This window comes from Pararge aegeria, chromosome 22 (assembly GCF_905163445.1).
Source record: "Pararge aegeria chromosome 22, ilParAegt1.1, whole genome shotgun sequence".
Classification (NCBI taxonomy): Eukaryota; Metazoa; Arthropoda; class Insecta; order Lepidoptera; family Nymphalidae; genus Pararge; species Pararge aegeria.
In genome coordinates, this window is record NC_053201.1 from 11,664,527 (window position 1) to 12,653,525 (window position 988,999).

Here is a 988,999-nt window from a genome sequence, read left to right on the forward strand (position 1 = left end):
ATTCACAGCGCTCACCGGTTCGCCATGGAGGTAGTCAAAATTAAATTTATATGTATATATATTTAACGACTGACGTTATTCCTTTGCGTTGATGTTCCTCATTTGTCTTTATAATAAAAGACCCGTAACCCTTCTGGCTTTTGATCAATAACCATAGAATATTACCCAATACATAGACATTCCACGATTTCCAGTTCAGGCCTAAACTTAAAATTGAGTTTTACACAAAAAAAAAATTAGTACCAGAGAAAAATCTATGGATCTTAAAAAATAACTAATTGACAAAGACTATGGCTAAACTCATTTACCCGAAAGGTAAAGCTTAGGCTCATATTCATCATACGATGGGCGTTTATCCGTATATTATAATGATTTATGTATATTATTCATAAAAATATTCATCAATCATCTTAATACCTATAACACAAACTATAACGCTTACTTTGGGGCTAGATAGCGATGTGTTTATTATCGTAGTATATTTATTTATTTAAAGAAAAACAATGAATGTACGGTTTGGGAATACAGTAAAATAAAAAACACTAGGGCAAAAAAAAACACATTTCCGCACGATGACTACAAAAGTAAACACTCTTTCAGTAACTGTATTAATAAATATATTTAATCTATGGCTTGCTTGCTATACTAATTCTTCAAAAATGTAAGCATATAGTTACGCTGGGATCGAGTAGCGAGCGCATTCCCAGTTTAGTATGCAACACGCGATGGGTTTAAAGTATTTATTTACGCTCGAAAGTTGCATTACAATGTTTATTAACAATCGAAAGAAACTAAGCAGACTCGGATTCCCGCGTTTTTTGACAGTAGTCCGCCGCGACCTAGACGGTAGAGACGCGTGAACGTTCAGAAACTCTACCGGCTAAAAGCGAACGCGATCTCTGTCGTAAATACTGCACTGGTTTATTCGCGTTTGTTTTTATGGGTTTTATTTCGTTTGTACACTAAATTAAACTAAATTAAATTTAGGTCTATGCATAAATAACGTTCTTAATTGAAGGCATTGTTTGTTAATTAAAAGTATTCTTTTCCGCGGGAAATATTGTTCAAAGTAAACATGCACCAGAAATTGATTATTAACCCAACACAGATCACAGATTATATAACAAGTCAAATAATTATTATTATTGTTTAGAACATTTTTGAACAGAATTCAATGCGTGTTTATTTATTGCTAATTCTTGTCATTGTTTTATAAACTAGTGATAGACTCATTATCAACGGATTTAACTGTACAGTAAGGTTTTTAATTGTTTTATTGAATAAACAATCGTAGTAAAAAAGAAAAATATACCAACTAGGTAAGTATCCAATACAAATTCGAAAAAGATTAAAAAGCGATACCTGAAATAATAATAATCACTTATGCCCGCCTACCCGCATTGGAGCAGTGTGGCGGGTGAATGCTTAAAAGCCGTGTCTTCTACGAGCGATAACGCTGTGATGATCTTGCCGAATTAAAGCCAATAAAAACAATTGCGATAATCGTAATAAGACAATCTACATGATTCGCAAACGACCTGCTGATTACTGATTACTGAATACGTGAACTGTGTATTGTTTAGCCTAGCATTGGCTCAAACGTTGGATCAAATAGTGCTTGCATAAGGTGTGGAGTGGCAAATTAAAATTGGCCCCAACATTTGCCCCAGCATTCCGTGTCAGTTTTTTGAAAGGAAATGTGTACCAATATTTGTAATCCATCGCCATGTTGGGAATCGTCGCATCAAGAATAGCTAAACTAAAGGACTGTAATATCATCTAAGTACTTTGGAGAATGAGAACGTATTGTTTTTTTTTTATTAAAAAGAAATTATGATAGGAACTGAGTTATATAAATCACTTATAGCGACTTCTAAATCAGACGACTTGACATTGACATAACCCTCCTACTAGCATTCTTGCACAAAACTACCATGTAGACATAATCTATTACTAGCTGTTGCCCGTGACTTCGTCTGCGTATGATTTTGTTTTTTGATGTGGCATTAAATTTAGTTGCAGTTCTAAAAAAATTAAAGTATTCAGCTAAGCCTTAAATGAGGAGTTTGCTGCTGACCGCTGAGGAGTTCTGTCATCTATCTCCATCCACAGTTGGGCAAAATAAAACGCATATTATAACCTGTATACTAAGATATATATAAAATAATTATTTTAATCGGTTTAACTTTGTAGGTGTTATGTTGTAAAATCGTCAAACACTTTCATCCCCTCTCCCAAAGGAACCGAGCTTAATGTCGGGATAAAAAGTATCCTATATTACTTCTAACACTTCCAATAATATGTGTACAAATTTTCATGAGGATCGGTTAAGCAGTTTTTGCGTGAAAGCGTAACAAACAAACTTACATTGTCATTTATAATATTAGTAGGGATTTACTATTATTTTGTTACATAAAAGCGTTCACACATTTAACATGTTAACACTAATTTTAGTGATGGTGATAACTGCATTCGTTAACTTAAAAGTAAGGCTAGGAGGGTTCCAAATATAAAGTATCGTATTATATGTAATGATATAAGGTATAACTTTATCAATAACGATATATTTCCACTGCATGAGACCGCTGCAAATTAGAGTCAACAAAACAGAATAGAATTTCATAAAGTACAAAATAATTACGTTTAAGATGTTTTGTTTCGACACTTTGCAATCGATAAAAACATATTGTTTTTTTATATCGCGACATTTTGATACCTCTTCGCAATTCTAGCATCCCTAAATCCTTTATCCCTAGTATATGTTTTGTTCTCAGAACTAGAATAAAATTATTTTCCAACGGGTTGATGCCTAGTGTCTGAAACCTCAGTTTCCGGGAGACCGAATTTGATCCCCGGCACGGACCTCTCATTTATGTGAGTTTAACCAATTTAGTAAATATAGCTTGCTGTAACGGCAATAAAAATTCAAAATTCGAAAATGTTCCACTCATGTAGACCTCATCACAGGCACTTATGAAGCGTTCATACATTTAACATGTTAACGCTAATGTTAGTGATGGTGATAACTGGATTCGTTAACTTAAAACTAAAGCTAGGAGGGTCCCAAACGCGCCCTGGTCTAAGAAGAGCCCACAACAAACTAAGCCTGTTTTTTTTTGCTATCACCATCTCACAGTCGAGTTAAAGTTTAGCTATGAAGTTAGAGCCAATTCATACCCAAGATTTTTTATCATACATGTAATCCTTAGTGTTGTAATAGGATTTTTCTATATGCTTACGTTTTAAATAATATTTAAAAAATGTTATTATACGCGTGTACATTCCACTAATCTTCATTTGGGCAGCGTGTAAACCTACGGGCTAAACAATTCTCATTCTAAAAAGAGACCCGTGCCTTGTTTCGGTTGATAAGATTATTTATTTATTATTTATTTATTTAAACTCTTTATTTGCACACCAATACACAGTTAGGAAAATAAAGGATGAATAGAGAGAAACACAAAAAACTTCAGTAGAATACAAAAGGCGGCCTTATCGCTTAAAAGCGATCTCTGCCAGGCAACCTTAGGATGAGGAGACAACAAGAGCGAGAACAAATAGGTGGTGTAAAATTATTATAAACCTACATTCAAATAACTACATACGAATACATAAACAAAATATACACAAATAAAAACATAAAATAAAATATTTATATAGATTATGATGATTATGCATGCCAATGTTGGTACCAATGTTGGCACCAATGTGTGATGAGGGGCTAGTGTTGTTCATTACGTGTGACAAATTGATGCACGACAACGATAGTCCAATGTGGTGCACTGTGCCAGTGATAACTGATATTTACTGCCTTTCTGGCCCATATAGCGCAGCGATTAGATAAAACCGTAGTTTTATATAGGTATTATATCGATCTATTTGTGACAAATTTTCTATGTCGTCGTTGATCGAAATGCGGATCTTATTTTAACTTCACAGTAGTAATTTACCTTTAGCCATTTAAAATAATTTACAAAGTTTTTTTTCGTAATGTTGAAGACTCACTAGAAACAGACTGACTTGACGTTTCAAAAGTAATTCCTAATTGAAATAAATGAATATAGTTTTTTTTTTTTAAATTCATTTTAAAAAAGAGTTGAAATAGTAATCTGTGTTATATTAAACAATGTGATCAGTATTATATAAAACGACAGAGTATTTGTCACACAGAAAAAAAGTATTGCTCTCGAGGGATTGAGAAATAACTTTTCGAAACGGACAAACCGAATTCATTGACAAAATCTAGGTTCATTAACGGGAGTGACACCGCGGGAAAAGTCTAGTTATTCATAATACTATCAAAATATGTCCAATAAAATTATCTAACTCTACAACTCTATAACGCGACAAGTGATTCCATTATTATAAGCTTTTAATCGAATTTTAAGTGGTTTTGCATAACTGTTAATTCACGTTATTTACAACTAGATCTGCTATAGGCTTCGCTGGCGCGTACTATTTTCCTATTTCTCTACAAATTTATACTAATATAGAAGTAGTATAAATACTAATACTGTTCTCAAAGGTCTCAATCCGCACTGATACAGATTCTCCTGTTTTTTGTGGAGTATAGCAAATTGAACTTAATTGTGATAGTATAAAAACTTTAATAGATAGAAAAAAATCAAAAAATTTTAAAGTCTAATATTACATTGATAAAGAGCAATCTGCTGAGTTCCATGCCGGCTCTTCATGGTAGAATCTGCCTTCCGGAACGCTGATAGAGTCACAAACAGACTGATTTGACTTATCAAAATTGCTTATAAACTAGATGAATTTTGAATTTGAATACAAAATATTAGTTAACTACTTAACTCAAATACAGAATTTATTTATTTCAAGTAGGCCTAGTTTATAAGCACTTTAAATACGTCAAGTCAGTCCGTACGTAGTGACTCTACTACGAACAGACTGAATTTTGAATTTGAATAAAGAACATTAGTTAAGTACTTCACTCAAATACAAAATTTATTTATTTCAAGTAGGCCTAGTTTATAAGCACTTTTAATACGTCAAGTCAGTCCGTACGTAGTGACTGATGACTCTACTACGAACAGACTGAATTTTGAATTTGAATAAAGAACATTAGTTAAGTACTTAACTCAAATACAAAATTTATTTATTTCAAGTAGGCCTAGTTTATAAGCACTTTTAATACGTCAGGTCATTCCGTACGTAGTGACTCTACTACGAACAGACTGAATTTTGAATTTGAATAAAGAATATTAGTTAAGTCTGTAACTCCAATTTAAATTCATTTAAGCCAAGTAGCCTTATTCAGTAAACAATTTTAAAACGTCAAAACTTTCTGTCTTAGTGACTCTACCATCGGTTCAGAAGACTGATTCTACCGAGAAGAGACTCAGCAGTTGCTCTTTTTCGTATTTGCAGATAGATGGTTCATCATCAATCTATTACCGGCCCACTACAGAGCACGGGTCTCCACCCACAATGAGAAGGGGTTAAGGCCGTAGTCAACCATTCTGGCCCAGTGCAGATTGGTGGACTCCACACACCTTTGAGAACATTATGGAGAATTCTCAGGCTTGCAGCTTTCCTCACGATGTTTTCCTTCACCGTTAAAGCAAGTGATATTTTAATTACTTGAAACGCACATAACTTAGAAAAGTTAGAGATGCCTGCTGGGATTCGAACTCGGCCCCCCGAAAATGAAGTCGAGCTCCTACACAATGCGCTACACCGCTTCATCGATAGATGGTAACATATAATAAATTAGCCTCGGTCTGAGCACTTAGCTTAGTTTTTTAGCGTAGCTTGTGTTATGGGTACTAAGATGACTGATGAATATTTTTATGAATAATATACATAAATACTTTAAAATATATATATAAACACCCAGACACTGAAAAACATTCATGCTCATCACACAAACATTTTCCAGTTGTGGGAATCGAACCCACGGCCTTGGACTCAGAAAGCAGGGTCGCTGCAAACTGCGCCAATCGGCCGTCAAACGTAAAGCCGTAAAGTTTAACTTACAGCGTGGGCTTACGTAGGTAACCTTGTGCATCACAGCACCATGTGTGGATTGGAAGGTTGTAGGTGGAACGACCAGCAATACCTCGTGGGTGACATTTAGTTACAATCAAATGTACTAAACGCAAAAATAGTATACCTACCTCCGAGAGTATTTATTTAATGTGAAACAAAGTCAAAGTCAAAGTCAAAAATATCTTTATTCAAGTAGGCCCACAGGTGGCACTTTTGATGCGTACATAAGAACCACACGGTAGTGAGATGATGGCGATAACCACATTCGTAAACTTAAAACTAAAGCTATGAGGGTTCCAAACTGGTTCCTGGTCTAAGAAGAAGCCCACAACAAACTTAGCCGGGTGTTTTTTTTTTTTTTGTTATCACCATCTCACAATGTCATTTTAAATTATTAGAAGAGCAACCTGGTTAAAGCAATAATTTACACCCAAGCTTTTTTATCGTTTACGTAGTCCTTTATACTATAATAGGACTTTTCTATAAGCTTACGTTTAATACAAACTTTGAGTTTTTAAGAGACATCTCCAAGATCACAATTGGTAGTTTATTGTAGAATTGTATGCAATTTCCTTTAAACGAATTATAAATTATGAATTTTATGTAACCTAGTATATTGAGAACATCAATTGGCGTGCCTTAGCAGTAAAATCAGCCCCCTTAAGCGTCACGGAAAATGGCTTAACGCTCTCTCTTATGTCTCTGTGCGTGTTTACCACCCACACGATATCACATGGCAACACCGCGACGTCAACAAAAATGTGATCATCATAATGGCATGACCTGGCTGTTGCTCAGGCTAGAACTCCTCAACGGCTAAGAGTACTGCTCAGCGATTTAGTGTTCCGGCGCGATGTCGCATAGAAACCGATTAGAAATATCAATACCATACTCCCTAACAGGTTAGTCCGCTACCATCTTAGTCTGGTCATCACTTACCATCAGGTGATATTGCAGTCAAGGGCTAACTTGTAGTCGTATATTAAAAAAAAAGAGTACAAACACGAAATTTTGCATACGCGGTAAAGTGTGAAGATCAATTTAAAGTACCATCCGTGCTGTTCGCGGAATATAGCAAATTAAGCTTAATTTTTTATAATATATTTTAAGTAAGGTAAACAGGGAGGAGGACTGTCATTGGCAATGTTTACGTGATACGTACGTTTCAAGCAGTGGACGGCTTAATTTGATTCGATAAAAAAATGGCTCCACGAGCAATAACAGATATACTTTTCGCTACCATCTCAGTCTCTTGTTTAAATATGTTGAAAGAAGTTGCATTGCAATCTTTTATAATATCTGGAAGAAGGAAACGAGGAAGTTTGTAGACTATGTAGCGTCCCGTAATTTACGCAGACGAAGCCGCCGGGTAAAGATAGTAGTTATTATAAAGCTGAAGAGTTTGTTTGTAATTGGAATCTCAGGAATTACTTAATAATAGTTCAAAATGGCTCGATAGTCCATTTATCGACGAAGGCTATGGGCTATAATATAAAGTCAAACTCAAAGTCAAATATTTCTTTATTGAAACGTACATTACGTCATATTGATACCACATTGAACTTTTAATTTATTTTAATTTATTTATTTTATTACATGTAAAATATGGCATAGAAGTGAGTTGATGACGATAACTTAATTGGACAAATTTAAACCTAAAGCTACCAGGGTTCCAAACGCGCCCTGCTCTAAGCTGAAGGAGCCTTAACAAACTTAACCGGTTTTTGGTTATCATCATCTCACATTGTCATTTAAAACTATTGATAACATCACGCTAAGAACATTGGAGCGAAGAATCACTGAATGATGTTGTAAAAACGGGAGAAATTATTAAAAAAAAAACCGAATCATATGAGAACAAAGACACGGGCAACAGCTAGTAGAAGAATAAAGTATTGGTTCCAATCAAAAGACATTTTAAATTACGAAGATCGACAAGGAAGAAATCATCCTTGTATTTACTAACGTTAAAATATTATAAGAGCCTTCACAAAGGAGGGATTAAGTAAAGTTGAAGGGCTTAAAAAGGAAAAATAAATGTGCTTAGTCAGCGGAATTCGAGCAGTCCGGTCGCGCTGGGCATGCCTTTAAAGTTCAGTAACCCACAATACCTCCAGATTATCTTCTATTAATATTCGTAATATAAATTGCGATTCGAGAATTGTCTAGTATATTTCTTGTATTCTATAACTAGTTAGTTTACCATTTTTGTAAATAATTAAAATAATTACAGCTTTCATGGTTTTGATTTCATTTAATTAATAATGTTTCTTAGATAGATTTGTTCCATAACATAACGATCTATGCAATAAAAGTATAGGTTTTAATCTTTACAGATTTTTAGTCGGTTCGATTTAGGGGTGTGGCAAGCGAATTTTCGAAAATATTTGAATGCAGTTTTCTTTCTGTTCAAAAATAAACATTTTTTTTCTTTGGGTACAATTTTTTTAATATACGGGTACATCCCACGATAATATTTTGGATTTGTCGATATTTTGACCCAGTTGCATGCGTTGTGGTCACGACGGGACTGCGTAGGTACGAGATGTCAAGTTGGATGTCACGGGCAGAATCTGACTACCCGCTTTCGTTTGGGTACAATTTTCAATCTAAACTTTTAAGAGTACTTTCCCATCAGATAGCGTCACAATTCCAACCTGTATATAATATATATACAACAAGACACTGAAACTAAATACAAATAAATAAATATGCAACTAATAATTACCTATATCAGACCACTGACATTTACCGATTTGAAAAATTGATTTTTTAAGACTGTAATCTGTAAAATTCCTTTGCTTTGACCATATGGTGCATTTTCATCAGGTAAATATCTGTTGAAGGGATCCTAGAGAAATTAAGGGAAATATTCAAATATTAGGGGGAGAATAGATATTTTTTAATTAACTTAGATCATTTGCTATCGAAAAGCACCATATGGTCAAAGTCAAAGTTAAAGTCAAAAATATCTTTATTCAAGGCCCATAGGTGGCACTTTTGATGCGTACATAAGAATTACACGGTAGTGAGATGATGGCGATAAACACATTCGTAAACTTAAAACTAAAGCTACGAGGGTTCCAAACGCGTCCTGGTCTAAGAAGAAGCCCACAACAAACTTAGTCGGGTGTTTTTTTGTTATCACCATCTCACAATGTCATTTAAAATTATTAGAAGAGCAACCTTGTTAGAGCAATTCACACCCAAGAAAATTACTGTGGTTCGGTTTTTTTTTTTTTTTTTTTTTTTATTTTGTCGATACTACCTTGTTGTCGTCTGGAGAAATCACTAGCAATACCTTACCGATGTCGATATCATCGACTGTATAGAGATGTTAAAAAGACACTAAACTGAGAAAGTTATAATGTTAAGTCACGGTCACAGAATTTAGAACATACAGAAGTCTTATTCAACCATTATTGCATGCAGTACAAAAAAAGTGAAAACACATACCACTTTACACCCGCCGAATGTTGCCATCTCACATGTTTTCCCATTTTATGGTAAACGTTTAAAACATTAGAGGTAAAATAATTACTATCAACTGCTAAATGAAATGAAGTGACTTACCGCCTGTTCGAGAAACACTACTAAAGTGGAGTGGTTTTTGATGCTTCAATATACGTGTACACGGTTTCTGTATATTCTAAATTCTCGGTGTAGATCTAGTGTGAACGGTTTATGTCTGGCTATATTTTAATCAATTTGGGTCGGCAGACTTGTCAGCGAAGCCAGTTAACTGACTTGTTACAAACAGCTAACCGTCTGGGCCACGCTGAGTCAGCAAATTAATGGCGTTTGCCGTCTTTCATTTGATACTACGGATGCGCGCGACTTTGTCTGTGTATAATTTCTGATAAATGAAATGTTCTTATACCGCGTTGATTTTCGATACAAACCTCCCGTCCTCAATGATATTCGTGACGGAGAAGCTAGAGTTGTAACCCATTCTCCTATTTAATGACGGATAGATAGAAAACATTGTATATATTAACATATACTACGACAATACGCGCAATAAAGTAAGCGCAGCTTGTGTTATGGGTAGTAAGATATCAGATGAATAATTTGGTGAATAATATACATAAATACTTATAATATATAGATAAACACCCAGCCACTGAGAAACATTCATGTTCATCACACAAACATTGTCCAGTTGTGGGAATCGAACCCACGGCCTTGGACTCAGAAAGCAGGGTCGCTGCTCATTGCGCCGATCGGCCACCTAGAATCTGTATAACTAATCACCAGCTATACATCTTTTATTACTAAAGCCTAGAGTATACAAAATACAAACTCTCTCTGAGTTGTAAAAGCTGCGAATGGTTTGATCATTAAAATCTTCGAAGTGAGCTTTTACACTGTTGTAAAGGCATATCTACAGAGATAAATAAAAGAGTTTGTTTGTTATGTCAAAATAACAAGTAGGTATGCTAGCGGTTGCCCGCGTTGATATGTTCCCCATACAAACATTCTTTCCTACTTTCCACACCCCGACCCACCGCGTCGCATCGCCCGCCTTTCATATTAGTGACGTTGTAACTATAGTCGTAGCTGTGATACCCGTCACTTTTCTGAGCTATGTGCGTTTTTGAAGCAATTAAAATATCACTTGTTTCAATGGTGAGGGAAACCTGCATTTCTGAGAGATCTCCATAATGTTCTCAAAGGCGTGTGGAGTCCACCAATCCGCACTGCACCAGCGTGGTGACTACGGCCTAATAAATACTTCTCATTGTGGGAGGAGACCCCTGCCCTGTAGTGGGCCGGTAATGGCTTGATATGATGACGATGATGAAGTATAGTGATGAATATAGTAGCGTGATGTTGAGTAGCCTATTATTTCTCAAGATTAGAAATGCGACAGAGATTTTTTAAATCTGACCGGTAGTTCCTTTGCTTAAAACAAAACTTTCAACCCATTAGTTTTTAGAAATCCTTAAACATGTTCAGTGGCTTGCACTTCATATATGCGTAAAAGCAAAGCCTACCCTAAAATTGATATATAACTCGTATAGGAGGAGGATTTTTACCATTTATTGCAATTTTCCTGCGTTATCCATACCCTGTTAAGAAGCTCAATGCACGCCACTGAACATGTTTCTTACCATTTTAATAGAAAATTAAAGTAACGATTTTCATCAAGATAGGAGATACATATTTTAGAAATTGACAGTAGCCTACCAGCGCGGAGTTTGGAAATTGGCGGTATCAACCCCCGTGTCCCAGAGAGCAGGCTAAGTGAAAATCGTCGTTAAAACCCACCAACCCACTATGAAGCAGCGTGATGGGTTTATGCTCTAAATGAGTCCTTCACTGATATGAGTAGGAGACTGTCTGTCTGCGCGCAGCAGTGGGACATAAACAGGCTGTGTATGATGATCATGTAAGTCAAATGACTGACAGGTATTAATATACTTCGTTGAGTAAGCATAGTTTACCGAGTAACCGCGTCGGGGAGATCTAAAACAGGCGCGAAATGTCAGTTAATCTTAGCCCCTCTCGCACACACCTTTACGCAGTACTATGGAGGGTAGAGGTAAGGAGAGTCATCTGTGTATATGAAATAGTGTCGTCAAAATGTATTAAATTAGGATGGCGCCACATTTGCATCAAAGTAACTCTTAAAAGAAGCGCCAAATATAAATACCGTACTATTTACTGTTTACGAAATAAAATCACTCTAAACGCACGTTTAGTTATAATAAATCTGTAAGGTTATATTTACCACAATATTTTGTACAACGTAAGTTGTTGAAATTCTCAATAATTAACTACTTTAGTCGATAATGACATTAAATTTTTTAACTCGGCATACTTCAATTCATCTACGATTGCTACATTCATACCATACCGTGTGCATCCACCAGCGCCATTGTGGAGGATTTTTGAACTGTTATTTAGCGCAACAACTGGACACTTTTTCAACTTTTCTCCCATATAAGATGACTCTCCTTAACTCTACCCTTCATACGCAGTACGCTGATACTTTGACAATGCCACAGACAATGTACATTACTTAAATATAGTTAAACCCGGTCCAGTCGTGACCACGTTCATGGCAACTGGGTCGAAATATCAACAAATCCCAAAATATTATCGTGGTATGTACCCGTTTAACCATACATAAGATAATCTTAGTTTAATAAACATTACGTTTATTAATATCTTAGCAGAAGTTTAACTTCTTTATTCCACACATACCGCCACCACGTAGTACAGAAAGTCACTCAAGATATGGAGATTGCTTGCAGCAATAAGGCCGCCTTTACATGTCTTACTGTTAACTCCTCACTGTTTCTTTTCCTTTATGTTATGCGTGCAATAAAGTGTTTCTTGTTTAATGGAATGTAAAATGTAAAACGTAAATTGTTATTGTTGGAAAAGAGCAACTGCTGAGTTTTTTGTCGGCTTCTTCTCGGTAGAATCTGCCTTCCAAACCGGTGGTAGAGTCACTAACTGACAGACTTGACGTTTCTAAAATGCCGTGAAGTAGCACCTTCTTCTTGCCCCGTGAAATTTAAGGTTTCGCGCGATTTGCAAGAACTGTTGCAAATCGCGCTAATCGTTGCAAAAGTTTTATTTCTACAACAGAAAAATGTTTGTGCGATAAACATGAATGTAACAGAGTGTATGGGTGTTTATCTGTATATATAATAAGATTTTATGTACATTATTAATAAAAATATTCATCAGTCATCAGTTATCCAATAAAACAAGCTGTGCTTACTTTAGGGCTAGATGGCGACGCGACATTTGTATTGTCGTAGGATAATTAAAAAAAAAATCAGGGAAGCCGTGCATACAATAATAATTAAAAATAGGTAAGTAGGTAGGTATTAATATGTTTGTATACATAATTGGAATTTTAAAAAATACGTGCGCAGACTTAATAACTTTGGGAGCCTATTTGACTTCCCTATTATTAAAACAGAATGGATGAATGTTGGGTAAGTGACAAAATAGCTAAATACAACCGTTACGCAGCCATGAACCCTATTGTGTCGAGTGATTTACCGACGAGAGGGGATATACGCGCCGTGCATACAATAATAACTTAAATTAGTGGATAGGTAAGTAGGTAGACAATATGCAGTGGACAAAACTTAAGGCTGCCTGCACACACGTCAATATTATTGTCATATATGTCAAGATCTGTGTACACTGCGTTTTTTCGTGCAACAACGACGAACGGTTTTATCCTACAGAGCTTTTTCTTATCGTTTGTATTGATATTCATGTGTGACCAACGCCATCCCGATACTGCCTAAAAACGCAATATGCCAGCGCGTTTGTATCGACAAACACGTGCGTTTCCATCGCGTCTGTATCGGTACACATACAGGAGTGCAAATTTGTCGACGGCCCAGTGCGTTTAAAAACGTGGTGTTCACAGGCCCTAATATTGCTTCTGTGCGCGGCGTATTGAATAGTTGAACTATTTGTAGAAAATATTTTCAATAATAATGACTGTGTGCGGGCAGCCTAATGGTAACCTAGCCAAATCTAAATCTAACTCTATCTCTATAGAATAGAAGTAAAGCTTTTATTGACAAAAACCTGAACGCCAATGCCTCAATTTATGGACACAGGGTGACACTTTGAAGATTCTTTATTTATACATACTGATACAAAACAGTTTTATGAGTGTTTTGTATTTCCACATACAAAACACTCATAAAACTGTTATATGAAAGCCCCAAGGGTTCTAAAGTTACACTTAAATCTCCTGTTCTTAGATTAATATCGCAATTTTTCTTACATTCGGCATATCAACCCATTACCGGCCCAAAACAGGGCACGGGTGAGAAGAGACCCACAATGAGAAGGCCGTAGTCCACTACGGCCCAGTTTGGTGATGGACTCCACACATATTTGAGAACAATATCGAGAACTCTCAGGCATGCAGGTTTCCTAACGATGCTTTCCTTCACCGTTGAAGCAAGTGATATTTTGAATACTTAAAAAACGCACATAGATTAGAAAAGTGAGAGGTGCGTGCTGGGATTCGAAACTTGGCCCCCCGAAAGTGGAGTCGAGCTCCTACCCACTGGGCTATCACCGCTTCATTTATGACGGCCGATTGGCGCAGTGAGCAGCGACCCTGCTTCTTGAGACCAAGGCCGTGGGTTCGATTCCCACAACTGGAAAATGTTTGTGTGATGAACATGAATTGTTTTCAATGTCTGGGTGATTATATTTATGTTATAAGTCTCTGCATTGTTCTGTATCTACATTATTCACATAAATATTCATCAGTTATCTTAGTACCCATAACACAAGCTACGCTTATTTTGGGGCTAGATGGCGATGTGTGTATTGTCGTAGTATATTTATTTATTTATTTTATATTCTAATCAGACCGCTTAAATAATGCTTTCCTTACCTCAAAGTAAGGAAAGCATTATTTATGCATTCGGATTATACAAAGCACACAATATAGTAACAGTGACACGCCTATTTAACTGTTAAATTGTATGAAAGTATTTTAAAAGGCTTGACCGCGCAGACGCTGACAAAACGACAACACGAAACATGAGAGTCGAGAGAGCAGGTGATGTTACTTGTAAAAGCCGACCAAGTGTGAGTTAGACTCGCACACCATCGGTTCCGTACTTTTGAGGGATAGTAGATAATTAAAATGAGCTGGAAATACGCGGTTGACCTTCCCCGAGTGGGCGTTACGATAAAAAAGCCCTGCGCGCCGGGCCCGCACCCCCTTAAAATAATAGGCTTATTCCGTTCGCAGTTCGGCGCGGCGCATCGCTTGCAACTTGCAGGGGTGTTCAACCTTTTTGATTTTAAGGGCCTAGTATAATAATGTTTACTTGGGCCCATAGCGCAACGTCAAAATATAACTCTAATATTTTTAAATGGGAAATCTTGGCTTACATACAAGTCCAAAATTTTCGTTGTATCTCAGGGTTCAAAACATTTAACGTATACCGACACCTTAAATAAGTAGTGTCAACCTCGCAAGCTAAATAACTATTGAGTAGCTCAATTCAAAAATATACAAATTAATTTATTTAAAGTAGGTACAACTAAAATTAGCACAGGACTGCCTGTTTGTAGTGACTGTACCACCAGTATCGATGGCAGATTTTACGGAAATTCAGCAGCTGTTCTTATAATCGCGTAACTAGCTATCTGCTAACTAGTATCCTTTTAATAAAAGTGTTTAATAGAAAAATGAGTAGATAAATAATCTTGACACTGGAAAACAAATAACTATATAATGTACCTTAATTTAAAAAAACAATCTAGTAGGTAGGCCTATCATAAACATCTCTGAAACGTTAGGTCTGTCTGTTTATAGTGACTCTACCACCGCGTTACTAAGGCAGTTGCTCTTAAACCACTTAGTACCTATACCTCGTAAGTTTTAACGAAGAATGTCTATTCTTCAGAATTATACGTCGATATTATTTTAATATTTTGTTTATTTAGAAACCTGAGATAAACATGGACGGGCGGACTAAATTAAGGTTTACCAAAGTTAACTAAAAGGCTTTACTGAGCTATATGTACATTATATATATTTATTTATTATCCCTATCCCTATCCCTACTAATATTATAAATGTCAATGTAAGTTTGTTTGTTACGTTTTCACGCAAAAACTACTTAACTGATCCTCGTGAAACTTTCTACACATATTCTTGGAAGTGTTAGAAGTAATATAGGATACTTTTTATCCCGGCATTAAGCTCGGTTCCTTTGGGGATGAGTGTTTGACGATTATACACCATAACGCCGACAAATTATAACCGATTTAAATAATTATTTTTGTACTATAGAGGTATATGTGTTTAATTTTGCCCAAACTGTGGTTGGAGATAGAGTACAGAACTCCTCAGCGGACAACAGCAAACCCCTCATTTAAGGCTTAGCGATACTGAATACTAAATTTTTATTGAACTACAACTAAATTCAATGTCACATCAAAAAACAAAAGCAGACGAAGTCGCGGGCAACAGCTAGTATATATATAAATGCTTTGTTGCTAAGTGTAGCTCTGCGATTCCAGTGCATATCTTTGTGTTCATAAAGGATCATACCTGATTTGTCGCAACCTCTATGAACATAATATTGTCTCTGATCCATTTAAAGTACTAGCTGTTGCCCGCTTTCTTCTCCCTCGTTTATTACGGTTTTCTACAAATCCAAAAATCAAGTCGAAGAGTTGCTTAGTTAGGGCTTAAATTAAGGACAAACAAACAAATACACTTTCGCATTAATATATTAGTATAGATTGTCGTTCTATACTGAAGATGTGACAACTAATTTTACCGCTTTGGACGGAACCCTAAACAAAGGGAAACCGCGGCAAGCGTTTCCAGTCTCCGACATCATTATTATCGTATATCGTTGAGATTAATATAACTTAGAGAAGTATACAAAATATCGTATACTTAATATATTTATAAAGTAGAATCAATCCCTAGCCATTTCCTATCAAAATAGTTCAGTAGTTTAATCCTGATGTTTTATGTAGACACTTGACATTGGCTAATCTGTGTTAAGCTTGGCTTATAAGTTGCGTTAAAGCATGTTCAACCACGGATCACGAGGTTCCTGGTTTCGATTCCCTAGTGTGGCGTGGTGGGTCTAAGCTTAACATACCTCTCCTATATAAAAGCTGAGGATGAAATAGGTAATGCACCTAACTGATATTAGTCGAGTGTTAGTTCCGCGAAACATCGATGGTATACTCTGTAGATATTAGAATTCGTTTTATATAAAAACTAGCTACTGCCCGCGGTGAATAAGTTGCATGCTTTTCTAAGCGATGTCTAAAAGTCCACTTTTAGTCCCGGAAAAACATCAAATTCCCAAAAAAGTAATTTGATGTTTTCCCGGGACTAAAAGTAGCTTATGTTCCTCTCCGTAACATAGTATAGGCTACTATATGCCAAAAATAAAGTAGAGTGGTTGCTTGATTACTGATAAAAATAAAATCTGAATATTTGGTTTTTGATTAAACCACATTTAGTTTTCTTACTAGTTGTTGCCCGCATTTTATTACAAATCCCGCGGGACCCGCCGGTTTTACTGGGATAAAAAGTAGCTAGTTTACTTTCTGTCCTTTCAACTAAGTGTATGCCAAAAACAAATTTGATTGGTTGCTTAGTTCGGGCGTGAAGTACAAACAACCAAACACCCTTTCGCATTTATTATATATGATATTAGTATGGCTTAATAAACCATCCTTTCATGCATATTCACAAAAAAGTAGTTTCGAGGCTTTACTAGGTAGTTTTAACGGATGATAGCTATCTATTAGAGATCTTTATAAATAATCTAGGTATGGATTTAGATTCCAATCAATCCGCAAACAATGGTAGTTCAAACCGCTACAGCTGTTCTTGCTCAACCATTGAAAGGCAAGCACGCTGGTATCTTATCAATTTTATCAGATAGGTATTTCCTACTGTACACGCGACTTTAGGAATTCTAACTTTCAGAATGTCATTCAAAAATTCCCGTTGAATTATCATATTTAAGTTAATTCTTTACTTCTATCGTTGGGTAGGTAGGTATTCAGAGAAGGATTTATTTTATTGCAGCATTTAACCTTATTTTATTTTTATTGAAGCAAAACTTCTTGTTTTTCTGACGAAGGTAACGCTTAAGTCAGTTTCCGCTACTTAAAAATAATAATTTGGATTGGTCGTAAGTATATGTCATATACTCCACGCTTCTTGACTTATACGCCAGCTAGTGGCAAATATCATAATCAATTAGGATTATTTATTTCCAATATTTTCAAACGGATCAATTGTGAATAGCAACAACAGTTCCAAAAAAAAAAAAAATATTGCAAAGTTTTTTGAAAAGCTCTAACTATACTTGTTTATTTATTACTTTTGTAATAAATAAATTTTCTGCAGACTGCAGGTTGTGCATATTAAAAAAAATACATAGTAATACTTGAACTAGATTACACAAATAAAATAATACATGATATAATAAATATTAAAAAAACAATAATAATAAACTAATACATACTTTAACATATCATAAATACATTAATAACAGTAAATACTATTACAAGTCGTCTTTTAATGTAAACTATAGTGATTTTTGTATGTATGTAGATTGGGAGCGCATTCCACAGTTCTACGGCTTGCACTGTAAACGAGTGCATTATGTATTGTGTGGAAAATCCGGGATTTGTACCCGGTACTTCGTAATCCGTAGTTGAACATGGTTACCACTAGACTAACGCGGCAAGTGTAGGAGCCGAACCTAGCATTTATGTATGAAGATAATATACCTTCTTACTATAGGAAGATAAAATATGGCGATGCACTCTCGCCAATGGCGGTCAGTGTGGCCCATTTTGCTTTATTTGTCCTATTTTATCTCCGGCTATTTTAAGCGCGGTTCACCTTGAGACTGAATCCAAGCTCCTGCTCCCTTGCACCTACGAATTAGCCCTAGTACCTACCTTATAGTCTATTTTTTCCGTCTATTGTAAGACAAGGCAGAAAAAAGGTGATAAATATTTTTTGCTACTTCTTAAATACATAGGTAAAAATAAATAAAAAAAAGTGACTGTAATTATGTACACGCGTTAGAAGTTATACTTCTTTGGCGTATGGAAAAAAAATAACTAAAATGCAGTAATGATATGAATGAATAAATAATGATTAACGATAAATATTAAAATTAATAAAAATAAATATATATCGCCATCTAGCCCCAAAGTAAGCGTAGCTTGTGTTATGGGTACTAAGATGTTAGATGACCGATGAATATTTTTATGAATGATAAACATAAATACTTAGAACATAAATACAAACACCCAGATACTGAAAAACATTCATGCTCATCACACAAACATTTTCCAGTAGTGAGAATCGAACCCGCGGCCTCGGGCTCAGAAAGCAGGGTCGCAGCAAATTGCGCCAATCGGCCGTCAAATAGGTAATATAGGTATTTGTATGATACCTCTTTTTAACCGACTTCAAAACAGGAGGAGGTTATCAATTCGTGGGAAACTTTTTTTTTATGTATGTTACCCGATTATTCAAAGACGCCTGAACCGATTTGAAAAATTATTTTTTTTAAAAGGCATACTTTCCAGGTGGTCCCATTTTAATGGTATCGAACTCGGTCGAGCTGTATTAAAAAATCAACAATAATGTGACTAAAAGTAGCAATTTTTTTTGCTTTTTAGGTCCAGGGCGTATGATGAAGTCGGTTTTTTTTAAATTTAAAAATAATTTATTTTAATTGAAAGTAAATTTAAGAATACAAAAATTTAAAAAAAAAACAAAGCACAAAATAAAGGGTTTTTTTCTATAACGAACGAATGAGTGAGGATTTACTAATATGAAATGTAAAAAAAAACGTGTGTTTCTATCTATCTGTTTGTTCCGGCTAATCAATGAAACGGCTGGGCCGATTGTGATGTAACTTTCACCGGCATAAAGCTGATGTTGTAAAGAGTACCAAACAGAGAATTTAGAAAACAAACCCCGATTCGAAAAGCGAGTTATATCTTAATCATGATAATTTTAAAAAATTGGACGGGCGATGCGACGCGGGTGTTAATGGTATTGTTTACAATTTACCTGATGAAAGTTCATAAAGGAAAAGAATACTAAGAAAGTACAGAAGTTTTACGCATGTAACTCTTGTAAAAAATATTGTTAGACAACTTAGCTGTAAAAATAATCCACCTAAAATAGGGTAGGTAAGTGGGCACCTACCTAATCAATGTAATCAGTAATCACAGTACGTAATCTTATCATTCAATAGTTGAAGTTTGCTCGTATTAAAATATTTTCCCTCAAATAATCAAGAACTTGAAGTGTTCATTATTGAAATAACAACACAGTCCTTCTATATTATATTGAATTCTACGATCTCATAAAATCATGTGAAAAAGTGTCTTCAAATAACATACTTATATGTATTGTAAGTGACATCTATTGTGAAACATGAATAATATGTGGTGTGCGTGGAGTTCATTTCCGTTGTGATGTGTTGCGTTGCTACGAGATGGCATTACCGTCGCCGCTGCGCCAGCGCCAGTTAACTTGGATTGTAGAAATCGGCGAGGTCCCGCCTTACAGGACCGGGCCCTATGAAATTCACCTCAACAATAGCAAATGTGAGTAATACAATTAAAAAATAATTAACTTCGGATACAACAAAATAAGGATCCTTAATTCTATGAATAAACACTAAACCATACTATTCACGCAGCAGATTTTAAGCTCGTTCGTCGCTGAGAATAATGTCCGTAGACGTACCAATTTGATTGGAAGCAGATTAGCGTATTGGCCCATTTAAGCGGGCTCGTCAATACGACTGGTTTTGATTTCTAATCCAAAATCCAAAATGTCTTCTAATCCTTATCCTGAAGTTCAAATGCTTTTTTAGCTCATATAATTATAAAGCTATGTGTATTTTCGCTAAAATTAAGCTAAATATACTATTTCATTTATGCTTAATTTAATTTAAAACATTGCGATTCTGAATAATTGTCCACTATAATTCTATGGCAATCTGATTCTGAGCCTGCATTTGCTGCACTTTGGCTGTCATATAATTAAATAATTTTTATAATAAAGCTAGAGTAGCAAATAGTTTCTGAGGTGCTTTCTCACTAAAATAAAACATTTATCTTATTTAAATAATTTTAACGAACTTTTAACCATAAATAAAGCACGGCATATTGTCCTAATGAGAGCAATCGTTCACCATCATCATTTCAATCATAGCAATCGATCATTGTAACAAATCTTGTGGGAGTCACTACTACATCCAACAAATTGCAACAAATAGTGTACACTGTACACAAGAAGATTACCACGTTCTTGGATGTAAACTGTACAATGTACAAATACAATGCGCAGTATTTGATGGGGAACATAAGCACCATTCTGTGGTTTGTGATATATAACAAGGGAGAACTGCTTCAACATCTACGTTCATAATGGCTTTAATCAAATTGGAACGTCTGTTGATAATTAGTTATCTGTGGTGAAATGCAAGGCGGGCGATGTGCACGACTCAGATACTCTGTGGCACGGCAACTTTCCTGTCACTTTGTTTGAAGTTCCGAAGTTTCTACTTGTTTGTAAAATGGAATTTCGGTTCGTCTCGCTACTGTCCGCGATAATGATTCCCACAATTTTAATCGCTTTTTCAGCCGCAAAGTGAAAAAAGTGCTTAAAACTGTTGCATTAATCGCGATAAAACTATCGGACGAAGTTCGTAAAAAGTTTTGTGAGTGTTTCAAAGTTTGGAATAAGTTTGCAGTGGGAGTGGTTTTGTGTTGTCATGTCTAAGAAAGTTTGTATCATCACTTAAACTTGGTTCTAAACGGATTATCTGGCGGAGATAACTTTTGAAAATATGGAGCCGAGTTGTGTGGGTGAGTGAATTAATTTAATTCAATGCGAGGCGCTTCAGCGCCGTACCACTCGTGTTACTTAACTTCTTAAGTTATTAAGACCTTGATTCCGGCGTTGTAAGTCCACTTGTGATGCAATTATGTATCGCGCCGTAAAAGTTATGCATATTACATACTTTGGCTTTATTTTTAACTTTTTTGAGTAGATACTTCTGAAGTCGCGATATCTTATCTCGGCAGTGTAAATATTTGATAAAGAGTTCTGAAGGCAGACTTTCCTCTCACACTTTTACATAGATAATCCACTAGTTTGATAAAAGATTTTCTGATACTGAACAATTTTTATGTAGGTCACAATATTAAATTCTGTTATTCTGTTAGTATTAAATCATTTAAATTTTTATTCTTTTTTATTTATTAAATATTATTTGTAATTTAAATCCAGATGATTAAAGGATTTGGCACGGTATTTTTGATATTTATTTGTAAAAATAATAGTTTTTTAATATTTTGGTTATCATTTATTGATCATTGATCTTTCTCTTCTGTTCACTCTGCGTTAAGGTAAATAGAGCCAGAGCCTTTTGACCAATAAATTGTTCACACAAGCTACTCAAAATGTAGGTAACATTTTCTAGCCTAGAATTGTAAAATGTTTCTAGCCGGCTCATATTTGGATTCTGCATCAGGAAAATATACTTGAGCCAATTGAAGAGTGGTTTCCTGAGGGCTGATAAAGTTGATTGACTGGATGCATTCATTTTTGCACATATTCCTGTCTGATTCATGTGAATAATAAGGACATTATGCATTCACTGTAATAATAATATGAGCATTCCAATCCAGGTCAAAATAGCGATTTATTTTTTATAAGTATTATCATAATGATTTATTCAAAACTAGGTAAACCTTCCTTATCAACTTAGAAATGGCTAATCGTTTGTATCAATTTCCACTTGGAAACTTAGAGATAAAAGTTTTTAAAAATACTTATACAGAACTTAAATGCCTCCCAGCAACTGTGTTTCCTGCCACATATAATTTGAGTACCTTCAAGGCTAGAGTGAATCGGCTTTTTCTAGGCAAGCATGCACCAACCTTGACCTCATCATTGCTTTCTAATGGACATAATTGTCGTCAAGCGCTGGCCTATCGTTAATAAAAAAAAAAAAACGAGTCAATCAATGAGCTACTTACTAAGTTTTACAGACATGAAGATATGGATGCTGTATTTTATCCATAAAGTATTTGTAATTATGTACTGCAGAACAAACTGGCTAAATACGCACCACTGGCTGGGTGCATTACACTTGCTCAATGATTTAACTTGTAATAATTCATTGTAGCACATTTTCCATGCTCCGCTGCTTCAGTGAGAAAATTAAATAAAATGTTATTTATTGCAGTTTATTAATTTTGTTAACAGTTACTATTTATTTGTTATTTTTCTTTATCTATACTATATTATTTTTGGTATGGAGTAAATTAAGTAATACTTGACATTTTAGATTTTTTTGAAAGTGGTACTCTATATTTGTAAGTAACACTCCTTGTCCATGCGAAAGTTTTCTAATAGTATTGAATTATTCAATATGATGCTCTCAAATTAAACAGAAGCTTGAAAATTGATACACAATAGCAGGGGTAAGCCTAGTTTGATCTGTTTTGTTAACACCTTTTACAACTGGATGAGTAATGTGCTATTGAGTGACTAACTAGATCAAAATGAGCTCTGCAGCATTCACCACATATCCAATTGAACTTTAAAACCAATGGCGAAAGAATATTTGATTTTACTTCACACAATTTATCTTCCTTAAAAATTTATTCAGTCACACAAAAACAGCCTGAATTGATTTATTTAGCACAGAGATAGTAGTATACAATAGCAATAAGTCTTAAAAAAGTTGGATGGTATGTTATCCAAAAATTGTGTCTTGAGTTTAATATGGAAAATTAAACCTACGTTTCCTTCAAACTATGATTTGGAGTGATTTTATTTTAGTCATGGAAATGCCCGACTTTGATTTTGTAATAACTGTATTTAATTAAGTACCTACTGTCTACCCTCTTTGGGAATGTTTTCATTGGTGGACTAAATGAACTATCAGTCTAAAGGCCCCAAGTAGTAATCAATATTAATTCACAGTATCTCACTTATCAGTGACCTACTTTTATCAACCTTCTAACTTACTCAAGAGTCCCATTTACAACATCAATGGGAGAATATGGGGCAATGTACTCTTAAACCGAGACTGCATGGAAGCGGCAAGTGATATAACAGTGCATATTTGTCATGCTCTAATAATTGTGCTAAAGAAAGCAAACTCAAAACTCACAGCCACCTCATCTTACAAAAGATCAAGTTCTGTACAGGCTCATGTGTAACGTTACACTGTTTTATGTTACTGCACATTGGCGTTACTTAGTTATACAATATGATACCAGGTTTCCATTTCACTTTCAATACAACTTTAAATTTTAATTTTCGTGTGAATTCTATGTTGGTGTTACTATGTTACTAATTATGCAATACAATATGATATCATATATTTTAATTGATGGATTTATTCATGACAAGGTTACTTGGCTACAGTTTCACCTCTCACTAGCTGGAAAAAACATTGTCAAATTGTATGTGTTGTAAAAATCTTGGATAAAAAACAATTGTTTGCCAGCTTCTTTTCGTTAGAACACATTTTTGAAACATCAAGTCTAGCAGAGTCAAACTGCCAGACTTGATGTTTAAAAAATGTGTTAGGTATAATAAAAAAAGTAGGTCATTTGAAATAAATGAATTTCCAATTTTCAATGTGTTACTGCTCTGTCTAGTAGTTACGGGTGTTGACCCTGTATCTCACAAATTGTCCTATTAATCAACATCAGTTTTTTTTTCGAAAAAGGTATGCTTTAACCTTACCATACTTAGGTACGGTAGATGGGAACAAAATACATCAACCTGTTAATAATGGGTGGTTATTTTAAGTCCTTTCGATCCCGTATGAAACTGTCTAAATCATCAAGCGCAGCTTGATATATCGTTCCCAAATCAATTTATTACGGAACAGGTTTAACCTATATAAAATTTGAGAAATGCTTTTATTTTAGGGTCAGGATACCTCCTAAACTATGAGACAAATAAATATTTGTTTTTTATTTTGTTCCGAGGATTGCATCGCTATGAAGCGATAAGGCCGCTAAATTGTATACCTTGATTTTGTTGCAATTTTCTTTATTTTATGATTATACCTTTGTTGCACACCACAAATTGTGTGCAGTAAAGGTATAATCATTCATTCATTGCAAAATTTTAACATTTTATTTTGAGACAAAATTTAACACATAATTTAATGTGACATGTTTTTAATGTTTCTTACATTAAGGAATGCAATTAATGATTTGGCGATAAATTTTGTATACAGTGGCGTGAACGAGGTTTTTGACCGTGATGGAACACACATGGACCAGGAAGATGGAATAAAATGGAATATTCCATCCTATAATAATAATAATTTAATTCTATCCCAAATTCTATAGGAGTTATACAAACATTTTTGAAAGGCAGGGCTTATGTGCATAAATGAAGTGCACGCCACCTTGCTAGGGCCACCTCAAGCCCTGCTGTTATGAATCGATTCTGTGATAGTGTCCAAAACAATACTCCATTAAAATATATTACGGCAGAGTCGATAACACCGCTGACCCGTGACAAGTGTGTCTGTGTGCGTGAAGATTACGTATAGTGATGTCATGCCACTAATTTTTCGAAGCAATCCTCTGTGCTATAAAGTTAGGAGACCTTCAGTTCTATTATTATCTTAAATGAAGAATTTTTAAGCTAGGCGATGCGAGAGTTCAATGCAATGAAACAATGTAGATAGGTACCGTACCCAGTTTTCTATCAAAGGATATAGGTTTTAGATTTAACGCCCTCCCTAGTGCAGTGGATAGCGCTTTGGTATTATAAATATATGGGAGGTTCCAGGGATACCCAGACGGGACAATTTAGAGATTAAGAATTTCAAGTTTTCTGTGCTTAGTTACTTGAAGTAACGACAACGACGTGCTGCGAAGCGATATGTAAACAATAAAAATAATTTTACAGATAATTAATTTTTTTTTTGTCTGTTTGTTCTAACTGCTCCCAGAAACGGATAGACTGATTTTGACGGTACATTCGCTGGCCAATAGCTGATGTTATAAAGAGTAACGAAGGCTTCTAATATTTTATGAAAAATCTAAACTCGTCATTGTACGAACAATATCCTATTCGAAAAGCGAAGGAAGGTTGTATGGAAAAACAAATATCAGTCGCTAGTAGTTATTAAATTGCATAATTCATGGGAATTATAGCGTCGTCCTGAATATATGACTAGATGTAATGGAATAAACTAAGCATGTAATGACACGCACGAAAGGTTTTTATTAGCTGTCCCAGACGCCGCTTGTAGGTGGTATCTAGTAGCATGGCATTCTGCGTGTATGAACATTTGGTTCATATCCCGATATAAATCATATACAACTGGTTCTTATTATGTGCTTTGTGGATTGCTTTGTTTCTTGTAAACCACTTGACAGACGCTTCTTTGACCTAGGCATTCACTGAGGAGAGGTTTTTTTAATTCCCACTTCCCCCCAATTAATTAAAATAAAGTCAGTTATATCCATAGTAACTGACTTTATTGGTATTTGGGCTTTCAATTAAAAATCAAGACACATTTGTTTTACACTTATTGAAAGTTCTACCCCCCCGCACGGCTAGCATGGACGGGAGACAGCTTAAAAAGGATAAAAGTTTATCTTCTTTCCCAATTTTTTTAACTCTTAGAGCACTGGCGGACAAGTGGAAATAAGTGGGGGTAAAATTCTCGTTTTCCATGTTCCCATGCATAAATAGGTGGACACGTTTAATAAATCCCTTGGTTGGGGATATAATTTTTATCTCCTGCCCGTGCTAGCCCTGCTGCGGGTGAAATAGGGGAAAAAATGTTTGTTTGAAAATCTATCACAAGATATTTTTGAAGTTATAAAAATTTAGGCTTTAAAATAAGGGAACTGTATTGTACTGATAGTTGTTAGAACGTATAAATAAACCCTATGTACTGAATACAAAACTAAAAATAAAACAATATTTCTAATAAAATATTAAATAAACACGCCAAAATAACTGTTTAACATAGAAACAAAAAGCGTCTTTTTATTTCAATTAAAATGTCAATTTTCGTTCCGATCCAGGTGTCGATCTCTCTCCATGTAGCTGCTGGCTACTATACGACCGCGGCAGCCATTACGACTAACACAACTTCATATATTGTATTGCCAACAAAGGATGCCCTCTATTGACGGATGTAAATGTTATGACAGCCGGCACAAATTCCGCTGAGCGGCAAAATGTTCCGACTCCTAACATGTTTTAATTAAGCAAGTTTACAAGTTGCTCCCACTTGTTTGAGACCATTTATATAAATATGCCCTAGCTGTGCCCTATGGGTTTGCCCCTGCAAATTATGGGTTGGGTAGCTGAGCAGTTGGTAGTTTGGGCAGCGTACAAGGTTTATTCTCTAAAACCGTCTTTTATATGAAAGCTAGTGGGAAGGGTGTGGCTATGGCAATCAACCACCCTACCGATAAAGACGTGCCGCTAAGCGATTTAGTTCCGATAGGACGTCACGTAGAAACTGTTAAGGGTTGGTTTAATATAGTTGCCGTATATAGGTTACATAAGTTAGCCCGTTGCCATCTTAGACTGAAATCATCACTTACCAACAGTTAAGCAAATAACTACAAGTACACTAGCCCACCTGATGGTAAGTGGAAATTATCGCCTATGAACATGCATCTTCTCAGGTAATGCAAAGAACACATCCATAAAAACAAAGAAAGAAAGAAAGAAAGAAGGAAAGAAAACTTTATTTGGATATACACACACTAAAATTAAAATACAACTTAATAGTCTACACAACAATTATAGGAACGGTGTGACCCCAAAATGGTCTTCACTCAGCATGTTCGCAGTGTCTGTTAAAGACACAGCGCTGATCTTCCGTGAAGCCAGACGTGACGTCACCGACAGAGCGACGCTTAAAAACTATGGATACAATGGAACAAAGCAGTGCACTTCATACACGCACAAAAGCACTGCATACCCTAACATTTTCATATAACTGGCAACGGAGGAGGATTTTGCTATTTTATGCCATTTTACTTCTTTATGCTTACCATGGTCCAAATTCTTGTGCACGCCACTGCTTCAAACTTCATCCTTACTCTGTGTACAGCAACCTGAGGCGTAGGTGTTAAGGCTCATGTTCCTGTAATTACACCGGCAACCACGCCCTTCAAACCGGAACACAGCATTGCGACAATGCTGCTCATCATCGTTATATCAACCGACTACCGGCCCACTACGGGGGTCTCCTCCCACAATGAGAAGGGGTTAAGGCCGTAGTCCACCACGCTGGCCCAGTGCGGATTGGTAGACTCCACGCACCTTTGAGAACATTATGTAGAACTCTCAGGCATGCTTTCCTTCACCGTTGAAGCAAGTGATATTTTCATTACTTAAAACACACATAACTTAGAAAATTTTGAGTTGCGTGCTGGGATTCGAACTCGGGCCCCCCGAAAGTGAAGTCAAGCATCTAATAGGAATGCTCCGGTATTTTGCAACTCGGTCGAAAAGACAAGTAGGTAGGTATCTAATGGCTCTTCAGCGTCTTCTAAAGCATCTTAGAATACAACCAATAAAGGTGACAATCATTAAACAAACGATGGCGGTGTTAAACTGGTATGCACCGATGCGGAAGCACGTGTCACTCGGTTACGGGAAACAGTTAGGTAGTTACACTATAATATATGCGGCTGGTTAGAGTTCATCGCACACTGCCGCAGCCGACGCAACAGATTGAACCGAAATTTTACCGACGCCTTGCAAATATAGCAAGTAGTCTCTTTAGCCGTCCTGAAGTGAACTTGTTAGCGAGCTCGATTTCGCCTTTTCTTTAACGGCGCGGGATACATATTTATATATTTATATCTCTACTAATATTATGAATGCGAAAGTGTATTAGTTGATATGATTGATTGGCCATTTTTCAAGCAGAAACATGTTACGTAGGCATGCCCACGGGATAGCCATAGTATGCTTGCTGACCAAGAAGCGGCCGTATCGCATTACATTCAAGTTACGTCGGCGCAGCAAATTCCGGAGGCTAGCTTTGAATCGTGATGCGATACCTTTTTTTACCACGCTTCCAATGGGAATTATATGTAAGACCTAGGCTAGGGAGCTCGTGCCACAAATCGGCCGATAATAGTTAATAAGTTTAGTTCTAATATTATAATAATTAATAATGTAACTCTTAGACTAATAAATAAAAAAACAGAAAAAATATAAGTAACAGAGCAATAATTGTTGAATAAATAAATGAAAAATATTGACATAATATTTTGCAGAGATATAGTGATAATAATCGCAATAATTATTTAAAAAGTCAAATCACGTCGCTGCAACCATGATAGTCGTTTGTTACGTGCCATTTACACCGGAAAGAAGACTGGTACGATGCCGCGTGGAAACGCGATTAAGTTTAATTTAACTGCAATACCCATAGAAGCTGTCTACGATTTAAAACTGCATCATCACTTAACATCTGGTGTGTTTCGATTGCATTTTCAGTAGTTATTTAAAATACGTTGCATGCGGCTGTAACGGCAATGTGCATGTGCTTTCGACTTTATAGTTACGACTTAGGATGAGCCGACCTACGCTACTGTGTGAATAATGAGTATGCTGATGACTTTCATGACGCCACTGTTTGTTTGGATATCGAACTAGGTAAGCCTGTTCATACAAAAACCGAGTAAAGGTTCATAAAGATTTTTCAGGTTTTGTATGGACTCCAGATGCCAAGCTCAGGTCGAATTTGACTATTATGGAATTCTGATCTGATTATTCAACCAAAAGCAAGTGATATTAGCTTAAAATTGACAAAACTCCGAAAAGTTAGAAGTGCGTGCGAAAAGAAGGCCAAAGTTATAACCTCTATGTAGGCTTTCGCCGCTTCTCTATAGATCGTATGGATCCCAAAATAGTTAATAAGAAGGTAGAATTCCAATAAAAATATTAAGCGGTTACTGGTCAGAGTTTAACTGAAGAAACACATTTGAAAGGCTCTATTTGTATGAGAGATATATATATATATATATTTTAAATTATGTGTAATTAATTAATTAACTGATCATTAAATTTAGTAAGTTAAATTTAATGATCAGTTAATTAATTAATTTATAGGTAATATTTATAAAATGAGAGTTACTACGTTACTTCATTAGGATGTTAAAAGGGCTTTGACGAAGAGACAAAATAGAATTTCAGTCATGTTAAATTCAAGAACTAGCTACCTACCTGCGCTTGCTTCGGTCAATAATAATAATTCTCTTACGCGACTTTCACGCACAAAACGGGCCAGTGTTCTCGGACCACGTTCTTGCACATGTACCTCTGAATAATACAACGGCGGTATTTTTCTCACAAGTAATTTTCGAGAAAAACTTGCTTCACTGTCCACAGTCCATTACCATCTTTGATCAGTAAGGTAGTAGATATGCAGATCCAAAGTCTGGTTTTTGTTTTATACTAACGGTTATCTGTTGAATATTTAAAAATAGAAGACTACTTTTATATTTTTAAATAGTACTACCACTAAAAAGTAGCTTATAGTTCGTCGTCCTAACAACCGAACTGCTGCTGCCAGACGAAAAAATCCTATCTCCGAAACCAATAATAAATGTATAAAATAGTTTAATAAAATAAGAACAAACCATCAACATCATTCACATAAAATGATCAGTTAATGAACGCCCGTTGTATGATCTTAAATTAAACAATTTTACTGCGCGGGCGCAATGACAAATGCCCATGATGGAGTTGTGATTGTCGTCCTTACTTGGCACAAATAAATACATTAATAAATTTAATGTTCTAATAAAATAAAAACAAACATTTAACATCATCCACATCAAATTCCTACTTAATATCCGCAAGTTGAATAATCTTAAATGAAACAATTTTACTGCGCGGGCGCAATGACAAATGCCCAAGGAGTTGTGATTGTCGTGTGAATCTGATTGTTTGATGAATGACTTCACAGATGGAATACTGCATGCCTATAACCGCTGTCATGAGACCGTTAGGGTCAAGTGCACATGGTCTCGTATATTTATTTACCTGCTGCCATCTAGTGGTTGGCGTTGTACTACGGATCACGAGGTAGTGGGTTCGAGTCCCTTCGTAAACGTTTGACAATCGGCTGCGAATAATGTTATCCTACTGTTTTGTTTGCGTATACTTATGTAAGTAACAAAAAAATTGTTTAACCTTCCTGAACGGAGTAGAAAATACTTACGTGCAACCTTGTGTCCAACATCCTTAATCCTCATGCTCCTGTACACCGGTAACCACTCCCTTCACCGGAACGCTATGCTGCTTAGCGGCAGAAATAAACATGGCCGCAGTACTTCCCCGGTCGAACTCTAGGAGTACATTTTGTCAATCATAAATGTTCTTGAAAACTAAACTATGTTAAATTTAAATTTAATAAATAAAATCAAATAAACAAAATAAATGTGCCTTTTGGAGTAGAGACTTTGGACCGTGGGGTCCGGAGGCAAGAGCCCTTTTCAAAGAATTATCGAAAAGGGTTATCGAGTCTACCGGTGATCCAAGAGCGGCCAGTTACCTTGGCCAACGAATTAGTTTGCCCATCCAAAAGGGCAATGCTGCCAGCATCTTAGGAACTGCCTCGCTGCGGTGGTTTCGAGGACGTTTTAGATTTTATTTAGTTTTAAATAGTTTATTTTAGGTTATATTTATATTTTAAAGAAACAATAAACAAAATATTTATCTGCAAAAATCTTTAAAACAATAATAACTTAAAAACGTAGAATTTGTATTAACCGGTTAGTACGCTAAGTGGGCGGTTATTAGCTTCATATAATATTTTCAAATCTAACTACTGCCTAGTAAAAGAGGTTAACGCTTTTAAACATAATATTTTGGCATGTATTTTATGTTTGGATAAAGCTTAGAGTCTATAGCTACTCTGAGCTTTATCTAAACATAAATTACGATACGTTAATGTGTAAGGTTTTTATTTTTATTTTAACGATAGGCCAGCGCTTGTCGACAATCATGCCCTTTAGAAAGCAATGATGAGGTCTAGGTTGGTGCACGCATGCCTAGGAAAAGCTCACTCTTGCCTTGAAGGTACTCAAGTTTTACGTGACAGGAAACACAGTTGCCTGGAGGGCGTTCCACATCCTAGCGGTACGTATCAGAAACGTTGATGAAAAACATTTTGTGCGTGTTGATGGAATATCAACCACATTATCTGTTCTAATCTGGATTTCTGATGTGTTCTAAGCCTTATAGACTTGCATAAGGACTGCGCATAATAATGTGATGAATGAAAGCATTTAATTTGTTGTACTGCACGCGAGAACGTCATTAGGTAAGGGAGAAAAGATATACTTGTTACATGTTCATTAGGATCAATTATATGAATGCTTCTGCAGCGACTTTATTTATCATAATTCGGAGCGGTTTGGTGAGTCATAGCTCTTTACCCCTATTTTCTGAGAGAGAAGACCTGTGCCCAGCTCAGCTCAACCCAGATCTTGAAGATTCTAATTATACTTTTGGTCAACATTAGAACAACCAGCAATAATCCAGAAGTTACATGTTTAATAGGATCAATTATATGAGTGTTTCTGAAACGAAGAGAACGGGTGTTTCACTACGAACGCTCATAATGACGACTCTTATTCTCGTTTACAATAATTTTTAATTTCATATTGTATATTTGCCTTTGCCTGAAATAAAGAGTTTATTCTATCATTTATTGATTTTCATTATTTTTTTTTTTTTTATTCTTAACAATGCTTACAAAAATTAAAAAAAAACACTTAAAAATTTATAAGAAAAAAAAAAAACACCCTCCGCTTGCGGGGCTTGCATACATTGTATGCCCAAGCAACCGGCTGTCAGGGCTGCAGAGTGAGGAACCTTCTCACAATGCGCGCCGTTTAAAGGACTACTGCCTTCTGTATGCGACCCTTGATCCAAGAACCAAGCGAAAGCTTCTTAAGATGTTGGTCGAAGCTTTTCGCGAGAAGACCATTGATTCAAACGAATTCCACAGGGCGGTAATCTCGTGAGCAAGGTCCAAGTTTTTAGATACTTTTTCCTTTTCAGCTTTCACCAGATAGTCGTCATGTGGAATAGTAATGTCTACAATTATTATTATTATTATATTATTATAATAATTCGGAGTGGTTTCGAGAATCTAGCTCTGTACCGGTATCTTCTGAAAGCCTTTTCCCTGAGAACTGTGCCCAGCTGTTGAAGATTGTGATGGTTACCAAAATTATCATCCAGTAGCATTCTACAGCTTATAGGTATTATTTCTATATTAAACAGTATTCTATTAAAAATTAAAATAACGACACTGTTTAAAATATATGCGAGAACCAGAACGAGTCTTTTTTCGCACGGTTATTATATTCAAATTGAATTCGTTGCATTCAAATTACATTTTTTACTGACTATAGATAAGCATTGACCAAAAAATAACTTTCCAAAGAATTACATAAGAAAATCCATTAAGTACTGTCTTGCCTCTTGCTCTGGCTCCAAACTCTACTGGTCCAGCAATTAGCTAGTTTGCCGGCCTCGACAAAAATGTACTATCATCTGATCAGTTGCGTAGTATCCGATCTTTTACGTCAACACTTGTGGAATCAAGTGGGGTTTTTTCCGAAGAGAAATCTCGTCGGCATTGCAGCGTGGCGGCGCGTTTGGCATCTCGGGCACAGGCCGTTCGTACAAAACGAGTACGAGTACAAAAAAGAAAATAAATGGACTGAGTCTAACAATAAGGTCTTCCTTCTTCGTGCCCTTATCCCTCGGAACAACGTGCCGTCTTCAAACTTGCAGGCACACTTGTTGTTTAGAGTATGGTATATTTTCATTCTTTAGTTGGTAGTAGAGGTTGATTATTTCCCCGCCAGGTAGCAGTGCTGTGTTCCAGTCTGAAGGGCGTGGTTGCCTATCTAATTTTAGCTTCAGGAGGCTTAACACGTATGCCGAAGTTTGATGTATGGCAAGGGCTGCACTTCCATGTTCCTTGCATCAGCATGCCCTGCAAAGTGTTGCTCTGTTTATATGCGATGGGTTTCTACTTACCATCGGGTGAGCCATCTGCATGATTTGTTAATTATTATTAAAAAAAAAATACTTACTGCTTGTCTGACATCGACCATCCTTGAACATAAAGTCCTAACAATAAAGGCTTGTAACGACGTTAAAATGCTACGCGCCACGTGGGATGGACTAGCCACGGCTGGACTACTGTAGCCTCAGACGAGATCATCATCCAATACCTTTACCTTTTTCTTCTCCTGTTTCAACCCAATACCGAACATTTTTAAACCGCTTCGGAACCTTGGCATAGTATACCAACGTAGCATTTTGTGTGTGCACACGTAAAAGGAATGTTCTATTGACGAGTATAACGGGTGGTCGAAGAATACACTTTTATACGTTATTGCCTTCCCAGAAAAATGCTTGCTTGATAATTTACTGGACCTGGCGCTCAAATGAATGTTTCATGTCTATCGACCATCTTTCATATTCATACACTCTTTGACCTAGCTTTTACTCACGAATAAAAAACTGCATTCACTGTCTGATATCCTTCCTTAAAAAATGTAGCAATGCCAGTATGTTCATCATCATCAAACCATTACCGGACCCCTACAGGGCACGGATCTGTCAAAATGTGAAGACTTCCAGACCTTGAGAACATTATGGAGAACTCTCAGGCATGCAGGTATCCTCAAAACGAGTTATATTTAATAACTTAAACTAAAAACCACGAAAATTTAGAGGTGTGTTCCGTGGATCGATCTCGGTCCCCCCGAAAAGAAAAACGAAGCCTTACCCCACTAGGCACGCAAGTTTCCTTATTCAGATTATACGGTAATAAAATTATCTCATCCTCACCAATGCATTGAATTGTTCCCAAGCCAGTGAGCAAGAATTGACTAATTTGGACGACTGACGAGGATGGATATGGGCATAACTTTCCATTTAATAGGGGCTTCGCCCACGTGTGACCGCTCGTCGAGACGGTCGACACGTTAAGGTTATCAGACTTAATATTATGGGGGCATAACTAAGATGTCTTTTATTATCGTTCACGTAACTTATAATTCATTGGATTGTTTTAGTTTTTATTCTAAGATATTTACCACGTAAGATTTGTTACTGGAATTCAGACTACCATGTAGTGTAATTTATTCTATAAAATTAATCGTCGTACACTTTGTGAGTGATTTTTTTCAAATGATGATATGTACTTACGTTTTCTTTTTAAACCATAAATATCTGAGGTTTGGAGGTCGGGCACAAGGCCGCGGGCAAAGGTGCGGTGTAAAGTTAGGCAGGATTCAGACGATTGTGGTTAGTCGCACGTCTAATCAGCATAGCCACATCAGTCATACTACAATCGCTTAGAGCATTATTTAAAAATTACAGCTTTATATGACATAATACCTTGATGACTTTAAAATTTGTGATACAATTTTTATTCTAGAACAAGAGCGAACGAACAACAATACAATATTAAAATAATATTGCTTTAAGCGATCGTATTGCCTGCCATAACTTACAAGGTTTGTAATTTTTACTTGACAGGAAGAAATACCGTCATTGGTTAGCCGAAGTGATTCTAATATGAAATGTAAAGACAAGGGGAAGACATACTTTACGTAGATACAGATTAAAGAGGTAATGATAATGCCAATGATACAAAGAAGCAGATAATAATATCATGGAAACATTAAAACTTTCATAGGGTTTCTTGCATTGAGGAAAAATCTGTTAAAACTGAGATTGTCCTTGGTTTAATGAAACTTTCCTACCAGGAGTACATAATCTATTAGTGCAGAAAATCACAAAGGATGAATTAAACTATTCTATTAATATTGTAATTTGTAAGTTTAGAAATGTATCATCAATCATCCACTGCTGTCCGCTGCGGGGCTAAAGGCCTCTTCCAAAGGAAGGGGTTTGCCCATAACCACCGAGTTGGACAGAATGTTTGGCGATTGCAGTAGATAGGAGAAATGATGGCTTTCAAATATTTTTTTTTTTCATTTAATATTTCAAAGAAAATAACTTTATTACTAAAACAAGCCACACACTACAATGTTAAACGCTATGCTTCTAAGATCCCCGCGCGGCGCCTCCACTAATTGAACACAACTCAATGCACAGCTAGCAGACACGCCAGGTTAACGCTTGTCATATGTGGCACAACCTAGTACAAAGTTACAGCTTAGCATTATGCCACATTGCTTGATATTAATGCAGCGCTGATTGCCAGCCAGGTCACACCACGGAAATGATTATCCTATCTACACAGTATATTACAGAAAGACCACGCTAGTATAATTACCATGCAATATGGTAAAAATAAACACAATTATATATCCCATTCCTAAAATTTGCAACAATATTGTACTTAGAGTACCCACTGAGAAAGGCATATTTAATTTAAGCCAACAGACAAACCGGCATAGTTTGTCAGTGGACTGTTTTAATTACATATAAATACATTATACAACATCATGTAGCCATGTGCCGTGTAGTGACAGCCGACTAGATATAGTTGTCACTACCATTCAATGTCGCAAGTACGATACGACTAAGCTAATTTAACGGCCAGCAGTGTCCTCTGTGCTACTAAACTACAATCTATTGCGATCACCAACCCGCCTGCCCAGCGTGGTAATTATTTCCAAACCCTCGGCCAATTAATATGTTCCTTTACAATTCCATGATGGTATAATATAGAAACTGAGCGGTGATAGCCCAGTAGTTTTATTTTGATCCCCGCACCTCTACCTTTTTGTGCTTTTAATTTAAGCAATTAAATTTCACTTGCCTAAATGGCGAAGGCACATAGTGAGGTAATCTGTATGCCTGAGAGTTATTCATAATGTTCTAAAAGACGTGTGAAGCCTTCCAACCCGCAGTTGATTACCATGGAGGACTACGGCCTAAACCCTTAATAAACGCATCCATTGATATTTCTGTACCTAATTTGCATGCCAGGCATGCGGTGTTACATAACAATGCACTCGTAGCTTTATATCCGTCGAAGCGCATCTAACGGGATCTGTCACTACTCCTGTGCACATCCAGTGTGCGATATATGCTCGAACAGCTGGCTATGTTAGTGAGAGTGTTTTGTATTAACATGGTGATTGAATTAAGAAACAATAAAAATAAATAGTAGTTTGTGGGGTAAAAAGTTGTGTTAAATTACCTCTATTACGCATTACCATTAACGAACTCCGAAGGTTCGTTAATGGTAATGCGTAATAGAGGGAATCTGCAGTTTAATTTTTGCTTCCGGAATTAAGGGCCACTCGTTCCAAACGTATATCTCTTCATCTTCTGACTTCTTCTAGGATTATCATCGTATTTCTCCCTAACTCTCAAATTCTTTAAATGCGGGATTCTCGTAACAACTCAACGATTTTTGATTTCTATTCTCAGAATGGCATCTAAGACGTGCAAGACGATATCATATTGTCTTCAATATTGTTTATCTCCTTTAGAAAATGGTTACAGGGAATGTTGCCGTCGTTCATTGATTCCTGATTTATATTTTCCACTTATTAATTGGTCGATCGGGTTCCTATTGTCCAATCGGCAGTCTATTTCAATTTGTTGTGCTAACTAGTTAGTGCCTGTTTCGAGTGATGTTTATTTCATTCGGAGTGCTTTCTATCAAAGTAGTAGTATAGTTTCCTCCTGTGGATTCTTTGAGATTAAATTCCTTAGATAAAACACTTTGGAATATTTTTCAATGGGTTTTCTTTTTTACTTTTCGAGTTAGATGTTTTTTTTTCTATGGATGTGGTTTTCTGACCTAATTTTCTACGAAGAGCCTTGGGCGCTTATATATAATGCTTATCTATTCCGACGTTATGCCATGCCGTCCTTTATCCTTTAGGTCCTTTATATAGTTTGTTAGGTGTTTTGCGCTTAAATATTTGTAATCTGTAGAGTTGGTAGAGTAGTGCCTTGTAGTTTCTTCTAGATATCTGTTAGCAAGCCTGTTATTTAAACGCCTTATAATATGGGCTGCAGTAAACATCGGTGTGACATGATGCGTTAGATTTATCGGTTACACGCTAATTCGGTGCTAACTCACTTGTGCCAAGTATCTTGGTCAGTCGTAACATACGCCTGAACCTCAAAGCCCACATTGAAAATCGATTTCGAGGTTTTATTGATTAATTTGACAACGTTTCTGACCACGTAAACGCGATGTGATTTTGATGTTATGAAAAGTTCTCTTTTCGTTCTAAAGTACTCCTTAAAGGTTCTCAAAACAGCTAATAGTTGGACTGATAAGATATCATACCAATTGTATGAATTTAATTGCATTGTATTAAAGAAGATATTATCTAATGTTGTACAAGAAATTCTAGGAGAACATTCTTTTAGAAATTAAGTACTCCCAGCTAGTGTGGTTTCTTATTGATGAGTTAAAGGGAAGAACCGGTTGTTTAAGGAATTATTCTTCATCATAAATAACTTATCGAATAGTTTATAGAGGATAGATAAGTTTAAGTAACGTGACGAAAATATGGAACCTTAAAGAGAGCTCGGATATAATATTGTGTTAGTATGTTGACATTGTTGAAAACATGGGAAGCGTTGGTTGGACCGAAACTGGCACGATTGGAGGATTGTGACGACGTTACATGTAACTAAGTTAATTTAAGTTTAGATGTAAATGAAACGCACACTGGAACTGTTGTTTATAATAAAGCTGCTTTTTATATTTCTACCAATACTGTCGTTGTTACTCACCGTCCTTTAAACTAACTCTATGCCAAAAATCAAGACGATTGGTTGCTAAGTTACGGCGTAAAGGAAGGACAAACAAAAAATCAAACATACTTTCACTTTTATGATATCAGTAAGAATGATAAATGCGAAATTTTGGGTGGATTACTCAATCACCACGCACAGCTGAACTGATCGGGATTTTATGCACAGATAGATTAAGAATTCGTCTGGAATTCAGGTTTTTTTATCCCGGAACAATGTACGGTTCCCGTGGAATAGATTGATTTTTGTTTATCACTGAGGTCGACCTTTTATTTTTTTGCATAGTGGAAGTTCAGCGGTCGGAATTACACAGGCTCACGTAACAAATTTCCACGCGAACGAGGTCTCGTTCGACAAAATATATTTAAATTATGTTTGCAAATTGTGGAAAATTTACCAAGTTATTGTCGTCAAGGCAAAAATGAGGATTTTTTTTATTGTAAAGTTAATACTTATGTGGTGATGTATGTATATTCCTACTACAGATTGTTAAAAAAAGCATTGGCAAATATCTCAAAATCTCGAACGCAACTAGGCCGCAAATACGCAGTCTACATCAAGCGTTTCAGCGTACGATTTTTTACATGGTCCTTTTAATATTTATACGCACTTGATGCAATGCTTGGGAGTTGAAAGAGGAGATATTTTTGATTGAGTATTATAGTTTATATTAAATGTGGTTTTCTTCTTTTCCAGATGAACGGGAAGATGTACAAAAGAAAACATTTGCGAAATGGATAAACTCACAACTGGCCAAGGTAATTACTGCTTTCTGAGTGCAAGGCTGTAGGTTCGATTCCCAGAACAGGAAAATGGTTTTGTGATGAACATGAATGTTTTTCAGTGCCTGGGTGTTTATCTGTATATTATAAGTATTTATGTATATTATTCGTTGTCATATTCAGCAGTCATTTTAGTACCCAAATAGCCGAAGTGCCAATGATGATGATGAAAAAACTTAAAACTATTCGTTAATTGGTGAAAACTAGTTTATCTAAACAGTTTATCTAGACTAGGCTTAAACTAAACAGTTTAAGCCTAGTGAATGATTTATATTTATATTCGTTAAGTTTTTATTAATATAGATGAGATCTACACTAGCTTTTAAAAAAAATCGCCATTCTGTTCGCAACGTGCGCGTATCAATTAAGAACAATTAGAATTTGTACTGTATTGTAGCTGTAAAATGCCAACAAAAAGTTTACGAACGCTGAAAACTAATTTGCTGGCTTCCCGTTACAGTTTAAATTTAATGCTTTAGACACAGAATCGAGAGCATACAGAAACCGTGCTCACGACTCATATTGAAGAATCAAAAACCACTCTACTTCAGAATGGTTTCTCGAACAAACCATTAGTCAATTTTTATAAATTTTAAAATGTATATAATAATTTTCGGAACCGACAGGATTTGAACCTGCGAATATCTGGCAATCGTGGCCTGAGCGCTTTCTCCAATTAAGCTACGGCTCTCCTACCGTCGTTGCCGAAATTAGTATATGCCTTTCACATCAATCTTATAGCGACTGTAGCGTCATCTAGTAGGAAACGTTGCAGTTTCGATCTACTTTTTCAAAGGTCCATATTACAATGAGACACGTTTGAAACAAGAGATGACACATTGCTTTTTTATAATTTTTTTATTAAAGAGAACACGTAAGAACACTAATAAAAAAAATTATAAAAATTAAAAACCATTAGTCATTTCATACCAGTTGACAGTAATCCTTTATTGCCATACTCTATGGTTAATACAAGAACTTGAATTAAATTATTACCAATTTATTTTTAACAATATGGCAAATGGCCGCAAACTCAGCCGTATGCTGTGCATTGGAAACAAAGCTCAGCGCTGATTTTCAGTCTGCTCCAGTATCAAACTGAGCAAACTGTTGCGTTATTATTATAACTAAGAGTTAAATTTTAATAAAAAAATAAATAAATTGTAAAAAGAACAAATAAAACGAACGCAATCAGTACATATTTAACAGTACAAATTAAAAAAGTAGCGCCATATAACATCTTATTTATATATTATAACTATAACCTGAAGTAATAAATTATTTCAAAATAAAACTAATCGGATTGGCATATTCCTCTTTCATTCGTCTTTATCTTATGTATAAGCAAACAAACTCTTCATCTTTATATATATCTGTAACCCTCCTTACCTAACTTTAAATTTTCAAAACGGTGAATAAATTGGTGTTAATTGTTTGGAGGTCCTTAAACTCTTAAGTCATACTTAAAAAACGAGACAATAAGTGCTTGTTCAAGAACTTTTGTTTTAAACATTTGCGCTGGAAACTGATTGTTAATTTCCATTAACATTGAAGTAAAGTTTAAAATACTAACATTTGCACTTAAAAATACCAATTAATACACCCCAATTTTAAATAACTTGTCTATACTTAAGTAGATATATCCAAACTATTTTAAGTAAAGGAAAATTTAAAAAAGCCTTATATAAACGACCGTAAATAAATGTACGAAAATAAAAAAAACTCAACTAATGCGAAATTTTTATATTGAGATACTAAAAGTGGCTAAAAGAAGACTTAAAAAAAATCTTACTTATTAACAGTTTAAAATAATGATTTTAAGCTCTTGCCCACGCTGAACGCCGTAAACGTCGCGCGTCGTCGTTGTGGTGTTATGTGGTTTTACGGGATCCCAGATTCGATCCTCGGCAGATGCAATTGGGGAATTCATAATTTGGAGGCTCCGTGGCTCTTTACCACCGATAAAGACGTGACGCCAAGCGATCTAGCGATACGGTACAATGTCGCGTAGAAACCCATTAGGGGTGTGCGATATAAGTAATTGTCATAACCCTAAGAAGTTAGCCCGTTACCATCGCAGAGTGCATCATCTTACCAGTAGGCGAGTTTGCAGTCAAGGTCTAACTTGTAATTAAAGAAACAAAATAAATAAAACAAAGTTGTTTCAAAAATAAGCGTAGCCGGTGGCCGCTCATTCGATAGAACTCAAACGTCTGCGTTGGTTAATACGGTCGCTAATGGCAATGTTAGAAATCGTATGATTAACATTACCTGCGTTTGAATGGGTGCAAATATATACCCTCCCGTAGTCTAATAAATACAGCTTTCAATACAAGTTTATGCCATGGGAGTTATGGCACTTCAGTTAATCTTTGTTTAGGTAGTATAGATTCTGTTTTGTTTTTCTATCGTTACATATGAAACTAGCGGTCCGACGCGACTTCGTCCGCGTATCAGTCAACCTTAAAGGATAGACATATGCTGTCGCGGACTTTTTTTTAGAACTTTTAAAGGGAAATCACTTTGTGATATATGATTATATCGAAACTCTAAACGTTTACGCAGCTCACGCAGGTAATTAAAAACCCGGATGTTGAAATATTCTTTATTGGTGATATGCCCCTATTGGTCTTAGCGTGATTATGTATAGCCTCTAGCCTTCCTTTATAAATAGGCTATCCAACACTGAAAAATTTTTTTGAATCAGCTCTGTAGTTCCCGGGCTCATTGCGTTCAAGTAAACTAGCAAACAAACAAACTCACAAACTCTTCAGTTTTATATGTATTATAAGTTACCAAAGATAACTTTTTGGATTTAGGAATTGAAGGATTTTTTCATTTAAAAAACAAATACTTCGGCTTCTAAAACACCTTGCTCCTGTGTGTTACAGAGTGGAAAACCGCTAGTAGAAGACCTGTTCCAAGACCTTCGCGATGGAGAAGTGCTGCTGTCTCTACTGGAGATACTCACTGCACAGCAGTTCGTAAGTAGATTTTAAGCATTATCCTTACTATCCTTATTAAGTGTTTGTACGGGAGCTATAAAACAATAGGAAGATCTTTCTCCGAGCGGGCGATCGTGCTCGGGGACCGAGGTCGTTTAAATGGTAAATTTTTGTTAACACTTCTTTAGTGCGATGCAGGATCTTTGTGGCGCCATCTAGTTTGGTAATGTTACAGTGTTTGTGTCAAAATTCAGTGTAATATAACAGCTAAGTAAGATTACGCAAGACTTTACGCGATAAGATTGTAAGATGGGGATTCAAGGTTGCCGTTGACAGTCTGTCTGGGATGAGACTGTTTAATTAGGCAAACGACCCGTTACTTTGTATTACATCCTTAGTGAGAGATTTCCACGCGCGCAGTCATGTTCGAGTACCGACAAACCGAAACATACTGAGTGCTGTGTGCGAGATTTTTCTTCTATTCGATCGTGTAAAAGTTAGCTATAATTTGTATGGCGTCGAAAGAGTGGCATCTCTGGTCCATAGATGGCGCTCTTTTACGCCATACAAATCATAGTTAACTTTTACGCGATCTAGTAGATAAATAATCTCGCATTCAGCACACTGATGTTTCGACTTAGTACGATTTGTACATTCCTTATCCTTAGTAATACGATAAATGCGAAAGTGTGTTTGTTTGTTTCTTGTCCTTAACACCCTAATTAAGCGGCCAATCCAACTTGAATTTTTGCCGTTGATTGTAAGTACAGTGTGTAACATAAGCTACTTGTCATTCCAAGAAAACAACTGTTCCAATAAAAAAAAAACGTGGATGAAGAACGATGCCAACAACTTGTTATAGTATCATTCTACCCGCTTGTTGAGTTCTAAACCCTGGAATAACAAGTAGCCTACGTTACACACTTTACTTTCGATCAATGGCAGAATTCAAGTTGGATTGGTTAGTTAGGCTGTTAAGGAAGGACAACAAACAAACAAACACACTTTCGCATTTATCATATTACTTAGGATAAGGAATGTATAAATCTTACCAAGCCTACTGATGTTTCGGTTTTTCGCTTCGTCAATGTAATTGACGTGCAGTGGCGTGCACTAGGTTTATCACTAGGGTATGCATACATCAAGAAAATAGCATACGAGTTATATATGAATTTTAGGGTAGGCAGTGCTTTTGTGCATGTATGAAGTGCACGCCACTGTTGACGTGCATAGCAGTCCATGTTTCTGTGTGTGTGCTATATTTAAAAACGTGTAATATGCATGTTGTTAGTGCTCTAATTTATTAATAAATAAACCCTCAGAATTAAGAATATACGGAAACCGCGTACACTACTTATATTTAAGCATCAAAGAACACTCCACTTTAGATTAGTTTCTCGATCGAACAGTTAATCACTTCATACCATTTGGCAGTTGAAGATAAAAAAAAAAAGATTTTCCATGCTGAATTTAATTTATTGCAGAAACGTGAGCGGGGTCGTATGCGTGTACATCAACTTAATAACGTGAACGCAGCGTTACGTGCATTGGCAGCGGCTGGGGTTCGTCTCGTTAACATCAGCAGTGGTGACATTGTTGACGGCAACCCTAAGCTTATTCTCGGTAAGTCCTTCGCACAAATATTTATTTATTTGACTGCCGATTGGCGCAGTGGGCAGCGACCCTGCTTTCCGAGTCCAAGGCCGTGGGTTCGATTCCCACAACTGGAAAATGATTGTTTGATGAACATTCATGTTTTTCAGTGTGTTTATATGTATATTAAAGGTAATAATGTATATTATTCATTAAAATATTCATCAGTCATCTTAGTACCCATAACACAAGCTACGGTTACTTTGGGGGTAGATGGCGATGTGTGTATCGTCGTAGTAGTATATTTAGTAGTATATTTATTTATCTACTACATAAACCTTGCTTGTATCTCGAGACGAGCATAGACTATGGAGGGTAGAGGTAAGGAGAGTCATCTTATATGGGAGAAAAGTTGAAAAAGTGTCCAGTTGTATGCGCTAAATAACAGTTCAAAAATCCTCCACAATGGCGCTGGTGGATGCACAGGGTATGGTATGAATGTAGCAATCGTAGATGAATTGAAGTATGCCGAGTTAAAAAATTTAATGTCATTATCGACTAAAGTAGTTAATTATTGAGAATTTCAACAACTTACGTTGTGCAAAATATTGTGGTAAATATAACCTTACTTCCTTGTTTATTTTGCAAGCCTACTCTAACAATATTTATATTTGGCGCTTCTTTTAAGAGTTACCTTGATGCAAATGTGGCGCCATCCTAATTTAATACATTTGGACGACACTTTTTCATATACACAGATGATCCTCCTTACCTCTACCCTCCATAGCATAGACCCATTATGTTGCTCCAGAGTGGGTAGGCGATATTTCATATGTTAGTAATAACTGGGAACAACGGATTGGGGAATGGACAATACCCATTTCTTCACTCCAGGCTGTGATACTGAGATTTCGTTTACGGAAAACCCAATACATTTTGGCCCGTGTACCACTGTTGAATTTGAAAAAAAGTAGATTAAAGAAGAAGAAATTATGCATTATAGTTAAATAGGCATATTTCTATTTGCGAATTTTTATCAAGAAATTCGCAGTATCAGCTTGGAGTTAAGAAATTGCTTTGTCACCTCCTTGCCTCAGTGAACTCGTCAGCAAGCATCGGTTCCTGTTTTTATCGCTAAAGTGACAGTGTTTTAATCATCATTAAAGCCCCCATCTGGTATTGGAGCAGAGTCAAAGATCTAAGATCCAACATCAAGCTAAGAACAGCTTCTCAAGTGTATGTCAATCTATGATAAAGTTTATTACAGTGCCTAAGTCCTTAATTCCTCAAGCTATTAATTTATTCCTCAAAGCTATGCGTCTTAGGTCAATTTTAGATTTTATAATAAGATGTCTATTTCCAGGTCTGGTATGGAGCATAATTTTGCATTGGCAAGTCCACTATCACCTTAAGGAGCTGATGTCCGAATTACAGCAGACCAACCTGGAAAAGACGCTTCTCGCCTGGTGTCGTACTCATACGCAGGTAAGTTAAATTTTATTAATCCAAAGAATCTTTCTCTCTCTTAAACTCTTAAATGTATCTGCTTTATAAAGATCTTTTTATATAAAGCAGATACATTTAAGAGTTTCCGAAAACAATAACCGATGCATTAACCAAATTGTAAAGTGAAGCAACGGAAGTGATCCCACTATTTGGCTGATACAGGATACTGAATCCTGCGCATTGAAACGCAAGAAGTTCGTGAAGTGAAATATAATTCGGACAGTATACATATAAATTGCACATTATCATATTTAGTTCGGCGTCGCAAAAAATAATTGTACTCACCAAAAATGTTTCCAATGAAAATACAAACAGCGTTTCCAATGAAAATACAAACTTGTGGAATTTTTTAATAACAGACATATACTGAGCTTCATATAAGATGTTATTATACTTTTTTTTGTGTTTTTAACGCACGCGACTTGATCTATAATTTTTATTCAAGTGAGTGTTTTACCCTTGAAACTATTGGTTAAAAACTAGGAACATGTGTTTTTGAAAATCCTGCCTTAAATCGGATATTAAGTATCTTTGTGAAATAGGGAACAAGAGTATGTATAATAGTCCTTAATTTTTGCCTGTAGTTTGTTTTGGGGGGAAAAATTAATTAACCATTTTTTTTTATTTCATTATTAGAAATAGTAATTCAGGCAGGCATTCTGGCTAGTAACAATTGTAAATGATTGCAGAACTACATGGGAGTTAAAGTGGAGAACTTCACATCAACATGGTCAGACGGTTTGGCGTTCAACGCGTTGCTGCACCGATGGAGACCGCAGCTATTCGACTATTCCACCCTACTCCGTTTGACTGCCGCTCAAAGGCTCGAGCATGCTTTCGCTTTGGCTCAACGACACCTGGGGATCGACCGGCTCTTGGACCCGGAAGGTAACGATTATAATCCAAAATAACAATTAACACAACACCAGCAGTGTGATTACGTATCTCGCGATAGCAATGCGACAGGCGTAAATTTTGTAATCACTGCTGTCAAACGTCACTTTTCCATACAATAAATAACAAAAGTCACGTTTGACAGCAGTGATTGCAAGATTTACGCCTGTCGCCTGTCGCACGCATCACGAAGTAATGCGTGAAACAGCGCAGCGTATAACCGATTAGCGTATTTCGTTTAAAACTTATGTGAGATGGTGATAACAAAAAAAACATCCGGCTTAGTTAGGCTTTAGACCAGGACAGGCTTGGAACCCCCGAAAATCAGATTTAGAGTGAACTGGATTTTAAACGCGTCCATCTTAAAACAAAACCTCACTCCAACATAATGAATTAAGTTTATGACAGCTTAACTTGTCCTCACTGCGTTAGATCTTCAGTGCAAAGATATATCAGTCATATTAAGGCACACAAGCGAAGCCTTTTAAACAAACAACAGGTGTGCAGTTACCGTAGCCGAAACAGCTAGAGATTACTAATTTTTACCTCTACCTGAAGCATTGACTGCCCAGAGGGTAGTAGCTCGACTGCACTTTCGCAGGGGTCGAGTTCGAATCCCAGCATGCACCTACTTTTCTAAGTTAGTACAGTACAGTAGTACTTTCTAACCACTCCGCACTGGGCCAGCGTGATGGACTACGGCCTTAACCCCTTCTCATTGTGGGAGGAGACCCGTGCCCTGTAGTGGGCCGGTAATGGGTTGATATGATTACAAGTTAGCCCGCTAACATCTAAGATATCACAATAATTTGTAGACGAACAACGAAACGTGTCTCATTGTAATATGGACCTTTGAAAAAGTAGATCGAAACTGCAACGTTGCCTACTAGATGACGCTACAGTCGCTATAAGACTGATGTGAAAGGCATATACTAATTTCAGCATCGACAGTAGGAGAGCCGTAGCTTAATTGGTGAAAGCGCTCAGGCCGCGATTGCCCGAGAGTCGCAGGTTCAAATCCTGCAAGGTTCCGAAAATTTTTATAGGCATTTTAAATTTAAAAAATTGATAATTCCTCCAAGTGTAGGTAAAAACACTAATACAAATTATAAAAAATACTGTCTTGTTGATTTACGGTTAAAATGCCAGGTGGCTTATTTTTACAGGAATTCCCAGTACCAATACATACATAGTCAATTGTCCCCTGCAACTGTTATTATCAAAACTAACATGTGAAAGTTAATGCTGAATAAATGTTAAATAATGGGATTGTTTTACTGTTTCAGATGTGAACACACCGAATCCAGACAAGAAGTCAATAATGATGTATGTTATGTGCCTATTCCAATCATTGCCGCATGCGAGCGATGAGGTCGCGCACACAGAAAACACAGAACAACTGGAGAACACAGATGGACCTTCAGATGCTGGCGAAGAACAGCCCAGTCCGGTAGATGCTAATGCTGAGGTACGAAACTCACCCTTGCTTAAAACACATATGATACTACACAGATTATATTTTCTTCTGTGTTTGTACATTTCTGCGGAATGTTTAAAATGCCCACATATATCTGTTAAACTCGAAACAAACTCTATTTACGACTAACATAAAGTTTAATTTGCTATACTTCGCGAAAGTATATTATAATAGCAAATTAAGGTTTATGTTCTTTGTATATCATGGAATTCCGCAAAGTTATATCTCCTTCAATCTAAACTATTTACATTATAGCCGTTGGTTGCTTGGAATAAATCGCTATGATAAGGCCGCCAAATTGTAAACGTTGTTTTGTTATACTTTTTTTTTTTACTTTTTGTGATATGCAATAAAAGTATACATTCATTCATACATTCATGTTATCTAATATATTTAAGTTTGTGAAATTTTTTGTCATTTCCAACATACATCATTTTTCTTAAACCTTACCTTATTATGCTAATTAATAATTAGCATTTTGCAACACGATATAATAAGTAATTATATCGTGTTTCCAAGTTAATGAGGCTCCATCTAGGTTATAAGGGTTTATAGTTACGGAACCGGTGGTAGAGTGACTACAGACAGACTGACTTTACGTTTCAAAAGTGCTTATAATTTAGGCCTACTTGAAATAAATGAATTTTGAATTTGAATTTTGAATTTGGAAAACGAGATATTTTCCTTTTTCTTGTAAAAGAACTTTTAAATTCAATACCAGGTTTTCATGTATTTTCTTTGTAATTATATGTAAAATAGCATCTCACATAATCTGTGGCGTGTATACACACGTATGACGCGGGTAGATGAAATGAAAAAATCTCCAGTACAAGTTATGAAAAACTTAAGGATAGGCATTGCATGAGTTATAAAAAAACCTACCTTTAAGTTTTATAACACCTGCTCCATTAGTGCATACCCTATATGCATGCCACTGCAAAAAATGTTAGTGTATGCACGCCATCGCAAAAAAATGTTATTGTATGCACGCCATAGTTTCTAAACATCTCTGATTCCTTTTTTTCCGGGTAAATTTGTTTGAAAACTTTGCCACCGTCAAAAATGTTATAACCTTACTAATTCCTTTAAATTTTTTACCAGGTTTTTGGTGGAAGCAGTGCCGCGGCATCCCGTCCAGTCTCAGTAGCGACAACTTGCTCAGTGGAGTTAGGAGCTTACGGTGCCGCGTTAGAGGACGCACTCGCGGCATTGCTGGACGGGGAGGAGAGACTGAACGCTTCGCCGCTACCGGAGGAAGGAGACGACCAGCCGGGCGCGTACCTTGCTGCGTTAAAAGAGCACTTCCACTCGCACGAGGTATATCCGGATCGAAGGACCAAAAATTTACAGGCGTATCTTGTACCTATTGGATAGAAGCAGGCGTTACTTTGCGGAAATCCATAATATATTATGAAAATAAAGCTTAATTTGCTATACCGCGAACAGCAGGAGAATCTGTATGGTGTAATTTATAATTACTTCAATCCGTATACTCCACACCAAACAGAGCCTGTGATAACTGTGATAGCGAAGCTATGGTAGCCTATTGGATAGGGCTTCAGCATCCTTTTCGGGGGATAGAGTTCGATCCCCCGGCTCGCACCTCTAACTTCTCGGATTTATGTGCGTTTTTAAATGCTTTAACCGTGTGGTTAATTCCTGTATGCCTGAGAGTTCTATATAACGTTATCAATGTGATACCTACTGATCCGAACATGGCCAGCGTGGTAGACGAAGGTCTAGACCCTTCTCATTCCAAGAGGAAACCAAAGGTAGAGGTAAAGGTAATGTGTTGATAATGACGATGACACACAGTCGTAGCAACAACAAGTCTATATATATAAAAGAGAAAGTGTGTGGGTATGTCCGTATAGGCTCCGAAACGGCTGGACCGATTTCAAAGAAACTTTCAGGGAATCTCCGGATTGACCAGGCGAGTAAACCTGTAAAGTTTGGTGACGATCGGAGCATTCCTATTTTTGAAACTGTCAAATACAGCTTTTATTAAAAATTTAATGATGTAAGTTTATTGTTTAAATAAAAAAAAAGCAAAATCTAGCCCGGCAAAGCGGGCTGGGTACGCTAGTATGTTATAAATATTCTCCTCAACAGAAATTCCTATTGGAGTTGTCCGAACAACAATGCCGTGTCGGAGCTGTATTGGAAGAGGGTGCACGACTCGTCCGAGAGCAGGCACTATCTAAAGATGAGGCTAATGAGGTGAGGTGTTTGTTGTTTATTTATTTTGTCTATGACTAATGTAGGTTACGGTAATTACAAGTTACAAGTATTTATTGATTAATAGACAAAAAATGTCTTAGGTACTAATAACACGTTATTCCGCTTTTATAAAGCCACGTTATTTTTTTTTATGTACTATACATACAATATAATAAATTAAATAATATAACTTGAGTACCTTTATGGCATGAATGAATAGGTATTTTATAGGCAAGCGTGCTCCAACTTTAATAATAAGCCTTGTACAGCACTGGCCTATTATTAATAAATAAAAAGTATAAAATGACTAATCAATAATATTTAGTCAAAAGTAGCCAAAAGCAATGATATTTCCAATATTCGGGAATACGCTAGTGCTGCCTTCTTTAAAACAATCACAAGACATACCGATGTTTTCGACATCTGTATGTCTTGTGTTGGATCATCAGTCAATCAGTCGTGTATGGAATTTTTCTGATGGCCGATTGTAACAGTGAGTAGCGACCCTGCTTTCCGAGTCCAAGGCTGTGGGTTCAATTCCCACAACTGGAAAATGTTTGTGTGATGAATATGAATGTTTTCAGTGTGTTGATGTTTATCTGTGTACTATAAGTATTTATGTATATTATTCATTAAAATATTTTTATACGTCATCTTAGTACCCATAGCACAAGCTACGCTAACTTTGGGGCTAGATGTCGATGTATGTTTTTTCGTAATCTATTTATAAATTATTATTATAGCTTAAAATGCTTTACTTTTCCAGGTCCGGCTTCAGATGCGTTTGCTGAACCAACGCTGGGAGCAGTTGCGTTTAGGCGCAATAGACAAACAGGCGCGCGTACATCGCGCGCTTATGAGAGCACAGCATCAACAGCTGAATGCGTTTCGGTGGGTTACCATATCTTCGACTTATTTTTTACTAGCTTTTGCCTGCGACTTAGTCCCAGTTTGTTACTGGTATTTAACTGTTTGTTATTCGTACATAAACTAGGTTACAAATCAACCAACAGAAATATTTTCGATTTTATAATATTAATGTGGACTATTCCTGGGCGGGTTCGTTCCTTGGAGTTAATTATTTCTTAATTTTCTCTAGTCCGGCCTGGTGGGCGGCTAGCCTACTAGGCCAAGCGATTAAGCGTACCGGTACGTTTCCGCGTAGATAAACACTAAGGTTATAGCATTAAAATAACTACTATGCAATTCAGTAGTAGTAGTGTTATTTGTGTGACAGAGTTCGTCCGGGGAAGTACAAGCCATGCTTATTATTGACGGCCGATTGGCGCAGCGGACAGCGACCCTGCTTTCTGATTCCAAGGCCGTGGGTTCACTTCCCACAACTGGAAAATGTTTGTAAACATGCTTTTCAGTGGGTATTTATATCTTATATCTTTAAACGAGCAATTCTTGTATATATATAATTGGAATCTCGGAATCGGCTCCAACGATTTTCATGAAATTTAGTATACAAGGGGGTGATAAATCGATCTAGCTAGGATTCATTTTTAGAAAATGACATTTTATTTGTGTTTTCCGGTAATAACCGATCTGGTGCAGGCGAAGTTGCACGGGTCAGCTAGTTTATATTATAAGTATTTATGTATATTATTCATAAAAATGTTCATCAGTCATCTTAGTACCCATAACACAAGCTACGCTTACTTTGGGGCTAGATGTGTGTATTGTCGTAGTATATTTATTTATTTATTTCTTATTAAGCTTAGTAGCATTGTTGCAATGTTGTGTTCTGGTCTGAAGGGCGTGTCCACCTACGATTTTGCTCCGCTAATAATAATGTTTTCAGGCAATGGCTGACATCAACTGAGGATCGCATGTCTCTTATGGAGACGGAGGAGCAAGCTTCTGGTCCGAACGCAGCCCTGGAGAGCACCGTTGCATTGCACGCGGACCTTCGGCGACAGCAACCGCTCGTGGATGCGCTCGCAGACTGCGTGCTCGTCGTTGACGACGACGACGCGCATTTGGCCAGTGAGTAGATATATTAAATTAACAATATAATATTGATCATCCGCAGCTTTTTAACGTCCCACTTCTAGGTACAGGCCTCGTGTCGTTGAGACGGGCTTAGAGCATAGACCCACCACACTGCTCCAATGTGGGTTAACGACTATCACCACGAGAAAGTTATATTTACCTTGACCGTCGCTTCACGTGCTCTCCGCACTGGGATTAACGGAGCCTGTTTCCTATTTCCGGGCTGGTACTGAAAATTCTTAATAGAAAATACGCAATACCGTATATAAATTTGGACCTGATACAAGATCTCCGTAGATGCGAATGCGAAAGCGCGTTTATTTTTGTCCTTTCTCCACGCCCTCACTAAGCAACAATTCGACTTGATTTTAGTTGAGTAATTATTGAGTTAGTTGGGAGAAAGGTAGGCCACTCTATATCACAGGAAAATAAACGTCCTCACGGGATATACGTAAAAAAACTGTAGTTACCGCGGACGCAGAAAAAACGCGGGTGACAGCTTTTTTTTTATACTTTTGTACTTAACATTATTTAAAGTACAAAAGTTTTATCACAGGAAAATAAACGTCCTCACGAGATATACGTAAAAAAACTGTAGTTAACGCGGACGCAGAAAGAACGCGGGTGACAGCTTTTTTTTTATACTTTTATACTTAACATTATTTAAAGTGCAAAATTTTTTTTTTTTGCATATTAATCATAAACATCTGCAGCATCAGAGTAGCCACCAATGCGTTGCCGGCTTTTAGGGAGTTTGTTTATCCGCCCCTTGAATAACCCCAGGTTTTATTTCGTTACCAGGTGAATCAGAAATCGAGGACCAACTGCGCGCTCTAGGCGAGCGTTGGTCGCACGCGTGTCAATGGACGCTCGCGCGACTCGAACGTTTGCAGCGCGGCGCCGCACTCGATCAACAGAGCGCAGAGTTGCACGAACAAGTGCACAGACTGGAAGCGGACCTCAAACAGGTACAGAAGAGGTACTACTATAAGTAGAAGTACTACTACTACTACTAGTAGTGTTTGGAACTATAGAAATTATACAAAATTGTAAAAAAAAATGACTTATCTTTTGCTAATATAAAAAACTAAAGAGTTTGTTTGTTTATTTGAACGATGATCGATGGAACTACTGGACTGATTTGATATACTTATTCTCTCAGTGATAGCTATATAGGCTATATATCATCACCCTAAGACCAATAAAAAGCATAGCACCAATGAAGAATTTTTCAAAATCGGGGGTTTTTCCGCTGAGGGGGCTGCGTAAACGGTTAAAGTTTCGATGAAATCATGTATGACACAGTTGTTCCCCTTTAAAAGTCCGCGATAGCATATGTCTATAGTTTAAGGTAGACTTAAAGGTGAGGGACCGCTAGTAAGGTATATAGTCTGGTCGTAAGATGGTGCAGTCAGTCTTAACTACTGTTTACATATGATTTTTAATATTCAAAAGTTTATGAACGACGTACTAATGCATGCAATTACTTTTAGATGGAAGCATATCCAGCGAGCGAGATTGGAGAAGTGCTGGAACGCATTTCAGCGCTGCAGAGCTGCAGTTCATCTTTAGCGACGCAGCGACATGGCCTTGCTATGTTCCTTCAGCGCTTGTCAGCGATTGAAGGGACGGAGGCTTTAGCTGAGAGCGGGGACGCTTTGCATGATCGGCTTGATGCTTTAGAGATGATACTGCGAGTTCAAGCTGATAGAGTAAGACCACAAGAGCTTTAATTATAGTATAGTTTCTAGGTCCATTATTTTGATTATGAGTATTTCCACCTAGAAAACTTTATTTACTTCGAAAATTACACGCAGAAATAGCTTCGCTATTAACATGATACTCACTTCCTCTGTCTCTATTAAACCCTGCAATAGGGTTTTAATAGATCCCTTTCTAGGAAAATTTAGAGTTAAAGGGTTCAAGGTTGCTTTAAGGCTGGTACACTGAATATTATTGCATTAATGGCTCTAAGTACTCTCCGAGGCAAGCGGATGATATAACGCTAACAGTAACGATAGACGACGTCTCAGACGGAATAGTTATTATGAAATCAGGGGTTGTGGACATATTGTATGTGACCTTGATTGCAGATAAAAGAACTCGGTTTCGAGTTCGACATCACAACGGAATCGAGCGCAGATGGTACCACCACTATAACTACCACGACTACCACGTTAGAGCTGGACCACCGCACCAAGAAACCACGGCTCAGCGACAAATCAAGCGCTGACTTCCAAATTGGGTATAAAGTGTTTGACAATTGGGCCGAGGCATCTGAGAAAGCTCTTGCCGATGTAAGTTTTAATCTCTACATAAAATAAGTGTTCCTTAATGTAATAATTGTTACTGGTACGTTACGTTGTTGGTAGTGTAATACAATCTCTTTATTCTATTATATTTTAGGCTTACTGTCCGACTAGGCAAATATCTTCCTACAATCTGTCTCACAACTTATTATTTTTTTGCCTCCTTGGACCATTCCGAATAAAAAGTAATTAGTTGTATGACATGCTAGCTGGTTATTCTATTTTAGCCGTACTGCGATCTCTGCAAATATAGTTTAGTGAAGACCAGATAAATATGGCCACATATAGTTCTAGCCGACATGTTTATTTATTGCGAGCGAAATGTTTTAAAACGTGAACTTGGTTGATGTATACAAACAACGAATTAATTCATCTATCGTAAAAGCTGATTTTGCTAAAATTCTTTTTAAAATTATATTTTCTTCCAGTGTATGAAAGACCTAAGTGAAGGATCAAGCGACCAGTCTCGCGATTCTGCGCGTGCGTTATTACAACGCGTACAGCGTGAGAGTGAAGAGCAACGCGCAGATTTCGCCAACGTTGAGGAGATTCAGAGACGATTGGCTGCTGATTCTTCGCTTCGAGGTAAATATTTCCAAACTTTCTTTCTTGAACTAACAACAAATAATATTATTTTGCTGTATCTTCTTCTACCCTTTGGTTATCCGAGCTACTACTTTTGGAGACATAAATGTTGAAATTGAGTAAATTAATAATCTTATTGCAGAAGAAGCAAAACAACACGCGGACAGTATCGAAGAACTAAAGAGACGGTGGGAGGGCATACAGAAAACCCTACTCGATATACGAAACATGATGAACCTACTAGAAGATAAAGAAAATTTCTACAAGAACGTAGAAGTATTGCAAAGGGAACTTGACGATGTCCATAAATGGAAAGACAAGATGCTTAAGGAATCACCGACGAACAATCAATTAATACACTTACGTAATAGAATACGTGCGGTCAAGCAACTCGAAATGAAATTAAAGGAATTAAACGCACAATCGATAATATTACTGACGAAACCGATATCGAAATCGCACAAGGACGAAATCGAGAGAGACGCGAAACGAATAAACGAAGATTTCGAAGAACTATTGACGTATCTCAGTAAGAGAGAAGTTGAGATAAAAATAGCATTAAACAAGAGAACTCCAACCTTACAAAGTGAAGACGATTATAAAATTGTGCAAAGGAAAATACAGGATATGGAATCGCAGATCATAGCTGAGCATGCGATCATATCTTCAAAAGAAGAAATGAGTAAAAAGTTAGAAGAACTAAAACAGATGCGAAAGCAATTTGACGATATACAATCTTCGTATGATAGTGTAGTGAAGCAGAAAAGGGAGAAATACGAAAAGGGGAGTGTCGAAGAATTAAATTTGAGGAGCAGCGTTGAGAATCTGGTCATGAGGTTCTCAGATTCCAAAACTATATTGGAGCAGAAGATTAATAAAAGCCAGAAAGGTAAGTCTCAGCGTTATCCAATTAGGGCAATTTTTTTAAAAGAAATTTAAGAGTTTTAACACAATATGTGGTTTTCAGGAATAGAATTATTGGACACGCTCGAATCTGAACACAGGGAAATGATACAATGGTTGGACAAACTGCAAGCATTCGTGGAGAGCAACAAATCCGTTCCTTTCGGCGATGTTCAGGAGTTAGAACGGTTATTAGACACTAGCAATGTAAGTAGATTAAACGATTGGGCAAGTATATCCGTCTGAACTTATAATTTTAAACTTAGTGAATGCGCGTGAGTGACTTTTTATTGAAATAATTATGTTTCAATATTATCTACGTCCTTAATTATATATCTGTAATTCCGTCTGAACTTAAGATAATTTGTTATTTGTCAAAAGATATGTTGTGCCGAACTTACGTAACGTATAAAAGCAAGAAGAAGAATCCCGTTTGACTTTAAATATAAACACAACTGATGTTATGGTTGACATCGCGTATTTTTTTTTGTATAGTTTTTTAAAAGTTCTTTAAACGTATTGATTCCACTATAGTTATGGAACAAAAGTGTTATATATACGTTGTAATAGTATAAGGCAAAAAAAAACATGTTTTTTCAGTTTTATACTTTAAACTGACAATGCTGTCTCACCACTTTAATAATATTATTTGTTCTAGAAATTCCACGACCAACAAACAGCGTACGGTGAGAAAATAAAAATCATCGAAGCTACTAAAGAAACCATACTGGAAGACTGCGACGAAACCCTATCGAAAACCTTAAAATCCGACATGAAAGAGCTACGTAAACGTTACGATGTCAATACTGAGTCGGCGTTAAAACTTAACGAGAGTTTAAGACGTGCTTTGGAAAAGTCCGAAGGCTTATTCCGCAGAATAGACGAAATGGAGAAGTGGTTGGCAAATCTCGAGGATGAAATGCCTAAGGAAGACGAGTGTAATATTACGGATTCCGCTGAATTATATCAGATGAAGACACGCTTTCAAACGCTGAAGGATAAGTGTGATGATAAAACTCCAGAGTTCAGGAATTTGAATGAGGATGGTGAGTTTATAATCTCCGCCCCCGCCATAGAACAATAAAATCTATATTATTCACTAATTTACAACTTTTTCTACGTTATTGTTTAGGAAACGAAGTGTTACTTGCCGCCGAAAGTGCGCCAGCTTTGGCTAGACGACTTACGCAACTCAATGCTGGCTGGACGCGAGCAACCCATTCTGTTTACGAAAGATACAAGTAAGTCTTTATTAGTGCCCTAAAGTGTTGTGTTAAGCACCATCAGACAAGATCACTTGTCTAGGCCGATCTCAATATTTTAAGTGCAAAGTCTCAAAACCCCGTATTGGATCTTGGCGTCCCCAAGAGACGGTGTTAATAGAGTCGATGTGAAAAACTTTTCATTGTTGATGGTAAATAAGGGTACATACTCATCACCCCGAGTCTATAAGTGTAAATCCTGTTCTGTGTGCAGAGAAGGGTCACACCCCGATTGTGACCCTCTTCTGCGCACAGAATATATTTCTCGCGAGAGAAAAAGAGAGTCTGAAAGCTTCTGTCAAACTAAGAAACTCTTACAAGTTTTATTGTCAACCCGTTTCAGTGTAATGGTCTTACAGTTATGGAAAATTCAGATATATTAGGGCAAGTGTCCAATCAGTGATACTTTGACAGCACATAAATAATTGTTTTCTTATAAGGGTTCTAGCTGAAGCATGGCACGAGTCTGGCGAGTTACGTGCTTGGCTGGCACAGCAGACCGCCTGGCTGGATGGCTTACAGCGAAGACTAACCAAAGAAACAAGAGCTCGAGCTGATGCTGAGGACATCTCCGATGAGCTTTATGTAAGTTAACTTGGTTAACTTTATAACAGATTCGTACGCTACGAAATGGTTAGGACGAATTCATATTTGCGCAACTTTGTCCGTCACAACTTTATATTGAGGTTACTAACTTGACACATTTATATATTTAATAGCAAAGTTACGCGTCTGCATATGCATTTAACTAATGCATTCTTTTTACCTGGTGTCATTCTTAGACGAATCACCAAGCGTAAAATGTAAACGATAATGTAGCAACGCTTTCTAGTTAAATTTTTTTTGCCCGATTTTTTACTAGAGTAACATAAATTGGGCCAATAATATAATTACCTTTTAATCTTTAAAACCCCGCGCAATTTAATAAAAACGATCTATAAATTGTGACATGTCGTACTATCTACTACGCACATTATTCGCATCTCTATTGTGCGTGCACAATACTAACAAAGTTCTTTGTTTCTGTTTTTATTTCCTCTTAAGTCTTTATTGTAAAGCCATATTTGCATTGTATATGTATTTTGTTATGGTATATGTTTTTGTTAATTCCGCGTTTAGGATCTAGAAAACTACGTGTCGAATCGCAGCGAAGAGCGAATGTCCCGCATTGAAGCCGTCGGGCGGCAGTTGGCCGATGCGCACATCATGCCCAACTGGATAAGAGCAGAGATAGATGCTCTGACACGACGGTGGGAATCGCTGCAGAAACAGGTAAGAATTGAATATTAGATGGAGTATATATATATTTTTGAATTTAAATTTTTTATTTCTTACAAAATTTTATAAATGTTATTGTTGTTAGCCTTGTTCCAGTGCTATATATTACTATATTAACAATTTACAATATATGCTAACTTATTTTTAAGAAAAGTTTAAGCACTAATGTGCCTCATGTGCGTAAGTTTTGTTAATCGGGAGCCTACTCGCGTTTCGTGTTCTTTCTTAAAGTCCAAACAAAAAGCAATACAAGGGACGGACTACCTTATTTTAAGTAAGGACATACGTATTATAACTTATGATCAATATTTCTAAACACTCAATCCATCGCTATTCGCTGGAGCAGGGCCTTCCAAAGGTTATTCTAATTACAAACTTTATAATATCTTCTCTCTATCAAAATTTTAATGATCTCTTTCTCATTTCGAGCCCGAAGAAGTAATTTTCATATTCTACTAAATGTCCTCTTCTTGTCTGTCCGTTCCGGTTAATAGAGTCAGAAACAGGTAGGTAGGTTTACCTAGCTTAAAAGTAGATACGTATTAATATTTCAACATGCGAATTGTAAAGAGCGTTTCTGATTAAACTGAATTTTTCCAACAGCCGTGCAATTGCTAAGGCTAGATTTTTTTACCACTCCAATTTAGCCCTTGAATGCATCTCAACTGATGGTACGTAATGAAGGCGTGTGGCAGTGATATTAACCCAATAATTGCTATCCATGCCGCATCGTAGCGCAACGCTAAATCGCTTGGCGGCACGTCTAGCAGACGTCAGACCAGAGTAAATTCCGAAATTATTAGCTCTCAAATGGCCCCTGTTATAAAACACAGTGCTTACCACTGCGCGAAGGAAAGGATGCCAAAGGAGACTGTTTAAAGTCATTGAAAATTCTACACTAATATTTAAATAAGCTGAAGAGTCTGTTTGTTTGTTTACTTGAACACGATGGGAACTACTGCTCTGATTTGAAAAATACTTTCAGTGTTTGATAGCCCATTTATCGAGGAAAGTTATGGGCTAGACCAGTAGGAGCATAGCACCAGTAAAGAATCTTTCAAAACCGGAGGTTTTGTTTCCTTTAGAGGGCCACCGCTGCGTGCTGGGTAAACCGTTAAAATTTCGATAAAATCAAGTATCACAGAGTTGTGCCCCTTTAAAAGTTCTAAGAAAAAGTCCGCGACAGCGTATGTCTGTCTTTTAAGGTTGGCTTATACACGAAAGAAGTCGCGAGGGACCCCTAGTAAAAAATAAATGTGTTTGAATAGGCGGCAGACAGGACTGCGGAGTTGGAGTCCGCTGCGAGAGAAGCGGCGCGCTGCGAAGTGTCACTCGACAATTTACAGCAGTGGCTAATTTCAGTTCAGAACAGAGCCTTTAGAGACGAACCTTTGGATGATCAACAGGTATCAGTTCTTCTGCTTCGCATAAATGTGCGAATATTTGGTTCATTTGGATTTGAAGCATATTTACTAAATACACCACCTTTAATAGTACAAGTTTTCTATAGTTTTCTAGAACAAAGTAAAATGATATGACGGTTTTCTTTTTTTTCATATGTAACAACTATTTGTAAGCTCACTGCTTGCATAATATTGCACGTCAGAAATAGCACACCGTAAGCCCTTTTTAGCTCATAAGACTATATGTACACAGTTTGCAATAAATGAATTATGAATTATAACAGATTCCTCCGTATAACCAGCGTCCCTGAGCAGAGTGTACGGTTCTAAAACATGGTACTTTGAGACCATAATCCTTAGTAAATGAGTAAAATGGCAGACGTCGCTAAGCCGTCAGAGTCGTTTTCCGTTTATTGTCACTAACGTATTGTGATATAAATCGTTAAGGTCCGCTTCTACGCATTAGAGCAATGTGGTGGGTCTATATTCTCAAACTTTCTCTCTTATGAAAGAGAGAGGAGAACTTTGCCCAGCTGTGAGATTCTTATAGGCTTATGATGGTCATGAAACAATGCGCACTGTGCTATGCTGAGTAGCCCTCGCAACAGCCTAACGTATAGTCTGAATTTAGGAGTCATAACTTCAATACTTATATCAAAGCTTTAAATGTTTGACTATCAAATAATACTTGGTCGGGGATACCAGAAGTTAATGAGGGAACGGAACTATTTTATTCATGAACAATGTGTCATTCGAGCATCGATCACTAACAAGAAGAGTGATCGATGCATTCCAGTGAAGTTACTAAAACTTTTTATTTTTTAGTTGCCCGTTGAGTTTGCTGCACAACGTGAGGTATTGCGTGAGGTTGAGCAACAAGTTGAAGCGTATCGCGAAGCAGGAAAACTTGAAGCAGCCGACCGGTTGCGCGATCAGTTAGACCATGTTCGGGTAACTGCATTTTTTTAATCCTTTTTTTTAATGGGGTGCATATGCTACTAATAACCAAACTCATTTGTATCACGGCGTCCGCATTTGCGGTTTTACTTCTACTATACTACTTTTACAACACATCAGTCTACTCATCATTTATCAACACTACTTACTAACTAACTTACTACATATTAGTCCTATTATATATTTTTTTTTCCTCGATGATATCTCTCAAAGATATACCATATATAACAAAATCTTATTTTCTAAGAACTTCAACATATTATGACTTATTCTAATATTTACCCGTTCATGTTTATAGTGCGGTTTTACTGTGACTCTTCTGTATTTTTGTTACCGCGTTATAGTTATTGACTCCCTACGCAAGTACACCCAACCTATATAATACATACATATAACCCTCCAATGCTTGTCGGAATACATTGAGACGTTGCAGCCATTACGGCCCTCAATACTCCACAGGTAGTGGGGGTACTACCATAGAAGCCGAAAAGCCGGGCTTTAATTATCAATCGAAATTTCTAATCATAAATCGCGTGTGGACCACAATCTTAGTGTCTTTCAAAGATGTATTGATTTTTGTCATTTGGCACAACAACAACTGCCTTATATCAGCCATATCATAAGTTAAATTAGTCCTAAATATAACTGGGCTTGCTCTAATTCAGGACCCTAGGAACGCCATTGTTCACAGATAGTAACATTATACATTTCATTCCGAACAGCGCAACCTAAATGAAACAGAGGAACAGCTTAAAATAATAAAGAAAGAGCAAGACGAAGAATCCAATAGTATAACGGAGGCCGGTATAGAATCTGGATCCGAGTCCGATGCAGCGCGACTTGCGACAAGACTGACGCGTGCGACTGACGCGTTGCGGGAAGTACAGCGCGGCGCAGCTGCTGCGTTATCGCTACGCGCTGCGGATCCTGATGCGGTGCGGGCACAGTTGCGGACCTGCCTTGTGAGTGTTAAATTTTATTTAATATTTTTTTACATTAAACTTACTACCATTTTATTATCATTTCTATTAAACTAATATACGATATCTAGTGCGTGTAGTAGAAGTGATTTTAGGACAAAAACTCACTACATAAGCACTTGAAACATTCACTAATACTGGATTCATTTCAATCCATTCTCCTCCAGAATCTGCCTTCCGAACTGACCTAGACCTAAGTCTACAACCAGTTCGGGATAGTGCCTACATTAGTTAGGTCAACTTTAAACAAATGGATTTGGATTTTTTGACGGTACACGGACAATATGAAGATCCACCTTGGAGCTGGTGTTATCGGGAACAAAGATCAGACCATTTATTTTTGGAAGTTGTATATACGGCTCTTATGCTTGAAAACTCCGATAGTGCGATGTTGGGTCTTCCGTTGTCATTGTGTCAGATCATATTGATTCTTTTGGCTCCTGTAGTTAGGTCCACACAGTCAAAGAAGGGCCCGGATATACGTCAGAAATGACTTCATAATCGGTACGATACCAAGACTCGGACGATGGAGGAATATGTGCGCATTCTTGCACGGTGCAATCCCGCTTGTGGAGACGGTGGTTCGTGCGCTCACTTCATTCAGTTGCAACTTGGTTGCATAAAATTCTTTTTTCTGAGACTATTGGGATGGTGAAAGTCATCTAAACGATGATGGAAATAGAGTAGTCCTATTATAGTATAAAGGACTACGTAAACGACAAAAAAACCTTGGGTGTAAATTATTGCTCTAACCAGGTTGCTCTTCTAATAATTTAAAATGACGTTGCGAGATGGTGATAACAAAAAAAAAACACCCGGCTAAGTTTGTTCTTCTTAGACCAGGACGCGTTTGGAACCCTCGTAGCTTTAGTTTTAAGTTTAGGAATGTGGTTATCGCCATCATCTCACTACCGTGTAATTCTTATGTACGCATCAAAAGTGCCGTGTATTTATCAAAGTACTTGAATAAAGATATTTTTGACTTTGACTTTGACTTTGAACCCCATCAAACTCCGTTGCGTGGTTTAGGAGGAGTTAGCTGATAAACAAACACACATAAATAATACTTTGTTTTATATTATTATTAATAAATAGTGACAGAAACCATAGCTTAATACTATGTTTGGTTGAAATACTGATACCTAAACTGAGTAACAACTAGTACTATAGATATCAGTGCTCTCCCCTGTATAATAATTTTTGATACAAAAACGTAAGACTACGATAAGTTTATTTTATTTTGGATAAACAAAAGGATTAAAGCTTAACATGCAACAGGCAAAACACGATTGAAGAAAAACAATGTTTATTTATGGAGATTAGGTAACTTAATAGTGATATAAATGATGTGTCAGAGTACGGGTACGGGTGGCTATATCAGAAATATGGCGTAGTATTATGATTAATAGTTTGCGTAAACTAATATTAGTTTGGCGTTGATTTGTGGCTGGAGGCAATTAGCGGTTCAACTTGCGGTTAGTGTTCGAAAGCCTGTGATATGTTTAGGGTAACTAACTGCTCAGTTGATAAAATAGTCTACCTCAATTTCCCTAGGGAGTAAACTGGCGTAACTTTCTACACATCTGCTACCTTATACGCTATGTAATTCATATCGGTACGAATTTGAAACTTTGTAAAAGCAAGTATGAAAAGTAAATAAATAAATAAATGTGTAAGTATACAAAGACAATACACACATCTGTGATACTTAGATAACTGACGATGCACATAACCAAAATGCACCTCCTAATCCATTAAATGTCAAGGTGTTGAACTTGACGTCACATTATATGAAGATGATATTGTGTTCAAATTGCGTGTATTAACAAGTATAGGACAAGCAAGGGTCTAGTATAGGACATTTAAAAACGAAGTTTAAAAAAATTTGTTGTCCAAAATAACTTTTATGTTTTCCAAATCTTATTAAACATAATATTGAGCATGGGTTAATTAAATTATTGAATTTATAAAAAACGATAAAAACCACTGTCTAGTCTTAAGGACTGTTGAAAGAAGTAAAAAATTAAGAAAATAAAATAAAATGAATGGTATCACGCATCAGTCAGTCACGCGAAAACACAAGATTTTTAACCATCCATAAAGTCAAAGTCAAACACGCATATAATACAGTCAAGTTTATAATATGTTTTAGTGTAGCGTATACATGTAAACAGGCCGCTACATTACGCGTCGCTAATCTAGCGTAATTCATAACGAGCATGTCGTCATCTGTGCTCCGAACCCATAAGTTTTCCCCCAATAAAAATAGCTCAACGCGTCAAAAGAAGTTCCTTTTAAGAAATATGTAACTATAACTTGTATGTGATAATCATAATGCTATGGCCTAGCTATGCTATAATTAGCATTAAATTTATATACAAACGTAGTATGTGGTTTAAATCGGCCCAGCATAGAATACTAGCCTAACTAGGAGAATTTATCTTAATCCCATCAATAAGTACGATGAACAGTTCAATAAACTATTGTGTATCGTGCGGCGGTTGAAAGGATTCTGGTCATTGATGACGTGATGTACGAATGTTTGGAGCGGGTACTTAAAGTCACATAAAAACAAAACATGAAATGACAGCCAGTTGGCAGCTCTTGCTTTCTGCGTGCCAAGGCCGGGTTCGTACCCGTTCCTACAACTGGAAAATAAATGTTTGTGTGATGAACATGAATGTTTATCAGTGTCTGGGTGTCTAGCTGTATATTATTAGTATTTATGTGTATTATATTCACAAAAATATTCATCAACTGTTTTAGCACCCATAACACAAGCTGCGCGAACTTTGGTGCTAGTTATGTGTATTATCGTAGTATATTAATTTATTTGTTTATATTTATTTAACGTCATTTAACCTAAATATGCCTTATCTACGAATAAAATAGACGAATAATTTAATATTCAAGCTTTCTGAATTTATTAATAGCATATTTTAATAAAAGGACACCTCAAGTTTACGATTTTATCGACCCCCCTGATTAGTATAGCACTAATCAGGGAGGTCTCATAAGTAGGTGGGGCCGGGTTTGACTTCCGACAGGGTAACAAGTCAATTTATAATTTCCAAATTTTCTCTGGTCTGGTCTGGTGGCAGGTTAGGTCGTGGCTACTTACCAACCGACCAACAATAACGTACATATAAGCGATTAAGCGTTGCGGTACGTAGCCCGCTACTATCTTAGACTGCATAAAAACTTACCACTAGGTGAGAGTGCAGCCAAGGGCTAAATTGTAATCGAATAAAAAAGGGGTAATTCGTGAATTCCTAATTTCTTATTTTTCTCTGGTCTGGTCTGGTTGGAGGTTCAGTCGAAGTAACCACCTTACAAACAAATATGTGCCTCGAAGCGGTTTAGCGTTTCGGTACGTTAACGCGTAGAAAGTGATTATTTTTCAGACTTCAAAGTCATGGATGGGATTCAACTAAAATATAAGACGTCAGTAAGCAATAATAACTTTACATGTTGACGATAAAAGTACGAGTATAGAAGCCCTATTTGTAGTGTAGTAAATACAATGTATTTTTATTAGTATTATTTTACGATTTCAAACGCCACCTTTGAAAACATCATGCATCAGTGCCTACAATCAATCGGCGTAGTACAATAGAGTTACGCGATTGATTCAGCCGCGGTCGCCTCGACTGAGCATTCCGCTACCGTTAGACTGATACTGAGCAATTACAGTTTACAGTTTCTATGCTGGAAATGAATTTGGACTTCTATCACTTGATTTTGGTTCTGTGTGTCGGAATTTTTAAGTGGATTGTAAGGTTCTTTTGACTTATCAATTTTAAATTCAGATATTACTATATTAAGTAATTTTTTTCTCAATACAGTGATTGCTGATACGCTAATAGGCAACCGGCCAGTAATTTAACAAAATCTAAAATGTATTTATAAAGAGTGTTCGTAACATTGTCCAATTCATATTTTAAAACAAATAAAACTTAAAAATAATCGTATTTTTAGTCCCAACGAAACACGATAACACGCGTGTGACGTCGTCTGTGTGTAAACAAAATCAAAGCAATCATTACTATCAGCGTTCTTTCAACGTTAACATTTTTTAAAAAATTAAAACTGTAGAAAAGAATATAAAGAAATAGTAGTTTTAAAAACTAAATGATCCTCACAAAATTACATCGGAGAAGTTGCATTACTTGGCTAGTTAGTCTTGCCGTATTTTTCTTATTACGTGGAATATTACAGAATATGTTAAATGAAGTGGTAATAGAAGTATCTATACAATGCGGTTCTTAACACCACCGTTTGATTTTATTCACTCGATCGCTTAATTAACCCACAAATGACACACGAGCTTGTAGAGTCTGTTTCTGTTTTTTTGCATATTATACGCTTTTATTTTTTTATAGTATTATTTAAGCACTATTATAAATTTAAAACTCATACTGAAAAGTCGTCCAATTCACCATTCGGTTTCTTAAACATATTTTGCAGGAATTTAGATCTTAGTGGGCTTTTTGATCATCGGAATTACGAATTCGATGGCACACTACTTTTATACCTGTTAATTTGCATTCTTGGTATCAATAAATCATTTAACCTTAAAAAAACTAAGTTATAAATCAAAAAATGATTAGTGTTTTAAAATTATTGTGTGAATTTTATTGCTCGACTGTTAAAAGTTTCATAAATTGTTCACAGAGATTCTATCGCACACTGAGTGAAATCAAGTCGGAAGTTGAATCAATAATAAAAACCGGTCGGAAGATGGTCGAAGAGAAGGCCGTTTCCGAACCGCAAGAATTTTCTAAAAAGATTGACATGCTGAAAGAGCTTTATAACAGACTCGGGGCTCATGTCACTGAATCGAAAACCAAATTAGAAACAGCGCTACTGACTGCTCGTGAAATACAGAATGACTTACAGTCACTCACCTCGTGGCTTCACGGTTTAGGCAATGTAGGTAAACAAACATTAGAACTGGAAATGTCACGAATGGAAGCAATTAAAGACAAGCTTAATGCGAATTATGTGGAATTCGGCAAAAATTGCGACCAAGTCTACCTCGAAAGTCTTTGCGATCAAATAGATGATATCAATACACGATGGGATAATTTAAAACGACACGGCTTGGGAAAGAAAGAAACGGAAGTGGAAGCTCTCCAAAGGTACTTAAACGATATAGATCAGGAGTTAGAGAGTCCAGAAACTATGTCAGCTGCGAAATTGAGATTGCTTAAAACTGAAGTACGAGGAAAAGCGAGCGATGTGGATGCGATGGACAATAAGGCACTGTCAAAACAGTGGGAGAGAATATTAGAGAAGATAACTGTGAGTATAAGCTTACATACATAACAAAGGCAAAATCTTAACGCTAAGGTCGACTTGCACATTATTGTCAATTTCGTTCAAATTTAACTTGCCATAGTAAGCTTGACTCAATATTAACGTAAATGTACTAGACATTTACGTTGATCATATTAATTCTTGATTCAAATAAATTTCACTTGGATAAACCGCTAATAAAAAAATAAAGATTATAGAAGTGCAAGTCGTCTTTATTTTTTTTTCAAACGGCCATCAATTAATTTCGTAGCACTTTTGGGAGTATATCGAGCTAAGTTTCACTGTTATATAAGTGCACCTCTTTAAAATAATAGGTAGGGAGAAGTGTCAAGACGAAAACATTTTGCATTACGTAATTAATGGATGGCAACTATATTATTATAGACAAATATTTTTTACTTTACTTTTAATACTTTGTGCTTGAAAATTACCATATTTTGTTGTTTCTGTGGGCGTTTTTCAACTTTCCTATCATATAAGTTCGTTTTCCGCAAGAATTTTCATTTACGCTTTGTTTGATCACTGTTTATACACGATAGCACGTAGGCGCTTCGTCGACCGGTACTTTGGTAATGTTTATCAGTGAGTTGTTTACATGAGTGTGCAAGTGAAATAGTTAAAATAAACTAAAACGTACTTATACAGTTTGTTGTGTGCCTCTCATTACTAAAAACGTTGAAATGTAAACAAAAAAACACAATGCTATGTGAAATATTTCTGTCGCAATTTTGACGATACTTCATTTGTAAATAAATAGGTGTGTAAATAAGTGAAATGGTGTTGGTGTTATTTTTGTGTGGTGTAAACAAAACGCTTAATGTATCACAGCATAAAGCCCATTTTACACCGAAAATGCTTAAGGAGTCACACGGATCATGCTTTCACTCACAACGCGATGCTTTGGGAATCATGCATAAGATCATCTCGGTCATTACAGCGAACGGGATCATTGAATATCGACTAACATGTAAATAACAAGTTTTAACAAACATTAACGTGCCGAGTCTAAGACGGTTTGTGCTTGCAGGCCGCTTCAAATATAGATGACACAGAAACAGTAATTGAATACGAAAACGTTACTGACACGATCAAAAGACGGTTAGAGAGTCCGGTCAACTCACCTGAAACTGAGAGACCTGAATTTAAAAAATCGAAAATTCCACTTGCTTTAAAAAGTCCCGTTCCAATTAAAAAAGAAGTCAAAGAAGGCGGAAATAGAAGTAGAGGGTCTTCATTAGAAAGGCGTAAAAAGAAAGCTGATAGTCCAATGACAGATAGCATCACAAGTACAATGTCAACTGACTCCATTGAAGGGTGTATTTCATTTATGGGTTCCGTTCCATCAACTCCTGATGCATCACGGAAGGACAGTAGCACTTTCAATCTACTAAAGGACAGTGATTTATTCACTCAAATATCTAAGAACAAAATTGAGCCCAAACCGCCTCTTCCTCCTAAAACTTCAAAGCAGGATACTTGTCATGTTGTTGAAGTTAAAGAACATGAAATTGTGAAATCAACAGTCAATCCCATAGAGCCAATGGAAATGTATCCCTCTGATACAGTGGAAACGGTCATGGAATTTATACCTCAAACCGTGGAAACAGTCAATATTATTGAAGATACGGAGAATGAGTCTTTTGACTCTGATGAAGAAACAGATTCGAAACGATCATCAGTTGACCTAGGATCGGAACCGAAAACATTCGTCGTGGAAGTAAAAACATTTGAACAGCGGATGAAACCAACACTTGGAATACTAAAACGCAGAGGTGAAAATGATGTAGAAAAAGCTAAAGTTATGAAAGTATCTATAGATGTTCCCGATTTAATACCAGCATCAGAAAAGCAAGAAAAAGATATGTCTATGAGGACACCACCTCCTACGCCATTAGATGGAGTAAACCTCGTGGAATGCCCCTTGTTGTACGATTTAGCGGTTAGACAGAATGATGCTCAGATGAATTTGATGAGAGATGAAGTCAATGAGTATTTGATTTTGGACGAAGTGCCTAGGGATCAGGCTGCGTTGCCTGAACCCTCTGCAACAGAGACGTTAGCCACTGATAAAGTAGAAGATTTAGATGCTGGTAAAGGTAAAGAGTCGGTAATAAGTGAAAATAAACCTGAATCCGTTGATAGTAAGCCGTCGGGTAGTATCGCGGAAGAAGAAGTCATATATTCAGAAGTTGAATATGCAACGCAGGTATATATATTTAATAGAATATAATATTTTTACATGATTCTGCTGATTATTTTGTTCGTTGTTCTTTTAGTGAAGTTCTAATTTCGTTATGACACGCTCTTCAAGTCAAATAATTCTGTCAGGTGGAGATGTTTATTTTTTTTTTTTTTAGCAAAAATCCTTTATTTTAGTTCAAATACATTTCGTACATCACGTAGCGTCGGGGATCTTTGGTTCGATCGGATACGATACGATCTGATTTGGCTAAACATAAGAATAAGCAAGATATATAATAATAAGATAGAAAATAAGCAGATTGTTGTTGAATGTTACATGCATAGTTCTGAATAATTGTATGTGGATAGGTTATGATGATGGAATGATGCTTACCATTAAATGGTGTTAGCAGTAGATTCGTAGAAGTGAAAATTTGCACAATTGTTCTTTTATTCTTCCTATATATTTCCTAACATGCACACACTTATAGGTTCGGCTCTCTGCATCGGAATTTGATGTAAAGGAACCCTTATCGACATCGACACCAATCAAGGACGACAAAAGTAAGAAACAAGTGCAAGTTGTAGCTATGTCCCCTAAACCATCGCAGGAAGAAGAAGTACCTCCATCGCCAAAGACCAAGTCCTCTGCTAGTCCATTATTGGGTCTGAAGTCACAGATACCAGTTAAGGAAAAGAAACCCTTGAATGAGAAATATCAGCGTACCGATGACTATTCCCAAGTAAGTGCAAGACTTATTAACTTAAAAGTTATATGATGCTAAAAGTAGTTCAACAAAGATTGCTTAAAATTTACCTTAGGTTAAGTTCAAGTATGCAGTGATCGTTTTATCTTATCAGAAAGACTTTCTGATTAGATACTTGACCATAACGATCACGTCAAGTTGGCTTGCTGTTTTATGATTGTCCTTTATGCAGAAACTAGTATCATGGTTTTAAGCTTCTTCGAACCTCCAAATATTAAGAATATAATTAGATGAATCAAAATCATGTAAAGAATCGGTCGTTACTCAACAGGGATCAAAACCAGAGATTAGCATAGATGATGACATAAGCGAGATCTCGGAAGTTATCGAGGTATCATCCGAACTAAGTAAACGGTTCCCAACGGCGTGTGACGAGGAATTAGAACGATTTGAAGCGGCTGCTGAACGAATGGCACGTCGGATGCACGTCATGTTGCTAACTGTCGGTGGGGTGGCAAGTGAAAGGGATCCTGCTAAAAGGCTCGAGGTTAGTAGTAATGCTATTTTGTTAAAAACATTTAGTCCCATATCTAAATAATTGTAATCTCTATTGAAAATATGAGAAACCTGTCAGTTCCTGCAATGTGCGTTTGAAGGTAAATTTTGCGTTATATACTTGACTTAGCGGGATATGAGGGTTATATTAAATAGTTATGAAAGAACTATTAGCGTTTATTACATTACAATTTATTACTGTTTTTTGGGCATTGGGCAACTCAGACCTATTAACTGAGGCTGAGTTAACATATTTAAAGACTATTTTTGCGTTTGATTAAAGATAAAAATATTGATGCACTTGTAAATTTTACGGATTATATGTATTTGATATTCAAAGAATATTTCCTACATTACTTGTGTTTAAATTTTGTTGTTTAGATTTTGAAGAATCAACTAGGTGCCGTAGCGCCAGATGCAGCTGCATTAATATCACGCGGAGACAGCTTGGTATATGCTAAGCACAAAGACAACCCACAATTGGCCGAATACCTCCAAAACCACTTCCAGGATAAACTCCGCAACAAATGGACAATGGTTATGTCTGAAATTGAGACTAAAAGAAATGCTGCCTTAAAAGCAGAAGACGATGTTAAAGAACTGAGCAATCTTATAGAGAGTATACAGAAATGGGGAATGTCCAAAGATTTGGAAGCGAAAATGAAACATGGTGGTGATATCAAAGCGGAACTGTTAGATCGTGAAAACGATCTGGAAAGAATACAGGAGCTGTGCAGGGAGTTGCGGGTACAGAGAGTAACGTTCCCAGAAAAAGCTGCAACCGAGGTGGTAACGATGGTTAGCAAGATAAGAGATGCTTATGAGGCGACTTCGCCAAAGAAGGATAAGAAGAAGTTGGTAAGTTACAATGACCCTTAGCCGCACTTAGCGTTTGACTAAGTACTATCCGCGTTTGAGTACTCAATATCTGTTCTGATTTTCTTGTGGAATTGACATCGACGTCATTATATAAACTACAAGCTATTCATATCATCCGCTTTTTTTTAAAATACGGGATGTGCTACTGCTGCTTTTCCCTCGATAAAAGGTAACGTGCAGTAGTTGAGCCGCACATATACGGCCGTATACAAACAAACATATACACTTTCGCATTTATATATTATTAATAAGTATTAGTCCAGCCATATTAGTATTATGGGCCTGCCTGGTGGATTCTCATTGTGGGAGGAGACCCGTGCCCTGTAATGGACCGGTAATGGGTTGATATGATCATGATGACAAATAAGTATGAATTTGGGAAATTCTTTACGAATAGCGTTTCGTCAATTTGTCAAACTTTTCTAGTAGTATAATTCAACCACTTTTAGTCAAGAGCGTCTCTTGGACCACATCTAATTTAAATCACTTGTAATTATTAATAAGCGTGACTGGATCAAGTAAGATAAAATATACTGATGAAATTCACGTTTCTTTCTTCATTAATTATTTGTCTTCTCGCCATTGTCTTATTCATAATATGGTTGTCTTATTCGTAAAATGTGTACTTTGCATACAGGATACTTCTGACACTCGTAACGGCGAGTTTGTCACCCGTGCAAACCGTGCCCGTGAAGCTATTACCACCATCATGTCAGCTCTCCGATCGCCACCGCTGTCTGGAAAGGACTACGACGAATTCCCATTACAAGAAGATGCTCTGGTGGTATGCATTTTTAGATAAATTCAATATTGTTTAGTTCTTTCAGGAAAATAATCTAATTTTTTTAATCCAGAAAACATTTGTTGACACAATTGTTTGATGGCTTGAAACAATCTAGCAACCTTGAAATGGAAACCTATACAATATTGTTTTTTTCCTTTCACTAATACAATTGGAATTATATGAAAGCTCGCATAAGCTCACAAATTAAACTAGTATTAAGTACCCTCTGACAAACTGAAAGTACTTTAGCACAGCTTTGTATAGTTCTATGTTAAGGATTGTTTCCATTTACGAGTTTTATATTATTCCACGATGATAAATTTTAACATGTCCACTGTTTTTTGTTCCATTTAATATTTAAGTAATAACGACTACCAGAAAACCTTCTAATATTATGCAACAATGAAAATTCTTAGTATAAATATATAATGACCTAGTAAAAAATACTAAAAAACTTCCTAGCTCTTAGTTTTAATACTTTTGTACAAAAAATCCTCCCTTCCTTAAACCTCCGTTTATTCTGAACAGAGAATAAAATCCTCAATGGAAGACGTACAATCTCAAGTCGAAGAAATAGAGAGCTCTTACTCTTGGGCCGTACGCAAGTCGGGTGCGGAGCAAGTGCGTCGCGTACGTGATAAACTGCGTGGGGAATGGAGCACCCTTTTGGATGCTTACAGAGATCGACATGAAAGGTAATAGTATCATAATTCGTATGTTCCGATGTCTGTCTGTCTGAGTATGGAGGGTAGAGGTAAGGAGAGTCATCTTATATGGGAGAAAAGTTGAAAAAGTGTCCAGTTGTATGCGCTAAATAACAGTTCAAAAATCCTCCACAATGGCGCTGGTGGATGCACAGGGTATGGTATGAATGTAGCAATCGTAGATGAATTGAAGTATGCCGACTTAAAAAATTTAATGTCATTATCGACTAAAGTAGTTAATTATTGAGAATTTCAACAACTTACGTTGTACAAAATATTGTGGTAAATATAACCTTACTTCCTTGTTTATTTTTCAAGCCTACTCTAACAATATTTATATTTGGCGCTTCTTTTAAGAGTTACCTTGATGCAAATGTGGCGCCATCCTAATTTAATACATTTTGACGACACTTTTTCATATACACAGATGATCCTCCTTACCTCTACCCTCCATATGTCTGAGGAAACTCTCCTTAATTTATTGAATTTGCGGATATAAAAAAATACCCATATCGGTGTCAAGGGGCTAAGAAAGGGGTAAGAAAAAAGTTTTCTTCAACAATAAATGCTTTAACTATTCGCTGATAGCCTAGTCGTTAATTCTTCGGCCTCCCGACATCCGGGGACTGGGTTCTATCCCCCCCTTTTTCGGAGTTTGCGGAGTAGTTTTTAATTTAAGCAATTAAATAGTAGTTTTAAAGTAAAGTAGTTAATTGTAAGTAAAGTATTGCGGCCGATTGGCGCAGTGGGCAGCGACCTTGTTTTCTGAGTTGGTTAGATTCCGACAACTGGACAAAGTTTGTGTGATGAACATGAATGTTTTTCAGTGTCTGGGTGTTATCTATATATTATAAGTATTTATGTATTCATAAAATTTTGCATCGTAGTACCCATAACACAAGCTACGCTTACTTTGGTACTAGATGGCGGATATTTATTCATTTATTTAAATATCATTTGCTCTAACGGTAAAGGATTTATGATCCTCAGAGGAAATTATCCAATGCTGGATACAAACATGTTAGTAAATTAATCATACTGTGTGATGGACGGGGGGAGAAAGTGACAATTTCCTAAGTCCAGTAGCCTTTGCACAAGTTTTACTTGCTGACAATCGAGGAGTCGTTTTCGAGTATGGACTTGAACATTCAAGTGTAATGAATCTTATTGGTATTGAGTTAAGGCTAAAATTTGACTAACATTCCGTTAGATCGGGCTTTTGACAGAACGTTTGTAAAGGACTCGCGGCTCTGGGACGACTGAAATTAGGCCCATTTCACTTTGACGATACAGAGTTTGTTATGCGAAAACTACTCGTTGATTCCGAGCGAGCGAATCTTGTACTAAGACCGATAAATGAAGACCATTAATTTTCGACCCGAGCCGGCAATCGAATTCAGTGGGATTTAAAATTGAATTACGTTATAGGTGGTCCCGTTGCCAAACCTCATGGGCTGCACTATATGCGGCCTTGGAGAAGGGCGGTGAAGCGTTAGATTCCCTCGAACGTGATCTGGATTCAGCAGCGGAGAACGTCACTTCACAACAGCTGGATGAATTGGAGAAACAGGTACACCAAAACCTCCACCCATTTAAGGTATTATTTCAGGCAAAAGGTACGTGGGCAAGGAGTCAGATTATTTCAAGGTCGATAACAGAATTTGTTTATATACGACTGTCTAAGGTATTTTCACATATTAACTATGTACTTAATTTGAAATCTTTGAGTCGATTACGTTGTACACGCCATTGAGTAATTTTCAGAAAGATTACCTAGAGATTAGAGAATCTATCTATAAAATGTACATTTCATTTCCCACAGGTATTAGAAAACAAATTGTCCTGGTGATATGAAATGTAATATTGCGACGGAAAGTTGTATTTTTCGCACTAGTTCTTTTTACTTTTCCCTTTTTTTTATCCAGCCATCCATTCAACTAAATATTCAACCATTTTATTTATACAAAAAGTTTGGTTGATTTAAAATAAAAATAAAAATGTTTTAAACCGTTTCCTTAAAGTTAAATAAACGAGTATTACGAGAACGTTGAAATTAATAGGTAAAAACACTAAGACTACTATTTACACTACTATTTCTTTTTTCTCATCCTTTTAAAAACTTCGTGTAATACACGTGTGGAACTATTTTCCAAACTATCACCAAAATGCACTTTTTTAATAATTTTTAATAACATGAAAAATTACCGAAAACTCAGTATAGGATAAATTAAGAATATACATTTAAAAATCAGAGGCAAAAGGCGACCTTATCTTATTAAAAGTGATCGCTTTCAGGTCACCTAAACGATAGGAATATACATGAGAGACGGTAAATCGCAATTACAAAAATCAACTCATAAATTAACACACTTAAGTGCATACTACTAATAACTAATATGATAATTATTACGCGAGAAAAATAAAACAAGATATATATATAAATATACAATTAATCTCAAGACATTTCAAAGAAATTGTGTATTAAGGTTTATTTTTCGACAGACACTTCTTATATGTTCGATATCGCACGATTATCCAGTTCTTTTATAAACAGGTCCGTGCCCGACAACGAGAAGCCAATGAAATCACTGCGATGGGTCGTACGGTTGTGCGTTCGTGCGGTGGCGCACTGGCGAACGCGATCCGCGAACAATTGGACGCGCATCATTTGAGAGCGAGACACGCTGCGCTCGCACTGAATAAACTGCGTGACAAGTAAGTTAAAAAAAAAGGTTGTGTACTTATGTACACGCGTTAAAAGTTATACTTCTTGGCGTGACAAGATAAAAATCTTATTCTACGTTTGTAGAAAGAACGACTAACTAAAAATAGAAAAAAGGTGTTGTTTGAATTATTAAAAGTCAACTGTCAAACCTTTTTAGCAAAACTAAGATGTTGACTATAACTAACTCCATGGTGTCGGTTTTTTGTGACGGTGTGCGCGCGCATCGTATAAATTTAGTCTCACCATTTTTCCCTAACGCGCCAAAAGAAGTATAACTTCGAAAACAATCAAATTCTGGCACATAGCTTCATTGGGTCAGGCTCTCCCTCACATGAGAAGGGTTTAGGACGTACTTCACGCTCGTCCAGTGCGGATTGGACGCTGGTCCAGTGCGGATTGGACACGTATTTGAGAAAATGGTAGAGAATTCTCAGGCATGCAGGTTTGTTTCCTCACGATGTTTTCCTCCATCTTTAAAGCAAATTATCATTAATTGCTTTGTTTTTTTAACGTTAATAGACTAGCGCTTGACCACAATCTCACCTTATTTTTTTACAATCTATGATCTATGGTTCACGCTTAAAAGGTTCTGGTGAGTGACAGGGATCATACGTAAGAGCGAGACAGCAATCGCCGTGCGCGATGTTCCTTATTCAAATCATAAAAGCCCGTAGGTCTCTAGTACAACATTACTTACCCGCTAAGCCTATAGGATGTATGGATGTACTTGACCTTTCAATACCAGGCTATGTAATAAGGCATTTTCTAGCGTGTGGTGTTAAAAAATATAATACGTTTACTTTTTAAATAGGCGTTCAGAATCTGAAAAAAGGGTGAGCAGCGAAAAGGGCATGAGCGGTGCCGAAGCAGCTCTTCACAGCGTCCGGGAGCTGTTACTGACCACGAGTGCGAACCCCTCCGACCATACTAGCCTGGCTATCAGATTGAGCCTTGTCAAGGTAAGTGCCGTGTGGTGACGGCAGATCAGAATACAGTTGTTACCACCCCTCCTCCTCTTCGTACGAGGCGATTAAGGGAATCTAATGGTGAACTGGTAGCAGCGTACTCTATAGTTAGGAGAGGCTTCTAATCCACCACTGAACTTCTATATGCTTCTGATAATATAAGAAAGTGCACAGCTAGACAGAATACTTAGTAAGTGTTTACGCCTTTTAATTTTTTGATATGGTCATACTCGCACACATGATAACATGATACATATATCCTTCCAAAACATCCTGTCCCTCTGTCACATACCCGGGAACAGTGAAGAAGACTAATCGCCCGTCGCGTCGCCGACGACAGTCAGTCGACTTCCGATCGCGTTGATAGAAAAACGCCGCTCGCTAATCGCTCGTTCCGCTAAACCGCCTCATTCGGGTCGACCCACGCAAATATAAATATCTTAAATAATACGCCTAAATCCTACCTATTCTCAACCAAACAAATTTCTGGGTCTTCGCCCTCTCCAGACTCTTTTTAGCACCAGCAAGTACAGTCTATATAACTATTTTTTTATTTTTTTTATTTTTATTGGTCAACTTAATTACCTTATCACTAGAAACTTTCTGAAACGTCGTAGTAGAGTTATTTGTGTATTTATTTCATTTAAAAATACATCCCCACTATATATATATATATGTACACGTAAACTACTGAACCTATCTTCATGAAACTTTGTATACATATTCTTGGAGGTATTAGAAATAATATATTATAATTTTCATTGGAAAAAAAATTACGTAATATAAAATAATGTTTGTGAACAAATCTCAATATGACTGTTGGTGTCGACTATGTAGCAGTACGCTGCCTCCCTAAAATACGCGGGGGCAGGGCACATCTAGTTATAAAATAAATATAAAAAAGACGAATTACTTTAATCTATAACTATCTCACATTGAGTATGACTGGCGAGACACCGCAATCGATTATAGACAGACATAAGACAGACAGACGAGCCGAGGTAACTTAGTAAATAACGACCTAAAGTCAAAAACAGAAACATGCAACGGGCTTATCCGGAGCGAAACGAACCGGATCACGATACGACATCCAGCCGTGATGCTCGAACAAATAAAAACAAAGCCTGTATCAACACTACGCCAACTTTAAACTTTATTGACTCGGTAATACGAACTAAATAGCTGTAAAGTTTGTTCAAATATTTGTTTCAGGCAATCACTTCTATGCTAACGTAAATTAAACCGCATCACTATGCGTTTAAGGTTCGTTTTTCAATACAGAATATATATGTGTACGTTTGGCGTAAAGCCAGTCATGGGGTAAGCCAAAACTGTGACAGGATAGGTTTCAGATTTAGTAGATATTGTTTCACTGACATCTTTCAATTTATAGGAATCGTATGTGTTTTTACTTTAACTCGTAACTATGGATAGAGGCAAAGATATTTGACCCCCAATTTCCTAACTCCGGACTGGCAGTGGCGTGCACTTCATACATGCGCAAAGGCACTGCTTACCCTAAAATTTATATATAGCTCGTATAGGAAAAGGATTTTGCTGTTTTAAGCAATTTTTCTACTGTATGCATGCCCTGGAAAGAAACCCACTGCACGCCACTGCGGACTGGCACTGAGAATTCTTTACAAAAAAGCCCAATACCCAATAAGTTTTTAACCTGACCCGCGATTCGAACCCAGGATGTGATGATCCGTAGTTAAACATGCTAACTACTAGTTCAACGAGTTTATTACATTACACGGGCCCTCAATCTTTTGGACAATGGGTCAAGGACTCCTTGCCGGTCGACCTCTGTGGTTCCTTGTGGTATGCGTTTGGTTGGCACCCTGGATGGTTTAGATTTACAAATCAGCCGGACAGATGGCGCTGGGGTCAGCTAGTTATGTATATTATTCTTAAATTTTCATCAGTTATCTTACCCATAACACAAGCTACGCTTACTACGGGGCTAGATGCCGATTTTTGTATCGTCGTAATAATAGTAGGTGGGTATATATAATTGCTTACCACGCACGCAACTTAGAAAAGAGTTTCGCGCCGGGTTTTGTACTTAGCCTCTCCGAAAGTAAAGACGACGTCGTAACCACTATGCTATCACCGCTTCTACTGTACGATACTTTGCTAGTACGTTACTGAAACGAAAATAAACTGAAAATATGATTCGCAAACGCAATATTCGTCGCCGGGGCGGGAGAGGAAGTGAGAGGCGCCGCCGGAAGTTATCTCTTACGATCGCGTCGTCCGCTGGACCTCTGGTTATTGTCAATTTTTAAGTCTTCCGCGCTTAAATAAATTCAAAAACAAAATGGACAATAATAATCGACTTTGTTAAACAAATAAAAGTAAAATCCCTTTTATGTAGTCATTTTCTACATTTTACTTTGCACCGAAAATGTTGTAGAAAATATTTAGTTCTTGCTTTTTCACTGTTACCTATATAAATAAATAAATAAATAAATATACTACGATAATACACACATCGCCATCTAGCCCCAAAGTAAGCGTAGCTTGTGTTATGGGTACTAAGATGCCTGATAAATTTTTTTATGAATAATATACATAAATACTTAGAAAATACATATAAACACCCAGACACTGAAAAACATTCATGCTCATCACACAAACACTTTTCAGTAGTGGGAATCGAACCCACGGCCTTGGGCTCAGAAAGCAGGGTCGCTGCAAACTGCGCCAATCGGCCGTCAGATAGGCAAAGATAACGTAAACGTATCGTGGAATTGTTTCTCATTAGCAGTTCTGAAAACATTAAATAAATAAGTGACAGTCGTAATTATTGAGTGTCTGTAACACTCAAAAATTACACTTGTCACTCTTATTCCAATTCGTAATTTAGCAACGTGGATTTAAACTCATTTTCAGCTTTCCAATCTCGAATCGCGGTCCCGCAGGGTTTGCTCACTCGACTCCGAATGAATGGGGCGTGTAATCAAGGATGAAACGTGAATTCACGGTGAAATAAAAAATTCAAAGGGTCTTGTTTAAACATTGGAAGTCTGTATTTACCTTCGATCTAGGCAGTCCGGATAAAATCTGCATGAATGTTATCAGACATGAAAATTTTACATCATTTCATATAACTTTTTGCCACTGTTTGATTAAGATTGTCTAAATATTTTTACATTAAGATTAAGTAGTTGAATAAATTTTTTCTTTTTTTTTTTTTTAAGATATACACTTGCGAACCTGCCATCCCCACCATAAACGCATAGTTTCTAAGGGGATGGATAATTATGTTGGAAAAATATTTGTTACTTTTATTTTGAACAATAAATTAAATTTTTTTTTTATAAATTGAAAAAAAAAAAAAAAAAAAAACTGGTCGATTTAAGTGGTTATTCTCGAGGTACTTGGCACAGTTACCACACAGTGGTTGGGAGGTCTTATAAAAAGATTTTTAAAGAACGTTCGAAAAGAGTCTACCAGTTATCCTAGAGCTGGCAGTTACCTTGGCCAAAGAATTGGTTTGGACATTCACATGGACATTGCTGGCAGATGCTTCTTAGGTACTATGCCTCGCGCTGCGGTGGTTTCGAATAATTTATTTTGATAAAGGTTATTTGAGGTTATTTTTGGTTCATAAATATATCATTGTAACCAAAGAGAAAAGGAATTTTTGAAATGTGACTTTTAGTTATTGAATTTAGAGCGTTATAAAATAGTGTCAGTTAATAGGTCAATAACGTCTTAGCTCAAGAGTGCTTGTTCGCGATCTACGAGAAAATGGGGACACTTATAAGAGTTTAATATCTGGGGATCTGTATAATATATTATTACTAGCTGCTGGCACCAACTTTTAATTTCTACTCAACGTAGAATTTCTAATAGCCTTAAAGATTAAGCAATTTTCTCATCACCGTTGCCAGAAGGCTAAACTCTATTAATTTCACATGTATGGATATAATTTGAAAAATGAATTGCTTCTACACAAACTGCTATCCCCTATTTAACCCTGCAGTGTTGGAACTTTTAAAAACTGTTTAAAACGTACTTCTATATTTTAGGCCTAAATTTAATAAAATAAAGTAACGTAAATTTTTTTTTAAATGATACCAATTTTTTTCGTTCTTTTATCAAAATCTAGTTTTAAGGAACTAGAAAAATTACACAATTTCATAACAAAGTTTTCCCCTGTTAAAACCAACCCTTAGGTTATTTCTCATTACGCTTTTGGGTGGGACTTTCTTTCAAAGTTTTGAAATTTTCAGTAAGTTGGATTGTCTATTAATATCCCTACTTCACTTTGTTTTTAATAAGAAGGTTACGGCGTGAAAGAATGGAACCAAGAAATCCTTTCCGAATTTATAAAACGTGTAAATGAAATCCGAAATAATACTGCAGAGCCTTTAGAGTTACATTATTTACTGTTTGAAACTTATCTGTGAAACCGAAACGCTAATAGTTTTTGCGTAAAGCATTGCCATAGTTCTTACTGAAAGAAATCAGATACGGCCTTAACATCACATGCAAAATTAAAATCAACTGACTCCTGTCACTTAATTAAGCGTTGCGCAGCGTTGGTAATATGCATGTGTCGGTCTTTTATCTTCAATAGGGTTGTCGAAAATAATGTTTTAAATTATTTTGTGTGTATATAAATATGTTTCTTTTTACAGGGCGATTTCTTATGAAATACTTATGCATCCTTCAACAGTATTTCGTAATTCCGTTACACTATGTATAAGCAGTAGGATTTTTATATTTTCCCAAAATTCCATTAACTTAATAAAATGACAGCCAGTTGGCGCAGTGGGCAGCGACCCTGCTTTCTGCGTCCAAGGCCGTGGGTTCGATTCCCACATCTGGAGATGTTTGTGTGATGTTTTTCAGTGTCTGGGTGTTTATCTGTATATTATACGTATTTATGTGTATTATATTCTTAAAATATTCATCAGCTATTTTAGTACCCATGACACAAGCTACGCTTACTTGGGGCTAGATGGCGATGTGTGTATTGTCGTAAAAAAAATAAAAACGTGAAATCACGTCGGAATAACTATGCAGAGTTTTACCGCCATGCGTATTTCTACTGCCAAGTAGCATTGCTGTGATCCGTTTCGAAGGCCGTGGTTGCCGTTGTTATTATAGGAAAATGACGCTTAAAACCTACGCCTCAGGTTGACGGACGCAGGGGCAAGTTGTATGACATTTTCCTTGCATGCCCCACGACGTATTGCGCTGTTTATATGCGATGGTTTTACTCTTGCCATCAGGTAAGCCATATGCTTGGTCCGTCAATTATTAGTCCGTCCGTCAGTTTAAGTGTGACAAAACACTGCGTAACTAATGCCACGTTTATTAACAAGGCCTTGCAGTCCCGTTAGGTTTTTTGTATCAAGGTATATTTTCTAAACTCTGTGCTTGATAGTAGTTTCTGCTCCAGATTTTTATCCCCGCTTCCTAATATATTTTTAATGTCAACCCGGCGCTGCAGTTGTCACAACAAACCGTTATTTCAAGCGCGTACCGAAATAAATGTCCACTATTTTTATCGTTACATTTACATTTTTTCCTTGTATGTGTCGCATGTATTCTTTTTATATTATATCGCTATACATTTATATAGTTTTGCCATTGTTAATGTATTTTGTTAAACTGCCTCGTTGGTCTAGTGGTTACCATATTCGATTCGAGGTCCTAAGTTAGAACCCCGGGTCGGGCCAGTGAATATTATTGCGGTTTTCTATCAAAATTTCTTAGTACCATTCAGGAGTAGAAGCGGTGATAGCCCAGTGGTTAGGAGCTCGACTTCGCTTCCGCCGAAAGGAGTTCGAATCCCAGCACGCACCTCTAACCTTTCTAAGTTATTTGCGTTTTTGAGTAATTAAAACATTACTAGCTAGATATTGTTTTTATTACTAAAACTTTAATTTAATTCAAATAGCTTTTATATGAAGAACATACTATAATTTAAAATTTTCAAATGCAAAATAAGGCATAAAAAAGTTCAGTAACGAATTGGCGTTCCATCTCTGCTTAGAAGTCGATCCAAAAGTATCTGTATAAGGAAGTTTTAGCAAAAGAAAGCGAAAGGCGTGAAATTCCCTAGTAGCGTAACGTGCAAGCTATTTCTGAATCCATGAAAATATTCCTGTCCCATCCTCCTGTTTGTATTCCAGGCACAGATCGTCTTAACTCTCGAAAACATTTCAGGGAATTGTATGCTTTAAACCGATGTGAGAACTCTCAGAGTACCTTGGATGCCAAATATTTTAAATGATAGATGCAATGAAATATATCGGTATACATCGCCGGTCTTAGTCTTATACGCGGCTTTGAGTCTTTCAGTGAGTGTTGATTCATTTTGCTTTCCGCATTTTTCGTAACGGGGAATTATTCGGAAAAGTGAAATTAGTGTTTATAATATATACCTATTACGAAACCATAAATCGTGTATAAAGTTTATAAAGCTCTTTATGAAATATTATAGTGGTTTTAAATTAGATGAAATAATAGTTTTGATAAGAGTTTTTAAGGTAAATTTTAACATTTCGTTCTCTGTGTTTTTAGCAGGTGAAGACTTTTTTTTGTTTGAGATTGGCTAGTGAAAGTTTCTAATGACTGGTCCCGAAAAGTGTGTGAAGTGTATGAAATTTTTTATGAAATACTAGAACCGCCCGCGGTTTCGCCTCGATATAATTTCGTGTGTTCAATATACCTATTTTTTATACTAATATACGTAAATACATGTGAAAGTCCTTGCGCGTAAAAACACATATAAAAAACTCGCTTTTACACTCATGATAGAAGAAAGTTTTTCGGAATATAAACTTTCCGTTGTATTATTCCAAGACTTTACTTGATATCTAATTTCATAAAAATAGTTTCAGCTTATCGAAATATTTAAAAAATTAACAAATAGATTCCTGTGATACGTTTTGTTTCAATATTTTTTTTTTATATATAGAATATTAAACAGAGTGCTTCCACTCTAGGTTCCACTTAGGTTCTTATTTAGGTTCTTCAACCTAAGAAAGAACCTAAAGTAGATTTACATTGATTTTTTGTTTGTCTGCCGATCTGTCTATCCCGTCTGTTTGCGCACATAGACTACTGAACGGATTTAAATACAATGTGATAGGTATTACTTATTTGTGATACTCCGGGTTAACATTCAGTCTTTTTTATTCCCAAAAAAACATAACGTTCCTACGGAACACATGATGAAAGGTTTTTTTCACTTTAACAACATTCCTCTGTCATATATAAACCGATTTAATATATTTTTTCTATTGATTGTTGCTACCAAGCTGATATATCGATTAATTTATTGGCAGTCAGCTGTGATAGGAAATGAAAAGTATATTAGGTAAAGTGAAATCGTATTAGGTTCCGGGACGTTCATTTGCGATGTACAATATTGACTGCGGAAGTGTCTATCAATCTGTCAATCTGTTCTGTCAATCTTTTCTGCGTCTGTCAGTTTTTAAAGTAAGATTTTCGTGGTTAATCAACATTTCTTAAATATATCAACGGATACTAATACCACTATAATATTTTGGGATTTGTCGATATTTCGACCCAGTTGCATGGATCTTGGTCACGACGGGACGGATAAATGCCAAAATATTATCGTTGTATTTACCTACCCGTTGAAATATATAAAAAAAATGTCTGTCAGTTTGTTTGCATCTTATGAGGGAGGAGACGAACATAGAATACCTTGTATACCGGAAAAGCTGAGTTGTGCCGTTTTCGTTTTTAGCAGCTATTAGAAGCAGGTTTTAGCAGCTAATCAGATCTTGAAATTCTAATGTTTACATGTCACATTTTTTGTGAATGTGACATTCACAAAAAAAAACACTCACTTACTTGTTATCGATGTACCTACATATATAAGTGAATGTGTAGAATATTGTACAAGTTTATTACTGCATATGGTATATATGTATTATATTGTTAGTGTCTTTAATAAATAAATAAATTGATAAAAAAAAATTAAACATCTTCATCCCGGAAATACACCTGATTTTGAGCCCGAACAAAGTAATTGTTAACTCGTTAATTAAAGATAATTTTCTTCTTCGCTCCGATAAACTGAATCTATGCAAATCACTTTTAATCGATTGTTCGATTGCTGCGTTAAAAATACACAAAGAAATTATAGATTTATGCTTTGATAACAAAATATATTGAAAGCTTTTTACCCCAAAATATATTTTAAACAGTTTGTTGCCGTCTCAACGGAACGGTACGGAACGCTGTCGCGGCGGCGGCTTGCACTGTCGTAAAACAAATTTATGGCGCGGCCCCAGCGCTGCATTAGGCGCGGATCCGGGGCGAGATATGGTGTACACTGGAGATAGGAAATACGTTTTAATTGTCTACAAAAATAGGAAAAACGCTCTGCACTCCGCCCTCGTATTTTCCGTTTTCCTCTTGGGAAATATTATTTTCAGGAAGATTTTTTTGTTTCATAAAACATCGTAATCGTAAGTACCCACATTTAAGCATTCGAACCGGTAACATTTCCTTTGCGGGTACCGTGGGGCGCCCCCCTATGAGCTGCGGTCTCTGATGCGAAAAGAACTGCCTTGCAATCTTACACCGACATGGTAAACTTCATCCTGAGTCGCCTCAAGCTATACAACAATACTTAGTAGATTATAAATTTTTAGTCCTTCCCGCCCCCCACTGATCTAATAGTATCTGAGCACACTGTCCAAAGTAGGTATATCGTATAAAATACCTAAAAACTGGCAACCTGATGACGATGATCATGACTTTGGAGTGTGCTTGAATTAAAACGGACCTAATTCTGAAACGTTTGACGTGCGTGCCGGTGATGTAACTCGGGATCCCGAAGCTCAAAACAAAAGGCTATCTTTTCTTGGTGTACCATAAAGTATACTTTCTTTCTTCTCTTAATTATCTCCCTTCTAAGAGAATTTAAGTTACGGTGATGATTTAGACACCAGCAATTAATTGTAAATACATTCATAAAAAAATTTAATTCTGTGTTAGAATCACAAATTCTGCCTAGTGCAATTAATAGTCAGTTATAGGTGTATACAACATTATCGTTATTGTCTCCGGTCACATTATAAAAAAATAAAAACTAAAATAAGTATTCAACTAAGAACTATTAAAAGTAATAAGGTAAATAAACATAATAATTATGATTTTCGTGGTCAAATGAAGCATGTTCGGTTCTTTGCACAGGCTCGCGAAGAAGAATTAGGGCGGGCTGCCAGAGAAGCTGAGTCGCAGATACGTGCATCCCCCGACTCGGCTGATGCGCGACGCTTGCGAGGCGTTCGTGACGAGCTAGAAAAGGTATGTAGCATATTATTAAAGGTCATTGAGTATACAAGGGCGACGGTTGTGTCAAGCGATAATATATTTGATATTTTAAATTCAGTTTGGAAATACAAAAAAAAAACGTGTGTGTACATACGTACGCGCGTTAGAAGCTATATTTCTTCGGTGTAACAAAATAAAAAAACTTTTCGCCTTATTATACGTTTGTAGAAAACCACACTACGCGCTGTGGTTTTAGATTGGAGATCCCGGGTTCGATTCCCGGCAGGGGTATTTTGGGAATTTATAATTTCAGAAATATCTCTGGTCTGGTCTGCTGGGAGGCTTCGGCGTGGCTAGTTACCACCGTAACGACAAAGGTGCTGCTAGGCGATTTAGCGTTCAAATACGATGTCGCGTAGAAAATCCCAGAAAAGGTTCGCCCGTTACCATCTTAGACTGCATCATCACGTGTGATTGCAGTCAAGGGCTAACTTGTAGTGAAATAAAAAAGGCAATAGTCAAAATGTCAGCACATAGATGGCACTTTTGATGCATAATATTTCAATTTTTTTGCCTGACCATTAGCGACCGTGGTAACTATTAGTCTAACACGGCAGTTTTTTCTATCTAAGAAACTTGTCTGAGCTAATATAAATGAAAACTAATGTCTTTTGCATCGTAAAAAATAATAATACAAACTGCTGTCTGTAAAGGAAATATAATAATTTTAAAGTCATTATCGTCTGAGGATGCTCTGATGTCGAAGCAAAACGTGCGTGCAAAACGTTCCCGACTGTATTTATGAAGTGACCTGCTGCCTAGAAACCTACTCCATCGTCCACTGCACTTTTATATAGTTCTCTAAAGTATTGCTTCAGAAAGGTAGCTAAATAAGTCCAACGTGCTAACTAAAAACTGCCACGATAGACTAATGTCTAACATGCCTAAGGAACTTGTCTGAGCGAAGAAACAAATGCCTCTTGCAATGTAAAAAGCAATAATACAAACGACTTCACTAACTACAGTCTGCAAGGAAAAATAGAAGATTGTTAAATGGGCGAAATGCCCAGCTTTCTAGCGACGTAGGAGTTCGCTACGCATCGAATAAGTTTCGCCATAAATCGTGGTTTAAAGAAACATTTATTGCGGATATTAATTATTTATTGTTTGCGAAGAAAATATGAACTACTTGCTCTAAATGTACAAATGTAATTTATCATTCGCTTTCATAGAACAATAGTCTATTCTGAGTAACATAGTTCTATGAAAATATAGCGTAATTTTCTTATTGTTTTTTGAGAAACAATAAGATAACGGATTGGGGGTCTCATTTTACTTAACTATATGTTAGTTTAGTAAAAAGAAATATGACAGTCAGAAAATTAAAATTTGGCACAGTTGCGGCCTCCACCACCCTACCGATTAAGACGTGCTAGCAAGCTGTAAGATTAGTGGCATGATGCGTATAAACCGATAAGGCATATGGTTTTAATATAACTGCCATTGCTCTAACAGATAAGTACCATCTTAGAATCAAGGTTTTTTTTTTTTGTCGTGGTGGAAAAGCTTTATGGCTACCTTTGTCCTTTTGGGCAGGACAGAGGTTATTTGGGACTCGTTTACCCGAACTAAAAACCACTACGGCATGTCCCTCTCGTGGGCTTCATTGGACGACCGGGTAACCCGTTGTATACTTCCCAGATCTTAGAATCAAGGTGGGATTTCCGTCATGGTCTAACTCAGGTCTAAGTGGAATAAAAAAAAATATCGTAGTATTGGGTTATTAAAGAAGCAGTGATAGCCCAGTAGGTATGAGATTGATTTTACTTTCGGGGGCCAAGTTCGAATCCCAACACGCACCTCTAACATTTCAATGTTATGAGCAATTAAAATATCACTTGCTTCAACGGTGAAGGAAAACATCGTGAGGAAACCTGCATGCCTGCCATGCATGCATGAGAGTTCGCCATAATGTTCTCAAAGGTGTGTAGAGTCCACCAGTCCGCACTGGGCCAGCGTGGTGGACTACGGCTTTAACCCCTTCTCAATGTGGGAGGAGACCCGTGCCCTGTGGTGGGCCGGTAATGGGTTTAAGACTTCACGTAATCACAAAGTTTCTATATTTACATCGTATAAATAACGATGTATTTATATATGCTTCGTAATTATATTTCCATTTCGATTTCAAAGGTGCTTTCATCACACCACAACATTTAATAATACTCAGAAGTCAATGACCAATTCAAATTAACCCTAAACTGCTAACGACAGCTACCATACGGAACGAAAGCCAATTGAAATACCACAACAATGATTAAAAGTACCCCCTTCGATAGCGTGCGCCAGTGAATTAGTATGCACCGGTGATTAGAGCAGTCTGTGATTAATGTACGATTTAGGAGTGTGCACACGGGTGGATTTCTTTGTCGCTATAAAAATGGTGTTGAAATTGGCTAATAACATTCGCAAATTACTAGATATTAATATTTAACAATATATATATATATATATATATATATTTTAATAACACCCAACTTCTATTCTTCCAAACTATCCCTAAGAGTTGAAAAAAAATGTATAGTAACGTTAACAACAGTAACAGATATTTAATGTATCCTATGGTATCTACACCATACTACACTAAGTTTAACTTTGTCACTGGATTTACAGAAGATTATACAATTCGTACAATAAATATAAGTATATACAATTTGATTGATATAAGAAATAAATGAACGATCCAGTATTCGGCGGCTATATCTTGTTTATAATGTTTTTAAAAACAATACCATGAGACCTTCCATTTCAGCTCATAGTTAATACGTTTGTCATGGCATCTGAATGAATAATAGTAATCTGAGACAGATATCTAATTCTAATGACAGATTTTTACGTATATACGAATATAAGATCTAATAAAGTGCAGGGCAAATACACAGTATTTATATAAATAAATAAATAGTAATATATCAAAAGAAAATAAATAGTCCGTAAAACTATCACTAAATATCAAACTGTAAGTACTACAAAGTTGTTAGTTAAACTAACTGCAGCAACATTTAACGCTCCATCAGTAATACTATTGATTAATTGTTCACAAAAAATGTACTGTCCCTAACATAACTTAATAATTATTAATGTAAGCGTACATTAATATTTTTTTAAGAGATAGAAAAAACAAAGGTGTTACATAGGCAAAGTTTACGCTTCGAACAAATACTTAACGGTTAGTAAAATAAACGCAATAAAAACAAAGATGTTACCACTGTTAGCCATTGTTCAAGGGGAGAAAATAGGGAAAACAACTAACATCGGTTAGGGATATACCTACCCCACGCAGTTACCTGACTGCACTCAATTTGCACGCGCCGGTTGATGCAGTCGCTGACGACACATTATAGCGGCGCGTAAATTAGTAGGGGTCGCGTCGGCCCCCCGCTCGTATTTTGGGGTTGACTGGAGACTTTCAGGGTGGGCTTACACCGGGATTCTATATTATATTAGAATGAAATATTATTATTGTTGAGTCGCGATGTTCTGCGGTACTTTAAGCAGCTTATTTACTTATATTAAAATTTGAAATACGAAACCGAATTTTCAGTACAAGAGTTGGAGAGGTCGGAGTAAATTGGAGAGGTCGTCGTCGACTATAACACCTTTTTGGTAATACTTGTTAAAGGCCTCCAAACCGTATTGGAGCAGAGTGGTAGGTCCATACTCTCGTACCGTCTCTCCTATGAGAGCCGAGGCCACTGCCCAGCAGTGGTAGTACTTCTGATAAACAGAACTGACTTCCATATTAATCGACTGCAAAAGGTTCTTTATTCGAATGTAGGAATGTATTTTTTATGCTCGTCACCGGTTTTTTTGTCAATTGTGGGTCGACTTTAGAAATTTCTTTAATGTTTGTAAAAGCTCTAGGGGTGGTCTCATTATCAGCAAGTCAGGCTTTGATAAGGGGTTCCCAGGAATCGAGGGAAATCCACAATTTTTTAGTCACGTCCAGTGTGTTTGTTGAACTCTCAGATGAGATGAAATCTATTAAAGTGTTTGGTTCTGAGAATCATTGAAATGAGTTGTTTTTTTTTTGTTTTAAAGTTATATTTATATGTTTTTGTCACATGTTACCCTACTGCCAGACCTACTATGTTAAAAGTTTACAACTTATTTGCTAGATCATTGCATGCAAGCGTTTTGCCGCTGTCCGTCCAGAATGGGACAATGTAATCTATCGAAGATGTGACGAAACAAATGCAGAAATAAACAATTATTCATTGTAAAGTCAATGTCTCCTGAGGACGCTCCAGTATCGGAGCGAAACGTGCGTAGTGGATACATTGCCAAAAATCTGTTTGGTGTGGAGAATAAGGATTGAAGAAATTATAAATAACACCATACAGATTCACCTGCTTTTCGCGTAGTATTGAAAATTAAGCTTTATTTTCATAATATATCATGGAATTCCGCAAAGCCTGATTCTATCCAAAATTTGCTCAGTTGGAGAGGTCACATAGGTGCAATGTGACAACGATGGTGTCTAGATAATGTTGATTAAGTATCCATAAAAAAGGGCTTTTACAAGAGTGTGATGTATCTCAAACCTTATAGACATAGTCCCGGGAGGAGTGAGGACCGCGCCTCCTTGATTTAGCGCGGGTCCATTGTGGGCTATTGTTGTGACTTAATCCCGATCGTTACCTGTATTTTGTACCATATCCGTTCACCACTGTAATCGCGTTTACAATAATATACCTCCTTTTATAGCAAGTGATTTGTGGGATTGAAAATACTCTTTTAGGATATGATTCCTAAGGTAATTTTGGATCTACCAATACAGAATTAAAGCATATGTTAAAAGAAATTTATAACAGCGAGATTACTATCCAATTAATGAATTTCGTAAAGATAATATAAAATGCCTAGTGATAGTAAAATGCTTGTTCTTTAGAGACTGGCAAGTATCTATAGTATTACCTCGACTATGGCGCGGCTGCTACCAGTGCTGAGCAGGCAAACAGACGCAAATGTGAACGTTTACGATTTTAGAGCCTTATTGGAGTAGATTTTGGGGCCGAGGGGACCGAGGGCTCGTGCTCTTTTTCAGGAAACTCAAAAAAGGGCTAATGAGTCTACAGGCGCGATCCTAGAGCTGCCAGTTACCTTGACCAATGAACATGGTTGGACAAGCCGCCGTGGTGGCTAAGAAGACGTTTTAGATTTTTTGTGGTTGTTTTTGTTAAAACTAATGGTTACAAATTGTAATTATAAATTAAAAAAATATTATTTATTAGGTCGTTCTACTATTATCAATGCGAAAGTGTGTTTGTTTGTCCTTACGTCCTGACTAAGCAACCAATACACTTTTTTGTTTAGCACAGAGGCTTTTTGAAGTTATGCTTTTTATGGCGCGGTGGGGAAAAATTATGAGAGTAAATTTATAGGATGCACGCGCACACCGACACTAAAAACCGCACACCCTGAAGTTAGCTATAAGGTTTGACAGTGTACACTTTTATATATCAAAACCTGCGGGCTCAGTCCGGTGATTAAATTGATTAAATTGTACAAAAATCTGAAATTTCAATGTTGAGTGAAACTTGGTAGCCCGAAAATGAGTTTTCCAAATTTAATTATGCTTATTATGTAATTTCTTTAATTATGTAGAAATATATTTTGTGATATTATAGTAAACTTTCAATGTATTAAAAACCTTTTTTCTATTGCTGGTGTAGTTTTTTCTACAACCGTAGAAAGCGAAAGATACAGTTTTTAAAATTATTTTTCTTATAAGTATAACTTCTAACGCGTATACATAAGTACACACACGTTTTTTTATCTCAGATAAACAAACGGTCGCCTATGTTACTCTCCGTCCTTTCAACTAACTTTATGTCAAAACCTAGTTACTTTGTTAGGGTGCGAAGGAAGGACTAACAGACGAACACAATTCCGCATTTCTAATATTAGGAAGGATACAGTGAGTCAACTCTCTCTAGTTAGCCAGTAATAGTGCGTCGCTCGGCAAGGAATCTAATTAACATTGCACTCGCCGCGAACGAGTGGCCGGGTTGTCGTACTGCACTCGACGACTCTCCGCGCCCTCCGTCTGCACTCCCGATAGCCGTATCTGATATACGTGCCTAACGTCTACTGCAACTTGACTCGTTGGTGAAGTGGTTAGCATGTACGACTGCAGATCACGAGGTCCCAGGTTCGATCCCCGGATCGGGCCAGTGAAAAGGTATTGCGTTTTTCCATGAAGAAATTAGCACGTTAAGCTGTCGTGCCTGGTCTCTTTCCGGTCGTGTCGGAGCTGCAGTCCAATTGGACTATGAGAGTAATGGAATAGTGAGTCTATATGTGTTTGCGCTCACTCTTTGTCTCTTATTATTATAAGCAGTTAACAATTAAGATATTTAGGTAGAATAGATTTTATTTAGGTGTTAACTAGACAATTATTTAGTAATACGGTTAGGTGGTGTAAGAAATATTATTAAATTCTCCATTGAGTCTCCATTGACGGTCCAGTACTTTCACACTCGATAGCTCACCCAGAGTTCTCGACCGATAAATTGACATAAATAGGCTACTCTGGCCATTGAAACAAGAAACATCTCAGCAGTCTTTTATGGCGAAGCAAATCCTGCTACCTGAAGAACGGTGTCGCTACCCCCACCACGGGCTAGGACTACCTGGAACACGGTGGAACTCACGACCGGAGTGCGTAGCAGACGGGCGCCGACCAGCGCACGAGACAGAGCTCCAACTCTGTCTCAGAACATAAGGCAGGGTTCTTATACCTGCCTTATTTCGCGCCTCGTCACCCAGTGGGACACGTTCCCTTGGCGTTGGTTCGGCATAAAACGCCAACGCGCGGCAACACTCTTGCACTTTAATAACTCACGCGTATTCGCAACATCGATCGTGAATTAATTGCTTTTTTTATACTGCTGCTATACTAGTAATATTGCACAACCTGTCACTGTTGTGACATCTTTTTACAACAGATCGTACAGATGCATCCATTATCGGCCCACTACAGAGTACGGACCTCCTCTTAGAACGGTAAGGGTTGGCCAAGTGTGGATTAGTAGACTTAACACACTTTAGAACTTTATGAAGAAGATGATTTCCTTCATCGTTAAAGCAAGTCATATACTTGTTCCTACGCTTTTAGTGCCAATGTGCCTAAAAACTACCCATTTACAATGCATTTATTGTGCGCTCGAAGATGTGTAATTGTATATAAATAAAGACTACACACTTTAGAACATTGTGAAGAACTCTGAGACATGAGGGTTACCACACGATGTTTTCCTTCATCGTTAAAGCAAGTCATATACTTGTTCCTACGCTTTTAGTGCCAATGTGCCTAAAAACTACCCATTTACAATGCATTTATTGTGCGCTCGTAGATGTGAAATTGTATATAAATAAAGACTACACACTTTAGAACATTGTGAAGAACTCTGAGACATGAGGGTTACCACACGATGTTTTCCTTCATCGTTAAAGCAAGTCATATACTTGTTCCTACGCTTTTGATGCCAATGTGCATAAAAACTACCCATTTACAATGCATTTATTGTGCGCTCGAAGATGTGTAATTAAATAAAAAAATATGTATATACTACGACAAAATAAACACCGCCATCTAGCCCCAAAGTAAGCATAGCTTGTGTTATGGGAACTAACATGACTGACGAATATTTTATTTTTTTAACGAATAATACATATGAGTACTTATCTTTATGTATATATATATATTTCTTGTTTGCGTGTGTATGTCACTGAACACCTAGACGCCTGGACCGATTTGAATGAATTTTTCGGTATGCGTTTGGGTGGCACCCTGAATGGTTAAGATTTACAAATCAGCTCGACAGGTGGCGCTGGGGTAGTAATATATATATTAGTACGTGTTTTTGCAAAATTGCCAGTATGTTTCATTTATGTGGAACTTCCTTTATGGGACGGTAATAATCTTGAACCACAATTTCAATTCCTTTAAATCATTCAAACATCATTATTATGCATCCACTAGATATATCAATGTTTCACATAATTCCTTTACGTGGCCTGCACCGTTAGAACGTCAAAGGTATCTCATACACAAAGCTTAGCCCCGGGCCATAAGCGTATGTTTACCTAACAAATAGAGTTAGAGAGTACTGCGGTACATTTCTTAGAATTCCTTGCGAGCTTGCGTGCTTTATGCGACGTATTCCTTTATGCCAGCACCTTATATCTGATACTGTCAGCTTGAAAAGTAACATTTACGTATATATTTAGCGAGTTTCCATAGCATTATTGTATTTTATGTCTATAACTAGCATTCGATCGGAAAATTCTTTTTATTGCTTACTGACTGACATTATAAAGGAGCTGTTTTGCTTCTTAGTAGTAGTTGTAAAGCTTCTTGAAGAATTTTGGACGATCTTATAGGCGCAGTGTTGAATGCTGTCACCTTATATGTGGGGGTCTCAGCTTCGATACCCGACAATGTCCAGTCTAATGAGGGGAATCGTTCGTGGCTACTTATCACCCCACTGATAAGGACGTGCCGCGAGAGATTTATGGTCCGATGGCTCGTTGAAACCGATTGGGGGTTTCATATAACTGCTCCTAACAGGCTAGCCCGCAACTTCACCTTAAAACAGGTGTGATTGAAGTCAGTGCAGATCTATACATACAGAAAAACTTTTGGAATCACTTTATTTTTCATCGTTTACTGCTAGTTTAGAAGCCGTGATGGCCGAGTGGTTAGGACTTCGGCTTCACTTTTGGGGGTGGCCCCCCAGTTCAAATCTTAGCACCTCTAACTTTTCTAAGTTATGTGCGTTTTAAGCAATTCAAGTAGCACTTGGTAAAAACATGAGGAAACCTGCGTGTCCAAGACTTTCCCGGAAGAGCTCTGTCACAAAAAGTTCTACTACAGCTAAAGTTGATCCGAGTATCTGCCCATAGAAGGCTGAATTCGCCATCTACTTCAGATTTGCATACCGTAATATAGTTGGACAATACATGCATTTCAAACAAATCCTTCGAAGCCTGCTTGGTTTATGTGATATTTTCTTTGCAGTAGAATTCTATATCCCGTATTGTCATTTTAAAAAGCAAGATTTCCATTGTGCTGCATATCTCAAGTGACTTCTAAGATACAACTGTTTGGTTTAACGACGTAAAACATCGGGATAAGCTATTGTCTTTGAGCACACCTCAAGTTTGATTTCTGGTTGGGTTCCAAATTTGTAATCTCCACATTAACTTCCAGCTAAAACCTCCTCCTAAACGGTAATAGCCCAGTGGTTGTGCCTTCGACTTCACTTTCAGGGGGCAAGTTTGAATCCAAGCACGCACCTCAAACTCTTCTAAGTAATGTGCGTTTCAAGCAATTAAAATATGACTTCAACGGTGATTTCCCCATAATGTTCTCAAAGGTGTGTGATGTCAATCCGCACCCCTTAGCGATATAGGGAATTATATAGGAAATTATATGATTGATTTCCTAATAAAACTCTTTTTTACTTACTTTAATCCAACACTGAATCGTTACGATCATTTTTTAATTTTTTTAAATTTTAGGTACCGTCTTCGCTTTACTATAAAAGCTTTTATGTACTCATTTTATTATTGCATACGTACTCAAAGTCTAGCTTTAGTCACATTCGGTTCCTTATAAACTTCTCAGAAAGCACTCCGATTCGATCGAAATGCGATATTCATTCGAAAGTCCAAAATTATCTTACCAGATACGTTCTATCAACAAAGTTGTTTAATACCCTCAAATTTTGCCTGTGAAAGTTGAAACACGAAACAAATAACCACCTTAAGTCCTCCCCCGATGTTAAAGTTTAGTATCTACATGCCTAAATAATAACATTAGCTTGTATCGAATCAGTAATTTACCATAATTAATTTACATTAAGCTTAATTAGCTATAAATCAAGAAGACCAGGCAAATTTGCACGGTGCAATTTATAAGTCTTAATCACATTTGTTTCTTTATAAACTTGCAGACAACATTCCATTCCGATGGAATGGCGAAATTGAAACACGAAAACAAATAACCACCTTAAGTCCTTCCCCGATGTTATGCTTAAATAATCATTAATTTACAATGATTAATTTACATTAAGCTTAAGCTGCTATAGTTTAACCAGGCAAATTTGCACGGTGCAATTTATAAGTCTTAGTCACACTTGGTTCTTTAAAGAATTTCAGACAGCACACTATTCCGATGGAATGGCGAAATTCATTCAAACCTCCAAAATTATCTTAACAGATATGTAATGGCAACAAAGTTGTTTAATAAAGTTGAAACCACTTTAAGCCTCTCCCGATGTTAACGTGCTAAAGTTAAGTATCCACACGTTAAAATAAATGCTCGAGTCGTCAATACAAGGTACACCAAACTTCATTCGTTCATTCGAAGCCTATTTACAATCCCACTGCTGCGGCACAGGCCTCGTCTCTCACAGGAGAGATGTTTTTTTAGCATCGACCGCTGCGCTGCTTTTATCCGGTCTGGTGTGTTATAATAACCGGGACCGACGGCGAACCGATGGGAACGTGCAATCCGTGGTACGGGGATATTAAAGAAATTATAAATTGCACCGTGCAGATTTGCCTGGTTTTCGCGAATTAATAGCAAATTTTAAAGTCTTGTCAAAAGCTATTTCAGTATCATCATCAACTACATTACCGGCCCATTACAGGGCACGGGCCTCCTCTCAGAAAGAGAGATGCTAATTCATTCGAGGGCAATTTTAAATTATTTTACAACAAATTAACGAATGAAATCTTTGAGATTTCTCTCAATAAGTTCTAAGTATATATAAAACACTTACAGAGAAATCCTATTATAACGTTAAGGATTACTTAAACGATAAATAAGCTTGGGTGTGAATTGCTCTAACTTCATAGCTTAGTATAAATTTAAGATGGCGACAACAAAAAAAAAAAATACCCGGCTAAGTTTTTTGTGGGCTCTTCTTAGACCAGGGCGCATTTGGAACCCTCGTAGCTTTAGGTTTAAGTTAGCGAACGAAGTTATCCCCATCCCCTTACATGTAAACATATATTTATGAACCTACCTACATGAATAAAGAAATTTTGAATTTTGATCATTTGAATTTTGAGGAGGGTTTAGGCAGTAGTTTACCAAGTTAAAGCAAGTGATATATAAATTGGTTAAATTAATAAACGCACATAACTCCGGAAAGTGAGTGGTGCGTACCGGGGCTCCAACACGGTCTCCTCGAAAGGAAACCGATGCGTTACCCACGAGGCTATCACCGCTTCTGCTGAAACTTGTGGTGCGTGTTACTAGGCTTGTTAAAGAGGTAATTTATTAATTTTAAGGCTTACGCGAGGGCTGTTGGATAGTCGCTTTGTTTCCATTCGTTTTACGCAGTTTTATACGAGAGTCTCTAACATAGATTTCTAAATGAACAAGTTGAACATGGGCCATCTAGAACTATCTGAGATCCCCAGCCACATTCCTTAGCAACGTGGGCGGAGTGCTAGGCTTCTGGAACGAGCTTCCGTAGCTAAAGTAGCGAGCAACAATAAAAAAAGAAGAAATTACGACGCACACAAACGATGATTACGTGCGGAACTGCCCAGAGCGAACAAGCGAAGCAACGCGCAACGCTGGTGTCCGCGTAAACATTAAAACTTCATTACCGTACCTGCAACGTTAACGACTAACATCTCGCATATGAGTGCCGGGCTCAACAACAGGAGAGTATAAACTCTCCTGTTGTTCAAGATCATAATATCTTATAGGGAAGAGAAATGAACGTTGCAGGTTCGCGAACATAATGCATACCCAGCTTTAAATCCCCGCGCTCGGTACTCCGGTGGAAACATCCGAATTTATTTGCCGATAAACAGGAAATATGCTACCGTTGGCAAATAAAAATGATATAAAGCCACGGCTTTTGAATAGACGACGTTTTATGAGGTTTTAAATTTTTCCCAAATTAATGTCGTAAATGGGATATTATTTTTCGTTAGATAATCTCGGAAGGTATTTAACCACGCTCTTTTCCTTCCTGAACTTTACTAGACAATCGGTGACCGATTTTATCTTGGTATGGAACGTACTGACTGCACCATTTAAACACACACGTCCTACTTAAAGTCGGTCAAAAACGGATATATGACGGAAAAACTTTTATCGGCCCGATTAAAAAACCTACAAAGAGTCTAACGCGTGCGGATTTCCGGACTGTGGGCGTTGTTGCCGGTGTGATTACAAACATAGAAGGCTTAACACTTACGCCTCAAAAAAAAAAAAATTATGGATGTTGCAAAATCAACAAACAGTAACAGATAAAGAAAAAAAATCCTGTCCAATTTATTCCCACACGGCATAAGTGTAACTTCTGAAAAGAAGCCTACGAGAGATTGAGGTGGATGTAGAGTATCAGAACTATTAGGATAAATGTAAGGTTAATTATTTAGTTTCCATGGTAACTAGAATAGGTAAAATATGTATAATGTTTTCTATCTCACTCTGTCCTATATATTTATGTGTTTGTGTCTCTATGGACTTATTTTTTTGTTTCATTGAGTTTGAAATCACAACGACTCTAAAGAATCTTCACTTCAAAAAAAAATACGAACCATTTTTGTATTTCGGTATGCGTATAGGTAAGCTTAATTATGTTTACGATGGTATTATCTATAATACCCCATCACACGATACTTTGTTCGTGGGATACTATAATTTGGGTTTTTAAGCCAATCTCCCAACCAAGCTTTGCCGAGAGTCCCAAACGAGAGTTGGAACGTAGCTACGCTTCAAGAAAATAAAATTATACAAAAAACTTCAATATTCCAATTACAAAGTTACAAACTTCCAAAGTTAACTTCTCAAATTTCTGTACTATCAACATCAAATTTCTTTTAATACTCGAGAACTTGGTCCGCAAAAGTTAAATCAAGTTAAATAAATAACCGCGTAAAGCTCACTTCCCCTAGAGCATGTTAAAACTCCCGTCGCGTACTACCCGCAAAACTTCCAAGGTTATTTGCGGATAAACAAGAAATATGCTCCGTACGGCGCGGAAAATAAAAACAAGGATAAAAGTAAACATCTTGAATTAATGCTAACTAAATGTGGGTTTAAGACTTGTATCTTCAGTTAAATCTCGCCTGAATGTTTCGTATTCCATTTTAGGAGAAAAATTGCCGTCTTAAAGAGTATTGCTTACTTATACATTTTATAACATTCTTTTCACAGTATATACTAGGTTACATAAAATTCATTGACATCATGTCATGTCTCTTAAAAAGTTCAAAGTTTGTATTAAAAGTAGGCTTACAAAGTCCTGTTTTAGTATAAAGGACTACGTTATCGAAAAAAAAAGCTTGAGTGTGAATTATTGCTTTAACCAGGTAGCTCTTCTAATAATTTAAAATGACAATGTGAGATGGTGATAACAATAAAGAACCAGGACGCGTTTGGAACCCTCGTAGCTTTAGTTTTAAGATTACGAATATGTTTATAATCTCACTACCGTGTACACATTTATCATGTAATGTACGCATCAAAGTGCCATCTATGGGCCTACTTGAATAAAGATATTTTTGAATTCTGACTTTTTTTTTTTTAATACGTAGCGTAGTGCATTTTCGATACATTTCAGTCTTGTATGAGACTGAACGACGCAGGCATAAATACCTTACGGTGTCCTAATAATTATACAAATAATTTTATTGTCCACAGGCTCAAGGAAACTTATCCGCGCACGGAGAATACGTGAAGAGCAAACTTACCGCTTTGGGCAAGTACACAACCCGCCTCGACGCCGCACTAGCCTGGGCCATGGAGACTCGAGCTCGGTTGGCGCTGGCAGACAATCTGCCTCACGCTGCCCCAACGGATATAGACGTGAGTAATCTGCATTCGTCTCTGTGTTCGACGGCTGATTGACGCAGTGGGGAGCGACCCTGCTTTCTAAGTCTAAGGCCGTGGGTTCGATTCCCACAACTGGAAAATGTTTGTGTGTTATAAGTATTTATGTATATCTATATTTATATATAAAAGAGAAAGTGTGCGGGTATGTTCCGTATAGGCTCCGAAACGGCTGGATCGATTTCAATGAAACTTTCAGAGAATCTCCGGATTGACCTGGCGAGTAATCCTGTAAAGTTTGGTGACAATCGGAGCACTCCTATTTTTGAACTGTCTAAATGTCAAATACAGCTTTTATTTACTATGATTATATTCTATTGTTGGGTGTACATGGGTGTTGATAATGATCTTCAACCGCTCGAGAAGAGAATAGAAGAGAATTAATACGGAGAGAAATAAATGATTTAATATATTATGAGACTTAAATTAAAAATTTAATGATGATTAAAGTTTATTGTTTAAAAAAAATAAAGCAAAATCTAGCCGGGCAAAGCAGGCTGGGTACGCTAGTTATTCATAAAAATAGTCATCAGTTATCTTAGTACCCATAACACAAGCTACGCTTACTTTGGGGTTAGAAGGCGAAGTGAGTATTGTCATAGTATATTTATTTATTATTTATTAGTTTTCTGGGGCGGTTTAGGTTATAATGAATTACCTATCTGCTTATCATCTTTAGCAATGACGATTCAATATTTTCACGCGCTCCGTCATAGTCGACAAATCAGTGCTTGGGCGGCCCAACGTAACGGCATCTGAGATCGAATCCTGACTCTTTGAATGAAATTTTTATATTTCAATTTTTCCTTTTTAACTCTCCCGTTTAGTGGAGGTAGAGAGGGGTCACGGATTGAAAGAAACTATAGTCGTAAAAAAGTAATAGGCCCGTTTTGACATTTGTCATCGCGACGTAACTAGTTATGGAACCATAAAACTCGGGACTCGATACTCACGATTAATCAATTCAAGTTTGTATCAGTACTTGATTGATATTATTATGTATTGTAAAGTGTTCGTTCGTTCAAAGTATTCCTTTAACTTCACAACCAATACGCGTGACTGGCTGTTGATTATACATCCACTTTTCAACATGTTGAAACAGAGTTAGTACTATATAACAACAAACACAAAAATCGAGTCAAATCACTATGTTTAAATTAATGTACAAAATAGAAGAGCCATATTTAACGTAATAGTAAACAATATATATCAAACTTAAACGAGCGCACAGTCAACTTTACAAGATGAGGAACGAAAAACTGCGCAGTGCGCGCGGGGACGCTTCAGTCATGTGCCGTTTGGTCAGATACATCAACTCAGACTCTTTATTTAGAACCCATTTTGAGAACCAAGCTCATTCTTTGCAGTAAAGATTACTACACAAAATTTATTTTCGATATTCAGTAAAAAAATGGTTACAGTTTTTTTTTTTTTTAAAACACCGTATGTAATTGATTTTTATTTTATTGTTTCTTTTGGTTTCGTTCCAAGTTACATTATATGGTCTTGCACAAATGTCAAAACGGACCTATTACATTTTAATAATAATAATAATAATAATAAAAATCCTTTATTGCCATACACTATTGTTAATACAAGATTAATAACTAAAAGAATCATCAATAAATATTAACAATATGGCAAATGGCCGCAAACTCAGCCTTATGCTGTGCATTAGCAACAATGCTCAGCGCTGATTTTCAGTCTGCACCAGTATCAGACTGAGCAAACAACCGCGACGCCCGAGAAAATTTTAGAAAGAAATTTAAATAATAAAAAAAAATCCAAATTAACTGTAAAAGAGAGCCAATAAAACTAAAACTAACACAAACTTAAATTAAACAAGTAGGTAAATAAAAGTAATTAAAGAAAATTAAATTAAATTGTAGAAAAAACAAAAAATAAATACATAATTATTCCAAACAGAGATTAGACAAATTATTCCTCATTTTGCATAGACAAATCTCGCTGCTTCAATTTGTAAGCTAAGGTATAAATTTTTTAGCTTGTGTTTAAATACTATTTCGCCAAGAATATTATCACATGTACGTTAACGACATTTTTACGACTGTAGCGCCTATTTATCATGAAAAATACACTACAGCTTTATTTCCATGAGATTGCGTTTTTAAGCTTTATAACGATACGATAACGAGCTCGTTGTGGCATTACGTTTTTCATCATGATTATATCAACCCAGTGCTCGACTTTATTTCGGGGGGCCGGGTTCGAATCCCAGCACGCACCTCTAACATTTAAGGATTATAAGGATTGAAGAAATTATAAATTACACCGTACAGATTCTCCTGCTGTTCGCAGAGTACCTATAGCAAATTAAGCTTAATTTTCATCAGATATATTTGTGTCTGTTTTTACCATAGCATTTTTCAGCACGATATCGCTTATTAAATAACCATTTCTCTCTTGCCAAAGGCTGCCAGTTAAGAGATTGCTTTCAATAATTCCACCGGTTCTTGCATCTGGTTTGTCTTATTATTTGGCTGATTGTGACGTCTGTATTGTACTGTATTATGTATTTATATACAGCTTTGTTTGTCATATCGCTTGTGAAAAATTTAAACAAATGTTTATACTTACTTAAATTTTGTGAGACAAAATATTACTCTTTATAACCAAAAAGCTGATATTAACAATCGACTTACCAGAAACAGATATAAATTAGTGATATCTGCATATCGTCTGCGAAAGGTACATGACTCCTTTGTGGGGTTGAGTATACGTTAGTTATACAACATGATTCCTAAAGTAATTCTTGACCTACCAATACATACATTTAAAAAATGTGTAAAAACACTTCTAATACATCGAGGTTACTATCTATACATTTGATGAATTCCTTAATGACAAATTACAATGCCAGTCTCGCTCCCATCTCCCGCAATATAGAAAAATGATTGTTAATGTTGATGTTGGAAAAGAGCAACTACTGAGTTTCTTGCCAGCTCTTCTCGGTAGAATCTGCTTTCCGAACCGGTGGTAGAGACACTACAAACATACATACTTGCTTGTTTCAAATGTGCTTATATAGTAGGCCTACTTGAAATAAATGAATTTTTAATTTGATAGGCTTCTTTAAAGACCAGGCAACGTTATGAAATACCTTTAGTTTTGGGTAAGCAAGTTCTATTGTAAACTTAACCCCACCAAGAATACAAACAATAATATAAGAAATAATGTGGCGCCTGCTACAGGAAATCTTTTAATAATTTTATGTTTCACGCCGGCCCAGTGCGGATTTGTGGACTATAGTGGATCTGATTTATGAATGTGTACCAATGACGTATCTGTTGTGACGTAAGCAAACGTCTAAGATCAGTAGACACGCCCACTACCAATTCCCATGTGATTACATTACACGGTAATCTAAAATTCGTAAAATATTCGACGTACTCGACGGTATTAGCCATACTTATTGCTGCCGTGGCGTGTTTGCCGGTCTTATATGCACATTAGGCTTAACACCTACCCTCAGGTTGTACTTCGTAAGACGTGTTACTCGCATGCGTTTTCACTGTTTATATGCGATGGTTTTTCACTTACAAACAATTGAGCTATTATCTTGATCCAAATATAAATATTAAAAGAAAAAACTGAAAACTGCTTACACCTATGCATATAGTTTTGAGTCTGAGGGAACAAAAATTGAGGCGTTGGAAAGTGTCCACTTTCTGTCTCTATTCTTCGAAGTTTTGGTTTATGTACTTTACATATCGTTGCTAAAAAAAAATATTTATTTACAGACTATCATAAAAGACAAGGAAACAGAAATCCGAGAAGTTTTGGAAAATTATAACAACATAGAACGCGAATGCGTCGCCGCGAAACAAACCGTGTCCCCAGAAGTTCGGGAGCGGGTGCTCAAGTTAAAAGAAGATTGGGCGTTCATTCGAGAAGCTTCTAAGTCCCGCGAAGGGTCGAAGGTTCGGGAGGAGTCGGTTCCAGTTCGGGCACCATCGGTTCCACGAAAGGGCAGCCTGTCTTCGGAAAGTGAGAAGTCTTCGGAGACACAATTAGGTAAGTATCTCTTAAGAGTGGGCGTCACTTAACACTGTAGTTTGATTTGGGTTTTGGTTTGGCTACTGTTATACGCTAAGTACTAACAATGATTTTACTCATAGATATGCTTTGACACCGAAAAAAATGTTTTGATGTTCAATGGCGTTCTATTTAGGATCCCCGCCGAGTTCTGAGTCACGCGAAGTATTTTTGTAAGAAATGAAGCAAAAACTATTAACTGCTTTTATACACTGAGAATCTTTAAAAAAATCCTTATAAATTAATTGCACGACTAAATTGAATACCTTGATCGTTAAAACTTGTTAAGCATCGGGTAGTCAAGGCATATCTAAGAGTAGCCGTATCAATAAAGCAATATCGAGCTAAGAACAGGTTCTCAAGTTTCAAATTGCCGTAGATCTGTTTGGTGCGGAGTATAAGGATTGAAGAAATTATAAATAACACCATACAGATTCTCCTGCTTTTCGCGGAGTATAGCAAATTAAGCTTAATTTTCATAATTCTTAAGTATCAATCTAAGCTTAAGACAGAACTTGAAAACCTGTTCTTACTTCTTTGTTGGTTTGGTTATATCCTAAGGGCTATCAATAAATGTGTCATAACGTCGGATGAGCAATGCTGTCTTACACTATGACATATAAAAGTCGCTTTTAAATAAAGTGAGACAAAACACTGTATAACTCCGACGTCATGCCACGTGTTTTTGTTAGGCCTTAAGTGGTAAATCTTTGACTAACAGTTGACACCGTGTTCTTAGACGTTTTAGTTTGAATGTGAACTGAGTAGAGGAATATTTAAAAACAGTTCTCTCGCCAATTGAAAAAAAAGCAGTTCTGATTCTGCAAATGATAATGGGTGGAGTTTATTATTTAACCCCCTCTTGCTTTCCTGGCTATTTATACAAAATTAATAAACTAAGACAATAACAAATCGCCATCTAGCCCCAAAGTAAGCGTAGCTTGTGTTATGTTTACTAAGGTGACAGATGAATATTTTTATGAATAATATACATAAATACTTAAAAACATTCATGTTAATCACACTAACGTTTGCCAGTTGTGGGAATAGAACCCACAGCCTTGGACTCGGAAAGCAGGGTGCCCACTGCGCCAATCGGCCGTCAAGCAATGCTTTTGCACATTGTTGTCGTGAGTGGCGTGCACTGGGTTTCTAACCAGGGTATGCAATCAGTGGAAATGCCATACATACTCTTCCTCCTATACGAGTTATACATAAGTTTTAGGGTAGGCAGTGCTTTTGCGCATGTACGAAGTGCACGCCACTGGTTGTTGTATGTTTACTACTGTGGAATTTTAAACGTCTTTGAATATGGTAGTCAAATGGGTGGACGGGTAATTTGTGTTCATTTCGATATGCTGGATCAAATATTTGTAACACTGTATAAGCTATCTAGTAATAGTAATAACAATGTTTGATTGTAATAATTCTTGCAACAACATTCAAATATTATTAAAGCTTTTTATTTTTACACCTCTACGAAGTTCAGGTAATAGAAGTAAAATAGTAAAACAAAGATGGAAGTAGAATACAAAGTCTGCCTTTGGCTTAAAAGCGATCTCTGCCAGGCAACCTCAGAATAAGGACAACATAATTAAGAAAGAACCAGTGGAGTCAAATTATTATAAACCTACATTCAAAAAGCAAAATACAAATATACAGGGTGTCCATACCATACTCAAACTTTTACTCAAAGCGTAAAAACGCCCTTTTGAACTACCCGATCGCTTAAATGGCGAGACCTATTTACGTTTTTAAAGAGAAGATAGAATTAGATATCGACCTATTAACTCGTAGACGTATGATATTTCAAACCGATGGTGCCCCATGTATAATTAATTATGTTAAAAAGGTACGATGCCTGAATGTGGTCAATGGGTTACCAGCTCTGTGTTTTTATATGTAGAAAAAAGCTCGATTTTTCGCTCACTGAGCGTTGCCACGCCAATACTCTGTCTGCGTCGGCCTATAAGTTGTGCCACATCAAAAACCAGACGCGTCAAATCGATACTCCCTCCGTTTAAGAATCACGTATTAATTAGTAAAATATATAGAAACACGTTCAATAGTTATGTGGTCCAGCATTTCGGAAACACTTTGGCTAAGTTAACAATACTGTATGGTGGAGCAAAGTTTGAAATGGATTGATTCGTAACTATTTTAACGACCTCGTCCTTAGTGGAACCGATTTTGGGCATTTATTATTTCTAAAATACTTCATCTGGTGTTTAAGACTTCAGTCGTACCTAGTTATTAAGTGGTAGAAGTTTCAAAATACACGTAAAAACCGGGCAGTTAAAATCTCAGGTTCATAAAACATAAGAACCTCACTTAGTTACACAACTTGGTATGGATTGTTTTCAATTTTAATTCTTTTGTTTTGAAAAGTGAATAGATACTTATTCTGCAGTTGCGTTATTTTTTTTGTATTACAAGTTCGCTCTAGACTACAACTTCACCAGATTTTAAGTGATTTCTGCAAGCTGAAATGTCATGCATGTTTTATGGCAGTTGTATGAAACCTATCCGTTATCGGTTTCTAAAAGGTATCTTACTGGAACGCAGAACCGCTTTGGTTACTAGCCATGTTCGAAATCCAACCAGACCAGACCATAGTAGCAGAAATTATAAATTCCCAAATTGCTCCTACCGGATCGAAACCGGGATCTCCCACTTCTAAGATGTCACGCTTTAATTACAATTTTGAAAGGTACACATCTTAACAGTTACAGTTAAGTAAAGTCATTCTTTGCTCCAGTACTAACCGTTTTGCCACATGTGCCATTTGTAAGAAGTCCTGTGCATTTGTTTTGTCAAATAAATGGTTCGTCTACTAACCGCTTGTTTTATTCGCTAACCTGTGATTATTTAGTGCTACACTACACCTAACTATAATTTTAAGGCTTAATAAATATCATATATCACAAAATAAAGAATTTAATGTATTATAATTACCTTTGTTTTGTATTCAAATCAACTTCGAAAAAAAATGTCATGTTTATTTTGCCTTATAAAACTGCATTTGTGTATTACTACTTTTATAAGTTTCATCGTCAATACTATTTTATACAGAAAAAAGTAATATAAATCTGTCTATATCGATTATCGTTGCAATACCGGCCTTGTTGCTTTACTTTACGATTTGAATTGCAGCAACGAGGTATTGACAAATCCCAGCCAATCGGCAGATGCAAAAGCGTGTTTCGCGGGTTAATATGATGCTCGGTGATTGGCTGAAATATTTCCTGGTTTACATAAAACGCATATATCTTTGAAACTTATAAAAGTGTACAATACTAAAATAGGATTAACTGGAAAGCTGCACCTCACAATAAATTCTACCAATAAGTAAGTTATGCTAAATATTAACCTTTTAATAGTGAAATGAAAGGTAAGTTCTTGAACTAATCACTGGTATTTTTTACAAGAATTAATACTATGTTACTTATTAACAAATTTAAAAGCATACAAAGCTACATATACTTTTTTAATGCCTGTCTTAATATGCTAACGATTTTTAGCTTTAGCTTTTTGGTGTGAAGTGAATGTTGTTGTTTTGAGAATGATAAAAACGTATAAATAAAAAGAATATATCCTTCTTATTTCGTTAATTTTTACTTATTTTAACGGATACTTTCGTGAAAGTGGCAGATCAGAATACAGTGTTCATCTCTTCTCTTCCCGTGGATGTTGTACGAGGCGACTAAGGGAATATAAAGGATAACGGGCAGCAGCGTTATCTGTGCTACTACTACCATCGCGTGTACTACAAGCGTGGAGCTTATGGACAAACCCTCCCGCTAGAAGTGTCCTTTAGTCCTGCTGTGGACTGGTTTAGAGTACGATTAATTGAATGATGCCTTAAACATATGGTTCACACTTAAAAGTAATGAAAGTAATGAACGTTTAACATAATAAGACAGGTTGAAAAAATTTACTAAAGTATATTTAAATCTAAAATTTCCTTTATCACTCGCTTGGTTTTGAAACATGGGTAAATTTCTCCGTTACTGCGTGAAAGAAGGGCAAACTAACAAGCGATTTATAATAAGTGTAAAGAACGGCTTTAAGCTTATAAAGTGTTATGATTTTATAGATAACTCGACAAACCAATATGGGTATTGTAAACACGATACCATTTTTGATATAATGCAGATGTTTTTGTTTACTTTACTATGCATCCACAAGGCGGTTTAAGTCTAATTTTAGGGATTAGCCGCATTAATTCGACGTAACATCGCTGCAACAATGTTTGGTAATCTGCTAAAGATAATACCACGACCAACCGGTAACCTTAGTATCGGATCGCACTAGGGACATTTCGTTTCAAAACATTTTGTCGTGTCGCTTAGAAAATAAAAATACTATTAATTAACACTTTATATTTTATAATGAACACTTAGTTGTTATGGCTTTTAAATATTTTTCTGAATTTTCGGTACGCTAAATTAAATATCGGGTATTATTACAAACGTGATAGGTATCCTAAGTATCGGATCGCACTAGGGACATTTCGTTTCAAAACATTTAGTCGTGTCGCTTATTGAACACTTTATATTTTATATTGAATATTTAGTTGTTATGGCTTATAAATATTTTTCTGAAAGTTCAGTATGCCACCTTTAATACCGGGTATTATAAAAAACGTGATAATAGTAATTGGAGCGTGACATTAGATTCGATTTCTGAACGCTGCGCTATGTAACACGACCACAAATGTTATGTGGCCGCTCTGTGCCCTTTTATAACAACGTTTTATTTCGATGTGTCGTTGCGAAAAAAAACCTTAACACAATAATCATTACATAATATAAAGTATATACAATTTTAATAAATCACCAAGAAAACCTTTACTGCGTCCGATGTAACTTTGGAGTTTTTTTTATGTCGTCGTTTAGTCGAAATATGATCAAGAATAAAAAGTATTTATTTATTTAAACATCTTTATTGCGTAATAAAGGAGAAATTACAAATATAGTTAAAAAAAAATTAAAAGCAAAAGGCGACCTTATCACTAAAAGTGATCTCTGCCAGGTAACCTTACCGATAGTACACAACAAAACATGAGAGACGGGAAATCGCAATTAAAATAAACAATACATAAATTTACACACTTAAGTACATACTACTAATAACTAATATAATAAATTATTAAAAGAGATAAATAAAATAAGATATAAATAAATATAAATATATATATATATATATTAACAAATATTTATATATATTTACTATAGATACCTAAGTACACATATACGAACAACAAAATTATAATGACAAATAGTGATGTCTAACACGGCTTTTGAAAATAGCTAGGGATTTAGAGCGACGAATATCGTCAGGGAGTGCATTCCACAGCGTTGCAGCTTTTATTGTGAAGGATTCCGAGTAACTTTGAGACTTACATTTCATCATTCGGAGAATATTCTCCCTAGCAGAACGCTGAGATCCTTGAGATGGACACGGGCAAAGGAAATGAAAGCGTTGTTTAAGGTAGAGTGGTGTCCAAGGATGAAAAAGAGTAGAATACAGGATTGAAAGGACATGCAGATTACGCCGATGCCTAATAGGAAGCCACTTCAATTTTTTGCGATACTCAGAGATGTGATCATATTTCCTGAGACCAAATATGAATCTTATGCATAAGTTTTGTAGTCGCTCCAGCTTATCCAGAAGGTCCTCAGTCAAGTCTAAATAACAGGCATCGGCATAATCTAAAATAGGAAGAAGAAGGGTATTGGCTAATAAAATCTTAGTCTTGATAGGCAAGAGATTTTTCCATCTTTTTAAGGACCCAAAGGCACTAAAAACTTTCTGGCTTACATGGGCTACTTGCGGCCTCCAAGATAAACTGCTGTCCATGAGAATGCCTAGGTTTTTCACAGTTTTGCTATAAGGCAGCAGAGACCCATCAAAAGTGACTTGCGGAATACCAGAAAAATTCACTTTCACAATTTGCCTAGAATTACCCAAAATAATTGACTGAGACTTGCTGGCATTAACCAATAACCCATGAGATCTGCTCCAGTCACAGATAGCACTAAGGTCAGCGTTGAGTCTATTTACAGCCTCAGGAATATCAGAAACCAGAGCAGACACATATATTTGAAAATCATCCGCATAAAGATGATAAGGTAAAGAAAGGAGATCAGTCATGGTATTTATGAAAATGGAGAATAGAAGAGGAAGTATATATTTTTTCTCTGTGAAAAATTGAAATTGAAAAAAGAAGAGTACTTATAACGTTGTTTGAAACTAATTTGGGAATACTTATGCCTGTTTTCACTACCTATGAACACTGCAATGAATACATAAGTAACGCCTAATCTAAGGATATTCCTAGGCATACCTACATCTACCTTTGACCAATAGTTATCACCTAAGAATTGGTGAAACTTTTTTTCGTAGACGCTTTAATCGTTAGGCATTCGATTTAGGCGTTTCCCTACGTTTAGTGAAAACGGTCAGTATATTAAAACCTGGAGAACTTTGGAGCAGCGTGGTTACATTCTAAAACCGTTTCTTCTATAAGTGAAGTGGCGGGCCACGTCACATTGCAGCACACATAGGCTGAGCATAATTACTATGCTCAGGCAGATGACGATGAAAGATAAAAAAAGTAAACTCTAAAAACGTAATCCAGCGATAAATAAAATAAATAAATAAATATATGTGTGCATTGTCGTAATGCACACATCGCCATCTAGCCCCAAAGTAAGCGTAGCTTCTGTTATGGGTACTACGATGACTGTTGAATATTTTTTATAAATAATATACATAAATACTTAGAATATACATAAAAACACCCAGACACTGAAAAACATTCATGCTCATCACACGAACATTTCCAGTTGTGGGAATCGAACCCACGGCCTTGGACTCAGAAAGCAGGATCGCTGCAAACTGCGCCAATCGGCCGTCAGTCATCAGTCATAAGTCGCTCGTCTGGACTTACGGCAGGCAACATAACAATTCTAATTAAACTGTCAGGTACACCAAAGTGTATTAAGGCAAATTTTAACAAATTTCTACCAATTCAAATATTATGTTTGAGTTAATTGGCTCAGCCAGCTCTTACAAATCAAAATTCATTTCGCTTTAATAACATAGGTATTAAAACGAAATGAAAATTTCGTTATCAGTTTAACGATTCTCGAGTTAGTTGCTGATGCATCTCGCAAAATAATAATTGTCATGACCAGATATTAAATAATGTCCATAATGGAAATAACTAATAATTTTGACTCGATCCGAATCCAATCCGAATATGGGAACTCGTGATCAGAAATTGAACATGCTAAACACTGATTAGATCAATAAAAAGTTAACTAAAGGATTTCTAACAGTTTTAATCACTAGCTAATGAAAGTCATCTGGACCGTTGGCTTAACTTGTTTCCTGAGCCCCAGGAACAATGCCAATTTCCTAACTCCGGGCCGACTTCTCCTGGAGAGAATACCCAATGCGGACACATTCTTAACGAATTTTTTGTGTTTATTAAAGTATAGCTATAAATCAGGTATTTCTTTAAGTAACTGCTCAGCATTCAACCGTTAAATTTGATCACATTTAAAGGCTCCTGGGAGAAATACTTTAAGAGATAAGTTGTCCTTGTGCAACTCCTATAATTTTTTATGTTTGTTTTAATCTTCAGTATAAATATGTAACGTAACCAATTTTGTATACCGAACTTCTTAACAGAAATCAATACCTTATAATTCCGACGTGATCCTTAGTTTAATATGCTAATCACTATAACGAAAACACTTAACGAAGCAGTGTGTTAGTTACGTACCTACGTAGCTTAATACATTTTAAGCGCAGTTTGCAGCCAGGGAAGTTGGAGCTAATGAAAAAAGTTAAGCTCGCTAATTCGTGATCAGCTGTCGGTGACACCCGGCCTTTTGTTGGTTCTCTCTTTTTTTAATTAAAAACCGATGCTTTATGTGACTTATAGTATTACTGCCGATCGAACCATAACTATATACATATAATCAAAATGCAGTTTATAGATTTTTTATATTTTATCTCAGTTTTCTTAAATTCACACCGTACATGTGTGAATTTGAAAAAACTAAAAATAGTATCATTTCACTCATTTCTTGGAATAAAATGACTTTTTTCGTTTACTTATATCCTAGTACTACAATATGAAACTCAAATCATCGGTACAGGATCCCGACTTTGGTTGCGTTGATTTTGGGTTTTTAACAATCCTTTTTTTTTTTTCGTGGGGAAATCCTCATGGATACCACTACACCACGGGGAGGCGCAGTGGTTATGCCGGACTCTTACCGACTAAAACCCCACGGTGTTCCAACTCATCGCCTGGTAACTGGGTCATGGGAACGCTTTCGCACACAACCACAACCCAGTCAGCGGTGCCTACTGAGGCAGGCACTTCCCTGTAACAACTTCGGATACTGCTGAACACCACCGAAGGCAAACCAGGAACACGGGGTATGCCTTTCAACTCGAGGACCAAACTCCGACGGGCGACAGAATCCCCGTATCTATCACCCGGAGGTCCTTCTCAAGGGGGCAGACGTCGGTTGTGCGCCATCTGTCTACGCCCGACTCTTCTGCGGCGGAGCGGATTAGAGTCTACATCGTCCTCTCTCAACCGCTCGGCCAACTCCTTCTGCACCATCACATCCTCACAGAAGGAGACCACTGCTTCCCACGACCTGTCACTTCCTACCATGGCCCTAACCACGGCTGGTAGAGAGAGGTCCTGCCCAACCGTAGCTACGAGTGCCTTGCGTGACTCCGCCCATTTGGGGCAGTCAGCCAATGTATGCTGTGCTGTATCTGTGGCACAGCCACACTCATGACACACCTCAGTAGGCTCTCTACCAGCCACCTTGAACAAGTACCTTCCGAAGCAACCGTGCCCTGAAAGGACCTGTGCAAGATGGAAAGTGAGTGTTCCGTGCTTCCTTTTCACCCACTGCTGGAGAACAGGCCGGATGGCCTCAATAGTTCGTTGGCCCGCGCTGGGTGCCTCAAGCCTTCCTTGCCACTGGCGGAATAGCTCTGCCTGTGCTGTTCGCCGCCACATTGCGATCCTTTCTAATGAAGGGTGTTCCCCTCGTATCCGGACAGCTACTCTACGCTGGTATACGTATGCCAGAACTTCAGCATCTAGGTCCCATGGAGGTATCCCGGGGTTTTTAACAATCCTGAGGTAACCCCTTATTTTCCAAGGATAACATGCATCTTATGGCTGTCTCAAGAGTGCAAACTACTTCTGTGCAAAACTTCACCAACATCGCAGAAATGACTTACGTGTGTGCATTGTGCATTCTAACATGCTTCCAACCAAGCCCATTTTCAAACAAACACAATATAATAATAATAATATGGATAGTCCTAATAAACGGCCTGGGACTGTGATTTCAATATACTGTCTGTTGAGATTATTCGAGCGAAAGTATATATATACCGTTAAATCATTTTTTCTTTTTTTTTGTTGTAGTTTTGTTCAGGCATGTTTAAGTAACATTATAACAATATTGGCCAAGAACTGCAAATATTAGTGTAGGCTACTTTTTCACGCGGGAAAGCCTAAACAGATTCAATAGAACTCTTCAGATACGAATAATACTTTAAAAAGTGTTCTACATAAACTACTTAACGCTGAGATAAATGGGAAAATGAAATGACTACGTCACTGAATAAGATAACACAATGTGGTTACTTAACAAAGTCCGAACGGAATTTGTGTTCTCAGACCAATGCGAAAGTTAGTGCTTGGAACTTCCAAGTTGGGGCTTAAATTTCTATGCCTTTGTCTACCGCAGAGACATTTCTGTGAATACTAAAGAAGATGATAATATAGTTTGGTAAGTAGGAAAATCTTTGTATGCAAAAGTAAGTTTAAGGATTTTGTTTAAAATCTAGGTTACAACAAAGCTTCAAAGTCCTGTTTTAATTCGGTGTATATTTTTTAAGATACCGCAAAAATATTTTTGATATTTTTATACCATAAAAGGCATTTAAATAAAAAATAAATCGCTTTTCATTTATTTTTCTCTTCCTTAATCTGATGTATCGCTAAGAAGTATAATTTCAAAAATCTTCTGTTATATACATACATGCTGCAATATTTACGAGTAAAGAATTAAAAATAAAAAGTTTGAAAGATCGTCTGTCGAAACTGAATCGTCAAAGGTCGGGCGGGCGTAGAATAGACGATGAAAGTTTGTAAGGGAAACCTAGCATCAGTTATACGCGGACGAAGTCGCTTAGTACCGCTATGAATAAAATAATATTTTTTACCCAGGTGTAAACTATATTTATGCAAAACTTTGTTAAGATCTGAGCCTTCTGCTGCGTGGTATTGTACCGGGACGCTAAATCTTACATTGCAAATAGCGGTAAAGATGTTATTTCCAACAGCTTTAAATTTTTCCTGTCTAAGGTTTAACTTTACTATTATTTTCGTACATAACGATAAACAAATACGTATTTTTTAGGCTTATCTACCGTTTTAACAATTTGGATTTAATTCAATGCGTTGATATTAGAAACCTTAAGTTACAAATATCAATTCCAAAATGGTATATCTGGATTTTAAAAGTATATATTATATATTCTAAATCGATTTATTTCAAGTAGGCCCAGTATATAACCACTTTTGAAACGTCTAGTCAGTCTGTTTGTAGTGACTACCACTAGTTCGGAAGGCAGATTCCACCGAGAAGAACCGGCAAGAAACTTAGCAGATTGCTCTTTTGATGGGAGAGCGGAGCCTGCTTACAAACAGCCTTGTCGTTTATTCAGCCACGATTTATTAAATTTTTTTTAAACACATTGTTGAAACTTATGCATTGGCAGGTCCAAAATTAGCTTGGGAATCAGATTATAAAAGCATATACTCAATCGCACAAATGACTTTTGCACCTTTCGCAAACGATATGCAAATGTCACTAACTTATGTCCATTTCGAGTAAAGCGGTTGTTTATATCCACTTTTCGTTTGTATGTTTTCTCTTACAAATACTATGTTGTTATGAATATATTGTGAGGCTACCGTAACTATTTCTTTAAATTTTTCACGGAGGGATTCGCGTGATTTAAGTTTATATATTGACCGTACAGCTCTTTTCTGCAATATGAATATAGAATAGAATAGAAAAACTATATTGCAACACAAAACAATAGGAAAAATACAAAGAAAACCGTAGTATAGTTTCAATATAGCAGCTTTACCTAATAATAAGATCCAGTAACACTGCACACTATGGAATCACGCAATGTAAAAAACTCTTGCTGTTCTACGTCAGTACTTTGTCTATTTGCAAAGCGATAACATGACGGAATTCCACTTTTATGGACTACTTACTCCCTCAACAAAATCACATCCTATTCCGATCAAACATGATAATGTTTCTGAATATTAGCTCCTCCATATATAGGTTAGGTTTGATAGCTGAACATTTCCACCCATTTCCCAGTATCCGCTATTTGCAACCACGTTGCCGCGGCCCAGTTCTTTGTGCCATTGTTGTTTGTCATTTCGCTTTTTTTCGCGTCTCCCGATGTAAAATGGGTCGTTCTTTAAAAACTCTCTGCAAACATTTCTGGTGTGCGCTTTGCAATGTGCATAAAGACTGTTTTTAGATTAAGCTACATAATGAGTTGGCATGCGGACGTGCGAACAAAGGTTATTGTACTTTTTTTTATCTCCGTACTTTTTTTTATTAACTTTGACCTACTTGGTATGTTTGCAACTTTATAATATCTTGTTTGGGTAGTAGTATAAGACTTTTTGGAAACTATAAGCGTGAAGATTTCTACAGTGAAGTGATCGGCTACATGACAAACACTCTAGGTAAAAGCGAAACCTCAACGTAAGATTTTTTTAAAAAAATTAGTAAATTGCTATTTTTAAACACACATTTTGATACATACGATTTGCCGTGTGGTGACGGCAAGTCAGAATTCAGCACCCCTCCTCTTTTTATAAATTTAAAATGCAAATAAAAATTTTCGCAACCGACAGGATTTCAACCTGGGACTGTCTGGCAATCGCGGCCTGAGCGCTTAAATCACTAAGCTACGGCTCTTCTAACGCTGCACCGATGCCGAAATTAGTAATATACCTTCGGTAGTATCTTTCGGCTATGTACCCTGTACGCACGTTTCGCTCCGAAACCGAATAGTCGATTAAAAATCATCGTCAAACAAAGCTTTTTTGTTTTAACTTGAAATATCCACTTTGCTCTCGAGACTAACGAACAGTATATGAATGAAAAAAAAAAGTTGTAAAATCCTCATAAAATATAACGCGGTACAGCCATCTGCAGATTGTTGCGGGACCACTAGACGCTTTATGGCCCCATCGTTGTCTATGAAAGTGGCTATAAATTCTCGACTTTAACACCTTAGCAATAAAGACTTAGTCTGGGCCAGTTCTAGAGTTACTCGAAATGCCGCGACAGACTAGGGACATTTAGTCGCGTATATATTTGGTCTTATGTGTCCAGTTATATCTTATTAACGCTACTTTATACTATATTCATTTATCTAAAATCGCTTGAAGCAATGTTTGTTTGTAGAGTTGTAGAAACGGCCACCATGCTACGGCACCAGCTAATAAGGACGTCTCTCACCAGACAAAATAATAGACATTTTAGTATCTCTTATGTTTTACCGAACAAGTCTTTCTTTATTTTTTTAATAATAATAGTAGAGGTTTTTGTCGTAGAGCTCGTCCGGAAAAAGAACTACTGCCATGCTTATTTCTGCCGCTTTGTAGAACTGCTGATTGCTGCTGAGTTTGAAGGGCGTGGTTTCCGGTGGAATTACAGGTCCTGTGGTTAGGACTTCGGCTTCACTTTCGGGGGCCGAGTTCGAATCCCAGCCTGTACCTGCAAATTTGTCAGTCATCTTAGTACCCATAACACAAGCTACGCTTACTTTGGGGCTACATGGCGATGTGTTTATTGGAAAAAAAAACAAAAATGATTAAATGAATATATTATTAAACTCTTTATTTGTACACCACAACATTAACATATTTAAAATATAACAAAAACAGAAACATATCGAAAGAAGTAGTAATACAATACTACTACTATACTTTTATTGCACCAGAAAAAGTACATAAAAAAAGAAAAGTATAACAAAACAACGTATACAATTTGGCGGCCTTATTGCTTCATAGCGGTTTCTTCCAGGCATTGGCAAAGAAAACAAATACAGAAAATAGTTAGGTGGTGCATATATACATACCCATCTAAAAAATATAATGACCTTTCTAAGTCATGTGCGGTTTAAGTAATTAAAATATCACTTGCTTCAACGGTGAAGAAAAACATCGTAAGGAAACCTGTATGCTTGCGAGTTCTCCATAATGTTCTTAAAGGCATGAGAAGTCTACCAATACGCACTGGGCCAGCGCGGTGGTTTACGGCCCAAACCCTTCTCACTGTGGAACAAGACCCGTGCCCCGTAGTGGGTCGGTTTTGGGTTGATATGATGATGAGGGTTAATACCTGCACCTAAGGTTGATGGAAACATTCATGAACATGACACCAAGTAGGCATGCTGGTTTCCTCATGACGTTTTCGTTCACAGAAGGAAGTGTGATTTTAATTGCTTCAAAAACGCACATATCTTAAAATGCGTTAGAGATGCTGGGATTTGAACTCGCCCCCCCGAAAGTGAAGTCGAAGTTTCACCCACTGAGCTAGCACGGCACACACACATTCCCCTAAAATGTTTATTCGAAATGGTAGGTTCAACTTTTAGTCGCGAGGCATATCTTACGTGTGTCCTTAGATTTCTCTTGGCTTAGTGCTGTTGGACGTAGTTAAAGATTCAATGCTCTGCAGTATAGGTTCTCTGAGGTGGGGTGAGCTATGGTGGTCTACGCTTTTACATTTGCTACCGCCTCTGCTACGGGACCCGTAGCACTCGTAGCAAAGTTAACTTTATTGCCTTTAGTGGTCGTATGTCTTTTGAACATGTCTGAATTCAAAAGTATTTTGTGATGAGTTTTAAATACATACAGGCCAATGTACATGTGTATGTACATGTGGGAAAATGTATCCTATGGAATATCTCTATAGTGAAATTAGATGGACTTGCTAACTTGCGTTTTGGGAGGCTTCGACCGTGCCTTGTTACCGTCCTACAGACAAAACCTGCCGCCAAGAGATCTTGCGTTACGATACGATGTTGCGTAGAAAACATTTAGGTATATGGATTTAATATAACTTAACAGATTAACCTGCTACCATCTTGGACTGCATCATTCCAACACGTAAAATTTACAACTATATTTTGTAAAATAACCCAAATAAAAGAAGAAAAAAATTGTCTATCTTTCCGCAGAATATCTTGTACGGTATGAAGCGTAATAATAGTAAGACGAAGATAATGTATAGCGGGATTGTTTTTCTTAAATTGTTCTAAGAAAGAACTTCTTAATTTCACGGGAAATTCTACATAGACGAAGTCGCAGGCATCCCATAATGCTTAATAATGTAAGTAAACACGCAATATCTATAACGCCGGCTGAGAGGAATACCGATTGAGATCCAATCCATTTGATCTTGTTATTTTATTCAATAAATGGGCACAATTCTAGCAAAACACCACAGTACAAAAAAGATACAGTAGTTCTAAATTAATAAATCTAAATTAATTTATTTGACGTAGGTAAATTCAACTCCTTTGATCTGGTGGTAAATGCCGACTTCGTAAAAAGTTAAGTTTTAAGGCTCGTACTGAAGATTTTCCTAATTTTATATTATGTACCCCCTTATTGTATACCCTTCGCATACCCGTATCCACGCCACACCACAATGGTGTATACTCATTCTAGTAAGGACTCTTTCCCTTTCCCGGCTTCATCACACCTCTGTATATGACTATCCTTAGGTACCTCGGTGCACCAATGCACCGAGTACCTGAGCTATTTCCGGTATTTTCTGCCCTGCAATTGAGGCAACATAGAGGCTCTAAACTCAAAATTCGATCTTCTACGAGTAAGGGCTCTTAAAGACTGGAACATCCGATCTGTAACATATAAGAATAGGTCATGTAATATCCTATGATTGCGTTCTAGGCTAAAAAACTGAAACATTATAATATTTTAAAATTTAAAACAAGAACTTTGATGCAGGTCACTCTAATTTAAAATTCATTTAAAAACTCGCTGAGTCGGCGCATGGTAATGAGTCGCTCATGAATGTCAAAGTGGTGCTTCGGTGACGGGCGATATTATCATTACCATAGCTTTAACATTACCTTATTTACGTGCATATCCTGTTAGGGGATTAGATACCTAATTAGTCGCAGAGTCTCGTCTGCTTTCATAACGTGTTCATTATATCACGAGAGTTAGAAAAAATTATCTATGGGTTGATACTTTAAACTTATTACTTACAGATAAACCCATTACATAATGACCCAGACCCAGCGCTTTGAATGTCTTAGTGTTGCTTCGGTAATGAGCAATATTATCATTACCGTAGCTTTACCATTACTCTATTTACTGGCACAAACTGTTAGTAAATTAAATATTAATTATATTAGGCGCAGTCTCGTGGGCGGATTTATGCTGTGAATTTCTTACCAGAAAACTACCATACTTAATTTGTATACTGACCCGACGCGATTAATGCCAAAGTGCAGTTTCGATGACGAGTCATTACCATAGCTCTATAGGTATCCTATATAGGTATCCTACTGATAATAAATCATAGCTTCGTAATTATTTATAAGTAGTAGAGCTTTTGACGTGACAACGTCTTATAATCGAATGGAGCCGGCTGCACGCACGAAAAAACATGACGTATACGGCGTTACCTCGCTCTGAGGCGTTTTATTCAAGGCTTGAAGTGCAAGCGAGAGCGCGGAACGAGCGACAAAGAGGCACAGTAGGCCTCCGCGTTCGACATCTGTCTCTCTCCTACTTGGGTGAGCGATGCGTCCGCGTGGACAGCTTCTATACAATAATACATTTACTTGTTTTCGGCAAGGATGAAGTGCAGTGAAAAGTGAATGTGGTGTCAATTGTTTATAGCAACGATAACATCTATCAAAACAAATAAAATTAATATTTTCTTTTGAAAAATGAAACCATTCCATCAGTACGTTGTCACGTTCAACTATCGTCAGTAAGCCGACTTTACAGACAACCAATTTTTTTGTGACAGAACTCGTCCGGGCCCTGCTTAATTCTGCCGCCAAGCAGCATTGTATCAGTGCAATGCTCCGATCGGAAGGGCATGGTCGCCGGTGTTATAACAGGCACATAAGCGTCCATCAACCTACACCTTAGGTAGGACGCAGGACAAAACATTTTTTTTTTATATACATAATATATATAATTATATAAAATACATAATAAATAAATATACTACGTCAATGCACACATCGCCATCTAGCCCCAAAGTAAGCGTAGCTTGTGTTATGGGTACTAACTGTTGAAATTTTTTATGAATAATGTACATAAATACATATAATATACAGAACACCCAGACACTGGAAAACATTCATGTTCATCATACAAACTTTTTCCAGTTGTGGGAATCGAACCTCTTCTCTATTCATATAACTCAATGATGACAACATTTTTCATCGACCTACATTTTATTGAACGTGGTGTTGACTCTGGGCATAATAAATCTCCCACTAATGGGAACTATAGTTAGTGCCCAGCCGTGGGCATTTATCATAATAGATAGACCGAGCCAACGGCCTACCTAAGGATAAGTTGAAAAGGCGTCGGGCCTACGAGTATAAACAGACAAGAAGGTCGCAGGGCAATGCAAGTAAATATGTCCTGCAAAATTTGACGGCCGACTGGTGCAGTGGGCGGCGACCCTGCTTTCTGAGTCCAAGGCCGTGGGTTCGATTCCCACAACTGGAAAATGTTTGTGTGATGAGCATTAAGTGTTTTTCAGTGTCTGGGTGTTTATATGTATTTTCTAAGTATTTATGTATATATAATTCATAAAAATATTCATCAGTCATCTTAGTACCCATAACAAAAGGTACGCTTACTTTGGGGCTAGGTGGCGATGTGTGTATTGTCGTAGTATATTTATATTTATTTTATAATCCATCTCCAGTTGGGCATATATAAATCTCTTCTATCTCTTACCGCCCTACATAATGAGAGATTTGAAGAATATGAGATAGAATTTCATTAAGATCGGTTTGACGGTATCATATGTAGCAAACAAACGGACACGCTTGTGCATTTATGTAGTAGCAGTGTGTTAAGATATTGTACTAATTGTACAAGAAATGCGAAACTTTGCTCGATGCACGACATTTTGTTTGGAATAGCGATTCTATATATATAATTCAATGGTTGACATTAATTTCAATTAATTTATTTACTCTGCGCATAAATCCCGAAAATTAATTGCGGCACTCTCACGCTGCGTCGTAAATTATCAAAATTTAATTAATCGGGGTGTTATTATGGAAATTTTAAAATCAGTTTTTAACATTTCCTTTTACGAAGGTGTAGGTGCGTTGTGACTTTTTAACTACTTTGAAACATGCGAATTCTTGACTACTCAGCGTTTTTTTATTTATTTACATCGATATCAGAAACGCGAAGATACGCAGCTTTTGATGCCTCATTAAAGCTCGTTCAATTTCTTTCACTTACCTAGCAAAAAAAATACGAGTCTACGAGTGAAAGTGAATTAAACAGAGAAATAACCTAACGTCATATGCAGCTAATTGCTATGGTAACTTAATCGGGTAGTTAATGAAATATCGCAGAAATAATTGCATGAATGGTGCATGCATATTATTTTTATTTTGCTTACATACACTGAGTAGTGCTTGCACATGGTCCATGGTAAATGCACCTCGTGCAAGGACTATCGTGCGTTGCATGCGGTGGTTTAAGGTTTTCAGTATAGCACACAATGTGTGCAATGCTTCGCTTTTATTGGTTTGGGACACCTCAACTTCAGCACGGCTAGCATGGGCAGGAGAAAATTATTATCTCCCCGGGGAAAGGATAAAAATGTATCTTCTCTCACAGCTGCATCAACTCTCAGAGCTTTGTCGCACGAGTGGAAATAATATTCAAATAAAATATGTGTTATAATAAACGGGGGTAAACTTCTTCTATTCCCTGTTCCCGTGCTTTAGCAGATGGACACGTGAAGTCGTCGTCATCGACAGGTCGTCAGGGGATATAATCGAGGGATATAATTTTTGTCTCCTGCCTGCGCTAGCCCTGCCGGCGTTTGAATACAATAAATACGTTTGAATATCAGATGAGAGAGATAAAACGTAAATATACGCCTAATCAGGAACTCTATATAGCTTTGTGGTCTATATTTGCTCGCCGGAAGTTAATTAATTCAGGGAAATTTCATATGGACTACCCGATCACATACCTACTGCAAATGCCTTACCAAATGGTTCAAGTTTTTTCTATTTAACTATAAGTTAGCCGTTTACTGCAATCTGATGATGGAAAGTGATAATGTAGTACAGAGAATACCTGTTTAGAGTTTGACAGTAATATTGCCTCCAACCATAAAATTAAAAAAAGTTTTTTATGTAACTATCTTTTTGGTTTTTGAAATTTGTCTATCTTTGTATATCAACGTTTTCAGCAAGAAACTTGACATGCGAGCCTCTTTTATCGCTTAGCCTGTCAGCGCGAGTTAAATTTATTTTTTTCTTTTTCAGGTATGTTTACTTTACGTTTTTCCTGAGAATGGTATGTTTTCGTGCATGTTTTATTTTAGTAACAATTATTTTATTTTTTAACTTATAACACACTTTTTCTGTTTATATTTATTTATAGTTATCACGTTTTTATTCAGGGAAATAATTTTTTATCCACTGACTGATATTACTGGAACACCAATGGACTGGTTCTTAATATAATTGTGATATTTGGTTAATTCAATCACAATACTATGTACTACTTAGGAAACCTTACTGTAATAATAATGGAAGTAACATTACCATTTACAACAAATTATTTTTAAATAATAGAAACGGTGATACCGCATTGGGTAGGAGCTCGAGTTCGAATCAGCCCGCACCTGTAACTTTTCTAAGTTATGTGCGTTTTAGGTAATTTAAATATCACTTGCTTCAACGTCGACGGAAAACATCGTGAGGAAACCTGCATGCCTGAGAGTTCTACATAAAGTTCTCAAAGGTGTGTGGAGTCCACTAATCCGCACTGGGCCAGCGTGGTGGACTACGGCCTTAGCCCCTTCTCGGGAGGAGACCTGTGCCCTGTAGTGGACCGGTAATGGGTTATATGATGATAATGAATATTGGAATAAAAATAATTTCGATAAATTTATTACAATGTCCCGGCGAGGAGTCATGTTATCACTTATTTATAATCGTGACAGCAATCGATTATTAAGCAACATAAAAGTATACAATGTAATAGAACATCTTTTGCAAAAACCTCAGACGATCGCAATCGAGCGGGTAATAAAAACCCTGAAGTAAATTAAAGAAGTTAGTATAGCCAGACTGCTCGAAAGGGCAGAGTAGGAGAAGGATTTCACTGTTGGTTTTTTTTCGAACCGATAAAAATGAAATAAAAATATGTAAGTACACTTTACTGTACACTAAATATAACAAATAATAAAATTTGTATCTGTAAATAAATAAATATACTACGACAATACACACATTGCCATCTAGCCCCAAAGTAAGCGTAGATTGTGTTATGGGTGCTAAGATGATTGATGAATATTTTTTTGTAAATTATATACATAAAAACTAATTAAATACATATAAACACTGTGGGAATCGAACCCACGGCCAGTGACTCAGAAAGCAGGGTCGCTCCCCACTGCGCCAATCGGCCGTCATCTTTACAAATGCATTTTAAAATAGTCTGAAGCCTTTCTTTTTAATCTTTGCCGGGCGAAAAATGCCTTTTTATCACCCTAGTCGTTTTTCTTCAAACTCATTGCAATAGTCCTAGGTTTTTCACAAATATTCGACTAGTCTATGTATCTTACGACGCATATAAGCATTCATTACTGGTACATTACAAGCAATTTGCATTACAGACCGTCTAGACGTATACACCTCTTGGTGGTTTCAAGTCTTAAGACGATTCCGTGATATTATGCCACAGTTTGGTAACCTTACAGTTAAATGAGAGTTGGAGACATCACGCGAATCGTCATTATCTATTTCGTTGGTTACGCAACGTTTATTTATTTATTTATTTTATTTGGTAACTGTGACCCATCTTCACTATAACATAAAAGAATAATTAAAAACCAAGAATTATCGGGCAGTTACCTTGGCCAACGAATTAGTTTGGCCATCCAAAGGGGCAATGCTGCCAGCATCTTAGGAACTGTGCCTCGCTGCGGTGGTTTCGAGAACGTTTTAAATTTTATTTAGTTTTAAATAGTTTATTTTAGGTTATATTTATAAAACAATTATTTTAAAGAATAAATAAAAAATTTAATTACCGAAATTTAAAACCAAATTAAATCAAAAAAACTTACATTGAATATGCAATATACAAAAAGTTACAAATAAAAACTGTATCTGTATGTACGACATCGGGTATTAATTTGATAATATTTAAATATTTTTTTTAAAATATGAAAATGGAGTCCTGTCTGTGCCCAGCCATTGGCAAATTCAAAATTTCGTTATTCATGTAGGCCTATCACAAGCACTTAAGAAGCGTGCTTACATATATGTTTACATAATTGTAAGGGGATGGTGATAACTTCATTCGCCAACTTAAATCTAAAGCTACGAGGGTTTCAAACGCGCCCTGGTCTAAAAAGAGCCCACAACAAACTTAGCCGGGTAATTTTTTTTTGTTATCGCCATCTCAGTCGTCATTAAATTTATATTAAGCTATGAAGTTAGAGAAATTCACGCCCAAGCTTTTTTATCGTAAAAAAAAGCTTGAGAGTAGTAGTAGACTAGTACTATAAGATAACATTTTAGCTTAACGACCGCAGAACTGTATCGTTGCTATACTGTGTCCCTACCTATTGTATACGCAAACAAATGTGTGCGATTTATTTGACGTCGGCATTCGGCTTCACTCGTGACAATATTACGGTGTACGTCTGTATCACGGGCTGATATCTCTCGCGGGATCAACGCGGGATTCATTGCGACGCGGACGGTGATATGCAGTAGGTAAGACGTACGTTGTGAGCGTCTAAGGCCTTACGTCCTGGCCACGGGACATTGTCAAAGTAAGTAGCCGGTAAGAGATTGAGCAAAGCAATAACGCTTACATGCCTGCAGTTTTTTTTTTGTTTTCTATTTCTCTTGTATACCAAAGATATTTTAATACAATAATTTTGTTATTTTCTCTATCTTATCCGCACTGAGCCATCGTGGTGGACTACGGCCGAAACTCTTCTTATTGTGGGAGGTGACTCGTGCCCTGTAGAGGGTCGGTAATGGGTTAATACGATGACGACATATTATGAAAATTAAGCTTAATTTGCTATACTCCGCGAAAAGCAGGATAAACTACTATTAAAATGAAGTTAATTTGTTCTCAACAATTATTCATTGTAAAGTCAACATATCCTGAGGATGCACCGGTTTCTGAGCGAAACGTAAGTAGAGGGTGAAAGAGCCTATAACATTGCCGAAGATCTGTTTGGTGTGGAGTATAAGGATAGAAGAAATTATAAATTTTCCTGCTTTTCGCGGAGTATAGCAAATTAAGCTAAATTTTCATAATATATCATGGATTTCCGCAAAGTAACGCCTGCGTCTATCCGGTACGGTGACGATGAAAGCAAATTAAGAAAATTACTAATAACTGCGTAATGCGGACCAGATAAGCGATTCAGCACAGAAGCAGTTTAATTAAAGGGAAGACAAGCCGCGAATCGCTCCGTTCCGCCGTTACAGTTCACTTTAATACATTGTATTACACTCAATATGTTTTTGAGCGTTTGAACGTTTACTCGTTCGAGTCAAGGGCGTGTTGTTGGAAAATAAACATTCCTCGTAATAAGAAGTTTTTTTGTATATCTAGGTCGCAAGGGAAAACTGTTATGACAAATGACGATATTAATGGCAGTAGGTACACTTGTTTATAATCTGTACACTAAGTTTGTCTAATACATTGTATTTTACACATTGAACACAGTAGAAAAATTCACAGTTTGTGACTACGATGATAATGTGCCATCTCCATAACAAGTTTCCTGAACCGTGATTCCTTTTTATATAAAAAATCGTCGCCGAGAAAAACGACACCGCAGACGGGCGAGGGCCCTCACGCCCTTGACGCACAAAAGCTGACAAAACAAGATGCCCTCCGAGAGCCCTACAACATTCCCTTCAAGTTGTAGCTATAACAGATTGTGTAACTATAATTCCAAATTCGAATTTAAAATACTTTAACGCACTCCAGTCTCCAGCTAACTTCAAGTTCGTCGATTTGGACGGATCAGTTGTTATTTCATACCAACTTTAAACTAAAAAAAATTAGATAAAAAAATTATCTAATTTTTTTTGAAATCAATTAAAACCACTGCTCTCACTGCTGCGACTGACAGGTCGTTTGTTTGTTTGTTTACTTTATTGCACACACACTTTTTATACAAAGTTAGCACATATAACAGAAGAAACAGAAATAGAAAATGGGGCGTGCAAAGTCTTATAGCTAAAGCGATCTCTTCCAGACAACCTGTTTAATATATATATATAATTAATAACATACATACATTTATTAAATAGATGTATGTATATATACTATATATATAACTACTTACTCATAAATCCTAACACTACACAAATATTATACATAATGTATTATAAATATTTTATATTATTAACCGTTTTTATTATTTCAGTCTTGTTTTGAATGTTCTATCTGTTCCTATTATATACATAACTTCTAATAATAAGTCAGATGAAATTACCCGACACCTTTGTATGATAATGATATTGTTTTTTCACTTTTGCCATAAATGTAATTTTTGATCGTATATAAACAACTATATTGTATGACAAGGACGTGTAGACAAAGTTTGAAGTAATCTGCAATTATCCGCTTTCATGCCACCCCGTGTGTCGTGATTGATGCGCGGGTCCTGTCACACCGTGACTCGCTTATCCGTGTACCTGTTAAGCGTTACGTCATGGGTCAGAGGCGACTGCCTTATCGGAAAATGCCTTGTATTTTTGACGTTTAGACCATAGTGGAGTTTAGTTTTTTATTTCAATCTTGTCATGAATGTACTGCGTGTTTAAAATACTATTACATATATACGACAGGAAGAGTAAGCCGCGATTTTATTTTTTTTTAGTCGCCAGTGCGTACGAACTCGACTTCACTTTAGGGGGGGCTGAGTTCAAATCCCAGCGCACACCTTTATCTTTTCTAAGTTATGTGCGTTTTAAGTAATCAAAATATCACTTGCTTTAACCGTAAAGGAAAACAGAGGAAACATGTATGCCTGCATGCCTACATACTGTTCTCAAGGGTGTTTGGAGTCCACCAATCTGCCCTAGGCCAGCGTGGTGGACTACGGCCTTCTCATTGTCTGAGGTGACCCGAGCCCTGTAGTGGGCCGGTAATGGGTTGATGATGGTGACGATTATTGTAGTATAAGACACTACATTATATAGTATAGGACAATATTATAGGATAAGACAATTGTAAGAAAATTTGTAAATTGTTAATGTTGCAAAAGAGCAACTGCTGAGTTTCTTGCCGGCTTCTTCTCGGTAGAATCTGCCTTCCGAACCGGTGGTATAGTCACTAAAACACACAGCCTTGACGTTTCAAAAGGCCTACTTGAAATAAATGAATTTTGAATTTGAATTTTTTATAGTTTAAAATAATCGTGCAATTAACCGTTTTCATGTCACATTGTGCGACGTGATTAATGGGCGGGGCATGTCACACCGTGACTCGCTTATCCGTGTACCTGCAAAGCGTTAAGTCACGGGTCAGTCACTGCCTTATCAAATATGCCTTGGATTTTTACGCCAGTCGTCACATGTTAAGAGAAATGTATATTTCAGTTGCGGGTACTTAACTATGATTGTGTCGGAGGTAAGCATACCATAATACTGGCCGCAGGATGATAGTCTACCAACAATTGTTATTTCGCTACTGAGTGTGTTTCTCACCTATTCCTAGGGGGTAGCAGAAGTAGAGCTTCAAAGAACTCGTCCGATTACATAAATACTTATTATTTACAGATAAAATAAAAAATAATCACCAGCCATCTTAGTATCCAAAATACAAGTTACGCTTACTTTGGGGCTAAATGGAGATGTATGTATTGTCGTAGTATATTTATTTATTTAATACGCATTGGAGCATTGCGGGTTAACGCTTTATATTTCTACTTTCCGTAGAAAGCATGTAGCCAATATTGCGATATCAATGTATGGATAGTGGTGACATTAGATTAAATATTTTCATGCTCGAGTATACAAGAATTTTAATAAATTTCGCGAGCAATACTAATAAAAAAACTCCATTGTGTCTTATGTTATTTTCATTTTATTAATAAAGCCAATGTTCATGTGACCATAGTCTATAAAACTCAACCGCAGCAATACGCTCAAAGAAATCGCATAAAGACCGGGAAGCTGCATTTTATAATGGAAGTTAGTATCAGAGAAATAATACCCGCGAACTCTCCCTAACAACTTTTTTGTGTGTGGTACGATAAGAAATGCACTTTACGTTTTGAGTATTAAGGATTATTTTTGTTTAAGGGGCCGAAGTCATACCTTCGAGTCCACGGTAAGGGGCAATAGGAAATATATTACTCTCCATATTTCGTACAACTGTGAAAGAAAACAACATTTAATCTGCCAGCGTCAATGAAACGGCGAGCGCATTGAAAGTACCGCCAGGAAAAGTCGAAGCGAGACAGAGATATCCCAGACAAAAGCAGAGAAAAGGAGACAGGAGAGTTAAGGGGAAAATTTCCCTCTCGTTTGGGAAAATAAGCGTCAGTAACACCACTGCGTCCGGGGGAGACGGACGTGTGTGGAAAAAGCTTTTTAGTGCGGGCCACGTGTTTTTGATCGTAAATCTGTGTGTTTTGTTACGTGTTAGTGTTGTGCTTTCAGAGGATTGTTCTCGGTTTTCAAAAGGTTCATGAAGGTATGTCCTTTTTAAAAAAGTAATGGCTTTCAAGTGGACTCTAACTTTATTGTGGGAAAACTAAATAAACGCATGCTATGAATTACATTGTTTTACATTGTTTCGATGTAAACACGCGTATTTTTATAAGCAGCTTTATGTATATTTTACAAATCTTTTTAACAATATTCAGAGTGAGTTTACTGCACTTATCATAAAAAAAACAATCGACTGCAGTTTTGAAACAGCTGATTGAAGAAAGTTAATGTCCAGAATATTGATGAATGCTTAGTCAAGTTCAGAAAAAGATTGAAGTCATTTTTCACAACCAATTTAGCGGATTGGTGGACTTCATATACCTTTGAGAAAGTTATGAAGATCTCTCAGGCATGCTGGTTTCCTCACGATGCTTTCCTTCACCGTTTAAGCGAGTGGTATATAATTGCACATAACTTTAAAAAAGTAGAGGTGCGTGTCGAAGTTTGAACTCGCGAGTGAAACCGAATTCCTTACGACTGGGCTACCAACGTCTAGCTATTTATACTGTGAGCTTATTTTTTGAGATAGCTGGAATAACAATAATTTTACAAAAAAAAATGTCAGTATCAAATTGGGAAATAAAGTTATTAAGCCACTCGGTTTAGGGTCCCCAGTTTGTAATAAAGACGGAATTCCGACTTTAATTTCCAAAATGAAGCTTTCGCGGCGCCGCAATGACCGCGAAGTAAACACTCGGTGCTTTTATAAGATTTTAATTTGAAATATTTTTATAAATAAACAAGAAATGCTAATATTTATGCGGGTCTCTCCAACCAACTGTATAGTTAAAGGTTTAGTAAAATTACCCCAGTTTTTTTTAATCCTAACTTTTTGACTACAATCTCACCTATGATCTATCGATATGCATGTATATATCTTACCTGTATATATATAAGATAAAAAATAAAAGTTACAGAAAGATTTCAGTACATAGATACCCGATGTCGAGTCCCAAGTTCGATTTACGGCTGGGGCAATTTGGGAATTTATAGTTTCTGAATTTTGCCCGGTCTGGTCTGGTGGGAGGCTTTGACCGTGGCTAGTTACCACACTTACGACTAAGACATGTCGCTAAGCGATTAAGTGTTCCCGTGCGATTTCGCCTACAAACCGATTAGGGGTATGAATACCATACTCCCTAACAGGTTAGCCCGCTACCATCTTAGACTGCATCATCACTTACCCCCAGGTGAGATTGCAGTCCAGGGCTAACTTGTAGTGGAATAATAATAAAAAAAACGCAACCCGAGTTAGTGAAAATATTTTGTGCTGAATGAACTCCAATGTTGACGGCCGACTGGCGCAGTGGGCAGCGACCCTGCTTTCTGAGTCCAAGGCCGTGGGTTCGATTCCCACAACTGGAAAATGTTTGTGTGATGAGCATTAAGTGTTTTTCAGTGTCTGGGTGTTTATATGTATTTTCTATGTATTTATGTATATATAATTCATAAAAAATATTCATCAGTCATCGTACCCATAACACAAGCTACGCTTACTTTGGGGCTAGATGGCGATGTGTGTATTGTCGTAGTATATTTATTTATTTATTTATTTATTTAAAAAAATGTTATTTTAGGTCGGAGAAGATATCTGCAGCAATGTTTGCTGCACTCTGTTGACAAAATACTCATGCAACATTGCGTCTAAACATTTGAATTTGCTTGAATAAACCTAAAACGGTCCAGCATGCGCGCATTTGTTGGCTTACAATTCGTTCATACAATCCCATCTACTTTAACTGTTTATCTATAAGCTCGATGGAGACCTTTCTTCTTGTAACAATAGAGGTGTTTGTTTATGATTTTTGTTAGTACAGCTCTATGTAACAGACCTTGGCCTGGGAAGTACTACGACCATACTTATTACTTCCGTTTAGCGGCAACACCGTGTTCCGGTCTGAAGGGTGTTGCTGCTCATGTAATAACAGGTACATGATGTGTTCCTTGCATGCCCTGCAAAGTGGGCTTTGCTACTCTGCTTGCCGCTGCGAACCGGTGGTAGAGTCACTACAAACCGACATACTTGACGTTTCAAAGTTGTTTATAAAGCAGGCTTCTTGAAATAAATGAATTTTGAATATTGATTTTTTTTGAGTTTTCCCACTTACTTTAACTATCAGGTTGGCCGTTTGTTTGGTCAGTAATTATTACTTTAAACAAATTACGTTTGTAGGATGTGTTTCTTGCATGCCCTGCAAAGTGGGCTTTGCTACTGCTGGTGGTAGAGTCACTACAAACAGACATACTTGACGTTTTAAAGTTGCTTATAAAGCAGGCTTCTTGAAATAAATTAATTTTGAATATGGAATTTTTATAGTTTTCCTACTGTAACTTTCAGGTTGGCCGTTTGTTTGGTCAGTGATTATTACTTTAAACAAATTACGTATTTAACGTTTTAGTTTAGTGATCTTGACATGACCAGATTTATGCTATTTTTCACTACAGTGAACATCCTTAGATCAACCCATTACCGGCCCACGGGCAGGGGTCTCAGAATGAGAAGGGTTTAGGATGAAGTCTGCCACGGTGGCCAAGTGCGGATTGGTAGATTTCTCACGCCCTTGAGAATGTTGCGAAGAACTCTCAGGCATGCAGGTTTCCTCACGATGTCTTCCTTCACCGTTAACAGCAAGTGATATTTAAATTTCTTAAATTAAATTAAAACATAACTCCGAAAAGTCAGTGTTGCGTGCCGGGGCTTGAACTTTGTCTCCACGAAAGAAAAGCCGAAGCCTTACCCACTAGGGTTTCTTATATATGGTTTTTCTTTATTCTTTTCCATAGGGAAAAGACAATCACAATATTTAAAAAAAATTAAGTGACTATATTTCATGGATGACATGATCCATGAAATATAGTCACCTAATTTTTTTTATATCCCTTTCAAGTTAGCCCTATACTGCACCTGTAGGTGATGATGCAGTCTAAGATGTTTGCCGGATAACCTGTTAGGGGGGTAGTTATATTTAAACCTATTCAGTTACTATGTAAAATTGTGTATCGGAAGCCAAAAATTCACATACTCGTAAGTTGGACTCTTTATAGAGGGTAAGGAACTCTATAAAGAATTTTGAAAACTGATCAGTTGATTTTGATTTAAATGGAATGGAATGGTTGTTTTGCTGGTTTTATTGCATTAGAAGCGGTGATAGCCCAGTGGGTAGGACTTGGACTTCACTTTCGGAGGGGCGAGTTCGAATCCCAACATGTACCTCTAACTTTTCTAAGTTAAGAGCGTTTTTAGCAACAAGTGTGACATAAAGTTTAATGCGATAACCCACAAATGTCAGTAAATCGACTCAGCACAATTTATTTAATTATACACCACAGCGATCTTCCAGAATGCTCTATCTACGCACGACACGTTTTGACAATGAAACATCAAAAATCTTCGGGAAAAATGTTGTATTTACAAAATATTTATACCTATAAGATAATCTAGTAGGGCTTCTTAACAAAAATATATTTTTTATTGCTATATGTGTGCCTGTTATATTTTCTGAAACTATTAGTCAGATTGTGACCATTTCGCTCTTATTTGCTTACATTTTATTCAAATTTGGAAATACTGTAAGTTTAATCAATATTGGTTCAGTATTTAAAAGTGAAAAGTTATTGATGCACTCGTAGTTTATTACTAAAGCATAATTTTCGTATCGTTTCGATATCCTCACGCCTTATCGCCATCATGCCTTACTGCCTGTCTCTTCTTTTGCTTTGGCTTTTAGATGCACCAAATTAGCAAATTGTATTTAGCCAGTACCACTAACAGATTGGCAAAATCAATGACAATATTATGAAATAACAAAAATACCTAAAAGAGAAAAGCAGAAAATTTAAACCTCCTAGAAATGTCTACGACATGCTGAATACATTAATCTAATAGCTAATACAACAACAAATACTTATAAAATTAAGTTAAACGGAAAATAACTTTTGTTACAGTAAAAAGTTGTATAAAGTGTGTGTGTGTGTTGTGTGTGTGTGTTGTTATATAAAGTTGTATGTTGTGTTGTTGTAAATAATTAAACATTTGATAACTATAAATTCATATTGGCCAGATATTTTATTAAATTTAATAGGTTTTTTTTTACAAATTCAAATTTAATAAATAGTTTTCCAAAAAACAATTGAAATTGTATTTCATTAACAACCACTGTTCATAACAAAGAGTTGGTGGGTATTATCGTCTGGCTTCACGGAAGATCAGCGCTGTCTGTGTCTTCAACAGGCACTGCAAACATGCTGAGTGAAGACCATTTTGGGATCACACCGTTCCTATAATTGTTGTGTAGACTATTAAGTTGTATATTAATTCTAGTGTGTGTATATCCTAATAAAGTTTTCTTTTTTTACCTTCTTTCTATTTTGAAATAAATACGGGTGCATTTTCTGTACACTTCAGTCCTACATTGACTCGAAACATGCAATACCTCCTGGTGTCTTAGTCATTTATAACTTTTTTCTCGATACGACAAAGTGAATAACGGCATCCCTTATGTTTCTCTCCGAAGGTTGCCCCTTTAGAGTCGTTACACCACACAGATCCTCTAATGCACACTCTACGCACGTTTCACTCCGAAGCTAGTGCATCCTTAGGTCATAGATACATAGAGTATAGAGTTTGAGTAAACACAGATATGAAAGTGCACCGTTTACATTTATCTGAATTGTGAGATGAAACGTTTATATACGCATTGAAAACGTCGCGTCGTCCCATTTCAAGTTCAGTGCTTTTGATGGCCACAAAAGTAAGAGGGGGTAAAGTAGGGTACTTAGGGAAAAGTAATGGTGATGCTATTAAATATTGAGTATGATTGTGTTAACCTTAAATTAAATTTTATTGAAAAAAAATTAGTAAACAAAATACCAAACGGAACATTGGTTTCATTGAACAAAAAAATGTAATTGGTAATTTCGTGATGGCGGCCATCTTGGATTTAAAATTTGTCATAGTATATAGTATTTTACAAGTCAATCCCTTTTATTTGAATCCCATATTGAGGCAGTTTTGTGAAATATTAAACTTGTTAGTTTGTGGTTGCCAGCTTTTACCGATTTTCTCGAAGCTTAACTTAGAACAACACAAAGATATTAGACGTACCAAATACTACGCATTACTAACTTCTCTGGACTCCCCTGTTCACTAAAACCCTTTTGTAGCCATCCTCGGCACATAAAGTATGAAAATTAACCCGTTTAGCTTGGTAATCTCATAACACCATAAGCATTGAGTCGACATAATAGCATAAAGGTTAAAGAAACCTTAGGAGGCCTAAAATATAGACTTCAAAGGGATTAAAACTAAACCAGGGCTGTCGCGTACGATTGGGGGAACTTTTGTAAGGGACTGAAAATAAAAAATATTGTGATGTCATGGAACAGAAGCTAAGATATTTTTTTGGTTTGAATTAAGAGGTCTTACGTTCGATTTACAGTTAATTCTAATAATTGACAGATAATAATGGGTTATTCAATCAAGCAATTCTGAGTACGTTATTCGGCATTAGCCGTATAGTGTTAGTCAGTGGCGTGCATAGAGGGTATGCACAGGGTATGCAGATGATATAAAATGAAGAAAATCTCAAGCAGGAGTTATAAATACTTAAGGGTGAGCTTTTTATAACACTTACAATGCCTATCCTTAAGTTTTTGATAACTCGTACTGGATATTTACTTCATGGATGAGGACATAAACAATTTGCATTAAATTGAGGCTCAGCTTTTTATGGAAGAAGGTTTTTGGGATAAACGACTAAGACATCGGGAGGTATCTTTGCAACGTTCGAGTCCATGTAGGACTGAAATGTACCGAAAAAGCAGTCCTATTTATATATAAATACCCACCAACTCAATGTCATAAACATAGGTTTTTAATCAAATTTGTAACAATCCTAATCAATTTAATAAAATATCTGGCCAATATGAACTTACAGTTATCTAAAGTTTAATTATTTACCCACTATATAAATTTACTGTTACATTAGTTTTAGTGAGAGGCAGCCCTGAACCAATGGTATTTGCAAGACTCGGGGGTGTGCGAGGCGATAAATAATCAGATAATGGCAAAGGGGTAAAGGCGTAGGGGTGCTAGGCACTAGTCTTGGTTCCGTGACATTTTGGCTCTATTAAGACGGTCAGGTGTTTTGTTTTGAACTCCCGATGCGAAACTGGTCTTCAATACGATCCACAATGTATTCAAAATTCATTTATTTCAAGTAGGCCTATATAATATAAGAACTTTTGAAACGAAAAGTCTGTCTGTGTGAATCGACTCTACAACCGGTTCGAAAGGCAGATTCTACCGAGAAGAAGTCGGCAAGAAACTCAGCAGTTGCTCTTTTCCAATATCAACAATTTACATTTTACATTTTAAAACTCATTTTTCTATCTTGTTTGAGATGAAAGTGGAGCCGGATGCTTCCAAGCAACCTTGCCATTAAGAAACTCATCAATTGTATAATAACCTCGCTGTAATAAATGTGTTTTAACACTTTCTTTAAACTTATGCATTGGTAGGTCCAAAATTACCTTCGGAATAATATTATAAAAGCGTATACTCAATCCCACAAATGACTTCTGCACCTTTCGCAGACGATATGCAGATGTCACTAATTTATTACCATTTCTTGTAAGTCGACTGTTTATGTCCACTTTTTGTTTGTTATTTTGTTTGTATAGTTTTTTTATGCTTTTTTTACATTTTTTTATTTATTATGTTCGATATTGTTAGTATACATACAAGATTATGTCTTCTTTTCTTTGAATTTTTCGAACACATAACACATGTTTTTAAAAACATTTTTTTAGGCTATAAATTCTTCTGAGTTACTGTTTCCTAACGAGGTTGATGAGTGAGATTAAATCTAGGCTTCATCTTTGCGAAGGCGCAATCCCATCGTCTTGGGACCCAAACGTATATTTTATGTATCCGTGTATTTATCTAGGGAAACAAATTATGTTTAGGCTGTTAAAGTAAATACATCATTTTTTTTATTGAAGCCAAGTGGCTTTTTCCTTTACACAAAAACGTAAAGGAGAAAGACACTTAGCAACATTTACAGCAACATTTTGCTTATATAACAATAAAAAACGGTTTTTTCTCTACTATTCCTTGAGGCATACAAGCCGTATTTAATATACGAATAATTGTGACATAGAGGATTTTTTATTAAGTTTATTACAATACATCAAAGAAGACGCCCTTTGTAATATTTTTAATGAAAAACTGACATTATTAAAACAGTGTGTCTACCAGCTCAGTCTGTTTTTTTTTTTGAATTGTTGTAGCAAATTTTAATATATTGTGAATTACTAGCTTCTGCCCGCGACTTCGCCTGCATGGACTTCAGAATTGGGTCTAAAGCTTCACTCGTTAACAATTTTGAATCCTACCACTGGAACGATTTGAGAGATCGGTAAAGAAAATACATGTCCGTTTCCATAGCAACGGTGACATGCATACAAAATTTCAAAGCTCGGCCCGTGGCTTAGCTCGTAAACAATTTTTAATTTTCTCTCGGGAACTACTTTAGGGATTATAGCTGTGATTATAGCCTATTTCGGTTTTCAGTTACACGTTGAATATAAAAAATTGCGGGAAAAAGGACCACAAACAAACAAACACATTTTCGCATTTATCATCATAGTACAAAGGATAAGGAATGTACAAATCGTACTGAGTCTTCTGATGTTTCTGGTTTTCGGTACTCGAAAATGACTGCGAGCGTGAAAATCTCTTTCTAGGGGTGTTATACAAAATTACGGGTCGTTTTCTTAATTAAACGGTCTCATGCCAGACAGACTGTCAACGGCGACCTTGAATCCATTTTACAATCTTGTCTCGTAATCTTACTTAGCTGTAATAATATTACTGTGGATTTTGCTTTATGAATCTATGAGCAGACTTATTCGGTATTATGTGCTTTTATATCGTGATTCCTATGAACATTTTGGAAATTATATTGCATCAGTTTTTCATGATTAAAGTATTACACACAGCACAGCAGAAATTTTTAATTTCGTACTCTGTAACAAATCGTCAAACCTTCAATAGTAAATTATGAATCAAGTAATGTTGCATTGCCTTCTACAGGCGAGGCGGTATTAGGCGCATGAGCTAGAAGCGAATAAGTTATGTACCATACGCGTTTCACTCGACGATTTTCATCACACTTGCGAGGAAAAAAACAGGATAAAGTTTTAAACACGTTCTTAGAGAATAACTGACCATCTTTTGTCGTTTTTCCACTTTATGAAATATTTCGTAGGCCGTTTTCTAGGTTTTGGTCGAAACAGGGTATTCACTCGCGATTGGTGCCTCGATTATCAGTCCTGGCGGCAAAAAACTACTATTGCTCTACTTTCCAATATAAAATGTTCAATAGACCAAAAAGCGTCAACATACATATAAACTTAATCAGGTCATCATAAATAAAGCACGGTACGGCACAAGTACGATAATTTTAAAATAAAACGCGTGTGCAATATCTTGGATTATCTTATATAGATGTGATACGAGCAAGTGTGATGAAATAATATTGACGAATTTCAAGTTACGAATATTTATGCTTTTTCAGACTACCAGAAATCGACTGAAGCTCAGTAATCGTGATTTATGCGAGTTTGTAGTGACTCATCGCGTGATGTGCCTTATTGCCTTTGTTTTCTCGACGATATCGAGCTATATGCATCACTTACAACTAAACTAGAGTGCAAATAATACGAAACGTAAGAAATAGGCTTTGAAAAGGTATTACTTAGCTTAAGGTTTATTTTACGTAAAATACGTAAAACCAGCCCTAAAGAGTATAGTATTCATACTAATGCTTTATCGGATAACCAGAATGCGATTTATACGAGTTTAAGGTGACAAATCCCGTGACGTGGTTTGTTTTTCTGACGATGTTTATGTAAATGAACGACTAGCAGCCGAATTAAGGATGAATACTATCCTATATTGAAATATTATCGAGACAGCCGTTTGGAACAGTGGGCAACAACCCTGTTTTCGGAGTCTAAGGCCGTGGGATCGATTCCCAAAAATGGAAAATGTTTCAGCGATGATACACGAATGTTTTTCAGTGTCTGGGTGTTTATCTGTTTATAATAAGTAAATATAATATATATATGTCAATTATGTTCTTAAATTATTCATCAGCTATCTTAGTACCCATAACACAAGTTAGGCTTACTTTGGGGCTAGAAAGCGATGTGTGTATTGTCGTAGTATTTAAATATATATGCAAAATGCCTAATGGCGACCATTTTATTTCTGCGGCGTGTGGGTGATATTGATAGGTTTAGTTTGAACTTAGTTTAATTTATTTAATTTTTTTTCTTTGAACTTTTTCCCCTTATTATTTGTGTTTAATTTCGCAGGACAAATGAATTGTTAATAAATATTTGTGTTTTCTTTCATTAAAATTAAGCATATTTTGAAGTTTTTTAATACATAAACAGAGATCACTTGAATCAACGTAATTTTTTCGTAAAAAAATCGAAGAAATTTCAAGTTTTGTTAAGTTCATTTTATTTAAGAACCAAAGAAAATGCAAAATCAGATGAACATGGGAAATTGGTCCCGTAGCATTTTAGGTTGCAAGTATCTGAAACCGAATCCAGTTACGTTACACACTCTTAAGTTATCTTAGCTTACGAAGTAAAATGCAGACGAAGTTAAATGTTTGGTAAATTCGGTAAATTCCCTGAAAACCATGTAGGTATGGTTTATTTACGTTCCTCACAAATTTCTAGCTGTCAAACACAACACCTGCAATGCGGCAATATTCGACTAATTAAATTACTCTGATCTACCGTTCGATTTGAGGGCTGTTTATTAGTTTTTGATTACTCGTAAACAGAGCATGAATATACTTACTCATTTATTGTATGTTAAAGTATTTAAATATGTAAGTGTTGTTATTATATATATTAGTTTATTTTTATATTTATTTATTAATCATATTATTTACTTATTATCTATTTGTGTACACTAGTTTATGTATTAGCATGTAGTTATTCGCATGTATGTATTTTAATATTTGTACCACCAGCAGTCTATTCTCCTCTCCTTTTTTTTCCTAATGCTAAGGTTGCCTGGCAGAGATCGCTATTAAGCGATAAGGCCGCCTTTTGTATTTCTACTTCTTTCGATATGTTTCTGTTTTTGTTATATTTTAAATATGTTTATGTTGTGGTATACAAATAAAGAGTTAAATAATAATGAATTTAGACGGCTACGGGACGCGTATCGGGATTCACTTGATTTTACTTTTGCATGTGTCGTTAGGGCTGTATCTGATTTCTTTCAGTAAAAACTATGACAGTGGATTACTCAAAAACTATAATAGTTTCGGTTTCACAGATAAGTCTTTGAGACAGTAAATAATGTACCTCTAAAGCCTCTGAAGTATTATTTTAGTTTTAATTTTTTTTTTTTATACTACGAGAATACACACATCGCCATCTAGCCCCAAAGTAAGCATAGTTTGTGTTATGGGTACTAAGATGACTGACCAATAATATTAGGAATAATATACATAAATACTTATAATATATAGATAAACACCCAGACACTGAAAAACATTCATGTTCATCACACAAACATTGTCCAGTTGCGGGAATCGAACCCACCGCCTTGGCTCAGAAAGCAGGATCGCTGCCCACTGCGCCGTCCGTCAATAATAATAATAAAATTTACACATTGTATATAATACAATCTATATCGGTTTATTAGTTCAGTTGTTTGTTTATGCATGTCTGTTACTTGGTTCTCGCAGAGCTTAGCCGATTCCATTGTAAGGTTTCTATTAAACTCTAATCTCGCGGTAAGCCGTATCACTTGAAACTTTGCTCACTTAAGTATTTGTTTTGCCTTGTTTACTATAATATTCGGCTTTGTTGTTTTGTTCCTCCAACTAAATAAGGCTTATGCCATTCACGAGGCTGAAAATCCTGCGTATATAATTTATAACCGTTATATCCCTTTATTGCTTTAAACTGTATACTATATTGTAAGTACCTTTTGACCATATACTGGAGATCTGTGTTTGAAAGGAATTCAATTTAATTACCATACGATAATTGAATATGCCTCGTTGGTCTGCTCATTAAGTTTGATTACCGGTCACAAACCCGTCATGAGTTGGATACCCGGTTCAGGAAAATATGTCATGTTTCAATACCACCCTTGTGCTATAAACATGTAAACCTGTCGCTGTCTGTTGTAAAGATCTATACTTATAAGAAAACTGTAACTGGAAGATTTCTGTACATGTATATATACTTTGAAAATTTTGACCGGGTGATGCTTTATAATCGATACTGAGTCCGAAAACTGATTTTCATTGAATTTTTCTATGTCTGTCTGTCTGTCTGTACGGGCTGTCTGGCTGAAATTTGGCAAAGACATACAATACAGTCTGGAATAGCTCATAGGCTTCTTTTTATACCGCAAAAGCAAACAGCTCCTAAGACCTAAAGGATAGCATCGCTATTTTTTCCGCATTTGTCTTTCAAAATCCGCATAACGGAGTTTTAGATTGACGTGGATAGACGTAGTTGAGGTTGAGGTTGAGTAGATGGCGCTGCAATTAGGTTCTTGGTTTTTTAAGATATTAAAACCGATAATAACCGATTTGATGCAGGCAAAGCGCGAGTCAGCTAGTTTTATTATAAAATAATAATTAAGGTACCAAGCCAAGCAGACTGGCCGCCTTATGGTAAGTGTAAAACCTTTGCCTAAAATCAGAGCAACATTTCGCAGGGCATGCAAAAAGCACGTCGTACAAAGTGTCGCCCTGTGTCCAGCAACCGGAGGTGTAAGTGTGTCGTTTCAGTTATTATAACTTATATCCAAAGTAATGGTTTAAGTAAGAAAGTATTTCGGTCCATTTATTTGTTATGAATAAATAAATACACTACGACAATACACACATTGCCATCTTGCCCCTAAATAAGCGTAGCGGAAGTTGTGGGAACTAAGACGACTAGTGAATATTTTTATGAATAATTTACATTAATACTTTAATACACAGATAAACACCCAGACACTGAAAAACATTCATGTTTATCACACAACCATTCTCCAGAATTGAACCCACAGCCCAGGTCTCAGAAAGCAGGGTCGCTGCCCACTGCGCCAATCGTCGTGCCGTCAATGTTCAAACTACGAGTATATTAGATTCAAACCTATGACCTCAATATCTCGTGTCAAAGATTCAAGACAATCAATGCAGTTATTTTAATCTTGTCGTTAAAAATAACTATATATTTAAAAAAAATATTTGGTCTCTTCTAAATTATTTCAGTTAAATCCTCTACTTTGAGTACAGAAAAGCTGTGTCAGTGAATTGAATACAGCCATGTTAAAGATAATTAAAACCCGACTGTTGGGACGTTAACTGTTAATTAAAATATGGACACCGTCTTCCGGTCTCTATCGGGGTTTCATTTATAACCAGGCTAGCTGTTGCCCGTAACCCTGTCCGAGTATTTTTGTTTTTTTTTTAACTATCCCACCGTTTTTGCTCCCCGATAAAATGTATCCTAATACATAGACAGTATCTGAGATCCAAGCCATTTCTATACAATTTTTAAGATCGGTTTATCTGTGCAGCTGTGTATAGGCAACAATACAAACAATAATAAATAAAATAAATAAATATACTACGACAATACACACACCGCCATCTAGTCCCAAAGTAAGCGTAGCTTGTGTTATGGGTACTAAGATAACTGATGAGTATTTTTATGAATAGTATCCAGACACTGAAAAACATTCATGTTCATCAAACAAACATTTTCCAGTTGTGGGAATCGAACCCACGGCTTTGGACTCAAAAAGCAGGGTCGCTGCACCCAGCCCGCTTCGCCGGGCTAGATTTTGCTTTATTTTATTTAAACAATAAATTTACATCATTAATTTTTTTCTCTCCATTCTCTTCTATTCTCTTCTCGAGAAGGTGAAGATCTTTGTCTACACCCATGTACACCCAACAACAGAATATCATCATGGTTACTAAAATCTGAATTTTATAGTTTGACAGTTCAAAAATAGGAGTGCTCCGATCGTCACCAAACTTTACAGGATTACGCGCCAGGTCAATCCGGAGATTCCCTGAAAGTTTCATTGAAATCGGTCCAGCCGTTTCGGAGCCTATACGAAACATACCCACACACTTTCTCTTTTATATATATAGATAGATAGATTAAGATATGGGTATTCTGAATTTTCTCTGGTCTGGTCTGATGGGAGTTTTAAGTCATGGCTACTCTAACGATTAAGACGTGTCGTAAGTTATCCGTTCCGGTATCTTGCTGCGATAACGCGTACGCGGAGAGAGCAGGAATAGATGATGAAATATACCCACATTTTGCTCATTTGAGAAATTGTAATCTGGTCTTCCATTTATAAGGAACATTTTCGCATAGCAGCTCTTAAGAGGTCGTCAAATATATCAAAATAGGACCTGCCTTGGTACCGAATTCCAGCTTCGTTTCAAAGACATTCCTCTTGCCTTTAAAGCTGTTAAATTGAAACCCAAAAGCGATCTAAACTTCGAGACCTGGCTTGCGTTGATAAAAATATGGCCGTTGGAAATTCTCTATTAAAGTTTATTCCGCAACAACGTTTTGCACGTGGCTTTTTCGTCTCTTGATATTTTATTTAACGTATGTATGTTATATGCAATCCGCATTGGGCCAGCGTGGTGAATTATGGCCCAAACCCTTTCACATTGTGTTTGGAGACCCCTGTAGTGGTACGGTAATGGGTTGATATGATGATGAATATTGCGTGAAAAAAATAGGAACACAGGTAACCTGTGTGCACAGAAAAAAGGTGTGTGCGTGTAAACTTTACGCGCGATTGAAGTAAAACTTTTGTTATTATTTATTGATCATAGAGTAAAATGATACTGGTACTCTGCCATTGCATTTAATATTCACTATTTCATTTATAAATATTTTCATTTGTCAAATAGAATAATTTTGAGTAGAAAATTGAAGGTTAGATCAGCACATGTCAATATAACCTTGTCATTGAATGACGCAATCGCCAGAAAATTTATTAATAATTTATTTATTACAAAAGTAATAAATAAACAAGTATATTTAGAGATTTTCAAAAGACGTTGCAATTAAAAATATTTATTTTAAAACTGTTTAATTTTTATACACTTTGCTATTCACAATTGATCCGTTTGGAAATAAACAATCCTAATTGATTATGACATTTGCCACTAGCTGGCATATTAGTCAAGAAGCGTGGAGTATATGACATATACTTACGACCAAAACAATTATTTTTTTTAAATAGCGGAAACTACACAGACGTTTGACGTAAGCGAAAAAAAAATTGAGTTATTCCCTAGTCGCGCCTAAAGAAGTTTTACTTCAAAAAGGCTGTATTTCGATTTTATAAATAAAGATCATTTTGTAAATAAAGATCATCTCTCCCTTTTTTTTTTTTTTTCAATAACGCACCCTACTAAGAGTCCATCTCTCATTATTAAGACACATCATTAATCATAATTTAGCGGCTGCAGCCCTTGCCTAAAGAATAATAAGTTAAGTTGGCTGGGCACCAAAGTAATTTACTAATAGTAATAATAATAATAATAATTTATATATTTCATATAGAAAAATGTAATCTCCTTATGGACACAGTTATACTCTATTGATTTATGCACAAAGGAGTGCTTTAACACTCGCACTAAGGTAACTTGTGTTACGAGTGTCGCCACCTTCCTTCGGACCCATTACAACAACGTGAAATTAGAAAAACAATCATCGCGATACATAATAGATAAAACAGAAATATATATATTAAAATAAATACAATGATTTCAGTATTTTTTTTTATTTATAAATAGTATACATAAAGTCAAAGTCTTACACTTTACGTATACTATTAGTAAAATCACTTTGGTGCCTAGCCAACTTAACTTATTAAAGTGAAATTTCTTTAACGGCGTTGGAAAATAAATCACCGTCACATTTTTCGGTTACGCGTCACATTTTTCCGTTACGCGCCATCTTTTTCTTGTTATTCAAATATTTCTTTATTTAAATAGGCACAAAGACTGCACTTGATGCGTTGATTACATACAAAATGTGTACATAGTAGTGAGTAGTGATGGCGATAATTACATTCGTAAACCTATATACTACATAATAGATGAGTTAAATTGAAATTAAATATTACGCGACCGAAATTATGTGAATCATCACCTAATTTCGATCGGCTGCGTTGTATTGAACTCCGAATCTGCCACAGGTTGGTTGAAAATAAAATCGTATAACCACTCACGCGCTATATATAAGACGGATCTATAAGTCGGGGATCGGAGTGGGATGACCAAATGATAATGATTCGTAAAATCAAACTATTTTTCAGTTCCGTTGTATTCGATGACATGAGGAACACCCCAAAATAAACGATGAATACTAATTGAAAACGTGGGAAAAATACACCTACGTAATTTTGTTACTTTTCAGTTGCATATTTCAGTTGAACCGAAAATGTGCGACCGAAACTCCGACATTTACAACTTACAAACTGACGCTCGCCAGTCCGAAATAAAATACACGCAAAAACAATACTCTCCGTCTATTGTACTCGGTATAATGATAATCATGATGTGACTTGTTAAAATGCACAATACAAATAACAAACACAATAAGTTAAGCTGTGCGTATGTTGTATAGCTGTGTGTATAGCTGTGGTCGCTGTCAAGCTGACATGTCGTGAAATCAGCTGCTCGTATTATTATTTTAATTTTTATTATAATATTTGTATAAATTGTGTTAAAATCACTGTGATTTAATGTATTTTCTATGTGTTAATCAAAGAAAAAAGTGTAACCTACACAGTGACCATATAAACCACGTAAATCGAAAATCCGTCTGACAGGAGGTTTCGTCCAACGGGAATTCAAAATCCAACGACTGTTATAAGCAAACGACGTACATTTTACGTCCATGGGATGTACCTGGGGAGTATTGCTTTCATTTTTCTTATGTTAATAACACTGCCATAACAATATCCTAGTTGATAACCAATTCCCTACTTCAAATTTTTGTTTTATTTTGTTATTCTCGTAACACTCACGAGAGACGTCCCTCCACACACTTAGACAGACTCATTCTCGCTTTACTTGACGGATTTGTGGAAGTATAGTTGAAGAATTAATTAAACTGTCTCAGACAAAAATACACAACCAAATAAACCTTATTTTACAAGTTGTGATTCAAAGTTTTCTTTGCTAAAATTGCTATTTCTATCACTTAAAGATATCCCTAATTAGTATGTTATTGTATTTCCTAGTATACTATCTGTAATATTCCTTAGTATTTATCTCTATTTCCTATAACTTTTTCATAATATATATACATATATTTTTGATCCTTTTCTCTTTCTTCTGTAGGTTATCTAATTTCCTTCACTCACATATATTGTTTGCTGTGTTTCAGGGCGAAGTGCTATAAAATGGTGCCAACAATGCTAACCAGAAGAGCGGCTGCATTGCAAGAGCAATTAAATCTTAAAAATGCCCTCAGTGAACTAAAGTCACTGAAACAAATAAATGCTGATTTAATGAGGGAACAAGATGACAGTGAAGTGGAACTGAGATCAATTATTGCCAAGAACTCCCAGCTAAAGGGTGAACTAGCTGACCTACATAGCGCTCACACTCTGGTCTTAGAGGAGCGCAACCAACTCCAGGAGGCAGTGCATTCTTTTAACCAATGCATATCTATTTATGATGAAGCTTTAGGAAGAATTACTATGTTGGAGGGTGAATTATGTAGTGCACATAAAACTATTGATGACCTTCAGTCACAATTACAAAATGTTGAAATGCAATCAACAAATAACTTGTATGATGAACTACTTACTTCATCCTCAACAATGCCAATGTGCATCGATCTGACTTGTGATAGCCCTTGTGTTAAAAAAACCAAGCCTCAAATAGATCTCCCCTTTTTAAATAGCCACAATAAAATAAAAAAATACATTAGAATTAGTAAAATAATAAAAAAAACTCAAAAATTAGTAAAAAACCAGAAGAAAAGCAGTGAAAACCTGATACTAAGAAAAGAACGTTCAGTTTTGTTAAATAAGTTAAATACCTTTTCTCTTTCTTTTCAAAGTAGCAGGGAAAAATATGAGAGTGAAATCCAAACCTTAAATGATGTTATTCAACAGCTGGAAGACTCACTTAAAACTATGACTATTAAATATGAGCTGTCAAAAAAGCAGATTGATGAACAAATTCTGGCAGCTGATGAGTTGTTAGCTCTAGGTACCTACAATATGGCTTGTTTTGAGTCATTGGCAAATAAATGTCAATGTTCTCAAGATATACCTACGGCTAACCTAGACTTAAGTAGTAGTATTTTGTCCTCTAATAAGCTAGAGACCTGCCAAGAGCAGTGTGAAAGTATTATTCCTGTCACTACATCCTTAGATTATAATTTATCAAGTAAGCATAAAAAACACACTTTAGTAATTTCAGACAAGCTAGGTAAAGGTTTTGGTCCTATTATGAACTGTTACCTAGATCACTCAGTGACTAATAGATGTTCACCGGGGGCTAATTTAGACTATCTTATTGATAGTTTGAACATAGACAGTTTAGATGTGAATAAAAATGTTATATTTTTGTTAGGAGACAGCTTAAATGTAAAAAAGACACAAATTATAAGATGTGTAGAAAAATTGCTGGCTTTGCATGAAAAATCTAAATGTAGATTTGTTATGTGTGCCTTTCCGTACTGTGGCACACTTAGTTCTAAGCGAAATAAGCAAATTTATAATTTAAATTTATTAATTTATAACTTGACATGCCGTCATAGTGAGGCAGTTTTTTATTTTGATGTGAATAAATTTATTTCACCACTGTTATTGACTAGGGATACTTTTTATCTGTCAAAAAAATGTAAGCAACATATAGCCTCATTATTAGCTTACAATTTAAATGATACAGTTACAAGTGTTGTAACTAAGTCTATTGACAACTTTACAAATTGTACTTTAGGTACCAATATTTCTGATAATGACCCAAGTACTTGTTCAAGTACTAAGAAAATTTCTTATAATTATTTAAACTAGATAGCCAGACAACGGAGAAGCTCTCCAATATGAACATTGTACATCAAAATATACAGAGCTTAACCGGCAAAGAAATTGAAATAGAACTGTTTGTGGAAAAACTCAATATACACATTCTGTGTATTACTGAGCATTGGCTCACTGGTGCACATCCAGCAGTTATCTTAAGGAATTTCAAAATGTCAAGTGTGTTCTTCAGAAGGACTGCAATTCATGGTGGGTCCTTAATTTTTGTACACAATAATATAACTTGTAAGGAGCGAAAAGACATAGTTAGTCTTTCTGTTGAACGCACTGTAGAACTATCTTGTGTGGAGCTGGAGCGATTTATAATAGTGTGTGTATATCGTCCCCCCTCAGGTGATTTTAGCCTTTTTGAGGATGTAATGGAAGATGTGCTTAAGCGATTGTCTGTATCCACAAAAAAAGCAATAGTATGCGGGGATTTTAATGTTGATATTTTACTTAGTAATGCAACTACGACTAGGTTGCTAAACTTATTTAAATGTTTTAATTTAAATTATGCTTTTAGTGAACCTACTAGAATCACAGCAACCTCAGCATCGTGTTTAGATAATATTTTTCACAACTGTGATATCTTAGGTAAATCGATAATAACCAACTTAAGATCAGATCATTGTGGCCAACAAATTACTGTTTTGAATAATATAAACAAAGATAAACATATCGTCAAGTGTAGGCCGATAACTAAGAGCAAATTGACGCGATTCAAAGGTGAAATATCATCCAAAATTCCTGCCCTTGTCTTTAAGAACGGTCATCCTGACAGCATTTATGGTACGCTCTTTAATATTATAGAAAATGAATTTAACAAAATATTCAATTTCAAACATATAGATTTCAATAAAAAAATAAAGTTTAGCGATTGGGCAACTATTGGCATATACAAAAGTAGAGATAATTTGTATGAGCTCTATGGTGAAAAACAATATAACCATACTCCAGCTTTCCTACAACACGTAAAAATGTACTCTAAAACGTTTAAGAACGTTTGCTTTCATGCTAAGTCGCTATACTTTAAGGATCAAATCATAAAATCGGATAACAAAGTACAAACAACCTGGAAAATTGTTAATAATGAAACTGGGAAAGCTAAATCTCGCAACGTAAACTTTGAATTAATTATTAATGATAATAAAGTTACCGCTGACAGTGAGGTTGCAAGTACCTTTGAAAACTTTTTTCAGAGTGTTCCTATTTTGTTGACTGATTCACTTAATTCTTCACCTACTGCAGCTCAGAGTTTATTGAGGAACAACGTTAATGAGTGCAACGTTTTATTTAATTTTAAACATATATCTGCATATGATATAATAAAGAATTTTAAGTTGTTGAAACAGAAAAAAACCGGTGATTTATGGGGTATGTCTGTAATGGTAATATCTAACATTATAGACGTTATTGCCCCTTACTTAGCCATACTTTTTAATGAATGTGTTGATAGAGGTACTTTTCCAAATTTAATGAAACATAGTAAACTTATACCTCTATTTAAATCTGGCAATAAAAACGACATTAACAATTACAGACCCATTTCAATCTTACCAGCTCTTAGTAAGGTCTTTGAAAAAATTATATTAAATCAACTTTTGAATCACTTCAATGTAAATAACTTACTACATCCGGAGCAGTACGGTTTTACTAAAGGTCGTAGCACCACGGATGCAGGCGCTAAACTTTTAAAACATGTGTACGATGCCTGGGAACGTTCGCAGAATGCCATTGGTGTTTTTTGTGATCTATCCAAAGCATTCGATTGTGTCGATCATAAAACCTTGCTTCTTAAACTAGCCCATTATGGTATCAAAAACGTTGCACTAAATTTGGTTGCCTCTTATCTCAGTGACAGAACCCAAAGGGTTTGCATAAAAGACATTAAGTCGCAGGGGTCGGCTACGTCAATGGGTGTCCCACAGGGTTCAATCTTGGGTCCCTTTCTATTTTTGGTGTATATAAATGATCTACCACACCATGTCAGTGAAACCTGTGACATTGTACTGTTTGCTGATGATACATCTCTAATTTTTAAAACTGATAGAGGTAGAGACAACTCTGACGATGTAAGCCGTGCTATGTCGCATGTGTCGCACTGGTTTACTGTCAATAATTTACTTTTAAATGCAAAAAAAACTAAGTGTGTGGAATTTATTTTACCAAATGTAAAGAAAGTTAATAAAAATATAATAATAAATGGAGAATCACTAAAAATGGAAGATTCCACAGTTTTTCTGGGCATGACCTTGGATTGTAAGCTTCAGTGGGGTACCCATATAGATACACTAGCAGGTAAACTAAGCTCGGCTGCCTACGCCGTCAGGAAAATTAGACAGATTACTGACGTAGAAACAGCAAGACTTGTTTACTTCGCGTACTTTCATAGTGTGATGTCTTACGGGATCTTATTATGGGGCAAAGCTGCTGATATTGAAACTATATTCATATTGCAGAAAAGAGCTGTACGGTCAATATATAAACTTAAATCACGTGAATCCCTCCGTGAAAAATTTAAAGAAATTGGTATACTTACGGTAGCCTCACAATACATTTATAACAATATAGTATTTGTAAGACAACATATTAGTCTTTATAAACAAAAAGTGGATATAAACAGTCGACTTACAAGAAATGGTCATAAATTAGTGACATCTGCATATCGTCTGCGAAAGGTGCAGAAGTCATTTGTGGGATTGAGTATACGCTTTTATAATATGATTCCTAAGGTAATTTTGGACCTACCAATCCATAAGTTTAAAGAATGTGTTAAAACACATTTATTACAGCGAGGTTATTATACAATTGATGAGTTTCTTAATGACAAGGTTGCTTGGAAGCATCCGGCTCCGCTTTCATCTCTCACAAGATAGAAAAATGAATGTTAAAATATAAAATGTAAATTTTTGATGTTGGAAAAGAGCAACTGCTGAGTTTCTTGCCGGCTTCTTCTCGGTAGAATCTGCCTTCCGAACCGGTGGTAGAGTCACTACACACGGACAGACTTGACGTTTCAAAAGTGCTTGTATTAGGCCTACTTGAAATAAATGAATTTTGAATTTTGAATTTTGAATTTTAAGTAAATGCAGCGGTAGTTCATCTCTCAAGAATACTCTTTTTTTATACCACTACAAGTTAGCCCTCGACTGCAAACTCACCTGTGAAGTGTTGATGCAGTCTAAGTCGGGCTAACCTGTTAGGGAGTATAAGTCATACCCTTAATCGGTTTCTAAGCAACATCGCACCGGAACAGTAAATCGCTTAGCGGCACGTCTTTATCTGTAGGGTGGTAACCACGGACAAAGCCTTTCACCATACCAGACCAGAGAAAATTCAGAAATAATTGTAGGGTGGTAACCAGCCACGGACAAAGCCTTCCACCAGGGAAAATTCAAATTCAGAAATAATAAATTCCCAATTCGCCCCTGCCGGGAATCGAACACGTGACCTCCTAATTAAATTCACAGCGCTCACCGTTGCGCCAGGGAGGCCGTCATAAAAGTAATAAAGAAACGTGATCTGCAAATATGAATAGAAAGACTTGACTTGAATATACCGATAGTAGGCAGTAGATATAAGATATTAGCCGGGGTTCTGAACCCGGGCAACTTTAATATATCGAGTTCATCCCGGATCAAACGCCGTGCGCTGTTAATCTGTGAAGATCACTTAATACTCGGTTTAGGTAGAGAGATAGACAGAGAGAGATCTCGCGATTTTGTCTTCGCAGATTTTTTACTGTGAGATTAAACTGGTGAAACAACTTACACTGTTCTTTCAAACTTTTATAAATTACTAGCGGTCCCTCGCGACTTTGTCCGCGTATAAGTCAACCTTAAAAGATAGGCATTTTGACGAAATCCTTGGCCCAGCGGTGATAGCTGTAGGTTTAAGTGGGAGTTCTGGTTTTCGTTCCCCGGTGAGGAAAATTCAGGAATTCATAATTTCTGAATTTCCTCTGGCTAGTTACCACCCTACCGACAAAGTCGTGCGGCTTAGCGATTTGGCGCTCCGGTACGATGTCGCGTAGAAACCGATTAGGGTTATAGGTTTAATATAACTGCCACACCAATAAAAGGTTAGCCCAGTTGGCAATAATATGCTGTAACGGACTCTTTTTTTAAACTTTTGTCTATACATGATTGTAACAAAACTTTAACCGTTTACTAGCGCACGCAACGGAATTCAGAAGGAAAAAAAAAACCCCATTTTGAAACATTCATTGGTGCTGTGCTCATATTAATTTAAGCGTAATGATATATCTCGTGTCTCTTGATAAATGGGCTATCCAACACTAAAAGAATTTTTCAAATTGGACCTGAGATCCACAATGATGAATCTGAATTCAAGTAAACAAACAAACAAACTTTAGCATTATATAATAATAAGCATTCACGTATGAACTTGTTTGGTATGATGCCGATATTTATTCCTCCACCATACAAGTGTAAAACGGGTCGTTTCGTTGATTAGATTGCATTTGTTTAGATTAAGTCGCGGCACACCGACACTTTGTGGGACTCAACAGCTCTGTTGCAATGACTACTGGGTTAGGTCTCCATGATCTGCATTATCAATCCATTACCAACTCCCTACAGGGTGCGGGTTTCCTCTCAGAATAAAAAAGGTTTAGTCTGTAGTTCACCAAGCTGGCCAAATGCGGATTGGTGACCGTCACACGTCTTTGAGAACGTTATGGAGGACTCTCATCCAGGTTTCCCTACGATTCTTCACTGATAAATTTCAGATTGCTCGCTTCGGAGTTAAGCAGGTTTTACATTTTTCACGATGATTTGCATAACTTGTGATTAATGTAGTAAAAAAAAGCTACTAGGGTCCATTCAAGAAACGTTAAAAGTTGTTACAGACGGTCAAACATTTCATAAGGGTTCATTTTTACCATTTTGGTAAGGGAACCATGAAATCTAATGCAATTACAAAGATAATTCTAAGTATTTTCAGACGTTCTCTTATATCATGCGCCATTTGTCTGGCTCAAAGGAAATGTGCCACCTGAAAGTAGCCTGAGAGTGGAAAAGATGTACTGCATTCATTGAACGATGGTAGAGTCACTGCCCTATTGACTGGAACGAGTTTTAATGAAATTATGTGTATTTCATAAAATTATATCTTTACGCGTCTATTACTTCTAATATTAGAAATATCTAAAGATTTTAAACCAATGTTTTCGTGGTTAATCAACATTTCTTAAGTATAGTTCAACGGGTACATACCACGATAATATTTTTAATTTGTCGATATTTCGACCCAGTTGCATGGATCGTGGTCACGACGGGAATATTATCGTTGTATGTACCCGTTGAACTATACTTAAGAAATGTTGATTAACCACGAAAACATTGGTTTAAAATCTTTCGATATTTCTAATATTAGAAGTAATAGACGCGTAAAGATATAATTTTATGAAATACACATAATTTCATTAAAACTCGTTCCAGTCAATAGGGCAGTGACTCTACCATCGTTCAATGAATGCAGTACATCTTTTCCACTCTCAGGCTACTTTCAGGTGGCACATTTCCTTTGAGCCAGACAAATGGCGCATGATATAAGAGAACGTCTGAAAATAACGTTGGTCATATATATATTTTTGTTTTTTTGATATAAAACAAAGTTATAAACTAGAGCTTTATTACTTATTTCATTATAATAAGAGTTTATTTATACTCTTTAAATGCACACAAACAAAAATACAGAAGAAGAATAAAAGAAAACACAGACAGAAGAAGTATACAAAAGTCGGCCTTATCGCTTTGTAGCGATCTCTTCCAGGCAACCTTAGGATAAGGAAAACAAAAGGATAATATACTGCAGGTTGTGCATATTAAAAAAAAATACATACTTATAACTACATACTAATACTTAAACTAGATTACACAAACAAAATAATACATAATATAATAAATATAAAAAAAAAATTAATAATAATAAAATATCATAAATACATTAACAACAGTAAATACTATTACAAGTCGTCTTCAATGTAAACTATAGTGGTTCTACTTTAATGATCGATATTTAACGTAAAAAAGAAAGCCATCGTCACCCTTATGCAAAAATAAGTCAATCTACTTATTTTATTTTATAATAGGTGTATTTTATCAAGCACATATACAACCTGATGCTAAGCTGAAAACGCCTATATCCACAGCAATACTTCGTTGGTTGTCTACGAACATGTCCCACAAAATGCCAAGTCAATCAAACTAAGGCGTAGGTTTTAAGCCTATATGCCTGTTATCACTCCGGCCATCATGCAATGGATAACAGCAAAGCTGCTGGCGGCAGTAATAAACATAGAAGTAGAACTTCCCCGGAGGAGTACATCACAATTCTGTACATAAAGCTCTATTACTAATAAGTTAATTTATCTTAATATATATAAATCTCCTGTCACGATGTTTGTCCGCGATGGACTCCTAAACTACTTAACCGATTTTAAATTAAATTTGCACACCGTGAGCAGTCTGGTCCAACTTAAGAGATAGGATAGCTTAGGTCTTTAATTATAGTCGCAATTTTATTTTATTACAAATTATTTGTCTATAATAAATTGACAGTCACATGTTATATATATACTACTATACTCATTTAAGGCTTAGCGATACTGAATACTTTAAAAACAAAATCAAACGCAGACGAAGTCGCGGGCAACAGCTAGTAAATAATAAATAAATAAATAAATAAATAAACAAATAAATATACTACGACAATACACACATCGCCACCTAGTCCCAAAGTAAGCGTAGCTTGTGTTATGGGTACTAAGATAACTGATGAATAATTTTTATGAATACTATACATAAATAATTATTATATATCGATAAACATCCTGACACTGAAAAACATTCATGTTCATCACACAAATATTGTCCAGTTGTGGGAATCGAACCCACGGCCTTGGACTCAGAAAGCAGGGTCGCTGCCCACTGCGCCAATCGTCCTTTTCATTCATTCATGTTTATACGTCATTTATGTTTATACGTTCTTAAAAATTATATGTCTAATTTAGTGCATCTCGTCTCGAAGTGTCCCTGCACACGGGCTTCTGTCCACATCCACAAAAGCATATTTTCTGTTGCATGTGTGTGCAGATTGTAGCGTGTGTGTGCAAATTGTAGCGTGTGTGTGCAGAGTCTATATCATCATCATCATATCAACCGATAGACGTCCACTGCTGGACATAGGTCTTTTGTAGGGAGTTCCGAATTCCACGGTTCTGTGCCGCTTAGATCCAGCGGCTACCTGGCTGGAGTGTAAGTGGGCGTGGCTAGTTCTAGTCAGCCTCCGTAATTGCCAGCCTCACCTGCACGTGGTGCACCCTGACGTCTAATCGACGAGGCTCTGGCGACCGACAAGTGGCGGTATAACCACTTCGAATTGGCTAGGCTGAACAAATGGCACAGACCGGTGTCGGGCAGCAGTGACGCCGGTGAGATCAGTCTAGCCCTGCGATGACCAACCCGCCTGCCTAGCTTGGTCATTATCGGCTATAACTTTAATCGGAAGAAGAAAAAAACCACAGCCACAGCAAGTATAAAATATATGAAAACTATAGAGAATACGTCAATAGCGGCGTTTTGTGGTTGTACCCCGGGACCCGTGTGTGGGAAATTGTGTTGCATTGTACACTGCAGTAGGTTCTACTCATGTGAAGACTGCTCTTATGTTAAAACTCTATCATCACCTTAAAAAATGTATTACATGCACCTTGACCAGTAGTAAACCCGCGAATCGTTTAACTCTTGCGTCGGTATCAAGTGACACGCTTCTTAGCTGATTGATGTTGACAGGACTTAGTGAAGGAAAGGGTGACTTGTTTGTACATCTTGCTTCTAGGGTTGCCAGTATATAGAACATATTTTTAATTTTATTACCATTTACTTCTTTTATTTATTTCTTTATATCGATTTTGTTTTTGTCTCTTGTTGTAGTTTATTTTGTTGCATGGTATACCGTGGCACATTCAAAATACCAATATGGAAATTAGACCGTCCATATTATGAAAATTAAGTTTAATTTGCTCCACTCCGCGAAAAGCAGGAGAATCTGTACGGTGTAATTTATAATTTCTTCAATCCTCATACTCCACACCAAACTGATCTTCGGCAATGTAGGGTACGCACGTTTCGCTCCGAAACCGAAACATCCTCAGGAGATGTTGACTTTTCAATCAATAATTGTTAAGACCGTCATTACACCGTCATCAAGTCAAAATGTCTCATGTGCAAGTCACGCATGACATTCTGATAATTAAATTTATTAAATTTGCGTTGCGCTCACCTCTTGAGTCGGTATCAAGTGACACGCGTCTTAACTGAGTGATATTGACATGACTTAGTGACTGAAGGCCTGAGTTGTTTGGGTATTTCTAAAAAAATACACCCTGATGCTCATTGAAATCGCGCTTCTCTCACTTCTTGCGTCGGTATCAAGTGACACGCTTCTTAGCTGATTGATGTTGACATGACTTAGCGATGGACGGGGTGTCTTGGTGACGTCATCCTGCAACTAGGGTCGCCGGGCTATACGCTTTATTCTCTATTCTATTGGTTTTTTTCTACTTTTCTTTTACATAAGTAGTAAACTATTAACATTAAAATATATTTCTAATGAATTATTAATTTCCATTTGTATGTGGAAACTGTAATGAAAACAAGTGATACAGTTTTTTTTTCTTTCTTTTTAATCTATTTATTTAAGGGACTTTTATAGGTTATCTATATGCCATAGGTACACACAATATGTAGTTTTTAAATAATAAAATGGTTGAATATGGCGGGAGTGAACCTTAAAGTAATAAACAAACACAAACAAATCTTCACTCCAAACCAATTACTAAGGAGGTAGCGGATCTGTTATGAATGTTTTTAGTGTCTTGGTGTTTAACTCTATGTTATAAGTATTTATGTATATTATTCATAAAATATATATTCATCAGTTATATTAGTGTCCATAAACCCAAGCTACGCTTACTTTGGGGCTAGATGGACATGTGTATATTGTCGTAGTATATTTATTAATTAATTTAAAAAAAAAAACAAAAGCGTGCCTACCTAAGTATAAAGTGGATACTAAAATGGCAGCTAACGATAGTGCCTCCCATTGTATAAAATTGTTTCTATAGTACGTCATTAAAAAAATAACACTCAAAATTCTGCTCAACAATGAAATACAGTTTCAACAAAACACTTCAGCCGGTGATGACACTTTATGATCGGGAAATGTGGACACTTAAATGGCGAATTGGCACGTTCCGCAACATGAGTGTAGTAACTTAGGGCCGTTCTTTAATATTCCTTATTCATTGCCCCTAACCCATATTCTTTGTTACGTTAAGGATAAATACTAGGGTTTACACTAGACTACACAAAATAAGCAATTCATTTAAAGGAAATTGTATACAATTTTACAATAAATTACCGGTTGATATCTTGGGGATGTCACTAAAGAAGTTCATAGTTTGTATTAAGCGAAAGCTTATAGAAAAGTCCTATTATAGTATAAAGGATTACGTAAACGATAAAAAAGCTTGGGTGTAAACAATTGCTCTAACCAGGTTGCTTCTTAAATATTTTCTAATGACATGATAACAAAAAGAACACCCGGCTAAGTTTGTTGTGGGCTTCTTCTTAGACCAGGGCGCGATTGGAACCCTCGTAGCTTTAGTTTTAAGTTTACAGCCATCACTACTCACTGCTATGTACACATTTTGTATATAATAACGCATCAAAAGTGCCATCTATGTGCCTATTTGAATAAAGAAATATTTGACTTTGACTGTGGGTCTGGTAGGGTAAAAGGGTCATCACCGTCAATATAATATCAACTCATTACCGGCCCACTATAGGGCACAGGTATCCTCCCATAATGAGAAAGGTTTAGGCCGTAGTCCACCACGCTAGCCCAGTGCTCACTCACACAGACTATTGTTACAGTAATTTAAAAACTTAACTAAATTAAATAACTAAACTTTTGTTAACTATGAATATTAAATATTATATTTGCTAAATATTTTATTAAATTGTTCAGGATTTTATAAATAAGCTGATAATTATTAATTTGTTATTAGATAGTTTTCAAGAAACAATAAAAATTATATTTGCTTAATAACCAATGTTCATGCATGGAGTTGTTGGGTATTTCGATAAATACGACTGCATTATCGTACTGTATGGACTCGAACGATGCAATGATACCTCCCGGTGTCGTCTTTATCACTATGTGATTTCACCTAGATCAGCATGCGGAATACTTTTAACATAGAAGTAAACAGAAATACATTACACTGTCAGTTCAAATGCATTTCAGAAGTTGATATCACAAGTTCTAGAACGTGAAACGCATTACTGTTTCTTGCTGACATCTGTATGAAAAGTACAGAGATCAGACCAGACCATCACAGCTGCTATTCGTCTATATTTCTTATCTTACATAAGGTGAATTTGGTTTCTTAGTCTAGAGTAGTACACCATTTATTGCATAGAAATTTTTTATTCATAGTATCACAAGAACAGTGTCGGTACACCATTTATTGCACAGAAAAATGTCGTTCATGAGGTCACAAGAGTTGTGTAGGTACTTCACTGACTATTGTTCGCTTAGTTTTAGTTAATCAATTTTTTTTTGTCTTTTCTGTCACACCGTTTAAGGCGAGGTTAGGCGACGAAATAAACCCTTTACCTAGCAAGACCTTATATTTTGAGCAACCACATTCGTTAGCATATCTGTATGATAGCTAAGCTGTGGTATTGCTAAAGACAGGTTTGAGGGGTGTGCAGACCATTCCATTGATGGCCGATTGGTGCAGTGGGGAGCGACCCTGTTTTCTGAGTCCAAGGCCGTGGGTTCGATTCCAACGAATGGAAATGTTTGTGAGATGAACATGAATGTTTTTCAGTGTCTGGGTGTTTATTTGTATATTATAAGTATTTATGTATATTATTCATAAAAATATTCAACAGTCATGTTAGTACTCATAACACAAGCTATACTTACTTTGGGGCTAGATGGCGATGTGTGTATTGTCGTAGTATTATAGTATATAGTATATATAGTATTATTATTGAAAAAACTTAGCTCATGGGAGCCATCTTAGAAGTGGCACGTTTTAAAAACTCATTAGATGAGTGATGGCATGGCTGGCCCGGGGGAACATTTATCGATTAACAAGTGAAAAATTTTAGCAGTAATAAAAATACACGACTAGAATCCCCTGGTGGCTGCTTACCGCAAAAAGTATGTTTAAAGCAGAGTTATGTAGCGAGCGATAAGTGCGCCAAATTGTATTGGTGGATACACTGAGTTGCGTTTTATTTAATTTTTCCGTACACTTGTGTTGTGTATCTACTGTAAAAGTTTATTCATTAATTCTTTCTTTAATTCATTTACTAGTTGTTTCACGCATTCTCCATCGGTGTTTATTACGGATTTTATAAATCCCGATAAGTAACGTTTGGTTTCCTAGGAGAAAAAAATTCAAAATTCATTTATTTTCTGTTTGTAGTGACTCTACCACCGGTTCGGAAGGCAGATTCTACCGAGAAGAAGCCGGCAAGAAACTCAGCAGTAACTCTTTTTCAACATCAACTGTTTCCAATTAAACGTACACTTTTGTATCTTGTGAGAGATGAAAGCGGAGCCGGATGCTTCCAAGCAACCTTGTCATTAAGAAATTCATCAATTGTATAGTAACTTCGCTGTAAAAGCAGCCTTTGCTACTCTCCGTCCTTTCAACTAACTCTATGCCAAAAATCAAAACTGATTGGTTGCTTAATTAGGGCATAATGAAAGGACAAACAGACAAACAAACTTTCACATTTATATTAGGCATCATTACCATCAAATCATCCTATTACCGCCCACTGCAGGGGTATTCTCCCACAATGAGCTGGGGTTAAGTCCACTATGCTGGCCCAGTGAGGATTGTCGGACTCCACACACCTTTGAGAACATTATAGAAAATTCTCAGGCCAGCATGGTCTCTTTAAGATATTTTACTTCACCGTTGAAGCAAGTGCTATATAATTACTTTATTATATTAGTTATAATTGATAAATTTATTTACGAACCTTAAATAAATTGGGTAAGGTAATGCAATAACTGCTATGCATTTAGGATTTATGTAAATCAACTTATATGTCGATGACATATAAGTTGATTTACATAAATCCTTCTAATCGCATTAAGATCATATCGCCACCGATCTACTCTCGGGCTGACGTTAAGAATTCTTTACAGAAATAAAACACGTAAACAATTTATCGCTTAAGCATTCATATATACCAGTAGTCTGGGTAATTTTAACTCAATATAATCCAACGTTCCATTTCATATTCGCATTCAAACAATTATATGGAATGGCACTCAAAATTTATATGAGTGAACATAACAGTTTTTCACGTCGGGTGTAATTAAATTCCTCGCTCGCGCTCCGAATTCCCGAATGCACCGACGACGTGTGAATATTCTCCACCCCTCACGTCTCATTAGTTACCTGTTGCCTTAGTACAAGATTTGCCCTCTCGTATTCGATGAGTAGTTTCGAGTATTTCAATACTTGAACATTAGAGTAAAATGGATCTTATGTGTATCGCTTCAAAGTTCAAATTTTACTGCAATTCTTCAGGAAGGGTTTTTGCAGAAAATTTATAAAATAAAAATCTAAATAAAAGAAAATTAGTATTCGCAAATCCTGATTTTTGCTTTACAAAAGTTCTATCTAAAGAATTGCACGCAAATTTGAGCTTTCATCATCATCATATCAACCCATTACCGGTCCACGATTTGAGAACACTATGTAGAACTCGCAGCCATGCAGGTTTCCTCACGATGTTTCCCTGCACCGTTAAAGCAAGTGATATTTTAATAACTTAAAACGCACATAACTTTGAAAAGTTAGAGGTGCTTGCTGGAATTCGAATTCGGCCTCTCGAAAGTGTAGTCGAACTTCTAATAATTGGGATATGACCGCTTCCATTTGAGCTTTAGTTTCATACAAATAAGATACGCCTGCACTCGCGCGTCCAATCAGTACCCTGTCCGTCACTTGACTACTCGATCAACAGCTACTTCCTCCGCTTATGTACGCGAGACAATTTATGAGTATCTATTTAATGGAAACAAGTAATACACATTGAGGTCAGTGGGACGTATCAAATTCAGCTGTCACGTATAACAAAATAATAAGTGGTTGGTAAAAAATGAACCAACTTTTCGCTACGCCAAACTAACACATAGAATGTGCTTGGATATTAATAAATCGTCGATGCACGCGAGCGACATACTCGTACTAAGGGAACTGGTTTCGTTAAGACATTATAGTCCTTATGAGTATCATTGTAAGTGTTAAGTTAGTTTTCGTAGAACCTTATTTTTACTTCCTTGGCATAATTTTACCGTGACTTGGTTTTTGCTGGTTTGTTTGTCAGTAGAAACGAGCAATTCATAGCATTAATATTAGATTCAGCAAACTTAGTACAAAAAGTAACATAAATAAAAATTGTTTTAATTTGAAGGAGAAGAACACACAGTAAACCCTCTGTTTTGTTATGCTTATATATAGAAACAAAAAAACTAAAACCCCAGACTGAAATAATGACCTCATGTACCGTAATTTTATGCAAAAAAATATGAAGGTGCGGTTGGCAGAGTGGCTGTTTCAGACTTATTAAGCTTTTATGTAGAAAAGGGCAATCTGGCATTTTCATTAGTTGACGACATTATAAAGAGGCCATTGTTCCGCCATGTTGTGACGTCACGCTCTAATGGCGGCTGGAAGTTTGCACGTATCACGGTACCCCCTTAATTGCATAATTACTTGGGCTATATGATGACTATTTTGTGACAGGTCAGAGAACAAGAAAACCAAAACTTATTCGTTTTATGAAAAATATAGTGTCCAAAGCGTTGTCTTTGTCCAAACCGTCATGCATTCTCAAAATAAGAGACTGTCATTAGCAATTTTTTTTAACTTAGTTCAAATATCCAATTTAAAATACAAAGATCACAATCTAGCACCAAAGTAAGCGTAGCTTGTGTGATGGGTACTTAGATTACTGATGAATAATATACATAAACACATATAATATTCATATAAACACCCAGACACTGGAAAACATTTATCTGTATAACACAAACATTTTCCAGCTGTGGGAATCGAACCGACGGCCTTGGACTCTGCCTACTGCGCCAATCGGCCGTCAATATGACTTCACGCTAGCTTATAAAGCTGATATTGATAGCTTTTTTTTCCTTGCTCCTTAAAATATTTATAAAGTATATGAACTTTTGTTGCGAGGAAAAGACCACCAGGCATTCTCATTAGTCTACGACATTATAAAAAAAGCTATTGTTCCGCCATGTTGTGACGTCATGCTCTAATGGCGGCTGAAAGTTCAGACGGCTGAAGTTTCACGGTGCCCCCTTAATTGCATAATTACTCGGGCTATTTCTTGGCTGTTTTGCAAGGATAGTCTGGCTCACAACCATAATAATGCAAGCTGTTTCTCGCGGCTTTGTCCGCTTTTTTTCTGTTTTTTTTTTAAATCCCTCTTGCGCTAAAAAGTATTCTATTTCATTATCTGAAGTTAATTTTAATGTACAAAAATAAAAGAAAATTAAATGTGTTGAAATATAAATCTTCGTCAGTCAGTACAAGCTACGCTTACTTGGGGGCTAGATGGCGATGTGTTGTAGTATATTTATATATTAATTTTCTCTGGTCTGGTCTGGTGGGAGGCTTCTGCCGTGGATAGTTACCGACAAAGCCGTGCCGCTAAGCGATTTACGTGCCGGAACGATGTTGTGATTAGGGGTATGCGTTTAATATAACTGCCATACATAACAGGTTAGCCCGATACCGTCTAAGACTGCATCATCACTTGCCAGTAGGTGAGACTGCAGCCAAGTGCTAACTAGTGGAATAAAAAAAAAGCTTACCGAACCGCATTGGAGCAGCATGGCGGGTCTGCTCATGCTGTAAGAAATGAAGAAGAAGTGCGATGAGAAAACTATTGTATTACATAAATGTTATATACTGTGTGATTTAGTTACTAATTACCTACAAATACTCCCAGGAAAATAGACGGTTTACGCGGGATTGTTAAACAACCTAAGTATCCCGGACGAAGTTGCAGGCAACAGCTGGTTTGCTACATTCCTTTTTCCAAATTATAATACAAAAAGGAGTACATCTATCCATCCCATATTATTTTGCTCCAATTATTTGAGTGGTAGCCCTTTTAATATTAAAAATATATCTTAGGATGAAGGGAAGGTTTACTACCGACTTTCGTACCTAACAATAAATATTTAGCGTTATTGTATTCCGTTATAAAGTCCCGAGTCCCGGAAATCGAAAGAAAAACTGCCGGTAACGACTTTTTTGTTATTACCTAGCCTGCCAACACCCCATTAAAGCTATCACACGATATAAAAACGTGAAAATTCAAATTACGGATGTAGATAATACATTTTACGCTTCCATTTTATTTGATCACGCCTACTCCAATGTATTTCATTTTTTTTCTCAATGACTACGAAATCTCTGTAACGACGTTACTCTGTGCTTCATACCTTACATTCTTGAACAACGAACTTTATTTAAATCGATATAGAGTTGATTTTCACATGATTTTATTAGAAATTGGCTGGTAAATGTCACGGCAATTTGGGTAGGGCGTAATAGCAGTCGGTATGCTATTAGATGACGTCATTTGAAATCCGTTTTAGGGTTACACTGTGCAAACGAACACACAAAGTTAGTTATTCAGTATATCTAAAACCGGAGACGTTATTTTTATGTCAACAGTTTCGTACAAAATGACAGATTTTCGCTTTCACTGACGTGATGTTTTGCCACCTGTAGAAATTGTAGTAAATATATAATATAAATAAAATAAGTTACAAGTAGTCTCATAAAACTCGCGAGATTAAAAAAACAAGCTACATGCAAACAAAAGACAAAATACCAAAGTAGATAAAACTTGAAAAATTAAAGACATCCATTTCAACTTTCATTCCATATTTCAACTCTTTGAGAATATTATTTTCAAAAAAAAATATTTTATTTAATAACCGAAAGCATAAATTTTCTGCTTCTTTTAAACAACTTTCATAGTGGAGGGTGTTAGAAAACATGTTTAAGGTTTATCCATTTTCTTAGGGTGCTTAAAAGATATTGTCTCAAAATTTCAAAGTTCTAAGTTCAGCGGTTTAGGCTCTATAGGTATTGCCTAGGATAGGATCTTCGGACTTGGTCAGTTGTTAGCTAGAACAAAGCTTTGAAGATAAACTAAAGCTTCTTGAATGCTTACTTGTACAGGAGCAGTATGCTGAGTCTTAACTGAATGGGCCCTTAACTGAGCTAAAAGAAATTATCTACTGTCATGATGACGACACTGAGTCATACGGAACCTTCCATTCCATAACCTGGCTTGACCGATTTTCACGACATTAAATAATATGGAAGGTGCAAGGTGTCCTTTAAAGACGCCGAGTATAGAAGTTCGATAAGGTATTTTTAGGGTGAGTATAAGCTCATAATGTCTTTAAAGGGGAGGGGTTTAGAATTTACATCGAAAATACATATTTATATCCATCCAAACTTTTGCGAGGTACTCCTCTATGAGATAGGAGACCTTTGCCCAGCTGTGGGATTATGATGATGATGATTATATGTGTAGTATTTCATGATATGGATTGGTAATCTTCACACGGCTTTCAGAAAAAAACAAATGTATAACTCTTGAAGGACTCAGGTTTCCTTACAGTTAAATCAAGAGATATTGAATGGATAGATGCCGAGCAATTCGTGGTGTTAGCCACTAGGCTATCACATCTTCAAATCTCACTTGCACCTGATTGGTACATATTTGTTACATGAGACTGCCGATTGGCGCAGTTTGCAGCGACCCTGCTTTCTGAGTCCGAGGCCGTGGGTTCAATTCACACTACTGGAAAATGTTTGTGTTATGAGCATGAATCTTTATGTATTTTTAAAGTATGTATGTATGTTATTCATAAAAAAATATTCATCACACAAAACACAAGCTACTTTTACTTTGGGGCTAGATAGCGATGTGTGTATTGTCGTAGTTTATTTATTTATTTATCTATTTATAAGCGTATTTTTTGCATGTTTGTTACATAGCACCGAAATAAATTCAACTCAATCGGTTGAGATTTGCTGAACCGATTGAGTTGAATTTATATAAATCGCATATAATGTTTAGTATGTCGGTTAGTAAAATATAGTTTTTAATGTCTGTTGATATGTGCGTCAGAATCTACGCTACTGCATTAGGAAAAGTCCTGTAATACTTAGTCGTAAATAAAAAAAATAAAAAAAAATTATATTCCCCGCTTATATCATGTGACAATGTATAAATTAAACCTGCCAAAGCCTGCCTGCTAAAAACGGAATAGGAGAATCTAATCACCGTTTATTACACATATATTTATTGGATATTGTTTCCTTTCCCCTGACAAAACTAAATTGTTAGACAAACGTTAATTCAATAGTAACGCCTGATTATAACCGTCACTAGCGCCCAGTGGCGTGCTTAGTAAAAAATCTCCATTACGAGTTATAAATACTTAACTTTTTATAACTCTTACAATACCTATCCTTAAGTTTTTTATAACTCTTACTGGAGATTTTTTTCATTTTATATCATTTGCATACCTTCTTTCCACTGCTACCTGCTCCGCCCAGTTATGGTGAGATCTCTCTCCCGAAGTCCTGACCAGAATTCCATCTTAGCTTTTTACGAGGATATTTTTAATTTTTTGATGACTATAATACCTATCTGTTAAACTGCCCCTAATCAATACCTGCAGTGCCTCTATTCATAAAACAGGTTGTATGCGAAGGTTCTATACGCGCGTACTGACGCGTGCTCCCACAAGTAGAGCGTGAATACAATCGACGTACCTCCTCATTGGAAAATGACCGCTACCTCCTAGACTATAAGGGTCATCGGCAAAAACTATGACGTCAAGAAAACATGTGTCTATTCAATAATGGGCTTTAGAACGATGGTATTAGAAGTGATTGGGGTTATAGATGCTTTGTTATATGAGAAGGGTAGTTATTCTATGGATTTGAAATACCGTTTTTCTAAAGCATTGGTTGGCTCTGTTTTGTATTGGGATGCTGTTGAGAGTTTTTAATGAATTAGTTTTGTTGATTAATTGTCTACCTGTTTAACAAAAGCGAGTATTCCATAAAATATGATTAGGTTTTACCCTCCCCTTCGCTTGCTTTAATTGTTTAACGTAAACACGAACCATACAAACTATCTTTAAATCAATATTAATTTTTATTTTATTCTTAAATTAGGCTGGGATCTCACATAGGTAGTAAAGGACTATGCGATCTAAGTGAAGTGTAATGATTTCATTAATTTCATAAATATTGTATTTTACAATAAATATACTGTTTTTTAGTATTTTTATATAATTTTAGTCAAATCAGTTGACCGCCAATTCCTAACTCTTCCGGTTGGTCAACGTCAGTTGGCAGTGGGATTGCTGGTTAAGTCGTAAAGGGGGGAAGAAAAAGATAGGAGGATTAAAGAAAGTATCTTAGCTGACGAAGGTAGTCTGAATAGAAAAAGTGGTATAAATAAAATTTGTGAAATATATAATAATAATAAATAAGCAATATCTCCTAACTCCAGAGCGCTAACGCTTGGCAGCACGTCATTGTCGGATGGGTGGTACCCAGCCGCAGATGAAGCCTTTTAACAGAACCAGAGCAGAGAAAATTCTGAAATTATAAATACTTAATAATACTAAGAACTTCTCACTTATAAGACGACAGCCACTGCGCCAGGGAAGGTCGTGTTAGCGATAAACGGTTTTTGTAAACGTGCGTTTAATTAAATGGAATAAGTTACAAATTATACCAACAAGCAAGGCTAACATTAAAAAAAATCTTAAAGCTCACAGCTTAAACACATTAAACTTCCGAAGTTTTAAACGTGCGCTTTGGAAAACATAATGGTATTCTTGAGTCAACCATTTTTTTTTTCAACTTATCCAATTCATTCAAAAAATTGGCGCGTAGATTATAATGTTTTACAAAATGCAAACACTAACTGGTGTAGATGGCTGTCTCGATTTAGTGCAGATACCGCGCGCTTTAGCTTGCTGTATTTCAGCGGTGGAATCCAATGGACGGATTTGTTGAGACGGTGTCATAATGAGAGATAATTTAACTGTTTATACTTTAATAGTAACATTATAAACGTAAACGATTAGTCTGGAACTACTGAATTAAATAATTCTTTGTCTATTAGAAAACTATAACATTATGACAATCATAAGCGTAAATCGCTCTCGTAATAATAAGATTCCAGAAGGCAATGTTTGTTAACGAAGTCAGAAGAAAATACAACGTGCGTTGACTAAAATACCTGTCATAAATAACCATTATGTACCTACTACTACTATTATAACTATATTATTTAAACTTGTCTTTAGTAGATCTTTAAAAACTTTATAGGTATAAGGTTTTGACGGCCGACTGGCGCAGTGGGCAGCGACCCTGCTTTCTGAGTCCAAGGCCGTGGGTTCGATTCCCACAACTGGAAAATGTTTGTGTGATGAGCATTAAGTGTTTTTCAGTGTCTGGGTGTTTAGATGTATTTTCTAAGTATTTATGTATATATAATTCATAAAAATATTCATCAGTCATCTTAGTACCCATAACACAAGCTACGCTTACTTTGGGGCTAGATGGCGATGTGTGTATTGTCGTAGTATATTTATTTATTTATTTATTTTATTTCTTTTTGTCTAATAAATAACTATAACGCATTTTATGACGATACAAATAAAACATAAAACAATTGCGAAATCATGTACGCGTCTTATAACTAATCCGTGATCATGTATTTTATCTCGAAATAAAATTAAAATGTAATATTCAATCGTTATTTTTAGACATAAAGTACTCACAAAAAAAATACTTTATTAAAAAGCCAATTTTATGTAGCCTTTATATCATATTATAATGATCTTATGTTGGGTGAAACTGAATCTTGTATTGTTCAATTTGTGACTTTAATAGTTCTACGACCTCCCTAGTGCATTGTTGAACTAGTGACCAACCTGTTGTGACCTTAAGTGGAGGTCCCGGGGACCATATCCCGGGTCACCGGGATCGATGGTAAATTTGGGAATTTGTTATTTCAGAATTTTCTCTGGTCCGATCTGATAGGAGGTTTTGGTCGTGGCTACCTTACCAACAAAGATGTACGCTCGGCAAGTGAGCGTTCTGCTTTGCCGCGTAGTAACCTATTACTAATAATACTATAAACTAAATTACTTATAAATAGGCTATTATTAGTAATTTAGTTTATAGTACAGTATATACTTTTAAGAGATTGGTTTCAATTTTTTTAGATCTACTAAAAAGACCAGTTTTAATCTCATCTTTCTATCATTTCTCTTAAAGTTTTCCATAAATTATGTAGTTCTGGTTAGTGTAAGAGGCCCTGCTGCACTAACAAGATGTAAAATGAATAAATAAATCATTGCTACCACTAGGCTAGGCAAAGTGTCGACTCAGTTACCATAATCTTACTGATTGCTATAGTGCAACGTGCACGTTCTACAAAAAAATCTGTCGAAAACAAGTCTAAAATATTAGGAAAATTATCGCTTCGATTATTTATCGAAAATAATATATACAAAAGGTCTGGTCGGGCGGACATCGTAAAAAAAAAATTATAACCCAGTGTAGCCACAGCTGTATTTCCCGTAGTACCAACATTGTCTACGTTCCGATAGCATTTAGTGATTTGCATTCAAATCGTACGCGCCGTTTGGAAATTTGTTCAACGAATCGGTTTCTGATATCGACATTGTTTGATATGAGATGTTTGACGTTGATAATGTTTTGTTTGATAAGAAAAATAACATTGTATGATAGTAACAGAAAGCGGTGGTAGCCTAGTGTAACTTCGGTTTCACTTCCGAAGGCGGAGTTCGAATCCCAGCACGCACCTCTAACTTTTCTAAGTTATGCGCGTTTTAAGCAATCATATCACTCGCTTAAACGGTGAAGGAAAACATCGCGAGGAAATCCGCACGCCTGAGAGTTCTCCATAATGTTCTTAAAGGTGTAGATGAGTCCACCAATCCGCACTGAGCCAGCATGGTGGATTACGGCCTAAACGCTTCTCATTGAGGGAGGAGACCCGAGCCCTGTAGTGCCCTGTGCCCTGACCTCAAGCTTCTCACCTTGTACCAAGCTCAAGTTCGATTTGCACGAAGCTCCCAATTAAGAGATGGATCTGCCAAGTATCAGCTTTATGCCTTGGATTCAGTGGATCGCCGTGCTAATAGATTCATCGGTGACATAGCCAATAAAAAACTTCAGAGTTTGGAGCATTATCGAAAGGTTGTCTGCCTTTCGGTTTTCTATGAGATATATTTCGGTGTGCTCAAGAACTGTTTGATCTAATTCCCCTCTCCCTTTTTTCTCCCGCGCCCCTACGTGATTGATATACATTTGCATCCTCGTTCACCGCAAAGATTTGGAATGTCCTTCCCCAGTACCTATAATATAAGTACCTTCAAATCAAGAGTGAATAGGCTTCTTCTAGGCAAGCGCGCTCCACCTTAGGCTGCATCAGCACTTATCATCACATGTGATTGCAGTCAAGCGCTCAAAAAAAAAACTAACTTCAATGTGAACGAAGTCGCAGGCTAAACAGCTTTATGTGTAATAAAAAAGGCTACATTTTTTAGGAAAGAAATGTAAAACCTGACTATGCATACCGAAATTCTTCAGCAATACATAAATGTATCCCTTTTCTTCCGAGGAATTTTAATTAAGTTTCAATGTGAAAGGGTCTGAAAACGTATAATCCAATATACGCGACGTGACAGCGACACGGGTATGTATGCGCGAGGCTTGTATATAAGTGGGAAATAGCACTCTTCTTTAATTTTAGCATTTTAAACATCACTTGCTTTAAATCGGAGAAGGAAAACTTCGTGAGGAAACCGGCCTGAGAGCTCTCCATAATGTTATAAATCATAAATAATAATAAACAAATATTCTACAACAATACACACATCGCCATCTAGTCCCAAAGTAAGCGTACCTTGTGTTATGGGTACTAAGATAACTGATGAATATTGTTTAAAAATATACATAAGTACTTATAATATATATATAAACACCTAGACACTGAAAAACATTCATGTTCATCACACAAATACTGTCCAGTTGTGGGAATCGAAACCACGGCCTTGGACACAGAAAACAGGGTCGCTGCCCACTGCGCCAATTGACCGTCAAATTTCAACCAATGTTCAATGCCAATGTTCTCAACATTGTGTGAAGTCTACCAATCCGCATTTAGCCAGCGCGGTGGACTACGGCCTGAACCTTTTTCATTCTGAGAGGAGATCCAAGCCCTGTAGTAGGCTGGTTATGGGTTTATGATGATGAACGCTTGCAGCTCTCGCAAGACAGAAAAATGAATGTTAAAATGTAAAAGTAAATTGTTTATGTTGGTAAAGAGCAACTGCTGAGCTTCTTGCCGGCTTCTTCTCGGTAGAATCTGCCTTCCGAACCGGTGGTAGAGTCTACAAACAGACAGACTTGACGTTTCAAAAGTGCTTATATTAGGCCTACTTGAAATACATTAATTTTGAATTTTGAATTTTTGAATTTTGAACTAAATTTCATCATAAGAGATAATGAAATTTAGAAATTGATCAGCATTGTTATCGACTCCTTACCACTACAAGTCACAGATATACTTTCAGAGTTACATTTAATTACCAAAACTATTCTTACTTTATTAATGTAAATAAAATAATATTTTGATATGAAAAACATTATTAGTCGTGTTTCAACTGTAGTACTAGGACACTGACGTATTACCTTCCTGGTGTAATAAGTTAAATTGTATAATATATGTAATCAGTTCGAATAAAGCGTTCTAGCCAACGAGTTGTATCATATCATCCACAGAAAATTCCTATACAGAATGAGAGGCGTTTAGGTCGTAGCCCACCACGCCGGCCATGGGCTGATTGGTAGGCTTTGCCTTTGAGAAATTTAAAAAGAACTCTCAGGCATGCAGGTTATAATAATCTTTTACAGCGGTTCAACTATCAGTCGGAAATATTTTCAAGATACATAACTATTCTTTTTTTTGCTTTATAGAATTTCAAATCTGTACATAAAATTGTCTGTTTTTTATATAACTAGAAGATTTATACTACATGTACGTAAATATATATACTAAAATATCATTATTTTTATTTTTTTTTACAATTTTTGTCTGTCTGTTTGTTCCGGCTAATCTCTGAAATAACTGGACCGATTTGGACGGGACTTTTATTCGCAGGTAGCTGATGTAATAATGAGTAACTAAAGCTGCGTTTATTTTAGAAAAATTCTTGAAAATCATCGTGAGGTTAAAAAAATAAGGGCACCTAAACAAAACTTAATTGGAAAAGTTCTATTTAAAAACTACATCCTATTTTTTCACAAGAATACACAACTTAAAAACCTTATTTGAAAAACAAAAAACGCGGACGAAGTCGTGGGCATCAGCTAGTATATAATAATAGTCTTTATTGTTTGAACGTCATTTAGAATACTCAGTATTTGGTTTTCTAAATGATGAAGCTTCCGAAATTACGTCATTGAAAATTTAAAAAAAAAGCAATTCTCGGACGTTTATTACTTTAGCCTTGTGTTCTTCATATCTTTATATATATATTTCTTGTGTGCGCGTGTATGTCACTGAACTCCTAAACGGCTGGACCGATTTGGATGAATTTAATAGTATGCGTTTGGGTGCACAAATTAGTTTTTAATCCACGTCTCCCTAGATATACCTGCTAAGCTAAACCTCACTACAGATCCCGGCGATACTAAAATTTTGATATGTGATTTAAAAACATATACCTGCAACATGATATTTCCTCCTAGTGTAAAAATATTAATTTTCCAACTGACTTCCAGCTCTAGAGCCAATTTTAATTGGCCAATAACTCGGTAAATACACAGCCGTGGTGGTAACGACCTATAAAATTCTCCCGTGGATTTTCCATATAAATTTTATCGATTGCTCGCACTCAATTTTCAATTTTAGTCGATTTAATTACAGGCTGTCGTACACGACAATACACACATCGCCATCAAGCCCCAAAGTGAGCGTAGCTTGTGTTATGGGTACTGAGATAGCTGATGAATATTTTTTTATGAATATAATACACATAAATACTTATAATATACAAATAAACACCCAGACACTGAAAAACATTCATTTTCATCACACAAACATTTTCCCTTTGTGAGAAACGAACCCACGACCTTGGACTCAGAAAGCAGGGTCGCTGTCCACTGCGCCACTCGGCCGTCAAAATGTAAAATGTAAATTGTTGATATTGGAAAAGAGCAACTGCTGAGTTTCTTGCCGACTTCTTCTTGGTAGAATCTGTCTTCCGAACCGGTGGTAGAGTCACTACACATAGAGAGACTTGACGTTTCAAAAGTGCTTATATTAGCTACTATAAGCACTTTTGAAACGTCTACCTTCAACGGCCTACTTGAAATAAATGAATTTCGAATTTTTGAATATTTATCTCGAGGCTCAAGTTTATAAGACACAGGTCGGCATGTTGCAGGCAGTGGCGTGCATAGAGGGTATGCACGAGTTATGCATATAAATATATAAAATCAAGAAACTTAGTCCGAGTTATAAATACTTAAGGGTAGGCTTTTTATAACTGTTACAATGGCATTAAGGTTTTCATAACTCTTACGAGAGATTTTCTTCATTTTCTATCATCTGCATACCCTCTATGCACGCCACTGGTTACCGTTGTAATTAGGGCGTCTGAGGCTTAACACCTACTCTTCAGGTTGTGCTTTCAGTTATTACTATAATAAACTTTTGTACTTATATTACAAAAAAAAAATGTGTGTGTACTTATGTAGAAGTTATACTTCTTTGGCGTAAAAAGATAAAAAACTTTTCAAAAATGTTATCTTTCGCCTTATTCTACGTTTGTAGAATAACGACAATAACAATAGGAAAAAGGTATTTAATACATTAGAAATTTTCTTATATATAGTTACCTCTTTATCGGATAACCAAGTTTCATTAAACATAAACATCTGAGATTTTTGAACAATCCAATCAATTAAAATACCGGAGTTAGCCCGCAGACTTTGGCAATTAAAATGTTTTTAAAACATTCCTTTAACCCTTTTTCACATCCAAGGTCGTTGTAAATAAACTCTATTATCAATGAAGCCATTGGAATGAGAATCAGTAACATAGATACGCGAGTAAAACCCTGTGACCTGGATAACTCACTGAAGCTGACTCGGTCGTCAAACTCTAATATACTTAGGTATACACTTTTAGCTTAACATATTTTCAGCTCTAGTTTTAAGGTTACGAATGTGGTTATCGCCATCATCTCACCGTGTAATTCTTAAGTACGCATTAAAAGTGCCACCTATGGGCCTACTTGAATAAAGATATTTTTGACTTTGACTTTGACTATATCAAGTTTTCTTAACATTGTTTCTATAATACCTCGTCTAACCACGCATAAACCAGAGCTTAATGTGAGATTATCATAATACCAGATTCTCAACATACAAGACACTAGAGAAATCACAGGTAACAATAGACATAATTTGTTGGTATTTAGGTAAATTAATTAACTTTTACTCTGCATCATTTTTTTTTTTAATGTATAATATGTGGTAGTGGTACAGCTGATGACGGCTAATAGGATTTAGTGGAAGGAGAAGACATGTTACTTGACCCCACTTTGCGTGAGATAAGGACGAAGAAGATATTTAATTAAAAAAAATAATCCGAAGAAATTTGTACAATATGCTCTTTAAAATTTCATTAATTTGTATGGAGGGGACGAAGTTGGCTTAAGTTTCCCTATTCTCATCTCGAGTGTTCAGTAGTCTACATAACCTACAAAGCATGTAATTATACATTCTGTTTTGACCCTTAAATTTAAGTAACATAAAGTCTAAATCCTTATGAACGCATATGTAAAGGTATAGTGCTTAGCTTACGAAATTGGGATTTTGATTCGATGGTCGTGAGTGATAAAAATGGGTTCAACGAAATTTGACTGTTATTTAAATAGCGTTAAGGGTTACACTAGCTTGTGTATATAAGTTATTCGAACTACAAGTAGTTAAGGGGTAGGAATGAGTTGCATACGACCTGTCTAATGAGATACGTGACTCTTGAAAGGTGCTTTGACATGTCGAATATTTCCAATTTGCAGGCTTGAAATTTACAGAAATTCGTGAACTATTTTAAGTTCGGTTGCTGCATTAAAAGTATGATATTTTTTAAACATATTCCTCTACAAGTTAGCCTTTGACTGCAATCTTACGTGGTGGTAAGTGATGCTGCAGTATAAGATGGAATCTGGCTAACCTGTTAGGGAGTATGGTAGTCATACCCCTAATTGGCGCAATAGGCAGCGACCCTGCTTTCTGAGTTCCAAGGCCATGGATTCGATTCCTACAACTGGGAAAATGTTTGTCTGATGAACATAAATGTTTTTTAGTGTCTGGGTGTTTATCTTTATTTTATAAGTATTTATGTAAATTATTCATAAAAATATTCAGTTGTCATCTTTGCACCCATAACAAGCTAGCGCTTTGGGGGCTAGATGGCGATGTCTGTATTGTCGTAGTATATTTATTTATATTTTTAGCAATCAGGATGTAAATGATTTAATGAAAGATGATTCTACAGAGTCTCACACTGATAGGTTTAATTTTACTCGAAAAAACAAAGATATTCACAAAACAAATAATTTACGTATTAATCACAAGATGGCTGTGCGACGCCACTATTCGACGGTCGACGACTAAATGACCCCAAACAAATGTGAAAATTGCCAAAGGTTTGAATTGATTCCTAACAATAAATTTAAATGATAAAAATAAAACCACAGATCACCACTACTCCAGTTTGGTGCTATAATATACCATGTAATTAAATAAAATGTATGAAAACCTAACCGACTTGTAAAACAAAGCCACAGTAATCTGAAGCCACTCCCAAAGGGTTTAACATGAGCCTCTGTTAACAGGGATTAGGGAGCGAACTGCCGCGTCGGATCAGCGGCGTGCGATTTTACCGCTAATACTGGTGTAGTAGCAATATACGGTATCTGCCAATTAGTAACCCTTACGAGTACATGGTAAATATAATATAACTGACGGCCGACTGGCGCAGTGGGCAGCGACCCTGCTTTCTGAGTCCAAGGCCGTGGGTTCGATTCCCACTACTGGCAAATGTTTGTGTGATGAGCATGAATGTTTTTCAGTGTCTGGGTGTTTATAGGTATATTCTAAGTATTTATGTGTATTATTCATAAAAATATTCATCAGTCATCTTAGTACCCATAACACAAGCTACACTTACTTTGGGGCTAGATGGCGACGTGTGTATAAACATGAATGAAAATCAAATTACTTCCAGGAAACTTGGTGTTTATTGGTTACTTGTAATTATTGGTTTACTGTTTCCATTATGTTTTATATTTATCCCTTAATTGTGTGCAATAAAGAATTTATCTATCTATCTTACTTTCAGAAGACACAGGGCGCTATTGCGCATAAATTTTTACCTATAAAAAGTCCGTATATCATTCCCTTGCGGATTTTTTTATGGATTATTCTTCAGTACTTTAATCATGTAGTACATAATTTGTATGTATCACCAAGTACTTAATAAATTAATTTATTTTCAAAAAAAATTATAGCCTACCAGCTGTTGCCCGCGACTTCGTCCGCGTTTGTTTTTCGAAAGACATGTGCCTCATAAATGTGGCAGCACTTTATGTAGTTAGGATACTCTAGCCTGGTGTAAAATCGTCAAACACTTTCGTCCCTTTCCCAAAAGAACTGAGCTTAATTTCGGGATAAAAAGCATCCTATATTACTTCTAATACCTTCAGGAATATGTGTACAAAGTTTCGCGATGATCGGTTTAGTAGTTTTTGCATGAAAGCGTAACAAACAAACTTACATTCACATTTATAATATTAGTAGGGAAGGGAAGTAGGGATAGGGATAGGGATTTTACTTGCAGATAACTTAGCTTTCTTTTAGTAAAGAAATGGTTAGAATCGGTCCAGTACTTTCGGAGTCTATTCGGTACATACAAAAATAATTTTAGTATAGAAGATATATAGATAGGCTTACTCTAATCGGTCGGGCCATCTGCTTTGTTTATGTAGTCAAAGAAGTATTTAATTTTTCAAGTTATATCCATAAAATTTGGTATGTCGACTTTCATTTTCTTTTAGGAAATTTTCTTAATTTATTTATTTATTGGGAAGCCAACGTGTATATAACGTATCTTAATATGTGGACAGATTTAACAAATGTTTTATAATGTTGTACACTCCACTTAAAGGCTAACTCAGCATGCATAACACAAAAGACACTCTTAGTTTACAACCAAATTTGGTGATATTTAGCCGCTAAACAAAAGAAAAACAAAATGGAAAAATAAATGAAACAAAAATCTCGGAATATCAGATATTCTACGCAGATGAAGTTAAGGGTGTGCGCAAGTATGGTTATATTCTAGTGACAAAATGTATATAAACGGAGCGTTCTTGTAAAACAAAGCCGCAGTAATCTGAATCCATTCCCAAAGGGTTCAACCTGAGCTTCTGATAATAGGGATTAGTGGCAGAACCTACGCGTCGGATTAGCGGGGCGCGCCGCGATTGTATCGCCAATACGAACTTTATTAGCCCTCTGCCCTATGCGGTATCTGAGCGTCAATATGAGTTAGCCGTTTTTTTTGAACAAGTAACGAAATCGAAGCAATTAAACTATTGAAGTGGCGGTTCTTTGACTTTACTTTCTGGGGTCCGAGTTCGAATCCCAGTAACTCGCTCTAAATTTCCTTAGCTATGTGCGTTTAAAGTAATTAAAATTCCACTTGCTTAAACATCGTGAGGAAACCTGTATGCCGATGAGTTTGCCATAATGTTTTCAAAGGTGTGTGGAGTCGACTACGGCGTTAACCCCTTCTCATTTTGGGAGGTGACCAGTAGTAGTAGTAGTAGTAGAGGTGACCCTGTAGTGAGCCGGTACTAGGCTGATATGATGATGATTGAATAATAACTAATTTAAAGTAGGTAGTCTACCTAATGGTAGGTGGCATATATTTGTTAAAACGACGGTAAACTTAAAAAAATACTCCTAATCTTTTTTTTTATTCTCACCACATGGTGACGATGCAGTCTAATATGGTAACGGGCTAAACTTTTAGGGACATGGCAGTTATATTACATCCATAGCTCCAATCGGGTCTACGGGACATCACGTCGGAACGCTAAGTCGCTTAGCGGCACATCTTTGTCAGTTAGGTGGTAACTAGTCACGGCCGAAGCCACCAGACCAGACCAAATTAAATTCAGAAGTAATAAATATCACTTGCTTCAACGGTGAAGGAAAACATCGTGAAGAAGCCTGCACGCCTGTGAGTTCTCTTAAATATTCTCATAGGCGTGTAGAGTCCATCAATCCCAATGACCAGAACACTTCTCAATGTGGGAGACCCGTGGTGGGCCAGTAATGGTTTTATAGAATGACGAAGATCCGTTTCGGAAATACGATGCCAAAGACAGACATACATAAAAACGTCAAACTTATAACACCCTGTAGTTTTTGTGCCAGGGGTTAGAAAGCGCAGGCACGTAATAAGCTAACCTACACGAAATAAAACTTATCACGGGTAAGTTACGCGAAAGTTAAATAAGCCTTAGCCAAAGGAAACTTAGCAACGTAATTATAGAAACTACTGAGGAAAAGTAATTTTCTGTCCTCCCAACTTCACTCACTCAGTTACACACTGAAAGAGACCTGTTTGTTTAAGTGATGTCTTTTAAGAAGCTTTTATTTAGTCCCTCCCTGGCGCAGCAGTTAGCGCTGCAGTTTAAAGCTGGAAGTCTTCAGTTCGATTCCCGGCACCCCGATTTGGTAATTTATTATTTTAAATTTCTCTGGTCTGTTGGGAGGCTTGGTAACACCGACAAAGGCGTGCCGCTAAGCGATTTATGACGTCACATAGAAACTGATTAGGAGTATGGGCTAAAAATAACTGCCATACTCCTTAACAGGTAAGCTCGCTACCATCTTAGACTGCATGATCACTTACCACCGTATAATAAAAAATAAAAAATTGGTTATCTGTAAAGTTGGCTTACTGAAGATAGTTGAACGTGACAACGTCGTAAGAAAATACTGATGGAATGGTTGCATTTTTCAAAAGAAAATTTTAATTTTATTTGTTTGATAGATATTATCGTTGCTATAAACAACAGACACCACATTCACTTTTAACTGCACTTCATCCTTGCCGAAAACATGTAAATGTGTTATTGTATAGACGCTGTCCACGCAGACGCATCGCTCACTCAAGTAGGAGAGAGACAAATGTCGAACGCGGAGGCCGACTGTGCCTCTTTGTCGCTCGTTCCGCGCTCTCGCTTGCACTTCAAGCCTTGAATGGAACGCCTCAGAGCGAGGTAACGCCGCATACGTCATGTTTTTTCGTGCGTGCAGCCGGCTCCATCGAATTATAAGACGTTGTCACGACAAAAATAAAAAAAAATGGATTGATCCGGAACAGGTTACCATCTTAAACTGACTCTAGAAAAAAACAAATAGATGCATATATTTCCGCTGCAAAGTACGCTTACTGTGTTCGGTTGTTAAGGGCGTGGTTGCCGGTGTAATTACAGTCACATGAAACTTAACACCTACGTCACAGGTTGATGGACCCAGAGCGGCATTTAAAAGACATGTTCCTTGCATGCCCTGCAAAGTGCTGCCCTTTTCGCTTATCATAAAATCGCTTAAAAAATACTAGCAGTTTCCCGCGACTTCGTCTGCGTTTGATTTTGTTTTTTGATGTGACATTCAATTTAGTTGTAGTTTTAAAAAAAAATTAAAGTATTCAGTATCGCTAAGCCTAAATGAGGGGTTTGCTGCTTTCCGCTAAAGAGTTCTGTCCTCTATCTCCAACCACATTCAGACAAAGTTTGGGCAAAATTAAACACATATCTCTATATACCTCTATAGTACAAAAATAATTATTTAAATCGGTTATAATTTGTAGGAGTTGTGGTGTAAAATCGTCAAATACTTTCATACCCTCTCAAAAAGGAACCGAGCTTAATGTCGGGATAAAACTATCCTATATTACTTCTAACACTTCCAAGAATATGTGTAAAAAGTTTCATGAGGATCGGTCAAGTAGTTTTTGCGTGAAAGCGTAACGAACAAACTTATATTGGCATTTATAATATTAGTAGGGATAAGCGATTTCTTTCTAATTACTTACCTTTAACTATATACAACGTGTAAAAGAATTACGAAATAATATTGAAGGGTGCAAAGGTATATTTCATTAGGTAGCACCGTGTAAAAATATTAAATCAAAATAAGCATATTTATTTTATGATACAAACGAATTCAAAACAAGTGTTTACTTATGGCAACCCTATTGAAGATACGCGCATAGTATCTACGCTAGTTATTTATAACTAGTTATTGGTAGTTTTTATAACTTGTACTGGAGTTTTCTTCATATAATACAATCTGCATACCCTCAACGCACGCCACTGCGCGACGCGGACCTCATAAAGTGACAGGAGTCACATGATTTTAATTTTGCATGTGATGTTAGGGCTGTATCTGATTTCTTTCAGTAAAACTATGGCATTGGTTTACTCAAAACCTATTAAGTTTTCGGTTTTACAGATAAATCTCAGAGACAGTACATAATGTTCCTCTAAAGCCTATGAAGTATTATTACGATTTTTATTAACATTTTTATAAATTTAATAAACATATTGTATTAACATGTTGTAATTTTATTAACATGTTGTATACCACTTTAAAATAATTATTTATCGATTTCATTGTAATGTACCATTGATGTATTGTAATGTATCATTTATGTATTGTAATGTAGTGTATTGTATTGTTGCAGAGTGGGGCGTGCGGGTGGGGTCGCGGCGAGGCTCGTCGCTGAGCTCGCCCGCCGCACTTCTCGCGCACTTCGACACCAGCGTATTGCAGGTAAGGTGACCTTCATCACAAATTTCATCGTCACCATCATCTTTATCATCATATCCATTGATTTTATCGCAGCGCTGTTGTCCCTCTGTTATTCACAAAAGCATAGTATCCATATCAACCTATTTCCCAATTACTACGGGTCTCCAGAATGACAATGGCTCAGGCAACGGAGCGCTCGACGCGATTAACGAAGCGTTTAGTGCATGAAACAATTTTCACTAAATATAGAAAACGCCTAAATAGAATGCTTAATTGATTTATTCGAAGTCTGTATTCTGATCTGGTCATCCCACGCCACTGATACGTATAAATTATTTTAATTAATAAATATTAACAACAACTAGCTAAACTAGCCAACTAGCCCCAAAGTAAGCGTAGCTTGTGTTATGGATACTAGGATAACTAATAAACAATTTTTATGAATAATATACATAAATACTTGTAATATACTAAAATCTCGAACACAGAAAATTGTTCATCACACAAACATTTATCCAGTTGGGAATCGAACCCACAGTTTTGGATTCTGAAGGCAGGGTCACTGCCCACTGCGCTGATCGGCTGACTGACTGACTGAGAAATTTTTACCATATAAAATGAAATAAAGCTCACATTTCCATGCTCTAATTTGAATAGAGTTAGTGTTGAGTCGCCGTCATTATGAATTGCGAATGCGAAATAAAAGGTCCTTAGTACAATCAAACAAAGATATTTTCACCATCTTAATAATATACCTTTCAGTGCCTTTGGCAGACCCCCACCAAGTAAACATAAGAAATCAAGCGAGTCGCACCACAAGACCAAATGGTTTCTGGGAATCTATACATAAGGTTTATATTCATTAGTGGACGTATTGAGGTTAAGACGACAACAAAGATATAAAGTTTATTGAGAAGATTTACCGGGTTCGATGCCAGACAGGGTCTGGTGGACTTCAGGTGTAGGGTAGTTACTAACAGTGGTTAGTTACCACCATAACAGGTTAGCCCGCTACCATCTTAGACTATATTAATAGTCACCTGTGTAGGTGATTGTCTAGGGTTAACTTGTAAAGAGACAAAAAATAAAATAAAACGTAAAGAATAAGTGAAGCGGTGATAGCGCGTTGGGTAGGAGCTTTACTTCACTTCCGGGGGGCCGAGTTCGAATCCCAGCTTTTTAAGTTATGAGCATTTTAAGGAATTAAAATATCATGCTTAAACGGTGAATGAAAACATCGTGAGGAAACCTGCATGCCTGAGAGCAGTGGCGTGCATAGAGGGTATCCACAGGGTATGCAGATGATATAAAATGTAGAAAATGTCGAGTGTGAGATATATATACTTAAGGCTAGGCTTTTTATAACTCATGCAATGCCTTTCCTTAAGTTTTTTAATAATTCGTACTGGAGATTTTCTTCATTTTATAACATCTGCATACCCTGTGCATACCCTCTATGCACGCCACTGCCTGAGAGTTCTACATAAAATGATCAAAGGTGTGTGGAGTCCACCAATCCGCACTGGCCCAGCGTGATGGATTATTTACCTTAACCCCTTTTCACTGTGGGTGACCCGTAATGGGTTGATGTGATGGTGATAATGAATTAGTTAGCTTGTTGATAGCTAGCTATTAGTTTACTAGCTCGTACGGGGAAAGGCTCGCCATGCATATTTCTGCCGCTAAGCAGCATTGTTGCAAGTCTGCTTAGCAATGCTGCTGTCCCGGTCTAACGAGCATTGTCGCTGTTGTAGGGACAGAAACATGAAGCTTAACACCTACTCGTCAAATGGAAGGTCAGACGGGTTTATGTTGCAGGACGTGCTTCTTGCATACCCTGTGAAGTTTTGATCTATTTTTTCACTTACCATCAGATGGGACATCGGCTTGGTCCGTCAATTATAACAAAATAAAAAATAAAGTAGAAAAATTGGTGAAAAGCCATACCTTTGCATATCCCATTATTTTGGCTACAGGGATTTGGATGAGATGTAAAAATCAAATGGCTCCCGTACATTGGTTTACCTAACTTATATTTTCCTTACTGTCTTCTTAATAGACTTAACTTGTGATACTTTTCGTACGCAACGGCTTTGAATACAACCTGCATAACAAAGCGGTATAAATCATTTGTATACGCCACACAAAGCGGAAAGCTCCTCTAATATCTCGCACTCCATTTATTTCTTCCGCACAGTTGCGTTGCTTCGCTGCGAAAATATTTTTTCCGCCAGATTTCTGTCGAGGCATCCAAACTTGGCGACAAACAGTAAAAATACTTACAACTTACGAATATTATGAGCTAGATAAAGCTCGCGACTTCGCGTTTGTTTCGTTTTTTTTTTAAATTAGAGGACGTAATAATTCCCGGACCAAAAAATATTCTATGTACAGATATAGTAAATTTTCCAATAAAAATATTCGCCACGTGCATGTGTAAAGAAGGATTTTTTAATTAATGCCCCTAGTACTATTCTGGAATATGAAATATCTTATGTCTGTGTACAGGCAAGCTATATATGTGCCAACTTTTATCAAGATTGGTGCACTTATAAAGCTGAACATAGCTAACAAACAAACAAACATTCGCTTACATAATATAGACGCACATAAAATGAGACCAACATACCAATAAACAGACGGTACACTTTTACATTGATTAGAAGTTATGCTTCAAGAAGTAGGTACTACAATCACAAAGCATCACGCAAATTTTTCTAATTTTATCGCTCCAGACTCCCGGTCCCTCCTTAAATTAAAAAAGCAATGTAGTCCGACATTGTTCAAAGATGTAGAAGTGAAGCGTCGTTACAAATGTAATCACGGCCAATTCACTGGTTAATCTGATCTTGGAGTTGAAATAAGGCCCTTTACACATCAAACGGATGAAACGCTGCACTTTGAATAGCAAAATATATTCTCTCATACCCTAATTTAAAATTAGGGTATGGATTTTTTGTTTCCGTTTGTTTTTAGTTGTCTATTTCTTTAATTGATATACTACATTGTCATGCCCGTGACTCAATATACTTATGTCTCACTGCTAGGCAAATACTCTCATAAGATACCTTATGGTTTATAGGAGGTTTTGAGAGCTTATATCGTCCGCGCTGCTCCATGATGATTTTGAGCGTTGTTTTTTATTCAAACGGGGTTATTATCTCATGAAATTCACAGCGACAGCACGCAGTTAGAAAATTTGCACTGCCTAGCTGCTTGCCTCAAAGAGCACGTTAGGTATTCGATTTGGTTTTGATAAACTGATAGTTATATTTCGAACCCCCTCTCGTATAGTAAAATATGCCTTTACCTATCAGAAGCACTAAGCAGATATAAAAAGACACTTAACATTGGATAGGTTACAGAGGTTGCCGACGCGACGTTTAAAAACTGCCGGGATAAGAAACGCTACGTGTGTATATGCTGTTATGCAAATCAATTCAATAGTGAATTCACCGAGCACGACCTGTGCCTACATTCAATTCCTCCTTGAAGCAACGAGATTTATTCAGGAAACGTTTGAGATTTGTTCTTTTTAAGTTGAAAGCGCTTTTAAAATACGCTTCACCGTTTGTAGTCTGAAAATGGTTTCTGTACTTTAGTAACTCAATAGCTCAACGGTCTAAATCCGAATCTTTCGTATATTGTTGTAGCCACTGCACGCACAAGTTAGACTGAGTTAGAGGGACTGGGCGAATTTTAGTAATTATTAAACATGACTTAAAATCTGATCAAAAGAAGTGGTTGCCCATAACAACGGTTGGGGACGCGGACGGGTTGGTGATCACAGTAGATGCTAGTAGTAGCACGGAGAACGCTGCTGATCGTTCTTCATTATATTCCCTTAGTCGACTCGTACGACTTCCACAGGAAAAAGAAGGTTGGTGACACCTGTATGTTCTGCTTTGCCATCGCCATAAATAATTAAGAAAATCAAACATTAGCAGAACTGATTTTGGCGAAGTTTTGTATAGAGATAGTTAGCATATTATTTTTTTTCTTATGCCGCTAAACTATCGGTTACCATGGGATTATTAAAAATTCGATTAATTCACGCAAGTGAGATATTTTTTCTTACGATTTTATAGAAATCATAGTATACTGTACTATAAGAATTTTGCATCGAAGTTCGATTTCAACCCATCGCTACTCTGGATTGTGTGTTGTTTTGATGCCAAAATTCGTCTAAATGCCCCTGACAAAATAAAAAAAAATGGATAGCAGAATATGAGGCCCTAAAACAAGTGACATAAGGTCTATTTTGTTCTGATGTTCAAGATTTTCAATACGCAATAAGGACTCCACGATTGCGAGTGTGCGAAACTCATACCACGAGTACTGTTGCTACGCGGCCCGAAATACGGAATCAATATGTTTTTTATCTGAGCCACGAGCACTAGCTAACTCAACCTTCACCCTTCGAACGATCAGAATACCCCGAGCCATTTCGTTGATACGATCTACTTACACTATAACTCTGTAAACATATCTGTGAAAGAGATATGAGAAAACGTAGCGTTTGGATTTTTGATTATGTATTAACTCGAAATCACTACAAATTTTATAAATGCGAAAATGTGTCTGTTTGTTTGTATATTAACTATAGACAGCTCAGCCGTTAAATCGATTTCGATGAAAATTGGCACTAATGTAGCTGGGCTTTATGTAGATGGACATGGGGTAGTTTTTCAAATATAGCCTGACCGCTCAACTTATCTTTGTGAAATTTTCTATATAAATAGTTTCTTGGAGACTTCCAAAGCGTACATTTTATCTTGGTAAAATACAAGGCTCCTACGGAATTATAAAAAAACCCAAATGAAACAGTGTAGAATTAAAAAAAAACTAAAACAAGTATCTAAGTGAAACCCGTTCAAATCGTGTGACGTAATAAATATATAGTCTTTGAAATATCTATTTCATGGTGTCTATAACTGAAAATGAATTAAACTTAAATTTAAAAGTAGATAGTTACGTAATATTATATTGTCGAGTCACTTTCGAAACCATAACTAAAGTAGTGATACGCTATAACGGCCTGAATAAAGTATTTTTTTTATCTATTTATATCTTCCTCATCGATTAGCTATTTGATATGCCCAACTTAAGATTATTATATTATTAAAATAAGAGTAGCCCGAATACCTTAATTTTGTCAGTGCATTTTTTTTAAATATAAACGTATAAAATAATAAACGTCGCGTTTTATTGCAAATCATCACTCGTATGTTTCAATTCCGGGTGCCAGTATTGTAAATCAGTATTCGAAATGGCGATGTTACGGCCTGCGGTCCCCGATGACCGTAACCCGCGAGACCTCCCGGTCTCCCAAGGCCTCTATCACATCCCACGGCCTCTCGCGCAAAAGGGGCCTTTGAATGAATGACCACGCCATTTCCCGATATTGTTTTCGTATATTATTATTGAAAACCGATACATTTTGAGTTTTCGGATGCCTTTATTAAGGAAAATGTCTTTGGGGCGATAAGGCAAAATATAGGCTTATGTTCTTAGAATTATGATTGCACATCTAAATTCACATTCTTCTGCTTAATTTGCAACGTTCGTATTGAATTTTTATGTTGATACACTCAATCCTAAGTTATAACGGTTATTTATAAATTTTTCACGTGGAACAGTTTGCTTTCCTGGGCAAAACCCTATGTTCCACTCCTTTCAACTAAATGTATGCCAATATTAAATTTAATTGCTTGCTAAGTTAGTGCGTTAAGGTAGGAAAAATAGACAAACAAATACACAATCGCATTTATAACATTAGTGGTACGGAAAATATTAGTAAAGTTATCGGTCCAAACTTAGAGATTAGGATGAATGTAAAGTTTATTATTTTTTACAAGGCTTCAAATTTATTTAATATTTGAATAAAAAAACTGAACATTGTATAAAGAAAATAGCTTCGGGTGATCGTCTAACTATGGAAGATAGACGGCATTAGTAATTTATTTTGTTTTCAGATCCGTGACTGGTTGTCGGTGGAAGTGGATATGCTGCGAGCACAACCAGTCGCCGTCGGCGATGTCGACGAAATCCTGCAGCAGCTGGATAAGCAAAAGGTTGGTATATTTTTTGTATATAGTAATAAAAGTGACTGGCCATTCATATTGCCCATCTAATGGTAGGAGGATTATAAAAGACTTTAAACCTAACAACTCTTCGCTTTTGCATGCGCAAGAAACATGTACCGCAATGTGTCGCGATGTGTCCATTAACCTACGGAAAAGGTTTCAAACCTCATGTGCCTGTCGGATTGTTGGAGTCCACCAATCCGCACTGGGTCAGCGTGGTGGACCAAAGCCTTAACCCCTTTTCATTGTGGGAGGAGACCCGTGCCCAGCAGTGGGCCGGTAATGGGTTATATGATGATGATGATACATGAACACGTTATTGTTCTCTTTTTCTTTATTACTTTTTTCTCGTTACTTGGTTTCAATAAGTGTGACCATGCGACGCATAGAGTCCCGAGATAGAGATAAGCGGAGTCATATAACATAATTCAATCATCCAAATACCTTTGAGGAATATAATTGAGTTATCTAGAATATCGGAGGGACATAAATAACATTGTTTACATCAAAGGGATGGTAACCTCCTCCCCATGGATCGATCGTATCCATGACGTGAATTTAAATTAGGTAAAAATAGGATCTGAGATAACACGCGACAGCTCTGGGCGTTATTCTAGCTAGCGAATTTGTCCACGGTTTGAATGTTTTTTTTTAACCTCGCGAGATACATGCTCAGTACTAGGATGGCAGCGGTGTCTATGCAGCATGTCATTCAAATTCAAAATTTCTTAATGAATGTAGGTATATCGTAGGCACTTATAAAGCGTTCATACATATATCCTACTTAATATTATAAATGTGAAAGTGTGGATGTTTGTTACTCAATCACGCGAAAATGGCTGAACGGATTTGGATGAAATTTAGCATGCATGTAGCCTTTGACATGGAAAAGAATATAGGCTACCTTTTATCCCGGGAAATAAGACAGTTCCCACGGGAACAAAAAACCTTAATCCATGCGAACGAAGTCGCGGCTAGTGTTTAGATAATTGTAAGGGGATGATGTCGTTAGATCGATTTGGCTGTTACCCTTTTTTATTTGTCTTTATAGGTCCGGTTTCGCCTAGGTGCTATGTGGCAATGTCGGGCAGTTTCGAATGAATTATAATGCGTTAATTTAGTTTTATCTCGTAAGGCAGACCAGCTTTTGCATTGGTAGTGCACAGAAATATATTTGTTACGACATCTTTGAATTTCTTTACTTACCTCTGCTATATACGAGTATAACGCATATCTACTACACATAAACTTTAGTCTTAAATTCTGGACACAGGACTCATAGAAAAGGTTTTTAGACCATACATCCACCACGCTGCGTTGGTGGTATTTAACGTTTATCATATATGCAGTGCATTGTATCCAAAACATTAAAAACGCCCCGCGCACGTCTTACTTTACACCCGCGGAATATTGCTAGCTCACAATTTTTTTCACGTTTTCCCATTTTATGGTGAACGCTTAGAACATTAGAGGTAAAATAATTACTGTCAACTGCTAATGGTATGAAGATTCGAGAAACCATTCTAAAGTGGAGAATTTTTTGATGTTTCAATATTAGTCGTGTACACGGTGTCTGTATATTCTTAATTATGTGCGTTTATTATCACGTTTAAAGATTTAAACCGGGCGACAGGTACTGAGAAATCAAAACAGAAACACTGTAAATAATTAATCAAATAATTTCCAGAAGCTTCATATCTTCATTTGACATAATAGTATCCGTAAGATTCTTAACTCGGGAATGAAAACATGACTGGGCAATGCTTCGTCTGTAGTTGCAGTATTCATCTTATCATAGTGTATTGGAGAATATTGGGATGTTTTATTTACTAAAACTTGTATGTCTTGTGTTGTCTTAAAAAACAAATTTACTAAAACAGAAACAACCAAATACCTAAAAATTCCTGACTTGACCTAGGAATAAAACCCAGAATACCAAGATCCTTAGTTGACCAAGCTACCACTTCGCAAACAAGGCATTTATGCTGAATAACCAACGTTTTAACCGATAACTTTTTTTGCAAGTCTACGATGATTTTGGAATATTTAATGCGAAAATTTCGCGAAATGCGTCAAAATTATTGAATTATTTATCTTAGGGACGTGATTTGGTTAGATTCGCAAGAAATGTAAAAGTTTTAAGATTTATTTTGCCTATCTACTTTTTTAAGATATCGTGTTTCAAAATTACTTGGACTTCAGCCCAGACTGTAGGTTTGTAGCTACATTTATTTAGATATGTTAGTCGGGAGGATTCTGAGCGTTTGGAAAGGAATTTTGCCTTATGCTAAGTGGTAATTTGACATATCTTATGTATAGTTTTGTAGCTAAATGGAGATAATTTCATAGCTACTGGTAGGATATTAAAAAAAACGTTAGTCGGTAAATATGATTTCTAGCGTGATTATCACGATGTTTTCCGTTTAAATCGTATGTGGCATGAAACCTAAGTCAATCAAAAGCAAGTTTTATTTAGTTTAAAATAAATTTACCACCACTTTTTGACAATTTAAAGCCACGAATCAAACGCTTCAGAATATTATCTAACTTTGTCGCGTTTTGTTAACAAAAACTAGATAATTTTATTCAAATTGAAAAAGTTGAAATTTTATTTTAAGTATAGGTCCTCCTTTTTAATTCCAGTAACAAGAGGGCGAGGTATTATTAGTGTTTACTTATAAAGTAGGTTTTTTTTTTAAATAAACTTCTTTCCAATATTTTTTACTAATCGAGATTCCACTTCGTTTAACGTAACCCTTTCTTTGGCAAACTCTCAGGCGTATTGGCGAGTGGAGGGTCTTAAAAGAGGGAGGTCCCGGGTTCTATACCCGGCTGGGATGATTTAGAATTTAATATTTGAGAATTTTCTCTGGTTTGGTCTGGTTAGGCTGGGGCTGCAAATACAACTCGGCGGGTCTTTTAAATTCCGTGATGATAGAACAGACTATACTAGTAAAATATGAAAAGTATTTCTGCAGTGCTCTGAGCCAATAGATCATTTCTCTTAAATGTAATCCAAAATCAATGGCGGTTGGAACTAAGCTTACCGAGCCTAGTGGTTTCGTACGTATTAAATATCCTTTGTTCAAATACATTGTAATATGAACTTTATTGCCATTATGCAGAATTGCTTTCACTTTGTAAATTTAAACGTCAAACGTACTGTTGCATCCTTATGTGCTTTGGTATAAGCGTTTTAGAAAATGAGCTTTACATTTATATGGTTTCCACTAGTAGTTGCCCGCGACTTCGCCTTTATAATGCCCGTAATGTTAAACGCGCAATAGGGGATTGAAGTTCCTATGAAAGTACATTATTTTTCAAGTTATATCTATCAAAGGTGACATTGCAGGTTGAAAATAAAGATGATAAAATGCATGTATCAGAATTTATAACAAATCCGTCCTAAAGGGGTTTAAAAGAAGTAGGAAATTTAGAAAAAAAAATTTTTTAGAACTTTTTAATCTACCAGTCGGACTAATTTTTTTTTAATATCTGGCTTATTTCTCGAGGAAATCTTTAACTATTTAAAATCACGCTTGACGGGCGGGCGATGCAACGCGGTGGGTCGTATTATGAAAGTGAGATGTACGTGGATAAAGTTGATGGGAACCGCTAGTCTTCTCCATACTAATATTAGAAATGCAAAAGTGTGTCTCTTTGTTTGTCTGTTACCAATATTAGCTACTGCACTAATCTTGATGAAATTTGGCACTAATATTGCTTGCATGCTAAAGATGGATATAGGATACTTTTTATCTTTAAAAAAATCCTTAAAACGAAATTATAGCAAAATTTTGCTTGCATCCTGGAAACGGCCTAGGATACCTTTTTATAACTAGAAATGCAACGGTTCCCGGAGGATAGTAAACAAACCAAAAAAATAAAGGTATGTGTCCAATTTACAGACAAATCCTAGTATATATAAAAACACTGCTCAAACAAAGTTCCCGTAACATTTCTTCTTAGCCCATCGATGCCTGCGAGATATCATACAAAGAGTATACTGTCATAGGGACACGCTGTGGTTAGTTTTGTTACTCTGTGGACACCGCATAGGATAATTTTTGTTATCAGAAACGTGAATAAAACTCGGACCAAGTTGCGGGCAACAGCTAGTATAAATATAAAAATAACCTATTCAACCAAAATTACCGTAATTCACTTTCGTTTTAACATTTCCTCTTAACCGATCGATGCTTGCGAGAAATCATACAAAGAGTGTAGTGACACACACGTAGTGGCTAGTTTTGTTACTCTGTGGAAACAGCACACGATAATTTTTAATATGAAAAATGTAGAAAAAACTCGGACTAAGTCGCAAGCAAAACCTAGTATAAATATAAAAATAACCTACTCAACCAAAAATACCGTAATTCAGTTTTGTTTTAATATATCCTCTAAACCCATCGATACTTTCGTGATATCATGCAAAGAGTTCTCACATAGAAACACGACGGGCTAGTTTTGTTATTCTATGCAAGTAAATTATTTTCTTTATTCCGGGACGCGTGGAAATCGATACGAATTTGATGCACGCTCGACTGTCACGTGCACAAACCTACGTATTATATATACTATTTCATGACGGGGTCTAGGGCTCGGAGTTATGACACGTACATGAATTTGGCGCCATTACTTGCCACACGTACTTTGATGTTTTTTTTAATTCTTATTTGCGAGGGTTTTGCACCAACTGCATGTCTGTCTTGTACCCTAATACACAGTTAACTTATACGATTATTAATAAACAATCTAAGCAAGCTTCACACCTGTCGATGTTGGTGGCCGATTGGCGCAGTTCGCGACCCTGCTTTTTGAGTCCAAGGCCGTGGGTTCGATTCCCACAGCTGCAAAATGTTTGTCTGATGAATATGAATGTTTTTCAGTGTCTGGGTGCTTATCTGCATATTAAAAGTATTTATGTATTTTATTCATAAAACTATTCATCAGTCATCTTAGTACCCACAAGCTACGCTTACTTTGGGGCTAGTTAGAGTTGTGTGTATTGTCGTTGTATATTTATTTTTTATTTACACCTCGGTGGAATCTGGTCTTCAATATTTGAATCTGGAATATGTTCTATTCCTGTGTCAATGCAGAAGAAGATAGAAAGTACCTAACAATTTTCATCCTTTGACCTGTGAACCGTATAATATAACAGACAGAATGAAATATATAGTAATAGTAAATAGTAACTTTATTTATTTACAAAGTGTTTCACATACACATATACGAAATATCAAACATATCAATTTAAAATGCACCTATAAATTTCGAAACCAAACTTTTGAACTTGCGTCTCTGCAGCAATTACGTCTTGGATGCTTTAACAGTTAGCCACGGTTATCATACCACCAATGCCATTGACGCTGTAGGACTGATAGAAAGGAAAATAGAACCGTAGCTTAGTTAGCAAAGCATTGAGGCTGCGATTGTATGAGGCGAGGAAGGTGCAGGTTCAAAATTTCAAATCCTGCCACCGTTGTTGTAGGACTGATAGAAAGACAAATGATAATAATTTAGGCATTGGTGGTACAAGAACCGTAGCTTAGTTGGCAAAGCATTGTTGTGGCTGCGATTAGATAGGAATTATGCAGGTTCAAAACTGTCAGGCAGTTCCGAAATTTTTATGCTAATGTTAAATTTATATATTTTATTCAAAACGTTATTTGTTAGTTTATATGTGTTACAAACAAATAACCATAAGAGGCAGTTATTTGCCATCACAGACTAAGACTTCGATTTATTTATTTATGTAGATGTTGAGTAATCATTTACAAATAGCACTGGCTCAGTGGAAAATACTAACAGACGGTTTTTCCTCTGGTCGACTTTGTTTACATTTTGTTAATTAAATGTACTCGTTGGGGGAAACTGGTGGTTCTTTGCTCGTTCGCTGTTCCAGCTTTCGAATTTCTGTAGTTTTATTTCTGTAGATCGAAAAATACCTGGAGTTTTTCAAATTGGTAGAGGTAAAATATTGTTTGTTCACTTACTACTGCGTGTTTTTAAGTTATAGGAAATAGAAAATAGTCATTTTGGTGTTATCATCATCAATATTGGATAGAAGCAGGCATTACTTTGCGGAATTCCATGATATATATTATGAAAAATAAGCTTAGTTTTCTGTACTCCGCGAAAAGCCATTTCTTTTCGATATGAAATAAATATGAATAGACTACGAAAATACACAAATCGCCCTCTAACTCCAAAGTCAGCGTTTTATGGGTACCTACTCGTACTAAGATGACTGATGAATATTTTTATGAATAATATATAATAAATACTTATGATATAAAGATCAACAACCAAGCACTGAAAAACATTCTCATCACACAAACATTTACCAGTTGTGTGAATCGAACCGACATCCTTAGACTCATAAAGCAGGGTCGCTGTGCTGCGACTGACACACTGCGCCAATCGGCCGTCAAATATTTCTCAAAGGTTTCTAAAAGTATATTATCAAGTTCAGCGCAGTAATGAGATGGAAAATAAACCAAGTATATAGTTTAATCTAATATCAATGATGCTTTATAAAATGGTCGCTAACTATGGGTTTTATAAGAAAGCTCATAGTTACTCATAGTTCTGCTGGGAGTATCCCTACGTAAGTAATAATAATCAGTTATGAGATCCGTAGATTATCTAGAATTCTCGATAGAGCTGATCGAGTTGGGATAGAGGTAATGGACAGGATACATGGCTGTGAAGACTGTCTGTGGTCACGGGTCCAGAGGTTCTTTGAATGGCGACCTCGCATCAGATAACGCAGCTTTAGTAGACTCTTTTTACTAGGGGATCAGACGACATCAGTAGTTTGATCGAGTCGTCAAACAATACCGTGAAATGTGGAAATCCCCATATTGACGTCCAGCAATGGAAGTCGATTGGTTGTTGAAACGATAGTAGTTTCTTATTCCATTTTCAAAATTTGTAAAATAATATTACTAAGACATAACATATTGTACAGGTAGCTTTTGTTAAGATTTTGCAGGCCCTTGTTTGCACCAACTTAATTATATCTTATGCCTTTTCTTGTATCTGTTTACACGTTTGCGCTTTTCTACGTCGGATACTTTTTATCGGCTATGCTGCACTCGTGGCTGCAAAGCGGTAAAAAGCTCCGAGCGCAATGTTTTTTTAAACTACCTTCCTTCGTTTAAGAACGAGGTCTTATACTGTTGTTAATAAATATTATATCGTATGCAGCCTTTCAGTTTAAACTGTTACTTTCGAGACATTTGTAAATGAACTGAGCTAGAACCGTTGGGATTCGCCTTATATAAAGCCATGATATTTACAAGTACGCATGCGCCAAGTTTAGAGATGGCGAAAGTCGATACATTCGGAATTAAATAGTACAGAATAGGATCAGTTTGTAATGTTGTTTTCGAAGTAGATTTTTTATTTTCACCTTATTTATGAAAATGCGGAACCATTGGCCATAATTAAGAAAGCATGGAAAAGAAAGATCAATGAGCGATTTTAAGCACTAGGTCATAAAGGTAGATTTTTTGAATCCAAAAGAAAGATTAGTCAGTGGCTAGGAGCAGAATTGGTTGACTTGACTAAGCTCGGCCTCGTGCCTATTATTCTCAGAATTTTGATGTCTCATTGGCAGGTACGCGTTAAAGTTAGAAGGTACATGACAATAAATATTACGGCTCCTATACTGTCCTTGCTAATATTATAAACGCGATAGTGTGTTTGTTTGTTTTCCTTTTCTTCACGCCCTAATCTACACATACGCGCTAAGCACCTAATCAACTTGCTCTATGGCATAGTGTTAGACAGTCTTGGATAGAGTAACATAGGCTACTTTTAATCCCAGGAAGCCTAACGTTTCCCTCGGGATTTATAGAAAACCGTAATAAACGCGGACGAAAACCGTGGGCCATAGCTAGTAAGTTAATATTGATGCAACGAGTCAGAACAGAATAAAACAGAAATTAATATTATTATGCAAACTGTTATTATTTTGTAATAGGACGGATACTATCACAAAATAATAACATTTTGTATATCTAATTGACGTCATTCAATATTTTGTTATAAATTGAATACGACTAAAACGGCGAGTATAGCTTATTATTAACATTTGGTTCTGATTCTGGATTATTAAGTTTATGTCTTGTGTAGCTAATATTTTTATCATACGACAGTTATTTTTATTAAATGATCATGATAAACGTGATTCTGTTTTATTTTATTACTTCAAATCATCGACTGTCGATTTTTCTTAAAATGTATCGACAGAACACTTGCCGTCACTAAAGTTCCGCGCATGCGCTATAAAGCTAGTGGTGCGAGCGTGGCGGGGGTGGTTGCTAGGCAACCGCCTCGCCGGCTAGCTACGATACTATTTCTGAACGTAACTCGTAAAATGAGTTCATACTCTAGCAGTTGGGCCATGGCCATCAAATTGGTCGAACGTGTCCGGTTATGCCATCGCTCTTATTTATTACATGGATTTAATATAGATTTATCATTATTAATATTACACTGCTGGCCACAGGCTTCCTCTTTTATAGAATTGGGGGCCTTTAGAGCTTAGAACCATCATACTGCTTTAATGCGGGTTGATGGATTTCTTAGTTGTCGGTGAACATAAATGGGATCGAACGAACCAGTATTTTACAATTCTTGGTAGGTATGACCCGGAATCGGTCATAGCCCAGTGGGTAGGACTTCGACTTCGACTTGGGAATTCGAATCCGAGGTCCGCCCTCTAACTTTTCTAAGTGTGCGTTTTAAACTTTGAAAAATATCACTTGCTTCACAACTGAGGGGTTTCCAATGTTCTCAAAGTTTGAAGTCCACTAATCCGCACTGGGCCAGCATGGTGGACTACGGCCTTAACCCCTTTTCATTGTTGGAGGAAACCTGATGATGATGATGATGATGAAGTAAATAATTCATAAGTCAATCATCAGTTATCTTAGTACCCATAACATAAGCTACGCTCACTTAAGGGCAAGATGGCGTTATCTTATATCTTTAAACGAGCAATTCTTGTATCTATATAATTGGAATCTCGGAATCGGCACCAACGTTTTTTATGACATTTAGTATACAGGGGGTTTCGGGGGCGATAAATCTATCTAGCTAGGATTCATTTATATTGGAATCTCGGGCAAAAACTGCAAAAAATAATCTTTTTGAGAGATTCTGATGCGTGCGATGCGTGAACGGTAAACATAACGCCAAACGTGTAAGTATATTGGACTTGTAAAGTTCTATAAAACAGTCCGCGACAACATACGAATATTTTTTTAAGTCTGCTCATTCGCGGACTAAGTCGCGCGAGTTCGCTAGTGTGTATTGACGTGATATATTTTTTTTTTATCTTTTGTCATTGCGGGTAAAACCACAGGAAACGGCTAGTAGTTTATAAATGTAAATATTTAAAATCAAAAACTGTAAAACGCCGAGCTCCAATTAAGTGTAGTGAGGTTTCGTTAAACCAGTTTGTGTGTAATATGATTCTGTTGCACTCATTAATTCGATGCACTCGTAAACATCGTGAAGCATTTAATTTATATATTCAACGTAAAAGAGTGTTTAAATATTTCATTTTAATATTAAATTACAGCGGCGTAGCAATTTAAGCTATAAGGGTAACCAATTTGAGTGAAATGTTATATATTCATTAATTACCTTTATTATCAACTAGCGGACCCGCGTGACTTCGTTTGCGTATGAGTCAATCGAGAAGATAGAATAGATCTGACGCTAACATCATAATCATCGTAGCTACCTATGTACCTACTATTATTTTACGTGGTATACTGAGTTAGTAAGTTGTCATTATTTTAGTTGATACATACATACATACATCCATCCTCACAAACGTTCGCATTTATAATATTAGTAGGATGGTACGCATGCATTCGATCGATGTCCCATATGACTTGCGACTTGCTGTTATTTGCGAAGAGTTATGTCCTTTATCTCCGACAATATTTGTCAGATTTTCATAAAAATTAGACAATACATGCTTGATAGTATAGAATTTCAAATAAAAAAATTTCATCCCATTTCCCGGAGGAAACTTGTTGTTTATCGAGATACAAAGTTTCCTATATGTTGACCCGGAATATCAGCTACAAATATACCGAATTTTATTTAAATCCGTTCAGTAGTTTTGACGTGATGCCCGGACACACAGACAGACAGACAGACAAAAATTAAATAAAAATCTGTTTAGGACTGACTCAGTATCGATTATAAAGCATCCCCCGGTAAAAATTTTCAAAATATATTTAATGTACAGAAATCTTCCAGTTACAGTTTTATTATAAGTATAGATTGTGGCAGTGTTTTATATTTATAACTCAAGTGGCTCTCATGTGTATATACATAACATAACATAACTCAATAACTTATGCCTCCGCTCGCATTAGTTCGAATTTAAGTGGTAGATAGTTCTTAGATGCAATGACGAAAACAATTTGTGGTGATGAAAAAAAATATAGTCCACAAATCCTCATTGGGCCAGCGGCCATATTTCACTTTAGTTTGATTTAACTTTGCTGCAGGTAAAAACCCTTGCTTTCTGGAGACGAGCGTAGGCCCCTTGGCCAAAATTTCATAACCTAACGGGATATCAGAAATTTTACGCAAACGGAGCTGCCGGTATCCGCTTATCATTTACATAAAAAAAAACCTCAATAATTACCCCATCGTAGTTCAGGAATATCATCTTCATCATCACTCCTCTCATAAGAAGAAGAAGATCCGTAGAAGACTCTCATAAGAAGATTCAGAGTAAAGAAGATCCATAGAAGAACTAGAGTTACCGAAATACCTCGGCGAGTTGCGAAGCAGTGGTACTGGGCGGGCACATAGCTCGGAGAACCGATTCAAGTATATTATTATATCATCCCATTTACCTGCCAACTACAGAGGGTCACACAAAGAGGGTCTCCTCTCACATTCAGAAGAGGTTAAGGCCGTACGTCCACCACGCTGGCCCAGTGCGCATTGGTGGACCCCACACACCTTTCAGAACATTATGAAAAACTCTCAGGCATGCAGGTTTCCTCACGATGATTTCCTTCGCCGTTTAAAGCAAGCGATATTAAAATAACTCAAATTTATAACGCACATAACTCCGAAAAGCCAGTGGTTCGTGCCGGGGCTCGAACTCGGTCCCCGAAAGTGAAGTCGAAGTCGTAACCACTAGGCCATCACCGCTTCATTCATACATGTATAAATCGCATATTAAATAAAATTCTCCCCGTAGTATTGCATTCCACTTACTGATTAACGTTTATATAAAGTGCTATATTAATGAGTGCAAATGAATTTATAGTGCGTAATGCAAATTGATTTAACGATATTCGGCTCCGCGAAATTGGCACGCTTAACGGTTCGTTTCCGAGCCGTCAAATATTTCGTACTTTCATAGTGTAATGTCGTATGGGATCTTGTTATGGGGCAGAGCTGCTGATATAGAAACTATATTTATAATACAGAAAAGAGCTGTGCGATCGATATATAAACTTAGATCACGCGAATCCCTTCGTACCAAATTTAAAGAAATAGGTATACTTACAGTAGCCTCGCAATATATTTGTAATAATATTATCTTTATTAAACAAAACATAAGTAATTATAAACAAAAAGTCGATATAAACAGTCGACTAACTAGAAACGGACATAAATTAGTGATATCTGCATATCGTCTGAGAAAAGTACAGAAATCATTTGTGGGGATGGGTATATGCTTTTATAACATGATACCGAAGGTAATATTAGATCTACCTTTACCTAAGTTTAAACAATATATTAAAACACATTTAATAAATCGTGGTTACTACACGATTGATGAATTCCTAAACGACAAGGCTGCTTGGAAGCAGGCCACTCCGCTCCCATCTCTCACAAAACAGAAAAAATCTAAAGATTGTTAAACTTTAAAATGATGTTGGAAAAGAGCAATCTGCTGAGTTTCTTGCCGGCTCTTCTCAGTGGAATCTGCTTCCGAACCGTTGGTAGAGTCACTACAAACAGACTTGACGTTTCATAAGTGCTTATTAACTAGGCCTACTTGAAATAAATGAATTTTGAATTTTTTTTGAATTTTAAAATGATTAATTATTGATGATTACATCATCATCACGTCAACCCTTTACCGGTCCACTACAGAGCACGGCTCTCCTCCCACAATGAGAAGGGGTTAAGGCCGTAGTCCGGATGCCCACGCTGGCCCAGTGCGGATTGGTGGACTCCACACATATTTGAGAACGTTATGGAGATATCTCAGGCATGCAGGTTTCCTTACGATGTTTTCCTTCGCCTTCTAAAGGATGTGATATTTAAATTACTCAAATTTAAAACGCACATAACTCTGAAAAGCCAGTCATGCGTGCCGGTGCTCGTACTCGTTCTCCACGAAAGTCATATATTTATATATATTTATATCTGTTATATCTGTATATGTGAATAGTGTTGTGGATTACATATTAACCCTAGTTTTTTTTCGTTTAGATTTAAGAGCTATTGTTAAAATATGTAATTGTTTTCTGTCCCAACTAAATTAAAAAAAAAAAATGATATCTCCACAACCAATATCACCATAATACAACAATACAACCATTCGCTCAATATTAAATAACAAATTTCAAAGAACTAGCACACAATTATTTTAACCGGAGATTCAAATTAAACTCAGGGGTAAGAATAACGTTCGGGAATTCGGGGAAAAGGAGTCCAGTAAATAATTTTACCTCGAATGGGTCTCGGATTGAATAAATGAGTTTTTGCCAACTATGTAGTAATGCCGGAAAAATCCTTAAGGGCTCCAGACGATTGTTTGCGTTCCTTCATTTTGTTTTTACAACTTCATTAATACGTAATTTCACCTTGCGTCAATATTATAATTGAACCAGCTCGAGGCTCCTCTACATGAATGCGCAAGAAAGGCAACCGTTACAGAAGAGTGGCGAAGGATTGTAAAGCGAGCCAAAACACCCAGATGACGACCACGACCAGTCCGTCAAGACTGTAACGACTAAGAAGAAGCTCAGCTTAGCCTAGTCGTCTTCGACTTATCTTTCGGGGTGCCGAGTTTGAATGCCAGCACGCTCTAAGTTTCAATATGTTTTCAAAGACGTGTGGAGTCCACCAATCCGCACTGGGACAGCATGGTGAACTAACCTTAACCCCTTCTCATTGTGGGAGGAGACTCGTGCCCTATAGTGAGCAAGGTGGTTTGATATGATAATTTTAAATGAATTAGCGGACCCTCGCGACTTCGTCCGCGTATGAGTCAATCGAGAAGATAGAATAGATCTGATGCTAACATCATAAACATCGTGGCTACCTATGTACCTACTATTATTTTACGTGGTATACTGAGTTAGTAAGTTGTCATTATTATATTTGATACATACATTCATCCTCACAAACTTTCGCATTTATAATATTAGTAGGACGCATGCATTCGATCGTTGTCCCTTATGCCATGCGACTTGCTGTTATTTGCGAAGAGTCATAACCTTTATCTCCGACAATATTTATCAGATCTTCATGAAAATTAGACAATACATGCTTGATAGTATACAATTTCAAATAAAAAAAGCATTATTAAAATCGGTTCAAATTTAACGGAGCTATGAAGCCAAATTGATAAAAAAATTCCCGGAGGAAACTTATTGTTTATCGGGATAAAGGTATCTTTTATGTTGACCCAGAACATCAGCTATTACTATAGCAAATTTTATTTAAATCCGTTCAGTAGTTTTCACGTGATGCCCGGACAGACAGACATAAATTAAATAAAAATCTGTTTTGGACTCAGTATCGATTATAAAGTATCCCCTGGTCAAAATTTTCAAAATATATTAAATCTTCCAGTTATAGTTTTATTATAAGTATAGATAAGACATGATTTTTGCTACAAACTCACTCTTTTAGCGTTTATATTTATTTACCAGGCTAATAAGAAGGATATTATGGCTCTCTGGAACGAGCTTTTTCTATTTCAAAGGGTTCCTACGAGATTAAAGCATTCTGTTATGTAAAAATATATTAAAATCGACAGGGTAATGCTGCGGCCTTGAGATCGACAAAATATTCTTACAATATAATTCCCTGTACGACAGTAAATATCGTTTTTATTTTAAAACAAATAAATTAGTATTTACGTACTACGTAACAATACCGGCAAATCTACAAAGCTTCCCAAGCAAAGTATATATTAAATTTTAAATATTAGAATAAAACATTCTATATTTTAACAATATAGTATTGAAATCTAATGAAGAGTAAAGTATAACATCCGACTGAACCTCGAATTAATGGAATCGATTGAATAAGTATTTACGTACCACTCAACAATACCGGTCAAACCTTCAAAGCTTCCAAAGCGGGTATATATTAATTTTGAATATTAGAATAAAGCATTCTATATTTAAACAATAAAGTCTACACTATTTAAATTTATTCATTGTATTGAAATCTAATGAAGAGTAAAGTCAATTATGCGACTTATGTACAATTGCAACAAGTGCAATTATGTACCACTCAACAATACCGGTCAAATCTTCAAAGCTTCCTGGGCGGGTGTTTATTTCTTCTTTTATTTATCTGAAAGCTTTGATGCTTTTATCCTACTATCCCACTAAAATTATAAATGTTAAAGTTTGTATAAATGGATGGATGGATGTTTGTTACTCGCGAGAACTACTGAACCAGTTTGACAAAATTTTGGAATGGAGGTTGATTGTACCCTGGATTAATACATAGGCTGTTTTTTATCCTGGGAATCTGTACGGTTCCCGCTGGATTCTTTATTTCCCGGGGCCTGTCTTCATACTTGGTTGGCCTGGACCGTCCGTCGTACTTGATTATCCCGCTGGATTCATGTAAAACTAAAAAATCGCGTACTCAGCCGCGGGCAACAGCTGGTGTTGAATATTATAATGAAACTATATATTCTAAAAATAAAGTCTTATAATGAAGAGTAAAATAAATTATGCGATTGAACCTCGAATTAATAGAATCGATTGAATAAGTATTTGTTTACTACTAGCGTACCCAGCCCGCTTCGCCGGGCTAGATTTTGATTTATTTTAGTTAAACAATAAACTTACATCATTAAATTTTTAATTTAAGTCTCATAATATATTAAATTATTTATTTCTCTCCTTATTCATTATCTTCTATTCTCTTCTCGAGCGGGTGAAGATCATTATCTCCATGTATACCCAACAATAGAATATCATCATAGTAAATAAAAGCTGTATTTGACAGTTCAAAAATAGGAGTACTCCGATCGTCACCAAACTTTAAAGGATTACTCGCCAGGTCAATCCGGAGATTCCCTGAAAGTTTCATTGAAATCGGTCCAGCCTTTTCGGAGCCTATACGGAACATACCCACACACTTTCTCTTTTATATATATAGCTAGAAGAAAGATAGATGGACGTTACCGATACGTACAATACCGGTCAAACCTTCAAGGCGGGTGATTCCCAGGCGGGTGTTTACTCTTTCATTAATTTCTTTGATAGCTCTGAGTAGACCATTGCGCATCCTGTTTCTTTTAATAACGCTTAGGACACGAATTTCTTATCTTTGCCAGATCATGCTTGGCTACGGTCAAATCTAATGATAAATAATTAGGAATGTTTAGAGAAAAGTGCAGAATACATAAATAAATCACTTTATTTTATTACAATGAACTAGGAATTTTTAGTTGTAACCTTTTGTAACAGAGCTCGTCCTGGGAAATACTATCGTCGTGCTTATTTTTGCCGCTAAGCAACATTGTTGCAGTACTGTGTTTCGATCTGAAGGGTTGCCGATGTAATTACAGGCTTAACACCTACGGCTAAAACTGATGAACACAGAGCAGTATGCAGTAGTAACGTTTTAAATCAATGGCGGCATGTTACAGGACACAGTCCTTGCATGCCCTGTGGCCAAGTCTGCTAATACAATTGTGTATCAGTCGTCTAACAGTGACTTCATAATTGTCAGTTTTGGCTAGTTTGCTAGTGTACTAACATAATTGTGTCATTATGATTTTCCGATGGCGGACCACTGACACGACATTGAAACATTTGCTAGTCTCGTGCACCTGTTTATAGGCGATGGTTTTCCAGTTGCCGTCTGGTGAGCCATCTGCTTGGTCTGTCAATAAGGATTATTTAAATTCAAGCGTTGTTTTGTAATCTAATGAGTAAAGTGGAGTTATTATGTATTAAACTTGGAATTTATCGGATCTATTTTTTTAAGTACTAGCTTTTGCCTGCGACATCGCTCACGTTAAGTTAAATTTTTGATTTGATAAATTTTAACTGCAACGGTTTAATAAAAGTCAACTGCTATTAGAAAAATATGAACGTAAATTACTTAAAAAATTAGAAACTTTCAAATTTTTATCTCCTATTTGATGCCTTTGGAGTTGAGAATTTTAAAAATTTGTGAAACATGTATTTCATTATTTTTAATCGAAAACCTAAAATCAAAGTTTCATGGATGTAACTTGAAAAAAATTTATAAATAAAGCATTTAATAGAATCTTTCATCCCCCATTTAACCCTCTTAGGGTAGGAATTTTCAAAAATCCTTTCTTAGCGGATGCCTACATTGTAATAACTATCTGTGTGCAAAATTTCAGCCCGATCCGTCAAGTGGTTAGAGCTGTGCGTTGATAGATCAGTCATTCAGTCAGTCACATTATATATATATATATATATAGATTTATGGTGAGTGCCGAACAAACATTTAAAGCTTCCAAGGTGGGCGGTTACTCTCCTTTCCTTTATTACCCTGCAAGGTACGAGTAAACCATTGCACGGAAGGTTTCTTTTAATAACGCTCAGGGCACGAGTTTCTTATCTTTGACAGGTCATGCTTGGGTACGGTCTAGTTTGATAAATGATGATAAATGTATGAGGGAACTTGCTAAAATTAAATATAATAGTACACTCCTATGTTAAATAATAAATTTAATTACTTCATAGGGTGCAATGTTAGTTATTGCGAGCACTTCAAAGTCAAAGTCAAAAAAATCTTTATGCAAGTAGTCCCACTTCATTTTGACGACCTCCCTGGTGCAACGGTGAGCGCTGTGGAATTAAGTAGGAGGTCTCGGGTTCGATTCCCGGCAATTTGGGAACATAATTTCTGGATTTTCTCCGGTCTGGTCTGGTGGGAGGTTTTGGCCGTGGCTAGTTACCACCCTACCGGCAAAGACGTGCCGCTAAGTGATTTAGTGTTCCAGTGCGATGTCGTGTGGAAACCGGTTAGGGGGTATGACTACCATCAACTAACAGGTTAACCCAATGCCATCATACACTGCATCATCACTTACCAACAACTTTAAGTTAAGGCTAACTTGTAATGGAATAAAAAGAATTGTTTTTCTTTAACGTGATATTTTGCCTTTGGATATATGATTGATGGAAGATGAGAGCGGTTTGGAAATTATGTAACGTCTAGTCTATTATTAAAAAAAAAGACAGCGCTAACCACTGTACCGGGGTTAATAGTTTTACATACAGCTACAATTACATTAACTAACGTGCTAAAATTAAATATACGAGTACACTCCACATGTTAAATGATCAATTAATTACTTCATATAATGTTAGTTAATGCGAGCATTTCATATTTTGCTTTGACGTGATATTTTGTCTTTCGATATATGATTGATGGAAGAGCGGTTTGGAAATTCCGTATGACTTTTGCTTAGGATCACTGAAAGCAGAATAATATTGTAAATTCTAAATATTATAAGAATATGAATAGCTTTGTTTTTGTAAAGAGAGATACTTTAACAGGTTTATTTTTTCCAGGGTGTTCTCAGAGAGCTGGAGCAAAAGAAACCACAGCTGGACGAGTTGCTTCACACGGCTGAGAGTCTTAAGGGCACCGAGAATCGACAACAGCTGCACGGCAAAGGTAAGTCAACAAAATATATATATTTTTTTGTAATTTTGATTAGTGTATTTACCTATTTCTTGGAGGAATTATCAACTTTAAAAAAAGCAATGTGTCATCTCTTGTTTCAAACATGCCTCATTGTAATATGGACCTTTGAAATAGTAGATCGAAACTGCAACGTTTCCTAATAGATGACGCTACAGCCGACGCATTTATAAATAAACTAAACTAAAAGGTAGAAATTAGTTTGGTATTTTTTTTTGAACTATTAATTTTTTATACAATAGTACGTAATGATTTACTTAAAACGATGAAGTAATGTATTTAAATTGTGCGTATAGGCATTACTTTTCGAGTTAAGATTTTCCGTGACCGAGTTTGAAGTCGAAGCGAGGCTTAATCTTAATTTTTTTAAAGAATATATTTTCAAATTTGTTATAGGAAAAAAAGAAACGTGTTTTTTTTATTACGAAAATTCTCTTTAAAACAAATACCTCTCTTTTATCACCCTCATAAGCAATTTCACTTAAACAGGCTCTGAATTCCACTTTTCTTTTTTACTTTTATATAACTCCACCTTATTTTACGGTGTACAACTCGAGTTTTGTTTCACCACGTTTTAGTCTCTATTAGAATGGGTTTAGAACTGTTCACAACTTTTTCGACCGTCGTACTAAAATCTTGGACCGGCGTTGATTCACGAGCTAAGTGGTCCCGTATTTAGGGGCGTGCGATTTAAGCGTTTATTTTAATAAAGCTAGTGGTGAAATTTGTTTGATGTATTTAGATTTTTTCTTTGTTGAACATTGTACAAGAATGGCTAGATGTTAGCCGGTAAGTAGCAATATCTCGAGGGGTTTTTATTCTCACCTGGTAATAAAGGAAGCTGATTGTACGTACTCTATATTTATGGTTTATATACGTGTAGTTACAAGGAATGATCATCAATCTTCTAATGACTTCTGGGCATGGGAGTGAAGATAACCCATCTCTGTACTCAAATGAAGAACTAGGGGTTGAACGATTATTAATAGTATTTTTTTTTAATCTACTAAAATTTACACCATGCCTGCAATCTCATTTAGTGGATGATGCAGTTTCTGATAGTAACGTGGCGTAGTTTGTTTGGGGTATTTCGTTATATACATGGGGCAACCGAAACTCTTCGCAGCAAACCCTCCTTGGTTTGCTGAGGAGGCAGACTATCTGAGTGATCCCAAGTGTAAATTTTACAGCATAGCTAGGCTGGTCTCGGAAAGAAGCCGGTGGAAGCAAATGCCATTCAGACGGACGGGGTTGCAATTACACCAAGACCACGATCTTCAGAAGAATAAATAAATAAAAAAATATACTATGACATACAGATAGCGCCATCTAGCTTTTGGAGCTAGACAAACATGGTTATATTTCAGCCAGTTTACAGAAAACCATAAAAATTATACACTAAAACCTTCCACATGAGCCACTCTGTTCATTATTGAAAGCCGTATGAAAATCTGTTTTGTAGTTTTTTAGTTTTTCGCGGCCAGACAGACAGACCGACGCGGCGGGGGACTTTGTTTTATAATATGTAAAGATACACATAAATATTAATAATATACAGATAAACACCCAGACACTGAAAAACATTCATGTTCATCACAGAAACATTTGTGTGTGGGAATCGAACCTACGGCCTTGGACTCTGAACGCAGGGTCATTGCCCACTGCGCCAGTCGGCGTCTGAAGAGCCAAAACCCACTGATTGAGGTACACGCGGTACCGTTTCGGAATGATAAATCAATAGCCAGCGGTCTTCGCCGTGATCCCGGGGCCTCCCACTTACAAAACCACGAAGCTCATCACGCCAGGGAGGTCGTCACGGTCGGAAGTGTTAATAACTGTTATAGTCGGCTTTACGTGTTCTCCATGCACCAATATGAACAACATTGGATAAAAGCAGGCGTTACTTTGCGGTAATCCGCAAAGTAACGCCTGCTTAAAATAAACAGTAAAATATGTATACGCATGTTTCGCTTTGAAACCGGAGCATCCTCACATGTTGACATTACAATGAACGTGAGTAGAGGTTACATTGCCGAAACTCTGCTTGGTGTGGAGTATAAGGATTGAAGAAATTATAAACGGTACTATTGCTTTTCGCGGATTATAGCAAATTAAGCTTAATTTTCATAATAGATCTTAACTACGCCAATTACCTAACTCCAGGATAGTCTATACCAGAAATAGCCCATTACCTAATAATTTTTACCCTAGCTTGGTTACCAGAATCAACCCAGGTTTGTGATTCTTAGATTGTATGACTTGCGTATATTGTATGTCTTGTGTTGTTGTGTTCGTATATATTGAGATGTTATTAGAGTTGTAGACTGAGATGTTATTAATAGTGATTGTATGATGAAATCACGAATTTTTAAATTTTATTATAGTAGAAAGCAAAGAAACAGAACTTAAAAAAATTTAGTTACCAAACAAAACAAGATATGGGGAATATTGGCTAGAAGTAGGCTACTTTGCGGAATTCCATAATGAATAATAAACATTTAGCTTAGTTTTCTTTACTCCGCGAAAAGTAGTAGAATCTGTACGGAGCTGTAAAGGTTGAAGAAATTATAAATTGCACCGTACAGATTCTCCTGTTGTTAGGAGAGCAAAGCAAATTATATTTCATGTTCATTGTATAAGATATGGGGAAAGCAAATCAGGGGCAAACAACACTCCGATAACATAATGGGGACATTCAAGCAGATACTACTAAAGACTCCTTAGCGCCGAGGCCGTATCTCGAATCAAGAGCCATTAATCTTTCTAAACGCTTTGCCAATTAATTGATAGGAATGTTGTCTCTTCAAAGAACAATAACTTTGTTTTGCTCGTTTACACAAATGCTCCTACTTACACAACTTGTACCCACCTATATTTTTGATCAAAAACAATGTACCTACCTATTTAAATTTACATGCTGACGATCTTATTAAAATATTCGTGTGTTGTACAATCAGATGAATTTATAATTATTTCGCCGATTCAATAAAATATATGTTTGTAGCTTGAGTCATTGCTTAAGCAAATCCAAACGACTTCATTGAATTATAAAAATTAACTTCATTTAATTTCACTAAAAGATTTAGGGAAATCAAATCAGATACAAATACTAGTCCAATAACATAATGGGGCCATTCAAACAGATAGTACTAAAGACCCCCCAGCGACGAGGCCGTATCTCGAATTGAGGGTCATTAATCTTTCTAAACGATTTGCAAATTAATTGATAGGAATTCTGTCCGTTTCGTTTCTGAAATATAAATCCTTGACAATAAGATTGCGAAAGAGCTTTTATTATGTCTTTTGCTAACCTCATCCTCTGGTTTTGCCTTGTTCTGGTATTTTATTTTTGTTATTTTACTAGACGACGGCTGAATGGTGCACTGGGCAGCCTGCTTTTGGAGCCCGATTCTGTGGATTCGATTCCCACATCTGGAAAATGTTTGTATGATGAACATGAATGTTCTCAGTGTCTGGGTGTTTATGTATATTATTCATAAATATTCATCAGTTATCTTAGTAACCATAACACAAGCTACGCTTACTTTGGAGCTAGATGGCGATGTGTGTACTTCCATAATAAAGAAGGAAAAGAAAGCTCAGAGACACCTACCGAACAATGGCAACAGAGAGAGCTATGTTCGGAATATCTCATTTTGATCACATAATCATGTCCTTCAACCAGGTAAATAGACGATATCAAGCGAGTCGCGGGGAGCCGCTGGATGCAAGCGGTCCAGAATCGTAGAGTTTGGAACGCCCTACAAAAGACCTATGTCCAGCAGTGGACTCAATCGGTTGCTTTGGTGATGATGATGATGATGATGATATTATAGATCACGAGAGCGGAAGAACAAGTATTATTGGCATAGCTCAACGACTCGCCATTCACACACGAGAAGTGGCAATAGGCTGACCACGTAATTTGGAATACCCTAGTCATATAGTTGACATCCATCGTTGATTTGATCATCGTTATATCGACTACAGGAATTTCATTGCTGGACATGAAACTTTTGTAGGGATTTCCATTCGCTAATGGTTTTTCCGCTTGTACCCAGTTACCCGACTAATTTTATGTCTAGCGTTGGATACGATGATGATGTTGAACGACTGAAAAGACAAACTTCCACGTGTCATGTTAATAATGCTTAGAAGAATTTACTAAGCAGACTTTACAGTTTAAGCACAAAAGATCCTGGAAGGTCGAAGTGCATCCGCTGAAGCTCCGCTCATTACAAGATAGATTACAGTTGAGAAGTTCTTAATAAAAACATTATAATCGGTTAAGATTTAACAAATATTAAAAACTAGCTTTTTCCCGCGACTTCGTCTGAGTGTTCTTCAGAATTCTCAGAGTCTAAAGCTTCACTAGATAACAATTTTTAATCTTACCACGGGAGCTATTTGAGAGATCGGCATGGAAAGTAGGTCAATGTTCATAGCATAGGTGTTAGTTATACCAAATTTCAAAGCTGTCTGCCATCGGCTTAGCTCGTAAACAATTTTCAATTTTCTCTCGGGAACTACTTAAGGAATCGGAATAAAAGGTAACCTATGTTCTTTTCCATGACAAAGTCGTATACGGAACATTAAATTTTTGTAACTTAGTCTTAAATTTTACGCAGCAAAGTGGCAACGGATTGTCATTTTTCTTTTGGAAAGTCGTAGAGTAACATTGGCTAGTGAAATCTTGTGAAAACACGCGTCAAAGTCGTGGTTAAAACATAGTGAAGCAAGGGAAAAAGATTCTTATGATTTGAGATTTACATATTTAAAAGTTTACAATCGATAGCTCTCAGTGGAGAATGGACGGTGCCCTGCATAGATTATTATCATTCTACTTTGGTATTCAGCAAATATGGTAGCAATAATATTATGGTGATAGCCTAGTGTTTTACATTAGCTGCTCTTTCAGGGGACTGAGGTCGGTTTTCTGTTGTGTATTTTTCAGTACCAGCACAGATCACCAATACCGTGCATATTATTCTAGGAATAAATCAAGATGAACGCAATTATACTCGTACTTATTTGACTTTCTTTTTTTTGCACGCCTCATAAGCGATGGGTCGAGGTGGGTGACACAACTGACAGTAATAGTTTACACACACCGAGTGATTCTCCAACTTAAAATGTCACTTTTTTATTCTTTATCTTATATCTTTAAACGAGCAATTCTTGTATATATATTCCAATTATATATATATAATTACTCATAAATGTCTGTTAAAAATTGATAATCAAAGCTAAATAAGTGAATAAACCAAAGCAAATTTACAATCGGAAATTGATTGGATATCACTGTTTTATAGATCAATGAAGGGTACACGGCTTTAAGCGTAAAGTTTTCTCTTTCTAATTACTACAACCAAGCATCCCCATCGTGCGACGGGGATACGCTATATGCAATGTTCCTTTCGGTTATAGTATCAGACCATACGGTCACTAAAATATCGTCGAGGTGCCTTTGATCTATGTTTGATATATTGGTGTATTGTGTATCTAAACTCCTTTTGTATGAAAACGTTTACTATATCAATATCAATTAATATGTATGTATGTATGTGTGTGTATCTAAGTATCAATATTTTAATTTTGCATTTTGATGTGAAACATCTGAAAGGCGGAGGTAAACCTGATTTTTGGCGTGGCGACACAGGCCGTGGCGACGCTTCGCCACGATATATGATTTAATATTTGTAATTCGTATGCCACAAGAAAAATGAATATTAATTTTGTAATCAAACAGTCATTATTAACCGACTTACAAAAAGGAGTAGTTATCCATTTTTTTTTTGGGAACAAATTTGTAATGCAATATCTGCACTAACTAACAGAAAACAATTTCGATGTTTCACATCTGCTAGGTGTCCTGTGACGGCTCACACATTTTTTTTGTTGTATTGACATTTGCGTGTCACTAAGACAAAATTTTGTAGAAATGTATATAGCAGTGCTTCATTGCTATAAAAATTACCTATGAATAAGAAGACAGCGCTCTTTCATTTATATATACAGTCAAACCTGGGTAAATGAGAACTGGATAAGTGAGAAAACTCTATAAGTGAGAGTAATAGCCAGGACCCGTCATTTTAAGCTCCCAAAACCTCGATTAGCGAGAAACAGAAACCTTTGTAAGAGAGAGTCGTTTTTCCCTCACGGACCTCCGTAAGTGAGACTGCTACTTATCTATACCTCTATAAGCGACAGTCGAGCAAGCAATATTCGACAACATTTATGAGTTAGAGAAAAACATTCAAAATACAAAAACAGAAACCCAAACGAAATTCACGGATTTTTTTAAATGTAAATCAGTTCTAAATAAAATAAAATTACATAGTGCATGAATATGTCTTGTTATTGTTGCGTACCTCTATAAGAGAGAAACGCTACCCATGTACCTGCATTAGCGAGAAACTCGGGTTAGTGAGAAACCTCTATAAGCGAGAATGAGATTGTGCTCCCTTGAACTCTCGCTTATCCAGGTTTGACTGTATATATATATCTCGTGTATATATATGTATATATATATATATGTATGTATGCAAGAATGCTATGTCTTCATCTAGGTTTGTTACTGGATGCTAATTACCGTTGCTTGCTCTGCGTTAACGAAATTGAATCCTTTCCCTGGAGATGGTAAATGTATATATTAAGTACACCACTATTTTAAAATGAACTCTATTGTGCAATAAATAAGGTTTACAGTCTGTTGTTTTGACGTAGAAAGATCCAAATAAGTTTGTAGTTAAATGATATTAAGCTTTAAGTTGTTTTTGCTAAGATTGGAAATCATTTTCCGCGGAACGGTTTTAAGCTGGGATGCACATTCGAAGTTATTAATTTAGATTGTTTATAGGAGGTATTGATTTTTCTAGTTTTGGTGACTTACTCTTCGCTTTAATTTTCGTGTACGTATCCCCGGTCTCTTTTGAAACGTCAAGTCTGTCCGTGTGTAGTGACTCTACCACCGGTTCGAAAGGCAGATTCTACCGAGAAGGAGCCGGCAAGAAACTCAGCAGTTGCTCTTTTCCAACATCAAAAATTTACATTTTAACATTCATTTTTCTATCTTGTGAGAGATGAAAGCGGAGCCGGATGCTTCCAAGCAACCTTGTCATTAAGAAACTCATCAATTGTATAATAACCTCGCTGTAATAAATGTGTTTTAACACATTCTTTAAACTTATGCATTGGTAGGTCAAAAATTACCTTAGGAATCATATTATAAAAGCGTATACTCAATCCCACAAATGACTTCTGCACCTTTCGCAGACGATATGCAGATGTCACTAATTTATGACCATTTCTTGTAAGTCGACTGTTTATATCCACTTTTTGTTTATAAAGACTAATATGTTGTCTTACAAATACTATATTGTTATAAATGTATTGTGAGGCTACCGTAAGTATACCAATTTCTTTAAATTTTTCACGGAGGGATTCACGTGATTTAAGTTTATATATTGATATTGTACGTATCCCCGGTCACTTTTGAAACGTCAAGTCTGTCCGTGTGTAGTGACTCTACCACCGGTTCGGAAGGCAGATTCTACCGAGAAGGAGCCGGCAAGAAACTCAGCAGTTGCTCTTTTCCAACATCAAAAATTTACATTTTACATTTTAACATTCATTTTTCTATCTTGTGAGAGATGAAAGCGGAGCCGGATGCTTCCAAGCAACCTTGTCATTAAGAAACTCATCAATTGTATAATAACCTCGCTGTAATAAATGTGTTTTAACACATTCTTTAAACTTATGCATTGGTAGGTCCAAAATTACCTCAGGAATCATATTATAAAAGCGTATACTCAATCCCACAAATGACTTCTGCACCTTTCGCAGACGATATGCAGATGTCACTAATTTATGACCATTTCTTGTAAGTCGACTGTTTATATCCAATTTTTGTTTATAAAGACTAATATGATGTCTTAAAAATACTATATCGTTATAAATATATTGTGAGGCTACCGTAAGTATACCTATTTCTTTAAATTTTTCACCGAGGGATTCACTGAGACTGCATACCTAATAGGCAGATATTTACTTCTTTAATACTTCTTTCATTTGAATAAATAAAGGAAATAGTGACAACGCCTTTAAAAACCTGACCTGCACCTTGGTGGTCATTATACGATGGCTTTTCGCTACTGCAAATTGTTAATAATTGTGACCGTGTAAAACCACAAATGTTATTTTATTTTAATGTATTTTTTCTATAATTTTTATTTTTTAGTTAACTTACTCTATAAGTCAGAAGAAGTCAATTATTTCTAAAATCAACAAATTTTTTTTTTTTTTATACCTTCCCCTTTTTTTTATGTAATAACCTTAAAAGAAGGCTCCAGCCATTAGCGTTTACAGTAATTTTATTTGCCCAAAATAAACTTTTTAATTTTTTTTTAGTATATGGAGCCACTTATATCGCTAAGGGGAAGCCAACGACACGCAAGATTTAAAATCGGAGCGAGCTTCATAAAAGTAGAACACCTGTACATACATGCAGACTGTTAGAAACATTACCTTCCCGTAGCCGGGTAAAATCATAATACACAGAATTTGCTGCCCAGCCCGGGATTTATTACATTGTTTTTTTATGCCTAATTGATTCCGGGAATTATTTCAAAAATGAATGCGTACAAATTAGAGATATAATTTCCTTACTATTACTAGGAAAGGAAACTCTGTTCCGATAAATATCCAGTGAACAGTGGTAAATTTTTATCTATGCATACTAGGTATCTAACCTGGATTTTCCCACCTTTTAGAACACATTTTTTTTTATTTTATTAACGATAGGCCAGCGTTTGACGACAATCATGCCCGTTAGAAAGCAATGATGAGGTCTAGGTTGGAGCACGCTTGCCTAGAAATAGCCTATTCACTCTAGCCTTAAAGAACATGGCAGGAACGGCGCCAGGCAGATCGACAATAATTATCGTACACCTATATATATTAAATTCCATAATAGTAATGTTCTAGAGCCAATCTAAAGCCATGGAGGCTTAGTTTAAAAAAAAAACATGAGAATATCAATCAAACTTATTATGTGCTAGCCTCTTTGCGTCCACTGATGAAATTAACCTTTCTGAGGCCGCGCCACCAAAAATGAATCTCCGTCTTTTTCGAGCTCCGTCGCCGAGCTCTGTAAAAAAAAGCTCTACTTCTGATAATATTTGTTATTTTCTGAAAGGAAATTCTGTACTATTATTATTAATGCAATACTAAGTAAATGCAAGTGTTTCTTTTTTGTCCATTCTTGGCATAGAGTTAGTTGAAAGGACGGTAATTGACTCACACTACCACCTTTTTATCCCAACAAAATAACAGCTCCCACAGGATTTGTAATAAACGCGGGAGAAGAACCCGGGCAACAGCTTAGATACTCGTAACTAGATAAATTGCTCTCTTTCCAAACTAAAACACGAGATTCAAAACGGGAAAAAATGCCATGATGACTTACCGACGGGAAAAACAGCAAGCCGGGTTGTAAAAAAAAAATAAAGCAAAGAAAAGTATGTATAGGGAATGTTCAATAGAGGGTAACCACTGTTGTTCATATTGACACGTCTGAAACAGTGAGGGGACTTTAGAATTAAAATATTATCGATATATTTCAACACGTTGTAATTGAATGAATATTTCATAGCGTCATCACCAGTATGATGCCGTTATTTTTGAAATGCTAAAGCGAATAATTGTTTTAAAGGAAAGATATTTTTCAACTTAATTAGTTTAAACGAAAGTCTATAACAAAAGATAACGTTTGCTTTAATGATTTATGTGGAAATTATATTATTGTCTTTTTTCCTAGTTAGATAAACCTCAAAGGTTAAATTTGTAGACAACCCATAAAGTAGCTCAATATAAAAAGGTTGTTTAATAACTATATCATTATTGTCAGAATCACATCATATTAAGTCGACATTATCTTTAAAACGATATCGATAAATGTGTATGCTCACGATGAAATTTCAATATCTATGGCTCTAAAAGTAGTTACCTTAAGTGTAAAGGGGTTTCAGGTGGCGGGCGATTACTGTTGCTATAATACTATTGTTACGGCCTTTCTTGTATAGTGTGGGTAATGTGGTATCGATAATTTGTCTTATCGACAATTTTTTTTAAAACTGGCTTAATTTAAGTACTGTATCAAATAGTTGGCTATAAACATGGTAAACTGTACAATGGTGTGTAGGAAAAGTTTAACACTTGGTGCTTAAAGGACTAGTCACGGTAACTATTTATTTATGTATTTGTACTTGGTACCCGTGGCAAGCTTGGTATATTTTTACACATTTGTGGAACGCTCCTTGGCTAAGACATATCGTTTCTTCTATACATAACGAAATGATTCTTCGCATAGAATCATTTCGTTGTATAGATGTACTATATAACTTTTTATATTAAAAAGGCGTTCATTCACCTTTTTAAAATTAAAGTGAGATAGCGGAATTTCAAATCTGTTAAGAAATAACCAAAAAACAGTTTAAAAGATTTTAAATTGAATAAGGATTTATATAATATAATTACGTTTATAATAAAGCTGAAGCCATGTCTTTTCGTTTATTTGAACGCACTCATCGTTTGATTATTCTGATATGTAAAGTTAATTGTCCATTAAATATTTCAGTAGTTGAGGCAGGTTATCAGGTCAAGGTATTTTGTGTAGAATGTGCAAATGGAAGTTTATATAAAAGAACTTACTCGCACGTGGACAAAGTAGCGACAAACTACTATTTGTGTCCCTATTAATTAATTATGTAATGAATTATTATATTACTATATCACTGAAAAACTGCTTAATATAGTTCAAACATAAAAATAGTTAAAACCGGCTGTTTAGTATAATAATAATAAATAATAATAAATCTTTATTTGGAACATTAACAATGGCACTTAAAATACTAGCAAGGGTGGCACTGCAATAGTAAAAACTGTGCTACATGTACCACCGCCCACCTCCGAGTTATGGTACACTAATTATACAAATGTTCCACTAGATTTATTATATTATATATATGTGCGCGTGTGTGTTTATATTATAGATACGTAATACATAGCTAGGGAGTAGGGATGTTATATATTTGTTAGAATGAATTATTTCGTTTGATCATAGCTCATTTGCAGTAGCAATGTAGTAATTTTCGATTTAGCTACGTATTTAGTCATAGGATAGATATTTAATTTTTTATTGATCTTGTTATATATATAGGGAGTATAACGAGTACAAAAATTTATAAATTAAGATAGGTGAAGAGATTTATCTCTTCTGTTACATTATTTCAAGAAACAACAAGTCAATCAACAAAATAGGCAATAAAGTGGAAGCATAAAACCACAACGAAAGCTAAAGGTGTGAAATAGAAAAATATCGTGAAAGTTAATCGATAATATGGAACCTAGCTACATCACTATTCTACGCCCCGTAGCAGTCTACGCGTCTCTTATCTCTACGACCCTCGCGTAGCCCCACGCATCTACGAACCCTCTACACAACTGAACTCAAAGGGACTTTCAAATTCACGTCTATGCATTGTGCCAGTTTCATTCATAACGCACGGTAATTTATGTACGTTACAAATGCAGTGCAGGTATGGAAACTATGTTTTTTGGACTGTGTATATAAAACCTCTTTTTATCTGCATGGGTTATTTTAAATTCGTAGTTGTCCTTGGTGTTTTCTCTAGAGGTTTCCTTTTATGAAACTTACTGACTCAGAATAACTATGACTGTGTGTCATCATAATTACTTTTTTCTAGCTAAAGATAGATTATTATAGCAACAAAAAAAAACAACTAAATAAAGAAAACTAGGCAGAATTAGCCGAAGGCTAGAAATTAATATAAATTATGACATTCTCTATTTCACGGAATACCACCGCGGGACATTGGTATTTTATAAAACTGCCCTGGATTGCCCAGGCCCTGACCTGACTGTTTAATGTTTAATTCATTCATCATTCGTTCTTTTTAGTTAATCCAAACCGTAGCAGTAACAAGAGTCAGGTACAGCAATAAAAATGATTACGTTAATGATAATAACGCTTGGCATTTTATTTAATTAGTCTAGGCTCCTCACAGGTAGAGACCTATTTATCGTTTTAACCAATTTGAGATTAAGTGAAAATGTGCGATAGTAATAACCAAGATAAGTTGTTAAGGGATTCTTAAACCAGTGATTATTTTATATGACAAAATGAGATGGTGATAACTGACGGAAACCCTGCTTAGTTTCTTTTGGGTGTAATTGTTAAGTTAACAGATATCAAAAATTCTTACATCCACCATAACAAAAGAGGAATTTCGCAAAGATTTTATTTTTAACGGCGGACGACCCAAGGTCAAATTAAAGAAAAAGTTTTGGCTATAACTTGACTAAAGCTTATAGTTCATGCTACAGCTCATTCAAACTGTGATTCAGGTTACGTTTTCACTCTACTAAGATTAACTGAAGGTCGTTGACCGTTAGAGTCTCAATTAGTAGCAAAATAAAGGCTTTGGTTTAGGCTTTGGGTCAGTTAGTGATAGGAGCGCTCTAGGGTTGTTACTACCATCATTATTCAAGGCCAGGCACCGCTGCCCGGCACAAGACGAGCTGTGTTATCGGCGGGACGTGATCGTTAACCTATTCTGGCGGGGGGAGAGACCAGTCGCCGTTGGCCCGCCCTGTCGGCTACACGCGTCCTCGGCAAGGCCTCAACCAAACATATCATAGTGTTTCTAAGTGTTTTTTTTTATTAACGTGAGTTTTATTGTGATTTTAGTCAGTGTTTATTACTAAGTCGTGCTCAGCTTGCCTCGGATTTTGCCACTCATAATTTTGAAAGGAGAACGCAAGAATTCACTCCAAAACATGTCGTATGTTTTTGTATAGACGGGCGAATGTGGTGGTTTTTTTATTTCATCACAAGTGTGTTTTCCATATTGTATCCAGATTTTGTAGACGAGTTTACTAAGCTTGCCTCGGATTTTTGTCACGCAAAATGAGAGCGTGTGAAAATTTATGAAAATTACTAGAAAACACGTACGCGTTTATTAAGAAAGGCGTATGTGATTGTTTATTTTCGATGAAAGTTTTTACTTTACTTAGTTGCCTGCTTGCTTAGGTTTTCCCCCGTCCGACCTAAATACGCGTGGAAATGATTAATATTACTTAAAAACGTACTTTTACGAAAAATGTGATGTACCTAGCTAAACTATGCCTATATTGGAGTTTTTCTAAACTGCTTTTGATTATTGTCTTACCTAACAGAAATATTCCCGTAAAAATCATGAAATTTCTCAATGAGAAATCGTAAGCGTTTATAAGATAATACAACAAAGTTTGTTTTTCACTATACGAAAGCAATAAATCAGTATTTTTCTCTGTAGCTTTAATTAAAGTGTCATGATCATCATCATATCAACCGATTACCGTTTTTACCGAGTTTCCTCCAACAATGAGAAAGGGTTAAGGTCTTAGTCCACCACGCTGTCTCAGTGCGGATCGGTGGACTTATTTTAGCGTATTATCATTTATTAAGCATCCCACCGGATTCTCGCGATGTCAAAGGATTACATCGGAAACGAAAACTCGTAAGAGTTCATGAGAATAACGCAAGGTATATCTAATTGTTAGGAAGGGCGTATATACTCGCAGTCTAAATTTTCTTTATCCAATAAAGTTTCCACTGTTCTGAAAGAAATATGGGTAAAAATTTCTGTAAATAATAAATCGGAAAGGCAAACGCATGTGTTCGCAAAAAGAGCGAATATTTTGGTATATTTTCCATGTTTGTATAAAGTATCCATTCGCTCATTTGGAGTTTCTTTAATGATGTAAATAATACCGGGTGATATTGTATGAATTCGGATGGACGGGTTTGATTCATAAGATAAGTTTTTTTATCCGAAGGAGTTTTAAGTCGTTGAGTTAACGATATGGCTTAACGAGTCGTAAGGCGGAAATGGCAATGGGCGGGGCACATAGCTCGGAGAACCGATGAACGTTTGGTTTCCAAGGTGCTGAAGTAGTGAGATAGTAGAGTGTATCCAACGGAGATCGCCGTTTTGCAGGGAGCCGCTGGATACAAGTCGCTTAAGACTGTCGAATTTGGAACTCATTGCAAATGCCGCAATGTCTTGCAATGAGTATTAAGTCACGGTGTATCTTAGCTGCGTAGTATCATGCTGCTGCTTCGTGATTTAGTTATCCTTTTAGCGATTAAAAGATTTTTAGCTCTATTCTCAGAAGCTGAAGGATTTCAAGGAGCCTTGAAATCCTTCAACTTCTGAGAATAGAGCTAACACACTTAAACACCGCCTGTCGATATGATGTCTAAAGCTTGGTGATTTCATGCTGCCATGTTTTCTAATTTCTATCGAGATGTGAAGCTCTCAACTAACATTTCGACATCAAGTCACCGGTCTTTATCGGCGGGTTTGGTGTATTGTGTGTCTTAGTGAGTCTCCTTAAAGCCTTTGATATTTTTATTACTTCCACTAATTGCCTGTTTTTTATTTAGTTTATCATATCGACTCATTACCGGCCCACTACAGTGCAAGGTTCTCCTCACACACTGAGAAGGGATTAAGGCAGTAGTCCACCCCGCTGGCCCAGTGCGGATTGGTGGACTCCACATACCTTTGAAAACATTATGTAGAACTCTCAGGCATGCAGGTTTCCTCACGATGTTTTCTTTCGCCGTTTAAAGCACGCGATATTTAAATTGCTCAAATTAAAAATGCACATAACTCCGAAAAGTTAGAGGTGCGTGCGGTCCCCCGAAAGTGAAGTTTAGCTCCTACCTACTGCGCTATCACCGTATTCAACTTCGATAGCTTGGTAAAAAATAAACTTTACTATTTTAAATGTCCGAAATTCTGATATTTATTGCTTAAACGAAATTATTACTACACAATCCTATAAACATTTTTTCCGAATTCTTTTTCCTTTTTTCTTGACAAGACAAATGTGGCTTTCACATTTCAAAAGATGCTTTACCAGCCATTTACAATTTCAAAATAGGTTTTACTCTACAATTAAACATTATTAAAAAACCTAAGAATGCTAGTCAACCACCGCTTCGTGATTTAGTTTTCCTTTTTTTTTGTCGTGGTGGGAAAGCTCTATGGCTACCTCTGTCCTTTTGGGCAGGACAGAGGTTATGTGTCGTTTACCCGAACTAAAAACTACCACGGCATGTCCCTCTCGTTGGCCTTATTGGATATCCGGGGAACCCGTTGTATACTTCCCAGACATGATTTAGTTATCCTAGTGAAACTGCAATAATTTGGTAAACCTGACTTGATTCTGAAACTCTAGTGAGTTAGTTTGTCTGTGACGCTTTCACGTGTTGAATTCCCAGGAAGATATTTATCATACACGATGTCAGGGGGTACAGAAAAGGACATAGAGTATCATCTGTAAAAGAAAATCGTCTCAGCTTTCTTCTTTCTTGTAGTGGCAAAAAAAGTATTAGCGCATGTATTTACTGCATTACTGGAGTACATAAATGATTACGTTCATCATAAGAATCTTCTGAAACAGGTATTAATTTGACGCGTAACTCCTATTCGTGTAAAAGGAATATCAACAAGTCAAATTGATGGATGACGTAGCAAAAACTCCATCAAAATTATCCCTAATATTATGTTCTAACAATAATAAATTGCTATTATTCGTGACCACCCTACGCTTGACTTTTTACTGAAAAGCGTGACATGGCCGGATTTGAATTCAGAACACTGCAACTAAAACGCGACCTAAAATGCTACGCGGGTACCAGTACCAGTACCAGTCGTACCATTTTTTTTGCTTTTTTACTATTTATTATTATTTTTAACCAAATTATTATAACGTTTAAACTATCTAAAGTAATTAATTTTAATATATTGTCCAAATAGATTTTCACCCATTCATTATTTCGAAATAAATTGAAGTCAGTAGAGTCCTTCACTGCATATTAAAATAACTAAAATAATCAGTAATATCTAACTTCCCGAAATTTCAATAAATAACTAAAATATTCGACCTCTCGCGTGGTAGTGACCGGTACAGACAGTACCGGTCACTACCACGCTAGAGGTCCCGGTATTAGTAGGGGTCCCGGTTTCGATCATCTGCAGTTTCAGAATATATAATTTCTGTATTTTCTCTGGTTTTGTCCAGTAGGAGGCTCTGAGGCCGTGGCTAGTTACACTCTACGTTACTTTACAATCAGGTTACATGTCGCGGAAAACATGGTCAGGCAGTCATCTGAAACGCCATCATCACCTTCGAACAGGTTGTATTACAGTCAAGAGCTAACTATTGGTACAATAAAACACACATCGCCATCTAGCCCCAAAGTAAGCGTAACTTGTATTATGTGTACTGAGATAACTGATGAATATTTTTTTATGAATAATATACATACAGATATATACTTATAACAAACAGATATATATATTTTAATAAAAACATTTAAATATTTAAAAAATATATATAGTTTATGAATACACTGAAAAACATTAATGTTAATCAGACAAACATTTTCTAGTTTTTGGCATCGCACCCACAGCTTTGAAAGCAGGGTCGCTACCCAATGTGTCAATCGGCCGTCTTCAAAATAAGGACAGCAGATACTTAGTAAATAGGTTCGAGTTAGCATATGCCTTCGGGCACGGTACCTCAAAAAATAGGCAGTCTCCAACCGTTTATAACGTCATAACGGTCGAGTCAGGAAAGGGTTGGCCTGATAAACAGAAAGCCTGACCCCGATCTCACCCAGGTGATAATTTATTTAAGGCGCAGTTTTGCCCGGGATAAAGGAGGATTATATTCCCGTCCCGTGCATGTCCACGCAGTATTTCGATCGTACGAACATTAGTCGTGATTTCGCCATGCTGTGTTGAACATAATGGATATTCGGCTGGTCATTCATAATTAAGTCATTATTTTCTCTAGTCTGGTCTGTTGGGAAGCCTTACCGTGACTAGTTTCCATCATCCCTATTAAGATTGCCTCGAGTATTTTGCGTTCTGGTACGATTCTGAGCAAAAACCGATTAGGGATTTAAGTTTAATAAAATTCATGTAGGCCTATCACATACACTTATAAAGCGTTCATACATATATGTTTACATACGTATAATATAACTGCCATAGACTGTTTGGGAGTATTGGCATAGCTATTGGTTTCTTCGTGTGGAGCCAAAACTGTAACGCCGTGTTCTTCTCGTCTACCAAGGACGACTTAACTTCACGTTTACTTTACAAATATAAGTTAAATTATACAAGACCAATGTCGTGTACATTGGTCTTGTATAATTTAACTTATACAACGTGGACGGGGTACAACTGTCCCACGCAGAACGCTTTAACAAAAAGCCAACACGGCAAAACGTTGACGTTAGCAAATGCCTCTACAGACTGTATCATCACTTTCCAGCGGAGTGCATTTTGTCAGTTTTCTACCTACTCGTACATCTTCTTGTATAATCGCGTGAAAATTAACTAAGATTTGTATGGAATCTAACTAGCGCCATCTCGTGGCGCTCTTTTCAATTCGTAGTTAACTTACACGCGTTCGAACAAGTAGATGCAGTAGATGCAATAAAATGACACATTGAAATTACTATTTTTTAATTTTAGTGTAATACTAGCTGACCCGCGCAACTTCGTCTGCATCAAATCGATTATTATCTGTTTCAATATTTAAAAAAAACTAAGAACCTTATTGCAGCGCCACCTACTGGGTCCAGTTTAATTTCCAAAGTATATAATACGCGGCCAGGCGTCCCAAATTATTCAATATCCCATATGCCTTGCGACTTGCTCGCGGTCAAAATTTTCATTAGATTAATGTACAGAAATCTTCCAGTTACAGTTTTATTATAAGTATAGATTATAATGAATTTATGAATTTATATTTTTGCGAAGCGGCGATGGCCACGTGGGTAGGACTTTGACTTCCCTTACGGGGGGACAAATTCTAATCCCAGCCAACCTCAAACTTTGCTGAGTTATTTATTATTTATTTATTTATTTAACTCTTTATTTGTACACCACAATGAAGTTAGGAAAATAAAAAAAACAATAGAAATACAAAGACAGAAGTAGAATACAAAAGGCGGCCTTATCGCTTAGTAGCGATCTCTGCCAGGCAACCTTTGGATTAGGACAAGATGAGAGAGAGCGGACAGGTGGTGAAATTATTATAAACGTACATTCAAATAGCTAAATACAAATACATAAACAAAATTGCACAAATAAGAAAAATATAATAAATAAATATAAAATAATAAACTAATATTTACTCAATCATACATAAATACTTATGAACATATAGATAATAAAAATAAACATGATCAAGGTATAATAAATGTCGTCATTATTGTGCAAGATAATATGCTTTTACCGCGTTTTTGAATGTTTCAAGCGATTTTGCCTCACGTATATTTAGTTAGTGCGTTTTAAGCAATTAAAATATCACTTGCTTCGACGGTGATGGAAAACGTGAGTAAAACTGCATGCTTGAGAGTTCTCTATAATATTCTCAAAGGTGTGTGAAGTCCACCAATACGCACGTTACGCACGAAGCGTTGTGCAATACGGCCTAAACCCCTTCTCATTATAGGAGGCCCGTACCCTGTTGTGGGTCGGTAATGGGTTGATATGATGGTGATGATGCTTTTGAAAATTTATTTATTGCTTAGTATGACATATAATATTATTATTCTTGAATAAATGACTATTTACTCAATAGTACTATAGGTAGAAAAATCTCACACAGGCAGGTAAGGTCGCAGTCTTTGACCTTAAAACTCGCAAAAAAACGCAGCAGATTCTAAAGATAACGCATATTCGGAAGTTTATGATTTCATTAGCTTAAGCTTCAAATCTGCGTGCTCAGTAGAGATTGTTTTTTAATACACATAATAGCTATTAGCAAAATACAAAGTTGGTCAGTCTCCAGCCGTAAATAATGTCGTAACGCTCAGGTCGGGTACGGGTTGGTCTGATAAACAAAAAACCTTTGACCCGACCCCTCCCAGGTGATAACTTATTTAAGGTGCTGTCTTGACTTTGCAAAGGCGGATTATTTTCCAGAATATTTCAAACGGGATTGTGTTATTATTTTTTTCTTCAATATTTTCGAAAAGAACTACTTATATGATCGCAAACTTTTACCAAAAAAAAGTAAAGATAAACAAATAAAAATTATATTAAAAAAAATAACACATTAAAATTAAAATGAAATTAAAATAAATATGTTATGGGTTTTTATTTTTCTCCAATAATTATTTTTATAAGCTTTATTTCATGTTTCAATGTGCAATATAAACTAGAGATTTATTGCTGAAATGTAATTAGTCTTTCCTCAGACTTAAACAGTTGAATAGACATGTGTCATGGATCTTTTTCTTTTTTTTTCCTTTATATAATGTTAATTTGTCAAACGTTTGTTATTAAGACCATAGATATAGGGAAGACATTGCCTCCTGTAACACAGTTTAAACTACGGCAGGAGACAGAGCTTCACACTAATGAAAGTATACGTTTTTCTGATAAAATTGAGATATTATTATTATTATTATTATTGCCATATCTGACATGACTCTCTTCAGTTAACAAAAAAATTGACTAAGCTAAGCCATAGCATGGTCTATAGATCTTAGCCTGAGAGCATATGAAATGGAAATAAAATTTATTAAGTAATTTCGCATTCATTAAGTATGTGAACTGGGTATTAAGAGCTTAATTAATTGTCATGTTAAACCTTTATTATAATGACGGTGCGAGCTGAGAGCTTTAATTAATAAATTATTATAAACCAACGGTATATCATAGCTTTTAATTAGTACTTGGGATTGAATATTTAAAATTATAATATGGTATAGCATAATTCTAATATTTAATGAATATTATGCATTGGGCAATTAATATTAAGCTAGACTTCCCTTTCAGAGGGTCGTGTTCGAATCCTAAGTTATGTGCGTTTCAATTAATTAAAGTAACACCTACTTCAACTGTGTAGGAAAACATCGTTAGGAAAGCTGCATGAGTGAGAGTTCTACATAATGATCTCAAAGGTGTGTGGAGTCCACCAATCCGCACTGGGCCAGCATGGCGGACTACGGCCTTGACCCCTTCACCAGCGCCTGGTGGAGCCAGCACCCTGTCCAGGGAGCTCTGGCTGTCCAAATAATAGTAGCACTCTAGTAATATATTCGTTATGTGAGTTTCAAGTAATTAAAATATCACTTGCTTCTACAATGATAATGATAATATTCTCAAAGATATGTGGTGTCCACTAATACGCTGGCCCAGTCAGCGTAGTGGACTACGGCCGTAACGGGGGGTTAAAGGGTCTCCTGAGTAGGGGGACTCATAGTGGGAGGAGACCCGTGCTCTGTAGTGGGCCGGTAATGGGCTGAAGTGATGATTAAATCAGCAAAGCCGAACAGCGACGTTTGTTTGATTGGGCATAGTTGCTATTATTGGATATTTGATAGAAGCAGGCGTTTTTTCGTCTTTGCGGAAATCCAGGATATATTATGAAAATTAAGCTTAATTTTTTAAGAGTATAGCAACTCTGCGAAAAGCAGGCGAATCTGTATGGTGTAATTTATAATTTCTTCAATTGTCACTAGACAATGTCATGTTCATTTACGTTCGATTTAGTGTAGAAAGCGATAAGGATTATGGTTTAAATATTGCTGTACCCCTTCCAGTTATAAACTCTGCATCGCCACCTACCATCAGGTGTCGTCGCAAAAATAGGCGTATAACTAACGCCGGAAGGGCTGTCCTTGGATTAAAATATCGTTAAACCTAATCGCTACAAAGATCATTAAACATATCCGCTGTAATACATAACAATACACTAAGAGTGGGTGAAATATTTGTTAAAGGTGTTGATTCTTCTGTGTACTTCATTATTTATGAAACCTAATATTATGAAAATAAGGCTTAATTTGCTATTAATAATATGTTATACATCCGCGAAAAGCAAAGAGAATCTGTGTGGTTTAATTTCATCAATCCTCATACTTAACACCACACAGATCTTTGGAGATGTACCGCCTACGCACGTTTCGGCCAGAACCTCCTCAGGAGATGTTGACTTTAGAATGAGTATAAGGATTGAAGAAATTATAAATTACACCATCCAGATTCTCCTGCTTTTCGCGGAGTATAGCAAATTTAGCTTAATTTTCATAATATATAATGTAATTCCGCAAAGTAACGCCCGCATCTATCCAATATTTGAAACTATGGGAACAAAAGTTACAAATACTACGATAAATAGTCTTAGTTCTAGTAAAACTTACATATTTCCCAATTAATACTTTTTATCTGAAAAGGAGTATAAATAGTTCTATGTTTGGATATGAGGACTTTTGGACGTATGATAACATTTTTTTCCCATTTACCTAATAATAATATACCTAATTAACCTATATATAATTAACCTAATATACCTTATTAACCTATTTTGGTGTATAAAAATCTATTATTTCTTATTTAATGATAAATAAATATAAATAAATATACTACGACAATACACACATCGCCACCTAGCCCCAAAGTAAGCGTAGCTTGTGTTTTGGGTACTAAGATGACTGATGAATATTTTTATGAATTATACATACATAAATACTTAGAAAATACATATAAACACCCAGACACTGAAAAACACTTATTGCTCATCACACAAACATTTTCCAGTTGTGGGAATCGAATCCACGGCCTTGGACTCAGAAAGCAGGGTCGCTGCCCACTACGCCAGTCGGCCGTCTGAATGATGCAATACAAAATGTCGTATCTTTAAAAAGACAAAAGTTAGAAGCCTATGTAAAGTAGATAAGTCTAATATATTTTATAATAAAATGCCTTCCTGGCCATTGGGCCTAAAAAAGATCGATAATCACCACATCAATAAGAAAATAGTAATATTTCTTGTGTTCTTTATTACACGAACATGTGTTATAAGAAATAAATTGCCAGCTCTTAGATTATAGTTCACAATAATATTATATTTTTGAAACGGAGAATCCATGTTAGAGAACGTCTGCTTTCCTGTATGTTTGTTTATTTTATTAGTTTGAACTGATTTCTGTGATTGTCGATCGTAAATATTTTCTAGCTGATTGGACAAAGATATTTTAATGAAATGCAGAGTGAATATTGCAAACATGATATACCGAAGTTGTGCGTTTACGCTGTATACTTACATATTAACATTATACATTATATTTTTTCTAACATTTAAAATTTTGTCTGGTAAGAGGCTGCGGCTGCGTCTAGTTACTTTCATACCGACAGAGATGAACCGCTTTCAAAAGCTAACTTATAGTTGACAAAAACATTTGTATCGTAACCTACATTATCTTAATAACAAACAAAACAATTATTATATTCGGCTTTACTTGTGTGAACGCTGCTATTTTTTATAAATATAAATAAATAAATACACCCATCGCCGTCTAGCCCCAAAGTACTGACTGATGAATAATATACATAAATATACATTTGAACACCCAGACACTGAAAAACATTCTTGCTCATCACACAAACATTTTCCAGTTGTGGGAATCGAACCTACGGCGTTAGACTCAGAAAGCAGGGTCGCTGCAAACTGCGCCACTTTATCTGAATATAAAAATATTCATCACTCATCATAGTACTTATAACACAAGCTACGCTTACTTTGGGGCTAGATGGCGATGTGTGTATTGTCGTAGTGTATTTATTATTATTATAATTATTATTAATTTATTAAGTGTTTTTGTGGTTGTTGTCCTATCTGCAACAAATATAACGTTTGTGTATCATCGGGGATTGGAGTTATAAAGTTTAGTTTGAAAACTGTAAATACAGTGTTGTTTGTTAGTTTAACGGAAATTTTACTGCCGTGGCGATGACAGCCGTTTCCAAATCGGCGATGTTTAGGTCAACCCGATCCATTTTAGTCAGAACACTTACCAGAAACCAATCTCGATTGGTTTCTTTTTCTTTTATTGCAACACAACTAGGCTTTTGAATGCATCGTCATCTGATTGTAAGAAATACCATTAGGTGTAAATTAGTTATTTGATTAAAATTAAATATAAGAATTACTCAGGAATGTTTACATTATATAGTATTTTTTAATTTGCATAATTTTTCTTTCGAGAACACTTTATTTGATTTTGTAAAGCGGAAAACTATTTTGAGTTTACACTTTGAGAAATATGGTCAAGAACAACGTATCTTTTTCACGTTTGGAAGAAATATTTAGATTCGCATTCATTTATTCAGCACTCTTTTAATGTATTGGAAACAGCGCTGGCGTAATTTGAACATTAAAACTATTAAACTAAATTATTTTAATTTATCAGTATTTCAATCGCATAAAAGAAGAAATCAATTATATAACAAACATTATAGAAAAATATTGAAATACAATTAAATAAAAAAATATAATTTTTTTTTTAATTCATTTAAAAAATCGGAACCGACAGGATTTGAACCTGTGACACTGGCAATCGCGGTGTGAGCTCAGGTTTATAAATTATAATAACAGTGAGAAAAGTAATAACAGTAAAAGTAATAAGAAAATAGAAGTATACTAATAGTTTAAGTTATCTTAAATACGATTGGGAAAAATGGTAATTTTAAGTGTTCCGAATTGCAATTTTTTTTTTCTAAAAGGATTTTCTTCTACAACTTAAATTATAAATTATCGGGAGTTCCAATACTCGGCGGTACTATAACGATACGTGGTCCAAGGTATACATATTTATTGGGTTGACTCTACCCGCCTGGACCTTTTCCAAGATAGTGATGACATTTTACGCCATAAATTATATCGATACATTTATATTGTTTTATAATTTACAATAGTCATTTTGCCTAATTTTCTGTAATACTTTACGAACAGACAAATCTATTTGGTGTAATTACTATGTATATTTTTATACGATATTTAACAACATCACACAGATCTCCCAAAATATGCTCTGCACGTTTCAGTATTCCTATATTAGAGAAGCCGCACATTTAAAGAATGCAAATTTGCGTGCTTTGCAATTGTGCGTTGGGTTTAAAAAATATATGAACTCTTCATAGATTTTTTAAATAAGATTTACTGTTAATTGCAAGCAATATTTGCTTTTATATCAAGAACAAGAATGTAAAAACGCTTAACTTATGGCTTCACGCTTACAGTCAATATTATTCTAATAAAAATGTTTTTTATCGATAATTTCATTATTCAAAACGTCTCTCGCAAACAAGAATAATACTGACTATTATCTATAATTTTAAAGTGTGTGTAATGAATAATGAAATTTGGCGGCCGATTGGCTCAGTGGGCAGCGATCCTGCTTTCAGAGGCTGTGGGTTTTATTCCAACAACTGAAAATGTTTGTGTGATGAACATAAACGCTTTTCAGTGTCTGGATGTTTATCTGTATATTATTATTAAAATATTCATCAGTCGTCTTAGTACCCAAAACATAAGCTATGCTTACTTTGGGGCTAGATGTATTAGTGATTGTTGTAGTATATTTCTTTATTTATTTAATTTCTATAATTTTCTCCTATTATGATAGTATAATTTTATAATTTTTTATCAGTACTTTTACCTACACTTGGAGGAATTATCAATATTATAAATTTAAAATGCATATACAAAATTATAAATTATAATAGTATAGTATGTAAAATTAAAATATCACTTGCTTCAACGGTGAAGGAAAACATAGTGAGGAAACCTGCATGCCTAAGAGTTCTACATAATGTTTTCAAAGGTGTGTGGAGTCCACCAATCCGCACTGGGCCAGCGGCCGTAACCCCTTTCTCACTGTGGGAGGAGACCCGTGTTCTGTAGTGGGACGGTAATGGTTAGATGTGATGATGATGATGATGATGATGATAATAGTATAGAATAGTAATAGTGTACTAACTAACTTTTCACCCAAACTACCTTAGTGAAAGAGGAAAAAATTTTTGAATTTTTGTAAGGCCTGGTTTGTCTCGAACCTTAGGAACAAAGTCGATTTAGTTCCTAAAGTGCGAAACAAAATAGGCCTTGCACTAGAAACGCGTAAAATAGGTCAACACAAACTCGAAGTAGAGTATTTCTCATGAAGTGCGGCCCAAAATGGGCCCATTGAGTCGACTGTACTTCACTTGAAGCGCGGCCCAACCTACACGTATTGATTGATGCGACTGTACCCGGTTGGAGCTTTTCCTAGCTAGGAGTGAAACGCTAAACTGTTATCGATAAAAACACAGCAAATATTGATGTGAAACATCAATTGGCGCGCCTTGGCAATATAGAAGCGCACCGCCACGGTGAACGCCATGACGATTTCTTACGCTGTAATACCCCCACTGTGCGTGTGTGTGTGTGTGTGTGCGCAAAAAAAGTTATTGATTTCACTATAGATACTTTATTTTTCTTCAAACCTTATTTTTGTTATTGCATTTTAATTTCAAATTATAATATAAATACTCGTAATACAAAAGTTTCAATGAATTTACCAAATATACTTTATTGCACACAAGAATAAAATGGACGTAAATGAAAATTACGAAAGTACAAGTAATTTAAATTTGTTGAACAAAAACGGCCTTATCACTTGTAGTGTTGATTTCTTCCAGGCATCCATTTAATGAAACTGACTACATATGAACGGTGCGCAAATTACTAAAAATATACAAACATATTAATAACTACAAAAACAGTTTACATATATAATAAATTTCCTTCAATGTTCGTTTTTTTTTGTACAAAGAAATAAGAAATACAAAAAAAACGTTGGCATTAAGGAGTTCATTAAGTCGAACGGGATTTCAATTTTAGGCGAATCTTTTTTTAGTTGTAGTCTGTAAATTCCGAGAGTCTCGAATATGTGCTGAGAACGTATCATACTAACGTCTTCGTACCTTTAAGCTATGGAACGCCTTCCTGGCAAATGTATTTCTTGCCACGTTAAACTTGACAACCTTTACTAGTCAAGCGCGCTCCTACCCAGACCTCATCATTGCTTTGCAACGGGCTTGAAAGTCTTCAATCGATAGGCTAAAAAAAATAATACAATAGTAATTTAAATAATAAAAGAATAGCTTATAAGATATTCAACAAAAAATTATAGCAAATATTTTTATCGATATAATATAATATTTGCATCACTACGAAGAAGGTACCTTGGGAAGATAGGTAATATCGCAAGCACGCTGCGACGGAACATTGCAAAATATTCGAGTCTGGGGCTTTTTCTATTTATGAGAACTACTTCTACTTTCAAACTTATATTTTCGTTGTTAACCGAATCTACACTATAGTACTAAAGAAAGACTTAGAATAGGTACTTTACACCCTGGAATTTTAAAATAGCAATAAAATATAAGGTCTGTTACCTATTCAAGGCATTTTAACCGATCTTCACGATTTTGTAGGTTTAATTTTGACCGATGGCTCGAAATGCTTTTCGAAGTCGGGAACTCCCTAACTTGGCTAAGGCTGGTTATGGCTGTATTAAAAATATCTTTTGTGTAAAACTCCATAGCTAACAATTACTGACTCGAGCCAGGTATCGAACCCAGAACCAGTGCAAACGTAGCAAACTAATAACTACAGTATATGTGTCAAACTGATGATGATGATGAAATCCTATTTAAAGTTTTATCGAGTTACTAGCCTGTGTCAGGTTTCCTAGACTGAATAGTGGCTCGCCTATTTACTTCGGTGACAAGACGCGCGGAATGGGGAGACGGTGCGGGAATATAAAACACCCTGTATTGTGGCGGTACTATCCGCAAAACAACTATTACTTCTTAGAAATTCTAAATTCAAAGTTATTTTATGCTGGAAACTTTTGCTTGTGTCAGTGGGCTTTTTTTTTTCCTTAACCTTGTCAGGTAGATACAAGCTGTTGCCCTCGAAAAATAAGCTTTTGTTGGTTTTTTATAAATTCCGTGGGACGTTTCCGCGTTTACTTTTTGCCCAAAAAAAATAACTTTACGAAACTTTCGGTCTTTGCATTTGCCTTAATTTTTTTCTGGATAAATAAAAGCCCACGTTTTACGTTTTCATGTTATACGGTATAATATCTTCTTATTGCTGCTTGGAAGAAGGACATACTAACACACATACTTTCACATTGGTTATAATTATTAGAAGTGTTTTTATTCCACGGCTTTCCCGTAATAGATTCCTATATTTTTTAATTAAGAGATTAAGCACTTTTTAATTTTTATTTAGTACATCAACGTAAATCAACTGTGCCCGCGGCTGCGCCGGCGAATATCGTAGTGTGTTAACTACTGTTAATATATATATTTTTTAATTTCTCGGATTTATATTAGTCCTTGTCCATCTCCGCTTACGTTTAGATTTGTTCACTGGCTGACCCAAATATAGACAACATATACTACAAAACACATGTTACGATGAATCCCGTAGGAACCCTTTATTTTCCTGGAATATGAGTATTCTACGAGCAGATCTTGAGCAGCTTGAGCAGAAAGTAGGTATCAAAACAAACAAACACACAAACAAATTGACACACTTTCACTTATAATATTAATATGGATTGTTATTTTGGATATCTCCAAAAGTAAATTTTGCAATTCTTCCAGGCATAATCGACAACATTTCGGTTCAAAATTAAATCAGTCGTACCATATAATCTGTAGATTAATCCGGGCACATTATCGGACACAAACTCAATTAAGGTTTGGAACATTGTCGCTATGTCGCTTAGCTATCGGCATTCTATATCGTAAATTACAAAGAGTGTGCTCAGAACTTATTCAATACTTCGTTCACGTTTATGACGGTTTTTTTTACAAATCCCTTCGGAATCGGTTCACATTCAAATACAAAAATGTTTTATTCATGTAGACCTTACCACAGGCACTTATAAAGCGTTCAAACATTTAATATGTTACACTAATGTGAGTGATGGTGATAACTGCATTCGTTAACTTAAAACTAAAGCTAGGAGGGTTCCAAACGCGCCCTGGTCTAAGAAGAGCCCACTACAAACTTAGCCAGGTTTTCTTTTTGTTAGCACTCTCTCACAGTCCAGTTAATGTTGAGCTACGAATTAAGAGCAATTCATACCCAAGCTTTTTTATCCTTAATATTATAATAGGGGTTGTCTTCCTAGGATGAAAAGTAGCCTAGAGGTTAGAAACGGTGATAGAATAGTGGTTAGGTTAGTTTCGGCAACACTTTCAAGGGGCCGAGTTTGAATCCCAGCCTGTAACTTTTCTAAGTCTATGTGCGTTTTATGCGATTAAAATGCGGCAAAGTAAAACATCGTGAAGAAACCTGCATGCCTGAGAGATCTCCGTAATGTTTTCAAAGGTGTGTAGAGTCCACCAATCCGCACTGGGCCAGCGTGGTGGACTGGTAGTTACATTGCCGAATGCCTGTTTGGTGTGGAGTATAAGGATTGAAGAAATTATAAATAACACCATACAGATTCTCTTGCTTTTCGCGGAGTATAGCAGATTAAGCTTAATTTTCATAATAGTGGACTGCGGCCTAAACCCCGTTCTTGGAGGAGACCCGTGCCCTGTAGTGGGCTGGTAATAGGTTGATATGACAATGCGGATGCCGTTAGGGATACGGTACTTATATTAAACCTGTATATCTAAACAGTTTCAATTCGAAATATTAAATCGGCACATCTTTTCCAGCTTGGTAATTGGCCGCGACCGAAGCCTCCCACGAAAAAAACTTGCATCACAACAAAAGTAATCTTATCTCAAACGTAATAAACAGCCTTATCTAAGCTTCTTTTCAAATGCATCCGAGACTGTTTCCTTCAGCTAAAAAACGCGCGTCACACCGAGGCGAGGGTGGGACGGGATGCGTAGTGAATACTAAATGAGCAAGAACTATTTGAACCAGTACTTGCAGCAAAAAAAAAAGTATATAGGTACTTAATACTTTAGGTATATTAAACTTGAGACACTTAGATAAAATGAAAGAAGATAAAGATATTATTGACTTTGAATTTACACATATAGACATATATATGTTTATATGTCCTCAGGTTGATAGTGTGGGGTATAAAGATTAAAGAGATTATAAAATACGCCATACATTCCCCTGCTTTTCGCGGAATATAGCAAATTGAGCTTAATTTTTATACGATATCATGGAATTCTGCAAAGTAACGCCTGCATCTATCCAATATTGTTCAAACTTCGACATAATTCAAATGTATTTTACCTTTAAAGTTGTATTTAAAAATATTATTATTATTTTCAGAAACATCAAGTTGTTATTTGCTGGCGCTACCATTCTTAAAAGGTTCCTTTTTTTCAGAACGACTCGGATTTGGGTACAATACTTACCCACTATGTAGAGAAAATCCGAGAATTATGTTTCTATTTTCACTTGAATATGCTTTTTTGTAAACATTCTGCCTTATGTTATCTTGGTAATCTGTCACATATAATTTCGTTAGGAATTTCAAGTTTCCTTCGAATTTCTTATTATTGTCTTACTCATAGATATGTTCTTAAAATTTGTATATAACCATATCACATATATATGGTTGTTTAACTATAAGGGTAATATTTCATTCTGAGAGGAATTGACAGATATGAAATATAAACTATCAGGTAACTCGAAACTCTTAGGTCACGATTACTTACAGGGCTTAGTTATAATAAACATATGTACTCCCCAAAACACAGGAGAAAGGTAAAAGCCAAATTTAACTTAATAGCACACAAGAGACGTAACCAACAGATTTGTTAATAGCGCGTTTCATAAATCTCAACCTATGTTTAAAAATTATATCGTACACTTGTAGACTCATAGAATTAAAAAATATTCATTTAACTGATGCATTCAGTAATAGTTCATTATTATGTTCATTCGCCTCTACAGAAATCACGTCGCAAACGCTTCCAATGAATTTTTATAGATTTCATTTCGGTTTGCAGTTTAATTTTGCTCTATGGGGACTCCGCGAGGCTGTACTGTATGTATATGGTACTGTCGATAGGCTGAATAAAAAAATGTATCGTTTCAATACACCGAAAATGTTTGCTGAAACCGTACACAAATTTTGATTCCTGCTAGAAAAATGTAGAATCCCACCAAAAACATTTTCATGTAAAATGTTACCAATATGCCCTTATGACTCGCACTGTGAAAAGTTACCAGAACTCACGTAGAGAGCAGCTGGTAACGCCCTAACCCTAAAAGGCCTAACTTCAAAAACTCTACACCTTAGTCATGTAAAATATTGCCAAGATTAATTAGGTCATATGACTCGCACTGTCAAAAGTTATCAGTTCTCTTCTAGAGCTCTGCTGGTAACGCCCTAACTCTACCAGGCCTAACTTCAAAAACTCTACACCTTAATCATGTAAAATATTGCCAAGATTAGACCATATGTCTCGCACTGTCAAAAGTTATCAGTTCTCTTGTAGAACTCTGCTGGTAACGCCCTAACTCTACCAGGCCTAACTTCAAAACTCTACACCTTAGTCATGTAAAATATTGCCAAGATTAGACCATATGACTCGCACTGTCAAAAGTTATCAGTTCTCTTGTAGAGCTCTGCTGGTAACGCCCTAACTCTACCAGGCCTAACTTCAAAACCTCTAGACCTAAGTCAAAATATATAGCTTGGCCGTTTCGAGATACAAAATAACTAGCGCTTTAAGAAAGTGTGCACATATGCTTATGTATTATAATATCTCCCGTGTAGTCGGAAAATCTCTCTGGAGATTGACAACCATGACCTATTTCAGCCACTGAAATAGGTCATGGTTGTCAATCTTTAGAGAGATTGAGGCCTAGGATAGTTAGTTTACCATGATTTTTTATTGGTGGTCTTTATGACCTTATTCCATCTAGCCTTATATAAGATTGTGACTCTTAAATTTGTGACAAAAATAAGTGAGAGTATGAGCTAGCACAATTTAAATGCGAAAAGTACTTGAAAATCAAAGCGTTGTAAAACAATAAAATCAAAGTGAAAGCGTCGGATCGAATCCTGTTAAAATTTTTCCTTCACAAAAACTTTTTGAGTCCTAATCACCCTAAAGTCGATATCGAAAATTTTCTTTAAGTATAATATTAAAAATAACCTTGATATATTTATTATGGCTTCAACACCCGTCGGGTGGTACCACCCACACTGGCAATCAATTAATTTAAAAATAGAAATTTTGTTTGTTAAGTGGGGTATTATTCAATTAATTTTATATTAAAGACTCTTAATGAACGAAAGAATGTAGAGATTTGAGCTAATATCATCGAAATTAAATTTTCAACGAAAATTAATATTACATATATTTGTTTGATCTAAATTCGTTACTGCCTGCTCCGTATAAGTGTGTTATTGCTCAAGGTGTTTGTAGGCCCGACTACATCGTATGGAATCATGAGGTCTGGCTTCGAATTCTTGTCCAGGTCATATATAGGGGTGATGATGATAATATATTTAGTTTTTATATTTATCAGTAGTATTGTTGTATTTGTGTAGTCTAGTTTATGTATTAGTATGTAGTTATTCGTATGTTTTTAAACATTGTTTCCCAACTTTTCGTTTTTCTTTTTAGTTTTCCCAATCCTAAGGTTGCCTGGCAGAGATCGCTACTTAGCGATAAGGCCGCCTTTTGTTTGTTCTTTTTTTTTTGTTTTTCTGAACTTAATAGGTTTGTACAAATAAAGAGTATAAATAAATAAAATAATACACAAAATAGGCTGATGGTGTTGATAAAACATGTTTGCTCTCGCTGATGATGCCCCGACCCTACGATTGCCTGACAGAGATCTCTACTTAGGATAATAATAGTAGAGCATTTTGTGACAGAGCTCGTCCTGGAAAGTACTACCGCCGTATGTTTTTTAGCAGAGTTATTGTATTATTCCGGTGTAGTTAGAGTGGTTTCCTGGGAAACAGGGACCTAAAACTCAGTGTGATGAACACGGGCGGTAATTTGTAGGACGTGTACATTGCATTTGGGGGATCAAAACCTTGGCGAGAGTGCGGTGAAAACGCAAGTGAACCCCATGCTCTCACTTATAGGTCTATCGAGAGACTCACAGAGCTTTTAGTGGGCGCAAGTCCCACATAACTACTCCATTTCCCCCAACGGAGTGGTATATCAGGCACGTCAGGCATTATCTGTACAAAAAAAAGGATGTGTATCTTTCATGCCATGATTTGCTCTGGCGATGGTTTTCCATGATCGTCTGGATGGATCAGATTCGCCATCTGAGTACATCTTCCATTAGCCACCTGATCCGTCATTAATTAGTATAAAAATGGTAAATGCTTTTGGAATAAATTATCAAATAAAGAAACTTCATTATGAAAATTAAGCTCAATTTGCTATACTCCGCGAAAAGCAGGTGAATCTGTCTGGTGTAATTTATAATTTCTTCAATCCGTATACTCCACACCAAACTGATCTTCGGCAATGTACCAATGTCTACGCACGTTTCGCTCAGTAACCGGAGCATCCTAAGAGAAGTTGACTGAACAATAATTTTTTTATTATGCTATTATATATAATATATATCCATTGTAACGCCTGCTACAATCCAATATTTAAAGAAACTTCTTGTTCAAGGCTTGCGCGGTCCATGAGAGCTCGTATTAACACTTACAACTAGGTATGATTGCCAAATATTTGTGTATATATTGAAAAACTCTACTTTTAAATAAGTTTATAATTTATGATTTCCTTATTTATCCTGGCCCTGTTAGGTGGATTTCGGCCGTAACTAGTTACGGGTTTTAACTCGCAACAATAAAAACTTAAAAGCGATTTTGTGATCCAGTACGATACCGTTTAGAAACCATAGGCGTATGTGTGGTTGAAATATAACTGTAAAATTTCTAACAGGTTAGCCCGCTAACATATTAGAATTAGGTGTGATTGCAAACCAGGGCTAATTAGAGTGGTATAGAGTTAAAAAAAAGCTAAACGTACGACATTCAGACGCGTTCAGATAGCCGTTATGAACGATATCCGTAATACTCTTCAGTCTGTAGCGGAAGCAAAAAATAGAAAGTTTTGAAGGCGAGAAGTGTGGAATGAAAACGCTGTCATAACTTATTGAGTGCGTTTAGCGGGGTGCGATGATAAATGAACGTAGCGTAGTAAATCGTTTCAATATCTGCAATGTTATGAATTTAAATACGACAGGTAATTCTTTTTTTTAGTACATCAACATTTTTATCAACCCATTACCGGCACAGTCAGGTCACGGTTCTCCTCTCACGGCCAAGTGCGGATTGGTAGACTTGACACACCTTCGAGAACATTATTGTGAACTCTTAGGTTTCCAAGTTTTACCGTTGCTTACATTAAAACGCACATAACTCCGAATATTTTAGATGCGTGCCGGGTATCGAACTCGGTCACCGCGAAAGGCAGGCCGAAGCTCTAACTACTAGGATATCACTGATTTTTAACACACTACAATTTAATATTAAGTGATTTGCATTCTTTTTTTTTAATGTAATAATTAAGGGATATCTATCATAGGCCTATCTTATTTTCAATGAAAAACTATCGCTCATGAACAGATTCGCAGGGTATGCTTGGAACACGTCCTTGAATCTGCCACCTTGTGTTCAGCAACCTGAGGCGTTGGTGCTAAGCTTAACGTGCCCACGCAACCACACCGTTCAGATCGGAACACAGCATTGCGACAATGCTGGGTGACAGACATATCATCATCATCATACATCAATCCATTACCGGCCCACAGAGCACGGGTCTCCTCCCACAATGAGATGGGGTAAGGCCGTATTATGAAAATTGAGCTTAGTTTGCTACACTCCGCGAACAGCAGGAGAATCTGAATGGTGTAATTTATAATTTCTTCAATTAACAATATATAAAAAAAAATTAGTTGTCTGTAAAGTCGGCTTACTGAGGATAGTTGAACGTGACAACGTAATAAGAAAATACTGATGGAATGGTTGCATTTTTCAAAAGAAAATTTTAATTTTATTTGTTTGATAGATATTATCGTTGCTATAAACAATTGAAACCACATTAACTTTTCACTGCACTTCATCCTTGCCGAAAACATGTAAATGTATTATTGTATAGAAGCTGTCCACGCGGACGCATGGCTCACTCAAGTAGGAGAGAGACAGATGTCGAACGCGGAGGCCGACTGTGCCTCTTTGTCGCTCGTTCCGCGCTCTCGCTTGCCTTGCCTTGAATGGAACGCCTCAGAGCGAGGTAACGCCGCATACGTCATGTTTTTTCGTGCGTGCAGCCGGCTCCATCGAATTATAAGACGTTGTCACGTCAAAAAAAATGGTTGCAAAAAACAAGTAGTAATGAAACGGTTCACAAGAGCGGCCACGTAAAATTTTAAGTCCCATTTTAGTTTGCAACGTTCCGAAATCAATACCGTTCAGATTATTAATCTTGTTGAATTATCCGTGACTAAATATCAAAACTCTTTATTTTCCCAGTTAGAAACATGGCGTATACACGTGATGTTGTGTGTCTATTGTTGGTTTGATAGCTCATAAACTGCGCTATAATTAAAGTCTACATAAGAACCGGCGCGGGTACTTGGGCCAGTTTATTTTCTTCGGCATTAAAGAACTATATTAATCGTATCAGGTGTTCGCACAGTATACTAAAAACCATTCAGTGCCATTCACACAAACATTCCAAAATGTTTGTGCAGAGACTATCACAAGTCGGATAGAAGTAGTTTTAGTGGTATAAGAAGCTTTTTGTGACTTGACTGTGACTTTGTGCGGGGAAGTACTAACGCCATGGTTGTGATGATCAGATGAATAGTTAGCGGCACGTTATTGTCGGTAGAGTGGTAGCTAGCCGTAGCCGAAGCCTCCCACCATACCAGACCAGTGAAAAATCGGAAATAATAAATTCCCAAATCTCCCCTGTCGTGAATTGAACCCTAAACCTCTAACTTAAAACCATAGCTCTCACCTGCTAATTTGTAGTGAAAAAAAGGACCATTTTAATTTAGAATACGCAAATTTGTCTAGTTTTCGCGAATAGCAAAGGTTTTCTCAATCGCTGCTTTTATGTATTTTCAACTTACTGGCTGGATGGGAGAGATCAAAAACCCACTGAAGTTGCTTCAACGTATCATTTCGATCTATCGTTCAATTGTATTACTTGGCGTAAAGTCAAACCGCGAATCCCGACTCGGTCGATACCTGGTCACTGGATAATGGTAGCGGACACGGTCTGGATGGACGCCAAGTATTTAACCCTTGCTCGCGAATGTTTCTAGACTTTACATTAGTAAGTAGGTAGAAACGATTTGGTGGACGACAGAAGTTTATGTTAGTGCGTCTGTGTTAGGTTAATTTCAGGCTAAGTTGGCGAGTAATATACAGAGCTCTGTTCTATAACTAAACATTTAAGTAATAAACAACGTAACCACTTATTCGGACCTACATGGTTTTGTTCAACACTACTTGATTCAAACCGCGAGTCGCGGCTCGGTCGATATCTGGTCACTGTATAATAAGGTGCGCGTATAATCTGGATAGATGCCAAGTCTTTTATCCTTTACTGAAAGTGTTTCACATTAGTGGGCTAAATGATGTGGTACTATGGAAGAGTTGAGTTAGTGATATTAGATAGTTAATGCACACCAACTTTTACCCCCGACGCAAAAACGACGGGGTATTATTATAAGTTGGACGTGGCCGTGTTCTTGTGTGTGTGTTAATGTGTGTGGGTGTGGGTGCGTGTGTCTCTGTCTTTTGCATTGCATTATCCAAACAGATGAACCGATTTTGATATTGTAAACTCAACGCTCTACAAATAGTTACAGCGTGTATCAAATGAAAATACTTGACTAGTAGAATCATGTGCAATATATTGAAAGTCAGGCGGATTTTTGATTTTTTAGTATTATTTATGCGAAAGTGTATTTGTTTGATATATTTTCCATAATGTTTGTACCTCCTTAACGCCCTAACTCGACAACCAATCAACATAATTTTTCGGCGTAGAGTTAGTTAAAAAGACGGAAGAGTAACATAGGCTCCTTCTTCTGCTTCTTCTTCTTCTTTCTTCTTGGCTCGTCTCCGTACTTGGTCGGCCGTAACCTTCCCTTGTACTTAGTGCCACTGGTACGGCTCCCCGCTGGGTCACAGGCTCCTGTTTATCTCAAGTAAATTAACGGTTTTTTTTCAAACCCCATGGGTTTCAAAAAAAATCCTAATAACGCGGGTAACAGTTAGTTTTCCATAATTAAATTTTTTGAAGTTATACTTCTATTGGCGCGTTAGGGAAAAAAGGCGCGAGTAAATTTTTACGATGCGCGCGCACAACGTCAAAAAAAACCGACACCATGAAGTTAGCTATAGTCCACATTTTGACTTTCAATAATTCAAACAATACCTTTTTTCTATTGTTGTTTTTTCTACAAACGTAGAATAAGGCGAAAGATAAAATTATTGAAAAGATTTTTATCTTGTTACGCCGAAGAAGTACAAATTCTAACGCGCGTACATAAGTATACACACGTTTTTTTTGTTCTACTTTTATTTACTTTCTTCCAACGTTATGTTTTTTAGCTTAACAAGTTCAACTAAGGTAATACTCGTTGTAAAATAAGTAGCGGACAGGGTCTGGATAGACGCCAAGTGTTTAAACCTTGCCCGGGAGTATTGCTACATTAGTGGGGATAAACGATGTGGTGGATACCGAAGAGATACGATGTTAGTTTGTGAGTGAGTGGTGGCAATCTAATGCTTCTTTGCAGTAATTGACATACTTTTGCGTAAGCTTGACCTGCATGTATGCAGCGTTCTTACAAGCATGAAAACACTGGCTACCCTAAACTTTTGTTGTAACTCGTATTTCACCATTTTAATTGTAGAACAGCTTTTCGTGGCAGAGCTCATCCGGGGAAGTACTATTGCCATACTTATTGCGAATTTTCAGGGGTGGTCACCCCTCTGGAGATTTGCAAAATGTATGAAATCTCTTAACAAATGAATGGCGGCCAAGATACGGACAGACAGACAAAAATGAAAAATATACAGTTTCGGCTTTAACCATTAGCTAGGTACGCTCATGGGCACCCGAGGCTTAACACCTACGCTGGCTGATGGACAGAAGGCGGCATAATATGTAAATTCAAATTCAAATTCAAAATTCATTTATTTCAAGTAGGCCTAATATAAGCACTTTTGAAACGTCAAGTCTGTCTGTTTGTAGTGATTCTACCACCGGTTCGGAAGGCAGATTCTACCGAGAAGAAGCCGGCAAGAAACTCAGCAGTTGCTCTTTTCCAACATCAACAATTTACATTTTGCATTTTAACATTCATTTTTCTATCTTGTGAGAGCTGAAAGCGGAGCCGGATGCTTCCAAGCAACCTTGTCATTAAAAAATTCATCAATTGTATAGTAACCTCGCTGTAATAAATGTGTTTTAACAAATTCTTTAAACTTGTGCATTGGCAGGTCCAAAATCACCTTAGGAATCATATTATAAAAGCGTATACTCAATCCCACAAATGATCCCTGTACCTTACGCAGACGATATGCAGATGACTCTAATTTATGACCATTTCTTGTAAGTCGACTGTTTATGTCCACTTTGTAAAACTTCATAATAAACTATTCGCTCGTCAATACAGTATAGATGCGGCCATATCCACTAAATACTTATTTATCGACCTTAAAACGTTCATTCACTCATTAGTATAGAATCAGCGAGCTCGAATAGAATTTCCGTATTATACCACAATAGCTTCATTATACAATTTCTATACATAGTTTGTATCCAGACTTCGCTCTACAAATAAATAAACTGGATTATCGCAGACGCCTCGGGGTGTCTAACGAAGTGTTCACTCACAACTTACAAATAAAAATCAACTTAACCCTTCAAATCATAAGTTACACATTAGCTTGACAACACATTATGTCAGAAGATACGCACACTGCTGTTCGTAGCCCAGCCATTTTTAAAACCCAATAGAATTTCAACCTTAAAATGTCCAAATAGATTATATATTCGTTTACGGTAAATTTTACGCATAGTATTATCTGAGTGCAAAAAAATTAACGTTAAACTTCTTAATAATAGAATTGATATTCGATTCGCACAATTATGTGTTGCAGAGGAAAAGATTTTTTAGTTATGAAATATTGTATGCGAAATGCAATTACAGTCTTAAATCATAGTGAAGAGAATTCAAATTCGCTTGTTCTCTTTTCCATAATAATTGGATGAGGGCACCGTGTTGTCGAATAATAATTTTAGGAGTCTATTTCGTTAGGGTTACCACGTGTTCTTGTACGATTGTTTCTTTTTAGGGTCTATCTAGACATATCACAGTCAGGGTACTGTTAGGGACAACGAAAAATTGAATTATCGTCGTCATGTATAACCTATAAGTTAGGTATATGCCATCATTATTAAACCCTAATAATTTTCAATAACATTCAAAAATTATAAATTCCTTGTCGAACAAACTCTCACTCATTGGACCGGTGCGCTCATTACTGTGCCAGGGAGGTCGACAAATTAAACTCCGCTGAACAAACAGCAATATAATAACATGTAGGGCAAGCATGTACGCCACGAGAGAGCCTATGTCTACCCATTATCTCGTCTATCTCTATAGAAAAAATACGAGTAAGGGTTAGAGATATTTGGGCCCGTGGCGCGCATTCTAGCCGTAATGGTGAGAAAAAAAACAACATAATTACAACATCCTCCTATTCTCTTTAGTACTATAACGTTTTAACAAGCCTGCCAAGAATTTTTATCAACGTAATGCAATTGGTAAAACTGGCGAAGAAATTGGTTAAATACAAAATATGCGCAATCACGTGCTTACAATATCTAAAGCCAAACGCAAATATGGTCTAATTATTTTTTTATTTATTAATACCAAATATTGCGCTGATAGATTCTTAAGCTTTGTCAACTGGTACTGCAAATTCCTTTTAAAGAATAGATTATTGTTTTGGCTGTTTAATGTTCGTATCACGTTACAAAATTAGTTTGAATTATAGGTTTATAATTTTTTTCAATGTCCATTGTAGGTAAAAACCGAGGCAGGCAAATACATATAAATAATATCAGTACCTACTGCGAGTTAATATTATATCAATAATGTTCCAGTCCAGATATTGAATCGAACGCTGGAACTCTGTATCCAGAGTAAACTACCTCAGTGTTATTTGAAAATTTACCTTGATATGCTCAAAAAGGATTATAACTCTGAAACAAGGGCGTCCAAATTTTAAAAATAATTCTTAGCTTTATGCGTAATGTAATCTTAGCACAGTGTATTGTATTTAATTAGCAATTAAGTCCTGTCAAAGTCTGGGTAATAATTACCAAAATAATGTAGAATAATAATCCCGAAAAACAATTTATCGGTTACTGGATTGGAATTAAGATGCTGTAGTTGTATCTCGAATGTGTCACAATAAAACTCACGTAACAAAATCTGTGTGTGCAGCCCACGTGTATACGGTTGTGATCTTTTCCTAAACTATTATAAACATTTTGCACATTATAAATGTGGTACTTGTATATAAGGCACTTTTGATATACGTGCTTTACGTGTAGTCAATTTTATAGTAGTGATTTATATACATTTTGATGTCATTTACGTAGTGAAAGTGAAAACTGAAGATTTGAGAAGATGTCTCAAATGCCGCAGCAGGGTTTTGTGCCTGAGAAAATTCAGGAATTCAACCGACGAGCATCGCAAGATGCTACTGATTCAATGAAGAGAAATTCTCAAGAATCTACTCCTAAAAAAGAGCCTAGTCTAAATCAGGTAGACAAACCTGACGATAAAGCCAAACTAGAAGACAAACAAACCAATCGAGCAGAAGCTAATTCCCGTCAAAACCATGAAAACAAGAACCCATTCTCACCCCACTTTTATAGAAGCACGAGCAGAGCTCAGGGACATTTCGAAATGGGTCCTCGAGGATTAGACTATTCCCCTCATCGCATGGGACTCGAGTATTCTAACCGAATGCGTGAATACGGACCTCAGCGATCGACATCCATTCACGGGCATGAACTAACCGATGGACCGGTAATGATGAAACCAGAATATTTAGGCCATAGAAATCATTTTGGAAGCCAAATTGTCCAAGGTGGTAACAACCATCCAGATGTGGTGTTTCGTCAAGATTATTATAGCCAAGTTGGATTCTCGCCGCCGCGCGCTTCGAGGTTTTCATCCCAGGAGTATTTGAATGCTCCAGCTCAATATGGCAGATGGCCTGATTATAGAGCTGAGTATCGCCAACGGAGAAGATCACAGCAGGATCTTCATTCTTTAGGACATAGTCCTGAATCAGGTATGTATAGCTTTATAGTTTTAGCAGCCTTTGTAAATTCACCAACTACGGAATAGACGCTGTTTTTGTATAATATTATATCGAGTTTCCGTGCCAAACTTAAGTAACGCCAAAATTTTCACTGTCGCTTCTTATTTTACTGTCAATAAGCACTATGAGCATTACTCAGTGGGATTGTTTTGCATTGCATGTACGGTCCCTGGGCTCTAATTGTTTAGCTTTGAACTCATAAGTGTGCATAAAATGCATTTGGTGATGCACATTTAGTCACATCTTCATGTGCGGACTTTTACAGTCCATATTGTGTGGACATTACTAATTGTGGTTACAAATGTTTCGATTATAATATTATAGATAACTAGAGCTCTGCTTTTTCAGAGTTTTGCTTTTTCTCTGTTTCGACCTACAACCTGTATTATGGGGGTCAAAATAAAGAAAGGGCTTCAAAAGAAGATAGAGATCCTTAATGTGATACATTTTGCGGCAATGTTATAATATAACAAGTCAAGTCGAGTTTAAAAAGTCGAGTTGATCCCATTTGGTGAGGATGTGATTAGAAGCTTTAGAAATAGAGAACGGAATGCCTCAAGCAAAAACAGCGAAACGCTCGTAAAAAAATATTTTATCCCTAAAATTTCTGATCGTAATTTGAGATATTTAGATGATTTTATTAAAATGATCTGGTGTAAATCTCTTGCAACAGGGAACGTCTGGAAAAAGAGTCACATCTTATTACTCAATAAAATAGTTAGCCAAATATTTAACTTATAAAAATCTCTAATCTCCATTAACGAATATCTCATTACACAATTAAATCTGAAAAGGGTTATCGAGTCTACCGGTGATTCTAGAGCGGGCAGTTACCTTGGCCAACGAATTAGTTTGGCCATCCAAAGGGGCACTGCTGCCAGAATCATAGGAACTGTGCCTCGCTACGGTGGTTTCGAGGACGTTTTAGATTTTATTTAGTTTTAAATAGTTTACCTTAGGTGTACGTTAGGTATAGGTCATCTGATAATCAATAAATTGCAGTTACATTTATTATTGTCATTATTATGTTTCTATCTATCCATCACCCATTATTCTCATTATTTCTATTTATTCTATTTGTCATCGGGATTTTGGATAGGAAATGCGTGCGTGTATTTTAGCAGTTGTGCATATTACACTTTGTATTATAGTTAAACTTTAATATTATTCTGTGTTTTATTATGATTATTACAATTCATAATCAGGGCAACGAGTTTGTTGTTTGCCTCAAACAGTTTGTACTAGGTACCTTTGAAGCGCCATTTTGGCCATAGGAGCGACAATTTGTACCTTACTTAATATATTGCGTGCTTTAACTATTTTAATCAGTTGGTAGGTTGTTTTATCGCTGTTCTTAGGGAACTTTATTGTACCACACTCTATATTTATGATTACATTAATTGTTACGAGAAACTCTTTACGACATTACGTGAATATCAACTGAACACCGAAGTGCTCTAGATTTTGTCGTAACTTACGCAAAATATTCAAAATTAAAAACAAATTTATTTAAAGTAGGCCCAGTTTATAAGCACTTTTGAAACGTCAAGTCAGTCTGTTTTAGTGACTCTACCAGCGGTTTGGAAGGCAGATTCCAATAAGAAGAGCCGGTAAGAAACTCAGCAGATTGCTCTTTTTAAACATCATCTTACAGTTTACAATCTTTCAAATTTTCTATCTTGTGAGAGATGAGAGCGGAGCCTGCTTCCAAGCAGCCTTGTCGTTAAGAAATTCATCAATCACATTTTTAATGATACACCATGTTATTTTCCATAATTTTATATCAATAACTATAATTATTGCTCGCAACTTTGTCTGCATTTGCGTTTTGTTCGTTCTAGTTGTTTAGCCATGCATTCATATCATAGATTCTTTTTTTAAATCCCGCATTTTCAAGATAAAATGTGATCTATGTGCGCCCCGGAATGCTATTTCGGTTTCATCAAGATCAGTCAGCGGTTGAGCTAGACTTATGTAACAAATAAATCAACAAACATCATATATATAATACTAGCTATCCGCGTAACTTCGTCTGCATCAAATCGGTTATTATCGGTTTTAATATCTTAAAAAACCAAGAACCTAATTGCACCACCTACCGCGTTCAGTTTTTTTTCCAAACTATGTATATACGCTATAATCCTCAACTACGTCTATCCAAAAAACTATGTCAATCTAAAACGCCGTTGCGCGGATTTTGAAACATAAATGCGGAAAAAATGCCATCCTGTTGGAGCTGTTTGCTTTTCCGGGATAAAAAGAAGCCTATGAGCTCTTCCAGACTATATTTTATGTATATGCCAAATTTCCACCAAATCGGTTCATTCGCTGTGGCGTTTAAGCGTAACTTACATCCATCCATCCATAAATCCATCCATAAATCCATCCATACATTCTCACAAACTTTCGCATTTATAATATAAGTAGGATGGTACGCATTCATTCGATCGTTGTCGCATATGCCTTGCGACTCGCTGTTATCTGTGAAGAGTAATGTCCTTTATCTCCGACAATATTTATCAGATCTTCATTAAAATTACACAATACATGCTTGATAGCATACACTTTCAAATAAAAAACAATTATTAAAATCGGATCAAATTCAACGGAGCTATGAAGTAAAATTGATAAAAAATGTCATCTCATTTCCCGGGAGAAGCTTATTGTTTATCGGGATAAAAAGTAGCCTATATGTTGACTCGGAATATCAACTACCACTATACCAAATTGTATTTAAATCCGCTCAATAGTTTTCACGTGATGCCCGGACTGACAGACAGACAGACAAAAATTAAATATAAATCTGTTTTGGACTCAGTATCGATTATAAAGCATCCCCCCGTCTAAATATTCAAAATATATTAAATGTACAGAAATCTTCCAGTTACAGTTTTATTATAAGTATTGATTGTTGTAAATGTGAGATACATTTAACATAAACGTCATTACATGCGCAAATACTAACTATTATCAAATTCAAAGTTAGTTTGTTTTTCCTTCCTTAACGCTGTAACTAAGTAACCGATCAACTTGATTTTTGGTAAATAAAACTTAGTTATTGTCAGTGACAAACTATGTATTTCTATGCTTGTGGTTCTACTTAACAACTTCAAAAGCACTATTATGTTAATTACCATCTCTGTTAATGCAAACTGGTGGGGTTCTGCCATCACAACGTTTACCCTATTTACACTAAGATAAGCCTTGGAGGCATTTATTTGATTGCTTATGATCGTTATCGCCGTCTACTTTGATGAAGAACAAAACCACTATTTAGACGCAAGCATTAAATAGTTTAATATTATTTGCTTGAGTAAAGGATGATTTGTTTGCAAGCTAAAACACTATGTACAATAACCATTTAAAATATAAATAGTATCCAAGCTAAATATAAACAACACACTGATAAAATGAATGGATGAAAATCATAATAATTTCGATATATATAAAGATTTGGATAGAAGCAGGCGTTATGGAAATCCATAATATATTATGAAATTAAGCTAAATTATAATTTCTCCAAACCAAACAGATCCTCGGCAATGTACCCTCTGTGTTTCGCTCCGAAACCGTAGCACGCTCAGGACATGTTGACTTTACAATATAAAAAAGAAAAACTTAACAATTAATTATTCATTGTTTGAAATTAAAATTCGAATTAACCTGGTAACAAAAACAACATCTTTAATTAACTTACAATAATTATAAAAAGGTAAGTAACTAAGTAAATTACATATTAACGAGCATCAAAAATATTTCCGGTAGTCAATTTTATTTCTAGATCGTTTTTGACGTGAGAGTGTGGGCGACGGGGCCTGTGGCGCGATGGCCACATTTTCAACTTGAGGAGAGTGGTCACATTCTGAGGCTGACGTCATTGGCGGTAACGTTACTGCCACACTCGTGGCGTCAGTGCACCCTCGCTCACTCTCTCCGTCCTCACAGTCACCCCATTCTTCCCTATCACCCCCATCCGACGCACTTATGTCATCGGGCACCGTTGTTCCTTGAGCTTCATCAGTTCCTATCTTGCCCGCCCGCTCCTCAATGGGCTGGGTATTTGCGGGCAACAAGCGCTGGTCAACAATTAGCCCAGCGTTAGTGCTTTCAGCGACCTGTGCTGGCGGTTGAGTAGTGGACTGATGAAGCTTGCTACCATTGGCACTCTCGACAACTTTACGACCAGTATATTTAATTATTTGATCTGTATGTCTAATACAGCAAACTTCAAGGTCATAAATAAAAATTTTAAACATTTTGTTCCCTATCTTCTCTCTTATGGACCCTAACTGCCAAGTTTCCTTCCGTGCGCTGTACCATCTGGCCCAAACGAGATCTCCGATGTTAAAATGTCTTTTTCCCGTCTGTACTTTTAAGTTTAGATGATTTTTATCAAGTGGTAAAATAACATCTAGACGGGATCGAAGATTTCTACCGAACATTAACTTGGATGGCGTTTCGCCAGTGGTGCAGTGCACGGTGTTCCTATAATTAAACAAATATCCTAATAACAGCTCGTGAGTCTGATGAGTCGTCGAGCTATTCTTTAGTATACATTTTAACATCTTTTTACATGTCCTTACAGAGTTTTCAGCCTGACCGTTACTGGGCGGATGATATATGGGTGTCGTCATGTATTTAATTCCGTTGGATGAACAAAAGTTTTTAAAATCGTTCGAATTGATTTTAACGTCATTGTCAGACACCAGTACCTCCGGAAGCCCGAATGTAGAAAAGATACTTTTTAATTTCCCGATCAAGGCTTTGGTCGAAGTTCCATTGTTCATATAAAGGCACTCGAGCCATTTACTAAAAGAATCGACTACTACCAGGTACACCCGCTGCTCGACGGTCATGTAGTCTATGTGCAGGCGATGCCAGGGAGCGCGCGCGGCCGGCCACGGCGCCGGCGGCTCGCGCGGCGGCGCGGCGCGCGCCTGCACGCACGTGTCGCACGAACCGATCCAACGCTCGATGTGCGCGTCCATCTGCGGCCACCACATGCGCTGACGCGCGTTACTTTTACTCTTAACGATGCCTAAATGAGAGTCGTGCAATTCAGTCAACATCTTTTCTCTTAATACTGAAGGAATGACGATTCTATGTCCCCTAAAGAGGCACCCGTTTTCGAATTGCAAATCTGACTTGCATTGAAAATACGGCAAAACTGATTTACAGACTATTTTCCTAGGCCAACCCCGTTTCATGTACCGAATAACCGTTTGCAACGTGGTATCGCTTTCCGTCATCTGTATAATGTCACGAGCTGTAATGGCCGCGGACGATTCATCCAAAAATCGGAGGGCGTAGTGAGCATCTACGTCGTCGCAATCGGTTTTATCGCTATTTTGTGAGGGCGTGCGCGAAAAATAGTCAGCCACTGCATTATTTTCACTAGACACGTACTGCACCGTATAATTGTATGCTGACAAAATAATAGCGTACCTCTGTAGCCGCAGTGCCGTTGTTACCGGTATACCCGTCTTACTATTAAAAATAGACACCAAGGGCCTATGGTCGGTTTTTAATATAAAGGGTTCTTTACAACCGTATAAATACTGATGAAAACGTTTAACACCGAATATAATAGCCGTCGCCTCCTTCTGTATCTGGCTGTAGCTTTTTTCGCTGGCTATTAATGAACGCGACGCGTACGCTAGAGGGCGCTCGCTGCCGTCTTCGGTACGCTGCGACAGAACGGCACCTAGCCCGTCGGGCCCCGCGTCCACCGCCAGCACGAGCTGCGCCGCGGGCTCGAAGTGCGCGAGTACGCGCTCCGAACACAGGTGGCGGCGCACGTCTGCCACGCTGCGCCGCTGGCGCGCGCCCCACTCCCACGGCGTATCGTTACGTAGCAAATCGTGAAGCGGCCTCAATAGGGCTGACGCGTTAGGAATGAAATGCCTATAATAATTTACAAAACCTAAAAATCTTTTAACTTCGGTAACATTGCTCGGCTCCGGTGCATTAATTATGGCTTCGACCTTATCGGGACAGGTCGTTAACCCCGCTTTACTTATAACGTAACCTAGGTACTTCACGCTTTCTTTAAAAAACTCGCATTTATTCTTCTCTAAACGTAACCCGGCGTCACTCAATTTACTAAGAACTTCATCGAGCCTTTTCAAATGAGAATTCCTATCGGAACCCGTGATACATATATCATCGAGCCAAACACTGACTCCATCTATACCCGAGAGCAGGGTTTCCATCGACTTTTGAAATATCGCAGGAGCATTGGCTAATCCATACACTAACCTGGTATATTTAAAAAGCCCCTTGTGGGTGTTAATCGTGGTAAGCTCCTGAGAAGAATCATCTAGAACAAATTGGTTGTAAGCGTTCTTTAAATCTATTTTGCTATATCGCTCACCCCCTCCCAGTTTTGCAAATACCTCTTCAATTCGAGGCAGGGGATATTTTTCAATCAAAAGATCCCTATTTAAAGTGATGGAAAAATCACCTGCGATCTTAACTTGACCATTAGCTTTCAGTACTGGCACTATAGGGGTGGCATAGTGTGAGAAATTAATGGGAATTAAAATACCTGAACTTACTAATCTGTTAAGCTCTTTTTCTACCTTATCTTTAAGGGCAAATGGTACGGTACGCGGCTTGAAAAATTTGGGAACAGAATTATCTTTAAGTTGCAACTTAACTTTAAATTTATTGAACGAACCCAATTCATCGCGCCACAGTTCGGCATATTTTTCTACTAAGCTTTGCACATCTTTATCATCACTTAAAGAGTTAATTTGAGTAGTGATGATTAAGTTGAAGGCAGACATAAAATCCCTGCCTAATAGAGGTGGACCTCCATTTTTTATAACAAATACTTTCAACTTTTTTTTTAAATTATTAAAAATGACCTGAATACAAAAATAACCTAATGGGGAGATTTTATGTCCACTGTACATACACATCGTAACATTACTTTTTGATAGTTTATAATTTGAAAACTTATCACTAAACAATTTATCTGAAATAACGCAAACCCCAGTACCTGAGTCAAGTTCCATAGTCAATTTAACGTTACCTAAAATTAAGTCAACTAGGATAGGTTTATCACTCACGTACCTTATGTTAAAATTTTCACATTCCTCACAAACCTGACGACCTTCGTTGGGCTCGTCATCCCCGACATGGTAAACACCCGAACTCACACTAGAACAAACCTTTTTAAGGTGACCTTTGACCCCACACTTTTGACACCGATACCCTTTGTAACGGCACTTGTCACCACTTCCATGGTTTCTCAGACCACACACTTTGCAGCGCGAACTGTCACGCCGATTCGCTGAATCATCTCCGCTCGCACCAGCGCGGTCGCGCCGAGCCGGTGGAGCGCGGCCAGCGCGGCCTTGAATCTTCGCGCGGAATACCGGCTCCTCCTTGACTTGCACTGCATCGCTCCCTGAGACCGATACCTTCGCCTTCTTAGCACTCTCTGCTTGTTCTGCCAATTCAATAGCTCGAGCCAATGTGAGCGTGGACGGCTTCTGTTCAAATAGCTTATCGCGTTCTGGCCCAGAGCTCAAGCCAAGGACGAAACGATCCAGCAAATTCGTTTCCAAGGCGTTGCCGAAGTCGCAATAGGTTGCAAGACCCCTTAGTCGCGCCGCCCAGTCTCCTAATGACTCGCCTGAACTCCTGCACGCTGCATAGAACTTCGCTTTATCAGCAAATGAACACTGTCTGAGCTTGAAATGGCCGTCGAGTAATGCAACTAGCCCCGCGTAACTAAGAATATCCAACTCGTGAGGGTAAGCCAAGTTACGTACTAAGCGGTACGTTTCATCGGTGATATGCGTTAGCAGAACTCCAATCTTACTTTCTTCGTCCAACACTTTATTAATTTTCAAAAACTGCACTAATTTTCCTTTAAAAATTTGCCATTCACTTGTTTTGTGGTCAAATATTTGCAGATTCCCTAGGTAGGCCGACATTTTATTTATTAAAATTAACGAGGGTAAGTTATCCCGCCGCGTCGCCACTGAGATGTATGTGGGCAAATAAAACGACCGTCAGTTACGAAGACCGGTGTATTACTGAGTATAGGTATAACTTATGAGTAATGAGATACACATCACATAGCCTTAATCGGCTTCTACGCGACGTCACAGCTGAAAACTAAATCGCTTAGCGGCACGTATTTGTCGGTGTAACTAGCCACAGCCAAAGCCTCCCACCAGACCAAACCAGAGAAAATTCAGAAATTATAAATTTACCTGCCCTGCTGGGAACTGAACCCGGGACCCCCTACTTAAATTGACAACGCTTACCGTTGCTCCACGTCGGGACGTCGTCATGGAGTGAATCGTGTGTCGTCGGGATGAAAAGTAGCCTGTTTGATGCTTCGTTCTTTCAACTAACTGTTAACCAAAAATCAAGTAAATTGAATTATGTTTTTGCACAATTCCCTCAATATGGGTGTCAAATAAAAGGGCTTGACTGGTAGAATAATGCACACTATATTAAAAATCGGATGCTTTTGTAACTAAAATTCAGGAATACTAAAGAAACTTTTATCCAGTGGTACAACAGATAGGTAGGTTCAAATCGTCGTTCATCGTCTCAGTGTAAATTTATGAGAAGACGTGATTTAATTTTTTAATTTAGTAATTAAATTGGAGGCGTTCTGGAAAACGTTATACATTAGAGGATGCTTGTGAATATCGCGTTTACGAACATGCCTGGGAGTAGACATGCTTGAGCAAAATATTTCATAAACACTTCAATAAATTGGTTCAGCGAATTGAGTTCTACGAGTTGAATTTAATGTAATTGCTCTTGATTATTCTGTCCGTCCGCTAAAGTTCTACAACTTTTGACATAGAATCAACATGAAATTCTAAAGTTTTATATATACCTACATCTATGGCACGAACCCAATATATGTTTATAAATACGCATAAACAATATAATATTAGACACATACATAAAGGCTCTCTCTCTCTCCCTCTCTCTCTCTCTCTCTCTCTCTTTCTCTCTCTCTCTCTATAGACCTTTTTATAGAGGCTTTAATGCAGAGCACAAAACTATTTGTTGAATTCAACTTGGCTATTTGTAATGAAGTATTAGCCCTTTTTTTGCGATGTCTTGTCCCGGGGTTTAGATGGTCTCAAAATCCGTAATTTCTATATAAATCAATTACAAACTAATGTTTTTACATTTTTGTTGGATCCATTGGTCTTATACTTTGACCGAAGTAAACGTTCTGTTACTGTATAGCTTCTGGCTTTCTAAAGAGAGCATCGTAGATGCTTTTTGTGGTATCCAAAATTACATTACAGCCTCATATTGAAGTTGACGAATGGGTATGTCAAACACGGCTTATTTGCAATTTTTGAGATTAACACAAGCTTTGAAGTGAATCCAATTCCTTTCCTAATATCGCCTATACGCTTTAATTTTTGAGACTTCAAAGTCAAATTTTTGGCAAGAAATTGTACACCTTTACACATCGCGCCTATATGTTATCCTTATTTTCTGATGACGATAATTTAATCTTCTTTCAATAAATGTTCCTTACCTTTTATTACTTTATCTGGAAACCACCAATCCGCATTTGGCGTGGTGGACTACGGCTCAACCTCTTCTCATTGAAAAAAAGGGTTGATATGATGATGTTGATAACTTTATTTATAAAAATTTGCGCTTAGTCGCTGCGCCGGTGGTATACCGGTGACCGGTGACCGCATGATAATAGCTGACAGCTTTCATTAGGTGACCATAATTATATTTATCCAACTTCTAATCTTTAATGTCTGTGTTTCTAAATAAAGATAAAAAAAACATGTTTATGAAACATGTAAAGTAACCTGGCAATTTCTCATTGTAAAGTCAACATTTCCTGAGGATGCTCCGGTGTCTAAAGATTGAAGGAATTACACCGCTCAGATTCTCCTGCTTTCGCGGAGTATAGCAAATTACGCTTAATGCTCATTGTTTATCGTGGAATTCCGCAAGATAACGCGTACTATCTAGTATAATATTCATATAGTGAAAATACAAGCAATTTTTAAAACGATGCGTAAATGTAAAAAGAATATAGAATAGACCAACTGTATTCTACACAAAATAACATAGACAATCATTTAACAAAAAACAAAACAGTTCTGTTTATAGCTACACTAAATTGAAATAGTTATTTCAAAATACTGCATAAATAATACACAACTTAAAATATGCTTTAAAAACAAAACAAACACGGACGAAGTCAAGCACAACAGCTATATTATACATATACATATACAACAAATCGTCTTTCATATTATGTCAATGCTATTATTATAAAGTTTCCCCAACGTGCATCTGTTGAATGTCAATAACATAAACAGTTATAAATAGATTGGCGTTGCAATCTAATTGTTATTCATTGATCTTAAATAATGACACTAAACTAAACGTCTGCTCAATGTCTACATTTACTCAAAGAAGATACCAACACTACGTTAGACATTTACTCTCCGCTGTTCAATATATTAAGCCGTGTTTAGTAATACTCATTATCACTCATTTATCTTCTTGGACTTTACAACATGCAACGTCGATACTAATATTATAAATGTGTAACTTATCTGTTAGTATGTTTGTCTTTGGCATACCCACTGTATTTAAATTGTATCCATATTAATAATACATAATACATGATATATAAGTTAAATCCTAGAGCTGGGAACAGAATCTTTTTATCCTAGAAAAGTACCCGGGAAATGTTGCCCAATGTTTTCAAAAAAAGCATTTGGACTGTTACGCAACGTTGCTGAACCTAAAGTCATGTTAACGACAGAAATAACTGGTATCCTGGAGAATACTTGTTGTGCTGGGAAAACTAAAATTTCCGCGGGATTTTTAGAAAACCATAATATCTATTATCTAATGTCACTGGCTAGTTCAGCTAATTTCAACATTACTTAACTAGCTTTTAGTGACTTTAATTGGTTTTACAGAGAATTTGGTATGGCTGGTATTCGCCTTTCAAGCTAACGGTAGAGTCACTATAAACAAGCGGACTGCAAAAAGTCGTTATGACTTAAAGCAATAAAATCTTAATTACTTTGATCATTCATTATTCTCTCATCGTCTCAAATTAAAATTCAAATTCAAATTTTTTTTATTCATTTAGGCCTATCACAGATACTTATGAAGCGTTCATACATATATGTTTACATAATTGTAAGGGGATGGTGATAACTTCGTTCGCGATCTTAAACCTAAAGCTACGACTTCTCTTGACACATAGGCCTCCTCCAGGTGATTCCATTTGTACCGGTTCCGAGCTTTCCTTGATATCATCAACCCATCGCTTTCTTTGTCCACCCTGTTTTCTTTTCGAGCCATTCCTAATTTCCCTTTCAGTCAAAGTTTTGGTCCATTTCTCGCGTTTCTCTCGAAGCATATGCACTGTCCATCTCCATTTTAACGTTTTGGTCAGGGTGACTATTATTCGCCAGTGACATCATCAGTTGTGACAGCATCTTCAAGCTTAGTGATTTCTCTTAAGTCTTTGCACCTCTTCCTATCCTTTCTAGTGAAGTCCAACATGCTGCGTTTCATACCTTGTACCTTGTGTAGTAGTTCCCTTCCGATATTTAAGAGTCATCTTAAGGACTACTCTCTTTGAGTGATGGAATTTGAAGTAGACTCTTTATATTATATACATTATGTTTGTTATATATTTATATATATTATGTTTATTTTATATTTGTATTTTATGTATATTTTATATTTATATGTTACGTATATTTATTTAAATTATATATGTATTTGTATCTTTACATTTTGGTATTTATGTATCAACATTATTGGCACTATCCCGTTCTCTTGCTATGAGTCCTATCTATAAAGGTTGCCTGTAAGAGATTGCTTGCAGCAATAAGGCCGCCTTTGCATGTCTACATCGTGTACCTGTATGTTATACGTGCAATAAAGTGTTTCTTCTTCTTCTTTTCTGGGGTTTGGCATCCGTAAGTCACGACAGGAAGTATGCATAGATTAAAGAGTTTGACATTGGATATTGGCTATTTTTCATGACCTCTTTGAGTGACCAATATTTCCGCCATGCATTTGTTACTCGTCTTTCAATCTATTGATCCATTTGTTTGGTAATCGAGATGAGTATACAAAGGTATCTATCTGACGTTCCATAGAAGGTATCATATTAATTATCAAACCATTACAGGGTACGGTTCACCTCTCAAGAGAAAGCTTTAGGCCTTCAAAACCTAGTACCAACTACTGTCTCAGTGTGGATTGGTAAACTTCAAACGCCTTTGACAACGTTAACATACTCGTAGGTAACAAACATACAAACTGACTCGCCTTCGCATTTGTTATATACTAGCTGCTGCCCGCAATTTCGTACGCTTTCTCTTTTGTGTTTAAAGCATACCGTAGGAACAGTTTATTTGAGAGATGTGAGGTGTGTTTCCATTTAGGTGTAGTTCTACAGATATGTTTAAGATTTGTATTCTTGTAAAATAAATCGGGTGTAGTTTTTATAAAAAAAGTTTTTCGCTAAGTGTAGCTCTAAAAAGAACTGACTTTGCGACTTAAATAAGATAGATAGATATATTCCCTTGCAGAATTTTTGTAGGTTTTATTTTTGTAGGTTTTATAAGTATTCTTTCGTGTTCTCTTAGCGCACGCCGAGTAATGAATTTTATAGGCAAAATTTAGCAATTTTTTTTAAATTTTTTTATTCCTCTAGAAGTAAGCCCATGACTGGAATTTCAACTAGTGGTAATTGATGATGCAGTCTAAGATAGTAGCGGGCTAACCTTTTTGGGAGTATGGTAGTCATACCCCTAATCGGTTTCCGGCATCTCTAATTATTTTGAAAATAAATTATAGTTTATGTTAGTTCATGATAGGCTTTCTTGTGGCGACTAAACGGTTAAAATCGGTTCAGTAATTTCGGAGCCTATGCGATACAAACAAACAAAGTCACAAAAAAATCTTTATAATATAAGTATAGACATAGGAAGTAAGTTCTCTGAAAATAACGAATTGTTTATGTACCTACTCGTATATTGCGCTTCGGTCTCACTAGATTCAAACTTTTACAGAAAGCTTTCATTCATAAGCCGGTCACGCACATAGGCCGCAATGCAAACCGGGGGATACACGACATGGGTAAAGAATCGTATACTTTGGGGATTTCTTGCCCCGACCTTCATCACACAGTATACGTATCGCTACTTTGTGAGAAAATTAGGATTCCTACCGAAATATATCCCTCACAGTACCAAAATATATTATTGACAGCACACTGGCGCAGTGGGCAGTGACCCTGCTTTGCCGTGGGTTCGATTCCCACAGCTGGCAAATATTTGTGTAATGAACATAAATGTTTTTAGTGTATGTTTATTTGCATATAATAAGTATTTATGGCTGGGCTAGATGGCGATGTGTGTATTGAAATAGTATATTTATTTATCATTTATTTATTACTTATCATCTCTATCGGTTAGTTATGTCATATACTATATTCTGAAATCATAAAGAATTATTCATAAAATTATGCATCATTTGTCTTAGTACTCGTACCACAAGCTACCTTACTTTGGGACTAGATGGCGATGTGTGTATCGTCGTAATATATTTACATATATTTATTTACATCTGTTCCGTGACTACGTTGGTTTTGATTTAATAAAAGTCCCACACATTGAAGGCTTTGCTTCGTATACTATTTCTCGCCCCAACGTCGATCACTCAGATTATTAGGATTCCTACAAAAATATAAATACTTATAACACCATATACTTGTTTATTTGTTTGTTTTTAAAATATCTTTATTAATGAAATAATTGTATTACAGTTCATATCCTGGCGACTAGCCTAGGTTGAACAAATCAATAATATACTACTTACAGTTTAGCAGGTTACAACACCTTTTTAAAACTTTACAGCATATAAACTAAACATTTTTAACAACTTATTGAGCCACATAACAGATGATAATAACGTGTTTTACGTAGAACTTAGTACAGACGTACGTTTATATAAAAATTTAATAAGTATCACGGTCAACAGATAGTAGTATAAACACCATATACTACTATCTGTTGACCGTGACTTTGTCCGCGTTTGTTTTGGTTTAATACCCACTCATATCCACTGGGCTATTACCGCTTCAGAAGAATCGCATACATTGGGAATTTCTTGAACAACTTCGATCACTTCAACGCATGGAGCAATTTTGACTAGAAAATCAGTATTCCTACAGAAATAATATTGCTCAAGAGCTGGCGCTTATTAGCCCAACGGCTAAGTCTAGCAATTTAAAGGGGCAATAGCGCCAGCATTTTACCATGCCCATAAGTGAACAGTTAGACGGCTTATATTTATTGTAAATATTAATTTTAGTTTGTAATTATCATTTCCGTAGAAAAATATATTTTTCGTTGGTTTATTAAAAATATATATATATATATATATATATTGCTCTTACAATATCTGTTGCCCGTGATTTTCTATACCTACATTGATTCCGCTCTATTGAAAGTTCCACGGGAACCTTTTACTTTCCGAATTAGAGGTTATTAGTCGGTTTTTAGAGTATTCATAAAAAAACCCGGGACCTTCCACTTGTAGGACCACAGATCTCAACGCTGCGCCAGCAAGATCGTTAAACCCATTTTATTTCACCCACTCGCCTATAATAAAGTTGAAAATTGAATCAAAGTGTTACAGTATCCTCAACAATCTACTAAGCGCCATTTTCCATAAGTAGCACCTGATAGACCCACGCGTGAATGGGATCGATAGAGATCGGGTCAACGACCTCACAGCTGATACCTGAGTGCCAGCCGAATAAATAAACTATTTAAAAAAATATACCGACATCGATGTGTTATAAACTACTGAAGGTACAAAAGTATATGTTTATTACTTGTAAAAAAACTTATGCACTGATCGCGAATTCGTCGTTGGAAAATACTTTTCTTAGACTTATTTTATTTAAGCTAATAACTGAACAACTAAAGTAGTATAGTGGAAGCAATTTTCTTGAATCTTTTATTCAAGGAAATTGATTTTCACAATAGAATATAAGGGTCATCATCATTAAGCAGCTTATTAACTCACAGGAGAGACGGTTTTAGAGCATAGACCTACCACGCTGCACTAATGCGGGTAGGTGGGCTAATAAGGTTACACTTTATTAAAATTAAAATAATGTCATAATATAATACCTGCTACTCTGCCTGTCTGTCGTTTTTTACCCGTGGGCACGATTCCCTGGTGCATTTCCGGGATAAAAAGTACCGTAGCGGCGTGCTTTAAAAATAATAATGAAACAAGGCTTGCCTTTAAATCGATTCTTACGGTATTTTTAGAAAACAATACGTACGTGGTCGAAGTCACAGGTGATATGTTAGATTAGGTATTCGGACTAGCTGTTGCATCATCTATCAAACTCAAACTGTCATAAAATGAGTTAACCTTTTTGAGTTTTTCTCATTTTTAAGTATTTATGGTATGTTAAGATATGTATTAGTTTATTTATTATTTATATTTATCAATAGTTTTTTTGTATTTGTGTAGTCTGGTTTATGTATTAGTATGTAGATATTCTTATAATGTACTAAATACAGATGCACGTACAAAAACACACAAAATACATTCAACATACCAACATGTGCACACTAGACTCACACCACTAAAATTACATGTTGTATTGCTATTTATTAATCTAAAACTATACCTAAACATTTGTTCACTGTTATCATAAAGATAATTGTAATTATGTACCTATTCTTAAGTGTTTCACTTGAAGAGCACTACCTCCTATAATACAGGTAAAATCAATAAATAGGGGTAGAAGTTTTCAATTTCTACATATCGATAATTTTTTATCTAACCACAGATTGCTGTAACAATTGCTTGGACCATTTAACTAATTACTAATGTGTCTTTTTTATACCATTATAATTGTACTTGTTTCTTAGGGCCCAATAAAGTATAGTGTACCCCACCTATTCGTTTTCTTTTTAGTTTTCCTAACCTTAAGGTTGCCTGGCAGAGATCGCTACTTAGCGATAAGGCCGCCTTTTGTATCCTGCTTCATTCTTCATGTGTTTGTTTGTTTGTTCTTTTTGTTTTGTCTAATAAATAAAATCATCATCAACGCCCTATGGCCCACTACTGGACTAAAGGCCTCTCTCAATGGTTGGATTTGCCCGTAATCACCGCTGGGCAGACGGGCTTGTGATCACAGCAGATGGTAATAGTGAACACTGAGAACGCTGCTGCCCATTCTCTGTTATATTTCCTTAGTCGCCTCGTACGAGGGCAGCGAGAAGAGGATGGCTGGCGACTTAAGACTCTTCATTTATTAATTTCAATAGAATCGGACTTTTAATCCAAAGTCCGATTCTATTGAGTTCGTTTCTTTAAAAAATCAACACTAGAAAAATATTGTGAGAGTCTTAAGGTGAAAATCACATTGTATTGTATAGTATTTTTTGCTTTTGTTCCCTAATGGTATACGAAAGTGACTGCGACACTCAATTGGGACAAGTACACTCATGGCTCGTGACACATGAGTGCGATGGATATAACGTAACGTGTGTAAAAAAGATCTTACGTTTAAGATAACTTATTTTGTTTCGTACCCGTATTATTTTATTAGGGACTTATATTATGTTTCACAAATCGTACTTGAATCTCATTTTAACCAATGTTTTTTTTTGGTTAATAATGTCTGTTTGGTTCTTATTTAGCTGACTTAATTTCGTTATTATCACTACTGATAAAAGTCGTTAAAGCCCACCAACACGCATTGGAGCAGCGTGGTGGATATGTGCTTTTAAGCTCGGTGTATTTGACGGTTACAGATATGGCGGAAATTGAAGTTTTGGATTTATTTTTTATTAAAAATTCAAGGATTTAAAAGTTTTACACAAACTTTATTTAAACTTGCTGCGTCAATATTATATTTTCCATTATAGTCTTTGAAGAATTAAAGCATAAGTTTACATGAATGAATAGTGCATAATTCCTCAAAAGTATTCACTTCTTTTTTGTTACATACATTTGCTTTACAATTATTACCATTAAATTATAATGTGTCCATATTATAGCGCAGTAACTCACGCTTTAGTTTTCTCTCCGCATTCGAAATAGTCTGCATAATCTGTTTTCGAAACTACATCCGTAATATCTCGTATGCTTTGTCTGTAAATGGGTTAGGAAGATAACAGCTTCGCTGAATGCAGACAAGAACACTCATAGCTCGTGACATATTATGAGTGCAATGGTTTAAATGTTACAGGGAAGTTCAGTAGATTGTATACTTCATCTAAATTTTTACCTTGATTGTCGCATTAGTGTCTGATTATTTTACTTATGACTGCGATAGAAGCGTACGCCGGTACCACGATTTTTGTGTTTATTTTTCAAATTCTGGGGGAATAATTAGATTTTCATTATCACCATTATAACCAATAGACGTCCATTGCAGGTCTTTTGTAGGGAGTTCCAAATTCCACGGTTCTGTGCCGCTTGGATCCAGCGCCTACCTGCGACGCGCTTAATGTCGTCTGTCCACCTCGTTGGGGGTCGACCGACGCTACATTCCAGCACCTTGGGACCCTAACCTCCATCCTTTATCCAAACTATGTGCCCGGCCCATTGCCGGCCATTGTGAGATGGTGATAACAAAAAAAGTTACCCGGCTAAGTTTCTTGTGGGCTGTTCTTAGACTCCTCGTAGCTTCAGATTTAAGTTGTAGAACAAGGTTATCACATTTATGTAAAAATATATGTTAGAATGCTTTACAAGTAAGTTCCTGTGTTCCTGCCTACATGAATAAAGAATATTTGAAATTGAATCAATTATTACAGCATAAAAAAGATTCCCGGTTTTCAACATAGACATGTTATACATATTATCACACAAATATATTAAATATATGTTTGTTTTTTTTTTGAATTTTTGGTTATTGTTATTATAATTGTTTTTTTTTTTATTCTTAATTTAATATAGCTATAATTTTTTGTAATTATTAATTGTTGTAACAATTCTTTAATAGCCCCGGGAAGACGAATTGGGCAACTGTAATGTCTTCACGGGGTGCATTGCTAAATAAATAAATATCTACACAAAATTTCTAATTGATTGCTACAATTTCAACCCTGCTTGTAAAATTATGGATACAAATCAAGTTTCATAAAAACATTTCTAAATTTAAGAAAAAATGTGATTGCAATAATTTAAACATTAGAAGTAAGAATAAACTTACAGTGCAATATACTAGGTAACATAAAATTCATAATTCGTTTAAAGGAAATTGCATACAATTCTACAATAAACTACCAATTGACATCTTGGAGATGTCTCTTAAAAAGTTCAAAGTTTGTATTAAACGTAAGCTTATAGAAAAGTCCTATTATAGTATAAAGGACTACGTAATCGATAAAAAAGCTTGGTTGTAAATTATTGCTCTAACCAAATTGCTCTTCTAATAATTTAAATTGACATTGTGAGATGGTGATAACAAAAAAAAAACACCCGGCTAAGTTTGTTGTGGGCTTCTTCTTAGACCAGGACGCGTTTGGAACCCTCGTAGCTTTAGTTTTAAGTTTACGAATGTGGTTATCGCCATCATCTCACTACCGTGTAATTCTTATGTACGCATCAAAAGTGCCACCTATGGGCCTACTTGAATAAAGATATTTTTGACTTCGACTTTGACTTTGACTTTGATGCTTGTCAGCGCGATCGTAATGTACATTTTCTCTGAATATGTTATGTTATGTAATGTTTCATTCGCTTGTTTCAGGTATGTCGTACTCGTAGATAGAGCGTTTCATATTATCAGATGGTAAGTTTTTAAAATTAAGGTTCTGTGGTCTGTTGTGTTGGTTCTGTGGTTCTGTGATTTGAAATTGTCTGTGATATAAAGGTTCCACTCATTTAGTAAAACTGTAAGATTAATATAGATTTCGTCTGGATATTCCTATCTTAATGCTTGAAACACACTATTACTTTCAATATCATACACTGTTTACTGTATTTAGGTTTTAATCGAATTGGCATTATCATCATCACATCAAACCATTACCGGTCCACTATAGAGCACGGGCCTCCTCCCACAATGAGAAGGGATTAAGACTGTAGTCCACCACGCTGGCCTAGTGCGGATTGGTGGACTCCACACACCTTTGAGAACATTATGTAGAACTCTCGGGCATGCAGGTTTCCTCACGATGTTTTGATGAAGCAAGTGATATTTCAATTACTTTAAACGCACATAACTTAGAAAAGTTAGTGTTGCATGCTGGGATTCGAACTGGGCCCCCGAAAGGAAAGTCGAGCTTCTGCCCAATGCGCTATCACCGCTTCCGAATTGGTGTACCAATACAATATATCAATAATTAGTAATTAAAACTTTTAAAAACGTTACCATTAAATTATTATCTTCCTTAGCAACGAATGTCTGATATGACCACCAGTGGGATTCCGTTATAGACATAACCTACGACTAATTAAAAAAAAAACTGCTGTATGATGTTCTGAAAATTTTTTTTGGATATCAAATGCTGCTTGGCGGCTGTACTTCCCTGACAAGCTCTATCTCAAAAACTCTACTAGAACTAGAAGATACTGAAAAGGAACTAAAGATCCTTGTTTAAATTCAAAGAACACGTATACATATACATTATGTCACAGGGTATAAAATTTCCAGTACTTTTAGTACCTATGCAAAGAAAAATGTCATTATACGGGGTGTTCATAAAAATTCGGGAAATGAAGTCGTCTTTTACCGATGCCTGTTTAACGTGGAGAATTATGCGCCGGGCGGGCAGGCGGGATGTTTTTATGGACTACATTTAAATTTGGGCTATGAATAATAGGGTAGATACGTAAATACAGGGTGCTTTTATTATTTTACACATCCTCTTCGGTAAAATAAACAATTGTTGTTTTAGAACAAAATTTAGCATACGATTTAAATATTAATTATATTTGAACGTTGATTCAAATGAAAAGGATCTAAATAAAGGGTTTTTCTGTTCCTCATTTACATTGATGATCTTACACACAGTTTTAAGGATAATCTCGGGATAGTTTTGTTTGCTAATGATCTTGAAAATTTAACGACTAACTTCATAGCTGAATGTTAATTAACTGTGGTATGATATTAAATTTAGTTATAACTTTGGGAACCAAATTGTGTAATTGCGTTATCATCGTAATGTTATAATTATTATTAGTTTTAAAATAATGTTAATGATTTTGCACGCCAATTTTGGCTGAATATGAAGATCATGAATTATGCATGACATCAATTTTTTTTGTACCATGTTCAAGCAAAATTTAACAAATTCAAATTCAAATTCAAAATTTCTTTATTCATGTAGGCCTATCACAGGCACTTATGAAGCGTTCATACATAATTGTTTACATAATTGTAACGGGATGGTGATAACTTCGTTCGCTAACTTAAATCTAAAGCTACGAGGGTTCCAAACGCGCCCTGGTCTAAGAAGAGCCCACAACAAACTTAGCCGGGTAAATTTATTTTTTTGTTATCACCATCTTCCAGTAAATTTAAATTAAGCTATGAAGCTAGAGCAATTCACACCCAAGCTTTTTTATCGTTTAAATAATCCTTAATGTTATAATAGGATTTTTCTGTAAGCTTACGTTTTATATAAACTTTGAACTTATTGAGAGACAAATCAAAGATTTCATTTGGTAATTTGTTATAAAATAATATACAATTGCCCTTGAATGAATTTGCAATTTTGTGTAGCCTAGTAAACTGCACAACGAGTTTATTTTTGCTTCTAATATTTATATTGTTACAGTGCATTTTCTTTTGAAATTTTGATAATAATAATAATAATAATAAATTTAAATTTATCCCTTAATGACTCTCTTGGGCCCATTTTATATATCGCACGAACAGCCCTTTTCTGCAGGACGTAAATAGAATCTATATCAGCAGCATTACCCCATAATAAAATGCCATAGGACATAATGCTGTGAAAATAACTAAAATAAACAAGCCTAGCAGTTTCTATGTTTGTCATATGACGAATCTTTTTTACCGCGTATGCTGCAGAACTTAGTCTGTTCGCTAAATTATTTATATGTGGGCCCCATTGAAGCTTAGCATCTAAAGTTATTCCTAAAAAGATTGACTTGATTGTCCTCAGCTAGGTAAGGAAGGTCATTCATGTAAATGAGGAATAGGAAGGGTCCTAATATAGATCCCTGGGGGACACAAATTTGCACAAATGACCCGTTAGACCGCTTTCCGTTCACGTCAACTTTTTGAATTCTATCATTAAGATAGGAAATCATTAAATCTAGAGCTATGCCCCGAATTCCATAGTGGTGTAGTTTCCTGATTAATGTTTCATGTTGTACACAATCGAAAGCCTTGGACAAGTCACAGAAGACGCCAAGTGCGTCCCGTGACTTCTCCCAGGCTTCAAATATATTTTTTACTAACTCATCACCAGCATCGGTTGTTGAGCGACTCCGTGTAAAACCAAATTGCTGCCCGTGCAATAAATCGTTCTTATTAAAAAAGTGAAGTAATTGATTAAATATAAGTTTTTCAAAGATTTTACTGAGAGTAGGTAGTACAGATATAGGTCTAAAGTTAGAGGGGTCGGTAGTACTACCCGATTTGAACAACGGAACTAGTTTGCTATGTTTCATTAAATCAGGAAACACACCACAGTCTATACAATTATTAAATATGAATGATAGGTCAGGTGCAATTATATCAATCAAAGACTTTACAACGTTAACGGAAATGCCCCACAAGTCATTTGTTTTCTTATTATTTAATAATTTAAATGCCTTAATAACGTCTGAGCTGCTAACGTGTCTGAACTTAAAAGTATCGTTACATTCAGGCACATTAAACTTCAACAAAGAGAGAGCGGTGTCCGGTGATGATTTCAATGATTTTGTTGTGGAGACAGGAATGTTGGTGAAGAACGTTTCAAAAGCAGTTGCAACCCCGAAAGCTGACGTTATTGACTTGTTATCTACATCAAGTTTGATGTCATTGGTTCGAGGTGTTACTCTTTCTGTCTCCTGATTAATTATATTCCAAGTTGTTTTTATAACATTACTGCTATTTTTTATTTTATTCTGTATGAATATAGATTTAGCCAAAATGCATTCACGTTTAAATTGTTTGGAAAACAATTGCACATTTTTTTTGAACTCATCACTGGTGTTATATTCTCGTATCGCGTACAGATCATATAACCTTTGTCTACTTTTATGCAATTCAGTCGTAGCCCACTCACTGAAAACTAGTGTATCAGTAATCATGACAGACTTACTAGTGAAAATGGAATTAAATATTGTAATAAATTTACTGAAGAAAGTAGTATACATTGCGTTAGGGCCAATTGTAGATGATAAAAAAGGAAGGTCCTTAACAAGGCCTATTCTAATTTTCTCCAGTCGGTCTGATGTCACAGGCACAAAAGTTATTTTATGTTTAGACAATGTTTTTTCCCAATTTTTGAACTGGATTAATTGACCACAGTGATCAGAATATAATTTACTTATGATATTTTTAGTGAAACAAATAAATAAATAACTATGAGATGGTGATAACAAAAAAAATACCCAGCAAGTTTTTACGGGCTCTTTTTAAACCAGGGAGTGTTTTGAACCCTCGTAGCTTTGGTTAAGTTGGCGAACGAAGTTATCACCATTAAAATACAATTATGTAAACATATATGTATGAACAAGTACCTGTAATAGGCCTACATACAATAGAGAATATTTGGGCAAAACCTGTAGTTAGTGACCATGTTTTGAATCAATAAGTCAGGCTGACAGCACGCATGGTTCAAACAAATGAGCCTTTAATAAACGATTGGAATTTAAATAATTCTGGTCAGCGTCGATCCACGGTCCTTTCAATTAGCGAAGTACATTAAAAGCTTTGTCCGTTAATAAATAACAATAATGGAAACGTTTTCGTAAGGGATTAGTTATGTAAAAATAATCGTCTGTTTATTTCTATTGCGTCGTTAAAATACAATGGACACAAAGACACGCTTTGCGAGGCTTTTAAAAATTGTATTTTAATAGCGCGAGACAATACAGTCGTCTTCAAAAGCCTTTGTATATTGTTACGTTCTGAGGTTCGAGCATTTGAAATTGGAACACCTGATCTCTTTCACCTTGTGGACTCTGGTAAAACTTTAGTCAGCTTTAATTTTTTATTAATTAGGCTCCAGAATACAGTTCCAATATCAGGTTTAATATCATACTATGACTCTCGCTTTACTCATAAAGCACATTGATTTCGTGTCTATGTACGTCGGTGTCTGTACTTCCTATTTATGGTTACGTACCTTTTTTCACACGAACAAATATTTGAGGGATTTGGGGTTCTCGGAAATACTTTGTAGGTTAGGTTTGTAGGTATATCATCCGATTGGTGGCATATCTATTAACTAGCGATTATGATCTTTAAGTTCCTAGCAATAAGATATTTTGGGTCACTAACTTCAGCTAATCAACGTTCCTCTGCCAGGACATGTTTCTTCTATTTTAGGAAAGAGAGTTTAACAGTTAATATCAACCACGCAGCTGCAATGGAGGATGACTTTCGCTATGACATAAATATTTTATTAATTGAAAAGAGTTTTTAGAGACCACAGACAAGACATTGATTGATAGCGTTTGTTAATGATAATAATTTGTATGGAAGGCGGAATACCTCCAAAAGCCAGTTAAATTGTTTAAGCAATTACAAATTCATTCAACCTGTCCCTTGAAAAATCAAAAGAACTCATCAATAAATAAATTGCCTTGTCCAACAAAATGTATGAATTCTGGGACGATTTTAATATTAATGAGGGTTGAGAAATGTAAGCAAGAAAGTTCATTAACTTAGGACCATAACATAAACAAAATTATAGATGTCTCAGAAAATAATGAAATCAAATAATAAGTATTTTCTTCGGTTATAAGTTAATTTTAAACGTCAAAAAATAACTGACGTTTGACAAAACGTGCACAAGTGTACTTAAGGTGGATTAGCCCCGGATTTGGGGCACGAGGTAAATATTAATGGGGCTCGAAACATGTAAATTGTTAAAAAGTCCACCTCGGGACCAAAATTGGGTGCTTAAAAGCTGAATTTAGAAAAAAGTTTTTATACGTAATTGGCTTTCTGGGAGGCTGTGAAAGGAAGAAATAAGTAATATTATCAACACGAAGAAATTCCAAACTTTTACAGCTTATAATTTATCCTACCTTAGAAATCTTAGCGGAGTTGATGTAGAAAGAGTATTATTAGTACGTTTTCTTAATCCTGAAGTATTTTGTACTGAAGTGGATTCCGAAAACCGAAAAAATTGCTGGCAAAGTCTAGGGTAAGAGTTAACAAGCATATTTAAAAGTTCTTTGGAAGATAAAAATGCTTTGGAATTACTTATTCTAATTAGCTATTTTGTTTGAATTGACATTCCACAATGGAATCTAAGTTATGTGCGTTTTAATCAATTAAAATATAACTTGCTTCTACGGTAAAGGAAAACATCGTTAAGAAACCTGCATACCTAAGAGTTCTTCATAATGTTCTTAAAGATTTGTGAAATCCACCAATCTGCACTGAGCCTTAACCTTAACCTCTTCTCGTTGTGGGAATACACCCTTGCCTTGTAGTGGGCCGGTGATGGGTTGATATGATGAATGGATATTGGATAAAAGCAATAGTTGTTTTTTTTTTTTTTTTTATTAAAGGATTTGTTCAACCAATAGTTGTTAAATGAATAATTGTTAACAATTATTCATTGTAAAGTCAACATCTCCTGAGGATGCTCCGGTTTTGGAGCGAAACGTGCGTAGAGGGTACATTGCCGCGGATCTGTTTGGTGTGGAGTATAAGGATTGAAGGATCGTAGCTTTAGTAGCAAGCCGTTCTCAAGAAGTTCAGGCTAACTTAACCTATAATAAGTTGATTAGGAAGAATTAACAGAACAAATGAATCCCAAAAGACGACTTATATTACCATTAAAAACCATACCATTTTCCATTAATAACCACTAAAGAGCTGGCTTTGATTTATATCCAAAAGTGAAACATAATATTTTTGCTGTGTTGCCACACTCCTAACCGGGAAAATTTATGGGTCGGACGCTATTTGTCACAACTTACTATCTGGTTGATTTACAAGCCATTGCGATGGATTCCGCTGAGCCAATTCTTTTACGATTTTTATATATCTAACTAGCGGACCCCAGCGCCATCTGTCGGGCTGATTTGTGAATCTAAACCATCACGGGTGCCACCCAAATGCATACAAAAAAATTAATTCAAGTTTTGGAGGAGTTCAGTGACATACACACGCACACAAAAAATACATATATATAGAAAGTTTTAATCTTCTTAGATAAAGATAGTTCTATTGACGGCCGATTGGTGCGTGCACCAATCGGCATTGGCGTGCACTTCATACATGCGCAAAAGCACTGCCTACCGAAATTATTTTATATAGCTCGTATTGAAGGGGAATTTTCCTATTTTATGCTATATATCTGCTTTATGTTTTTTAAGCATTGATAAACGGGTACATACCACGATAATATTTTGAATTTGTCGATATTATGACCTAGTTGCAAGGATCGTGGTCACGACGGGACTGCGTAGGCACGAGATGTCAAGTTGGATTTCACGGGCAGAATCTGACTACTAGGTAGTAAGTACCCGTTTATCTATGCTTAAGAAACATAAAGCAGATATAATGATTAACCACGAAAATCTTAGTTTAAAATCTGCTTTATGCATACCTTGACCGAAGACCCTGTGCACGCCATTGCCTGCCAGGAAACGAACCCGAGACTTCCATCCTAAAACCAGAGCGCTCGCCGCTGCGCCAGAGAGGTCGACGAAAGCTAAAAGCCACAAGGTTTTTAAATACCCATTTGTAACAAATTGTGTTTGTTTATAATTTTTCGTGACTCAATTCAAACAACGTTGTCTAATTCATCAGAGTATCTTTGATGCCAGCCATTCGAACACAGGCATGGCTTTATTTACGTTCTTTGTAGCGTTTTACTGGCTTGGGAAATATTTTGCCGCCTGTTTATTTATACTGTTTGTATAACCCGGTTAGTCGATACGACCCGTTTAAGAATAAGGTCACACCAGCGACTTTTTGACGTAGAATGTTAGGTCCACATTGGTGAAGTTGCTTTTTGTGTAGCTGAAGACCTAATCGCTACGTCATCACCATTTTAGAATATGTAGTGTTTGTGTAATTCTTATTTTATTAATTGTTAACGTTGATTCTGGAAAATCTGTTTGTTTTTTTGAAATCTTTATAGCGCACACACATTTTTTACAAAGTAAACACAAACACGAAGAAACTTATAATATAATAAAGAGCGTGCAAAGGCGGTCTTATCACTAAAGCGATCTCCAACCTTTGACGTTAGGAAAAACGAATTGACGCGTTCTTACAGAAATTTAAGTTTAAAATATATATGTATATATATATACAAAATAATTATAATTAACTACTTACTCATAAATTCAAATACTACAAACATATGATACATAATATATATATACATACTATAATATTACATAGATAAGAAATGGGAAATCTGTTTGGTGTGGGTAGTGATTTTCCTACTTATCGCGGATTTTAGCAATTAAGCTTATTTCTTTTTCACTAACGACGTGCAAGGCATTGCCTAAATAAGTTACTCCTGATCTTAGGAGACTCCTAAACATTCATCAACCGTTCACATATAGTAAATCTTGTTAGTCGAGCATGTATGTGCGTCAGAACCTAGCTTATTTTAAGGAACAGAGAAAGTAAACAAAATATTGCCTTTTCCTTCAAGTTTCATGTATTTTTTATAACCTATTGTAGCTACTCGGAGTTTAGTGGCCGCTTCTGGAGCTAGTTTTATTCGTTTAAGACGGTACGTAAGGAATCTTATATGATCCACTATTCCTTTTCAATACCTGCATCCTCAGATAAAAGCTACTTGTAGTATTATTTTCACGTGTACAAGTTTTTAGAAGAGTAACGATTTCGGTCTTTCATTGCTTTATTAATAATCTTGAAGATTAAAGATCTAGTATGTTATCAATGTCCACCAATCCGCACTGGGGCAGCGTTGTGGACTACGGCCTTCAACCCTTCTTATTTTGGGAGGAGACCCGTCTCCTTTAGCGGGCGGTTGATATGATGATGATGTTATCAATTTATGATATGAAAATTAATTTATGAGATAAAATATTAAATTAAACTTACTTTGTGTGTTAGGCGTGTAAAGGTAAAGTTTATATTATTAGTACTCTTTTTTTTAGTTACTAATGCAAAACACCTAAGTAAGTCATATCCCATAGTTATATCCCAAGTCCAAGGACGGCCTTGGACTTGGGATATAACGATGATTGGGATATGGATGGTTCGATTCCCACAACTGGAAATGTTTGTGTGATGAGCGTAAGTGTTTTTCAGTGTCTGGGTATTATATGTATTTTCTAAGTATTTATGGACCTATATATAATTTATAAAAATATTCATCAGTCATCTTTGTACCCATAACACAAGCTACGCTTACTTTGGGGCTCCGTGGCGATGTGTGTATTGTCGTAGTATATTTATTATTATTATCTACCTCTAATTGATTTCCACGCGACATCATCTCGTAATGCTAAACCGTTTGGCGCATTTAGTTTCCTTTTAGCAAACGAAGGTACTGTCGCTAGCGTTTAAAACAACTTACCAATGTATCTCGGATTTTTTTATTCAGTCGTAGTTTCTTCTTTTTGATTTTAAAAATAACTAAATTTTAACTATTTTAGATAGATATGATGTCATTTGATGGATCCTCATTAGTCGTTTACTCTTGGCAGAGTGGTCTCGGTTGACGATGATACTTTTCTTTTGCTACAGCAGCTCCCTCTGTGCGCCTCCACTTTTTACGCTCTTCAGCGTTTCGGGTAGGTTTGTGTTTGATGGATATGGTGAATTAAAGATGTTTTCGATAAAACATAACATACAATAAAAATATGAATAAAATAATTTGGCAAGACAATGTTTATTTCCAACATGATAAGATTATTAAGGCGTGGGCTAAAGTTGAGGGAGGTAACAGGTGATTTATTTTTAAATACAGAGATAAATTGCAGGCTGGAAATTGACCTGCAACGCAGCCGTGCCCCTCGATTCATTACAAAGCAAAAAAACGGAAAAAATGTCCTTCAACTCGTTGAAGTATCAAAAGTTAGTAAAGTATCAGATCAAAAGTTTTTTTATTGGACTTGTTTGCGTTTGTTTTCCTATTTTCATTTATTTTCATATTATTATGTGAAAAGTAATGTTATTACTGTGATGTGATTGATCGAACACTGAGACCACACTGTAATAGCAGACTCCAGGACAGGTAGGTCCATAAGCCCCAATCGCAATTTGGAAATAATAATAAATAACAAATAAATATATTACGACAATACAAACATCGCCATCTAGCGCTAAAGTAAGCGTTGCTTGCGTTTTTTTTTAATGCCGCGGGACCCGTCTTACTTCGCATGCCGTCGCCAGGATAAAAGCTATCTCTATGCAAAACTTCGGCAAAATTGGTTGTGCTGTGAAACCGTACATGTATATATATTATTATTAAAAAAAATCTTTATTTATAAAGCCCCCGAGAACGTGACCTTACTGTTGTTTGGGATTAAAAGTATCCAATGCTGCAAATGCATCTCAAGGATGCAAGGTAAATATGTGTCTGAAATTGTATCAGGATTGGTACAGTAATTGAGCCTTATAAAGGTTACAAACAAACAAACACATCAGACATATTTTGCGTTTATAATGGTATGGATTTATACAAATTCATGACTTTCAATTTTTTTTTGACAGCAGTTAGTTCTATAGCATAATATTGCTAAGCTCGCAATCGTGCAGTCGATTACAAGTATTGAAACACTAAAACGTCAAAGCAAAATTGACCTAATAACGTTCGTTTACGGTTGAAAATTCTGTAATCCTATTGATTTAACTAAGAGCCGCATTACTGTAGAAGTACGTCTTGTAGAGACGTACTTGGATAGATTTGAGTTTCAATACAAGTTTTATAAATAATATATTACTTTGACTTTAACAAGTGTAGGTGAAACGAACTTCTAATTAGTACCGCACAAATTTATATATTACCAAGGGTTCTGGTATAGAGATATTTAGAAACTAGCTGACCCGCGCAACTTCGTCTGCATCAAGTAGGTTTTTATCGGTTTTAGGATCTTAATAAAATCTTGAACCTAATTGCAGCATCACCTACCGGGTCCAGTTTTTTTCCAAACTATATAATACGCGGCGGAGCGGCACTCGGCATTTTTCTTGCTTTTAACATTTCTAAACAACCGACGTAACTTCTAAACAATATTACGAATTTGAATAATTTGAAGAGGAATTTGCAGTTAAATAGTCAATTTAAATTATAAAACTATCTACATCTCAGTGACTCCATTTTTTTTTCGCTGATCTGTACTTCTTGCAAGTCATCCAGGACCACTTGGGGCTTGTATACATAACTTTGGGAACCATTGCTTTAAATAGAGAGCCGTACATGACATGGATTTCAGTCCGCCTTTCTATGTTGAACAATGGCGGCTTTGTTCGCCTAAATAGCTTAAACTTATAGGTATTCATCGCAAATAGGATTACCCAAATTATAACATACCTACTTGTTATTTTACCGTAAATCCTAGTAAACACTGGCATACATTTTTTTAGGTATATTCATCTATGCACGACCTCACTTGCTCAGTGGTGATCATTGCGGTCTAATACGTACGAAATCCCGGGTTTGATCACTGACAGGAGCAATATAAGGATATATTTATAATGTCTGAATTTTCTCTGGTTTGGTTTGGTGGTAGGATTCTGCCGTGGCTAGCAGCCTACCGATAAAGCATGAAAATAGAAAATAGAAAATAGAAAATATTTATTAGAATAACTCAGTACAATAAGTCTTTGGAATCCTGAGCCCTAAACTAGGAAATCCCGTATCTTAGGGGCCAGTGCCTTCCCAAACATTGATTCAATCATTGAGATAAAGTATGGCATGGCAAGTAATTTAGCGTTCCGGTACGATGTTACGATGAAAATGGTTAGGAGTATGAGTTTAATATACTCTTAAGAGCCATACCTTATTAGCCCGTTACCGCTTTAGACTGCACCATTACTTCCTTGAGGGCAGATTTCAGTCAAGGTCTAAGTTGTAGTGGAATAGAAAAGGCGACTTTGAATAGGTGTGCTTAGTATGTAGATACTGTCTGTTCAATAAAGCACGATACCTGTGCAAACCTTTTTTTATAACTCAAAACCAAAATAGAATTTTATAGTATTAAGAATAAAGCTGAACAGTAATTAAAACTCTTATAATTTATTTTTCAGCTTTGTGCTAAGCTTAATAAGATTCTTAACTTACCAAGTTCTTTAATTTGTAAACAGTCTCTAACGGGTGAACAAACGGACGGACGATATTATATCAAGCTGTGCAAGTGATGATAGCCCAGTGGTTGGAGCTACAGCCACCCTTTCGGGAACCCCGTTTGAATCCCGGCAGGCACCTGTAAATTTTGAATCAAAATGTCACTTGCTTTAACGCTTAACGCTTAACATCGTGAGGAAACTTGCACTTCTGAGAGTTCTCCATAACGCTCTTAAAGGCGTGTAAAGTCTACCAAACCACTCTTGGCCAGCGTGGGTCTAAACCTTTGAGGTCACTCGAGCTCTGAAGAGGGTCCATAAAGAGCTGATGATGATGATGATGAATGCATGATCTCGTATCTCACAAGATAAAAAATTTAAAAGATTGTAAACCGTAAAATGATGTTGAAAAAGAACAATCTGCTGAGTTTCTTGCCGGCTCTTCTCGGTGGAATCTGCCTTCCGAACCGGTGGTAGAGTCACTATAAACAGCCTTCATGGCGTTTTTAAAGTGCTTATAAACTGGGCTTACTTGAAATAAATGAATTTAGATTTTTTTTGAATTCTGTTGCTTCATGTATTAAAAACAATTCTTGAAGAGATTAAGTTGTCGATTTAGCCGTTCTAGACCCTTCTCGTTATGAGACACACGTGGAGATTTGAAATTAGTTGAAACCAAGAACACACGTGTCCTTGCAATTTTCTTTATGTGTCCTTAAAATCGATAACAATTCCTCAAGCGATTTCACTGTCATTTTAGCCATTGTATTTATACGATCAAACTCTCACCCCTACAGTGTTTACTCCAGCCACCCCTACGCCATATTTGTCAGTCTGTGTCCAATTTGGTCCCGTCACCCCAGTGACTGCGCAGTTTGCGCCGCTACTGGCGATCCTTTCACAAATGAACTATTATGTGGTGACATGTAGATAAATATCATAATTGCCTGTGTATTATTTGATGATTAGCTTGATATGTCGCGTAATTTTACCGGTGCTTAATCAAAAAAATTAAAAGTTTTTTTTTTTTTTTTTATTAGTTGGTTTGTGGAAAACCTTCAATTAAACTATAAAAATAGCAATACTTCGCAAGTCATGCTAGCACGTCGCCCTGTGTCCATCAACGTGAGGCGTGTTAAGCCTCGTGTAATCGGCAACCACGCCTTTCATACCGGAACCCAGCATAGCGCCATGTTTTTGGCTTAACTATTTTTTGATTTTTTGAGAAGATAAAAGATACTATGAGGTAAAACGATTGTAAAGTTAATTGATTTGTTTTAATTATGTTTTTTTTTGTATTTTCTTTTTTTTGTGTTCGTTGTAATCTGCTATGTATTTAATAAGTGTAATTGGTGTTAACCGTACTTGTTTGAATTTAAAAAAAAACAATGCTGCTAGACGGCAGAAATAAGCGTGGCGGCAGTGCTTCCGTGGATAATCTCTGTCATAAAATGCTCTACTACTATTAATCGTCATCGGGCTATTTAGAAACAAACCTTCTCCCTCATAGGAGAGAGAGTTCTAGAGCATAGATTCACTACGCTGCTCAAATCCAACCATACTTATTAACTTGCTATGATCTTAGACTGTCATCACTAGTTATTAGTGTTTGTGTTATGATTACAGGGAAGCACTAAATTGTAAACATAATCTTACCTCTACTGAATGTTAAAAGCTCGAACCTACGACCTCCCGTGTACGTCATAATATAACCGTTGGGCTTCTGAGTTTAGAAGTTAAGTGGAGTCTTTGAAAACGTAATAGTTCGCTTATAAAAGCAGGAACGCCAGGATAAAGGCGCGTAGTCACGAGCGAGTGCCATAGAGATAACTAAAAGAATAGAGTGGCTATTGAGATTTTTTTCCTTTTGAAACATGCAGAGAGAGACCAGGTTTTCTACTTACACTGAGCAGCAACTTATTGAAAAGGCATTATAATTAATATATATCAGCTCGTCTAACTAAAAGAATACAAGCTCTAAAAAACGGGATGACTGGCCGATGTGAAACATTAAAATTATTTTGTGTAAGTTATATGCATAAAAGAACAAATTATAGCAGGAGTCAGATGTAAGATAAAGCATTACAATCGTAGTATGATTTTCCCTTCTTTGTAGGACACTCACTTCCTGAATTATTGCTGTCAGACGTTTGTTATTGTTAAAAATATTTTTATGAGTGTTTTGAACTCGCCTATAGAGCTTTCACATCAAAAAAATTTCCTTGACGTGTATCTTTGAATGGATTAGTTGATAAATTCACTTTTATTGTACACTGAAGAAACGGAGGTGTTTATCTTTTCTGTCACAAATAAAAAGTTTAAATATCTTTGACACGCGTTTATTTTAGGCGCAGACAATCTAAAATGGCGGAAAGGGGAAGCCGGGGGTAGATAAACCATGGGGGTGAATGTTTTCGAGAATTCCAACAGCAAGACTTTTACCCCTGATTGTAATCAAGTGTGAACAATTAAGTCATAGCAAAGAGATTGTGTATTTAAGTGTGGTTTTCTATAACCAGTTTTAGGAATAAAATGGTGTTTCTCATCGCGTCAAATTTGTTCGTAGCTCGTCATGCTAATTTGCGAGTGTCTACGAATTTTTTTCCGAGATAATTGTACTTTAAATTTTAAATTTAAATCTGCTTAGGTCGGTGTGCGTGATTTTATAAATCAACACTTTTAACACCATGAAGTGTTAAAAGCTAAAATTTGATTAATCTAAATTCGCCTTAGTTTAAGTATAAGGTCAGATTGGGAAAATATTATTGTGCAAAAAAACCGTGACAGTATTAAAAAAAAGGCAAGTATATAACGTTCTTATTCTATTTTCGAAACAGCCAACCAGATATGGCGGAGGGGAGGCTGGGGCAAATACAACATAGCGGGTGAATATTCGAGAATTTACAAAATATGCTAGAAATCGCTTCCGGATTTTGAGTGCGGGATGATTGATGGTGATTTATGTATGAGGTAACAAGGCGTGGGTATTTTGTTTCAAGTGATATATTTCGTGCATTCGTTACTGAAAGTTAAATCTTTTTAATACTTTCCTGGTTTAGTGGTAGTATATTTATATAATATTATTTGTTAATTTTTGAGTGTGTATGTGTTTGTTTGATTACAATAAAGACTTGTATTACATTCTCAAGATAATATTTAGTCAAGGATTTACTTTATTTTTAACATATAAAATGTAACCTACAATGTGTTTACTAGTTAAAAATGACAAAATATTGCGTACAAAAAAAACTGAACCTTTGTTGAACAAAAATATATGAGTTCATTCAAATTAAATGAAATGGTTTGTTATTATTTAACATGAAACATGGTTATTTTTTTTTAAATGTTAACGTTATTTTTTTTTGTTCCTGGAAAGCGCACAAGCGTCCATTTCCGTGGAAAAAAGGTATTTAGAAGTTGATCCCACTTCTTTAATGTGGTTAATCCGTTCTCTAACTTTAATTATACTTATTTTAAATTAAGTTCGTCGTTACTTCATTCAACAGCTGCTTAGTTATCTATAACGCGTCGTTAAAGTTACACGAAAAGAATTAAGTTTAAAGCTACAAGTAATGTGAGTTTATAGTGAAAGCAGGCCTCGTTATACTTACACCCTCGCATTAGGCGAGCCCGTTCCTTCCTAACAAAAGCCTTACGCGAGGGGGACTCCGTAAATTATCCGCATTCTCACAATTAAACATTAACGACTCTCCCAGTAAGCTTAAAGGGATGATAAACTACACTTAAGTATTTATTATTGACGATTGACGTAATGTTTTCTTTATGAAATCGCTGAGTCTGGGCTGCACATAAATAAGAGAAAGCTGTACTATATATTATTATTATGCGTAAAGAGAAATCGTATATGTTCAGTTTGGTTACAGTGAACATATTTTTATTGGCTAAATTTAATTATACTACGAAGATTGTTCACAAACAATATGAAGTAAAAGTTCTTATTTATTTGTCATCATTCCTACTTCAAATGTTTTTGTTCCTCTGAATTAAATTCAGTACAAAAAATTATGTAAGATAAATTAATTAGATATTTCGATGTGAGAAATTTTTGTTAATTATAAAACGCATGTCAAGTCACTCAATGGTACATATTCTTAGTCTTTGAGCTTGTATTTCGATAGTGTAAAATATAAAAATTGGAGTGTGAAATAATCATCCTGAGAGCTAACTACCGCCGCTTAAAGAAGTATTATTTTTATATTGAGGATGCTCTTGTTACGTACACTTGTGATGTAAACTAAGATGCTAAAACAAAAAACTGATCTTACGATTATTAATACCTAAAAGGTCTACATTTTAAAGACGTGTTAATTTTGGAATTACTGAATTTCGAATGGCGATTAAACTTTAATATTGATGTGCGATCTGATTAAATATAAACGTGTATCGCGAGTAACAGTGCGTGTTGCGCTATCGCCTGACGGTCGCCATTATGGCGCGATTACCATATCGCGATACCGTGCTGCTGTAATTAATGTTGTAGCACCCCTACCTCCTCTTCATAATATCCAATGATCGCATATTTCCATTGGAGCTTAACTTCAGAGCTGCTATTGTATCACTGTCATAAAAGTCATCTTCATCTCACCACAACTACTATCATCCGTCATCATCATCATCATCCTTTTTGATGACCTATCCAGCGCAATGTTGAGCGCTGTAGTTAATAAGTAAGAGGTCCCGGATGCGGAAGCGGAGACAATTTAGATAATATAATTTCCGGATTTTCTCTGATCTGATTTGGTGGGAGGTTTCGGCCGTGGCTAGTTACCACCCTAGCAAAAAAGACGTGCCGTTAAGCTATTTAGCATTCCATAATGAATTCCAAAAATAAATTCAAAATTCATTTATTTCAAGTAGGCCCAATATACGCACTTTTGAAACGTCAAGTCTGTCCGTTTGTAGTGACTCTACCACCGGTTCGGAAGGCAGATTCTACCGAGAAGAAGCCGGCAAGAAACTCACCTGTTGCTCTTTTCCAACATCAACAATTTACATTTTACATTTTAAGATTCATTTTTCTATCTTGTGACAGCTGAAAGCGGAGCCGGATGCTTCCAAGCAACCTTGTGATTATTTTATAGTAACCTCGGAATGTATAAAAAATTGTACAAAAACATGCAAATTACAACATTAATTAGAAATTTTGTGAAACAACATTAAATAGTTGTGAAGCATACTCTTTCAACTAATAGGAAGTGTATTCTTCCAACTATAAAATATCATTGTTTTAACGGAGATTAAACTACTCTTAAAATTTTCGTTTTTAAATAGCGTAGCGGAAGTCTGTCCACCGCTTACAACCTCCGTCCGGGATTTAAATTATTAAAAACGAACTGCGGCCGAATCCCAAAATATAAATAAAAAAGTTTGAAAAATTAAAAGTCAGCACCTACTTATACAGCATTATTATAATAGGTATAAACTGTCTTTATCTTTAGAAATATTTGAAATGCAAAAGTGTGCTTGTGACCTACATTTGGCACCGATATTAAAAAAAAACAGATATCTTTTTACCTTCCGGAAACTCAAGAGCCATCTCATCCAAAATCTTTAGATAGCAGATTGAATTAGTAGTGTTATCCTTTTAATATGCTTCCCACGCTAACCTACATAAATATGTAAGTATTACATTTGATATTCCATTGAAATATGAATAATCTATTAAATAATACATTTTTTTTTTACCAGAAAGACTTTTTTTGCTGTTTTAAAAGGCATGAACTGCGTTATTTATTCATTTTAATTAGAAATGCTTCTCCTACATTATTTTATAACTTGCAATGAGGCACTAATAAAATACGAGTGCAGTAATTAAAAAACACGCGTGTTGAAATATCATGGCTTGTAAACGATGTTACGACCAAGTATTATATAATATACTAGCTGTTGCCCGCGACTTCGTCTGCGTTTGATTTTGTTTTTAAAGTATTCAATATCGCTAAGCCTTAAATGATTATAGTAGTATATATATACATATATACATAAATATATAACATGTGACTGTCAATTAATTATAGACAAATAATTTGCAATAAAATAAAATTGCGACTATAATTAAAGATCTAAGCTATCCTATCTCTTAAGTTGGACCAGACTGCTCACGGTGTGCCCATTTAATTTAAAATCGGTTAAGTAGTTTAGGAGTCCATCGCGGACAAACATCGTGACAGGAGATTTATATATATTAAGATTTTACTTAGGTCCACCGCATCAACTGAAGGAAGAAGTCCAATCTAAAATCCAACAAATGATTAATTCAATCAAACACTCCTATTAACTAATTGGAACATCTGTCGAAACTCGGAATCCTTCTCAATTCGACCATTTGCATTCTGTCCGCGGGTTTTACAGGCGTAATTAAGTTTATGTGAAAAGGGCTGTGCGGGAAGTACTCACTTTTATAAGGAGCTGGGATCGATAGAGATGCGAAACGAATCCTTGATCGTTAATGTAAAAGAGGTGTTTTCAATTATAATCGCAAAATATTTTGTCAGTATCATCTTAACAGCCCCACTGCAAAAATCCAAATTCAAATTTCATTTATTTCAAGTAGGCCTTATATAAGCTTTTTTGAAACGACCAGTCTGTCTGTTTGTAGTGATTCTACCACCGGCTCGAAAGGCAGATTCTACCGAGATGAAGGCGGCAAGAAACTCAGCAGTTTCTCTTTTCCAGAAAAAATTTAAAATGTAACGATTTACATTTTAAAACAGTGCACATACAGTGCACGGGTTTTCCATGAGAAGGGTTTAGGCATACTCCACCACGCAGGCCCAGTGAGGATTGGTGGGCATCACACGCCTTTTAGAAAATTAGGGAGAATTATTAGTAGTATGCAGTTTCTTTGCTATGCTTTCCTTCGCCGTTAAAGCAAGTGAAATTTTAATAGCTTTAAAACGCACATAACTTTAAAAAGTTAGAGGTGCGTTCTGGATTCTGATTTGTAACTCGGGCCCCCGAAAGTTAAGCCGAAGTTCTAATATATAGGTTATTTATCATGTCCCTAAAACTATACACATATATGACCATGAAGACAGTTAAGTTATCCCTCACTTACATAACTTTTCGACACCTATCACAAAAAGGGTCGTATAACTTAATGACAAAAGTCCTTCCTCACGAGGAGTTCAAAGGAAACCGCTTGCCGGCGCCCCCCTTCAATTCGGCAAGGTCATTACCCCAAGGCGTTCCCGTTTCCCAATCATACCCCTTATTGTCCCGAATTTCCTTCAAGCAGCCCTTTTTCGCAATCTCACTCTATTACTTGGATTAGATCAGTGTATTACGATTCATTAGATCTAATTTAGTGGTAACAGAGCTTTTTACTACCACTATAAATAAATAAAGATAATAATTTGACGGCCGATTGGCGCAGTTTGCAGCGACCCTGCTTTCTGCGTCCAAGGCCGTGGGTTCGATTCCCACAACTGGAAAATGTTTGTGTGATGAGTATGAATGTTTGTCAGTGGCTGGGTGTTTATATATATATTCTAAGTATTTATGTATATTATTCATAAAAATATTCATCAGTCGTCTTAGTACCCATAACACAAGCTACGCTTACTTTGGGGCTAGATGGCGATGTGTGTATTTAAATATAACTAAGACGACTGATGAATAATTGTATGAATAATACACATAAATACAGATAAAGCATAGGTGACTTGCATTCCAATTTTCCGAACTGCCTGCCCGCGGCTTGGCTTATTAACAATTTTCAATTTTCCCTCGGGATCTACTTAAGGAATCGGAATAAAAGGTAGCTTATGTTCTATTCAATGTCAAAGGCTACATGCATGCCAAATTTCATCCAAATCCGTTGAGCCGTTTTTGCGTGATTGAGTAACAAACATCCACACTTCACATTTATAACATTAGTAAGATAGGATTGGATCAATTAAAAAAAAACCGTCAACAATATGTTACAAGATTCTCTATTCTTAGCGTTGGAATCTGATGCTTCTATTTGCATTCAAATGCACTATGCGACTGACGTAGTAGTGTCTGTGTTGAAGTTTCGATGATTACGCTTAGGAAAAAAACAGTTACTGGGACGTACTCGTATGTTAGCACGTTAATAGTAGTAAACGAAATAAAAACGAAATAAAAAACAAATTTCTTTGACTGTTTTTGCACATATTTTAATATTATAAAAACGTTTCTTCCACCAAACCGCACTGGACCAGCGTGGTGGCTTACGGTCTTAACCCCTTCTCATCAGAGTAGCTGTTAGAATCCAGCATTAAATTTGAAGTTTATGACATTAAAACTTTTACAACAAGATTAAATACTGGTTCGCGTTAACACTCCTCCTTGGTTGGAAGCAATCTTAACAGATTATCCTCGCAGGGAAGTAAATTAGTTATCTCAACTTAATCCGCCATCTTAGATGTTACGTCACGCTAATCGTATTTGATATTATCAAGAGTATGTCGAAACCTTAGTCGAAACACATATTGTCGTTACATATGTGCGTATATGTGTGTGTTTCTTTTTGTCTGTATAAGTATGCGTGTTCCAAAGCTTACCGGGAAATAAGTGACAAAAAGTACTAATGAAGAAACGTTTCATCATCATATCAACCCATAACCGGCCCACTAAGGGGCACGGGTCTCGTCTCACAATGAGAAGGGAATAATACCGTGGTCCACCACACTGGCCCAGTGCGGATTGTTGGACTTAACACACATTTGAGACCATTATCGAGAACTCTCAGGTATGCAGGTTTCCTCACACTGTTTCCTTTACCGTTGAATCAAGTGATATTTTAATTGCTCAAAACGCACATAACTTGGAAAAGTTAGAGTTGCGTGCTTGAACTCTCCTCCCAAAAGTAAAGTCAAAGTAATGACCGCTATAATAATATGAGCAAGGATGAATATGTACAGGTTGTTAATTACATATCTGTCAAACAGGATGGCTTGGCTTTATAATGTAGGCAAGTGTAGTTGGGCTTTACTCTGGATTGCGGAGTAAAGCCACCTTATTGGACTGTCAGTCTGTACGTGACTGCGACGCCCAGATAGCGCTTTGAACGTGATTATACAGCTAGATTGGAATAAAGTCTAGGTAAAGTTAATTTTGTTTCAGATCTTTGCAACTTGTGAATAAACAATGTCTTTTTAATGCTAAATGGAACGTAATACTGTATTTCTACTCTGTATTTGATGGAGAGTGCATTTTAGATTATCGTTACATTCTTTAACATTTAAAGAGCATTATAATATCAACCCGTTTACCTGTCTACTACAGGTCTCCTCCAAGAATGAGAAGGTTAAGGCAGTAGTCCACCACGTTGACCTGGTGCGGATTGGTGGGTTCCACACACTTTTGAGAATATTATGAAGAACTTTCAGGCCTTTAGGTTTTCTGGGAAGTATACAACGGGTTCCCCGGACGTCCAATAAAGCGAACGATAGGGACATGCCGTGGTGGTTTTTAGTTCGGGTAAACGAGTCCCACATAACCTCTGTCCTGCCCAAAAGGACAAAGTTAGCCATAAAGCGTTTCCACCACGACCAAAAAAAGAAAAAAGGATGTATGCTGTCCTTTGCTTTACATTGGTAAACCATAAAGTGCTAAAAAATATCTACATAGAATGTGTTTAATAATAGGATACACGTAACTACGTAATACGATAAATATCCACGGATAAAAATATTCTTAGTTTAAAGTAACAGGCTATTCTTAGTTTTTAGTACCCGAAGGACACCAACGGGACCTTATTACTGGTTGTCTGTCCGTCCGTCGGTCTGCAATCCGGACTGTATCTCAAGAACCGTTATGCAACAAATAATTCTGAACAGAATTTTTTTATATTCTTACACAGAACCCTTCGTGTTTATTTCAAACTCGCTCTTTTTATTTAACTTTGAGAAACGACTTTAATATTCCGCTATGTGAGCGGTTGCTGCCGAATACCAAATACTTTGTTAAGAGATCCTAGGTCACTCTGACACCGGTTATTAATCATACAGTAAGCGAACAGCACAATAGACGTGTGAACCTGCTCGTAACTTCTAGATAGGATTCATGATTTCATTTTAAATGTGTTATAGACTAGCAAGAATTTTAGCCAAAGGTTGCCCGACTAGTTTCGAATCCATTCGAGATAGTTATTTATGCGTTTGTAGTTGATGCGTGCAATCCGCACTTAAACGAAACGGGCAATCATTCAGCCGTCAAACACATTAAAAATGAACTTTACGCATGTTAATTTAAATAAAAACCTTCCAATTTATTTTACTTGATCATAAATTTTACCGTAGTCACAGTCACAGTAGCGAGATTCAGTCATGAAATGGAATAAAAAAAATTGGTTGTCGGCTTACTGACGATAGTTGAACGTGACAACATAGTAAGAAAATACTGATGGAATGGTTGCATTTTTCAAAATAAAATTTTAATTTTATTTGTTTGATAGATATTATCGTTGCTATAAACAATTGACACCACATTAACTTTTCACTGCACTTCATCCTTGCCGAAAACATGTAAATGTATTATTGTATAGAAGCTGTGCACGCGGACGCATCACTCACTCAAGTAGAAGGACTCAAGAGAGAGACAGATGTCGAACGCGGAGGCTGACTGTGCCTCTTTGTCGCTCGTTCCGCGCTCTCGCTTGCACTTCAAGCCTTGAATGGAATGCCTCAGAGCGAGGTAACGCCGCATACGTCATGTTTTTTCGTGCATGCAGCCGGCTCCATCGAATTATGAGACGTTGTCACGTCAAAAAAAAAAGATAACGCTCCATAAATTGTCTGGTTTTTAAAATCAGAATGTGGTTATTAGAAAAATGCAAAGGTACTGTATCTTAAAATCTTCCATATCTATGTACTTAGTATCTATCGAAAAGATATCCCTTTATGCCCAGAGTAACTGTTTTACGGACTCTCTTTTATTTAACTTTAACAAACGACACTATTACTACGCTGGGTCGGCGATTGTTCCTGCATACCAAATATTTTTAAGGGAACCCAGGGCACTATAACAGTTTAAAAATCATACAGTTCTGAAACCGCCGTATGAAATAGATTGCAGCCTTTTTATTTTTTAGATTTAGATCACCTGCTCTTATGTGATGATGTAGTCGAAAATAGAAACACGCTACCTATCTACCTACACGCGCGTAATAGTTTATCGAATTCCTAAGTCACGACACGTGTTTACGTCGTTTTAATGCAAGACTAAAGTTTTACACTAGTTACTTCATTAAGGTATTGCAAACTTAATTTATCAAAGCTTTTGTGTTTAACTCGAAACTTGGGGTGACATTTTTCATGAAGATACCTTTTATTATACAAGTCACGCAATAAAGATCAGAGAGGGCTGAGCTATGTATAAAGAAAGAAGACGCATATAGCTTGGTTACAGCGAATCCAGATTTTCCAAAGACGCTTTTAAACAAGCTATACTTTCTAATATTATAAATGAAATTAAATTTCAATTTAAATTTAGAATTTATAACGCAAAATAGGTACAAACAGCCGCACGCAAATAGCTACATCTAGTATTCCACAAAATAAACGATGTTGCATTATTCGCTTACCGCAACCAACAAGCACTGTGAATAGAAATTCGTTCGAAATCACAACTGCATTATTTTTAAACTGTGTTTTAGCATGCAAATTTTATTCCCAGCTACCTCGAAAAGCTTCAGCTGTTATTCTTCACAAGTTAATTTGACGATCCATACTATGTACTATTTAGTTACGTAAAATGCAATTGTTTAATAATGTAAAATAATTTCTAAAAATAAATAAATAAATACATTTACTACGACAATACTCACATCGCCATCATCATCGGCTGATGAATAATTTTATGAAAATTATACATAAATACTTACAAAACATAGACACTGAAAAACATTCGTGGTCATCACACAAACATTTCCGGTTTTGGGAATCGAACCCACGGTCTTGAGTCAATCTACTAATCTATAAATACGAAAACTCGCCACCTATCAACTGGTATTATGAGGATATGTTTACTAGTGGGAACATTTTTGTAAGGACCTTTTTAAACCGCATCATCGTCATAATTATTTCAGCGTTGTAGTTTCTCACTGCAAGTATAGAATTCCTATCTTATAGTAAACGGACTGAGAGCGCCACCACGCTTCTCCATGTTTATGGGTTCTACAGAATATGATAAGATAAATAGAAACTGGAACCAATGGCTTAACTGGTCTCAGGCACCGAGGTGAGAAAACGACAATTTCCTATTTCTAGGCTGCTACTGAGTATAAGTAACTAAATAAGTTCCAATTTTAGCCCGAACCGGAATTCAAATTCAGTACTTCATAATCAGCAAGCGAATACGCTAATCGTAAAGACTAGTAACTGTTTGTACATATTTTGTTGCCTTTGTACATTACAGATAAGGTACAGTTTTTAGGTGTTTTTAGGACCAATTCTAAGACTAAATGCCTTCCGTAGTAGGCTGAAAATCGCTAATTGCTTAAATAAAAGCGCCTTACCTAAGTAAACTCTGTGACCTAACTTCCTTCGGTCAATGATTGCTAAACTGAGTCTAATAGTGTCCCAGAAAGATATTGAACTATAAACAAGCACCCGCTTATTACTCGGGTAAAGTAATATAGATAAATGTTTTATTCGATTTTAGACTCTGTCACTTTGAAAAGAAGGTCCTCTTTAGAATGGCGGAGACACTTTGTTAATACTTATAGAGATATATTGTGTATGATTTGAAATAGTATCTTGAGTATATAAGGTATATATTTGAACACGAGAGATCTAGTGGTATGAGCAGTCTGTGTGTTTTGTTGTTTAAGCGGTACCCGCAATTTTCTCAAAACAAACGTTATTGGGTGGGCAGCGACCCTGCTTTCTGAGTCCAAGGTTGTGGGTTCATGTTGAACATGAATGTTTTTCAATGTCTGGTTGTTTATCCATGTATTATAGATATTTATATATATATTATTCATAAAAAATATTCATCGGTTATCTTAGTACCCATAATACAAGCTACGCTTACTTTGGGGGTAGTACATAGTGATTCGTTTGATTGAACCAAACAACTAAAACCTCCGTCAAATCAAATCGATTATACCTACTGTATAATTAAGCTGTAGTGCTTTTGTGACAGAGCACGTCCAGGGATTTACTAACGCGATGTTATTTCCGCTAAGCAGCATCGCGTGTTCCTAAATTAACGGGACGTTAACTTGTACTGGAATTTTTAAATTTCCAGTACAAGTTAGCGTCTCACTGAAATCTCACCTGGTGGTAAATGATGATGCAGTCTAGTATAATAGAGTGCTAACCGGTTACGGGCATGGTAGTTACACTAAACCATTCCCCTAACATGTTACAGGTTACGTACTTGAACGCTAAATCGCTTGTAGGCACGCATTTATCGTTACGGGTAAACGCGGCTGAAATCGCCCACCAGAGAAAATTGAGAAATTATACATTCCCAAATTAAACCTGCCAGGGATCGAACTCGGGACTTCCACAGACCACAAGACTCACCACTGCGCCAAGAAGTTCATCAAAACACATGTTATAATTTCAAATACCTATACGTTATCCCAGCATTTTCTAAACATACACAATCGTTAAAGGTATTAAAAGTTTTAATAGTACGCGCAAAGCGTCACGATCCCCCGTCGAGTATTAAATTAGAGCAATTCACACCTCAACCACGTCGAATTAAGACTCAAAATCCCCTGGGGTTAGGTTTCCACGTGATTACACCCCTATTGTAATTCATCCCCCGTCCAGATACAAGTTGCTACGCTACCCTGAGTTATGGGATACGTATGATATTAATAACATCATACTTTATTCGACTGAGAATCGTGTGTAATAGAGTTGTAACGTACCTTTAAAGGAGAATGCTCACAGGTATGACGACCTCTCTGGCGCAGCGGTAATCGGTGTATTTTAAGTCGGGAGTCCTAGGTTCCCCTTAGGGGCAATTTGGGATTTTATATTTCAGAATTTTCTCTTGTCTTGTCCGGTCTCACCACCCTAGCGACAAAGACGTGCCTATTAGCGATTTAGCGTTACGATACGTTCCCTCTTAAAAACTTACTAGGGGTATTGTTGTAACAAATCTGCGATACGCCTAGCAGGTTGGCCCGCTACCATCTTAAAATACATCATAACATACTACCACGTGAGATTGCTAAGCTAACTTCTAGTGGAATAAATAAAACAGACTTGACAGTAGCATTATTTGTATTAGTTTTTGGCTATTATGTGTAAGAAAAAAGAGCTATTTATGCAACTACCTTAAGAAATTCTCAGGAACAGCACCTCAGGGAGCAAGTTAAGCTTTTAATCTTCATTATCGTCAGTGAAGTATGTGATAATAGTGGTTAAAGTACGCCAACCTGATAAGAACATCTTCACGGTCTTATTCAGTGTCTAAGTGCGTATCCCAGTTGTGGGACACTACACTAAGGATGGCTGGATGGTACCAAGAACAGAGATAAATCACATTTCTTATTAATTCAAAATTATTATAAAACTACGAGTGGAATAAAAATTATTTCTAATTATTTTGAGTCAAAGTAAACACAACTTATAATTACATCAACGAAATGAGAAAGTTTACACTCGCGGACATTCATTAAAAATGTTTTCTTGTTATGGTCTACCCACATTTATGAGAGTAAGGACATTGTCAGTGTATTGCCGGAGTTTAGAGTACGCTACATTGTGAATTGCGGCCCGGCGTCCAAAAATGCTAGTACATTAAAACATTATATATTAACGTTTCCTTTTTTATCATTAGCTGGCTTATTTACTTTCTTAAAATAACGAACATGTGTTTACATGTCATTGAGAATCAGGGCCTTGAAAATAGATAGGGTGTAACAGATGTGGAGGGTACATTGCCGAAGATATGTTTGGTGTGGAGTGTAAGGATAATTACATCATACAGATTCTACTGTTTTTCGCGTATAATAAATTAATATTAATAATTGTTAAGTCATTCATTCATTCATACATTCAGTCATTGTAAAGTCAACATCTCCCGAGGACGCTCCGATTTCGTAGCGAAACGTGTGTAGGGTACATTGCCGAAGCTTAATTATCATAATATATCATGGATTTCCGCAAAGTAACGCCTGCTTAGATCCAATAATTACCCTACCGTATAGTATCGCCATATTGTACCTTTGAGTTACGCGAATTTATCTGTCTATGAGTACCTGCGCGTTTCATATGTTTTAATAAAGCACTTAGCTACGACCCGTGAACGCGGATGAAACAGCGGGGAACCTCTAGTACATAATAAATGATTATAACTAACGGCACGTTACGTAAAGGTTCCAGAGGTCCGGAGTCCCGAGATCCCTGACCCTGATATGTCTTAATTCACCTTTATAAAGAGGGAACTCTCTTAGTTGCAACTTTGATTAAGTTTTTGCTCCTCCATCTTCAGTCGGCTAATTAGTAATTTCTAATTACCTGTTTCCTCAGAAATGAACTCTACCTTTGGTGTTGCTTTTAAACTAAGTAGGACAGTGCGGAAAATAATTCTAAACTAATATTGGAATGTTTATATAGCGTGATTGAGGCTCTCTATACATCAAATATGGAAATATGTAAAAATGTACATGAAGATTGATAATTAGTTACTAACTACATACGTACATATTTTAAGTAGTAAATTATCTTACTTGAAACTTTAATCGTGTTAATAATTACTATCCAATCTAAATTAATTAATCAAGAAAACATAATTTCATAATTTATTTTGAACGAGACAAGTTACTTTTCTACGGATCATTGACTAGTTTTTAGAATAAGTAGCACTTATTCTAATAATTTCTATTCTAATTTTTATTTAAATACAAATTTTATTATTTGTATATAAAGTTTTATTTAAGAGTACGTTTAAGATGACGAATTATTGAAAAACTAGCTGTTTCCCGCAACTTCGCTCGCGTGTATTAAGGTTTTTTATTCCCGCGGGAACTCACTTATTTTCCGGGATAAATTCCGGGTAGCCTATGTTTTTTTCTATGTCAAAGGCTACATGTATGCCAAATTTCATCGAAATCTGTTCAGCCGTTTTTGCGTGATTGAGTAACAAACATCCACTTTTTCACATTTATAATATTAGTAGGATAGGTTAGTAGTATTATACGAGTATTTGTGGTCCCCTTACGAAAGCTATCGTTTACTACCGTACGGTAAACGTTCTCGTGGTGGCTTTGCGATTAAGAGACAAAAGTAGAATAACACTTAAATTACCGGATACAACAAAAAATGTGAAACAATCAATGTAAATTCATAAGAAAAAAAATGTAAAAGGAAAACTTGTATTTGGAAAACAATTTAGCTCCTTGATCAAATAGCGGATAAAAAATAGTAACAGACCTTGTTGTCTCTTTCTGTGATCAGGAATTTGCCATACTAATGAAACGGACAAAATATTGCAGAATATCGTATTCGCTGTATAACATTTATTAGTAAGGCGATATATATATAAAGTCCATCCTAAAGTTATACAACGGTTATACGAGTACCTTTTTAACTCGTATTGCTAACCATTTCCTGCCGATTGGGTCATTTGTCTTCCTCGTTACCAATTTCCGTGTTAGATTGAACAATGAGGTAGTCAAGCGCCCGATTAAGTATAATCAGTAGATTCAGCTATTTGATTAAATTTATTAGATTTTTAACATATGTTTTGAAACAGTTTTAAGTTTTATTACTGAAAAAAACTATTTTAGATGTATGTTGATTAACTTACTAAAACTATTGGATAGAAGTAGGCGTTACTTTGCGGAAATCCACGATATATTATGAAAAAAGCTTATTTTTTATATTCCGCGAAAAGCAGGAGAATCTGTATGGTGTAATTTATAATTTCTTCAATCCTTATACTCCACACCAAATTCCACACCTTTGGCACTGTACCCTCATTGAGGGCAAATAGCCGAAGATCTATTTACCATACAGATTCTCTTGCTTCTCGCTTTTCGGTTTTTTCAGATAACTTTCAGAGACAATAAATAATGTACCTTTAAAGACTCTGAAGTATTATTTCGGTTTTTATTCATACATTGTATAGTAAAGCAGTAGATTGCTATCTTTTTCACGATTCATAAATATAGAAGAAACCACACCCTTAACACGTAAGCCGCCCTCAACTCGCTGCTGATTTAAACAATATGCCCGGCCCCAGGGACAGAAACCGCAATAGAAAACTGTGATGACGGTTTTGTCGGATAGTTTTATTGGCGCCAAACGCTTACCAAGCCCATACCGTCTAAGCTGAGTAAAACCGTTTAAAAAAATATATAAATTTAAAATAAAAAAAAAAGTAATTTGCAATTTTGTGGTGCAGCCATCTTGGATTTCAAAATTGTGATAGTTCAAAATTCAAAAGTAGGCCTAATTTATAAGGACTTTTGAAACGGCAAAACAGTCTGTTTGTCGTGACTCTACCACCGGTTCGGAAGGCAGATTCCACTGAGAAGAGCCGGCAAGAAACTCAGCATAGTATTTTACTAATAGAGCCTTTTCATTTGGTATCCATTTTGAAAGAGCTGTGGAAAAATAAGTAAACCGCTATTTTGTGGCGGCGGCCATCTTGGATCGATTTTCACAAAATATAGCTAGCTAGAACACTACACTAGATCACCTTTCAAACAAAAATATTCCGTCAAAAAGACCAATTTTGATTGTTTATCAAATAAAGTAAATATTTTATACAACAGGACTTTTCTTGTTAGGTTAGTAATTTTACATTTAACTTGGCACCAACTTAAAAATGTTGTAGAGAATATTTATTTATTTCTTTTGTGTTGTTTAACAATGTCGGTTTTTTCTGTAATTTTTTTTATATCAAAAATTATCAAAGTTCTAATAGCCAAATGTCAACTGCTCATAAAGTCATAACCCTTTACAAGGTATTACTTTTCAAGAGGCCGGGAACTTACTTGTTGACTCCCACCCATTCCATCAACGTAGTCCCATCTTAAGATTTTAAATATTTTTACGTGTTCTTTTAATGAATCCCAGCTACGCAAACAAAATTCCCCTAACAATAGAAGTTACAAGATGAATCTCATTACTTATGATGCGTCTTCATTTCACCCCCACTTGGGCGGAAGTGACGTCACAGGGGTCACTAGCCTCTCAGATTATGGGGCGGAAAAGATTGCTCGAAGAATTTCCCTCTTTTGTATCGGGGACTTCAAAGCGGATTTTTTGTGGTTTGTCTTTGTGCTTTGTGTTTTTTATATTTTTTTTGAAGGAAAAAGGATTTCTAACAAAGTGGATGTTTATTGTGAAGGTAGAATGTTTGTTTTATGAATTGTATTGTATGGGTAATTCGTCACGGTTTATTTTTATAACCTACTTTCAAAAGAAGAATAATTGTCAATTCGGCGATATTGTTTTTTGGGTGAAGTTTAAAATAAATAAATTAAATAAATAAATATACTACGACAATACACACACCGCCATCTTGTCCCAAAGTAAGCGTAGCTTGTGTTATGGGTACTATGATAACTGATGAATAATTTTTATGAATAATATACATAAATACTTAAAATATACAGATAAACACCACACACTGAACAACATTAATGTTCATACCACAAATATTGTCCAGTTGTGGGAATCGAACCCACGGCCTTGGACTCAGAAAGCAGGGTCGCTGCCCACTGCGCCGATCGGCCGTCTAAAGTTAAAAAGGGCTGAAAGCCTTTAAGGGTTTAAGGGCGGAAAGTTAATTTGATGTATTTTTTTTTAATTATCTTGTGCAAATATTATTTATGTATTGGTCAAATAATTAAGTCTGTTAAATTCAAACTTCGAAAGTTTTTTGTTAGTATTTGATTAATATTAATACGACATTATGCCTTGTGTTTTTATAGGCTAAGTAGTATAGTTAGTATTGTTATTAGTATCTATTCTAGAAGTATATTTTTTCATCTGAGAAGTTTAAGTTGTACAAAAGTTTACCGCCATGCCGACAAAGACGTGCTTCCAATTAATGCATTTAAGTACGACTATGTAAATAACTGTAATAACACATAATAGCCAACTCAACCTAACACTACATATAAGCTTAAAGAACCCTACGGATCTGTCTCCTGAATACTCAACATCGGTGGTGCCGCTGAGCTAAGTACATATGTTACAAAGTACATTTTTTAACATCTCGCGGCAACGACTTCCGGAGGCTTTCCTGGGATAAAATCCCTATCCCTATGTTTCCCTATATACCTATAACAACTAACAATTTGTACACTTCATGTATCATGTTCACATTCACAATTGATGGTACATAAAGTTTCAATAAATATTATCCCATTTCTAGGAGCAAGCTAGCACTGTATTAAATCTCATCAACATAGAGGCAATCGTTGTGACGAAATGAGTTAGCAAATAAACAGATTTTCTCATTTATGTATTACTAGCTGTTGCCCGCGACTTCGTCTGCGTTTGATTTTATTTAGTTGTAGTTCTAAAAAAAAAGTATTCAGTATCGCTAAGCCTGTCCTCTATCTCCAACCACATTCATCAGATCAACACAAAGTAAGTAAATAACCTCTATTGTACAAAAATAATTATTTAAATCGGTTATAATTTGTCGGAGTAAAAAGCCTTAATGTCGGGATAAAAAGTATCCTATATTACTTTTAACATTTCCAAGAATATGTGTACAAAGTTTTATGAGGATCGGTTGAGTAGTTTTTGCGTGAAAGCGTAACACACAAACTTACATTAATAAACTATCCTTTTATTCAAAGTATCGCGTCCTTTTCCCTTCACAAAAAAAAAGTTTAATCTTGCCGGTTGTAGATTGCACTACTAACAAAAACCCTTAAACGCTTTCAGCCCTTTTTCTTTGTACATTGGCCTAATTAACCCTCGAGGTTAGTACTTGGGCTGTACTTTTTTGCGAAGGTAAAATTGTACGCCGGACTCGTTTATTGTTGAGCGATAAATTCATGACGTTTTTGTTTAAGCTTTTAACGACAGTTTTGATGGATTTCACGACATTGAAATCAGAGTTTTTGTTATCCCTTACCCGAAGTATGGCAACTCAAAACTTGACCCAATTACTACGCCATCCATCTCTGTCCAGTCTGTCTGTCTGTCATGATACTCTATATGAACCGGTAATAACTATTATGGTGGAGACCGTAACAGTTGAAATTTACACAGAATATATATGTCTATTGTTGCTAGGTTATTTTTTGACAAAATACCTGGCGCAGTTATGAGGACTGTTGTTTTAAGTTAGAAGACCCGGGTTTGACTTCCGGCAAGGGAAATTTGTTTATTTATTATTCATTATATTTTTTGTTTGAAACTGGTACAAAAACATAGATATCAAGCGTAATACATATCCTGCCAAATTGGCGTGCAAAATCATCATCATTATTTTAAACTTATAATATTTATAATATTACTATGTTATGATAATGCAATTAAATTTCAAAAAAAATTTCGTTCCCAAATAAATAACTGAATTATATACCAAAACATTAAAACATATTCTTTAATGTGAATTTATAATTTCTGAATTGTTTCTGGTCCGGTCTGGTCTGGTGGGAGGCTTCGACCGTGGCTTTACCACCCGGATACCACCTTACCGACGAAGACACGACGCTAAGCGATATAGCGATCCGGGTAAAATTTAATTGCCATACTCCCTAACTGGTTAGCTCGTTACCAGAATATTTAATATGCGATACCCATACTCCGACTCATTTAATAAACCCATATCTGACGGCGCAGTTGGCAGCGACCCTGCTTTCGGAGTCCAAGGTCGTGGGTTCGATTCCCACAATTGGAAAATGTTTCTGTGATGAACATGAATGTTTTTCAGTATCTTGGTGTTTATCTGTATATTGTAAGTATTTATGTGTATTATATTCATAAAAAAATATTCATCAGCTATCTTAGTACCCATAACACAAGCTACGCTTACTTTGGGGCTAGATGGCGATGTGTGTATTGTCTTAGTATATTTATATATTTATTATTTATTCAAGCAGCGTGGGGGGTGTTCTTCTGGCCCTGGGCCTGTCTCCGCACTTAGTTGACCGGAATCGGATAATTTCTACCGCACACTTGCAGGTTATTTTACAATCTCCCATCTGAAGTGTTTCATCAAAAATACAATCTAGGGTTATTCAAGGGGCGGATAAAGGAATTCCTTAAAAGCCGGCAACGCATCGGTGGCTCCTCTGGTTCTGCAGATGTCTATGGGCGGCCGTGATCACTTATCATGAGGTGACCCACTTGCTCGTTGGCCCGCTATTAATATTAAAAAAAAAACAGCCTTTGTACGTATGGCTGCTGGGTCATTCCAGCCAATCCAGCTCTCTCCATAAGTTCAGTAGGTCGCGTGGTGGGTGATCGCGTGGATGGTGGTGGGTGGAAATCCCACTTTCCTATTAGAGAATCAGCCTGTACATTTCGGTAGCGTAATAAGCTGATGATTATGATAATTTAAGTTAGCCCCGAGTTTTATTCAAACATTTTCCATGAAATGTTCAGATTTCAAATTTTCTTGTACCAAAGCCTTTAACCCTTTTCTCTCTTACCCCGGGGCATAATTAGCCCATCGTCGTACTTCGCCCATAGTTTTGACTACGGCGTAGAATTATACAGCCTTGTTTATCAAGCGGTGGAAATTTAATTGTTCAAGTCTTGTTTTTCTTATAAAGTAAAATATTTTACACGGCCTCTTCAATAGAAAATAAAATAAGCAATTTAATCCCAAGTAACATATTAAACATCGCCGTAAAAAAAATAGAAATATTAAACATGAATTAAATACAATTGGGTGTAAATAAATAGGCTTCTTTAATTTAGAGGTTTAAAGACTCGACTGAATCTGACGTATTTCCTACTAGATGGCGCTAGTAGTAACTAAAAGCTGTCAAAAAGTCATATAATAATTTCAGCATCGGTAGAACGAGGGCTTATTATGCATTTCGAAAGTCTATATTTCATATTTCCTCCTAGTGCAAAATAAAAAATATGTTCTGGGGACGCACTTTAGTATAGTATACATTTGACAGAGTAAGTTTAGAGACAAAAATAGTTTCATTTCTATCCGCAATATGGCGAGGTTTTTTATTATACACGTCAGGCTTTGGCATTACCCTTCAATTTGTGGATTTGAAAAAATGTTTGACAAAAAAAAACCACTTTTTTAAACAACTAAACACCAAGACATAAATATTATCTTCAACATTTTTAAGTCGGTGCCTATTCAAATGTAAAATTACTAAGTTTATAGTTGCTCAGTTGTTACAGTTTTAAGTATATAGTTGGCCAGCCGATTGAAGCAGAGGGTTCGATTCCCCGAACTGGAAAATGTTTTTGTGATGAACATGATTGTTTTTCAGTGTCTGAGTGTTATCTGTATATTATAAGGTTATTCATAAAAATATTCATCAGACATCTTAGTACCCATAACACGAGCTAAGCTTAATTTGTGGCTAGATGGCGATGTGTGTATTATCGTTGTATATTTATTTATTTTATAGAACCTTACATGGAAAGTACCTTTTAATTAGCTACATTTGACTTGGCACCGTCATAAAAATGTTGTATTAAATATTTATTTCCTGCTCTTTAGTTGCTGTTCAATACAAACTCTACAAATTTTCGATAGTACTTTAACTCCAATTTAATAGGCCAGTTAACAAGCGTTAATAAACGTTGTGTTTATCATCCAACCCGAAAGCTTCTCCAACAAAATTTTTCCCTACTCAAATGTTATTCTTCGTATGAAAGGGGTTGAAACTAAACGAATTCAATTATAACTTTGTTGGACCGTCTTCGAAGCGGCCATGTTGAAAACCAGTGTAATTTACTCTTAGTGAAGAGCTTAAGGTTGTCTTACCACGAGAGATTGGGAAAGCTGTGTAGCGAGGCACGTGTCGAAGTATTTGATGTTGGAAAAGAGCAACTGCTGAGTTTCCTGCCGGCTTCTTCTGGGTAGAATATGCCTTCCAAACCGGTGGTAGAGTCCCTATAAACAGACTGACTTGGCGTTTAAAATCTATATATATAAAAGAGAAAGTGTGTGGATATGTTCCGAAACGGCTGGACCGATTTCAATGAAACTTTCAGAGAATCTCTGGGTGGAACTGGCGAGTAATCCTGTCAAGTTTGGTGACGATCGGAGCACTCCTATTTTTCAACTGTCAAACTGTCAAATACAGCTTTTATTTACTATGATGATATTGTATTGTTGGGTGTACATGGGTGTAGATAATGATCTTCACCCGCTCGAGAAGAGAGTGAATACGGAGAGAAATAAATGATTTAATATATTATAAGACTTAAATTAAAAATTTAATGATGTACGTTTGTTGTTTTAATATAGTAAAGCAAAATCTAGCCCGGCGAATCGGACTGGCTACGCTAGTTTCTTATAAATTAGGGCCTACTTGAAATAAATGATTTTTGAATTTCGAACTTGGCTCTATAAAATCGTTTGGTACCTCTTGGCTAGTGGACTGGCAGCTTTAGTTTTATCCTTTAAGGAACTTTAAATAGTACGTAAACCTTGTTGAGGCTGTGATGGCTTATAAGGTTTAGTTTATAAACGATGGGTTAGAAGGGTTAGTATATGGATTAAAGGCGTATGAAATACTAGCTTAAACACTTGATTTTGCCTGCATATTTGATTTATTTGTTAAATGAAACATGTACTTTCGATAACGATTACGATTTTAAGTGTGTGTTTTTTCTTGGATTTCAAAGTATTCTATATCTATGTACTAAATTACGCTAATAATGGTTAAGCGGTTGAGCCAATCATAAGCAACGGTTATAACAAAAAACATATGTTATTATTAATCCCTTAGGAAACGGTTATTTTTCGAGTATAAAATGTATCCTATGTCCGACTTAAGGATGCGAGCTCTGTGCCAAATTACATGGAGATCGGTGATCGGTTGAGCCAAACGTTTATTTATTAGATAAGAAACAATCAATCTAACAGACCATATTATTATTATGATATTAAGTATGGATTTATATACGGATACCATTTCTTTTTTTTCTTTTTCTTATTTATTATAAATGATGTATAAACTATTAATTCAAAGGTTTATCAATAAAATAGTATCTTATTTCATTCTTTATCCACAAAAGTGAAATAAAACTATCCTAGTACAAAATTCCCTTAGTGCGAGTTATATAAATTAATATAAATAAATTTTAAAAACCGATTTCGAATTAAAAGTGCAATTAGAATTTTTGCTTTGTATTTATTTCATAATGATTTTGGATTGTTTATTTTTGCTTTGGTTTTTCTGCACTATTTTTAACTGACTATATTATACGATTATTTATATTTATTGACGAACATCCAAACTTTTTTGTCAATAATTATTATTATTAAACTCTTTATTTGTATACCACAACATTTAAAATATAACAAAAACAGAAACATCGAAAGAAGTAGTAATACAAAAGGCGGCCTTATCGCTTAATAGCGATCTCTGCCAGGCAACCTTAGAATTAGGAAAAAAAAGAAGAGGAGAATAGACTGCTGGTGGTACAAATATTAAAATACATACATGCAAATAACTACATGCTAATACATAAACTAGTGTGCACAAATAGATAAAAAGTAAATAATATAATAAATAAATAAATATAAAAATAAACTAATATATAATTATTTTGATTCCTTTAAGCAGAAACAAAATAGGAGGAAAATTAAAAAAAAACGGAAGTCAGTAAGAATATTTTACCACAGAATAACGCTATTATTAAGTGGCCCTATCGACGCGTTATCTTTAATCTGTTACAAGCGGCACCACAGGCGTACAAATCTTTTTTTAACGAGGTCTAATCGACCGAGAGGAGACGGTTGTATGATAATGGTAGAACCCGCTGAGTGGGGGTTTATCGATTCGAAGAATGCCCTTTCCTCTGCATTATCGGAGCAAGTCATTCGTCAATGGTATTAATACTCATTCACGAGTTAGTAGTCAGTCTATGTGTATTTATGTATCAATGTTTGTTATTTTTTGTTCGAACAAAAAATCTTAACAAAATCTTTACAGAGTAAAAAATCAAAGTTGCTCACGCTGTTTGTGCGCTTTGATAATTTAAACCACGCAACGGGTTTAGATGCTGTTTTCAGCAATAGATAAAGTGATTCAAAGAGGAAGGTTCATATGTAGAGAAAAGCAAAGAAATTCAAAGCATTGTAACGTACATATCAGTTTTGTGTTGTATGGAATGATATTTTAGATTTGTAATTGACTGCTAAATCTTTATTTATTACAAGAAACTTTTTTTATTCTATGTTACTTTTATTTCCTCCATAAATATGTGTACAAAGTTTCATGGCAATCGGTTTAGTAGTTTTTACGTGGAAGCGTAACAAACATCCCTACCCACATCGCCATCTAGCCCCAAAGTAAGCGTAGCTTGTGTTGTGGGTGCTAAGGATAAAGAGAATGAATGTTTTTATGAATAATATACATAATTTCTTATAACATACAGATATATAACACCCAGACACTGAACAAAATTCATGTTCATCTCACAAACATTGTCCAGTTGTGGGAATCGGACCCACGGCCTTGGACTCAGAAAGCAGGGTCGCTGCTCACTGCGTTTATCAGCCATCAATGGTTTCCCCCCGGGCATTAGGTGTGCCATTGTCTTGGTCCGTCACTTATTTCTTAAAAAAAAAATAACTAGACTGATTTATTTATATTATGAAATTTATGAGAAAAAGTGTTGATTATTATCTAAATACCTGTTATTTCTTTCAGCGGATATAACCGGGTTCCCGGTCTCAAAGACCAGCGCCCAGTTGTTGCACTTAAGGTCACTGTTAAAAGGTTCGATTCCCGTTTGATGTAATCATTAACAGTGTGGCAGTAACCAAATTAATTATCATAAATAAAATATTTATAAAAAAATCATGGTTTCTCTATGAGTATACTAAATAATTTAATAAGAATACTGGAAATGTTAAAAGACTTATATTTGAAAAAATAAGCACTAATGGAGTACTATTTGACAAATATTAAATGTATGGATACTAATTGTTGCATACGAATTTAATATTTGTGTTACAATCATTTATCATTAACCAGATTATTTGAAATATCACAATATAACACAGTACATATAAAAATGCTAAAAACATGCGTCTCATAAATCATGATTTAATAATTTAATTGTTTTACAAGACAATGGGTTTTAAGTATATCATCATGACCAAATCCAGCAATTAGGTGATCCGGAGAAGAACCAGAGTGTAAAAAAAATGCTCAACGAGTCTCGAAGCTGGCCACATAGATCGGAGAACCGATTGAAGTTGAGTAAGAAAGGTGCTGGAACCTCACACCGATGAACTTAGCGTTTCTGTAGTCTTTACCTTGGTTAAGAAACTACATACAAATACGTAAAAGGGCCCCTTCATCATATAATTTCAGCTTATTTTTTTATTATATCTGAGCACAGCCCATCTATTATTTATCAATTATTATTCAATACTATCAAATAGGTATGTACATGTTTTAAACAAGCTGGGTTGTCGCAAAGCTCCAGGCAAATGTGAAACACTGACACTTTTAGTTTATTATATAGGATGCATGAAAGGATGGTTCAACAAAGAAAATAAATATGACATAATCAAACATAAAATATATTATATAATATTCTCAGACTTTCTCTTAAGTTTCATCTGTTAACATTTAATTTATCTACTTGTATTTTGTGCTATCGTTCAAATAATCAAATTTATGTCATTTACAAATAGCAATATCGATTTAAAAACCAGCAACTTTAAATTGTGAAAGTTTATTTTGCACAAAGTTGGAATAGGAAAAAGGTATCCAGCACGACTCAGCACTAACAGACCGGTAAAGTTTCATTAAACGCTACCTGTGCTTAGGATTGCTGTAGTCCATTAATTTCATGCTAAAGTTCGTTGGATGTCATCAAAAGTTACTGTAATTTACTTAAGTTTGCATCCGTGCTTAAAAGTGCTTAAACGTGCTTGTAGCATTACCAGTAGTGCCAACAACGAAAATCATGAATAATAATAATAATAATTTATTACATCAAAAATGTTACACAGAATATCAATACAACAGTAGAATGAAACACAACACAAAAAGTAAAACAATTTCACATAAATTGGTAAACATATTTGTAAAGCTGAATGCACATTATATTGATATTTGCCTCTTATTATTGATAACCTGTGGACCCCACACTAGGCGACCTGTATCGTCGGGCCCAGTTAATAGATTGCCAAAATTGTTTGCTCGGCCAAAAAAGAGAAATTGATGAGAAATTAATTTTCAATATCAATTTTTTTTAGTAGTACTACGAGTATCTACATGATGCATCTTTTTAACAGCAGCTCGCCCGGGGAATTACTATCGCCATCCTTATTTCTGCCGCTAAGCAGCATTGTTGCAATGCTGTTTTCCGGTCTGAATGGCGTGTAATTGCAGGAACATGAGGCTTAAAACCTTCGTCTCAAATTGATCGAAACTGGGCGGCATGTTGCAATACGTGCCGCTTGCATGATGTGTTAAGTGATGCCCTGTTTATACGCGATGATTTTCCAATAACCACTAGGTAGGTAAATTATTTTTCACAAAAATATTAGCACAACTCCAAACTCTGTAAGAAACTAAACGATTCTACCGCCCACTTGCAAATTATGGAACAATCTCCCATCTGATGTGTTTCCTCAAAAATACAATCTAGGGTTATTCAAGGGGCGGATAAACAAATTCCTTAAAAGCCGGCAACGCATCGGTGGCTGCTCTGGTGCTGCAGATGTCTATGGGCGGCGGTGATCACTTATCATCAGGTGACCCACTTGCTCGTTTGCCCGCTATTAAAAAAAAAAAAAAAAAAACGATGTAAGTTAATGACAAGGTTGCTTGGAAGCATCCGGCTCCGATTTCAGCTCTCACAAGATAGAAAACTGAATGTTAAAATGTAAAATGTAAATTGATGATGTTGGAAAAGAGCAACTGCTGAGTTTCTTGCCGGCTTCTTCTCGGTAGAATCTGCCTTCCGAACCGGTGGTACAATCACTACAAACAGACAGACTTGACGTTTCAAAAGTGCTTATATTAGGCCTACTTGAAATAAATGAATTTTGAATTTTGAATTATTACATAACTGAGAATAACTCTAACGTACTCAGAACTAACAGACCGTCGTTGGTAATGTTCCAAAGATGTTTAATTACTCGCTCTCCGTGCTTGAGATTGCTGATGTTGGATTCTATTTATTTCCATGCCAAAGTTTCTTGGATATAAACTTTGTATGCAACTTAATAATAATTACTAACTATGTTTGTATACGTATATGCCAATCTTTAAAACATGAAAGCTTAGTTTATAAAGCTCCAAACAAGAAAAATAGTCAGCACTTACAAGTCGCAGTTGGTTGTTTTCCATAGATCTTTAATTACTCGCTCTCGGTCCTTGAGATTGCTGGTGCTTGACTCTATTTATCTCTATGCCAAATGCTATTAGAGCGATATTTTATACTACTAACATAATAATCCTTAATGTGTTTTTACAACGGTTAGTAGGTACCTCATTTGCTTAACATCAATATATGTATTGCTGATCCTTGACTATATTTATTTTTATGCCAAAGTTTTCTGGCAAACTTAGTAATTATATGTCATCAATAACTATAAAGGTCTCGTCGTGACTTTGTCATAGACGTCTGAATGTAGAAATATGAAATTTTGGGAGAATATTCTTTGATAACCTACTAAGAAAGGATTTTCAACAACAAGGCTGCTTGGTACCGAGCCGCTCCGCTCTCATCTCTCACAAAATAGAAGAATTATATTTAAATTGTAAACTGTAAAATGAAAGAGAGCATTCTGCTGAGTCTTTACTCTTTTTGATTGAATCTGCCTTCCAAACCGGCTGTAGAGTCTCTACAAACAGACTAACTACACTACGACTACTTGCAATAAAAAGTTTGTGAATTTTGAAAAGTCTACTTTTTTGAATTGCAGTTATAATTTAGAATTTAATTTAACATTATAATTGGCAACACACTAAACGATGTTAGTTAAATGGCCACGAAGCTGAGGATACGAGTGATGTAGTCAGCACTACCAATCCGTAGTTGGTAAAGTTCAAAAGACATTTAATTACTCGCCCACGTAGGTTGAGTTCATTTATTTCCGTGCTCAAGTTAATTTGCATTGGATGCCATTTAAGTTACTGGTAACGTTTTACCTTTACTATCACTAAATGTTTTTATAAGAACTGCTGTTACACTGCTGTTAAACGTCACTTTTCCATACAATAAAAACCTAGAGATACCTAATCACCCAGCCGGTCAAATGCGACACTTCTAGAGAACAATTCTTTCATTGTCCATATTCGTACTAATATGATGAATGCGAAAGTGTTTGTTAACTTGTCCTCCCTTCGCGTTCTAACTAAGCAACCGATGAATTTAATTTTTTGTATACTTAGTTAAAAGGACTTAAAAGTAATATAGGCTACTTTTTATACCAGGAAAACATACAGTTTCCACGAGATTAGTAAGAAAACGTATTGAATGTAAACGAAGAACTCGGGCAACAATTAGTATTAAATGCGTACGTACGTGGTCCCTTTAGTTGTGAAAGTGGATTAAGTAGCTCGGCACCGCTTCTTCATACTTGCTTTGCAAATACCAATACTTCACTGCTGAAATCGTAATTGTACTGAAATAAAATAAAGCCCTAATTACGATACGCAGATATCACTAATTTATGTCCGTTTCTAGAAAGTCAACTGTTTATATCGTTCGTATCGTATCGTTTATTTTTGTTTATAATTACTTGTTTGGGCTATATCGTGGGTATACCTACGTAACAAGTGCGGGCCTACTAGATAACAGTATTTTTGAAGCACATAATAAATAAATTTATGATGGTCCATTTACTTAGCACAGGTGGATCTTTCTCGGTAGATTCTTTTTCCCCCAACAAAAGCTTGATACAGAATGAATGCTTGAGAAGGTAATGCTTCTACTTTTTTACGGCTCAGGTACCGTTTACAATGTTGACAACAAAACGAACCAATAATAATATTTTACGATATTAGTTTCCGGTAAGTTATTTCACAAAATATATTGTTATTATTCTATTTGGATAACATTAAATATTTAGACACACCAAAATACTTCAGGCTCAAATGTATCCTATATTACTAAAAATGTAGCTTTCTATAGGTAAAAGAATTATTTAAGTTTGTTCGCTAGTTTTCGAGTTATCTAATACATAGAAGCATACAAAAAATCTAATTTATTTCTATATTGATTTTTGAAAAATCTAATTTATTTTTATATTGTTTGTGTGATGAACATGTGTGTTTTTTAGTGGCTGGGTGTTTATATGTATATTATAAGTATGTACGAGTATGTATACTGTTCACAAAATATTTATCAGTCATCTTAGTACCCATAACACAAGCTACGCTTATTTTGGGACAAGATGGCGACATGTATTTTCGTAGTATATTTATTATTATCCATTTACAAATTTGAAGCGATGTAAGTTAGTACAAAGCCGACAACAAGAGTAATGTACCTACTAAAGACCCACAGTTGGTAGAGTTCCAAAGATGTTTAATTACTCTCTTCCGGTGCTTGAGATTGCTTGTGCTTGAGTCATTTATTTCCGCGCCGAGATACGTTGGACGCCATTAAAGTTGTGACCGTTCGTAGTATTTTCACAGCACTTAACTTCCCTAGTTAGCTACAGACTTAACAATAATTAATTTTCCATCTTGTAGACTGTATAAGTGGTGATAGCGCAGTGGTTAGTATTTCAGCTTCACTTTCGGAGGGCCAAGATCGAATCCCAACACACACTTATAACTTACCTAACTTATGTGCGTTTTAAGCATTTAAAATATTACTTGCTTTAACGGATATGGAAAATCGTGAGGAAACATGCATGCGTTTTCCTTAATGTTCTCAAAGGCATGTGGAGTCCACCAATCCGCAATGGGCCAGCGTGGTGGACTACGGCAAAAAGCGTTCTCACTGAGGAAGGACCTTCGTGCCCTTTTAGTGAGAGTGAGTGTTAATTGGTTAATATGATGAAACTGTACGGTAAATTTATTCATCGCATAGCAGGGTTTGATGGGGAATTAGCATTGCCTACTCCCGTGCCCCGTCAAGAAAGTTAAGTATATTCTGGGTAATATAACCAGATTATTCTCCTACAAGTTAGTCCTTGACGGCAATCTCACCTGGGGGAACTGATGATGCAGTCTAAGATGGTAGCGGGCTAACCTATTAGGGAGTATTATAATCGGTTTCCACGCGACATCGCACCGGAACACTAAATCGCTTAGCGGCACGTCTTTTTCGGTAGGGTGGTTACTAGTCACAGAAACCCACTAGACCAGACTAGAGAAAACTTCCCCTTCCGGGAATCGAGTCCGGGACCCCTTGCTTAAATTCACTGTTGCTGTTCCATACAAACCGTAGTTAACTTTCACGCGATCGGATTAGTAAACCTACCTTTACTAATCCGATCGCGTGAAAGTTAACTACGGTATGTATGGAACCAAAAGAGTGCCATCTAGTGAAAATTCAATTCTTTAATAGCAAAAAACTTTTAGCTAAGAAGGTGATCTGCGCAACATGAAAAAAGGCGAGTGTTGTAAGAAAAACCATGCTCATGGACCCTCCGTCCTTAAATGATAAACGACTCTACGATGTACACATTTTAGAAGGCCGATTGTTGCGGTGGGCAGTGACATTGGTATTTAAAACCAAGGCTGTGGGTTCGATTCCCACCACTGGAAAATGTTTGTGTGATGAACATGTGTGAATGTTTTAGGGTTGAGTGTTTATTTGTATTATTCATAAAAATATTCAGCTTTCATCTTTGTACCCTTACTACCTTGTATAACGCAAACTACGCTTACTTGAAGGCTAGATGTCAATGTATTTATTGTCGTAGTATATTTATTTATTCAACATTTTTTATGTAACAAACGCGTACGCAAATTGCATCTGTGGGCCTATTTGTTTTAGAAATATTTGACTCTGACGCTAAAATTACGTATAGATGGAAATACATAGAGTCTTATAGTTAGAGTGCACGCCATAGAAACTAAACAGTCACCAGACTGTTGTACCAACATTCACGCATATAATTACTGAGGAATTGGTGTGGAAATCATTGCGTCGAGCAGTGAATATCGTGATCAGCGTTGCAAATAATTAATTGGATGCGGTTTTGTTCATATTTCGGCATGATTTTGAAGTTCATTATTGATAATGACTGATCATTTTAATTTAAAGGAAAATGTTGTAAACGTAAAAAGTGTACGTGTGTACGTGTTACCTTTACGCGCGATTGAAGTAAAGAGTAAAATGTAACTGCGCCATTTCATTTAGTATTCACCATTATATTTTATAATCTATTTAAAATTCATTGAATATAATAGAATGTCACAATCTTCAGATAATTTTTTTTAATTTTTTAATAATTTATTTATTTTAAAAATTATAAATAAACAAGTATGTTTAGAGATTTATAAAAAACTTTGCAATTTAATTTTTTTTTTCAATTTGCTATTCACAATTGATCCGTTTGAAAATATTGGATATTATATATAATAATATAATAATAATCTTTATTGATTATGATATTTGGCACTAGCTGGCGTATAAGTCAAGAAGCGTGGAGTATGACATATACTTACGACTTAACCAAATATTTATGTTTAAATAGCGGAAACTACACAGACGTCTGACGTAAGTGTTACTTCCGTCAGAAAAAAATCTGAGTTACTCCCTAGTCGCGCCTAAAGAAGTTTTACTTCAAAAAAATCTTGACGCGGTTAAACCTACTCATGCCCATACCTCCGATACTTTCAGCAATATTATTTGTTTACTATCTCTTAAACTATGCAACTGAATAATATGCTTGTAAGCTAATCTATGTAATGATAATAAAGTTTACTTTTATCTATAAGGTTTAAAATTTAATGCGAAATTACGATTGAAAATTTTTTTTTTAGCTTCCAGTTGATAGGTGTCGATGACTTATTTCAAATCCACCTAAGTAAAGTAGAACTCGCAATTTATACAGTAAACTCGGATAAACATACTATCGCAAACGTTTTTTTCTTCTGACTTCGTTTTTTTCAGGGCGATATTTTTATAAAAAATAAATATTATAAATATATATAAAGCATGGCTTTTTGTCTCTTTCCGTGCGTTGGATACCACGTTTAGCCGTCGGTCCTAATTATTATCCTTAAATAACTTATAAAATCTATCTTATAGTGGGGCCCGCTTCGGCGGATGCACTTCGACCCTCCAGGATCTTTTGTACTCGCCCGAATAACTTATACATATAACGATAACGCTTTTTGTTATATAAGCTAAGCGAAGACAGGGCGGCCGATGCGCTGCGTTCGGCCGTTAGGGCGAATTGAGTAGAGACAATATGCCCCGACACTCCGCAGCGCATCGCCCGCCCTGTCTTCGTTTTCTCAGTTTCTAAGGATCAAAGTGTGATATTAAATAGCCTATAATCTATTTTTTTCGCTATGCGTATAAGCAGGCGGCCCACCAAATCGCATTGGAGCAGCGTGGTGCCCAACCGTGGGATATAAATACGCTGACGACAACGATGTCAAATGTCGCATTTCACCCAATACGAATAGGTGACAATTAATTGACATGCAACCTGGCCCTTCCGTATACTCTATACTGCAACGATTTGCATACGACAAAGTGTAAACGGGACACACCACCCTCGATTTATTCAAGTATTGCTTTGTCCAGCGACACCGGACAAAAGCGACTCTGTTATTTTAGGGAAATTGAGTTTCTGTATGCGAAATACAAAAACGTGGGTTTATTTTTAAAACTAGACTTTTTGAGTGCCATTTAAAACTCTCATATTTTTTTGACAATAGTTTTAATAGACAGTGAATTAAAAAAGATGTCATTAGAGACGCGAAATACAAAAACGTCGGTTTATTTTTAAAAGTAGCCTTTTTTGAGTGCCATTTAAAACTGTAATATTTTTTTGACAATAGTTTAAATAGTCAGTGAATTAAATAAATACACAATAAAGACCCGGCACTGTCAACTGATAACCGGCGATTCAGTGTCCGTTCTTGTACGTCTAAGTTCTATACAACATAATTGTTTTTTTTTTTTTTTAATTTAATTATTTATGTATTTTTTAGATCTATGTAATTATATGTATAGAATTACGATTTCCCGTCTCTCATTGCCTTATTCCATTAGTTCAGGTAGCCTGGAAGAGATCACTTTTAGTGATAAGGCCGCCTTTTGCACATAATTATGTTTCATAAGTGTTCCTGTGTACGTCTATATTATGCAATAAAGTTGTTTAAATAAATAAAAACTTACCCATTATCAGTCCACTGCTGGGCTAATGAGAACGGTTTAGGCCGTAGTCTACCACGCTGCCTAAGTGCGGATTGGTAGACTTCACGCGCCTTTCAAAACGTTATAGAAAACTCTCAGGCATGATGATGTTTTCCTTCAACGTTAAAGTGATATTAAATTGCTTAAATTAAAAACGCACAAAGTTCTAAAAAGTTCTAGGTATCGAGCCGGGAATCGAACTCTGTTTCACTGAAAAGGAGGTCGACATTTAAACTACCAGAGTATCACTGCTTTAGAGGAGAAAAAGTAGTAGAAGGTCGAAATAACCTACATCAATTCATCATGTCAACCCATTACCGACCCACTAAAGGGCAAAAATGACATTGTGAGATGGTGATAACAAAAAAAAAAAAACCCGGCTAAGTTTGTTGTGGGCTTCTTCTTAGACCAGGACGCGTTTGGAACCCTCTTAGCTTTAGTTTTAAGTTTACGAATGTGGTTATCGCCATCATCTCACTACCGTGTAATTTTTATGTACGCATCAAAAGTGCCACCTGTGGGCCTACTTGAATAAAGATATTTTTGACTCTGACTTTGACTTTGGCACGGGTTTCCTTCCACGATGAGAAGGGGATAAGGCCGTAGTCCACCACGTTGGCCCAGAGCGGATTGGTGGACTTCACCTTTGAGAACATTATGATAAACTCTCTGGTATGTAGGTTTCCTCACGATGTTTTTCTTCACCGTTGAAGCAAATGATATTTTAATTGATTTAAACGCACATTACCTAGTAGAGTTAGATGTGTGTGCCGGGATTCAAACTCGCTCCCCCGAAAGTGAAGTCGAAGTCCTACCCACTAATCACCTATTATCGCTTCGATATCGTTTCTCTGATTCATCATCAATGCCTCATTAATATGCCAATCTAAGCTGTAATATTGTAGTGATGAGAGCGGACGACTTTTCGGAGTTATGTGCATTTCTTAATATTCAAGCAATTCATATATCACTATGCTTGAACGGTGAAAAAAGATATAAATAAACATACTACAACAATACACACGCCATCTAGCCCCAAAGTAAGCGTAGCTTGTTTTATACGTACTAAGATGGCTAATGAATATTTTTATACATAAATACTTATAATATACAAATTAATACCTAGACACTGGAAAACATTCATGTTCATCACACAAACATTTTCCAGTCGTGGGAATCGAACGCCTTGGACTCAAAAAGCAAACTGCCCACTGCGCCAATCGGCTGTCAATTTGCCGAAGACATGTTGTTCGGACCCCACATAAAGTGATATAAGACAGGAAGAAGAAGAATTACGCTTCATTAAGAGTCAGGAAACAGGGATTCCGCGGGAGAGCGTTCCACAAATAATTACAATTTCCCGGATTACACCGGAGTTTTCCCGGGGAAATAGGAAATGATATTTATTACGTTTTCCAGCCGAACTCCTTTCAATCAGCATTACGTACCGCCGTTCCGTACGTCATGCATAATTTAATATATTTATCTTATGCATGCGCCCGTGTACCAGACAGTCCGTGAAATGGAATGGATTGTGCTTTTTAACCAACTTCCAAAGGGTATTGTGGAATGCCAAAGAAAAATTGGAATTGAGTTTTCTGTCCTGGTAATCTGAGTCCGAGTATAGCCTAGTGGGTAAGGCATCGGATTTCCTTTCGTGGAGACCGTGTTCGAGCCCCGGCTCGCACCGCTGTCTTTCGGAGTTATGTGCGTTTTTAATTTAAGACTATAGCTATATTCAAATTCAATTCAAATTCAAAATTCATTTATTTCAAGAAGGCCTAATATAAGCACTTTAGAAACGTCAAGTCTGTCTGTTTGTATTGACTCTACCACCGGTTCGGAAAGCAGATTCTACCGAGAAGAAGCCGGCAAGAAACTCAGCATTTGCTCTATTCCAACATCAACAATTTACATTTTACATTTTAACATTAGTTTTTCTATCTTGTGAGAGCTGAAAGCGGAGCCTGATGCTTCCAAGCAACCTTGCTTGCATTATGTATTATATAAATATCACTTGCTGGAAACGGTGAAGGGAAACATCGTGAGGAAACCTGAATGACTGAGAGTTCTCCATAATGTTCTCAACGGCGTTTGAAGTCTACCGATCCGCAATTGGCCAGCGTGACAGACTACCTTCTCAGTCTGAGAGAAAGACCTGCGCCCTGTAGTGGGTTAAGGATGATGAATCTGTGGTTAGCTTCAATAACAGATTAAGAGGGCCTGGTATCGATTTACTTATTTTTTTATTTCACTACAAGTTCGCCCTTGACTGCAATCTCCTGGTGGTAAGTGATGATGCAGACTAAGATGGCAGCGGGCTAACCTGTTAGGGAGTATGTTAGTCATATCCCTAATCGGTTTGTGCGACATCGCACCAGAACACAAAAAGCTTAGCGGCACGTCTTTGTCGGTAGGGTGATAACTAGCCACGGTCAAGGCCTCCAGCCAGACCAGACCAGAGGAAGTGAGGGAATTCAGCTTATATAAATTCCCAAATCGCCCCTGGAATCGAACCCTGGACCTCCTACTTAAATTCACAGCGCTCACCGTTGCGCCAGGAAGGTCGATTCCCGGGTACATCTAAACATTGTGAGATTTTCTTTATCCTGAAGTTTTGAAATTGGCGTTATTTACCCGTGTTCATTATCATTAAAAGCCAACCAACCCGCATCGTAAAGGCGTGGTGGTTCTATGCTCTAAAATCCTTTCTAAAATGACGGCCTTAGTGGGACGTACAAAGATAATGATAACGATTGTGATAATGATCATTCTTATTTTTTAAATAACAGTCTTAGCAACACATAATATACAATCCAAATTCAAACCCTTTCGCTCGAAAATACATTTCCCTTCGCAAACATTCGTGAGCCATATTTGCTCCTGTTTTCTTTGAAGATTTCTGTTTTATTTGATTTCATTTGTTTCGTCGTAGATGGCTTTCCAATTTGAATGTTGAGTTATGTTACGCCTGGGGCGGGAAGCAAACCCTTGATCTTGAGATGAGATCGCTAGGAGGCTTTCAAAGATATTGTAGGAGTCACGTAAAATGAGCGCTTACGATCTAATGAATATACGCAACAAAGTTGTTAACAAGTTCAAAATCTTTGTCGGCAGTAAGATATCAGCAGAACATAAACAGACGCAATCCTCACACTAAGCTGTGGATTAACGAAAATGAGTGTAAACATACAAAGGACGTCTTTCCAAATCTAAACACACGACTAACAACCAAACTACTGAAACTTAGTCGGAAAAAACTAAGAACAGTAGTAAGCATGATAACAGGGCATTGCCCACTAAACAAACACCTTTTCATTTTAGGTATAACCGACAGTCTCTGTGCAGAGCAAGCATAGAGGCAGATGAAACACTGACTCACGTACTGCTCCAATGTAGAGGAGTAGCAGAACAACGCACAGCACACCTTAGCTCCCCAGCATAACTCCCTGAAGCACTTGGCGACCTGGGCGACCTGCTAAGCTTCTGGAGTGAGCTCGGCTGGCTGGAGTGACCCAGCGGGGAGCCCTATCAGTGGCACTACGTACAACGGAAGGTTCCGGCCGACCAAGTACGGAGACAAGCCCAGAGAAAGAAGAAGAAGAAGATATCAGCAGCTACTGAAATTACGTATCTAAGCGCGTATTTCTAGCCACAAACGCCGGAACCACTCCAAGTCGCCAACACCAGAAGTGGCAGTAGTTCACAACGTACATTGGAGCAGTGTTGAAGGCTTTAGCTCTACATTCATCTGAAGTTATTAGAAAGAATGCTTTATTTAGGCTGATGATGATGTATCATGCATCACTCTTTCGCATACACCTCAATAAAATTTCATCCTTGCTGGTTCTTAGTAGCCGTAGAGTATTGGATAGAAGCAGGCGTTACTTTGCGGAATTTGATGAATAATATTGTGTTTGATTACGTGACATAACAATTATTCATTGTAAAGTCAGTAACTCCTGAGGATACTCCGGTTTCGGAGCGAAGCGTGCGTAGAGGGTAAATTGCCGAAGATCTGTTCGGTGTAGAGTATAAGTATTGAAGAAATTATAAATAACTCCATACAGATTCTCCTGTTCTTCGTGGAGTATCCGTTTAGCTTAATTTTCATAATAGTCGTAGAGTATTTTGTGACAGACTCGTCCGAGGAAGTACTTTCGCCATGCTAATTTCTGCCGCCAAGGAGCAATGCTGAATTAAGGTCTAAAGGGCTTAGTTGCCGGTGTAATTACAGGCTTAGGCTTAACACTTACGACTTAGGTCGATAGACACGTGGCACTTTGTAAGACATGTTCCTCGCGTTCCCTGCTAAGCTTTGCTCTGTTTATATTCGATGGTTTTTCACTTACAATCAGGCAGCTTAGTCCGCCTATTATTGCTACAAAAACCAAGTGAACCATAAGTGTTCAGTTTACATGACACATGCAATAGTTCTAAAGAACACTGTTATCTATCTATCTATATATATAAAAGAGAAAGTGTGTGGGTATGTTCCGTATAGACTCCGAAACGGCTGGACCGATTTCAATGAAACTTTCAGGGAATCTCCGGATTGACCTGGCGAGTAATCCTGTAAAGTTTGGTGACGATAAAGCACTCCTATTTTTGAACTGTCAAACTATCAAATACAGCTTTTATTCACTATGATGATATTCTATTGTTGGGTATACTTGGGTGTACATGGGTGTAGATAATGATCTTCACCCGCTCGAGAAGAGAATAGAAGAGAATGAATACGGAGAGAAATAAATGATTTAATATATTATGAGACTTAAATTAAAAATTTAATGATGTAAGTTTATTGTTTAAATAAAATAAAGCAAAATCTAGCCAGGCGAAGCGGGCTGGGTACGCTAGTCCCTTATAAAGGACATCGTGTATAACAATACTAGTTTTAAGTTTCTATAAGACTGCGTAGTAAAGTTTAATACGCTACTTAAGCTAACACTCGTCAAATAGGTAGGTATATATAGGCAGGGTGTAAAAACATACGACCTGTGTCTTTGACCATGTCTTTATAATATGATTACCCCATTAGCTTAACAGTGGTTTAACTCTGTCGTTAAAAACAATAAAACGTCAAATTTGTTTGTCAACCAAAGATTGAAAATGTTAGTGTATAGTTAAAGAAGAATAAGAAACACTATTGCACGTATGACATACAGGAAAAGAAACAGTAAGGAGTATACCGTAAACAATTTAGACATGCAAAGGCGGCTTTATTGCTGCAAGTAATCTCTTACAGGTATAGGTCAAGAGTCTTGAGTACAGTTAGTACTATTATAATGAGCTAAAATAGCCAAGTAAAATATTCCAATGTTATCAATATAAGATCTATTGCACACAATGTCGTGTCGTTTAACGTGCCAACCAACGTGAAAATGTCGAGTGTGTAAAGGCATTAAACCTTATAATTAGACACGGAATTTCATAACGTACAACTTAAAGTTTAGGAACTACATACACTGAACTTTTTCCCGCAACAACGTGTCATAAAAAGTTAATTGACAGCGAAGTAATTGCCAATATTTTTAATGGAATAGCGGTTCGGCAACAAAATACCCTAGCGATAAAGTAAATCAATTTTTTTGTTTTGGTTTAACACATATTTTAAATTAAATTTTTATTTTTTAATTTATTTTCCCTTTATCTACTAAGGCTGGACTTTTTAATAGACAAATATATTATTGCGGAGTCCATTTGGCATATTTTCAAGTAATCATTGCAGTAATCAGAGCAGCGATTGTGAAATCGACCGTTTACAATTGTTACACTGACACGCAAACTTTTAACCGTTTTTATACTACAGACTTTTTATACTACTGCGTTTTTCTCTATACTGTAAACTACCATCGATGCGTTATCTGAAGTCAAATTATTCGACTAAACTTTACAATAAATAATTGTTAAGTAATATTGCAATAACCAAAGCCCATTTGGTTAAATGAGTAAACGCGTCATTGGTCTATCCAATATATAAAAAGCTACCATTAATTAACATTATAAAATAAGTGAATAATTGTTGTCATTGTAAAGTCAACATCTCCTGATGATGCTCCGGTATCGGAGCGAAACGTGCCTAGAGGGTATATTGCCGAAGATCTGTTTGGTGTGGGGTATAAGGATTGAAGAAATTATAAATTACACCACACAGATTCTCCTGCTTTTCGCGGAGTATAGAAAATTAAGCTTAATTTTGATAATATATCATGGATTTCCGCAAAGTATCGCCTGCTTCTATCCAATGATTAGGGTTTTAACATGAAAATATATTACCAGCAATTCAATCTTATCTTTGTCGATTGGCAAACGCTTTAGTTTTATTTAGCCTTAAAAACGCGACGTTGCAATTTTAAAATTCAATCCAAAACTTTGTCGATTGGCAAACGCTGCAGATGTATTCAGCCTTAGAGAGATTATTGCCCCAGTTTTTACTCTCCTTTTATTATTGCCGTTGCTATAATGATAACACTTCATTTAAAACTTTGTCAGTCGGCAACCGCTTCATGCGCCTCCGCCCTTAGAAAGACTATTGTGCTCAGTTATTACTCTCGTTATAGAATTGACGTTGCACTCTAAATTAACTCTATTTCAAATTCAAATTCAAAATTCATTTATTTCAAGTAGGCCTAATATAAGCACTTTTGAAACGTCAAGTCTGTCTGTTTGTAGTGATTCTACCACCGGTTCGGAAGGCAGATTCTACCGAGAAGAAGCCGGCAAGAAACTCAGCAGTTGCTCTTTTCCAACATCAACAATTTACATTTTGCATTTTAACATTCATTTTTCTATCTTGTGAGAGCTGAAAGCGGAGCCGGATGCTTCCAAGTAACCTTGTCATTAAAAAATTCATCAATTGTATAGTAACCTCGCTGTAATAAATGTGTTTTAACAAATTCTTTAAACTTGTGCATTGGCAGGTCCAAAATCACCTTAGGAATCATATTATAAAAGCGTAGACTTCGCGTATTTAGGGCGCGGGTCTCGGAGTATGTAGCTATGTGGTAAGTTGTACCAATAATTGCTATAGACAGGAATCGGTTATAGAACATCTGGAGCTCAGCCAGGGAACTTAGTCAGATAATAATTGGTTTAGTCCAGACCTAGATTGAAGCTGTCTATAATTGTAACTGACTATTAACGTCTTAATGTTGAGTGAATACAGCTTGCTCGTTTATTAGGCCCCGTAGTTAAATAACAGTATAATTGCTATGACAATAGACACATCGCCATCTAGCCCCAAAGTAAGCGTATCTTGTGTTATGGGTACTAAGATGACTGATGAATATTTTTATGAATAATAAACATTAATACTTATAATATACATATAAACAACCAGACACTGAGAACGTTCATGATCATCACAAAACCATTTTCTAGTTGTGGGAATCGAATCCACGGCCTTTGTGCGTCACAAAGCAGGGTCGCTGCCACTGCGCCAATCGGTCATATGACCTGAACAGCGATAGTTCTCCGACACCGCACCTTGCCGCTTGCATTTGTTATAGGGTGCATATGTACCGAATCAAACATTTATTTGGATTCAAGCGACCATAATTGCTTCGTTATTGTTTATTGTAAAATAAATGGTGTCGGAGCGAAATGTGCGTAGGGATTACACTGTGGAAAATCTGTTTGATGTGGAGTATAATGACTGAAGAAATGGCAAACTACATAGTACAGATTTTCGCGCAGTATAACTAATTAAGTTCAATATTAATTGTAAACAGTGGCGTGCATACAGGGTATATGAACAGGGTATGCACTAAGCGGACAGATGATATAAAATTAAAAAATAAATCCAATAATAGTTTACAAAAACTCAAGGTTAGGCATTGTAGTTAAAAAATCACACCCTTAAGTTATTATAACTCGTACCAGAGATTTTCTTCATTTTATATCATCTGCATTCACGCCACTGATTGTAGATATATTGGCTAGTATTCGGATTAAGCCTAATCCTTCTAATACTGAGAAGGTACCTAATGGATTGGATTCGGTTGATAATGATGCTAATGTTTATATACAACAACCTTTATATAACGTTCCACTAAAGACTTCCTCGATTTAACACATTGTTCCTAATCTCCTTAAATTGTTCTTATGAGTCAATGTAAATATACCTTTACATTGCGAACATTTTTTACGAATAACCTCTTTATAACAAATTTTCAAATATCATAAACAGGGTATAAACACCTAATTATTTGGTTGGTATATATGTATGCATATAACCCTCTTGGTACTATCCCGTTCCCTTACTGTGAGTCCCATCTACAAAGGTTGCCTGTAAGAGATTTCTTGCAGCTTCCTTTGCATGCCTACAATATCCTTTACTGTAAACTTCTTACTGTCTCTTTTGCGTGCAATAAAGAGTTTTGTCTTCTTCTAAATAACGAACTCTGTCAACCCTAAAACCTTATCAACAAAATTCAAATTGAAATTCAAAATTTCTTTATTCATGTAGGGCTATCACAGGCACTTGTGAAGCGTTCATACATATTTGTTTACATAATTGTAACGGAATGGTGATAACTTCGTTCGCCCACTTAAATCTAAAGCTACGAGGGTTCCAAACGCGCCCTGGTCTAAGAAGAGCCCACAACAAACTTAGCCGGGTAAATTTTTTTTTTGTTATCACCATCTTAGAGTAAATTTAAATTAAGCTATGAAGCTAGAGCAATTCACACCCAAGCTTTTTTATCGTTTAAATAATCCTTAATATTATAATAGGACTTTTCTGTAAGCTTACGTTTTATATAAACTTTGAACTTATTGAGAGACATCTCAAAGATTTCATTTGGTAATTTGTTATAAAATAATATACAATTGCCCTTAAATGAATTTGCAATTTTGTGTAGCCTTGTAAACGGCACGAGTATATTTTTTCTTCTAATATTTATATTGTTACAGTGCATTTTCTTTTTAAATTTTGATATATTTTTATGGACATAAATTAAATTTTCATAAATGTACTGACTATGCACCGTCATATTCACCGTCAACTATACAACATGTCAAAGAAAACCGAAATGATACTTAACAGGATTTATAGGTACAGTATGTACTGTCTCTGTGACTTATCTGTGAAACCGATAACCTAATATTTTTGAGTTTTAAACCACTGCCATAATTTTTACTGAAAGAAATCAGATACAGCCGTAATTTAAAATCATGTGACTCCTGTCTTTATTAGGTACTCGCCGCGTAGCTTAGGTACTATGCGCGTGTTAGAATGTTTTTAATTCGTATGTATGGAAAAATGAATGTGCTTCTTTTGATTTAATATTTTACAGAGAGATTCGTCATGAAATATACTGATGCATACTTCTTAATTTTTTCGTTATTTTGTAACACGTTGTATAAAATAAAATAATAAAAATTTTTTTTAACCTCTTTATAACAAATTTTAGACCAAACTAACCGCAATATGAGCAACCTTTATATAACGAATAAAATACTTGTTTTTTTTCGATTTGTTTTATCGAGGGTGCACTGTTCTACTTTTATTTATGAAACTCTTTTATTCTATTCCAGTTACCGCTCTGAGAGAACACTGGGATGAGGCGAACGCTCGCGTGCTACAGCGGAAAGCGCAGCTAGATGCGATGCTTGGCGATTCGCAGCGATACGAGGCGAGGCGACGCGATGCGGACGCGTGGCTTACGCGCATAGAGACTCGATTGGGCGCCATGACAGCCCCTGGACACACTGCTGATGTGCTAGAAATGCAGCTTAGAGAACAAAAGGTAAGGAGCACGTCAACATGGATTCTCTATGTTCTTAATTCAATGGTTGAACAACAATTCCGGTTAGACACCGATTAGGTAGGGTAGGTCGGAGTATCAGAACCAAATGCTGTACAATTGAGATTTAAGTCAAGGACTAACTTGACAGTAGGATGAAAACCGGCGACCGAAGCCTACGGCTGAAGCCTCCCAGCAGACCTAATTGTCACGCATGGCAGATAATGTTTTACACCCACCTCACTGCTCTTATGCTGGTTGGCGATAATAATCACATCTTCGCGATTATAATCGGGACCGACCGATGGCATGCTACTTTCTTTCTCATACGCACTACGCACAATGAAACAATAAAGCGAAATTTTAACTAATATTCAAAATATGAAAGTGCGTTGGTTTGTATGTTGCTTATTTTTTCTTACGATCGACTCACCGATATTTTTTTTTAATCTGCCGTCAAATAGGTATTATTATTCCGGAAAAGCAGTTGGTAAAAGTTTTTCGCATTATTAGAGGTACTTATATACTTTTGTATTCTCGATTTGGTTTAGGTAAGTTATTTCAAATGTTTGGGGTCAATAAAGATATTTTTGTTTCATATTCCAGTCGTTCCATGCTGAGGTGCATCAATACAAGCACCAGATCGAGCTGTTTGGGCAGCTAACCCAGCGTCTCATCGCCGTTTATCGTAACGACGATACCACTCGCATCAAGCGCGCCACTGAAGCGATCAACCATCGATACAATGAGCTGAACAACAGGTAACTCCTCCTTATTATTATATCCTGGTACTATGAGCATTAAATGCCGTGTGTTCGACTCTCCTGGTCTCCCTGCGGGTGTCTTCTTCTTTCTTTTTTTCTTTCTTTGGGCTTGTCTCCGTACTTGGTCGGCCGGAACCTTCCGTTGTACGTAGTGCCACTGGTACGGCTCCCCGCTGGGTAACTCCAGCCAGCCAAGCTCACTCCAGAAGCTTAGCAGGCCGCCAAGTGCTTCAGGGAGTGATGCTGGGGAGCCAAGGTATGCTGTGCGTTTTCTTCTACTCCTCTACATTGGAGCAGTACGTGAGTCGGTGTTTCATCTGCCTCCATGCACGCCCTGCACAGAGGACTGTCGGTTATTCCTAAAATGAAAAGGTGTTTGTTTAGTGAGCAATACCCTGTTATCATGCTTACTACCTTCCTTAGTTTTTTCCGACTTAGTTTTAGTAGTTTGGTTGTTTAGTTTTGGAAAGACCTCCTTTGTATGTTTACACTCATTTCCGTTAATCCATAGCTCTGAGTGTGAGGATTGCGTCTGTTTATGTAGCCATGTTTTATATTCACTGAAAGGTATTGGTATGATCGGGTGTCATATGAGGCGACTATATTATTGCTACTACTACCATATAATGCGATCCCTAACCCTTCTGCCCGACTGTGATTACGGGCAAACTCTCCCTTTGGGAAGCAGAGGTCTTTAGTCCTACAGTGAACTAGTTATGGTACAAATGGTGTCTTTGGGCATGACGATGATAACACAGTGATAAAGGGTTTTGACATTTGCTATGGGGAACCGAGTTCAATCCCTGGAAGGCAACTTTTCATTTATTTATTTATTTAACCTCTTCTCATTGTAGGCTGGTAATGTTGTTGTTGTTGTTGGTTGATATGATGATGATGATGAAATGGAGGAAAATAAATGTATAGAGACTTAGCGTAATTCTTCTAGAAATCTTTTTTACCCTCTTATTTTTTCCTTCAAAGCATTGTGGCACGTGGAAAAGCACTCCATTCCGCGGTTTCGTCGCTGCAGAACTTCGATCGTTCTCTGGAGAAATTCGTCGCTTGGCTGAGCGAAGCGGAATCATTGCTGGACGCAGCTGAACGCGATCCTCATCTGCTTAAGGTAAGAATATCTCTTAAGCGTCTTAAGACTACTGCTTCAGTTTTCTCACTAAGAATTAGCAGTGTTCAGCTTTTTGTGACAGTGCCGTCCGGTGAAGTACTACCACCATGTAGTGACGGCAGATTGGCACAGTTTGCAGCGACCCTGTTTTCTGAGTCCAAGACCGTGGGTTCGATTCCCACTACTGGAAAATGTTTGTGTGATGAGCATGAATGTTTTTTAGTGTCTGGGTGTTTATATGTATATTGCTATTTATTTATTCATATTATATATAAAAAAACATGGACTTACTCACTCAAAAATGTTACCAATGTGTACAAGAGTGCACAGCACCTTGAACGGAAAATGTATTTTCCCATTATTCATGCTACTTTTTCTGAAATTTTTTGCAGTTTCATTATTTAACTAACCTCATTGGCTTATTAATCTTCGATATTTGACGAGTATCTAGAACAGGCTTAAAACATGTGCATAATTTACTCGCGCAATTAGCATAAAAAGCGCTTAGCACTTCATAATATAGTACCGTATAGCCAATGTAGATGGCGTTGGTAATAATTGTCTGATGCTGGCGCCCTCTAGCAGGCTGGTTTGACATCGACGCAAAAGGAAACCCGCATATGTGCTACAGTTACTGCACGTAGTTTAAACGAATTTCACTGCTACTAGTGACATCTGTTACAGGGTGGTATAACTATTACGCTTAGTGAAAATCAAAAGTACAAAAAGCAGTGATCTAACTTTGTTGAATTTTATTCCTTGCAACCAGCGCCCTCTCTTGCAGGGCGGTTTTACTTCTTCGCCAAATAGTAACCTTAGTTCGACTATAAAAACATAGATGTCTCTTTAAAGTTTTGATTCATTGAAAATACGTCAGTCTTAACGTTTTGTATAAGCGCCATCTATAATTCTTTTATATTATAACACTTGTTTCATTATTTTTTTGCAATCAGCGCCATCTCTTGTAGGGTGAGGTAACTACTACAGCAAAAGAAAGCAAATATTTCCTCTACTCTCTCTGAAAGGTTTGTTTCTATAAAGTATGATAAAACATAGATGTCACTGTATGGTTTAAAATATATATTACTTCAAGTGTTAGATACTATTACTATACTATAATTATTAATGGATAGATATGGTACAGTGAACAAATATTTATGTAATTCGACCGATGAACAAAATGGCGCTATCTTAGAATACTCGTAAACAACCACGGACCGCGACAGTTTTAATATATTGTAATAAGTTAGTGACATCTATTGTAGTTTCTATTATCTTATTATGAGAAACGTAGATGCCACTGGTATATTTAAAAATACTCAAAACTTTTACGTGATTTTTTATTGTGTTTTTTGTAAGTTCATTCTGTGATTGGTAGTATTAAATATATTTTATTTGAAATATTCTTACTAGTGACATCTGTAGTAAAACGGCTGTATTACGTTGTAATTTAAAATATTCTTCATAATTTTTTTTGATCTAAATTAGCTACAAAAGACCTGGCTGAACACAGTTCTGAACACACTTATACCGTATGGTCGATAACTTTGCATACAATTGACAACCCGATTCAAATAACATGAGGTCTATATTAAATTTATCCATGGAAAAATACCCCGCGGATCAGCGTGGTACAAGCGGAATTCTCCTCTAACTAAAATACCGTACTTGCAGAGTTTGTAAAAGGCGAACAATGCGCCCGTGATTATTTACAAGTGCCTAAACTTTAAGGATACAGCTTCCTTTAGCACCCCGTCTCAACTCCCAAGCTAACATAATATTTCGAGATCGCAACTTGCATCAACAAGTTCAATACGAATTTGTTAATATTTCGCAACAAAAGTTTTAACGACCGCCTGCAGACGTTTCGCAAAGTAAACGAAATTGTAAAAGCGAATAATGTACACAAAAATTTGAATTTTCTCTTGCATTTACTGACAAGAGTATTTGTAAAAGACATAGGTATCATTATTTATACGGAATGCTCTGATTTTTATCATCGTCATCTTTATCAAACTTTTACTGGCCCATTACAAGACATTGGTCATCTCACAGAATGACAAGAGTTAAAGAGATTATAATTATGCAGTTCGCCACGCTGGCCAAGTGCGGATTGGTAGAAAGCTGGTCAAGCCATGACCATGATCATGGCATGGCTTTCCTTCAGGTGAGCCTGATGGCTAGCACGGGCAGGAGACAAAAATGTTATCCCCTTATTATATCCCCTGACAGGTGATATAACTAACGTGTCCACCTGCTAAAGCCCGGGAACATGGAATAGGAGAAGTTTACCCCCGTTTATTATTGCACATATATTATTTGGATATCATTTCCGCTTGGGCGCCAGTGCTCTGAGAGTTGGAACAGCTGTGGGAAAAGATAATTTTATGTCCTTTCCCCGGGGAGATAATTGTCTCCTTCCCATGCTAGTCGTGCTGCTTGGCCCTCCTTTTATTACTGTGCTAGACTTGTCTTACTAGGTGCCTATATGAAACTGGAATTATCCAAATTCAAAATTCAAATTCTTTATTCATGTAGGCCTATCACATGCACTTATGAAGCGTACATACATATACCTATGTTGCCATAATTGTAAGGGTATGGTGATAACTACGTTCGCCAACTTAAGCCTAAAACTACGAGGGTACCATTCGCACCCTGGTCTAAGAAGAGCCCAAAACAAACAAACTCCTCCTATCCTAACATATAACCCTCTAAAACGAATTTATTTGGAACCATTTCATTTTAAAAATACGAAACTCAACGATACGAATGCTCTACAAATAGGAATCCAACTTTGAAAAAATACTTTTGATCTTTGCGCTGGTTTAAAAGTTTTCAGCAAAACGCATCAGTCGGCAACTGTGCCGACCGATGCGCGTGGTGACACTACACTTTTCGTATCACTAAGGAAACTGTTTAATAAAAAAAAATCCTTAAAGGAGAAAAATCCTTACAAAATTAAAGGAGACCTGATAGTTTTCTTTACCATTTTACTAAAAAGAAAACCTATTACCTATACTTGGAGGAAAGATCAACTTGTTTCAATTGATTGTCAGAGAGTCGCAAGCTCAAATACTGCTGTTTTCAAATTTTTATATGCATTTTAAATTTACCTTTTTATTTGTATTATGTCATGAAAGTGTTGTTTTATTAATTTAACACTTTACCGACAGAACCTAGTTGCTAGATCCAGGCACTATTAAAAACGTATAGATGTTCATTCGGGAGTAGAAGAAGACATAAAATAATACACTAAAACCAAATATTAAGAATAAAAAATAAATTAAAAATGTAGGCATGCAAAGGCGGCGTTATTGCTGCTAGCAATTTCTGACAGGCAATCTTTGTATGACAGAACCTGAGCCGGAGAGCGGGTCCATTATACTGTTTTCTTTCCAATTTTGTAATTGATTTATGTTATCGAATATGGACTTTGTCTGAAATAAAGATTAATATCATTAATATCATATTAATACTATGTTATAGTCCCTGGAACACTACCTAATATGAATACAATACATATATTGTTAACTCGAATTACATTAAACATTTTAAAAAGGTTTTCTTAAAGCAACCAAAATATTGCATATTGTCCATGAATTATGTTATTTCAAGAACAAATTTAACAGAATAAGTGATATGAGAACGCATTGATTTTCGAATTACGATAACGGCCTCGTTTTATTCCACTAAAAGTTAGCCCTCGATGGAAACCTCACCGGGTGTTAAGTGATGATGCCGTCTGAGATGAAACGGGCTAACCTGTTACTGGTATGACAGTTGTGTTAAACGCATAACTACAATTGTTAATGCTCTCACTTTTAAATCATTTGATTAAATTTTCGAATTATTTGGTTTTGTCATAGTATCTCTGTGTTATTGTCATTGAAATACTATTATTAAATACGAACCCATGATGTTCCTAAACTATACCAAACGAATGGTCACCCTAGCGCTACAAACATTGTAAAGGCGACGTCTTTAAGCGCAAACTTATACCAAGCTCACTTTGTGCTCAGCGAAATCATAACTTTGCATTATATTCAACATTTTTACATTGATATTATTTTTCCTCTATTATGGCAGCGTTGTTAGAAATTCCAGATATTATTTTTTAGTTCTATCTCCCTTCGCATATTTCTTTGAGGTTGCTTGGGTCATAGTGTTATTTTTTTTCAAATTAATGTTTTGGTTCTTAAGGTCCTTTAATTCCTGGGGTGTGAAAATGAGTTTATTTGTTAGTTAGTGATGATACAGTCTGAGATAGTACGACCCACGACAACTAAGGGTCTCCTCCCACAATGATAACGGTTAAAAGGCCGTAGTCCACCACGCTGGCCCATTGGTGGACTTTATACGCCTTTGAGAACATTATAAAGAACCAGCGGTTGCCCGCGGCTTCAAACGTGGTTTATTGGTTTTTCATGAATCCTGCGGGAACCGCACATTTTTCCGGGATAAAAAACAACAGATGCAACCAGGGCATAATCTAACTCCATTCCAAAATTCAGTTAAATTGGTTAAGTAGTTTTTGCGGGAAAAAGTAACAAACATCCATCCAACCATCCATCCAACCATCCATCCGTCCATATTATTAATCTTAGGCATGAAGGTTTTCTCACGGTGTTTTCCTTCACCGTTGAAGTGTAGCGTGCTAGGGTTCAAACTCGGCCTTCCGAATGTGATGCCGAAGTCTTTACTGGGCTTAAAAAACCATTAGTCCCAGTCATTTTTACTAATAACCGACTAATTCTAAAATCAAGAAAATACTTGAAAATGAAAATAATGAAAATACATCTAAGAAAGCGCATTTCATTGCTGCAAGGATGCAGAAGATAAATGGTAGTCTAAGGAAATAAAAAAAAGAATTTGCCGGTCCGTAGTCTCATATAATCGCGTAGGAGAGTAGTTTGCTAACCACCATTAACTTATGCGTAGGAACAGAACAGAGGGGTATTGCATGATCTAAACTTTGCCGCAGTTTTAAATTGGTGGGCAAAGTTGTATTATGTGCGGCTCACCGTTTTTGCGTTCACTCTAAAAGTGGGAACTCTATAATTGCTTATTCACTGTACTTTACTGGTGATTTTATACAATATTTTTTGTTAGTAATTGTAATTTCAAGCGGTCATAGCCTCGTAGCTACGCCAACTCGTCCACCAATCCGCACTGGGCAGCATGGTGGACTACGGCCCTAACCCCTTCTCGTTGTCGGAGGAGACTGGTGCTCTGTATTGGGCCGGTAATGGGTTGATATGATGATGATGATGCCTCGTGGTTAAGGCTTCGGCTCCCCGGGAACCGAGTTCAATCCCACACCTCAAACTTTTCGGTTATGTTCGTTTTTTAATTTGAGCAATTAAATATCACTTGCTTTAACGGTGAAGAAAACATGCATGCAGAGTTCTCATAATGTTCTTAAGGGCGTGTGAAGTCTACCAATCCCCACTTTACCAGTGTAGTGGACTACGGCCTTAACCCCCTTACATTCTGGGAGGAGGCTCGTGCTATGTAGTGGGCCGGTAATGTCATTATGATGACGTCATGATCTTGGTACCTTTGACCTTTCCAAATGTACCAAGATAAAATATAATTTATAGGCTACTAGGAAACCGTCTTCATAAAGTATAACTTAAACTAAGTTTTTATACAAAAATTAATATAATAAATTGAGCGAACAAAAAAATAAGGTGGCTTCTTTGAGATACTGTATTACCTAATCTGTAATTATCACAACATTAAAATATAAAAAAAAATATCACTGTATTTTTAAACATAGAGCTCAGGGATTTTTAAACTACTAATGAAAAGTTTATAATCAGAGACTATAAGTATTGTCCTTTTAAAATGTGAAAGTGCGTTATTAAAAATATAAAAAAAAAAATTGTGTCATTCGTAAGATTTTTTTTTCTAATGATGTCCTTTCGTTTTTCAGGTAAGTCGCGAAATTCATTGGCAGCTTTTACTTCAGTGTTGGTGAGTGATTTTTTTAACTTACTGCTAAATCTATTGATATCGATACACAGTTTCGTTTACTATTATACCTATTTAAAGATGTAAGAAAAATAATGCGGCTATATACTGTATAAATCACAGTGTAAAATAAGTCGTTTGACAGGTCATAGCCCGCGTTTATATCTTTACTCTATGGTTGGTTGTCATTCTAGTCAATGGCGTGCATAGAGGATATGCACAGGGTATGCAGATGATATAAAATGAAGAAAATCTCCAGTCCGAGTTATAAATACTTAAAGGTAGGCTTTTTATAACTATTACAATGCCTATTCTCAAGTTTTTTATAACTCGTACTGAAGATTTTCTTCATTTTATATCATATGCATACCCTGTGCATCAGCATACCCTCTATGCACGCCACTGATTCTAGTCTATAGTTCTTTCGCTTATACGTAACCGGTTGTTATAAATTGAAACGGGAACCTTTATAAAAAAAATTATAATAATAAGGGTTGTCAACTTATATTTTAGGTTACCCTTACCTGAAAAGGAAAAGAGGTACTACTGAGTTTCTTGCCGGCTCTTCTCGGTAGAATCTGCTTTCCGAACCGGTGGTAGAGTCACACAAACATACATACTTGACGTTTCAAAAGTGCTTATAAAGTAGGCCTACTTGAAATAAATGAATTTGAATTTGAATTTGAATCTGACTTAACTTGAGAACTGTTTTTTTGAATTATAAACATTTCTCTAAATCCAGTTGATCGAAACTATTTATGAGTAGTAATTGACAGGTAAACCTTTTATTTATTTATTTATAATAGACAACCAACAATAGATAAACTATCACTTAAAAAATGTTCACCTATTAACAGTTTATCACAGCATTCATGTAAAAGCAAGTGCATAAAGTTTTCCATAAATTATTTACAGTGATTAGTCTTTTAATATAAACCTTTAAAAGTATAACATAAAATTATTAAAAGCTAAATTAAATAATTTAATTTAATCAAATAAATCTGATTTAAATAATCAGAGTCACTCAGCGGGCGATGGAGAGAGCTATGTTAGGAGTGTCTCTACGTGATCAAATCAGAAATGAGGAGATTCGTAGAAGAACTAGAGTTACCGACATAGCTCAGCGAGTTGCGAAGCTGAAGTGGCAATGGGCGGGGCACATAGCTCGGAGAACCGATGGACGTTGGGGTTTTAAGGTGCTGGAATGGCGACCCCGCACCGGTAAACGCAGCGTAGGTCGGCCCCAAACGAGGTGGACAGATGACATCAGGCGAGTAGCTGGGAGCCGTTGGAGGCAAGCGGCCCAGGACCGTGCATTGTGGAACTCCCTACAAAAGACCTATGTCCAGCAGTGGACGTCAATTGGTTGAGATGATGATGATGATGAAATAATTAATATTGATGTCTTAAAAATAATAAATAAAACTAAAAAGAAAATCAGGTCAATAAGTAGAATAAACATCTATATATAATCTTAAAATATCTATAGTACAAGCCTTGTGTATAGGTACATATGAATAATTCATCGATGGATAATCTACGAAAAAAAATGAACAAAGAAAAGTAGATTATGAAAGAAATGAGAATACACATAAATCGAGCCCAAAAATATTACCGATATTTTCTTTATTTCCTAAAACCCTCCTACACTTGATGTGATTTATTTCAGCGAGTGAGTTAGTGATAATAAAATCTACATAAGGCGTCCTTCACACATGACGGGCGCCTGTGACAATCGCCTCATACATAATGCGCATACCAACTCGAATCAATTGGGATTTGTCAAATATTAATCCATACACACTCACGCGGGCCCACCTGCGTTGGTTGTCAGTATTCCGTGATACTGTATTGGAGTTTTCGCACGAGCATTATCTGTATTAAAATTATAAATGCGAAAGCATATCTGTGTGTCTCTCAACTTATATCTATAATAATAATAATAACATCGAATACTTGCACAGACATAATCAAGTAGTCAGGATAATTCATCAACAACTTGCTCTTCATTATCGATTTTGAGAAGCCTTAATATAGGTACGACCCGGCGTCAGTTTTTGAAAATAGCAGTGCATTGCTCTACTGGGATCGAACGATTATCACTGACAGGTATATTTCAAATAATAGACCTGATAAAGTGCTAGTCGATCGATCAGTGCGCCGTGTTATTGTTGACATTACTATTTCACGTGACGATAATCTGGTGAAAGCTGAAAAGTAGAAAGTATCGTAAATACTTGGACCTTGCTCACGGAATTACTGCCATGTGGGGTGTTGAGTCGACCGTTTCAGTCAATGATCTTCTCGCGAAAAGCTTAGACCAACATCTCAAGAAGCTTTCGCTTGGTTGTTGGATCAAGAGTCGGATACAGAAGGCAGTAGTCCTTGAAACAGCGCGTATTGTGAGGAGGTTCCTCACTATGAAGCCCTGACTTCCCGTCGCTTGGGTAATCAAATTCCGCTAGCGGAGGAGTGTTTTTTTTAATTTAATTGTTTGAAAAGTATATAAATAAATGATAGATAAATAATAATTTATTTGCTAGAATTGTGGGTAACAATAAGTTGTTTTACAATAATTAAAATACACTCCTACACAATCTACTGCCAACGACAGTGTGCAAATCTTTTCTGATTCTACGGAATAAGATTCAAACTCATTCGAAAAAGGAAAAATAAAAAATCAAAAATGAAATTAATTATGGAAATAATAATTATAGTAATAGATAACCGTAGTTGCACTGTTGAATTGGTTTATTTGAATGCAAACGGTTCCCCGTGACTGCGTAGATACATTTTTTTACTTTATAAGTACCTACCTTATTTCATATACAAACCTTAACCCGCACAAGGGGTACTCTATACAATATACCCCGATCTCCTGCCTCGCATCAACCATACTTCTTGGTGATAACAAAAAGAACATCCGGATAAGTTTGTAACGGGCTTCTTCTAAGACAAGGCCCTCGCATCTTTAGTTTTAAGTCTACGAATGTAGTTATCGCCATGACCTCACTACTATGAACATATTTTTTATATAATATACGCATCAAAAGGGCCATCTATGTGCCTTTTGAATAAATACATATCTGACTTTGACTTTAACTTTGACTTTGACTTCCGTTATTGGATAGGAATTTCTTCACAATTTTATAGGGTTAATTTTAAAACGAAAGTAGCTTATGTAACTCCATAATATAACATCAGCTATCAACCAAAAGAAAAAAGCAGATACTATCAAATCAGTCCAACCGTTTCTGATATTAGGAGAGTATTCGAAATTGTATGAAAGTCATATGTTTCTGATGCGGCGGGCTTTAAAATATACTAATATACTACGACAATAGGTACAAACATCGCCATCTAGCCCCAAAGTAAGCGTAACTTGTGTTATGGGTACTGAGATAGCTGAGCTGAATATTTTTTATGAATATAATACACATAAATACTTATAATATACAGATAAACACCCAGACACTGAAAAACATTCATGTTCATCACACAGACAATTTCCAGTTGTGGGAATCGAACCCACGACCTTGGACTCAGAAAGCAGGGTCGCTGCCCATTGCGCCACTCGGCCGTCAATCATCATTGCTTAAATGAAAAAATCCTGTAGTGAACAAATAACAATTTTGTACCTATATGAGAAATTAAACTCATACGATTTGTACGTATACAAAGTTCTGGACAACTGCTAGTTAGGTTCGTGTATAAAACAATAGCTTTCTTAACTTAAATATATAAGTTAATTTTAGAGTAGGATTTTTAATACTTTGAATCCAGCAAGTTGAAATTAACCGTCGAGTTCAGACTGAATAAAACCATCGCGTTTCGAAACACCCTCACCATTACACAACCCAGCAGTGGACGTCTATCTGTTGATAACAAAAACTAAAGATACAAAGTGAATTTCTCTCGAACTTCGATAAAACGATGGCTAAACGATATTCACGAATCAACGCCGATTAGAAGAATCGTTTCGAAGTCGTTTAAAAACAATTCCAGCTTTGGCTTGCCGATTTAGCATGAGCGAATGCATTTTATATCGGGGGACCTTTAATAATGGCGGCCTTATAAGATCCGGAGGCCTAGCGAAAAATCCCGGCAGCTAGCGCAGTTTAGCAATCATACAGTAGGGAAATCGGTTTTAAACTCAAGCTTATAACTTTCACTTTTATAACATTAGAATGTTATAAAAGTGAAAGTTATAATGGAATTGTAGTAATTTTTGTTGCTTAGTCAACGGTTGTTCTGATTTGAACAGCAATGAGCATATAATATATTATTTCATACGTTTGACGGCCGATTAACGCAGTGGGCAATGACCCTGATTTCTGAGTCCAAGGTTGTGGGTTTGATTCCCACAACTGGAAAATGTTTGTGTAATGAACGTATTTCAGTTTCTGGGTGTTTATATGTACATTATAAGTATTTATGTATATCATTCATAAAAATATACATCAGTCATCTTAGTACCCACAACACAAGCTACGCTTACTTTGGAGCTTTGTGGCGATGTGTGTATTGTCGTAGTTTATTTATATTTATTTATGTTTACATTATAAGTCATCGTTCTCATTCACCGCCTAGTAATGTAAGTACCACTGATGCTCATAGCATCCTCTTTTAGGAAGTTAGGGTAGAGGGTTTTATAACATAATTTACCATATGCACAATGCAGTAATTATCGATAAACGACAGATTTTATAGAGTTTTACGGTTGCAGACTGACGGACTTAGATACTTATTTTATAGATTTTAGATCCTTTGTTATTAATTAGAATAAGTGATAGATAACTGGGCTCGATAGCTAAACATACTCTTGGCAATGTTAAAAAGGGTTTAAGCCATATTCAAATCTCCAAAGTATTCAACCAGTAACCGGTTTGGGTAAACATTGATTAAACAGCACTTGCGAAAGGAACCCTTCGCTTTCCTGGAAAGCTTTTACGAATTCGATTCTGAACTGTACGCTCGCTTAGCTGCGTTTTTATAAGGAATTACAATATTTCCGCGCGGACGGGCCCAAAGAAAGACGTCCGATAATAGGCAACCCTTGTTATCGATAAAACGCCCGCTCATACTCTGTGAAGCCGTCAAAGTGCGACCTTTTGTTTTCAAGTTTTAATTCAAAATGTTCCGAATTCCTGTGAAAAGATAAGAATCCCTGTTTCCGTCCGTTCAACTGTTTAATGTATTTTTCGACCGAAAAAAGAAGATGAGGTCTCGATACGGCAGGAAATTCATTATTTAACTGTGTTCGGAATTTATTTTTAACGAACTACATTAATTTATAGCGAAATATCACCTCGTTACTTTCCCATACAAAGCAGGATTTGTCACGGCACAGGACTGTCGACCGGCCACGAGCTGACTGATTTGGAAACTGGAGGAAACAGTATTATATAAAAAAGGGACGATATGCAGTTCATTGCTGGTTTTTAAAACATCTAAGCTTTGATACTTAAAACTATTTTTAAACTAAGAGCTCATCCGCGGTAAGTTAATCAAACGGAATACATAATGCAATAATATTTTTTTCGAAATCAAAATGCTATTTTTGAGATAAGCACGTTAAAACATGTCGACGTAAACTCAAATACATATATCTTTCTATAGTATATCTTTATGAATACGGGATGGTTCTTGACTGGGATATCAAGGATACCACTATCCGATAACTTGTGAACTGTCTTAAATACCATGACAATACTTTTAATTGCTGCCCAATTTGAATACCTTCCAAGCGTATTTAACGCATTTTTTTGGCTTTACGGAACTTTATAATATATTTTACGGAAAAGATTCTATTACCACAGAGTAAAGATAGTAACCCTTCTCATTGTTGGAGGAGACCCGTGTCCTTTAGTGGACCGGTAATGTGGCGATACGATTTTGATGAAAGATAGTCATACAGAGTTGTAACGAAGCCGTCTAGAAAAACCAATCTTGCGGTAAGTTGGCAATTGCCACGTAATCAAAGGCGTTGAACTACTGTATCATTTCTTTATACTGTGGTATTACGTTCTGTACCCTAACATACACATTTAGTGTCTTAGTGGAGACCGTTTAGGGATCACATTATGCTTGTTCACGGGATATCAGAAATTCTACGATGACGTCCGCTAGTAGCTTGGTATGAAAATAGTGTTGATTAAAAAATTCGTGCTGCTTTTGTGACTCCTGCGGTTGGTAGTGCGGTTGACGCGGCAGTATGCAATAAACTTAGCTTCCTTCCAAATGCTTCTCATTGCGTAGAACTTTAGTAATTTCGGCAGTGTTTGGTTGTCAGTGGTTTCGTTCAAATAAAAGTTTTTTGCCCAATATTCCGAATCCCGCCCATATTACAATCACGAACTTATTTTACTCAAAACATTTTTTATTTACGTGCTCGCAAATTATGTTATGAACTTTGATATTAGTTATTGAATATTTAACTTATAAATATAAATAAATTGAATAAAGGAAATATCTGAAACGTTAACTTCTGCACTATGCGTAACTTTAAATACATCGAAAAACCTGTTCTGGGGAATGAAAATACCACATCAAAAGCTTACATGCGTCGTAAAGAATCTTCTAAAGCACCACCAAAACTCTGCCTTAAAAACTATTTTTAACTAATAACCGTGTAATGCACAAAGCGATATTCACGTTTCTTTTTTTCTCGCTGGGAATACGTTGGTACATTTATTGTTGAGGCCGATTAAGCGATATGCTGGACAAACAGTTTTCCGCCGACGCTCGTAATATACTTACTTTACTCAACAAGGACTTAAACAAAATTCTATAAAAAAAAAGGATTGTGTGGTTTTATGTTGGAGTTGGTAAAAGTGAAACAATTTTCACATTATAGACATTTAACTAAAAATTTTCGGAATAATAAATCTTAATTTATTAATCTTAATTTTATACTTAGAAAATGGGAATGATAGTGGGAAAAAATAAAAAAAAATAAAAATAGTGGTAAAAGTAGACAACTAATATTTTTATGGAACTCTGTGTCTTAGAGTACGACTTACTTAATATCTATTCGTGTTTCAATTATTTTCAATTATTCCATTATCAATTCCATCTTCATCATAAATGTAACCAATATTTTATACCCTATACACTACACGGTCAGCTGATGCGAACTATAGGCGCCGCCATATTGGTCTAGGCTGCTCTGACGAGCGCCAGTCACTACCCTACTTCGCGGCCGACCGTCACGCGACACGCAACACACAGCCGAAAAAGTTTGAGACTTTGCAATAAAAGTGTCACTTTAAAACAAAACCAAAAAATCCATTAACTTATATGGTAATTAGTTTCCGTAGCTAATTTGACATCTGCCATTAAATTAGGCGGAGCACAATCTCTTTCATCATCAGCCGACCTAAAAAAAAGGGGAACGTTCTCAATTCGACTACAGGTTTTTTTTTTTGTTACGCCATTACTCCGCGAATTATACACCGCTTTTGATGAATGATGAATGTAGAAAATTACTAGATGCTTTCTACTGTATAAAAGGTAACATTTTAATTGGCACCGGCTAAAAAATGTTGTAGAAAATATTTATATCATGCGCTTAAAGTTCTGTTTATAGCCAGACCGTAAATATGATAAGGTATCAATTATAGGCAAACACCAAACGCGTTTTATTATCTTGTAGGTACAAAAATATTTCATTTTTGAACGACCAGGAATAAACTGAATTTTTCAATAAAAATTTCATTTGTATGGAAATTATTTAAAACTGCTTCATATTCAGGGAACGTTTTCATAAAATGCCGTTTTTAGAATTTCAATTGTATTTAAATAACTTTTAAATTGAAGTTCAATATGATAAATAAAATTTAAAGGAATCGAATCATGTACGGGCTACCTTTTGACAGTGGGCAGCGACCATGCTTTTTGAGTCCAAAGCCGTGGGTTCTGGAAACTGTTTGTGTGATGAACATGAATATTTTTACGTGTTTACGGGTGTTTGCTTCTAACCTTGTACCAAGCTCAAGTTCGATCGTGCTTGGAGTACTATTCCCATTTATGGGATGGCTCTGCCAAATATTGGCTTGATGCCTTGGATTTGGTGGATCGCCCTGCTATAAGGCTCATCGGTGACCTAGCCAATAAAAAACTTCAGAGTTTGGAACATCGTCGCAAGGTTGCCTGCTTTTCGGTATTCTATAGGATATATTTCGGAGACTGTGCTCAAGAGCTGTTCGATCTAGTTCCCTTTTACCATCGAACCATGAGGCACCGTAAGGATCTGCATCCCTACGTGGTCGATATACCGCAGACGCGTACGAAGCGCTTCACATCTTCGTTTCTGATCCACACCGCTAGGATCTGGAATACCCTTCCAATTTCCCAACAATATGCGTACCTTCAAATCAAAATTGAATAAGCATCTTCTAGGCAAGCGCGCATCATCGCTTACCATAAGGTGTGATTGCAGTCAAGCGCTTAAACGACTTACAAAAAAGGAGGAGGTTCTCAATTCGGTTGTATTTTTTTTTTATGTTATTTTAACTCCAAACTCTGGCATTTATAAACCGATTTGAGATTTTAATATTTGTTCGCGAGGGCATACTGCCCATGTGGTCCCATTTTCATCAGGTCAAGATCTGTTTAAGGGATCCTGTGGAAATTGAGAGAACTTTCTACATTAAAAAATGTTGTAGAAAATATTTAGGATTTCTTGCTTTTCAGTTGTATAACAAAGTCGGTTTGTCTAGATTTTTAATGTTCGTTTTCACGTTAGAGTATAAATTCCGTGGCATTCCTAGTTAGTTATAACGACACCCGGCACTCCGCGTGAAAACAATTTAGTCTGCAAAATAATATCAAGTAACTCGCATTAAAAAGTCGTTAGCTGGAACATTGGGTACTGACTTTTGGAAAAAAAATGGTTCCGCTGCAATGTTGTAAAGAGGAAAACAATAATGAAGTAGTAAAAACTTAATTATAGACGCTTTGTTTTAGTTACAAATAGAGCTTAATGACAAATTAAACTCCAATGGCTCACTATTGGACTATCTCACTCACTATTACACACACACACACACACACACTCACACACACACACACACACACACACACACATATCACATACACACGCACACACGCACAACGTTAATATATAATATTTTAATATTATAAAACGCAACTTACTTCTTTTACGCATATAACGGATATTGTTATGGAAGAGCGGAGTCTTCTGATACAGGTGTAGTACTACTACATCTAAAAGAAGGTCCCAAACTTGCAATCTTGTTAAAACTGTAAAAATTTGGAAAAAATAAACTATTTATTTATTTATTTTATATATTAGACACCGACGAAAATATCATATTTTAAGTTTTCTTTACACTATTTTGTTTCATCCACATACTCCGACTTAACTTAAAGATCGCTTTACATTTCTTGGTGCTTTCTCAATTCTTTCACTTACTCTCCGTTCTCAGAGTGACAATAAGCTGGAAGTGCCAATCAGCCGTACGCACTGTTACAATGAGTCATTTACTATCAAGGCAGTTAAATTGTGGAATGATCTTCCACGTGACATTCGTTACGCTAAATCACACAGTATTTTTAAGACTCGTCTAACACTGTAAGTTTGATTATTATATTCCACATTTACTTTCTGTCCCGATAACATTATTATATATAGTTTTAATATTAGTTATTTTACCATATAGTATTTCATTTTATTTTATATATGTACTGTTTTTGTAATTTTTGTAATTATTATTATGTATGTATATTCTTAAGAGTTTTGTGCACCGCTATAAGGATTCACATGTAAGCCAATTCCTCATAATGGTTGCCTGGAAGAAATCACTATAAGTGATAAGGCCGCCTTGGTTACACAAATTTAATTGTACCTTTGTTGTTTTTGTCTCTTTTATTTTTTTTTTTCTTGTGTGCAATAAAGTATTTTTGATTGATTAAATGATATATTTATTTGAAACTATTAAGACTCGCCTCAACAACAAACGTTTACCTATCTTATAATATAAAAATGAATCGCTGAATGTGTTGCCAAGCGCAAATCTCAAGAGCATTAGAACCGATTTCGCTAATTCTTTTTTTAGAATATTCCTTGAAGTACGAAGATGGTGGTTCTTACGAAGAGAAATATTTAAAAAATTGTCTGAAAAAGTCTAAAAACAACCCTTTTCTATAGGTACTTTTAAGTATACAAACGTTTTGTATACTCAAAAGTCAATTTAAACTTTAATATCAAAACATAAAGTTTAAGTGTTAGTGTAGAGGTTCCAGAAAGAAATATAATATAGTTTAAACTCGACTTGGTAGGTGACGCTTAAATGACGTTTTTTAAGATATTAAAACGGGTAGTTAACGATTTGGTTGCGCACCGACGAAGTTGCGCAGGTCAACAAATATCTTTCAATAAAGAAATAAAACTACTCATACGCCTTCAGATGACATAATATATTTGACAAAGCAAAAGTGATTTTTTATTTACTCTAATACTAGGTAGTTATTTGAATATGGGTTTATAGTAATTTACACCACCTATTTGTTCTTGCTAATGTTGTCCTAACCCTAAGGTTGCCTGGCAGAGATCGCTTCTAAGCGATAAGGCCGCCTTTTGTATTCTTCTCCAGTTTTTGTGTATTTCTATATTCGCCCTTTGTTTTCCTTACTATGTGTACAAATAATGAGCGTAAATAAATATTAATTGCTTTTTTCTTGTGTACTGAAGGTAACGCTAGTATACGATAACCGATAAAATCCTTACAGTAAATAAAAGTGGTAGCAACGAACTACTAAATCTTTAACTCTCAAGGATTGCTATTTTCGGTAACTATGGTTCTCAAGTCAAGGATACTATTCCGTACCATTTATTATAAGTGCTCGAGTACTTCGAGAGCTTTCGATATGAAGTAGTAAATTTAACGTTAGAAGTGGCCAAGGGGCGAAAGGCACGGGAATCTTAGTTTCAATTTCTGATTTGGGATAGGAATAACAATTTATGTTCAACTGCGCCAGTCGGCAGGGTCGCTGCCGACTGGCGCAGTTGGCAGCGACCCTGCTTTCTAGTCCTAGGCCGTGGGTTCGATTCCCACAACTGGAAAATGTTTGTGTGATGAGCATTAATGTTTTTCAGTGTCTGGGTGTTTCTGTATCTGTATATTATAAGTATTTCTCAGGCATGCAGGTTTCCTCACGATGTCCTTCACAGTTGAAGAAAGTGATATCAGAATTGCTTAAAACGCACATAACTTAGACAAGTTAGGGGTGCGTGTTGGGATTCGAACTCGCCCCCCTCTATAGTGCAGTCGAAGACCTACCCGCTGGGCTATCACCGCAATTACATTGTAATTACACCGGCAGCTACACCATTCAGAACACAGCAGATGCTGCTTGACGACAACCGCTCCGCTTTGTGGCAGAAATAAAAATGGCGGTAGAACTTCCCCGAACAAGTTTTTCACAAATACTACTACTACTTTTTACGTTTTATGGGTTATTACGAGTATGTTATGTATTAAATATTATTATTAACGGCTGACTGGCGCAGTGGGCAGCGACCCTGCTTTCTGAGTCCTAGGCCGTGGGTTCGATTCCCACAGCTGGAAAATGTTTGTGTGATGAACATGAATGTTTTTCAGTGTTTGGGTGTCATTAAAGGAATTTATGAATATTATTCTTAAAAATATCCATCTTAGTACCCATAACACAAGCTACGTACTTTGGGGCTAGATGGCGGTGTGTGTATTGTCGTAGTATATTTATTTATTTATTACTGGAATCGATATATCGACGGCCGACTGGCGCAGTGGGCAGCGAACCTGCTTTCTGAGTCCAAGGCCGTGGGTTCGATTCCCACAACTGGAAAATGTTTGTGTGATGAGCATTAAGTTGTTTTTCAGTGTCTGGGTGTTAATATGTATTTTCTAAGTATTTATGTATATATAATTCATAAAAATGTTCATCAGTCATCTTAGTACCCATAACACAAGCTACGCTTACTTTGGGGCTAGATGGCGATGTGTGTAATGTCGTAGTATATTTATTTATTTCTATTTATATATGCTTAGAAATTAGACCTATCTGGGTCGCAGCGTGATGTTATAGCATATAACCATCTAAAATAAATGGGCTCTCGAACGCAAAATATTTGGAGCATGCATGGTATTTGATAGAAACAGGAGTTACTTTGCGAAATTCCATGATATATTATGAATAACAATTAATCTTTGTAAAGTCAACATCTCCTGAGGATGCCCCGGTTTCGGAGCGAAACGTGCGAAAAGAGGAAATTTGCCGAAGATCTGTTTGGTGCGGAGTACAAGGATTGAAGAAATTATAAATTACACCATACAGATTCTCCTGCTGTTCGCGGAGTATAGCAAATTGGGCTTAATTTTCATAATATAGCAACATATATATATGTTTCATGGTATATTTTCTGAGATATTTGCATTAAAGCGTTAAAACATTTAAACAAACCTACAAGCTATTTAGCTATAATATCAGATTAGGTTATTTAGTGCCCTTAATAATTTCTTCTAGGTTTACATTATGAAACAAATATTTAGGAAAATACTTTGCCCCTCGTAATAAATCTATAGCTTTATTTAAGAGCAGAGAAACGTATAAAGCTGCTCACATACTATTGTGAGAAACGTACGACATAATTAGCGCAGGGTTGAGCTTTGTGGCTTTAAGTTTGAGGTCCCGGGTTCGATTCTCGGCTGAGGCAATTTGAGAATTCCTGGTCGACTGGAAAAACTAGTCTCGTCTGGTGAGAGGCTTCGGCCGTGGCTAGTGCCATGTTAGACAAAGACGAGCCAAGCGATTTAGCGTTCCGGTACGATGTCGCGTAGAAATTAATTAGGAGTGTGGGTTAAATATAACTCCGTATCTCTCTATGGCCCGCTACCATGCTACTCAGCATCATCGCTTACCACGCGGTGATACTGCAATCTTGTTGAGGAAAAAAAAGCATCGGCCAAAGTGAAAATAAAAAAGCGGTCATAGTATAAATTTTCTAATGGAGATTTTCTCTAACTTTTGAATTTTGGGCTTAGTTTTTTTTTAAATAACGAAGAAAATCGTGATGGATTTCGTATATTTTCTTTTACATACAAAAATGCGCGTGAAACTTGGTTTTCGATTTTGAAGGTTATACTTAGTTAAAACAGGTTTGCTTAAAGTTTGCTTAAAGCCGCGATAGCTTGCTGCTATCGCGGCTTCTGTGGCAATCTGCGATTAGCTTCACGGTATATCATATTCGATGTTTTTTGCGGAAAAATGTGAAATCCGGATGGAATTTTTTAATCCCGATCATAAACAAAAGGTGAAGAAAGGATGAAAGGAGTCCCGAGATAGACCCGAGCAATACATTAGTGGTTCCTTATTTGACGCACTACTGAGTTTTGAAGCCCTATTGGTAGGACTTCGACTTCACTTTCGGGGGCGTTAGAATCCCAGCACGCACCTCTAACTTTTCTAAGTAATGTGCGTTTTAAGTAATTAAAATATCACTTGATTCAACGGTGAAGGAAAACATAGTGAGGAAACGTGTATAATTTAATAATAATAATATACTACGACCATACACACACCGCCATCTAGCCCCAAAGTACGCGTAGCTTGTGTTATATGGGTATTTTTATGAATAATATTCATAAATTCCTTTAATGACACCCAGACACTGAAAAACATTCATGTTCATCACACAAGCATTTTCCCAGTTGTGGGAATCGAACCCACGGCCTTGGACTCTGAATGCAGCGTCGCTGCTTACTGCGCCAATCGGCCGACGATATGCCTGAGAGTTCTCCATAATGTTTTCTAAGGTGTGAGTCCACCAATCCGCACAGGGCTGGCGTGGTGGACTACGGCCGTAACCCCTTCTCATTGTGATAGGAGACCCGTGCCTTGTAATGGGCCGGTAATGGTTGATATTTTGATGATGATAATGATGACTGGGTTATTCAGAATTTACTTCTGTGAATTTCCAGTTCTTCTTTCCTTCAGATAATAACTAGTAGGTACACGTTTGTCTAAGCCAGAAACTTAGCTAATTGTTGGACAAGTAGAGCACGAAGCCAGAGCCGCAGGCGTGGGTTTCAATAAAAAAATTGAAGCCAATCCCGCCAATGAATACATTGCTTTTCTAATAAATTAAAATTCTGTTGAAAAATATATATTAACAAATTCCTCGTTTTATTTTTCGAACATAATCTTTCGTTCGAGGGAAATCACTAGTTTACCATGTTTGTTCATTGATTTAAAAGAATCATTTTTACAAACAATAAACATGCATGTTCGAGCAAATATTAGCCACCTCTGAACAATTATTATCTAAATCCATTCTGTAGTTTAATCCTAAAAGGTTACAGACAGACAGATAGAATTAGAATTCTCGGTGTTCAAGTAAAACTATAAATCAATTTGCTAGACTCGAAAAGGGCTGTGTGTTGCAGGCAATGCTTGCTTGCAGAAGTGCTGTGCTCATATAATATGTAATTATTATCGATACTTATTATCGATTTGAAACGATAAATGAATTAAAACTATCCTGAGTGTATTAATTTAATTCAACTATTTAAATATTTCTTTGAAAGGTCTTTGGGTTTATTTCATTTTCATTTCGTTGTATCTTTTTCTATTTGATTGACAAATTCTAATGCAGGGCTAACCTTTAATATAATCCACGGAAACTAATTTTGATTTAATATAATTAATGTCCTACTCCTAAAACGTTAGCTTGCTATTATAGCTAACCTTTAATAGAATCCATAAAACAAAGAAACGCCTGCTTCTATCAAATTCGATTCTAATATAAACTTCTTGTAGCTTGATAATAAAAGCATTAAATTTATCGACATCGATGCACAACACTAGGGCAATTTCGTGGCGATCGTGCAGAAACACCGCCCGAATGGGAAACACTATCGACAATCCGGCACTGCTGCTAACGTCCCGTTACCCGCAGTTGTTTATACAAGGGACAAAACTCCATTGCAAATGGCTTAGCAATAAAATAAACTACAGTTTACTGCATTTTTCCTTCGAGTTCCTTTTTCGCCCGATTTTGAAAACGAGCTTGTTTTCCGTCTGGATAAAACATTTGTATTTTTTTCTGCGGAAGGAAAGCTTTCGGCTAAACCTTTTAAGGGTCCGCATGAGTATTTATGCGTATTTCGTACACGTACAAGTTTATCATTATAAAGATGCTTTGATATTTATTGACCTTTACATTTTTAGATCCTTTATTCTCTTTCAATGTGAACTAAGACCGTGATTTAAAGCAACACAAATAATTCATAGCCATCTCCAATAAATTTTCTTAGCATCAAACGGAAACAAATCTTTAATGTTTGAAATTGTATTTATTTAATTAGGTTATTAATTCACTTACGGTATTAAAATCAAAGCACTATTATTAAACCTGTCCACGTTAACAAAGGTTAAACTAGTTAAAATGCCCCTGGGCATTAAGCCCATGAACATTTATTTTTCGTAGGTTTAACAGAGAATTAAAACACATAACTTAGATATTTATTTTTTTATGAATTTTACTAAGCATTTTTGCAGACTCTTTCTTGCCGTACAAAACGCCTTTACTTATAAATAAATAAATAAATAAATATACTACGATCATACACACATCGCCATCTAGACCCAATTTAAGCGTAGCTTGTGTTATGGGTACTAAGATGACTGATGAATATTTTTTATTAATAATATACATAAATACTTATAATATACATATAAACACCCAGACACTGAAAAACATTCATGCTCATCACACAAACATTTTCCCGTTGTGGGAATCGAACCCACGGCCTTGGACTCAGAAAGCAGGGTCGCTGCAAACTGCGCCAATCGGCCGTCAATACTTACTTATATATCTACATTCATTTGTATTTAACTATAACGGTTACATTCTGGAACACAATATACTAGCGGACCCGTGCGACTTCGTCCGCAAATGAGTCGACTTCAAAGAATATTTGAATCCGTTCAGTAGTTTTCACGTGATGCCCGGACAGACAGAGAGACAGACAAAAATTAAATAAAAATCTGTTTGTACTCAGTATCGTTTAAAAAGTTTGCCCCGGTCAAAATTATCAAAATATATTAAATGTACGGAAATCTTTGAGTTAAAGTTTTATTATAAGTATAGATAATATTTAAAGTCATATTTTGTTGCCTAGATTTCATTCTATAAACTTAATTTAGGATTTTACAATCGCCGCGAAACTTAATCGCCGTATATTTCCAGTAAAGCTTTCCTTTAGCAAGTTTTCATTTTGTCTTAATGAAAGTAGGTTCTTGTAATTAAACGCCATTGAAAATATTACATTTTAAAATGGTTACTTTCGAGTTTTTAGTTACTTTGAAGACTTAAGCCCCGCAGTAGTTCGAACGACAACTCGTGAATGGAACACAAATTTTAATCAGCTTTCCGACTTAGCGTAGTTTCTTAATAACATTTTTACGGATTATTTTCCAGTAGTAGTACTTATTTTGCTTCAAAACTCTTCCTTAGCGCAGTAGTTAGTGAAGGGCCCAATGTTCGTAGTGCTGTAGAGGAATTATTGTAAACTAGCGGACCCTCGCGACTTCGTCCGCGTATGAGTCAACCGAGAATAGATGTGATGAACATAATAATCATCGTAGCTACCTATGTACCTACTATTACTGTACGTGGTATACTGAGTTAGTAAGTTGTCATTATTTTAGTTGATACATACATACATACATACATCCATACATCCACCCTAACAAACTTTCGCATTTATAATATTAAGTAGTACGCATGTCCCATACTTGCTGTTTTTTGTGAAGAATTATGTCCTTTATCTCCGGCAATATTTATCAGATCTTCATTTAAATTAGTCACTACATGTTTTATAGAATAAACTTTAAAATAAAATAAAAAATTATTAAAATCGGTTCAAAAATAACGTAGATATGAATATAATTTAACAGGATATTTTTATCCTGTTTCCCGGAGGAAACTTATTGTTTATCGGCATAAAAGGTATCCTATAAACTGACCCGGAATATCAGCTACCACTATACCAAATTTTATTTAAATCCGTTCAGTAGTTTCCGCATGATGCCCGGACAGACAGACAGACAGACAGTCATACAGACAGACAGACAGACAGACAGACAAACATTAAATAAAATCTGTTTTGGACTCAGTATCGATTATTAAGCATCCCCCGGTCAAAATTTTCAAAATAAATTAAATGTACATATTCCAGTTACAGTCTTATTATAAGTATAGATATACAATTTCTGTATTTTTTCGGATAGCGTTAGGCTATTTCCCACCCTACCGACGAAGAGGTGTCGTCAAGCGATGTAGCGTTCCGGTATGAAGCTACGTAGAAACCTATAAGGACAACCTTTATAGGTTTCTACGTAGCTTCTACGATATAAAAAGGCCTATCGTCGTCTAGTCTAAAACGTCTAGTTGTTTGTTATCATGAAAGGTAACAAACAACTAGACGTTTTCGCATTAAAATTCATTATTGTGAATGTTAAGTTGGCAACTTAACTATAGATAGATAGATAGATAAATTCTTTATTGCACATAATTTATAATATAAATTGAAAACATAAATATAAGAAGAATAACAATGCGCAAAGGCGGTCTTATCGCTTTAAGCGATCTCCTCCAGACAACCCTTAATGAAAGAAGAACAGGAGTATGGAAACGGGATAGTGCAATTTTAAAAATATATAACATAAACTACATCTACTATATATAACAATAATACATAAACAGCTAATACAAATACAAATAATACAGAAATAAATACAGACACATATAAACATATATATATATATATTTATATATATGTTTATAGGTCTATAATTTGTCCCCCTCGGAGGCTGTGGTCAGATCTGGGTATAAGTTTTACAATTAACTTCCACTTTGGAGTGGCCCGGGAATCGGTTTCGTTAGTAATATTCTTTAATTACCTACTATTTCATTATACTTTCATGGAACTTATGGTTTTTGGGTGAAATTCTTCTTCTTCTAGTCAAGTTAAGTGGCACAACATGTGTTAACAACGTGAAGACAGATTTGTTGCTGATTTTTATGAACGGCCGATTGGCACAGTGGGCAGCGACCCTGCTTTCTGAGACCAAGGCCGTTGGTTCGATCCCACAACTGGAAAATGTTTCTGTGATGAACATGAATGTTTTTCAGTGTCTGGGTGTTTATCTGTATTTATGTATATTGTTCATAAAATTATTCATTAGTCTTCTTAATACCCTATATCATAACCTGTATAAAACACACGCTACGCTTTTTTGGGGCTAGATGGCGATTTGTGTTTTGTCATAGTATATTTATTTATTTATTTATAATTATGGGTGAAAACTATAACGGCAGGTAAAAAAAGCTGTGACGGTCTTGCTGCGCAATTTATGCCAATTACGTTAGTTTAATGTTTACTACGTTAAAAATCTTTAAACATTCATCGTTATCATCAAAATCTCAAAAAACGGTGATAGCCTAATTAATGGGTATGGTTTCGGCTTGCCTTTCGTGGAGACCCAGTTCGAGCCCAAGCAAGCATCACTAACTTTTCGGAGCTATGTGCGTTTTAAAGTTACGCCCTATAAATGTCACTTGCTTTAAACGGTGAACAAAAACATCGTGAGGAAACCTGCAAGCTTGAATTCTCCATAATTTTCTCAAAGGCGTATGGAGTTCACCAATCCGCACTGGGCTACAGCCTGAACCCTTCTCACTCTGAGATAAGCACCATGCCCTGTTATGGGCTGCGGGTTAATCATGACGATGACCATGTTCCCTACGGAATGATGTACATTTCTAGACATAGGTATTTCGTAGAGAGTACCAATATCGACGGTCCTTGGCCGCTTGGATCCCAGCGGTTTCCACCAACTCGTTTAATGTAATATGCTAACTTTGTTGGGGGTGACCAACGCTACGGTCTCCTATGGTCGGTTTTAATAATCAAATCGCACTAATTCTAATGCAAGTATTAAAATTCGTAGATCAATTGTAAGTGGTCTTTTTAGTTTAACGATGTATAAAACATGTTGAAAATTGAATGAGAAAAGATGTCGCTAACTCAGAAAGTCAAAAGCTACAATTTGTCATAACTTCAGTTTTGAAACAACTGTACTTAAAGAAGTAGCCAGAGAAAGGTATTGTCTGAAATGTTAATTAAATTACTCTCTATGAAATTAATTACGACTTCAAACAATATAGAGACCAAGATTTCTACCTCTTTTTCTACTGTTATGAAATTATAATATTATTGTATGTTCATTTGATATTGCGTGTTTCGTGCAATGAATACTTATATTGTAAGTTCAAAAGTATATAGCAAAGTAACGCGACAATTTATTGCTCCGTTGCTGCTTGGAGAAGTTTTAAGATAAATATACTATTATTCCAGGAAGACCCGTCACTAATTTCATAGTCGAATAATTCATGTGTACTCAGGCTACAAAGTACCTTCAAAGTGCTGCGTAGACCTTCGTAGACATCCGTAGACATACCGTTGCTACGTTTAATTAAGGATTTTAGCCTAATCACATTTCACTTTCATATTAAAGACTTTACCTCATTGAAAAATAATTCTTGAAAATTATATTATTACAAATAGAATAAAAACAGTGTTTTTTTTTCGGTATCAGATTCAGTGTTAATTTATATTTTAAATTTTGTATGAATACATATTTTGATGGACTCATTTGTTCAGTTTAATGTTCCTATTGTGAAAACATTTTTCATTTTCCCACCTTGTTCTCGAAAGGAATTATTATGAATGTGGCACAAATGTTTTCGGCGTTCGAGTTCCTTCGCTTCGTTATCTTTAATTAAAAATCTGTACTCTCAACCCCCCGTGCACGTAAATAGAACGGAAACCCTTCAATGCAATTCCCACCTATGAATCCGAACTCTAACAGGCCGGCGCTAAAAACGTGGAACCAAAACACGGGCGTCGATGCGGGGGCGGGGTGTCACGGCAGTCGGCCGGCGGATGCCGCGCGCGACGCACGCCTCGCGCCATGTGACCCTGCCGGCGCCCGCCATGACTGAGGGGGCGGGCAGGCCCAGGCCCGCACCGCCCCGGAAACCGGACTCCCTGACCCTCTCGTGGCCGCGTTGGGACGACCCTCCGCCACCGGCGCCCGAGCCCACAAAACCGCCGCTTCCGATAGGAGACTCCGCCGACTTTGGCGGTTTCTCGCCCTACACGCCGCCTGCCCCGATCCAACCAGACAGGCGGCCGCGGAGGCCTCAGAGCGTGGTGTCACCGCGCCAGATCCCACCTGTTCCGCGAAGGCCTCACTCCATCGGCTCCGTGGACGATGAGTGGTGCGTGCCTCTTATTCAGCCGGTGCCGCGGCGGCCGGTGCCGAACCTCCAAAACATTGCCACGTTACCGCGCGCGAGTTTCAACCTGCCGTCCTCGAGAAGTGATTATCAGTTGCAAAGGCCCGCGATTATGACGAACGGTTATGGCGCCGTACCGCCGGCGACGTCGCGTCGGTTATCACTACCCGGCGGGGTGCAAAGTGTGCCGAAGCTCTCCGCCACCTTCCATGGGCTCTCGGGGCTCATGGGGCCCGTCCCCACATTGGGGACCCCCGGGACCCCGAGCACGCCAGCAGCCGTGCGAGAAGCCGTGAGACACCTCCTGGCGCAGCCGAGAAATGGGTTCCACATTATGGACCACAAGCTGTCACTCTTCATCGACATCCTCGACGCTCAGGAACGGTTTTCACAGGTGAAATACTTAGTTTAGCGTGTTTATGAATTTTGAAAGGGCGCCCCTTAACTCTGTGTGAGGTCGTGTTTACATCGCTGTGGACTTATTTCCCACCCGTTATACATAATGCAGAGTTCGTTAGCATGGGTATTTAAAAAGGACTAAATCCAATTTAAGCGACGTTCAAAAACGGTGTTTACGTAGTCAAGTGCCTCCCAAGTTTATTTGTTAACTGTTGTCGGTTTGTTGAGCGCAGAAGGTATCTCGAAAACGTAAATTATATAGATGTACAAGTGTGGTTTTAACAGAAGGTATTAAGGTTTAACTAACTTTGAACAAGTTCCTGACGGAGGCACAAAAGTGTTCTTTATTTGTTGCCTTGTCTTTTGATCTTGAGATTTTCTCCAACTTTCCCAGCTGGTGCAGTTTTCATTTGTAAACTTTTTTTTTAAAAGAACTGTGAATGTAATCTTACACTATTGTGGAATCCACAAACACATACACATTAGCTTTTTATTCTTTCTTGACACAGTAGTGTTTTACTGCGATCTTAGGCGACAGTTACTGAGAATTCAGTCCAAGGTTAGAACGCACTAACATGGTAGGTGTTTGGCAGTTCTCCTTTGTAATTGGGCTTAGCGTGGAACCCGCCATTAATAAATATATTTTTTAATTTACTTAAACAAGCGTGTCCAAAAATGTGTATTTTTTTATCTTTAAACTATATCCTCTTACTGTAGCTTCAAAATATATTTACAATAATATAAATAGTATTTGTAAGACAACATATTAGTCTATATAAACAAAAACAGTCGTCAGAAAGGTATAGAAGTCAGTTGTGGGATTGAGTATATGCTTTTATAATATGATTCCTAAGGTAATTATGGACCTACCAATGCATAAGTTTAAAGAATAAGTTAAAAAACATTTATTACAGCGAGGTTATTATACAATTAATGAATTTCTTAATGACAAGGTTGCTTGGACGCATCTAGCTGCGCTTTCATCTCTCACAAGATAGCAAAATGAATGTTAAAATGTAAAATGTAAATTGTTGATGTTGGAAAAGAGCAACTGCTGAGTTTCTTGCCGGCTTCTTCTCGGTAGAATCTGCCTTTCGAACCGGCGCTACAGACAGACAGATTTGACTTTTCAGAAGTGCTTATATTAGGCCTTCTTGAAATAAAAGAAACTAGCTGACCCGTGCAACTTCGTCTGCACCAAATCGGTTACGAACAAAATGACTTTTTCTAGCGGACCCGCGCGACTTCGTCCGCGAATGAGTCTACTTAAAAAAAATAGTCGGATGTCGAATATTAATGATTCTTAGATTCCAATATAAATGAATCCTAGCTAGATCGATTTATCGCCCCCTGTTGAAACCCTTTGTATACTAAATTTCATGAAAATCGTTGGAGCCAATTCCGAGATTCCAATTATATATACAAGAATTGTTCGTTTAAAGATATAAGATATATATATATACAAGATATAAGATTTGAATTTGAATTATTATCATTATATTAAATCCACAGCGTTTACGGTCGTCAAAATACGCTGCAGTTTGGTAAAAAAATAACCTAACTTTCCACTTAGGTATACGCGAAGTGAAAGAGTGCCAGTCGGTTAAGTACAGTGAAACGAACGCTGCAGGCAACTAACATACAGAGCAGGCTTTTTATACATAAAAGTTTAAACTGAGCACGCCAAAGTTCACCTCTTAGAATATTACGAAATGTTAGAGGCCTGTTGAATAATGAGCAGAAACCTCTTGTGTTATACCAACGATTGAATAGACATAACACATCAACCTTTACCGCTAAAATACTAGGTGTGTTCACTTTCTAAGCCCATGTGAATTCAGGGGACACTGATGCATTCACTCCTTATTAATGTTTTATATGCTTCTTTCGACGGCCGACTGGCGCAGTTGGCAGCGATCCTGCTTTCTGAGTCCAAGGCCGTGGGTTCGATTCCCACAACTGCAAAATGTTTGTGTAATGAATATTAATGTTTTTCCGTGTCTGAGTGTTTATATGTATATTATAAGTATTTATATACCTACTTAAAAATATTCATCAGTCACCTTGGCATACCATAACACAAGCTACGCTTACTTTGGGGCTAGATGGCGATGTGTATTGTCGTAGTATATTTATTTAGTAGATAGGACAGAGTAACATAGCTTTTTTATGTCAGGACCACAAACGGTTCGCGTGGTATTTGTAAAAAAGCGTAATAAACGCGGCAAAGTCCACGGGCAACACTAACACTTTCCCCCTACAAAATGTTAACGTCTTTCCGTGATATAATAACAGTCGCTACTCTGCGCCATGTAACAGGGAACTCCGCGTCGCGCCTCGTCGCCCGAGGCGTTACTGAATCACGGTGTATGTATTTAACCGACTGACACTGTTTAACCTTGTATGTAGAAGTTTTAAACACTTCTCGCCTTATAGAAACGTGGGGTTGTACAGTAGCGAGACATTTGCCTCCAGGTCTTCATCACCCACTACATGGTACGAGTATACCCTTAGAATGCTATTGCTCAAACCAGGTTGCTTCTTAAATATATGACAATGTGTGATAGTATTAACAAAAAGAACACCCGGCTTAGTTAGGTTTGGGCTTCTTTTTAGAGCAAAGTTTTTATAAAACGTAAGCTTACAGAAAAATCATATTATAGTGCTAAAGATGACTTAAACAATAAAAAAGCTTATGTGTGAATTGCTCTTACTTCATAGCTTAATATTAATTTACTGTTTGATGGTGATAACAAAAAAAAATACCTGGCTAAATTTGTTGTGGGGTCTTCTTAAACCAGGGCGCGTTTGGAACCCTCGTAGCTTTAGTTTTATGTTTACGAATTTAGTTATCGCCATCACTACTCACTGCTATGTACACTTTTGTATATAATCAACGCATCAAAAATACCATCTATGTGCCTATTTAAATAAAGAAATATTTGACTTTGACTTTGATAGAAGCGGGCGTTACTTTGCGGAATTCTATCATATACCACGAAAACAAGCTTAATTTACTATACGCCTCGGAAAGCAGTAGAATTTATAATTTCTTTAATCATCAAATAAATCTTCAGTTATGTAATACCTACGCACCTCAGGAGATTTTGTCTTTACAATATTGATTAATTTACTTATAAAGTCACTTAACATTAAATAGCAAATTAAACTTGATTTTCTTAGTACATAAGTGCGGATTGGTGGGCTTCGTAAGAGAACATTATGGTAAACTCTCAGGTTTCCTCGCGATGTTTTCCTTCACCATAAAAGCCAGTGATGTAACTCTGTAAAGTTAAAGCTGCGTATCGAGAATCGAATTTGGTCCACCTGAAAGTAAGGCAAAGCTCCAACAACTAGGCTATCGCCGCCTTTAGCCCGCTTTGATATATTTTTTATTCATACTCAAAAGGTGTCAGTATACTAAGTATATTCATTGCCGCCCCACTATAGAGCATGGGTCCCTCTCATAGGGAACCCACCACGCTGGCCAAGTGCGAATTGGTAGATTTCACCCGTGTTTGAGAATATTATGGACGGATGCAGGTTTTCTGCACCGTTAAAGCAACTAATATTAAATGTTTAAAACGCACATTTTGACGACCTCACTGGCGAAACGGCGAGCGCTTCGAGGGAGGGTTCTAAGGAGGCCCCGGGTTCGATTCCCAGCAAGGCCAATTCCTCCGTGTGGGAGGCTTTGGCCGTGGCTAGTTAAACCACCCTACCGACAAAGACGTGCCGACGATTTAGTGTTCCGGTGCGATGTCGCGTAGAAACCGATGAGGGGTATGACTACCATACTTCCGCCCGCTAACACCTTAGACGGCATCATCATTAAGAGCTAACCTGTACCTACTGGAAAAAAAAAAAACAAAACTTTCAAAAGTGCGTGCTGGTGTTCGGACTGATCCCCAACGAAAATATAATAGTTTATCTTTTAAAGCTTACTATGTACTAAAGTGAAGGTTATAATAAAAGGGTTTTTTCAATAGAAAACTTATTTGAAAAAGGGCTGATACATACAAGTCTAATATTGCTTACGGTAATTATGCGCTACAGCATAATTTCATATTTAACATGCAATTAAAATAATTGTCTAAAATGAATTGTAAATGTTTTAATTATGTACGGCAATAGCTGCGGATTTGAGATTAATTTGCGAAACTCTGAAATTCAGGTCGGATTAATGAGAGTTAATTGGAAACAAAATTAAAATACGATTCGAGTCTAATGGGTTTCGTGCTTAAAACCTTTGCCTGAGCGCGAACGCCTATAGGCGTTGCTTTAATCTCAATTTGAACTGAATTTCGTTTAATCTAAGTTGTAGGTAGTCTCTGAACATCAAACGTTTCAAAATTACCTACTGATAGGGTGCTTTGGGCTCTATTTGATAGTTATATCTTTATGTACACAGCTTAATACACAAGTCTCTCAAAACTAAATTACTATAGATATTCTAGAGTTACAACAAACAGGTATTTGGCGTTTTAAAAGAAGAATTTGAAAGAATTGTTTCATCGTTTTATATTAAAAAAAAAACTATTAAAACTATAAAACATGCATCTATTTGTAAACAAGAATAACTGAATTATAGGGATCGGTTTTGAAATGTTACATAAATAAATAAATATTGGTACTACTACAAAACACACATCGCCCCAAAGTAAGCGTAGCTTGTGTTGTGTCTACTAAGATGACTGAGGAATATTTTTATGAAAGATATATTGAAAACTAACCATCCATGTCACAAATATTTTCCAGTTGTCGATCCACAGCCTTGACTTAGAAAGCAGGGTCGCTGCCTACTGCGCCAGTCGGCCGTCAGAAATTCAGTTTCAATGCGTAAGTAGTCCACCACGCTGGCCAAGTTAGGATTGCTAGAATTCAGCTTACCAAATTAGTTAAACCATCAAAAAAAAATTTAGTCGTACTTTCACGACATTTTCGATGAAAAGTGATATTTAGTGAATAATAATAATAATTCCGGCGAGTCACTCAGACATGTGCTTTCGGGATGTCCTGCGCTTGCTAACACTGAGTACTTGCACATGCACAACCAAGCAGCCAAAATCCTTCACCAAGAGCTTGCTCTAAAGTACGGTCTCATGGATCAGAGGCTGCTGTACTACAAGTGCACAACGGTGCCGGTACTCAAGCGCGACAATGTCCGGCTCTATTGGGACCGGTCTATTATTACCGACAGGACGATAATAACTAATAAGCCAGATATTGTGATAATGGACCGGGCGCAGTCGAGGGTGCTTTTGGTGGACATCACGATTCCGTATGACGAAAGCCTCGTGAGATCTGAGACCGAGAAAAAACGTAAATATCTTGATCACTCTCTCACTCGCTCACGAGGTTACCGCCATGTGGCACGTGAAATCATCCCTATAGTTATATCTGCCTATGGTTTAATCCCAGCTAGCGTAGCACACCATCTAAGGCGACTGGGGTTCCGTGGCAATTCACTGGCAGCCAAGATGCAGAAAGTGGTGTTGCTGGACTCGGCTAGGATAGTCCGCCGATTCCTAAGCCTGTCGCCCTGACCCCCGGCCATCTGGTCTCCCCGGGGGGGTATAATCCTCCGCCCGTTGCAAATATGTATTTATGTAATGTATATGTATTTATGTATGTAGTGTATTAATCTCTATATATCTAAGTAAGTATATTAATGTTGTTTTGGCTCATTTTATGGATTTATTTTGTACACGGGCGTGAGAGTTAATCTCGAATAATAATAATAAAAATTCTTTATTGCCCTACACTATTGTTAATACAAGATTTTTAACTAAATGTTTATCAATTAATATTAACAATATGGCAAATGGCCGCAAACTCACCCTTATGCTGTGCATTAGCAACAATGCTCAGCGCTGATTTTCAGTCTGCACCAGTATCAGACTGACCAAACATCCGCGTCGCCCGTTGCGTTATTACTGTAACTAGAGTTAATTTTGATAAAAAAATTAAATAAAAAAGAAATGAAATAAATTGAAAAAAGAACAAATAAAACTAAAAGTAACACAAACAGTACATATTTAACAGTTTAAAGTAAACAAGTAAGTAAGTAAGTAAGTAATGACAAAATAACACACACTCGCGGATTATAGCAAATAAAAATTAATGTTCTTTGGTTTTAGATACGGTTATTAACCACCAGGGGATGCTACAGTAGAAATAGGTTAACCAAATAACATAACATTCTATTCGCTCCAATTCCCGAATTTTATCTCGATTAAATAACAATTACACCCCGAAGTTGGATAAAAGTTCCCCATTGCGCTTCTAGTTGACTCTCAAACAATTCAAATAGACCAGCGTTAGATTCCCGAGTTGAGGAAGTATCCATACAGGTTGTCTGTTAGAAGTACATTAATTCGAACAAAGTTTACTTTTGCTTTCCCATAGCTACCAGTATCTATAAGTTTCTTAACATTTTTCTAACGAACTGTTTTGTTACAATCGTATACCCTCTGACTATGTCATAATCATCAGCAGCCTATTGAAGTCCCACTGCTGGGCACGGGCCTCCACTCTCGTAGGAGAGAAGGTTGCTACCAGGCTGCTCTGATGCGGATTGGTGGGCTTTGACAATTATTATCACAAGTTACTGATAATAACCGGAACTGACGGCTTAACGTACTCTCCGAAGGACGGGGGTTGATACCGCCAATTTATTTAACTCTGATCTGGTACTAAAACATTCCTAACCAGAAAAAACACGATATCTTATAATTATTGGGATATGGGACCCGGGAATTGAACCTAATGCTTGGGGATCCGTGGATTAGTTAGTTAGTATATTAGCATATTCAAAAGTTCAATGACATACGAGTTTATTTTGCTGTAAGTCATTGACATGACACTCTCAGGCATGTAGGTTTCTTCACAAACCTATAAAAGTTAGAGGGGCTTGTCGCGTACTAAGCCTTCCAAAAGTGAAACTGTAGTCTTAACCGCTAAGCTATCAATATTACCATAGTGTAAAATAGATAAAAACAATTGAACCACAAAGTTTTGTAAACTTCAGCTCATGTTTTCTCGCAAACAATGCAAATAGACATTTGATTCCAGAGTTGAGAAAATGTCCGTCCAGGTTGCCTGTTACGAGTGCATAATTAAACAAAGTTCACCTTCGATTTTCTGTTACTGTAGTTGCTGATTTTTTGTATTTGAACTTTATTTAGTATCGAAACGAAATAATCAGATTAGATTCTACCTACCTGATTTTGTTTGGTCTGGACTACAGAGATTGAAGGAATTGTAAATTAAACTGTGCAAATGTTCCCACTTTTCGCGGATTTACAGCAAGGTAAGTTTGATATTTATATTTATTTTGAATTCCGCTAAGTTCTGATTCTATTCAATATCTTGCCTACCTTTACATATACCGTATACAATTAGAACATAGCTTAATTTACTACACTCTGCGAAAAACAAGAGGATCTGTATGATGTAAATTATAATTTCTTCAGTCTTTATACTCCACACCATACAGATTGCCATATTTAGCAATGTACTCTTTACGCCCGTTTCAATCCCACACCGGAGCATTCTTTAGTAGAGTCTGCTTTTAACCAATCGTCATCTTCATCATCAAATCAACCTATTACCGACCCACTACGGGGCCTGTGTCTCCTCCCTCAACGAGAAGGGATTAAGGCTGTGGTGCACCACTCTGGCCCAGTGCTGATTAGAGGACTCCACTCACCTTTGACGTTATGAAGAACTCTCATGTATGCAAGTTTCCTCACGATGTTTTTCTTCACCGCTGAAGCATTTGATGTTTTGATTGAATATATAATTAAAACGCGTTTTAACTTAGAAAAGTTAGAAGCGAGTTCTAACTAATATCTACAGTTAAATATTTGGACTAACCAAATGTATGTTATATATTATTTCGGTGAGAAATCTAATTAGGACTCTTATAATATTAAATAGGCCAACAAGTTGAGTTACTATACGTCTGTACTTGAGATATTGGACATTAGGTTTGAACTATTACGTTTATGTATGGTTCTTAATACGTTGTCCGACAAATAAATAATCGTTCAGTGTTTATAAAATATGTCTTAACTGTAGGACTTCAGTTCTAGTATTAGTTTAGTTGTTTAACCTCAGTATAAGAAATATATCAACGTGGTATGTTTGAGTTTAAATAAAGTAACATAATAATATAGATATCATATTGCATTAACTTAGCGGGAAAATAAGAATTACTCAACAAAATTTAAACCACCAACTCGGTAAAACAATATTCATCATGAATGGAGTGTTACCAGTTTTTAAACACAATGTTGCTCGTAGGCATCCCATTAAAAAATATGATTTCGCTAAAACAGTGCCCTGAAAAGTATGGGGTACCCACTCACAAGCAACACGCCTAAGCGAAGGCCTAGGGATGTCATGTGATACAAAATATTTGCTTTTCAAATTAAAATATCATTTGCTTCAACGGGGAAGGAAAACATCGTGAGGAAGTCTTCCATAATGTTCTCGATGATGTGTGATGCACACCGATCCGCACTGGGCCAGGTGGACTATGGCCTTAACACCTGCGGAGACCCATGCCCAGTAGTGGGCCGGTAACGGTTTCAAATGTTGATGATGACGATCATGATGATGAAGTAGAAATTGCAATTCATTAAACACTTTCAACTGGGATAGAATTATGTAATCTTTAAAGAAATCCTGGAGGCTTTTATAAAATAAGAAAGACAGTTGAGCAATGTGGCACACCCACATTACTGTGTTTCTTTATATCGAGAAGCAAAATTAATTATTTACATATTTATTTGGCCATATTCTGTTCGACAACTTCATTTTATATGTAGCTAATTATAAAAATATTCTTAATTTGTTATACTCCGCGAAAAGCAGGAGAATCTGTATGGTGTCATTAATAATTTATTCCATCCTTATACTCCACACCAAACAGATCTTCGGCAATGTACCCTCTACGCACGTTTCGCTCCGAAACCAGAGCACAGAGCACTTTACAATGAATAATAATTTACAAGAAAATTGTTTAATTATCCAATATACCTGCTCAGTCAAGTTGCACCTAAACTTTATTTTAGAAGACATGTAACTTTGGATATTATAATAACATTATGTGGAAGAAGATAAGGGTGTTCTATAAAATTAAATAATTTTCCATGTTACCCATAATCGTTAAGGTGAAACTTCTGTTATATAATTTATCGACTTCTGGTCACGTGACCTGGCGGTCCAGTACTTTTCAGATAGGAATGTTGCACATATCACCTCCCCTTTTAGAGCGGGGAAGGCTTTACGGGTCCCCCCACCGCATTGTCGACTGAATTTCAACCTCACTTGACCTCCTTCTTGAAAAATACCTTTTGTTTCAATATGAAAAATCCGTGGATTGGGATGAAGAGGTTGAAATGTTAAGACCCCTGCTTCATTATATTTGGTCCATCTATTTCAATTTGTGTTATAAGTCTTAGGGTGTACGTATTATACAATTTTATGACTGTCATCAATTTGATACCGCATGGAATTAGGTAACATCTTTTTGCTCTTATTTCATCTAAAACTTTTGGAATATCCCATCGCTCGACATAGGCCTCCTAATTTTTATTAGAGAGAAATTTAACTAATCTACCACGAAACTATGGTTTGGATTGGTGGGTTTTGCTTCTGACACATGTAAGTGATTTAAAACCAAACCAACGACTTAACGCGTTTTAAAAGGCACAGTACAGACAGCGCTAAATTCTCTGGCCTAGTAGCAATAACTTAAAAAATTACGCCGATCTTGACATACAAGACGTTGTTATCTGTAGTTGTAGTTAATCTTGTAGTTAAACCTCAAAGCCCAATTCATGCTGTATTTGGTTTAATCTACGAGTAAGGAAAATTAACTGCAGACTTTACTCAGCGTAAATGACAGTGTGTGTGTATTTAACTGGGATAGTAATGGGAAATCTGAAAACATATGATATGGAGAGAACCAGTTTTATGACAATTAGTTTTATATTTTGTGATAACAGTATTAGTATACTAAATGTAATTCCAGAGCTGTCTCCAAAGGTTAATAAAATTGACATACCACAGAATTAAGAATATACAGAAACCGTGCAGACGACTAATATTGAAGCATCAAAAACCACTCCACTTTAGTAGAATTTTTCGAACAGGCGGTTAATCACTTCATTCTATTAAGCAGTTGACAGAAAATACTCTAATGTTTTTTTTTTTATCCTTATTGATTTAAGGACTTATATGTCAGCGCTATCGTACCTTATTCTATTCATGTACAACTTATGAATAAATACTTCTATAAAAATCATATATCATTTTCCCCAGAAGTTGGGGAAGACAGGATGGTATGAAACACATCGCTAATGTTTAATTTTAAATTCCTTATTAATGTCCCTCTACACACTCACAATTTGGAGAATCCGATTTCCTCATTAAAAATTAAAAAAAATTGGATGGAACGTGCCCAGAGCGCAATCTATGCGCTATCTTGATCATAGACCTATTCAATTAACCAACTTCGAACCACCTCTAATGTTCTAACCTTTACCATGAAATGTGAATATAAGAAAAAGTTTGGAAGCTAGCAACATTCTGTGAAGTCAGACGTGCGCCGGGCGTTTTCACTGTCTTTGTCTTTTCAATGCACTTGAAACATAATTGCTGAATGAAAGTTCTGTATGATTTTTATTCTATGTGACATACTTAGTATGGTGGGAGGCTTTGGTGGTGGCTAGTTACCACTCTACCGACAAAGATTTGCCGCTAAGCATTTAGTGTTCCGATGCAATGTCGCGTAGATACCGATTAGGGGTATGACTATTTTACTCCCTAACAGGTTAGCCCGTTACCATCTTAAACTGCATCGTCACTTAGCACAAGCTGAGATTACAGTGGAGGGCTAACTTATAGAGAAAAAAAAACGGCCGATTGGAGCAGTGGGCGGCGACCCTGCTTTCTGAGTCCGAGGCCGTGGTTTCGATTACCACAACTGGAAAATGTTTGGTAATGAACATGAATATTTTCAGTGTCTGGGTGTTTATGTGTATATAATAAGTATTTATGTATATTATTCACATAACACAAGCTACGCTTACTTTGGGTCTAGATGGCGATGTGCGTATTGTTGTACTATATTTATAGTATAATATAATTTTCCACAGTTCCTCATGTAACGTAGATACGTTACGTTAATTTCCTAGCTCATATTCTGAGCACTAAACAGGGAGGTTTCGTGAATCCATGTGTGCTCCAGAGGGAGTAAAACACGTGTGTAGTTGATGATTTTAATTTAAGTAAATATTTTAACTGAGTCTTAAGAGCGAGTTTTAATCCAAAGTGCAGCGTGTTTTATTTATGAGGGCGCTTCTTATAATATACATTAGAGTTCTCAGAGTAAATGAGACGGGCAGCGCGACGACAGGGTAAAAGGGTTAAAATAAATATTATCATGAAGGTAGGGCAGTCTAGTTTCTTTGAGCGCTGTAATATATATTATTACAGTAATTTTATAAGTGGGTAAATAATTAAATCTAAAATTTATTTGTAGCGCTTTATGGCAGAGCACGTCCGGGGAAGTATTACAACCGTGCTTATTTCTGACGCTGGGCAGCATTGTTTCAATGCTGTGTTCTAGTGGGAAAGGCATGCTTTCTGATCTAATTATACTGCACAGGGCCTACTGGGCCAGCATGGTGAACTACTACGACCCCCTTCTTAATATTTGAGGAGACCCGTGCCCTGTAATATCTTGGACAAATCGTGTACGGAATAGCACTGTATTGCAGAGAATGGGTAAGGTTCCAGAAGTACTCCTAACAATTAAAAAAAGAATATTTTGGTCATCTGATGCGGAACATTAAAAAGTATGAACTTCTTCAGCTTATCGTTCAAGGTAAAGTGGCAGGCAGAAAAAGTCCTGGCCGAAGAAGAATATCATGGCTCTGAACCTACGATAATGGTTTGGAAAGAGCACCAAATCATAATTTGGACGGCCGAGTGGCGCAGTGGGCAGCGACCCTGCTTTCTGAGTCCAAGACCGTGGGTTTGATTCGCACAACTCGAAAATGATTGTGTGATAAACATTAATGCTTTTCAGTGTCTGTCGTGTGTGTGTATTGTCGTTAAATAAAAAAAAAAAATTAGAGCAGCGTGTCCAAGGTAGAGATAGCCCTAATGATTGCCAACCTTCGTAAGGAGACGGCACCCTAAGAAGAAGAAGTGCCCTGTAGTAAGGTGGTAATGAGTTTATATGAAGATGATGACGATGAGGCTTAACCTTAACCTTAACCTATGTCTCTGGTTGATGGACCAAGGGCGGCGCCTTGCAGGGCGTGTTCCTTGCATACCCTGCGAGGTTTTGCTCTGCTTAAAGGCGATGGTTTTCCACCAGGTGGGCCCTCGCTTGAGCCATCAATAATGGCTATAAAGAAACTTTTGATCACTGTGATTTGATACGTTCCAGATATTTTATTTAATCGAAAAGCGTGTTTACGAATGTGCTAATAATTCTTATTTAATTAATGAATACTTTTCAAGAACTATTTGATTTACAGCGAATGTTCATGGCCATTGTGTCGATGGGTATTTCGATACATTTCAGTCTGGTATCGTAATAAAGTAGACGGGTTCACCATAATTCCACTATAATCCCATATAAATTAATATGCGCATCAAAAGTGTAATTCAAAGGCAGTGTTTACAGACCTGTTTGAATAAATAGATATCTGTCCTTTAACTTTAATTAGAGTTTAGAAAACTTGGCATGAACACATAGTTTCGCTTTATTTATGAGAGCGCTTGCTACGAGTATAATATAAATTAAAGTCCGCACTGTGAAAGCGTCAGCAAGCAAGATGAAAGAGTGAAGGAATTAGAAAAAGAAATGTTATCAAGTAAACTCGCTGTGTCGTATTGCACGACCGACTCCGTGTCCACGACAATTAGTTGATTGTGTTCATTATTTTACCTCTAATGTTCTAAAAGTTTACCATGAAGTGTGAAAATAAGAAAACGTTTGGAAGCTAGCAACATTCTGTAAAGTCAGACGTGCGCTGGGTGTTTTCACTGTTTTTCTAGTCGACTAGTTGAAAATTGTACAAAATAGAGATACTGTTCTTAAAATTATGTGCGATAGTTCATTGGATCCGGAATAACACCTAGAAAAATGTGCCAAACTCCAAAAGTGCTATCACCGCTTTTCAACCAATGAGGCAGTTAAAAGTCATATATTTTTTAGTATTACCTACATAGTATTACCTGTCACGTAGACAACTTTAAACACATATTAAAACGCTACAAAATGTATCTCTTACCGAACTCACTCGCCGCGAGATCATACCATTACACATTCCACGTGCGCTATTCAATAATGGATCATCCGAAGCTACGAATTTTACGACGCGTCGCCTCTTGATAAATAGCCCATAAATATAAAAGCCTTAGAAGCGCAACCGTTCATGGACACTTACCAATGGTTACGAGTTCAAATCCTGTATAGGAGTTTTTCATAAAAGCATAGCTATCATAAAAATCATTTCATAACGGGTTAATTATATTCTAACGGAAAATGATGAAAGAAATAAAAAAAATTGTTTTTTTACCATGACCTCGTGATCTTCGTTCCACCTAAAGAACACCGTATACTATTGAAAGGGAAGAGGTTTGTGCTCTTCTTAAGTTTATTTTGGGAGTATGGTAGTCATACCCCTAATCAGTTTTTACGCGACATCGGCCCGGAACGCTAAATCGCATAGCGGCACGTCTTTGTCGGTAGGGTGGTAACTATCCATGGCCTAGGCCCGTACGCCCGTACCGTGAAACCAGTGAAAATTTGGAAATTATAAATTGCCGGGAATAGAACCTGAGTCCTCCTACTTCAAGTCCTGTGACTTGCGCTCACCGTTGCGCCAAGAAGGACGGGGAAGAAACATGGTGCTTAAAAACTTACTGTCTACTGTACGGCTCTTTTCAGTGGAATCTGCCTTCCGAACCGGTGGTAGAGTCACTACAAACAGACTGACTTGACGTTTCAAAAGTGCTTATTAATTAGGCCTACTTGATATAAATGAATTTTGAATTTTGTGCTTATTATTATATGTATTTTATTCTTTTTTAGTATTTGTTATTATAGCGGCAACATAAATACATAATCTGTGAAAATTTTCACTGTCTAACTATCACGGTTCATATAGCCTGGTGATACACGGACAGTCAGACAGACGAACTCTTAGTAAGAGGGCCCCGTTTTACCCCGAGCGCTATCACGGAGAAACAAATTAAGTTAAATTGTTTTTGTATATCAATATATACTTAATCGTTTTGTGATGTTAACAGTGAAACAAATATCGCCCGCTAAAAGCATTCAGTGTTTATTTTTGTTGGCAGTTTTAAAATTAGTGGGTGCACTTGCTTGCATTTTACGGGTATACTTACTTGAATTTTATTTGCGTTAGCTTTTACTGTAATGTGAGATAACTTTAAAGTCTTTAAAGTTAAAAATATTTTGTTTCACTTTTATGCAGAGAATGCTTTGGTATTTTAAAATTATAATTTTTATTTTTCAATTTTCTTACATTTCCCAACATTTTCATTAAGTGTTTTTCGTTAACTGAAAATGTTAGAAAGAACATCATATCAGGCCTTGTAATTGCTCAGGTCTCCTCTCTGAATGAGAAGATGAAGACCTCGCTGGTCCAGTGTGGATTGGTGGACTTCACACGCCTTTGAGAACCATATGAAAACATTTTCCTATTATAATGTTAAGGATTACTAAAACTATAAATCTTAGGTGTGAGTTGTTCTAACTTCATTGCTTAATATTAATTTACTGTGAGATAGTGACAAAAAAAAATACCAGGCTAAGTTTGTGGTGGGCTGTCTTAGACCAGGGCGCGTTTGGAACCGTTGTAGCTTTAGGTTTAAGTTGACGAGTTAAGTTATTACCATCTTCTAACAATTATGTAGACATGTATGAACGCTTCATAAGTGAAAGATGAACAAATATTTTTTTATTTAAAATGCAAGTAATTTTGAAAAGTTAGTGAGGTGTGCTGGGATTCGAACCCCGGTATTGAAGTCGAAGACCTAAATACTGGGCTATCATAAATTTTTACCTCAAAGAACATTGGACAGATCATAAATAACTTTTTTGAAATATATTCTTGCATGTAGCGGTAATAGCCTGATGTTTAGGACTACGCCCTACCTTTTCAGGGCTCCATGGTAGGTAGGTAGAGTATAGGGGTATGAACCGGTGATAGCCCAGCGGGTAGGAGCTCGACTTCACTTTCAGGAAGCCAAGTTCGAATCCCGTCACGCGCATATAACTTTTCAAAGTTATGTGCGTTTTAAGTAATTAAAATATCACTTGTTTCTACGGTAAAGTTTAACATCGCGAGCAACCTGAGTGCCTGAGAGTTCTTCATTATCTTCTCAAAGATATGTGGAGTCCACCAATCCGCCAAACTGGGCCAGCGTGGGAGGAGACCCAAGCCTGAAGTTCGGAGTTTTTCGACTTATTTGCGTTTAAGAAAATAAAATATCACTTGCTTTAACGAAAGAGAAAATAACCGTAGAGTTTTCCATTCTGTTCAGAAAAGCGTGTGTAATTTTCGAATATACAAAAACATATATACGTGTACAGCGTGGTGGACTACGGCCTTAACCCTAGGCTTAAAGGATATCCCGAACACTGTAATGGGTATAAACCCATTATGACTATAATCATCATCATCCGGGAGTTCCAAATTCCAGGCTTTTGTGCCGCTTGTGTCCTTGCCGTCTGTTCACCTCGTCGGGGGTCGACCAACGCTGCGCGTAACAGTGCGGGGCCGCCATTCCAGCACCTTGGGACCCCAACGTCCATCCGTTCTCCGAAGTATGTGCCCCTGCCATTGCCACTTTAACTTAACGCTTAACGATTCATATAGCTATTTTGGCAAATCTGGTTTTTCTACGGATCTCCTCATTTCTGATTTGATCACACAAAGATACTCCGAGCATAGCTCTCACCATCGCCCGCTGAGTGAGTCTGAGCACGGTTGATAGTGATGATGTTATGTTTTTTCTAGCCAGTAGATATATTGTACGGCAATAGAGAACAATTTTCCAGAATACGGTTGGGCATGCAGTAAGATAACCTTTACCTCAGATTGGGTTTACAGATATGTTTAAACATTATAAGCCACCCTGGCGGCCCTAGGGCGCTGCGGAAATTGCCTTATCACTCCTCCGTGGTTAGCATGTTTAATTACAGACCCCGTGTCCGGGTATCTACCCGTTCTGGTCACCATTCCCGGATCAGACCAAAAAGAGGGGTAGGTATATCTAGTCTATTATTTAAATCACTTTATTGCGCAACCATAAAAACCCGTTTACAAAACCGGTGATTTAGAAAAACGAGTGAGGGTGTGGCCAAAAACTTTAAGAAGTAAAAAGTGGAATAAATTTCTATATAATACATATATAATATATAATATATATATTAGCATATACAATTTATAGATATACGTGTACATGACTGTGAACATGCATACACAATTTAAAATAAAAAGTAGGTATTCATAGGGTATGCAGATAATCTACAGCAAGAGTCATTAAAACTTAAGGGTGGGTTTTTTTCATAACTCCAAAAATACGTATCTTTACGATTTTTATAACGCGCACTGGGGAGGTTTTTCGTTTTACATTATCTGCTCGTTTAGTGCGTACCCTGTGCATACCCTATCCACGCCATTGTACCTAACCCTAAGCGGTATCTACGCGGCAACGTACCGGCACACTATATAGCTTGGCACGTCATTGTCGGTAGGGTAGTCACTTGCCATGGCCCAAGCATCTCAGATTCAGAGTTTACTCTGGTTTCCATATTGGTCCTGCTGGGGATCGAATCATCATACCCTGTGCATAGCCTGTATACACGCCACTGCACTCACCACTGCACCACGGATGTGATAATTCGAGGCAGCGTGGTGAGTTTTTGCTCTAAAACCATCTTTCCTATAACAGTCTTATCCGCCCAGTTGTGGGAAGCTAAAACTAAGAATGCTGGTAACCAAAGCCCATTATCTTGAGCAATAAAGACGACAGTGATTAACTCTAACTCATATTTAAGTATGTTTTAGGAGATCGCTACTAAGCGACAAGGCCACCCTTTGTATCCTACTTTTTAAGCTTATTTTTGTTGTGTCCATTGTTTTTTTTTCCTATTTGTGGTGTACAAATAAAGTGTATAAATTAATAACCAAAAAGGACAGACTTATACGCCTCTGTTATCCTAGGGAAAGTCGTTCCTGTCGTAAGAGAGTACTTGAGTTATTCACAGAGAAAGAAGTGTTCACTCTACCATATTAATTCTTTTAGTCAGCGGTTCGTTTGCGGGAATTCTTATTTAAATTTTTACTTTATGATATTAAATTTCCTGACACTTTTAGATTCGGTAATAAAAATCAATGTATAGTATACAAGCTGCTCCTGCGGTGTTGCTTGTGTGTAAATTTAGCGTACTATATATTTATACGCATTATACATCTATTATACATTTATTTTTATATAACGGCGAAGGAAAACATCTTGAAGAAACCTGCATGCCTGAAAGTTCTACATAATGTTCTCAAAGGTGTGAGGAGTCTGAGCGGAGAAGCGTGAGCGTACTGAGCTCGGGAGCGTACCACAAATAGAAGGGGTTAAGGCCGTAGTCCACCACGCTGGCCCAGTGCGGATTGGTGGACTCCACACACCTTTGAGAACATTATGTAGAACTCTCAGGCCTGCAGGTATCCTCGCGATGTTTCCCTTCGTCGTTGAAGCAAGTGATATTTTAATTACTTAAAACGCGCATAACTTAGAAAATGTAGAGATGAGTGCTGGGATTCTAACTCGGCCCACCGATAGTGAAGTCGAGCTCATACACAATGCACTATCACCGCTTCTTAACTTGTCACTGTTACATATGCTTTCCAAATTAAAGACGATTGTGATTGCATAGACTATTCTATTGACACTGTGTAATTACGATTTGTATTGTTTCATTTTCAAGTCAACTATGGTACAAACAAAGCTGATTTGATTGCGAATGCGATGCGCAATTACGCCCAGGATCTTCACAGTTCAATGGCAGAATTGATTGTATTGTCTGGACTTGAATAAGTTTGCGATGTTCCAAATTAATCCGACAGTTTTAAGAGGATGTATATCGCTTTGATGGATGACGCTTCTGTCGCTTAGACTTCTTTTATACCACAAGTTAGCTGAGCTTGAGGTATTCATTTTGCTTTTACCTGCTCTTTCTTCATGCTCTTTCTTCAAGAGCATGTCAAGTTCTGCTCCAATGAGCAGCATGGTGCGTTTAAAATCCCCTTCTGTTCAGTAGTGAGAATAATCCACTATAGATCCCGAGTTCTTGGGTTGTATTCCGTATTCATTAGAGTCAAAAAATGTCAAGTGTCGTTTTTTTTAGTCATGAAATTCTCAGTATGGCTACAGTTTGCTTGGCAGCACGTTTTTGTCGGTAGAGTAACTAGCTACGGCCACAGCCTGTTCCGTCCCGTTAGACTAGGCCAGAAAAATTAAGAAACTATAAACTCCCTAGTTGCCGCCGACGGATTTCGATCAGAGTTATACTATGTATCAATATAAATATATATATTTACTAGCGGACCCCAGCGCCATCTGTCGGGCTGATTTGTAAATCTAAACCATCCTGGGTGCCACTCAAACGCATACCGAAAAATTCATTCAAATCGGTCCGGCCGTTTCGGAGGAGTTCAGTGACATACACACGCACACAAGAAATATATATATAAAGATTTATATGTTCTCGTCTATATTTCTATATATGTATAAATATATATATATATATGTAGGTTTTATTTAAAATTATTTCGATTACACTTTCTAAGTATTTACGTATGGCAACCCTATTGAAGACAAAAGACCGATAAAGTGGCATGTGTCACTTGTTTTTAATTTTACATATGGTGATGTTAGGGCTGCATCTGATTTGGCCTGTATCTAATAACTATGGCAGTGGTTTACTCAAATACTATTAGGTTTTCGGTTTTACACATAGACAGAGAAAGTAAATAATGTACCTCTAAAGCCTGTGACGTAATATTTCGATTTTCATTTACACGTTGTATATGTCCCCGTCCAAATCTCTATGTAATGGCGGAATGAAAAGGAATTAATCTCAAACACGCAATATTTACTGCAGTTTGTGTAACAACGATCCGTAATATCGGAAAAGAGTCCGCCGACGGAAAAATAGCAGAAATCGAGAGAAAATTAATACCACGCCGGTCAACGTTTATTTACGGGAATTGGGAATTCTTTTACTATGTTACAGGTTACAGCTATTTACTTGGACGAAAATTGTTACGAAGAAAAAGGAACAACGTAGACTCGACACGTTATTACAGGTTTTGCACGGAACTGTTTTCATTCAATCCAAATTTATGTTATAATTCGTACCAATATAAAAAGAAGGCGGAATTAGGTTTGACTAGCTTCTACCCGCGACTTCGTCTGCTTGGACTTCAAAATTGAGTCTAAAGCTTGGCTCGTTAACAATATTTAATCCTACCACGGCATTTATTTTAGAGATCGGTGTAAAAAATACATGTCCTTTTCCATAGCATAGGGGGCATGGACACCAAATTTCAAAGCTGTCTGTATGTCTGCTCGTAAATAATTTTCAATTTTCCCTCGGGAACTTCTTAAGGAATCGGGATAAAGGGTAGCCTATGTTCTTTTCTATATCAAAGGCTACATGCATGCCAAATTTCATCCAAATCCGTTCAGCTGTTTTAGCGAGATTGAGCAGCAAACATTGTGGATGTTCATAATATTAGTAGAATATCCTAATCCTAACTAGTCATAACTCATAACTACTACAATAAATGAAAAAGTGTGCTGGGTGTTTGTATTTTCATTACACCCATTTTAACGTGATTTATGGCAGAAAGTTAGTTGATAAGACGGCAAGTACAATAGGCTACTTTTTGTCCCAGGAAAATTAACGTTCCCTACGGGATTTGTAAAACATCTAATACACGCGTACTTCTTCGTACGCGTTTACTACGCAAGCAATAGCTAGTGTTATAAGTCGTACCCGTATAAATAATGCGGAATTAAATTTAATGGGCCAACCATTTTTCATGCAGCAACGTTTCGAAGCAAAGGTTCGGTTCTTGAACTGCCTCTATGGCAAGCAACCGAAATGTGTAAGACTACTTTTTAAAACGGAAAAATAAAAAGAAACATATCCTTTCCTGTTTGGAGGCTGTGGCTGGTTACCACCCTAGTGACAAATACGTACCGCCTAATCGTTCCGGTACGTTGCCGATTAGGGGTAACCGTTTAGTGAGGAAGATTAAAAGCCACATGAACACCTCCAAAGTAATTTCTATCTTAGTTCAATGTTCCAATCAATAGATTCGCGCCATCGTAACCAGTCTAAATTGTCACTTACATTTACTGACTTCTTCATTAAAACTTATTTCCACTCAGAACATCTTTCTTAAAGATTAACGGTTAAGAAATGTCGACGTATTACTTTCCTTAGTTCTACATTAATTAAATTCTCAATAAAGGTCTACATCCATTTCATAGACTTTCCCTACACTGACTGTCACCTTATCATCATCGTATCAACCGACAGACGTCCACTGCTGGACATAGGTCTTTTGTAGTTCCAAATTCCATGGTTCTGTGCCGCTTGGATCCCGCGGCTACCTGCGACGCACTTAATGTCGTCTGTCCACCTGTCTGGGGGTCGACCAACGCTGCGCTTACCAGTGCGGGGCTGCAATTCCAGCATCTAGGGACCCCAGCGTTCATCCTTTCTCCGAACTATGTGCCCCGCCCATTGCCACTTCAGCTTCGCGGTTCGTTGAGCTATGTCGGTAACTCAGATTCTTCTACAGATCTCCACATTTCTGATGGATTATTACGGATGGATGGATTATATCACACATTTGATCACGTAGAGATACTCCGAGCATAGCTCTCTCCATCGCCCGCTGAGTGACTCTGAGCCTTCTTATGAGGCTACACTGACTCAGTGTAGGGAAAGTTCACGCGAGGTTTTGGGTTTGCTTCCCGGATCGGGATAGAAGGTTGAGTACTGAATTTTGTATGTAATTCTCGGAAGCATCAAGGGGTTAGGAAGTTGGCGTTTTCACGTAATTTTTCAAAACTTGTCTTTTCACGTTGGAGCAGCCTGGTGGGTTTTAGCTCTGTATTCCAAGCTATTGATATTCTACTGCTGGACGCAGGCTTTCTGTTTTACATCTCACTTAAATAATGGGGCTGTCTACAGCCGTAGGATGAAGATGATTTTGATGTACCCTAATAAATAAACTAACGATATTCGCTAATAAAATCAGACAATCTATGTTTACTCACCTGTATCAAATAGCCCAAAGCAACATAATATGGTTAATCAATATAACAGTTATTGATACAACTTAATTACCCAATCAACGTAGGGTATAATGTTCGTGAACTCCATTAATACCTACATTAAATTATGCATAATTAAACAAACATATTGAAGAGAGAAACGGTTTTTGACATACGCGAATATATCTCATAAACCTACAAGGGACGGTTATTCGATTTACAAAATGTCAATGACCTTTTGTCTTAGTTAGTAACCAATAACCATCTATACTTTTATAATAACATTAAAATAAGGAAACATTGTCTTGTTTGTTCGTTTGTTTGTACCCAATAGGCTCCGAAAGTACTCGACCGATTTTAACCATTTCTTCGCCAAAAAAAGGTTAAACTATCGCGAAGTACCATAGGCTATAATTTATATTCAAAAACTATGAAGATCCTTATGAAAATTGCAAAATATATTATTGCCAAAGTAGCAAAATGTTGCTTATAAAATTCATTACTTGGTGTGCGCTGAGATAACTAAACTACTAATGATAAATAAAAGTAATGTACATATATATTACTTTTTTGGATACCATTCAATGCTGCTTACCAGTGCGGGGCTTCACTTTCGGGAAGCCGAATTGGAATCCCAGCACGCAATTCTAACTTTTTTGAGTTATGTGCGTTTTTAAGTTTTAAAATATCACTTGCATAAACGATAGTTCTCGATAATGTTCTCAAAAGTGTGTAGAGTCTAATTCGCACTGGGCCAGCGTGGTGGACTACGGCCTAAACCCCTTCACATTGTGGGTGGAAACCCGGGCCCTGTAGTGGCCCGGAAATGATAATGGCAGAAATATGCATGGTGGTATTACTTCCCCGGACAGTCTCTGTCGCAAAACCATCTACTTCTACTAGACTAGATGTACGCATCGAAGATATGTTCATATATGATTAAATCTATTTTTTACTTTGCTTTAAGGGAGTTTTTGGGTATATTTTTTCGAAGGCGCCTCATGTATAAATAAATAAATAAATAAATAAATAAATATACTACGACAATACACACATCGCCACCTAGCCCCAAAGTAAGCGTAGCTTGTGTTATGGGTACTAAGATGACTGATGAATATTTTTATGAATTATATATACATAAATACTTAGAAAATACATATAAACACCCAGACACTGAAAAACACTTAATGCTCATCACACAAACATTTTCCAGTTGTGGGAATCGAACCCACGGCCTTGGACTCAGAAAGCAGGGTCGCTGCCCACTGCGCCAGTCGGCCGTCAATGTATGTTTTACAATCTGTATTTACTACAATGTGTGTTCTTTATTTTGGCGGAATATATGATATTCTATTATCAGTGGCATGCATAGAGGGTATGCACAGGGTTTGCAGATGATATAAAATGAAGAAAATCCCCAGTACGAGTTATAAAAAACTTAAGGATAGGCGTTGTAACAGTTATAAAAAGCCCACCCATAAGTATTTATAACTCGTACTGGTGATTTTCTTCATTTTATATCATCTGCATACCCTGTGCATACCCTCTATGCACGCCATTGTCTGTTCTAGTGGACGTATACTTTAACGGCGCAGTTAGTTCTAGGTTTTATTAAAAGACACGCTTAATTGCGCAATTGCAGGAAGTGCAATTCGAGACTAGAAAAACTCCAGAGCCACTTGAAATATTGAGAGCTGTGCAAAAAATATACCCCGCACTTTACAAACTTCAGGCTTTTTTAAACTCGCAGGATACAATTTTGCTAGCTTTAATTTAAAGCCTATTCATATAATACTTTTTTGGAACTTATTTTCAAATACTTTTGCGATCCTTACGAAGATTTATATTATTTATATTTTATTGGATTATACAAAAAATTTGATTGCTTTAGCATGTTTGGCGGCCGATTGGCGCAGTGGGCAGCGACCCTGCTTTTTCAGTCCAAAACAGTTGGTTCGATTCCCAAAACTGGAAAATATTTATGCGATCAACAATGAATGTTTTACAGTGTCTGAGTGATCTATAATATTAATAAATCATAATAATAAATTCAAATTCAAATTCAAAAATTCAAATTCAAAATTTCTTTATTCATGTAGGCCTATCACAGGCACTTATGAAGCGTTCATACATATTTGTTTACATAATTGTAACGGGATGGTGATAACTTCGTTCGCCAACTTAAATCTAAAGCTACGAGGTTTCCAAACGCGCCCTGGTCTAAGAAGAGCCCACAACAAACTTAGCCGGGTAAATTTATTTTTTTGTTATCACTATCTTCCAGTAAATTTAAATTAAGCTATGAAGCTAGAGCAATTCACACCCAAGCTTTTTTATCGTTTAAATAATCCTTAATATTATAATAGGATTTTTCTGTAAGCTTACGTTTTATATACACTTTGAACTTATTGAGAGACATTTGTTATAAAATAATATACAATTGCCCTTGAATGAATTTGCAATTTTGTGTAGCCTAGTAAACAGCGAGTTTATTTTTGCTTCTAATATTAATATTGTTATAGTGCATTTTCTATTTAAATTTAGATATATTTTTATGGACATAAATTAAATTTTCATATTTGTACTGACTATGCACCGTCACCGTCATAAAGATTTAATATTATAAGTATTTAGTTATATTATTCATAAATATAATTCATCAGTCATCTTAGTACCCATAAAACTAGCTGCGCTGCCCACTGCGCCAAACTGCCGTCAACTTTTTAATACAAAAGTTGCATTAAGAACAATTATTCAATACATTTACGATACTGAAACTATGAATTCTAAGACTGTTTTTTATTTAGTTTAAATTCTAAAATAAACCTAGCGCTTGTATAGTAGTTTTTAGTACAATGAAAAATTTTATTCTGTATTTTATAAAATCATTTTTACTTACTCACACTCCTGGGTTTTTTGAAATAATGTTTAAGAGAGATAAGCTACCCTTTTTGCACTTTATTTTGTAACTGTTTTAATAACAGTTATTCTATAGACATTGCCTAAATTATTAGGCATTCGAGGCAATGCCTAGGTTAGCATCTGCACTGTTGATAGTCACAGGGCGGTACTTTGTACGTGTTCCTTGCATGCCCTGCGAAGTTTTGCTGTGTTTTTAGACGATGGTATTTCACATTTACTTGGCCCGTCAATTATTGCTTTAAAAAAAAGATAATAAAAAATAGCAGTGATATACCTATCGACGAGAACCAAGAGGATTTAAAAATAAACACTTAAGACCGACGCTTGTCAATTATTGCTTTAAAAAAAAAGATACAATTATAAAAAAATAGCAGTAATATACCTATCGACGAGAACCAAGAGGATTTAAAAATAAACACTTAAGACCGACGCTTGTCAATTATTGCTTTAAAAAAAAGATACAATTATAAAAAATAGCAGTAATATACCTATCGACGAGAACCAAGAGGATTTAAAAATAAACACTTAAGACCGACGCTTGTCAATTATTGCTTTAAAAAAAAGATACAATTATAAAAAATAGCAGTAATATACCTATCGACGAGAACCAAGAGGATTTAAAAATAAACACTTAAGACCGACGCTTGTCAATTATTGCTTTAAAAAAAAAGATACAATTATAAAAAATAGCAGTAATATACCTATCAACGAGAACCAAGAGGATTTAAAAATAAACACTTAAGAACGACGCTTACCAACGATTGAATCGGGCCCGGGGGTCTGGAACCAGGGGCCAGCCCAACAAAGGATACAGAAATATGTGCTCTATTTTAATGGATTTATGGGACAATATCGCCGATCGGTCACACCCTCGGCGTAGATTTGATAAAGGACAAAATATGATGGAAATCGAAAGAGGTAGGCGAAAAATATTACTGCGAACAAAGGCACTGTATCATGCTGAAAAGAAAATGTGATAAAATATATACCATTGGGTACGTCCGGTGAAAGATTTCTGGTACTATTTCTATTATATTATAAATTGGAGTGTTGTTTCTTCATCTTTCACGCAGCAACGTAGTTTATCATACGAATTGATCTATAATTAAATATTATAATGTTAAGATTATTTAAAAAAAAAAGCTACACTATCGCATTAGGTTTAAGTATTTTGTAATGATGGTGTTAGAATAAGACAATAAATAAATAATACTAATAACAAAAACCTTTTAAACAACCTTGTAAACTAAATTTCATCTGAATTTGGTAAATATATCTATGTAAATAATATATTTTATTCCACTACAAGTAAACCCTTAACTGCAATTTCACCTGGTAGTAAGTTATGATGTACTATGATGGTAATGAGCTAATCTGTTTGGGCAGTTATATTAAACCCATAGATACTTACCGTTATACGTTGCCAGGTCCAGTCGTCGGGTTTGGCAGCGGAATCTCTTCCGGAGATTCTTGACACCCCTTGCCCCGCCGTTACCATAACCGCTGCCAGAGCCAGGAATAGCGGGGCTGCCGGGGACTAGGGGCTGTGGCTTGTCAACCCATGACTGGCCCTATAGTGGGCCGGTAATGGGTTGATATGATGATAATGAGATACTTTTAATCGGTTTATACTGGAACACTAATTCGTTTAGCGTCACTTCTTTATTGGTAGACAACTAGTGAAGGCTAAAGCATCCCACGAGACAAAATTATCAGAAGTCTAGCTGACCCGCGCAACTTCGTCTGCATCAAATCGATTATTGTCTGTTTTAATTTCAAAAAATAACTAATAACCTTATTGCAGCGCCACGTACTGGGTCCAGTTTTATTTCCAAACTGTATAATACGCGGCCGGGCGTCCCAAATAATTTAATATCCCATATGCCTTGCGACTTGCTGTTATCAGTGAAGAGTTATGCCCTTTATCTCCGAGAATATTTATCAGATAAAATAATTTCTTAAAATTAGACAATACATGCTTGATAGTATATACTTTCAAATAAAAAAAGAATTATTAAAATCGATGCAAATTTTACAAAGCTATGAAGTAAAATTGGTAAAAACTTCCATCCGATTTCCCTGAGGAAACTTTTTGTTTATCGGGATAAGCCTTTATGTTGACCCGGAATATTAGCTACCACTGTACCAAATTGCATTTAAATCCATTCAGTAGTTTTCACGTGATGCCCGGACAGACAGACAGACAAACAGACAAAAATTAAATAAAAATCCGTTTTGGACACAGTATCGATTATAAAGCATCCCCCGATCAAAATTTTCAAAATATATTAAATGTACAGAAATCTTCCCGTTACAGTTTTATTATAAGTACCTATAGATAATTATTTTATGATAATTTTGTAGAGGCCTGACATTTAGCTATGTATAAGTCTGGGATTACACCCGTAACTTTTTGGTAAGGAAATCAAGTACGATTAATTTACTAATGTAAACAACTTTGTAAGCTAGTTATAGTGACTAACGTATGTTGTAAGTCGTTAGAACTAGCTTACAAAGTTGTATACATTAGTAAATTAATCGCAAGTGAATTCCAAAATTGACTCACGTAAGTAAAACTTACACGACGGCCGATTGGCGCAGATGGCAGCGATCCTGCTTTCTGAGCCCAAGGCCGTGGGTTCGATTCCCACTACTGGAAAATTTTTGAATGAATTTTTTTCAGTGTCTGGGTGTTTATATGTATTTTCTAAGTATGTATGTATATAATTCATAAAAATATTCATCAGGTATCTTAGTACCCATAACACAAGCTACGCTTACTTTGGGGCTAGATGGCGATCTGTGTATTGTCGTAAAAGAAAAAAATAAAAAACTTACACGTATTATCTCAGCCAGAGTTCCTAAAAATTTATAACTTCATAGTTCTAGAATATAAGAAGTAATAGATCTTCTGTCGACATACGGTCAGTACAAGAATTATTTTATCTTTTCAAATTCGTCATCATCATCACATCAACCCTTTATGGCTGAGCACGGGTCACCTCCTGCAATGAGAAGAGGTTAAGGCCGTCCACCACGCTGGCCCTGCGGATTGGTGGACTCCACACACCTTTGAGAACATTATGGAGAACTCTCAGGCATTCAGGTTTCCTCACGATGTTTTCTTTCGCCGTTGAAGCAAGCCATATTTTGATTACTTAAAACGCACATAAATGATAAAAGTTAGCTGTACGTACTGGGCTTTTAACTCGGCACCCCGAAAGTGAAGTCGAGCTCCTACTCAATGCGCTATCATCGCTTCAAATTACATGAAGTCGAACACAGAAACACCTCCTTTTTAGAAAGATAACAACTGCAAGTAACGATAGTAATGCATGCTAGAAAAGTGGCCGAGGTAAGCATTCCACTAGGAGTATTTCGGAGAGTGTGGAGGAGCAATCCATTAACCGCAACGCATCGTAGTGATCTACACTGCTACGCTGTTAATATCCCGTGGACACGTACGTAGCAATTTGCTACGTCGTTTCTAATACGCACCGCAAAGAGCTGGAATGCCCTTCCGGCGTCCTTTTCCTGCGTCTCATAAAGAAGCTACCTTCATGCTCATTTCTGCCAACAAGCAGCATTGTTGTAATTCTGTCTTAAAAATCTTTGAATCCCGCTTGATCGCATTGAAGCAGTGTGGTGGGTCTTTGCCCTAAAACCCCCTCTCCCATGAAAGACGAGACCGGTGCGCAACAATGAGATGTTTAAAGGTTTACCTTATCCCATGCTTTAAAACCTCTATTAGAGATTCTGTAACAGTTAGCTTATTGCCTACCCACATTCTCATTTTTTATACCGCTTTTATACAATAGTTGCATAAATAACTATTAAAATAATACATTTACGAGACTGTAAATATGAATTCTAAGACTATTTTTCATTAAGTTTATATTCTAAAATAAATCGTTCGCTTGTATAGTGGAATATTGTAGTGTTTAATACAATGAAAAATTGTATTCTGTATTTTATAAAATCATTTTTACTTTACTTACTCTTCAGGGTTGCTTGAAGTAATATCTCAGAGAGATAAGCTTCCCTTTGTGCGCTTTATTTTGTAACTTTTTTAATAACAGTATTCTATTATAAGTAATATAAGAGTTAGGAAGATAAATGTTAAATTTCTAATAATACCTACGTGTAATTGTGTGAAAATAAATGAATTAATAATATACTAACTAATAATTATTTATTTACGCGTACATAGATTAACAAATAGATCGGAAACAATCAATAATAATTCTTAATATTATTTTTTTTAACATAATATAAAGGTAAATACCACTTACTTATAAAAATAACGAAGTTAGACATTTTTAAGTCATGAGATATTGAAAAAAAAATCAGAAGAGGCAATGAAAATTAAGCTTATTTTTCTATACTCCGCGAAAAGCAAAAGAATCTGTATGGTGTCATTTAGAATTTAGAATTTATTACAATCTAAAACATCTTGAAAACCACCACATCAAGACATGGATGAGACAAGATGCTGGCAGCATTGAACCTTACAAAAGTTATTTTGCTTATAAGTATATATTAAATAATATTATTAATGACATAACATTATATATAATAATTGATAATAAATTGAAACGTGCGTTGATATTATGAGTACGTTGCTGAAGGTCTGTTTGGTATGGAGTATTCATCTCCTATCTCCTGCTTTTCGCGAAGTATAGCAAATTAAGCTTAATTTTCATAGAATAGCATGGAATTCCGCAAAATGACGCCTGTGTATATCTATATCAGAAAAGGCGTCCGTCATCTCATCCCATAACCCAAACAGAGGGTCCACATTAGTATAAAGAAAATGTAGTGTCCAGTGGCGTGCACTTCATACATGCACAAAAGCACTGCATACCCTAAAATTTTTGTATGACTCATAAATGCGAAGGATTTTTCCATTTTATGGCACCTTCCTTCTTTATGCATACCCTGGTCAAAAGCCCTGTGCACGCCACTGGTAGTGTCCATTTCATGCTATACTACTCCTCCCACTGGAGATTATTTATCCGTTTAGAGCAACTTGCATCCATCTCCCAGTTTAGATTAACACTCACATGAAACCACTGAGTTTAAGCAAGTTTAGTGACCAGAAAGGAAAATTTAAGTCTCATAGGAAGTGTCAACCCCATGTTCCCCGTGTAAATTTTAAAAACGCTGGATTGGTCAAAGTCTATAGTTTAAACAAGTATATTGCCTTAGGCAAACATGGATTCTGTTTTTTACTTTCGTCTTCTGATTTATGGGTAAGGACTGGGTTTTGATGATCTTATCAGTGATTGAATTAGGATTATTATGTTGCATGTCTCGGGCACTTCCTTAAGTGAATATTTCGAATACGTATATATTTTTTACATATACTCGTGTAGTAGTTGATACAATTTATATCGATAAACATAGTTTTGTTTTTCGATTACGTTACGCAGTCAGGTAAAAACATTAATCATGAAGATCGGCGTAATGAAATTTTCCAATTGCGCGTTCATCGATAATGCGTATTAAATATTCTTGTCATTAATGTTCTTGGTGAAACAAATAAATACCTTTAATTGTAATATAATAGCAGGTTTTTTGGTGATATAAAAATATAACGTCAATCATGGCGGACCAAATTCAACAACTTGCGAAATTAATTTGAAAATTTTAATGACTTCGCATAAATGAAAAACAAAACTTATTGAGAATGTAAAAACCGAACAACATGAAGTCAATCATCGCGAACCAAATTTAACAAGCTACGAAAATGAGAATTTGAGGGAAATTACAATTTTTAAGCTACTAAAACTCATTTTTTCCCAACGTTTATAATCAGGTCAATTGGGAGAAATCGCGGGACCAGCCACTCTGCAAATGAGGGTAGATTATTTTTTTACTTTAGGGTGAAATATTGTGAATTCGGTTTGTGATTTTATACCCGTCGCCTCGTATTTTGTAATGTGTTTTAAAGTGTAAAGAGTGTCTTCGACAGATGGTAATCGGTTCTTTTTACCTTTTATGTAAAATGTAGATAGTCCTATTTATAAACAATATATAACTCCCCATTTGAACTGTATTCTGATGGGAAGTTGATGATGTGTGTAAAGGTCAAGATGCCATCAGCTATACCCACATCTTATACTAATGTATAAAGCTGAAAAGCTTGTTCGTTTACTAGAACGAAAGTTTAAAATTTGCTAGAACCCAAAAACGATTCCAAAGGGTCTGATAATTAAGTGGAATCTAAAAAAGTTTACACATTCCTTTCTTAAAATGTTAGTAAAAGTTACCTTGGGAAAGTCGCGCTAGTAAGTATATATAAGAGTTCATTCAACTTGAATCATCTATTAAATCCATCAATATGTCACAAAATAATCGGACAAATGGAGTCCTTGCAAAAACCCGAGGACGATTCCAAACAACTGGATAATTCATTGGAAACTAAAAAATGTTTTCGCATTCCTACCTAAATGTTTACCAAGATTAAAGTTAGCTTAGGTTTGGTTACATTCAAAGGTTTTATTAGGTAAATGGTACCTAACTTTGATAATTCCAAGAGTCTTAGTTTCCAATTATTCGGTCCTTTGAAATCGTTGAAGGACTTTGCAAAAATTTGATGTTCTATTTTCCTGCGACAAAAAAAAATCCAATCGCATAAAGGATAACGTTAACGCTAAAAATCTCGTAAATCAATTGTTGCCCGAACTAGTTGTGTCTTAAGTTTTTAAATGATAATGTTAGATGGTAACACTAAGTGTGTATTTTAGTTTTTTTACCTATGTTCGGCTCAACCTTTGAACCGATCTCGATGCAATTTGGCACACATGTCGTTTGGATGGATGGATATGTATATGTTTACTAGCTTCTGCCCGCGACTTGGTCCGCGTGGACTTCAAAATTGTTTCTAAAGCTCCGTTCGATAACAATTTTTAATCCTACCACCGGAACTTTTTAAGTGACCGGTATAGAAAGTAGATGTCCTTTTCCATAGCATAGGTGACATGCATACCAAATTTCAAAGCTGTCTACCCGCGGCTTAGCTTGTAAAAAAATTTCTCTCAGGAACTACTTAAGGAATCGGGATAAAAGGTACCCCATATTCTTTTCCATGTCAAAGGCTACATGCGTGCCAAATTTCATCCAAATCCGTTCAGCCGTTTTGGCGTGATGGAGTAACAAACATCTACTCTTTCACATTTATAATATTTTATAAGATACTGTTAAGAGTTGCCCGCGGGATTTTAAAAAAACATTAGCAACATAAGCCTTGAATCCTAACTTATTTCGGTAACTTTTTCCATGGAAATAATTGGCATCCTGAAAACGGTTATGGGATACATTTTATTCTAGGAAACTTGGTTGCGCAACTTTAAAAAACTATAAATACTCACGGAAAAAGTGGCCAGTTTGATATACATGATTTTGTATACGACTGTGAATCTGTACATTTTCTTGCATATAAAATCAAAGGGCAGGACAATTTCTTAGTCATAACAAATATCTTAGTCATAACAAGTACTATGGACGCAACGGTTCTCAAACGATAATACAATTTCGCTGAAAGGGTATCCCTTATTGAATTACAGTTTGAAAGACGATACGGGGTCCTTCTTCACGCTCTATGGAAAGGCGCCAATTACTGCATTTATTCAATTCACAAGTTCTTTTAAAACGCCTCTAGTTTTGTCACTTGTCGAAACTCGTATTTAACCTGAAACCTTATGTAGTTGTAAATGTTATTTATTACCCATTATTATATAATAAGTACATTATTAATAATAAATAATAAATTTATTAATAATTAATTATGATTTGGCGACCACCCTGGGGCAGCGGTAAGCGGTTTTAATTGTGATTTTCGGGTTCAATTCCCGGCAGGGGCTGTTTGGGAATTTATAATTTCTGAATTTACTCTGGTCTGGTGGTGGGCTTTGTCCGTGCCTAGTGACCACCCTGCCGGCAAAGGCGTGCCGCCAAGAGATTTAACGTTCCGGTACTATGAAGCGTAAAACCCGATTAGATTGAGCGAGAGTGCTTAAAAAGAGACTGCACCTCTATCTGCGGTAATAGTATTGTACTTTAATATATCCCGCGTACTTAGAAAATTTCTCTGGAGATTGATCACCGTGGGTGAAATCCAGAAAATCTGTTTTCAGTTTTTCATATAACTGCTAACTTAGCGTTTGCTCTCGTACACTCCATTTTCTTACTACATCCAACCGGACTCACAGTATGAGTAGTCCATATTTAAATTAAATATTTTTAAAGTTTTAAATAATGAGAAAAGCATTTACAAAATAAATGACATAAAAAACATTATTTCTATAGTCATGTCATTAAAATCTTAAGTGTGGGAATCTGGAGTTAAGGGCTGCAGAGTGAAAATTGGTTATTTGTTCGTAAGTCGCGCAATAAAACCCGCTCTAACCTTAAGCATTACTGCGCATCGTGAACATTCCTGACACGCTACACCCCCACGACTGTTACAGCAGATATAACGTGTAATGCCCTAAGTGCAAAATAAACTAAAATAAAACCTAGCATCACAGATCGTCTCTATATCTCGTAAATCGCAAAAACCCATTATGTTTTTTTATGAACCAATAAACCATTCCGACTAAAGTAAATCCGCCATTACAGTCGAGTACACAAATTAAAAGAACATCAGTCTAACTGACATTTTCGTTCAACTTGTTTACGTTGATGTAATTTGTTGCCATACGCCACTGTGAGAAGACCTTTCTGGGGCGTTGATATGTATTCATGTTAATCCGTTTTTTTTTCTAAAGATTATAATTTTTGAAGTTATACTTCTTTTGGCGCGTTAGGGACAAATGGCGAAAGTAAATTTTAACGATGCGCGCGTACACCGTCACCACAAACCGACACCATGAAGTTAGCTAACTTGATGGTGTCAATATTTTAGTTTTTTTTAAAAAGGTTTGACGGTTAACTTTCAATGATTCAAACAATACCTTTTTTCTATTGTTAGTGTAGTTTTTTCTACAAACGTAGAATAAGGCGAAAGATAAAATTTTTGAAAAGATTTTTATCTTTTTACGTACACACACGTCTGTTTTTATAAAGATCATAATTTTTTCAATCTAAGTGAAGTCACGTGCCCTGTATTCGGCTGCTAATTAGTCGATAATGATGACGGATATCAAGGCGTTTAGTGATGATAAAACGCCAAGAATTTACGTATCGATAAATTTGTCGAACATTATATTAATGGAGGTCTCAATAAACTGGCAGTCAGAGATGAGTTAACAAAATCGACGGACGCGTCATTAGGCGCCGCTGTGTACGACCGTTATTTACAAATTACTCGAAAAAAAATTATTATCGATTTCGAATTTGTTTTGTATACACAGAAGTTGACTGTAATTTATATCAATTTGTTACTGAAACATTGAATATCATGTTTGCAGAAATATATTCGTCTACATAATAGTTATTTGGATTTCTGCGAAAAAAATATTTATTTCAGCTCTATTTTATGTCGCCATCCAACCAACCGGTCGGAATTAGCTTGAATACATTTCTCCATCGAAGACGACCAAAACTCACAAGCTCTCTGGTCCTCCTCCTCTTCGTTTTTTATTTTATAATTGACGGAGCAAATGGCCAACTTAATTGTAAATGGAAAACCATCCCGTATAAACAGTGGGATTTTAAAATCAATACAAGAAATGTTTCAATCAATACAAAAATGATTCATCATACCTACAATCGATATAAAATTTCTGATGCTGATTTTACTTTCGGAGTACTTTCGGAGTTCGCAGAGGTAGAGTTCGCTATCATTTGCTTCGACGGTGAAGGAAAACATCGTGAGGAAATGCATGCCTGAGAGTTCTACATAATGTTCTCAAAGGTATGTGGAGTCCACCAATCCGCACTGGGCCAACGTGGTGGACTACGGCTTTAACCCCTTCTCATTCTGGGAGGTGACCCGTGCCATGTAGTGGGCCGGTAATAGGTCGATATGATGATGATGTACGGTATGATGAAGATACAACAACAGTAACTTGCAAAAATACTAACTTAATTAAGTTCTCTCTATTTTTTTCCAACCAACTATCCTCCCTTATCAGTGGCATTGGCGTTTCTCATAAAGAGCCCCTTTTGTTCTCACCGCGCACCCCTGTACCGGAAGTTAAAACGTGAACTAGATTTTTCTACGCCTTTTGTTTATATAGGGAAACTGCAGTTGGCCTTTTGTTTAAAAACCTATAATGGTGGCAAATAAAAGGCTGCTGGTTACATAATAATAGGTAATTGAAAATACTTGTAATAAATAAATATTCTACGACAATAAACCATCGCCATCTAGCCCCAAAGTAAGCGTAGCTCGTGTTATGGGTGCTAAGATGACTGATGAATACTTTTTTTTATGAATAATATACATAAATACTTATAATATACGTATATTATAAGTATTGTTACTATGTAGACAAATGCATCTAGATTAGACACCTAGACACTGAAAAACATCCATGTTTATCACACAAACATTTTCAAGTTGTAGGAATAGAACGCAGGGCCATCCATGGACTCAGAAAGCAGGGTCGCTGCCCACTGTGCCAATCGGTCGTCTTGTAGATATATGGGTGTAGTAGTACTGACAGAACTCGTCCGCGTGGTATTACCACCACGCTAATATAAATATGTATGTTATGTATATATATATATTATAATAAATTATATATATATATATTATATATGTATATGCTCAGCAGCCTTATCGCAATGCTGTGCTCCGGTCTGAAGGGCGTGGTTACCGGTGTCATTACATGCAAATGGGACTTAACACCTTCGCCTTAGGTTGATAAATAAATAAATAAATATACTACGACAATACACACACCGCCATCTAGCCCCAAAGTAAGCGTAACTTGTGTTATGGGTACTAAGACGACTGATGAATATTTTTTTTATGAATAATATACATAAATACATAGAATATACATATAAACACCCAGACACTGACAAACATTCATGCTCATCACACAAACATTTTCCAGTTGTGGGAATCGAACCCACGGCCCTGGACTCAGAAAGCAGGGTTGCTGCAAACTGCGCCAATTGGGCGTCACTTGGCTGTTGATGGACACAGGGCGGCACGTTGCAGGACGTTTTTATGCCTGCAGAAGTATTGCCCCGTTTATAGGTGATGATTTTGTCCTTACTATCAAGTAAGACATAGAAAAAGAAGTCTAATAACATGCGTGTGAAGGGTCTTTGAATCTCTCTCTCTTATGAGAGAGAAGGCCTGATTCAGGAATGATGATTTCTATAGTACCTATGCAAAACGTCTCAAACCAATTAAAACCTCATAGAAGCCATTCATTGAATTTTTTTCATTTCCAGAACTGAAAAATAGGTTTATTACTTTTTCAGTGCGAAACTTATTCATTTCAATGAAAAGATTTTTCTTTCGCAACTCAAGTTCATTTGTTGAAAGTTCGCAAGTAGGTTGTACTTTTCGAGGAGTTCCATTCGTCTGTATCTCGTATCGTTTTCAAAGCTCACAGTGACCCTGTGAGCTTTGAAAACGATACGAGATACAATCTTGTAAGTATATTGGATAGAAACAGGCGCTACTTTGCGGAAATCCATGATATATTATGAAAATTAAGCTTAATTTGCTATTGCTTAATCCGCGAAAAGCAGGAGAACCTGTATGGTGTAATTTGTTGTTAAGTGCAGAAGTAAGTCCCTTAACAATTATTCAATGTAAAGTCTACATCTCCTGAGGATACTACGGTTTTGGAGCGAAACGTGGGTATACCCCTTTAGAGGGGGGAGTCCCACCTAACCTCCGTCTTGCCCAAGGGTCGGAGGTGGCCATAAAGCTTTTCCACCACGCCAAAAAAAAATATAATAGTAACATTTCTTATGCATATCATGAAAATTAAGCCTAATTAAGCCTAAAGATGGTCCGGTTTCGGAGCGAAACGTGCGTAGAGGGTACATTGCCGAAGATCGGTTTGGTGTGGAGTATAAGGATTGAAGAAATTATAAATACACCAAACAGATTCTTCTGCTTCTCGCGGACTATAGAAAATTAAGCTTAATTTTAATAACAATCTTGTATGTTAAATATAACGCGAATAGGTATGCTATCTGATCGTGTGGTCAGTAGGCTAGGACCTGAGGGCAGGGTATAGCTTCTTGTGACACATGTCGTTTGGGGAAGTGCATCCGCCATGCCTTAAAGCTGAATTGCTGTGTTCCGGTCTTAAAGGCGTGGCTGCCGGTATAATTACGGGCACACGAGGCTAAGCACCTACGCCTAAGGTTGATGGATACAGGCGAAAGTTATTTGTACGTGTTGCATGCATGTAGTGCGATTTTTTTTGTTTATAGGTATAAATTTTACAGTTAGGTACTTTTAAGTTAACCGTATGCTTTAGCACTCCACTTTTATCTATCATTTATTCTTTTTAATTTTTTTTTTAATTCTTAACAATGCTTAAAAATAAAATAAAAAACTATTAAAAATTTATATAAAAACAAAAAACATCCACCCTCCGCTTGCGGGGCTTTTGAATGCCCAAGCAACCGGCGGTCAGGGCTCCAGAGTGAAGAACCAAGCTCCAAACAATACGCGCCGTTTCAAGGACTACTGCCTTCTGTATCCGACCCTTGATCCAACAACCAAGCGAAAGCTTCTTAAGATGTTGGTCGAAGCTTTTCGCGAGAAGACCATTGACTGAAACGACAATCGGAACAATAACGGTCGACTCAACATTCCACATGGCGGTAATCTCATGAGCAAGGTCCAAGTATTTATATACTTTTTCCTTTTCAGCTTTCACCAGATTATCGTCATTTGGAATAGTTATGTCAACAATTATTGCACGGCGCACTGATCGATCGACTAGCACTATATCAGGTCTATTAGCTGTAATAAACCTGTCAGTGATAATCGTTCGATCCCAGTAGATCACTCAATTATTATTATAAAAACACACGGTGGACGATGCGCCAGTGAGTTCCGATTCAATGTAAAGATTTAATGGTGAAGTTTTTAAATAGTTTCTCGTGTCAGTGTATACGGCAAACAAAAGCTAGTTTATTCTCGACTTTGTCGCGATATCCCGTAAAAGGTGTATAAAAGCGTGTCCAATATTGAAACATAGCCCGTCGGGTGTCGTGAGGTATATTTTTGTTATATTACCTCCACCTGCGGTACAGCTGCGTTGAGATGAATGGGTCCCGCAAATATTTTATAAACAAAACCCCTGTAAACATATTCTGGGAAAAAATTGGAGCGACTTTGTTTAGGAAACAACGCCGCGCAAAAAGTTTTGTGGACAAACTATCAGCGGTATCTTAATAATTAAGTTTTTTCTAACAGTAAGTAACAGTACGGAGTTTTGTAATTCGTAATTAACCTATATATCATCATCATCATCACAACCATAGGACGTCAAATTCTAGGCATGGGTCTTTTGCTGAGACTTTCACACGCTACGTAGAACCTGTATATTATACCTGTACTGAATTATAAATATGACTAAAATACCAAAATATACTAAAATTATAAACAGGAAAGATAGAGAGTCACTGCCATAGTTTTTGCTGAATACAATCTGATACAGCAGTGATGTCATCACATGCAAAATTAAAATCATTTGACTACCGTCACTTTATTAGGTACGCGTTGCGTAGCGTAGGTACTATGCGCGTGTCGATCTTTTATCTTCAATATGGTTGTCATGAGTAAACACTTAGAATGTTAGAAATAAATATGCTTCTTTTGATTTAATATCTTCACTGGGTCATTCCTTATGAAATATACCTACTTGTGCATCCTTCAACAGTATTTCGTAATTCTGTTACACGTTGTATATTATACACAGTACATTTACATACATAATTTATCTTAAACACATATATTATTATGGATGCGACTTCAAATAACATCAGTCAATAGCATTCTTATATACTTTTGCTAAGTTAATGAACAATATACCACTCAAAGCTAAAAGGCTCCCACTTAAAAATTATTCCGTCCACACTATCCATTATTTAGGAAAATATTTTCAAAGGCGGGTTTTCTTTGTGGCCCGTCTCACTTGGCGGGACAAAAGCTAAAATCGATACCCCTCCTATACATTTAGTTTAGGATTTCACACCACTTTTATCGGATATAGTTTTACTAGTTAATGCAAACGACTTCGTTCGCGTGGAATTATTGATGTTAAAACCCCTGCCAGCCATTCGGGCGCAGTTCAGTAGGTACAAATATCCATCCAAACTTTTGCATTGATGGATTTTAGTTTACTAGCTGTTATATCACTCTATAAAATAATTACAAAAGCTAGTTTATTCTCGACTTTGTCACGATATCCCGTAAAAGGTGATAAAAGCGTGTCCAATATTATACATAGTTCATCATAATTTATCTTAAACACATATATTATTATGGATTCGACTTCAAATAACATCAGTCAATAGCATTCTTATATACTTTTGCTAAGTTAATGAACAATATACCACTCAAAGCTAAAAGGCTTCCACTTAAAAATTATTCCGTCCACATTATCCATTATTTCGGAAAATATTTTCAAAGGCGGGTTTTCTTTGTGGCCCGTCTCACTTGGCGGGACAAAAGCTAAAATCGATACCCCTCCTATACATTTAGTTTAGGATTTCACACCACTTTTATCGGATATAGTTTTACTAGTTAATGCAACCGACTTCGTTCGCGTAGAATTATTGATGTTAAAACCCCTGCCAGCCATTCGGGCGCAGTTCAGTAGGTACAAATATCCATCCAAACTTTTGCATTGATGGATTTTAGTTTACTAGCTGTTATATCACTCTATAAAATAATTACAAAAGCTAGTTTATTCTCGACTTTGTCACGATATCCCGTAAAAGGTGATAAAAGCGTGTCCAATATTATACATAGTTCATCATAATTTATCTTAAACACATATATTATTATGGATGCGACTTCAAATAACATCAGTCAATAGCATTCTTATATACTTTTGCTAAGTTAATGAACAATATACCACTCAAAGCTAAAAGGCTTCCACTTAAAAATTATTCCGTCCACATTATCCATTATTTCGGAAAATATTTTCAAAGGCGGGTTTTCTTTGTGGCCCGTCTCACTTGGCGGGTCAAAAGCTAAAATCGATACCTCTCCTATACATTTAGTTTAGGATTTCACACCACTTTTATCGGATATAGTTTTACTAGTTAATGCAACCGACTTCGTTCGCGTGGAATTATTGATGTTAAAACCCCTGCCAGCCATTCGGGCGCAGTTCAGTAGGTACAAATATCCATCCAAACTTTTGCATTGATGGATTTTAGTTTACTAGCTGTTATATCACTCTATAAAATAATTACAAAAGCTAGTTTATTCTCGACTTTGTCACGATATCACGTAAAAGGTGATAAAAGCGTGTCCAATATTATACATAGTTCATCATAATTTATCTTAAACACATATATTATTATGGATGCGACTTCAAATAACATCAGTCAATAGCATTCTTATATACTTTTGCTAAGTTAATGAACAATATACCACTCAAAGCTAAAAGGCTCCCACTTAAAAATTATTCCGTCCACACTATCCATTATTTCGGAAAATATTTTCAAAGGCGGGTTTTCTTTGTGGCCCGTCTCACTTGGCGGGACAAAAGCTAAAATCGATACCCCTCCTATACATTTAGTTTAGGATTTCACACCACTTTTATCGGATATAGTTTTACTAGTTAATGCAACCGACTTCGTTCGCGTGGAATTATTGATGTTAAAACCCCTGCCAGCCATTCGGGCGCAGTTCAGTAGGTACAAATATCCATCCAAACTTTTGCATTGATGGATTTTAGTTTACTAGCTGTTATATCACTCTATAAAATAATTACAAAAGCTAGTTTATTCTCGACTTTGTCACGATATCCCGTAAAAGGTGATAAAAGCGTGTCCAATATTATACATAGTTCATCATAATTTATCTTAAACACATATATTATTATGGATGCGACTTCAAATAACATCAGTCAATAGCATTCTTATATACTTTTGCTAAGTTAATGAACAATATACCACTCAAAGCTAAAAGGCTCCCACTTAAAAATTATTCCGTCCACACTATCCATTATTTCGGAAAATATTTTCAAAGGCGGGTTTTGTTTGTGGCCCGTCTCACTTGGCGGGACAAAAGCTAAAATTTATACCCCTCCTATACATTTAGTTTAGGATTTCACACCACTTTTATCGAATATAGTTTTACAAGTTAATGCAACCGACTTCGTTCGCGTGGAATTATTGATGTTAAAACCACTATGCAAATAAATATGTCGATCTGATCTGACATGATAATTTGACAGCAGGTTGGCGCAGTGGGCAGCGATCCTGCTTTGAGCCTAAGGCCGTGGGTCCGATTCCCACAACTGGAAAATGTTTGTGTGATGAACATGTATGTTTTTCAGTGTCTGGGAGTTTATGTGTATATTATAAGTATTTATGTGTATTATATTCATAGAAATATCCATTAGCTATCTTAGTACTCATAACACAAGCTGCGCTTACTTTGGGGCTAGATGGCGATTTGTGTATTGTTGTAGTATATTTATTTTAAATCGATTCCACAAGAGGCATACAATTAGTCAGAAAATAACTAGCCTATGTGCTATTTGAACCTTAATCTATCACTGTTCTAAGTTTCATCCAGATCCATACAGTCATTCGGGCGCAGTTCAGTAGGTACAAATATCTATCCAAACTTTTGCATTGATGGATTTTAGTTTACTAGCTGTTATGTCACTTTATAAAATTATTTTTTTGTGTTATCCAAGTTATAAATCTCGGTTTTTATTACTTTCATAATATGAGCTGTTTTCGCGTAGGAAATTCTTTTGTAGCGCTACTTTAGCTTCGGAGAAATGTTAAAGAAAACAAAATCTTAATGGCGTAATAAAAAATGCCGTAAATGTTAATTTTTGTGCGAGTGAGCTTTGTAACTCCAATGCATTTTTAATCATCCGTAAGGCTGTTTAATCTAAAAATTCTTATTACAGCGTAAATGCCCGGTTAAATAATAAGTTACTAGCCCTTTGGTTCCTAAATGTTGAATTACCCTTATGTTTACTTATGAACATAATGCACAAAGGTTTCATTGAATATAAATCACTAAAGAAGTTTTATTTTCCAAAATATACTCTATGCCAGTGGCGTGCATACATGGTATGCACAAGGTGTATGCACTAAGTGAGTGGAAATAATAAAAATTTAGGTTAACCTTAAGTTTTCATAACTCGTACAGCAGGGCTAGCCCAGACAAAAGACAAAACTAATATCTCCCAATCTTATCCCCTGCCAAGGGATATAATTAACGTGTCTACCGGCTTGAGCATGGAAACATTCAAAAGGAGAAGTTAACCGCCTTTTTTTATTACACTTATAGGTACTAATTGTATATTATTTCGTGCGCCAGTGTTCTGAGAGTTGATAAAGTTGTGTTGAAATATTTTTTAACGCACCTCTACCTTTTCTAAGTTATGTGCGTTTTAAATAATTTAAATATCACTTGCTTCAACGGTGAAGGAAAACATCGTGAGGAAACCTGCATGCCTGAGAGTTCTACATAATGTTCTCGAAGGTGTGTGGAGTCCACAAATTCGCACTGGGCCGGCGCGGTGGACCACGGCCTTAACCTCTTCTCATTGTGGTAGGAGACCCGTGCGCTGTAGTGGGTCGGTAATGGGTTGATATGAGCCGCATTACATGTCATAACTAACCGTGTATAACAGCTCACTGGTGGGTGAAAAGCTTCTTCCAACCGGAGGCCCGTGGCATATTTGATGCGTACATTACATGAGAAGTACGCGGTAGTGAGCGGCGGATGATGGCGATAACCATATTCGTAAAATTAAAGCAACGAGGGTTCCAAACGCGTCCTGGTCTAAAAAGAAGCCCACAACAAAACTTAGCCGGGTATATTTTTTGTTATCACCATCTCACATTGTCATTTGAAATAATTAAGAGTGCAACCTGGTTAGAGCAATAATTGACACCTAAGCTTTACGTATTTACGTACGTTTACGTTACGTATTACGTAGTCCTTTACTATATGGTGACAACTGTCTTCTGATCTGCAGTCACCAGCGAGCAGAAAAAGATATGTTGCTGGCTAGATCGATTACTATGCAATTTAAACACTACAACCACTATCCTAGACCTAATTCAAATTCAAATTAAAATTCAAAATTCATAGAATTTTTTTGTTTTGTGAGAGATGAGAGCGGAGTGGCCTGCTTCCAAGCAGCCTTGTTAGTGTAGTAACCACGATTTGTTAAATGTGTTTTAATATATTGTTTAAACTTAGGTAAAGGTAGATCTAATATTACCTTCGGTATCATGTTATAAAAGCATATACCCATCCCCACAAAGGATTTCTCTACTTTTCTTAGACGATATGCAGATATCACTAATTTGTGTTCGTTTCTAGTTAGTCGACTGTTTATATCGACTTTTTGTTTATAAATATGTTTTGTTTAATGAAAATTATATTATTATAAATATATTGCGAGGCTACTGTAAGTATACCTATTTCTTTAAATTTGGTACGAAGGAATTAAATCATTGTCACTAGGACAATCCGTAAGTAAATTATATAATTGAAGCAATCCCCTTGACCCTTTCTCTCTATTATTATTGAATACCCCATAAGCCACATGCAGTTTGTTTAAATCCAGAACATAACATATCGTGCTTAATTATAAAATACTGTGAGAAAAAAAAAACATTAATTAAAAAATAGTGTCAAGCGCCCCATACAAACTTCGCAGCAAAAATTAGTTCGCGGTTATAGTGCATTTTTATTTTACTCTTGGATAATATTGTATTTGCTTACTCTACTCTCTGGTTATCATCGTCGGCTCAGTTGACATCCAGATCCAGCGTCCTATGCTATAGGAGTATTGGGGATATCTTAGACCCGTGACGCTATTCTGGTTGGGATTGGTGGGTATAGAAAAAGTTCAAGTCTCTATGATAACTGTCTAGTATTGAAGATTATAGTGGTGATAGCCTGGTGGTAGGACCTTGTAGGTACCGAGCTCGCGCCCGACACGCACCTTAATTTTTTCGGACTGATGTTTTTTTTTTTATTAACGATAGGCCAGCGCTTGACGACAATCGAGCCACGCAACACGCTTGCCTAGAAAAACCATTTTCACTCTTGCCTCGAAGGTACTCAAATTATACGTTGCAGGAAACACAGTTGCCGGGAGGTTTGCATACCAATGTATTTAAAAACGTATTACTGTATCTCATTTGTGTGGTTTGTGAAGAATTTGTGTGCAATGAAGTGTTTATTTATCTAAATTTTTTCAGTGCAAAGCGAGGTATTAGTTTGAAATGACTAGTATTAGTTCTAATTGATAATGAGTATATATTAATATTAATAACATTAATAAGCATAATTAGTGTAATCATTAACCTAATCCTCGCATCATAGCACATGTGATTCTAAACTTAATGAAACACCTGACCTCCCAGTCCATATTGTATTACTGCTTCGATCAAAGTTACATTAATACTATATCCAAAAAAAATCTTGATCTTAAGTTGACCTACATTGTAAAAATTTTAAATTTAAAAAACTCCCGACTTCGAATTTCGAATCCCAGCACCTCCAACTTTTTTAAGTTATGTGCGTTATAAGTAATTAAAATAATTTCGTTTCAACGGTGAAGGAAAATATGGTTTCCATGCAGGGATGCCCCTGAGAGTTCTATATAATGTTCTTCTTTGTCTCTTCCTTGTTGGGATGCAATGTTGAATACTTAATTAAGTGTCCAGCGGTTTACTTATTCATGGAATGGTGGCTACGTTTGCTGCTGTTCATTTGATAAGGTAACGTCGATACAAACTCACAAAACTTTACGCTATCGTGACGTAATGACTACCAATCGTCACAATCTTATGATTTAGAATCACTACTAGCATACCTAATATACTAATTATTTAATTCCATTACAAGTTAGCCCTTAACTACAGTCATAACTGGTGTTAAGTGCAGTCTATGATAGTAACCGGCTAACCTCCTAGGGTAATGGCAGTCATATTAAACCCGTACCCCTAACCGGTTTCTACGCGACATCTTAGCCTGACGCGTGTTTGTCTGTAGGTTGGTAACTTGCCAAAGCCGAAGCCTCCTACCAGAACTGACCAGAGATTTTTTTTATCTATATTGGGTCTCCTTCTACAGTGAAAAAGGGTTACAGCCGTAATCCACCACGCTGGCCCAGTGCGGATTGGTGGACGGATATGGTGCGGAAATATATATAAAAACACTATTAAACTCAAAATACCACTGACAAGCTTTTCTACTAACTTCCATCTTAAATTAAACTCTCTAGGGGGCAAACCTATCCCCTAGGAGTATTCTTAAAAATAATCCATTCTCAGTTCACCGTTAAAAGTACTGAAAGAATATTCTCCTAAAGTAATGAGAAAATCTAATTGTGGTTTATCGGGAAAGCATCCGGTATATTACTTCGAAACCAAATAATACCAAATTACATTGAAATCTCTTCAGCCTTTTTGGCATGAAAAAAATTGAGAATTAAGAAATTTTGTTATTTTTATACGTACTTATATATCTTTAAATAGAAAGTATAGTTCCTATTAATAACATGAATTTCTGGCCTATAATCTATCTGTAAAAAAAATACGTCAATAAGTTGCTATTTTTCTGCGTGAAAATGCAGATCAATAAACATGCTTTCGCATTTATGGCATGTGTAGGTTTACAGTATATCTAGTTTTTATTTCTAAATGAAATAGAAGGCGCAAGACAAACTTTTTATTACATCCACGTCGCATTTTATTCCCGGAATCGGACAAAGGCCAAAGAGTCTGCAGGAAGCGATATTAAAATTGAACTTCCCGGTTTTATATTTAAAAGTCCAGCTGCAACAGAAAACTATTTTGGAGACAAACCAAAAAGGTCTCTTCCGAAAGTTTCGCCTGGTCCCAATTGTCTTAGACGGCAAACGGACAACTTTGGCGTTGCATGATTATCTTGCTTGTTCCAGTTAAGGAAAATAATTCAAAATGGTTTCCACTTTAGATTAAATGTTTTCTACTTTGATCCTTATTAGTATGATTTTTATTACATGAATTTGTGTGCTTACGTGTGTGTGTGTGTGAATGTGTGTGTATTTTTGTGTCTGTGGCATCGTATTTGTCTAATGGATAACACGATTTTGATATTGTTTTTTTTCCTTTGAAATACATACACACTCACACACTCACGCACACACGCACACACACACACACACACACACACACACACACAGACAGCCACGTAAAACACCCCATCGTTGCTTAGAAATAAGGGTTTGGCGAGTGTAAGTGTGTGTATTTGTGCCTCCGTGTTTGTATATTGATTGTGTGTGTACGTGAAGCTTTCTTTCGAACTTACTTGATTTGTACAGGTACCCAGAGCAGGTTGTTTCTTCTGTTTTAAGACTTAATTTCCAAAAGCTCGCTTACGAAAAACAGCGGAAGTAAATTTTTGTCTTAACTTTCAACCCTATAGGTATTCATATTTATCTTTTCTTCCCAGTGTTTTGAGTTTTTTGTTATGGATCAGAACTGTTTCTGTTAGTTGGCAGCAATGAAAAAGCTAGGTGGCTAAGCTTTACATCTCTTGCTTCATCTTTTGCTTTATATAAGTAAATGCGTGTGTTTAATAATCAGTTATTCTTGTAGAGGATCCTCAAATAATGGAAGGAAGAATATAGTTCGGCACTTCCATTAGATATCAGATTTAATAATAATAATAATAATATTTGTTTATTGTTCAATAAAACATAGGTACAATTTACATTACATCTGCACAATAGGTATAACTTATATTAATGTTAAAATTAACACGGATATACAGAAATCAACTGTCCCTAAGCTAGGTATAAACCTGTGTTATAGGCAACAGTGCTCTCCTTATAAATATGGCTCGTTTAAAACAAAAAGTAAAAAAATAAAGATATCAATTCGCAGGTAACGCTGGTAATCATATTTGTACTATGTTACATGTTTTGAACATATGTGTGTGTGTGTGTGTATGTGTGTGCGTGCGTGTATGTGTGTGTGTGTGTGTGTGTGTGAATATTACCGCACTAAGATAAAACTTCAAGAAACTTTACAGTTTCTGCATATGTTCGCAAATGCAATCTGCAGATTATTTTCAGTTGGCCCTACTCTCTTGTACAATAGAGGAATTATTATTATGATGACTTAAGATAGTATTGCGATAGTATTTTAATAACCTAGCGGTACAGTTTATTTGATTTTTACTCTTACCTACCACGGAAAGGATATTGCATATGCGTTTGGTGATATTTTTAATTATTGTCCACAAAACAAACCTAATGTAAGTATATATATATAACCCGTTCATTCTTACATATATATATAAATATATCAGTACGGAGTATCAGTTTTACGGAGTATTCCAAAGATTTTTTTTCTTGGTCTGTTTTAATTATCTGCGCAATTAACGTGCGACTGTCGCAAGTCAGCAGCGCGCCGGAACAACTTCCTCGGTTGGATATTTTTTAATTTCTCCTCGCGCTCTTCAAAAGGAGCTCTCCCATTGTAATTACGCACTCATTTGCCACGGGCTCTATTTTTAGGTCACTGGAGTGTAACTTTTCAACTTTATACTCGTATTTATCTTTTCTTCTCAGTTTTTAATTTTTTGAGATTTTTTATGAGGAGTAGGTAGGTAACCGGGTACCCCGGGCGAATAGTAAAGCCAATAAGAGGGACAAGTCGTGGTGGTTTTTAGTCAGGGGAGTCTCCTGTTTCTGGTAGATCTAGGTTTATATGCAATTAAAATTCAATTAATATGTATATATTGAGTATTTTTTTTAATTGCGCAGCACATGTGAAACTTCTTTTCACATGTGCTGCGCAATTAAAAACGCTGGCCCTAATGCAGGACATATATTACAGTTCAAGGGTACTTTATTACTTTAATGATCCTACAGAAATATAAACAAAACAATAAAAAAAAGAAAGTCAGGAAAATAAATAAAATTATATTTAAATAATTATTCTTTGGTCTGTCTTCAGGTTTTTCTGGTGAGAGGCTTCATTCTTCAATTTAAACTTAGTAAATTCTTTAATATTAGATTCTGTATGCTCTTAGTTCTGTGACCGGAACACAAAATCGCTTAGCGACACGTCTTTGTCTGTAGGGTGGTAACTAGCCCCAGCAAAAGCCTCCAAACAGACAATATATAAACGAAGAAGTTGTAAGTATGTGTGCTGCGCTATTAAAGAAAAAATACACAACCAATCGAGACCGACAAATTTATGTGTTTAATTTTTATTGAATACTTTTGTTTATATAAAAAGAAAAGATGGCTTAGCTTCGGGTAGCAACTAGTGTAGCTCAGAGTATATCCATTCATTAATGCCTAACAACTTTTGAGCCGACCTAGGAATTGAATCCAGCACCTCGATCGGTAGTTGAACATGCTAGCCACTAAGTCAGAGTGATATGTCCTAATTCGCTTTAATTTGAATAATATTTAATTAGGTTGGACGCTATCTGCACTGTCGGTTTGTAAATAAAGCGGAGTGCGAACAGTCAAACGGTTTTAACATTTTAATTAGTGGCGACTCGCGGTGAATTATAATTCATGCTGCTGGAGTGAAATTAGCGCCACGTTCCAGCTTAAGCTATACATTTATATTGGATAGAAGCAAGTTACTATGCAGAATTCCATGATTCATTATAAAAATTAAGCTTCTTTTCTTTACTCCGCGAAAAGTAGGAGAATCTGTATGGTGTTAATAATAATTTTTTCAATCGTTATACTCCATACGAAACAAATCTTCGCCACTGGGAACAGTTCAAATGGAATAAAAAGTTTATGATATCAAAAAGTTTAAAGTTGAAAGGTTGAAATGCTCGTAGCTTTAGGTTTAAATTGACAAACGAAGTTACCACCATCTCCTGACAATTATGTAAACATATATGTATGAACGCTTCATAAGTGCCAAAAAAAATTTTTTTTTTTATCAATTGATTATAGAGAATCCTAGAGTCCAAACCCCTGTACCCTGAACAATTACATAAATTCCTGCTTTATATAGAAGTATGGATACAGCTATAATATCATTTCATATCATCGCTAAATCTTTGTATAGTATGGAAAGATTAACTCTCATTGCAACACAAGCCTTATGCCTAGTTTGCAATGCTGTATTATAGCTTCTACCGACAGTACTTAGGTCGGTGCATTTAAAATTTTTACTCCTTTGCACGGTATAACTTAAACATTGAACTGCGGGTGCTGGGGTGGGTTCGGATTAGCGGAATTACGCAAGTTTAGCCATGAATGTAATATTACTGTTTGAAGCGAATAAGAGAAGTGGAGTAGGCTGACAAAGTTCTTTGACGACACACACACAAAAAAAATTGGTTGTCTGTAAAGTCGGCTTACTGACGATAATTGAACGTGACAACGTCGTAAGAAAATACTGATGGAATGGTTGCATTTTTCTAAAGACAATTTTAATTTTATTTGTTTGATAGATATTATCGTTAATAAAACATGATTTTTAATGTAATAAACAATTGACACCACATTCACTTTTCACTGCACTTCATCCTTGCCGAAAACATGTAAAGGTATTATTATATAGAAGCTGTCCACGCGGACGCATCGCTCAGTCAAGTAGGAGAGAGACAGATGTCGAACGCGGAGGCTGACTGTGCCTCTTTGTCGCTCGTTCCGCGCTCTCGCTTGCACTTCAAGCCTTGAATGGAACGCCTCAGAGCGAGGTAACGCCGCATAAGTCTTGTTTTTTCGGGCGTGCAGCCGGCTCCATCGAATTATAAGACGTTGTCACGTCAAAACTTTAAAGCTTACGGGCAGAGCAATCTTCTTTATTATAGTAATAGTTGACGGACCAAGCCGCCATTTCGGCGGGAAACGTAGTAAGTGTGTCGTAAGTATTGTGTTCAAAGTTGAAGAAATTATAAATTACACCGGGCAAAATTCTCGAGCATTATAGAAATTAAAATATCACTTGCTTCAACGGTGAAGGAAAACATCGCGAGGAAACCTGCAAGCCTAAGATTTCCCCTCTGATCCGCTCTGGGCCAGCGTTGTGGACCGCGGCCTTAACCCATTCTCTTTGTAGTAGGAGACCTGTGCCCTGTAGTGAAGGGGTAAGGTCGTAGGCCTCCACGCTGGTCCCAGAGCGAATTGGTGGACTTCACATACCTTTGAGAATATTATGGAGAACTCTCAGGCATGCAGGTTTCCTTCGCCGTAGAAGCAAGTGATATTTGAATTGCTAAAAACGAAAATAACTTAAAAAAGTTAGATGCGCGTGCCGGGATTCGAACTTGCCCCCTCGTAAGAGAATTCAAAGTCCTACCCACTGGGCTATCACCGCTAGTGAATCGTATAGCCAATCACTGTAATAAATGTTTTTAAAAATTGTTTAAATTTACACATTTGTAATTCCAAAATTACATTAAAAATCATGTTTTAGAAACAAATGCTCAACTCCAAAAATGACTTCATTAATAAACTGCAGTAATAAAAAGTTTTATTACTTCACAACTCGATTAAATGAACTTCAATACCGTTCGACACCCTTCAACATACATAAATACGCCCATTCAATGTACAAGGGGCGCAAAAAGGGGTGCCTCCATGTAATTATCCGAATATCGCTTCATTACGCGTTTTGCTGGTCGTGGATACGACGTTAATGTTAAGTTAAGTATGTTTGGTACAATTTTTTTCTACACTTCTTCTCAGTCTGGGCCTAGTTCGTTCTATGGCAGCTACTTTCCTTGTACACTCATGTACAAGGATAGTTCTAGCAGCCTTTGGTTGGTCAGCAAACCGCTCATTCAAGGCTTAGCGATAGGTACTGAATACTTTAATTTTTTTTTAGAACTACAACTGAATTTAATGCCACATCAAAAAACAAAATCAAACGCAGACGAAGTCGCGGGCAACAGCTAGTATCCAAATAATTATGTGCAATATTAAACGTGGGTAAACTTCTCCTATTCCATGTTCCCGTGCTTTACGGACACGTTAATTATATCCCCTGTCAGGGGATATATCCCCTGTCAGGGGATATAATCGGGGGATATAATTTTTGTCTCCTGCCCGACTAGCCCTGCAGGTTGCCGAGTGATTCAGCACGGCTAGCAATGGGCAGGAGACAATTATGTCGCCGGGAAAAGGATAAAAAATTATCTTCTCCCACTGTTTTATCAACTCTCGGAGCACTGGCGCACAGTGGAAATAAAATTCATTTAATATATGAGTGATAATAAACGGGTGTAAACTTATTATTACTCAATATATATAAAATGAATTTTATTCTATTCCATGCGCCAATGCTTTAGCAGGTGGACACTTTAATTATATCCCGTGTCAGTGAATGTGTCATCGCTTGTTTCAAACGTGTCTCATTGTAATATGGACCTTTGAAAAAGTAGAACGAAACTGCAACGTTTTCTACTAGATGACGCTACAGTCGCTATGAGACTGATGTGAAGGGCATATACTTACCAATTTCGGCATCTAGGAGAGCTGTAGCCTAATTGGATAAAGCGCTCAGGCCGCGATTGCCAGAGAGTCGCAGGTTATAATCCTGTCGGTTCCGAAATTTTGTATATGCATTTTAAATTTAGAAAATTGATATCTTTTTTGTCTCCTGCTGTGCTAGGCGGGAGCCAGATACGCTTTAATTTGGCAGAATATTCCCCCGCAGGACCATTACGTGTGTTGGTGTGCTCTCTGACTCCATGCATACTCTCAGTGTCAGTAATACTTAGAATAGAGAAGTGTTTGTTTAGTGGCCTGTTATAATCTAGCACCTGGTTTAAGTTTTTTTTCTGTTTAGGTGCAGGAGTTTGTTGCTAGTTGAGGATGAGGTTTTGTAAGGCATCCTTCGTGTGTTTACGCTCGGTTGTGTACACCCATAGCTCTGAGTGTTTGTTTGTGTTGTTTTGTACAGCCACGTGTTATATTCGCTGATGGGTATTGGAACGATGGGTTCCGGTCCCACAACTTTCCACTCTGACGTGCGCGCGTTACTCACTAAAATCAACAGATTTACAATCTATCTTAGAGTAAATCTGTTGATTTACACAATACCTTGTAAATGTGTTGATTTTTGTGAGTAACACGCGCTCTTGTCCCGTTAGTACAATATAATAATTCAAATGAAGTGGTGATAGCGCATGTAGAAGCCCGACTTCACTTTTGGTGGCCGAGTTCGAATCCCAGCTCGCAAATCTAACTTTTCTAAGTTATGGGCGTTCTAAGTAATTGAAATATCATTTGCTTCAATGGGACATCATCGTGAGATAACACTATGGCCTTAACCCCTTCTCATTGTAAGAGGAGACCTGTGCCATGTAGTGAGCCGATAAACGGTTGATATGATGAAGATGATAAATAATTAAAATAGACTGTACAATATAATTAAAAGGTAAATGGCAAGTTAGGCCAGTTAAACCATGGCGCGGACAAGTAGCAAATGCCCGGTTAATTACACAAACCGCAGTGGATCCGGCTTAAGCCCCTCGCGTGCCGGTTAACCGTTAACCGGGTCCCGCGGAACAAAGCCTAGGCGGGTTAAACCGTATTAATGGTGGTACAACTGAGTACAGTGCCTTTACTAATCAATTTTGACAAATTTTGCAAGTGTTTTTGACGACCTGTCTGGTGAGCGCTGTTATAAGTGGGATACACCTGGTTCGATCCCCGGAGGAGGGTGGGGCAATTTAGGTATTTTATAATTTCTGCATTTTCTCTGGTCTTGTCTAGAGGGGGGTTTCGGCCAAGGCTACATGCAATAGCTAAATCTCTGTTTGTGTCTGTTTCGTAAAAAAAAAGAAACAATTATAATTATGTAAATTATAAGTTATTCTTTAAAAGTTAAACCATACTCCTATGACAAATTGCAATGGAATAACTCTTTGTTATCACTACCATGTTCGTTTACATCTATTTATGTTCGTAAATATTAATGCCCCAACATGGGCCTCAGTTTAACAGATGTTAGCAATACACCGATGGTTTAACGTGCTCTCCGAGCCATGAGCCACAGAATAATCGAATACAAATAAACCGACAAAATAACCGATCTATATTAAGGAGATGCCTCGTTTCCAGACCGATCGATAAGGAGCTAAAATTATTATCGCCCGGCCAACACCGCAGCGCTTCCGAATGCACTTACACCCAGTTTCTGAAAGGGTGATCTAATTAACGGTCATCCTAGCTGTTAAAGTGGGCGATCGATTAATGTTGATCACTGAAACAAATAAGATTCAAGAGACATTCTACCGGCTTGATTACTTCTACAAGACTAATATATGCCAATATTACACCCGTATTTAAGTACCCTGCGCACATAGAATGGTAACAAAAGTAATTTTCAACAAAAAGACATACATAACACACCAGTACTCAAGTTTAAATTCGTATCTTACTGCAATGGAAATATATCTTCATATTCTTAAGTCTGAATAAAGAATTTTTGAGTTTGAATTTTAATTTTAGGCTTTAGTTATAAGTTTTAATAACTAAGGCCTAAAATTAAAATTCAAACTCAAATTCTTTATTCAAAAGTTAAATAATAATAATAATAAAGCCTTTATTTCCAACTATAAAACATTCGTATTCATGTTTATGCATAAAAAAATTTCTACCTTAATTATTTTTTTGTTATTTTAGTTTGTCGTTTATAAAGTCGTTGTATGTCAATGTTAAGTATTTTAAGTCAACTGAAGTGCCAATTTTTCGGCATAGGCCTTTATTCCTTTCCATATATTTCTCTCTCTCGCCAGCCTTATCCAGGTTTCCCCAACAGCCTTGATAATATCGTCACTCCAGCGCCGCCGCGGCCGTCCTCTCGATCGGCGCTTAGCTTACAAAAATGTATTTCCGTTAAATCTATAAACATGCGATTATAATCAGTAAATTGCCCACGAATCTGCATTGCAGAAACGTGGACAGACATCTTATCCCTGCTATTAAAGAGAATTACTTTGCCCAGCATTGGGATATAAATAGGCTGAGGATGATAAACTGTATTGTTATGTCTCATGGCTTCTTCCTTAAGGCTCACGAGCTTTATACACAAAGTTAAGTCTACCCAGGTGCGTTATTCTTAAGTGGTCGCTAGTAACTTTTTTATCCAGCTTGGCGCGGTGATTGATGATACGTGATTAAGAGAGGCACGTTATAACGTTGTCATAGCAACGCAGTACCTTAAATCCTCACCGTGTATAATATTACGGTTGAACGCTTAGGAGTTTTTCTTAAAGTGGATTGTATTATTATTAAGAGGTCTTAACTTTTATTTGAGCCTCGAGACCTATTTACTTCTTAGTTTGTTCGAAATATATCCTCAACGTTCGAATTTGTTTGAATGTACCTAATTTCAATAATATGCAATCATATGTTGTTACGTATTTTAAGTCTGTACTTACTTTTAGGGTAAAAGGTATCTGTCTGGCTTAATCACTGGTTGACTGATTGTCTCAAACCACTGGACGGATTGGGGAGAAATTTTGCATACACATATGTATTGTTACATATGTATGCATTCACTATTGTATTCAAAGTTACTTTGGTACCAATTAATTGGATTTTCTTGTGCATTAAATATATATATAGTCTAAGTATTTTAATAACTATTACGGTGTTTTACGATACAAAGAAAAAAAACTGAAAAAAATACAAATGCATTTTGCTTAATATTTATTCTCTTTTGTTTACAGGTAATTGTTTCTACTTATACAAATACAAGAACGGCAGTTGTAAGTATTTTTCTATAACGAATTGCTTAAAAATATGTTTTTCTAGCTGTTCCCGTGGTTTCACCTGCATTAATTATAGGTCGTAAAAAAATGTTGTATATTAGAGCATGGCGAGCTGGTAACTTACTTTTATACATAAAGTCCCCTCCCGTACGTATTATAAACTTTTTTTTTTGTAACGTCGCGGGGCTCAACTTCTGAACACCGATCCGAAAAAAACACCTGGGAGGGGATCGTTTCCGCTGGATTTTTAAAATCTTTATCAATATACAGCTAAAGAGCAAAACTACCTAACAGACAAAATTTTGCATAGAGATAGCTTGCATCTTTTCATCTCAATTCGAAACTGGCATCCGATAGGTACTTTTTATACCGGTAAAATAAAAGGAACTAAAAGATTTAAAAAAATACAAATACATCTATTAGATTAAAATTCATAAAACTCATAAGGTGGCCCATAAATGAGATTCAATTATGGGCCACTTACTCTTGCGTTTCTCTTGAGTTTCCGGGAGTCATAACGAAGCGTTGCTGGGTAGTAAGTATAGGTATTACTAAAAATCAGATTTAAATTCGTCCCAAGTTAGCAAGAGATCTAATCCCAATTCTTATTTTAGCAACTGCTTCAAGTCCAGGAATTAGTTACATTTGCCCGGGCGCGGGCTGGTTGCATCGGGTGAAGTTATCCGGATCTCCCTTTCCAATTACCGGACAAGTGGCAATTTTATCTGGATGTAATAAAAATTACTCGATTTAGGCTGCTTACATGCGGTCGACTGTAATCCTTACTAATATTGTAACTGCGAAAAATGTATTGTTTGTCTGTCCTTGTTTAGCGTTCCAACCAAGAAACCAATCAACTTCATTTTTGGCATCGAGTTGGTTGAACGGTCGGTGAGTAACACAGACTACATTTTAACCCCGGACAAAGAACGCTTGCAACATACAGTACCGAATATCTCTGCAAAATTATATTTCAGATGGGCTTACACTATGAACGATAAGTCTATCTGTCTATAGTGATTTTACCACCGAAGACAGACTTTGCCGTGGCAAAAAACTACACACGTTTTAGTGGGACTAAAATATTTTATTGTACTAGGTAGGAATAAAATAAACTATACATTGTATTACATTTACTATTACAATTTTTGTTTCCCTTCAAGTTTACTCTTGACTCAATTTTATTTAACTAGGTTATAGCGTAAATTTGTTTTATAACCCGAACGGTAGCGTGCATAGAGGGTATGCACAGGGTATGCAGATGATATAAAATGAATAAAATCTACAGGACAAGTTATAAAAAACTTAAGGATAGGCATCGTAAGAGCCTATCCTTAAGTATTTATAACTCGAACTGGAGATTTCCTTCATTTTATACCTACATACCTACCTCTATGCACGCCACTGAACCTAAAAAAAACTATGTAAAACTAAATAAAATCTAAAATCTTGTCTAAATTAAAATACTTTTAAATCTCACCTAATGATGTAATCTACGTTGGCAGCTGGTGAATCTGTTAGGGGTATTTATATATCCCTGTTCAGTTTTCACATGACAACGTACCGGAACGATAAATGGTTTGGCGGCACGGATCTTTCTGCGAAGTCTCACATTACGCTCACATCAAACCTGAGAAAATTACACCTGCCGGTTATCAAACTTGCCACTTTTACCATTCGTTAAGATAGGAGTACACAAATAACTAAGTATCTATTTAATGATCCACAAAAAAATAAACAAAACATTCTTCTCACAATGCTCATAAATTATTAATAATCCACGAAACTACTTTAAAAAGCGTCAAGTTTAAAGTTATTGTCCTAACTTTTTTAATTAGTTACCAACTGCAGTGCTATTTCTCGCTTCTGGCCTAACAATTTTATATTGTGTTAAGATGTCTTCTAATTTAATAAGGATGGACTTGAGTTACGTCTCGAGTGTGAGTGTGCCCTAAGCCGGTCGTGAGCACTCGTCTAATCTTTCGATCGATTGCCGGATTAGTTTATATAAAACTGGTGCATTAGTTCATACAGTAAAATTGGATGTACTAAACGTTTATGCTTCAACATTTCATTTGACGGCCGATTGGCAAAGTGGGCAGCGACCCTGCTCTCTGAGCCCAAGGCCGTGGGTTCGATTTTCACAACTAGAAAATTATTGTATGATGAACACGAATGTTTTTCAACGTTGTTTATAACACCGAGACATTGAAAAACATTCATGTTCAAATGTTCAAAATTAAAATTTTCAAATGTTAAAAGTATTCGTAAAAAAAGATCGGTCATCTTAGTACCCATAAACAAAGCTACGCTTACTCTGAGGCTAGATGGCGATGTGCAAGGCTTTCTCTTAGACTGAGAAGGGTTAAAATTCAAAATTCAAAATTAAAATGAAAAAAATACCGGCGACGTTGACTTTACAATGAATAATGCTTAACAAATTTTCATTGTAAAGTCAACATCTCCTGAGGGTGCTCCAGTTTCGGAGCGAAACGTGCATAGGGGGTACATTGCCGAGAATCTGTTTGGTGTGGAGTATGAAGATTGAAGAAATTATAAATTACACTGTACAGATTCTCCTGCTGTTCGCGGAGTATAGCAAATTAAGCTTAATTTTCATAATAGGCAATTAAGGAATTAATATTTTTTCTCAATTCAATCTGATCTGGTCTGGTTGAAGAGAGGCTTCGGTCGTGACTAGTGCCGACGCTCCGGCCAAGCGATGAAAAGTCCAAGCACGGTACGGCGATAAGTATGTCTTTTATATCGCTGCCATATCCCTAACACGTTGGCTCGTTACCATCTTACCACAAGGTGAGGATGCAGTCAAATACTAACTTGTAGTGAAATAAAATAATTAAAAAAAACAAATGATTTTGCAACAGAGTACTTAAGGTTACTTTAATAATTGTATCACTTTTCGGGAAGTTATTCGATTTCATACTTCCTTCAAAGTGAATAAATTATTTCTTTCTTTCATCTTAAAATTTTTAGAACTGAAACCTTCGCAGATATTTTTGTTTCGTCACATCGTAACTTTATTAATTAAAATCGCCCATTCCCCTGCCCTTTTTTCAGCAAATTCTAACTAACCCTTCCTTTGTTACAAACGAATAGAATATATTAAACAAAGGATTAGGTAAGAATCTTTTAAGTTACTTTAATTAATAATGGACTTTCAGCGGTACGAGTGAGGGTTTATTGTTGCTTGGATTAGGACTAAGTTTTAGACATCACACTTGTTGCGTTCCGTTTTACGTTTTATTCAAGTTTTACGCTTCGGTGTAAAGGTTACCTTCTAATCCCTAATTATAATTAAAAAGGCGAAAATATTTTGTTGGTTTGTCTTTCACTTGAACTTATCAATGGATAAAAGTTTTTTTTTTAATTCCACTTAAAGGTTATCCCCTGCCCACGATTCCACCTTGTGATCTATGTCATTTATATTAAACCCATACATCTACTTGGTTTTTATGCGGTATCGTAGCGGAACGCTGTATCGAAACATAAAGAAAAAAAAAAAAAATTTAACTTAATGACGAAGTGTATGCAATTAAGTTCTCATGTGAGTAACTTATGTATTTTATGGGAATAAATATCTTTAAGCAGAAAGTCTTTAGCGACACTTCTTTATCGGTCCCAACGGAATTTTTGTATATTACTAATGTGTTGAATGCACATAGGCTTCTGTTTATTACGAGATACAATAGCTAAAGCACATATCTGTTATAACGTTCACATGCAAAAATGTTTTTCTATGAAAATTTTATTAGGTATCTTCTCGTGCAATAAAGCATTAAATCCTGTAAACCAGTACTAATATTTTTATTTTGATAGTGAGGCCTCAAGCAAAACCGTTTCGGCAAGCGATGTAACGTTCTGTTACAATGTTGCGTAGAAACCGAATAGGGGTACTGAAAAGACGTGTCAATGATACACCAGCATTTGGCATGTACTGACTTTATTCTTATAACTATGCACCTCATACAATATTTATTATTAAGCCAACCTCACATCTTTCCCCTTAAAAATAAAATAAAAATTAACAGTTACTCTCACCTTTCTCTTTCCAAAATTAATTAAATTACAAATCAATGAAATAATCATTTCATCACAAAATGCATTTAAGATTAATTAAATCTTAAATGCATTTTGTGATGAATCAATGAAATAATCATTTCATCACAAAATGCATTTAAGATTAATTAAATCTTAAAGATTTTAAAGACAAATTTACATTACATAAAAACTTTTTCAACAAAATTCTAGTATAAAAAGTACAAAATCAATAAACACATTAACCTTATTATTACAATAACCTTATCTTTAATCCATGAATTTAAACTCAATATTGAACTTATATCAAATTTATTTATTATTAACCCACCCTCACAGGTACGTGTTTGATCTAACTAACTCCTTTACCCTTAAACAGTTAGCCCGCTACTATCAAAGGCTGCAGGTAAGCAAGTAGCAGAATAACAGAACAAAAAAAAATCGTTGGTTTTTTTTTTGTTTTACGCAGCAAACTTCTTGACTGTTTTTTTAAAGGTTTCTTACAGTCTGCAAAGCGTTGCAAAACCTCCCGTTGGGAGAAGCCCAACAGTGGTAATTGCTGAATTTTAAGTTACGGCCCTTTTAAAAGTAAAGACAGAACAGTGTGCTGGAGTTAATTAAAACCTTTGAATTTTGTGTCACAGTTCAAAACATTCATTGTAAAAAGCAAAGGCCGTGTGTACAACGACCAAGATTTGTGACAGTGGGTTCACAGCTGTCAACCGAATGAGCACTTGTTTGGGGATCAAACAAAAGTGGGCAATACATTAGGACAGACATTACAGTATTTTAAGGACTTCGCGCAATGCAGGGCAAATCACGAACAAACTTAGTTATTTATTTCTAAGATACACCAGCAATACTTTGTAGCATCATTAATAAAAATTTAAATAAAGTTAGAATAAAATATAATATCTATAAATTTTAGTTTCGTTAAAATAAAAAAACTCAAATCTATTAACAATATTGAAGCGTTTCCTATTTATTAGTTAAAATACTGCAGTAAATATAGTTTTGGTTTTAGTTAGTAAAAATTACGATATTGACGAGTCTTTTAATGTAACTATCTTTTTTATTACCTCCTTTTACTATTCGTAAATTATGTTTATGAACATATCATACGGTTGTTATCATTTAATTCTGATAATATTTGGTAAAGCCCACCAACCCGGATTGCAGCTGCGTGGAGGATCTTTGCTCTAAAACCTTCTGTCCTATGAGAGACGAGGCCTGTGCCATGTGACTGTTCTGAAATGGAAAATAAATTAGTGTGTAAAAATGTAAGTTTCCATTTTGACGTGATAATGTCTTATAATTCGATGGAGCCGGCTGCACGCACGAAAAAACATGACAATATGCGGCGTTACCTCGCTCTGAGCCGTTCCATTTAAGACTTGAAGTGCAAGCGAGAGCGCGGAACGAGCGACAAAGAGGTCGGCCTCCGCGCTCGGCAGCGTTCGACATCTGTCTCTCTCTTACTTGAGTGAGCGATGGTCCGCGTGGACAGCTGCTATACAATAATACATTTACATGTTTTCGTCAAGTATGAAGTGCAGTGAAAAGTGAATGTGGTGTCAATTGTTTATAGCAACGATGATGATAGAAACTATGTACATTGTAAAAAAATTGGCATAATTGTATTCATGCGTACAAATAAATGTAACTTGATCAATTCAATTGTGATTTCAATCTATCTACTTTCTATATCCATACAAAATATCTATCAAACAAATAAAATTTAAATTTTCTTTTGAAAAATGCAACCATTCCATCAGTATTCTCTTATGACGTTGTCACGTTTAACTATCGTCAGTAAACCGAATGTACAGTTAAATACAATTAGTTTACAGACTATTTACTTTAGATCACACCTGATGGAAAATAAAGATGCAGTATGAAATGTTAGGGATATTTTAGATTTATTTAATTAACATTCTAAATTGGTGGTTGGTTTTTAAAATCGTCCCGGAACGCTTAATCACGTGCCAACCACGTCTTCATCAGTAGTGTGGTAACTTTCCATAGCCGAAACATTCCACCAGACCATACTAGACCCGACAAAATTCAGAAATTATAAATTACCAAATTGCCTTCATTTATAATTGCTTACGTATTTTGTCCAACTCACTGTCGCAGTGGAACAGTAACAAAGTGAATGATAGTATGAACGAAAGAACAAATGAACGAAATGAATGTATTACAACGGGGATAATGCTCATCACGCCCCTCTGTGCGGCAACACCCCACCAGCCATTGTCGGCTAATGTAAGGAATGACAATACGTAGCAAATTGCTCCGATTCTCTTTTTGCCCTTTGTGTTTTTGGGGATTTCGGTTTTATTAGACGAAAAAAAATACGCTCGGAGGAAAGGTCACGATTAATGAGAGTTACGAAAATACGACACATATATATTATTTAGATAAAGTTGGTAACAGTTATTCTGTACCTACTTTAAGAATTAACTTTCGATTGGCATGAAGAGACGGAAAAATTTGTCATCATTATTATCGATTCACTACAGGCCACGGGTCTCCTCCCACCACCATTGCGAATTCATGGACCCCACACACCTTTAAGAACTTTATGAAGAACTCTCAGGCATGCAGGTTTCTTCATGATGTTCTTTTTCACCGTTGAACCAAGTGATATTTTAATGTCTTAAAACGCACATTAGAGGTGCGTGCGCTAAGCTAACCTAAGCTTGTACAAATCATAAACAATCGTACTATGTCACCAGAGGCGTTGATAGCCTTGTGGCTAGAACTTCGGCACCTCATTCGGGGAACTAGAGTTTGTGACGGGAAAGATCGTAAGAAAACCTACATTCTATATCAGAATAAATTAATAAATATATACTACGTCAGTCCGTACATATCGCCATCTAGCCCCAAAGTAAGCATAGCTTGTGCTATGGGAACTAAGATGACTGATGAATATTTTTATTAATAATATAATTATAATTATAATATACAAATAAACACCCAGACACTGAAAAACAGTCATGTTCATCACGCAAACATTTTCCAGTTGTGGGAATCGAACCCACGGCCTTATACTCAGAAAGCAGGGTCGCAGCTTACTGCGCTAATCGGCCGTCGAGGAAGAATAGAACTCGGAACACAGAAGAAATTATTCAAACTTGGCCAGTATCGTGAACTACGCAATTAAACCTTCTCATTCTAATAGGAGTTGGTAGTGAAACGACTATTTCATCACTCATTGATACATTTACACATACATGTACTTCACCGTATTTAGGTACAAAAGCGAAAAACTCGCGTCATAAACCCAAAAATCATTTAACGCCAGCAATGAATATTAAACTTTTCCAAAACAACTTTTTCTATCTACCCACCAAATGCAAACAACGTTTATCGGATTCCGCAGTATATTTGAAACACCGGCACTCAATTAGCCACGGATTTTATTAGCGTCGCGCTTAACCAAACGAAAATGTATTTTATTTTAATGCCTTTTGGGTTTAATTTTGATTGCTTGGATATATATTGCGGCTGCTGTATATCAAAACCCAGTAAGCAACATTTTTGTCCAAATGTGTTTTGCATATAAATTGACGTGAGTGCACACAGCATGTAAAAACACAACTAATAAGAACAATATAAATGTGGAAAACGTTTGTATTTTTTTTCCATCTCTGTAAATTTCCAAGCAAATTTTTAGGTATATTAGCACAATCCAAGTTTCTTAAAAGTAAAAATGAAATAAGTTCAATAAATTTCAGATACCTACTACCTATACAAAGGGTTACATACTTTAGCAGAGTCAGTTTCCCTCAAAACGACCATAAACATTTTTGTTTACTGAAAAATATACTATTGAGGCTTTGAGATTTCAAAGGTTTCAAAGGTGTTTTGTATCACAAGGTTCTTTTGCGGTCCCTGAAACTACCTGATTCTTCTCACATCGATAAGTCGTCGTGTGCTTATTATAAAACAACGTAAATCGCTCCCTCCGAATATTTCGCATCAATAATAGACCTAAGGTGGTGGTGGTGTAAAAGTAAAAAAAAAACTTCGAAATAACTTTTTTAATCCAACCTCATTATTTAACAGAAGGTAATAACATTTAATTAACCTATTGTGTTTAGTTACTACAGTATTCATCAGTAATCAAGCAATGTAATAAAAGCAAAAAACCAAATTACGTTTCGTGCTCCCAATTTAGTTTTTTCAAACGTAGTTACCGTGTTTTGATCGAGAGCGGCAGCTATGTGATTCTGTAGTGAGTGGAACGGAAAGCGGTGGATTTGAATTTTTAAACAGATTATTTCGGGGCCGCCCCGGTTAATTGAGGTCGTGTTATTCGCTAACTATGTTGGGACTTAGTTCGTATGAAGATCGTTTGCAATCGAATAACGAGTTACATGCATACATGCAACTTAAAAGAGCTAGTAAAAACGTTTCATTTATGAAATTTACAGCCCAGCGGTGTAGCCTAATGGGTAGGACTTCGACTTCACTTTCGGGGGGCCCGTTCGAATCCCCGCACGTACCTCTAACTTTTCTTAGTAATGTGCGTTTTAAGCAATTAAAATATCACTTGATTCAACGGTGAAGGAAAACATCGTGAGGAATCCTGCATACCTGAGAGTTCTCTACAATCGCAAAGGTGTGTGAAGTCCACCAATCCGCACTGGGCCAGCGTGGTGAGCAACCACTACGGCCTTAAGTGCCCTAGAGTGGGCCGGTAATGGGGTCATATGATGACGATGATGATGATGACATCCTTGGCGCAGTTGGAAGCATCATGATCTTAAAAGTCGGAGATCCTGGATTAGACTATGTATTTCCAAGTGCGCCAGATTTTTGGTATTTATAAGATCTAAATTGTCTCTGTCTACAATGTTAGGAGACTTATTATCGTCCTACTGACATAGCCTGTCGCCAAGCTTATGAGCGTTTCGGTACGATTTTATGTAGAAACCGTTCAGGAATGTGGATTTAATAAAACTTACATAGCCCTATGAAGTTAGCCCGCTACCATCTGAGACTGCATCAACACTTACAGCTTAGAGTGTCTACCAGGCAGGAGGGTAAATAAATAAATAAATATCAATATACTATGACATACATATCGCCATTTATCGGCCCAAGGTAACCGTAGCTTGTGGTATGGGTACTAAGATTACTGATGATTTTTTTTTAATGAATAACATACATTAATACTTGTAATATAAAGATAAACACCCAGAAACTGAAAAACATTCATGTTCATCACACAACAATTTTCCAGTTGTGGGAATCGAGCCCACAGCAGTGGACTCAGAAAGCAGACAACTTTGGTTATTATTGCTTAACTAACGCAATCAAACAAAACGCGCTGTCTTCGCTATTCGTATATATAGTTTAAGAAAAAATAACTTCAGTCGAAGAATACACCTAATTTAACAACTATCCACGGAATCCCACCGGGAACCCCCATTTGTGAGGCCCTAAATGTGTCAATTCACTGTTTGTGTTTACAATAGACGTCTATTTCGGACGGGGTCCAACGGTAATTTGCCGTTTTTCGCGAATCATTCTGTCTCGTTATCCGGTTTGGGGAAAATGTCTAGGTATTTCATTCTTACAAAGTGTTGTTGTAACATTATTTTTGGAAAAAAAACTGTTTTAATATTGTAATTGGCCGATTGGCGCAATAATAACCAAAGTTGTAAACTGCATACGGAAATTTGTGATTTTATTGGATACCTTTATGATAGCCGATTGGCGCAGTGAGCCACCCAAGATTGAAGATTTTAATAGCTCAAAACGCAGATAACTCTGAAAGTTAGGGGTGCTGGGCATCAAACCCATCCCCCGGAATAGAAGGTTAACCAACTGGTCTATAACCGCTTATTTACTTAAGACCTAAGATACCATTTGCATTTGTGTTAAAGGAAAATAAACTAAACAACGTCGCTTAGCATTTATAATATTAGATTTGGAAATTGGAAATTCTTATCAAATTAGGACACCGTTCAAAACGTCTTTAAAAAGTTGTATTGATGAGAAAAATGAGCGCATGAAACCAAACGCCCACGAAATTGTCTGAATTTCAATTCCCCCTCGATTCAATTCCTCTGTGAAAATCTTCAGGAATTAGTTACTGAGTGAAAATGCCATTTGACCGTGATCCTTGCTGAAAGGTGTCCGCAATTTCGGGAACATTTCGGGAACATTTCGAAAACGTTACCAGGGTATCAGGGGCTCTAACGAGCTGTCTGATAGACGAAAGATAAAAACGGAAGGAAGCGTGTGACCTTCTCTGATTTAAATGGAAATTCTTGAAAATAGGTGTCCGCATCATGTATTTCTTTTTTATCTGTAGCGTCTTTACCACTGTCTTGTAGGAATTTAAGTTAGAATTCAGTTTTATTTTTATACTTTGCCAATACATAGATGATAGTTATTTTACTATTAGGTGTGCCCTGCGGCTTTGCTCTCCTTAATTTCTGGGTTTGAATTTACTACTAAACGTAAAGTTTTTTCAATCTTACTGGTAGTGTCAAATGTCCGACTGAAGTGTGGGCGAATAATATATTTGTTCTTGATCTTGGAGGTTTAATCGCCCATTATTTGAAACTTTCAATCTCGTAAACTTTGCCAGTCGCAAATGACCAGTCCTAGTCCCATTTTGCCACATTTGAAATACTTGCAATTCCCTTGAAATTGTAGCAAATAATGTGTGGCATATCAGCAGCACTACATATTAATCGATAGCGTAGCAACGTTGCCCCAAGTCAATAAATAGATGGACGCGCATCTTTGGAATTTTGTAAGATAATTCATCAGCTCCTATAACGAAAAAAGAATAGATATAGTTAAGAGAAGAATCGAAATCGCATTATTAGTTGATTCCTATGCTAAGGTTAACCACGAACGTTTCTAACATTTTATCTAGAACTCAAGTCCACATAAAAGTGGCAACACTTCATGTATTCGGTATCGTTAGCCTTAAATAAGGGGGTTGCTGCTGTCCGCTGAGGAGTTCTGTCCTCTATCTCCAATCATATTCAGCAGATCTACAAAAAACTTGAGCAAAACTAAACTGATAGTATAACCTATATTCCGTTAAAAATAATTATTTAAATCGTTTAACATTTAACGGAGTTGTGGGGATCATCCGTCTAACACTTTCATCCCCTCTCCCAAAGAAACTGAACTGAATTTCGGGTTAAAAAGTATTCGATGTCCTACCTCGTCGTATGACCTCAAATCGTGCTTATTTCATTTGAATTCATTCAGTAGTTTCAGTTCGATGCGCGGCCCAGATACAGACAGAAAGATGGACGGACAGACAGACAGACAGACACGAATGAAAAAATTGCAGTTTTGGTATCGGTTATAAAGTGCCGTCCAAAAAAATATTTTATAAGATCTTCAATGTACAGAATTTGACCCGTTAGTTTTATTATAAGTATAGATTATCCATGCATGGTTTTCGATTATTTCGAGTATTCTCGGAATAAAATTATTCCGAAAAAAATACGGAAGCCTTAAAAAAACGCGTACGACAACGCGGGTTGCAGCTAGTTTATAAAAATATAACAAAGGAATCATTTTTGCTACTTTAATGATAATTTTAACATAGTATCGAAAAATAACTCTCTTACTAGCTTAGGCATTCCTATTTCCATACTATATTATACAATACATTGTAGATCGGTTGTCATTCTCACACAATTTGCTAAATTAAGATCGCACCACACCTAAACTGATACAAGCAAATTTGATTCCAACCTGTTGAACTTTAAAGTTGAAAATGGATTACGGAGTAATAAAGCTTACGTTCAACTTCGGCCATTTTGAGGTAAGAAGAGTATTAGTTCGACAAGTTGTGGAGGTTTTCGAGTTATCTGGCGTATTTTGTGAAGTATGTTGGAATTTAACCTTTGTTGCCTGTGTAGCAAGGTTGATAGTTGTATCCAAGTTTGCGGCGATAAACGAATTCACGCGAGCGCAGACGGTAGATGCCAGCATTTGCTTTGTTGTACTTAGGACTCAACTAAACTATTACAAAACCACATTATAGTATTAAGGCATTGTGAAGTGACGTTATGGCACTGAAATTATATTATGTTAAATATATCCAGGAACTGCGTTAATTATTCTATAGTTTAGTTTCAACCAGGACTTGACGTGACCCAAGAAATGGCGCTAGTTTAGCCCAACGGCTAAGGCTAGCAATTCAAAGGGGCCATAGGCTCGCATAAAAGACTTCTTCCTCTACTAGACGGAAAGAGTGATACATAGTGAATCCACTATGCCGTTTAACGGAGATATGAATGCCTGGAGTAGGGAGATGAAGTTGAATATGCTATGATGTATTGATTGATGAGGTGAAGGAGACATTATATTGATAATTGGGTCTAGTGGTTATCTCGATCCTATTTTTATGCCATTTAAGGAAATCTGGTCTTGTGAACTCGTTGCTTCTGACGCTCTAAAAGTCTTGAGTTATTATGGGACAACAAGGTTGGGTTCTTAGCCTCTGGATGATCATGTGCCAGTATTATTTAAGTAATAATGAAACCTTACGGAGAGATCTTTGATGAGGACCCAGGTGGATTTGGTACATTATATAAAAATTGTTTTTTTTTTACATGAACTCGAAATTGCCTGGAAAAATTTGAAAATTCTCGTTTTACTTGGGTCGTAGAAAATTAGGAAAAACCCAAATGACCAAAGACAGCGTAAGATATTAGCGGGTGAGCTAACCTGTTACTTATATTAAACCATATAAAGCCATGGCATTGTACCAATACGCTTTGCGGCACGGCTTTATCGGCAGAGTTGTAACTAGCCACGGCCGAAGCACCAGACTAAACCAGAGAAAATTCACTAATTATAAACTTCCAAATGGCTCCCACTTTATCCCACAGCACATGTACTTAAATAACCGGTTTGATATCACACAAAGTAGCTTCTAATACCGTGAGGTTTTTAGTTTAAAGGCACATTACGTGTACGGGTAATTTTGACTAACAAAGGTAGTTGTTTCAATAGATGGTGTAGTTACAGCAACAAAGCAAGGTTGAACTCACACAATTAGAAATGTCCTTAATATTTACGACGTTTAACTGTTTGTTGAGGGAGCTTCATTTGTTATTCAATGATTCTATTAAAGGGAGCCCTACATTAGCGACATCAAAGGTTCCTAACGTACGAAGTTGACATTCCGGGCATACATGCGCGAGATTACATTCCCTCTTTCATATTCTTACGCACTTCTAGAAGACGTGGGTTTCTTTTAAGACCAGGGCGCGCTAGGAACCCTCGTAGCTTTAGTTTTAAAAATATGGTTATCGCCATCATCTCACTACCATGAACAAATTTTTTGTACCCATCAAAAATGACATCTATAAATGAGCTTAAAAATATCTTTATTCAACAAAGATACATTTTTGACTTTAACAGTGCAGATCGGTTGGTTTGTTAACTAACTTTAATTAATGATGACTTTTAAACAGACTTTTGTGCAGCAGCTTCCGTTGTAGTAAAATCTTGTAACTGCCATTCGTTTTAGAGTTGGAAATACTGTACTACAAATTTTATTTTTAAAAACATTACTTCGAAAATGGTTAATGAATTTGAGCTTTGAAGCATTGAGCAAAAGTTACTTCATTACTTGGCTTTCTGCTTTTACTGTTCCTTGTGTGAGATATTCTACGTACGTTTAAATATTCGATGGTGTGAACGTTAATCGCGATTATTATGGAATCAAAACAGAGCCATCTAGTGACATTAATGTTGAAAATATCACACTAGGCACCACGAACTGTGTAGTAATCGCCGTGCCATATCAAACCATGCATACCACTATAGTTCGCACTATTAAGTATCAAAAATAGAACCATATACGCTATTATTTCTAATTACGTCCTTTAAAGGGTCATAAAAGCTGTGAAATGCCATAAATGTAATATCGGGTTATGACCGTGTGTGTTTAGTTCAAATCGTTATTTTGATGATTCCAGAACATTCTATTACTACATATAGCTTTCATTTGAGGGAACAAAACTGCCTCTTAAAGGAAGGTATTTTAATGAAGGAACACATGGAAACTTGAATAGGATTTTAGCTCTTATTGCGTTGTGATAGAGTTCTTAATACAAAACTAGGCAGATTATGGTTGTACAATGGATTATCGCAGCCCTTTTGGTTGGAATTTCGGTCTTTGTGATTTCTTGGTGCACATTTATTTTAATTTAAAGCTTTGCACTTAATTGTACTTTTTGATTTGGTTTGTGCGTATTTGTGTTTACAACTTTGGTATTCTTTAAAGTTGTTCACTCTAATTCTACCACTAGCTGTGCAACTATTCCGTGTCCAACTTCGAGTAGTAGTAGAACTTCTTGTGTCAGAGCTGAAATACTTCAGCACTCTTTAATATTAGCAAAAAGATTGACTCTACACCAGGAGTGGCTACCAAAACATTATAAAATCATCAAACAATCCTGGTATCCGTTACCGAAAAAAACATCAAAGCACCTCACGCGAACATACCTACATAGCTACAGTAATTTGACGTCAAAAATTCGGCCAGTTTTTTGTACGGTTTATCGACACTTTGTTTACCTTCTTGTTTGCGACAATATTTGTGTTACGGAAACTTTGTGGCTTTGTTTACATTTTATGCGTATTGCTTCAATATGTAAGCTTTTTTATTTGTAAAATTTTCTACAGATAACAAATAAGTAACGAATATCTGTAGTAAAATAAAAAAATATAAAGTAAACTAAGCCTTTTATGTCCCACTGCTGAGCACGGGTCTTCGCTCACAATGATTAGAGAGAGGGATTTAGAGAGTTGACTCACCACGCTGTCCCAACGCGGATTGGTGGCCTTTATATCTATATATCATGACGTTGATGATGACCTGGGAGCGATGGCTTAAATTGCTCTCTGAGAAAAGGGTTAGGATAGCGTCAATGTCGTAACTTCGGGATTTGCAGAAGAACACGATATCTAGGAAATTAAATAAAATTATTTATTTCTTGGAAACATTGTAAAGGGATGATAAAATTATGTTCAAAAATGCTTCGTCGAGTGACATGCAAATATTCAATTGTAGAACATATTTTATATCTTAAAAAAACGTATATAAACATTGTAAACAATTATACGATACATAATTTAACCCCAATCATTGGAATGAAGACATTTTTTTTTAAATATATTTAGTTGGGCTGACTCGAAATCGAATCTAGGACATCATGACCAGTTGTAGAACATGTTAACTATACCAACGAATCAGTTTAGTAAAGTTTCGATAAAATTGTTACCCTCACAAATGTGGCATAGAAATCGCTACTGTTGTTTCTGGGATTTTTTACATTTTTTGAGACCCACAATATTTCTTTTTCTGCTTTAATCCCCAACAGTTGGGGTGTAGCAATTTTGGAACATGCTCTAATCCGTCCCCGGTAATGACCGAAGTTGGAACGAAGCTTTTCCGGTGCAAAACTTTGCTTTTTTATGTACAAATTCGGGTGAAAAGATAAATAAAACACAGGGAGGGTCTGGCTTGATGAGACATTTTTTCAAACATACGCACTTTTTTACAAACAATTTTAGGTTAATTTAATTAAAATTTAGGGCTTCTCTCTCTCGGGCTATGAAGTTTATCTTCTATTTTCATTATTCACAAATGACGATAAAAATAAATTTCCATGATGGCAAAGCAATTGATAAAGTAATTTTCGATGTCTTTAAAAAATCTCAAAAGAGGCTATAACTTTCCACGTTAGCACAGCGATTCCTAAGGTAATTTTGGATCTACCAATGCATTATAAGTTTAAATACATTGTCAAAAGACTTTTACTACAGTGAGATTACTAGGTATATCATTGATGAATTCCTTAACTAAGGTTGCTTGGAAGCTGCTTCCATTCCATCTCTCGCAAGACAGAAGAATAATTGTAAAATTGTAGATGTTGGATAGGAGCGGCTGCTAATTTTTGCAATAAAAAGACGTTTAAAATGCTTATGTTATATAAAATTAAATAATCGCCTTATTTCAATTTATTTTCATGAAATACAACAGTAAATTTTAACATAATTTAATGACAAAATAATTGGCTGAGCAATTATTTAATATTAAAATAGATTTATTAACTTGACGATCTTTAATAGTAACAAATTATTCTGACATCTGATATATATTTCTACTAATACTAATTAGAATCCTAAAATCGTGTAATGGTTATAAGGGTCAAACTTTTTGTAATTCCTATGCCCTGACAGGGCCTCATGACTATTTAAAGGCATGGATGCTAAATAAACAAATATTATTACAACATTTTTCTGGCAGTGCTGCTTAAAGTGAATAACTAGAAGTGACACTTTCATGAGTGACACTTTCAGGTGCTAGAAAAGTGCCACTCATGATACCGGAGGAACGTATCAGATAATAGGAAATCTAAAGAGTGAGCACCTTCAGGAGCTATCGGAAATAAATTGCTTTACAAGTCGATTGGAAGCTACGTGACATTTTAGCTCTGTCACGGCAAATGGAGGCTACAATTTGGTATCACAAATTGTTTTCTAATATTTATCTTCGGACCACCTCTCACATTAGCGGTATATATACTTTTATGGCTGACTTTTTGATTCCATTAACCATTTTACCTGAGATGGAGGTAAAACAAATTAAGTTTACATTAATTACTGCATTCAGAAATTTGGCAGGAGCTGATCAAATTAAGTGAAACATGGAACGCACCGCTCCTCTTACACTGGATACAGGATGTTTCTTATACACCAAACTATTATTTTTTTTATTTTTACGTTTAAAACCGCTGGACTCAAAAACCTCAAGACCGTGGTATTGGTGGTGACGGCCGATAGGTGCAGTGGGCAGCGACCCTGCTTTCTGAGTTAAGGCTGTGGGTTCGATTCCCACAAGTGAAAAAATGTTTCTGTGATGAACATGAATGATTATCAGTGTGTGGGTGTTTATATGTATATTATAAGTATTTATGCATATTATACACAAAAATAGTCAGGCTACGCTTACTTTGGGGCTAGATGGTGTGTACTGTCGTAAAATAGAATAGAATAGAAAAACTTTATTGCATTACAACACAATAGGAAAAACACAAGGGAAACAGTAATAGTCCTTAGTGCTAGGGTGCAAAGGCGGCCTTATCACTAAAAGTGATCTTTTAAAGGCAACCTGAGAGTACGAAGCCGATTAAAAGGTAGAAAGTGGATGAACTAAAAAAAATTACATGAACACACATACTACATTTATATAATAACTACAAAAATACCGATATAAATGTTTATATAATCTGCAGTGTACGTCTATTGGTCAATGTCGTCGTTTGGCTGCAATCACACCTTATAAAGTAAGTTGTGATGCGGCTTAGGGGGAGCGCGATTGTCTTGAAGAGTATTATAGCCTATTCATTCTTGTGTTTTTCACACCAATTTACAGATATCGATAAGGACAAAAACCTACAGTAATACCCCAGATTTTGCAGTAGCTATAGTTAGGCAGACACGGTAATGACGGATGCTTGGTAATGACGGTTGCTTGGTAGTGACAGAGTCGTGGTGTTACCAAGTAGTGGTTGATAACGTTAATTTGGTAAACGATCTTATATAATTCGGCCAAGTTCTTGGTTATTCCCTCAAGTGACAAGTTTAGACTATGGTTTATTATGGTAGCTTTAGTTAGGCAGCTACGGTAGTGACGAATGCCTCGTAATGACAGAGTTGTGGTGTTACCAAGTAGTGGTTGATAACGTTAGTTTGGTAAACGATCTTATGTAATTTGGCCAAGTTCTTGGTTGTTTCCTCAAGCGACAAGTTTAGACTGTGGTTAGTGGTAACAAGACAGAGTACCGGTGAGACCGCAAACACGGGTTATCGTCTTACGTAGAAGCCAATTAGGGGAATTTATCTGTACAAATAAATTAAAGCTTCTGTTTGTCATATCAAAGTTACAATTTTTACAACCTCTCTGGTGAGCAACGGTGAGCGCTGTGAATTTAAGTAGGGTTCGATTCCCGGCTGGGCAACTTGTGAATTTATAATTTCTGCATTTTCACTGGTCTGGTTTAGTGGGAGGCTTTGGCCGTGGCTAGTCGGCCCTACCGAAAAAGTCGAGCCGCTAAGCGATTAAGTGCTATGTCGAAACCAATTAGGGGTATGACTACCATACTCCCTAACAGGTTGGCCCGCTATCATCTGAGATTGCATGATCGCTTACCACCAGGTGAGATTGCAGTTAAAGGCTAACTTGTAGTGGTAAAAAAATATATATATTTAAATATTTTTTATTATATATTTATGTAAAAATATATATATATTTTTACCACTATTTATATCAGAGTTTGTAAGGTAGGAACAGCATCAAACCAAAAAAAAAAATTTTGTCTATGTCTGTCCATGTTTTTTTTCTGGTGAATCTTCAAAGCGACTGGACCGTTTAGACCTTAAATGGTAGAAAATTATGCGAGAAGTAAAATAGACTTCTTTTTAATTCACATATGTTCCCTACAAGGGTTGGAAGACTCTATAATAATAAATAACATACGGTACTTAGACGACTGAAGAATATCTTCATGAATAATATACATAAATACTTATAATATACTTATAAACACGCAGACAATGAAAAACATCCATGTTCATTACACAAACATTTTCCAGATGTGGGAATCGAACCCACGACCTTGGACTCAGAAAGCAGGGTTCCCACTTGCTGCCCACTGCGCCAGTCGGCCGTTTGAGTCTCATGTTGGTTCCTCTGAGGATGTTAGTACCCGTAAAGAAAAAGATACAATTTTAAGCTTATTACCACTAGCGTGTTATAATAATCGTTCAAGCCCACCAATCCGGATTGGAACAGCGTGGTGAGTCTTGACCCAAAACACTATCTCTAGGCCGGTGATTATGTGTATTTTAATGAGTATTTTAATTCATTAAAAAAATATAAATAAAATACATTTCCGAAAACACAGTAGGTACAAATGAAAGAATTTATTTTCACAAATTTTCTTTACAATACATTATTGCGTTACCAGAAATCTGTGCTGATTATTTGAGGATTTTTTTCAGCTGAAATTGTAATTTACGTCGCGCTCGCGAGATGTTATTCATGAATGCAAATAAGGATTTAGCAGGCGATCCCGTGGGAATGTATGATGCTAAGCTATGACGGTGCGGCTTATTGGATAGGCAGTTTGACATGCGTATAGGTGTGTCAGATTATTCGCTTTTACTTTTTTCTTGCGTCACAGTATGTACGTCAAATTATCGCTTATTGGGTATTGTTTTTAAACCTGAAGACAAAAGCGACGGGGTGTCATAAGTGTGTGTGTGTGTGTGTCTGCCTGTGGCATAGTAGCTCCTCAATTCTATGTTTTTGTTTGAAAGGTGAATTAGTCGGGGATGTTTTTAGCTATGTTTCATGAAACTCAATCCAAGATGACTTTCGCTACAAAATGGCGGATTAAATAATAGTTTTTTTATAGTTTCCTCAATATTGGTGTCAATTTACTGTGTCGGGGGTTTTAAATTTAATTACTTGTATACAGATATGATGCTTGACGTAAACCACGCCATTTGGAGATCTGGCGCGGTTCTGTGGGGGCTTGACCCATTACACTCTGTGCGTTCACAGTACGTACGTAAGCGTTCAAGAGTACGAACGCACTTGCGTGCCTACTCACCGCACTCCCACCAGGTTTGGACGCGAATGCTCGCAATCGCGTATTCTTTGTCGAGTATTGAAACACTGTAACGTAAAAGCAAAATGTACATATTTAGTTTCGTTTTTGGATTCGGAGGCAGCTGCCCGTTTTCAGTAATACGCTCTTAGTCTACGTGGGTACCGCGGGAAGAGCATGGTTGATACAACTTTATTCCGATCTGCCACCACACAGCACTGGCGCATGCAGCACAATGCTGAGTTGGCACCTTGTTTCTAGGTTGGACCACACATATCATATGTGGTGTTATAATATTGTTGTGTGGCGCAATGTAAAAAAACAATCCTTTCTTTCTATATAACTGCCGTCATTATATCGCAAAAAAGCAATAATATTTCGTTAAAGTAAACACATTTTTCCCGTTATTCAGAGTCTATGCAGGTGGCGTGCACCCACGAGTGCTAAAGTGACACGTCCCCGCAATCGCATTGTGGGGCAATTTGTACCCAATAGCGACGCGAGGTGCAGTAAACGTCGCCGGATTCCTATTATCTTAAAACGTCCTACTTCCTTAAGTGGCACTTTCTGTGGTGAGAAATATTTTACTGCAAGCGTCGTGCTTTTTGAACTCTTATTTTTTACTTGAATACAGGAGGGTTTATGATTTCAGCAGCCTATGTTTATTTTGTATTTTACTTGTCGGTGTTTATTTTGGGTTAGGAAAAATCCCGAAAAAACCCTTTCTTTTCCTGGGATAAAACGAACAAACTATTTTCATACAAATACAAGGCATCATCTTCGTTTCTGATACGCACCGAAAAAGCCTGGAATGCCATCCCATCTTCCGTCTACCCCGAAACCTATAATCTGGGTACCTTCAAATCAATAGTGAAAAAGAGAAAGAGTGGAAGAGGCGTCATCGAGGCAAGGCATCATCATTTACCATCAGGTGTGATTGCAGTCAAGCACTAGTCTATATATTTAAAAAAAATAAAGAAAAATTACCTATTACTACTCTGATTTCACACGCCTTAGAGAAGAAAGTGGAGAGCTCTCGTCTATGCAGATTTTCCTAGCATGTTAACCTTCGTAGTTAAATAAGTGAATATTGTATCTAACGACTTGAAAAAAGGTGGAGGTTCTCAATTCGACTTAAAGTTTTTTTTTTTTGTATATTTGATACTCGATTACTCCGACAGTTAAAAACCGATTTTGATGATTATTTTTTGTTGGGTTGTTATAACTCAGAGGTGGTATCCCATTAAAATTTGGAACATATCTATTCTAGGGATCTCGGAGAAATCGAGGGAACTCTTCTAATATTATAGGCACACCTACGATTTGAGTATTTCTGAAGTAATTTGTGCATTTTCTATGGAAAAGCAACCATCGAATACGTACGTACTTTCCCTGTTGGTACCCTAAAGATACAAAGAAATATACATTTGGTAATTTTATATTTTACCTGGCACCAACTTAAAAATGCTGTGAAGATATTTTACTACTTGCTTTTGTGTTGTTTTACAAAGTTGGTTTTTTTATGTTTTTTTTTTCTAATCACATTTAATTCATTAGAGGTCCGTGCGTCTTAAAGGAAGGCGGAAGTCTTAAGATATCACCGCTTCAGTTATATAAAAAACACTTTCAAACATATTCACATTATATTTAAGCTTGTAAAATTATCACAAAGTTATGCTACAAAGGTAATATAGAATATGCCTACAGTAAAAAAACATTGTACGAAAACCTGGGTTACTGTAATAACTAGTTTAAATATGGATATGCGAGCTGAAATACTGCACCACTTCCAGTTAGCGCGTGTACGTAAATTTGCAATTACTTCTGCAATCAAAGTGGATGTTTTTTTTAATACGCATTTACATTGTATTGTGGCGTGAATAATGTTCGTGTCGAAGTCATTGTAATTTAAATTTATAGAAGGACGATTGCTAAAACATATGATATTTCCAATTCATGAAGTAACGCTACGCTGGTTTTTTGTTGGGTCGTAACATAATTTATATTTTTTTTGGCTCAGGTCTATTGGCTGTATACCATCTTACCTTATTACAAAACGCGAAGCGGTCGTAGCCTAGTTGTTAGGACTTCGGCATCACTCCGGAGCGCTGAGTTCGACTCCCGTACACAGTGGTGCACATGTTTTAAGCAATTAAAATATCACTTGCTTTGAGGAAAACATCGTGAGAAAGCCTGCGTGCGTGGCTGAGAGATCTCCATAATTTTGTCAAAGGCGTGTGGAGTCGAACAATCCGCACTGAGCCAGCGCGGTGGACTACGGCCTCAAACCCTTCTTATTGTGGAAGGAGACCCGTGCCCTGTAGTTCGCCGGAAATGGGTTGATATGATGATGAAGATTATATTAACCAACACACATACAAAAATTGCTTGTTGGTGTAGAGTTTAACGTTTTCAATTAAAACCTCGAGGTCATATACTCGTAGGTGATTTGATTTCTGTTAAGAAATTTGCATTATTTGCTTAGAATAATATACCTTTTATCAGAACTCAAAGCCATCAGTCCCGGTTTTTGTCACAAAATATTTATTACAAAAGTAATAAATAAACAAGCATATTTAGAGATTTTCAAAAAACTTTGCAATTAATTTGCCAACAGCAGGAGAATCTGTATTGTGTAATTTATAATTTTTTCAATCCGCATACGTGGAGTATACGGATAAAATTATAATTTAACAGATAAAAATTGCCGAGGATCTGTTTGGTGTGAAGAACTTTGCAATAAAATATATTTTTTTAAACTTATGAATTTTTATTCACTTTGCTATTCGCAATTGATTCGTTTGAATATATTGGAAATAAATAATCCTAATTGATTGTGACATTTGCCACTAGCTGGCGTGTAAGTCAAGAGGCGCGGAGTAAATGAAATATACTTACGACCAATCCAAATAATTATTTTTAAATAGCGGAAACTACACAGACGTCTGACGTAAGCGTTACTTACGTCAGAAAAAAAATCGGAGTTACTCCCTAGTCGCGCCTAAAGAAGTTTTACTTCAGAAATATATTAGTTCAATAAGTTTCTTACACTTTAACAAATACGTATACAAAATTGCATTAGCTCAACAAGTCCACACAAGTTTCCAACGTGTTAACAAATACCTATACAAGAACGCGAATAGAGGCAAATAACTTTCTCTGGAAGTTTTTTATTCGGAGTACATTATGTCAAGATTTCCTCGATGCTGCGTCGAACATCTTGTACGGGAGTTGAATGAAATATTACTTGCTAGCTGCCACCCGCGACTTTGCCCACGTTGAACAAAATATTTTCTACATTATCGCGTTTGTTCCCCGGGAGGGTTGATTTGGAAATTTATAGATAGATAGATAGATAAAGTCTTTATTGCACAAATTAAAAGTGAAAACAAGAAATAACAAAACAATAAAATATATATACATGTATATATATATATATATAATGCGCAAAGGCGGAGTTATATATATTAGGAGGATATATTTGGAGTTCTTAAAAGTTATAGTGTTATTTTATGGATATGATAGATTGAGATAGATATCTTGATTGCACACAAATAATAAATAATGTAAATATTAAAAGAACAAAAATAAAAATTTGCGAAGGCGGTTTTATCGCTTTAGGCTAAGATTTAATGGTCTGTCGATGTTCGAAGATAAAAAAATTACGTAATTAAGTAAGGCCTTATTTACAAAATCCCCATAAAAGGCCCCATTTACAAGCTGTCATTGTTGTCATTTCGTTAAGATCATTCAAAAACCGATACCTGTTTTACAACCGTACATCAATCACGGGCACGTCAAGCAACGCCGCGGCGTAGCAATATATCACAAACTAAATCAGCCGTTGGGCGGCGGGCCAAATGGAAATATCAATACAGTGTATCGAGGTCCGCGTAAACAGACAGTTGGCACTTACATTAATTACAGTTTATTTGTATTGCTGCCAAAATGGTTCTAGAACTAATACAATAACTGGTCTTAAGCTGCCTTCCCACCGGTGACGTGCTGTGGCATGTGTGATATATATCATTACTAGCGGACCCCAGCGCCATCTGTCGGGCTGATTTGTGAATCTAAACCATCCAGGGTGCCATCCAAATGCATCTCAAAAAATTCATTCAAATCGGTCCAGCCGTTTAGAAGGAGTTCAGTGACATACACACGCACACAGTAAATATATATATATAAGATTACCAACTTATTACCGGCTCACTACAGAACACGTGTCTCATGTTAGAAAGACCAGTTTTTTTGATGTTATCTACCACGAAGGCCTAGTGCAGGTTGATAAACTTCGTCAGGCTCTGAAAGCATAAAGAACTTTTAGGCATACAGGTTTCCTTTTATAACTCAACTAGCGCGACTGGGTGGACTTCAGAATTGGATCTAAAGCTTCGCTCGTTAACAATTTTAATCCTACAACGGGAAATATATTGTATTGGATAGAAGCAGGCGTTACTTTGCGGAAATTCATAATATATTATGAAAATTAAGCTTAATTTGCTTTTTTTTTATAAATATAAAATGCATATAAAAATTTTCGAGACCGACAGGATTTGAACCTGCGACTCTCTGGCAATCGCGGCCTGAGCGCTTTCTCCAATTAAGCTACGGCTCTTCTACCGGCGATGCCGAAATTAGTATATGTCTTTCACATCACTCTTATAGCGACTGTAGCGTCATCTAGTAGTTAATTGGATAAAGCGCTCAGGCCGCGATTGCCAGAGAGGTTGAATTCCTGTCGGTTCTGAAATTTTTTATACGCATTTTAAATTTATAAAATTGATAATTTCTCCAACAAAACACTAATATAAATGATAAAAATTAATTTGCAGGAGAATCTGTATGGTGTAATTTATAATTTCTTTAATCCGTATACTCCACACCAAACGGATACTCGGCAATGTACCCTCTACGCACGTTTCGCTCCGAAACCGGAGCATCCTCAGGAGATGTTGACTTTACCATGAATAATTGTTAAGTTATCAATTATTATAGTTCTTAACAATTTCATATCAAATTCCAAAGCTGTCTGCCCGCGCCTTAGCTCGTAAATAATTTTCCCTCGGAAACGACTTAAGGAATTGAGATAAAGGTAACCTATATTATTTTCCATCTCAAAGGCTACATGCATGCCAAATTTCATACAAATCCGTTTAGCCTATTTTGCGTGGTTGAGTAACAAACATCCACACTCACATTTATAATATTAGTAGGATTAAAATTTCAAGTAACATATGACGTTTCCTTTTTATACAACTTTTTGTTTCTGTTAAAAAACAAGAACCCGCGTAATTAAAAACAACATCGTATTTCTACTATTTCTAATGAAGAAAGTCGGAAAAGGAGCTTAAAAGCTTTTGTGTTAGGACTCTATTTTGTGTATCAATACAAAAGGCTCCTTCATGACGCGGGCGTCTAAGAATCTTTTTTATTATTGATAATTTTCCGCTTTGCGGAGCGAATTTATTAAAAAATAGCTCGGATGCCTCGCAGATGGTAGCCGAGTGTGAAATGTTACAAGAGAAAAATGCTTTTGACGATACCTCCTGTACAGCAGAAACGGCATGCTAACGAGTTTGATTTTTAAGCGACTTTCACAATACAGATACTGATTATCTGTAATATTGATATTTCTTAAATATAGTTCAACATACCACGATAATATTTTGGATTTGTCGATATTTCGACCCAGTTGCATGGATCGTGGTCACGACGGGACTGCGTAAGTACGAGATATCAAGTTGGATGTCAGGGCAGAATTTGACTAACCGCTTTGGTGTTCTTTTTGTCGGTATTTCACGAACAATTCGACACACTACACTGACAACGTCACTTTTAAATTCAGAAGCTGTACGATGCTTTCTTGGTTTGCATAATTCTACCACTGGGTTCCACACACATGCAACTGGGTCGAAATATCGACAAATCCAAAATATTATCGTGGTATATACCCGTTGAACTATATTTAAGAAATGATGATTAAGCACGAAAATCTTCGTTTAAAATCTTTAATATTGATATTTATTTACTAATTTCTCAACTAAAATTCATAAGTGAAGGTAAGAAGTAGTATTTATTTTTGTTATCTTCTGCTTTGAACGAAAAAAGATGAAAGACAGTAGCAGATCTTTTTGTGACAGATCTCGTCTAGAAGTAGGTACCAAAGTCTGCCCGTCCACCGGAGCGGAGCGAGGCAGCGGAGCTGAGAAACGGACTAATGCGGAGCGCAGTTGCTTACTGTGTCTGGTTCACTTAAGAGCAGCGGAGATTTTGTGCAATCCTATTGGGTAATATTTCTCCGTTTCTCGGCTCCGCTGCCTCGCTCCGCTCCGGTGGACTGGCAGCCTTACACTATGTATATCTCTGCCGCTAAGCAGCACTGTTCTAGTCTGAAGAGCGCGGTTGCCGCTGTAATTACAGGCACATGAGAGTTAACATCTACGCTTCAAATTGATGGACTCAAGGCGGCATGCCAGACGTGCTCCTGGCATACCCAGTGAAGTGTTACTCCGTTTATAGACGATGATTTTCCACTTACCATCAGGTGCGCCTTCAGCTTGCTCCGTCAATTATGACAATAAAAAAATTAAGAAAAAAAATAAACATACATAAATTCTTATAACACCCAGGTACTGAAAAACATTAATGTTCAACACTCAAACATTTTCCAGTTGTGGGTATCGAACCCACGGCCTTTGACTCAGAAAGCAGGGTTACTGCCCGCTGCGCCAATCGGCCGTCTAATATGATTGTTATTAGAGTAAAAGTCATATAAACCTTTACGTACCTTTTGTTATATATTCCAAGTACATTTTTACAAATAGGAAGTTACCGACGGATCATCCTCTCACGGTTTACTACAAAGCCTTGGGATACAGACTCTGGTTATATAAATTTTATTATGGGCTTATGCAACATAAGACTCCGTGGTTTATGTTGATGTGTAAAAACGGTGAGCAGGCTTTTCCGGCTGAAATATAACATCGCTCTTATGTTATGTTGAACATCTCGAGTCCATTTAGATGACTTTGAAAAAGATGTTTTTGTCCATTCCTTCCATTTGTTTTTCCTTCGTGGAATTTTTGTTTTCGTATTTCTGTGATTATCTACTTTTCATTCCGGTAAGATATTTTTAATAGTAGATTATTTAACCAGGGGTTAAAGCTATATCATACGTTATAGGCGCCGGGTTAGATCTGTTACTCCCGATGTTGCAATTTGAATCCTGAGTGTAGCGCGGGTTTTAGGGGCGTCCAAAAGAGGCGAATTTAAAAACACAATTACATGATTATACATATCTCTCACTTGTCATGAATTTGCAACCTATTAATAATAATAATCTGGTGAAAGCTGAAAAGGAAAAAGTATCGAATTACTTCGACCTTGCTCACGAGATTACCGCCATGTGGAATGTTGAGTCGACAGTTATTGTTCCGAACGTCGTTTCAGTCAATGGTCTTCTCGACAAAAGTTTCGACCAACATCTTAAGAAGCTTTCGCTTGGTTGTTGGATCAAGGGTCGGATACAGAAGGCAGTAGTCCTTGAAACGGCGCGTATTGTGAGGAGGTTCCTCACTCTGCAGCCCTGACCGCCGGTTGCTTGGGCATTCAAAAGTCCCGCAAGCGGAGGGTGGTTTTTTTTTCTTATAAATTTTTAATAGTGTTTTTTTGTTTTCGTAAGCATTGTTAAGAATTTAAAAAAAATTAAAATAAATAAATGATAATAATAAACGATGAAAAACAGAAAGTAGTAGCGGAGCTTTTTGTGACAGATCTCGTCTGGGGAAGATATCATACCACTATGTTTATCTCTGCCGCTAAGCAACGTTGTTCCAATGCTGCTTTCCGGTCTGAAAGGCGTGGTTGTCGGTGTAATAACAGTGTGGGTGCAGCCATTTTTAAAATAAAATAAACTCCACGCATTTTACATATAAATATAATATTTGACAAAGCACTCAGGGCTGCTGAAGACAGCGCCACTCACGCATAATTAGAAAGAAGAAGGAGACGTTAAAAGGCAGTTAAAAAAAAGCAATGTAACATAATCGTATCACGGCAATCGTGAGCTGGCACTTATTCAGAGCAAAAGTCGCATAAAGTTGGTCTCTGACACCATGTCAGAGGATAACTGAGTGCGAAACAAAAAAAAACTCAAACATTTCTAAAACGCAATTACAAAATTGTACATATTAGGTACACAGTACACTCACACCTGTCATAAATGAGCAACCCATACCAGATAATTCCTTTTTTTTGTGGAAAAGTTAATTTTTCCAGCCTTTTACTTCCTACCTTGAGGGTTTTTACCTAAGGAAGTATCTATGACACCTCAACGTATCTACTTGTGAACAGAATAGAGATAATGGAAAATCTATTTCGCGGTATATGACACCCTTTTATTAGATTTCAACGCCATCGAGCGCCCATCTATCTGTAAATAAGAAGCCACTAGTGCGGAAATCAGATTGTGTCGTAAAAATGAAATAAAAGCGCGAGGTGGTGAAATCCTACCTACGTAGCTGATAGGGGGGAAGTTCCATAGCCCAGGGGCTTTTCTTGCTACAGATACTCTTTGCAATACAATAAAAATATCTCCTTCGTGTAATATGATAACATTTGTAACAAACGCGAGCCGCGGTTTGTGTAGCTACCAAATTTCTTCAATATTTATACACACCAAAAAAAATTTCACGCATTTTACTTTCTACGCACGTTTTTCTCCGGCACCGGAACATTCTTAGGATTTGACTTTATGCTATGTTTGATGAGTATCGGTCAAACATGGCCGTCCCCACAAAGTAGCGGATTAAATATTTTTTCACAACTCCCTCAATATTGGTATCCAATGAAAGTGCTTGACTAGTAGAATAATGCACTATATTAAAAGGGTATGAGGAAGGGAAATATATTATTTTTGTGTGAACGATGACCTAGATGGAGAAATATAAGTGATTACGCGAAACATAGGACCCAACGAATTATTTGTTATTTATATTTTGGTGCATTAAGTTCGAGTTTTTTTTTAAATTGAATTTATAGTTAGTAATTCTTAGTTTATAAAAATTATATTTATAGCAGTTATATAAAATTTACCAAAAACATATCCCATGGTATTAATATAGACAACATAATCCCTGTCTTGTTAATTACCCATCATGGCTTACAACCTAATAGCAACGCTAATGTATTGACTACACTCGCCAAGTGTGTAGCACTACTAGCATAAACTGCTGCGTTTATTGCCTGCTTCTTCACATTTAAAACTCATGATACAGTAAGATAGGGTGACTAGAAGAGATATCTTATGAAGAAGCCTTCTTTTTTATATATCATAATATGTTATATAGTGACTATTCTTGTCCACCAATCAGCGTGGTGGACTACGACCTTAAACCCTTCTGGTAGTCGGAGGAGACCCGTACCCTGTAGTGGACCGGTAATGGGTTTATTTGAGGATGATGATGATGACGATTCTACAAGTGAATTTCACTACAAGTTAGCCCCTAACTTCAATCTCATCGTGTTTGGGTTAGAAGAGTTTAAATAAAGCGGTTACTAAAACGTTAATAATTTTCGGAATAAATGACATTATAATATGATTTGTATATAAACTATCTACTGATTAAGTTGTCGAATCTGTAAATAAATTCATTACCAGCGCAGATAATATTGTTAAGAGCTTATATGAGCTTAGTTTTGAAACTCCCTACCGCTATCCGATTTCGTAAATATAATTACTTTGCATAGCAAGCTTATCATGGAAATATTTGCCAGTCAAGTATTCCTTTAGCTATACCGCACTTTTTAATCATCATAGACTTTTCACCAGATTTATAAGTGAATACAGGCTATGTACAGAGTATGCACTACCTGGCCAGATGATATAAAATGGAAAATAATCTGTTGTACAACTTATAAAAAACTTTATGGTAGGTATTGTACGAGTTATATAAAGCCTACCCTTAAGTTTTATAAGTCATTCTGGAGATTTTTTCATGGCCGCAGTGTGTGGTTGTAAGTTCACCACTGCAGTAGGCTGATTTTACAACTTAGACTTATTCTATGCAAGTAACTCTTTACAATAATAATCCTTAGTACCCCAAATGATTTTAAGGTTAGTGAATTTCTAATTCAAAGTGTCCACCAATCCGCACGGGGCCCAGCGTGGTGGATTCTGGGAGGAGACCCTTGCCTTGTACTGGGCTGGTAATAGGGAGGAAAAACTTTATTACTCTCATAAAGTTTATAAATTAGTCGTTCCTGCAAAAAATATATAACCGTTTGACCTACCAATAAAACGGATAATAATTTAGTTACCTTATTCGAAGCTATACATATACAAGTTATTTAAGCTTCGAATAACGGTACAGTCAAATTAATAATGAGAGTTATTTATTTATTTATTTAGGAAAACCAACCGCTAATACATTTTTTCTTGTCCAAGTTTTTACGTTGCGAGCTAAGTGAATGTTCAGCTTATTACAGGTTTTCACAACGTTTACAAATAATTTCAAAATTAATTACATTTTATATATAGCTGCATTACAAAATAAATGTCTAAAAATATTTTACTAATTAATAAGGTTATAATGTTAAAAATATAAATAGAATTAAAATTTATTATCAGAATCATCAATTGCTGGAATTGTATTACTATTTAATAAGTAAGGTAGCCAGTAAGTACTCGCAGTAGCTATTTGAAACTTGACCAGTGTAATCGAACCATTAACTAGGATTCCGTATTAATCAAATATGCACGAGGCCGGCCCGGCTAGAAGCACGTATCATAGACATCACGTGTCAAATTATGCTTACTAAGCCCGGGCATAAATTATCTAGCTGATATTATTTGGGTGTAGTTTAAGGTATATACACGCTAGATTTTAATTACAAGCTAAAAATATTATATATTGGATAGAAGCAGGCGTTTCTTTGCGGAATTCCTTGATATATTATGAAAATTAAGCTTAATTACTGCGCGAAAATAATTTATAAATTTTTCAATCATTCTACTCCACACCAAACAGATCTTCGGCAACGTACCCTCTACGTACGTTTCTTCGGCTTAACAGTTGTTAAGGGCCTATAACATTAACACCTCGGGGCGGCGCGTTGCAGGAATTTCTTCTTGCGATGTGTTGATCTGTTTACAGGTGATTGAAGATTGATTCATGAGATTGAAAATTTTTCAATATTGCTAATAACATTTCATTGTACTCATTTTTCACATTTAATTATTAGAATTATTTAAGATGATTTAAATCGTATGCCTGGTGAGTTAGGTTTGTAATAACTGATTTTACGAACACATGTATGACTTATAATGCTTATAACAGTTAAACGATTTATAAGTGATTGATTGACGGTCTTATTTGCACATAGAAACAGCGTGGTGTGTCTCTAAAAACTTTCCTATGTAAATAATAATAAAAATATAAAAAAGAATAGAAAAAAAAACAAATAAAACTAACGTTGCATCCTTGTGGTTAATGGGTCACCTCCTCAGCTCCAGCACCATAGAAGCTTGCAGCGCCATAGAAGTAGGTACCGAAGGTGGTGGCACGGTCAGGCAGTGACATGCCCTGACGTAGTGTTTGTATACTCATTGGAAAAGTAACGATGGACAACAAAGATAATGCCAACACTACGTCCTTTTATCGTTACAATTATATACTATCTAATACTTAAAATATGTCGATATTAAAATATATAATAACCAAAGTCAAAAAAACAAGATAATATTTAAGAGTAGGTAAAAGAAGTATATAAACTTCTAAGCTGTGTAGTGTGTGTCATTATAGCTTCCATCGGCAACCATGTTTTCGCCATGTTTCCTTAACATTAGCACGTTTAAAATTTACTATGAGAGACAAGGTCTTTGCCCAGCTGAGGGACGTTAATCGGCTGAGGATGGTAATAATAAACCAGCCTCTGCGAACTTTGGTTGCCTTCAATATATCATCTGCAGTAACGATGCCATAATAACAGATTGAGTCGAATCCAAATCTATAATTCATCTCCGAACTAAATCAAAAAGTGATTCCGTCTATCTGCAGATGTTGAACTTTGAATCTCCAAAGTTTCGAGATCGTCACTTACAGGATCGTCGGGCTAAGGCTCAGACATCGGTTAAGGGCCCACCTTCAACCAAAGTATGAACGTAAATAGTTTATTCATTTTTGTGTATCACTACAGGTCACGGGTATCCTCTCAGAATGTGGAAGGTTTCCTCACGATTTTTTTCCTTCGCCGTTAAAGTAATATTTAAATTGCTGAAATTAAAAACGCACCTAACTCGGAAAAGTCAGTAGTGCGTGCCGGGGATAGAACTTGGTCTCAACGAAAGTATAGCCAAAGCTTGACCCACTGGGCTATCATCGCTTATATTATAGCGGTGATAATATATGGATAAGTCTTGTGGCTCCGACCTGCCTTTTGGGGGAACTGTATTTGATGCACCTAGACGCACCTATTTTTCAATTAAATTAAATACCACTTGCTTGGACGGTGAAGAAAATACATTCTTAGAGTTCGCTATAGCCGTAACAAACGCTTGGCGAGCGGTGTGGACTACGGCCTAAACCCTACTTGACAAAAGTATAGTGGCATTTTCGGTTCATGCTGAATAAAGTAAATGTACTATTATTATAGTTGTTTCTAATCATTTCTGTTTGACTGCCTAAGGTTATGATTGGAGACTATATTTATATTTCAATTTCAAAGTATCAATCCCACGGGACCACGGGATACGTGGATCGTGGTCCGCCGCTTTGTAGCCTATCAAGAGTGTAGATTCAACGCCAGACGACATTAAAATAAAAAGTTTTCAACTGGTTAGCTAAAGTCGCATAAATACGAATAGGCGGGCCCTTAAGTGTCGGCGAAGGCTGTAAATATTTTAGCACCGCTCCAGTTTCCAGCCCTTAAGTAGGTTACGCGGCGCTACGTGACTCCTGCCCTCAGAACAGTCAAGCACTTGGCCGCTAGGAATTAAACACATAGAGACAGCTACCTACCTCCTTGTATACTTTCTATTTATTACATGCGATAAACTTTTATCAGGCATCATGTCATTATTGGATAGAAGCAGGCTTTACTTTGCGGAAATCTATAATATATATATATTAAGATTATGAAAATTAAGCTCAATTTGCTATACTCCGCGAACAGCAGTAGTATCTGTATTGTGTAATTTATAATTTCTTCAATCCTTATACTCCACATCAAATAGATCTTCGGCAATGTAGAGTACATTGCCGTTTAATTTACAATGAATTGTTTGTTAAGATTAATAATTGCAAAGTCAAAATCTCCTGAGGATGCTCGGCTCGGTTTCGGAGCTAATAATAAATAACTCAAATGACAAAAATGAAAACAAAAAATCCAAAAAAATACTGTGAAGTTAAGCAAATATTTACAGACTATGATCTTAAACCTAACTAACTTAATCAAATTAAAATTGCAAATAAGACAAAAAAATAAAAAACAATATTAAAATTTTTAAATTTTAATAAATATCAAATTACAATTACAAAACTTTAAAAACAATATGATCCATCCGATATAGTATCTTTCTATATTTTACTTTGCACCTACTTAAAAATGTTGATGAAAAATATATTTATTTCTTGCTATTCAGTTGCCAAACAAAATCGGTTCTGAAAAAAAAAATTCTATGTATTTTTTTAGGTAGGTTTAAGTTTAATAATATTTAATAAAAAACTTAAGTTGCTTGAAGTATACTTTCTTAAGTATTCGGAATATCTATTGTTATAAAACCGCTCTTCTTTCCAGCCCTTAAGTAGGTTACGCCGTGCTACGTGACTCGTGATCTCAGAGCAGTCAAGCATTTTGCCACCAGGAATTAAACTCATAAAGATACCTCCCTACCTACTTCCTTTGAAGTTCAACTGATAAATTTTCATCAGACGATTTTGAGTTTCTTAATAAGCAAAATGATAGATTTAATTTAACTGATTATATATATATATATAATATATACATATATGTATGTATATATATATATATATATATATATACATACATATATGTAATATATATATATTTTATGTTTAAAGACGAGCGCTTAACAGCAATCACACCAGATGGTACAGCCTAAAGTGGAGCGCGCTTGCCTAGAATGCCTATTCACTCTTGATTTGAAGGTACATATGGAAGCTGGAAGGGAATTTCAGATCCTTGCGGTGCGAATCAGAAACGAAGATGCAAAGCGCTTCGTACGCGTCCGCGGCATACCAAAAACGTAGGGATGCAGATCCTTTTTCTATTTGGCGAAACATTAAATATTTAGATAGAATTATTACGAATTATATAAAGCAATAAGTACCATCCACTTTTCACTTTGATAAGGCCGCCTTTGCACCCTACTATTGTGTTGTGTTGCAAAAAGTTTTTCTATTCTATTCTATTCAATATTAATTAATCTTCTAGTGACGTCACAGCGTCGAATGAGTGCCATCTTTGGTCCCTAGATGGCGCTCCGTCGACGCCATAAAAATCATAGGTTACTTTTACGCGATCAAATAGATGAAGAATTTCGCACTCAGCACTCAGTTAGGTGGGATACCGTTACCACAAGGTTATCACTACTCATTAACCAATGTGCCGACTAAACTCAAAATGTGTCTATTTTGAGTTTAGTCGGCACATTGGTTCGTCGGCACATATATCGTTACAGTCTGTAGGTACAATATCAAAATCATTAGTAGTCGGTTCAGTTGATCCTAAAATAGTTGCGTTGTTGTTTAGTTTGTACCAGTTTTCATTGCTAGCAGTTCCTCCGTAGTCCATTCCTTCGCAAATAGTTTTTGCAGCTTCCCCAGTTCGTAGAATGTAGACAGTTCAGAGTAACACAAATTTACAATGCGCACAGCTATAGCTGTTGGTGCTACGCGCGATTGTTTGATTTAAACTTTTGCTTTATTGCCATCTAAGAAATTACACTTCGTGCCGGACCCAAATTCTCTGTTGTATTTTCGATACTTAAAATAAATGAATACGCCAACGCGTTCATCGTTGGCGTTATTTTTGGCGTGCTTGACTGCGGAACATGAGGTAACTTGTTTATCAGGTAAAACTTATAATCGACAGGTATTCAACATAAAGTCCACGTAGGGCTGCCTGGACGCAGTAATTCTAATTTGTAACTTTATGTATATTGCATATTAATATTTCATGTAAGTTTTTTTTTTTTATTTATTTAATGTATTTTTTAATTATTCTGATATGTAATAGTGTAGATGGGTCATAGTTACCAAATTAAAATAAATCTTAATATATATAAATCTCCTGTCACGATGTTTGCCGCGATGGACTCCTAAACTACTTAACCGATTTTAAATTAAATTGGCACACTGTGAGTTGTCTGATCCAACTTAAGAGATAGGATAACTTAGATCTTTAATTATAGTCGCAATTTTATTTTATTGCAAATTATTTGGCTATAATTAATTGACAATCATATGTTATATATATATATATATATATATATATATATATATATATATATACTACTATATATATATATCATTTAAGGCTTAGCGATACTGAATACTTTAAATACAAAATCAAACGCAGACGAAGTCGCGGGCAACAGCTAGTAAATAAATAAAGATTTATCAGGACCTCCCTGGCGCAGTGGCAAGCGCTTTGCTTTTAAGTTGGAAGTCCCGGGTTTGATTTCCGGTTGGGGCAATATGGGCATTCATAATATCTGAATTGTCTCTGGTCTGGTCTGTAGGGAGGCTTCGGCCGTGGCTTGTCACCACCCTACCGACAAAGATCTGCCTCGACGAAATTTATTAGGAGTATGGCTTAAGTATAACCATCTTAGAAGAAGAAGAAGAAGAAGAAGAAGAAGAAGTATAACCATTTTAGACCAATTTGAGGCGTAGGTGTTAAACCTCATGTGCCTGTAATTCTTTTTTTTTTTTTTTAATGAATACTGCTTTATTGTCATAAAGAAAAACAAAACAGAATCAAAAGTAATTAACATAACACATAAAATATATACAAATTTTTTCACGCTGCTTGTGGCAGAAATAAGCATGGCGGCAGTAGGTACTTAATCAAACGAGCTCTGTCGCAAAAAGTACTACTACTACTAAAACTGCGACTTAAACTGAGACTGCGGTAAAATACCCTTATCCTTGTAATAAATAAATAAATAAATATACTACGACAATACACACATCGCCATCTAGCCCCAAAGTAGGCGTAGCTTGTGTTATGGATACTAAGATGACTGATGAATACCTTTTTTATGAATAACATACATAAATACTTAAATATACATATAAACACCCAGACATTGAAAAACATTAATGTTCATCACACAAACATTTTTCATTAGTGGGAATCGAACCCACGGGATTGGACTCAGAAAGCAGGGTCGCTGCCCACTGTGCCAATCGGCCGTCAAATAATAAAACAGGTAATAAAAATACTAGACTAAAAACTCAACGCTACAAATAACAAAACGGGCAGGCGTTTTAGATTCGCGTCCATCCATCTTGCAGTACAAATAAATTGCCCGTTAACACATTGCATTGAAAAAAGAAGCACCATAATGGCATTGTGATGATACAGGCGGTCGGTTCGTCATGCCCCGGCAATCTATTAACCGACAAAAACGCCCCCGAACGCGCTCTTAGATCGCATAAAATATTTATGAGACCCCACCCGCCTTGTTTTGTGGTATAGGGCAAGAGATCTTGAGGTTTTGGGGTTCGACGTCTCCAAGGTTTCTAAGTCGATTCCAAGTCAAAAGTGTTTTTATTGAAATCAATACTCTATATTCGTCTACATTTCAACCGATAGGCGTCATCTGCTGGATATGGATTCTATAAGGCCCTTACATTTAACGGTTATGTGTCGTATGTGTCCAACAATTCTTGCGACTTGCTTAAAATCGCCAGTCTAGTATCATCTACCTAGCAGTGTACAGACACACTTCTGCTGGATAACGCTGTGTTGGTAGAACCCCTCAGGATTGGCTGGCTGGTTAGGAGTTTTCACTCCAACCGATTGGGACACCAATGTCCATTGGTCAGCTATTAAATTATTTATATGTTTAGTGTGAATCATTATCTATATGATAATATAGATAACTAGCTGTTGCTCGCGACTTAGTCTGCGTTTGATTTTGTTATTTGACGTGGCATTAAATTTAATTGTAGTTCTTAAAAAAGTATTCAGTATCGCTAAGCCTTAAATGAGGGATTTTTTGCTGTCCGCTGAGGAATTCTGTCCTCTATCGCCACAGTTTGGGCAAAATTAAACACATATTATAACCTATATAGTACAAAAATAATTATTAAAATCGGGTTTAATTTGTTGGAGTTATGGTGTTAAATCGTCAAACACTTTCATCCCCTCTCCCAAAAGAACCGAGCTTAATTTCGAAATAAAAAGTATCCAATATTACTTCTAACACTTCCAAAAATTTGTGTACAAAGTTTCATGAGGATCGGTTCAGTAGTTTTTGCGTGAAAGCGTAACAAACAAACTTACATTGAATTTTATAATATGAGTAGGGATAGGGATACTGATAGGGATGATTCACACTAAACATACTCACATAATCGTCATTTTTTTATTATAAGCCCATTACCACACAGCATCAATCCCCTTTAGAGGTGAACAGGATTTATGCCGCAGTCCACCATGCAGCCAGGTGTAATTTGGTAGACTTCACACCCCTTTGAGAACATGGAGGTGCCCTGTGACATGCGGGATTCTTTTCTTTTACCGCTAAAGCAAGTAAAAAAATGAAGTAAACGAGAACTCTTAGAGGTGCGTCCAGAACCGACATTGGTCCCTCCGTAAAGGAGGCCGAAGCTTTGACCAATAGGCTATCACTGTTCCCTTCTATTTTGCATCTTTATAATATAAAACAGAAACAAGGATTGCACATTGGGTAGGAGCTCGACTTTCGGGGGCCGAGTTCGAATCCCAGCACGCACCTCTAACTTTTCTAAGTTTTAAGTAATTAATATATCACTTGCCTTGCCTTAACCCCTTTTTTTGACGGCCTATTGGCGCAGTGGGCAGCGCGCCTGCTATCTGAGTCCAAGGCCGTGGGTTCGACTCCCACTACAGGAAAATGTTTGTGTCATGAACATGAATGTTTTTCAGTTTCTGGGTGTTTATATGTATATTATAAGTATTTATGTATATTATTCATAAAAATATTCATCAGTCATCTTAGTACCCATAATACAAGCTACGCTTACTTTGGGGCTAGATGGCTTACTATACTTTGCTAAGTGTATTATCGTAGTATATTTATTCACACTGTAGGAGGAGAGGTAATGGGTTGATGTGATGATGATGATTATATACTGTTTTGCATGATGTTACATATTTTTATTTATGTCTTTATTATTTGACACAATCGCCAATCGCTCATGACTTGCGCAATCCAAAAGCCGAAGTAGTTCGTACGGATTAAAGTTTGGTTGGACAAGATCCTCGGAAATCACGCTATATAAGTGAATTTTCTGAGTTCAACTGGAAACTCTTTCGTTGTTTGCAATGTACTTTCATGCCGCATAAGCACGTTTATGTTTAGTATGTATGTAAGATGCGGAAACTTTGTCCTCGCGGTGTGTTCTGGTATTCTTGGAACGTTTTATGTATTGGATATTGTTTTAAGTGTTTATCGAATATTTTCCTTTAGTTCGTACTCCGAATGAATAAAACTTGCCTGAATATTTGTTTCTTACAAGCTTTTATAGTTTTGTTGGTTCGTTTGAACGTCTGTCTTTCCGAAAGAGCTGGATTTTGACATAAATGTAATTTTACTTTAGTGACAATGCATATACTGGGCAGGTCTGTTTGTAGGATAGTAAGTTCGTTATAAAATAAATTTAAGTAAATATACTTCTCCAATACACAAATCGCCATAAATAGGAGTAAAAATACTACGCCAATACACACATCGCCATGTAGCCTTAAAGTAAGCGTTGTTATTAGTACTATGAATATTTTTATAAATAATATACATAAATACTTATAATATATATACTCAGAAAGCAGGGTCGCTGCCCACTGCGCCAATCCACCGTCAAAGATTCCTTAATATACGTGGAATTACGTATTCATTTTTTTTTTTTGGTATTGTGGCAACAGAAATAAATCATATGTGAAAATCACAACCGTCTATTATGAGAATTAAGCTTAATTTGCTATACTCCGCGAACTGCATCAGAATCTGTATGGTGTTATTTATAATAACTTGAATCCGTATACTCCACACCAAACAGATCAACGGCAATGTACGCACGTTTCGCTCCGAAACAGGAGCATCCTCAGGAGATGTTGACTTTACAGTGAATAATTGCTAAGACAACGGTCTAACTATCACGGCTCATGAGAAATAGCCTGGTGATAGCTGGACAGTGGAACCCTAAAAATTGGATATTAACCTATCAAATTTTATGGGTTCCAAACAAGGCGTAGGCTTAAAGTTAAAATAGAATATAAATACGAACAATCATTACCATCACACCAACCCACTAGTGGGCAAGGGGCTCCTCCCACAATACGAAGAGTTTAAGTTCTTAGTCCACCACGTTAGCCCAGTGCGAATTGGTGGACCATCCATTACGAACAATTAGATATTATAATTTCACCTTTGTACAATAAAATAAAAACAATCCCATTTATGTACATGAATTTATAATTATTTGCACGGATATAATTAAATTTTAACGTATGGATGCCCTAAAATCATAAACTCGGACGCTCCTAAGTATGCCAGCTGGATTAGATTCGAGATGTAAAGATTATTATTTCAGAGGGACGTCCGTCTGTTACACCACGCTGTAACATTTATTGGCAATTATTTTATAAATATTTCATTTTATACGCCCAATTAGTTGTTTTTTGAATATTTAGTTTAGAAAAAAGTTATTTTAAAGTGATAGATATTTAGTGGGCATTTTAAATTTATTTATTTCGTGAAAGTTCAGGATTTATTTATTTATTTTCTATTACTTGATGTATTTAAAAATCAACATAACTAAATTACACGAGATTTGAATGGGAAAGGCATTTAAGCTTTAGTTTAATCAGAAACAAAATATGATAAGGGTAACGATAATCACTATAGTCTCCCGACATCCACAGTTGTGAAATAATGTTGAAAAGAGTCCCAAACTCCACAAATACTATATAAAATGAGTCATGAGGAGTTGCTTAACGCATGCGGCAAACTAAACTACATAAGACCTATTTTCATCGATTAGTACCATATTTTTTTTTTTAAAAAGACCTGCTATGGCAATTTACTTTTAAAAGGAATTGTGTTATTAATTCTAGCTAAATTAAATTAATGTATAAAATTAAGCTTATAAAACTAATTAATCCCCAATGTCATTCGGTGTCATGTACGGCCGGTTGCCCTTATAAATTTTTATTAGGTCCAGTTGTTCAAATTAACGACAGCGGCCGCTCCTGGCACGGGTCTGATAAAAGTAACACCCTGTTTTTATTATAATACTTATTTTTCATACAGCAATGAAGCCTCTGTGTTCTCATATTGTTCCTCGACATGGCAATTTGCATGAACCCGTTTTATAAACAGGGTGTTTTTTTTACCATCACAGTATTACACCAATGTATTAAATATAAATAATAAGCGTAAAGCTCTTGCTTTACAATTATAATCCTTATTTTTAGGACAATAAAGGTATTGGCACAAAAACTGTTGTATTGAAATAATACTGCTTTAAGCTATAAGCTTTAAGCTAGTAAGTCTAAAGGTGGGGTGAAACTATTATAAACTTTCATTCTAAACTTTAATAATGCAATAAAGTATTTATTTGGGACAATGAGGTCCAAAGGTGCTGGTATGGCGACCTCGTACCGGTAAAACCCCGAGGTGACACTAGGACCCCGACGACGAGGTTGACGGCCGACATAAAGCGAGTCACAAGACGCCGCTGGACCAAAGCGGCGCAAAACCGTGGTATTAGGAACTCCCTATGACTAGCAGTGGACGTCCATTGGTTGACATGATGATGATGAAAGTATTTCTTCTGCTTCTTCTTCTTCTTCAAATAACTACATACGAATATATAAACATTTACTGTTGTTATCATTACATTTACTTTTTTCACTGGAAACTGGAAGATAGGAATTCAGCGCAAAACGAAGGCTTGGATAACTGCTAATAAGAAAATATAAAGTAAACAAAAAACTTATTTTTCGGTTAAACAAAAAAAAATATAAAAACAAAATGGACCCAAACAATCTACAGTGCAAACAACCTTTGTCAATCCGCAACTCTCCGACCACCATGAATAAAATATAAAATGATGGGGTATTTTTTTCAAACTTTACCAAGTGTGTCGCGCTGAAACGACATCTCCCTTAATTTTAATTTCCTACCGAAATATACACTACCCAATTATATAGTATATTATTATAAACCGAAATATAACTTATACTGAAACGATTAAAGAATATTGGCTTTTATCTTATATTTAAAAAATGTTTGATAACCGTTGTCATATCATCTACCGCAAGTGGTCCGCGATTTGGATGTGGTCGTGTGTCGGTTTTATTAATGTTTATTGTTCTATTTTGTACTTGTTAACACAATAGATTTTGATGATGGATCGGAACAGCTTTCTTTGTCTAGCTAGGAGAGGAGAGAGTAGAAGGAGAAAGACTTATGTCTACTACCCCAAACCACAACACAAAATATTTATTATATTAAATGCAAATTATCCCTTTGTTTGTTTGTTAAATATTAATATGTAAGCCAAAACCACATGATGACCTTTGGTACACACTTATACCTTGCATAAAATATTAAAAATGTGACAGTATTTTTAAAATCAATCACTGAATATTGGATCTATTATAGATAAATGTTTGAAATCTACTCAAAATAATCTAATAGAATTAACATTCATGTTTATTTGTAAGTTATAAATGCTTGGGCTAACCACTGCACCGAGTTTGATGAAATTTGACACATATACAGCTTGCAACTTGAAGATGAAAACATGAACTTGATACTGACGGCGCGCTTTACACAACTATAGTGAAATGTCAAGTACGAAAATAATCCATGTCAATGTCAGTGAACTTTGCGTCATCTGTCAATGTAACTTGTCACACAAAATAATGTAATATCATTCACTTCTTGAAATACAACCTTTGCGTAGGTCACGTTTTTTATTCAATCAATCCTGCAACAAGAACTAGAGTCTGCCTATCGGGCTCTATGGTGTATCCAATCTAAGGATTGAATATATTTTGGAAGAACATCAGGGCTACGTTGATGGAGCTTTGAAATTATAGCCTTAGTTACCTACGCAGAGTTTCACACCTAAAACGATCTTGCCGAAATTTTGCATATAAATAACTTGCATACTACAGATAGATATAGGATACTTTTTATAAAGGAAAACCATTAGTTTCGAGTTAGTATTTTAAAGTACTAGCTTTTACCCGCGGCTTCGCTCGCGTGGTAATTTGAAGAGCTTTGCCAGGAGGAATAGGACACCGAACCTGAAGCACTTGGCGACCTGGGCGGCCTTCAAGCTTCTGGAGTGAGCTCGGCTGACCCAGCGGGGAGCCGTACCAGTGGCACTACGTACAACGAAAGGTTCCGGCCGAACAAGTAAGGAGACAAACCCAAGGAAAGAAGAGAAGGACACCGATCATGAATACAGAACAGTGCACTATTTCAGGACGCTTGTTTCTCCTTTATTCTGCGTCCTTTCAACTATTTTTATGCCAAAAATAAAGTAGTTTGGTTACTTTGTTAGGAAGTAAATGAAGGACAACTTTTCATGTCTTTTGAATGTTCCTGTAAACCACCACCACAAATTACAATCAAGCTAGCAAGAAAGCATACAAACAAACGCGAGCGTGAGCGTAAGCGTAAGGTTATCTTCCCATAAGCACTTTGCTTTTTTTTGGGATAAACCCATCCACCCATCCCGAGTCCTAATTACATTTTATTAAAACTCAACCCATGTGGAAATCGATTTAACCACGAAGATGCTCGGCGCACGTAATATTTTCGACTTAAATAAGCAGGGTATACAACGAGTAATGTTTTTCTAGGTCACGAAACTTAAAACTTTGCAGGAGTACGTAACACTTTTTTGTAACATTTTTTGAAACCTCGTGGAAACTAGTTTTTTTTTAAGTTGCTACTTGAAAGCACATTGCTATATTCAAACATAGACGACCCAGTTTTTTCCTCACCAATTATTGTAAAAGCCTAAAACTAAAGAAATGTTTGCCTCTAAGGTGCAAAGATATGTCATTAATGAAATAGTGAAATAATCCATTAATTTTATCTTTACAGGTAAGCCCAAGAATCGGAACACCAAACAAAAGTAAACAGTAAGCTAAATCTAATATTTTTTTTCAAAAGTATTTCGTAATTAAGTATGCCGCTGGTTTCAATGGAACATCACCAACGCGAAGTTGTGCTAAGAATGGTTTGTAAAACCCTTTTTGAGGTTAAAAGGTTTCTTCTGTTTAAAGGTAATCTAGTGTACCTATATATATGTACCTATAACTTGAATAATTTACTAATTAGTTGATCTTAATAATAAAATATAGCTTTTTAGTTCAGGTTGCGTTTCGAACTTCAACTTTTGTTTATCACTATCAATAATCTTACTACAACGGAAAGAAAGTTTGTATAAAAACTGCCGTCTATAGTATTTGAGAGTATTCAAATAAAGAATTTTTAGACTCTGACTTTATACAGGGAAAGCGAAGTGTATTTTTAAGGTGATTAAAAGTTACACAGAGCCGATATAAAATTAAAATATTCTATAAATCTCGTAATAAATTGACCCGTCACTTCGCAGCCTGTACAGCAGTACTTGTTCGCCGTAATTGAGGCGTGTGGCGTTGATTGGTCAACTCGCTGACACTGGATAAGTTTACTGCAGACTATACTGTTATTTTTTATTTAAGACTATTCGCGGCAACTCTACCCTACTACTGTTCTGTTTTTCTAAGATCTAAAAAAATAAATTTCATCACATCCATTTTCACATTGCGAGTTCTGCATTAGATCCATATTATATTTTTGGAGATACCCTATAACATATTATTATACTTACTACATTTACCGCCCTATATACTATTTCTATTCAAAAATTCACGTTATCCACACGTTGCTCCTTGAAAAAACGAAACGTCAAACCTACGAACCAACAAAAATACTTTCGCGATTATTCAGCAAGTTTTCATACCATAATTCAACAGTTTAAAATTTTTATGCATAGTTTTTTTTATCATATAGAATTCTCCTTTTAACAACAGTTTAGTGATACCAATCTATATTATTACCGGAATAATTGTTCCGGTTAGTATTATTAACTTATTTGTATATACACATTGTATGTGATAGCTACACTTCATTATATGAACTTCAAAATAAAGTGGTCAGGCACTTCAGGAGATTAGAACGTCGCATCCCTTCCCTCTAGAGAGGGGCGGCTTTTTGCGGATGTCTGCACTGAATAACGCGGTAATGGTTTTTAATGCGTTCAAAACGCTCCGTGTATCGTCGCCCTTGAGGGCATAATGCGGCGACAGAGGGCTGGAATGGGGTTGTCGTTGATTACCCCGCTAAATTAAATACCCAGTTAATATTCGCGCAGGATACAAGATCGCGTTTTCTATATTTTGGCTCGTTATTAAACCAGGAATTTTAGGAATGTTACCGTACTGTTTTAGCTGAATGAAGTTTTATGATACCTTGACAAAGTTTGATTAATTTTGCATGAACTTTTCATGTTATGTTTTAGGATCGACAAATGTTTATAATTACTTTGTTTGCACGTGTTGTTTACGTATTTATATAGATTGTTCTCTCAAGGTTATTTACCCTTTAAAAGTATAGTGGTCAGATTGTTTGACTGCAATTTACGAGGTCCTGGGCTTCATGGGCCGACCCTCTACAGGGCAAAAATCTCCTCTCAGAATAAGAAGGGTTTAGTTTCCCACGCTGGCTATGTGCGGATTGGTAGACATTACACGCCTTTTTAAACAAGGCTTGATTACCGTTTTATGTTAAGAAATACTCAGTAGATAACTGTCCGGAGTTTTCTTAATCTATTCCCTTAGAAAATTTACTTAATCTTATTCCCCTGTCTCGGAGAGAAGATTTTAATCTTTCGGTTCCCATTATTATTACTGATATGTGATTATATTCGTTAAATACCGCTATTATTTAAACTCCTCTCTCCTTAGCGAGAAGATAGAGACGTGCCCAGTAGTGGGACTTCAATAAATTGAGGATGAGATTGTTGATGTTATAGTGGTTGAATACTTTATTAAAATAAAGTAAATATTTTAATAATATATATATAAATATTTTGTGGAAATTGAGGATTCAGTTGGACACAAATTACCTTAATAAAACTTGCCTTGTTATAGCTTTTAATATAATATTTCTCTATTTTACGTCCAAAGTAATAGGTAAATAGCAGGTAATTTTAACTTTTGGTAGGGACTTAATAAATAAATAAACACATTTTAGGTAAAATTTTCCTTCCATGTAAGATATAACTTTCGTTTTAAGTAACACAGTATTTTTATTATTGCTACCATATGTGACCGAATGAGAGAACGAACGACGTAGCGCCGGGAATCAAATGAGTTGTGCGAGTTGATAGCGTATCATATTGCGAATATAAATAACTGGAGTACGCTGGGTGCGACCGGGAAATAAAGGCTGAAGTCGATCTATTCAAATAAATAAAATTAAAGTTTGCGATATTAAGGTAACGAATTATACATATTAATAAACTTGTTTGTCATTATTGAAACACTTATTTTAGTTTTTATTTTTTTATAATGTGACCAGAGATATCAACGATAATGCTGTATACACCTATAATTGATTATGGCTCTAGACATAATGCGTAATTCTAACACATCATTTAATTTTTTCATTAATGTAGTTACAATAAATTGCTGGTGTGACTTGTGAATAAATAAATAAATAAATTAGTCGTATTTGTAATGTAACTATATTCTTGCTAACTTTTAATGTTTTAATTGTTAGGTATTAATTAAAAGAAAGAAGAAAATTCTTAAAAATATTTAAAATGTAAAATGTGAATTGTTGATATTAGAAAAGAGCAACTGCTGAGTTTCTTGCCAGCTTCTTCTCGGTAGAATCTGCCTTCCGAACCGGTGGTAGAGTCACTACATGACTACACACAGACAGACTTGACGTTTCAAAAGTGCTTACATTAGGCCTACTTGAAATAAATGTTTTTTTAAATAAAATTCAATTTTTTTTTGCGTCCAAAACTTCTCTAACTGACTGTATTGCAATACTTTCAGTTAGGACTTGTTTTGCTATTAGTTAATACAATGGTGTATCCGATAGGAATAGAAAATATTATAGAGTTTTAACAAATAGGTATAATAAATTCCTCAAATATAATAATTCCTCTTTTTCAACTCTAAAATACGACTATGCCGAAGACTGGCAGGAAATTACTCATATTATTAAATTTAATAAAATATCTAATTAATTATAAACCATGCCGTACCGCATTCCTAACCTTGTTTTATCGAGTAAACGAAAATACTGATACCCAATCGTGCTATTAATTCGGCATTACAGGTTAATGTCGTGTGGTAGCCTGGTGCTCTCTTTACATTTAACACCAAGGTATATTATGAAAATTAAGCTAAATTTGCTATACTCCGCGAAAAGAAAGAGAATCTGTGTGGTGTAATTTATAACTTCTTCAATCCTTATACTCGACACCAAACAGATCTCCGGCATCTTACTCTCTACGCACGTTTCGCTCCGAAACCGGAGCATCCTCAGGAGATGTTGACTTTACAATGAATAGTTGTTAGGTTGCACTTAACAAGATCTGTTTGGTGTGGAGTAAGAGGATTGAAGAAATTATAAATTCCCCCATACTGATTCACCTGCTCTTCGCGGAGTATAACAAATTAAGCTTAATTTTCATAACATATCATGGATTTCCGCAAAGTAACCTATGTGCCATTTTATTTGTTTTATCCTCAATCGGTAGTGAAGCATTCAGTGAGTTTTTTAATATGTTTCGCACTCAGTTATCCTCTGACATGGTGTCAGAAACCTTTTTTAAGCTACTTTTGCTCTGAATAAGTGCCAGCTCACGATTGTCGTTATATGTTTATGCTATATATTTTTTTGTTAATTTGCCCTTTAGCTTCTCCTTCTCCTAATACGTGATATCCAGTGAGTCCTACAAATATTATAATTGCGAAAGTGTGTTTTTTTGCCTTTGATTTAAGGCATAGAGTTAGTTGAAACATGGCTTTTAATCTCTGGAAAACAAACGATTCCTATGGGATTTGAATGACGGAAAAAAACCTTGAATAAACGAACTCGGACAAAAGCTAATAAATATTAGGTAGTATTTGTTATATTCTTTGACAACGAACCTATTTTTCAAATATTTCTTGAAAGATCTTTTTCTTTAAAAATAAGTTCGCGTAAAAAGAGTTTTGCATTTTTAAATAATGCTCGTTCATTTTTATTCGCATCTGTGAACGTATGACTGAATGAACACGCTTGCTTCGCGACTAAGATGAGTTGTTCAACTTAATAACGTTTTATGTTGCACAAAATAAAAATCTTAAACACGCGACTCAAATGTCCATATTTATAAAGAAAAATTTCCATATTTATTTTATGATTCATATGAAATTCAGTATTTCTAAAAGATCGTGGTCTGCGAATTGACTTATTTTCCAGCGTATTTTCTAATTTGTGAATTGGAAAAAACTTTAAATACACAGACTATGAAAAAAAAAATGTGGATGTGTGACCGAACCTTCAGCTGGTCTAGTGGTTAGGGCTCCGACACTTTCGGGGTGCCGAGTTCGAATCTTAGTACTTAATGAAAGATCTAATTGCCATCCTGAACATTTCTAATCATTTAGCACACGCACCTCAAAATTTTCTAAGTTACGTGCGTTTTTAGCTTGTAAAGTCCCTATACAAATGGCAGTCAGAGTAGTGTAAAAATAGAGTTCAATGATTTAACGTGCTTTTTTAAGACAACAAACCACTTTTCAATTATTCATTGTAAAGTCTCATACTCCTGAGAATGCACCGGTGCCAGAGCGACACGTGCTTAGAGAGTACATTGGCGAAGATCTGTTTAATGTGGAGTATAAAGATCGAAGATACTATAAATAACACCGTACGGATTCATCTGCAAATTAAGCTTAATTTTCATAGTATAAATTTCAATCGTCAAAAAGAAATTGTATTGTATTGCATTTATTTCAGACTACAAAGGTCCATGTTGGTAATTCTGTCATCCTATTAGTTATAAGTTTAGTTAATATAATAAATGTAACTACATACTAAAGCTGGCATCCAGTGCGCTTTAAATATACTATCCTGCCTGTCAGCTAAATCCTTCAGAACAATATTGGAGCAGCTCTCGATCCTACGTTTGAGGGACGCGATATTTTTCCATCAACTCGGTTCTCCGCAAACATATCAGACGCACTACAGTATCGAGGCAGTCACAGCATTATCCTGAAGATATTATTATATGGGACTATAAGAGCGTTCAGAGACCTTAATAGAAGAAATAAAAGAGAAATACGCTTGAAAAGTTTTCCTTAAAACCGTGCGGTATTTTAAAGTGAAGTTAATACTACTGCTATTCAATAAAATAGTTTTCCAACCGGGGCCCTGTTGAAATACAGTCGAGCCTTTCCACGTAAAGTTATTGAGGCCCCAAATATTATATTATGGATAAGTTAAAAGCATCTTTCACCCATTATTCCCTTTTTGCGTATTACAAAGGTATTCCGAGAGCCAGCGCTCTAAAGAGAATACAAAAAGAATAATTGTACCGACCCTCCAATACCAGGGCGTAATACGGACCGGGTGCGCATTTATTTCGTGTATTATTGTAACCCTATATTACTTTCTCCCCCATTCTTTGACATGCTGCGGGATTAATACTGGGTTATTATTTTTTGGGTTTTTATTTTATTTGCAACTGACATCCGAAAGGAGGTTACCAATGGTATTTTTGGTTACAAAATTCGTCATACCTTTTCGTCTTCGCTCCGGACACATTCCACTGAACAGATTTGCGTTTATGCTCAGAAAGGCTCCTTCTCTCAATTGTCCAGACTGTGGTGTAAGAGAAGATGTTGGTCACATTCTGATGGAATGTGTCCGTAGCGAGGTCCAGAATAAATTGTTTGCCGATGTTAACATAAGTTTGTCAAACCCCTATTCTGAGGCCGTGAAATATTTATATAATTGATTTGAGACTAATGTACGTAGACGTAGAATAAGCTAGTTTGTAAGGTAGTAGTTGTAGACCCAAAAGAGCAACAGTCGCTTTTATAGCTACAGTAACACTTTAGATAGTAGAGTAAAAAAAAAATGTACTCTTAATTCTAAGGTTGCCTGTCAGACATCGCTATTAAGGGATAAGGCCGCCCTTTGTATTCTACTTCTTTCTTCATATTTCTTTTTTTTTTGTTTCTATTATATATTCATGATGTGGTGTACAAATAAAGTGTTATAATAATAATAAAATTCAAAATTCATTTGTTTCAAGTAGTATTTCCTCGTTTATAAGCTCTTTTGAAACGTCAAGTCAGTATGTTTGTAGTAACTCTACCACGATCAGATATTCGATATTACCATCTGATCTAAATTAATTTCGACTGGTGTTTGATCATCATCTAATCATATTTCTTTTTCTCGACTAAACGTTAGCCCTTGGCCTTTGACCGCCGAGTGGTGCAGTGGACAGCGACCCTGCTTTCTGAGTCCAAGGCCGTGGGTTCGATTCCCACAACTGGAAAATGTTTGTGTGATGAACATGAATGGTTTTCAACACCCAGTTTATCTGTATATTATAAGTATTTATGTGTATTATATTCATATAAAAATATTCATCAGCTATCTCAGTACCCATAACACAAGCGTAACCCATAATACGCTTACTTTGGGGCTAGATGGCGAAATGTGTAATGTCGAAGTGTATTTATTTATTTATTTATTTAATCTCACCTGGTGGTAAGTGATGATGCAGTATGTGATGGTAGCGGGCTAAACTGTTAGGAGGTTCAGTTTTATTAAACCTACACACCTAATCGCTTTCTTTTTAAGCAGCATCATCGCACTTGAAATCGTGGTAACTAGCGACGACCGAAGCATCCCATCCTTTTTTTATGTGTTAGGTTTCAAATATCCCGTAACATACGGGGTGTACAGGATATTCGAAATTTCTTTTCATACACAATTTACAGTCTGCAAAAAGCAATCAACAAATTTATCACTTAAACGCTTAATCCTACTTATCTCGTAATAATTACGACATTAAAAATTTACGTAATTATCTTTTGTCAGAACAAAAGTCTACAGTATGAAATATCTTATAAACAATTTCCATAACCATAGCTCAAATTGCCCATAGCAACCTTAGCCCATTAACGTCCCACTGCTGGGCACAGACCTCCACTCTCATAGGGGAGAGAATTTTAGAGCATACGTAATAGAAGTTAGAAGTTATACTTTGGCATAACGAAATAAAAATCTTTTCAAAAATATTATCCTTTGCCTTATTCTACGTTTGTAGAAAAAAAGACACAAACAATAGAAAAAAGGTATTTCATACGTTGAAATTCAAAATTTCTTTATTCATGTAGGCCTATCACAGGCACTTATGAAGCGTTCATACATATTTGTTGACATAATTGTAACGGGATGGTGATAACTTCGTTCGCCAACTTAAATCTAAAGCTACGAGGGTTCCAAACGCGCCCTGTTCTAAGAAGAGCCCACAACAAACTTAGCCGGGTAAATTTGTTTTTTTGTTATCACCATCTTCCAGTAAATTTATATTAAGCTATGAAGCTAGAGCAATTCACACCCAAGCTTTTTTATCGTTTAAATAATCCTTAATATTATAATTAAAATTATTAATTTTAAAATTTAATATTAAAATTTTGTTATATAATGTTAAATAAAGTTTACTTAAATATCTCAAAAAAAAAATCTACATAATTTTAGATAGGGACATAAAAAACATAATTCAATTTTAAACACTAATAGACTCAACATTAAAATTTGAGTTTTTTGTACTATTAAATCAATTATAGCACCGGAATGAGCTAATCAACGTGTGCACTGTCAAACCTTATAGCTAACTTCAGGGTGTCGGTTTTTTGTGACGTTGTGCGCATCGTAAAAATTTAATCTCATTATTTTTCCCAAACGCGCCAAAAGAAGTATACGTTTAAAAACTGTATGACTGTGAACAAAAATGTAGGGAAGTAATTTTTTTTCATATGAACGTTACGACGTACGTATAAAAACTAATCGGAAATAAATTATTACTTTACATACCTACATACCACTATAACGAATATTTGGCTTAACTACCAAAAACTCATAGTTAATTAATGAATTCAATACTTATGTATTACACAAACTGTTATCAACACACATCATAAATCCATATAACGTCACAACTACATTAATCGCACCAAGTGAACAATTTGTCATCGAGACGGACAGACAGACAGACTACAATGAAACGTTAAGTGCACAACGCTATCCAAAATAATACTCCTCCTCCATCCGACCCTATTATTACATACACAAAGAAGGTTTTCCTTTGTATGGGTGTTTCACTTAAATTTGTATAGTGTAAAATGAGGGTAGGGTAACTTTTGCGGTTTAATTGAACTTTATTTGCTTTGCATTAAAGGTGATTCTCGCGTGGCTACACTAAATGAGTGAGTTGAAGCTGTAAATACGCTAGTAATGGACCGGGTAAAAGAGTATGAAGGTTTCTGAGGTGGTTTGTTTTGCCGGGCGGTGTTTTAAACTATTTTCACGGTAAATTATAGTGATGAATCCTTTTAAACGCAGAATACTTTTCGACTAAAAGCAGAGATGGTGGACGCAAGCCTCTCCCAGTAACGTTATGGAGGAGAGGAAAAATGTTCTATAATAATAATAATAATAAGTAACAAAATATATTACGTCAATACACATATCACCATCTACCCCCAAAGTAAGCGTAGCTTGTGTTAGGGGTTTCTTAGATTACCGATGAATGTACACATAAACATTCATGCTCATCACACAACTTGATGTTATCGCCATCATCTCACTACCGTGTAATTCTTATGTACGCATCAAAAGTACCACCTACTTGAATAAAGATATTTTTGACTTTGACTTTGACTTTGACTTTCCCTTAGCTTTTCTTTTTGTGGATTAAACTAGTTTTTTTTGTAACTGAAATAAGGGCTTGCGTTATGGCCTACTATCTTACTAATATTATAAATGTTAGACCCAGTTTACGAAGTCGTGGGCAGGAGCCAGTAGGTATATAAACTAGTTTATTTTTTAGTGAAATATGGCGTTACGTTAGGTAGTATTAGCAAAACTTTTTTATAATCTTTAAAATGTAATCTTATATCAGCAAAGGCGTGATGTTATTGGATGCGCACATTACTCAAACGTGTAGGCACTTAAGGAGTGGGGCACCTCAGTAGCCATTAAAAGTCCAATGCTGGACTAAATGCCAATGGCAGGGTTTTCCCATAACCACCACGCTAGGCAAACGGGTTTTTGATCTCAGTAGATTGCAGTAGCAAAAATGGGGACACTGCTGCCTTTTTGTTATTCCACTACAAGTTAGCCCTAGACTGTATTAAACGTAAGCTTATAGAAAAGTCCTATAAAATCCTATAAAGGACTACGTAATCGATAAAAAAGCTAATGCTTCTTATAATTTAAAATGACATTGTGAGATGGTGATAACAATGTGATGTCATTTAAAAACTACTTGTATTAAAAAAGCAACCTGGTGAGAGCAATCATTTACACCCAAGCATTTTTATCGTTGACGTAGTCCTAGCTTACGTTTAATACAAACTTTGAACTTTTTCAGAGACATCTCCAACATATCAACTGATAATTTATTGTAAAATTGTATACAATTTCCTTTAAATTAATTACTTAATTCATATAGTCTAGTAGCACTGCAATTTTATTTTTGCTTCTAATGTTCAAATTATTGCAGTCACAAAACAACGGAACACTTAATCGCTTAGCGGCACGTCTTTGTCAGTAGGGCGGTAACTAGCCACGGCCAATGCCTCCCACGAGACCAGACCCGAGAAAATTCAAAAATGATAAATTGCCTCTGCAGGGAATCTAACCCGGGACCACCTACTTAAATTTACAGTGCTCACCATTGCGCCAGGGAGGTCGTCAAACCATTAAATCTCTTAGTGACACCTGCGGGAAGGGAAGGGGTGGTGACAACTGTATCCTGATCTGCCGACACGAAACGTTTATTCGTATGTACCTCTCACACATTTATTCGTTGAGCTCTACCAGTCACCCGAGCTGCTGCTGTCAGACCCTGAGCTGGAGCTGATGCTGCGCGTGGAGTCGTCACTCAGATGGGCTTTGTAGTCGTAAAAGAAGTGGATTCCTCGACGTATACCATCCCTCGCAGTATCGTTCGCGCATCTATGGTCGTGGATTTTCACGAACACTAAAAATGTACCTTCAATATGAGTACCTTCAAATCAAGCGTGAATAGGCAAGCGCGAGACCACCTTAGGCTGCATCATCACATACCATCAGGTGTGATTGCAGTCAAGCGTATGTTAGAGATAACATAAACTAAAAGTTCAAGCTACATTTTTAACACGCTTTTATTAGCACGGTTAGGAAGTAAATCTTTGATTGTGATTTTCATGCACTCGATGACAATACAATTATTGACATCAATTTCACCCTCTCTGGCGAAGCGGTGTGCGTTGCGGTTTTAAGTGGGAGGTTCCGGGTTCGATCCCCGTCACGAACAATTTGGTTTTTTTTTTTTAATTTTCTGTTGTCTGGTCTGGTGGGAGGTTTTGGTCGTAGCTTAACCAGCTACGCTACCGTCAAAGACCTGCCTCATCTAGACTCATCTTGACCTCTAAAACGCAGTTCTTGTTATGCCAAATGACGAAAAATATCAACTTATATTCGAAAACACTATGAATATAGTCAACAGGCGATTGGATAGAAGCAGGCGTTACTTTGCGGAAATCCATGATATATTATAAAAATTAAACTTAATTTTCTATAATCCGCGAAAAGCAGGAGAATCTGTATGGTGTAATTGATAATTTCTTCAATCCTTATACACCACACCAAACAGATCGTCGGCAACGTACCCTCTTCGCATATAAGTCAACAGGCGAATTAAGATTGGAAATTTCGATTGATTTCGAATAGTGGAAATTGTGCCATCAACTTGAGGCGTAGGTTCTCAATCTTGTATCTATGTATATTATTATTATATAACTGCCGAGTGATTTGACGGCCGAGTGGCGCAGTGGGCAGCGACCCTGCTTTCTGAGTCCAAGGTCGTGGGTTCGATTCCCACAACTGGAAAATGTTTGTGTGATGAACAAGAATGTTTTTCAGTGTCTGGGTGTTTATCTGTATATTATAAGTATTTATGTGTATTATATTCATAACAAAATATTCATCCGCTATCTCAGTACCCATAACACAAGCTACGCTTACTTTGGGGCTAGATGGCGATGTGTGTATTGTCGTAGTATATTTTTTTTTTTTTTTTTTTTTTTATAACTCTAAATATGATTGGTATAGATGCTCACTGGTACCATCCTGACAATTCCTGTAATGCATCATACATTCGCTCTTGAAAGATCTCCTCGCTCGCTGGTAGCCACCGCATAGCCATTTAATAGTTGGATCTCGCCATTTCTTCGCCATGTCTTCTGGACAGCTCTCGCATTTTCTGTGCCATTTTCTCCTTTTGAATGAATATCATTTTACACAAGGCAGAACTAAGATGTTACATGCATTTGGGGTAAGAGGCTAGACGTTTTTGGTTGAAAGCTGATAAAACAATACATACATTTAAAAAAATGTGTAAAAACACATCTAATACAGCGATGTTACTATACATTTGATGAATTCCTTGATGACAAGTTGGATTGGTAGCAGCCAGCTTCGCTCTCATCTCCCGCAAGATAGAAAAATGATTGTAAATGTTGATGTTGCATAAGAGCAACTACTGAGATTCTTTCTGGCCCTTCTCGGTAGAATCTGCTTTCCGAACCGGTGGTAGAGTCGCGACAAACAGACATACTTGACGTTTTAAAAGTGCTTATAAAGTAGGCTTACTTAAAATAAATGAATTTGAATTTGATTATATTTTTGTATTTTATTATTATTATATTGCAAAAATACACACATCACCATCTAGTAAAGTAGCTTGTGTTACGGGTTCTAAGATGACTGATAAAATATATAATGATATAATAATAATAATAATTTCATTTATTTGCATTACATAATATGTGGTAAATGGGTACAAAATAAAATGGATCTAAACATGTTTTGCCATAAAGGCGTGCAAAGTTTTTTACGGATACCAATCTATTTAATTAGTCAATTTATTTGTATTTAATATTAATTCATTTAGTTTCAGTTTCAATAGTAAAATTAGGTAAATGTCAAATAATTGGTCAATTCAAAAATGTCTAATTATATAAGTCAAATTTTATTTCAAAATAATCGTTAATGTTAAGTTTTGATTGTTTAGTTTCTTAAAAATGTAATTTTTAAATTTATTAATAGGTAAATCTTTAACACGGTCTGGTAAGTAGTTGTATATTTTTATATAGATAAATACTTACAATATTTACAGATAAATATTTGAAGATAAACACCTAGACACACTTCGCTCCGAAACCAGAGCATCCTCAGAAGATGTCGAATTTACAATGAATAATTGTCAAGTATTTTGCGTAGAGGGTACATTTCTAAGGTTCTGTTTGGTGTGGAGTATACGGATTGATGTAATTATAAATAACACCATACAGATTCTGCTGCTGTTCACGGAGTATAGCAAATTAAGCTTAATTTTTATAATATATTATGGATTTCCGCAAAGTAACGCCTGCTTCTATCCAATACTTAACACTTCGAAAAGTATAAAAAAATTGACTCTAAAGAAAGCTATCTTACCAGCCTCTCCTTTCCATGGAAGACTTTGGTGTCCTTTTCTCTTCTGACGAGCTCGTTGATGTATCATGCGATGACAGTTCGAGGCTTTCGTCATCGCCTGAGGTGCTGCTGCGTCTTACTAAAAAAAAAAAAGGAAAAGGAGAATTTAACATTAAATACTTTAAATTGTTGACAACGGCCTCGTTGGCGTAGTGGCTGTTGTATCGACTACGAATCACAAGTAGGTTCCAGGTACGATACCACGTACGGTATCTACGATTTCAAGGTCGGGAAAAATTTTTGCTGTTGAAAATTCTTAGTACCAGGCGGGAGTTATAAAGATACATAGTATACCTTGCCTCAGAGAGCAGTTAAACCGTCGACCCCAGTTATTATCATAACATACGTAAAATCATCCAACCAGTATTGGAGTGGGTGTACGCTCTATTACCTTCTCTTCTATGAGTAGGAAGTCTGAGCTCAGTTGTGGGCTATAAAATATACTATATTTATCATGATGATGATTATAAATATAGTATGTTTTTTAAACATTATCATTTTCTATCCCTGTGACAAATAAAAGCCACTGTTCACTTGTGCTTTGGTTCTGAATTTTCACCCTGTTTTTTTCTCTTAAAAATCCCGTTAGGATCATAAGTTTTTCCAGGATAAAAAAATATGTCGTGGATGAAAGTTATTTCTTTGTTTAACTTCATTAAAATCTGTGCAGCGGTTCAGCGTTTAACTGGCAATAAACAAACGAAAAAAAAGAAACAAAAACACCTTACTTCGTAGACGAACAAGTTAGGATTATAAAAAAAATATTCGGTATTATTAAAAAAAGAACTGTTACCCAATCGAGTTTCTTCTGATGATGTTGATCTATATTTCTTTCCTCTTTTCCTATTTCCTCTTCTCCTTGTTTCTACTACTCCTAAATCGTTCTTAACTTCATCTATGTTTGTCACATTCGGTACTAGTGCTACTGAGATGTCAACTGAAAACAAGTTGATACAGATTCAAATTATTCTTAACGGCCATAGATGTTTTTTACTGGACTATATTATAAACTCTTATAAACTTTGCTTGAACATGGTATATAAACATAGGTGTTAAGAATAATACATAATATACATATCCTGCCAAGATTGGCGTGCTTATTCATTAATTTATTTTAAATAACTTTTTTATGTTCTATATATTTTTTTTTACATTTTTATTTATAAAATATTCCTTATAAAAATTATTTTAAATGCATAAAATTTAACAATCAAAAGTAAGTGTTTTACTAGAAATGATATGATACATTTAAACTTGGTAGAACATATATGGTACTGCAGTTATATTCACCACATATCGGTTGCTAGGCGACATAACTTTGCAGCACGTCTTTAGTCGGCAGGGTGGTAACCAGCCACGGCAAAAGCCTACCAGACCAGACCAAACCTGACCACCGTAAGGGGTGGAATGTAAAAAAGTCCTTTCTAAGTAGGTACACATAAAACGTTGTTAAAAACGTGGTAGCTAACCCACTCGCCTCATAAAAAGAATCAGAATCACTCAGCGGCGATAGAAAGAGCTATGTACGGAGTTTCTCTACATGAGCAAATCAGAAATGAGGAGATCCGTAGAAGATCTATAGTTACCGAAATAGCTCATCAAGTCGCGAAGCTAAATTGGCAATGGGCAGGGCACATATCTCGGAGAACCGATGGATGTTGGAATGCCAAGGTGTTGGAATGGCGACCTCGCACTTGTGAACGCAGCGTTGGTCGACACCCAACGCGGTGAAGAAACAAGCGGCCTAGGATCGTGGAATTTGGAATGCCATACAAAATAGCTATGTCCAGCGGTGGATTACAATCGGTTTAAGTGATGATTATGATGATAGTAGGTACGGTACACCTCTGGGTGCTTAAGAATATTCACAAAAAAAAACAAATTTGCATAGGATTATTTAAATAAATGAAGTTTTCATTTGATTTGGATGTCGATGTGATGGTAATGAAGCAAACCTAAATTCCCTAATAAAAACCATACGTACCTAAAGCCAATAAAATAAACATGCGCGTACTTAATAGCATCTCGATCTCGAACTATATAGTATTATTACTAAAAGCAATGTATTGATCTTATATTTCTATACAAGTTTCAGGAAAAATCATAAATCTTCGGTGTAAACGGAAAACTGAGTAAGTGACATTCTCAAGTATGTATGTGTACAAATTAGCTAATATGGAAAATATTTGTTCACATAAAGAGTATCCAAACATTGGTTCTAATGTCTCTTTGTGTGGCTAAACTTAACCATTGGGCTTAATATGCGCCAGCTCTTAGATCACTAGCAGTGTTAATACATTTAAAACATAGTCGTAAATTAATTAACTTTCATTTCAAACGTATCAGATGACCAAAGACTCAAAGTAAAGCGCCGAAAAAACGCAATTTAAGCATTTGACCAAACTCAGCAGGGCCGACCACTTTATCGGATGTATGCGATTAATAAGATGCAACTTATAAACGTTGCTTGGGTAACACCAGGACACACTCCATCAACAAAGGTAATAGTCAATCCGTTTGTTTTCTTGCCCATTATGTCGTTCCACCACACCAAACGAGAATTCTAATTTGGCAGGGCTGACACACAGGAGATTACCTCATTAAAGGAAAATAAGAATTTTATAATATTGTATAACATAACATGATAGATTCAACAATTAAGTTTTTTTTTTATTTCACAACACTTTCTTCTTTTGACTGCAATCTCAGCCTCGATGAAAGCTTTAATTTTTCTTTAATAAACCCACATCCCTTATAGGTTACTACAAAGGAACGTACCATTATACTAAAACACTTGGTGGCACTTCTTTTCACAGTGGGGTGTATCCACAGCCCGAACACAAAAAAAAAGTATTTTTGGAGCAATGTCAAATTTGTATTTATTTCGTTTTTCCTCGAAACCGTGCCTCAGAAATTCGTTTACTCGCTGCATTTATTGCTATTCGATATAACAGTTTACAAAATGCTGCACCGATTCGATAGATCTTTAGGTATTTCATTTTGTATGACTGAGCATTGCATTCTTTAGAAATTGAATTTCACGTTATTCTTTCCCACTCAATTTCGGATGTTTTTAAATATTGAATTAGAGCAGGTGTTACTTTGCTGAAGTGTTTAGTTCGTATGCTCAAAGAGCTTGCTCGTTTTTTTTTTAATTAACGTTAGCCTTTGCCAGCTTGTTTGTGATGATGCAGTCTAAGATGGTAATGGGCTAACCATATTAAACAAAAAATCGTGTCGAAGACAGCGTCGGCTACTTCAAACATACGGATAGTTTTGCGCATCGAACTGCATTGATAGACTCCGCCTCAACTATACATTCTAAAATATTGTTTATTTCGGAAAGTTACTCGGATCCTGCCATGCGGGATTTAATGAAACAGCCTTCTTTCGATACCATTGCCTTATGTACTAAACAATGAAGTTTTGCGCAGATATAGCTTGAAAGAAGACCGATTAACAGATTTCATTGTACCACAATACGCATCTTATTTAAATAATATTTTTTATTTATTTATAAATAATAAATAAACTACACTCATTGCTTTCTAGCCCCCAAGCAAGGGAAGCTTGTGTTATGAGTATGAGTGTTATGAATCTACTGATGAATATTTTTATGAATAATATACATAAATACCAAACACTAAAAACATTTATGTTCGTCACGCAACCATTCTCCAGACGTCGGTATCGAACCCACAGCCTTGGACTCAGAAATCAGGGTCGTTGCCCACTGCGCCAATCGGTCGTCATTCATAAAGATCTATGCAGTGATAAAACCGAACAAATATAAAAACAAATGAACAAAACAACGGGCACTCAGTAAACATAAATAATTGAGCCATTGGATCAAACACACTCATATAAATACTTAAAATAAGGTCGATTATACTTTTGATTATTCATTTATTTTAATATTTCTATTTAAATTTAATTCATTCACCAATCGTATACAGATAAAGAGCGAGCGTATTTAAATAAAACAACACAAATGAAATACAAAAATAAAAGGTCAAATATACTGTTGACTATTTATTTATTTAAATTTCTCTATTCCAGTTCAACTCATTCAACATTAAAATTTAGATAAAACAACGATCATTTAAATAAAACAGCTATCATTCATTCACATTATGTTTTATAAATGTAAAACCAGTGTCTTCCGTGGTGTGGGTCGTCCTTACAACGGTGATCGTACAGTTTCACGAACACTGGAATTTAAAAAATAAAACATGGTGAATGGCAAGAAAATAGAACACCACTTGTATATTCCCACGGCCATGTCGCTGTAAAAAGCTAGCGTTTTTAAGTGTTTTTATTTATACTGAATGGGAGATGAAAAATTGATATAAAAGTGTGTTAAAAGAATGTTAAAGAAAAGTATGATTAAAATTTATTTATTTTTAAGAGATTTCCGAAATTAAAATTAACTTTTTCATAATATGTAACCCACGCCGCAAGAACGACGGGGTGTTATTGGTTTATCGACAGTCTGTCTGTCTGTCTGTCGGTGGCATCGTATTTCCCGAACGGATGAGCCGATTTTCATTTAGTTTTTTTTTATTTGTTCTTAGCTATGTTTGCCACAAAATGCGGACTACCTATTTTTCACGGCGCCCTCATTAAAAGCTTCTAAAAGTTACACGTATAAAAATTACACGATCAGCCATCACGCGAGATTCAACACACAGTCTAGCGCTACAATTTCTGAAAAAAAAAATAAAACCGAAAATAAGTGTCAGACCAACTAACAAGTAGCAAAATTTTGGTAGAAATCAAGCTTGAATTCGCGAAATAATATGCAACGACTACTAACTTTGATAGAAACTTTGGGTGTACCCCGATCATCAGAAACGATATGGCCGATGAACTTGCCAAAACAAGCAGAGAAGCAGATAGAGTCCGAGCCGGAATAACCAAAAGCCCTAGCACAACTCACTCTACAAATCTATTGCAACTACCAGACACTCGAATGATCTATTCTAGAGTGCTAATGAACCATAAAACAGAAGGACCGCATCTGAGGCATTAGCATTCAAAAGAAAATCCTGTACTTCTAGGCAGCGACATCATATCGTAATTGGTCATCGAGAAGAAACGCTTCTGGTGTGCAGACGTGTTTATGTTAAGTTTTGTGATTACATTAAAAATGCACGCGATAGCACCAATCGTGGTTAATTTGCTGTAATTTTTTGAGTAGTTCCGATGCCTGTGTCCAAAACATTTCATCAGATCTATACGAAAGTATATTCCTTGTCTTTGAAATCTGTTAATAAAAAAGCAAAAAAACATACTAACTAGTTCCGTCTTCACAGTTCCGATATTTCATCATGCATTCACTCTTGAATGATCTGTGCGCACGTTGGTACCCACCGCATATCCATTTTATACCTAAGTTCTCGTATTTCTTCATCATGTCGTGAGGACACGGCGTACATGTGCGATACGTTATTGTCCTTGAACAAACGTATAACAAATAGGTTTAACGTCAAAAAAATATTCGAGCAAATTGTATATTAAAGCTCAAATTGTAAGCTCCGTTGTCGGAGCAAAACTTCTGCAGAGAGGACACTACGGAATATGTGTTTGGAGTGGACTATAAAAATTAAAGAAATTATGAATTGCACAGTACAAAATCTCCTGCTATTCGCGGAGTATAGCTAATTAAGCATAATGTTCCTTGTATATCATGGAATTTTGCAAAGAATCGCATATATGTATTTTTTTTGTGAGCAATAACATTTTCTTAACCACTAATGAATGAACGATGATCACTTTAAAAGTATAACACTGCGTATATAAAAAACGTTTATCCAAAGGGGTACATACAGTATGCTGATCTTAAATTCTAGAAAATGATGCATCATAACATACTATCTGGTGGTATTCCAGTCAGGGTATAACATGTAGAGATTTTTAAACCTTTTAATACATGCTACGACAGGGAATACACTTACGCGCGTCTTTTTTCATTAGTTTCCATTGAAGAAGCTTCCGACGACTGACTTGAGGATTGACTACTGCTCACTTCTATTGAACTGAAAAATATAAACATTATATTATTTATCACGATGATAATAACGAAAACGTGAAAGCTGAGACAGAGAATAAACGTCATCTATTAAGAAATTATCTTGATCTGGCTTACGAGGTTCCCACCATTTGTCACGTGGAGTCCACTAAAATCATCCTTATGGTAACATAAGCGAATGGTTTAATCTCAGTTAGCCTAGCACACAATCTGAAGTGACTGGGATGGTAGTTCACTCGCAGTCAAGATGCAGAAAACGGTGTTGCTGAACTCGGCTAGGCTAGTCCACCGTTTCTTATCTGCCGCCCTGACCCTCTGCTCTCCTTGCCGGGGTATCCGACCGGTACAAATATGCATTTATCATCATGATGCCTTAGCCCCTTCTTATTGTGGGAGGAGACCCGTGCCTTGAAGTGGGCCATTAGGTTTGCTATGATGATGATTAGACTGAACATTTATGCTTTGAATTAGTGGCATGTTGCTGTTTCCATCCCTTTACTAACCTGGTACTTTCTGAATGACGACTTTTCAAATCACTGCCACTTTCTCCAGAGGATTTGGTGTCGTAATCGTACCACTGGGGACCTCTGTGCTGGGCATCTCCAAAGCCCGCTATGTTTTTAACATCATCGATGTAAGTCAATTCGTATGGCGTTAGACCTTTTTCATAGCATTGTGATACTAGATTTTTAAAACAAAAAAATAGATTAGAAATTTTTCATATGTTCTTGCATTGCCCACTTTAGAATGATGTATGCAAGTATATTAATGCATGTTTTTATTCATTCCACCTTTACTTCTTCCTGCTAATTTAAAATGACACTGGCAATAATTTTTTTGAGCAAAAAACAATTGCCGGCTCTCCGGCACTAAGTGGATAAAAAGATGGAAGTGGATGGAAACTGGAATTAAATCGATTATAATGTAACTTAACCTTAGAAACCCATTAATAAAAGGAAACTATTTTGTCTAGTGAGACATAAGGTTGTCACTTTTTATCCCCAATTCCGCCGTGACTAATTGTATGAGCTTAACTAAAAGACTAAAGCAAATACATTTTCACATTTCATCTTTCATCCTCACTATGTGCTGAAGAAATAAAGATGATTCAATAAGAATGTGGACTCAAACGCTAGTTTGAAAAATTGTTTTCATATTGCAGTGGACTTATTGTTAATGGAACTTTAATGAAATATTATGGATTCCTAATTAATTGATCTTAACAACATTTGGAATCTAAAATTTCCACCTTTTTTGGCACGTAGTTAATAATTCCCATTCCAGCGGAGTAACGACTTACGTCAAAACTTTTAATGTCTTACGTATTTAAGATTAAAGCGTTTTTTGTCAAAATAGCGATAATCTCTGTTTCTATCATCGGCTTCGTAAATTTAGATAAAAACATTTTTGTTTTAGTAGTGCTAGTAGTTTATTTCATCTTATAATCCATCTATTTGGAAATTGAAAATATTAGGTACCCGATATGACATTCCGACGATTTTTTTTATTCCACTACAAGTTAGCCCTTGACTGCTTTCTCACCTGTTGGTAAGAGATGATGCACGCTAAGATGGTAATGGGACGAAGAAGACTAAATGATTTCTACTTGATATTTTCTACCTACGTTTACTTATTCGATCGCGTCAGAGTTAACTGCGATTTATATAATGACGAAAAAGCGCCATCTAGTTGTAATACTGGGAAACAGTAAAGTCATTGGATGGTGTTCTCCTGATACACTATAAAACATAGTTTACTTTCACGCGACCCAATAAGTAAATGTAGGTAGAAAATCCCACACTTGGCGCCCTGATGCAGTCGTTAATGCGTTGAGTGTTAACAAATAATTAGTGATATCTGCATATCGTCTGCGAAAAGTACAGACATCCTTTGTCCCCATGGGTATATGCTTTAAAAACATGATACCGAAGGTAATATTAAATCTACCTTAACCTAATGGCTGTTAAATTAGTGTAATTTGACTTAACTACCAAAACCAAATTATAATGTAACTTAAATGCCGCATTTAAAAACAAAAACGATTGAAACAAAGCCGAGTTTCATTAAACGTATTATTTAAAACACTTACCACTAATTACGAGCAAAACAATCCACGGCCTCATTCTTTTAATTTAATAACCCTTTCAGAAAACGTCACATCTTTATCACAAAAGGTACGAAACTTGCTGGCGATATATTTTTATTGCTTATTGTGAGAATTGTTGTATAACATTTTTCTGATATAAATGTAAAATTTTTATACTCGCGTATATTAGTATATAACTCTTGTTCTCATTCAATTTCACGGACGATTTAATGCTACGTGCCATTGTTAAATAAATATACAGTTATAAATTGATATTAAGTTATTAAAATAAGCGCTGATGGCCCAGTGGGTAGGACTTCGACTTCACTTTCGGAGGGCTCGAGTTCGAATCCCAGCACCTCTAACTTTTCTAAGTTACGTTAGTGTTAAAAAATTATATAACACTTGCTTCGACCGTGAAGGAAACGAGAGAGTAAGGAGAGGAAGGAGAGTTGGGCATAATGTTCTCAAAGGTGTGTGGAGTCCGCTAGTCCGCACTGGGCCAGCGTGGTAGACAACGGCCTAAACCCCTCCTTGTTGTGGACGGAGATGGGTTATTATGTGACGGAGGTGGGCCAGTAATGGGTTATGATGATGATGACGATTTAAATAAATTGAGATTTAGTTACCATGATAATATTATCGTTAGATAAAATAATTATATCCAATCCAATTTTAAATCTATGTATTTTTGGTGGGCCACCTAGACGTATATAAATTATCTGTCGTCGTGTTAATTTTTTGAAAAAAATACAATTAAAATCGTAAATACAATTAAAATAGTATTTAACAAACTTCTAAGCAGTTAATTTTTATGGCTATATTTATTCTTAAAGATTTGTCTTAATTATCAGTTTCCGTAGATTATAATTTATATTCGTATATGAGAAACTATGCTTAACTTTTCATTGATTCATATTAATGCAAAAAAAAATCTGTTCGTGTATTTCGTTAGCTGTTACCTATGTTCGCCAATCTTAACGAAATTTGGCACACATATTTTGATTGCTGTGGATTGATCTAGGATTCTTCTTATTTTGTAAAATACCTAGTCTTAATCCAAGGAGATTAAAACAAAGGCTTTTTACCCATGGCGGTGTCACAGCTTAACTTTACAGGTTAAAGGTTACAGAGATAACTTGTATCCATGGAGACGGACAGATAATTAAAAATACATGTGTCAGCACTTAACCCTCTGAAGTTGTAAGATTACTTGTATTAAGGAAAGGTTATTTTCAAATAAGGAACCTAAAATACATTTTATTTCTGAAACACAAAATTAAACTTTATTGACAAATTTTAATGGCTATTTTATTTGGGGTAAGCGTGCTGTCATATTGCTTATATACGCACATCGTTAGTAAATAATCAGCTGGTAAATTTTCATCGTCTTCAATATTGTTTTTTTTCATGCTTCTGAGGAATTTGAAGTATCGTCTTCTTCTCGACCTGAAAGTAATATTATTATTCACAAGTCTTCACTGCTTCCAGTGCAAACCTATCATGCATAAAAAGAAAAAGTGTTTATGAAGAAGCCGTTGAAATAATCAAAAAGTGTTACTGAGAGTCAACTTAATGTATTTTATATTAAATATTAATGTTATATAATTAAATGAATTAATAAATACCTAGTAACTAAATCTTTTTTACATTTACAATTAGTGTAAGTCATGGTTTTTGTGATAATAATTTGTGCAAGATAAAAAAGTCTATTAGTTAGACAAAATATTATATAGACAACATAAAATCACAGAATTAAGAACGTACAGAATCCTCATTCAGCCATTATTGCATGCAGTGCATTGTGTCCAAAACAGGAAAGTCACCTCGAGCACGTCTCACTTCACACCCAAGGAATGTTGCTAGATCACTAACTATTCCTATTTTCAGCATTTTAAGGTAAACGTATAGAGCGTTAGAGGTTAAATAATTACTTTCAACTACTAGATGAATGAAGTGACTAACCGCCAGTGGCGTGCATAGAAGGTATGCACAGGGTATGCAGATGATATAAAATGGAGAAAATCTCCAGAACGAGTTATAAAAATCTTAAGGATAGGCATTGTAAGCGTTATAAAAGCCTATCCTTAAGTATTTATAACTCGAATTGGAGACTTTCTTCATTTTGTATCTGCATACCCTGAGCATACCCTCTATGCACGCCACTGCTAACCGCCTGTTCGAGAAACACTACTAAAGTGTAGTGGTTTGTGATGCCTCAATATTAGTAGTTTACACGGATTCTGTATGTTCTTAATTCTGTTAATAAAATTATGAAATTAAGTAGTGTCGGTGATTGTAGAATGTTTCCATAATCAGCCATCTTTTTTTAATACCGTATGATATTAATTATATGTTGTACATATCATATTGTAATATATATTTAAAATTAAAATTAGTGTTGGAAGACAAAATAAAAAAGTTATTGATTTTAGTGTTTGTTAGGCAAAAAAAAAGTTAAAGTGCTGTATTTCAGTGGTGCAAAGATATATAAACTCCTAAACCTTGTCCAGGAATCCTACGCGCAAGGGTTGCCCAGACAGAGGGTGTAAATTTTGCCGCTGGCCTCCGCAAGACAGTAGCACGCTTGACAGTTGTGGTGGTATTTATCACCCGCGTACTTGCAAAGCCCTTTTCCTATAAAACATTACGGACCAAATGTGTGTATTATGCAGGTTTTAAACATGATAAAGTTCTACCATTACTTTGATAAATTAATATCTGTATAATAAAATTAAAATAACAGATACATTCCACGAAAGTTAGCTAAAAATATTTTGTTTTGAATATTATCAAATCTTTGGGACTTGAATCAAAATACATAAGTATCCCATTATTTCATAAACTCCTGGTATATATTTGTTATTCTTTTATCATATGTAGTCGTACAAAACAAATTTCAGAGTATGATCATCTATAAAACATTTGTAAGTTATAAATAATAAATAAATATAAATAAAATATACCTACTACATTTTATTTATATTTATTTATATTCATTGTAAGTTTAATAGTAGTTTATGTTATATTTATTGTAGTCTTCGATTGTATTCGTATTTTTGTAAATAATTACTTTAATGTTCTTATAGAAATCGTAGTATACGTAAATAAGAGGATAAAGGAATACAAAAGATTAATCTTAGATAATATTTTTGCGAAGCTGAAGAAAAATATGATACAGACTGATTTGAGGCAATGTAGAAAGAATAATGGTTTGCTTTCTTGTTCTCACCATTTTGGCTTAATAAATTAAGCCTATTTCATTTTTTTATAGAATTAAGAAAATTTGCAAGACATATACTAATCTGAATTAATGATATCAACTGAGTTCTCCGTATCTGCGCATCATACGTGTAATTTATCAAAAAATAAAGTCTTATTATTCTTTGTAAATAAGATTTTAAGCTTCTTTCTGCATTTCTAATAAAAAAATATCGTGAAATAACCGTGGCCCTATAAATTTTTTCTTAAGTATATATTGTGTAGGAAAAAAATCCAATAAGTAGTAAGCTCCGAGCTGGGGGATACCGTGGAAGTTTGATTAAATGGAATTTGCATGATATCCGCACGCCATCTGCTCTAGCTAATATATTTTTAATTTATATCCCAAAAGTTGACAGGGCTTGCGAGGGCATTACAGGGCAATGCTTGTTGAAAAATTGTACGCAACTTCGGCTCAATAGCTCCCTTTGAAAACATCGCTCGGCTTTTGTCCGTGTCACAAACTTCTTAACCCTGTATCCTGAGTGGTGTTACGTATAAAAATTCAAAATTCAAAATTCAAAATTCATTTATTTCAAGTAGGCCTAATATAAGCACTTTTAAAACGTCAAGTCTGTCTGTTTGTAGTGATTCTACCACCGGTATAAAAAATATTATCGCGTTTGCGAGAATTTTTCAAACTTACCTGATTTTATTAAAGGTCTGCCCGACATAGACGCGGCTTGAGCTAGACTTTGAGCGGCTGAAATGGAGTTAAAATAAATAAGATTATTTGTGTGTCTGTTATTCTTTTCTTCCTAGTCTCAATTGGTAAATACTAAAGTCGCTTTTTAGTTGACATCTTACACAGTATTTAGAGATTTTGGAATGTTAGGATACTTCATAATTAAGGTGAAGAGACAAGCGTTTTCGAGCATAGATGTGTCTATAAAACCAAAGGTATATTCTTGATTTGCTTACAAACAAATTAACTGACAAACTACAATAATTTTTTAATAGAGTAGGAGGGAGAAAACGTGAATTCAGTGCCTTTCTTAGATTTAGTCATGAAAAAAATGAAGGTGGAATAATACCCAGTAATGCACATTTTCTGTTAAGGTCGTTTGTATGGGGAATGTGTGAATGTAGGGTGTATGTTTCGCTAATGGAGTTCGGGCGTTTATACTCAGGATTTAATGAAATCCCCTTTTGGAGAAAGCTTTACTTTCGGAGCGGCTGCCATCAACGTTCGGCCATTTTACTTGATGACCAGCCTTTTCGTTCCCAATTATTAATAATCTTACGCGAAGTTGACATTTTTCTCCGGTAATCATTTACCGGAACTTTATACGAGAAAGTGCTATAGAAATATTTTGAAATGATGATTAACGCTTGATCAATTCCTTCTATATTATTATTATCTATACATTTAAAAGGCAAAGGTGACTGACCGACTGACTGCCTGATCTATCAACGCGTAGCTCTAACTACTTGACGCATCGGGCTGCAATTTTGCACACAAATAATTATTATAATGTAGGAATCCGCTAAGGATTTTTGAAAATTCCAACCTTAAATATAAAAGTTAAATAGGGGATAACAGTTTGTATAAAATCCTTCATTTATCAATTCATTTTTCAAGTTGATTCCATGAAACTTTGATTTTAGGTTTTCGATTAAAAATAATGAAATACGTGTTTCACATATTTTGAAAATTCCAACTCCAAATGCATCAAATAGGGGATGAAAATTCGTATGAAAGTTTCTGATTTTTTAAGTAATTTACATTCATATTTGTCTATTAGCAGCAAGACATAGTTTCAAACGTTCGTAGTTAAAGTTTACCAAATCTAAAATTGAACTTAACGTGAGCGAAGCCGCGGGCAAAAGCTAGTTTTCTATATACTTATAATATACTTTATTTTTAATTTCATGCGAAATGAATATCTTGTGTTTCACCTGTAAGACTGACGACAGTTTTAGGTCTCCTTAATCATTGTCACCAATTTCTTCGTATTTTATTTGTAGTTAGAAAATAGTTGAGAAACAATTGTACTTACTTTCGCTGCCTTGTGTCATTGCTTGCGACTGAGTACCAACAGAAGATCCACCGTATAATGATGTTTGAACATCTGCTTGCGCTTGACCCTGTACCAGTGCTGATTGCCCAGCAGCATCCCATCCGTTCATACCAGGTTGATATAGTGATTCTATATTATTTATCGGATTTGGATACAATGACGGATACATCTGAGATGCAGCCACTGCGTCAGATTGGGCCTGGGCACTAGATTGACTACCTCCAAGGTAAGGATTAACGCCATATGGAGAACCCAAAGTTTGAGATTGAGCATTGGCCATAGCTCCAGCCTGAGCTTGGGCAGAAGATTGTCCTGGGTAATAAGGATAGCTTCCATATGGTGACGTGCTGATAGTTTGAGCATTAGCTAACGCGTCAGCTTGAACATTCGACTGACCACTACCAGGTGAGTAAGGATAACCGTATGGATAAACACCACCAGATTGGGCTTGCGATTCAGCCTGCGCCTGCGCACTGGACTGTCCTTGACCATAAATACCATACGGGGATAAATTACTAGACTGGGTTAAAGCTTCTGCTTGAGTTTGTGCGCTAGATTGCCCCCCACTTTGGGCATATGGATAGTTACCATATGGAGATAAAAGAGAAGTTTGAGAATTCGCTATAGCATCAGCTTGAGAACTAGACTGTGCACTGCCTAGGGAATATGGATATGAATTACCCAATGGGGATAAATTCATATTTCCTGTTTGAGAATTCGCTATAGCCTCAGCTTGTGCCTGAGAACTAGACTGTGCACTGCCTAGGGAATATGGATATGAATTACCCAATGGGGATAAATTCATATTTCCTGTTTGAGAATTCGCTATAGCCTCAGCTTGAGCCTGAGAACTAGACTGTGCACTGCCTAGGGAATATGGATATGAATTACCCAATGGGGATAAATTCATATTTCCTGTTTGAGAATTCGCTATAGCCTCAGCTTGAGCCTGAGCACTAGACGGTGCACTGCCTGGGGAATATGGATATGAATTACCAAATGGGGATAAATTCATATTTCCTGTTTGAGAATTTGCTATAGCATCTGCATTTAATTGTCCACCAAGTGGACTATATAGAAGTGAGTTGCTGTAAGGCGAGAGGTTTAGATTCCCTGCTTGAGCATTTGCCGTAGCTTCAGCTGAACTGTAGCTGGATGAGGGAGGTACGCCACTATAAGGATATTGATTGCTATTAGCTATAGCGTTTGCTAATGCTGAACTACTAGCTTGGCCTTGATTGTATTCTGATATAGCATTGGAAACCGCATCTGCAGATGATGACCCGTAGCCATTAGCCTGAGATAAAGCTTGCGAAGCAGATGATGCCAGAGACTGGTAACCTTGCTGTTGAGCATTTGCTATAGCTGCTGCATCAGCGGAAGCTTGGGAATTAAGATTACTTTGAGCCATCGCGGCTGCACTAGCACTGCTGCCCAACATTGAACCTGAAACAGAAGTTCATCGGTCATTATAACCTCACAACATATATTTTTTTTATTAGAAAGGCAAACGGGTACGGGCATTTTGGTATATTACTCCAAATCTGTAAATAGAAATTGTTACGAGACAAAAATGGAAAGTGAAATTGTATGGTGTCTTTAAGGTATTTTTTTTTAAATGTAAAGTATTTAGAAAGTTAGCTTTACGTTGTTAATCTAATACCAATTGCACATCTGTTACTGTCGCGTGCGCGTCCTCGCCAGGTTTAGACGAAGATGTGTAAATTTTGTTTCTTAGCTTTGGTTCTATCACGTATGCTGTGCTGCTATTATCATTTAATAAAAATAGCTAAAAACACTTTATAATGAAAAACTTTCAAATGTCAGTCTATACATACCAATTTGACCATATGGCGATACTTGGCCTGAAAAAGGTATATTCATTAATATTAAAAGAAAATTCATCACTCATAACAGCATCAGCAACAATTCTACTACCGTAGTTTCCACAGTTGGGTTGAGGTGTACATTTCGCGTAAACGTATTTGTATACAGTTTCACATGTGCAGATGTTGCAGTCCATGACGTATGGTTGGTTAGGTGGTCTGTATCTGCATGTTGGTTCTGAAAAATCATATTTTTTTGTTTTTTTTTTGTGGGATTCAAAAATAAATAAATAATGTTCAATGTTTTACGTAGTACTGTAGGTAAAAATGTACACCTACTTTGTAGGTGTAAATTTTTAATACTATTGTAATCGATAACATCGTGGTATGAAATAATTTTTGATTGTTTGTCCGGATTCAATTTCAGTATGCCACGTTGCAATGTGCAAATTTTCTTGCAATTTTTTATAAGTTAAATTTCTTTATTCATATTTGATCATACATTTTTACTTCCGCCTTATTAATATTTACTCGTTACCTAATAACATTGCCTTCAAAAGATTGTTATCGGACTTCATCATAGTAATCAGCTTTATTTATATTCCAAGACTGGGATAGGGCAGGAATATAGAGTTTCAAAATTAGAACATTTGTATAGCTTCTCGATATTAATAAAAGGACCTTGAGAGTAAGATTTCTTTGAGAAAATTAACTTTGTGGATATAATTATTCTAGCACTAGTTGTTATAATTATAGCTTGGAAATTGATTGCTTACCAATAAATATAAGGTTGCCGTCCAACGGAGGGCCTGAAATAAAAACATATAGAATTGGTCATTACTGTCCCTCAATAAAAATAAGTTATTTCACGCAATAACTCTTATACCGAACATCCTTACCTGAAACGAGCAATAATACAACAATGAACGCAAACATAAAAACCTAACGGAATTGGGAACCCCAGGGGTGAGAGGTCGATAAATGGGCATCGAGAAAGCAATACACTTAGCTCGCGGTCAATCATTGAACGTTTGCCATTTGATTGTAACAATGATTGGCCAACAATTGGTGGGCCCATCTATAGTTATTGCGTCTGCTTTTAGGGCTCCCCTTTCTGCGATCAGCGCCAAATTTTTGCACTTATGTTTTCGCCTTTAATGACACCTGGGGCGGTTGTGAATTTGCCGTCATTTTTTCAACCGCTTGCCTCTTGGCGTTAGCCTGAAAGTAGGCGTAACTTATGTTATAAGTACTATAACACATGCAACGCTTGATGATTGATGAATATTTTTTATGAATAATATACATAAATGCTTATAATATACATATAAAACAAAAAATGTTGAATCGAACCCACAACCTTGGACTCAGAAAGCAGGATCGCGGCCCATAGCGCCAGTCGGCCGTCAAATTACTGTATTTCAATTACTCTGTTATGTAATAGTGAAGATGGATCATATTTACCAAACAATTAATAATAATTATTATTTTTAATATTAAATAAACCTTTTTAATTATCAAACGGTTTATTTTTTCTGACGAAAATCCAAATAAACGTTTACTTTTTACTTTTTACTAAAGAAATTTATGCATGAACAACATATAACTCGCCAAAAGTTAAATGTTGTTCATGTATTAATTGTAATGTTTCTTTTAGAACTTCCTTTTCTCTGATCGCTGCGAGAATTTCCGCACTCATGTTTTCGCCCTTAACGACACCTGTGGCGATTGTGTATTGCCCCCATTTTTTCACCCGTTTGTCAATTTTGACGGTCATGTCGCACGGAGCGTCGTAAATTTTTTGGTTTTATTTGCTTCACGTTGCCTGCTGGAGATAAACGCTTTTATTTTTGCCCCTTCCTGTTGTATTTTCGTGCGGGTCTATGTGTTTGCGTATTATTGAGTGTTAGGTCGTAGTCTGCCGCCCTTACTGCTCAGAAAACAATTTCTACATTCATCAAGCTGTAAATTTGTAAAATAAATGAATGCATACCTAAGATACCTGGTGACGGTGCCGCTTCAAAAAAAAACAAAATTATCAAATTAAATTGAATTGTTAAATTTTAAGTTGTAAATAGTAAATTTTACAGTCATTTTGACTACTTACGTTTATAAGGTAGACCTAGTGGTTCTGAAAAAGTAATTTAAAACTTTAGTGATTAAAATGATACAAGTTAGTGTTATGAATAAATTTTACCAATTTCTTACCAGGTATTGGTGGCTCGATACCTGGAAAAATTTTCAGTTTATTGTATTTTTTATTTTTTTTAATATTCATGTTTTTGCGTTAGGTATTAAATTGCTTACAGCACGATTTCTTAGTGTAGCAGTTAACTTCAATGTTTACTACGTTGTTTCCGTATATTTCGCTGCAAACGCAGATTTGACACTCGTCCCATGGATGTTGGAATGGTGTATTTGGAGGATAGGGCCTGCAGGTGTCATCTGAAACACAACACCTTAACTTAGTGTGATTAAAGTAGTTTCAAAAGGCTCAAATTATCACAGAAGATTCTACCTAAGATTTTACTTACTTTAGACTTAAAGCAAAAGGCGTACGATAGAGCTAACACCGGCAAAATCAATGTAGCGGAACTCAAAAGGAAAATACTAGTTTTTAATAGAATGTAATGTACCGTTGCCAAGCATGTTTTCAAGCCATGTATCATTATCTATATTACAAATATGTAAAAACACATCTAATACAGCAAGTTTACTACACATTTGATGAATTTCTTAATGACAAGTTGGATTGGAAGCAGCCAGCTTTGCTCTCATCTCCGGCAAGATAGAAAAATGATTGTAAATGTTGATATTAAGAAAGAGCAACTACTGAGTTTCTTGCCGGCTCTTCTCGGTTGAATCTGCTTTCCAAACCAACCAGTGGTAGAGTCACTAAAAATAGTCGTACTTGACGTTTCAAAAGTGTTTATAAAGTAGGCCTACTAAATAAATGAATTTAGATTTTTTTGGAATTAGATACTATCTTTTTTTAAGTCAAAATTGTGACGTACGCGGTGGTGGTCCAGGAAGCGGGCTAGGTGGTCGTGGTAGCGGTTGTACAATTGGTGGCCAAGGAACTGAAAAAGTACAAAACTGATATATAAGTCTCATAAACGTAAACGATGCAGCAGTTTGAAACCGACGATAAAGATCAATAGCGTGATATGATAAAATATTTCAGTGTTCATGAACACTCACTTGGATCTATTTCGGTCGGTCTTTGGGTATGATCTGGAATTAATGGTGGTGATGGCGTAGGTGACGGTGTAGGTGGGTAGGGCATTATTGGGAATTCAGGAACTGGTGGTGGTTGTGTCATCTCTTCGCGACGGGGATCTGAAACAGTTAAATGAAATTATTCACGTATCATCTGCATCTCATTAAAAATTTACACATTTAATACTTTTACTACTCACGACATAGGGGATCCGGTTGGCAAATCATCCTCTTTTCTGTTAGAAGATAAGTTGTCTCTTCCACGCACTTGCATATCGTGCAATTCTCTGTAGGATGTGGGAATGGCACGTTGGGTGGTAAGCTATCGCAAAGCGGCACTGGAAAATGGTAATAATACTATATTTTATTCAATGGATTATTAATAAAATGTATTTATATATTAACAAAAGAAAACACTGCCAAAACAAAAAAAAAACTCCTAATATGAAAGCACAACACAAGAGAAAGATTATAACGGTTAGGGCGTACCCCGCAAGCGACGGTCAGATGCAATCACAGGCAAATAAAGCTAGGGCGTCCCCTACAAGCGATGAGTCAAGACGCAGCGCAAACAACATGCGCATAGCTACATGGAACATCGGTTCCCTGACCGGACGCAGCCGAGAACTGGCCAATACATTAAATAGACGAAATATTAATATCTGTTGTGTACAAGATCTTAAAAACGACATAATCGCGAGCAACACAACAGAAGAGACAACCCACAACCGCACGGTGTGGCGCAGAAATACTTGGAGGGCTGACCCCAAATGAATTGGAATAAAAGCCAGGCGAAAGAAAAAGAAGAACATTGTTGAAGTAGAACCTGATTAAAATCGGTGTAACTTTACGGAGTTCCATGATATATTATGAAAATTAAGCTCTGCAAATCTGTATGGTGTAATTTATAATTTCTTTAATCTTTATACTCCACACCAAACAGATCTTCAACAACGTGTTCAATGTTTACTTTACAATGAATAATTGTTAAGTATTTAGCAAAGCTTAATTTTCGTACTGATTCACTAAAGATTTTTAACAAAAGTTCAATATTATAATATTCTAGCAGCCTTAGCCATCAAGCTTAAAAATAGTTTAATAAAAATAAACAATTTCATAATAATATTTGATTCTATCAGGTAAATGAATTAAAGTAACTCAAAAACAACTGGTTGAATTGGCAAGTGTTTTGGTTGTTGATAAACTCAATACAACGCTTTATGTTTTTGCTTACTTTGATAGCAAAATGGAATCGGCACATCTAGAAGCTTTTTTTTTTATCTTTTAATATTTAGAAAGTATAATTTCAAATATTCATTACTAGTTTTCGCACATACAATGTCTCATCATCATCATCATCATCGTATCAACTTATTATCGGCCCACTACAGGGCACGATGAGAAGGGGCTAAGGCCGTAGTCCACCACGCTGGCCTAGTGCGGATTGCTGAACTCCACACACCTTTCGAGAACATTATGAAGAACTCTCAGGCATGCAGGTTTGCTCACGGGTTTCCTTCACCGTTGAATCTAGTAATTTTTATTGCTTAAAGCGCACACAACTTAGAAAAGAGACCCCCCGAAAGTTATGTAGAAGTACTGCCCACTGGGCTATCACCGCTTCAATGTTTACGGTATAAAAAATAGTCTGTTACTTCCAAGTTCTTTGGCCAAAAGCGCAATGTCATAGCTACATAGGACTTGGAAAGACAGGAATATCTCAATCAAGACAAAAGTGTGTCTGGTCCGCGCACTTATTTTTCCTATATTTTCGTATGCAGCTGAGACATGGACCATTAAAGCAGCTGATAGGCAACGTATAGATGCTTTTGAGATGAGGTACTGGAGGAGAATGCTGCGAATCCCGTGGACGGTACACAGGACCAACGCATCGATATTGAGGCAGCTTAAAATTACAAGAAGGCTATCAACCACCTGTCTTAATCCGCACTCATCTCGACACCAAAGTGCACGTTGCTAAAAGCCGAGTCAAGTGGCACAAAACCGTCCAATAAGTTGTAAGTGGAAGGAGTCACGACCCTCAGCAGTGAGGAACATGACGTAGAGAGAGAGACTTCCAAGTTCTTTGACTACGTACATAAACTCAATCGATATGTTGCTGCGTAAAAGAAGGGCAAACAGGCAAACACACTTCCGCATTTACGATATAAGTATAAATAGTATGTTTACAAAAGTTTACGTACTTGGTACAGGTCTCGGTGGTGTTGGAAGAGGGGCTGCAAATCAAACAAATATTTGTTAGTTTCATCTCACGGAGGGCTTAAACCAAATATTTACTATTTTTATTTGTCCCCATACTTACGTATCGGAATAAATTCTGGCGGTGTTACTGTAACAAAAAGGTTTGGTTTATATCCCGTCCAATTATTATTGTTGAGTGTCCGCCACACTCGTATAGTCTGTTGTTTATCGCGTCTTTTCCTCTCGTGTATTATGGATGTATCTGTACATAATATCATAAATTGGTACACATTTTTATATGAAACAAAATTTTAACTTTACAGCAATATCTTAATTTTTGCAGCTATTCATATTGCAAATGGTGTACTTATTTATGATCAATATTTAGTTGAGGTAACGTATTGGTTTCCCTATGACTTGAACAACTTATCGCGGTAAATGTAAAATACTTAAAATAACGAGAATATTCATAATTAGAAGACTAGTTTAAATTATTGGAAGCGGGACTTAAGCATGATAGAATAAATGATGGAGTAACAAGTCCTCAACTTACCACAACTTGGATTTTCTTCGCATTTGATCTGAACATCCTCTTGGCCGTACACATTGACAACTTTGTTGCATATACACGTTTGACATGGATTCAATGGATTTTCGAACGGCGTGTTAGTTGGTAGAGGCGAGCAAGATACTGAAAAAGTTTTATCTTTGTAGCGTTAACACTACTTTTCTATTAACTGTCGTCTTTTCCTAAGTTTGTCGTCTATACTTAGGTTAAAGCCAAAAATCCATTTACTAATACTTTTATAAGAAAACTAAAGAATTTCATTAACTTTATTATAATTTACCCCTATTTATCTCAAATACTTCTTATCCTTCTTTAAGAAGATGAGCACTAGTATGATACTAATTTTGCATAGCGTAAATGCATAAAGTGTTCAATTATATCGATAGAATTTCAAATAATATCTATTATTTGTAAATAATAATATCTATTATTTGTAAATTTACTCATAGAAGATATTATTAATTTACAAATAATAATATCTTCTATGTGCATGTTTAGATAAAGAATGCCACGAATAGATTGTAAGATACCATATTGGAGTAGAAAAGAGTTGTTACAACTTATATATTACAATGGTCTTAGTTATTTAAAACAGAAGTAGTTTACCTTGTGACTCAGGTACTAAAGGTGGAGGTGGTGGGAATGGAATCGTGTGCACTGGCGGTTTTGGTTCTGGTTTCGTCGCACAGGTGCTGCAACTGACGCAGGCAGCTCTCAAAGTCCATCCATCACGAACACACACACAAACCAGGCATTGGAAAGCCGGGGACCAAATGGTGTGTATTTCATATTCGCGTGTACACGTAATCACACTTTGTCCTCCTATAATTCAAATTATTGGATCCAATAATTGTGATAATAACTACAACATTATAATAAAATGAATCTTATTTAGCTAAATACAAGCAACACATCGTATAATTATTTAAATAATTGTGTAAATATTCACAAAAGATTTATCTCAAGCAATAGTATTCAGTTTGGTTACCTGGCACCAAATCTGGATGAACGTATTCATTTTGCGGAACTAATCTCGATACAGCGCCTGTAATATAAATGTTGTTATATAAATGCTGCTTACAAATAGTATCAACTCATTAATATCAGTGTATACATATATGCTTTACCAGAAAATGCTCCGTAGTTATAGCCCACTGAAATAAAATAAAAAGTTTTAAATTCATCATTACTATTATTTCTGCTCATAAACCTTGAAAAGTATATTTTTGATAATTCAATCATACCTCCCGTTCTGCTACTCGCATCTGCATCAGATGCGTCGTTGTCATCCTGTTCATTCCTTGCCGCAGAATCAGCTCTATGTGAGAAGCAACACAATTGATTTAATTTTTTTATTACACACAGTGGATTTCACTACAGTATCTTTTATTTTGTTTAAAATGAATTTAGAATTTACAGAATGTGCCTCTGCACTACTGTATAACACGGTCAGCATTTTTGAAGGTGCTTATTTTACAAAAGTAAAATGTTCATTCTTACACTCCATCTGATTCAACTTCAACATCTGATCTCCATCCTGAGTGCCCGTATGGTGTTCCACCGCCTGCATGCACTAGAGCCTTGGCTTCAGAGAATGTACTAGCTGCATTTGAACCAGGATAGCCGTAACCATATACGGGATTTTGTACGCCCATATGTCCGCCCATTTGTCCGCCCATAATTCCGCCCATACTGCCTAATGCTTGTGCGTTTGCTGAAGCTTGTGCATTTGCTTGTGAAAGTGTATTTGGTCCATAGTTTTGTGGAACAGACCAATTTGGTCTTGCTGCATTTCCATGAGTACCGCTTCCAGTATAGGATGCGAAACCTGACTTTTCTTCATCTTCAACGGACGTTTTGTCTTTGTTGTCACTACTTTTTTGCTCTCCAGCCACTGCAGCATTGCTTTTCGCTTCTTCTTGCAAACCTTGGAAGTTTATAAAATTTTTCATCGTTACTTGATATTCTTAATAACACAATTATGTAATTGGATTGGTTACATTTTAATTTTATATTTTCTTATGATTCTTAAAAATTTGTCTTTCAGATCAAATTCATTCTTTATAATTTCAGCAATGAGATGAGAATTTTAATAAGATTTTCAATTGTGTATTTATGGCAAAATTAATCATTGATATACGACACCAATATAAGTAGTTAAGACTATTTTCACAGTTTAATATTATGATAATGCAATCGTTAAAATATAGTTAATCGAAATAGCAATATTTTCTATATCACTATATCTTCAAGCATAATTTTCCTATTAGCTATTTAATAAAGCTGAAATAATCACCGTGAAATGTTTAAAATATATTTTACATTCGCTCTTAACAATAAATATCTGTTGTATAAACTTTAGGTCTGAATATGAGAAAACAATTGGCACATCTCTTAGTGGTCAAAGCAGAAATAAGGGCATATCTGTAGAAGTTGAGACGTTACCAAAAGCAAAGTGTACTGGCATTTTGAAAGAATTGAACTTAATTGGGTATATCTTACCTTGGAGATCTTGGGAATTTAAAACATTTTGACCTTTGATACCCGAAGATAACAGGAAGGCAAGGAAACACACGCTTCCGACTAAGCCCCCCCGCATCTTTTATCTAATTTCACTCTTTTGGATCCACTTTTTCTTCAATTAATTCCTAACGATGTTATTTAGGTCTCTTCTCAAACTGAACGATTTGTACCACTTTACTAGCTATAAATACATGACAACCTGCCGTGAAAATTACAGGTCCGATTGATTTATAGGTTGTTGGAATGAAATTGAAACTTGCGATTAGAAACTAATATAATTCGTTCTATCAATATAATTTGTTAAACATATCAGTTCAAATTATTACACATTAGCTTTCGTGGTTGATTTACGGTTGTTGTAAATTTGATTGGTTTGGTGGATGTTATATCTGAATTTTAGTACTTAAGTGCGTGATTTGTTTTAATGGTTTATGTTAAGGGTTGCCACTTAAGAATAAAAGGAGGTATTTCGTATCCCACTAATTTATTTATAAAAGTAAGAAGCGTGCTATATTATCCATTTTCTTATGCTTATATTATTCTATTTGATGCGAATCCAAGGTACGTGCCAAGTCATTATAGGGAGATCATATTGAGGTTTACCTGTGAAGAATAAAATAGTATTGATTAATAACATTTTATAACAAAGGTCATAATTATATTTTAAACCAATGGTGTTGAGACTTATTTGGGATTGATGGGTTGGTATCTTGGCTCTACCCGGCGTACCTAAGACAGAATACGAGAGTTCTTTAAGCCGCAGAGGTGTATATACCTATGGGCACCTTTGGATGTGTTTTGTTCGGTACGGTGAAAGCTTTTTTGCAACCAAGTGTTTTAATACCCAAAAAATTTTGGTCTTTAGGAGTTGCATACTTTCTGTTCACCTTCTCATGGTGTTTAATACCCATCAAGATTACTGCACGAAAAAATGGGGCTTCAGATCAGTCGATTAACTAAGGCATTTAATAATGGTAACTGTGTAGTGGATACTCGTGTTAGTACAAATTGCCATTCTTAAATTAATTAACCATTTATAGGTATCCCGTTGCCATGTTATTTATCGTAAAAATGTATTGGTCACCTTAAGTATTCGTACTTTCATACTAATATCATAAATCTGAATTTGAATAACAAGGATCTTGATGAAATTTGGTACATAGGTATATCATGGAGAATGTCATGGGATATAAAAGGTATTTTTTATCCGAGCACGTTCACATCGAGCGTGCCCTAGAAATTTAATAAAATGTTGCTACTTATGTACGACATTAGTTTTAGGTAGTCCGAAAAAAGGATGGTACCCGCGTGATTTAAAAAGAATGAAAAACACACAGGAAGAATACTAGCAAATAAAATAAAAATAAAAATTAAGTTTTTAAATCAAGCACAAATTTTAAGAGGATCTTGATGAAACTCGACGCAGAAATACTGATCTGATAGAACTTTTTACTAAGAATAAAAATCGCCACACAGCAGAATTATTAGTATTTAAAGATCAAGACGTACTTTGTTTTTATTTCTAGATGCTCGAAATTCATTTACTCTTCATCTGCGTCTTCTGATTCGCCGCTTTTGAAGTAACTTCCCCAACCACCTCCCTGATTGCTAGCTTGTGCGTTTGCTGAAGCCTGCGCTAAAGAGTTGCCATAGCCTCCACTATTGGCTTGGGCTAAGGCATTTGCTTGTGAGTCAGACCACCCTCCGTATCCTCCTGACATCGCATTAGCTGCAGCGTCAGCTTGAGCGGACATTGGCCCACCATATCCACCGTAACCACCGGATAGTGCGTTGGCATTTGCGTCAGCTTGAGCTGATGATAATCCACCCCATCCTCCGGTTGCTGCATTAGCCGCAGCATTGGCTTGAGCGGATGAAAGACCGCCATATCCTCCATATCCACCGGACAATGCATTAGCTGCAGCGTCGGCTTGAGCTGATGATAGTCCACCTCCTAACCCGTAACCTCCATATCCACCGGATAATGCGTTAGCTGCAGCGTCGGCTTGAGCTGATGACAATCCACCTCCTAACCCGTAACCTCCATATCCACCGGATAATGCGTTGGCATTAGCATTGGCATTTGCATCAGACCAACCACCACCACCTAAAGATGCAGCGTTTGCAGTGGCATCAGCTTGGCTTCCACCCCAACCGTATCCTCCACCAAGGCCTCCATATCCTCCACTGATTGCGTTAGCATTGGCGTTGGCGTCAGCTCCTGACCAACCACCGTAACCACCGGAAATTGCGTTTGCATTTGCATTTGCATCGGCGGAACTTCCTCCTAAGCCGCCCCAGCCTCCAGCGTTAGCAATAGCGTTGGCTTGAGCATTGGCAGATGACCCTATTCCACCCCAGCCTATTGGACTTGTGCTTCCATCTGAAATAAAACAGTTTTATTTTATTAAATTCTGATTATTCAAAACATTTTGGTCAAAACTATTTATTCAAACTTATGGAATTGAATTGGGCAAGATGATATCTTAGTATATAGAATAGTTCATATTAATATTGACAAAATAGTATTCTGTTTTTTAATTTTATTATTTTTTTAGCAGCTACTTTACTTATGAATCACTTACAACATCCTGGTACAGTTTGTGACTCAAGATAGACGTAGTTGTATCTTATCTTGCATAGATGGACGTGGCAGCTGTCTCCAGGTGCGGTGAAAGGTATTAATGGCTGTTTCATTCTGCACAATGGCTCTACAAAAATAAAAGATTTATTACAGAACAACACTATCACTACACAATCTTTTTTTAATACCTTTTTAGGATATTTTCGTTGACACTACTTATAACGTTTGTTGTTTATAATGGATCAAAATTAAAGATTCAAAAAATTAATCTTTAATTTGGACCAATGATTAGACAACTTTTGAAAAGACACTTTGAGAATTATGTATCATTAAAAGTTGCAAAAATATTCATAACCAATTTACTTACCAACATAGATGATATAAGGCACTGGGTATAGCTTCGTATCTGTAAAATAAGATAAAAAGTTGTAAGTGCAGACACGTAGTAATCGAATTCAAGGTATAACAATTTTAAAATATTACAACTTACTAGTAATGCGCACTGGGACTGGTACCAGTCGGTCTCTGCCTGGTATTGTAATGTACCGTGGTACGGGGTAAGGTACAGGCATGGGTGGTGAAGGTACAGGTACCGGTATTGGCCTGTCTCTTATCGGACCAGGTACTGGGAAAGGTACAGGCACGTTCACGGGAGGTGATGGAACCGGAACCGGTACAGGAATGTTCCTTGTAGGACCTGGAACCGGGACTGGCTCTGGCACTGGGATTATTCTTGGTGGCGAAGGTACCGGATAAGGACGAGGCACAGATACCGGGTAGGGTCTGTCAACTGGGACTGGTACTGGCACAGATGGGCCACGTACGTATATCTTCTCCGGGGGGGATGGGACGGGGACTGGTACTGGTACTAAAACGTTCTTGCCTGGGACTGGAACCGGTACGGGGTATGGTCTGGCCGGCCCGGGAACGACCATCGGTGGTGGACCTGTGAAATCGAACAGACTTTTTAAACATAAGATCACAAGAGCATTATTATCATGCAGTTAATGTCCATAAGCACAAAGAACATTTGCGTTGTTGTCTTTAAGATTTAGAATGCCGCTTCGGCTTCCATTTTCCCCACAGCGTATCATTAAGAAACCTTCAAATTTCCCTAAGTTGAAGGTTTTTAGGTTGAAGTTAAAATAGGTATCTCCTATGCAGATGCGTTCCACCTTAGACTACATTATCATCTACCATTTTGATTGTAGTGCAAGTCTATTGGTAGGTATGTAAAGAAAACCAAATCTAGAATTTTGTTAAGTAAAATATTTGAATACAATTAAGGCATGTGGTTGCAGGATACGGAGTACTTCCAAGACTTTACGATATTTTAATTGAAATCATTGGCCACCTTTGCGGTGAAACGTATGATCAATTGCAGTTTGAGATCATGTATTCTATTTACAGTTACAAAATACTTACAAACTTGTTCCGGCGATGGTATAACTGGTGTGGGCCATGGGTTTGGTGACGGCCATGGATTTGGTACTACAAGCAAAAACAAAAATGATGCCCCTTAAATATTTCTAAAAAACATAAGATTCAATTGAAATATAAAATGACCCCCGACACGAAAAAAACCCTTTGTGAAGTTAAACCATTGAGACTATTTTAATGTAAGTTGCTGAGAGGTTGGCTTAAAATTATCAGTCTCGTAAATACAACTGAAGTTACAGTTCAAATCAATCGGCCCTGTGTTAGTAGGTATCTTATCAAGTAACTGAGCTGATATTAAAAGGCCTGAACAGATCTTTACAAATTATTGGTACGAGCTTCACAATTATTAAAAAATCTTGGACACGCCAAATTTAAAAAAAAAGTTAATGTTAACCCTTGACTTGACTACAATCTCGCCTTGTGGTAACTGATGATGCAGTCTAAGATGGCAGTGGGCTTAGCTGTTACAAAAACCCATACCTATTTCCTACGCTAACTCCGATATACAGATGCCATAGACAGATATACAGATGCACACGTAACAATCATAACACCCCTCTGTTTATATCGAGAGTTAAAGTACAGTCATCATCTAAAAATGAATTACCTGGTAAAGGCAACGGTTGAGGTAAGACTTGATCTGCAAAAAAGTATATTAATTAAGAATCTATGGACATATAGAAGAAGCACACAAGAACTACTCAACAAAACCATGTCCAATAAAGATTAAAAAATTTAAATAAAGCATCCAAAAAATGATTTGTTCAAGCTTCAGTCAAGCTCCATACTTATGCAGTGTTTTTGTTGATTCTTGTTCTTACAAAGTTCATAAATATTGAATGTCGACTTAACAATTATTCATTGCAAATATAACATCTCCTGAGGATGCTCCGGTTTCAGAAACCGATTGAAGATATTATAAATTACACCTCACAGATTCTCCTGCTTTTCGCGGAGTATAGCAAAATAAGCTTAATTTCCATAGAGTTCATAAAATCATGTTAATGAGAAGTTAATACAACTGCTTGTAAATATCTGCAATGCTTAAAGCAACGCCAAGGTATGGCTGGCTTTTGAGGAATTCTTTCATTCACAAGAACCCCGATTCAAATCAAACCACAATATTTATGCTTTGGGTTTTGTTTGATTTTTTTTTTCTTAATACCGAGCATGTTCTTTTATTTAATTCTCAAGGTATTGTACCAGAAGAAGTGTCAATGCATGTCTGGCTTTTGAGGAATTTATTCATCCCTATGAAGAACCCCGCATCAAAGTTGAGTAGGAATTTCCCGGAAAGGCCTAGTTCCATATTTTGTTTGTAATTGACACGAAAGTTGAAGGTATTAACGCATAAAAAAGGTTTACTCACGTGGACAGTTACCGCATGGAGCGCATTTCGGGTACGTTGTACCGTAAGATGTGGCAAAGCAACCGCATACGTAACAGTCGCCCGCCGCTCGCGCGTAGAACATCTCGCCGGCGGTCGTACATCTTCGTGTTCCTATTTAATCGGAAATAAAATATTTTTATTTACGCAATTACCAGTCCACTTTCTAGATGGCATTGTTTGAGTTCAATCGTATTTACTAAGTCTTCGAAAGATCATTTTGTGAAAAGCAAAGGTTCCAGTTTGTGAATTTTGGTACTGATTTCGTTATGGAAATAAAAGATGGGATATTTTTGATCATAAAGATGTCTTTATAATTGAGTTGCATGAGTCAGTTATCTCACTAGAGGTGTCTGATTTTATTAAAGATCTTGGTGATCTAGATGATCTTAATCTGTGATTTTAGTCCAATTCAGTTTAATATGACAAGTGCCACTTTATTGGTCAAGAAGATGATGTTGTTCCGGTCCAGCTAAAGGTTTAGCACATGGAAATTGACAATTTATTATTTTTAAATTAAGAAGATGGATTTCTTGATGATTTAAATAAGATTCAAAGTACGGTAGGTGTCGCTTTAATTTGATAGCGATTGCATACAAGCAAGTCTTTCGCGTTGACATGACGATGTGTTGGGGATAAAAGCCAAACACATAAACTTAGAAAAATAAAGTATATACTTGTAATTTATATTCGTTGTCCGATAGTCTTTAGTGCAAGATTGATAACTTGCAAGAATCCCCTAACTTTTGGTCTTGTGTAGTCTTTTGTCTCGCTATCATCCATATCCCTAGTTTAAGCAAGACTTCAGTACATAGGGACGGGAAGGGAAATAGTAACTGTTTACATTATTTTGATGGCCTGAATATCGAAATTTAGACGGTGGATATACCATCGTGACTATCTGTGTTTGTTTATGGTTGCTTGTTGAGATAAACTATTCTTACTATAACTAGTACGTGGGAAATGTTTCACGATCTGTGTAGCAAGTGATAAAAATAAAAGCTTTTAACTGACCTAAGATATCACCAAGGGGACCGTTATGAGAATAGGGACCAGGGGAAAAAGCCCCAGTATTAGCGTAGGCAGATGCTGTGGCCTCGGCTAGGGCACTGCGATCTTCAGGGGCCTCTGGAGACAGAAAATATCACATTCAATAGAAATTCAAATTTCTATTACAACAAACAGATATGTACATGAAAATGCAAAGATTAAATATCATCGTACATCCATTGGCAGAAGTAAAAGAAAAAGATTTTTCCTTTTTTTTTTTTTAATTCTTTACCTTCATCCGCGTACACGAGTACCGCTGCCGCGACGCACAAGATCCAAATTTGCCACGACATGGTACCGAACCTTGGACCACCTAGTGAGCGGAGACAACCACTCACCAAAGATATCAAATACGCCCCTACGTTTGTATTTAAACAAAATATCCTTTACGCGTTGATAGACATAGCAAATCAATTCACTTATTAAAAACATTTAATAAACAGTGTTTCATATACTAAATGAGGCGTGACGAAATTCACCGATGCCCGTGAAGGAGAAAAAATTAAAAACATTTCATATCAAACCACGTATAGCATTTTTCTCATATGCCTATTTTACTCATAACATAGTAACGAGGTTTTGCTTTTCCCACTTTGTTGAAACATATCAATAACTTAAAAACAGAATACGGATTTATTATGAAAATTAAGCTTACTTTGCTATACGCGAAAACCAGGAGAATCTGTATGGTGTAATTTATAATTTCTTCAATCCTTACACTCCAACCAAACAGATCTTCGACAATGTACCCTCTACGCAAGTTTCGCTCCGAAACTGGAGCTTACTCAGGAGATCTTGACTTTACAATGAATAGCTAGTTGTTAACAGTCTAGTATAAGGATTGAAGAAATTATAAATTACACCATACAGATTATCCTGCTGTTCGCGGAGTATAGCAAATGAAACTTAATTCTCTCAATATATTCTGGAATTCCGCAAAGTAATTCGGATTTTCGTGATTTAATTGGTGGACAATCGAGTAGCATCTTCTAATTCTTCTTCTTATTGTAAACTCGAATTTTTAGAAGATGTTTTATTTAGATTAAGTTAAAAAGCATATTGTTAATTAATTATATATTTTCCCCAAGCAATCATAGAGACTTTTCAAGCCCAATGTATGCGTATACAAATAATGTTAACGCTATCTAACAAAAAGTAAATGTCTAGTACCCTAGATACAAAAGCAACAATGCAAGTAACTCAGGTACCAGTAAGCTAACATCCAAATCAAATCAAAACTTTATTCAAATAAGCCTATGTAGAGCCTATTGTATCGATTTTTTTTTACATACATAACAAATAATAATATAAGACTATTTGTAATTCGATATTTATCGATATTTTTACCGCGCTTTTAAAGAATCCTTACTAATATTATAAATGTCAATGTAAGTTTGTTTGTTACGCTTTCACGCAAAAACTACTTAAACGATCCTCATGAAACTTTGTTAACCTATTCTTGGAAGTGTTAGAAGTAATATAGAATACTTTTTATCCCGACATTAAGCTCGGTTCCTTTGGATGAGGGGATGAAAGTGTTTGACCATTTTTTACCATAACTCCGACAAATTATATCCGATTTAAATAATTATTATTGTTCTATAGAGGTTATAATATGTGTTAAATTTAGCCCAAACTCTGTGTAGATCTGATGAATGTGGTTGGAGGTAGAGGACAGAACTCCTCAGCGGACGGCAGCAAACTACTTATTTAAGGCTTAACGATACTGAATACTTTATTTTTTTTAGAACTAACACTAAATTGAATGTCACATCAAAAAATAAAATCAAACGCAGACGAAGTCGCGGGCAACAGCTAGTTGATTTATAAAAGGTATCTCTTTCAAACAATATATGAGCGTCCTAAATATTTTGTACATTGGTTGTCGTCACGCTAAATTCTGGAGTTGAAGTTGGACGTAGAGTTTAACCAGAATCCATCTTCTAGTTCCCAACCTTTCCCGTTAGTACGCTATCTGATTAAGACTTGATTTAACTAAGATTTCAAACTACACTAAGTGTTACCACGATAGTCTTATTTGGAAACAAGCTTACTTTGTTCAACATAATAATAATTATTATCAGGTTTTTCAGGACAAAAAGTTTGATTTTTTTAATTTTTGAAACGTTAGATTGTTGTTTTTGAAGCGAAACTTCTTTAGAATCGTTGTGATTTTCACTTAAATGTATAGGACAGAGTGAGATAGAAAACATTATATATATATAGATAAAAACTAAATAATAAACCTTATATTTATCCTAATAGTTCTGATACTCTACATCAACCTCAATCTCTCGTAGGCTACTTTTCGGAAGTTAAACTTCTGCCGTGTGTGAATAAATTGCACAGAATTGTTTTTTTTACTTTCTTTCACACAGTTGCTATGGCATTTATAGCATAAGTAATAAGGTATTACGCGCAGAATCTATTCTATTATAATTTTTATCTACTTGAATAATTCTTTACGTAAGTATATAGTTCGGAAGCCGACCCGTAACAATTGTAATAGCAACTATTATCAAAAGCTTCACGCTAGGTTGGAGAATAGGGGACGTCCCATGATTCTTGTCCGGATATTTCTAATATGTATATTTTATACATATAAAAGGTTTCCGTGTCACTTAGTCTTTCAACAAAGGTCTTTTCTATATCGTTTACAATGGATATGGTTATTGGATAAGAGTTATGCAAATTTCACTTGTTTTAATGTTGAAGAAAAGCATTGTAAGGTAACCAGCACGCCTGAGAGTTCTCCATAACGTTATCAAAGACATGTGAAGTCTACCAATCCACACTAAGTCGTGGTAACGACCGCCTTTTAATAAAAGTTCTAAACCACTCTCTCCTATTAGACAGAAGACCTGTGCCCAACTAAGTTTTCCTAGGCTAGATTCCCCACGCAAAAACGACAGGGTGTTACAAGTTAGACGTGTCTGTGTATGTGTGTCTGTCTGTGGCATCGTAGATAACAATTTTTTTTTTTTAAAGTTGAATAAGTCGGGAGTGTTCTTAGCTATGTTTGATGAAAATTGGTCCGCTACATAATGGCGGAATACGTATTTTCAATATAGGGATGAAATGATAGGGCTTGACTAGTAGTATAATATACACTATTACTAATTTCAAAGACAAGATGGCCGCCATGGTAATCAAATGAAAGAGCTTGACTAGTAGAATTATGGACACAATATTGTAAGTCGGGGTTTATTTACTTAATTTTATATTTATATATTATACTCCAATAGCACTCCAATAGTTGAAAATCATAAACCAGCTTTGTATTAAGGAATGTAATTATGTGGTTGTTATTTATGTCCGCAGTGCAAACATTATGTTAATCAGTAACATAATGTTATTTCCATTAATTAATATGATTTCGGATACATAATCGTGTTGATGGCATTTAATTTATATAATTGTTTGTTCGAAAATTTAATGACGATGGAAGTAAGTATAAAAGGTTTTATAATAATTTAAAAATATATTTGATGTGTAGAAATCACACAAACATACAGTATGAAATTTCCAAATTTTTATCTGCGAACAATAAGAATTCGTACGCCGATAAAACCTGATTTTGTTTCACGGATATTACATTATCTTATGAGCGCCGCGCCTTAGCTTAACAAGGTTGTTTTAAGTGCATTATGCACAACTGCTATTTTATTATGGCAGGCGTTAACAAACATTAGTACATAGAAACATAGTTGGTAAATATGCAGTATAAAATGTAAGAATTTATAGTGCTTTGAATATAATATGAAAGTATCTCAACATCATAAACAGATTTCAGAGTAACACATTGCTATATAATTAGCTCCATAATGTACCTACTCTCAGTTCTATAGTTTTAGTTATTTACAACTTCTACACTAATTTATAAAACAACTAGCTGTTGCCCGCGACTTCGTCTGCGTTTGATTTTGTTTTTAGATGTGGCATTAAATTTAGTTGTAGTTCTAAAAAAAATTAAAGTATTCGCTAATCATATAAATAAAGTATATCGCTAAGTCTCAGCTTAACGTCGGGATAAAAAGTATCCTATATTACTTCTGATACTTCCCAGAATATGTGTACAAAGTTTCATGAGAATCGGTTAAGTAGTTTTTTTAGCGTGAAAGCGTAACAAACAAACTTACATTGACATTTATAATATTAGTAGGGATAGGGATAGTAGGGATTTGTCTAGTGGGAGGTTATGACCTTGGCTACTCACCGCCCTACTAACAGATAAGTGCCGTTGAGGGATTTAGAGTTCCGGTACGCTGCCAAGGAATTACGATGAATAAGGATCCAGAATTACGCTAATGATAGTGATGGTCTGGCTCTGTGAATCGTTGCTGTTCCTAATCATCATCATTTCTTCAGAAATTACGGCCGTAGCCCACCACCCTGGCCCAGTGTGGAATGGTGGACTCCGCCCACATTACACATTTTGTAAAGTGAGCCGAGTGCAGAATGGTTGACTATAACATTGCGGAGAACTATCAAGCATGCAGGTTTCGTCACGATGTTTTCCTTCACCGTTGATGGAAGTGATATTTTTAATGGTTTAAAACGCACATAACTTAGAAAAGTTAGATATGCGTTCGGGGATTCGAACTCAGCCCTCCGAAAGTAAATAAATAAATAAATATACTACGACAATACACACATCGCCACCTAGCCCCAAAGTAAGCGTAGCTTGTGTTATGGGTACTAAGATGACTGATGAATATTTTTAGGAATTATATATAAATAAATACTTAGAAAATACATATAAACACCCAAACACTGAAAAACACTTATGCTCATCACACAAACATTTTCCAGTTGTGGGAATCGAACCCACGGCCTTGGACTCAGAAAGCAGGGTCGCTGCCCACTGCGCCAGTCGGCCGTCAAATCCGAAAGTAGAATCGAACATAGGTAGCTGATAGCCCAGTGGGCTACCTATGTTCCCAGTAGTGGGACATTAATTAGGCATCATGAATACAATGGCAAAGTTCTAGTCGAACTTTCAATTGGTCGTCGGATTTTAAAAAATTGCAAACAAAGATAAAAGGGCATACACAATAGAGCTTTCGCGCCTAACCGGAAGTTGGCCGTAAGCGGAAGCGACCGCGTAATGGCGGCGACAGAACCATCTACAGTGACATTTGCGCGTGCTTAAGGCATTTTTGACGTACGGGATAAATATTTACAAATTGCTTTACATTATTTCATTTTCTACGACAATACACACATCGCCATCTAGTCCCAAAGTAAGCGTAGCTTGTGTTATGGGTACTAAGAAGCTGATGATGATTTTTAGGAATAAATACACATAAATACTTATAGTATACAGATTAACACCCAGACACTTAAAAACATTAATGTTCATCACACAAACATTTTCCATGAAGAACTTATTGGCAGTGGAATAAAATAAAAATAAAACCTATATCAACATAAAATGTGTTTTCAGTATAATAACATCGGTGGATGTCCGCCATCTTGATTCCGTTGACAATCAATCACATCGGCGGACAAGTGCGACGTTTGTTTACAATTCATGGGCATTGTTTACGATTCATGGGCATTATTTACAATGTCGGACGTTTTGACGCTTAAATTATTATGATAAATTACCTTGGGTATTTTTATACTTTTACCTACACAATTTCTTTATCTAACGCTAAGGTTGTCTTTTTATATTAGCTTACTTGGCTTGAAACATCTACTGGCGCTTTACCAATGAAATTGACTCGTATTCCGTCACGGAAAACGACATCACGCTCTCTTATGCCGTCATGCCACCTCTGCCAACTTCTTTGTGTGTGAGATTTCAATTTTTTTAAATAAGGTAGTTCCGATTCTCTAGTATGATAAGAATCAAATATTTACTAGCCGTCACCGTGATTTCGTTCACGTAAACCTTCTGATAAGTTTTCTTTCTCATACGTACAAACTTTCATCCACTATTCTACGCAATATACCCCGGTGCCCGACCCACCGCGTCACATCGATCGCCCGCATACCAACTTGGTTTAGTCGTGTTCTGATGCTATACAGATTTAAACTTTCCGTAAGAACTGGGTTACCGAATTAATATGAATATTAAATATGAATGATGAATACTATATGAATATTCTATTTGTCTTTTGATCACTCTGTGAAGAATATATTTTATCTCCTTTAGTAGGTATCTAAATATGTCATATAAGTAAACTTTGTTCTTTACAGAATGATCTTTGAAGAAGCGATAAAGGTATTTGATAGGAATTAACATGATATTATAAAATGTGTTTTGAAAATATAGTATCCAACTTTAATAGCTTATAATATAAACAGTAAATCCACCGATCCGCACTAGGCCAGCGTGGTGGACTACGGCCTTAACCCCCTCTCACTGTGGGAGGAGACCCGTGCTCTGTAGTGGACCGGTAATGGGTTGGTGTGATTATGATGATGATGGTGATGAGACGGTAAATACATGTATATACTGTTGCGGATGTTTTAAGGGCTGTTTATGAGTAACAAGCCCACCACATATTCATTTCATGTGACTGACACATACACACATCGCAATCTAGCCCCAAGGTAAGGTAGTGTGTTATGGGTACTAGGATAGCTGATAAATATTTGTATGAATATAATACACATAAATAATTATAATATACAGATAAACACCAAGGCACTGAAAATGCTCACACAAACATTTTTCCAGTTGTAGTAAACGAACCCGCGGCCTTGGACTCAGAAACAACAACCCTCTGTGTGACCTCAAAAATTACATTTTTGGATTCAGTATCGTTAATAGAATGCTCCCCAAAAAAATTCAAAAAATATACTTATTATGAACTATTACAGTTTTATTATAAGTATAGATATACATACATTCTAACCTATATTACTGTAAAGTTTTATTAAAACCCATTCATCCATACAAACTTTCACATTTATAATATAAGTAGGATTATTTTTGTTTGTAGGATTCTTAAATAAAGGCATAAAATTCAAAATTAAAAATTAAAAATTCATTTATTTCAAGTAGGCCTAATATAAGCACTTTTGAAACGTCAAGTCTGTCTGTTTGTAGTGATTCTACCACCGGTTCGGAAGGCAGATTCTACCGAGTAGAAGCCGGCAAGAAACTCAGCAGTTGCTCTTTTCCAACATCAACAATTTACATTTTGCATTTTAACATTCATTTTTCTATCTTGTGAGAGCTGAAAGCGGAGCCGGATGCTTCCAAGCAACCTTGTCATTAAAAAATTCATCAATTGTATAGTAACCCCGCTGTAATAAATGTGTTTTAACAAATTCTTTAAACTTGTGCATTGGCAGGTCCAAAATCACCTTAGGAATCGTATTATAAAAGCGTATACTCAATCCCACAAATGATCCCTGTACCTTACGCAGACGATATGCAGATGACACTAATTTATGACCATTTCTTGTAAGTCGACTGTTTATGTCCACTTTTTGTTTATAAAGACTAATATGTTGTCTTACAAATACTATATTGTTATAAATATATTGTGAAGCTACAGTAAGTATGCCTATTTCTTTAAACTTCTCACGGAGGGATTCGCGTGATTTAAGTTTATATATTGACCGTACAATAGCCATTTCTTCAAAGTATGTACCTACCTTAGAAACTACGTACCTACTGTCACTGACACGTAATAACATCGCGCTGTCAGATCGATTATGTACCAACCTGTCACCAATATTAATATACAGCCTGCGTCAGAAAGATGCGGGACATCTGTGTATTAGGCCTTGACAATCTATACAAATAAATATTATTGAAGTCTGTGTTTTATGTGTGATCATTACCGTGGTTATAGAACAAATAAAAAAAACTGGGCTTTGAAAATGTTCGAGATAGCTAGTCTTAAATTTGCGAATGTAGCTATATCATCAAAATCTTATATCAAAAATACTTTGGAAATACTCGTGATGTTTCAAATAAAATAGCACGATTTTCGAGAAAGAATATAAGGTGATATAACTATGGAAATTGTCATTCTTAAGGGGATGAAGAAATGAATAGGGGATATACATTTGTATTAAGAGTAAGGAATAATAAAACTTCTACATACCCAAGGGATAAAAAGGGGATGAAAGTTTATTAAACAAAACGCGCTTCACTCAGAAGATATTAGTCTGATTTAAAAGATATTTCAAGGCAATTGATAGCCAAATACCCGAGCAAGAGGGGGAACTGACTTTCACACCCCTTTCTCGATTTCAAGATACTTAAATAGTTTGTGGGAATAACGAAAGCCAATAGGGAATTCCAGGTGTACACAACCTTTTTTTTATAATGTCCTGCCTTGAAAAATTAAGCAGTAATTAAATGAAACACTCTGTATACTTAAGTCGCTTATTCGACATTATATCACCATAACTCATAACGGCGAAAGGAAATGCCTAATATCAAAGACATAATATGCCGAAATTTAATACAGTTTGACAGTTATTTATCCTCTTACGCGGAATATTAATACACACCCTGTAGGAGACATCCGGGGGCCTTATTTGAGTTATAGTTCAGGAGCATTCAGGAGTATTGAAAGAATATCACGCTTATTTTGGTTTTTTGATTAATACTACTTTGAAGGTACATGATAATTGTCGTAGTATATTTATTTATTTATTTATAATTATGACAGCTGCAGTAGAAACTCTTCTAATAATTTTATATGACAATGAGAGAAGCTTTAGACCCACTTCTCAAGTCGATGCAGACGAAGTCGCGGGCAGAAGCTAGTTTTAGATAAACTTACTCTATTATATATCTTATTAGTATATTTATAAATGTATGTACCTAATTAATTGGATTTTTTTCTTGTTTCAGGTAAATATTTTTAATAAGACGATGGTGTCCCGAGCAGGTAAACAAGAGTATAGTAAGTTTTTTTATGATAAAAATGATAATGAACAAAACTTAATCATTAATATACTGATCTTAGACCTTGATGATAAGATAGTTTTTCTCGGAACAAGGGCATTACTTTATATGTAACAATCTAAAAATTAAAAAAAAAAAATCTTGTGCTACCTACTAAACTGCAGTACCCACATTAAATGAGTACGTACTTCATCACATAAACCCTTTATCCACTTCAGAGCACGGGTCCCACTATGAGAAGGAATTAAGCCGTAGTCCACCAAGCTGACTCAGTGCGGATTGGAGAACTCTCAGACAGGCCGCATGCAGGTTTCCTCAAGATGTTTTCCTTCGCCGTTGAATCAAGTGATATTTTAATTACTTAAAACGCACTTAACCCAGAAAAGTTAGAGGTGCGTGCTGGGATTTGAACTCGGCCCCCCGAAAGTGATGCTGAAGTTCTAACCACTGGGCTATCACCGCTTCTAAATGAGAGCTTAATTTATTTTCAGACATTTACATATTTTTTTATTAAAAGATTTCTTTCAAAAAGTTAAAGTTATTTAAAATGAAGCTTACAGAAATGATTTCCTCGCACATGCATGTACGTGAAAATGAATATTTAGGGTTATCAATTATTTTTAGACCACTTTTCCACGTAAACTGTTTTGTAAGTTTTACACTACATGTTAGCCCTTGACTGCAAACTCACCTGGTGGTAATTGATGATGCAGTCTTCGATGGTAGGCTTACGCACCGCCTGCATTTTCTTTTCCTCATGTTTTCCTAATCCTTAAGTTGCCTGGCAGGGATCGCTTATAAGCGATAAGGCCGCCATTTGTATTCTGCTTCTGTCTTTGTCTTTTTATTCTTCTTTTGTTTTTTAACTTGTAGTGGTGTCCACATAAAGACTACAAAAAAATAAGTGAATTAACCCAATATGGGTTTATTAATTTATTTATTTATTTACTTCTTTATTAATTTTACCTGAATTTAATTTTTAAAAGGTTTTAGGGGGTTCCACCTTGTCAGCTAATGTATACATGACCCGTTGTATGCGTCGTAATACAAAACCTATAGTCTAAAACTTATGGTAGAACAATAGCTTGAATTATATAAGAAATACTTGTATAATTGGAGTTGCATACAAAATAGACCGCTGAACATGTTCTGCCTTGTCCCACCTCTGCCCTAGGGGGGAGCTAGCACGTATTTGTAACCGGTGCGAGATAAACATGTCCCTTGCGAGTTTATGAACGATAAGTAAACTTGTGGCATAATTTGCGCCGCATTCATTTGTATGTTTTCGAATTATGCATTTCTAATGTGGTCATACATTATTTAACTCTTGTATTTACACCCTTGGTGATTCATGGTACCCTGGTAGTTGGTAAAGTTTATTAAGCCAAACAAAGACCAAGATGGATGTTCAATTATGGACGTTGATTGCTCTTAACCCTTATTATATGTATATTATATTAATAAATTACACTAAGAGTTACCCCTTGGCTGTTATCACATGTGGTGATAAGTTGTGGAGCCGTCTAAGATGGCACTGATGAGTTTTTGACCCAGGATGGTAGCATCGTACTGGACCGTTAAATCGCTTAGTGGCACGTCCATTTGTCCGTGAGGTGGTAGCCATTACCAAAGCCAGACGGCATTTAATGAATTACCATATTAATTATTTATTTATTTTATTTAAGTATTCAATTTAATTGTTGAGTAACCACTTTACTGATAATCGAACTATAAACCATAGGCATGGGTCGCAATACACGCATTCTGAGCTACCAAAACCGCAACCACATGCCGTAACCGGTTCAAAAGGGCCTTATTGAATTTAGCACTACTACTAACTTGGAATCATCAGCAACCATTTAAACAACAACTCTATATCTCCCTCTTTAAAGTCCATATTTCAGTATAGATATAATATATACCAATGCCATTCTGAATAAGACCTTATAGAGATACAAATAAAGTTGATTTTTCAATACGATTGATCGGTACGTAGTGCAGGTTTGAACGCCATCTGTCGGTGTTAATGGGTACCGAGTTAGTACTAACACATGACGCGGTTTTCGCGCTATGCGTTTAATTGCCCCTACTATTGAAATGCATTCCGTTTTAGTTTACATTGAATAAGTAAGTACGTAATATTCTAATTTCATGTAAGTAGGTAGGTAGAATAGAGTGGTTATTCCTTTACAAGGTATTGTTCTACCCTAGTTTGAGGAGTTCTGCCAGCATTTGACCATCAGCCTCTTTATTTTGAAAATTAAGCTTAATTTTCTATACTCCGCGAACAGCAGGAGAATCTGTATGGTGTTATTTATAATTTCTTCAATCCGTATACTCCACACCAAACAGATCCTCGGCAATGTACCCTCAACGCACGTTTCTCTCCGAAAACGGAGCATCCTCGGGAGATGTTGACTTTACAATGAACAATTATTATATGACTTAACAATTATTGTAAAGTAAACACCTCCTGAGGATGCTCCGTTTTCGGGGAGAAACGTGAAATTATAAATTGCACCATACAGATTCTCCTGCTGTTCGCGGAGTATAGCAAATTAAGCTTAATTTTCATAATATATTTTAGATTTCCGCAAAGTAACGCCTGCTGCTATCCAATAGCCTCTTTATTGTGAGATGCATAAATTGCTTAGCAGCCATACGAGTATATCGACCATAATCAAAGCGCCACCCGTTTCACTACTAACTATTGTATAGTTCCGGTGGCCATCCATGGTCTTCATCATCAGTTCCACTTGACCATCAGATCCTATAGTTGTGTCTATAATATTTAAAGAGCTCCCTCGATTTCTCCAGGACGCTCGTATAAATCTTCACTAAATTAAAATAGGACGACGTCTGAAGTATAACGTACTAAACGAAAAAAAAAAAATTGGTTGCCTGTAAAGTCGGTATACGGGCGAAAGTTTTACGTGACAACGACTTTGAGTGGTAAAATAATTTTAATGTGAATATTCATTCGTATAGTAGGAGGAAGGATGAAATAATAGTAACAATTTAAAACATTTATTTATACAAAGAATTATATTTAAAACATTAATTTATACAAAGAATCTCGCACTGAATTTCATATTAACAAAATTTTATTTTTACCTTTACACATACATACGTATTTATATACAAATATACATACAATAACTTGCAATACATTTGCGTACAATGAAACAGCGTTTACTACAAAGGGACGCGTGCCTTTCACTTTTTATGTCTGTCTCTCTCGCTCTTAGGCGGGCTAACCATGCCCGAGTGGAAGGGACGCGTGCCTCTCACTCGCTCTCATTGTGAGCGCATAACGTGAGCGGAGCGTAACGCAGTTTCTTGAAGTGTCACCCGGCAAACCAATTTATAAGACGTTGTCACGTCAATATAATCGTCAAAATAGGTTTATAAATGGCGGAGTAATCGAGTAATAAATATACTAAAACAAAAACAGAACATACAGTCCAATTAAGAACCTCTTCCTTTTTAAAGTCGGTTGAAAATATATCGAGTAGTAAACAACCAGTAAAGAATATGATTGCTCATTATTTAAAATTCAAAGAAAATTCTCACCTCGCAGCACCTCAGTATCGTAAAATGAAGCGAGAACCATTAGTATCGATTCTTCATCTTTGTTAAACAGTCATGCATTTTTATATTAAATGTTGCATGAAAAATAGAGTCGAAAACATTTTGAAATAGAGTTCAAATTCGCTTACCATTAAATTCATAGGAGTTGGAATGAATTCAACAGAATTGTATTCTATGTAATAAATTTTAAGGTTGATATTCTATTAATGGATGTTGTAACTTTAAATATCATAATTTGTCGTGTTTTATAGTTCCCTTCGGTACAAGCTTGATGGCCCGTGACTACATAATAAAGCGCTGTTAGCGATTTTGTTTGCTTATTCGGTTTAAATATTTTTTTTCAATTTAAAGCGCTGTATATGCTTTCAGTTATATATTGTTAAGTTCATAGATTATGTATAGATATTAACAAAGAATTTTCATAATTCCTCCTCGTTTATGGGAGAAAGCGATTAAGACTTTAGACCTACTAAGCTATTTCAACACTGGCTGGCGGGTTTTAAGAAACATCGAGATTCTGATTTAATAAAGACCATTCAATGTCCTATTATGGGCACAGCCTTTCCTCTCTTATGGGAGAGAGGGTAATAAAGCATTGACCCACCACGCTTTCCCAATGCAGGTTTGCGGGCTTAGTTATCATGTTAGGTGGGCCTACCCGCATTGGAGCAGCCTGGCGGGGATTTCTCTATTTTTCTCCTTTGGGAGAGGAGACCTGCGTCCAGAATTATAATATAGGTGTGTACAAATAAACAAAATAGGAATAAGTAGGTATGCAAAATATCTAGGACTCAATATCCGCAATCGCGCCATTCTCGCAGAGGTACGGAACCGTCATTACAGTTTCCGTATCCCGCCCGGAACTACGCTCAATCCTGTTTCCAATTATGAAAACCCTTTGTTTCTATTGTAAACTAGCATTTACATGCAGCTTTACTTGTATAGACTCCCCTTGCTTATAAACCTTGTAAAGCGGTTTTAAACTTACGCAATTTTTTGTCTTTTTCTTTTAAACGTCAGTACTTAAATTCAAAATTCAAATTTAAAAATTCTTCATTACGTAGGCCTATCACGGCACTTATGAAGCGTTCATACATATATGGTTGCATCATTGTAAGCGGATGGTGATAACTTCGTTCGCCAACTTAAACCTAAAGCTACGAGGGTTCCAAAGGCGCCCTTGTCTTAGAAGAGCCCACAACCGCCCACAATCGTTCGTGTTGATGGTTGAAATACCATCAACACGAACGAAGCGTTTTGCTTCTTCCTTTCTGATCCGCACCGCAAAGGCCTGGAATGCCCTCCCATCTTCCGTCTTCCCTGATACCTATAATCTGGGTACCTTCAAATCAAGAGTGAATAGGCATCTTCTAGGCAAGCGCGCTTCATCTTAGGCTGCATCATCATTTATCATCAGGTGTGATTGCAGTCAAGCACTTGTCTATATACTTAAAAAAAAAAAAAAAACAAACTTATGTGCGTTTCAAGTAATTAAAATAAATGCTTCAACGGTGATGGAAAACATCGTGAGGAAACCTACATGCCTGAGAGTTCTTCATATTGTTCTCAAGGGTGTGTGGAGTCCGACAATCCGCACTGGGTCGACGTGGTGGACTACGGCCTTAGCTCCTTCTTATCAAATTCAAATTCAAAATTCATTTATTTCAAGTAGGCCTATAAGCACTTTTGAAACGTCAAGTATGTCTGTTTGTAGTGATTCTACCACCGGTTCGGAAGGCAGATTCTACCGAGAAGAAGCCGGCAAGAAACTCAGCAGTTGCTCTTTTCCAACATCAACAATTTACATTTTGCATTTTAACATTCATTTTTCTATCTTGTGAGAGCTGAAAGTATCGTGGGAGTGGGCCGATGGAAATGGGCTGATATGTGATGATGAATAATAAAAATAACTAATAGGAAAAAGAAAGTAATTTACACAATCTATATCTATCTATCTATACTTATAATAAAACTGTAACTGGTAGATTTCTGTACAGTTAATATATTTTGAAAATTTTGACCGGGGGATGCTTTATAATCGACACTGAGTCCAAAACAGATTTTTATTTAATTTTTGTCTGTCTGTCTGTCTTTTGAATTTTACTTCATAGCTCCGTTAAATTTGAACCGATTTTAATAATAATATTTTTTTTATTTGAAATTGTATACTAACAAGCATGTATTGTCTAATTTTAATGAAGATCTGATTAATATTGTCGGAGATAAAGGACATAACTCTCCACAAATAACAGTAAGTCGCTAGGCATATGGGACAACGATCGAATGCATGCGTCCCATCCTACTAATATTATAAATGCGAAAGTTTGTGAGGATGTATGTATGTATGTATGTATCAACTAAAATAATGACAATTTACTAATTCAGTATACCACGTACAGTAATAGTAGGTATAGCTAGCCACGATAAATAAATAAATAATAAATATATTACGACAATACACACACCGCCATCTAGCCCCAAAGTGTAGCTTGTGTTATGGGTACTTAGATGATTGATGAATATTTTTATGAATAATATACATAAATACTTAGAATGTACATATAAACACCCAGACACTGACAAACATTCATGCTCATCACACAAACCCACGGCCTAGGACTCAGAAAGCAGGGTCGCTGCTCACTGCGCCAATCGGCCGTCGATGATTATGATGTTAGCATCACATCTATTCTAGCTTCTCGATTGACTCATACGCGGACGAAGTCGCGAGGGTCCGCTAGTTAATTAGTATACGTCTAGTAAACTGTTCGTTAATCAGACGTATAACTTCTTGTTAATGATTAAATTCAAGTAGCAAACAACTTGGATTGCAGTTAGTTAGCCAATAAAGCTGCGGCTGAGCTGCTAAGATTGTTTTACCGCGGTCGGATATCGGAAAATAGTTGCAGAGCGATTGTAAAGTACGTTATAGACTTTTCTTTGTTTAGTAACCTTTGGAAATCTATTATTCATCACCTTTATCCCATCGATATTCGACGATCTCCTTGGCGCAGCGGTGAGTGCGGTTTTAACTGGGAGGTCCAAAGTTCGATCCTTTGCAGGGGTAATTTGGGAATGAATAATTAAGATTTTTTTTGGTCTTGTCTGGTGGGACGCTAAGGATATGGCTGGTGCCTGGAGTCTACCCTACCGACAGATACGTGCCGATAAGTGATTTAGCGTTCCGGTAAGTGAATTCTCATGTATGTGGGTTTTGCAAAACGCACATACTCCGAAAAGTTAGACGTGCGTGCTGGGGTCCCTTGTTCCCCTTGGTCCCCCGTTGCTCTCGAAGGGGACGCCGAGCTTCTTACCGAAAATAATAAATAATATATTACTACAATACACACATCGCCATCTAGCCCTAATGAAAGCGTAGCTTGTGTTATGGGTACTAAGATGACTGATGCATATTTTTTTAAGAATAATATACATAAATACTTATAAAATACAAATAAACAAACACTGAAAAACTTTCATGTTAATCACACAAACATTTTCCAGTTGTTACAATAACATAATGGTCAAACCTGGGACCTCCCACTTAAAACACAGCGCTCACCGTTGCGCCAGAGGGGTCATATTCAAATTCAAATTCATTTATTTTCAGTAGGCCTATAAGCACTTTTGAAACGTCAAGTATGTATGTCTGTAGTGACTCTACCACCGGTTCGGAAAGCAGATTCTACCGAGAAGAGCCGGCAAGAAACTCAGTAGTTGCTCTTTTCCAACATCAACATTTACAATCATTTTTCTATCTTGCGGGAGATGAGAGCGAGGCTGGCTGCTTCCAATCTACCTTGTCATTGAGGAATTCATCAAATGTATAGTAACCTCGCTGTACTAGATGCGTTTTTACACATTTTTTAAATGTATGCATTGGTAGGTCAAGTATTTTCATAGGAATCATGTTGTAAAAGCGTATACTCAACCCCACAAAGGAGTTCTGCACCTTTCGCAGACGATATGCAGATATTACTAATTTATGTCCGTTTCTGGTAAGTCGATTGTTAATTTCAGCTTTTTGTTTATAAAGAGCAATATTCTGTCTCACAAAGACTATATTATTATAGATATATTGCGAAGCTACTAGAATACCTATTTGTTTAAATTTTTCACGAAGCGATTCGCGTGATCCAAGTTTATATATTGATCGTACGGCTCTTTTCTGTAGTATAAATATACTTTCAATATCTTTCTATAAAAAAAAATATTTTTAATTTATCGCGTTTAAGTTACCTAGGCACTACTTTTAACGTAGTTAGTTACCCGATAAAAGTTGTGGTTAAGTTGCGAAGTTTGTTTTACCGCGGTTCGATATCGGAAATTGTTTGAAAGCAAATATAAAATGTTTTCTAGACCTTTATTTATTTTGTTCTCAGCGAAGTTTTAATTTTAAAGTTATTATACTAAATTTTGACGGCCGACTGGCTCAGTGGGCAGCGACCCTGCTTTCCTAGTCCAAGGCTGTGAGTTTGATTAACACAACTGGAAAATGTTTGTGTGATGAATATGAAAGTTTTTCAGTATCTGTATATTAAAATCAGTCATCTTAGTACACAAGCTACGCTTACTTTGGGGCTAGATGGCGTTGTGTGTATTGTCGTAGTATATTTATATATATTTTAAGGGTGTTTATCTGTATATTTATAAATAAAAATATTCATTTGATGATGACTAATTAATATTTACATAAAAATATCATCTAAGTACACAAGCTACGCTTACTTTGGGGCTGATGGCGATGTGTGTATTCTCATATTATATTATATTATAATGTGGGTATACAGGAGAATGCAATATACTTTCTAAGCGTAATTGTGCTAAGTTGCATAAAGTAAAAACCAGAACTTATATATCGAGTAAAGAAACGAAAGCTTGAATATCTCGGCCATGTGATGAAAAACCGAAAATACGACCAGTTGGTCGCCCCCGAAACCCCCTACCAGACCAAAACAAAAAAAAAAACTGAAATTATACATTCCCAAATTGCCTCTGCCGGAAAATGAACCCGGGACCTCCTACTTAAATTCACAGCCCTCACCGTTGCGCCAGGGAGGTCGTCTAAGCATAATATCTAATTAGAACCTAAGGTTTAGTTGTAAGATACTAAATTACATATACAATCTTTATCCATAAAACACTTACTGCAATAATTTAATCGAACAATTTAATTCATAAATAATTATTACAATTACCAATAACATCGGGTGGGGATTACATTAACTATATGCCAAGACTACTACTATATGTTATATATGTTCTTAAAACGTTATACATGTGATGCATCTTTCTTCGCTCTACCCTGCATTAACAAATAACTCCACGACGTATCGATGCGAACCAATCACGTAAGAGGGTCGTATATCACTTGATCCGCGGTACAGTATAAGAATGTTTACTATTTTACTATCACCCATTACTCACCCATCGCAAGTATAAACTTTTTAGAGCGTTATCTCTCGCTACCAAAACCATAACTTCTGTAGTCCAACCATGATATATAGCAAAATACTATGTCGTATATTCGTTTTTTAAATCTACTACTTCTCGAAAAACTCGAAATCATATATTATGTTTTTCTCAAATGTCTTAGCAACCATATGATTATATTCAACTACATCTATATCGAGATAGAAAAAAATAACTTTATGTAAATTATTGATGTTGGAAAAGAGCTTCTTGCCGGCATCTTCTCCGTAGAACGGTTTACCTTTCAAACCGACGGTAGAGTCATTACAAACAAACAAACTTGACGTTTTAAAAAGTGCTTACAAACTGAGCCTATTTGAAATGAATTTTGAATTTAAATTTGAATGCCTTCTAGGCACAAGGTTAATATAGATTCTTGTCGAAGAATTAAAAAAAAAAAAATGGATGATAAAAATGTCATTAACACCATGATATCAACCCATTACGACCCACTATAAGGCACGGGTACCTCCCACAATGGGGCTATGCTATGCTGTAGTCCATCACGCAGGCCCAGTGCAGATTGGTGGGCTCCACACACCTAAGATATTTTCCTTCAACGTTGAAGAAAGTGATATTTTAATTGTTTAAAACGCACGTAATTTTGAAAAATTATAGGTGCGTGCTGGATTTCGAACTCTGTCCCCCGAAAGTTACGTCGATGGCCTGCCTACCTACTGTGCCGTCACCGCTTTATACCAGTAATTAAATACTTTCTGCCGCATTTTATACTTTTGTACTTTAAAAAAGTAAGAGGGTACTCTCCTAACAGGTGTAGTATTAAAACTCATTATCATATTTGTTCGCCAGGCGGTTCCGCGGGAGAAAGTTGAGGAAAGATGCCTACGGGAACTAGAATATTACAGCTTAAATTATGAACAGATGGCATCCAACATGGCGGCAGAATAACGTCGGACTTCGGAATGGGGTGCGAGTTGCGACTACGAGGTGTTAGTCACAAAATGGCTGAATTTTTAATATTACACTTTTGGAAAGTGTTGAATGGTTCACAATTTCGGCAGTTCGTACATATTTACTGAGGAATTTAATAAAGCTTTTAAATGACAATTCCATTTATGCTTTGCTGATGCCCGCCTGAAATATTTGGTTTCTCCGGCAACTCGATGAACGTCCTAACGCAGCGGTGAGCCCCTTGGAGTTAAGCTGGAGGTCCTGAATTCGATTTCTGGTAGGAAAAATTTGGGTATTAATAATTTCCGAATTTTCTCTGATCTAGTCTTCTGGGAGGCTTCTGCAGTGGCTAGTTACCACTCTAGTGACAAAGACGTAGCAAAAGCGCTTTAGCGTTCCTGCACGATGTCGCGTAGAAACCGATTAGGGGCAGGGGATAAATATAACTGCCGTACTCTTAACAGGTTAGCTCGTTACCACCTTAGACTGCATCATCGCTTACCAGGTGAGATTGCAGTCAAGGGCTATCCTCTAATGGAACAAAAAAAACCTTTTTATTTCTTTATATTATAAGTATTTTAGTGTATCATATTCTCATATTCATAAAAATATTCATCAACTATCTTAGTACCCATAACACAAGCTACGCTTACTTTGTGGCTAGATGGCGTTGTGTGTATTGTCGTAGTATATTTATTTATTCTATTTTTTTTTTATTAATTTATATCTACTGATGTTTAGTGTAATTGCTATGTTTTTACTCAGTTTTTCCAAAATTTATGATTTTGTTTTTTACTATATAATTACGGAAACCGCTTTTACTTAAGCATTAAAAAAGGTTTTGACGTGACAACGTCTTATAAATTGGTTTGCCGGGTGACACTTCAAGAAACTGCGTTACGCTCCGCTCACGTTATGCGCTCACAATGAGAGCGAGTGAGAGGCACGCGTCCCTTCCACTCGGGCATGGTTAGCCCGCCTAAGAGCGAGAGATAAAAAGTGAAAGGCACGCGTCCCTTTGTAGTAAACGCTGTTTCATTGTACGCAAATGTATTGCAAGTTATTGTATGTATATTTGTATATAAATACGTATGTATGTGTAAAGGTAAAAATAAAATTTTGTTAATATGAAATTCAGTGCGAGATTCTTTGTATAAATTAATGTTTTAAATATAATTCTTTGTATAAATAAATGTTTTAAATTGTTACTATTATTTCATCCTTCTTCCTACTATACGAATGAATATTCACATTAAAATTATTTTACCACTCAAAGTCGTTGTCACGTAAAACTTTCGCCCGTATACCGACTTTACAGGCAACCAATTGTTTTTTTTTTTACTTATCATCATTTTAAACAATTACCGGCCCACAATTAAATTCCACGGGTCTCCATGCTGGCCCAGTGCGTATAAGTCGACTAGGTTTAAGGGATAAAACTCATGGGTTATATAAATTACATGTCTTGTACTTTATTCCATTAAACCATGGCGTGGAAAAGGGTAAAATCACGGGGCACAGCTCCTATATTACTTTTTAAAGAACCAAATGACGTCAAGACTATTAAACTGTTAAGAATGCAATGGGCAGGGCAACGCATGGGAGGCACAAAGCGCCAAAGAGGTTGACAGAGGGCATTTTAGAGGTGCGTAGAGGCCGAGGAGGACCTAGGGGTCGGTGGAGTGATGGAGTTTATATAGGGATAGTTCTGGGAGTTCGGAGCTGAAAAGAAACAGCTTCTGACCTCCTCAAATGGAGAAATATGCTTGACCAGGGCTGTAGAGCTTTGATGATGATTTGTTTTAGGTTTAAGTTGGCGAACAAAGTTATCACCATTCCCTTATTGCAATTAATAAATAATAAAATGAAACGAATAATGAATGATGGAGATGCTCTTAAATCTCTAGTCCTCAGAGTCTTCGCTCGCATTCAGCCTTAATTAATTTTTGTCCATAATACAACATCTTCATTGTTGACGCGATATAATAGCTTTTGAAACTGACACCCCGGTGTTAGGATAGTATTGTTTATCTTAATCTTGAAGTAAACCTTTCTAAAAATGTATTAAAACTCATCTAGGTGCCGCCAAGTGATATAGCGTTCTGGTTTCGATTTATTATAAAAATTAAGCTTTATTTGCTACATTCCGCAAGTAAGTACGTACGTACAGCAAATTAAACTTCTTTCATAATATATCATGGAATTACGCAAAGCTTCTATCCAATATTTTGCTATGATGTCGCGTAGAAACAGATGAGAAGTATGGGTTTATTATAGGTCCCATATCCCTAACAGCGTAGCCCGTTGCCCCAGCAAATGAAATTGCAGTAGAGGGATTACTTGTAGTAAAATAAACAAAAATATATAATAATAATAATAATGTTTATTTCCAAAAATCTTAAGTCTAAACAATATAGTAAAAACATTTCTTATTTTATAGGATGGGGCATCCATGATATATATAAATATATACTCGTATATATACTTTTTTATAATATACTAGCTGTTGCCCGCGAAAAAATCAGATTTTGTTTTTTGATGTGGCATTCTATTTAGTTGTAGTTCGGCACGGGTCTTCTCCCACAATAAGAAGGGGTTAAGGCCGTAGTCCACCACGGTGGCCCAGTGCGGATTGGCAGGTGTGTGTAATGTAATACATTTATTGATGTTATACTTCTTTTGACGCGTTAAGAAAAAATGGTGTGAGTAAGTTTTTACGATGCACGCGCTCACCGTCACAAAAAACAGACACCATGAAGCTACAGTCAACATTTTAGTTTTTCTAAAAAATGTTTGACATTTAATAATACCTTTTTTTATTGTTAGGGTCGTTTTTTCAACTAACGTAGAATGAGGCGAAATATAAAACTTTTAAAAAGTCTTTTATCTTGTTACGCCAAAGAAGTATATATTCTAACGCGTGTACATAAGTACACACACGTTTTTTTTATTATTTATCTATGATGTAAAAACACGTAAAGCAACGATACAGCTTGTTGATAAATAATCAAATGGAGATGCTCTTATATCTTTTGTCCTTAAGTGTTTTCGTTCCCATTCAGCCTAAATTAATTTTCGTACGTAATAATATCTTCACAGTCGACGCGAAATAATAGCTTTCGAAATTGACACCTCCATGTTTGGATAACATTATTGTTGAATATTTACGTCTATCATTTTACAAGTACGGTAGTTTTTAATTATAGAGTAGGTTCCCTCTAACTGCTATATGAGAGAGAGAGAGAGAGAGAGAGAGAGAGAGCAAGAGATGGGGGAGAGCGAGAGAGAGAGAGCAAGAGATGGGAGAGAGAGAGAGAGAGAGCAAGAGATGGGGGGGAGAGAGAGAGGGCAAGAGATGGTGGAGAGAGAGAGAGAGAGAGAGAGAGAGAGAGACAGAGAGAGAGAGAGAGAGTCTCTCTTATATGAGAGATGATTAATAGCACAAAACCATCACGCTGCTTCAATGCCGGTTGGTGGGCTTTCATATGCACAATATGTTGGCACATGTGATAGTAACTGGAACCATTGGCTTTACGTGGTCTCCAAAGCACGGGGATGGGTACTTCTAATTTCATAACTCCTGGCTGCTACTGGGTATTCTTTGACAGTAAACCCAAATATGCATAACGTTTTGACCTGACCCGGAATTCGATCCCAGGACCTCAGTAGTTAAACACCCTCACCACTATATCAAGGAGGTAGTTGCAGTTAGGTATGTAGTATGAATAGGGAGGTGGTATTGAACATTCAGTCTCTTTTTAAAAACTGTATTTTTAGTAACATTAAATACTTAAGTTTTTAAATTTTAAACTTCCTCCTCCGTATGTCGTCCCTTTACTTCTAAGGGTGGTGATCTTTGTTACCAAAAATCTTTTTCGTGATGATGCGCCATCCTGACCTTGCCGTGGCAATGTGGACAGGTGTGCCGAATGTGGTACTGATTTAGTCTGCATATCATATTAGGAAGAATAAAGATAATAAAGATTCTTCCTATTCTTATTTATTCTTCTTCTATTGCTTACTTTGCCTGTTACCAACAGTTTCTCTAGGTTGTCTGAGTTTATGCGGGAAATGTTTCGGAAATATTCCAAGATTCATCATAGGCATGTAATCGGTAGCCTGATTGTGAATTCAGAGCATATAAAAAAAATTGGTTGCCTGTAAAGTCGGTATACGGGCGAAAGTTTTACGTGACAACGACTTTGAGTGGTAAAATAATTTTAATGTGAATATTCATTCGTATAGTCGGAAGAAGGATGAAATAATAGTAACAATTTAAAACATTTATTTATACAAAGAATTATATTTAAAACATTAATTTATACAAAGAATCTCGCACTGAATTTCATATTAACAAAATTTTATTTTTACCTTTACACATACATACGTATTTATATACAAATATACATACAATAACTTGCAATACATTTGCGTACAATGAAACAGCGTTTACTACAAAGGGACGTGTGCCGTTCACTTTTTATGTCTGTCTCTCTCGCTCTTAGGCGGGCGCGTGCCTCTCACTCGCTCTCATTGTGAGCGCATAACGGGAGCGGAGCGTAACGCAGTTTCTTGAAGTGTCACCCGGCAAACCAATTTATAAGAAGTTGTCACGTCAAAAATAAAATACTACTCTACTTACGAGTATATTTAGCTGAGGTTTATTTTTATTTTTCCAAATACGAAAACTATTAATATTAAGTAATCACATAATACGCCACTCATCCTCCTAATGGATACTTCCTATAACTTTGGTTATTATTTACTAAGCTTAATGAATAAGTTTTCCTATAAGTAAAAACCAATGTATATTCTCTTATACGTATGATTTATAATGTATTTATCGCAAGAAGCGGTGATAGCCCAGTGGGAAGGACTTCGACTTTACTTTCAGGGGGCCGAGTTCGAATCCCAGCACCTGTAACTTTTCTAAGTTATATTAAAATATCACTAGCTTCAACGGTGAAGGAAAATATCGTGGGGAAATCTGTATGCCCGAGAGTTCTACATAATCAAAGGTGTGTGGAGTCCACCAATCCGCACTTGGCCAGCTTGGCCGACCACTTCTTTTACCCAGATGGGTACAGCTACAGGGTACGGATCTCCGTACCCTGTAGCGGTAATAGGTTGATATGATGATAACGAAAGAATAAATAACATAGACGTGTTTTTCTGTGATTTCAATGACTTATCACCTCATCATAATTTTCAACCTATTGCCGTCCCACTACAGTGACCAGTTCTCCTCTTAGAATGAGGAGCGTTTGCTCCATCCTGGAGAAAGCAAATTTTTAGATTTCACAAGCTTTTCAGAACATAATGGTGAACACTAAGGTCTCCCGCGATACTTTCGTTTACCGTTAGGGAAAGTTATATGTAATGGCTTATTTATATTATTTTTAATTTTTTTTTTCATAGTATGTGTTTCCTTTTCACCTTATAATTATTGTATGGAATAAAGACGTTATGTATCTAACTATCCAAGATAGTTTTTTTAATAGAACCTTTATTTTTAATTTGTGTTAAATATATTTTTCATACATTGAAAGAAATATATAAAATACAGGCATACATAACACCCCTTTAAATTTAAAAAAAAAACTCATTAAGAATGAAATTTACGTAAAATTTTGCTAATTTCAATTTCTCTGTATCTCATTTCATTGAAGAATCCCAATACTGCACTGAATTAATAAAACACCCTGTATACAGGCTGCGTAATTCAAGTATCAAAGAGTGTTTTGAAGTATTCGACTACGGTCTTGCTATACGCATATAGCAAGGGAATCCAGGCCAGTGTACTAGCGCGGGAATCGATAGACTTTCAGACTCGAGTGTCGAATCGTCTACATATGACGCCGAGCCTAGAGTAGGGTGACAGTGGATTTTGCTCAATGTTGAAATAATATTTCTGCCGTGCTAATGAAAATGGTGACTTTTCAAATTTTTTCAATTAGAGTTTCTGAATTCTGCATTTGCAAAAGGAATTCTACCTACGGATTATACTCGAATTTTTCTTTGCATCTCAGTTTTCGAAATAAATTAGTGAGATGCGCAGGTAGAGGCTCCGTTGTCTGTCTGAATCTCAGCTTTAGCAAAATATCAATAAAGTGTATTTTTTATTAACATGGCAGGTTTTTGTTTTGAACTAGTATTTATAGACAGACAAGCGCAATTCCAATCACACATTACCGTAAATGGCTAGAAGATATATATTCACTTTAGATTTAAAGGTACCCATGCTAGTGGTATCGGGGAAGGTGGAAACCTTCCCATATTTGCCCTGATTGTACAAAGCACTTTGTATCCATGGAATGTCAGTGGTGTTGTGCAGATCGTTACGATACCTCTCAGTTTGTCCATGGAAAGGTGCGGACAGTACATTTTTCTTCAGAATTTTTGATTGTTTGAAAGATCAATTCGTTGGGAGTGTTCTTACTTATGTGTGATGATAATATGAAACTAAATATTTTTGCACAACTCCCTCAAGATGTTAATTAAACAAAAGGAATTGAATCGTAGAATAATGTACACTATATTAAAACCATGTTTTTTTTTTATTGAATTTTTTGAATTTTCTTAAACCATAGTCAACCTACACGCCTTTATCACCCACACAAGTCAGTAGCCGCGTTGAGAGCTCTCGGCGAATATTGTACGCTACGTAATAAAGCAATAGCAGCTTTTGTGTCCTACAGGATACCAGGTGGCGTAACTAATGGCTTCACACACCAGTCTAGACAATGCTGTCAATTCTGTTGTACGCATTTTATCACTAGACTAAACTAAATGGACGATCTGTCCAGAGAAAGCATTGTGAAAATAGCAGCACTACTCTTAAAGCTATAACCGATTGGCACAGTGGGCAGCGACAATGCTTTCTGAGTCTAAGGCTGTGGGCTCGATTCCCGCTACTGGATTTTTTTTGCGTTTTGAACATGAATGTTTTTCAGTATCTGGGTGTTTATATGTATATTATAAGTATTTATGTATATTATTCATAAAAATATTCATCAGTCATCTCAGTTTCCATAACACAAGCTACTTTGGGGCTAGGTATGTAGTAGGAGTCACTTTCCGGAGGCCGAGTTCGAAACCTGTAAATTTTCTAAGTTATGTGCGTTTTAGATAATTAAAGTATTGCTTGCTTCAACGGTGAAGGAAAACATTGTGAGGAAACTTCTTGCCTGAGAGATCAACATAATGTTCTCAAAGGTATGTGGAGTTCTCCGATCCGTGCTGGGCCGGCGTGGTGGACTTCGGCCTTAACCCTTTCTCATTGTGGGAGGAGACCCGTGCTCTGCAGTGGGTCGGGTTGATGTGATGAATGTTTTTTCCCCCCCTTGTGATTGTGAAAAAAGTGCCATAGTAATCAACTGAGTGTTTAAAACGTGTTAGCGTAAGATACTAAATATACAGACATATTTTCGTATTTATTATGTAAGTTAGGACTGTAATAGAAAATTTAAAAACTCTTTAAAACCTCAACATCAACGACGATAATGACTTCACGTCACATTTATAAAAAAAAATCCATCAATGTTAAATCTAGATTACGATATTATTCAAACATTTAAGCGGAACGCCCACTGTACATCATTTATATGGAAATAATTTTCGCTTACGAAATCATCAATGGACCGACTCAAGTCCACACGCATTGCGCTACTATTTGTTTCAATATTTATTACAAATTTCGAGTTTCGATCGAGATTATAGTTATAATTCTGTCGTCAAGCTGTATCGCTGTGCACATGAGGCTTATCAACTATTACTCATATTATGAAAATGAAACTTCTCCGATATAGGAGAATCTGTATGGTGTCATTTTTAATTTCTTAAAATTCTAAAACGATTAAATCTTTATACTCCACGCCAAACAGATCTTTGACAATGTACCCTCTACACACGTTTCGATCCGAATCCGGAACATCCTCAGGAGATGTTGAATTTACGAAGTCTTTGCAATAATTCATTGTCAATTTTCATTATATATTATGGAATTCCGCAAATACCGCCTCCTACTATTCACCTTTTATTCAAGTTGATGGACACGGGGCGGTACTTTGTAGGCTTTTTACTTACATGCCCTAGCATGGCCCCATGCGAAGTGTTTCTGTGTTTAAGGGCGATGGTTTCCATTTACTATCAAGGCTTTATTTATAATTTGCTTGGCTTAGTTAGAACTTTAAAAGAGTAATGATAATTTGTCAAAACTCGCCTCCGTGACGTCACGCGACGTCACACTTGCTGAGTTATTCATAGGAGGTTTTATGCTGGGAAATACATTACCAACGTGCATACCTACCGTGATGTTTTCGGGTGCTGTTACCTCCAACTTGAAACACAGTTCTCACCACTGCGCCGGGAAGGTTTTTATTTATTTTATTTTATTTATAGCCTTTTCAACAATCTTATCTTACTGATTATTTACTTATCGAGACACCGGTTACGCTTGATTGTCTTGTTTTAGCAGAGGCCTCCCCCAGGTTCTTCCATGCTTCGCGGTCCTTGTCCACAGGGACAGCTGTCGCTCTTAAATCGTCTTTCCACCTTCGAAATGGTCTTCCCCTTCTTCTCTTACCGTCTCTAGGTTTTTTCTTTCTTATAAAATGAGTCGGGGAGGTTATCACTTATATATTTAAAGTGAGGACCGGTGGTAATGGTAAAACATCTTCATTCATAAATATTAAGATAGCGTAGGTGTCGATAGGATCCCGTTACAAGTCTATTAAATAGCAGTGTTTATGTTTGATTCTAACATATCAAGATTTTTGTAATTTAAGCGCAATGTGTGCCGGGCTTTTTTGTTGTTGTGATCTTATCTGGATGACCTTGGCAAAGAGAGGGTGCAGGTATCGAGGCTGAACCTCTTCACCCATTATTTAAATTCGACGTTAATTAACCTATACTTGAGAGCATTTCTTTTTTTCACTACAAGTTAGCCCTTGACTGCATCTCACCTGGTGGTAAGTTATGATGCAGTCTAGCGGGCTAACCTGTTAGGGAGTATGGTAGTCATACCCCGAATAGGTTTCTACGCGACATCGCACCGGAACACTAAATCGCTTAGCGACACGTGTTCGGTAGGGTGGTAACTAGCCACGGCCAAAGCACCAGACCAGACCTGAAAAAATTTAAATTATAAATTTGTTGTTTTGTTGTACTCTGACTGAACTCACAAAGGTTGCTTTGTGGTGCATTTGCTACTCTGGTAAAGTTTAGTGTGTAGGTAGGCATCAGTATCTACGCTAGTGCATTAGGAAATTCCTGTAAACTAGTCGTAAGTTGGAAATAAATAAATAAATAAATAAATAAATAATAAAAATTCCCTAATTGTCCCTGCCGGGAATCGAACCCGGGACCTCCTACTTAAATTCACAGCGCTAACCGCTGCGCCAGGGAAGTCGTCAAAACATGTTCTTAGTTCGACGTCAATTAACTAATATGGGCCTTATTTTCAATATGAAGTGAAATAAAAGTAATTAAAAAGGTACACAAAGCGTATAACCAGTTGGCCGACACGCGCTGTATGTTAAGATTATTTAATCTGGTTGTGCATTTAACGAGCAAGGCTTCGATACATTGTCGTCGGTAATATGTTAAGTAAGATATATTTTGTGGGCGGAGTAGCGAGTACCCAAATATGCCATACAAATATCAGTACACGTGGTTTTCAGTTATGTTACTCTAAAATCTTAGTTGTGCATTGTGTTACGGAAAATTAGAATAATGTTGTCCTCGGCAAACTTCTTCCCCCGGATGTCTGATAGCGGCATTTTACTAGATTTTTAATAGACTGTTATGGGCTAATGACAATGATGATGAACCGCAGTTGCCAACCGAGATTCAGTGTCTATCATTCATCCCAATTTAAAATTGTAAAATTAAAAATGCAACTATTTCAAGTAAGCCTAGTTTATAAAAACTTTTCAAACTGACGTTTGAACGTGACGTCGCTTTGTTTGTGGTGACTCAACCACCGGTTCGGAAGGCAGATTCTACCGAGAAGAAGCCGGCAAGAAACTCAGCAGATTACTCTTTGTCAACATCATGTAATAGTTTACATTCTTTAGATTTTTTCTATCCTATGAGATATGAGAGAAACACGACTAGACTAGAAGAACCGATGCCATCGCATCTAAGACCTTTAACTTAAACGCCGCGTTTACTTTTAAAACAAAGTCTACCTATAACAAAGACACTAGGTATAAACAGTCGACAATGGGAAAGTAAAAGCTGGCGTTGAAACTTGATTTCGGTCAAGCACAAACCTGTCGACTTGTCAAGTGTCTGCCATCAATCTATTACCGACTTCCTACGCATAATTTGAGTTTTAGGTTCACGTTGTAAGTGCAGAGCGGTAATATGGGAGCGATAAAATGTGTTGGTACTATTATACCAAAAGCTTGTTTATTTAACCCGAAGGATAAGCCTTGCAATCCAGAGAGTTATATATAGCGCCATCTTGCTTAATATCGAATTTCTCCTAAATAAGTTTTGCCTAGAGCTATAAAATTTAAATTAAACAAAACCTAAATGATTCTAATATCGATTTTCAAATCTCAGCCTGGCATAACAGATTAGTGCTGTAAATCTATCCTATACTTTGCATTATTCGGAACAAAATTATCTGGAAGAACCACGTAAGCAAAGGATAAAATCGACGTCGTCGACGAAAATGCCCACGATTTCCGACATAAGAGCATCCGACATTTAGCTCTAGGGCTCAACTCCTGGGGAATTTCTCAATAGCCTCCTTAGATACTTATATGTGGACTATGTAGTGTGCATTACATATTATACATATACATCATATTGCTATGCACTAATTTAATTATAAAACACAACATTTTTAATTCATTATTTGAGGTAGGCCTAATATAAGCTATCTGATTTAGGGATTCTACCACCGGTTCGGAAGGTAGATGGTACCGAGAAAAATCCGGCAAGAAACTTAGAAGTTTTTCTTTTTCAACATTATCATTTTTACAATAATTATTGTCTTGCAAAAGATGAAAGCGAACTTCTCTACTTCTAAGCTTCCTCTTCTGCTTCTAAGTCAACCTTGTCAAAAATACACATTGTTTAAATATATGTATTGGTAGGTCTAAAATTACTTTGGCAATCAAGTTATAAAAACGTAAACTCAATGACTTATGTACCCTTCGCAAACGACATGTAGTCGACACTAGTGTACGACCGTATAGCTTCAGATGTAGCTGGGGCTTTAAACGCCATTCGCGCGGTATCGTGTGAAACTAGTAGGTCTATAAGTGCACCCTTAAATGGTATGGAATTTGATTGTTTCTGAATTGGAGAATTTTAATTGAAACTAAACACGGGCTGATTGAAAGTTGAATGTGACTTTAGCTTAACAATAATAACGTTATGATTATATCTCATGGTATTTTAATTTAGTTTAGTTTTCAACTGCCGAAGGTTGTAGTTACCTCTACTACTTATAAAAGTATTTATTGATCATTGAATGCATGCTGCAATATTTTTTTAGAGCCCGCGACGTAGAGTTGGGCTGTCTGTTTGTCTATTCTAATGTGTGTAACGTCCGAACTGTCTATTTGTCTATCCTAGTGTGTGGAATGTTGGATCATGTTCAGGGAGCTTATAAATGCTATATTATGTTACTTGGAATATCATACGGGAAGGTTTCAAATTTGCATACGAATCCACAGTTTTCTTCTATACATTTATTACTTTTATCTTTCACTAGCTTTTGCCCGCAGCTTCGCACACGTTAAGTTCAATTTTTGACTTGGTAAATTTTAGCTTTAAATATGTTGCCGCTAATAGAAAATTATGAAAGTAAATTACTTAAAAATCAGAAACAGAAGTTGGAATTTTTAAAATAAGTGAATTACTAACACGTATTTCTTTATTTTTAATCGAAAACCTAAAATCAAAGTTTCATGGAATTACCTTGAAATCCCCCATTCTTAGGGTTCCCCACTCTTAGGGTTGGAATTTTCAAAAATCCTTTCTTAGCGGATGCCTACATTATAATAACTATCTGTATGCAAAATTTCCGCCTGCTCGGTCAGGTGGTTAGAGCTGTGCGTTGATAGATCAGTCCGTCAGTCAGTCACCTTTGCCTTTTATATATATATACGAGTAGATAAAGAAATAAAAATCCATGCAGGTTTGTGGAATCGACATTTGCGAACGAATCGAACGATTTGACTTTATATTTTTTTGTTCATAATTCATTTATTGCATATATTGTGTACATGTAAGGGTCTTAAGAGCTTAAAAAGTTCAACATTATTTATTGTGGTCTTGTTGTTTTTTTTTGTATCGATCCGAAAAGTCAGAAATTTGGATGGTATTTTTATATAAAAATCTCATTAATAATATAAACTTTCTTCATTGTTAAATACTAATGGAACGCAAACTATGTCGTTTCGAAAGTCAGCCCATAGAGGTTAAATAAGGGATGCCAGTTTGTATGGATTCTTTTTCCACATCATGAACAACACGCGTAAGAAATCGCGGACAACCGCTGCTCATAAAGCAAGTTTCAAAAGCTACTTAACTTCGTCATGTTTATAACTTACTTTACTTAGCTTTGACATCTTAAGCTTCAAGTAAGTACCTAAATTCGAGGTCAATTATTATGCCTTTCTGTTGTTACCGAAAAGTCCTCGACCCTTGATGTCGAGGCTTTACTTCCGTTCGTACAAGAATGACCTCTAATGGGCTTTGATAGAGATCATTTAATTAGATATTAATAGCCTGAGGATTGTGTTAATGCTCTTCCGGAAAGTACTACCATCATCATTAGGTGCCATCATCATATTGAAGTTCGGAGGTCAGACGGCGGAAAATCGTAGATGATGTGCCATCTTCTTCAATTCCGAATAGGTATGTCCGGTCTACTCTCTTATATCGTCGAACTACTTCTTCCTCGGTCTCCCAGGTGCTTCTTTCCCGGTAATTTTCCCATCAAGGATTAACCTTGGAAACACGAACAGGGATCCTCTCGCGTTTGAGAGGAATTGTCTCGAGTCTTTTTTTCCCGCCAAGCAGCATTCGTGTGTTCCGGTCTGAATGGTGTGGTTGCTGGTTTAATTTTATTCATTGTATTGTATTTAGTGTTGCCCAAATGCAAGAACAAGACGAGACTTAGCCAGTCTTGGTCTTGGTCTTGCGCCAATACACCTGGTCTTGGTCTTGGTCTTGGTCTTGCGCTCCCAGTCTTGGTCTTGCAGCAAGAGTCTTGCAAGTCTTGCAATTACCTATTAGTCCATTACTATTTATTAAAGTTTACTTTAAATCTTAGAAAAACGTATTAGAATTGGAACATTGTGAGCTTGAATTAACATAGCCATAGTAAAGATCAAGCAGATTAATAAATAACTGAAGATTTGATAAGAAATTCGAAAAATCAACTGACCTATATGTCGTTTTCCATGGAAGTAACTGTTTCTTAATAAACATTTATGATTTATAAGCTTACATTTGCTAAAACAACTTGTAAAAACTTAAGAAATATAATGACTAAATGTACAATAATAGTACCTAAGTAATTAGTTTAAAACCATATAAGTAATCAATATTATAATTACTTACTAGAATGAATTATTATGACATCTACTACCTATCCTCACCATTTTATCCTAATCATAATACTACTTGCGTGATCAGTATAATGTATTCATTTTCATTCTAAGCACTCTGAAACTTATTTATTCTTTGGAACACCTGTAGGTACGCTTAAAATTCGAAATTATTTTGCATGAATAGTGTCAAATGTTATGATTTCGGCGCGGCGGCAACGATTGTTTTAGATTTCAAAAGAAGCCGCCGGCGCGTGTATCATAACCATGTACTTCCGAAAAGCTGCAAATTTCTTTGAGAAGTAAGTACAAAACCTTTGATGCCGCATTATCAAAGTGCCGATGGTTAAAACATAACTATGCATGCACTCAGTTTGATTTTAATAGATATTTTTTTATTCGCTATGTTTATGGTATTAGTCGTAATGCGCATAGGTCCAGTTTTTCATATTCTTTGATATAGTTTTTTGCGTCTCATAGAATTCCTAAGCGTACCTACCTACCTACCTATACACCGAACTGTTACACCTAACTACTCCGTGAAATAGCGCTAAGTCCTAGCTGCAAGACGCAAGAGTCTTGCAGGCTATGTCTTGTTCTTGCTCAAGTCTTGCACGGTCAGTCTTGGTCTTGGTCTTGCTAAAAATACGCGGTCTTGTTCTTGGTCTTGGTCTTGCAAAAACGCAAGAACAAGACCAAGACTGCAAGACCAAGACTGAATTTGGGCAACACTAATTGTATTACTCGTCGTGTTAGAGCGTCCTGGTTAGAACACCAGCCTTATTTACCGAGGGGGGTCAGTGTTCGACCAGCGGGACGCACTTTTTTCTTTTCGGAGTTTTGTGCATTTTAAGTAATTGAATATCACTTGAAATCACGTGAAGGAAAACAGTGAGGAAACCTATGCAGGTTTCCTACACTACTAGGAGTACTCTGAGACATGCGTTTCGGAGTACTCCAATATGGTCTCAAAGTGGTGCGAAGCCTACCAATCCAGCGATGCCTAACCCCTCATTCGACAAACTAACTGACTTCCTAACTAACTAAGGCCTAACTTCTCATTTTGTGTTGAGACCCGTGCCCTGCCAATAATGGGTCGTTGATGATGACGACTCATACAATATATGAAGGCAATAAGTACGTAACTATTAATATATACGGTTTCAAACAATTGGATTAAAGAAAAGCGTAACCCAAAACTTGTGATCCAATTATTACAGTGTAACGAAATGTAACAGTGCAATAATAGATTTTAATATATCCTGCTTAGAGCGAATATCGTGTGCTATATATAATGTTATTACACTATGGTATATTGTGAAGCATTCCGTAATGTTCCGGGTTCAATACCCAGTTAAACAGTTGCTAGGGATTGCGTATGAATCTGTTTCTAATTTATTACGTTTATAGCATTGTTTGGCGGTTTTATCCGGGCTAATTTTGGGTCGTAGCGTGAGCTACCTTCCTCAAAAATTGGGCTATTAAATGCAAAAAAAGCATGTTAATTCAGTCGTTTTTTGCATTTACTTGAGTAAGTTGCAAGAGAACAGTGATAAGTGCGTTCTAACAAAAAATAAAACATAATTTTCAATAAATTTTCAATTGCTAAAAAACTGTTACCTATGTGCTTAAGTTGGTACATCACAATAGTTTAGTTTAAGTTGATAATTTTTTTAAGTTTATTTTTGCCTCGCTGCGGTGGTTTCGAGGACGTTTTAGATTTTATTTAGTTTTTAAATAGTTTATTTTAGGTTATATTTATAATTTTTGTTTAAGTTATAAACTTATGTAATAAAATGTATAGTTTAATTGAGGAAGGGAACTCAATCGATTGAATGGTCTATCATTTTTGAGTACGAACCACGAGAGTATAAATATCTTGGATATTTCCTCCAAGTGTATGTATAATGCATCAACGACTAATTTAGTATTACATATATCAAAATTAGTTTATTTATTTTTTATCTTAAGAACTTCAAAAATAAGGATTAAAAATCCGTCGTTACAATGTCCTCTTTCTTTAATAGAAATAGAAAAACTTTATTGCAACAAACCACAAGGAAAACAGAAATAATACTAAGGTGCAAAGGTGGCCTTACCACTAGAGGTTATATTGTCAAATGTTACCTTAAAAATGTTCAAAATTAACAATTATATTTTAAAATAAAAATATTTCTTGTAAAAAGCTCAACCCTATTTTCTCGTTTGCTAAGTTACTGCGAATAAATAATTTGAATAATATTATCATCTGAACTTAAACTTTAAAGACAGTACCCTGCCATTGCTTACATATGTTGGTGCTATAGCAATTAACAAACCTTTGGTACGCTCGCTTCACTTTTTATTTGTCTGGCCCTCATCGCGAAACTCGAATCTTCTACTTAAGTCTTTAATTATAAAATTTTCTATTATTTAATTATTTAATTTTCTAAACAAATATTTTTCCCATCGCTTCGCCATGTGGGCAAACTACAAATGAGATATTTGTGAAAGCAACAATTGACACGGCCTATCATTAACGTATCAAACAGATAGCGATCACGGTACCACTTCTATTAACCAAACGAAACTTCAAAACTCCATGATTAATCATCCAATTTTTAGTCTGTAATTATTTTTAATCTATGCACATTCCTGACACCCACATGTCAGGCCACAGACAAAATTATATGCCTACTTCAACTGGCGAGTACACTCAGTGTTTCAAGTGCGTATGAACGTTATTTAGTAGCATGTGACAATGAACTGTGCGCCTACGCAAACGTGCTATAGACCATGGCGGCAAAGAGTTCAATACCATTTGTTTCTTTGTCTATTTTTGGAGAGAATAAATTGCACTTTGAAAACAAAAGAAACATGATTCAGTTTCCTATATAAGGTGTGTTTGCGGAACAATGTTTTTTTTATCAGTTCATTAGGTTCTCAACGATTTACAAATATCAATCAGTAGATTTTTTTATTAGGATTAAGTAAAATAAGCAATTCAATGCTTATTATACTTAATCCGCTAGTAAGTTTTACTAATTTAAGCCTACTCATATTATTAGGTATTAATCAAAGAAATAAATTCTTTCCAAAAGTTACCCAAATATGATATTTTTAACATTGAAAGGTTTCCTTTGATACTTTATTGATTAAAACGTATGATTTTAGCACATACTTGTATGATTTCTTCGAGGAAATATAAAACAAACTATATTTTGGTATTTGTACCAACTTTAAACTAAACCATTCGTAGTTATTAGGTACTTATTATGTATAACACTATTGATAATATGATATTATCAGAGGCACACATATTTATAAACATAATTAAGGTATAGGTAGGAGCAAAGTGCATAATATAATTTTTATACTGCATACCAAATTTTTTTTTATTATTCAAGTTGAAATTAGTTTAGTTGTAGGTACCGACCCAAAAATAAAATAATAAGGAAATCTAAATTTTGAAAACGTTTTTAATTTTTTTTTAAATAAAATTTATAGCCTACATCTTACAGAATCGCATATATCTTTATTCAAAGTTTATCTACTAAAATTCAACTTAATACAGGTTCTTGTTTTTTTTTTTTTGTTATAGTTAGGTAAAACAACTCCTTAAAGTATCCAAAAATCTCCTAAAAAGTATAAAAATTTAGTAGCAGCGTTTATATTCTACTCTAAGGTTCCATTTAAATCAAGCTGTATTTACGTTTAGTTGAATACCTACAGTCTAACTATACCAATCCATCGCCGGTTTAGAATGTCAGCCTGGAATGCTATTGAAACGGTGTGATCGTGTGAATATAGTAGGTAGTGTAAATTGGGAATATTAAAGATGTCTCCCAATAAGGTGAGTTCACACTTAAGATTACCGTTCTGTACATAAAATCATACTCTGTGACCCGTTAGTGTTACGCAACGCTAGAGCGGGACGCACGGACGGACAATCGGGCCGTTATTCAGTCAATGTGATCACTTGAACCGGCGAGCGCGTGAACTTTAAAAAAAAAAACAAATAATAAACATTTTTGATTGTAGATGTACAGTGTGACAGGGCGCGAATTTCAAAAACGTTCTATTTTGCAACCATTTTGGATTAGGTTCTTTATCGTAATTCGATTGGTGTATTAGATATTTTATCATACACTAGTTGGAGGACTAGTTTTTTTTTTATAAAACAGTTTATTTTTATTTTTTAATAGTGGGTGTTCCATAGTGTTGTACCTCGAGTGGTGAAAAGTGAAGTGAGTTTGAAAGTTTGAAGCGTTGAATGAGATGTGTCAATGGAGTAGGCGCATGCGTATGCGTAATAGCTATTCCATTCATAAGATTATGTTAGGTAAGTACCTAATACTATCATATATTATGGAGATGGTGGGAAATTTTGAGCAAATGCTTGATACAAGCTAAAAGATTTTATTGAAAAACAACAATACTAATTTTTAGCTTTTGTAACTTAGATATCTAGGTTATCTGAAAAATGAAAACGACATCTGACAGCTGATTACATTTACCTTCACATTTCTTTTCCTACTTTATATGAACTTGTCAGGTGTTTCCATTACCATAGTTACAAAATGTTTTTTGTATCAAAACAAACCTCTCAAGTATAGTTGAAAAATTATACAGGTGATACGGGGATTCAACTATAAGCAGTCTGTTTTTTTTAGCATTATCGCTTATTTCTTTGATCGCACTTGTCACATACATATAAATCTTCATTTTATCAAGCACTGCCTCTTAATTTCCCAGGAGCTCTCATGCCATTATTTTTCTACGTTTCATGACGCATTCGCTAATCGCGTTAAGGCTTTATCTTACGTCATTTCACATGACTGTTGGGTTCGCAAGGTCGACCTTGGAACGAATTAGTAACTTGACAGAAGCCTTAATGAACGTACCCGTTTCGGTGTGTTTAAAGGTTGTATAGGCATTTTAGAACGGCACTCTTTTATTGCAGACCTAGACCTTTGGCGTGCCAAAGAGCTTGCTTAGAATTGGGTTCCGATTATATAAATGGCATTGAAATTGTATCGCATCTGGAATTTGTAACAATGATACTGCTTCATACAAGATATAGACTAATGATAAAGTCGCTTTGAAGCACACCACACCGTTTTTATCGCTCGCAAGACAGAATAATCATTGTAAAAAATATATAAATTAAAAATTAAAAAAAACTCCAGACTTTTAATTTAATATACATTATTGTACTAATCGAGCCCGTTCATTTGATACTCATATTAAAGGAATTTCTGAAAAAAAAATGTAATTTTTTTTTTTGTGGAGGCTGCCATCTTGGATTCGAAATTTGGCATAGCGTATAAAATTCTACTAGTCCAGCCTATTCGTTTGACACCCATATTGCGGGAGTTGTAAAAGAATATGTGAACCGCCATTTTATCGGGAGCCATCTTTTGATCAAATATCGTTAAGACTGATTTTTATAAAACATTGTTAAAAACACTCCCGAGTGATTCACCTTTCAAACAAAAAAATAGAATCAAAATCTTTTAATCCGTTCCGGTGCCAAGATGCCACAGAAAGACACATACGCACACACACATACACACACACACACACACAGACGTCAAACTTATAAAACCACGTCATTTTTGCGTTTGGGGTTACAAATATTGACGTAAAAAAACAATTGCTGAATTTCATGCTGGCTTTTTCTCTGCAATATCTGCCTTCCGAACGCTAGTAGAGTCACTACAATCAGACATACTTAACGTTTCAATAGTGCTAAAACATTTGCCCTCGTTGATGCATGAACCCAGCTCCTTCTGCTAACAACACGAAATCATCCTCCAAGCTAGAGAGGTCATAATTTCCATACAATACACAATTCCCAATCGCCCTAACTTTTCCAATAAAAATAAATTACGCACAAATTTATTCCCCCCCTTTCTCCCTAAATCAAACTCCACTTAATACCACAATAAATACGTAACGACCGTTATTAATTCCGTTTTCAATTTCAAAAATTTCCATACATTAGCATCGGTAACGCGTTTGTAATTACCACGGATTTGTATTACGGCTGTAATTATTGGTAAAGTCAGTTCCGCCATTTTAAATTCGCTCTTTTATATCTGTTATCCTTTCCTTACTTTCTAGGTTTTTTTTTACGTAACTTTTTTAGGTTACTGTCCACTGATTCGATGTAGCGTGCGGATTCAAGATTGAATGATCGCAGAAAAAAAATGTTCCGCAGATTCGTAATGACATGGTTGCTTGGTACCCGTCAGTTCCGCTCTTATCTAGCATATTTTTTGCGCAAAGAATCATCCTGGCTGTTCAGTGCCGAAATGCAGCCAGCATTCTTGGCACCATTCCATACCATACCATCATTATGAACGCATTATCGGCCAACTACAGAGCTCAGTAGGACTAGCATGCGCACCACGAGATAGTTATCTCTACCGGTTACTCGTATTTTTTCTATAGAGATTGCCAAAATAATGGGTAGACATAACATTGTCGCGTGGCACGCATCTTAGCTCCTTCAAAAAGGATTGTCCGCCAGGCTAGCCGGAATAGTAGAATTCATAGCACGCTGGCTGCATGCGGATTTGTAGAATTTACATGGCTTTGCGAAAATTACGGTGAACTCTCAGGCATGCAGTTTTCCTCAAGATATTTTCCTTCACCGTTAAAACAAGTTAAGTTTAATAGATCTGTATTAACAGACCTCTCTGGCGCAGAGGTATTCGGGTTTGGTTTGGTCGGGGAAATTCGGAAAAAAATTCTGAATTTAGGTCTTGTCTATTGGGAGGCTATAGCCGTGGCTAGTTACTACGCTATCAAAAACGACGTGTCGCCAAGTGATATAGCGTTCCAGTATGATGTCGATTAGGGGTATAGTTTTAATATAGCTGCCATACTTCGTACCAGGTTAGCCCGCTACCATCTCTCTTTGTTATCCCACCCAACGGGGCCTTACTCCTGACCAAAAGACTATCACCTTAGGTATTTATAAATTTCAAAGTATTTCAAAATATGTGAAAGTGACTGTCTACTTGTACTTCATCAAACCTTATGTAATAATCGCACGATAATAGAACCCCGTGGTCTTAGTAGTTTCCACCCACTCGCTGCCAAAGAATAATGCTATTAAAATTTATTGTTGCATACCACGGTGTACAGAATACGAGTTATAGCCGAAGGGAAACGAAACTTAGGTGCACTTGAAATATTAATTTAAAGCTTTCTTAAGATTATAAAAAATATAAACTAAAGCTACTAGTCTTAGTCCTTTCTTTTCAATCCCAAATTGTGAAATAAAATACGTAATTTACCATTTTGTGGTGGCTGTCATCTTGGATTTGAATTTATCATTGTATTGAAACATTAAGAAATAATCAATCTGAATTTTACTTTAAAATATGTGTCTTGCTTTAAACGGTAAAATAAACATAGTTAGCAAACTTGCATGCCTTTTTCTTCATATTGTCTCACTCCACACTTGGCCAGCGTGGTAGATCACGAACTAAGTCCGTCTCATTCAGAGACGAGATTCGTGCCCTGTAGTGGGCCGACGATGATTGTATTCAAGCCCTTTCATTTGATATAAAGGGAGTTGTAAAAAATAAATAAACCGATTATATAATAGTATATATATTTTAGACCGATTTTCATCAAACATCGGACAAATTTCGGAATCGGAAAAAATCGGACTTTCAATCAAGAACAAAAACAAATCGGTTCCTTCTTTCGGGAGCTATTATGCCACAGGCAAACACACACACACACTCAAAAACACACCCACACAAAGACACGCAAACACACTACACACAAAAACACACTCATCAAAACTCGTGTACTTGCATAAACAATGTTTAAACCATCAGAATTCTTTTATAATATAATTATATTACGTACTTATTTTTCTTTATTGCGTATTCATATTTGACAGTTTTGTTTTTGTTTATGTCCTACATATAATGTTTTACTTACTATTCTACTTAATTTTTGTTTTCTTTTTACATCATCTTTATTTACTATTGTAACATTTTACATAAGTTGCACGGGTAGAAAATAACAGTGGGATATTTTTTCTACTGATTTTTCATCCAAATCCGTTAAGCCAATTTTGCGTGATTGGGTAACAAACATCCACACTTTTAACATTTATAATATTAGTATCATAGCAGCAGTTTTTAAACAAAAGATCGTATCAAAATCACTAAAAATGATCTCTAATGTAAAGATTGCTATCGCCCTACTAAACTCTTATCACGGTCCATCTCAAGTGATAATAAACGGTGTAATTAGGACAAGGTTCCAGCAATTACAACCTCATTTAAGTTGTTTTTGGAGAAGCATTTTCTTATTAAATTACTCAGCATCTTTGCTGTAATGAAATTTGTAATTTTAATCTCTCTACGCTACCTTTGCTGCGAAACACGAGCAGGTTATTTTTGTCATGTTTATCTTATTTTGTTTTTTGAGTCATCATTACCCCCACTGTAGCATACTTACAGTGGCGTGCACAGGGTTCGGCCAGGGTATGCATTAAGCAGATATATAGCATAAAATAGAAATATTCCCCTCCAATACGAGCTATATATTTTTTTTTATTAACGATAGGCCAGCGTTTGACGACAATCATGCCCGTTAGAAAGCAATGATGAGGTCTAGGTTGGAGCACGCTTGCCTAGAAAAAGCCTATTCACTCTAGCCTAACTTAAATTATACGTGGCAGGAAACACAGTTACCGGGAGGGCGTTCCACATCTTAGCGGCACGTATCAGAAACGTGGATAAAAAACGTTTCGTGCGTGTTGATGGGATATCAACCACATAAGGATGCCACCGCTCTCGGTTTCTCGCTGTTCTGTGGTAAAACGGGGAAGGGGGAACAAGATTGTGAAGTTCCTGAGCACACTTACCGAAGTATATCCGGTAAAAAACCGATAAACAGGCAACATTGCGTCGGTGCTGGAGACTATAAAATAAATAAATAAATAAATTTGGGTATGCAGTGCTTTTGTGCATGTATGAAGTGCACGCCACTGCATACTTATACCCCAATTGGTGGGCGTAGACCCTTTTATAGGAGACAGGATTTGAGAGCACAAACCCACCACTGTGCTCCAATCTAGACATGGATCAATTAAATGTAAATGGTCATCGAACCAATCAAGTTAAATAATAAACTGTTTTGATATAAAAAACTTTGTGGAGCGGTAGTAGAAATTATATAATTAATAAAACATAGTGAAAAATAGAATTTATATTTCTGTCTCCGTTATGTTTGATCTAGTAAGTGTTTCGTTGGTCCATTTTAAGTACCGGGTTCGATTCCCCTTGCGAATTTTATTTTCAGTACATTATGTAACGATTGGAAATCCCATAATTTTGTTTGTTATACAGTTTTTCTTATTATTGTATTATTTATCGAATATTATGGAGGTTGAGGTAACGCGAACGGCTAGTTTAAATCCTACTAATATTATAAATGTGAAAGTGGGGATGTTTGTTACTAGATCACGCAAAAACGGCTGAATAGATTTGGATGAAATTTGGCATGCATGTTGCCTTTGACATCGAAAAGGACATAGGCTACCTTTTATCCCGGGAAATAAGAGAGTTCATGTGGGAATAATAAACCTTAATCCCGCGAATATCAGCTAGTATAAAATCATCTTAAAAGTTTTCAAGCTAAGTGCTACAAAAACTAAATTAAAAACGATATTAATAATTTTATCTATTTCCATGCTTTAAATCCTGTGTAGAAAATTCTTAAATACTCAAACCAATTTTTTTCGATCACTTTTGCGCAAAGGGTTTACTTAACATACAGCCATATACTGCTCGATGCCTGGTTTGTTGTGACTCTACCACCGGTAGAACGGAAGGTAGATTCTACTGAGTAGAGTCGGCAAGAAACTCAGCAGATTGCTTTTTTCCAAAATAGTTTTATAGTTTGACAATCTTTAGAATTTTTCTTCAGAGAATATTTCTTTTTTTTCAGAACCATATTATGGGTGTAGACGAAGACTTGTATGCAACTTTTGATAACTAGGTATAAAAACACTCATGTGATACTTCAGTTTTGCAATACTCCTTATTATACAGTTGCATAAATAACTATAAGGGTCGTCTAGCTCCTTAACGTTGCTGTCACTTGGCATGCTTGATGCTAATTCATACAACTGAAGCCCAAGTAACTCGAGTAATAAGCCGATAATATCTTTAAAGAGAAAGTTCTATAAAGCTCTACCTTAATCAGATCGGCCGTAGTCAAAAAACAATGTACTCAACTGAAATGCATTTAACTTTCAGACTGGTTATGTTTTTTATCGGTATCGATTTGGCTTGAAATCGATTCGCGGTTTCAAGTGGGTATTCATTAATTGGATTTCAGATTTTTTATCGTGTAGCCGGGGGTTTTAATGAATTTTAATACGGCCACCGTGAGTGTATGGCACTGAAGTGTTTGCGCGAGTTTAATTGGTTTTTATCAGTTTTCTTTATTTTTCTTTAAGTAGAATATCGACTTCATAACAGTGTGTGTTTAGAGAAGTTGTTTTCATTAATACCATCCGTTTCCTGTTTAGGAATGTTCATGTTCTTTAACCGTACCTCACGCCGAGCAAACTTTACTGCCTGTCATATGCTGGATTCCTGGTACTTTTCTATGCCTTCGGTTATTTTATTTTCTTTTTTTTTTGCTAAATATTGTAGCTTTTTATAAATACAGTTAAATTAGTTAGCTCTAGCTTATGCTTTAATACGATTTTATTTTTTTAATATGTAACTATTTATTAGTTCACTGCTTAAATAATATTGCACGCCTGAAATGGCAAACTGTAAGCCCCAAAGTTTTAGCTCATAAGACCATTATATGTACAGTTTATGCAATAAATTAATTATGAATTATGAATAACAATATATGTCAAATTTGTTTCATGCTCTTGCAAATTGTTTAAAAACCTCCCATCTCCAATGTTCCTTTTTAACTACGTTTGATAATAAACCCCACTATTCGGTTTTCTTTTGGTTTTCCTAATCCTAAAGAACAGTTCCCTTTCCTATAGCTTAGAAGAGATCGTTAATAAGGCCGCCTTTAGTTTCCTACTTTTTAAGTTATTTCTTTTCCTGTCATATCTTTTACTTTTTATTCTGTAACAATCAATTTGGTTTTATAAGTTTGGTGTTTCGGGGGCGGATAGAGCTTTGAATTTTAAACGGGTGTACCTTTGGCAAATTCATTGTAATTTCACAAGTAACAATCCTAAACATTCGATTCACAACCGATTTTTCGCTATCATAACATTTCTATTGTTGTTTTTATCATATAAAAGGGCCATTTCGAACGTATCTGACAGGTTTTTTATTTTCGCCCGCAAAATAAGTTCGTCGACAGTTTTTGTATAATACGAGAAGATATCACATTAAAAGAGCGATTACAGTTTTTAGATGGCCCTCTTGTTTCAAATGGCCCTTTCATTGCCCACGGATCCATCCTCAAATGCATACATGTAAATTAGGTATGTTCTTCTTCTTAGTCGTTTCAGTCTTGACAGACTGGTCGTGGTCGTCATCTGGGTGTTGTGGCTCGCTTGACAATACTTCGCCACTCTTCTCTAACGGTTGCCTTTCTTGCGCATTCATGTAGAGGAGCCTCGATTGTAGCCTTCTTGAAATTAGAAGAAGAAGAAGAAGAAGAAACACTTTATTGCACGTATAACATACAGGAAAAGAAACAGTAAGGAGTATAAAGTACACAATGTAGACATGCAAAGGCGGCCTTATTGCTGCAAGCAATCTCTTACAGGCAACCTTTGTAGATAGGACTTACAGCAAGAGAACGGGATAGTGCCAAGAGTGTTGATAGATATACATAAATACCAAAATGTAAAGATACAAATCGATATAATTCAATCAATATAATTTAAATAAATATACGTAATATATAAAATATACATGATATATAAATGGAAAATATACATAATATATAATTAAGTATGTACTTAATTTTAAAATCATTAGAATGGTAATGGTAAATGGAATAGGAGATTCCATGTTCCCGTGCTTTAGCAGGTGGACACGTTAATTATATCCCTTATCAGGGGATAAAATCGGGGGATATAATTTTTGTCTCCTGCCTGTACTAGCCCTGCAGATGAATGTACCATTTTAAAGGTATTCTTCTTTTCTTTCACTTTCAATGTTTTTGAAATCAGAATAATGCATCAGATTTTATGAAGGGTAAATATTGCAGTGTCCTGTCTTCATTCAAGCTTCTGAATCTATAAGATCCTTTAACACCATCCCAATAGCACCAAATATCATGTATCAAATCTATCCTTGAAATTCTATTATCTTATTTGTGCAGACCGTTCAGATCACTTTGAATAATGCTCCTGCTTACATTTAATACACGCAATATTCAACCATAAAGCATGCTGTATAAAGGTTATACTCGGGCCCAGATTTCATTTGAGCCGAGTTTACAGAACAGTAACTGTCAAAGGCATGCGTTGTGAAGACCATAATATTTTGAGGGGGACACAGGACTTTATGTGCTATTTTATAGGTGGATAGGTCGAAAATGGATCGTTGCAGTATTTTAAGTCGGCGAAGCCTCGGTGTGTAAAAGCCCACCATAGTATGTTACGTTACGTATGATCATTAGTTTCGACTTCTATTACGTATGTTTGAAAGCTTTTTCACGGCCTTATACGGAAAACTCCCGAATCGGAGGTTGAATGGCGTGAGATACAAATTTCTAAAAAAATTAAAAAGAGAAAATATTTTTCGCAAAATTTACTTTTGAAACTAATGAATAGGTTTTCATTTTGTGATTTCAATATGCAGATCCAATGGGCAGATATTTTATTCAACCCATTGAGCAGGTATTTAAAGATAGAATATTAAATAAGTCCATGGAAATATATAACACGGTACATTAAACAGGGAATATCGAATTATTTAAACAATTTTCATTTATGTGTATGATTAATTTCGGTACGTACAAATATGTTTCAATTATATAACATAATATCTTAGGCCATTATAGACCTTAATACTTTGGATTACCCTTAGCTGACAAATTTTTTGACTACTTTATTTTAAGTTACTCTAACATTCTCTACGGTTCTCCAATGCCAGTCGGCGGCCTAATAAGGATATTTTGAACAAATTCATGTATATTTTCAAGTATTCGTGACTGTTACCGAAAAACGACGCTAAATTTAGATACGAAAAAAAATTTAACTTAAAATACGACTTAACAGTGCAAAAAAAAATTTGGAATAATTAAAGTCTTCGGCTCCAGATTTAGAAGCCAGGTATAGTTGTAATTAGGTGTTTTTACTAACATTGGTGTGTTACAGAAGTCAGTCTTCAGAGCGACTCGAAATAACTATGAAATTCTTAGCTATTTAATATTAATTAAATTTCACAGAAAACGTGTTCATCACAAGATCATTTTTTAGTAGTAGAATTAAAAAGAGAGAAAGATATTTCTTTTTTTTTCATTACATAGAATTTCACTCGTAATTACGTACTGCTGTAATATAGAAATCAGTTTTGTACTGCAGCGTCCGGTGTCAAACTTTAACCCATGATTTATTAAGTTTTTTATTGGAGTCAAAATCATTCTTGAATTACCTACGAAATTCGTAATAGATTGCGTTCGAATCTAACAATCAACACATCCTGTATACAACAAGTAATAAATCTCAACGATGTGACTACACCAATCACCCACAGGATGTCCCAGCCCAAACTGTATACAGGATGTTACTATTATCGCACGCGTATAAGTGACAGTTCCAACTGCACTACCTTGTTTATTGGGCAATTTGAACCAATAAAATAATAGCCTGTGTTAGAACATCGTCCAGTTTGGTATTGGGGCAAAGTTTTTTGAAGATATAACTTTTCAAACTTCACTCTTCACTTTCAGTATTGTCATAAATAAATAAATATATTACGACAATGCACACATCGCCATCTTGCCCCAAAGTAAGCATAGCTTGTGTAGTCGGTACTAAGATGACTGTTGAATATTTTTATCAATACGATGTTTATGGCTACTTTGGGCCTAGAATTCGATGTCTGTATTGTCGTAGTATATTTATTTATTATTTATTATTTATTTATTTATTATAAACTTAAGAAAAAACTTTTATAAATTTAATAATAAGGTTTTTTTTTGGAATCCAAACCTCGCGTTTAATTAAACACATAAACAACTAGACTAACGAGGTAATGTTTATCCATGCGAACTTTATTAAGTCGCCCTCAGGGTGGAAGCTTGAAATGTACAAAGTCACTTCAATTGCTGACTAGAGCTTCGTACGCCTAGACTTGAATATGGAGTTATTACGCTCATAGTACATACGGTCCTTTGGTATTGCGTCTAGGTCAGCAAGTGACAGAAACACGCTTGATATTTCACTGTCTTGACTGCGAGAAAGCACTTTACCCGCAGTCAGACTGTGAAAGTTATTTGACGGTGCTTGCTTTCTGAGTCCACGGCTGTAGGTTCTGTTCCCACTACTAGAGAAATGCTTCTGATAAGCATTAATGTTTTTTAGTGTCTGAGTGTATCTGTATTTTATTTAAGTATTTATGCTTATTCATAAACATATTCAGCACATATCTTAGTACTTATAACACAAGCTACACCTACTTTGGAGCTAGATGCCGGTTTGTGGGTGGGTCCAGACTCCAGACCCACCCACAAACCGGCATCTACCCACCCCAGTGGGAGGCTTTGGCCGGAGCTAGTTACCACACTACCGACAAAGACGTGCCGCTAAGCGATTTAGTGGTCCGGTGCGATGTCGCGTACAAACCAATTAGGGGTATAACTACCATACTTCCTTACAAGTTAGCCCGCTACCATCTTGGACTGCATCATCACTTAACATCAGGTGATATTGCAGTCATAGCCCTTGACTTGCAGTGGAATAGAAAAAAAAAATATATACACTTACATCCTAAACAAACATATATAAATACCAGAAAAAGATGGGCAAAGCCGCAAAAATGTTCTGAATTTTGGGATACCAAATATGCTCAAGATTCGTTCAGCGTTTCAAACGTTTACGCTCAGCTAGAATTTAATTTATTATCGTTTTTTTTTATTCTAGTGAACCTATGTTGTGTAGATAAAAGCATCGTGTCGATCAGAACTGTCAGTCTCTGTCCGCAAGTACGTCGGAGGTAATTGCTCAAACGTTGAAACTTCGGATGTCGTAACGCTATCTAATAGCCTAATGTGGGATTTTCGTGTGCGTATCAATGTGTAACAGTCAGCCTGGGAAATTCTGTTTTTGAAACGATTCTATTGACGATTTGTTTACTCAAAAACTTGTGTTTGTGAACACGGAGATGGTTTTTATTTGTATTTACGAGTAGCTTCAGGGCCGCGCCGACCCCCCACAGCGCCTGTGTGCGAAACCTATGATGCGGCTCTTTTTTTCACGAATGTCCATGTTTCAACGTTTTTGTTTTTTTTGTTAAATTTGACCGTAATAAATGTTCTCCGTTTTTATACAACGTGGTATCGAATAACGAAATAATGGCGAAGGATGCATAAGTCTATTTCATTAGAAATCACTGTATAAAAATATGAAAACACAAGAAGCATATTTATTTTTCCATACAAAAAAAAATCAAACATTCTAAATGTTTACTTATGACAACCCTATTGAAGATAAAAGACCGACACGCGTGACGCCGACGCGACGCGCGTAATAAAGTGATAGGAGTCACATGCTTTTAATTATGCATGTGATGTTACAAGCGGTGATAGCGCATTGGGTATGAGCTCAACTTCACTCACTCGACTTCGTGTGTTTTAACTAATTAAAATATTATTTGCTTATTAATTTACTAGCGGACCCGCGCGACTTCGTCCACGAATGAGTAAACTTCAAAAAGTTCTTTCTTCGTATGTTGTCGCGAACTGTTTTAAAGAACTTTAAAGAAACAATTCCGATATACTTACTACATATATCCGTAGTTTGGCGTAACTAAAACTAAATAAATTGTGATTGTGAACATAAGATACATGAAGTGTACAAAGGAAAGCTTATCTCTATAAGAGATCTCTTCCAGCTACCCCAGGATATGAGAAAGATTATTTAATTGTGGTATAGAATATTCAATATATCTAAATAATAACAAAATTTTACATACTAATACAATAAAATTTGAAGATACTATACATAAAAAATACACAAAATTAATATAAATATATATCTATAATAAGTAAACCGTGATAAATATACTATGACAACGATAGATACGTTGTGTTTAGAAGAGTGCTCCGAACGGTGTCTAATATGTTCTGGTAGTAAGTTCCAATGGTGTGTAGCGTGGACGGTTTGCTTCAACGGTGAAGAAAAACATCGTGGGGAAACCAGCATGCTGAGAGTTCTACATAATGTTCTGAAAGGTGTGTGTAGTCCACCAATCCGCACTGGGCCAGCGTGGTGGACTACGGCCTTAACCCCTTTTCATTGTAGGATGAGACGATCCGTGCTCTGTAGTGGGCCGATAATGGGTTGTTGTGATGATGGTTTTAGGGCTGTATCTGAATTCTTTCTTAAAAACTATGGCAGTGGTTTACTCAAAAACTAATAGGTTTTCGGTTTCATAGATACGTCTCAGAGACAGTAGGTACATAATGTTCCTCTAAAGCCCCTATTTAAGTATTATTTCGGTTTTCATTTACACATTGTCTACTCAGAGAATATTTGTTATATATTAAAGGTAAAACAAGTTCGTTTCCACTTGGCAATTACTGCGAAAAATAAAACCTCTGAAACCAGAGTTTCACAGCATTATCCTTATTTAAAAGTAAACTTCTAGAAGAAAATATTACTTTTACTTATCGATACTCCATTACAAAGAATACGTTAATGTGTAACAAAAATAATTTCGATGGCGACGCCCCTATTGTCTTGGCCACTGTGTGCCCCGCTTATTTCGTACACAGGGGCGTCGCGGCCCTGTTTAGCCTGTATAATACCTACCCTGATGCACTTGTGAAATTACTTGAAATACAGTGGCTTCTAACGTATGAATATGAAGTAAATTGGCACATATACTACACTGTTTACGGCCCGGTTACACAATCGATGTGCAATATGCTCGCTTTATTAATGCTAATTTTGTTAATTTATGCTTTGGCTTAATTGAAAAGTGAATGAGTAATTAACATGCGCTCGTAATTCGGATAGGCAAGCGTAACTTTTTGGAAATTGTGCTTTATTTCACATGTTTGAGCTATGTAAGTAAATATTATTGCATTATGATTGTTATTAGTGTTATTAAAAAAGAATTTATCATCTCTTGTTTCAAAAGTGTCTTATTTTAATATGGACCTTTGAAAACTAGATCGAAACTTCTAGATGTCGCTATAGAACTGATATAAAAAGCATACTAATTTCAGTATCGGTGGCAGGAGAGTCGTAGGATAGTGGAAAAGTGCTTAAATGTCAAATTTTTTTTAATTAAATTAAAATTAAAAAATGCAATCGAGGACTGATTTGTATTTCAGTAAAAAAATAAGAGTGCGAGCCGTCTTAAAAGCTACTTTAGTGCTTCATAACAAGTAGTTACATATTTCAATACATTCTTATCGTAAACCGAAACTGACGCAACCGTCTAGTTTACGTTTGCTGGACACGTGGTGGACATAAACAAAGATTTGTCTGTGCACAAAATGGCCGTTTCGTTATTACACACCAGTCATCTACGAGTACCATATACTTCTAAATCAAACTGTGTTGTTGAGCTATTTGTGACAGAGCTCCGGGGAAGTACTACTGCCCTGATTATTTCTGCTACCAAGCACAGCTCTGTACAGGTCTGAAAGGCGTGGTTTCCGGTGTGATTGCGCATGAGGCTTGACGCCTATGTTGATGGACACAGCGTAGCACTTTGTAGAACGTATTTCCAGCATGCCCTGTTGGGTTGCTCTGTTTATACCTAGGCTATGGTTTTCCACCAGGTGGGCAATTTGCTTGGTCCTTCAATGATAATCACAGGGCATAGAACTACTTTAAGAAATAAATTAATAATAAATATATTACGACAATACACACATCGCCACCTAGCCCCAAAGTAAGCGTAGCTTGTGTTATGGGTACTAAGATGACTGATGAATATTTTTAAGAATTATTTATACATAAATACTTATAAACACCCAGACACTGAAATACACTTATGCTCATCACACAAACATTTTCCAGTTGTGGGAATCGAACCCACGGCCTTGGACTCAGAAAGCAGGGTCGCTGCCCACTGCGCCAGTCGGCCGTCAAAGAAAGACAAGTACGTAGTCCATCAAGCTGGCCAAGTATGGATTAGTAGACTCTCTCTCTTTTGCTGCGCGCCTTTGAGTACGCTGTAGAAGTTCTTAGGCATTACGGTTTCATGATAACTCTCTCTCTATGGTCGTTCTTTCATTACTGATGATCGTGATACTGAAGACATCTCAACTTTGAGCGGGTAAATTATCTGCATCGGCTTATGTTGGAGGCCATTTTGGCGATTTGATAGAAACGGCAGGACTTTGACATTTTTAACATGTCAGCCTATATCGTTGGGGACCAGCCTCTAGGTCTTATGCCTTCGGTTAATAATTCCCAATATAGGGAATGATATTTCGTTGCTTAAACGCACAAATCTCGACCAAGTTAGAGGTGCTTGCCGGGTTTCGATCTTTGTTCCCCCCCAAAAAGAAGGGAGGGATATCTGGGCCTGTTTGCCAAATATGGTCTCTGTGTTCCGAGGTAGGAACGGTTTATAAAACTTTTACTTCATATTGGTCAGAAAAAATACTAATACACGCATGAATGCAGTTGCCTCAATGTAAAAATAATAATAAATACTACGACAATGCCCACATCGCCTCTCTAGCCTCAAGTTAAGCGTAGCTTGTGTAATGAGTACTGAGATGACTGATGAATATTTTAATGAATAATATACATATTATATACCTTGTAATATAAAGACCCAACACTGAAAAACATTCACGTTCATCACACAAATATTTTCCAGTTGTGGGAATCGAACCCAGAACCGCTCTCTTGTAGGCAATGAGTAGCAAAAAGTAGGTCTGAAATCACGTTACATTATGATTGGATTTCTTCAGACAAGCAATAATTACTTAATAACGAGCTTAAATTGTAATTCGAAATTTTAGTTCCGGTATTAACTACAAAACGTTAACACCGTATTAGCAAGAACCCCTTCCTAGTGAGACTTGATAATAATACTATCGTAGTTAACAGAGCGGTTAGCGGTTGAAATTAACCGTGCAAATTTAACCTTTAAAACTTAGAGCGTTAGAACTAAATTTACTTCTGTGTGTGTGCAATAGTGCGTAGGATTTTCGCCTTTAGGACGGCTCTCCACCACAGCTGTACGAGATTGTTTTTTTCAAGTATTTGTGACTGACCAATCGGGTCGCTTTAAATTTTTATTTAATTTTTAGCTAAATTTTGTTAAGTCGCTGGAACTCATGATTGAGATAAAATACTCTTTGAGAATCTGGGCCTCTAAGATTCCCACAAAATCTAGGACGATTAATAACCCCTGTCTGTCGCCTTTTTTTTCAATACTTAATGGCGTAGCTTATTAAGAGCGTGGCGTATCTTTTTCTGTTTCTTCTTCTACAACCCCAGAAGTACCACCAGTAGTGGTACGGGTCCCCCAAAGTCACTTGAAATGAAATGTATTTATTTGTGTGAATATCTGATAAAAAGTTTTTAACAAAATAAAAAGTTGCAACATATCCATTCAGGCAACCCCAACATTTAACATTTGGTACAATTAACGTAACATAAGTTTAACAATCTAGTTCTGAGGCTTACATTGAAGTTAAATTGAAGTGGATAATTACCTATATTGGCTAACCAAATATACAAAGTATACAGAAGTAGAGAAAATCCAAAATGTCATGGATTGAATGAATGAGCGGGTAGTGAGATAAAAACAAAACTGTTTCCAAGTCAGATTTTGGCTATGGCATTTTGGCAGGGGTCAATCTACAGAGAGATTTTTCTAGGCACGCGTGACGTATTATAATACTGCACAAGTTGGGTGCACACACACAGGTGCATTCCCTTTTCTCTTAGTATCACAGTCCGACGGTGAGATGACTGGTAATAAAAGTGAGTAGAAAAAGACTTGTTGTGCCGACCGCACATATTTTTCGCACATCTTCCTCACACTATATCTCGCACGGTTCCAATGGAACAGCGGCCTTACGCCGTATAGTGCAGGAGCTAGATAGTATAGGAGATAGGGTTTGATAGGGGTATGTACTGTACGCAATAATCGCCTGGCAAGCGGCCAAGTTAAATCTCTGTTTAGCTTATTTGTTTATCACTATTATGCCTTAGTTGGAATATGGTTGTATGGAATTATCAACACAATAATTATGAGTTGCCAATAAACTATGTAGTAGATATTGCAAAGAAAAGAGGTTATCTCAGGAATACTTTAGATCTATTCAACTGTATTAATTTTTTGCTAAGGTGCGATTAAATTTTATAGATTAGATTTGATTAGAATAGATTTAAACAGGCGGCCGATGTCTTGCTATCTCTTTCGCACTGTATACTTGCGAATGAGATGGGACGACGAGCGCCCATAATAAATCTATTCTTTAATGGCACGGGTTAATATGTTTATTAAAATTATATCATCTTATTGATAAAAATAGGATCAACTCTCCAAGGCACATGGATGGACCGGGCTAATTGATCTGACGGCCGATTGGCGCAGTGGGCAGCGACTATACTTTCTGAGTCCAAGTGGGTTGGATTCCCACATCTGTAAAATGTTTGTGTGATGGCCATTAATGTCTTTCAGTGTGTGGATGTTTATCTGTATGTTATAAGTATTTATGTATATTATTCGTAAAAATATGTACCCATAACACAAGCTACCTTGAGGCTAGATGGCAATGTGTGTATCGTCGAAGTAAATATTTTTTTAATTTCCTAACCTTTAAAGATCACTGATTTATGCAAGTTACTTTCTCTATGTAAATTTATGACAAAAGTTGAATACCAAATGAGTTCGATGGGATTTCATACACGCGAATAGGGATCAGATATTTAGGATTATGTCATCAGGGTGGTCCAGAACCTCGTGTTCCGTGGTTCAACATGCTGACCATATAAATGCATCTAGTAAATTATTTGACTGATAGAAAAACTACGCCTAGGCTGAACTGAAGAAAATTTCGGAGAATATTCTCTGGTCATCCAAAATATAAAAGTAATTCTAGTTTTATCAAAAAAAAAATTAAGAAACTAAGTTTTTAAGAATGTACGAAAATTGGGCACCAATTTCAAAAGCTCCTTTTACCAAGCTCAAGTACCGGCCATCCACTATCTAGGTACATGTTTCAGTGCATATGCTAGTGAAATATAAATATGGTAAGCGCTATGAAGCTTGTAGACGTGGTGCCATCAGAGTACGAAATGTGTGCACCATATTTTACCAGATATACCCCGGCCATCCGACATGATGCATTGAGCTGTCTGCATTCCGATCCTCAAATCCAGTAGTGTACACAGATAACTTAAAGTATCCAGAGTACGAATAACAAGAATTTATTTACAATATTTAATTATTTCATTGTTAGAATTAAAAATTATATTTTAGAAAATGGATTCGAAAGATAGATCGACACACCGCGAAAATCGACACAACTAAGGACTGACTAGTATACAAAGTTTAAAAAAAAAAAAAACATTGTTTGCTCTTACATGCTTGTATCTACCTAAGGTTTTGAGCGACCACTCTGGTGCAGTGGTGTGGCGTGACCCTATAAGTGAGAAGTCGTGGGTTTGAACTCCAGTAGCGGCAATTTGGGAATTATTTATTTCTGAATTTTCTCTGGTCAGGTAGAAGGCTGAGTTAGTTACAACTTTACCGATGAAGATGTGCCGCTAAGGCGAATTGGGACGATGTTGCGTAGAAACCGATTAGCTTAACTTTTTAGTAAAACTACCCAACCTAAGTGGTTTGGTAGTTATACTAGTTAACCTGCTATTATTTTGAAGAGCATCAGTGTTCACTTATAGTGGTGTAGAGAAGTTAATAAACTCAAGCCGGAGTCCTAACTACTAAGTTATTACCGCTTTAGTAAAAAATATATATAGCGGTGATAGCGCCTCGACTTCACTTTCGGGGGGCTTAGTTCGAATCCCAGCACGCTACTCTAACTTTTCTAAGTTATGTGCGTTTTAAGTAATTAAAATATCACTTGCTTCAACGGTGAAGGAAAACATCGTGAGTTTTACATAATGTTCTCAAAGGTATGTGGAGTCCACCAATCCGCACTGGGCCAGCGTGGTGGACTACGGCCTCAACCCCTTCTCATTGTGGGAGGAGACCCGTGCCCTGTAGTGGGCCGGTAATGAGTTGATATGATATATAAGTTGCACCCGCTCTTACGCGCATGATCAGGAAGCGAAGCGGATATGCGGTCGTGCGGTATGCGGGTTCGATTCCCGCCGTAACGTATCTGTGGTCGATCGCCAATCTATTTACGGAATGCGATCAATAACTGCATTCCGATTACCATTGATTTAATGGTAACGTCTGATATGTCTCGGTGTGAATGACCTGTCAGTGTCAGAGACGTCCTTCAGGATCTACAATTGTCTATGGCAACCGAAATAATATAATATTACAAACTGTAATAATACTCGGCTATTAAAAAATTTAGGGTCACTTTTAATGTATTTAATGACTAATAAATAATTAAAGAAGGGAAAAAACCAATACACCAAAAGGTGCATTAAGATTGGTTTAACTTTCTAAACTTATGTAGTCTTGAATGGTGGTTTAATATTCACTTGATTATGACCTCACGTCTTATAGTGTCAGTCAGTTCCAAACCAACTTTTACTGCAACTTCTACTGCTGCGTTGATAACACGACATTTCGCCAGTTTCGTTAAGACGTCAGTGCTGCCATCTGTAAATACAACGTGTAAATTAAAACCGAAATAATACTTCACAGGCTTTAGCACCTTACATTATGAACTGTCTCTGAGACTTATCTGTGAAACTGAAAACCTAATAGTTTTTAAGTTAACCAATGCCACAGTTATTATTGAAGGAAATCAGACACAGCTCTAACATCACATGTAAAATTAAAATTATGTGACTCCAGTCACATTATTAGGTACGCGTCGTATTGCGTAGGTACTACGCACGTTTCGGTCTTTTATCTTCAATAGGGTTGTCATAAGTTAACTCTTACAATGTTTTGATTTCGTTTGTATGAAAAAATATATATGGTCCTTTTGATTTAATATTTTTACAGGGTGATTCCTTATGAAGTATACTTATGTATCCTTCAACATTATTTCGTTATTTAGTTACATGTTGTATACATGTGTATAGGTTAAATAGCAGTAGAGATTTTTGTGACGGAGCTCGTCCGGGGCAGTACTACCGCTATGCTTCTGTTTGCCGCCAATCAGCAATGCAGTTTCTGGTATGAAGGTCGGCACATAAGACTTAACAAGAACGCCTCAGGTTAATGGACACAGCTACAACGAATTCCACACAAGCTCTGTGGTGGGCCATTTTACAATATGGCATAGTTTTTATCAGGTTAACCACGGAACCCTTAAAATAGGAATCACAGATTCCAGAGATCCCTCAAACCCCATACGTCAGGCGGCGTTATCAAACACGTCCGGACAGACAACTGACAAATTGCGATTCGCCGCCATTAATCCAACTCCCATTGTCTATGATAACCGACTGACGGACGTCTAATCGTAACATGTTATTATTCAATAAACGAAATATTAGATAATTTAGCTACCGTGTGATGGTGTCCACAAAATTTTAAAAGTAGTCAATAAATTAAGTTGAAATTTTTACACTACTTTTAATCTAAAATTCTATACTAATAGATAAATAATATTTTAATTAGGAAAGATTTTTACTATTTTTAACCAATAAAAATTTGAACTATCACGAAGTAACGTAGGCTATAATTTTTATAAGCTAATAAAAAAAATATAAAAAATAATGTAACCAAAATAAAAAAAACCTCTAAAACTTTTTTTTTTTTTTTAAGATTTATTTATTTATTTATAACTTAGAAAATATAATTTTTATTAATACATAACTATAACCTAAAATAAACTATTTAAAAACTAAATAAAATCTAAAACGTCCTCGAAACCACCGCAGCGAGGCACAGTTCCTAAGATGCTGGCAGCATTGCCCCTTTGGATGGCCAAACTAATTCGTTGGCGAAGGTGCCCGCTCTAGGATCACCGGTAGACTCGATAACCCTTTTCGATAATTCTTTGAAAAGGGCTCTTGCCTCCGGACCCCACGGTCCCAAAGTCTCTACTCCAAAAGGCACAAAAATGAAGCTGCTATCCAGGTTTTCATATTTAATTTTCATATTTACCTCTAAAACTCATTATTTGTATGAAAAAACTATTTATGATACATAAAAGTTGAACTAAATTTTATTTTGCATCCCTAAATCTCTAAATTCCGTGGGGTATGAATATCAGACTCAGTGTTTGCGTATGCGTATGTAATGACTGTGTAATGTATTTTTAAAGTTCAATGAGAGTTCAAGTATATAAGAAGTCTTTAGTTTAACGTCAGTTGCCTTTGCCAGTTGCGACTTAAGCCTATCTGTTCTTCCCTTTTATGGTTTAAAAACAAACCTTATTGCTTCACTGAGAAGGTGCATTATCAATATTATAGAGATAGATCAATCGTCCAGATTCCCTTATAGGGCGATGGTATTCGACCCAGTAACGGTAAGTGAGAATTATCACTCGACTCATAAGGAAAGAGAGTTATGCGCTATTATTATAACGGGGGACACATTTTTTTGTTATTATATTCGTTCTGGTTTGTTGTTGAATTAAATGTTTAATTTGCGGCCTGCTTGTTCTTTGACAGCTTGATGCAAGTCGTTTTTATGTTGTCTGACAACTGTGGCACTGCGCTTGCTAGTGCGAAATGGCCACTAAAACACCTTCAGAACGAACGTCCATCTGTTCTACAATCTATTGATAATGACTAAAACACCGGGAGGTATCTCTGTATCGTTTAGAGTTTTTTTTAATAATATATATTGGACATATTGAGTTATACTTATCAAAAGTCTAATTATTTACCCTCTTTGCCCTCTTACTAATATTACTGGAATACTACATCGTCTCTTATTCTCTTTTAGTCTTGATGTTTTTTTCTCTACAAGTTAGTCCTTGACTGAACACCTTGAAATCCTACGTCCATCGGTTCTACAATCTATTGATAACAACTAAGACACCGGGAGGTATCTTTGTATCTTTTAGAGTCTCATACAAGACTGAAGCGTATTGATCTTCAAGCGTATTAGTCTTTTCTAGGGAGTTCCAAATTCCACGGTTCTGTGCCGCTTGGATCCAGCGGCTACCTGCGACGCGCTTAATGTCGTCTGTCCACCTCGTTGGGGGTCTACTAACGCTACGCTTATCAGGTTATATTAGTGGCTCCGAAACCTACTCCATACGCAATGTTTAGCATACATATACTAATATGCGGTCCCAAAATCCCACCTCAACACAAGAAGCGTCAATCATGTCTAGTTCAATATAATCTACACTGAATTTCATAAGCTAATTTCCTATACACCATGTCATATTCGTCACTCATCTGAGACATTGATTAATAACGTTTAACTGTGTAAGTGATATTGATCCTTATAGTTGTGGCATAAGATTGTAGTTCGTTTGTACGCTGGCGTGTAAGGGTGGGATCTATATATATGTTACTAATATAACTTGCATTACTTAAGGGAGTTTATTAAGGTGAACTGTGATAGTTTGTGCTGCTCATACATTTAATATTACATGTTTGCTTATAACTTTAACGAAACTTTATTAAGTAAGGAGCTTTTGATTCATTCTCTTTTTCGGAAGGACACTTGTCGATAACCACCTGAGGGGTTGCTACGTCAAGAGAAGAGCCCCAGGGCTCGATAACATCGGGGGGAATCGGGGACGTTGACCTGAGGGTGCCTCCTTCGAGGACTCTGATCTCGGCTCGGTTCGACGTTGATCGGACTTGGTGAACTTCTGGACTAGTAGCTTTTCATTGCAATAAAGAGTAACTATTAAAAGTTCTTTAATATGCCACTACAGGGCAAAGGTCTCCTCCCACAATGTGAAAGTTTTAAGGCCGTAGTCCACCACGCTGGCCCACTGCGGATTTGTCATGCTGTTATCGCATATATGTATATGCATTGTTTACGCAATCACACAACAAAACATAAAGTATGTACACACGAAAGGATTACGCGGATTTGTTCATTATATCGGGGTTAAACTACATTTTCTATTAAAGTTAACAGTAGTGGCATATTTTTAATGTGACTAAAAGCTAGTAGCTCATAGTTCTCAAGATTGATTTTTAAAAAAAATAGTTTTTTATTTATAATTTTTCTATCTAGATTATCACAGAAATCTTTGCAAAATGGACGGTACATCAGTCTTTATTTGGGGACTTATTGAGTCCCTGAAATCTAGTCTATGGTTTACTCAAATAATTTTGATTTAATATTAAGTTGAACAGTTGTCTTCAAAAAATACCCTTGATACCGTTAAAGAAAAGACTTAAGGTACAATAGTTAATAAGAAGGAACTTACAATAGTTAAAATATTTGTTTAGAGGCCATGCTGCTGTTTTTTAAAACTTCGTGTTTAAACTCACTAGGTACGTACTACAAACGTTTTTAGTCTTATTTTATAGGGGAATATTTGCATAAACATACCCATTAATTTATCATACTAATAAATTATGTAAAAAAAACTAAACGAACAATAATTATGCCTTGTGTATTTAGCAAATAAAGACTTCTGTTCTACTCTATTATCTCTGGTTTTGTACACATCATATTGTGACACGCCAATGTGTATCTTGATGATAATATATAAAAACTCAATAACTATTTCATATCGAGCACAATCCGACAATAAGAACTTAGACTAATTGACCTTTCAAACTAATAAAAAGCAAAATCAAAAATCAAAATCTTTTCATCCTTTTGGAAGATACTATAGACACATACACACACACACACACACACAACTGTGTGTGTTTCGCGTCGGGGGTTGATAATAATATATGTAATCTGTGCCATCACAAGTTTCCCACTTGTCAAAGCACCCATAAATTTATCCCACTGGAAAAATACATGTGTATTTTATGTTCTTTTTACAAGTTATACTTCTTTGGCGTAACGAGAAAAAAGAAAATCTTTTAAAAAAATTTATCTATCGCCGTATTCTACGTTTGCCGAAAAAGGTATTTAATATAATACATTGATATTTTTAGTATAATGCAATATAAGTTAGTTAAATAACGTTTATTTAAATATTTCTATATAATTGAAGAAATGGACATAATAAACATAATTAAATTTGGAATACCTACTATTAGACTCGTTATCGGACATCCAAAATTAAAATTTTTGATTTATGTACAATTGATTCACCGAAATGCGCCCGCAGATTTTGTCAATTGAAAGTGTACAACTATCTAACCTTATTGCTAACTTCAGGGTTTCGGTTTATTGTGACGGTGTGCGCGAGCATCGTAAAAATGTACTCTCATCATTTTTCCCTAACGCGCCAAAAGAAGTATAACTTCAAAAAAACATTAATATGTTACTATGAGAAAAAGAACTGAACATTACTCTCTCACACGTATTCGGGCAAGAAGAGGTACATCAACGTGAACGATAGATTAACTAATGTAGACATTTGTCACGAGAACAACTCAAAAACATCGTCAAAATCAATAAACCCACCCCTGTGAAAAATTGTAAGGCATTCCGAACGAATTTCACGAAAAACAACTATATCAAAACGGAATAAGGTTCCATTTATTCTGCTTGCATGGAAACAAAAAGTGTTATTCACATTTGGAATTGTGTTTTTTCATATCCAATTTCCGATAGCTGAATTTATGGTCAGGTTGATGGTTCCAACGGATGGTAGGTTTACTAATGGTACTAAATGACTTCAGTTTCTGTTTTAAAATGGCAAAGTTTTAAATTGTTATGTTTGACTGTGTGGTAACGGCAGATTAGATTACAAAAAAAAATTTTTGTGTGTAGTGTGTCGTAGTGTCGAGTGGAGTAGATGCCGTTAAACGATTTAGTGTTACGGTACGACGTCGCGTAGAAAGATGATTGACGATTTTAGGTAGATGGGTTTAATATAACTGCCATACTCCCGCCCGCTATCATTTTAAAGTTATATATATACCAGGCAGTGGCGTGCTCTAGGTTTCTTACCAGCTGTGGCGTGCACTTCATACATGCACAAAAGCACTGGATACCCTAAAATTGAAATATAGCCCGTATGAGAGGAGGATTCTTTCCATTTTTTTGTAAGAAACCCAGTGCACGCCACTGTTTACCAGGGTACTACACGGCAGTAAAGTTGCATGAAATGGCAAAAATCCTCCTCTTATACGGGCTATATTTCAATTTTAGGGTATGCAGTGCTTTTGCGCATGTATGAAATGCACACCACTGATACCAGGTAAGATTGCAGTTATCTAACTTGTGGTAAATAAAAAAAGAATATTAGCATGTTTGATTTATGAATTCTTATAAAACGTGTAAAGTCAGTCAGAGTTATACTTATTCCTATCCAGTCTGTCAAGTCAAATAATCCTTTATTTAATTTAACCACATAGTGAAGTGACGCGCAAAATGTAGTCCGCTTCCCCCGGGATTCCAGAGTAATGAAAGCGGGCGAATTCCGGGATACGGGATACGCCGGCTAACCTAATATAGCTGAAGGCAATTACAAAAATTAACACTGCGTTGCCCAAAACGCTTCCAATCCCGCAAATGATTCCGCGGGGCTGCTTATTAGATTCCCGCGGGATCTATTGTTAATCACGCCGAGATTACGCCGTCTTACGACCACGCCACCGGATTATCCGGGATGACGTGTTATTTATTGAGTAATTTCATTAATTTTCCTGACCCATTTATACTTGTTTTTCTTGTGGATATTATAACTATTCAGGAATATGTTATATGAACTTAATATATATGTTTACTATTGGTACAAAAAATAAAATCAGTGCACTCAACATTCCGCTTCTTTCCGATTATTTCGCTTCTTTAAAGTGAGCGAGCTCACTTCCATATAGTGGTAGAGTCACTACAAACAGTCTGACTTGAGGTTTCAAAAGTGCTTATAAACTAACTTGAAATAAATGAATTATTAATTTTGAATTTTGTTGAATTATATCTTTATAGAACACAAATAAAAAAAAAATCAATGGGGTCAATTCTTTATAGGCACAAATCAATTAAAAATATATTTCACTAGCCGTCCCTCATCCGCGTATAAGTCAACCTTGAAAGATAGACATATACTGTAGCAGTCTTTTTTAGAACTTTTCGAAAGGGTCGCAGCGCATGCAGCGGAAGCTCTCAAAGGAAAAAAACCCGATTTGGAAACATTATTCATTGGTGCTATACTCCTGGTCTTTGCGTAATGATATTAACCTATAGCCTTCCTTGATATATGGGCTATCTAACACTGAAAGAATCATCGCGTTCAAATAAACAAACAAACAATCTCTTGAGCTTTATATATTAGTAAAAGATTTACAGCCAATGTTCATGACAGGTGGGTATTTTGATATAAATACGAGTGCATTTTTGATACACTTCAGTTTGGTCCCCGACTTCGAGCTTAGGCGACGACGTCCGAAGCATGTTCTTTACGACCCTTCCGACCAAATTACTACCGACAATTTGTCCCAACAATGTTGACCCTTACCACGGTCACGGGTTCGGACTAAACACTAATTAGTCCAAAAGTCCACCAACACTCAGATTAAGTCAAAACGAGCCGAGGTTCATCGCAGGAGACACCCTCGGGTCGACGTCTCCCACTTCCCCCCCCGATGTCGTCGAGCATTGGGGCTCTTCTTATGGTGAGCTTTCGCGCTCGCCCCACTCCCCCGGTGACGCCGTAGCAACCCCTCAGGTGGTTATCAGCAAGTGTCCATCCGAAAATCGAATCGCTACATTCGTCTTGTATGAGACTCTAAACGATGCAAAGATACCACAAGCTATTGTTAAAGGTACCATCTGATAAATAAATAAATAATAAATATATTACGACAATACCACACATCGCCGTCTAGCCCCAAAGTAAGCGTAGCTTGTGTTATGGGTACTAACATGACTGATGAATATTTTTATGAATAATATACACTAGCTGACCCGTGCAACTTCGTCGCACCAAATCGGTTATTACCGGAAAACACAAATAAAATGATATTTTCTAAAAATGAATCCTAGCTAGATCAAATTTCATGAAAATCGTTGAAGCCGATTCTGAGATTCCAATTATATATATACAAAAATTGCTCGTTTAAATATATAAGATAAGATAAATACTTCTAATATACAGATAAACACCCAAACTTACTTACTTCTAATACACTGAAAAACACTTATGTTAATCACACAAACATTCCAGTTGCTACCCACTGCGCCATTCGGCCGTCGAAGGTGATAAGTTGCCCCCTATAATCTGCATGGTAGTCAGTGTTTTTGGGCGGTACAGTGCTAATTTTTGTAATTGCCCTGAGCGGTATTAGATGACTCAGCATTTCCCGGCTGCCATGAAAACTCGCGAACGGCTTTCATTAACCGCTGCAAACCCGAGGGATGCGGACTAGATTTTAAAGTGACTAAATTATAAGTTTTTTTTCCTAATTCTAAGGTTGCCTGGCAGAGATCGCTATTAAGCGATAAGGCCGCTTTTTGTATTACTACTTCTTTCGATGTTTCTGTTTTTGTTATATTTTAAATGTTGTGGTATACAAATAAAGAGTTTAATAATAATAATAAAGAGTTTAATAATAATAATAATTGCATACAATTCTACAATAATTGACATCTTGGAGATGTCTCTTAAAAAGTTCAAAGTTTGTATTAAACGTAAGCTTATAGAAAAGTCCTATTATAGTATAAAGGACTACGTAAACGATAAAAAAGCTTGGGTGTAAATTATTGCTCTAACCAGGTTGCTCTTCTAATAATTTAAAATTACATTGTGAGATGGCGATAACAAAAAAAAAAAAAACACCCGGCTAAGTTTGTTGTGGGCTTCTTCTTAGACCGGGACGCGTTTGGAACCCTCGTAGCTTTAGTTTTAAGTTTACGAATGTGGTTATCGCCATCATCTCACTACCGTGTAATTATTATGTACGCATCAAAAGTGCCACCTGTGGGCCTACTTGAATAAAGATATTTTTGACTTTGACTTTGACTTTAAGTAACCACGGTATAATTGCTCGTTTTCACTAATATAAGAAACTGTGTAAATTAGTTATAATAAATAACTTAATTATTCCCTAAATTATAATGGCTATGTAAAAGTTATATTTAATGGATAAAATTTATAGTATGATTTATAAATATTATTTACACAATAATAACATACCTTGATGATTTGTAATGAAATAGTAATCTTATATAATAGCTTTGTTTATTATTATTGTTATTATTGTACTTTAAAACAAATCTTTTCAATGGGGCCTGAAATTAAATAATTATTATTATTATAATCTAAGCAGATTCCAATGCATAATACATCATACGTTCAATAGTAATCACCTAAGAGTTGGTGAACCAATAGCCAACCTTTTTTCGGAAGACATCGTAGGCGATTGTTAGGCATTCGATTTGTCTGATGCCCACGTTTACTGAAAACTGGAACAACAAGATGTAGTTTAAACCGACCGGTATACGCAGCGTTGGTCGGCCCCCAACGAAAGACCTATGTCCAACAGTGAACGTCAATCGCTTGAAGTAATGACGATGATGATAACATGTCATTTGCGTGAAAACTTTGATGTGTTACTGGTGAGAGGTGACGTGCCGCTAAGCGATTTAGCGTTCCGGTACGATGTCGCGTTGTAACCAATTTAGGAGTGTGGGTTTAATATAACTGTCATACTCCCTAACAGGTTAGCCCGCTAACATCTTAGATTGCATCATTACTTCCCACTAGGTGAGATGGTAGTCAGTGGCGTGCATAGAGGGTATGCACAGGGTATGCAGATGATATAAAATGAAAAAAAATCTCCAGTAAGAGTTATAAAACACTTAAGGGTAGGTATTGTAAGAGCTATAGAAAGCCTACCCTTAAGTATTTAATACTCGTACTCGAGACTTTTCTTATTTTTGTATCATCTGCATACCCTGTGCATACCCTCTATGCACGCCACTGATGGTAGTTAAGGGCTAACATGAAGCGGAATAAATAAAAAAGGTATTTATTTTTATAAGAATTATTCATTTATTTCTATAAAATTTACATTGTAAATAGGGTATCTAAATAAAAGTGAATTATTTACTGCTTACCAATTTAGCTTTTTCAAGAGAGAGTAATTCCATCCATCCATCCTATAACTTTTGCATTTAAAAAATTAGAAGGATATAATTGATAGGCATTTTATTCCTAAAATTTGCGTAACTTTAATTTTTTGTTTAACGAATGGTTGAAAATAAATAATTTATATTTTATGCCTTTCACCAACAGTGTTTACCACAACCTCTGTTGGTAGTTTGAGGTGAGAATTTTGTGTAAATACGGGTGCATTGTGGTACAAAATTCAGTAAAAGTTCCGGAAATATTTACTTTTTTTTACCTACTAAATAAGTACTTGCGACGTCACGCTAGACTAACGTTACTTTACTATTACTCAGTTGCAATAGCGTATGGAAATGCAGGCATGCTTGAGAGTTCTCGATAATGTTCTCAAAGATGTGTGGAATCCATCATCCGCACGGGGCCAATACGGCCTTAACCCCTTTTCATTGTGGTAGGAGACCCGTGCCCTGTACAGCACGGCTAGAATGGGCAGGAGAAAATTTTCTCTCCGGGGAAAGGATCGCTCACGCACAAGTGGAAATATTATAGTATCCAAATAATATATGTTTATTTATAAACGGGAAAGGTTTACCACCTTTCCTCTTCCGTGTTCCCTTGCTTTAGCAGGTGGACACGTTAATTATATATCCCTTGAAAGGGGATATAATTAGGGGATATAATTAGGGGATATAATTAGGGGATATAATTAGGGGATATAATTAGGGGATATAATTATGGGATATAATTTTTGTCCCCTGCCCGTGCTAGCCCTGCTGGACTGGTAATGGGTTAATATGATGATGATGATGATGACAAATAGCGTATACGATATGCGTATACTTTAATTACGAATACTACTTCGTGTTAAAATAGAAAGTCAAAATAATAATGTAAAATGCCATGTTTCAGAGATAATATTTATCTATAAGTAATAAATTTATTTCAAACTCTCCTCCCGCGGGTGTCGTACGAGGCGACTAAGGAAATATAACAGAGAACGGAGAGCAGCGCCCTCTATGCTATTACTACGACTGCTACCACCCACTGCCACCAACCCGTCGGAGTACAAGAACTCTCCTAACGAGGCCAACAATCTCGTTAACAGAGGGCTCTAGTCCAGCAGTGGACTGTTATAGGCTTATTGTAGGCTTGTTATAGGGTTATTGCGAATCACTAAATAATACTAACTTATCTACTGAAATACATTTATTCCATCACTAGTCTTTTTTTTTTCTTCTGTTCCATAACTCAAATATTGTTTATATTTACGTAACTGTTTAGTGCTATGTTTATTTAAAAATTATTAAGAAAATTATAAAAGCACATTACGTTAAGAAAATCGCATTTTATATCGTCTTCTTCTTCTGTACCTTTGCCTGACTCCGTACTTAGTTGGAAGAGACCATTTTATTAATCTTATTGCACATGTTTTTTTTATTACCGTAGGTATATATACTCTTAAAAGTAATGAAAATATTGACTGCATTATAAAACTAGTGATAGGTTAGGGAGAAAAGGGAGTGTTTACATATTTTAATATAGTCTGTATCCCCATTCGTTGCATTGAGAGTAACGAAATCCGGGGAAACCCCGAAAAACTCTCAGTAACCTTTTTTTGAACATTAATAGACTACAATCTCACCTGATGGAAAGTGTAGATGTGCCTAAGATAGGAGAAGCGCTTGCCTAGAAGATGCCTATTCACACTTGTTTTAAATATACCCAGGTTGTAAGATTCAGGAAACAAAGAAACCTGAAGTGCGTTCCAAACTCCAGCCATGCGCATAAGAAAAGAAGATGCAAATCGCTTCTTGCAAATTCCTGGACCTAATAACGCTCAAGAAAATTACAAAAATTAACACTGTACTGCCAAAAACGATTGCAATTTCGCAAATACTCAGATAACTGCTTATTAGATTCCCGCGGGATCTTTCCGAGATTATGAAGTATTACGATCAGAGCTTGCGATTATCTGGGATGACGTCTTATTTATCGTGTAAAATGTTTGAAAGGAAGAAAGAAATTGTTCATTTGTAGCAGCTTCTGCGCTAAAGTTCATTAACCTTACCTACTCGTATTTACAAATAACTTACTACTTTTGTTTAAAGTAATAATTTTAGAATTTACAGATGTGTTTTTTTTTAAATTTATTTGGAATACAAACAGCTTTAAATAAATTGTTACAATAAATTAACTTAATTATATCAGGTCCGCTCAAGAAAATTACAACATTTAACACTGTACTGCTGATTTTTATTATTTTTTTTTTTAATTTATATAAATTGTTAATTTGTAGTAGCTTCTGCGCAAAATTTCACTAACCACACGTATTTATAAATAACTTGCTACTTTTTTTTAGCATTACTAAAATTTTAATTGAATTGACGAATGTGTCTTTTTTAAGTTATTTGGAAAACAAACAGCTAGAAATAAATTGTTACAATAAATAATCTTATAAATGAAAATTACAATAATTAACACTGTACCTACTGCCGAAAACGATTGCAATTTCGCAAAAGCTTGTTATATTCCCACCGGATCTTTTCGAGATTATGACGTATTACATCACAGCTTGCGATTACGTCTTATTTATCGTATAAAATTTTGCAAACGAAGAAAAAAAAATAACCATAGGTACCTTTTTAAAAAATAACTTGCTACTTTTTTATACCTAGTAATAATTATTGAATTGACGGATATGTTTTTTCTTATAGTTATAATAAATTGTTACAATGAATAAACTTAATTATAGATCAACTCAATTCAGTTTCCAGTAATAAATAATGAACTAAATTATACGAGCGTTTTGTTGAATCATATGGATTAGTAACTTTAACCAACTGATACTAATTGCAATATATTATTAACGCAGAAGAGATTACTCATTTTTGAAAAAAAATATCTTAAGAAAGAAAAAACAATTCATGTGCATTTTTTGATGGCAGATACAAACTTTCCATAATTCCATCAAAAAAATTGCGTCTATAAACAGGGCAACACTTTGAAAGGAATGTGAAACGGTCCGCCCTGTATCAATCAACCGTATTTGAAGGTGTTAAGCCTCATATCCCAATGGCAACCACCGACGGCCCTTCAGACCGCATTAAACCTCGCAACAATATTGTGGTAGTGGTGGCAGAAACAAGCATGGCGTTCGCACTTCCCCAGACGAGAATTATATATTTCGGAGAGTGTGCTCAAGAACTATTTGATCTAGTTCCCCCCTCGCCTTTTTACCATCGAACCGCGAGGCACCGTAAGGATCTGCATCCCTACGTGGTCGATATACCGCGGATGCGTACAGAGCGCTTCGCATTTTCGTTTCTGATCCGCACCGCTAGAATCTGGAATGCCCTTCCAGCTTCCATTTTCTCCATTGCCTACAATATGAGTACCTTCAAATCAAGAGTGAATAGGCGCGCTCCACCTTAAGCTGCATCATCGCTTATCATCTGGTGTGATTGCAGTGAAGCGCTCGTCTATAAACATAAAAAAACGAGCTATGTCACAAAAATCTCTAATACAACTGAAATGATAATGTCATTTTTTTTTTTTTTAAGTATATAGACAAGTGCTTGACTGCAATCACACCCGATGGCAAATGATGATGCAGCCTAAGATGAAGCGCGCTCGCCTAGAAGATGCCTATTCACTCTTGATTTGAAGGTAACCAGATTATAGGTATCAGGGAAGACGGAAGATGGGAGGGCATTCCAGGCGTTTGCGGTGCGGATCAGAAAGGAAGAAGCAAATGATATGGTCATGAAGCGGTGATAGCGCATTGGGTAGGCGCTCGACTTCACTTTCGGGAGGCCGAGTTCGAATCCCGCACCTCTAACTTAAAGTTAAAGTTACATGCGCTTTAACTAATTAAAATATCAATTTCTTCAACGGTGAAGTAAAACATCGTGAGGAAACCTTCATGCCTGAGAGTTCTGTATCATGATCTAAAAGTGTGTGAAAAAAATCATAAAATGGCCAAAATCCTCCTCTTATACGACCTATATATCAATTTTAGGGTATGCAGTGCTTTTGTGCTTGTATGAAGTGCACGCCACTGATTGTGGGAGGAGACCCGTGCTCTGTAGTCGGCCGGTAATAGGTTGATTTGATAATTCCGTTTAGTAGTATTGAGGTCAGGCAAGCAGAGTTCTTATTCTTTCTCTCCCTTGATATATTTTTTTGAACCAAATGAGTCTTAGTTTACAATCTATATATTTTTTTATACTTCCGGAAGATAGCCCTTTACTAATGGTAAATGAGGATGCAGTCTAAGATGGTAGCGAGCTAGCCGGTTACGTGTGTGACAAATAAATAAATAAATATAAATAAATATACTACGACAATACACACATCGCCATCTAGCCCCAAAGTAAGCGTAGCTTGTGTTATGGGTACTGAGATAGCTGATGAATATTTTTTTATGAATATAATACACATAAATACTTATAATATACAGATAAACACCCAGACACTGAAAAACATTCATGTTCATCACACAAACACTCTCCAGTTGTGGGAATCGAACCCACGGCCTTGGACTCAGAAAGCAGGGTCGCTGCCCACTGCGCCGCTCGGCCATCAATGACAGTTATATTAAACCACTAATCAGTCTCTATGCGATATCGTATCGGAACGCTATATCGTTTGGCAGCAATCTTGATCGGTAAGGCTAAAACTAGTCACGGCCAAAAAACCAGACCAGGCCAGGAAACATACAGAAAGTTATTTGTCCGTGCCTGAAATTGTACCCGGGTCCTCCTATTTATAAGACAACACCTTATCTTACCACTGCGCAAGGTAGGTTGACAAAAACAACTTACTTACGTTGACTTTTTTCATGTATCAAATAAGAAATTGGATAAACCTTTATACATTTTTAAGCACCCAATGAGAGAATAAAGTTTTTAGAGTGGACCTAAAATCCGGAATTTACCCTGATAGTAAATATTTAATAATGTTTGTCCACGCCAAGCCGCACAGTTAACTCGACGTGGGACGGACAACCGGAAAAAGCAGTTTTGTAGAGTATACGGGCCGTAGTTTAGTATCCCAAGCAAAATCTATCTATCTATATCTATATCTACCCTAATAAAAAATCTTAAGTTTAAAAGCGCTTATCTGTAGATATCTGGACCAATATTGTAGTCCTTTTTTATAAGTGAAATGTAAGTTATCTTGCTAATCTTATAATAATATTAAGAAGTACATAAATATTAAAAAACCGTGGCTTTGTATTGCTTTATATGGTCATAAATTAGTGACATCTGCATATCGTCTGCGAAAGGTGCAGAAGTCATTTGTGGGACTGAGGATACGCTTTTATAATATGATTCCTAAGGTAATTTTGGACCTACCAATGCATAAGTTTAAAGAATGTGTTAAAACACATTTATTACAGCGAGGTTATTATACAATTGATGAATTTCTTAATGACAAGGTTGCTTGGAAGCATCCGGCTCCGCTTTCATCTCTCACAAGATAGAAAAATGAATTTTAAAATGTAAAATATAAATTGTTAATGTTGGAAAAGAGCAACTGCTGAGTTTCTTGCCGGCTTCTTCTCGGTAGAATCTGCCTTCCGAACCGGTGGTAGAGTCACTACACACAGACAGACTTGACGTTTCAAAAGTGCTTATATTAATTTTGAATTTTTTTTGAAGTTTATAACTTCATAGCTTATTTCGACTGTCAGATGGTGATAACAAAAAAGGCCTGTCTAAGTTGGTTGTTCGCTCTTCTAGAGCGCGTTTGAAACCCTTCTAGCTTTAGTTTTAAGTTAACGAATTTAGTTAACACCATCACCTAATGTGTTTGTAATTAGTGGTAACATGTTATATGTATGAACGCTTTATAAGTGCCTGTGATAAGGTCTATATGAACAAAACAGTTTTAAATTTGTATTTATTTATTATTTGTTGTACCTACAATTGTTTACTTCTATTTATGAACTCGCTATCTTTGCATAAACTGTTTTATTTCTAAGGATGGCACAGTGTAATCGGTTATGTTTTAAACTTTATTTTGATCAACATGAGAAAACTCTTACTCATATTTAAGTATGTTTTATTATATATTAGTTTATTATTTTTTATATTTATAATTATTAGTATTTTATGTGTGTAATCTTGATAAGTATTAGTGTTATTGTTCGTAAGTATGTATATAATAATAATAATACACCCCACCAATCGGTTTCCCTTGGTTTTCCTAATCCTAAGGTTGCCTGGAAGAGATCGCTACTAAGCGATAAGGCCGCTCTTGTATCCTACTTTTTAAGTTTATTTTTGTTGTGTCCATTGTTTTTTTTCCTATTTGTGGTGTACAAATAAAGTGTATAAATAAATAAAATAAAAGAATAAAAAAAAATAGTAGCTTTTTGTAACAGAACTTCTACGAGAAAGTACTACGCCATGTTTATTTTTGTCGCAAAGCAGCGTTATTGCTGTGTTCCGTTCTTAAGTGCTTAACTCCTATAACCTTCAAGTTGATGGATACATACTACGACCATACACAGCTTAGCGTAGCTTGTGTTATGGTTACTAAGTACCCATAGCACAAGCTACGCTTACTTTGGGACTAGTTAAAAAAAAAGCTGCTGTGCCGATTTTTAGGAAATAAGTAGAGACGAAACTGTGGTCATGGAGACGGAACTACTTACTTTCTATCCTCGTAAAACAAAGTATTTCGACAGAATTAACAAAAGTTTAACACCTGTCGATTTTTTTTCTTTTAATAAAATAAAAAATAAATGACAAGGGTAACACGAAAGTAAAGCCGCCGGCGGATAATATTGCACGTTATTGTGTTAACGCGTACATTAAATAACATTGCAAATACAGCCATGTTTGTTTTGATCGCAGCGTCGATTTTAATCAACTCTTTATTTGTTACAGGTAAGCCGATCAAACAGGGTTTAAGCCGAAGTACTTACCTGATTCTAATTAAAGGTAAAAATTCAACAAATATTATTCGAACACATATCGGAAGTAATGTCAACACCATTTTCTTCATCATCATGCCCTTACGTTCGGTCAGTTGAGTGGATATATACCTCCACTTTTAATGAGCTAAGACCCACCAAGCCGCTCCTATCGATAACCCAGATAGGCTATCTGGGTTAGCGAACTTAAATTCAATAATGCATTTTAAGTTTAAATTAAGTGGATTGATTGAGACAGGGAATGACAGTTCAAAGTGCTTGTCGCATTTCGCATAGCTTTCGCATGTGAACCAACTTGAAGGCCAAAGGTTATAGATACATAACCAAATGACATAGATGATGATGATGACCAGTGGCGTGCACTTCATACATGCACAAAAGCACTGCATACCCTAAAATTGATATATAACTCGTATAGCAGGAGGATTTGTGCCGTTCTATGCAATTTATTTGTCCAACTGAAGGCGATGTTTAATAGTATTTATTTACTTTTATCTAAGTATTTATTATATGGTTTATAGTTTATTATTAGTTTTTTTTTTAAATATTTATTATATACGAGATGTATTTGTGTATATTAGTTTATGTATTAGTATTTAGATATTCGTATGTATTTATTTTATATTTTGTACCACCTGCAGTTACTACTCCTCTTTTTTTTTTTCCTAATTCTAAGATTGCCTGGCAGAGATCGCTACCAAGCGATAAGGCCGCCTTTTGTATTCTGCTTCTATTTTTATGTTTCTTTTTTTCTTGTATAGTTCTTAATGTGGTATACAAATAAAGAGTTATAATAACAATTTTCCTGCTGTATGCATACCCTGGTAAAAAACCAAGTGCACGCCACTGATGATGACGTCATCATCATCATTGTCAATACTTTACCAGCCCACTAAAGCACATCCGTGCTTCCAAGAATTAGAACCGGAACTCTAAATCGCCAGGCGGCCGATTACATCAGTGAGTGATAATTAGTCTCGGACGAAGCCTCCCACTAGACCAGACCAGGGAAAATACGAAAGTTATAAATTCCCAAATTTATTTTGCACGCTGTGGCTTTAAGATTGAAGCCTGGACCTTCACTCTTAAAGCCACAGCGCTTACTTCGTCAGACAGGTCGACAGATAGTGATAGTTGAAAAATCATCGCTTATAGTTGTGTTTCAGTATGACAAATCATTAATTATAGCTTATCACAGTACTAAGGTAAACTTAAGGCAAATAACTTCAGAGAAATGTAACATTTGCACTATATATGAAGTTCAAAAATCCTTGTTATATTTGAGGTAGCTTTAACAATACATAGATGTTACCCACAGAAAACATAGTTGCTTAATGTTAAACAATTATTGGATTTAATTAACAATTAAAGCCAACCCCTTATAAATCTGCGGAAGTACAGCAAAGCCGCACGATTTTAATTAAATTAATTAACGCAAACGTTTGCACCGCGGTAGTAAGGTATTGCGTCTGGTTTAAGCCATAAGCTTAAGCATTATCACCGTGAATAAAATATGTTTATAGATTTTATTTTAATTTAATTAATTAACGAAAACGTATTCCGTGCATTTTAATACGAGGGATATCGCTTTTTAATTCATCAATGTTTTGGTTAGTATAAATAATTTATTATTTGAATTAAATGCATAACACGCAATTATTTATGAAGAAAAGTAATATGTTTTATTTAAAACATAATTTGTAGCATTTTAAGTCTGAATCAATCTGACGTCATAAGTCAGTAAATATACATTAAAAATTTAATTATTATTGAATTCAAATAATTGGTATACCAAGTTTATTGACTGTGCGAAGCGAGGTCCCTTATTTCATATTATTAAAATTTAAGCTTAATTGTTGAGTTACAATTATTCATTGTAAAGTCAAAATCTCCTGAGGATGCTCCGGTTTCGGAGCGTGCGTAGAGGGTACATTGCTGAAGATCTGTTTGGTGTGGGGTATAAGGATTGAAGAAATTATAAATTACACCACACAGATTCTCCTGCTTTTTGTGGAGAATAGCAAGCTTAATTTTCTTAATGAGGGTTGTTTCTTATAAATTGGACCATAAGATAGGTGTACGAACTAATCTCCTAATAATAATAGGCCATGTAAATGCGTGCACGGTTGTGTTATAAGAGTACTCAAATTAACACTCCGCACCAAATATTTGGTGTTCGCATTATGTAGAATTATAGGGGCTATTTGTTACATTGCTAATTTAATATGCTCAGTGATTTTGATATGGATTTTGTTTGTTTTAATTTTCCCTAAGTGTTTGGCAAATGTTTGTACAAAGTTTGGTTAGCTTGTTTACCAACATAGTGAGGTTTATTAAAGCAAACATATTATAAAAATAAAAAGTGAAACAAGGCGAGGTACAATCAGGTTACTTGGTCTTTGTTTTTTTTGGACTTAAAGCTGATCCGTACGATACATAAAATTCAAAATTTCTTTATTCATGTAGGCATATCACAGGCACTTATGAAGCGTTCATACATATATGTTTACATAATTGTAAGGGGACGGTGATAACTTCGTTCGCAAACTTAAAACAAAAGCTACGAGGGTTCCTGACGCGTCCTGATCTAAGAAGAGCCCACAACAAACTTAGCCGGGTTTTTTGTTATCACCATCTCACAGTAAATTTATGAAGCTAGAGCAATTCACACCCAAGATTTTATATCGTTTAAGTAATCCTTAATATTATAATAGGATTTTTCTGTAAGCTTACGTTTTATATACACTTTGAACTTATTCAGAGACATCTCAAAGATTTCATTGGGTAATTTGTTATAAAATAATATACAATAGCCCTTGATAAACTTACACTTACATAAGTTTCGCAATATATTTTTAATATCTATTCTTTGTTTAAGTAATTAAAATATTACTTGTTTCAACGGTAAAGGAAAACATCATGAGGAAACCTGCATGCCTGATTGCTACGTAATGTTCCCAAAGGTGTGTGGAGTCCACCAATCCGCACTGGGCCAGCTTGGTGGACTACGGCCTTAACCCCTTTCAATTTCTCTTGATCTGTACTGGTAATGGGTTAATGTGGTGATGATAATGATGATCGTCGTTGTTAGACAAAATGTTAGTTCTAATAAACAAAAAAATTTGGAAAATCCAAAAGTGCACGACTCATAATGCTCATTTAATTATCAAATATTGAAAAAAAAAAAAGAACGAAAAAAAAAAAGATAATTTAAAACAGCTGTAGGCACCTGTAGCAGCTAGAAAGTGATGCACAGGCGCCCATGGTGGAATAAAATGTACATAATATCTATAGATATACATATATCTCCATCCATGTTAATTTTACATGGATAAATATAGATATACAGTCTTGCAGTTTTCGTTTTTTATTAATTGCAATTAAATTACACTGAATTAATTAATCATTCGCATTCAGTGACCTACAATCGTCGATTAGAATTTTTTTTTTTAAATTTAACTCAAATAATGGATTTTTTCACAAGTTAGAGTGAAAATGACGGACAGGAAAATTTTTTGACCTATTTTGGTGTTTTTTTCCAATTCTATTGCAGTAAATCAACTTTTTAAAAGTATGGAATTAATCTCCATTAAATTATCTCGACAATAGTATGCAAAATATCTTGATTCCGTGAACTAACAAGGCTATAATAATAAAAATAGCCGCCGAAATGAGGCGAAAAAATTTTTAGCAGCTAAAGCACTCTCTGATGCTTCGCATCATGATTCGTGCAAAAGCTTATAATACTAACTATAGACCTAATAGAAACGGGAATTATGTGACATTAACAGTGGTGGAGCTTTCTGTGAAAGAGCTCACCTGGGGAAATACTGTCTTGCTTATTTCTGCCGCCAGAAGCATTGATGTGATCCGGTCGGAATGGTTGCCGGTGTTATTATATATACAAGCGCAGGAGGTTAACACCAAAGTCAAAGTCAAAAATGTCTTTCTTTATTCAAGTAGGCCCTTTTGCGCACATGAGAATTACGCGGTAGTGAGATGATGGATGACCATATTCGTAAACTTAAAACTAAAGCTACGAGGGTTACAAACGCGTCCGGATCTAAGAAGAAGCCCACAACAAACTTAGCCAAGTGTTTTTTTTTGTTAGCACCATCTCACATTGTCATTTAAAATTGTTAGAAGAGCAACCTGGTTAGAGCAATAATTCACACTCAAGCTTTGTTGTCGCTTACGTAGTCCTTTACACTGTTATAGGACTCTCCAAGATGTCAATGGGTAGTTTATTGTAGAATTGTATGCAATTTCCTTTTAACGAATTGTGAATTTTATGTAACCTACTATGTACCTAGTCCTCGGGTTGATGGACACAGGCTGACAAATTGTAGAACGTTTTCCTGTCATAAGTTTAAACAATGTGTTAGAATACGTACGTTTGACAGCCGAGTGGCGCAGTGGGCAGCGACCCTGCTTTCTGAGTCCAAGGTCGTGGGTTCGATTCCCACAACTGGAAAATGTTTGTGGGATGAACATGAAAGTTTTCAGTGCCTGGGTGTTTATCTGTATATTATCAGTATTTATGTATACTATTATAAATAATTATCAGTCATCTTATAGTACCCAACGTAGCTACGCTTACGTTGTCGCTAGATTGCGATGTGTCTTGTCTCGTAGTATATTTATTTATGGTTTATCTATTGTTTATATCGGTGTCTGGGTGTTTATCTGTATATTATAAGTATTTATGTGTATTATATTCATCAGCTATCTCAGTAGGTACCCATAACACAAGCTACGCTTACTTTGGGGCTAGATGGCGATGTGTGTATTGTCGTAGTATATTTATTTATTTATACATTTGTTTCTGCGAGGTTGCTATACAATTAATTAATTTCTTAATGGCTTTTATTGCCCGCAAGACAGGGTAATTATTGTTAAAATGCAAATCGTTAATTTTAGACGGGATTTTTCGTGGTAAAATCTTCATTTGGAATCCGATATAGAGTCACTACAAACAGACATACTTTACATTACAAAGGTGCTTATGAAGTAGGCCTTTTTGAAATTTATGAATTTTGTTTTTTTCAAACTTTAATTTTACCTACGTAAACCCAGGAATCAAATAGGTTACATTTGCACGGAAATTAGTAACTATCACCAATATAACTTAAACATAATATTTTAATTTCAATGCGGTGTGTCCTACGCTTTACAAGTATTTGGTGGTTCGCAAACTGAGTAACATGTATGCTTTCATAGATCTAACAAGTTTTAAAATTCAATCAAATTTAAACCTTAAAAGCAATCTCTATAGAGTCGATAGAAGGATTGTGTCATTCTTTATTCAACACTTGTGAAGGCACACTGAATTTTGAACTTTAAAGCTGAGTAAAGGGACTCGAGAATGGAATGGTTGGATGTTTACCATTTCAATGGCTATATGGAGCCATTTCCGCCACTGTATGTTTTTGTGATTGAATTTTCGGAAAGCGAGATGTGAGGTATTTTTGGATTACGCGTTTACTCGTACTGTGAACATTCTGGGACAAAAAATTATTTGGTATTTGGGTTAGAGAAGATAGATCAACTACAATATTCGATATTCGACATTATTCGGTATTTTATATTACTGTTCTTCATTATAAATATAATGTTAATTTTTTCCAAAAATTTAATAATATTTTTAGACTTAGATGGAGGTTGGAGGTGCTGGAATAGCGACTCCGCAAAGGTAAACGCAGCGTTGGTCGGCCCCCAAGGTGGACATCAAAAGAGTCGCTGGAAACAAGGGCCAGGGACCGTGGATTTTGGAGCTACAAGAGACGTATGTCCAACTGTGGACGTCATTAAGTTGAAATTATGATGATGATGATTCTTCTTCTTCTTAAACCAGCCGTTGTCCGCTTTCATTCTTCTTCCGCATTTATTACTATTATAAAAAAAAATCCTTGATTGAAAATATCAACAAAAAAAACAATAAACAATAAAAATAGATAAGAATTTAAGTTTTTGAAAAATTGTTATGTTAAATATAAAATAAAATATTTTGACAAAGTTATGGAACCAAGGACCACTTGTGGGTCAAGGCCTCCTCCATTTTCTATATTTTTATACAAATCCCGTAGGAATAAAAAATGTTTTTGCTGGATTAAGAAACGAGACTATCATACCCTCCATCTATCCAACTAAATCGATGCCAAAAATCAAGTCGATTAGTTCATTAATTCTATGTTAAAAAAAAGGCGGAATCTGTAAGAGTAGGGGTTGGTGAAACAATATTACGATACCTAGATTAAAGTTAAACATATTAACACATACTTCTCTTAAAACGAGAATCCATATATAGGGGATGCTCTAGTGAAATGTAAACGATTTTGCGGCATTACTCGCATCGGTTTTATTTGTTCGGCGAACGAGTGAATGAATGGACTATTGAACGAATGATCGGGCCGATAATTGTTTAAATGGGGGTAATCAATGCACGGGTGAGTGGTTACGAGTGGTTCTTGAATACGTTTAAATGTTGCATTTGGATTCACGTTATTATAGACTTTCGGGCATCAATGACGTTTAATAAAATCTTATAAAAAGAATGGATTTTCAATTGTAAGCCTTTTTGTGTTTTTTATTTCTTTATCAATATCTTGTCTGATTTGGAGTGGCCATTCCAGTAACTTAATACTCTAACGCTGGTTTGGTTTCAGCAGCTATTATCTAGGTCATCATCATAAAATCAACCGATTGACGCTGCCACTGCTGGATATGTCTTTTGTAAGGTGTTCCAGACTCCACTATTCTGGGCCACTTGTATCCAACGGCTCCCCGCGACTCGCTTGATGTCGTCTGTCCACCTGGTCGACCGACGCTGCGTTTACCGGTGCGGGGTTGCCACTCCAACACATCGGAACCCCAACGTTCGGTTCTCCGAGTTGTGCCCCGCCTATTGCCACTTCAGCTTCGCGACTCGTGGAGCTATGTCGGTAACTCTAGTTCTTCTCAAATATGATTCCTCATTTATGATTTGATCACGTAGAGATACTCCTAACATAGCTATTTCCATCGCTCGCTGTGACCCTGAGCCTTCTTATGACGCCCATAGTTAGCGACCACGTCTCTGATCCGTAAGTCATCACTGGCAACACTTACTGTTCGAAGACTTTGGTCTTCAGGCACTGAGGTATAGATTATCTAGGTACAGTTTTTCAATCCTTTAAGCTAGCTCTTATATTCTACTAACTAACTAACTATGACGGTTTTTTACAAATCTCGTTGGAACCGTATGTCAAAGTAAAAATCAAAGTCAACAATATCTTTATTCAAGTAGGTCCATATGTGGTACTTTTGATGCGTACATTACATGAGAAGTACACGGTAGTGAGATGATGGCGATAACCATATTCGTAAACTTAAAACTAAAGCCACGAGGGTTCCAATGGGAATGTTTTCCTGGTATAAAAAGATAGCCTATATTACTCTCCGTCGTTTTAACTAACTTAAAGCCAAACTAGCATGGCAAAAATCAAGCAGATTGGTGACGTAAAGGAAGCGCAAACAGACAAACAAATACACTTTCGCATTTATAATATTAGTTAGGATGGCATTAAATCTAACAACTCGTTGTGCACTATATTTTGTTTTCGTACATCACTAGTGAAAAGGTTGGAGAAAAATAACTCATTTGCATATTACATTGTAATCTTATACAATGTAATATGCAAATGAGATATTTTTTTAGTATCATGCACGCAAATCTCCAATGAAAGTTAGCATCTTGCCTTAATTATGCATTTTTTATGCTGATCTGTAGCGTTTTCAAGTGAATAATATTACACCAGAATATGTTTATATTTAGAAAAATCAAATGGCAATATTTACTTCTGTATAGTAAATGTGAAGCGTTATTTGCTATAATCCGAATATTGAAGAAAGATTGAAGTTTATAATTTCTTCAATCTTTATATACCACAAGAAATAGATCTTCCAAAATGTACTCTCTACGTACGTTTTGCTCCGATAAATTTAAATACTACCCTGATAACAAGGTGCATGCCAATTTGTCGTAGTACAGTTAAGATCTACGTAGTTTTTTCTGTCTGTGTGTTGTGTTTGCCTTTATTAGCAAATAAATAAAAAATTATTGATTGATTGATACCGGAGCATTCTTAGAAGATAGATAGATAGATAAATTCTTTATTGCACACAATTAAGGGATAAAAATAATATAAAATGAAAACATGAATACAAGAAGAATCAAAATGCGCAAAGGCGGTCTTATCGCTTTAAGTGATCTCCTTCAGACAACTCTTAATGAAAGAAGAAAATGATTATGGAAACGGGATAGTGCAATTTTTAAAAATATGTCGTAACATAAACTACATCAACTATATATAACAATAATAAATAAATAGCTAATACATATACAAATAATATATAAATAAATATATACAAATACATTCACATGAAGATGTTGACTATAGGGCCTACAATGAATAATTGCTAAGTCTAAGCGATGCGATCTTCTATGTGTTAAGTATATAGAAATTATAAAATGCAACGTACAGTTTTTCCTGGTTTTCGCGGAATATAGCAAATTAAGCTTCATATTTATTGTATATCGCAGAACTCTGCAAAGTAACGCCTGCACCTATCCAATACTTCCTACTCTGAGTAACATATTATCGGATGCGATAGGTATGTTATAATCCCGTGAACATATGTAACGCATCGGTTCATCGAACATTATCGATAATGCGTTAATCGCGTAATGGCTAGAGGACATCACTAGTTCCACTAATATGTACAAGTCACGTTTAATAGGGTGTAGATACAATAAGCTACAAATGTGGCATAGATACCTTCTTGGCTTAGGTTATTTTGTGTGCGAAATCAATTATTGATAATAAACAATTTTTAAAATGCTAAAAAAATCATACGAAATTTTATCTAATTTTAGTCTTTGTCCGTAAAACTATTTACAAGTAACTAAGTAAGTTGATCCTTCTTATTAAGCTTTGTTATGCATAAAGTAATAAGATACCTATAGATATAATATAGATATAATATAGATATAATAGATTATTATATAGAATAAAACATATATTGTTGATAACGCATTGGGCTTAGCATTTGCAAATGTCTATAGACATATCAAAATCAGAAATTACCGAAAAAACATTTAAATGTCAACCCTCTTTATAGCAGTTATACTAAGTCGTCTATGGGTCGGCGATATTTATGGATAACATATGTAGTATGGGAACAGCGTGTTTTGAACCCAATGCTTATATTTCTCTTCAAACAGGCTTTTTATATGCCTATGCATCAAAAGCGCCTATATTTTTGATCGAAGCTATTGTAAAAAAAGTCAAGGAAGTTTTAAGTGGTATTATAATCATGAAAAATGTGTAAACTAAATGAAAGAGGAACAAGGCGATGCGTAAAGAAGTAACGCCTAATCAAAGGATATACCTAGGCATGTATCAACCGTTCACTAATGGTGAGTTGTGAGGCCCTTTTTTTCTATTGACATTGCCTAAATTCATTAGTTATAAATAAATAAAATAAATAAATATACTACGACAATACAAACATCGCCATCTAGCCCCCAAGTAAGCGTAGCTTGTGTTATTGTGTTATGGGTACTGAGATAGCTGATGAATATTTTTTTATGAATATAATACACATAAATACTTATAATATACAGATAAACACCCAGATACTGAAAAACATTCATGATCATCACACAAAAATTTTCTGGTTGTGGCAATCGAACCCACGACCTTGGACTCAGAAAGCAAGGTCGCTGCCCACTGCGCCACTCGGCCGTCAGGTAAGGTATTCTATTTATTGATGCCTAGGTCTAGTGTAAACGGGCATTAGTGTATCACCAGCACTATTTCCGATCGGAATTAATCCGACCAGTATCACCGAAGCGATAATCGCAGTTTAACCGGCGGCTACCGACGTCGATAATTGTTCTAGTTACCGGCATTAATTGCACGATCGCGTCCGACGTGATGCGATTTGTTGCGGTCGCTCGTTCAACGAACTTCTTGTTTTTTGCCCTTCAACGGGCCGTTTTTTTCGCGATTTTTTTTCGTTCTACGGCCTTGTTTTAACTTTGCGACCCAATGATTTAGAGTGGCTAGTAAGGTACATTTTGTAGAAAATGTATCGATATTTTATTTTCGGGCCGATAGTCTGGTGTGCAAATGTTTCAGGTACACATAATTTTTTTCATATTTCACTTATATTGCGTGGGTCAATCCATTCGATGCAATAAAATTTGACGTATCATCAACCAATTATTATTAAGCACATTTTAAGCAGTATTTTGCGTTTCAAATTTAAGTTGTTAAATATTAATTGCTTTAATAGAAAAAGTAATACCTACATACCCGAGAGTTCTCCTTAATTCAAAGGCGCGGCAAATTGTTTAGCAGTAGGCTGCGTTTAAAATTTAAGTTGTTAAATATTACTTGCTTCGAAGGAAAAAAGAAAACCTGCATGCCTGAGAGTTCTCCTTAATGTTCTCAAAGGTGTGTTAAGTCTACCATTCCGTACTTGGACAGTGTGGTGGAATACATCTTCTTATTATGAGAAGAAACCTGTGCCCTGTAGTAATTAATTGATAATAATGATGTACGGCTTATCAGACCAAATAAAATTGATAGGAAGTTACCTAAACTGGTTGGTGAACCCAACAGCTCCCAGCTCAGATAAGCCCTTGACAGCGCATACCACTAGGCAACAAAAGTTAATAAAACGCATACAATTTGCTTATCGATATCGATAAATGTGCTTCCAGCCGTAATCTCCAGGTTCTTAGTGATGCGGTCGACTCGTAACGTTCCTTTTTCGATCTTTCAGAACCGTTCAACGGTTTCAGGTTTTTGTTACACTATTTGTTGTTTCGACTTTAGGATTCACTGACTTTCGTCGACTGTAAGCGGACCGATGGATAATTGCTGAGGGACTTACTACCATTGCTTAAAGCAGTATTAAAACTCTTTAAGGAGATGTTTCATAAACATAGATTATTTTTGGGACATAAAGGTAAGTCATGTTTTCAATGAAAGTTGCTCACGTTGCGTTGCTCACCCCCGCGCGTTATATCGACGGGCACGGTTACCATCACTACCATGTCGCATGTACGGAAACTAATCTTTGCAAGATGTATATATGGTCAATATTTTTATAAGCACTTCGTTAGTCGGGTTCCTTGTGGCGTCATCTAGTTTAGTAATCTAGAAACCGCTACACGCATCTATGATGACGCAACAGACGCTGTCCTGCTCATATTTTTGTATATTTATCATATAATGAGTTATGCTGGTGTGTTTTTTACACTGAAAAAATCAAATAAGTAGTTTAAAAAAAAAAATCGTTTGAAAGTTAAAAAAAATCTAGACGACCAACATGAAAAAAACGCACACCGGAATTTGAAAATTTTGTAGAGGCGCTCGTAGTCTGTTTTTTTCTACAATAACCTGTCTTAAATTCTGTAGTTCTACGTATCGATTAGCTTTGTTTGTAAATGATAATACATTATCATTTCCACACACCTTAATTCCCCACAATCTCTAATAGGAAGCAGCAATAAATTGCGTCGTAATGGACATGGGTAGGATTTTTGTCCGGACAACGTTCGGGATTAACCTGTCCGCAACCGGGATTATCTCGGTGTATCCCGGCACGGGACGCCGGGATTCCGGGAACAAGTGTGCCGTTGGCGAGCAGTAATTTGTCTTTCATATTAATTTTTCACTAAACAATTCTAAACGAGCTTTTATTTAACTTGCTTTAACCGTTTATCTTTCCGGATCAAAAATTGTAATCCTTTTTCCAAGGACTTATTGGCAAAGGGTTGAACTGAAATTTGGCATACTTATGTATCAAAGTCAAAGGCGCTTTTAATGTTTTAATGATTCTTTTTTTGTTGTTTATAATGACTGTCTGGGTACCTTGATAAAGTCTATATATCAAACTTATTATCATAGCTATTATTTAAAATAATTGTGTTTACGAGCTCTGAACGGGTTCGAAACTTGTCGGGCGATCTCCAACAGAAATTCGCGTCAGTTAAAAATGAACGTTCATTGCGAAGTAAACTTCTGAAGATTCTCCAATGTCTGTCATTTTATTCTGGTGAAAACTGGTTTTGATAAAAAAAGCACATTTTCGAGTAATAGGTACTCCAAAAAATACCTTATAAAATATGATAGTGTAAATTGCCCATTATCATGCTATACACTCTGTCAATACCGTGCCGAGGCAATTTTGCAGCCATTCATAAAATTTCGGTGTTTTTGTGAAAGGTCAGTTAACAGTTTACCACTTTTACATAAAAATTGATATCGTTTTTTTACCCGAATACGGGAATTCAAAGTAAAGCTTTGAAATTAAATATATTACTTAAAACTAATATTGTTGTCGTTGGTAGACGGAAAACAGCGAGTGTCACAGGTAACACGTAATCCAGGGGATCATAATAAAGTACATTACAGTAATGGATCTCAGGCTACAATTTACACTGTACTTGTTTATCTCTGTCAACGATCCGTTAACGACATGTGTTCGGTAAAACGTACACAATCATAGCGATAGCGCGAGACAATGAGAAGCGCCATCTAGTTTTAACTTGTAGGAACTAAGTCCTTTACTATATATATTTTTCTAATATTCACAAAGAAGAGATTTGAGAAGAAAGGCGAACTTACAGTTACGATACGCTTATCTATCCGTCACCACTCTTCTCTCTTCTCTGGCCGCTGCTTTCCTAGTACAGTCATAGACAACAGCGACTACTGCAGCGTTTATTAGGCCGATGTTCTGCATGCTCTGTTGCCCTCGACTCTGCCTTGGACAACTAGATATTCGATGGAGTCATCGTCGCTTCTTTGACAGAAGAGAGTGGGAAAACAAACTTTTGCTATGGATATAGCAAAAGTTACAGTTATATGGATACAGTGGAGGATATACGAAACGTCTATCCTCCACTGTACAAGCTCGTATCGGCACTCTTCTCACTCAGTGAGACGTCATTCTTCTTTTCTGGCTTTTCACTACCGTTCAGTGTCAAAGACTATGAAAGTCACAAAATATCCATTATAGATATTATGACACTCGAGTTTGCTCGTTTTATTTCAGTGTACCTACGTTAACCCCTTTAATAATGAACGTGGCATTACGTCGGAAGAGTTAAGCAGTGCTTTAAAGCCTTGCAACTGAGAGATTTTTATAAATTCTAGAACACGGCAAAGATTCATTTTTCATAACAGAGCGCTATGCCGCACAGTTTAAAGTTTTTCATTAAAAAAATATTAGTTTTTCTCCAATACCATATTGCGCTTTTGTGGTAATATGCTATCAACTCAATATACCTACTGCGGGAAAATTAAACTTAACAAGCGAGTAGGTAAGGAGAAAATGGATCGTAACGAGCTACGCGCGTGCTCTATCTCGAGCGTATCTCGTCCAGTTGGGCACTCACCGGGTTTATATTGTACTGGGGACCTACTGGGGCTTTTTGATAAGTATTTTTAACTAAAAAATACATAGGCATATAATTTATTTTTATTGAAGTAAAACTTCTTTAGGCTCGACTAGACTCAGATTTTTTTTCTGACGGAAGTAACTCTTACGCCAGACGTCTGTGTAGTTTCCGCTATTTAATAATACTCATTTGGATTGGTCGTAAGTATATGACATATACTCCAAGCTTCTTAACTTATACGCCAGCAAGTGGCAAATATCAATTACGATTATTTATTTCCAATATTTTCAAAAGGATCAATTGTGAATAGCAAAGTGAATAAAATTCAACAGTTTATAAAATTTTAATTGCATTTAAATTTTTCTTTGAAAATGTCTAAATATACTTGTTTTTTATTATTTTTCTGACTATTGCGACATTCTATAATATTCAATGACAAGGTTTTATTAACATGTGCTGATCTAACCTGAACGATAGTGAAAAAATAATTTATTTTGTTATCAATTTCATTACATAACATAGGTTTAGAGGTATGCAATTACAAGTTTATTAAAATATCACTTGCTTTAACGGTGAAGTCTGATTGTCTGAGTGTTCACCATACATTTTACAAAGGCGTGTTAAGTCTATAACTAATCCGCGATTGTCGTGTGTTGTAATCGCCTAAATCGGATGCCTAGTGATTAAGGTGATTCCTAGAGAAAAATATCGTTTCACATACGTTGAATTCATATGAAAAATATGATAAAACAAGCACAAATTACCACACGTTGTGGCAAGAGCCATAGACAAGTTAGGTTAAATGAGTTGCCTAGTAAAAATCGATTGGTGAAAGGTAAATTAGCTTCTTATCAATTTTGTACGCGTAATATAATATTGTAAGAGAGAACAATGTGCGTAACATAATGAGCCGTGACGAGGGTCATGCGTGCTCTATCGCGCGTATCTTGTCCGACTTATCGAAGGCTAAAGACTGGTATTTGTTCATATTATAACACAGGCTTTCTTCCCTATTCTTAACGCAGTTGCAAAGTAAAAATTCAAACAATATTAAGGCATATTTCACCACCTTTGTGAATAAGTTTCTGCTAAGTGTCGGATAACTTATTCACCACTTTCTGCTAAGTGAATGAATGAATGAATGAATGATTTATTTATTTCTCCACATTACTTATAAGTACGAGTACAATATAATGTTGCTTACGGGCTATTTTGTTACACATTTATAATGTGGGGACTGATGCTTGAACTAGGTAGAACCTGTATCTCAAGCCACCAGGCCCTTTCCCCAGGATAAAGTATACAAGGATGAATATAATATAGTTTAAGTAATGTTATAATCACAGTTATTCGGTAATATTTAAATTAAGTAAGAGTAACTTTGTGTTCTATATCTTAAATAATGAATTTCTTTATTTTAACAGAAGATTTAACTTATGCAAAGATTTTAGATTTATTAGAATGAATAGTAATAATTTATTTTAAATTGTAATGAAAAGAAATTAAGTGTCGGATAACTTATTCACAAATTCTGTCTTTGCCACTTGACGTAAATGTAAACTTAGGTTTATGCTATCTTTCACCCGTCAGAAGGTGGTTAACAGGTCATTAGGATAATAACTCAAAATCTCGGAGGAATAGTGGTCTCTTACATGAGCTTGCTGAGAAATTTCAGTATAAAATAGAAATTAATTTTTAAAGACATAATAATATCAGTCAAACCACGAAAATCTAAGTTAAGATCTTTGGTTAAATATAATTTAATAAACTAAAAATAAACACCCACCTCACACACCTATAAAAAGATGAATATTAAAATGCGATGTAGGCAGTGACATTAGATATATCTGTGTTATTAGAACTGTAGTAGGATAGCGATGAGGCTACTAAAATATGCAAATAATCGTAACATAAAAATATCAGTTTGTTAATTTACTTTATAAACTATGACAATATGGACTTTTCATCACAACTTCGCATTTAGTCCCGGACTCTTCAGAGAACGATCCAACCCGCCAAGAAGGAAAAACTCAAGTCTCCCGCCAAAACTCACAGCCGTCACAGGTAGGATGCAAGCAATTTGATTGGTTCCTGCTGTTATGCGTCTACCGGCGTTGACCAATCGGAGAATGACAACCGATCGTCTCGTTCAAAAATAAGATTAAATTTAAAAACAACAAACGAGTGGAAATTACAACGCTAGTTAAATCTATACTAACAGTGATGTTGTTTCTCCCAAACAGAGTGCTTGTAGCATCAGCGTTATGCTGTAGCAGTAGTATAGTGATCACTGCTACAGCGCCGATTTTCAGACAGAAATATAAAATTAAGTAAAAAAACCTTTTCAAGTTTGATAACCTCCCTGGCATTGCTAAATAAGACGATGCGAACCCGGTCGTCCATTATTGAATGAAAATCAAAGAAAATCTCAAGAAAACCCTTGAAAAGTCGAGAGGGTGGACCGAAATAATGCTTACACAGCAACGTCGCTGCAAACGGACGGACGTCACTGATTGATCGTCGAGGGAAAACTATTCAGGGCTGTCGGTATAATATGGGGGAAAAACTTAGTGCAAAATATTTCTTTTTTTTCTAAATAAGTGACCAAATCAGAGCACCTTAATTAAAATTTTTTAATTATTTTTGTAGTTGAAATGAAATATAATAAAAAAGCCACTTAATCTCAAATAACATAAACTTCTCTTCTCTTTCTGCTTCGACAATAAATAAACCTAACTTAATAAAAAAATTTAGTTGGAATCTATAAAAATAGTTGGATAAAAACTAATTTAATAGCAATACTATTTATGTTTATTTATTGCATTTAGTAATCACATAGTAATACTCGTAGTTACTTCAAATAACAAGAAAAAAGAAAAATATTACATATGCTTAGAAAAAAAAAATTATACATAAGAAAACTTTTACAAAGGTAGATAGATAGATAGGGGTATTATTTAAACAAATAAATAATAAAAGTGATTACTTCATCTTTTCAACTATAAATTAATATAACTTGGAGAGGTGTCTCGTTAGTTTAGTGGTTTATTGGTTTTAGTGGCAGGGTTATCAGGAGGTCCTAGGTTCTATTTCCGGCACGAGACGAAAACTTGTTAGATATTGGGTTTTCATTACATATACTATAGATTACTTACAAGGTTTATTTTTTAAATTCCATAATATACATAGGTATTTATTTTTTTCATTTTGCCTATAGGCCATATAGATTAGAGTTTTCTATTCCAAGTGTAAAATTAAAGTCAGAAGATAAATGTCCCGATATGCTTTTTGTTAGATTTCGCGTGAAAAACATTTTGTTTTGCAGTTAAAATGACTGGGTATAAAATGTATTTTTTCCACTGTTAACTGACGTTGATCGATCGCCTGTATTTAATGGCTCAACGTTTGTCAGTCGGCGTGTACCCCGCTCATGATGTATTGGTTTCGGTAGCAGGCTTTTATCAGTGCATCGCTTCAAAGCGCTGATAATATTTTCACCAATGTTATTTATATGAATGTAATAGAGGTACTTCAGTAGTTTCTTGACGCCTGACAAATTATCGGCGAGGAATCGCTTACACAGGCAGATCAAGAATTCTCTTTAGCATCAGAAAAGCTGTTATATTTTGACGGCTGATTGGCACAGCGGGTGACCCTGCTTTCTGAGCTCAAGGCTGTGGGCTCGATTCCCAAAACTGGTAAAAAATTCTATGAGCATGGATGTTTTTCAGTTTCTGGGTGTTTATCTGTAAAGGTATTATAAGGATTTATGTATATTATTCATAAAAATATTCGCTAGTCGTCTTCATCCACAACACAAGCTACGTTTACTTTGGGGCTATATGGTGATGTGTGCATTGTCGTAGTGTACCTATTTATTTATTATTTTTCTCATTAATTGTAAGAAGAAGTAGATAACTGCAATATATTCGTAAAATAACTACAGCTACGAGGATGCCAAACATGACCTGGATGGCTGTCATAGAAAGAAGACAAAAATTATACCCTCAATTATATCCCAAGGGATAAAATTAAAAAGTACGGCAACAGTTCTCTGTTGCCGTACTTTTTAATTTTTAAAAGAAGTTTACCCCCGTTTATTATTACACGTATATTATATGGATATTAGTTCGAGATATTAAATAGAAGCAGGCTGCTCTGCGGTATTCCATAATATAGGTCTCTACTTGTTAAGTACTTAACAATTGTTCATTGTAAAGTCAACATCTCCTGAGGACGCAAGAAGCAGTGTTGGTCTAAGAAGAAGCCTACAACATTCTGCGTGCTGGCCACGGGACAATCGCGTTACGTGTTTTTCCCGCGCTTGTATGAATGTGTGGATAACCAAACCGTGATGCACCACGTCGCCAGCTACCTGCGTATACTTGGTTTATATTTTTTTCAGTCACTGGCTGCTTAAATGGTCGAATCTTTCGTGCGGCGCGATTTAACCGAGAGTAGCACGTTAGCCGAATATTGTTTCTTTATTACCATTTATGAATTATTTTATGTTATAATAAGATTTTTTTAAAAGCTTACCTTTTTTAAAAACATTGACATTGACAATGGATAGGTAATATTCCATTCGCAAGCAGTATCATGTAAAAGAAGGCTCTGTAGTAAGATAATAATTAGGGTTGTGATATCCATACTAATATTATAAATGTTAAAATGCGTTCGTTTGTTTCTGTGTTTTTGCACTCTCTCTGTCTCCCTCTCTCTCTCTCTATCTCTCCCTCTCGATCTTTCTCTCTCTCTCTCTCTCTCTCTACTCTACGCTCTAACGAAGCAGATTTCTAGGATAGAGATTGGTTGAATTGACTACTTAACTTTTCCCACTGGATTTGTAGATAACTTTAACAAACGCGGACTAAGAACGTCTTATGACAATTTCGCAAGGTTTCTTTCACCGTTAGTTGTGTGCCATCCCTAAGCCCGATAGTAAAACTAAGTCGGCAAGCGAGTACTCTACCAGTAGCGACTTCTTAATCTTTTAGACGGATTTCCGCGAATGTTGGAAAGGATTGCGAACAGACGGCTTTGCGATCCGACTAGCAATGCATCACCGTTATCTCATTCTAATTTTTTACTTACTTTAAAAACGGCGAAGCTTTGTTAGCATTTTCAGCGTTCCATGTATAGCCCAGTGGGTAGGACTTCGACTTCACTTGCCGGGGGCCGAGTTCGAATCCCAGAACGCACCTCTAACTTTTCTAAGTTATGTGTGTTTTAAGCAATCAATATATCACTTGCTTCAGCGGGAAGAAAAAAATCCGCGGCCGATTGGCGCAGTGGGCAGCGACCCTGCTCACTGATTCCAAGACCGTGGGTTCGATTCCCAAAACTGAAAATGGTTTGTGTGATGAACATTAATGTATCTGGTTGTTTATATGTATATTATTAGTATTTATGCATATAATTCATTAAAATATCAGTCATATTAGTAACCATAACAAAAGCTACGCTTACTAGATGGCGATGTGTCTATTGTCGTAGTATATTTATTTATTATTTTATCATTATCGTAAGGAAAGCTGCATCTAACCTATAGTGGTTTTCTATAAAGTACACAGATATGTTTTGATTCCGTCGGATTATAACAACTTAAGCTTATTGTATATTGGATAGAGAATCGTGCATAGAGGGTACCAATGTAATTTACCCGATTAACTCTGTTTAAGAGGATCCAAAGATCTGTTTGGTGTGGAGTATAAAAATTGAAGAAATTATAAAATTACACTATACAGATCCGCCTGCTTTTTGCGGAGCAAGGCAAATTAACTTTTTAAATTTTCTTTCAAAATTAAATTTTCATTGTAATGTACACGTGTTAAACGGAATACTCTGACATGTGTGACGTCACCGGATAGAGTAGGGTCAAGGGTGGAGTGACCGGCTATCTATAAACTATACCCGATCCAATTCCTCCCGAATTACCTCGAGAGCAAACATGTGAGCGCCCGTCATCAATCACCCGGCTACCTACTCTTACTTGCGACGGTCGTGATTTGTCATGTGCGTTTGTTTACGGAATTAATCTCAAAAACCCAATTTAGGCTTATCGGGTCTAACATTAACATACTCAGTATTTTAATTTCCACTATAAGTAGAAGTTTTTGTGACAGAGCCCGTCCGGGGAAGTACTGGATTCACCGCTTTTGGCTAAACTCCAGTCTTGATCATCGCCGTATGGTAGCCAGCCTGTAGTTGTTTTATAGGATACTAGCTGTTGCCCGCGACTTTATCTGCGCTTGATTTTGTTCCTTGATGTGGCATATATATAGTACAAAAATAATTATTTAAATCGGTCATAATTCGTCGGAGCTATGGTGTAAAATCGTAGAACACTCATCCTCTCTCCCAAGGGAACAGAGCTTAATGTCGAGATAAAAAGTATCTTATATAACTTCTAACACTTCCGAGAATATGTGTACAAAGTTTCATGAGGATCGGTTATGTAGTTTTTGCGTGAAAGCGTAACAAACAAACTTACATTGACATTTATAATATTGTGAGCCTTTGATTGGCGCAGTGGGCAGCGACCCTGCTTTCTTATTTCAGCGCTGTGGGTTCTATATAACATGAATGTTTTCAGTGTCTGGATGTTTATCTGTATATTATAAGTATTTATGTATATTATTCATAAAAATATTATCGTAGTATCTTAATACCCATAACACAGCTACGCTTACGTTGGGGCTAGATGGCGATGTGTGTATTGTCGTAGTATATTTATTTATTTATTTATTTTGTCCGCGCTTATTGACAGCCGATTGGCGCAGTGGCCAGCGACCCTGCATCCTGAGTCCGAGGCTGTAGGTTAGATTCCCACAGCTTATCTGTTTATCTCTATAGTATCGGTTTATATGTATATTAAAATTATTTATGTACTTATGTATGTATATGCCGTAGTATATTTATTTATGGTTTATCTATGGTTAATGCTGATGATGATGACTCATTCTATTATAACGTTGAGGATTTGAATATTTGGAATAGGCACCTGATGATTCTTGTAGGACTTTAATAAGCACTTCGTTTTTTTTTTTTATAAAACACTTTATAAACTTCCAATTTCAAAATTCATTCGTAAGGAAGCTTTAGAAACCATTCTGAAGTCCAAGCAGACAAAGTCGCGGACAGAAGCTAGTAGCCAATTAACTAACAAACACTTATTCAAATTCAAATTCATAATTTCTTTATTCATGTAGGCCTATAACAGGCACTTATGAAGCGTTCATACATATTTGTTTACATAATTGTAACGGGATGGTGATAACTTCGTTCGCCAACTTAAATCTAAAGCTACGAGGGTTCCAAACGCGCCCTGGTCTAAGAAGAGCCCACAACAAACTTAGCGGGGTAAATTTATTTTTTTGTTATCACCATCTTCCAGTAAATTTAAATTAAGCTATGAAGCTAGAGCAATTCACACCCAAGCTTTTTTATCGTTTAAATAATCCTTAATTATATAATAGGATTTTTCTGTAAGCTTACGTTTTATATAAACTTTGAACTTATTGAGAGACAACTCAAAGATTTAATTTGGTAATTTGTTATAAAATATTAGTATTAATATTAGTATTGATGGTATACGTAAAATATTGGACCGCACAGCATGCGCAATCTAATTCCTATCAAATTACTTCTAGCGCAAACATCACTGTGAGAGGCGACCATCAATCTTACCCCGGCCTCCCCTCAGACGGTTGTGATTTGTCAAGCGTGTTTGTATAAAAGTACGCTCACATATACGTAACCTACCCAAATGCTCTTATCATAGTGGACTAAGACTGAGATTGTTTATTGGACCATAGCTGTTGCCCACGTACGTTGTCCTCGTTTACGGCCGATTGGCGCAGTGGGCAGCGACCCTGCTCTCTGAGTCCAGGACAAGGTTCGATTCCCACAACTGGAAAATGTTTCTGTGATGAACATGAATGTTTTTCAGTGTCTGGATGTTTATCTGTATTTTATAAGTATTTATGTATATTATTCTTAAAATTATTCAACAGTCATCTTAGTACCCATAACACAAGCTACGCTTACTTTGGGGCTTAATGAGGATGTGTGTATTGTCGTAGTATATTTATTTTATTTATTTATTTAATATACAGAGATTGGAAGGCAGTTTCTACCGAGAAGAAGTCGGTAAAAAACTCAACAGTTTCCACTTCCCGACATCAACCATTTACAATTTAATATCCGTGCCGATGGTTTTGAGGTTTCCGCTTAAACTAGTCAAACTTTTATCTTCCAAAAAAATCATCCCCGTTGTACTACTTCTTAACAACTTGGCCTTTTGCTCCGCGTTCATACTTTATGAGGGACAGTTTGTGAAACAAAAAACAACTGCTCTGTAAATCTGCCTAAATAGCAACCTATCCCGTTAAGTCGGTCTCCAGCTTATAATAAACCGACAGACTCAAGACATTGTACTCTAGATAGCGGAAAATCTCCGCTATAAACTAAAAGCAAGGCCTCTTTGAAGGGGAGTAACTATGCGCTAAGTTGCCCCCAAATAATTTACAGGACCACTGGGTCATCAAAAATAAACTGTATTTAACTGGCTTTGTCCGTTTGCTATACATGGAATTTCTCGGTTTTTTCTGTAAATTGTTATTTCCTCCTTGCGGTGGGTACTTTCTCCCCACTGCAAGGATGCCTGCGGTGGGGAGAAAGACATAGAATTTACACATTATGTACCTTTAAGTAGCTTAAGCTACTTGAAACTTTGTGTCGTTATGCAATTAAAATGTCATTAAACCGATAGCAGGTTAACGTCCTAATACGATACCACATAGGGATGTTTGTTTAATAAAACATTACTGTAACTTCTAGTTTATCCAGGTTCCTTTAAATTTCTTTCTGAGCTAGCGCGCTTCCATCTTTGACTGTATAGCGTATTTACCAACGCCTATTGAAAGTTTTTAGTTCCACAATACACGGTCCTGGGCCGCTTGCCTCCAGCAGCTCCCAGAGACTCGCCTGAGGTCATCTGTCCACCTCGTTGGGGGCCTACCTAGGCTGCGTTTACCGGTGTTGTCCATCAGTTCTCCGAGCTATGTGCCCTGCTCATTGCCACTTCAGCTTCAAGACTCGCTGATCCTTGTCGACTCCATAATTATCATGGAGGTATCGATATCAAACTCGTAAACTATTTAAATAAAAATAGAGCGTAATGCCTTATCGCTGACGTGTTGCTTGATAGCTATATAAAGCATCCAGAACTGAGATATTGTTTCTTATATCTCGGGTGGGTCCCAGGCGTGCTGAATTCTAGAACAATGTAGCCCAGTTTAGATACAAGACTGGGTGTATAAATAGTTTTAGACAAAACACGACCCGCGAGTACAATGACAGAGTCTACGTCTACAACTTTATGTTTAAAAGTATTTGGTAGCTTCTTCAAGGGAAAGTTTTTTTGCTCTTCTTCTTTTTTAATCTGCAATCAGTCGTAAGACTTTAATCAGATATGCAGGGTGAAGAAATCGTAATTTTTTTTTATTTAACTACAAGTTAGCCCCTGTCTGCAATGCTACCGGATTGTGATTATGGCATCTTCCTGTAAGAAAATTGACAGTTCAAGCAAGTATACCCTTTATCGGTTCTCAAACAAGTTGTGAAGCTTAGAAATTTGCACTTGGCCAGCGTTGTGGACTACGACCTAAGCCCTTCTTATTCTGAGAGGGGACTCGTTCCTGGAGTGGGCCGGTATTGAGTTGATAGTGAGTAATAGATGCTCTTCTCTCATCATCATCATCTTTTTAATTACTGCATTATCTATATATCTCATATTATAATAATTATTAGTTTAAAATAATGATAATGATTCTTGCACGCCGATCTTGGCAGGATATGTAGATCATCAATTACGCTTAACATGTATATTTTTGTACCATGTTCAAGCAAAAAATATAATAAATAAATATCAACTCATTACCTGTATGAGTCACTCACGGGTCTCGTCCGACAAGAGAAGTTTTAGGCCGAGTACACTCTGGCCTAATTGCTGGACTTCACACGCCTTTATGGAGAACTCTTAGACCTGCAGGTTACGTCACAATGTTTTCCTTCACCGTAGGAGCAAGTGATAATTTAATAACTTAAAGCGCACATAACTTAGAAAAGTTATAGGTGTGTGCTGGGAAGAGAAGCCTAAGCCCAACCACTGGGCTATCATCTTTTAGTTAGTTGGCTATAAATAAAAAAAAAAACGTGTGAGCCGTCACCGGACGCCTGGCAGATGTGAAACATCGAAATCGTTTTCTGTAAGTTATTGCAGATATTGCATAATGAAAAAACAAAGCATTACAAATTTGTTCCACAAATAAAAAATAATACTAACAAATGGATAACCACTCCTTTTTGTAAGTCGGTTAATAATGACTGTTTTATTACAAAATTTTTATTCATTTTTATTGTTACATACGAAATACATAAATTCAATCATATAGCGTGGCGATGCGTCGCCACGGCCTGGGTCGCCACGCCGAAAATCAGGTTTACCCTCGCCTATAGATGTTTTACATCAAAAATGTCAACCAATCACATCCACGAACGTCTCAAAAAGTCTTCAATCTACGTCCAACCTTTTTGATGTATAAAAGCAATATCCCTATCTCCCATTCGCGAAGTACGTTGTCAAATGTCCCGTGTCCACTGCTCCATGTTAACTTATGTGCCAATTTCGCCAATACTAAATCACCGATGGACTTCGCACGGAATAAATTGCTCGTAAATCCTTTTATAACCCCGCACTAGTTTTCGTGATGGCGCGAATTTGGTGCTCTTTCCACCGAAAACGTATATTCAGACGCTATTTCCAGTAGTTTAGTATTATCCGAATAGTTTTCAGAGGTATTTCAGTTTATGGGGAATTAGAACTGGCCATAAGCCGGCAGTAGCCGTTCGTTTTAAATTCCATATTCGAAATTCATCTAAAACCAGCTATCAGCTATCTAACTTAGTAATTTGTAAGTTTATGGTTAGTATTTATATCATCATTCATAGTATTCATACCAACCGATAGACGTCCACTGCTGGACATAGGTCTTTTGTAGGGAGTTCCAAATTCCACGGTTTTGTGCCGCTTGAAGCCAGCGGCATTGAATGCAGCGCGCCTAATGTCGTCCGCCCACCTCGTCGGGGGTCGACCAACGCTACGCTTACCAGCTCGGGGCTGCCATTCCAGCACCTTGGGACCCCTACGTCCATCCCTTCTCCGAACTATGTGCCGAGCCCATTGCCACTTCAGCTTCGCGACTCGTTGAGCTATGTCTGTAACTCTGGTTCTTCTACGGCACATAGATACATTTATTTATTTCAATATTTATGTATATTTACTAGCTGTTGCCCGCGACTTCGTCTGCGTTTGATTTTGTTTTTTGATGTGGCATTCAATTTAGTTGTAGTTCTAAAAAAATTTAAGTATTCAGTATCGCTAAGCCTTAAATGAGGGGTTTGCTGCAGTCCGCTGAGGAGTTTTGTGCTCTATCTCCAACCACATTCATCAGATCTACACAAAGTTTGGGCAAAATTAAATACATATTATACCCCCTATAGTACAAAAATAATAATTTTAAATCGGTTATAATTTGTCGGAGTTATGGTGTAAAATCGTCAAACACTTTCATCCCCTCTCGCAAAGGAACCGAGCTCAATGTCGGGATAAAAAGTATCCTATATTACTTCTAACACTTCCAAGGATAAGTAATAATATTTGTATCTACACAAAGTTTCATGAGGATCGGTTAAGTAGTTTTTGCGTGAAAGCATAACAAACAAATTTACATTGACATGTATAATATTAGTAGGACTGTAACTACATGTGTAAGTTCGAACAGTCATAAAAAATATAAGCCTAGACGGCTTATATTCGAAAAAAATATAAGCCGTCTAGGCTTTTATTTTTTTGTAAATATTAATGTCAGTTTGTAATTATTATTATGTGTGTTCTAATTGAAATTATATTTAACTAAGTTCCTAAATATAACATGTATGAGTATTATGTACATATAGTTAAATACGTTTATTTTACATCTACTTATTACTTTGGTTTTGGCATATTTTGTACGGCGACCGTTTTTAAAATTTTATTAGTGTTTTACTTACACTTGGAGGAATTATCAATTTTTATAAATTTAAAATGCATATAAAAAATTCAGAACCGACAGGATTTGAACCTGCGACTCTATGGCAATCGCGGCCTGAGCGCTTTCTCCAATAAAGCTACGGCTCTCGTACCGTCGATGCGAAATTATAAAAAAAAGCAATGTGTCATCTCTTGTTTCAAAACGTGTTTCATTGTAATATGGACCTTTGAAAAAGTAGATCGAAAGTGCAACGTTTCCTACTAGATGACGCTACAGTCGCTATAAGACTGATGTGAAGCCGTAGTTTGGAGAAAGCGCTCAGGACGCGATTGCCAGAGAGTCGCAGGTTTAAATCCTGTCGGTTCCAAATTTTTTTATATGCATTTTAAATTTATAAAGAACGACCGTTTTTTTTAAATTTATTTATATTTTAGTTATATTATATACCCATAATTCTAATCTACACGATTTAGCGTTGGAACCCTAAATCGCTTAGTCAGTAGGCTGGTAACTAGCCACGGCAGAAACCTCCCACCAGTCCAGACCAAGAAAAGTTCAGAAATTATAATTTCCCACATTGCCCTTGCCGGAGATCGAACCCGAGACCTCCAACTTAAACCACAGCGCTAACCGCTGCGCCACGAAACCCGTCAACGCATCTTCGGAATGTTTTTTCTTGGTGGAAAACCACTACCTTACACTTCAAAGGGTAAGTTTGTTATTGCAAAACCCATTATCTATCTCTAACTCTTTGTTATTAGTAGTTAAAGATATCGTTTAAAAATAAAGTCTCAATAGTTACGTAATCAAGAAGGTGCACGGATGTCAAGCGATCAATTAGTCGATAAACGCGAGGGTGTTCACTCACAAAATGTAGATACCGCGACCGTTATTGCGGATCCTCAGCATAATTTTCCTTCAATGCTCTTTGAATCTGACAGTGTTATTAGAAGTGTTATAAAAATTAAACTCCTACATTGTATCTACGTAACGATAATGTAAAATGTATCATCTAAAGTGACTACAATAGACCGATTCAAAAATAAACTTTAGAGAAGCTTTTAACTTTACCATCCCAATTCCGGCATGAGTTAAAACAAAATATATTCATTGATATCGATAAAAGTAAAGTTAAAATAAGTTGTCTTTTGATAACTTATTAAGACTTTATTAGGTACACAGACGTCAAGCGATCAATTAGTCTAATATACGTGGCGTCTTCTTTTACAAAATGTAGATAGGGCCAGCCTATTGGCAAATCCGCAGCACAATTTTGCTCATCAGCCTTTTGGAATAGATAAGGCATTTAGACACTACTAGCAACGAAATCATGATCAAAATGAATTAATCTATACTTGCAATCACAGGCCTATTGAACCAATTTTTTTTTATAGATGATTATAACTTTATGATCCCAATTTCGGCATAGGTATAAAACGTAATATACTTATCGATATCAGTATAAATAAAACTGCAATACATATTCAAGAACCCGCACAGACGTCTAACGATCAATTAGTTGATAAACGTGTTCACTGAGAAAATGAAGATAGCACGATCGTAATGGCAGATCCTTTGCATAATTTCGCTTGAGAGCCCATTGATCCGAAAAATATTATACAAACAAAGGATTTTAGTAAAAGTCTTAATGTGGGTCACTTGACCTGCCTGTGACTTTGGACACGTTTAACTATCGTGACGTATGTGTAATATATACCTACTGTTCTATCGCTCATCATCTTTATCACGAACGAACGTGAACCACCATTGAACCAATGAATGTCCACTGCTGAATATAGGTAGTAGAGAGTTCCAAGTTGGTCTTGTGATGCATCCAGCGCTTCCCGTTTTTTTTGAAGTTATACTTTTGGCGCGATGGAGAAAAATGATGAGAGTGAATTTATAAGATGCGCGCGCACACCGACACCTGACACACATCGTAAAGTTAGTTCTAGGTGGCATGAAAACCGATAACTATGTTCAATTTGTATAGTCTAGTATTTTTACATTTAGAACACGTGTTTAGTAACAGCGCAAACAGTTAATAAATATTATTACGTTAATAAAACCTTTTTTATTTAAATAAAATATTTTTGTATAATTTCAATATTTATCGTTAATCACTGCTGCATTTTTGTTATTTTTTTCCATACGCCAAAGAAGTATAACTTCTAACGCGTGTACATAAATACATACAATCTTTGTTTGATACCCTTTGGCAGGACGGAAGTTATTTGGACTCCCCCCTCTAAAGGGGTATACCCAAACTAAAAACCAACACGACATGTCCCTCTTGTTGGCTGTGTTATACGCCCGGGGAACCCGTTGTTACCTCCCGGACGTCTACCAACCACCCCAACCGATTGTTGGGGCTCCCTGCGATTTGATTGATTTCGTCTATCTACCTAGTCGGGGTCGCCATTACAGCACCGTGGGAGTTAGGACCTCAGCATCCATCGGCTTTTCGAGCTGTGTGCCCTGCCGGTATTAGGTTTTACTGTCAAGAATTCCCAGTACTAGAACGAAGTAAGGAAATCGGCGGTGTCAACCCCAGTATGATTAGGGAGGTTTATTTGCCGTTTAGTACATGACGCGCCTTTTAACTTTCGCTATATTGATAAAGCCATGGCCCTGATGACTGGGTGCGCGGAATGCAGATGGTCAGCGATCAATTAGCCGATAAGCAGCGTGCTCACTGACAGCGCGCAGATATCGCGACGTGAATGGCCTGCTTTAACATAATTTCACTTAATAGACACTTTGTGTGAGGGAAATGATCGGACGATAAGACTGGAGTGATAAGCAACGCTTTATACGGGTAATTTGATTCTTAATTTAAATATAGAATTTCGATTGATTACCACGGGAAACTATCTTCCGATTTGGTAAATTATCACACCACTATCTCACAATAGGCTGAATTATAGTTTAACGGGTTTAAAATATATTTAACTCGGTGTGAAGGAAATGATCGGGTGATAAGACTGAAGTGATGAGCAAAGCTTAAAATGAATAATTCAATCCGAATCCGTTTCAGACGTCAATCGATTGATGGGTTTGAGAAACTATCATGCTATTCAGGAAACTATCACAACATACTTTACAAAAGTATAATAAGGACAATAATTTAAATAACAAAAATTGTGGAAAGGTTTTTATTTCATCTAAAAGCCTATTACTCTACGGCATTGGAAAGGTGCGTTTCAAAAATATGCGTTTATAGTGTCTACTTTTAAAATTCTTTTTATCTTGGTATAAAAGATTCTTGTAGGATAAAAAAAACAGAAAGCTTTCTGGAGACCGGGAAAGAGTTTTTTTAATCTTACGGAAACTCAGAAGCTGTAGCTGTGTCTACGGAAATGTAGTAGTCTCTCTCTACGTCGTGTTCCTCATTGCTGAGGGTCGTGACCCCTTCCACTAACAACTTTTTGGACGATTTTGTGCCATTTGACTCGGCTTTGAGCAACGTTTAAAGCCACTTTGGTGTCGAGAGCAGTGCGGATTTGATCCGACCAACGAATCGGGCTACGTCCTCGAGGTCTCTTTCCTTCCACTTTGCCAGTGACCACTATCTTTTCAAGATTGTCTCCATCTCTTCTGGCAATGTGACCGAAGTACTCGAGAATCCTCTTAAGACAGGTGGTTGATAGCCTTATTGTAATTTTAAGCTGTCTCAAAATCGATGCGTTGGTCCTGCGTGCCGTCCACGGGATTCGCAACATTCTCCTCCAGCACCACATCTCAAAAGCGTCAATACGTTGTCTATCAGCTGCTTTAATGGTCCATGTCAAATGTAGTAGTAGGCGCCCGCTTATTTTAATTATTAATTTAAAAGGAGTGCGAAGTCATGTGTTTAAAAAATCTTATTTTCGATTTAACCTACTGCAAAAAGGAGGAGGTTATCAGTTCGATTGGAGGTCTGACCGATTGTTGAAGTGAGCAGCTTTTGGTGTCCTGTGGGCTCGATTCCCACAAATGAAAACTGTTTGTGTGGTGAACATGAGTGTTCTTTGGTGTCTGGGTGTATCTATATAAGTATTTATGAATATTATTTATAAAAATATTCATCAGAAATCTATTGCACATAACACAAGCTACGCTTACTTTGGGTTTAGATGGCGATGTCCGATTGTCTTAGGATATTTATTTATTCGGGTGTTTCTTTTTTATGTATATTCGAGCGTAGCTCCGTCATAATATTGATGGATTTAGAAGATTTTTTTTGTTAGTAATGGGTTAATTTGGGTTTAAATGGGTTTTACGGTCCCATTGAAATTTCATATAGTTTTTAATGTGAGTTTTCGAGACAGAAAATGGAACAAATTAAAAAAAAAACAACGAAGGCCCACAACTCTCACCACCGTGCCAGAGAGGTCGTCAAAAATGGGGGATAAAGAAGGTTCTCTTTTCAGTCTTTTTTTATCTGACTATTTCTTACATCAAATCGGTGCTTTCTTATATCACTCAAGTATCGTGACTTGAATGGGCGGCTTTAAAATAATTTTACTTACTGTGGCGAACTTTGGGTGAGGAAAATGATTGGGCGATAAGACTGAAGTGATATTGGTATAAGTTATACTTTAGATGGTTGACTTAATTTGAAATTCTAATTTGATGCGTTCCATTTAAGTTAGGTGAATTATATATAAATTAACTTTTGTGAAGCTTATCGATTTACTCCTTCGACTTTGTTTATTTAATACATAATTAAATGACATAATTACAAACAACAACGATGTGACTAAGACACCAGGACGTATATTTCCGCCATCTGAGTCTTTCAACAAGTTCTGTTTGGGTCGTAAGTGAAGTTTACCCCCCTTATTCATCGACCGTAAAAAAGGAAGATCTTCCTACAAGCGGGTGATCCTGCTCAGGTGCCGAGGTCCACCCATTCATCTTTGGGAGTTGTATATATTATACATTTTCATGAACACTTCGTTAGCGTGATGCAAGATCTATGTGGCGCCATCTAGTTTGGTAACATTACCAAACTAGATGGATGGGTGCACAATGCACATGCACACTCCCCTTTGAAACACTACATTATTTGGGCATTATTTCCTGCGCCCTTGCTCGAAGAGTTGATAAAACTGTGGAAGAAGATCATTATTTGGTCCTTTCACCGTGGAAATAATGTTTCTTGCCTAGAGGTAGTCATAATAGTAATAATATAATAATCTTTATTGAACAAAAAATTAGGGAACCATTTACAAACCCCTTAAAAATAGTTTACAATAACATATGATACAATAAATAATTAACAGTAGGATAGTATAGGATACATATTTTAGTTCAATGGTGTATGATAGTTAAGGCAAAATAGATATACAAGTTTACGATAGAATGCTAATTTGAAGAAGTATCGAATAAAATTATTTAGTATGACAAATGGAAAAAATGAATTCACAATTTCATCAAAGGAATACCATTCATAAATATTTGCTCAAAGCTGTAGCAAGTAGCTCAAAGGCTTCAGACACGGTGAACAAGTAGACCAAGAGCCGTTCGCAAAAAAATAGGTTTGGTTTAAATACATTTATTTCCATAAAATACTTAAGTCACTTAAATGAGAACTTAATGATAATTTAATAACTTAATACACTACTAAATAAAATAAGTAGAAATGCTATGACATACTAAACTAAATTAATTGATCAAGTACTTTTACGTTCCCAACTCGACTATCTCGTTCATCTAGTGTTTAACATGTTTAACTACAGATTACGAGGACCTGGTTTTAGTTCTTGGGTAGGGCCAAAAATGGTTAGATATATATATATATATATATATATTTGTTTTAACTGTCTTTATTTCTGACTTTAAATCGCTTCTGATCTCCAATCCGCAATTATGAAGCATGGAGGGTCAAAACTCTCACCACTCTGCCTTGGGAAATGAGGCATTTGCTAAGCATAACATTAATGGGCTTAAGATAATAACTTTTTTCGTTAACTTTCTTAAAAACACGAGCTATTGTTTTTATCAACTACGGAAAAAAAGTACATCTTAGCTACGATAAGTGCATCTTATTTATAGGACTCCGGATAAAAACATCCATTCACATCACATCATAAAAGCATGTTTAAGCTGTTTCGTAGCAAATTATAAAAACTTACTTTATTACAATAACAGGCAAATCCTAGTTCTCGATGAGAAATATAACTAATAAACGGTTTAAAGTACAAGTCAAAAATATCTTTATTCAAGTAGGTGTATAGGTGGCACTGTTGATGCGTACATTACATGAGAATTACACGGTAGTGAGATGATGGCGATTATCATATTCGTAAACTTAAAACTAAAGCTACGAGAGTACCAAACGCGTCCTGGTCTAAGAATAAGCCCATAACAAACTTAGCCTGGTGTTTTATTTCTTTGTTATCACCATCTCACATTGTAATTTAAAATTATTAGAAGAGCAACCTGGTTAGAGCAATAATTCACACACAAGCTTTTTATTGATTACGTAGTCCTTAATACTGTAATAGGACTTTTCTATAAGCTTACGTTTAATACAAACTTTGAACTTTTTAAGAGACATCTCCAAGATGTCAATGGATGTCAATTTATTGTAGAATTGTATGCAATTTCCTTTAAACGAATTATTAATTTTATGTAACCTAGTATATTGCACTGTAAGTTTATTCTTACTTCTAATGTTTAATTTATTGCAGTCACATTTTTTATTAAATTTAGAAATGTTTTTTATGAACATACATAAAATTTTCAAATATGTACTGACTATACACTGCCATTATTTTGAAATCTTTAAATTTATCTCTCAATGACTCTCTCGGACCCATTTTGTAGATCGAACGAACAGCCCTCTGCAGTACGAAAATAGTACTGATATCAGCAGCATTACCCCATAGTAAAATTCCATATTTACTTAAATGTATCGTTAGATAGTACTAAATTAGTCGTCACAAGAGTCTTGTATAATCTACGTAAGAAACCTTACTGTCGGATCTTACACTACAACGAGAAGCGCCCGATAAAAACCAGCTTGCAATCGAACTAAAGATGCGATGCTTTTGTATTTACGTGGGGAGTTTCCAAACAATTATTTTTAAGTATCTTTTTGATTTGTATTTGTACTTATTTATAATATATATTTAATATAGTTGTGTAACGTTGGAATAGTTATGTAGGGAAAATGTACATGTTTTCAATTTAAAGAAATGATTGAAGAGAACAATAAGATAAAGAAAAAATAAATTAGATTTTAAACCGGACAGCATTGGGAAAGCGTACAAGACATACAAGACTAGCTGTCGCCCGCGACTTCGTCTGCGTTTGATTTGATGTGACTTGAAACACTTTCATCCCCAAAGGAACCGAGCTTAATGTCGAGATAAAAAGTATCCTATATTACTTCTAACACCCCCAAAAATATGTGTACAAAGTTTCATGAGGATCACACTTACATTGGCATTTATAATATTAGTAGGGATGTGTTTTGGAACCACCCATAGAAGACTGATTACAAAGTACATCGTGCACAATACTCATTTCTTTTGTATTAAATGCAAAACTTAGCGCAGGTGGTGAGGAAGCGCATGCTAAAAGGCCCACTAGCCTTTTAAGAAGATACTGTCGAGGCAGTTCTACTAAAGATGTCCTTATTTCGAGCATTAGGCACTTGCAGTGAAATAAAAAAAAAAATGCAATCCTGAATTAATCTAGGCTACGTACACGCAAAACATACAACATCCCGCATGCATTCGCATCCACAAATTGATATAAAAAGCGCCTGAAGCCTTTGACAACTGGGCGGGAGGTCGATCGGTCAACGTGGCAATTTTCCGCCTCCATTCAAACGCGGGGCACGAATGTTGGGGAGTTTACCACCTTTTCATGTCAACGGATATTATCATTTGACGTTTAAGCACCGACAAATGTGAGCCTGTTGGACTTACGTCGCTCTATATGCTATTTATGTTACGCTTTCAAAGAGTGGAGAGGTTTATTTTTACTCTTTTCACGAGTTTGCAAACATCGAATGCGTTTTTCGAGAATCGTCATTTTAACCGATATACGACCACTGTTGGACATAAGTCTTTTGAAAGGTTTTTTTTTCTTTTTAACTATAATAGTCTAGCGCTTGACCACAATCTCACCTGATGGAAAGTGTGATGTGGCCTAAGATGGGACGTGCTTGCCTATAAGATGTCTATTCACTCTTGTTTTAAAGATACCCAGGTTGTAAGAATTAGGAAACACAGAACTCGGAAGGTTCTACGGAAGGTCTACCAGTGGCGTCCACTTGATACACGCACAAAAGCACTGCATACCCTAAAATTGAAACATAGCCCGTATAAGAGGAGGATTTTTTCCATTTTATACCATTTTCATGCTGTATGCATACCCTGGTAAGAAACCCAATGCACGCCACTGAGGTCTACACCCCACTGACGTTTGCGAATAGCGAATCCCTGGGATTCGATTTATGTCATCATTCTTAGTCTCATGTAATATGGCTTAGCCTAGGCAATAGTCTAGATGAAGCGGTGACATCGGGGGGTCGAGTTCGAATCCCAGCACGCATCTCTAACTTTTCTAAGCTATGTGGGTTTTAAGTAATTAAAAACTTGCTTCATAGGTGAAGGAAAACATCGTGAGGAAACCTGCATGCCTGAGAGTTCTAAATAACGTTCTCAAAGGTGTGTGGAGTCCACCAATCTGCATTGGGCCAGGCTGGTGGACTAAGGCCTTAACCCGTGGGAGACCCGTGCTCTGTAGTGGGCCGGTAGTGGGTTTATGTGACGATGATGATAGTTTATAGTCAGGTGTCAATCGCTAACAATAGGTAAGATGGACTTATCTTAAATTTAAAGTAAAAAAAACTTTATGAACTTTATTCGTAAATGCATCACTTTTCGGATTTACAGTGGAAAAAAGGAACGAAATACCAACCAACGAGATAAAACTCCAACCCGTTGATAATGACTATCAGTCAGGGAGTTTGGAGTGGGATTGCTTTGCGCGGTTTTTGCGAACAGCCCTCGATTCCACCTGACGTCGGCGGCCCGAAACGAATCCCACTAATGGCCGGCAACCGTGATTTTTACTTCCCTCTTTCTCTTTATTTCACTGCAAAAATGTAGCTGTAAATACACTGTAAATAACTGTGGTGTAGAGACTGGCAAAATTTATATTTAAAAGGAAATGAATGTCAAAAACTTTAACTAATCGATTCGCTACCGGATTGCGTAATCAGTACAATAATATTCCTTTTTAATAAAGTCACAGTCAAAAATTTCGTTTGGCCATCCAAAGGGGCAATTCTGCCAGCATCTTAGGAACTGTGCCTTGCTGCGGTGGTTTCGAGGACGTTTTAGATTTTATTTAGTTTTAAATAGTTTAGTTTAGGTAAAATTTATAAAACAATTATTTTAAAGAATAAATCAATGTATTAGATATATTAATAATATCTCCAACTTACCTTCACAACTTCTTGGTTAAGTTTAGTTTCCGTGCTATTTTACAACCGACTTTATAAAGGAGCAAGTTTTAAGTCAACTGTACGTATTTTTCAAGTGAAACTTCTTTAGAATCGTTGTGATTTCAAACTCGATGAAACTAAAAAATAAGTTCATTGTGATACAAACACATAAATTTTGCGGCCGAATGAGATAGAACTCATTACACATTTTGTTTCCTATTTAAATTACCAAAGAAACCGAATGATATCTAGATAAAGAAACAAACACATAAATGTATAGGACAGAGTGAGATAGAAAACATTATACATTTTTTTACCTATTCTAGTTACCATGGAAACTAAGTAATAAACCTTACATTTATCCTAATAGTTCTGATTCTCTACTTCAACCTCAATGTCTCATAGGCTACTTTTCAGAAGTTAAACTTCTGCCGTGAGTGAATAAATTGCAAATAAGAGCCTCATAAGAGGCTCAGGGTCACTGAGCGGGCGAAGGACAGAGCTATGCTTTGTGTATCTCTACGTGATTGAATCAGAAATAAAGAGATCTCTACAAGAAACACCGACAAAGCTCAAGCATTGAAGCTAGTGGCAATGGGTGTGGCAAAAAGACTGATGTCGGGGTCCCGAGATGCTTGAATCTCGACTTCACATCGGTAAAGGAAGAGTTGGTAGACCCCCAGACGTGGTGTCCGGATGACATTTTGTTTTTTTTATTTGGTTGCCAACAGCTTTCAAAAAAACAATTTAAACTAGCTAACAACACACAAACAAGATAAAAGTATACCCAGTGTAGGCAATGTATAAAATTTCATTCAGGCCATCAAAACAATTTCAAAGATGTACTACTGCTATTTTATGTTACCATAAAAAGCTATTATCAAAATTAAGCTTAATTTGCTATACTCCGCGAAAAGCAGGAGAATATGTGTGGTGTAATTTATAATTTCCTCAATCTTTATTCTCCACACCAAACAGATCTTCGGCAATATACCCTCTACGCATGTTTCGCTCCGAAACCGGAGCATACTCAGGAGATGTTGACTTTACAATGAATAATTGTTAAGTAATATTGCAATAACCAAAGCCCAAAGAATTTGGTTAAATGAGGAATCGCGTCACTGGTCTATCCAATATATAAAAAGCTACCATTAATTAACATTATAAAATTAGGAAATAGTAAATTATGACAAAATAATATGATTAAATACAAGCATAAAATAAAGAAATAGTAAAAATTCAAATAGGACACTGATAAGAAACATTTCATGCATATAAAGTTTATAATAAAAAAGCGAGTCGAGGCAGCCGCTGGCCTGTGGCATTCCAAACACCACGTATCGGTCTACTCCCTAAAAAATATGTTCAACGAGGAAGTCCATTGGTTGTCATGATGATGATGACAAATTCGCCCTTGTCTGCAATCTCACCTGGTGGTAAGTGGAGATGCAGTCTAAGACGGTAGTGGGCTTACCTGTTTGGGGTATCGCATTCCCATCGGTTTCTATGTAGAATCTTACCGGAACGCTTGGCGATACTTCATTGCCGATATAGTGGTGACCAGGAGAAGCTTTAGAAACCATGAATTCCAAAATTGTCTTTCTCTCATACGACCAGAGTGCTCACCATTGCCGCAAAAATTTTCCATGATCATGATTTACCATACATAGTCTACATCGGTAGTGAGACATGCCGTAAGAACTCATTAACACGCGGGAACACACGCCCGTATGAATATTATTCACGCTTGAACGCGGCGCCCTTGTCTTCCCTACATTTGTGTTCGCTACACACAAGCGGCTTGTTTGGCGAGCACTGTCTTTCATCCGAAATGTATAATTAAGTTTAGGGAAAATTAAGGTTTAATTCATTTTAAGTTTGAGATAAAAAAAAAAACAGTACAGAAAATAATATAAACATGAGGTTAAGTTGGAAAATTTTCGCATATATATGGGCACCCCACTAGTAGCTTCTGATCCAAGGTCATGCCCAGAAAAACTGTGAAGTTCTCCATTTTTGTAAAAATACGAGCATAGGTCATCATCGTCATCATTTGACGTCCACTGCTGGTCATAGTTCTTTGTTAGGGAGTTCAACAATCTACGGTCCTGGGCCGCTTGCCTCCAGCGGTTCCCAGCGACACGCCTGATGTCATCTGTCCACCTCGTTGGGGGCCGACCTACGCTACGCTATGCGTTTACCGAGCATGGATATTAAGAGCTTATTGGGAGCCTGCACAGGGCATTCCACTACTGTATTCAGACGCTGCAAAATGAGACGTTAATTCTTAAATACTGGCTCAATACCTTGCCTACACTAACTTTCTGGTATTCAAAGAAATTAAATTCAAATTAGTGTCAAGTTTATTATATCAATCCTTTTGTAAAGCTTGTTCGCTGGTATCTACGACTGTGTGTTTACAGCGCAACATAGCAAAGGTGGGTGTAATAGCGTGGAATGAAAAGAGGTAGTTCGCGAGCGATTTTCCCGGGATCTCTTTGATCGCGGATAACTTTAAGCACGGCGGAATCTTGCCTTCGTGTTGTTTGAGAACGTTATATAGGTACATGGAGAGATGCTAAAGATACATTATAAAGCCTAGCCTAGAATCTATTAGCATTAAATTGATGGACAATCGAAGGACAAAGCAGTGATAGCCCAGTGGTCTGTACTTCGCCATAACTTTCGGGGGCTGAGTACGAATCCCAGAACGCACCTCTAATTTTCGCACGCACGCACGCACTTCTTATTAAAGTTACGTGCATTTAAAGTTATTAGATTTAGTGTCCCGGTGTGATGACACGTTTAAACCGATTAGAAGTATAACCACCCTACTCTAACAGGTTAGCCCGCTACCATCTTAGACTGCATCATCACTGACCAGTAGGTGAGTTTGCAGTCAAGGTTTAACTTATACTACTCCGAGGTTGAGAGATAAAGTCTGTTAAAATACGATTTAAATCCCATTAAACACAGGTCACACGATTTAAGTCAAGTCGTGATTAGTACTGGAAATACATACTGAGTTCCTGACAAGTAGTTTTCAATACTAGCTTCAGCGCAGTGCAGTAGTACGTACTGAGTATAACAACGACATTATGTTAGTAAACGTACAGTAGAGTATGGTAGAGAGGATTGAGTAGAGGCCGTAGTTGTTCGCGTGTCTTACTGAACGCTGAGGGAAATAGCTGTGTATGGTGTAAGACATAAACTACGCAGTATTTCCCTATTTGATTTATTAAGGTATGTACGGCTAGCTAGGGCAGGAGACATTTTCACTACGGGAACAGGACCAAATTTTTAGCTACCAAAGTGTTCAAAGCTCCCATAGTTCTATCTAAGAAAAACCCAAATAAGTATATATATCTATAATATAAAAATTAATCGCTGAATGTGTCGGTTAGCGCAAATCTATATGCCAGCTGAACCAATTTCGCTAATTCTTTTTTTAGAATATTTCTTACAGTACAAAGGTGGTACTTACTTAGGGTTTTTTTTTTTAATTAGCCTGAAAAAGTCTAAAAACAACGCTTTTCTATACTCCCATAAAAACGATTAGCAACTATACTTAAAAGTCAATTTGAACTTTAATACCATACCATAAAGTTTAAGTGCTAGCGGAGAGGTTCAGTAAAGGCAAAAAGTTACAGCCGGTACAGAAATATAATATAGTTTAGGCTTCAATTAGGCGCTTCAATTAGGTTCTAGTTTTTTTTAAAGATATTATAACCGGTAGTAACCAATTTGGTGCAGACGAAGTTGCGCAGGTCAGCTAGTACGAGTATATATATACGAGATATAATATCTAAGAGGCTTTTGTCAGTTGGACAAGAAATGTTGTCCCTTGGAAGTAATATAATCGGGGGATAACATTATTGTCTTCTTCCTATACTAGCCGTGAAGATCAAACTAAAGCGTATCCCGCACCCGATTAGAAGCAGTTCGTTCGCTCATTCAGCCTCTTAAACTGTAGCGCCTTCCCGTGTTTATCTTAATTCCTCAATTGTGGATGTCAATTAATTTCGAAAACAAGATTAGCAGAAGAAGAATAATATAACATTTGTTTTAAAAAAAATAGATGTGGATCAACTCGTAACCTAGTTGAAAGATAATGATTGCAATCACCTACTTTCATAGTTTAATAGCACCATCGTATTTTCCCTTTAAATGATATCCTTGAGAAATAAATTAAACAGAATTATTATGATACCCAAGATTTATTCCTTATTATTTGGCCCTTAGAAAACCTGGTTCTGCAACCAGACGTTTCTATTATGTGGGCAAAATTTAAGATGTACAGTTTTACGATCAAATATAATTCAGAGCGGTGAAATAATCAAAATCTAGTCGAAAGATAAAGACTACGACATCATATAATGCATTGAGGTAGAAAGATCGTGAAAGATCGAAAAGCTAACGTAGCTTGCCGATAACAATGAAATAAAATGTGAAGGGTTTAAATTATAAGCGGAAAGCTGTGACTTATTTTAAGGTACGGTACGGTAAGTACCTATTGAAATTAAGCTTAATTGAAAATAAGAAGACCGTTATAGCAACTATGGACGATTGTAAGCCGTTTCAGATTAAAGAACTACGAATAGGCACTTTGAGAATTCAAACTAGAACAATGAAACATCGCAAAACAGTTTAAGATTAAAATGCCCTTTGGAACAGTACCTAAATTATTCACTATATCTATCGGATCTAAGAATATCATCATGATCATCGTCCTAACTCTTTTACTGTCCAACTGCTAAGTATAATTTTGAGCAGTATCAGTCCTTTTTGTGACAGAACTCGATCAGGATAGTACTGCCATGTTTATTTCTGTCACGAAGCCACATGGTTACACTTTGTGTTCCTGTATAAAGGGTATGGTTGCCGATGAATTATCTGGCAAACCTACGCCACAGGTTGATGGACACAGCGCAGCACGTCGAAGGTTCCTTGCATACCCCGCTTAGTTTTCGGCGACGGGTTTTACTTACCTTATACTTAAAAAAAATATATACGATTTAGATAACACACTAGAACGAAATAACTAATAATTAAATAAAATATATACATCGCCATCTAGCCCCAAAGTAATCGTAGCTTGTGTTATTGGTACGAAGATGACTGATGATGATGAATATTTTTATAAATTATATACATAAATACTTATAACATACAAATAAACGCCCAGACACTGAAAAACATTCGTGCTCATAACACAAACATGTTCCAGTTGTGGGAATCGAACCCACGGCCTTGAGAAAGCAGGGTCGCTGCCCACTGCGCCAGCCCGCCGTCTGAGATAAACACACTGAGAATTTTTCAACAGGCAATCCAAACGAAAACATAACCGGGTAGGTTATGTAAAAAAAAAAAATTTCTTTATATCAACCGCCTTTAACTTGGACCACACACTAAATAGGAAATAGCAGGGAAGTGGATGGAAATAAGAGCTAAACGCTACGAAGACAGATTTGTTTTATTCACCATTCGGATGGAATACACGCCGAAATTGTGCCACTCTCCTAAACAGCTTTGAGGCGTTTTCCGAAATAATATATTCTTTTGCTGAATTCCGTGGAATGGAATACAGAAGAATGCACGGTAAAGGAGTTGTGTGCAAACTTGCGTATCGAGTTTGTTTCCTTTGTTGTAAAGACTCACTAGTTATTACGATATAGTGATTGCATTTATTTATTTTTATCAAAGTGTTTTTTTTAATTTTATAACTTTTTTTATTCGTTGTTATTTGAAACTCGATAAAACGAAAATGCACACGAGAAGAGACTGGATAGAACTTTTTCAGTTGCCCATGGAAGCTGAATAATATGTAGATAAAGAAAAAACACATTAACGAATATGAGAGAATGAGATAGAATACATTACACATTTTGTTTTCTATTTTAGTTGCTATGGAAACTGAACAATATGTAGATAAAGAAAAAACACATAAACGTATAGGACAGAATGAGATAGAATACATTACCCATTTGGTTTTCTATTTTAGTTGCTTTGGAAACTGAATAATATGTATATAAAGAAAAAAAACACATAAAGGTTTAAGAGAGAATGAGATGGAAAACATTACACATATTGTTTCCGATTTTAGTTACCATGTTAACTGAATAATATATACAAGTGGATTCAATATTAGATATATATTAGATATATTAGTGTGGGATTAAAATCTAGTAAGTATTTATCTAACGCTCCACATCCGCAACCCGGTGAGCTCGAATAAATAATATCGATATTGCAACTACAACAACTGTTATGAAACAATTACATTTTCCTGGTATCCACATAAACAGCCATTAAATCAATGCTATAGATATTTCTGACTCATTGAACCGATAATATTTCATACTCCCATAGGACCCTGAGCTGGAACCTAGCATCAAGAAATTAATCATAGCACCAAGACTAAGAGCTAAGACTTCTTAAGACCACTCTCTCAAAAAAAATGTTAAAATGTTAATTAAGTAATTAAAACAATTTTTTTCTGTAACTATAATATATAGCGATAAGTTTGAAAAAAACAAAACTACACTTCAAAACCGAGACAGTTTTTGTTTATTATGTATCAAGTATATTTAATTTTTCGTTTTTTGTTTCAGGTACAAACTAACGAGCCCCTTGATTTTGCGTCACGGTAAAGTTTAAACTAAGTACAACATACATACAAAAGCGTATATCATATCTTAAACGAAATTATAAAATACATTACACGTTTATAAAATCAATGAAAAAAACGCGTTGCTTAGGTATCTCTTCGAGAAAACTTGCAAAGTTTTAATCTTCTAACCAGCTATAGAAAACAGAAAAGACATATTTCAATCCATTTTGAAGTAAGGACTTTTAAACTATATAAATTTTAATGCCCTATCTAACTTATAGGACTTTTAAATAATCTTCCAACTTACTTTTATGCCGATTGGCCGATTGGCGGAGTGGGCAGCGACCCTGCTTTCTGAGTCCAAGGCCGTGGGTTCGATTCCCACAACTGAACAATATTTGTGTGATGAACATGAATGTTTTTCAGTGTCTGGGTGTTTATCTATATATTATAAGTATTTATGTATATTATTCATAAAAATTATTCATCAGTCATCTTAGTACCCATATCACAAGCTACGCTTACTTTGGGACTAGATGGCGAAGTGTGTATTGTCGTAGTATATTTATTTATTTATTTATTTACTTTAAAAACCATCCCACACTGTCTTTCAATTTACCCTTATAAGAAAAGCGTTCTGAAATATTGAGTAAGTAATTAATTTCACTCTACCTACTCTGTAATTGTGTGCTGTGATGATTTCGTCGAAATTTACCTATCGGAACAAACTGACACAAATAAAAAAAAAATGTTTGGTTATAAATACCGTGTGTTAAGACATGGGTGACGGTAGATCAGAATACAGTAGTCACCAACGTTCCTCTTCCCTTGGATGTCGTACGAGGTGACTATTAAAGGAATGAAAGGAGAATTGTCAACATCGTCCTCTGTGCTACTACTACCCTCTCCTGTCGACTCAGCGTGGTGATTATGACCAAATCTCCCCTTTGGGAGGGGTTTTTAGATCAGCAGTGGATTTTTATGAGACTTTTGATGATGAAAAGTACAACATATGAAGTAGGTCCCATTTAATAAAACACTGTTTAGAAAGGAATAGTGAACCATTTCTAGCGTTCAGATGATAGAGACAAAAAGCGTTCTCACAAGTTTTAGTTGCAAAAAGAGGCAACCAACCTGATAACCAAAGAACTTGTTGCGGTTACTTAATTTCCAAGTAGACCACAGACTAAACATAAACTATTTATTTTAAGTTCAAATAGAACCGGGCTTCGCTAACTTGGATGTTTAGTGAGTCAAGTTACCGCACCGGTCGCTATCTTAACAGTATTGGAAACATCAGCTGCACTTCGGTTGAGAGGAAGTGACGCGGATGCGTAAATGCTGGATGTGACTGTTTTGTAAAAATCGGGCAATATTTGTAAAAAAAATATTCTTCGTTTTAATTACAATCCTATCCAGTCTTCGTAAAACATTGTAACAATCTTTATCTTTATCACCGTTATCAACCCATTACCGGTCCACTACAGAGCACAGGTCAGAATGAGAAGGGTTTATAGGGCCTAGTTCTAGTATCTTACTCGGTTTTTTTCCGGAAACTGGTCACGACGTAAAAAAAAGATTAAGGTACGTAGGTGTAGTTCCTTCTAAAGATGTAAGACAAGTCTGAATTTCTGTTATAACAAAATGTAAAAAAGTAGCTCTTTTGATTAACACCTCATAACTGAGATAGAAGACTTACCGTGATATTAAAGGTTCGAATATTAAATAAAATTATGGCAATCTAACATCATTATTTTTGGTTTCTTCTTGTTTTCATAATATGGATGAAATTTAAATAATTATTATTATGAAATTAATTAATATATTTTAATCGTACACAAAAGAAAAATAAATATACCTAACAGAAAATAAGAATACACAGAGCAAGTTAATAACCAATCACGGATGAAATGCTGAGTTTTTTGCCCGCTTGTTCTCGGTAGAATCTGCGTTCCGAACTGGTTGTAGAGTCACTACAAAAGTACAGACTTGACGTTTCAAAAGTGCTTAAGCCTACTTGATATAAATGAATTTTCAATTTTTAAATATAGCAGCCATTCCAGGAAGAAAGTAAAAATAAGATGGCACTTTTTAAGTACAAATTTAAACCGTAAATTATTTTAACAAAGTACCTATCCTAGCTAAGACATAGACTATATCAGATAACGTTTCCAGCTAGAGAATAAAGTGCGACTTAAGTAAAAAATCGATGTCACATCAAGTAGCTCTAAATCGAAGTCTGTTTTAACTGAGATCCGGTTAGCAATCGTAAATCGGAAACTCGTTCCGAGCGATTGTAGGGAAAGGAGGATTTGGATTTATGCTCTGTTTAAATGCTTTATCGAATCACAGGCTGACCTGTTGTAGTCTTAACTCTTAGTACAAGTTTTACTCGAGGAGTCGTTTTCAAATGTTAACTCTGTATCGTCATAATAAAATGGTCCTAATGTCACTCACTAAGTTCCCGTCCCGAAGTTTGTAATAGGCTTCTTCTGAGATTAGGGCACGTTTGGAACCCTCGTAACTTTAGTTTTAAGTTTACGAATGTAGTGATCGCCATGATCTTACTACTATAAATAAAAAAAAAAATTAAAATAGTTTATTTGGGTAAATAAAATTACTGTAAACGCTAATAGCTGGAGCCTTCTTCTATACTATTTATGTATTCTATGTACACATTTTTTATGTAATGAAAGCAACGAAAGTGCCATCTATGTGCCTATTTAGATAAGGAAATATTTGACTTTGTCTTTGACTCGTTTTAGCAAGTCCTGTATCCTGTTCTGTCTTTGCTTTTACAAACGCTCTGTCGAAAGCCCGAGCTAAAGAATTGTAGGCAAATTTAAGCTTGAACACACTGCAAATAAGATTTATATTACTCCGATGTTCAGACAAATAACAGTCACGGGTACAAAGTCGCTCCAGAAAGTCAAGTCAGTCAAGTAAACAGTAGCCTTTGTACAAGATTTGGTCGCTCGCAATCGAGGAGTCTTCGAACAGTGCGTGTTGCCAGTGCTAACTTACGGATCTGAGACGCGGTCGCTAACTATGGGCCTCATAAGAAGTCAGAGTCACTGAGCGGGCGATGGTGAGAGCTTGTGCTAAGAATATCTTATAATAATTGACGGCCGTCTGGCGCAGTGGGCAGCGACCCTGCTTTCTGAGTCCGTGGGTTCGATTCCCACAACTATAAAATGTTTATGTGATGAACGTTATTGTTTTTCAGTGTCTGGGCGTTTATCTGTATATTATAAGTATTAATGTGTATTATATTCATAAAAAAATATTCATCAGCTATCTCAGTACCCATAACACAAGCTACGCTTACTTCGGGGCTAGATGGCGATGTGTGTATTGTCCTAGTATTATATTGGGACTTCCTTTTCAAAAGCTACGTTTCGTTTCGAAAAAAATAAAACGAATCAAAACAATAGCCGTGCCGTTAAAGTTGTGATCAACAGAGTAGCAGCAACTGTTCGGAATAACTCGTAAACGGCACATGGCGCTACGAATCTCCAAAGCACAGGGCGTAATTATAATCGGAATTAAAGTACAAATCAAATTTATTGTTTCACTTTATACCCCTTGAAGGAGAACGCTGAATATACGATAAAGTTCACAGACTTCCTGTATACGTAGTAAGCGAGTTAAATTCAAACAAAAGTCGTTAAATCTGTGAAAACTTATGATATATTGGTACTAAATTATCATTATCTGTTACAATACCGAAGATTTTGTCTCAACGATCTCAACTTCGAGTGGGTAAATTGTCTCCATCAGCTTCTGTTGGTAGCCATGTCGGCGATTTGACAGAAACTTCACTTTTGACTTTTTCAACTGGTCAGCCGATTTTAACAGTCATCATAACAACCCATTATCGGCCCACTACAGAGCAATATATTTATAAACCGGTGATAGCGCATTGGGTAGGGGCTCGACTTCACTTTCGGGGGGCCGAGTTCGAATCCCAGCACGCACCTCTAACGTTTCTTAGTTATATTTTTTTAACATGAAAAAAAAACATAGAAACTATCTGCAGCGCCGCCAGGAACAGTTTTATTTTCAAACTATATTTTTTGCTCTTTCTATTTATCTCGGACAATATTTATCAGATCTTCATTAAAATAAGACAACACATGCTTGTTAGTATACACTTTCAAATAAAAAAATAATTATTTTATCGGTTCAAATTTAATAGAGCTATGAAGTAAAATTTATAAAAAAATTCAACCCGTTTCCCGGAAGTGACTTATTGTTTATCGGGATAAAAAGTATCCTATATGTTGACCCGGAATACCAGCTATCACTACACCAAATTTTATTTATATCAGTAGTTTTCACGTGATGCCCGGACAGACAGACAGACAAAAATAAAAACCTGTTTTGGATTCAGTATCTATTAAAGAGCATCCCCCGGTTTAAATTTTCAAAATATATTAAATGTACAGAAATCTTCCAGTTACAGTTTTATTGTAAGTATAGATATAACTCTTAGTAGTGTGATATCTATACTTATAAAGTGCTAATAGCACTTAAGCAGGTAGACACGTTAATTATATCCCCTGTCAGGGGATATAATCGGGGGATTAAATTTTTTTTCTGCCTGTGCTAGCCCGCTGGTTTCAAAATCCGGGTCGGGCAAAGAACTTGCATTGTGTTTTTCTATAAATAATCCCAGTACCAACCTGTTAATTGCTTATCAGCATAATTAAAGCAGCGCAGAACAATAATTGATCAAAGTTAGTTAAACTTAATATTAATATACTTAGAACTATAGTCCACTGAATCACTATCCATTAAAGATATTTGACCAGCCACAAACTTGAGTTCTGATTAGTGATGAAGTTTGGACGGGAACTTTGACCAAGTTGGACTGTCCGATGTGGGCTTCGCCGATAAGACTGGAAAATCGATGCTAACTAACTGTTTGAGATTAATTTAGTCTTTTAACTTTCAATAATCATTAAGATTAAACTTTCACAGAAATTTCGGTTCTCGTGGTATTATCGCTTATGACGCTTCAGATTCTGTCGTGCAAAAAAAATAGAAGTTTTATAAAGTTATGTTATTTTATCAATCGACTTTAAACGGAGACGACTAAAAAGGAGAAGGTTCTGAAATTGATAGTATGTTTTTTTTTTGTATATTTGTAACGCGATTACTCCACCAATTATACACCCATGTTGATGATTCTTTTTTTTTTGGTATGTCATACTTCAGAGGTAGGAGTAAGCTACCTCTGAAGTATGATAAATTAATTATGCTAAATCTGAGGTATGGTAAATTAGGAGCCTGGAAAAATAAAACGATTTTGTTAATTTTTTTTTAAATTCTGTGTCGAGTAAAATGTAGAAAATTACTAGATACTTTCTACTATATAAAAGGCATTACATATAATGTTTTTTTCTTACGATTTAGTTGTTTTACAAAGTCGAATATTTTTAGTGAAAAACTTTTTTGTTTCGATAGACTTACAGCTCATACAGAAGGTACAACTAAATTAGTAAACTAAATAAAATAAAATAAAATAAATAAAATAGCCTTTAATTCCAAAACGTCATTTCATACACACTAATAAACATTTATACTTTTAAATTTAATAAACATTAATATATTGAATTGTTAGGTATTATATTATCATTAATATTGAATTCAAATTATGTACTTAAATTATTAATTAATTATGTCCCGAGTTTCGGATTGCCTGTTGGCAAAGGCCTCCTCTAGCTCTCGCCACTGCTTCCTGTCGTGCGCTACTCTGCGCCAGTTAGGTCCCGCGGTCTGTTTAATGTCGTCTTCCCACCTCCTATATGGTCGGCCTCTATTTCTCTTTCCATCTCGTGGGTACCAGTTTGTGACGACTTTGCTCCATTTTTCCTGTCTATCTCTTTGTGAATGTCCTGCCCATCTACATTTTTGTATGTCAATCTTATTTAGAATATCAATAACTCTAGTTTGATTTCTAATGTTGTGGCTACTATATCGGTCTTTTCTCTTCACTCCTATCATGCTTCTTTCCATTGCTCTTTGGCAAGTAACTAGTTTTGTTCTATGATTTAGATTTAGAGACCAAGTTTCACAGCCGTAAGTAAGACAGGGTAAAATACAAGTGTTGAAAACTCTACTCTTTATCGGCATACCAAGATCTCTACTTTTCATAATTTCCTTCATGGCCCAGTATTTCTCCCAACCATTTGCTATTCTCCTGTCAATTTCTTTAGACATTGAATCTGTAGGTGATATGATCTGGCCTAAATAAATATACTCATCTACGTATTCGATACTGTATCCGTCTACAGTGATGTTAATTTTTGTAGAGTTTGTCATTATTTTCGTCTTTTCAGTGTTCATCGACAAACCGACATTTGCACTTTCTTGAGAGAGCTGTTGGACCATCACTTCTAATTTTACTGCATTCTCCTCAAAGAGTACCAAATCGTCGGCGAATCGTAGATGGTTGAGGTTCACTCCGTCTATATTTAACCCATAGGTTGACCAGTCCAATTTTCGGAAAACATCTTCGAGGACTGCTGAAAAAATCTTTGGAGAGACGGGGTCCCCCTGCCGCATGCCTCTCTTTATCGGAAACTGTTCTCCTAAACTCTCTAGTTGTATTTTGGCTTTACTGTTATCATACATTTTCTTAAGGATACTCGTGTAGGCACTGTTAACGCCTTGTTTTTCTAAAGTAGACCATATTTTACTATGCTTTAATGAGTCGAATGCCTTATTATAATCTATGTACGCTATGTAAAGTGGTTTACTGTATTCTCTATATTTCTCGATAACTTGCTTCACTGTGTGGATGTGATCAATAGTTGAAAAGTTTCTCCTAAAGCCGGCCTGTTCTCGGGGTTGATTGTCGTCTAGTTGCCTAGTGATTCTCTGAAGTATAACTTTGGAAAATATCTTGTAGATGTTGGACATTAGACTTATTGGTCTGTAATTACCAATATCGTCTTTCGCTCCTTTTTTATGTATGAGTATTATATGGGACATTGTCCATTGATCAGGAATTTCACCTGTGTTAAGAATTTTGTCAAAGATCCTGGTAAGCAAAGGACTTACACTATCAATACAGCCCTGTAGCAGTTCGTTGCTTATATTGTCGGGCCCTGGGGCCTTGTCTAGTTTTTGACTTTTTATGGCATGTCTCACTTCCGTCTCCAATACCTGTGGCTCTTTCTCTATCTCCTCTATGTCATTCGATAATATTTGGTATTGTTCTGAGTAGTCAGTGCTTGATGTAGCGCTAGTGTAGAGTTTTTTAAAATAGTTAGTAGCTAGGGCCTTAATGTCAGCTCTTTTAGAGACAGTACGGAATTTGCTTTTCATTTTTGGAATCCATTGCTTTTTTGCGTCTTTTAGTTCCATAAGCGCTTTTCTAAGCCCTCCATTTTTTGTGATATGTTGTTCTATAGTTTTCAGTCTAGTACACTTACGATCTTTTCGAATACTTTTATTTATTTGTTTACTTAATGTGGTTATTTTCTTGTGAGCTCGTTTTCCGTTTTGGCTTAATAGAAGTTTTCTATCCTGTATTAATTGCAAAGTCGTTTCGCTCATGGTGTATTTCTTCTTATAATTTTTCTCAATTTTATAAGGTTGAGTCAAAATATGTTCTAATTTGTCATACACATTTATTATGTTTCCGTCATCTCTGGATGATAAAAGTGAGAGTGCAGCGTTAATCCTTTCAACTCCTTCCTTGCTAATGCACTTGGAATCGTGTGAGGAAATGTGTTTTCTTGACCTTTTTGGGGGGTTAAGTCGTAAGCAGCTGCGGACCATCCGATGGTTAGTATTAAAGTTCAAATTCTGAATCACCCCGGTGTCAATAAATGCTTTGGGGTGATTTGTAGTAACAAAATCGATTTCATTTTTATAAATTCCGTCTGGAGAGATCCATGTCCATTTACTTTTGGCCTTTTTCTTATATAATGTATTAAGTACGGATAAATTGTTTTCTTGTAGAAATTCTAAAGTTTTTTGTCCGTTTTTACTTCTTCTTCCGTGCCCGTAATTGCCAATAGGTTTTTCATCATCGTTTAATTTTGTGCCACCGTGAACGTGGACGGGTGGATTCGAACTCAGCCCTCAGAAAGTGAAGTCGAAGTCTTACCCACTGAGCCATCGCACTTCTATTTATAATAACATATATTATCATCTAGTTTCGTATCACTAACTAATTAATACTGTATTCTATTATACTCAACTGTATTCTTATAAACCGACTCGAAACCGACCGACGAATTTAAGTAGGTACGTGAGCCGTAATTTCTCATACATTGAGTATGAGAAATTACGGCTCATTTACTTAAATTCGTCGGTCGGTTTCGAGCCTGTTTATAAGAATACAGATGAGTAAGCTAGTTTTTTGCAATAAAAATTTAATCACTCGATTTCTAAACTAACGGAACACCAGCACATTTGGTTTCTCCGCAGGGGTAGTAAATACTGGGTATTGGCCATTGTAAGACCAACCGCGCGATTATAATTGCAAGTTTCCTATGTTTTTTACTAAAATTGTGTAAGCGAATCTCAAATAAACACTTTTTTTTATTCCTTAATCTCCAGTCAGGCCTACCGAGTAGGAATTTAGATAAATTTCCCCCAAAAGTTAGGTCATAATCGGCTGTTCAGAGAATTCAATCTAAACACAATTTCCCGTCACCCAAGAGTAACGGCAGTAAATGAAGCATAATCTAAAAATGTCCAGTGGAAATTCGCGGGCAAAATAAACCCCGCCGGGCATTTTTCATCTCGCAGACGTTAGGAACAAGATTCCATTAATTCAGCATCCTCCGTACCGGATTTCTTCATTTCCGAGCCTCCCTAAACGACCCGGCTAATATACTTCTAGACGGGTCCTTATTTTGTACTTCACTATCTATTGGTCTTACAAATAAACATGCTTAGTAATAAACGGAATAGTTTAACAGTATTTGTCACACTTTAACTGAAAGCACATTTCACAAAACTGTTTTTTTGATTTTAGCATTCCACTTAGCAACAAACAAACAAGTTAGCCCTTGATTGCAATCTCACCTGCAATTTTTACGACAAAACACACATCGCCTTTTAGCCCCAATGTTAAAAAAGAAAAAATCGTTAGCTTGTGTTATGGGTGCTAAGATGACTGATGAATATTTTTATGAATAATATACATACATAAATACTTAGAATATACATGTAAATACCCAGACACTGAAAAACATTAATATGTCCTTGGACTAAGAAAGCAGGGCCGCTGCCCACTGCGCCAATCGGTTGTCCATATTATTGAATATTGGACAGAAGTAGGTGTTACTTTGCGGAATTGCTATATACTCCGCGAAAAGCAGCAACATTTGTATGGTGTAATTTATTATTTCTTCAATACTTATACTCCACACCAAACAGATCTTCGGCAATGTACCCCTATGCACGTTTCGCTCCGAAACCGAAGCATCTTCAGATGTTAACATTACAATGAATAATTGTTAAGAACTATTATTTTCATATTAAGTCGATATTACTATGGAACGGAGTTAAACTATAACTAATTTGTTGTTATAAAGACGTGATTTTCCCTGGTCTAAAAGTAGGTCACAACGGACTTAGCACTTTTCCATGCAGACGAAATGGCATATTTTTTTTTTAATTAATATTTTTTTGAGTTTTATTTTTAATTAATATTTTTTTGTCATTAAACTTGGGACACAATATTAAAAGCTAGCTAAATAATAGTAGACTTGGGCCGCAGCAAGTTATACAACGTTTAAGAGTCGTTTAAGTCCGTAGATACCGTAAATGCCAAACCATAAAAGGAACCTTTCTTTTAATTAATTTAAGTTGGCGTTATTTGGGGAACACGTTAAGCCTCGCGTCGCTCCGGGTTAATTATCACTTACAAATTGTGAAAATACTCGTTAAAATTGCCCGCCAAACCGCATTGCTACAGCGTGGAGGGCATAAGCTCTAAATACCTCCTTCTAAATTTCCTATATTAACTGGGAGACCTGTGCCCAGCAAGATTCTATTCTGTGGTATTTATGACGTTGACATAAAGTTCTGAAGACTTCTTCAAATCTCTTCTTCTGAATCTTTATTTTCTATTTTGGCTAAATAAGACAAAACCCTTTTTGTTTTACTACAAGTTTTTCCGCGACATCTTACCGTAAACCTTAATCGCATAAATATTTATGGTCTAATTTTAGAAATTAGTCGTAGCATGAGGACAACGCGACTTGCCTTTTTTGGAGCATTTTATTCATCGCTTTGCATATTATAGTCGCTCACTTGGTTTAAAATTCGCCCACTCAATATTTCTGTTCGCCCAGTTTGGTCCTTGTTCAAGTATTACAGTATTCGTTCAGCGTTCGCAGTATCCTCTTTATTTGCTCGATTTATTTATCTATTATTACCTATTTATTTATTGAATCTGGTGACTGTATTTTGGGCTTTATTCTGAGCTTGAAATAAATTCATGAACCATGTAAGAACGTTTATTTAACACTGTAAGTTTGATTATTATATTCCACATTTACTTTCTGTCCCGATAACATTAATATCTATAGTTTTAATATTAGTTATTTTACCATATAGTATTTTATTTTATTTTATATATGTAATGTTTTTGTATTTTTTGTAATTTTTAATATGTATGTATATTCTTAGAGTTTTGCGCACCGCTATAAGGATTCATATGTGAGCCATTTCCTCATAATGGTTGCCTGGCAGAAATCACTATAAGTGATAAGGCCGCCTTTGTTACACAAATTTAATTGTAGCTTTGTTGTTTTGTCTCTTTTATTTATTTTTTTCTTGTGTGCAATAAAGTATTTTTGATTGATTGATTGATTCATTTTAGTATTATTACTAAAATTCACAATTCATGGTGGCACGCGGAAAAATTCAAATTCAAAATTCAATCATTTTTAGTAGGCCTTATATATAGGCACTTTTGTACCCTCAAGTCAGTCTGTTTATAGGGACTCTACCGGAAGAAATAAATGTATATCACCAACATAAATAATTCCTTTGTTTCATATTTAAATTCGGTTGCAGAATAATGTTAAATTTCATCTACAATCATTAACGACAAAATCACATATTGCAATAATTGAATTGAACTATTTCATTTATAAATGCTTATTTTAATTTAAACTTGGACATATTAATTATTTAGCTTGAAATTAATTAATGAATGTTACGTACCTTCACAGTCAGATATATTATCTTTTTTTTTAAATTAAATAAACAATTATATTATATCATTTATGTTTGCATTTATTATAAAATAGGACACCTTTGTTTTTTTATTATTTGTACTAAGCGCGGAATCGACTGTGACGGCTGTCAGTCAGTCAGTAACCGTATTAGGACTGGACATCAAGAGCTTATAACAGTCGACTTCTGGGCTAAGGATCTCTCACAACAGAAGGGATAAAAAAGTAGCTTGTAGTAGTAGCACAAAGGACGCTGCTACCCCTTCTCCGTTATATTCCGAGAAGAAGGGTAAACGTATATAAGAATACAGTAGCAACCAACCCTGGTTGCTACTGTATTCTGATAATCTGATTTTGAAGCATAATCTAATTACAAACAATTATTTATGTCACTGAAAACCGGATTATATCTGCCTTTAAATTATCTAAATATCTGAACATCATTGAGGACTTTTGCTTTGATTTGGTTTGATGACTATTTTACCCATCCCTCGAATTAGTGCAGCATTGTAGGTCTATATATATATATATAGACCACATTGCCAACCGACCGTGTCGAGTTGGTTAAAATAAATTGGATGACATTTGTTGAAGCCTCTCTACAAGTTTTAAATCATTATCAAAAGGAAGCTGTAACATAAATCCTGTTTTAACATAGTGGATTATAGTAACTACAAGTAGATTTTGAGATTTTATTTGGTGGGTTGCTTCGGCCGGTGCTACTACCACCCTACCGACAAGGACGTGCTGAGCGAGCGATAGCGACTTACGAGTAGCGTTCCGGTACGATGTCACGTAGAAACCGATTAGGGGCATAGGTTTTATAATTCCGCTACAATCTTACAATCTTAACTGTTTCATCACTTTCCACCAAGTGAGATTGCAGTTAAGGGCTAACGTGTAGTGGAATAAAAAAAACGAAAATTAGCAAAGACGTTGCTTGCACCCTGGTTAGGTGAAGATTAATTTTCCGTCCAGGACAACCTCTGGAAACCGTCCGGGCAGGAAGTTTAAAAAAACTTCGTTACCTAAACACGGCGTAATAGATCTTGATACAATTTTGCACGGAGGTTGCTGGGTACAAGCAACCTCTACCCTGGTACGCTTGTACTCTGGTACGCTTGTACTCTAGTAACTTGTGTGGAATACTTTTAGTACAAGAAAACCACCGGGGACCGTCTTGGCAGAGTTATGTACTCGCTTTGTAGAGACAGAATTAGAATACTATTTAAGGTTGAAAAAATAAACAAACTTATCCCTATGGATTAATCTAAACTAGAAAAACAATAATAAAAGCTCGCACTTCTACGTATATACTACGAATATGTATAAAAGAAGGAGAAAATTTGTTATTTAGCCATCAGTACTCACGAAGTATTCCGTTACAAACCATAGAGTCTTTACTAAAAGCGCTTTTTACATAAAGAGAACGCTAAACGAACCTAAACGATGCTCCCAAGCAGAAACGACATGAAAATGTTTTCCACCACTGATACAAAAACCCAAAGATAAACAGTCTTGTTAAAAAACTTTCTAAATTCAGCTCTAAAGAAAGTTTAAAGAATATTCTCCCAATATTAAAAACTACGTTCATGCTTTTCGGCTATAGGAAGTCATTTAAGTCGATGCGGTGCGGTGTAGAAACTGACTAGATCTAGTCTAGTATCTTTTAAATATAACTGCCATACCCTCTATCAGGTTCGCCCGTTAACATCTTCAAATTCAAATTCAAATTCAAATTCAAATCTTTATTTGCGTGATTGCAGGTTAACAAATTTGATCTTATACTAAAACATAATTACGTTACGTGCTACAATCTGCCATTCTATGGCATGCAAATTATAATAACACCTTAATTATAAAATTATTTTTCCAATTTATACAAAATGTCAGAATATTAAGGTATCAAAAACCTTAGACATAATAATCACATACTGCTGAGACTAAGAGATTTTAGAGATTGCAGATAAGTAAAAAAAAGGTCTTATACGATGAAAAACTAGAGCAAAACAGTCAAACTGCCTAATAACTATAATTCTAGAAAATACGGTGATATGGCATTTAGCGCAAATTAAGTATTGTTATTTTTCTTGTAGGCACTGTCTATCTACGGTTTAAATATCAATAACTAACGCAGAAAAACCGGTTTGTACCAGATGAAGTCGGATAAGCCCGTAAAAATCCGGTCTTAACCAGATTTATCCGCGGGAAACGTTCCACCTCTTTATCTGGTTTATGAGAAGCAAATTTTCCTCTTACTTATTACAATTTACCTAGGTTGAGAGCTTTTGTATAAAAAATTGAGACAATATACGCAACAGGAGGACTTATTTTTAACAGACTTAAAAAAAGAGGAGGTTCTCTATTCGACTAGGTTTTTTTCTAGACTTGTTACGCAACTACTCCGCTAACTATACCGATTTTGATAATTATTTTCTTGTTTGGTAGGTATGTCATACCTCAGATCTTCGGCAATGTAGGTACCCTCTACGCACGTTTCGCTCCGAAACCGGAGCATCCTCAGGAGATGTTGAATGTACAATGAATAATTTGTTAAGTAATTGTGAACATCTGTTTGGTGTGGAGTATAAGGATTGAATAAATTAAAAATTACACCATACAGATTCTCCTGCTTTTCGCGTAGTATAGCAAACTAAGCTTTATTTTCATAATATATCATGGATTTCCGCAAAGTAACACCTGCTTCTATCCAATATTATAATAAAATTACAAACCTACCCAAAAGCGTGAAAAAATTTATGATAAAAAAGACCTTGAAAAATATTTTCTAAAACTTTAAGTAGCACAGAAGCACGTACAATGTAGACAATTACTAAATACTTTCTACTATATAAAAGGCATTACATTTTACTAGCCATGGACTTAAATATTTTTTAATATCATCATAATTTTGCCGCTTTTATCACTTTTATTACTTTAATGGAAATAACCTGTGCTTCATTTTATTCATTTATTTCATTATTTTTATTTGTCTATTTAGTTTGTTGTATCGACACTCGGATCTCAGCTGAAAATCAGCGGCATGCATGTACCTAAAATGCATGGCAAATGCTGAGCTGTACACCCTTTCTGTCTGGTGTTACACACAGATATTGTTATTATATTATTTTAAGATTTACTGTTTGTAAAACTTAACATGAATAAATGTATTTTTTTTCTTTCTTTGTATCTTAAAAATGTTGAAGAAAAGAAACGCAAAATCCAAATCGACCGAGCACCCAAATCCATATTGTTTAAATCCTCAATAACAATAAAAGGTCATAAGAGACACGAACTGCGGTCGTGTCCTCCAAAAACTCTAGGATAATTGAATCGCGCAACCATAAAACAATCGTGAATTTTAAGTGCGCCGTCCTGGACGCTTGGCAACAATCCAGGAGCCCATAATTGCTGGCCACCAGACTATTGTGGGTCTTCTGTTCTTTTGTTTGCATTGGAAGACTAATTAAGTTTTCCGCTAATAGACCAGAGCTAGCTGAAACTATTATAGTTTTAAGGAACGAAGTTTCATTAAGGAATTCATACTATATCCTTTGCACCCTAGCACTAAGTGCTATTACTTCTTTCCTTGTGTTTTTCCTATTGTGTTGTGTTTTTCTATTCTATTTCTATTCTATTTTTTTTTTGTTAACGACAGGCCAGCGCTTGACGACAATCATGCCCGTTAGAAAGCAATGATGAGGTCTAGGTTGGAGCACGCTTGCCTAGAAAAAGCCTATTCCCTTTAGCCTTGAAGGTACTCAAATTATACGTGGCAGGAAACCACAGTAGACGGGAGGGTGTTCCACAATCCATTTCTATTGTATTTCTATTCGCTTTAGCGATAAGACCGCCTTTGCACACCTGAACTAGTTTTTTATTATTTTTTATTTGTAAATGTGTTTCTCTTTGAATTTTGTTTTTTTTTGTGTGCAATAAAGAATTTAATAATAATAGTAATAATGTTCTATTCTATTCTTTTCTATTTCTATTCTATTCTATTTCTTTTCTATAGTTTCTTTTCTAGTAGTTATGTGGTGTGTCATGAAGTTAGTATTAATTATCTTTATTACAATACAAGTTAACCCTTGACTGCCATTTCACATGGTGATAACTTATGATGCAGTTTGAGATGGTAGCGGGCAAACCTGATAGGTAGTATGGTAGTTATATTTACCATGTCCCTAATCGGTTTCTACGCGACTTCGTACACGTAATACGTCAGCAATACAAGCACGTATTTATCGGTAGGGTGGTAACTATCCACGGGCGAAGCCAAATAAATAGCAATAGCTATAAAAACTCTAAAAATAGATAACGGATGGCCCACTCATCGTACACTTCTTAGCAATTTATTTTTTAGTTGTACATTGATTTTTGTGACCGAGATCGTCCGTAAGGAGATTTATAAATATTCGTGATAAAAAGTTAGAAGGAAACCTAAGTTCTTACAATGAAATGTCACCTTTGACATTAGATTCTTTAAACTCTTTTAACTGTATGGAATTAAATCCCCGATTCACAAATTGGTAGGTGCGCGGATGCCCATTAATTAGGTGCCTACCTAAGCTAATTTAAACCTAACCTTTAGGGGAAATCACTAAATCATCGTTCGCCCCCCCTCCCTTTTCTCCCCTAATGCCATCAGAGGCCTATTAATCAAATACTCCCCTGTGATTAATTAGAAAATCAGCAATTAGACGGAAATCGCCGAAATTAAGGCTGACAGCATCAGCGATGCTAGAAACATCGTGCAATCGTCAATGGATAAGACATTCAGAAATGGGATGTTATAAGTCGAGCTAATGAAAAATCATGTGACGACCGTTAATGAGATACTATGATACTTAACCAAGCAGTACTAAATTTTGCTTGAAAAAATTTGCAAAGCCAGCGATCAAAAATACTGAGTGCCCGAATTGAGTGAGTGAGTAAGTGAGTCACAAAAAATTCCGAAGCCATAAATAAAGTGCTCTGAAAAGGTTTAAGCTCATTGTTCTCGTGCTGTAAATCATATTATTGCTATTATTATTATTATTTTCTGTATTTGTTTTCTTCGCCATTGGCTGCCTGGAAGAAATCGCTATGAAGCGATAAGGCCGCCAAATTCTATACGTTGTTTTGTTACACTTTTCTTTTTTTATGTACTTTTTGTGGTGTGCAATAAAGGTATATTTATCCATTCATTCACTCATTCATTAGTTAGGTTATATTAGGTTAGTCACAGAGCCTGTTTTAAAGATTCGTTGATTCGTCGTTCACATAGTTATAATTTTTTTCCGGGGAAGCTGACATTTGTAATGGAAAAAAAATATTCCAGTTCTTTTTACTTGGGAAACATAACATAAAGTTAGGGGAGAGTGGGGCTTTGAACGATTTATGAAACCGCTCAAACAAAAACCATTTAGCGCATCCATACATAAAGAGAAATTGTGACTCGCGGAGCTTATCCAGTAAGAAATGAATTTGATACTGTAATCCGTTTTACTCGGGATTAATTTCTTATTGCGGGTATTTTGTTCGGAGTAATGATCCTAATAATGATTTCGGCATTAAAGAATACTGCGAATATATATATATATATATATATATTTTTAATTTATTTCAAGTAGGCCTAATATCAGCACTTTTGAAACGTCAAGTCTGTCTGTGTGTAGTCACTCTACCACCGGTGCGGAAGGCAGATTCTACTGAGAAGCTGCTCTTTTCTAATATCAACAATTTACATTTTAAAATTCATTTTTCTATCTTATGAGAGATGAAAGCGGAGCCGGATGCTTCCAAGCAACCTTGTCATTAAGAAATTCATCAATTGTATAGTAACCTCGCTGTAACAAAAGTGTTTTAACACATTCTTTAAACTTATGCATTGATAGGTCCAAAATTACTTTAGGAATCATAGTATAAAAGCGTATACTCAATCCCACAAATGACTTCTGCACCTTTTGCAGACCGCAGATGTCACTAATTTATTACCATTTCTTTTTAGTCGACTGTTTATAGTATTAAATATACATATTGACGGCCGATTGGCGAAGTGGGCAGCGACCCTGCTTTCTGAGTCAAACGCGGTGGGTTCGATTCCCACAAATGGAAAATCTTTGTGTGATGAATATGAATGTTTTTCAGTGTCTGTTTTTCGGTGTTTATATGTTTATAGTTATTTATATTATTCATAAAAATATTCATTAGTCATCTCAGTACTCATAACACAAGCTACGCTTACTTTGGGGCTAGATGGCGATGTGTGTATTGTTGTAGTATATTTAGTATTTTATATATATAAAGAAGTACTACCCAGTAGACCCTAGCGCCATCTGTCGGGCTGATTTGTGAATCTAAACCATCCAGGGTGCCACCCAAACGCATACCAAAAATTCATTTAAATTGGTCCAGCCGTTTAGGAGGAGTTCAGTGACATACACACGCACACAAGAAATATATATATATATATATATATATAGATATAAGATATTAAGTTAACATTTCATATATCAAACCACGCATAGCTTATGTCCCGTATGTATAGGCTTCAAAATACAAAACTAGCCAACTTAACAGACGTTGTCATATCGCGCAACCTACCCCATCAAATCGTAGGTAATAAAAAGTAATTTAATCATGTAGTACATAATTTGTATGTATCATCAATAATTTTGCTTAAATTTTATAGGCACGATTTTGGTTTACATTAATGCAATTTTCTTAATGTGATTTTTTTTTTAAATAAATTATAGCCTATGTAACTTCGTGATGAATGAATTTCCCATTGGTAAAAAAAACTAGGGAAGACTCAAAAAATATCTCCTCGTTATAATATTGGGTGCAGAAGCATAGATTGGTTGTGGCTGCCAAGGTATTTCATTACACACTTTATTCGATAAACGTTCTGGTACGAGATTATTCTATTCTGCGTAACGCGAGCAACGAAATTCCATTGACACATCTCATTATCAAAAATCCAGTGTTAAATGACACCGCAAATTCGTGACGAACACCAATGACAACAAATATGAGAACACTGGACTAACCAATAGTCAAGAATCAGAATCGGTGATCTCAAAATGGAGATGGAGGCCGGACCTACCAGCTGATAGGAACACCGAAGCGTGGAAGCTGCAAAGGACTCTACAAGGCTTCAGGCCTCAAAGCAGCTCGGGAACATGGCCTGGCCGCCCTCGGTCCTCGGGGGCGGCCTCGCTCTGGACTGAAAATTTCGAAAAGTTAAAAAAGTTCGAAAATTTAGGACAATTTGAGAAGTTCATCACGAAAGGACTCTGCCTCGGCTGTGGCGGGGACTATAAGTATAGAGGTGCCTTAAAAGTGAATATAGACAGTTCGGAATATACGGGTTACAAGTATTTTTATAAGAGGCCTGGCTACAGAGTCAAGGCCAGGTCCTACGAGGATGCTCGGTTCATACATATCAACTTTCTGCTGTTGGCGGAGATGCGATGTTTCGAAACGGTGAGTCCTTTTATAAAAATATTATTTTTAGTTCAAATAGTTCGAAGTGCAGTTTGAACAGTTCGAAATTAAGTTCATTTTTTCGAAGTATAATTCGAAATCTTACAACCTTAGTTACCTGTTAATTTAAAAGTCAGAGTTGGTGAATATTTAAAACAAGTTCAAGAGTTTAAAAATTCACAAAAGTCAATAAAAGTTTGTAAGTATTTATGTACATTATTCATAAAAATATTCATCAGTCGTTTCAGTACCTACCCATAACAGAAGCTACGCTTACTATGGTATTAGATGGTGATGTGTGTATTGTCGTAGAATATTTATTTATTATTTGATATTTAATTGCTGCCTAACTCCGAAACGATATTGGTGCGTGCCGGGATTCGACTTCGGTCCTCCCAATAGGGAAGCCTAAACCTTACCCACTGGGCTATCCCTCCTTATCTTATCCTGGAACCCTCGTGGCTTTAGTTTTAAGTTGACGAATTTATTTATCGCCATCAACTCACTCCTATGTCACATTTTGCATGAATGTACGCATCAAAAGTGCAATCTATGTGCCTATTTGAATAAAGAAATATTTGACTTTGACTTATCACCGCTTTGAAATAAATATTAGTTATACAGAGAGCCTATATTGTAAGAAAATTCAAATAGGTAGTGAACTAATGATAATAAGCTTTGATAAATTAGTTTGCGTAGCGCAAACAGTGTTAAAACTGAAAACGGTCCGGGTGAGCTAATCCTCTTATGTGTGGCCGCAAACCTGTGAGGGCCGTTAATTACACTCCCGATATATTGTGTTAAATTCTGTAACTTTTTTGTTGATTACAACGCAGTTAAATTAAAAGGATTATTTCTCACATAAAATTGTGTAGGCGAAGACTTTTCTCTGACAATTTTGTTTTAAATTTTGCGCTGAACACGGACAGCTTACTTCTATATTTCGGATTGATTTATTACCTAGCTTTTGCTTAAGACTTCTACCGCAGTTATTAAGGGTTTTTTTTTAAATCAGATCACTAGGCATCAATAGCCTATAACAATCCACTGCTCGACTTAATTCCTCTCGGAAATAGAGGATTTAACATCTCGTACGTCACCCTTGTGTCGTAACTACTGTATTCAGATCTGCCGTGAGCACACGTGTTACATTAATTTTATAAAGAGGGTAAATATCCAACCTTTTGATAACTATAATTTCTAATTTGCTAGATATTTTATTAAATTGATCAGGATTTTACTAATACCTTAATAATTATTAATTAGTTAATAGATAGTTTTCAAGAAACAGTTAAAATTATATTTGATTAATAAACAATGTTCATGACATTGAGTTGGTGGGTATTTTAATAATTTTATAAACATGCCTCCCGGTGTCTTAGTCATTTATCACACGGCATATTTTTGGTAGTAGGCATAAAATTTTGTCGGTATCTATAAAAATTTAAACTGAGGTAGTAGGAATGAGCTGGGATATTTCCAGTAGGTATATCAAACCGGAGCGTATGCGGCCATACTAACAATGGTCAGCTACTCAGCTCCCCCGTGATGCTCCGGGGTTCTATAAAGCTGAGAGCTTGAGCAAACAACATCAATATGGACCTGCCTCCGGGTGTTGTGCGAGTGAGCGATAGGATATATAGATTGGATATGTGTGGAGTACGGATTAAGGTATTGGTAAAATGTTTTCGTTTTAATATAATGAAATACAAAGTCACTGGCAATTGTTATATTATTAGGTAGATACCGACGGACGGCCGATTGGCGCAGTGGGCAGCAACCCTGCTTTCAGAGTCCAAAGTTGTGGGTTCGACTACAAAAACTGGAAAAATGTGTGTGTGATGAACATGAATATTTATCAGTGTCTGGGTGTTTATCTGTATTTTATAACTATTTATGTATGTATATTATGCATAAAAATATTCATTACTCATTTTAGTACCCATAACACAAGCTACGTTTACTTTGGGGCTAGATGGAGATTTGTGTACCGTACCTTCTGTCGTATTATATTTATTAATTCCATAAAAAACTTCCGTTATATTTTATTACACTACAATTAAACCTTGACTGCAATTTTACCTGGTAAGTGATTATGCAGTCTAAGATTGCTGCGGGCTAACCTACTAGCGTGCAGAACAGCTAGGGATCCAAATTTACGTGGCATCATTCCGGAACTCTGAATCGCTTGGCGGTACGTCTTTGCTAGAGCAGGCCAGAGAAATTTCAGAAATAAAAAAATCCCAAATTGAAATGCCTATTATCAAACCTGGGACCTCCTACTTATACCATGACCACCATAGCCACCCACAAAAAAAATTAAAACGGTCTATAAATATCGGAGTTCAGAGCCAAAAAATCAAATTAAAAACAACATAACTGAGAAGTCAGTCATAGTCTTTGTAATTCTGTTTGTACCTACTTACCCAGACATTTACTTATTTTATGGTAAACTAGTGCATGTAAGGTAAACTCAACTTTTTGGTATTTTGCTGCATTTTTGCTAGGTTCTGCCAGGTACCCTTGTTTATATAGAATTTTATCTGTGAAAACCGATTAATAGTTTTTAAACCCCTTTTGTACTTACAGCTGTTTTTCAATTGATAAATAAAAAAGCCAAGCTCAGATCGAATACAGCACCGCTTGGTCCAAAAGACCACAGAGCACTGCTGCGATAGAAGCATCTCAGTTTCCATACATTAAACCTATTCAGTTAGGTGATCATATTACTCGAACCTCGTTAAAGGCTCGCACACTCAATCTTATCATAAACTACATTCATCCGTGGACCCGTAACATAATTAATGGTCCATTATAATATATTGTTTTCATAAATCCCCGACGCAATCTCAGCGATGGCTCATTATTATTGGCAAGCGGGCGTGCGATCCATCTTCCAGGCTGTGGGGTTCTTTAAGAGAGATTTATTATTCACCACATTTACCTACCTGCCCACTTTTATATTACCGGATATTGTACAGAGCATTATCAATCCAGACTAATTAATTTTAAGACACGAAATAACTTTTTTTATTTACTTATTAACCAACCAACAGCTGATAAATTAAGACTTACTCAAAATTTTTGTTTATTCGGTTACTTCAAGCTATGTGATTTTAAATACAATAATGTGTTCCAAATATTTTAATCAACCTATGTTCGGACACAGGTGTACGTATACAGCCAACAGGTACGGGTAAATTGATGCCGGTACCAAAGTCCGAGGCTTAGACTACCCGGATGCAATTTACAAGTACTATAGACTTGTCAATTGTATTGCTATTTGTTTGTTCGGAACTCCTCTAAACTCTACGGTAGTGAACAGAACTTTATTGTTGATATGGTCTTAGGGCTTTATGGCTAACTAGAAAACAACTTTTTCCTGCATTTTTACCCGGGAATGAGACATTATTTCTCCAATAGCATTCTAAGTCAAAAGATAAATGGTAAATTTTTCAGTATTTTAATTTATTTTTAATATTTTATATTTTTTTTTTTCGTTTAATAATTTTGAATTCATTTTTTCGTTTTATTACTTTGAATTTATTTTTAGCTATGTACAGCAACCTATCGCTATGTACGTATCGAGAAGGCACAATTGTATACATATGCCGAATAGTGCTAAAGTTTATATTAGAGTAAGTAGTTGATTGTCAGTTTTGCGAACTAGATAAAAAAAAAAGTCAAACTTTGTGCTATACACCCAAAAACAATCATAATCGATAAGCCGGACGATAGGATTCAATCAGACGGACAGACGCTATAGCAATCTTAATATTAGTATTTCTACAAATACAATTTGCTGATTTATGCTACAAATAAATATGTTGAGAGAAATACATTTATTCTGTAGATAATTAACCTGTAACCGATCACAGGTGTGCGTAAAGCCGGAAGGTACGGGTAAATTGATGCCGGTACCAAAGTCTAAGTCTTGGCCTACCCGGGTGCAGTTTACACGGACTTGTCAGCTGTATTGCCATTTGTTTGTTCGAAACCACTCGTAGCTCTAAAGAACTTTGATAAAATGACGGTTTTGAGGCTTAATATATTAACCACTGCATGTTACTTTACCCTGCAATTGACTGTGGGGTGAAGATAATATATTATCTTCCATATATTGTCTTCCATCATAAACAGCAACTCGAATCTCTTACACATAAATTCCATTAAAATAGTTGAATCGTGAAAAGTTGCAATCAGGCAGAAACAAGCTTTAGCAATTTTATTATTCGTATTTTTAAAAGTATAATTAATTAACAACCCATTGAGGGCCCGCTACATGGCACGGGTCTCCTTCCAGAATAAGAAGGGCTTACGCCGTAGCCAACCAGCCAAGTGTGGATTGGAAGACTTCACACGCTTTTGAGAACGTTACAACTCACGTCGTCAGCTTGTTGGTTTTCTAACATTTTTTTCCTTAATAGTTAAGGCAAGTGATATTTTCATTGCTCAAAAAAAAAAATGCACATAACTCCGAAAAGTTAAAGATGCGTGCCGGTGAAAGCCAAAGCCTTACCCACTTAGCTATCACCGCTTTTAAAAGGACAAATACGCTTTTTTTACAATTTCTTTCGCATGTTATTCATTTAAATGGAGTTGAAATACACATAACAGTCTCTGTGCTTTTTAATTAATCTGTATCCAGTCACAGGTGCGCGAAATGCCGTAGGTAAATCGATGTTAGTAGTGAAGTCCGAGACTTCGCCTACTGGGTTCAGTTTAAAGGACTTGTCAGTTGTATTTGCTTGTGCGAAACGACCTCTACTAACTATATATACCATATTAAAAGTGTTAACGCCTTATGGCTGTGCAGAGGCCCTCTCTAATAGGAGAAAATTATTTAAGGAAGAGATAGGTGGACTTTAACGTTTTTTATTACGATATTAGTGATAGGCTTTATTCTTACTAAATAACAATCAACACGAGAAAATTATCTAACGAGAAAGATATGTGTTTTATTGTTTTGTGTCCATGACAATTTTTTTTTTTAGAAAAACTATTTTAGTTCATTATTAAAAATAATTATTATCACAATAAATTAAAACAAACTCTGGATAGGTACTTTGTTATAACCTAGTGGCATTAAATTACCTTAAAAAAAATATATAGTTTTTTTTTTTTAAAACACATTTATAAAAAAAAACAATGAAAACGGAAAAAACTATAATCACGGTGATACGAGACTTTTACAAATAGTTTAAGTGTTTTAGGTAAGCATTATTGTTGATTTGCTATAACAGTGTATAATATATATGAATAATTCCGAAATCGTGTTTCGACACAGGTGTACGTAAAGCCGGCAGGTACGGGTAAGTTAATGCCGGTACCGCAGTCCGTGGCTTAGGCTACCCGGGTGCAGGTTACAAGGAGTTTATATTTGTCAGTTGTATTGGTATTTGTTTGGTTGGAACTCTTCGATCTATTGTTTATCTTCGGTTTATTGGTTAGCATGTTCAAATGCGGATCACTTGGTCGTGGATTCGACCAAGAGTTGTATATTGTTGGTTGTTCTGTTAAATATTCTACCAGTCCGGAGTTAAGTAATTGGCGGTGTCCACCTCCCAAATCAAATGCCAAACAAAGCACATTGAAGCAGAGTGATAAGAGACGAAATATGCTCAGTAGTGGGACGAAATATGAAGATCAAATCTCTATTATAGTGAACTTGACTGTATTGACATTATGTCTGTTGCGTAATATCGGCCTTTAACAAAAAAGCGCCACAGCGTAGTTTGGGTCGCCTAGGGGCATCCAAAACTACGCTTGCTTGAAAATGCGACGGTCTCTACTCTGTGACTTTCCCGCTCCAGCGGCTATAACACCTACAAAGACCCTGACCATAAAATGTATCCTCCATCCACCTTTATAAAAACTTTTACAAAAAAACGTTAGCTCGAGTCACGATGTAATAATTCACGCGTTAACTCTGCCAAATGTTTTTTTTTATTCCTCTACAATTTAGCCCTTGACTGCAATCTCACCTGGTGATGATGCAGTCTAAGATTGTAGCGGGCTAACCTGTTAGGGAGTATGTTAGTCATACCCCTAATTGGTTACGCGATATCACACTGGAACACTAAATCGCTTAGCGGCACGTCTTTGTCGGTAGGGTGGTAACTTGCCACGGCCAAAGCCTTCTACTCAGGGCAGACCAGAGAAAACTCAGAAATTATAAATTCCCAAATTTCCCCTGCCGTCATTGAACCCGGAACCTCCTACTTAAACTTCACAGCGCTCTCCGCTGCGCCAGCGAGGTCGTCAAAATATGTATGTTCCGTAAATCTGCGCAGTCTGTATTTGTACAGCAGAGAACTAATAACAGTTCCAAAACTCAAATATGGCTGCACCAAACGTTACTTGCTCTTTATACTGTTACATGCAGTTACTAGCGACTGCGTTCGCGTTTTGTTTCGTTTTTTAAAGTCCTGCACAGTACACACACACACTAACCCGCTTATTGGTAAGCATGAATATTTTTCAGTGTATGGGTGTTTATATGTATATTCTAAGTATTTATGTATATTATTCATAAAAATATTCATCAGTCATCTTAGTACCCATAACACAAGCTACGCTTACTTTACCCTGGCGCAGCGGAGAGTGCTATGAATTTAAGTAGGAGGTCCCGAGTACGATTCCCGGCAACAACAGTTTGGGAATTCATAATTTCTGAGTTTTCTCTGGTCTGGTTTGGTGGGAGGATTTGGCCGTGGCTAGTTACCACCCTACCGACAAAGACGTGCCGCTCAGCGACTTAGTGTTCTGGCGCGTTATCGCGTAGAAACCGATTAGGGTAATGACTACCATACTCCCTAACAGGTTAGCCCGCTACCATTTGCCCACTGCCCACTGCGCCAGACGGCCGACTGGCGCAGTGGGCAGCGACCCGGCTTTCTGAGTCCAAGGCCGTGGGTTCGATTCCCACAACTGGAAATTGTTTGTGTGATGAGCATAAGTGTTTTTCAGTGTCTGGGTGTTTATATGTATTTTCTAAGTATTTATGTATATATAATTCATAAAAATATTCATCAGTCATCTTAGTACCCATAACACAAGCTACGCTTACTTTGGGGCTAGGTGGCGATGTGTGTATTGCCGTAGTATATTTATTATTATTATTATTTATTTATACTGCATCTTCACTTACCACCAGGTGTGGCTGCAGTAAAGGGCTAACTTGTAGTGGAACAAAAGAAAAAACTTCAACTGATAGAAACTTTCAAATTTCAGAACGAGACAAAACACTACACAACGTTTATCAATATCATTTTATCTACTTGTCTTATTATCTAACCGATTTTCAGTTTTTAGTGTAAACTATGTTTGAAGAAAAACATATTATATGTTAAAATATATGAAAACAAATAAAATAAAAAAATCTCTACCAATGTATGCTTTTACTATTTTTAAAACGATCTTTACACTAAAAAGCATTTGAAATATTGTTTACATAATAAGACATGTAAGCAAAAATGGAGTATACGCAAAGCAGAAGTCAGAGCTTGTTTACGGTACACTGAAGTCTGAAATGCTGAATGCAAGCGAGCGCTGAAAAATCTCTTCAAAAAACCAGTCGTGAATATTAACAGAAACGTTTTATTGTTTTTTTATGGACATTAAAAATCTAAACACGTACATTTCGGACCCACGTTAAATTGCACGAAAAATGACAAATGTGACAGCTCACGTTTGGACGACAATCCGCCATTTTGTCCGGCCGATGTCCGGCTGGGACTGGCGTAATCCGGTTCATTAACGATTCGCATCACGGTTAAACAAATGCGCCTGGTATTGCAACACTTTATGGACGCCATCATCTTGTACTCAATCTGCTCTGTGGTATTTCTTGTTGACGAGCCTGTTGTTTAGAACCTCCACAGAATCGCAGTCCAGGCAATCAAACCGGTTTTGAAAGCTCTCGGGGTTTTGAATATGAGCACAAGTAGGCGGTAGCATAGACTTTTTCAGTCTGACCCTTCCCAGCTTTACAGTTATATTCAATGTGCCTCTAACCATACGGTGATCGCTTCCGGTTTTCACCTTGTTGATAAAAGATACATCATTGAATATTTGCCGTTTGGTCGACATGATAAAGTAGATCTCATTTCTCGTCGAACCATCGGGGCTCAGCTAGGTAAATTTCCCGTGTGGCCGCTTTTCGAAGAAGGAGTTAATATAGAGACCTAGTGTTCTGACGCGATGTCGCGTAGAAACCGATAAGACTCCCTAACAGGTTAGCCCGCTATTAGGCTGCATCATTACTTACTAGTAGGTGAGATTGCAGTCAAGGGCTAACGTGTAGTGGAATCTCACAAATAAAAATTTTAAAAAAATAATGATTATGCTGACGATGAGGTGTTATTTTGGTATGTCAACAAAAAGCAAAACATTTTACAATATATAACACACTATTTACATTTCCTTACATTAAAATTACTCATATTACTGTATCAACCATACATAGTACTAAGCTATGATTTCTGTCACAATTTAATAATCGTGTGAATAAATGATTTTATTATTTATTATTATTACTTTGTAAAACGTTACCTTGAAGTTGCTCAGTATTCCGCTAAACCGCAAACCGCAATAACTATACGCATTATGAAAATCCTAGCCTTAAATATTTCACTATCCATCTTGGATATTAAATTTTTGCTCCAGTGCCTTTTTACTTCATGCTGGAAATTTAACTCGTAAGTAATATGTACAATGTATTTACGTTGAAAGGTTTTGCTGTACATACTAGTCAATTTTAACTTGGATTACGTTTGGGGTTTCAATGTTACGAAAGTGGGTTTACCAGAATCATCTTTATCATATGAAGCAATGAAAGGCTGGCTCTTTTTTTGCGCAAAGAATCAGCGTGACTGTTCAGCGCAGACATACAGCCAGAATTCTTGGAGTAATTAGTTTAGTTATAAGTTGTATTGTAACATTATCAAAAAAAAAATCACGTTGGGAGCCCAGATAAACACCGGGCGAGACTGGTTGGGCTATATCAGTATCTCTGGTTCTTCTACGGATCTCCTCATTTCTGATTTGATCACATAGAGATAGCATAGCTCTCTCCATCGCCCGCTGTGTGACTCTGAGTCTTCTTATGATGCCTATTATGGTCGGCTTTAATTTGACTGGGTTTAAAACGGTCAGGTAACAAATTGTGATTGACTTTTCAAAGGAAAACTAAATAGTTCCTTTTTACTATTTCGCTACGGAACCCCTAAAATAGCATTGCCACATAACTTAAACAAAATTGAGGAAAAGAAAACAACAGTAGGTAGGCAACCTAAAATAACATACCTACATACTTGACCCACCGCACAGGCAAAAAATGCGGAAAGTGAATAAATCAAGTCGGAAACGACTGAAAACCGGATCAAGGCAGTAATCCCCAGTCTGGTAACCGGTTGTAACAGGATTTAACTGGATATAACCGGCCCGGGCACCTGAGATAACGACCTAGGGGTAGGGTATCCAGGCAGACGTAACTTTGAGTAAACTTCAAACATGATAAGTAAGAAGGTACTCCATCCCTTTCTTTCACATTTCACTTAGCGTTAAAGCGTGCTTAATAGAGTTTTTTTGAAGATTTATAGTTGAAACTGTAAATGCTTAAATACTAGATATGCTTCGCCACGGCATTGCCTGCGTTAAATACAAAAATAATATATTTGCCCATAACCTTTCCTAATTAACGAATCTCCGGAACGCGCTAATCTCTGCAACTATCAGTCGGATCTGAAAAATCTTTGTTGCATTTGATAGCAAAATTCTTGAGGAAGGTTATAGGGGTATAATATACAGAAAAATACCCAGACGTTGAAAACATTCATGTTCATCACACAAACATTTTTGAGAACATTTTGGGAATCGAGAACTGGTGACCCTACTCAAACCGCAGTAGAGTCGGTACGCCAACTTGCTCATTCACTTGGTCGATAGCAACTATCTTTGGTCCGTTGCTGAGAATTTATATACTTTCCAATCTCTACTTTTCCATCCGTTTGTGGGAAATACTTATTTATTGGTGTACCTACCTATTGCAATTTGCAATCAATTGATAAAAGAGAGTTTACAGTAATCTAGTTGGCAAATTAAATAAAATTGAAGCGGTGATAGATAAAGGAAAATAAGTTTATCATTATAAATTTTTTATATAGATATTATTATATTATAGATATTATACTACGACACACACACATCGCCATCTAGCTCCAAAGTAAGCGTAGCTTGTGTTATGAGTACTAAAATGACTGATGAATATTTTTTGGAATAATATACATAAATACTTATAAAATCCAGACACTGAAGAACACTCATGCTCATCACACAAACATTTTCCAGCTGTGGGAATCGAACCCGCGGCCTTGGACTCAGAAAGCAGGGTCGCTGCCCACTGCGCCACTTGGCCGTCATGTTGGCATATATTTATAAAAAGGTTAAAAAAAAAAAATTGACCAAGATAAAGACCCGTTTCGGACGTCCTGCTTTTTAAATGGTGATGGTAAAACAGTGACTATAACACATTTGACCAGTGAACCCATTTTTAAGTCGGTTTGACAAGTACAATGTAGAACATTACTGGTACAGATAGACAGACTGCAGGTATACATTTTGTTTCCAATTTCAGTGCAATTAGAAACAATTTCAGGAACCCAGGTGCTAGCCGTTTGGTATTCACTGGACACGCCTTGTTCCACGTCCGGTGTTTTGACATACGAACCCTTGTGCTCACGTCCGACCATATCCACGTATGGCCGGCATTTATGCAATTCAGAAATATATGATTTAATAAAGGTACGATAAAAGAACAAGTAAAATAATTCTGTTGAGTATTTATACGATGAAAAGTTTGTAAGGCATATATAACCTTAAAAAATATTTAAATAATAAAACTTATTACACTGTAAACGATTTTTTTAATAATAAAACATTGTAATTTTTATTATGAAATGGTTTGCATCTCTACTACCCCAATTGCTGCGCCCTGACAGGGTTTTCTTTACAATTGCTTTAGATAATTGTGATATTGTTATGAACAATGTATGAGTAATATAATGTGAAATGTGAAAAAATAAATTGAAATTGAAATTAAGTCAAACTACAACAGCTTGGATTCATCATATCGACCGATTACCGGGCCACTACAGGGCACGGGTCTTCTCCCAAAATGAGAAGGGGTTAGAAATAAGGAAAGAAATCGTCTTTATTGTCACACATTTGTGACATAAATTTGTTAAAGAATAAAAAAAAGTGTGACAAAGGAGCTGGCTCAGTATAGCTGCATACTAAAAAGCGCAGCACTGGTTTTCAGCTAGCCCCATTATCTTCGTCGTCACTGAATCCTCGCGACTAAACAATAACAATAAAAAGATCATAAAAAGGACAATAACATAGAATATAATATATAAACAAACGAAAGATATTTTGTACGTTAACACAAGCTTATTTAACCCCTGAAGGACATCATGAAATACAAAATCATGAAAGATATTTACCTCTTTCATGATTTTGTATTTCATGATGTCCTTCAGGGGTTAAATAAGCTTGTGTTAACGTAAAAAATATCTTTCGTTTGTTTATATATTATATTCTATGTTATTGTAATAAATAAAATCAAAAATTATGAAACTAATAAACATGAAAAACTTAAATCTAAAATCAAATGTAATGTGAGTTGTCTTTAGTGTGCATAAAGGAAAAATTATATAAAAGTACTAAAACGTGTGAAAAATAATAATTTATTATTTTTTATTTATTTATATATTTTTTATTTAGTGGTCATTGAGATTTTTTGTACAATAATTTGTAGACGTTAAGGTTAAAGCCGTAGTCCACTACGCTGACCCAATGCGGATTGGTGGACTAAACACGCTTTTGAAAATTTTATGGAGAACTCTGAGGCAGGTTTCCTCACCCCGTTGAAGCAAGTGATATTGCTTTAAACGCACATAACTTAGAAAAGTTAAAGGTGGTTATAACTGGGATTCGAATTCGCCCCCTTGAAAGTAAAGCCGAGGCCTAACCACTAGGCTATCACCGCTTCTCTAAGTTGATTAATGCTTTGCAATTTAACAATGCTCATTCGTTTTAATTTCACTCACATCTCAGTTCACCGGCTCATTTATCTTGCTCTGCGTCAATCCGGGCGCTTCGAGAACTTAATCTTTTAAACGCTCTTCTTCGTTTGCAACTCATTTAACTGGCGCAACTGTTTTAAACAGACTCTGGGGCCCGCATTCGGGTATTTATGCGACTTCTCGTAATCCAAAGCTGGGAAACTATAAAGAAACAGACTGGTGTTTCAATTGCTCTCACAGCATTGTAAATTGCAAGCTGTGTGGCTTAAATTTTTAAAGTATAGTCGTCAGACTATCGGACGATGTAAAATTCAAGCTCTGTGACTTAAAAAGAGTGAATATGCTTTTTCTTGGCTACCTTTCTAATGGGCATGGGTCGTCAAGCGCTGGTCTATCGTTAATAAAAAAAAAGATTTGAGGTATAGTCGTCGGGAGTATTTGTTTTTATTTGTCCGACTATCTGACTAAACTAGTCACCTCGTAGTACGAACGCAGATCATGCTAAGTTTAATTTGAATTAATGAAAAAATAATCCCATATATTGTAGGGTGCCCAGAAGTCCACCAATCTGAACTGGGCCAGAGTGGTGGACTGCGGCCAAAACCCTTCTCATTGTGGGTGGAGACCCAGTGCCCTGTGGGCCGGTAAAGGGTTAACATGATAGATTTATAGATGTTTTGTCTACATATAATATCCTTTACAAATTGTCATCATTTTATCAGAAAACTCTGAACGCGTTTACTGTAGTGTAAACAATGTGCAAATTCAATCCCAGTGTACCGTGCATTCCGCAGGTAGCGAGGCGAACGTTTAAAAGCCCACAATCAACGCTTTTACACAACCGGAAAACCGATTGCGATTTTCGTCTGAAATTTTATGTCTATTGTTTAAAAGCTTCACAATTGTCACTTTAATTGGCATCCTATTGTTGACTTATTAGGTGCAATGTTATGAGTTATTTTGTATTCCACTACGAGTTAGTCGAGTTAAACGATCTGTTAGGCCGCTACTACAAGGGCTTCAAACCTATTGAAGTTTTTATATCAGGGAAGCACTTGGGAAAAATAGGTATTAACGGGTTCAAAATCCTTTCGTTTTTTATTAATTAAATTTACTAATATTATAAATGTCAATTTAAGTTTGTTTGTTACGCTTTCACACAAGAACTACTTAACCGATCCTCATAAAACTTTGTACACATATTCTTGGAAGTGTTAGAAGTATTATAGGATACTTTTTATACCGACATTAAGCTCGGTTCCTTTGGGAGAGGGGATGAAAGTGTTGGAGGATTTTACACTATAACTCCGACAAATTATAACCGATTAAAATAATTATTTTTGTACTATAGAGGTTATAATAAGTGTTTAATTTTGCTCCAACTGTGGTTGGAGATAGAGGATAGAACACCTCAGCAGACAGCAGCAAACCCCTCATTTAAGGCTTAGCGATACTGAATACTTAATTTTTTTTTAGATCTAAAACTAAATTTAATGCCACATCAAAAAACAAAATCAAACGCAGACGAAGTCGCGGGCAACAGGCAGTATAGGTACAAAATACTTTGAAAAAAAAGCTTTTATCGACTTCCCTGGCGCAGCGGTGAGCGCTGTGGTTTTAAGTTGGACGTCCCTGGTTCTATTCCCGGCAGGGGAGACTTGGGAATTTATTATTTCCGAATTTCTTCTCGTCTGGTCTGGTGGAAGGCTTCGGCCTTGGCTAGTTACTTCCCACCAATAAAGGCGTGCCACTAAGCGATTTAGCGTTCTGGTACAATGTCGATTAGAGGTATAGATTTAAAATGATTGACATACCCTTAACAGGTAAGCCCGTTACTAGCTGAGACTGCATCATCACTAACCAGGTGAGATTGCAGTTAAGGGCTAACTTGTAGTGAATAAAAAAAAGCTGTTAATATCTGTTTATCATAGGTGAATGATAATATAATAAATACTTGACTGAATTAGTCATTGTTTTATCAAACGACGGCGTGTCTTAAACCCTCAAAGCCCACATTACTGAATATAATCATTACGTTATATTAGTTTAAATTATTTTTGGTTTGTATCGCTTATATGGGTCTGAATGCATTTCAAAAACAGTGGGCTTTACAAATAGTGATCAAGGTAACATTAACTATCGCACGAATATATGAAATGTACTACTTTATTTAATTCCACTCAAATATTCCATCGCTATTAAATTCAATAATCACGTACCTTTCACACCGAATTTCGCTGTTCGCCCAAAAAAGCCATATCCGTATTCAGATCACGCGTGCCAGAAACGCGAAAATTAATACAATAACGTGGTATTAATTAAAAAATACAATTGTATGAAAAAACGTGATCGGCCCTCCGCAGCGGAAAAGCGTTGATTGCGAGAGGCTTTTGTACAAGTTTTATACGTTCTTTTGAAACCTGCGGAATGTATGGCACGTTGGTATCGAATCCGGTCGCTGTTTACAGTGGAATAAGCACCCGTTTTCACCAAGCACCGAATTCTGGATACGGTTTTACATGTTTGTTATAGTGTCATGGTTTTTGGAAATTTATTACTGCTTGCCACTTTTCCCTGTGTAATATTGAGGAATGCATAACAGTGGACGCGTGAAGGCCTCTCGTCCAAAATACTTCGATGCGGAGACCTTTAGCCTTTGTTATGGGTTTCGAAAGAAGGTTTTGAGTCGCTCAGCGGGCAATAGAGAAATTAGGATGGATATTCGGAGTATTTGAAGAAATGAAGAGATCCGTAGAAGGACCAGAGTTACTGACATAGCGTAATGCTAACTTAAAGTGAGAATGGGTAGGACACATAGCACGAAGAACCGATGGACATTGGGTCCTAAGTTACTGGAATGGCGACTGCATCAGTAAACGCACACTTGATAGACCTCCGACTCCACCAGAATTCAATGGACTTAACCTCCATAATCACCGTATCCAACCACTACCGGCCTACTACCGGGCACGGGTCTCCACCAATAATGAGAAGGGCTTAAACCCGTAGTCCACCACGTGCTAGCTCCAGTGGTCTCCACATACCCTGGAGAACAATATAGAGAATTCTCAGGCATGCAGGTTTCCTCACGATATCTTCCTTCACCGTTGAAGCAAGTGATATTTTAATTGCTAAAAACGTACATAACTTAGAAAAGCGTGAAGTCAGAAGTTAAAAGTGCGTGCGAGGACCACAGGTTTATCTCCGCTACTACCATACGCAACCTCCATACGCCTGCAGAATACATCATACTCATCAATAGCCTGGACCAGTTTACAGCTGGACTGAAGGTATCTGCCAACGGAAAGATTTTACATGTAACATGTGCAATTTAAAAGCCTCGTCCTTATAACGAAGTTGTATGAAACAATTCGAAGCAAATCCCAAGAAAAGGCCTAATCCACACGTTGGCTCAAATTAATAACGTTTAATTAAAAAGTTTCGAGCGCTTACAATGCTTTAATCCCCATCCCTGAGGCGTGCACAACTCTTCGTTTTACTTTAACTCAGATTTTCAGGATACTTCTTGGCCTACGGGAATTTATATGGTTGTTTGTTTCGAGTTTTGTTTTTGGGTTTAGAGCTATATAATATCCTTTGAATTTAGTTTCGAATCATTTAATTACCATGTAGAATTTTGCTATTCTGTTGATGTGTTTACTGAGCTTTATTCATTATATTGTACCTTTTATTAAATCTAAAAAAACACTTTATAAAATCATCATACTCATATCCTAGCGTGAGAGGATAATATCTCATAAAGAGATTAAGAGCTTTCCTTTGTTAATATTCCTCGTAAATGTGATCAAAACACCATTATATGTTTGTCACAGTTTCTGGTACATACATAATATATAAAATATGTCTTTGTTAATGTGGAAAGTTTTAAGTTCGATATATATATATAAATATATCCATTTTATTTTACTTAGACCTTACTTATTTACACACTTATTTATATAGGCATCTTCTTGGCAGGCATAAAGGAAAGATAAATTAAAGAAGAAGTCAAATTAGCCGAATTGTATTATTTACCTAATTGAAAATAGAAAAAAAATTTTTTCTGAGAGGCTACAATCTTGTTAAGTAACTACTATTTTAATTTCACAAACTTAAATCAAGTACTTCGAATCACTGAGCCCTTGATTTATAGTAGACATTTTATACGAGTTATATATCGATTTGAAGTTATAGCCGAGATCCAGAAATACGTTACACCGTCAGCATTGAAAAGGCACCGATTTGTACCGGGATCCAGGGCTCACTGAAAAATGGCGCACTTAAAAAACTAGCTAAACAATAACTCCTGCTTAAATCACATCGATTTTATGGATGTAAGGGAAGTCTTAGAGTAAAGAAAAACTCAGTTCTATCGCGTGGCATTGGTAGTTATTCTGTTGTTTAAACCTCTTAATTTTACTGATTAGTTTACGAATCAAGAGTGGTTTATGAATCAAGAGAGAGTTAGGAAATAAGCCTTTTCCATTCCCGTGCCTCAAATACGACGATAATCGTTAAAGTCCGCTTTGGAAAAGTGAGGTGGGTCTATGTTCTTTAACTATCTCGATAATTCGTCGTCCTTAACCTAATTTTCCAAAACAATGTTATCAAAAAATTATGTCCATCTTGACCAATGAACGGTCACTAATCGTATGGTATATATTTAACGAACCTATACAACAGTATTTAACTTTAACGGCCCGTCAGGAAAGTTAATCATTTTGACAAGTTAAAGGGTAACTTGTTTTCTCCGTAAATATTTGAATATTTAACTAATTAGATATTCTTCTTCTTCTTAGTCGTTTTAGTCTTGACAGACTGGTCGTGGTCGTCATCTGGGTGTTGTGGCTCGCTTGACAATACTTCGCCACTCTTCTCTAACGGTTGCCTTCCCTAAAGGAGCACGCGGAAGATCACCAATGAGATGGACGGACCAAGTGAAGGCTACAATCGAGGCTCCTCTACATGAATGCGCAAGATAGGCAACCGTTAGAGAAGAGTGGCGAAATTAGATATTCGAGGAATGTAAAGTGCCCAACTCATGTGAGTTTCTGGATGCTAAGAATAGTCACTGTAGTTTGTGTAATAAAATAAATAAATGTCTTGGTGGTGCGTGGTGGCACACTCATTTACACAACACTCCGTTAAAGCACTTAACGGGTAGCTAAAGTAACAACCATTGATTGTTGAAAACTCCCTTAGCACGCTTCACTCCGACATCTACGCATCCTCTAGATATCTTAACTTGACAACGTATTTTCGACCTAGTAATTTTGAGTTATTGTTGTGCATTATAACAAAATTAAGCCTAATTTTCATTGCATTAATAAAGCAAAGCAAAGCAAGCTTTTACACTGTGTTCTCAAAATCTTTCTCGTAAATCAAGACAACGCGTTCGAAAATGTCTTCGCATCGAAAGGTTTCGTTTATGGTTAAGTAAACAAACCATATTCTGTCCCTCCTAAATAATGATGTCTCAACCCTCGTTAGCGAGTCCACAAATTACCGGAGCACGATGATCACGGTATTAATATTCATAGGTCGGCTCGTCACAAGACGTTAAATTGAATTCGTTAAAGGAAACGGCGTCCCATGCTGATGTTACGTCACGTATATGAATTAGGGATTCGTTCAGAGGATGTGGGAATTTGTACGTTTACGGTTTTGACCACTCAATGTAGACAGAATATGTCGACCTCTATATGATGTTTTGCGCTATGGACAGTCGCCTGTGTATGACCTCTTATTCAAATAGGTCTGATAATTGAAGCTACGAGAGTTTCAAACGCACCCTCGACATCGCGAATTTACGTCCTTAGCCAGGATGATATTTGCGATAAGTTTTGCTGAGAAAGTGTTAGAAAGAATGTTTGTTGTAGATTCATCTCGACACTTAATAGTCTGTAGGGGTACGGACAATGAGGCTGTCTCCCTAACTGGGCCGATATTAGCGGGGAAGATTTCTTCCCCAATGTTGCTTTTAAATCCTTTAAGACGTGTTATCTTGACTTACGACGGGCGTTGTACTCGCCGCCACCGTTGTACGGGTGTGAAATAATGAGTTATCAATATCGGTATACCATTTAATTTTTTCAGAGATGGCATCATTGATACATAATTGCGTGGTGTCTTATAACCAACACTGGACATGAGGCGACACGTTACAGCCGCGTTCCTTGCATGCGCTGCGAAGTGTTGTTTAGGCAAATATTATTGTTACAAAAAGCACTGCATACAATAAAGACTAAATGAGGATGCTGCATGTTCTAAATTCCGTGTGTAACCGTTGAATTTCCTTGTTCTAGGACCTACAGTCGGAGATCGAGACGCACAGAGATGTGTACGCTTCTCTCACGGGGACCGGACGAAGGCTCCTGGGTTCCCTCTCCTCCCAGGAGGACGCTGTCATGCTGCAACGGCGACTGGATGAGATGAACCAGAGATGGCACCACCTGAAGTCGAAGAGTATGGCCATAAGGTTGGTTTAACTTTTTTCATTCTGAAAACCATTTCTAGCAGCCAACTACTGTGAGATTATTACTTGGGGTTTTTGTTAATGGTTCATATCATCTTCATCATAACCTTTATTGCGCCCTTTCGGAATAAAGACCTACCTCCTTTTCCATAGGATACATACGTCTTTATAAGCCTATTAACGGCACCTATTTTCTCAAATGAGACCCCGTCTTACGGACCCGTCACGCAACTCAAGTACGGGTTGGTCGGCTGTTGTCTGTTATCTTTAATGTTGACTATATTTTAAGAATATTTAATTCCAGTTTGTAAGGTCACATGTATATATTCTAGCAAACTTTGGTGCCAAAGTTCTGCTAAAGAACAGGTTGTCCACTATTCCGCACTGGGCCAGCGTGGTGGACTACGGCCTTAACCACTTCTCATTGTGGGAGGAGACCCGTGCTCTGTAGTGGGCCGGGGCTCTGTAATGTGTATATATGATTATGACTATTAAATAGGTCAATGTTATCTGGAATTAATATATCAAATTCGCCAGCATAAGGCAACACCATTATGAAAATCTCGCGAAACTCATGGCGAAATTAAATTACTTCGCATTTGTGACGTTTCGATTAAGTGAGCGAAAATTAGGCGATTTGTACGCGAACAGCCCTCATTGACAGCGCGATAAATATCCGTCGGGAATTTCATTTCCGGGAGCGGCCATTTTTACTGGACGTCGCGACGAGTCGTGTAGCTTATTCACTTGCAACTAGCTTTTTCTTGCGACTTTTTTTTTTTATTTGGTTCACCAACAGCTTTACATTTCCCAAAAACAATTTAAACCAGCTTATACAGTATAAAGACAAAATGTTCAGCTACTTTACTTTTTTTTTAGTTTTCGGGAATATCTCATGTTTTTTAGGGTCGCAGCAGGGTGCGGAATGAAAAGTTGTTGAAAAACAGACATCTGCGTAAGCACTCTTGTCTCATTTAGTTTTTTTTTCCTTCTCGTTGCACGTCTTTTTTTTTAAACACTTACAACTTCGCATATAAATGTACACGTATGTCAATTAATGTATAGTGTTATTTTATTTTTCTCGTTTTTCTTAAATACATAAAAAAACTTTAGTATTTTTAGTTTTAGTTTAGATTATTACTATGAAGGGTTAGTGTACCTATTACCGAGTAAGTAGACCTTGGTAGTGGATTATTAAAATTTAAAAAAAAAAAAAAATATTACTTTGTGCTTAAAATATATTAAGGTAGGTATAGTAAAACAAGTAAGATCATAAACCAAAAGCTAAGATTTATTTGAAACAACTATTTCCAACAGAAGCAATACGGTTAAATCTTAAATACAATCCAAAAAACAGCTTTACAGAAAGCCACCCTTATATTTATAATTTAAGTACAGATCATAACTAGGGTAATTATACCTATTATCGAATATGGAGACCTGGTTAGCGGATTATTAAAATTTAAAAAACAACATCTTTTTTGCAACTTTGTGCTAAAATCACGTAGGTATAGTAAAAGAAAGTAAGAACATAAAAAAAGCATAAACTGAAAGCTGCCATTTATTTGAGACACCTATTTTCAATACACAATCGTTCAATATTTGATACACTCCAAGAAACAGCCTTCCAGAAAGCCACCCTTATAACTGCCTCCGTCGATACAGTATCTTCCGCATACAGAACCAGCTGCCGTTAACTTCGTCTGCGACGATCAGTCAGACCGCAGCTAAGCCAATTACGCTGCGGTTCTAATTGGTATTAAGTCACTCGATACCACTCCGCTTGCAATCCCCGTAAATTAATTATCAGCGCTGCCGTGTTCCAGAAATAGAATAAAATGGCGAAACCTGAATGTGTTAGCGACATCAAGTGTTCATTTACGTGGATAAAATATTAACGTAGGGTTATTTATAGTTTTTTTTTAAGTAAAACTACTTTAGGCGCTACTAGGGAGTAACTCAGATTTTTTCTGACGGAAGTAACGCTTACGCCTGATGTGTGTGTATTTAAAAATAACAATTTGGTTTGGTCGTAAGCATATTATGTCATATACTCCACGTTTCTTTACTTATACGCCAGCTAGTGGCAAATATTATAATCAATTAGGATCATTTATTTCCAATATTTTCAAACGGATCAATTGTGAATAGCAAAGTGAATATAAATTCAACAGTTTTAAAAAAAAATACAATTGCAAAGTTTTTTGAAAATCTCTAAATATACTTGTAATAAATAAATTTTCTGACGATTGCGACATTCAATGACAAGGTATGTATATATTGACATTTGCTGATCTAACATTCAATTTTCTACTCTCAATTATCCTATTTAACAAATGAAAATATTTATAAAACGTTAGAGGGATATTGATGAATTTTAAATAGAATATAAAATGAAATAGTTAACATTTAAGATGGCGGGTTCCCAATAACACTTTACTCTTACATCAATAAATAAAAATAAAAGTGTTACTTCAATCGCGCCTAAAGGTTACACGCGCACACTTTTTTTTTTCACCAGGTGAGATTGCAGTCAAGGGCTAACTTGTAAGATAGCTTTTCTCACCTGGTTGTGAGTGATGACGCAGTCTAAGATGGAAACGGGCTAACCTGTTAGGGATATTAACAGAGCCGCTTGGCAGCAGATATAAGTACGGTGGTAGTGGCACTCCTCCGGACAAGATCTGTCATAAACAGCTCTACTACAACTTAAAGCTGTCATAGCTCCCATGCCCGCTACCATCTTAGTTTGCATATACCTACTGACTGATAATAAAAAAATGGTAGTAAACAGATGTCAATAACAACTATTGCTTGTCTAGTGGAAGGCTTCGGCCGTAGCTAGTTACCAGCTTACCGACGAAGACGTGCCGCCAAGAGGTTTAGTTCCGGTACGATGTCGTTTTGAAACCGATTAGGGGTATTGGCTTAATATAACTACCATGCCCCTAACAGGTTAGCCCGTGACAATCTTAGACTGTGTCTTAGCACCAGTTGAAATGGCATAATGGGCTGGCAAGAGTCAAATAAAAATATAAAAAAATGATCTAGAAAAAATATCATATATCATAACTCCTTTAAATTAAAATTCTTAGTATTTTAGTCGTAAAGTTTGAAACGTCAATTTACATGTAAAGATGCTTGCTCTAAATAGTATAAAGTTTCCACAATTTAAAAATATGCTGAATTTCATCGCAAATATTTCGAAAAATGGTTTTCTGTCATAATATTATATCGTAAATTTAATATGCGCATAACGTAAGAATTCCTTCTGTGCCCGCGATCTCGAGCTACACGAAGACAACCGAAGTATGTAAATAAGCGAACAATCCGGATCTTGCAAACATTCCTTGTATGAATGCAAGAATCTCGTGGGGAATTCCTGTACTCGGGATACTTGTTAAAGCGCCGCACGGCATGCGGTCTGCGCCGTTCAAAGACTTTGTTACAGAATTGTTGGTCAAATTATGTAATCTATGCTTTTTTGGGTCTGTGTTAAGCGGAATACTGGCTTAATTAAATATCATAGCGGGATTTTCATAGGGGTTTTTTATTTTTATCAATGTATGGCGAGTATTTCTGAAAAGTCCTTTCTTTTTATTTTATAGCCATAGAGTATATATTTTTTGTTCAACTTTAAACATCCCAGAGTCTCAAAAACGTAGTCATTAAAATTAACGGAGTATTTACGGCGCTTAAGCATTTAAGCCGCCATAGAGTTATTTTTAATTCTTAGTTCTAAGCGAATACAAATACAGTGATTTTTTACTATTTCCAATAATAATAATAATAATAATAATAAAATCATTTATTCACACGATTATTAAATTGTGACAGAAATCATAGCTTAGTACTATGTATGGTTGAATCACTGGTACCTAAACTGAGTAAAAACTCGTACTATAGATATCAGTGCACTCCCCTATATAATTTTTGATACAACAACATAAGACTACGACAAGTATATTTTATTTTGGATATAGATTTAACATGCAACATGCAAAAATATTAAAGAAAAATAAATAAAATGTTTATTTTTGGAGATTGGGTAATTAAATGGTGATTTAAATGTGTATGAGTGTGTGCATGAGTGTATGTGTGTGTGTGTGTGTGAACGTATGTGCGTGCGTGTAGGTGCTGCGTGCGTGTTCGTGAGGCAAATAAAGTGTATGTGTGTGTGGGTGGATGTGTGGGGGAAGTGTCATGGATTTATGTAGTACAAGGTACATGTGAGATAATGTCATTTTTGAATGGATAGTAGATTCTCTGTGCTATCATAATCCAGCGCAAGAAGCCAGTCATGGACCTGCTTTTTACATCTATAGGATGATAGTGAGTGAATGGAAAGAATTTTATTGGCCTTATTGTATATGATGCTACCAAGGAAACAGAAAAATTTTTGTGAAAAGGAAGTGCAGAATTTGGGAATATTACATAAGCTGTTTTTGCGACGTTTATCTTTAAATTTCATAATTGACTCCTGATTAATGAATTTGTGTTGTTTTAAAATTATTTTTAAAAGAAAAAGCTGTCTTACAGTAAGTACCCCACTTTCCTTATACAAAGATGAAGTAGGATATCTGTAAGGAAGAAAGGAGCTAACTTTTAGAACAGCTCTTTGAGCCCGTTCCAAGTTAAGAAGACGCGTCTTTGCTGCACCTCCCCAAGAATCGATGCAATAAGTCAAAAGTGACTCACATAAAGTGTGGTACAGCGTTTTCATCGTCTTTTTGTCAGCCACGTGACGAATATTTTTAAAAATGGCAATGAGTTTACGGATACGATTAACTAGTATGTGAATATGATTATCGAAGGAGAGTTGATTGTCAATCACTATTCCCAAATATTTAATACTATCAGATCTTTCTAAACAGGTACATTCACATGCGTTGCGTACTTTAGAGTTAAGACATAAAACCGAATGTGCTCGAATACTAAAATTTACTAAAGATGGTTGTCCAGATCGTAAAATTGAAAATGTTAAATATTTAGTTTTCTCCGCATTAAAGCTTAAAAGATTCTTCTGTAGCCAAGTCATAACCAAGTTAAAGCCTTGCTGGGCATTGTGAAATACATCATCCCAGCTCTTACCCCAAAATAACAGTGTAGTATCATCTGCAAATGTGATAATTCTACCATTAGTCATTTGGAGATTGCAGAGTTGGTTAATATAAATAAGAAAGAGCGTCGGACCCAATATGCTCCCCTGCGGAACTCCATGCTCAACTGATAGAGGTGGACTAATGTGCTCACCGATTCTTACGCACTGTGTTCTATCTTTTAAGTAATTCTGGAACAGCATCAGCTGAAGACCACGAATTCCCAGCTGTTCCAGTTTCTTCAAAAGAAGAGGTATGGACACAGTGTCGAAAGCCTTGGCGAGGTCCAGAAATATGGCTATACACTTCATTCCATTATCTAAGTTTGACACAATACAGTTGGCAAGGTCAGCTACTGCATCAGAAGTGGATTTTGCTTTGCGAAAACCGTATTGATTGGTTGAGAGTAAATTATTAAGTTCTAAATATTTTATCAATCTATTATTAATCAATCGCTCTAAAATTTTGGAAAAGGTAGGTAATATCGATATTGGTCTGTAGTTACTTATAACTTTCCTGTCCCCTTTTTTATATACGGGGATTATTACCGATTTCTTAAATAATAAAGGAAACTGGCCACTTGAGAAAGCTAAGTTACAGATATGGCACAGCAAAATTGAAAATATTTCCTTGCTTTGCTTCATTACTGTCGAAGATATGTTATCAAGACCAGAAGAACCAGTATTTTTAAGAGAATTTATTAATCTTACTATTTCTTCGTGATCTGTTTCAAATAAGACAAAGGAAGATGCAGGCGTTAAGAGACATTGAGGCTGTGTGTGTAATACAACATCGTCTGAGCCTGAAGGACACAACTCTATACAATCTACAATATTCTTTCCCATACCAACAAAAAACTCATTCACCTCCGATACTGCTTGTATAGGGCAACGCGAAATAGACAACAACTCCCAAGCTTCCGAATTTTTAGTCTTTAGGTTTGTTATATTATTTATAACATCCCATGTTTTCTTCAAGTTAATTTTGCTAGCTTTCTCTAACTCGGTTCGATCATACTGATGTTTTAATTTTCTGAGTAAGTTGGTACAAAAATTTCTATATCTACGATAAATAATTTTTATAGAATCATCATTTGGATTTTTTCTTAAATGTATATGTAATTTATCTCGATGTTTTAAGCATCTCAATATACCAGGTGTAACCCATGGCTTACGCGGACTTTTACGATGTAATGTTCTGCTAAGCACAGTATTATTTTCAACGATATTTGAAACTACATGTATAAGAAGATCAGTAGCGTCATTACAATTAACAATGTCGAGCAAAGGCTGAAAATTAGTGTCCCGAAGATCGCTTTTTATGGCTGAATAATTTATTTTTCTAAGCATTTTATGTTTAATTAGTGCCTCTTTAGATGTACGCAAATTTATTGATATCAGAACGGTATTATGGTCTGTCAAGCTATTGGCAATTACAAGGGTAGTCGAAGATAATGATGATCTACACAGGACGTGGTCTAAACAATTGTTATATCGAGTTGGGAATGAATGTGAAGGAAGTAGTCCATGCGTTGAAATAATATTTAGGTAATTATGGGCGTTTGAATCAATACTGTTCAGCTTAATATCTATATTTATGTCGCCTATTAAGATAACGTTCTTACTTTTGTGTAATGCGCTAAGCGTAAGATCTAACGATTCTAAAAAACCATTTAAGTTTCGAAATGAAGGTGGTCTGTAAATGGACACTATAGAAATATTATTTACTGTGGTAATCAAACAATTAGCTTCGCAGAACTGGCGTTCATGTGTTTTCGACGGCATTGTATTTTTAATGAAAATAACTATACCATCATTCTGATTGTAGCAGTACTTCGTTGAGAATGAATAATAGTCAGCAATTTGCGGTATGAAATGACAACTTCGCAGCCAACACTCTGTTAGTACAATAACATCAGGTTTAATAGAAATTCGGTCAATAAGTATTAAAAAGTCATTAATGTTATGTTGAATACTGCGAATATTTTGTGTTAAAATTGTCAGGTTAGTGTTTGTTTCTGTCATGTAAGTAATACAATTTTCTGGTTCGCACAAAAATGATTGGTGTAAATTTATATTATCTAAATTATTTATTATGTGACTTATGTTATCCATGAATTGGGTATAGTAACAATTATTATGATACAGCCCAACAAAGAACCATGACATATTATTATAGCATGATAACTATGTATTCCAATATTTTGTAAATGTAATGTATTTTGTAAATGTTTTGTAATCATGTTTGTATATAATAACATGAGGTCAGTAATTATTTTCTTCGGAACTGTTATATTCATCGTTAGAAGCACTATTAAATGTATAAAAATGTAGTGAATGAAAAAAAAAAAAAAAAATACAAAGTAGGTAGTTTTAAAAGACTTCGTTGCAACTCGTAAACAGCGCCTGCGCGCCACCGTTAATATTAGAACGATTTCAAGCCATCCTTGTAATTGTAACTTAATATTAATGTGTAATGTTCTGATTTTGTACTTATACTTATACTTTTCCTTATAAATATGTAATAAAAGATTTAAGAGTTTTAGCCATGTTAACAATAGAACCAAAAATAAACAGTAACTCACTAATAAATATGCTAAAATTGTAAAAGATAAACATTCAAAAAGAAAAATATAAAACAAATTCCAACAGAAGTGAACTAGTCACTTTTCATTAATATTCTTCTTGATAATATCACTCAGACGTTCTTCATTTTTTACAAAAATGTACGGAGTGCCTTCTTTTTTACGTAAATAAACATTTCCATTTGTAGTCCAACAGTGGGCAAATTGTGCTGACTTAGCAAAATCTCGGGCCAAAAATAGTAGTCTCTTAGTTTTAGCGGTTAATTGTTCTGATATATAGATAGGCTGCCTTGTGCCTGGAAGTCCCAGGTTCAATGTGTTAAGTTTTTCGGAATATTCGCGGTTAAACTTCTTGGCTGCATTCAGTATGTGATTTTTATATAAGGTATTCGAAAATTCTACAATGATGGTTGAACATTTTGCATCGGATTTTTTACTCGGTAATCTATAAACGTCACGAACTTCCACTTTATTTATTTCTGATTTTGTTATGCATTTTGATAAACTATCTACGTATAAGTATAGCATGTCTTTGGTCTCACGAGATTGCTTCGGAACATTTCTAATTTCAACGCACGTCTTTATAGTTCTTTTGTCAATATCGTCAATCTTGTCTTCTAGGCGCATCAAATGCAACGATGGATTTTTTCGATCCTTTTCAATACTGCCAATTTTTCCTTGGAGCGATCGAATTTCATCGGACATAAATTTCAGCGATTGCTCAATGTCTTGATTCGACGATTGGATAGCTACATTTTGTTGTTTTACTTCCATAATGTGATTTTCAAGGGTTTCTAATCTTTTATTTTGTTTTTCCATAAAAGTATCCATCATAAATTTGATTTCCGCTCTAAAGTCATTGAGTTGGAATTCAATTTCGTTTGAACGGCGGCGCTTGCGTTGGGTGCGAGGCAGGTGTTGCGAATTTAGCTCCTCTGACACCACATCGGAACGATCAGAATCCGATGCTGCACTTGCGAGTACTTTACTTATTTGACTTGAAGTAGTTCGCGGCATTGTAGGCTTACTATTATTGAGATACGGTCTGTTTTTACTTGCACAGGTAGTCTATAACTTACTCGGCCTGCCTGGTGCCCTGGTACTTGCAGTTGTATTTAGGAGAGAATCTTTATTTTGACGTTTGATAAACACATAATATGTCACTTTAACTTAGAAGACGATGATAATCTCATATAGTCCTAGTACTTTGGCGAATTATTTACTACATTTTTTGGAAATTTAATAATTGAAATATGAACACAAAATACACGTTTAGAGTGGACGAAAGCCGAGAGGGAAGAGGTGGTGGGTAATCTGTATATAATAGTATGGAATAAAATTAATTATAGTTAAATATAATTTAAAAAAACATATATAAGAAATATAACAAAAATAAAACAAATATTAGATATTAATGTGGGAAATAAAAATTATAAATGCATGTCAGCTATACCTACTCCAAACCTATTAAAGCCATATTCATATTCAAAGTCATTATGATAAATTGGTTATATTTAAATAGATTTTGATTGTTATGTTTATCTGTATATATATTAACATGCCAAATAAAGCCATGAAAAATGCATTTTTTTTAATACTTTTAAGTAACATTTTAGTACACAGAGTTAACTCGGATACCTTTGATTAATGAGATTATTAAGATTACTCTTTCGCTGAAAGTAGTCTGGGTTGTGCAATAAAATTTTATTCTATTCTATTATATTATTTAATATACACATACCATAATATATATTTTTTGTACCAGCAATCTTCAGCTGAAAGTTGAGACGCACAATCCGTCTCTTGCAACCATTGCCCTTGTATAAATGCAAGAATCTCGCGAGGAATGGTCATACTGGTTCAAGCACCGCATGGCATGCGAACTGCGGTGTTCAAACATGTATTATATTTTATTTCAATCAATCATATACATGCGAAATATTGTAAGGTTGGATGTATGTATAATCTTTAACGCACAATCTTTTTCAAGAATTTAGCTGATATAATGAATGTAGGTTAGATCATGCCCTGGATTACCACACCTTATACTTTTTGTCCTGGAAAAAAACCTTTAAATTTCTATGAGCCTTTTGTCCCGGAAAAAGTTACAGCTCCCGGGGCATTGATGAAAAACCAAGTAGACGCAGATGAAGCCGCGGGCATCAGCTAGTTCATGCTAATATTATAAAATATGCAAGAGATGGATATTTGTTACTCAATCACATCAGAACGGCTGAAGTAATTTAGATGAAATTTAGCACAGAGATAGATTATAGTCACGTTTCGCTTCGAAACCGGAGCATCCTCATGAGATGTTGACTTTACACTGAATAATTTTTAGCCTTAACAATGAGCATAATTTTTATAATATATCATGGATTTCCGCAAAGTAACGCCTATATCCAATACTTTTCCTCCACGCCAAAAAAAAGGAGTGCTGGACAGCCCTTCTCGATCCGTGAGGAGACCTGTGCCCTTGAGTCGGTCTGTTATTTATTAATGTAGGTGATTGTGTGTATCCCAACTTGGCCCCGCATGTTTCATAATATTGTTAATGCAGAAAGCTATAAGAAATCCCTCTATAACCATTACAGAACATCATAAAACTATTATACAGCCTACTACACGCAGTAGCTGGGAGATAAGATATGTATTGGACGTAAAGCGCCTTTTATTGCCTTTCAATTGCATATAAAAAGTTTTTGAGGTGCGGGGTCAGTTAGAGCGATTTTTTTTAAATATTTTTTAATGTTATCTTCATTAGGGTATAGTCTGTCTCACTGTTGGGTACGGGCCCGACTCTGTCTTAAGAGGGAGAGTTTTAGAGCATACACCCCTAACGATACTCTAATAAGAGTTCGCGGGCTTTATCGCAACCAATGGGACCGGTAGCTTAACGTGCTCTCCAAAGCATTTTCTAACTCCGAGTTGGTAATTAGAGTTTTTAACAGAAAAATCAAACAATAAAATTATACTTCCTGAAAATATTAGTTAAGTTGATCATTTTAACGTAAACGGGCTATGAAATTAAGTGTTTTAGATTTTAATCGGTTTGTCAAGGCTAACATTTGGAAGTGAGACTTTACTTCCACAGGTATAAGGGTAGCTAAAACACAACAATATTCTTATTATTATTACGGTTGTAATAAGGAAAACTTTATTTTTATTACACATGTTTAAAATCTCTTTAAAAACAGCATATAGCACATATACAGATCCATAAAAGGTCAAGTCAAAACTTTCTTTAATCAAGTAGCCATACAAGGCACTTTTGGTTGAGCTTTTTGTGACAGGTCTCGTCTGGGGAAGTACTACCGTCATCCTTATTTCTGCCGCAAAGCAGCATAGCTATCGCTAAGCAGCCGGTGTAATAATTCCTCTCAGATTGTTAGACACTTTTCATGATAATAATTATAAACGTTATTGTCCTTCGACTACTCTGCGATGTGTTGCACTGTTTTAGGCGATGGATTTCCACTATACGGAAGGCAGACAAAGCCTGTGATAAATTTACATCACAAGAGTGTAATGTTTTAGACACTCTAGCACTGGCGCCACACCCATTCGTAGAGATAGGGTATTTTGCATACGTAGCACCATAAAGAAAGCTGTTTAGTGATTTCATAGTGAAATAAAAGTGGGATTGTGCGGACATCTTTATTTCGAAGTTTTACGACCGGGAGCGTAAAAGATGTTTATTATATATTCATTTGTGATAGCTAAGGGTGGCTTTTAACTCCAGGCTCGTGTCTTTCTTTTTATGTGTCACCATTTTTATGGAAGTAATTGAAGGACCAAGCATAAAGGCTTAAAAGATTACTATCGTATCACATACAGCCGGTAATGGGTTGATGTGATGATGATGATGATGAAGTCCTAAAACCTACTAGTTAAATAAATATAAATATACTACGACAATACACACATCGCCATCTAGCCCCAAAGTAAGCGTAGCTTGTGTTATGGGTACTAAGATACTAAGATATACATATAAACACCCAGACACTGACAAACATTTATGTTCATCGCACAAAGATTTTCCAGTTGTGGGAATCGAACTCACGGCCTTGGGTTCGGAAAGCAGGTTCGCCTACCAATACATACATTTAAAAAATGTTTAAAAACACATCTAATACAGCGAGGTTACTATACAATCTACAAAGTAGATTGGAAGCAGCCAGCTTCGCTCTCATCTTGCCGGCTCTTCTTGGTAGAATCTGCTTTCCGAACCGGTGGTAGAGTCACTACAAACATACATACTTGACGTATCAAAAGTGCTCATAAAGTAGGCCTATTTGAAATAAATAAATTTCAATATCAGATTTTTTTTTAATTTTGTGCAAATACCGGATTATTCCAGTTTGTCTCCCGATTCTGTCCCCTCAAATAGGTATACTAACTTCGAACGCCCTTGTTAATATATCGTGTTTATTTTGACGCGGTCTAACACGGGTACCTTTGGCGGTTGGCCCTTTGATCCTTTGAGCTATGCGGGTATGTGGGCTCTCGTACCAAAGAGAGGGTTTTTATTTAATTACGTAAAGTATGGGGTTTATTTTTCCGTTGTTTCAGCGTTATTCAATTTCAATTTATTTAACTTTTTTTTATGCTTGTGCCTTGCGGATTAAACTTCAGTTTTTTTTTATTTAACACACAAAACAGATCATGACATAACATGAACATACGTACATAACACAACATACATAGTTTCTTGTGCAATTTTAAGATAACCTGCATGAAATAAGTGTCTCCCATATTATGAATACCTAAGATAGGTCATTGGAACAAATTTTTAGATATAAATTAATTTTATTTATTTATTTTTATTTTTCGACACACTTTTGACATTTTGGACGGGAAATGAATAAGCTCAAAAAGTAAATTAACGTGTAAGTTATTAGTTATGCAACTTGTGTTGATACCCTAGCTGCATCACACATCCAGGCCACCTCGTCAATGGTAGGTGCGGCTGCTCCCAGTGCCGAGCAGGCCAAGAAGCGTAAATATGAAAACCTGGATAGCAGCTTCATTTTTGTGCCTTTTGGAGTAGAGACTTTGGGACCGTGGGGTCCGGAGGCAAGAGTCCTTTTCAAAGAATTATCGAAAAGGGTTATCGAGTCTACCGGTGATCCTAGAGCGGGCAGTTACCTTTGCCAACGAATTAGTTTGACCATCCAAAGGGGCAATGCTGCCAGCATCTTAGGAACTGTGCCTCGCTGCGGTGGTTTCGAGGACGTTTTAGATTTTATTTAGTTTTAAATAGTTTATTTTAGGTTATATTTATAAAACAATTAAGTAACGAAATAAAAATAATCCAGTTATGGTTTAAAAATGTTAGTAATTTTGATTGTAGATAAGGTATAACTATAATATGACCTCCCGCAGTGAAAGCTATTATTTGTAGTTTATTTTTAAATCGGAGGTTTAGTTAAATATCAATTTTGTCGGTATTAGTTCGAATTCCCCTCTAAACTCGCTTAAACTATCTATAACTTAAGCTTACTATATCTGTAATATTAAAAGCTAGTCATTTAAAAAGTTACATATTTATAAAATACTAATAATTCAAAGTGCAGTTCTAACATAAGATTTAAAGTTAAATTCCTCAGACATACAATTTAAGACCTTAATCCCTTAGGATAAGACACAATCGTTTTAGTAAATGCATATTCAACTTGGCGTCCTTAAAGTTTAAAGCGTTCGTGCCAGAATAAAATTCTTTGCAAACGTTGAGATTTATACAATTGTATAGTGATGTGACACGGACATTTTGGGCGCATTCAAATCGATAAAAACCCTCGTTTCGTTACAATAATTTAAATCTATCTGATGTCTGAGACAAATTATTTATTGATCATCATCAATATTGGCCCTACTCCATTATTCGAGAAAATACTTATGTATTATTTTATTTATGTAATATAGTTCAAGTATTAATATGTATTTATTCGTATGTATTGTTTTTATTATTATGCACCGCCTGCAGTCTGTTTTCCTCATGTTTTCCAAATCCGAAGGTTGCCTGGCAGAGATAAGGCCGCCTTTTGTATCGACCAAATTTGACGTTTTAATTTGATCGCTTTTTTAGTTTCAATTGACATACCCAGCAGATAACCCACCTCATGATAAGTGGAAAATCATCGCCTATAAACAGCGCAACAATTCGCAGGTCATGCAGGGAACACGTCTGGCAACGTGACGCTCTATATCCACCAATTTGAGGCGTAGATGGCATGGCAACCATGTTGTTTGGGGGATTAAAGACGCATGGAGGTAGTACTCTTTCGGACTAGCCCCATATCAAAACGCTAAACTTCTTTTTAATCTTCTTTGTAAAATTGATCCTTCCGGAGTTTTTGTCACACTTAAAATGTCAGAGCGTGTCAAAACTTTGAACAATTTTTCCGAAATTACTCCAGGTTTATTTGTAAGGCCGCTACCTCAAAGTGACAATCTCAACCAAATCGATTTATCCGTATCAAAAATTAACCAATCGACTATCATTTTTTATGCACCGCGCCGTTAGGCGGTCTTAACGACGCAAAATATATTATATATATATATATATATATATACAATATATATATATATATATATATACATATATATTAAACCAACGTTTATTTCACGCTTTTGTTCAACCACCTAACCATAATACCAGTTTAATAACAGATACTTTCATTTTATTTATTTGAATAGACTATGTCAATCGATATTTCGCCATCCCTAATTATATCTAAATCCCCGGTTTAACATATTAAGGAGCTGAACGTTCGCCAATTTTCAACAATCACAGCCATCTAGTACTGCAGCCAAGTTTCTAAAACATTGTTTCGGGCCACGGGACGATGTCGGAGCGATAATATGGTTATCTCTATTTGAGTTAGTTATATCTGCATATTGTCTGTGAAAAGTACATTAATCCTGCGTGGGGGTGACTATTATAACATGATACCGGAAGTAATATTACATCTAAGAATAAGCAATGTTTTAAAACTAATTTACTGTTTACATATTATCAGTTTCCATAGCAAGTAAAATAAGAAAGCATGTATTATGTATTCTACCTCATTCTCTCCTATACTCTTATGTGATTGTTTCTTATCTACACATTACTCAGTTTCCATGGTAACCAAATTAAGAAACAAAATTTGATAAATCCATCCATGTACCTTTTCTATTGACGGCCGATTGGCGTATTGCAGCGACCCTGCTTTCTGAACCCAAGTCCGTGGGTTCGATTCCCACTACCCGAAAATGATTGTGTGATGAGCATGAATGTTTTTCAGTGTCTGGGTGTTTAAATGTATATTTATGTATATTATTCATAAAAATATTCATCAGTCATCTTAGTACCCATAACACAAGCTTCGCTTACTTGGCTCGATGGCGATGTGTGAAATGACGTAGAGTATTTATTTATCTATTTACATATATGTATTTACATTTATGTATTTCTTTCTTTTTCGCATTTTCATTTCATCAAGTGTCAAATCACAATCAAATCATTTCGTTCCAATCAAAGCTCATCATTGTTTTAACTAAGGCTGATATTTCCAGGAATCGTCTGGAGAGCAACGCAGAGCACTGGTCGGCGTTGCTTCTATCACTCCGCGAGCTCACCGAGTGGGTGATCCGGAAGGAAACCGAGCTGAACGCACTGGCGCCACCTAGGGGCGACCTGAACGCACTAATCAAACAACAGGTAACTGCTTTCTGACCCCCGATAAGGTTGACACATGACATCCAACGAGCCGCTGGACCCAGCCGGCGTAGGGCTGTCAATTTTTTTCCCACTACTAGTTAGCCCTTGACTGCAATCTCAGTGACAACGCAGTCTAAGACGGTAGCGGGCCGACTTGTTGAGTTAGGTAGAGTGCAAAGTGCCTTAATACCGACGAGGGGGCACTCCGGAAATAAGTGCAATCAATTTCCAATACTACTAACAATAGTGAGTAAAGGATACTCAATAAAGTACCTGAAGCTAAGAAAATAGCCAGGCGCTTAAGCCTCACTTGACGCGGCGTCGGCAACTAAAATGTTTCCGTGCCATCGACAGTAATCTCGTTTGCTGTCTCCTTTTATCTGGGATGTGCTTTTATTGCATTTCTTTTTTTAAACCCCCACGCAAAAACGAAGCAGATAGATTTCGGCTTGTTTGATCGAGTTCGAATCCCAGAGTTAGAGGTGCCTTTAACTTTTTAAACATGGAAAATAGAGCTCCGATTCAAGGTAAGGTAATATTAGAATTTTAAAGCGAAGGATACTAATAAAATATGTCAACGTATTTTTTTGTCTACCACAATGCGATGATCGAAATAACTACAGTCCTTAACTTAAAACTAAAGCTAAGAGGATTCCAAACATGAAATTAAGAATTTCCTTTCAAGTACCTATAAAATAATAAAAAAATCTAGAAAGAGCCCTTTTGATGCGTAGCTGTGCTAAACAAATATTGATAAGACCGCAATGAGATGATGGCAATAACTCCAGTTTTTATCTTAAAACTAAAGCTACGAGTGTTCCAGACATGAAAATAAGAATTTACTTTTACATTTAAAAGCGTACGCGTCATAATAAAAAGATCGCAATATGTGATAAACAATTTATACAGACCACAACAATACGTTAAATCACCCGGTGAAAATCGTTTCGGATGCGCGGCCATTTTGGTCACAGTCGCACCGCAAAATGGCGCCCACGTAGCAGTAACGGCTGGCTGCGTTATGTACATTGTAGATTTATCAACAGCTATTCCCATATCCCAGCTGATTGTAATTGCACGATATGTATATTTGTTTTCTAACATGCATTCAAATAATTGAATTAATTTTGGAAACCGAAATTTTTGGTGTTCCATTTACAAACAAGTTTTCGAATAGCAAATAGTTTTTGTTAACGAACGATGCCTTAGTTTTTTTATTTCAATTTTGGAAAAGAGATAAAGTGGTTTCAGCTTTCCTATGAAATTAATAAATTGAAAAGAAAATATACTGTAACAATATAAATATACTACGACAATACATACATCGCCATCTAGCCCCAAAGTAAGCGTAGCTTGTGTTTTGGGTACTAAGATAGCTGTTGAATATTTTTATGCATATAATAGGAACACATAAATACTTATAATAAACAGATAAACACACTGAAGAACAATCATGTTCATCACCCAAACATTTTCCAGTTGGGGGAATCGAACCTAGATTCGGTATGAATATTAGAACTAAAAACTAACTCGTTGTGTATTCAAGGTAAATTGTATATTATTTATAACCGAATACTGAATTAAACCTTTAAGATGTCTCTCAATAAGTTCAAAGTCTATAATAAGCTTATAGAAAAATCCAATTATAATATTAGGGATTACTTAAACGATAAAAAAGCTTGTGTAACAATTGTTGTATTATCATAGCTAAATATTAATTAACTGTGAGATGGTGATAACAAAAAATAACCCGGCTAAGTATGTTGTGGGTTCTTAGGCCAGGGCGAACGTAGTTATCACGGTCACTTTACAATTATATATATACATACATGTATAAAAGCTTCCTAAGTGTCTGTGATAGGCCTACATTTATAAAGAATGTTTGAATTTGAATTTTAAAGAGGAGGCTAGATTCCAGCCGTGGAATATTATTTAGAATGAAGATGACAATAATGATCTTGGACATAGCACGAAAGCATCTATTGTAGAAACAATAGATGCTTTCGTAAAAACAAAACGTATCATATTGATTATAACTTAGCTAAAATATCTTATCCGAAAGTATACTTATAAGCCTGTCGCCTTAGTTTTCATAATTAAGTAAATCTAAAAAGAACCTTACCTTAGTTATTTATACATTTAACACACATGCTGTAAGGTATACCTTAAAATGTAATCAAATTTAATCCAGTGAGGTATTTTTGAAATTATCTTATATTGACCTAAAAAACTACAAATCCTTTTAAAAAAAACTACATTATAGTTTCGGTAATTTTTTTATCCTTTTTACATTAAAAAGTATACATTTGACTGGAATAAACGAAACTATTTAAAACTAAATAAAATGTAAAACGTCCTCGAAACCACCGCAGCGAGGCACGGTTCCTAAGATGCTGGCAGCATTGCCCCTTTGGATGGCTAAACTAATTCGTTGGCCAAGGTAACTGCCCGCTCTAGGATCACCGGAAGACTCTATAACCCTTTTCGATAATTCTTTGAAAAGGGCTCCGGACCCCACGGTCCCAGAGTCTCTACTCCAAAAGGCACAAAAATTAAGCTGCTATCCAGGTTTTAATTTTTTTTTGACTGGATGAAAGTGATGGCAAGAAAAATCCTTGTCCCTAATTGAACCATCAAACATAAACATAATCGAAACACAAAATACTATTACGGAGCTCTTACCAGAATCGATTAGTTTAATTCGCGGCTGAATTAATCTGATAGAAAAACTCCGTCAATCTTTCTCAAGGTTAACATTTTTTCATTTAAGACTACATAATTGCATACCTGGCTATATAGCTAACCGGGTAAATAATCTCATGAAATAGTTTGGTGAGATGATGATGGATGAGTTGCTAAACTTTAAAATGATGTTGGAATCTGCAATCTGCTTAGTTTCTTGCCGGTTCCTCTTAGTCTGGAAGGAATCTGCCTTCCAAACCGGTGGTAGAGTCACTACAAACAGACTGACTTGACGTTTCAAAAGTGCTTTAATTAGGCCTACTTGAACTTAATGAATTTTGAATTGAATTGGAGAAAACGAATTCAAAACACTCATAAATCAGTTTGTCTGTATTCAGCAATGTGAGATATCATCTAGATAAGATGAAACAGGATAGGAATACAACTTGAAACACAGAAAATAAATTTGTTATTTCTCTCCTTTGTTATAAAGATGACACTGTTTACGATAATGATGCCACAGCGTAGACTGCGGATATGGTTCGCGGAAAGCATATTTCTGTTCTCGGCCGCCGCTCGCAATAAATCGGGTGCAAGTGCGGAAATTATGAATAACGAGCCCTCGGTGCAATGGCAATCGATACCGTATTATCTGAGCGGTGCTGCAGACATTAATGGCCAAAGATAAGATGTATGTTCGATGCCAAAAATATTTCTTGTTAGACCTCTGTAGGACAAGCATCCTGAATTGTGGTAAATTGATTATTTATTAGGACTAGTATTTTGAAAAAAAAAGAAAGAAACTTCCTCAGATAAGATTCGGTTTATGGAAAAACATTTCTTGTTGGACTTCTGTAGGACAAAGATCCTCAGGGAAAAGTAAAAAAAAGGCAATGAAATGTACATTCATCCAGGGCGAAGCTATTTAGCTATTTTATACCTGCGTAAAAAATATATACGTTAACAACGTATCCCATTATAAGTAACATCATAATATTATGTAAATACTCAAACCTTTACTGGAAAAGTCAGGCGCCAATCTGTTATAGGTATTATAGTTGTTTCTTTTGACGATGGGATACAAACTACTACGTGTAAAAAAATATGACATATACATACAACGTGTAAATGACAACCGAAATAAAACGTCACAGGCTTTAGATGTACATTATGTAATGTCTCTGTGACTTACCTGTGAAACCGAAAACCTTACAGTTTTTGTAGTAATACATAGTTTTTACTGAAACAAATCACATATAGCCCTAACGTCACATGCATAATTAAAATCTTGTGACTTCTGTCACATTATAAGGTAGGCGTGTCCGTCTTTTATCTTCAAATGGGTAGTCATAAGTAAACACTTAGAATGTTTACTTATAATATTTATTTCATATTTCCGTTACACGTTGTATAGAGTAAGTTTTAAAATGTTCGAGAAAAGTCCTTTTATATGATCGGTAACTTAAGTTTAATAGGCTCCGTTATTTCCACTTTTAAATAAAGATAATATAAATTATATATCTAAATAATATAATGTTGGGCCAGTAATACGACCATTTCGAATTTTATGTCAGTAGCTTTAAAATGCATTGCAATGCATGTTTAACGAAGGGACAGCTTTTAAGTGATAATTAAATTTAACATACCTCTTTTACTTTCCACAGGACGACCACAGAGCATTCAGAAGACAGCTTGAGGACAAGCGACCGGTTGTTGAGAGCAATCTACTGAGTGGCAGACAGTATGTTGCCAACGAACCGCCGCTATCGGACACCAGTGACACCGAACGTAAGTACAATTTTTTTTTCCACAAGTTAGTCCCTGACTGCAATCTCACCTGCTGCTGAGTAGGGCGAGTTTGAATCCCAGCACGCACCGCTAACAATAAGCTATGCGCGTTTTAAGCAATTAAAAAATCACTAGCGCTGACAGTGAAGAAGGAAAACATCGTGAGGAAACCTGCACGCTCGAGAGTTCTCCAAAATGTTCTAAAAGGTGTGTGGAATCTACCAATCCACACTGGTGGACTACGGCCTCTACCCCTTCACATTGTGGGAGGAGACCCGTACCCTGTAGTTCACCGGTAATGGATCTATATGTTTATGATGATGTTACGCCTAATCGGTTTCTACGCGTACCGGTACGCTATATTTAGCGCTCCGTCACGTAGGTACGTAGGTGGGGTTTTTACTAGATGTCAGCCACTCATCAGACCATCCCAGGGAAAATTTATAAAATAAATATTTAAAAAAACCTCCTACTTTAGATTTGAGATTTGCGGGTAGAAACAAAAAAAGGAAATAGTAACAGAAATGATGCAAGTAACGGAGTTACCTTAAAAACGATGGAAGCCTTTGAATGCACAAGCACTCTTTTAATTAAAACCCGTCTCAATCCCACGATGGACGGGTGTACTTCAGAGCCTTAATTACTTCTGTATAAAATTTCCGGTTCAATTCCTTAAAAATATATTTAATGAGATTTGTGTTTTCTTAATTTAATTTGTTTTTTTTTTCGGATAAAAGCGGGTGTTACTTTGCAGTAGTCTATCATTGTCTATGAGTATTCTTTAGAATTGGTGGCAGAGAGTAGATAAAGAGTGTAATTTAGGTTATTAATGGTATATTACTTATTAGATGGTTTTTCGAAAGGAAATAAATAATAAAGTCAAAGTCAAAGTCAAAAATATCTTTATTCAAGTAGGCCCACAGGTGGCACTTTTGATGCGTACATAATTACAATACATAATACAATACATAATACAATACATAAAGCATACCTGAGCCTCCTTGTTAATTAACAAGAGAATATTAATAAGTCCTAAAATATAATAGCAGGTAACATTTCGATCTCGAACGATCTCTCTGGCGTAGCGGTGAGCGCTGTGTTTTAAGTGGGAGTTCCCGGGTTCAATCCCCGGCAGGGGCACTTTGAGAATTTATAATTTCTGAATTTTCTCTGGTCTGTTCTAGTGGGACGCTTCGACCGTCGCTAGTTACCACCCTTTTTTTTTTTTTTTTTCTTTTGTTATCGGGGGGGAAATCTTCAAAGATACCCGACCTCAAAGAAGATCGGGTTATGTGGGATTTTTACCCACTAAAACCCCCTCGGTGGCCATCCTCGGCACATAATTGGGAGGCTCCGGGATCTCCTAAGAACGCACCGGTGCCTCCCTCGTACAGCGCATGTAGAGCTCGTCCCGGGAGAAAATATTCCCCCGACCTCATTTGGCTTGCTTTGGCTACGGCAAGCTGCTATCCTACCCGGGTCGTGTAAATTGGTATTAAACGGCGAGAGCCCCATACTGTCCGACACGACCCGATGTCCCTTCATCTGGGACTAAAGATCAGATGGAATTGGGCGATGATTGCCATCTGCACGCCTCGGTCGTCTCCGAGAAGGATCGGCTCTCTCTCGTTTTTTCGTTTCTCTCTCTCATTTTCATAGTTACCACACTACCAAAAACGTGCCGCTAAGAGATTAAGCGTTAGGGTACGATGTCGCGTAGATACCGATTAGGGGTAAAGAAGCTATAACCAAAACAGGCCAGACCGCTAGGATCGTAGCGCTGCATCATTCCTAACCACCAGGTGAGATGGAAAGGGCCAACGTGTAGTAGAATAATAAAAGTAGCTGAAAATCAAATCCAAAAATTCTGTATTCATGTAGGCCTATCGGTTATCACAGCCACTTATGAAGCGTCCATACATGTTTTATTTCCCTGACTGTGATGTGATGGTGGTATTCGTAAACCTAAACCCAAAGCTAGTCTCAGGAGGATTCCAAACGCGCTGTGTAAGAAGGCCCTATAACAAACTTAGCCGGTGTTTTTTGTGATCACCATCTCACAGACAATTAATATTAAGATAAATCTTATCTATCGTTTGTGTAATAATTTAATTTTTCTATAAGCTTACGTATAAACTTTAAACTTATTGAAAGACATCTCAAAGGTTTCATTCGGTAATCTATGCTTAAACCAAACTTGAGAAATTGACCTAGCTCAGTATTAGTTAGTTTATACGGTCTTTAACAGTTAGTAACTCCCAATAAAACTGTGCATACGATGGTTCACAACATGCATAATCATAGCTGATTGTTATAGAGCTTGCAATGTATTCTTTGCATGTTAAACAGTTATGCATTATGCGTTGTGATTATGCATATGCAAGCCTTCATGCTAATTCTGTGTAACGAACTGCGATACGACGCATAGACTGAGGACATAACACATACGGATACTGAGACGATGTATATAATACCTTTGTTGGAATTAAGATACTGTGTGGAAATTATGCAATGCCGTTGTACTCAAATTCACTAATCTAAATCAAGAAAATTAAGCTTAATTTGCTGTACTCCTCAAAAAGCAGGAGAAACTGTTTGGTGTAATTAAAAGTTTCTTCAATCTTTATACTTCTACCCAAACAGTAGTTCGGCAATGTATCCTCTACACACGTTTCGCTCCGACACCGGAGCATCCTCAGTTGATGTTGACTTTACAATGAATAATGGTTAGGTAACATAAAAATCATTCATTCTATTGTAGCATTGTATAGTGGCATTTGGAGCCTCTTTGGATTTAGAATCTCTTAATCTCATCTTTGATAGATGTCTCTTTAAATACGTAATAGTATATAGTGCAACTAGTGCGACAAGTTGTCGATTGCCCACGAAAGCGAAGTTGAACGCACGAGAGAAGCGAGTGCGGTCACTCGCTTGAGTGGGTAATCGATGTCGCACTTGTTGCACATACTATTTTGTATTACTCATGCGGGGAAAGAATAATTTGAGTGTACAAGTAAACTTGTCGCACTCAAATTTTAAAATGGGCAAACGGTTCTTTTTCAACCGCAACAGCGAGCGTCAAGATACTACTTTCCCCGCATGAGTTTTATTCCACAACAAGTTAGCAATCTCAACTGTTGGTAAGTGATGATGCAGTCTAAGATGGTAGCGGGCTAACCAGCTTGGGAGTATGGTAGTCATATAGCTATCCACGTGACATTGCACCGGAACACACTAAATGGCTTAGCGGCACTTCTTTGTTGGGTGGTAACTAGCCACGGCCAAAGCCTCCCACCAGACCAGAAGAGAAGAGAAAATTTTAAACCAGAACCGAAATATAACCCGGTTGTATAAATAATTAAACCTCCCACCAGACCAGAACAGAAGAGAAGAGAAAATTTTAAACCAGAACCGAAATATAACCCGGATGTATAAATAATTAAACCTCCCACCAGACCAGAACAGAAGAGAAGAGAAAATTTTAAACCAGAACCGAAATATAACCCGGGTGTATAAATAATTAAACCTCCCACCAGACCAGAACAGAAGAGAAGAGAAAATTCTGAACCGGAACCGATATCGAAACCGGGTGTATGAATAAATAAAAAAAAAAAAAGTACAAACAACAAAAACGATGAATCTTAACTATACGTAAACACTGCGAGGAATTCCGTCTATCAAGGGGCAGAAAGGGGCCAAAGGGGTAACAAAGCACACTGACAGCGGCCCAATAATTGCGAACGTTAGATAGAAACCGGTCATCCAATGGACAAGTTTCGATTGAATTGTTTGTAATTGATTTTGGGAACCGAACATACGAGTACTGATTAGTGGACTCGGTGGTCATAATTACAGTAAATATAGAGTTTAGGATAATTGGTGGGCATTGGAAGGCCTAAAGTTCAGTTATTATCATAATACTATGAAGTTTCAAAGCGGCGGTAGCCCTGTGTAGGACTTCGACTTCACTGTCGGGGGTCGGGTTCGAATCGCGGCACGCACCTCTAACTTTTCTAAGTTAGGTGCGTCTTAGAGAAATTCAAATATCACTTTCTTTAACGGTTAAGGAAAACATCGTAAGGAAAACTGCATGGCTGAGAGTTCTCCATAATGTTCTTATCATTATGGCCGGATACCCGTGCTCTGTAGTGGACCGGTAAATGATATGATGAAGATGATGATGATGTTGATGATGTAGTTTCATATTAAATAAAAAAAAAAAAGATATTTATTTCGTTTCGTACAGCAAAATAATACATTGTAATTGTGGTAATCCTAGTAAGTTACTAGTATTACTACTAGCACTTGTGGCAGGCGGCCCCGCTCTTCCATAACATAATATACAAATTGAAAAAACTGCAACTCCAACAACACTACAAACACTATATATAAAGGTAGAATACATAAAAAATCTCCCCCAGAACGGTTTGTCACCGCGGGGGTAGTAGACAAACACCCTCCATTAAAGAAAAAGTATTATATATCTACTTTTAACGTCAGATCATTAGGAAATGAAGATAGAGTCATACAACTAGAGCATGCGATAGCGAAAATAAAATGGGATATTATAGGTCTATCAGAAGTTCGCCGGTTGTGATAACATGGAAGATAGAGGCCAATACATACTATATAGCTTCGGAGAAACGAAAGGAGAAAAAGGAGTCGGTTTTCTGATAAGAAAACAAAATCAAATTATAATATTGGATTTTATAGGTATAAGCGAGAGAGTGGCCGTACTTCGAGTGCAAATTGAAGGAAATATCTTCTCAATTATTCAGGTATATGCTCCTACAAGTGAAGCGAAGGACATTGAAATCCATTATTTTTACGAATGCTTGCACAATACAATTAAAAAATGTGATCTAAAAATGATTCTAATGGGAGACATGAATGCAAAGGTAGGACAGACAAATAATAATATGGGATTTATCATGGGAAAATACGGATACGGCATCAAAAACGAAAGAGGTGAATTATTTATAGAATTTTGTCAACAAAATAAATTAACCATAATGAATACTATATTTTACAAGCCTAAACAACTTAGATGGACATGGGAGTCGCCAAACGGATCCACAAGAAATGAAATAGACTTCATTACAACAAATGTCCCTAAGTCGATAGAGAATGTTAATGTCCTTAGCAGTTTAAAATTTCCAAGTGATCATAGGATGGTAAGAGCAACTTTAAATATTACCTGTCAAAAACGATCTAGACGACGATTCAATCAAAAGTCAGTAAAATATGTAGATATACCTAAACTTAAAGCATCACTTGCAAGCAAAATATTCAAAACATATTGGAATGAGACGGAAAACCCCCAAGAAATGTATGACATCATAGAAAAAACTATATTTGATAGCACAAAAGTATCTAAAATTACAAGTAGAGAAAACAAAAGGCAAAATATAATAAATAAGGAAGTGGAAGATCTAATAAATGAAAGACACGAGTTGAAGAATAAAAGAAATAAAACAAGAAAAGAAAAGAAAAAACTGAGCATGTTGTATAGAACTATTAATAAAAAAATAAGGGAAAATACTAAAAATTACAGACTACATGTACTCCAACACTTACTAGAAAAAACTGGAGCAGTGAAGAAAGCTTATAAGAAGTTAGCCAATACGAAAATCGTCATGAGTCAGATAGAAACCGCTACAGGCTGTACCGTTACTAACAGAAATGAAACTATTCAGATAGCTACTCAATATTATAGAGCTCTATACAGTCAACAATCCCATACAAATGGTACAAAAGTAGAAACATACAATACGGACCCAGCACCACCGTTTATGGAAAGAGAGGTAGAGTTATCAATAAATAAATTAAAACATGACAAAAGCCCTGGACCGGACGGTATTAGCAATGAAATAATAATAGCTGGAAAGGACAGTCTTATTATACCATTGACGAAACTTTTTAACATTATACTTTATACGAAAAAACTACCGACTCAGTGGACATATTCTGAAATTTCATTAATTTATAAAAAAGGAGACCCGAAACAAATATGTAATTACAGGCCTATCAGTCTAACATCATGCATCTATAAAGTGTTCGCTACCACTTTATTGCGACGCATAACAAAAATCATAGATGAAAACCAGGGAGTAGAACAAGCAGGTTTTATACAAGGATTTTCCACAATAGATCATATTCACACACTAAAAAATATAATAGAAAAATACAAGGAATATGGAAAACCATTATACATTGGATTTATCGATTATTCTAAAGCATTCGATTCCATTTCCCATAATGCTATGTGGAATGCTCTAGCAGAACAGGGTATTAATAGTGAATACATAGACATTATAAAAGAACTCTACCACAAAAGTACATCTAGCGTTCGTATAGACACGGTCGGAATCCCATTTAAATTAGAAAGAGGTTTAAGGCAAGGCGACCCGCTCTCTTCAAAGCTTTTTTTAGCTGTCCTTGAAAATATATTCAGGACACTAAATTGGGACAACGTCGGGCTAAAAATATACGGTAGCTTCTTGTCACACCTGAGGTTTGCGGACGACATAGTACTATTTTCTGAAAGTTCAGATGGTTTACAGTATATGTTGGAAACATTAAATTTACAAAGTATGAAAGTAGGTCTGCATATAAATCAAGAAAAAACGAAAATTATCACAAACTCCACATGCAGTCAGATACAAATACAATCGAAAGTTATAGAATACGTAGAAGAATATATCTATCTTGGTCATCTGATCTCATTCCAAAACTCTATTGACAAAGAAATAGATAGACGAATCACCAATACATGGAAAAAATATTGGAGCATGAAGGAAATTTTTAAAGGAAATTTACCAATAAGATTAAAAACAAAAGCGCTAGAGACGTGTATATTACCATGTCTTACCTATGCATGCCAGTCCTGGCCCCTCTCAATCAGGACATTGAAAAAAATAAGGACATGTCAAAGAGGTTTGGAGAGGAGTATAGTTGGCCTTAAACTTAAAGACCGCATTAGGTGCTCTGATATAAGACGAGAGACCAAAGCAAGAGACGCCATAAAGCTAATTATGCAACTTAAATGGAGATGGGCGGGTCACATTCAAAGATGTCAAGATAGTAGATGGACAAAAATTGTTACCAACTGGCATCCCATGGATTGGAAGAGAAGACCCGGTAGGCCATTGAAAAGATGGGAGGACGACATCGCGAAAGTTGCGGGTAAGACATGGAGTACTCTTGCAAGGGACAGGTGCAAATGGAAAAATATGGAGGAGGCTTTTACCGCTACTGGCGGTCCTTACGTAAATTAGATAGTATAAGTACAATAAGGGCAATATATTACTTAGCTATGAAAACATTAAAATAGAAAATAAGAATTTAGGATTAAGGAAAATTGTATTTACTTAACTCTATTATATTTAGCCAGTAAGGTATTTAATTGTAAGGAATGTAAATAAAGCTTTATTATTATTATTATTATTATTATATTTCAGTTATCAATGTACCTAATTTTTTTTTTATTCTACTACAAGTTAGCCCTTGACTGCAATCTTACGTGCTGGTAAGTGACGATGCAGTCTGAGATAACGGGCTCACCTGTCAGGGGTGTGGCAGTTGCAATACACCCATAATCAGTTTCTACATCACATCGCACCGGAACGGTAAGTCGCTTAGCGGCGCGTCTTTGACGTTAGGTTGGTAACTAGCCACAGCAGAAGCCTCCCACCGGTCAAAATTCAAAAATATTGATTAATTTCTGGTGTAGTTATATAACGACGAAATAATAAATAAATAAATATAATACGACAATACACACATCGCCATCTAGCCCCAAAGTAGGCGTAGCTTGTGTAATGGTTACTAAGATTACTGATGAATATTTTAATGAATAATATACATAAATACTTATAATATACAGATAAACGCACAGACACTGACAGACACTTATGTTCATCACACAAACATTTTCCAGTTGTGGGAATCGAACCCACGGCCCTGGACTCAGACAGCCGGGTCGCTGCCGAGTGCGCCAGTCGGCCGTCAAATAAAGCACCGATATTGATTCAAATATAAAGCCTTTACTATCACACAATAATACAGATCAGTTATTTGATTCACAAACACTAAATACCAATGAACCGTACCGGGAGGGTAATGCTCACGCTATAATAATCAAAATCAATTCAACTATTGTAAAATGGCGAGAGAACAATCGCGTACAAACAAACTGACGGGTAACAATGGCGTCAAACAATACCCCGACCGTGGCAGAGTAATGAGGCGGCAGAGATCAAACTTCATTATTTAATATTAAATTCAGTAAATTTAATGTATGGTTTAATGTATCTTGTGATACAAAACTCCGGAATTTTTATATACTTACTACCTGTTGCCCGCGACTTCGTCTGCTGTTGATTTTGTTGTTTGATGTGGCGTTCAATTTAAGCCCTGAATGAGTGGTTTGCTGCTGTCCGCTGAGTAGTTCGCTGTCCTCTATCTCTAACCACAGTATGGGCAAAATTAAACGCATATTATAACCTCAATAGTACAAAAATAATTATTTAAATCGGTTATAATTTGTCGGAGTTATGGTATATAATGGTTAACACTCATCCCCTCTCCCAAAGGAACCGAGCTTATTGTCGGGATAAAATGTATCCTATATTACTTCTAATACTTCCAAGAATATGTGTACAAAGTTTCATGAGGATCGGTTTAGTAGTTTTTGCGTGAAAGCGTAACAAACAAACTTACATTGACATTTATAATATTAATAGGGATAGGGATAGGGATATAAGCTGATTTGGCAACTTCTAATCCGTAAAACTTAAAAAAAATCTCAGAAGAACTCTCATCTGCTAGGTATGGCACAAAACATTCAGGTTCATCACGCAAACATTTTCCAGCTGTGGGAATCGAACCCACAACCTTGACTCAGAAAGCGGAGCCGCTGCCCACTGCGTCAATCGGCCGTCAAATTATTAAAACACACCAAGTTTTGCCATGAGAATAACAATAATCCAAGCAAAGAGAGATAACACAGCTTCGTATAAAAGCGCATGCCTAAATATGTCAATAAAACTTAGTATGACTGGTATTTTCGGCAGCCCTAACTGAGCTACAGTAATGAAAAATGCAGAGATAAAAATTTGAAATATTTCTCAACGAATCACGGCACTCGGCAGTGAATGCCTCGTTTACTCACAGTCGAGCACTGGTACGCAAGGTATGAATTTTTATTTTTGATGAAACCTCCACATGCTCGTACCTTCGTGATATTACACACAAGTGAGCTTCCGTAATCGTACGATACGAGTTCTAAAATTTTCAAGTTGAACCTAAGTTGAAAATACTCCTAGAGAGACAAAGCAATAGTCTATAGTGGAAGTAATAACATAATTACATTCCTTTCGACTGCACTCGCCATGTATTATATTAATCGACTGTTTGAGCCATTTGAGCCAGCAAGGATGTTACTGTGAAATCAAATACCATTACTCATTATTTATTAGACATGAGCAAGCTTATTGGAAAGATGTTGGCGTTACTTTGTCAATGAAAGTTAAGCTTAATTTGCTAAACCCCGCGAAAAGCAGGAGAATCTGTACGGTGTAGTTTAAAATTTCTTCAATCAACATCTACCTAATCTCTATCTATCACCGGAGTATCCTTAGTGGATGTTGACTTTACAATAATTATTCATTAGAAAGTGATTGTCAGGAGATGTGACTAGTTTGAATCTACCTTTCAATTACAGAGTACTTTTGAAACAATTGCTGCACATTGCATTTTTATAATTTTCTTTTTAAATGTTTTACCAACACTTCGAGTAAATATCTATTTAATAAATTTAAAAAAAGAATTCGGCCGATGTCCTATTATCCAACGCCTAGGTAGGTATGTTCTAATCTTAATCTGCGTTTAATTTTTATCTAGGAATATATACACAACCCTATATCGGATTGATCACATCGTGTACTGATCCGTGTTAATCACTGAGGGCCAGTGTCAGCTTAATTAAGTGGCAACTCGAACATTTGCGCGGTGACGTCATTACCCACTGCTTCGTGTACACCGCAGTTGTATTGTGACTGATCTATTTGATCTATTACTCTGAGTAAGTCATACTGTTACTCAAATCGCATTGTTGTGACCAGCCGTTGCCCGCGTTCTTCATCCGCGTTTATTACGGTTTTTTACAAATCCTGTGAGAACCGTCTGTTCTTGTAGGAATCAAAAACTTCCGACACTTATCGATCTCTTTTATTCGATACCCATATTGAGGGAGTTATGAAAAAAAAATGTAATTCGAAATTTTGTGGTTGGCGGCCATCTTGGATTTGAAGTTTATCGTAGTATTCTGCTAGTCAAGCTCTTTTATTTGATACCCATGTTGAGGGAGTGAGGGAATAAAATATAATCCGTGATTATGTAGCGGCTGCCATCTTGGATTTTCGTCAAACATAGATAAGAGCACGTGTTCGGTTTTGCGTCGGTGATTAAAAAGTAGCTTATTTTACTTTCCGTCCCTTAAACCAACTTAATGCCAAAGCTCAAGTTGATTGGTTGCTCAGTTAGGGCCTAAGGGGATGACAAACGAACACACTTTTGCCATAATATTGTTAGGATGATAGTGAGATATATTTGTAAATATCAAACAGAATACCTTCTTCAAGAAAGAATGGTACACATTCTTTGGTCTGGTCTCACATTTATCGGTTTATATATAGCGCAGTAAGTCAGGAATCCCTAACAAAAAAAAAACAAAAAAAAGGTTATTAGTTTATAATTTTGTCCAAATAAATGCAGTCAATTAGCGGTCAATTAGCCCTGGGACAGATTGTACATTGTCAATTTTTTTATGTATAGGTATACTTCAATACTTTAATACGCAACACGCATAATATTGACCGTGTGTCAATATTATTATATTGACAATGACAAACGTGTGTTAGGGCAGCGTAGAGTTTATCTAGCTACCTATTTATCTTTTGACTTTGTTATTTCCAAAATGATTTTCGGAATCATATGTAGAATACTGTATTGTACATAAAAAGAATATTCACAGTCTTGTATAATGCAAATATGACTTAATCGTGTATATTTTCAGTAGGTAAGTCAAGTGATTATGTATCTAAACTAACTTTTCCTCCACAGCAAGCCGCGACAGCGAAGGTGACTCTCGTGGATATAGGTCTGCGGAGGAACAAGCCCGCGAGCTGGCGCGGTCGATACGCCGTGAAGTTGCCAAGCTAGCTGATAAATGGAACACCCTGGTGGACCGCAGCGACGCTTGGGGACGGTGCTTGGACGACGCTGTACAGGTAAAATTCTAAATACATTTATTTCGAGTAGGTCTAGTTTAAATAAGCACTTTTGAAACGTCAAGTCAGTCTATTTCTAGTGATTCTACATAAAGTAAGCTAGACGGTAAACGATTTGACCAGGACATCAGAATCTTCATGTAGTTGGTACTGCACGGTTTTGAGCTGCTAGCACCAGTGACTCCCTGCAAGTCACTTGAGGACACATAATCAACATAAACACATGAATAAACAATAAACTATACATGAGTACATCAACATAAACTCATGTCGATATAAACACATGAATGATTATTATAAATTAACCTTTCGAAAAATTTTAAGTTACTAAAATATATAGAGGGTAACTAAGTTTACTAAAGGCAGCATAAAAATATATCAACGCCATCTATGGGTGAACGCACAAAGTAAGATAGACAATCAATAGCGCTAACTGAAATGGCGTCGCAGTTCACAAACATTCCATAGATGGCGTAACAAAATTTAATTGATTAAGTAAATTAAGCCTTACTACCAGGCACTAACTTAGTAAAAAATATACTAGGAATAAATCATACGTTTTATTTTTTTTTAAATAAAAACTAGTTATAGCACAGATTGAAGATAAGGTACAAAGCTGTGGATATGTCTGTCTTCTACTTGCGGCCTCTCGCGACTTCGTCAGCGTATAGGTCAACCTTAAAAGATAGACATATGCTGTCCCGGACTTTTTTTTAGAACTTTTAAAGGGGAAAAACTTTGTCACACGTCATTTTATCGGAACTTTATCCGTTTACGCAGCGCACGCAGCGGAAACTCAAAAGGAAAAATTAACCCCCGATTTCGAAACCTCATTGGTGCTAGGCTCCTATTTGTGCCAGCATCATGATATACTTCATATAACCTTCCTCGATAAATGAGCTATGTAACACTAAAATAATTTTTCAAATCGGACCAGTAGTTCCTGAGATCATTGCGTTCAAATAAACAAACAATCAAATTCTTCTGCTTTAGATGTTTGTATAAGATTAGAAAATAAAATCACTCAAAAGTCTTAGGCTCGGTTCCTTACATATCTCGAATATATCTTTAACCATTCATCCAAATTATATGCAGTTAAAAGTCTTTTATTTTAAATACTTAAGAAGATATGTTTACTTATTTTGATAAGAATTCATATATTTTTTTTAAACGATTTAAAAAAAAAATGAATAAAAATATAATACTTTTTTTTGCCCGGTCCCGGCCTTTTTTGTAGGCATTATCAAACTCTACAACTTTTCTGTAGAATTCAATCATATATCTCTCATCTTTAAGGCAGCGTTCGTAAGAAACGTTTTCGTTCGACCGTTTCTTCTCCGACTTACTTTGCAAAACTGACTAGCACCAAAAGTTCTTTCAGTTTTCAGCTTAATATATATAGCCTATTGCACTCAGAAATAATGTGGCTTTATATTCATAAGGTCGTTCAGTAGATCCGAAGATTACCCCCCACATTGTCACAAACTCACAAACTTAACCTCTTGATAATATTAAGTATAGATTTATTAAGTTTAAACAAAACAGTTATATCTAGTCTTAATCATCCATCCTCCGCAGCCTATTAACAACCCACTACTGGGCTTAAGCCTAGCCTCTCTCATAGGACAGACGGTTGAAGAGCATAGACCCAACACGCTACTCCAATGCGGGTTATTGGGCTTTAAAGACTGATACGACAAGTAAGTGATAAAAATCGGGACCGACGGCTTGACTTACTCTCCGAGGCACTCGACAGGAGTGGACGGAGATGCTGTTTGGGGGAGGGGTGTGGAGTCCACGATGCCGCGTGGTTTGATGTTCTTGCATTGAGGAAAGCGAATCAGTGGGACAACCTCCCTACAAGATCCCGGGTTCTATTATATTTTATTTTCAATTTCTGAATTTTCTTTGGGTTAATCGGGTGGGAGGCTTTGGCCGTGGCCCGTGGCTCGTTACCACCCTACCGGCAGTGACGTGCTTCTAAGCGGCTTAGTGTACCGGTGCGATGTCACGTAGAAACCGATAAGGGGTATGACCACTATACTCCCTAACAGGTTAGCCCGCTACCATCTTAGACTGTATCATCACTTAACACCATTTGAGACTGCAGTCAAGTCCTAACTTGTGGTGGAAATAAAAAAAAAAAACCTCCGAGACATCGTTCAAATCGTGTTACATATACGTCGAGGCCTGTATATTGTTATATACTAATAACCATATATTTAATTCGAATATTAAACCGAGTGAGTACCTATGTACATACTTACATATGTGCTTTAAGAGCATGCGGTGAACGGTCGAGAGCGGTTTCTAGGCTACGTCTCCAGGGTAAGTGGCGAAGGGTCAGAATTAGGTTGAAAACATTTTGAGGTGATTTTTTTTTTATTCGTTTTACCAACTTTACATTTCAAAAAAACAATTCAAACTAGCTTATACAATATGAAGATAAAAAGTTAAGCTACTTATATGTAAACACCGCATGCAACTACGTTACTTTACGAATCTGTGTCCAAATCTTTGCATCAACAAACCGTTTTCCCCATTGCTGCGTTACGAAGCACAGATCAATATACACATATTTAACGCATATAAGCAGCTCTGACTCTTATTTTACAAAATCTTAACCGGATATCCGGCTAAAATCTAAGGTATAGAAATAAGTTATTTTAATAACAAAAGGCGATTCGCTCAAAGGGGCACGTGATCGTGCTTTAGTTTACATTTAATCGTCACAGATTATGTTTTCTAAACACCAGATACGCCAGTTTAAACGTAGAATAAAATAATGTTTTGTAGGCAGTGGATGACAGTCCTTCGTCACCCAGGAGCTGTTGAGAACTCTGAATCGACTGAACCGATAGGAATTAGGCGGGGTATTTTCCAGGGCGATAGTTTGAGTCCTCTATGGTTTTGCCTAGCCTATCCTCTCAGTAACTTACTGATGGACTCAGGACTAGGATTTCGCCTTCGCAGGGGTGGTGAGCATAGCAGTATGTATATGTTTAATTTATTAGTTTTATTCAATCTGATTAGCTTTACAAGTGAGCTAAGTACAGAATGCAATATTAAAAGTATACATTTATTCAAACTTAATATGTACAATTAGTGATATAGACAAATCCTTGATAAATCCTATCCGTCCAGTTTAAATAAATATCTCGTTAAGCACTAACAAATATAAATAATATCAAGTTTTACTTTGATAAATTAGTTTGTTAAGTTTGCTAAGTAACTTCTATATAATATTAACAGTGGGCAGTAATAATTGACTGTGCGATTACTTATCAAGCGTATAGTAGCATGAACTTATCTCTGACTCAAAATAATTTAAAATTAGATTTTGTATGCAAATAAATAATTACTTTTCAAACCTTTGTGATAACAGTATATCATCAAAAGTGATTACAGTAATCATTTTATATATATCAAGAATGTTACACTTCTGACAAACTTAACTTTACTTTAGTACAGTTTACTAGGTTTTCTTCCTTTTTATATAAAACCCTCTGTGATAAGTTTTAAGTTAGTGCCTGTTGAAACGAATTTTATATCAGGTATTCCGATACAAAATAAATAAAATAATATACCATACCATGACGTTATACAACATTATGACAAGGTTTCATCGTTGCGAGACAGGGAATTGAAATTCGTACGTCTATTGTTGTTAAGTCGAGCGAAAGAAGATTTTGCATATATCACCTATTGTCGGCTGGCCGGCATTATTCTATATGGCAGCCATTTATTTAACTCTGGCTTTTGTCTGCTTTTTCGTCCGTTGGACTAAGGATGAGAATTTCGTAGGCATAAGGATGTAGAATTTCGTTGAATTTTTCCTGATAATATGTCACATTGTACCTACTACATCCTTACATATTACATCAACGATCTTGCGCAAAATAATAACGTCTTTTTAATAAATGATCATAGGTTGTCTAGATATGCTTATATGGAATAACATAAATGTATCTACATATTTGACGGCCGATTGGCGCAGTGGGCAGCGACCCTGCTCTCTGAGCAAAGGCCGTGGGTTCGATTCCCACAACTGGACAATGTTTGTGTGATGAACATGAATGTTTTTCAGTGTCTGGGTGTTTATCTATATATTATAAGTATTTATGTATATTATTCATATAATTATTCATCAGTCATCTTAGTACCCATAACACAAGCTATGCTTACTTTGGGGCTAGTTGGCGATGTGTGTAGTGTCGTAGTATATTTATTTATTTATTTATATTTAATAAATGTTCGTTATACACCAATTTCAGTGCAATGATAGATTGTTAACACAATTTTATCGTTTAAAGACAACAATTCAAAATGTCAGGGCATGAAAAAAGTAACTAAATACAAAAAACCTAAATCGTAAGTAATATTTTAAATGCGGAAGCGTGTTAGATTGTTTGACCTACCTTTACGCCCTAACTAAGCATCTAATCAACTTGATTTTTAGCATAGACTTAGTTTAATGGACGGAGAGTAATATACTATTATTTATTCCTCGAAAACAAACGGTTCCCACGGGATTTGTAAATACCTGTAACAAGCGCGGACGAAGAACGCGTGCAAACGCTAGTCTATTTTTATAAAAGTCAAAGGTGACTGACTGACAGACTGACTCAACGTACAGCTCTAACCACTAGACGGATCGAGGTGAAATTGCACACAGGTAGTTATTACAATGTTGGAAACCTAAGAAAGGATTTTTGAAAATTCCAACCCTAAGGCGGTTAAATGGGGGATAAAAGTCAATTTATTTTTCATATTAATTCCATGAAACTTTGATTTTAGGTTTTCGATTAAAAATAACGAAATATGTGAAAACAAATTCCAACTCCAAATTCATCAAATAGGGGATGAAAATTTATATGAAAGTTTCTGATTTTATAAGTAATTTACGTTCATATTTTTCTAAAAGCTAGTTAGGCATAATACGGTACGGAACGAACGTAACAGGAACGGTATTTAGTTAGTCTATGATGCGCAGGAAACATGCGCATTCCCAATGCCCGATTAATATCCATCGTGGAGTCCAGATCACGCCCAGGGTGACCTGAATATCTGATGTTCAATGAATGCTTAATAATTATATGCAATAAACACGGATACACCATTTACTGGATATGCAATGAAATTGAAATTATTCTCTCGTAATTGGATACCTTTAATGTAAAGGTTGTTAAAATTTAAATGACCTTTTAAGCTTTTTTAACACCTCCGTATGTATTTTTTTTCATTCCACTACAAGTTAGCCTGCAATCTCACCTGGTGGTAAGTGATGATGCAGTCTAAGATGGTAGCGGGCTAACCTGTTAGGGAGTAGGGTAGTCTTACCCCTAATCGGTTTCTACGTGACATCGCACCGGTACACTAAATCGCTTAGCCATACATCTTTATCGGTAGGGTGGTAACTAGCCACTAGCAAAGCCTCCCACCCTACCAGACGAAAGAAAATCTAGAAATTATAAATTCCCGAAATGCCCCTACCGGGAATCGAACCCGGAACCTTCTACTTAAATTCACAGCGCTCACCGTTGCGCCAGGGAAGTCGTCATATAATTTAATCCGTGTTAAAATTATAAATACCTTACCGTTACCTATAGCTCAAAAACAGCACCAATCTTAAACAAATACGGCATATGTATATAACTTGTATCCTAGAAATTAACATCGGATACTTTGTATCCTAAAGCAGACTGGAATTATACCTCAGGATTAAAAACAGTGACTTTAGTTACGCATGCACAGCTTTACACCTAAACTAAAATTTTGCCAGTAGATAGCTTGAATCCTCCGGACGAAGGATAGATACCTTTTATCACAGGAAAACTATCGGTTCAAAGCTAACGCGGGTGAAACCATGGTATACAGCTAGTGTAATATAAATTTGTAACAAAATCATTAATTATAACGTCGATATGGTTGGTAAAACCTATTGAACTCTCCGTCCAGATCATTACTAGGTTGTCTGGTAAAGACCGCCTTTGCACGCCTAAATAGTTTATAAGTTTCCGTGCAGTTTCTTGTTTTTTGTGTTATGTCTATTTTGTGTATCTTGTAAAATATTCATACAAACAAACGAACTAATGATAAATGCTAAAATACCTTTAATATTAATAACCCGGAAATAGAATCTGAGACTACATCGCTTAATTCGTTTTATGTTAGTCTCACTACTACGCTAAAGAGGTCTTAAAATATAACTCCTCTCCGGAGGCCCTTCCATTAATTCTATCGTTGTTAATTGCAGGGCATGTTCAGATTAATTGCATCGACCATTGTATGACTTCGCCCTAATCCGCGCCGCACAAACGAAGCTTTCTAAGGCCCTATACATACAAACATTGTTTGTTTACATTATAAATAGGCGGGTTAACGACCTTTGTGGTATTAGAACCGCATAGGTTCAAATATTTACAGGCGCGTTACTCGGGATCCATTGATACGTATGTTAGGATTTAAATTTAACTAGCATTATAATTTCCACTTCTTTGTTATTTTTTTTAATTTAATCTTATTTTTGAACGAGACGATCGGTTGTCATTCTCCGATTGGTTAACGCCGGTAGACGCATAACGGCGGGAACCAATCAAATTGCTCGGATTCTACCTGGACGGTATGAGTTTTGGCGGAAAATTGGGTTTTCTTCTTGGCGGGTTGGATCGTTCTTTAGAGAGTTATGAAGTGAATTGCGAGGTTGTAAAACGATAAGTTCATATTGTCATAGTTTATAAAGTAAATTAATAAAGTGATATTTGTATGGTATGTTTATTTGCATCTTTTCGTGGCCTCATCGCTATCCTACTAAAGTTATAATACGTAGTCCGGTATTAGTAGTAGCTTTATGTGACAGAGCTCGTCCAGAGACGTCACTACCGCCATGCTTATTCCTGCCGCTAAGCAGCATTGTACAGGCACAATAGGCTTAACACCTACGCCTCAGAACGATGGACACAGGGTGGTAAGTTACAGGACGTATTCCTTGCATGTCCTGCGAAGTGTTTATCTCTTCATCGGCGATGGTATACCTACTTCATTTTGACTGTGTGTACGCATTCTCATTATTCGAGAATTAATACTCGTGCAATGTCTTTGTTAGAAAAAGGTCGGAGATTTACAAAGAAAACACCCACAACTTTTTTTTACAATGGCGCTTGGTTCATCAAAGAATACTACCAGTTGAATTTGCTAATTCTTTTTGCATCTGACAGCCTGATAAAGGCTATAATGCTTTTATATAGGCTGTATAACACCAAAGAGTAATGTAGAATGTAGGTATATCTTTGGGACAAATTAACTATAAAAATTGCCTTTGCGCATTTTTATTCTTCTTATATTTATGTTTTCAATTTATATTATAAATTGTGTGCAATAAAGAATTTATCTATCTATCTATCTATCTATAAAAAGTATATTAGCGGTCGTCATATAAACCCAATACTAGACCACTTAGGGGGTTAAGGCCGTAGTCCACCACTCTGGCCCAGTGCGGATTGGTGGACTTCACACACCTTTGAGAACATTATCGAGAACTCTCAGGCATGCAGGTTTCCTCACGATGTTTTCTTTCACCGTTGAAGCAAGTGATATTTTCATTACTCAAAACGCACAAACTTGAAAAAGAGGTGCGTGCTGGGATTCGAACTCGGCCCCCCGAAAGTGAAGTCGAGCTCCTACCCACTTAGCTATCACCGCTTCACAGTTGCGGTACTGTTAGGTTATAAATAAATAAATATAAACACACATCGCCATCTAGCCCCAAAGTAAGCGTAGCTATGGAAATATACGTATATATATGGAAATACTTATCTCTCGTACTCTATGCTATACTTTTGACCGCCTCCTCGGCGCAACGGTGAGCGCTGTGAATTCAATTAGGAGGTCCCGGTTTCGATTCCCAGTAGGGGCAATTTGGGAATTAGTTATTACTCAATTTCCTCTGGCCTGGTCTGGTGAGAGGCTTTGGCCGTGGCTGGTTGCCACCCTACAGACAAAGACGTGCCGCTAAGCGATTTAGTGTTCCGGTCGCGTGTAAACCGATTAGGGTTGTATCATCATTTACCAGCAGGTGAGATTTCAGTCAAGGGCTAACTTGTACTGGTATAAAAAAAAATGCTCGTGTTTATATAAATACTCATAAATAACAGACGGTAAACAATTTATTTATTTGGATGAATATAGATAGAAAGTGTAATACGCATAACGCAGGCAATATGCATGTTGACTTTAGAGTGGAAATGCATTCTCGACGCTGATCCGTAAAGCCTTTGTGAATAATCAGTCACTGTAACGTTCCCCGGAGCACTGACTACTCACTACAACTTTACAAGTATGGGACGGGACTAAAGCGGAATATAAAAACCCGACGCAAAAACGACGGGGTGTTAAGTGTGACGTGTTTGTGTTTGTGTCCGTCTGTGGCATCGTAGCGCAATAACGTATGAACCGATTATGATTTTGTCTTTTTTGTTTGAAAGGAGAATTAGTCGAGCGTGCTCTTAGCTATGTTTGATGTTTGGTCCAAGATGGCCGCCGCCATAAAATGGCGAATTTGCAACTCGCTCAAAGCGCCTAACTAGTTGAATAATATAGGTACACGGTATTAAAGACGGGGTTTTTTTTTTATAATTATAGATTTATAAGTTTTATTTTTATTGTATTCCACTACAAGTTATCTCTTGACTGAAATCTCACTCACTTAGGGGTAAAAAAGTTATATGAAACCTGTTTCCCTAATACAGAAATTATAAATTTCTGAATTGCCCCTCTCGAGGATCGAACCCGGGATCTCCTTCTAAAACCACAGCACTCACCGCTGCACCAGGGAATTAATAAAGGCGTTTTTGAAAGGATTTAGAGCCAAAATCCGACACGCTGCTCTAATGCTGCTTTGCGGGCTTATAGGATTTAACAATCACATGTTTGTTATAAAAATTGAGACCAATGGTTTAACATGCACTCCAAGGCACGCAGAATCCTGCGTCAACCTTCACACTTCATGCTGGTACCGATTTCATGACATGAAACCAGTTTTTCTTCCTTTTTTATTTCTACTACAAGTTAGCCCTTGACAGCCATCCCACCTGGTGATAAGTGATGATGCAATCTAAGCTTTACAGTTAATATTAAAGTCATACCTCTAATCTGTTGCTACGCGACGTACGGGCACGTCTTGTTCGGTAGGGTGACAACTAGCCACGGCCGAAGCCTTCAACCAGAAATAAATATCGAAACATATCGCCGTTGGGCACAGGCCTCTTTTCTTCGCTGCTTGTCGAAATCGACTACAGCATCGAAATGTTCAGAGTGTTATCTCAATTTTTTATTTGTCTGATGGGAGGCTTCGGCTGTGGCTAGTTACTATCCTACAGATAAGGAAATGGCAAGTTTGATTTAATTACGGTTAAAATTTATTAACATAATATCCTATTTTTAGTCATTTTAATTGCTTCTATGATGAGTCTTTGTTACACGAAATAAAGTGTCATTATTATTATTAAAGTCGTACCGCAAAGCGATTCAGCGTAGGGAATGGGTTTAAATAAATTGTCATACCCCTTACAGATAAGCCCGCTACCTTCTTAAACTGCATCGTTTAAACAAAACAACTATAAATTTGCATAGAAATAGCATTTAATAGTAGAGTTTTTAGTGACTATTTCTGTCGCCAAACAGCCGTTCCGTCGTCCAGGGCGTTGTTGTCTGTGCAATTACAAGTACATTCGGATTAACACGACGCCTCAGGTTGATGAGCACATTGCGACATTTTGAAGGACTTATTCCGTGCAGGACATGCACGGAATGTTTCTCTGTTCATCGGCGCAGATATACCAACTGCATTTCGACTGTGTGTATGCACACACACACATACGAAAATTAACGTTCCTGCAATTGTCTGTTTGTAAGAAAACTATAGGGATATATAAATTATAAAGAAAATACGAACAACTTCTTTTACAATGTTCTTTTTAGTTCGTTAATCCACGAAAAAGTTTATCGCGTACGTAGCAAGATACCTTCTCTGAACTCTGAAATCCTTAAGGCGTTCGCTGTAAAACTACGTTTCGTTCAACCGCTTCAAGAACTACCCACCAACTAATTTACGAAAGTTGCACGTACCTATCTTAAGAGGTATATTATATTACCTTAATCGGCCGCAGGTTAGCTAACATACAGTTCAATAATCAAATGAACGTACTTACTAATTTCATATCAAAAAATTATTTTAGTAGTAGTACTTTATTCAAGTAGTAAACCTACATAAACATAGTATTTATTCCAGGAAGTTTACTACTCGAATACAGTTCTAATTAGAGGCATATAATAAATTAATATACTATGACAATACACATCTCGCCATCTCGCCCCAAAGTGAGCGTGGCTTGTGTTACTCTGTGTACTCAAATGTCGGATGAATATTTTAATGAATAATATACATAAATACTAATAATATGCAGATAAACACCCAGACACGGAAAATTAACTATTAATACATTTTTTTTTTCCATCGGTGGTAAAGCGATGATAATTTCACATTTGCTAACCTAAAACCATAGTAAAAAAAGGAACCTAAAGTAAACCAAAAGTATATTACCAAGTAATCGAAGAATCAGGGGTTATTTTGAACCCAACTTGGCTGGACTCTCTCTCAAAGTTTAAAAAAATCAATCTAGTCTAAAAATTTGCTGATGGCAGATTTTAATTTAATTTGCTTTGAAGATTTCTGACTAAATTAAGTAAATTGATCGGACATATCTAATTGTTTGTAAACTATTTAGTCATAAACTATCTCACCGTTTTTCTACTAGACATAGACCGTGTCAGCTGCGTTTGTTTTTATAATATTGAAGTGACAATAGTATAGATAGATACTTATATATTTAATTATAAAGCATAATTAGTTTGAATACGGGGTACTAGGATACCATACATACAAAGAGTGTTTGATATCTACTCGATTTAAAGAAATGATTTTAATTTAGAGCAGCGTATATTTCAGTTCCCATACAAAAGTTGGCACCCAACTGATTGGTATGACTTGTAAAAACACCCACATGGTACATCTGTAAGGGTGCGTAGGAACGTTGGTGCAAATTATTGTTTGTTGGATAGAAGCAGGCGTTACTTTGCGGAAATCCACGATATATTATCAAAATTAAGCTTAATTTGCTATACTCCGCGAAAAGCAGGAGAATCTGCGTGGTGTAATTTATAATTTTTAATTCATTGTAAAGTCAACATCTCCTGAGGATGCTCCGGTTTCGGAGCGAAACGTGCGTAGAGGGTACATTGCCGAAGATCTGTTTGGTGTGGAGTATAAGGATTGAAGAAATTATAACTTACACCACGCAGATTCTCCTGCTTTTCGCGGAGTATAGCAAATTAAGCTTAATTTTGATAATTATTGTTTGAATATTATCAAGGAATAACCATTTTTCTTTTGTCACAGTAATCCGTGACGAGAAGAGCTTTTTGTGACAGAGATTGTCAACTATGCTTATTTCTGCTGCCTTACAGTACTGTCGCTATACTGTGTTCCAATCTGAAAGGCGAGCTTGCCGGTGTAATTACAGATGAGGCTTAACACCGTCGCCAGAGGTCAGTCAATTAATACCATAAGAAAATATGCTATGGTTGTCATTGCGTAATTTTTGTAATAAAATTGTGCAGTTATTGGAACGAAGTTCCTGACGGCAGGCTTGGAGGGGATAGGGATTTTGATGCGCGACCGAACGGAAAAAAATGTGATAGTAAAACCGTAAGGAAAAATCCGTGGAAAGAAGTGCGTGGAATAGTGCGTGGAATAAAACCGTTAAATGATTTTGTAATTATTTTTATTTTTCTATTTCTATGTAATTTTATGTTGTCAAACAAAAATAAAGAATCATATTTTCTTATTTTAGTTGATAATTTGAATTACGATGTTTTTTTTTATTTTAAGTAATTTATTATTTCCTAAAATACTTTCTTGTACTTAAATAAAAACTAATCAGCAAAATTTAAGAGAAAAGTCAAGAAAACCTACATAAAATTGAGCACGATTTTTTTTGCAATTTTTGTCGATTCTGCATTAGCCGAAGGAACTTCGTTCCTACCCGGTGTCCCACGACACCACATCATTTTATTTCTCCAGAAATGCATTGATCTCAGGAAAAACGGAACTCTGCGGAACGAATGGTTTTCATTGTTATGAATACTTTTTTTTTTAATTCTTTATTTTTTCGGGACTTTTCTTAACAATAAGAATGTCAGCCCCATCGTTCCCTTTACGAAAATTGATACTTCCTTTCTGTTATCTTAACTTAAAATCTAATAGCATTCTGGCTACCTCCGAATGAGGTGCCGCCTGGATACTTTGCCAAATCCCCACATTATACAGATTTATTGTAAATTTACATATTAATTGGTCTCTCATTGGTGTATTCCGGACACACTCCCCAACAAATGCAGTTATGAATACTGAAATATGCAGTGGGCTTAATACCTTCTAGCTACCTATTGATATGCAGTTTCCGCACTGTATGTAAATATACTGTGTAAAAACTATGGCACAGATTACAAACTGGAGAGTATTATAAAACACCGGCCTTTGACATTCATTTCAATATTTCGCATTTCAAAAAAGGATTCTGGATGGGATCTTTTATCTTAGGGCAGAGCAGGGTCGGGATGAAATGAAAGTTTGAAGTGCTCTCCACGAATATAATTAAAGTGCTTTACATTTAAAAAGTTGAGAAAACCGGTTAAGTTACGGTATGTTTAATATTTAGAGGGTTCTGTATGCGATGTTATGTAACAGCATTTACTGTCCTCCAGTTTTTCAACTTAACTATATGGTTTTTTTGCATGAGGTTAATCGTAACTTTAATAAATGTAACGGTTGCTTTTTTTTGTTTTTTTTTAAATCTCTTTTAAAGAGCTGAGTCACTAAAGTGACGATGTTGTATTTGTGTATTGTATGTTGTGGGTCTACAATTACTACCTAAAAAATAGCTTATTCTACGTCTACCTACATTAATTTTAAATTTATTATATAAATATTTCGCCGCCTCAGATTAGGGGTTTGACAAACTTATGTTATCATCGGCAAAAATTTTATTCTGAGCCTGCTACAACATAAACAAATTGTTGAATAATGGGCATTCTTGTTAAGAAATACTCAGTAGTGATTAGCGGCCAATAGTGTACATACCTAACCCCTGCCTCCTATGAGATAGAAGGCATGTTCCATTTGAACTGTAACAGGATGGAATTCTTTTGTAGGCGTAAGTTATTTATATAACTACAGAAATTACTCTAGAAACGCACCACTATTATACAAATAATTTACTAGGAAACCACTCAGTAATAAGCAAATTGATTTTAAACAACATTCTTTTATTACAGTAAAAGTTTAGATTGCAATCTTACGTGGTGGTAAGACATGATCAAGTAAGATGGTAGCGTACTAACTTATAAGGATTTTAATGGTATGTTTTTTTTAAATAATCGTTTAGATAATAAAGATACAGAAATTTACTTTAAACTCATATCATACGGAATAATATATACCGATACTAACGGTAATCACGAGTGCGTTCTAACACTTATTATTACAATCACTGCATAATATTGTAATAACTCTAGATGCAGTACTTAAGTACCTATAATTCGCGCCGCTCGTAGAAGGTTTCCTCGGGTACGGAACCCTAAAAGCATATAAAATAAGATATAATTGTGGCAAGTCAGCGTTGCTTTGCATTCGTCGATAACAATGCCAGGCTCGTTATCGATGTCGTTATGCGACCACTTGCGATGAGTGCTAGGGACGTGATTATTTTATCGATAGTACAATAACATTGTACGGGCTTTGTACTTTTTTTTGGGTAACAATATAATGGATATAAAGAGTAGTAGTCTGTGTAATTGTACAGATAACTTTTGCTAGGTTGACAGGTCTTTTAATACGTGAATTTGAAGACACATTTTAAATATATTACCCTACAATTCATGGATTTCTCAATACTAAAGATTCATGAAAGAAATCCGCTTCGCTTCTATCTGCACATGAAATAGCTTTGGCTATGCTAAATTTCAACAAGATCTTTTATTAGTTTATTGGTTATCTGTGTTCGGCTCAACCTCACACAAATGAAAATTGGCACACTAATAGGATGGTCTACTAGATTCTGAAGATGGACATAGAATATATTATTTCATCCCATGGGATATAATATAAGCAATTGGTTCTTATACAGCGCTTAGAGGCTACAAACATCATTTATCATCATCATTTACATCTTGTTAAACTTCGCATACAGATAGTTTGCATTCTGTATGCAAAGTTTTACACTACCTGACCGCTCTCGCTCATGTTATCTTAATCCTAAGGTTGCCTGGCATAGATCAATACTAAGCGATAAGGCCGCTTTTTGTGTTCTACTTCCGTCTTTGTATTTCTATTCTTCTTTTATTTCGCTGACTTCATAGCGATGTACAAATAAAGAGTTTAATTATAGTAATTGTAAGGCGGATTCTGACACAGGATTTTTTTAATAATATTTTATTTTAATCGAAGTAATCGCGAAGAAACACTGTGATGCACGCAAATCATAAAATAATACAGATAACACAAAATAACAAGATTAAGTAATAAATTAAATATTTTGGCATACAATTCCAATCTCGTACAGGCGACCTTTGTATGACAGAACCCGTGGCAAGCGAGCGCGACAGTGTTATGAGCGTACTAATAAATATATATTATCATGTATAAATACATACTTTAACACCCAAAATAAATAAAACGCATACGATTCCGAAAAGTAATTAAGGTTCAATTAAAAAAAAAATATATCGATATCGATGAAAAACGCGCCCATCATTGTTCGAGAGAATCAGTGCAGCCTCGCAGCTCGTTAGTGTTGCGACCCACAATCCATTTTGGATTTTTCCTGATTATCTATTTTCTCCCTTCCGTTAGCGTGACAGCAAAATCCTTCAATGGGGAGTTTTACTTGCTAAAAGCTAAGTGAAACTCCTAAACCGATCCAATCCCATGGGATCCTAGGGCATTGGTTAATATACTATTACCTAGCAGTCATATTTATTATTTTATAATAATGATAGGCATATACTGTAATTTGTACTGTAATTGACGGCCGACTGGCGCAGTGGGCAGCGACCCTGCTTTCTGAGTCCAAGGCCGTGGGTTCGATTCCCACAACTGGAAAATGTTTGTGTGATGAGCATTAAGTGTTTTTCAGTGTCTGGCTGTTTATATGTTTTTTTCTAAGTATTTATGTATATATAATTCATAAAAATATTCATCAGTCATCTTAGTACCCATAACACAAGCTACGCTTACTTTGGGGCTAGGTGGCGATGTGTGTATTGTCGTAGTATATTTATTTATTTATTATTATTACCTATAAATGGAGAGATGACCTCTTAACTGTGAATTCGTCGTTTCAACTATCATGTCGGATCGCTATATTTTGCAGTTTTATTTCTTGAAAATAAATACCAATCTCACTGTGATTATTAATTAAAATACGTTTTTCATAATACTTGAATATAATATTTTAACGAGTCTTTTGTTACTCTCATCATGTCCATTCGTGATATACAGTGCGTCAATTTTCTCCCCGTACCAAAGCATTTGCAATTTGATTAGTTATGTCTTGAGAGATATAGTCTGAATAGATATAGTCTTAACATAAAGCCAGCATGAGGGAAAGGTATTGTTTTTAAAACATTCCACTTTTATAAAAAAAAGGAATAGCTCTTGTACACGCTCCCGTTATAAATTATACAGGGTGTTTTTATAAAGCTCGGCTTGCATATTCCTGTAATAATATCTGCATGGATGGACGGCAGGCGTGCGCGCGCATAAATTAACGCGAATGATGGCTTGTTGCGATATTAATGTTACAGTACAGATGTACATATATTATACATTATATTATAAAGGTACGTGTTGCATATATAAATGCTGTGTGATACATTATTTTACTTTTTCTTTCCTAATATAGTTAAATATCTTGTATTAACAATGGTGTATGGCAATAAAGGTTTTTTATTATTATTATTATTATTATATCAAATTCTTTAGCTAATAACTTCGAAACATCCGCCCGGCATGGCATGACCATATAGGAATTTTGTCAAGTAAACATGTAGCTGATTAAAAAAATATTTAAAAAGGGTGATTATTGCAATAACACCCTTGTATCAACCAAGTAAAACCTCTTAACTCGTTTGATTATTTCCTAGGAGATAGTTTTTTTTCTTAAACTGATCAACCATTGTGCTTGAGCGATCTGCAACTGTTGATTGGTTAAATATTCTATTACCTTTATTGTTGCTACTACTACACTGTGGCCGCAGTTAAGAAAAAAAATAAGAAGCTTTTATATTAACGTTATCTACGGAGGTCGCATGCAAACAGGGTCAAGTTCTACGAGTTTTGTACACGCTGCAATTACATATGATACAGGGTGTTTTTATAATGCTCGGCTTGCCTTTTCCCGTAATAATATCTGCATGAAAAGACAATAAGTGTTCACGCCTAAATTAACGCGATAATGTTAAAGTACAGATAAACTTGGGTAAATTATAATTTTAATTAGTTTTTTTACCTACGCTTGGATGAATTATAAATTTAAAATGCATATAAAAATTTTCGGAACCGACAGGATTTGAACCTGCGACTCTCTGGCAATCGCGGCCTGAGCGCTTTATGCAATTAAGCTACGGATCTCCTACCGTAAATTAGTGATTAATTTATTATTAGTCTTCTATTGCTACACTGAAGTAAAAAGGTTGGCACTGAAGGCAAGAGGTTTACTAGTAGCTACGTTACTACAGAGGTTTCAAACAAACAGGGTCAAGTTCTACGAGTTTTGTACACGCTGCAATTACATATTATACATGGTGTTTTTATAAAGCGCGGCTTGCATATTCCCGTAATAACGTCTGGATGGATGGACGGGGAGCGTGCGCGCGCATAAATTAGTGCGAATGACGGCTCGTCGCGTGCGAGGAACGATATTGATGTTGACGTACGGACATAAATACATAATATTATGTACGTGTTCCGTAAACAGTTGTGATGTGATACATAATAAAATGCACATAACTCCGAAAAGTTAGAGGCGTGTGATGGGAATCGAACTGGTAGAGAAGTGATAGTGATAGATAGAAGTAGGGGGGCCTAATGGGCTATAACTTCTCTGCTTAACAGGAAAATCAAAAATAGTTTTAAATTTTTTAATGAGTACGGGAATGTTTTGACGACCTCCCTGGAGCAACGGTGAGCGCTATGAATTTAAGTACGAGGTCCCAGGTTCGATTCCCAGCAGGGGCAATTTGGGAATTTATAATTTCTGAATTGTCTCTTGTCTAGTCTGGTCTGAGGCTTCGGCCGTGTCTAGTTACCAACAAAGACGTGCCGCTAAGAGATTTAGTGTTCCGGCGTGATGTCGCGTTGAAAACACTTACCATACTTCCTAACAAGTTAGCCCGCTACCATTTTAGCCTGCATCATTAATGACCACGAAGTGAGATTGCAGTCAAGGGCTAACTTGTGGTGGTAAAAAAAAATTAAATATTCTAAGTTGTAAGTAGACACATCGAGGGTAAATTAAATAACATTAATAGCTACTTTGCTAGTGCAAATCCGGTGCAAGTCATGCAGAGAAAATGCGCCGGCGCCGGCGAGCTCATATATCTGTCACTTGTAATCACGATCTCACTCAAACCTCTCTATGATCGGCTCCACAACTGACATTTGCAAAGAATAACTCAGGTTCAGAAATAAGCCAGAAAGGGCTGAAGGATTATCAAACTAGTACGTTCGTATTGTTCTATTCCTGTAGATTCGCTTGTAATGAATGTGGGTATCACAATTCTTTCCAATGAGTTTCACTTTTCCTGAACACTTGCTGAGCTATATGAGAATAAATCTTTGACAAAGAGGATACAAACATTATTCAAAAAAAAAACTGTAAAAGCTTACATAATACTCGATCCTCACATGTATTTGGTTTACAGCGTAATGTCACTTTACAGTAAGCATTGATTATTGTTTAATGATTTAAATTAATAAATACTGTATATGAACTGTATGTGAAATTCATAAATACTGTATTTGGAAAAGTCGTAGAACAAAAGTTGTTAGTTATAATGGGAGGTACTACGACACCAAGAGCTTTCTGGTATTTCTTATTTAAACCTGTATGGTCAAGAATAAAATTTAAGTTTTAGGTCGCTTTGAAAACTACAAAGATTACGAATAGTTTGAGTTATTTTGACCTCATTTTCAGCGCCTTATACACAATTATGCTCGCCAACTCTCGCCAATTTGCATGGAAGCAGCGTGATGGGTCTAAGCTTTAAAAGTCTACTCACCTATGAGAGAGGACTGTGCCCATCAGTTAGACAATATAAGACTTATGTGATTATAATTTATTTTTGTAATTCGATACAAGGCGAATAAACTTACGCGATGGCCACGGGACATTCGCGTCACGCGAATTATCGTGTAGTGTGAACAAATGTATGGGTAGCATCGTGTCCAGTCGCTGCTGCTCCGTGCTCGGTATATTTCCATACATATGTTTCAATCTCTAGACGCTTCCCCGGTCGCGTCGCACGTCCCGTGGCCAACGCGCTTACGTTCCCAAATAACTGAATTTTTTAACACTTTTTTTTTATTTTACAGGTAAGGCTGGTGTTCGAAATAAAAAAAACAGTAAGTTATTTATTAAAATTATACTTTAGCTACCGACAAAGATAACGATGACCAAAAAAAATACGCTATGAAGTCAGAGTATTTTTCATAAAACGCGAGGACTTAGTTGGCAACAGTTGTTGAATCTGTTTCAATCTTGAATTAATTTGTTAGAAATAATAATATTTTGCTATTGGGTAGGTATACTTATAATTTTGAATAACTTGTTAGTTTTCTTTTTTAAATTTAAGATTTTAATAGAATTGATATTACATGATATTGTATTTGATATGAGATTAGTATACTAAGGAATGTACTTATAGTTTCAATATATTGTTGTACGCCAGAAAGGGTTTGATGTGTCTGAGTCTAATCTTTTCACAGCAAATATACAAATACTTAAACAAAATAAACTTAATTTAAGCAAGCTCTAAAAAATTATTCAACATTTAAAAATTTAATTTAACGATTCTTTTGTCATCTTTAACGTTAATTTTCTTGGCGAGCCCAATAACCACAGAAGGTTTCCTAATACTACTAGATAGAAGTTTAGACATGTCAGCAAAGGTATACTGACTGACTGGAAACGAGCCACTAGTAGTAACCACTCTAAATCGTGACCCGTTTCTATTCCACACCCATTATTACGTAATTAATGCCATTGTGGTATTGAATTGACGACATCCTGGCCCCGTATTTATAGGACAATAAATAATACAAAGCGATTTACAACCCGAATCACAATTAGCGACAATAGATATCGTAAAAGCGGAGTAAGGGCCGATACATACTTACAACACGCAACGCGAGCTCGTATCTAATAGTAACGTTTTGTATTATATGGCTAAGCCATTTGGGCCTTAACCCCTTCTCATTGTGGAGGAGACCTATGCCTTGTCGTAGGCTGGCCTGTAATGAGTTGTTATGATCATGATGTACTCTATGATTGGAATCACACTATGAACACGGAAAGCTACTTTGGGCGTCGTTTGAAAAATATATATAAGTATATATATCATAGCATGGTGGCACGCAGGACAAGGTTTGAAAAGACATCCAATACGACTCATCTTTGTTGTTATAAATAAAATAATCTGCACCACCCGGTTAAATTGACGGCCGATTGGCGCAGTTTGCAGCGACCCCGCTTTCTGAGTCCAAGGCCGTGGGTTCGATTCCCACTACTGGAAAATATTTGTGTGATGAGCATGAATGTTTTTCAGTGTCCGGGTGTTTATATGTATATTCTAAGTATTTATGTATATTATTTATAAAAAAAAATATTCATCAGTCATCTTAGTACCAATAACACAAGCTACGCTTAAATTGGGTCTAGAGGGTAGTATATTTATTTAAATAAAAAATCCATCCATCTTCGTATGTATAACTTGCAGTAAGGTAATCGGGATATCATAAATAAAACACAAGTGTGGTAACGTTAAGTAAAACACACATGTCTTATATCTTGAGCCTTAAACCGATGTAATAAGGTCCATTTTACGAGCAAGTGTGATGAAAAAGACATTAAACTACTGTTACGTGATTCATTTGCCAAAATCCACTACTCAAATACTAGGGGCATTATTTATTTCGCTCCCCGTAAGTGCCGCTCGAGCTCACAACAGTGTCTTAATTAACCAGAAACAAGACTAGAACGGGAATTGTCATAAGAGGTAGCGGGGGTGTGTGGTCTACGTCATAAGAGGTGGCGATTCATAAAAGTGATTGGCTTGATTAGATAAAATATCGCCCTGCCTCATCCCAATACCTTTGATTAATTGCCAAAAAAGAAAACTGTCCTTAAAATGTAAAGTTAAAAAAATAGCATTGAAATTTATTTCACAAATAGAACTTTTATTTACATACATGCTATACATCTCTTTCTGCTATGCTGAATGTTTCTGTTTTAATAAGCTTGAAACATAGATTATTCATTGCCATGATCAAAACCCGCTGCTAAAACACTGAAGGCAGTATTTATTTCGCTCAATGTAAGTGCTACTTGAGCTCACAACAGTGTCTTAACTAACCAGCAATAAGACAAGAACAGAGTTCTTCAGTGTGTTCCACGTTATAAGCGGTAACGGTTGGCTCTAATAGTAAAAAAAATGCACATAAATAATTCATTGTTCGGTCCAATTCTTATATACATTTATTGTTCAAGGTTCGTTTGATAAGCCGACAAAAAAGATGTCTATCTAGGATGTGATAACACGATATACTGTGATATATTAATAAAAATGTAGAAAATTGCGCTGAATGGAAAAAGTTATTTATAAAAGCTAATTTTATGAGGGCAAAGCACCCAATCAAACTTTTTTAAATTGTCTTTTTTATGTAGTAGTAATTGACGGAAGATGGTTAGTGGAAACCATCGCCTATTTTCAGAGCAACACTTCACAGAGCATGCAAAGAACACGTCTTACAACTTTCCACCCTGTGACCATAGAATGAAGCATGGGTGATGCATCATGTGCCTGAAATTACACCGATATCGCTACCTCACTTAATATGGAAAAAAACTAATTTCCTTGTGTTTATTTTACACGTGCTGGTAATAAAACCGCGGTCGCTTGTCACTTACGCCCGTCGAATGTCCCACATCTCCCGCCTAGGTTTGCATTTTCCCCGCTGCTCATAAATTCATAATTAAATAGCGAACTACGGCTTTGGCTCGTTATGGAGGATTTTATTTAATTTTTCCCTCCCGCTTCCGTCCCTCTGTGAGTTGCAGACTCCTCAGTTGCAGTGTTAGCGGATGTGGCGGAGATTAAGGCGTTTTTTACTCGACTGCGAATATTTTATGGTATATGGTGTAGCTTCCGGATTACGCTTTTGTACTTTTACGTCATTCCAACTGGGTTTAAGTATTTAAAAGGCAATTTGGAAAACAATTCAATCCTGTATGTGTAAAAAAAAAGTGGAGCTGGCTACTTAATTCGGTCGTATTTTTTTACGTTTGTTACTTCAGAACTCTGACATTTGCTTCGGCTGCGCCGATTTTGATGTGGCTTTTACTGGCAGGTAGAGAATTACTCCTCAAGTATCTAGCCTGTATGTTACTTCCGGAGTAATTCTCCCTCTTCCGGAGGTATTCGCTGAGAAGAAGAACCTCTCAAATTATCTTCCCCTATAAGGGTGAAACGGTGGTTGGAATATTGTATAAAAGTCCTGTGTTTTTAAAATTTGGCATTAACGACAGCTTTTAATTAAATAACCTCTAAGAGATTGTTTTTTCAAACAAAAATACGCTATGTTTGTGCCAAATTGGCGTGGCATTACTTTGCAGTATTCCATGATAGGTATACTATGAAAATTAAGCTTGATTTGCTTTGCCGCGAAAAGCGGAAGAACCTGTACGATGTAATTTATAATTTCTTCAATCTTTATACTCTATACCAAACAGATCTCCGGCAATGTATTCTCTACGCACGTTCGCGCGCTCCGACACCAAAAAACATCCTCAGGAGATGTTGACTTCACAATTAAAAATTATTTATTGAAAAATTTGCCAACATTTTAAAAGTAACCAAAAATCTGTTTGTTGTGGAGTGTCTATAAATTATACCGTACATATTCTTCTGCTTTTCGCGGAGTATATTAAATTAAGCTTAATTTTCATAGCCGAACAAACAGGTTACATATAAACGGACAGAAACTTCCCAATAAAAAAAATTACACTAATTTTTCACCAGCAACAACGCCCTTCAGTCCGGAACACTTTGCAACAATGCTGTTTAGCGGCAAAAATAATCATGGTGGAAGTACTTTCCCGGATGAGCTCTGTCACAAAAATCTCTACAACAAAAGAAATTTAATTAAACCTATATCTCTAATCGGTTTTGCGACGTCGTATTGTAACGCCTAATCGCTTAGCGGCACGTCTTTGTCGGTAGGGTGACAACTAACGGCTGCAACCAGACAAGACAAATCTTAATATATATAAATCTCCTGTCACGATGTTTGTCCGCGATGGACTCCTAAACAACTTAACCGATTTTAAATTTAATTGACACACCGTGAGCAGTCTGGTCCAACTTAAGAGATAGGATAGCTTAGATCTTTAATTATAGTCGCAATTTTATTTTATTGCAAATTATTTGTCTATAATTAATTGACAGTCACATGTTATATATATAATACTATACTCATTTAAGGCTTAGCGATACTGAATACTTTAAAAACAATATCAAACGCAGACGAAGTCGCGGGCAACAGCTAGTAAATTTATAAATTTTGACAGGATTCGATGAACCTAAGACTCTCTGGCAATCAAGGCCTGAGCGATTTACGACCGAGCTACGTGTCTCATTTGATCAGTACCGAAATTAATATATCATACCCTCGTTATCCGACGTTTGACGGCTGATTGGCGCAGTGGGCAGTGGCCCTGCTTTCTGAGTCAAAGGCTGTGGGTTCGATTCCCATAGCTGGAAAATATTTGTATAATAAACATGAATGTTTTTCAGTGTCTGGGTGTTTATCTGTAATTATTCACAAGCTTACACAAGCTTACTTTGTGTATTGTCGTAGTATATTTATGTATTAATGTATGTGTTATGTCTTAAAGCGATTTTATATCTTAATATATATAAATCTCTTGTCACGATGTTTGTCCGCGATGGACTCCTGAACTACTTAACCGATTTTAAATTAAATTGGCACACCGTGAGCAGTCTGTTCCAACTTAAGAGATAGGATAGTTTAGGTTTTTAATTATAGTCGCAATTTTATTTTATTGCAAATAATTTTTCTATAATTAATTGACAGTCACATGTTATATATATATAATACTACTATACTAATTTAAGGCTTAGCGATACTGAATGCTTTAAAAATACAAAATCAAACGCAGACGAAGTCGCGGGCAACAGCTAGTGTATTATAAAATATATTAATTTGTGATTTCCTCCAATTGTAGGTAAAAACAATATACAAAACAAAAAAAAAAACAGAAATTATAAATCCCCAAACTGTGTCTGCCAGTGATCGACGGCTCACCACTGCGCCAGGAGGGTATTTTGCCGCATATGTCCGACAGCTCCCTTGATACGAACGTAATCAATTAATAAACCGCGGTTCCATTTAGGTCATACTCATACCTCGTTATTAGCGCTACTTACTCCGAATCCACAAACAACCAGTTGAACAAACAAACAAACAGTAATAATCCAATCAGTACTGACCGGGCTCAAATAGTATTGCACGATATTGCGTGTAATTTATTTGTGTTATGCTCCGTGCGATAAGCAGTAGGGCCAGTTGGGAGCGGAAAATATATTAAATACATGAATAATATTTCACACTATCACAGTTTTTACTTCACTGTCACAGTTCATACTTCACACTACGATTGTCCACACTTAACAATCATCGTCATCAATGGCACTCCTACTTTTATCCGTTTAATTTTTGTGAGGTTATCACACTTCACACTTTATATTTCGCTCTATCGCAACTACTTCAATTATCATAGTTTACACCTTCACACTATCACGATTATAGTATAGAGTAAATACAGTGGCGTGCATACAGGGTATTTACAGGGTATGCAATAACCGTGCAGATGAAAAAAAATATAAAAAAAACCTCACGGTACCAGTACGGATTATAAAAAAACATAAGGGTAGGCATAGTTAGGGTAAGCCAAAGCAAACTAAAGTTTTTATAACTTCTACTGTAGATTTTCTTAATTTTATGTCATCTGCATACACTGAGTATATGCACGCCACTGAGTATATATGATTCAACGACCTTTGTATACTCATTGAAAGTATAGGGGCGCAAGAAAAGCCGAACCGGCCTACCAATGGCGTCGTGGGCAGAGCGTGGACTCCGAACTCCTGCGTACTTCACCCATTCGTTGCCCTGACGGGCGGCCAAGCTAACTCATTATATACGCATTGCAACTAACCATTAACGGAGCAATTTGTTGCATTGGAATTTAGTTAAATAACCAGAGAGTATTAACTATATTATAGAATATTAACTATATTAGAGATTTTTAACTATATTTAAGAAATGTTGATTAACCACGAAAATCTTAGTTTAAAATCTTTAACCAGAGAGTAACATAGATTTCTTTTTACTATAGGAAAATGGGGGCACATAAACGTATGAAGGCTAAATTCTTAATTTAATATTCTTTGCGTATTTTAATAACTGTGCTCTCCAATTTTTCTTTGCGTATACTGCAATATCCGCCAAATTAAATTTTTCATGATATCATAAAAAAGCATATGAGATGCGGAATGCGTGGAACAAACATTATCCAAACATGCATTGTTGACGTACTTATCTAAACTGCGTGTGGAAAACAATACGTTCTCGACCCGCAGGTGTTAAAAAAAGAACAGTCTGAACAGCCACTCATACTCCACAATTTTTTTATTAGACAATTTACGAGTACGTCTATTAAAAAATATCCACAGAGGACATAAACAAATTTTAAAGTTTATTTTAATCCCAGTTGGTGGGAGCTCAACTACACTTTTGGGGGGCCGAGTTCGAATCCCAGCACGCACTTCTAACTTTTCAAAGTAATGTTCGTTTTAAGTAATTAAAATATAACCTGCTTCAACGGTGGAGGAAAACATTGCGAAGAAACCTGCATGGCTCAGAGTTCTCAATAATGTTCTCAAGGGTGGAGTCCCATAACATAAATAATAGGATACATATAAAGTTTAATAAATAAAATAAACAAATATAGGATGAAGCAGGCGTTATACTAGTCAGTAGTAAATATTTTCTAGTTGTTTTATTCTCATAAAATAAATGTAGTTATATGCTCAACTTATCGTATTAATTATTAAAATTATTTTTTCGAAATAACTTCTTGTCTGTTTAGCTATAATAATGTGCTAAAATCCAGAGCCTAAAAAACAATGCCATGCAACCGGCCAATGAGTATATAAACACTAAGTTTTGTAATCACCGTTGTAAGACTAAAAAAAGTCTTCGTAGACGCCATATTGAAAGTCCGTATAGTATTCTTAATTCGAATTAATATTGACTGAAGGGCAAGGTCTCCGGTGTAATTACAGGCACATCGGGTATAACACCTACGCCTTAGGTTCGTGGACGTTGGGTTGAATGTTGCAAGATGTGTTCCTGGCATGCCCCGCAAAGTGTCACTCTGTTTATAGTCGATGGTTTTCAACTTAAAATCTGCTAATAATTTAAAAAAAGAATGTTTCCGCTACTCTCATGGCCTAGTGTCCAACTTTTCTCTATAAATAATTAAATCTCACCGCACAGAGATAGGATGTTTACCGAAATAAAGTTACATGATATGGAGTTATTCAAATGAAGGAGTTGGACGGAAAGTGGTGTAAATTAACTCGTAATCGCCCCAGGGAGTGTTTGCTGCTCTTTATTTCGATTTCATGCTGCGAACTAAATTGCTCTGTCCCTTTAAGACAGTTTAGTTTTGTATATTGACTCATATATTTTGATATTTTAGTTGTTAGAAGTTAAGATAGGAGCGAAGCTTTATCTATCTTCTGTTATAATACAGCTAAACAATTAGTTTTTTTGTTAGTTCGTTTGTTTTTTTGTTTGAACGCACTAACTCAGGAACTACTTGTGGGATTTTAAACATATGATTCTGCATTTGATAGCCTTATTTTTCAAGAAGGTGATAGGCTTTATAACTTTTCACCCCAAACGAGTTTAATAAGGGAATGAAAGATTCTATGAACATTTGTTATTTTTTTAGTTTTATCGATGAAATTGATATTTGGCATGGTGGTATAACTTCCCCGCATAGCCTCTTATCCTTATTTTTTCAATTTTACAAAATTTCCCAGTCCTGTATTTCACATTCTTGAGCAATAAAGGTGACATTAAGTGATTCTTACTGATATTTAAGTATTTATAGTATTTTATAGAATATATTCGTTTAATATTTTTAGTAAGTATATATATGTTATCATAAAAAATAGTAAAGCGGTGATAACGGTTGGGACTTCGGCTTAACTATCAGAGGGCCGAGTTCGAATCCCAGCACACATCTCTAGTTTTTCCAAGTTATGTGCGTTTTAGATAATTTAAATATAACTTGCTTTAGCGGTGAAGGAAAACATCGTGAGGAAACCTGAGAGTTCTCCATAATGTTCACAAAGGCGTGTGACGTCCACCAATCCGCACCGTGCCAGCGTGGTGGACTACGGCCTAAACCCTTCTCATTGTGGGAGGAGGGAGGTTAGTAGTGGGCCGCTAATGGGTTGATATGATAATGATGAAATAATTAATACACCCTACTGTTCGGTTTCACTTGTTTTCTTTCCAATCCTAAGTTTGCCTGTAAGAGATCGCTCCTAAGCGATAAGGCAGCCTTTTTGCATCCTACTTCTTCAGTTTCATAAATTTTTTGTGGTGTACAAATAATGTGTATAAATAAATAAATAAAATTCATGACTCATAAAGTTACTTAGGAACTACTGGTGGGATTTCAAACATATTTTTTACAGTCTGTTTGCTACATGAATTATTAGGTTTTCAGCCGTGCATCACCGTTTCTTTGTCAGCCAAACTCCGCTTACAACTTAGCTCAACTTTCCATCACTTAAAAGCTAACTTAATTAAGTTCTCGAGAGCGATGTAGTTGCCGAAGAGTGTTAATTAATATGGATTCTATAACAGGGACTCTTCAAGAGTTAAAAAGTAAAGAACTGCTACAACAGTTTATTTATGGGCTCTAAAGATACTGCTATTATAGGTATTAAAATTTTTGACGACCTCTCTGGCGCAACTGTAAGCGCTGTAGTTTTGAGGAGGTCCAGGTTCGATTCCCGGTAAGGCAGTTTAGGAACTTATAATTTCTAAACGTTTCGGGTCTGCCGACTGGGAGACTTCGTTCGCGACATTATTCTAAAAGTATTTATCAGACTTCATTTCTTAAATGTAGTTCAACGGTTACATACAAGATAATATTTTGGATTTGTCGATATTTCGACCCAGTTGCATGGATCGTGGTCACGACGGGACAGCGTAGGTACGAGATGTCAAGTTATATGTCACGGGCAGAATCTGACTACCCACTTTCGTGTTATTTTTGTCGGTATTTCACGAACTGTTTCACACTACACAGACAAAGTCACTTTTAAATTGAGAAGCTGTACGATGCTTTCTTGGTTTGCATAATTCTACCACTGGGTTCCACACACATGCAACTGGGTCGAAATATCGACAAATCCAAAATATTATCGTGGTATTTACCCGTTGAACTATATCTAAGAAATGTTGATTAACCACGAAAATGTTAGTTTAAAATCTTTATTCATCAGACATCTTAGTACCCATATCAGAAGCTACGCTTACTTTGGGGCTAGATGTTGATGTATATTGTTTTAATAAGCTGATATTGATATGAACCTCGTCACTCTTCTCGTACAGCAGGATACTTAATTTTGATAAATTCATTGTTATCATAGAGCAGTTGCTTGGGTTTCTTACAGCAGGAAAATTGTATAACGGCATAAATTCTGCTCCTATACGAGTTATATATTACTATGATGACCTATGGCTCTGAAACATGGTTGTTAACTATGGGCCTCATAAGAAGGCTCAGAGTCACTCAGCGGGCGATAGAGAGAGCTATGCTCGGAGTATCTCTACGCGATCAAATCAGAAATATAGAGATTCGTAGGAGTACCAGAGTTACCGACATAGGTCAACGAGTCGCGAAGCTGAAGTGGCAATGGGCCGGGCACGTAGTTCGGAGAATGGATGGACGTTGGGGTCCCAAGGTGCTGCCATTCCAGCACCGACCTGGTAAGCGCGGCGTTGGTCGGCCCCCAACGAGGTGGACAGACGACATTAAGCGCGTCGCAGGTAGCCCCTGGATCCATGTGGCTCAGAATCGTGGAACTTGGAACTCCCTACAAAAGACCTATGTCCAGCAGTGGACGTCTATCGTTTGATGTGATGATTAATAGTTATAAATAATATATACTAGTTATATATAAATTTAAGGGTAGGCAGTGCTTTTGTGCATGTATGAAGTGCACGCCACTGGTCAAGAGTCAATATTCAATAAATTAATATAATAATATGTAAATATAAAGAATATGTTAAAACACATTTATTACAGCGAGGTTACTACACAATTGATGAATGACAAGGTCTTAATGACAAGGTTGCTTGGAAGCATCCGGCTCCTTCTTCATCTCTCACAAGATAGAAAAATGAATGTTAAAATGAAAAATGTAAATTGTTGATGTTGGAAAAGAGCAACTGCTGGGTTTCTTGCCGGCTTCTTCTCGGTAGAATCTGCCTTCCGAACCGGTGGTAGAGTTTCTACAAACAGTCAGACTTGACGTTTCAAAAGTGCTTATATTAGGCCTACTATAAATGAGTTTTGAATTTTGAATTTGAATTGTCATTTCATATAAGCTAATTCACCCGTATTCCACCAATAAAACACGTGACTGTGTAATTTTTGGAATGGTTGCTAGGCTATTAAATTATTTAATGAAAATACACATACAAAGTATTTATAAACATACAAATCGACGTTAATGCATATAAGCCTGTAAATAATAGGAATTCAGAGCCTAAAATACATAGTAGGCTAATAAAGCCTCGAATGTGCCCAAAATAAGCAAAGTGTATCCACAGCTCGCGGGCAAAATTAAAAACTAGAACACGCTCAAAGTAGGGTATCCATAAATAAAAGTTTTTAATTAATATTTATATTTGTCCCGGATTCGCTGACGTCAATTTGGATTTTCTCAATCAATTGTTCTTGTCGTCCTTTCCTCAAAGTTACTTTTGAATTTTTCAAAAAATGTGTATACAAAATTTCATGATGATCTGTAGCTAAGGCGTAAACATTACAGAGCAACACACCAACTCACATTTTTTCTGCGGCCAAGCAACATTGCCGTACACACACCTACTTTAGAAATGAGGTTCCGCCCCATGACTTTATAGGATGTGTTCTTTGCATGCCCTGTGATCTGTTGCTTCGTTTATAGGCCATGGTTTTACACTTACCATCAGTTGGACAATCTGGTTGTATGTCAAATATTAGCATTAAAAAATTGGGTTGTATGTGAAATTAAAACATTCCCTTATTAATATTATAAGTTAGTACTAGCTCAGGCTCGGCACTTCGTCCGCTTATTTTTTTGATAATCCTGCGGTAACAAGCGTAGGCCTTATCTTGCAGGTTTACTTCTTGTTAGTTATATTATGTGACTTCGTTCCCAAAGTGAGTGTAGAATCTAAAACTTCTCTCCGGACGTGATCGAGGACCAATTTTTTTTTTTCAATTCAATTCAATTTTAGGATCTATCCCGAATAGCTGTGTATTCATGGTGAACCTAGCGGCATCTAGATTGTGCATGCAAATTGACAGGGCAGTGAATCACGTGTGTTGCAATGCTAAATGGTAATTTACTTCGTTTTAACAGATTTGTTGGAATAAGTACTGCTTTTGGACTAATGTAATAGAAGTTTATGTTAGTATTATGGATTTTACTGTGGAGTACGAGTGGAGACTGATTAGAGCTATATAAATTAATAAATAAATAAACTACGAAAATACACACATCGCCATCTAGCCCCAAAGAAAGCGTAGCTTGTGTAATGGGTACTAAGATAACTGATGAATATTTTTTTTATGAATAATATACATAAATACTTATAATATACAAATAAACACCCAGGACACTGAAAAATGTTCATGTTCGTCACACAAACATTTTCCAGTTGTGGGAATCGAACCCACGGCCTTGGCTCAGAAAGCAGGGTCGCTGCCCACTGCGCCAATCGGTCGTCAAATTACACATACACTACATATGACTACTATCTGGCGCATAAGGCTCAACACCTACATGTCAGGTTATTGGCATAGCCTGGGACTTAAGGACGTACCCCTTGCATGCCCTGCGAATTGTTACTCTGTTTTTAGGCAATGGTTTTCCACTGTAGTGCTTTCTGCTTTGTACCTCTTTTCTTCTTCTTCTTTTACTTCTTCTTTCCCTGGGCTTGTCTCCGTGCTTGGTCGGCCGGAACCTACCGTTGTACGTAGTGCCTCTGGTACGGCTCCCCGCTGGGTCACTCCAGCCAGCCGAGCTCACCCCGGAAGCTTAGCAGGCCGCCAAGTGTCCGATTTTTATTCATCGATCAATCGCCTATAGCAGTCCACTCGGCTTAAAAGCCTCTTCCCACGGGAGCCATGCCATAGACGGTAGTAGTAGTACGGAGGACGCTGACGTCCGTTCTCCATTATATATCCTTAGTCGCCTCGTACGACACTCGCGGAAGCAGGACGGGTGGTGACAACTGTGCTGATCTGCCGTCACCACTCGGCACGCCAAATATACATTATCACTTCAACCGATTGACGTCCACTGGACATAGGTCTTTTGTAGGGAGTTCAAAAATCCACGTTTGATGTCTGTCCACCTCGTTGGGGGCCGACCAAGTACCGCACCGGTAAACGCAGCGTTTACCGGTGTGGGGTCGCCAGCACCTTGGGACCCCAACAACCATCGGTTCTCCGAGCTATGTGCCTGGCTCGCTCTAGCTCGCTGAGCTATGTCAGTAACTCTCAATTCTTCTACGGATCTCATTTCTAATCTACAGGGCTAGCTAGCAAAGGCAGGCAGACAAAAATTATATCCCCCGATTATATCCCCTGACAAGGCTTTCCTTTGTACACTTCATGTATCTTATGTTCACGTTTATAATTACACATATATTATTTGTATATTATTTCCACTTGTTTTGAGCTTGTGCACAAAAAAAAACTTTATAACTAAATTTCATTTAAAATATGTAAACACATCGATTTGAACGCGGAACTGAACCGGTGACCCGTAACCGAGAGAGCATTGTGCCCGTGATCTGCTTGTTAGCATCCTGCGTCACACTGTATACCAACAATACCTGGGTACAATACACGGTGACTCGGGGGTACATTAGTAGCCCCGATTATCTGTCTACTATTCATACGAAACATCCTTTATCGAGTGTTAGCGGTGCGGTAGCGTTATCAATACAAAATGTTAGTCGTTTCATGCAGCAGTAAGAAAACTTTAAGTTGATCAGCCATATTCTTAATCACTGATTAAAGTTTAATTATTTTGAGCACTGCTTAGAGTTACTGTAGATAGGGTTGATTAAAGAATGCAAATTTTATTAAAATCGGTACTGTAATTGAGCTTAATGTTGGTAACAAATAAACATATACACTTTCGTGTTTCTCATATTGGTATGGATTTGAGTTATATTAGGTAAATCGTTCAAATTTATTTAAATGCGAAAAAACCCTCCGTGTTGAACGCCACAGAATATATTTACTTTTTTACATAAATATACAAACATTTTTTTTTTTTTACTCTTAATAGGTACTTGTGACCCGCATCTAACCACCCTATTCCCGGTTAATAAAAAACTAAATAGCCCTAATATAACAGTTCGTTGAAAAACAAAACCCCTCATGGTTTATTTGTGTCGCAGAATCACTGCTACTGTCTTTAGCGACTCTTAAAAAGGGATGCGTGTGAGTGGTAATTAAAAGTATCGATATATTATGAATTAAATTTATTCCGAGTTGTACACGGAACACTATGATTTTTCCTTTAAATTTATTTGCATTAAAACGGCTACAAAAGTAACTGCATAAGATATTTATTCTCGACAATTGTCGAGAATAAATATCTTATGCAGATACGAGGGAAAAAAAGAACGAAAAACATAGGAATCTATACCCGCAAGTCTTATATATGAAAGAAATCTTTGATATATATTTATATATCTGTGACTACTTTTTCTTTGGTGTACAATAAAAGTGTATTCATTCATACATTCATACTATTCGAGTGTAGATACTAAGTATATATTATATCTCTACTTGTAACGAAAATTCAAAAACTGTAAACTGTACAAAAATCTCTCCGTGAAAGAGGAATCAGTGAAATGAAAGAAGATCAACAAACTACATACTCATGGTGGTTTTGACAATATATCGATTCGATAAATTCCCAAAGAACTTTAAACTATGAAATAACAAGGCCACTTGCTCGATTTTGTCGAAACGTAATTCAATTACCCATTCGTTATAGCTTTAAATATGAAATTTAAAGTGGTGCACACACATTAATTATGTACTTATTATGTATTTTAAAAGTTCCTACTAGTACAATGAACCAAAGTTTAAATATCAGATATTAATCACTTTCTGATCATTAAATAACGATTGATTTTTACTTTAAGCTTTTTATCGATAAGCCACGCGCCACACTACGCTGAGATCACGATGTATGGCAGGACCAAGTACAATAACGATTATGTAAATACATGCGCCGGCGCAGGGCGCGCTAGCTTTTGCATTTTGACGCGTCCAGTGTAATGGCGGCCGGCTGCCAGGCGCCCGTGCGTTCGCGCCTCGCGCCCACTTGAATAAATAAACATAAGTAATTAATTAAAATATCTCTGTTTATCACATTTCTTTAAATGGCACATACGTTTTGGGTGACTTTAATGCCATTTTATATCTAACATGTGCAATACAGATGTTAATTTATATTTAAGTACATTTATAATTTCTAAACGGTAAAGTGTCACTTTTTTTTTGTCTGCGAACTTTTTGCATGCCAATCGGATTCTTGCGGTTTTGGCCGTCTTTTTGTTGTTGTTTTTTTATGGTTTTATGTTGATATTTGTGTGGTGGTGCACGGATTATGGGTAGGGGATCAAGTGGTTTGTCCCGTTTCCGATATCGGTGTAGAATTACTCATGCCATTTGTCAGTGTATCGGTTTACATAGAGCGGTGATACCGACGGATTAGAGTAATTGTGTCAAGTGATTAATTCAATATTTGTTTATTATTAAAATCTGGGCGTTCAATACGATGTACCCACCAACTTACCATTTGACTGTTATCTATAGGTACTAATATTATAACGACGAAAGATTTTTGGTTTATTTACTTTTAATCTAAAAACGCGGTAACTACTAAACTGATTTTCATAATTCTTTTAACATTAGAAAGCTATTTTATTCAGACGCAGCACATGCTATATTTTATTTCAGTGCTAATAAGATTTGAGTTTTGAATAATAGTATGTATTTCTAAAAAAGAACAAAATGCGCTAACGTACTCATAATGTTTTCCATCGCCGTTAAAGCAAATGTTATTTAACCTTAAACGTACCTACATAACACCGAAAAAAATTGAGATGTGTATCCAATATTGAACTCGGGTTGGGTATAGATATCCGGTACTTGATTTTACATATGTTTTTTGCTTAGGAGCTTTGTCTGGGTTAAACTTGGTCCATATACACTGTTTTTGGATTTCGGAAATGCATTTTGAATTAATTACGATAAAAATAAATTTCACTAAAAATTGCGTATAACGAAATGCAGCTAGATATGTATTTGGTATAGTTTAATAATAGATAATTAATATATTTATAGGTCAAAATATATTTTAAAAAGCAAGGTTAGGTTAGGTTAGAACATAAAAGACCATTGAGAGCCGAGCGAAGCGGAGCGGAGCGAGGCGTCCCCTAGAATCTGACACTAAAAAGGATATTTAACATAGGATATTTAATATAAAGGTCAATATTCCTATGTAAAAGAAGTGAGGTTATGATTTATAAAAAAAATCATTACTCGAAAACTATACTTTTCCGACAAAGGGGAAAGGTGGGGGAAGCTTCCCCTACCTCCGCCCCCCCCCCTCCCCCTCCCACTCCCACCCTCGTACGCAAGTACCGGATATCTATACTTTTACCTTGAACTCTATCCCCCACTTAGCTTAGTAGTAGAAGGGCTTTTTGTGCCAGAGCTCGTCCGGGGAAGTACTACCGCTTTGCTTATCAAGTTATCTCTGCCACCAAGCAGCATTTTTTCAGCTTACCAACCGAAAGACCATCTGCTAGGTCCATTAATAACAAGATATAAAAAAAAAACCAATACCAAACAGTACAACACTATTCTGTAATCTCATCTCATAGATTATTTTATTTCACTAGTTTTTATTTCGAAGCTTGAACTCTATAAATAAAATAAATAAATAAATATACTACGACATTACACGCATCGCCATCTAGCCCCAAAGTAAGCGTAGCTTTTGTTATGGGTACTAAAATAGCTGATGAATATTTTTATAAATATAAATTATAATACACAGAAATACTTATAATATACAGATAAACACCCAGACACTAAAAAATATTCATGTTCATCACACAAACTTTTTCCAGTTGTGGGAATCGAACCCACGGCCAACACTCAGAAGGCAGGGTCGGTGCCCACTGCGCCTGTCAGCCGTCAAGAAGGCTCTCTGAGGCTCTTACTCCCGAAAGGAAGGCTGAAGTGTAACGCACTATGCTATCACGGCTTATTTACAGTAACACCAGCTGTTGCCCGCGTCCTTTGTTTTTTAAGGTTGTCACAAATCCCATAGGAAGCCTTAGTTATTCTGCAATAAAAAGTAACCTATATTAAGTCCTTTCTAACTAACTCTATGTTAGAAATTACGTTGTTTAGTTGCTTAGTTAGGGCGTAAAGCAAGCAAGCAAGCAGGACAAACAAACTCAATTTCGCTTTTATAATTATTTTGTATATTCCACTGCAAGTAAGCCCTTGAATCCAACTCTCTCCTGGTGTCAAGTGATGATATAGTCAAAGATGATAGCGGGCTAACCCGATTTAGTATAACTGCCATTCTCCCTCTATGGCAGTTATATTACTTAAATCGGGGTATATTTCTACGCGACATCATACCGAAACGCTTAATCGCTCAGCACGATTAGTACGTGTTTGTCAATAGGGTGGTAACCAGCCAAGACCGAAGCCTCCCACAACACTAGAGAAAATTCAGAAATTACTTATTCCTAAAAAGTGTCAGCCGGGAATCGAACCCGTGACCTACAAACGCTCCCAAATGCAGGTTGTCAATATTATATAACTGAGGAGGCAATCTATTCAGTATTATAGTTATTTCACCTTGACGTTTACAGTAGCAGTATCGAATTAACAGAGAGAAACGATATTGTCCAATTAGCTTAGATTAATATGCAACGGTATTGGACAATGATGCTTGGCCGTAATAACTACTAATAACCCTAAATAAGCGAAACGAAGATTGATTTGTCCTGTCTGTACGCATTTCGACCTCTTACGTACCTACTGTAGTCTGCAATCTTTATGGCCGTCCAGAACTACGCGAAATTCACCTCAGTGAAACCAAATGGTATAAAATTTTTAAATTCATTTATTTTAAATAAGTCTATTGTATACGCACTTTTTAAACGTCAGTTAAGTTTGCTTGTAGTGACTCTAACACCGGTTCGGAAGGCAGATTCTACCGAAAAGAGCTAGGTAGGAGTTATAGTAACATATCAATCTTTGAGCGCCCTGAAATACGTGCCAGTTAACTTCAGGGCGGTCAATAAGTTAGGAGACTACTGTAGTTACTTAGCGAGCGACAGATCCCGGATTTTACCAGTTCCAAATTCAATTGAAATACTTAATTAAATAAATATACTATGACAATACACACGTTGCCATCCACCAAAGTAAGCGAGTTTTTGTTATAGGTACTAAGATAACTGATGAATCTTGTGTATAAATACACACAGATAAACATCCAGACACTGAAAAACATTCGTGTTTGTCACACAAACATTTTCCAGTTGTGGGAATCGAAGCCACGGCCTTGGATTTAGCAGCGTCGCTGCCCACTTCACCGACCGAATGTCAAACTTTTAAGACGCGAAGAAGCCGGCAAGAAACTCAGCCGTTGCCCTTCTCCAATAACAACATTTTAAAATTATTATTATTCTGTCTCGCGAGAGATGAAAGCGGCCCGGTGCTTCCAATCAACCTTGTCGTTAGATTTTATAACAGACAAGGTACAGGTTTCCTCTCAGACTGAGAAGGGTTTTGGCCAAGTGTGAATTGGTAGCCATTCTGCGCCCTCCAGAACATTATATAGAAAAGCCTGGCATGAAGGTTTCCCCACAAATTTCCCACACTGTTAAAGCAAATGATATTTAATTGCTTAAAAACATTTGAGGTGCGTGCGTGCGGGAATCGAATTCCGTCCCCCAAAAAGCAAAGCCGAGATCTTTCCCACTAGGTTAACCAAATGTCTTCAAAGGTTGCGTTTCCCATGACTCATTGTTTTACTATAAACATACTTCTTCGACCCAGTGCTATCTATAGTCAGATCTCTGTCCGTTTGACCTTATTTAGAATTCTGAATTGGGTCGTATCTAAATAATTATGGCTTCATCTATCTGAGATCTTAGATTATTAAAGTAAATATATAAATAAATAAATATACTACGACAATACACACATCGCCACCTAGCCCCAAAGTAAGCGTAGCTTGTGTTATGGGTACTAAGATGACTGATGAATATTTTTATGAATTATATATACATAAATACTTAGAAAATACATATAAACACCCAGACACTGAAAAACACTTAATGCTCATCACACAAACATTTTCCAGTTGTGGGAATCGAACCCACGACCTTGGACTCAGAAAGCAGGGTCGCTGCCCACTGCGCCAGTCGGCCGTCATTGAATGTATTGAATTGCGATTATGTATCTCAATGATAAATAAATCAAGCCCACCAATACGCAGCGTGGTGTCCACCACGGTCTAAACTCTCTCGTAAAATCTCTATTTCTAAGAGGAGACCCATGCTCTGCAGTGGGCCGGTAATAGTATTAATTAAACATATTAACGACAGCCGGTGGGTGAGCGAACCTGCTTTCTGAGTCCAAGCCCGTGGGTTCGGTTCCCACAACTGGAAAATGTTTGTGTCATGAACATGAATATTTTTCAGTGTCTGAGTGTTTTTCTGCATATTTTAAGTATTTATGTGTATAAAATTCATAAAAATATTCATCAGCTATGTTAGTACCCATAACACAAGCTACGCTTCTTGGCTATGTGTTTTTTTGTCATAGTATAGTTATTGATTTATTAAGATCCAACGATAAAACATGTTGCTTGCACCCACCCCCCTTTCTTTTTTTTTTTGTCTACAGCCCCATAAATGTACTCAAAAAAATCCACAAATTTTTCACTCATACTTTTACTACCCTTATTTAAAGTTTAGCGGAACTTCGAATTATTACCAAGTAAATAAATGGAGCAGTGATAGCCTAGTCGGTAGGGCTAGAAGCGGTGATAGCCCAGTGGCTAGGACCGCCATCGGGGTGCCGAGTTCAAATCCTTTCTAAGTTATGTGCATTTTTGGCAATTAAAATATCAAATGCTTCAACGGTGAAAGAAAACCTTCATGCCTGAGAGTTCTCGATAATTCTCAAAGGTGTGGAAGTCCACCAATCCGCACTAAGCCAGCGTGGTGGACTACGGCCTTAACCCTTTCGTATTGTGTGAGGGGACCCCTGCCCTGTAGTGATGGTGAAATAAATGCACATTTTGTAGATTTAATCAGTTTCGTGACTGTTTGTTCTTAGATGGATGTATGGGCACTGAGCAAGGTCCTTTCCAATTATCTACCTATTGACAAACGAACGGTGTATATCCGTCCGTTTGTCAATAGTGAGGTTCAGTAATAGGATACCGTTGGCAGCCTTCGAGTGCGGAACTGTAATAACTAACTTAAAGTTAGAGTAACCAACTTAAAGTTAACTAGTTAAGTTAATCCCGATTAAAGCGATTCCAGGGGGACAAAATAAATAATGTAAACTAACCCTTTTTAGAGTGCTACAGGAACAATAGATGGTATTACCGTCAGTGTATTGCACTGGGTTTCTTTCCATGGTATGCATACGGCAGTGAAATTGTATAAAAACCCTCCTATACGAGTTATGTATAAAATTCTGGGTAGGCAGTGTTTTTGCGCATGTATGAAGTGCACGCCACTGATTGCCGTATAGGTTCTCATTCTTCTTAGTCGCTTCAGTTTTGAGACTAGTCGGGGCAGTTAGGTGTCGTGGCTTAACAACCTTTCTCATCTCCTGTCTGATGAAGTGTTAAGGTTATCCTTACCTTCGTGTGGAGGTGCTGAGAACGGAGCTTTTGTTTCCTTCCATGTCTTGGGTGTCCTTCCACGTGCTCTGGTCTCTTCTATCCCTTGAACTATAAGTTAATCCATACTCCATATTCCATACTACAATAACTCCTACCAAAGAAAAAGGTTTTGGTAGGAATTATTGTTCTACAACCAGTTTTTTTTTTTATTAATTTTTTATTCCACTAGAAGTTAGCCCTTGACTGCAATCTCACTTGGTGTTAAGTGACGATGCACTCTGAGGTGGTAATAGGTTTCCACGCGACATCGCACCGGAACTCTGAATCGCTATTCACGTAGGTAATACGCACAAGTCGCTCTTTCATCTTCGATAGGGTTGTCACAAGGAAACACTTAAAATATTTTGAATTGTATGGAAAAATAAATATGCTTCTTTTGTTTTAATATTTTAACAGGGTGATTCCTTATGACATATACATATGCACCCTTCAATATTATTCCGTAATTCTGCTACACGTTGTGTACAGTGGCGTGCATAGAGGGTATGCACAGGGTATGCAGATTATATAAAATGAAGAAAATCTCCAGCATGAGTTATAAAAACTTAAATATAGGCATTGTAAGAGCTATAAAAAGCCTATCCTTAAATATTTATAGCTCGTACTGGAGATTTACTTAATTTTATATCATCTGCATACCCTCAATGCCCGCCACTGGTTGTGTGTATCTTGAAATTATACCTACCACATTTCTTTATATATAGACCATTAATACTGTGATAGATATTCAATAACTATAGCTAAACTAAGATAGTTCTATTGCTTCGTAATACCCAAGCCTCGTTATTATGGTGTGGTTCTACTATTTTATAGCACGGTATCCACATAAAATTATTACACCGTAGTGCTATTATAGGTCTCTGAACCGGTAAAATGAGTCACAAAGTAAACTTCCGCGCATGGCGTTTGAATACGTTCACTGCACGTGAAAGTGTAGGCCCTACAATGTACCATTGTATCCTGAGAGACTGCGCCTGTACCGGGCAGGAGTACCTACGCACCTACTTTTAGATATCTCAGTGGAATGAACTGCAGAATGAATGAAAAGTATCCCATCGATAGTATTAATAGTTGCATTAGAAATAAGCCTCAAACCCTGATTGCTGCTCCAGCAGAAGTAATTTATAACCTAATGTCTGGTCTGGTGGGAGGCTCTTATTACGTGCCTAGTTACAACCCTAAGACGTTAAGCGATTTAGCGTTTCGGTACGACGCGTAGAAACCGATTAGGGCTAAGGCTTATAATTGCCATATCCTCCGCGGGGTCGTAGAAGGCAACTGAGGTAATATGACGTACCAAAACCCCTTATTAGTTCGCGACATCACGCAAAATAAATAAATAAATAGCCCTAAACTGAGCGTAGCTTGTGTTATGAGTACTAAGATGACTGATGAATATTTTTATGAATAATATAAGTACCTACATAAATACTACGACAAAACACACATCGATATCTAGCCCAAAAGTAAGCGTAGCTTGTGTTATGGGTACTAAGATGACTGATAAATATATAATTATTGTACCTCTTATGTTCTAAACGTTTACAATAAAATGGGTAAGTCGATTTGTGAGCTAGCAACACCGCGGGTTTGGACACAATGCTCTGCATACATAATGGCTGAATGAGGATTCTGCGTGTTCTTAACTCTGCGCTTAAAATACTTCCTTACATGATGTCACCCATTTTTCTCGTCGTAGTAGCTAAAAATCTGAGTGGCTTTCAACGAAAAATTCATAAAACGCCGCCCGGCGTCCATCTGCAAAAATGTCGCGCCATGATTCACGTTGACAGATAAAAAGGCAGATGTCCTGTCATTTTTCCCGCGCAAACCGCAGTGCTGCCGCACCGCGCATACAAATCGTCTGCCATCTTTATTCAAGGCAGGCCGTCTCAAATGTCGACCGATTTATTTTCACTCGCGTTTCAAATGAAACTCACTTTCTGGTCGGTTTACTTGGAACAATCTATTTTCTTGAACGAAATGGAAAATAATGAATGGCAGCAACGATATTCGATGCTTGCGCCGGTTTTCTATTAGTATCCTTCTGACCTACAAAGTGATACTTCTGTTATACCTTTTTTTTTTGTTGTGCTGGAAAAGTTTTATGGCTACCTCTGTCCTTTTGGGCAGGACAGAGATTAAGTGGGACTCTTTTACTCGAACTAAAAACCACCACGGCATGTCCCTCTCGTTGGCTTTATTGGACGTCCGGGGAACCCGTTGTATACTTCCCAGACGACTTCTACTTCTGTTATACCTACGGTCGTCTTGAGAATCTATGCAATTTACTGACTTGCTGTTTATTTTTTACTAGCTGTCCCGGCGAACTTCGTACCGCGGATCTTATTTTTATTTATGAATGTTATATTTTGATTCTTATTATCCTATTCCGGACTAACAGAAATCCAAAAAATCAATTATCATAAAAATTGGTGCAGCCGTTTTTGAGTTATAAATTATTATTTTTTATTTTTTTTTTATAAATATACTACGACAATACACACACATATCGCCATCTAGCCCCAAAGTAAGCGTAGCTTGTGTTATGGGTACTAAGATAGCTGAAAAATATTTTTTTTTAAATAAAATACACATAAATACTTATAATATACAGACACTGAAAAACATTCATGTTCATCACACAAACATTTTCCAGTTGTGGGAATCGAAACGACGACCTTGGACTTAGAAGGCAGGGTCGCAGCCCACTGCGCCACTCGGCCGTCGGCAATGGTGTAACTAACACAACTTCCTTTTATATATGTAGATTAATTCCTTCATGTACACAGGTACATAAGAGATTACATGACGCCCCGCCTGTACATTGCAATAAAATTTGTCTAAAAATTGTTTTTATTCCTTTACTGAATCTAAATTTTTTTTTTTATTATTATGTTCAAATTAAATTATTATTACTGCAATAGATTTTATTGTTTTTTTACTCACTTAAAAGTTAGCCCTTGACTGTAATCTCACCTAATGGTAAGTGATGAAGCAGTTTATGCCAGCAGGCTAACCTGTTGAAGCTATGACAGTTATATTAAACCCTAAACCTTATGTTAAGTGGTAAAAAGCGACTGTTCTTGTAAAAGAGCATCTGCTGAGTTTTTAATTAGCGCTAAGCTCCTATTGGTCTTAAAGTGATAATATATAATAGCCTCCCACGATAAATGGGCTTTCCAAGAATGAAATAATCTTTTAAATCGGATCAGTAGTTCCTGAGATCATCGCGTTATAATAAACAAACAAACTCTTCAGCTTTATAGATTTGTATGTCATGTCAGTCATTCAGTTATTACTATAATAACATAACTAGCCATTGCCGAAGTTTTTCGCCGAACCGGACCACACCAATTCGGAAATTTTTAATTCCCAAATTGTTCGCTTTCGGGACCTGATTCAAAAAGGTCGACAAATTTCATGGACTTTAAAAAAAAAATAAGCATTAACAAATAAAAACGTTGTAGAAAATAGTGTAGTTTTACTCACTTCATAAATTGAATTGTGTGCAAAACTGGTAACTTGGGTGCCGAGGCAGAATGAGAACGTAATTTGCGCCGACATTGCAATTTGTTTATACATTGCCGTACTGGTCCCGCTAACTTCGAAGCGTTCGCTAATTTAGCCAGCAGTGGACTGAGTTAGAACAGTTTGCGCCGTTTCCGGATGCTAAATGTTAAACTAATTACGTGTACGCTTCCCTTTAGAAATGCACACATTCATGCATAATTTGCGTGTGTTATATTTAACTTTTTAATTGTTGCTAACTTCAAAAGCAATGTCACTATGTGTGAGAGAGTGTCGCAGAGTTTTAACTTGTTATGTTTATGTAACAATACTTGCTACAATGCTTTTTCTAATAATTTGAAAAAAAAAATACGGGTTCAATCGAAAAACGGTGACATTCCTATAATGATATTAATCTTTATCCAAATAAATAGTTATATAATTAAGATTTTATTGTACCTGCAATTTTTTTAATTATTCAAATTGGACCTATCGATTAGAAGTTACGACGGATGTAGAAATGCTAAAAGTAAGAAAAATGCCGCGAGCCGGCCGTCCGCGTACAATATTGTTTGGAAATAAAACTGGACCCAGTAAGGGGGGCTGCAATTAGTTTTTTTTTAAAGATAATAAAACCGGTAATAACCGATTTGCTGCAGACGAATTTGCGCAGGTCAGCTAGTAATTTATAAAACAATTATAGTATAGGTGCCCTAACTAAAACATTAATGTCCCAGTGCAAGGTTAATACGCAAGTGAATCCAGTACTCTCACTTATAGGTCTATCGAGGGACCAAAAAATAAATAAATATACTACGACAATACACACGTCGCCATCCAGCCCCAAAGTAAGCGTAGCTTGTGTTATAGGTACATACTAGATGACTGATGAATATAATTCATTAAAATATAATATGAATTTCATTATATGAAAAACATTCACGTTCATGACACAAACATTTTCCAGTTATGGGAATCGAACCCACGGCCTTGGACTCAGAAAGCAGGGTCGCTGCGCCAATCAGCCGTCAAAATTTCCTAGTTGGTGCAAGTCTCACATGACTATTCCGATTCGTCCAACGGAGTTGTATGTGTCAGGCATTTACTCTGTTTAAAAAAAGGCACGGGACCTCTCTTAGAATGAGAAAGGCATATGCCACAATTGACCATGTGCCAATTGGTAGATTTCCATCGAATTTTAGAACATTATAGAAAACTGATGCAGGTTACAAAACCCAAGGCGTTAAAAGGACATGCAGGATTAGGAAAACAAGTGGGTGATAGCCATATGGTTAGGACTTCGGCCTCCCTTTCAAGGGAACCAAGTTCAAACCTAATATTGGCCCAATACCTAGTACTGGTCCCGCTAACTTCGAAGCGTTCGCTAATTTAGCCAGCAGTGGACTGAGTTAGAACAGTTTGCGCCGTTTCCGGGTGCTAAATGTTAAACTAATTACGTGTACGCTTCCCTTTAGAAATGCACACATTCATGCATAATTTGCGTGTGTTATTTTTAACTTTTTAATTGTTGCTAACTTCAAAAGCAATGTCACTATGTGTGAGAGAGATTAGGAAAACAAGTGGGTGATAGCCATATGGTTAGGACTTCGGCCTCCATTTCAAGGGAACCAAGTTCAAACCTAATACATTTCAGCGTTACGTGCGTTTCAAGAAATAAATATCATTTGCTTAAACCGTGAGGATTAGAAACGGACTTTAATGAATGATATCGTCTTAGAAAAGTGCAGAAAACCTTTTTAGATTTACCTTTACAAAAGTTTAAAAAATGTATAGAACACATTTTAACATCGAGGTTATTATACTATTAATGAATTTCTAAATGACAAGGTTGCCTGGAAGCATGCCGCTCCGCTTTCATCTCGCACAAGGTAGAACAATGATTGTTAAATTGTAAAATGATGTTGGAAAAGAGCAACTGCTTAGTTTCTTGACGGCACTTTTCGGTAGAATCTGCCATCCACACCGGTGGTAGAGTCACACAAATCGACATGCTTGACGTTTAAAAAGTAAATAAATAAATAAATATACTTCGACAATACACAAACCGCCATCTAGTCCCAAAGTAAGAGTAGCTTGTGTTATGGGTACTGAGATAACTGATAAATATTTTTATGAATAATGCACATAAATACTTATAATATACATATAAACACCCAGACACTGAAAAAGATTCATGTTCATCACACAAACCCTTTTCATTTGTGGGAATCGAACCGACGGCCTTGGACTCAGAAAGCAGGGTCGCTGCCCACTGCGCCAATCGGAAGTCTAAATTGCTAAGTGCTTATATTAGGCATACTTGAAATAAATGAATTTTGAATTTTGAATATTATATGTTCAACATGATATGATATGGCAGTTCAGAATACAGATGTCACCATCCCACCTCTTCCCGTGGGTCTCGTACGAGGCGACCAAGGGAATATAACTGTGCTACTACTACCATAAGTTTTCTTAAGTATTTCCCATTTTACCCGAAAAGAAAATAAAACTGCATTACGAGAAACTCTCAAAATTTTATTCCGAAGACATTTATATTTAAAGATTACTATTATTATTAAAGCGAACGTAGTTAAGATATTATTACGAGGAAAATAGTTTGGCATGGAAATTCGAGCACATTTAAGGCAATAAAATACAGGCTAAGACAAATCAGTGCGACTGAGAAACCCCTTGCCGACTAGATCCTTTGGGAAGCTGCCAACATTCTACTATTATTACATTGGTCTCAAAGTGGATATTATTTGGAGTCTTAGTCATACCTTGTTAATATTAACTGAACAAGGTAATGATATTTTCAAGATAGGGGAAATGTTTCTTGGTAACTTGTATAAATACTAGCTGTTGCCCGCGACTTCGTCTGCGTTTGATTTCATTTTTTGATTAAATTTAGTTGTAGTTCTAACAAAATTTAAAGTATTCAGTATCGCTAAGCCTTAAATGAGGGGTTTGCTGTTGTCCGCTGATGAATTCTGTCCTCTATCTCAAACCACAGTTTTTTAAACACATATTATAACCTCTACAAAAATATTTATTTAAATCGGTTATAATTTGTCGGAGTTATGGTGTAAAATCGTCAAACACTTTCATCCCCTCTCCCAAAGGAACCGAGTTTAATGTCGTTCAAAAAATTCAAAAAAATAAAAAAGATAAAAAGTATCCTATATTACTTCTAACACTTCCAAGAATATGTGTACAAAGTTTCATGAGGATCGGTTAAGTCGTGTTTGCGTGAAAGCGTAACAAACAAACTTACATTGACATTTATAATATTAGTAGGGATAGGGATATTTGAAGGGCGATAGCAGATAGCAGAGTTGGTGCAACCCTGCTTTCTGAGTCCAAGGTCGTGAGTCCAATTCCCACTATTGGAAAATGTTTGTGTGATGATCTTGAATGTTTCCAATGGCTGGGTGTCTATATGCATTTTATAAGTATTCATGTATATTATTTATTAAAATATTCCCTAGACTTATTCACAGGGCTCAGCTAATAAAATAACTAAATATCCTACGACAATACACACATCGCCATCTAGCCCCAAAGTAAGCGGAGCTCGTGTTATAGGTACTAAGATGACTGATGAACATTTTTATGAATAATATACATAAATACTTATAATATACATATATACAACCAGACACTAAATAACATTCATGTTCATCACTTAAAATTTTTCAGCTGTGGGTATCGAACCCACGGCCTTGGACTCAGAAATGAGGGTCGCTGCCAAATGCGCCAATAGGCCGTCTTACTTAACCATTTTAACTGCCAATTCGTTATTTTTGTCTCTCTGATTTTTTCTTCTTCAATAAGTAAAATCAGAATATACCTAAAGTACTCGTATCTAGAGTAAGTGAGAATACACTTTCAAAAGGTTCAAGTTACGGCAGTTTGAAATGATGTGAGCGTCGACGTGTCAAATTAGTTTATTCCTGACTCACCATACGTTATGTAGACGTTGACAAAATGGCGTTCAAGAAACCTATAAATATATATTTAGATAAATGGTAATGTATTACTTAATAACCTACTTGAATAGGAAGGTTTTTAGGGCTCAGTACCCAAAAGGTTAATCGGGACTCTATTAATAAGAATCTGCTGTCCGTCAGTCTGTCTGGCTGTATCTCATGAACCGTGATAGTTAGACTGTTGAAATTTTGACAGACATTGTATTTCAATTGCCGCTTTAACAGCAAATACTAAAATACAGAATAAAATTAAAATTTTAGGGGCTTTCATACAACAGACATGATGTATGGGAGTTGCTAAATGTTTTCTGGTTTTAAGATAATGGTACAGAGCTATTCGTGCGCGTATCCGTCTCGCAATAACAATCTTTTTATATCGTCGTCCCTCACATAAGGAATATAATCCTATACCGAAAACTCAACAATATAAAATGATATTTAATATATTAAGGGCATCGTTGATGAATGTCGTACTAAAATACTAAGTTAGCGAACGTATTGTGGCGACTACAAATTTTTAAAAAACGGCCACTATCAATTTCACAAGGATATATATATTATTTTCTGTACTACTCTAACCTAACTTTATATGATAGAAGTAGCACGTGCGACGATTTTTTGCAGCACTTTATTTCTCGCTTCGCATTTTATAGTCGCTCTCTTGGTATAAATTTCGCCCACTCAGTATTTCTGTTAGACCGATTCAATTTTCTGTCCCTCGTTTAGTTAATTTACCCAATTTAAAATACTGCTTGGAGCGATGATAGCCGCCAGTTTATGTAGATACTAATTGCATATTATCATGTAGTATATTGTATAGAATAGACAAATAGAAATGTCAATTTAATTTGACATTTAAGTTTTAACTGGAAACTCACTTGGTATTCGAAATTCAAGATTTATTGAGGTTATCTTCATCGTGAATGGTAAATGCAAAGTGAATAAACCCTTTTGAGGATTCGACATAAATTCGCAAATGAATCGCGTCGCTTATTAGGGGCCGTCTAACACATCAAACGTAATTTATATAGACCTAGGTACTAAACTAACCTACGATTATTAAAATTATCATCACCTTCATCCAAAGTATGAAATGAAATGATAAGGAAAAAATAAACTATAAATATGACCAAGCGCGCAATCTCGCGCTCTGAGAGTTTACCGCATAGTTTATTTTTATAATATAAATAAATTCTTATGACTTACAAAACCACGTTATGATAACATCAAACGGCCAATCTTTATATGCAATTTTGATAATAATACTACTTACTTAAAGTTGGGACAAAAATTAAGCAATATTATTACGTAAGAGGTCCTTTAAGTGTGTCAAAGTGACAAAGTTGTTGTGAAAGTGTTGAAATTTCAACAAATTATTCTATATTTAACAGCCCTGTGCCGTGAAGCTGTTGAAGCTGTCTGTTTCGTAAACAAATCTCTTTCTCTGAACTTTCATCATCACCAAATGAGTGAAGCACAACAGAGTTTTGAAGGGCTTACCAACTGTCACAAGAGGTACACTCTTGTAATCAAGGAGACTGTTCTCTTATGGTAGAGTCTACAAACGCCAAGTTTTCGGTGTGTACTCAAACACCTTGGGACCGGAACTCCCATCAGTTTTTTGAGCTTTGTTCTTAGTCCACAGAATTTAGAAGATGCAGAACCCTCATTCAGCCATTATTGCATGCAGTGCATTGTGTCCAAAAACAGTAAAAACGCCCGCGCACGTCTCACTTCACACCCGCTATATCTAAGCATCTTGCTAGCATTCAAACTTTTTCCCATTTTTTCCATTTTATGGAAAACGTTTAGAACATAAGAGGTAAAATAATGACTGTCGGCTGATAAATGGTATGAAATTTCTGACATGAACACAACAAAAGTGGAGTGTTTTTGATGCGTCAATATTAGTCGCGAACACGGTTTCTGTATGTTGTTAATTCTGTGGCTAAGTCTAATAACTCTTTGTTTATTTTTCCAAAGATAAATGCATTTTCAATCAAGGTTATGCTAAGCTTATGCTAACCTGGTACCGCGACTCAAATGTCTTGACATAAATATCTTGAAATAAGCGATATAATTCATATAAAAACCTTTCCGTGTAAATACTAAAGATATGTACTTAATTTGTTAGTGGAAAAGTGACGTAAAGTGATTTATATAAAAGTGAAGTGAATAGAGAGTTATTGATATCAAAGTGAAGTGTAAATAGAAAATTAAAAATGCATCTACAAACGGATTTGGCGTGCGAGATAAACTACTGTGAGGGTGAGAAGGTGGTTATATCGAAGGAGGCCGAAATGCTCTACTATGAGCTCATGAGGGCTTTGGAGGACGATGAACTGGTAGGTAATGTCTTTCTACTGTTCTGCACTAAGAAACGGGAGAAGTATCGATATAAAATTATTGTAGTTACGAAGTTTAGTTCACGAGGAAAAGTACAGTAGTGTAGATGCCTGGATATGGTACCTCTCATATGGAATCGAAGTAGTGCCATCTAGTTAACAATACTGGAAAACATTTCTGTCACTAGATGGCGCTATTTACATTCTATACAAATTGTAATTAACTTTCACGCGTTCGAATTAGTAAACGTAGGTAGATAATTTCACACGTGGCACCTAGTACAGTATATAGAGATGATGCCAAGAAGTTTATCTACATACTGTCATTTTCATCCATTAATAGTCTGCTGAAGCCTTCTACTATGAAATCATGAGGGCATTGGAGGAAGATGAACTGGTTGGTAATGTCTTTTTACTCCCCTGCACTACGAAACGTACGGGAGAGGTACCGATACAAAATTATCTTACGAAGTTTAGTTCACGAGAAAGAGTACAGTATAGTGTAGGTACCTGGATATGGCACCTTTCATATGGAATCGAAGTAGAGCCATCTAGTTAACAATACTGGAAAAAAATTCTGTCACTAGATGGCGCTATTTATATTCTATACAAATTGCAGTTAACTTTCAGGTGATCGAATTGGTAAACGTAAGTAGATAATTTGACACGTGGCACCTAGTAAAGTATATAGAGATGATGCCAAGAAGTATATCTACTTACTGTCATTTTTATCCATTAATAGTGGGCTCAATCCTTTCATCTTTGTCTTTTGATCACGTCCACGCATCCGCTGATATCGAATTACCGAAATCGTTCTCACGCTGTTACGGTGGTCTCCCCCCTATTTTTTTGCTCATTGCCACTTTTCATTTGCGGTTCTCTAAGATAATGCCAAGATAAGAAATAGATATCTGCGAAAAAAAAATTCGAAACCGCAAGAATTTATTATTGTAATGAAATTGAAACGTGATATACGGGTTGATTATTTTAACGGAGTGCGTGCTATTGGTAGAGGCCTTTAGTCCAGCAGTAAACTTATAAGATAATATCGATGATGATACAGGTTGATAATTGTATGTTTAAAGTTTACTGTTGTTTTGCTTTAATTTAATTTTATATTTATCAAAATATCCTTAGTAATAAGATCATCGTGCTGATCAACGCAATTTTTAATTTAAAGACCGCAACAAATCTTTTAGTCATCATTATTATTATTAAATACTTTATTGCACACACAAAAAGAAAATACACAAAGAAACACATATAAAAATTTTAGTTTAGGTGTGCAAAGGCGGTTTTATCGCTAAAGCGTATAAATTATATATTAGGTATTAAGAAACACTAAAAAGTTTGCCCCTAAAATTGTTGTAACTTTTATCGTTTGTTAAATATTCATGCTGTATACTTAATTAGTACACTGTTGTCCATTTATTTTGTTGCAAGGGGTATATTTACAAAATGAGATTAAAAAAAAACAGTAGTTATTTAGTAATTGACGGCTGATTGGCGCTGTTTGCAGCGACTCTGCTTTCTGAGCCCAAGGCCGTGGGTTCGATTCCCACTACTGGAAAGTGTGATAAGCATGATATTCTAAGATATTTTCTAAGTATTTATGTATATAATTCATAAACATATTCATCAGGCATCTTAGTACCCATAACACAAGCTACGCTTACTTTGGGACTAGATGGCGATGTGTGTATTGTCGTAGTATATTTATTTATTTAGTTTGCTACTTCCATGATAATTATATACAAACTATAAACATTAGGCTTAATTAGGCAGATAAGACTTGATGTTCGTTTATTTGAAAGTCATGTTTATTTGAAAGATACGCAAGTGCATAAAAATGTAACGAGCCCGTTGAATTGCCGCATTAAAATCATGCTCCCAAAATAGTTGGTTGGTGGATTCGGATACTTTAGAACTGTCTGCAGCTCAAATATTTATTTAGCACCAGTTCGCGAACGCTTCATCAGTCTGCACCAAATAAACAACTCAAGTGTGTGTGGGAAACACAGGGGACGATACGTCGGTCCGATTGGTCGTTTCAGACTTATCGTAACGACCGGGTATACCAATATTGTAATCTGGTCAAATTTTATGCTAATAAAACGCAAGCGTGTTTATTTACTGATACAGGGGGACTCCCTGACTTCCTATGAATTCTTCCTTCCCTGAATCCCTAGAGCTTATAGATGACAATTTATCGTCCAACTTCAACTTCGGACAATACATCGAATCCAAGGCAAAAACAGCTGGCAAGAAACTTGGCATCCTCAATAAGGTCAAGCGGTACTTCAAGCCTGCAACAGCTTTTCACCGTGTACCAAGCTCAGGTTCGATCGTGCATGGAGTACTGCTCCCATTTATGGGATACCTCTGACAAGTATCAGCCTTGGATTCAGTGGATCGCCGGGCTAGTAGGCTCATCGGTGACCTAGCCAATAAAATACTTCAGAGTTTGGAACATTATCGTTTACAAAGTTGCAAAGTCAAAGTCAAAAATATCTTTATTCAAGTAGGCCCATAGGTGCCACTTTTGATGCGTACATAAGAATTACACGGTAGTGAGATGATGGCGATAACCACATTCGTAAACTTAAAACTAAAGCTACGAGGGTTCCAAACGCGTCCTGGTCTAAGAAGAAGCCCACAACAAACTTAGCCGGGTGTTTTTTTTTGTTATCACCATCTCACAATGTCATTTTAAATTATTAGAAGAGCAACCTGGTTAGAGCAATAATTTACACCCAAGCTTTTTTATCGTTTACGTAGTCCTTTACACTATAATAGGACTTTTCTATAAGCTTACGTTTAATACATTGCCTGCCTATCGGTATTCTATAAGATTTATTTCGGAGAGTGTGCTCAAGAACTGTTTGATCTATTTCCCCCCTTACCTTTTACAATCGAACCGCGAGGCACCGTAAGGTTCTGCATCCCTACGTGGTTGATGCACCGCGCATTGCAAGTTCATTTCTAATTCGCACCGCTAGGATCTGGAATGCCCTTCCAGCTTCCACTTTCCCCAGTACCTACAATATGAGTTCCTTCAAATCAAGAGTGAATAGGCATTTTCTAGGCGAGCGCGCTCCAACTTAGGCTGCATTATCACTTACAAGCGCTCTGTAAACATAAAAAAAAAAAAAATATAATGGGTTGATATGATCATTATGATGATGATGATGATGATGCCACGTACCGTTGTAAATTAGTAGTAAAATGATCTATACCAACGACCAATCGATTCGTGGGTAGTTTTAACACAATATATCGACACGATTTCGTTGCATTTGTTCAAAACGACGCAACGGTCGTCTCGTGTAAGGGGCCCTTCATATGGACCGTCCGAACTCGTTTATATACATGTCGATAAAGAATCCATGAAACATTTCAATTTAAGTAAACATTTTTATAACTTTATTTTCGAACTCTTTAATTAGTGCACTGCTGTTGATGATGTTTTGCATGTATGAGATTAAACAAAGTTTAACACAGACTGTTTTTTATCTTTGATATTATGTTTGCATTTACTATAATAATAATTATGATATGATCTAAACTTTCTAATGTAAACCTCTACTCATTTTTCTATTTTAGAATACAAAATCCAAGTCATTCCATATTTACAGTTTTAGGTTTAGATATACGAGTAAATGTTCGTTATTTATTTTTTCTCTTGGCATTTAAACCGGTCCGAATTCTATTTAATTTTCCATAATTGTTAATCAATTAGGGTTGTTCATTTTTAAAAATTATTTTATATCCCTCGGGAACACTATGTTTTCTGGATAATAGGTACCCTTTTTTCTTTTCTGTACCCTTGCCAACGTATAAGCAAAATTTAATGACTACTATATAGTGGTTCTAAGATGGCTTAAATAATTTCTTAATAAAATAATGTTTTGCTTAAATTTTCTTAGCTATGTTTTAGTATGGCGCCAAGCATCAAAATATTCATTATTGTTGAATATTCTGGCTACTTGTTAAGACTTCAAAAGTTGATGGGATACTATTGGATGTAAAAATAGAGACTAAGTCGATCGAGTTTAATAAGATATAAAATAAGGTCGCAATTAAAAGTAACTGAAGTTATTTTTTCGTAGCACCCTGTATATAAAGTTAGTGCGAATGAACTCTAGGCGCGGGGCAATTGCAATTGAGCGATCGCTATCAGACTCATAGAAGTTTCCGATTGAAGGCTAAACCTCTTATCCATCCCACTTTACTATGAGAGTGGGGATCTTTGCCCAGCTGTGGGACATGAATGGTCTATCCAGACAGCTTGCCACTCAATTAATTGGCGCAGCGACCCTGCTTTCTGAGCCAAGGCCGTGGGTTCGATTCCTACAACTGGACAATGTTTGTGTGATGAACATGAATGTTTTTCAGTGTCTGGGTGTTTATCTATATATTATATGTATTTATGTATATAATTCATATAATTATTCATCAGTCATCTTAGTACCCATAACACAAGCTATGCTTACTTTGGGGCTAGATGGCGATGTGTGTATTGTCGTAGTATATTTATTTGTTTATTTATTATTTATTTAGTGTTACGATACCAAACCCCCTAACAGGTTAGCCCGCTACCATCTTAGACTGCATCATTTCTTACCAACTGATTGCAGTCAGATCGGTTAAGTTGTAGAAGAATAACCAACCATTTTCAAGTGGCACAAATCTCTCTTTGATATGTACAAATGTTAACACGTTATTATCTTGAAGCGGTGATAGTGGTTTTTTTTTCATTTTAATAGCGGGCAAACGAGCAAGTGGTTCACCTGATGATAAGTAATCACCGCCGCCCATAAACATCTGCAGCACCAGAGGAGCCACCGATGCGTTGCCGGCTTTTAAGGAATTTGTTTATCTGTTTATGGTTACGACTTCGACTTAACTTTCAATTCAATTCAATTCCGGGGGGCCGAGTTCGAATCTTAGCACTCACCTTTCTAAGTTACGTGCGTTTTAAGCAATTAAAAATCGTTTTCTGCGTGACATCGTACAGGAACGCTAAATCGCTTAGCGGCACGTCTTTGTCGGTAGGGTGGTAACTAGCCACAACCAAAGCCTCCCATCAGACCAGACCAGAGAAAATTCTGAAATCATAAATTCATAAATTTCCCTTCCCGAACCCGGAAACTTCTACCACCACAGAGCTCACCGTTGCGACAAAAAATTAATCATACAAATATTCATCAGTCATCTTAGTACCCATAACACAAGCTATGCCTACTTTGGGGTTAAATGGTACCATGGTTTTAAAAAATAAAAAATGTTTAGCTATGAGCTTACCACGCGTATTACGTACGTACGCGTGCCTTTACTCTACATTCAAAACGATATCGATTCTTGTTATTAAAAACCCGATTGCAACTGGAACTTGACTGTTATGGTGCTATCCCACGATAATATATTCACGAGGCGTGCAAAAACCCGTTTAATTGGGCGACAGGTTCTTTTGAAAAAAAATCTAGAGTTGAAAAACTGGAACGAAAATTGTTAACATCGATTTTTAATTTAAATGTTTTCAACCATTCTGCCAGTTGAATAAGAGCGTATGTACGTGTTTTTGCTGGCATTTGTAGTCCAAAAGGCCGCGTTGGAGGCTTCCCTTTTTATTTGGTTTTATTAAAAGTTAGCCTTGACACACCTGGTGGTTTTCAACCGACTTACTAAAAAGGAAAAGGTTCTCAATTTGGTTGTATTTTTTTTTTGTGTTTTTTACCCCAGAACTCCGCCATAGCTACTAAAAACGTGAAAAAAAATTTTGACTTTATTATACAACTAAAAAGAAAGATATAAATATTTGTACAACAGTTTTAAGTCCGTGCAAGAAAAAAAATTAGGTAGGTATGGATCATAATATTCTTGCACCGACCACCTTTTAATTCGTATTTACCGCAAAAGCTCTACCACTGCTAAAAGTTACACACATGCAGTGTGCATATGGAAGCGGGCTAACCTATAAGGGGTATGGCAATCACATTAAACCCCTCATCAGCTTCTTTTTTCAAAAGTTATTTAAAAGGTCTGAGGCTAATTTTTATCCCAAAAAAAAATGGTTCGCACGGCATTTGTTAAAAACCGTTACTAACGCGGATGCGGACGCGGGCTACAGCTAGTGTTCTTATAAAGATTAGGTGAAGATTCCAATTAAAACGCTTTAAGGGGTAGGCAAACAGTAAGTTTAGTTTTCTAAATTCTGAGGGCGCAATTCGAGAATAAAAAATACATTGTATTTTATTGCTGGAATGGTAGTTGTCAGCAAGATTTACAGCAAGATGCAACTTTTATATCCGTTTACGAACCATTACTCTTCGAGCCGGCGAGTATGCAATCGGATATTCAACCAGCCACCGGGGTTCGCTTATTAAACCCAGGTTTTGTTATAAAATCGTGATTTCGAATGCTACCAGATTTTTCTTAATATTTACAAGTACCTAAAAGTCTAATCTCTGAACGGTATTGGATAAGATTTAATCACACTTAATACGCGCTGATAGCCTAATATTTACAGTGTCGGCTTCCCTTTTGGGGAGACCGAGTTCCATACCTAACTCTCACCTCTGAATTTTCGGAATTATGTGCGTTTTTAACTCATCATCGTCATCATCACATCAACCCATTACCGGCCCACTACAGTGCACGGGTCTCCTCCCACAATGAAAAGGGGTTAAGGCCGTAGTCCACCAAGCTGGCCCTGTGCAGATTGGTGGACTCCACACACCTTTGAGAACATTATTAAGAACACTCAGGGATTCAGGTTTCCACACGATGCTTTCCATCACCTTTGAAGCAAGTTATATTTTAATTACTTAAAACGCACATAACTCGGAAAAGTTAGTGGTGCGTGCCGGGGCTCGAACTCGGTCTCCACGAAAAAGCCGAAGCGTTACCCACTAGGCTATCACCGCTTCGATAATTATAATACTATAATAGAGCTCGTTAAATTACGATTATGTCCATAAAAATATAACAAAATTTAAAAAGAAAATGGACTGTAACAGTATTAATATTAGAAGCAAAAATAAACTCGTTGTGCAGTTTACTAGGCTACACAAAATTGCAAATTCATTCAAGGGCAATTGCATATTATTTTATAACAAATGGAATCTTTGAGATATCTCTCAATAATTCAAAGTTTATATAAAACGTAAGCTTACAGAAAAATCCTATTATAATATTAAGGATTACTTAAACGATAAAAAAATTTGGGTGTGAATTGCTCTAGCTTCATAGCTTAAATATAAATAAACTGTGAGATGGTGAAATTTTTTTCACCATCTCACAGTTTATTTTAGTCGGGTAAATATTTTTACCCGACTAAGTTTGTTGTGGGATCTTCTTAGACCAGGGCGCGTTTGGAGCCCTCGTAGCTTTAGGTTTAAGTTGGCGAACGAAGTTTTAACCATCCCCTTTACAATTATGTAAACATATTATGTAACTTATGAACTCTTCATAAGTGCCTGTGATAGGCCTACATGAATAAAGAAATTTTGAATTTGAATTTGATAGTCAATCGGCACTACTTTTTGATGAAAACAATAGACCGACACGAAACCTTCGATGCAGTCATTATGTAACTTATGAACTCTTCATAAGTGCCTGTGATAGGCCTACATGAATAAAGAAATTTTGAATTTGAATTTGATAGTCAATCGGCACTACTTTTTGATGAAAACAATAGACACGAAACCTTCGATGCAGTCAGTTCGGTCGGGAGTTAAAATATGTTTAACCACAGTACTTACAGTAGACCACAAGTCGGGACCGGAATCTGCAGTGACCTCTACGCGCACCCTTTTATATCCCCCCGAGATTCAACCCAAATTCCATCTTAGTGGTCGCCTGGATTACACGAACCTTTGTGAAAATTTCATCTTCCCGGCTAAGCCTCTTTTGCCTGCGTCGATTCTGATGGCTATTTACGTTTATTATTTTTAATTGCCACGGAATTCAGTTCTAGAAAACGGATTGCTTTGGATTCTAATTTTGCAAAACATAGGATATATTTCGGAGAGTGTGCCCGAGAGCTGTTTTATCTAGTTCCTCCCTCGCCTTTTTACCATCGAACCGCGAGGCACCGTAAGGATCTGCATCCCTACGTGGTCGATACACCGCGGACGCGTACGAAGCGCTTTGCATCTTCGTTTCTGATCCCTACGCTAGGATCTGGAATGCCCTTCCAGGTTCCATTTTCCCCAGTACCTACAATATGAGTACCTTCAAATCAAGAGTGAATAGGCATCTTCTAGGCAAGCGCGCTCCAAATTAGGCTGCATCATCGCTTACCATCAGGTGTGATTGCAGTCAAGCGCTCGTCTATAAACATAAAAAATAAAAATAAAACATTGTACTTTGACTCTCGTCGTCTTCGATGGAGCCAAAACCGATACTTCTATTATTAAATCGAGGCATAACGACGGGAAAGTTATACAGTGTTTTGTCACAGTTAAACTGACAGCACCTGTCAAATATTAGCGCGTTACTATAGTGAAAAAACGGTAATTTTATTATAAACTAGCTGTACCCTGCCACGCTTCGCTGTGGCACATTGTGATTGAATGGTCGAGAAAAATAGATAAAAAACATTCCTTGATGCGTATCATGCTAAAATTTCAGCTCGAACGGTGCAGAAATTTTTGCGTTTTTGCGAAGCGTACACCAACCAACATAACATTTTTATATATAAAGATATAATAATAACAAATATACTACGACAATAGACACATCGCCATCTAGTCCCAAAGTAAGCGTAGCTTGTGTTATGGGTACTGAGCTAACTGATGAATATTTTTTATGAATAATATACATAAATACTTAAAATAAACTCCTCCAGCTCATTATTCAGGGGAAAATAGCCGGCAAAAGACCACCTGGACGAAGAAGATTGATATTAAGAAGATATTAAGTGATAACACTCTTGTAAAGCTGCTAGCCTCTTGCAAAAAGATGAATCAGACTGGAATCTAACTATATCTAGGACATTGTGGGTTATAAATGACTGTCCCATTGTTTTGCCAAACGGTCATCATCCTTCAATCAATATTATGCTATTGATCGAAGATTATATCACGTAAAGCGACTGGGGAAATTAATGGATCATATTAGGACGTCCCATTTTGATGAAACTGGTCTGTACCGTCAATCGTCGGACCGGATTAGCAAGTATTAGAATTTTATTTAACGGTTCATTTAACTCATTAGTGAATATTCTACTCTTATGCATATGACAGTCGATTTTTGGTGCCAGCCATAACTGTTGTTTGAGACATTTTTTTATTGACCCAGTGTGAAGTAGGAATGTCACCTTATATATAATGCTATCTTGCAAATTGAGTTATTTGCATTCAAGCTAGGTTAGATTAACTTTAGTCGAAGAAAACGGGAATTCGAGTTACCAAAATTTCGAGTTAAAAAAATCAATATCTTAATATTGATTTTTTTATATTGAGTGTTCTTTTTATATACCTTTTTATACACTACGTACAGAAATATAAAACAGGCACGTCGTATTTTAATTGACTAGAGTTGAGAGGCTCTTAAGCCTTGGCTAGTTACCACCGACAAAGACATGCCGCCTAGCGTTTTAGCGTTCCGGTACGATGTCGCGTGGAAACCGAACCGTGTGGCTTATAGCTGCGCTTGTAACAGTTTAGCACGCTACCATCTTAAATTCAAAATTACATCTTACAGTGTAATTTATTCAATTATTTATTTATTTATTAGTAAGCCAACATCGTTCCAAATTATTTTGGTTAGGATCGGTTTAACATAATTTAACATCGGGTAATAGATTAGATAATCCAAGGGCATGTAAGTAGGTTTTTTTTTTAACTCAACTGATCTGAAAATAACTTCCCGCTTCCGTTTTTCGCGCACCTTCAACCTACCGAATAAACCAGCTCTTTTCTAGAATTGCTAAATACCTATATCGGTTTTTTAATAAACATACATGTATACATATTTATGAAAAAGAACCGTTCTGCAGATTTTTTATAATGGCACTAAAGTAACAAGTAACATTTCCGTTCACTTACTGTCATGACGTTAAGTAAACGTTTACCCTGTGAAGAATAGTCGGAAAGCAATGTAAACATTCAATATTAGCTCAAACAACAGGCTCAGGTAACGCGGTCTATGGAGTGAGCACCAAAAAGCACTGAGAATAATATTTATACGGGTAGTTTTAGGGATCCGCAGTCAAACAAGGAACATATAGTTTATATTATGGCACTTTACGAACGGTGATAGACCAGTGGGTAGGACTTCGACTTCACTTTCGAGAAACCGAGTTCGAATTCCAGCACTTCTAACTTTTCGAAGTTATGTGCGTTTTAAGTAATTATAATATCACTTAATTTAACAGTTAAGGAAAACATCGTGAGGATATCTGCATACCTGAGAGTTCTCCATAATGTTCTCACAGGTGTGTAAAGTCCACCAATCCGCACTGAGCCAGCGTGGTGGACTACGGCCTTAACCCCTTGCCCTTGAAACTTGCTTGCTTGAAACTCGTGCCCTGTAGTGGGCCGTTAATGGGTCGATATGATGATGCGACTCCCTGGTTTTGGACATGTAAATTATCCCGGCACTAGATTAAAACAGAAGACATTATATTTTTACTCGCGCTAAAGTAACACGTAACATTTCCATAACTGTTGTTTGAGACATTTTTTTATTGACCTATATAGGAATGTCACCTAAGATTAATGCTATCTTGCAAATAGAGTTATTTGCATTTAAGCTAGGTTCGATTAGGCTTACGATATTGTTTTTTTTTATATTGAGTGTACTTTTTATACACTAAGTACAGACATAGTAAAAAAGGCACATCGTTCTTTAATTAACTAAGTAGAGTAATTCGACCCCCAGCAAAGTAACAAGTAACATTTCCGTTCACTTACCTGTCACGACTTTAAGTAAACGTTTACCTTATGAAGAATAGTCGGAAAGAAATGTAAACATTCAATATTAGCTCAAAAAACAAGCTCACGTAACGCGGTCCGTAGAGTAAGTGCCAAAAAGCAGTAAGCTAAATATTTATACGTGTCGCAAAGTAGGGATCGTCAAGCGGTTCTCTTATAGTTTTAGCATGTATGTCTGTCATTCCATACTTAAATACAAACTTGTTTGTCAAGTAACTGGCTATTATCCCACGTTATGAGTTTTTTAGTTGAATATTAAAGGACGTAATACGTGTGCATATAAACGTGTACATAAAAGTTCATTTCATGTACATACAAAAAAGTGTATGTAAACGTATATAAAAGTACATAAATATTTCATGGTATTTTATGAGATTTATATATTCCACTTCAGGTTACCCCTCGAATGCAATCTCACCTGATAAGTGATGATGTAATCTAATATGGTAGCGGGTTAAGCTGTTAGGGGTATGGCAATTATAAGTGATGCCCCTAACTTCTACTTGACATCGTACCGGAACGCTAAATCGTTTGACGGCACGTCTTCGTTGGTACGATGGTCACTAGCCACGACCAAAGCCTTCTCTTCAGACCAGATCGGAAAAAATAGACAGACATTGAACACGAGACTTCCCACTTAATATCAAATGTCAAATGTCTTTGATAGTATTTTATCAATTAATTTTATTAGTGTAATTCGGCTTGGTTCGTTTAACAAAAAATAAATCAATAAATAGAAGTATTTTATTCAAACTTACTACTCGTATTTAGGCTGTGGCAATTTGACACACAATGACCCCATAAAGCCCCGTGGATATACCCATCGAATCTACACAATAGGTACGTACTTTTTAACAAAGCGATCCAAACAATCCCATACAAAGCCCATAATATGAGTCACGCGCATCCAGACGTGACATAGTCTATAGCTTCATTAATATACACTATTACAACATTCTATATCTGTTAGTGCCCATTCGGGACATGGGGCTTTGTAATAGTAAGCCTTAAAAGATGTTATGATCTCTATAGTTTTACAAAGTTCTAAATCACAGTTTTAGGATATGGTTAAATATACAAGCATTTTTGGTGATGGCTTAACAGGGTTCTATGTACAAAACAATAGTAGTAGATATCGGATAGAAGCAGGCGTTACTTTGGGGATATCCATAATATATTATGCAAAGTAAGCTTAATTTGCTATACTCCGAGAACAGCAGGAAATGTGCTATAAAAGGGGAAACATCTGGCTAATTTTTCACTTAACAATTATTCTTTGAAAAGTAAACATCTCCTGAAGATGCACCGGTTTCGGAGCGAAACTCCAACTCCAGTAAATAAATAGTTTACTGGAGAGCATACTTACGTGAAATGTTCACGCAGAGTACCTAGACCTCACCATTGCATTCTAACGGGCGTGATTGTCGTCAAACGCTGGCTTATCGTTATTAAAAAAAAGGTTTTTAAAAAGTAGCTTATGTTACTTATGCATGAATCCAAATGCAGTGCTACCAGGAGGTGGATATAGGAAACAAACGGTTCCGGATGTTTAAAATAATCTATAGAACCCGAACAGGGCAATAAGCTAGTGAAATATAAATTTTAAACGTAAAGTAAGGTTGGAGTCATTTAGAAGGCTGTCAAAATAACGTGCAATCTTCAAAACGGTTTAGTAATTAGGCATAGAGTTAAAATAATTAACTAATTTGTCTTCTTTAAATGGATACAAATGGTGCTTCACTAACTAAAAATAACTTACCTTACTTTGAATATACAAACAATTGTAACTCACAGTCATTTAACATTGTGTTTCTATTTGTTTCAGGTAAGGGGCCCAAGGCTAGGATTCAGGTTCGCGATTAAAAATTATATCAATGCATCCTATAATGCCGAAAAAGCGGTAAGGGCTTCGGACTCCCTCAAGGGGTGACAGAGTTCAATCCCCGGAACAATCCCCTAACTTTTCGGAGTTACGTCCGTTTTTAATTTAAGGAATTTAATGGTGACAAAGAATTTGACAAAGTGCATAGTAATTTACTAGTCACTCTCTTTCATTTGACGGCCGAGTGGCGCAGTGGGCAGCGACCCTGCTTTCTGAGTCCAAGGCCGTGGGTTCGATTCCCACAACTGGAGAGTGTTTGTGTGATGAACATGAATGTTTTTCAGTGTCTGGGTGTTCATCTGTATATTATAAGTATCTATGTGTATTATATTCATAAAAAAATATTCATCAGCTATCTCAGTACCCATAACACAAGCTACGCTTACTTTGGAGCTAGATGGCGATGTGTGTATTGTCGTAGTATATTTATTTATTTATTTATTTCATGGGGAATTTGACAAAGTGAATCGTATTTTACTAGTTTTCATTTGATAGTAAGATAGTCAGAGTTCTAAAAAATATGGCGGCGGCCATCTTGGACCAATTTTCAACAATCATAACTAAGAACACTTTCCGACTAAATCACCCTACAAAAACAAATAACAAAATCAAAATCGACTCATCAGTTCGTGAAATACGATGCAAATCACACACACACATACCTACACACATATAAGACATATAGACACACAGACACGCCATACTGACAACACCCCATCATTTTTATGGGCTAGAAAAAACGAGTGACATAATGGATGAAGGTTTCGCGCACATAACTTAGAAAAGTTTGGGGTTGTGGGATTCGAACTCGGCCCCCGGAAGTGAATTCGAAGATCTACCCAATGGGCTTCTAGTATTTCATAATAGCACAAACAAGTACGTATTGTATAATACAATATAATTATTTAAAAAAAATACAATTTCAAAAAGCAGATGCTTCCTCAAGGTTTAACATTCCTGGATAACGATATGAATAATAATGTCATTACACATTCAAATTTCAACTTTATTTCAATAGTCATAGCGTACAGTTTTAATTCGTATTATAAAATTTTCACCATCCATTCAAATTTCATCTTTATTTCTATGCTGATAAAATACTTTTTTATTCATAGTATCTACAAGTAGATCGTTTCAATCAGGGATGAAATCACAAGACGTTTTTCATACCATAAAAAGTTTATCTAAATGTAAACTCAATTGCGACTAAGTAAAGGATGTTTTTGTTTGCAACAAACATGTTTGCAGGATAACTCATAGCAATATTGAATGTGAGTCAGCCTTTGTGGGTGTACCGTAGAAGAATGCATGTTTTTTTTATTTACTCCGCCTTTAGTAAATCCTTTTGTGATGTTTTAACGGTGTTTTGTATTACGTTTTTAATCTCTTCTTGAATTGCGCGTATTTTTTCATCTATCTTACCTTCAGGCCTACCAAAACTTCAAAACCTTAAGACATTTTATGAAAAGGAATTCATTGAAAGCTATATGTACCTAATTTCATCTCTTACGACAGTTATCAGTGACTCATTGACCCCAGTTAACCATGGCTAGACTAAAGAAATATTAAAGTTGGAAAAAATACAAATTAAAAAATGCACGATTTATAGATGCGTGTTAAATATGAACATGCGAACATACATTAAGAACCATATATATACCATATATTCGCCTATAATAACCCAAAATCGTTATTATTAACTACTACAGATCGCCTCTTCAAATTAGAAGGGCTCAGGCCAACCAAATGAATTTCTTAGACTTCAAACGCCTTTGAAGACTCTCTGTCATGCAGGTTCCCACAAAATGTTTCCCTTCACCTTTGGAGCATATATTTGCCTCTCACCAATTCCCAAATTGCCCCTGCGGGGAATCGAACCAGGGACGTCCTACTTAAATTCAACCGTTGCGCCAGGGAGGCAGTGGCGTGCATAGAGTGTATGCACAGGGTATGCAGATGATATAAAATGAAGAAAATCTCCAGCACGAGTTATAAATACTTAAGGGTAGGCTTTTTATAACTCTTACAATGCCTATTCTTAAGTGTTTTATAACTCGTACTCGAGATTTTCTTCATCTTATATCATCTGCATACCCTGTGCGGGAGGTCGTCAAAAAAACCTTGTATAATAATAATAATAAATATACTACGACAATACACACATCGCCACCTAGCCCCAAAGTAAGCGTAGCTTGGGTTATGGGTACTAAGATGACTGATGAATATTTTAATGAATTATATATACATAAATACTTAGAAAATACATATAAACACCCAGACACTGAAAAACACTTAATGCTCATCACACAAACATTTTCCAGTTGTGGGAATCGAACCCACGGCCTTGGACTCAGAAAGCAGGGTCGCTGCCCACTGCGCCAGTCAGCCGTCAAAGTATAAATCGTCAGTCATAATTGAACCATAAACAAGAACAATAAAACGCTAATACTCGGAGTCTCGAAGATTTTGTTGCTATTGCGGCAACTAAGCCGGGATATCCGGATGTGACGTCCACGTTCGTTGGTTTATGACCGCGCGGATCGCCCCGGATTAGCTTTATATTGGAAACTAGCTGTTGCCCGCGACTTCGTCTGCGTTTGATTTTGTTTTTAAAGTAATCAGTATCGTTAAGCCTTAAATGAGTATAGTAGTATATATATATATAACATGTGACTGTCAATTAATTAAAGACAGATAATTTGCAATAAAATAAAATTGCGACTATAATTAAAGATCTAAGCTATCCTATCTCTTAAGTTGGAGCAGACTGCTCACGGTGTGCCAATTTAATTTAAAATCGGTTAAGTAGTTTAGGAGTCCATCGCGGACAAACATCGTGACAGGAGATTTATATATATTAAGATATGACTTTGTACAGACGCTGGGTTCGTATATAACGCCTTGCTCATTTTACCCTTCGATCAATCAAGTACTGCTAAGGCACGATTATTTCACTACAGCTTTTGACAGCCGAATGGCGCGGTGGGCAGCAACCCTGCTTTCTAATTCCAAGGCCGTGGGTTCGATTCCTACAACTGGAAACTGGTTGTTAGATGAACTTGAATGTTTTTCAGTGTCTGGGTGTTTAGTTATATATAATTCATTTATGTATTAATATAGTCATTAAACTATATTTAGCTTTCTTAGTACCCATATCACAAGCTAAGCTTACTTTTGGGGCTAGATGGCGATGTGTATATTGTCGTATTCTTTTTATTTATTATTTATTTACTACAATATACGAAGACGACCGAAACACGTCCTTGACGCCCCAGACGATCAAATAACTACCGACAATGTGTCCCAAAAACACACACACATAACGTTCACAGCGTCTTCGCTGGTGAAGACGAGGGCACTGATTTCTGACGTCACCCGGTCGTGGCACCTATGACCTACCACGGCCTAGGGGCCGTTCGGACTAAACCAGTATTAATCCTAATCCTAAAGTCCACCAAGTCCGATTCCGACTCAACGGAGGCACCCGACGTCCCCCATTCCCCCCCCAGGGCGTCGAGCCCTCTACTCATGGCAAGCTTTCGCGCTCGCCCATCTCCCCCGGTTACGCCGCAGCAACCCCTCAGGTGGTTATCAGCAAGTATCCTTCCGAGAAAAAATTAATTACTCATAAAACTAACCTGACTCAAAATCTATATCATACATATATCAAACATGTCGTATTTTACATGTAATGTATGCATCAAAAGTGCCATCTATATGCCTATTTGAATAAATAAATAATTAACCTTGACTTCATATTAGCTAGAATTAGTCTGTACAGTGTACACGTACCTAATTGCAATAAACAAAAAAAATAATGATATCCTATCTCTATGTCAAAAATCATGTTGATTCGTTTTTTTCTGTTAGAACGTAAAGGACAAACAAACATACAGATAGCTCTCGCATTTATCATCATCATCATCATATCAACCCATTACCGTCAGCGCACGGGTTTCCTCCCACAATGAGAAGGGGTTAAGGCCGTAGTCCACCACGCTGGCCTAGTGCGGATTGGTGGACATTCATAATATTGCAGTCATTAATTCGCATTCATAATAGTGATGATTAGTATATTGAAAAAGCATAGTTAGCACTGATTTAAACCTGGGACAGGTAAGCAAAGCTAGAAATGTAAAGTTCAAATTATTAAGAATTTTTTAAATGCAATAAATACCTAAACTAAAATAATGAAATTTGTCCGTACGTACCCACGTATCAAGGGGCTACGCCTGCGCAATAGAAACTGGTACCCAATTAGCCTTACACGGGCCATGTACGACTTGTCCCAGCTAACTCGTTCCCCATTTTACCTAGAACCAACGTAGTACACTAATTAAGACTCTTATATTTATCTTAAGCAATTTATAATTATGTCCGTTTGCTTAACAATAATTGTCGACTCAATTTATCTGCACAAATCATACCTATAATAAAAATCAAAGTACTTTTTTGACAGCCGAATGGCGCAGTGTATGATGAACGTTGTGTTAATGAGCTTGTATAAAGCATTTGTTTTGATAACTTAAGAAAGAATTATATTATTCTATTAATTTATACTAAATTTATTATTAAAAGTTTGTCAGTCAGTGATGTTCATCCTTAAAGTATGTATATATTATTCATAAGCTATCTTGATTCCCATATCACAAGCTATACTTACTTTGGGGCAAGATCGTTATGTGTATGTCGTAGTATATTTATTATTTTTTTATTCCACTAGACGTTACTCACCTGGCTATAAGTGATATTGCAGTTTAAGATGGTAGCGGGCTAACCTGTTGGGGAGAATGGTAGTCATACCCCCTAATCGGTTTCTACACGGCATTGCTTCAGAACACTAAATCGCTTAGCGGCACGTCTTTGTCGGGCGGTAACTAGCCACGGCCAAAGCCTCCAGACCAGACCAGAGAAAATTCAAACATAATAAAACCAAAATTAACTCGCTTGTGCTTTAATAATTTTAGTACGGAGAAACGAGAGTGGTAACTGACAAATAAATTAAAACAATGGTTTTATTAAATATATATAATATTCTGTAAAAAATTAGCTTTTAATAAATCTGAATTATGATAACTTGTAAATATAAAGTTTATCGAAATATTACATACCTCCTGAATTATTCGTTCGTTCAGCACTGGGCTCCGGCTGGGCTATTATGTAACAGCTTTTGTAACGATAGGCTGTTATTTATGATAATCGCTGCACACTTATCAGTATTGCGGCTGCAGTTTTATGTTCTGCGATATGTATTGTCTGTGGTATTAAATATTCGTATTTTATGCAAATGGTAAAAAGCTTATTTCAAAGTTTCACCGAGAGCATGCAATAAGTTTGTCTTAGTATGTAATCTTTTTAAGCAAGACTGTTTTCAGATTTCCATAACTGTTCTTTTAATATATAAAATGTAAAAAACCGGCCAAGTGCGAGTCTGACTGGCGCATGAAGAGTTCCTATTTGACGTCCGATTCACGCAGAGGGCAACGACCCTGCTTTCTAAGTCCAAGGGGTGGGTTCGGTTGCCACAACTGGAAAAATGTGTGTGTGATTAACATCAATGTTTTTAGTGGCTGGGTGTTTATCTGTATATTATAAGTATTTATGTTTAGTATTCAGAAAAGTTATCTTAGTTCCCATAACACATACTACGCTTACTTTGGCGCTTTATGGCGATTTGTGTTCGCACTGTCGTAGAATATTTATTTATTTATCTGCGAAAATTTAAACTGTCTTAATAGCATGGTTCATGAGATACAGCCTGGGGCCGAACAGACAGACACCCGGACGGATTGCGGAGTCTTAGTAATATGGTTCCGTTTTACCTTTTGCGTACGGAACCCTTAGAAACAAAACACCATTCTTCTCCTTTATTTACAAAGTTTGCAAAGCGGAAAATTTTAATCGAATAGTATTATCAGGTATGTGCATATGCTACAGGAAAATTTAAAACAGGTCTTTAACTATCACAGTTTTTATTGTATTAATGACTCTAAAAACTACTTTTAAATTATGCAATTCAGTGTTTTGGAAGCGGTCTAATAATATTGTGTTTAATCAAATAACTATTTACCTATATATTTCTTCCTCCCTTGGATGAACCTAACTGCGAGTTATCTTCTCACATTTTTTATTTAGCCTTCCTTTATAAACACTTTTAAAGCGTCCAGTATACCTGCTAAGAAACTCAGTAGATGCTCAGTAGAAGTTATAATTGACGGCCGATGGCGCTGTGGGCAGCGACCCTGCTTTCTGAGCCAAGGCCGTGGGTTCGATTCCCACAACTGGACAATGTTTGTGTGATGAACATGAATGTTTTTCAGTGTCTAGGTGTTTATCTGTATATTATATGTGTATTATTCATATAATTATTCATCAGCTATCTTAGTACCCATAACACAAGCTATGCCTAGTTTGGGGCTAGATGGCGATGTGTGTATTGTCGTAGTATATTTATTTATTTATTTATTATTTATCTCTATAGTGTTCTCAAAGATGTACGGTGTCCACCAATCCGCACTGAGTGCGTGGAGTGAGTGGTGGTGGTTACGGACCTTTACCCTGCCCCTTGTCATGGTGGGAGGAGATCCGTGCCCTGTAGTTGGCCGGTAATGGGTTGATATGAAGGTGATGAAGGCAACAAAATTGATTTTATATACCGTCTCATTTTTTCTAATTTATAAATAAGAAGTTTAAGTTGAAAAACATACTACATATAATTTTATAATTTTTATTAGTGTTTTTACCTATACTTGGAGCAGTGGCGTGCACTTCATACATGCACAAAAGCACTGCATACCCTAAAATTGATATATATAGCAGGTGGAATTTTGCCGTTCTATGCAATTTTCCTGCTGTATGCATACCCTGGTAAGAAACCAAGTGCACGCCACTGACTTGGAGGAATTAACAATTTTATAAATTTAAAATGCATATAAACATTTTCGGAACAGTCAGGATTTGAAGCTGCGACTCTCTGGCAATCGCAGCCTGAGACTACATAGTACATATATATAAATTTCTCGTAATGCGGTATGCGGTTATAAACAACGATAATAATTATATGTTATTATATAGTATACTGTAGCTAAAATACCTTAGTCGTAAACTCTGAGGATTCCAACAAGATTACTACTAGTTTACCTTACTACTAGTTACAAGGTCTAAATATGACCGACGTTTCTACTAGTTTTTACTTCCACCCCATTACCGTTATAGCTGTATGTAGAAGAGCTACATTTATTATTCGACTAGCGGTTGCCCGCGACTTTCTCTAAATATAACTTTTGATAAGTAAATTGAAACCACCACTTCACCCACCGCTTCACATCAATCGCTCGCGCTTAGCATTCTTTTCGTTCTTTTTGAAGTGAAAACTTCTTTAAATTTAAACCTAAGGGTAAAACTTTATGTTTTACCTTACCTAACTTTATATTTCCTGTCACCGACATGCTGCACCCATGAGAGTTCTCCATTACATGTTTTTTTTAGTGTACTACGACAATACACACATCGCCATCTAGTCCCAAAGTAAGCGTAGCTTGTGTTATAGGTACTAAGATAACTGCTGAATGATGATGAATAATTTAATGAATAATATACAAACCTATAAATACATTACAAACCTACATTAATACCTATAACATATGGATAAACACCTAGACACTGAAAAACATTCATGTTCATCACACAAACATTTGTTGTGGAAATCGAACCCACGGCCTTGGACTCAGAAAGCAGGGTCGCTGCCCACTGCACCAAGCCATGGGAAGTCTACCAATCCGAAATTTGCCAGCGTGGTGGACTACGGCCCTCTCCTCATTCTCAGTGGAGACCCGTGACGCGTCTCAGCAGTGGCGTGCGCAAGGTTTTTGACCAGGGTATGCATAAAGCAGGTACATGGCGTAAAATGGAAAAATTCCCCTCTAATACGGGTTGTATAAAATAATTTGGGTATGCAGTGCTTTTGTGCATGTATGAAGTGCACGCCACTGCGTCTCAGTGGTGACTTATAGTGGGTCAGTAATGGGTTGTTGATAATGATGAATGTGATGTGTAGCAAAGGACATTTTATATATGCAGTCCACCTACTTGAAGTTTATAAGTCCAGTGGCGTGCAAAGAGGGTATGCACAGGGAAGGAAATTTCCAGATGCAGTTATAAAAACCTAACCTATGGTGGTTGTTGTCTTCTTCTATAGGTAGATATACAATTATCCTAATAAATACCTTCTATGGGATTCACGAAAACAAGTAGTCCAGAAATAAACCCGTTTAATGTTCACACGGTGATAGGTACACAGTAAACACAAGCACAGAAGTTAGAAATAGGCAGAAGAAGATAAACACCATAGTAAATAAGCAGAAGGAGTATAGAGTGACAGTTGTAAGCAAATATTAGCGGTAATAGATGAACATATGGCAGAGCGATAACGATAAGCGACAAGCGACCGAAAAAAAGCGTACCGTTACGTATTTATGAGTCGTACTGGGGATTTTCTTCTTTTTATATTATATGCATACCCTCTATGCACGCCACTTTTTATAACAGTAGTCAGTTGTACCCATGGCTGCCTATTTTTCTTAATTTTTACATGGCTTCTAAGCGGGATAGCGTGATGTTAAATTACCAATAACCTTCCCTAAGAGTCATTATTATCATGTCAGCAATCGACGTCATCTGCGTGTCTGGGCTCCCTGCGAATCCTTTGATGTCTTCAGTTTACCGGTGCGAGGTCGCCATTCCAGCACCTTGTGAGCCCAACGTCCACTTTCTCTAAGCTATTTGCCCCGCCCATTGCCACTTCAGCTTCGCGTGTGCTTGAGCTACGTCGGTAATTCTGGTTTTAGGATCTCCTCGTTCCTGATTTGATCACGTACAGAACCCTAAAAACCTGTATATCCAACCGCTCTCTCTAAGAAGCCCACCTTACTTAACTGGGTGATATTATTAGCGTTCATAGGCTTATAATGATGCTATTTTGGGTGTGTACGACCTCTTAAATTGAATCATACTCTAACAGTACCTACCGGTTCGCTAACGTTTCGCGTGTCACGAGCTTAATGCAATTAATCAGTGTGCGCCCAACTTAAAGTCAGGTCATTGACTCTCGTAATGAGTATCGCACACTGGTCCGTGAACGCTGTTTTTACAAGAGTAAATAGAGCAGGACCAAACTTTTAAGGGTCTGTAGACAGTTTATTTATTGATTTTATGTGGCTTCTTAAGATGGTTCTGATTTCAGAACCAGCCTAGCCTTTTTATGCTCGATATAAGCTGACTAAGAGTACAAAGACTGCTTCTTCTGCTCTTGTGCATTAAAGTGTTGTTGCCGGCCTAGACTTTTTAAGCTCGGTACAAGCTGACTAAGAGTACAAATACTGCTTTTTCTGCTCTTGTGCATTAAAGTGGTGTTGCTGGCCTAGACTTTTTAAGCTCGGTACAAGCTGACTTGGAATACAAAGACTGTTTTACTGCTCTTGTGCAATAAAGTGTTTTTGCCAGAAAAGATGGCAGCCTACCTACATTTAACATACAAAATGGTTCTAATTTCATTTTAAATTTTAATGAATAAGACAACTCTATTAAGTTTAGTTGTTAAGTTGTTCTTTTTTTTTTTAAACCCGCGGGGACTGGTTATTTTCATGGAAAATAAACTATTCTTTTTTTTCCATTACGAGTTAGCCCGTGAATGCAATCACACCTGATGGCAAGTTATGATGCAGTCTAAGATGGTAACGGGCTAACCTGTTGGGGTATGGTAGTGATACCCCTAATTGGTTTCGCGACATCGCACCACAACACTAAATCGCTGAGCGGCACTTCTTTATCGGTAGGATGGTAACTAGCCACGGCCAAAGCCTCCCGCCAGACCAGATCAGAGAAAATTAAGAAATTATAAATTCCCAAATTTCCCCCACCGGAAATCGATCCCGGGGCCTCTTACTTAAATTCTTATTATTTTCAATTTACTCTTAGTTCACTCAGGAATGGTATAAAATTGCTTTCATGGGATAAAATGTATCCTATGTCTCTTAGACGCAATTAAGGATAGCAACAGTGATTGAGCCGAACTAAAGACAAATGAACAGACAAACTGTCACGCTTTCCCGTTTATAATATTAGTATGAATAAGTAAGATTAATATTGTTGCATACAAATTGCATACAATAGCTGGCGTTAAGCAACTTTGGGTACGTGGTTAAACGCTGTAATTGAGTTTTGCTATCTGTATAGTGTTGTAATACTAACTCGATAGTAATTAGCACCTTTCTAACATTGCGAGAGTTTATTGTAAAGGTTAATTGCTTAAACAGCGATTGAGATAATAAACTATAGTGGGTACTAACTTACAGAGTAAGTTTATTAAAGTAGTTTATTAAATTAATTTTGTAAAGTGGGTAAATTTAAGTGATACCAACCAATGAGTATGCAACCACTCAGCTACCACAGCAGCTGTAACACAGACCGTCATGCGAAAATATCATGCATCTTTAGTTTTAGATTTTTTTTGTTTCATTATCTTTTTTTTTTTATATATACTACGACAATACACACATCGCCATCCAGTCCCAAAGTAAGCGTAACTTGTGATATGGGTACTAAGATAACTGATGAAAATTTTTTATGAATAATATACATAAATACTTATAATATATAGATAAACACCCAAGACACTGAAAAACATTCATGTTCATCACACAAATATTGTCCAGTTGTGGGAATCGAACCCACGGCCTTGGACTCAGAAAGCAGGGTCGAAATCTGTAGTAGATACACATTTCTTTTCGTATTTTGCTTTTAAACTCGCTCGGTTAACATTAACATCGTTTTTGTTACGATAGTAACATATTAAATCAATGGTTTCTGTAACGTCTCAATTTCACAGTTTATAGTTGTGCTAAAGTCATAAGTAATTCTTTCAGTAAATTAGTGCATTTATATTAATCACAAAGCATCCCAACTGTAACTCGAAAATACTTATCAATTACATAAATTAAGTACTTATTAAATAGCTTATTAAATCGATAAGCATTTCTACTAATGTTCTAAAAATTTTTATTAAATTTATTGATAGACTTATTAAAATTATGTTTGCAGCAAGCCTAGGTTCAAACTTGCATGGGGTTTGATATTTCTATATATATGGATCGGCTCTGCCAAGTACCAGATAAATGCCTTGGATTCGATATATAACTGTGCTAGAAGCCACATCTGGTTAGAGAAAGAAAGAAATATTTTTTTATTTATCCACATAATCTTAATATATATAAATCTCCTGTCACGATGTTTGTCCGCGATGGACTCCTAAACTACTTAACCGATTTAAAATTAAATTTGTACACCGTGAGCAGTCTGGTCCAACTTAAGAGATAGGATAGCTTAGATCTTTAATTATAGTCGCAATTTTCTTTTATTTCAAATTATTTGTCTATAATTAATTGGCAGTCACATGTTATATATAAATACTACTATACTCATTTAAAGCTTAGCGATACTGAATACTTTAAAAACAAAATCAAACGCAGACGAAGTCGCGGGCAACAGCTAGTTACTTATAAAGGTATCATCATCATATCGCTCAGGTCTCCTCGCACAATAAGTAGGGGTTAAGGCCGTAATCCACCACGCTGGCCAGTGTAGATTGGACTCTACTAGAGAACAGTATCGAGAACTCCGGGTATGCAGGTTTCCTCACGATGTTTTCCTTCACCGTTGAAGCAAGTGATATTTTCATTACTCAAAACGCATAACTTAGAAAAGTTAGAAGTGGGTGTGGGATTCGAACTCGGCCCCTCGATAGTGAAGTCGAGCTCCTACCTACTGGGCTATTACCGTTTCTCGCTTACTTTTATATATAAGAATTTAACTTACCTGGGATCGAGTTCAGTATGATATCGGAGTCGTAGACAACGATACTACTATTATGAAAATTAAGCTTATCTGGCTATACTCCGCGAACAGCAGGAGAATCTGTATAGTGTAATTTATAATTACTTCAATCCGTATACTCCACACAAAACAGATCCTCGGCAATGTATTCTCTACGCACAAGTGACTTGTGTGTTAAGTTTTAACAATTATTCATTGTAAAGTCAACATCTCCTGAGGATGCTCGGTTTCGGAGCGAAACGTGCGTAGAGGATCTGTTTTTTCATAATATATTATGGATTTCCGCAAAGTAACGCATTCTTCTATCCAATAACGATACTACTCGTATAAAGATCAGTTCATAATCAGGTGCATAGGTTATCTGTCTGTCGGGCCGATATATTAGGGCACACCGCTATTTATAAAATGGTACTAATTTAGTTCAAGATCTTGTATTAACAATAGAGTATGGAAATAAAGGATTATTATTATCATCGATATGGATATCATATTATAATTATATCGAATATAGGATCGTACATAAAAATATATATATACTACGACAATACACACAACGCCATCTATCCCCAAAGTAAGCGTAGCTTGTGTTATGGGTACTAAGATGACTGATGAATATTTTTTTTATATGAATACATACATATACATAAATACTTATAATATACATAAAAACACCCAGCGATGAAAAACATTCATGCTCATCACACAACATTTGCCAGTTGCGGGAATCGAACCAACAGCCTTGGACTCAGAAAGCAGGGTCGCTGCCACTGCGCCAATCAGCCGTCAAATTGCAAATTGCATTGATTATTAACCTTGGGTTATAAAAGTCATAACCTAGGATACGCTTAAATCGGATGCTTAATGATTTTGGTGTTGCGTACAGAAAAAAAACGATTCACCAACTCTTACATGACTAACGACGTTAGGCGCCATCTAAAGTTAGGACACAGAGTCGGCGGTGCGTTATCTTTACGGAACTCGTAAACCGACACTTAACCGATGAAAAAAAATACATATTCTTTTTTTTTAATAATGAAAAATATGATAATAAGAACACAAAAATCACAGCTTGTGGCGAAAATCATAGACAAGTTAGGTTATGTGAGGAGCGGAGTTAAAATCAAATGAAAGGTAAATGTATGCCTAGGAATCTCCTTAGCCTAGGCCTTAGGTGACACTCACTTAGGCATTGCCTTGTTCTTTATTAGTGAAAACGAGCAATAATCACTGTAATTAAAATAAGATTGCTGCAAGTGGAAATAATTACCGACCTCACAGTTAGTAGGGGATAAGGATTTTTCATTGCGGAATCTGGCAACAGTGTCAATTGGTAGATCTTTGAAAAGCCTATTATATTCTCGCATAAGCCTATTCACCGGAGAGCTGTGACCTAGATCTATCCTGGATACAGTTTCTGAGAACTTTCATTCGCTGAAGGAAGCAGGTAACAGAAAACGTTCATTTGCAACATTGTTTGTCTATGGCGTGTAAAATAAGTACGTTAATTTTATAAAGTGGGTAAATAATTAAACTTTTGCTTATTAATTTTCAATGATAAGGATATTTTTGCACTAATTATTACTATTATTTAATTAATAAATAGTTTTTAAGAAACAATTAAAATTATATGGAAATGTTTGTGTGATGAACATGAACGTTTTTCAGTGCCTGGGTGTTTATATATATATTATAAGTATTTATGTATGTTATTCATAAAATATTCATCAGTCATGAATGAACTCCACACATCGCTATCTAACCCAAAAGTAAGCGGAGCTTGTGTTAGGGGTACTTACCTATAATATATAGATAAACACCCAGACACTGAAAAACATTAATGTTCATCACATCTGGGTTTACATCTGTATATTATAAGTATTTATGTATATTATTCATAAAAATATTCAACAGTCATCCTAGTACCCATAACACAAGCTACGCTGGCTTTGAGGCTAGGTGGCGATGTGTGTATTGTCGTAGTGTATTTATGAGAAAAAAACATTCTCCAGTTGTGGCAATAAAACCCACCGCTTTGGACGATGAAATCAGGAACACTGCCCGCTCACCACACACTGTCAAATAAAGATATAACTTTAAATGAAATGTGTAGGTATGTAATAAAAAGAGCACTTCAAGATATTTTTTCCCTTAAAGCCATCCCATCCGGAGAGGTTCGAACCCACAGCAACCTTAAAGCCACAGGCGGAAATTACTTGCGCTGACCAAAATAAGTTACCCGTGTTATCTGACATAACGAGTCGTATATTTTTTGTGGAAAGGTTCTTATCTCTATGAGACACGATGTCTTAGGCTGCCTTTCCACTAGACATGAGAAAGCGAAGCGTGGGATGTGCTTTACCATCTTCCCTGATAGATGCCCACAGCTGGGCATCTTGAGACAGTGAAAAGAAAATGAAATTCTTCTAAACTTTTATTAAAGTTGATTAGCTTTTGTTAAATTCTAGTAAAAACACAACATGCCTGAACGCAAGCCGTTTCTTCTCACACAAGATAGAACAATGTTAAATTGAAAAATGTTGTTGGAAAACAGCAACTGCTGAGTTTCTTGCAGGTAGAGTCTGCCTTCCGCACCGGTGGTAGAGTCACTACAAACCGACCGACTTGACGTTTCAAAAATGTTTATATTAGGCCTACTTGAAATGAATGATTTTGAATTTAGAATTTTTGTTGAATTCATACTTAGCTAATTAATTAATAGTTAATTATAACTGACTCTACTCCACCAGGATGGGTCTTCAACCAAAGAAAAGGAAAGATTCTTGCACGAAAAACTAGGGATTATACCTTTCAATAAAGATCATTATTGTTATGATTATTTATTTATTTAGGAAGCCAACGTTATATACAATGTTTTAAAATTATTATAAACATAACAATAATATTCTGAATTTTACATTGTATACACCACTTACATGATTAGTTTTAATATTAAAATAATACTGTTTATAGCAATAGTAGTAAGCTCCCAGCGATGGAAACCCAGCCTTTTTGTAGAGCGTCATGTATTTTTTTTCAGCACAATGTCATAAGGGACACATGATGCCCCATGTCCGTTTTCCGGAAATCCTGATTTTTCTTTATCTCGTTACGCTTTTGTGAATTCGGATAAAGTTGCAATATAATCTAGATAGAGCAAACGACTTCTACTTTATCAGTATACAAGTTTGCATGCCTCGTTAGTCTAGTGGTGCCTTGTACAAGCTTTAGTATAACATAACAACAAAGTTTGTTTTAAGCGAATGCTTATAGAAAAATCCTATTATACTATAAAGGATTATGTAAACGATAAAAAAGCTTGGGTGTGAACAATTGCTCTAACCAGGTTGCTTCTTGAATATTTTCAAATGACAATGTGAGATGGTGTGACAAAAAGAACACCCGGCTAAGTTTGTTGTGGGCTTCTTCTTAGTCCAGGGCGCGTTTGGAACCCTCGTAGCTTTAGTTTTAAGTTTACGAATGTAGTTATCGCCATCACTACTCACTGCTATGTACACATTTTGTATATAAACAACGCATCAAAAGTGCCATTAATGTCATATGTGCCTATTTCAATAAAGAAATATTTGACTTTTGCTTTGACTTTATAAGATTTTCTCACTCGCAATCGAGGAGTCGCTACAGTAACTCTAAGCGATTTTCAAAACAATTGAAGTACTACACAGTGATAAAAAAAATTAAAACGTTATTTAAATAAATAAATAAATATACTACGAAAATACTCACATCGTCATCTAAAAAGCGTAGCTTGTGTTATAGGCACTAAGGTGCCTGTAGAATATTTTTATGAATGATATACTTAAATACTTATACTACGCATATTTAAAACACTCAGCCATTGAAAATCATTCATGTTCAACACACAGACATATTCCAGTTGTGGGAATCGAAACGACGGCCTTGGACTCAGAAAGCAGGGTCGCTGCCCACTGCGCCAATTGGCCGTCAAATTAAATCTGCATTAAGGAATTTAGAAGCAGCTGATCTAATTAAGTATCAGTATGATTTTTTTTATGCTGCATGAAACGGCCGCAACTTAGTGGATTGATACGGCCGCCGCAACGCGTCGCTGACACTCAATATAAGATGCTTCTTTTACACCATTTTTTTAAATTGTTTTTTACCTGTGAATTGTAGACATTGGGACAGATAGACTGGGTCACTGTTGTAAGACAAAAAAAACATAGCACACAGACAATGCCTCGTTGTAGAGGTTTCGGACTTTTTTTTAAATTTTGGAACAAAAGTTATTTCTTTTTTTAAATATATTTGAACTGTAATTTAAAGGTATATTCCCTCATTAATAAAACATAGATATTAAACGTAACAAAGTGAATAGATATACATATAGATTCCATTTCTAAAATGTATTCCTATTTTAAATATAATCTTGACACTCGTGACCGGAGTTCTGTGTGGTCTGTCTATCTGTGTTCGTGCATCTAACTGCGGAACCAAAAATGGAGGCTAACGAAACATGCGAGAGATATAAACTTTAACTAGGAAGCTGGAGTGCAGTCCTATTAGTCTGTTACATAAACTTGAATAAATATTTGTTGTTTATCGACTCCTTGTAGTAATAACTAACGGACCTAGCAAATTGTCCAATGAATGGTTAGTAGGAATTCGGGCTTTCTCGGATTTAAAAGTATTCTTTATGGCAGTGGCGTGCACTTCATACATGCACAAAAGCACTGCCTACCCTAAAATTTATATACAACTCGTATAAGTGGAGAATTTTTGCCGTTTTATGCAATTTTTCTACTGTATGCATACCCTGGTGATAATACCCAGTGCACGCGGTCACTGGCATACGATCTATCACTAAATTAAGTTATGTTAATGTTTATTCAGCGGTTGAGCTAAAAAATTAACATAAACTACAAAACAAATGTTATTATGAATCCCATGCTAGTCTTCGGGATGCAAGCTGTCTATTTGCCAAATTTTATTAAGATCGGTACAGATGATCAACTGAATATAGGTCAGGGGTTCGCAACCTTTTTAACCTAGAAGCGCATACCAATCCGTACTAAGCCATTGTGGTGGATTACGGCCTTAACCCCTTCTCATTGTGGAAGGGGACCCCGTAGTGGGCCAGTAATAGGGGAATATGATAATGATGATTCATAAAAATATTCATCTGCTGAATATGTGTGTATTGTCATAGTACATTTATTTATTCACTTATACCTACAAAGTAAAAGTGTTAAGAAAAATGAAAGCTATCCCATTAAAGTACGTGAGCTCGTGGATTTCACGTCTAATGAGATGGGAAGCTGCGCTGTGGAAGTTGATCATTATGCATAATTAATTCCTTTGAAGATATTCCGCGGCTAGCTTGGTAGTGGAATAGGAACACGATACGTACCTTTGAACACTTTATTATAATTATTAAAAAAAAAACAAATTTAAAGTATTCAAGATGGTCTAAAATAAGCAATTTTCAAACGTCAAGTCTGCCTGTTCGTTTTGGCTCTACCACCGGTTCGAAAAGCTAATTCTAAAGAGGAAGTCTGCAATAAATTGATATATACATACCTCTTTTTCAAACATCGTTTTACAATAATTTTTCTATCTTGTGTGAGATAAAACAAAACGATTAAACAATATACAACGAAAATACACACATCGCCATCTAGCCCCAAAGTAAGCGTATCTTGTTTTATGGGAACTAAGATGACTGATGAATATTTTTATCGAATAATATACATAAATACTTATACTATACAGATAAACACCCACACACAGAAAAACATTTGTAACACACAAACAATTTTTCAATTGTGGGAATCGAACCCACAGCCTGGACTCAGAAAGCAGGTTCGCTGCCCACTACGCCAATGGGAAGTATATAAATTTTATGCTGACTAAATTGCCAGCATTCTATATTCCCGTACTTTAGCAGGTGGACACGTTAATTATATCCCATTTCTGGGGATATAATTGCGGGATATAATTTTTGTCTCCTGCTCGTGCTAGCCCTGCAGTTTACGAGTCTCCTAAACTTTAAGATCTGCCGCATCGGTGATGTAACTTTAGACGGCGCATAATGTCCTTAGACATCACATAAGAGTTCGTGAAACTTTTTCTAGAAATCACGTAAATCATTAGACATCCGAATTAGAAATTAATGCGATTGAAAACGGAAATAAGCCTACTTAAAATACATAAATTATTGAATTGTGATTTCGAATTTAAAGTACGAAAGTCACCCCATTCCCAAGACCTGGCCTTTAAGACAAAATGGTGCTGAATACCTACCAATCATTTCATTAGGCTGTCGACGGACAGACAGCGCATTTTCGTCCTAATTATACCCTGTCCCAGTTACAGACAGATGCATTTACACCCACTTTACACCCCACCCTTTTCGATGCTTTCAATTAACTAATTGCCTGCTCACATTTTGATATAACTTAATTGCTAACTTGAGTGCTCGGTTAATTTTAACAATTGAACTAAATGATGCTGCAAAAATAACCCATCATTATAACCCCTTTTTTTTGCGTGTTGGAAAAGCTTTATTGATACCTCAGACCCTGGGCAGGACGGAGGTTATGCGGGACTCCCCCCTCTAAAGGGGTATACCCAAACTAAAAACAACCACGGCATGTCCCTATTCTTGGCTATGTTAGACGCCCGGGGAACCCGTTGTATACCTCCCAGATGTCTACCAACCGCCCCAACCGTAGAGAGGCTCGTGTAGGGCCGGGTAGCTAGCCCAATAGCTACCTGCCTCCCAAGAGAAGCTGGCGAGCGGGAAATTGCAGCCGTCGTCTTCCCACTCGTCTACGCTTGAGCGGATGCGCGTCTGGAGTGTCTTAACACCCGCTCAGCGGCCTCCTTCTGCGAAATCACGTCTTCACAGAAGTCATCATTACAGTACGCGGTGGTGGTGGTGTCTTTGCAAATTAGTTCCGGGCCGAATAGGCACCGGATACTCCGGCCGGGATCTATTAACTGATATCATCATCGTAATAGCAACCGATAGATTTCCGACATAGGTCTTTTGTAGGGAGTTCCAAATTAACACCCCTTGCCCCGCCGTTACCATAACCGCTGCCAAAGGAGGGGGAGGGAATCAAACCCAGGACCTTCTACTTAAATTCACAGAGCTCACCGTTTCGCCAGAGAGGTCGTAGAAAATGATTTCCATTTCGAAAATGACACCGTTTTGAATATAATGTGTACGGATTCCATCCAAATTGTGAATGATATCCTTTACGTATTCAATTCCGATACGTGGGACGTAGCTAGTTAAAATGCATGAGATTCATAAATTCATTGTCTTAAAAGAATTCCCGTTTCGAATTCAAAGCAACGCATTCGCTAAAGGGTTTGACAAATGACACGAGAACCCAAAAGCTCTGTAAAATTTCCCTAAACGACATTATTCTATTGCTTCGGGATTTGGGACCACGGGAATTGTCCTAGCTAAAATAGCTCTTATTGCAATGCAAGAACGTAGCCAGGTAAAGTGAGGTACTGTTATATAAAACACGCAATCTTTCACGAGCAATCCAACCCTGAATTTTAAGGAGATACCACAGATGTGCATTCCCTAGATTTGTCTTTCAATACGTGCTTTCTAAAACAGTTGTGACAAAATCTAATTTCCTAACTTCACGAATTTTACACCCAATAACCACACACTTTTTTGGTTGGGACTGGGAAGTGAAAAGAGGACTTTGTAATCTGTAATTAAAAGTTCAAACTACTAAAGCAGCCATACAGTTACGATTAAACGAATTATGTTATATGAAATGTTCTTAATGCACGAGTGCCCTCTATATAGGATAGGTGTAAGAACGTGATCTTAGTATCGCATTGAGCCAGTCATAAGCTAATTGCTCAATGAAGCATTTCAGACGTCTGTCCGTTGACATATTATATTGCAATCATAAACAGTTAAAGTTACCCCATAACATTGCAGTATATTTTATATAATATAATTTTAAATAATAATAAAGGATAGCGGTGAGAGCCCAGTGGGTAGGAGCTCGACTTACCTTTCGGGGGGCCGAGTTCAAATCCCAGCACGCACCTCTAACTTTTCTTAGCTATTCGCGTTTTAAGTAATTAAATATCAACGGTGAGGGGAAACATCGTGAGGAAACCTGAATGCCTGAGAGCGCTCGATAATGTCAAAGGTGTGTGGAGTCCACCAATCCGCATTAGGCCAGCGTTGTGGACCACGGCCTTAACCCCTTCTTACTGTGGGAGGAGACTTTGATGATGATGAAAACCAACGACACTTCAAAGTTAGATCGTCCAATCAATCATTTTACGACCGGTCTAATACACCGAACTATAAACTCGAAAGTTAAATAAAAACTGACAAATCGTACTTATAGTATACGTAATTGCCACTTGATGTCGCTTCTTTATTCCATACTAATCGTAGTTAACTATCACGTGAACGTTAGGATTAGGCGCCCAGAATTCCTTGAGAATTCCGAAAAAATTAACAGTTATTTCTTTTGTACCCTACATCTCATTATACATCTATGCGAGCTAAGGTATGCAGGGTACGCGACTCAAGTGCGTCGATTACGGCCCTAATGGCAACGTGAGTGGCAATTGTAAAGGGAAAAGTCCATTCCCTTTCTCTGGGACGGGTACCAAACAATCTCGGATGTTAATGGGACACCTAACACGGTGTTTGCATGGCAAGTCTGTTAGGTTCCTAGAACTAGCCACATTGGTATTCGAATTTCAACTGACGGTTTGTGTGTGATACTTACCACGCATTGTCGACGACCTTCCTAGCGCGGCGGTGAGCGCTGTGGATTTAAACGCGTGATCCCGGATTCGAGAAAAATTTGTGAATATACAATTTCTGAATTTTCTCTAGTTTCGTCTGGTTCTTCGTCCGAGGCTTGTTAGAACCCTGACGGAGTTGGAGTGGTCTTTGATGCTTCGATTAATCGTGTACACGGTGTCTGTACGTTCTTAATTCTATGATTATGCCATCACGGCAAGATAAAGAATGCATCGAATGATTTAGTAGTAGTAGAGCTTGGTGGTTTTTCACTTAACATCAGGTAGCCCATCTGGTTGGTATAAAAAAATACTGATATTGATATAGTATAGCTTTTACCCCGCTAATAAGTATTGTGGATTTTATTGCGTTTGTAGTGATCGATGGTTTGTGCGCTTAAATTTACAACTGACGAATTATAAAGTACTAGCTGTTGCCCGCGACTTCGTCCGCGTTTGATTTTGGTTTTTGACGTGGCATTAAATTTAGTGGTAGTTCAAAAAAAATTTAAAGTATTCAGTATCGCTGAGCCTTTAATGAGGGGTTTGCTGCTGTCCGCTAAGAAGTTCTGTCCTCTATCTCCAACCACATTCATCAGATGTGCACAAAGTTTGGGCAAAATTAAACACATATTATAACCTCTATAGTACAAAAAACATTATTTAAATCGGTTATAATTTGTCGGAGTTGTGGTGTAAAATCGTAAAACACTTCATCCCCTCTCACAAAGGAACCGAGCTAAATGTCGGGACAAAAAGTATCCTATATTACTTCTAACACTTCCAAGAATATGTGTACAAAGTTTCATGAGGATTGGTTAAGTCGTTTCTGCGTGAAATCGTAACAAACAAACTTACATTCACATTTATAATATTAGTAGGAATAGAGATATACAGTTGTATAGGATGCCGATGTAGGTTATCAGACTATTGTTGTTGTCAGCCTTAAACAGTATAACACTTGACAGTCGTAATAAATAAAGTAAGCGTATACAACCTTGGTAACCAGAGTGTCCCTGCCAAGGTTACGCCGTGTTCCCTTACAAGGTTGATGTAGGGAATCTTGACACGATAGCTATACATGTTTACCGACTTCATAAAAAATCCTTTAAACGCGTGTTTTTTTTTTTGTAACAGTTGGGATGTGTTGTCTTCTCTATTAATATTGACTCACCAGCGGAGTGTTAAGCGATGAAGGAGTTCCCAGGTGCGATCCCCAGCTGGGGCATTTTGGGACTTAACATTTTCTGAACTTTCTCTAGTTTCGTCTGGTTCTTCGGCCGAGGCTAGTTACCAGTGGTGTGCACTCCATATATGCACAAAAGCACTGCATACCCTAACATTGATATATAACTCGAATAGGAGGAGAATTTGTGCCGTTTTATGCAATTTTCCTGGTGTATGCATACCCTGGTAAGAAACCCAATGCACGCCACTGCTAGTTACCAACCTAACGACAAAGCCATGCCGTCAAGAGATTAAGCGTAACGGTACGACGCGACGAGTATAACTGGCATACGACTAAAAGATTAAGTATTAGCTGCCATCTTAAACTGCGTCATAGCTAACTACCAAGTACCTCCCAATTATAAGATTATGTCGCTTACGACTGCGCCAGAGAGTAGTAGTAGTGATTATACCCGGGACCAACTTGGAGCGTTATCATAGGTACGGAAACTGGTGTTGTCTTCGCATTTTGACGACCTCCCTGGCGCAACGGTGACCTCTGTGAATTTAAGTAGGAGGTCCCGGGTTTGATTCCCGGCAGGGGAAACTTGGGAATTTATAATTTCCGAATTTTCTCTGGCCTGGTCTGGTGGTAGGCTTCGGCCGTGGCTAGTTACCGACAAAGACGTGCCGCTAAGCGATGTCGCGTAGAAACCGCGTAAGGGTATGACATACTCACTAACAGGTTAGCCCGCTACCATCTTAGACTGCATTATAACTTACCACCAGTACGGGGTACATGGGCATTAGACAATTATATCCCGGGGAAAGGATAAAAATTTTTCTTCGCCCACAGCTTTATCAACTCTCAGAGCACTGGCGCACAAATGGAAATAATATCCAAATAATTTATGAATTATATTAAACGGGGGTAAACTTTTCATTATATCCTTTGACACCTTGATTATATCCCCTGTCAGGGGATACAATCGGGGGATATATAATTTTTGTCTGCTGTCTGTGCTAGCCCTGCAGGTGACATTGCAGTCAACCAGTAGTGGATTAAAAGAAAAAAAACCTATTTCCAAATAGAAAAATGCTATATCGGGAACCGATCCCGGCACCTCGTGACGTAATAGACAACCGTTTAATTTATGTTTAATATTAGCTATAATCTTTACAATCTTTGGCAGTCACGTCAAAGTAATTTTTATGTAACTATTTCATGAACAGGATGTTTATAAATATTACTATTTTGAACAGCGGCGTATTTCTCGATTATGTTTTGCGATAATCACACGCGTTTTTGACATCTTATTTTACAAAAAATAGCATTATCAGTGGCAGAAATGATGAAGGTATCGGAAAAAAGTTTGAAATGTAGTTTTATCTCGTCGTAAAACCCTCGTACAGTTCTATAAAAGTATGTGCAGTAAACGGTGTAAATTGGAAGTGATTAGTGATTCTCTGTTTACAATATGGAAGCGTTTTACGTCTTGAGAACTTTGATCACTTTGATAAGTTGCGATTAATATGTTAAAAATTAAGCTTAGTTAGCTATACTCTGCGAAAGGCAGGAGAATCTGTATGGTGTAATTTATAATTTCCTTCAATCCTTATACTCCACACCAAACAGATCTTCGCCAATGTACCCTCTACGCACGTTTCGCTCCGAAACCGGAGCATCCTTAAAATATGTTAACCTACAATGAATAATTATTAAGTCTTAACAATTATTCACTATCAAGTCATTGCCGAAGATTTGTTTGGTGTGGAGTATAAGGATTGAAGAAATTATAAATGCCATTAGAAATGCCAAATTTTTTTATTGTTTATAATTTCTTTATGCCAAATGCCATAAAGAAATTATAAACAAACAGAATGCCATTATTCAACAAGATATTAATTTGTTTTTTTATTATTCTTTCTAGCGCGTCCGCACATTCACGACATCCCTCGATGAGCTTGCATCGCGGGTTCAGACTGCAGAAGCCGCCCGAGCATCATGGCGTGCACCCGGAGACGCGAGAGATGCGCGCACTCAATTGGATGCGGTATCTCGAGCGAGGGCCCAACTGCCGCCTTTGAAGAGGCTGGTGGATGAACTAAGAGGCCAGGCTCAGGCGATGGCTAGAGATAATGTCCAGCTACCAGAGCATTTGGTTGCTAGACTTGAAGATTTGAATACTAGGTAAGGGTTTTTGACATCTCTTGTTTAGAATAACGGATATCATAAGAGTTCTTCTTCTTTCCCTGGGCTTGACTCCGTACTTGGTCGGCCGGAACCTTCGGTAATACGTAGTGCCACTGGTACGGCTCCCGGGTCCCTCCAGCCCGCCAAGCTCACTCCAGAAGCTTAGCAGGCCGCCCAGGTCGCCAAGTGCTTCAGGGAGTGATGCTGGGGAGCCAATAAGAGTTATATTATCATGATAATACTGGAACGGAATGCAACTATGTTTCAAAAATGATAAGGCAGTTTCTTAGTTTCAATAGTAGAAGTAAGTTTCGTAGTCCAAGAATATTTATCTGATGATGCTCCTGCCGATGACTCCACGACGTATCATAACAACAACTCTATTTTAAAATAACACATGATAATAAGTAGTATAGTTCTGAAACAAAATGTAAACCAAATGAATCCATTACTGCTTCAAGCGATGGTAATAGGCCTCCAGAACGCTGTTATTTTTTTATTTTTGTTTACAAAAAATTTATCTAGGATAAATAGTTCCGGAATTAATAACATCGAAACGACCTCCGTAGTGTCCAGAAGACCATATTTTCGCTAAAATCGGAATATAGCTATCGTAAAACTTTATGTACGTCATCAAAATAGGAAAGAGGAAAGCCGCAAAGAATCAGAGTTAACGAGAGTCACAGAGTTAATCGGTGGCTTGCGAAGCAGAAGTGGCATGGGACATATAACTCGTAGGAGTGATGGTCGGGGGCTCTCAAGGTATCGGAGCTGCATCGGATAACACAGCGTTGCCAGACTACTCACTGGTTCGGTAGATGACAACGATACAATGAGATTCTGGTCACAAATAGCGCAAGACAATCTTTTTTGAAAACCCCTTCCAATGATGCAGGACGTCCTTCGTTTGATATTATGATGACAAATTTACATTGTCTTGACGTCTGGTGACCCAAGAGCTGGCGCTTATTAAGACCAACGGCTAGGTCTAGCAATTCAAAGGGGGAATAGCGCCAGCATTTTGAGCGCCATGCACATAAGTGAACAGTTAGACGGCTTATATTTTTTGAAAATATTATTGTGAGTTAATAACTTACTTACTAATTGGAATGATATCAAGACGTTTACTGTAGAACAAAAAAATTGTCTGCACTATTTATAGAACTGTAATGTTTTTTTTTTACCAGGGTATCAGCACTAACAGCTGGCGGTGAGGAGCGGGCGCGACAGCTAGCAGGAGTGGCTCGGGACGGTGGAGCAGGCGCCGCACAAGGCTTTCTTGCCGGGTCTGTCCGCACCCCCTGGGAGCGGGCTGTCACGCCAGCCAATGTTCCATATTATATTAAGTAAGTGATGTTTATCATTGATGATATTTTAAAGTAAATGTGCCTATTAGACAGCTGTTAAACAAATACAAAGTCTGTTTATATTCGTTCCTTTACGTTACTTTACCACCATCGCTTTCGTTACGTTATCATCACCATCCCCTTAACAGCTTACTCCCTCTCACGACTCTCCTCTCAGAAAGGGTTTAGGCCGCCTTTGAGAATATTATGTAGAACTCTCAGGCGTACAGGTTTCCTCACGATGTTTTCCTTCGGCGTTAAAGCAAGTGATCTTTAATTGCTTAAATTAAAAACGCACATTACTCCAAAAAGAAAAAGCTGCATACCGGAAATCGAACTTAGTCCCCTCGAAAGGGAAGCCGAGACCTTACCTACTAGGCTATCACCGCTAATAAACTATTAGTTATATTATTTAAACGTCATGAAAATCGTGTCAGTTGTAGAAGCTCACTGTACCTTAATTAGTGCCAACAAATAGGATCTTCTGCATTTCTCTTCCAAAAATTTTCAGCTACTTCTACATTGAGGTTATAGTGGATATATAAAAAGCAAGACACGCTCTTAGATAAACTTTCAAATGGAACTCTTCAAATAATTTAAGACCGACGACTAAGACACCGGGAGGTATCTTTACATCGTTCGATTCTATACAGGACTGATGTGTATCGCTTATGCAGTCGTATTTATATCGAAATACCCACTTACTCAAAGTCATGTTGTTAATCAAATATAATTTTAATTGTTTCTTGAAAACTATTTATTAATTACATAATAATTATTAGCGTATTTGTAAAAAAATATAAAATTTAGTTAAATATCTAGACAATATGAATTTATTGTTATCAAAAGTTTAATTATTTACCCACTCTATAAAATTACTGTAACACTTTATTTTTCAGCCATGAACTAGAAACCACACATTGGGACCATCCAAAGATGATTGAGCTGATGAACTCATTAGCTGATCTCAACGAGGTTCGATTCTCGGCATATAGAACTGCCCTCAAACTTAGAACTGTCCAGAAGGCCCTTTGCAGTAAGTTGTTAATCACCAGTAATACTCAATAACTTTTTGGGAAACTCTTGATTATATGAAACAATCATTGCTTAATATACTATAGAGTGCTATGCAAAAAATATTACTAAATAGGCAAATCAGCTCTGATCTGAAAAACCTATAATGCATTGCACTGTCGTTTATGAAAATGAATCATTTAAGTGGTATCTTGCGCACTTCTATTCGTAAAACATCACCAATTTAAGACCTTTGTTCAAAATAGGTCATGTTTTAAGGTGAGGTGAGTTAGACTGGACGAAATTTCATGTATGAAACTTCCTTTACATTTAAAATCGGCCTCAAAGCATACCATAGCACTAACCCTCTCTTATGTTTGTTTGTTTGAAGTATTTATTGCACACACACATTTTCTACAAATTAAACACAAATACAGAAGAAACTTAGAAAATAAAATAGAGCGTGCAAAGGCGGTCTTATCACTAAAGCGATCTCTTCCAGACATACCTTTGACGTTAGGAAAAAAACTAAGGAACGGGTTGGTGTAGCAATTTCAGTTTAAAAATATATATTTATATATATATATACAAAACAATTATAATAAACTACTTACTCTATGTCTAATAACTTACTTACTTTATGTATTTCGTTGATATCAATAAAATCTTATTTATTAATTGCTGGGATATATGGCCAATGTTTTGCTTATAAGGAAATATTTTCTTTCTTTCAGTGCACATGCTTCAGTTACCATCGGCGTTGGAGGCTTTCGACACCCACGGACTCAGAGCTCAAAACGACCGGCTCATAGATATTCCGGATATGATCACTGTCCTTACTTCCTTATATGAGGTAACTTCCACACACTAAGTGTTTTTATTGCCTCGCCGAACCTCACGTGCCTCCGTAAATACCCACGCTACAATTAAAAAAACAGCTAGAACTGAAAGTTAAAACAGTAGTAGTAACTTTTTGTGACAGAGCTCATCCGGAGTAGTACTACCAGTGGCGTAAATAAAGTGTATGCACAGAGTACGCACTAAGAGAGCAGATGATACAAAACGAAAAACATCTTCAGTACGATTTATAAAAACGTAAAGATGTGGTTTAAGATCTTTATTTCTCAAAAAAATTACAAAAAATTCGCTTAGTTGAGAAAACATTAAACTTAAAAATAAATAAAGTTGTGAGCGTACACTATAGAAGGTATATATAAATCTATAAAGCATAACTTAATGCAGCTAACAGAAAATGTTCGTACAATCGGGTAGTTTCACAAATATTACCGAGCAAAAACATACGACTTAAACAAAGATCATCGTTTACTGGAAACGACTTATCAAATAGAATTTTAATTTTTTCTTAAACGTAGATTTAGCTTCTTTTATATCAGATGGCAGTTTATTATAAATCTGTGCTCCCTCAAAAATAAAATTTTGTTAAGATAGGCATTGATCTGTAAGAACTATAAAAACCTATCCATAAGTTTTTATGACCCGCACTGCAGATATTCTTTATCTGCATTCTGACAGCATTGTTGCAATGCAGTGCTCCAGTCTGAAGGGCGTGGTTGCCAGTATATTTGTAAGCACGTGAGGGTACACCTACGCCTCGGGTTGATAGGGCCTACACAGCCAAAGTCAAGGCAAGTCTGTTAATAGCCAATTTTTTTCCACTTACCGTACCAAAAATATTTTTTTATTTTGATTGAGGAAAAAAATTGGCTTTTAACAGGGCACTAAGCAGGGCATGCAATGAACTCGCATTTCAACGTACCGCCCTGTTTAAGCCCTATAGGTATAAAAATGTGTGTTAATAGCCAATTTTTTTCCACTTACCGTACCAAAAATATTTTTTTATTTTGATTGAGGAAAAAAATTGGCTTTTAACAGGGCACTAAGCAGGGCATGCAAGGAACTCGCCCTTCAATGTACCGCCCTGTGTAAGCCCTATAGGTATAAAAATGTGTGTTAATAGCCAATTTTTTTCCGCTTACCATACCAAAAATATTTTTTTTTGTATGGTAAGTAAGATAATCGGAAGAAGAAAGACGAAAACTGTCTTTATAACTCATCTTTGTATCGTTACCAGGTTATAGCAGCAGAAAACCCGAGTCTAGTGAATGTGCCCCTTTGTTTGGATCTGTCGATCAACTGGTTGCTTAACGTGTATGACAGCCAGAGGACCGGTCAGATCCGGGTGTTGAGCTTTAAAGTTGGGCTGGTGTTACTATGCAAGGGACATTTGGAAGAGAAATATAGGTAAGCAATTTCCATCTCAAGTCCATTCTAACCTTTTTGCAAAACTCAACACTAAAGCCTCATGAATAACAATGGCGAAGCCTGGATAGAAAGAAAGATAAATTAAAAGAAAGGAAGAGAAAGAGATGGCGCTGTTCAGTTACTTTTAATTAAAAAAAAATTATTAACATAATATTTCAATAAAATTTATAAACAGAAATTAGTTTTTGTAATTAAATTTAACATAAACAACATTTTCCTTATGTTCCTTTTTCCATTCTATTTTCATATATTCTCATTAAGTTTATACATGTTTAAATTATTTTATTCCAGGTATTTATTCCGATTAATCGCCGACCCATCTTGTCGTGCTGACCAAAGAAAACTGGGACTTCTATTACATGACTGTATTCAAGTAAGTTTTTTAATCTTTTTCTTTATGTTTATGTTTTTATGGACTATCAAAACGACTATAAAATCGAACTCAAAACATCAAAAGATATACAAGAAGACTTTTGCTTGATTAAAGTCATACTTTAATACGCATAGATTACTTCACGCCCGCCTCGGTGGACGGTGGTTATGAAGATAACGACGCATCTAACAGTGCTCCAATAAGTCTACACGATGCTGGGCACAACCGCAATTATGGAACCGTACTTACCTTCTCCAATATCCAAACTCGAATTTATGAATTATTGAATCTTCAAAAACTTAAACCAGCTCAACAAATTAAAAGATATACAAGAGTGCTCGATTAAATACACACCTTTTGTATTTAACCAAAACCCTCAAAAATAACCAGATAAGCTGGAGATTATTTAAGACTCATAACGACATATCCAACAGTGTTCCAATACGTCACTTCGTTGCTGGATCGCTTAGCAATACTAAAACCATTACCAACTAGCAACCAACGATCAAAAACGTCTAGCTTTTAACTGGTTAAGTAAATGTCCTATTTAATCTCGCTTTGAAGGTATCCAAATTATATATAGCAGGAAACATGGTTGTCGCAAGGATGCACTACATCTAAGGTCAAAAACAGAAACATCGCTCTAGGAAATGCCTTGAGGGTACCAAAAGTATACATGGCAAGACGATCGTCAAAGAACGATGCAGACCTACCAGCAAGCATCCGAAACAATGAAAAATATTTTGTGTGAGATTTATGAAATTCGGAAATTATATAATATTTTACACTTTACTGACGGCAATTTTAATTTTCAGGTGCCGCGTCAATTAGGCGAAGTGGCAGCGTTCGGTGGGTCGAATATCGAGCCTTCAGTGCGCAGTTGTTTCGAACAAGCCTCTGTGGCTACCAAGGAAGGCAATAGAGGAAGCACTCTGGATAGAAAAGCAGGTTTGTTCAAACAGAGTAATCGTATCGTAAACGCGAATCGAGAAAAGGACCCTTCCTGGTCTCAGCAGTAAGAGTTCTACATAGAATCTATGTACTGCCACGACGTTGTCGAAATGAGGAAATCGTTGGGAAATGCCATTTCCCACGAAATCAAAGGCATTGAACGACTGTATCACTTCGTTTATGTAATACTTCTTAATATATTATTGTAAATCATCATATAAAAACGACGAAAACTAATTTCCTAAGCGCCACTTGGAAGCGGAACCTTATCCTAATACCTACATTTTAAGAACAAATCAATAATTCCTAAATTGGCTTTAAGTTCTTAAGGAGTTAAAGAGCCCGCAGACTGTCCTAGTTGGATCATCAGATCAAGGTTATCATAGTAATACAGAGCCATCTGATTTTATGATCTTAAAAAGGTTGTTTTTTTCTCTTTCCACTCGTTTTTAATAATCACTATTTTTGTGCGCAGGGGAAAAAGAGAAAGAGAAGGAAGACACCAAAGAGAAGACCCTTGAAAGAGATGCCGATGGCCAGCTGCAGTTCATAGAGGCATTCCACTTCCTACAATGGCTTCAGAAGGAGCCCCAGTCGATGGTCTGGTTACCAGTGCTGCACAGACTCGCGGCCGCTGAGAGTGCCAAACACCAAGCCAAGTGCAATATATGCAAGGAATATCCTATCGTTGGATTCAGGTGAGCTAGAGAAAAATTGCCGGCAATATACCGCAATTAATTATGCCGACAATTTGCCGTAATTGCATCTAAAAAATGTTGCCAACACTATTCTTGTCGTGTCAAAAATATTAATTTGACTATTTGTTTCAGATACCGCTGTCTCAAGTGCTTCAACTTTGACATGTGCCAGAAATGCTTCTTCAATGGCCGCAAAGCTAAAAACCACAAACTCACTCATCCCATGCAAGAGTATTGTACAGCTGTAAGTTAATGATACCGTACCATTCACAAAATATTGTTACAAGCTCGGAAATAAATACATCTTTTGAAATAACTACAAGCATTACTTCCTTATTTAGTATTACTTATTCTTGATCATTACTGTATTTACTTATTTGTCTACTTTTACTTATTCGCCGCGATTTGTATGAAATTAAAAGAGCGCCATCTAGATACAATACTGAGAAACAGTATTGAAACCGAATAGGTAAATGCAGGGCATGAAACACGTACTTCAAAGTGGCGCTATGTGTATATCAACCTGAGGTGTTTGTCTCCTCTCAGAATGAGAAGTGTTAAGGCCGATATTCTTCTGTCATAAAAAAAACACTACCTGCTACAGAAAATGCTGCTGTTGTAAATTTTTGTTACTGGTGTATAATTATGTTTAAAAATAAATAAAATGTTGTTAATTTGTATTTCAGACTACATCTGGCGAGGACGTTCGCGACTTCACACGAGCTCTGCGCAACAAGTTTAAATCTGCGAGATACTTCAAGAAACATCCCCGAGTAGGATACTTGCCTGTACAAACCGTACTTGAAGGTACGTGTTTAGGTTTAAACTATAATTTTCATGACGTCTCTCCCTAGTTTGTCAAAAGTATGATAATTTTGGAAGATTGCGAACGTAATGTTTTGCATCATATAACGTTTACATTGGGTGCTTTACTGTTAGCAATAAGCTAACTGTTTCAGAATCTTTAGAAGATAAAAAAAAAAATTCCAGATACCCTTGTTTATTATATAATAATCATTTATTTCAGGCTTTACCCATAAAATTTAACATCAATTACGAAATAAAATTAAATGCACTTAAAATATATACATGTCAAAAATAAATTATATAAATATATAAATTTCTACTTTTGTCTTATTGGTGCTATACATTTATTGTTGGAGGTGGGCGTTAATTGTTGCGACACAGTTTATACTACTGCAACAGTTATCGTGGCACCATGTTTATTGTGTCAATTCTGTACCCTTACCAATATTCTGAATAAATGAAATGAAATAAATTAAAAAAAACTAAATTAAATATAATCCAAATAAACCAATTCAAAAATAACATTTAAAGAAAAAGCAGAATAACAACTCAATACCGAAAAAAAAAACGAAAAAAAGATAAAAAAAAAAAAATTGATTAAACCTTTGTCTTATTGTAACAGGTGACGCGTTAGAATCCCCGGCGCCGTCGCCACAGCACGGAGCGGGTACAGGTACAGGTGCTGACGACATGCACTCGCGCCTGGAGCTGTACGCCACGCGGCTGGCTCAAGTTGAACTTGGCGCTCGCGCTGCCGACACCCCTGATAGGTAAGAACGTTTAAATTCACCGACCTTGAGGAAACTTGACCTTCTTTTATTCCACTACAAGTTACCCCTTGACTGCTATCTAATAGCGATTATGCAGTCTAAGAATACGGTGGCCTAACCTGTTAAGAGGTACGGCAATTGGCTATCTAACCCAAGTTTATTAACGTCCAAGTGACGTCTTCTGTGTTTTTACTGTAGATAGTTTTAGAACTTTAAATTTATATCATAAAAGTTTAATTAATATTCCACCTATACTATAGCCAAACTCGATGCGGAAATTATGTAAACAAACCAAAAATCACTGTGTATAAAGTTGTTATACTTTTAGTAATCAATTGTAATTTTATCACCATTTCAAAGTTAAACATTAAAATTTTAGTTTAACACTGTTTTCTGAGAGATAAATTAACCACCCAGCGCGTAATACGTACGTCAGAAAAATAACTTAGCATTAAACAAAGCAAAGGTAGCCTGTAAAAGATCACTATAAGTGATAAGTTCGCCTTTTGGTATAAAATTATGTTTATTTTGTCCTGTACTGGTGCCAAAAATATCTGTTTTCAAGCAATAAATTTGCTCCTTACAATATAATGTGGATAGTTTTGTGGATTACCTATATATTAACCCCCACTTTTTGTCTAGATTTAAGAGCTATTGTTATAATATGTAATTGTTTTTTGTCCCAAATAAATAAAATTTGACGGCCGATTGGCGCAGTTTGCAGCAACCCTGCTTTCTGAGCCCAGGGCCGTGGGTTCGATTCCCACCACTAGAAAATGTTTGTGTGATGAGCATGAATGTTTGTCAGTGTCTGGGTGTTTATATGTATATTCTAAGTATTTATGTATATTTATTATAAAAATATTCATCAGTCATCTTAGTACCCATAACACAAGCTACGCTTACTTTGGGGCTAGATGGCGATGTGTGTTATTTATAATTTCGCCTTTTGGTATAAAATTATGTTTATTATGTCCTGTACTTTTTATCCGTTTCCAGGCTATAAATTTGCTCCTTACAATATCCTGTGGCGTGCACTGGGTTTCTTACCAGGGTATGCAAACAGCAAGAAAATAGCATAAAACGGAAAATATCCTCCTCTTACATATAAATTAGTAGTTAATTAGAGTTATATATAAATTTTAGGGTAGGCAGTGCTTTTGTGAATGTATGAAGTGCACGCCAATGACAATATCCATCCACAAAACTATTCACATATAGTTTTTTGGATAACGATGTACTTTTTGTTTAGATTCAAGAGCTATTGTTATAATATGTAATTGTTTTTGTTCCAAATAAATAAAATAAAACAAAATTAAATTAATTTAAATATTTATAGTTATAAGTAAATAATATATATCATGAAGCTTTTGGCGCTTCAGACCAGATTATTTTACACAACAACCATTTTGTTCGCAGTGACGAAGAGCACGCGCTAATCGCCCAATACTGTGCGTCACTCAACGGCGCATCCGAGGGCGAAGCAGAAGACGCTCCTCGATCGCCAGTGCACGTCGTGTCTGTCATACATCGCGAACAGAGACACGAGCTCGAAGCTATGATCAGGTTAGTTTGAAACAGCTTTTACTTTTTCCGCTCCGGGCCTGTTACGGTACTGTACTGGTAACGGTAGATTGGCAGTGATAGCCTAATGGTTCGGACTTCGGCTCCACTTTCGTTGGCGGAGTCGAGCACGCACCTTTAACTTTTCTAAGTTATGCGCGTTTTAAGCAATTAAACTGTAACTTGGCTGCAACGGTGAAGGAAAACATCGTTAGGAAACCTGCATGCCTGAAATTTCTCCAGAATGTTCTCAAAAGCGTGTGGAGTCCACCAATTCGCCAGTGGCGTGCACTAGGTTTCTTATCAGGGTATTCATACGGCAGGAAAATAGCCTAAAATGGAAAAATCCTCCTCCAATACGAGCTATATTCCAATTTTAGGGTATGCAGTGATTTTGTGCATGTATGGAGTGCACGCCACTCCAATTCGCACTGGGTGGTGGACTACGGCTTAAACCCTTCTCATTGTGGGAGGAGACCCGTGACCTGTAGTGGACCGCTAATGGGTTGATACGATGATGATGATGAAGAACGGTAGATCAGAATACATCTGTCACCACCCCTTCTCTTCCCGCGGATGTTGTACGAGGCGCCTAAGGAAATAAACCGGAGAATGGGCCGCTTCTCTTCTAACATCTTCTTGTCTACTAATATCTACTTTAATCTTCTATCCGTCTGTCCAGCGTGGTGATATTGAGCAAACCTTCTCGTCGGTAGAGGCCACTAGTCCTGACTAAACAGGCTATTTGATCACGACTGCCAACGAATGAATGAATGAATGAATTTATAAATTTTTATTGTACATCACATAAAAATAGAGAAAAATTGAAAATATTTTTTTAAAATAAAGTATACATTTTGGCGGCCTTATCACGAATGTGTGTAAATGGGTGTGGAAAGCGTTCTTAAATAAAAGCCTTTTTATATTAGATATACCTACTTAACAAACATAATTCCAAGTCAAGAGAACAGCATCAAGAATTGAAAGTGAATGTTCTCAAGATACTATAGCGGCTAATAACATAAGTCTGATTCGAATAGGAACTTCTCCGAAAGGATCCGGATGATAATATGATGCATATACTCAGGGAGACCGACTTGTTTTCGATTAAATAAAGGCGGTTATTCCAAGGATAAAAACATCTCCCCTTCATTTTTTATATATCAATACCAAAACAACAAGTCTTTCATAAAGTAAACAAGAAGAATAAGAACTCAAAAGTACTGGTATCTGGTATTCTATTAAATGGTAGTAAACCTAACCAACTTTTCTAAACCTGGTTTATTCTTAATCAATGGCGGAGATCAGAATACGACCATTAATCCGCGTAGAGCATCTCGGAAAATTTCAGAAATGTCTGATTGATATCGAGAACTCGTTTGATAAAAGTTTTTAAATGTTTTGCTTATGAATTACAGAGAACTTGAGGAGGAAAACGCCAGTCTCCAAGCGGAGTACGAGCGGCTGAAGGCCAAGCAAACCCCTGGCTCTACTCCCGAGGAGCAACATGCTCATGGCGACGGCAGAAATGCGCCTGTCGATCAGGTAAGAACTTAAATGTACTGTACTTTGAAAAAACTACAAACTTCATGGTGTGTATACAATGCTCATAATGCTTAATTTCATATGTTCGCAGAAACTAGTAAAATCTATAAGGTCCAGTGTCGGAGCGAAGCTTGCGTAGAGAATACGTCTTGTAATGTAGATCTGTATTGTGTGAAAATAATCATCGAAGCAATATTATAAATTGCACTACAAATTTTCGTTTTTCCCAAATTGGGAGCAAATTATAGCTTAATGTTCATTGCATACCATCGTGTACTGGTGGCGTAGGAAAAAAAATTTAAAGAATCAAAAAATCGCTTGCGCGTGTGGTATAAAGAATGAAAGAAAGAAAAACTTCTCACAACCTCTCACCATGTAGAGCTATTTTTCCCTCTCCAATACAAAGTTTTCAAAGTACTTTGGGTACTGTTCTTGCTAAGAATTTATAAACATGTTTTGTAACATTTCTCAAATATAGTTCAACGCGACAGGACGGCGAGATGTCAAGTTGGATTTCACGGGAAGAATCCCACTATCCACCTTCGTGTTCTATTTGTTTGTATTTCACGAATTACCAACACATACTTCACTGACAACGTCACATTTAAATTGAGAAGCTGTGCGATGCTTTTTTGGTTTACATAATTCTGCAATTCTGCTCCACTGGATTCCACTGACTTGCTAATTTAAAACCGTCTTCACGATTGAAGTTTTTGTGCTTCCGAATTTCAATCGATCACGAACTGGTCTCGGAATATAGTGCGGTCAGTGGAGAGAACTTAAGGTTCATGTAGCTCTATCCAGTGCTGGGTGCTCCCTTGTAGAATATGCTCCGCAATCGCTGACTTCTGTACTTCATTGTCTCTAACTGCTTTAATATGTTCGGTGACCCAAGTGGCTATGGATCTCTTTGTTTGCCCAATGTAAGAGCTTCAACAGCTGCAGTCAATCTTATGCACACCCGGACACTGGTAAGGTAAACGATCCTTTGGAAAGCGCATCGAGTGGGCAATCTTAACAACGAAAATCTTAGTTTAAAATCTTCATGTTTTGTAACGTTCCTGATTATTGTTTAGAGTAACTTACTATACTCTACTTTTAATCGTACACTACTTAAAATGTTCTCTTCTCAAATTGTTTTGGACTTTTGCATGAACAGCTCATTACGAACTCATTACTTTAAATAGCTCCTTAGGTTTCGTTGATGCTCAGACCTTCACGTGTTGGCTTGACCTTGAGCCGAATGGACGAATTTTCGTTGGCTATAAAATGATAATTCCTGATCTTTCACAGGACATGATGGCTGAAGCCCGCCTGCTGAGGCAGCACAAGGGACGTCTAGAGGCTCGCATGCAGATCCTGGAAGAACATAATCGGCAGCTGGAAGCACAGCTGCAAAGATTACGCAGACTTCTTGATGAGGTAGGAATAGATTTATAGAGGTACCACTTGAGTTACAAAACTTAGAGAGAAGGACTTACCGTATTGTCACCACAGTCCACAGATTGTGAATAAAGGCTGCATTTAGAGTTGACACGTCCATTGTACATAACTTTATAAATTTAAAATTTTGAAAAACCCCGACTCTCTGTATAGTGTACATTCTTCTACTAGTCAACTTCATTTGATACAAATATTTAGGGAGTTGTAAAAAAAATTAATTCGCCCATCTTTTATTTAAAATTTATCATAGTGTATAGTATTCTAATAGTCAAACCCTTTCATTTCATCCGCTATCTTGTGGCGGTGGCCATCTTGGACCTATTTCTATCAAACATAGCTAAGCTGAGCTAAGTACTTTTTACTAATTAACTTTTCAAATGAAAAAAAACAAAGTCAAAATCAATTCATCAGTACAGGAGCAACGATGCCACAGACAGACACACACAAGTAATGTCTTTTAAATCTTTTAATTCTGTGGTTCAGATGACGTTAAAACAACAACACAACAAGTGGATAGAGATTATATAGAAATATGTGTATAGAGAAATGTCGATATATCGCACATACTATCCCATTATTTTTTTGTTTCAGCCGGCAGTGACGGGTGGAGGCGCGCAGGGCTCGCCTGGTGCCCGGACCGGAACGTTACAGACCCGTTCCGTCACCGCGTCGCAGTTAGCCACCGACTCGCCAGCTAAGCTTCACAACGGCCTTTACCATGACACTAGTACGTGCTACCTTATTTTTAATGTGTTACATCTACGTGCGTGCCTTGGCAGTAAAATGGGCCCGTATGCCGTCACGGAAAACGACACGACGCTATATGCCGTCATGCTACCGCTCTCGACTCCCTTGCGTCTGTACGCGCGTTTTCTATAGCAAAATAATTAATAGGTTTTGAAATGTTGTATCAATTTTTTCAAAAATCGAGTAACCGAACCGTCTTCTGTCAAACAAACCCCTGATTTAGATACCATTCCTGTGCCGTAGTGTACGTTTCGAACATTGATTTAATATGTTACTATCTGGTTCGAAGTCATAAAATTAAAGTACAGAGTTGTCTTATTACGTGTTAGGCTACTCGATTACTTGAAAATAGAACACAGAATTTAAAATACGATATGGAAATGGATCTTAAAAAAAGATTTTAAAAAAGTTCTTAAAAAAGATCCATGTTAAATTCGCTCTGCAGACCCGTTCTGTATGAAAAATTTGGATTTATCAGGCTTTTTGATGACAAAGTGTCTAGATAAATTTGGTGTCAACTGAGATCCAGGATCGGCCTGCTGGAACATATTTTACGGATTACAAGTGTTAATTTAACAATGATAAGATGGTAGTGCTCATCTATTATCTTCGGTCAGTTTTTTATCCGTTCGTTCTGAAAATGTTAAGGCCGCCATTGTAACGTGTGACGTATATTGTAAGATGGCGGACGAGCTGAGCGCGAGCCGCGGGAAATGGAGCGTCCGCCGCCGCCACCCCACGCCGTGCACTCGCTCATGCACTGCGCAGGTCAGACACGGCCAATGGTTGCTCAACTGTCATTGTGGACAGATACAAAAAAAAATTGTTATTCTCTACTTACGACGGGGAAATAAAAAATACACATAGTTTAATATTTAGAAAAACTACCTACAATAATAATAATATAAAATTGTATTTTATATTTAGGCTTATCACAGCTACAGAACCCAATTTTAAGAAAAATAAATCACCATATTTTATAAACCTACGATATTTCATTACAAAAAAAGGGGATCAGAACGCTGATTGGTTCGCAATATGGGACATGGGCGTTAAGGCGAAAGCGAATTCTATGTTGCCGCGTTTTAATTTTCCGCCATTTTATTTCACAACCAAAAATAAAAAATAAAATCCTGGGGACCGCTTCTTTATGACATAGAAATTAGAATTTCGTTTAAAAAACGATAAATTAAATATTCTGACGTTGAGCAACGAAAGCCAAGTGTGATTAGAGGAATGTCATCATTTTCGGTTTTGCTTTTTCATAATTTTTTTCTAGACTATTGATTTTTTACTGAATTTATTACAATCATTGCTCCTTTTTCTTTATTTGCAGCGTTGTTATATCTACTAAATTATTATTGTATTTTTTTGTATGATAAAATTAATAAATTAACATAATATTATATTCTGCATGTTTTATTATACTTTATTTAAAATAATAATATTAAACTTTGTTTTCTATATTTGTAATTGTTTTATTATTGTGTAGATTGACATTTTTGTTTATACTATAAACTATGACTTACTAAAATTAGTTTTTATATACTAACAAGTCTTCTGTTTTATTGCTACCATACAGGACGTATACCTTGAGGTAATATATAATCTATTTCTTATAACTTTAATACAAGGGTAGCTGAAAGGGTACCATGCCGATGGTTTTGAGTTATCTCCTGGGTCCGACAATAAATATTTAATAGCAAACATATAATTTTGTGTTTTGACCGAATCTACAAATAGTTTTTAATATTTAATTCTCCTTTTTTCAGATGACCTTGGCCGAGCTGTCGAAGAACTAGTATCAGTAATGACGGAGGATCAGTCCCAGAACGCAAATGCACCTCCTCAATACACCAATGGAAAACCGGAAGATAAGGATAAATAGGTTTCCAAATCGAAAATATTCGATCCGACGCGCTATGGTGCTGATGCGGTAAAATGTTGCCATCACATAATTATTCATGGTAGCATTTTGTATCCGTTATTCTATCGCTCTGGCAACGCTGCTGAGTTTTCTATTAAATCTACCAAAGACGCAATGCTTTATTACCACTCAAATATGATTTTATGGCACAATTTTAAACTCTTCCTTCGTCTTTTACGGTATAAACACAAATTTCGTTTACCCTTTTGAATACTAATTTTCGACTCATCACTAACATTACTCGCACGTGCTTATCTGTACAAACTTCTACAAACTTTCAATTAATTATGTCACACAGATTCCTTGGGTTTGACTCCTCCAGTACTAGTGGAATTTTTACGTCTTTTGTCTACGTTATTAAAATTGTCTATATTAATAAAAACCGTAAAAGTAAACCGTTGTAAAATTAGAACATTCAAATATTTTAAAAACCTATATGTGTCTATATTAAAAATTACCTACTTAGGTACTTATTGAAACTATTAAATTGCACTCAGCAACAAAAATATAACATAGGTACTGTTTAAACTGTCCTAGCAACTTCTTTTGTTTGCGACAGCAATAATTTTTGTGGTCCCTGTTCACTTAACGTGTGACGTAATTAAAGCATGGTTCCGGAAAGCCTAATTTCATATCACATACAACTTATAACAAAACCGGGCTTTCTATACACTTGGCAATTAACGGGTCACGGGAATTTCTTTCCTTAGGATCGGAGCCACGGTTGATCAGCTGTTCTTATGAACAAACTGATGATAGCTACGGTTATGAATAGACGATATTCGTATGCAACGCTTATTGTATAGATAAGGGCATGCCATTGTTGCAGTACGTATCGTGAATGAGTCCTAACCTGATTTCATATTCTACCATTTCGTTTGTATTTCTAATATTATATACCAATCAGTAGTATTTTATCCTAAGGTAACTCAGCACTGATGCCAAAGCGAAGCGATTCAACGAAAAAGACAATGTAACGAGCATTTACTTTAACTTTATTAAAGAAAGATGTACCTACCAAATTTGTCAATACTACATAATAAAACGTCTTGCGGGAAAACTTTTTATTAATCGTTTAAGTACATATCTATTAGTACAATATCCATAAAATATCATATCACTTCTTGTAAATTGCCATATCATTTATTGCTGTAAAATAATAATGATGCGATAAAATGTAACGTTTAAAAAAAAAACAAACGCCTGTTTTGACGCGATAAAAATGTCGTTTATTAACGACATATTTTCAGATTGTCCAAGAGCCGGTGAAAGATTTGTTCAGTGTTTATACCGGTTTAAATTTCACAATTTTAACTTACCTATGTATATAAAAAAAACCTTTTTAATTGAAATGGTGGTCCTAAAATCGGTATTGCTTTAATAAATTATCGATATGGCTTGTACGATGTTACGCAAAGGTCTTGTTAAATTTGGACCAGTGTAAAAAGGATTACAAAACATTCACCAGCTTATTAAGGCAGCTTAAAAGGGCTCTAAAGCTTTAAATATATTATCACAATGTTAGCTTTAATATACCCTATGTTGACATTATTCATTGCAAACCGGTAAATTTTACCAATAACGCGACGTAAGGGGCCTACGTTCTAGTGGAAAGTGTATTGTTACTAGGTGAAGTCCTGTTTTTCAACGTACAATATAATGCCATCCACGTGATGGCGGTAGTTAATGAATTCGTTAAACGGTTTTGCAGTAGTATTAGATGTAGCCAAATAAATATCGAGCATGTTATTTAATGTATGTTCACTCTGAAATTTCCAATTACCTATAAACAATAAGAAATCCACTTCGAATACATCATTCCCTCGTGTACATTCCGGCATAATTTGCGTAAAAATAATACTAACAAAAGCCAGTCTTAAAAATACTGATTGAAAAAACCAATCAAATAAATTAATAATTAATTAAGGTACTTGGAAATTTGCAAGTGAACACATCTTATGTGTATGTTACATATATCGAGTTATCAAAAAATGTATCATTAGATGAAAAAAATATATGAATAATCCAGCTTTCTACTTCATTAGTCACTTTCTGTTAACTATCGAAGTCTGAAATAGTAGAAAATTCTTCTTAGTGGCTATGGAAATCATGTAACCAATCTTTTTCACTATTACAAAGGCATTACACCTTTCTTCCTTGCGTGGACGTAGCTAGACATTTATTATTACAGAGGGGGCTTGGGAAGGGTCTGATCAGTATTTTTTACTGTCGGGCTGCATGCAATAAGTAATTTTATAGTCATTAGTAGACAAAAACCTTTAATTTATCTACTTTTCAGCATAATTATGGATTCAAAAATAGGTTTCAAGATTTAGCTACTTTTATAGTGACAATAAGCGTTATATAAACTTGAAATGACAAGATTAATATTCATCGTCTAATATTTAGGTACAGGATTTCAAGAAAAAAATAAATCATTTTACGACTAATAATTATCAAATGAGTTTTCTATTTTAAATACTTGAGTACTGTGATGGGCCGTAACTACCCAACACCCTCTCCTGGCTACGTCCACGCACCCTAGTTATATTTGAATGTGACAATCTCTATGTCACGTTCGTAAGTTCGGATATTTTGTATCGTGTCTACTTGTAAGATGACGCCTACCTTTTTAGATAAGATTATATTGGAGAGATGACTTTTATACGAATGTTAAGTAAACTGTTACGCTAACTTTACAATAAGTACTTCCAATTAACCATATCAATATTTGTTTTATTATTCAACCGATATTGTTTTGGATAGCCACAAAATAATAATATTCCATGAAACGAAATTTAAAAATCTGTTATGAATTTACTAGCCTTTTCTTCATTGCTCTTGGACTACTTATGAAAAAATACCAAAAAATGGGCCATACATGAATTAATCAAAACATTGGAATCATTAAATAATAAAGGTCAGAGTTAATCGGAATGAAAATGAAAATTTGGAGTATTATGCTTTGTGTCTATGTCTTTTTAATTTGGTAAGTATTTTTTTAACTGGCAACTCGTTAAATAAATTACGTTCCGTTTCACGGCGGCTAATTCTAATTTTAATTTGGCTAATATAATATTATTATTATTATTATAGATTTTAAGAAAATATGAAAAGCACAATTTATTACTTAACGAATGAAGAAAAAAATGTTAATAAAACAACACTAATATATTGTTAATAATTTTATTGTATTTGTTTAACATGTAGGACGACTTTTTATTTCATTTTGTTCTAAAAGTATTGGCAAAGTTATATAAAATATACTACTTTCGCATTTATTTGTATATTTTTTACTATGTTTATAATGTTTTAGAAGTTAAATCCAAATAAACGTTCTGCATAGTATCTCAGTTTACTTTATTCGCAACCCTCCTTAATTTTAATTTGTAGACGTGTCTAAGGATATTGCTTATTTTAGGCCTCTACAAGCTAGCCCTAGACTGGAATCCTACCTGAAGGTAGGTGATGATGCAGTCTAAGATGGTACAGGACAGACCTGTCAGGTGTATGACGGTTATTAAAGCTATTCTCCGAATCCGTTTCTACAGTCTACTTGACATCGTGCAACGCTGAATAGTTTGGCGGCATGTCATTGTCGAACAAACCAGACCAGAGATAATTAAAAATTATAAATTTTCAAAGAATTTATAAAAATCGGTAAACCCAGGACCTCAGCAGCGCTGACGAACCACCACTGCGCCAGGGCGGTCATCAAAAAACATTATACAGACCTGTTCATTATTTATTTATTTACCTGTTCACGGGGCTGTGGTATATTAATTAGAAGCTAAAGAAGCTGTGCCCTAATTGTCAGGACTTCGGCTTTCTTCCTCCCCGTTCCGTTCATGTGATAATATTCTTGGCGAAATACTTAGTATTTAAACACAAGGTAAACATTTTTTACCTTAGCTTACAAATTGAAGCAGCGAGATTTGTCTATGCAAAATGAGTTCTGTTTGGAATAAATGAATAAACAGGAAGTCATTTAATCAGTTATGTATATTTGTTGTGGTTGTTTATTTTTGAACTTTTTTTTTACATTTTTATTTTTATATTTATTTTTTTTACAATTTTATATTATTTACTTACTTACTTGTTTACTTTAAACTGTTAAATAGGTACTGTTTGTGTTAGTTTTATTTGTTCTCTTTTACAGTTTATTTCGTTTTATTATTTAAATTTTTTATTACTCTAGTTATAGTAATAACGCAAAGAGCAACGCATTTGATTGCTCAGTCTGATACTGGAGCAGACTGAAAATCAGCGCTGAGCATTGTTGCTAATGCACAGCATAAGGCTGAGTTTGCGGCCATTTGCCATATTGTTAATATTAATTAATACTAAAGACATTTAGTTAATAATCTTGTATTAACAATAGTGTATGGCAATAAAGGATTTTTATTATTATATTATTATTATTATTATTAATTTCGGGGAGCTGAGTTCGAATTAAGCAATTAAAATATCACTTTCCGCAACGGTGAAGGTAAACATCGTGAGGAAACCCGCATGCCTGAGAGTTCTCCATAATATCCTCGAAAGCGGGTGAAGACCACAAATCCGCATTGGGCCAGCTAGGTGGACTACGGCCCTAACCCTTCTCAGAAGGACAACCGTGCGCTGTAGTTGGCCAGTAATGGAGTGATATAATGAAAGAGGCAATGGGCGGTGGGTGGCATATAGCTATGAAAACCGATGGACGCTCAGAGTCCCAAGGTGCTGTAATGGCCACCTCACGCTAAACGCGGTGTTGTAGACCCACGACGAGGTAAAAGTTGAAATCAAGCGAGAAGCGAGCCGCTGGTCCCAAGAGACACAAGACCGTTGCATTTTGAAATCCCCTACAAAAGACCTATTTTTTACATCGATCTGACCAGAGAAAATTCAGATTATTTTTTTTATTGGATCATTAAACTGGTAACAATCATTGACGTTATCATTAGGATAACATAAATAAAAGAGAAGGACTGGAGATTGAAACCTTCCAGGAAAAACCACAGCATGCTTAATTAAAATAATCTAAAAGCTAATCAAATAACAAAGCAAAATTTAAAACTTAATACCTGCAATACTATACAAAGAATAGTGATGTTATAAAATTAAAATGGAAAAATAAATTCCTAAACCCGAGATTTCCCTCTTAAAATCTCAGTTCATACCGCTGCGCAAGGCGGGGCCCGTCACAGTAGAGTAGGTACGAGAATCCGTTCCGAAGTTAGTAAAATAAAAGACATTACTATATTTTTACCATTATAACCTGTATTTCATCAAGTCACTGTTAAGCTTATAAAATTCGTTTTTAATTAAATCCATAACTCCATAAAATATACTATTTATACAACATATAAAAGGTAAGTCAACCTATTCTCATACATAAGATCAAGGGTCACTGGTATATATAAATGTATGTATTTAATATAAAAAATCAAATAATAAAAATAAAAATAGTTTATTTCGGTAAGAAACAAAGTGGTATCAATATATCGCTGAAGCCTTCTTTTAATCGTAGTATTATCGGAGTCTTCTGACATAGGGGTAAGCCCCTATGTCAGAAGACTCCGCAAATATATATATATATATATATCAATTTTTTTTTATTCCATTTCAAGTTAGCCCTTGACTGCAATTTCACCTAGTGGTAAGATTATGCAGTCTAAGATTGTAGCGGGCTAACATGTTAGGGAGTATGGTAGTAATACCCCTAATCGGCTTTTACGTGACATCGCACCGGTACACTAAATCGCTTAGCGGCACGTCTTTGTCGGTAGGGTGATAACTAGCCACCAGACAAGAGAAAATTCAGAAATTATAAATTCCCAAATTTCGAACACGGGACCTCCTATTTATAATATATTTTTTATTTTACCTCACCGTTGCGCCAGAGACGTCGTCGTATCAACATAATTAGTTGGATCACAGTGTAGAAAACTTACCATCCCTTGTGAGAATAGGCTGGCAATACTTTAGCGATTTAGTGCTTATAATTTTATTACAGTAAGTATATCAGTCAAGGCCACATATTTTATACCTGATCTAAGCACCTATGATTACATTTTTAATAATTTTTATAGTATACAGGCCGTTCACTCAAACTCAGTACAAGTTTGTACTTATCATTAAGTTTGGTTGGGCAGTACTACATTAGAATACAGTAACCTTAGTATAATATTTGCACGCTTCCAATAAGTTGCGTCGTTTTATGTATCAAAGTGGCACCTACTTTAAAGAAATACAATGGTTTCCGTACCATTGTACCAGAGCGCCTATAATATTGTATATTTTTTGTTAGTGTCAACAGAAATACATCATCTGTGAAAATTCCAACTGTCTAACTATCACAGATCATGATATACAGCCTCGTGAAAGCACAGCAGAATCTAAATAATAGGGTCCCGTTTTGCCTTTTGGGTTTAAGAACCCTAAGAATAAGCCAAACATTTGGCTGATTTTTAGGGTTTATATAAACTAGTAGTTTTTTAATATTTTATCTAAACTAGTAGAGCTTTTCTTATGACAAAGCTTGTCAGGGGAAGTACTACTGCCTTGCTTATTTCTATTGCCAAAAAGCGTTGCTGTATTCTGGTCTGAAGACAGAGGTTGCAGGTGTAATTATAGGTACATGATGCTTGCTTGATTTTTATTGCATGCTCTCCGAAATGTTGCTCTGTTTATAACCTATTTCCACTTAGGAGGGCCATTTGTTATAATAAAAAAACAATCTTACCCACTATCTAAGTTATGGGAATTTGAGTAGAATTAATTTTTTTTTGATTGGTACTTGCAAAACTGGATGCATTAATTCCGATGTTATTTTTGATTCTCGAAAACGAAACACTTTGTTACATGACAGCAAGCTTGCAAATTCCACACTAAGAATACAAATTTATTTAAGGCAAAAGCAGCCAGCTAGAATTTGGGCTTTGGATAATCTATTCGTGACATAAAACTGCTAAACCCCCTACAATTAAAAATGTATACAAAGTTCAAAGATAACTAAGAATTTACTAAGTGCATTTAAGTAAATTTAAACAATCAGTAAATATTATATTTTTGGGTCTTCAATACCTACAAATTTTTTGTAGTGTATTGCACACTATTGCCATCTGTACTGAAATTAAACATGAAAGTTTAAGATTAATCCATCTCATATTTGTTTTACAACAAAGTACAATAACATACATAACATACAAAATAGGGGTATAGCAATTTTTTGTCACATTGTTTTTATGGGTAGTTATCCCTAAAATGCAGTCAATGAAAAGAGATAGCTAAGTTGTGAATGTAAACACTGTTTATATAAACATCTATTTGTGTAAACCTCTATTTGTGTGAGAAAAGGACACTAACTGTCTTTTTCTCTCACACAAATAATGTCAAGTTGTTATTTTAAATTCTGTTTTTTTTCATTGACCCCAGTTTAGTGTAATCATGTTTTTCACAACCTTTGGTGGTAAATGTGCCATTAATTGCACAAACCTTTAACTAAAACTTTAACTGATGAATTATTTCCCAGGTCTAAACCATTTAATGGAGCTGGTACATCAGTCCTGAGTCGTCGGAACAATAGTACATGCGGTTCAGGATTATGTACCATGAAGTGCAGCCAGCCAGGGCTCTGCTGGACTCCTAGGTTGCGCCATTCCGTTTCTGTCATGAGATGAGACTTTGGGACTAGTCTGGCAATGTCTGGAGGTAGGATTACATGTCTGGGAAAATAAGAAAAATTTGATGTAAAGATGCAGCAGTTTATGAGCAATCTTCAATATTCAAAATTCTATTTAATATAATTTTTAATTGTTCAGTGATAAGTAAGAATAACCTGTTTATTGACCAACTTTAATATTCTATATTATATATATAATTTTTTATTATATAATAATACTCAGATCCTACATGTAATTTTAGTGAAACAATTGGACAAAGAAGAACAATTAGCAAAAATAAACACTGCAAAGATAAATCAAGAATGGTGATACAATCTGCGCAAAAGAAAATGCAAGCAAATGGCATTTGACATACAGGTAACAAACAGTCACAATCAAGATATTTACCATACCATCAGATGTGAATGTTAAAAAATATGTATATGTTCTTTTATATTTTAATCCTCCTTTTTTTTCCTAATTATAATCACACTGTAATAAGTTTGCATAATGTGGATGGATAAAATGGAGTACACATTATTAATCGTAATAAATGTTGGCACTGCAAAACTTATATTAAAAATAAGTTCTTATGTTATATTTCGTTACAATTTCGTTATTTTCTATCATAACTATGAGCAAAAAGCGTGATGACATATGGATAACAAAATAATCAATATTTATTGAATTATTTATTGGACTGCGGTCCGAATGATACTGAGTAACCTTAAATGAATATTACATTAAATTTCAGTCAAAGTAATAAGTTATATATACCTGTATTCATAGATATCATCATTGTACCTTTCGGAGTACTGTATTTGGTCTACTGGCATTTTTTAAATACTTAGATGTACAATATAAATATAAAGGTTTGCTTCGTGTACACTAAAATTTTACATCACAATGTATTTCACCATTTCTAATGTAAATTACAGAACAATCTATGTTCGAACTGTGAATTCTTCTCCAAATTCCAGCTGTTCCCACTTCTCTTTTCGTGTTCAGTTTTACGTCAGCTGTCAAATTTTGCACGACATTTGTGTTTCCGTTTTAAATTCAAAGGATCCCAAAATCTAATAAAATTACTGATGAAATTACTAGATAGTCCTTTTTTACATCATAAAGCTTTTCGTTAGTCGTTAATAGCGTAACTTTACAAGTAAATTAATCCGCATAAGAGTATTATTCTAATATTAGTTATAAAGTGATTCAGTTTCTAATTTAATTTTAAGAGCTTTTGAACGTAAATACATTTGGAGGGAATTTAATATTGAAAAGGTCTCATTCATTTTTCTTAGGAGTGAACGCTTCATTTGCGGGAATAGAAAAAGGTGTTTGCTTCCTCATTGATGCAATTTTTTTATTTATTTTAAATAGAGTTTACCAGAAATACCTGCAAAAGATGATGAATTAACGTAGTACGCTGATTATTTACTTCATTCATATTCCTAACTATATGAACAGAAAATGAATAGTAAGTAATATGTGATACATATACTTATAAGATCTTTAAACTGTATGAAAGAGAAATAAATAACTTAGACAATATACAGCACCAGAAGACTATTGAGGTAGTGCCACTTAGAAAAGCCATTGTTATCTTATCATTTTATACATTTAAGATATTTAATACATAGTTTGCGCCATACCTAACTCCTCCATCGATTAAGATTACTTACATAGGCATAGACTTATATAGGCATTGCCTTGTTCTTCGTTAGGGAAAACGGGCATAAGACGTATGAAGCTGTCATTTGATATAATATATATGGTTACGCTAATCACGCCAACGTGAATTGAAATCTTGATAAAACGCTATTATTGGTGGGGATGATTTTATTTCTCGCCTATATTTTATTTTATTTTATCTATTTGTTGTGAAAAATGTCCAACGACACCCGTTCGCCATTAATTTTCCATTTGGATTCAGGGAACAATTTGCGAATATAAAGCTTAAAACATGCTCAGATTTTCGAATAAAGATAAGGGCCGAGTCCTCGATGGTTTGGTCACGGATCTTTAGGTGTTGGGATGCCAGTTCTGGGCAAAATTCGTATGGTATTTGGTTTTGGAGGAGATTACGGAGTTAGGTAATGGGCGAGGCCCAACCGTGTCTCTCGGAGAGCCAGGTAGGAGACTTTCTGTTACTTACTTGGAACGGGATTCTTCAAAGGGAGAGATTTATACGCTAAGAATGATTTGTCGATTATTTTAACCAGTATCAGATTTTAGTAGGTTATTTAATTAAAATTAGTTTCTTTTTCTATTAAATATGACCAATGTCAATATGACTTCCGCCATATAAATCTAGATAGGTAGTTCAACACTGCGAAATCATTATCAATATAAGTACAGGAACACGTTTACGTAGAGGAAGGTGGGACGTCGCTGAACAACATAGCCCGACGCATTATTCAATCTATGCGACCCCTCTGCTGTAAGCAATTCAATCATACATCCCGCTTTATAGGTTCACCAGGATTTACACATTTTTAAACTATCCTGTTGAAGCCCAGTCTCGAGGTTTACCTGGGTTAAAATTTACTTACTTAGAACTGACATTGGTTCCTCCTACTTTTGTCAGAGCCTCTAAATAGATAACGTAGCACAGTAAACGGACATTATTATAATTTCAAATTTACAAATATTTTGTGCAAATGTCGATACTGACCCTTTATAAACGCAAACGTTAAAAGGGTCTGTCTATCTTTGGGATTTATCCTAGCTACTTAATCTATAAAAATGGTCACCATACAACTGGCAGAAGAGCATGTAAAAGGTTCTGGACAGTGAACGGGCTATGGTGATCAAGCATTAGGAAGATTTTCCTTGGAGCTGATTTTGTGTTTGAACAACCATTCATCTTTGGAACTTATATTATATGGCCCTCATTTGTGGAAACCACGATACTGCGATGTAGGATCTTGTGGCGCCATCTAGTTCGCTAACGCAGGGACAGCTGATGAATTTTATGTTTGGTTCCTATAAATAAATAAATTCCTATAAATTTATTAATTAAATTAACCAGGTGGCTTTTCTTTATTCTACGAAAGAAAAGTTATCTATTGACTGCAATCTGACCTGGTGGTAATAAGTTAAGTGATGATGCAGTCTAAGATGGTTACGGGCTAACCTATTAGGAGTATGGCAGTTATATAAAACCTAAGGTCCCGAATCGATTTTTACGCGACACCGTAGCGGTACGCTAAATAGCTTGGTGACACATTTTTTTTCGTTATAGTGGGAACGAGCCACGGCTAAAGACCTGTTGTAAAAAATCTGTGACGATTGAGGATAAAAATGTTGTCTCTAAAAGTACAAAAATAACGGTCACTCTATATTTGCAATATAATGGATACCTATTACCTACACATCAGTGTCGTTGGTGTTGCATCCATACATCGGAAACCCGCCTCGGTTAGTATAGTAAACTTCCGACCTACGACCCGACATGACCAGCGTGAGTTTAGAGTTTCTCCAGGACCTCATAAAGGAGGAGCATCCTGATGTTACGTTACAGGATTTTGAGGCAAGTTATATGTATACCATTAATCATCATTTCAACCAATTGACGTCCAATGGACATAGGTCTATTGTAAGGAGTTTCACAATCCACGGAGCTGGGCCACTCGCCTCCAGCGGCTCCCAGCGATTCGTTTGATGTCATCTGGGCACCTCGTTGGGGGCCGACCTACGCTGCGTTTACCGGTGCGGGGTCACCATTCCAGCACCTTAAGACCCTAACGTCCATCGGTTTGATCCATACCATTAATAAAGTTTATGAAAATCCAGTATTCATCATTGAAGTTGGGAATTAATAATCTATAACTTAAGTAGTAATAGAACAGGAATAAATCTATCAGCGAATAAATCATTTATAGTACAGTCATCATCATAATCATATCAAGCCATTACCGGCCCACTACAGGGCACGGGTCTCCCACACATGAGAAGGGTTCAGGCCGTAGTTCGGATTGCTCCACATGCCTTTGAGAACATTATAAAGAACTCTCAGGTTTCCTCACGATGTTTTCCTTCAACGCTAAAGCTAAAGATATATTTATAGTCCAGGGCGGCTTCAGAATTACTGAACTTGCATTTATATTATGAATCTAAATCTGAATTAAGGAAATCGCCTCTTCGTCTCTTGTCAAGCCAATAATCAAGGAAAAACTTGGAATATTTACCTCCCATAACAATTTTTAACGATATTGTATGATGATTTAGTTTTTTTGTCACGTACTGAGGGTATCTGGGTCGACTAATAAAATCTTAGTAATTATATGAATTATTTTGTCCCGTCCCGTCCTGTTTGTACCTTGTCAGTTTGTTTATAGCTTGGGGTAAATTATTGTTTTCATTATAGACAAAAGTGCCTAAATTTGTTCTTTGGAAGCACGGGATAAATTTGCTTTATCCTGTGCTTTCAAAAATGCTTAAATTGCTTAAATATAATTAGATAGTGGTTAAAACTCATTTACTCGCTTTCCCAGGGTGCTCCGGGTTCTAAGCGCGGAGATAACTACACCTCAATGGTATACCGGATAAGTTTAAAAGGTACCAGAAAGCATATAGACACTGATGGCAAAGAGCTCATCGAGCCTTGGCAAGGTTCCATCATATACAAATGTCTGCCAGAAAGCATAATATGCCGACAAACCTTCAAAAGCGACGAATTGTTTTGCAACGAAGTAGCCTTCTACAACAAAATATGGCCAGCACTGGCTAGTTTTCAGAGCAAATGGGAGAAAGTTACGCATCCATTTAAATCGATACCAACATGTTACTTGGCTCGAAATGATTTGGTTGTCCTGAAAGATTTGAAGGAGTTGGGTTTCGTTATGCCGGATCGAAGGCAGGGGTTGAGCATTGAGCAATGCTATTTTGTCTTGAAGCACATATCGCATTTCCATGCACTTTCTTTGGCGATGAAGAATTTTGATCCTGAAGGTTTCTATGAGTTGCTGAATGTACATGATGGAATTTCTGAGGGTAAGTTTTATTTTGGTACACGATAAGCTACTCGTAAAACGTTTAACTAACGAGTTTCGAATAGTGTTTGCTAATTTTTTTGAAACATGCCATTTTGCTCGTCCTTTTTTTTTAGAAGTTTTTTACTTCGTTTTCAACGTTGCCTCCTTCCGGTGATATGTAGGTATATTTGGTGCAAAGCAGTAGCATTCTCTTTCTGTTCTAAAAAAAGGCTGGTATATAAAATTATCGACATCGATCTTATTGTTCTTCGAATGCCTCTAATCAATGAATGAATATACTTTTATTGTTCACCACACAAAAATACAGAAATATAGTAAATTAAATTTTCACACAAAGTATACATTTTGTTGTCTATCAGTAAAGTGGGGCAATAAGTTTTTTATACATACATTTTTCATTGAATAAGTATTTCTCCAAGCGTCTTAACTTAACTCAAATCATTCCCAATTCTGATGGCACGACTTCTGGAAAGGACACCTTAGTTAGCTTAATTTAACTTCTTTTTTTTTTCTTCCACTGCGTGTTAGCCCTTGACAGCAATCTCACCTGGTGATGATGCAGTCTAAGATGGTTGCGGGCTAACCTGTTAGGGAGAATGGTAGTCATATCCTTAATGAGTTTCTACGCGATATCGCACCGGAATACCAATTAATCGCTTAGCGGCACTTCATTGTCGGTAGGGTGGTAACTAGCCACTGCTAAAGCCTCCCAGCAGGACAAACCAGAGAAAATTCAGAAATTATAAATTCCCAAATTGCCCCTAAAGTGTATCGAACCGGGGCCTCCTACTTAAATTAACAGCGCTCGCCGTTGCGCCAGGGAGGTCGTTAGGACGCCCAACATATTAATTCCAACGAATACATTCATATTATTTTATTCCAACATTCATATTTTAATTATCGTTCACAGTATTTTTTCTCACGGAGAATATCGAATACTACAAGAGCTACTACACAGAAGCAATCCGCAATGCCGTGACTATGGTGGAAGAGGAACTCCATGATACTCCAGATAAGGACAAATACTTGGAGCCCTTCAAACGGTTCTGCTCCGAAGACACCTTCTTCCAGACCATGGTGGACAGAGTGACCCCTCGAGAGCCACTGGCTGTCATCTGCCATGGGGATTGCTGGACGAATAATCTTCTTTTCAAATATGTTAATGGTGATATTGCTGAGGTTTGTTAACTTATGGTATACGAGCTGGGCATACGATGTCGTGCTCTTTTTTTGCGGTTCCCGCGGGATCCGTTACTTTTTTGGGAATAAATTCCTATACTCATATTCAGCACGTCTTTAAGCAAAATTTTGCAGAAATCGGTTAATCAGTTGTTATATGTTCAACTTAGTGAGACTCCTATCTCAAGCTATATCTGTGCTAGATTTCATAAAAATAATTCTTGAACGTTTCCGCCGTTGCGATTTAATAAATAATATACTACGGCAGCTGGTGTTATGAGTACTAATGTGACTGATGAATAATTTTATGAATAATATACATAAATATGCAGATACACACCCAGACACTGGAAAATATTCATGTTCAAACATCACACAAATATTTTCCAGTTGTGGAAGCCTAGGACTCAGAAGGTAAGGTCGCTGCCCACTGCGCCAATCGGAAATTTAAATAAGTTGGTTCAAAACGCTCTTTTTCCAATTTTAAGTTAACTTTATATGTTTATTTATTTTAGTATTTATTTTGAAATCTATACCAACATAGTAGCCTGCAAGCCTGAGCCCTGAGATTTATTTAAGTTCGTATTCTCAAAGGTAAAATAAAGTACGGTGGAGTCTACCAATCCGGCCATGGCCAGCGTGTTGGATTGCGGCCTAAATCCTTATCATTCTCCTGCAACAGGTTGATAACGAATCTTTCAGATGTACATCGTAGACTTTCAACTCGCGCGCTATGCATCTCCAGCTTCAGACCTGGCCTTCCTCATCTACCTGTGCATGGACAGGGATCAGCGTAAAGAACACCTGGACGGCCTTTTGAGCTATTACACAGACGAGCTTTACGCCCGCCTGACTGAGATGAGCGATGGAAATATAATGGACAAAGAAACCCTGACTGATATGTAAGTTTAATGAGGCTGGAATACAGTTACCTTACAAGCATCATGAATAAAAAAATGAATACACCATTTAAAGAACGAATGAAGGAATGAATAGACTACACAAAGAATGAATGAATTCACGATTGAAAGAATGAAAGATTGAATAATGAATGAATACGCTTTATTGTACACCACAGAGAAATTCACAAAAATGCAAATACATTACAGCGTTATGGTAGAAGGTAAAATTTGGAGGCCTTACTGCTGCAAAGCGATGTCTTCCAGGCAACGGAAAGCGTAATAGGAAATGCTAAATATGCATCGTTGGTGGTACAATACCTATATAACGTGTAAATGAAAACCGAAATAATACTTCACCGGCTTTTTTAATAATAACCAATCTAATCTAGAATCTTGAGATGGCAGATTCGATTTTGGATTAGATTTATGTGGCTTTAACTGCTGTACAGGTTGCAGGAAGAGTTCAAAAAAAGCAGTCACTTCGGTCTAGGGAGTGCGTTGGATATGTACCCCATACTCACGTGCGACAGCAATGAGGCACCTAATCTTTATCAGGAAAGAGTAAGAATTATTTTTTACTATTTACGATCTCTTCATCAGTTTTTAGGGTTCCGTACCGAAATGATAAGCATGGCATCCTGATGATACGTCTTTGTACATCCGTCACAGCTATTTATTTCTTTAACTTCTAAATCTAACAGACATGGAATTAAGAATACTGGCCCAACATTAAAGGAATAAAAATGTACGTTTTTTATATTTCTGGAATACTGTTCATTTTAACAGGAGCAAATTTTGGAGTGCTATAAATAGTAAGTATAGTAATAACTACAAAGAAATGGGAAATGATTAAGAAAAAAAACATTTTTCTCCCCCATTGCACTATTTTAGAGTAAACTAAACTTTGCACTATTTAAGTTTAGAGTAAACTAAATTATTGAAAGGTCCTAAACTGTTGCTATTTTTATTTAAAAAAAAATAGTGCTACTTTTTAGACGCGTCAATTTACACCATTGTCTGTTCACAGGAGAGTGAAGTTGTATCGCCATCAGACATCATGCCTGTACTGACGTCAAATGCGAAGTGCCGTAAGAAAATGACAGATTTAATCATTGAGCTGGTGGATGGGGGGCTTTTATAAAATAAAAACAACTTTTTGGCTTTGAGCATACATCTGTGTCGATGCAAGCGATTGTGGTAGCCGCCCCAGGAAGAAAATACAGCTATACCTACAGAGTGTCTAGTGTGAGAGTTTTTACCTAAGATACGATACGATCGCGTAAATGTTAACTAAGATTTGTATGGAATTGAGAGAGCGCCATCTAGTTACACCATTAGGTAGAAAATCTCAAACTGAGCCACTGAGCCACGGACCTACCCTTTTAGTATTCCGTGCCTCAAAAGAAAAATTGAAGGATTTCGTTGTCCGTTTGCCTGTCTTTCAACACCCTTTGTCACATTTTATTTAATATCAAATAGGTACCTACCTATTCAATGCTATCCTGGAGCTGGAGCAAATGTGTTATTAACCTATACGATTATTGACCATTGACCTAGAACAGTGGCCCACTGGAGGAAGGCGTCAGATTTTTAATAAACGCGGCTTAAACCGGTTAGTTAAGCATTAAGAATAACTTCTGTTTATTAGAACCAATTTAACGTTAAATTATGTTTCTTTTAAGGCACGGAACCATTAGTGTGTGAGCCCGACTCGCACTTGGCCGTCTTTTTTATTTTACAAAGTGATTCTTGATCAACCTACAAACCACTCACGAGTGATTAGACGTTTTCAAAACTCTGAGTACGATATACTTACTGATTAATAACTTTAAGTGGGTTACAATAATTTATTGGGACAACGAATAAAATTAAACTATTAATCACAATACAGATTTGTTTGCTTTTACCATCAACCCGCCGGGAAGCTGCGTGGTGAGTCCGATCTCAATTAAATCGGGGTCCTTTCCTTTTGATAGCTTCCGCTGCGTAGCTCTAACGGTTAAAGTTTCGATAGAATCTTGTATTACAAAGTTTTTCCCTTTTAAAAGTCCAAAGAATTTCGCGAAAGCATTCGTCTATCTTTTAAGGAAGACTTATATGTGCAGGAAGTCGCGAGGGAAAGTAACACTTAAAACTCTTGTCGAATATAAATTTATTGTATTTCTTTTAGTAAAATATATAAACACGTAAAATAAGACAATTGTGTTAACATTTATATGTTTACTTTGTGACCATAATATATTTCTAGATATCTATTTAATAATAGCTTACGTTTTAAAATCAGATCGTAATAATATTTAATAATTAATTTGTATATAATGTGTATTCATTTGTAAAATGGTGGAAAATATTGATATAAAAATAGTAGTAAAAGTTAATTAGTAAGAAATTTCAATTCAGTGCAATGGTGCATGGACGGAAAATTTTGATAGATTTTTTTTATCGACCATTACTTTATCCAAATGACACGGAAGCTATATCCGAAATTAATTAAACATTAAATCACTGGTATACACTTATAATAAGATGTTTATACAGGAAAACTTTTTTCCAGTGCGCAAATTTAAATATTTACAATAAAACTATGACCGTTATCAAGCATGATCGTAATTTTGTTCCAAGTACATATTTTTTATTTTACATTACATAGTTTAACGATATGAATGATTAGAACTTCGATACAGATAATTATGGTCACCTTAATAAAGCTGTCAGCTGTTTTCTTGCAGTCAACGCCCTCGCGGCCACTGAGCGCTAACTTCATAAAATAAAGAACAATACACTTGGATATTGTAAAAATATATATGGATCATATAGGAGAAATATGACGTTTTATTAATAATGCGTAAACCACTTATAAAATTTGCGCAGTGGTCAAAAAAATCCTGTATTACCCGTACAAAATCGTGGCACATAAAAAAAAAAACGTAAACCTAACTGTTTTGGAATTTTCTCAATTACAAAAATTTAAAAATAAAAAATAATCGTAAAGCTTACGTACGGGCCAAATAATGAGAAATATTCTAATATAATGCATTTTTTAAAAATTATATTTTAATTTCAATTCTAGACAGATCTAGGTGTTAGACTTAGATTATATTCAGTCATTGAAAGCTTCAGATTTTTTGTTGAGATTCAGCACCGTTTATCTGAAGGTTCCAATAATTTTTTTTTTTGTTTAAAGTTGGTTACTTTTGTGTATTAATACTATCGCCAGCACTGGCCGTTTATAATGGCATTATCGAATAAGTCAACTTTTATTTGTTTCAATATGGCCAACTTGACATCAAAGAATCTTGTCACAATAAAAGACCCAATGAGATTTCTTATTTTACACTCGGCCTTAAGCCGCTCGGGGGAGTACTTCCCCTTCCTTTAGAAGCTTGAGTAGGTCTCATGAACCCTGAACTTTTGTTAGTTGTCTTCATCGGTGGTCTGGAGACACCTACAGAACTCCCGCTCGAAGAAGACCTAGATGCAGGCATTCTGGAGATTGGCTTTGGAATTGGTTTTGGAACGGGTTTCACTGGAGCCGGTGGCGCTCTCTTCACAGTAGTAACTGACGCGGAACTGTTCAAGGAGCTTCTAGAACTCCGCAAGGACGCACGAGAAGTTGACCTCTCGACCCTTAAAGAGCTCGCCCGTTTCGCGAAAGGGCGTTTCGGATCTAAAGGCGTTCGGGGGGGCGTTTTTGTCTCTTTGGTAGAAATTTTCTTTGGAATTTCTGTAGCTTTCTTCGGCGTAGGAGATTCACAGTCCATATTGCAACCCGACGACGCTCCTTGCGATGCGCTCTCCGAATTCAGGCTCTGAGTCTCCTCAAAACCTTCATCATTCAGCTCATGTTCACTTTTAACTTTCGGTATTCGAGGTGACGTCGTCCTTTCTGCTGTGGAAGGTGCTCTATCGGTCTTTGCGTTCATAGATTTTCTATACGCATTCCTCGACCATACCCCCGTAGGTGTCTGCGTCGGAGACTTTAACTCTCTTATGGCTTTCTGAACATCCTCCTGATTTATCGAGGTCTGCCGCCTCATCCTCGAGTATGGCACCGATTTGTTATCTTTGGTTGGCGTTTTATCTGTGCTTTGGGTACTTTGGTTTTTTAATCTGTCCTGCCAACGTTTTAATCTTACCTCCTTCTCTTCTTTGACTACTTCTTCAACTGGTTTTGCAACAGCCGTTTCTTTAGTAGTTTCAACAGGATATGAAGCTTGAATGTCTAGTTTTGACGGTCTGATCACCTGAGTTTCTGCGACAAGTTCTGGTGAGACATCTGGTTTCTTTTCTTCTTCGGGCGAACTTGATTCTGGAGTCCGTTTATACCGCCTCGTTCTTCTAGCGGCAGAGAATCTGTCGAACTGTCCGTCGCCTAAAATTTCTTGGCATAAATCCTTCATTTCAGTTGAGGCTTTATCTGTGAGACTAGAACTTGAAAGGGAAGGATGAAATTTCCGGCACGGTTCTCTTTCTGGTGGGGGATTAAACATTTTCCTTTGCACTGGTGGTGTTTCTATATTATCTGAATCTATTCCAACTCTGTCGGACTTGTCTGTCTTTTGGTCTTTAGCTCTGGTAACGGTGATATCGGGCAGCTTTCGCTTTTCCTCCTCGGTGATGGATACAAGAGGCTGAGGAGATTCTATTTGCGGTCGCGATCGTTGCCTTCTCAGTCGCCTCATCTCTTCATTTTCCTCCGTCTTTCTCCATGGTAATCTTTCTTTAGGTTTTGGTTGAACATCTAGAAATAAACAATTTCAATAGCTTATTATATAAATACAATAATTTGTGATAGAGTAGAAGAAGTTTGTGATAGTCAATTTACAACTTCGCATTGAGCTCTGTAATTATTTGACTTATTTTAATGCAAAATAAATCCATATCTATCAATATTATAAATGCTAGGTTTTTTATTTTTTTCATAGAGCTTGTTTGTTCAAAGAGATTGTCATTTTTGCATAGTTCGTTAGAATAACATAGCTATACACGTCAAAGTGTTAACGCTAACGAAGTTGCAGTCAATAGTGCTTTTGTATATATTTACCCTCAACAGCTTCGATGGCTCGCACGAGGTCCTTGTCAGTGGGCACGGAAGGGCGCCACTCCGCACGTCCTTCGGCCAGCGTGTCCAGCGTCGTACTGCGCTCACTCTCTGAATAAGTTAAATCAAATTTAACAACTTCATATGGCCCTTTCCAAATGCATCGTTGGTAACCCCCGATAAGGTGGACAGGTGATTTGTAATGTACAAATCGCAGCTGTACTCAAACGCAACAAGCATGGTAATTGAACGAACTCCCAATAAAAGACCTTTGTCCAGCAGTGGACGTCCATTGGTAGACGAATATGATGAAGATGAAAAGAAGCCCCCAACATGAATAGACAATGTTGGGGGCTTCTTTTTACTTTAGGGCGCATTTGGAACCCTCGTAGCTCTAGAGCTTTAAGATTACGAATGTAGGGTCAAACAGGGCAGACGTCTGCATTAAGCCGGCTCGGTTTAACTTGCGTGCCGGTACTCTCAATAAATAAATTAGTAAAAAGTTGACACAAACCCTTCCATACACATTGATTGAAAAAATATATGGGTATTGGATTTTTCTGTTATAAAATCTCAGTAAATATCTACGCTATTGCATTCTACTTCAGTCTGTGTTTCTCTCTATTCTTCTTTATTTTCTAACTCTCTTTTCTTTTTAATTTCTTACTTTTCTAACTTCTTTAATCTTCTAAGTTTAAACGCACTTGCTTCAGCGCTGAAGGAAAACATCGTGACCTGTATGCCTGAGATATCTCCGTAACGTTCTCAAAGGTGTGTGTAGTCTATTGGCACTTGGCCAGCGTGGTAGACTAAGCTCTGCACCTTTCTCATTCTGACTGGAGACCCGTAATGATGTAATAATGAATGATGAACTAGTATTTAGAATCCTATTAATATTTAGATATATTTTTAGTAGTTATCATTAAATATATTGTACCTTACATTTGACCTTGACATTATAAAATCATCTTAGCTACATCATGGGGTGGCTGGAAGACATATTATTTTTATAAAAACATTAACAAAATTCTACATACTAATACATAATTCATCATTATCTCATTAGTTACTAACATACATACAATAAGAAATACCTGGGACGGATCGTGTGGCTTCCTCAGAGATCTTCTATCGAGACGATTCTGATGACGATGGTGATAAAAAAAGCTTACCGGAATCGTTTTCCAAGGAGCGCCGGTGGAGGGCGGTAGTGTGCAGACTGAGCGGTGAACGGCGCGGCCGACGCTCGTCCTCACTGCTGGCGCGAAGCCATGATTCAATTTTCTGACGCCACTCCCTGACACAAAGTTAAATATTCGTCTTTTTATTTCTATATATAATAATTTACCAAATTTTTTTAATAATTCCCTTCTTCACTTACACCAAGATAATTTATTCTAAATTCTCGTAAACATAAATTATAGTAGACTTAATAGTTTCACATCCAAAATACATACTTGGGCTTAGCGTTGGTACTGTCCGGTACAGCGGTCGTCGGAGGGGAAGGTGGCGAGGCGCGAGGTGACGCGGGCCTCTCTCTCTCTCCCGTTCGTTCTCTATCGGGGATTTCAAGACGCGCGCGGACCGGGCCTCTACGCGACCAAGATCGATCTGTAATAGGAGTCACATACATTTAGAGTGCCTACAGCCTATTTTATTTATTATTTAGAATACTTTATTGCACAAACTTAGAAACAATACAAGAAACACACAAGAAAAAAAAAAATAAGTAAAATTTAAAAACAATTTAAAAAAAACACAACAACCTAGTGGTTAGGACTCCGGTTTCACTTTCGGGGAGTTCGAAACCTCTGAATTTTCTAAGTTATGTGTGTTTTAAGCAGTTAAAATATTACTTGTAAACCTGTAAGTTTTCTATAATTTTCTCAAAGACATCAATCCGAACTGGGCTAGCGTGCCGGACTACGGCTTAAAACCTGTACATTGTGGGAGGAGACCCGTGCTCTGTATACGGCCGGTAATGGCTTGATATCATATCAACCTGCAGCGACACATACGTGTGCGTGCAGTGAATTTTGCTGATTACTACAAAATGTATTGCACGACGACACACGAGGAGTCCGCCCGTTCTCGCCTCCATTGGCAGTCGTGTTTGTGCGCATAATAAACAATACCAGTGCTATGAAGTGTTTCATTTAGACACCCCGATACGGCATTGGTAAAGTGGTGACCCCGACGTGATGGTGACCGTGTCGTGAAATGCGTAGGGGTAAAGTGGTGACCCCGACGTAATGGTGACCGTGTCGTGAAATGCGTAGGGGTAAAGTGGTGACCCCGACGTAATGGTGACCGTGTCGTGAAATGCGTAGGGGAAAAGTGGTGACCCCGACGTGATGGTGACCGTGTTGTGAAATGCGTAGGGGAAAAGTGGTGACCCTGACGTGATGGTGACCGTGTCGTGAAATGCGTAGGGGAAAAAACCCATTACCGGCCATTATTAATATTGTCATAACGTTGTGTTATGTCAATATTTTCTTTATAACTTCTAGCAACTAATTGAACTACCTTCAACATCATCAATAGCATATATGACTGTCCACTGCTGGACTAAAGGCCTCTCCAAGTTTGTGCTGGTGTACCCATAATGACCAATCTGGGCAAACGGGTTTGTAGAATGGCTTACAGAAGAGAGGAAGGTCAGCCAAGGAACCCATAAGGTTTTTAATTCGTCCCGTTTGCCGTAAAGACCTGGGGCCATGGAGTAAAAAAAACCTTGCGAGACGCCGTGGTTGAATTCCTCATCTGATGACAGAAGGGCTGGCTCATTTTTTGCGCGACGGATCAGCCTGGCTGTTTAGCGCGGAAATAAAGCCAGAAGCTCGTCATTATTCATGGCATGACCTTTACAGTAATTAGTTTAGTTACATGTTTTATTTAACATGATCGATAAATTTAACAAAATAAAAAAAATAGAATAAAAGTTTGTGTCGCGATTGTTGACGATTGTCGTTCTTTCCATTTTTATATGATTGATTGTAAACTTCAGCTTCTGTTAATTACACTTTTATATAGATTTATTACCGTTTACCATGATAGGTGTCCTGGATTATTTTTTATAGACGCTTTATATTAGATTCACTTGTATTTTTGTAACCGACTCCTTAGGGCACAACTTTGAACCACTTTCATTTATACGCATTGCACTAAATATTGACGTCAATGTAAAAATAAATTAAGAAAATAAAGTAGCCAAATTCGAAAATTTAAAAACTATATATGCATATTTGGCGGCCGATTGGCGTAGTGGGCATCGACCCTGCTTTCTTGGTCATAGGCCGTGGGTTCGATTCCCACAACTGGAAAATGTTTGTGTGATGAACAGGAATGTTTTTCAGTGTCTGGGTGTTTATATGTATTTTATAAGTATTTATCTATATTATTCATAAAAGAAAATATTCATCAGTCATCTTAGCACCACAAACACAAGCTACGCTTACTTTGGGGCTAGATGGCGGTGTGTGTATTGTCGTAGTATATTTATTATATTTATTATTATTATTATTATAATTATATAGTACTATTTATATGCATACTAGCTGTTGCCCGCGACTTCGTCTGCGTTTGATTTTGTTTTTTGATGTGGCAATTTAGATGTAGTTAATTTAGTTGAACTAAAAAAATTCGAAGTATTCAGTATCGCTAAGCCTTAAATGAGGGGTTTGCTGCTGTCCGCTGAGGAGTTCTGTCCTCTATCTCCAACCACATTTACCAGATTAAACAAAGTTTGGGCAAAATTAAAAACATATTATGATCTCTATAGAACATAAAAATAATTTAAATTGGTTATAATTTGTCGAAGTTATGGTGTAAAATCGTCAAACACTTTCATCCCCTCTTCCAAAGGAACCGAGCTTAATGTCGGGATAAAAAGTATCCTATATTACTTCTAACACTTCCAAGAATATGTGTACAAAGTTTCATGAGGGTAGGTTAAGTAGTTTTTGCGTGAAAGCGTAACAAACAAACTTACATTGACATTTATAATATTAGTAGGGATAGGGATAGGGATAGGGATAGGGATAGTTTACTCACCGAGGCTTCCCCAAGCGCTCCTCTCTCTCAACTCGTTGGCAGCGGGTGACGAGTGTCGTAAGAACTCCAGTAGTCCATCCTCGTCGTCTCCGGGACTTGCCCTGCTTCTACGGCGAAGACTGCCCGTGGGGGTTACATCTGTTACAAAGTAACACGTGTTAGAGACACACGATTTTTGAAGTTATACTTCTTCTGCCGCGTTAGGAAAAAATGATGAGAGAAAATGTTTACGATGCGAACGCACAAGTAACACGTGAGTTAGATACATACTATTTTTGAAATTATACTTCTTTTGGCGCGTTAGGGAAAAATTATGACAGTGAATATTTACGATGCGCACGCACACCGCCACAAAAAACCGACACCCTGATGTTAGCTAAGGTTGAGTGAAACTTGGTTGTCCGATAATGCGTCTATTAGTATTCCAAATTTAATTATGTTTATTATGTAAATTTTTTTACATTTAAATAAACTTTATTTAACTAGATAATCGTTATAATAAGACTGTGTTATATACGTTTTTTTCTATCGTTAGTGTCGTTTTTTCTAAAAACGTAGAATAAGTCGAAAGATAAAATTTTTGAAAAGATTTTTATCTTATTACGCCAAAGAAGTATAACTTCTAACGCGTGTACATATTAAGTACACACACTTTTTTTTTAGTCCGCCAAAAGCTATAGCTAGGCTATCACCGATTTCGGAATCACTAATGAATAATTTCAAACTATGTGTTAGAAATAGCCCTTTCCTTTTTAAAGTAGTGTAGCGGTGATAATCTAGTGACTCGGCTATTAACACTTAGATTAGAGCTTTGGCTACAATTCGCTTAGATTAGCCAAAACCTTTAGCCAATTTTTTTTCCTTTCCTACTAGATGGCGCCACAGTCACTGGTGGAATGAGCTTAGTCGTAAAGCGATCAGGCCAAGATCCCCAGTTCCTTAACTTATATGAAATGAATAAACATGTCATAATTGGTAACTAACAAAAAAACAGTAAGAAATACCTGGTGAAGGTGACGGATCGTGTGGCTTCCTCAAAGACCTCCTTCCGAGACCGTTCCTTATATCCAGCAACAAGGATTCCATGAGAGATTCACACTCCGACACTGGCGTACTGCAGACACTGCCGCCTATAGAACATATAATAGATGAATAAAGCGGTGATAGCCTGGATAGGGCTTCGGACTCTCTTTCAGGGGACCCAGTTGTGTCCCCGGAACGCCTTTCCGGAGTTATGTCAGTTTAGGAAGGAAATAGGTGTTTTGTTTCGTGAGGAAACCTGCATGCCTGGGAGTTCTCCATAATGTTTGCAAAGACGTGTAAAATCCACGAATCCGCACTGGGCCAGCGTGGTGGACTACGGCGTAAATTCTTATTGTAGAAGGAGACCCTTGACTTGTAGTGGCTGGTAACGGATTAATATGATGATGAGCTTTTTGTGACAGAGAGGGAAATACTACCACCATATTTGTTCATCTGGACGACTTTGGCGACATGACTGGAGCAGTTCTGAGCGCAGTGGTTTTTAAGTGGGGGTAACCCGGTGCGATTCCGGCGTTAGTTAATTGGGTATTAAGTTTCTGGTATGGCAGGAGGCTTCGGCCGTGCCTAACCTAGGGTAGGTTATACTAGGACTAAGACGTGCGTGGACTAAAACTCTGTTATTCGGTTACACGTGTAATGTGCCAGAAAATGGGTTGATAGTAATAAATGAATAAAAGAAAATTATTTTTTTGCACACAAACAAAAATAAAAAATCTCGATTGACCTGCGATCGGAAGTGTGCTGGAACGTTGTACTGCATAGAAGAATTAAGTCTTACACGATGTAACAGGTGTTATATTCCAAAAAAAGGAACCCGAGCACGTAACAATACATAGAGAAAGTTAGATAGAGGATACAATTTTACGGCTTTATCGCTACATAGCGATTTTATATGTAATATATTTATATATATACATATATTGTAGTTATATTTATATATATATATTTTATTTATATATTTGTATAATTTTAAATCTTATTTATTGCACAACCTACCTCAACATCTTTTCTATGTTTTTTTTCCTTTTACGCCATTGGTTGCCTGGAAGAAATCGCTATGTAGCGATGAGGCCACCAAATTGTACTCTCTTGATATGTATTTATATCTCTGTAACTACTTTTTTTCTTTGGTGTACAATAAAAGTGTATTCATTCATTCATTCATTCATAGCGATGATAATTGTTGTTCTAAGTGTGTGTGTGTGTGTATTTCTTCTTCTTCTTGCAGTGGAATAAATAAAAGCACAACGAACCTGCCCTAGTTTTAGCGACGTTGATCGCCACTTGGTCCCGCGCTCTTCTCCTAGCGGCCGCTTGTTCCTCGTGCACCCTCCGCCTCTCATTATCGCTCACCGCTGAACGGAACTTGCTGCAGAACGTTACGAATATCTGCAAGAATATGCATTTATATTATAGTTATATTTATATAGATATATATATTTTATTTATATATTTGTATAATTTTAAATATTATTTATTGCACTACCTACCTCTTTTCTATGTTTTTTCCTTTTACGCCATTGGTTGCCTGGAAGAAATCGCTATGTAGCGATAAGGCCACCAAATTGTACTCTCTTTATATGTATTTATATCTCTGTAACTACTTTTTTTCTTTGGTGTACAATAAAAGTGTATTCATTCATTCATTCATTAACTTTACACAAGCTGGCTACTGATAGGAGCATATAATATCTGTCTCATTTGCAGTGGCGTGCACTTCATTAATGCGTAAAAGCACTGTCTACACTACATTTTTAATATACCTGGTATACTCTGGTAATTGGTTTGTACATAAGAGCGTAACATGATCGGATTTGATTTCAGATTTCAGCACCGTTGCAATTTGCATATTTTTTTTTAAATATGTGATTATGTTTTCGAATATTCGTCGAGTTTAGTATAAATGAAATGTTTTGACATACAAAATACTGTTTATTTAAATACTGTCTACAAAATACTGTTTATACTGTGTATTTGTGAAGCCAAAACTGTATTTTTTAAATTTTTGTCTGTCTGCCAGGCCTTGGCCGCCAAACATTTTGTAAGAGAGTTCATACACTTTCTGCTGAATTTGCATGCTGCCCCCCTCTTCCCCCCTCTCGGTACGCCCATGAATATGCGCTATCTATTTCGTAATTCAAATAATAAAGAAATTCATAGAACAGAACAAGAGTTACCTTAAAGCATTCTTCAAGTTTGAATGAAACGGGATCTTCACAAAAGAATTCTGCAAGCTGTTTCCTCATGCTCTCGACTTCTTCCATGTCTTTGTTAAGAGCTGATACTTCTCTTTCAGCAACCTGAGTAATTTGTATAGGTTTTAATTCTTACAGTCTAGCATGACTAACATACCTTAAACTGAAAAATTGTGTGTCAGCTCCGACGCACGACTGGAGTTTACTCCTTAAGTACGATTGTCGAAACATACACAAAAAGAGTTTATTTAGCTGAATAAAGATTAATACCATATGAAAGGGTAAATTAAAAATCCTGTGCAATTTATTCACACACGGCGGAAGTGTAACTTCTTAAAAGTAGCCTACGGGAGATTGAGGTGGATGTAGAGTATCAGAACTATTAGGATAAATGTAATGTTTATTATTTAGTTTCCATGCTAACTAACAAGAATAGGAAAAAAAAATGTTTAATGTTTTCTATCTCACTCTGTGCCATATATTTGTGTTTGTTTCTTTACCTAGATAATATTCGGTTTCATTGGTAACTTAAATAGGAAAAATAAGTTAATTTAACGAAAGCGACGTTGCATGTTTGCGCATCACAGTTGCCGGGCATGCAACGTCGCAAAGCGAAAACGTAACGAGGTCATTCATCAGTAGATTTTACTCCTCACATTTTTCTCATACCGGGCGTCTTATATATGAAAATCGATTCTTAAGGAGTAAACTCCAAAATATAAGTTATGTAAAAAAAAACTTATTTTTTTTTTATAAACATAAATAAATATACTACGACAATACACACACCGCCATCTAGCCCCAAAGTAAGCGTAGCTTGTTATGGGTAGTATAATGACTGATGAATAATTTTAAGAACAATATACATTAATACTTGTAAAATACAAATAAACACCCAGACACTGAAAAACAGAAACATTTTCCAGTTGTGGGAATCGAACCCACGGCCTTGGTCTCAGAAAGCAGGCTCGCTGCCCACTGCGCTAACCGGCTGTCCAAAACGTTACGTACGTTAAGTGTTAAACGTATTATGTAAGTACCTGTAAGAAGTCCCACATCTGCTCCTTGATATCAAGATGCGTGGTCGACTGTATGTCTCTCTTGAGAGTGCTGATACGCTGAGAGAGAGTGTTGATCTCATTATGCAACTGTTCCACGCTCGCTTTAGACGCCTCTTCCAGCACTCTGATGTCGTCAGCGAAATGTATCAGCTCTTTGTTCTTGCGTTCCGCTTGCTGCAAACAATTTTAAACCCTTTCATTCTATGTTTCAACTACCTCGTTCGATTGCTCATGGGGCTCGGGATCGAATCGGGCCAGTGAGTTTACGGTTTTTCTATCATGAAATTCTAAGAACTAGATAGATAGGTGGGTAAACACTTTCATCATATCAACCAGGGCATAGGTCTCGTCCCACCATATGACCTTAAGGTTTTAGGCCAAAATCGCATCGGTAAGGTTTCGCGCAGTTTTGCACACCAAAAAGAAACAACACAAATGACAAATTAATAAATTTTAACAAATATTGGTATGCAACGGCGGTCTTATTGTCATTATTGCTAAACTAGCCCGAAGTTACTAGTGAAATTTCCTGACGTTGTTTTTGTATTTAGTTTGTTAAAATTAAAAATTTAAGAGGTATCGAACTCGGTCCCTCCGAAAAGGAAGCTGAAACCTTATCCACAAATCCAGGGGTTCTCAACCTTTTTAAGCGAGCGGCGCACTTACACGTAAAGAAATGTGTTACGGTACACGCACCCTTGGCTAGTTAAAATAGATAGGCACTTGTTAGTTAGGCGCAAAAAGTAAAACATCTATTAAACTAATAAAAACCGTAATAAATAATTTTATTAACAAAGAATGAAGAAAAATAAAACTACCCTACAATGGGATGGCTGAGCTTGGTGATCCCCACACAATTTTTCAAAGCGTGAAACAAGCCGTGACACCTCTGCACAAAATGTATCAAATAAAAAAACTTGATTTTTTAAGTACAGAATACGGAGCGCCTATGTACTTTCTACGGCACCCAGGTTGGGTACCCCTGCACTAAGCTAAGATCCACTGCGCTATCTTTTAGTGGAATAAAATTAACGAACTGATATTAAGCCCACCAAAGCTAAGTAAATTAATAGTATATTGTGCAACAAGTGCGATGAGTTTCAAGCGATAAGGGCAATCGACAACATCGCACGGGTTGCAGATACTATTTTTTATTACAAATGCGTAGATATATGTGGGCACAAAATCCCAAGTCCCAAAAAACGGATGAAAAGTTTTAAAAAAAAAGAAACAAATATAATTTAAACAATTAATACAAATTAATTAATATTAATTAACAAAATATAATAAATTCATTTGGAACAATCAATGCGTAGAATTAAACAGCTCAATATTAATTAATTATTTTTACTTTCGTTCAAATAAATTGTCACATTTGATCAATTTGAAAACGTCAAATAGTATCTGCAACCCATGCGATGTTGTCAACGTCATTTTGCGTGCGACAGGGATAGTTTGCGTGTGCTAAGTACAATTTGCGTGTTACGAAAAAACTCACGCGTCATTTTAAAATGGGCAAACAGCTCTTTTTCAACCGCAACAGCGAGTACTAAGATACTACTTATGCCTCATGAGTAATAAAAAATAAATGATATTCAACTCACCATAGCTACGTAAAATAAAAGAAATGATATTAAACTTACCATAGCTACGAAAATAAAAGAAATGATATTAAGCTCACCATAGCTACGTAATGCATCAAATTCATGCCGGGTTTGTTTGCGCGTATGTCGGAGAGCTTTTGCAAGGACGACAGCTTAACGCCCGCGGCGCCGCCTGCGTAGCCGCCTGCGTTCAGGAAGTTGCCAGCTATTAACGCTATGTAGAGGATTTCCTACAACAAATAATTTAAAACTAAATGAGAAATTCTTATGGGTCTCATTAGAAAGCGCAGAGTCAATCAGTGCACGATGGAGAGAGCAATCTCTACGTGATCAAATCAGAAATGAGGAGATCCTTCGAAGAACCAGAGTTACGGAAATAGCTCAGCGAGTCGCACAGCTTAAGTGGATATGGGTTGGCACATAGCTCGGAGAACCGATGGACGTTGGGGTCCCAAGGTGCTAGAATAGTGACCCCGCACAGGTAAACTCAGCGTTGGTCGACCCCAACGAGGTGGACAGACAACATCAAACGATTTGCTGGGAGCCGCTGGAAACAAGTGGTCCCAGGACCGTGGATATTGGAACTCCAAGACAAAATACCTTGGACTTCAATCGGTTGAAGTGATGATAACGATGAAATGATAAATAAAAAAAAAAAACGTAAACGTAAATTAAAAAAGTCAAGCCTATTAATTCGCATGTTGCGGGAGTTGTAAAAAATATGTAATCCGCCATTTTTTAGCGGCGACCATCTTGTACCGATTTTCATCAACCACACCCGACGATCCGTACGGTGGCTGAAAAGTGGCCAAGTGAAGAAGGTATCCTAATTCAGAAGGAATTTATAGTTTTAGCTCACCGCCAGGGGTGACCAAAAGTTGCAGGTGTATTTCTTTAAACAAACCTGTATGGCTCTAGATGACGTCAGATCGTCCCCAGCAACCAATATCGCGTTGATGGCACTCTCAAGATACCCAGCTGTCGATGCCCATTCTTCTTTTAGCAGCATACATTCTATCCGTAGTTTGTAACTGAAATGAAAAAAATTATAAATGTTTAATGTTTAATGAATGAATGAATGAATGAATACACTTTTATTGTACACCACATAAACATATAAAAATTATAAATAAAAATTTAACAAAAAGTATACAATTTGGCAGCCTTATCGTTACATAGCGATCTCTTCCAGGTAACCAAAGGCGTTAAACACAGCTCAAGAAGAGAGGTAGGCGGTGCATATTTTAACATATATACCTATATATATATAATATATACATATAATAAACTTTACTATTAATTAACTATTAATTTATTGTATAAATGTTTTTTTTTTTTTATAAAGTAACCGTCTCCCGTGGTCTTCGTCCGCGTTTATAAAGGTTTTGTACAAATAAGCAAAAATAACATGGAAATAAAGGAATTTTTTAAATAAACAAAATTAAAGTAGTAAAATAAAAGAGAAAAAAAAAGTCATTGGACCAAACTTTTCTTTTCAAACAAAAAATTTAAATTAAAATCGGTTCATCCGTTCGGGGAAAAAGTATGCCACAGACTGAATACATTAAGAAGAGCTAATAAATAAATAAATATACTACTATGACAATACACACATCGCCATATAGCCCCAAAGTAAGCGTAGCTTGTGTTATGGGTACTAAGTTGATTGATGAATATTTTTATTAATAATATACATAAATACTTATAATATATAAACACCCAGACACACATTCATGCCAATCACACAAATATTTTCCAGTCCTGGGATTTACAGCCTTGGACTCAGGAAGCAAAGTCGCTGCAGACTGCGCCAATCGGCCAATAAGATCATTACACTATATTTATACTTACTTAGGCAGCTGAATGAGTTCCATAAGGAACTTCTCCGCGTTGCCCAGTTTGGTGACGTCACCGCTGAACGATTTAAGCATCTCGCACTCGTCTATCTCAGGTAGAATCTTGAGAAGTCCGCGCAGCTTCTCAGTACCGATGTCGTCGTGGGAGCCTTCGCGAATAAGCTGGATTATGTCGTCGTTAGAACTGAAAATAATAAAAAGTTTATCACCGTCGTAAAAGTTCATCGGCGTATTAGCGTCTAAAGCCTCTAATACGGGATTGTAGCACCACCAATGCGGAATGGTGGGCTCTAACAACTATTATGGCAAAACAGTGTTAATAACTGGGACAGACGGCTCATCATCAGCGTATAAACCTTTCCTTGCTGGGCACAGGACTTCTCTATCATAGGATAATTCCTTTATCCTATGATAGAGAAGTCCTGTGCCCAGCAAGGAAAGGTAAGCAGTTTGAAGCCCACCCACCACGCTGCTCCAATGCGGGTTGGTGGACTCTAACAACTATTAACAAATCAGTAATAAGGGACGGGTACTGAGAATTTTTGAGAAAAAAACCCAGTATCTGGAATAATTTCTGGCATTAATATATAAATTAGAATTGTCAAAGTAGCAAACAGATAACACACACTTTCCCATACTTATCAAATTCATCAAAATTCGAAAAAACTCAAAGTTCATTTATTCAAGTAGGCCTAGTTTATAAGCACCTTTGAAATGCCAAAACAGTCTGTTTGTAGTGACTCTACCACCGGTTCAGAAGACAGATTCTACCGAGAAGAGCCGGCAAGAAACTTAGCAGATTCCTCTTTTTCAACATAATTTAAAGTTTAACAATATTTAGATTTTTTCTAACTTGTGAGTTATCGTATCATATTCATCAGATCTTATTTCTAACCTTCGGAACTGCTTCAGGAATATATTGACATTGAGGCTCCGCTTGCCATCCAGGAGTGTGATTTCTGAAGGCTCCTTTCTTGGTTTTCTTTCTCCGGAACTATCACAAATAGGACTTCGGCCGAGGCGAGGTGAGGAGCCGGCTGAACCTGTTGGTTGTACCTGGAAATTTATGATTTACATGTTCTATATCATCTTTGAAAGCTGTGATAGCCCAGTGGTTGGCTTTGGCTTATCTTTCGGGGTGCAAATTTCACCACCTCTAAGTTATGTGCGTTTAAAGCGATTAAATATTGGTTTAACGGTAAAGGAAAACAGGAGGAAATCTGCATGCCCGAGAGATCTCCATAACATTCTCAAAAGTGTGTGAACGCACTTGGCCAATGTGGTGGACTACCGCATCAACCCTTTTTATTCTGAGAGGTGACACGTGTCCTGGAGTGGACGTGTAATGGGTCATTAATGATAAAGCTGTTAAGCCTTGTGGAGATTCTCTATCGGGTGGATTCAGTTTGATACCCGTAACGCCCCTCTTATACACTTTTGCCTGAAATGAGAATTTCTTTTCTTATTCCACTACCAAGGTATCCCTTATCTGCATTCTGCTATTGTAATCGTGGTTATGTGCGATTTAGACAATTAAATATCTCTCTATCTCTCTCACTCGGTTTTACGGTGAAGGAAAACATCGTGAGGAAACCTGCATGCCTGAGAGGTCTCTATAACGTTCTCAAATTTGTGTGAAGTCCACCAATACGCACTTTGCTAGCGTGGTGGACTACCGCCTAAACCCTGCTCATTCTGAGAAGAGACCTGTTCCTGTGAAGAGGGCTGGCATGATCCCAAGTTAATTTTTGCCCCGAAACTCTTGGTTGCATAGTTACGCCCACTGAAGTAGCCACCACATTTTGTTGGGTATTTATAATTAAGGGGTAATCAGAACCTATTAACAAACATGGGATCCACGGGTGATGAGTACAAAAATACCTGTTGGCAGAAAAGTCCTTCGATTTCACTCCAGTCCAATTCCGTCTTTGGCGAATGCTTATGACTCGATGCTACTATTGACCAAATGTTGTTTTGGCCAACGACCTGGAAAATGACGAGACATTCATAATTAATATTGCACATCTGTTAATCAATGAACGCAGCCTAATTTAAATATTTTTGAGAATGAAATGAATATGAATATGAAAAAATATAACATATAGGTCATCTTCTTTTACAGCGAGCTGAACTTCCAAGCTCTGGTTTTGGCCATAAATTCCAGTCAAATTAGCGATCAACTTCGAAATGAGAGCTGAATTTTCGTATATATATACCGTATTTAGGTATAACTTCATGTTGGCGTTCTAAGAGTAGTCTCAAAAGTCTAATATAATCTGAAAGGTATAAAAATTTAAACTTTTTTAGCGTAATGCACGGACTGTAATGGAATGTCAACCTTGAATATCTGAAAACTACCTTGAATTTTGAATAATTTATATCATTTATCAGTTTCATGGTATTTAATAACATTTCACGTATTTTTAATATAGAATTAATTTAATAATATTTGACTTCCAACTACTTCCGACGCTGACATATTTTGTTAGGCTTAAGAACGCCAAAATGAAGAAACATATGCGAAAATTCAGCTTATTATCTCTGATTCGGAGGTTGAACCCTTTTTATACTGAAGTGACTGGGCTATTGTAAGGAATTCCCAGGCATAAAACCACTTACTTTATTGCTGGGTATTTTGTTCCAATTGATCGTCTTCATCTTAGTCTTTGGCAGTGGTGTCTCCTGTTGGGGCAGCTTTATGTTTAGCGTTGGTGCGGGGGGCGGTGTGGGGGCTACGGGGGGCGGGGGAGGTGGCGCACCGCGTGGTACGGGCGGAGCAGGGGGTGCAGGGGGCGCGGGCGGTAGAGGCGGGGGAGCAACTGGAAAAGATGAAATACTACATGACTTTTTTGTACTTGGGCTGGTTTTACTCTAAAACTTTTATAACTCTGTGCCTAATGACGATTAAAACTCGTCATTTAATTTTGCATGCAATTTACAACTGGTTTATGTTATTTTTGGTGTTTTTCCTGTTAGTCTTAAAAGGAGGTTTGGAAAATTAATTGTCTTCATCTCACATTATCATTTAAAACTATATTGCACGCCTCATAAGCGAAGCGTTGAGGTTGTGCTCTACTCTCGACATTTCAAAAAAAGCAGTTTTCTCGAAACTGAAATTGATTTTTTGTTATTTATATTGCACTTACAGGTTAATTTGAGTACACTAATATCAAGTCAAATAATTTGTCAGGCACATAAAATACATTTCAATAACAATTTTTTTGTTTAACATAGTAAATAATAACATTAAACATAATCTCTTCTGGATGTCCGTGTATGGACGGGTGTATGTGGCATCAAAATTGGTCGAAAAAATGATCGTATCGGAATAATTTTTTTTTAATTATCTAAAGTCACACGACATAATTTCTTAGTTAATATGATCGTTCAATTCACTGTCGTTAAATTTCCATGTAATTATTCTAGCTAATATTAATTGTAACTTTCAATGTGCAATCATTATGACATTCCCGTGTCTTGTTTACAAAAAATGAATAATAATTAATATGAAAAAAAAAATTTGTAATGAGCATTGAAAGTTTCAGCTAAAAAAAATTCAATTTTATTGTGAAAAATATTAGATTATGAGGCGTGCACTTTTGGATTTTCCAAACTTTTGGTGGTTAGAGCAATAATTCACATACAAAATTTTATATCGTTTGTTTAATCCTATCACATATGTGGGTCTCCTCCCACAATGAGAAGGGGTTAATGCCGTAGTCTGCCACGCTGGCCCATTGCGGATTGGTGGACTCCACATAACTTTGAGAACATTATGTAGATCTCTCAGGCATCCAGGTTTCCTCACGATGTTTTCCTTCACCGGCGAAGTAAGTGATAGTTTAATTACTCAAAACGCACATAACCTAGAAAAGTGCCACTGCGCTCCTTTAATAAACATTAATTTCTCAATCTACCACTAGATGTAGCCATTGTTTTTTTACCTGGTGGTGGCGGCGCTGGCGTTGGCGCTGGCGGCGGCGGCGGCGGTGGTGGCGACAGTGCTCGCTGCAGACTTTGCTTGCGATTTGACCCCGAGAGGTCTCTGTGTTGGCATGTGCACCCCACTTTTGCCTGAAATGAGCATTTCTTTTCTTATTCCACTACCAAGGTATCCCTTATCTGCAATATCTGCATTCTGCCATTGTAATTGTGTCTCGTTAAAATTTGTATTTCTTCTATTAAATAAATAAATAGAAATAAATATACTACGACTATACACACATAACCATCTAGCCCCAAAGTAAGCGTAGCTAGTGTTATCGCTACTAAGATGTTTGATGAATATTTTTATGAATAATATACATAGAATATACACATAAACACCCAGACACTGAAAAACATTTCTGCTCATCACGCAAACATTTTCCAGTAGTGGGAAACGAACCCCCGGCCGTGGACTCAGAAAGCAGTCGGCCCACTGCGCCGGTCGTCAGATTATGTTTCATACAAGGGTTTTTTAAACCGATACCTGAACAGAACATAACGTTGTTCTTGGCGGCAGAAATATACATAGCAGTAGTACTACCCCGGATGAGCTCTGTCGCAAAAAGCTCAATTACTACTTAAATATTCGAAATACTAACCTGTACACTAGGTGCTCTGAGGAGTTTGGCAGCATCTTCCCTGGTCTCCAAAAGAGTGGCCCTATGAACCAACGTCTCAGCTGTGTCCCATACTATATCACTGACTGCCTCTTTTGGGTCTATTCGTAGTAAGTGCTGGAGAATGCTCAAGAATGGGATTTCTTGAGGTGTGTCTGAAACCTGGACAAAATAAAGCGATAATTTATTTGTACGCAATCTATAAATTCCTTTATATTAAATTGACGTTTGTTACTCTTTCGCGTAAAAACTTCTTAATGAATTTTTAATAAAACTTAACAAGGGCTGTGTTAGTTGGTGTGGCACTGCGAGTGGCAATATGGGAGTGGCTGTAGGGTTAGGTTAGAGTAGTTATGGGATTGGCAGTTGGAGGGGCTGTGAGTGTGGCTATGGGTATAGCTATGAGTGTGGCAGTTGGGCGTGGCAGCGGAAGTGGGTGTGGCATTTGAGAAGTGGTAAAACTAAAAACTGTAAAATTACTTATAAGTAATTTATTAGACTATTTTTTTGTCTGATCAATGGCTTAGAATGAATATAAAAATAAACACAATTTTTTATTCACAACATAGAAAACAAAAAAGAATAAAAAATAACTGAAAACACAAAAGAGAGATAAAAGTGAAGATACAATTTGGCGGCCTTATCGCTACAGCGATCTCTTTCAAGTAACCAAGAAGAGAAATTGATGAGGAAAGTTGTGAGGAGACAGGTACCTCTGACTGGAATGGACCTAGTGAATTATTTTTTATTTAACTTTAGCACATTACGTGTCGGGGGTTTCAATTTTTAAATTAATTTTATTTCGCAAATTAAATAAAAAATGTGTTTCGATACATGTGCAGAACTGACATAAAAATAATTAATTGATTAAGCCATGAGCCTAAAGAAAGAGAAAAAATAATTTATTGAAGCTTTTTCCAAGCAAGTGAGAGAAATGTGGTTTCCAAGCAAGTTTTACCGACCTGTTTCAAGATGGCGTAGAAGACATCGAGGTGTGAGTTGAGATTGATCCCTCCGGGGCCCTGAGCCTCATCGCTCTCCCTCTGCTCTTCAAACACGTCGAGCTGAACGCCTAAGTTCGGATGACTGGCAGCTTCATGCCTGAATATAATTTAAAAAAAACTAAGTATTTAAATACGGCCATAGCCTAAATACAAAGTTAAATAAAACATACCAAAAATCTCTGGGTCTGTTGTTGCTTACATTAAAACTAACAACTTTTGTTCTTCGACTTTTTTTAATTCGAAAGTTTGTATTGGATCGAAGCAGGCGTTACTTTGCGGAAATCCAAGATATATTATGAACTTTAAGCTTAAGCTTGCTACTCCGCGACAAGCAGGGGAATCTGTATGGTGAAATTTATAATTTCTTCAATCCTGACACTCCACACCAAACAGATCTTCGGCAATGTACCCTCTACGCACGTTTCGCTCCGAAACCGGAGCATCCTCAGGAGATGTTGACTTTACAATGAATAATTCTTAAGTCAAATTCGAATTCGAAAGTCGAATGTTTGTGAAAATGAAATACCAGCTGTTACCCGCGGCTTCGTACCCAGTTTTTTTGGTTATGCATGAGTCTGCGGGAACCGTACATTTTCCCGGGATAAAAAGCAGCGTATGTGTTAATCCAGGGTATAATCTATCTCCATTACAATTCATTCAAATCGGTTTAGTAGTATTTGCGTGAAAGAGTAACAAACATTCGTCCATCCATACAAACTTTCTCATTTATTTACCGACAAAGACGTGCCGCTAAGCGATTTAGTGTACCGGCGATGTCGCGTATAACTACCGTACTACCTGTCAAGCTACCCCGCTACCATCTTAGACTGAATCATCACTTACCACAAGGAGATTGCTGTCAAGGGCTAACTTGTAATGAAATAAAAAAAAAGTACGATTTAATATTTTACATAGATACTCTACTTGTGACTACTCTGCAATGTAACATCGGCAACAGCACGCGAACCACGACTCTATCTGCGGTCATTGACCCAACTTCGCGACGTTGTCAAATAAAATGTATTGGGTTTCACAGTGTAATGTCACTTTACAGAAACAATTTTTTGGATGAAATAAATTAATACTGAATTTTGAAAAGTCGTAGAGATAAAGTTGTTAGTTTATGGATAGGAACTACAAGGCCGAGAGTTTCTGGAATTTTTTATTTAGCCCTGTATAAGCGTAGTAGCAGTGGCGTGCACCTCATACATGCACAAAAGCACTGCCTACCCTAAAATTGATATATAACTCGTATAGGAGGCGAATTTTTGGCGTTTTATGCAATTTTCCTGCTGTATGCATACCCTGGTAAGAAACTCAGTGCAGCCACTGGTTGATAGCATAGTTTTTTGTTCTCGCACAGCTTTATCAACTCTCCGAGCATCGGTACAGGAAATAAACAGGTGTAAAAAACACGTATTCCCCGTTGTGAGAAGAAAGGACACGTTAATTTTATCGCTTGTCAGGGTATATAAGTAATCGGGGATATTATTTTTGTCTCCTGCCTATGCTACTCGTTTGGATGCTATGTAATTCATGATGCACTCTAAGGTGAGAAAATAAGATCTATAAATCTTCGCTAACTAAACCCTTCTCATTTTGGGAGGACACCAGCTGTAGTGGGCCGGTAATCTATACTTAACATTTATATGAAACTAAGTTTATTTGGTTGAACGCCCTAATAATATAACAATATAATATATTTTTAATATACTACGGACAATATACACATTGCCATCTAGTCCCAAAGTAAGCGTAGCTTGTGTTATGGGTACTAAGATAACTGATGAATAATTTTTATGAATAATATACATAAATACTTATAATACAAAGATAAACACCCGGACACTGAAAAACATTCATATTCATCACACAAATATTATCCAGTTGTGGGAATCGAAATCATTGCCTTGGCGTCAGAAAGCAGGGTCGCTGCCGACTGCGCCAATCGGCCGTCAAAACCTCAGAAACTACTGGTTTGACTTGTAATAGTCTTTTTGTTTTGTATAGTCCATTTATCTAGGAAGGCTTTAGGCTTAGGCTATAAAACATTACGCTACCACCAATGCGTAAACGGTTAAAGTACACCAAAGCGATTAGACAGAATTGTGCTATAAATTAGTAACTGTCTTTTAAGGTTGTTTTATATGCAGACGAAGTCGCGGGCTACCGCTAGAGAGTTGATAATCGAACTCGGTACCAACAATAGAGAAGCCGAAGTCCCACAAACCCAAACAACTAGTTCCAAATTCAAATGAACAACAATATTCAGCTGGAGTTGTTCTAGTACGTTTATTAGTAGCATTATTCACGAGCCCACCATATTAGGTCTGAGGCAGAGTGCGCCTACGCACCGCCTTTTATGTCGTTTTGGACAAACGGACAGCGCGGACTTTGGACCGGAAGTTTTAATTGGTTCGCTAAGCTGGGTGGTTCTTGATTTTTTTTATCATTAACATAGTCAATCAAAATTCAAAATAATTCAAAATTCATTTATTTCAAGTAGGCCTAATTAATAAGCACTTTTGAAACGTCAAGTCAGTCGGTTTGTAGTGACTCTACCACCGGTTCGGAAGGCAGATTCCACTGAGAAGAGCCGGCAAGAAACTCAGCAGATTACTCTTTTCCAACATCATTTTAAAGATTAACAATCTTTAGAATTTTTCTGTTTTGTGAGAGATGAGAGCGTGCGAGTGGCCCGCTTCCAAGCAGCCTTGTCGTTAAGGAATTCATCAATCGTGTAGTAACCACGATTTGTTAAATGTGTTTTGATATATAATATTGTTTAAACTTAGGTAAAGGTAGATCTAATATTACCTTTAATAATGTTATAAAAGCACCAAACCCATCCCCACAAAGGATTTCTGTACTTTTCTCAGACGATATGCAGATATCACTAATTTATGTCCGTGTCTAGTTAGTCGACTGTTTATATTGACTTTTTGTTTATGATTACTTATGTTTTGTTCAATAAAGATTATATTATTATAAATATATTGCGAGGCTACTGTAAGTATACCTATTTCTTTAAATTTGGTACGAAGGGATTCGCGTGATCTAAGTTTATATATCGATCCGCACAGCTCTTTTCTGTAGTGTAAATATAGTTTCTATAACAAGATCCCATACGACATTACACTATGGAAGTATGCAAAATAAACAAGCCTAGCAGTTTCAACATCTGTTAACTGTCTAATTTTTCTGACAGCATAAGCAGCTAAGCTGAGCTTACCCGCTAGTCTCGATATGGGCACCCCGCTGTAGCTTATAATCCAAGGTAACTCCTAGAAAACCTGTGGAATTCTCCATTTCTATTGATTCTCCATTTATCGGCCAGCTGGGCCAGCGTGGTGGACTACGGCCTGAACCCCCTTCTCAAGGTGAGAGGAGATCCGTGAGCTATAGTGCGCCAGTAATGGGTTGATATGATGATGATGATGATGAAGGTATTTCATTGCTTCTTTAAAGTCAAGTACACTTGCATTGGTGTTCTCATTAACAAAATAATGAAATTATAGTTTCTCGAACTTTCACTGAGATCTTATTCACGGACACTTTTGGTGACTGACATCATATCTAGTATATATTGATCGAAGGTATTGCGAAATTATACAAGATAAAGATTTCGATTGACTAATAGTACAACTTCAGCTTCATTACACTAATTCTTTGGTTCGCTGAATCGATTACTGTCAATTTCGCCAGCTTTACGACTGATCACTTTATTTAATGTCTACATCGAGATTGTGCACGAGTTAATTAATTGAAATTTGTAATTATTTCCATGCTCAACTAAGAAAGTTCGGTTAGATTGAACGAAATAAAGTATTTTTTATCTATCTGTCTTACCTCCGAAAAATACCATGCTGCTGAATTAAAATTGTACCTATCACGTATCATTAAGAAGCCGGCGGCCGACCAAGTTATAACGATGAAATGAACACAAAGTCTTGATCGTGGTCGCAAGGAGGATACAAGTTTATCGGTATTCTACAGACCACATAAGGACATATTTCGGAAATTGTGCTCACGAACTATTGCACGCCTCATAAGCGAAGCGTTGAGGTGGGTATTACTGTCAGTTTACGCACACCAAATGATTCTCCAACTTAAAAATGATACTTTTTTTATTATTTATTGCTTTTATAAGTGAATATAAATAGACAAATGTTGAGAAAAAACATTATTTTTACCACTCATGATATTTTTAAATCTCTTTTTATCATTGAAACTAATTAAAAAATTGTTTAAAAAAGTTCTGTCTTGGACGTCCGTGTGTCTGTATGTGCGGATCCCGTATCTTGTCGTCACGCGCGAAATACTTCACTTATCGAGTTGTTTTTTTTTTATAGGCTTCAGTAATTTGAGGAATAGAAGCCTCTTACTTTTCACGGTATAATTAGATGCAATTTAATTATTATTTACAAATAATCTCATCGCATCGCAAGACACTTATTTTTTTCGGATTGTGTGTAGCTGATTAACTTTCAGGACTCTTTTCATTTTCACTTGACCATATGGTGCTTATTGAAAGAAGATGCACAAGTTCCTTGAAAAATTACTGAAATTGCTATAGGTGTGCCCATAATATTTCTCCAGGATCCCTCCAATAAATCTTCACCAAATTAAACTGGTGCTAAAGTATAACGTACCAAATAAAAAAGGTATCATCAAAATCAGTTTATAATTGGCGCAGTAATCGAATAACAAATGTAAAAAAACATTGAGAACCTCCTTTTTTAAGTTGGTTGAAAAAAACTAGGTAACTGTTGTAAGTTGGATTTCTTTATAATAAGTTATCGTGCAAAACAAATTGGCAATGCTGTTACTATAAGTGGAATAATGTGTTATTAGTAATCAGAGACAATATTTTAATCCAAAATACGTGTAATTATACGCTAGACCTAATAAAAATATATAAATAAACAGTTTTATTTAATAATCTCAAATACTGTGCGGTAGTTAATGATACAAGATAAAGATTTGGAGTGACTAATAGTTAAACTTCAGTTTCGCTACACTAATTCTTTGGTTTGGTAAATCGGTTACTGTCAATATTGCCAATTATTTAATACATATCATTATATTTGAAATTGTGCATTTGTTATAACTAATAGTAATACAAGATCATTTGTGATACGCAATAATTTAATGGTTAATTAATTAATATATTTAAAATAGATACTTTAAGGGTAACTTACTGTACTTATGTATGTATACATAAGTACAGTAAGTTAACCTGATCGATCAAAATTTGAACGTAAGTGCATCAGATACCGTGGCACTTGGTCTGTGCGAATGTTCTCACAATGATGAAGCGATATTTTTGTATCTTTAATCAAGATTGCCTTGTACGAAATTATTGGGACGACGACGGGTCTTGTAGTCTGACTTCGGAGAAAAAACTTAGCAAAACATACGATTGGGCATACATTATTTTATTTATCCTCACTGTACTATTCTCACTAATATTATAAATGTAAAAAAAAGTATGTCTGTTTGTTTGTTCTTCCTTAACATAGGCAACTCTTTTTACCCGAGGAAAACCAACTGTGTATTAAGTATGACAAGTATTCATGGCGGTGTTGATGCAAGACATGCGGTCAGACCGAATAAATATGGCAAAATCAAAACAACTTTTTGTTAGTGATATCGATGATAGCGTAGACCTATTGCTTAACATGTTGTGGATAATGCTCATAACCGACGGCTTAACGTGCTGTGTGACTGAGGTACTGAGGCTTTCAGACTCCTATGTGGCTTGGCGGGATGAAGGTCATATTATTTCTTTAATCATCATTTTCAACTCCTTCTATCAATCCTAACCGTATTAGGTCACAGCGACTGTTTTGGATTCCGGCTGAGAGCTAAACGTTGTGCTAATCGTTTGGCTGCATTCGCTACACGTCAACACACCGGCGATATAATTATGTAAAAAATTATGTAAACAATTATGTATGAACGCTTCATAAGTGCCTGTGATAGGCCTACATGAATAAAGAAATTTTGAATTTGAATTTTGAATTTATAGTTATATGATATGGCTGCTGGAGGCCCGCCTTTAGGCCGCCGGGCCCTCTACAGCGCATCTCCTCTTAGAATTCCGTAGGCCGTATTCCACCAAGCTAGCAAGTGACTGACCAGTGACATTACACGCCTTTGAGAACAATAAACTCTCAAGCATGCCGGTTTCCTCACGACAATTTCCTTCACCGCCACAGCAAGTGATATTTAATAGCTTAAAACACACACAGCTCCGAAAACTTCGGAACTCGGTTCGATCACCGCTTCTTCATAAATACATAAACAAAAATAAGTATACATACCTTAGATTACTAAGTGTGGGAAGTAGTCCAAGTCCTGAAAAAAAAATGTTTCTGAATACATGATAATATGAATATTAACCTTTACCAGAGTCTTGACCTTATTAGTAATCATGATATAACGTCGGAATAGTTATGCAGTTTTTGCTACGTTTCAAATGATAGCACATATCTTCTATCTATCTATACATATAAAAGAGAAAGTATGTGGGTATTTTCCGTATAGACGACTGGACCGATTTCAATGAAACTTTCAGGGGATCTCCGAATTGACCTGGCGAGTAATACTGTAAAGTTTGGTGACGATCGGAGCACTCCTATTTTTAAACTGTAAAATACAGCTTTTATTTACTACGATGATATTCTATTGTTGGGTGTACATGGGTGTAGATAATGATCTTCACCCGCTCGAGAAGAGAATAGAAGAGAATGAATACGGAGAGAAATAAATGATTTAATATATTATGAGTCTTAAATTAAAAATGTAATGATTTAAGTTTATTGTTTAAATAAAATAAAGCAAAATCTAGCCCGGCGAAGCGGGCTGGATACGCTAGTTATTAATAAAGCCCTAACGCCCTTATTAAAAAGTATATAATAAATTATAATCTTTCTGTCCGTCCTGAAGTAATTTTCGTAATTTTCGACGGCCAAAAAGAGAAGCTTCTAACTTTTTGACCGTACACCATAATTTCGGCCATAAAGTGAGTGGCCATAGGCCATTATTTTGGCCATAAAGTGAGTTTGAGAGTAATTTTGGGGCGAGAAAATAGAGATAGGGGTAGATAGGTTGCAAACTTTTTGGCCGCACTGAAGTGAGCTGACGCTTAGTTTAGCGTGGCCAATTAAAGGCTCCTAACTTTTTGGCCACCCTTGGATTGCTAACTTTTGGTTGCACTAAAGTGCAACCAAAAGTTTGGCTGCTTTATAGTTTAGGGCAAGAGTTAGAGTTAAAGAGATTGGAGACATATGTAATTACTAACTCAGACCTAAAATCAAAGTGACAATAGCTTGTCCAGTGGAAATAACGGAGGTTAGTGAAGAGCTAAATAAAATAAATGAATGAATCGGTTTCAACTTTCAGTACAGATGTTTTACAGGTAGCAGAAGTTTCGTTCTTACCAATAAACTCGTTTCTGACTCGAATCCGGTCTGGGAGGCGGGGAGCTGATATAATGAGGCAGTTGATAAAGGCCACGAGCGCGGTCTTGTAGTCAATTGTGGTGGCATTCTTGAGCTCCTCTACCACGACGGTAAGTCGGTAACGGTCGCCTTTCAGAGCCTGATAAAATAACAACAATATGATTTAATTTCATTTCATTTTAACGACGAATTCGAGGGGTTTGCGTGCTTTTCACCCCACTCATATGACTAACCATTTTTTATTTAATTTTTAAATATTTGGGACTTTATTCAAACACGGTTATCCGTGTGTAGTAACTTAGGTAAATAACAAAAAACTTAACTGTTGCAATAATACCTACTATAAGAGAATTGTAACAGATACAATCTGTTATTACTGCCTACACAACTAATCTTGCTTAGTACCTATTTACGTGCATTTTGCGAAGTAGACACGCACTAGATTTCAATGACGTAGATGAAGTTTTTTTAAGTGATATATCATTGTTATCCTACCTGCAACACTTTACAGTTGAATTCACACACATTTATGATTGGTTTAAAAAAGATTTTCAGGAGTCTGTCTGATATTGAGTTCGTTAGATGGCGACCACTTTTTTCTTATTCAGATGTCGGAATGCACTAAGACTCCCAGAAATCGATTTTAAAGCAATCGGTTCGATAAACAATACCTTCGAGTGCAGGAAAAAAATAAAAACGATGAATGTGTGAGTATATAACATTATAAATCATCTATGGTAAAGTTACGACGATTTATATTAATAATATTTTAAAAAGAACTTTTACATACAAAGTTATAAACATTGTAAATTACTATTATGTCACTTACGACATTTCAATCTAGTGCCTATCTACTGCGAAAAACGCGCTAAAATAGGTACTAAGCTTGAGAGGGTGAGGAACTCGCAAACCTCTCGCATTCGTAGGCTAACAGCGATTATCCCTTGCTTGATTAACGGTGAAGGAAAACATAGTGAGATAACCTGTACGCTGAGAGTACTCTCACTCACTAATGCGCTGGTCAAGCGCAGATTAATAAGCGGCCTTAACTCTTGTCCTTCTAAGAGGAGACCCGTGACCTGTAGTGGGTCGGTGATAAATTGATATTGATGTAGATTGTATACCTTGTATCTGTCAAGTGTGTCGACCGCTCGAGCGTATCCGTCCGCGTTATAAACGCACAGCGCTGACAGTAGCTCGAATACCTGGAAACAAATGGCATAATAACCAAAGATTATCACTAGGTATATCACTTATCTACTTCTTTATAGGAAATCGAAAGGTTCCAATTATACTAATAATTCGAATCTGCATAAGCTATGACAAAGATAAGGTCCTCGCTACACGGCTAGCATAGCCGGGATACAAAAATTATATCCCCTGGCAGGGGATAAAAATAACTTGTACACATGCACAGGAACAGAGAATAGGAGAAGTTTACAACGGTTAAATTCCCCGTAGTTGGGGTACTATTTCCACTTTTGCACAAATGCTCGGAAAAGATAAAGTTGTATCCTTTCCCCGGACATAAACATTTCTCCTGGCATAGTAACATACGAGCGAACACACTTTTATTGTACAACCCAAAAAATACAGTAAATAAAATATATGTACAAGCTAATATTAATGCATAATGTTCAATCGACCGTTATTGTTCCGATCGTCGTTTCAGTCAATGGTCTTCTCGCTTTGACCAGTATCTTCAGAAGCTTTCGCTTGGTTGCCGGATGCAGAAGGCAGAAGTCCTTGAAACTGCGCGTATTGTGAGGAGGTTCATCACTCTGGAGCCCTGACCGCCGGTTGCTTGGGCATTCAAAAGCCCCACAAGCGGAGGGTGGATGTTTTTTTTATAAATTTTTAATAGAGTTTTTTATTTTATTTTTAAGCATGTTTAAGAATTTAGATGCATAATAATGCATTGTTTTGCGGCCTTATCGCTGCATAGCGATCTTTACCAGGCAACTAACGAAGTAAGAGACAGAGAAGAGAGAGTAGGGGGTATGTAATAAACGTATGGAAATACAAGACGTTGCCCGCGTTCGTTGTCCGCGTTTGTTACGGTTTTTTACAAATTAAAACGTGGGAAAAGTTCATTTTAAAATGAGCCATTTTTGATACAAGACTGCTAACTTAAACGATAAAAAAAGCATGTGTCATACATTGCTTTTCTTATAATTTTTTATCAGTGTTTACGTACACTTGGAGGAAATATCAATGTTATATTTTTTTTTAATGCAAACAATCGCGGCCTGAGTTTTGTATCTTCTTTTATCACTTTTAATATAAGATAAAACTCAACGGTGTCTTACTTGTTTTTTGACCGCTGCAGTGGGAGACGTGAGCGCGGCCGCTAGTTTGCCGGCGTACTCGGCGTGCTCGACTATGTAGTCCAGGCCCACACGGCTCTCCATGCTTGCTCTGCGGATAAGGAAATTTATTTGTTAAAACAAGGATATAAGGTAACTGTATCCACAAAAAAATACTAAATGTTAATAAATAGTCAGAAATATGGTTCAGAATAGATGTATCAAACTACAAGCCTTTAGCTATAATCTCACCTGGTCTTAAAATAAATTGACGCCACTGTTAGCGATAGGATTTTTTTTAAATTATTATTGACAGATCAAGCGGTTGATGGGTGGAGGAAAACCATCGCATTTAAGCAAAACTTCGCAGGGAATGCAAGGAACAGGTCCACGTAGCGCCATGTGTCCATCAACCTGAGCTGTAGGTGCTAAGTCTCACGTGCCTGTAAAAACACCGGTAACTACGCCCTTTAGACAGAAACACAGCATTGCTACAATGCTGCAAAGTCAAAGTCAAACTCAAATATTTCTTTAGTCAACTAGGCACATATATGGCGCTTTTGATGCGTATACATTAGGATGTAAAATATAACATAGAATTGAGTTCATGCCGACAACTAAATTCGTCAACTTAAAACTAGAGCTACGAGGGTTCCAAACGCGCCCTGGTCTAAGAAGAAGCCCACAACAAACTTAGCCGGTTTTTTTTTGTTATCACCATCTCACATTGTCACTTAAAACTATTATAGAAGCAACCTGGTTAGAGCAATAATTTACACCCAAGCATTTTTATCGTTGACGTAGTCCTTAATAATATAATAAGACTATTCTATAAGCTTACGTTTAACACAAACTTCGAACTTTTTCAGAGACATCTCCAATCTCTGAATCTGAATCTCCGCTTAGCACCAGATATAAGCATAGTGATACCCGGACGAGCTCGTATCACAAAAAGTTCTACTACTACTAATCTGATGGATATCTAAAGGTATACCATTCAGCAGTATTCAGCACCTTAACATATTGAGCCTTTACCCGGCTTGCATTGGCAGACACTTTTCTCCCAGGGGAAAGGACGAAATGTTATCTTCTCCCCACAGCTTTCTCAACTCTCCAAGCATAGATGAACAGGTGGAGATAATATCCAAATAATATACGTGTACGTGGGGTGTAAGGGGGAGGCTAGTGGGGTGTAAGGGGGAGGCTAGTACCAGTCAGCCTCCCAAAATGCTAACCTCACCTGCACGTGGTGCACCCTGCCGTCTAACCGACGAGGCTCTGGCGACCGACAAGTGGCGGTATAACTACTTCAAATTGGCTAGACTGAATAAATGGCACAGACCGGTGTCGGGCAGCAGCGACGCCGGTGCGATCAGTCTAGCCCTGCGATGACCAACCCGCCTGCCCAGCGTGGTCATTACCGGGCAAATCTTTGTATGAATGGAGAAAAGAAAGCCACAGCCCCTAGTCCCCGGCAGCCCCGCTATTCCTGGCTCTGGCAGCGGTTATGGTAACGGCGGGGCAAGGGGTGTCAAGAATCTCCGGAAGAGATTCCGCTGCCAAACCCGACGACTGGACCTGGCAACGAATAACGCACGCACGTTGAGGACCGATGAGAAGTTAGTCGAGCTGGAAGAAGCAGTGAGCAAGTTGCGCTGGAGTATCATGGGTTTATCTGAAATCCGTAGAGAGGGGGAGGACACGATAATCCTAAAATCCGGCAACTTGTTCTACTACCGGGAGGGCGAACAACAGTCCCAAGGTGGTGTCGGATTCATCGTCCACAAATCCCTTGTCAACAACATTGTTCGAATCGAAAGCGTGTCGAGCAGGGTAGCGTACCTTGTACTCAGAATAACCAAACGGTATTCCCTGAAGGTTATACAGGTCTACGCACCCACAACTGCGCACTCCGACGAGGAAGTAGAGGCATTGTATGAGGATATTTCGAAAGCCATACATGCCTCGAAAACCTACTACAGTGTTGTGATGGGGGATTTCAACGCGAGGCTGGGCAAGCGAAGCGGTGCAGAGCTGAGAGTGGGGCAATTTGGATATGGGCAACGGAACGAACGGGGCCAAATGCTGGCCGACTTTATGGAGAAGGAGGGCCTCTTTATGATGAACTCCTTTTTCGAAAAGCGGCCGCACAGGAAATGGACCTGGCTGAGCCCCGATGGTTCGACGAGAAATGAGATCGACTTTATCATGTCGACCAAACGGCATATATTCAATGATGTCTCTGTGATCAACAGGGTGAAAACCGGGAGCGATCACCGTATGGTAAGAGGCACATTGAATATAAATGTAAAGCTGGAAAGGGTCAGACTGGTAAAGTCTACGCTCCGGCCTACTCGTGCTCATATCCAAAACCCCGAGAGCTTTCAACTGGAGCTGCAAAACCGGTTTGATTTCCTGGACTGCGATTCTGTGGACGATCTTAACAACAGGCTTGTGGAAACTGTCCATACGGTTGGGTCCAAGTTCTTTAAGACCCACCGTAAACATAGAACCAAAAAGTTCTCAGCCCATACACTCGGGCTTATGGAGAAGAGACAAGAAATGAGACTACAGTCTTCAAAAGATGCGTCTGAATATCGGCGTATTAATAGACAGATCTCGAAGTTGCAGACGAAAGACTTGCGACACTTTAACACTGAGAAAATTAAAGAGCGCAACAAAGGCTCGAAAGTGTTCGCAAGAGATCTGTCTATCGGACAGAGCCTGTTGACTCGCCTGAAGACTGACAATGGTAGTCTCATATCTTCTAAACCAGAGATCCTGAGTGAGGTTGAGAAATTCTATGGACAGTTATACACCTCAACACAAAAGCCTGTTGAAAGTTTGGCTAAAGACCCTAGAGCCAAATTGACCCGACACTTCACTGAAGATATCCCGGACGTCAGCCTTTACGAGATTAGTATGGCTCTCAAACAACTTAAGAACAACAAGGCACCGGGTGATGACGGAATCACAGCAGAACTCCTGAAAGCGGGTGGAAAACCGATACTTAAAGTCCTTCAGCGGTTGTTCAATTCCGTCATTCATCAAGGCACAACGCCAGAGGCATGGCACAGGAGCGTGGTTGTTCTGTTCTTCAAAAAAGGTGATAATACCTTGCTGAAGAACTACAGACCTATCTCGCTGTTGAGCCATGTCTACAAGTTGTTCTCAAGAGTCATTACGAATCGTCTCGCGAATAGGTTCGACGACTTCCAGCCTCCTGAACAAGCCGGTTTCCGAAAGGGCTTCAGTACCATAGACCACATACATACGCTGTGGCAGGTTATACAGAAGACTCAAGAGTATAACCGGCCACTTTGCTTAGCGTTTGTGGACTATGAGAAAGCCTTTGATTCGGTGGAAACCTGGGCTGTGTTAAGGTCACTGCAGAGATGCCGAATTGACTACCGGTACATCGAAGTTTTGAAGTGTTTGTACAAAAACGCTACTATGTCAGTCCGTATACAGGACCAGACTACGAAACCGATCCAACTGCAGCGAGGACTGCGACAGGGAGATGTTATCTCCCCGAAGCTGTTTACCGCTGCGTTGGAGGACGTTTTTAAGCTTCTGGATTGGAACGGGCTTGGCATCAACATTAACGGCGAGTACATCACTCAACTTCGGTTTGCCGACGATGTAGTCATAATGGCAGAGACTCTGGAAGACCTTAATGCGATGCTCAATGACCTCAGCAGAGTTTCTCAACAGGTGGGCCTTCGTATGAACATGAGCAAGACGAAAATTATGTCTGACGCTCATGTTCCGCTCCACCCAATAATTGTTGGGAACTCTGCACTCGAAATTGTAGACGAGTATATATACCTAGGACACACGATCCAGTTAGGTAGGTCCAATTTCGAGAAAGAGGTAAACCGCCGAATCCAACTCGGATGGGCAGCGTTCGGGAAACTTCGTGACATCTTCTCGTCCAAAATCCCCCAGTGCCTGAAGACTAAAGTCTTCGAACAGTGCGTGTTGCCAGTGATGACTTACGGATCAGAGACATGGTCGCTAACTATGGGCCACATAAGAAGGCTCAGAGTCACTCAGCGGGCGATGGAGAGAGCTATGTTAGGAGTATCTCTACGTGATCAAATCAGAAATGAGGAGATCCGTAGAAGAACTAGAGTTACCGACATAGCTCAGCGAGTTGCGAAGCTGAAGTGGCAATGGGCGGGGCACATAGCTCGGAGAACCGATGGACGTTGGGGTCTTAAGGTGCTGGAATGGCGACCCCGCACCGGTAAACGCAGCGTAGGTCGGCCCCAAACGAGGTGGACAGATGACATCAGGCGAGTAGCTGGGAGCCGTTGGAGGCAAGCGGCCCAGGACCGTGCATTGTGGAACTCCCTACAAAAGACCTATGTCCAGCAGTGGACGTCAATTGGTTGAGATGATGATGATGATGAATATACGTGTAATATTAAGCGGGCAAGAAGTTTTGCCCTTTTTCCCCGTTAATTACTAACGCGGAAAAAGAGCAAGAGGGTGGTCACCTACTCGTTGGACAGATACGGTGAAATCGCTGACCCAGATAACTGTGGTGGGATGCTTTCGACACGCTACCAACCGCCAAAAGCCGTGCAATCCAATGATGCCTAACGCCATGAAATTCATCTCAGCAGCCACAACCACTCTGCCAAGAGTGCACGACTAAGAAGAATATTAAACAGTCGTTGCTAGGAGTATCTCTACGTGATCAAATCATAAATGAGGAGATCTGTAGAAGACCTAGAGTTACCGATACAGCTCATTGAGTCGCGAAGCTGAAGTGACAATGGGCGGAGCATATGGCTTGGAAAACCAATGAACGTTGGGTTTAGAATGGCGACTCTGCACCGGTAAACGCATCGTAGGTCGGCCCCCGACGGATAGACAGCATCAAAGGAGTCGATGGAACCAAGCGGCCCAGAATCGTGGATTTTAGAATGATAATAATATTAAACGGTGGTAAACCCCGATTCCCTGTTGTGTCCGTGCTTTTTTAAGTGGACACGAATTTTATCCCCTGTCACAGGCTATAAATAAAATTTTTGTCTCCAGCCTACGCTGGCCGTTCTGTTTTAAAAGCATTCGGATCACGTCACGGCGCCCTAAACTTGATCCCTTGTGACGGTGCGAGGTCACGCAATGCTCAAAGGGGCCGACCATTATGACGGTCATAACGCTTTGTATGCTTGTGCTTACGTAACTTATAAAAGAAAGCCTTTTATTATTCCTGTCATATAACATGTCATATTTTATTAATCCGTTAATAATTTAAAAGGTGCAACGCTCGTGGGCGAAATCGTTATCCTTTCGATTTAAAGATTTTTAACGAGAAAATTTGTGTGACAAAAAACGAGCCGAATTCATACAAGAACTAATAAGAAAGAAATAAATATTTTCTGCAAGATTTTTAAGTCAGTGCGAAGTTAAAATATAGTAAGGAATGTTTCTAGTAATTTCATACATTTGACTCGACTTAAAAATGTTACAGAAAATATTTATTTTTTGTTCTTTAGTTCTATTTTTCACGCTTTAATAGCTATTTAGCTGTGATCCAACACATGTCATTCTACGTCAATTTTGTAAGCGCTCCTTTTACATGAAAGCTATATAGAGTTATAATTTAAAAAATTTCATCGTTACACACCTGGGTGTCCTTAGAGGCCATGCTCAATGCGATCGGCATTATAGGACAACTATGTTGGCGTGTGGTACAAGTTATAAGAGATTGTACCTTTATAGATTAGCAACAGGCAATCAATTAATTAAAAAAAAATATAATCAGCTAATGAGTTTCCACTGCTAGGCATTGAGGTCTTTTGTAAGGACTCTCACAGTCTTGTGGTACTTGTATCCCGAGAATCCTTACGACTCGCTTTGTGTTTTATCTCCATCTATTGCACTCGCAAATCAATCAGTGTTCAAACACGAACGTGTTAACTGGTAGTGAATAAAAACGTAGTTATCACGTTTTTATTCACTACCAGTTAACCCTTGTCTGGAATATCACCAACGGTAAGTAATGATTTTGTTTTTATATATACCATATACAGTAATAAACTTGTACAAGGTTTTACACATTCACTATTAAATTCACTACTATTCCATGATGTCTAAGATGGTAGCGGGCATACTTTTAAAACATTTTTTTTTGGCTTTGACTTCTAAGGCTAACGACAGTATCAGAAATGATAGATTTCTATCAAATTCTAAGAATACCATCCCTATCATAATTTCTTGGCTTATCAATGAAATGAGTGTAATAATTTCACAAATTTTGACAAATCAAATTTTACAGCGTTTTCAATTTTCTCTTATATAAGAAATACTGGATTACACGGAACTTTTTCCACTTGACTTCTCCACTGGCAGTTGATCATCAACACAACGCTTTGCCAGACTGTCTGGCCATCAAATCTGGTTCCAAAGTTAAAAAAAAACAGACCAAGAAGGAGCCGGATTCACGCACTCGGTTCTGTATGTATCTATAGAAATGGCAAAAAATCATGTCTGCCGAATGGAAGCCCCATTAAATATTTGTTTTATTCTTTTTTTTGCAGAAACAGATCAGCTGTTAATATTTCAACTGTCTTACTATCCTTGTTCATGAGAAACAGCCCGGTAGCAGACAGACAGACAGAGTGAGAGACATACAGACAGGCGGACGGCGGATTTACAATTAAAGAAAGCATTAAGTTCTGTGTCACACGGTACAATAATTAAAGCGCTGACTGGGCGGCAAAGGACAGTGATATTCCATTACCCAGATTCAAATTATGCTCTTTAAAGTAGTTCGTCGCTTTTAGGGATCTAAGTAAAGGAATTCTATTAAAAAGAAAAGGTGAATGCAATTAAATTCTTAAAATACTTGAAAATTTAGCACACATATCTTAACAATTATTCATTGTAAAGTCAACATCTCCTGAGGATGCTCCGGTTTAAGAGCGAAATGTGCGTCGAGGATACATTGCCGAATATCTGTTCGGTGTAGAGTGAAAGGATTGAAGAAATATATAAATTACACCACACAGTTTATCCTGCTTTTCACGGAGTATAGCAAATTAAGCTTAATGTTCATAATATATCATGGATTTCCGCAAGGTAACGCCTTAATTTAAACGTGCTTAATTTAACCAACGTGCTTATGTGTTTCAATTTAAAAAAAACACTCCTTCATTAAATTCTTAAATCTATCTCTACCCATATCGGTCATATGCACGCTTGTAGCTTGATCCACGCCACAGAGCCGGCAGTCGCGGTCGCCTAGACGTTTTCTGAATGCCAACACCCGTGCGCGGTTCGCGGATAACATCGACGACGCAAGTATGCCGCGCTTACATACACACTGATACGTCGGTGACAGTATCAAAATGTAAAAACCACTATTATTGTACTAGTCAAGCCAATTAATTTGATACCCATATTGAGTGAGTTGAGTGTAATTCGCCATTTTGTGGTGACGGTCATCTTGGATTTTAAATCAGTCGTAGTGTTAAGTATTCTACTAGTCAAGCCGCTTTTGTAAAAAATGTGTAATCAGCCATATTGTGGGGCGGCCATCTTGGCAAACGTTAACATAGGTTTTACAAAGCTTTCGTGTAGCCCGTACTTAAATATAAAATGATCGCAAAGTCAGTTTATTCATATGTTCTAGATCTCAGACTTCCTTTAATGCACTTAGCGTTTATTCTTCATGCCGCCACTAGTTAGCCCTTGAGTGCTATCTCACCTGGTGGTAAGTGATGATGTATTCGAAGATGGAAACAGGCTAATCGTGTTAAAAAAAAAATTTAGGATAGGCTTTGTAAGAGTTCTAAAAGCCTACCCTTAAGTTTTTATAACTCGTACTGGAGATTTTTTTCATTTTGTATCATCTGCATACCCCGTGCATACCCTCTGTGCACGCCACTGACCCCAAACAGATTAGCATGTTTCCATCTTCGACTACATCATCACTTACCACCAGGTGAGATAGCACTCAAGGGCTAAGTTCTGGTAAGCGCAACGTTGGTAGACCCCCAACGAGTTGGACAGATGACATTAAGCTCGTCGCAGGTAGCCGCTGGACTCCCTACATAAGACCTATGTCCAACATTGGACATTTATCTGTTGATATTATTATATGATGATGATCATTCTCCGTACATACCTAGGTATATCTTAGATAAGTCTAGGCTGTAATATATGCCTACAATACAGCATTGCATTCGTGAGAACAAACAGTCCTATCACTTTCCACTCCCCAAGTTAGCGGAACGATGACGTGACGACTTCCAAGAACGCACTCTTAAAGTAGATGCCTTAGTATTGTCACTACTTAGTAATAATACAGATCGTTAAGTAAACGCAAAAAGTCGTTTGCAAATAATTTTACCTTCTAAATTAACGCTCTATTGTATTTGTAATTTTTAAATCCCTCTAAAGTGTACGATAAAAGAGTATTTATTAATTTGTTGACTCATTCATTGATCATTCAATATAGCTTCGATTCACCACCAAAAATGTGCAAACGTGAGTTGTGTGTAAAGAAAGTGCAGTACAGTATCGCCTGATAATAATAACGCACCGTTAAAAAATTAAGGACAGTGTAGTCAAATATGGAGGCCTGGAAGAATTTATTTATTTCGGCTTAGGCCGATTCTTACCATCTTGTTAGTACACTTGCGAAAGATTCATAAAGGACATTGGTGAATAAATTTTAGCTAAGTTGTTAGACTTAATAAAAGAGGTTTATAAAGCAATGTATTATCTGTCATCCTTATGTTCATTTAGTTAAATAGTTAAAATAGCTTATTTCGGTACGAAATAAGTGGTATCAATATATCGCTGAAGTCTTCTTTTAAGAGTAGTATAACAACCCCTGTGTCAGAAGACAGCGCTCTTTCATTACAATAAAAATAAACTTAACAAATTTCAATAAACTGTGGTATAGACATGTTATACAGTAAGTATGCGTGTTTGTGTGTGTGAGTAGGTATACCATAATGTATATAATACAATATACATTGTAGTATACATTTTGGTCAATGTACACCAAGTTTCATACGAAATCGCTCCATCTCCTAAATTAGTACGTTCATTACCCAACTGTACGTTTGCTCGTCGGTGTTATTACGTCCAAGTTTCAAGAACACTTCGTATAAACATAATATTCTGTATCTCAGATCGAACTGGGATGCAAATGTTCTGGATTGCTTTCGAGAAATGATTAACATAAGCAAGGTATGCATATTTCATAGATTCTGTAGAAAATGACTGATAGCGATCCGGGAACTATATCCCAGTGCCTTAGGTGTTAGATTTTCGCAATAAAATGTTAAGAGATAATCCTTGTAGTGCACACTATTGTAGTTGTACAAAAACCTTATTATATATTTGAATAGAAAGTATTTAAATATAAAGTAATAATACACCCAAAATGCTGGCAATAGCGCCGCTATTTTTACCGGCCCAGTACATGGCACGGGTCTCCTCCCACAATAAGAAGGGATTAAGGCCGTGGTCCACCACGCTGGCCCATTGCGCATTGGTGGACCCCACACACACACTTGAGAACATATTGTAGAACTCTCAGGCATGCTAGTTTCCTCACAATGTTTTTCCTCACCGTATATATAATAGCTACAGCTGGTGATATCTTAATTGCTTAAAACCAAAGGTGCCTGCTGGCGCTCGAACTCAGCCCTCCAAAACTATTACTTTTGAATTTGAATTTTTGAGATTACGTCCTAAGTTAGTCTCGCTGGCATTGCGGTCTTATGAGTCCCAGGCTCGAACACAACGGGGACGACTTGTAAATTTTCTGTGATCTGATCTGGTGGGAGGCTTCGGCCGTGGCTACTTAAGAAATTACCGACAAACGCGCATTGGTGGACCCCACACACACACTTGAGAACATATTGTAGAACTCTCAGGCATGCTAGTTTCCTCACAAAGTTTTTCCTCACCGTATATATAATAGCTACAGCTGGTGATATCTTAATTGCTTAAAACCAAAGGTGCCTGCTGGCGCTCGAACTCAGCCCTCCAAAACTATTACTTTTGAATTTGAATTTTTGAGATTACGTCCTAAGTTAGTCTCGCTGGCATTGCGGTCTTATGAGTCCCAGGCTCGAACACAACGGGGACGACTTGTAAATTTTCTGTGATCTGATCTGGTGGGAGGCTTCGGCCGTGGCTACTTAAGAAATTACCGACAAACGCGCCAACCAAGTACGAAGAAGAAGAAGAAGGCCGAAAAACGCCTGCCGCAAGCGATTTAGCACTGCGGGACGATGTCGCGTTGAAATTTTATAGGTTTATGGGTTTAATATAACTCAAATTCAAAACTCAATTCAAAATTCATTTATTTCAAGTGGGCCTAATTAATAAGCACTTTTGAAACGTCAAGTCAGTCTGTTTGTAGTGACTCTACCACCGGTTCGGAAGGCAGATTCCACTGAGAAGAGCCGGCAAGACTCAAGACGCAGTAGATTGCTCTTATCCAACATCATTTTAAAGTTTAACAATCTTTAAAAAATTTCTGTTTTGTGAGAGATGAGAGCGGAGTGGCCTGCTTCCAAGCAGCCGTGTCGTTAAGGAATTCATCAATCGTGTAGTAACCACGATTTGTTAAATGTGTTTTAATTAATTGTTGAAACTTAGGTAAAGGTAGATCTAATATTACCTTCGGTATCATGTTAATGTTAACTGTTATATACTTCTTAAAAAGTAGCCCGATACCACCTACGACTCCATCATCGCTTATCACCGAGCTTGCACTCAATAACTAACTTGTAGAGCAATAATAAAGAATAGTATATCTATGTAATATAGGCACTGCAATTGCCAAACCCCACAGTCTTTTTATGGATGAAGAGGTCCGTGGTACCATTAGCATCATGTTTTTATAAGAAGCACTTGTATATTACCATGTATATATTTTTTTAAGTCTAAAGACTATTGCTTGACCGAAATCAAACCCGAAAATAAGTGATGACGCGGCCTAAGATGGAGCACTTTTGCCTAGGAGATGCCTATTCACTCTTGATTTAAAGAAACCCATATTATAGGTATCGGGGAAGACGGAAGCCGGAAGGGTAAACCAGATCTATGCGGTGTGAATTACGAACAAGGAAGCATAACTTTTGGTACGAGTCATCAACTACGTAACTGTGCAGATCCTTGCGATGCCTTGCACTTCGATGTTGGAAAGGTGAATTAAAGACCATATTAAATAGTTCCTGCGCACACTTTCCGAAATATTAAATTTCATCTTCTTGTCTTGTATTGATATTGAATGAAATAATCAATAAATAACCTTTGTCTTGTGGTTGGTAAAAAAACATGGCGCTCGCGTGACGGTGACCCATTGTCAAGGCTGATCGACCATTAATTTAACGTTATAACTTCGACGAAATTAATCTACACCTACACGTTCGATTCGTAATGTATGGTTTGTTTTTGAAGCGAATTTTCATAACGTACGTTTTGGGATGTCTTTTTATCTGCGCCACAGGGACGTGACAGGCTATTAAATATACGACGATACAGACATCGCCATCTAGCCACAAAGTAAGCGTAGCTTTTGTTATGGGTACTAAGATTAGTGATGAATATTTTATGAGTAATATACATAAATACTTATAAAATACATACAAACACCCATACACTGAAAAACATTCATGTTCATGACATAAACATTTTCCAGTTGTGGAAATCGAACCGACCATGGACTCAGAGAGCAGGGTCGGTCGGCCGGTCAGTGCTTCGAAATGTAACCGCTTATTATAAAATGGTGATGGTGGCGGGCTAACCTGTTAAGGAGTGTGGCAGTTATATGTAACACATATCCCTAGTCAGTTTATACGAAACATCGTAGCGGAACGCTAAAACGCTTGGCGACGCCTTTGTCGGTAGGGTGGTAACTAGCCACGGCTGAAGCCTCCAGCCCCCTGCCGGGAATCGAATCCGGAACCTCCTTCTTAAAACCACAGCGCTCACCACTGCTAGGAAGGTCATCAAAACTACTACGTTACTGAGGATTGAAACTAGATAAGTTTTAGTCCTCAGTAGAGGATATCCTGAAAAACACAATACCTTACAATTTGTCAGCCAACCCGGGAATTTATATCAGGTCCTTTTGATCCAAACATGCATTACTCTAGATTCTCGACCATTATGGCAGTTTTTTCCCTACTATAATATTATAAATGTGAATGTAAGTTTGTTTGTTACGCTTTCACACGAAAACTACTGAACCGATCTTCATGAAACTTTTCATACATATTCTTGGAGGTATTAGAAATAGCATAGTATACTATTCATTGAAAAAAAAAAATATGTACTTAAGATAAAAAAATGTTTGTTGAAAAATCTCATATTTGACTATAGGTGTAGACAATGTAGCAGTACACTGCCTCCGAAAATTACGCGGGCGAAGCCGATGGACACATCTAGTAGGTTATAAATAAAGCGGTGGCAGAACAAATTGGATAATTCTCTATTAATCGAGCCAATAATCATGGTCTACTGTCGAGATACGTGCCGTAACATTATCTACGGGTAATCCATGGTGTGTTGGCGTAATAATGCCAAGGTTACAATATAAAACATAACTCGTTACGGGTATATTTTGTTTTAGATTTGTGTTCTTGATTGTCCTTTGGAGAGGTTGAAACTCTACGATTTGAAACCAAGTAAGTTCTTGTATTTTCTATCATTTATTATTATTATTTTTTTTTTTTAAATCATTAACAATGCTTAAAAATAATAAAAATTTATAAAAAAAAAAAACTTCCACCCTCCGCTGGCGAGGCTTTTGAATGCCCAAGCAACCGGTGGTCAGGGCTCCAGAGTGAGGAACCTCCTCACAATACGCGCCGTTTCTAGGACTACTGCCTTCTGTATCCGACCCTTGATCAAACAACCAAGCGAAAGCTTCTTGAGATGTTGGTCGATTATTACTAGCTGTCATCGTCCGCCTTTGGTTTTGTTTTTACAGCATCCCGTAGGAACAGTATTTGGGAGATGTGTGGCATTCAATTAGATATAGTTCTACAGATATTTTTGAGTTCTTGTTTGTAAAATCGATTAATATTTTCGATTACAAGCAGTAATAGCGCATTGGTTAAGAGCTCGACTTTCACCGAGTTCGAATCCCATCACGCATCTCTAACTTTTCTAAGTTATGTGCGTTATAAGTAATTAAAATATCACTTGCTTCAAAGGTTAAGGTAAACATCGTGAGGTAACCTGCATGCCTAAGAGTTCTTAATAAGGTTCTCCGCACTGGGCCAGCGTGGTGGACTACGGCATTAGCCTCTCCTCAATGTGGGAGACCCGTGCCTGGCTAGTAATGGGCTGGTATGATGACCTGTCATCTCGTGTATTCCTATACAAACTGAACAAAGCTGTCATAAAAATTACGCAGTGACAACCATAAAATCAAAAAAATTATCGGGCATTTTTCCGTTCTATCTGAACTAGTGGCGTGCACTGGGTTTCAGGAAAAGGCAAAAATCCTTCTTCTGTACGAGTTCAATATCAATTTTAGCATGCACAAAAGCACTGCCTACCAGTGCTTTTTTGCATGTATGAAGTGCACGCCACTGATCTGAACTGACACTAAGAGAAAGTTTCTACAATTATTGTAACTTAACCTAAAATGAACACAGTATAAATGCGAAAGTTTATTTGTTCATAATACACAAGCTAGATTTGATTGAAAGGACGAAGAGTAAATAGGCTACTCTATCCTGGGATAACAAACAGTATTAATATTATTAATGATGGCCGATTGGCGCAGCGAGCAGCGCCCCTGCTGCCTGAGTCCAAGCCGGTGGGTTCGATTCCCACCACTAAAAAAATTGTTGTAAGTGATTAACATGAATGTTTTTCAGTGTCTGGGTGTTTATCTGTATACTATAAGTATTTAGGTTTAGGTTTAGAGACATTTATTCCCATAAAAAGACCTAAGTCACTTACATAGGCAACTTAATTTTCTATAATAAATTAATACACTTCGCCATTAGACTAAACTAAATTAAATTTTACTATTATCTACTCATTCAATGTATTCGTCTTTAAATTTATTGGTATTACTTAATATGTAAGAAGCTAATTTAGTTTTGAATACATTGAATGAATTTACATTTTTTATAAGTATAGGTATTTTATTATAAAACTAGCTGTGGCCCGCGACTTCGTCTGCGTTTGATTTTGTTTTTAAAGTATTCAGTATCGCTAAGCCTTAAATGAGTATAGTAGTATGACTGTCATGTGACTGTCAATTAATTATAGACAAATAATTTGCAATAGAATAAAACTGCAACTATAATTAAAGATCTAAGCTATCCTATCTCTTAAGTTGGACCAGACTGCTCACGGTGTGCCAATTTAATTTAAAATCGGTTAAGTAGTTTAGGAGTCCATCGCGGACAAATATCGTGACAGGAGATTTATATATATTAAGATTTCGCGGCTTCAAAGGTAAGGGATTTTTTACCATAATTTGTTCTTGTTCTAGGTAAGGTAAGGAAACTGGCTCGACGAGTTTTATTTTTCTTTTTTGTGAAATATTATTTATATAATATATAAAAAAATGTTCATCAGTCATCTTAGTACCCATAACACAAGCTACGCTTACTTTGGGGCTAGATGGCGATGTGTGTATTGTCATAGTATATTTATTTTTTTATTATTTATTTATAATGAACACCCTCCTGTCGGTGGTAGGTGATAGAGCATTCTCTATGGTATATTTCCTGTATGTACACCGGAAGTAGCATTCCGTAGTACACACTTTCAATCATATCGTGTAAGGTAGTCACTGGTCTTTAAGGGCATACGACCGGAGCCGGCGGCCTAACCAAATTGGGAGGACCTTGCGGTGAGGCCACACGAAATTATGTGACTCTGGTACCTATCTTTATAATTTACTAGTGTTTCTCCGTGACTTCGTTCGCGCAAAGCTTCGAATAAGTTATTTTCAATAAAACAAAATGCACATTATATCCCGACCTACCGCGTCAAATTTCCTCGTTTGCCTATTGGTTCGCGTGTTCAACTATGGATCACGAGGCCTGGCCAAAATTTGTTAGGTATGTGTTGTTTTTTCTGTTAAAGAATTTCCAGTGCTGAATATGAAACTTCATTGGTTTCTTTATACATATATATATATATATATATATATATATATTTCTTGTGTGCGTGTGTATGTCACTGAACTCCTCCTAAACGGCTGGACCGATTTGAGTGAATTTTTTGGTATGCGTTTGGGTGCGTGCGGGTCATCTCCAAGCGGCCAATATCCCCCAAGGCCCCCAAGTCGGGGGTACGGGCCTCGAGGCAAAGCCTCCTTACCCGGATCATATTCGTAGACCCTGGATGGTTTAGATTCACAAATCAGCCCGACAGATGGCGCTGGGGTCCGCTAGTGTGATATAAAAATACGACATTACTTTAATGTTTATTTGTAATAGTACTGTTTGTTTCCCTTGAAAAGCTAATAAATAAATATAAACGAATATTTAGTATGTCTAATCATAATAAATATGAATAGAGATTTGTACAACCTACTCGTACCTACAGTCAATAAAATCATTTCTATACCCCAGATATATTATTACTAAATATCCCCAAAGACAAACTTACTCGTACCTAGTAAGTAAAGTTTCGATGAATACGGCTATCTCACTTCAGTAGGTTCACTAAACTGAATGATATGATAATAGAGATATAGTTTATGCTATGTCTAATTATATTACTTATATATATATCCCCAAAGTAAATATATATATATATATATATATACATGTATATATATATATATATATATGAATGCTAGAGTGTGAATGTTTGTTACTCAATCATGAAAAATTTGGCATGCATGTAGCCTTTGACATGGAAAAGAACAAAGGCTACCTTTCATGACGATTCCTTAAATAGTTCCCGAGGGAAATTTGAAAATTATTTACGATCTAAGCCGCGGGCAGACAGCTTTGATGTGCAAGTCACCAATGCTATGGAAAAGGACATATTTTTACACCGATATCTCAAATAGTTCCCGTGGTAGAATTAAAAATGGTTAACCAGCCAAGCTTTAGACCCAATTCAGAAGTCTGATTATGAATTTTTATATCAATGCTGGCAGCTGGTTAATAAACCTAGGTGAGTAAGTTGGTATCACAGGTTGGTATTTATTTACGTAACGGCACGTATCGACAGCGGCATCACGAAGGCGTTGCGTTCCTGCGATTATGCGGTCACCGTGACACTCCGCATCGATAACGTCTCGATGAACACGGCTACCTCACTTCAGTAGGCACCTCACGCGACCTTGGTTCGCGCTTCTGAACTAAAACGCACTTAAGTTAATATGAGCTTAGAATTTAAGGGTAACATTCACGGGTGATCTGTTGCTGAACGCTTGCACGCAAGTCGCAGTCTTCTGTCTGGTAGCAAATGACTACTGATGTTCCTAAAACGTCTCAACAGATCTTTATAAATTATAGCTACTAACTCTTAGCTGTAAAACAGAAAAAAATGCAGCAAACTCAGAGATTTTTATTATTTTATTCTACTATAAGTGGAAGCAAGTGATGATGCAGTCTAAGATGTTAGCGGGCTAACCTGTTAGGGAGTATGGTAGTCATACCCCTAATGGGTACTCCCGGTTACTACGCGACATCGCACCGGAACACTAAATTGCTTAGCGGCACGTCTTTGTCGGTAGGGTGGTAACTAGCCACGGTCAAAGCCTCCCACCATACCAGACCAGAGAAAATTCAGAAGTTATAAATTACCAAAATGCCAAGAATCGAACCCCGGAAATCCTACTTAAATTCACAGCGCTCACCATTTCGCCAGGGAGGTCGTCAAACGTAGTAATAAAAAGACGAGTAGTTTTTTTTAGTGTTTGTTGAGCTGTGTACCCACTGTCGCCAGTCGCCAGTCCAGTAACTAAATAGTAACTAACCTCTTAGAATCAACTGTGAATAATCAAGGCATTCTCGCAAAACAACACTCGGGCCATATAAGGTAATGGCGGAGCTAAAGGAATCTGACACATTATCGCCTACCTTACTTATTAAACTAAACTTAACTACAGCTGAGCTTAGGCCCCTATCTTTTAAAATCGAGTGTTTTAGCCCACCACGCCGCTCCTAGACCAACGCATATTCAATTTTAAAAAAAATATTTAGTGTTGCTCTGGATGATGTTAGGAATGTAAATATATCTCGTAAATCAAAATCGGTTCAGGTAATTTCAAGTTGATGTAACAAAAATAAACGTGTGTATACTCATGTACACGCGTTAGAAGTTCTACTTCTTTGGCGTAACATGATAAAAATCTTAACAAAATTTTATCTTACGCCTTATTCTACGTTTGTAGAGAAAACGACACTAGCAATATAAAAAAGGTATTTAATACATTGAAAGTTTTATTATAACGCATTATCTAGTTATCTCATTACCCGACAAGCAAGTTTTACTGAATATAAATATTTGAGATTTTTTGACATTTGAATCAATTAAATCACCGGAATGTGCCCGCAGACTTTGACAATGAAAGTGTACACTGTCAAACCTTATTTTAAAAAACTAAAGTCTGTTTTTTGTGACGCTGTGCGCCCGCATCGTAAGAAGTGCGCTGGCAGACGATGTATTCCCCTCTCACTCGGTTTCGCAACTACCTTCATCTTGTTAAAATCGTGTAACCATGTGCGCGCGCATTTCGTTACATCGTATAATTTCACTGCCATGATTCTTTCCTAACGCCGCTAAAGAAGTATAACTTCAAAAACCCTATTTATGACACTTTTATAAAAGATTTTGTGTTGTCATAGTTGAATTTAAGCTGCTTAACTAATAGGAAAACCCTATGACAACCTGTGTTTCTAAGATTAGATAGGTACCAACCTGTCTACTAAGAAACAGAAAAACTTTTTCGTTTGGAATAGATAAAGTGATGTGTCACTTTTCTTTACTTAGGTTATTCATTGACGATTGCTAGGTATGAAACTAGGGTATCGAATGCAGTGCCTATGAAATAAAGCCACATCTTGTTAATCTACGTCTATGTAATATCCACTTTATGCCTTGAGATTGTAGGATTTTGTTACCATACTACCCTCCAGCGATCGCTACTAAGAGATAAGGCCGCCTTTTGTTTACTGCTTCTATCAGTGTTTTTTTTTATTCTTCTTCTGTTTTCTTTTAACTTGTAATGTGCAAATAAGTAAAATAAATATTAAAGGATTATTTTAGTATATTTAGTTTTTTCTTTTTTGTTAAGCACGCTGACTTGCAAAGTTAGCAAACCTAATCATGTAATAGTCTTTAAGTTATCAAGTGATTATTTTTCTTATGAGAACAATAAATTACTTAAATCGTAAATATTATATAGATCAATTATTATTTCTGACTTCAATGAGTCGGACAGTAGGTACAATTCAAAACAAAAACCGGGTAGATCATAGTTTTTATTCGTAGCTTAATTCCATGTTAATCCGAATCCTTGTTCTAGTTGACTGACACATCAATGCTCGTATTGAGCTAAGGTCATCGGGGTCGTGATGGTTTTTATGACGAGTCACAATCTCAGTTCTAGAAACCGGATCGTTGAACCCTTTCTATCTGTATCAATTACAGGCAGCTATTCTGTAAATCATGCCTCGTCTGATCGCCTACGAAATCTCTGTTGCATCATTAAAGATTGCTACTATGCGATAAGGTCGCCTTTTGTATCTAACTTCTGTTTTATTATTTTCCTTTGATTTCCCTCGGAAGTATTGTGTTATCGAAATAGTTCATATTCTTATGCATAATAACAGTAAATGTCAGTTTTTGCTGTAGCAAATGTGGATGAAATTATCGCTCACAAATTGGTATGAGAGAAAATGCCCCCGAGAAAGGTTTTAACTCTCTAGCAAAGACTTAACTGAATGATTTACCTAATGTAAAATATCAAATGAAATTATGGAAGCGGCATCACAAAATATTTCATTTGAAAACAAATCACGGGATACCAGGAATGCATAACTGTTTGTATGTATAATATGAGGATGATTTGCTTGAATGAACTAAACGAGGATTCTGGGCTTTAAACATTCGGGTGTAGGTAAATTATTTACTTTTATGTAAATAAAGATAATTTTAAGGTTTTGCTTTCATAATATGCCTTCTTTTACATAGCATTGGCATCCCGAGTCTTAATTTCATAGTTTAAAATTTAATGCTTACGTCTATCCATTAACGGAAGAGATCGCAGGCAATCGACTATTTGTGGTCAACCAAATTGAGAAAAAATACTTCATCGCTGCGTCAGCGTTGGAACGTTGTACTTTTAGAGAATTGTACACTTAAGAGTATGAAACATCTTAGATGCAGCCCACAGATTTATCAACGCACAGACTGACTATCGGATAACGTGCAGATTGGCGGGAAATTGCGAGTTGACGATGTTTAACTGCTTCTAGAGCGGAAGGCGGCATCTTGATCTATTTGTTTTAAGAGTACCTACGCACACACACAGACAAAGCAAACTTATCACACTCCGTCGTTGCTGGGTCGGGGGTTAAAAAAAATGAAATTCAAATTCAAAATTTCTTTGTTCATGAAGGGTTATCACAGGCACTTATGAAGCGTTCATTCATACATATTTACATAATTGTAAGGGGATGGTGATAACTTCGTTAGCCAACTTAAACCTAAAGCTAGGAGGTTTCCAAGCGCGCCCTGGTCTAAGAAGAGCCCACAACAAACTTAGCCGGGTGAATTCTTTTTGTTATCACCATCTCAAAGTAAATTTATTTAAGCTATGAAGCTAGAGCAATTCACACCCAAGCTTTTTTATCGTTTAAGTAATCCTTAATATTATAATAGGATTTTTCTGTAAGCTTACGTTTTATATAAACTTTGAACTTATTGAAAGACATCTCAAAGATTTCATTTGGTAATTTGTTATAAAATAATATACAAATGCCCTTGAATGAATTCAATTAGCCATCTAATAATTTTGGATTAGATTGAATCATTTACTTTGGGTGTAGTCAGCTTACCTACTAATCGTACTGAGATCGGTACAGTGGCAGAGACCTTGGGTACCGGTCGGTTGCGCAACTAACCCAGATTTATGTGTGCTGCTGATGACCTTTGTAACCAGATTACCAGGTACTGTATCAGTTAGCTGGTTTAATCGATCGATATTCGATACAATTGACGGCCGATTGGCGCAGTGGGCACCGATCCTACTTTCTGAGTCCAAGGCCGTGGGTTCGATTCCCACAACTGGACAACATTTGTTTGATGAACATGAATGTTTTTCAGTGTCTTGACGTTTATCTATATATAATAAGTATTTGCGTATATTATTCATAAAAATTATTCATTAGTTATCTTAGTACCCATAACACAAGCTACGCTTACTTTGGGACTAGATGGCGATGTGTGTATTGTCGTATTATATTTATATTTATTTATTTATGATTTAATTAGTGAAACGAGACCCAGTTCGAAAACAAATGCCGGCTAGCCGCCAAGCGGCTAGCCGGCATTTGCCAAGGGTTCAATATTGTATAGTGGTGGGTGGTAAGTGATGATACAGTCTAAGATAGTAGCGGGCTAACCTGTTAGGGAGTATGGTAGTCATACCCCTAATCGGTTTCTACGTGTCATCGCACCGGAACACTAAATCGCTTAGCGGCACGTCTTTGTCGGTAGGGTGGTAAATAGCCAAGACCAACGGAACATACCAGAGAAAATTCAGAAATTACAAATTCCCAAATTGTCTCTGCCGGGATCGCACCTGGGACCTGTTGCTTAAATTCACAGCACTTCGACCGACTTTCATTAAGCATAATACGTATGACTACCATACTACCATACAACAGGTTAGCCCGCTACCATCTTAGACTGCATCATCACTTACCACCAGGTGATTTTGCAGTCAAGGGCTAACTTGTAGTAAAAGAAAAAAAAGCAGAATAATGTACACAAAGACAGGGTATAAGGTACACGTCCGGGAGGTATACAACGGGTTCCCCTGGCGTCTAACAAAGCCAACAAGAGGGAGATCCCGTGGTGGTTTTTAGTTTGGGTATACCCCTTTAGAGGGGGGAGTCCCACATAACCGCAGTTCTGCCCAAGGGTCGGAGGTAGCAACAAAGCTTTTCCACTACTAGGTACAGAAATGAAGGGTTTAAAAAAAAATATCTTTTTTTGAAATTTTTTGCGAGTTGCAACGGATGTAACATTCGTATTTTGACAGGTCGATAAAACCTAAACTGGCTCGTTATAAAACCTGGCCGAAGTCGATGAGCCGTGACGCATTGGGGTCAATCGGGACGTTTGTCTCTACGCCCCATAACGGTTGTATAGGATGGACACAACACACTATTGTTTTGTGTTTTATTCGCAAATAGGGTTGTCCGTTGATTTGATTGATATTATTCTATTTATTTATTTATTTATACTCTTTATTTGTTCACCACATGATTCAGAAAAACAAAAAAAAATAATAAACACTAAGAATGTAGTAGGATACAAAGGCGGCCTTATCGCTAAGTAGCGATCTCTGCCAGGCAACCTTAGGATTAGGAAAACTTTAAAGAAAAGCGAAAAGGTGGTGTACACTGTTTAAAACATATAAATACATACTAATATATAAACCAGTATACACAAATACAACAAAACTATTGATAAATATAAAAAATAAATATACTGAAACATACTTCAACATAACATAAATACTTAAATATGAGTTAGAGCAGAAAAATAAATAATATATTATGGAGATACTATAATTCTAATGATGGCAAATGAACGATTTTGGTAGCGGGACAACCTATGGGTACGCGTCACGGATGACCTCGACATTCTCGTTACGACGATATATTTATAGTAATACCTATACACATTTAATATAGATAAGTAAATAAATTTAACAAAAATTCAATGGAAGTCTTATAAAAGAAATTACATGATATCTTAATTATTAATTATCAATTATTAATAACAGTATAAGTGACATTAAATTCATTCAAATTATTGTAAATCGAAATTATATTTATGTTTTGTTGACATAATTCTAATATTTTTTTTAGCTTTAAGTTGACATATTTTAATATTTGAATCAATTGCAATAATAATAATTTAATTTGAAAATAATAATTTAGATTGACTAATGGAATAAAAATAATTTCAACAAATTTTATTGCCCCGTCGGGGCGTCATGTTATCTTTTGTGTATGTACATAAAGCAATTAATAAACAATAACAGATTGGCAAACTAGTTTAGTTTATATATCTCTTTGATTTTGGGAGATTTGGCAAACTAGTTTAGTTTATATATCTCTTTTAAAAAGGTAATTGATTTAATAATATAACATCAGCTATGATCAAAATTAAACACGTTCCGTTCCGGCCCATTAAACCGTTAAAGACCATCAAGTAAATACGATTATACGTTAATTTATTTAAACACATTTTATCATGGCGTGAGTTTTATATACGGGTTATTTTTGTTCATCGTAGTCAATGAATTTTGAAACCCTTTGAGATATTAATCAACATAATTTTTATTTAAGGAAGCAGTGATTTGTTATTTTATTTTATTTTATTAGGGGTTCCGTTTCCGACCGAATTCGAACCCCGGCATGTTCTAAGTGGCGTCCGTTGCGGTTTGGTTATGAATAAATGAATGAATACACTTTTATTGTACACCAAAGGAAAAAATAGTTTACCAAAGTTTGGTGGTTTACCAAACGCAGTTGAACACCAAAGATAAAAGTAGTTATTCCTGTTTGGAGATACAAACTAGTGCAAGAGAGTACAATTTGGTAGCCTTATCGCTACATAGCGATTTATTGCAGGCAACCAAAGGTGTAAAAGGAAAAAACATAGAAAAAAGGTAGGTGGTGCAATAAATAAGATATAAACATAACACAAATATATAAATATAATATATGACTATAAATATATATATCACATATAAATACAAATAAACTTTTATAGTTCATTTGTATTTATATGTATATACATACATTAAATAACATTACCGGTTTTTAATATAATCTACTAAAAAAACCTAGTTATGTGCGTGTTTTAACGGTGGAGGTAAACATCATGGGGAAACTTGCATGCCTAATATAAATGTTGATGAAAAGAATAAAATCCTTAAGTACTAATATTATAAATGCAAAAGTGTGTTTGAAGAAGAACTACGTTGCAAGCAAAACATAAAGGAAAAGAAAAAGTACGAAATTTACAGTAAAACAATTCGTAGGCATGCAAAGGCCAGCGAGGAAGATATTGTCCTTTTTACCCCTGGAAAACAAACGGTGTCCAGGGGACCAAAAGGGTATCATCAAAAACGGTATATAATTTTTTTTTGTTTTAATAAATAGGTACTACGACAATACAGACATCGCCACCTAGCCCCAAAGTAAGCGTATCTAGCTTATTTTGGGTATTAAAGATGAATAATACAGGTATTAAAATAAATATACCTATAACGCCCCAGACACTGAAAAACATTCATGTTCATCACACAAACATTTTTCAGATGTTAGATTCGAACCCACGGCCTTAGACTTAGAAGAGAGGGTCGCTGCCCACTGCGCCAATCGGCCGTCAAGTGGCGGAGTGATCGCGTAACAAATTAAGAAAAAAAAAGTTGAATTGAGAACCCCTTTTTTACGGATGAGAAGATAAAACCTGCGGTGATCGGATTTTTGACAGTACAGTTTAGTTCACTTATATTTTCGGCTCTGTTCAATAGGGACAAATTTGGTCAATATCAAACGCGTTCTATTCCGTCCCATTAAACCGTTAGAAACCATCAAACGATTCCATTAAACAATGATACACATTAAATCATGTCGTTAGTTTAACAGGTTATTTTTGCAAGGCTAATGTTATTTGCATAGCCGCTTGGCTTGTAAAGTGGAATAATTGACTATTATTTGCACTTTTAGCAATTGAACAAAGGAGTTGACATGTTCCAATGACCTGATAAGAACATGTGTTGGTTTTAAATAGACTTCGAAATGGTGGCAGTGGCATACTACCATCGCTAGAAAAGGTGTTATATTAAAATGGCATAAAAGACACGTCCTTAAAAAAATAATATTTCTAAAATAAAAAAGTAAACGATGTTAAAATAATACTGCTATAAGCGACGGTAGTAACATTTGTTGTGTTTATTCAGACGATATAATTTTAAATGCAAGGAATACGTACCTACTACAAAATGAACCTGAGGCGTAGGTGTTCAGACTCATGTGCCTATAATGATACAGAAGACCTTGAAACAGGAGCAAGCAGTAGCTTGGCGGCAGAAATAATCTTGGCGTTACTACTTCATCAGCATCATCATATCAACATATTACCAATTGGCTATCACCACTACTACTTACTTCATCGACATACCTAGGGAACCATTATGTTTTCTTATAACACACACTTTACCAGTTATTAATAAAGGCGCCGCTTACTAAATGGCATTTTATTAATGTTTAACGACGTTTTTGTTTGTATCCAATCAATCAATTCATGCCAACAGAATGTTGTTTCTAGCGAACATAAAAATGCATTTCCTTGCATAAAAACTGAACATTTATTTTATTGGAATTTAAAATCTCATTATTAATCAACTGGTTACAACTTGCGACTTTGTTAATCCGGTTTAGATTGGTAATCGGTTGTACAAAATATTATAGGGATTAGGATTATATATAACCCTATTTATATATACTGGAAAGTTTGTGAGGATGTTTGTTACCATTTCATGCAAAAGCTATTCAATAAATTTTGATAAAACCGAACATAATATATCAAATGTATCAGAATAGGAAATATGCTATAATTTATTAATTTACTATGAAAAATAGCCGTCAAAAAGTCGAAAAAATCTGCCATCTGTGAGTTATCATGACATGCGCTGTATTAACTGTTACAGTTAGGCGAGTAAATAACCCCATCATGACGGGATTATTTACTCTTTAACAGTTCCCAGTCGGTAGGAGCTCGACTTCATTTTCCGGAGGCCGTGGTTTAATCCCAGGACGCACCTCTACCTTTTTGAGTTAAGTGCGTTTTAAGTAATTATAATGTCACTTGATTCAACGGTGAAGGAAAAAATCGTGAGGAAAAATGCATGCCTGATAGTTATACATAGTGTTCTCAAAGGTGTGTGGAGTCCACCAATCCGCACTGGGCCAGCGTGTTGGACCACGGCATCGACTTGTTAAGCAAGCATCATCAAATGTAACAATACCATAGTGATTGTTAAAAGATATAAAATAAATGATATCGAATCCTTACTTATATTATAAATGCGAAAGTGCGTTTGGTTGTTTGTCTTTCCTTTACGCCCTAACTAAGTAACTAACTAACTGATTTTTAGCATAGAGTTAGTTAAAAGGACGGAGAGTAACATAGGCTACTTTTTGCCTTAGAAAAAAAACGGGTCTCACAGGATTTGTAACAAAACCGTAACAAACGAGAACATAGATCGGCAACGGCTAGTTGCTAAAACACGATAGATTAAACTATCAAAGGAGACAAGACTACTTACGTTTTTTGTTAAAAAAAATATATTATTAAAAAAAGGCAAAGTGACAACCCTAAAATAAACCGGAAGCTCACACTTGAAGACCCGCGATGCATTCGAAGTTCGAATGACCGGATGCGTTGTCCTACACTGCTAAAGTTGTGATGTGTGTGTGAACTACTATTATCCGGCCGCTATAATAACATTAGTAATCCAAATTAATAACTAATATTGTGTGAATCTATGATCGAAAGCTAGATAAGTCAAACTCAAATATTTCTGTATTCAAAAAGGCACACTGATGGCACTTTTGATGCATACATTACATGTAAAATATGACATAGAAGTGAGTTGATGGCGAAATCGTTAACTTAAACTAAAGCACCAAGGGTTCCAAACGCGCCCTGGTCTAAGAAGAAGCCCACAACAAACATAGCTGGGTGTTTTTTTATTATTTTATATCACCATTTCATATTGTCATTTAAAACTATTAAACGAAGCAACCTGTGTAGAGCAATAATTTACACCCGAGCATTTTTTTATTTTTATTTTTCTATAAAGCTTACGGTAAACACAAACTTTGAACTTTTTAAGAAACATCTCCAAGACATCAACTGGTACTTTATTGTAAAATTGTATACAACTATGTCGCCTTAAGTATTTTCAAAAAAATTATAAAATGCCATTTGTAAAAAGCCATTAGTGGTAGGAATACCTACCTAGGTTTCATACCTATTATATAAAACAATATTTATGATCTTCATTTAAATTAGCCCTTTACTTTATCATTAAAAGTGCCACGCCCTACCAACAACCAAGTTAAAATGTATTCTTTGAGTTAATCAAACAAATATATACGTAAGAGTACCTTTAACAATTTAAACAACTTAAACCTTACATAATTCTTGCATAGTTCCTAAGCCCAAGAAGTTGGAATTTGGAACTCCTAGCAGAATACCTATTTTTTTTTATATTTTTTTGTATAAAAAAGACATGCAAAGTACACATCCAACCGAGTGCCGCCCTGTCAATAAACCTGAGGCGTAAGTCAAATACATAAGAAATTGTTATTTATAAATCATTTAATCTTTTTTAATTTTTTTTTTAATTCTTAATAATGCTTTAAAGAAATAAAAAACACTATTAAAAATTTATATAATTCACCTTCCGCTTGCGGGGCTTTAGAATGCCCAAGCAACCGGCGTTCAGGGCTCCAGAGTGAGGAACCTCCTCACAATACGCGCCGTTTCAAGGACTACTGACTGTTGTAGTTGCCGGTGTAATTACGGATGAAGCCTCATGTGCCTGTCATTACCAAGTCCGCAAGTTCCACAAGTCCTTGCCCGGACGAGCTTTATCACAAAAATCTCTACTTCTTAAATACCTATCAGAACAATTATAATAATCATTGATTACAGGCTTTACAAATAAACATATTTTTTTTTTACAATTAAACAGTTTACAAATTATATGAAATGCAATTAAAATAAATAAAATAAAAATTTAATTAAATCAAATCAACCTAATCAAAATTTAAATGAAATAACAGAAATAAAAATAGAAAGTAAAAATGGTACATTAATAATTTAAATGATATAGAAATTAAAATATTATTTAATAACCAAAACAACCTACGTACCAAAATCATCACCATAATTTTATGTTCATTACCATCCCACTACAGGGCATGGATATCCTCTGTGAATGATCGCTACTGACAAAAGGACAAACGGAGCATTTTTTCGGTAACATTAATTTACCCTATGCCCAAATTTTTTTTATAACGCTATCTCGCCAGATGGCTGTTGAAAAAACCGCAAAAAATCACAAAGGACTCCCAGAGATCTTTGCTTTTGTTCTAATCTACTCATATATGCTTAACTGGTCCGCAATCTAGGAAGCATGGTGCTCTCCATTTACGGTGCTTAATGCCATACGGAGCGGACATGAGAAACGAGACCTTGCGCCTGATTATGGCGAGAAATGCGCACATACGCCATTTACGGTGCGAATGGCTAAATCGATGTTATAATCACGGCTCGTGGACGTGATAATGACAGCTTTTGTTTACTTCGTTTCATTTTATTGCAAAAAAAATCCGTAAAATAGGGCCGTAAAAAAAATCCGTAGGGCCGTAAAAAAAATCTTTGCAAATTTATTTCAAGTAGGCCTAAAATAAGCACTTTTGAAACGTCAAGACTGTCTGTATGTAGTGAATGTACCACCAGTTCGGAAGGCAGATTCTACCAAGAAGCTCAGTAATTGCCCTTTTCCAACTTCATTTTACAATTTAACAATATTTTTTCTAAATATTGGATAGAAGCAATACTTTGCGGAAATCCATAATATATTATGAAAATTAAGCTTAATTTGCTATACTCCGCGAACAGCAGCAGAATCTGTATGGTGTAATTTATAATTACTTCAATCCGTATACTCCGCACAAAACAGATCCTCGGCAATGTTCCCTCTACGCACGTTTTGCTCCGAAACCGGAGCATCCTCAGGAGATGTTGACTTTACAATGAATATTGTTAAGACTTAATTTATCTTGTGTGCTATAAAAGCGGAGCAGCGTGCTAGCCTACCCCTAAATATTTATAACTCGATCTGGAGATTTTCTTCATTTTGTATCATCTACATACCCAGTGCATACCCTCTATGCACGCCACTGGGGGCACGGGACCTCCCACAAGAAAGGGGTTGAGGCCGTAGCCCCGTGCGGATTGAGGGACTTCACACACCTTTGAGAACATTATGGAGCACTCTCAGGCATGCGGGTTTCCTCACGATGGTTGTTTTCCTTCACGGTTGAAGCAAGTGCTGTGTTAATTCCTTAAAACGCACATCTTAATATATATAAATCTCCTGTCACGATGTTTGTCCGCGATGGACTCCTAAACTACTGAACCGATTTAAAATTAAATGGACACACCGTGAGCAGTGTGGTCCGACTTAAGAGATTGGGTAGCTTAGATCTTTAATAATAGTCGCAATTTTATTTTATTGCAAATTTTCTGTCTATAATTAATTGACAGTCACATGTTATATATATATACTACTATACTCATTTAAGGCTTAGCGATACTGAATACTTTAAAAACAAAATCAAACGCAGACGAAGTCGCGGGCAACAGCTAGTAGCTTATAAAAGAGAGAGGTAGGATGGAGTGGGGCGTGCTGGGATTTGAACTCGGCCCCCCGAAAGTGAAGCCGAAGTCCTATTCACTACACTATCATGTTATACAAGCATATACTACTTTAATCAAATAAAAAAAAAAGAAAGATGTACTTACCAATTATTGCAACATGACACCGCAGAGAAGTCTGTAACAAAAAAGAAATTTGTTATTCACTTTTCAATCATATTAGTACCCCACTGCAGGCCACTGGTTCCTTGTACAGAGAGAGAGAGAGAGAGAGAGAGAGAGAGAGAGAGAGAGAGAGAGAGAGAGAGAGAGAGAGATGCAAAGATTACTGCACTCCAATGTATGTTTGCGGGTCATACTAGCGTCATTAGCGGCACTCGACATTGCGCCAATCACAAGATGCGTGCGTTCGAGCAAGTTTTGTGATTGGTCGCACGCAGGACGCATAATTGAACGCTGTTAAGTACGTTAGTTTGACTAGGCCTTCGAAATACATATTCGAACATGCTTACTACGTGACCACCGAGGACTCAAATATTAAATCACCATTTTTATCAACTAGTGGCTGAAAAATTGCATAAAACGGCAAAAATCCTCCTTTAATACGAGTTGTATATAAATTTTAGGGTATGCAGTGCTTTTGTGCATATATGAAGTGCACGCCACATTTATCAACCCATTACAAGACCACTACACGAGTCTCTTCTCATAATGAGAAGGAAAATGTACGCTGAGCCCAACACGCTGGTCAGGTGCGGACTGGTAGACTTAACTTTTGGTAGTCAAAAGAATTACCGTGCCAGCATTTGTTACTATCAACAACAATAACTAACAAACTGAATATTGGATAGAAGCAGGCGTTACTTTGTGGAGATCCATAATGTATTATGAAAATTAAGCTTAATTTGTTATACTCCGCGAACAGCAGGAGAATCTGTGTGGTGTAATTTATTATTTCTTCAATTCGTATACCCCACACCTAACAGATCCTCGGCAAAAAATTCACAATAGGTATATGTTAACTTTTAACAATTATTAATTGTTAAGTCAACATCTCCTGATGTTATGCGGCGGTACAAAATCAACAGATTTGACGTGGGTGCTCTAACGAGCCTTCTCTCTCAACCGACCACGGAAGGTTTCAGGTCTGTTGTTGAGATATTTGTGCATAGGCAGCAATAAAAGATTGTATTTGTTACATTTCCCTTATATTAATATAATTATTAGGTTTTTTGTTTACTAGTTACTTAAGGGATGATGGGGCTGGCATATCCGTGTTGGATAAAAGTCCCAAATAAATAAAGATTAAAAAAAATAAAAAAAAAACATCTCCTGAGGTTTCGGAGCGAAACGTGCGTAGATGGTACATTGCCGAGGATTTGTTTGGTGTTGAGTGTACGGATTGAAGAAATTATAAACTACACCATACAGATTCTCCTGCTGTTCGCGGAGTATAGCAAATTAAGCTTAATTTTCATAACAAACTGAAGTTAATAAGCGTTCAAGACGAGCCCTGGTCTAAAAAAGATTCCGTAGCAAACTAAGCTGGGTAACCTTTTTGTTGTCACCATCTCAAAAACATTTGTCACTTAACAAAGGAAGGTCAAAGTTTTACCCAACCTGCCTGTTTCGCCAAATACCATCATTATCAGCTACAAGTCATTCGGCCTTAAACGAGATCCCGACTGTGGATATGGCTGCTTTCACTTATTTTGCTTATCTTTATAAGGTGAGGCTCAAACTATAGACTTGCGAACTTTCATTCATTATAGACGTCTACAAATTTCTTGTCTGAGATCATAAATTGTTATATTTGATTCGACGCATATTATTGAACTCTTATCGGGGTTTTGATAAGGGCGTGAAAATAGTTGTACTTACTATGAAGCCAACCAACACTTGCACGTGGCGTGCACTTTATACACGCACAAAAGCACTACCTACCTTATTTTTTTTTTATATAATACGTATGGTTTCTTACCGTACTTACGTATTGGCTTTGTTCATTCAATGCCATATTTCAAACTTTTTTGACTGGACTAAGCATGAGCCCGGCCAAAAACTCTTTGACTGACGCCGCCGATCGACCAATCCGCACTGGGCCACGTGAGTACGTGGTGGACTACGGCCTTAACCCTTCTCATTGTGGTAGATACACCTGCTGTACTGGGCCGGTACTGGGTTGATATGATGATTATGACGGAGCCGGATCATAACGACCCAGAATTTTGATTTACTAATTAATGACAAAGATATTATCGTCAAGTGCTTAATGTTATTGTTTACACCAAGTTTTAGTCAAAGTCAAAGTCAAAAAAAATCTTTATTCAACTAGCCCACTTGTTATTCAGGTGGCACTTTTGATGTGTACATAAGAATTACACGGTAGTGAGATGATGGCGATAACCACATTCGTAAACTTAAAACTAAAGCTACGAGGGTTCCAAACGCGTCCTGGTCTAAGAAGAAGCCCACAACAAATTTAGCTGGGTGTTTTTTTTTGTTATCACCATCTCACTATGTCATTTAAAATTATTAGAAGAGACACCTGGTTAGTTAAATGTGACTCAGCCAAAATTTGCCGTTGTGACGGCAGATCAGAATACAGTTGCCAAATAAGTTGAGTAAGAGTCGAATCTTAATATCGTGAATCGAATTTCAATTACATTTCATCACTAGCGTAACAGTCCACTGCTGGACAAAAGGCCTCTCCTAAGGGGAGGGTTTACATGTACATAAGTAGCCACACGTTTTTTTAAATTTTGTACTGTCGGTAATTCCGATAATAGCATTATGCCGACAGTAGTACTTCGCAGTGGCGTGCATCTAGAGGGTATGCACAGGGTATGCAGATGATATAAAATGAAGAAAATCTCCAGTACGAGTTATAAATACTTAAGGGTAGGCTTTTTATAACTCTTACAATGGCCTATCCTTAAGTTTTTATAACTCGTACTGGAGATTCTCTTCATTTTATATCATCTGCATACCTTGTGCATACCCTCTATGCACGCCACTGAGTAGTAGTAGTAGAAATGCTGATATATTCGAAACTTCGTTTACAATTATAATTCCTATACTGTTTATTTATTTATATCCTAAGTATGCTTGCAGCTAAACGTATACAAAGTTTACAAAATACTATTTAATTTGTCTGAATATAATTTAGGAACTTTGCTAAACTTATATTAAATATGTCAATTTGTTGGTGTTGAGCAATCATATTATTATGAAACTGTTACTACTTATACTGCGATACCCTAGTACCACAGTATAAAGAAATATATTTTTAAATTTTGGACTATAGCCCATGACATTGCACATACAAACAAACAGCGCGATATGCAAAACACGATGACCTTACGTTTCGGAGGTCGGTAAACACCACAAAGGAAATACTTACGCCTTATTTGTAACAGTAATTACGTTGAAGTAGGTTAAATAAGTAAAAAAAAAATGCTTTTACGATTAGTTTAATTTGGGCACGCCCGCCATTAGAGGAAATCGAAAGTTTGCTATTTTATCTTATTGGTAGAAGAAGACAAAGTCGTCTGAAACCCATATCTTACTCATTAGAAATACTAGATAAATATTTTCAAACATATAACATTCATTCATTTTATCTTTTTATTTTAATTGCATTTAATTTAATTTTGTAAACTTTTTAATTGATCCTACAATGTTATTTTTTTATGGGTAAAGCCTGAATGAAATAAATGGTTATTATTATTCAGTCATTATTGTATGCAGTGCATTGTGCCCAAAAACAGTCAAAACGCCCCACGCACTTCTCTTTCACACCCGCGGAACGACTAGCTCTCAAACTTTTCGCATTTTCCCCATTTTATAGTAAACGTTTTGAACATTAGAGGTAAAATAGTTACTGTCAACTGCTAAATGGAATGCAGTGACTAATCGCCTGTTCTAGAAACACTACTAATGTAGAACCACTACTGAAGGAGTGGTTTTTGATTCTTCAATATTAGTCGTGTACGGCTTCGGCATGTTCTTAATTCAGTGAATTTTGTAGTTTTTTTTTTGTTTTATATAAATAGGATGCAATCACATTTGTCAGCGTATAATCTATATATATATAATGAAAATGGTGTTCCTTTGAGGCTCAATCACGCTTAAACCACTGATCGTATCGACATGAAACTACCACCATTCGATGCGAAATTTTTCCTAGATGGTTTATAGCTATTTATTTTTCGAATTCTAACGTTCCTTCATTTTTTTATTGCTGTTTTACTTTTATGAACATTTATCCCGCTAATAAAAACGTTTTCTCTTGATTCTTTTGTTTTCATGGATTTCATCGGAGTTTACTGAACGGATAATGTTCTTTTACATTCAGCTAAGAATCTACTCACGGTAGTGGAGAACGGTTGGACCAATTGGGCTTTTTTTTTATCTTCAGAATTGTCAGGAGAAAGTTTTGTATGTAAGAAAATATTAAAAAAGCCCGATAAAAAGTTAAAAATTTCGATGATAATCGAAGAATTCCCATCTATATAGTCACTCACCACGAAATCTCGGGAACCATAAGACTTAGAAACGTGAAACTTGGTAGGAATATTACTTTTGCTATGTAGAGGTCAGCTATGAATAGATTTTAAGAAATTCATTCCCCAAAGGGGATTGCGGGGGCGTTAACAATGAACAATTCCCGTTTTTAAACTATAGCTTCTATAGACTTCAAATTTGGTAGGAATCTTCTGTAAGAGGTGTAGAAATAGGCTATGAACGAATTTTACGATAGCTCACCCCACAGGGGGTTGCGGGGGTGGGTATTAACAATTAATATTTTTAATTTTCCAGCTAAAGCTCCTACAAGCTCCAAATTTTGTAGGAATTTTCTATAAGTGATGTAAAAATGATTTATGAACAAATTTTACGATATCCCACCCCAAAGAAGATTGCGGGGGCGTTAACAATGAAAATTTTCAATTTCGAAGCGATAGCTCCTATAGACTCCAAATTTAGTGAGAGTGTTCTATATGTAATATAAAAATGATCTTCGAGCGGATTTTACAATGAATCACCTCCAATAAGGTTCGCGGGGGTGGGTGTTAACAATAAAAAATTTCAATTTCGAAATATAGCTTCTAAAAATTCTAAATATGGTAGGAATCTTTTATTATTCACATAAAGAACATCTCAAAATGGATTTCATTAAAGTCTACTTCCGACAGGAATTGCGGGGGTGGGTGTTAAAATCTAAAATTTTTATTTCTAACCTGTAACTTCTACAGACTCAACAATCGTCTTTTTGGAAGCGGAGAAAAAGTCATTGAGAGGTTCTACTATCCAATCAACGGACTAAGAATTTTACATTCATTTTACTTTTGCAGACTACATAACCGACGAATTCTTTTATTGCGGGATCGCGGAAATGTAACAGATTAAAATGAATGCATTTTCCAAGCACATGAGATGTGGAAAAGAAATTTAGTTACTTATTCCAATAGAATTCATAAAAAACATGCACAATTAATTTTCTATAAAAAATTGATGTCACGGAGAAAATTTTAGTTAACAGAAAATTCGGCGCACTTGAACCTAGACAGATTTCAACTTCACATATGAGACTTGCAATGACTTTAACTTAAACTTTCAATGCTCATTTCAAATTTTTTTCTTCATGTCAATTATTATTAATTTTTGGAAGAAAGGCACGGAAATGTTATAATGATTGCACATTGAAAGTTACAATGAATATTAGTGAGAAAAATCACCTGGATGAAAGATACAGGCTAAATCGATGGAATTTGGAATTTGAGTAAGTCTAAACAATATCGATGCTTACAGTTCTATCCGCGGGGCCTATTTATGTTCATACAAAAATAAAAAAAGGAGAATAATAAAAATATGAAAAAAATAAATAAAAATGAAACATAAAATGTAATTTATTTCCTTTTTCAATTCGCCCAGCGAAGCGGGCGGGAAACGGCTAGTGAATATATATATATTTATGAATAAATATGGTAGACTTCCAGACCTAATATTATATGCATAAAATTAAAAAATTACGTGAAATAAACAATCCCGGGAAAACTAATTCACACGACTGAAGTCTCGGAAAAAGGCTAGTTATAAATAGAGTAATACGTACGTTTCTGAAGGATAATAGGCATTCTTGCAAGCGGTTATCATTTGCGGCAGCAAAAATTTCACCTTACCTTCAAGTTCAAGATGGCGGAAGCTACCTACCTCTTATCACCACTGCACTTTGATAAAGTAAAACCGGTTCAGAATTTTAGTCATCCCATACGAGTGGTTTCTGCGCAATATTGATGTGGCCTCTTACATTTGTCAAGTGAAAACTACTACGCACCGCACACAGATTATAGGTAGTAAGTTAGCCTAAATCGTCACGCTCTGAGATGACATGCTCGATCGGATGAACTCGGGACCGAGTGTTCTTGCTCTGTTTAGCGAGAAAGATACAGTCAGTCAGTTTAGTATATTGAATTCATACCTAATAATTTTCTTTGTTTATTTAATAGTCATTATGTATTGGTAAATAATAATTATTTGGCTTACATTTTGAGGTTATTTGTGAAGTTAGCGGTTTTCCACTTCTGCCGTTCGGTCTTTAAGTCACTAATATCTGTATCTAACTTAACAAAACTGTAACGAGTCGAATTCTGTACACGGGACTGGGTTCCCGAGACGGTCATTTACGATTGTCAATGTTAACGTGATTGAAAGTTTCAAATAATGTGTGGAACAGATATATTAATAGCCCACACCTCTTTTATATCTGTACTTAAAAAATAGATATACTAAACACATCGATATCTAGCCTAACAGTATGCATATTGCGTAGCTTGTGTTATGGGTACTAAAATGACAGATGAATATTTATAATATACAGATAAACACCCAGATTCTGAAGAACATTCATGTTCATCACACAAACATTTTCCATTTGTGGGAATCGAACCCACAGCTTTGGACACAGAAAGCAGGGTCGCTGCCCACTGCGCCAATCGGCCTTCAAACTTAATAACGTAGGTTTGAATATTAGGCAATACCTACAACTTATTAAGGAAGGTTGTAGAATGTGTATCAGAACACTGTATACTGCGTACTGCGTATTTGTTTTTCCTACTGTCTAATGTTTTATGAAAGTTTTTTTTTTCATTATCCTTTTCAACCCATTGCTGTGTGTTTGTGAGTGTTTATTATCAGTAGTATTTGATAAAATCGCTAAAACCCACCAACCCACAAAGGAGCCGCATGGAGGGCCTAAGTCCTTAGAAGCGGCTTGTGCCGAGCAGTGTCATTAATAGGCTAAAGATGCTGATAGATCATTAATTGATGATGCGGCGACCGTGAGATGCGCGAGTCTGACCTACTTGACCACATCTGGCTATACAAACTCTATAGGTATGTAATCCACTTAAATTCGAAGCGATAAGAATGTGTTAACTCCATAACTCAGTCAATCGCACCTCACCCAATATTCCAAGTAATATATGTATATATAAGTATCCTTTTCATCACAGAGGTACATTCCTATTATAAATTCCCCTGAAATAGGAGTCTTCATAGTTATAAGGGGAGACTAATAAAAATATGTAAAATATCACAAAAATCTTGATTCATTCCCATTTATTTATAGTTCTAGAATCATGTATTCTCATAAACTTTTAAGTGTATTTCATAAGATGTGATTCTCTACAAAAATGAAATGGGTAAGAAATCTGTTAGGCAGCTGAAGTTATGTAGGTATCTATATCTCTTGAAAGGCTTGAAACTTACACAAACCATCGGATTTTAAGCCTTTTTTAACTGTGTTACCTTCATATCAGTTTTTTGTCTCCGTATCCATATTCACATCAATGCAAAAATGTGTTTTTGGTTATTCTGCTAACAAACAGCAAGCAAAAAGAGTACCTTGAGGATTTACGTGCTTTTTTATAGATACATAGCCAAAGATAATAATGGCTACATTTGATCCTGCTAAAAAGTAGGATACCTGTGTCAAAAATCTAAATAACCTGGTAGTTTGTGATAATCACAGAGAGATTAGTTTCCCGGATTATAAATACAGTCATCAAAATTTTCAAAACATTGGTTTTCTTCTGGGACTTATAGGTGTCGGTAATCACAAACCCATTCACATAAAAAAAACACAGTAAATTTCCAAACTCCGGGCTACTAAGAATTTCTTGATAGAAAACCCCTATAATTTTCAAAGCGTCGAACCCTATAACATTTGGTAAACAAGTGACTGACTTGACTGCTTCTAGGGCACCGTCTGCGGCACATTCGCGACTGTCTGCATGCCGAGATCAAGGCGCGTAGGCATAGCTCTCGCTTCGTCAGTTTGTATGAAGTTGAAATACTTTATGTACACATAATAGTACCGTGCCTAGGCGCGAAGTAAACAACGCGAATATCTTGAATGCCAGCTGGTACTGATTTTTTATGCAGAATAAACTAAAAATCTATATAAAAACCTCCTGCTTACTGACTAAATAAAAAAGTATATATGTCTAGTATAGCTCGCGTTGGACGCTAGCTCTATGTCATTATGAAGATGTAACGTTAGTAAATGTTTACTTTTGTTCTTAGGCACTTGTTACTGAATGTTTTGTGTTACTACTTGTTACTTACACGTTTAGTTAAGTAGCGTGCCGTCAAAATACGTGTTAACTTAACTCTTATGTCGAAACAGTGAACTACATAATTACAAGCTCATTCATGATGCGTTGGACTGTTTTTCCGGTTCTGTCGTCCATGCCTTCTTTCTTGTCCCCCTTATGAGGAATGATGAATGAAAGAATACCTACACATTTGTTGTAAACACGTCACGAGATTCTAACTCGCGCTATTGCAGTCTTAGCCAATGAGGGGCATATATAAAAACTTCCAAAGTTGAATGATTGGACATCGGTCCCTGAGTATAGTACCAGCTCGGAGAAAGGTCTTTTTGATACTCAGAGGATTTTTTGTAGGGTGGGGCGTAACGAAGCTTCCGTACGAATCTGTTCACCTTTTAAGAATATCTAACAACTGAAATCTCGTCACAGAGTGCAACGCCCTTTTTTTTTTCTTATCTGTGACAAACATTTGATAACAGCCACTGAGACAACTGAAGCTCGGGGAGATAACGTTCATTCATTGGGCAACGCGGGATATTGTGAGAAAACTTATCATAGTTTCTCAGTTATTACAAAATGCTAAATTCATAATTAACTCTGATTTTTCTAAGTTATGTTATGATATGTTATGAGTTAGAGATATGTTATGAGTTCGAATCACAGCACGCACCCCTAACCTTCTAAGTTATGCGAGTTTTAAACAATTCAAATATCACTTGCTTTAACGGTGAAGGTAAAAGTTCTCAATAATGTTCTCAAAGAAGGAAGCGGTGACAGCACAGTGGGTTTCTACCTGGGACTTCGACTTCACTTTCGGAGGGAGGCGAGTTCAAATCACAGCACGTACCCCTAACCGTCTAAGTTAAACAATGCTTTTTAAACAATTCAAATATCACTTGCTTCAACGGTGAAGGAAAAATCCGTGAGGAAACCTGCATGCTCGAGAGTTCTCCATAATGTTCTCAAAGGTGTGTGGAGTTCACGAATCTGCACTGGGACAGCGTGGTGGACTATGTCCTTAACCCCCTCCTCGTCGTGGGAGGAGACCCGTGCCCTGTAGTGGGCCGGTAATGGGTTGATATGATGAATACACTTTTATTCTAGACTCTTTTTTTTGTTATGATGCAGTCTAACCGATTAGGGCTAAAAGTTGTATTAAAACCATACCTCTAATATACATACATCAAATCGCTTTGAAGCACTTTGTCGCTAGTTGCTAACTAGCCACGGCTAAAGAAAATTCTGCCATTATAAATTTCCAAATTGGGGCGATTTACCATACCGGGGATGGAACATGGAATCCTCTCGCTCTTAGGATCACAGCACTACTGAGTGCACCAGGGAAATCGTCTAGTCTAAACCCCCCATACTCCCGGTCCAAACGTCAAGTTAACCTGAACACTGAGCCTCACACAAGGCTTCCTTAAGTCGACGTTCATTCAGTAGGTGAAGTCCCATTTAAACTTCATGATCTTCAAGAGCCTATCAGAGTGAACTGCTGGACTAAAGGACTGGAGGACTGGAGAAATTACGCTGCCATCTGTTCTCCGTTATGTTCCCCTGGTAGTACGACACCCTCGTGAAGAGGTGTGGTGGTGACAACTAGGTATATTCTGATCCGCCCACTTCACACGCCACAAAAGTTACACACAAATTACACAAAAATGTTTAATATAGTGTACATTGTTCTACTAGTCGAGCACTTTCATTTGATACCTACCCATATTGATTGATGGGATCCGCCATTTTGGACCGATTTTCATAAAACAACGCTTAGAACACTCCCGACTAATGCATCTTTCAAATACAAAAAAATAAATCAAAATCGGTTTATCAGTGCGGTAAATACGATGTCACAGACAGACACACATCCAGACACTTGTATCACCCCGTCGTATGTGAGTCGGGGTTTAATAACGTTCGCAAACAATATAAAGGTTATAAGGTAAGGTAAAGTGATAAGACAAATTGGCATGCACTCCATAACATAACTAACAGGTAAACAAGTGGGTGTAACATTAACACGTACTTACAAACATGCAGACAAAGATCTCATTCATTCGTTTAAACACTTCCTGCTCCCAGTTAAGTAATGGATAAATATTTATTTATTACAATTTTATGTTAACTTATTATCCTTATACGTATTATATAATGTTGACATATATGCATACATGATGTATTTCATCAGCATCGGCCTTTGAGATGGACCGAGATTGATTCCGGCACGCGTCTTTTAACTCTTTGGAGTTGTGTGCGATTTTAGCAATTTGATATCACATGCTTCAAGGGTGAAGGTAAACATCGTGAGGAAACCTGCATGTTTGAGTGTTTTCCATAATGATCTCAAAGGTGTGCTTAGTGTCCCAATCCGCAAACCCAGCTGTGGGCTGGTAATGGGGACATTGTCTTCTTCTCATGCAAAAAAAAGGTTTAACCCAAAATGTCATTAAAACCGAAACCGACAGCTCAAAGTGCATTTGAACATGCTTACTTTTATATTATCGCATTTTAGTGTTCTCCTAATCTTTGAAGTCCAAGTTGAATATGGTTTGCCACATTAACGTAACCTGGTAGTTTTATGCTCTGGAACCCTCTCTTCAAATTCAAATTCAAATATTTATTTGCGTGATTGCAGGTTAACAAATTTGATCTAATGATAAAAAAAACCTTAATTATAAAATAATTTTTCCATTTTGTACACATGCCAGAAAATTAAGATATCAAAACTGTGAAATTAAATAATATAAAGTAAACCAAAATATACCTAAAACTAGAAACACAATAATTTAAACCTTTAATTTTAGATATTCGTCTACTGAATAAAACTGACGAAGCATAAGCCATTAAATAATTTTTATCTTAAATGTAGGCAGAGGTATGTCAGTTAAAGTTTTTGGTAATTTGTTATAAATTGTTATTGCAATACAATAAACATTTATTTTATATAAAGTGAGGGTTTCTTCTATATGAGATGTGCCCAGCAGTGGGACATTATATTGCTATGGACGATGATGTTATGATGATGCATAGTTTTCAAACCTGCAGGAATACTCAACCCAAAATCTATCTGTTTCAATGACTAATACAAAAAATTATCATCGATTGTTCCCCTATTCAGTAACACAATGGCATCATTAAACAATCGACAATAAGGGCGTAATAATGATTTTTACATTAACAAAATGCGAACGTCATCCAATATGATTGTTTCCAATCATACGGTCTGCGCTGGCCCTTATTTACTGTAGGGTTGCCAGTTTCAAAACATTCACAAGCAGGTAATAAAGAGTATGATGTTGGAAAAGTTTATTTATTTAATTTTAGTACTTTTATTTATCTTTATCTATTTTTAAACCGTGAACTTTTACAGAATGGGGCTGTTATTTCCTTCGTGTGGAAAAAATTACGTAGTGACAACCAAAGCAACAGTTGTGTTTACAATTATTACGTCATGTGATGTTAAACGTGCCGCAAAGCATTTTAGCGTTCCCGTGCAATTGTTTTGAATTTCGGAGAATTTTTGAACTTTTTGACGTAGGCGATGATATTTTTTGGGCGTGTTAAGTTCGCCGTGCGCTTGGCTAGCGTGATAGACTCAGCCTGGGAGGATGAAGACCCTTGCCCAGTAGGGGGCCAGTATAATAGGTTGATTGCGACTAGATTGACTAGATTGCTAGTTTCATAGACAGTCGCATGCCACAATATGTTTCACATCAAAAAAGGACTATTTAAGTATTCATTTATGGCCTGGCCTGTGTTATACTAGATGGAGGACTTTTTTATAAGTAGTATTTGCCGGACCAAGCCGATGACTTAACTGATGGTATGCGGAAACTTCAGCCTATAAACAGGGCTACACTTCTGTGTCCATAAACCTGAGGCGTAGGCGATCAGTCTCATTGGCCTGTTACTACATCGGAAACCACGTCCTTTATTCCAGAAAACCGCAATGCTGCTAGATGACAGCAATGCTGTTTGGCGGCAGAAAGAAACATGGCGGCTGTACTTCCCCGGATGAGCTCACACTGTCACAAAAAGCTATGGCATATCTATGCTAGGAAATTTTAAATATTTAAGTCTAATTGCGTGTAATTGCTAGTACATAATAATATGTATTTGCACAATCTTATTTGACGGTCAACGTTTTTTTTACATTAATTTACTAATAATAAATTCCGAGGTCTTATTAGTCCACTTACAATAAGAAGACTAATTTTATGATTACCTTTTAAAACTTTACACAGTTTTTTATAGCTCGTGTCCTATTAAATATGAATAATAAAACAGTATTAGCGAATGAGTTATGAATATGCGAAGAGTTGTTTTGGTGATTACTTGAAGACATCACAAAAAGTTATGTATACAAAAATCTAACTCTCAAAGATTGCCTGCCAACGGTTAATAAGCGAATTAGTCAAGGCATTACGGCTGTGATAAAGGGACGGTTTCTGCCATTTATGCTTGACTTGAAATTGTTTTTTATGCTTGACCTCATCTGATCGTTAGTAGGAAAACATAGCCTAGAAAACAGTACCACTTCGCAGGACAGGTAAGGTACACGTCCTGCGGCCATCAACCTGAGCCGAAGTTTCCAAGCTTCACGTGCCTGTAATTACACCGGCAACACCCTTGAAACCGGAACACAACAATGCTGCTTATGGTTATCTTAATATATATAAATCTCCTGTCACGATGTTTGTCCGCGATGGACTCCTAAACTACTTAACCGATTTTAAATTAAATTGGCACACCGTGAGCAGTCTGGTCCAACTTAAGAGATAGCATAGCTAAGATCTTTAATTATAGTCGCAATTTCATTTTATTGCAAATTATTTGTCTATAATTAATTGACAGTCACATGTTATATGTATATACAACTATACTCATTTAAGGCTTAGCGATACTGAATACTTTAAAAACAAAATCAAACGCAGACAAAGTCGCGGGCAACAGCTAGTATAATATGTATTTCTGAAGATAAAATGGGAAATTCAAAAAGAGGTCTTATAGGACAGGTTACCCGATTTTGATCCGACTACAAGACCTGTCCAAGGTAACGGTTTTTTAATGACTAAAAACAATTACTTAAGAATGTTCTAATCTATTATTCTGCATAAAAGTTTTATTTATAAAAGGAAGATAATGTTCTAAATGCTGATTAAATCTTGGAGCAAAAATGAGGCACAGAACGATTGTCGTGAAGTGGTTAATTAAAATAAAATTTGAATATGACCCTTTTAGTTATTCCATCCATATTAAAGAACTTGTTCCATCTAAATAAATAAAATAAAAAACTTCTTTATTCAAATGCTTTTAAATTGTTAATTCATATTTTAAAACTAAAGCTCGCAGGATTCCAAACGCAATTTATATCATAATGATAGTTTTAACTAACAAGTAACAAGTAACAGTCATCAAACCAAAGCCACCGACATCAGTCGACCCGGGGCTTTGTTGTCGGCGGCTTCTAGTTATAAATTAGGACTATTTTTCGGTAGCATGATAACAGCAACTTCCAAAATGGCCGCAATTGAGGGTAAACTGTCGGCGCGAAATAGCAGTTATTGACATTAAGTCACTTACTCAATAACCTATAACAGTCCACTGCTGGCTAAAGGCCTCTCCCGAGGGTTGGCCCATGATCACCACGTTGGGCAGATGCGTTGGGGATCATCATTATATTATGATCTGCCGTCACCATAAAGCAATACTCACTTATTTCACGGTGTAAGTTCACGGTGTTTAAGAAAATAAAATGAATGAGTTACAAGTGGCAACCCTATACGCAAACAGTGTGTCCGTCAAGTGGCGGTTTCCCGTCGCGCGTCAGTGATCCTAGAACTGAATGACGATTGTTGTGTTGTGTAATCCGATATTGATTTAAGGTCAATGCCACTAATCTAATAGGGCTGCCACTATCGATACTAATATTATAAGTGCCAAAATCTCTTTGGTGTTTATTAATTTGTTTTTAATATATTTATAGTGATATTGTTTCTGTTTACAGTAAATAAGCAAAATAGTTTGTGTTGAAGTTCAAGCTTATGAAAAATAAATTTTAGCATAGAGGATTACGTTTTCCGGAAACGTAACCCTGGTACTTTTTCCGCATAAAAATAAGATAATAATATAAAATACAAATAATCTATGGCCATCTCTAGGATTCAAGCTATATATATATATATATATATGCGAAAATTTCATCAAAATCGGTGCAATAGTTGAGCCGAAAACAGGTAACAAAAAAAATTAATAAACAAATAGACACACTTTCGCATTTACAATAGTAGTATGGATTTTATAGGCGCCACACATTACATGCAAAGTGATTTGTCAATCGATATTCTGCAATGCGTATTAATAAAATTATTAAATGGAAGCTTTTAAGTCTTAAGTGTTGTTACAAAATTATTACAGCTTTGTGAAAAAGAAAGGTTTGTATGCAGGTGCAATTTATAATGCATTGAAAATGACGGCCAACTGGCGCAGTGGGCAGCGACCCTGCTTTCTGAGTCCATAGCCGTGGGTTCGATTCCCACAACTGGAACATGTTTGTGTGATGAACATGAATGTTTTTCAGTGTCTGGGTTTTTATCTGTATATGATAAGTATTTATGTAAATTCATAAAAATATTCATCAGTCATGTTAGTACCCATAACACAAGCTACGCTTACTTTGGGGCTAGATGGCGATGTGTGTATTGTCGTAGTATATTTATTTATTTAAAATGTAGTCTTTTTATGCTTGTTTTAGATCGTATGTGATGTTATATTGGTCTTGTATGCCTAGGATACTCCTTAGATGAGGCGTTATTTATTAAGGTATTGTCTTGCTCGACGTTGGTGAAAACGCTAACGTTTAACGGCAAACGTCCCATGCAGTGGTAAGGTTTCTAGTGGTCGGAGCGGATGCGTGAAGAGGCTCCAGACGCGCATCCCCGCTCAGGCGTAGACGAGTGGGAAGAAGATGGCGGCTACTTGCCTTTCGCCAGCTTCTCTTGGGAGGCAGGTAGCTATTGGGCTAACTACCCGTCACTGCACAAGCCTCTCTACGTTCTGAGGGGGGTTTTAGCTGTCCTGATCCCCTCCTCGATAGCGCGGGAGCCCCAACAATCGGTTGGGGTGGGTGGTAGATATCCGAGAGGTATACAACGGGTTCCCCGGGTGTCTAACAAAGTCTGCAGGATTCCAACAAGAGGGACATGCCGTGGTGGTTTTTAGTTTAGTTATGCCCCTTTAGAGGGAGGAGTCCTACATAAAATCCGTTCTGCCCAAGGGTCTGAGGTACAAATAAAGCTTTTCCACCACGCCAAAAAAAAAAGGTTCCTAGTAAGGTCTCACTATTATGGTTCCTAAATAAAGCGTCCGGCAAGTACCGCTAGGAACGCTAGGGATACTAGGAATTAGCAATGGCCGCAGCTGCGTATTGCACTGGTGGGAAAAAACACAACAACTGAAAGATTTTGTTGATAAAAATTGCCAACGACGTCGTTAACGTCATAAGCAAATTTGAAATTAGTTAGTCCTTATTCCATAGCTAAAGACGACTGATATTGGAATTGATAACGAAGTATTAGCATCTGATAGTTTGAAACCACAAAATACTTTTTATACGCAGATATTTTCGAAGTTTAAGCGCTACAAAATTTTGTTTCTATAGACGTGACGTGACGATAGCCGATCTCTAGATTTTGCAGTTATACCTATGTATTGAAAATAAATACCAATCTCTCATCAAAAATAAAAGTAAAAAATGATTATGCAGGATTCCAAGAAGAGGGACATGCCGTGGTGGTTTTTAGTTTAGATATGCCCCTTTAGAGGGAGGAGTCCTACATAAAATCCGTTCTGCCCAAGGGTCGGAGGTAGCAATAAAGCTTTTCCACCACGCCAAAAAAAAAAGGTTCGTAGTAAGGTCTCACTATTATGGTTCCTAAATAAAGCGTCCGGCAAGTACCGCTAGGAACGCTAGGGATACTAGAAATTAGCAATGGCCGCAGCTGCGTATTGCACTGGTGGGAAAAAACACAACAACTCAAAGGTTTTGTTGATATAAATTGCCAACGACGTCGTTAACGTCATAAGCAAATTTGAAATTAGTTAGTCCTTATTCCATAGCTCGTAATCCTAATCGTGGAACTTGGAACTCCCTACAAAAGACCTATGTCCAGCAGTGGACGTCTATCGGTTGATGTGATGATGATGATTCCATAGCTAAAGATGACTGATATTGGAATTGATAACGAAGTATTAGCAACTGATAGTTTGAAACCACAAAATACTTTTTATACGCGGTTATTTTCGAAGTTCAAGCGCTACAAAATTTTGTTTCTATAGACGTAACGTGACGATAGCTGATCTCTAGATTTTGCAGTTATACCTATGTATTGAAAGTAAATACCAATCTCTCATCAAAAATAAGTAAAAAATGTTTTTATAATATATTAATCATATTTCATTTGATAAATACAATATTTTATTCTTTGTTACTTTCACCATGCCTCTTGCAGTCCAGGGATAAATTCTGGTGGAATAAAAAAAAAAGCGAAGAGTTGTAACGGTACTAGTACCGGTTAGCATTTTGCCTTCAAGGACTTCAACGTACTTCTAACGTTGTTAAATCGATACGTGTATTAGGGGTATGAGCAGATTGCAGACATCGGTTGCATAATATTGATTTTAATAACCTACATTGACTTAATATTTTTACCGGATTATGACGTCAGATAGAGAGATAGAGCCACGATAGTCTAGTGGTTATTACTTCGATCTCCCTTCCCTTCATAAACCATAACAAAAAATTTATTTGCAATATGAATAATTGCCGAGGATCTGTTTGGTGTGGATTATACGGACTTAAGTAATTATAAATTACACCATACAGATTCTCCTGCTGTTCGCCGAGTATAGCAAATTAAGCTTAATTCTCATAATATATTATGGATTTCCGCAAAGTATCGCCTGCTTCTATCCTAATTCAATTTCATTTAGCACAGCTACATTTGTATGATAATATGCTCAAAGCCTTATCGTTTTGTTATTGATTTTACTAACGCTGTAAGTTGTAGAGCCTTAAGGCGGGTACGACATAAATAATTGCGCACCCGAAATACAACCACAACCGGAATTGAAGCCGGCACATTCCAGTTGTATGTCTTGTGCTTACTATTTCGCCATAAAGGTTATTTATTTTTATCATTAGTTAAGAAGTAGTACTATTAGTACGCAGTGGCGTGCATAGAGGGTATGCACAGGGCATGCATTTGGTCAGTGGCGTGCACAGAGGGTATGCACAGGGTTCATACCCTGTGCATACCCTCTGATGATGATATGATGATGATGATAAAAGATAAAGAAAATCTCCAGTACGAGTTATACATACTTAAGAGTAGGCTTATTATAACTCTTACAATGCCTATCCTTAAGTTTTTTATAGGCTTCTATGCACGCCACTGCATATGATATAAAATAGAGAAAATTTCCAGTAAGAGTTATAAATAACTTAAGTATAGGCATTGTAAGAGTTATAGAAAGCCTACCGTTGAGTATTTATAACTGGTACGGGCGTTTTTCTTCATTTTATATCATCTGCATACCTTGTCCATACCCTCTATGCACGCTACTGTTAGTACGTACGTAGTATTTATTACTAGTTTTAACAACCTCACTGGCGCAACGGTGAGCGCTGTGAATTTAAGTAGGAGGTGCCGGGTTCGATTCCCGACGGGCAATTTAGGAATTTATAATTTCTGAATTGTCACTGGTCTGGTCTGGTAGGAGGCTTTGGCCGTGGCTAGACGACAAACGACGACGACGTGACAAAGACGTGCCGCTAAGTGATTTAGTGTTCCAGTGCGATGTCGCGTAGAAACCGATTAGGGAATACCATACTAACAGGTTAGCCCGCTACCATCTTAGACTGCATCATCCAGCCAGGTGAGATTGCAGTCAAGGGCTAACTTGTAGAGAAATAAAAAAACTCACTGTGCTGGAGCCGTGTCCATTGGAGTCGTGGTTGACGCGGAGTGCGCACTAATTTTTTTTCAGAGGCTGGATGTTTATCTGTATATTATAAGTACGTGTGTACGTACGTACTTTATTTGACACCACAGAAACTTTTAATTATGACATTAAAATATTAAACTTAAGGTTTGTACAAGGCGGTCTTATCGCTAAAGAGAGATATCCTCCAGACAAGCTTTAGGCTAGGGAGATATTGAAATATAGACAATGTTTACTATGACGGCCGACTGGCGCAGTGGGCAGCGACCCTGCTTTCTGAGTCCAAGGCCGTGGGTTCGATTCCTACAACTGGAAAATGTTTTTGTGATGAACATAAATGTTTTTCAGTTTCTAGGTGTTTATCTGTATATTATAAGCATTTACGTGTAATATATTCATAAAGATATCCATCAGCTATCTTAACTCATAACACAAGCTACGCTTACTTTGGGGATCTAGCCCTAAAGTAAGCCGATGTGTGTAGTGTCGTAGGATATTTAATATTTATTATTATTACAGCTACAGTTCGTATTATGGCAATTATTTTAAACTCGTATTCGGTTTCCACGTATCATCGTACCGGAATGATTCAACGCTTGGGCCGAAGACCCCACCAGAGCAAATGAAGGAAAACTGAAAAATAATAATTTTCCAGATTGCCTCCGCCGGGATCGAACCTGAGACCTACCACTTACAAGACCACGTCACTCACCGCTGAGTTAAAATGATAAGAGATATAATATATTTGGACATGTCTAAATGAACAACCTATAGCAGAGCATACATCTCTAATTGCACCCACCATAACAGTGTCCAAGAGCAAATAATATAAACACACCGTACTATTGTGAAAGTGTATGTTTGTTTGCGCCGACCGCGTGACCCCGATGACCTTCGGGCCCACCGTTTACTAAATACTAAATACTTAGAGTTACGACAAACGTGCGACATGACGCTATACATGAGGCAGACGCTGGGCATTTTTGAAGCAGCTTTTTGAGCCTGCGCTCGACTATTGCCACTTCAGCTCCGCGATTCGCTGAGCTATGTCGGTATATGTAGTTCTCCTATGGATCTCCTCATTTCTGATTTGATCACGTAGAGATACTCGTAGTATAGGTCTCGCCATCGCCCGCTGAGTGACTCTGAGCCTTCTTATGAGGCCCATAGTTAGCGACCACGTCTCAGATCCGTAAGTCATCACTGGCAACACGCATTGTTCGAAGACTTCAGGCACTGAGGGATTTTGGACGAGAAGATGTTACGAAGTTTTCCGAACGCTGCCCATCCGAGCCTATTCGGCGGTTTCTCTCTCTTAGTTCAAATTGGACCTACCAAACTGGATATATGTACTCGTCTACAATTTCGAGTGCAGAGCTCCCAACAATTACTGGGTGAAGCGGAACATGATCGTATCGTAGACACGAACTTGCTACTTGCTCTCATACAAGAGGAGATGGAATGGAGAAGATTTTGGGTACACCCATAATCGTAGCGAAATAACCTTTACCTAGACACTACACGCACTACCTAGTTATGTGCCTGCTTCTAGATTATGCGTGTAGGCGACTTCTTGTCGCGCGACATATCGCCAGTGTGCTTTGTTTACTGTGAGAACTGGATCGGTTTGCGGCGTGACATTTATAATAACACGTACAGCCTATAATAGCATTAATAGTGTCATAGGTAGATTAAGCTCCTTGCAACCTTATAACACGCCACGTATCTGTGGCGTTTGATAAATATTTCGAATTGTATTTATGACTTTAATTATTTTTTAATGCAGCCTCTTTTTTCATAATAGTATGCCGCAGAACATAATGCTGTAAAAGTAACTAAAGGCCTGAGAGTTCTACATAATTGTCTCAAAGGTATGTGAACTCTACCAATCCGTACGTGGCCAGCGTGGTGGACTATGCCCTTCTTACTCTGAGAAGAGATCCTGTAGTTAGCCGGCAGTGGGTTGAAAAGACGATGATGACGATAAATTGCTCAAAATACTTAAAGACTAATTTGGAACTGCTTGCTCCAACGCGATTTGGCTAGCTTAGGATATCGTACTGCAATTCTTAGGTAGCGATTAAAAGCAGGTATTAGCTATAATGACCGGGAATGAAAACTAAATGTGCTTTCCGAAACACATAAAGCGCGAAAACACCTACCAATGCATTTTCGGAATTTATGATAAACTGCCCGAATTATCTAGTAACATTGCACAGAGCAAGGGCGGTGCGCTAGTCAATAAACAACGTTTGTAAGGTACATAGAGCTGACATGGATTTTTCAATTATAACCCGTAACTCAAAGACAAAAGGATTATAGTGTACCTAAACGTAAGTACATAATAAAGCAAGAAGTGCGCAAAACACTTTCTCCTACAAAGACTTTCTATGTGACATTGAGTAGGTACTTGAATCTATACTTGAATGTAAATATTTGGCGATAATTAGCTATGGGCATGGTGTAAATAATATTTTCTTCAAACATATTAAGTAAGTATAAATTATTTTCCGCATTCAGAAACAACTTAAATTGTCTATGATGTACGCGTCAAAATTGCCTTCTATAGGCTCATTTGAATTTGAATAAAGAAAGTTTTGACTTTGAGTTCGAATTTGTTTAGTATATTATGCGTTTAAGATTCGTGAGAAAACATTGAAGAATTGTGGCGAATTAATTGGCGAAATGTTACATAAAAAACCCCAGGGGCTACGTAGAAATTTATTTGTGTGAATGACCATTGACCGTTGACTCTTTATAAATAAGATTTGATTATTCATCAGCGTTATTCATATTATAAAATGTGCAAATAAAATTACTTAACAAAATTATTTATTGAATTTCAATCGGCTTATATGTGTTTAAATCGTTGATGGCACGCACCTCTAACTTTTCTAAATTATGAGTTTATGAGTGTTCTTAAGAAATTACTTTTAATATCTTTTCAGTAAACTTCTGACTACTAACTGCCTAACGATTTAGGAAAAAACTCGATTCACCAACTCTTAGAGGATAACTTTTGGTGAACGATTTATGTATGGCTAGGAATTTCCTTACATTAGGCATTGTTGGCATCGCCTTGTTCGTTGTAAGTAAAAAATGTCATAAATGTCACTTGCTTAAACGGTGAAGGACAGCGTCGTTAGGAAACCTGCATGCCTTATACAACGTGGAGATGAAAACCGAAATAATACTTTAGAGGCTTTAGAGGTACATTATGTACTGTATCTAAGCCTTATCTGTAAAACCGAAGACCTAATAGTTTTTGAGTAAACCACTGTCATAGTTTTTACTGAAATAAATCAGATACAGCCCTAGCATCACATGCAAAATTAAAATCATGTGATTCCTGCCACTTTATTTGATACGCGTAGCGTAGCGTAGGTACTATGCGCGTGTCCGTCTTTCATCTTCAATAGGGTTGCCATAAGTAAACATTTAGAATGTTTCGAATTCGTTTGTATGGAAAAATAAATATGCTTATTTTGATTTAATATCTTTACAAGTTGATTACTTATGATATATACTTATACATAATTTTTTTGCACGTTGTTGTTCTCCATAACGTTTTTAAAGGGGTGCGAAGTCCACCAATCCGCACTTGACCAGCGCGGTGGGCTGACAGGAGACCCGTGCCCTGTAGTGGGCAGTTAATGGGTTGATTATGTGATGATGAATAGTATCATGAATGTTTTTAAGTGTCTGGGTGTTTATCTGTATATTATAAGTATTTATGTGTATTATTCATAAAAATATTCATCAGTCACCTTAGTACCCATAACACAAGCTACGCTTACTTTGGGGCTAGATGGCGATGTGTGTATTGTCGTAGTATATTAATTTATTTATTTATTTAATATCAGGAAGCCAATCTTACCGGCCCAGGGTCGGTTCCTAAGAAAATTATATGTGCATATTAAATTTATAAAATTGCCTACTTTAGTTCAAGCAAATCAAAGTGCCATGAACTAAAACTAAAACAATAACTTACGCAGCTGCTAAGTTATGACTAATTATCTACAATAACACGTCATACGATTGTTATCGAAACTGTGTTATTAGATAACTACTTTCGCTGGTGCTTGTGAATGATATAAATACTCATATTCATATCATAAATGGACTGTAACAATATTAATATTAGAAGTAAAAATAAACTTGTAGTGCAGTTAACTAGGCTGCATAAAATTAGAAATTTATTTAAGGGTAATTGTACCTATATCTTTTTATACCAAATTACCAGATGAAATCCTTGAGATGTCTTATAGAAAAATCCTATTATAATATTAAGGATTACATGTATGATAAAAAAGCTTGGGTATGAATTGCTCTAACTTCATAGCTCAACATTAACTGGACTGTGAGATGGTGATAACAAAAAAAATTAACCTGGCTAAGTTTGTTGTGGGCTCTTCTTAGACCAGGGCGTGTTTGGAAACCTCCTAGCTTTAGATTTAAGTTAACGAATACAGTTATCACCATCACTAACATTAGTGTAACATGTTATTGTATGATCGCTTCCTAAGTGCCTGTTATAAGGTCTACATGAGTAAAATATTTTTGAATTTGAATTTATTTGTTTTTTTTCTTGCACTGTGAGTTTGACCTTTTCTTACACTACAAGTTAACCCTTTACCTGGTGGTAAGTTATGATGCAGTCTAAGATGGTAGGGGGTTAATCCTTTTAGGAATATGGCATTGCAATCCATACCCCTTTTTTTTGACGTGACGAAAAAGCAGGACGTAGGTTATGTGGGATTCCTCCTCTAAAGGGGGTATACCCAAACTAAATACCACCACGGTGATTGGTTACTACACAACATCATTACGGAACGCTAAATCGCTTAGCGGGTAATCTTTGTCGGCAGAGGGATACCTAGCCACGGCTGACGTCTCCCGCCAGACCAGACCAAAGAAAATTCAGAAATTATAAATTTAAAAAAAAAACCCCCGGGTGTCGTGTCTGGGACCTCCGCTTATCACACCACTGCGCCACGAATGTCTTTAAAATACAACATAAACCATAAACATATTTGAAACCGATTAATAAACTTGGTACAAAACCAACAAGTTTTCCTTAAAGACCCACCATGTGTGGAACGGATTTGCAACACAAAAAAAGCATGTCTTACATTATTAATCAATTAATCGTTCATAAATTATTCAATCGCGAGTCGGATATAACGCCTAGGGTTCCGTGGGCCGCCAAATTGTATAAGAATTGCGTTAGGCTTGTTTTTCTATTCGCTGTACTTTTATGAGGATATAAAAATATAAAAAAACTTCTACAAACATTATCGTTCCTATCTAACTCTAAGCGTTGTTACCGGTATGATTACAGGCAACTTACAATCTGCTTTATAAAACAAAAAACATTCATTAATTCATTCATTCATTCATTCGTGGTAAAATATGTAACGGATTTATGGAAACTGTTTGTGTGATAAACATGAATGTTTTTCAGAGTCTGGGTGTTTAACTGTATATTATTAGCACTTATGTATATATATATATATGGGTGGATATATATATATATATATATATATTATTATGTATAAAAGAAAGTTATGTTAGTTACACCATTTATAACTCAAGAACGGCTGGACCACTTTTTATGATATATGATTTTTTGGATTTCTCTTAAACCGGAATAGGATAATAAGTATTAAAATATAACATTCATAAAAAAAAATGATCCGCGGTACGAAGTTCGCCGGGACAGCTAGTTATTCATAAATATTAATTAGTTATCTTAGTTCCCATAACACAAGCTGCGCTTACTTTGGGGCTAGATTGCGATGTGTGTCTTGTCGTAATATATATAAATATATCAAGTTAAACCTTGACTGCAAACTCACCTGGTGGTAAGTGATGATGCAGTCTAAGATTGTAGCGGGCTTACCTGCTAGGAGTATAACAGTTATATTAAACACCTGACTGTGTTCTACGCGTTAAGTCGCTTAGCGGTTCGTCTTCGTCAGCAGGGTGGTCGCTAGCTACGCATTTATGAGGTACGGAACCCTAAGCATTCCCCCATTACCGGCCCACTACAGAGCACGGGTCTCCTCATACAACGTGAAGGGGTTAAGGCCGTAGTCCGCCACGCTGGCCCAGTGCGGATTGGTGGACTCCACACACCTTTGAGAACATTATCGAGAAATCTCAGACATGAAGGTTTCCTCACGATGTTTTCCTCCACCGTTGAAGCAATTGATATTTTAATTACTTAAAACGCATTTAACTTAGAAAAGTTGGAGGTGGGCGCTGGGATTCGAACTCGCCCCCCCCCCCCGAAAGTAAAGTCGAGCTCCTGCCTAATGCGCTATCACCGCTTCAAAACCCGAAAAGTAAGCATTAATATTGAAACTGCTTCGAATGCTGTGTACATCAAACGCATGTCGAATGTCGATGTTATCACAGTCGACGCCAATTATAATTGAATTAGTTTAATTTATTCATCCACCGTTTAGAATCATGTAATGATAAATCAACATTCAATAATCATCAGGAATTTAAATGATTTAGTAGCGCTTTTTATCTGTACAAATATAGGAAATAGGCTTCCAAAATAAATAAGTAAATAAGGCTATAAAGACTTTTATTTGTATTTCTTTTAACTCTAAAATATATTTTTTATTAATACATAACTATAACCTAAAATAAACTATTTAAAAACTAAATAAAATCTAGAACGTCCTCGAAACCACCGCAGCGAGGCACAGTTCCTAAGATGCTGGCAGCATTGCCCCTTTGGATGGCCAAACTAATTCGTTGGCCAAGGTAACTGCCCGCTCTAGGATCACCGGTAGACTCGATAACCCTTTTCGATAATTCTTTGAAAAGGGCTCTTGCCTCCGGACCCCACGGTCCCAAAGTCTCTACTCCAAAAGGCACAAAAATGAAGCTGCTATCCAGGTTTTCATATTTACGCCTCTTGGCCTGCTCGGCACTGGTAGCAGCCGCACCTACCATTGACAAAGTGGCCTATCCAGGCCACTTCGTCAATGGTGTGATGCAGCTAGGGTATCAACACAAGTTGCATCCCACAGAAGTGACCTTCCAAGCCTCCAAGGTATGAGCGTCATACCATCAGGCTATAATGAATTTTCTAAAACATTGGAGATACAGGTACCCTAACACAGTTGCAATAATGTATGTAATCCAAAGTAGGAAATTTTTCCATGCACTGAGAACTTTTGGTGATAGGTATGTAAAAGTTATGTTTTTATTATTACCTCCAGCTTAAGAAGTCGCAATAGCAGCTTTTGTGTTCCGAAATTTTATTGTATCGCAGGCAGTAGCATGCATTCAGAGTATGAACAGGGAATGCTCTTAGCGGGCAGACAATATAAAATGAAAAAAATCTCCAGTACGAGTTTTAAAAAACTTAAGCATATTCATTGTAAGAGTTATAAAAAGCCTACCCTTAAGTTTTTATTACTCGTACTGGAAATTTTCTTCATTTTATATCATCCGCATACTCTGTGCATATCTATATATATAAAAGAGGATGTTTGTATATATGTCATCGATAAACTCAGAAACTATTTGACCGATCATTATGAAAATTGGTATGCTTATGTATTTTTTCACGGAGAAAGTTTATATGCTATGCCCATTGATGTAACTCCCCACCAGGCGGCGCTGTCAAGTATCGACTTCCGCCCCGTTCAACCGATTGTCATAAAAATTGGTATGACCATGTATTTTTCCACGGAGAAAACGAACATGCTATGTCCATTGATGTAACTCCCCACCAGGCGGCGCTGTCAAGTATCGACTTCCGCCCCGTTCAACCGATTGTCATAAAAATTGGTATGACCATGTATTTTTCCACGGAGAAAACGAACATGCTATGTCCATTGATGTAACTCCCCACCAGGCGGCGCTGTCAAGTATCGACTTCCGCCCCGTTCAACCGATTGTCATAAAAATTGGTATGACCATGTATTTTTCCTCGGAGAAAAAGAAAATGCTATGTCCATTGATGTAACTCCCCACCAGGCGGCGCTGTCAAGTATCGACTTCCGCCCCGTTCAACCGATTGTCATAAAAATTGGTATGACCATGTATTTTTCCACGGAGAATGTAAATATGATGTTCATGTTATTAAATATCACCATCATATAGCGCTTCAATGCATTAACGATGATATACAAACATCCTCTTTTATATATATAGATGAAACTGAAATAGATTTTTTTTTATCAATATAACCTGTTTTTGTCTTTATTATTTATAAATAAAAATAACATAAATTAAGCTGTCATTTCAAGCTGAGAAATTATTTTAATCGATTTTTAATTAAATATAGCTACAATTTTAATCTACATTTAATCATTTATTATTAACATTTCTTATTTACAATTATCGTTTTATTTTAATTAATTTTTTTTTAAATATAAATTTAATTTTATCTTATATTTTTAGAAAGAAGTTTATTTTATGAAAAATCCCTAATTTTTTTTTTTAATTAAATTTTATCTTTTAAAACATTAATTACATCTAAACGCGAGTGATAATATCATTAATAATTACCATGTCCAAGCTATTGGTTGTACAGGATATTGCAATAGTTGTCTCTGTTTCGTCAACGTAATCTTAGAAAATATTTTTTTTATTTCAAACGCACATCATCGATTAAAAAACTAAAAGTTATCATTTTTGCTTTAGTACTCACCGATTACTTGATTGGTCATTGTATATGACCAATTATTTTCACCAAACGCATTATCAGCATAACTGCACAAATTTTCGAAAGTATACCTAACCTACCCTTTTTGCGTAAAATATTTATTGAGCAGCTGATAACTTGTATATTATCAAAATATATAAAAGGCAAAGGTCACTGACTGACTGACTGATTGACTGATCTATCAACACACAGCTCGAACCACTTGACGGATTGGGCTGAAATTTTGCACACAGATAGTTATTACAACGTAGGCGTCCGCTAGGAAAGGATTTTTTTAAATTCCATCAGGGTTAAATATGGGATGAAAGTTTGTAAAAAATTCTTCATTTATCAATTTATTTTTCAAGCTACATCAATTAAACTTTGATTTTAGGTTATCGATTTATAATAAAGAAATACGTATTTCATAGGGGATCAAAATTTATATGAAAGTTTCTGATTTTCTAAGTAATTTCCGTTCATATTTTTCTATAAGCAGCAAGACCTTTTTTTAACCCTTTGTAGTAAATTTAACAAATCAAAAATAAAACTTAACGTGAGCGAAGCCGCGGGCAAAAGCTAGTCCTCTATAAACGCACTGATTGCATTACAATTTTTTTCAAAAAATCCCCAATATGGATATAGATTGACACTGGTTGACTAGTAAAATACTATACACTTTACCAATTTCATATACTAGTATCACCAGAAAAAGCCAATTTTTTTTTCTCAATTTGAGTTTCAATTGAAAGGGCTTGACTAGTAGAATAGTGTACACGATATTACAAGACGGGTGTTTTTTAATCAGAGGAAGCATGTCAAAGTCAAAGTCAAAGTCAAAAATAACTTTATTCAAGTAGGCCCATAGGTGGCACTTTTGATGCGTACATAAGAATTACACGGTAGTGAGATGATGGCGATAACCACATTCGTAAACTTAAAACTAAAGCTACGAGGGTTCCAAACGCGTCCTGGTCTAAAAAGAAGCCCACAACAAACATAGCCGGGTGTTTTTTTTTTGTTATCACCATCTCACAATGTCATTTTAAATCATTAGAAGAGCAACCTGGTTAGAGCAATAATTTACACCCAAGCTTTTTTATCGTTTACGTAGTCCTTTATACTATAATATGATGTATGTAGTCACCCAGTCACAGTGGGCGGTTGATCGGCACAATAATGATAGAGGGATTTCCAATATACGTAAGGATCTCTAAAAATAAGCTCATAATGGAACTACATCGTACATGCGTCGATGTTATCTCACTCGGCGCCAATTATATTTGAATTAATTGAATGCATTACATAAACCAACGGTTGTCACTCACTAATAGGTACTTGTTGGGCATTATTGAATCTGGAGGTAATAATAATAATCTTTATTCTCACTTGAAAGGAAGTGTTGGTTTGTTTGTTAAAAAATCTTTTTGCACGCACACATTTACAAAGTAAACACATATACATAAGAAACGTTAAATAGAAAATAGAACGCGAAAAGGCGTTCTTACCGCTAAGGTGATCTTTTCCAGACAAAAACCGACATTATTCTACCAAGCCCGTTCATCTGATAGTAAAAAAATATGTAATCTGCCATTTTATGGCGGCGGCCATCTTGGATCGATTTTCTTCAAACATTGCTAAAACACTTCTTACTAATTCATTTTTCAAACAAACAAAAACGCAATCCAAATCGGATTATACGTTCGGGTGTTACGATGCCACAGACAGACACACATACACACACATACACATAGACACGTTAAACTTATAACGCTCCGTCGGGTCATTTTTGCGTCGTGGGTTAAAAATGGTATAGGCCAGAGAAAATTCAGAAAATATTAAATTCCCAAATTGCCTGCGATCGAAGCCGGGACCTCAGACTCAAAGACCACAGTTCTAATACTCCGCCAGGTAGGTCATGAATACTAATAGATATCAATTATTTCGTCATAAACACATGTACCGTTGGAATGTAGCGGAAGGTCGTCCGTTATCACAACACACACATATCATATCTACGTTTTTAAATCTTACAATGTTTTTTTTTTATTACAAGTTAGCCCTTCACTACAATGTCACCAGCAGGGCTAGCTTAGGTAGGACAAAAGCTATATCCCCCGATTATATCCCGTGACAGTGGATAAAATAAACGTGTTCACCTGCCAGAGCACGGCAACAAGGAATATATTATTTCTACCTGAACGACTAGCATAGGCAAGCGATAAAAATTATATCCCCTGACAGTGGATAAAATAAACGTGTTCACCTGCCAGAGCACGGCAACAGGGAATATATTATTTCTACCTGAACGACTAGCATAGGCAAGCGATAAAAATTATATCCCCTGACAGTGGATAAAATAAACGTGTTCACCTGCCAGAGCACGGCAACAGGGACTATATTATTTCCAACTGCATGGCTAGGCATATACAATTTACGTGTAAAAATAGTTTACCCCCGTTTATTCTTACACTTATTTTATTTGATACTAGCGTACCCAGCCCGCTTCGCCGGGCTAGATTTTGCTTTTTTTTATTTAAACGATAAACCTTACATCATTAAATTTTTAATTTAAGTCTCATAATATAATTAAATCATTTATTTCTCTCCGTATTCATTCTCTTCTATTCTCTTCTCGAGCGGGTGAAGAACATTATCTACACCCATGTACAACCAACAATAGAATATCATCATAGTGAAAAAAAGCTATATTGGACAGTTTGACAGTTCAAAAATAGGAGTGCTCCGATCGTCACCAAACTTTACAGGCTTACTCGCCAGGTCAATCCGGAGATTCCGTGAAAGTTTCATTGCCACGCACTTGCCCTTTAATATATATAGAATATAGAAGATTATCTCCAAAGACAAAAATTATATCCCCCGATCGTATCCCCTGACAAGGTATATAATGAACGTGTCCACCTGCCAAAGCACGGGAACATGGAACAGGAGAAGTTAACTCCCGTTATTATTACACATATATTATTTGGATATTATTTACACTTATGCGCCAGTGCTCTCAGAGTTGATAAAGCTGTGGGAGAAGATTCATTTTTATCCTTACCCCTGGGAGATAATTGTCTGCTACCCATGCTAGCCGTGCTGTGCTGTGGGAGTGAATGGAGACAGATGAAACACCGATACACTTAATGCTCCAATGCAATGGAGTGGCAAAACAACGCTAAGAACACCTCGGCCCAAACTACAGATAAACAGCCAGACACTGAAAAACATTCATGTTCACAACACAAACATTTTCCAGTTGTGGGAATCGAACCCATGGGCTTAGACTCGGAAAGCAGGGTCGCTGCCCGCTGTGCCAATTGGCCGTCAAATACTCTTTGATAAATTATTCCGTACCCTGGAAGAAAACTTATGTTACAGTGAATTTATAAAGTGGGTAAATAATACAACTATAAATTCATATTTGCCAGATATTTTATTAAATTGATTTGGATTTTTATAAATTTGATTAAAAACATCATGATATTGAGTTGGTGGGTATTTTGATATAAATACGACTGCTTTTACGATACACTTCAGTCCTTCATGGACTCGAACGATGCAAAGCTACCTCCCGGTCAGTGGCGTGCACTGGGTTTCTTACCAGTGTATGCATACAGTAGGTAAATTGCATAAAATGGAAAAATTCCTCCTCCTATACGAGCTGTATTTCAATTTTAGGGTATGCAGTGCTTTTGTGCTTGTATGAAGTGCACGCCACTGCTCCCGGTGTCTTAGTCTTTTATCACTTATTAATATTTTTTCAAGGAATTGAACCCAGAACATCGTGGCCTATACTCGAACACGAGCAACGAGCCTTTTGTATATAACTATCTGGTTGGTAATTAAAGCTTTGTCTGAGCAATTCGATTCCCTAACTCTCAACTCATTGACTCACATGCAGGGTTATTGACCTGGCTAACAGACTTCACTTAGTAGGTACCTATTTATAGGACTCACATTTGGGTCATACTTTGATTGTAAGGTAACCAGCGCCAGAATCCCAAGTTCTTTTTTTGTGTCTCAGAGGCAGAGAATTAAGAACACACAGAACCCTCATTCAGGCATTATTGCTATTATCATCATCATCATCATATCAACCTATTACCGGCCCACTACTGGGCACGGAACTTCTTCCACAATGAGAAGGGGTTAAGGCCGTAGTCCACCATACTGGCCCAGTGCGGATTGGTGGACATGCGGATTGGTTGCATGCAGTCATTGATCACTAATTATTAATGACCGTTGCATGCATTGCATTGTGCCCGGAAACAGCCCCACAAACATTTTTCAGTTGTGGGAATCGAACCCACGGCCTTGGACTTAGAAAGCAGGTGCGCCAATCGGCCTTCGATATTATCAATTCAGCTAAAAAATGTTCCACTAACTCTTAGTTGATAGCTACTGGTGAACAGTTGATGTATGCCTAGGAATCTCCTCAGATTGGGCGTTACTTATCTAGGCATTGCCTTGTTTATCGTTAGTCAAAATTGACATCACTAACTTGAGTTATACAGTTACCTACTCAAGATTTAAAGGTTTTGAATTAGTATCTAACAACGCGATCTCTCGGTGCATCTATATTGCCTGTGGCGAGCTCAAATTCAAAGATACAATTCGTCATACTATTATGATTAGCATTACTCATACAATATATTAAAGTCGACTACAAGCACAGATCACCTACGCAACAGAGATTCAGGCCTTATATTTGCTCGCTCGCAATCAGAATCGTTTTCGAGTACGGAAAAATTTGAACGTCAGAGCAATATGGGTCCATCTATATTGTATTAAAGCTCAAATATCCAAAATTTTGTAACTCGGGCTTATGAAAGATCGTTTGTAAACAAAAATCAGAATACAGGATTTGCGCCTCTAATACGAATAATATTATGCACATTTTACTTTGATTAAATTTCGAACGTATCAAATTAAACTCTTGAAAACTCTAGTTACATGTAATTTTGTTGGTAGTCCTAATAAAAATAAAGAACCAGGCGACACGTACTTTATTCACGACACCCTTAAAAATCTGTGTGGTGTAAGTAATCAATTCTTAGGTTTAAAGATAATATTTATTTCTATCAAGACACACGTGATAAACGATTAAGACACCTGGAGGTATCTTTGCATCGTTCGAGTCCATGTCGCATTTATATCAAAATACCCACCAATTCCATGTCATGAACATTGGTAATTAATCAAATGTTTAATTATTTACCCACTTTATAAAATTACTGTAACACACGTCACTTATACGGAAACAAGAAATTAATAAGTTTAATATATGGGTGACGAGAACTGTAGATATCCTTACTAATGTTCTAAATGCAAAAGTGTGATTATTTGTTGTTTCGTGTGATTATTTGTCCTTACTTTACGCCCTAATTAAGCAGCAAATAGATTTGATATTTAGCATAGAATAAGTTAAGAGGATGGAGAGTAACATAGGCATTTTATCCCACGAGAAACAACAGTTCCCACGGGATTTGTAGAAAAAAAACGCAAAAAAACGTGGGCATCAGTTTGTTGTTTGCGAAATGTGCAGAACTCCTTTGTGAGGTTGAGTGCGACGCTTTTACAACATGATTCCTAAGATAATTCTCGACCTACCAAAGATTTAAATGTGTAAAAACACATGTAATGCAGCGAGGTTACTATATATTTGATGAATTTCTTAATGACAAGGTAGATTGGAAGCAGCTAGCCTCGCTCTCATCTCCCGCAAAATGGAAAAATGATTGTAAATGTTGATATTGGAAAAGAGCAACTACTGAGTTTCTTGCGGGCTCTTCTCGCTAGAATCTGCTTTCCGAACCGGTGGTAGAGTCACTACAAACATACAAACTTGACGTTTCAAAAGTGCTTAGGCACTAGTGCGTAGGCCTACTTGAATTTGAATAACAAGACTATGAAATTAGATGTAAAATCTGTAGAAAACCACTCTGTACAAGTCATAATGGAGCTGTACCTAAGTGTATTAAGAGCACCGGACAGAAAGACGTGCAGTGTTTGAGTCGAATTGATTAAAGTTGAACGCAAATTGACCTTAATTACGAACGCGCTTCGGCGCAACTTCGCATGACCGTGATTTAACGCAAAATAATGGCCACTTCCTTGTCATTATAACAAAAATGCTAAGCCGTAAATTCAGCGCTAAACGCATCAAATTAATTTGTTTTTATGTTACACGCGACGCGCTAAACGGATGAATCATTAAGATTTAATATCTTAGTGCTAAAGTGCGTCGTTCACGATATTATAGCTATGGTGCTTTAAGCTAAACAAGGCTTTTATTTTCTCTATGGAGAGTAGAGGTAAGGAGAGTCATCTTAGATGGGAGAAAAGTTGAAAAAGTGTCCAGTGTATGCGCTAAATAACAGTTCAAAAATCCTCCACAATGGCGCTGGTGGATGCACAGGGTATGGTATGAATGTAGCAATCGTAGATGAATTGAAGTATGCCGAGTTAAAAAATTTAATGTCATTATCGACTAAAGTAGTTAATTATTGAGAATTTCAACAACTTACGTTGTACAAAATATTGTGGTAAATATAACCTTACTTCCTTGTATCTCCATACTCCTTGTTTATTTTTCAAGCCTACTGTAACAATATTTATATTTGGCGCTTCTTTTAAGAGTTAGCCTGATGCAAATGTGGCGCCATCCTAATTTAATACATTTTGACGACATTTTTTCATATACACAGATGACTCTCCTTACCTCTACCCTCCATAATTTTCTCCTTACCTATAAGTCCGCCATTTTTTTTTTTACCAAAAATAGCGAATCAATCAATAGCTGGAATGAACAAACGATCAAATGTCATAACATAAGAGGTTTCCGAAATATATGCTTAGTATTTTTTTTTTATATCTTCAGCCCGTCCGTATCTGTAGCCTGTCCGATCTACATAACTCTAAATCAAAAAGTTCAAAAAATCTAAATAATTAAAGTGAGGTACACCCATGTTAAAAAAATATATAAGTAGACTGAAATTACACTCGAAATCACTTACACTCGAAAACCTTTATCTTTACGAAACTTAACTTCATATTCTAAATATTTTGTTTTAAATTAATAATCAACATTGGACAGGTTAATTCAATCACTGACGACAAAAAAGTCACCGTATAGGTTGCAAGCTGTCTAAGACATTTTATGTTTTTTCATACAGCATAAAATGGCGGGCATGAAAAATGTATAAATCAACAGCTGGAATCGATACAAAAAGACAAAATGTCATATAGCATCAGGTTTCTGCTAAGGTTTCTGAAATTTAAGCTATAAAAGTTTTATAACGTACCTACATAATGCCCCGGTCGGTGCATTTTTATAACTCTTTATGCACAGAGAAAAGAAGGGTAGAATATTAACATACATACCAATTACCAGGCTAATGAAAGGGAGTTTCAAAACATTTAGGCCTTTCAAATTGTATTTTAAAGACGAATAAACTATGTTCAAAGCGCTGGCTTGGATATCTTTCGGTATAGTATCGGTTTCTACGCGCGATGCACGCACGAGCAACAGTTTACACCCAAGCCTTTTTATCGTTTACGTAATCCTTTATACTATAATAGGACTTTTAAATAAACTTTCGCTTAATACAAACTTTAAACATTTTTAGAGACATCCCCAAAATATCAACCGGTAATATATTGTAATATTGTATACAATTTCCTTTACCTTTACCTTTTGTTTTGTTAATTTGTGTTTTTTTTTCTGTATGTGCAATAAATAAAGACTCTATCTTTTTGATAATTTTATAATGTTTATTAGTGTTTGTACCTACACTTGGAGGAATTATCAATTTTATATATTTAAATAGCGTAAATTTTCTGAACCGAATGGATTTGATCCTGCGACTCTCTGGCAATCGCGGACTGAGCGCTTTTTCCAATTAAGCTTCGGCTCTCCTACCATCGATGCCGAAATTAATATACTTATGCCTTTTTACTGATTTAAAAAAAAGAATTTCTCTTTCTTTAAATGTGTTGCTTATTTTGTGTAGTCTAATGTATTGCACTGCAAGTTTATTTTTGCGAACATACATTAAATTTTGAAATAGTAGTTACTACCGAATATCATAAGGCAGTTTTTCAAAATTAGTCATCATGCCTTTATATTGTTAAATGTGTCCAAATATTAAAATAGTTGTAGGCACATTGGCTTCTTAATACAAAAAAGACGTGTGCACTTATGTACACGCGTTAGAAGTTATACTAAAACTACTACAACATAAAAATCTTTTCAAATATGTCATCATTCGCCAATAGAATAAAGTTATTTAATACATTGTAAGTTTTATTATGACACATTATCTAGTTGTCTTATTATCGGACTACCAAGTCTTACTCAACATTAAAACTCATAAATTTTTTACAGTTGAATAAATTTGAAATTGAATTGAAAGTGTACACTGTCAAAGCTTTTTTTTGAAAAACTAAAATGTTGACTATAGCTAACTTCATGGTTTCAGGTTTTTGTGACGGTGTGCGCTCGTAAAATTTATACTCGTCATTTTTCCCGAACACGCCAAAAGAAGTATAACCTTAAAATAAATATGCACATTCAGGATGTATTGAAGTGGCGAATCTAATCAAACTTACCGTTTTCAGTTTCAACTGCGTAAAACTATACTACTCTGCAATTAAACACTTACTGGTAATGGCGGCCATTTGTTATTGTTAAATTGATTAATGGCATCACATTGTAACCATTAATTGGTTTCTGTTTGCGGGGAGCGTTTATTGATAGTAACATCTTTATTATCTGTGGCATTATTAGAATGAGTGCACTGTGTGTAGAACGCATTAGTACTACGCGTTGGATTTGATAGAAGCAGGCGTTACTTTGCGGAAATCCATGATATATTATGAAAATTAAGCTTAATTTGCTAAACTCCGCGAAAAGCTGGAGCATAGCAAATTAAGGATTGAACAAATTATAAATTACACCATATATCTCCTGCTTTTCTTCCTGAGTATAGCAAATAAAGCTTAATTGTTATAATTTTCATAATACTACTACGTGTGTACTTCGCCTATAACTCGATACCAATATTATAAAGTTTAAATATTTTTTGTTTGTTTGTTTGTAGCCATTTACAAAATTGTCAATTTTATTGCCAATAGAAAGGTAAATTATCACGAAATAACATAACAACTGTAATTTTTAATTTGGCTCCCTCCGCAGCGCAGCGGTGCTGTGGTTTTAAGCTAGAGGTCCCGGGTTCGATTCCCGACAGAGGCAATATGGGAATTTTTGATTTCTGAGTTTTCTCTCGTCTGGTTTGGTGACAGGCTCCGGCCGTGGCTAGTTACCACCCTAGAGACTACTGCCATACTCTCTAACAGGTTAGCCCGCTACCATTTTAGTCTGCATGATCACATAACACCAGCAGTGGCGTGCACTCCATAGATGCACAAAAGCACTGCATACCCAAATTATTTTATATGCCTCGTATTGGAGGGGAATATTTCTATTTTATGTTATATATCTGCTTTATGCATACCCTGGCCGAAGACCCTGTGCACGCCACTGAACACCAGGTAAGATTGCAGAGCAAGGGCTTACTCGTTATGTAATAGTAAAAAAACAAACTTTAGAGATCCTTAAGAAATTTGCAATACTGCAAGTATTGTAAGTAAGTATATTTGCGCGAAGCGATAAGGCCGCCAAATTGTATACGTTGTTTTACTAAACTTTTCTTTTTTAGGTACTTTTTTTGTTGTGCAATAAAAGTATATTCATTCATTCATTCATTCATAAGCAGGTCGAAGGAAGCCGCAAGTTTATACTAATGCAGTAAGTTATAAAAATCTAATCGCACAAAGAAAACGCATTAACCTCATTGCGAATCTGCTATAAAACTAATCAGGATGTGGGTACTTATACGTGGACTGAGGATGCTCTGGCCTACTGGCCGGTTCTCCTCGTGAATCTTCGTTTATATATCCCTGACACACTAAAATCATAACAGAAAAATATGAAAGTTGAATGAATGAATGAATGAATACACTTTTATTGTACACCACATAAACATAAAAAATAATAAGTAAAAATTTAACAAAAAGTATACAATTTGGCGGCCTTATCGCTACATAGCGATCTCTTCCAGGCAACCAATGGCGTTAAACACAGCTCAAGAAGAGAGGTAGTTGCTGTGTTTCTTAAAAATCCCATTGGATCAGTTTGTTTTCCTGGGATAAAAAGAAGCCTATGTTACTTTTAACTCCCTCGTGACTTCGTCCGCGTCAACCTTAAAAGACAGACATATTTTTTTTAGAACTTTAAATGTAGAACTACTTTGTCATACATGATTTTATCGAAACTTTAACCGTTAACGCAGCGCACGCAGCGGAAGCTCTCAAAAGGAAAAAAAAAATTGGTTGCCTGTAAAGTCGGTATACGGGCGAAAGTTTTACGTGACAACGACTTTGAGTGGTAAAATAATTTTAATGTGAATATTCATTCGTATAGTAGAAAGAAGGATGAAATAATAGTAAAAATTTAAAACATTTATTTATACAAAGAATTATATTTAAAACATTAATTTATACACAGAATCTCGCACTGAATTCCATATTAACAAAATTTTATTTTTACCTTTACACATACATACGTATTTATATACAAATATACATACAATAACTTGCAATACATTTGCGTACAATGAAACAGCGTTTACTACAAAGGGACGCGTGCCTTTCACTTTTTATGTCTGTCTCTCTCGCTCTTAGGCGGGCGCGTGCCTCTCACTCGCTCTCATTGTGAGCGCATAACGTGAGCGGAGCGTAACGCAGTTTCTTGAAGTGTCACCCGGCAAACCAATTTATAAGACGTTGTCACGTCAAAAACCCGATTTTTAAATATTCTTCATGCTCCTATAAATCTTAATATAATGATCTATAGCTTATAGCCTTTCTCGATACTTCGATAATTGGGCTATTCAACACTGAAAGAATTTTTCAAATCGGACCAGACGTTCCTGAGATCATCGCGTTCTTAAACAAACAATTTCTTCAGCTTTATAATATACTAGCGTACCCAGCCCGCTTCGCCGGGCTAGATTTTGCTTTATTTTATTAAAACAATAAATAAAATAAATATAATAATAAATATACTACAGCTCGATGCTTTGGATTCGGTGGATCGTCGTGCTAGGAGACTCATTGGCAACGACCTTGTAGTCAGTAGACTTCAAAGCCTTGAACACCGGCGCAAGGTTGCTTGTCTGGCTGTTTTCTACAAGATACATTTCGGAGAGTGTGCTCAGGAGCTATTCGATTTGGTCAAACCATCTCCTTTCTACCATCGAACTGCGAGGCACCGAAAGAATCTGCACCGTTACGTGGTTGAAATACCATCAACACGTACGAAGCGTTTTGCTTCTTCCTTTCTGATCCGCACCGCAAAGGCCTGGAATGCCCTCCCATCTTCCGTCTTCCCTGATACCTATAATCTGGGTACCTTCAAATCAAGAGTGAATAGGCATCTTCTAGGCAAGCGCGCTTCATCTTAGGCTGCATCATCATTTACCATCAGGTGTGATTGCAGTCAAGCACTTGTCTATATACTTTAAAAAAAAAAAAAAAAAAAAAAATACTCCGACAATACACACATCGCCATCTAGCCCCAAAGTAAGCCTAGCTTGTGTTATGGGTACTAAGATGACTGATGAAATGACAATGAACTTACATAATTAAATTTTTAATTTAAGTCTCATAATATATTAAATCATTTATTTATCTCTTCTATTCTCTTCTCGAGCGGGTGAAGATCATTATCTACACCCATGTACACCCAACAATAGAATATCATCATCGTAAATAAAAGCTGTATTTGACAGTTTGACAGTTCAAAAATAGGAGTGCTCCGATCGTCACCAAACTTTACAGGATTACTCGCCAGGTCAATCCGGAGATTCCCTGAAAGTTTTATTCAAATCGGTCCAGCCGTTTCGGAGCCTATACGGAACATACCCACACACCTTCTCTTTTATATATATAGATTAGTATATATAAGATAAGACGATGTATGTATGTATGATGATGATGTGTCTTCATGTGAATCTGTGTGTAAATTAAAATTTAATACTACATACCTTTTTCTTTTTTTTTACTTTTATAGTATTCAATGACCCCATCATCACATCAACCCATTACGGGCCCGCTACAGAGCACGGATCTCCTCTCACAATGAGAAGGGGTTAAGGCCCATCACGCTGGCCCAGTGCGGATTGGTGGTCTGCACACACCTTTGAGATCATTATTTGGGACTCTCAGGCATGCAGGTTTCCTCACGATGTTTTCCTTCACCGTTGTAGCATGCGGTATTTGAATGGTTTAAATTAAAATAATGTTTAATTTAACTTAATAATGAATTTTCCTGGCTCGCTCTTGCATTCAAGGAAAAAATGTTATCACACCGCGAGATCACACATTCCACAGACAGCCAAACGAATTATTTAACAACATTTTGTAATAGCACAATGATATTTAAATTTTACACCAATGTCAGATAGGATATAGGGTCAAAAGTTATTAATTAGAGCTCTACGGTACGAACAATATAAAGCTCTGCTATAAGCAAAACACTTATGTTTGCTTTCTCACAATAAATACAAAAATCTAGGAAAGAAATACAATCTACATTTTTTTAAATTATAAAATTGGCTGAAAAAATTGAATATATGTATACATGCTTTAAAAAGAAAAAATATGTATGAATGAATGAATGAATGAATACACTTTGATTGTACACCACAGAGAAAATTTACAGAGATACAAATACAACAGCACAATAAGGTAGATCGTACAATTTGGCGGCCTTATCGCTAAATAGCGATCTCTTCCAGGCAACCAAAATGCATATAAATATATAACATAAATAAAAAAAACACACATACACAATATGTAATATATAACATAAATAAAAAACACATAAATTTATGGATAACACCACATGTTATTATATTATGTTGGTCATCGTGGATTGTGTGAAGCAAATAAAGCTAATCGTTGAATTAACCAGACTTTCGCAACAATTTCAGGATACGGTTGCTAGAATTCATTGAGTGGTAGGCACTGTACTTAGTGTTTCTGTCATAGTATGAGAAACGATAAGGATGCCCTCCTTCAGCTCATCATTCAGGGGGAAAATTAAGAAAGGCTTAAGGCCATAGTCCACCAAGCTGGCCCGGTGTGAATTGGTGTACTCTACAGATCCTTGAAAATATTATGGAGAACTCTCAGGCATGCAGGTTTCCTCACGATCTTCCCTCCAGCGTTGACGCAAATGATAATTCAATTGCTAAAAACACGCGCATAACTTAGAGGTACTTAAGTTAGAGGTGTAAAGTGTAGCCGTCGTCCTAACCACTAGGCTATTGCTGGTATATCAACCCATACCCCTAATCGGTTTCTGCGCCATATATATCGTAGCAGAACGCTAAATCGCTTAGCGGCACGTCTTTGTCGGTAAAGTGGTAACTAGCCACAGTCAAAGCCACCAAACAAAGCTGCGTCCAAAGTACATATAGCCTTAATACTTGCCAATGTCCGATATAAGACGGCGGAGCAAGAAGGTGGCGGAATAGCCGCTCTGCATTATATATATAATCTCTCTGCAGTAAACAGCTAGTATTCGATTGCAAAACGGTTATAATTTAGTTAATGTATGCAGCGACCACTCTCCGGTGGCATTATCCAATTTGTGTCTTGTAGCCGCTTCATTAGATCTGTCAAATAAATCTCAATGACGACTATAGCCTATTTCATTCATTTATTTGATATCCCTTGCAGTTCGAGTAACGGTAGAAAGCGAGCTTACATTTAGAAGCGACTAGCTGCGCCTGCGCCGCGCTGGAAATATATTTCTTGAATTTTTGTAAAACCTATTATAAATCCTATTAAAGATCGTATGAAGTAAAAAAAACAAATGCATAAATTTCTATAACTACATAGCAAAATATTAATTTTACTGTTAGATGGTGATAACAAAAAAAACCGGCCAAATTTATAACTCACCTGCTGGGATGATGCAGTCTAAGATGGTAACGTGCTAACAAGTTAGGGTCATAGCAGTTATATAAAACCGATACCGGTACTCGGTGTCTACGCGACACGTCTTTGTCGCTAGGGTGGTAACTAGCCAGAACAGAAGCCTCCTACCAGACCATCCATAGAAAACTCAGAGATTACAAATTCCCCAATTTTCCCTGCCGAGCATCGAACCCGAGACCTCTCCTGCGCCAGGAAGGTCGTCAAACATTTTGGTAGGAATTAGTAGTATTATAGACCTATTTTGAAAACCTGCTTTTTGATGTATGTAGTATCTACTATATCCAAAAAAGGTCTTATTTTTCCAAAAATCAAGTTGTTGGTTCAAATTGCAAATTATATTTCATAAAATTATTTCCCGCGAAAACGTTCGCCGGGTGGCTTGCCGCACTCGTGACGTCACAAACGAATTAGAGCTATATGCCTTAGAAGTCCCTGTTCCATATCTAAAGATTACCGACTTTGGTATTGATAATACAAAGCTGAGCAACTGATAGTTAGATAGCAAATATTGTATACTCAGGAGATGTCGGCTTTACAATGAATAATTGTTAAGTCACAGTTCGAAGCGAAACGTGCGTAGAAGGTACATTACCGAAGATCTGTTTGGTGTGGAGTATAAGGATTGAAGAAATTATAAATTACACCACGCAGGTTCTCCTGCTGTTCGCGGAGTATAGCTTAATTTTTATAATATATCATGGATTTCCGAGAAGGTAGCGCCTGCTTCTATCCAATATGTCGAGATTTTCGATGTTCAAGCGGTATAATATTATGTTTATATAGACGTGACGTCATTCGGCCTTTCACCTGTCACGGCGGTAGCCAGATCTTGCAGTTTTATTTATTAAAATATATACCAATCGCAACTATAACATAAGAAAAATACGTTCTTCATAATACATGAAACATATATCATTAGTTTAATACAGTATTTTAGCGATTCTTTTTTACTCTCATTGCGCCGGGCTTATTGCAATTTAAAAAAAAGAATTACTTCCAGGACTTGATTCCTTCATCTACTTGATACTATCTCTACGCCAAAAGCAGTCATGTCAACTTAAAAGCAAAGAACTTGATATTATTGTTTTGAGTTCATCGCCCTTTCTATTACTATCTACAGCCTACAGATAATCCTTCAAAAAAGAAGCGCCATTAAAAAAACTAATACCACATTTCCCGCCAAATCACCGCGTATATTTTTTAAAATGGCGCACTCTTGACAGGTGCGCCGTCGCCTCGCGCGGCACGCGGCGCCCGCCAACTATTTACGATCTTCTTTTTTTTCAGACAAATATAACCGCCACCCATTCAGCCGTTGACACTTGCACCCAATCAAATTAGTTTGTCTATGGTATGCTCGGGCAAACGTTTGAGCCAAGTTTGCACCAATTAGCAAATAATGCTTCTGGTAGGTAAATAAGTATTATATACCTTTGTATTATAACCTACCTGTTGCAGTGGTGAGCGGTTGTAGAGGTGTTTTTTATAAGCGGGAGATCTCTAATTCGAGTCCTGGAAGGGTCAATTCGAGAAATTTATTATTTTCTTAATTTTCAGAGGTCTGGGGCTTTTAATATTATTCATTTATTTCGAGTAGACCCAGTTAAAAGCTCTTTGGAAAAGTAAAGTCAGTCTTTTTGAACCGCCAGGAAACTCAGCAGATTGCTCTTTTCCAACATTTTATAGTTTAATAATCTTTAGAATTTTTCTGTTCGGTGAGAGATGAGAGCTGATTAGCCTGCTTCCAAGCAGCCTTGTCGTTAAGGAATTCATTAATTGTGCAGTAACCACGATTAATAAAATGTGTTTTAATATATTGTTAAAACTTAGGGAAACTTAGATCTAATATTACCTTCGGTATCATGTTTTAAAACATATACCCATCTCCCATTTTCCCATTACCCCTGTGTCAGAAGACACCGCACTGCCATAACAAGAAATAAACATAAACCGAGGGTAGGTATACAAACAAAAAATGTTTTTTTGATGGTATAAGAAATAATAGACATGTTACACAGGAGTAGATGAGTTAACTAAAAAAAAAATGTTTCATATTTTGACTTGGAATAGGTATCACTACCTACGTTATCATGACTTGGCATCTCTCATCGTCGTCAACCGTAAACCAGTTATCAATGATGAGAATCAAGCCAGCGGTGTTAAAATTCATACAATCAGTCAGTCAAGTCATAACTATGGGCACCGTTAGGGTCAACGACCTGTAGTGAAATTCAAAAACACTGATTAACTGGAACCCGTACTTCTATCTTAATTTTCAATCTATGCTACATAATAAAACTGAAACGGTGCTTATACGACCCGCATGTGTGCAAAATGCTGAATCTAACCTTAAGTTAAATAATTAAATAAATAAATATAGTACAACAATACATACATCGCCATCTAGCCCCAAAGTAAGCGTAGTTTGTGTTATAAGTACTAAGATAACTGATGAATATTTATTGCATATAAGTAAAAGTAAAAAAAGTGTGGGTATATATACACGAGTTAGAAGTTATACTCCTTTGGCGTAACGAGATAAAAAATTTAAATCTTTTCAAAAATTTCATCTTCTGCCTTATTCTACGTTTGTAGAAAAAGGTATTTAATATGTACATTGAAAGTTTTATTACAACGCAATATCAGTTAGTTAAATAAAGTTTATTTAAATATCACAAAAAAAAATCTTTATAATCTTATATATAAAATTCTCTTGTTCTATATAAATAAACATAATTAAATTTGAATTCTATTAGACACATTATCGGAAAACCAAGATTAAAATTTGAGATGTATGTACAATTGAATCAATGGAATCATCGATACGAGCCCGCAGTCTTTGACAATTAAAACTGTACATTGTCAAACCTTATAACTAACTTCAGGGTGTCGTTTTTTTGTGACGGTGTGGTTGGAAGATTGTGTGACTGAAATGGTGAGAGTAAATTTTAAGGATGCGCGCGCATTGTAAAAATTTACTCTCACCATTTTTCCCTAACGCGCCAAAAGAAGTATAACTTGAATATACAGACTTCTTCCCCCTTTTCCCTACCGACAAAAAGGCAAAGCCTAAATAAGTAACGCCGAATCTTAAAAGATTCCTAGGCATATTTAAACCGTCCACCCATAGTTACCACCTAAGAGTTGGTGAAACGTTTTTTTTTCGGAGATTATTTCTAGCAGTTAACAAAACTACTATAATATACACTTGTGCGTTTACATCGACAGATAATAAAGCAAAATAAAGTCGAAAGCTCAAAAGGACGCATCTAATAACGCGCAAGGAAATATTAAGATGTGTTATTTTAATCAGTGCGGGCAAGCGCGTTATGAACAATGGCCGACAGTAACATAGGGTTGTCACATTTGAATAATAATAATATCAAACATTATAATGCATACATTGCTAGCAGCTGAAAACCTTGAGGTTTAATATGCATACTAGTATTTTTTTATTTCACATCAAGTTAGATATAAATAGATAGATATAAATGAATTTTATAATTATGCAATAAATGATTATGATTAGCCCTTGACTCTAATCTCACCTGCTGGTAAGTGATAATGCAGTCTAAAATGATAACGGGCTAACCTGTTGGGGCCAGTAATATTAAGCCCATACCCCGAATCTGTTTTTTTGCGACACCACGACACGAATATCAGCCTGAAATATCAGTGTGAAGCAAGCCAGAATAAAAAGCGCTAACAAACTGCTTTATTCATGGACGCTGACTAAATGGTTTGTCATATACCTATGTTCTTGATACAAACGTCAGTTTAGTTTAATTTTGTGTATAGCAGATATAGAACCATTACTGCCCGCTTTCACTAACGACGAACAACGGAATGTCTTAATAAGTAACGCCAAATCTAAGGACATTCCTAGGCATACATCAACTATTTGACGCCAGCCGGCGTGTGTGTGTGATGTGTGAAATGTTTGTGTGATGAGCAAGAATGTTTTTCAGTGTCTGGGTGTTGATATGAATATTCTAAGTATTTATGTATATTATTCTTGAAAATATTAATCAGTCACCTTAGTATCCATAACACAAACTACGCTTACTTTTGGGCTAGAAGACGATGTGTGTATTGTCGTAGTATATTTATTATTTACTAGATGTGCCCTGCGGCTTCGCCTGCGTAATTTTGGGAGGCAGCGTACTGCTACATCGTCTACACCTATAGTCATATATGAGACTTTGAGATTTATTCACATTTTTTTTTCTTTCGTATTTTTTTTTTCAATTAAAAGTACACTATATTATTTCTAATACCTCTAAGAATATGTATAAAAAGTTTCATGAAGATTGGTTCAGTAGTGTTCACGTGAAAGCGTAAGAAACAAACTTACATTCACATTTATAATATTAGTAGGGATAGGATTATATTTACAAATAGTTATTACGTAAGAGTTGGTGAAACTTTTTTCTATAGTCTCGCCTAAATACTTGGGCATTCGATTAAGGCGATTCGTGAAGGTTTAGTTAAAATGGGCATACTTGTATTTTGGGACAGCCCTAATTTGCAACAAACGTACATTATCGATATGTCGTCGGAACCTGTCGTCCTTGGTTCGATTCCTAGTAACAATAGATTAATAATATTGCTGACATCTTGACTGCTATACTCACAGTATATAGGTATCACTAACTACTACGACAAGGTTCTATGTTAGACTAGTAAACGCTGAAGTTACAACCGTGTTAATTAGAAATAGCTCGAATTATTTGAGAATACAAATAGTTTTTTTTTTTACTTTTAACGTGATATGGTTTTTATCTGTGGATAAGGGATATTGTAACATACAATATTCCTTGTTCACAGATAAAGAAGTTAGATATAATAAAATTCGAAATTCATTTCAAGTAGTCTAAAAACACTTTTGAAACGTCAAGACTAATATTTGTTGGGACTCCACCACCGGTTGGGAAGACAGACTCAACCGAGAAGTAGAAGACTCGGCAAGAAACTCAGCTATTTCTTTTCCAAGTTGATTTCTCTATCTTATGAGAGATGAAAACAGAGCCGATTGCTTCCAAGCCATCTTTTCATTATGAAATCCATCAATTGTATAGTCACCTCTGTGTAATAAATGTGTTTTAGTACATAATTTAAACTTTATAAAAGCTTAAGGGTAGGCTTTTTATAACTCATAGATAGATAGATAGACCCTTTCTCTACCATAAAGGATTATGCATGGGTGGGTCCAAAATTACCGTAGAAATCATATAATTCAAGCATATACCTGCTCAACCTATGCCATGCGGTGAAGGCAGATCAGAATACAGTTGCTACCACTCCTCACCCGGGGTAGAGAACCAGGGGTGTCGTACGAGGCGACTAAAGGAATCTAACAATATTGATGTGATGTAATATTCAACGTATTATTAGAAGTAGGACGACGATGTTATAGTCGCTCACTCGGTATAAAATTCGCCAACTCAGTATTTCTATTCGCAAACATAATTGAATGCTGCTTAGTTAAATAATAATACTGCTTTAATAAGCGATAGTGGGCCACGTGCTTTGCTTAGTTCCCAACACGCATGTTTAATTTGGAAGGAATGCCAGCGATCAGCACCTATCATCGTAACGGCGGCATTCCGCGCCATATTCCCCGAATAGGGCTGCGCTGAGATTTATTCTTGTCTTTTTTGTGCAGCGAGCAATGATGTCACTACGTTTAGGCCGAGTCGACATTTCGTAGAATACCAGTGACAATATAACGATAGAATGATATAGCGATATGATATCTAGTAGTAGTAGAACTTTTTGTGACAGAGCTCGTCATATACAAAAAATTGAGGAAAGGCAGTGCTGTATGTATGGAATATATATTGTTGGAGAAATAGTCGCAACACGTCATCGCGGAGGGGACAACGCGTAGTGGTGGTATTAGAGACTATAAAAGGCGGTGCGTGCTTCATTCGAGAGATCAGATCAATCGATACAGACACATGGGCCCCACTGGGGCCGTGTTCTTAGACATTGCCAAGGCCTTCGATAGGGTCTGGCACGCCGGCTTGTTGTACAAGCTGCACCATCTGGGCGTGCCAGCTAGTCTCGTTCGTTTGCTGCGAGCGTTTCTCACCGATCGCACATTTCGCTATCGTCTCGACGGTACGCTCTCTTCCCCTAGACCTATACGAGCGGGAGTCCCTCAGGGATCCGCGCTCTCCCCACTTCTATACGCGCTCTTCCCGAGCGACATTCCCCGCGACCTACCGGCGACGGTCAAACTGGCCCAATTCGCCGACGATACCGCTTTGCGACCGATCCCAAAAAGAGCAACATTGCAAGTCGACTCCAAAAGGCGCTCCACCTGCTGGGCAAGTGGTTCCGCCTCTGGAGGATCGAGGTTAACCCCGAGAAGAGCGCAGCGGTGCTCTTCACGGGCAAACCGAGAGGCCGCTTCACGGTAAACCCCGCAGAGGTCACCCTCTACGGGCGTCCCATACCCTGGCAAGACAAGGCCAAATACCTGGGAGTAACGTTCGATCATAGAATGAGCTTCACCGCACACATTCGCAAGGCCCGCAACAAGGCTGCGTATGTGATGGGTCGTCTCTATCCGATGATTTGCCGCAAAAGCAAATTATCCCTCCGTCACAAGGTAACCTTGTATAAAACGTGCATACGTCCCATTATGACATAAGCCAGCGTCGTATTCGCCCATCGCCCTCACAGCTCCTACAGGAGCTTTCAAGTCCTGCAGAACAAGTTTATGCGTATGACCACGGACAGTCCGTGGTTCATGCGCAACGTAGATCTCCACCGAGACCTTGATCTTCCCACCATAGCTCAGTACATGAAATCATTATCAAAGACCTCCTTTGAAAATGCAGTCCGACACCCCAACCCCCTAGTGGTCGAGGCGTCCACTTACACCCCCGTCCCCGACGTCGAGCTTAAGCGGCGACGTCCGAAGCATGTCCTTGACGACCCTGACGATAAAATAACAACCGACAACGTGTCCCAACAACACACACACACGCAACATACACAGCGTCTTCGCCGGCGAAGACGAGGGCCCCGATTTCTGACGTCATCCGGACGTGGATCCTTACCACGGTCACGGGGGCGTTCGGACTAAACAATGATTAGTCCAAAAGTCCACCAACAGTCAGATTAACGTCGAACCGAGCCGAGGTCCGAGTCCTCGCAGGAGGCACCCTCGGGTCGACGTCTCCCATACTCCCCCCGATGTCGTCGAGCCCTGGGGCTCTTCTCATGGCGAGCTTTCGCGCTCGCCCCACTCCCCCGGTGACGCCGTAGCAACCCCTTAGGTGGTTATCGGCAAGTGTCCTTCCGAAAAAGCAAAAAAAAAGCATTCGAGAGAATCTTCGGGTACCGTCAGTTGACGGTACCCGAAGATTCTCTAAACTATATTTCTTTCTTTTTCTATAAACTAGTTAGTTTAAGGGGGACCCCTGTCCGTTTGGAAAGTCAACCTGCTCATTTTGTTTTTGTTGTAAATTAGATTTATGAGTTGAATTTCTCTAAATTAGTAATCTGTTGAGTGTTTTATTAGTTCTGCGTAAACTCATGCTTTAATTTCTATTAAAATATATGTGTGTGTAGTCACGATTGTTTTTTTTAATTAAGGTTTTACCTCTGGTTCCTAAAAATATTATATTTTTGTACATATCTTTAATATGTTATGTTTAATATATACTAGATGGCAAGAGACCTGATGGTGTGACGCTCATACCTTGGAGGCTTGGAAGGTCACTTCTGTGGGATGCAACTTGTGTTGATACCCTAGCTGCATCACACATCCAGCCACCTCGTCAATGGTGGGTGCGGCTGCTACCAGTGCCGAGCAGGCCAGCTTCATTTTTGTGCCTTTTGGAGAAGAGACTTTGGGACCGTGGGGTCCGGAGCTCTTTAAAAAGATTTATCGAAAAGGGTTATCGAATCTACCGGTGATCCTAGAGCGGGCAGTTACCTTGGCCAACGAATTAGTTTGGCCATCCAAAGGGGCAATTCTGCCAGCATCTTAGGAACTGTGCCTCGCTGCGGTGTTTTCGAGGACGTTTTAGATTTTATTTAGTTTTAAATAGTTTATTTTAGGTTATATTTATAAAACAATTATTTTAAAGAATAAATAAATTATGCTTTTTACATATGTACTATATTATATTTTTATTTTATGTTAATTTAGTTAAAAAATTTTTGTTAATTTTTCTTTTTACATATGTACTATATTATATTTTTATTTTATGTTAATTTAGTTAAAAATCCTAATAATTCACTAATGTTTGTTGTACCACCTACTAATTTCGTATAGCATTTTCTTGTATGCCTTTGGTTGCCTGGAAGAGATCGCTATTTAGCGATAAGGCCGCCAAATTGTACGTTCTACCTTATTGTGCTGTTGTATTTGTATCTCTGTAAATTTTCTCTGTGGTGTACAATATAAATATACTACGACACTACACACATCGCCAATTAGCCCCAAAGTAAGCGTAGCTTGTGTTATGGGTACTAAGATGGCTGACGAATATTTTTTATGAATAATATACATAAATACTTATAATATAAAAATAAACACCGACACTGAAAAAAATTCATGTTCATGACACAAACATTTTCCAGTTGTGGGAATCAAACCCACAGCCTTGACTCAGAAAGCAGGGTCGCTGCCCACTGCGCGGCCAGTGGCGTGCTTTGGATTCCCTACCAGGGTATGCATACTGCAGGAAAATTGAATATAACGGCTAAAATTCTCCTCCTATACGGGTTTTATATCAATTTTAGGGTATGCAGTGCTTTTGTGCATGTATGAAGTGCACGCCAATGACTGCGCCAATCGGCCGTCAAAATATAATACAGTGTATTCATTCATTCATTCATTCATTCATGTTTGGAGTGCACGCCACTGGGTACTAGCTAAGTAGTAGATAAAAATTTGTTTTCCTGATAAAAAAGTAGCAGTAGTATGTCCTCTCCGTCCTTTCAACTAACTCTTTGCCAATAATCGAGTTGTTTGGTTGCTTAGCTACGTACGTACTGGGGATTTTCCTGCATGGATATCGTCTGCATACCCTGTGCATGCCCTCTGTGCATGTCTTTTATACCCTCCATATCCTAATAAGAACTTAAAACACACGCCAAATTCACATTTCAAATTCAAATTCAAAAATGTTTTATTTATGTAGACCTCATCACAGGCACTTATTAAGCGTTCATACATTTATCATGATACACTAATGTTAGTGATGGTGACAACTGCATTCGTTAACTTAAAACTAAAGCTAGGAGGGTTCCAAACACGCCCTGGTCTAAAAAGAGCCCACAACAAACTTAGCCAGGTCTTTTTTTGTTATCACAATCTCACAGTCTTGTTAATGTTGAGCTATGAAGTTAGAGCAATACATACACAAGCTTTTTTTATCATACATGTAATCCTTAATATTATAGCCCCTCCTCGCCTCTGGTTTAAATAGAGATTAATGTATTTCGTCTTTTCCTGTCTTCGAATTTAAATTCCAAAATAATCCCCTCTATCGGAAATACGAGGGGCGTGAGGATAGGTCGGGAATCGGAAATATATTTAGACTGAAAGTCTTAACTAAATTCCCAACACAGGTGTCCAAATTGTTACAAAATTGTCTATTTTCGGTTATGAAAACAAAACTGTATCTTTCGTAACTGAATACATATTGATTTCAGATAAATACTTTAGTCGAGTGTTATATCGAATGTGCCACCAACCATTTTATTTTTATCCAAAAGTTACCTACTCACGACATCGTCCGGGCATTTTTTTATTATTTATTTCATACCTTGAGAAGTCCAGTTCCTTGCTAAAAATTCCAATCTGTTCAGTTCTCCCCATATTCCCAGTAATCTGGTTCGGTGAAAACTGGCCTAAATTACTTTTTAACAACTTTGTTACCTGCTTCATCGTCATCATTACTTTAACCAATTAACGTCAGCTGCTGGACATAGGTCTTTTGTGGGGCATTCCAATTTCCACCACTCTAGGCCGTTTGCTCCCCGCGACTCGTATGATGTCGTTTGTCCACCTGGTTGTCCCACCCCCCCAATGTCCATCGGTTCTCCGAGCTATGCGCCCCGCCCACTGCCACTTCAGCTACGCGACTATATCGGCTATGTCGGAAACTCTAGTTCTTCTACGGATCTCCTCGTTTCTGATTTGATCACGTAGAGATACACCTAACATAGCTCCTAGATAGTTACTTGCTTAACACATCAAAAATAGTTTAGCCTTTTCAGATATTACAACGAATAGACTGACATTTATTCTATGTATAATACGACTGTGTAACCATCGATTTACTTGTGCACGGCTTGATAAGGTTGATTGACCGCGCGTTTTCGATCTTCCACGTAATGCAATGTTACGTGGAGATTTGAAAGAAAGCAGGGCGTTTGAGAGTAACCGCTTGGTTGTGCGTTCTTTCTTAGTTTCCTTGATTTCTCCGGTTATTTTGTTCGAACGAATCATTTAGGTCGAAATTTGTTTTATCTAAATCTTTTCAAGGAACTTTATATGTATCATTCGAAACTAGGTCGTTTATTTCAGGTCCTGATTAGGTTGCGATCCTCTTTGGACGTACATTAAAATATTACTATCACGTTATAAGAATATTCTACGTTTAACCTTGATACCTTCATATTATATACTTATGCGTGACAGATTTATTGGGAACTCCGCGAGGTCTATAGACGGTTCCACCACTTTTTACGACACTGCGTCTGTATGAAGTGATGGTGTAACATTTTATTTTTCGAAAAATAAAAACGGAGAGAGGTAGAAGAACACGAGAAAGATGGGTAGATAGCGTACCTTTTGCGTGTGCAGAATAAGTCTGAAAATCAGTTTTAACAAAATGTCAAAAAGTCGCCTTTTTAATTAACTAATAGGCACAATTTCTTTTCCTTATGATTTCGTAACACTATCAAATGATTAAGCGTCTAGTCTGCTGTCCAAAGATCGTAATCAAGATTTTTATATGATATCTTTTATTACAACAAACCTTTTATTGCAAGCTCGAAACCTTATTTAGGCATAATGACTAGAAAACGTCTTTCGTAACGATATACTTCCCTTCAAGTTACGTCTTCAAAAAATGGCCACTAATTCTTTATGTGTAAAACTATCAAAATTTACATAATATTTCTATAACTTTACATCAATTGGAATCCATCAAGACACATGATCTATAACATCGTGTTGGCGTTAGAGCCATAAAAGTATGGCAAAATAATAAAAGATGTAAAATCTTCATAAAGTAATATCTTAACAATATTTTTTAGATATATTACTATTATATTCGTTTTCATCATATTTTAATCGATGTGCTTAACAGGTATTCACTGTAAAGTCAACATCATCTGATGATGCTCCGGTGTCGGAGCGAAATGTGCGTAGAGAATGCACTGCCGAAGATCAGTTTGGTATGGAGTGTAAAGATTGAAGACAATATAAATAAATAAATAAATTCGTACAGATTCTCCTGGTTTTTGCGGAGTATAGCAAATTCAGCTTAATTTTCATAGTATTATACATAAAAGTTAATTTTAAAAGTAATTCTATTAACGAATGAATGAATGAATACAGTTTAATTGTACACCACATAGAAATACAGGAAAAATTAAACATAACTAGTTTACACGATGTATACAATCACTAATATTATAAATGCAAACGTTTGTAAGGATGAATAAATAAATAAACTAAGACAATACACAAAATAGGTGTAGAATATTTTTATGAATATAATACACATAAATACTTATAATATACAGATAAACACACAGACACTGAAAAACAATCATGTTCATCACACAAACATTTTCCAGCTGTGGGAATGGAACCCACGGACTAGGACTCAGAGAGCAGGGTCGCTGCCCACTGCGCCAGTCGGCCTTTAAATAATGTATTTATTTGTAGATGTTTCTTACTCTTTCACGCAAAAACAACAGAAACAATTAGACTGAAATTTAAAATCCTAGAAAAATATACAATTTCCGGTTTTATGAAAAACCTAATACTAATGTTATAAAGAGGAAAGATTTTTTTGGGTTGTTTGTACCCGAATAGGCTCCGAAAGTACTGGACCGATGTTAACTATTTCTTCGTCATAAGAAAGCTTAACAATGACGAAGTACCAAGGCTATAATTTATTTTCAATATTTTAGAAATCTTAAGAAAATTGCAATAAAGTAACCCAAATTACCAATTTTTTCCTATAAAATTCATTATTTGGCGTGCGCTTTGAAAACTATTGATTACCTTCAAAAAAGTCCGTGAGGGGCATTTATTTAATTACGTTATTATTCCGAGATGAGACGGGATGGTGATATCTGTATTCTGATCTGCGGTCACACGTCACATGTGGAATGGCCTTTAATTTGTATTGGACACCCCTCGTATATCAGTAAAATGACAAATATTCTGTGAACTTGGATTATTTTTAGCCGCAATGAGCTGGCGCCACGGATGCACTTGTTGATTCACTTAACATTCCTGGTTTCCGATGGATGTTAGCTAATTTAGTTCTTATATGAAACGACCCCAATACCGCCGCAGCGCGCCGCTTACACTCAAATTTAGGATGCTTCTTAATACACCAAAATATTTTTTTTTTTTCTTCCTTTTCTTTATATGTTTTGTATATGCTGTTACATATGTTTTTTTTATTTTTTCTATCTTCGAATATGTATCGCTTGGCGACACATCTTTGTCAATAGGGTGGTAACTAGCCACGGCCCCCCTCCAGACCAGATGAGAAAAATCTCAGAAGTTGTAAAATGGTTTCGGGAATCGATCCTGGGACCTCCCACTCAAAACCAAAGCGCTCAAAGCTGCGCCACGGAGGTCGTCAAACACATTAATACAGTTTTCCTTTACTTAATATATATTTTGAGGTCAATAGGTATTTAGTCCGCGTTTTTAGGTCAAGGGCACGCTTCTCAAAGTTTGCTCATAACCATATGGCGTCACTTTTAGCAGAACTCGCGTTTGGGGTCACCCCATATTTAATTTATTAGTAAATATAATGTTATATTATTAATAGCATCACAATGAAATATAACTTGCTTGAACGATGACAGCCCAATGGGTAGGAGCTCGCTCCACTTTCGCGGGGCCAAATTCGAATCCCAGCACGCACCTCTAACTTTTCTAAGTTATGTGCGTCTTAAGTAATTAAAATATCACTTGCTTCAACGGCGTAGGAAAACATCGTGAGGAAACCTGCATGCCTGAGAGTTCTACATAATGTGTTCAAAGGCGTGTGGAGTCCACAAATCTGCACTGGGGAAGGCGTGGTGAATTTCGGCCTTTACCCCTTCTCATTGTGGGACGAGACCAGTGCGCTGTAGTGGGCCGGTAATGGGTTTATATGATGATTGAAGATTATGATGAAAGGTGAAGGAAAAATATGAATGAATGAATACACTTTTATTGTACACCACATAAAAATATAGTAAAATTATAAATAAAAATTGAACAAAAAGTATACAATTTGTATTTAATTATGGGCCTCATAAGAAGGCTCAGAGTCACTCAGCGGGCGATGGAGAGAGCTATGCTCGGAGTATCTCTACGCGATCGAATCAGAAATGTGTAGATTCGTAGAAGAACCAGAGTTACCAACATAGCTCAACGAGTCGCAAAGCTGAAGTGGCAATGGGCCGGGCACATAGTTCGGAGAAAGGATGGACGTTGGGGACCCAAGGTGCTGGAATGGCAGCCCCGAACTGGTAAGCGCAGCGTTGGTCGACCCCCAACGAGGCGGACAGACGACATTAAACGCGTCGCAGGTAGCCGCTGGATCCAAGCGGCACAGAACCGTGGAATTTGGAACTGTAAATTTGTAACTCCAACGATTAAGGGTTCCGTTACAAACGCTTAAACAAAATCTTATGTTGCGACTTTATGCGTCTGTCACAACCTTAAAAATAGAGTTATCAGATTAAAAGGGTTTATCATATGAAAGGAGTACATTCACATGTTTCAAATTGGTGGCAATGAGACTTCTGTAAGTAGTACATTTATCGTTGTCAATAATAAGACTGTGTAGCCCTCGCTTTAATCCCGTAGTAATACGGGTCTACATACAAATGTATCGATAAATTTTCTTCCATAGTGGGCTGTGAATTCTTTTATTCATAGAAGTTATGCCCAACAGGGAAAGTCACATAATTTTAAGCTTAGATAACACTGACTTTTACTTAAAATGTAAGGACAGTATAAGAAAACGGAGTTTCGTGTAGCATCTGTAGCGGTCTCCTCGTTACCAATCTAGGTCTAATAATCCGTTACAAAAGACCTATGTCCAGCAGTGGACGTCTATCGGTTGATATGATGATGATGATACAATTCGGCGGCCTTATCGCTACATAGCGATCTCTTCCAGGCAACCAAAGGCGTTAAACACAGCTCAAGAAAAGCTCAATAAACTATTATTATATTATATAGTATATTTGCAAAATATTGTGAGGAAACGACTCTCTCGATTTAGAGAACCTCCCTAGCACAGACGTGGGCGCTGAGGTTGTAAGTGGTCCCGGTCCCTTACCGGGGATTGAAGCCGGGATTAAATCCCCGATAAGAGCAATATGTAAATTTATAATTTTTGCATTTCCTCTGGTTCGGTCTGTTGGGAAGCTGTTGACAAAGGAGTTGCAAGAATGATGCATAGAGGCGGAAACAAACATGGTGACAGTACTTCCCCGGACGAGCTTTAATAGTTTACTACGTACTAAATAGTAGTTTCACTTAAAAGAAAAAGTCACTACGTCTTTAGATTTAATTTAGAGAGAATTTTATCTTACGCCTTATTCTAAGTTTGTAGAGAAAACGACACTCACAATGGCAAAAAGGTATTTAAATAAATTGAAAGTTTTATTATTATATAGTAATCTCATTATCGGACCACCAAGTTTCCCTGAACATTAAAATTTGTTATTTACAATTGAATCAATTAAATCACCGGAGTGAGCCCGCAGACTTTGAAAATTGAAAGTGTGCACTGTCCAACCTTGTAGCTAACTTCAGGGTGTCGGTTTTTTGTGACGGTGTGCTCGCATCGTAAAAATTTAGCTGGCGGACGTCGTATTTCCCTCTCAGTCGGTTTCGCAACTACCTTCATCCTGTTAAAATCGTGTAACCATGTGCGCGCGCATTTCACTCCCATGATTTTTTCCTAACCAAAGAAGTATAACTTCGAGAAATTGTATGCTGACAAAGTCCTCGGCAGCCGCTACTGTGTAACATGTGAGTGTAAATAATGTATTAGTTCAAATGAACAGTAGATCAATTTAGTCAATCTCGCGAATCTAAGATACACGATCTGACGCCTCGCACGCGGGAGCCAGGCGCCGGCGTAAGGTCACGTTCGGCTAGCAATGACCCGTTTCGCCTTATACGTGCGGTTGCGAAAACCCACCTTATAGCATTCCCGCGAACATCTGTTCGCGAAGGTTGCCTCGGCCAGCATAACGATGATTAGGCTGAGAGTTATTTTTATTTTTTCCGTTGGAAAACCTCTACAAGGCTAGATTTTTTTTTTAATCAATAAGTTTCCGCCCGAGTTTAACCCTTTTTTACTAACTCCCTAACGCAGCGGTGGGCGCTGTGGTTTACGTCGGAGGTCCCGGGTTCTGTCCCCGGCAGCGGGAATATGTAATTTTTTTCAGCCCTTGGTTATTTATAATGTTACAATGTAACTTATAAATATACTTCTCATAACCAATTCTCATTGTGGGAGGAAACCCGGAATGGGTCGATATGATGACGATGATGATAAATATACTACGACAATACAAACATGGCCACCTAGCCCCAAATTTAACGTAGCTTCTGTTATGATTACGAAGATGACTGATCAATATTTTTTTATAAATAAAATACATAAATACTTATAATATACAGATAAACACCTAGACACTAAAAACATTCATGTTCATCACACAAACATTTTTCAGTTGTGGGAATCGAACTCAAAGCCTTGGACTCAGAAAGCAGGGTCCCTGCCCACTGCTCAAGTCGGCCGCAAACTAAACTAATTACTGTTATTAAATAATTTCTGAATTTTCTCTGGTCTGTTATGGGGGCTTCGGCCGTGGCTAGTTGCACCGGCAATCGCAACTACGCCCGTCAGAATGGAACACAGCAATGCTTCTTGACAGTAGAAATAAGCAAAGAAGTAGTACTTTTTTGTAAGAGCTTTGTAACAAAAACCTCTGGTACTAAAGCCTCCAACATCATCATCATGACCCTAGTAACCCCCTCAAGGGAAGATAAAGATTGTATGAGAATCATTACTTATAGGAAATAATACTAGTTACAATATATTATCAATATTACGCAAAAAAGATTGCTCATTTTTGGAAAACTTAATCTTAAGGAAGAAAGACACAATTCAATAGCATTTTTTGATTGCAGATACAATAAAACATTATATCCAATATTAAGCAAACCCCGTGAAATCAGCAATAGTTTAGTAATTTTATACTCAAAAGACATAATCAAGGAGGGTGTTAAAATGGCTGAGGAAAGGGCATCTTAATTGAGAAAAAATAAAAACTCTTGTTTTTTTAAAAACCGTAGCATTGATTTACTTTCTACAATACCATTATTATCGACGACCGATTGGCGCAGTGGCCAGTGACCCTGCTTTCTGAGCCCAAGGCCGTGGGTTCGATTCCCATGACTGGAAAATGTTTGTGTGATGAACATTAATGTTTATCAGTGTCTGGGTGTTTATATGTATATTGTAAGAATTCATGTGTCCTATTCATAAAAATGTTCATCAGTCATCCAGCTACGCTTACTTTGGGGCTAGATGGCGATGTGTATTGTCGTAGTACTTATATTTATTTATTTATTTATTTATTTATATCCACGGAAATAGAAATTTTTTTCATTTGCTTTTAGCTTTGCTTTTAGTTTGTTTTGTTTTCGTTTCGGTTGTATCCAGCGACTCTCAGCGACTTGTTTAAGGTAGTAGCTGTTCCGTATAATATATCTAACTTTAGCCAGCGAATTCTTCCGCGTTTGTCTTTAAAGTTTACGTCGGTTTTGTAGGAGCAGTTTAATCGGAAGTTGAGTGGCATTTAATTAAAGTGAAGTTCTATAGAACATATTTATATTTCGAACTTTTAAAATCGGATGAACCTTATATTAAGAGTATCTCCAAAAATAACTGGTTTGTTTAAGTGTGGTCCTTATTTTTTCGTTTGTTTTCTGTTTGTTTTTACTACCTCACCTCACCAGGGGAAAACTTGTTAATCTCACGAGATATCACAAATTCTCAGCAGAGGAAATAATGATATATAAATAAACATAATGTTTAAAATAAAGCGTGTGTAGATGCAAATAAAGCAAAACACTAACGGCAAGCAATAACTCAATTTGTGTGTGACAGGCTTGTTTCTTCACCGTTAAGTAAATTGTTTGCTCTTCTATGGTTTATGTGAAAGGAAATGGCGAATCGGTTTTTTTGTTTTTATTTATACCGGTTTTATTAACGTTTCGGGTTAGGAAGCAATCGCCAAAGATGCAAATGGTTGAACGATTTAAGAGGGTGGATTAAATTAGGCTACCCAAAGTGAAAGCTGGAAGGTTAGTCCAGATCCTTGCGATCCGATTGTAAAAAGGTAAGGGTGGAACTAGATCGAACAGTTCTATTGCACTCTCTCCGAAATATATCTTATAGAATACCGAAAGGCAGACAACCTTGCGCTGATGCTCCAAACTCTGAAGTTTTTCTATCGGATTCCTTAAATTCGGTGTCTGTAATGGCACTCTTAGCCGGGCCAAATGTGTCTATGCCAAAGTCTATCCAGTAAGAAAGTTGTGCTAGCACCTAATCGCGCTCTCAATATCTTAACGTGATTTTATACCAGCACAACGTGTTTGGAATGTATACAAAATTCAAACAGTGATAGTATATAGGTAAAACAACCTTAAATCTCATTGTGCTGATAAAATACACAGGAATTAAATCGTCGGTACCTACATTATTTATGTACGTATGCACAGCATCGGTCATATGGTGGGATGATTTTGGTGGGCTGAAAATAACTAAATTAATTAAACTCGCTACCGCTTATGACTTGAGCGTCTAGAAACTTGGTCAACGAGCGCTAAGTGAGTGCAATTGTGTAATTTCTATCAATCGGCCGCAAGTTCGATTCGTTGACAGATAGCCACTTACCGCTGTATTGAGAGTGCTGCGGTGAAATGTGAGTTACCAGTGGGTCAATGTTATGATAACAGCGCGCTTGTAACCGATACGATAGGCAATGACTTTTCACCTATACGGCATGCGCGCCGACCTTTTCTTTTATATACTTCGTCGAATTCCCTAACATTGAGTATTGTGGTCTTATAATTGCGAGGGTTCTGGCGTAATAAGGGAATTTAAAATTTCGTAGTTTCCGTTCATCTGATCGGAGAATCTGATCGGAGAATCCGTAGGGCATAGGAGAAGTTTACCCCTGTTAATTCATCATATCGACCCAATACCGGCCCACTGCAGGGCAAGGGTCTCCTCCCCTAAAGAGAAAGGGCCAAGGCCGTATTCCACCACGCTGGCCCCGTGTATTAGTGCAACATCAAGAGGAAAAAGGAGAAGTTTACCACCATTTAGAATCTGCAGCAACCGAGCACACGACTAATATTAACTCTTACTCATATTTAAGTATATTTTAGTATAAATTAGTATATTATTTTTTTTATGTTAATTATTATTAGTATTTTATGTGTGTAATCTTGATAAGTATTAGTGTGTAATTGTTCGTAAGTATGTATATAATAATAATACACCCCACCAATCGGTTTCCCTTGGTTTTCCTAATCTTGGGATTAGGTTGCCTGGAAGAGATCGCTACTAAGCGATAAGGCCGCCCTTTGTATCCTTTTTAAGTTTATGTTCGTTGTGTCCATTGTAATTTTTTACTATTTGTGGTGTACAAATAAGGTGTATAAATTAAGCATCAAAAACCACTCGGTTCGTCAGTTCATTCCATTTAGCAGAGGACAGCAATTATATTGTAACAAGCGGACCCCAGCGCCATCTGTCGGGCTGATTTGCTAATCTAAACCATCCAGGGTGCCACCCAAAGGCATACAAAAAAATTCATTCAAATCGGTCCAGCCGTTTAGGAGGAGTTCAGTGACATACACACGCACACAAGAATTATATATATATAGCTTTTGCCCGCGGCTTCGCTCACGTTAAGTTTTATTTTTGATTTGTTAAATTTACTACAAAGGGTTAAAAAAAGGTCTTGCTGCTTATAGAAAAATATGAACGGAAATTACTTAGAAAATCAGAAACTTTCATATAAATTTTGATCCCCTATGAAATACGTATTTCTTTATTATAAATCGATAACCTAAAATCAAAGTTTAATTGATGTAGCTTGAAAAATAAATTGATAAATGAAGAATTTTTTACAAACTTTCATCCCATATTTAACCCTGATGGAATTTAAAAAAATCCTTTCCTAGCGGACGCCTACGTTGTAATAACTATCTGTGTGCAAAATTTCAGCCCAATCCGTCAAGTGGTTCGAGCTGTGTGTTGATAGATCAGTCAATCAGTCAGTCAGTCAGTGACCTTTGCCTTTTATATATTTTGATAATATACAAGTTATCAGCTGCTCAATAAATATTTTACGCAAAAAGGGTAGGTTAGGTATACTTTCGAAAATTTGTGCAGTTATGCTGATAATGCGTTTGGTGAAAATAATTGGTCATATACAATGACCAATCAAGTAATCGGTGAGTACTAAAGCAAAAATGATAACTTTTAGTTTTTTAATCGATGATGTGCGTTTGAAATAAAAAAAATATTTTCTAAGATTACGTTGACGAAACAGAGACAACTATTGCAATATCCTGTACAACCAATAGCTTGGACATGGTAATTATTAATGATATTATCACTCGCGTTTAGATGTAATTAATGTTTTAAAAGATAAAATTTAATTAAAAAAAAAAATTAGGGATTTTTCATAAAATAAACTTCTTTCTAAAAATATAAGATAAAATTAAATTTATATTTAAAAAAAAATTAATTAAAATAAAACGATAATTGTAAATAAGAAATGTTAATAATAAATGATTAAATGTAGATTAAAATTGTAGCTATATTTAATTAAAAATCGATTAAAATAATTTCTCAGCTTGAAATGACAGCTTAATTTATGTTATTTTTATTTATAAATAATAAAGACAAAAACAGGTTATATTGATAAAAAAAATTTATTTCAGTTTCATCTATATATATAAAAGAGGATGTTTGTATATCATCGTTAATGCATTGAAGCGCTATATGATGGTGATATTTAATAACATGAACATCATATTTACATTCTCCGTGGAAAAATACATGGTCATACCAATTTTTATGACAATCGGTTGAACGGGGCGGAAGTCGATACTTGACAGCGCCGCCTGGTGGGGAGTTACATCAATGGACATAGCATTTTCTTTTTCTCCGAGGAAAAATACATGGTCATACCAATTTTTATGACAATCGGTTGAACGGGGCGGAAGTCGATACTTGACAGCGCCGCCTGGTGGGGAGTTACATCAATGGACATAGCATGTTCGTTTTCTCCGTGGAAAAATACATGGTCATACCAATTTTTATGACAATCGGTTGAACGGGGCGGAAGTCGATACTTGACAGCGCCGCCTGGTGGGGAGTTACATCAATGGACATAGCATGTTCGTTTTCTCCGTGGAAAAATACATGGTCATACCAATTTTTATGACAATCGGTTGAACGGGGCGGAAGTCGATACTTGACAGCGCCGCCTGGTGGGGAGTTACATCAATGGGCATAGCATATAAACCTTCTCCGTGAAAAAATACATAAGCATACCAATTTTCATAATGATCGGTCAAATAGTTTCTGAGTTTATCGATGACATATATACAAACATCCTCTTTTATATATATAGATAAAGATAATGTTCTGAACGTTTACCATAAAATGGGGAAAATGGGAAACGTTAAGCTAGGAACATTCCGCGGGTGAGAAGTGCGGAGCGTTTTCACAGTTTTTGGACACAATGCACTGCATGGAATAATGGCTGAATGATGTTCTGTATGTTACTTACACCCATGCTCGGAGCAAATAAAACTGTGGGAGGAGAAAATGTCTCCAGTTCATGCGAGCCGTGCTGATGGGAGGCTTCGGGCCTTTAGTTATCACACTAACGTAAAAACGTCGCGCCAAGCAATGTTACGTTCCGGCACGATGCCGATGTTGTGCGGAAACCGCCTAGGGATATGGGTTTAATATAATGCCCTGACAGTTCAGCTACTATATTAGACAGCATTGCAACTTACCAAAATGAAGACAATATATTAAAAACTAATCGAAAGTTATAGATGTACCGCACACTCTCGACATGTCGAGCTTTTACCGCGCGAGCTTAACCGACAAAAACAATTTATTCCAAAAGAAGCTTTATTTTCTAATACAAATAAAACTTCTTTTCTAAAATTTTTGATTTGGCAGATACGTTATTTTGGCGGTAGAGGCTCGATGTGTACCAATATGTGCGAAATATAAATTAGGTACAATTCTCAATGGGTCTTTACTCAATGTTATTATAACAACGAATTGTTTGCTTAGGTCGGATTTGCAATGCGTTTAGATGTCTCGGGTCAACAGTAGTGCAAATAAAAAAGTTAAAGATTGCCCATCGTGTATTGCGAAATATAAATAAATAAAGTCGCTTTTATATCGAGCCGTGTCGACTTAGTGTAACCGACAAAAATGTATTTAAACTTTTTAACAGATAACATAATATGTGCATACATTCATCATCATCATCTCAACCAGTGAACGTCCACTGCTGGACATAGGTCTTTTGTAGGGATGTCTTCGTTAACCTGTGGAATCTACCAATGCTGCGTTTACCGGTGCGAGGTCGCCATTCCAACACCTTGTGACCCCAACATCCATATGTGCTATTTTTACATTATTACTTTAACAAATCATTCAATATCCTTCCTCAAGAATTGGCTATTAAACTTAAAAAAGCAACTTTGATGCAGCTAGTTCCAAATATTAGCGCGTTCTCACAAAATAACAAACTCCTCAGATTTATTATTGGTAGATTCTCATCATTTACAGTGACTTACGAGTGAATAGTGGTTCCGCGCGACTTATGTACACGTAAAAAATATATTTCAAGTATCTACAAACTTTCATCCGCTATTCTATACCATTTTACGTAGATAGTTGGACTCCTCGAAAAGCAGGAGATACTGTACATCGTGATTTATAATTTCTTCAATCTTTATACTCCACACCAAACAGATCTTCGGCAATTTACCTAGTCCCTACGCACGTTTCGCTTGATGAAATGAACAATTATTGTCAACTCCATCTCGTACAATTGTTAATTGCGGATAATCCGGTGTCGGAGCGAAACGTGCGTAGAGAGTACATTGCCGAAGATCTGTTTGGTTTGGAGTTTAAAGATTAAGAGAATTTGTATGTCTCATCGCACAAATTATCATTCTTTTCGCGGAGTAAGTATAGCAAATTGAGCTTAATTATAATTGTATATCATAGCAAGGTAACGCCTACTTCTATCCAATAACCCAAAATGAACATTCATATCCTATAACTTGCCTTAAAAAATAGCGATCATATGTAAATAGATTATTCAAATCCAATTGTTAAATCCATAGAAAAGCAAAAAACCTAATACAACGAGGGTCACCGGGTGCAAAGTAAAAAGAGTTAACTGAGATTCTATGATTTTTTGATTATTGCAATAAGTAATTAGAAATATGATGTTCCACAAAATAGTAAAAAATTAAAAATAAAATACTGCCTTATTTTTGTACATTTACCACGTAAACATACAACTACGCCATGGTTATTAATTGAAGCTCTCTCGTGAAAAGCAGATATTTTACATACCTGCATGTATATCTCATTTCACCTTGCACCCGTCGAAGTATACATAAATGTAGATTAGATTTAGTTTATGAACTTACGAACAGCAAAAAATCCCAAAAAACTACAGCACGAAGTTAGTCCACCATTGTCACATCACATCACACACAACTTTTTGATTATTTTCTAAATAACTTCACATTATAATGAGTCGAGGAACACAGTGACTGTATTTAAGTTATTGTGTCGTTTAAACCTGAAACAAAAAAAAAAACTATATAATGGTTATTGAAGTGAAACTTCTTTAGGCGCGACTAGGGAGTAACTCCGATTTTTTTCTGACGGAAGTGCTTAGTAGAAAAGTGAATAAAATTTCAACAGTTTAAAAAAAAAATTGAACTGCAAAGTTTTTTGAAAATCTCTAAATATACTTGTTTATTTATTACTTTTGTAATAAAAGATTAATAATAAATTTTCTGCCGATTGTTCTACTCTGTTGTAGTTCTTGTGTTCTTGTAGAACAAATGAAAATATTTATAAAATGTGAAAGTGATATTAATGAATTTTAAATAGAATATAAAATTAAATAATGAATATTAAATGAAATGGCGGAGTCCCAGGAACATTATACTCTTTCATCAAAAAATAATAATAAAAGCTTTACTTCAATCGCGCGTAAAGGTTACACTCCCACACTTTTTTTTGCGATAAGAGCGGTTACAAACTAGCGTTTTTATTTGCGAGTTTCGACTAACACACTACAATTCGCGCTTCATAAAACCTGACGAGAGTATGCGAGCTAATAATTTAGCCCAATCTTTAGGGTAATAATAAATAATGTAGAGAATTTTAAATCACTTGCTTTAAACGGTAAAGGAAAACATCGTGAGGAAACCTGCATGCCTGAGTTATCCGTAACGTTCTCAAATGCATGTGAAGTCTACCAATCCGCACTTGGCTATAGATAGACTACGGCCTTACCCTCCTCACTCTGAGAGGAGACCCGTGCCCTGCAGGGCTAGCACGGGCAGGAGATAAAAAATACATCCACCGATTGTATCCCCTGATATAATTAACGTGTCCACCTGCTATATCACTGGTACATGGAACAGGAGAAGTTTACCCCCGTTTATTATACACATATATTATTTGTTTATTATTTGTTTATTATTTAGGTATGACGGCTGACTGGCGCAGTGGGCAGCGACCCTGCTTTCTGAGTCAAGGCCGTGGGTACGATTCCCACAACTGGAAAATGTTTGTGTGATGAACATGAGTGTTTTTCAGTGTCTGGGTGTTTATCTGTATATTATAAGTATTTATGTATTATTCATGAAAATATTCATCAGTCGTCTTAGTACCCATAACACAAGCTACGCTTACTTTGGGGCTAGATGGCGATGTGTGTATTGTCGCAGTATATTTATTTATTTATTTCCACTTGTGCGCTATTGTTCTGAGAGTTCATAAAGCTATGGGAGAAGATACATTGATATCCTTTCCCGGGGATATAATTGTCTCCTGTCCATGCTAGCCGTGCTGTAGTGGCTCGGTAACGGGCTGATGATAATGACGGTGATGTACGCGCGCTTATTTCAGCGTGTTCGCTCGCATCGGTAGTATTGAATATCGCGGTAACCACTAAGCTATCACCATTTAGTTACCACTCTCCCGACAAAAAAATATGAAAGTCGTTCATTTCAAAAGGACCTTGCTGACGAGACTACCGCCATGTGGAATGTTGGGTCGACAGTTATTGTTCCGATCGTCGTTTCAGTCAATGGTCTTCCCGCGAAAAGCTTCGACCAACATCGTAAGAAGTTATCCGCCGGTTGCTTGGGCATTCAAAAGCCCCACAAGCGGAGGGTGGATGTTTTTTTGGGGGGGTGATGGTGATGTACGCGCGCTTATTTCAGCGTGTTCGCTCGCATCGGTAGTATTGAATATCACGGTAACCACTAAGCTATCACCATTTAGTTACCACTCTCCCGGCAAAAAAATAAAAAAAAATCGTTTATTTCAAATAGACTTGAATTAGAATCAGAAAAATGTAATTTTTTGAAGCTTTATAGTTACATCGTTATCATCACATCGACCCATTACCGGCCCGCTACAGGGCATGTGTCTCCTCCCACAATGAGAAAGGGGTTAAGGCCGTAGTCCACCACGCGGGCCCAGTGCCGATTGGTGGACTTCACACATTTTTGAGAACATTATGAAGTAGTATCTCAGGCATGCACGTTTCCTTACGATGTTTACCTTCACCGTTGAAGCAATGGATATTTTAGTAACTTAAAACGCACATAACTTAGAAAAGTTTGAGGTTTAGCTGGGATTCGAACTCGGCCCCCCGAAAGTGAAGTCAAGGTCCTATCCAGTGCGCTATCACCGCTTCACATCATTATTTAACATCCCGCACCGCAGACGTCTAATAATTAATCATTATAGATGTAACACCTAACTATATGTATATATTTGCATGGTATGACTTTAGAAGCGCCGCTGGGACCATTAAATGATCAACTGCGCCGGCAAAGTATTTCCCTGACCATAAACAGCATAGCAAAGAAGACCGATCCCCATAAGCGTTATCAACTTTCTATAAATACTGCCGCTCTACAAAGCTGTTATTTTTAACTGAGGAACTCGGCGAGATGTGTGGCGGTTCATTAAGATTATTAACTTATTTGTTTTGAATGTTTTTAGCTTATAAAATGTCTATAGGTGAACCATATGCATAATATATTATTATTGATTTGTATATAATCCATACAACGTCTAAATTAAAACTGAAATATTACTTCACAGGCTTTCGAGATGCATTATGTACTGTCTCTGAGACTTATGTGAAACCGAAACGCTGATAGTTTTTAAGTAAACCACTGCCATAGTTGTTACTGAAAAAAAAAGTTACAGCGTCACACGCTAAATTAAAATCAATTGACACCTGTCCCTTTATTTAATCTATTGTAACGATACGCGTCGCGTAGCGTATGTACTATGCGTATGTTGGGCTTTTGTCTTCAATAGGGTTGTCAAAAGTAAACACTTAGAATTCGCTTTGAGTTCGTTTGCATGGAAAAATAAATATACTTTTTTTGATTTAATCTTATTACCGGGTGATTCCTTATGAAATATACGTATGCATCCTTCAATATTATTTCGTAATTCTGTTACAAGTTGTATATTAATACCTGAAGCAAAAGCGTTCCGCTATATGGTAATTGTTTTTATGGATACGCAAAAACGGATTTTGATAAAACTGTACAGTATCTATTACAGGTATGCCTCAGAATTGAGGCTATAATTTCTCAAGATATTGTGTAAATTGGCCAAAATATAAAACCAAATCATGGTAGATTTTTTTTTATTTATTTTTGTTAAGAGATACGTTAGTCTAATTCTTACGGTTCGTGCAAACCGTTAGAATTGGAGTAAGATAATGTAATGTGGGATTGTTTCTAAAAAAAAGTCCGCGACGCCATAAACAAAAGGTAGAAGTTATGCGGAAACTATTATACCAATCTTACACCGACATGTAAACTCCATCCTGAGTAGCCTCAAGCGATTCAACAATACTTAGTAGATTATAAGTTTTTAGTTATAATTTTTATGTGTGTAAATTTTAATGTTTTAGTTCTCTATATGTATAGAAAGAACAGCCCGGCAGATGTATCAAATTGCTGAAGCAGAGCTAAAAAAATTGTACCTTACGAAACTGTTAGTTATAAGCATATAAAATATGATAATGTAAGAAAACTAAATTAAAAAAAAAACCCTTATCGTTTCTGCGTCAAAGTTTGTGGGGGTTAAGAAATCAGAAAAGCAGATAAAGTCGCGGGCATCAGCTAACAAATATTTGTGATTGACTGTTAATCCATGTTTGGGATTTATCGAAAGTAAAGGGCGTTAACTAGTGAAACCACGACCTTGCGGGCGCTAATCACTATAGGTAGGTAGTGAGTCCGTATGTGTGTTGACTTTATCTCACTTTCGGTGTTCGGGCCATTTTCACTTTTACCGATTAGGCCCTAAACTGGGTTAACAATATTCGATTCTCAATGACTTCCATTTCATCGTCATAATAACATGATTTTAATGAAACAAGTATAATGAAATAAAATCCCTACTAATATTATAAATATCAATGTAAGTTTGTTTGTTACGCTATCACGCTATCACGAAACTTTGTATACATATCCTTGTTGGAAGTAATATAGGATACTTTTTATGCCGTTATTAAGCTCGGTTCCTTTGGGGGTTTACACCATAACTCCGAAAAATAATATCCGATTCAAATAATTATTTTTATACTATGGAGTTTATAATATCTATGTGTTTAATTTTGCCAAAACTTTGTGTAGATCTGATGAATGTGGTTTAAGATAGAGGACAGAACTCAGCGGAAAACAGCAAACCCCTCATTTAAGGCTTAGCGATACGGAATACTTTGAATTTTGTTTGAACTACAACTAAATTGAATGCCACATAAAAAAACAAAATCAAACACAGACGAAGTTGCGGACAACAGCTAGTAAATAATAAATAAATATACTACGACAATACACACATCGTCATCTAGCCCCAGGGGCAGCGTGGCTTGTGTTATGGGTACTAAGATAGCCAATGAATATTTATACGAATATACACATAAATACTTTTAATATATAGATAAACATCCAGACACTGCAAAACATTCATGTTCATCAAACATTTTTCAGTTGTGGGAATCGAAGTGGGCTCAGTGAACATAATCGAAATTCGTCCGGGGAAGTAGGTACTGACCCAGTGGCATGCACTGGGTTTCTCACCAGGGTATGCATACAGCAGGAAAATTGCATAAAATAGCAGAAATCGTCCTCCTATAAAGTCAAAGTCAAAGTCAAAAATATCTTTATTCTAGTAGGCCCATAGGTGGCACTTTTGATGCGTACATAAGAATTACACGGTAGTGAGATGATGGCGATAACCACATTAGTAAACTTAAAACTAGAGCTACGAGGGTTCCAAACGCGTCCTGGCCCACAACAAACTTAGCCGGGTGTTTTTTTTTTGTCATCACCATCTCACAATGTCATTTTAAATTATTAGAAGAGCAACCTGGTTAGAGCAATAATATACGAGCTATATATAAATTTTAGGGTAGGCAGTGCTTTTGTGCATCTATGAAGTGCACGCCTCTGCTAACACCATGCTTTTCTGCCGCCAAGCTGCATTGGTCCGGCCCGAAGGGCGTGGTTGCCGGAGCCATTACAGGCACATGTGGCTTAACTAAGAGCGGTGAGTTGAAGGTAGATCAGAATACAGGTGTCACCACACCGCGGCTATTAAATAAAACTAAAAGAGCTAACAACCCTTGGATAGAAGCAAGCGTTACTTTGCGGAATTCCATGACTTTATGAAAGTTAAGCTTAATTTTTATTATAATCTACGAAATGCGTATAAAAAAATCCAGTATTATCAAAATTAAGCTTAATTTGCTATAATCCGCGAAAAGCAGGAGAATCTGTGTGGTGTAATTTATAATTTCATCAATCCTTACTCACCACAGCAAACAGATCTTCGGCAATATACCTTCTACGCACGTTTCGCTCCGAAACCGCGAATCCTCAGGAGATGTTGTGATTTGAATTATTGCATCTCCTGAGGATACTCCGGTTTCGGAGGTTAAGCTTAATTTTGATAATATATCATGGATTTCCGCAAAGTAACGTCTGCTTCTATCCAATATTTAAAAAAATCCAGACAACCTATCATGGTTCTATAAACGGCATTGTCTTTCTAAATATCTTCTCTCCTTCTCCTTCTCGAAAGTGTGATTTACAGAGGCTGAAGTCAACAATCAATTATATAAAATCGGAAAGAATGCGTCAACAATTGCGACACAAACCTTCATCCTAATGAAGAAACGTCTAATATTGTCTAAAGAAAGTGCTGCACATTATCACCAGTAGGTAGGTACTAGGCAAGTAAGCGGTGGGATCTCGGGGACCTGCGCTGGGCGTGGGCGCAAGGCCGCGCGTGGGACGGCCAGGCGCTCGGAACTTGCCTAGCTGGTTCATTTTTGTGTGAATTTATCGAAATATTTGCCAGCCACCTATACCTTACGAAATTCGGTGGACTTGTTGAATGCTGTTATTAATTTATCGAAACTTTTCCCCTGTACAGACAGGGGAATATACGAGTATAAGCAAGAAGATAGATATTATTGTTTTATTTTATGAATATTAATTTCTTTCTTTTTTATAGCAACACATAAAGACTTTATATTTTAGAATTACATTTAAGATGCATTTTTGTCCATTCCAAACTACATGCTTTAAGATTTATTGAACACGCGTCTATAAACTAATTACTACTACTTATACATAGGTAGGTACTTAGAAAAATAATAAAAGTAAAAATTATCAGCAAAGAAATTTAAAATGAAATGAAATTACTTTATTATAATTAAGCAATAATAAATTGATGCCTAACAAAATGTAGGTAATCATTATTGCTTAAACTTCAAGAACTTATTGATGCTAAAAAACCTTTTTTTAAGAAGTATCTTGCTGCAGGAATTGTTGTGGTTAATAAAGAATTATACCTATTATTTTTCCAGATTACTCAACCAGACACAACTCCGAAATAGTAAATTCCCAAATTTCCCCTGCCGGTAACTCGGTCGTAGGCTATCACCGCTTTTAGTTTCACTTTAATACTACTTATTGGCTCTATATAGTTCCAAGTTAAATATTTTCACTAGAAAGCCTACTGAATGTAAAGATATTCCAAATGCAGGTAAACGCTTGACAATTTGCGATTTCAAGCATCGTCTCGTTAACCTTTGATCCGCCGTGAGCCATCAATGGGCATTGGCCATGTCAAATATTTGTAGAGATAGTACCTACAACCTGGTAATTGCCGAGAAGCATGTCCTTCGAAGAAATACCATAGACCTGCTGTCAGTCGTAAAAAGTGTCCATTAAAATGTGTAGTGTGTAGTGTGCAGAAAACTATTTTTTGTCTATGCTTATATTATGAAGAGGTAAAGTTCGTATGTTTGTGAGGTTGTAGGCGGTAATCTCTGGATGTACCGAACCGTTTTGTCTATTTATAACAAGAATTGTTCCTCTTTAAAAGTTTTGAAAAAAGTTCGCGGCAGCATATGCCTATCTTTTAAGGTTGCCTCATACGCGGACGAAAAATTCTTTAGTATTGTTGTGATTCTTAAACTCGATGAAACGAAAATGCGACATGGTAAAGAAACAAACACATAAATGTATAGGTGAGAATGAGATACTTTTAAAATTTCACACCTTTTATAGTTGATACCATGGAAACTAAATAATCTATACTTATAATAAAACTGTAACTGGCAGGTTTCTGTACATTTAATATATTTTGAAAATTTCTACCGGGTGATGCTTTATTGTCGATACTGAGTCCAATAAAGATTTTTATTTAATTTTTGTCTGTCTGTGTGTCTGTCTGTCCGGGCATCACATGAAAACTACTGAACGGATTTAAATAACATTTGGTATAGTGGTAGCTGATAATCCGGGTCAACATATTAGCTACTTTTTATCCCGATAAACAATAAGCTTCTCCCGGGAAATGTGATGAAAACTTTTATCAATTTTACTTCATAGCTCCGTTAGATTTGAATCGATTTTATTAATTCTTTTTTTATTTGAAAGTGTTTTTATACTATCAAGCATGTACTGTGTAATTTTAATGAAGATCGGATAAATATTGTCGGAGATAAAGGACATAACTCTTCACAGATAACAGCGAGTCGCAAGGCAAATGGGACAACGATCGAGCGCATGTGTACCATCCTACATATAATATGAATGCGATAGTTTGTGAGTATGGATGTGTGGGTGTATGTATGCATGGATGCATGGATATGTTTAAAGTAACCAATATTACCTAAAATAAGTCCGGGAGGCTGAATGTCTAACTGTTAAGACGCAATTACCGTTTTTTGTTATAATTTTTCAATCAAAACACGGGTACAATCTTAAGATGGTGACGTCCCTATCAGATCCTTATCCAAATAAATAGTTTTATAGTTGAAATTGATTATGTACCTGCAAATTCCTCTTTAAATTATACAAATTGGACCTATCGTTTAGACGTTACGACGGGTATAGAAATACTAATAAATATTAAATCCGATAATAACCGATTTGATGCAGACAAAGTTGCGCGGGTCAGCTAGTATGAAATATAATATTTTACATTTAAAATATTTAATAAATTCAAGATAAAAAATAATAGCCCTGATAATATCTATCCATCTTAATCTCTCATGGGCTACAGTTCAGAAGTTTCACTTCTGCCGTGTGTAAATTAATTGCACGGGATTTTTTTTTTGTTTGTGTCATAGAACTAACCACTCAGGCTGAAAGCAGAAAGCTGATAGTTGACAAAGGCGATACAAGTTCAGCAGTTTTTAACGGTCCAGCAGTTATACTTCCTTAACGTGAAATTGGCGTATCAAGCCATTATCCTTGGAAAAAACATGAGTTTGACTTACAATATGATTACTTTATTATTTCCTACAAGTTTACCTTTGACTGCGATCTCACACACAGACAGAAGACACACAAAAGTGTTATCCCCTAAATAAATTCACTGACAGGGGATAAGTTCAACTGTCCACCTACGAAATTCTACACCTACAGGGAAAAAGTTAACCCCCTTTTAATATTACACGTATTATTGATGTTACTTTTTAAAAGTTTTTTACTATTTTCACCTCGCCCATGCTCGGAGAGTGGATACCACTGCAGGAAAAGATTAATATTTTGACCTTTCCCCGTGGTGAAAAATGACCCCAGCTAGCCGTGGTTACCTGGCTAATCTGGATATTGCAATAACATTAAAACCATACCCCTAATCGGTTTCACTTTATCGGTTTCACTTCATCACTTGCAGGAACGTCTATGTCGTACCCAGACAAAAAATCTGAAATTATAAATGCCCAAATTGCCTCTGCAGAACCCGGGCCTCCTTTTAGAGCTTTCGTGACGTATCCCCTCTAAATTGCCCAATCAAACAAAAAGTTCCTACAGTATAATATTAAAGTGCCTATAAATATATACTAATATTACGAAGTTTTTTCCGTAGCGTTTCCTGATCTAATGTAGACGAACTATTATGGCATCGAATCATACCAAACGAATACGAATCTTAACAGAAAAGCAATAGAAATCAATATAAAATGCAGTTCACTTCAAAATTGTTAATCGCAGTGTTATATGACAAATTAATGGTGCTGTTGATGAGATTAAACGAGGTCTTTAATGTTATATAAATAAGAGTTATTATTGATTTGATATTAGTTCGGTGACTGTTAAGCGTTTGTTATTTAACGGATGCGTTTCAAGTGTCGAACGTGAGGGGGATTCCGATTGTTTTTATTGGTTGACGGATATCGCGGGAATCGTTATCACCGTCTTGGATAATACTGCGGCATGCGGCAGCCCGGATTCAATTCCCAGTTTTTAATTCATCTTTACAAATTTTTTAGATACAGTGCTAACTCGATATAACAAATCGTAACCCAACAGGTATATATTCGTTTTATCAAGGTATATTTTGGTCTAAAATGTGTTATTATAACAGGTATAAAAATAGTTTAATCACCTCAAAATAGTTTAACTAAACCTTATGAGATAGTACCTACTCATCATATCTACTGGGGCCCACTTAAGAGCAGGGTTTAAGGCTGTATTCCACCACACTGGCCCAGTGCCGGTTTGTGGACCCACACAGACAGACTATACGTTTCAAAAGTGCTTATATTAGGCCTACTTGAAATATATTTTGATTTTTTTACACAAACAACCTGGTAATAGCGAAATGTACACTAAAACAGGTAATAAAAATAAATATATATTATTTAATGTTTACGTAATACGACGTATAAGGTAGGTTTAAAAACATATCCAAGTTAATTCAAAACGAAATTCAAGAGTCTAAACGCGAATCGATTACTGCCAACTCAAATCGTCAAAATGAATGTTAAAATTAACTTTTAACTCTTAAAACATAAGGTTGATATTACAGCGCGAGATTATGGCATAAGTCGTATAAGGCACGGGGCGACCGTGAGTCAAAATGTACTGTGACTAATGCGAGGTTCCGACCTTAGTCAATACTGAATAGTCAGGATTACTTATTGTTCGACGTGGTTTTACTTGAAAACAACTAAGTATTTTATTTTTAAATATAAGTAAGCAGCTAATTGTAAGTGGATTACAAGTTACAATAAAGATCATTATCAACATTTTCTTTTAATCCCCTAACAACGAAGGGGTGTGTGCGTTCTAAGAGTTTACTTATTACAACCCTATTGAACATAAAAGACCGACACGCGCATAGTACCTACCCTATGCATAATTTCAATTTTGCATGTAACGTTAGAGCTGTTTCTGATAACTCTCTGTAAAATCTATGGCAGAGGTTTTTTAGAGTACAAAGTACTTAACACAGTACATTGTACTCTAAAAAACCAGTGAAGCCTGTGAAGTATTATTTCGATTTTCATTTCCACGTTGTATATTCTTTTTTAATCATTTTTTTAGTATCATTTGTTTGAAAAAAACAGGCAAATTGACCGTGTGACGAAATCTGTAATTAAAGAAGTCTTTGACAAAATAACCTTAATAATGTTCAAACTCATATGTACTTTAAATTCATTATGGTCAAATATCGACCAGTAGGGGCGACCACTAGTATAAATTAATAGGCTACGGATTATGTTGTAACTCGCACCCTTAATTACACAGCACTGCACAAACGCTGGCGCTTATTTAGCCCAAAGGCTAAGTCTAGCAATTCAAAGGGGCAATAGCGCCAGCATTTTGGGTACCATGCCCATAATTGAACAATTAGACTGCTTATATTAATTGTAAATATTAATTTTAGTTTGTAATTATTATTTCCCGAGAAAAATATATTTTTCGTTGGTTTATATCAGAACTATATGTATGTGTAGTAATAATATGCAGTAAAGTTTCTTGTTTTAATACTAGTTTGTTAAGTTTTGTGTTTATTAAGTTTATAGACCTACTATTTAATCATGTTTTGATATTTAGTTCTAAAAAAAAAAGTGATGTGTTTTAACAGTGCACTTTATAAGTACGTTACATTACAGTATTAAAAATATGAATCCTGTACATGCCACTAGTCCGCGGTAGAAATTGTGATATCCTTAATACAGTTATAACTAGTTAGGAGTCAGATACTCACCCACACCAGGGCCAAATTATGACTTTTACCTAAATATATTCAAATATTTGTGGGTCATAGTAAACCTTGTTTTGATACGTATATATAAATAAATAAAATAAATAAATGAAATGATAAATGATATGATCCTAGGATAACACATACATAGCGCGAGACAATGTACTAGGGACGCCATCTATCGCAAACGAAATTATACTAATTGAATTAAAATATTCTAGACATTCTAATTCGAACTATATGAAACAGATAATGATGATAATAATAAATTTATGATCACAAAATACAACGTATCCTGAATGAATTGCGAAAGTTTACAGTTCCCTAAAATTAGCTTCATTAACCAGCAAACCCAACACGGCTTGTTAAAATTCCTGTGGGATTGAGAGATGCTGTTTTGTAATGGCGGATGTCGTTGGGCCGGAGTCACCGGCTGCGACCGACGGAAGGTGTACGCAGTTTTGCTACGTGGAATATATTTAGCTGGGTCACATTCTGAGGGCCATCGCTTCCTCATTCGTAAGAAATAGATCAAACGACCAACCCGATTCACGAATATAAATTCACATCACAATTATTAAGTGTAATAATATAATTATTATTTTGTAATAAATATAATTATTATTTTGTAAGCAATAGTTTCGACTTATGAACGAGTTCATCATCACATCAACCTATTCCCAGCCCACTACAGAGCACGGGTCTCCTCCCACAATGAGAAGGGGTTAAGGCCGTAGTCCACCACGCTGGTCCAATGCATATTGATGTACTCCGGTACAAAACCTGACTTCAGTATTTTCCTTTAAGTCCAAACTTAAAAAGATATTGCTGGATAGGCAAAAAGGAGACGACAAGAGGAATTGGGAAGTCTGATGTCTTGGAGCAAGCCTTAGTAACGCTTTGCATAGTGACAAATAAGTTAACCAAATTATTTAGTAGACACAGAGTGCATACACTTGCCACCAAAATAGCAGTTCTTGGCCGGTCCGGGATGTCGAGAGAGGTCGCCTGAAAATCAGCTCTGTAGCAGTGATCATAAAACCACTGCTACAGCATAACGCTGAGGCGATACTCTGTTTGGGAGGAACAACACCACAGATATGTCACTGCCGACAGGGAACTAACTATATTTGTTTGTTTTTAGCATATTTATTTTGTAACCTAATTTTAAGATCCTTTCTTTTATTTTTAAAAAGTTTAATTTGTTAATGATAACTTTATTTTTTATTTTTTATTCGTGTAACTCGTACCTTATATGTTAATTGCTATGTGTTGTTTTTATGCCAAATAAAAGATTTTATTATTTATTATTATTATTATTTGAGACACACACACACACCTTTGAGAACATAATGGGGAACTCTCAGGCGTGTAGGCTTCCTTGTTTCAAACGTGTCTCATTGTAATATGGACCTTTGAAAAAGTAGATCGAAACTGCAACGTTTCCTACTAGATGACGCTACAGTCGCTATAAGACTAATGAGAATGGTATATATTAATTTCGGCATCGACGACGGTAGGAGAGCCGTAGCTTAATTGGTGCAAGCGCTCAGGCCGCGATTGCCCGAGTTGCAGGTTCAAATCCTGTCGGTTCCGAAAATTTTTATATGCATTTTAAATTTATAAAATTCCGCACGATGTTTTCATTCACGTTTAGAAAAGTTATAGGTGCGTGCTGGGATTCGAACTCGGTCCTCCGAAAGTGAAGTCGAAGTCCTACCCACTGGGCGATCACCGCACTAGTTATATTTAAATTGCTTATATTAAAAACGCACATAGCTCCGAAAAGTTAACAGTGCGTGCCAGGAATCGAACTCGGTCCCTTTGAATGGGAAACTGACGCCCACTAGGCTAATATTGGGCTATTCAAATCTTGTTTATATGTTATCGTTTATAAATCAGCCATTAACGATCAATATACATCGAAAACGGCCCAATGTTAACCCAAATCTCACCAGAATCGCTAGACCCACAAACCCAGATCACCCATATATAAAATATCACCGATGGCTATTGAATTATTCATAAAGGGCTATTGGCGTCAAACGAGATCGAGATGTGATAAACTTGAATGGCACCAACCCAAAGTTAACTTGAATAATAGACATGGAAATCGTCTATTTAAACTAATTAGGAAATATTAAGGCCGCACTCTCATATCCCAACCCCGTCTATCAATATAGTGTACATTATACTACTAGTCATACCCTTTTATTTGATACCAATATTGAGGGAGTTGTACAAGAATTTGTAGTTCGCCACTTCGTCTTTGCGGCCATCTTGGATTTGAAAATCTTAGTAGTGTATAGTATTCTACTAGTCAAGCCCTTTCATTTAAAACACACATTGAAGGAGTTGTGGAAAGAAATGTTATAGCCCTTGACTGCAATCTCACCTATAGGTAAGTGATGATGCAGTCTAAGATGGTAGCGGGCTATCCTGTTAGGGACTATGGCAGTTATATTAAACCAATCCAGATAATCGGTTTCTACGCGACATTACCAGAACGCTAAATCGCTTAACGGCACGTCTTTGTCGGTAGAGTGGCCAGCTATTGCCGAAGCTTCCCTACCAGCTAGCTTACCAGAGCAGAGAAAATTCTGAAATTATATATTCCTGATTGGCCCCTACCGGGAAACGAACCCGGGGCATCGAACTTAAAGCCACAGCGCCCACCGCTGCGCCAGCCGCCAGGGTGGTCGTCAATATCGTTATCGTTTATATAGTTTCCTGAGATGCGACAGTAAAATGGTTAAAACAGAAAACTAAATATATGTATAATTAAAATGTATAGTATATGTAATGTAATGTATAAAATTAGCAATGGGTATTGCACTATCCAGTTTTATGTAATATGTTTCTTCAATCAAACGATGCCTGGAGAAGATGGCTTCAAGCGATAAGGCCGCCTTTGCGCATATATTTCGTATTATCGTTTATTTTGTCAACCTAGCTGTACATTCGTATGTGCAATGAAGACTTCTTCTTTTAAATGGTGTCACATGTGCATTTGTAGCAATGACCTGGTCAGTCACACCTGGTCTCTGCGACTTATTTCTTTTGACCCGAGATTTCTCTTAAATAGCTATTGAACGAGTTTCGCTTTCATTTATATTTTATTTGATCTTGAACTCGTATTTTCGTAGCGGACAAGCTTTCGGCGTCTAACTTCTATGCACTCACGTGGACTTTGTTTTTGTCTGTATTTTAAGGGACTTATGTTTGTTCTGTAAATTCTTGGCATATTGCTTAAAAATGTGGCATAGCATCAGAATATGATGTTTTGCAAGTGTTTAGGGACGATGGCAAGAGACCTAAAGGTAATTTGGACCAGTGACAGTGAAAGGAATTTGGAAGCATTAAACTGGCATAAAATGCCAACAAGAGGGGTTTTTAGTTCGGGTATACCCCCTTTAGAGGGGAGGGGTCCCACATAACCTCCGTTCTGCCCATGGGTCGTAGCTGGCAATAAAGCTTTTCCATCACGCCAAAAAAAAACAAAAAACAGGTAGGAAGCGCTTTTGTGCATGTATGAAGTGCACGCCACAGTACTGTGGTCGATGGGGCGTACGCTGGGGTGGGATGCGACCTGCGTTGATACATTGGCAGCTTTTCACTTGCCGAGTACGTCCCAAAAAATGGGAGCAGCTGTCGAATCTGCTCAAATGCTTACGCGCCGCAAATATTCCGTTATTTGTAAAGACTACGTTTTTTCGGCGCTTGCGTTTGAGACTCTGGGCCCATGTATGCCATGGTAATAAAACTAGCCTTTAAAATTATTATTTTCTAAACATTATAGGTCCACTTCACTTTCGGGGGGCAGAGTTCGAATCCCAGCACGCAGCTCTAATTTCCTAAGTTATGTGCGTTTTAAGCAATTAAAATATCACTTGCTTAAATGGTGAAGGAAAATAAGTTGGAGCACTCGATGCTGTGTGGAGTCAACCAATCCGAACTGGGCTAGGGTGGTGGAGGAGACCCGTGCCCTGTAGTAGACCGGTACTGGGTTGATATGATGATAATGACAATGATGAATATAAAGTTTTTTTTTCTTCCACTACAGGTTAGCCCTTGACTGCAATCTCACCTGGTGGTAATTGATGATGCAGGCTAAGATGGTAGCGGGCATATGTCATATACGTAATATCCTAATATGTCATATCCTCTAATCGGTTTCATCGATACGACATCGCACCGGAACACTAAAGCGGCACGTCTTTTTCGGTAGGGTGGAAACCACACCAGAGAAAATACAGAAATAATAAATTCCCAAAATCCCTCTGTCGAAAATCGAACCCAGGTCGGTCGTCAAATATTATAAAAAAAATAAAAATTCATTTCAAGTTGACCTACTTTATAGGCACTATTAAAACATCACGTCTGTCTGTTTGTAGTGACTCTACCACCGGTCGGAAGGCAGACTTTAGGAGAAACGTATGTTGCATATACCGCGCGTGTTCCGCACCAGTTCGGCAGAGCCTTCAATATACAAGTTCACATGTGGGAGGGCAATGATTAAAAGCAAAAGCTGACATTGACAGTTACAATTGAGTCGTCAGAAAAAACCGGCTGGAACCCACGCGCGGTTATACTTGTATGTGTAAAATGTACTACCGGTTTTGGCTTTATTAAGTCTGCAAAGTTTTGTTTTCATACAACTTTCTGACGCTCCCTTGGCGCAACGTTGAGTTTTGTGAATTTAAGGAGGTCCTCGGTTCGATTCCAGACGGAATGCAATTTTTGGAATTTATAATTTTTTGAATTTTATCTGCTTTGGCGTTGGCTATTTACCACGCTACCGACAAGGATGTCGAGTAGAAACCCATTAGGGGTATGACTAACATACTCCAACAAACAAACATACAGGTTAGCCCTGTATATAGGTGATGGTTTTCCACTTAAACACCACCGGTGGACCATGAGCTGGGTCCGTTAATTTTTTCTTTAAATAATGATTTTCAAAAAAAAAATTTCGTAATATTAGTTCGCCACAATAAAAAACAGCTGTTACAGTAGTCAAGTTATAGACGGCCTTGCGATTATCACAGAGTTTATCTCGAAAAACCATTATGTACGTAATCAGATTTTCATATACACTCCACTATCTACTGATAACAGTTAATTTACACCGCACGGAATATCTGAATCACAGAATTAAGAACACACAGAAACCGTGCACACGACTAATATTTGAATAAAAAAGAATGAAAAAAAATCACTCCACTTTGGTAGTGTTTCTCGAGCAGGCATTCATTCATTTAGCAGTTGACAGTAATTGTTTTACCTCTCTTATGTTCCAAACGTTAACCATAACACGTAGCACTGCACTGCATGCAATAAAGGCTGTATGCAGTGGCGTGCATAGAAGATATGCACACAAACAAAAAATACAAAATGAAGAAAATCTCCAGTACGAGTTATATAAAACTTAAAGATGGACATTGTAAGGGTTATAAAGATTTATAACTCGTACTGGAGATTTTCTTCATTTTATTTCATCTGCATACCCTGTGCATACCCTCTATGCACCGTGCACGCCACTGGCTGTATGAGGATTCTGTATATCCTTTATTCGGTGATCTGAATGGTTTTTTATCAGTTTATATCAACATTCGTGAAACATTGACTATTTACGTTTATATATATATTAAAAAATTGTGTAGTAAGTTAACATACAAGTAATTTTTTTGGGTACAACAGAAAAATCACACTATGGAGTAATGGAAGGCAAATTTTTCTATATCACTGCGAGGTGGCCCTTTTTTGGTGAATCTCATATGGTGGTGATAGATGATTCAGTCTAAGATGACAGCGGGCTAACGTAACCTTACCTTAGTAAGGTTAGGTTAGGGACATTTTAGTATGTCCCAGAGGAGGGCCTGAAATGGCGAGCGCCGCTAGCTGGGTCGCCGATGTGTGCGAAAGCGTTCCCGTGGCCCAGCCAACAGGCGACTGGTAGGAACACCGTGGGGTTTTGGTCGGTACGAGTCCGACATAATCACCGTGCCTCCCCGTTTCGCGGTGGTATCCATGAGGATTTACCCACGTGAAAAAAACAAAGTTTAGTCCGCAGTAGAGTTAGGGCAGTTACTCGATTTCCACGCGTCTTACCGCAATCCTAAATGGCTAGATGACCCGTTTTTGTAGGGTTGTAAAAAGCCGCAGCCTAGCTCCCCACCACACCACACCAGAGAGAATTCATAAATTATAAATATCCCAATTTTCCCACCGGAGAGCCAATCTTATTTGACAACCTTAATTTTACTTTAATTATTGTGGGCAGGTTAGTTGGGAAGTGAGAAAGAAGCCCATGGGGGCATCATCATCAACGTATTACCGGCCCATTACAGGGCACGGGTCTCCTCCCACAATGTGACAACACAATGGCCCAGTTCGGACTGGTGGACACACACCTTTGCAGGTTTCCTCACAATGTTTTCCTTCACCGTTGAAGCAAGTGATATTTTAATTGCTTAAAACGCACATAACTTAGAAACGTTATAGGCGCGTGTTGGGATTCGAACTCGGCCCGCGACAGAGCAGTGGAAGTCCTACCACTGAGCTATCACCGCACCGTCAGAGGGGTCAAACTTCATAATAATTTTTTTATTAACTTTTTCGTGAAACCAATAGTAACTTTTGGAGAAATAACGATACAAAGTTGTTTTAAAAAAATAAGCAGTGACAACCATAACATCACCTGTGTTTACGTTTAAGTCATACTGGGTCACGGATTGCTATGACAACAGCAAGAGGGTTATAGTCCTCGGTAATATTAAAACAATAATTCGGACACGATTACTAGACATTACAATTGGTTAGGGTTGTCATCTTTTCTTTTAGGCTCCTTTCAAATCAAAAATGAAATGAACTAACTTAAATTATTACAATTTCTCTATATAGACTATTATTGATACTTTTTAAAATTAGTGATGTAGACTTCTGAACTAGCTTTGTAAAATGTAGGCCTATATACTCTTTAAAGTAACAATGTTGGTTTTACGATATCTTTAATATAAAAATGAATTTCCATTTTAAAGAACTAATCACCATATGTCAGACAATAATATATGTATATCATAATTTTCTCATGATAGTAATATTCTTAGGTTATTACGTAAAGTAGTAGTAAGTGAGATGCACTCCGAAACCGAAAAGTTGAACAAACCCAATTTTCTGACCCGATTCACCCCATATCCGCTTACCCGAAGATGGTAACTTTCTGATCGCAAAACGCTATCTTAGATTTCCGGGACTTTCCATACTTAATGAGGCCTATTTCTAGAAAACCTTATTTCCTGAACTTTATTTAAATACATTAATTACAATAATTATATAAGGTTAGCTGCTAGCTAATTAAATATTACTTTATTTAGACTCAACGAGTTAAAAACGAAGATTCTTCTCTCTGAGATCTGTTAAAGGAAAACCTAGACATTTCTTGTAAGTAATAAGTTATGCCAATAATAAATCTATTGAAGAGATGCTAGCCCTTCGGCTCCACTTTCGTTCGCTGAGTCGAGCACGCACCTCTAACTTTTCTAAATTAGGTGCGTCTTAAGCAATAAAAATATAACTCGCTTCAACGATGAACGAAAACATCGTGAGGAAACAGGCATGCCTGAGAGTTCTTCATAATATTTTCGAACAAGTGTGGAGTCCACCAATCCGCACTGTGTCAGTGTTGTGGACTACGGCCTTGAATAGTTTTCATTGAGCGAGGAGACCCGTGCCCCGTAGTGGGCCGGTAATGAGTCGATATGACGATAATGATTTAATCTATTGGATCTTCCGATTATTTCTTAATTATACGATACTTATACGTCCTTTTTTACTTCCAGTTAGTATGCAATGCTTAATCTATTCTTCTATACTAATATTATAAAGTTGAAGATTTTATTTAGTTGAAAGTGTTAATCTCAGGAACTACTGGTTCCAATAGGAAAAATCTTTTTGTGTTGGATATTACGCTACGATCGTCTATAAAAATTTTGCAAAACTTAAATTATTCCTTTTGAGAGCCTCCATGCCAAAATAATGTACCTATGACGCTTTAGAAATTCTATAAAACTCCATACCGTAAAATGTGCATAACTATGGGACTGCCTGTTTTGCCGTTTTAATAGTTCGTACCTACCTATTCGTAACTAGATTTTAGTGACTCCGCGAAGCAACGCCTGCTTTTATCCAATAAAATTAAAAAATAACTAACTTCTAATCATTCGGTAACTTATTAATCACTGTGGTGTCATCGTCGTGTTTACGCCTAAAACATCACTTTTATCAGTTGATAATATTTATAATGGTAAAGCGTCACCATTTCACTATCATTTTCTCACGTACACACTAAAATACTTGTAAAAGTTTACGAAGAAAATATTTAATAGAGAAATTAATTCTAAAGGTCAAGTGGAATTAGTTTCTTGCCGGATTCGGAGTAGAGTCACTAGGTATAAACAGCCAAGTTTACTTTTTAAAAGTGTTTTTTATAAGCACTATTCAGTATAATTGACCTATTTAAAAGAATTAAATGTTATTTTGAATTTTCACAAATTATTTTCCTTCCTGGATTTGTGTCAACCCTAGATTCTCAAAAAATCTTTAGACTCTATATTTTAGTTTCATACATTTTTAATCCGACTTTTGGTAGGAGTAAGTACTTAGAGATATCAATTATATTTTTTAAATGATCTTCTCTTCCTATATAGGTATAAAATACCTAAGTTGGTAATTATTATTTAAAAAAATGTAATTTTAAATTTTTGCTTAATATACCTACCTACCTATTCGACTACAAGAATTGATTACCTATCAAAGCATTTTCAAAGTAGCAAAAAGTTTTTAATTATCTTTAGATTGTGTGTTATAATTATAACTAAAAGAAAAGATAATAGAACCTCTGCTCTACTGAAGACTTTTTTAAACATCAGTTATTCCAACCGTTAATTTCGAATTATAATAGAGAACAGGTTCTGCTTTTAAATTTTAGTCTTCTGTTATGCTTATGGTGGAACATAAGTTTTTCTCATTGTTAGAAACCGTTAGATAATCATAAATTCATAAAAACTTGTGTAACATTTCTTAAACTTGTAAAGATTCTAACACTTTAACGTTTTAGTCAAGGTGAGGCCTCAAAACAAAAAAATAATTTATGCACACATAACAAAGTAACCAAGGGGCAAAAATTCGCAACGCGCGATATTCAAAACTACACCATAATTGTTTTAACAACCGTCAACTTCCGTTTCCCACTTATATAATATTAAAAATAAAAGGTAACATACTTAAAATCAGAACTCGAGTGACAGACGTAAAGTTTTCGAACACGCGCGTTTATATTTCGGTACACGGCACAAGCTCACGGTTCGAGCGTCGGTGGCAGACTGGCGCGCGTCCTTCGACTTTCACTGCGAACGACAAAAATATTGGTCTCACGACGTTGATATTATAATATAACATAGATTAAAGCCTTTACCGCAATCTGCGTTACCAAGAGAAATAATTTTGAGTTTTTTAACATAATTCAATTATAATTTTTTTATAAAATTATGGTTTTTTTTTTGATACGCTAAGTCTGAAAATAATATAATGTCTATATAAAAATAAAATAGTATAATGTCGATTTTACAACCCATGTTTGCAACTCTTAAAGTTGTTTAAACTGAGAGCGCATAACTTAAAAAATAAGCACACAGCGTAAATGTACCACAGAGTGTTCGTTTAAGATTTTAAGTTTGCAAAGGTAAACTCTTTTATAAATACAGAATCATCGTAACTTCTGTATGAAATCAAATTATTACATCGTGATTTAAAGCGTAAATTTATATAAAATTTTTGTTTTATGATTTTAAAATAATGAGTACTAGGTTTTTGACAACGGTGTTCTTCAAACCTGTGGTAGCTAGTGTCTCTGAGGTAAACCTAGTATAACACAAATCCCGCATTTAAATCGGCAATAGTTTCAGGGCAAACGATAACGTGGTGGGTTGTACGGTAGTGGGTCGTACTATGGGACAAATTTAATTATCAGAAGTTGTACGCGGATGAGTTCGTAAAAAAAATTGTTAAAGGGCTAAACTGTACATCTGTATCGACATGCAGTATCTTTGGGCGTAGTATATCAATGGCATCAAGTATAAACTTATGCTTTACGCCGCGGTCTGAATGCCTGAAAAATAATTGTGTGCGTGTAGAGTTTGTTATGTACTTACCACACGCACGGTCAAGGCTATCCGTAATTTTGTGTCCATCATTGCCATCAATCAAAATATTAAAAATCAAAAAAGTATTTCAATTGACCCAGTAGTTTTGCAGGCAGAAAATTAGTTATCGATATTTTATACAGTGTCTTTTAGTAGAGTTATAATTAAGCTGAATACTTGATTTTTGGTTTGATTCTTCGAACGCTCTTACCTCTGCCACTACCACTCAGTTTTAAAAATCTTTTATGCATTTGATGGTCCGATTCCTGAAGAAGGCAGGCGATGCAATGCGGTGGGATGTATAATAAGGGCTAGAATAGGACAAATTTTATTATCAGAAGTTGTACAAGGATGTAAATATAATTTTTAAATAAATAAATTTAAAAAAAAAAAACTCAGAAAGCAGGGTCGCTGCCCACTGTGCCAGTCGGCCGTCAAAAGGACTTTATTAAGCTCTACATTTGTATCGCCATGAAGTATCTTTGCGCGTAGTATATCAATGGCATCAAGCGTAAACTTAAACTTCGAGGCGCGGTCTGAATGCCTAGGCTTATTCTCTTTGACGCTATAAAAAGTAATCGTACGCGTGAAGAGCTTCTTAAGCACTTACCGAACTCACGGTCAAGGCTGTTGGCACTGTTGCGTTATTAGTTTATTTATTGCCATCATTTGCCGCCAATACAAATAAATAGTTGGAAAATCCAAAAGTGCAGGCCTCATAATCTCATTCATTACAATAAAATTGAGATTATTTGTGAAGAATAATTAAATGTGTGATAATGAATTATACCGTGAAAAGTAATAGGCTTCTATTACTCAAAATACTGAAAATAAAAAACCAACTCGATAAGTATTTCGCTCGTTATCGTGACCACAAGATACGGGATCCGCACATACAGACACGCGGAGGTCCAAGACAGAACATTTTTAAACATTTTTTTAATTAGTTTAAATAATAAAAAGAGATTTATAAAAATATATCATGAGTGTTAAGAATAGTGTTTTTTCTCAACATTCTATTTATATTCACTTATAAAAGCAATAAAGAATAAAAAAGGGACATTTTAAGTTGGAGAATCACATGCACAAAAGTACAGATTATGACAGGGTACTAACCCTGTCATAATCTGTACTTTTGTGCATTGTAATTTCGATGTTTCACATCTGCCAGGCGTCCCGTGGCGGCTCACAATTTGTTTTTAATATTGCAATGCTAAGTAAGGTCCTGGGCGACCTGCTCAGCTTCTGGAGTGAGCTCGGCTATCTGGAGAGATCCAGCGGGGAGCCGCATCAGCGGCCACACGTACACGGAGACGGCCCAGGAATAGAAAAGTGAGTTTTCTCCGTGGTTGAGTCATCAGTGCTCAAACGTATGACATAAAATTTATTTTTATGTTACGCCCTCTCGTTAAACTTATTAAAATTGGTACACCAAAGAATCAATGAAACGCTGCAATATTAAAGTAACATTAAACTAATGCTATTTATTAAGACTACTAGGGGATAAAAAAAAACTGTGTGCGTGTAACTTTACGCGCGATTGAAGTAAAACTTTTATTATTATATATTGATGAAAGAGTAAAATGTCCCGGGGACTCCGCCATTTCATTTAATATTCTATTTAAAATTCATTAATATCGCTTTCAGATTTAATAAATATTTTAATTTGTTAAATAGAAAATAAATTAGAAAAGTTAAAAATTAAAGTAAAATTAAAGATAAAATTTAAAGTAGAAAATTGAAGGTTAGATCAGCATTTGTCAATATATTTGCATTGATTATCAGAAAATTTATTAATTATTTATTTATTACAAAAGTAATAATACATAAACTATTAATATATTTATATATATATGTATATATATATATATATATGTATATATAGAGTATATTTATAGATTTAAAACAATTTTGCAATTTAATGTTTTTTTTAAACTGTTGAATTTTTATTCACTTTGCTATTCACAATTGATCCGTTTGAAAATATTGTAAATTGATTATGATATTTGCCACTAGTTGGCGTCTAAGTCAAGAAGCGTGGAGTATTTGACATGTACTTACGACCAAACCAAATTATTATTTTAAAATAGCGGAAACTACATAGACGTCTGACGTGAGCGTTACTTCCGTCAGAAAAAAATTAGTCTAGTCGCGCCTAGCAAAGTTTTTTATCAAAAAACCTACATCTGTTGTATAAACACGAAAAACCTTATTAGGCGTGGGTATATCTCCTAACCAGGTGCAAACAGCAGTCGTTTAATGACAAACAAAGTGCGGAAGCGGTTACATAAAGGAATTCCGATGCGTTTTTGCGTGACAAATCGTACCAACATACCAACAAAAGCGCCGCTCTTCTGTGCAGAGAATAACATCAACGGTGTTGCCAACGTGAGGGACTAAAAGTCCTTGCAATTCTCACTGAGAGCCTGGATTGATAGGGAAAGCTAAAACTGCGCAGTCTCGTACCTAAGCACAATAATTACGGAGTCTCGGCATCCCTTACAATTATAGCATCCTTACGCCCTTAGTCAGCCAAACCAAATCACTCGATTCGAGAGGAGGTATCAATTATAATTTTAGTATGCTATTAAGATCCTTGGAACACCGTTCTTAACCATTGTACTACTGTGAGAAATGTAATAGCACCATGTTTTTGGCTTAACAATTTTTTATTTTTTGAGAAGATAGTGTAATTACTATAGTCGTAAAAATGTAATAGGCCCGTTTTGACATTTGTGCAAGACCATAGAATGTAACTTGGAACGAAACTGAAAGAAACAAAAAAATAAAAATCAATTACATACAGTGTTTTAAAAAATACGTAAATTTTTTTGGGAAGTTAAATAATACGAAAGAATATATCGCGAGTATTCTTTTTGCGCTTACTTCATAGTAGCATGCAATTTATAATTGTTGCGAAACGTTCCGAAAACAGTTACGTTCTCAGTCTTTTTTTTTTTATACTAGAGCTGTAACCATTTTTTTACTGAATATCGAAATTATATATTGTGTAGTTATTTTTACTGCAACGAATGAGCTTGGTTCTCAAAATGGGTTCTAAATAATGAGTCTGAGTTGATGTATCTGACCAAGCGGCACATGACTGAAGCGTCCCCGCGCGCACTGCGCAGTTTTTCGTTCCTCATCTTGTAAAGTTGACTGTGCGCTCGTTTAAGTAAACAATATTGATATATATTGTTTACTTTTACGTTAACTATGGCTCTTCTATTTTGGACATTAATTTAAACATAGTGATTTGACTCGATTTTTGTGTTTGTTTTTATATAGTACTAGCTCTGTTTCAACATGTTGAAAAGTGGACGTATAATAAACAGCCAGTTACGCGTATTGGTTGTGAAGTTAAAGGAATACTTTGAACGAACGAACACTTTACAATACATAATAATATCAATCCAGTACTGATACAAACTTGAATTGATTTATCGTGAGTATCGAGTACAGAGTCTTATGGTTCCATAACTAGTTACGTCGTGATGACAAATGTCAAAACGGGCCTATTATATTTTTACGACTATAGTAAGTAAAACTATCGTAAAGCTAATTGAATTGTTATAATTATGGTTTTGTTTTTGTTTCTGTTTTTATTTTTATATTTTCTTTTTTTTTGTTCTCGTTTTAATCTGTATAATTTAGTCTGCTATGTATTTAATTAGTGTAATCGGTGTTAACCGTACTAAATGAATTAAAAAAATATATATATTTCCACCAATCCGCACTGGGCCAGCTTGGTGGACTTCTCATTGTGGAAGGAGACCCGTGCCCTGTAGTGGGCCGGTAATATGTTGAATATGATGATGATGCGAGACATGACAAAATCATCTCACATCACTCACATCCTGGGGTGGCTGGAAGAGATCTCTTAGAGATATAGCTTTCCGTTGTTTACTTGATATATTTTTGTTTGTAGTCACAATTTCTGGTACATAAATAATAAATAAATAAATTTAGCAAAACAAGTAATCAAATGTTTTTTTTTTATATAAATCCAACGCAATCTAGCCCTGATTACACTAAAATGTGCATTTTGAATAATCTGGAATTTTAAAAAAGGAAGCGTTTAACGTCTCGAAGGCCCAACTTCAGAAAAGTTGAGTAGGACTGTGCTGTATAGGATATCGTTATCATAAAAAAAACACCAATTTGTTCCAAAATCAGCTGATTATTGTTTTTCTACATATAACTGAGCAAATTTTCATAGATATACAGAATCTGTTCCGATTTTGGGTAAAAATTAAACTCCCATAATGTGGGGAAATTCTTCGAGTTGGCAACACTGCAGTGGAAAATCTTGCATTTATTTATTTCACTCCCGATGCACGCTTGTCACGTTATATAACCATGTCGCTATATACTCGGGGCGATTTGCATTCGCATTGTGCCCTTATACGGTTCATGTTGTAGATTCAAAGTAAGTCACGCCGTTTTGAAATTTAAATCACAATAAGTCTATTTACCTATGCTGACAAACAGACTTACTGGCTTCTTACATGTATATTATGTTTCAATACCTCCGTGGTGCGGTGGTGACAGCTGCGGTCTAAATGGGTTGTCCCGGATACGACTTCTGTTTTGGTATTTTTAATTTCTTGGGCTAGTATGTATGTCCGGTTGGAGATCTCAGCCGTAGTTCATTACCACCCTACCGAAAATGCCGTGTCGACAGGCGATTTAGCGTTCCGGTACGATGCCGCGTAGAAACCGAACCGAGGTAATTAGTTTAGGTACCACACATCCACTACCATCTTAGACTAAATCGTCACTTACAATCAATCAGGTATAATTAGAAGCCATTTCAAGGGGGAAAAAAAGCATTTTTTTTCAAATCCCGCGGGAATCGTGTGAGTCTGCCATCGGTTTTCACCATGACTTTAATACGTTATAGTACAACGTGTAACAAATTATTGTTGAAGGATGCATGAGTATATTTCATAACAGTTCGTTATCCTGTAAAAATAATAAATATAAAAAATAAAAAAAATAATAAATATAAAAAAAATTAATAATAAATATAATAAAAACAAAAGGAGCATATTTATTTTTTCCATACAAACTAATTCAAAATATTTTAAGTGTTTACTTATGACACCCCTATTTAAGATAAAAGATCGACGCGTATCTTTACCTTAAAGAAGTGACAGGAGTAATTTGATTTTAACTTTGCTTGTGTGTATCTGTTTTTTTTTCAGTAAACACAATGGCAAAGGTTCACTTAATAACTATTAGCGTTTCGGTTTCACAGATAAGTCTCAGAGACAGTAAATAATGTGCCTCTAAAGCCGGTGAAGTATTATAATTTAACTTCTCATTTACACGTTCTATAATAGGTACTTTAGTCATCTAGTACACAACTTTTATACATCAAATCAATATATTAATAGTTTTCTCAACACACGCCAACTAATAAATATGATTGGCATCATTTCCTACTTATTAAAATTTTGTTAATTATTGTCGATCTGATCGGAAGATTAAACGAGATGTTGATGTACAGCGATAAAAAGAATAACAACGTATACATGGGAACCCAAAAAAAAACCACTGTAAATAATCTGTGCAAAAACCGTGTTTAAAGCTTTACTTTGTAAATAAATGTAATGAAACTACTGGAAGCTGCACATTTTTTGTGCTTGCGTATGAGGCATAATTACCGCGTATGTAGTAAGTACGTACGCAAGGTCACTTGGTAACTAGTATTTCGATTTAAAAATAATTTAAGTTCAAGGTGTGCCCTGGCGGCGAGAACCCTCGTTTTCCCTAAAACGGCAAATGTCACGAACGGACCCTAGCTGCCGTTTATATCTTACGATTTTTTAAAGCGTAATTTATAAACTTTGTACCCATTCTCAATAAAGTGAAGCGGTACTTCACGACTCACCAACTGATTACCCCATATCAGACTTAGGTTCAGTCGTGCATGGAGTACCTACTGCAGTCAAAGTTATGATGGCTCAGCCAAGTACGAATTGGGCGCTTTTGATGATGTGGATCGCCGAGCCAGGAGACTTTGAACTTTAGCCACTTTTGGCTGCACTCCAAATTCTCGATAATCGTCGTAAGGTAGCCAGTTATTTTTCGGGGAATGTGCTTAGGAACTGTTCCATCTTGTTCCCTCTTCACCATTTGACCATCGCACCGCTAGACACTGCGTTTACATTCCTATGTTGTTAATATCCCAAAAACTCGCACAAAGAGATTTGCATCTACTTTTGGCTGGGATTTGCAACGCCCTTCCGAGGCGTGTGTTTCCTAACTCCTGGGTTTATTTAAAACAAGATTGAACAGGCGTGTTCTAGGCAAGCGCGTCCCATCTTAGGCCACATCTGCACTTTCCATCATGTGAGATGGTGGTCAAGCGTTCCTCTATCACCAATTAAAAAAAAAAAAACTAAGATAGGCAGTCGTAAGAAATATCAACATCATCAATCCATTACCGGCCCACTACAAAGCACGGGTCTCCCACTCCCACAAGTCTCCTTTCAGAATGAGAAGGGTTTTGGCTGTAGTCCACCAAGCTGGCCAAATGCGGTTTGACACGTCTTTGAGGACATTATGAAGAACTCTCAGCTATGCAGGTTTCCTTACGATGCTTTCCTTCACCGTTAAAGCAAATCGTGAGGAAACCAGCATGCCTTTATATTCTCCATAATTATCTTAAAGAAGTTCGAAGTCTACCAACCCGCACTTGGCAAGTATGATGCTACGGCTCAAACCTTTCTCACTCTGAGAGAAGACCCGTTCCCTATAATGGATTGACATTTGACAATCATACGTATGCAATATATCAGGTTTGTATATTAATCATACTTTTTTGAAACTGGTAACAAAACCACATGTGTTTTTAGTGCTATTTTATTAAAGATAAAATCACATGTGATCCTTAGACAATTTTATTGATAGAGTCCATCAATAAAACTGTTGAAGGATCAGTATACTCTAGCACTGTTGGCGTGTTTGTGAATATGGATGTTAGCGGACTTGGTATAGCACAGGTGTTTGACTTTCTCAGGAACAGGGCGTCCACAATTACATAATTTATATCGTCATCTGTATTAAAGTAAAATTAAGGTAACTTATTGAAGCATCATCATCATTTCAGCCTATGGTGCCGCTTCTTGGGAAAGGTCTAGGTTCAGGCACTGCTGAACCTAGGCCTTTCCCAAGAAGCGCCACCACATCCCCGTCCTCTGCGTTCCTCATCCACCCACTCCCCGTCACTCTGATTATGTCGTCGGTCCATCGTACTGGAGGGCGTCCCACACTACGCTTGCTTGTTCATGGTCTCCACTCGAAAACTTTTCTGATCCAACGGCCTACCTACGACAAGCACGGCCTGTCCAATGCTGTTTCAAGTTGCTGATAGTTTAGGCTATGTGACTTTGGTTCTTCTGTGTTATTGAAGTATACGACTGTGATTTTTAAATAACTGCCTTCTTCTTCTTCCTCCTGGGCCTGTCTCCGTACTTAGCTGGTGGAAACCATCCATTATACGTAGAGCCGCTGGTACTTCAATTAAGTGTGTTTGTTAATTTTTTTTTTTTATAGTCTTCATTATTTTATTTTTTAGTTTTTGAAATTTGTAATTGTAGTTGCATGTTAATTTAAATTTTTAATTTTACTATTGTTTTTAATTTTTTGTATTATTTTTACAGTATTTTTTGTATATTTGTTTTAATTTTTGTCATTTTTGTCATATGGGTATTTGGCCTGAATTAAAAGTATTTATTAATATTATTTATTATTTGCTCTTCCTTCACGCTCTAACCGAGTCACCAATCAAGTAGATTTTTAACATAGAGCTAATTTAAAGGAAAACAAACGGTTCACAAAACATTTAAAAAAAACTGTTATATTTGAAATCAGATTCTTTAGGAGATTATTCTCTAATAATACCGGCAGAGTGAGTATCTCACAATAGGTTTGCAATAGGCGTAAATCTCGCGATCGTTCCTGTCAAACGTCACTTTGCATACAAAAATTTGAAGACTACAAGATATAGGCCTGACGATATATCGTCAGGCCATTACGTATACGTAATGACCGTGCCGGGCGGAGTTGGTGCAGTTCTACGAATGCTTTTTAAAATCGTGCCGCATCCACAACTCGTCACGCAAGCAGAGAAACCGACTCGTTCGCCTTTTCCAAAGGGTGAACGGCTTAACGAAAATAAAGTTAAGGCCGTCCATTGATCGTGTTATGATAATGTATTTAATTGGAATTTTCATTGAAATTGATACGTTCTCGACAATAACAATAAGTGAACTTCAATAATAAGCTTATGGAGGGTGATGTACCGGTCTCAATCAAACCAATTAGGTTATACACTCAAAAATGTCGTTAATTAAAATTGATTTTGATGTTTACTGTTTTTATTATTCATTATCTAATTTAAAGTTATATCATATAAACTTATTACCGGCCCACTACAAGGCAAGAATCTCTCACAATGAGTAGGGACCGTAGTCTACCACGTGGGCCCAGTGCGGTTTGGTGAACAACATACGCCTTTGAGAGCATTATAGAGAACTCTCAGGCATCACGATGTTACGCTCCACCGGTGTTATTTAAGTGGGTAGCCAGGGAGTATGATTACACATCTCAGTGCAATTGAAAATTAAAAAAAATACAAAATTTTTAATAAATGGTACTAAAATAATCGGAACTCTTTTCGTTAATCCTTAACTCTTTAGCTATTAAACATACGATACAAAATGTAGCCAACTGTACATTAATAAAGTTCACATCACTGGACGGATTGCCCTGGTCTTAACTTATAAATTTCTGGTTTGTTGGGATCGCCGTTACCTCTAACAACGTAAACAGTTTGCACCCCGTCTCGCAAATCATTATTATAATTATTGTATTTGTTCTTATTTATATAATTATCATTATTATAATTATAATATTCATTTTGATTAGCGTAATATGGATTAGCTTTTACATTATTAACATACCTGTTATCATAATTATGATTTGCAGTATTATAGTCTAAATATTGTTTATTGTCATGGTATTTGGTATCATAATTGTTATTGGAAGCAGTATTATAATCTAAGTATTGTATATTATCATGATATTTTTTATCATAATTATTGTGAACACTCGATGGAGTATTATAGTCTAGATATTGCCTATTACCATTATCTGGAAAAAAAGATCCACGATTATTATCAAAATTATCTTGTAAGTAATCTTCTTCATTATTGACGCCTGGAAACTTTAGCGTTTTGCCTTTTCTATTATCATTATGATACGGATTTCTATTATTTAGATCATTATTATGTATTCTTTGGTCATTATAATTAACATCAGAGCCATATGAATTGAACACCTCCTTTTTGACATGGTTACCTGGATAATTTGTATTCCTCTCTGGAAATGTCCATTTAGGATTTTCATCTTCTAAATTGTCAATATAAAGTGTATTTAGCTTGTTTTGGATACGTTTTTCGATTTTATACGCGTTGTCACTGGTTTTGAAGCGAATATTCTGATTATAATTCTGATAAGGGTAAGCAAGCCCATAATTTTGATTATAATTAGAATATAGACCTGGTTCAGGGTAACCATAATTTGGTTGATTATTTTGATTATTGTAAAATCCGTAGTTTTGTGGATTGCCGTTCTGATTGTATTCCTGGTTTGATTGAAAAGGTCCATAGTTTTGGGAGAGTTGATTGTAGAATTGTTCTACGTTTTGTTGCCCCGGTTGTGGTGCGTTAAAAAACCTGAAAAGCAGAAATCAATGATTAAATTAGTTAGTAAAATTAATCTCTCTCTAACCATAAAATAAAAAAATAACTTTATCTCAATTTATTGTATTGTCATCGGTAATAGAGATAGCTTCTGGATTCGATTGCTCAACTTCGGGAGATACCATTGAGCAATCGAATCCAAAATCTTTAGACCTACATAGTTTTCCTGACCGACGGCAGCCAATCTCCAGAGAAATTTTCCAACTACGTGGGACATTTATATATTTGTAGAGATTAGTTACTACTAAGCTACGAGTACGTAATTCATCTTTCTGTTTGTCTCTGTTTCGGGTTTTGGTGTTGTCACTCTTTGAATTATAAGTTTTATCTAAACTAATAGTTGTTTAAATGATTTGTCATACCCTATGTAATGTTTATGTAATTTATTTTCTGTAAAATCGCTGGTAAAAACAAAAGATAAACCATATAAAAATAAATAAAATACTGTTCAGTGACCCGATCCGGGTATCGAGTCCGAGACTTCGTGATGAACATGCACACAACTAGAGTTAACGCCTAACAGCCATGTAAAGTGTTCACGACATAAGTAAAGTAGATAAAGGGTAGCACTACTAAATTTCGATCGATTCGAAGATTTTGGATTAGATTTACCTAAAGAACCCTCCATTATGATTGTTCAGATAATGCACCAGCTGCTCGGGGTCAGTAGGGCAGGCCGGGTACGCGTAGCGGCAGGCAGCGGTGCTGCTGTCGGCAGACGTTCCGAGCAGCACCGCACGTCCAAACACGAACAGGGGGTTGCTGGTGAGGCCGTTGTACGCTGACAACAGACTAGAAAGGAACCATTAGTACCCTTTTAATGCATGCCAACCACAGAAAAAAAACGTGTGGGTACTTAGATACACGCGTTAGAAGTTATACTTCTTTGGCGTAAGAAGAAAAAAAATCTTTTCAAATATTTTATCTTTCACCTTATTCTACGTTTTTAGAAAAAACGACTAGAAAAAAGGTTTTTAATACATTGACAGTTTTATATATATATTGTGTGTTCGTATATATGTATATATATACACACACATTACAAATAGGTTAATTAAGAGAAAAAGTCGGATAAAAGCCAAGAGACGCCAAGGAAAATAGATAAGGAAAAGTTGAAACAGTACAGAAGCGCTAGAATGCTGCTCGGGATTGAGCACGTCTGATATGGAGAGGCAAGGAGTTCCAAGAACTAAAATAAAAGTTTTTAAAAAATTATATTCAAAATAAAAAAATCTTACAAGCAAAATATAATACGAGTCAACCCGTTTCATTTAATACCCGTTTTGAGGGAGTTGTGAAAATATATAATGTAATCTGCCATTTTGTAGCGGCGGCCATCTTAGATTGATTTCCATATCAGCACTACCGACTAATCTCCTTCACTTCCTCAATCACCTTCGGTTCACCACCACAAAATCGGTTCATCCGTTCGGGAATTACGATGCAGCAGACAGACACAAACTTGTACAGAAACGTCAAACTTACGAGTGAAACATTTTTGTTTCGGGGGTTAAAAACTTACGTCAATAAAGGTTGCAATCCTGAAACAGTCTGCAAGATCCCAGAGGAACCAAGGGCTCCACCTGCCGCTGCTTCGCAAAGCAGCCGTGGGACGCACTGGTAGTCGTCGTACATAGCGATGGATGTTAGGGCTCCGGTCACCGCCGTTAGGGCTCCCGATGCTAGAGACGGTCTGGGGCGCGGTGGTTCTGAATAAAACACAAGAAAGAAATAGTCATGTCTTCCTTACTTGGGAGTTATTTGCTTCTTATCTATATATTAAAACGTTAAGCAAAAACTTTTTACTTTCTACGAAAATTGCGCGGACTGAGGAGTACGATATTTCCCACACTTAGGTACCTATAGCTTATGTAAAGAAGAATTGGAGAATGTTATTTTTTTTTTAAATTATGCATAAAAATACATTAAACAATAAAAAAAACCATTACACACACGTATTTGACACACACGCAAATTAATACATTAATTTGCGTGTGTGTCAAATTTGCGCCTTGGCAAAATCTGTGAAGCTTAATAATTTAATTTGTAATTTAAAATTAATTTATAAAATAAATAAATAATAAATAATATTGTAAATTTCGTTTTTAATTATGGTTAAATTTCGACCACTAGGCGACCACTAATAGGTACATGTAAATAGGCATCAATTTTGGCTTTCCTTGTTTAGGGGTTAGGATTCCAAAGAATAATAGTACCTACTGAGTTTTACTGATAAAGATTCACTATTTTCTATTTTTATTTTATTTTATATTTCTTTCATTGGAAGACCAACAGTTGTTAATACTAAATAGTTACCAAATTGCTTGACTTAAAACTAATAACAGGTTTCCACAGATAATTTTATTTCTATTAATTGCTTTGACTGTCAAAAGAAACATCGTGAGCAAGCCCGCATGCCTGAGAGATCATCGTAATATTCTCAAAAGGCGTCTGAAGTCTACCGATCCGCACGGGCACGACTTTTCTCATTTTAAGAGAAAAGCCATGCTCTGAAGTGGGCCGGTAGTGTGTTGAATGATGATAATGACAACTGCCTTAAAAAAAAAATTCGTATCAATTCATCTCGTTTTGTTGTGTTAATTTTTCTGTATTCATCTCATCTTAGTAGGAAGAGAAAGCGATCTGTCGAAATCACTTATAAACCTACACTCAAGGCGCGATTTCCAAGTTGCCTTTTAAGAAATATTAGCAAACCGGCTAAACATCAACACTGCGGTTTTTGTCGGTTAGGTTAATTTAGTCAAAAGCCTATATTTTAATGGCTTGGATACCATTTTGTGTACCAAGTTATTCAATTTTTATAAATTGAATAGGTAGGTAGTAGGTACTTAGTTTGTACCAACAATGTTTTGGTCATTTAATCTAATTTTAAGCTGTACACAAATATTTAGAACAAAATAAATTTACTATAATATAGTTAGGAAACCTTACGTTTTTTTTTTTTTTAATTCATGTATTTCAAGGACTACAATTAAAAATACATGTATAAAAAATTACGTAAGTAAAAAACACGACTACGAATGTTCACATTTCAAAATGGCGCTGTACAACCACCATATTGAATTTAATCTGTTGAGGCATTTAGGAATAAGTTATTGTGAAATAAATAAACACATAAACTCCTATTTGAATTTTTGACGAGTTGCTTACTGACTATTTCATAACATTATAATTTTACACTTACTATAATATTGTACTCCATAAGGATAAGGGCCATTTATAGGGCTATTCCCATATCCAGGAGCATACGGAAAATTCGGTACATTGCCTGAATCATGCAGACCATAGAATTGTTGTTTTGGCTTCCTTTTCCTTCGCTTTTTCTTTCTAGAACCATCTTTGGTTACATCTTCAAACTTAACCAGATTATGAACGTTCTTATTATATTGATTTTCTATGGAAATTTCATGTGAATTCTCTCTATTATCTTCTAGATTGCTGTGTGCTTCGAAATTGACATAATCTGGTTGTGATATTTGGTCTTCAAATTGTATTAAGCCATAATTAGCTTTAGGTAGTATGGTGTCATTGGTGTTGAAAACTTTCCTGAAAAAGATTATAGTAAATACGGATATTGTTCCTAAATATACTTTGAGTTTTTTAGAATATTTCAAATGGACATTCCATTCCACTACAAGTTAGCCCTTAACTGCAATCTCACCTGGCGGGCTAACATGTTAGGCGTTATGGCATATATTAACGCCTAATCGGTTTCTACGCGACATCGTACAGGAAAGCTAAATCGCTTAGCAGCAAGTCTGTGTCGGGTGGTAATAGCCACAGCCGAAGCCTCCCACCACACCAGACCAGAGATAGATAAATTTCAGAAATTATAAACATCCGAATTGCCCCCGTCAGGAATCGAACCCAGGACTTTCCACTTATAAGATACAGCGCTCACCATTGCGCCGAAGGGCGTCAAAAGGTAGCCTGTCGCTGCCGAGTCCATAAGTCTGAACACTGGCTGTTTCAGATGGTGTTTACCATGTGCTTAGTGTGCCTTTAAAACTTACCTTAACAATTCCGCTGGGTCGTATGGTGCTCTGCCATTATTGGCAGGCAACGTTGCACTAAATACAATTGCAATAAAATGCGCGAAAAGTATTATTTGAAAGTCCATATTTCACCTAGAAAGATTAAAATAGCCTAAGTTAAGGTGTAGATACCACGTTAACAAACTCATGTATAAGGGTCCGAAAGGTACGTAAACGAAACCGATTCACCTACGTAAAGTGCGGCCGATTTATCCGCGGACTAAATGTAAAAAAACAAATGTCAAGCCGTTCGCTTAGTGTAGGGGTAAACATCATTTACAGAAGACTAACTTCTGTAAAAATTAAAATACATTTTTATTTTAGCGTTCTGTATAATTTAATAAAAATAGTAGCTTATCATCAAATACTCAAATACTAGGTTATTCCCTGAACTTTAATGTTCACGACCTGTCATTTGTTTTGCTTTATTAGGTCCGCGGATAGGTATAAGCCGCACTCTAGGTATGAAAACTTGTTTATAGAAAACCGAACTAAGTAACCTGTTATCGTGCAACCTGTAACCAGCATCGTACCGAAACGCTAAATAACTTGGCGTCTTTCTCGGTAGGATGGTATCAAGCAATGGCTAAAACCTCGCAACAAACCAGAGATCAGAAATTACAAATCCCCAAATTCCTCCAATTATATGACACAGAGCTTCCCACTAAGGCCGAAAAACCTATAAGAAATCTAAATTTACCTAGGAATCGCCTAAATCGAATGCCTAATGATATAGGCGATGTTTAGAGAAAACAAACGTTCCACCAACTCTTAGATGGTAACTATTGGAAAAAGTTATTTGTGCCTATAGGAATCTCCTTAGATTAGTCGTTACTTATTAAGGTATTGCCTTGTTTGACGTTGGTTAAAACGGACATTAGTCAAAGAATTGTCCCACTTTTCTTTATATTAATAAATGATAGCGGTTGCCCTCCTGGCTGATACCTACGCTACGCCATAAACATGTTGTGACGTCACTACAAGATTCATTGATATTGAATTGCTTTAATAGTACTATTTTGCTTTATATAATTTATAATAATACTTATCTATATTCAATGTTTTTCCAAATAGAATAATATTTTGTGAAATAACTTGCCGGAAACTAATATATTCTCAAGCATTCATTCTGTATCAAGTACTTGTAGGGGGAAACTCTGCTCGATTATAAGTCAAATGTAAAACGTGAAAAATAGTATTATTCCTAAGTCCTGTCCCCACGTTCTTCAACATAAGTTTCATTTATATACCGAGTCTTTACCGCCGAATTAGCGTAACCGAGATATTAAAAAGTTTAAAATATATTTTTAAGCCTTCTTAAAAATGTTATTGTATTACATTTATTTCAGACTACAAAGGTCCATGTGTTAGTAATTCACAATAAACTTAATATCTATGTCCGTTAATATAGTTAATGATACTACATACTAAAGCTGACATCCAGTGTGCTTTAAATACACTTTCCAGCTGAAACCTTAGGAACAATATTGGAACTGCTCTCGATCCTACGTTTGCGGGACGCGATATTTTTCCTAATAATTCCGAAGAAGCCATTATTTCTGTTCTCCGCAAACATACCAGACGCACTCAGTGGCGTGCATAGAGGGTATGCACAGGGTATGCAGGTGATATAAAATTAAGATAATCTCCAGTACGAGCTATAAATACGTAATGGTAGGCTTTTTATAACTATTACAATGCCTATGCATAAGTTTTTTATAACTCGTACTGGAGGTTTTCTTAATTTTATATCACCTGCATATCCTGTGCATACCCTCAATGCACGCCACTGGTCACGCACTACAGTATCGAGGCAGTCTCAGGATTATCCTGAAGATATTATTATATTGGACACGAAGACCGCTAATTCGGCGGTAAAGACTTATAGAGGTGATATTGTTCAATGTTTTAAAGCATATAAAATTGACACTTACGATTTATCCGCATGTCTGCACACACAAAACTCGGAAACACAAATGTTGTGGATATTTTCACTTCAATGCGGAGGTGGTAGAAAGTATTATGATATCATTGTGGTATTGTTGCCTAACTCTGTGCCCTAAAAGGGTTTATTAGTTTCTTAGATTAAGAAGAACAGGATATACTATACTACTGACGGCCGATTGGCGCAGTGGACGGCGAACCTACCTTCCGAGTACTAGGCTGTGGGTTCAATTCCCACAACTGTAAAATATTATTGTGATGAATATGAATATTTTTCAGTGTCTGGGTTTTTATCTGTATATAATAACTATTAATGTATATAATACGATTCATTAAAACAGACTGACTTGACGTGCTTATAAACTGGGCCTACTTGATCACTGACCACCAGGTGAGATTACAGTCAAGGGCTAACTTGCAGTGGAATAAAAACAAAAAGGCAGTTGGTCTTGTTTATTAAAACGAACATAAAATAATAAGCCCGCCAAGCAGCATCGGAGCAGCGTGGTGGTCTGCTGTGTGTGCAGTTGTTGGCTATTAGGCACAGAGGTTGAGGCAGCTGGGTGGATGAACGATGACTTTATTGCACACTCAAAAATATAATACATGAGAAAAAAAGAACATTCGTGTGCAAAAGCGGTCCTATCGAGAAAGCAAACATTCACAAGACAATTTTTAAATAAATACTAAAATAAATATACTACCACAATACACACATCGCCATCTAGCCCTAAAGTAAGCGCAGCTTGTTTTATGGGTACCTACTGAGATGGCTGATGAATATTTTTCAAAATAATACTTATAATATACAGAAAAACACCCAGACGCTAAAAAATATACATGTTCATCACACATACATTTTCCAGTTGCGGGAATCGAATCACAGCCTTGGACTCAGAAAGTAGGGTCACTGCCCACAGAGCCAATCGAGCGACTAACTAAATCTTTGGCGAGTGGATTTACGATCCCAATTTCGTATCTCCATAAGATAAATCTATACTTATAATAAAACTGTAACTGAAAGATTTCTTTACATTTAATATATTTTGAAAGTTTTGACCGGGGGATGCTTTATAATCGATAATGAGTCCAAAACAGATTTTTATTTAATTTCTGTCTGTCTGTCTGTCTGTCTGTCTGTCCGGAAATCACGTCAAACTACTGAACGGATTCAAATAACACTTGGTATAGTGGTAGTTGATATTCCGGGTCAACATATAGGCTACCTTTTATCCCGATAAACAAAAAGTTTCCTCCGGGAAATGGGATAAAAACATTTATCAATTTTACTTAATACTCGTATCTCTGTTAAATTTGCACCGATTTTAATCATTCTTTTTTTATTTGAAAGTGTATACTATCAAGCATGTATGGTCTTACTTTAATAAGGATCTGATAAATATTTTCGGAGATAAAGAACATAACTCTTCACAAATAACTGTCAGTCGCAACGCGTATGGGACAGCGATCGAATGCATGCGTACCATCCTACTAATAATATAAAGGCGAAAGATTATGAATATGGATGTATGGATGGATATATGTATCAACTAAAATACCACGTAAAATAATAGAAGGTACATAGCTACCCATGATGATTATGATGTTAGCATTAGATATATTCTAGCTTCTCGATTGACTCATACGCTGACGAAGTCGCGGGGACCGCTAGTAATAAATAAATATACTACGACAATACACACATCGCCATCTAGCCCCAAAGTAAGCGGAGCTTGTGTTATGGGTACTAACATGACGGATGAGTATTTTTATGAATTTAATACACATAAATACTTATAATATACAGATAAACACCCAGACACAGAAAAACATTCACGTGCATCACACAAACATTTTACAGTTGTGGGAATCGAATCACAGCCTTGGACTCAGAAAGCATGGTCACTGCCCACTGCGTCAATCAGGCAACTAACTAAATCTTTGGCGAGTGTTTACGAGAGTTTACGAGCCCAATTTCATATCTCCATAAGAAGATAATTCAGTATCTCTTCAAGAAGATAAATACCAAAATATTATCTTTCTCTGTCTTGAAGATAGATAAATAATGTAACAATATTTTCAGCAATCAATACAAGTGCCCGACAGATATCTAATCACTGGAAAAAACTTAAGTACCTATCCATAACGACTCCCAGCCTCGAATAGTAGTTATATCTCTTGCCACAGGTTCTGTCATACTAATGTTGCCTGTACGATTCTTAGCAGCAATAAGGCTGTCTTTGCACGCTTATTTTTTTAATTTATTTTTTATTCTTGTTATTTTTTCTATTAAATAGAATAAGTAAATAAATAAATATACTACCACAATACACACATCGCCTAAGCGTAAGCGTAGCTTTTGTTATGGGTACTAAGAAGCCTGATGAATATTTTTATGAATAATATACATAAATACTTATACTATGCATATAATCACCCAGACACTGAAAAATATTCATGTTTATCACACAAACATTTTTCCAGTTGTGGGAATCGAAACCACGGCCTTGGACTCAGAAAGCAGGGTCGCTGCCTACTGCACTAATTGGACGTCATACATCCTCTAGGATACCAACTATTAATGTAAAGTGAACATATCCTGAGGATGCTCCGGTTTCGGAGCGAAAAGTGCGTAGAGGGTCGAAGATATCTTTGGTGTGAATTATAAAGATTGAAGAAATTATAAATTAGGTACACCATAAAGGTTTTCTTACTTTTCAATGAGTATAGCAAATTTAGCTTATTTTTTATAAAATATCACGGAATTCCGCAAAGTAACGCCTGCTTGTATCCAATAATTATTCTATTATAAAATATTTCTCGCCAAACTGGTTATCCAGTTTGTTTGCGAGGTTGTGATCTTCTAATATAGATCTGACAGCCACCTAGAGCTACAATAGAATATAACTGTACTGTACCTACATCTTAATCCGAATTAATAAAATATTAACGCTAACAAAAAACAGAGAGAAATAGAGCCCGCTAAATGACCCGAATGAGCCTTCTTATGTTTGTAACCTGGCTAAGTTTTTTGGGGGTCTACTTAGATATGGCGCATTTGGAACCCTCGTAGCTTTAGTTTTAAGTTAACGAATGCAGTTGTCACCATCACTAACATTAGTGTAACATGTTAAATGTATGAACACTTCATAAGTGCCTGTAATAAGGTCTACATGAATAAAACATTTTTGAATTTGAATTTGAATTTGTGATAGGCCCGAAGTAAGCGAACTTTTGTTTTGTTTCAGCCAGCCTCTTCCAGCCACCTTTTTGATGTAGCCATCTATATACAAGGGTAAACCTGATTGTCGGCGTGGCGATACAGGCCGTGGCGACACATCACCACGCTATATGACGGAATATATGTCTATAATGACAAGGTTGCTTGTCATAAAATAGAAAAACGAATGTTAAAATGTAAAATGAAAATTGTTGATGTTGGAAAAGAGCAACTGCTGAGTTTCTTGCTGGCTTCTTCTTGGTAGAATCTGCCTTCCGAACCGGTGGTACAGTCACTAAAAACAGACAGACTTGACGTTTCAAAAGTACTTATACTTGAAATAAATGTTTTTTTTTTTTTAATTTTATACGTGGATCAAATTTGTAATGCTTCATATTTTCAGTATCTACGCTATATCTGATAGGTGTCGTAATCTCGACGGTCCCTACGTAAATTCCCCTTACTACAAATGTCAAATTTTACAGGAGAGCGCTTTAAAGTTTCAAACATGTGTATTTCATGTTCTACTTAACATTAAGCCTTCAAATTTGGTATGTAGTTTTCTTAGGTGACGAAAAGTAAAATTATAGATAATAAAAATTACTCTTTAGTTATTTCCATGTACATGGCAAATATTACTATTGCATATAGCTTAAGTGTAACTTATTGATTTTCACGTGGTAGTATCAAAATTAAGCTGAGTCGTAATTGCCATATATGAAATTGTACGTACATATTAAAATGTTGTTTGCAGTATTTCAGTGGCTGGCACACAACTTAACTTTACCACAAGAGTATGGGTTGAGAAATTTCTCACAAAAACCGGCGATATAGAGTATAGAGTAGAAACGATAAGCTAATGAACCTTTAAAATTATAAGTCCTGACTCAGTGGCGTGCATAGAGGGTGTGCACAGGGTATGCAGATGATATAAAATGAAGAAAATCTCCAGTACGAGTTATAAAAAACTTAAGTATGGGCATTGTTATAAAAAAAAAAAAAAAGAGTTCATAGTTTAAAGTTTATCTGCATATTTAACTTTGCCATGTCCTTATCCTGCACATGTTCAGGAAACTGTTCTTAACATCTTGATGGCCCAAGGGAGATCAATCCATACATTGCATAGATGTTCTTTGGGCCTATGAAACTCAATGTTGAAATTATCATTGACAATGTCGATGTACTGCCTCAACAAGTTAGCCTTGTTCGAATAATATGTCTCCGGTACCCACTCACTGTAGGTCTCTTCTAATTGTAATTGAGGGGAATCTTTCCGAGTGTAGTGTGACTTTACTGGAGCAAATAATTTTACATCATCATTCTTGACTTTGGGATGTTATAATGACGTCCTCTCTGAACACAAGCTACTGCGAGTCCATTGCAATCAGTAATTTTCATCAAAGCTTTTCGTACGCATCCACCAAATTCGTATCGACGCGGTGCTTAAAATAACATAATTGTATATTTAAATAACAGAAATGGTAATTTAAGGTCATCTGTCTAGCGGGCTGGAGGTAGTCCCACAAAAACCAAGCTCAGCATTTTTGTGCAGCGATGTCACGGCTTATCCCACATTTTGAAAAAAGTGTGTGGCCAAAAAATCCAAGCTCGACCATCGATTGTTTAAACTTCGAAAAGAGACAGTAGCCTGCTCACTGGACTAAGGAGGCTGAAGTCCTAACTACCGACCGATCACCGCTGCTATATACGTGTCTTGTTATAAATATGAAGTTAAGATTCACTCTTCTAAATGAATACTAAGTATTTTATCACTAAATCCTTGTGAAGTAGCTCATTATTATGCTACTTGAGAAGTGTAAAACCATTCATCGTTTAAAGCAGCCGGAAAACATGACATCACGGCCACAGAGCTGTTTCACGGTCACTAGAATTTAGCCACCTACTTACGTTGAATTTGTATGTATGACGCTCGAAATCCATACTTTACAAACTAATGTTGTAGAAGCAGGCGTTACTTTGTTACAACGGTCAATTGTTAATTGTAAAGTCAACATCTCTTGAGGATGCACCGATATCGGAGAGAAGCGTGCGTTGAGAGTAGATGGCCGCAGATCTGTTAGGTGTGGAGTATAAAGATTGCAGAAATTATTAATTACACCGTACATATTCTCCTGCTTTTCCCGAAGTATAGCAAATTAAGCTTCATGTTCATTGCAAACTAATATTATAAAGTGTGTTTTTTTGTCCTTATTTCACGCCCTAACTAAGCCACCAATTTCATATCTTGTTTCAGAAATTCATGCTTTAGAAACTCCTGCAATTATAATATAACAATCAAAAAACCGTAATTCAATGAATAAAAACTACCCCTAATCAATTTTTTTTACAATGGAAAACACAAACAGATTTGTAAATAGTTAAATTTAAAAAACGTGGGTTTGTTTTGCCAGGATAGAAAACAGTTTGACTCTATAAGTATTATTTTATAAGAAATCGCAACGATCAGCTGTTCGTTGATGCAGTAAAAAACCGACCAAGAAACACAAGTTCGCATTAATATAATTCATATAATTATGTTTCTAAACCAAGCTATGAATATGTAATCAATGTTCATGGTCCGTGTGCACACAAGACATCTTACCATTTTTTTTGCTTTTGCAAATTGTCTTAATAAGTAGTCAAAAATTAGGTAACACAGCACAGCGTTCTGAGCTGATCTAGTTTTTTCAGTGAAAGGAAAAGAGGTATCTCTACGAGTCATTATGAAAGAGCATTTTGAATGTGTTTTTGGCTCAGTAATCAACCTAAATTTAGCGAGTTATCGTGTTATTGATGTTGCAAATATTTTAGTTCCGAAGCGGGTTTCTTTTTCTTGTGATAATTGACAGGCCAAGCAGATGATTGACCGGCAACCACGCTCTTCAGACCAACAATGCTGCTTGACAGCAGAAATCAACGTGGCGGCAGTACTTCCCCGGATGAGCTCTGCAACAAAAAGCTCGACTACTACTAAATAATCTACTAGTCATCATCATCATCATCACTTCAACCGATTGAAGTCCACTGCTGGGCATAGGTCTTTTGTAGAGAGTTCCAAAATCCAAAAGCGACTCGTTTGATGTCGTCTGTCCACCTTGTTGGGGGCCGACCAACACTGCGTTTACCTGTGCGGGGTCGCCATTCCAACACCTTGAAACCCCAACATCCATCGGTTCTCCGAGCTATGTCTATCTAAAAAAATCTACTAGTACTAGAAATTAGATCCTTCTTTTATAAATAAATATAATTTTCCTGCCACTAGCGCCCTATACTGTTATAACAGTCAAACATTATTATGAAATAGATTTTGTCCGCGACTTCAAACACGTTGTTTGATTTTAGTATAAATTCCAAAGTCCTGTTTTGAAAATCAATTGCGCATAAATTGAAAATACAAAAATTGCGATACAAAAAAATGTATAAATGAAAAATTAAAAAACCCCGACTATTAATAGGTATGTGTGTATATTGTACATTATTCTACTAGTCAAGTCCTTTCATTTGATACCTATATTGAGGGAGTTGTGAAAAAATTTGCAATCTACCATTTTTGGTGGCAGCAGTGGCACAGTTTTAAATACCTACTTAAGGGTAGGCGTTTTATAACTCTTACAATGCTTATCCTTAAGTTTTTTATAACTCGTACTGGAGATTTTCTTCATTTTATATCATCTGCATACCTTCCATGCACGCCACTGTGTGGCAGTCATCTTGGACCGATTTTCATCTAACATAGCTTAGTCCCGTTAACATTCCCGACAAAATCCAAATCGGATCATCCGTTTGGAAAACACGATGCCACACACACACAGACGTCTAACATATAACACCCCGTCGCGTCGTTTTTGCGTCAGGTTTAAAAAGGATATTAAGACGGACGTTTTACAATTCACCCGACTAGGCATTCCATCTGCAACATAGATACATTCGGATTGATACTAAGATACAATTTTCTCAGTATTTGCGCAGTGCTTCAACTCGGCGAGACGCGTGTGTTTATGTACTCAGTTTATTTTTATAGTATTTTTTTACGTAAATTAAATTTAAATTTAACTTATACTTTTTTGCGTATCGTAATTTTTACTTGTTTAATTAATCTTTATTTGATAGTGTTTTATAATTGGGATCTGCAAACAGTTGCGTGTAAGTACTTAATAATATTCTTCTTCTTTACGATCTGGCAATTTAGGAATTTATTCTTCTTCTAGTACTTTACCACTATTGGAGGCTGGCAGTTATCACGTCATATGATTTCCGGTCGCCAAAAGTTGGGCTACATTGGCTATCCCAGTCCATTCTCGGATGTTCCTGAGCGTATTTATTCTAGGAATCTTTAGGTCATTATGCCCATCATGATGGTTTAAGGTACGGTCATGTCTGAGAACATGCCCCAGATAACTTACTTTTCTGCATTTGATGGTCAAAATTAGGAATTTATAATTTCTGGAATTTCTCTGGATGGTCTGGTGGTTCGATGGCTTCGGTCGCTACCCTACCGACATAAACTTGCCGTCAATGGATTTATGGGTTTGTACGGTTTGTACAAATGACGTGTGTCCAGGTTAACCCACATCCATCTCAAATTTGAATTCAAATATTCCTTATTCAAACCTTCATCTACGTCTCTAGTTGAGGGTTCAGGCACTTAAGAAGCGTTTATACATATATATGTTTACATTATTGTGAGGCGATGGTGATAACTACATTCGTAACTTATAAATACAGGAGAGTTTCATCGTAGATGGATAATCATTAATCATAGGTGAGAAAACAGTCAAAAATGTTATCGCTGATTCTTTAGCGGATCTCGTAGTGTCATATTTATTCACATAGCTGATCCGAGTTCTCTCCGTTGACCGCTGACTGGTTCTGAGAATGCTCCTCAGGTCCTTCTCATAGCTAAGATCACTTTTTTGTGATAAGGCCGCCTTTGCACCAAAGCACTAAGTACTGTAAAGTTTTTCTATTCTATTCTATCCTAAATCGAATCTCTAAATATTCACTGGTCCCACAATCTGTTTGAAGAATGGTATTAAATCAAAATTAGTTTAATACCATAAACGTCTTAACATATTAGTTATCACAGATTCAATTAAAAACCAGTTTTATTAAATCGATTTATAGGCCAGGTTGTTTCAAAACATTGGTTATCGTAACATTTTAAATGACTAATATTATTTAAAATACACTTCGCTATAGACAGGAGAAAAACATTTTGTCCCCCGATAATTTTACACGTATATTATTTGGATATTGTTTTCGCCCATGGCAATATTTATTAATTAATAAGTATGTAGTTATATTTATTTTTTTATTTCCCATTTTTCCCCCATGCCCATGCCAGAGTCGAGAAAAGGTGTGTGAGAAGTTAAACATTTGGTCCCTTCCCCGTGGAGATAATGTCTCCTGCTCGTGGCTTCACGGCATCCAACCACTTAATGATAGCGTCACATACAGGACCACCGCCATCGCTTAAAGCAGTATTATTTTAATATTGTTGACGTTTTTTATCAGAATTATTAGGTGTCATCCTTATTTTAGGTTCGTCAAGCTATGTTTTACATGATGGTTTTAATTTCTTTCAAAAACAAAGAGTAGGCAGGTTTGAAGCATTTGTCACCTACCCCCTACCCCTAATTACTTTCTACGCGGCTTCGTACCCGAACACTAAAGCTTTGTCGGTAAGGTGGTAACTAGCAATGACCGGTGCCTCCCACCAGACCAGACCGGAGAAATTCCAGAAATTATAAATTCCAAATTGTGACCATCGTGAAAAGTTAGTGAACCCGGGACCTCTCACGTAAAACGACCACAGGTGCGCGGCGCGAACACAAAACACCTATGTGTAGATACAATGTGTTTTGATACTTTTAATAAAGATGATTGTTTATTCAAAGCTTTTTTGCCGTCTTAGCAAAAAACGATCAAAACTCACATAAACTTGTTTTCAAATGGTCAATCACCTCATTGTATGCTTGCTAAACAATGCTTTTTTTTGGGGGACATCTTTATAAAAGATAGCCGATTCATTAAGAGAGCTATTGGGTTATGAGGTTGTACCCACTAGAAGCCTCGGATCTAGGGGTACCCGCCCCGGGTGGTAGTTTCAGAGGGCGCAAAAATCATACTACTAATTCTAGAATAAATAATAAAAGATTGGAGGGTTTTCCCATAATCACCACGAAAGGCAAGTTGGTGATCGCAGTATATGGTAGTAGTAGCACAGAAGATGCTGCTACCCGGTTTCAGTTTTTCAAATTCAAATTCAAATTCAAAATTTCTTTATTCATGTAGGCCTATCACAGGCACTTATGAAGCACATATTTGTTTACATAATTGTAACGGGATGGTGATGATGATGGTTTTATTACTGTAGTCGCGTCATGTATCACCCGCGGGAAGGGGAAGGGTGGTGGCAACTGTTTTCTGATCAGCCGTCACCACACCGTTTCTGCTGTACGCTTAGTAATTTTGCATGCTTGCAATCGTCGAGTCATTTTTGAGTATATAAACACTGTAACGTCAAAGCAAAATGGACCTTTATTTCACAGCTTTAGAGTCGCAAATTCTGTAAACCTATTTTTATTTTTCACAGAGCACTTGCTGTTGAAGTGTCGATTAATTTGAGCTGTAAAACTAGGTTAACAAACTCTATTTAACTCCGACTTCATATTCATCGATAGTCGAAACCTACCTACGGTTAGTTACTCGGGGCTGGTCATATTAAGATGTAATGTCAGACATTCTCGCATTCATCAATTTCGCGATAGTATGATGACATCTCGATTGATCAACAACAAATAACAATAACTATAAAAGATTATTATCCTATTAAACCGCAAACTAACAGTTAATCGATATTACTAAAAACTCTGGCGTAAAAATTTTTGCAACGCTTACAAAATTTGCAAATTTATATCCCGTGATTGATTGCACCAAGAGATTGATTTTTTTAAATCAATATTTCGGTGCCTCACATTAAAAACTACCGAAATGATTGTAATACCCGCTGGTAGTACCGAATCAAAAGCAGTAAATAAATATTTTCTACATAATTTTTTTGTCAGTGCCAAGTAAAATGTAAAAAATACTAAGTAGGAATCATGTTATATTTACCTTGTGATAGTTTTATCGAACGGTAAAAAAAAACTACACAAAGTAGATATATAGAATTTCTTATGTTTTATTTAACACCGAATGAAAAATGATGTAGAAAATATTTATTTTCTGGTTTTTAGTCAGGTATTAGGTAGATGCTTAATTTATTTTAAAGTAGATTTAATATTTGTAAAAAAAAATGTTTACGCGTTTTAGTGGGTCGCTTTGTAATTACAACTAACTTAGATAATTAAGTTAAAATAGCGAATTTATATTACCTTAAGACCTATTGCTTTGATTTGATGCAGATTTTTTTGTTTGTTTATTGTTAAGGAGTTCTTCTGGTAGGTACTTCACCATCAGCTCCTTTATTGTTATGGGCATGCTTCCCAACCATATAAAAACGTTGTAGTATGACAGCCGATTGGCGCAGTTTGCAGCAACCCTGCGTCCAGGGCCGTTGGTTCGATTCCCACAACTGGAAAATGTTTGTGTGATGAGCATGAATGTTTGTCAGTGCTGGGTGTTTATATGTATATTCTAAGTATTTATGTATATTATTCATAAAAATATTCATCAGTTGTCTTAGTACCCATAACACAAGCTACGCTTACTTTGGGGCTAGATGGCGGTGTGTGTATTGTCGTAGTATATATATTTATTTTTATTATTTTATTATATTTAGTTTAATTTAGTTCGATTGCTATCCATAGCCTTCATTATCAGTTTGATGCTACTTAACTATTATTCATTGTAAAGTCAACATCTGCTGAAGAGAAATGTGCGTAGAACCCTCTATATACCCATATTGCCGAAGATCTGTTTGGTGTGGAGTATAAGGATTGAAGAAATTATTAATAACACCATACAGATTCTCCTGCTTTTCGCGGAGTATAGCAAATTAGGCATAATTTTCATGATATATCATGGATTTCCGCAAAGTAACGCCTGCTTCTATCCAATATGATATTTGCCACTAGCTGGCGTATAAGTCAAGAAGCGTGGAGTATATGACATATACTTAGACCAATCCAAATTATTATTTTTAAACAGCGGAAACTACACAGACGTCTGACGTAACCGTTACTTCCGTCAGAAAAAAATCTGAGCTGCTCCCTGGTCGCGCTTAAAGAAATTACTTAAAAAAATATTTAAAAAAAATCAATAAATAATGATAACAAATACGGGACGCATGGCAGATGTGAAACATCGAAATTGTTTTCTGTAAGTTATTGCAGTTCTTGATTAATGAAAAGATTCATTACAAATTTGTTCCACAAAATAAAAAAACATTACAACCAAATGGATAACCACTTTACCCACCTTACCACTTTTTGTAAGTCGGTTAATAATGACTGTTTTATTACAAAATTAATATTCATTTTTATTGTTACATACGAAATTCAAAATTTCAATCATATAGCGTGGCGATGCGTCGCCACGGCCTGTGTCGCCACGCCAAAAATCAGGTTTACCCTCCGCCTATAGATGATTCACATCAGAAAACAAACTTCATTACTGTTTGCTCTGTGGGTGTATATGTAGACCAGAGCTTCCAGAACGGCTTATTTAGCTTCTCAGTAAGTTTTGTTTTGTTTGTTTTTAAAATATCTTTTTTAATTAAATAATTGTATTACAGTTCATATCCTGGTGACTAGCCTAGGTTGAACAAATCAATAATATACTACTTACAGTTTAGCAGGTTACAACACCTTTTTAAAACTTTACAGCATATAAACTAAACATTTTTAACAACTTATTGAGCCACATAACAGATGATAATAACTTGTTTTACGTAGAACTTAGTACAGACGTACGTTTATATAAAAATTAAATGCAGTTCTCAGTAAGTATTTGCATAATAGTGTTGCTGCTTACGCGAATCCTGCTCATCAAAGAAGCAGCTCTCTTCATCATAAAGGCCCTGAGTATTCAGAGAGTCCTTCGTGATCGAACGTGTGAAGAATTCTTTAGATTTGCCGAACCATCATTTTACACCGTTTGATTTGTCTCGCGTTCTTGAACGCAAGCATGAAATATTGGGAAACATACATCACTTTATACAGCAACGGAAGGTTACGTTACTTTATACAGCGTTGTCACCATGTAAGTTTTGTTTATGGTATTGTTTTGATTCAATGAATTCGTAAAATATTAAAGCATTTTAACCTTTTAAACAGAATTCACCTAAAACGGTTATTTTTATTGCATTCTAATGATTGCTAGTGGAGATCACGGGTTCAATCCCCTGGCATCGATTTGATAATTTCACAAACGTTACCTGCACAAACAAGTTCTTTGGACATATTGCTGGGAATAAACAATTCATGGAACGATTTCTTGTTACGTGGTCGTTCATCCACGCGTTGGACAGACGTAATAAAAGCTGCAACACAAACCTCCATAGTCCAATATTCCCGAAACGCGGAAGACCGTAACAAGGACGCGGAGGCTGCTGTAGCAAAAAAAAATGTATCATCGTCAATCACGACCACTCTGTTAAGAGTGAACGACTAAGGAGGATATACCCCTAACAGTTTAGCCCTCTACCATCTTAGACAGCATCACATTTCCCAGCAGGAGAAATTGCAGTCAAAGCTTAACTTGAAATAAAAATGGATGACGAATTTCATACCGTATCACTTAAATACATCTTACATACTCAAGTGAATGCACTTTGAACTACTTTAATTGAATATTTTAGTGCTTTACAGCCTATTACCTTAACCAGTTCGGAACCTTACCCGTTTGACATCCTTACTAGGGTTGCCAGATGGCCGGGAAAGCTGGTATAGATAACTCTTAACTTTCTATACACATTTAGATGCCCGTCAAGCTGAAACGCCACTGTTGAACGCTGGAGGCTAAATTGACTTGAATGATGTCGGTGATGTCGGTATAAATTTCCTATTTTCATCAATGCATCAGTGCTGCCATCTATGGAAAACCGTAAGCCATATTAAAGGAAAAATTTAAAACAAGCTTTATTTGATTTAGAAACTCTTCGTTCTCTATTATATTTCCTTAGTCGTCTCGCACTACACTTGCGGGAAGACAAATGGTGGTCACAACCTGATTCTGATCTACCTTTACCACACGACACAATTCCATTCCATATAACCCAAAAAAAGTCCAGGGGCTTCTTCTATGAGTTAAAGCAGTGTTATTTTAATATTGTTGAAAGTTATGTTTTAGAATTTAAAAAAAAACTGTCTTTATAAAAGGATGCGTGGCAACCCTAATCCTTATACCATAAAAGTTACCTACTTTAGAGCACCGAGGTTCAACAGACATAAAGTGGAGCATTCGATCAGATATTAGCGATCGTACACCATTTACTTATTCTAAGCAGGTTTTCGGTACAATTGCATAAAAGGTTTGATTTGATACGCGATATGCTTTAAGTGGTAGTTTTCTCTTAACGCACAACAAAAATTAAATGGTTTGCGTAAGGCGGAGTTAATGCTAAAGCCTTTTCCAACCTTTGGACGTATGAGAAAAACGAGTGTGGGTGTGGCAAAAACAAAACTCAAGAGACAACCATCAAGGCAAGAGTGAATAGACATTTTCTGACAAGAGAGTCCAGACACCAGCAGTTGATAAATATACAAATATCCTACCTACCTTTAATAAATAAATCTGCCTCAATAAATATTCACTAAACACACTTAGTGTTATACATAAATATGTTATGCAAATCAATCTCTTCATTACCATAGAAGTATAATAAAAATCCATTTAGAGGACATGACCTATATGCTTTATTTGGTACATAAGCTGTATTACAGCTGGTTTAATAACATTTGCGCCTGGTAGACTTCGCCCATGACTCGTTACCACAAAAATGTGGCGCCAAGGAATATCTCGTAGAAACCATGTAAGGGTTCTGGTTTAATATAACTGCTGTACCCCTAACAGGTTAGCTCGCTCTAATCCACCTGTGTGGCTCGCAACGGCAGGAGACAAAAAATCCTCCGGCAGGAGACAATATATCCACTCACAGGGGACAAAATTTACTTTTCCACTAATTAAAAAGTAAAATAAAGCACCAGGTGAGATATATTTTTTAGTTATTAATACCCCATAACACTCATGCAACCTGTTTGAGAAGATATACATTTTGTCCTTGTTTGAAAGTTATGATTTTACTATTATAATTCTTGTCCGCTAAGGCTTTTACATTTTTCACATAATTAGGTACGGTTAATAACTAACCATCTTGTGAGTTTTTAAACAAATATTTATGTGATAAAAGTGTATACCAAGATAAACGCCTCAATAAAACCAGTTATGTGCAGTTTTATACAATAGTTAATCTACATTCATATTTGAATAATTAAAACACAGTAAATAATAAATTAATATAGTGATCTCATAACCCTAAAACCCAGAAAACAGCATACTATCCAATAGCCTGATTAAAAATGTACCTTACTTACTGTCTATTTATTTTTCCTTCGCAAGATTATTTTGTAACGAAAACTATAGTATAACGTAGTTCAGTCAAATTTTAAAGATATGATTAGGAAAATTATTAATTGAATACAAATTAGCAAATTAAATCTTTGAGATATCTTTCAATAACTCTTTCTGACAGCCGATTGGTGCAGTGGGCAATGATCCTGCGCTGAGTCCAAGGCCGTGGGTTCGATTCCCACAACTGTAAAATTTTTGTGTGATGGACATGGGTCAGGACATTAACACCTTCCCATTGTGGAGGGAGACCTGTGCCCTGTAGTGGGCCTTCTAATCGGCTGATATAATGATAATAATGTTGAGTCGACAGTTATAGTTCCGATCGTCGTTTCAGTCAATGGTCTTCTAGCGAAAATTTCGACCAACATCTTAATATAAGAAGCTTTCGCTTGGTTGTTGGATCAAGGGTCGGATACGGAAGGCAGTAGTCCTTGAAACGGCGCGTATTGTGAGGAGGTTCCTCACTCTGGAGTCCTGACCGCCGGATTCTTGGGCATTCAAAAGCCCCAAAAGCGGAGGGTGTTTGTTTTTTTTTTCTTATAAATTTTTAATAGTGTTTTTTGTTTTTGTAAGCATTGTTAAGAATTAAAAAAAAATGAAAATCAATAAATGATAGAATATAATGGATATGAATGTTTTTTAGTGTCTGGATGATTATCTGCTTTAAGTTTTTCTGCGAATTATATTCATACAAAAATATTAACCAGCTATCTTAGTACCCATAAAACAAGCTACGCTTACCTCGGGGCTGGATGGCGATATTTGCACTGTCGTACTATATTTATTTACAAGTTCAGGTTATTTAACACGTTAGCTTATAGAATCCTATTGTTTATTGTTATATATTAAGGGTTCAATTATCGCATAGTAATTTCGTATTAACAACAAATAGAAATAATATGAGGAAGAGTACCTCGGTACTTAAGTCTTCCTACTTTCATTTATCTTCTATATATATAAAAGGCAAAGGTGACTGACTGATCTATCAACACACAACTCTAACCACTTGACGGATCGGGCTGACATTTTGCACACAGAAAGTTATTACAACGTAGGCATCCGCTAAGAAAGCAATTTTTGAAAATTCCAACCCTAAAGGGGTTTAAATGGGGGATGAAAGTTTGTATAAAATTCTTAATTAATCAATTTAATTTATCAACTTTGATTTTGGGTTTTCGATTAAAGAAAAAGAAAATGTGTTTCACAAATTTAAAAAATTCCAACTCAAATGGCATCAAATAGGGGATGAAAATTTATATGAAGGTCGCTGATTTTTTTAGTAATTTACGTTCATATTTTTCTATTGCTGCTAGCAAGACATTTTTTAAACCATGAAATTTACCGTATCAAAAATTGAACTTAACGTAAGCGAAGCCGCGGGCAAAAGCTATTCCAATATAAAAGCCTTCGCTACTTATACAAAACCATATTATATTATTTATTCTAAGATAAGTAATATAACATACTGCCACTCAATAATACGTGTTAAGGATTACCATTATCAGAATGTCTCAATAACACATGAGTATCTACAACTGGTATATTATATTAAAGACGTTTTACACCAGCAGTTGTATTTTTCAAAATTTCTGTTAGAAAATTCGGACATTAAGACAAGTGCTTTGAAACCGCTTCAAACCAGAAAAATTAAAAAACCATTTCTAGTTCGATTTTACTGGATTAAGAGAATTTAACCGGTTTATGGATTTCAAAATTTGGTTGCTTTCGTAATATTCTGTGCCCACTGTGATTTTATGGAAGAAAAAATAAATAGGCATCAAAAACCATAGATTAAATAAGGGGCAGAACTGGGAGAGTAAAAATTTCAAGTAGAGTTATTTAGAACCTAATTTACTGAACTTGCACAAAAACACAAAGACTACGTGGTTTCTGGTCTAAAGATAACATCACTTCAGACGATTGACGTCCAGTACTGGACAAAGCTATTTTGTAGGGAGTTCCAAAATTCACGGGCTTGGGTCGCCAGTTTCCAGCGGTTCCCGACGACTCGTTTGATGTCGTCTCTGTACCGGGTTGGGGGCCGACCTACATTGCGTTTACCAGTGCGTGGTCACCATTCAGCACCTTGGGACCAAGAGCTATGTGCTCCACCCATCGCCACTTAAGCTGCTCGACTCGTTGATCTTTGTCAGTAACTCTAGTTCTTCTATGGATCTCCTAGTTTCTGATAACGATCACAGTAAGAGAGATCGCAATAAGTCTAATGATATGCCCACAATAAGCTTAACCAGGGCCACATAATTAGGGATTATTTATATTCCTCTACAAGTTAGCCCTTGTCTGATGATTTCTCATCTCACCTGATGTTAAGTGATTATCCAGTCTAAGATGGTAAAGGGCTGACCTGTTTTGGGTAGGTATGGCACCCCAATCTATTTCTAGGAACCCTGAATCGCTTAGCGGCACGCCTTTGTAAGTGTGGTGGTAACTAGCCACGGCTAAAGCCTTTCACCAAATTCCCGAATAGCCCCCACCGGAGATCGAACCCGGGGCATCTACATATAAAATCACAACGCGCACCACTGCGCCAAAGTGGTCGTCCAAAAATAATGGTAACAAGAAACACGCGGACGTAGTGTTTAATATAAATATATAATTACATCAATATTTGTCATTGTAGATATCAACGCCACGTAACAATGCTCTCGCGGTAACCGCATAACTACGCAGCAAGACCGACAAAACAGCAAAATGGTCCAAAGAATAATTTCAGTGCAGTCCACTCAAATCAAAAAGGACGATGCATTGGCGAATTTAATCGGACACTTCGGCAGATGGCAGTTCCTGGTGATAGCAACAGTGTCGCTAGTGAAGCTGTCTTCAGGTTGGGTGCAAATGGCGATCATATTCCTGACCCCGAACCTGGTGTACTGGTGCAAGGACTTCGGGGACAACTCTAGCAGAGTGGGCGAGAACATGACTTGCTACGCCGACTGCGCGGAGTACGGGTACGACAGCGCGCCGTTCGAGAACACCATCATCACGCAGTGGGGGCTGGTGTGCGAGCGCACTTGGATGGCGAGCTTCGCGCAGATGGTGTTGCAGCTGGGGGTCTTACTGGGCAGCGTCATGTTCGGGTTCCTCTCTGACAGGTAAGAGTTCTCTTTCTCAATGGGCCGTTCTACGCTTCTCTTGAAGTATTTTCATAATAATAACAATAATCCTTTATTGCCATACACTATTTTTAATACAAGATTTTTAACTAAATGTTTATCAATTTATTATTAACAATATGGCAAATGGCCGCAAATTCAGCTTTATGCTGTGCACTACAATGCTCAGCGCTGATTTTCAGTGTGCTCCAGTATCTGAGCAAACAACCGCGTCGCCCGTAGCGTTATTACTATAACTAGAGTTGATATTATAAATATTATAAATGTCAATGTAAGTTTGTTTATTACGCTTTCACGCAAAAACTACTTACCCGATCCTCATGAAACTTTGTACACATATTCTTGGAAGTTTTAGAAGTAATATAGGATATTTTTTATCCCGACATTAAGCTCGGTTCCTTTGGGAGAGAGGATGAGTGTTTGACGATTTTACACCATAACTCCAACAAATTATAACCGATTTAAATAATTATTTTTGTACTATAGAGGTGATAATATGTGTTTAATTTTGCCCAAACTGTGGTTGGAGAACGAGGACAGAACTCCTCAGCGGACAGCAGCAAACCCCTCATAGCGATACTGAATACTTTAATTTTTTTTTGAATCTAAAACTAAATTTAATGCCACATCAAAAACCAAAATCAAACGCAGACGAATTCGCGGGCAACAGCTATTCTTAAATAAAAAAATGAAATAAATTGTAAAAAAGAACGAATAAAACTAACACAAACAGTAAGTTTTTAACAGTATAAAGTAAACAAGTAAAATTGTAGAATAAAAAAATGTTCAAAAATAAACAAAACAACAATATATAACTGATTAAATTACTTACTATTTATCTATTTATTTCGAACAAAACTCATTTTGCATAGATAAATCGCTGCTTCAATTTGTAAGCTAAGGATTTCTTTAGCTTGTGAATTCGCTAAGAGTATTGTCACATGTGCGGAACGGAGGAGTAGGATCATTCCAGATCTTGATTTTGATTTGATTTATTTGGCCTTCCCCTTTGTTTCTGCTCGCTACTCCAGTCAATCCAGAAGCCTAACAGGCTGCCCAGGTTGGCGAAGACTTCCGGGAAAGTGAATGTGGATCTAAGCTAGACTTTGCTTTGTTTTGCTACGCCCGTGCACTCCAGTATCACATGCGTTGGTATTTCCTCCGATTCTATGGATGGACACAGAAGGCTTTGGTCCCACCTACTCGTACATCCTGTGTCCGAGCGGAGTAGTTTATTAGTAAAGCATTGATTTGAGTTTGGAAATGCGTCCTTAGTCTGTCGACGGTCAGTTGCGTTTGCCCAAAGAAATGATTTTATTATTAATAATTGAATTAACTTTCAATTAAATCCGTCAACTATTATTTTCAAATTGTTAGTGTGTTAGTGTTATGTGTAAAGCGTCGATAGCCCAGTGGTTAGGACTCCGGCTTCACTATCGGGGGGCCGAGTTCAAATCCCAGTAGGTACGCATCTCCAACTTTTATAAGTTACTAGTTGTCCCGGCGAACTTAGTACCGCCGATCATTTTTTTTTTTTAGAATGTTATATTTTAATACTTATTATCCTGTTCGGGTCTAAGAGGAATCCAAAATATCAATTATCATAAAAATTGGTCCAGCCGTTCTTGAGTTATAAATGGTGTAACTAACACAACTTTCTTTTTTATATATAGATGTGCGATTTAAGTAATTTAAATATCACTTGCTTCAACGGTGAAAGAAAACTACATGCCTGAGAGTTCTCTATAATGTTTGCAAAGGCGTATGAAGTCCACCAATCTGAACCAGCCAGCGTGGTGGACTACGGTCTAAGCCCTTTTCATTTAAAGTCATAGTCAAAGTCAAAAATATCTTTATTCAAGTAGGGCCCATAGGTGGCACTTGTTATCACCATCTCACAATGTCATTTAAAATTATTAGAAGAGCAACCTGGTTAGAGCAATAATTCACACCCAAGCTTTTTTATCGATTACGTAGTCCTTTATACTACAATAGGACTTTTCAAAAAGGTTGATGCGATGATATGTGTTTAGTTTTTGGATCAGACTTTTGACTGACTTTGACTTTTTATCTCGCTAACACAGAAAATCAACGCTGACTCAGTGGCGGGCTGAATCTAAATATCTTAATGTATTCAAAACATAAAAACAACATATTATATTTAGTTACCTATTCACGATCATGTTCTTCTGACAACACAATGTAACTTTATTGGTATGTAGACGATTAAAATCTAAATTGGGTTTTTCGGCGCAACAAATTTTTTGTTATTTTTTTTTTATTGTGTAGATAATCAATGTTATTGTTCAGACTCCTCAAAAAAACCTCAATTAACCTAGAAGACCTATAAACTATTCGGCTTTGTTTTTCTTTTAACCACCAAAAGGTACCTACCTCTACTGTAAACTGGTTTCAATTTTATTTATGTATGGAAGTTTGGCCGGAGCTTGGTGTGGTACCAACTGCCGAAGAAGACGTGCTGCGAAGCGATTTAGCGTTCCGTGGAAACTTACCCTCTCTCATCCTGTCTGGCAGGAGGCTATTAGGCCGTGGCTGGTTACCAACCTACCGACAAAGACGTGCCACGAAGCGATTTATCATTTGTTCCGGTACCTAGAAACTTAGAAAACTAAGAGGGGGCTTATAACCGGTTATATTAAATTAAAAAAAAATTAAAAATAGTTTATTCCGGTAGGAAACAAAATGATATCAATACATCGCTGAAATCTTCTTTTACGCGTAAGAGTACTTATAGTATAACTTCCCTGTGTCAGAATACTCCGCTTTTCCATCTTTATATATAAAAGGAAGTTGCCTGAGGGTTTCACACCCCCCTCATTGTTGGGTGACTAACCCCCCCTTATTGTGGGAGCAGACCCGTGCTTTGTAGTGGGCTGGTAATGGGTTGATGTGATGTTGATAGCCATTACCTGTAGACCTGTACCAAATTTATGAGACAATGATGATGGCATTTTTAAGACCCACTTAAACTTGTTATACCGTTTTGTACCCACTTGATAAGAAACCGCTATGTAAATACCCGTAGTTCTTACTAGTTAAACATGAGAAAATTATTTGCAAAAAGCGAGCCAAATGCTACTTAAAACTGACAGGCATAAAAATAGCACTTGAAGTAAGAAAAATAATCCAGATATCTGAAGAGAAATAAAACTAAAATGATAATACTGTATCAGCAGATTTTAAGATAAGATTATATAAGTCAGTGAGATGAAGGTGTGACCGCTCTGATACCCCCGAGGTGCAGGTACTTAACGCTTGACTGCGATCTCACCTGCACGGTTCGCACAGGCAGGAAATAATATTATCTTTATATAATAACTGCCATAGTTTTCACTGAAAGAAATCAGATACAGCCCTAACATCACATGCAAAATTAAATTCAAGTGATCCCTGTCACTTCATTGAGTTCGCGTCGCGTAGCGTAGGTACTATGCGCGTGTCGGTCTTCAATAAGGTTGTCATAGTGGACGGTCCTTCTCCCATAATTAGAAGGGGTTAAGGCAGTGGTCCACCCCGCTGGGCCAGTGCGGATTGGTGGACTCCACATAACTTTGATAATATTATGGATAACTTTCAGGTGTGCAGGTTTCCTCACGCTGTTTTCCTTCAAACAAGTGATGTTTTAATTACTTGAAACGCACATAACTTAGAAAAGTTAATGCGTGCTTGGGACTCGCCCCCCTTAAGTGGAGTCGAAGTCCTACCCACTAGGCTATCGCCGCTTAGTGCACCTATTATTTGGATATTATTTCCACACTTGCGCCAATGCTCGGAGAGTTGATAAGACTGTGGAAGAAGATACAAACTCGATGTCGTTACCGACGTCGAGTTAACAGGAAAGTACAAAATTTTACGTTTATGGCGTTAGCAATCCAACTAAAATCTAGTAGTAAAAGTTAGTAGTAGTACAAGTTAAGTAAAAGTTTTTGAGGAAGTTTAAATTTTTATTCCACTACTAATTAGCCCTTGACTTTAATATTACCGGGTTGTAAGTGATGATCCAGTCTAAGATGGTAGCGGGCTATCCTGTTAGGGTGTATAGCAGTATATATATATCGCTTCATAAGTGCCTGTGATAGGTTTACATGAATAAAGAAATTATTAATTTGAATTTGAATTTATAGGGCGAACCGGAACGCTAAATCTAAGCTGTCTTTGTCGTCGTAGGTCTTTGTCTTCCACCAGACAAACTTGTTCACGCAAAAGTTATAGTTACTTGAGCATATTTTTCAGAAAGCACAACGAGTCATTCACTGTTAAAGCTGTAACACTGTGGAACTCGCTCCCCTGGGAAATACGTCATTCCGAAACCATTCACCTGTTTAAACATCGCTTAAAGAATTATTACTTATCTATGTAATTGAGTAGTATGTAAGTTTATAATAGCATAAATATATATCACATATATCTATCATAGTATATATAAATTTATGTTGGTATTTGTGTAGTTAATATGTAAATGTAGTATGTATGTTCATGTAAGTTTATATTACATTTCTTTTTTTTTGTTTTTTTTGTAACTTACTTTATGCACCATCCATTTTCCACTCTTTTATCGGCTTCGTACGCTCAGGTTGCCTTTAAAAGATCACTTTTAGTGATAAGGCCGCCTTTGCACCCTAGCACTAAGTACTATTACTGTTTTCCTTGTATTTTCCTTTTTTTGTTGTGTTGCAATAAAGTTTTTCTATTCTATTCTATTCTATTCTTGTAGTCGGATTTATAATTACTGAATTTTCACTGGTCTGGCCTGGTGCCGGCTTCGGCTGTGGCTAGTTATCACTCTACCGACAAAGACGTGCCGCTAAGCGATTTAGCGTTCCGATATGATGTTGCGTAGAAACTGATACTGATACGTTAACCTAACCTAACCTAACAGTTAGGTCTGTTGCCATCTTTACTTAGCAGCAGGTGAGATTGCAGTCAAGGGCTAACATAAAAAAATTACTCCTAGATAGTGAATAATCGATAAATAGTAATTAATTTATAGCAAGTGGCGAACGTTTATCAGTTATGCGTCTTTATAGTCGATGATTGAGTATTTCCGTTGAGGGTTATTAACATCTCACTGTTGTAAATAAACTTGACATTACGATAAAACATCAAGATGATTTACGTAACAAAACAGAAATAAGCGTATACACGCTAGATAGCGAGTTTATCTTAAGAGGGTTTAATCTATTGATAAAAAAGCGTAGATTAATTTTGACATATAACACACGGTTTGAGGTAGGCCGGCACGAGTCATAATAAAACTGAAAATAGTAGATTTTTTTATAGTAGTAGTTCACGGAGTAAGCAAATGGCCGGGCTGATGGATGGAAAACAGGACAACGGTACGCCGGCGTTCAAGACTTTGGAGTCTACTGACTACAAGGTCGTTGCTAATGAGTCTCCTAGCACGACGATCCACCGAATCCAAAGCATGGAGCTGGCACTTGGCAGAGCCATCCCATAAATGGTTGCAGTACTCCATGCTAGACCAAATATGAGTTAGAAGACAACTGGTGGTGACAACCGTATTCTGCTCTGCCGCCGCCACACGGCTTATATAATATTAGCAAGTGTATATAAATTAAAAAAATTTACTCAAAATACATTGGTCATTACCAAGTAGGAATTCCTGGCAAAATGTTCCTTTAATCATCAGCTAAAAACCAATTTTATCGCTTCTTCACTGACCCGTTATTATCTTATTATCAAGGACTATCTTGTAGTGGAATAAAGAAAGAAGTCATAAAAGATATATACTTACTTTTTTTTTTCAAAGTAACCACAAACTTTATTTTTATTTTTTTCCCACTACAAGTAATCATAATTATTTACTTACTAATGAACCGACGAAAAATATATTTTTCTAGGGAAATAATAATTACAAACTAAAATTAATATTTACAATAAATATAAGCAGTCAAACTGTTCTCTTATGGGCATGGTACCCAAAATGCTGGCGCTATTGCCCCTTTGAATTGCTAGACTTAGCCGTTGGGCTAAATAAGCGTCAGCTCTTGGGTCACCAGACGTAAGGATCAATTTTTGGGACACGATGTTAATAAAATTTTTCGTGTCCGAAGACCATGAGCCCATTCTCAAACGCAAGCGCCGCAAAAACGTAGTTGTACTTACTAATATACTTACTTAACTATTTTTAATTATAATTCTTAATGAGACATGGCAGTGAAAGCCATGGCATTCTGCTTGGAACCTTGAACAAACAAACTGACATGAATGCACTAGCTAAGTACGTGACTGCATGAGGTCTCTATGAGGTTAAATTAATTATTTGAATAACTTCCTACCTTTGTAATGAAAATAAAATGGGTAACTCGACGTCGGTAACGACATCGAGTTTGTATCTTCTTCCACAGTCTTATCAACTCTCCGAGCATTGGCGCAAGTGTGGAAATAATATCCAAATAATAGGTGCACTAAGCGGCGATAGCCTAGTGGGTAGGACTTCGACTCCACTTAAGGGGGGCGAGTCCCAAGCACGCATTAACTTTTCTAAGTTATGTGCGTTTCAAGTAATTAAAACATCACTTGTTTGAAGGAAAACAGCGTGAGGAAACCTGCACACCTGAAAGTTATCCATAATATTATCAAAGTTATGTGGAGTCCACCAATCCGCACTGGCCCAGCGGGGTGGACCACTGCCTTAACCCCTTCTAATTATGGGAGAAGGACCGTCCACTATGACAACCTTATTGAAGACCGACACGCGCATAGTACCTACGCTACGCGACGCGAACTCAATGAAGTGACAGGGATCACTTGAATTTAATTTTGCATGTGATGTTAGGGCTGTATCTGATTTCTTTCAGTGAAAACTATGGCAGTTATTATATAAAGATAATATTATTTCCTGCCTGTGCGAACCGTGCAGGTGAGATCGCAGTCAAGCGTTAAGTACCTGCACCTCGGGGGTATCAGAGCGGTCACACCTTCATCTCACTGACTTATATAATCTTATCTTAAAATCTGCTGATACAGTATTATCATTTTAGTTTTATTTCTCTTCAGATATCTGGATTATTTTTCTTACTTCAAGTGCTATTTTTATGCCTGTCAGTTTTAAGTAGCATTTGGCTCGCTTTTTGCAAATAATTTTCTCATGTTTAACTAGTAAGAACTACGGGTATTTACATAGCGGTTTCTTATCAAGTGGGTACAAAACGGTATAACAAGTTTAAGTGGGTCTTAAAAATGCCATCATCATTGTCTCATAAATTTGGTACAGGTCTACAGGTAATGGCTATCAACATCACATCAACCCATTACCAGCCCACTACAAAGCACGGGTCTGCTCCCACAATAAGGGGGGGTTAGTCACCCAACAATGAGGGGGGTGTGAAACCCTCAGGCAACTTCCTTTTAGTTTGGGTATACCCCCATTAGAGGGGGAAGTCCCTCATAACCTCCGTCCTGCCCAAGGGTCGGAGGTAGCAATAAAGTTTTTCTACCACGCCAAAAAAAAAGCCTAAAACAGTCCTAGGCTGGACCTCGTACGACACCCGACGACATCATCAAATGTCTCTTCACATGTTCATAAAGCTCCCGAAATGTTTTTACTTTAAGTGTTTACGTCACGATTTAAAATTTCCCAAACTCAAAGAATTAAGAACGTACAGAATCCTCATTAAGAAATTACTGCATGCAGTGTCCAAAACAGAAAAGGCGTCACGAGCACGTCTCAGTTCACACCCGCGGAATGTTGCAAGCCCTCAAACTTTTTCCATTAACCTAATTTTATGGTGGAGTGGTTTTGTTGCTTCAATATTAGTCGTGTACACGGATTCTTTATGTTCTTGATTCTGTGTCCAAAAAATTTAAAAAACAGTTTTCTTCGAATGAGATTTATCAAAATAACAAAGTGTTGTTCTGTAAGCTTAGCTGAAAATGGCTTTCCTTGAATCATTTTCCTAAAGTTAGGAACTGGTGGATGGTGGTCGGTTTGATACGGATAACCTGATATTAAGTCCTGTATGTTCAACTCAATAGATTCAAGGTCTCCACTAAAACAGTAACAAGGTTTTGATCTACTTTCAACCTACAAGTAACCGTTTTGCTTTGGACACTTTGGCACAGGGTCCATGTTGCTCAAAATGGGCATAATTGATGACCTTACATGTAGGACCTGCAACGAGGACGTCGAGTCCATGGAGCATTTGCTTTGTGAATGCGACGGATTGGCTAGAAAGCGGTTGGACCTCTTGGGAGTGGCCTATCCACAACCAGAGGATTACTGTGCCTCCAACCTAAAATCTTCAATCAAACTCTTAGAGTGGATATTCGAATCTATTTAGAGTGAGGGGGATTCAAGGACGGGGCGAGCACAAAAGATCCTTGAGGGTCGAAGTGAATCCGATGAAGCGGGCCTCATTACAAGATAGATAGATACAACCGTTTTGCTAGTCCTAAGCAAACCTAGAATTATAAAGACGTCTTAGCTAGGTTACTATATTAATAGTAAACCTTGTTACTGTTTTAGTGGAGACCTTGAATCTATTGAGTTGAACATACAGGACTTAATATCAGGTTATCCGTATCAAACCGACCACCATCCACCAGTTCCTAACTTTAGGAAAATGATTCAAGGAAAGCCATTTTCAGCTAAGCTTACAGAACAACACTTTGTTATTTTGATAAATCTCATTCGAAGAAAACTGTTTTTTAAATTTTTTGGACACAGAATCAAGAACATAAAGAATCCGTGTACACGACTAATATTGAAGCAACAAAACCACTCCACCATAAAATTAGGTTAATGGAAAAAGTTTGAGGGCTTGCAACATTCCGCGGGTGTGAACTGAGACGTGCTCGTGACGCCTTTTCTGTTTTGGACACTGCATGCAGTAATTTCTTAATGAGGATTCTGTACGTTCTTAATTCTTTGAGTTTGGGAAATTTTAAATCGTGACGTAAACACTTAAAGTAAAAACATTTCGGGAGCTTTATGAACATGTGAAGAGACATTTGATGATGTCGTCGGGTGTCGTACGAGGTCCAGCCTAGGACTGTTTTAGGCTTTTTTTTTGGCGTGGTAGAAAAACTTTATTGCTACCTCCGACCCTTGGGCAGGACGGAGGTTATGAGGGACTTCCCCCTCTAATGGGGGTATACCCAAACTAAAAAACCACTACAGCATGTTCCTCTTGTTGAACGTCCGGAGAGCCAGTTGTATACCTCTCGGACGAGACTGTTTTAGGCTACTGATCAAAAAGTTTCCAGTGGAAAAAATAGCACTACTATTGAACTGGTAATTGAGTTTAACCTAAGTAAATATTAAATTTAGTTTTTAAATAGTTTATTTTAGGTTATAGTTATGTATTAATAAAAATTATATTTTATTTAATAAATACAATACATTGTTTAACCTAATGTATATATTTATCTTTTAACCAGGTACCAGCCATCCTGACTTCCGTGTGGCTGCTGAAACATATCGGACGTAAGGCCGCGTGCGCCACTTTCCTAGCACTGGGCGGTCTCTGCGTCCTCACCCTAGGAGTCATTCCCGACACATTCTGGATGACTCTCACCCTGGGATGCATTGGAGTCAGCTGCGTTTCCATAGTGTGCACTTGTATCTACATTTATACCTCAGAGTTGTTTCCCACTGTTGTGAGGAATATGGGTATGGGAGCATGTTCGACGAGCATGCGCGTTGGGTCCATGATAGCGCCGTTCGTGTCTGATTTGTCCAAGACGGTGCCGTGGATGCCAACAGTCATCTTCGGTCTTGCGCCGCTCGTTGGTGCGTTAGTCTGTCTTTTACTTCCAGAGACTAAGGGGACAGCTTTGCCTGATAGTATTAAGGATGTTAAAGATAGTGCTTAAATTTAACATTTTAATGGTAGCAGCATTAAGATACCATCATATCAATACATTACCGCCGTCGGCCGATTGGCGCAGTTTGCAACAACCCTGCTTTCTGAGTCCAAGGCCGTGGGTTCGATTCCCACAACTGGAAAATGTTTGTGTGTTGAGCATGAATGTTTTTCTGTGTCTGGGTGTTTATATGTATATTCTAAATATTTATGTATATTATTCATAAAAATATTCATCAGTCATCTTAGTAACCATAACACGAGCTATGCTTACTTTGGGGCTTGATGGCGATGTGTGTATTGTCGTAGTATATTTATTTTTATTATTAATTTTTTACCGGCCCACTACAGGGCACGGGTCCCACAATGAGAAGGGGTTAAGTAGTCCACAGCGCTGGCCTATTGCGGATTTGTGGACTTCACACACTAATTGGGCTATCACCGCTCCTTAAGTTACATAAGAAATATATACCTACAAATTATAACCGAATGACTTTAGATATTAAGATAATTGTAAATGAAAATGTTACAGTAATGTGATTTTTAACAGACTTAAATAAAAGGAGGTTTTATGTTCGAATGTAAGTAATCCTTTAAGTTACTTCATAGAGTAACTGTTAATTACGGAACGTTCTCGATGATTATTTTGGAAGGGTTTGTCTTAAAATCTGGATTTGATGCTATTTATAAGATCATCCTGCAGGGCAAGCACCGGTAGGAGCCATAAATATATCCTGTATATCTCCTGATCATGGAGTTGGAGTTGAGTTGGAGTCTCCTGATCGTTTAATAAATTATTATCATCTTCTGATAATAATTAATTTATTAATCGATTATTATTACACATATATTACTCATCTGAATATTATTTCCACTTGCGAACCAATGCTCTGAGATTTGATAAAGCTGTGTGAGAAGATACAATTTTATATTTCCCCGCGGAGATAATTTTCTCCTGCCCATGCTAGCTGTTCTGTTGAAATAGAGCAAGAGATCAGAGCAATATACAGTGTGAGTGTTGACATCTGTTAAAACAAATACAGTTTACAAATGATCCAGCTTTATTATTATAGCAACACCATTGTTACCACTGACTTTGTTTATTTGAGTGCATACATACATGAAGTCGATAATTTATGACACTTTTGATATCCCTACTCTAGTAATTTTTTTAGTTTTACTTTAATTTAGGTTTAAGAATATATTTGTAAATAAATTTTCTTTGTAAGTTGTATTGAAATTGTAAATAAATTGATGAGGAACCGTATGATTTTATTTGAAGAGAAATTTTTAATTAAATAATAAAAAATCTGGTCAAACGCGACCCACAACTTTGATCTCTAAAAATACCACCGAACAGGTTGCTGTCATTTTTGTATCCAATTAACTGACGTCATTTTAGCGCTGTACCTAATAGCTTCTTCCCTTTTCGTCGAAGGTAGTTTCTGGGCAAGATGAAATAAAACTAAAAATGTTTCAAACTTTAATGAATACCAACCTAACTAATAGTAACATAAAAAATTACAGCTTCAACTAAATATAGCACCGAGGATATTTTTTATTTATTTACCTAAGGATTGGATTGGGCATGGAAAGAGTAAACTCTTACGTAGTGATTTTGGGCAAATCCTCCAGTTGGGAGAGGCCTTTAGTCCAGCAGTGAACATGTGGACAACGATGATGTTGATGACCTAAGGATATATTAGCAGAAAATAACAATGTTTGAGGCCTACTTGGAAATAGATCGAAGGCCTTATGATCAGTTAAGATGCTAACCCCTAAAGCTCAGCTTCGTTGAGACGTTCTAAATCATGATTTTTTACTTCTTCAATACTATCCGGCAACGCTAATCCTTTGGTCTCCGGCAGCAAGAGACAGACCAACGCACCAAAGAGCGGCGCCAGACCGACAATGACTGTCGGCATCCACGGCACCGTCTTAGACAAATCGGAGACAAACGGCGCTAGCATGGATCCAACGCGCATGCTTGTCGAACATGCTCCCATGCCCATGTTCCTCACAACAGTGGGGAACAGCTCTGATGAATATATATGCAGACTTGTACACACTATTGTCACACAGCTACCTCCGATGCAGCCCAAGGTCAAAGTTATCCAGAATATCTTCGGAACGACTCCCAAAGCCAGAACGCATAATCCGCCCAAAGCGAAAAATGTAACGCACACTGTCTTGCGTCCAAAAATTTTCAGGAGCAAAACGGATGCAAATACTGCTGGTGCCTGAAAAATATATGGATTTAATACGACATCAATTAAAATTAATCTATAAAAATACTTGCAATTTATTAGCCCTTGTCTGCAATCTAGGAGAGATACTGGTTAGTTATGATGCAGCCTAAGATGGTAGCGGGTTAACCCGTTAGGGGTATGGTATATTTAACACATATCCTTAAACGGAATCATGCCAGAACGTTAAATCGCTTTGCAGTCAATTATTTTCGGTATCGAAGTTACTAGCCACAAAAAATCTTAAGTTACTAAGTCCTTAGGTGCCTCTGCCAGAGTTTTACCATACAAGACTACACCGGTCTAATGTACAGGCCACGCTCCGTCGACAAGGAGCAATTTTGCAACAGAATTTTAAGACAGTTATCCTCAACCGATTTGGCTGAAATTTAGCATACACGTTTGGTTTGCATGACAATGCAGTGTATTGACATCACTTATTACTGCTACCCGCGTTAATTACGATTTTAAAAAACCTTTTGTTTTCCTGGGATAAAATGGAGCCTATGTTACTTTCCATTCTTCGAAACAACTCTATGCCAAACATCAAGTTGATTGGTTCATGGTTGCTTACTTAGAGCGTACAGGAAGGACATCGCATTTGTAATATTAGTAGGTACGGACGACAGACTCCCAAAGATGGGACCAATTATTTTTTGCAGTTCGAGTTCGTAAAGAGTCGAAGTACTAAACCAAATAGTTCTGGAGCATACTTTCCAAAATTAAGAACAATCAAATTAAACAAAAATTATGTAAAACTACATTTATAAAGTTTATCTGGTATTATCAGCTTAACATGTTTTGGTTGTCATCCTCGACGCATTTTAAAGAGATTAGTTTTACAAGACCTGATACTGATTTGGCTGCTAGATAGTAAAACAACTTGAAGTTTTTATTATATATTACGAACACGGTATAAAAACTGCATCTGAAATAATATTAATGTTAACATTTCAATAAACGCGTACCCATTTTTTTTTCTTTATATTGGAACCTACCGTGACCTATACAGTTGTCGCCACTTCTCCTCTTCCCGCGGATGTCATCTATCGACTAAATGTCCGTTCACACAGACCGGCTCGGACAGAATCGGACGGTGCTCTTCTTTTCACACAGACCTCCGGCGTGCGTACGGTTGGAACTGGCCGGAGCGACCAAGCTCTGGGTCACATAGACCGGCTGGTCGGCTACACGAGCGCGAAAGAGTACGCAAACGGAGCTGTTCGGAAGAGCGCGTCATCAGAAATCATACGTAGCCGGTCGGCTCCTTTTATTTTTCCACACTAACCGCGTAAACTTTACTCTCCGGCATTCTCAATAACAAAAGAGGTGGTATGTAAAAATAAACCTTATTTCAACTATCCAATACTCTATTTTAATCGCTATCAAAATCTGCTCTCCAGTCCGAGCCGGTCTGTGTAAGCGGACACTAACAGCAGCGTCCTATGTGCTACTACTACCACCAACACGTCAGGCGCGGTGATTATGGGCAAACTCCCTTTGGAGAAGCCTTTAGTCCAGCAGTGGGCTGTTATAGGCTAGATCGATTTTGAATTAACCCAGGCCATCCCTACGCAAATTTGTCCAGCGAGCCAAACGCGATCAATGGATACATCTGTTTGACGGTGGATTGGCGCAGTGGCCAGCGACCCTGCTCTACGAGTTCAAGGCCATGGGTTAGATTCCCACAACTGGAAAATGTTTGTGCGATGAACATAAATGTTTATCAGTATCTGAGTGTTTATCTGTATATAATAAGTATTAATGTATCTTATGTATATATGTATTTATGCTTAAGTCATCTACCAGAAAAAAACTCTTGCCTTTGAGCACAGGAGAAAGAACATACAGAAACCACCGTGTACACGACCAATATTGAAGCAGCAGAAACTACTCCACTTTAGTAGTCTCGAACAGGCGGTCAGGTCTATTTAGCATCAGAGCATCAGATATCATTATCAACCCATTAGCGGCCAACTTGCAGGGCACGGGTCTCCTCTCAGAATGAGAAGGGAGAAGGGTTTAGGCCGTAGTCTACCATTCTGGCCAAGTGTGGATTGGTAGACTTCACACGCCCTTGGGAACTTTATGGAGAACTCTCAGGCATACAGGTTCATACAAATATCCATCAGTCATCTAAATACCCATAACACAGTTACGCTTACTAGGGGCTAGATACTAGATAGCAATGTGTGTACTGTCGTAGTATATCCATACATATGTTTTTAAGAGCCATGATACCAATAAAGTTACCTGAATAAGTCCAACAGTTGCAACAGTAATGAATGGATCTTTACTGGTCTGACTGATGTACTGGTTGAACCCGAAGTACGTTAGTCCAATGATCGTCCAAATGGTACAGGAGCTGACAGTTTTCATCAGAAGGCCAGCTTTAAAGAGATCACTGTAGTTCGGCTTCACTGCGGAAGACTTTTCCTTTATTTCTTCAGACATCTTCTTTAACGTTTCCCGTACATTTTCTGCGGGGAGACCGTTCCTGGAGTAAAATATATATTTATTAGAGTTTCTGACATTTCATCATCCCTTCAACCGATTACGTCAACTGCTGGACATAAGTCTTTGGTAGGGATTTCCAAATTCCACTGTGTTGGGCTGCTTGTTTCCAGCGGCTTGTTGTCGTCTGTCCGCTGCATTTACCTGTGTGGGGTGGTCATATCGACCCCTTGGGACCCCAACGTCCATCGGTTCTCGGGGTTATGTCTGTAACTCTACTTCTTCGGACCTCATTTCTAATTTGATCACGTAGATATACTCCAAAAACTGCATATTTTGATAAAACTTTAAATTGATACTTAGGTACCTACTACAGTGCTTGGTATAGTCTGCAAGTATATGCAGCAACAACCAGGGTTAAAGTTTCAAAATAACTTTTGCAACAATGCCTTTGCCATGATCACCAAAATTCTTAAAATGTGTTACCCCTACACAGTAATCAATTAAGGCCTGATCAGGAAAATAGAAACCCTGTTCTGGTGGCGCCACATTTGCATGGCAATACACCTGACAGAGTAAGTATAGAAAAAAATAGATCCATTTTTTTTATATTTTATATCATTTTTAGCAACATTACGAGGGTTTTTATTGTCATGTTCAGGTTTAACTATGCCAGCTACGGTAGAAGGAGATAGGGACGATTATCATAATTTTCACATCTCATAAAAAATACCAGAAAGTCTTCTGCCTAGAAGGTCCTATCATAAAAATAACAACTTTTGTTCCACGATTTATCAAAATTCAGTATTAATTTACTTCATACAATAAATAAATCATGTTATATCTGTTAACTGACATTACACTGTGAAACCAAAACTTATATGTAATCAGCGAAACAGTCACCATACTTTACCGCCCCTTTTGCCAAACCATTGCGAGAAGCATAACAGAATACAGTAACAAGTAGAGTACTTATATATGTAAAATATTGAATATTTTACAAACTATCGAGTTAAAAAAAGTTATTCGTGTTAATGTAAACACTTGCGGGTAGAAGGCTTTCTTATATATTTTATTCAACACCACGTTCAATTCATTTAATAGGTGGATAGCCGACATCAAACTAGTCGCAGGAAGTCGTTGGACGCAAGTAGAACAAAATCGTGAAATTTGAAACGTCCTACCCAAACCCTACGTCAATTGGCTTCGGCTTCATTTTTGTGCGGGACCGAGTTCGATCTCTGAAACACACGCTTTTTCGGAATTAAGTGCGTTTTCTAAGCAATAATATATATGTCTTGTTAAGTTGTTTCAACGGGGAAGGAAAATATCGTGATGTATGGCCTTAACCCCTCTCGTTGTAGGAGACCCGTGCCCTGTAGTGGGCCAGTAATTAGTTGATATGTTGTACACTTATTAAGAAGATTGAAAACGAGCTCAGTTTATAATGCTTTTTTTGTAATAATATTTGACGGACAAAGCAGATCTCCCACCTGATGTGAAAAACCATCGCCTATAAACAGAGCAGCATTTCGTAGGGTATGCAAGGAATACGCCCTGCAACGTGTCGCTCTGTTTCCATCAACCTGAGGCGTTAAGATTAGGAGTAGGTGTTAAGCCTAGGTATTAACACCGGCACCCACGAACCTCAGACAGGAATAGGAACATTATTGCAACAATGGTGCTTAGCGACAGCAATAAGCAAGTTTTAACTTCTAATACTGCCGTTGATGCTTACATCTCCGCAGCTCTGCTCACAATCTTCGACGCCTGCTCAACCTTGCCCACGCTGACCAACCAGCGCGGTGACTCCGACAACACGAAGAAGTACCCCAAATATATCAGCGGAGGCACCGCCATCGCCAAACTGTACGTGTTCCAACTCCTGTAGTAATACGCGAAAATCGGTATCGTTATATGCCCCATAATAAACGGGATTTGAAAGAGACAGCCGCATATCTCTCTGTACTTAATCCCAACAGTCTCCATAATTATGACGAAAGAGATGACCATAGTTCCAGACGCTGCGACTCCTAAAAGGAATCTTAGGAACGCGAAGGCGATGTAGTTGGAAGGGAACGGGACAGCGAATCCGACTGCAATGACTGAAGTGATTGCTGCTAGGAACGCGTTCTTTCTGCCGTATCTGAAAAAGAAAGAAATAATTGACCCTTTTTTTCTCCTCTTCCCACGGGTGTCGTACGAGGCGACTAAGGGAATATAACGGGCAACAGCGTCCTGTGTGCCACTACTACCATCTACTGCGAACACCATTGTGCCCCGCGTGATGATTGTGGCTAAACCTTCTCATTGGCAGAAGCCTTTAATCCAGGAGTGGACTGTGGTGTGTGTGTGGTTGGCTTTTGATGATGAACCTTTTTGACACAGTGATGAGCGCTTTGGTCTTATAAGTGGGCAGTCCCGGATCCGTAAGTAAGTACAAAAAACAATGATGGCAAATGGTGTGGCAGAACAACGCGAGGTCTACCTTAGATTCACAGTCACTTTCCCGGAAGTCTTCGCCAACCTGGACGGCCTGTTAGGCTTATTTATTTTATTTATACTCTTTATTTTTACACCACTCAGAAAAACTAGAAAAAAAAGAACAAACACATGAGGAATGAAGCAGGATAGAAAAGGCGGCCTTATCGATAAGTAGTTATCTCTGCCAGGCCACCTTAGGATTAACTATAAAGAAAAACGAATAGGTGGGGTACCTACACTATTTAGAACATACATACGAATTAGTATGTAGATACATACTAATTCATAAACCAGACTACACAAATACAACAATACTGTTGATAAATATAAAAAATAAATATACTAATACATATTTAAATTTTTAACATACCATAAATACTTAAATATGAGTTTGAGTAGATAAATAAATAATAATAGTCTTCTTTATTGAGCGAGATAATGAGCCTTAACAGCATTTTTAAATATGCCCAGTGACTTCGACTGTCAATGGAACTGCATTCCACAATTCAGTAGCTTTGACAGTGAACGAATGCTATGTGAGTGAGGCTTCTGGGTTGACTGGAGTAGCGATCAACGGAGAAGTTTGACATACAACAAGAGTAGCGTAGAACGGCGCAGTGAGAAGAAGAACGCTTACCTGTCAGAGAGGAACCCGAACATGACGCTGCCCAGCAAGACCCCCAGCTGTAACACCATCTGCGCGAAGCTCGCCATCCACGTGCGCTCGCATACCAGCCCCCACTGCGTGATGATGGTGTTCTCGAACGGCGCGCTGTCGTACCCGTACTCCGCGCAGTCGGCGTAGCAAGTCATGTTTTTGCCCACTCTGCTAGAGTTGTCCCCGAAGTCCTTGCACCAGAACACCAAGTTCGGGGTCAGGAATATGATCGCCATTTGCACCCATGCTGAAGACAGCTTCACTAGCGACACCGTCACTATCACCAGGAACTGCCATTTGCCGAAATGTCCAATCAAAGTCGCAAAGGCATCTTCCTTTTTGTTCGGAGTGAACTGTACTTTTTCTGGCATTTTTACGTTTATATTCTCGATGAAGTGTAGCTATGGCGGATGCATTTTCTATTTTGATTGCAGTGTTGTGCTATCTGTGACAGAATCGACTCGCTATAGTAATAAATACAGCGTACACGAGTGTTTATGAGTCATGTATTTCTTTGAAATCAATAACCAAACACTATGTCTATGGAGCCATGAAAAAAGTCAAGGTTCTATCATAAGGAACGCTTGAATGCTGTCCTGTATATATTTTCGTCTACCCGTCCGTCTGCCTCGATGGTCTAGTAGTTAGTCGGTTTAACTACGGACCATGAGGTCCTTCCTGGGTACGAATCCAAGAAATCGTGTTTTTCTGTTAAATAATTTAATTCTTAGTACCATCCCGGAGTAAGGTCGGCGGTGTCAACCCAAGTGTCTCTGAGAGCACGTTAAGCCGTTAAGCAGTCGTAAATAATTAGTTTTTTGGAACTGATGACTAGGAACATATATAATATTTAAAAAAGGCGAATATAAAGGATCTTTTCAACAAACCACAGCATTGCAAATATGTACTTGCAATTAGTGCGAATAATTCAGGAATATTATACCTACCTAGTACCTACTTATCAATTGAGTAGGTATTAAGTACAAGTATTATAATATTATTATCATATCATAGATAATTTGGTCTTAGAAATCTATCTTGAGTTTATCGTTTGCGCACTAAGGGACTTTAAAAATATAAAAAAAAAATCCATAAGTCAAAATCGGCGATATATTTGCAAAGTATTTGGGGTAAGTATATATAGTTCAATATTCTAACAATATTGATTTGCCGTCGCTTTTCATTGTTGAGAATATAATGAATGTTAGAAAACATATGCACCAATAAAAAAAGAACTCTGATAGTCATTTATCATAGGGAATTCAAAGTATTTTAAATAACGCAAAACAAGAGTAGGTCCCCGGGACGGGCATTTGCGATTGGCAATGTTTAAGTGATTGATGGTTTCAAATAGTGGGTGATTAAGGCTTTAAGGCTCGAAGAGCAAGAACAGATATATTATACGCCCACACCACGTTTGTTTTTTTTTTCGTTTTACTCAATTTTGACATAAATATGACGATTCAAATGTTCTGAATCTATCCCCGTCGGCCGATTTTTTTCCATCACGTGTAGGTATTTATTTATGTATTTTTTTTCAAATTTCAAAAATTTGGTTTTTTTTTTAATTTTTTTGCGCGACAATGTTACAAATAGCGTATATACAAACAGTGTATGTACAAAATAAGTTTTAGCTAGTTGTAAGAGAAAGAAGGGAAGTGCCGAAGCTGATTTTTATGGTAGGTGGTACATGCGCGCATGCGCAGTATTCGCTGTGACTCCACAACAGTTAAGTGAAAACTTGTCAATTAATTGTTTACGTTTTGTATCAAATATTTTGGTAAGTTTTGCATAAAGTTTATGTTCCCTATATTAGTTTTGAGTGTTTAATGTGTTTATGTATTTTTTTATCAGCAGAAACAATAAATATAAAATAGGTATATGGTCAGCAGCAATGCTTGCTGATTTCTGTTGGTCAATTCGCCGAGAAACTCCAATAAGTAGAAAAGGAAAAAAACTACAAAATAACAAATTTTCTCACCATATAATGAGATACCTGACCGATGTTTGTTCATTTTGTGACTATAATTTAGGATTTTTCAATGTAAAACTTAGACTGTAATATTTATTCATTTCGTTATAATAATTGATGTTTTAATAATATTATTTGTTAATTAAATATTATATTAGAATTTGGAAATCTACGTGTGGTACTTCAGATTTAATTGTATGTCAGATTCCGTGTTTAGAGCACAAAATATGAAGAATTCATGCATGAAAACAAGGAGGAGAAAAAACAATTTTTTTTTTGCAGACCATGTAATTATTAACTGATATTAGATTTTTAATAATTTAAGGAAGTACTTACGTATTATTGACTATTTTATTTACATTATATAATTCTAGATAAATATATATTATTTTAACTTCTATCTTCGGCGATACTTATTTAGGCATTTCCTTGTTCCGTGAAAACAGAAATATAGCGCTTAATTATGATGATGGAACGTAACATTTGTGAACAGCGTAGTTGGCTGGTAATCGGTTACCTATTCTTGTAAAAAAATGTGAACACATATTTTGTAGTAAAAAAACGTGTGTGTACTTAAGTAGAAGTTATACTTCTTTGGCGTAACAAGATAAAAACTTTCAAAAATTTCATCTTTCGCCAAAAATAGAAAAAAGGTATTTAATACATAGAAAGTTTTATTATAACGCATTATCTAGTTATCTCATTCTCGGACCGCCAAGTTTCACTCAACATTGAAATTCGAGATTTTTGTACAATTTAATCAATTAAATCACCGGAATGAGCCCGCAGACTTTAACAATTTAAAGTGTACACTGTCAAAGCTTTTTTTGAAAAACTAAAATGTTGACTATAGCTAACTTCAAGGTGTCGGTTTGTCGTGACGGTGTGCACGCGCATCGTAAATATTTACACTCATAATTTTTACTATGAATAACTTCACAAATATCTAGTTTCCACGCCAACTCGACCGGTACATTCACCGACTTGAATAGCAAAGCGGAGATATTTGTTCCCCAAACAAAAAAGGAATGAAAATAAACTGGCATCTTTAATTATAAATCCTACAGATAGTGTGTTAGTGTCGTGGCCTACGTGGGTACTGGATGGCAACTGCGATATCGGCATGCGTCAATTTAAACAATGATTCCTCAAAAGGTTTGTATGGGAGCTATAATAAAACTTATGTCATTCACTTTAACATTAATTGAGCTCACTGTTTCTTAATAACCAATTCATTGCCCACTGTTGGGCACAGGGCTCTTATCTCATCCTTCTTCTGTAGTTTTAGCAACCCGATAAACAACTACCAATTAGATGTTGCCCGCGACTTCGTCTGCATTTGTGCGGTTCTTTTAAAACTCGTGAGAACAGTTGGTTCCAGGTTCCGGGATAAAGAGTATAAGTATATTATATCCGTCTCCAGCAGGAGTAGCTCAGGCAGGAGACAAAAATTATATCCCCTGACATTAACGTGTCCACCTGCTGAATATGGAATTGGTAGAAGTTGACCCCCGTTTTTTATTACACTGTACACATATATTATTATTTGGATATTATTTCCACTTGTGCGCCAGTGCTGTGAGTTGATAAAGCTGTGGGAGAAGATAAATTTGTATCCTTTCCCCGGGGAGATAATTGTCTCCTGCCTCCTGTACGCAAAACTGAATGAAAATATGTACAGCGGTGGAGTCGGACAAAGTTAACATACACGCAAATCCATGCGAACGTATGTTTGTTTGTGTTTCCTAACAAAGCAAGCTATCCACTTGGTCCTTGGCACAGAATTAGTTGAATGGACCGAAAGTATATTTTTATCCTAGGAAAACAAACCGCTCCCATGGGATTTGCAATAAAACAGCAAAAAACGCGAAGGAAAAACGCGGGCAAATTCTAGTATATAAATAGAACTAACAAACAAAGAGACACAATTTCGAATTTATATTATAAGTACAAGTGTAGACTAATAACAATACAAATGCACCAATACTTATCTTTGTCAAATGCCCCAATTATGAATTATTTGCCTTTGATATTGACTCATAGTTATTTCAAAAAAACACTTGTTTTTAAACGCAATCACTTAAAAACATCGCAACTTTTTTAAACACTCACCTTAACTTCCTTTCTTTTTTTAAAATTATATTTCGCAACTTTTTCTAAACGCAGAAACTAACAGGCGTCAGTTCACCACAGAGTAAAGACTAACAAGATAGGAATCAGAATTCAGCGTAGCCTGTAAGTTAGTCATACATTGCATGTTCACTGTACACATACGTATAAAAATAGCACGGGAGATATAAACATAGCAGTTGAATCGTACGGGATTTCCGAAATTCCAGCCAGTCATGCTTACGTGCAGGGAATTGTGTTCTGTAACTAATAGTAAAGATTAAATCTATCAAATTCACAGTAGCTTTAAGCAATATTGAAAATAATTGAAGTACCTATTTTTCAAACTGGTGATAAATATTATAACATTAATTACTTCGTTTTCAAACTTTTAAGAAGCTGATCAAATGAAGTGTGTTTCTATTGGATTTTTTTTGTTCGTTCGTTGAATTGATTGAATTGCTACCGCCACCGCACTGCGCCGCTGTCACTCGATATAGGATGCTTCTTATAACCGTTTTAGTCTTTAAAAGTTAATATCTATAATCTCTTTTCTCTTGTTATGTCTTATTATATTAGAGGATGAACACTTCGAGAAAATATCTGTATAAAATCGTAATAACCGAAATATAGTATTCTTTATTTTGTGCCGAAGTTTTAATGAATATGATATCCGTTTTAAGTAACTTTGCAATTATTTTCCATCTAAAAAATTTTACTTTCATGAAAACTTTTTTTTCTGTGTCTTGTCTTGGTTAAAGCTTTGTGTTAGTAATGTTCAATTTAAAATTACAGCCACGCTGAAAGCGAAAAACCTAGAGGCCGGTCAACCAACCAACCAACCAACCAACCAACCAGATGCTGACAAGTTGATGAAGACTCCAACTCGTCCAGATTGTCTACCATCGCCAAAATGGCCTCCAACAAACGCCAATGGCCAAGAATTACCTATGTTCTTTTCGCTATGAAGAACTAAATAGTTCTTGCATTCATTTCATTTCGGAATACTGAGCACCTAAAGAATTCAAAATTCTAATTCAATATTTCTCTATTCACATGGGCCTATCACAGCCACTTATGAAGCGTTTATACATATATGTTTACATACATACGGTTAACAATACATACGGTGAGCGTACGACCGCCTTTTTGGTTCCGCGATTTATGAACGAACTACCTTCAACGTTGATCCAAAATGTAAATATTAAAAACATTAAGCGTAAACTCAAAGAATACTTTTTAGCGAAGTTAGTTGGCTGACTCTTTTGTATCTCGTATAGTTTATGTGTATTATTTTGGTACTTACTACTATTAAAAATTAAAATTGACAGTCTTACTTGGTTCCTATCGTTCTACAATGTAGCAGTATGTTTTTCCCACAGCTGGTTTTATTCTTGTAACTAACACCTTTGGTAATCGTTGCAGATAGGCACCGAGGACAAACCTCTGCGGTTTTTTCGGTGTTTTTATACTAACCATTTTATTGTAATTGCTTTATTTGATAAATAAAAAAAAAAAAAAAAAAAAAAACATAATTATAAGGGGATGGTGATAACTTCGTTCGCAAACTTAGACTGAAAGCTCCCAAACGCGCCCTGGTCTAAGAAGAGCACACAACAAACTTAGCCGGGTATTTTTTTTTTTATCACCATCTCACAGTAAATTTATATTAAGCTGTGAAGTTAGAGCAATTCACCTAATCCTTAACATTATAATAGGATTTAGATGAAGAGTTTGTATATATTTATTTCAAATAGCTTATCTCAAGAAAAAGTACAATATAAGACTTATCCTTTATTGCCACAATAGATTACCTTCTGCATTATCAGCACTGCAAAACATTTATCTTAAAAACAAACAGTTATATGTTAAGATATGGAACGTTTAGAAAAGATTACCCATTAATTGTTCCAGCATCAATACTTATATTTTGACAGCTGAATTATGTAGCGGGCAGCGATCCTACTTTCAGAGTCCAAGGCCGTGGTTTCGATTCCCACAACTGACTGGAAAATGTTTGTGTGATGAATATGAATGTTTTTCAGTGTCTGGGTGTTTATCTTTGTATTATAAGTATTTATGTATATTATTCATAAAAATATTCATCAGCTATATATTTTTATCAATATCACAAGCTATGCGCACTTTGGGTCAAGATGGCGATATGTGTATTGTCTTAGTATATTTATTTATTACGTTATTGAATGAATGAGAACATATGATAAATGAAGTGTACAAAGTAAAGCCTATTTATCTTTTTATAAGGGATCTCTTCAAGCTACAGCAGGGCTAGAACGGGCAGGAGACAAAAATGATATCCCCCGATTATATCCCCTGACAGGGAATATATTAACGTGTCCAACTGCTAAAGTACGGGAACAGGGAATAGGAGAAGTTTTACCCCGTTTATTGTTACACAAATATTTGGATAATATTTTCACTTGTACTACTTATCTATGTAATTGAGTATTATGTAAGTTTATAATAGCATAAATATATATCAAATATATATATTATAGTATAAGTATATAAATTTATATCGGTATTTGTGTAGTTAATATGTTAATGTAGTATGTATGTTCAGGTAAGTTTTTTTTTTTGTAACATATTTTACTTATCCACT

General features: G+C 36.4%; 10 protein-coding genes across 15 annotated transcripts; 3 read left to right on the plus strand and 7 right to left on the minus strand.

The window, feature by feature from the left end:
• The first annotated feature begins 20,018 nt into the window (after positions 1 to 20,018).
• LOC120633905 (dystrophin, isoforms A/C/F/G/H-like) lies at positions 20,019 to 772,650 on the plus strand. 4 transcript variants are annotated; one of them, XM_039904299.1, is made up of 63 exons: positions 20,019 to 20,142; positions 39,059 to 39,120; positions 42,036 to 42,128; positions 43,574 to 43,712; positions 45,046 to 45,167; positions 45,878 to 46,076; positions 47,369 to 47,550; positions 48,661 to 48,876; positions 49,672 to 49,779; positions 50,546 to 50,670; positions 51,587 to 51,771; positions 52,579 to 52,745; positions 53,271 to 53,489; positions 53,871 to 54,074; positions 54,515 to 54,671; positions 54,814 to 55,560; positions 55,639 to 55,781; positions 56,233 to 56,620; positions 56,707 to 56,815; positions 57,277 to 57,421; positions 57,956 to 58,108; positions 59,383 to 59,520; positions 60,343 to 60,468; positions 61,197 to 61,436; positions 66,129 to 66,758; positions 67,801 to 68,979; positions 69,446 to 69,697; positions 69,993 to 70,208; positions 70,598 to 71,074; positions 71,733 to 71,879; positions 72,408 to 72,574; positions 74,012 to 74,153; positions 75,138 to 75,298; positions 76,120 to 76,267; positions 85,472 to 85,585; positions 99,291 to 99,455; positions 103,241 to 103,514; positions 178,863 to 178,951; positions 184,906 to 185,004; positions 202,833 to 202,938; positions 317,738 to 317,949; positions 318,553 to 318,707; positions 319,692 to 319,833; positions 637,296 to 637,468; positions 652,709 to 652,853; positions 657,200 to 657,323; positions 668,448 to 668,614; positions 753,812 to 754,071; positions 755,262 to 755,420; positions 756,320 to 756,456; positions 757,169 to 757,287; positions 758,527 to 758,696; positions 759,009 to 759,090; positions 759,906 to 760,038; positions 760,517 to 760,739; positions 760,872 to 760,983; positions 761,426 to 761,546; positions 762,169 to 762,316; positions 763,736 to 763,882; positions 765,298 to 765,424; positions 766,718 to 766,846; positions 767,459 to 767,594; positions 769,387 to 772,650. In XM_039904299.1, exons 1-63 carry the CDS (start codon positions 20,031 to 20,033, stop codon positions 769,500 to 769,502), a joined length of 12,282 nt encoding a protein of 4,093 aa, XP_039760233.1. In that variant the 5' UTR covers positions 20,019 to 20,030; the 3' UTR covers positions 769,503 to 772,650. The 4 variants fall into 4 exon arrangements, with proteins under 4 accessions (XP_039760233.1, XP_039760235.1, XP_039760234.1 ...); XM_039904300.1 differs by lacking the exon at positions 20,019 to 20,142 and adding an exon at positions 21,114 to 21,411; XM_039904301.1 differs by lacking the exon at positions 67,801 to 68,979.
• On the minus strand, positions 453,859 to 458,652 carry LOC120633908. Its single transcript, XM_039904306.1, has 5 exons — positions 458,602 to 458,652; positions 457,411 to 457,554; positions 456,579 to 456,696; positions 455,201 to 455,358; positions 453,859 to 454,080 (listed from the first exon to the last, which is right to left on the minus strand). Exons 1-5 carry the CDS (start codon positions 458,639 to 458,641, stop codon positions 453,914 to 453,916), a joined length of 627 nt encoding a protein of 208 aa, XP_039760240.1. The 5' UTR covers positions 458,642 to 458,652; the 3' UTR covers positions 453,859 to 453,913.
• Positions 460,749 to 464,819, minus strand: LOC120633909. Its single transcript, XM_039904307.1, has 5 exons — positions 464,738 to 464,819; positions 463,152 to 463,329; positions 462,575 to 462,655; positions 461,916 to 462,073; positions 460,749 to 460,828 (listed from the first exon to the last, which is right to left on the minus strand). The coding sequence occupies exons 1-5, from the start codon at positions 464,769 to 464,771 to the stop codon at positions 460,749 to 460,751; spliced, it is 531 nt and encodes a 176-aa protein (XP_039760241.1). The 5' UTR covers positions 464,772 to 464,819.
• On the minus strand, positions 465,975 to 480,523 carry LOC120633906. 3 transcript variants are annotated; one of them, XM_039904304.1, is made up of 23 exons: positions 480,334 to 480,523; positions 479,332 to 479,746; positions 479,076 to 479,149; positions 478,959 to 478,985; positions 478,820 to 478,876; positions 478,438 to 478,653; positions 477,817 to 477,954; positions 477,385 to 477,411; positions 477,266 to 477,298; positions 475,262 to 475,399; positions 475,044 to 475,181; positions 474,857 to 474,922; positions 474,150 to 474,287; positions 474,051 to 474,071; positions 473,950 to 473,973; positions 473,836 to 473,859; positions 472,619 to 472,651; positions 471,955 to 472,080; positions 471,855 to 471,881; positions 469,996 to 471,462; positions 468,642 to 468,698; positions 467,239 to 467,371; positions 465,975 to 466,183 (listed from the first exon to the last, which is right to left on the minus strand). In XM_039904304.1, exons 1-22 carry the CDS (start codon positions 480,428 to 480,430, stop codon positions 467,253 to 467,255), a joined length of 3,462 nt encoding a protein of 1,153 aa, XP_039760238.1. In that variant the 5' UTR covers positions 480,431 to 480,523; the 3' UTR covers positions 465,975 to 466,183; positions 467,239 to 467,252. The 3 variants fall into 3 exon arrangements, with proteins under 3 accessions (XP_039760238.1, XP_039760237.1, XP_039760239.1); XM_039904303.1 differs by having other exon boundaries at positions 479,332 to 479,758; XM_039904305.1 differs by lacking the exon at positions 467,239 to 467,371 and having other exon boundaries at positions 479,332 to 479,758.
• Positions 772,651 to 775,307: 2,657 nt separating the features above from the next.
• On the minus strand, positions 775,308 to 778,208 carry LOC120633835 (cyclin-dependent kinases regulatory subunit-like). The gene is made up of 2 exons (XM_039904197.1): positions 777,965 to 778,208; positions 775,308 to 777,250 (listed from the first exon to the last, which is right to left on the minus strand). Exons 1-2 carry the CDS (start codon positions 778,021 to 778,023, stop codon positions 777,007 to 777,009), a joined length of 303 nt encoding a protein of 100 aa, XP_039760131.1. The 5' UTR covers positions 778,024 to 778,208; the 3' UTR covers positions 775,308 to 777,006.
• A 2,390-nt stretch (positions 778,209 to 780,598) lies between these two features.
• LOC120633934 lies at positions 780,599 to 786,151 on the plus strand. The gene is made up of 6 exons (XM_039904345.1): positions 780,599 to 780,719; positions 781,684 to 782,182; positions 783,095 to 783,363; positions 784,066 to 784,265; positions 784,715 to 784,826; positions 785,293 to 786,151. Exons 1-6 carry the CDS (start codon positions 780,642 to 780,644, stop codon positions 785,404 to 785,406), a joined length of 1,272 nt encoding a protein of 423 aa, XP_039760279.1. The 5' UTR covers positions 780,599 to 780,641; the 3' UTR covers positions 785,407 to 786,151.
• Positions 786,152 to 787,292: 1,141 nt separating this feature from the next.
• Positions 787,293 to 930,072, minus strand: LOC120633659 (inverted formin-2). Its single transcript, XM_039903961.1, has 25 exons — positions 929,988 to 930,072; positions 909,561 to 909,715; positions 845,324 to 845,354; positions 816,503 to 816,611; positions 815,318 to 815,398; positions 814,173 to 814,332; positions 813,054 to 813,087; positions 806,686 to 806,824; positions 805,706 to 805,885; positions 805,064 to 805,193; positions 803,739 to 803,938; positions 803,001 to 803,105; positions 802,015 to 802,175; positions 801,115 to 801,303; positions 800,168 to 800,294; positions 799,341 to 799,493; positions 797,639 to 797,833; positions 796,581 to 796,703; positions 795,657 to 795,792; positions 794,364 to 794,489; positions 793,360 to 793,497; positions 790,764 to 790,917; positions 790,479 to 790,603; positions 789,310 to 789,417; positions 787,293 to 789,006 (listed from the first exon to the last, which is right to left on the minus strand). The coding sequence occupies exons 4-25, from the start codon at positions 816,602 to 816,604 to the stop codon at positions 787,592 to 787,594; spliced, it is 4,281 nt and encodes a 1,426-aa protein (XP_039759895.1). The 5' UTR covers positions 816,605 to 816,611; positions 845,324 to 845,354; positions 909,561 to 909,715; positions 929,988 to 930,072; the 3' UTR covers positions 787,293 to 787,591.
• A 9,594-nt stretch (positions 930,073 to 939,666) lies between these two features.
• On the minus strand, positions 939,667 to 944,819 carry LOC120633986 (transcription factor mef2A). Its single transcript, XM_039904424.1, has 5 exons — positions 944,713 to 944,819; positions 943,884 to 944,245; positions 942,201 to 942,387; positions 941,291 to 941,470; positions 939,667 to 940,651 (listed from the first exon to the last, which is right to left on the minus strand). The coding sequence occupies exons 1-5, from the start codon at positions 944,817 to 944,819 to the stop codon at positions 939,667 to 939,669; spliced, it is 1,821 nt and encodes a 606-aa protein (XP_039760358.1).
• Positions 944,820 to 953,874: 9,055 nt separating this feature from the next.
• Positions 953,875 to 974,569, plus strand: LOC120633987 (solute carrier family 22 member 6-like). The gene is made up of 4 exons (XM_039904425.1): positions 953,875 to 954,040; positions 964,113 to 964,584; positions 973,115 to 973,259; positions 974,029 to 974,569. Exons 2-4 carry the CDS (start codon positions 964,184 to 964,186, stop codon positions 974,461 to 974,463), a joined length of 981 nt encoding a protein of 326 aa, XP_039760359.1. The 5' UTR covers positions 953,875 to 954,040; positions 964,113 to 964,183; the 3' UTR covers positions 974,464 to 974,569.
• Positions 974,570 to 975,923: 1,354 nt separating this feature from the next.
• LOC120633686 (solute carrier family 22 member 12-like) lies at positions 975,924 to 986,454 on the minus strand. The gene is made up of 5 exons (XM_039904000.1): positions 986,380 to 986,454; positions 982,275 to 982,740; positions 980,892 to 981,299; positions 978,953 to 979,196; positions 975,924 to 976,693 (listed from the first exon to the last, which is right to left on the minus strand). Exons 2-5 carry the CDS (start codon positions 982,664 to 982,666, stop codon positions 976,232 to 976,234), a joined length of 1,506 nt encoding a protein of 501 aa, XP_039759934.1. The 5' UTR covers positions 982,667 to 982,740; positions 986,380 to 986,454; the 3' UTR covers positions 975,924 to 976,231.
• Between the last annotated feature and the right edge of the window lie 2,545 nt (positions 986,455 to 988,999).

Bases quoted from the DNA above. Each gene is read 5' to 3' on its own strand.
- LOC120633908 (XM_039904306.1), bottom strand. From the start codon at position 458,641: ATGCTATTAAGTACGCGCATGTTTATTTTATTGGCTTTAG. The intron at 455,359-456,578 runs GTAAGATAGCTT...TTCATTCAAAAG, and splicing joins TCCATGGAAAGGAGAGGCTG to GAGAAAATGGCACAGAAAAT. The intron at 454,081-455,200 runs GTGAGCATCTAT...GTACATTTTTAG, and splicing joins GAATTGTCAGGATGGTACCA to TGTTCGTGAAAATCCACGAC.
- LOC120633835 (XM_039904197.1), bottom strand. From the start codon at position 778,023: ATGCCAGTAGACCAAATACAGTACTCCGAAAGGTACAATGATGATATC. The intron at 777,251-777,964 runs GTATATATAACT...TTATTTTCCCAG, and splicing joins GATGATATCTATGAATACAG to ACATGTAATCCTACCTCCAG.
- LOC120633986 (XM_039904424.1), bottom strand. From the start codon at position 944,819: ATGGACTTTCAAATAATACTTTTCGCGCATTTTATTGCAATTGTATTT. The intron at 941,471-942,200 runs GTAAGTTTTTAA...GTTCCTTTCTAG, and splicing joins GGATTGCAACCTTTATTGAC to TCTGTTGTCAGCGTACAACG. The intron at 940,652-941,290 runs GTAAATCTAATC...TCTGCTTTTCAG, and splicing joins CATAATGGAGGGTTCTTTAG to GTTTTTTAACGCACCACAAC.
- LOC120633659 (XM_039903961.1), bottom strand. From the start codon at position 816,604: ATGGAGAGCCGTGTGGGCCTGGACTACATAGTCGAGCACGCCGAGTAC. The intron at 814,333-815,317 runs GTATACAATCTA...TTATTTTATCAG, and splicing joins ACACACTTGACAGATACAAG to GCTCTGAAAGGCGACCGTTA. The intron at 805,194-805,705 runs GTTAGTATTTCG...TGCTCATTTCAG, and splicing joins TCAGAGCACCTAGTGTACAG to GCAAAAGTGGGGTGCACATG.
- LOC120633934 (XM_039904345.1), top strand. From the start codon at position 780,642: ATGACCAGCGTGAGTTTAGAGTTTCTCCAGGACCTCATAAAGGAGGAG. The intron at 782,183-783,094 runs GTAAGTTTTATT...TATCGTTCACAG, and splicing joins ACATGATGGAATTTCTGAGG to TATTTTTTCTCACGGAGAAT. The intron at 784,266-784,714 runs GTAAGTTTAATG...ACTGCTGTACAG, and splicing joins AAAGAAACCCTGACTGATAT to GTTGCAGGAAGAGTTCAAAA.
- LOC120633686 (XM_039904000.1), bottom strand. From the start codon at position 982,666: ATGCCAGAAAAAGTACAGTTCACTCCGAACAAAAAGGAAGATGCCTTT. The intron at 979,197-980,891 runs GTAAGCATCAAC...ATTTTACTCCAG, and splicing joins GTGAGCAGAGCTGCGGAGAT to GAACGGTCTCCCCGCAGAAA. The intron at 976,694-978,952 runs GTAACTTTATTG...TATATTTTTCAG, and splicing joins CAACTGTTGGACTTATTCAG to GCACCAGCAGTATTTGCATC.
- LOC120633905 (XM_039904299.1), top strand. From the start codon at position 20,031: ATGGCATTACCGTCGCCGCTGCGCCAGCGCCAGTTAACTTGGATTGTA. The intron at 58,109-59,382 runs GTAAGAATTGAA...GTGTTTGAATAG, and splicing joins GGGAATCGCTGCAGAAACAG to GCGGCAGACAGGACTGCGGA. The intron at 69,698-69,992 runs GTAAGTGCAAGA...GTTACTCAACAG, and splicing joins GTACCGATGACTATTCCCAA to GGATCAAAACCAGAGATTAG.
- LOC120633987 (XM_039904425.1), top strand. From the start codon at position 964,184: ATGGTCCAAAGAATAATTTCAGTGCAGTCCACTCAAATCAAAAAGGAC. The intron at 964,585-973,114 runs GTAAGAGTTCTC...TTACTGTTTTAG, and splicing joins TTCGGGTTCCTCTCTGACAG to TGGAGACCTTGAATCTATTG. The intron at 973,260-974,028 runs GTTATTTTGATA...TCTTTTAACCAG, and splicing joins AGCTTACAGAACAACACTTT to GTACCAGCCATCCTGACTTC.
- LOC120633909 (XM_039904307.1), bottom strand. From the start codon at position 464,771: ATGAGGCCGTGGATTGTTTTGCTCGTAATTAGTG. The intron at 463,330-464,737 runs GTAAGTGTTTTA...TTAAAAATCTAG, and splicing joins TGTTTTGCTCGTAATTAGTG to TATCACAATGCTATGAAAAA. The intron at 460,829-461,915 runs GTTAGTATGTTT...TTTAAATTCCAG, and splicing joins GAACTGTGAAGACGGAACTA to TGTTCGTGAAACTGTACGAT.
- LOC120633906 (XM_039904303.1), bottom strand. From the start codon at position 480,430: ATGCGGGGGGGCTTAGTCGGAAGCGTGTGTTTCCTTGCCTTCCTGTTA. The intron at 477,955-478,437 runs GTAAACTACTTC...AAACTTTTTCAG, and splicing joins TTTAGTACCTGAGTCACAAG to TATCTTGCTCGCCTCTACCA. The intron at 475,182-475,261 runs GTGAGTAGTAAA...TAACTGTTTCAG, and splicing joins CCAACCGGATCCCCTATGTC to ATCCCCGTCGCGAAGAGATG.